Source organism: Crocodylus siamensis, chromosome 7 (genome assembly GCF_052110815.1).
Source record: "Crocodylus siamensis isolate JL-2025a chromosome 7, ASM5211081v1, whole genome shotgun sequence".
In the NCBI taxonomy this organism is placed as follows: Eukaryota; Metazoa; Chordata; order Crocodylia; family Crocodylidae; genus Crocodylus; species Crocodylus siamensis.
The window spans coordinates 97,336,951-98,421,996 of record NC_143401.1 but is presented as its reverse complement, the minus strand read 5'-3'; the positions used below and the strand labels follow the sequence as shown (position 1 = coordinate 98,421,996).

Here is a 1,085,046-nt window from a genome sequence, read left to right as displayed (position 1 = left end):
AAAAGTAAAAATTTAGGGTGAAAATGGGAGTAATCAAGGTGCTTGCTTTAGCAGGAAGTTTCTGAGAAAAGTACTAAGTAAAAGGCTTGTGTTCTTAAAATAATTATTCTGGGATCATCCAGAGAGTCTGGAACTCTGCTGTCAAGCCCCGTTTTCCATGGACTCGTAGGACAGTAGGGCTGGAATCACAGAATCACAGGCCTCCGTGGGTCCAAACCCCTGCCTGAGGCGGGATCATCCCTATCCAACCGCATCACCTAACCTGTACTACAGTCAGTCCCAACACAACACTAGACATAACACCCAAACCTGCCACAGGGAAAGCAAGGGGACCATGGCAGCCAGCATCTTGCTTCTGTAAAGTGTAAAAAACACTTGGATCCCAGGCAGAGGCCGTGTTCCCCACCAAAGAGGGAGGCAAACCTCCCCGGTCCAGTCTCTGTGGCGACTGGTATGACTCTGATCAAGGGAGCAGACCTCAAGGTAACTTGCAGCCTCCTCTGAGAACTCCTTCATGTTGAAGCCACTGTGACGTAGAGGCAGTTTTCTACAGCTACAGTCTGGCTCTGCTCCTTGGGCATGCAGATGGTGGGTACTGCAGCTGCTGGATATATGTTTCAAGGCAGAAGAGCCAGTAATTTCCTTCCTCCTCTGCAAATACAGCAAGCAGGCGCCTGCAGTGTTGCACTGGGGCCTGGCCATTGGTTGTTTTGTTATCTGCAGACTGATCAGTTGCTTCAGAAGCATTTCTCAAAGACACGCTAGTTGGGTTTCTAAATCCTGCAGACTTGTCCCAGGGATCCCTTTGCTTCCAAGGTTCCTCTGCTTTTCCTGTGGTTGTTTCCTTCCCCTGCTCTCAACTAGAGAGGCTGGAAGGACTCTGGCTTCCACTCTAGCAATTTCCATCCCGTCTCCCTGTTCCCTTGAGGTCAAGCTAGCATGTCCCAAGTGCCTATCTCCACTTGGGTACTGACTTCCCGTTACCCAAGCTGCATGATTATTTTGGCTTGGGGGGCTACTTCAGGAATGTTGGCGAGCTGTTGGGGTGGGGGCAAAAGGGTGCTGACCTGGTGTAGTGGGGAGTGGGGGTGCTGACCTGGTTTGGCATGGCAGGGCAGAGCAGGGAGGGAATTGATCCTACCTGGCCCGGTCCCATCTGTCCTGCACCCACCAGTGGGGGGTACCAAATGGAGCCAGCAGACGAGCATGGTCTCTATGGCAACTGGCCCGGACCCCTGTGGGACAGACAGAATCCCTTGGCAGGCTGGATCTGGCCCGTAGGCCATATTTTATCGGCCCTGGCCTTTACCGCATTGCCTGCTGCCCTGTGTCCTGAGAAGTGTGTGTGTGCGTGCACATAACCTCTGGAGCAGGATATTTCTGAGACAATAATACACCTTAATGAGGCCAAAAAAGGAGCTGCGGCATTGGAGGGGGAAATATTAACCTCCCGTGAGGCTGATTGTGTTAAAACTGTCAATGTGTGTTGTCATCAGGCTTCAGCAGTTTAGGTAATTTTGTGCTGGGGGCAGGGGACATGTCTCGTGCTGCTCTGGGTGCTGCTCCCATCCTAGGAGACTGGCTACCCTGCTCCACATTGCTGTTCTGATTTCTGGGTTGATCTCCCCTGGCAGACTCTGAGCTGTGTGGAAATTAGTGGTTTCCTCTATTTTATTTTTATATGCTGAAGCTTCCTCCTCCGATTGTCTGGAACGTTATCAGAGCAAAAATGTTCATCTGCCTTGGGACCGGCTGGTTATTCTTTTCCAGATACGTCTGTGTGTACCACAGAGACTGCTCTTTGCTCCCATGGTTATAATAAACATAGAATTCTGCCAGGACGGGCACCCCGGGCAGAAGGAGAACCAAGCACGCTGCAAAATCAGAATCTCACTTCCACTTCTCAATCAAATCCATAGTAGAATGCGGCAGGAGATGATGCGGCACAGCCTCCCGCACCCCGTGCCTGGGGGGATGAGGGGTTCCACGTGCCTCAGCAAAGGAGGTTTCCCTGCACTGCTGGTCATGCTTCTTCCCCTAGCCCCCTCCCTCAATTCCCCTGGGGTTTGTGTGTGTCTGTCTAATCTGAACGGTTGCATAAATCTATATCCATACACCTCTGCTTCATTTAGAGCATGCAATCTTTTGAGCCCTGTCTTGGGTGAGTTTTTGTGGAGCATCTACCATTCTTCTGGGTGCTATATAATGTATATATGTATATGTATATAATAGCCAGTAACCAGAGCACTATAATCCCCTCTCTAGAGGAACCACTGATATTCCTGCTGACAGCTTCTTCACCCAACAAACCTCTATTTATAAAAGGATGCTGCCTGTTCTGTCATGATACCATGCGTATTTCCTATAAACATCTTGTCTGCCCTTTTTGATGTTAGTCTACCTGAGAGAGTCAGTTATCTCTACAGAGTAATTATTTAGCTGCATATTGCTTAAGGAATGAATAAAGATTTTACATGAAGGCAAAGACCCTGCAGGATCCAGAACTAAATCACAGTTTATGAACAGAGTCCTACCCTACATTTACACATTTTTAAAGCCAGAAGGGATTTCTCTGGTCCTCTACTTGTCTCATCACACAGGGCATAGGACTTCCCAGAATTAATTTCTGCTTGTCACATGGGCAGGGTTCATGTTTGCACCGCTGGAAAACAGTCAGTCTTGATTATTGTAATTGTCAGAAGTAGAGAATCCATCACAACAGTTGCTAAGTTTTTTTCCACCTTCACAGTTAACATTATTGATTTAATGCTAGCCTAAATTTGTCTAGCTCCAGCTTTGGCCATTAACCTTGTTTAAATGTATTTATTACTATCAAGTTCCTGTTTCCTCTGCACGTACTTGTAGACTATGATCCTGTCACCACTTACTCTTGTCTTTGATAAGGAGCTCAATCTGTTTAGCTTAAGTCTTTTGCTAGAGGACATGTTTTCCTATCCCCTGTTCACTTGTGGACCTCTCTTTGGAATCTTCTCAGTTTTTTTCAACAACTGTCTTGAATCTGATAGCAGCTTGTAATCCATTTAATAGGCTGTGTTGATTTTGTATTGTTCTAGTTTGACAGCAAAGAGATCATGTGGTACACCTTGCATCACGATGCATTACTATTACTTTTACAGCCAAACTTTAGTTTTTATAAAAAATATCAAGTTAATTTGTCTGATCTGTTTTCCATAAGCCTATGTTGATTGGCATTAATTTTATTACCTTCCTTCAATTTGTTGTTAATCGTGTCCTATGTTACTTGTTCCATTACTTTGCCCAGGAATGATGTCAGGGTGGTATGCCTACAGCTACAAGAGTCCTCTTGTTTATCTTTTTAAAATATTGCCATATGAGCTTTCTTCAGTTATTTTGGCATTTCCCCAGTGTTCCAAGACTTGTTGAAAATCAGCTTTGACCCCAAAGAGGTGCAGGGCCAGCTCTTACAAACTCTCAAATGCACATTATCTTACACAAACGTGATCAACTTTAACAGCAGCTGTTTGGCATTCTCCTGAGTTACTTTGTGTGGCAGTAGGTTATCCATGACACTCAAGATTGGGGTCAAAGACTCGGGAGGTGCCTCGTGCTCCAATATTCCTGCAGTGATGTTGAATATTCCTACAGGATGTCCAACAATGTTGTATAATCACATTTATTTATATGTCAAGCTCTATCTTAAAATGAATTACTTCCATTTTAAAATCATCTTTGTTTCAGTGTCTCTGTTTTCAGAATGGAAATTACTTTGTCATATAAGAATTATATATATTTGCAAACAAAAATTGAATATGCTATTTCTACTGTGTTATTACTAACATGCCCATATAATGGGTCAATATGATAGGATCATTTTTCTTGTTGATATACTTTTAAAAACTCCAAATTTGTAGCCTTAAGTTTCTCTTTTTGTTATCTTTTTGCTTCCCTTACCAGTTTCCTCACTTCCTTCTCTCTCACTTGTATTCATGGCTACCAGCTTCATGGTTGCCAACTTCCTCTTTTTTTTTAGTTGTTAACTATATATTTTACTGCTGCTTTTACTTGCATGCTAAGTCAAACCTGTTTCTAGCCAGCATGGTCTCTCTGGACTGTGGGACTGACTTCGGGCACCTTCTACAATATCCTTAGATGGTTGCTGTGATTATCATTCAGATTTGTCTGTTTTAATTCTTTCACAAAATTTCTTCAGCTCATAATTGTGTTTGATGTTGTGAAATTGGCCCTTTAAAATGCCTTGTTACCTATATTACTGGTTTGGACTTATTCTGTTTGCACATAATAAATGTAACCAAGTCTTGACCAGCTGTACATAAGCAACAAGTAAGGTTTAGTTCTGACAGCAGGTCGGTCCTCTTATCTGTTATCATAAAGACTAATTACAGATTCCCTTCCTGTTGGATGCAGCACTTGATAAATTAGAAATTCTATTATGCAGTTTTTAGAAGTTTAAGTGTTGGCAGCTGGACCAGAGTCCCAGCACAGAATCATAGAAAATTAGGGTTGGAAGGAGGTCATCTAGTCCAGGCCCCTGCTCAAAGCAGGACCAGCCCCACCTAGATCATCCCAGCCAAGGCTTTGTCCAGCCAGGTCTTAAACGCCTCCAAGGATGGAGACTCCACCACCTCTCTGGGTAACCTGTCCCAGTGCTTCACCACCCAACTGCTGAGAATCTTTTTCCTAATAGCTAACCTAAACTTCCCTTGCTGCAACTTGAGGCTGTTGCTCCTTGTCATCTGCTGCCACTCAGAGCAGTCCAGCTCCATCCTCTTTGCAACCCCCCTTCAGGTAGTTGATGGCTGCTGTGTGTCACACACTGAAATCCCCAGGAATAGCCAGCTTTTTTCCACACGTGTTATAGACAAGGCTTAAAAGAATTGGTTGTCCTGTTCTTTAACAGGTTTGCTGTTTTGTAACAGGCATCAGCCATGCTTTGTCTCATGCTTCATTTCCTCCATGTCAGTCCATGGGCATTCAGCATCCTTTGCTGCTGAGCTATCCCCAACGGAGGCAGGTAAAGCCATTCCACGCAGAGTGCCACTCTCCGTCTCTCTTGACTATGCAACCCTTTCTAAATAGGCAGCAACTAGTGACTTTTCCCACTGGGTTTCACTGGTATCAATAGGTCAAAATTATGTTTGTAAACGAGCAGTTATAATACCCCCCTACTTATTGCCTTGGATGCTGACGTTGATATGTGGGAAATTAAAGATTTTCTTCTCTCCACAGCTGTGGGCACTTTGATTAATGTTATTCTGAGCATCCTGATTTTGTGTGAAATGAATGCTGTTTTGCTCTCTTCTTCCACAGCTTTTCCATCGGTGTATTATCCTCCTGGCCAGCCTAACCAGCCCTAAGCTGTGCAGTCCTCTCTTTCCTAATGATCCACAAGAGCAAGGCCTTCTACTTTACCTCTTCAGATCTGGTTTGGCTCTGCCCTAACTCATGTGATGGGAGGGATCTGGGAGAAGATTACTTGGACCATTCTCTTCTGTAGCATCCTCTGGCTTGGTCTGTAATCTGATGAATTATCATATGAAGTAGTGTTGGTGACTGGTATACCACCCATCCCAACAAAGGCTCAGGGCAGCTTACCATAAAAAAATAACAACAGCATAACATACGAACAGAAGGGTGACAAGAGCAAAAACAACTTAGAAGAGAACTAGAACACCAGGATAAAACAGGGATCCCCTAGACAACACCTGGCTCTAGTTTTGTTTGCTAAACATCTGCCCAAGTTCTTACAGCACTTCCAGGAGGTGTCTGGGCTCAGGCAGCCTTAAGAGGGAGGGAGTTCCAGAGCTGAGGAGCAACTGCAGACAATGCTCCCCCATGCATTTTTGCCAGGGAGACTTGGTGCGCTAACAGCACTTGTGTGCGGTTGCTCCCAGGAGACCCTAGGGATTGTGATGGGGCATAAGGGAGAAGGCAGTAGGCCCAGACCATAGAGGGCCTTTTAGGTCAAAACCAGCAGCCCAAATTGTGCCCAGAAAGCTCCTGGGAGGCAGTGCAGACTCTGGAGGGATGAGCCCTAACAACCCGCCCCTGGCAGAGGTGGCTGCCATGTTCTGCAGCAGCCCTATGCAGAGCACATCCTAGCAGTCTAGCCTCGCAGTTCCAAAGGCCAGATCAGAGTCTGAAAGAAAAGGTTCCAGCCTCCTCGTCACTAGGCACCATCACTGGTAGAGGTTGCCCTTTGCTCCAGCCAACTCATGACATGTTAGGTCTTGGCTGTGGGAAGGTAGCATGCCACCCTGTCTAGTTTCCCACCCATCACAGAGCATTCTTCCATCCCACTGCAGAATCCCTGCAAAAATCCTCTGTCTTCTGTAGATGGCTGGAGAGCCTCCTGTGGGCGCAGCTGCTTGTCCTGCGGGTGGGCTGAGCAACTGTCCTCAGGTACATGGTCTGCACCAGCTGGTTCTGCAGAGACCTTTTCTGCATTTCCAAACTGAAAACCTATTAACGATGGGTTAGTGATAGCTGTGTGGCTCCTGGTCCTCTTTACTCTTGTGCTCACAGCCTGCCTGTCTCCTTCCTCCAGCTGTGTCGGATAATATCCAGTCCTTTTGCCTTTGGCAGCTCTGAACTGTGTTTCTGATTTCCAGTCTCTCTGTTTTCTTTATGGCCAGTTCCTCCCTTTCCTGACTCAGGGGCAGTGATGTTTCCTGAGTCTGGCTGTTTGAGAGCTCCTCAGTCTCTCCGATGCACTGTAGGGTCAATACTTGTCCTTTCAAACCATGCATCTTTTCTTTTGGCAGGGTCATAAACCTGCATTCATGATGAAGAAGTAGCTTGAGGCAGGAGAAAATAAATGGCTCATCCTTTGCTCCTTTTCGCCACCACTCCATTGCTGATTGTCATGGTATTGCATGTCATACCTAGAAGGAAAGGTTTGTTCTCTCCCCAGAGCACATGAACCTGGGCTAATCTGTAATGAGGAGAATGGCTTTATAATTACAGTGCAGGGCTTGGAATATGGATTCTGTTTCTTGTTGTGTCATAGGCTCCCCGTATGGCCTCGGACAACTTTATTATGCATTTCCAAAAATGGACAGTAGATTTGGCTACCTTAGTTCATAGCTGCTAGAACAGGCCATGCAGCCAAGAGAAGAAGAATTGGTCATTAGTTGCTGTCTGGGTCAATTAACAGAAGTCTGAAGGCAATGTACAGCTGCTGTTGCCTCTGCGTGGCAATTAACTCTAGTGTTCACAAGTAATAGCTGAGCCCTGAGTCCCGCTGAGCTGTTTCTGCTTCAGAAGTGGAGCTTGTCAGTGAAGGCCTGTGGAAGATGGCGATAGTGCCAGGGCACTTTGCATAAGGGTGGGCAGCATTTTCTCTGTGTGCAAACAGCAGTGACAGGCAGAAACCTGCTTGGGGTCCTAGAGGAAGGCAGTAACAAGGCAAGGGGGTGGGGGCCCTGGTGCCTCACTCCAGGTGCACAGCCAATCTCCTCTTCTGTCTGGCATTTCGAAGGTGCCCATCACCACAGTAGGTACACACTGTTGCATGCAGAAGTGTTGCAGGCTCTGGCCACAAAGCATTTTGCTGCATTAAACGGGTGGTCAATGTCCTTTAATGTCATCTAAAGGTCTTGAGGACTCTTCACCCTAATTTCCGTTGTGCTGGCTTAGCCAGGGGGCCACGTTGCCTACACTAATGGGCACGAGCTCTTTAGAGTGCTTCAGAGAAGTGTAATTAGGAGCTGTAGGAGGAAAATTCTCAGTAAAGCAGAATTTAAGAGGAATCTCTGGAAACGTTGCTTAACTCAAGATGTGTGGGGCATGAAGCAGTCTCCCAGAGGAGGACGTGGAAGTTCTGTTGCACGGCACTTTTAAACTGGAGCGGCTGTGGGCATATGGGCAGTGGGCACCAGTCCTCAGGTAAGTGGATTCTGGGCTTCCTGGGGTATCTGTGGTGGCGACAGAAGGAAAACTGGTGGTGCATTGCCTACGTGCTAAATGTGATGGTGACCTTTTCCCCTTCCTTGAAGGGCAGTTGTGTTCCAAAAAGAGTCGTTAAAAATGACTTGTTCGTACCCATCAGACCTGCTACTTCTCTGTATCAACAATCAATGTACTGAGGTAGCTCAGGTGTCACAGAGGCCTCCACACCCCTTTATGGGTGTGGCAGTGTATGAAACGGAGAAGACTGAGCTCTTCTTCGGGATCCTGCCTGCATTTACAAGCAGGCAGCTGATAAACTTGTGCTGCAAGCGATTTTCACAGGCATGTTTTGGGACAGAGACCCTAAATAAGGGTCTAAATATTTAAATAATTTTTCTGCCTTGTAGAAGCTTCCTGTAGGTGAAGACAAGAGGTTCAGTGGCTGGTGGGTGAGTGTTGGTGAGGGGTGTGGGGCTGTGATGGGAGGTGGACACAGTGGACTGACTGGTCATCAGGGCTGACCACTTTTCTCACCAGCAACTCTTCGACCCCTTCTGCACATTGTCTTCCTTCCTGGGGCTGGCGCTGGGGAAGGTGAAGTTGGCTGAATCAACAGATGCAAGTGAAGGGGGGCACTGTTATCTCCCCTATAAATCAGGCCTCTCACAGACAGGCTTGCTAGAGCCATGGAAGTCTGGTGAGTGTTAGATGACTTCAGAGGCTGACGAATAATTGCTCTGCTTGCAGCCAAGGCTCTACTTCCCTCTGAGAAGTGCCACTACAGCCAGATGCAGACCTGCCTGTGGGTACAACCCCAAAGGGGGAAGGCGTAGTTGTTCTTTCTGACAAATAACTGGCACAAGCCGGGGAGGCAAGGGGCTGCAGCCCCCCGCTGATTCCTTCCTTAAAGGAAAAGCAGAGGGTGACCTGCTGCTAGGTTCCTTCTGAGTCATGCAGCAGAGTTAAACTAACCCCTCCCACAGCCATGGACCGTTAAATAGCCCAGTTTCATGTGCACCTCTCAGTCCAGCAGCTCAGCGCCAGCAGAGGCTGAGAAAGGAGGAGGGGAGCAAGCACTGGTATTGATGGATGAGCCAAAGGGTAAGAACAAACATGAGAGGTTCTGAATTTGGAAAGCCAAATCCTCCCTGGGGAAAGGCTTGGGGGCGGAGAGGCACTTGGGGGAACTTTTCAAGCTGCTTAGACCTGCTGTGACGTCAGTCTCGCCACAAACAAAACTTTGAGCAGCTGATGAATATTCATGAGAGATTCATTCAGATTTGTCATTCAGGAGTGAACTAGTTCTGGGCTCACAGCAGCCAAATGCATCTTGGAACGGGAAAGGAGACACGGCTACATGCGTTCCTCGTGAAGGAGCTCCGTGTGCTTGTTCCAGGATGGTGATTCTCTGCTGGCCAGATTTATATCCGGTCTGTGCTGCATGCAGCCTTCCTCTGGTCCTTCTCTAGTGCAAAATTAACACAAGTTTCTGGGGTTTCATTGCTCGGGCAGCGATGAGAAGGGGCACTGCCAGTGCCAAGAGACCCAGAGCTGGCAGTGCGTATGTGTGTGTCTGTTACTGTGTCTCTAGAGCTCAGAGAGCAGAGGCAAGAGCTGTAGCGACTGGTCACCGGGTCATGCAATGCAGATGCCAGCCCATCGGGCTCCGTTCCCTGTGCTACTGCAGCTCAGAGGTGACAGGTGTGAGCAAGGCTGGCCCTAAGGGGCTCTGACATCCTCTCTCCAGGGATCTCGATCTAAGGTGTTGCCTGTGTCACTGCAGGGTGTAGGGAGCAAGTGTAGCCGGTGTGTTTCTTGTGACAGGTGCTGGAAGTGGTGGCGGTCTTGCGATGAAAGTGCAGCGCTGGGCCGGGAAAGGGGAAAGGGCGGGGGGATGACACCAAGATGAGAGGGTGTCCTGCTGGAGCCTGTGGTACCACAGTACCATGGTGCTGCTTCCGCGGGGGGGGAAGGAGCTCGGGGTCCAGAGCCGGAAGGGGTCTCACAGCGGCATCTTGGGCAGGAAGGGCCCTCCAGAGTCTCTTGTGGAGGGCATGGCTCTTGAGCCCCTGGTGTTGGCAGAAGCTTAACTCCTGGCAGAGCTCGCAGCTGCTGTCCTCCCTGATGCTGGCATTGGAGATTCCTTGTCTTGGACACCTGAGCAGGTGTTGTCTGTAGCATGTTGGCACGAGGGCTCATTGCCCCCTCGGGTTCTCTTCAGGGTATGCCCCACACAGCTCAGCTGCCCTGTGTTCCTGTCTGGGCTATGCAGCAATGTTTCTGCCAAGCAGCTGACAGCACGACTGAGCTTACCCCTTTTCTTGGTGTGAGACAAGACCTCTGGGAGTGTTGTCCTGTAGTTTCTGTTTGTAATTTGGTGGCACACGGCATGCTCAGCCTTTTGCAGAAATGTTCCCATGCTTGAATCTGTTCTTACATGCTGGACATTTTGCACTCTCTGTATGGTAACTCCCACATTAGTCTGCTGCTTGGTGTCTGGTACAGACTGGTGGAAGGATTTGCATGCGGCTTCTTTAAACGTGTAGCTGGAATACAAGCTAATAGGAGACTGGGCAAGGGACTCAGCAGAAGCTTTGCAGTGAAACAGAAACACAGAAAGAGATGCTGATAATACTGTCCCGATTATTCTAAGGAAGTTCCTTGATCAGTGTTTGCAGAAAGTGATTCTTTGCCATTGTCACACTGCCACATTGTCACTTTGCACCTAAAGAAATATAGTAAAATGCCAAAATCCTGCAGTCCCTGAGACTGATCTGGGGAAGCCAGCGAATGGTCTGGATGGAAAGAATATCCACCAGGTCCAAACTACCTCATGGTTTAATGCAGGCATTGGTGAAGTAGGAGGTTATTCTATTAATCTGTGCAATGGAGAGAGAAGTTGAAAATATTTATATATTGTTTGCCTTTGCTGAGGAAGAAGATAAGCATAGCTGCAGAAGTGTTCCTAAAAAAAGGATTGTTCCAAAAAGGAAATGCAATGCACAAAAGGAGGTGTCTTTACTAAAGGAGATGAGGCGGCCTAGGGAATGTCTAAGAGCTGTCAGGGCAGAGCACTGTGACTTGGGCAACTGCAAGGAAGAATGTCTAATTGACTGCCCAGTGTTGGGGCTTTGAGCAAGGACCGTGCAGAAAAATTCTAGTGAATGTCTGAGCTAATCCTGGAAGAGGTGCTGCAAGCCTCTAGCTAGGGGTACAAATGCAAGTCACCTTCCAATGTGCAGTGGAAGCTGGTGATGCCAGAAGTAGCAGGGAAGCATTTGTTTGGGGAAGAACATGAAGCACCAGCTCCAAAAATACCATTTGCTGTGTGGCTGTGTTTGGCAAAAAGCAGCAGAAAACAGGATGATGAGATGCATGCACCCAGTGGAAGGATTTCCTATCTGTGCAGGCAATGACAGGAAATGAGTGGGCTGCATGCGTGTTTTTCCAAATGCAGGACTTGGTGAGGAAGACTTGCTGCTTGGGATCTCTGTCCAAAGAATATCTAGTTAGACGTGACTGTGGTTTGGATAGATGGACTAAGAAAGCGAAGGAGGGGGCTTTGCCAGGGGATGGCGCAGGCCTCAGAGTCGGACCAAAGAGCAAGATGAGCATCTCCCTCTAGTCTGGGAGGCACGTGTTGGAGGTCTCCTGGAGCCTGTAGTAAACCATCCTTAGAGCGTCTAAAAGCCATAGATGATGTTACAACACAAAACATACTGCATCGGATAAGCAGTAACTATTTTGGACCTCATGACAGATGAACAACAAATAATTACTGGACTTACAACTGGAAGGAGTCCAGACACAAGTAATCGGGACTTGAGTACGTCAACATGGTGAAACAGAGGTAACCTAAGTGTCTGGTGGTGGCTGAACTTCTTGAAGGAAGGTCAGATTATGAGTTAATTTCATCGGGAGGAGAAACCTGGACAAAAAGTGTGAATGAAAACTGGGCAGACAAGGTTCTTTGGGTGAATCTGATATCTTTTATTAGACCAACTTAAATAGATGGAAAACAATTTTTAGCAGGCTTTAGGGTTCAAAAACCCTCCATCAGGCTGAGGAAGTTTCAGCAGTTGGTGTGTGCTCTTCCTGGATGGAATGGAAAGTAAAGCAGCCTGAGGCTGGGCTGGTCTGCATGCAAGATGGAAAGTCAGTGAAGATGTAGATTGAGGAGTCAATGGGTGAGAGACCGGCTGGGTGAGGGGGAGAAGGGGGATAAATAGTGGAGAAGTACCTGGGCAGTCAGATGTCAGGCAGGTTATAATGTATCATAAATCCAATGTCTATATTTAGTCCATGATTTTTAGCGTCCAGGAGGTTGATGACACGGCATTCATAGGCTCATCTCTGGGAAGTGTTTTGTAAGTTTCCTTTGAGGATCAGGACAGAGAGATTGGAGAGAGAGTGGTTTTCCCAAGTGAAAATTGGGAGCATTTAAGGAGAGCTCATCAGGCAGCCAAAAAGCCACAATCTGCAGTCCAGAACAAGGACAGCTCTGGCTAAAAAGCAAAACAAAACAGGACAGCAATTATGAATACAAATCAATAGGTAATAAGTGGAAAGAGGAGCAATAGGCATAAATTTCTAATTTATATTAATTGTTAAGTGTAGGAAAATTGATAAATGAAGCTAAAGACAAGAGGGGAAAATCTGTGGATGGCAGGACACGGGCAATTAAAAAATGTTTTTAAGTATATTAGGAATAAAATATATGCTAACTGGTACGTACCCATTACTGGGTGGAGGTGGAATAATTGTCAGTTACGACTCAGAAAAGGCAGAAACATGTGATAAACATTTCAATTCTACATTTGGAAAGAAACAGGATAATGAAATTGAATCGCATTATGAAGGATTTACCAGAAACTGAGCAATATTTAATTTCTCAGGATGCAGACTTATATTAACAGGCCCAGGAAACTAGCTGAGGAGGTCTTTGGCCCATGGATGTTAATTTTTAACAAGTCTGGGAATACTGGGGAAATTCCAGAAGACGGGAAGAGCATTCAGGTTGTGTTAATCCAAGGAGCACAAAAACTAAAACATATTGCTCTGTGTTTACTCTAGCAACGTGGAGACCCAGAAGGGAGATCTTTCCTCGGTCAATTCTTTGAGGACTAAACACCCTTGAAGAGGAGGCTTCATTTAAGCTAACGGGCATAAAAACAAATAGATATAAATTGGCCATGAGTAATTTTAGACAGGAGAAAAGAAAAAGTTTTCCATCAGAGCAGTGAGATTTTTGGAACAGCCTCATAAAAGGAGCAGTGAGGGCAAAATGCTAACTGGTGGGAGCCCAATAAATGCCTGCAGTTCTACGGTGTGGCTGCCAAAGGGCAAGGAAACTGGATTCACTTCCTTAGCAGGCCCACTCCACTTTTACTTCCTGAATTCCCACATAAACGTGATCTCATTCTTTGAGATGTGGTTGATACTAATGATAGTGTACATTTAGTATGCATAATTGCTTGACTCGTTCTGCACAATTTTATGATGAAAAATAAGCTGTGTGCAATATTAACAGAATGGCCAATGGGTGAAGGACTCGATAACTGACCGTCCGTGGGTGGGGAGAGGGGGTTTCTAACACAGTTCTGCAGGGATTGGTGCCAGGCTTGACATTCTTGGAGTTTTTCCGCAATGATCTGCAAATGAGTTTTACATTTCTGCAGATGCTACAAACATTGCTAGAGTACAAGTAATGACGGGTGAGGATGTCATGACTGGAAAGTGGCTGGGGCTGCCGGGGAAGCCGGTCCTATTCAAACAACACAACATTTGACTGTATTAAAACACAAGTCACATCTAGCAAAAAAGAACGGAGGCCGTACTTACAGAATGGGGACTGTCTTCTGGAGAGCAGTGGCTCTGGAAAGGATTTTGGGCTCGTAATGTCCAAAGAACAGAACACTAACTGTCAGTGAGATGCTGCAACAAAAATGGTTAATTTAATCCTTAGATGTGTGTAGATAGGAACCATAAGTTGGTGTAGGAAGATGACTTTACCTCTGCACATATCAGTGGTGAAACAGATGCTAGAGAAATATGTCCAGTTTTGGGGGCTGCAGTTTCCAAAGAATAATGAAAAAATGGAGATATGGCTGAAAATCTCCATTTTTTCAGAAGACTTTGTGTCCTGGAGAAAAATCCCTATCAGCAAGTGCCGTAATCTGTTGGATCTCTTGAGTGCATTACAATAGCCCATGTAGCAGCCAGTCCCCCACTTTTACCCGTAGCTTTTGGTGTCTTCAGGCAACGTGCCTTGTAGTTGTGCAACATGATTGTGTGTAGGTTTAAGAATAGGTTAGATGAGGACTTGTATGAGCTAGTTTGGATGAGGATGATCCTGCTTTAAGTAGTAGGCTGGAGTTGATGTGCCCCCCCCACCCCCAGCCCCTTCCAGCTCGACTTTCTTCTATGATTCTGTTTAGCTTATCATCGGAAATAATGGAGAGGTGACTAGATTACAGTGTATAAGTTCCTTTCCAGGGGGGATGTCAGGTGCCAGAGGCTTTTTTAAATCCAGCAGCGAAATGCAGAACAAGAGCTAGCAGCTGGAAGCTGAAGCAGAAACATTCGAAGTACAAATAAGGCGCAAGATTACAGGAGCGAGAGCGAATACCCAGCAGAACAAGCTCCCAAGGGAAGCGGTAGCGTCTCAGCTTTTAGCTGTCTTCGGATCCAAACTGGGGGCCTTGTCTGATACAGTCAAATCCCAGTTTTTGGCCTCAATATTGCAATATCTGGGTTAAATTTTTGTTGCCCTGTGTCATGCAGACTAGATCAATTAAAATTCATGAATAAAATAAAATAAGCTAATAGAGCTCATTACCTAAATGGCAGAGTGGGGAGTCTGTGCCACCTGTTATAGGAAAAATAGGCAAATAAGGATGTTTCCAGGCCACTCTGACAGCTCCAGATGATCAGCTTCCACCATGCCATGACAGCTATAACTGATACTCGTGGCAAACTGCAGCCATGTTAATAAGATGTGGCCTGCGTGCACGAGCCATGCGTGGTGCCGGGAGGGGATGCCTGGTGCGGCTCTGACCAGGCACCACGGAGGCTCCTTCCCTGCACTAGAGTGCCATTTTCTGCTTTGACTTCATAGTGCACAGAATCACGACAGCCACTAGCCTGAACCCCCACTTCCGCCACGATGCCTGTGCTCAGAGCCCTGCAGCGATTGTGCACGCTGGGCATCCTCCAGAGGGGCTGAGCACTTGTCTCGCAGCCCCCTCGCACCAGCCTTGCTCTCACTCCCACAGCCGGACACTCTGTGTGCGGTGACACCTGAGGAGCATGAGCAGGGGTGGGGGACCAGGCCCAAAGGGTGGGGGTAGCTTATTCAGGTGGGCATCAAGGGTTGCAAACCAAAGTGGTGGACATGGCTTACGTGCAGGATCGTTTGAGCCGAATGCCAGGGCAGGTCAGCTGGTGGTGAGGTGACCTGGGAGGTGGAGTTGCCCCCCTACCCTCCCTCCAGGGGAAACCCCCATTGCTTTGGGCATGTAAAACCAGACGTGAAAATGGCTGGAGAATGTGACAGAGCTCAGCTCTGCTTTGGCCTCTAGGAGATGATGCCTGTCCGTTCAGTTTCCTTGCCCACCTGGGCCACGGATACGAGAACCAGCTGCATCACTCACTTCTGGAGAAGGTTTCTCCCTCCACACAGGTCACTACTGCAAAGATTGGATCATTTCCTAGCCTTCCTCCACAAACCTCCACAGCTCCACCTCCCCTATCGCAGCAAGCACAAGTTGCTTGCAGGCCCCTTTGCAGCCCCTGCCGCTCTACCCTTTGTCTCCCTCTCCATGCTCAGAGGCCGCCTCCCTCCTCTGCTCAGCCCATGGTACTGAAGTTCATGGTCTGCCACTAGACCGGGGAGCTGCCGCCTTCGCGCCTGTTCCTCTGCTGTTCTGCTCCCTGTAACAGCGTGTGCATGGCCGTGTGGCTGCCTTGTCACCCTTCAGACCTTTCCCACAGCTCTCCCATCCCGCACCTGGGCCAGCACCAGTGCTTTGTGCAGTGTGAGCACAGCCAAGCGCAGGGGATCCCAGCCTGTGGCAGGGGCTGTGTGGCACTGTGGCAATAGCGGTAACAAACACTGGTGGGAGCGCAGCAGGCCTCCACTGTGTTTACTTCCAGCAGCCACGGGGCTGGTTCTGGGTCTGTTTCCCTGTGCGGGGATGAGCGTGGTCACACGAGGCAGCTCAGCCACAATGCAAGCATTTTGATCCATCAGAGCAGGAGTTTAAAGGATTGTGCCTGGAAATTGTCTTTCCCGCTGCGTTTTCAGCTGTTGGAGACTGTGGTCTGAGCCCTTGGGATCAGCATTATGTGAGAGAGCTGAGCCTGGGAAACTGCCCCCTTTTATCGAAGGAGGAGTCGGGGAATGTGCCATGCTCCATGCACCTGATGGCAGCCCTTGCAGTCCGCTGGCCTGAACTGTGCGTGGAGCTCGGGGAAGGTGGGCCAGCTGTTCCAGATGGGGAAGCCTTTTCTGCCTTGTGGTGGCCCACAGTGCACTACTATCTCTCTTTCCAAAGGGCTCAGAGGAGCATGAAACCGGTCACCAGTTACTGCTGCTGTGGTCTCTGACCCTGGTAACAGTGGCAGCACAAAAGGGAAAGCAGTGCTGGCCCCTGTTACACCTCCTGGCTCCAGCCCCAGACTCCATGTCGGCGGGGGGGGGAGGGGGGCAGGGAGATGGTGGGGCTGAGTGGATAGAGCCCTTAGCTAGGGGTCAGGGTCTGTCCCTGGCTCCTGTCCTGGGTTCTGCTCCTGTTGCTGCCCATGACTTGTGGCGCGACTGTGGCCAAGTCCATCTTGGAGGGACTGAGAAGGATCCTCCCCAAGACAGACCAGTGCCAGTGGGGTGATTGGGAGGCAGGGAAAGGACTGGGGGAGTCTGGGGTCATAGATGCTAGGGGGGAGGCATTGAAGAGTGGAGCATCAAGGAACACGGTGTAAGCATGTGGCAGGACTAGGGGGGCATGCCAGGTCTGCGCTCGGGCAAGGGAAGACTCACAGCAGGCTCTGACCGTGATGCAGTGAGATGTCCAGACTTCTCTGCCTGCCTCCTCCTGCTTGGCCAAAGCAGACACGTTTGCGGTGGGATACGAGCTTAACGTTTTCAGAACTGTTCAAAGTGCTGACCTGGGACCAAGCTTTAACCTTAAGGAGACACAGAGGACTTTGCTTTCTTCCCCAAAAGTGTCAAATACCAGTCAGTGGAGTGTGATGCTCTCCAACCTCAAGGGACCAAGCAGTCTGGGGGGAGGCTGAGCAGCCTCAAGTCCAGGCGGAGCAGTGGGGGTCAGGGTGGAGCCTTCAATCGCTGGTGAGGCTGGGACACACGGTATGTCTGCTGGCGATGAGCTCCAGGGTGCTGAGCCTACAGTCCCCTTGCTCCATCGTGCAGCAGGCCCCTCCAGCCAGCTATGCTGGGGGGCACCTACTTCTAGTGTCACAATGTTCACTCGCTTGCCTTCCTCAGCAAAGGGGTACAGGTTTCTTCCCAGGAGACTGATTCAGTGCCTAAATGTAGTCCCTGCGTCTGCCAAGCGCCCACACCACCGGCAAGGACCTGGGGCTCCTCCCTGCTCTGTGCCTCAGTCTACGCGTAAGGGCGTTCCAGGGCAATTCCCTCCCAGGGGCTTAGTGAAGCTCGGTCATGTTTGTGTGCATTTTGTCTCGCATATGTGCAAATGTTAATCTGTGTGGCTGCAAGAGGCTGGCATCTCCTGAGCGCGCCAGATCAGAAGTGCCAGAGGAAGGCGAGTAGCACCGTGGCGCGTGTCCCAGCCATTGCCCATCTCCCAAGGACTATGCCTGGGTAGCTCTTGGGCACTCTCCTCGGGAGACCACAGCTGCTCCAGGCTTAGCAGGAATTGTATGCACGTGTGAACTGTTCTCACATGCTGTCTGGTGTGAGCGGGTTGCAGGCACGTGAACAGGCCTGGGCCTCTTCTGGGACAACGGTTTTCTTCTGGGGCAACATGAGGCCTGAATTCTGCCCCTGAATTCTGCTGCGTTGCAGCCATGCTGCTTTGCGATGCCTCCTGGATTTGCTGCTTCCTCTCCCTGTTGGGGTCTTGTGGACATAGCCGGACCCTTGGTTCCTGACTGAGTGACTGGAGTTCGGGTTGCTTTTCCTCCAGGCTTGCCGGCTGCATTTTTCCAGCCCATGTGTCACGGTGCTGGCCAGGGTTGCAAGCTCCCTCCATCTCCTGGAAGCTACTTCTCTAACTGCGCTGTGTGGGCAGCTCCTTCCCATGAAATGTTGCGAAAGCAACAATTCCTTTTAATCCCTTTTCCATGTCTGCCTTAAAGCCGTTAGACCAGAGTTTCTCTAATGCCATCCCCTGCCCCTCCTGCCCCATTTGCCAGCTGCTTTTGGTTTCCAGGCTTTTGTGCAGTTCTCAACCTGTATGACAGGGCTCCTATCGCAGCCAGCTTTTAATTAATTGTGTGTGGGGGGTGGAGAAATTGTGACTGCCAGGCTGTTCAAGGAGTCTGTGCTGGGGCTCATCACGGATCACCCAGCTCTTTGCCGTCCTCTGGTTATGGGGACCTCTGCATAAGTCAGCATGAGTGGGTGCAGTGTAGTTTTCTTTCTTTCCTTTCCTCCTCTGGCTGTAGTAGGGGAAAGTCTTGTAGTCGGATCCAGTATCTGGATGGATGTGATCCAATTGCAAAGTTTTTTGCAGCCTGGTACCACTCATGGCACTGCCTGCCTCCCACTGTTATTTTGTGCTGGGTCTTGTGGCTGGTCCTTACAGAGGAATAACAACATCTGGGCATGTTTTGAGAAAAGCAGAAAACCTAGATCTTGAATTCAGCTGCACTTCACTGGGTGCTGGAAGTGCAGGGTAGGAGAAAGTGGAGCAAGACCATGATTGTACCCACCAGTCCTGGCAGTAGTTAGATCCAGCTTAGTCTCAGCGTAAGTTAGAGCAGCCCCAGGGCTGCTCTGCCCCACCCAGACTTTACTGCTGCCTGGGCATCATGCAACACTCAAACTTACAGGACAAGCTTACAGAGCAGCTGAGTCCCTGGGCCGTTGAAGGTCCAGAATCTTCTCCGAGCCCACTCGCTGAGAAGTGTGTCTTAGCTCTCCTGCCCCAGGCCTCCTTACCATTGCCCTTCTCATTCCTGTCATTCCTGCCAGAGGCAGGGGGTGGGTATCCACATATGAGCCTCTGTCATCGCATTGCGCTGTGGGATAGTATTTGGCATCCAGACTCCTCTGGGACCCAGGCCCAGGGCCTTCTTCAGCCAAAGGGATGGTCTTATTCTGGTGCAGACCTGAGGGGCTTGTGGGGAAGCCAGAAGGTATGGTAGGGTACAAATCTGTGCCTCCCATTCCTCTGGACCAGGCTCCCTGGCTGCTGGGGGCTATCCCTGCTACCAGGGTGGGCCAGGACAGGACAGTTCAGCAGCTTGGCTCTGCGTTACAAATTCCTTGAGCCCTTTCCCTAGCTGGTCTTCGTCTCCGCTGGCATCCCTGGGATGGTCTGTCCTACGGCTCGCTAGGTTCTAGCACTGTCCAGCTGCAGTCACCATGTGCTGCTATGACTTTGGTCTGGAGTATGTGGAACTGCATCTTGGAGCAGGATGGATGAACCAGGAGACTAATCAAGGCAGGAAATTGGAGGCAGATGTTGCAGAAAGCACAGTACGTTCTGCAGCCGTGACCTGGCAGGGGCCTGTGCTGGTGTTGCGTTTTGGGGCAGTGAGTGTTTTCCTGCTTTCTGGGGAGCCCGGTGGATCACTCTGGCATAACATGTCGTCGGCTGTTTGTGTCCTGACATCGTCAAGCTTCAGAGAAGCTTCATCCAGGTCTTTGGCTGCTTGGATGCCCTGGTGATGAGCAGCGTGCAGGCAGCTCCGTAGCAGCTCCTCCTATGTCAGACCTGCAGCGCACCCTTTGGTATGTCCCCTGGCTCCCTAGATCTCACTGTCCCCTGCCTGCGTCTCATATAAGACACTGCATATCAGACTTGAGCTTCAGTGCTCCTGGGCTGACGTCCTGATGCTAACACTTTGCGTAATGTAGAGTTCTCTTCCACCCATCCTGTTAGGGGTAGGTAGCTGATCTTCAACAGGCACGTAATGTCCTTCACAAGTTCGTTCCACTCAGAGAATACAATCCCCAGCTGACCCTGAGCCCTAGCAAGGTGCACTCAGGCTCTATTCTTGATGATGCAAAGACTTTAAATTAAATGTTTCAACCTAATTCATCTATTGTTTTTTTTTCCTCCCAAAATCTGCTCTTTTATCTTCTCAGCTTCTGTGATGCATTTCTTCCTTTCCTGCTCAGATGCACTTTTTTGCCTCTGCCCTACAAAGGGCTTTTGTCCTTGGCTGTTCCCACTGGTTCTTCATTACAAATACCACCCAATAATTTGCTTCCTGTTATTTGCAGTAGAAAGGGAAACAGCACAAGAAACAGAGCCTAATATTCATGCCAAGGCCCATGACCTGAACACTTCTCCATGATTCATGGAACCCAACTTTGAAGCTGACCTTGGGAGATCAGATAATTGCTCTTTTAAAGCCTAGGACAGAGGATCCCTGAGAGAGAAAGACAGAAGGCAGCTTGCTGTGTGATGGGCGTACTTGTATAAATCCTGAGCCCTGGAAGAAAGGAGTGCAGGCTGGTGGAACTTGTCCTGCTTTTGCCTTGGGAAGACTTCTCTGCACTCTGGTAGCTTTCACCTGGTCCCAGCGTGCACAGAGATGGGGATGGTCAGGTTGCCATCCCGCTCTGCTCATGAGTGGCCGTTTGCTTTGTTTAATGGGAGCGGGGATGTCTCTGGGGCTTCCTCCAGGCTGAGTCTCTGCTGTGCCTGTTAACAGAGAGAAGCTCGCTCGGCTTCCGAGGGGCCTGACACAGGGAGGGGCAAGAGCCAATGCCTGGCTGGGAAGAACGTGCTACAAGATGAGTCTGAATCCAGCGCCCAGCTTCCTTGCCCTGCACCGATGGGCACCACGGCTGTGGTACACGAGTACACTCCACCCCATATGCACGTGAGGTCAGGAGCTGAGGTGCCTAGGGAACTGTGCCTACAGCTCATGCTCTTTTCAGGCTAGGCCAGCCCTTCTTCTGCTTGCAGCTTTGTGGGCAGATTGCTGCAGCTTCCTGTCCTGATAGGAAGTGAAAATTGAAGAAGAAAGCTGTTTATGTGCTTCTGCATATTGCAATGTTTCTGCTGACCCCACAACACTTGCGCAGTTCCTTCTCTGTGGTCTGTAGCATAGGAAATGGGCTGCTCTCTGTTGGGTTGCCCAAGGTATTTTGGGTAGCTGAGTTTCTTGGTAAGCAAAGACTTGCTGGCATGGTTGGACATTGGGAGCCCTTGTGCTCCATGGATTTTACAGGCATCTTGTGGCCCCAGGTTTCTCTAAGGCAGGTGAGGTTGCCTTGTGGGGGAGGGAAGGTAAAGGAAATGGTGGATAATCACACAGACAGAGTACTAGTATGGGGCTCGGAGAGGCTACAGTGGCGGGGGTTGAGGGATGCTACCCAGAGTCGCATAGCCTTTGGGTTGTGCTGGTCCGTGACAGCTCCCTGTTTCACACCTTCTGGCAGGGACATTGGTTTCTGCCATGTCCAAGGCTTCGTTTGCTAACAGGTGTCCCAGCCTTTCTTGCTGGGAATGTCTCGTGGTTTGAGTTGGAACAGAGTAAGTGTCCCGCAGGGGCGCTCCTCAGAGGAAGGGGCCAGCTGTTGATCAGGGAGGCAGCAGAGGGTGTCGAGATGTGCAGGCCTAGCCTCTCCTTGTCGGGGATGCCCAGAGGCCCCTGGGCTGTAGGAGCAGCAATAACGTTTACTCATTGCAGATGTCTGAGATGAGCAGACCAAGCACAAGGCAGGGACTCTGCTTGTGGGGTGTTGCAGACCAGAAAACTGCTAGCGGATGAGGTGACTAGCTGCTCAGACACCTGCTGCAACGTGCGGAGAGTGGGCACATTGGCACGGTGGGTTTTGGCGAGTGCTGAATGCCAGGGGAGGGGCAGGGTCTCATGCTGTCCATATTAAAAAATGCTTTTATGTTCCAAAATTTGGAAACAGCCATCTTGTAGCTTGGGTATTGTATTCAGTGCAAGGGATTCTCACCTTGGCAGAGGAAGAGGAATTTATCTCTGAACTAAACAGGAGCAATTGTTAGGTTCACCTCTGCGCCCGGGTCGGCGGGACCGGCTGCACGTGCCGTGTTGCCCTCTGTGACTGGGCGCGGCGGGGCCGAGGGACACACCACAGGCTGGGTGGAATCACCTGGCAGTCCAGATCTGGCCCGCAGGCCATATTTTGCCCACCCCTGTACTAAATGCATTCAAACCTGGTTCACGAAACAGACAAAGGATGTGATGATGCATGGGGGATTTTTGCCCCACTCTGTATTTCTAGCAAGGTCTTTCACAGACCAGTTCTTGGCCCTACACAACGTGATGCTTTTTATCCATGTCTTGGGAGGAAAAAACAAAGTTTGCAGATGGCAGATTGGGGGAATAGGAAATGGCAGTCAGGACAGGCCCGTGACGCAGAGCTGTCTTGCTGGGTCTGTCAGCTGGGCAGGGGCAAACAATAGGCATTTCAGTGCAGTCAAATGCACCATCATGTGTCTGGGGACAAAGAATGCAGGCAACACTTGCAATATGGAGGGGGCCGTGTCCTCGGGGAAACAGCCGTGATGAAGGAGATTTGGAGGTGGTGGTAGCTAATGAATGGATTGTGAGCTGAGCTCCATTGGATGCGCGCACAGGGAGATCTCTAGTAGGAGCAGGCATGTTCTGTTATCCCTGTGCTTGGCACAGTGTTTGTGACCACTCCTGGCCCTCTGCTCATTCTGTGTCTAGACAAGAAGGGTGCTGATAGATTTCATAGATTTCATAGACATCAGGGCTGGAAGGGACCTCGGGAGATCATCGAGTCCAGCCCCCCGCCCAAAGGGCAGGAAGTCAACTGGGGTCATAGGATCCCAGCAAGATAAGCATCCAATTTACTCTTGAAGGTGTTCAATGTAGGTGCTTGAACCACCTCCACTGGCAGACTGTTCCAGACCTTGGGGGCTCGGACAGTAAAGAAATTCTTCCTTATGTCCAGCCTGAAGCGGTCTTGCAGGAGTTTGTGACCCTTCGACCTCGTCATCCCTTGGGGCGCTCTGGTGAACAAACATTCCCCCAGATCCTGGTGGTCACCCCTGATAAACTTATAGGTGGCCACCAGATCACCCCTGAGCCTGCGCTGTTCCAGGCTAAAGAGCCCCATGTCTCTCAGCCTATCATCATAAGATCTGTTTTCCTGACCTCTGATCATCCGCGTGGCTCTCCTCTGGACTCTGATAAGCTGAAGAGAGATCAGAAAAGAGCCATTAGATTGGCTGTAAGGTTGGAAGTGTGCCCTATAGTGAGAGACTGCAGGAACTTTCTTATCAGAGGAAAGTTTAAGGGTGTTTTGATCGCTAGCTGTGAGTGTCTAGATAGGGGAGAGAACTTCGATAAAGGGCTTCTCAGTACAGCAGAGAGGTGTAATTGGATTCAGTAGCTGAAGCTAGAAAAAATTCAGAAAATCCATTACTGGAAACTTAGGGAAAACCTTCCAGTGTTGATTTTAAAGAGATCCAGACTAGGTCAAAGCTGGCTGTTGGCTTGAGTGGGGCTTGACAGAATTTGAAGCAGGAATTAATGCTCGGTATTTCTGTGGCCTGTGCAGATGAACACAATGGGCACATCTGGCCTGGAGCTCTCTTTAATCTGTGAATCCTGGGACGGGGAGAGCACAGGGGGTGTTGACTGTGAACCTGAATAAAGTGGGGTTACAAGCCACAATGAATTAGCTGCCAGTCATTTTACCAGAAATATTCTGTGGCTCTGGTGTTGCAGGCTGAACACAGCCTCTCCTGACTGCCAAGTGGAAGATGCAGCTTCACTCTCCCAGTGGAGGATGCGTGGGGAAAAGCCCACTTCAGTCCCTCAGTGTGTGAGGTGAGATGTAAGCAGCAAGCAAAAGGAGGTGCTAGTACCATCGTATGCAGCATTGGTAAGGGCCCATTTGAAATGCTGCTTGCAGCTTTGGTTGCTGGTGTTCAGAAAAGACCAACTTAAACTGGGATGAGTTCAAAGAAGGACACAGAGACCTTGTCTTAAGAAAGAAGATTAAAGTAGCTTGGTTTGTTCAGCTGGCCAAGGAGAGGCTGAGAGGGGATACGATGCCTCTGTACAAGAACAGTTGTGGGGTGACTATTAAGGATGAAGAGCTTTTAAAACAGGAAAACCAGCCTGGGATAAATTCAGATGGGAAATGAGATCTCTGCTAATTGGCAGAGTGAAGTTTTGATTTTTCCTCCAAACAAAGCGGCAGGGGCAAATCAGCCTGGCTTTGCGACTGAACTAGATGTGCTTGTGCAATGGACGGTTGGATAGACCTGGGACTTCTGGCTCAGCGGTCAGTGTGTGTGATCTGCGGAGTCGTGTGTTTGTGATCCCCTGATTGGGGCATGAAGGGAGCTTTTTTGTAGTGTGGAAGATGTCTGGCAATCTCCTGCCTAGGGGCTTTTGCATCCCCGCTGGGAAAAGGAAGGCTTTTTTTCTCTTTGTGAATATTGCTGCTTTCTGGAGTGAGTGGGGTGGAGGGGCTGAGTCTGCCTGCCTCCAGAGCATGGCGACATTGGCCATAGCTAGGGCTGAGAGGGATATTAAGGGCTTTCTGATTCTTCTGCTGCTACTTAGGAAACACAGCGGGTCTTGCTGTTCTGCCCAGGGTCAGACTGATCACCAGATTTGGAACTGGGAAGGAATTATCCCCTAGGCCAGACTGGTGCAGACTGAGAGGGTTTCTGTAGCATGGAGCATGGTCCTCTTTGTAAAACCCTCTGAGCACCTGGGAACCAGCAGCTTGCTCCTGTTCTGGCCTTTGTTCTGTCTGCCCTTCCTCTTCTCTTACCCTCTGCGGTCTTATACTATGTTGCTGTGTTTCAAATGCTGCATCTTGTTGTGTGAGAAGGTTTCAAGAGGGGTTTTGGTGGGGTTCCCTAGGCTAATGTTTGCTTATGAACATGGGGAGCTAGACCAGATGGCCTGAGGGCCCCCTCTGCCTCTGTGTTCCTGGGATCTTATGTATTACGGGGTGATAGTTTGGGGATGGAAAATGCCAGCCAGGGGTTGATGGGGACAGGGCTGCCCTGCACTGCACGGCTGCCATGGTGAGGGGGAGCGGAGGTCTCGCTCATGCCATGTAAACAGCGGGGACACCAGAGCGTGCTTGCGCTTCTGTCCGACAGGCTGAGCTCTCTGTGCTGCTGCAGCAGCGGCTGAATAGTGGGAACTTCTCCGGACGGAAGGAATGCGACGCTGCGGTGAAAGGGGGAGATTGTCCGCGGGTGCTGGCTGGGTCGCAGGGAATTCCTGTCTGTGACCTCCATGACGACACTTCACCGGAAACGAGCCTCCTCCTCCTCCTCCTCCCTGCCAAGACGAGCAGGAGCGGGATTGCACGGTGCACAGAGCCGGGCTGTGTCCCCTTCCAGCCTGCGCAGCCCACGCGAGGAGGAACGGGGCCAAGGCTGTGCCCAGCGCTTTGTTCCAGGGGCACTGCAGCCTCTGCCACAGTCCCCTGGGGGCTAGAGGACTGCCAGGCACTCACCGCCCAGAAAACTAGTAGGAGCCCTGTGCTGATACCGTGGGTCCTACACCCTAATATCAGCCCTAATTTATGGCAGTCGGAGAGACCCAGCATCTGCCCACACAAACTTGGGACGGGATTTTTGTTCTGTCCCAGGACCCCCGGCATCTGTCACACTTGCTGGGAGAGAAGAGGGCAAAGCAGCATCCCCTTTTGTCCCAGCCCAGGCCCAGTCCAGCTCTTATGGTAGCAAATGGGACTGTGGAGTCGAGGCTGCTCTGGCCCCAGGCTTTGTTAAGGGGCTGCAGTGGCAGGGGACTGAGGCGGTAACCAACGCACTGGCCCACATCAGCGTGGCCCTGCAGGCTCTCATGCTCACAGGTAGAGCTGCGAGAGGGCACACGGTCAGGGCCCCCAAGAAACAGGCACAGTCCTTCAGAGGGAAAAGCATGAGGCTGCAACAGGCTGTGCCTGACGAGGTTCGCGTGCAACGTACTTCCTCTGGAAAAGCTGAACCTCCTGGATTGCTACATGACATCTGTGTGCAGCACCAGGGTTTTACACCTGGACTGAAAGGCCAAGGCCATTTAAATCTGAGGGCCAAGACCACGTACAGCTCAGCCCCACAGCCGTGTCTGCCACAGGATCCCGATATTTCACTGCAGGTGATCTCACATCTGGTCCTGCTGGCTGCGAATTGGCCCCCACCCTCCAAATGCAAACAAAACCTGTGAAGCAGAAGTGGCAGGTGAGCCTGCAGACCCCTGAGGTATTTGGTCCAAGTGGTGTGAGCTACCCTGCTTGTGCCCCTGGGTGTTGACTGACTAAGACAACGCTCTGTGTGTGGGTGTGCATGCGTGTGTGCATGTGTGTGTGTACCTTTCAGAAGGGTTTACTGTTTCACTGCTGGCTACCTTTTGCTGCAGAATGTACCCAGAAAGTCAGGGTGGGTCCAAGGAAGAGACGTGTGGTTTGGATGGCATTTGGAAGGGGTGACTGGAGGCAGCTGGCAGAGGTGAAGAATGACAGACAGACGAAGGCAAGCGGGGAGGGAGGCAAGGGGCAGAGCTCAGGAGGGGAGCTGATAGTGGCAAGTTCAGCTTGAGGATTGAGGATGTTTGTGAACTTGGGCCCTGAGGGATTTGATCCCTGTGGGTGTCTCCTTCCTCCCTGGCCAGGTCATTGGCAACACCGCCTACATGCAGTGTTTAGAGGCTGTGGAGGCCAAAGCCAGGCCTGGAGCCCTCCCCTGTACTGGAGACAGTGTCACATCCGCTTAAGTTTGATCTGGACAGAGGCTCTGTTTGCTTGGCCAGGGCTGTGCTGGGGGCTGGAGTGCAGCTCAGGGCTCTGGGCCGCCTTGGCAGCTCACGGCTGAGGAATGCCAGGAATCCCTGGGATGCCGATGCGCGTCCTCGTGGATTCCTGTGGCAGCAGTTGAGGTAAATCCTGGCGCATTGCTGTGGCAATGTGGTTGCAGCTAACCCCCTGCCGTGAGAGTGTTCCCAGGTTCTCGGCTTGTCTGCAGAGCTCCCTCTTCAGAGGGATCCTCAGCTGGGTGTCCTCAGCCTTGAGACATTTATCATCAGATTGGGTGGGTTTCAGGACTGCTGCAGACTGCGTCCCAGCCTACAGGCCTAGCAGTAACTGCACAGCTGTTGCCTGTGAAAGCCTGCATCTTTCTAAGCCAGTCGGTCTCTAAGGTGCCACCCTGCCCTGCCTTCTGCCAGTACAACTAAGGCGGTTTGTTGGCTCCCAGCCATTGTGGTGACACTGATGGAGGAAGTCCATGGTTGCCCAGACCCGGGGCAGGGCTCGGTAGAGTTCAGCCTTGCTCCCTAGTTGCCCCAAAGCTCGTGGGCAATAAATGTTTGTTAATGATGTGTGACTGCTTATCTCTAGCTGGGCAGTTACACACATCTGGAGGATAGTACTTGGGGATGAGCTACCGATATTTAAGCTGAAGGAGAATGGCATGAGAATAAAACGGGATAAATAGCTATGAATACATTTAGGCTGGAAATTAGAAAGAGGTTTCTAATTCTCTGAGGAGTGAGGTTCTGGAGCAGTACGCACCCCCCCCCCACACACACACACTTTGGAGCAGTGGTCTAAATGGTTTTAAAATGGTGCTTGACTGGTAAGATAATGACATGGCTCCTTGCGCTAGCTGGAGCTAGACGGACCGATGCGTAAGGTCCTTTCCAAGCCCGTGTCCTCTAGCAGCCGGGGGCCATGTGATGTGAGCACTCAGACAAGAGAAGAGGTGTCAACTGCTTCTGTGAGGCCTTGCCAAAGCTCCGAGTCCTGTTAGTGCCATTACCAGCGATGTCCTTTGAAATGGCACTGGGTGTCGGGGGCCTAGAACAGACCTCAACTGATGCTGGGCAAAGTGCTGGCACTGGTGCTGGAAGCCCCCTCCCTCTGCAGCTTGGTGTCAGCTCCAGTGCATGAGTCTGAGTCCTGAGATGACCCCAAAATGCGTGTCTGCCTCCCCTGGAAGAGGGCATCTCTGCCAAGCACATGCTGCCTTTCCTGATAGCTGGTTTTCCGGTTTGTGCTTGATGTGGTTTGCTGTTGGCTTGTGCTCTGTGTCTGATGGGCCTGTGGCTATGTGCCTGGCAGGCAGCCATTCCCCTGAGCGCTGATCCTCTCAGAAGCCCTGGTTCGATGTGGTATCTGGGTGGAAAAAGTCTTGTTTGCCCTGTGCCCTTGGCCTGTGTGGGAAGAGGGACAGTTCTGAGCCCTCACTTTCCCTGGCTGCCTCCTATGTGAGTGCAGGCTCCGTCCCGGGGCAGTCTGTCCAGCGCGGAGACGCACGGCTGTGGGATTGCCCAGACTTGCCACGGCTGCCAGGGTTATGCTCAGTGATAGCTAAGTTGGGGCCAGAGAAGTCTTTAGATCCTGTTTATGCTCCAGGACCTGAACCAATGGCTGAATGGAGCCAACGGGAGCCCCAGCAAAACACAGAGAAACCAAAATTAGAAGCGGAGGCTTGCACAGCTGGGCTGGGCTCCAGCATCTGGCGGGGTGGTGCTTGATGCTTGCACAGCTGGGCTGGGCTTCAACATTGGGCGGGGGGGCAAGGGAGGGCTGGCTGTGCTCACCATGACCATGTATGAAAGTCTCTCACTGACACTGGCAGTTCTGAGTGCAAGGGCTGTGCTTTGCCTCCCAGGGCTCTGGGTAGGTATGGGGGCAAGGGCATGTATAGTCTTCCCAGATCTGTGCCTCTGGGGGAATAGCTGATGGGGAAAGTCCCAGAGTGTCGGGGGACAGCACTGCCCTTACGGGGGAGGTTTCCTTAGATGGGGGTGAGCAGAATGCTTGCAAGTCATGTGGGTCTGGCAGCTGCATCCCTGGCAGCTGGGATGGAGGGGAGCCTGCCACAGCCCTGATAGGAGCCCGCCACCACCACAGGGAGAGCTTGGGGCCACCAGCAAAGCCAACTGCACCTGTGTCTGCTGCCAGGAGGAGCCAGGGCCAGATGCTTCCTCTGAGAGGTCCCCCACAGTGGATATGGGGTGGGGGGAACAAGCATTCAGGGCTGGGGTGCAGCAGAAATGAGTAGTCATTGCAGTGGGGATGTCTTGGAAGGGGACCAGAGGGCATTTCAATAATGTTCACTGTCCACGCACAGATTCCCAGGAACGAAAGTCCAGTCCAGAGCCAGAGCTGGATGGACTGGGAATCGGGGAGGAGGGTGACTGGAGTTGCCCCGGGGCATGGAACCCTCAGCCAGGGGTGCCTGGTGCCAGGATGAGCAGTTCTGTTGAGGAGTGGGGGTCCCGAAGGGTGCCTGGACTGGAGCCGACTTGGGGGACTGGGCAAAGTTGTGTGTGCCCGGGGATGGGCCGGGGGTGGGGTGGGGAACAGGTGACGAGCTGGTGCTGAGGGGCGGAAGGATGACAGATAGGCCTGGGGGACTGGGGAGGGGCGTGCGTGTGTCTGTGGCTGGTCTGCGGTCAGGGCAGAGGGGAAAGGGTAGTCACTGGGGCCGGCTCTGGGGTGTGGGTGGGGGGGACGCTGCTCTGCAGTGACGTGAAGGCTGCATCCACAGCTGGCTGAGTGGCAGTGGCCACCAGAACCAGAACTTTTTCCACTCCCACCCTCGTGTTCCTGTTTCATGGGCAAGGGCTTGCCTCAGCCTTGGCATGAGGGCCAGTGTGCAGGGACAGGTGCACCCAGGCTGCTGCAGTATCCGCACTCCCGGATGCTGCCCTGTAAACGCAGTCCCCGCTGTGTCTGCTGCATCCCACCATCGCCTCTGCTCAGTTCCTTGGTCCAGGCTGCCAGACGCCAGGGCTGCAGCAGGACAGGCAAGCACCGCTAGCTGCTCCAGCACCGCTGGCTGCAATGTCCAGGGCTCTCTGTGGTCCCTAACACACTCTTCTTTGCTGTGGTCACAGGTGCCAAACCGAAGATGGCCTCAACCAAACCGAAGATGGCTGTGCTCATCCTGGGCTCCTTCTTTGTTTTGGCTGTGATTGCTTTAATCACCGTGGCAGTGACCCAGAACCAGCGGCTCCCAAAGAACATTAAGGTACCTTGCAGAGGGGCCTTGGGAGGAGAAAGCACATCCCGGTGAGGGGCAGGGTTTAGGGAGCTGCAATACATGCAACAGCACACAGGGTCTTGCTCTTTTCCCCTGATGCCTCCCGACACCTCAGCAATTTCCTCCTCTTCAATCTCCTCATAAAAACAAGCTGATTTCTGGGATGCAGTGGATTGGCAGTTTTCCCCTGGATGCACCTAGTGATCAGTATAATATGACTGAGCTGCTCTGTTTGCTTTGATGGGAACTTCATACCGCAGGACAAGGCAAGCAGTAGGATGTATTCCTGAAGGCCCTCGCTGTTACCATCCTGATGCAGCTCTGCTGTGACGCAGCTGCTCTCACGAGTGCTCCCTTTGCACCTGCACAGCCACTGCCCAGCCCTGCTGGAGAGCATTTGCTGTCTGCCTCAGCCCAGGGGAAATGACTGGTCCGTTTTGTTCACAGTACGGGATTGTGCTGGATGCGGGCTCGTCTCACACTAACCTGTACGTGTATGCGTGGCCAGCAGAGAAGGAGAATGACACTGGGGTGGTGCAGCAGGTAGAAGTGTGTAAAGTGGAAGGTAAGACGGGGGGTCAGGGGGCAGCGGGGGCTGGGGGCGGCCTGGGGAAGAGCCTGTAGTACAGCAGGGGAAGGAGCTCCGCAGAGTGGGCAGTGCAACGAATGCTTCGTGGCATGTTTGGGATTTGCTCTAAACAGTCCTTGCACCGAATTGGATCCTTCTTCTCAGAAATCCAGTCCTGTTTCCCTCCTTTCTTGGTGGGGATGATGCCATCTGCCTCGGGCATGGGAGGGTGGTGAGCAGCACACGACGGACTTAAACCAGGTCAGCTCCTGCTAAACGGGATGAGCTGCTGCCTCCCATTACAGGCAGCTCCTATCCCCACGTCCCTGCAGATCCTGCCTCTGCACGATTCCTTTGGGTCTCTGCTTATATGACTTTCCATGGTACAAAACAGCAGATAGGACATCCTCAGCGGAATCATTGACCTTCATCATAGATGACGGGTCACCAATAGCCCGTTATCTGCCCAGAATGTGCAATTATTGACTGGAGAGATGTTGGTAGGAGCGGTGAGCAGGGACGGCTGAATCTGAGGTTGAACACTTTGATGGAGATGCCTTCACTGCACCCCTGACATGCTGGCTCTCAAAACAGGTTGACCGTTGTGGCACATTTTGTACAGCGTCATGTTCCTGGACTACTTCTTCTGAATGTCAGCTTTGCATTTGCTTGGTGTTTGTGAGCAACTCCTTTCTCTTCCTATTGCCTGTGTAACCCGGGCGGTACTCCAAGAGATACCCCGCCTCCAACTGAAGGGATCAAAGCAGGTGCAAAAGGGACTCTCCTCCCCCTATAGAGCAGAGCCAGACCACCAATGGGGACTTAACCATACACCTTTTAATACTGGGAACATAACAGGCATAAATCAGAGGGGATAGTGGACACTACAACGCCCCAAGGGGCAGGATTCAACAAAGGTTAGACATTTACAATCATTGACAAAAAACAGGGTTAACAAAATGTAAAGCACAAAACAAACAATATGGGTTGGTGAAATATAAAAAGGCACAAAATGCAAAGTGTCAAGGAAACATAGGGCCTTGGTACCTGGAGGGGAGAGCATAATGGCCCCTTTCCAGTGCAAGGAGACTTGTTATCTCACTCACCCCAAGTCACTTCAGCTGGGACTTGAACCCAGGTCTCCCACATGGTAGGCAAGAACACTGCCACAGTCACCACTGGTGACACTACTCCAGCCTGTGAGGGGCCTTGACCTTCCCGGAGCCCGGCCTCATGTCAAGCTGCCTGGCCTCTGATTGGAGGAGCTGGAGGCAGAGTTGGTACTCCTCAGGCCACTGCTCAGATCCTTGCTGGAGCGGGGGAGCCTCTCCTGCTGGCTGCAGCCTCTCCCAGGGGATCCTGGAGCCCAGTGGGGAGCCTCTCCTGCTGGCCGCATGCCGCGCTGTGGAGGGTCCCACTGCTGCCTGCAGGTCCTGCTCTTTCACGCTCTTCTGGGGCACTGCTCCTGCCCCACTGGCCCAGCTCTGTGAAGCTCTTTCCTTGTTGTCCCTCACTGGTCTCTCCCCTGAGTCAACCCATGCTGCCCCTTTTATCCCCTTCCAGGTGACCCAAGGGGCCAATTGGGACATGGGGTGGGTGAGTCTCTGGGGCCTGATTGGTGCGGAAAGGGAATCCCAAGTCCTCCAATCATCTTTTGCCCTTTCAAAACCCCTGGGCTAGGTCACTGCCAGCCAGCCCGTCACCCCTGTCACAAGAACACTGATCAGAGCACAGTTCTCCATTAAGGGTTTTCTTGGGGAGCCAGTTACCAGTCACTCTAGCTACAAGTACAGACCATCTCCATTGTGCCTTTATAACCACAGCATCACTGTTTGGCATATTTTTGTCACCAGAGGACCTCAGTACTTGAGTTTCTACTTTGCTATTTTATTTTAGATGGAAATGGCTCAATTTCTTAACATGATGGCCATTGGTTGGCCGTGATTCACAAGCACGGAGTAAGGAAATCAGAATTACCATCTTACAGACTCAGTTTTGTCAGCAGTTGTCTCTTGTTCAGTTATGTTCCAGTATTAGAAAAGGTTAATTGATGTTTGCTTTGGTGGCAGCTTTTCAGTGTTCAAATCTACTAGGAATCTAAGCTCAACATATTATTTTTAGCTTTCTGGGGGGACAGCATATGGCAAATGAAGGGGGGAAGCTGAAGGGGATGATAAGTTCCCTTTCCTCTGACTGATGGGATGTGTATCTCGGCCATCTAACAGAGGGCTTAGTGCTCCTGTACTTGGAGAGAGGCTGCAGACAGGGCTCAGATGGCACTCAAGGGAAGATGCCCGATTGGAAGGCTGCCAGGGTGAGAGAGTATATAAGCCCAGGGACTGAGCTGGGGCAGGCAGTCTGGCCCTGGAGGCAATGGAAGGAAGAGCTCCTGAGTAGGGCTGCAGAGGAGCTCCTGACTCACACCAGCAGTGCACGTGAGCCTAGGAGCAGGCAGGCAAGTAGAATAGTGTGGACTTGTCCGGAGAAAACCAGTAGTTTGAGATTGGGACTGGTGGGGAAGGCTGGAGGTCGCAGCAGGTGTGGGAGCAGGGCCAGAGCCCAGGAACAAGGCAGAGAGGGTAACAGACCTGGGAATAAGGCCAGGGCCCGGAATCAGGGGCTGAGATGGGGCTAGAGAGAGCCCAGGAGTAGGGAGTGACTTGATTGATTGGTAACATCTGCGAGGCTTGGGCGTAGCTAGAAGGGAAGAGGCCACAGCATTAGCCCTTGAGACGATGAGGAGTTGAACCATAGCTTGTGAGTGGATGAGATCTTGCTCAGAGATCCCTGGGGCAGCCTCCCATTTTAAAAGATTTATTAACATTAAGGCATAGCAGGCGAGCAGAAGGGGAGGTGGCTCTGAGAACAGGGAGGAACAGAGGCTGAGTGGCCACCAGGGAGTTTCCAGCCCTGCTCTGATCTTTGTTGGCTAATGGTTGTCTGTTTTCTAAGCCCTTTGGAGCAGAACTCATCCTTTCCCAAATGTTTGAGAAGTTCCTGGGAGCTGCCTAGACTAATGCTATTAAGTTCTTTCACCTTCAACTAAAGAGGGGCCTATGGGAAATGCAGTGGCAGGCAGGAACCATGATTCAGAGACCATTAGGATCATCTAGTCTAACTCTCCATATATCAGTCCAGTAATTTCTAGCCCAGAAGTTCTGTTTGAGCTACAACGAATCTCCAAGAAATTCTCCAGTCTTGATGTTAAAGACTTCAAGTGGTTCTAAGGGAGCTGTTCCAATTGTTACCCACCTCACTGTTAAAAATCATACATACTTCAAGTCTGAATGTATCCATCTTCAACTTCCACACACTGGATCTCAGGATGCCTGGATCTGCTAGATTAAAGATCAGTTCGTTACCAGAAATCTCTTTTCTGTGTAGATACCTGTGGAGCAAGATCAACTTGTTTTCCTTTGGGTAACTAAATACACTAAGTTTCTTAAGGCTCTCAAAGTCTGAGAACCAGGTCTTCAGATGAATCACCCTTGCAGTGCTTATCTGGACCATTTCCAATCACTCAATGTCTCTTTGAAGCACAGACACGAGAGATGGACATCATACCCACTACTAGTCTTACTGATAACATGCCTAGAGGTAGAAGGCAGGATATTTGCACCTTATAGACTAACTCAATCAGTGATGCATAAGCTTCCATAAACAACAGCTTACTTTGCTGCATAAGCCTTATGGGCTTATGCCTCTCTGCTTGAATTAGTCTATAAGGTGCATTTCTTCCCTTCCTTCTGCCCATCTTCTGCCAGCATGACCAACCACCTCTCTCTGCAGTGGAGGTGTCACCTCAAGCTGTATACTCCAGCTCACCTATTCCCTGCTTACACGTCCAAGGGTAGCTGTCACCCTCTAACCCACCCCACGGCATTGGGAGCTCACCACAACCCCAGTCCCTATCGTAACCCACATTTTATCCATGTGAGCATCCTCAAGACTTGGCCATGTGCCCTTGTGTTTGACTGCATTACAACACATGTTGTGCAGATGAGCCCTTCTTCCCAGACAATTCCAACTGCCCTTTGTGACCTGAGCTGTTCCTGGTGTTGTTTACCACTTCCCAGCTTTACATCATCTCAAGTTTACTAGTGACTTCACTGGAAAAAATCCTTTAGTAAGTGAAATCAGCTGATTTGGAGGCCACAGTGCAAGCCCATGCATTTCCAAGATGGGTGAGTAGGTGGAAGGGGCTGTCAGGTCTGCTTGACCCAAGGGCTTGGCTTGGTTTTTAAGTTGCTATTTGGAGTCTGTTTTTTTAAAAACTGCAAATGAGCCTAAGCCTGTCATTGCTGATCTGTGTGTGCATCACTAACCCAACTGATGACCAGTGGTGCCTCTGCTGGTCTGATGAGGAGAGCTGGGTACTGCACTATGTGTGACTACCTGCGGAGGTGGCTATCCCAAGGCGCATCGCAGTGGTGCAGTGAGGCACAGGCAGCAAGGGGAGGTCTGTGGTGCCTGTGGGGTGCAAATTTACAGCAGCAGTGAGAACTAGGCAGTGCTGTGGCACACCGAGCTACTGACATACCAGTAGCACATGCTGTAATGCAGACAGGTGTGAAGGTGCTGTTGTTGCTAGGCCCTCTTGATGCTAGTCCAGGTGGGCACTAACAACCATGGCTAAAGGTAACAGACACTTTACTGGGGCTAGCCAGAACGGGCATGGTTGCAAACACAAACAGCAGTTTTCTGGTCACAGCTCAAACCATGGCACTTCCTGGACCCCCAGGGAACCAGTTAAGGCTCATGGCTGTTCACGCTGCGTGTCCCAGGTGCTTTCCAGTTCAGCCTTCAGTGGGGATATAGCACACATTAGCATCCTTCCAGGCCAGGGTCTTGCTGGGACCCTTGTGGCCTGGTGGCTTCCCCTAAGACCCCCAGACTTAATCCTACAGTATCCAGTAATCACTCTCGGTCCCATGCTGTTCCTGGTTCCTGCTGCAGCCTGCTGTGCATGCAGTTCCTTAACAGTTTCCACTGCACCCTTGCTCCTCACGTGCTGTACTGGGTCCCTCTCTGGGTTAGGGTTTTTCCACAAATGTTCTGCTCTCTCCCCTTATTTGTGGGCATGCATGTGACCCCAGCGGGTCACAGGTCCATAGGGCAGGGTCTATGGCAGGGACGGGCAATTATTTCAGGCAGAGGTCCGCTTACTGAGTTTTGGCAAGCCATCGAGGGCAGCATGACAGGCAGCCAGGGGCAGATAAATATTAATTTTCTAAATTTTTTAGGAGCCCCGTGGGCCAGATAGCATGGCCTAGTGTGCCGCATCCAGCCTGCAGGCTGCATTTTGCTCACCCCTGGTCTATGGGAATGAAGCTTCCTGCCTAGTACATTTATCACGTTTGTGATGGGATTCTTAGCAGTCTGCTGGACGAAACCTTGTTTGTAGCTGGATAGGTGCTAAGGGAGGGTTTAACAGGATCCTGGATAATGCTGCTGCTGTAGTAGAAAGCAGGAGTGGTGCATAGGGTGATATCTGAAGAGCATGACATTGATGCCCCCTCCTTCCTTTCCCAAGGCCCAGGGATCTCGGGATATTCCCAGGCTGTGCAGAACGCTAGCCGCTCCCTGCAGCATTGCTTGGAGAGAGCCCAGAAGGTGGTTCCACAGCAGCGGCACCAGGAGACGCCCATCTATCTCGGAGCAACAGCTGGCATGCGGCTGCTCAGGTACGGCAAACCCCTGTCCATCATTCCTCCGAGCAGAGGATGTAAAGGGGCAAAACGTGGCGGGAGGGCCCTGCAGGCATTGCCTGAGGACTGTCGAGCCTCCTGCCTGCAGCACAAGTCCTTGAGGCCAGGGCCTTCCTGGTCGGAAAGGATGGCTTCTGCTGGGATTGCAGGGACTGGGTGTCTCCAGGATCCTGCTGCCGGTCATCCTCGCCTTCTGCTCCTCCTCACCCAATTCCCCGCACTCTCCCCCTTCTTGCTGACCAGCTTCCCTCTCTCTTCTCCCCTCACCTCTTTCCCACTCCGTCCCATGCTGTCCTTACACAGTGCTCCTGTGCTCTGCCAGGCCCAGCCTGGGGACACTGGGAGGGGGTAGCCCAGAGCCTAGATGTAGCCAACAAGAAAGTCAGAAGAGGACCCTCAGGGCTATATCCCCATCCCTGCCCTGGGTGGCTTTGGCACCGGGATGGGTGTTTCCTGAGGAGCTTCTGCTGGGGCCGGCGGGTGTGCCTTCTGTAAAGGTGAGGCGGCAGCTGGCAACACACCCACAGGGCTGATTCCTTCTAGAAGATGTGCCCCCTCAAATGGGGCAGGCAGGGACAGCAGCCAGGCATGAGCAAGCATCGGGGTGGTGTGGGTGAGCTACACGGTGAGGCAGTGAGCAGTGGTATGGCTAACATGCAGGGTGTCAAAGCCTGTGTGCACTTCTGCTGTACCGGCCTGTCACAGCTATTTTGCTGAGACTAGCAGCCTGGAGCAAAGCCAAGGGGCTGCTAAGGTTTTATACAGCAGAGTCTTTCAGTCCTTTCCTCTGTTCTTCAGCTCGGAGAACAGGCGTGTAGCAGCAGAGGTCCTATCTGCAGTGGAGAACAGGCTCCGCTCATCCCCCTTCAACTTCCAGGGTGCCAGGATTATCACTGGCCAGGAGGAAGGAGCCTATGGCTGGATCACCATCAATTACCTGCTAGGCAGCTTCAAGCAGGTAACGTATCAACAGAGCATGCCAGAATGCAGCTGCTGGTCCCCCGGGGACCATCCCTGGCCCAAGGGCTTCTGCAGGCACCCAGTCTTTGTGCAGGGCTTTTCCCTTGGGATCAGTAGTGACCCCACAGCATGCGTCACGAAATCCCGCTGCCAGGGACTGGTCAGGAGACTCAGTGCTGCAGCTTCTGCCTGTGGGCTGGTGGCACAGTGTGACCCACACCTGTGACATGAATACACGTGGTGTCAGTGCAGTGACATGAAGTGCCACAAATTCCCTCTGCAGCCTCGTGTAGACAAGGGCTGCCCCTTGTTTCCTGCCCTGAGATACTGCTGCACTCTGTTAAATACTTGCCAGGTTCTACCCCAGCAGCAGAAGCATTTCAGTTCTTGGCAAACTTATCCCTCTATATAGCATTTGTGAAGTGTCTGGGGTTCTTTGCAGTTAATGTATCAAATGACATATTTCATGAGCTTTATCAGCCTCCCATGAACACGGGCTTCATTTCAGACCTGGCCCATCCGCCCTCTCTTCTGAATGCCCGTTTCATAGCTCTGCCGTGTTCCACATGCAGCTTGTCCTGCCCTGATCCCCAGGCCATACCCCAGGTCTCTTCTCCCTCTGCTCTCTCCTCCCAGCCCTCCTCCTACCTCCTTCTTTCTCCCAAACCCTGCAGCCTTCTCACACATCTGTTCTTTTTAGTCGGGCTGGCTGAAATTCCTACCCAAGCTGACCTCCAGCAAGCAGACGGTTGGAGCCCTGGACCTCGGTGGGGCTTCCACACAGATCACCTTTGTGCCTGAGCAGGAGCAGAGCGAGTCTGAAGAAAACTCACTGCACTTCCGCCTCTATGGCAAGAGCTACAACGTGTACACGCATAGCTTCCTGTGCTACGGCAAGGACCAGGCTCTGCGCATGACGCTGGTCAGAGACTTGCAGGCAAGAGCATCTGGGGTTGCAGCGCAGACGTTGCAGCCTTCCCCAGCTGTGGCATGCTGCCTTAGCGCATGCCACAGTGGCCCAGCCAGCGTAGCCAGAGGTTGGGCCTCGCAAACAGCAGAGGAGGAAACATTATCTAAAGAGGGCACTGAGGGCCAGAGAGGTTAAGAATGACGTTTTCGAAATGGCGGCTGATTTGGGGTGAACTGTGGCATGGGCAGATCGTGACAGGGTAGGACCCAGCCTCCAGCCCCTGGGCCCTGGCCTAATGCTGATCCCCTCCACAGAGGGAGGTCCTGGTGCCTTTCATCAGCACAATGTCCTCACATCCGTCTGCTCTCGCTGTTCCTGGTGGCCCTGTTCTGTGGGGTTGAGTGTAATGTTCTGGGTGTGTTCCCTGCAGAACGCCGAGACAGGCTGGCTCCAGGATCCCTGCTTTCACACCGGCTACGAGAGGAACGTGAGCATCCGCGACCTCTACATGAGCCCCTGTACAGCTAACTACAAGCAGTCCCTTGCGTTCCCTCAGCTCCACGTGCTGGGGACCGGGGATTATCAGGCCTGCCAAACCCGCATCGAGGAACTCTTCAACAAAACCTCTTGTCCTTACTCCAAATGCTCCTTCAATGGGATTTTCCTGCCTCCATTACAAGGGCACTTTGGGGTGAGTCTGTGTTTTTTTTGTCGAATCTCTTTAGTCCATCGTGTCCATATAGAGCAGGGGCCATAAGCATGGGCCTGGTTTAAGACACAGGCCTGGGTGGAGAAGAGGAAGCTGTTTGTGGTGGTGGTTGTTTATAAATATACATACAAAATGCTCCCATACATATTATGTGGGCACAGAGCCTGCAAGACTCATGGAGGGTGCCTCAGACCCGGTCACAGCAAACACTGAGGCGCTGGTGTTGGTGTGGGCCTCACACGGAGGATACACATGAGCCTGGAGACTTCTTAGTTGTGCCCCATGGGGCTGGGCATGCAGCGCGAGCCACCTCGTGCTCCAGTGTAGCATGAAGGGCCAGAGCCCTGATCTCTTCCCCCTTGCTGTCTGCGGCTGAGGTGGAGCCTGGCCTGTGTCCAACTGGCCCCAGCTTTGCTTGGGCCGCAGACCCTGCGTTAGTAAAGAAACATCCTTCACCCCATTGGCACTGGGGATGAACACTGATGGTTTTAGTTGATTGTTTCAAGAAAGAAAAAAACAACAACAACAACAACAAAAAGGAATAGCTGGCAGGGGATGTCCCTCACACCAGAGCGCAGGGGCAGGAGGAGGCTGGCTGGTGTATCGGCTGTGAATCCTGCCCTTCTTGTGCTAGCCTGAATCCCAGGAGAGGTTGCTGCTGTTGTGAAGAAGGATGCACCCCTGGCAAACATTCCTGTTGCCCCTTGCCCTGCCATCAGGAATTGAGAACAAGGTCATGCTGGATCTGCCACAGGCTTGTGGCAGGGTGCTGTCTCACTTCCCTCCTGTGAGAAATGAGAGGAGAAATTCCCCATTCCCCAACCAAGTGCAAGGAGGAACTGAGAGAGACTGTCAAGGAAGAGCCACATAGCACTATAAGGGGCCAAATCGGAGACGCAGCTTATGGCCTTGGCAACCACGGTGCACTGGGTCTCCTGACTGGAGGGTCTGGGATCTGTGACGAAGGCCAAGTGACTCCAGAGCATCAGCCCTTTTGGGGCATGGGCTATTTCGTGCCAGGGCAGCACACCCCTGAGGACTCCAGTCTGAGGCCAAGCTCCCTGAAATTCATACTCGAGCACCATACCAGTCTGCTGTGGAGCCCAGTCCTGCTTTGCACCTTCCCACCCGTTCTGCTTATCTCCCATCCAGTTGCCAAAGCTGGGTGGGACCAGGCCAGGTTCATCCTCAGGCTGAGAAGGTTGTAGCTGGCAGCCTGGTTAACAGGACCCACAACAGACATCCCAGGCTGCCCAGGTATGTCCCAATACCAGGGACATGCAGCCAGCCAAACCCAGTATTGTTCCAGTTGCACACCTGGATACTGGGTGGGTGGGAACTGCATAGAGGTACTATGCCCGCTCATTCAGGGAAACCTGGCTTGGAGGGGGAAGCGTCCACCAGGGACCTGCTCTCTGAGTGCAAGAGGTTTCCCATAGAGCATCTGTGGCAGCTCACTGCTGTGCAGGCCAATACCACTGATGGGGACAGGCTGGGTCCTTGCTCCAGGCCTGCCCCGCTGCCGTGTTGACGCACCACCCTCTGGCACGGCCACTCCCACTCCTCCTCCTGAACCCATTTCCCCAGGGTCTGTTGCAGGCAGGCGTATCATTCAGTGACAGAACGAGCCCTGTGTGGGACCCTTGTGGCCTCTGCAGCTCTGAGGAGCCCCCTGGGAGGACATCCCTGGGAGCAGACCCTTTGCCATCTCTCCCCAGAGGCCAGTCTCAGCCAGAAGACCAGCAAGCATCATGCCTGTGGTGATTCCCGCAGGCCTCACCTAGTACAGGCAGTGACATGGGGCCTTCACGTGAAATGGTCCACAAACGGTGCCGGAGCTTGGCTGAGGCTGGTTGCCTTCTGAATGCCGCCATCCATGCAGGCAGGGGTGCTGCACGCTCCAGGCAGCCCCAGGCCTAGCAGGGCAATGCTGACAGACCAGGCTTCCCGACTGGCCTGTCATTACTTGGTGCATGCGGTCTGCTGTCAGCTGGTAAATGGACCTCCCCCCTGATTATCCAGGCTCCTCATACCGGAGTCTAGACGCCCCCTTGCATGGATCCAGAACATGCTGTAGCCAAAATCCGCAGGGCTGCTGCACGGAGCAGTCTGTGCCCACTCGTAAAGTGGCACACACCAGACTTGGCTGCTAGGTGTGCTGCCAGGTTTGAGGAGGGCCCTGCTGTAGCCGTTGTCTGACAGGTACTAGCAGCTGGCATGTCTTCCACCAGCCACCTTGAAGAGGGCGTTGTGAGCCAGTCCCCAACAGGGAGACTCATCCTGGCGCACGCCCCAAGAGGACTGAGCAGGTCCGCGCCCTGCAGTAGCTATCGTGCTCTGTATAAGGTCCTTAAGCTGCTTTCCATCCCCATTCTGGAGGCTTCAGCTGGCTGCAGGAAATGGCAGGGTGGCAGCTGCTCTGCCTTTGTGCCCTTGCTGGGGACCACAAGGATGCCTAGGTACAGGCATAGCCCCGACAGACACTTGCCAAAATGTCCCTGCTCCAAAGAGTTATGATCCAAGCAAAAGACAGAAGACAGTGGAGAGTTGGGGTGCACGGGGGGCTCAGAACACCAAGACGACGCTTGGTCCCCCAAATGGAGGATCAGCACAGCCATGGGTTATTGCAGGTGTCATGGCAAAGGAGAGGTTTGAGGAAGGGTTTGAAGGAGGATAATGAGGGAGTCTTGCAGATGCTTGTGGGGGGCTCTGTCCAAGGGTGAAGGACAGCACAGGAGACAGCATGAATGTGCGGTTTGGAAGAAAGTGTAACAGGTGCGTGCATGAAGCTGCTATTAAGGGCTGACCAGAGGAGGGAGTTGTCCCCCTGACACTGAGAGACTGATGGTAGGTCGGGTGGGGCTCAGCAGGAAAAATGAAAAGCATTTGGTACAATAGAAAAGAGGGAGCCCCTGGAGCAATGCTTGGAGAGCGCAAGACGCGCTCTGTGCAGCGGGGTCCTGCACGGATGCAGGCAGGCAGAACTGCCAGCAGGATGTTGCAGGGAATGGGATGGGGCGGTGAGGGCCTGGGTGCCAGGTTGGGCTGTGCAGAGAGGCCCTGTAAGACTTAGTCAGAACCCATGTGCAAGGGCCAAGGCTTGGATTGACACTGCCCGTCACAGGCCTGAGCAGCAGGCAGCCGTTGTCCCCGTGAGCCAGTGTTGGCTGTGCTGTGTGCTGGCTCAGGTCCCTGCTTGGAGCTGAGCCATCCCACACCTTATGGGCAAGACCTAGGCTGCACTGGGCCTCAGCCTCCATTGATCCCTAGTTTTGAGTATGAATCACCAGCCTGCTTAGACTGAGGTCCCTGTGCTCGTGTGCCCAGCTTGCTGGCACCAGGGCAATGGGCACTGACCCATTTCCTCAGCTATTAATGCCAGACATCATCACATAGCTGTGTCCCCACAGGGCCATGTCATTGGGTTTGCAAGATGAATAGACCTGCTAGCTATGCAGCCTCCTGCCAAAGCCTTTCCTGAGCAGAGTGTGTCTGAGGGTCACACACCCAGAAGAAGCACAACACCTTCCTTGCACCTTCTCTGAAACAGCTGAATGGTTTTTGCTGTGCCCACTCCCACCCCATCCATTGTTGGTTCCTGCACCCCTCAAAATCAGACTCCCAGCCCATCATGAGCACAACCACATTTGCTAAATATTTAAGCAGCTGAAAACTTGGGTCATCTGAGGGGAAGTGTCAAGCCACTTTCAGAACAAACAGTGTGACCAAGCCCGCCTGTAACAGTAAACGGTGAACACTGGGTCCCTTGTCCACATGTAGCCTCTATGGGAGGGTAAAAACTTGGTGCCCATAATTCTCACTACCATGGCTGCAAAATCCTCCTCCCAGCCCCTACATGTATAAAGTACGGCGGCATGTTGGGACCGTTTGCCTCAAGCACCTTGATTCACTGAGCAGGCCTCACGTTCTCGAGATGCGCTGTGAGTTAGGACTCGGCTGCCCTAGCTAAAGCAGAGATCTCTCTCCCTTCCAGGCATTTTCTGCATTCTACTTCGTGATGAACTTTCTGAACCTGTCAACAGAGAGCGGCCCAGCCCCACTGGATAGTGTGATAAGCACCATGAAGAACTTCTGTTCCAGACCGTGGTCTGAGGTAGGTGGTGCCCATCAGCAACAGCAGGCAAAGGCCTCTGTCCTGCAGGGGTGCAGAGGACCCCAGCATAGAGCCCTGCAGCTGGAGCGCTCCCCACTTGGGCTCCCTTGATAGTTCACTTTCACGGCAGCCATGGTAGCAGGGGTCGGCCGTACTCTGATTTCCAGCACAAATAACTTCTGTGGTCTGCCACTGCCAGCTTCAGGACTGCAGGAAGGAAGCTTTTGTTCAGCTAAATGGTATCTCTTCAGATGAGGGGTCCCCGTGCAGAGTCTGTTTGGACATGCATATTCCCCTAGTCTTGTACAGCTGGTAACAGCCTCCAGGGCCTCTTGGATCAATGCTGGCAGTAGAACAGCAACAGGGAGATGCCCCATGTGCATGGAGCGATGTCTCAGGGCAAGCCAGACCTGTATGAACCTGGTGGTCTCAGCGGGTGAGTGACCCCTTTTGCTCCTCCTCCAGGTGAAAGCAGCATATCCCCAGGTAAAGGAGAAGTACCTCAGTGAATACTGCTTCTCAGGGACCTACATCATCTCCCTGCTGAAAACTGGCTATGGGTTCAGTCTGGAGACGTGGCAGCAGATCCAGTTCCTGGGAAAGGTATTCACGCATGCAGGGGCTGCCTGCCTTGCTTCGCCTGTGGCACCACCCATCCCATCCAGCAACCCACTCCTTGCAGGGGTGTTACCCTGGTGTACACACACACACACACACACACACACCTTGTTTCAGACCCCTTGCTCTACCCCAGCCCATTGTCTGCCCTTTTTGTAGCCCTTGGGGTTCAGTTGCTGCATGTCCTCTTTTCCAGATTGGCAGCAGTGATGCAGGCTGGACTCTGGGCTATATGCTGAATCTGACCAACATGATCCCTGCAGAGCAGCCCCTGATGCGGCCCCTCTCCCATGCTGGCTATGTGGGGCTCATGGTGCTGTCTTGCCTGGTGCTGGTGGGTGTGCTGCTGCTGGGCTGGTGCATCTTCCACAAACCAAGGTGCCTGAGGAAGGGCATCGTGTAGCAAGACTCGGGTCCTGCAGTGCAGACTGTCGTGGGGTCCTCTGAGTTCACCAGCAGGGCCAGCCCGACCTGGCAGAGCCCCACCTGCCTCTCACTGACACTGCTGACTCTACCAGGGCATTTGTTCTTTGATCCATGCCTGGCACTGACAGGACGCACGCTCTGTGCACACTACAGGCTCCAGCTTTCCCTGCCAGGGACATATCACAGTGCCCCCTTCAAGAGCAGGCCACATAAAGCAGCAGCAGCAGCAGCAGCAGCAGCAGCTTCTTTCTTCCCTGAACCTTTGCTCTTTGACTTTGTCTTGCCCACAGCAATAGAGTACTGGTCCCATGGCAGCGATCCCTGTGATTCAGGGGCACCCAGCTGCTGGGGGGTGAATCTCAGGGTTGCACCTGCCATTGAAATCTCAGTGCCGTTGCACTGCAGAGAAATCTGGTCTCACACCCCTTGCAGTAGCCACAGCAGGCCCTCGGGTTCCTTCGAGCGTGGGGCAGCTGCACCGGTCTAAGTCCAGCTGCTCCCCTTGGCCTCCTGGCCCCTGCAGCTCCCCAAAGCATCCTGCATCCCAGCTCTGTTGGCTGGGTACCACCCAGGGGAGCTGGCCACACACCTGAACATGTAGCTGGGACAAGCTGATGTGAGGGTTAAGGATTGAGGTCACAAGGTTTTGAGGCAGACACCAGCCCTTAGCTGGGTGCCAGCAGCTGGCTCAGAGGTGAAATACCAGGAGGTAAAATGTCCTTTACAGGGAGGAGTCCTTCCCTTCCAGAGCCTGGCCCTAGCCCAGAGTAGGCCCAAAGCAAGCATCTGGTCCAGACAGGGCTGTCATGTCGCCTCCGTGTAATGGCCCGTGCATTGGGTCACACGTTCTTAGCCCAGCTCTGCTGAATTCTCCAGGAATTGCTAACGATGGTGAAGGATCGTGTGCAAACAGGTAGCCCTTGATTCCTGCCCCGAGGGAAACGGACCCAGCAGAGGCTGTGCGGCTGTCCAGCAGCACGGCAGCGCTCTGCCAGTGGGCAAGGGGCTGCTTCCAAAGTTTTTAAGAGCAGGCTGGACACGCCTTGTCTGGGATGGTTTAGATGGGGAGGATCCTGCCTGGAGCAGCAAGCTGGACTGAATGTGACCCCCTGGGGGCCCTGCCAGCCTGGCTTTGCTATGACTCTGTGCTGGTCATGGAGGAAGCAAGGCCTAGGAGGGGTGTTTATTAGGACACTGCCAGCGCAACTGAAACACATGGGCACTGATGGCCTTGCACATTGTGTTAGCAATGGAAGGAAAATTAAAGTCACACTCTGAAATGTCCTCCCTTTCTTCTCTGCTGGGACCAAGCTTCTGGACCTTGAGCCTGTCACCCACAGACATGAGACCAGCCCACCTCCTGGCATTCAGCAGGGGTCCACCCCTGCAATGTCTCATTCTTGCCCCAAGGTCTGGGAGCCAAAGCAGAGCTAGAGGCGTGGGGCAAAAGAAGGGCAAACAAGTGTCTGTGTCTGCTCTCCATGCAGTGCTGGGGAGGGGGTCAGATGAAGAGAGCCTGCTCTCAGTAAGCACGTCTCCCTCCCAGCAGACAGATCCTACGGCAGGCTGGGAGCGGTCATGGCAATCATCCCATCTGTCCCCCAGCATAACATGAGCCAGAGAACTTCAGCCAGGTGTTCTGGCTACAGCCCCAGATCTTGTGTGTGGGCCACAGCTGATCTGAGGCAGCCATTGGGTGTGGAGTTTGGGACTCCACATGGTGGAGTCACTGTGACCAGGGCAAGATGTTCACCCTCCCGCAAACATGTGCCCTCCTGCTGGTCTGAATGGCTTTAGTCTCTGCCCAGCTGCTGGATCTCGTTCCACCCGAGAGCTGCCTGCTAGGGCTGTGCAAAGCTTTGGTAGCCGATTTGATTTGGAGGAGATTTGGCCCGATTCAGCGGCCAAATCTCCATATCCAAATCAAATTGGGAGATCCATTAAAAGGTCCCAATCAATTCAGAGAGATTTAGAAGGCTTGCAGCAAACAGAAACTGAGAAGAGGAAGGGGATGGGGTGATCTTCTGTATATAGAAAGGCTGAGAGGGGGGAAGGCTGCTCTGATATTGAGATCTGTAGCTGACCAGGGACTGATCTTTCTCTGAGTTCCCTTCCATCAGCAGGGCTGTTTCCAACCTGCTCTGCCTGAACACACACAAGTGATATGAGTTTTGCTTTCAACAGTTTGAGGGGCACTTTCACAGCACCCCCTGTACCTATCTCCTTGAAACTTGGCAGGCTGCATGCCCTACCCTTCCTGTTGTTTCCATCTGAATCTGCAAAACAGTGACAAAGTTATAGGTATTTTAGTGATTCCCCATTATAGTCTATGGCTGAATCTCTGAATCGGTGCTGAATCTCTGAATCCGAATTGGCCAAATTGAACTCGGACAGGAATTCAAATCACCAAGTCGGCTGAATCTGAATCCGAAGCGAGTACTTGTTGCTTTGTACAGGTCTCCTGCCTGCTGTCCAAACCTGATGCCCACACCCTTCTGTTTTCTTTATCCACACTGAAGAGAACATGCTGCTTCTCCCCGTCACTGCGAGGTTTGTTTGCCAGACTTTGGACTGTTCTTGCAGCTCTGAATCCTTTCCAGCTTTCTGAATGCAGAGTCCAGCACTGAACCCAGTGCCACTAACAGTGTTGCGGTGGGCAGAGATGCCTGCCTGTGGGAGGACTGCGCGTGCCTCGGGGGGCAGGTGTATGAACAACTTACTGGTTACAGAGGGAGCGGGGGGGCTGAGGCTGGTCAGCCCCTGCATTGTGTGCAGTAAGTACACCCAGACGAGCAGTGGCTGATGCCTGGGAAAGCCCCAACCCCTTTTGCTGGTGGTAAGTTGTTCGTGTGCCCATGCCCTCAGCTGCAGCATCACGCTGGGATCCCATGTTCACTCCACTTCTGTGACCCCCAAACCCTCTCCTGTGTCACTACAGCCCTTGCTGCAGTTCCCCATCTCACGAGCAGGGGCAACATTTTTTCTGTATCACCGTGTGTGCTGCTGCATCAAAGGACAGGCTGCTCCAAGCCCTTGCCACACCAGGCAGTGCAGCTCGGGTGGTGGAGCAGTGCCTTCTCAGGTCTGGCAAGCCACCGTAGGCCCCAAGGACCATTTCCACAGGCCCAACAGTGCCTTGCGTCCACCCCTACTCCAGACCAGCTCTACCACTGGTGTGAGCTAGCACTGCCCTTGTGCCAGTTTTCTCCAGTCAGCAAAAGGAAGCTGTCATTTCTTCCAGCCCTCGAGGACCCTTTGCTTTGAACTGCAGGTGCTGAGGCTCCAAGGCCAGACCTCCAGGGCCAGTGACTCCAACCCAGACCTTGCACCGAACCCAGCAGCTGGTTTGAGTAAGGCATCTTCTGAGAAGGCGCCGGCCCGGGCCTCGAGACACAACGAGACGGAGAATCCCATCCTTCCTGAGGGAGCATCCGCCTCTTCTGCCCTGGCTGTTAAATTTGTGCCTTCTTTCCCACCAGAATGGTTGCTGTGGCTGCCAGCCACCGGTTCCTGTCCTGTCCCTCACTGCTAGGTTAAAGGGCTTTCATACACAGCCTCTTCCCTTTCTCAGGACTGACCAGGCATTTATCTTCCTTCTGACTCACCAAGCTTCTCCACCTGTGCTTGCGGCATCGTCTCCAGCCCTCGGGCAGGGGTCTGCTCATGGAGGCCCTGGGCTGATGGACAGGACCTCCCAGGTATGCAGCCCCTGTGCAGGCAAATGTGTGGCCTGGACTTTATCACCTCTGGCGGTGGCAGGGGCCCACAGCCAGTGCAGACTCTGACCCTGCGAGGCTGGATCAAGGCCGCCAGCTGTTCCCTTTTCATCAAGGCCGCATCAGTGGGGCGGAGGCTCCTGGGGAGAGAAGCTGGCACTGCCCCTGCTCCCCAACCCCCCTCACAGGCCTCACACCACCTGTTCCCAGTACTTGACCCAAAACACCCAACTCCCCACCCACCACAGGCTGCATCTGCCTATCCTGCCCCCTCCCCACCCTCAGAGCGGGAGCGCAGGCTGGCAGGCCAAGAAAAGCGCACGCTCGGGGGGACCTGGTGGCACCCTACAAGTACATCGGGGTGTGCACCAGGGTCTGGGGGAACGCCTGTTCACCAGAGCGCCCCAAGGGGTGACAAGGTCCAACGGTCACAAACTCCTCCATGATGGCTTCAGGCTGGACATAAGGAAGAACTTTACTGTCCGAGCCCCCAAGGCCTGGAGCAGACAGCCGCCAGAGGTGGTGCAAGCACCTGCTCTGGAGTCCTTTAAGAGAAGTTTGGACGTTTTTCTTCCTGGGATCCGTTGACCCCAGCTGACTTTCTGCCCCTGGGCGGGGGGCTGGACCCGATGATCTTCCGAGGTCCCTTCCAGTCCGAATGCCTCTGAAATCTATGAAATGTCACCACTGCCATTTGTCACGGGCCCTTCGCTGCCCTGGAGCGCGGGTCTGGTGCAAGCACAGTCTTGCGCTGCTCTCTCCCTTTACACCAATCCTTGCCCCGATGTGGCAGCCCCCCGAGGCAGGGGTCTGCTAGGTGTGGGCTACAAGGAGGGCTGGGTTAGCACCGCAGCATAAGCCACGGGCCTGTGGACTCCCTGCCTTCTCCCTTTGCCACCAGCTGCCACGAAGCAGCCTGTGGTGCCCATGCCAGGCCTGCGTCCTCGCTGCAATAAAGCAGTTCTGGCTGTCCGCTGAGGTCAGTAATGGGGGGTCTGCAGCAAAATGGGCAAGCCCGACAGCCCCCCTTCCCTTCCACACATCCCAGCAGAGAGGTGACGGGGCTCCCCCTCCCGTGGGTGGGGGCTGCGGCCTGAGCCCCTTGCCCCCCGGTGCTCTCACATTGCGGGACCTGTCCCCCTGCCCGGTTCCTCGGCTCGGCCGCGATCCTCCCACGCGCTGGGGCCGCGTTTCGACGCCCCCGGCCCGCCCCGGCCCCGGGTGTCGTGCCTCGTCCCGTCCCGTCCGCGCCCCCGGCAGCCGCCTGGTCCCGGGGCCGGCGGGGGGGCTCGAGCCCGGGCACTGCCCGCGGCTGCCCCCGCCCCGCAGCGGCCGCGCCCGCACGTGGCTGCCGGCCGGGGCCGGGGCCGGGGCCGGGGCGGTCCCGCCTTCGGCCGCGGCGCTGCGGGACGAGCGGTCCCGGGGAGGGTCCTGCGGCGGCCCCGAGCTCGGCCCTCGCCCGCCGCAGCGGGGCGCGGAGCTCTGCCCCGGGCAGCCCTAGGCCGAGCCCACCTGCCGCGCCCGCCCCTGCGTGCTGCCCCGGGCGGGAGCCGCCGGCCCCGGGGCTGAGGCCAGGGCCGCGGGTGCTCGGGCGGCGGCGGCGGCCCGGGCCCTGTTTACCATCCAGTTAATGAATGGCGAGGCGGCGGGAGCCGGGGAGAGTCCAGAGCAGCCCGGGGCACCGGGCCGACCCCGGCCGCGGCCCCCGCCCGCAGGTGCAGGGGGCTGGCACTCGGCTGCGGAACTGGAAAGAGCTGGCTGGAGTCTGCACTTTAGCTCCGGGCGGGCAGGGAGGGGGCCGGGACCCAGCGAGCTCCGCCGAGCCCACGGGAGGATGGCCCAGCTGCTCGGGGCCCTGCTCAGAGCCCTGCTCCTGTGCCAGGCGGCTGCCACGGGCGGCTTCGAGCACCACAGCTACACGGAGATGGTGCAGGCCCTGTTTGCCGTGCAGAACGAGTGCCCCTACGTCACTCGCATCTACAGCGTGGGCCACAGCGTCCAGGGCAGGCACCTCTATGTCCTGGAGTTCAGCGACTACCCCGGCCTCCACGAGCCCCGTGAGTACCGGGTGGGGGAAGCCTGGGCCGCCGCGGCCTGAGCCTTGCCGGGGCCCTGGGGCATGTCGGGCGCACTGTCAGAGCAGGATCTGGCCTCTCCTGGCATCCAGGCACTGCCTGCCCTGGAGCCGCTGTGCTCAGCCGCGCAGCTCCTGCTCCAGACTCTGTGCTCTGGAGCCCTGGCAGAGGAGGCGGATACGGCCGGCACCGGCTGCAGGGCTCAGAGGCCTTTGGTGCCCCGTGACCTGCCATGAACCCTGCACGAGCCCTGTGCACCTCAGCTGGAGCTTCACCTGGTTGGGCATGTGGTGGGGACGCTGGTTCCAGCCTGGGTCAGTGCTGTGGTGGGGGCCAGCGGAGGAATCTTTCCCCCTCACTCCCCTTGTCTGCCCACCCCATGCCCCCCTGCAGGTAGCAGGCTGGGGGGCCCTTGGGCTGTGCAGGCACAGACAGTGCCGAGGCAGAGGTGAGCACTCCCCAGTGCCAGCTAGGGCTGACATGGCCTGTGATGGGAGGGCCAGGTCCGGCTGTGGGACAGGGTCAAGATCCTGCGCTGAGCCTGGGCTGCCCAGCGGAGGGGCACGGTGCCGCAGCGGGTTGCAGCGTGGCATCTCCCTGTGGCCTTACTGGGACCAGCTCTTGGGGAGGGCAGCGGGGCACCCCTGCTCTGAGCTGCTCTCCCCATGCCATGGGCAAATGCCCTGTCCATCCAGGCTGGCGCATCAGCTCCTGGAGGGCAAAGCCTGCTAGAGTGAGAGGACAGCAGGGCAATGCAGTGCTTTCAGTGCCACCCCCGCTCTGATTGACACCTGTTCTGACTCAGAGCTGGGGACACTGCGGGCCTGGCAGTGCGCTGTCAGCCCTGCCCCGAGCCTGGGCTGTGGGAGCTGTGGGCTGCTTCCAGCAGGCAGCTGGTCTGCCAGGAAATCTTGGGCCACTGCTCCTGCCTGCACCTGCGTGGTGGGCACAGGAGGCTGCAGAGCCACCCATGTTGCCAGGAGCTCAGAGGCCTTGGCAGCCCCAGCCAGCCTGTGTCCCGGGGAGGCTTCCCTGGCCTTGGTGGCTTGTGAACGACACTGTGGCCGTGAGGTGCAGGGACAGACATGGGGCCTGGCCTGGCTGCTAGCGATGGACCCTGTGCTCCTGAGTCCCAGGCTGGGGCGAGCATTTGCTCCCTGAGGCGGGTGCAGCTCTGGAGGAGTCTTGAGATGCCCTGTGCGGTATATGAGGATGTGCCTCTGCCTCTTGGTTTGCCTGCCCTTCAGGGGACTGTTGGCTTTCCAGCACCCAGCCGGGCTCAGGAGAGGACCCGGTGAGTGCCGGGAGTCCACACTGTGTCTCGTGGAGCTGCCTCTGCCCCCCAGAGTACGCCATGTCTGTGCGCTGGGCCTGGCCGGCGCAGCCGGATGCTGGTCTGACTAGGAAATTCCACCTTCCCCCAGCTTTGAGCCGGCAGCGAGCTCCACTGGGACCTGCTTTCTGCTGCTCCCCAGGCCTGAGTGATGGGACGTGGGCGCTCAGCTCCCCCTTGCTGGGCTGGCAGAGCCTGACTGCTCTGCCCGTTGGGTGTACACAGCAGCAGCAGCACTCTGTGCAGTGCTGCATGGAAGGAGAGAAGGACCTGACACAGAGGAGCCTGCACGGAGCCCCAGAGCCCTTGGCCTTCCCTCAGGCCTGATCTGGGACATGCAGTGAACAAGGCACTAGGAAACACCCCTCTGGACTCCACGACTGCTTTTCTGGTGCCAGGAGCAGTGGCACAAGGGCTTGTTTGGCCACATCCTGTCTAGGACCAACAGTGCCTTTGATCAGTCCAAGAAAAGCCACCGCCACGAAGCACACCCTGCTTCTTGTGGGCTCCCTACACCATTGTGGCTACAGCGCTGCGAGAAGCTGTGGGGTCACTCAGGCCTGAATGCACCAGTTCTCTTGTGCTAGGTTGGGAGCCCTGGTTCTCACCCCTTGTCTCCAGTCTGAGGGGGGATCAGTGATACGGGGTGACCGTAGGTCCCATAGTTTGGACTTTGGGTGAAGTCTACATGCATTCGTGGCTGGACTGGGCTGGTTTAGGTGCAGCCCATCCTGCTTCTGTACAGGAGACTGCACTAAGCCACCCTCAAAATCCTTCCCAAGCCTGTGAGTCTATGAGATCAAATCACTTCTCATGTCGCCTGCAATCCAGCAGCCTAAATGCACCCTGAGTGATGCACAGAGACTGTAACAGGACTGGGACAGTGAGAGCCCCGATGAGCGCCATGGTGAAGTGGAGGTGTGGGACATGCCCTGATGCCACATGAAAGCAGCTCTGTTTGGCCAACATGATCACCCACTCAAGTGGGTCTGCAAGCAGCTGGCACAGACAGCAAATCTGCTGACCTGGGGCTGGCTCCCTGCCGGGCGAGGGCAGCTCTCATGACTCTGTCGTTCCCCAGATCCTTACGGTGCTTCCGTCCGAGGGCCCTGCTCGCTCCTGGCACCATAGATGGAAATGTGCTGCACTGCGGCTGTGCCTTTCCAGACCGTTGCAAAAGATGACCCAGGACAGGCCGGGAGCAGCCTGCACCTGGCATCTTGGTCGGCACCAGCTTTCTCTGGGGCCTTTCCTGTGAAAACGAGACCAAGTTTTCCATGCAATTTCCTTGTTTCTCTCTTGGTATGGGCTGCCCCGGCCATGCCTCCGGGCTGTCCCTCCGGGTCCCATCGGATGGAAACAGCGAGGAAGGCTGTGCAGCAGATGGACCGAGTCAGACGCCTACACAAGAACAGCCCGTGCTCCCCGGGGTGCCCTGCCCTGGTGCCCAGCAAGCCCTAGGGCCGGCGCCTCAGGGCATCAGGCCTTGGCTGAGAGTCTGAAACAGGAGTGGGGGCTGCCCTGGTAACGCCAGATGGCAGAGACCTCCCTGGCAGCAGCCAGCCCGCGCTGGGGACAGTCTGCCCACCCGCGCCCCAGCCCCCCGCGCTCTTGCCTCTGTGCCCGCAGGACCAGGCGGAAACGGTCCCTCTGCCCTGGCCTCCTGCCTCGGGCACCCGGGGCGGGACAGGGGAGCTCAGGGCTTAGCAGGGGAATGCGTTACAGGCGAGGCTGTGGGGCTGGCCAGGCGGAGGGATTGGGTTTTATTCTGCTGTTTCACGTCAGGCCCCTGGAGGCTGGGGAGGCCAGGAATGTGGCAGGCCGCGCAAGGCAGGGAGAGCAAAGCCAAGGAGCTCGGGCCAAGAGGAGGCGGGGGCAGGGGCGGGGGCTGGCCTACTTCTCGGGGCTTCTCTGCCGCCCCCGCTCCCTTCTCCGGGAGCCCCCGGCACTGCCAGGAGCTGAGCATTAGTCTCCTGTGCTGCTCCTGGGCTCCCCCACCCGCCCCCAGTGTGGGGCTGTCAAGTGCCCCGGGGCAGGGCCAGCAACCCCACTGCAGCACCATGGGTGCGGGCGGGGGGTCGCTCTGAGCACGGGGCTCACTGATGGCCATGGGAGAGGGCATGGCTGGTGCCCGCCTGGCACATCGCAGGGCAGCCGCCCCGCCGCGGTGGTGTCACCGTTCTCCTGCTCTCCTCAGTGGAGCCGGAGTTCAAGTACGTGGGGAACATGCACGGGAACGAGGTGCTGGGCCGCGAGCTGCTACTGCAGCTCTCCGGGTTCCTGTGCGAGGAGTATCGCCGCGGCAACGAGCGCATCACGCGACTCATCCATGACACGCGCATCCACATCATGCCCTCCATGAACCCCGATGGGTATGAGGTGGCGGCCAACCAGGTAGGGACGGCGATGCCAGGGGGTGGGAATGCCCTCGGGCTGTGGGACCCCTCCAGCCTCCCACGGGCCGGTCGCCCTGCCCTCCCCTCCCTCCTCCAGCCTCTCCACCAGTGCCCCCCCCGCCCCCGGGGGCTCAGGCCATGCAGAGGTAGAGCCCCTGAGGCGCCCATGCCCCTCACCACTGCCTCGCGGCTCTTGCCTCCAGTCTCCGCAGGGGTTGGGGCATTTGCAAGCTGGAGCAGCATCCTGGGGTGGCTGACACCCTGTCCTTGCTGTACATGGGTCCCTAGAGCTCTGGCTGCCCTGCCCTGCCTCTGCCCCCAAGGATCGGTGGGGGGTAGCAAAGAAGCTGCTCTCTGCCTCTGTCCGCTCCTGTGTTGCTTGTGCTCACCTGGGGCCAGGATTCCCCAGCCCTGGGCGTCTGTGGTCCCGTAGGCCGGATGTCGCGCCTATGCCTGTCCCGGCCCCTGGCGGTACTCCGAGCCCGCTGCTCGCCGGGTTTCTGCTGCCGTTTTCCCTCCTGGTGCTGACCCCTTGAAAGTGCTTGGAGCTGCTCGCGGCCTTTCCCCATGGTCACCCGCAGCCTGTGACCCTGGTTGTCCTGAAGAGCCATTTTGCTTCCTTGAACATGCCCAGCACTGGGCTGCAGCCTCCACGCTGCGCTCACGTGCTCCCTGTTCCCCGCAGAGCCCCACCACCAATGGGTACCTGACCGGCCGCAACAATGCCAATGGCGTGGACCTGAACCGCAACTTCCCCGACCTCAACACTGTCATGTACCACAATGAGAAGATCTCAGGGCCCAACCATCACATCCCCCTGCCCAGCAACTGGAGGAGTCAGGTACCACCCTGTGCATCTCGGGAGCAGCCTGGGATCACGTGGGCACAGGCGCATCTCCGGCTACGGGGACATTGCCTCTGCCTCCCAGCCCCAGCCTGCCCATACAGCAAGCTCCCTGCGGCAGTCTTCTCTTCGTAAAGGGCCTGATGGAAATGTGGCTGCAGAGAAGCTGAGGGGCACGGGCTGAGCTGGGCTGGCATCTGGGTCAGGGGTGCAGGGATTGGTGCTTTGGAAGCAGCTGCATCCAGGACCGGCTGGAAAGAAGGGGGTTTCCAGGTCCCCTCAAGGGAGGCACTTGCACTGGTTGGGTCAGGACTGGCCTGGGTGAGCCCTGCAGCCGCCCGGGCTCTCTGAGATGGGCTGGGGCAGGGCTAGCAGGGCCTGGCCACAGTAAGGATGTGTGGGGAGCAGAGGAGGGAGGGTTGGGAGCAGGCCAGGAGAGGACATGCCCCATAGACATGCCAGCAAGCCCCATCCAGGACCCAGGCAGTTCTGGGGTGCCTTGTGTCCCCCATCACACTGCCACGCACTTCAGGTCGGCCCCTCATTGCCGCCCCTCTCTGGGCAGGTGGAACCGGAGACAGCGGCCGTGATTCAGTGGATCAGCAGCTACAACTTCGTTCTCTCAGCCAACCTGCACGGTGGCGCCGTGGTGGCCAACTACCCCTACGACAAATCGCACAGCCAGCGGGTGCGTGGCCAGTGGACCACTACCAACACGCCCACCCCCGACGACAAGCTCTTCCAGAAGGTGAGCGGGTCCTGGTGCGGGCAGCCCTGGGCCGGGGCTGTGGAGGGGCAGGGAGTGCGCTGGAGCTGGGCAGGCCAGGTCAGGGCATAGTGGTGCCCCGCAGCGCTGCTGACGGTGTGGTCACTACCACTCCCACACGTAGGCGCTCCTCATGGGGCCTGCACCCCGCGCTCGCCAGCGTGCGGCACCTCAAACTCCTGCTGTGCCAGTGTCCTGTGTCCTGCCCGGCAGCCCCCTGCTATGCCAGCCCAGGCTGTCCGCAGACGTGCTGCATGGCAGGAGCCCCCTTGCAGCACTGAGGAAGCACTGTAGTGCATGTCCATGCCAGCATGCACATGGGGCTGTAGGGGAGACAGGTGCCTGGTGGCAGTGCAGGGCTGGGGGCGGGGGCGAATGGTTTGGCTGGAACTGAGTCCCATCAAGAGAGCAAGTGGCAGCAGGGGATGGGTGAGAGCCAGGCATGGGCTGCAGGTTGCAACCTCCCTTGCCAGTGCCCATGCATCTGATTGCTAGCATGTCCCAGCAGCCAGCAGCTCAATCAGCCTCACCCGCCCCTTAGGAAGCAAAACAGTATAGAGGCCTCCGGGGAGCAGCCAGCCTAGCTCCGTTGCTCAGACCAGGACCCTGAGCACAAGAACATGGCCAGGAGCATGCTCTGCCCTGGTCTGAGGAGCCCACGGCGTGGCTTGAGGGCAGGGCAGTTCCACGAGAGCCGGGCCCCAGAGGCTTTTGGAGCTGGCTGCCAGTGGCCTGAGGACCTGCAATGCAGTGCAGCCAAGGGCCTCGGAGACCGTCCTCATTTCTGACAGAGGTTTCCTGCGAGGACACAGCGATCCCCTTGGAAAGGGCCTGGGACAGTGTTTCGCCCTGGGGCTGCTGTTTTGCTCTTTCCACCTGTCTGCCAGGGCTTACCCCACCTGCCCCTAGTCCCCCAGGAACGCACCCCCCTGGGGCAGATGTGGACAGCCCTGGCCCTCCCCCTCGCTCACTCTCCTGGGGCTGCTGCAGCTCCCTGTGCCCATGGAGGCTTCCTGCTGGGGACAGCCCTGGGGGCGGGGGGCCTAAGGCAGGACTCCTGTACTGGCGATGGGAGGAACAGAGGTTGGGCCAGACCTGCTTGCCCCCACTCAGGGTTAGCACCACTGCTGCGACTCCTGAGGGTCCCCTGTGTGCAGGGGCTAAGGGACCAAAGAGCTCAGGGGAGCGCTGGAGCTGTGACCCACCTGGGCTCTCTCTGCAGTTGGCAAAGACCTATTCCTATGCCCATGGTTGGATGCATCAGGGCTGGAACTGTGGAGACTACTTTGCAGATGGCATCACCAACGGGGCATCCTGGTATTCTCTCAGCAAAGGTGGGGCTGGGGATGGAGGTGAAGGGGGTATGCAGGGCTGGGAGAGTGGGGTGCTGGGCTGCAGAAGGGGCAAGGCCTGGGAAGGGACACAGGCTGGGGGGGAGCATGGACAGAGCAGCGGGGAGAGGGCATGGGTCCCCAGACAGGAGCGTGGGGAAGCGCAGACATGGAATGGGAGACGAGTGTCTGGGCCACGGTGCTGCTGGGCAGGGTCTGGGGCTGCTGCATCTGACGCAGCGTGGTGAGTGGCATAAACGGAGCATGAGGCATAGGCTGGGCTGGTGACAGTGCCACTTTGCTCAGAGCTGGTCAGGCCTCGGCCAGAGCCCGGGTGCAGTGTGGGGCTCGCCATGTTCAGACAGTGGCGGGGCAGGTGTAGGAAGGGTGGAGAGCGCTGGGCGTGGGCAACTTGGAGATGTCACAGCTGTAAAAGAGGGGCAGCTACTCTTGGTCCTTGCCGCATGGAGCCTTAAGTGGCAGTAAAGTAGCTTCCAGTTAGGTCTCAGCAAAACCCTCCTGGTTTCTGTCACAAGTGGCGTTGAACACAAGTCGTTGCTTCACCTGGTATTTAGCTTAGGCTGTTTCTGAGTCTTTCTTTCCCAGACCTGAGGAAGGACAGCAGGTGCCCAAGAGCTTGTGTAGCATCTCTCAACTTGCAGTTGGTCCAAGAAAAACCCCTTTGCTTATCCCGTGTTGGAGCAGTGGGGCTGGGCCAGAGGTGCCCAGGGGAGTGCAGGGGGCCTTGTGGGAGGTTTTTCAAGAAGGGGCTGGACAAGGGTGGCTTAGGCCTTCCAGTGCTGTGACACCACACGTCCGCCTCTTGATGACTATCTAGTCTGCGCTTCCCCAGTGACGGTGTCATGCGGGGCTGTGCCAGGAGCCCTCTGCCCCGCCACAGCTTTCTGAGCTGATCATGGCAGAAGAACCTCTCGCGTTTTTCCTTAAACAATGAGCGAGTGCTTGGAGCTGGCGTTTCTAAACAGGCTGAGAACCACTGACCTATTCCCATCCCAGGACCGAATCCTCTGCCTGTCGGGACAAGAGACCCGTCCCAGAAAGGGGCTGCCCATGCACGGGCAGGAGGGACCGAGCAAACGCTGGGGGACAGGGCAGGGCTGCTGGCCATTGGCAGAGGTGGGCAGGCGGGTGGGGAGGGGGTGTCACGTGCCCGGGTGGGCCTGGCTGTGTCCTTGCTCTCTCCTCTCAGGCATGCAGGACTTCAATTACCTCTACACCAACTGCTTTGAGATCACCTTGGAGCTGAGCTGCAACAAGTTCCCGCCCCAGGAGGACCTGGAGCGCGAGTGGCTGGCCAACCGCGAGGCGCTGGTCGCCTTCATGGAAGAGGTGGAGTGCCCGTGTGAGCCCTTCCCCATGCTGTGGGGCTGAGAGCACCTTCCCTGCCCACCTTCCCCCACATCCGAGCACCTGGGGCCAGAGCTCAAGGGGGTGGAGGGGTCTGTGGACGTGGGGCAGGGAGGGGGCCTCTCAGCGTAAACCGGAGCTGGCTCCCTTGGTGCTTTGGGAGACATGTGGGCGGGCTCCCGTTGTCTCATGCCCAGAGCTCTGTGCACTAGCGAAAGGACTGCAGCACCAGGATCTTTATTAGGTGCCCATATTCAGTGCTGCCACTGGCAGCCGTCTGGTACACTGTGCTCGTGTGCCCAGCACATGGAGCTTCCTGGCTTTTGCCCTCCAAATGATCACTCCTACAACTCCTGTTCCCACCTGCAGTGCTTACACCCACAACCCACCTGCACCAGCTGACCCTGTTTGGAGGGCAGGGATTGGAGCAATGTCCTTGCTCCTGGAGGGGGCCAAGCGCTCTGCTCTAGAGGGAGGGGAGAGGCGCTAACCTGCATCTGTCCATTTGTCTGTCTGCAGGTTCACCAGGGCATTAAAGGGATGGTGCTAGATGAGAACAACAACGGCATTGTGGGCGCAGTGCTTTCAGTCCAGGGCATTGGCCATGACGTCACCTCTGGTGGGTCCCTGGGCACCACATGCTCCTCAATGTCACCTCCACAGGGCTCTTTTGGGTGGCACGGGGTGGGCTGAACAGTGATGCGTGCTGCCAGCACAGCCTGCCCTGGTCAGACTTCCACCAGCACAGAGCATGGGGGTGCTGTTGGATCCTGTGGGAGCAGGAAGGGCAACCCTCCCACCCTCCCGAGGCTCAGTTTGGCAGTGCCGTGCCTGGGCTGCTGCCTGCAGATGTGCTGGGTAGGAGCTATTAGCCACCTCGGTGGAAGGGGCACAGTGTGGGCTTTGGGCAAGCAGTGTCACACAAAGGACAGGTCAGACAGCAAGATGGATCTGCTGGTTTCAGTCAGTTGACATGAATGGGCTGGCCAGGTGCACACACACCGTGGGACAGAGCTGGGGGGGACCCTTGGATGTGAGCCCCTGGGGGCTGGGGGGCTATAGCCAAGGAGAAGAGAAGAACCTCGGAGTAGGAGCAAAGGGTGACAGCCAGGTGTGAGCAGGGGGCGACAGCGGGGCCGGAGTGAGCAGGGGCACCAGCCCCGCGTGAGTGAGCAGGGGGAACAGCCAGGTATTGGCAGCGTGACTTCAAATGTTAACTGTGCGTGAGGTCACCCTATTGACCAGTGAGACTGGTCCAGTCACAACTCCAAAGCTTTATTAGGACCCACAATAGCAAACACTTGTTGGTTCCTCTTTTTTCTGAGCTTTGAAGAAGTCTGACATTTCTTCCAGCCTCTGCCCAGTTTTTACAGATGGCTGGTTTGAATATTCTTATAAATCATGTCTAATTAGTTTTGTGTAAGTGTGTTTGTTTCACTAAAACTCTTGGAACTGGAGTGACCCAGCTCTTTTGTGGACTCAGAAGGTGTTAATTAGTTGGGATTTATACCCTTGGGAAAGTAAAGGTTTCTTTTTCCTTCCCCATTGGGGACTGCTGTTTAGCACTGGCTTGTTTCTCCTTTACCTTTCTTTATGGTTTTCTCCGAGGAGGCTGTTTTGTTCTTACAAATTATCTAAGCACTTTAACAAAAATATATCAATTTATAACAATATGGCATCTAATGCATCTGGTTACAGCTTTCCCTTTTTTTTTCCCATTTCCTTGTGTTATATTAATGCAGATTATCAGTCACTGTCTCCAGTGCATGCACAAGTCAGGCTTAGGGCAGGTTGTAATGAGACAACATGAGCCCGTCTTGCACAGGCTACAGCTGGGGTGACCACCCGTTGGGGAGGAGAAACAGTGTTCCCAGGCAGGGCATGCTGAGAGCGTGAGAGAGTGCATTGCTGGGCCGGGGATCTGGTCCAGGTGCCTGCACTTCCTCGAGGCACTGACCAGGAGGAAAGAGCTGGGGGGGCAGCTGGAAGACAGCCCAAGCCATGAGAGCCACGAGCAGCTCTGCATGCCTGATTCGTCCAAGGGAAGCAGGGAACAAAGTGCTGTTTAATGCTTTATTGATGACGCACAGGGAAACAGACCCAGCCACACCTGAGTCTGCTGAGGACAGAGATCAGGGGAGCAGTGCACAGCGGAGGGGACAGGGCATCGTGCAGAGGGGCTCGGGGGCAGGTGCCGTGCGTGTCAGTACGGCCCTGCTGGAGTCTGTGGGCTTCCTGTGGGGCTGGCAGGGAGCAGTTCATGGAGCAATTGGCAGCTGCCAGCCAGGATGCGAGCCAGAGGTTGCTGGGTCACTGGCCTGGGGCCCAGCTGGGTGGGAGGCTCCTGGGCCGCACAGACCCCAGGGCCAGGCAGCCTGGAGAGCAGTGGTGCGGGGCCAGGCTGCAGCCAGATGCTGGGGTCAGGCAGGCAGCCGCAGGCTCTGAGCACGGCAGGGGGGGAGGCTCGCGGAGGCAGCAGCGGGGAGGCTGTGTGGCCCCAGGCTTGGCTCAGGTGCAGCCACAGCAATGATTTGGGGCCTAGCTGCAGTGCCCAGGCTTCAGGGAAGATGGCAACAGGGCAGGGAGGATGCTTAGGGCTTGTCCAGTGGGAGCTGCCAGGGGCTTGACCTGCCCAGCTCGTTAGGAACGGGCAGGCTCATGGAGGCTTGATTACCGGGTGCTGGTTCGTATGCAGGAAGCAGGGATTGTCCCCTACGGGGCTCTTCCATCCTGCAGACCATTGCAGACAGGATCATGCTGGGAATAAGATGCCACAGGGTAATAAACCACTGAAACATCGTGCCTGGGGCTGGGTGGCTTCCACTTCTGTGGCCGACTTGGAGCCAAAGCCAGATGCCTTTCCAGAAGGCCAGAGCGCTGGCCAGGGCTTGCTGCTGCACGTGACCTGCTGCTCAAGGGTCGGGAAGGGTGCCCTGAATAGCTGCCCCTGGCCTGGCATCTGTGCTTGAGAGCAGCAGTGGCCCAGCCCAAGCCGCAGGGCAGGGAGAGGTGCACGGGCTGTGGGCTGAGTCCCCTGCCGGCCTCCTGCTACCGCCTTTAGTACCTCGGCCGCCTTCGTGGCCATGCTGCCGTCAGCCCCCCGGCTTGGGGGCGAGGTCCTGGCAGGCTGCACGAGGTCATGTCCCAGATGGGGTGGCTGCAGGGTGGAGGCTTTCCTGGCCCTAGACCCGGTGCCCCCGGGTGCTCTCGCTGTCATTCCAGGTGACCAGGGGGACTATTTCCGACTGCTGCTGCCTGGCACATATGCTGTCACCGCCTCCGCCCGTGGGTACCAGCCGCAGATGGTGAGCGTGACTGTGGGCCCGGCGGGGCCCTCGCTGGTGAGTTGTGCCAGACGGGCCGGGAGGCCTGGCTGCGTTGGACCTGCCCTGCCGAGCGGGAGACGTGGCCCTGGGGTGGGGGCTTGGTGCTGGGGCTGCAGCAGCAGGAGGTGGGGGAGGCTGCCTGCGACCCGCAGCCGAGGCGGGGGCTCCCTGCTGCCTGTGGGGAGATGGAGAAGACGGAGCCTCGGCGGATGTTGGCTCCTCCCCGAGGTTTGTGGGGCCAGATGTCCAGCCTGTCCCAATGCCTCCCTGATAGCAGCCCGAGTGGAGGGCACGTGCCCTCTGAATCGCCTTCCCCACCTCCGGGGCCTGGCTGTGCTGTCCCACACGCCCTGAGGCCACCTGCCCACACCCTGAGCCCAGACACAAGGTATGGAGCCACTCTACTGGTGTCCCCTACTGTGGCCCACAGGCCACATCCCTGGGGCCGGTTCTGGGTTCAGCGTGTGGGAACAGGCAGGGGCAGGGCAGGGATTGCTGTGCAGCCTCTTCCCTTTGCTCCTCTCTTGGGAAGGGCTGCTTCCCCCAAGCATCCAGGAGCGGATGTCTCCCCTCTTGCTCCAGCTCTGCCAGCCCTAGCTCCGCTCCCCATTGCCAGTGTCGGACGTCATCTCTCTGCTCCTCCCTCAGCCCCAGAGCAGCCCGTGTGGCCCTGTGTGACCTCCACCCTTGGCAGCAGCATGCACAGATCGTGCCCCCCTCTCCCCCCGCCTTGCCAGGAAAGCATGCGTGACCCCTGGTAGTCTCCTGGGGCCCAAACTGTCTTGTTGTTTGGAGATTTGTGTCTGTATCGCCTGGAAACTTTCCTTGTTGGGAAAGTCTGTGAGCAGGCTCCAGCTGGCAGGGTGCCCTCGGGAGGGGGCAGGCTCTCCCAAATCGCGGCCTTTGCTAAATATACACAAAAATGCAAGGCCATAAAGACGCTCCACTGGTTTCTGGTGCTCCTAAAATAAAGTGTGGTGAGCACCAGCAGATGCTTTGCAAGCTGTTTAAAGGGGCCTAACCCCATTCCTTGATGCTTACCCCCTTAATGCAAACGTACATTCACCAAGTGGCATAAGTGTATCGCTGTCAAAGCCACCGGGTGTGGACGTACCGCACGTAGAAGTCAGTCTGAGACAATTAGACATCTCCTGATCACCTCTCATCAGTATCAGCCCTGGGAGCTGTGTCCCACTTGGTTGTGCTATTAGAACAACTTCTTCCCGCTCACGTGGGGATGTGGGCAGGACAGCTGCGAGGAGTGGCAGCTGTCTGAGGTTGGCATGAAACTCAGAGCCTGAAATGCTGAAGTCAGGGGTGAGATAATCTCCCTCTCTGAGTATGACAGAACTGGCATGTTGGATCACGGGCCTGGCAGTGAGGGGGGGCAGCAATAACTGTCACGTGGGGGCCTGGGGTGCACAGCTCGAGACTGGCCAACGCGGTGCCTCTGGCTAAGGAAAGGGAGAGCATGATGCTGGCAGCCATAAGGGAAGGGAGTTGGGCCACGCTGAGCCAAGAGCACGGTGCCATCGAGCATTTGACAGATGTGGATGGGACCCGTCCTGGGGCGCTGCAGGGAAGTGTGGAGGCACTGGCAATAATGCATGCCAAGTTGCGAGGGACTAGGGAGGTCCCAGAGGACTGCCGTGGGGCTGACAGCACCTGCCGAGAACCAGGACCCAAGGAACTACGGACAGGCCGGCCTGACCTCAATCCCTGGAGAGGAGCTAGGAAAAAGAATGAAGTAATCCCTCAGTAACCACCCTGAGGAGAAAAGCGTGATAACTGGCAGCCACCAGGCAGTTAAGAACAGCCTACAGCAAGATACACGGCTGCTTGGAGAGGGTGACTGGTGCGGGGTCTGCTCCAGTGCTGTGCTGTTTGCCGTTTAAGGAACGGCTGGGGTGCAGGGACAGCACTCCTGGGGGAAGCTGGCACTAAGCCACGAGGGCCGCAGGTGCCTCAGGAGATTGGATTTGAATTCAGCAGACCCTTGCTCAATTAGGGCGCTGGGTGGTAGGTGGCACGGGGAAATCTGGGTCAAGTGCTGCACCCAGGGAGAAGCCAAATGCTCCCGGGCCAAGCGAGGGGTCGGTGACTCGGTGCCTTCCTGTGTCTTCCAGGTAAATTTCCAGCTCAAACGAGATGCGGAGAAGAAGCCCCCAGAGCAGAAGGCCCCTGGGCCCCGCGCGGGCAGCAAAGCACTTCTGAAGAAGGTGGTGCCCAGAGCAGCCTTGTGGGAGATGCGGAGCTGAGAGCGGGGGAGCCTTGCAATGCAGGCAAGGCCGACTGCTGCAGCAAGGGAACTCTCCGGGGGGCCTGGGTCCCCTGGTTTATTAAACATGGGAATATTTAACTCCCTAGCCCGTGGGATCTCATTGAGAACGAAGGCATGCCCAGCTGCAGCTCGGAGGGCACCGCAGCAGGCAGCATCTCCCAGATGGCTCTGGGTCTGTCCAGCTGCAGAACACAGCTCTGCTCCCTCCATCCCCGCACTGGACCTGCAGCCCAGGGCAAGCGCCCATGAATAGCTCCTGCTGCACGTGGAGGGCAGGAGTATGACTGCCGGCTGGCAAACGAATCCTGCTACATCGCTGGCTGGGGGTGAGTCCCAGCACTGCTGCTCTGGGGGTGACCATTGTTGCCTGAGCCCCAGGCTCCTCCGGGAAGGGAGGAGGGAGCTGGCTGGTCTGCCCAGCGAGAGGGGTTGTGCCTTGCGGGGCCTGGCACACACTGGCAGTGAAGGTTGTGTCCACACAGCATTGGGCAGAGGCCCCGGGCGGGCTCTCCGCTGTCTCCCAAGCTGCGCCCGGGGTAATGAGCTCTGCTGAGACACGAGCACGGCTTATTAGGCCAGGCGCTGTGCCATGCGCCGGCAGCTGTTCTGCTTCTGGTTTGGGCACTCGCACAGGTATCTGCACAGGTCTGCCTCGTGCTGCACTAACGTGCACCAAGTGTGTGTGGCCCCAGCCCAAGCCTATGCCGGTCTATGGGATGGGAGAGTTCCCTTGCTGCAGCTGTTGGCCTCGCCTGCGTTGCAAGGCTCCCCCATGTAACCAGGCCGTGTCCTGGTCACGTTGTTGTGGGGATGAGATGCCTCGCGCGTCACTAGCTGGTCTTCCTCCTTCCCAGCGCTCCGTGCAGGTGGATGTCCCCATGCGGAGGATATCTGACTGCCCCCGGCAGAGGCACTGAAGCATGACCCCTGCTCACTCTCACAGGATGCCGCCGAGCCCCTGCCTGACGGCACACGGTGTGTCCCACTCATGGGTCTGCCTCCCTGCAGGGCTTTCAGCTGAGGGGCCAGGGCAGCAGTGCACTGTAGACGGGGCCACAGGGAACATGGGTGTGGGCCAGCTCATGAAGTACATGCGACGCGGTGAAGTCAGCCTGGAGGGCTGGCATGAGGTGGGGTGCTTCCGCGGTGAATCTCAGGCAAGGCAGCAACCTTCAGGCTCCTCCATAGTCTGGCACTGCCTGCCTTGCCCAGCCAGGCTGCCACCCTGCCCCAGAGCACCAGCACGGGCCTGCCGCCCTTGCTCACGGAAACGGGTGTGAATGCACCTGAGCAGAGCAAGACGCTGTCAGCTGGCCTGTGCCACGTGGAGCAGGGCTCAGGGGCGGCGGGTGCCCGGGGGAGGTCGTCCGCAGCCCCCCGCGCAGGGGCGCTCCCCGGGGCGGAGGGCGCCCTCTCGCGGCAGCTGGCGGGGGAACAAGCGCGTGCGCCGGCCGAGGTCGGGGTCGCCCGAGGACCGGGGCTGCGCCGGGCCCGTCCCGGCACACGCCACGTGCGGCCTGGGCAGAGCCCCGGACCTTCAGGGGCAGGGCTGCCGCCGCCGGCCCGCGGCTCAGAGGGCTCTGCCGGGCCCTGCGGGCGCGTCCCACGCGGCTGTTTCCGCGCTGCGCGTGCGGGGGAGGCTGCAGCGCGTTTGCGCTTCGCCGGCCCCGAGCCCGGGCCCGGGCCCGGGGTGTCGCAAGAGGCGTGGGGGGAGCGCGGCGAGGGCCCGGGCAGCTCCGGGCGGGGCGCTGCAGCCGGGCCCGATCCTGCGCTGTGCGGGGGTGGAGGAGATGCGGCCCCCGAGGAGCCGTGCCGGGCGGACACGGCGCTGCGTGGCGCTCGCCGCCTCCCCGGCCTGGACGTGCAGCGGAGCCCGGGCCTGGGCCCGGCCTCCCCCGGAGCGGCCGCGCGGCACCTCCTCCGGCCGGGGCGGGGCCGGGCGCGGGGCGGCGCTGCGCGGGGGGCGGAGGCGAGAGCGGGACCCGCAGGGCTGGAGCGGCCGCCCGGGACCGGGCCGGGCCGCCAGGCAGGTAGGAAGGAAGGAAGGGGCCGGGGCCGGGGCCGAGCGGCGCCCCCGCCGCCGGGCTCCAGAGCGCAGCGACACGGCCCCGGCCCCGGCCTCCCCCGCCGCTGCCCCGACACCTGCCCTTGCTGCCACGGGCTTGAAGACCAGGGTTTGCCGAAGCAGCAAGACCCGAGCTTGGGGCAGGGGCAGGGGCAGGGGCAGGACTGTGCCCGGGGGTGCGGGTAGGCACCGGGGCGCTGGCGGCGATGCGGAGTCGAGGTGCGGGAAGAGCTGGTCCCAGGGGAGCCACAGCTGGGAGAGACTCCTGCGCCCCCACACTGCTCCCCGCCTGCCAGCCCCCGGCCTGGTGCCCATGGCGGTGCCACGTGTGCGGGTGACAGGGGCCTGCTGGTGAGGCTGTGACACCCCCGTGGCAGTGCGTCACCCCCGGCCTGGAGCTGGCGTGTGTTGTTCGCAGCTTCCCTCCGTGCGAGGTTGTGCGCTCCCATGGCGCCCCATGTTTGGCATTGCTGCGTGAGCTCTTGGGGCTGCTGCCTCCTGCCCTGCTGTGGAGAGGTGGCAGGAGGCAGAGGCCAGGTGCTGAGAACCTGGCCCATCTCCCTGCCATGCAGACACTGCAGGGACCTTCGCAGGCCAGGGCTGCGTGCTGTGGGGCTGCTCCTGTGCGTGGACCAGCTGTCAGTCTGCCCTTCCCTAGCCAAGTGGCCTGTAATCCCTGCCACGGTGCTGGCGGGGAGCCAGGCAGTCCAGGGATTTCCAGTGTCTGGACCTCAGCGCTTGGGCGAGTGCCTGAGGGCCCTACCTGCAGGAGCGCCAGCAGTCGGGACACTCGGGCCCGCAGCTCCGGAGAGGACATGGTTGGTCTGGGGGGAGATGGCAGGGCAGGCACAGCGGTCCTTTGGCCCTGTGCTGTCTCCGTGGTAGAGGCCACGGTGCAGACCCAGCCCCCCAAGTTCCCGAGTGGAGGCTGGTGCTGCTTGGGCCTTGGCAGCTGCTGGGCTGGCACCGAGAGAAAAGCTTGCTGCAGCCTTTGCCCCTCTGGGTTTGTTGGGCGACATTCTTGTCCTGTGGGGGCAGATGCGTCTGCTTTGCTGGACGCCTGGGATCGGGCCTTGGGAAGGAGAACATAAAAAGGCCATAGACTGGCTCAGACCCAGGTCCGTCGTGCCCAGGCTGCTGTGTCACAGGGCGATAGAGAGTGGAGGCTGGAAGGGAGAGTGACTGGGGCTGAACAGGGTTTTCCCCTGCTCCTCTCTCCCTCGCAGCCTCCAGCAGTGACGGTTCAGGAAGGTCCGGTGCGGAGGCCGTGCCCCGCACGCCCTGCTCAGTAGTGACCAATGCCCCTTTCCTCCTGCCCATGTCTGATCCCTCGTGAATCTGGCTCAGCTCCCAGCTCCCGCCCCGTCTGGTGGCAACGAGCTCCACACTACTTCCACTCTGTGAGAAAGCACCTCCTTTTTTCAGTTTTACACTTACTACCTACGTCTTTCATTCTGAGACCCTTTGTTCCCGTCTGGTGAGACAGTTGTACATAACAGGACTTTCTCTTCCCCACTGAGCATTTTGTAAGCCCTTCTCCTGTCCCCCTTGGGCATCTCCTCTTTTCTAAGCTGCCCGGGCCTGGCCTCAGCAGTCTCTCCTCATGTGCAAGCCCCTCCGTGGCACTCACCATCCTTGTTGCTCTTCTCTGGACCTTTTCCAGTTCTTCTCGATCCTTTCTGGAGGTGTGGGGACCAGTGCTGGGCGCAGAGGGAGGGACAGAGCTGTGCATGGTGCCACCTCAGGCTGCTCCTGGGACAGGTGCCTTGCCCCTCCTTGGGCATTTCTGGGGCTGGCAGGTGGGGCCCTTTGCTCCCCACTCCCACCGCTGTGCACCCAGACTGATGTACCGTCCTTAGCACGACCTGGCCCCGTGGCTGCAAGCTCCTCTCCGTGCAGCTCCAGGCATCCTGCACTGCCCTTCCCCCCTTCTGCCTCGTTCCAGCCTGGAGGGACACCATGTCTGCTGGAAAGGCCTGTCCCCTTCGCCTCTGTCTCTTCCTGACTTCTGTCTGCACCTCTGCAAAAGGGCCGAGAGCAAGCACGAGCGCAGGCACCGCACCATGTCCGGCCGCCTCTGCTCTGCGTAATGCCATCCCTCGCCCACCCTCCTGACTCAGGTCCTGGCTCCTCGTCCCTCTGGGCATTGCGTGTTAATGCCTTGTCTTCACCGTCAAGGCCTCCATGGCGCAGACTGTGCCTACGTCTCTGAGTTAGTTTCTTGGTGTCCCCTTCCCACGCTCCCGGGCTCCGCCAAGGACAACCGCTCCAATTGTGTGTGTCTTTTCTGTGTCCTGACTACTAGTACTCGTCGGGAAGCTGTGTCACCAAATTCAACTCTCTCTTATAAACCTACTTTGTGGCCTGACCTACAAAGGAGACCGCTTGCAGTTTGATGAACCGGGTCTCCAGAGCTGCAGCGCTCACTTATCAGGGCAGCTGGATTTGCTGCAGTACTTGTGTGGTCTAGCACGCTGCTTCTTGGCCCCATCAGACTCAAGCGTCCCTATCTTAGACTCCCCACCCCCTTGGAAAATGCCAGGTCTTCGTGTTCACTTGTTTTTGACTGCAGAAAAATAATGGAGCAGTTTTTCTGTTGCAAAGGGTGAGGGAGACCACAGCAGGGCAGCGATGCTGACGCTCTGGATTCCTTTCTGAAATCTCTGGGTTTAGCTTGTGAATTGTGGGGAGGTTTGCACACATAACAGTGCTGACATTGTGTGGCACGCTTCAGAGGCTCTCATAGCCTCCTGGTTGGGAACCACTCGTTTTGGATCCGCTCCATCTCAATGGGAGCACCTAGAAATGCACCCCCCCCTTGATTTTTCCCTAACAACTTCATATTTCACCCCTATCCTCTAATTCAGTCCCAGCCCCCCAAAACCATGGACTTCTCTCTCTCTTGTGTATGGACACACACACCCAGAGAAAGCCAGTGTCTACACGCCATAATCAGGTGTAACCTCCCAGGCGTTGTTTCCTGTTGTAATTTTGTTGCCTGAGGGAGCGTGGACATGATCTGCACCCAGCTATTAGCGTGGCTTCGGGTGCTGGCTTGTGCGGGGTAGCCGTGCGCTTCCCTGGCCTGCGCTGAGCTCGCAGTTCAGCCGCGAGTGTCTGGGTGGACTTTGTGTGGTGGTGACGAGTGTGGCGGTGCCTGCCGGCTGACACAGGGTGCTGTCGTGCATGTGCTGGCTCACTGGGTGTGCTGGGTCAGGGTTCCCAGTGCCTGGCTGACTGCTGCCTATGTGTCAAGTGATGCATCACTTGGGAATGTGCCTGGGCAACCCCAGCTCCAGGGTGCACAGGTTTCACTAGGGGACGCGACGTGTCCATTATTTGTGTCTCTGTGAGGGCAGGGCCCCAGGTGACAGGTGCTTGTAGGCAGAGTAAGAGACATCCCCTGCCCAGGCACTGTGCAGTGCAAGCGTGGCAAGGTTGGGGGGCAAGGGTGGCAGGCCAGGGGCGGGAGCGCTGGAGCTTGTTCTGGCTCCTGGTTCTGGGTGCTGCCCCCAGTAGAGGCCATTAAACTTCTCCTACAAGAGCATGATTCAGGGTGCAGCATCAGGCACCGGAGAGTGGGAGGCACCCATGCAGCCCCAGCCACCTCCCTTGTGGGCATGCACCCAGGTACTGTTGCTAGCTGCAGGCTTGTGTAATGCTTCGTGGCGTAGCCTCAGCCTTGGCTAGTGCAGCGCATGGATGGAGCTCTTTGTTGAACAAGGCGGTGGCCGCCTCCTTCCCCATTGATAACAAAGGCAGCCGAGAGGGTATCCCCCCTCCAATGGGGTTGAGCCTTGCTCAGACACAGGCCTGTGGGTGCACAGAACCACGCAGCCCCAGAGCTGGGATTACCCCTCAGGCTCATCTCTCCAATTTGTGCCCATTCCTGCACCCCGCACTGCTGGAGGTGAAGAGCAGCTCCAGCTTCATTTGATGCCAGCCCCAGCAGCAAATGGTTGGCACCTCTGCAGGTCAAGTCCTGGGTCCCTGGCCACTTGGGGCATAAAGAGCAGGCAGTTAGGTTTGCCTGGCTTTTCCCCAAATGTGACGGGGTCCCATGGAAAGATGGCGCATGCTCAGCTGTCTCGAAATGCCTTCACTAGCGTCAGGGCAGGGCCAAGGGGTCCCAGGCAGCCTGGCTCCTGAGTTCGCTGCCTTGGGTCTGCCTGACTCTGCAGCCTGGAGCTCGTCATGGGAGTGTTTTGTGCATGATGGGGTACCGATGGGGGCAGCAATGCTGGTGTTTGAGGCCTGGGGCCTCCCCTCCTTCCCTGCGGTGCAGAACCTGTCCACAATGCTGCTGTGGTGTGTGCATGGGGGAGATCTTCCACTTCCCAATGTTGATGCCCATGAGGGTGGAGGAGCCCATCCTGGTTGTGCTGCCGCTGGAAGACACCAGGCTACGCGGCTGTCCCCGCTTCCTGCTGGGCTGAGGGCCCAGCCCCTGCATCAGGTCTCTGGCTGCTCGCTGCAGCTTCAGGTTCCCTCCTCTTTGCCACTGGGAGTGTCCTTTCTCTCCCACTTGTAGCCAGCCCCCCCACTTCTGTGGTTGTTGCTGTATGTCCTGTCCAGGGGTGCGCGCAGGGTGCAACCGTCGGCAAGGACCTCCTGCTGCAGAGCGGGCAGGGTGACTGCAGATCCAGGCTCTGTGGCAGATTCCCCGGGAGCAGTGAAGTGGCTCCAGGTGCTGGCAAGGCAGTCTGCAGGGTTCCCGTAGCCTGGGCGTGCCCTGCGCCTGTGTGCAGTGGTGCAGGTATGCAGGGGTGTTGCAGTGTAGGAGCCTCCCTGCAGGTGAGTGTGGCAGGGGGGACTCGGAGGCACATGAGGAGCCACCGTTACCAACACCCTCCCTGCGTGGGTCTGAGGTGCATTGTAGTGCTCCCAGCTCTTGCTGTGGGCTGCGGCTCTGCAGTGAAAGCCGCCGTGAGCCTGTAGCCTGATCCCATCCAGGCGGCTGCAGGGCCCTTGAGTCAGGGCAGAACAGGAACAAAGTGTCCAGAGCTGCCCAGTGCGGGCAGTGCAGCATCTGACTCGCTGCCCCGGGTAGGAAGGGGTCTGGGGGAGGGAGAGTTTCTTGGTGGAGATTTAAGGTGAGAATCTCTCCCTTTCCCTGACTGTCTCTGGGGCACGGGTGGGTTTGCTTCCTTTATGAGACAGGTCCCACCCTGGTCAGCAGCTCCCGGATCGGCTCCTGCCGGGGGACAGGGATGCCTCGGGGTCCTCAGTGCTGCCCTGGTGACGCCGCTGTGATCCAGCTGCGCCCACACCTGGCAGCACTGTCCTGCAGCCAGAAGCCGAGGAGCGCGGGGCCGGGGGAAGGTGCTGCACGCTGCGGTCAGGTTTCTGCCTTCAGGCTGCTGTTGCCGTGCCCGCCATCCGCTCGCACTCCTGATCCGCCTGCTGATCACGGGCGTAAGTGGGTCGCGGGGTAGCTGGCTGCGTTCCTGGGGCTGTGTGAGGCTCCCTGGACCCCGCGCCCAGCTGCAAACATGTAAGGGTCTTTCAGCAGAACCAGAGCAGGCAGGACCCGCTGCGCGGACGCCCTCGTCCTGTGGCCGGGATGTATCGCAGAGGCAGAGGGCCCAGACCCCTGTTGCCCTGCCCCGCGGGTAGTCTTCCTTGGGGCGGGGGCAGGGAGTTGGTGGGGACTGAGCTGCTCCTTTGCCATCTCCTTGTCCTGCTCCTGACTGCCTGGGTGCTCGCTGCTCAGCTGGGGCAGGAGCCCGGGCTCCTGCGCTCTGCTCTCCTGCAGTCCTGACCCCAAGGCTGGAGGCTCCATGTTTGCTGAGGCCCAGCCCCCCCGCCGGGCAAGACAGCACATGGAGGGCCCGGCTTGCCCATCCCTGAGGTGAGAGGGGGATGGCGTCCGGCCAGGGCTCGGAGATGACTCACTGCAGCCTGGCGGCTCGCCCCAGGATCTGCTGCGCCTCTGCGCTCGGTTTGCTTTCTCCAGGCCGAAGCAGGCGGTTCTGGGGAGGGCTCCGGCAGGGGTTTGCGCCACCTCGCAGGCCCTGGCTACGCTCGGAAGCTTTCCAGCCAGGAGGAGCAGGGAGATGGCCTCCTGCACCAGAGAGTTTGGGGAAGGAGCCCGTGGGCAGCTTGTCCCAGGAAGACGAAGCCACGGGCCTGGCAATCAGCAGGACCCCTGTGTCGTGCTGGGACAAGCACTGCTCGCAGTCCCTTCCCTGCCTGCAAACCCGTGAGCGCGCTGGCTGGGCCGGCCGGGAGGGAGGGAAGGATCTGGCCAGCCACCCTGCATTCGGGGAGGGGGCCCAGCCCAGCCCTGACAGCCCACACGGCGGGCTCTGTGCAGTCACGACATGCTGCAAGGCTTCAAAACTCCCCACGCAGGGAAACGGCCGCTGTCCTGGAAGCCCAAATGGGACTGGTGCGCATCTCTGCGGCAGACGGTCCCAGGTCAGATCTCTCATCCCCTTCTCCCTCGGAGCAAACCTTGGGCTCATGCCTCCGCTCTCCCGTTGCTTTGTGCGTGCCCTGTGCTGGGCCACGGGCCTGCGTCCTGCTCTCCCACCGCTGCTGCATCGTGCTGTTGCATCCTGGGAAGCTCCCACCTGCGGCCGCCCACACCTGCCCCGTGGGCTCCGCTCCACGTCCGGCGATGCTGGGGCTCGTCTGAGTGCCACCCACTGGGAGCCCCCTTCTTTCGGGCACGTGTGGCCCTTTCCTACGTGTGCAGAGCCGGCTTGGACCCGTCTGGTCTCTGGGGACCAGGCCCCCCTGTGTGCTGGCTCAGGGTGTCCTGCCCCTGCCCCTGGCAGGGGAGCCACACACCGAGGCTGCTGCCCAAACGCAGCGCGTGGGCAGGCTGCAGGCAGGAGCGGGGCGCTGAGCCAGCATTCCTGCACACAGGCCCCGCATTGTTCCCTGGGGCTGTTCGCACTCGATAAAGGAAGCAGCCCCATCAGCAGAACGCAGCCTTGCCGTGGCCGGGCCTCCCCCCAGGACAGGCCACGGGCGGCTTGCCACTCCCTCTGTGCAAGAGTGCTGCAGCCTCTGGCATGGGCATGGCCTGGCCCTGACTCACCCCATCCCCTGGTCTGAATCGGGCCATCGGCTGGGACAAGGAGCAGCGTCTGCCCGAGGGGGGGTGTGGTGGCATATGTGTCACTTGCTGTGGGTGCTGCATCGTCACAGCTGCCCCGGGGGTGGAGCGTGGGCAGGTCCGTGCTAATAGCCCTGTCTGGGGGGCTGGCAGCTCCCTGCAGCGCTGGGGGAGGCACCATTCGTGCTTTGTCGCGCGCTCCCGGTGTCCGGTCTGAGGAGGATGGCACGGCGAGAGTGAGACGGGCATGGTGTGCGGGTCCTGGTAGGCGCCAGCCAAGAGCACAGGTGGTCCGGTGGCTTGCAGGTCAGGGCCTTGGTCTGGACAGGCCGGTGGGCCCAACCAGCATGGGACCTCAGGTGCGGGCAGCATTTCAGTCCCACTCCCAGCGCTCGAGGATGGGCTTCGCTCACCTCTGCTGAGCCCCTGTGCGGGGGCAGGGGTCTGCTGGGGGGGCCTCAGGTGCAGCTGTGGGAAGGGGGTGGTGACTGATGTGCTCGGTGCTGCACACAGTCCCGTCCCAGCCAGGTCTGCCCCGTGTGACCGAGAGACTGCAGCAGCCAGCGCTGGCCGGAGCTGTGGAGGCTGGCGGGGGAGTGGGTCTCTGGGAGCATCCGGCCAGACTGGGCCTCCCAGCTGGGCCCTGCTCACAGCTCTTGCTGGGCAGATGTGGCCCCACAACCCCCTGCCCACGCGGTGCCCCCGGGCTCCCTTAGCGGTGTGGGCTGTGGGCTGTCCTATGCAGACGCAGGGACAAAGCCAGGCAGCTGCCGCCTGTCCAGTCGGGCTCGGTGCCCTGCGTGCCAGGGAAGCTCTGGGCTTCCTCCGCCTCCTTTCGTTTCCTTCCTGACGGGAATTCACTTCCAGCTCCTCTCTCCTCCTGCCCACGATGGCTTGGGCACAGACACTGATGTCCAAGCAAAGCAGGGTGGGTCGGGGCTGCGTGGGCCGATGTCGGCTCCGGGTCCAAGTTCAGGTTCTGTTGCAGTGCGGGCTGGTGGGCGAGCTCAGGACAGGCGACCTGGTGGGCCAGGGCCCTGTGGTCACGGGAGGGGGTGGGGGGGGTGGGCTGGTTTGCCTTGGCAGGTCTGAGGTTTCTGCGTGCCAATGCTGTGCTCATGGACGTGTCCAACTGTCTGTCTGTCCCTGCCCTGCAGAGTCCGAGCCATGGAGACTGGCTGCGTGGTCCGTGCTGTCTTCGACTTCTGCCCCAGCGTCTCCGAGGAGCTGCCCCTCTTCGTGGGCGATGTGGTTGAGGTGCTGGCCGTGGTGGACGAGTTCTGGCTTTTTGGGAAGAAGGAGGGGGTCACAGGTAAGAGCTAGTGGGAGCCGTGAGGAGGGGACTCTGTCCCTGGCTCTGCCCGTGTCCTACGTGTCCAGCTGCTCTGTCTGGCCTGGCCGTGGGCCACTCAGTCACTCGGCCGTGGCTGCGGTCAACGGCGCCAATCCCAGCCCCACGGTGTGTCCAGTCTCCCAGTGGCACTGGATGTTGGTGTCCCACATCTTTCTCAGAGGGGAGGAGCCAGGGGCTTCATTGCAGTCGGAGCTGTTTAAGTGCACAGGAAGAGGGAGAGAGGTCCCGCTCTGAGCTGCCTGGCGTGACAGTGAGAGGGCTGGGGACTGTTTTGCAGAGAGCGGAAGTGCTTGGCCGGGCCATATGGTAAGTGCCGGAAGATCCTTCTGCAGGGCCCAGGTCTCGTGCATCCTGTCTGGAGCCCGAAGCCAGCCAGGCCCCGCTGCCTCCCTCCCTCCTGCCCAAGTGGCCATCTGTCCCTGCCAGTGTGCCAGCGCCCTGGGCCAGCGCAGGGCTTCTCCAGGCACAAAGGGACTGGGACCAGCCCAGTGCCCTCTGGGGCCCTTCTCACACCTGCTGACCTCACGGGCTGCTTGAGGGGGGTGAACTGTCAGCAGGACGGGGACCAGCCCCCTCTGAGCAGGGGGTGTTTCCCTCCAAGTTACTAACCTCCCCCCCACACCAGGCCAGGCCCAGGGGCTCAGCCGTCCCGTGGCACAGCTGCGTTCCCTGCTGGCAGAGCCCTGGCTGCAGCTCCAGCCTGGCAGGCCTCAACCCAAGACGCTGCTCCTGCTGGCACCGACCCGCAGGGTCCTGGCGGGAGGGTCTTGTCCCGGTGCTCAGCTCAGCATCGCGCTGCACTGAAGCAGGAAGGGATTTCCCCCCTGCTCAGACTGGACCTCATTGCGGGCTTTTGCCTTTCTCTGCAGCGGGGGCACGGCCTTGGCCTGGGCGCTCTGCAGTGCCCATGACCCCCCCGGCCGCAGCAGGACATTGGCAGCTGTGGCCCCCCCGTATCCCGGGGGCGGGGGTGATGCCTGGGGCTGTGTCGGGGTGACTGTCGTGTTTTGTCTGGGCTGGTTTGGATGGGGATGATCCTGCCTTGGGCCGGGCCAGGCTGGACGTGAGCTCTGCAGCCGTGATAACAGCAGTTAGTGCCAGTGTCTGCCCCGAGGAGCCCCTGTGCCCTCCCTGCGCCTCGCAGGCCAGCAGGGGGCACTGGGTGTGCACGTGTGCCCACACAGCAGTGCAGCCTCCGCCCTGCGAAGCTGGCACGGGCGCTGCCCAGGACAGGCGGCTCTGTGAGCCTGAGGGGCTGCAGCTAGACGTGTCCCCTTGCTGGCAGACAGGGAAGTGGACGATGGGGGTCTGTCAGGTCACTCTGAGTGACCCTGACTCAAAGCCGCCTGGATCCAAGCCACGCGGCATTCCCCTCTCGCGCGTTCAGCCCTTTTCTGAGTGACGGGTGCGTGGAGCGGAAACGGCGCTTTGGGAGAGGCACCGCGCAGAGGCCGCAGCACTGGGCGCTGCTCGGGAACGGATCTGTCCGGCCTCACAGCTCTCTGCAGCCTCCTGTTCCTTGGTGGTGAAAGAAACATAATGGTGAACAGCCTTTTCCAAGGTCACAAAGGACCTTCCTGCTAGATGGACAGACCGCTGCCTCGATCACTGCAGGCAAGGGGTGATTGACCATACATGGATCCGTTTTGGAGTGGCTGGAGATTTCGAGCGGGGTCCTGGGCCCGGTGCTGTTCAACATATTATTAATGATGTGGAGGCTGGCATAGAAATCTTGGGCATCTGCAGACAACACAGAGCTGGGAAGCATTGCAAGCCCTTCAGAGGATGGGAGCGCGGTTCAGAAGGATCGTAGTAGGCTGCAAAGCTGGGCTGGAGCCAACGGGTGGTTTGGTGCAGCATGCTGCACCCAGGGAAGAACGGCCATGTGCACAGGTACGGAGCGGGAGAGAGTGGCTGGATCGCAGACTCAGCACAAGACTGAGGGGAAGGGTCATAGCATGTCCGTGGATTGCAGGCTCAGCCCGAGACACCACTGTGGCATAGCAGCAAAAGGGCAAATGCGCTTTTGGGCTGCATCAGCAGGCCTGTTCAGGAAGATGTGGGAGGTGATAGTGCCGCTATACTTGGTGCCAGCTAGGCCTCGTCTAGCCTATGCTGTGCAGTTCTGGGACTGCATTTTGAGAAGGACACGGAGAGGTTAGATAGGGCCCAGAGGTGGGCAACAAACACAACCAAGGGCTGGAAAGGCAGCTGAATGAAGGGGAGAGAACTGGGCACATTCGGCTTGCAGGAAAGGTGATTGAGGGGGGCATGAGAGCCACCTGTACCTGTCCCACGGACTCTGCACAGAAGAAGCAGGACACCTTTCTCCTTCGTTGCCGACAGGACGGACCCATGGCTTGAAGTTGCAGCAAAGCAGGTTTAGATCGGAGAGCAAGAAACGCTTCCTTCCTGTCAAAGCCATGAGGCGGTGGAAGTGGGGGGAGCTCCACTGGAGGCGTTCGGGAGAAGCCTGGACAAGCGTTGGTCAGGGATGATCTAGGGGCAGGATTTAGGAGGTGACCAGTGCCTGGAGCGTGCTGGGCAGAGCAGCAGTTGGAAGCCAGAGACCCCGTCGCTGCGCGCGCCCCTCAGATCGCAAGAGCTCTGCAGCCTGGAAGCAGAGCCCCACACTCATCCTGGTTATGAAACAGCACTAAAGAGCAGGGACGAGTTTGTGCGGGAAGGGGATAAGACAGGGCAGCTCTGGCCGTGCAGGTAGATGTGGGCTGCGTGGAGCTCCTGGCTGTCCCCAGGCTGCAGAGCGGTGGAGGGTGTCCGGCCTTCCCAGGCTTCTGTGCTCTGCTGGTTACCACATGGGGCCAGGGAGGAATTTTTTTCCCTTCCTGATCGGTGTCAGGGTTTCTTCCCCTTCTTCAGAGGTGCTGGTGCTGCTGCAGGCCTGGTTAGGGCTGGGGCTGGGCTACGCCAATGCTCCTGCTGGCCCCAACCCTGTGGGGTCCTGGCTAGTGGGTCTGGCGCCTCTGATTAGGGTTAGACTGACTGGCACAGAAACCTGGTATTCCCCAGGCTGGCCTGGAGGAGATCGGCGGGGGAGGGTGTCTTTCAGCTGCCTCCGCAGCAGGCCATGGCCTCCACCTGGGCTCTCGGGTGCATTTTAACCAACTCCTTCCTGCCCTGGCTGCATCCCTCAGCCCTCTGCTCCCTGGGGCAGGTCAGAGGCTGTTTTGGATGTTTTCGGCCTTATGCCTGGGTTTTCTTATGTTCAAAAACACCTCAAAGAGGACAAAGGTTTAAGAAATCCTGGAGCCCCTGACTCTGGTCTCAGACCTGCGCTTGCCCTGCTGAGACTGGGGCCCACAGTGTCCCGGAGCCGGGCAGGGAAGCCCAGGTGAGGTGACCCCGGGCATACTGCTTTCAGGGACGGTAGTGATGGAGGTGGCGCCTGGTCCCCACTGTCGGGGCGGCTGCATGCTGACACCCACCTTTCCTTCCAGGGCAGTTTCCCAGCAGCTTTGTGGAGTCCCTGGACATCCCCAGCCTGAAGCAGGGAGAGAAGCTGTTTGTCTGCACCAGTGAATTCACGTCCCAGGAGCCGGGGAGCTTGTCCCTGCAGAGAGGTACCCGCTGCCCCCGCTGGTCTCTCCCCTCCCCACCTGCCCCTCCTGTGCTTGGGGAAAGCCCAATGGACCCTGATCCCTTGCCCTGGAGCTGAGGGGCCTGAGCCTGAGGGCAGGATCATGGCTCGGCCTGTTGGGTCCTGCATGTTGCTGACTCCAGCAGCTCTGTGGCGAGTCTTGCCATGCTCCGCGCTGCTGGAGGACACCCTTCCTGTGAGAGCAGGAGCATGGCCTGCACGGGCGGGGCCACATCCTCCCCCAGGAGGCTCCAAGAGGAAGCTGCATAGCCCTTGGCTGGGGGTGCTTTCGGAGCAGCATCCTGCCAGGGTGCAGGGGCTGGGCCAGATGGCCCCAAGGTCCCTGCCACCTCAGGTCTGCGAGCCGTGTGCTGGTGGCTGTCCATTCACTGGGAAGGTCACTGGGTCTGCTCCCTGTCCTGGGTGCTCCTGCGCCCTCCCCTCTCCATGGCACTAGCATTGTGGGTGCCCCCAGCATCGCTGCCTGCCTAGCTGAGAGCCCCCTTGCAGGCAGGTCTCGGCTCTGCTGGTGCCCTCGCACCTGGGCCCGAGACCATGGCTGGGCCAGCACACCCTGCGTCCATGCTCCTTGCTTGTGTCCCCGCCTGGGGGCTGGCACCTCTGCCTGGCTGGGGTGGAGCGGTCGGGGCTGCAGGTGGGGAGGCAGACCTGGACCAGCCTCTGACTCCTTGCTTCTTGCTTCCACAGGAGACCTGGTGATCCTGGGTGGCCCCCTGGCCTCCAGCTGGCTGCAGGGCCGGAGCAGCTGGGGCTCCAGGGGCTTCTTCCCCTCCTCATGCGTGCGGGAGCTCTGCCTCTCTTCCCGGAGCCGCCGGCTGTCCCTGGGCACAGCCCCAGAGGTGCCCACACACTCGCTGGGCCAGGCGCGGGCACTGATGAACCTGTCTGCCCAGCTGGAGGAGGAGCTCGACTTCCAGGAGGGTGATGTGATCAGCATTGTGGGGGTGCCCGAGCCAGGCTGGTTTGAGGGAGAGCTGGGCGGGCAGCGTGGCATCTTCCCTGAAGCCTTTGTGGAGGTGCTTGGTCCCCTGAGAGCGCCCAGGGACTCGGAGGGGCTGGAGCCCACGGACGAGGGGCTGGAGCCCACGGAGGCCAACGGTGTGGCAGGCGCGCCACCCGGGGAGGTGGAGGATGAGCCGGAGGGCACCTACGGGGTGGCCCTGTACCAGTTCCAAGCGCTGGAGCCGGCAGAGCTGGACTTCGAGGTGGGCGACCGGATCCGGGTGGTGGGCATGCTGGAGGACGGCTGGCTGGAAGGCGAGCTGCGGGGCCGCCGCGGCATCTTCCCCTACCGCTTTGTGCGGCTGGAGGGCTCCACGCCCCCCGGGAGCAGGGGGAGCCCTGGGGCTCGCCCAGCTGGGGCTGGCCGTGGAGTGACTGTCTATCCGGAGCCAGCAGCCGCTGGTGCCAGCCCTGCGCCCCTCCCACAGCTGGGGGCAGAGCCGGGCGGCCTGGCACAGTGCGTTGAGGGGCAGCCAAGTGCACCAGAGCCCCAGGCAGCTGCAGGCACAGCCGAGGCCGAGCTGGGACCATGTGAGACACCTGCACAGAGAGGCCCCAGCCCTGGCTCCGAGCCCCAGTCCCCTTCGAACGCCGCAAAGACTCTCAATGGTGTCCTGCCCCACTCCCCAGAGAGCCGCCTGTGTTGCTTCAAGCCCGGTGAGACGCCTTGTTCCCGGCCCAAGGAGGATGGGGATGGCCTCCCCGTGCCCCCCAGAGCCCCCCGCTCCCCTCTGCAGGGCAGCAGGAGCCAAGATGTCGCTGCCCCGGGCAGCTGGGCAGGGGCAGAGCCCAGCGAGGGAGTGGGAGGTGCCCTCCCCCTGGACCTGGAGCTGAGGCCGAGGGCCATGGCTCTGCCACGGTGCTCCAGCATCAGCGGGGCCCACGGGGGCCTGGACACGTGGCCTGGGGCCCGGGCAGGCGTCGACCTGGACTCCAAGTTGACCGAGCAGCTGGCCCAGTTTGAGCGGAGTCTGTCAGGCGCTGGGGCCCGGCCGGTATCTCGGCATTTCTCCATCCTGGACTATGGCTCGGAGAAGGACATCGTGCGGGGCTCCCCGGTGCGTGGCCACCTGCCGGGGCCAAGGCAAGGCCTGCGCCCCCCCCCGCCCCGCCCCAGCACCCCGGCAGCTGCTCCCCTACCCCAGCATCCCAGCCCAGACCCTCGCTCCTTTTCCGTGCGGCCTTCGCGCCCTGCCCCGCGGCCCCCAACGGGCAGCCAGAGGAGGAGCACGGCTTCTCCGCAGCCCCAGCCCCAGAGCCTCCCTGAGGGCCCCAGGGACTCAGCCAGCGAGTACCCTCTGCTCCTGACCCGGCTCCGGGAGCTGGAGCAAGAGCTGGAGGCCTGTGGGAGGATGCGGGCAGAGCTGCCCGTGCTGCTGGCAGAGCCGCAGGACGAGCCGACGAGGACAGAGACCCTGGAGCAGCTGGAGCTGTGCGAGGCCAGCATGGAGAGCCTTGGCGCCGAGTTGCAGGAGCTCAGAGGTAAGGCTGCAGTGTCAGGGCATGCGTGTACATGTATGTGTGCATGCATGTGCAAGGGGACACTGCAGGGCCGCGGGGTGGACAGAGCCCTTAGCGGGGCTGCGTAAGGATGTGCTGGCTGCTGTGTGCTGGTCTGGTTGGTGGTGGGGGTGCGTGCATGTGTGCTAGCCCCTCCTGGCCAGGCCAGGGCTGACCTCTGGCCCCTTCATCCTTATTTCTCCAGTTTGTTTGGACTCTGGGTCAGAGCTGTTCCTGGCTCCATGCTTCCCATTGCTCTCCCAGGCACCTCCTGGAGCCCTTCTGCCTCCCCCACCCTCTATCTGGGCTCTTGAATGTATAGTAGCCCCCTTTACAGCAGCAAGATGTTGGCAGTCGCAGCTCCTTACTTTCCCTGGGGGCAGGGGCGATGCCTGGGGCTGTGTCAGGGTTGACAGTAGTTTTATGAAGAGTTTAGATGGTGGATTTGACTGGTCTGGTTTGGACAGGGCTGATCCTGCCTCAGGCAGGGGCTGGACTCAGTGTGACCTTGCAGGTCCCTGCCAGCCCCATGTCTCTGGGGGGCTGGGATCCCCTGAAGCCTCTTTGGCTCCACTGCCCATCTCACCCTTTGCCGGCATGGGGGCAGGTGCTGGACGGTTGGACTCAGACCCAGGTTAGAGGACCTTGCCCCTCCAGTCGGGGTCTGGCTCGTTACCACAGGAAGGAATTTCCTCCCGTGGTCAGATGGGCACAGACTTGGGGGTGCAGCCCCTGCCTGGGTTTTCTCTGCTGCATTTAACAAGCTCCTTCCTGTCCTGGCAGTTGCAGCAGGGCTCTGGGCCCCTGCTCTGTCTGGGGCAGGTGGGGGCTCTTGCTGGGTTTGGGAGCCTGCATGAGCTTGTTTGCTCCATTTAATAGGTCAGACAAACCCTCATCTGTGATGGGGCCGACCCTGCTTGGAGCAGGGGGTGGCACTAGCTATGATCCCCGGAGGGGCCCTGCCAGCTGGGCCACGCTATGAGTTGGAGGCCCCAGATACACATTACATAATTAACTGGTCAGTCGCCTGATGCATTTAGACCAGCCACGTGCAGATTAATTATCGCCCCATAAAAGGACTTGCCAGCTATAAAAAGAGCCAAGCAGCTACGGAGTGAGAGCTTGGACACATGGAGCAGCTCTAGACTGGTTTCTGGCCAGCTCGCGTGCGAGTGTGTGGCAGGGCGCAGGAGCACATCAAGGCGAGGACTCCGCGACCCACTGTTAGAGTAGCTGGGGGGAAAGGAAAGTTGTGCAGTGGGAGGGAGTGCACGCGCCTGCAGCAGGCCTGGGGCTGAGCCAGGCAGGTCCTTCTCCAGGAGCAGGGAGGACAGAGCTGCCCCAGGTCCCCGCCAGCTGGTGACCCCATTGGGCTCTGCTCCTCCCATCCCCCTCCGCCGGCTGGGTCAGTCCGGAGCCACTGGTCTGTTCCGCATCAGGGCTGCAGGGATGGGGCTGGCGGTGGTCAGCGGAGTCCAGGCAGATGGCAGGGGCAGTCCCCAGCTATGGCGTTGGCAGGTGAGGGTCAGGGCCTTGCACGGACCAGCCGGCACTTGAGGCCCGGGGTGCAGGAGGTGGCGTCAGGCATGCAGCACGGACGGGAGGCATGGCCAGGGAGCAGGGCTGAGCCCTCTGAGCTGTGCGAGGCTTTGCCCTCTCCCACGGGGGTCTCGGTGTCCCAGGGCAGCTAGCGCAGGAGGGAGGGCTCAGCTGGGAGCCCTGGAGCAGGGCAGGGGCTGGTCCTGGACTGGGGCAAAGAATGGCAGGGAGAAAGTCAAAGGGATTTATTACTGACTCTCCAGACAAGAGTGGGAGTCACAACATGAAACTAGGAGACGGTCACTTTAAAACAAATACCAGGACCTTCTTTTCCACTCAGTGGGAATTAAAGGGTGGAAATCATTGCCCCAGATGTGGTGGGAGCTGAGCGTCCAGCCAGGTCCATGTGGGACTGGATGTGCTTGGAGGAAAGGGGCAGGGAGTGAGGCGCACGGCCTCTGGACAAGACTTGCCTGGACCTTCAGTGCTGGAGGCTGAGAGGGGGAAGAGGAGCAGGGAAACCCTGGTTGGGCCCAGTCGCTCTCCCTTCCAGCCGCCACTCTCTGCCCATGCGACACGGGAGCCTGGGCACAAGGGACTCGGGTCTGACCCAGCACAGGGCAGCTCTGATGCGTGTACGAGCCTGCTGGGGAGCGAGCCCCAGGACAGCTCTGTGGAGAGAGGCAGTTCCCTTGTTCCCCTGGGGGGCGCTGGGGCTGGGGGCTGGGACAGCACACCTTGGCCTCGCAGGACCGCGTGCCCTTTCCCGGGGCCCTGCTCCGGGTCTGTGCTCTCCGGGGTGCGTGCTGGGCTCGGGCGCAGCCTCCTCCGTCTCCCCTGGCTGTGTCCCTGCCCCGGGGCTGTCTGCCTGGCCTAGCCTGGCCCTGCGGAGAGGTCTGGGCTGCACCTGCTGCACTGAAAGCTGCGCAGCCGGTTTGGGCAGTGCAGTCCCGCCTGTCCCAGGCGGTTACTAATTACCTCTGGCAGGGGTGGGAGAGGTTGGGACTCACTGTGATTGGGTACGAAGGTTGGACTCTGCCAGCGAGTTTGAGGAAGGAGCGCTGGGCGCGTCTGGAGCAGGGGCTGCAGGCCGCACCGGGCTCTGAGGCCCACCAGGCCCCAGGGCTGGCGCTGCCCGGAGGGCCATGTGCACCGTGCCACGGGCACGAAACCGGGGGCCGCGGCTTCTCAGCTGGGAGTATGAGGACTACGCTGCCCTGCCGGGATGGGACGCTACAGCCGCGGGCAGGTTGTACAGGGACCGCGGCTGGAGCGACGCGTCCAGAGCAGACTGGCGGCCTGGGGGTGACGGGCCCCTGGGCAGAGACTGTGGGCGTTACGGGACGGGGGACAGCCATCACCCGGACCATGAGGACTGTCGGAGGGCAGAGCTCCCATGTGTGGACCGCAGGAGGGCGGATATGGACTATGAGGATGCTGAGAGAGGGACTCGCTATGGGGAGCAGAGGACAGTGAAGGGGGGCTGCGGGGAGCCCTGGAAGGCGACAAGGCCGTACAGCAGAGATAGGGACCGCGGGGATTACAGCAGCAGAGAAACCTGGCACAGGGACGGCAGGGGAGAAGGGGGAGACTATGAGGGTCATTGGAAGGACGATACAGGATACCACGACCACAGGAAGGCAGAGAGGGACTGTGAGGATTATCGGGAGAGAGAGACCGGCTGCATGGAGCAGAGGAAGGTCAATGGGGAGTGTGTGAGGGAGGATACGCAGTATAGGGACCGCAGGAGAGTCGATGGGGGTTGCGAGGATTATGGAAGGGAAGGTCACTGTAGGGACCGCAGGGGGGTAGTTGGGGGCTATGAGGATTGTTGGGGGGAAGATACTCGAGGTAGGGAGTGGAGGAGAGGGGAGCAGGGCTGTGAAGAGCACTGGAAGGAAGATCCTGGCTACAGGGACTGCGGGTCCCTGCAGAGGTGTGGGGGTCACAGGAGGAGAGGCCCTTGCTGCAGGGACTGGAGGAGACTCGCGGGGGAGCCTGGCGATTGCAGGTGGGACGGTGGTCGTGGCATGGACTGCAGGAGAGCAGACGGGGGCACGCAGGGAGCAGAAAGGCGTCATGCAGAGGACGAAGCCTGGCACGGGGCTAGGGAGGGGGATGGTTGGCACAGGGACTGCGGGAGAGCAGACGGGAGCTGTGGGGAGAACGCAGCCTACAGAGATGACGGGGGTGGGGAGAGCTGGCATGTGGACTTCAGGGACTCGGACAAGTGTGGCAGGGAGCCCCACAGCCATGCTGCAAATCCCAGGAGTCTGGCAGGAGTTGGCAAAGCCCCTGGTGTGTCCCCTGCCTGGTTTTCGGGGAGCGACGACATGGGCCCGGGCCCCGGCCCCAGCCCCTGCCACGAGGCGGCCAGGACCTGTGACACAGAGTACAGTGGCTTTGGGGAGCCGCAGAGAGTGGTCCCAGAGCGCCTGGGGGCTGGGCGGGCACGGACGGGACGCTCAGACTGGAGCCGTGTCTGGGAGGACGAGGACGCGGTCGGGAGCACGCGGGGTGCGGACACCTGGCAGCGGAACAGCTGCTACCGGCGGACGGCGCCCAGCGCCTTGCGGCACACCGGCTACGCACCGGCGAGGGAGGAGCCCCCAGGTACACGCAGGGCCATGGGAACAGGTGTAGGGCCACATGCAAGGGAGATGGGGCTGTGAGGAGCCCTGCCCGGAGCAGGGGCAATGCTTTGTGCCACGAGGGCGGTGGGGAGCACCCTGGGACTTGCATCTCGGGAGGAGGCATCCAGTCTGCATCTGGAAACATTGAGAGATGGAGAATCTAACACTTCTTTGAGAAGTTTGTTCAAGGGGTGAATTGTGGTTGCTGTTAAGATCGTGCCTTATTTCCACATTGAATATCTCTGCTTTTGGCATCCAGCCACTGGTTCTTGGTTTGCCTTCCCCCCTCTAGATTAAGGAGCTCTTTTGTACCTGGTGTTTTCTCCCACTGGAGGTCCTCACCCCCTGCTATCAAATCTGCTCTCAGCTTCCTTTCTGATGTGCCAAACAGGCTGAGCTCCTTGGGCCTCTCTCTCACTCATCTCCATCCAGTGGATGGGTTTGGTGGCTCTGTTCTGCACTTTCTCCAATTTATCACCAGACTTTTTAAAACGGGGGTGCCAGAGCTGCAGGCAGCGGTCTGGTATCCGCGTTCCCTGTGCCTTAGTGGTGCCCCACTGCTCCCCTTCCACGTGCCTGCCACAGGATTGGAATAGCCCTAATTGCCCTGGCATGGCACCATGAGCTCACGGCAGCTGCTTGTCCTCGGTGATGTGCTGATCCTTTCCACAGGCGGCACCTCTCAGGGTACAGTGCCTGCACTGTGGGTGCAGGACTGTCTGCCCATGTCAGACACGGTTTATCTGCATGGGCCCAGATTGCCCAGCCGTCCAGGCTGTGCCGCGACCCTGTCCTCCTCAGAGCTCATCACGCCAACATCGTAGCGTGACCTGCAGATTTTGGCAGCCAGGGTGTTGCGCTGACTTCCAAAGCATGGGTGACAGTGTTGGGTCATGTCAGCTCCGGAGCTGATCCGGAGGCCTCTCACTGAGGTGCTGTCAGGAGTGCTGCTTTCTGTTATCCATTTTAAATGGGCTTGATCCAGACTGTGTAGTGCAAATGCTGGTGTTAAGTGAAACCCCTCACAAAAGACTGACATCTGCACTTTCACAGACCCAGCGTGTAGTCTCATCAGCGGGTGAAATGAGGTTCGCTGGATGGGACCAGTTTTCTGTATTAGTCATAGTTGTCTTCTAATTAGTCATTCATTGAATTCTGTATCAGCTTTTCTGTTGATTTGTCTGTGCCTGACGTCAGGCTCGTTGGCTGTAGCTATTTGACTCAGATTTTTGGTATCACATTAGCTCTTTTCTCAGCTCCCAAAGGTTGTTGTGCTGGTGTGACCAGATTTATTAGAAGTTAACGTTGGTGGGCTGGATCTTCCCAGCCAGTAGGGGAGACCATATGTTTAGAAATCTCTAGGAGATGCTGTTTAACATCCTCCTCAATTATGTAGGCCTTCCCCAGCGATTCGTCATCCACCTGCACTGCAGATACGATCCTTGTGGAGAATGTAGGACAGAAACATCTCCCTTTCCCTGCATCGCTCTCAGTCCCTGTAGCAGTGGGTTTACATCCTAGCTATAATGTCTTGGCCTGCTTGAGTGAAACTTGACCATAATCCCTCATCCTGCAAGCCAGGCATTTTGCCTGATGGTTTTTGCCTCACTTACTAAGCCCCCGACCTCATCACTCCTGTGTTTCTTATGTTGATTCCTGCCTGCTCTCCCCTACATCTGTTGGTTACCCACTGGCTGTTATTTCTGATTGCCGCCTTCGCTCTGGCACTGAACTGGGAACACTAGAAGCTGCTGGGGGAGGGGGCAGCTGGTGGCTGAGCCTGGACAGACCCTGTCTAAATACTGTTTCACTGTGAGATGCAGGACATTGGGCTGGGGGGGAGCCTAGGGCTCGACCTGGCTGGCATTACTTGTGACTTCAGGATGGGTTTTCTGTTCTCCTCTGGTCTGACTGGGCCGCGGTGGCTCTTGGACTTGGATCTGACTCTTGGAGTCCTGCTGGGGCCACGTGTCTATTCCTAGGGGATGCAATGGAGCTGCAAATGTGAGCATCCCTGGCTCTGAGCAGGAAGGGAGCAGGTTAGTTTGCAGGGGATGGCTGACAGCCACCCAGCCTTTACGCTGCCTCCGCTTTCTTCCTAGCTTGGTATGCAGGAGGTTGGGGGAGGCTTTCATGGCCCCTTCCTCTGTGCGCAGGTTAAACAGGTGGATGGAGGGATGGACAGCCAAGCTGGAGGGGAAGTTGCTAGGAAGAAGCCAGTGCAGGGGTGCAGCGCTCCCCTTCCAGGTCGGCGTTCTCTGCAAGGGGACATGTGCTAGACCTCGCCCTGCTCCGGTGCCCCAGCGACGGGGCCAGCCTGTCCCAGCAGGCAGCTTCTCCCTTTGCTCGGGCGCCTCTATCCATCTCAGCAGGTCCAGCTCAGCATGAGTAACTCCCTCCTCCCTCCTTGGTGTTAGTGCATCTCAGCCGTTGGCAGGTGGTGGCTTCCCTCCTTGCTCGGTGCTTGGTCACGCATTGCGTTCCTAGGCCTGGGCTCTGCCCCGGAGGGGGTGGCACTCCCAGGGGCTTCAGGGGGAGTTGGGGGCCTCTGCCCACTGACCACAGCTGGGTCTGCTTGACCCCGCTGTACTCTTTTTGTTGCTCTGCCCCCTGGATGCCTGCTGCTCTTCTAGGAGCTCTTCCTTTGTCCGTCTGTCTGTCCACCCGCTGACCCAGTCACACAGAAGAGGTCCCAGGTCACCTCATCTGACCTGAACATCTGGGGCACTCAGTTCCACGCAGTGGCCCCTACGCTGTGCTCAGGGACCTGAGTTTGGGCAAAGCCCAGCCCCAAGAAGGGCAGCCAAGCGAGGCATGGCAGTGTGGAGGAGCGGGGAGCCCAGAGGTCGAGCACCTGCTGTGCCACAGCCCTTTGCCTTATTTCCGATGGGGAATGAGTCTCGCTCTGTCTGTCCCTGCTGGGCTAAGGAGCCTCCAGTCTCCATTATATTCTCTGTGTGGAGATGCTCGCATCCTGTAATCGAGGCACCTCGCGTTGGTCTCTCTGGTGCACTTGCAAGCTGACTCCAGTCCCGCAGGGCAAGATGAACTTTCCAGCTGTCCAGTGCCCTCCTCTCCAAATGTGCAGTGTCCGGCTGTCTTATGAAAGATGATTAAAGGAGCTGGGACAGGTTCAGGGAGGCAGAGGAAACCTGGCTCTCCATTTAGGTTGTGCTGTGGTCCCAGGCTGCAGGGCAGAGCAGGGGGGTCTGATGTTTCCCAGGCTTCTGGGCTTTTCTGGCTGCCCCATGGGGCCCAGAAGGACATTTTCCCCCTCCTGTTGCTACAGATGTCAGGTGTTTTTCACCTTCCTCAGCAGCACCAGGTTTTGGCTGCAGCCCAGGCTGGGGATGAGGCTTGGCTGTGCCAATGCTCCTGCTGGCACCAACTCCGCAGGGTCCCAGCTGGAGGGTCTTGCCCCTGTGCTCAGGCTCAGCCCCGTGCTGCACTGGGGCGGGAAGGGATTTCCCCCGGTCAGATCAGCATGGGAGGGTGTGTGCGAAGGGATATGCGTCTGCTTGGGTGCTCTCAAGGGCATTAACTACCTCCTTCCTGTCCTGGCAGGGGCAGGATGCTGTCAGGTGGTTGCACCTGGGGTTTTGGATGCACTGGACCCAGTGGCTGTGTAGTAGGGTTTATTCCCACTGGGTTTAGCAGCAGGTCAGACCAACACTTGGGTGCTCCTGCTGGAGCTGGGACCTGGAGTCTCTGAGGGCCTGGCCCCTGGCTCTTCTGTGTGCTTTGTGGTGGAAAGGATTCAGCGAGTCTATGGGGCCAGCAGGACTGGCCCAGCAACTACAGGGCTGCTCTGGGCAGCACAGGCATAGCAATCCCCTCCTGGGCCCCCCGGCCCACAGCTAGGACTCGGTGGGGGGGCTGCAGCTTCCTCCCCTTCCTGGGCCTCTGCTCCCTGGCTGCTAACGTTTCAGAGCCTGTGGGAAGGGCACTGAGCCCCGCTGGCTGGTGGGGAGTGCTGCTGCGTAGGAGCCATTGCTGCTGTTATCGCAGCTCCTCCAGGATCACATCAGCCCTTGGCCGTGTTCCCATCCCCTGTGTGCCTGATAGGGCACGATGGGACCCAGCTCTGAGCCTCTCCAGGGAAAGCAGCCGACCTGCGAGGCCTGGAGCTTAGCTCACCACAGCTGTCTCCTGGAGCCTAGCTGAGCTCCAGCTCCTGGTATCGCCTCCTTGCATTGTTCCACCCGAAAAGGGGGAGGAGAACAGCCCTGACTGCCAGACTGAGCCTGAGTCAGGCCATCCATGCGCTGACTCGCAGAGCCCTGGAGGGGTGGGGTGGGGATCTGGGAGAGACCAAGAAACCCAGCCAGAGCCTGAGTCACGGGAGGGTGGGGAGAAGTGTTTTACTGGCAGGACTTTGCCCTGGAGGTGTGTGTGGAGGCTCTACCCCGCCGGCAACCGGGCCCTCCTCGGGCAGCACAGATGATCTCGCTCTCCTTTTCTGGGGTGTCAGATGCCAGCTTGCAAATCGGAGCCACTGACTGATGTTCTCCCTCTGTGCACGGACTCCATGCAGGCAGTCCTCCGACTTATGACACAGTTGGTTCCTGAAAACCGCTTCGTTGTAATTCAGAACCAGTTTTCTCAGAAGAAACAGTGTTTGTTATAAATGGGTGTTGGTTGCTGAACCAAGGCCCCGTACCCTCTTTTCACCAAAAAAAATCCAGAATTTTGTACTTGATCAATTATGGCTGAGTAATATAGCTACATTAATGTATTTATATTGAAAATAGCAATCGTATTGATTTGGAAGGACTTCGAGGTGATTTTGCTGGACTTTTTGAAGGGCTTTTGGCTGGAGTCTTCTCAGGGGTCCTGGCTGCAGGTTTTTCTGGAGTCTCGTCTGCTTTCGTAAAGAAAGTGTCCAAGGAAGTTTGGACAGACTTTCTCCAGGGCGATGAGCAACGCAGCAAACTTGTTCGCTGTCATGGCATTGCATCGAATCAAGCTTGTAAGTCAAAACTGGCGTCGTAAAGTTGAAGCAGGGTGTCAATGTGCAAAACGTTGTAAGTGCAGAGCTGCCTCTGGTAATGTTAGTTAGGGTCTGTCTTATGTCGTTCGGCCTGACGCCCACGAGCGCCTGTTACAAGTCTCCCTGCGCTCCTAGTCTTGTCAAGCTTTTTAGTGTGACCTGAGCACAGGTGACGATGTTCAGACGTGCCTGGCAGTGCAGCCAAAGTAGGTAAGTCACCCAGTGATGCAGGTGGACTTGGTGCCCCAGAAGGGTCGATTTGGCAAAGTTGTAGAAAACAATGAGCTCAGACTGGGGCAGACTGAGCTGCTTGGGGCGTTGGAGGTTTTAAAGAAGCAGCTGGACAAGTGTCAGTCGGGGAGGGTGTAGGGTAGCCCTGTGCCGCCGGGAGGGTGCTAGTAAAATAGTGACTGAAGGCAGCAGAGCTCCGCCAGCTCTGGTCTGCCTAGAAGGAAGGAGGCAATCAGGGATAGGGCGGGGGGCAAGCAGGCTCTGCTAGCGTGGCACCGTGGGCCTGGGCATCCTCGCGGTGACGGCGCGGGCCTGTGTCCGTCTGCGCAGCGCTGGGCACGGGGAGGGACGGGGCTGCCGAGCCGTGCCCCCAGCCCAGGGCCTGTTCGGGCTGATAGGAGAGAGGCTCCAGGGCAAGCGCCTGGTGCCCCGGGCTGGGCGGCGCCGGGAGCTGGGGCTGGCGGGTGCCGGCTGCGGGCAGGCCCCGGGGCACAACGCGGGCGGCGCCGGGCGAGGCGCGCACCCCGGAGGGGCCGAAACCCGGGGGGAGGAGGAGCCCGCCGGGCGGGCCGGGCTTTGGCGGCCGCCGGCCCTTTGTGCGGCCGAGCCCGCTCGGCCCCTCACACGGGATTGCCCCGCCTCCCCTCGCAGAGATGCCCCTGGCGGGCCCCCCCCCGGCGGCGGCGCGGGAGCAGGAGCAGCGCATGCTGGAGAAGCGGGCCAAGGTGGCGGCCGAGCTGCTGCAGACGGAGCGGGACTACCTGCGCGACCTGGACATGTGCGTGCAGCGCGTGCTTGTGCCGCTGCAGCGGGCCCAGGTGGGTGCCCGGGCGGGGGCCGCGGCTCGGCCCGTGCCCGCCGAGAACCCCCTCAGGACGGGAGGCCACTGAGGAAGCAGCAACGAATTCCTTGGGACAAAAACCGAGCAAAACAGGGTCAAAGTTCAGCAGGGCGAGGGGGAGCAGTGCGCACTGGCCCGCGAAGGAGCCGCTGCTCGGAGGCGCCAATGGCCAGGGATGGGAAGGCGGCCGCAGGCCCGGGGTCCCCCGCCAGAGCCTCCCTTCTGGGCAGACGGGTGGCTGGTTTGGCTAGGGCCAGGAGGAGGCTGGCCAGGAGGGCCCAGGCCTTGGGCAGAGCCTGAGCAAGATGGACCCTGGTCGGAGCCGGTCCATGGCAGTTTCTGTGCGGTTCCGGGAAGGGGCAGGGGGCGGTGGAGGGAGGTTGCTGTGGCAACCTCACAGGGCTCACGGGCGCAGACGTGGCAGTGGGGGCTGCAGATGGGTCCCTGCCCCCCTGAGGTCTCTGTTCCCGTCTCCCCAGGTGCAGAGTGTCGACTTCGAGGGGCTCTTTGGGAACATCCAGACAGTGATCAGCTTCACCAAGCAGCTGCTGGGCGCTCTGGAGGCCTCAGATGCTGTTGGTACGGATTCGTTGCCACTTGTCCCCAGGCCAGCGGGGCTGGGGGCTCCTGATGGGCCCCTGGAGCTGGGGCACAGTGGGATGGGGCAGGAGAGAGCGCTTGGGGAGCGGTGCCGCTTGTGGGGGACTCTTCCTCCCCTCTCTCCTCCTCCCTGGGGGGCGGTGGGGCCTCCTGTCCTGCCCCGTGTGGCGTGTTGGGGGCGCCCCGTGCCCAGGCAGTGATGGCCCTGGACGGGTCAGGGTGGAGCGGGAGCCATGAGCATCCTGTGCTGGTGCCCCCAGGGCCGGTGTTCCTGGCCCACCGCGCTGAGCTGGAAGACGTGTACAAGGTGTACTGCCAGAACCACGACGAGGCCATCGCCCTGCTCGAGGCCTACGAGAAGGACGAGCGGATCCAGAGGCACCTCCTGGACTTCCTGGAGACCCTCAGGTGGGAGCCCCCTGCCCCCTCCTGCCCTGCCCTCTGGCCCTTGCTCTGGAGGCACCTCCCTGCTGACCCCCACATCACTCTGAGACTGCCCGAAGGCCTGGGGCCCACAGGCCGCAGGCACGTGGATGGAGGAGAAGGGTTGAGCCCCCTATGGAGAATGACTCCTGCCCTGTGCTCAGGATGGAGCTGGGAAGATCATGGGGGAGGCTACGCTTTCCTGGGAGAGGATCCCTGACCTCGGCCTTGCCTCCTTGGGCTGGGGCGTGGAGGTCTGGGCTGCAGCCCCGGCCCCTGTGGCTCGGGCACGATAGCGAGTCCCCAACGTGGCCACGCTGTCCCAACCCAAGTCTGTGCTGGGGGACAGAGCGGGCAGCAGCCTGGCTGCGTCGCCGCAGGGCCGAGGCACCTGCTCCAGGGCTCCCCGGCTAACCAGGCGCCTCTCTTTGCTTTTCCATGCTCCGGCCCGCAGGAGCCTGTACAGCGAGTGGTGAGTGCCTCCGCACGGGCGCTCGCTGCTGCCTGCCCTGCCCTGCCCCACCCTGGCACTAACACCCCCGCCTCGAGCCCTGCGCTTGCCTGCAGAGACCTAACCGTGCACACGGAGCTGCGGGGGCCAGGGATGGGGAGGGCTCGGGGGTGTGTGTGGATGCTGTGGGCCAGGGGGCTGGGGATGGGCCATGCTGGAGGGCTCACAGCTCTGTAGGGTCCGTGGACTGTCTGGTTGGACGGCGTGGATAAAGTACTCATGCGCCATCCTCCTCCTTCGGGTTGGGTCTGGACTGTGGGGACATGGCCACAGCTCTGGGGCAGGTGTCAGGGCTGGCAGGCTGGGTTAAGATTAGGGCTGAGGGGTTTTTGGGCAGAGCTGGGGACACTGGGATCATGGCAGATGGACAGTGGAGTGGAGTCAGGGCAGCTTGAGGTCACGGCAGAGATCTGGCAGGCAGTGAGTGCTGGGGCCGGGCAGGGCAGGGCCGTGCGAGGGTGCTGGGCTCTTGGAAGCAGCTCTGGGGGGTCGGATAGGAGCTGGGGGCTGCCCATGGGACTGGGCTGCAGCTCATTGCATCTTCTACCCACCCACCCGCCCAGGGGCTGCGCAAACTACATCAACCTGGGCTCCTTCCTCATCAAGCCGGTGCAGCGGGTGATGCGGTACCCACTGCTGCTGACGGAGCTGCTCAGTGCCACCCCTGATGGCCACCCTGACAAGGCACCGCTGGCAGCCGCGGTCCATGCTGTCAAGGAGATCAATGTCAACATCAACGAGTACAAGCGCCGCAAGGACCTGGGTGAGCCAGCGCAAGGGGAATGGGTTAGGGGCAGCAGCACGGCTGGAGAGAGCAGGACCGTGGCTGTGGTGGGCCAGGGGTGGTCACAGCAGAGGGGACATTGAGGGGCACAGGAGATGGTGAGAGGGTCTGGGATGCAAGTGCTCGGGGCCCTGACCCAGGACCTGTCCCCCCAGTACTGAAGTACCGCAAGGCAGATGAAGACAGCCTCATGGAGAAGATCTCCAAGCTCAACTTCCACTCCATCATCAAGAAGTCCAATCGTGTCAGCAGCCACCTCAAACACCTCACAGGCTTCGCCCCCCAGGTAACGCCCATCCCCTACCTTGAGAGCTGAAGCACATGGGCTTAATTCCCACCTACCTGAGGGCACCCCTTTGGCAGCCTTAGGTCCCCCAGCCACGCTGACACTGAGCCTGCAGCTCTGTGCCTGGATCCAGGGAAAGAGGTGGCTTCTCTGCTCTCTTTCTGCTGGGGGGGTCAGTGCCCCTCGGGCCTAGGTGTGCCACAGGGCCGGGGGCTCCAGTGGGTCCCATGCGGTGCAGTGCCAGGTGTTACTGGGTGGTGCCAGGCTCACTCACCCTCTTCTGTGCTGCAGCTGAAGGATGAGGCCTTTGAGGAGACGGAGAAGAATTTCCGGATGCAGGAGCGGCTGATCAAGTCCTTCATCCGCGACCTGAGCCTCTACCTGCAGCACGTCCGGGTGAGTTAGGGTGGCTCGGACCTGCTGGCTCCTTCAGCGTCACGGCCATGCTCTGTGCCGTTCCCCTGGGCTGACCAAGCTCTTCGGGGAGGGTTCCCTTCTCTGCAGGACAGGGGCCCTGTTCTGGGGGTCCCGTTCCCTGGGAGGGGGCGTGGAGCGCAGAGGGTTTCCCAGGCGGTGCTGGGAAGCAGGAGGCCAGCACTGCCTGGCCCGCAGCTGTGCGGGTCTTGGCGCTGACTTGCCCGTGTCCCGGCAGGAGTCGGCCTGCATGAAGTTGCTGGCAGCTGGGAGCATGTGGGACCTGTGCATGGAGAAGGGCAGCGGGGACCTGGAGCACTTTCAGAAGGTGCATCGGCTCATCAGCGACCAGCTCTTTTCCAGCTTTGTGAGTGCCCCTCCCTCCTTCCCCCTCCTCCTCCTCTGCCCTGGGCTCCTCCCCATGGACCTGCCTGGGGGTGAGTGGGCAGGTTGCAGGGCTTCATCCCCAAGCCCAGGCTTGTGCTTTTACGCTCGGGTCCTTTCTGCTGGGTCACCCAGCTGCTCTAGAGAAAGGCGAGTTTGAGTTGTGAAGGGTAACCAGGGACCGGCCAATATTGTCCAAACTTCTGAAAAACAGGAAAGAAAGAGTTGAGATGAGCGCTCGATGCCAGCCTGGCTGTGACATTGCCCCCAGAGCAGCTGGGTGGCTTGGACGTTGCCCTCTGCCCTTCTGCTGCCAGGTGCGGCTGCTGTGGAGGGATGAGTGGGGACTGGGTGTGAGGCAACCCAGGGGCCCTGCTGTCTGGGGAGGGTCCGAGCCCTGATTGCTGCCTCCCCAGAGACTGCTGCTCCCACACTGGGAAGAGGGATGTCATGCACCCTGTGTCAGTGCCAGGTCCCCAGGCTGGAGCACAGAGGCTGTCAGAGGTGAGGGGAGCAGGGCTGTCTGTGGACTGAATGATGAGTCTGCTGGACTTCAGTCTCTGAGAAGCTGTTGGAGGAATCTATGGCAAAGCCCATTTGCAGAGTCTGGAGGTGGAAAAGCTGATCACAAGCAACTGCAGCAGTCTGTGGAAGAGGTTGTGCAAGCCAGCAGGATCTCTTCCTTGACAAAGGAATCCCGTGGGTGGATGGTGGGGACCTAGCGGATGTCATGTCGATTGGCGCCAGCAAGGCTTTCAGTGCAGTACCACGTGGGCCTTCTCTTAAGCAAATTGGAGAAATGTGGCTCTATGCAAGCCTTTATAAATGTGTCTGTGTCACAATAGCAAGATGTTTGTAGTGGAGACCAAATGATTTGGATGCTAGAACAGAGGCTTTCTTGAGCCAATTTGCAGATGACACAAAGCTGGGAAGGACTGTGAACATGCTGGAGGACAGGGGCACAACTCGAAAGGGTCTTAACAGGTTGGGAAGTTGAGCTAGAGCCGTGAGAATGCAGTTCAGTGGTGGCAAGTGCGAGGTGCTGCATCTGGGGAGGAATAATCAAAAGGGCAGATACAAAATGGATGACCCCTGGCTGGACGGCAGCACTACAGAGAGGCATCTAGGGGTCTTGGTGGATTACAGCTTCTCTGTGAGCCTGGAGTGTGATGCAGCTGCACAAAAGGTGAATACGGTTTTGAGATGCATCAATGAGAGCATTAGGTGCATGATATTGGAGGTGATAGCGCCTCTACTCGGCAGTGGTAGCCTCATCTAGAGCACTACGGGCAGGTTTAGGCTCTGCATTTTAAAAATATGTGGAGAAGTCTGGGAGATGCCAGAGGTGGCAACAAATGTGATCAAGGGCTTGGAAGGCAAGTCCTGTGAGGAGAGCATGAGCAAACTGGGCATTTTTAGTGTGCAGAAAAGGTGATTGGGGGTGGGGGAGGGAGGGAGCATGATATAACAATATCTGAAGGGCTGCCATGAAAACGGAGAACACCTCTTCTCTCTTGCTGCAGAGAGCAGGACACAGACCAGTGGCTTGAAGTTACAGTAAAGCAGGTTTAGATTGGATCGCAGGACCCTCGCTGAGGGTGTTCAGGAAGAAGCTGGACAAGCCCTGGTCAGGGATGATCTTAGGACAGTGGATGGACCTGCGGGCTGCAGACTGTGTTTAAGGTGTTCACGAAAGATGGCTGATCAATCGGAAGTATGTGAAAACCCTTGCTTACAATTCAAAGGGGTCTGCACCCCCATTTGAAATTCTTTAAGAATTCACAAATGAAAAAAAAGGTTGAAAACCAGTGCTCTGAGAGTTGCTGGAGTGTGCTGCAAAGAGCAGCAGCTGGAAGCTCAGGAAACCCTTTTCCATCATGGGTTCCTGGCAGGTCCCCGGAAGACCTCAGCAGTCCGTGGAGAGGACTGTACTCAGCAGCAGGACAAACTGTCTTGGTTAGGAAAAAGGATTTGCCAGTAGGAAGAAAGCTCTCCAGGAGGGTGTGAGGGGTGGGATCCTGTTTGCTGTTCCCAAGCTGCAGGGCAGAGCGGAGGGGGCTGCTATCCCCAGGCTGCTGGGCTTTGCTGGCTGCACATGGGGCCAGGAAGGGATTTTTCCCCTCCTGTTGTTGCAGGTGTCCAGGACTTTTTCTTGCCTTCCTCAGCAGCGTTGGGGGTGGTGACAGCCCAGGCTGGGGGTGGACGCTGGGTTGTGCCGGCTCGTGCTGGGACAAAAAGACCCAGAGTCTTACCTCTTTCCCCACTTCAGTTCTGCCTGGTCTCCCCACCTGGGATGGAGGAGTTTCACCCCATGGTCAGATCTGTTCAAAGCCCTCCTCTGCAGCCTCTGCCTGAGCTCTCCATTGTGTTTAACCACCTCCTCCCCATCCTGGCGAGACTGGCGGGGCCCTTGGCCCTGGCATTACCAGCACCTACCTGCCTTCCTCGCCCTGCTCCAGCCCCCCCGCAGTGCCAGAGCACAGATGCGATGAGCAGCCGTGCAGGGGCTGGGTGTCGGGTTCAGGAAGGGTGAGTGCCTCCTTGTGCTGTTATCTCCTCTCTGGTAATCGCTGTTAATGAGTTAATCAGGCTGAGATAATCCTGCTGCTGGTGGAGCAGCAAGAAGCCAAGCTGCTGTCCTGCCAGGGAGCCCCACAGATGTACAAGCCGACAGGATCTGCCCCCCCAGCAAACCCCCTCTGTCTGCAGCAGGGGCTGGCAGCCTGCTGCGGGGTCGGACCCCAGCGGGTTCAGCTTTGCCACGCATGGGTCAGTGACCCCAGTGCGTCCCTGTGAGTTTCTGCAGGCAATGTGTGGCCCGGAAAGCCTCTATCTCCGGCTGCCCACAGAGCCAAGCCCCCCCCGCAGTGCTGCCCATCAGGGATTGCTGTAGCTGGGATCGCTGGCATGGGGCCGAGACTGCAGCTCCTGCTATACCCTGTGCAGGGAGAGGGTCTGCAGGTGTGAGCAGTGCTGGTTTGGGGGCTGTGATGGGGGACCCCTCAGTCATGTGACCCCATATTTGGAGCATGAATGCTGCCCCCCCATCAGAGGCCCAGCAAACTCCAAAGCAGTCTGGGGGGTGTCTGTACAGAGTTTGAAGCACTTTGAGCTGTCCTCTAGTGTGGAGCAGGGCTTAATTACTGAGTTAATCCTGTTAATTAAAGCAGAGCTGTTGCTCCCCAGTCACCTGTGCCAATGCTGTGGAAAGGGTCTCTGCAGCAACAGGCCTTGCAACTGGTGTCAAACTGGGAGAGGCGAGAGCTGGGGCTGGGAACAGGAGCAGGCAGCAACTTGCAGCCTGTTCCCCACCTGGCACGGGAGGGGACTGGGGTGAAGAATGAGGGGTCACAAAAGAGATGAGCGGGTAGCAAGTTTAAAACAAACACCAGGCAGTTCCTTTTCCCCCAGCGTGGCATTGAAGGGTGGCAGCTCGCAACTACTCGATGCATTGGAAGCTGAGAGCTCAGCCAGATTCACAGGGGGTTGGATGTGTGCTTGGAGGAAAGGGGCATCGGTCACTACTGAGTGAGGGGCATGGCCCTTCAGAGCTGGAGGCTGCCAGGGAGAGAGGAATGGGGTAAAACCCTGGCCAGACCCAGGTTACTCCCTTTCGGCATCCACTGTCTGCCAGCGTGTCACACAGGAGACTGGGCAAGATGCACCTATGGTCTGAGCCAATAAATAGCAGTTCTTAGGCTCTCATGGGTCAGGGGGCTCAAGGCAGGGCCAACTGGTGATTCTGGGGGCAAAGAGGCTGACACAGGTGAGGGAAGGGTGCAGGGCACCAGGGCCTCTAGTCTAACCCTCTGCCCTGAGCATGTCTGGTGCTAGCGGGACGTTCCTGTTGGGCTGCAGCTGCAGATGCTTCCCCTGGGGATGGCTGAGTCCCAGCAGGCAGCAGGGGAACTCCCTGGAGAAGATCTGCCAGGGGCGGCTCTGCCCTGGGGAGCCCTAGCTGGCAGGGCACAGCCCCCTCAGCCCCAGACATGGTGGGGGGGCAGCTGGAGTGACCCATGTGCCATGTGTCGCCTGCAGAAGGAGAGGACAGAGCGGCTGGTGATGGCACCCCTGACGCAGCTGCTGAGCATGTTCACGGGACCCCACAAGCTGGTGCAGAAGCGCTTTGACAAGTTGCTGGATTTGCACACGTGCTCAGAGCGGGCCGAGCGCCTGAAGGACAAGCGGACGCTGGAGGAGCTGCAGTCGGCCCGCAACAACTACGAGGCGCTCAACGCGCAGCTGCTAGACGAGCTGCCCAAGTTCCAGCTCTTTACCAAGGAGCTCTTCGCCGGCTGCGTGCGGGGCTACGCCACGGCCCACTGCGACTTCGTACGCCTGGCCCTGCAGGAGCTTAGCCCTCTGCTCTCGGTGAGTGGCAGGGCATGGGCATAGGGGGGTGCCCTGGGCTCCTGCAGACACTGCCGTGTCCCAGGGCACATGGGGACTCTGCAGTTTATCTCCTTGCAGCTGGGCCCTTGGCCCCTGAGGATGCTCCTGTGGGGACCCTCTCTTCCCTGGGGGCCCCAGTGCAGCTCATGGCTGGAAAGCACTGGATCCACAGGCCTGGGGCTTGTCCCCTACCCCCAGAGCTGAGCCACGTGGGCAAAACCAAACTGCCCTACCCTGCTCCGCTCAGGGTTGGAGGGAGGAGCGCCTCAGGTGGCATCAGACATTGGGCAGGAGCCATATGGAGCCTGGAAGGAGTTAATCGGGGGGCGGGGGGGCAGCTTCCCGCCAGCTCGGCAACCTGCTTGGCTGCTGAGTTTGGCTGTGGAGCTGTGCTGGACGCTGCTCTGAGCACCGACCTCTGCCCCAGCTGCTGCAGGTGACTGGCCGGGAGGGGAACCTCATTGCCATCTTCCAGGAGGAGCACAGCCGTGTCGTCCAGCAGCTCCAGGCCTTCACCTTCTTCCCAGAAGCTCCAGCTGTGGCCAAGCGCCCGTTCGAGCGAAAGAGCATGGAGCGCCAGTCAGCCCGGCAGCAGCCTCTCTTGGGCCCAGTGAGTCCTGGGAGACTGTGAGACCACCGTGTCCTGAGCCAGCCCCATGTCCTGCCTTGCACCATGGCAGGGGGTGCACGGGGCACATCCTCTCCTATCACAGCTCGGGTGCTGGGAGCTTTGGGAAGGTCTGTTTTAGGGGCTGCCCTGCTGACTGCCACAGTCAGTACCTGCTGAGGGGGAGCTGGTCCCATCTGTACCCTCTGGAGTTGGGCTGAGCTCCCAGCCCAGACAGCGTCCTGCAGCCATCAGTTCCACAGGTTCCTGACTTGCTGTGTGAACAGCATCCTCTTGTTCACGTCAAACCGGCTCCCTAGTTGCTTCCTTTCCCCTCGCCTGCTTCTGGCACGGGAGAGACTGAATAGTTGATCCCTATTGAGTCTCTGCACCCCTTAATACGTCATTAGCCTTGATCGGGTCCCCTCACAGCATCTCTTTGCTAAGTGGAAATACCCTGAGCCTGCACATCCCAAACCATGGGGTGCGTGGCTGGTGGGAGGCACAAAAGCCTCCTAGGGAGGGGGTGAATTGCGGTAGCAATTGATGGAGCTCCCCTTCTTCAGCTGCTCATGCCCCTTGCTGCAGCACCCCCGCTGATGCTTCCCTTGTCGGCAAGTCCCCTGCCATGGGTTGCAGCTGGCAAGTGGAGCCTGCCACGGTGGCTGCCGTCGTGCGGTGCAGCAGCACTCGTGGCATGGAGGCATTGCTCACAAAGGGCCTGGCAATGCTTTCAGTTCTGCTCTCAGTCCTGTCCTCAATAACCCCAATGCTGTCTTCTGCCATGTCCCTCCCCACTCTGCCCTGGGGCTCAGGCAGAACCGTGGGGAGAGGGGGGTGTCTCACAGGTATCGCATTGCCTTCCAGCCCAGCTACCGGCTGCAGTCCGACGAGGCCCGTGCCGCGCTCCTGGGCCGCTACCCCCCAGACAAGCTCTTTCAGGCCGAGCGCAACTTCAATGCAGCCCAGGACCTGGATGTCTCGCTGCTGGAGGGTGACCTCGTGGGTGTCATCAAGAAGAAGGACCCCATGGGCAGCCAGAACCGCTGGCTCATCGACAACGGAGGTAGGGGGCTCCATCAGCCTGGGGTACTCAGATGGGAACTGCTGGGCCTGGGCTCCAACCCACCCTTCTCTGATCCACCCTCTCTCCCCGCAGTGACCAAGGGCTTTGTGTACAGCTCGTTCTTGAAGCCATACAGCCCACGGCGCAGCCAGTCAGACGTGTCTGTGGGCAGCCACTCCTCCAGCGAGTCGGAGCATGGCAGTGCTTCGTCCTACAGCCACGCCAACCTCACCTTCAGCCCTGGCAACATGGCTGTGACCTTCACCCAGAAACCACCGCCTGATCCAGCTGCCCTGGGAGACCCCCACCCCCTGCCCTCCACCTCGGACACAGACGCCCCCCGCCAGCCCCAGCCGAGCCCCTGTGATGGGACAGAGCTGCTGGATGCCACCCCGCTGCCCACTGCAGCACCCCCTCACCGCCGCCACAGCCGCCCGGAGCTCGCCGGCAGCCCTGGTGCCCGCAACGGGCTGCCAGCCAAAGCCCAGGTCCGGCCATCACCCTCGCTGGAGGACAGAGACTCGGGGCTGGACAGCAGTGAGTCCGAGGGCAACCAGGTGAGCCCACCGTGCTGGGGAAGAGGGCTGTGGGGCAAACCCTTGGCTGGGTGGGGTGACCTGGCCCATGCCAGAGCTGTGCTCTCCCTACCCTTGGCTGTGGGTCCTGGCAGCGCTGGTCTGCCCTTGGGGGAGGGGGCTGTAGCAGGTGCATGAGACCCCCATGTGCACCCACAAGGCTGAAAGGGTGCCCAGAGCCTGTGGGGCATGGGGACCCAGACACTTCCCAGGTATCCCTTTGATGAGCAGCCTGGATGGAGTCCAGCCTTCAGCGCACAGCTGTGCAGTGCGGGTGTTGTGGCCCCCCACGCCTGTGGCTGCTGCACCCAGTGGTGATGCCGACCCTGCTCTGCACCCACAGGTCTATTATGCACTTTACACCTTCAAGGGCCGTGGCCCCAATGAGCTGAGCGTGTCGGCCAACCAGAGACTCCGCATCCTTCAGTTTGAGGATGTCACGGGCAACCAGGAGTGGTGGCTGGTGGAGGCGCGCGGGCGCCAGGGCTATGTGCCCTCCAGCTACATCCGCAAGACTGAGTACACATGAGCCGCCCCAGCCCCGCTGCGGCCCGCTGCCATCTTGCTTCAGGGGCAGACACTGGGCAGCCCATGGACCCTGCTGGCGAAGGCACCCGCGCTGCTTGCCTGCAGCCATGGGATGGCCCTGATCCCACAGGACTCGGCCCCGCTGCTGCAGTGGTCAGCATGGCTAGGGGCGCTGTGCAGCTTGGACCGTGTCTTCCTCCCCTCCTTGCCGGGCAAGCGGCCTCCCTGCAGTCCACCATATGGGGCTGGCAGAGCCAAGGTGCAACCAGGCACCAGAGGCAGCACCGGCTGTGTGTAAAAGTGAAGTGCTCAGGTCTCTTGCCCCTCGGGGTTTGGGTGTAAAGCAAATGGCCAAGTCGTGTGAAGAGCAGTGGCTGGGGCCAGACTCTCCCCGGGCAGAGGTGTGCGCACAGGGGAGCCATGGCACTGGGTCCAATGCCTGCATCACCCCTTGGCCCTGGCCCGTGCTGCGAGGGTGGGAGCCCAGCTGGGTGCCACCATGGGGGAGACCCCGGGTCCTACACTGTGCCCCCCTGCAGGTCACCGGGCCCCGGGCCTGGCCAGGGGCACCATAGCACCAGGGCAATGCTGGGGGCCAGTACCTGCCACCCCCACAGTGACAGCTGTGCTCTAGGGTGCCCCACGTCAGCTGCCCCACTCCTGCAGGCTGCTTGCTCCCCTGGGCAGGGGCCAGGCTGCAACTGGGGGAGGGGGTCCTGCTGCTGCCCCCAGGGATGGGGGCTCTGCTGCTGCTCTGTAAATAAAGGTTTGCTCTTTTTCATGCCGCTCCCTTTGTGCATATCCAAGCTGGGTCCCTGGCTCTAGCCGTGCTGCCTGCTGACAGGCCTCCGTGCCCTGGCCCAGGACAGACAGGTGGCCTGAGCCTTGCCTTGCACTGAGAGCACGAGCAGAGCTGGGCCTGCACCCCGCTCGTGTAGGCTGCGTGCTGACGGTGGCAGCAGCAGGGGCCTTAGAGGGAGAGGATGTGAATGGGCAGTGACGGAGACCATGGGGTCTGTGCCTGGGAGCTGCTGGCATCGGGGTTGTGAGTCCCTGTAAGGGGCACCCCTGAGTGATGCTTCCACTGTCCATCCGCTTCCTTGCCTGGTGCGAGTGAAGCATGCACAAGAGACTGAATTAAATACCCTTTATACACAGCAACAGGCACTGTGAGGAGGGGACGCGTGGGGCTGCAGTAGGCTGGCAAGAGGAGCATGTGCCCATAGTCTGGCCCACAGGCTTCATCCTGCTCCGGCTTGGGGCCAGAGTGACTCTGCCATGTCCCCGCTGCCCAACTGGGGGGTGGGGGTAGAGCAGGCTGAGCCACGCCTGCCCAGGGGGGCTAAACCCAGCACAGGACAGGGGTGTTGTGTGCCAGGGGCTGCAGCTGCTGACTGCCAGGCACTAGGGCCTGGAGCCCAGCACCTGATGCAGGATCTGCACCTCTGGCTGAGCAGGGTGGGCTCCTTCAGGGGCAGGGTGGAGGATACAGCCCCTCTCATGCAATAGCATTACAAGGAGCAGGGGTAGGGCCCGGCCCAGCCCTTTTCCTGGCCTCTGCCCTCGAGCCAGGGTCCAGAGCTGTGTGACAGACCAAAGGGCCAGGGCAAGGGTTTCTTGGATGAGCCCCAGGCGGGAGAGCTTTGCCCACAGTGGTCACGCATAAGCAGCGTGCGTCTGGGCCAGGAGCCCCAAAGGCGACAAGGGCCACTAAGGGAAGTGACTGGAGGCACTCCTGGCATGTGGCAGCGCTGTGGCCAGAGATGCTCCCAGCAAGCACCAGAGCTCAGCAGCTGCAGCCCCGCACTGGGGCTGTTCCACGCCAGCGGCAGCACCGGGCATAAGAGCAGCTCCCTGTGCTCATGTCCAGTGCAGCCCCTGGTGCCAAGACCTGTGTGCTCAGCCCCTCGCTCTGCCACGGTCTCCAGCAGCACGGGCAATTCCCGGGCAGTCCTGGTGCCGGGAGAGCCAGGAGATGAGCCCGCCCATCCATCACGGTGTCAGCTCCACCAGCCACGCACTCCTGGCAGCCCTGGGGCAGCACTGCTGCCCCTACAGCACCGTGGTCTGGGAGCTCACGATGCCAGCGTCCTTGGCCAGGGTGGCGAACACACCCTGCTGCTGCAGCAGCGCCTCGGGGCTGTCGAACTCAGCGATGCGGCCAGCCTGCAGCACCAGCACCCTGCGGGCAGGCGGAGATGGGCTGGGGCTCAGGCGGCCACGCAGGGCCAGGGACTCCCAGATGCCAGAGGGGCTGCATTATGTCCTGGGGTTGCAGCCCAGTGCTGGGAGCCACTGTCCCAGAGCAGCGCCTCTGTGCTCTGCTGATGGGCAAGGCTTGCCAGTGACACCCCCACCCCGCCCAGCAAACCCCGCCGGGGGCGAGGAGGACTGCCCTGCCACCCCCAGCACCTCTGGGCTGAGCAGCCTCATGCCGTCATGAAGGGCTGTTGCTGACTACAGCCCCTGCCCACCCCCAGCTGCTACTTGCAGTGGTGCACGTGGTGTATGCGTGGTCCCTGCCCCCACTTGGGACAATGAGGGGTGCATACAGCACCCCTCCTCCCTTGACCCATGCTGGCTACAGGGGTGTTTCCAGTGCATCCCTTGACTGTGGCTGGCTGTGGGGGTGCAGGCAGCCCCCTGCACACACCTGTGGCTGTCCATGATGGTATGCAGGCGGTGGGCGACGGTCAGCACAGTGCAGCCTGCAAACTCACTGCGGATGGTGCTCTGGATGAGCTGGTCCGTCTCCAGGTCCACGGCAGCCGTGGCCTCATCCAGCACAAGGATCTTGGACTTCCGCAACAAAGCCCGGGCCAGGCACAGCAGCTGCCGCTGCCCCACGCTGTGGGGGGGGAGTCCGTGGTCACAGGGGCCTAGGCTGGGTGGCGCGAAAGGGACATGCGGAGCCCACTGACCTGAGGTTCTCGCCAGCCTCGCTGACGGGGTGGGCCAGCCCCTCAGGCAGCGCCTCCACGTGCGGCTTCAGGTGAGCCAGCTCCAGCGCCCGCCACAGCTCTGCCTCTGAGTACCGCTCGAAAGGGTCCAGGTTCAGGCGCAGTGTCCCTGAAAACAGCACCGGGTCCTGCCGGGACAGCCCAGGGGCCATTACTCACGGGGCGGAGAGGTAGGGGTGTTGCCTGGGCCACGCGCATGGCTGCCCCTGGCTCTGTCCTGCGCTTCCTCCCCTGCTCTGCCATGGCCTGGGCCCTGCTGCCGCTGAGCAGCCCCAGGGCCAGGTGGGGCAAGAAGTGGGGCCGAGCACAGGGGTCTCGGTGGCCGGGCCCCAGGTGACGCCCAGGGCAGGAGCCGCAGCTCAGTGGGGCTGGGTATGGGGTCGGGCGGGGAAGAGCCAGGACCCCGGGACTCTTCTGCCCACGGAGCCATGTCCAACCCAGGGGCGCCCCCCACTCCCCCGGGCACGGGGCCTGCAGGAAGCCCTGGGGCAGAGGCGCAGGTCCAGCACCCATGAGTGCGGGTGGGGACAAGCACACCTGGGGGATGATGGTGAGGTGCTGGCGCAGGTCGTGGAGACCGATGGTGGCGATGTCCACGCCATCGATGAGGATGCGCCCACCTGCTGCCTCCAGGATGCGGAAGAGGCAGTTGGTGAGCGAGGACTTCCCTGCTCCAGTCCGGCCCACCACCCCCACCTGTGGGGACAGCCGGTCAGATGTGCCGCACTGCGATGGGCCCTGCATACCCATCCCCACCGGTAACCAGCCCTGGGCCTTGGCCCTGCCGGCCGCCTCCGGGGATGGTACCCAGCCTGTAGCCCCAGGCCCATCCTTCCCTACTCTTGGTTCAGGGGGTGCTGCTGGCGCAGGGTGAGCCGTCTGCAAGCCCATGCCCATGGGCCCAGGCCAGGCAGCATCTGCCCATGGTGATGGCCTCTGACAGGCCTCCCCTGACCCTGCTCTGCCCGGCTGGACAGCAGGACCCACACCCCCACCATTGCCCCGGGCAGGGTCGCAGGCAGCCCGGCTGGGGAGATGGGGCTCCGACCTTCTCATTGCCAACAACTTCACAGGTGATGCCCTGCAGCACCAGCTCCAGCTCGGGCCGGTACCGCACCCTGTAGTCGATGAACTGGATCTCGCCCCGGCTGGGCCAACCAGGGGGTGGGCGCTGCTCCGTCACCCATGGGGCCTAGTGAGGACAGAGCGGGTGTGAGGGAGGGCGTGTGCAGGATGGCCGGGTAGCGGTGTACATGGGCGCCCTGCACCGAGCAGCAACGGGACCATGGCCAGCAGAGAAATGCCCCCGGTGCCCCCTAGACCCAGCCCCCGGCCCCATCTCACCTCGTTCGCCACCTCTATGTACTCATGCACACGCTCCACAGCCACGATGTTGGTCTCCAGCTCCGATGTCATCCGCACCAGCCAGTTCAGCGTCTGGGTGATCTGCGCAGCGGAGCCTCACACTGGGGGTCCCAACAGCGGCCCAGACCCCTCCCTCCCCCAGGGCCTAAACAGGAGACCAACCCCCCCCAACACCGCACAGCCCCGGCCCCATCACACCCAGGGCATTGATCCTACCTGATCCCCTGCACCCCACCCAGGGGACCCCATGGCACGTGGGAGCAGCCTGTCCTGCGCCCCTTGCTGTGGGGGACCAGCTCCAGCCTGGTGCCACCTGCCCTCACATCCCAGCCATGCCAGCAGCCTCAGTAGGGCCCAGCCCGGAGTGCAGCTGCCCAGCCCTGTCTGCCCCATGATTGGCAGGGTCCCCCAGAGTGCAACCCATCCCCCCCAATATTGGGCACAGGGACTCACGTTGAGGGCTGAGGACACGGAGAGCCCCACAATGCCGCTGTCCAGTGAGTCCCGTGTGATCACAGCCAGGAGCGCGGCGAAGAAAACCACCAGGTTGCCCACAAACTCCAGGCGGATGGCCAGCCACCTGCATGGGGGCGGGTTCAGGGAAGGGAGTGAGTGCATGTCTTGGCAAAGACCTGGCACAGTTGTGACAAGTGCGGGCCCTTTACCTGAGCCTGATACTAAGGGACAGATATCAAGTACAGAGGAGGGGCAGGGGCAAAGGGCTATAGTTGCATTTCAAAGGAAACCTGCAAGAGAAGAGAGTCTGGAAGACCTGAGAAAAGGCACAGGCATCCGTGCCCTGTCCTCTAGCAGCTCCCGGCATGCACCCAAAACACCTAGGTATCTCAGTGCAGCCTTCCCCTTCTCTGGGAAGTCTCCAGCAGGGCCCAAGCCCAGCAGCCAAAGTTGCCAGTCCAAGCCCCTCTCCCCATAGCAGTGCCTGCGCTCCACACACCGAGATGACTGAGGTTCGACCCCCATGCCCAGCAGCGCCAGCCCTGATATAGCCTGGAGCATCCGCCGGTTCAACAGGGCTCCGTGTAGCTGAAAGGCCAGGAGGGCACCCGCTCCCAGCATGGCCGCCAAGGGCCTCGGCCTCAGGCGGGACCCACCACTGCCCTGTGGGGACCGCCGGTCCTGGTGGCTGGAGCCAGCTGGGGGATGGGGCAGGGCGTCCTCACCGGTTGGAAATGATCCAGGAGTAGACGCTCTTCTGGTTGATGTCCATGATGGCCTCGTTGTGCTGCAGGAACCGCTGCTGGTGCTGGTAGGCTCTGATCACCGGCAGCCCCGACACCGTCTCGCTGAAGTGGGAGTAGATGGGTGACCGCGTGACTGAGTCCAGGCGCCGCAGCTGCCGCGACGTGGAGACATAGAAGCGCTGGGGGCAGAGGCTCCGTCACTGCCGCCCCCGGTCACTGCCCAGAGTCCGTCCCTCTGCCCGGCGGCTGCAGCACGGGCTGGGCTGACAGACGTGCACAGCCCAGCGCAGGGGGTAAGCGGGCGCCTGGCCCCGCGGATCCCAGCCCCACCCCAGCGCTCACCTGCACAAAGAAGTAGAAGAGGGCCAGGGGGATGACGATGAGGGTGAAGAAGGGGGTGGCCAGGCAGATCATGAGCAGCGTGCTGACAATGCCTAGCAGGCAGGCCAGCCAGCCACGGAAGGACATTGGGATGGTCTCGTCCACGGTGAAGATGTCCTGGGGGGAAACAGTGGAGGCAGCTGGTGAAAACAGGAGAGGGCCTTGTACCGCCCAAGGGAACCGCCCCCGAAAGCGCTCTGACTCCCAGCCTGGGCTGCAACTGGGACCGTGGGACACAGGCAGCAGGGAAACTGAGGCAGAGGGCAGGGGCCTGTAGAGTCCTACTGTGAGCAGCTTCGGGGCGTTGTGCCTTCCTCTGCCTGTGGCCCTGGCTCCCTGTGGCTCCGCGGCGCGTGGCCCTCACCTTGGCAAACCTGTTGACGATGCGGCCGGTGGGCGTGGTGTCGAAGAAGCTCATGGGCACACGCAGGATGTTGCTGAGCAGCTGCTGGTGCAGCACCCGGGAGGCCTGGATGGCGCCATGGGCCATGAGGATGATTCCCACCAGCAGGAAGGTGGCTGGGCACCGGCACAGGTAGGTCAGCACCGAGCGCTGTGGGCCTGGCCCACAACCCCCTTCCCACCAGGGCATTCAGGGACCCTTTGGCACCAGCGCCGCGCCCCGCCCCCCGCAGCACAACGGGAGGCCCCAGCCTGGCTGGCTCCCCCAGCCCAAATCATCAGGAGCAGCTTCACCTCATCAAGGGATCCTAGAGCCGCGGGGCTGGAAGGGACCCACAGCTAGTCCAGCCCTGCCTGACGCAGGATCAGCCCTGTTCAAATCACCTTAGGCAAATCCATCATCTAACACAACTACCCGCAACCCTGGCACGCTGCAGACCTAACACCCGAACCTGGGAAAGCAGGGGCCGCAGTGGCCAACGTCCTGCTCCTATGAACTGCTGTCAGCACAGGCGCCAGAGAGTCCAGGCCCAGGCCGCAGAGGAAGGCTGCAGCCTTGGGCTGGGCAATCTGCCGCCCCCTCCTCAGCCGCCCACGGCCCCCGGCTCACCTTGCGCCATGCCCAGTGCCCCGAAGATCCCGATGCGCAGGTCACGCTGGGCCGCAGGGTAGGTCTGGTTCTGGTAGTGTAGGGCGTCGTTGGTCCAGTCGCTGAGCCACAGGTTGCAACCCATGAAGGCCGTGTACTGCACCACGTACGACAGGAACACGCAGACCGAGAAGCCCCAGCCGATGGCCCGCAGGTACTGCATGTACACGGACAGCTTCACCTGCCGGCAGCACAGCCCGTCACCACTGGCACGGCCTGGGACCCCAGACCCCTGCACCATCACAGCAGCCCCCTTTCGCACGGGTTGCAGGGCAACAATGGCGTCAGCCCTTCCCTGGGACCAAGCAGCAGGGATCCCGCTGCCCCCACCCCTCCACCGGCCACGTGGCCCTGCCTCACCTTGCCACTCTCCATGGCCTCCTTCTCAATCAGGCGCTGGCCCCTCAGCTCCTCGCCTGGCTCCCGCCCCTTCGGGCCCCGCTGGCCCACTGGCACCACCCTCCGCTGGGACTGGGTGCTGCCGGTGCTGATGCTGCCATGGGGGGACCGTGCCCGTGAGAGATGGGGCAGCTGCTTGGGGTGCGCCCCCAGCCCCAGCCCTGCCCCTTGTACCCTCAGCCCTAGCTCTAGCCTACCCCTCACACCGCCGGTCCCAGCCCTGCCTCTCACGTCCTGCTCCTGTGTCCCCAGCACACTGCCCTTTCCAGCAGCCCCAGGGGCAGAGCTGCCAGGGCCTCCTCGAGGGCCGGCAGTGCTAATGAAGGGACTGCGGGCAGGCCCCCACCTGCGACTGAAGCGTCGGATGCTGGCCTCTCTCTTGAGGGTCAAGGTCACCACATCGGTGGGCACCTCCTCTGCGCTGGTCTCGAGCGCCTCACCAGCCTCCTCCTCCTCCTCGCCAGCCCCTGCTGCAGCACCAGCCACAGGCCCAGGGGTCGGGGAGGGTCCCTGCTCCTGCGGCACCCCCCGCCAAGCAACCCCAGCCACGCCACACACCCAGCACCAGCACGCAGCTGGGAAGGAGGGTGAGGACTGGTGCCCTCCCTGTCCCCCCGGGCACCAGCCCCAGACACAGCAGGGAAGATGCCCGGCACATGTGGGGCCAGGCAGCGCCACTATGACTCATATCAGCTGGAAAGGCCAACCCCACGGAGGGGGTGCTCAGCCCCTGCCCCGGGGCCCCTTCCCCACCCCCAGAGCCCGGGGCGTGCTCAGCACAGAGCAGGGCCCCGGTGCGGGTCTGCAACGGCCCCTTCGGGCACGAGACGCGCATTCACTCCCCTGCCGCCTGCGTCCACCCGTGCCACTCACCTGGGGCCTGTCCCTCAGGCTCGCACTGCTCCTGGCCCCCATAGGTGCTCAGGTACTGGGCGAAGGCCCCCCCACTGGCCAGCAGGGCCCCATAGGAGCCATGCTCAGACACTGCGCCGCCCACCAGCACCACGATCTTGTCTGCGTGTGGCAGGAAGCTGATGCTGTGGGTCACCAGGATCCGGGTCTGCAGCAGACAAAGTGCCAAGGCTGCAGAGGCCCCCGGCATGGAGACCAGGCACCCCCACCACTCCTACCCCATCAAGGGCCACAGACAGCCCTTGGCCTCCCTGGCCCCATTGGCTTCCTCCCCAGATATCCCCTCTTCCACTCCCAGCCCAGTTCTGGCCCCGGGCTCCCCTGCCCACACTTGCTGCCCCCCATGGCTGCAGGCCCACAGGCCCCTTGTTGCCCCAGCCTCAGCCCCCCACCTTGTCCCTGAGCAGCCCCGAGGGGCCCAGCACGTGCTCAAAGAGGTGCTTCCCCACGTGGGCGTCCACGGCGGAGAGGGGGTCATCCAGGAGGTAGATGTCGGCCTCACTGTACACGGCCCGGGCCAGGCTGACCCGCTGCTTCTGGCCCCCACTCAGGTTGATGCCCTGGAGGGGGAGCAACATCTGTAACCCCCCCAGGTCCCGAGCTCCTGATACAGAGAAGCAGAGAGCGTCCGAAGCATTGCCCGCTCCCAGCCCCACCAGGGGCCAGGCACCACGAGCCCCTGGGCTCACACCTAGCCCCTCCGTGCACCCACCACCCCGGGTGGCCGGCTAGATACCTTCTCCCCAATCTCAGTCAGGTCTCTGGCTGGTAGCAGCTCCAGGTCAGGCAGGAGGGCGCAGGCCTGCAGGACCTGCTGGTACCGGGCCTCATCCAGTGCCGACCCGAAGAGGATGTTGTCCTTCAGCGTGGCGTTCTGGATCCACGCCTGCTGTGGCACGTAGGCCAGGGAGCCCTGCGGTGGGGCAGGCACCGCTGGCGATCAAGGCCTTTTGGCACCAGTCTGCTGGGGAGGCGCCTGCCCATGGCCACGCTGCCACAGTGTGCCATGGCCACCGGGGAGCTAGGCCCAGGATGGCAGGAGCAGGGCGCTGTGTGCAGGGAGCCCCGGGCTGGGGGCAGAGGACAGGGCTACAAGCCGGGGCAGGCCCCACGGCTGGGTGAGCAGGGGCAGGTCAGGACGGAGGTACGTGGCTGCAGTGCCGGTGAACTGGCCCCGTCTCAGGCTGGCGCTGGGAGGTCTGCTGCGGCTGCCCGGTCCCGAGACATCCCCTCAGGGCCCTGCCGGCGCCGTGCCCGGGGCTGCCTCACCTGGATGTTGATGTGCCCGTGGACGTTCTCCATCTCACCCAGCATGGCGGACACCAGCGAGGACTTCCCAGAGCCCACGGCCCCCACCACGGCCACCAGGCATCCTGGCGCCACATCCAGGGTCACTCTGCAGGGCGAGAGGCCGGCAGGTGTGGGGCACTGGGTGGGTGCCCAAGACCCCTCCGCTCCGGCACCGGCACGACCCAGGCCCCCCTGCAGCTCACTCACCTGCTGACTGCTGGGCCAGCGTCCTGGTCCCAGGTGAAGGAGGCCTCAGAGAATTGCACCGCACTGCCTGCCAAGGGAATGGGCAGTACTCAGGGACGGGGCAGCTCCCCCCTTCAGCCCCATGGTGCCTCCAGTGGGTGAGCCTCCTGCCCCAGGCCCCCGCACACCCGGACAGGCTCTGCAGACACCAGGAGGACCCGCAAGCCCTGCCGTGCTCCCGGGGCTGTTCGGTTACCGGCAATGGGGTCGTGTCGTATGGCTGAGGTGTCCAGGTCGTCGCCCCCCAGGTACCGCTCCAGCCGCTCGGCAGACACGCTGGTCTAGGGGAGCAGGGTGGGCGTCAGATAACCAGACCCGAGCCGGGTGGTGAGTCCTGGGCATGCGGCTCTGCTCCCAGGGCCCCACAACGGGCTATGCTGGGGTGTGGGGGGGCATGCCCGTGGGCAGCACGGGGGTCTCCGCAGTTCCCCGCAGCATGAGCTGATCTCAGAGGCAACAGCAGGGCATGACCCTGTGAACCCCCGCCTGAGTCCTGAGCTCCCCGCAGCTTTGGTCCTGGGGCTGAACCTCCTGCTCTGGGCACTAAGCCCACAGGCTGCAGGGGCCACGAGACACGTGCAAGGCTCAAGCAGCAGGTTTTGGCCTGCCCTGCCCCACCTGCACCAAGGTGGAGATGACCATGGGGAAGATGGCCAGGGGGAAGCGCAGCACATTGAAGAGCGAGATGGAGGTGAAGGCCTTCTGTGCATCCAGCATGTTGCTCTCGTCCATCAGAACAAAGACGGCGAAGCTGGCCACGGAGACCTGAAGGCAGGGGCATGAGATGGGGACCCACGCAGCCGGTGTGTACTCACACTCCACTCCCACCCCGTCCCTTGCCCCAGCCCTACTCCTCACTCCAAGGGCATCCCTGTCCTCCCCCAGGGCAGCCCTGGGCAGTGTGGCCCCCGGGCCCTCACCAGGAAGGGAGCACAGGTGAAGATGAAGAAGGACACGGCCTGCAGGTAGCTAAAGTGCAGCAGCCCCTTCAGCTCCCGTGCCCGGATGCCTCCGACCCGGCGCTCGAACGACGGCTCCCAGGCGAAGAGTTTCAGGATCTGAGAGACGCCTGTGTCAGCCTGTCCTGGCCTCAGCCCCCACACCCCACGGCACCCTCCAGCCCTGGCACTGCTCCTTCACCAGATGCCCCAAGCAGGCAGCTCAGACCATGCCCCCAGGCCACTGCCCCCAGACCCGCAACAGCCCGGGCTGTGTGGGCAGTTCATGGCAGAGAAAGCCCCACAGCTACTTGCCCATGTGGTCTGAGCTGTGCTAGGAGGAAGGCAGGGAGGGGCAGCTGGCGTGGCCCCAGGGGCTGGGGAGCTCAGGTCCAGCCCCTTCCTCACCTTGACCCCACTGAGGATCTCAGTCATGATTTTCATGCGCTCGTCCTTGTTCTTCATGTTCTTCATCTGCAGAGAGATGTCGGAGCTGGCAGAGAGCAGGGACAGCGGCAGGGGCAGGGGCAGGGGCAGGGGCAGGGGCTAGGTTGGGGGTTGGGGCAGGAGCCAGGAGTCAAGGGCTGGGGCTGGGGTGGGAATTGGGGCAGGGGCTGGGAAGGGGCCCAGGAAGCCAGACCAGGGAGCAGGCTGCCTGGCCAGAGACCTGAATGGCTCTGGCCTTGGTGGCCAGGACGGCATTGATGGGGATGAGCAGCACCATGACGCCAACCCCAGCCAGCACGGCGGGGCCCAGCTCAGCCCAGAGGAAGGCGATGGAGAGGGCAATCTGCAGCGGGGATGACCACAGCTGGTGCACGAAGTTGGTCAGATCCATGAAGCGCTGGGCATCGACCGACATCAGGTTCACTGTCTCCCCCACTGTGGACTCCTTGCGTGTGGTGTTGGAGACGGTGAGTGCCTGGGGCCAGAGAGCACGGTCACGGAGGGTGTTGGGAGACTGAGCCCCTGCCCGCCCCAGGCACGGGAGCCAAGCAGGACGTGGCAGGTGGCACCATGGCGGGTGCATAGGTCTCAGGCTGGGGTCCTGGCCCTACTCCTGAGGGGATCCCCACGGTGCATCCAGCTGCATGGCCCACCTCCCCCACAGGGCAGAGGGCCCAGAGCCCAGGATCGGGGTGACGGGAGACGGAGAGGGCTCCGGTGCCACCGGGACCCACCCACCTTCTTGTAGACAGCAGCCATGAGGGCAGTGCGCACGCTTAAGCCCAGGCTGAAGCACAGCTGGAAGTACTGCTGCAGGCAGAAGGACTGGGCCAGCGCCGCCACGAACAGCAGCACTGCATACAGGTAGCCCTGCCAGGCGAAGGCCCCCGGGTCTGCCACGAAGGCGATCAGCACCCTGGCAGCACAGCCATGGAGAGAGCAGCTCAGCCCTGGACCAGGAGACAGCTCCCAGGTCACCCATGGTCCCGGGGTGCCCAGCCCTGCCCGAGTCCAGGCCCCCAGGAGGCCTCACCCTGCCCCCCAAATCAGGGGCCTCATGGCTGCATCAGCACCAGGGCGGGTGCAGAGCATGAGCCCCCCCAGACTCACTTCAGCAGCTGGGGGCTGGCGAAGACCAGCAGGTCGTGCACCAGCTTGAAGACCACCGAGCACAGGAGGTTGCCCGAGAAGGTTCGGATCAGCACCTTGAAGAGCCAGCGCCGGGGGAAGTCCCCGCGGGGGTCCGCCGCCCCTGGCTGCTTCCTCCTGTTCCTCCGCGGCTTCTCCTCCTGCGCAGGGATGGATGGGGCTCACCATCCCCCACTGGGTCATTGCCCACGGGACCCTGCAGGACCCCTCCTCTGCCCCACTCTGACACCCACTCAGGGAGTTCCACCCGCTCACACGTTCCCTGTCCTGGGGTCAGATGGGTGCAATTCAAGCTAGCCCTGGATCAAAGGAAGGGCAGAGGGGGGGCTGTGGTGTAGACACCCACACAGTCAGATGGGTCGCCAACCGGCTGGAGGGCCGCACCCAGAGGGTGGTGGTGGATGGGTCCTTCTCAACCTGGAAGGACGTGGGCAGTGGGGCTCCACAGGGCTTGGTCCTCAGGCCCGCACTGTTCAACATCTTCATCAGTGATTTGGATGAGGGGTTAAAAAGCACCCTGTTCAAATTTGCTGATGACACTAAGATGTGGGGGGACGTGGGCACACTGGAAGGATGCAACAGGCTACAATCAGACCTAGACAGGTTACAAGGGTGGGCGGAAGAGAATAGGATGGGTTTCAACACAGACAAGTGCAAGGTGATGCACCTCGGGAGGAGCAACCGGCACCATACCTACAAGTTAGGGAACTCCCCTCTTGTCAGCATGGAGGCGGAAAAGGATCTGGGGGTCATCATTGACTCCAAGATGAACATGGGCCGGCAGTGTGGGGACGCGGTCAGGAAGGCCAACCGCACCTTGGCATGCATCCACAGATGCATCTCGAGCAGGTCCAGGGGGGTGATCCTCCCCCTCTGTGCGGCACTGGTCAGGCCGCAGTTGGAGGACTGCGTCCAGCTCTGGGCACCGCACTTCAGGAGGGATGTGGACAGCATGGAGAGGGTCCAGAGGAGGCCACTCGCATGGGCAGGGGGCAGCAGGGCAGGCCCTATGGGGAGAGGCGACGGGACCTGAACCTGTTCAGCCTCCACAAGAGGAGGCTGAGGGGGATCTAGTGGCCTGTTACAAACTAGTCCGGGGGGATCAGCAGGCACTGGGGGAGTCACTGTTCCCCCGAGCACCGCCAGGAGTGACCAGGAATAGTGATCACAAGCTGGCGGAGGGTAGGTTTAGGTTAGATATCAGGAGGCGTGACTTCACGGTCAGGGCGGCTAGGGTCTGGAACCAACTTCCAAGAGAAGTGGTGCAGGCTCCTACCCTGGGGGTGTTTAACAGGAGGTTAGATGAACATCTTGCTGGGGTCGATTGACCCCAGTACTCTTTCCTGCCATGGCAGGGGGTCGGACTCGATGATCCGCTCAGGTCCCTTCCGACCCTAGAAACTATGAAACTATGAATGGGTCTTGGGAGGCGGACAGGGCGGCAGGCAATCGGTGCTCCCCATGGTCACGCCAGGGCCCCTTGGCTGGCTCCTGGCTGGGGCAGGGGAGAACAGGTGGTGCATTGCCAGCCTCTGCAGCTGCAGCACAGCAGGGCAGGACATGGCTCAACTCAGGGCAGGGTGAGGAGGGGAGCTGGGGGGAGCAAACTCGGGGAACGGGGTCCCTTCAGCCCCCGCCTTGCTGTGCTGTGCTGGGAGGGGAGGGGGACAAGGTGCCCTGGTCTGAGCTCCACCCCGGTGCAGCTGAGGGCATTACCAGCACCAGGACGTCACGGCTCTGGGCCGGGGCCAGCCCGTTGCTGTGCACGGGACGGTTCCTGCGGCGGTGTCGTCGGTGCTCCAGCGCCCGCCGGGCCCGCCGCAGCTCGGCCTGCATGTGCCGCTCAAAGGCTGTGGAGACTGGCTGTGTCCGGTCCTTGTCCCGCAGCTCCCACAGGTCCTCCATCTCCAGGGGCTTGCGGTGCCCCTTCCACACCATCCTGGCCCAGAGGGTTCAGTCAGCTCTGCCAGCTGCCCTGGGCCCTCACCCCATGCCCACGCCCCCGCCCACCATACCCCAACCACCCCCGTTCTGCCGCTCATCTCACGTTGTGCCCCCAGGTCTTGTCTGGTGAGAGACTGTCAGTCACAACTCCCTGCAGACCTTCTCTTCACTGTTTAGTGCTGTGCAAACCCGTCTCCTGTCCCCGCTTTTCTAAACCAACCAGGCCTGACTCCGTTAGTCTCTTCTCCTGTGCAAGCCCCTCCCTACCGCTACAAATCCTCCTTGTTGCCCTTCTCTAGTTCTTCTATGTCCTTTGGGAGGCACAGGACCAGAGCGGGGTGCAGCCTTCAAGGTGTGGAGACACCACATGGCCCCAGCAGTGCCCTGGCCCAGCCCTGCCCCGTGTCCCACGTACCTGCTGTACCAGCTGAAGGTGATGGCGCTCAGGAAGGAGGCCGTGACCTCGGGGTTCTAGGGCACAAGGACAAGGGGTGTCTGTCCCCTGAGCTGGCCACTGTGCAGGGGTTCAGGGAGCTGGCTCTGGCCCCATCATGCCATGCGGGCACCAGCCCAACCAGTCTCAGGACTCAGCAGGATGCAGGCCGGGAGCCCTTTCTCCACTCTGGGAACTGCTCTGCAGAGCCCGCAGAATAGCGCCAGGGTCTCCCATGGACTCAGCCCTCTGTCCCCAGCCCTGGCTGCCTGTGGGGCTCCCCAGCAGGTTCCCCGCAGCACCCAGGGCCTCACCTTCCTGGCAGCCTCAGCAGTTTCAGGGGCCACGTCGGAGAAGGTGGAGGTGACAGTGAGGAGCAGCTGAAGCCCGTAGGAGAGGAGGAAGAGGCTGAACCGTGGCACGTCAGGGACAGGACCCTGTGGGAGGGAGACATCCAGGAGCTGCCCGGGCTGCCTCAAAGCGAAGCCCAGACACCAGCTCAACCCGTCGACCAGAACAGGAGTGGGGCCAGATCCCACAAAGGCAGCTGGTGTCTGGGGCAGCAGCAGAACACAACACCCTGCACCCGACCGCCCTTCCTGTGGCAGCGGTGGCTGGGCCCTGGCCTGTCCTTCCCGTCCCCGCCCGGACCCAAGTGCGAGGGCCTGGTGGGAACAGGGGAGCCGGACACCCTGGCCTGTCTGGAGCAGGAGCAAGGAAGGGATTCCCCAGGGGCCAAGCTGGGAGCACAGATGTCCTGCAGGACCTGACCTGCAGCGCCCTCCGGATCAGCGTCTGGAGCGGGAAGATGCTGCACAGCAGGGAGAGCGTCCAGAAGAGGAAGAGCAGCCCACAGTCCCTGCGCAGGCAGCGGCGCCGGGCATCGTGCAGCAGCAGCACCAGGACCTGGCGGGGGGGCAGCAGGGGAGGGGCAGAACCCCAGGGCTCCACTGAGCAAGGGTTAAACACAGGGTCCAGTGCCCACAGCCCCGGGATCAGGACCTGAAGCCTCCTCTCCAGAGTGTGATTGGAGCAGCAGCACCTTCCTGAGTTTGCAGGGAGCCCGTGCCCCATTCTTGTCACCCCTGCCCCTGAAGGAGGCAGGTCCCAGTCCAAACCCAAGAGGCAGAGCCCTTCGCCCATGCATGGTGGGAACCCACAACCACAGGGGTGTCCTGGGGCCACCCAGTGCTCCGACCCCCTGCGGCAGGCAGGGAGCTCCTACCCAGGTCAGCGCGTACAGCACGGGGTTTGTGTAGTGCACAGCGGGGCTCTGGCCGGCCGGGCCCGGACCCCCAAAGTCCTCTGCCAGCGTGAAGGCCAGCTCAGTCACAGCCGTGAGCAGGAGCAGCCCAGTCAGTGTCTGTGGGGGAAGAGCTGTCAGCAGCCCCCAGCCCCAGCCCCGCAAGCTACCCAGGCCGTGGGGTCCGGCAGCAGAGAGCTGCACTGTCACCAACCCTGCAACAGCCTTCAGTCCATGCCAGCCTGCTATGCCCCTGGCCGTGCCGCCCTGGACCCAGCCCCTTGCACCGCGAGGGCCCTCGGGCTGGACTGCACCTGCTTAGCCAGGTAGAGCCTGGTCCAGGAGTGCTTCTTGGCACTGGACTTGCACAGGGAGAGCAGGTGCCAGGGCGCCAGGAGCCAGAGGAAGCCCAGGGGGGCCCAGACCAGCACGGTCTGCTCGAAGCACAGCGGCAGGTCGGCGTCGGGGCGCTGCAGCAGCGAGGTGTTCTGGGGGCGGGGGATCCGGGTCACAGGGGGCAGCCGGTATCCCGGCGGTGGGGGGCGACGCTGGGGCTGTGCCGGGGTGACTGTCGTGCGGACACGGGGTCTGGACGGGGCGGGTCCCGCTGGGCTGGATGCGACTCCGCAGGTCCCCGCCCGCTCCGCGGCGCCGGGATCCGAGGCAGGTCCAGCCTGCGCGGCCCGAGCCCCGCGGCCCTCGACGGGAGAAGCCGAGCCCCGGGCGGGCCCGTGTCAGCGCGGCGCCGCGGTCCTGCGGCGGGAGGCGCCCCGGCCCTCCCCCCCCTCCCCTCCCGGCCCCGGCAGCGGGCGCGGGGCGGGCGGCCGAGCGCCGCAGGGCCCCGCCGCCCCCGGCCCGGGGCACCTCCCCCGCCGCCCCCCGGCTGGCCCGGCCGCAGGTGAGCCCCCGGGGCCGCCCCCGCCCGGCGCCGCTCACCCAGAAGACGGAGCCGCAGAAGCGGTCCAGAGCGGGCGGCATGTCGTCCGCGGCGAAAGTCCCCGCGCCCGGGCCGCGTTAATCGTTAACTCCCCGCGCCCGAGCGGCGGGGCCGGGCGGGGAGCCCCGTTTGCAGCCGCCCGGGGTTTCTAGGGGTTGGGGGTCCCCGCTCGCAGCTGCCCGGCGCTGTAGCGTATGGGGGGCCCGGCTCTGGCAGGGTGTGAGGCCGGAGCGTCCCAGCACACAACAGCTGGGCCTCGAGCCCCCCGCACTGCCCCGCCGGGAGCCCTGCAATAGCCCGGTCGGGCCGGCCGGCCGGCTCCTGCGGGCCGTGTCTGCCAGCAGTTGAGCTGAGCCCCCTCCTCGCCCACTCGCCTCCCAGGGAGCTCTGGGCTGGCACTGCAGTCCCCAGGTCCCCACATGGCCCAGACACTTCGTGCCAGCCGGCGCTGCCAGCACCCCACGCCTGGGGACCCAGTCCCTGGGGATCCTTAGAAAGGCAGGAGGAGGAGCTGGTTCCCCAGAACTGCCCCAAAATTTCTGGCAGCCACAGGGTGGGCCCTGGGGACAGTGCTGGGCACCCCCAGCCAAGGGGCAGAGCTGGGAAGGGCGGCTCCAACAGCGAGGCTGCTATCTCATGCCTCATGCGCTCAAGAAGTAGCTCAAAAGTCATTGATGATTTAATCAGCAGCAACCCCCTGTGAGCCACCAGCCGCCCAACCGGGAGGGTGCAATGTCCGGGGGGACATGAGCCAACACACACAACAGTTAATTATTAGGAGCCTGATTGATTAAACATGCTCTCCATCTCGTAAACAAACCAGCCCTGTGGCAGGCGAGGCTTGTAATGCCCTGCACGCAGCCCAGACATCCACAAGGACCCAGGGGGAGCCCAAAGCACAGACCCAGCGTGTGCTGCCCACCCTGGCTGTCCCCCTAGGGGAGCCCACGGAGCCACCATGCTCCCACCACCCTCCACCACACTGGTCCCATCCCATCTCCAGCCCAGGCCTCTCTGGGCCCTCCCCTCGTTTGACATCCCTTCTCCATCACGTCAGACCGGGCAGCTGTTCCCGTGGGGCTGAGCAGAGAGGATAGGGCCAGTGTGGTGGAGGACAGTGGGAGTCTGGTGCCCCGTGGGCTCCCCCTGGGTGGTGGCCTTGGGGGGCAGTGCAGGCAGGGGCAGTTCTTCGGGCTCCCCCCTGGAAACCTTGTGGACAGCTGGGCTGTGTGCGGGGCATCACAGGCCTAGCCTGCCGCAGGGCAGGTTGGATTACAAGATGCAAAGCAGGTTTAATCAATCCGGGCTCCTAAAAATTAACTGGTCGGTGTGCCGGCTCCTCACCCTCCAGACATTTAACCCTCCAGCTTGACATGCGAAACTCCCTCTGCCTCTGATTCTCCGTCCAGGTGGCCGATGTGGTGAAACTGCGGACCCTGAACGCCATCGCAAAGAACATCCTGTAGCAGGACAGAGACGTGCAGACCCTGGGTCCCCCCTGTCAGCGCAGGCAAAGGGATTTCAAGCTCCCGGATCCGTGGGGCAGGGAAGGGCATGGATCACGCGTGGAAACCTGCCATCTCTTCCGTGGTCTCTTGTGGGTTCACGTGGATGCCCACTCCTGGGGCTGGAGGCCGCTACTGGCCTTTGATTGTGGACCTTTCCTGGCTGCAGCACTGGCACAAACTGTCCGGCAGCCATGGGGCAGAGGGGAGGGTTATCTAATGGGGGAGTGAATTGTGCGACAGCACTGTGATGTCAAATAAACACCCCACAGCCAGCCTGTGTCACTGTGGCTCTTCCTTGCCAGGAGGGCTGGCAGCCCGGTACAAGCAGTGTCCGCTCTCCCGTGTTGTGCGACGTGGGCCCAAGCCCACGTGGTGTTTCCCTGCCTGCAAGACATCGGCTGGAGAAGTCACGTCCCCTCTGGGGTCCGCGGCACCAGGCAGGCAGCAGAGCAGGTCTCGGAGTCCGAGCGCTACAATGCGGAGACCTGTGCAGCACAAGACGGGGGCCCTGCCCTGCCCTGCCCTGCTCTGGGGACATCTCCGGACATAAGCCAGTGAACCTCCAACCTCGAGCCGCTTTCATCTGCTCCAGTAGGCTCGCCATCACCGAGCCACCTTGTGCTCGGTGTGTCCTGTTCCCAGCAGGGCAGGGCAGAGGCCTTGTCATCTGCAGGAGAGGGAAGGAGCTGCAGTACAAAGCAGCAGCCACTGCCCAAACTCCCCACAGCAAGTGGGGAAAGGTGCAGCCTCCTCGTTAGGGATGAGGCCCCCGAAGGAGGTGTGTGGCTGGTAGAGCCCTGGAAGGAGGTACTGGGTCCCTTCTGCCTTGGGATCCTGCTCTGGGAATGGTGCCTCAACAGCCCCGGTAGCGAGGACTGTCTGAGTCTGTCTGCTCCCATCCAGGCAGGCTGCGCAAGGTGCTGCAGCCCCTGCTGGAGATCACGGACCCCTCCCCCCACAGTCTCCTGAGCAGGGGGTGACCCCGTGGCCCTGTCTGGACACCCCATAACCCCAAAGTGCCTCAGGGATGGTTGTGGGTTAGGAAGGCCCATGGTTAGGGGTCAGTTCCAGCTGCAGTTCTGTTCCCTTTCTCTCTCCTAGTGGAAGCAGCTCAGCTGCCTCCAGGTCTCCCTCAGCTCAGAGCAGCCCCCAGCTTGGACACCAGCCCTTTATCCATCCAGCCTCTCCCCTTAGGGAGAAGCTCCTGCCCAGGCCACCCTCTGTTTGTGCTCCAACATGGAGCAGTGAGGAAGAGGAGGCCAGTATTGGATGCCTGCAGCTGCTTCTCCACCTCTCCCTGTCCCTGCGGTTGGTCTGTCTGCTTCTGCCGGGAGCTCCCTCCATGCACGCCCAGCTGAGAGCTCAGCAGCTCCATATGGAGGAGCCGAGATCTGGGTCGTCCAGGGTGGTCTGGCTGACATAGTATATCTGGGCTTCTGTGGCAGGGCACTGGTGGTGTGGCCACTTTAAGAGCGGAGCCAAGCAGCCAGCAGGTGCGTGATTGCAGCAGCCATTTTAGAGCCCTGGCCGCCTATATAAACAGGGCAGTTCACTGTTAGTGGCCCAGGCAGGCATGTTGGCTGGCTGTGAGGCTCCATGCAACACCCTGGTGGTAAGGGCAGGTGCTGTCGGGGATGGCTAGGAGGGTCCTGGTCCTGGGCATGACCTGAAACTGCACCTTGCCGGGAGTAGGTGCCCTGCTGGGGCTCAGTGGTGCGGGAGGCCCCAGGAAATGCCAGGCCTGTTACCACCCTGGTGAAAGGCAGGTAGGGCTTTAACCCTAGATGTTGCCTTTGGGTGGGTCATGTAACATTGGTGGTAGTTGGGGCCAGGTGTGGCTATGGCCACCTGAGCCCACCAAGGAGGAATGCCCCATGGCCTCAGTGACGGGGGCAGAGATGAGGAGCCCCAGTGAGAGGAAGCCTTTGAATGCCTGAGGCTACAGTTTGGGCCAGAGGCCAAGTAAGGGGCTCAGTCCAAGAGATAAGAGCGAGTCCTGACCCCAGTAAGCCTTCTGCTGCTGGGAGGCTGAGTGTGGGTCGAAAGTAAGAGCTAGAGTAGAGCACAATGACCTGCTGCTCCAGAGTCCCGTGAGACCCTCCAGCACCAGTTGGGGTGTGGCATGAGTGGGGGGCCACTGAGCCCTGTGGGCTGCAAGACCCTGAGGAGAGGTAGTTGGGGCCAGGCATGGCTGAGGCCACCTGAGCCCCACAGGGGAGGGAAGCCCTGCACCCCCAGTGAGGGGGTGGAAGTGAGGACCCCCAGTGGGGGGGGGACCAGAGGGCTGGGAGCCCAGTATTGTCTGAGTGTACAGAGTTGCCCCAAGAGGGACCAGGGCAAGCTTGGACCTGGCTGGGTAACTGTCTGGCCACTATCCCGGTGAGGGTTGCAGGAGAGACCCAAAAGCTGGTTGGTATGTCTGCCATCCAAGGTATGAGCTAGTTAAAGCCTATGGCCTAAGGGGCCTGCTCCACGAGGGAGCAAGGCGGTACAAGTTGTCAAGGCATGAAAGCGACCCTGTGAGAGGGGTGGAGTGCGAGAGGCCCCAGTGAGAGGAGGACAGCGTGCGCGTGCGTGCGCATGTGTGTGTGTCCTGACAACGAGGCCTAACCTTGGTCCAGCTGTAAGCCGGGAGCATTGTCATCTGGATGCCATCTGCGAGGCCTGGGCTGCAGTGTAGGGGAGGAACGGAGTTGCAGCTAGTGCCCCCTGGCATCAGGGCAAGAATGGGCAGCCTCCTGCCTTAATTAACAACTTAATTCATTAACAACAAGGCAAGGCAGGTGGGTGGCCTGCCCCAAGGCGGGTGGGGAGACTAGCACTGTGGCTAGATGGGGACCCCCCACTGCCACAGCTTCCAATAAAACCTTTTGACCAAGTCCCCCATTGGAGGCTCTTGAAGAAGCTAGGTAGTTGTGGGATCCCTGGGAAGGTCCACTTGTGGATTAGAAATTGGCTTAAAAGACAGAAACTGAAAGAGTGAGTCTAAATGGTCAATTTTCCGGGTGGAACAAAGTAAACAGCAGGGTCCCCCAGGGGTCTCGGTCCTGTTTATCTTTTCTATAAATGACCTGGAAAAGGGGGCGAGACATGGGGCGGGTCCCGGTGGAAGTAGTGTGCGAGCTAGGAGGAAGGCATGGCTTGGCAAAGTGTGGCAGAAATGGCAGGTTGGACAACACGTAGCCACTGGAGGAGATCTAGGACTTGGACCGAGCCACGGCTCACTGAGACAGATGTCACTTGTGGCATAATACGTGGCCATGAGAGCAGGGAGCAAGGTAAGATATTGCGCACTGCCGGACATCTTGCAGCCCTCGCAGTTTGCTACGGTTGCTCGGGCCTTTCCTGATGTCACAGGGCAGGTGCTGCGGCTCTGAGAACAAGACACTCACTTCACCACTGGTCCTTGGTACGGCTGAATCGCGCGTGTGGTTTTCTGGCCTGGAATATCTACTTTTGTGGTTGGTAGCTGTTCTGTAGCAGCGCCCAGCCCCTTGCGCTGCCTGCGTCCTGCTGCCTCGGCCGTGTCTGGCGTGTCAGCCACATCCGCTTGCAACCTGCTCCCCACTGCCAGGGGTTGCAGGCTGGTCACCAAAGGGCAGCCCCTTTGGCGCAGCTCGCTCACTTGGCTTTCAGTGTTAGACAAAATGGCTAAGCATTTGCTGAAGCAGGTCTCAGCCCCCCAGTACACAAGGCCGACAGACTGCCCCGGAGTCGGAGTTGGGCAAGAAACGAGCTCGTGGAGCTAAGGTGAGCCGAGTTCCTGGCATTTGGCCGCGGGCCAGCGGAGGAGTCCTTGGCCGGGGCTGGCCAGGTGCAAAAGTTGCTGTGCTGAGTAATGCAGCTCCAGATTAGTAGGTGCACCGAGTTGTGCTGATGAAGCTTTGGCTCTTAAACAAAGCTGCGCCCCTCATCCTTACGGCAAGCCAGGTGCTGGAAACCGCGCTGGCAGAACCTGCACTTCTCTCAACGAAAGTGCAGAGAAACGAGGGATGAAAGCCTGGGACAGCAACTCTTGCTCCTGGCCAGCCCCGGCCAAGGACTCCTCTGCTGGCCCACGGCCAAATGCCAGGAACTCGGCTCACCTTAGCTCCACGAGCTCGTTTCCTGTCCAACTCCGACTCCTGGGCAGCCTGTCGGCCTTGTGTACTGGGGGCTGAGACCTGCTTCAGCAAATGCTTAGCCATTTTGTCTAACACTGAAAGCCAAGTGAGTGAGCTGCGCCAAAGGGGCTGCCCTTTGGTGACCAGCCTGCAACCCCTGGCAGTGGGGAGCAGGTTGCAAGAGGATGTAGCTGACACGCCAGACGCGGCCGAGGCAGCAGGACGCAGGCAGCGCAAGGGGCTGGGCGCTGCTACAGAACAGCTACCGACCACAAAAGTAGATATTCCAGGCCAGAAAACCACACGCGCGATTCAGCCGTACCAAGGACCAGTGGTGAAGTGAGTGTCTCGTTCTCAGAGCCGCAGCACCTGCCCTGTGACATCAGGAAAGGCCCGAGCAACCGTAGCAAACTGCGAGGGCTGCAAGATGTCCGGCAGTGCGCAATATCTTACCTTGCTCCCTGCTCTCATGGCCACAAGTGACATCTGTCTCAGTGAGCCACGGCTCGGTCTAAGTCCTAGATCTCCTCCAGTGGCTACGTGTTGTCCAACCTGCCACGTCTGCCACACTTTGCCAAGCCATGCCTTCCTCTCAGCTCGCACACTACTTCTACCGGGACCCACCCTGTGTCTCGCCCCCTTTTTCCAGGTCACTTATAGGAATGATAAATAGGACCGGTCCTGACGGAGACCCCTGGGGGACCCTGCTGTCTACTTCATTCCACCCAGAAAATTGACCATTTAGACTCACTCTTTCAGTTTCTGTCTTTTAAGCCAATTTCTAATCCACAAGTGGACGTTCCTGGTGATCCTACTACTACCTAGCTTCTTCAAGAGTCTCCAATGGGGGACCTTGTCAAAAGGTTTTGTTGGAAGCCCAGATATACTATGTCAATCAGACCACCCTGGACGACCCAGATCTTGGCTCCCCCCGTATGGAGCTGCTGAGCTCTCAGCTGGGTGTGCATTGTTTCATAGTTTCTAGGGTCGGAAGAGACCTGAGCAGATCATCTAGTCCGACCCCCTGCCATGGCAGGAAAGAGTACTGGGGTCAAATGACCCGAGCAAGGTGTTCATCTAACCTCCTCTTAAACACCCCCAGGGTAGGGGCCAGCACCACTTCTCTTGGAAGCTGGGTCCAGACCCTAGCTGCCCTGACCAGGAAGTCGCGCCTCCTGATATCTAACCTAAACCTACCCTCTGCCAGCTTGTGACCGTTATTCCTGGTCACTCCTGGCAGTGCCCGGGGGAACAGGGACTCCTCCAGTGCCTGCTGGTTTTTCCCCCCCCCCCCCCCCGACTAGTTTATAACAGGCCACTAGATCCCCCTCAGCCTTCTCTTGTGGAGGCTGAACAGGTTCAGGTCCCACAGCCTGTCCTCATAGGGCCTGCCCTGTTGTCCCCTGATCATGCGAGTGGCCTCCTCTGGACCCTCTCCATGCTGTCCACATCCCTCTTGAAGTGCGGTGCCCAGAGCTGGACGCAGTCCTCCAGCTGCGGCCTGACCAGTGCCACATAGAGGGGGAGGATCACCTCTTTGGACCTGCTCGAGATGCATCTGTGGATGCATGCCAAGGTGCGGTTGGCCTTCCTGACCGCGTCCCCACACTGCCGGCCCATGTTCATCTTGGAGTCAATGATGACCCCCAGATCCTTTTCTGCCTCCGTGCTGACAAGAGGGGAGTTCCCTAACCTGTAGGTATGGTGCCGGTTGTTCCTCCCCAGGTGCATTACCTTGCACTTGTCTGTATTGAAACCCATCCTATTCTCGTCCGCCCACCCTTGTAACCTGTCTAGGTCTGATTGTAGCCTGTTGCATCCTTCTAGTGTGCCCATATCCCCCCCACATCTTGGTGTCCATCAGCAAATTGGAACAAGGTGCTTTTTACCCCCTCGTCCAAATCACTGATGAAGATGTTGAACAGTGCGGGCCTGAGGACCAAGCCTTGGGGGACCCCACTGCTCACATCCCTCCAGGTTGAACATGACCCGTCGCCACCGCCCTCTGGATGCGGCCCTCCAGCCAGTTGGTGACCCATTTGACTGTGTGGGTGTTGACACCGCAGCCCCCCCCGTTTCTGAATGAGAACGGGGTGAGAGACAGTGTCAAAAGCCTTCCGGACGTCCAGGAAGATGATGTCCACTACTACCCCTGCGTATAACGATCTGGTGATCTGATCATAAAAGGCCACCAGGTTGGTCTGACAGGACCTGCCACTGATGAACCTGTGCTGGTTGCCCCTGAGCATGCAGTCTCCTCCTGGCCCCTCCTGGATGAGTGCCAGCATAATTTTCTCAAACAGCTTGCCTAGGATCAAGGTGAAACTAACTGGCCTATAGTTTCCCGGGTCCTCCTTCCTGCCTTTTTTTGAAGATGGGGACCATGTTGGCCCTCTTCCAGTCCTCCGGTACCTCACCAGAGCACCACGAGTGCTCGTAAAGCTGTGCCAGGACTTGCAGTGACCTCGGCCAGTTCCTTTAGTACTCTAGGGTGGAGATTGTCTGGGCCAGCTGACTTGAATACGTCCAGCCCCTCCAGAAGCTCCCTAACTAAATCCTCACTAACCCGTGGCCCAGGTGTGCCTCCCCCAGGGCCCGAGGGGGGCCCAGCAGGGAGGCGGCTGTCCTGGTCCCTACTTAGGAAGACGGAGGCAAAGAAATCATTAAACATGTTAGCTTTGCCGTCTAGTGTGACAACCAAATTTCCCGATGCGTCCTGCAAGGGCCCTACATTACCCGAGACCTTCTTTTTACCCCCTACATATTTAAAAAAGGACTTCTTATTGTCCTTAATCTGGGAAGCCAGTCCCAGTTCCATCTCTGCCTCGGCCTTCCTAACTACCCCCCTACATCCCTGAGCAACTACAGAATAGTCCTCCATGGTGATGACCCCTTCTTTCCATTGGGTGTACGCCTCCTTTTTAGCAAGGAGACATTCCTGGATGCTTTTGGTGAGCCACGGAGGCTTGCGTGCTCTCCTGCTCCCTTTGATCCTCGTTGGGATTACCTTCCTTTGGGCTTGGAGGATCGTCTCCTTAAGGAGCGACCACTCTCCTTGGACACCTGGCTCCCCTCCCCCTGGGACCTCAGCGCTTCTCCAACTATCCTCCTTAGCTTGTTGAAGTCTGCCCTCCTAAAATCTAGGGCCGGTGCCTTACTGCATGCCTTTGCCACCTTGCGCTGGATGGTGAATCCCAGCAGGCGATGATCGCTGTCGCCCAGGTGGTCGAGCACTCGCAGCCCCCTCACCAGGTCGTCTCCCATGGCCAGCACCAAGTCCAACAAGGTGTCTCCCCTGGGGGCGGCTGTGCACCTCCTGGGTTAGATGGAGGTCCTGCACTCTGGCCAAGAACCGACATGAGCGGTCAGACCTGGCTGACTGCTCCCCCCAGCAGATGTCCAGGAGGTTCAGGTCCCCCATGACTGCCACATCCTTAGCCTTTACTACCTCTGTGAGCTGACCCAAGAATTCCTGGTCAAGCTCTTCTCCCTGGTTGGGAGGTCTGTAGTAGACTCCCACCGTTAAGTCCCTTTCCCCTCGACTGCCTTGTACTCTAACCCAAAGCACTTCAGAGTGCCCCTCCCCTGACTCCTTGCTAATTAACAAGGCTGTGTATGGAGGGATGTGCATGGAGGGAGCTCCCAGCAGAAGCAGGCACAGACCAACTGCAGGGACAGGGAGAGGTGGGGATGCAGCTGCAGGCATCCAATACTGCCCTCCTTTTTCTCGCCGCTCCATGCTGGAGCGCAGACAGAGGGTGGCCTGGGCAGGAGCTTCTCCCTAAGGGGAGAGGCTGGATGGAGAAAGGGCTGGTGTCCAAGCTGGGGGCTGCTCTGGGCTGAAGGAGACCTGGAGGCAGCCGAGCTGTTTCCACTAGGAGACAGAAAGAGAACAGAACTGCAGCTGGAACTGACCCCTAACCATGGGCCCTCCCAACCCACAACCATCCCCAAGGCACTTTGGGGTTATGGGGTGTCCAGGCAGGGCCATGGGGTCACCCCCCCGCTCAGGAGTTTGGGGGGGTGGGGTCCGTGATCTCCAGCAGGGGCTGCAGCACCTTGCGCAGCCTGCCTGGATGGGAGCAGACAGACTCAGACAGTCCTCACTACTGGGGCTGTTGAGGCACCATTCCCAGAGCAGGATCCCAAGGCAGAAGGGACCCAGTACCTCCTTCCAGGGCTCTACCAGCCACACACCTCCTTCGGGGGCCTCATCCCTAACGAGGAGGCTGCACCTTTCCCCACTGGCTGTGGAGAGTTTGGGCAGTGGCTGCTGCTTTGTACAGCAGTTCCTTCCCTCTCCTGCAGATGACAAGGCCTCCGCCCTGCCCTGCTGGGAACAGGACACACCGAGCACAAGGTGGCTCGGCGATGGCGAGCCTACTGGAGCAGATGAAAGCGGCTCGAGGTTGGAGGTTCACTGGCTTGTGGAGATGTCCCCAGAGTAGGGCAGGGCCCCCGTCTTGTGCTGCACAGGTCTCCGCATTGTAGCGCTCGGACTCCGAGACCTGCTCTGCTGCCTGCCTGGTGCCGCGGACCCCAGAGGGGATGTGACTTCTCCAGCCGATGTCTTGCAGGCAGGGAAACACCACGTGGGCTTGGGCCCACGTCGCACAACACGGGAGAGCAGACACTGCTTGTACCGGGCTGCCAGCCCTCCTGGCAAGGAAGAGCCACAGTGACACAGGCTGGCTGTGGGGTGTTTATTTGACATCACAGTGCTGTCGCACAATTCACTCCCCCATTAGATAACCCTCCCCTCTGCCCCATGGCTGCCGGACAGTTTGTGCCAGTGCTGCAGCCAGGAAAGGTCCACAATCAAAGGCCAGTAGCGGCCTCCAGCCCCAGGAGTGGGCATCCACGTGAACCCACAAGAGACCACGGAAGAGATGGCAGGTTTCCACGCGTGATCCATGCCCTTCCCTGCCCCACGGATCCGGGAGCTTGAAATCCCTTTGCCTGTGCTGACAGGGGAGACCCAGGGTCTGCACGTCTCTGTCCTGCTACAGGATGTTCTTTGCGATGGCGTTGAGGGTCCGCACTTTCGCCACATCAGCCACCTTGACAGAGTACTCGGAGGCAGAGAGAGAAGCTCCCATGGCAACATGAGGGTTTCTGTCAAGCAAGTCAAGAGGTGACCAATATCACCAGCAAGAAGCAGCAGCTGGATTCCAGTCTGGACCAGTACAAGCTGAGGCATGCTGCCCAGCTTCTCTCAAAATGACAGGAGGAGGGCAACCCTAGGCAGCCAAGGGGAAAGTCTTGGACTCTGCCAATGCCTGTGTCTCTTGCCGATGCTAAGCGCGGGCCTGGAAACATGTGCCAGGAAGCATCTCCACTACAGGGTCTTGGGGCATCAATATGAGGACTCTCTGTCCCTCATGCTAAGCCCAGGGCAGTGGTGCTAGGACTATGCAGCTCAGAGATCAGCACAACCTGGATGGCTGGTGGGATGCAGGACTCAGGCTACGCCCAGCATCTGCGTGAAGTTTAATTCACATGCCCCAAACACCTGTGCCAGGACTTGGTGCCGGCCTCCAGGCAATGCAGAACCCACCCGGCTCCAGGCATTATGCAGTGAACTCCCAGGACCTACTGCTGCACCTGCAAGTCGCACGCTGACTTATGCTCAGATAAGCAGGGATGGGAGAGGGGCTGGCTGGGCAGGTAGGCACTGTTACCTGAACTTCATGCCCGAGTCGCGGGCTGAGCGCGCCGAGCAGTGGAACTCGGAGGCACTGGAGCCCTCGAGGATCCGCTGCAGGTTTCGCTCTGTTATCCCGCCACCTGGCGGAAGAAATTTGGTTTGATGTCACACTGGGGCAGGGAGAGTACCTGAGGCCCTGAGCACTACCCAGGGGTTAATGCCTCTGAAGCAAACACGGCCCAATAGCTGCCTAGACACATAGGGGAGTCCAAGCTTCCAGCAAAAGCTGCACTGGACCTGGCCCCCACAGGGAACATCTCCAGACCTGGCGAGAGGTGTCTGCACAGAGCTTTGCTGAGAGAACATGGCCTCATATTCCCCTGGAGTGAAGCCAGCACCTGAAGAGCCCACAGATGGCTCGGAGCGCTAGGCAGGGACTACTCGGATCTGCATGAGCCGGAGGCCTGGACAGGAGCAGGAACCCTCCAGCTCACGCACAGACAGGAAACCCACAGGTTCCTTACCTGGCACCACCACGATCCTGCCCTTTGCCTGAAAGGGATGAGAACAAGTGTTAATGCTCTTGCCCACCCTGGCTTAGCACCAGGGAGCCATGGCACTGTTGGGCACCACCCTGAGCAGATGCATCCTAATGCAGTCGGGTCCCCCAGAGAACTCACCTGCACGCCCAGTTACAGGAGCCACAGTGTCACCCCAAATGCCCACAGGGAGGCCACTGACCTGGCCAATGGTTGAATACACCTGCCCTGCTCTGGGTGCAGAAGCTGACAGTCCCTGGCCTGGCTACTGCTTGGATGGGAGGCCACCTGGGAACACAGAGGGCTGCCTCTTTCCCTTGCAGCTGTGCAGGGGATGGGCCGGGATGACCCTTGATGCCTGTTACAATGCCCTATGTGTGGTCTGGGGGGCTCTCACCCATTGGTTTGGCACTCCCAGTACAACTCAGACACGACATTCCCCAGGCTACCTTGGCACTGGACCCCCAGCTAGCCTGAGGATGCTGTATGCCAGCCTGCTCCCACCCTGCGGCCTTTAGAGACCCTGACACAGCCAAGCCAGCTCCTCAACTTCCAGTTAACTTACCTGCCAGTCAACACTAGAAGTGCACATGTGCTTACACGGACGTGTATGCATGTAACATGGGACTGCTGTGCCTGCAATAGTCACTGCTCAGTAGACTGTGCCAGGCACATACCTGCAACCTGCCACTAGAAGGCTGGATGGTCTGGTGGGGAGGTCCCTGGGGGCTGACCGCAGCAGGCGCAGGGACGTAATCGGGCAGAGCTCAGTTGTGTGGGGATGCTGGGCCTTGTGGGGCCCTGGTCCGATCCACCCTAGGTTGGGGAGCGCAGCACACATGTCTAGACTGGGCTGTGCTTGCAGCTTCATGCTGCCAGATGGCAGAGCCCACCACTCCTGGCTGTAACCCAGCCACAAAGCTGTTCCACGCCTCCGCTGTGCTCTGCTCATCGCCTCCCCTCGGCACCCTCCAGACTTCTGCTCCGGAGGCCCTGGAATCTCCCCACTCAACACTAACAACTCCTCCCTGGATCCTGAAGCTACACAACACTGACTGCAAGAAATCAGCACAGGACACTTGTCTCCAGTGCCTTCTCTGCAGTCCCCACCTCACAGTCCTGTGCAGCATGACAAGGCTACAGGGCCCTTACCCGTAGTCATGTAAGTGCAGGAGAAATGCCAAAGGCCTCACAACCATGTCCCAGCAGGCTTGTACTGCAGGATCCTGTCCCCGGCCCCACACTTCCCTGTTCCAACGGCTCCTCCGACATGGGCTGGGAGCTCTGTGCAGTTGGCAGCATCTCTGCCCTCAGAGAGCAGCAGACGAGAGTGGATGTGGGGAGTGCTCACCTGCTCTGCCAGCCTCTTGATCAAGGGCAGCCCCTCCAGCGCTGAGCTGTCGCAGCCACTAGTCAACACTCGCTCAAAGCCTAGAGAGATCAGGGTTTCCAGGGCTACCACAGGGTCATGGACCATGTCGAAGGCTGCAGGACCAAATGGATCAGTTCAGAGACACCAGCCTGGTGCAGGCTGCAGCATCCAGTTGCTGTCCCACAGCCACCTCAGGCCAAAGGAACCAGAGCCTGGCACCAAAGCTCCTCCTCCTCACTGCCCACCTCTGAGGCAGCACTGATTCCCCTTCCTGGCCAATGGCTGAGCCACTGGCACCTGGGCCTGCTTCTCTGCAGCAGGAGAACACAGACAGCTGGGCGCCTCTCCCAGCTCAGGCACAGTGCCCACAACCTGGCCTCCCAGCCCCAGATCTCCCGCCACATAGGACCTCCCAGAGCCCCCTTCCAAAAGACTCACCTCGGTGGAAGGTGACTGGCAGGGGACGGCAAACAGCTGCAAGAGGAGAGGATTGTGCAGGGTCAGTAAGGGCTTTGCGTGAAAGGAGAGGTCCCTACCCAGGGACAACACTTTTAGGGCTGCCATGCAAAGCCCTGCAGGGAAGATGGCTGTGCCAGGAGGTTCCTCTGCTGCACTGGGAGGGGCCCAGGGATCCCAGGCTCAGGGGTGGTTCTCTGGTCCCGTGACACTGCACATAGCAAATCGGGGAACATGGCTGTTGGCTGATACCTGAATTGGGAGCCAAGCACAGGGCACGCAGCAGGAACAGGGCTGAAATGCCCACCAGCCTGACAGCAGCAGAAAGATTCCTCCATGGGGCCCTGGTACCAGTGATAAACTGGGCATGTGCTTGCAGGTCCCACTGCAAGGCACCCAGAGACATCTCCAAGGACTTTCAGAGAAACCCAGCTAATGCAGAACCTGCTCCCTGAACACCTACAGCAGCCAGGGCCCCAGACAGGCCACTGCTGTGTCCATATTCCCCCATATACGTGCTCCTCCATGGTGACTGCCCCTGACCAAGCTGGGAGCAGTGTGTCAGCATCTGGAGGATCAAATATTGTGTGCCCCCTGACTGCCGTGGGCCCTGGGCAGTCCTGAGGCCTCCTGGGGCAGGACACTCCAGGGAGCACCAGGACTTCATTCTCTTCCAGGGAGTGTCAACAGCAGCTGCTCTCCAGCCCAGCATGCGCCCCTCCCAGCCCCATCACACAGAGACTGCAACAAGGCCAACTACTGCACCCAGAGCTTCTGCCTTTCACGGAGGGGGCTTGCTCCTGCCAGAGACATCATCCCCTGGAGGAACCATTTCTAGCCTGTCCCAAAGGAGTTTTTCTTCTCTTCCCACTCAGGGGCAGCAGGGCCTGGCTTAGCACTGCTTGGGAAAGCTGAAGCCAGACTCTCCGGAGGCCCCAACACTTTCTGCCCAGGACAGACAGTTTCTCTGCCTGGACTGTCGGGTTCAGGCAGCAGCACTCAGCTCTGGCAGCTCCAAGGACCAGGGAGTTCCTGCAGAAACAAATCCACTGTGTTCCCCGCATGGCGTCTTGGCCCCAGCAGACCACCCAGTGCCTGTAAGCAGGAAGTCCTAGGGACCTGCCTCCTCCCACTGCACCTCATGCAGTGCACTGGCTGCAGCCCGGCCCCACAGCTCGACACAGCCTGGCCTCCCACACACTGGCTGCAGCTCCCAGAGGAGACACTGTGAGACTCTTTCCTCCCCAGGGTCAGAGGGGGGCTGTAGCCCCCACTGTTTAGCCATGCAGGGTTCACCCACTGTCTGCCTTCTTCCACTGCTTTCATAGATTTCATAGCCATCAGGGCTGGAAGGGACCTCGGGAGATCATCGAGTCCAGCCCCCTGCCCAAAGGGCAGGAAGTCAGCTGGGGTCATAGGATCCCAGCAAGATAAGCATCCAATTTGCTCTTGAAGGTGTTCAATGTAGGTGCTTGAACCACCTCCGCTGGCAGACTGTTCCAGACCTTGGGGGCTCGGACAGGAAAGAAATTCTTCCTTATGTCCAGCCTGAAGCGGTCTTGCAGGAGTTTGTGACCGTTCGACCTCGTCATCCCTTGGGGCGCTCTGGTGAACAGACGTTCCCCCAGATCCTGGTGGTCACCCCTGATAAACTTATAGGTGGCCATCAGATCACCCCTGAGCCTGCGCTTTTCCAGGCTAGAGTCCCATGGCTCTCAACCTGTCATCGTAAGGTCTGTTTTCCTGACCTCTGATCATGCGCGTGGCTCTCCTCTGGACTCTCTCAAGCTTCTCCACATCCTTTTTGAATTGTGGAGCCCAAAACTGGACGCAGTACTCCAGCTGCGGCCTCACCAAGGCCGAGTACAAGGGGAGAATGACGTCCCGGGATTTGCTCGAGAAGCATCTATGGATGCACGCCAGCATTTTGGTCGCTTTACTAGCCGCAGCATCGCATTGGAGGCTCATGTTCATCTTGTGGTCAATGATGACCCCCAAGTCTTTTTCTTCTTGCTAACCAACGTAGCACTGCCGAGCCTATAAGGGTGCTGCAGGTTTTTCCTCCCAAGGTGGAGAACCTTGCATTTATCGGTGTTAAACACCATGAGGTTCTCGTCTGCCCATTTGCTGAGCTTGTCCAGGTCAGCCTGGATCACCCGCCTATCTTCTGGCGTAGATGCTTTGCCCCAAAGTTTGGTGTCATCGGCGAACTTGGCCAGTCCACTCCTGACTCCAATGTCCACATCGTTAATGAAGATGTTGAACAGGATGGGTCCCAGGACAGAGCCTTGAGGGACCCCACTGGTCACAGGGCACCATGATGAGTGACTGCCATCAATCACAACCCTCTGGGTCCGACCACGAAGCCAATTTCCCAGCCAGCGGATCGTGGTGGAGCCAAGGCCGCAACTGGGCAGTTTGGCCAAGAGGTGATCATGGGATACCAGATCAAAAGCTTTTTTGAAGTCAAGATATATGACATCAATCTCTTCTCCCTTGTCCAGGTGATAGGTCACCTGGTCATAGAAGGAAATGAGATTGGTCAAGCAAGACCTACCCGCAACAAACCCGTGCTGGCTGTCCCTTAGGATGTTAGCCTGGGCCAGTCCCTCAAGGATGGCCTCCTTAATAAACTTTTCTAAGATCTTCCCCAGGATAGAAGTCAGGCTGATGGGCCTGTAGTTAGCCGGATCCACTCTCCTCCCTTTCTTGAAGATCGGCACCACATTGGCCTTCTTCCAGTCTTCGGGCACTACACCAGAGCGTCAGGAGTTTTGAAAGACCCGTGCCAGGGGCTGGGCTATGACGCTCGCCAGCTCCTTGAGTACCCTGGGGTGCAGGTTGTCAGGGCCAGCTGACTTGAAGGTATCCAGCTTCTCAAGGTGTTCCTTCACGAGGTCAGCATTGATGGAGGGTAGGGGATCCCCCTCAGCCAGATTTCCCTGTCCCATAGCAGGCATGGGCATCCCGTGTGACTGATGAAAGACTGACACAAAGTACCTATTTAATAGGTTGGCTTTTTCCTGGGCGTCAGTTGTCAGTTGCCCCATCTGGTTTAGCAGGGGTCCAACATTGCCCTTGCTTTTCCTCCGGCTCCCCACATATCTGAAAAAGGACTTTTTGTTGTCCTTGATGCCTGAAGCTAGTTGGAGTTCAGTTGCAGCCTTGGCTTTCCTGGTTTGCTCCCTGCAGGACCAGACCAGCACGGAGTAATCCTCCTTGGAGGTGAATCCCGTCCTCCATCCTTTGTAGGCTTTCCTTTTTAGCCACAGTAGGTCCGCTAGGTCTCTGGAGAGCCAGGGGGGCTGCTGTGCCTTCTTGCTGCCTTTCCTCCGTGTTGGAATAGATTTAGCTTGTGCACTGAGGATCGCTTCCTTGAGAAGCAACCACTCTTCTTGAACTCCCATCTCCCCGGGGTCATGGTCCCTGAGGGCCTGACTGTCTAGCCTCTTGTGCTTATCAAAGTCGGCTTTTCTGAAGTCAAGGACTTCTGTGTTGCTGACTGACTTGCCAGCTTTACGGCGGATGGTGAAGGTGATCAGCTTGTGGTCACTGTCACCCAACTTCCCATCGATCACTAGGTCGCCGATTAGGTCGTCCCCCGTAGCCAGTACCAGGTCAAGCAGCGCTTTGCCTCTCGTTGGCCCATAGACTTCTTGAGTCAGGTAGAGGTCATCCACACACGAGAGAAAGCTTTGCGCCCGCTCAGATTTAGCTGAGTGATCTTCCCACGAGATGTCCGGGTAATTGAAGTCACCCATGACAACCAAGGTCCTGGAGCAAGTGGCCTCAGTCAGTTCCCGGGCGAACTCCTGGTCAAGCTCGGGACTTTGAGTGGGAGGTCTGTAGTAGACTCCCACCGTTGTGTCCCCTGTGCCGAATTCCCCGCGAATTTTTACCCAGACGGTCTCTAGCTCTCCATGCCGGTCGCCAACATCAGCTTGCAGGGACATGTAGCTTTCCTTCACATAGAGAGCTACACCCCCGCCCCTTTTGTCAACACGATCCCTCCTGTACAGGGTATAGCCCTCTATCCCCATGGTCCAGTCATCGGTGGAGTCCCACCAGGTCTCCGTTATCCCAATGACATCATATTTCTTTGCACTGAGCAGGAGGATGAGCTCGTCCTGCTTGTTGCCCAGGCTCCTGGCATTAGTGTACAGGCAGGCAAGTGTGCCCTTGGGGGCTCTTGCCTTGCCCACAGATTGTGCCAGGGCTGGGGCAGGGGTGGGCTCCCTTAAGTGCCCCCTTAAGTGGCTTGGTCCGCTGGCTTTGCAAGGGCCGTTCAGCAGGCCAGCAGGGGCAGTAGTCCCCCCATCCCCCAGTGGGCTTAGTTTAAAGCCTGGTGGAGCAGGTCAGCCAGCCTGGCTGAGAAGAGCCTCCTCCCCAGGGGAGAGAGGTGGAGGCCATCTCTTCCCAGCAGCTCGCTGCCTCTCTCTCCAAAGAGCGGGCTGTGGTCATGGAAGCCAAAGCCTTCCCGATAACACCAGCGCCGCAGTCTTTGGTTCACCGCGTGGATCCTCCTCTCCCTCCTCAGCCCATAGCCCGACACTGGGAGGATCGACGAAAACACCACCTGAGCTCCCAGACCCCTAAGCCCCACTCCCAACTCCCTGTAGCACCTCATGACCTGGCTGGGGGTGCTCCGAGCCGTGTCATGGGTGCCCACGTGAATAAGGAGCATGGGGTAGTGGTCTGTGGGCCGGAGGAGCTGCGGGATCCTCTCCACAATGTCTCGGATGCGGGCCCCCAGGAAGCAGCAGACTTCCCGGGCTAAGGGGTCAGGGCGGCAGATTGCCCCCCCAGTGCCCCGCAGGATGGAGTCTCCCACAACAAACACCTTTCGCTTTGTCTTGGGGAGAGCGGGGCCAGTAGCTGCGGTCGAGCCTGGGTTGCCTGCGGGAGCTGGCAACTGCGTGGGCTCTGCTGGGGCTGCAAGAGGGGCGAACCTGTTGCTAAGCTCCGGCGGGGCAGGGGTCTTGGTGCAGCGGGCCTTGGGGCCCTTGACCACCTTGGTCCATGCCCCTGACTGGGCAGAGCGGGAGGTCCCAGAGTCCTCCTTAGTCACGGAGGGAGACGGAGCTCTCCCCTGCGGCTCCCGGGGGAGAAGGGCCTGGCAGTAGGAGTCTATCTCCTGCTCACAGTCCCTGATGGCACGCAGTCTCTGGACTGTGGCCTGGAGCTCCTCCAGCTGGCGTGCCAGAGACCCCAGCAGGGAGCAGACCCCGCAAGGGGAGGTGGCCATGCTCCCGGGCCCCAGAGCCTGAAAAAGGGAAAGGTAGCCCCCGCAGCCAAGAGCCAGGGGCTCCGTCTGCGTGGAGCCCGGAACCATGGGCTCCGTCTGGGTGGCCGTCTCTGCGGTGCCCAGTAGAGGGGCCGTAGAGCCCGAGGGGACCCTCGGGGTGCGGCGCGTGCCCATCTGTGTCATGCCTCTGGTAGGCTGGCTACGGCTGGGGCTGGCTGATGTTTTCTCTTGAATACCTGGGAGGACAGGAAGGTTCAGAAGGTTCAGAAGCTGGTGTGGGGCAGCTGGGCAGTTACAGCACGGGCACAGGTCCAGGGACTCTGGCTCCTGTCAACTCACTAGCGAAGAGGATATGAGCCTGGGGTTGGCCATTGAACCACCGGTTTCCCCTGGGCACAGGTTCCATGGCCTTCACCCTGCCCTGACCCCCTTGCCACCTGCTGCTGCTACCCACCATGGCATCTGCAAAGCACCTGGGGCAGCCACACTGTTTGCAGAGCCCCCTGCTTAGGCCTGTGCTTGAGCATGAGAGCACTGACACCATGTGTGTGATAGGGCCAGAGCACCCTACACAGCCTCCCTGCAGCACCATCATCTGGAGCAAAGCCGTTTGGCTGGACCCAGAGTCTGTGTCAGCTCTGCCCTGTCCTCACCCAGCAGGGCCGTGCAGAGCTCCGTATCGATGCGCCCATCCTCAGTCAGGGCCCCGAACACCAGCCCATCAGCCCCGTGCAGCTTGGCGAGGCGGGCGTCCGCTTTCATCACGTCTATCTCGCGGTCCGAATAGAGGAAGTCACCCCCGCGGGGACGGATCATCACGAACACTGGGACCCGCACGCACTGCTTCACCACCTGCAGCAGCCCTGCTGGGACAGAGACCAAGAGCTCAGTTCCACCAGAAGCCCCTCCCAGACACTGGCCACCCACACCCCTCTATGGGCTCTGTACCTGCCCTGTGGCTGAGGAGGGGAAGGGTCTCTGCCTAGAAGGAAGGTTTCATCCTAGGAGGCAGGAGCTAGGTAGGAACCTGAGGCCTCCTGTTAGCAGGGTGGAGGGGAGCAAGAGTCAGGAGTCAGGCAACAGCAGGCTAACCTGGCACCAGCTGGCCCTGGGTAAAGTGGGCCTGGCTGCCAGTGGTCTACTTCCCCACTGGCCCCAGTGCCTGTGTAGCTGTAACTGGCTTAGCAGCAGCAGCAACTCTGATGGTGCACAGCAGACTGCTCAGCCGCACAGGTGCCTCCATCTCACACTGGGCTGCTGACTCTTGGTTCCTGGCTTTATCCTTGTTCCTGCTTGCTGCCCACTGGTTCCTGCCTGATGACACCTTGTTCCAGGGTCCAGCCCAGAGCCCTTGGGCTCTTGACTGCCCCCTTGACACCTTGTGATCCAGACTCCAGTCCAGACCCTGTCCTGTGACAATAACACCTGGCTTAGCTTGATGGTCGCCCACATCCCAGTGCCACATAGCTACAGCACCTGTTTGGAAGCCATGGCTAGTGACACCAGAGAGGGTCCCTGCCTTCTCTTCCTGACATTCCCCCCTCCACCCCCCACCCCCAGCTCATGGCTCTACCCAGCATGCTCTCCTATGTCCCAGTCCCTTACTGCCTTTAGCCTCTAGACCTGTCTGACTCTATTGGGACCTCTGCTACCCTGACCTTGTCTGTTCTGGATCTCCTGGGTTGTGACCTCTAGAGTCAAGCTCCAACTGCCTACAGCCCAGTCCCTCCAGTGACAGCAGGGAGCTAGGCTGGTAGAAGGAGCTAGGCTAGCCTGCAGGCCAAGCCCTACGAGGAGAGACTAGAGAAACTGGACCTTTTCAGCCTCCGCAAGAGAAGGTTGAGAGGCGACCTGGTGGCTGCCTATAAGTTCATCAGGGGGGCACAGAAGGGAATTGGTGAGTATTTATTCACCAAGGCCCCTCCGGGGGTTACAAGAAATAATGGCCACAAGCTAGAAGAGAGCAGATTTAGATTGGATATTAGGAGGAACTTCTTCACAGTTCGAGTGGCCAAGGTCTGGAACGGGCTCCCAAGGGAGGTGGTGCTCTCCCCTACCCTGGGGGTCTTCAAGCGAAGGCTAGATGTGTATCTAGCTGGGGTAATGTAGGCCCAGCACTCTTTCCTGCTTATGCAGGGGGTCGGACTTGATGATCTATTGAGGTCCCTTCCGACCCTAGCATCTATGAATCTATAAGTGAGGTGCAGATAGGAAGAGAGGGTGGTGGAGCTTTTGTGACTGGAAGCTGGGAGGCTCCTTGGCGATGCAGGATGCTGAGGCCTGTCCCTTGCATGGGGATCTTAGAGGGCAGAACAGAAAGATCCAGGACAGGACATGGAGCACAGCAAGCAGGATGCCTCGGGACACTCACCCATGCTCGGTGTGGTTCCTCCCTCCATCAGGCCAGCGCACAGCTCGATGCGGCTAGCACCTGGGATGACAACATGCATCAGAGCCCCCAAATCAGGGTCACAGACCCTCTCTCTGTGCTCCCGTGGTGGCCTGGGCTTGGAACAAGAACAGTAAACAGGAGCTCCCAGGAAGAGCTCCCAGGAAACCCTATGAGGCACCAACAGCTGGCAGAACCTAGACACCAGCTCTACATGCCCCTGCCTCCCCAGGGAGTGCTCAGTCCACATGGCAGAGGAGGGAGACCCTGCCTTCACCTACTTTGCTCCATGCAGCACAGCGACCCTTGTGCTGACCTGAGACACCAGGGTCATTGCATGTGGGCCAGCCCCGCTGTACCTAGGACAGTCATTGCATTGCAGACTGAGACAGTGCAGGGCTCTACATCCCTGCTGTATTGCCAGTGTCTGTGGGAGACTGCAAGCCCCGTGGAGCAGGGATCATGTCTTCCCCTGGGGTTGCTAGGGCTGGGTCCGCTGGCCATCTCCCAAGCTGAAGAGTTTATTTCAGAAGCCGCAGGTCTACGCAGGCTGGCACACCCCACACCTGCCTGTGGTGGCAGCACTGAGGAGTAGATCAAGGCCCAGCTGCACCCCTTGGCTTACCTCCGCGCTCTGCGTTCACGGCAGACTCCACCGAGTCCACACAGACCTCCATAAGAAAGCCATCGGCCATTCCTGAGAGGGAAATGCAGACAGTGGCTCAGCTGAGCAGGCTCTTCTCAGTGGCAGCCCTGGACACTGGTCCTCCTCTCTCCCCTCAGCCTGCAGTCCACATGGGGCTTCCAGCTGGACCAGCCCGGTCCCTCTCCAGGCCTCAGATGTCATGCCCACCTCTCACCCTCGTGTCTCACCTGCCCCCCCACTCCTGTGTGGGTCTTCACCACACCTGTCTCCAAGCCTTTTTGGTCCAGAAGCTGCATTTTGTACTGTTTGCTCCAGCGATTCTCAACCTGTGGCCACGAGGTCCCTGTAGGGTGCTGAGCAATGTCAGCACAGCTAGGGCTACGGACACCCACACCAGAGCCACAAGGTAAATGCTCGCTTCTGCTTACTGGACCTGGTACTGGCAATGGGGGATGACATGGTAGGGGACCTACAGCTCAGTGGTCACCTGGGGGACAGTGACCACCAAATAATAGAATTCATCATAAGGTGTAGACTGGGTACGGTAACTAGTAGGGTGGAAGTGCTAGACTTCAGGAAGGCTGACTTCAGCGAACTCAGGCATTTAGTCAATGATGTACTGCAGAGTAAGAGATTTGGCGAGATGGGAGCCCAAGAAGGGTGGCTGTGCCTTAAGGAAACGATCCTTCAGGCACAGAGGGAGATGATTCTGATGCGGGGGAAAAGGGCCAAAAGGCTTCCTTGGCTGACCAGAGAAATCCAGAGCAGCCTAAAGGGCAAAAAGGGGGGCATATAAGCAGGGAAACAGGGAGAGATCACTAAAGAGGAGTATGCCTCCTCAACTTGCAGTTGTAGGGAAGCAGTTAGAAAGGCCAAAGCTGCCATGGAGCTGAGGATGGCATCCGAAGTTAAGGATGATAAAAAATTGTTTTTCAGATATATAGGGAGTAAAAGGAAGGCCCAAGGTAGAACAGGACCACTACACTGAATGGGCAAAAGCAATTGGTGACAGACAGGGTGGACAAGGCTGAACTCCTCAATGACAACAGGGCAGACCCTACAATGAGAGGCTGTGGAACCTGAACCTGTTCAGCCTTCACAAGAGAAGGCTGAGGGAGGACCTAGTGACTGTCTATAAACTCACTAGGGGGGACCAGAAGGGTTTGGGAGAGACCTTGTTTCCCCCAGCGCCGCCCCCCCCGGCATAACAAGGAATAACAGCCACAAGCTGTTGGAGAGGAGGTTTAGATTAATCATCCGTAACAACTACTTCATAGTTAGGGCGGCTAGGATCTGGAACCAACTTCTAAGGGAAGTGGTGCTGGCTCCTACCCTGGGGGTCTTTAAGAAGAGGCTTGATTCATTTGAGCCCAGTTTTTCTCCTGCCCAGGCGGGGGGGGGGTTGGACTTGTAGATCTACAAGGTCTCTTCCGACCCGACTTCTATGATTCTATGAGGTCTTTGCCTCAGTCTTCCTAAATGAGGGGCAAAACAAGTCTCACAATGGGATTGCAGAGAGGCAACAGCTGGGCACCAAACTACCAAGCGTTGACCCTGAGATGGTGCAGAGTCACTTGGAAGGACTGGATGTGTTTAAATAGGCACGCCCGGACAAGCTCCATCCAAGGGTGCTGAAGGCACTGGCTGATGTCACTGCACAGCAACTGGCAAGAATATTTGAGCACTCGTGGCGCACAGGACAGGTCCTGGAGGACTGGAAAAGGGCCAGTGTGGTCCCTATTTTCAAGAAGAGGAGGAAGGAGGATCTAGGCAACTATAGGCCAGTCAGTCTCACCTCCATCCTTGGCAAAGTCTTTGAAAAGATTATTAAGGCTCATATATGTGAGAATCTAGCAGGAAAAATTATACAGAGGGGAAGCCAGCATAGGTTCGCAATGGGTAGATCATGCCTGACTAGTCTAGTCTCCTTTTATGACCAGGTTACAAAACAGCTGGACGCAGGAGTAGGGGTAGTTATTGTTTACTTAGACTTCAGGAAGGCCTTCGATACAGTGCCCCACCCCATACTGGTGAACAAGTTAAGAGGCTGTGACTTGGATGATTTACACAGTCCGGTGGGTGGCAAATTGGCTAGAGGGCTGTACCTAGAGAGCAGTAGTGAATGGATCAGTATCGACCTGGAAGGGAGTGGGTAGTGGGGTCCTGCAGGGCTTGGTCCTTGGACCCATACTCTTCAATGTCTTCATCAGTGACTGGGACAAGGGAGTTAAGTGTATTGTCCAAGTGTGTGGATGATACAAAACTGTGGGGAGAATGGACACACCAGAGGGCAGGGAACAACTACAGGCAGACCTGGACAGGTTGGACAAATGGGCAGAAAACAACAGAATGTGATTTAACAAGGATAAATGCAACGTGCTGCACCTAGGGAGGAAAAACGTCCAGCACCCCTACTGCCTACGAAATGACCTGATGGTCAGCACGGAAGCAGGGGGGCTGCGGCATTCAGACTCCTCGCTCCGGGCCCGGCCGGGGTCTCTTCTGATTGCGATCCCCGCGTGCTGGCAGGGGAGGGCCCGTCCCGAGGCCCTGAACGTGTTTCCCGCTCTGCTGTGGAAGTGGGGTTGAACCCGCAAGGCTGCACCCCCCGGGCTGCGGCCGGGACTCCTGGCACATGCATACGAGGAGAGGACGGTGCGATTTGGGGGCCGGGCTGGGCACGGGCCCGTTACATGTCTGTAACGCCAAGGACCCCTCCCGCCCCGGCTACACAAGCAAGCAAGCGAGGGCCGAGGCGGCGCCGGGAGACCAGCCCAGCCGGGCGCGGGGGCCCGTTACATTCATACCGCGAGGCAAAGAGATCCGCGTCATGAACGAGACGGAAGCAAAGCGCGCCATATCCGCCCCTCGCGGGGCACTTCCGGCCCCACCCCTCCCCCACTTCCGGTCAAGCTCCCTGCTCCTCGTTCGGGGCCCCCCCACTCCCCGCTCAGCCCCGCCCCAGTCAGCACGTCCCGGTCACGTGCAGCGGAGAGGCCCCGCCCCGCCCGGCGGCCCCGCCCCAGCTCCTCCCCCCGGCGGGCCGGGCCCGGCCTCACCTGCGCCGGCGGCGGCAGCCGCTCCCTACTCCCGTCACGTGCCGGGATTGTCATGGCGACGCCCGGGGCCGCCCGGAAGTGCCGGGGCCGCTTCCGGGTGAAGGCTCAGCGCCGGGGAGCGGCTTCCGGTGGGCGCGGGATGCTGCGGGCGACGCTGGGTGGGGTGCGGCGGGTGCTCCGGGCTCCCCCTCTCCCCCTCCCCCGCGGGCGGCGCGGGGTGGCCTCGGCCGCGACCCCGCCCGGCCCCCGCGCGGAGCGGGCCGTGGGGCGCTGGCTCCTCGCCTGCAGCGGCGCCGTGGCGGGGGCCGTGGTGCTGGGCGGCGTTACCAGGTGAGGGCGGTGTTGCACGTCCCGCGCTGCTCGGCCCGTGTGTGGCTCGCGGCTGCCGCCTCAGCCATGTGCTCTTACCCAGGCTGACGGAGTCGGGACTCTCGATGGTGGACTGGCACCTGGTGAAGGAGATGAAGCCCCCACGCACGCAGCACGAGTGGGAGGCTGAGTTCCACAAGTACCAGCAGTTCCCAGAGTTTAAAATGTGAGCAGTGGAGGTGGGGCGGGCCTGCCTCCCGTGTCGTTGGGTGAGGCTGGGTGCTGGTCTGCAGCAAGGGCTGCTTTGGTGGGAGGGAGACGTGTGCCAGGCAGATGTGCAGCTGAGGTGGCGCTGCCCTTGCCGGGGTGAAGCCCTCATGGATGGGGAGCACCGGTCCGCACCCGACACTTGCATGCGCTTCGGTACTCTGATCACCCCCTCCCCCCCCCCCAGCCTGAATCGCCACATGACGCTCACAGAGTTCAAGTTCATCTGGTACATGGAGTATTCACACCGCATGTGGGGACGGGTCGTCGGCCTGGTCTACGTTCTGCCTGCTGCGTACTTCTGGAAGAAGGGCTGGCTCAGCCGCCCCATGAAGGGCACCGTCCTCGCGCTTTGCGGCCTTGTCTGCTTCCAGGTAGGGAGCTCTGCGTCTGTCTCTGGGGGGACACAGTGTGGGGGGGGTGGGCGATCCAGTGGCTGAGCCTGCCTGTGTGTGTTTGAAGTGGGCCTGGACCGTGGCATGTGGCGAGTTGAGGGGGGCGGGCAGGGATGCAGTGGAAATAGCGTTCCTGTGCAGCACCTTCCCCCCCCGCCGGGGTGCGCTGAGATCAGATGAGTGGTGGCAAAGGAGGTCCTGCTCTACCTCATCCTCCCCAGGCTGGAGGCAGCATGCAGGAAGGTTCCCTGCCACTAGGCCTGGTGGAATGGGATAGCAGGGGGCGGGGTCCTGTCCCTTTGTGGCTGTTGTGTCACCTTGTGCGTTGTTTCATAGTTTCTAGGGTCGGAACAGATCATCTAGTCCGACCCCCTGCCATGGCGGGAAAGAGTACTGGGGTCAAATGACCCCAGCAAGGTGCTCATCCAACCTGCTGTTAAAAACCCCCAGGGTAGGAGCCTGCACCACTTCTCTTGGAAGTTGGTTCCAGACCCTAGCCGCCCTGACTGAAATAGCGCCTCCTGATATCTAACCTAAACCTACCCTCTGCCAGCTTGTGACCGTTATTCCTGGTCACTCCCCAGTGCCTGCTGGTCCCCCCTGACTAGTTTATAACAGGCCACAAGATTCCCCCTCAGCTTTCTCTTTTGGAGGCTGAACAGGTTCAGGTCCCATAGCCTCTCCTCGTAGGGCCTGCCCTGCTGTCCCCTGATCATATGAGTGGCCCTCCTCTGGACCCTCTCCATGCTGTCCAAATCCCTCTTGAAGTGTGGTGCCCAGAACTGGACACAGTCCTCCAGCTGTGGCCTGACCAGTGCCGCATAGATGGGGAGGATCACCTCTTTTGACCTGCTTGAAATGCATCTGGGGATGCATGATAAGTATGGTTGGCCTTCCTAACTGTCTCCCCACACTGCTGACCCATGTTCATTTTGGAGTTAATGATGACTCCAAGATCCTTTTCCACCTCCGTGCTGACAAGAGGGGAGTTTCCTAACCTGTAGGTATGGTGCTGGTTGTTCCTCCCTAGGTGCATCACCATGCACATGTCTGTGTTGAAACCCATCCTATTCTCATCTGCCCACCCTTGTAACCTGTCTAGGTCTGATTGTATCCTGTTTGTCAGGGACTGCTAGGGTGGTACATGGTGAAGAGCGGTTTGGAAGAGAAGCCAGAGTCTCACGACATCCCCCGGGTCAGCCAGTACCGTCTAGCTGCTCACCTGGGCTCTGCACTCGTTCTGTACACAGCCAGCTTGTGGAGTGGGCTCTCCCTGCTGCTCTCGCGACACGAGGTAAGAAGTATTCACGTGCAGAGTTCAAGTGCATGGAGGTGGAAGGATGGGGAGGGGTCTTGGCTTCTCAGAAAGCGCGTTTCCCTGAGAAACAGGAAGGAAAAGAGGCTGAGGGGCGCTGGTGTGGTGCCAACCTCTGCTTCTGGCCCATCTTTAACCAAGTACCTTGCCAAGTACCTTGCCACATGCTCTGCTCTGTGAAAGGACCTGTTGAGGGTGGTTCATTTGAGGACTGTGCCTTGTATCCCAAACTGTCCTGACCAGCAACAGCACCTTACACCCCCCCCATACATGCAGCATGACCCCCGCCATGTCTGCTGGGGCTGGTTCCTGCTTTGTGTTGTGGCCCGATAACCTGAGCAGCGTGTTCTGTGAGTGGCATTCAGATTCCTCTCTCTGAGCACAGAACGGTTCTCTCCTAATCTCTAACCCTGTGTGTCTGGTGGGGAAGGGGCAGGTCCCAAGTCTCTGCTGCTGTGCCTTGGCTGGAGGTGTCTCCTGCCCTGTCTGAGCAGAAAGACGCTTTCTGTTTTAGATGAAGGGTTGAACTTGCAGGGGCCCCCCTGCTCACTCCGGGCTGCAGCTGGGACTCTCCTCCTCTGCCTGATGTGAGGATGGTGCAATTTGGGGGCCAGGCAGAGGACTTTTTTGTTTGTGCATTAATATAAGCTGCCTTGCACCCTAGCCAGAGCACCACTCCCAGTGAGGCTACTGGCTTCTCTCTCAGGCAGCTCCCACTTCAGGCACAGCAGTGCCTGCAGTGGATCATCGTCAGTCTCTCGGGTCCCAAGCATCCCCTGTTGAGCACTGACGCCAGAGCCCGTCTTGCTCTCTCTGTCCATATCTGTACTTGAGGGGGAGGGGAAGGAAGGGCAGACAGGACTTTCCTTACCTGGCACAGGCAGGCCCTGTGGCTGGCCAGTAGGGGGCGCTCCTGCTTTGAGCCGCCCACCTCCCTGTGCCTGCCCACCTTCCAGGCTCCGAACGCCTCCCTGGGGGCGCCTTATGCTTGGCCGACCCCTCTCCCGGAGCACACTCGCTAGTCTGGGGGTATCATAGCTGCCACCACTCCAAGAAGGGACTGCCTCGGCCCTGTGTCCTCGGGGAAACACAGGCCTAATAGTCTGATGGGTACTCGACCCGGTACAGGCACTTGGGGCACTTCCCCAAGTCAAGAGGCAAAAAGTAAAGTCTTCCTTAGTCCGCAGACCTAAGGGGTCTCTTAGGCATAATTTAGACCCACCCCTCAATAAGTCTCCCACACCAGTCAAAAAGGAGAACTTTATTGATTACAAGGGGTAGGGTAAACTAGGATACAGGATTGAGCAATATCTTAGGAATCCTAAAGAGCAAACAGTGTGGCTGAGGTAGCCTTTTGATCACGCATCTGTGTTACTGCCAGCTAAATATCTAAACAGATTGAGTAGCTTACTCACAAGCATCTTCTAGAGGCTGGTTGAGTTTCCCCTCTGGAGTCTTGGGGTGAGAGAGAGCTAGGTCCAGATGGTAAGGCTTCTGTCTCCCCTGCTTTGCTGCTGCTTCACCTCATGGCCGAAGAGAGCGAGCGAGCCTCCTTCACCCTCCCCAACCTATATAGCCCCTGTGACCTCATTCACTTGATCTAGTGGAGGCCAGCCCCAGTTGGCTGTCAGCCAACAAATTTGAAATACATCAGCAGTTACCAGGCAGATTCCAGCTCCCCAGGTAGATGCCCCCCACCCAGGTGGCGGATGCCAGTCACGTGGGCAGAGGGAGCAGGTTTCCCCCTCCCTCAGGACTGCAGCCAGCTCAGGTTACCTAAAGAGACAGGCCGAGGTGTGAATCCTCTGTGCTGGCCCATCTTGATCACATTGTAGCAGGGCAGAGATTTTGGGGAGAAACCAAAGTGGCTTTCTGCCACAGGCCCTCCCTACCTCGGGAATCATGCTTCAGGCTCTAGCAGGGCCACAACCAGTTTCCCGGCATGTGTTTTGCAGTTACCTGAAACCCGTCAGTTGCTGCGCCTGAGACATTTTGTTCACGGGACCACAGGCCTCGTCTTCCTCACTGCTCTCTCAGGTAAGGCCTCTCCTGTTGTGTGGTACCCTCCCCATGCCCCATGTGGGTGGTGAGAAATGGTAGGACCCCAAGGAATGTCACTGAGTTCAGGTCCTGGGACATGAGCAAGTGTCTCAGCTCCTCAGGCACAGACAGACGGGATCAATCCTGCTGCAGGACAGAATGCAACAGCTCCATTGTGTGATCATGCCCACGTCACCCTGTAAGAAAAAATCCCAAGCAGGCTGTACGGTTCTCTCTCCCAAATCTACGTTGCCTGTGCTCCAAAGGTCAGCCTGCTGTCACCTCTGGTCTGTGTAAGTCAGCCCCTCACTCCACCCTGGAATTGCAGGTGCCTTTGTGGCAGGACTGGATGCTGGCCTGGTTTACAACTCCTTCCCCAAAATGGGGGACCACTGGATCCCGGATGATCTCCTGTCTTTCTCTCCCATGCTGAAGAACTTCTTTGAGAATCCCACAACTGTCCAATTTGATCACAGGATACTGGTGAGTGTTGCCCCCCCACGCTCCTGTTCTGAGGACCGCTGTTCTGTTGGGGGTTTCCCTTCAGGTGCTTTCCAAAGTCAGACTGCCCCTGCTGCAGCTGCCTTCCTTGGGCAACAGACGTGAACTTCAGGGTATCCCCTTCTAAAAACCTCGGCACTTGTCTCCAACCTACTCCTCCAAGGGGCCATGCAGTTTCTTAGTTCTAACTCCCCATAAAAGGCTTCTCTTCTCCCTCCATGAAGGGAGGGTGCTCTCTCCTCCCACCAGGCTGCCCTCCTCATGGGGACAGGGAGCCCTTCCCTCTTTGTGAAATGGAGATAAGGATCCCAGGCTCCCTGTGTAGTGTCTAAGGATGCTGGATGAAATGCACCCTGGAAAGCTGCCACACATGAGATCCTGGGCTTCATGGGATCTGTGGTGAATTCCTCAACACTTGGAGCACTTCATATCTGCAGCCATCTGTACAAACATTAACTCAGCCATGTGGTTGTCTGGTACCCCACTGTGGTCTGTTTTTATGGAATAGCTTTGATCCAGGGATGAGAAGCAAAGAGGAAGTAGGTCAGGTTCTCAGGTGACAGATTTCATTGGTAGATCCCAGAGTAACCAGGGGAGCACAAGAGTAATCCCTGGTGCTGGGGAGAGTTGAGACACCCCACCCGAGCAGGAAACAAGACCTGCCTTGGTCTGGAAGGATGCTCCAGTGCTTGTCCAGCACTGCTTGGCTGTTGGCCCTGAGCACATGGTGGTCAGGTCAGCATCTGATACCGGCTGCTCTCAGTCGTGCAGCTTATGGTTGTCCATGAGCTTGAGAGATGCAGGCAAAAGAATCTGTGAATTTGAATTTACCCCTTACTGGCTGTTGAGTGGAACTGTTCCTTCAGCCTGTCCCAAACTTGCTTTTTCCCCTCGTTTAGGGGATCGCTTCAGTCACTGCCATCACTGCCCTCTACCTCTTCTCTCGGAGGGTCATCCTCCCACGCAGGACCAAGATGGCTATGGCCTCCTTACTGGCTGTGGCCTACATGCAGGTACGGTCGTCCTCCCCTCCTGGTGCCAGCTGTGTGCCATGCAGGGCTTATGTGCGAGTCTGTGGGAAGGGGGCTGCACAGGGCTGGGGACCTGAGGGCGGGTATTGTCTGCTGGAGGACGGCCCGTCTGGGCCTGGAGGCTTCTGAGCGGAGCTCCTCCCTTTCCCTGCGGGCACTTGTGTGTCCCTTGCGCCCTTCTCACTCATCTGTCCTTGGCAGGTGGGCCTGGGCATCAGCACCCTGCTGCTGTATGTCCCCACTCCTCTGGCTGCTACCCACCAGGCGGGCTCGCTGGCCCTGCTCAGCGTGGCGCTGTGGCTCATGAGCGAACTCCGTCGTGTTCCAAAATAGTCTGCGCTGGAGCAGCCGTTTCAGGCTCTGCATGGATGTGGCTGTGCCCTCGGGGCCACTTTGCTCCTCTCCTGCCCAGGGGGAGGGGGGGAGACTCGGCCGAGGGGAGCTCTGCCTTCAGACCCGAGGGCTGTTGGGCCACCTGTAAGGCCGGGGACTGAATGCAAGCGCCCGTCACTTCTCAGCGTGCACTTTATACCATAAATGAACGTATCAAAGCCCTCGGCTCTGACTGGATCGGGTGCGTGGGGGCCAGTGCACGGACGCGGGTGGGTCAGGTCAGTGGCAGCTGGAGCCGCGAGAGCGCTGGGCGGGGCGGGGCCCCAGGGCGGCAAGCGGGCGGCCCGCGGGAGCTGCCGGTTTCCGGGCGGGGGCGGGCGCTGCCTGCGCCTCTGGCCGGGCAGCGGGAGCGTCGCCGTGCCCGGCTCGGCTCGGCTCGGCTCTGATTGGCCGGTGGCTGCGCCAATGGGGGCGGTCCGCGCGGGCCAATGGGGCGCTGCGGCGTCCGCGCGTTCCCCCCGCGGGCCCGAGCCGCCGCCATCGCCATGACCGCGCACAGCTTCGCGCTGCCGCTCATCCTCTTCTCGGCCTTCTGGGGCCTGGTGGGCGTCGCGGCGCCCTGGTTCGTGCCCAAGGGCCCCAACCGCGGGTGAGCGCCGGCCCCCGCCCCGCCCCGCCCCGGCCCGGCCCGGCCCGGCCCCGCGCTCACCGACCTGTCTGTGCCTCCCGCAGGGTCGCCATCACCATGCTGGTCACCACGGCCGTCTGCTGCTACCTCTTGTGAGTGCGCCCGGGCCGGGCCGGGGGTCGGGCCTCGCTCCCCCGGCGGCACTGGGGTCGGGGGAGGGGGCTGTCCCCGCCGCGCCGGCTCCGCCTGCCCTTCTCCTCCAGGCCCCCTGTCCGACCCCCCCTCCCCCGGCGGGGCGTAGCGTCCGCCGCTCCGCCCTGCGGCCCGGCCCCTGCACCTGACCCCGCCCCGGGGGCGCTGGTGCAGCCGGCCCTGCGGCTCACGCCGGCCCCGCGGCTCACACCGGCCCCTGCCCCGCAGCTGGCTCATCGCCATCCTGGCCCAGGCCAACCCCCTGTTTGGGCCGCAGCTGAAGAACGAGACCATCTGGTACGTGCGGTTCCTGTGGGAGTGACCCGGCACCGCGAGGAGCCCAGCCTGCCTCCTGGTGAGCAGCCCCGGGTGCCCCGGGCAGGGCAGACCAGGAGGGGGCAGCTAGCACCTGGGGCAGGATGGAGACAGCCCCACTGGCTCCTGGCTGCAGGGGCTGGGCAGCCCGAGCCTCTGTTCCCGGCCCCCCGATGCTGGGTCTCCCCCAGGCTTGCCCTGGGGAGGAGCTCAGGGAACAGCCCGCGCTGATCGCTCTCTCTCCTCAGCTCCCTGAAACCTGGACGCTGCCCCCGATCCTGCCCCCACCAGGACCCAGGCCACACCAGCACCTGACACTGCAGCCAGGGCGGGGGAAGAAAGGTCTGAGTGTCTGATGACAGCTGGGCCCAGGCCAGTGTGGGGTGAGACCCCTGAGCTGGCCCTGAGGGGCTGGGCCCTCTTGGCAGGGCTGGAGCCCAGAGGGCCTCCTCCTGAGCCCAGCCTGCAGGGGCCGGCCTGCTCCCTCCCCCTTCCAAGCAGCTTTTTAGCTCTGCCATTCCCCTGGGCCTGGCTGGTGCCAAGGACTTACCCCCTTGCCCCATCCTCTCCTGCATCACCCTCACAGCAGGGACCTGTGATCACATCCATCCTCCAAGTTCCAACTGCATAAAGCCCCTTCTGAGCCAGGCCCGCTGCAGCCCTGGGGCCCTGTGATGTGGGGGGAGAACCAGATCCCTGCCCCAGGGCTGCTCCTGGCTGGGGGCAGCACTGTTTTGGGGTGAGTTGGGGGGGGGAGAGCACCTGTCCCCTGTGCCTGCCAGAGGAAGCCCTTTCCTGGGAGTCCCGGTCACACTGGTGTGAGTGGAGCCGGCGCCGTGCTCCAAGGGTTCTGCCCACCCAGCTCCCGCCCCTTTGGCTGCATCCTGCCTTCACAGCAAAACCAAGTGTCCCAAGCAGCGTTTTGTGATATCCCCCAATCTCTCCTGTGTATCGCTTGTCCTGTATTTATTTATTTATTTATTTATTTGTCCATGTTTGGTGGTTGTTTGTGCTGTGACAATAAAGGTCTTTACTAGGGAGCAAGCGCAGCTGCTTCTGCCTGCGCTCTGTGTGAGCTCGAGGGCTGCCCTGCATCGTCCCCTCCTGCCCTGGCCAGGCTAGCAGGACACCCCTGCCCTTGTGAAGCAGCTGCTTCAGCCCTGCTTGTTGCCGGTGCTCTCTGAAGGGACTGGCCAGAGTGCTGTGGATGGCTGAGAGCCCAGGGAAGGCAGTGTCACCTGTCACAGGGCACAGACACCTGTGCAGGGCCCCATGGCCCAGACTGGGCAGCGTGCCCTGGGTCTCAATGCAAACTGCAGCCCCACTAGGCAAGGCCAGTGTGGGAGCAGAATCACAGATTGTTTACTGCTACAGTGGCTGGGGCAGTAGAGCTCCAGCAGTGAAGTTGTCATGGGGGGAGTGAGGGCCCAGCCCTCGGCGCAGGGAGGGGTGGGGGAGAGCTGTAAACTAGCTGGCAGCAGAGCCCCGTGCCCAGGGGCCTGCTCTGGGCAGGGCCCCAGCAGAGAGAGGCCTGCCTGGCAGATGGCTACAGGAGCCTGGAAGGGCAGGACCCAGCCTGCAGCCTCCTGGGGATGGGAGGGTAGGAAGAGGTAGGGACTGTCCACTGGGGATCGTCCTGTGGGGCCTGGCTCAGCCCCAGGCCCTCTCCCCTGCTCGGTCAGGTTTGTGGGGGCTGGGCAGAGCAGAACTCACTCCTTGAGCTCCGTCCTGCCACTGCAGGAGTGGCCTGAGTTCTTGGCCTGTTGCATCAGCTCCTCCCCCCATGCTAGAGATGGGGAAACTGAGGCATAGGAGGGGGGGAAAATGGTTTGGTCCTATGCCAAGCCAGGAATGTGTGGGAGCCAGGGCTCTGCACATTGCCACAGCACCTCTTGAGTGAGGCCGAGTAAGAACCAGGGCTGAGGCCAGGAGCTCCGTTCAGTGCCTCTGCCCAGGCGAAGGGCAGAGGCCAGGGAATGCAGAGCGGAGGCTGGGGGCCTGGCTCAGGCCCAGCCCAGCAGCAGTTTCAGAGCGGATGTGCTTTACCCAGCCCCTGGGGGGCATTTCCAGCTCGCCCCTCACCTGCAACTCATCTGGACTCCAGCATTTTTGGGCCAGGAGGTGCCTCTGCCCCCTGGCTTGAGGTGATGGGCTGGGCTCTGGAGTCTGAGGAGGTAGAGACAGAGCCACGGAGTGTCAGGCTGAGGCTGTGGGGCCATACCCACACCGGCTCTGCGGGTGGTGCAGGGCTGTCAGGGCCCTGTCCCAGGGCTGGGTAGCAGTGCGACCTCCTGCAGCCACAGCCGGTCAAGCGGGGGTGTGCGCAGCTGGCGGCGGTGGATGCGGCGCAGCCGCAGCAGGTAGAGGGCAATGGCCAGCAGCACCACCAGCATGCAGGCCAGGAACAGGTAGTGGTTGTAGACGAAGGACAGGCGGGGCCAGGTGGCATGGGGCTGTCGCCCGCTCTCCTGCCGCAGATCCCTGCAGGAGACATGGGGGTCGGTGCGGGCAAGGACAATGCCACGAGACACAGAACAGAGACGCCTGCATGTGGTGGCACTGCTGGAACCTGGGGACACCCCGGAGGGTGTAGGGGCATGGCCACAACCCTGTTCGACAGGACAGCATCGCAGGAGCCTCTGGGAAGAACCTCCCTGCTTCCCCTCAGTGCTCAGAGGCACCTCCCCTGTCCTCTTCCTCACCCCATCCGGGAGTGGGGAGCGCCTGCCCTCTCCTGCCAGGCTAGGACTGCAGGGAAAGCAGCAGTGCGAGCAGGGGAAGGGGTGGGGAGGACCTGCCTTGAGCAGGGTGGGCAGCTGGGGGAGTTCTTAGCTGCTTTTGGGTCTTGAAAAAGTCCCCAGAAGCTCCCAGTGCCCAGTCTATCCCCCACCAGCTGGGAAGAGGGTGCAGCCACCCCTTCAGACAGAGTTGCAGTTTCTACCCCACCTTTGCCAGGTCCTGGATCCGCCCCTGCCGGGCCCAGCTGACAGCAGGAACCCCACCACCCTGTGCCCCACAGCACCCCCAGCTGCAGGGGCCTGGCCTGGGTGCCCGCTACACCGCTTGCTGGCAGAGTGGGGGGTCAACAGCCAGAAGCTCCACAGTCCCTGGCAGTGCCCTCACCTGAGTGGCAGGAAGCGCGTCTTGTAGAGGATGGCGCCCAGCGTCCACTGCACCTCACGGTCGTACACCAGCTGGGCTGTGCGCAGGCTCGGGTAGTCCAGGGGGAAGTGGAAGCCCTGGTGGAGCACCTGGTACATCCAGGCCGACTTGAAGCACTGGTACCTGTGGGGGGCATGGGGTTGTCAGCCTGGTGCTGGGCCCCAGTCCCAGAGCCCTGGGCCCCCCAGAGGCTCCTCCCAGGGGCCCTTACTTGACACGGTGCTGGTCTGCGTGGGACGAGTACAGCCCATCTTGGAAGCGCTGGGTCAGCACCGTCCAGCTCTGGCTGCAGTAGTCCTGGGGAGATGCAGGGCAGAGAGCGCTCTCAGCACAGGGCAATGCCCACCCCCGCCCCCATCCCAGCCCCAGCCTCAGGACTCACCTGGGCAGCGCGAGCAAAGGTGGGTGCATGGTAGCGGCCGCCCAGGCGCAGCACATCCTCGGTGCAGTAGAAGAACTCGGAGAAGCCATAGAACTCGCTGTTGCCAAAGTCAATGGGGGCCTGGTACGTGCCAGCCAAGGAGGCCTGGCTGCTGTTGGTGCCTGTGTCGGCGAGCAGGGGGTGCAGCCGCTGGGTGCAGGCCTGCCAGTCCCCATGTCCTTGCAGGTGCAGCTGGCGCCCACCCCTCTCCACTGTATCTGCCAGCCCCATGGGCAGGCAGGGGTCCAGCATGGGCACATCAGCTGTCAGCCCTGCCGGCTGGCCCTGCAGGCTGCAACGGGAGTGGCAAGAGCTGAGCCATCTGCCCCAGGTCACCCCCTGTACATATGTGCTCCCCTAAGAGTATGTCCCACCACAGGGTACATGTGTGCAGCAAAGAGTGGGACCCTGTCACACCAGGGGCACCCGCTGTCCCGGCACCAGGCAGCTGCGATGAGGTTAGGGTGGACACTACACCCATGGCCCTGGCACTGGAGTTAGTTCGTGGCACAGGGGGAGGGAGGCAGCCAGGCATAAGGTGCGTCTGGTCCCAGCTCCGAGGTCCCATGGCCCTCGGACAGGAGCTGGAGCAGATGGAGAATGAATAGGCTGGCACTGCAAAGGCAAGTGTCCCATGGGGACAGCAGCAGGGAGGTAGGAGATCACCCCAGGAAAGGGGAGCCTGGGGGAGGAACGGGCACTACACAGGGCAAGTTGTCACCCGCGAGGGCAGCTCTCATGGCAGCAGAGTAGGAGCCAGAGGCTGCGGCTGGGCCCAGGGCAGATGCTGAGCTCCCCCTGCCCCTGCTGCAGTGTGGTACCTGTGCTGGGCCTGGCTGCGGTTGAGCAGGGCACCCTCGTAGCGCTGCCGTGCAAAGTTGCCGCCGAATCCCAGGAAGGTGCTGACATAGACGCGGTAGATATGGGCGCTGCGCTGCACGTCGCAGCCCAGGTTGAACTCAGCCAGCACGCTCTTGGCTGCCTCCTCCTGGGCCAGGCAGAGGCGTGAGCACAAGGACTGGGGGCGCTGGGTGGGCACCCCCATCCCTGCCCCCCTGGCCTCTACGCACCTGCTGTGGCGAGGGGAAGGGGCTGGCACCGGGCACCTCGTAGGCGATCTGCAGCGAGGCCCCGCCCATGTCCAGGATCCCCACTGTCCGCTTCCGCACCACAGCCTCCGCCTGGGCCCCCACGGCCACCGTGACCACCGCGTCCTCCCCTGCAATGCATGGCTCCTCAACCACTGCCCCCTTGTCCCCTGCTGCCCTTGCCCTTCTCCAACCTGACCCCGGCCTGATAGGATTCCCCTCCTGCACCTGGGGACCCTTCCCTGCAGCCTGGGGTTGGCCAAAGGGCTAAGAGTTGTTGGGGGCTCTGCAGAGGCTGCTCTTGGCGACTGCCCTAGTCCGAGCAGCCGCTGCCCATGCCCCAGGGCCCTGTGTCCTGGGGGCCAGTTCGACCCAGCAGGACTCCAGTACTGCTGCCCCCCTCACCAGACATAGTTCTAGTCAGACTCACCGTCCGGGTGATCAAACCGGCCCAGCACAAAGTTGATGCCGATCCAGGCGTAGACCCCTGAGGAGAAACCCAAACCCTGGTCAGGTTGCAGCCACTCCCCAAATTCCCTCCCCGCTGTGGCCTTGGGACAGCAATGCGGAGTCCAGCTCCCCAGGCCCGGGCAGCTCCCAGTGCAGACTCCTGCTCCTGGGGGCAGCTCATGTGACACCCCCCACTTTGAATGTATGCTTTGCTGCTGCACCCCAACATCCAGGTGACTCCCCCAGCTGGGGCCCAGGGCTGTGCTCACCCTCCTGCTTCCCAGAGATCACCTCCGCGTGCGTCTCGGAGAAGAGGAAGTCAAACTCCAGCGGTACATGTCTCACCAGGTCCTCCAGGATGGCTGCCTGCTGCCTGCGGGGGCCACAGGTAGTGTCCAGTGAGTCAGTGAGTGCCCAGCCCCAACGCGGTTCCCATTCCTGGGGCCTGTACTTGGTGCTTCACCTGCTCATCCTGGATAGAGCTCAGTGCCCCCCATGCCCAGGGACTTATAGCCCTACCCTCTGTGTCCTGTGTGTCCTTCCCCTGCCCTACCACTCCCACACATGCCCCGACTCCTTACTCTCTGCCTGTGTCTACAGGAGCCCCTGACCCCACTGCTGCCCAAGGGCCCTACGGTATCTCCCCTCCCCTGAAAACACAAGATCCCCACCCCCACTGCCCTTGCCCCAACCCCCCTACTCTGTCTCAGGCCCAGCTGGCTCCCTTCTGGGGCACAAGAGTCACAGACAGTGCTGCCTCTACAGGCCCCCGGCTGCCCTGGGTGCTGGGGGGAGCCGGGCAGTGCCTGGGGCACCCACCTCTCGGGCAGCAGCCTCATGCCAGCCGTGCACAGGATGTAGAGGGGCGTCTCCTTGTGCTTCTGGGCGGGCACGTGGGTAGCAGCGAAGCGCAGCAGTGGCCGCATGTAGGATGTGGCTTGCTCCGGGGTTGCTGCCACCACAGAGATGCCTGTGGGAGTGGGGATAGGGATTAGCAGGAAACAACCACTGCTGGGGGCACAGCCAGGTGCAGGACAGGACCCCGGGTGGGGGGGGAGAGGGACCCCCAGGACCCAGCTGAAAGAGGGGAGAGCAAGCTGCCGTGGTCCTGTCCAGCCCGTCCAGAGGAAGGGGCAAGAAGCCTCCCCAGGCAGCAGAGGACAAGCTGCTTCCCTGTCCCAAGCCACCCCCTACCCCGGGGCAGCCCGCACCTGGCTTGATCTTCTTGACGACAGGTTGGCTGCTGTGGTCCCGCATCTGCTTGATGTCCAGCAGGTCGTGGGGGTTCCCGTTGTGCGGGGGCCAGAAGTAGACGAAGACCCGTGAGCCGCTGCTACCGCAGTCAACGACAACCCCGTAGTTCAACGTTGGGTCCCTTGTGTCCGTTGCCTCCAGGTCTCCCACCTGCGCCAGGTACCTGCCGGGCGGACACGAGGCGTCGGAGGGGCTGGAGCCCTGCCAGGGCACAGCAGCCCTCAGGCTGAGGAGAGGTGCCAGAAACGCTCCCCCAGCAGCTCTGCCAGGGCTGGTTCCCCACAGAGCAGCCGGGCTCTCCAGCCCATCCCGGGTCCACAGGGGTAAAGGAGACGTCGGGGACGCAACCTGGGCTGATATCAGGTGGGGCTCAATGGCCCCATAGACCCTTTGTCCTCTGGCCGCAGGCGCCCCAGACTCCCTGGGGCCCCGGCCCACGCTCTCGGATGCGGGGGCCGGAGATCAATGGGGTGGATCGATGCCCCGGCCAGGCTGGTCCCCGCAGTGCTGCGTCAGCGCAATGTGAGCCGCCCGCGCCTGGGCAGAGCCGCGGCAGCAGCTGCTTGTCCCCATTAGCAAGAGGCCTAACACGATTAGGACGCCTCGTTCCCCAGCCCAGCCTGGTCACAGCCGCGAGGCGCTAACAACCTCCGGCCGCAGCTCAGACTACGAGCGACCCCCACTCGATTCCCACGGGGCCCCTCGCACCAGGGCTGGGGCCAGGAGCTGGCGCCGTGCTGCCGGGTAATTGGGCTGTGGTCGAGGCTGTGGCTGTGAGGAGAAGGAGGGAAGTGGCTTGGGCCGCGACCCTCAGTCCTTTGCTCCCAGAACCCCCCTCCCAGCCAGGCCTTGGCTCTATGGGCTGCAGCAGAGCGGAGCGGCCAGCGCTGCCACCACAGGCCTCTCGGCTCTGTGCAGGAGGCAAAGCACCCTGGTGCCAGGTGCCGCTAGGTGGGGGGGTGGGGAGGGGCTCCCGCCACGCAGCCCCAGGGACAGGGGCGCCTCGCTCCCCTGGCGAGAGGGCCCGGGCTTGTCCCAGTGTCAGCCAGGCAGCCCTTGGAGAGCCCCCGGGCAGCTCCTTGAACCAGCCGGCAGAGCGGGGCAGCCCGGGCCAGGCTGACAGGGCAGCTGGGGAGAGTGGGAGGCTGCCCCAGCCCTACTGGACTTTGCCCCCCAGCCCTGCCCCTGCCCTCGTGGTCCCTGCCCCTCCCAGATGTGCACGCCCCGCCCCACCCCGCTCACCTCTCCAGCTGCCCGTCAGGGCGGGCCGGGGAGCCCCAGCGCCGGTCAGAGGTGGCGAGGAGCAGCAGCACACCGGCGCCGAGCAGCAGCCCCAGCAGGGCCGGGCGCGGGCGGGGGCACGGGCACGAGGCTGGCAGCGCCAGGCCCCACGAGGCTGGGCACACGCAGGACACGCTGATCCTGGGGGGGGGGAGAGGAGGGCGGCGTAAGCGGGGTGGGCTGGAGCCGGCCTCCCGCTCCCCCGCCCGCCCGCCCGCCCGCGCTCACCTGGCCATAGGCGCCCCGGCCCGCGGCGCCGCCCGTCACCTGCGCTCCCTCGGGGCCGCGCGCCGCGGCATCTCCGCTCCGCCCCGCGCCGCGCCGACCTGCAGGCAGCAGGCTCAGCGCCGCCGGCACCCCCGGAGCCCCCCCGGGACCCCCATGCCCCCGATCCCAGGGATTCCCCCCGGGGTTCCCTGGAGGCCCCCCAGGGATTCCCCCCCCAAACCCCTATGACCCTCCGGGTCCCAAGGATTTCCCCCGGGGTTCCCTCACACTCGGATCCCAGGGATTCCCCCCCAGGGTTCCCTGGAGCCCCCAGCCCCCAATCCCGGGATCCCCTCCGGCTGTACCGGCTCCGCGCTGCTCCGGCTCCTGCTCCGTCCGCGTTCGCCACGTCACCGAGGAGACCGGAAGCAGCCAATAGGGAGGCCGCTGAGCGGCAGGGGGTGGCGCTCGCGCCCCCCGCGTAACGGGATTGGCTCGCGCTGGCCACGCCCCACCGCCTCCGGCACCACTCAGCGTCCTGCTTGACGTACCTTAATGTCTGGCGTCAGCGTGGCGTCATTAGCTTCCCGCACTCAAGGCGGAACTGGCTAATCAGAGGCTGCAGCTGGACTCACCTGCGCAGGGCGTGGCCGGGGTGAGGCTACACCAGCCAATCACAGCCCCGTAGTGAGACTCGTTCCTCCCGGCTCCTACGCGTCACTTTCCTGAAGGGGCCAGTCAGAGTCTCCTAAATAAAGTACACGCGCCAGCGAGCGCGGAACACCAGCCAATCAGGGGACAACCTGCCGGAAGGACGAGCGAGGCGGCCAACAGCCTGCGCGGTGTCATCAGGACGCGCCAATAGCGCGCGAAGGGGGAACCAAAGGTCAAAGCCCCGCCGCCCAATCCGCTGCTTGGGGGGGCAAGCCGAGAGAGGACTTGCCCAGTGGGCCCCGCGAGGGGGCGGGCCGGAGCGCGCGGCGGGGCCATTGGGCGCCGCGCGGCGCCAGCCAATAGCAGCGGCGGTTGCAGGGGGAGCCGCGCGCGGCGGCCCAATGGCGGCACGGGGGGCGGGGCGGCCGCCGAGCGACGGCCAATGGGCGCGGCGCGGCGGCTGCGTGCCGGGCGGGGCGGCCAATGGACGACGGCGGGAGGCGGGGCGGCGGCGGCGCGCGGCCAATGGGCGCGGCGGGCGCTGGGCTGGGGCGCCATGGAGCTGGGCGCGGGCGGCAGCGCGGGGCCGGGCCGGGCAGTGCTGCTGCTGGGCGCGGGCCCGGGCTGGGCGGGGGCGGCCGAGCCGGGCCCGGGCCCCGCGCCCGCAGCGCCCGATTACGAGGCGCTGCCGCAGGGCGCCACCGTTTCCGCGCACCTGCTGGCGGGCGCCGTGGCCGGCGTCATGGAGCACTGCGTCATGTACCCCGTGGACTGCGTCAAGGTGCGGGGGCGGGGCCCGTCCGCGGGCCGGGGTGGGGCGGGGCCCGCTAAAGCGCCTCGCCCTAACGCGCGTCGCCCCCCCCACCCCGCCTGTACAGACGCGCATGCAGAGCCTGCAGCCGGAGCCAGCAGCGCGCTACCGCAACGTGCCGGAGGCGCTGTGGCGCATCGTGCGCACTGAGGGGCTGTGGCGGCCCATGCGTGGCATGAACGTCATGGCCACGGGCGCCGGCCCTGCGCACGCCCTCTACTTCGCCTGTTACGAGAAGCTCAAGAAGATGCTGACTGACGCCATCCAGGCCGGCGGCAACAGCCACGTGGCCAATGGTACTGTCCCGTCCCGGGCCACCGCCGCCCCGTGCCCGGGGACACCACCTGCCTCGGAGCCGCTCCTCTGCCCGGCGAGTGACCCCCTCCCGGCCCCGGCATCGCTTCGCCCAGCACCGCCCCGCCGTGCCCGGGTCACTGGGCTGCTCTCCGCGGTGCTGCCCCAGGCGTGCTGCCCCTGGGTGGGAGGGCTTGGGGCGTGGTGCAGCAGCAGGGCCCCTCTCGCGGTGCCCCGGCGGCGCCATCTCCATGCGGGTGCCCCATCGGTGCCCCCCAGGCGTCTGGCTTGAGACGTGGGTTGGGCTGGAGCTGGCCCCCCACTCTGCTGGAGCGATGCTTCTGGGCGGGAGCCCCGGTCTCGAAGCCGGCCCCGGGGCTGGCAGCGGAGGGTCCTGGCCGCAGCCCTGGTGGTGCTGGGTCTCGCTCGCCCGGCGCCGAGGAGCTGTGGGGGTGCTCGGGTCACGGGAGTGTCTCATCTCTTGGCTGGGGGTGGTTTGCCTGGCCCCCACTTGCTCTGCTGGGCATCGTCGTCCAGGGGGCTCTTCCTGGGATGCAGCGGGACCCTGGTGGCACCAAACACTGGTTGGATCGTTGCTCTGCCCTGTGACTCGCAGGCCCTGGGGCTTGCGCTCCTCTTACCCTCTCCTCCTTTTCCCCAGCCTTGGCGGGGGCTCTGGGGTGTCGGGGAGCCCCGGGGCCTGCCGCCTCTGCCTCCCCTCACCTGTGGTAGTTCTTGTCTTGCAGGCGCAGCGGGGTGCGTAGCAACGTTGCTGCACGACGCAGCCATGAACCCTGCGGAAGGTAATGGCCACCCTGTCCCCTCTGCCAGGGCGCCAGTGCTGGGGGTCAGGGGAAGGGGATGCTTCTGTCTGCAGGCTCGGGGCCGTGCTCCCGAGGACTCCCCCTTGCCTGGGCACCATCCCGTAGGAGCCTGCGGGGAGCGGTGCCTGCTGCCTGGAGCCTGGGTCAGCGATGCTTAGTGAGGCAGGCAGATTAGCCATGTAGAGCCTTGCTGGGGGAGCAGAGCCAGCCTGGTCAGCTGAGGGGAATATACTCCTCCTCTCCGTGGGTGTTTGCTGCTGTGTGGTGCAAGGAGCAGCAGAGGCAGCGACAAGCAGGGGCTCCCCCTGGGCTCTGTCAGGTGGGAGGTGTCAGTGCCCAGGCTGCCCTGTGCTGCCCAGTCCCACAGTCAGCAAGGCCCAGTTTGCAGCGGAGCAGGCGCAGGTGTGGGGAGGTGTCACGTGAGAGGAGCTCGGCAGTGATGGGTGGGATCGCTGCCACGGAGAGCGCGCCAGGGAGGCAGCCGGCTGCGGGGAGCTCAGCTGGGATAACAGAGGGACTTGCGGCCAGTCACAGCAGGGACGCAGAAACCTTGTGGGCTTCCAGGTGGAGCCCAAGCAGCGGGGAGAGCGTGCTTCACCCCATGGGGAAGCGTCAGCCCTGTGGGGCTGCGCTCTGCATTTGGGGCCAGGTGCTGGTGCCCTGTGGCAGTGCCAAGATCATGCCCCTGTGCAGCACCAGCCCAGCTTGGCTCCTGTCTGGTTGGGCCCAGGAGGCGGCAGGGGCTGAACCGGGGCCCAGGGCTGTCTGGTCACCACTGCTGGGGGTGGTTCATAATGGCAGGAGGCCTGGGGGCTCTGGCCCTCTCCCGGCACCCACTCTCTCTCTCTCTCTCTCTGTTTCTTCTCTGCTGTGCCTGGGCTGCTGGTGCCACTGCTGCCCTGCTTGCTGCTGCCTGCCCCCCAAGTGGTCAAGCAGAGGATGCAGATGTACAACTCGCCCTTCCAGCGGGTGACGGACTGTGTACGGACTATCTGGCGCAACGAGGGGGCCGGGGCCTTCTACCGCAGCTACACCACGCAGCTCACCATGAACATCCCCTTCCAAGCCATCCACTTCATGACATACGAGATCCTGCAGGAGCGGCTCAACCCCCGCCGACAGTACAACCCTGGCTCCCATGTGATCTCGGGCGCCTGTGCGGGGGCTGTGGCTGCCACCGCCACCACACCCTTGGACGTTTGCAAAACGCTGCTCAACACCCAGGAGCCCTTGGCCTTGAACTCCAACATCAAAAGACACATCACAGGCATGGCCAATGCCTTCAGGACGGTGTACCAAGTGGGCGGCGTGACCGCCTACTTCCGAGGGGTACAGGCCAGGGTCATTTATCAGATGCCCTCTACAGCCATCGCCTGGTCCGTGTATGAGTTCTTCAAGTACATCCTTACCAAGCGCCAGGAGGAGCGCCGGGCTAGGAAGTGAGCTGCACCCTGCTTCCAGCCTGCTCAGTCTCCCCTCCCCATCTCCGCCCTGCCCAGGCTCTCCCTTTGGTTTGGCACGTGCTGGAGACGGGGAGGCAGCGATGCTGGTTCTTGCCTGTGTCTGCGGCTCTACCTAGCCTGCTCCCTCCCCGCAGCTCTGGAGTGCTGTGATGTTGGGAGCCGCCGCCGAGGTCACGTCCCAGAGGAGCTGTGCTCCACCTCTGCCCCTGCCAGAAGCCTCTTTCACGTACATGCAAGAGGTGACCGATGCCGTGAACTAGCCCTGGTGGGTCTGCACTCAGCCCAGGGCACTGAGGAAGGGGCAGCGGTGTGTCTTAGAGTGCCCAGGGGCCACCGTCTGGCTCTGGCCTGGAGGGAAGCACAAGCTTAGCTGCTGTCTGCTCGCACGCACAAAGGATGCCTGCCTGCCAGGGAGGGGCAGCCTCTGGGAGGGGAGTTTGTCGGCTTGTGGAAGTTCCTGCTTCTGGCACCTCCAATAAAGAATTCTGCTCTAGCCTGTGCCCTGTCTGCTGTGACAGCCCTGCTCCCAGCACCAGCCTGGGGGCCACTGCACAGCCTGCAGCAAGCAGATGGGGTCTGTCCCCATGCAAGGTCCTGTCTTCCTTGCTGCTCAGTCCCTGTCTCACCGTATGCTTCAGCTTTGCCTCTCAGGTGCTTCCCTGGCAAGGCGGAAGGGGGAGAATTTGCCAAGATGGGCCAAGCTAACTCTGAGCCCGGGTCACTTGCCTTCAGAGCTGCTGTGTGCCTGATGCCTTCCCGGAGTGCCTGGGCTGAGGGAAAGCCTGCAAGGGGTGACTAGCCATGGGCCGGGGCTTGGATCCCCAGGATAGGGCTAATACTGCACCTCACCCAAGCCTGCCCATATCCTTGCATGGGCCTGATGGGCTTGGCATGGGGGCAGGCAGGAGCCAGGGCTGCTTTGGATTGTGGATTGGTCCCTGCTGCACATGGGGCCTCGATGCCCCAGGCCTGATCCTGATCCACCCTGAGAGGGGCTGCTGGGAGGGTGACCATTGACTGGCCTTGCCCTGTCCCAGGGTGAGGTGCTTCCCCCTCCCTGTTCATGAGCACGGGTAGTTTCCTGTGCTCTGCCCAGTGCAGGGGCCAGGCCTCCCTGGCTGATACAGCAGAAGAGCTGGAGCCGGCATAACCCTGAGATGGGAAGAGTCTCCCTTCTCTGTTGTTTGTCCCCCCGTGTCCTGCTTCCCAAACCTCTCCCTTCCCTTCCCCTCCCCTCCTTTCCCCTTCCCCACTGTGCAGGTCTCGGGCAGGTCCCCGAGGTGAGGTCTCAGCCCTGCCAGGGCCTGGCCCTGAAACGTCTGTGGCTCTGCAGTCCAGGCAGCAGCTGGGGCCTGCTCCACGGCTGCTGGTAGCTCCTAGTCTAAACTGCCCGGAGAGACCAGAGCTCCCCCAGGGCAACTTCACCCTCCACGGATAGCAGCAGGGACTGCCTCCAGAGGCACCTGCAGCCAAGGGCAGGGCAGGGCCAGCAGAGGGGCTGGGAGGCAGCAGCTGGGCCCTGCGGGATGGAAGGGGAAGTGGTAGCAGAGGATGTGGCTGGCTGTGGGAGGGGAAGGAGCTGCAGCTGGCTGTGGGCCAGGCCTGCATCGTGTGCCCAGAGGCTGGGTCATGGGGGCTTTGGGACGAAGGTGGGGCCCTGCTGCCCTCCCAGGGGGTCATAACATCAGAGCTGCCATTTCCTGGGTCAGACCTGAGCTCTGGTCACTGCTGTGTCATGCTGGCATGGAGCAGAGGCTGCAGGGAGAGCGACAGCGCTGTGATGCAGAGGATGTGGCCCTGGCTCCCTGCTCCATAGCTCCCGATGGCCCTTTCCTCCAAGCTCCCGTCCAACCCCTTGAGAGTCTGACTGAGCTTCCAGCTTCTGCCTTGTGTGGTGGCCGCGAGCTCCATGCCACGTGCCACAATGACGCTGGGGGAAGAGGAACGCCCTTGTGCTAGCATTAAACTTACTACCCGCTAGTTTCATTTGTGGCCCCCGGTTCTTGTGCAATGAGAGATGGTAAATAATAACTCTCCAGGGCCTTTCTCTTCACATTTTAATGTGTTGTAAATCCTGCTGTCCCCCTCAAGTGTCTCTCTTCTAAACTGGCCAGGCCTGGTCCTGTGAGTCTCTCCTCTCTGTAGCATTCATCATCCTTGTCCTTCTCTGGACCTTCTCCAGCTCTTCTCCAGGTGGGCTCTGGTGCTTCGGAAAAGGGGTGGGCTTTTATTTCCCTCTGCCAGTGCTGTGGTCCCCAAGCCACAGCCCTGCAGTCTGACCCCAAAAGCCCCATGTTCAGGTCAGGGCTCCCTTATGGCTGTGGCAGGTCTGGGAGGGGAGATGGGGCAGGGCAGGCTGCAGGGCAGACGGGCTCTGGCCACAAAGGCTGGGTGGGATCTGCGCTGGGACCCCAGGCAGGGAGAGCAGCAGGGCCTGGAGCAGCCTGGACAGATGTGTCTTCAGACCCGGGCTCTGGGCAAGAAGGGGCTGGAGAGCATCTGAATAGCAGCAACCATGTGGCTCTGACTCAGCTGTGGGCTCGGGCTTGGTCCAAAACCCCTTGACTGGGAGATGCAGATGCTTGGTCTGTGGGGGCTCGGAGGCATGTGCTTCTCCAAGCATTGGTCTCTGGTGCCTTTGACTCAGCACCCCGCACTTTGCACCTTTCCCATGACCCTCTTCATCCTGCCTAGCAGGGTGGGAGGCTGCCAGGCTGCGGGGTCAGACCCACATGCCATCTGCGCCAGGCGGGTGCTTCCAGGGGAGGTTCCCCGAGCACACAGGCCCCGGGGGTCTGACGGCTGGGCAGATCCCCAGGGAAGCTTCCTGCAGACCCGGCAGTGAGAGGTTGGTCCCCGGGTGGGGATAGTGAGTCGGAGAGGACAGAGGTGTTCCCAGATCATCAGGCCTCTCCTGAGCAGTGGTCGCCAGGCTTCTTTGCCTATGGGGGGGACCAGGAGCTGTGCAGTTGAGGGCCAGGGCTTTGCTGGGGATGGGAGGAGTTGTGTGTGCCCTGTGTTGCCTGTCTGCCCCGGGAGCTCTGTCCATCTGCTCTGGCCCGGGGGAGCAGGTTCGAGGCTCCCTAATGGTCCTTGGGCTGGGATGCAGCAGCAGAGGATTCCCGCACCGGTCCTGCCTTGGTGCAGCAATGCTGGCAGTGCCCCCTGGCCAAGTCCCTGCAGCAGGATGGGCTCCAGAGCCAGGGTGGTTTGCCTGTGCAAGGAGGAGAGCGGTATTGTGTAACCCCCAGCACTGGACCTCTTCTTCTGCCTCCTCCGTGTCCTGTCTCCACTGCAGGCGCCTGCAACTCCCACCATTAGTATTGCCGGCCTCTCGCTGGCTGTCCCAGTGTGTCCATCCGCACTCTGCCTTCACCGAATCCTGGGGCTGGTTTGAGGCGTCGTGCTCAGCGCCCAGGCCTCGCTGGCACTGGCCCAAGCTATTTCAGGGAGGCCGGCTGTCCACAGTGCCAGGAACATGCTGGCCGGAGGCAGCTCCCAGCTGCATTCCTTGGGGAGCGTGAAGCTCTCGGATTCCCGGATGCGGTGGGTGGGGGCAGGGTGCAGCTGTCCTGGCATCACCCGGGGACTGAGCCCTTTGCCTGGCAGGAGGAGTGGAGGGTGGCGGCTCCCAGTGCTTGCACAGCCCCTGGCAGGATGGGTGCAAGATGGGGCCACAGCCTAGTGCAGCAAGCCAGGGTCTCACCAGCCCCTGCAGGGCTCTCCGGCCACAGGCCCTGCCCTTGGCAAGGGTCTGAGGTCCCATGATGCTGATTGGGCAACAGAGGGATGCCCTCCTGGCTGTGCTGGCCCCAGCCCATCCCTGCTGCAGCTGGAGAGAAGCTGGTGGTACCACCTGGGAAATGGGCTGGGTTGTTTGTGTGCATCACTTGCACAGTGCTAGGCTAGGTCTGACCCCCCCTCCCACGGGCACCAGGCGCACTCTTTGGGAAGCAGCCACCAAGGGCTTATGTGTGATGAGGCCAAGCTCACAGCAGCCCAGCTGGTCTGTCCCGGCACTGCCCGTGCTGCTGGGTTAGCCAGCTTCCCCTGGGGCTGAAGCCAGCCTCTGGAGAACATGGCAGATGGTGGAGGATGGCACCCAGCCTCTCACCGGTGAGCTATGACAAAGGGAACACCCCTAGGCCTGCAGGCACCAGGGCCTCAGTACGAACAGCACAGGTGACTCGCCTCCCTGCTGCCCGAGGGCTGGAGAGAGCCTGCCAGTGCCCGAGCACATGGTTCCTAACCCCTGAGCAGCCACTGCCCCTACGCGAGACCTGTCTGGGCAGCAGGACTGGGCCCCGGTGACTGCCAGCTCCCAACCCAGCTGTGCTCTGCTAGTCTGCCAGCTCCGGCTGCCGTGGCACAACCCTCCAGTCCAGCAAACCCATCAGGCCTGTTTGAAGGCAACCTGCCCCCTCAGCAGGGCCACCGGCTGCAGAGGACACCGGGTCCAGGGGCCATCTCACTGGCTGCACAGTGACCACAGCCTGGTACGGAAGGCCAGGCCCCTCCTGCAGCAGCCGGCTCTGCTCCTGCTCCCTTGGGTCTGGGGTCCTGGCTCCTGGCACTGCCTGGAAGATGGATGTGGATCCTGCTGCCCAGGACTCTGGCTCTCACCCTCTCTTGCAGCCTGGCTCCCTGGTGCAGGTCCTGCTCTGGTACTTGTCTACCCCTGGGGCCCATGGCCTGGTCCTTACTGCCCCCCCAGCCTGTTTGCCCAGCTCCCAGCGCTGATGAGCAGATGGGCAAATGGGCTCATTTCTTCTGGTGAGCTAGGGGTTGCTTTACCCATACGGCAGCTCTTACACCCTGGAGGTAGCTGCAAAGGGGCTGAAGAATGGCCCCCCACACACTCTTCCAGCAGGGAGGCAGCTCCCCTAGGGTGAATGCAGCCACGCAGAGCCTGGCAAGTGCTGGGCATCACAGCCTGCTCCGTGCTCTGGGGCGGAGGACTTGCAGGGCACCAAGGCACTGACGAGCATACTCATAGCTCACAGCTGAGCCTGAACTCTGCGCAGTGACGGTGAGACTAGTTACCAGCAGGGCCCCCACGCACATACAGCTACTGAGGGGTGCAGAGAGAAGAGAGCTGGGCTGGGTCCAGGGATCAGCCGGAGCCCCATTTGCTGGGGGCCCGGCCCACGCCTCCAGCAGCGGTGCACCGGCCCCGGGTGAGGCGCTGCCTGAGCTGAGGGCTTTCTCCCCGGTTCCTGCTCTGTCGGCAGAGCAGCCCGGCGGCAGGGCCAGACCCGGCCCCCCCCTGCAGCTGGCGGCAGCCTGCCCGGTGCAACGGGAGTGGGCACCACTTGCAAAGCGGGGCCTGGGCCTCCCCGCCCCAGCAGCCGCCCGTGCGCCCAGCCCCCGCCGGCCGGTGGCCACGCAGCCGGTCCCGTGGGGCCTCTGCAACGCCGCGCGCAGCCGGGAGTCCCTCGCTCCGCCCCCGCGTGCACCGGCCTCGCCCCCGGAGGGCTCCTCGGGACAGCTCGGTCTGCAGCCGGGAGGCCTGCGCCGCCGGCGGGCGAGGGGGGCCTGGGCGGGCCGGCGGCCGGTGCTCTGCCCCGGGCTGTCGTGGGAAAGGGGCTTCGGCCCCTTCGCGGCGCGAGCGAAGCGTTGGCCCGGCCGCGGTGGGCGTCCCGGCACGGTGCGGGGCTCCGCCGCAGCCCGCCCGCCGCCTTCCCCTCGCGGGGGCAGAGCTGCCCGGCCGCCCCCGGGCCCGGGCAGTGCGGGCGGGGTTGCTGCGGGCCCCCGGCTCGGCCCGCGCCGCCGGTCCCGCCGCGCCGCGCCGCGGGGAGCTCCGTGCCCTCCCGACCCGCCGTCACCCGCCGTGCACGGAGGCGGCCTGGCCTCTGCCCAGCTCCGCGGCCCCTCGCCTTCCTTCCCCGGGCCCTGCCTTGCCCCGGGCCGCCGTGCTGCGGGCTGGGCCCGTCCCCAGCGAAGCCCCCCAGGGCTCCTTGTCCCGCCGCGGTGCCAAGGCCCGGGGGCAGGCAGCAGCGCGCAGCCCTGGGGCCGCTGCCGGGAGAGCACGGCCCGCCCCTGCCCAGCCCGGAGCTGGCTGGGTCCCCGCCGGCGGGCAGCCAGCACGCTCGAGCGAGGGCAGCCCGGCCCCGCCACCCTGCTCCGGGGGGCAAGCGGCTACGTCTGGGCCCGGTCCGGCTCGGCTTTGCGTGGCCCACTCTGGCCGGGGCTCCCGGAGACCCGGGGCAGGTCCCGTCCCCCGGGTGCTGCCGGCGAAGCAGCGGAGCCGGTGGGTGGCTGTGTGCGCACCGCACCCCTTCCCGCGCCTAGCACCCGCCGGGTCCGGCCCCTCCATGCGCGGGGTCCCGGGCTGCCCGGGCAGGACAGGCCCCTGCAGCGCTCCTCCGAGGCACCGCACAGGGTGCCCCGGACCCCGCCGCCGGCCCGTGACCGTCCCCCAAAGCAGGGACCTCTCGGGGCGGGGGCACAGTCCCCTGGCCACGGGCTCCGGGCCCGGCGGGACGTGGCGGCCCCTGGAGCGGTGCGGGGAGCCCGTGCAGTGCGGTACCGCGACGGACAGGCCCGGGGACGGGCGGGCTGGAGCAGCCAGGAGCGGGCTCCGGGGCAGGGGCGCGCCTTGTCTCCCGCAGCCCGGCTCCCGCTCTCGCCGGCCGCCGGCCCCGCTCCGGGCTCCCGTCCGTCTGCCCGCCGCGGCGTGCGGGCGCGGGACGGGACGGGACGGGACGGGGGCTCCGGCCTCAGCGCGGGCGGCGGCCAGGACCCGCTCCCCGCTCCCCGCCGGCAGGCAGCGGCCGGGAACAAAACCCAGCACGTCCGTGCGCAGCGGGGGGCAGCGCGGCCCGTCAATCTCGGCGCCTTTGTCCCGCGCCGGCCGGACGCCCCTTTTGTTCGCGGGTCCAATAAGCGGCTGCTCTCGGCCCGCGCCCGCGGCCCCTCTTTCAGCGCCGGCCCGGCCGCCACAATAGCCCGCCGCATGCGGCGCCTTGGCACGGCTTAGGCCCGGGCGGGCGCTGGCGCGGCCGCGGACCAAGGAGGCGCGGGCGGGCGGCGGCGGGGTTGCACCAGGTTTATTGACTCCGGGCCCGCGGGTACAGCGGGCGGCGGCGCCGTCGGGGAGCGCTGTGTCCCGCGGGCGCGGGCCCGCTCTGTCCGCGGCTACCAGGCCCGGATGCCCTGCAGCGCGCCCTGGCCGCACGAGCCCCCCGCCGCGCCCGGGTGCAGGGGCTGCGCCCCGCCGCCGCCGCCGCCTCCGCCGCCGCCGCCGCCGAAGCCGGGCGCGAAGGGCCCCGCGGCCGCGGCCGGGCTGCAGGCGGGCTGCGCGGGGGCGCCGCCGGGCGCGGGGTAGCTGCAGCCGTAGCCCGCGTTGTAGGCGCCCGCGCCGGCGTAGCCGTAGGCGGGGAAGCCGCTGTAGGCGTAGGGCGCGGCGTAGGGCGCGGCGTAGCCCGGCGAGCCGCCCAGGCACGGCTTCCCGTCGCGCACCAGCACCGGCACGGCCACGCGGCGCGGCGGCGGCGGCGGCGCGCCCAGCTCCGGGGGCTTGTCCTGGCGCTGCCGCTTGCACTTGTAGCGCCGGTTCTGGAACCAGATCTTGACCTGCGTGGAGCTGAGCTGCAGGCTGCTGGCCAGGTGCTCGCGCTCGGGCGCCGACAGGTACCGCTGCTGCTTGAAGCGCCGCTCCAGCTCGAAGACCTGCGCCTGCGAGAACAGCACCCGCGGCTTCCTGCGGCCCCGCGGCTTGGGCCGCTCCGCCGCCGCCTTCTCGCCCGGCTCCAGCGGCTTCTTGAGGGCGCAGCTGCCTGCGGGCGCGGCGCGGCGGTCAGCGGGGCCGGCAGCGCGGCCAGCGCCCGACCCGGCCCCGGCACCTGCTCCAGGCCCGGCCGCGGCTCTCACCTCGCGCCCGCCGGCTCGGGATCGGGCCCCCGCGCCGGCGCTTCCCGGGCCGCCGCCGCCGCCCGCGGGCAAGGGGCCGCGCTGGCTGCCCGGGCGGCCCGGCCGGTCGTCGTTCCCACCCTCCGCCGGCTCGGCTCCCGCCCCGGTACTCACGGGCGTCGCGCTCCGCCGCCGGCTCCAGCTCCAGCTCCTCGGCGCCGCCCGGCATCCCGGCGTGGCCGTAGCGGCCGGGGGAGACGCCGGCGCCCGCCGGGCCCTGCGCCGCGGCCATGGCGCTCAGGTAGCACAGCTTGTCGTCGTCGTCGTCGTCGTCGCCGTCGGAGAAGCGGGCGCCGTCGGCCAGCAGGCAGGCGGCCGCGTGGAAGGGCTGCTCGCCATAGGGCGGCTGCGGCTGCTGCTGCCGCTCCAGGTTGAGGATGTCTTTGACCGAGAAGGGGGTGGAGGTGACGGGGCTGGGGAGCATCCTCGGCGCGGCGCGGCGGGGCGGGCGGCGGCGCGGGGCGGGCGGCGGCTAAGTCGCCTCCATGAGCCCCGCGCCGGGGGTCTGCGTTTTGTAACAGGCTCCGCGGGGACCAGCCAAGGGCGAGCGAGCGCCTCTGCCCCCGGCCGCACGTCACGGCGAGGAGGAGCCGCCCGCGGCCGCTGGGCAGCCTCCCACTGGAGGGCGGGGCGGGGCGGCGGAGGCCCCCGCGCCGGCCCGCACCCGGACCCCTGCCCGGCCACACACGGCCCGGCCGCGCCGGCCACCCCGCCCCGGGCAACGCCGCGCCGCGCCCGGCGGAGCAGGCAGGTAGGAGGCGCGGGCGGGGACGCTGCCCTGCCCGGCCCTTGTCCTTGCCGTTGCCGTTGCCCTACCCGGCCCGGCGGCCGCTCCGGCCCCTCGCGCTCCGGGCGCCGCTTCACCCTCTCCCGGCTCCGGGGGCCGGAACGGGGCGCAGCCTGGGGCCGCGGACGCCCCGCCGCCGGGTCCAGCCCGGGGCGCGCCGGGAGGGGCCCAGCCCGGCTTCTCGCCCGGGGCAGGGCCCAGCCAGGGATCGGGCCCGAGGCGCAGGCCGCAGCCGGAGCGGAGCCGTGCCCGGCCTGACCGACCTCCTTCTCTTCCCGGGCGCCGCAGGGGAGGGCGAGACGTCGCCGCGGGGCCCGGCCCGGCAGCACCGCCGCGGACCGCCGCGCCCGGATCCCGCCCCGCGCACAGGTGAGCCCAGGCCGCGCCGCCGCCGCCGCCGCCGCCGTCCCGCTCGGGCCGCTCGCTTTGCAGTGGTTGCAGTGCGGGGCGGGGTGCGGGGCCGCCCGGCTCCTGCCCGCGCCGGGTGCTGCCGCCTGCCCGCTGCGCGCCCGTGTAACGGCGGGGGTCGCGGGCGCCGCGTCTCGGGCCCGGCTCGTGTGAGCGCCCGCGGGAACAACGCCGCCGCCCGCGCCTCCCCCCGGCCCGGCCTGGCTCGGGCCGCGCTTCGGCGGCGGCCGCGGGCCCCGCGGGGCCCCGATTTCGTTGTGGGGTGAATCGCGGGTCAGGATCGGGCCCGCCCGGCCGGCCGGCGGCCCGGGGGCGCGGCGGGTGCGGTGACATGGCGGTGGCGGAGGCAGCGCAGGCCCGGGCCGGTTCGCCGCGCGGTGCGGGGGTCCGAGCCCGGGTCCCGCCCCACCGCGCGCTGCGGCCGGCCGCGAGGAGGGCCCGGGGCCGGGGCCGCGTCTGTGCCCCGCTCGGTTTGTGGCCGAAAACTGCCTCGGCTCCGCGCGCGCTTCCAGGGCGGCGGCGGCCGGGCCGGCCCGTGGGCTCGGAGGCGGCGGCGGGCACCGCGGTGGTTCTCCCGGGGGGGCGGCCCGGCCCGGCCCGCGCCTTCCCTGGGGGCTCAGCGCCGCGCGCCGAGCCGGGGCCCGGGCTGAGGACGTCGCCTTCCCCCGGGGGGAGCGGGGTCCGGGCCGAGCCGCTTCTCCCGGGCGGCGCCCGCGGCACAGCCCGGCTCCCGGACGGCCTCAGCCCCCGAGGGCGCGGCAGTGCCGGAGCGGGTCCGGGCTCCCCCGGCCGCTGCGATCCCGCTTGCCCGGCGCCTCCCGCGGCGCCGGGCCCCGTCCTTCCCCGCTCCGTGCGTAGCCTTCCGCGAGCCGACGGGATCGGACCCCGGCCGCGCCCGCCTCCGCGGAGCCGGTGTCTGGGCTGCGAAGGTCCGGTCCGCGTGTGAGCGCGCGTGTCTCTACGGTCGCGTGAGCGCGTGGGCTTGAGTGTGAGAGTGTTTGTGTGAGTGTGTGCTGGGGCGGCCCCGGCCGCGGAGCCCGGGCACAGCGCGAGGCGCGGGTGTGCGGGGCTGGGCGCGGCGGGGCCGGGCGGCTCCGCTAATGGTTTCGCGGTGCGTCGGCCGGCCCGCGCTGTTTGGACAGGGGATTAGGGTAATGGATGGCGCCCGCCCGAGCCCGGCCGCGGGGGCAGGACCCGAGCCCGGGGGTGGCGAGTTCCCCCGCGCTAATGGCCGCGAAGGAGCGCACGGGCTAACCCTGCGCCCCGCGGCTGGCGGCTCCCCCCGGGCCCGGCCCCGGCCCCGGCTGCGAGCTGCCCGGGGGTCCCCCAGCGGCGGCCCCGATCCGGGGAGCCCGGTCCGCGGGGGGGGGGGACGCAGCCCCGCCGGGAGCCGCCCCGAGCCGGCTCTATTTACACAGCGCGGCCCTTGTGTAAACGCTGCCTCCTTGGTTTATCTCCGGGCCCGTCTGTTTCTCGTTCTCTGTCAGCAGCGGCCCATGAAAAATGGGCCTTTCCCAGGGGCTCTGGCCGCGCTGATTTATGTGAGAACCGCACGGGCTGCGGGGGCTGCGGGAGGCAGGGGAGGCCCGGGGTGCGGGGCTCTGGCCCACCCCGGAGCCCCCGTGGTCCCCGGTGCTCTCGGTGTTGGTGGTTTCTGCGCCCCTGAGGGGAAGGGGAAGCAGGGCATGGACACCCCCTGGGCCAGCGGAGGGGAGCCCTGCCTTGCCTGCCGGCCTGGGCTGGGCTGGGCTGGGCTCTCACCCTCCCCGACCAGGCTCTTGCTCCTCCCGGCTGGCAGGGAGGGAGAGGTCCAGCCGCTTGCTGCCAGGGAAGATCGGGGTTGGCACCCTGGGGCTTCCAGGGCTCCCAGCCCGCCCTGATGCCAAACTCCCGGCATCCCCGGCCCAGCCAGGCTGTTACCGAGTGCAGGCAGCGCCTGAGTGAAGGGGGATAAACTCCCTGGGAATAGCGCAGCCTTTTTAAAGGCTTTAGGATGGGCTGCGCCTGCCCTGGCTTGTCCTTTCATCTTCAGGAGCCGCGGTCCTCACCGCTCCCCGTCGCTGCTGTGTCAGTGCAGCAACAGCTCCCAAATCCCCGGGAATGCCGCCGCCTCCGCGGTTCTCGGGCTGGGACCAGCCCTGCATTGGGGCAGGCTCCAACAGAGCAGAAGTGGCCCGCCCGCTCCACTGCCGGGAGCCAGGCAGAGCCCCCTCCCGTACCTCCCACGGCCTGCAGTGCTGGGCCCCTGGTATCCCCCGGCAGCAGGCCAGAGATGCTGCGTGACAGCCGCAGAGGCCGTCCTGGCTCCAGGAAGCCGGGGCTGGACCCTGCCAAGCCTGGTTGTGATCAGGGATGAAATGCTGTCAGCGATGAAGGACCCCGGGGGAAGCTTGGGACTGACAAAAAACCAAGGCCGAGAGAAGCTCAGCACCACACGACGCTCATCAGTCACCCTCTGTCCACGGCTGGCACCGAGCTGGAAAGATCCTCTCGCCGTGGCTGGCCACTGCTAAGCAAATGCTCGAAGCGGCAGGGGAATGACAGGCCATCGTCGTGTTGTCCTTGTCGGGGGTGCCAGGTGGGCCACCAGCGAAGTGTGGCCCCAGATCAGGGATGGCTCAAACCCTTGCCACGTACGGGCAAAGGGGCCCACGGAGCCACCGGAACAGACGATGAGAGCACCCGATCTTTGCAAACTGGTCTGGTTTCCAGTGGGCAGGTGGCTCAGCCTGCAGGCATCGCACTGCCAGGTGGGGCCTGAGCCCCTCCACTCTGCAGTGGCAGCGCCGTGCAGTGGGCCTGCGTCCGGCTGTGCGCTCCGTGCTGCAGTGAGCGACAAGCACACGTCTCTGTGCATTGTTACACTCGGGCACGCTTCCCGGGGCCGCAGCGAAGCTGCAGCGCTCAGCCCCATGATGCGTGTTCGGCTGCAGAAACTAAGATGGTGGCGGGGACGGAACAGGACCCACTCCAAAGGAAGATGGCATTTGCATTTTGTTTTGTCTGCAAAGCATTTTTTGGAAGTAAAGACATTTTGTCTGTTTGAAAAGACTGAATTGGAATTTAATGATTGAATTTTAATTTAATTTCAAAATGAAGTTTTCTCCTTGTTTCATTTACAATGCTTTGATTTTTTTAAATTGTCTCCCTTTCTCCCCCATTTTACTTCTTCCTAAGTGGCAAAAACATAAGGAGATGAGACAATTTTTAAATACTTTTGTCATGCTCTTCAGGAAAAAAGAAAAGAGGAAGGAAAAGCAAGGAGAAAAAATCTTTCTCTTGAATTTTTGCATTTTCTTCTTTTTTCTTTCCATCAGGAAAATGTGGGCTGGGACATTTGAGGGGGCACAGAGAAAAAACTCCCTTTTAGCAGTTTTATTTTTTTTATTTTTCCAGTGCGGAAAAAGTGACAGTGACTTTTCTCCGTTTCTCTAACATGCTGACCCCTGCCATCCTTCTCCTACAGAAAAAGAGGAGACAAAAAGAACAGAGGCATTTTCCCGCTATTCGGGGGGACCAAGCCAACTCAAGCACATTGAAGATGTTAATGTTTATTTTAGGTCATTTTTATTTTTTAGTAAAACTCTGTTTTTTGAGCGCTCTGTTTTCTGCAGTCGGAGGCTGCGCCCCGCTCAAGCTCTGCCCAGCCTCCGCTCTGAGCGGGCAGGAGGGAGATGCGTGTTGGCAGCTGGGGACCAGCTTCCTGGAGGCTACTGCTGCCCCACAGACCCCTCGCAGGGGAGGGAGCATGGACGCTGGCATTGCCACGGGTGCTCTGGCTCCCATCTCCCCCGTCCCGGCACCGTCTCCTTCAGTGCTCCCACCTGTGCATTGTGCAGGGAGCCCCCTCCGAGCAAGGCCCAGGGCCATGCAGGGGGAACAGGCACCCCCACTGATCCCAGCATCCTGGGAACTGTGAGGTCTGGGAGCATGGCTGGGTTTGCCTGGGGGACTTGCCTGAGTGTTTGTTTTCCGGAGCGCCCGGTTGCTATGAATGTTTTCCTTGATGGATCACAAACACCAGGATTCACCCTGTTTCCCTCTGCAGCGAGTTCCCCTCCTGGCAGGGCCTAATTTATGTTTTGCGCCGGGACGTTTGCAGTGACAAATGGTGCAACAATAGGTCTCGAATGCAGCAGCCGCCATGGAGCATGTTGGAGGGTGGAAAGAGCTGGACTCTCCAGCAACTGGAGAAGCAGAGGAGGGTCTGCGCAGCCTTCGCAGCCTGGCTCAGCTGGGCACGGTGCTCAGCACTGGGCTGGAGAGAGCAGCTCTTGCCAGGGACGAGAGGTGGAGGGTCCGTAATGCAGGGAGCTGGTGAGGCTCAGCTCAAAGGGAAACCAGTGCACTAAATGAAATGCAGCTCCATCCCCGCGCTGGTTGGGAGCACAGAGAGCGAAGCAGAGCTGGCGTGTCGAGCCACACTCGGAGCCAAATCTCAGGAGTGGGGAAAGGTCAGGCTGCCTCTGAGTCAATGCAGGAGAGGAAATGCCTGTGCCAAGAAGCCACGGCTGCTGCGTTTTATGGGGCATCCTTCACTGCAGCATCTGTCCAGGCTTCCCAGCGTCCCTGCCGCGCGGCCCAGCCCCACCATGGCTGACAGGTACAGGACAGTAAAACGGTTCCTCCCTGAAGGGAAATCTCTCATAAATCAACATTGACTCGTTGCTAGACACGCTCATGCCATGTCTGGGCCCCTGCTGGGAGGCACCGCAAGATGTCAACATGCATGGCATGGGACACACGTGGCACCTGCTTCTCATGCTGGCTACTGCCAGGGGTGAGCTCCAGCCACTGAGCCCAGCCCTGCTGCATGAGTCCATACGTGGAGTCCCACTGACAGCCCCAGGCTCTGCGCTGCTCCAGCTTGTGCCCAGCTCAGGGTCAGGCCCCAGGTTTGTCTGCATAAGAGAAACAGAGCAAACAAAATCCCAATTAAACTTTAATGGGCCTGGCAAGTGTTTTATTACTTAAATGCGGGGTTTCACACCGGTGTGCATGCCTCCTGGACTGTGTTCTAGCTGTCGCTGCTTCTTGCCCCAAGGCCTCGCTGTCTTGCAGCTTGGCTTCATCTTGCAGGGGTCCCAGCTCATGGCCTGCTCTCGCTTGCATTCCCTGGCCGTAGGTGTGGAACCAGAGCTGATAAATCCCTCTTGCTGGAGCTGCCTGGCAGGTAGCATCACTGCTTCTGCCCCAGCTTCAGTGAGGTGCCCCTGGCTGCCAAAGTCATTCTCTCCCACGCGCACAGGGTCACCCCCCCAGAGCATTTAACCTTGGGAGAGTTGCCCCTAGAGCCCAACCCAGGCCCCAAGCAACCAGAATGGATTTGAAGAGGACCTGGCTGCAGAGGTGGGTGTTGGACAGCTCAGATTTCAGGACGGCTCCTGCAGGGAGGCTTCTGTTTAAATTCAGAGCTCTGGCAAAAGAATAAAAAAAGTTTCAGCCTTAACTGCGGTCAGCTGGAGCTGCCCTGTAAAGTGTGTGTGGCCTGGCCTGGCCTGGCCGAGGTGTTTAATCCATGTTACCCTTGCTCCTGAGACCAGGAATTTGGTGCTGGAATCCTTTTAAAGCCCTGTGTTTACTCCGCTGGCGGAGGGTCCCTGGCTGGTGCTCGGACTGTGCATGCTGAGCAGTGTTTGTGGCAGGGATTCCCTGCCTCTCTCTGCATCTAGTGTCAGAAACATATGGGGTGTTTGCTGCCATGGGGCTCCCACAAAGTTGCTTGTAGCATGCCCTGCACACGGCGGCTGTGTGCGTGAGTGTGGGCAGGCTCATGGCAGGGTCCCGGGGCCTAGTCTGTCTCCATCTCTCAGGGGTTTTCTCACCTCCCCCAGAGGCGCTGGGTGCTGGCTGCAGCCCACACTGGGCATGGCAACTGGGCTGTGCCAATGCTCCTGCTGGCACCAACGCCGCAGGGTCCTGGCTTGCCCCCATGCTCAGGCTCAGCCCCACGCTGCACTGGTGGTGGAAGGGATTTTAGCCCCTGATCAGACTGGTCCATACTGGGGGGGGTGGGGAGGGCAGGGGGGGTTGCCTTCCTCTGCAGCACAGGGCAGCTGTTGCCACCTGGCTTTACCCCTGGCAGGTTCAGGCAGGAGGCCGTGTGGTTGTGCGACAGGGTTGATGGTGCAGTGTTAGTAGTTGCTTAGAGAAGGATTTGTCTGGGCTGGTTTGGACAGGGCTGACCCTGCCTCAGACTCGACGTGCCCTCGCCAGGTCCGTTCCAGCCCCATGGCTCCGGGATCCTGCGACTTCCACTGAAATACAAGGAAGGGGGAGGCCTGGCAGGCAAGCAGTCTCATCAGCAGGGCGTTTCGCTGGAAATACATGTGTTTGGCTCCGAACTGCTGCACGTCCTGGGCTTTGTCCTTACAGTCCCAGGCTCAGCCCATGGTGTTGGCAAGGGGCTGGCAGTTGTATGGGCAGCTCTGTGATTAAGGCGTGTTTAGGGGAACCAAGGGGAAACCTTCACCGTGCAGCTCTGGCTGATGGTCTTGGCCTGCGGCTCATCAGCACTTGCTTTGCTTGGGCATTTTTAATAAACAGCCTGTGGCTTTCACTTTCCCTGGAAACCATTTCCTCCTTGCAGGTGCCACTGCCATGGACACAGCTCTGCCCTCACCCCGCAGCTGCCGGGCAGACAGCAGGCAGGGCGGGGTGGCACTTTAGACCCCAGTGCAATCAGAGAGGCAAAAGCTTGTGTAGGTGATGGCTGACATGGTCAGGCTCTAGGAAGGGAGTGTGGTAGGGCTAGACAGATCAGCTCCTGAATCACTTCCAACTGTGGGGTGGCAGGGGAAGGTTTTCCCCCAAAGGTTTCCTGAGAAGCTCCTGGTCTCGTTGCTGCGCGTGCACCGTTATGTGCGCGGTGAATCAGAACTTGCAAGCAGCGCCAGGCGATTGTGTCCTGGTCGGGTTCCCGTGAGCAGATTCAGCCCCTCTAGGAACAAGAGCTCTCACGCCCCCATGTCCATGGCCAGCCCAGTTTAAATGAGCCCGAGGAGGAGGCTCCCAGCTGGTCCCGTGGGAGACTGCCACAGGCTGAAGGACGCCTCTTGCTAAGGGAGAAGCTATGGGGCTGGCTTCGCTGTGGGTCCCCTCTACCGCCCAGAGCAAGAGGGGAGCTGGCACTGGTGAGGCCTTGGGCTCTGTTTGGCCCAGGCATGGACTCTGGGGTTTGCTCTTTTATATTTGATTCCTGGATCAGGCAAAGGATGAATTTCAAAGCAGGGTCAGCGCTGCATGAGTGACCTGGGCTCCTGGCTGGTGAGGAGCACGTGCTTCTACACTGCGTTTCCCTGGAAAAACAGCTGCTTATCTTGAAGGGGAAGTGGCCGGCCTCGCAAGAGGCTGCAGAGGTGCAAGTGGACGGGAGCCTGTTTCAGGGGACTGAGTGCAGTGGGGGCCTGGGGTACGGCTGGGGGGCTACTGCGTCCACCTGCATCCCTGGCCAGGGAGAGTCTCGTCTCGGGGCTGGTGGTGGCTGTCAGGGGTTGTGGACACTCGCACAAAAGAGACGTAGCTGGGACTTCGGACTTATGTCAAGGGGTGCCAGGAACCCTAGGAAGCAGCGGGAGGGCCCCCCTCCTTCGGTGCGATGGCTGGATGCGTGCCCATCCCTGCAGTGTCCTCATGCATGTAATTAGCCCAGATGGAGAGAGCAAGCTGCGGGGGCGGGTGGGCGATGCCAAAGGCAAGCTCCCCATCAGTGCCCATTCACATGGGCTGCTGCTCCCGCCGCGGCCGGTGTGTGCAGCCTGGGGTGGGGCAGGGATCTGTCACGGGAGGATGCCCCGTCTTGGGGCAGGTTGAAAGGAGCAGCTCTGGGCCGCTCTGGCAACAGGCAAAGTTAACGCCTGTGTCCTGCGCCCCCTGTTAGGGGGTAAGAGAGGGCCAGGTCGTTCACTTTGCCTTGGGGCTGACACCTGTCCTGGGCCCCCAAACCCAGAGACCACCGGGGCCGTAGGGCTGGCAGCAGGGGCTTGCGGGCTTCTCCAGACATCCCTCCCTGCCAGGCTCCACTCACCCACGGCACCTCTGCGTGCAGCCAAGCCGGGCTGGCTCGCACACGTACACACATGGCACACGCCCTGCTGACGGCCTGGAAAGTACGAGCCCTGTCCTTGCGCTGGCCCCGGGCTGACCTTCCAGGAACGTTCGAGAAGCCCGATGCGGAGCGGATCTCGCATTGTGCAGCCCCGGGCTTCCAGGGGATTCGTCAGCAGGCTGGAATCGTGCGCTGTGTGTGTGACTCCCTCCCGCCGCCCCCACCCTCACTCCCATCGCCGGAGCCGGACCGGTCCAAGAGATATGTTGCCAGGGTGACAGCAAGGTGTGATGGATGGACAGAGAGTGGCTGTGGAGTGGCAGGGCTGCTGGTCAGTAACCCAGGGCTGTGTTTATAAGAAGGAAGAGGCTGTTTCCTGGAGCTAACATAATGCAGCTCTAAAAAAGGCAGGGGAAATACATCATGCGGGAGAGCACAGCCCTGGGAGGGGAGGGCCAGTGGGGAGCCCAGCACCAGAGAGAGCCTCCAGGTCAAGGTGCCTTTGACAGGGCCTTTTTTATAGGCCATTTGCGTGAGAGTTTGCTGCTGTTTCTTTGCAGCCCTGACAGCAGCTCAAGGCCCAGCCGGGGCTTGGGGAGGGTCTAATCTAAACGGCCGCTTTCCAGCCCTTCTGCGCAGGACCCGCTGATTTATTTGGGAAATAAATAACCAGTTCTGACCATTGTTTCACGACGGCAAAGTGACAGTGCCCCTGCTCGGAGCCGCCCGCGCCCTGTCCCATGGCAGACTCGGCCACGCTCCCAGAGGTACCGGGGTCCCAGACAAAGGCACCCGTCCGGCTGCCAGGGAAACACAGAGATGGATGGGCTATGAAGGGAAAGCTCCTTCTCCCTCATCCTCCTCCGCCTTCTTCTGGCTGGAAGGGGAGACTCGGCTTGACCTGACTGCTGTCCCCAGCACTGGGGTGGAAGCCAAGTCCATCCCAACAGGGAAGGGGTGGCCAGCACCCCCTTCCTATCCTGTCCCGGGGTCTGACCCATGGGGCTCATGCCCTTGCACAGGAGTCGTCTCCACCCTCAACATGGCTGCATTGTCCCGTAGGTCTGCCTTGTCTGGGAGGTGACGTGGGATGGGAGAGGGTATGTCCTCTCATCTCCTCCACTCTGTGCCCTGGGTCCCTGCAGCATGGTGCAGGGTGAGCCCCAAACCCAGGACTCCCTAATTCCCTAGAAACCCAAAATGGAGAAGACCCATGAGACCGTCCGCTCCTCCCCCAGGGTCAGGGCGCTGCATTTCCCAGTCTGGTTTTAAACGCCCCAGTGATAGCTCCCCCTGCTTCTCCCGGGACGGTAATCCCAGCACATCTCCCTATCAGGGACTCTCAGCCTCTCTTTCCCTTGACAGTCCTATCCCATTGCTCCATGTCACCCCTCCTTGAACCCCCTCCTCCCCATGGGGCAACACACTGCAGACATCTGCTGCTGTGTCGTGACCCTCCAGCTTGTCAACATCTTCCCAGCAAGGAGGTGCCCAGACTGGTGTCACCAGCACGTCAGCACGGGGCAGCCAGGGCGCTGAATGCCTGTTCTTGCTCCCACGGACCCCGGACGACGGCACTCGGCTGATAGCGTGACCACAGCCTCCTGCTCTGGAGCTGGGGCCTTGGCCTCGGTCTCCCTAGCACGCCTGGGTGCATTTTAACAACCCGTGCCACGGCCCTGCCCCTGTCCCTGCCCCTGCTTCACCTGCCACTGGCTGGGGTGTGCTGGGTTGTCTTGGAGCAACAGGTCTCGTAGCTGTGTGACAGGGTTGTCGCAGGAACAGGCTACCCGAGGACGTGTCTGGGGTGGTTTGGACAGAGCCGGGGTTGCGACCTCCGCAAGGCCCTGCTCAAAGGCCCCTGCTCGAGGATGGTATCTCACGTCCATCGCTGCGGTGCCTGGGAGCCTCACAGATTGTCTGAGCACCATACAGCCCTGGCCTTTCTTTGCAGAAACCTCATGTCACCAGCTCAAACCTCATCTCCATGTCCTAGGGGCGCCTTCAGCTCTCAATAGCCTGATCTGGTCAAAAAAGCCCAGATTTTGCCCCACAAAAACATTCAGAACATTTTTATGGGAAATTCTGCAATTGAAATCTTATTTTCTTTTCATTTCACGTTCTGGTAAGCAGATGTTTTTTCAATTTTTTTTATTAAGACTTGCATTGAGATTTTTTTTGATTACTTATATAATGAAAAACAGCATAATGTTGAAATTCTGCACGTTGGTTTTTTCCTTATTTCTCCTTTTATTTTTTTCCTCCTAATGTAGTTGAGTGAAGAATGCCAGTAATTTGGAATTTATTCTCTTTCTTCTTTTATTTTAATTTTGCTTTTGCGGCGTTATAATATTTTCAAAATTGGAGAAGCTTTGAAAAGTGACTGAGTTACAAAAAAAAGAAAAAAAGCCTTGTGTAAATCCCAGATATCATTCACTCTTCTTTTTTTTTTCTTAAAGCAGGAGGAGGGAAAGCAGAAACACAAAAAACATGAAAAGTTTGAAAAGTGATTTGTTTTTTGAAAACTGAACACAACAAAAATTCTGATACAAAACAATGATATTTGTTGCAAAATGCCCCATTGAAAATAGCACTACAAAGCACAATTTTTCCCCGTGAAAAAATAAATTTCAAGGCAATTCCAATTTGGAAAGGAAAATTGTAATTAATGTGCTTTGTTTAACAGTGAATAATATCTGGTTTTGGATTCTTTCTCCCTCGCTACATTAGCTGGGTTTTTTTTCCACACTGACTTTCATTTTCTGCCCTTGTTTTCGGTTTCCCTCGTTCTCTTCGGATAAATCCTTTGTCCTCCACGTTGTTCACGATTTCCCTTTTCTAGCTAGCGAATGCAGATGGTGTCTATCACAGGCTTCTGCATGCGCTGAATACTATTAGTGAACGTATTTTTTTGAGGTGTGAGAACAACTTGATAGCTGGCAGAAAACTCCTTGCTGAATAACTAGCTGACCACGGATTTTTATTTCTGGGTTTGACCAGCTCTACGTGACTTTTTAATGCGAAGGTCTTTTCCTTTCCGTCCCCGTTTCTCTGTTCTTACGCATGTTGACCAGTGTCAGCTCCTCAGCTCCGGCTCTGTGGGACGCTACCGAGCATCTACCGATCCGCGTTTTGGAGAGTTTGCCGCTTTGTCTAGACCATGAGCTGCTTAGAGCTTCTTGCTCGTGATTGACAGTCATTTATATTCTGGGATGGGCGACCTCCTTTCACAGCAACACCTGGAAGGAGCCACAGGCGTTTACCAGCAGCATTTCCCTAAGAACATTTTCCTGACGACTCTCCAAACACTGGGCGCAGCATTGCACCGAGAGGCGTCGGGCAGGGATCGGGGCCCTGCTGAGCGAGGTGGACCGTAGGCCTGTCCGCGTTATGCGAGCTCAAAGATGAGCCCGGGCAGATACTCTCAACATGGGGAGCGAGGCTGACCCCACGCAGTCGAACCAGCAGGCAGGCCAGGATTTAACAAAGCGCTGCCTGGCGTCACGTCCTCCACTCCCTGGAGAGCTGCTCATCTTTTCCCCAGCGTCGTGTTGTGTACAGTTGTCCTGCTAGGAGCGGGTGGGAGCCTGCCAGGCCGTGGCCCTCTTCCTTTTGCCCTGCACATCCGCGCCACGTTGCGCCTCCCGGCACTCCCCCCACTGGCCGTGCTGTGGCTAAATGCTTTGTCGGCGCGTTGCCGCAAGTTGGTTAACGAATTCCCTCCTAACCCAGCACCGGCTGCCGCGTGTGTTTAGATCCCTGGGCGCCCCCTCCTTTCCCGGGCTGGCTTCACTTCCTCATTGTTCGCTTCTGCTCTTTGTTTTACTGCTCAAGCGCGGTGTTTTATGAGCGCTGCCTCTCAGCCATGTTGAGTCCTCCTTCGCTTCCAGCCCCCCGGGCCGCTCGCGTGCGGGTGCCGCTCCTCTGCTGGGCAGCCTCCACTGCCGATGAGGGGGCTGTTCCCCGCCTGGGGCAGGAGGCGAACAGGACGCTGCTTGCCCATGTGGACGGCTTGCCTCTCCCCGCTGCCTGGGTGACATTTTGGGCCAGCTCTTGTTTCCACATCAGTCCCGGAGACCCCCTGGGCTGGTGCAGCCATGCACCCACCAGACCCCTGGAAGAGCCGGGCGTTCTCCGGGAAAGAGGCACCAAGCACAGAGCAAAGCAAGCAGGAACAAGGCACCGGGAAGCCGAGACTCAGCCCAGATTAAGGGCATGGGCCTGCTCTGCTTGAAGTCAGTAGCAGCTTTAATTACTCTTGACTCAGTTCACGGCTGACCCATGAGCCGCAGCAAAGGTTGGCGCCGTAGGCAGAGGACACTCGGTGCCCTGAACAGCCATCTCCCAGCCCAGAGAGGCCTAGCGGGTCCCTTCAGGCCTCGTCAGGGTCCTCCCTGTGCTCTCTCCAGGGTACGTGGATGCCCCGCTCGCTGCAGAGGAGCCAGGTCATAACCTCTCGGCGTCAGGGAAGACATGGAGACCCGCCCTCCCACCTTTTCCTTTCGGGCACCACCACGATAGCCTCCATCTCCCTCTGGCGCTTTCCGGCGCTGTGTGAGAACACGGGTTTGTGGCTAGTTCGTTGACTTTGAAGAATGTCCCTTTATTCACAATGTTATTTCCTTTAATCATGGCGGGGCTTCAGGAAATCATTCTGGAAAATAATTTCAGACTAGCCGGTTGAGCCGCGCTGTCACATGGATGGAAAACTCACTTGAACTTGTTTTTATTTTACCCTAAGATGTCACTGTCCCCAGTGGGGCTGGATGCATTTGGAGAAGCCTGCGACTTTCAGAACTGTGTTTTGCTTTGTTTTTTTCCCAAAACAAACCACAGAGTCTTTCAGGCTTCACCCATCACTAGCTGCCACCAGCTGGCAAGAGTTTAGGGTGTAGCGTCAATAGGGAAAAGGGGACGTTTGCCTAAATCCTCAGACAGACACGTGTGACGTTGGGGAACATGATGCACGGATGGCTGCAGGCAGTAGGCTCGAGGCCACGTCCCTGCTGTCACAGGACTATTCCCAGTTGTCTTTGTCCTGTCCAGCTGCAAATATCGTTGAGGGTCGGCTACTGCCACTTTCTTCCAGAGGCTTTTACAGTCAGAAATCTCCCCGTGAAGAGTTCTCCTGTTACTTAGCCTCAGCCTCCCTCGTCTCCTGGTTTCCTTCCCTTTCTCTGTGTTGTTGGGGTGTTCCAGTGTCCAAACCAAGCCACATGCCACATGCCGACCCTCTGCAAGTCAAGTGAAGAGTGGCTGATGTCCCCACACTCCAGCCACTGTTTAACATGACTACAGCTGGGGTGGGATCTGCAGCCCAAAACAGAGCGAGCATTTGCTCTGCGGGTTTGTTTGGTCGCAGCCTCGTGGTGTTGTAGGCTTATGCCTAATTTGTGGTTTTGCATGCATCCCAAGATCTTTGTACTCACTGTGTTTAGTTTTTCCATTTGGGGAAGGGGGATAGCCATCATTGCTCCCCCCTGGGGGGCCGTGAAGATCAACTCGTTAGTGCTTGTGCAGTGTTTGGAAAACAAGAAGTGCTGAGTGGATTCTTGCATTCTCAATTAGTAACACAATGTATTTTTGTTTATTAGATTCATAAAGTTCAAGGCCGGCAGGGCCTGTTAGATCAGCGGGTCTGACCTCCTGTCTAGCACGAGGCATGCAGTTCCACCCCCAAACTGCTTTTTGGAGCCAATAGCTTGTGTTTGGCTAAAGGATAATGTGTATGAATTTATCTTCCAGCCAGGCGTCCAGTCTGGAGCTGGACATCCAGAGATGGAGAATCTGCCGCATCCTTTGGCTGTTTGCACTACTCTCCCTGTTTGTGCCTAATTTTCTCCTTTGAATTTGCTTGCCTTTATCTTCCAGTCACTGGTTCTTGTTCTGCCTTTCTCTGCTAGATTAAAGAGCTCCTTAGACCCAGTATTTTCCCTCTGCAAAGGTATTTGCATGCTGGAATCAACTCGCCTCTTATTCTTCCCTATCGTCACCTGAACGTGTCAGTCTGTTTGAGGCTCTTAGCATTTTCTCGTGTGACTCTTCCCCACGCTCTCTCCACTCGGGGCCAGACCGATCATCATATTTAGGATCAGGAAGGACTATTCCTCCACAGTCAGATCTGTATGGACTGGGATGGGGGGTTGCCTTCCTCTGTCGCTGGGAGGAGGCCGCTCTGCCTGGGCTCTCTTGAGCGTATTTTGACACCATTTCATAGAAGCAGGATGTCGGCCGTGGCGGTTCCCCTGCTTTACTTGTTCTGGTGTCGTGTCGGGGTGACAGTAGTTTTACATAGAGTTTAGACGATGGTTTGTCTGGGCAGGTTTGGACAGGACTGCTCCTGCCTCAGGGGGAGGTTGGGCTAGATGTGACCTGTGGCAGTCCCTTCCAGCCTCACTTCTCTGTGGGCATCTACACACGTGCTCTGGGATGGAGGGGGGCACTTTAATTAGAGTCGCTCGGAGGGCACCTATACACGTCACCAACGTCGGCTCTAACACATGCTAATTAGCTTGAGTCAGAGCAGACTCGATTAATTGAGCTGCTCTCAGAGTCATTCTAATTAGTGTCCCACCCCTCCCCAGAGCACATGTGTAGATGCCCTGAGAGCTGCTCTCATTAAAGCGCTGGCAGCTTCACGTGTATTCAGTGTCCCACTCTTCAAAATGATGCCAGGGATGCTTTACCTAAAGCTCATTCGATGAGCTTTAATTAAAGCACCCCTGCTGACATTTTGAAACACGGGGACGCCGAGTACACGTGATGCAGAGGCTGCTGGAGTGCACTAATCAGCACGCTCTGGCAGCTTTGCAGCAGACTCGCTTCATTGAGTCTGCTGTGACGTGCTAATTAGGACATGTCAAAGCAGAGGTCTGTCACGTGTGTAGGTGCCCTGTGATTCTCAGCACCCTTTGCTAGCTGCGGACACTAACGCTGGTCTCCGTATTGCAGGATCAGCCTCTCCATGGCCACACACTGAATGCCGTCATGGGCCTGCTCTTATTCATACCCCTGTGTGGGCATATCGAGAGCATATCACATGAGCCCTGTTTGGACAAGGCACAGGCAGGGAGCACGCAAGGAGTGGTACGTCCACTGTAATCAACCCTTCACACAGCCAGCACTTTCTGGGCGCAGCCCCTGCTCCACGGCTGTGGCTGCATTCCCAGATGTGGGGGCTTGGGCTGCATCCATATGCATTTTGTCTGGATGGGCCCCGTTCCCAGGTGATGCAGGTCACCCTGTGCACTGCCCCGTCCTGCTCATTGCTGACCACCTGCGTGGTTTAGTCTCATAGTTTCATAGTTTCATAGTTGGTAGGGTCGGAAGGGACCTGAGTAGCAGTGATTTTGTATTTGCTTTCAGGTCACCGCTGAAAGCGATGAAGAGCCCTGGGCCTGCTGCGGGATCCCCCATCGGGGTGAGTACCACTGACAGTTCTCTGTGTGCGTGACTAGCACGGCTCGCTGCTGGTCTCTGAACCGGGCTGTCATGCGCTCCCAAGTCAAACCGAAGTTTGCTCCTCTTGCAGGCTCCTCTCTTTAGCTCTTCCTCTTAGCCCCATGTTCATGACCCCCCAGGCTGTTTCCAGACCATGCACCAGTGTCGCACCCAAACCTATTCATACTGAATTATCAGGCGAGAATCCCTGGAACGTTCCTACTGCGGCAGATCTCGAGCAATGAGATCTCGCCCTTATACGGTGCATTTCGACCCGAAGTGTGTTGTCGCTGTCATGCACATCTGAAACGCAACAGGTGCCGGACAGAGTCTCAGACGCATGGTTGCAGCCTCTGCAGTGGATGGCAGGCCCAGCACTGACTCGTAGCAGCAGGTAGCGTTACAGCTGGGTCGCACTTCTAAGCACTCGCATGACCAGGCGTACTTGAAAAGCACAAGTGCAGGTGTCTGCAACACTGTCCAGCCCCTTTGCACGTGCCGCCAGTGCAGTGAGCACCCCCAGGGGTTTCTGGGTGGAGTTCCTGCCCTGGTCTTGTGCTTGAATTTAAGCACAAGGATGGAGAACAGGTGGTGCAACGTGTTGTGGGTGCCCTGTGGGTGCTAGATCAGAGCATGGGCAGGGCGTACGTACAGCCAGGTGTTCCCCCATGAATGAAGCATGTTGGTGGAGCGGGCACAAGCAGATGGCACCAGCGACCTTACCCTGGACACGCAGGGGGCTCGTTAAGGGCCAAGCAGGGGGACGCGGGGCTTCGAGGTCTCCCCCCTTGACATCCTGCTGGGCCCCATCCCTCACTTCTATCCAAAACAGTTACTGATAGGTTGTTGTTTTTGGCATGGCCCATTATTTACAAACCCCATCCTGCTTATGGCTCATGGCTTCATTATCCTCTAGATGTTTACAGAGATCCTCCTCTTCATGCTTGCCATTATCTTACTGGGGACCCCGGGGGAGACTTTCCAGACAGCGATTGTCTGGCTCGTCCTTGTCCACCCCCACCTTTTCTGAGGTCTGTGCATTTCCCCGTGGTCCCCTGAAGCTGTCCCGGGTCTCCCTGCCCTGCCCTGCCGTGGCTGCAGCCCGCTAGCAACACCCCCGGCGCATCTCTGGGACTGCCCAGTGGTGCATGCAGCTGCTCCAGGGCTAGTGACCACTGGTGGCTGTCTGCTCTTCTCGCCCAGGCGGCTGCAATTGTTTTGCTCACCCTCTCACCCCTTTCTCAAGGCAGATTTTTACTCGCCCTCTGGGGATTCAGCCATGTCAAAATGAGGTAACGCCGCACCTACCCCGTCCCTCTCCTCCCTGGAGGCTGGGCACGAGTGAGGCTCTGGGCAGCTCATGGACGCCCATGGGCTGGTCCTCGATTCTCCCCTCCAGGCACTGGCGCTTCAGTGTGGTTGCTCTGCCCGGCTCTCCAACTAGCTCATGTGCTCACCAGGCCAAGCCCTGAGCATCTCACTCTGCTTCTGCACAGCCTTTGGCTGGGCAAGCTCGCATGCCTGGGCGAGGAGCGAGCAAGGGCCTTAGGACAGGACGCGTGGACTCTGGGCCTTAGGACTGGGACTGGGGGCTGTTGGCCTCAGGATCAGAGCCACGGGCCGTTGCCCTCAGGACCGGTCCCTGGGCTCTTGGCCCCCACATCTGAGTCCCTGCGCGCCAGCTCTGGTGAACACCCTCTGCTGCTGCCCAGCCCAAGCCCCCGGATGGGGTCAGTGTCATCAGCTCTTCGGAGATGCCCCCTCCCTCCACCCCAAGGAGGGGATGGAGGGGGCACCCCTGTACGAGCGGGATGTTGGCTCCGCTGTCTTTGGTGCCCTGAGCAGAGGCTGCATCAGGAAGGAGCTGGGATTTGGGCTTTTAGCTTGTTCCTCCCCACGGGGAGCACCTGCCGCGTGGCCGGCGCTCTGCAGAATCCCCCTCTCCCCCTTGCGCAGCTGGACCGATCCTCTCTCCACACGGGCAGGGCACCGGGAGGGCCTTGCCCATCTGCCCCCGGCCGGCCCCCCCCGCGGGTCTACTCCAGCAGGGGTCTGACACCCCGTGGGGCAGGGGGAGGATCCCCCAGCCTGCCCCACCCCATGCCCCCGCACCTGGGCACCGGCGCCCTGCCCCGCCTGCTCCTCTGTGCCTGGCTCTCAGACTTCCCCGGCACATTCCTCGCTCTTGAGTCACCGGCGGGGCCGCTGGCTTCCTCTTCCTTGGCCCTGTCAGCACTTCCCTTCTGGTCGTGCAGGGCTGGGGGTACCCCCGCCCCCTCCTCCAAGGCTGACGTCCAGCCGGGAGCTGCGGGCTGTGCAGGAGGAGGTGAGGCTGTGTGCAGAGAGCTGAGCCAGAGAAGGGGGCGGCAGGGCCCTGCGGAGGGGGCAGCTCCCCAGCCCAGGAGGGGACCAAGCACAGACATCAGCATAAAAACAGATGCCGCTATGGAGCAGCTTGGGGACGAGAGGGCCCAGGGTTAGTTCACCTGAACGCCGGCACCGTGGCCCGCCACAGCCTCTGACGCTGCCCCTATCCTGGCCAGGCTCTGACCCAGAGCAGCAGACTCCCTGCACCCATCCGTGGCACCCAGGGCAGGGCTCGGGGTGGCGTGTGGCAGAACATAAGGACTTGAAAGCTGCTCTGTGCTGGGTCAGACCCAGGTCCATCCTGCCCAGGCTCTGGTGTTGCACGGTGGCCGAGTGGAGGCTGGGAGGGAGAGCGATCTGCTCTGAGCAGGGTTTTCCCCTTGCAGCCTTTAGGGTCCAGGCAGGTCTGATGCGGAGGCCGTGCCCCGCGCCCCTGCTCAGTAGCGACTGATGCCCCTTTCCTCTTAGCACGTGTCTGACCTTGTGTGAATCTGGCTGAGTGCTCGGCTCCTGCCGTGTCTGGGGGCCACGAGCTCCCCCTTAATGACCTGCTGGGTGGACAAGACCATCCTGGTATTAGTTTAAACTAAGTACCCACAAATGTTGTGTTGTGACCCCATTCTTGTATTGTAAGAGAGAGCAAATAATAACTCCCCAGTGACTTCCTCTTCACCATTTAGGATTTTGTAAACACTTCTGTCCCCTACAAGCTCCTCTTTTCTAACGTGGACAGGCCAGGCCTCCTCAGCCTTTCCTCATGGGGAAGCCCCTCCATAGCACTGGTCACCCTTGCTGCCCTTCCCTGGACCATCTCTAGTTCTTCTCGAGCATGGTCTGCAATGTTTTTGGGCAGTGCCAAAACACCGGCAACCTTGACTCATAGGATGTTGGCATGCTGGGGCGGGCGGCAGGAGAGCCACGAGGGGCCCAATCCTTATTGTGGCAGCACAGCCCCAGCCCCTTCCCCGCTGCCCGCCCTGAGGCTCACGTGCCAAGCAGACTGCCCTTGTGTGCCACACTCTGACCCGTGCTGGGGGCTGCCTGTCGCTGGCCTCGATCCTTTTGGAGTTGGGGGACCAGAGCCGGGCACAGTATCCGAGTGGCGCACGCGGCACCTGGGCTGGGGCAGTGTCACGTCAGCGCCTTGGAGACAGCCATGCGCGCTCAGCCGGTCTGTTGTCCGCCCGGCCCAGAGGCCTGTCTCTGCGCTGACGTAATGCTGACCGCAGGCGGCCCGGCAGCAGGACTCAGGCGGTGCAGCACGTCCTCGTCCAGGCCCAGACCCACTCCCCACACGTGTGGTCTGTGCCACGGCCTGTGCGTGCTTAGGCCCTGCTCAGCCCCTGACCTGGGGGTTGCCCTCGGGCTGCACGGCTCTGCAGGGGCGCGCGGGGCTCCTGCCGTTAAGGCTGAACTAGGGGGTCAGCGGTGCCACCGGCAGCTAATTTCCTCCGGGTGTTTCCATCTCCTTGTCCCCGGGCAGCAGGACGGGGCCGGTTAGTGCCCCTGCGCCTGTGCCTGCTCCCTGCAGGCGCTGCCCCGGGCTGGCGTGGGTCTGGCTGGAGCTGGGCACCGATTGTTGCTGCGCCTGTGGGAATGCTGTGACTGGAGCTGCAGAGAGGTCAGTGCCTTTGTCTGCCGCAGGGAGTTTATCTCTGGGGATCTCGCCTGGTTTCCTGGGTCAGGCTTCACCTCCTCGGTTATCAGCAAGCACAGGAACAGCCCCTCCGGCACCAGGCTGCTGGAGAACCTCTCGACCCCCTTGCAGAGGCAGGCAGGCACCGCCCACCCCGCCGGCCGCCACTGGCCAGGCCTCAGCCTAGAGCCTGGGGCCTGGGCAGACCCAGGCCCCCGAGCTCCCGCCCCGTGCACCGGGCACACGCTCCCTGGGCCCCGGGGCAGTCAGTGCCATGCTCAGGGGTGCATGGGTGCTCACCCCTGCATGTCGGGCAGGGACCAGGACAAGGCAGCGGAGCCAGCCAGACCTGCCCCGTCCCCGTCCCCGTCCCACCTGTCGGGGTCCCTGCACCCCAAGCCACTGGGAGCAATGGAGCTCTGTGCTGGTGGCCAAGCCGTGCCGCTGGGCCCCACCCCCATCCCCACCCCTTCCCAGCAGCTCCGGCTGGACCCCTCCAGCTGTCTCGGCAAACCCAAGCCCTGCGCATTTCCTGCTCAAAAGTTTCCAATAAATAAATGGAGACATCGTGTCACAAACCCGCGAGTGACCCGCAGGCGGGTCCGCGGCCGCGATGGACACGACCACCCAGCGCCCGACCCCCTGGCTGGGAGCCAGCGCGGCTTTGTTTGGATTCCTGGGTGACTCAGTGCGCGGCTGACGCCAGCCAACCCTGGCCAGAAATTATTTTTAATATTAAATAAATGGCTGTCAGGGATTCAGCCTCGGCACCGGGGCCCAGCGCCTGCCCTCTGCCCTGGCCCTCGCAAGGGTTTGACTCGCCCGTCCCTGTCTTCCTCCGGCCTGGCCCAGCGGCCATGCAGGGCCCGGATGGGGCTGTGCAGCGCGCTCCCTGCAGCCCTCGTAGGTGCAGGCTCTGTCTGTAGGCTGGCTCTGTCACCGCTGGCACCAAGAGGCAGTGCTGGGGGCCTTGTGTCACGGTGGGTGGGTGGGTCAGCCAGAGCTGCTGTGCTCCTGTCCCAGGGGTTGGGAAGCCACTCGGGCCCCAGCTCATGGGAACAACGGGGGTGCTTGGGGCTGGGGTCAGGGCCTGGGCCGTGAATGCTGAGCGAACTGATAGAGCCCTGGCCAGGGGCAGCACTGGACTGGACACGTGCCACGAAGGGGGAGGTGCGGCCGATTCACCGTGCGCGCGCAGGGAGGCAGCTCGTCCGCGGGGAGAGCAGGTGCAATGGGAACGCGGGCCCCGCTGCTCCAGGAGGGACCGGGCAAAGACCGTCCCCTGCACCGCATGGCACAGACCGGCATCGCGGCCAGCTCCTTGCCACAAGAGGCTGACTCGGGACCCGGTCTGGCTGTGGCCAGGAAGGGGCTGTGTCCCTAAGAGCCAGGAACCACACGGGTGTGTCTGCCAGCACAGTCGCTGCCCGAGGCCTCTGATGATGCTGGACTTCCTGAGGAGCGGAGTGCTTGGAAAGTCCCCGCCAGCTTGTAAGGCAGGATCAAGGACGCCCCCCCAAAGACTGGGCTCCAGGGAGCAGTCCTGGGTAATGCATCAGTCAAAAGACGACGAGGACGGGGGGCCCAGAGCCAGCTTGTTGTGCGTGCAGACACCGGGGGGTCTCCGCAGGGCCCTGAGATGTGCGTTGCTTGGATGGGAGCTGGTCAGGGCGGCCCTCCTCCATCTGGCCATCCTTGTCTTGTTCAGAGGCGCTCCGGGAGCGCCGGGCTCGGAGGAAGGGCCAGGGCATCAGGACGTGACCAGCACCTGCTGTGGCGTGCGAGTACGGCTGCTGCTGGGGTTAGACACGCCACATGTTTCATGGAGGACTTTGCCAGCTAGGATGCCCCCCGTTGGGCCCTGCTGCGGGCTGCCAAGGAGAGGGGTGGGCACTGGGAGACCCTGACAAAACATCAGTCCCAGCCCCCGCGGGTGATGCTGTGTGAGGTTGTGTGGGAGAGGGAAGGGGTCCTGGATGCCAGCTGGGGACCCTCAGGCTCCTTCCAGCTAGAGTCCTGGCCCCAGGCTGCACCAGCACTGAGACGTGGGACTCAGCAGCTGCTCACGCTGCCGTGCACGTGGTCAGCACAGTGTGCACCGGGCAGTGCCAGGCATGGCGAGGAACCAGCCGCACCTTCATGGCGGACACAGGTCCAGCCGGAGTGGCACTGATGCCAGTCCCAGCGGCTGACAATGCTGGAGCCCAAACCACTCGGACCTGAGGCTGCTTTGCCTCCAGCCAGGGCGTCCTCAGATCCTGGATGCCTCCTGTCAGGCCTGACAGATCCCCAGAGGCATGTGAGGAAGACCGAGGCCTCTGCATCCAGACCCAAGCTGGAGGGTGTCACCCGGGGAGTGCTGGGCTCCTCCACACGAGATCACGCTCGCAACAGTGATCTCACTCGTGCAAACAAGGCCCCAGCTCTGGGCCCCCACCTGTGGCCAGGATGGAGCCAACCACATGCTTCAGCCTCCTTGCTGGCATCTGCAAGAGGAGGGAGGAGGGTGGCCAGCCTAGGCATTAGGTTCTGCACCAGCAGAAGCAACTGGAAGCAGGAGACGGGCCGTCTCCAGGCACTGGAGGCCAGTGTGCCCTGGGGGCTGATGGAACTGGCCTGCACGAAGGTCGAGCAGAGCACAGCCCTCAGTGCAGCTCACTGCGCCTCTCCGGAGATCGCGGCCGCAGCAAATGTGGAGGCTTTGAGGCCCCATGGGGTCAGCCCCGTAGACGCTGTGCTGCCCCGGCCCGAGCCCAAGAGCAGAGCTGCAGACATCCAAGCAGTTATAGGCAAGGATGCGGCCAGCCAGCACCAGCAATGGCCTCTGCAGACGGGCCAGCCAGGCAGCGGGGTGCAGCTGAGGACCCTGCCGGAGCCTCGAGGGAAACGCAATTCACCCCTGCCTGATGGGTGCCGCACCTCCTGACTTTGGATGGCGGAGGGATCCCAGTCTTATCCAAGATCCAGGCAGTGTCCGGCACCATTGCTAGCAGCATTGCACTGATGCCTGGGGATCTGCCCAGTCTCTGCCAGGCGCCAGCGGCCCAGGGGCCACCCAGGGGCCTCCTTTGTCCCTGTGCTTCTCATTAGGTCTGCTGGCTATTGCTCTCATCCCATCCCCGCCACAAGCTGATGGCACTTGCTTTGCTGCAACTGTCACACTTCAGAGCCACGTACAAATGTACTTCACCCTGTGACATTTTCTGGGGCTCCCTCCTGGATTATTACCCATGTCTGTCTGTTCTCCCTCCTGCTTTTTGTCCGAGGGTGTTGGAGATGGGTCTGAGCAATCACCGCTGCATCACACGTGGTGGGGCAGGGGCCTGACAGCTGGCAGAGCTAGCAGCCCTGAGCTGTGGCTTTCACGGGAGCACGGGGAATGGCCCAGTGGGTCTTTACCGGGAGAATGACTTGCATAGTTGCAGCAGCAGCTGCACTCCCCAGAGCTGCCCAGACCAGTGCTGAAGACGTATGGGTTGAACTGGGGGCAGCAAAGGGGCTTTTGGAAGTGCTCAAGGATGATGTAGTGGTAGCGGCAGCGGAGAAGTGCCAGCAGGGGAAGTTTGCAGCCGTCCTGTGTGGCCCCAAGGAGGATGGGTACAGAAGGCAGCACAGGCCAGTGTCCTGGTGCCTGGGGTTTGGACCCAGAGAGGGAAAGGTGCAACAGGAGAGCTGCAGCCCTGCACCAGGGACTGGAAGCAACATACAGGACTCCGGCTCCCAGCAGAGGAGGGACCTGGAAAAGGGCATGTGGCTGCTTGTACCAGGCCCCCACAGGCATCAGGACCTCTCGCCAGCCAGGAGCATCCTGTTCACGCTGGGAAATCAAGGCTAGCACGCGCAGCGGCTTTAAAAGCAGCAGCAAAAGCTGGTGAATCTGTGGCTGGGGCCCTGTGCAGTGCCAGTAGCCATGAAAGCACCTCGGTGCCTGGGCACGTGCCTGCGCCAAAGGGGTTTAGTAAAGCCCTGCAGGTGCCTAGGAGGGGTCCCAGGTGGGGCAGGAGGGAGGCAGTCAGTGTTTGGGCTGCTGCTGCAGATGTTAGCAGGGGGCTGGGGAGACCCTGGCACCCACGTGCAGCACCACGCTGTCCCCAAAGCATTTCACTCTCACCCTGGAGTCTGGGTCCCCTGCAGCTATGAAGCTCCGTCAGGCACTACCAGGGACAGAGAGCCTCTCCCGCAGCTTTCTGACTGTCCAGGACAAGTCCCTCCGCAGCTCGGAGTAGATGGGAGGGCAGCCCCTGGGCTATCTAGGACCCAGGGGCAGAAGTGGGGGCAGCAGGCAGGCTTCAGCCTGGTTAGCTGAGGGGGCCTGGTGGCCAGCAGCCTAACAACCCCCAGCTGCCCCCAGTTACCTACTGGGCCTGACTGCCTGCCCTGTCCCAGCACACAACTCCTCCACAGCGCAGGTGCTTTGCTCCCCTGCGCCCAGCCATCCTCCCACGCAGAGCCTGGCTCCTGGCATCAAGTCCCAGCTGCCCACATCCGGGTCACCTCCAATATCTAGCACATCTGGGGCTCCAGCCATAAGAGTGATGCCTGCAGCGGGTTGCATATTTCCCAGCAGAAGGTGTTTCCCGTCAGAAAATGTCCTGCGGGAAGTGGGGTTGTGAAGAGTGAAGAGGGCCCCCAGGGGCTGGGGACGTGCGGCTGGAAGAGCTGTGCATGTGCACGAGGGGCCCCTCAGATACTTGGGGCTGCGGGCCCCCGCACACACCAGCCCCCCAGACCTCCTGCTCCCAGCAGGGCCCTCGCTGGCTGGCCTAGCTTTGGGTCTGTGTGGGGCAGGAGGCTCCCCCCCCAACAGGAGTCCTGCCCTGTGCTGGGGTGACCAAGCCCCTTGTGCAGCTGGATTTCCAGGACCCTGCCGGGGACTCCTCCAGGCTCGAGCACCTTTGATGTCGCTCACAGCAGCTACGTTGGAGTGGTCCAGCACCTGTGCAGAGGGGACCCAGCCCCCCAATAACTCAGTGCTGCTGCACGTGCAGCCAGACCGTGGTGGCCTGCGCTGCCCCGGCTGGCTGCTCACGGTCCCCGGTGGAAGGTGCTCCGTGCTGGAGTGTCAGGACTGGCCCCTGGGCTGCGCGTCCACCCTCCACCTTGCTCCCTGCTGCTGCAGCTGCCTGGAGCTGGGGGGTGATCAAGGGTTAATGCTGCTGCCCCTAAGCATGCAGCCCGAGATCCGTTAATCTGATAATTACAGCCACGAAAGCTGTTGAGACAAACCATGACCTGACCCCGCGCTTGGAATGAAAACAGCTCACCCTCCCCTGCCTGGATCCCGCTCCCGGGACCAGCTGGCCTGGGAGGGAGGCTGGGAAAATGACCCCATCCGCTGGGAACCCCCAGGACCCAAGCTGCTCCACGCCTGGGCTGGGCCGGGCCGGGCTGGGCTGGGCGGCTGGGCCAGGCGGTGCTGGTGCAGGGCTGCCGGGGGCACCCAGCACTTGGGGAGTCGGGGCAGGCAGAGCTGGCCAGGCAGGAGGTGGCTGGGCCCGGTGGGGAGCTGCTGCAAGACCCCTGCGCAGGGCAGGCCCCAGGGCAGGAGCTGCAGAGCCCTGCCCGGCCTGGGAGAACAAGAGATGCCTTCAGCCTGGCTGGCAGGGAAGGGGCCTTGCTAGGTCCATCTGGCTCTGGTACTTGCTCCCCTGGAAGCAGCTTTTCCTTGTGCCTGCAGGCCTGGGCCTGACTGCTGAGGTGGGCAGGGGTGCAGAGAAGGGGGCAGGGCACCCCAAGCAGCCTCGAGGCAGGGGTGGGTATGGCCGGGCCAGTTATGAGTCCCGGGCGCCTGCCCCTCCCCGGTGCAGCAGGTGTGCCCGCACTCGCCCTGAGTGACAGGTCCTTCCTGGGTGTCAATCACGGGCCAGCTCGGACACGCTCCCACAGCTTCCCCTGCCCTCGGGCCAGCCCCAGCCGGGGGCCTCATTCGAGAGCTCTCTATCCGTGGGGGGGCCAGGGGCCTCGCCAGTGCTCCCAGGCTGGGTTCATCCCCTGGCCCCTTGCCCTGTTCAGGATGAGGAGGCTCTGGGGGCTGCGGGGTCCCACTCCTCACTGGGGGAGCCTTGCCTTAGGCCAGGGCATGGGGGACTGTGGCAATAGCCTCCTTGCTTTGCTCCCTTTCCTTGGGCTGGGGCAGGGATTTCTGCCCATTGGGGCCTTGCAGGGCAGCTCTGCTCTTGCTCTGAGCAGCATGTGCGGGTGCCGTCTGGAGTCTCCTGGGGGGGCAATAGGAGTGAAGTGACCCCCTACCCCCCATCCTTCTGCTTTGGCGCATGATCAGCGTTGCAAGGGGTTAATGTGCAGGGTGCCTGGCAGGACTTGCAGCCCTGTGCATGGGTGTGCCACTGCCACGTGTGTGGTCACCGCCCGAGGCCTCTGGAGGAACGTGGCCCCAGGGGCAGGCATTTGGCTGCATCCCCCCACAACAGCAGCTGTGGAAGCCCCAAGCACCGCTTCGGGCAGTGGCATCAAGCACTGGTCCCCAGAGACCCCCCAGGCTGCCCCGGTCTGGGGGGGTCCCATGTGACAGCCCCTGCGCTGCCCTGCTGCCTGGCCTGGCTCCAGCCCTGCTGGTCATGGCACTGACCCCGGGTGGGGATGGCCTGGGGTGCACCCCAGGCAGCCGGGGCAGGAAGATGCTCGTGCACCTGGTTGGGGCACCAGGGAGCTGGAACATCCTCTGTTGCAGTCGGGGCTTGCGCCTCCTTTGGAGGGGCCGTGCCACACGCCACGAGGGAGGCAGGACACAGAGGCCGTGCTGGGTTATCTCGGGATGGCCCACCCTGTGGGTGGAAGGAGACGGGGAGCCCCCACCTCAGTGAAGGGAGGAGGCCGCGGAGGGGCTGCAGTCGGGCATCAGTACAAGGCTGAGCTCCCTCAACCGCGCGTCCCCGCCAGACACCACAGCCAGCCGCCCCCCGCCCTGTCCAGGAGCAGAGCTCCCTGCCCGGCCCCTCCGGCTTAATGACGACGTGGGCACAGACCCAGCCAGGCTCTGGGCATCTGTTCGAACCTGGGGGCGTCCAAAAACGGCCCCAGGCAGAGAGTGGAGCAGGCAGGTGGGTCTCACCTTTCCTGCCCTGCGTTTCTGTCGGTGCTCGATGCTGTACATGCGTCCTCAGCTTTTTCTGTCCCGAGGGAACGGGGGACTCTGCCGTGTGGGAGCAGAGAGTCCCCTGCCCGCTTCTTCCCCTGAAGCACCGGGAAAGCGCTGCCCTGGATCACGCAGTCTTCAGGGTCCCAGGGAGGTCCTGCCAGCCAGGCCTCTCGCCCTGCCCAGGTTAGCTGGCGGTCTAGGGGGAACCGGGGTGTCGGGGTTGCTCAAGCACCAGGCAACCGCCTCCCAGTGCAGAACAGTGGGGGGGCTGCCGTTTCCCGGGATCGCTGCAGCCAAGGAGTGCAGGACTCTCAGCCTGCCCGGTCCAGAAGCCCAGAGAGGGGGGAAAGGCAAAATCAAGGAGCTTTTTTCACTCCGTCCCCTCCATCTAACCCAAGGGCTCACAAATGACCCCCCATGCAGAGCCCTGGAGGTAAATGTGTCCGTGATGCGTGGCAGGGTGGTCAGGGCTGCTCCATTTGAGCACCTGCTTTGCTCCCTGGGACTGTGCCGGGTTGCCCAGCCTCGTGGATGGCCCGGGGTTTGCTGACGGGGCCCTTCCTGGCACCTTTGGCACAAGTTTGGTGCTGGGCTCTGCTTGCCACAGCAACACCGGCACCCCTGACCCCGCGTGAGTGGCCTGTGGCCGAGGCAGCACCGGCTGGGGTGACTGGAAGGTTTCTAGAGGCCATTCCAGCCTCAGTCCTGCTGTTGGGGTTGCCGGCGATGCATCTAGGGCACTGGACAGAGACCCCGCGGGGTCACGTGAGCTAGACACGAGAGCTCAGCAGAAAGCCACGGCCTGGAGGCAGGAACCGTGCCCCGACGGCTGCAGGGGCTGTGACTCTCCTCCCTGCCAGACGTGCTGGGGGCAGGCCGTGCCAGGACACTGCCCTCCGCCAGGCCGGGCCCAGCTCACCTGCTGCACGGGCAGCTCCCGCGGCTTCACAGCGGCGCCCAGTGGTCACCCTGCTCCACGACAGCAGGGCTGGGGGTGCTGCTGCCTCCCGCCGGCCCCGATCCTGCACACACGGGTCCAGCAGCCTGAGCTCTCCTGCCTCCGTCCAGTGCAGTGAGGGCTGCCCTGGTTGTGGTCCCCGCACCACAGCAAAAGGAAACCCCTCATCACCTGCACACGGGGGCCCTGACTTCAGCTGCTGCGTCTCCTTCCAGCTGGCAACAGGGCCGGCCTCGCTGCCTCCCCTCCCACCGCCCCGGGGACCATTCCTCCACAGCCCGCCACAGCCCACCGTCTCCTGCCTCCAGTACTCATTGATGACGAGGTGCCTGTGATGTCTACGCTGCCCTTCCCAGCGCAGGCTCAGGGCAGCTCCGGTCACAGGCACTGAACCACTGGAAAGGGCAATGAGAACAGACAGACTAGATTTGCTCAGCTGCGGCCCAGCTAGCCAGGTCTTGCGGCCCTTCCAAGGGTGCGCGGGGCACGGCCTCGCCATCGCTCCTGCCCGGACCCTCAGTGCTGGAGGCTGCAGGGGCGAGCCCCAGTCGCTCTCCCGTCCAGGCCTGCTCGCTGCCCATGGGGCACCAGGGCTGGGGGAGACGGGCCTGGGTCTGCCCCGGTACGGGGCAGCTCTTCCGTTCTCTGTGGCGCGGGTTGCAGGCGGCTGTCGGGCCCAGGCCACGATGCCCTTCTAGGTCCCCTTGCCTCGTGCTGGGACAGCCCTGGGGGCAGTGCATGTGCTGGGGTGACTGGTCCTGGACACGCAGCCTCGCTGCAGTGCTCGGCACCCCCCGGCCGCCCACTGAGGGACCCCCGCACCAGGCCCAGGAGACCGGCCAAGGCTGCCCACGGCCCTGGAGCTTGTTGTGCAGAGGCCTTGCTGGTGTCCACCCCCAGTGCGGCCTCCACCCCAGGGGCTGGAGACCCGCTGCGGGGCTCGACCTGCACCGGTGCCCCGGGGAGGGGGTCGCTCCAACACTGCAGGGTTGGAGAGGCGGAGGGGGATGCCCCAGGGTGGGGGGTGTCCCGGCCCATGGGCCGTGCTGCCCCTCCCCGCTCCACGTGTCAGGGGCTTAATCCTCCCCCAGGGGCGCTGGGTGCAGCCCGGGCCAATGCTCGTGCGGGCACCGACCCCGCAGGATCCCGGCGGGAGGGTCTTGGCCCCGCGCTGCACTGGGGCGGGAAGGGATTTCCCCCCGGTTCAGACTGGTCGCACTGGGAGTTTCCCCCTCCCCTTCCGCGGGGGCACGGCCTGGCCTGGGCTCTGCAGCGCCCCGGCCCCCGGCAGCGGCAGGACGCGGCGGGCGCGGCCCCCACCCCGGGGCTTGCGGGCGGGGTCGGGGCTCAGACCCCCCGTGCGGGCTCCGCACGTGGCCGCAGACAGCCCCGGGCCCCGCCCCCTCGCCACGCCGGTGCGTCAGAGCAGCCCCGCCCCCTCCAATCACGGCGGCAGAGGGCCCTGCATAGTCGCAGCCGCTCTCTTCGCTCCCTGATTGGTGCTGCGGCGCGGCCCCGCCCACCCCCCGGCGCGTGGTCTGGGACTCCCCCATGCGGGCGCTGTGATTGGCCGCGGCCGGCACCGCCCCCCGCCCGGTGAAGGTGAGAGTCTCCTCTGCGCGCTCGGCCCGCAGCCATGGCCGCCGCCTCCGTGTTCGCCGCCGTCCCGCAGGCCGCGCCCGTTGCCGTCTTCCAGCTCACGGCGGACTTCCGCCAGGACCCCGCGGCGCGCAAGGTCAACCTGGGCGTGGGCGGTGAGTGCGGGCCGGGCGCTGCCTCGTCCTCCGGGCGCGCCCTGGGGGCCCGCGCCTCGCCCCCGCCCGGCGGCGGTGAAGGGTCCCGGGGCCCCCGCGCGCAGCCGCCCGCGTGCCAGCGGGGTCTGCTCCGCCCGGGGCGCGTGCCCGGCTTTGCAGCCCTTGGGCCAGGGCGGAGCGGCGGGACGGGCTGCCCGCGTGGCTGCCGCTGCGGGTCCTGCGTTCCCCTCCCGCCCGCGAAGCCGCGTGCGCGGGTGTCAAAGCCTTAACGGAGCGAGCCCCCCCCCCGCCCCCACCTGGCGCTTCCTCAGCGAGAGAGAAGGAGCAGAGAGATGCCCCCGCGTGCCCTGGGCGTGGGGGTGGGATGGGGTCGGGGCTGTCCCCGTCCGTGCAGCCTTCCCCTGATCTCGGGTCCCTGCCCACTGCCCCCTGGCTAAGGTGGCGCAGCTTGCTGTGAGCCTCCGTCTCGGAGGCCAGCAGTGTGTGTCCCTTGGAGCCGCCCCACGTGGCTCCTTGCCCTTGCTCAGACGCACGGGGCAGCTCCAGCCCCGGGCTGCGGGGGCTCCGAGGGAACGGAGGGCGGAAGGACTGGGCGCGTCAGGCACCAGAGCCTCTTGCGCGCGCCACATGACCCTACAGTGCGCCCAGGTGGCAGGCGGGGCTGGGACCTGGGCACGGCTGGCGCCCGCTGCTCGGGGCCGCACAGCACGGGTGAGGTGGGGAGGCGGCTCAGGGGGGTCACGGGGGCGTCGCTGGGCCAGGCGTGTGCAGGGCCTGGGGCTGGTGTGAAGTGAGATGCCCCGCTCCTCTCTGCAGCCTACCGCACGGATGAGGGGCAGCCCTGGGTCCTGCCGGTGGTGAGGAAGGTCGAGCAGATGATCGCCAGCGACACCAGCCTGAACCACGAGTACCTGCCCATCCTCGGCCTGCCCGACTTCCGGGCCAACGCCTCGCGCATCGCCCTGGGGGACGACAGCCCGGCCATCAAGGAGGGGCGGGTAGGTGCTGGGGAGGGCGTGCCCCCTTGCTGGCGCGGGGCAGTGCGGTCTCTTCAGGCCGAACCTCTCCGGGGTTGCGGGGTTTGTCCCGAGTGGCCTGGTGCGTCCGGGAGCTGCCGGAGTGAATGGACAGAGCCCTGTGGGAAGGCAGACGTGCACCTTCATCCAGAGCCTGGGCCTCGGCACAGGCAGATGCAGAGCCGGCCATCGGGTTAAGCGTCTCCAGGACTGGCTGAGTGGCGGGGAGGAACTGCCCCTTCCATAGCTTCATAGTTTCATAGTAGCTAGAGTCGGAAGGGACCTAGATAGATCATCTAGTCCGACCCCCTGCCTTAGCAGGAAAGAGCACCGGGGTCAGATGACCCCGGCAAGGTGCTCATCTAACTTCCTTTTAAAAATCCCCAGGCTAGGAGCCTGCACCACTTCCCCTGGAAGCCGGTTCCAGGCCCTAGCCGCCCTGACTGTGAAGTAGCGCCTCCTAATATCTAATCTAAACTTACCCTCCGCCAGTTTGTGACCGTTATTCCTGGTCACTCCTGGCAGCGCACGGGGGAACAGGGACTCCCCCAATACCTGCTGATCCCCCCTGACCAGTTTGTAGCAGGCCACAAGGTCCCCCCTTAACCTTCTCTTGTGGAGGCTAAACAGGTTCAGGTCCCGTAGCCTCTCCTCATAAGGCGGGGGGAGGCTGGTGTGGCAGAAAGCCTCCTTGGTTTCTCCCCGAAATCTCTGCCCTGCGACAGTGTGATCAAGATGGGCCAGCACAGAGGAGTCACACCTCAGCCGGTCTCTTTAGGTAACCTGAGCTGGCTGCAGTCCTGAGGGAGGGGGAACCTGCTCCCTCTGCCCACGGGACTGGCATCACCCACCTGGGTGGGGGGCATCTACCTGGGGAGCTGGAACCTGCCCAGTAACTGGTGATGTATTTCAAATTGGTTGGCCAACAGCCAACTGGGGCTGACCTCCACTGGCCCAGGTGAATGAGGTCACAGGGGCTATATTTGGGGGGGGGAAGGAGGCTCGCTCTCTTCGGCCATGAGGTGAAGCAGCAGCCAAGCAGGGGAGACAGAGAAGCCTTGCCGTCTGGACCTAGCTCTCTCTCTCTCCCCAAGACTCCAGAGGGGAAACTCAACCAGCCTCTGGAAGATGCTTGTGAGTAAGCTACTCGAGATCTGATTAGATATCTAGCTGGCAGTAACACAGATGTGTGATCAAAAGGCTACCTCAGCCACACTGTTTGCTCTTTAGGATTCCTAAGATATTGCTCAATCCTGTACCCGAGTTTACCCTACCCCTTGTAATCAATAAAGTTCTCCTTTGTGACCGGTGTGGGAGACTTATTGAGGGGTGGGTCTAAACTATGCTTAAGAGACCCCTTAGGTCCGCAGACTAAGGGAGACTGTACTTTTTGGCCCCAACTTGGGGAAGTGCCCCAAGCGCCGGTACCGGGCCGAGTACCCATCGGACTCTTAGGTCTGTGTTTCCCCAAGGACACAGGGCTGAGACAGTCCCTTCTCGGGGTGGTGGCGGTGACGTTTACCCCCAGACTAGCGAGTGTGCTCCGGGAGAGGGGTCGGCGAGCATAAGGCGCCCCCAGGGAGGCATTTGGAGCCTGGAAGGTGGGCGGGCCCAGGGAGGTGGGTGGCTCAACGCAGGAGTGCCCCCTACTGGCCTGCCACAGCTGGTCCCTCAGGAAGGCGTGGGAGGCGCGTCTTGTTCTGTCCCGTGTCTGTGCTCTTGCTTGGCCTTGGCACCATGGCCCCCGTTGTGCTCACGTTGCGTCTCATGACCTCTGTGCATCACAGGTCGGGGGCGTCCAGTGCTTGGGCGGGACGGGCGCCCTGCGCATCGGGGCAGAGTTCCTGCGACGCTGGTACAACGGGAACAACAACACGACCACCCCTGTCTACATCTCTTCTCCGTCCTGGGGTGAGTGCAGCCGCTGCCAGGTGATGAGGCTGAGGGGCGTGCAGGGGCCAGGCGCTGGCCCCTCTCTGGGTGTGGGGAGAGCCGGGCAGGAGGGGGCCCCTGTGGGAGCAGGGGAGGTGGTGACCTGCTCCCTGGCTGGGCTGGGCTGGGCTGGGCTGGGCTGGGGACCAGCTGAAACCTGACGCCCCCACAGAGAACCACAACTCCGTGTTCACGGATGCTGGTTTTAAGGACATCCGGACCTATCGCTACTGGGACCCGGCCAAGAGGGGCCTGGACCTGCAGGGGCTGCTGGAAGACATGGAGGTGGGTGAGCGTGCACTGGGGGAGGCTGCTGTCGGGGAGCAGCCGGAGCCATCGGTGCTGGAGCTGGCTCTTGGCTCTTGGCTCAGGGCTGGGCTGGGCTGGGCTGGGTCCAGCCAGACCTGGCTGAGCGCCTGCAGTAGTCGGTGGCCGAGTGGGGCTGGGGTCTCCGGGTGGCACCAAGGCCATATGTGTGGTGGCTGAGACCTGCTCCCTCCTCAGGCTGCTCCCGAGTTCTCCATCTTCATCCTGCATGCCTGCGCGCACAACCCCACCGGCACGGACCCCACCCAGGAGCAGTGGAAGCAGATTGCCGCAGTCATGAAGGTACCAGCTGGGGGGCGGAGGGCCAAGTCTGTGTGGGGCAGCTCTGGCTGGGCCCAGGTATCCACCCCCTGAGTGGGTGAGGAGTGGGGCTGGGGCACCCCCGCTCGGGTCCTGCAGGCAGGGACCAGGGAGGCTCTGCTTTCAGCCCCTCGGGGGTGTGGAAATGTGTGGCTGGGGAGCAGCACCCTGATGCTGCCTGCCCTCCTGTCTTGGCTGCCCCCAGGGGATGCACCTCGCACAGCTTTTGCAGGTGCCCAGTAATGGCTCCTGGAGCATCACCTCCCTGTCCAGGGGGAAAGCAGGGCTGTCCCAACTGGGGTGCAGCAGGGACAGCTGCTGCGGAGGGTCCCTTTGATCACTGTCCTTCCGTGACAGCATCCCGGAGCCGTGGGGCTGGCAGCAACCCCAAAGGTCATAGCTAATCCAAGCCCTGCCTGAGGTGGGATCAGGGGCTTCCTCTCGGCATACCGCTCTCTTTGCAGCGCCGGTTCCTGTTCCCGTTCTTCGACTCGGCCTACCAGGGCTTTGCCTCGGGCTGCCTGGACCGGGATGCCTGGGCTGTGCGGTACTTCGTTGCCCAGGGCTTTGAGCTCTTCTGCGCTCAGTCCTTCTCCAAGAACTTCGGGCTGTACAGTGAGTGTCCGCCCAGGCCTGGGGCAGGCGGCCTCTCCGGGTGGAGGCGCCGTGTGGGGAGCGGCAGGGCTAGCGGCTCATGCCTGCCTGTTGCCCGCAGACGAGCGTGTGGGGAACCTGTCTGTGGTGGGGAAAGATGCCAACAATGTCCAGCGCGTGCTGTCCCAGATGGAGAAGATTGCCCGCACCACCTGGTCCAACCCACCCTCGCAGGGAGCCCGCATCGTGGCCACCACCCTCACCTCCCCCCTGCTCTTTGCCGAGTGGTAAGTGCTCCCAGGGTGGGGCAAGAGGGAGCAGGCTCTGGGCTCGCCACATGCTCAGCTGGATCCCACTGACCCAGGCTCATGCCTCTCTCCTCTTCAGGAAGGACAACGTGAAGACCATGGCAGATCGGGTCTTGCTGATGCGGTCAGAGCTCCGTTCCCGGCTGGAGGACCTGGGCACCCCCGGTACCTGGAGTCACATCACTGACCAGATCGGCATGTTCAGCTTCACGGGGCTGAACCGTAAGTACCGGCCAAAACGGGTGCAGGATCAGCCCCTGCCCCTGCTTCTGGCTGCAGGGACCGGGACTAGGGCTGGGTGCAGGGGCCCAGGCTGGAGGCCCTGCTGACCTTGCCAGGCTTTGCCTTTTGTGCTAGATGGAGAGCATGCCAGCCCCTTGGCAGGGCTCCTGCCCAGTGCTACATAGTCCCAGAGCTGCAGGGCTCACGGGGAGCTGCGGGGTCAGGTCTAGTTCCAGCCCTGTTTTTGAGGCAGGATCGGCCCTGTCCAAACCACCCCAGACAAACTCCGTGTCCGACCTCGGAGCCACGTGACACAGCCCCAGGCATCGCTCGCACCCCTGCACTGGGATACGGTGGGGCTGCAGCTGCCAACATCCTGCTGCTGCCAGGAGGGTCATGGATGCTGCAGAGAGCTCAGGCCATGCTGCAGAGGAAGAGGACTCTTTTCCCCCCCCGCCACAATCTCAACATGGGGTAAAATTCCTTCCTGCCCCCCAAATCTCACATTGCTCTGACCCTAAGCAGGGGGGCAAGGCCTCCTAGCCGGGAATTTCTGGCTTCCCTCCCAGCAGGAGCATTAGCACAGCCCAATCCCCAGCCCCAGCCTCAGCTGTAGCAGCACCCAGCGTCTCCAGGAAGGGTAAAACCCCCCTGACACATGGAGCACAAAAAGGGAGGGGGCAGCCAGCACAGCCCAGGAGCCTGGGACACTCCCACGATGGAACCAGGCATCGCTGCGTCTAGATCATCCCCCACCAGTGGCTGCCGCACAGTGCTTGAACACCTCCAGGGATGGAGCGTTCACAACCCCCTGCTATCTTGCACTGCCTCCCTGCTCCTACAGTAATGAAGTTTTTTTACAGATCTCCAATTTAAACTCACTTTGCTGCAACCTCAGAGCATTGGCCCATGTCCTTCTCTCTGCAGCAGGAGAGAACAGGGACTCTCCCTCTTCTCTACGGCAGCCCTTCAGGGAGTTGCAGGCTGCTCTTGCGTCCCCTCTCAAGCACCCTTCCCACAAGCTGAATGCTCCTTCAACCTCTCCTGTGGGACTTGCTGGCCAAGCCCTTGGTCATCTTTTGTTGCTGCCTCTGGACCCTCTCTCACTTCTCCACCTGCTTTTTAAAATGTGGAGCCCAGAACTGCACCCAGTGTCCAGGGGCGGCCTGACCACCTCCCCTGTCTTACCCACAGTGCTTCTACTGATGCATCACAAACCACTTCGGCCTTGTGTGTGGCTGCATCACACGGCAGCCTCACGTTGAGTCTGTGCTCTACCAAGACTCCCAAGTCCTTTTCCATAGAGCTGCCATCCAGCCAGGGCCCCCCGTTTTGTATTTACATGTTTGATTATCCCCCTGAGCTGCGCCACCGTGCCTTTGTCCACATTGAACTGCATCCTGTTGGCTCCAGCCTGGCTTCCCAGTTTGTTAGGATGCTTCTGAAGGGCATGTTCACAATCCTCCCTAGTTTCATGTTGTCCACAAACTTACTGGAGAAGCTTCCTATGCCAGCATCCAAATTGTTAATAAACACATTGAACAGCTCAGGCCCAGGACAGATCCCTGTGGGACTCCACTCAACCTCCTGCTATTCTGACATGGAGTCATTAATATAATTACCCTTTGTTTGGGGTTGTTGAGCCAGTTGTCTGTCCACCTCTGAGCAGTTTTATCCAGCCCACACTTCTCTGGTTTGTTTTGGAGATTGGTTATACGGGACCTTGCTGAAGTCAGATGCACAATATCCACATCATTCCCTTCATCCACCCCAGCACCATTCCCTTCATCCTCTCAAGTCCTCTTCCGGCCCTCTGGTACCTGGCCCATCTCCCACGACTTCATGCAGATCCTTGCCGAGGGCTCTGAGATCTCTGCCAGTTCCCACAGGACTGGGATGAAGCCCATCTGGCGCTGCTGACTTGAACTCATGCAGCCCCAGTGAAGTGCTCTGATCATCTCTCTCATTATCTCCTCCCTCAGCTTCCCTCTTCCTTATCCTAATAGTCTCTATTAGGTGTCAGGCCCTAGCTTCATTATTTTGTGAAGACTGAGGCAAAGTAGCTGTTGAGCAGCTTCGCCTTCCTTGCATCTTCGGTGAACAGTTTCCCCTGGCTTGTTAACACAGGGCCCGCAGCTTCCTTGTCTGGCCAGCAGACTTATAGACCCTCTTGTTGTCTTTGACCTCTGCCAGGCAGAGCTTGTTCTTCATCTTTGTCCCAGCAGGTCCCTGCTCTTTCCTGTACGTGTCCGTGGTGACCTGCCCATTCCTCCATTGCCTGTTGTTCTCCTCCTGCATTGGGGCACTTCAGAAGCTCCCTGCGCAGCTGTGTGGGTCTCTTGCCATGCATTAGCGGGCCGTGTTGTGCTGAGTGGGGCAGGGGCAGCGCTGAGCACCAGTTCACCAGCAGCGTGCCAAGACCCTTTCCCCCACGCTGAAAGCCCTGAGTTGCTCGTGATGACCGCCGAGGGGTGGGGGGGGTCCCATGCTCGGGGCGTGACGCCTCTGCGGTTGCCCCCACAGCTAAGCAGGTGGACTACATGATCAAGGAGAAGCACATCTACCTGATGGCCAGCGGGCGTATCAACATGTGTGGCCTCACCACCAAGAACCTGGACTACGTGGCCAGCTCCATCCACGAGGCCGTCACCAAGATCTAGTGAAGGCTGCCAGCAGCCCACCCCATCAGACGCCACTAACATCACTGCATGTGCTCCCCGCCTGGTCCCTGCCCCCAACTTGCCGCCCCCGGGAGCAATAAAGATGGGAGCAATGGCTCTGTTGGGGACGTCAGCCTGCCGGCCTCTTGGAGTGGCCCCTGGCCCCAGGGCCAACTGGTGCCCTCCTGGGGGTGGGGCAGGGGCTGGGGAGCTGCCCACAGGGCCCACCTAGCACCCAGACATCACCAAACCTGTCTCTTCCCGAACATCCAAAGAGGTCCCGTGTGACCACGTGCCGGTGCAGTGCATTGTGGGGCTGCACCTTGTTTTTGGGGTGCAGCTGGTGCTGGTTTCATCCCCCCTCTTCCGCCCGCCCCCGGGGGAAACCTCGTGGTTGACTGCTGCTGCTTTATGTTGTGGAAAGAAAATAAATTGTCTCCACTCACGTGGCCCTGCCCTGCTGCTCGCACCCGACTGCGTCTGGTTGCTGCCCAGTTGCCGAGGTAAGACAGGACCTGGCTCAACTGCATCGCTGTGCCAGGGCCCCCAGTCCTGCCCCCCACCCCAGTCAGACCCTTCTGCTCTGTGGCTGGTTGCTGTCCCGTGGGCTCTTACCCCCTCCTCCCCGGGGGCACGGGTCCATGCAGCGGGGTCTCCAGCTCCAGCCGGGGCAGGAGTGACCGTGGACTAAGCGAGGGCAGCGGGAGGCGGTTCTGCCACCTTGCAGGTCCTCGGGGCTGGGCAGGGGGAGAAACCAGCCTGTGGCCCCTGCCACGTTATCAGGGCGGCGCCATCGGTGATGGACGGACGGGGTGTCACCGGGGCCTGATCGCTCCCTGCCGGGGAGACGGGTTAGGAAGGGGGTCACCAGCTGTGCCGCAGCCCGGGTGCGAGGGAACTGGCAGCAGGCCGAGGCTGAGGCAGGAAGCGAAACTGCCCCCCTGGCGCAGCGGTTCGAGGTGATGGCGCTGAGTGGGGCTAGATGAAACGTGCCCCGGCCCATCCCGATCCGCCGAGAGCAGCAGGCAGAGCCTCGGGAGGGTGTCACTTTTAATGTAAAGTATCTCCATTGCAATCAGTCTCCACAGAAACCAGTTAAAAGTTCTCGCGGTGCCAGCCTGGCCTGGCACCGCGGGGGGAAGGGGGAGCGCCGTGCTGAGCCCCTTCCCTGCAGGGCGAACGCGGCTCTGGCTGCCCCGCTAGGGAGGGCGGGGTGTCTCGCTGGGTGTGCGCATGCTGGCGTGGGGGCGCGTGTGAGCATGGGTGCCAGGGCCCTGAGCGTTGTGGGGACGAGCGGGCAGGGTGGGGGCACGGCTCGCTGCCAGTCTGCATGGTGCCTGGCTTGGGGCAGCCCCCTGCTCCGGCCGGCCGGCCGGGCCCCCCAGCCAGAGGCGCTTCGGCTGTCCCTGGAGGCGCCCGGGGCTGCCATGTCTGCCCCTGCCGGGGGCAGCCTCTTGTTGTGGGACCCGCGCACGGGGCAGGCTGGGAGCAGCGGGCAGCAGGTGGGTGCAGACGCGCTGCCGCGGGCACTGCGTCGGGCGGCCTTCGTGCTGCAGACCTGTGCGAGGAAGCAGCAGTGAGGCCTGGGCAGCCCGCGCCGTACCCCCCCGCAGGGGCTGAGCGCCGCGGACTCGGTGTCTGCCTTCGCGCGCTGCCCTGGACGGTCCTGGTCCAGCCTCGTCCTGCCCCCACTCCAGCCGGGGGCAGTCGCACCCCCTTTGCAGCCAGCTGCCAGGTGTGGGGGGGGGCAGCATTTCTGTTCAGGCAGGGCTGAGGGGTCCGTTCATTTCACGGCTCGGGGTCTCCTTCCTGATTTCTGCTAATCTCTTTCCCCATGCAGGTGTTGGTGACCCTCTTTCCTCTAACTGTCAGGCTGGGGCCTCTGGGGCAGCCTGGACGCGCCTGTGGAGCATCCCCCAGGGGTGGTGCGGGGGGGCCGTGGCAGGGTCCCCGTGGGTGGTGTGGGCAGCTCACCTCTGGGCTGCGTGAGCCCGGCTGCTGCTCGCTCAGGTGATCAGGGGCATCAGGTTGGAGCTCTTCTCCTGTGTCTTTTCGGCCTCCGCGGATGGCCTCCGCCTCCGCCCGCCTGTGGGCAGCACCCGGACCGGTCAGTGCCCCCCAGCAGCCCAAGGCAGCCCCCTCCCACCCTCCTCCCTGTAGGGGCTACTGCAGCAGGGAGGCACAGGCCCGCTCCCGCCCGGGGCTGCCCATCCCTGTAGGGTGCCCAGGAGCAGGACCCCCCACCCCACCGCAGCCTTGGGCAGCCCCTGCCCCTCCAGGCCCCACAACAAGGTGGGGGTCCCTGCTTTGGGGAGGGTGGATCAGGATGGGACAATAGAGGCTGTGGCTGGACCCCATTCCCTGCCCTCCCCTCCTCTGTGCACCCCTGCCCCATCTCTCCTCCTGGGATCCCCCCCTCGGGGATGGGCACTGGTTCCCACAGCCCCGGGGCCATGCCAGCCTGACACCCTCCTAGCCACCCGGCTCCTTGCACCCACCCACTCACTCAGCGTCCTCAGCAGCCGCTTGCCCAGGGTGTCCTCGGAGCTGCTCGGGGACGCGCTCACCACTGCGTCCTGGCCTGGGCTCTCTGGCTCCGCGGGGATGCTGCAGCACTCGCTGTCTGCAAGGGCACAGGTAAGAGCCGCGGAGCCCTGCCACCCATCAGCCTCCTTCCCTGGAGACCTCCCCTGGTACCGTGCACCCCTCTGCCCCGGCCCCTGGACTTACTCTGCTCCTCGTTTGCCAGCTCCTCCCGGATGAAGGGGACCACAGCTGGCTGCAGGGACGCAGGGTCGCTGGGGCTCCAGGGCCCATCGGGCTGGACACCTGCAGGGAGATGCCCATGGGGGTGGGGGCTTGGCAGGGCCAGGGGCAAGAGGGGAGCAGGGGCCAAGCAAGTGTGAGCAGGTGGCTCCCACATGCAGGGGCCACAGCGTGGGCATGCAACGGCTCCATGGTCTGAGTGCAAGTGTGTCCCATCGGGGCTGTGCCGGGGCTGCCAACGGGTCGCGGGGCCGGTGGTCATCCCCGGGCTGGAGCCGAACGCGGCTGTTCAGTGTGGGCTGAGTTGGGGCAAGTGTCTTGTGTGGCTCCAAGGTCAGACATGGGGTTTGTCTGGGCTGGTTTGGACGGGGCTGGTTCTGCCTCGGGCCGGGCTGGGACTGGATGTGCCCCCCGGGGGTCCCTTCCCGCTCCAGGATCGACTTACCTGTGAGGCTGCCCCGCTCCGGCGGCAGGGTGGCGCTGTCGTCCCGGGGGGTCTGCGGGGTCCCACGGACCGTCGGGGCCTTGGTGGAGTCCCCGTGGTTGAAGGCCTCCGTGTCGGGGGTGTGGGGGGAGCTGTCCATGCGGCTGGCGGCCAGCGCGTTCTGGTACTGCTGCCGCGTGACCTGGCGCAGCGGGCGCAGGCGAGTCGCTTGGCACCACAGGGCCCAGGCACCCCCCTTTCCCCCCCATGCCCTGCCACTGCCCTGGGGCCACCGGGACATGACCTAACCCCCCACCCCAGGGTCTGCCTGGAGCTGAGCTCTGGGGGCCACAACACAAAAACCCAGGACGTCTCACCCCGATCTAGCTCTGGGGGGGGGGGGGCCCCCAGCGCTGCCCGTGCCCCGACCCACCCCGGCCCCTCGCCCAGCTCGGGAGTGACGGGTGCGGGTGGCGCGGGGCACAGGCAGTGACTGTGGCGTGGCCAGGCCAGGGCTGGCGGGGCAGGTACCTTGACGAACTGGACGTCGCAGAGGATGCGGACGGAGTAGTCCGGGGTGTAGACGTTGTTGCTGCCGCTGTGCAGCGGCGTGGGGCTGCTCCCGGCCTCTGTGCGCTCCCGGCTCGGGGACTCGGCCCGGTTCAGCCCGCTGCAGCGAGACGGCGAGCGGTTCACTGGCGTGCGGGGAGAGGGAGCGAGAGCCCCAGTCACTGCCTGCCCCACGGCTGGCCCCTTGCTCGCCCCAGCACCGGCCCGTGGACGTCACCGTGGGCCTGAGCAGCCCAGGGGCCTTTGCCCCTTCCCAGCATCCAGGGGAGCAGGGCAGGGCCTGGACCCTGTGCTCCGGGGCGAGGCGGCAGCTGAGGCTTTGCTTGGACGTGGAGGCAGGGTCAATGTTGAGGTCGGGCTGGGGCAGGGACAAGGGCACCGCAAGCAGCAGGGCTGCGACTTGGCTTCGCTTCCCCACGTTTGGTGCGAAGGAGCCCGGTGGGTCATGCCCTGCTCCCTGCAGGAAGGCACCTGAGCCTCCCTGCAGCCCCCCACCGGCCCCGGCCCCGGCCCCGGCCCCGGCCCCAGCCGTGCAGTCACCTGGGGACCCAGCCAGCGACTCTCCTCTGCTGAAGGCAAAGTTGCGGGACGCGGAGATGGGCACTGCGGAGAGAGCGGGAGGGGAGGGGAGCGCCCGGGCGGGCGTGAGACCCACTGGCCCCAGCAGCACCACCAGCACCTGGCTCGGCAGGGAGCAGGCTGGGGCTGGCACGGCAGCCCCTGCACCCCGGGGCCTGGGCTGCCAGGGACAGACAGGCGGGTGCACTTGCTCTTTTGCACCAAAGAACCATGGAGGGGCTGTGCAAGGCCTGGGGCCGTGGGCCTGGCGTGGGAGCTGCCTGCTTGTGGCCCTGAGGACCCCAGCACCCGGAGCCCTGCTCATGCCCTGCAGATGCTTGCTCCCTGCCAGGGGCACTGAGCTGCGGCTGAGGCGGCCCCCTTGCTGGCTTCAGGCTCGCGCCGCTGCAGTGCAAAGCACCGGGGCCAAACCGGCCCATATCAGCTTGGAGTCCCCATTGCCCCATGAATGACACTGCTTTGCTTTCAGCCCCAGGCTCATACCAGGCAGGAATCTCTGGAGGTCCCTTCAGCCCTATCGCTCTGATTCTCCAGGGTTAGGGACTGTATGTGCACTGGTAGCTTATTCAGTTAGTCTACCAGGTGCATCTCTACCCTGGCTAACTCAGCTAATGCCCTCTCTGCTCATGGTGCATCTATGCCAGGGGGATGTGGCTACTTCGGGCAGCAAGTGCCCGGGGCTGGCACGACTGCGTGCGGGGAGCGTGGGCAGCCCCAGCCTGGGGTCTGGCTGCCCCAGCACAGGGTGGCAGAGGTGATGGCTGCCCCAGTCACTGCCCTGTTCCTCTGCCCAGGGTCCCCGGGCAGGGAGAGGAGCCCCCATGAGCTTGCGGGGCCCAGCCCCCTCCTCCCCGCATGCATCAGGTCCAAGGCAGCCCCGCGTACTTACGCAGGAAGGCGGATCCGCCCAGGCTGCTTCCCTTGCACATGTCGCTGTCTGCAAGCAGAGGCGGGAAGGAGCGTGAGTCTCCCAGCTGGCACAGCAGCCCCTGGGGCTGGGGTCACATTGCCCCTGCGCCCCCGGCGTGGGCCTGGCTGGTGCCACCCGTACCTGAAGACAGGGCAGTCATGATGGCCGGGACCCCATAGTAGGTGAAGGCGCCGTTCTCGAACCGCAGCCCCTCCTTGCCGATCTCCACCTCCACCTTGCCCTATGCGGGGAGATGGGCTCAGACTAGCGGTCCCTGGCCCTGTTCCCCGCCCCCCACCCCTGGGCAGGGGCCCTGAGGCAGAGGGTGTCTGTGCAGCACCTTGAGCCCCTCTTCAGGAGTCCCGTGTGCGGGGCTGTGCTGAGGGGCCTGGAAGAGGGAGCTCAGGGCTGGGCTGATGCAGGGGCTGCAGGTTAGGAGTGGGGGGCACTGGCAGGGCTGGGGAGGGGGAGTTCAGGGCTTGGTGGGCAGGGGGCTATGGGTTGGGAGTGAGGGGCACTGGCAGGGCAAGGCCAGGGCTTGGTGCTTGGAGGGCTTCGGGTCAGGAGTGGGATGCAAGCAGTGGTGGGCCCAGAATCAGCAACCCCATGCATGCATGTGCATGTGCTTGTGCATGTGGTAGGGGTGGGGTCCAGTTATGACCAGTGGGTGCCACTGCCCCTTCAGATCTGCACACAGTTAACACCCATTTTCTCCTTGTGCTGCACAGACTCTGACGCCCTGGCAGCTGTGTGGGAACTGGGCCCATTTCACAGACAGGAAACTGGGGCACGGAACAACAGCCCTGGGGACGCACATGGAGACTGCAGCAGAGCACAGGAGGGACTGGCTCCATGTCCTGCCCACTGGGATGCACTGCCCTTTCCCAAGGAACCCGCCCCCCCCGGGCTGGATCCCCGAGGAGGGGGCACCCGATGCACCTGCAGGATGAGGATGAAGTAGTCGACGGGCCGGTGGCACTGGTAGAGGCAGTGCTCTGCCGCCCGCCGGTTCTTCTGGTCAAACTTCAGCTCCTGGATGACGTTGGGGTGCTTCAGAAGCCGCAGCAGGATCTTCTCCGAGAGATAGGGCGTCTTGAAGGGCTCAATTTCTGAGAGGGGGAAAGCACGTGTGCCCCACTGGGATGGGGCTGTGGCCCTAGGTGGTGGCTCCGCCGCGGTGGCCAATGTGGGGCAAGGGAGAGGGGTCCTAGAAATCTTAGAGCCCTGGGGCTGGCAGGGGGCTGCGGGGGCACAGCCTGGCCTGAGGCAGGATCAGCCCCGTCCAAACCAGCCCAGACCAACCCCACGTCCAACCGGTGACGGGGCTGGCGCACCAGTACCTGTTGCCATGAACTGGTGCGTGGCCAGCAGAAGCTGTGGGGAGATCTTCACCTTCATCTCGCTGTCCGAGAGCCGGAAGATGGAGAAGTCGTGGGGCTTCCTCCCGTGGTACGGCACCCGCTCCTTCCGCCGGTTGTCGGCTGCGGGGACGGAGGGCGGTGGCGTTGGGCTGGGCAGGACGTGGCCCCACGTGGCTGCTGTCCCTGCCTCGGGCATCTCCTGGTAAGTCTGGGATGGGGAGACCTGCCCCGGGCCCGACCCCGACCCCCTGCCGCCACCCTGGGACGGTCCTGCCAGCTGGTTTCCCAGCACTTCACCCAATCTGGGTTCAAGGGAGCTGAGCCCTGGTGCGCCCAGCCCTGCAGGTTCGCGCTCCGAGCGCAGGCAGCGTCTGTCTGCACACCCGCAGCCCACGGCTCCTTCATTGCAGGGCCATGCATTACGTGAGACACAAGGGCTCTGGGACCCAGGGGGTCTCGGCACCTCCTTCTTCCACGAAGCGCATGCACAAGACACCCCGGGGAGCAGGGACGGGACGGGAACCCTCCTCCCAGCAGCTCGGGCCACACCTATCCCTGCCTTGGCCCGTCCGTCCATCTGCGCTCACAACCGCGACACTGACTGTACAGGTCTGTCTCGTCCAGGATCTCGGACTTGATGATCTCCTCGATGACGTCCTCCAGCGTGACGATGCCCATCACCTCATAGAATGGGTCCCCCTCGCCCTCGTTGTTCACCCGCTGCACGATGGCCAGGTGTGATTTACCTGTTGGGAGGGAGTGCGGCAGGTGTGAGATGCCCCCGCCAGGTGGGTTCGACCTGGTGTCGCCTCGGCCCATGCCACCCACATAAGGATACCTGAGGCCAAGGGAGCAAAATGCCTTCCCCGCCCGTGGGCTCCCTGTGCTGTAAAATACCCATCGAGCAGCCCAGCTCCACAGCCGGCACGGCGCTCCTGCCCAGCCTGCTCTCACGGCCGCTGCGCCGATGGCAGGACAACCGGAGGGGGCAGAGCCCCCAGACATCAGCCGTGGGGTCTGCCTGCTTCTTGCCTGACCCCAGACCTGCTACAGGATGGCTGGGACCACAGGGGCCATCCCCCTTCCCCAGGGTGCAGAAGGAAGAGGCGTGGGTTGGCAGAGGGTCTGCAAAACATCGGGCATTGGGCTCTCATCGGGCAGGCATGGCTGCAGCGCTGTGTGCAGAGACGGAGGCCGTGCCCTCTCCCTGGTCTGCAGCACCGCCTGCACGGGCCCCTGGGCATGGGGGACTCGCCAGGGACCTGTAGGCAGCCTGGCCTGGCCTGGTCAGCCCGGTCCCCTGGGCATGCCAACTGGTGTGGGCCCACGCAGCAGGGCAACGAGGCAGGGAGGCTGCGTGGTGCCCGGGGAAAGCTCTGTGGCTCCAGCTGAGAAGCCTCCATGGTCTCGGCTGTGGCAGGTGCAAGCACCAGCAGCTTCCGTGTCCTGCTAGCCCACGGGAAGGGCATCCCTGGGCCACACAGGATAACACGTGGGAAGCAGCAGTGGGGCACAGTCCCCCACCCCACTAACAACATGACGGGCTGTGGTAGAAAAGGGATAGTGGTGGTCTGCAAGACCCCTGCCGTTACCCTGTAGGCATGAGGAGTCGGGACCACTTGGCCCTGCTCCTCGTGCCGGGTCCCTCAGCCAGCGCTCGGAGCAGGATGGCATTTTGCCCCTCGCCCCATGGCAGTTTTGTGGCTTTTCTTGCTGCCGGGGCAGGAGTTTGCCAACAGTGTTTCGAAGGTCGAGAGCCAGACGATGAATTGGTTCTGGGTCCGCTGCCCGGTCAGACGGGAGAATCCCAATGAGAGAGAGTCCCTCCACGGCCTGGGCCTGTTCCCGCAGGACCCCCCGCGCCTCCTACTCCTTGCTCTCCTGGCTGGCCGCCTTTCTGTGCACGGCCCCCAGAGCCCTTTCTCACCAGAGGCAACCGTGTGCTTCCCTCCCAGCAGATACACGTTTTTGCAAGCTCAGCCACTTCATCTCGCAGCCCTGGCAGGGCTCCTGCATGGACCCACCGGGCTCAGGGATTTGCTGCTTTTTAAATTACTGGCTTGTCCCTGCACTGCTTCTCCTGACACCTCTGCCTCTGCGTGCACCTCTCCTGGCAGTCGGGGAAGTGAAGGTGGGACCCCCCTGCTCTGAAATGGTGGGACCCCCCCCCCCCCGCTCTGAAATGCCGACTCAGGCAAAGCAATCAAGCAGAGTTTCTCCTTCCTGAGCTGCCCCCAGTGACCCAGGCTCTGTGCTTTCGCAGGCTTCCTGCGTGTGAAGTTCCTCCAGAAATCTGCTTTTATGCCTTCGGCTTCTTCCCCGCCAAAATCCATCCTGGGGCTCCCAGACTCTTTCTTGCTTGCTGCTTTCTCGGTGCTCCATCAGGCGCTGCCCCAGGCGGGGGCCATTCCAGATCCTGAGGTTTCTGTCCGGCTTGGACGGCTCCTCAGACCCTCTGTGCATTTAAAGTTTAAACCCAACTGCCTGGCCGTGGCAACAGCCGTTCGAGCCAGGCAGCGCTGAGGGAGTCACTTGACATCTTGGCCCATTGCCATCTATCTAATTCCTTCTGAACTCCTCACTCCAGAGGTGTTAACGACTTTCTCTTTTTTACGGGTCTTGATGCACCACCGATCCAGCCGTCTTTTGTTCTGCTGCCTGTTGGCTGCTGCTGGTCACCGCACTCCTCTTTCACAGCCCTGCAGAGTGTTTTTAACGCGCTACAACGACACTCCCTTGGTTCCTGCTTCCATCCTCAACTGAACAAACAGCCCTAAACTGCTGGCATGCCAGTAAATTTTCCCGTTTAACTGGAGACGCAGCTGCGTTGTGCTATATGGGATGATGCACCACACTGTCTGCACCCCCTTTGAAAATCCTAGATGTGCCCATGGTGAGGGGAGCCAGGGTGAGACTTCTACAAAAATGCCTGGGGAGTCAGCTTCTGGCTTCTCACCCGTGGTTGCCATTCAGACCAGCTCCTCGGGGATCTGCGCAGTACCGAGCATGTCGGGGGCAGGACTGTGCTGCCATTAAAAATGGATCTTCCTTGGAAATTTGCAGTCTTGCCCCTGTCCTTGCTGTGAGGCTGAGAGGACGTCTCACACCTTGACCTCGTCGGAGTTTCTCCTGGAAGAGGTTGGAGAACTTCCCGCCATCCCCTCCTCATTCAAGCATCGATGCAAAGTCTCAGCTGGCAGACTCGCTGCTCGCCCCTCTCGGCGAAGAGGCCATTACATCCCTGTGCCGGCCCTGCTGCTCTCTGGACCGTTTAACGCGCAGTCGAAAACACAAATCGCTCTGCCTCTGTACCGGGTCTCAGGCCATTTCCACACCAGGGAAGTCTTGTGGGTGAGGCCTGTTCCATGTTGTCACATGCGCAGCCAGGAAACCCATCTCTTAATGAGCAATGGCCCACAGCGCCGGCCTCGGGAAAGCACGGCAGAGTTGGCTGCAGCCCTGCAGCAGCTACATTTCATCAGGATTAAAACTCAAAGTCTCACTCTCGCACACCTGGCGTTTGCCAAAACCCCCGCCTGAACGCCGGGGCCATCTGGTCTCCGCTGCGGCCTTGGCAAGCAGGAAGCCCTTACTGCTTGTGGCCAAGAGCGGGCTATTAATGGCATTTACATGTAACCCCAACCCGCCAGGTCCTCGCAAGGACGGGAGGTGTTACTCAAAAGCAGCCAAAGGCCAATAGAGGAGGCACTTACCATTTTTGGGCCCAAGCCCTGCTTTTACACCATAAACGATTCCAGAGACGCCACAGAGGAATGGGATTTCCAAGTCCACATTCAAACAGCAGCAAACCACATCAGCCAAGAACACCACGGGGACGTTTCCCTGGGCCGAGATCACTCGGCACCGCTGCGGCCGGGGCACAGCGGGGAGGGCTCTCAGACGGCTCGAGAGCTGGCAGGGGAAATAAACACTCGTCGCAGTGCTCCCGGGCCCTGGCTGCACAAGGCTATTGGCTGTCCGCCCAAACACCCGCAGCAGGTGCCCCCAGCGCCCGCGGGGCTGGGAAACCGCTGCGACTAACGGCTGCTTTCCATTGGCAGGTGCACAACGCATTGATCCCTGCCCGTGATCTAGCAGGCAAGCATCCTGGCCATATGCCCCCACGTGCCAGGATCGCCTCCAGCAGGAAGGTCCCAGGCAGCTGGGTACTGGGGGGCACTGCAACCCCCTCCGGCAGCAGTGCTGATGTGTTTTGAACTTTCCATTGGCGTGTGCACAATCCTGCTCCTGACACCAGCTGACCCTTGACGTCCTCCTCCCAGGGCTTGCAAGGAGTTTGCTTGCTTGCGTTGGCTTTTTTGGGGGGTGACTGGCTCTTTAAATTTGGCAGAGACTGGAAAGTCCGAAGTGGTCATTTTTGCACCTGGCTGCTCGGCCCCTCCTCTTTCCTGCAGCTGGTGAGACCCTGGGAGTTGATATATTTTCCCTTCTTATGGCGTTGCCCATAATACAGCTTCATGGAGCAGCTGCTGTGGTAAGCTTGGGAAGTCCTGGGGGAGGAGAGGACGGAGCAGAGCTGGGGCCCAGGCTCGGGCTCCTTCAGGAGACTTTCAGGCAGGTGAGGTGCAGAAGGGGGTCTGTTTAGGTGCTCTGAAGGCTGTGATGCATGACGTGGTGTATGATATGGCATGGGACATCCCTCTCCCTCCCCTTTGGGGAGCAGCTGTGCTTTTGTGTTTATTCTATGAATCTACAATTCTGTTTTGGCATGTCAAGGCAGAGGGACTTATTGCTGATTTTAAACCAGGGTGAAGTTTAAATCAGAAAGGCCAATGTGCATGCTTGTGCTATTGCAAACACTGCTTGATATTGTAATGAACCCACTCCTGAGTGCTGTTTCTGTTCCTTGGGAAGGTGGCATGAATTTTACAAAGCTAGTACAGGGGGGGAAGCTACCGAAAGCAAAAGCCTTGACCTGCAAGCACAAAGCTGATTGACTTTAGTCCTATGACCAGCCCCACTGACTTCAGCAGGGCTGCCTGTGAGCTTGAAGTTGACCCTGCCTGAGTCTGCTGTAACGGGGCTGCGGTGGGGAAGTTTGCTCTGTTTTTCCTAATGGCGCAGCCTCTCAGGACAACTGCTGCACTGAGACGCTAGCTCTTCTGATAAGACAGGAGCTGGCACAGACACCTGTGTACACATCAAGGCCACCCTCTTCAAATGCAAAAGCCTCAAGTTGGGTTCCTAAATCCAAATGTGTGCTCCTGAGGCTGGACGGGTCAGTGCCCCTTGCAGCTGGTCCTGTGCTTCCAGCCCCGAAAGAGAAGCCTGCTCCTACTAGCGCCGGTGGGTGTTCATGGCAGATGCAGTCTGCCCTACCTGCTTGTGTGCTGAGGCTCGGGGTGTTACCCCAGGAAGGGTGTTAATTGGTCTGGGGGGGTTGCATCTTTCAACACAGCTGAGCATTTTTAAGTGTAAAACTTCTTATAGGAAAAGCAACCTCTCGCTCAAGTCTGAAACTGTGCTAAGGCTTACAGAAGTAAAGACACAAGTACAAATTGCCCATACCAGCAATTCAAGACCAAACAAAGCTAAATATAATTATATGAAGCTTGTAAGGTAGGGCCCCTCCACACTCCTCCTGTTCTGTGCCATTTCTCCTGTTTCTTTCAGCTGGGCTGGATTTCCCCTTCCTGAAGGATAATCTCCTCTTTGCCTGATTTAACCTCTGGTGCCCTGCTGTGTACCCCTGTACCTGTTCTGCGCAGGGCCTCCACCAACTCCAATAGCCTCCAGGTTACATAGGAATATATTTTCTTTTTGACTGTTTTCTTCTTGCTCCTTTTTCTGAAGGCTGATGTCCCAGCACTGGTTTCCTCGTGCCACCAGATTGTGGTGGTACCTCCTGTTACAGTTCTGCTTTAAACCTCTCATTTGCAAAAATCTCACTAAACAGCCAAACACAGGATGTAAACCCAGCACAATTCTAGCTTTCCACTACAGGTCAATGAAAACTGAATTGATGCAGAGAAAATGAGTCCAACAACTGCCCTACCTCGCAGCTTTTCCCTATGGGCTCTTCACTGAATTCCTTCTGCAAGAAGTCTCCCTCTGCCCCACTATTGCTTCTGCTCAAGTCCATCTCACAAGGGCAGTGTTTGTCTTGCTGTGATGGAAAACCTGCACCCAGCTGACCTTGCCTGGCTTTTACTTTGCCAAATTGCTGTGATGTGAAGGCAGCTACTTGCCTGGAGAGACCAACGTCCCTTTACCCCTTTGCCTAGAAGACAGGAACCAGGCATTCAGACCTTGCCTCTAATGGGCATTTAAGCTCGTCTGCCACCCCCAAAGATCACCCGCTCAAGTCAGACACGAGTCAGTCCTGAGCCCTGATGCAAGGTTGTCACAGGCCTGAAAGCAGGTGTCTAATGTGACACATGCTGATCTTTTTCTGCTGACCCCGTGTCAGGAGAACCCAAACTGGTCAAGTCTGATCTTTTTGGGATTCCCGACCGCTAGGATCCTGCTGCTCACAAGTGCACGGGGAGCTGTGCCAGATCCTCTAGGGCTGGTGTATGAGGGAGCAGCAGTCCCTCGCAGTTCGGGGGGGGGCTGATCTGCATCTTGTTTTGCACCTGTATCTACTGGTGACTAGTAGTGCTGACTCTCATGTTCGAAGAACGACAATCCCCCAAGCCTGGACTCAACGACACTGGTATAAAGATGCTTTTTACCTTTATAGGCTATTGCCTGTCAGGTATAAGTCACCTTTTATGCCAGTGGAACCGTATTTGCTGGCGAGGGACTGCATGTGCCTCGATGATCAGGGGCCTGCTGCAGGCTGACCAGTGACGGGGGACTGGCAGTGGGAGGAGGTGGGGGTGGCTCAAGAAGAGGAGCTGTGGGATCACTGTCTCCCAGGACAAAACGTGTCTAGATGTGCGAGTGCACGACCTCTGGGTGCAGGCTTCATGTCTCGGCTGCCTGTCACCTGCTTTGCCTGTTCCCCCACCTTGCCTAGCTCAGGGAAGCTGTGGATGTGGGATGCCCTCCGCTCCGTAGCCTGGCCCTAGGGCTAATGCTTTTCCCTCTGGAGGTCACTGGTTCAACCCTGGGGCCGAGACCTGGAGCTCAAGCCAGGCTGGGATGCATGAAGGAGGAATGCGCTCTGGCAATGAGGAGGGGCAGTAGCAGCCTGCACGGGCACAACCGCCAGCTGCATCCCCTTCCACGAGAGGATGCCAAACACCTCGGGAAGTGAGGCTGCAGATTCAGACACAGGTTCCCTCTGGCTGGACATGGAAAGTTGCTCTTGGCGAGCTCCAATTTGAGTATGTTTTTAAAAGGGGATAAATGCCAGACACGGAGCCCAAGGGGAGTCCTCACCTCTCACGCTCTGTGGAGGGCTGTGGATGTGGGGGTGAGGTGGTTTCCCCAGTGCTCAGGTTTTAGCTCCCTTGTTTTGGGGGAGCTGTGCACGGAGAGGCATGATGGCTGTATGAAGAGCATTGGGGCCCCGGCGAACAGCTTGCGACTTCAGTGGTGATAAAACAGAATAGCCCCCACGGGCATGGAGTGGGGAAGGGGGGAGTTGGAAAGAAGTGGCTGTTCAGAGCTTGCAGTAGGGTGCAGGTTGGATGTTTGGCAGCGAGGGACTTCTGGTACGGGAACGGAAAACCAGCTGGAGCCTTGGGCATGTTAACAGGAAAGTGGAGGCAGAAAGGGGCGTGCGCATCTCCCTCATTTCGGGTCCAAGAGGTTCTGGGCGAATGTAGTTTCCCGGCTGGAAGCAGACCCGCTCCTTGGTTCTGTTTTGCTGATCATGCTGTGGTCACCCTCCCTGCGGGGCACACTCGCTTTTCCATGTGCGCGCCAGTCTAGGACTTGCTTCTCTTATGCTCCTCCTTTTACCTGCATGTAAACTGGGCACTGGTGGCCTCTGCCCGGGTGTTCATAGGCTTTGCTTCCTATCCCGATTATCCTATTCGTGTGTGCACTTCCTGCCTGTGTGGGGGTGCACAGAGTCAGCTGTTCTCCTTCGTTCTCTGTATTTGCGCGTGCATAAGGCTGCACATCCTCCTTCCCTACCCTGATACAGTTTAATCGGGTGTGCCTGCGGGACTGATGAATTGGGTTTCTCCCCCATGGATTTCGTTCCGTTTTGGAGCCGAGCTCATTTTCCAGGGCCAGGCAATCTGCTGCGCCTGGCTCTGATCCAGCCTCTCTCCCAGCCACAGCAGACGGTTTTGACCGTGTGCCCATCTTGTTGCTGCTTGCCGCCTGCCGCTCAGCTGTGTGTCCTGTCCTCCCACTTACGCCTCGGTGCGTGGTCACCCTGGACCCGTGGTCTTGGCCCGTGCTGGTCTCCCCGACGTCCTCTGCCAGGGAGAGGAGCTGCCTGGGCAGCGGGCGGGAGGAAAAGGTGGTCTGAGAAATTAGGTCCTTTCCTGCTGCCAGCGTGGGGCTGTCTGCCAGCCAGGAGCTCCTGTTTACTCCGGTTTGGGTCATGTCTTTAGACCACTAGCTCCTTCAGTGCTACTGAAGCGTGTACTGTTGTTTTTATATAGCTTGAGTGTCTGCCACTACAGCCTCCAGAAATGCCCCTTCCCACGGGTCCACGGAAGGATCCGTCCACTTGCCTCAACATACAGCACCCAGCCCTACTGGGGAAAGGGGGCTGCTCTGTTTACCCAGCTATTACATTTATTCAAATGTGCACCAACGTGTCTGAATGATTTCCACGTGGAGCTAAGCAGCCACAAGGCACACGGGAGCACACCCTGAGACTAAAGCAGCAGAACCTAAATAAAGGGAGCTTGTATTCACCGTGCCTGGCTTTAGTGTCTAGGAGAGAGAGATCGGGTAAATGGGAATGTTAGAGGCCTATCAGAGGATGGACAGCAAAGGGAAAACACTGATACTGGAAATAATTATTCTTGTGGAAAGACTGAGATGCAGCCAGCACTAGTCATTAAGGAACCAGCTCTGCATATAAATGTGAGGTGCCTGAGCAGCCACAGGGACAAACTTTTAACTTCTCATGCGGAGGACATCATTAGCCATGTTGGCCTGAAGTTTGGCAGTAGGAATCTAACATGGTTGGTGACAGAAATTTTATATGCAGGTCAGGAAAAATAGAAATAAATGAAGATGGTGGGGCAGCCGTCTGGATTCACGAGACTACGCAGAAGCATCTGTTTGATCCAAAATCACTCTGAGGAAGGCTGGCTAAAGAGGTGGTCCTGCAAAATGTTTGACCCTGGGTATGACTAGGTCTTTGATACCAGGTGTTGCTGACAGTTGTCAGTATGGAGGACTGACTTTCCAAATGCCAACTGGAGAGCAAATGCTAGTAATGATGGTGCAGCCCATCTGGTCCTGAACGTGATAGCTGATGCATTGTGTGTGTCGGGTTTTTTTTCCCTGCACAAATACAATCACTCCTCTGCGATTCAGGGCTGTTTTAGACTTGCTTATGGCAAACGGCAAGTGTCCCTGGACTGAGTGAGCAAGAGGTGGCTCAATGTATGCTAAACGGAAGGAGGAAGGAAAGCCAGCTTGTAACCAAGGGCAGAGATTAAGAAATGAAAGGAAGGCATTAGTCATGTCAGCTGAACTGAAGAGCTCAAGCAGCTGAATGTGGAGGAGGGTTGAAATGTCTTCAATGTTTTTCTTTTTAAAAAAATCTAGATAATCTAGAGCCCAGATGCTTGGCGGGGGGGGGGTCTACTTCATCGCACGTCTCTGCACCTGTTTGGGTTTGAAGACATTGTTTTGGACAGGTGCCTGTACACGGCTCCCTGCTTAAATCAGTGCCTTGGGGAATGGCATTATGGCTCTACGGTGACCCCCTGCCCATGCATCTGAGAGCTGCCTTTGCCTCCTCAGCACGTCATGCTGGCAGCTCAGTCACCTGTGATCAGCTAGTCTCTACCTCAGCCGGTTCTCATGGAGGAGGGGATGGGGGGACTCAGAGAGCGGGTCCCCAGCTACCTGGGTGAATGACAGCCTCCGAAAGGCTGTTGGGAGTGAGGAGGCAGACCACAAGAAAAAAGACTGATGCTAAGAACGCTTTGTCTTGGAGACAATTGCTGAATCTCAGGATGAAGCGGACCTTGCCAAGGATAATAAAATAAATACACAACTTTTCTTTTTCCTGGCCAGGAACAGGGACTCGGTGGGGGGAGGAGGGGGCAAGCAGGGCATCAGCCCCAGGTACCAACTTAGAGGGGGCACCTGAACTGCCTCCTGACCCTGGGAATGTTTGCCAAAGCAGGAATAGCCCCAGCCATAGTCGCTGCCCCTCACCCCGAGTGCATCTGGGGCACAGGGGAGCAAGGGGGCCGCCCCCCTTTCTGAGGAGCCTCTGCTGTGGATAAGTCTCCTGGCAAAGGGGTGGTGTCCCGCGGATGGCGAAGAGTACGCGCGGCGTGCGTGTCCAGGAGGGTGGAAGTGGTCCAGGCAGTTACAGACCCGTTCATCTGTCCTCAGTAGCATGTGCGGTTTTCAGAACGGGCTTTGCAGGGCAAAATCATAAAGACCTGGAGGTGAATTTAATGTGGCTAAAGGGCAACAGGCGCCTGCCAATGGGCCATGACAATGTGCCTGGTATAGTTCTTCCAAAAGAAATTGATTTTCTAGACAAAGGAAATGCAGCAGATTTGTTGCCTGGACTTGAGTCATGCTTGATGTGCCGCATGCAGGAAGCTTATTAATTTTACATGGAAAAGGAGAAGCTGCAGTAGGCAAAGGCCCTGGTTAAAAGGGAGACTGCTTACCCTTCAACTAGGCACCCGAGGTGAAAGTTAGTAGTGAAACTCCTTAAGGACCAGTCTAGGGGCTCACTTTAATATTGTGAGACTTGGGAACAAGAAGCTGGAATGTGTTCATGAAAACTGCCGATGACGACGCCTCCCAGCACCGAGGCGATATGGAGGAGGAGCAGTGTCTTGTGCAGGAAGAAAGGCATGATCTTGGGGCCCAGAGTAAAAGAAATGGGTAGAAACCTAATTGTACAAATGCAAAGTTGATGCAGCACTTGGGGACTGAAACGAACATTTGCTCTGAGCGAGGAGCCCCAGGATGAGACGCAACTGAGATGAGAGACTAGCTGATCGCAGCAGGATGGCTGACCTGCCGGCATGACACGGTCTGGAAGAGGCAAAGGCAGTTCTCCGAGTTGGGCAAGAACTCCCCATGGAGAAGGGGAAGGCCATAACGCCATTTCCCAAGGCACTGATTTAAGCAGGAAGCTGCATACACCCGTTGTTCCAAAACAACAAATTCAAACCCAAACAGGTGCTGAGAAGTGGGACTAGATAGGCTGTCCTTTCCTGTGGCCTGTCCTATGAAGAGGAGGGGAAAAGCAAGCCAGGATTTCTCTGGCTGTTGTAAGCTGTAACCCTCTGTTTTCAATCTGCTGCCTACAAATACAGGGAGGGCTAAACAGCCAGGAGGGAGAAGAATGATTTAAGCTGAAGGACAGTATTAGCCCAAGAGCAAATGAATATAAATGGGCTGGAAATGAGAAGAAAGTGTCTAACCATTAGAGTGGTGATGTTTGGGAATGGAAAGGGCAGCCAAAAGGAGCAGGGGCCTGGAGCAGCTGTTGTAGCAGGAGAGGCAGGGGCTCTTCAGTTTGGAAAGGAGCAGGGGTCTATAAAATCATGAAGGGTGTGAACAAGTGCACAGGGACCTGTTGTTCACCAAGTCCCACAGTGCTAGAACGAGGAGGCAGCTGCTGCAATTAGTAGGTGACGGGCTTAAAACTAACAAGAGAAAGTACTTTTTTTATGCAACGCGTCATTAACCTGTGAAATTCATTGCTGCAGGAGCGGCGGAGGCGGAGCACGGCCAGGTTCAGCACGGGCCTGGATAAACTTGGGAAGGATCGATCTGTTAATGGCTGTTGAACAGGACCCTTGGAGCTGTTTCCTCCGGCACCTCTAAGCCAACAAGGACTGATGCCAGGGCAGGTGCTGAGCAGGGAGATAGAGCACTGTCCATCTAATCTGGGTCAGTGCTCCCCTATGTGGCAACCATTTCTGCTGCTGTCAGAGGGGATATGGGGCCAGATGGACCACTGGTCTGACCCGGTCTGGCACTGCTGATGCTCTTAAGAATAGCGGGGTCAAAAACCCAAGCAGGCTTTAAGCTAGATTTGGCTACGGTATGTACAGCTGCCTGTTTGCCGGCAGGAGACTGGACCCTGAGCCAAGGGGAGGGTTTGGATGCTCTGCACAAGCAGCGTCCACATAGCACAAGACTCAGGTTTACACAGTCTGGGGCCAAGATGCCAAACTGCTGTAGGCGCATTGCTGGGATCAGTGGGCGAGTGCGGGCCGGCTCCCCCTGCACGCTGGCAGGGAAGGGGTGCGGGGAGCAGGGACCCAGCCGGCTTCTCGCGTGACTGCAGGGGAGCCGGCAGCATGGGGGGAGGCTGCCGGTTCCCATCTCCTATGGTTACGTAATGCAGCGTGTTGCTGCTGTAGTCATCTCTGAAGGGAAAAGCTCCCTGACAGCATCGAGCACCGTTTGTGTGGGGGAGGGGGAGGAGGTGCAGCCGGTGGCGACAGCTCCAGATTGGAGAAACGGGTCTGGGAACACGGTTCTCCCTGCAGCCCTGCTCCAGCCTCTCCAGCAGCAGGCTGCTCCTGCCAGCATGGAAGGCCCCAGCAGCGGCAGCGGCAGCAGGCCCCGCTTGCCCCAAGCCTCCCGCGTCGCTTGCACGCTACTTCTTTGTAGCTTGGCACACTCTTCGCCCCCGGCTGCCCTGCTCGCTCACCTCCACAGGAACAGCACGGCACACGTGTGCCCGGGGCCACGCTGAGCTGAACTGCTGCCAGCCCCTGGCCTGCTCCCACCTGCCCAGGAAGCAAGGGTGGGCCAGGACCAAGCTGCCTGCGGGCCGAGGCCCCAGCAGCCGGTGCCGTCCTGCGCTTGGGGACACCGCAGCCGGACTGTTGAGAGAGGCCCAGTGGCCGGTCCCGTTACATGCCCACTCCTGGCCGCGACACTCCTGCAGTCCCAACCAGGCCCTAAGCGACCAGAGGGGAGACGGGTCCCAACCCCACGTGAGCTGCCCTGGCGTCCACCCCAGGCACAGACTCCCGAGGCTGCCTCCGCTCCGGGGAGCCAGGAGCGAGGGACTGGGCCAAGGCCACCGAGCAAGACAGTGCTGCAGGCAGGGCAAGGGCCTGTCCCCTGCAGACCACCGCCCCGGCCCCTTCCCCAGGCCCCGCCGGGGCAGCCCTCCTGCTCCCCGTGCCGGCTCACCCTTCTTGAACTCCTGGAGCAGCGTGTCCAGGCGGGTGTCGCTGAAGACGCAGTGCAGCGGGCGGCGGTAGAAGCGGGTGACGGTGCGCAGCGGCGTGCAGTCGTCGGGGTCCACGAAGGCCAGGTCCTTGACGAAGAGCAGGTCCACGATGTTGTCGCGCCGCTCACCCTCGTAGACGGGGATGCGCGTGTAGCCCGAGCGCAGGATCTCGGACATGGTGGCGAAGTCCAGCACGGCGTCGGCCCGCAGCATGAAGCAGTCGGCCAGCGGCGTGAGCACGTCCCGCACCGCCTTGGTGCGCAGCTCCAGCGCGCCCTGCACCATGGCCAGCTCCTCGCCCACCAGGTCGTGCGGGCCGGCGGCCCGCAGCGCGGCGAGCAGGCGCCGGCGCGTGGAGCAGGCGCCGAGCTCGCGGCGCAGCGCCCAGGCCAGCAGCCGGCCGAGCGGCAGGCAGGGCGGCGCGGCCGCGGCCCGCAGCAGGCGCGTGAGGCAGAGCGTGCGGGCCGCCGCCGCCAGCCCGCCGCGCGAGCACACGGCGCGGGGCAGCGCCTCGCCGCCCAGCACCACGGCGGCGGCGCAGAGCAGCACGGGCGGCCAGGGCACGCCGGCCGCGGCCGCGGCGCCCGGCCCCGGCAGCGCCGCGCACAGCCAGCCCGCCAGCGCCGCGTTGGCGCCCGCCTGGCCCAGCAGCAGCGCGCCGCCGCCCCGCGCCCGGCGCAGCCCGCCCAGCAGCGCCGAGAGCGCCAGCAGCGCCAGCGCCGCCAGCGCCCGCAGCCCGCCCGCCGCCGGCAGCGGCACCCGCCAGCCGCGCCCCGCCGCGCCCCGCGCCCGCACGCGCAGCAGGAACCCGCCGGCGCCGCCGTGGTGCCGCCAGGCGCGCCCGTCCCAGGCGCACAGCGAGAAGAGGCGCCCGGCCGGCCCCGCCGCCTCGCCCTTGCGGGGCTCCCGCACGCGCACGTCGGCCAGCGCCGAGCCGGCCGCGCCGCCCGGCCGCAGCGGGCCCAGCACCTCCACGTCGGAGGCGCGGGCGCCGCGCGGGCCGCAGGGCGCCGGCGCCGCCGGCTCCTCCACGAAGACCAGGCGCGGCGCCGCCCCGGCCCCGGGCTCCAGGCTGCCGTTGCCCGGCTGGAAGTAGAGGCGCAGCACGAAGCGCGAGCCCTCGGCCGCCTGCACCGCGCCGCCCCGCAGCCACACGCGGCCCGGCGCCGTGTCCTCGGGCCGCAGCCCCAGCAGCCAGGCGGCGGCGCCGGCCGGCGGCGACAGCGACAGCAGCAGCGGCAGCAGCACCGCGCCCCGGCCCGCCATCCCGCGCCCCGCCGCCGCGTGACACTGCGGCACGCGGCCCGGGGCGGGGCGGCGCGTGTGCGGGGCGGGGCGGGGCGGCGGGAACCGGGCCCGCGCGCCCCCCGGCGGGGGCCGCAAAACGCCCGGAGCGGGGGGTCGCTGCTTCTGCAGCCTTCGGCTCCTCCTATTAAAGCCAGCGCGGGCCGCAGCCTCCCTTGCGCTTGCATGGAGCCTTGCAGAAGCGGGCGTCCCCGGCCGTTACACCGCAGGCAGCAGCGGGAGCTCTTGCGGGACGCGGACCAGGGCCTGAGCTGAGGGGCGGGCGATGCAGACTGGCAGCTGCGGAGAGCAAGAGACCTCTGCTTCTGGACCGCAGCCTTGGGGCGCAGGCCCGCGGGTCGGCGGGCAGCGTGTCCCTTGCCGGGCTGGCAGAGAGGCACAGGTCGCCGCTAGCTCCCCGCTTGCCGCCCCACGCTGTGGCTGGAGCCGGCCTGGCTCTTGGGGCCCGCCGCCCTGTCTGGGCCTCGCTAGGCTGGGACCTAGGCCAGGCCCATGGGCCCCTGCCCCGGGGCGGTGGAGGTGGAGGTGGAGTGGCAGCGGCACAGCGGGGCAAGGATTTGAATCACTGGATATGGGAAAACGGGGGTTAGAGCAGCAGCAGGGGAGGCTCTTCCCATTGCTGGAGCTGTTCAGGAAGAGGCTGAGCAGCTTCTGCTTAGCAATGATCTAAGCGTAGCTATGCTGTCCTGTGGGGCTTTGCTGGTGTCTACCTGGGGCCAGGAGGGAATCTTTTCCCCTCCTGCTGTTACTTGTCAGGGTTTTTTAGGCTACCTTCTGTAGCCCAGGCCAGGGATGGGGCTGGGCTGTGCCAGTGCTCCTCCAGGCACCAGCCCGCAGGGTCCCAGCTGCAGGGTCTTGCCCCTGCGCTCAAGGTCAGATCAGTCACCATCTCGGGGGGTCAGGGAAGAATTTTACCCCGTGGTCAGATTGGCGTGGAGTCTGGGGGGTTGCTTTCCTCTAGCTGGGGGCATGACTCAAGCAGAGGTTGGACTAGATATGACCCTCGCAGGTTCCACCTCTCTGTGACTCCATAGTTTCATAGTTGGTCGGGTCGGAAGGGACCTGAGCAGATCATCAAGTCCAACCCCTGCCATGGCAGGAAGAGTACTGGGGTCAAACGACCCCAGCAAGGTGATTGTCCAGCCTTGTCTTAAAGACCCCCAGGGTAGGAGCCTGCACCACTTCTCTCAGAAGTTGGTCCCAGATCCTAGCCGCCCTGACTGTGAAGTCGCGCCTCCTGATATCTAGCCTAAATCTCCCTTCTGCCAGCTTGTGACCGTTATTCCTGGTCACTCCTGGTCGTGCTCGGGGGGACAGGGATTCCCCCAATGCCTGCTGGTCCCCTCGGACTAGTTTGTAACAGGCCACTAGATCTCCCTCAGCCTTCTCTTGTGGAGGCTGAACAGGTTCAGGTCCCGTAGCCTCTCCTCGTCGGGCCTGCCCTGCTGCCCCCGACCATGCGAGTGGCCTCCTCTGGACCCTCTCCATGCTGTCCACATCCCTCCTGAAGTGCGGCACCCAAAACTGGACGCAGTACTGCAGCCGCAGCCTGACCAGTGCCGCACAGAGGGGGAGGATCACCTCCCTGGACCTGCTCGAGATGCATCTGTGGATGCACAACAAGGTGCAGTTGACCTTCCTGATCGCGTCCCCACACTGCCGGCCCATGTTCATCTTGGCATCAATGATGACTCCAAGATCCTTTTCTGCCTCTGCCCTGACGAGAAGGGAGTTCCCCAGCCTGTAGGTATGGTGCTGGTTCTTCCTCCCCAGGTGCAGCACCTTGCACTTGTCAGTGCTGAATCCCATCCTATTCTCATCCGCCCTCCCCTGTGACCTGTCTAGGTCCAACTGTAGCCTATTCCTCCCTTCTAGCATGCCCACATCCCCCCACATCTTAGTGTCATCAGCAGATTTGAGCAGGTGCTTTTTACCCCCTCGTCCAAGTCACTGATGAAGATGTTGAACAGTGCGGGCCCAAGGACCGAGCCCTGGGGGACCCCCCTGCCCACGTCCCTCCAGGTCGAACATGCCCCGTCCACCACTGCCCTCTGGGTGCAGCCCTCCGGCCAGTTGGCGACACATCTGACTGTGTGGGGGTCGACACCACAGTCCCCAGTTTCTTAATGAGAACGGGGTGAGAGAGAGTGTCGAAGGCCTCCCGAAAGTCTAGAAAGACTACATCTACTGTGACACCTGCGTCTAAGGATTTGGTGACCTGGTCATAGGAGGCACCAGGTTGGTCTGACAGCTAATGAACCCGTGTTGGTTGCCCCTGAGCATAATCTCCCCCACTGCCCCCCGGCCCCTCATGAACATGTGGCAGGATAACTCTCTCAAACAGCTTCCCCAGGATAGAGGTAAGACTAACTGGCCTATAGTTTCCCGGGTCCTCCTTCCTCCCCTTTTTGAAGATGGGAACCACATTGGCCTCTTCCAGTCCTCCGGCCCCACACCAGAGCCCCACGAGTGCTCGTACAGCCGTGCCGGGGTCCTGCAATGACCTTGGCCAATTCCCTCAGCACTCGGGGGTGGAGATCATCCGGACTGGCTGATTTGAACACATCCGGTCCCTCCAGACGCTCCCTGACTAGATCCATCCTGACCCTGGGCCTGGGTGTGCCTCCCTGGGGGCCTGAGGGGGGCCGGTGGGGGGTGATCCAGTCCCTGCTCAGGAAAATGGAGGCAAAGAAGTCGTTAAATATGTTGGCTTTGTCGTCTGGTGTGACGACCACATTTCCTAGTGTGTCTTGCAGGGGCCCCACGTTACCCGGTACCTTCTTCTTGCCCCCTGTGTATTTAAAACAGGACTTCTTGTTGTCCTTGATCCAGGAAGCTCGTCCCAGTCTCATCTCCGCCTTGGCCTCCCTGACCCCCCCCTGCAGCCCCGAGCAGCCGCAGTGTAGTCCTCCCTGGGGATGCCCCCCCCCGCCATCGGGTGCGCACCTCCTTTTTAGCAAGGAGACATTCCCGGATGCTCTTGGTGAGCCACGGAGGCTTGTGTGCTCTCCTGCTCCGTTTGATCCTTGTTGGGATTACCTTCCCTTTGGGCTCGGAGGATCGTCTCCTTCAGGAGCGACCACTCTCCTTGGACACCGGCTCCCCTCCCCTCCGGGACCTCAGTGCTTCTCCCACTATCCTCCTTAGCTTGTTGAAGTCTGCCCTCCTGAAATCTAGGGCTGCCGCCTTGCTGCTGGCCTTTGCCACCTTGAGCTGGATGGTGAATCCCAGCAGGCGACGATTGCTGTCACCCAGGGGGTCAAGCCCCCGCAGCCCCCGCACCAGGTCATCACCCGTGGCCAGGTCCAACAAGGCGTCTCCCCGGTGGGGCTGTGCACCTCCTGGATTAGACGGAGGCCCTGCACTCTGGCTAGGGACCGACGTGAGTGGTCAGACCTGGCTGACTGCTCTTCCCAGCAGATGTCCAGGAAGTTCAGGTCACCCATGATGACCACATCCTTGATTATTATTTTTTCTATCTCTATGATGCTGTTTCAGAGAAACGCAGCTTCCACGCCGTTGCTCCTGCTCAGTGAGGATGTGAGGCATGTGGGACGGGGGGGATGCAACTTGCCAGTTTATACCTACAGCATTCAGATAACTCAAGTTCTGTCCTTCCTTCAGCCTTGGACTGTGCCTTGCCTTAGTTTCCCCAAAGCCTGGCTGAGAGAACACATAGGTGAGAACAAGCGGGGTGTATCTTGCATCAGGTGAGGCCGAGTGACCTGGGACTTCATGGGCTGCCCATCACAGCCGTACAGGGCAAGGCTGGCAGTAATGGCTGGCTGGGGTCTGCTCTTCCTACCAGGCTGGTGATTCAGAAGGATGGGTGGAGTTACGCCCTTGGGGCAGCCTTTCCCTGTTACAGCGGCTGCGAGTGCTGTTCATGCCTGACTTGGGCTGTAGTGGAGCAGTGAGCTGTCTCTGGAGCTACCCTTTCATACCATTTGGAAATTACAGCTGGTGCAGACCAGGGCTCCCTGCTTGGGGGCATGAACTGCAGGCAGCATATTGCTCCCATCCTCTCAAGGCAGCCGGGGCTTCCTGTTTCATTTCAGGTGCACTTCAAAGCAGCAGCTATGATCTTTTCAGACGCTGCGTCCTTCAGGTTTTGGTGCAAAAGTGCCTGTCTCCCTGTGGCATGCAGTTGAGGTTAGTGGAGGAGCTGCTGCTAACGGGACTTGGCATGAGCAGAGGAGTGTTGTCAGCGGGGCCCTCACCTGTGTATTGTGCCTTGTCTGCCAGTGTCTCCTCAGGACTTGAAGACCTGGCTCATCTCCTTTCTCAGACTTTTCTTCCTATGGAGGAAGGGGGTTATTTTATTAAATGACATGGTCTTTCAGTGACTTTAGGAGACCAGTGCAGATCTTGGCATCTGAAGCACATCACTGCATCTCAGCTGGGCCCTGGGGTGATGGGGCCATTTTGAGAATCACAGAAAATGAGGCTGGAAGGGAGCTCAGCAGGTCGCATCTAGTCCAACCTCTGCTCCAAGCAGGACCAGCCTCAACTACATCATCCCGGCCAAAGCTTTGTCTACCTGGGTCTTAAACACCTCCAAAGATGGAGAGTCCACCACCACTCTCAGTAACCTGTTGCAGTGCTTTACTACCCTGCTGGTGAGAGGTTTTTTTCCTAATATCCAACCTCAACTTCCCTTGCTGCAGCCTGAGCCCATCACTCCTTGTCCTGTATCTGCCCCCACTGAGGACAGCCCAGCCCCATCCTCTTTGCAACCCCACCCCCACAGGGAGGTGAAGACTGCTATTCAATCCCCCTTGGTCTTCTCTTCTGCAGACTCAATCAGCCCAGTTCCCTCGGCCTCTTCTCACCAGTCCAGTCCCCCAACCATTTTCATTGCCCTCCACTGGACTCTCTCCAACACGTCCACATCCTTTCTGTAGTGGGGCCCACAGCTGGACACAGGACTCCAGATGTGGCCTCCCCAGTGCTGAATAGAGGGCAAGAATCACTGCCCTCCACCCGCTGGCACCGCTCCTGCCAATGCAGCCCAGGATGCCGGTAGCCTTCTTTGTAACAAGGGCACACTGCTGGATCCTGTTCAGCTTCTTGTCCCCTGTCCCCCCAGGTCCTTTTCTGCAGAGCTGCTGCCCAGCCTGTCCCCCCCCACAGCCTGCCCCGGTGCAGGGGATTGCTCCCGCCTCAGCGCAGGACCTTGCACTTGTGCTTGTTGAACCGCATGAGATCCCTTTCGGCCCAGTCCTCCGGTTTGTCCAGGTCACTCTGAATCCTAGTCCTTCCCTCCAGCATATCTACTCGTCCCCCAGCTTGGTGTCATCTGCATCCCATCTTCCAGGTCGTTGATGAAGACCTTGAACAAAACCAACTCCAGAGCCGACCCCAGGGCACTGCACTTGATGCCAGCTAGACATCAAGCCATTAATTACTACCCTCTGAGCCCATACAGTCCCTTCATCCAACCTGTACTTCCTTAGCTTGTTTGCGAGAATGTGGGAGATGGTATCAAAAGCCATGCTGAAGTCAAGGTATATCATGTCCACTGGTCTCCCCACACCCACAAAACCAGTCATCTTGTCACAGAAGACAGTCATGTTGGTCAGGCATGACTTGCCCCTGGTGATCCTTGCCGACTGTTCCTGATCACCTTAGATTCACAGACAATGGGGGTGGAAGGGAGCTCGGGGGGGGGGGGGGGGTCACATCTAGCCTGGCCCCCTGCTCAAAGCAGGACCAGCCCCAACTACATCATCCCAGCAACGCTTTCTCTACCTGGGCCTTAAACACCTCCAGGGATGGAGACTGCACCACCTCTCTGGGTAACCTGCTCCAGTGCTTTACTACCCTCATCGGGAGACAATTTATCTAAATATCTAACCAATATCCACTCAGCATCCGAGCAATAGCCAGTCAAGGATAGCGTTCTCTAGGTAACCCATCCCAGTGCTGCATCACCCTCCTACTGAGAGCACTTTTCTAATATCCAACCTAAACCTCCCTTGCTACAACTTGAGACCCTCTCCTCCAGAAATGGATTTCCTGAGGACCTGCTCCATGATTTTTTCCAAGGACTGAGGTGAGGCTGTAGTTCCACGGATCCTCCTCCTTCTCTTTCTTAAAGACAGGCACTATATTTGCTCTTTTCCAATGGTCCAGGACTTCTCCCATCCACCATGAGTTTTCAAAGGTGATGGCCAGCAGCTCTGCCATCTCATCAGCCAACTCCCTCAGCACCCTTGTGTGCTTCCCATCTGGCCCCATGGACTTGTGCACGTCCAGCTTTTCCAAGCAGAGTTTCATAGTAGCTGGGGTCAGGAGGGACCTGATCAGATCATCTCGCCTGACCCCCTGCCAGAGTCAGGAATGAATGCTGGGTTCACATGACCCCAGACAGGTGATCATCCAACCTCCTCTTGAATTTGCCCAATGTAGGGGCAAGGACCACTTCCCTGGGAAGTTGGTTTCAGATTCTGGCCACCCTAACTGTACAATATTGCCTTCTGATCTCTAACCTAAACCTATTCTCCATCAGCTTATTGCCATTGCTCCTTGTCACCCCAGGTGGTGCTGGGGAGAAAAGGGCTCTGCCTATTCACTGTTGATCTCCCCGATGAGGTTGTAGGCAGCCACCAGGTCCCCCCTCAGCCTCTTCTTGTCGAGGCTGAACAGGTTCAGGTCCCGCAGTCTCTCCTTGTAGGGCCTGTCCTGCTGCCCTCTTACCAAGCAGGTGGCCCTCCTCTGACCCCTCTCCATGCTGTCCACATCCCTCCTGAAGTGCGGTGCCCAGAACTGGACGCAGTCCTCCAGCTGCGGCCTGACCAGTGCCGCATAGAGGGGGAGGATCACCTCTCTGGACCAGCTCGAGATGCACCTTCGGATGCATGACAAGGTCTGGCTGGCTTTGCTGGCTGCGGTCTGGCGTTGGCGGCTCATGTTCATCTTGGAGTCAATAATGACTCCGAGATCCCTTTCTGCCTCTGTGCTTTCAAGAGGGAGCCCCCCAGCCTGGCTGTGTGCTGCGGATGCCTTCTCCCCAGGTGCAGCACCCTGCATTTGTCTACGTTGAACCCCATCCTATTACCATCTGCCCACTTTTGTAGTCTGCCTAAATCTAGATGCAGCCTCTCTCCCTTCAAGCGTGTCCACATTGCCCCACATCTTAGTGTCATGAGCAAACTTGGACAGCTGCTTTCCACCCCCTCGTCCAAGTCACTGATGAAGATGTTGAACAGTGCGGACCTCGGACTGAGCCCTGGGGGACCCCACTGCCCACATCCCTCCAGGTTGAGTACAACCCGTCCACCACCGCTCTCTGGGTGCACCCCATCAGCCAATTTTTTACCCATCCAACTGTGTAGGCATCAATGCCACAGTCACTTAATTTATTGATGAGGATGGGGTGACAGACAGTGTCAAAGGCCTTCTTAAAGTCCAGAAAGACTACGTCCATGGTGACACCATCATCCAGGGATTTAGTTACTTGGTCATAAAAGGCAACCAGGTTGGTCAGCCAGGACGTGCGTTTGATGAACCCGTGCTGGCTGCCCCCAAGCATGATCTCCCTTGCTGCCCGCCACAGATGTGATCCTTGATGATCCTCTCCAAGATCTTCCTGAGCACCGAGGTGAGGCTTATGGGCCTATAGTCACCTGAGTCCTCCTTCCTCCCTTTCTTGAAAATTGGGACTACATTAGCTAGTTTCCAATCTCCCGGCACCTGGCCAGATGACCACGAATGCTCATACAGCCGAGCCAAGGGCTGTGCAATGACCCCTGCCATCTCCCACAACACCCTTGGGTGGAGGGCATCTGGACCTATAGATTTAAAAATGTCCAGCCCTTCCAAAAGATCCCCAGCTACATCTGCGCTGACTGAAGGCCTGGTGGAGCTATCCCTGAGATTGTCCTGACCTCTGGTAGGTGGGATGTCCCGGTCCCTGTTCAAGAAAACGGAGACAAAGAAACTGTTAAAAATATCAGCTTTCTTGTCTGGTGTAGCCACAAGATTACCGTTTGGGTCTTGCACGGGCCCTACATTGCCTGGTGCCCTCTTCTTGCTCCCAATGTACTTGAAAAAGGAGTTTTGTTGTCCTTGATCCTGGACACTAGCTGTCCCTAACCTGTTCTTTCACCCCTGAGGGCTGCTCCCCTCCTCCCCAAACTGTGCTGCCCGGCACAGCCGTCTGGGAGCTGCCCTAGCCTGTAAAGACTGAGGTGAAAAAGGCATTGAGCACTTCAGCCTCTTCTGCATCCTCTGTCACTAGGTTGCCTCCCCCATTCAGGTGGGGACCCGCACTACCCCGATCGTCCTCTTGTTGCTGACATACTTGTAGAAACCCTCCTCTTTCCCCTTCTCATGAGAAGGTGTTGATCAGTTTGGGGGTGTAAGCTGAAGCCAGGTGGCGATCAGGAAGGGAGGTGCTAAGTTTTTTACCAACTCTTCACAGCCTTTTTTAGCTACATGTCTTTAAGGTCTTGGCTAAAATGAGACTTTTTTACCTGTTTTCTTGCTATTTTGGTTTTGCTTCTGAAATGATTGGTATAATCTACCCTGACTGCCCCTTGGCCACAAACTAACATAACTACCTATAATGTAGTGTAGATCAGGTGTGGGCATGTCTGCCACTATATCATCTAACCCCAAACCTATGAATTCTTGTCCCCAGACACCAACATACAATACAATCTTAACATGTAGGATGGAAGTCAGAAAACCAAGTCAGCCGCGCGCCGTTGTAACGAGCTACCTAACGGCACACTTAGGCGGTCATCACAAGGCAATCCCAAGGGAACAAGATGTTCAGAGCCCTTTGCTGACTCCGCTCAGCACTTGGGAGAAATGCCATACATTGCAGCGTCCAGGCTGAGAGCTTTTCTTGAACATCCTCCACTTCCAGACTCAGGAGACGGGCAGGCCTGAGCTACAATATGTCAGCTCTAGTCACGGATCGCGCATCTGGAGCTGGATGGGGAAAGGAGAGCAGCACTGTGCCATTGGGCATTCAGCGTCGTCTTTGTGGCTGTAAATCTAATTTTGGGGCTGCACATGGCCTTTTCCAATTTGCTGTGTGCCAATCTTTCTGTGCCACTATCTTCTTTCACCACTTTGCTCTTCATCTTCAGGCAGGGATGAGGGAGTTTCCCTCCTTAGCTGATACAGAACGAGCAAAGCTTTTGTATAGGAAAATGTCCCGTAGCCTGCAAGTGAATCATTGGTAAAACTTGACAAGAGAGAGTGGGTCTCCTCACTGCAAGCCAGGTAACGGGTCCGAAAGAGCTTGAGTTTGCTTTTTGTCCTAGTACGTGTACTAGTTTCCTGAGTGTGAAGGGTTAACGGGCATGCACATTGATTACCCCGTTATGAGGGGTGCCTTCCTGCCTTCAAACCTGATAGACCTGCATGGATCCCAGGGGATGAATCTGCCTTGAAATCCTGGGCCAGCCCTGGCTCCCCCTTGTCCAGCTCTCTGAAAAAACGGCGGTCCTCTGGACCTACTGTCTGGGACTCTCCTGGACCATCAGTGCCTACAAAGAGGGGATGGTTTGCAGTGTCCTTGTGCTCGCCCTACCCCCATCCTGCCACTCGCCCTCTTCCTTCCCTGAGCACAGGGGGGAAGAATAGACCCCGGCACTGGGAATGAGGGGAAGGCATTACGCAGTGTCTGAGCCCCCCTTGGGATTCAGGAGATGGATGTGCACGTGTGAGCTTCTGCTTTGTGTGGACTTAGCCAAGAGGATCTAAGCCAATGGCACTTTTAGGAATGGCTATTTCTGGAGACAGAGGTGAACAGCAGGGGAGGGATATTGCATCTTTGGTGTAGTATCTCGAGGGGCCGCGCGATGGCAATCTCCCCTTACAGGTCTACCCGCAAAACCTGCAAAACCCGTTTTGGGTCCTAGCTGTTAGGAGAAGGTGGCTGGTGGCCCCTGCCCTGCTGAGATAGACTTTCCTTTTAACACTAGGATCATTTTCTTTTTGCACTGATGCTTTTCACACATGTGGCATAAATTCCAGTGGAGACCAGGGCTTCAGAGTGAATTGGTAAAATTAGAGGCTTTATTTTGCCTTTTTATCCAGTGGCCCAAGAAAGGGGCAGCAGATGGTAACTGGTGTCACTAAGACCCACTGATTTGGCTTTCTAGAATACCCTGAACTGCAGCAAGCTTCTGGGTATGCAGGTTTTTCACTTTCAAAGATGGTATTAGCTGTCTCCCTTAGGGGAGGAATCAGCCGGTCCAGGGCAATTCTTATTAGCTGTAATGTTATGTTGTTATTTATTTATTGGATTTCATAGACCCACAGAAAAGTAGGGCTGGAAGGGACCTTCAGAGGTCATCGAGTCCAGCGCCCTGCCTGAGCCCGGATCTGCCCCAGGCAAACCATTGCATACAAGTCTTTGTCTAACCTGTTCCTAAACCTGTACAGTCAGCCCTGCTGTACACCTGCAGCACGTATTGCCCGAAGACCTAAGGCACCCCCGCCTGCCAAGGTAAGGCAGGGGGAGGAGGAGGTGAGTGCTGTGCTGCTGCACGTGTTGTTAAACTGCACGGGAGAGATCCGGAGACGCCGCCCCCCCCCCCCCCGCCCCCACTACAGAGGAAGGCAACTTCCTCCATCCCCTGTCTACGCTGACCTGTCTGTGGGGTCACTCTCCTTCCTGATCCCACATGTGGTGATCAGGCTAATCCTGGGGCTTCTCTAACCAGGGACCTCCAGGTTTGAGACCCAGCTGGACCACTGGCACAGCCGGGTCGCAAAGGCTTCAGCCAACCCTCGCCCCTCGCGCCCCTCCCCCCACACACACCTGTAGCAACAGGAGGGGAAAATGCTCTTCCCGTAGCACAACACATCAAGCTCCTGCTTCAAGAGCCTGCGAGAGGTCTGCAAAGATGTTCCTTGGGCAAACACAAAGGAAGGTGCTGGGCACCGGGGGTTCCGGCCCTTAGTGCCCTGCAGGGACCGTTATTCCTGGTCACTCCTGGCAGCGCACGGGGGAACAGGGACTGAACACAACAACCGCTTGTGAGCAAGTGGAGAGAAGGGAGATTGAAAAGCTTCAGTGACCACAGCTGGGACCCGCACTCCTCAAGGAGCACGCGGGGTGTCTGAGGGAGGGAAATATGGCCCTGTTCATAGGATGATAACCCATCTCCAGGGCCTTGTACTCTCCTTGACTTGTCTAGATTGGGTCTTTCACGTGAAGCACAGCTGTGTTCTTGCCCTACTGGTGAACACGCAACACCTAACGTGGGGTAAATGCTAGTGAATCCACAGTTCTTGTACATGTTATCTGGTCAAGTTGAACTAACACATGGGAATATTACCAGCTGCCTTGTCTTCACAAGGATTTGCCCTGGGCTAGTTGTTGCATTGCTTAATACAGGGCAAGAACACACCTTTTTTTTCTTTAGTGAAGATACATTCTAGGAATTAACAGCATCTTTTTAGGTTATGTTACATAGCTGGATCCAAGTAACACCCTACCAAAAGGGAAAAGCCAAAACAAGTTGTGCTTTAGCATGTTTTTGTTGGAGAAGCCAACTGGGGGAAGCTTTTCTCAATTTGCTGCTCATGAAGAGGGAGGAGCTGGTTGAGAACATGAAGTGGAAGGTCACTTTGGCACTAGTGACTATGAAATGATAGGAAAGGAAGGAAGGAGAGCAGCAGAATAAAGACCTTGGGCTTCTTAAAAGTAGATTTAAACTCAGGGAGGCTCTGAGGGGAGTTCAGGAGAGCTGCTTGTATCTTAAGGAGGCCATCACAGCATGCAAGTGCAGGTTATCCTGATGCAAAGGGACGATAAGTGCAATGAGAGACCAGCCTGGCTAAACAGCAAACTCCGAGTCAAAAACAAATCTTACAAAAAGTGGAACTTGGCTGTGTGTGCAGGGGCAAAAATTTCAGGGGCAAGCAGGGAGAAAACCAGGAAGGCCAGTGAATGCATTCGGATGCAAGTAGCAAGGGACAACAAAGGCAACACAATTCTGCAAGTGCGCCCCAAGTAAGAGGAAGACCAAGGACAATGTTGACCCTTTACTGAATGGAGTGGGAGGGCAAGCTAATAATAACAGACAGGCAAAGCAGGGAAGGCTGGAGTATTTAACGCCGCCTTGCTTTTGTGAATAAGGTCAGCCACCAGATGACAAACAGTTGACAGCAAGAATAGGGGAGGAGATAAGTAGCTTAAAGTAAAGAGAGAACAGGTTTAGAGGTTGCTTACAGAAGCTGGATGTTGCACGTCGGCAGGGCTGGATGAGATGCACCCAGAGTAATAGAGGAATTCGCACAGATTCACAGACGTTTAGGGCTGGAAGAGACCTCGTGAACTGGGTGAGATGCAAAGCCACTGGCTATTGTCTTTGAGAATTTGTGGAGCTCTGAGGTTCCAGGTGGCTGGAAGAGGGCAAATATAGTGCCCATCTCTACGAAAGGCAAGAAGGAGGAGTGGGGGAGTTAGACGGGCCAGTCTGATCTTGACACCTGGGAGGGTTATGGAGCATGTCATCAAGAACTCTGTTTCTAAGCACCTCAGCAGGGAGTAAGGTGATCAGGAACAGCCAACATGGGTTCATCAAGGGCAAGTCACGCCTGACCAACCTGAGTTCCTCCTACAGCAAAGTGATAGACTCTGTGGACGGGGAGAGCAGTGATTGAGATGTACCGCACCTTCAGCAAGGCTTTTGACACTGTCTCCCATGACAGTCTCGTTAGTGAGCTATGGAAATACAGTAGCTTCACCTAGCCTGTAAGATGGCTACATAACTAGTTAGGTCATTGTGCTCAGTGAGTCATCATCAATGGCTTGATCTCCAGATGGGAAGAGGGATCACCCACCCTGGGTGGGGTTCCCCAGGGGTCTACCTTGGGCCCGGTGTTGTTTAACATCATTAATGATTTGGATAAGGAAATCAGGTGCACACTTAGCAAACTTGCAGATGATGCCAGGCTGGTTGGAGTTGCAGACACTCGGGTGGTTAGGATTAGGATTCAGAACAACGTGGATAAACTGGGAAAAAATGGTTCAAACTTCATCAAATGAAATTCAGTGAGGACAAGTGCAAAGTCCTACACTTAAGATGGAACAAGTGCATGCAGAAATACAGCCTGGGGAATGACTGGCGGGGTTGCAGTACTACAGAAAGGATTGGGGGTTACAGTGGACGTTAAGATGAATATAAGCCAACAGTGTGCCCTTGTTGCAAAAAAAGGGAACAGCATCCTGGGTTGTAGAGAAGTGTTGCTTAGAAGTCAGGGGCAGTGTTTCTTCCACACTCCAGCAGTAGGGAGACCTCACCGGGAGAGCGATGCCCAGTTTTGGGCCTCACACTTCAAGAAGGATGTGTACTAATGAGCAAGAGTCCAGCAGAGAGCAATAAAAACAACAAAGGTCTTGGAAGAGGGCTTCTTCATGCTGCTTGAATAGAAGTGGGATGATGCGGTTTGGAGAAGAGAAGGCTGAGGGGAAAATTGGTAAGTCTTCAAATACCTGAAGGGTGGTTATAAAGAGGATAATGATAGGCTGTTCTCTGTGGTCACACAGGACAGGACAAGGGGTAATGGTCTTAAATTGCAGCAAGGGAAATTTAGTTTGGAGACTAGGAAGAACTTCCTCACTATGAGGGTGGTTCAGCATTGGGACAGAAATGGGGAGTTTGTAGCGACTCCATCCCGGGAATGGTTGAAGAGCGGGTTAGACACCACTTCTGGAATGGCGGAGAGGGGCATGATCCTGCCTGAGCAGGGGGTTAGATGAGATGACCTCCAGTGCCCTACTTTCCTGTGACTCCATGTGAGAAACTCATCAAGCAAAAACTTTAGAGCAGTGAAACTCAAACTCTGGCTCTTTGCAAAAAAAATGCCTGCAAAGATTTCATAGACATTAGGGCTGGAAGGGACCTCGGGAGATCATCAAGTCCAGCCCCCTGCCCAAAGGGCAGGAAGTCAGCTGGGGTCATAAAATCCCAGCAAGATAAGCATCCAATTTACTCTTGAAGGTGTTCAATGTAGGTGCTTGAACCACCTCCGTTGGCAGACTGTTCCAGACCTTGGGGGCTCGGACAGGAAAGAAATTCTTCCTTATGTCCAGCCTGAAACGGTCTTGCAGGAGTTTGTGACCGTTCGACCTCATCATCCCTTGGGACGCTCTGGTGAACACACGTTCCCCCAGATCCTGGTGGTCACCCCGATAAACTTATAGGTGGCCACCAGATCACCCCTGAGCCTGCGCTTTTCCAGGCTAAAGAGCCCCATGGCTCTCAGCCTGTCATCGTAAGATCTGTTTTCCTGACCTCTGATCATGCGCGTGGCTCTCCTCTGGACTCTCTCAAGCTTCTCCACATCCTTTTTGAATTGTGGAGCCCAAAACTGGACGCAGTACTCCAGCCGCGGCCTCACCAAGGCCGAGTACAAGGGGAGAATGACATCCCGGGATTTGCTCGAGAAGCATCTATGTTTTAAACTGCAGTCACTAAAACAAGTACATACGTGACTTCAGTAGATACTAAGGACACGTTCCAGTTTTCCAGTCCACATTTTTTTATTGTGAACTTGAGTGTATTTTTGCCATACTTCACTCTGAGAGCATCTGTTCTTATGGGTCTTTGATGAACACCTGTCTGAGCCAGTCGGGACTGTGGGGGGTTATTATCCCCACCTTTTGAAGCTCTGCAATGAGTTCTGTCCTGATTGTACCCTATTGGTTAGGTCTTCCATGCATCCCCTCCATCCATGCACTGATCCTATCCTCCATTTCCTCCATGAGTTCCTCTTGTACCCTCACACTATGGTCTCCTTGTCTTTTATGCTTCCTCACCTTGTGTCACTGATCCTACATCGGGAACTGGAATCCTTTCCCCAGTTCTTAGTTTCCCTCTTTAAAACTTGGCTTAAACCCCACTTTTTCCTGCCTTCCAAGGCCAAGTTCCAGCTTTGACTTCCCTCTCTCACCCCTTAACTATTAGGATCCATCTGGTTTAGGGTGCGTGGGAGCTTTGACCCAGACAGAGCCACCGCTGCACTCTTACAGGCTTGCCTCTGGAAGGCACTGGGCTGAGGAGCGGGGTGGGCCTTGTACAGAGGTCTGTTCAGCTGAGTCTGGTTTTGGGGCCTGACCCCCAAGAACAGAGCAGACTGGAACTACCCACCCCTCAGGGCTGTGGGGTCGAGTTTGTTCATAGCGGCTCTTTAAGACCTGGGAGAAGCCGAGGGCTGCTGTGATGGGAAATGAAGGGATTGTATTAGAAAGGCTGCCTGTTCCCAGAGGAAAGAAAGGAAGGCCGAAGCGCGCACAAGTCAGTCCCACTTACGACTTCAGTAGCCCGTTGCTTTGGGAACTGTGAGAGCTGTGGTGGTGCCCGCCTGGTAACCCACCACAGTCTCCCGAGGCTGATGGCTGCAAACGATGATGATGACGGTGAGGGCCAGCGTCGCTAATGAGCATACAAAGCAGATGCTGAGACAGGAAAGCTCTTTTACCGACGTCTGGAGCAGGTTGAAATCAGGATCCCCGGGAAGGGGAGCTGTGTTTTTGTACATGGCAGTCTGCCTTGTTTTGTTCAGCTTACTTAGGCAGGAACAGTTTGGGTAGGAAAAGCATCTTCCTGCATGTTGGGAAAGCACTGCTGACTAGGCACAGCCCTCAGTCCCTGATAACTTGTCTTTCTCTCTCTCGAGGATGCAGCCAGCTCCCTGCTCTGGTTCAAGCTATTTTTTGAGGAGTTTGTATAATGGTTAAAGACGGCCCTTTCTGACGGGGAAGCTAAAGGGAGGAAGTCATGAGGTTTAACTCATTTCTGCTATTTAAATATATAATCAATGACACATGGTGATACTGAATACAGAAGGAAAGTCGTTGTATAAATCAAGCTTTTGCACACAGTCAAATGCAAATGATTGTAGCAAACAACGTCGCAGATCCCCCTCCGCTAGGTTCTGCTGGATGGAAAATAACAGCCCGTGTTTCTAAACAAGTTAGGCGTGCAATTGCACGCACATTTTCGCCTGGGTAGCTGTATGTCTGACTTGCCCCAAATGCCAGCAGTTTTGGAGAAGTGCAGAGGGGGGGAAGAAAGAAGAAAGAAAACAAGTGGAGGGAGGGGGAAGACGGGTACTTTCCCGCGCTGCAGAAAGTACAGAAGGGACGCCCAGGCTACTAATTTATGGGGCTTTCCTGCTCCGTCTCTCCGGGCGGCGAGCTGCACCCAGCAAACATCCGCGCCCGCCGGGGTTGCACGTGGGTGTGCTGGTCTGCCAGCCTGGAGGCGCTCGCAGGCTGGGGCCAGCAAAGCTGTAGATGCGACGCGAATGTCCGTCTCCGAACTTGCTGTCATTGGGCCGCACTTCCCCACTCGGCTCCTAGCCGAGGGAAGAAAACAATGACAATGAAAGGCCGACCCGAGCGTACCATGTAAAATGCATCTGATTCATATTAAGCAGCTGGTAAATCGCGTTCCTGGATAGTTCATGGAGTTCCAGACAGATTTCCCAAATTCTTCACTTCCCTCTTTGAACATGACACTATAAAGGGCTTCACCTCACCACGTTGGTCTCGGCCTCTCCCCCTTGCTTCCAGCTAGAGCTGGGCAGGAATTTTCTGCTAAAATCCCCCCTGCCCCAACGCAAATGACAGTTTCTGCTGAACTTCAACTTCCTACAGAACTTAATTTTATTTCTTTCTGCATTTTTATTTTTTTTATTTTCTTCCTGGAAAATGCAAACGATCTTTGGCTCCGGGTCAGCTCAGCATTACTCTGTGTCCCCCTTGCTGGGTTTTTTTTATTTTCTTCCTAGAAAATGAAAATGAAGTATTTGGCTCTAGATTAATTTGACATGAGTCCTTTTTCCCTGAGCTGTTGCGGTGCCTCTCAGACTTTTGTAGTCCAAGTGCCGCGGGCCGTCTTCTCTGGGGCTGCGCTTTCTGGCTCGGTTTGTTTCTCCCAGAATGCACTGGGGCTCTGCCTTCTGCCACGATGCACGGTATTGGCCCAGCCAGACATGATACTGGGGGCATCGGAGAGAAACCAGAGCAATGCTGAGAAAAATGTCTCAACACTTCCAAACGAGCATTTATTCTAACTTTTTGTCCTGGGAGAAGTTAGGAGATTTTTTTTTTTTCAGCCCAATTGTGGATGAAAACACATTTGAAACGTTGGAATTTTTTTTTTTCCAGGATAGAAATTCCTATTTTCATCTAGCTTTCCTGAGCCTCCTGGAAGTCACAGAATAACAGAAAACAAGGCTGCATGGGACCTCGAGAAATCGTCTGGTCTGTGCTCCTGCCCAGGACAGATCACTTGTATTTAAATGATTCTTTATGGGTCCATCTCACCTGCTCTTAAAAACCTCCAGTGAGGAAGGTCTGAAGGCTTTTTATTCCAGTGCTTAACTATCCTTATAGTTTGAAAGATTATTCTTCCCTAAAGTCTAACTGAAATTTCACTTGCTGCAATTTAAGTCCGTCATTTCCTGCCCTATCCCCAGTGGGCAATGAAAAACAGTCTTCCTTCTTTCAGCAACCTCTTGCATAGTTAAAGACCACTGTCATGACTCCCCTCCTGCCTCTCCTCTTCCCTTGCAGTTGTCCCACACTGGTCCTGCTTTCGATGCTTCTGATCATTTCTGTTGCCATCCGCTGGATTTCCTCCATTTGCTCCACATCTTTCTTGAATTGTGGTGCCCAGAGCTCAGTGCAGTTTTCTAGCTGAGGCCTCACTAGTGCCAAGTCGAGTGGAAGGATTACTTCACATGTCTTGCATATGACATTCCTGCTAATGTCCCCGTGTTGGGTCTCTTTCGCAACAGCACGATGCTCTTGACTCGCATTCAGCTCGTGATCCGCTGGCACCCCCAGGTCCTTCTGCAGGACTGCCGGCTAGCCAGCTGTGCTCCACTGTGTACTTGCGCAGGTGATTTATTGCTGCCCAGGTCCTCTCCCTCTGGTTCCTTTTTCTTCTCTTCTTCACCCTTGTCCTTATCCTGGATGACTCCAATGTCTGGATGGATCGTGTCTAATGTGCTGCCACTCCTGGGGTCTGAGTCATGGTCTGCACTTCTCTGTGCATCCTCTGGTCGCTCTAGCGACTTTGTCTTCTCCAAACTTTGCTCGGGCTTGCTGGCCTGCAATCACCTTGATGTTGCTGGTTAGCAACTGTACCCCAGCAGTGCTCAGAGGTTGCGTTACGCCCAGTAAGAACCATATTTAAAATATGAAGTGAGCTAGGACTTCTGGCTGCTTGGTGCTTCAGCCCAGCAATGATTCTGACTTTTTCATTTACTTTTTGCCATTATCAGTCGACTCCGACTCCCGCGTGGTCTCTATGTGCAGCTCCACCCTCGCTGCCATGCTTGACTTGCATGCTCTTCTATCCTAGCACTTCATCTGTCCTCCCACTGCCCCTCTCTAGTCCACCGCTCACATCCACTTCCTTCAGTTTTGCTGATGGAATGCAGAACATCTCTGCAGAAAACGCAGACCGCATGCGCTTCCTTCCCTGCAAACGCCTTCCCTCCTCCTTCAGCTCTGCCACTTTCCTGGCTAAATTCTCCGATGGCAGAACGGATAGATCCCTGCCTTCGTTTTCAGGTCTTTTAAAGCTTTGATATTCCTGTCTCCATTTCTCCCTAAGGAAAATAAAGATAATTCTGCCTCACAGGCCTGGCAGGGAGTTGAGACATAGCGTCTGACCTTGGCAATAGAAACGTAAGCATTGCTGTTGCACTCTTCCTATATACACTTTTGACTACAGGAAATCTGCCACTTAATTTGTTTCCATCCAAGATGCAAAGAATAAAAACCGTTTAAGTCCATGACTACTATGCCTTGGCCTTCCGATCAGTGTAGAAGAGGTTTGTAAGCCAAGAGAGCATTCCCTAGCAGAGGACATTAAGGCTCGTTTGATGACTGTAATAGGCACTTCCTACATAGAAAGAGCAAAAGCCTCAATGGAAGGAATCTGCTGTGCTGTTACATGGTCTGATAACCACATCTTTACCACTTTCTATGCACTCCGCTTGCTCTCTGCCTCAGAAGTTGATTTGGGAAGATAAGTTACTCAGACTGCAGTAAAGGGCTTGCAAGGAAATGAATAAATAGAAAATCTGTTTGGAAAAAGCGTGCATGGGTAGTGTTTTCTCCTTTATTCTCACATACTGAATCTTCACCTTGCTTGTCTGCTGCTGCCTCTATTCCTAGGCCATCCATCACAGCTCACGTTTGCTGGGTAGGCTTTTACCCACAAAGAAATTACCAAGCAGACCTTGGAAAACATTCCTCTGTCCCTACACCTTACAGACCTATGGATGTGACCTCCACTAGCTATTTTCCTGGCCTCCATCTTAGTGATAGATGTTAAACCCCCACCCCCACGTTAGCTATCTGGGGGTCACTGCATTGGAGATGCTTGAGATGGAAAGAGGTCTTCTCACCTCTTTAGTCCTGTTCTGGTTAATGAAGGCTTTGTTCCTTACAACACCGTATCTAGTCCTAATAATACTAATAATACAACTCCGCTCTAGAGAGTGCTTCACAATACATCTCTGTGCAGAGGACTCTCTGGTTTGAAGCATCTCAGCTGATTGAGGCTTCCCCACGTCCTCTTGGGAGACGATTCACAGCCTGAACATCGCACTGTTCATGTCTCTGTATCAGCAGGGCCAAAATCCTCAGCAGGCATGTCACAGGATAAGCCCTGTGCCCTTCCCAAGTGCAACTCTGAGCCCCTTTCCCTACTCAGTCCCTCCCCAGTCTGCTGTGCCCCACAGAGGCTTTCTGTGCCACCGGTTGAGCAACCCTGCCCTAGACATTGAGCCTGAAATTGCCTTTATGCCTACTTCGTTGTAACCTCCTCACTTGGAGCACTCTAGGGAGCTGCTCCTTGTGTTTCTGTCTTTCAGAGACAACTTACCTTTGCTACCATGAGTCTGTCGCTCCATGGGGTGTTTTTACGGAGGTGCAGAGGAATCGAAGGAACCGCTAGTAACAGTTAGGTACGTCTGCAACAGTCTGCCGGATCCAGGCTTACGTTTACTGATGTCGTGATTTGAAATGTATATTAGTCACATGGTGTCAGACACTTTAAAAATACACCCACACACAGATGAGTCCCTGCCCCAAAGGTGTGTGTGTGTGTGGGGGAAAGCAGGTGAGAGGATGTGGAACTAGCTTTTAGGGAGCGAGAGGATTGTTGTTTGTTTGGAGATGCTGGGAAAATGCTTAATGTGTTTTTGGACAAACTCTTCAGGCATCCTCCTCCTCCTCCTTTGCTGTCCTCCCCCACTCCCCTTTCTCCATGGCTGCCATGGAGATTAAAAACAGCAAGTACAGCGTAAAGGGAAAATGGAGAAATTTATTTACAAATCTAACAAAGCCTTGGACTAAATGTTTACAGGCATAAAGAGTAAAAATGAGCCAGGTTTTCAAAAGTAATTATCATAATATAAGAAAGAAACAACACTTTTACCAGGACGGAGGAGAGGGGCCCAGGATTTCAGCTGGTGCAAACTGTTGCAGCCGCTGGTTCAGCTCTGGCCAGGAAAAGCAGAACAGCAGCAAAGGGCTGCTCCTCTCCTAACCGCGCCTGTGCCCAGGGAGAGCTCGTCCCGCATCTTGTTTTAGGACTCGGCACGTGGCACGTTCTGGGTGAAGACGTGCAGCCTGCGGACCTCTCTCTCTCCCCTGATCCCAGGATGCATCGGGAGGAGCTGCTGAAATCAGTGGGTAAAGCAAGTACAAGAGATGCGTATCAGGCAGTTTCTTCTCTGGTGAAGCATCTAGATCCCCTCAGGACTTCAGCTTCCTCCACCCATGTGTTTCCACCCAGTTCTCCTGGTCCCACAAACTAGCTTCCCAGCTGGGATCCTGGCTGGTGTCTTCCTTGTTGCTGTATGCGGCTGGCTCCGCCGGTGACCGCAGCCTCCCGGTGCATCTGTGCGGGCTGGCCTGGAGGGGAAGGACTGGCTGAGGAGAGCGTGACGAAGGAAGCGACAGAGGGAGAAGCGTTGTTTTCACTCAGCCTGCCCAGAGCGCCGATATTTCACCTTAAAACGTCATTTGGCTTTAGAGGAGATGCGCAGACGGCTGTCTGCAGCCACAGCACTCGGCCATCAGCTGCCACTGGCATGAAGGTGACTGAGGAACCCAAATCCCATTGAAAAAAGTGACTTAGGCACTTGGGAGACTTAGAAAAGAGCTTAGAGAAGAGATGCTGGAGGGGGGACATGATAAAGGTTTCCAAAATATTTAAATGGTGCAGATCAAGTCAGTAGGGATTTATTACTCGCTGTGTCACAAAACACAAACCTGATACTTAATAGTATCATTTTAAAACTTAGAGAAGGAGAGAGTTTTTTCTCCCATCTTTCTTTTTTCCACGTAGTGAGTATTTAACTTGTAGAAGCTGGAGGCTTAGCCCAGTTGAAAAGGAAATTGGACCCGTTCTTGGAGGCAGGTCCATCAGTGGGTATTGAGCATGGAGACGGAGGAAGCCTCTGAACTGGACCTGGCTAAAGCTCTGGCTGCTGGAAGCTTCAATGGGAGAGGAGCAGGGGTGGAAAATTATAGATGTGCCCTGTTCACCCTCCCCAAAGCATCTGCTCCACCAGCGAGAGGCAGGAGCCGGGCCTAAACGGCTGCAGCCAAGGCAGCGAGCATCCGTTCTTATGAGAAGTCACCTTTGAAAGTGGATTTAGGCTCCTAAGTCACTTGTGCCTGGTGGGAAATGTTACCAGAAGACTGGCTTTCTCTCTCCTAGAACCCGGTGGAGGGGACCGGTCCCCTCCCTGCCTCATGAAGCCAGGTGTCCGTGCCCCCAGAAGGCATCTGCTTTCTTCCCTGATGTCTGTCTGATCCAGACTGCCGTTGTGCGCCCATCACGGAGGCATTGCAGTCCGGTGTCCTCGCAGCCCTGTGGACCGTCAGGTGCCACCCCGCGCCCATGAGACACTTCTAGTCATGGCTTTCCATACACCAGTGGAGCTTGTTCCATGATGAAGCCTGTTTTTCAGGATTTCCTGCTCATATTTAGTAGAGTCAGATGTCTTTCTTCTTTTCCTCTCTAACTACACTGTGCTGTCCCTAAATCTGTTGTTGTCCCCGCAAAGCCCTGATTTTGAGAGCCTGATTTGAAAGCTGTTCCCTGCCCCCCCCACCCCGTACTCTCCGAGCCCCATTTTCCTAGTACTCTTCCTGGTGGAGAAAAACGTTGGCAGAGCAAGTGGCTCCCCGGGCTGTGGCAGCAAGAGCGCACCGGGAGGGGCCTGGACCTCTCGGAGCTGGGCTCTCCTCCAGGAGTGGCGCACACGGGGTGGTAAAGACGGAGCTGGCGGCCACAGAAACGTGTTGTTGTCAGGTCAGGAATGTCACTTAAAAGCCGCTTCCTTTGTTCTCCTGTGGCGTTGGTGCTCTGTGAGCCGAGCGATCAGGTTCTGCTCGGGGAGATTTCCTCCAGTACACACTGCTGCAATTAATTTTAACGTGGCTGTGCTGAAGGAGCCCCGTGGAAAGCTGGGCTGCATGTGATGTGAGAGATCCTGTATCCTTTGGAGCCGTGTCCCCAGCCCCGCTTCGCCTGGTTTCTCCCTGCCTGGCTTTTATAGAAGTGAGGAGAGAAATAAGGGGAGACACGTTTTGCCCGGATTCTCCATCTATCTGAAGCACGCCAAATGGCTTCATCAGCGTGCTGGAAACAGTATCTGAGGCGGCGCCGGGACAGGAGAGCAGCCCTATCAAAGGGAAAGCTGCGCTGGGCTCCAGACTTGTGGGGCCAAAGTCCATGTGCCTCTAATGGTTATTTTATACTGTGCAGGATTCACTTACATCATCTGCTTTGTGTAAACCTTCATCTCCCCACAAGCCAGCGCTCCGCCGTCTCCCTGAGCCGACAGGCCCCGAAGGCTGCAGTCCTGGGTTGCTATTATCTGCCCTTTGATGGCGGACCGCGCTGGTCCCGGGCAGCGGGCCCGCGTGCCGTTCTTGCGTTCGGATCGCCCTGGGCCCCTGGCGACGGAGACAGGCTCCCGCCTACCTGGCCAGCAGCTTCTCCGGGGCTATTTGTGCAACAAAGGGCCGTGCACGCAGCGAAGCCAGCGGGGCTTTCCTGCGGCGGCTCAGCCGGAGAGCGTTACAGCAAGGGAAACTTGGGGTCTGAGGAAAGCCCACTCGAGTCGGGGAAAAGCCTCGCGTGTCTTGTACGAAGCAGGCCACGCAGCTTTGAAGAGCAGGGTGGGAGGCGTGGAGGGTGGCTCTCATGGTCAGACTGTTTGCTAATGTCTCGAGTCTGACGGGCTTGGGAGCGATTTCCATGAATTGTTATCTTTACAGGGCAGCTGCCAGGGCCCTGGAGCCCAAACAGGCCCCGGCGCAGTGCGGCGCTGCAGAGCCCAGCGCCAGAGAGAAAGAAACCTTTCCCGCGGTCTCCCCGTGCCGGTGCAGAACCTGCCCGCCACGGGCTGCGGCGCCTGCAGGGAGTCCGAGCCGGCCGGAGATGCAAGCCTCGGCTCCCGGCGCGGCGGGCGGCTCAGCGAGCCGGCCAGGGAGGCAGGCCCGGATGCGAGGCGCCTTCCCGCCGGGGCACCTGGCCCCGCAGCGCGTCCCCTCCCGGCCCGGGAGCCCCGCGCCCGCGCCCGCGCCCCGCCCGGGGAGAGCCGCGTGCGCTCCGGGCGCCGCTGGCACCGGCCGGCCGGCCCGTCTGCGGCGGCCCCGCGCCAGGCGGGGCGGGGCGGGGCGGGGCCGGCAGGGGGCGCTGGGCTCCTGCCCCGGCTCTGCGCCCCGGGGCCGCCGGGCGCGGGCTCGGCCCCCGGCGCCGCACCTGGAGGCGCAGGTAGGGCGGGCGAGGCGCGGGCCCCCGCGCCGAGAGGGTTAAGCCGGGAGCCTGCCCTTACCTTGGAGGAGCGGCGCGGTGCCTGCAGCCGGCCCCCGCGAAAGGGGCGGCGCCGGGAGCCGCGTCTTGGCACCGGCCGCGGGAAGGCTGGGCAGGGGCGTGCGCTCCCTCCACCGCCCCGCGGCACGGCACGGCACGGCCCGGCCCGGCCCGGCCCGGCCGCGCGCCCGCCCGCACTCGCCACCAGCACCGCCCGGCATGCCCTGCCCGCGCTGCTGCCCCCCCGGGCTGCTCGCCCTCGTGGGCCCCGGCCTGGCGCTGCTGGCGCAGCTCGCCCTCGCCGCCCCGCCCGACCGGCGCGCCCCCCCCGCGGCCGCGGCGCCAGGTGCGAAGGGGCGGACGCTGGTGCTCCTGGACGTGAACACCAAGAGCGCCGTGCGGGCCGCCGGCGACAGCTTCCTCTCGCTGCAGCTCGACCCCTCCGTCATCCACGACGGCTGGATCGACTTCCTCAGGTAGGGCCGCCCGGCCGCGGGGCGCGGGGCGGCGGCGGGCGGCGACGCGGAGCCGCTCAGCGCCTCTCTCCCCTCCCAGCTCCCGGCGCCTGGTGACCCTGGCCCGCGGCCTGGCCCCCGCCTTCCTGCGCTTCGCGGGCAAGAGGACGGATTTCCTGCACTTCCAGAACGTGAAGAACCCGGCCAAGAGCCGCGGCGGGCCCGGCCCCGACTACTACCTCAAGAACTACGAGGACGGTGAGCGGGGCAGGGGCGGGGGCCCGGGACCCCCGGGGCGGCCCGGGGCCGGCAGGGGCAGGGGACGCCGGCGTCTGCCCCGCGCGTCGCGCCCGCCGCCGCCGCCGCGCCTTCTCCGCCTGTCCGAGCGCCCCGCCCGGTCCCGCGGGTCCTGCCCCGGGCTCGCCCGGCGGGGCCGGGGCCGGGGCCGGGCGCGGGGTGTCCGCGTGATGAGGATTATCGCTGCCTCCCCCCTTCCTCCGAGCCCCCGCCGCCCCGGGGTGCCGCTCCGTGCCGCGCCTCACCTGCGCCCGGCCTCGCCGCCCGCGCGGACACGCTGCTCCCGTCGCGCAGAGCTGTCCGATCCTGCTGTAAAGCATGTCAGCATCTCGGATGTTTTCCTGGCTACTGGCGTCGCCGCCTCCGTTCGTGCTGCTGTCTCTCTCTTCTGCGGAGAACTTTTCCAAGTGCCACTTTTCCCGGGACACTTTCTGCCAGCAATAATCAACACAAAGAAACTTCAGGCCCTATCTCTGCCCTCCAGCTAAGTAAAGCAGCAGCAGCAGCAGCAGCCGATAAGTACCAATAGAAAAGTAGCAATATTTTTGTTTCACACTTGTTTATTTTTTAAAATACTTTTTTGTAGCTCTGCAACTTAAAAGAGCCATTAGCTGAAGATTTTCCATAAGTAATTATTTAGGGAGCCAATTAATACCAGACAGATCCCAGTGGGCAGGTCTGTAGAAAAGAGGAAGTTTGCAGAGATCTCCTCAAAGAGGGAAGCACCGAATGGAAAAAGCAGGCACGTTGGCCAGTTTTCTGATCCTTTTCTTGCTTCTCTCCAAACTTAGATTGGATCTTGCTCCCTGGCACCTTGGTATCTTGCTGCTCCCCGGCAGGTGGGACTTGTCACGCCATTTTTTTTCGGTCTCTCCGTATCTTGTTTTCTTGTTTCACGGTGGTGGGGGGGGGGGGGGTGTTGCTACCTGTGTCCAGGCCACCCTACCATCTCCAGGGAAGATTTTGTCTTTTGACAGACAGTTTAAGAGCCAAAGCCAACTGTGGTCTGGCATCTCGAGGAAGAATAGAGCTGCGGACAGTGTTTATGCAAAACATTTGTAGAAACGAATGCTGCTGCTTTAACCCACAGGTCAGCATTTCAACAACCGGCGGCAGAGAACTTACACTTACTAAATGTCTTCACAAGGGCTTTTCAGGTTGGGGAATGACTGAAAGCTTTTGTTCCTTCAGTTTTCCTCATGGCAATAAAGTTGAAATGTAGCAGCCCTTCAAAATGAAGTTTCTCATAGAAGTTGTAACCACAGGTCTTAACTTTTCATCACTTAAATGTGGAACAGAACCATTGCGAATGCGGGTCAAGGCAGGAGGGGACACATGTGGTGCGTATCAGGGATCAGTGTAAATCAGAAAGGTGTAGTAAAGGGGATTTCCTGCCTGGAAGCCAAGGTTTCTTATTTGTTCCTAAGATCTCTATGCGAGCCCCACGGCCGGTAGCTCTCATTTAATCAGAGAGGATCTTTTGTGCTGTGCTGCACCAAGGGCTTCGCCGGAGGGATCCAGCTCTCCGAAACGAAATCCTGATGCCACCTCGCCGTGCCCTGGCAGCCACGTTATCTTGGAGGGCTCGGTGGGCATCCCCGGGGGGCCTTGCGGCAGGGGTACCCAAGGAGGCCCCCTGGAACGAAGGCTCCGTGGTGTCGGGCACTGAACCGCACGCTGCAGGGAGGGCCTCTGCTCCGCGGTCTACCCCAGCCTCGTGGCTGAAGGGGGAGTCCGGCAGGCAGTGTGGGGGTGGGACGGGGCTGCAAAAGTCACCTTACTGACCCCTTTTCGCCCCCTGTTAGGTGGGGGTTTCTGCTTTTTTTTGTCTAAGCTCAGACACAATGGGTTTGTCTGGGCTGGTTTGCACAGGGCTGATCCTGCCTCAAGCAGGGCTGGGACTAAATGTGAGCTGTGGAGCTCCCTTCCAGCCCCACGTCTCCGATTCTGGGGCTCTGTGATTTTGAGAGGCCGGTGTCTGGCATTTAACATGGGTTACTGAGGCTGAGGTGGGATGATGGGGGAAAAGCAGGAGAAGACGTTGGAAGGGGTTGGGGTGCTACCGCAGGGAAGGCAGCGTGGGACTCTGCAGTGCAGCTCTTGTGAAGGGTTGTACATCTATGTATAAGAATATATATGCACAAATATAAGAATTTACATCTGTGCCGAAGGCATCCCAAGAGGCCACCCAGGACTCATCTCTGGGACCCATCTAGGTGGAGGCCGCCTGGCAGGTGGGTGTTTATGGCGCTGTGGCAAGCGCCGGCCCAGCCATGGTGTTAGTCTTCGTTTTCCGGAGGGAGGGCATGTGGACTTGTCTGCGATGCATTGGCCAGCTTTTCCATTGAACCCTGTGGCGAGTATTTTGGGTTCAGGATTTCAGATCCCGTAGTAACAGGACTCAACAAAAAATGGGATGAGTCCCTCGCTGTGGAGCGGAGTGTGTGTGGAAGTGGGAGTTCTGGCTTTGAGTATAGGGCAGGAGCGGGGCTGAACGGACGTGGCTCGATCCCCCCAGCGGCACAGACTGTCGTTTCACTGTGTGCGTGGAATCGCGGCGTTCTCACGCGGGATGGGCCCTCTGGCATTTGGTGGAAGGAATAAACAGATGATCTTCACTTGCCTGTGTGGAGCCAGCCTTGCCCCGGGGAGCTGCAATCAGTGGCCAGGTGGGGACGTGGCAGTACCCAGGCAGGGAGAACGAGGTCGTGAGGCCTGGAGGGCCACTCATTCAGGCACATGCATGTCTGCGGGTCCAGAGGCTTGCGTGTTGCTTTATTTCAAGGCACTCCCGTTTGTAGGCAAGGCTGCCGGAGGGCTTTGAGGAGTGACAGGGACAAGGTGCAGGCTTATCAGGCAGAAATATCTGTGAGGAAGTGGTTAATGAAACGGTGGGAGAAAGGGATGAAATGTCCATCAGGGCCGCATCGCTGGAGGAATGGGCTCGGAGGGGCTGAAAGAGCAGTGCTTTGGATTCATGGACCTCAGGCCTCTTCTGCGTCTGCCCTCCCGGTCTGGGATGCGGGGCTCTGGGGCCTGGCTCCCAAACACCCCTCGTTGTGGGCTGAGGCGGCTGGAACAGACTGGCTTCGCCACCTCAGCTGGAAGGGACGGGCTGATAAAGAGTCCTTGCAAAATTGTTTTGTAGCATTGCCGGTGAGGACACAGCTGCAGTAGCATAACCTATAATAGCAACTAAACAGCACTTTGTGGACTTTTCTCCTCTTCCTGGCACCTGTATGTTCACATTTCTATCTGTGCCAGTCTCTCTCTGAATCCTGCATAGAAATGTCCATTGTGCAGCCTGCAGCAGTCTTTGCTGTTGCTGGTACAACTCTTTTCTAGACTGTCCGTGCTAAGCATTGGTGAACCACAGAGGACAGAAGCCACCTCTGCCTGCCCTAAAATCATTTGGGAGCAGGGGTGCTTCCCCGTCTCTAGGGCTCAGCTCTAAAAAGTTGCTGTGTGCTGAAGTGCAGCTTCAAAGTCTCAGTCTGGCGGCATATTTCTTTTAAATTTGAAAAAAAGGTGCAATTTCTGGATTAATAGACCCAGGCACTGACTGTGAGGGCTAACACAACCGAGAAAGTCTTTAAATGTGTAGCCCATTAAACTTTACTGTGGACTAGTTGGTGCTTATTTATAAAACAATGAGCAAAGGAGCCCAGGCAGCGAAGGAGGTGAGTCATGGAAAGGAGGAGCCTCAACCCCCTCGTTCCCTGGGGTGGATGCAGGCCAGCTTGCTGCCACTTTGCCTTTTTTCAATTAAATTAACAAAGCCTGGATTTATTATTCCTGAAACATCCTGAACTGGCTGGAGCCCTCTCTGCTCAGAACAGGGGCGGCCCGTAGAGAGGCCCTGGACTCGCAAGGCTGCCCTGCTTCAAAGGATTCCCGCTGGAAGTGGGGAGTCCTGTCCTCATGGTCGTCCGCTCTTTGGCACCTTGTCCAGGGCCATGAAATGCTTGGGTGTGTTTTGTGACACAGACACCTGTTTTTTGGGAAGTGGAGCCCCATATAATTGTCAGATGGCGGTGCCAGGGTGGATTTGAGCTAGCAAACATAGTGGCTGGAAAATGCAGAGGGGAAACAAACTTCAGACAAAAGCCAGAAGCCAGTTCTGGGAAATTTTCACAGCTTTTGCCTTCCTCCATTTTCCCAGTGTGGAGAGGAAGGGCCACGTATCTCTGTGCCAAGTTCCACGCGTAGCTCATCCAGGCGGATTCCTCTAGCAGACAGAGCTCGGATGGAGAGAGACCCTTTGAGGCCTGAATCGGAGGTTCATTGCTGTATCCTAGTCTGAGCGCGGTGTGTTGAGGTACAGGCGCTTGCCCACCATGATGAGGGAGAGTCTGAACACCTAAGACACGGCAGGCGAGTAGACTATTTGTGTGTGAACCATGTCCACGAGCCTGAGGAGGGCATTGCACTGGCTTGTGCAGATGTTAAGTGCTTCGCAGCCTTTCCCTTAAGATGCCTGCCTGTACTTCTGAACCATGACCAGAAACAGCACCAGCTCTCTCGGTCTTGGACCTCTCCTGACTAGAAAGTGCTAATTGCAAGGAGTCGTGCAGTGGGCGAGAACAAAGCTGCTGCTCATTCTTTTGCACTTGCAAGTTGATGAGTTCCCAGGTGCACCCCACAGCAGAAGGTGTGGGGTGTGGTGGCACGGGCCTGCTCTGGCCCTGGGGAGGTGCCCAGACTTGGAGAAGACGGTGGCCGAGCCCATCCCAGTGCAAGCTGTGACCACCAGCAGCAGCAGGGAGAGCAGAGCCTGAGCTCCGGTTCCCAAGTGAAATTTATGCGAGCGTCCTCGGCTCAGCCTCGAGATGTCTGTGTTTCACAGTTGTCTCCAGGATGCCGTGCTTTTGTTGTGTACGGGGCCCTTAGACGCCGAGTCGGAGAAATAGCAAATGTCCAGAGGCATGTGGCTGGTTGTGTGCTTGGGGTTAGAAGTGACATTTTCTGTCCTTGTTAATTGTCTGTCTGCCACCCCAGGGACTCGCTCCCTTCTCCGATTTCACAGCCCTACCCGCTGTTTTTAATCATTGCCGTGCCTGCTTCTTCCCTCCGACCTGGTGAAGAATGCCTTGTGTTTGAACACTCGTCTAACTTCATCCCAGCCGGGCAGCTGGTGCAATAAAAGATATCGCCCCAAAGACCCTTGCCCTGTGCACGGTCTGACCTTTACCCTCCAGGCCAGTCTGGACACCCTCACTTCACAAGTTGTTTTCAGAGGGGTACTGCCTGAGAAACCTAGTCTCCAAGTTGTCCTTTAGCCATGTATAAATATAATGCACCACTTCCTTTAACTGGCAAGTCTGTTTCTTGCATTTGGTGAGCTGGGACATCGTGGTCGCTGCCCCTCTGGCTCTTGGACTCGAGCACCTCCCTGCAAGGTGCTGAAATAGCCATCTTTCTCCTCAGCCCACGGGAAAACCAAGTTGGTGAGTTTTTTCCTAGCTGCCACGGTGAAATTAGTACAGGAGATGGCACGAGTGGGGTTAAATCAGGGGAAATAATATTCCTGAATGCTCTGCTGGTCCCAGGAGGGAGTCACCGTCCTTGGGCTGCTCCGTAACCTGGTGTAATGGGCAGCAAGCCTCAGCCACTGTTTCCTTGTCGCAGCTGCAGTGACCAGCCCCTGCCCCGCTGCCCGGCTCCTCGTGCAGGGAGTCCGGCGTCCTGCTGCTGCAAGCGCCACTCACGGCCCCATGTATAAACACTGCTTGTGGGAGGCACTTCCAGACCCTCACTTCGCTCATGCTTGCAGACCTTTTAATTTCCAGCCTACATCTATCAGCAGCCAGCTTGTTCCCCCTGGTTCTCATGCCAGCATTGTCCTTGAGCTGACGTGGTTCTCGTCTTCCCTTGGTGCTTAGCCCGGGTGTATCTGTAAAGCGTGCTGCTTTCCCTCTCAGCCTTCGTTCTGCTGGGATAAATGCACCTTGTCTCTCACTCTCTCCTGTGTTTTGTCTGAGTAAAGATCTGGCATCTGCAGCCGCTCCCGGAAAGGGAATGAACCCAAGCTCAGCTGTAAGGGTGCCTCCGTCTTGAGTTTTGCAGGACAGCCCAAAGTATCATCATCCCATTGTATAGATAATATCATTTCTAGCACAATTGAATGTAAAGCCCAGATCCATAATGTAGCAAATAACATCTAGCATCAGCTACTCTGCCTTTCGGAGAGTGCGTGCCTATTGTGTGTGCTTGCTGGTCCCTGTGTACTTCTGCTCGGACTTTAGATCAGTGGTTCTCAACCTCCCTAAACCCCGGGCCCCGCTTGGAAAGTGCCAGCTCTTCCTTCTCTCTTCCTTTCTGATTACAGAAAAATACTGGAGTAATTCTTCCTCTTGCAAAGAACTCAAAGACCACAGCGGAGCAGAACGGTTTTGGCACTGGATTTCTCTTTGAAATCTCTGGGTGTATCCTGTGACTCTTGTGTGCACACCTAACAGTGCTGACATTGCGCGGTGCCCCGCGGCACCCTTGAAAGGCTCTCGAGGCAGCCCCGGGGCTGTGGCACCAGGGTGAGAACCGCTGCTCTAGGCTGTGCTCCTTTCTCTGAGCCAAGACCAGAGCTCAGGAGAACTCACCCAGCATTTCACGCTGTCCAGCAAATACCTGGGGAACCTGCTTGCAAAAGGTGTGACTTTTGCCTGTCCTTGCCTGCTCTGCCTGTGAGAGAGCACCGTTTCCCAGTGCCCGTTACGACCGTAGCTTGAATGGAGGCAGCGAGTGCTGCAGTCCTCGTGTCGGAGGCTGCTGCTGATCGGCTCGAGGAGAACAATATGTGGCAGTATGATTAAATGCTGTAAGGTCATGCATCCCCTCGGGAATTAAGGTTGAAATGGCAATTATGGTTCTGAAATGTTCTGATCAGCACCTTTATCAGCACCAAAATCGTAGCTGATTTACTGCATTTTTTTAGAGGAGATGTGGTTGCATGAAACTAATTTGAGAATATGCAAACTAGCTGATTTGAATAATGCGTCCCTCCAACAGCAAGTATCTAGTCTTGTTTGTTGAGAGAGGCAGTCTCTCCAGTCCTGACCCCCCAACATCATGAGACGGGCTCCAAAATTAATACTTTTAAAAAATGGTAAACTTTCTTCTCCTTAGTTTCTGAGCCTGTCAGATGTCCTGCCTTTGTATCTTGAAGTATTCCAGCCCACTTCTGGGGGCTAAGAGCATTTTTAAAAATAAAAGTCTGGGTGGAACTTTAAGAAAAACACAAACTATTTGCCTTTCTGGGTAGGAGAGATTTGGCAATGGGAAGAGCTCCCCATGCGTATGAATCTGGGCCATGGTGATCAGAGAGGGGAAAGACCCATTGGTGTGTTGGGTGCTGCTGGGGCAGGGAAGACCCCCCTTTGCATCCATCTGATTTGATTTGTTGTCCAGTGAAATGAAGCGTCCCCAGGTACCTGGCTGGTTAGTGCGTTTTATTTCACTGCCCTTCTTCCTGCAAACGTCGCCGTCTGCCTCCTGGGAGGAGGGGGGGCACTGCTGATGCAGAGGGAGCTGCTTGGGCAGGAAAAGCCCATTGCTACTTTCTTGTCTCTGCTGTATAAAATAGCAAACTGTCCAGCTGCAGGTGTCCACAGGCGTCGCTCTCTGACCATGGGCAATGGTGCAGTCGAGCGCCTGGATCCCGACAGGTTAGCTACGTCCGGTGGGGGAATGAGGCCACGAAGACTGGCAGCTTGTTACCCGCTGTTTCTGGTTCACGTCCAAAATTCTCTTAGAAAATTTTCCTTTTGTGTGTTGCTTCTTTCTAGGCAGCAGAGCCTCATCCCCTCCCTGGAGATGCAGTTCGTCATGCCAGCGCGCACACAGCAAGCCCCCCCCCCCGAGTAGCAGCTGCTTGACCCTGGCAGCTAGGCTTGGCCCCTGGTCAACCTGCTTACAGCCCTGGTTGCACCACAGTCAATGGGCACGTTGTAAACCTCGGGACAGATGCGTTTGAAACATCATTAAACTGGTGCTAATGTCACCAACCTTTGTTTTTACCAGCATGTTTGATAAGCATTACGATTTGCCGTGAACTGGCCTGTGTGTCTGCGTCTGATCTCTGCTGGGAGCGGCACTGCGCAAAACCGCCTTGCTCGTTTCCAGAAATGGAAAAGCTCATTCAGTCACTGCTTAAATTGATCTTTTCACTTCTTTTGCTAAGACTAAAAAGTCTAAACAGCCTGCGGGCCCGTATGCTGTGGAGGATGGCTAAGGTAGCCACTTGTTGCTGTGGATGCTCGAGTCCAGTGGGCCCAGACCCCAGGAGGAGAGCAGCTCAAACGAGGAGGTTGTACACGGGGGTCTTGAAAACCCCTGCATGCCCCCTTGTCCTGGGTGCCTGTGCCCTGGCCCAGGCCCCGGGGGCAGGCAGCAGAGCATGAAGGGCTTTCTGATTTCCGCTGCAGCAGCAGGGAGGAGGGCCAGGCGCTGGGAGGGTGGAGACGCCCCCACTGCAGGGGGGTGGTGACAGAGAAGTCCCCAGGGCTGGGCCTCTGCCCTCAGGCAGTTTTAGGACAGCTTACAGCAGCTCTGACTGAGGAGCTGGCTCGGCATGCGGGTTTCTGTTGCAGCAGAAAGGGCGGCTGCTCTCTGCTCTCGCCCATCACTTAGAGGTACCAGCTACGGGTTTTGTGGGCAGCCAGTTGTCCTGTTAGCCCACCGTGCTTGGTGTCTGCAGAGTAGATGCTGGCACGGGGGGGTACGCACGTTCTCTGAAGCTCCTGGAAGCAAAACCTTCCTGAGAAATAGCTCCCGGCACCATGGAGGGGGCAGAGGCACTGTCCAGGAGTGAGGCGGGAGTGCACAGGGTCTCCTGTTTCCCTCCAGGCGGGAGGTGCTGTGGTACCCAGGTGTATGGGGAAATGATGGAGCACGAGTTACCTTGTCCAGGGGGCTGGCTGGTTCACTGAGCCAGATGCTCGTGCTGCCTGGCCCAGCAGCCTGGCGGGGGACTCTGGGCACCGCGAGCCCTCTGCATTTTTCCCTGCACGTTGAAACCGGGTCCCCAGGACGTTCTTGTCCTGCAGTCAGCCGCAGCTCACCTGACCTGCCACATGGGTGTGCTCCCTTCATACTGCATTAGGGATGCGGCTGCACCATCAATTCTGCTGTGCAGCTGTACACAACGCGCTGCGTTAGCAGCGAGAGCGCGCGCAGCCGGAGCCTGCCAGCCCCCGGCCTGGGGAGCCCCCCGGGTGCAGGTGACAGAGCCAGCTTTGCAGGGGTGTTGCCTTCCTCCTCCGAGGGAGCTCTGCACAGGGCGCGATGCGTTGTGTGCAGGATGGACTGCCGGTCCAGGGCTGCAGGGTGACATTCCCCAGGAGCTATCGCAAGCCTCTCCACCTTCCCTTCAAAGGGCATTTCTTTGTGCTGCTGTGTGTAAGGTACGGAGGGCAACGTGTGTATCCAAGAAAGCACCCCCTGGCAGGGAGACACTCCAGTGCACACCCGTCTGCCCCCAGGAGAGGACAAGCAAACAAACAACATGTGGTAGACGTTAGTCACATTGCATAACGCACGACTGGAAGGCGCTCGGGTACTGCGGCAGCGAGCGCGGAGGAAAACCGATGGGGAGCCCAGCAGATTAAGATACTTGAAACGCCCTGCAGAGCTGACACTGCCTGGCTGCCCAGCAGAGCTCGCCGGCGTCCCCAGCTCCCGTTGTCCCTTCCCGATGGCCCTGCGCTCTGCAGTCTTTGTTCCGCTTTGCTTTAAAGCAATTTAAATGCAGCTCTGAGAGGTCCCATGGGTTGTCGGGAGGGGGCAAGAACTGTAACAGGTCCATATTTCTTGGGAGCTGATGCACTGGAGAGCTTAACAACTGCTGCTCAGTCTTCCTGCCTGTATCTGCTTGTGGAGGTGCTTGGAGCTGGAGGGTGGCCAAGGTGCCCACCTGAGTTTGTGCGGCCCTGGGCGCTCAGGGGGCACTGGTTTCCCAAGGTGTTGCTGTCATGGAAATAACAAATAACTCCTCCTGGTAGACGTGTACCAGCGGGGCCGCGTGGGGGTGAGCCTGGTGCCCCGAGGATTGCCGCTCTGTGTTGCCTGGCTCCGCTCCAGCTTGGGAGTTAGCCGCTCCTTGGCTCCTGGCAGGTGCCTTCCCTGCAAACCTCCCCACAGCTCTGGGGAGACAAAAACCATCCCCTTCTCTCCCCAGAAGACAGGTGTGGACAGAGCAGTAGTGCCCCACCACCCTGCTCGCCAGGACACTGCGCCAGTTTCCTGGGATGGCCTGGTTGTCACGTGGCCTCTGCCGCTCTCCAGGCCGTGCCCCACAGGAAGGAGGCCGTGTCCGAGGGTGCAGCACCGGCTCCTGCCCAGAGCGAGAGCTGCTGGGCAGGCCCTCATCTCGCTCCTGCTGTGCAGTGCACTCTTCGCTGGAGCCAGGAACATCGCGCCCGGGCCGGGAATGAGATGCCCCCCCCGCCTGGCAGACCCCTGGCGTGCCGGGCTGAGCCCATGGGCCGGCACAAACAGCAGTCGGTGGTGAATCTGCGGCTGTTCTTGCTCCTGACTGTGCGTGATGGGTTTGGGCATCACAGGAGCAGAGGGCTGGGGCCCAAGAAGGAGGGGGGTTGGGGCCTGGGAGGGAGCCTGCGTGAAGGAGGCAGCTCGAGAGGGGCCGTGTTCCCTGAATGGCTCCCACTCCTCCCTGGATTCAGAAACGCTCGAGAGCTCCTGGGTTTGCACATGCCACAGCTGAGGGCTCGGCACTGACTTGGAGTCGAGACCGACCCTGAATGAAGAACCAGCATCACTTCCCCAGCACCCGGGTGCTCCCTGCAGCTTTCCGTGCCCCCACAAACCTGGCCCAGCCCTGCCGGCGTTGGGGTCGTGGGGCTAGAGAGCAAAGCGGGAGTGGGGCAGGCCGAGGCTGGAGGAGGTCCCGGCTCGCATTACTTCCCAACAGCGTGAGCGGTCTACGGGGCAGGATGCTGGGTTGCACGGCAGCATGGAAAGCAGGTCAGGTTATTGCTTCCAGACGGGATGGGGATGGGGAGGGGATGGTGGATGCCGGTACAGCTGGGGTAAGAAGTAAAACCCACGAGGCTCCTGCGCTGTGTGACTGGGGCAGGGTTTGCATATCTGAGATGAGAGCACGTGTCTGAGCTAAGACTGGGCAGGTCCCCAGATTATCAAACACCCGCTGCTTTGTGTCCACATCAATCCTTGATGTAGGAGTGGGCACCTTAGCTTCAGGGTTGCTTTCCCAGGAGCCCTTGGAAGACTAGTCCAGGCTAGGTGCGATGGGGTTGCAAAGGCAGTCGCTTCCCCTGCCCCGACCTTTCTGCAGCTGACAGGAAAGATCTGTGCAGCTCTGTGTGGCACCGGGGGGGCCAGTGTCAGCAGGAAGGGTATGCTAGGGTGCGTGAATTGCTCTGCCAGCCTTCAGGGCCATGTGTGACAGACCAGGATGTTCATAGGTAGGCCACGTCAGCATGCAAGGACCTCGCCAGAAACCACCCCCGGGGCATTGAACATCGCGTGTGGCTGAGCAGCGAGGGTGAGGCTGGAGGGGAATGCCTTCTGCTCTGGCTGCCGGCGTATTTCCAGCGTGCATCTCTGCAGCTGTCCTGGGACTGGAGGGCACCTGGGGAGCAGGGCTGGCGCCTGTCCTGGGGCATGGAGGTGCCGGCCGGAAGAGAGCAGGCACCTGCTCAGATTTAGCTCAGCTCAGCGAGTGGCCTCTGCAGACTTGTTTTCTCCTCTCCGGAGCAGGCAGGGTGGCCACCCCTTGCTTCTCTCTCTGTTCTTTCCCTTCGCTGTCCTGTGGCCCAGTCAGGGGAGTAATTTTGTGTGGGGATGTCACGGGACAGCTGTGCCACAAGCTATGGCATGACCTGTGAAACACCGACAGAAGGCAGGGTGGAGCTGCACCTTGCACACTAACTGAGTCGGAGCGGCAGAAGCATTTGCAGAGCTCACTTCAGTTGCTGTGGAAGATGTGATGAAGTGAGCGCTTACTCATCAAAGCTTATACTTATGCATCTCTGATCCAGTTAGCCTAGAAGGCACATCTCTACCCTGGCTTCAGACTCACACTGCTACCTACTTCTCTCTGCCCAAGAAATACTGATCTGCTTTCTTTGACGGAGGGCGGGGGTGGAGGTTGCAGAAGAAGCCGTTCCCAGGGCCACAGACGTGACCATCCAGGCTTCAGAAGTGGCCAGGGGGATTAAACGGTGCTGGAGCAGCAGCTGTCAGTTAAACCCGGGGCCGGTGCCGGCACAGAAGAGGAAGGCAAGGAAGTGATGCCGGGGAGGGTTTATCTCACTTCGAGCAGTGCCTAGCAAAGAAGTGAGAAGACTCGGTATATGCACCGCGGGACTTCCCAGCAAGGGAAAGGCAGTCATGGGGGGGATAAGCTGCCAGGGGTCAGCGCCTCGGGGCAGTGGGGGTGTTTCAGGTGGTGACTCAGGATTCAGGGGAAGATGTGAGGTCTGGTGAACGCAGGACTTGAGTGGATGCGGTGCGTGGGGCCGAAGCGCCTGCAGGTGCTGACCCTTGGCTGGTGCAGTTTGTCTGGCTGGAGCGTTGGCTGGGACTAGGTTCAAGCATCTGGCCCCTTTGGGTGGAACTGAAAGCTGAGGTTTGGCTCTTCCCCTTTTTTCTCTCTCTTTCCTTCTTCCTCTAGACATTGTGCGCAGCGACATTGCCCTGGATAAGCAGAAAGGCTGTAAGATCGCCCAGCACCCAGACATTATGCTGGAACTGCAGAGGGAGAAGGCAGCCCAGATGCACTTGGTTTTGTTAAAGGAGCAGTTCTCAAACACGTACAGCAACCTCACGCTAACAGGTAAGGTGGCAAGGCCGGCCCCAGGGCCCGGGGCTGCGGCTCGCCCTTTGCTCGCTAGCCGAGAGCCGGCTGACACTCCAGCACCCGCGCGCGCCCGGCTGCTGCTGCCTTCCAACCAGGCGTCTGGGCTGGCTGGGATCCGCTGGACGCGGTGGAGTGGCCCCAGCATCTCCTGCGGGCCACGTCTCCACAGCGCCTGGCGCTGGGGACGTGTTTTCCAAACACCCCATGCAAGCGGACCGCAGTGGAGAGCAGCGCTGCAGAGATGCCCCCACTAGCCATTCCCGCAGGGGAGCTGCCGCAATTGCTAAATTTGGAGTCTTTCAAGCCGCAGCTCTCTCTTTTTTTTTTTTTTTTTCCAGACCATGCACTTTACATGAACCCAGTAAATATTAAAGAGCAAATGCAAAGAGATAATGGTGCTGGCGGGGCTGAGATGAGACTGTATCCTGGCCATGTTTGTGTTATCCACAGACCAGAACCTGGAGGGAGGATGGGGGCTGCCACATTCTGGGCACGCGTTAAGGGCGCCCGTCTCCAGGCAGCGAGGGGTGGAGGGCTGGGCTGCCAGCCCCCGCCAATGCCCCTTGATAACTGTTCTGTACCACCCACAGCCCCGTGAACCACACTTACATAAACGGAGGAGCAAAGAGGCTCATAAATCAAGCTGAGGCCCTGGCTCCCCGCAGGGTGGCTATTGCAGGGGTGGGGGAGTCCATGCAGCTGCTGCAGAGATGGATGCCCCTCTGCGGGGCCCGGGGATGGTACCTGGCTTGGGGCGTGCAGACCCTGCGCACGGTGTGGCGAGCTCCAGCCGAGCGGGAGGGAGAAGGGAGCCGAGCCTGGCACCGCCTCTGCCCCCGCGCCTTCCCAGCCCGATCCCGGCACGTTGTCCAAAGGCTCGGCCCCTCGTGTCCCTTCTCTGCACCGGGAGCTCGGCTGCAGGGGTGCGGGCTCCCCGCGGATCCTCCCGGAGGGGCCGTGTGGGGGTCTCCGGAGCGTGGCCGGGGTGCAGGGCCGGCGTGGAGCGTGGCCGACACCGAGAACGTGAGCGGGGTCCTCGGAGCCGTTTCTCAGTAACATAATCTGCTTGGCTGTTTATTCCCAGCACAACTGCTGGAATCAACACTGTCAGCTTCTCCCCTGACAACTTGCTTACTTTCCACTAAACAAACTTCCCGGGAGAGACGGGGCCGTTCCCTCCCGAGCGCCTTACCAGGCCGCCCCCGAGCCCTTGCAGGCACTGCCGACGTCTTCCACGGGCCCTGCAGAGCAGAGGCGCTACCTGCGGACCAGGTCGGCTCCTCACCCTTCCTGGGCGTTTGCAGGAGCACGAGGACGCCTGGGAAGCAGAGTCGCTTCGTTTTAATACCGCACCGGTAATGCACTCCAACTCCCTGCGACTGCGAGCGGTTTAGCTTCGTAATTGTTATGAAGTTCAGGCTTTGATTTCATAGACTGGCCTGGGAACACAGACTCTAGACAGCTAAGCATAATATTTAACTGGAGCTAGACTAACTTGTGTAAATATTTCCCCTCTTGGTGATGGATTCGGTCTTTTTGGGGTGGACGGAGGGGGTTGGACGTCTGCTGTAGAGGGACCTGCCTTGCCTGCAAAGTCAAAGCACCTGGCAGGCGCTCGAGGAGGTTCCCACCTGCACCACGCTCGGCGCGGGGGGTGGGCAGGGGCTCCTGGGGGGGCCGGAGAGGTGGTACGCGGAATGGCTCTCTGCACATGTGCTGGGTTCAGGTCCCAAGGATGGGCTTTGTCTGTCATCTCTCCACAGCACAAGTCCCTTGCCATACCCATCAATGACCCCCAGGTCCTCTTTGCTATGAGCGGACCTTAACCCCAAAGCCCTTTTCCTAACGGGTCCCCCTGCCGCTGCTGGTTTGAAGCCACCTTCTGCTTGCTTCTGGTTGCTCCCGGCTGGCGGTGGCAGCCTGTTCAGCCTGGCTGCACGGACACCTACAACGTCCTCCCTTGCACGATGCCATCGAGTGTCTGAGGTCTCGACCAGACCCGGGATTTCTCTCGTGCTGTGCAGATTCCTTTATTCTGTGTGGCTGGGGAATTGCTTCTGCCCTCCCCCGGCCCCTCCACAACCGCAGGGCAGGATGCCTCTGAACTAGAAATGTTTGTTGAGGTAATGGCGTGGCCGCGGCTCCTTCTGGCCCCGCAGGCTGCCCAGCCCAAAACCTCCATCTCCTCCCGGGCCCGTAGTCGACTTCAGCCGTTTGCAGCCCTGGCTCCAGCTGACACACCGTTCTCTGGGCACCTGGCTCGCTAGGCCATGCTCTGTCTGCAAGCTGGAGCCTTTTTCGACTCCCAAACTCCTGTAGCTTGGGAAGAGGCTTTGGAAACCCTGAACGCTTGCTTGTGGGGAAAGCCACAGAGAAAGAAGTAGGTGCAGGCAGGTCCCAGGAGGAGAGGGAGGTGATAGAAAACCATTGCTGGCCGCAACAGAGCGGTGAGCAAATATCGCAGTCATGAAAGGAAAGACCCCAAGGCCCCGGCTGGCCTAGGCCTTGTCAATGGCAGCATTAAAATGGCGTGCCCTGCCCCTGGTTTGGTACGGTAAGAGCAGTGGGCACATCCTCTTTGGAGCAGCAATCCCTGCATGGACATGGACAATGAGGGTGGAAGGGACCGCAGGAGTCGCATCTAGTCCAACCCCTGCTCAAAGCAGGACCAGCCCCAGCTACATCATCCCAGCCAAGGCTTTGTCGAGGCACCTTTATACCGTACAAAGGTATCTCCTGGTAGAAAGAGTTTAAGGAAAAGTCGCTCTGCGGCTTTCGCTGCCTGGAGCACCCTCTGCTTTGCCAGCGCCAGGCAAGGCAGGTCTCGCTGCAGGGCTCATTTCCTTTCCTGCTCTCTCCAGGCTACGGCGTCCGGGCAGACGGCTCATGCTGGAGCTGTCTGCAGAAGGAAGCTGCCCAGAGCAGTTTGGCTTTGCCCCAAGGCCAAGGGCACAGGAGTGAGACTCGCCCTCCATCTCTGGGGAAGCTCCCTGCCCCTTCCTGCTGCCCTCTGGCCTCACGGGGGACGGCAGTGACGGCAGGCAAGGCCGTTGTGTTGCCAAGACCTAACAAAGCCTGGCATGTTGCACGACAAGGCTCTGTTTTTCATTGCTCAGAACTTTGCCAAACTTGAATAATTTGGCCCGAAATTTCTGGTGTGGGATGTCTGCCTTGGGCTGACCCCACCCGTTTCATTGAGAAAGCTCAAAAGCCTCCAGGCTTTGGCGCTGCGTCTTCAAATCTGGCAAGGGGGGCGCCCTGATGTGAAATTTGGCTGAGTTTCAAGCCCTGGAGAATGCGCTTGCCCTCACTAAGAGTTTGGCTGCGGTTCCATCCAGACTGAGCCTGCTCCAGCCCCTCACGGCTCCCGGTGCGTGCAAGAGCCCAACTGGGGCAAAGCAGGCCTTCCCTGGGGTTTGCTCCTCCTGGCTGTGCAGGCCAGGCTCCAGGGCCCGGGGCCATCGGCTTTCTCTCCTCTCGCCGCCTCCTTGGGCCCTGGCTGCAAAGAGAACGAGCAGGAAAGAGTGGGGCAGGAGCAGAGAAAGCCCAGGAGGGTATAGGTCTAGGAGCGTGGGGCCAAGAAAAAATGGCATGTGCTAAGGCGTGTATGGCTGTGCACAGTCATGGGGCTTCCCAGCACTGTCCGGGGGACTTCTCAGTGCTGTGGTCCAGTCTCGGGCACAAAGGAGAGGCTGGAGCAGCAGCAGTGGGTGGGCAGCAGGGAGAAGAATGTTGCTTGCAGTTGCCACGATGGTCCAGGAAATACGGGAGAGCCAGAGGAGATTTGCTGGTATCATTTATTGGACTAAGTGCGTGGTTGGGACATGCTGGATAAGCTCTGGGCACAAAGCTCTCACCTGCGCGGGGTGAATCCATCACCTTTTTGGAATTCTTCCTTCTCTTTTGATTCATTAGCTCCTCAAAAATGAAAATAAAGCCTTCTTGTTCACCGTGAAGGTCAAGTCGGTGGAGCCCATGGATCCCAAGATGCCATTGCAGATGCTGCCTCTGCCAGGAGTTTATGACTTGAAAGGACATTGCCCAGCTTAGGAACTTATTAGTGGCAGTGAGATGCACGGGACTCGTGAGGATCCTGCCCCTGAGGGTCTTCTTTCATTGCAGTCGAGTAGCCCATGGTACTTCCCTGCTGTTCAAGGTGACAATGTGTGATGTGGGAATCCTCACCCAAGTCGCCCACAACCCAGGTGAAAGACCAGAGCGCCTGCAATGCGATGGGAGGAGGGGATGACCAGGGACTCTTAGAAATAGGGGCATGACTTGCTTCTTGTGGGCACTGCATCAGAGAGACCTGCCCATGTCAGGAGCTCTCTGCTCTTCCTGGCCTAGGATGTGAGGATTGCCCCGTGGGGTTTCCACGCAGCCCGTATCACTGCAGTGCTAAGCAGAGAAACGGCGATCGCAGACCCCAGCCTTCTGGAGAAATGGCTCGAGCCATTTCTGGGGTGTTTCCCCCCGGTGGGTGACTGCTGGTGGAGTGTGCATGTGCTGGGCTGGGCGGTCATCCTGGATGGCTGTGTGTGTGCATTGGGGTCATGGTGTGGTGTGTGCAAGGGTCTGTATGGGCAGGGTGGCAGGTCGGGGACTAGTCGCGTAGAGGTTTCATGTGTGTAGACTAGTTGTGCGTTGCTGGGAATACTGGTGTGTCGTGGTCAGAGGTAGAGTCCTCCAGGGGAGCAGCACGGGCCGTACCGGTGTGCGAGGGCTGGAGGGTGCATGTAGAAGCAGCGGTGCGTAGCTGGGGGTTAGGGGCGGGGGTGCAGAGCTGCCGGGGTCGTGTGGGGAGGGGCAGGAGTGTGTGGAGGGGGGTGTTCGGCACGTGTGAATGAAGAACATTTTCAGGGAAAAGCCAAGGTGCAGAACTTTTGCATCTGTTTTCTAGCTCCGAGGGCAGGGAGGCCCCATCGTTCTTGTTGCTTGGCGGGGAGTCTAGGGCTAGGCCCCATCTCCGGCATGTGTGAGCCTCCCCCCGCGACCGGGAGCTTTACGGGGCTGGTGCAATGCAGTTCTCGTGGGACAGCATCTGTCTGGTGCCCCAGAGCCTGCCGGGGAGGCCTTTGCTGTTAGAGCAGAGACCTTGACTTGGCCAGTGTTTGCGAGGGAGCGGAGCAGAGGGCAGGCCGTGGGGCTGTGCTGCTGAGCGCCGTGGCTGCTGCGTTGTGTCTCCCGCTGCACGGCTCCATGCTGTGCTATAACGAGCTGGCAGGGAGGCTGCGGGATGGGAGCCGGGCGCGATCTCCGGCCGGCTGCACGTGTCGGCGGGCGTCGTTGTCACGGCTCTTTGAACCCCGACAGCTGGGGCGGCGCGCTCTGCCTGGCAGAGTTCATCACTTCGCTGCAGCCGCAGGCCTTTCCTTTTGTTCCTTCTCCTTGCAGGTGCCTGTTTTCTTCCACTGTCCCCAGGAGGGAGCTTCTGGGTTAAGTTCAAGGCTAAAGGGATTGTTAGATCATCCGGTTTCACCTCCCGTGCAGCCCGGGGCATTACATGGTACCCAGTTACATCTGTCCTGAGCCTGGCAACTTGTATGTCGCTCAGACGTGGTTTCTAGAAAGGCAGCCAGGCAGGGCTTGCAGACAGCAAGGGAGGGGTACTGCTCCACTTCCCGTGGCACTTCAATCCAGGGGTTAATCACTGTCACCATTAGAAACCTGCGTCTGATTTTCACATTGTCCAGCTTCAGCATCCCCGGGCTGGTTCTCATTCTGCAGAATTAAAGATCCCTTCAGTACGTGGTGTTTCCTCCCATGAGGATAATTATAAATTGTAATTAAATCACTCCTCAGTCTCCCTTCTGATGAGTTGAATGGGCCAAGCTCTGTAAGTCTTTCACTGTCAGACATATTCTCCAACCCATGAATCATACTATGGTTTTCTTCTTCGTCCTGTCCGGTTTTCCAGCATCCTTTTAACAATGTGGATGCTGCACTATGTGCAGCTTTCCAGTATTGGTTGGTGAAAGAGTGCACCCCCCTTTAGGGGACAGGCAGATGCCTACAGCTAAAGCAGCTGGGGTGCAGCGAAGGGAGGTTTGTGGGGCAAAACAGCGAAGCTCTTGGGTCTTGTCCTGTCGGGCAGGCTCTGCTTCCCAGCAGTCCCAGTGCCCTCAGTACCTGCTCTTCACGGTCACCCTTCCTGACCCAGAGCACCGGACTGCATGCAGCATTGCAGCTGAGGGCTCAGCAGCGCTTTGTACAATCAGACTACTATTTCTACTGAAGGCAGGGCAGGGTGCACCTTAGAGACTAACTCGTTCAGAGAAGCACAAGCTTTCGTCGCGACAGCCTCACTGACTCCAGCAGAGGCTTTAGCCTGCAGAAGCTTGCGCTGGTCTGAACCGGTTAGCCCCCGTGGTGCCGCCCCGCCCTGGCGTCTGCCTGACTCTGGACCAAAGTGACGGACTGTTCCCTCTTTCTACTGCAAATGTCTCTCCTGATGCAGCCAGAGATTGCGGCTGCCTTTTTCATGGCCAAGTTGCACGCCTGGCTTCTTGTCAGTCTGCGAGCCACTGCAAATCGAGGTTTTCCTCCTCTTCTCTCTTGTCCAGCTGAAGAGCCCAGGTTGCAGCAGAAATGCTTGCTGCTAGTCCCCGAGTGCATCTACTTGTGCTTTATACCATTGCACTTCATCCTGTTGCTATTAGGCCAGACCTCAAGGTCATCCAGTTCTTCCTCTCTCTACCTCCAGCGCCTCTAGACCAATAAAGGTGGCTGCCAGGGACTGGGAGGCTAACGGATAGGGGATGGGTCGCTCTCGATCTGTCCGGTTTGGCGCTCTCCCTCTAGCATCTGCCTGAGCCACGGTCGGAGCCAGGGTACCGGGCTTGCCGGACCGTTGGTCTGACCTAGCGGGCACTGCTTCTGTTCTGCACGATATTCAGATCCTCTTGTGTGTTGATAACACCTCCCGACTTCGCCTTGTCAGTAACTGTCATCGGTGCACTTCTAGCAAAGCTATTACCTTCCTCGGGAAGATGTTCTGATGTTTAATTATCCCAGCTGCTAAGAGACTGTATCTTATTTCAAGGTTGAATTTGCCTAACTTTAATTTCCAGTCACCGATCTTGTGTCTTTTTCTGCTTGGAACTGGCATATATTTTTCTGTATATTAATACAGTCACCAAGCCACCTGTCTGCCTGCTCCTCAAGAGGCAGATGGATCGAGCTTCTCACCCTTATGTCGTAAGGCTTGTTCTCAAGTGTCCAGTTCATTGTCGTGGCTCTCCTTTGAATTCTCCTCATCATTTTTTGCACATCACCTTTGAAGTGTGGACGCCCGAAGCGGGTGGGAATCCTAGCAGTATTTGTACGAGTGCTGTGTGCAAGGGCAAGACCCTTCCCTGTTTCATGTGATATTCATCCTTACGATACAGCCAAGAATCACACTAGTCCTTTTTCCACACAGCACCGCCTGAGCGCTCATGATACGATGAATATGTGAGATAACGCCGGGTCCTTTGCAGAGCTGCCCCTTTCCCAGACAGCGTCTCTGGACAGAGGTGACGATAGGCCATGGTAAAGGCGGGGTAGATTTCCCTCCTCGAAGCACTCATCGGCTGAACCCATGAATGAAACAGATTTAAAGTTACAGCGGTTTAGCTCCACTTACACTGTGGTATAGGTGTTGACACGTGAAATCACTACCTGACACATGTTGAACAGTTATAATTTAAAACCAGCATAATTGTTTCATCTGTCCACACCCAGATTTTCCCATCCTGAGGTATAACCTTTTATTCTTTTTTCCCAGCTGTATTACCTTACAGTGGGCTAAATTAAGACGCTTGTTGGGTTGTGAGCATTTAACCAGATGAATCCTAACAGTCTTAACAGGAACCTATCCTACTCATCAGCATATGATCATCCAACTTCTTTCCAAGTCCATTGAACTCTTTTGCCATTTTTGCCTCAACGTTAACAATGGACCTGTACCACTGATAGGATTTATTCTGCTCCCTAGATGTTTGATTTCACTCTGATATTCCTATCCCTGCTATGAATCCCTATGGATTTTTTCTGATGCCTTCAGCTTCCCTTACGCATTTCTGCACTTCATAATTTCTAATTTATATTGCTTGCTATTTATTTTTGCTTTTCATTGGACGTATGTACAGATATGCAACACATACACGTATGCATAGACCTCTGGTTATATACACATGGATACGCATAGGACCATAGGAAAGTAGAACTGGAAGGGACCTCACTACATCATCTAGTCCAGGCCCCTGTTCAAGGCAGACTCATGTCTGCCCAAACCGCCCATGCGGGCACGAATGCATTTATATTGACCGTTGTTCTAACTGTTCGCTTCCCATCATCACTGGACACTAAGTTGGGCTTTTTGCCAGTTGCACTTGTTCTTGTTTGTGGAGCTGTGGCTTTATAGCTTCTCTAATCAACTCTTCTTAAAGATTGTTCAATTTTGCTTCACATTTTTTCCTGCTTAAATTTGTTCTCCCAATCAATTTTTCTCAAAAATATCCTCTGCTTTGGCAGACACTCTTTTAAAGCTCTTTGGTATTGATTAGGACTGCTCTCCGTTTGCCTGTATTGACTGTACTTGGGTCATGATCACGGGTCCCTAAGCAACCTCCAGGCTCCAATGATTAGTGCATGTTGCCTGTCACAGAGAGGTCCACAAAACTCAGGAAGTGGCAAAGCAACTTTCTGTATTTTTTAGAAACTCTACTGGTGTTTCAGTCCTGGCTGCCTGAGTTCTCGTCCAGCCAAAAGACCCTCATAACCATGCAACTTTTTCCCCTGTAGAGTACAGATGGGCATCCTAGGGGAACTTGACTTAACTTATCCTCCTGCACAGGTCCATTCACTGGTCTCCATCAGGCCTCCGCCAGCGTCCCTCCCCTGGCTTGGCTAGTGCTGGCTCCCCGCCTGCTGCCCGCGGAGAGGGGCGGCTTCTCTTACGTGCAGCCATCCTCCTGCCCAAAACGAGCCCAGCGCTTCCTGCTTCTCAGACCCTTGCTGGACTTCCTGTAAGAGGCTGGTGCTGGTCCTTGTGCCCCTCCAGGTTGCGGAGGAGATGAGCTGCTGTATCTGGAGCTGGGAGGTGGCAGTGGTGCAGCTGTACTCCTCCTGGATTCCTGCTCCACCCAAACTTTTAAAACTAACTGCCTGGGAGAAGCAGTGAGAGAGACCTTTACTTAATGCCTCATTATGAAAATAATGATTCCTGCTAATATCTCTTGCCTTGCAGGTGTTAAAGGCCCTCTCTCCTTTTTACTGGTCTTGATGTTCCACTATTCGAACTACCCTTTCTTCTGCCATGTTGCTGTCTGTTACCCATTCCTGGTGATGTCTCTTCTGTCTCATGGCCCTGTAGCCTGCTTTTAGCTTTAGCTAGCAACCTTAACTCGGGGATGGTCATATTAACTCACGTGTAGAAGTGACTGACAGTGAAGTATTGAAGGCACAGTCAAGATGTTCAAGAAGACTAGAGTTTGTTCTATGAATCTGAATAAGAGATGTACATTTAACTCTAATGGTGACAGGGCTAATAAAACCATGCCTTTTGACTATTTTTTGCCTAGCGTCTGTTTTTTAAACTTTATATGTCATCTAAGAAATTAGTGTACCTTCCAATAAAATTAGATTGGCTTTTGCTTTGGTTTTAAATTGAATAATGTAGTGCTAGGTGCCTAGCGTATTAGCAAAGCTTCTAGTTTCACCTGAACTGAAGAAAAACGTATGTTGTGTTATCTGCAGTGATGTGCCACACCATCCGCACCGCTCTCTTCAGAGTCCAGGTCTGCCCACGTCCGTCCTTCACTGACCTTTCACGGGGGTCACTGGTGGAGGTGGTGGTTACCGCACTCAAAGCTGCTTTGGGCTCCGTCGTCGCTTGCTAGACTCTAAGTTATTGCTAGGACGTGCTTTAAGTCCTGTGAACTCGCACTGCACATGTGGGATGATGTGGACCCTCCGCAGGACTTTCACAGCTGCTGGGGGGTGGGCCACCCCTAAGGATTCCTTTGGACTTGAAAAGAAGAGAAGCCTTCTCCAGTCTTGCAGCCAGGTAGCAATTTCTCCCAGATACTGCTAACACCTTCATACCTGCTCAAAGGAAATCCACTCCCTGCTTGGGTTTCCATAAACGTTCGGGGGGGAAATGCCACATCACTTACACAGCAAACAAAGCATCAGCCTGGAGAGCCAGCTGGGGCTGCTCATGCCTAGCTCACTGCCGGTAGCGTTCACAGACATGTTTGTAAGAGCTGCGCTATACAGTGTTGCTAATATAAATGCGTTTTCTTTCTTCTGCTCAGATCTCGACTACTGCTTGGGTTGGTACACGTAGTTATCTTTGACCAAGACAGCCTAGAATAGCAGGGCCTCGCACATTCGTAACTAATGGCTGTTGAGCCAAAGGGTTGGAGATATTTCCTCTGGCAGCTCTAAACCAATAAATAGCGGATGCCAGGAGGGTATTGACTAGGGGACGGATCGCTGTAGAGATATCCAGTTCAGTGATCTCCCTCTGTGGCATCCACTTCTGCCACTGTTGAAACAAGGCTCTTGGCCTAGATGGGCCTGGTCTGGCACTGCTGGTGTTCGTATGCATTGCTAGCCCTGCATACAACCTTGGACAGCTGTTGGCTCCAACCTTGTGCCTGTATGTACAATCCCGAAAGTGCTTTTCTTGTAGTGGGAGTTAGGATTAAGCTTTGTCTTTCTAACAGGGGTTATATAAGCTGATCTTGGCACATGGAATATGGGATATACCCAAGGCACACAGGCAAATCCACAAGGTACTGACGTTGCAGGGAGTTGCTCTATGTTGGGACCCCTTCTGGAAAGCTGAGTGCCCTGTTTCAGGGATGCTCTGAGGCTGCCGTGTCTGGACCTTATGCTGTGTTTGCAGAGTTTGCCCCGTGCCCAGACTGGGACTCCAGATGCTTGTGCTGGGCTTGCAGAGCGCACTTTTCTTCTGGCCTTCAGAGACATCGATGGCTGCTCCAAGCCTGGCGATTGCCCAGCCCTTACAAAGCTTGCAGGCCTCGTCGCAAGCATGGTGTTGGTTACCCTAAGCCCACGTTCTGGTATGCACAAACGTGGCTACTTCCCCATGGGGAATAACGAAAAGAGTATTTACAGGTTGCTTGAAACTTCTTGGGGAGTCCTGGCTAACTGAGCTCGTTCTCTCCTGCGTGGCCTGAGGGGCGTGTGTCGGGATGGGGCCACGCTTTGTGACTAGACTTGTTGCATGGAAAAAACAGAGAGGAGGAGGAAGGCACACCCGTTGGTAAGTGTGATTGGGCAGGGAGCGATCTGGCTGACGTTTCTATCTGGACGTTGGGGCTGCTCTGCGGGGCGCTGCCTGCCGCTGGGAACACAGTTGGGTTCCAAAGAGTTTTTTTCTCCTTCTCCTGACTCTAAACCATTTCCCATCTGTCTGCGTATCCATTATTTACAGCTTCCCATTGCTTCTCTCTTCATTAAGTGGATTCTGATTCTACTACTTTGGAAAGAGCAATGATCTCTGTGGTAATTGCAGAGCCATGACGGCCACCTTTGCACTGCTGCTTAGAGCAATGTTCTCTGCCTCGAGAACAACAATATCGTGTGTAACAAGACTAATTAGCCTGGGAAGTTCTAAAGAGCTTCATCAAGGATCATAGTCCAGGAAATTAGACTCCTTATCGAAGCTCTGCACATTTCTTAAACTGTCTTGTAGAAGCTCTTAGCGTTTGCATGCTGTTCCCAGTCTGTCTCAGTGCTGATACCTAGACAAATGCAGAATTGTTTCCATTGTGGTGCACGGGGTGAGACGCAGGCAAATAGACATGAGCATATGCCTGAAAATGGTGCTGGGAAGAGTGAAGCTGAGTGACATTCAAAGAGAAGTTGGCATTGAATGTGGAGCTATTTCTGACTTGTCGGCAGTGTGTCCTGTCACCGTGCTAGGAGAGACGATCCCTGGATTGCTTGAAGCCAACAAAAAAACTTAAGGAATTGAATTGAAATCTATAACTTTCTGTTGAAAAGGCAGCAAGAGCAGTGGTTTCAGGGGAGAAACTGAAACCCATTCAAAGAAGATTCTATTAACTAATTAGGGACTATTGGAAATAGGGCCGGGACTCACAATCCCTTCTTTTCTTCTCTCTGCCGGGGCACTTGGAGCATCGGATCACCTGGGGAAAGCGTGTTTAAGAAATACCAGATGGTCTCTGCACGGTGCTCCAGCTGTGGACAATCACTCCCCGCCAGGCAATCCGCCGTTCTGCCGGAGCCCTCTCACACTGTGCTGCCCATTTGTCATGCTTCTCCAATTGCAGCGCTCTGGATAGCTTCTTTTTGCCTTGTCTGGCTCTTCCTCTCCAGTTTTTATCATCCACCCCCTCCATGAGCTAATGTAGTAACATCCCTTCATTGGCTATAAATCCATTGAAGAGCCATATATAAAATACGACTTTGTTAAGGAAGATTGGGAAACATCTGTTTTTTACCCCTAAGATTCAGTATTCACTTGTCTCAGATGACAATGTGACTATTTATGCATTTGTAAAGTAGATGAAAAGAGAGAAAGATGAGAATCCTAGGAACACTTTGACTAGACTTTCTAGCTATAGGAAACAAATTGTGCTCTGGGATGGACCCTAATAAGCTGCGGAGGTGCCTGGCAGAGAGAACAGCCATGCCATCTGCACTGGAAACTTTTTACTGTCCTGTAGCTGATGCTGGATGGCCCATCTCCTCCACACACCTCCTCCTGGGTGGGCTGAGTTGATAACCATATATTGCAAGGGAGCAGCTGGGATGCATGGAGAGCTCAAGCTCATGGGACACAACAAATCCAGACCTGTCCATGCAACTGGGCAGCAAAAACAAGTGCTTCTGGGCCGCGTGCCTGGCAGCCGGGCCGCGGCACAGAGCTGTGCACAGTTCAGGGCATCTCATTGCCGGAGCTGCTCACCGGGGCAGCCCTTCGCTCTGGCTCTCGCTCCTGCCCCTCCTTGGTGCGAAGCCTCCTGAACGGGTCGGCTGTGGGGCCTGTTGCAAAGCCTGCCTGTTTGCTCAGCGTTTAAGGAGGGCTGAGGGCGTGGAAGGCCTGGTTTGAATTGCAGTTGCTAGCCAGCGTGTTCTTTTGTCTGTAGGTGATTTTTGGCTAAGGCGCTGGGTGGCTATTTTTTTTTTCCAAGGCTGGATTGTTTTAAGCACCTGTCAGGACACCTGGGACACAAATGCCTTTCCCACACGCAAAAGGTTCAAAACTCCCCCTCCTTGGGATTTGACTTAATTAACAGCAAAATCAAGCATGAGATAACGACCTTCAGTTCCAGACTCCCGAGGCTGGGCTGCCCTGGGGGCTCCTCCCTCCGGAGCGCGCAGCCCCGAGCCCGGGTCTCCTTCAGTGGAGAGCTGCTCCCATCTCCTGGCTATCCAGGTGGGAAAATAAGTCAGCTTTGCCAGTGGGTCCCAGCTCCTCTAACCCCTCTGCACCTTGTTCAGTGCTCACCAACAGGGTGGGACGTTCCAGGCAGATGCTGCCCGTCTGCTTTTGTATTTACGTGGAAATAAATATGTGAAAAGAATTTAGAGCAATGGAAATGATGGAAACGGCTGAAGTCAGATTCAAAGAGCTAAATATGGCTTGGCTGAGCAAATCCTGGGGCAGGGACGTGACATCCAGTGCAAACACCTCCGCGGGTTCCCATCAGTGCCTTCCTCAGGCTGTGGGAGCGCAGCACGTGATGTGGGACGCCCCCGAGTACTCATTCATGCTGAAAGGAGATCTGCCCACGTGGACACCAGCAGACGAAGAGCTTCTTAATCTTTCTTGGCCAAAGCAGCTGGTGCTTATTCTTCGGTGAATGTCCAGGCTGCTGGGGAGATGCAGTGGTGGGAGAAGAGAGATGCTCCTCCGTGCTGCAGCCGTGGCAATAGGACTTGCAAATGTCTCTGCACCAGCTTCTCCCAGCAATGCTTCAACTGCATCCCGAATGGTTTGGTTGCTGTGGGTTATTGGCTAACTGGTGGCCTTGGAGGGTGGCAGGCAAGAGGAGGATACTTGGGAAGCACTGTATTGATATCCAGGAGGCCTTCCTCCACCCTAGCGGCACCTCTCATTAGCTTCTGTAGCTCTGCCCTGACAGTCCTTCTGCCTTTGCGGTCCTTATTTCTATATCCTCCTCGATGGACATGCCTTTGTGCCTCCTCCTGTGCCCAGGCCCCTGCTCTCAGCACCGTGCCAGGGTAAGTAAGTATGTGGGGAGGATTCGGCTTTCCCATTCTAGGGACAGGACACATGGATCAACCCCTTTGCTCCGGTCTCAAGCCTCCCACCTGGCCTTGCATATCTGGCAGCTCAGACTCAAGCTGGCTAAAAATGAACTCCTCACTTCTCCTCCCAAGCAGCTTCACTTCTGCCACCCTCTGTTGTAGTTCCTCCCCAAAATGTTCCTGTCTCCTGGCTCTTGTTACCTCTCATCCTACAGAAAATCAACAACCTTCCCCTTTTGTGGGTTCCCTTGTTTTCGTTCATGTCTCTCCTCTTCAGTCTGAAAGTCAATCTGCTAGGATCACCCGTGCCCAGTTAGACCTTCTCAGCCCCGTCTTCACTCCCTCCTGACCCCCTATGCCCTCGGAATCAAGGTTGTGCCCATTGCCCATCGTTTCCTGCACACTTCCACACCAGCCTGCATCTGGACCCTTGCTTTGTACAGATTTCCATTGCACATTTGTTTCCTGGCACTAGAGATGCCAGCATCACTACTTACTTTTAATCCCCCTACTCCTCCTTTGACACATCGCTTGTGCCTGGAATGGAAAGGCTTCTCAGCCCGAGTCTGCCAGACTTCACCTTATCTTTGCTCGTAAACTTCCACAGAGTTACGGCCTTGCGCTGGCTCAGTGGTAGCTCCATTCGTCTCCAAAACTGGCACACCATTGCTTGGCAAGGTGGGTTCATTTGAACAATGTGCATTTTAATGCAGCCAAGTGCAAGGTCCAAACTCTAGCAAAGAGTGTAGGTCACACTTGTAAGATGGGAGGACAACACCCTGCCAATAGTGACTGTGGGGGTTGCGGTGGAGATGATTAAACCAATTCTATTTACTTGATCCAAGAGAAGGTTAAGAACTGGTGTGAGCTCAGCCCATGAGCACCTCCATGGGCAAGGGATTTCTGATAGCAGGTCCGTCCTTACTGCAGCCCAAAAAGCACAATGAGATCCAATGGCTGGAAGCTTATGTCAGGCAAATTCCAACTAAGGGTAAGACACAGATTTTTAATGATGAGAGGAAGCACGGGAACCATTTCCCTAGAGCTGGAGCTGGTTCTTCATCAGTGCAGAGTTTAAATCCTGGCCCAAGCAGGAGTTGTGATCGAAGGTACAGTTCCCTGGCCCGTGCTGTGCAGGAGACCAGACTGGATCATCACAGCGGTCTCTTCTGCCCCTGAACTTTGAATCTTTGCAAAAGAATAGCAGCGATACTGGAAGTGCCTGTGAGGCTGGCAGTAGGCAGGGCCTTCAGCACATCTCCAAAACCAAGCTGAGTGTGTTGGCCTCGACTGGTCTTCCCCACCACTACAAGCATCAATGAGCTTGGAGTTTGGACGCTGAGACTGTCTTGACCAGGAAAGTGCATGCTGTTTGGGGCAGAACTCAACGGGTGCAAAGTGTTCATCTGCATCTATGCTAAGTCCAAGGTCAAGTTTAGCTTGGGCTGCGCTAATGTGTATTAGCTAAACCCAGCCTAGGCTCAGCCACTTGTGCCAGCTAGGAGAAGCCAGAGGAGACTTCATCTGACCACAGTGCAGGTGTCGTCTTTGCTCTCTGCCACCAAAATGCTTCCTGAAACAAAATCCCGAGACTCCAGCTGGCATCTCGGATGCTCCCTTGGACAAGCCTGGGGCCAAGAAGATGGCCTTATTTTAAAGTTTGTTCATTCTCTCAAAGATTTAACAGATATTTTGCGGCATGAATGCCATTATTGCCCTTTTGATATTGGTGTCCAAAAATTCATTTCTGATCTTACTGTATGTGAATTCCCAGATCTAAGGGTTTGATGCAGAAATAGTCTTCATTTGATAGAACGCAATGAATTCAGGTTTTAGAAATTAGCCTCTTGAGCCATCTTTGAGGGGTCTGGCAACAAGACAAGTCATTAGTCAATCCTGAAATAGTCATCAAGCAGAGAAACAGCTTATTTTATATACTGTTTCTTAGAGAGTTAAATATTTCCACATATTCCAGCGCTGATTGGAGTCTTGAATCTTTTCCAAATGTTCAACCTGTAAAGATATTTGAGAACCCCAGGACTTCGACTCTTTCCAAAAAATGATAGATTTCACTTGAATTTTCACAAATGGAAAACCACAACTCCCCATAGCTGCAAGAAGCAGCTGTCATACCAGGTACGGAGTATGAGAAAACACTTTCTAAAAGCTTCAGGGACGTCTCATTATCTGGAAGTTTTTAGTGCTCTTAAAATTTGTGAAGAAAATAAAGTTTTTCAGGCACAGAATTGTCTCAGATAATCGGCTGCACCTGTTTGGAAGCAGCGCTTCACGTTTTTCCCTTGCACAGATTGTTGCACATGTTTTTGTTAATTTTTCCTAGAAACCAGAGTGTCACGAAACAAGAAACTTGCCTTGCAGTTGTGTGCAAGAGAACTCCTTGCTATGGGTTTGAGGCACTTCTGTCCTGTTGCAACCAACTAAACCTATTGTGGGATCTCAGATCTGGCTTTGAAAGCACAAGAAAAAGGTGCTGCCATAGCCCCTGGCTCCTAACCCGTGGCTGTCCAATGGTAGGTGATGGTTCATGGTGCGGAAATAGGGGTTGGACTTTGGGGATGAAAACTGCCTGACTGCAGAGAGGTTTGTTTTCAGTCCGATACAGCACAGCCCTGGGAGACCAGAGTTTAGGAGAGGAGGGGTTAAATTCTGGTATAATGTCATTTGCTGTGCTGTACTTAAAATATTAGTAATAAGATAATCCTCCTGTTGGACGGCCTGCTTTTATTAGCCGATACGTTGCCAAAATATGCGTGTGTTGTTGTGAATTGGTAAAGGGTTCCTATTTTAGGAGAGGAGCTTTCTGATGGCCTGAGTTCAGTATGTTCTGTAATCTCAGACCCTGTTTCTGATCTGTGTTTAATAGCGTGTGACATAAAAGACAGGAACCTTCTGAACCACGAGCGGCCTGGGAACGCTTCGAGTTTAACCCTGCCGAAGTGGGGATTCGGGGGTGGGTGCAGTCACTAATTGCAATGCACACCGTGGTCTCCTGAACCTTTGGGACCTACCTCTTCTTTTGCAAGCTTTGTCCTTCCTCCTCTCATCTCCGCGCGGGCTGCTCTCAGCCTATCCCAGCTCTGCTAAAAGGGCCTGCCTCCCTTGCTCGTACTGATCCAAATGGAAGAAAGTTTCCCACATGCATAATTCACTGTATGCTATTTTAATGCACCCTGGGAATCCCAGAATGCTTTCCAGAATTGGATAGTGCCGTTGCAAACATTAATAATGTTTGGTATAAGAAAGAAATTAACAGCTGGGGGCACGAGAGAAAATGTTATGTTTTCATTAGATATGTAATGAAAGAGAGAGATCCCTGGAGACTGCTCCCGACGGCAGGGGCTGCGGAGGCGCGGGCCTGCGAGGTGGACCGAAGGAGGTCTGCTCTGCTCTGCTCTGCTCTGCGCTGGGGAGGGGAGCACAGGCGGTGTCCATGAGGCCCACTGAAGCACGGGTAGCCTCGTTATCACGGATCCTGGTTTCCTCTGATTAAAAAAAAATCCTCGATTTTCAGCTTAAAAAAGTAACCCAAAATCCACGTTTTCCCATCAAAATGAAACGCCACAAAAATGTGTGCGCCTGCATATTTGTGGTGTTTCATTTTGATCATGGAAAAAGCTTGACTTTAATCTGAAAACTGGGGAGGGGGTGTTAACAGAGAAAATCAGGACCCCTGTTCATTAAAGATACTTTGTGGTCCTGCCTGTATTTCACATCGGGGTCTCCGAACATGGCAGATGTCCATCTATCCTCACCGCTCCCTTGAGAGAGGGGGAGAGGGCTAGGTAAGGTGGATGTTTAAGTGAGTTGTTCATGTTTATGTGATTAGCCGGTGGCAGAAAGACTAGCACTCGGGGTTCCCGGCTTTGATTTCTGCCGCTGCACATCATATTCCTCTTCTCCTGTCCTTAAGTCTGGACCTGGAAGTGACTGAAGCTGGGGAGCACGTCTGAGTGCACGTGCGAAATACGGGCATGACTCGTCCTGGGATGGTTGCGCACGGTGGAGCAGGGAAGAGCGGGAGCTTGGGGAGGTCCCAGTGTGGGACGGGTAACAATGAAGGTGAGGACAAGTGCCACCTTGAAAGGTGACGTCGGTAGAGGTGGAGTTTAGGTATCAGCAGATGTGAGCTGCATTGGAAAGGTGCAGATAGCTGGAGAGTTTGTAGTTTAGGGTGGTGCAAAATTGCGGGCAGTGGTAATAAAGAGAGAGCCTGGGTGAGTCTGAAGTCATTCTTGTCATCCAAGAAAAGTGCTTCTGTTTTGGAGGCCTTTAGCTGAAGAAGGTCGGACAAAACCAAGCCAGGCGGAGAGGGCAGACAGGGGACCTCGTTACACCTGTCCAGGGAGGCATGTAATCATGCGTGCTGTGGAGACGAGGTTCAGTGCCTGGCCTGAGATGACCAGACAGGGGAAGGCTGATGGAAAATAGGCTTTGGCAAGGTATTTGTCTTTGTATCCTATCATGTTCAGATGAAAATGTTAGCACTCTCCTGTGAGGGAATGGATGACAAGCTGGCTAATGGGCAGGCCTGAAAAATGACTTTTGGGGGGATTATCACCAGGGTGGGAGTTTCTGGCAGCGTTCACAGGGTTAGGCACTAGCCTGATGTTGCTTAACACTTGTGTCGGTGCTCGTGGAGTAAATGTATGGCTGCTGCTGATAAAATTTGTGATGGCACATTTCGGCAGCTTGGGAAATAATGTGGCAGGGCAGAGCAGTCATTCAGGGTGACCTTGGTCACTTGGTAAGCAGGGTCCTGTTGAAGAAATGTGCCTACATCCATGCCCTTTCACTAAAACACAAGCAGTGCAGGCCAGCCCTGCAGGATGGGGATTGGAGCCATCGTGGAGAAGCAACTCAATGCCGCCTCAATGCTAGACCCCAAAAGGCCACCCGGATCTCTGGAGCAGGAGGAGAAGGAGTTCACAAGAGCTTCCTACCCTGGCATAGGGTATTGGTGAGGCCAAGACTGGATTACTGTGTCCACTTCCGGTGTCCGCGTTTTAAAAAGGCAAGGTTCTTTGGGTAGATGCGAGATGTTTTATTAGACTGACTAAATAATTGGAAAAAGTTCTTCACAAGATTTCGGGCACAAACCAGCAATGCCCATTTTAAAAAAGACATTGAAATATGGGAGAAGGTATAAAAATGCTCCAAGGGTTGGAGAAGATGCAAGCTACTGGGACTCAAAGAGCTCAGCGTGGTCTGTTCAGCATCTCAGAAAGATGCTGCAAAGGGAGCTGGCTGCAAGGTGAGCACAGCCTCGTGGAGAGAGAAATCCAGGTACAAAAGGGTCGGTCATTTAGTGGGGTAGAGCAGAGCAGGAGCCAATGGCTGGCAGCTGAAGCCAGGCCAACTGGAAAGTAGGAACAATCCTTCTAACAGTGAGAATACCCATTGGATCAAACGTTGAAGTGAAGTCGAGGGTCCGTCGTTTCCGGCTGCCTTCACAAAAGACTTTAAAAAAAACGACTGGGGGGCCACGGGATTGGAGGGAAAGTTACTTCATGGATCAGGAACAGGCTACAAGATAGGAACCAAGGGTAGGGCTAGATGGTCACTCTTTGGGATGGAGGAAGGTCAAGAATGGGGGACCTGCGGAGGCCCAGTTTTGTTGAACGTTTTCATCCGTGACCTAGAGATGGGCACAGTGAAATCTCCATGTGTGCAGAGGATGCTAAGTTGTCCCAAGTCCGATCCCAAGCCGATGGAGAGGAGTGTGCAGAAAACAGCAGGTGAACTTCAGTGTTGACAAGCGCAAGATAATGGATCTGGGGAGAAATAACCTCAACTGTGCATACACCGGGCTGGGTCCTGGACTAGCTCTTACGGCTCGAGAAGGAGACCTTGGAGTCGCTGCAGATTGTTTTCTAAAAACACCAGCTTGGTGCGCAGCAGCGACCAAAAAAGCCACAAGCGTGGCAGGCATCATGCCGGGAACAGAAAACAACACGGCAAACGCCACTGTGACATGATACAAGACCACGAGGTCCCACATCCCGAACGCTACGTGCCGGTCTGGTCTCTGCGTCTCAGAAAGGATGTGGGAGAACTAGAATAGGTCTAGAGAGGAGCAGTGGAGACAGTCAAGGTCTGGAGCAGCTACCCTGCCAGGAGAGGCTGCCAGGACTATGGCCTGGCGCAGCGGCTGGCCCCCAGAGCTGGGGATGGCCCCTCCGGGGCGAAGGTGCAGGGATGCAGCCATTCAGCTTGGACGTCATCTGTTTCTCCACCTCCTCGGGCTGCCTGCGTGGGGTGAGGCCAGCACGGGATGTTGCTGGTGGCAGCACCGGCGCGTGCACCTTGGCCTCATGTGGTTCCCTGTCCCCATCCACGTTGCTCCCGCACGTCCTCATTCAGTTCCCTGCTCGTCCGACCTAGCAAGCTCTCCTCAATGGAGAGGAGCAAACAGCGTGAGGCAGCTTGGTCCAACCTAGCCGGCACTGGACCTGGTGCCTGCCTACCTGCTTTTGCCTCCTTTGACCAACTCTCTGTGTTCAGGATGGGGCCGGGGAAGCTGGCAGACAGGGGCCGGTTCGGCACACGCTTCCCCACAGCACTTCTCACTCCCCAGCTCCCTGGAGCATTGGTCCTTGTGTAACCTGGGTGGTACTCCAAGAGGTACCCCTCTCCAATTGAAGGGATCAAAGCAGGTGCACAAGCACTGTGGGAGGTGTAGGGACTCTCCTCCCCCTATAGAGCAGAGCCAGACCACCAATGAGGACTTAACCATATACCTTTTAATACTGGGAACATAACAGGCATAAATCAGAGGGGATAGTGGACACTACAGTGCCCCAAGGGGCAGGATTCAACAAAGGTTAGACACTTACAATCATTGACAAAAAACAGGGTTAGCAAAATGTAAAACAAACAGCAGAACAAACAATATGGTTTGGTGAAATCTAAACAGGCACAAAGTGCAAAATGACAAGAAAATGCAGGGCCTTGGTACCTGGAGGGGGAGAACACAATGGCCCCTTTCCACTACTTGTTAGCTCACTCACCCCAAGTCACTTCTGCTGGGACTTGAACCCAGATGTCCCACATGGTAGGCAGGAACAGTGTCACATAGTCACCACTGGTGACACTGCTCCAGCCTACTAGAGACCTTGACCTTCCCAGAGCTCGGCCTCACGTCGAGCTGCCTGGCCTCCGATCGGAGGAGCTGGACGCAGAGCTGGGAACCCCTCGGGTCACTGCTCAGATTCTCGCTGTAGTGGGGGAGCCTCTCCTGCCGGCCACACGCCGTGCTGCGGAGGGTCCCACTGCTGCCTGCAGGCCCTGCTCTTTCAGGCTCTTCTGGGGCACCACTCCTGCCCCACTGGCTCAGCTCTTGCCAGCTCTGTGAAGCTTCTTCCTTGTTGCCCCTTGCTGGTCTCTGCCTTGAGTCAACCCACCCTGCTCCTTTATCCCCCTCCAGGTGGCCCAAGGGGCCAATCAGGGGACATGGGGGTTGAGTCTCTGGGGCCTGATTGGTGCAGAAAGGGAATCCCAAGTCCTCCAATCATCTTTTGCCCCTTCAAAACCCCTGGGCCAGGTCACTGCCAGCTGGCCCGTCACACTTGCAACCGAAGTGAAACCACTTCCCTGCACAGCCTGTTGATAGATGCTCGTAGCCAGCAGCAGGCTCCTCGCCTCTCTCCTGAGAGCCGGTCCGTCGCACTGCTGGGAGCTCCTCTCCTGCCTTCGCTGCTTCCTCCTGGAGCCAGAGCAGCTTGGCCGCCCCGGTGCATTGCTCGTGTTCGCGAAGGCTAATTCCTTTTTCCCCCGAGCTCCTGGGATATTCCCTTTTCTTCTTCTGGAAAATGCATTTGTCTCTGGCATTAGTCCCCATCCGCATGCTCCCCTAGGGAATTGAATTGCAAGGTGAAGGAAACCATGTAGGGTGCTTGTCGTGTCACAGCCCTGTCTGCAAGCAGGGCCCCGGTGTTGCAGCCCCTGCCTTAAGTCTCTCGTTCGTCTCTCTCTTATTTAACTTCTCCTGCATTTTTTCTGCATTCTGCAAATTCTCCTGCATTCCACGTGTCTTGTAGGCTCATGCCTCCTTTTATCTCTCTATCCATCTCCCCCAGTATAGACAGGAGAAATGCGAAGGCCATATAATCTGGAGAAAGCATGGACTGGGTTGTTAGACATTTTCCAAACATTACACTTCATGGAAATATTTTCTGTACGATGTAGAAAAGAAACAGCTGTCTCCCAGTCCCTCCTGCGCAGGCTCTCGGCCCTGCTCTCCACACTTGCAGCCCGATCCATTGGGCAAGTGACCAATGGCCACCTTCAGCCAGCTGTATTTATAATGTGCCAGGCAGTGGGGAAGTCGGTGGTGTTTATACGCGAGTCAGATCTATGTGGTGTGAGAAACGCAGCGTTACAAGCGTACGGCCGGGAATGTTTCCAGTCGGGAGCAGGCTCGTCCCTTGGAAATTCACTGCCCATCGCAGGCCGCTCCTTCTTGTCGAACTTGGGAGGTTTCCCACCTTCTTCAGTGAGCCGGGTGCGACTCATTTGCTCTCCCTCTTCTGTCTCGGGGCCGGGCTTTGAGAGGCCTGCCCATCCCGACTGGCTGGGACGGTCTCATCAGGGGCAATCCTGGCCTTGTGGCGAAGATCAGGTGTAGTCTGGGATGGAGGACGCTTGCTACAGCATCGGGGGCATCTGAACCCCGAGACCGCTGGGTGTGAGCCCGCACATCGGATGCCTGCCAGTGGATGCGCGAGTATCTGAAGTCCCAGGGCGATGGGTCTGAGATGGAGGATGCTCGCCGGTTGAAGCACCACGCGTGTTGTTCGGAGCGATTGAGTTCTGCCTGCTCAGCCAACGTGGCTTTCAGGACAACCGAGTTCTGCTCAATTGATAGGATTTGGAATTGATTTGGCTAATTTGACCTGGACTACAAAATATATAAATAATTTTTAAAAAAATCCTGCAGGGGGCTGGGCTAGATGTGACCTGCTGGAGGCCCCATTTTCCTGTGATCCCACGTTGTCCCTGTAGCCCAACTGGGAGAGATCAGACCCCTCGGCACTAGATGCGATGGCCATATGTGCAAACCCCGGTGCGTTTGGAGCTAAACATCCACGGCCAGCTGCGCATAGAGGGAGGCAGTGACCTGCGCTAGTCTGAAATGAGGGCCAAGGCAGGGCAGGTGCGGACTGACTCTTGGTTTGAGTGGCTGAGGCTTGGGCACTGTATTGTAGGAGTGGGGATCCGGCCCCCTGAGGCACGTCCCAGCTGCATAACATCCGTGGCGTGGCTGCAGGGCAGTGGGACACATGCACAAGTGACCATGAGTGTTGTGCTGATGGTCTCTCTGTTGTGGCTTCAGCGCTCGGGTGCTGTGCGTGGGAACATTCCCTTTAAGGATGGAGGCGGCAGATGCCACATGTGTTTGAGCCAGAGGGCAGTGCGTGAGAGAGTCCCTGCGTGAGCCCCAGCCCGTGCGAGCCTCCGAAGGTCAGACTTGATGCAATAACCTGATCTTTCCAGGCAGCTGCCCCATTTTCCAAGCGGTGAGGTCAGCACTCGCGGGGACCGACTGCCTTGGGGTGTTGCTAACGAGTCGCAGAGGGCTCAGCCTCCACCTGCCGGGCGCCGGCGTGCGTCCCCGCTCCCTTCTCGAGGGAGCAGCTGTTCCCTCTCACGCGGCCGCCCCAGAGGCGACGGCTCCAGGGGGTCCGGCTCCAGCCCCCTTGGCACAGCCTCCCTGCAAGCGGCTTGGCCTGGGCTGGCTCCTGCTGGGGCTGGCTTGGGGTCTCGGGGCAGGGAATGGGGACTGTCTCTCTCCTTGAGAAGCCCCAGCTTTTCCAGTCCTAACTGAGCCACGGACGTCAAGCAAGAGCCGTAGCTGGTCTCGGGCGGGGGGCGAGACTCCTGGGCTGCCTGCGAACGTCGCTCCTGTCCCACTGCGCCGCGCCAGTGCAGGGCGTTGCGACGCATGCCCGTTGCTGGGCCTTCGTCTGCAGGGGCGCTCGGGGCAGCCGCGGAGCTGGCTTTCCTCCTGCCTCGGTGCCACGGCTGGGTGCGGCTGGCACCGGCAGAAGAGGCGAGGGAAGAGGGCGCGGCGGGGCAGGATGGTGTGGTGGAGGGAGGATGGCCACACGGCACCGGGCAGAGAGCCTCTCCCCAGTGGACCCACTCCGGCCACTGCCCTCTTGGCTTCGGCCTCCGTTCGCCTTTTCCCTGCAGAGGTCTCTCGAAGGCTGAATGCCCGGGGCAGAGAGGGCACCGCATGGGTCCTTGGCTCCCGGAGGGACACGGCTCCCTTGCAGCGTGCGGGGCAAGAGGAGTGGGCCCCGTTTTACCCCCGCTGCTTCCACACCCGCCGGCCTTGGGCTTTTCCAGCTCCGACTCACGAGTGGGGTCCCCAGGCGTGAGACTGGCTTATGCCAGGAGATTAAAAAAAAATAACCAGTCAGGTCCTTTTTATGTGCCCAGAACAGGCCGAGCCTTTCCATCACCCTTGTCACACGGTTTCAAGCTTTTGTAGCAGCGCTACACGCTGACAACTTCTTTTTATTAAGCAGGTCCCCCCGAGGTGCTCGGGCAGCCTGGTGCCTGCAGCCGGGGAGACGCCAGAATGGCAAACTCGTGGTGAAATAGTGTTCGCGTGCTCAGCTGAGCTCTGATCTGCTCGCTCGCCTCCCGCCCGGCTGGGCCGTTGCACCGTGCGTCTCGCTGCAGCGTCCACCTCTGTCCTGCAAAGCTCCGGTGCGTTATTGACTCCCTGCTGCAGCCGCAAAACCCAGCGTCAGAAAATCCCGCAACCAACGGCCCTTTTGGCACCTTGTAGTGAATACGACTCTTCTCGAGTGGGCGTGAATCAGTTCATCTGCATGTTAGCTCTGAGGCAGGAAGCCTGCTCCTGTCCGCGTCCTCCTCTGAGGATTTATCATTCGCATTGCAGCGTGATTCTGGCGTTGGCTGCAGTTGTGTGCTGGATGGCATTGCTGGTACAAATGCTGTGACGAGTTTTGTATCAGGGTAAGGAAATGAAAGTTTGGTTTGATCTGAACTTCTTATTTCCCAGCTTGTCTGCCTCTGAGAGGTGTGTTATTGAAAGTGAACCAAACGGTCTGAACTGCCGCTGAAGAAAGATTGTGCATGAACTTCCTCCGCCTTTACAGACATTGTGGCAATTGGAGATGAAAAATGAAAGGCAAATAACACAAAGAAATGTACTATTGATTTAAACCAAGTATTATCACATTTATAATGGTGAAATAAAATAAATTGGAAAGTTTTCTCTTCATACATGACCCTCACCCCCAGAGTAATATATATATTAATTCTCTTTTGTATTCATTGCATGTTGGGTAATGCTATTAGGAAATAGGGCTTTCATCTTCTCGCACAGAAAAGAATTAGTTTAATAAAAGGTCCATCCTTTCTGTCTTAACACTGAACTCAGAGATCATTCTGTGGTCATCGTACTGTGAGTGCATCCTCCAGCGCGCTCCAGACATCTTTGTACGTCTCTGCAGTTATTAATCTTTGTCATATTGTTGGAGAGATGGTTTCTGAGAGCAAATGTTGACCAAATGCAGCAATGGCTACAGTGACTCACCCTCAAAGTCATTGCCTAGTAGAGATCAGCAACAGGACTAAATAGAGAGGCTGCAGCAAGCATCCCTCAACATTATAGGATGCCTTCAGTAAACCAAGTCCAGCAGCCTCCGCTGGCACAGACACCTGCTGCGTCGAGAGCTTCCAAGGGCACAAAGCAAACGTAGCATTGGAACGCACTGTGCCCGCAGTGCCGGCATGGGAAGTTTGCTCTCATTGTCCTTTTCCCCTTTCACAGATTCATAGGTTGCAAGGCTGGAAGGGACCCCAGAAGATCATCAGTCCAGCCCCCTGTGCCTTTGTTCAAAAGGGTTTACAAAAACCATGCAACATTGGCGACCCCTGTTAAAAATGCACACATTTTTTAATGCACAGCTCCTCAGTGCCTTCTAACTGCATGAGAAAATTAACCCTCTTCTAAAGAGTTTCCTTATTTTCTGCTTCCTGTGTCAATCGACCATTCCTTACTTTTCTCATGTTAACCTGCAGCCGGCCGTGCAACCCACTTTCATCAAAGCTAGCAGCAGCTCTCAAAGTCCCGTTGTTTCGGACTTCTGATCAGATTGGGAGCTGGCACAACACCCGAGTTGTCTGAGAAATGCTGAAACCGTAGAGCCCGGCACAGAGTGCAGTGACAGACGTTTTCAGAGATGTTGGAGATCTTGGCAGGAAATCTCCCCCTGCCCCCTCCCATGACCCAGGGCTGCAGGTCCCGGTGCCAACAGGGTGCGGGGCCTCCTGGAATAAATGAGAAATTGTGAGATGAAGATGTCTCGTCCGGGGGAGGAGATGCCCTTTCAGCACATGGGGAGCTGCTAGCGATGGATGTGCTGGGCTGAGGCAGGGACGTCTCGGGGAAGGTGGACTCAGGGAGCTGTTGTCAGGGCTGGCAGCTGCCGCCTTTTTTTGAGAGGGAGCAGGGCCGGGATTTGGGGGTGCACGGAGGAAGGGAGAGTGTTTTGCTGCTATTGATGCCCTCTCTTCTCCATGAGCAGCATCACTTTCCCTTCCCAGCCAGCACCATGCCTCCAGCCCTCCTTCACCGACGGAGCATGCCTCTGGCCTGGTCACCATCTCCCCTCCCTCCATCAGTTTTAGGGCACCCCGTCTCTTTCTAACCCTTTCAGCATCCACTGCTCCACTGCAGGCCTCTAGCTCACCTGGAAGAAAATTGCCTCTCCGGAAGGATCCCATGAAGAAAAGCATTGCAGCCCCCCCGAATTTTAAATTTAATAGGTCTACCAGCCCTGCTTCACTGCTGGGTCTGAAACTTCCCAAACCTGTCCAAGTCCGCGCTTTCGTTACAAATTAATCTTGCGAACTCCGAGTGTGGCCAAAGAGCGTGACCGTTCTCTGATGTTCATAAATCTAATGAAATCTCAGTTCAGAAGCAGCTACAACCTGGCTGAGATTATTCCCTACAGAACGGCACTGCAGGAAAGTGTTCAGATGTCAGGAAATGACAAAGCTGAGGTAGCTTGTGCAACCTTCAGTCTGACCTCTTGTGCATCTGCAATCCAACAGCCTTTATATGGGCACTGGCTGTATTTCTCTTGGACTCCAGTCTCCTCCTGCTGTGCACACCTCCATGCATCCTGAGGAAGGTGTCGAGATTCGTGCAGGGCCCGGCTTCCTTTCTGACATAGCTTTGTGGATCAGCGTCTGCAATCATCTACCTCTTATGCCTGGAATTCTGCTCTGCTTTAAGCACATTTGGGCACGTGCAGTGTAGTCCCAAGTCACCTGTTCCAGGGAAATTTCTGATCATCCACGTATGCATGCATGTACCCTGCAGAAGGCATGCTGGGAGACCATAAGTTTGGCTGTTTCATGGAACCTGGGGTGCAGGCTGCAGGTACAGCGAGAGACTGGACCTGAATTTTTTTTTTTTTTAAATAGTAGTTAAAGGGCACGTCTACACGTGTGCATTTACCACAAGTAACCAAAGTTACTGCACAGTACAGGCACACATCTACATGTGCACACCCATACTATGCAGCAAATATAGCGACTTTCACTGACTTGAGTGTAAATTTGATACCTGAGTCATGCAGGTATCAAATTTACACCCATGTGCAGTAACACATGGAAACGCCTTACTGTGCAGTAACACTGTGTATGGACTGACTTGGCACTGACTTTAGTCCCAAGTCAGGCCACACACAGTGTTAATGCACCTTAATGCCTCCACGTGTAGATGCCGGCCTATTCCCTCTTACTGCACAGTAAATTTAAGCCAGCGTGAATGCATGTGTAGACACATCCAAAGTGTTCTCCTGTCAGAAGAGTAATCAATTGGACCTTCTGGCAGCACAGATCCCTTAGGCACCGACCAGAGGATTTAGGCATATAACTTCAGCCTCACGTTTTAGTATCTTGGCCAGTCTTCAGTAAGCTGCCCCAGCGCACATAGCGATTCACAGGTACACAGGCCCTGCCTCTGCTGACCTTGCCGTCTGTTGGATCCCCTCTTCCTTTCCCTTGAAGAATCCACCTGAAAGTCATTCTGAAACGGCTGTAGTTTGGGTGTGATCCTGTAACTGTCTGTGCCTCACTTGAGATTCAGAAAACCTGGCTGGGTCGTTAATCAAACATTAGGGCCAAGCACCTTGGGCCCTTTACTAGGGCTCCTAGGTAGTATGCAAAACAGCAGCTCTGCTGGAAGCAGGCTTTCCTCGCCAATAAATCCAAGTTCACCAGCTCCCCTGTTCACTTACCAACAATCTTCAGTTACGTGCTCTGCGATTTATAGCAAGGGAGACCTGGAAACCTCGCAACACGGGAATTTTATCGCATTGCAATTCATGCGCTGTTTCATAAAATGGGCTCTCCTGTGGGGAGAGAGCTAGAGGGAGCAGACCCATAGTTTCTTTGTTGAGCCCAGTTTTGAAAATCTTCAGTCCTTTCATTACTGGAATACGTAGGGACTTGTACCTGTTTATGTACCAGTAACTTTTGCAAGATCATGGATGACAGGTGAGGTTCTGGAGGACTGGAGACGGGTGAATCTAGTGCCTACCTTTAGAAGAGGGAGGAAGGAGGAGCCAGAGAATTTAGGCAATATGGATTTGTTAAGAACCAGTCATGCCAAGAAGAAGAAATCAGAGTAGCTAATTCAGCGCATGAGGGGAACGCATTGGATACGATACTCTTGGATTTAGTAAGGTTTTATGAGAGTGTCATGTAGAGCTGCAAGAAAAGTCACCTGGAGCAATGTGAGCGAGAGAGAGTTACTGTAGGACGGACAGCAGGAGGTTTCGAGTGGGCTCCACGGGGGTCTGTTCTGTGCTGTTTTACCATATGTATTAATGGCTCCGGCAGAAATGGAGAGCTTCCTGCTCAGGGCCGCAGATGACACAACCCTGGGAAGGGAGGCAGACCCGTTGGAGGACAGAACTAGAATTGAAACCAGTCTTGAGAGTCAGAGACTTCGACCAGGGATGAGCACAGATGAGCACAAGTCATCACGTGTGCAGGCGCCCAAGGTGGTCCATGTAGAGCACGAGCCCAAGTGTGCCCGGCGGCAGCCCGGCTGAGAGGGGCTCGGGGATTATGGTGGCTCGTGAGCTCAGCGTGAGCCGGTCATCTGATGTGGGCACGGGAGCAGCCGGGGCAGTTTGGGGCTGTATCCGCAGATGTCTCATGTACAAGGCGGGAGAGGTGATCGTGCCACTGGGCTTCCACGGGGGTGCTCAGCGAGCGTACGGCTCCGGGCTCTGCGTTTGCAGAGGGATGTAGAGAAGCAGGAATGCAGCCACGTGAGAGGCCATGAACACGAGGCAGGTTTGAGCTAGAGACCAGGTGATTAAGGGGCGGGGGGGGGGATAATTGTCAACTGTTTGGAAAGCTGCTATAGGGAAGGGGAGAGCAGCTGTACTCCTTTGCCACAGAGGGAAGGACACAAAGCGGTGGGTTTTAACTGTAACAAAGCAGATTTAGATTAAACCTCAGGAAAAGCTTCCTAAGCTGAAAGACCAGGAGGGCAATGGAGCGAGCTGCCCAGGGAGACTGTGGACCGTCCCTCCCTCCAGACACTGGACAGGCATCTGTCCCGGCTGGGGCGGGAGTAGTACAGCTTGCATGCATGCCGGGGCTGGACAAGATGACGTTTCTCCTCCTGCGATGCCGGGGTTCACAGGGTGTGCATTGGAAAGGCTGGGTGGCTGCGCCCTCATGTATGGTGGCTTTTGAGTCATTACCATGAAAATGGGAGACCTGCAGCCGTCCTGCCAAGCAGCGAAGCCCGTGCCAGGTCTGAGCTAGAGACTGACCTCCTCATCCTGGGACCTTCGCCTAAAACTGTCTGAAGCTCAGGGGCACCGGGATAACTTCTTCTTCCATTGGTCCCAGATGGGACCAAAAGAATTGGTGGCAAAGTACTGCAAGGCCTCCCATGACTCCAGTCTGCGTGGCCGTGGCATTGGCTGCTCCACCCTATTCACGAGCCATCAGCCCACCGGCGCAGACTCCTGGGGTGCCGGTAGCCAGAGAAGCATCTAAAGCTTTGAGAGCTTCTCTGAGTCGAACCACCAAAGCTTTGGAAATTCAGTTCCTCACAACCCAGACCGCTGAAATACCCCTTAAAATATGGTTTGAGGAGAGGCAAAAGATGACTCCACTAAGTCGGGGCTCAGCGGGTTTCCAGCAGCAGGCTCTGCCAGATAAGTAGGTGCAGCACCTGGGAATTGCCCTGGGGGCAATGGTGTCCCGCGCTACCCAGGTACCTGCCAGCGCTCAGCTCCGTGGTTGGGATCTCAGCCTTGGCAGCATCAGGCGTTTTCTTTTGGTTGCCTCTATAATGGCATATTGGTTTCTGGAACAGGGGCTTCCAGCTCATTTGGAGCAGAGCGAGCCTCTGCTGTTTGACGTGCTCGGAGTAACGAGTGGACTTGGTTTAGGGGCGGTAAAGTGAGAGTTACTAAGCACGGCGCCCGTCTTGTGCTCTGCTGCTGGCCAAGGCCAGGTTGCGGTTGCTGCCGACAGCTACGCTGTGTGGAGATCAGCATCCCCTTGTTTGGAAAGGGAAGTAATACAGCAAGCGCAGAAGACAACGGATGGGGAAGGGAGTGCATGCTGTGCGGAGCTAGCGAGCCGTTTCTGACAGCTGGACTTCCTGACCTCAGGCCGCTCATTCCCACCGGGGTAGTGCTCCTCCAAGGGAAACGCAAATGCAGAAGAAACTTTTTTATCATCTCAGAAACCAGCAGATTTCAGCCCTTCCAACGAGACCAAGGACTGCTGAGCCGAACGGCTTCGTGACAGGTAACATCCCCAGTGAAGAACGCAATTGCTACCCTATGTAAGGAAGAAGCCAGTGTGGGGACCAGGGCTGGGACCTTTCTGGATGATGTGTGAGTTCATCCCCATCTCAGCAACCTTGCGTTGCTGGCAGGTAATACATGCTGTGTGCATGGAGGAAACAGCTGCCATCGTGCGGACGTTTGTCATCACGGCGTGCACCTTTGTCACAGCGTCCCTCCCGGCTTCCCGCTTCCGTTTTCTCCCCCTTTAAAGGATAGCACGGCGGAAAGGGAGCAGAGTCCTGTCTGCACCTGTACAGACAGGCCATTTCTAGTCAAGCTGCTAGAGAAGTCGAATAGATGGAGCAGGCTCCTGTCCGAGATGCTCACGTGGTGAGACGCATCTTGAAGTGATACGTGGCTCTTGATGACACGTCCTTGGTGCTCAGTAGATTTGACCCCTTCTTTCATGTGTCGTTATAGTGGATCACTTGCCCTCACAAGTGGGTCCAAATCTCACATGGTTGGGCAAGGAGCATGTGCTCCCTCCAATGGGCTGGGGTATTTCCAGGCTTTAGCCCAGGTTCCTATTGCTTTGGGGCGGAGAGGTTTGCAAGGGAATCTTGCTCCCTTGTGCTCCCGGCGGGCTGCCATCGCAGCGTTTCAAAATCCTCGTGCGTGCCGTGCGGTGCGGGTGTCATGCAGCTCCAGGAGGCACCTCCTTTCAATATTATTAATACCCTTGTATTCTCCAAGACTCCCATCAGCACTGGCAAAGGCTAGCTTGATTAACCACAAACTTCTTCCTCTGCTAACTGGGTCCCTCTACATTAGTCTCGTGTCCAGCCCCTTGGGCTACGACTTGTTCCTTGGTGATAAATTTAAGGTTAGAAATTCCACAATGAAATCAATTTCCTTCAGCAAATTCAAACAACTCCTTCTTAGTGTTTTGATGTCATTATTTGCCGTACATTTTCCTTGTCATGTTGAGTGTTCCCAGACCATCATTTCAAGGAAACTAGTTACTTGGCCCTTCATGTTGCTGCCCGTAGTCATTTCAGGCCAATGTGCTGAATTCTGCGGCTTTGCTTCATTGCAACTCAGGGGGCTCTTTGAGGATCTAAATGTCACCATTAATGACAAATTGGCTTCTTTTCTGAATAAATGCTATTTATTGCATTTTTTTTTATTCTCATTACAGAAGGATTGCCCAACAGCCATAGGGAATTAATTTCCGAAGAGGTCCAAAGGCAGGGTTTAAAATCCCTTCCCCATAACGAGCTTTATGAGGAGGAGGGTTTTGGGTAATGGAGCAGTCTGCAGGTTGCAGAGGGCTAGAGCTTTTGATGCGAGGCCTTCAGAGTGATTATTGTGTTATCACTTCCACAGCCTGTCTGTAGAGACCACGATCCCCACGATAGCCCCCTTTCACTACCTTCACTGGAAACGAGGCCTCTTGGCTTTGAGCAGTCAACTAATGCCTCTAGAGAGATGTTTCCTTCAGACCCCGTCCTTCTGGGGCATTATTTACTTTATCATTTATGAGTTTCCGCGTCTGGAATCGTGCCCAGTGATCTCTGCTGAATTCCCTTCTCCGCGTCGCTGACCCCTTGCCTCACTAAGGTCAACGGCCAAGTCAGGGTTTGTTTGCTTGTACTGTTTTTACAGAGTAGGTAAAGGCAGTGGGGGACTGAGAGGTGGGAAGGGTGAGGGCAAAGAGGAGGGGTGGTTCAGGTCACTCCTCTTTTCAGTGCAAAGTAAGTGTGATTGCTTAAACCAGAGCGTGACGGCAGTAGGTGCACACGCTAATCACAAGGCTCACGTGGGAAACCTCTTGGTGGTCATTAGGGTGCTGCTTGTCTCTCCTTATTGACTGGCGTTTCCAAAAGCATCCCGCAGGGATCAAGTCTAGGCTGCTTGCAGCAAGGACCAGAAAGAAGAAAACCACATTTGCCAAGTCCTGCAGAGGACGGGCAGACGGAGAGCGTGATGAATAATAAATCATGGATGGGAGCAATTTCGGTTGTTCAATGAGCTGAAGGCTGTAGGCCTCACTGGAGTCTGAATTCATATGACCATTGATCAGCGCATACACAAGTCACACAGAGGCCCTGCTAATAGTGTGGACCGAAGTCGGCCTCTCTGGTATACAGCTTCTGCTGAAGAGCTGGAAAAGTAGCTTGTTAGTTTTAGAGGAGCCTCCAAGGCCAACAGATAGAGAGCTAATTGATAAGAGTAGTGCAGACCCCCAAACAATGAGTGGGGTGACTCTGGTGGGAAGGGTGCCTAATTGGTGAGAACCGGGGTGTGGGTGATGGCCCCGAGAGATGTTTTAGCAATTAGTGCGAACCAGGATGTGTCTGCTCAAAACATGAAGTGGTTTTGGTTGTGCGTGGTTCTTAGTGTCTAGGCTTGTTTGCAGACAGTAAACTTGGCTGCCGTTTTGTTACTGAGAACCAAAACCTGTGCTCTTTTTCTTGCACTAATGAGCTCATTAGGGGGACAGCATTGTCACAGGTGGTATCCTGCCAGTGCCTGCACAGACTGTCCAGGCTGAGGGAGCCAGACATGATCAGTAGGAGCCTAAGCCCTAAGCAGCATGGAGGGAGCCAGGCAGTAGTGCTGGCGGGGCCCCACAGGCACTCGTGAAAACTGTGCATTTCACACACAAAGCCCAGCGACTGGAGCCAGAGACTTCGGGACATTCGTCCAGGGTGGGGGCTCTGAACTGCAAGGCCTGAGGATGACGGGGGGGTCTCGGTGGGCAACCCATGACCTGAGCTCCCAAGGGAGCAGGAGCAGGGAAGCTCTCTGGTCTCCATCGTTGGTACTAGTACAACTGCTGTAAAAATACTGTGTCCACAATTCAGTTGGAGAGGGCTCAGAGAAGATCTGTCCTTCTACCATTGTCGTGAAAAAATGCACCTTAGAGTGAGAGGCCCTAAGGTTACTCAACCTATTTCCTTATCCGAGAGAAAGTAAAATGGTGGCTCTTAATCTGTGGGCACGTCTACATGAGACACTCAATGTGCAGTAGCATAATAACACTGCACAATAGCGTGTCATGGCACAAACCGTGCAGCGCCGTAGCATCACTAAAAAGGGGTTTGCCAGCACTACTGCACAATAACTCTAGTTACTGCACATTTATTTAGTACATCATTATACAAGTACTAAATTAAATGCGCAGTAACTACTGCGCATTAATGAACATATAGCCTTGCCCAGTTAGTATATATATGGTAAGTGGGAATTTAATAATAGGGGGGCCCTTAAATCAAGAAGAACAAAACTGTAACATGATCCAGTGGCTGAAAATGGAAGAAAGGCTCTTGTGGACTATAATTAAGGCAGAGAGATGTAGTTAGCTTTATTAGTCTCAAAGTCAGCAGGAGGCAGGGTGGATTTGCACCTTACAGATGAACTAAAAGGGAGACAAATGATTGGGCAAAAAAATGGCAGAAAAGCTTTAGTGTTGACGAGTGCAAGGTGTAATGCACCTGGGGAAAATAACCGCAACTCTGCATGTACAGTGCTGGGCTCTGAACTAGCTGTCACGGCTCAGGAAAATACCTTGGAGTCGTCCTTGCTTACTTGCAGTGTCGATAGTTGTCTAAAAACTTCAGCTCACTGTGCAGCAGGCACAACAAAAGCCAATAACTTGTTGGGCATTGAAAACAAAATGGAGCATGCCGTCATGCCGTTATCCAAGATGCACTTGCAGTTCTGGGCCCTGCACCTCTGGAAGGATGTAGGAGAATTAGAGAAGGTACAGAGACACTTAATGTGCAGTAGCATAATAACACTACACAATAGTGTGCTCAGGGGCGCTAAGCAGTTGCCATACCAGGGAAGACTAAAAAAGCTAGGACTCTTCAGTTTGGAAAGGAGAAGGCTGAATGGGAGGAGATACGATAGAGGTCTGTAAGGTCATGAAGGAGGTGGACAAAGAGAATGGGGAACTCTTTGAATGGGGAACACCAGCCATTGACATTAGCAGGTGACAGGCTTAAACCTAACAAGAAGAAGTACTTTTTTTATGCAATGCATAATTAACTGGTGGGATTTGCCCCACAGGAGGTGATGGAGGCGGAAAGCACAACCAGGGTCAACAAGGGCCTGGATAAATTCATGGAGGATCGGTCTGTTAATGGCTGTTGAACAGAACAGCTGGAGCTGTTTCTTCCTGCATCTCTCGAGCAACACGTGGTGGGTGGCAGGGAGGATATCAAATATGGGATAGGTCATGCCAAAGACAATCCCATTCAGTGCTCTCCCCTGTGTCTGTGGCTCCAGTTGTGCTGCTGTCGGAGACACACTGCTGGGCTAGATGGACCCAGTCTGGCACTGCTGATGATTTGGGGGTCTTCAGGCACTTGTACGCATGACGGGGGTCAGTCCTTAGGGTTGCATTCTGTGCCCCTAGATTGAAACGGTGGGGGTTTATTTTTCTGTCACGTTATAGAGAGGGCCCGATCCCCCACCTTTCTTTTTTTTCCAGCAGAGCCTACCTGTGGGTGGGAGTGTGAGCTGCTGGCGGGCTGAGCAACCCCTGAATTGCAGGCAGCCCCAGTTCTTCCCTCTGCAGCAGTGGCATCCCCCAGAGCCACCCGGGTGGGCTGGAAGCGGGCTGGGTGCTGCCCCAGCTCAGAGGCAGCACCGGGCCCGATCCAATTCTTCCCCGACCCTGAGCTGGGGTAGTACCCGGCCTACTAGCAGCCTGCCCAGGCAGCCCCGGGGGACACTGCTGCTGCAGAGGGAGGGACCGGGGTCCCCACAGTTCAGGGGCTGCTCAACCTGCCCGCAGCTTGTCCCCCCCCCAGCCACGAGAGAGGCGGGATGGCTCAGCCAAAAAAAAAGGATCGGGCCCCTTGCCACTTCTGGGTTCAGCCTGCCCGCCTCTCCCATGGCCAGGAGGAGGGTGAGGTGACTAAAAACTTCAATGCCTCATTGCAAACTAAACTACAGTGGGATGTAGTTTGGTTTGCAACAACGCAAACTCATTTAAACCCCCCCAAACTCTTGCATGTGTACAGTGTGACACCATTAAACCACACACAGTGACATTTTCATCACGTGTACGTAGTAATGGCATCGCGTGTACAAGCGCCCTTATTGGAGATGTACAGCATAAGCTTTTGTCAGCCTGAGCTCACTCTATCAGATGCTGTGGAAGGACATGCCAACTTTTAACAGTTGGAACAGTTTTCCAAGGGATTCCCCACCTCTGGAAATGTTTACATCAGGATAGGAAGATTTTCTAAAAGATGCTCTTGTTTAAGCAGGAAATAATCCTTAGTGGCCATGTGATACAGGAGGGTGGAGTAGATGACCACGGTTTTCTCTTCCATCCTGAAAAGATCCATGAGTCTTGTGTCAAAGGCTGCTGTGCTGCGGGGAGGCGGGAATTGCCTTTAGATGAGGTGTGAAATTGAGGTCCTGCACACCTCCTCGACACCAGAGACCTCCCAGAGCTTGTTGTCAGAGTGCAGGTAGTGACTTACCTCTGCGTGCTAGCCAGAGCTTGGTTTGAGTGCCAACATTTGCCCTTGTGCGCGCAAGAACACATCATACACTTTAAAGTCACCCTTTGCAAGTGCTCCGTAGAGCTGGCTGGCAGGCTTGCCATTACCTGCTCTGTATGTGCCACTTGCCACGAGCATGTCCCCGCTGTGGCCGGGATGCCAAGCACAACCTGTCTGCCTGCTCCGTCTCCTACCTGATAGACCCGGAGCGAAGCTCTGAATGGGGCTTGCTTCTGCTACCACCCTCCCAGCATGCCTTGCCTAGGAGGAGATGGTGATGGCTGCAAGCAGGCAAACATGGCTAGCTACCTCCCCCTGCCCAGGGTGGACAAGGGGAGCCAGCTCTTGCACTGCGTGGTCCCAGCCTGCCTGCTCGTCCGCGCTGCCCTTGAGAAGGAGCGTGTCTAAGCCACGTCTGTGTTAGTGCTGAGACGAAACCGCGGACCCCCAGTGCCCGCCTTCCTGGGCTCCCTAGCACTGGCTGCCCGAGTGCGTGTCAGGTACCCCTGGGATGGTTGCTCCACCTGAGATTTAGCTGCCTCTTGCCATGAGCCATCACTTGCGAGGTCTGGCGTGGAGCGAGAGGTCCTGGCTCATGCTCCCCATGTTGTGAGTGCTCACTAATTAATACCTGCTCTATTTTTGCCAGTTTTCTTTGCAGGAAAAGCAATGCTAAAAAACAGCAAACAGACACGGTGTGTAGTGGTGAAGTCAGGCCACGCCAGGGTCCTGGGAAGCTTCCCTCCAGCCTTGTTGCGTGCATGCATTACAAGAGCACGTGGTCCTGCAATTAAAGAGTTGTGGCTGGGCAGGACCCTGCCCAGCTCCTTGCATAACGCGAGAGCCTGGGGTGCAGGAGAAAGTCTGTTTGCTTGTAAGGCGCTGGTGGGGGATCCAGGAGAGCTGGGCTCCAGCCCTGGCTGCAGCCCAGACTTGCTGCGTGGCGCTGGGCAGGGCCATGCTGCTGTGTGGGGGGAGAACGGCGTTGCGTTAAGTGCGCGCAGGAACCGTCGCTCCGGCTGTTCCTCACTCAGTGTTGGACTTTGCGGCCTAACGATTCTTTCAAGTAGCTTACTTGCGTTTCATGTGCAAATGCACGCTCACTCGCACATGGGCACGCACGGTGTGAGGAGAGGGTAAAAGCCTCCGGTCCGGGGCTCTGCCCTAGATTCGTTCCTTGTGTCTCCGTCACAGAGCCTGTGGACGAGGCGGCCGTTTTACGGCAGAACATTCTAGCTTTCGGGGCTCTCTGTGTCCAATTAAACAGTAGCGTATCTCTGGAATATTAACACATTAAAAGCAATATCCTTCCAGCGAGGAAATCTGATCCTAATTGGCCCTGGAAGATTTTGTTTTCTGAACTGAACTGTGAGCCGGCCGGTTGCTTTTTTCCAGGCTAAAGCAAACACGACGCTCTCGGGCCAAGCGACAGGGGAGGATTGACTTTTGGAGCTTACCTGTCAATCTTCTGCTCTCCCGTCTTTTGCCCAGAAACAAGCGCAGGAACTAATTGACTTCTATCCCTTTCTGTCTCGCTCGCTCTCTTTTTTTTGTTCCTTAACATGGTGACTCAAATTAAAGCAAAGATAAAATTCCAGGGGAAGCTGGCATTAATCAAGGTTTGGATTAAATTAAATTAAGTGCTTTTTATTGAACTCAGCAGTATTAGTTATTAAAACCAGAAGGCCTTTCCCAACCAGTGTAAAAAAAGCAAACAATGACTCATACTGTGGCATAGATTTTATTGGGAAATTAAAATGCTCATTTTCTCTTATTCTGCTTTTTTTTAAAAAACTTCAGACAAACACATGTAAACAAGAGCTGAGGAGGGAAAGCCCTGGAGAGCCCATGTTTCTCGGGCCCATGTCCGACGGCGCAGGGTGTCCTTCTCGGTGGAAGGTGGCCGAACGGCGCTGTTTATACAGACCTGGGGTTTCTGTGGGGGTTTCTTGCTCTCTTGAGGTCAAAGTACAAATTTGCAATTCATCTGAGCCTGATCCTGGGAGGTGTCGAGCTCACGTCAGGGGTGTGGAGGGTGCTGCACACCTTTCAGGGCTGAACCGAGTATCATTGCTCGCTTGCAAGCGGGACACCTGTCACCATTGCAAGACGGCGAGAGCACGGGCAGGGGTGAGGCAGGGCTTGTTTCTTGCCCTTATCCCACAGCTTTCCAACCTCCCTCCTGCCCCGTGGCAGCCCTGCTCCCTTCCTCCTGCCGGGCTTCTTGCCTTGCCCCTCCTGCTTCCAGCTCCCAACGTGCCCGTGGACCTCTTCCCTCAAGGACCCAGGGGCCAGGTGATTTACTAGGCCAACTCCTGAGATCTGCCCCCCGACAGCTTTCTTGTGGCAGGGGAAAGTTTTCGCCTGCCTAACATGTAGGCTCCAGCTCAGTCTCTGAGACTTAACAGGTGCCTTGGTGGCTCTAGTGGACGCTTTCGGCCTTCTGCACAATGGCAAATTGGACCTAAAAAAATCCATCCCTGACCATGTTATATAACACTGTAGCCTGTTCCCCATGGTCCATGGGGCAGCCCCCTGCCCTCATCCCCGAGGACAGAGCTGACAGAGGAGACTGCAGTGGACCTCGCTGGGCAATGGGGAGGGGTGGAGAGCGCTGGCGTAGCCTTGGTCTCATCTTTTACTAGTCTGGGACAGACTCTCGTCCGTAACTGGGACCTGCGGTGCTCCGGCTGTGCACTGAAAACTGAGGTCCGACCTGCGCTCGGCAGGCAGGCACAGGTCAAAATAGGAAAACAGCAGGTGAAAGGACATTTAGATGCATTCGGGTGGGCCAGGCCTGGTGAAATTTGCCCACGATACATAAGGAATTGGCCAAAGCAATCACTGAGTAGTTGTTTTTGAGATCCCAGGTAGAACGGGTGCCAAGCCAGATGTCCAGAGAAGGAGCAACGTAGTCTCTACCTTTTGTCAAGAGAGGGAAAGTAGGATCCCCTGCAGGGATCACAGACTGGCCATCTGAACGAGATACCCAGAAGGACCCAGAACAAACTACTGATCAATCATCCGTAAGCACAGAGCGGAGGCTCAGGCGATAAGAAGCAGCCAGCATGGATATTTCAAGAACAAAGTACATCAAACCTACCTAGGTTCCTTGTTTGACCAGGTAACCACCCCCTTTGGTGTGGGGGGAGCAGCAGAAGTAGGATTTCTTGGCTTTAGTAAAGCTTTTAGACAGGTCGCACAGGGCAGTTGCATGGGCAGATGGGGAAGTATGGCATTTCTCCACCTGTGGGTCGCAAGCATATATGAAAGGCTTGCGAACAAACCTTAAAAATGGATTCTCCTTTTAAAGGAGAAAAACATGGGAAATAGGGGCTTTTCCTTTGCAGGCTGGCAGAGTCCAAGCCTGCAAGGGACCGTGTGGGGCCCCACACACCCATCCTGCCCCACACAATGGGGGCCTGGGGTGAGGGGCACTGGGTTCAGGACTGGCCATTGATGTTTACAAATGCATCCTCAGCACAAAAAAGGTTGAGAGCCACTGGCCTAGACGAAGTGCCAGTAGGTCAGAGGCACCTCGCTGAGTGCACAGTACCACTGGTTGAAAATCTGTGCTCAGAGGTAGTTATCATCTCAGTAGTCTGCTGTCAGAGCAGGAGGGGTCCCACAAGAGTCTGTCCTGCGTCTGGTCTTGCTCCACGTAGTCGTCATGATGGAAAATTGAGTAAGCTTTAAACCTGCCACTGACACTGAGCTGGGAGGAGTTGCAAGCCCTTTGGAGACCAGGACTGAACTCGGAGTGATCTTAATTAAATTGGGGAAGGCATATATCCACACAGGGGAATTCTCGAGAGACAAGTGAAAAAACACTGAAGTTGGAAGAAGAAACCAGATCTTCATACATCATGGGGAATCGCTGCCCAGGCAGCGGGACTGCTGCAAAGGATGTGGAGGCTCCAGTGGACCGCAGCAACATGGCGTTGCAAAAAGGCACATTTTGTTCTGGGATTCATTAGCAGGAGCGCTCCGTGTCAGCCGAGGAGAAAGCTGTTCCCCTCTGGCACTGGAGATGCTTCTTCTGGGACACTGGGCCCAGTTTGGGGAACCACCTTCAAGTAAGGTGTAGACAAGCAGGGGAGAGGCCAGAGAAGGCTACATGGAGGGCAGGGGGTTTCTGAAGCCTGAGCAATGAGGAACGGGCCCTGTTTAGTTTAGAAAGGAGATGGTTAAGGAGGGGTGTTGGTTGTAGCCAGCTTGGTGTAAGGACACAGGCAGACGAGGTTCTTTGGGGAAATCTGATCTCTTTTATTAGACCAACACAAATAGTTGAAAAATTGTTCTTTGCAAGCTGAAGGTTGAGGAGGGACACATAAGGGTACAGAGGTTTCTAAATGCTTTCCATGCCCAGCAAAGAAGAAATTGGCTTATTGGCCCAAAGGGAGAATGAAGGTAGATGAGTGATTCGGCGCCCGGGTGCTGTGGGATCCTTGTTGGGGTGCCGCGCAGTGTGAGCGCCGTTAGGTGCACTGGACAACTCGCAAACTGCACGCAGAGATTTTGGAGAGGAAGCTGTAGCGCCAAAAATATTCTGGCTGGTTGTGGGCTTGCCAACTTCAGAAGAATTGCTCTATGGTATTTTTGTAGTAAAAAATGGAGTGAGAGCAAAGAGCTGGCATTTTCCAAGGGTGCCTTGAGGGAAATGAAGGGTGCTTTGGGTCTACAAGGGTGAGAATCGCTGGGTTAAATGTTAGGAAAAACTTTCTAGCAAGAAGGACGGTGACAGGTGGAAGAGGTGATCAGCCAGGATTATGGAGTCTCCTTGAAAGGTTTTGCAGAACAGGTTAAATGCATCTGTCGGGAAGGAACTAGCTCTGCTCTAGCAGGGAGAGTGGGTTAGGGAATGTCTTGAGGTCCCTTAAATGTCTGAGATTTTGCACCTTTTCATGCGGAGAGAGGCAGGCCAGGTGCCCGGGCGCTGCTCTCCTCGGGCAGGGCCACAGGCCTGGCTCGGCACCTGTCTGGCTTTATTGCTTCTCTTCAGATGAATGTAGTGAAGCTCCCTAAAAGCGCATTTTCTGCGCTGATTCTTGCAGGTAGGTGCATAAAGATTTATTCCTTAGAGTGAAGTGAAAGGGGAAGAGAAGAGATTTACAGCTGAGCGCGTAAAAGCCTATCTGTCGAGCCATGGGACCGCTGTCGTAGGAGATGTTTGCAGCAGTGACCTGCTTTGTTCTTTCTCCCTGCCCCGGTGGAGCCCTCAGGACGGGAAGGTGAAGGAGAGCTGCTTGGAAGTCAGTCCAGATCACTATACAGATTGTGCGAAAGCCTCCAGGTTTGGGACGGAGGCAGGCAGGGAATGGCTGGGTACGGTGGGCTTAGATCCAGTCCTCCCCCGCGGTATAGGGTAGCCTGGTGCTGGCAGCAAGGTGCAACAGGTCACCCTGCCAAACTAATCCAGGTATAGAGCCGTTGCAAGAAAACTGTGATGCCCCACTTCCCGTGGCTGCCGCAGAAGCACAGCTGGGAGGATGGAGCAGGGCCAGGGCTCCCATGTGCTGTGGCAAGGCCCGGCTGCAATGGTAATTTGGGGCTCTTGATAGCCAGTTGCAATGAGAACAGCTCTCAGCTCCCCAGCAGCAAAGCCAACCCAGCCAGGCCAAGGCAGAGCCAAGTGCACAGGCCTGAAAACCATGTTTGTACGTGCACCTTCCCCACAACAGACCAGGTGCTCGCAGGGCCTGAGTGTGTCAGCGGGACCGAGGAAATGTTTAGCATCGTAAGAAAATGGGCTGCCTTGCGTCTGCATGTGTCTGCTGTCCCCTGGGAGGTGAGTTGGATGTGCTCCGTGGATGCTCAGCGCCCGGGGAAGGCTGCAACGCAGCTCCCATCTATGGCGGGCCGGCTTGCTCTGGAGCACCGCTTCGCTTTGCCCTTGACTCGCTCCCTCGTTCTGGTTCGGGGCGGATGAGCAGCGTTTCTTCCTGCAGTTATTTGTTCTTGTTACCTAAGGACGTGTGTGCAGCAGAGGGAGCCGCCGTGGGTCTGGCCCAGGAGTGAGGACGAATTGGCCAGCGGGTTGTACTGTCCTCTGGGCTCTTGGAGGGGCCCCAACTTTCTCTTCCTTGCACCAAGGACGAGAAGGAAGATTCATGTGCTGCAGCTATCAGACCAAATCCCCCCCAAATATTTATCAGCAACCCAGGGCTTTACAAACTTCCCAACTTTTACAAACTTCCCAACTCAGAAGATACTTTGTATATTTAACATGCCCAGGTAAGCCTGCTCTGACATATTAGGTAGGTATTGAAGGAATGCCGCAGGTATTCGTTTCAGTACCTTTATAGTTACACAAACATTTACTGAAGAGCTCGATGAAAGTACGAATTTTCAAAACAGCTTTTAGACATGCCCTTTGACTCCCTTAGTATCAGTTCCTTTAGTGGCAAATCTCTTTGACTATAAAATGTCGACAGCATTCAAGTCCAGAGGGACTCCTATGATCCTCTTGTCCATCCCTGTGTGCACCACTGGTCCAAAGCCCTCTCCCCCAAGAATTTCTGCAGGAAGCCCAGAGCTGCCGGTTTAAGGAGAGCAAGGAAAACCTAGGCTTGGTGTAGGACTGCAAGTGATGGAAAACCCACCGCATCCTCAGGTGAGCTGTTGCAGTGCTTCATTTACCACATTATGAAGAACGGGCATCTTCTTTCTAGTCCGTATCTGGCTTGTTTCAGCTTCTGTTAGCTTCCACGCGCCTCGCTCTGCCTTTGCTAACTAAGGAGCCCAGGGTATCCCCGGCATGGCTTTCCCCATGTTGAGAGACAGGCCCCAGAGATTGCCAGGAGTGCATTTTTGGAAAAGAGGAACATTTTCCCCATGATTTGGCAATGGCTGTTTCTAGCCTCGGAAAGCTCCTCCCCACCTGGGGTCTTGGTGAATGCGATCCAGTCACCTCTGGCCCTACTCTTAGATGAGCTACAAGCCTGAGCTCCCTCCCTCTCTCCCCACATGCAGCATTTCTGAACCTTTTTTGGAGCAAATGTGTTTTCCACCACGTCTAGAACCGACCAGAAAATCCCTTGTTTCCTGCCCCCAAGGGACCTTGGTGAACCGGGGAGGAGGGCCGGTGCGTTTTTGTGTTGTCACTGCACACACGTACAACCTGTGCGGCGCTTGTTCCTTTACTTGCTCGGTAAAATGACCGGAAGCAAGAGACAGCGAGCAAGGTCCTGCCGGGATGTGGCCAGGCGCTGCTGATGTTTCAGCACTGGAGGTTGGAGGGATGGAGGGAAGCTTGCCCCTGCCATAGCCGTTCCCCTGCCGGCCTGCGAAGGGCTGCACTGCGTACTTGAAAATACGCTGCGGCATGTAGACGATGAGAGCAAATGGGCTTGACTTTACCTGCGGCTGCCTCCCAGCGTTGCCAGCCCAGGGTGATGGGTGTCTGCGCTAGTGCTAATGAGGGTGTCTGAGGAGAGCTGCCGCTTCAGTGATTTCTTTCTTTCCGTGGAGGAAAGATGGTCAGGAAGTGAACAGAGTGGGGCTCAGAAACGCAGTCCCCGCCTCGCCCCACAGACCGCCCTGGGCCGTCACGTCATCTCTGTGGGTCAGTCCCTCGTCCGTGAAACGGGCCGTCGAGCTTTCCTCCCCCCGTGCACGGTGCCAGGATGAGACGCTTTGCTGGCGGTGAGGCTCGATAGAGAGGGCCGGTAGGGCTGCGCCTTACTGGCTAATAAAAGTAAGTAGATGGAGCACAAGCCTTCGTGGGCTGAAGTTCACGTTGCCGTGTGCTGTGAACAGACGTGCACAAAGCGGTGTGCAAGGAGAGAGAGATGAGCGTGCAGAAGGCAGGAGGGGTCTGGAGGCAGTAGTGCTGGGAGAGGCAAACAAGCAAGCAAAAGACCCATGGGAACAAAGGAGCCGCAAAAGCTCAGCCAGGTAATGGGATAAGCACCCGCGTCCTGGTTTAATCCCGACTTAACACAGCCCCGTCTTGTTCCACAATGTCCTGTCAGTTTCGAAAGGTTTGCTGCCCGGGAACGGCCCCCCTCGGGCTGGCGGTGCAGCGCCCGGGAGCTCGAAGCGCTCTGCCGTGGGCCCCCGTGCCTCGTAGGGTTCACCGCAGCGGTCCGGCATAGAGGGCCAAGTAGGTGGTGCGGCTCAGGTCAAGCATCTCGGTGGGGGCATCCGAATCCCAAGGCCTGCACGCGGGACACCTGCCAATGGATCTGGGAGCATCTGAAGTCCTAGGGTGAGAGCCTGGGACGGAGGATGCTCGCCGGTCGTAGCACCATCCACGGTGCCTAGAACGATTGAGTTTGGCCTGCTCGACCCATATGGTTTTGGGAACAATTGAGTTCTGCTCAGTCAATATGATTTGGATCTGATTTGACCTGGAACATGAAATATATTAATAATTTTTTTAAAATCTGTCCAGCGTAGACAGTCGAGGGTCGCTGTGAGCAGGCACTGCTGTACGTGACAGTGGGACGTGGCTCCTCAGAGGTTACACTCTGTTATTCGGTGCAGTCACGATTTAGAGCCGGGAAAGCACCTTACCGTGGTTCAAGACAAAATGGAGCTTGGGGTGCTGATAACTATGCCTTTTCTTTTCAAGTTAATTTTTATGGAGGCTAAAGTAATGGAAGCATTTTTCATGCAGGACATCGCCCTGGCCCTGTAGCCAGTTAATCTGTAACACTGGCCAGGGCTGCAGACTCTGCTCCTTCCGGGTGCCAGGACCTCCGCGGTGCGAGCCGTGGCCACTGCCCGGGGCAGCTGTGAGCTCTGGGGTCCCTTTGGGAGCCTGTCGCAACGTGCTCCCCATCTGGCCGACAGGCGTTTACCTTGCAAGTCATTTTATGCAGACAGATCATCTCGACAGTGGAGCCCAGCTGGAAGAATCTGCTACCGCTGAGATATGACTCCTTCTTCTTCCCCTTTTATTTCAACTGCTTCAAGCATTGGGTGATGCCAGGTTTTTAAAACATAACATGGGTTTTTAAAAGCAGAGCATGTTCTTAGCATCTGTTACAAGCCCCTTCCCCAACACAGAAATCCCCTGCCACCACCGCACAACCACTCTCTTACAAAACAGTGCCACTTCTAAGAACGTAGCACTTTACACCTTAATGATGGCATTTGGTTACGGGGCTATAAAAACTGCCTCTTATGACTGCAGTGCTACAGAATAAGTTGACATAAAACAAGACCGAATCTCAGACACGCAGCAGTCATTCATCCGCCTCCTGTGTTGGCGGAGTACTTGCAGTCTTAGTCCTCTTTAATGGACCGTATCTGTATGCAGGTCCAGGCTGTGGCTCGGGAGGAGAAACCTGGGGAAACGTCTGCTGTTGTTTGGGGTCGTCGCTCTCTGTTTTGCTTGGCTCTGTTTTTCCTGGCAGGTCCCTGGAACTTTTCTTTGGGAAAAAATGCCTGTAAACTGCCTTGATTTCAACCCCCGCAATCACTGCTGTACAGCTTTGCACACAGTCTTGGAGGAAACAGCGCCCGCTGGGAGGTGCTTGTTACGAAGAACAGGGTCCTGCGCTGGGGGTCTCGCAGTGGCGGGCCAGCCCATGAGCGTCCCAGAGGGGTTGGGACTTTCAGGCAAAAGCAAAATCTTTTGCTCCACTACTTGTTTTGCGTTCTGTATTTTCAGGAAAGAGTCATGCGATACGCTCAAGTCAGGCCTCGTTGGGTTAAGGCGGCTTCCTCGGTTTCCATGAGATGTTGTAGGACTTCTCACCCGTGGGCCAGTTCCACCGGGGTTAATGCTCTGTTTTCTGAAAGCCTTAATATGCAGGTGGGCGAGGGTCTTTGGGTCGATGGGATTTCTTTTATGAGACCAACTAACTAGTTGGAAAAATTGTTCTTTGTAAGCTTTCAGGCACCAACAACCGCCTTGAGGCATAAGGAGAGTCTGCTGGTGTGCATGCGCTCCTGGGTGGGTGGGTCTTGGACTCGCGGCCCGTTCCACGATTCCCCCCTGCCATTCACTGCGGGATGCTCACCACGTGATGGTCCAGGGCCAGGGCTGCCGTCCAGCCGCCGCTCCATGCTGCGACAGGGTGACATGGCTAAAGGTTTTCTTGTTGAAGTCCCCACCAAGCACAGCCTTCATCTTTGGGAAGCCCAGAGAAGTTCAGGCCACCTTGGTGCCAGGCTGCCGTTGCCCCACGTCCTCCGGAGAGGTTCCCCTCCACGTAACTCTCCCGCATCCTTGGTGCCATTGTGAGGAGGGGGGAAGCGTCAGAACCGGGGTCCAGACATGGGTCACCATCCCCAGCCCTGAACACGAGGCCCAAGATCTCTCCTGGTTCCTCCTCCCAAGACCCTAATCTTTTGGATATCCCAGCACCAGAGACCTGGCCCGAACGGTCCTCTCCTCTCACAAGGATTGCATGGCCCCTGGCAGCGTACTGGTCCCCTACACCAAAATCCCTGGCATTCGTGGCACTGAGCACTCCCTCTTCAGCATCAGTACAAGGCATCTTGCTGCCAGACATCCCGGCAGGGAGGCCGTGCAGAATAGTGACCCGGCTGCCTGCTGGCCTGGTCTGGGAGTTTCCATTGTGGGGCACCTGGGAGCTGCCGTCTCCAAACCCCACCTGATCTGGCAAAGCGACTCCCCCTACTCAGCTGCATCATGTAGTCAGTGCCCTCCCTTCATCCTCTCCGGATCACGTGCGTCCAGCATCCCTGCCCCATTTTCCATCGTAGGTCAGAGTCCAGTGCCGGGAGGAGCACAACAGAGCCAACACGGTGGGGCGCAGCTACCCCCTTTCCCTCCCGTGTGCCCATTTTTCAGCCTCTGTGGTCCGTTGCAGTGTGAGCCCTTACTGCAGGAAGCCTTCCCTGGCCCAAGTTTCTCATCTCTGAAGAAGGGATTACACCCCTTCCAGTCTCTCCCTCTTCTCAGCCTCTGTCTTGACAGATCAAGGGGCGCTTCAGTGGAGGGAAACCGGGTTGGAATAGGACGGCGGCAAAACGGCACGTCTGAGCAGAGGGGACCAGCACAGACCCTTGAAGAACTGCAGCCACCGTCAGGTCGGTCACTGTTGTTTCTGGAGCCGTGTCCTTGAGATGATCCGTCCAGCCGGAACGGTTATGATGATGATTTACCAAGCGCTGAAACTTGCTACTCCTTTTTCCAAATGAGCCGCAAGATGTCCTCCTTAGTCAGCCAGGTGGAAGAGGTGTGTATTTTTTCCTGATGTTGTCTGAGGGCAATTAACCTTTCGTGAAACCTGCGTGATTTGGGAGAGGGCAGGAGACCAACCATGTGGCGGATGCCAGTCACAATGCTCCGTGCCCGACCGGGAGGCGCTTGGCCATTGCAGCGAGAAGCGCGATGGGGGAGCGGAGCGCTGCGGGCCGCAGCTGGGACAGGGGCAGGAGGGCGGCCGTCACGGCAGTGTGAAGAGAAGCGAGGTGCTACGCCTCCGACACAGAGCTGCAGCTGACTGATGGCGTAAACCCTGGAGGGTCCCGCCTGCAGGCATGGGGGCAAGACGAGACCAGCCCGTCTCCAGCCGTGCTCTGGCCTCGCAGCTCCCTCACATCACAAAACAACCCCGGGCTTCTTGTTTGCTGGCAGCGTAGCCCCCTGCCCATGAACGCCGATCCTCCTCCCTCCCTGCAACTGTCCTGCCCAGCGCTGGGGTGAGCTGTGCTGATATGCAGGGATCCTGGTTTTCTCTGATCAATAATCCCTAATTTTTGACCCAAAATCCACATTTTTCTGTGATCAAAATGAAAAGTGTGCCTTGCTAGGAGCACCAGCCCTTTATTTTCTAATTATAAGTAAACTTAGGCAAAGAAAGGCTCTTCCTCTTAAAGATACAAGTTTCCCTATTTGTTCGCAGTCCCTTTTCTGGAGAGAGGGTCGTCGTGCGCTTTGCCCGTGTCTGGCCTGAAGCAGGGCATTTGATTACCCATTTCATGGGCCTTGCTAGCATTGCTGTAAATGTTATTAATGGTCATAAAATTATCCAGCACTATAAAAATATAAATAAATAGAAAATAAAATTCAGCCACAGCATTATCCTCGGTGACCTCGGGAGGTGTGAATTCCTCAAGGGGACTGGCGAGCACGCAGCAATGTGTTCTCCTCCAGGCACTTGTCCTGTTTGCAGCCGTTCCCTTGGAGGGCTTGCACGCCCAGCCTCACGAAATCAAGCTGTTCCTGCTGTGTCGGCGGGAGGGGGCACACTGGCCCTCCTCCCGCTTCCTGTTTACTTGCTCTTCAGGCCTTGTCTGAAATAGCCGTGACTTCGGCGTTCCTGCAAGAAGCTTTTGCTGTCGGTGCTGAGCAGTGAAGGTGCTGCTGTGCAGGAGTTCGGTCTCAAGCAGTGCTGCAGCCACGAGCGGATTCAGGATTTTGCAAAGCAGGGTGCAGATGGTGAGGTGCATCATCATGTATAACCCAACACATGTTTTTCTCCAGTTAAAAATAATCTAGAAGCTTTACTAATATGCTGGGGGCCCAGGGCTGTGTTATTCAGCTTCAGATGGAAGCAAAAACCAATACAACTTCATTGCAATGAGTTAAAATCACTCGACAGGGCTGTGAAATAGGAGTTTCATGACCAGGAGCAGACAGCAGCATGGCAGAACAAAGGCTGGCTGGATTGGAGGAACATCAAGACCCTTAAAAAGAAGAGCGGGTTGTTCCCTGGCTGCAGGACTGGGCATCTCCTGGGCAAAGGAACTGACTTCTTAGCCAGCCGGTTGCTCTGGGTTTAGCTGCTGAGCAGTGCGAGCACCGCGTGCAGGCCATTCCACAATGGCAGCTTTGGCATCTCAGCTGGGACTGGACTCCAGTGACCTTCGGGCACCCATCTAGCAGGGATGGAGGGGAAGAGGCACCGCTTGTCCCAGTGGGCTGTGGGACAGCTGCTCGGAGTGAGGGTGCATGCTTGTTCTCCTGGGGCTCAAGGCGCCAGACCTGCACATGGCAGCGTCTGTCTGACTGTTGGCAGCTTTGGTCTCCCCGGCACGTGTGTTTGTAGCTGTTGTCCTACCCTGGAAGTGGACGTGGAAGTGGAGGCGATGGTTTTTCCTGTTGTCCCTGCACCCAAGAGTCTGCCGACCGTAGGTGTGACGATGCATGAGGGTAATAACCAAAGGGAAGGGGAGAGGTGGGACGAAGAGCACCAGGACCAAGACCACCCAGTCTTGTGTTTCTGGCACGTATGGGTCTGAACCTTTCTGGTGGATTATTGCACATCGTTATGCAGGTAGAGGAGGAAAAGGAGTCAGGTCTGGACATTAATTCACTCCTGCGAGGTGACAGGCAGAAGCAAGTTTTGTGGAAGGAGAGAAAATGTTGGTGATTGGGGAATGTCTGTACACAGGGCAAAGCTTGTATGGAAACTCAGAGGCTGGCAGGAGAGGCTAAACCCAAACTTAACAATCCCCAAATTGCAGGAAATTCATGCAAAATAAGCAGTCCCTTTACAGCTGGGAAATCTTGGTAGGGAGAGAGCAGTCAGTGTGCTTTGATGTAGTTCCATCTCCCCCGGCCTCTCTGCCCCCAGATGCTCTGGCTGTGAAGTGATCTGGGTCCTTGCTCCGACTAACTCTCTCCCCAGGTAGAAGGCCACGACGTGTTGCATGCAGACCGTGCTGGTGCACGGCGCAGGGAAAGGGGCTGGCTGCAGATCTTGGGTCTGTGTAAATGCAGCCGTCGAGGCGACGCTTGCACAGGGCAGAGCTGCACAAGGCTGAGCCGCCATCGGCCGGACTGAGGGTCTGCGGGAGGGGGGAAAGTGATGCCTTTGGCCTTGAGCTCAGCCTCGGCCTGGTGCTGGGGGGAGGAAGACTTCATCCTTTCCAAAAGGCAGAATCGTCCCAATCCACGCTCTGGCCCTCAAAATGCACTTACAGGGTTTTACTCCAGGCACCAGTTACTTGACATCCAGTTGCTTGCTGAGCTGAAGTTCAGAAGTGTTGCACTGTGTTCGTCTGAAGTCAGTGAGAGAAGGCAGGGCAGAGAGGCACCTTAGAGACTGACTCGTTCAGAGGGGCAGGAGCTTTTGTATGCCACAGCCTGCTTCATCAGGCACTAACTGAGCCAATTATCCTCTAAGACACCAACTGTTGACCCGCAGATGTAGTCTGGCAACCAGGGAAGGTTTGAAGAGCCAGCCCTGCCAAAATGAAACACTCATAAACATAAACGTAATAACGGTTAATAGCAAATATCATTATGAATGAAATACAGGAATTGTATAAATGACTAAGTATTGAAATAAGACATGCCAAGCAAATGCTTAACATCTTATAGCATGCATGTTCATCTAATTCTAAATGCACAGCATCCTTACTGGTATTTGAAAGCAAATTAATCTTAACATTTCTAAGACCTAAAGTTTTAAAAGCTTCTAAGAGGTGGCCAGCCCGTTGGGAAGAGGACTTCTTACTCAGGTTTCAAATTCAGTAATAAAGAGCTCTTTATCTTCGTTCATCTGCAGATGGGCTGTTCAGCAAGAACTGTAGTTCAAGGCTAAAGAGCAACGATCCCAAGATAACCCAGTTTTATACCCAATGGCTTGGCTAAACCAAAAAAAGTAAAAAGCTTACTAAATAAGGTAAAAATGATAAAGGTATTTCTAATAGGTGTTACTCTAATTAATATTCATATGCCTATTCTTATCTCCCTTATATATGCTCTGTCTTGTCTAAATTTAGCCCTTTCTAGCATCAGATCACTAAATGTGTTTGAGGTGATTTTGCAGCCATTATCCTAGTTTTTTCCCCGTCCATCTTTCTTCAGTTATCTAAAACGGCTCACAGCCTGGGACATCCTCTGGCCTGGCCATTTCTATTGCGTCTTCTCTGACCCAAATTTGGGTCAAGAAATGCAAGTCAGTGCTATTCCATACCACCATGAAGCAATGCGCGGCCTGCTACAGTCTCCCTGCCTCCTGCCTCAGTTAAAAACCCCTGCCAGGTTCTGTGGTATTAAAATCCCCTCGTTGTGTCTCATGGGCTTTGCTGGGTCTTTCTAGAAGATGTACGTGGTGGGAGTAGGCCCTTCTTATTGCATGGCCCTAGGGAAGCTCCAGTGCTCTGCCCTGGGGTCGCGGGCTCAGCAACCAGGCCCCTATGGTGGGTTCCTCAGTACAGCCGCACCCCTAGAGACTGACCCTCGGGGTGTCTGAGTGGCACAGGACAGCCGCTGCAAAGGCAGACATGGGTTGCAATCCAGCTGGAACGCAGCGTGGAGGGCTGTTGGATCCCAGAAAAGTCTACTCGGCGGCCTCGTCTGACTCTAGCGGCGCTCGTTAGCAGGGAGCCCCTTGCCCAGAGGGCAGCCTGGCTGCGAAGCCTGGTCCAAAGCAGCCCGGGCTGGGAGAGCAGATTCTGCACCCCACAAGCCCCTCAGCTCTGTCGCAATTTATAGTCGCACGGTTTTCCCCCAGCGCTTTAAAACCAACTGGAAATTGTAGCACAAGAAATCACCAAACCCACCGGCTGGATTGTGTTAAGCATGGTTAAAGAAAGCCTACAGACTCTTATCCCATGACCCGAATCAGCCTTTAGGGCTCGAGGCAGCATGGCGGGGAGAAACCCCCTCGCTCTGGTCATGTGGGAGATCAAGCCTCGATGGTCCCTTCCTGACTTCGGATCCATCAACCCCTCTCAACACTTGCTTTCTCTGTTGTCGTGCTGTGCAAGACTCACACAGACGGGGAAACGCGACCTTGTCCCTGCACAAGCCACGTAGCTGGGTGTGAGCGCTGGCCACAACACTGGAGTTGTCCCGATGAGCGTTTTGGGGGGAAAGTCCTCAGTCATCAGGCAGTCATGGTTTTCTGGTGGAAAGATCAGAAAAATTACTAGTTTCCCCGTTTGCTAATGTTTTCTGTCTCCTGCCTGTAGGAGAGCAGAAAGCTGGGTTTTCCCCATATCTTTTCCTTTTTTGACCGTTCCTAGCTGGGGGAAAGTCCATGTCAGGTAGTGGTCAGACAGGCAATTTGTCCGTTTACGTTAAAAAAGGACCCTTGACCCGCGGTCCTTAACTCTGCCTTTGTAAGCCAACTTCTTCCTTTTTCAGAGGGCTTGTTTACTTAGCATAGTAGGTCTCTGGCGGAAGTTCATTTTTCACGGAGCAGGAGGGTTCGGGGGCATATTTGATGGGTGTCCTTGTGATGTAAAGCAAACAGCTGTGAAGAGCCACCGGCTAACCTAAGAAGGCAAGCAGTCATCTTCCACTGCCCCAAGGCTTGAGCAAGGACAGCAGGGCAGCGCGCTGTCCCTGCAGGGCAGCGCGCTGTCCCTGCAGCGCAGGCACGCGGCATCCGTGCAAACTGTTGGGTCCTGAAATCCCTTGGCAAGGACCAAAAATGCAGCGAAACCACACTGAGTATTAAAGACTTCAAGGTTAGTGGAAAGTAGCCAAGAAGGAAAGTACCTGCAATCCCTGAGATCCTCCTGGCTGGTCGACTGGTGTGAAGCTGAGGGTTTGGGTTTTGCTGTACGAGAGGAGCCTGTCCAGTGCTGCTTGACCACAGACCTGCCAGAGCATCCAGGAAGGCGTTGGGTGAGCAATGGCCCCTGGCAGCTGTGGGACAGGCTCGGAGGGAGGATCACTTCCTGAAGTAGCCAAGGATGGGAAGAGCCGGTGCTCTTTGTTTCTATACCTGTCAGGGTAGCAAGCAGGAGATTCTCCACGATGGGAGAGATTTGTCCAGAGCTGGCATTATTGAAACCTGCTGGGGTGATTCAAATCCCTGGTTGCAACTTGCCCAGGGGGTGTAGAGCGAGTAGGAGAGGTGAGAGGTGGCACATGAGTGTTGCTAAAGATGCCCTTACCTGTTTAAGAGTTACCAATAACTTGGCATCCCAGGAGTGCATAGGGATCGGCATGCTAGCACCATGGCTCTCGGCCTTGTTAGACTCAAGGCACCCCACAGAAAATGCCAGCTCCTCATTTTCACTCCTGAGGCACAGCTCTGAGGAGGGGCGTGAGACTGCAGCAGCAGGGAATGGGAGTTGAAGACCCAGGAATCCCCTCTGTCCTGTGCACTCAGAGCCTAGATGAGGAGTTATGAAGCACAGAGAGATCCTGAAAGCTAAGTACGTCCAGGCAGAGGGGCTGGAGGTGAGGGCAGCGAGGCGTGTAAGTCTACTGGGTACAAAAGAAACATTAAACCGTAGCGCGGCTCATTACCAGATGGGGACGGTCACATTGTTTATAATGATACAGGAAGGCAGAAGTGTTCGCTAAGTAGGTCTGCTCTGTGTTTGGAAAGACGCAGGATGATGTATGGCAGGAGGGTGACGAATGCGTCCTCAGCCCATTTGTAACTAAGGGGGATGTTAAACAGCCTCTCCTACGAATAAACAGTCTTATCTTAGTGGTTTTATACTGCTGCCCTTTGCCACAGAACTGCCAGAAGCCCCGGGTTCCTTGCACCCATGAGTCCTAGAAGAGCTGGCCAAGGAGATCCTTGGCTCCCTGGTGGTAATTCCTAAGTCCTGCAATACTGGGAAAGACCAGAAGAAAGTGAGTATTGTGCCAGGGTTTCAGAAGGGCTAGTGGAATGACCTTGCCAGATATCGCTAATTAGCCTGACATTGGACATGAGCTTCACAATGGAAGAGCAGTGATGAATTATTAAAAGACTGGAGTATAACTAATGTTAATCTACATGGCTTAATGGAGAACTCATCTTGTTAAACAAGCTTGAGTTTGTTTCTTGATGAGATGACAAGTTTGGTTAATTAAGGTATAATTATCTAGGGCAGATACTTGTCTGATGGTTTAGTCAGAGATAATCCTGCCTTGAGCAGGGGCAGAACTAGATGGCCTTGTTAGGTCCTTTCCAGCTCTGCTTTCCTAGGACTCGCCTTCTCTTTGTGTCTTCCCGTCCAAGCTGGATGCCCCTCTGGGAAAGATGCTTTGGGCAAACCTAAGCTGTTGGGTTCAGCATGACGACATTGCGTGGCTTGCCTTCCACCAGAGGCAGATTGATTAGACGTGTCTAAGCAAGGCCTGACTCTCTTCAGAAGCACAACTGTGAAAGACGGGCAAAAAGATGTTTCCTCAAATCTCAGCTAAGGGAACCTCAGGTGTCTTGTGCTGCGACGGGAAGATAGTTTTCAGGCACGGGTGCGATGTGCGATGAATGGTGTCCGTTTAAATCATTAGGAGAACCTGACAGCCTGTCTTTCCCCCCAGATCAGTTCGGTGCTGGGCTGGGGCTTAAGCAAAGCGATGTCCCTGGACTTGGCAATGTTCTGGTGCGGCGAATTTTCCATAGCAGCTCGTTTTAAATTAGAAATAGTGGTCTGAGAATGAAATGAGAAGCCGAGCAATACAGGCACACAATAGCATCTGTGCTTGCCTTTGAAATTAAATTCACTCTATCTTACCCTTCCGCTGCGTTTTTGGTTTTCAGTGACACTGATTTAATTTTTTTATTGACATCGAACAACCAGGCCATAGACACTGAAGTGTTTAATGCGTGCGGGACAGAGGCGGCCGCTTGGGATCTGGGATCTGCTGGATGTTTTTGCTGAAATAGTCAGTGGTAAAAAATGTTACACTGTTAACAATTCATTCGCCTTGTCTGTGCTATGGTGCATGAAGCCCACTGAAGGAAGCGGGGCTCTTTATCTTCGTAGCTGTGGCTGCAGGCAGCGTGCAGAGGCAGCCAAACACGGCTGCCTCGGTCATACTCTGCTCCTGCTCTCAAGGTTGTGCTTCATCCGCGAGGACAGACGTGTATGTTGTGAAGCAAAAGCAAAAGGTCCGTTGAAAGGAGCAGGTGGCACAGCCCATCCTTCAGCTGCCCAGCGCCAGGCCGTTTGTAATGAGTTTAGCTGCGGCCTTAAATGCCGAGAGCTGCTCGGCCAGCTCGGTCGACGGCGCTCTGCACTGCAGCCGGTGTAAAGCTGGAGCTGTTCGACTTCCAAGAGGCCTGGGGCGAAACACCCCCCGGGGCACACCGGGGCAAGCTCCGGGCCCCTGGGTGCAGGCGCGCTTCCCCGAGCCCCAGGCCTGGCGCTGCATGGCCCCAGGCTCACCCTCAGCTCCCCGAGCCGTGCCGCACGGCATCGCCCTGCTCCCCGCAGGCGTGGGGGTCCTGGCTCCCTGTCGCGCTCTCCAGCCAGGCCAGGGTGCTTTGTCTCTGAGCTCTGGCTGCAGTGTTGGTCTCCCGCAAGCTCCTTCCTGGGGCAGCAGGAGGTTTCACCCTGGGACGGGGCAGTCCGGGGGTCCCTCTCCAGGGCCAGCCCCTTTGTCTGGGACTCCGCACGGGCATCTCCCTCCTCACAGCAGCAAGCAACCTCTGAGGGTCCGGGCTTGGTTCATGGCCAGCAGTGCCCACGTCTTCTGCTTGTGCTTTCAATCCGCCGCAGGACGTCGGGGACCTCTGGTGACCAGGGGGCTCTTCGGAGGGAGTGCAATGGGTCTGTCGGACTGAAGCCGCTGCTGACCCCTTTGGGTGCTGCCTGCCAGGCTCCCGCCCAGCGTTTGGGAGGCGAGACTGAGGATGGGCCAGCCTGGCCCAGCCCAGCCCATCAGCCGTCGCAGGCACAGGGAAGCTGCCACGAGCTTCTCCTGCGCACGGTGTCGGGGGTGGGTCTCAGCTCGGCTGAGCTTCCTCTGCTCAAAAGAATAATGCGGGAGCTGAGTTGATGGCTCTTTCTCCACTTCCTCCGGTAAAGGCGAGCCTGGGGTTAGCCCTACGCCGCAGGGAGGGTGGTAGCCCCTCTCGGCACATGGGATTTCAGGGCAAATGTCAGGTTTTTAAACCAACAGAGAACTTCATCAGCTGCTTTCATTTGAGCAAACCTCCAGTCCATCCAAACAAAACACGGTCTCCCAAGTGGTAAAGGGCAGTGAACGCTTGAAGGAGGGGCCGTGGAGAAGGGCCCCGGGCCCTCCTCTTCTGCGATTAAATGAGCACAGCATTAACTCTCTTGCTGGGCAGTTGCAAAACATGGACACACTCGTGTCCAGCGAGACCTGGAGAGGGAGCAAGGGACGGGAGCTCGGTGGGCCGCCAAGGCAGCTTGGGCTGCAGCAGAGTCCCGCGCGCCGGCGAGCCCGGCCAGCACCAGCCAGGCTCCCCTGAAGACTTCTCCTCTGCCAGGGACTCGGAGACGCGGCCCGGGGCTGTCTCCTGCACATGCAGTGTCAGCTGTAAAGCCGGCGCAGAACAAAGGCATCCACCTAGCTTCGGGCCCGTTGATCCCGGGTGCCTGGAACGCGGTGATCTCTTTTCTTGTTTTATTTTAAAGCATCAAGTCAGGGAAGTTTGTTTCTGGAGAATAAATCCCATTGCCCTTTCTCCATCTGGGCAGGAGCTGAGATTGCTGGGATCTCTGGCCATTGTGGGAGCAGATGCCTGCTGGGCTGCAGTGGGTGCATCTACACATTCATAAATGCTCCGTAGTTACTGGGCATTGCGTTTAGTACTTGGGTAACGAAGTACTAAATCAATGTGCTGTAACTCATGCTACTGCACAGTAGTGGCAGGGCACAGGTTTTTTCTGACGCTAGCTGTGCAGGAGCCCAACACCACGGCACAGCAGCGTGTTAGCATGGGTTTTGCCAGCACGCTACTGCACCGTGTTATTAGGCTACCGCGCAGTTAGCGTCTCGTGTAGATGCACCCGTGTGGGGGAGAAGGGCTGCTGGGCCTGTGTCCCCAAAACAGCTCCGCTTGTGCATGCAGAGACCAGGCGGGAGCGCTGCCAGCGGGGCGTGCCGGTGGGTCATCCTGTGCCTGCGGAGCAGCCGGAAGCCGCACGCTGCCCAGCACTTGCTGGCTTCTCTCGGGGGAGCACGCAGCCCATACGGGAGCCCTGGTAGTAACTGCGGCCGGTTGCTGGCCCCCTGCTGCCTGCCCCATCTCAGGGGTTTTAATCCTGCCCCGAGGTGCTGGTGCTGCTGCAGCCGGGGCTGGGGCTGGGGCTGGGGCTGGGCTGCGCCAATGCTCCTGCTGGCACGGACCCCACAGGGTCCCGGCGGGAGGGTCTCGCCCCAGACTCAGGCTCAGCCCAGTGCCACATTTGGGGTCAGGAAGGTATTTACCCCATTGCTTAGATTGGTATGGACTGTGGGGGTTGCCCTCCTCTGTAGTGGGGGTCTCTTGACCGTGTATTAACAACCTTTTATTGAAGCAGGACATTGGCTGCCTGCTCCCCCTGCTTTCCCTGGGGCAGGTTTGGGTGTGAAGCCTTGTGTCGTGTCAGAGCTGACAGTAGTTGTACAAAGAGTTTAGACGATGGCTGGTCAGTGCAGTTGGACAGGGCTGATCCTGCCTTGGGCAGGGGGGTTGGACTGGATGTGACCTGCGCTCCAGGGCCTAGGACTCTGATGCTACGTCCCAGCTAGCTCGGGACACGCTCGGGACACTGCCCTCTGTAACTGCCAAGCCACGTTCCTCGGGGTGTGGGGTGTATCGGGCGGTAGTTCACTGTGTTAGCCTGGGGTCAGGCAGAAGACTGGGTAGGTATGCACCTTACAGACTAACCGAGTAAGATATGTGCAGAAGCTTTAGGGCTCCCTCCATCAGAGGCCGTGCCTTGAAGGTGCGTGTCCACGCTGCCTCCTGCGGAGCGGACGTCAGCGTCTGTCACGGTCGCAATGCCCCTCGGTGGGCCACGCGCAGGCTCGGACCCGCAGAACCTCAAGCAAGTGTCTTTGCGCTGAGGCCTTTCTCTTGAAGGGAAATGTGGGGAACGTATGAACCGCCCCAGGATAGGAACAGGGAGATGTCTGCTCATCTCTCGAGGCGACCCCGTCCCCATAACAGGGGCACTTGTGAGGGGAGTGGAAAGCAGAGCAGCAGACGGGGATCGGAGTGGCACTCAGGGGGCTGCAGGGCTAATTTGCAGCCTCTCTGCCAAAAAAGGTTGGCCCCCACCGCTTTCACCAGCTCTGTCATTGCACGCGGTGCTGAGATGACAGGGGAGGCTCCGGCCCGTGGTGCAGAGGAGACGAGACTGGACGATCCCGTGTTCCCTTCCAGCTGTAAACTCCACGGGCCTATGAAACATCAGCATGCGAGGAAGGGCGGTCATTAGACATCTGCCCGGGGCTCAACTCCATTAACAGGCTCCACATGTGACACTTGCCCTCTCTGGCCTCCGATCCCAAAGGGGAAATCATGGGAAGAAACCCATTAATGTCTGTGAAGGGTCCTATTAACGTCTGTTGAAAGTTCGTGTCTCTCTGTCCTCCCCTGGAGCCGAGGGTGCATTTGGGACCTACGTCAGAATATGGCACGTGTTCCCAGGTTTTAATTGATAATAAAATGGGACCACGCTTGCCCTGGAGGGCACCTGAATCTTCCCCCGACACCCCCAGAGCTCCCTTTTGGGAGAGGACTGCCCCAGAGGCAAACAAGCTTGAAAGTTTCCGGGATCTTGGCTGAAAACAAGGACTCGTTTAAATAACTGCTTTGGCCACGTTAGCTGTGGGGCCAGCTAGCTGGGAGTGCTCTAGCACTTACATCTTCAAGCTCATTAGTGCAACACCAGAGCACTCTCCTTGGCAGGAGGCTCGTCGACATGCAGCTGTTGCACTGCTTTCCCTCCTGGTGCAGCATCAGGCTGTCCCAGTATAATCTCTGGTCAGTCCCTGTCCAGATGGGAGGTGACGCTGCTTTTGCCGGGCTGCTTCCTCCGGTCCGACTCGGGGCAGGACCGGCGCTGCTTGGAGTAGCCCTGGGGGTGTTGAGGCAGCTTTTCACTGCGGCGTCTGAGCACCACTGTTGGACCCAGCGGAAATCCTGGGCTTGACCTGAGCATCAGCTGCACTGATGGATGCCCTTGCTGGCGTGGATGCAGAGCATGTTCTCACAGCAGCTGGGGAGTCAGGCCTGTTTTAAATGCAAAGTGGAAAATCTTCCTTAGCGGTGAGTAATGCGCAGTGTTTCTGGCCAGCAGCACCGCTCTGCCTGGGACTTTCCCTGGCCACATAGGGCCCAGCTTGTCCCTTTGCTGGGCATCCCGTGATGTATGTGGCTGTAGCCATAGAACAACTGGCTGGTTTTTTGCACGTGCCAAAAGGACCTCGGCCACCTTAGTCCTGTCCATCTCCCCATGCTCTGGTTCTTTGCTTGGTGTGTGTCTGCTCTTCCTGAGTGCCAAAGCTGATGCAAAGAGAAATGCAAAACTCTACAACTCTTGGTTCAGAGAAGATACCCTTTATTAGACCAACTAAGAAATTGCAAACAAATGATCTAGTTGATACAGGCACCTCGGCTGAAAGGAGCTACACACAGATGAAAGGCACTGAACAGGCCTCAGCTGGTCTCTCCCACCCTAAACCTCCCGGCACTCCTGCTGCTAGAGTCTGTGGGGTTGTGAAGCCATTGCTACGCTATGCCACTAACCAGTGAGTTAAAAAATAACTTGCAGACGTGTGGGCAAATCTGGCACAACCACACAGACCTACCCCCGGCCTGAACCTGGCCTGTGCTGTCGTTGTGATAATGGACTTTGCAGTTCAACCATCATATTCTGAAATGAAGAGCCAACCCTTCCTCGTTGATTTTTAATTAACGAGGGTGTATGCAAGCTGGTGAACTCTATCAAAGTACATGCACCTTACAATCCCACCAAAGTCCCAGCACAAGTAATGCACGGGTATTTTACCAAGGGGCATGAACAGGATTCCCTTTAACAACAGGATTGGACTGGAAGCCTCCCCCAGCGGGAGCAGCCGCTCGATCCCAGCTGGCACAAAGTTTTTGATTAGCAGGCTGGGCCTTATGGGCTATCTTCAGGTTTGGGGGGGCTTCTGTAATCGCACCCTGTCCGGCCTCTTGCTATCGTGCCAATGCAGATCCAAACCCACATTTGTATTGGCTCTTTAAAAATATCCCATGTGCCCAGTACTTGAATTCTTTGAAATTCAAGGCAAAAGCCAACACTCAGGGGCTGTTTTTTCATGAGCTCTGTTGCTAAACAGTTACGTATGATGAAGCTGGCAGAGCATCAGCAGCCAGCGTCGATCCGCTTGGACTCACGGTCTCGTACCTGTGCGGGCTCCTTCCCCGCACGCCTGTTTTGGGGCAAATGCAGCAGTCCCCTTCGAGTAGTGCTGCGGGTGCCGGGAGAGCATAGGGCAGCTTTACTGGGGGGAGACTTGCATCTAAGCAGCCTTTGCTAATACTCAGCAGAGTTAATTATTAGCAGAGGGGGTGGGTAGCGAAGAGGCGTGTGGTAAGAGAAGCATGATGGACTCGGGGAAGGCTGGCTTTCCAGCCCTGCACTGGGGAGCTTGCTGAAAGGGACGGTGGAGGTTGTGTGCTTGGCTCGCCGGGAGGAGCAGACAGACGAGGGCTGGGAGTTAATGCGCTGTAGGGAGCGAGAACAAAACATGCTGATCTTGTAACGGGTAATTTATGATGTAACCCTTGCGGCAGAACGAGCCCCTCCGCTCTGCAAAGCAGGATGTCCTTCAGAAAACATTTGCACTGAGCGAGTACACGCAGATTCAGGGAAATGCTTTCGGGAGGTTTTGGAGTCTAATAAAATGGGAATGTGTGACCTGGCTCGCGCGATCATTTGCCCGGTTTTCTCCTTTCGTTATTGTTTCCAAATGTGAACTGGTGGAGCTCTTGTTCCTCCGAAGGTCTGCAGGTGAAGCTAGGCCAAGAATAAACAATGGTTTATGCAATTAAAGCAAAATGCCAGTAGTTTTACGACCAGGTTTGTACAGATAGACAGAAGATACGGACTTAGGATCCAAAATAGTGCGTAGTCCAAAACACTTGTGGGAGCGCCGGTTTTCTCAGTGTTCGCCTACTCCCGGCCAGCTGCAGACTCGCCAGACAGCGACACCTGAGAAGAGACGGGACCTTTCCACGTGCTCAGAGACGCCGGCGTGGCCAGAAGAGCGTCGCCTTGGCCCTGGTGCTGTGCACGAGGTGGACTGCGTGGGGTGGGCTGGGGTGTCCCTCTGCCCCGGCGAGAAGGTCTCTGGGGGGGCGACTGCATCCTCTCCTGTGCAGCACAGAGCACCGTCCGGGCAGCATGGGAAACAAAGAGCCAGAGCTGTGATGGGATCCTGACCTTCGTCCCGTGGGTGTGCGCAGCATCATTGGCCAAAAGCACCACGTTTTCGACCGTGACCATGCCTTCTGCCGAGAGAACGGGATCCCATGTGTGCATGGCAGTTTCTGGTTGTGCAAGTGTGCTCGACAGCTCTGGCTGCTTGTGCGATACCTGGAAAGGGTTGTATGCTGCTCCAGAGCTGGGCCACGCTATGTGCAGTGGCTTTATTTCTTCTTTTTTTAACATTGGACCCACGTCTTGTTTTGGGGGACCCCCAGCCTCTTGCAGCAGGGGTGCTCTGGAGAGAGGGCAGCATCGCCATGGGAGCTCTGGCTGCCGCTACGAGGAGCAGTGAGAATGACTGCTAGGACAGTTGTCCCAAATACAAACGCCCTTGCAGCTGACGGCCTCGATCGACGTCGAAGGGGCTCAGATGGCGTGTTGCCTTTTGTGGCTTTGATCCCACCCGTGCAGCCGGTAAGCAGAGCCCATGGGTGTCTGGAGCCATTGACACTCTCCGACGAGCCAGGCCCTACATGAGTGTGATAACGTTTCCCTTGGAAAGCACTTGATTTTATCCACGTGCTTGCCAAACTGTCACAACGAGGCGTAAAACCACAGAGGGCTCACACATGCTGATGGGAGAAATGGTCCTGGTAGCAGGCGAGGAACGGGAACTTTCTGCTCTCAGTTAAGCGTGGGAAGGAGCGGTCTTCTCCATGCACGCAGCACATGGCTCTCCTGCGCCCTCCTTTCACGCCCTCTGCAGACGAGTCAGCCCTCATTTGTCACGTTATGCCAGAAGCACCGTTCCCATGACGGTGTGAAGCATTGCAAATCCTGCCCAAGCACAGCCGTGGCCGGGTCCCCCACCTGGGAGAGGATGGACCCGGGGAGCGGCTCTGGCCTAGCTGGGCTGTTTACTACTGCAGGAGCTGAACTAGTTAAGTTGCATTCGGTCTTCCAACTGGGAGCTAAGAGCCATTGCAAAATATTTTCCCCCTGTTGGCTCTGCGTGTAGATTTAAAATTAAATTGGTTCTGGTTAGCAAACAAGAACAGGACGGCAAAATTGAATTTTCTGAGGAATGTTGTGAATCCCTTGTGAAAAAAAAACAAACGTTTTCCCCTCCCACGTTCCCCTCCCTGCTTATGGCTCCATCTCCCCAGCATCACTCTTGCCACCCTGTGCCCCCCACAACCATGCGCCCACCTCGTCAGGTGCTGGTGATGCTCCAGCTGGAGAGGCGGCGGTGCCATCACTGGGAGTCAGGTATGGCCAGTCAGTGGTGAGATTTTTTCTTTCCTCGGGCTCATTCTGCCTTTTGCTCCCCTGCTCGTCTGGCCCCCCCGCCGGGCGCTGTGTGCACCGCTGTCAAGGAGGCACAGGTGACAGGCCCGGAGCATGCAACGCTGCAAGCGCCTGGAAAATCAGGTAGTGGCACTGACCCCAAGAGCTGGCGCAGCAGGTAAGTCACTGCCATGCAGATGACATGGGAAAGGCCCCGGCTGGAGCCCTGTGCTGGCTTTCAACATAGGAGAAACTGTGCCTGTTCCAGACAGTCCACCTCTCCCTCTTTTGATGAACGGAAAATTTTTGCAACCAGCTGGCACTGCTTGTATTTTGCTCTTGAAAACTCCTGCCAGTTCCAGGGACCTTCCTCTCCCTTTACCCAGCCCTGCAGGCAGCTGCTGGGCATGTCCGGGGCAGATCTGGGGGGCGCAGTCCCTTGGATCCCTGCTGCACCCAAACTTCAAAACCAGCTGCAGCATTTCTACTCAGGCAGCGCTGAGGGAGTTAAGTGACTTCAGGACTCATTATAATCTACCTGCTTCCTGCTAATCTCTCTTCACTCTGGATATTAATGACCCTCTCTGCTTTTTAATGGGTTTTGGTGCTCCATCCATCAAGCGATCCTTCTGCAGCATTGCTGTCTGCTGGCCCTTCCTGGTAATCTCTCTCCTCCCTTTCGCAGACTGTTGTTAGCTCTTAACTCAGGTGTGGTGGTTTTAACCCAGGTGAGGAAATGAGCACCAGGGAGGCATTGGGTGCACATACAGATCTGCCCAAGCAATGTGCATGGAAGAAACCTTCAGATGACCCGGAGCCCTGTCGGTTGCCCGCAACCTCCCATCGATTCATCCTCATGCTGACTTCATCTTGCTGGAGTCGGGCAGCGAGCTTTTTGGGGCAGGGTCATGCCGGGCTGGGTGTAGCCCACAGTGCGGCGGGCTGTCTGGACATCTCCCAAACGCAAGCCTCATGGTGCTGCCAAAGTGAGAGGCGGGTAGTATCCAGCCCACAAGCTCGAGCCACAGATCAACTGCTTCATCCAGCAGGTAGAGGCTTGCTGGGAGGCAGCGGTGCACAGAAGCCAGGGCAAACCTGCAGAAACCCGGAGCTCTTCATCGACAAAGGCCATGATTTCCTTCCCGGGGGATCGTTTCCTTTTATTACTGCTCTAATTCCCTTTTAATGATGGCACGTGAGAGAGGGCGCACAGTGCACGGGCACGGAGCTGTCTGGAGCAGGGCCGTGGCCCTTGTGGGCAGCTAACGAGCATTCCTCCCTCACAGTTAGACCATCAGAATAAATAAAACAGTTTTACTTCTGCTGGATGAAATCAAGTGGAGCTGGCCCAGGGCCTAAACACGGACAATGGCTCCTCTGGGCCGCTGAGCTGCCAGCAGCCCGCACCTCCTAGCGAGCCTGTCCTTGGGATGCAGCCATCCGATGCTAAGGAATTTTACAGACCCGGCTTTCCAGAGCGGGGAACCATCGCCGATAAGATTTAAGGCACCTTCTGTGCCAAGGAATGAGGTGCGCGGCAAGCGCGGCAACTGGAAGCCATCTCTCGACACAAGCAGCCTCGCTCTGGCCCCAGCCCTCGTTTGGAGAGAGATCAGTGAAATGCTTCTCGCAAGCCCCCTTGGTGCAGCACCTGCTTTCCACCCGCATCTTTGGATGCCCTCCCAGTCTTTCGCTGGGGAGCCGAGGCGCGGGTGCCAGGGAAGGCAGGAGGCAGGGCAGCGTGGCATCTCCGACGCAGAGGGCTCAGAGGGGCATAGCTTTCGTGGCAGCACCCTGCCTCGTCGCACGCGCAGAGTGAACTGACGTGGATCAGATGCAGAGCTGGGTTGCGCCTCCCTGAACCTGTTAGTCTCCAAGGTGCTGCCCTGCCCTGCCCTGCCCTGCCTGACTTCAACCTTGCACAGTGACCCGCGTCTAGCTCTGGTGCAGTCAGTGCCAAAGCTCCCAGTGAGTTCACTGGACCAGGACCTCACCGGTGGTGAGGGGTGCTACCCCGTGGTGTTTCAGGACACCCCCAGTGCAGGAGCCTCGGCCAGGCTGAGGGACGGTGCTGGATGCCTCCAGCGCTGGTGAATTTGCGTTGCATGTGCCACCGCAGCACCAGCCTTGTGAAATTGTGATTAACAAGGGCCTGGAGCAAAAGCCTTAAAAGTGTCTCATAAACACCCGCACCTTTTTCTCCTTTCAACCAAGCGCTGAACTGGGACGTGACAGCGGTCTGACTTGTGCGAGCATGGGGCCATGTGGTAATGGTGTGGGAGAACGTGTGCACGTGGCACGGGACAGTAGTGTAACTATCCCAAGCGCTGATGATCTTTGGCAACTTGAGGCCTGCAGAGCAGCGGGCCTGGGCCTGACCTCACTCCGTAGGATTGCCACAGCGGCACGGGTGCGTGGCAGGGCACCCAAGTTCTCCTTTGCTATCGCCACGCTCTTCCCAGGCCCTCTCCAGTCGCCAACTTCCCTCCAGCAGCTGTTTCTCTGAGCTGTCCCTCTCTCCGGCTCTCCCACTCCGGTGCACTTTGTCGTCCTGCACTCGAGCGAGCGGGGAGCCCGAAGCACTTGTCAGAAGCGTGTAACTCGATGACCGAGCTTCCTTCAGGGCAGGAATTCCTCGTGCTCTCTTTTGGCACAACGAGGGGCTTAAGGAGATGGCGAGAAGCTGGAGCACAAATCTGTTGAGTTGCTTTTGAGTGATGTGAGCGTAAATATTTTTTCCTGTTCGAAAGGCCTGACCCCATAACTCAAAGCCAGCTTTGCTCTGCAGCCTCAGGCTGCAAATACCCCTAGCCCTCGCTGAGCAGTGGAGCAAAGATCACTGCTACGTTCGGTGGAAAAGACCTGCTTTTGAAGCGTCTCCTCCAGGGACGAAGCGCAGACTTTCCTTCCAGCTGCTAAACTCTCCCTACCCGCACAGCCGCTCAGCTGCAGAACTGCCCCAGGTCCTCTCCTCGCCTTTCTCTCTGGCTTTGCCCTTTCCCAGCAGGCGCTGGTGGTTCTCCTCCCTTCCCCTGGGCTCACCTCTTCTTGCACTTCCCTCTTCTAATGCTGTCCACATGGTTCACATTTAACAAAGCTGGAAGCCCATGGGTATATCCCGCACGTGGTAACGCGGACGGGATGCTCAGGTGGAATTATTTAATTGGAGATTGCCATGCAATCTTTTGGACATTTGTTTTAATAAGTCATTTTTTAATATTTTCCACATAGTTATTTTTCAGTGTGGGCTCATGCCATATATCCAGGCAGATAAAGGTTTAATTAGTTGTCAGAAATACTCAGTTTAAACCTGCAAAATATGCTTTTGTCGATTGACCTTTATCCCTAAGAACTGTCTCTGAATACCATCTCGCCTGGCTGGGATCAGAGGCTTTTCAGAGTTTAATAATGGCTACCTGTTTCATCTAATAAGGTTTAAAATCTGACAAGAACATTAAAAGCTCACCAATCCCACTCTGGGAAGGCAAGCCAAGGTCAGCAGTAACTCAATCCTGCCCCGCTTACTTGCTGTTCATGTAGCTGAGTGCTTGACCCCACAACACAACTTCTTTCTAGCAGGAGGCTCTGCTTGCATGAGCGTGGTGCCCAGGAGGGACAGCGCTGCCATGTAGCAAGAGGTCAGGACACCCCTGGGTTTTTCAAGAATAATTCAGATGCTTTCACAGGACCATGGAACTTAACCAGCCCAAGATGGGCTTGAGACCCCCAAGTCCCATTTCCATTGTGGCAGGGCTCAGCAGCCTGACTCTTTGCACCAGCAACGTGGTCTCCTCGGTGGGCCGCAGGCACGGTCTGCCCACCATGCACTGACTACCGGCCCATCCAGCTCTTGTGCATAATCATGTAAGCTGAGGACTTCAGCCTCCTCCGCACAGGCCATTGCTCACTTCCTTCCCAACTAAGGAGCTGGCCTCGTTCTTCCTCCGGCCTCTAAAGCTTGTAGAGCTTGCTAGAGCTTGCTGCCTGTGACCACCCTGGCTGCTTGCCGCCCATTTTGTGCCACGCTCGCTCTGATTTCTTCCCGAAGTGCTTGTGCTCTTCTTTTCATAGTTTCATAGTTTCTAGGGTCGGAAGGGACCTGAGCAGATCATCTAGTCCGACCCCCTGCCATGGCAGGAAAGAGCACTGGGGGCAAACAACCCAAGCAAGATGTTCATCCAACCTCCTCTTAAACACCCCCAGGGTAGGAGCCTGCACCACTTCTCTTGGAAGTCGGTCCCAGACCCTAGCCGCCCTGACCGTGAAGTCGCGCCTCCTGATGTCTAGTCTGAGCCTCCCCTCTGCCAGCTTGTGACCGTTATTCCTGGTCACTCCTGGCGGTGCTCGGGGGAGCAGGGACTCCCCCAGTGCCTGCTGGTCCCCCCTGACTAGTTTACAACAGGCCACAAGATCCCCCCTCAGCCTTCTCTTTTGGAGGCTGAACAGGTTCAGGTCCCGTCGCCTCTCCTCATAGGGCCTGCCCTGTTGTCCCCTGACCATGCGAGTGGCCTCCTCGGGACCCTCTCCATGCTGTCCACATCCCTCCTGCAGTGCGGCGCCGAGACCTGGACACAGTACTCCAGCTGCGGCCTGACCAGTGCCGCACAGAGGGGGAGGATCACCTCCCTGGCCCTGCTCGAGATGCATCTGTGGATGCACGACAAGGTGCGGTTGGCCTTCCTGACCGCGTCCCCACACTGCCAGCCCATGTTCATCTTGGAGTCAATGATGACCCCCAGATCCTTTTCTGCCTCCGTGCTGACAAGAGGGGAGTTCCCTAACCTGTAGGTATAGTGCCGGTTGTTCCTCCCCAGGTGCATCACCTTGCACTTGTCTGTGCTGAAACCCATCCTATTCTCGTCCGCCCACCCTTGTAACCTGTCGAGGTCTGATTGTAGCCTGTTGCATCCTTCCAGTGTGCCCACGTCCCCCGACATCTTAGTGTCATCAGCAAATTTGAACAGGGTGCTTTTTAACCCCTCATCCAAATCACTGATGAAGATGTTGAACAGTGCGGGCCCGAGGACCGAGCCCTGGGGGACCCCACTGCCCACGTCCTTCCAGGTTGAGAAGGACCCATCCACTACCACCCTCTGGGTGCGGCCCTCCAGCCAGTTGGCGACCCATTTGACTGTGTGGGTGTCTACACCACAGCCCCCCAGTTTCTGAATGAGAACGGGGTGAGAGACAGTGTCCAAAGCCTTCCGGAAGTCCAGGAAGACGATGTCCACTGCTCCCCCTGCGTCTAATGATCTGGTGATCTAATCGTAAAAGGCCACCAGGTTGGTCTGACTGACCTGCCACTGATGAACCCATGTTGGTTGCCCCTAAGCCTGCAGTCCCCTGCTGGCCCCTCCTGGATGTGTGCCAGCATAATTTTCTCAAACAGCTTGCCTAGGATCGAGGTAAGACTAACCGGCCTATAGTTTCCCGGGTCCTCCTTCCTGCCTTTTTTGAAGATGGGGACCACGTTGGCCCTTTTCCAGTCCTCCGGCACCTCACCAGATCACCACGAGCGCTCGTAAAGCCGTGCCAGGGGACTTGCAATGACCTTGGCCAGTTCCTTTAGAACTCTAGGGTGGAGATCGTCCGGGCCGGCTGACTTGAATACGTCCAACCCCTCCAGAAGCTCCCTAACTAAATCCTCGCTAACCTGTGGCCCAGGTGTGCCTCCCCCGGGGCCTGAGGGCGGCCCAGCAGGGAGGTGGCTGTTCTGGTCTCTACTTAGGAAGACGGAGCAAAGAAATCGTTAAACATGTTAGCTTTGCCGTCCGGTGTGACAACCAAGTTTCCCAACGCGTCCTGCAAGGGCTCATCAGTAGTCACATGTCCTGGTTTTCCACCTTTTGCAGAACTCCCTCATGCTTTTCACCATTGTAAAGAGTTCTGGGGCACGGCCACACGGCTCTCCCGGTTGTCGGGACAGTTTGCAGATGTGGCTCCAAGGCCGTCTCTTTCCAAAACGCTCAGGCCTCCTGCGGCCGTTTCCCCGATTTACCAGTTCCCACAGCCTGTGAGGTTCACTCTGGTGCAGTCCACAGGCCGGATCCTGCTGCTCTCGCTCCTTTGCGTCTTGGAGGTCTGTCACTTTGCAGTCACTTTCCCCGAATTACCTCCCAGCCAGCTCCTCTCTGCCCATCACATCTTAGGTGACCTGGGCAGCCCTGCTCTCCCGTCCCCTGCATGGGCCGGAGCTTGAGGGGCTGTCTGCATCCCAAGTAATTACCAGGGATCCTGGTTTTCTCTGGTTTAAAAAAATCCCCAATTTTTAGTTAAAAAACAGTTACCCCAAATCCATTGTTCCATGATTAAAATGAAATGCCACTACACACACATGAACACAGACATGTACACGCCCACACACACACGGTATTTCATTTAAATCACAAAAAATGTGGTTAAATCAAAAAAATGGGGGATTACTTTTTTTAACTGGGGTGGAGATCTCCAGGGTCAGATTCCTGCCTGAGCAGGACCCGCAGAGGGAGAGCTAGCAGCGGCGTTGGCCCCAGGCCATTGTCTACCGGTTTTGGGTTCTTCCCTTCAGGAAACCTGTAACGGCACAACCAGAAACCCCATCTCCCTGGTGGCTCTTCTTGGCCCCCCGGCTGCCTCAGTGTCTCCAGCCACATGAGTCTGACTGCTTACGAAACCAGGTGAAGCAACCGCGGAGCCATGAGCATGTGGAGGATGGGGGAGACATGGGGGGAACAGCAAATGTAGACCCTTCTTCTACTATGGGGGGAAAGAGCATCCCAGGAATTACAGATCACTTGGCCTGTGCTTGATTCAGAAAGATCCTCGAGCAGGTTTTGAACTGCTCCGTTTACAGCTGCCCGAAGAATAATGAGGTGATGAGAAAGACCAACGTGAATGTGTCCAGGACAACCTGTGTCAAATCAGTCTAATTCCTTTCTTTTCCTGGCCAGGAGAAAGGGGGATCAGCCAGGTGAGTAAATCTTTAACAAGGCTCCTGACACCATCCCGCATGATGCTCTCGTGAGCTCTCAAGGGAAGATGTGATATAGGTGAAATCACCGAGAGGTCGGAAACAACAGTTCAAAACCCCGCTCCGGAGCATCGGCTGGTGGTTCGCTGCCAGGCTGGGGTGGCATTGCAGGTGGGGTCCCATGAGGTCTGTGCAGGGCCTGGTTCATTAACGAGCTGGATGCTGGAACAGACTGGCTAACGACACCGAGCTGGGAGTGGCCGTAAGCACTTTGGATGAGATTTCCAAACGTTCTCGATAAATTGGAAGAAAACTCCAAAATCAACAAGTTGAAATTCAGTCAAGACAAGTGCAAAGTCCTGCACTTAAGAGAAAATAAAACGTCCAAATACAACGTGGGGAATAGTTGGAAGGCCAGCAGTGCTGAGGGGAAGACTCTCAGGATGACTGTGAGACAAGAATACGATGCTGTTCCAAAAAAGGCCAATTTCATTTTGGGCGCCGTTAGCAGGAGTGTCACATGGCAGACAGGAGAGAGAATTATTCCTTTGGACTTGGCGCGGGGGAGGCCACAGCTGGAGTCCTGCGTTCCTGCGGGGCACCGCTCTCTCGGGCAGGCGTAGACAAGCTGGGGAGAGTCCAGCGGACAGCAGCGGGAACAGTGCGAGTTCAAACACGAGCTCTGACAACAGGCCGATGGCGCCGGGCTTGTCTGGTCTGGAAGAGAGAAGACGGGGCTCAGACATCAGATGTGAGCGCCGTTACCAGGAGGGCGGGGGGTCAGAGGCTCGGACAGGGTGAAATCGGTGTTGCTGCAGCAAGTGAGAAGGATGTTCGACGTCAAGATAAAGGGTACTGCTGCCGAGGAGAAAGTTTCCAGGGAGGATGGGGGAGTTGTCTTTATTTGGGGGCGTCTAAGAGCAGGTTTTATAAACAGCTGTCAAAGAGAGTTATTTGATTCCACTTCAGAGCAAAGCGACGGACTAGGAGATCCCTCACGGTCCCTTCCATCTGCCCATCCCCATGCTTCCCAAATAGCTGAAATCAAACATTTTCAAATATGCAGAGCCCTATCGTGAGCACCTGAGATCGCGCCGCGAATGGCCAGAGGTGCCCCGAGCCGTCGGTAGTGATACCCATGAGAAGAAGGACTTAGCCAAGCTGGTGTGAAGCCAGGCAGGGCGGCAGACTAACCGGTGCAGAGGCGTTGTAGGCGACGGCTGACTCGATCAGCTGTAACATCCCAGGCAGAGCAACGGGGAAGTTGGTATCGGATGGAGTCCGTGCCGAATCATGTCTGGCAGCGTCATTCATTCCAGTCGCTATGAGCTTATCAGTGTATGTATCGCCAGACAAATTCGGTAGCGTTTTGGGGTTGACAAGCATAGTTTTGTCGATGCAGTATACCACAACTTTTATAAGGCATTTGAGAAAATACTTCCCAGCCATTCTGATTTTAAAAACACTGGAAAAAGCAATGCCGCTCATATTAAAACAATTAAAAATTGAATAAATGATCAGCCTCCAAGAGTCATTGTAAATGGAGCGTTGTCGTCCTGCGGATGTGGCCCCGGGGGTCTGTTCTTAGCCGACTGCTATCCAGTAGCTTTACAAATGAAAGAAGCATGTTTGGAAGAAAACAACAATATCTTGGGGAAAGTTTGGAGATGATGCAGAAACCACTGGACTGGCAACAAGGAACAGGTGAGCGAGAGAGATCTGATTGAATAATGATCAGAGGCGCTTGTTGGAATCGCATGGGTTTAAATACAGCTAAATGCAAAGTGGACCATCCAGGAACCCAGAAGAGAGGTCACACTTGCAGGACAGGGACTGGAACTGGGAAAGCTGAAACCCTGAAAGGGATTTGGCTCAGAGAAGGGCTACAATGCTGAATGGAGGTCCAGAAAACTCTGTGATGGTGACTTATGACTGGTGAGGAGAGGCTGAGGGCCCTAAGCTGACTGAGTCTGGAGAAGAGAAGACGGAGAGGGGTTGAATAGCAGCCTTCAGCTCCCTGCCGGGGGCTGCAAAGAGGATGGAGCTGAGCTGGTCTCAGTGGGGGCAGATACAGGACAAGGAGCAATGGGCTCAAGCTGCAGCAAGAGAAGTTGAGGTTGGATATTGGGAAAAACTTTCTCATGGGGAGGGTGATGAAGCACTGGAACAGGTTACTGAGAGAGCTGGTGCAGTGTCCATCCTTGGAGGCTTTTAAGACCCAGTTAGACCAAGCCTTGGCTGGGATGATGTGGTTGGGGCTCGTCCTACTTTGAGCAGGGGGTTACACTAGATGTGACCTCCTGGGGTCCCTTCCAACCCAAATTTTTTATTAAACTAAATTTAACCCGTTGCATCATGAAACAAAGGCTATAGGTTGATGGGAGTCTCTGCATTTGAATAGTAACATATTGAATCTAACAGATAACGGCAGGCAAGCTCCAGTGACTGGGGGGTGAAGACAGATGAATGCAGACTACAAATACAGCGAATGTCTTCAACTGTGGGGGATTCACCATGATGGGTTCTCCGTGATGGGCAGGGAAGACCGGCCACCTTTGTAAAAGTCCAACAGAAGCAAGGCGTGGGCGCGATGCACTGAGTAAAATCCTCTGCCCCAGAGGTCAGACGAGATGATCATAATGGTTCCTTCTGGCCTGGAATTGATGCATCTCAGCATCAGATTTGGACTCAGCCCCATATGCTTTGGCACAAAGAGGCTCCCTGTCAGGATTTTGCTGATGAGTGCACTTTCCCCCAGTGTCTGACATCTATGGCAGGGTCCCTCCAGCTGCATCGTATCTGTGGAGCCCAGCTGGCTGGCTGGGGCACAGAAGAGGAGCGATAAGTAGGTCCACTCCCATTAAGGGTTTTTTTGGAGAGGGGCTGAGGCGTCCAGCCTGTTTCTGACACAAGCGGAAAGGCCATGGGAAGTCGCTGAGCCCAGGGCGCGATGGGCTTGGTCACCCAGTAGTTCCCGTTTGCTTTCTCCTGCATCTAGCCCGGTTGTTCACAACCATGTTCAAACACAGTGACACTTTGTCTGTGGATAAACCCTCTGACATTACTTTAGTGCAGCTGGAGGCATCTACTCCAGCCTTGAAAAGGCATCTCTCTTGGCAGGACTCTGTGTTTATTATAGTGCTGTCTATGATGTGCAAAAGTACATTTCTCCTTTGACTTCCTTCTTTAAGCACCAAGTCAGCAAGATGAGTGTGGTTTTAATTAAGGATTTCAGATTGAAACATTTCCGGTTGTGTGTGTTGTTTTTTTTTCAGGACAGTTTTCAGTTAAAATGTTTTAGAGTTTTGAAAAATACCAGATGCCCGGCTCGCAAAGTGTGCAAACAGCCCCGAACCACCACCCCCTCGTCCTCTTGGCAAATCGGCTGCTGTGATGCTGGGGGAACAGCAGGGGAAGAGGGTGGCAGGAGCGGGGCCGAAGCTGAGCTAGGCGCTGGGGCTGGTGGTCCTCACTGACGTGCCGTGGCTGGGCCACAGGTGGTTCCCAGTTAGCACCACAGGAGGTTTTGCTTCAAGCAAGGTGGAGCCCCTATGTTTGGTGGAGTCTGGCTTGATGCACCCCAAAATGAGGGGGCTGGCAAGGCCAGAGCCCCCTGCCTTTACAGCAGAGTGTCTCTATGAAGTTTTCCAATCCTGCAATCTTATCGCTGTATTTGTGTTGTCCTGAAACAGCTGGAGAGAGGGCCCGAGGGACACGGCTGCCCGCAAAAAAAGCACCATCGAGGCACCTAGCACATGTGCCCAAGAAACCCAGCCAGCGCCTCCCCTGAGGCCGGAGAAGGGAGCTCAGCTCATGAAAGAGGGGAGCACTTTGCTGCCCCGCCACTTCTACCAAGAGAGAAAACCAAGTTTCTGCCCTCCTGGCTGCAGAGAGGCTTGGAAATGCTGAGAGGTGGCACCCCACGATCTCCAAACCCAACGGGCAGGAGACAAAACAAGCAAGGTTTTTAAAAAGCGTATCTCTAAGCTGGTCCGTAATTTGGGGAGGGGGCCTGTCCTGCAGGGTCTCCCCGTCTGCCTCGTGGCTGCGTCGGAGGTGGATGGCAGAGGCAGGGGAGGCGGCTGTGGGCTGGTATAGGGGAGCGGTGGATGCAACGCACCTGGTTACCGTGGCTGCACGTCCTACTGCCTCGAAGCGAGCTCAGGAGAGCAGGTACCCAGCGCAGCCACGCACGCCCCTCCTGTGCAGGCAGAGCAGGCATGGTCGCATGAGCCCGGCTGCCTCCGTGCGACGGCGGGTTCCACATGGCTGCGGCTCAGAGGCACGGAGAGGGAGACAGGCAGCAGAACATGTGTGAAGGAAGCCTCCGCTGCCTGCCAGGAACGGCGGGGGGCTTCGCGCGGGGTCCAGGAGGAGTCCGATCATTCCAGCGTCAGGCTGCCCTGCTTATTGCGATGGGCTGTCCTTCTGGGCCTGTCACGCATGGCATCTCAGCAATGCCGGGGGAGTCGTTTCAGGGGGCGGGGGGATGTCCCTGCGGTTCAACAACCTGTGCCTAGCTTGTGGCTCGTGCACGCCAGGTCGCCCAGAGCTGCTGTGCACGCGCCCACCTGTACCTGCATCTCCCAGTTTAAAACCGGTGCAATTGTAATTGCTCCCACAGCGCGTTTGTGCGGCTTTGTTACTTGGCTTGCAAGGGGAGGGCTTCTCCCACGCGGACGGGGCCAGCCAGCATGGGCTCCCAGGCGAGCGCTGACGGACACGGCACCTTCCTGCGGTGCTTGGTCACTAGCCGTGACCACCCCTCCGTACGTGGCCATGCCGTGAACTGCTGCATTGGCCTACATGAGGCTACATTCATCCATAGCAGTTCTCATCCGCACTGCAGCTTCAGCCCTGCCCCTGGGATGCAGCACGGCAGGAGCTAGCATGATGGAGCGGACACCTGCAAGCGCCGGGGGCCACGTTCCTATGGGACACTGCAGCTAGCGGCGGTGGGATACGCGAGGCCCCGTTCTGGACCCCCCGCTCCTTCCTGTAGTTGCCCTGAGAGGTCTCTCGGGCCAGGACCGCCCAGGCCTTGTGCCAATGCAATATGTGGTTTGGCACAGGTGAGCGGCTGCAGAAGCGGCTTCCTGGCCGCACCTGCTGCTGCGTTTCTTCTCGCGCCGGCTGCTGTCGGGTTATTGAGTTCCAGCGCGCCCGTCCCGGGGGCCCGGCGCTCCCTCCCGCGAAGGAAGACCTCCCCTGCCCTCGGTGCGCGAGGGAGCAGAACCGTGTTTGCTGCGGGGTCTGGATACAGGAGGGGGTCAGGGCCGCCTGGGGGTCACCTCGTCGCTGGCACGGCGCCGTCTCCGCTCCGCACCCTCAAGGCCGCGCTCCCGCCAGCTCTCGATGAAGCAAACCTTTGGGCTTTGCCCCTCGTTGGGCGGTGATGTCACCGGCTCGCAGGACCGCTTCCACCTGGACGTTTGAAGTCGGAGCCAGGCCGCTCCCAGGAGGAGGAGAGGGGGTTCGGAGCGCCGCGTTGCTCCCCGCGGGAATCTCCTCCGTTTCCAGCTGCCTGCCTCTTTGGGGGCCCGCGGATTGCTGAGTGCTTGAAGAGCTCGCCACTTCTTGCCTATTTGGGAATGCTTTCAAAGGCTTCCAGGAACTGCTGTTTGTTGATAAATCAGGGTGATCACAGAGACGTGTCTCAGCTAAACCGTGTAAAAGCAGGAATGAGCTCTCGTGCAGTGGTGCCAGCTGTCACTGTATTTAGAAACACACATCATAGATTTCGGTGCTTTTCAGACAGCTGCTCTTATAGCCATACAAAACAGCCGTTCTGTCAGCAAAAGTCCTGGCAGCGGAGCAGCGGTCTGTGTGGAATCGTGTTCCCGGCCTCGTCCGCCAAGGTGCGGCGCGGGAGGGAAGGCGTCTTCGCAGCAGCAACCCGTGGCCGACACCCCGGTGCACGGATTAGTTTTGAGAGGGAAAGAAAAAGAGAAAAACGGCAGGTCTGGGGATTGGACCTGCCCCCACAGACCCTCCAGCCCATGTGCTCGGGATTCTTGGATGAGACGATGGAGGGTCTAACCCAGGCCTGTCATCAAAGGCCCTTGACAGTGGGTGATTTAACCCAGAGCCCGTGGCTGTGGTTCAAGATTCCTGCTAGCTGGAGATCAGATTTAAAACCCTCGCTCTCCACAGTGATTCCGGCTCAGGATTATACCCTGCCTTCGCCGCTCCGTCCATCTTGGGGTGGCCACCCAGGGGCCTGGCTGTCTGGGCCATGGCGTGAGCTGCTTGGAGGTTTCCCTGGGAATTTTTTGGGTTAGAAAATCCCGATTTGCCAAAGCTGCCGTTTTCCACCAGAATCTACCAGGTCAGAGGAAGCTGATTGGGAAAGCTTTTCAGTCCAAGGTGAGATTTCTGGGCAGATCCCCATGGGCAGGAGGGCGAGGGAGGCACGTGGCCAAGCAGCAAAAGCCCTAGGAGCGGGGGCAGTCATGCAGTGAGCCCGGCCCCCAGCCCCACGCCACTCCGCAGCCAGCTCTTGGAGCAGCTTCAGCCAGAGAAGTGGAGCAAGGGCTCATCCACATGGCCATGTGGCTGCACGGGAAGCCCAGTGTGAATTGGCAGCGGGTCGGCTCGTCTGCGTGGACTCCCTAAACAAGCATGAAGGAAGCTCCATTGCACGCTGCACTCTGGACACGGGGGTGGGGGTCGGCATAGCATATGGGGCACTTGAACTTCACGTCCTAGCTGGCTTTGCACAACCTCCCCTGTGCAGACAGACCAGACTCCCAAGCAGCTCGGTGTGAGCCTAATCCCCAGAGATGGCAGCGACCGGCAGGGCAGCCTGGTGAAGGTGGGTTGGGTTAGGGTTAGGGTGAACGTGGGCATGGGTGGATTGAGGCATTTGAAAGGGGGGTCCAGATGGTGCGGTGCATCCTCACATATAAAACAACACACTTGTCTCCCATTAAAAAACAAACTATAAGCTGTACTAATGGGCCAGGGGCCCGGGGCTGTGTTATGGAAGCAAAAACCAATAGGACTTAATTGCAACGAGTTAAAAGCACTCTGCAGGACTGCGAACTGGGAGCTTTGTGCCCAGGAGCAGCCAAAAGACAGCAGCATGGCAGAACAAAGGCTGGCCTGACTGGTGGCACATCGAGACCATTAACAAGAAGAGGGTTGTTAACACGTGTGGGATGCAGAGTTTAGAAGGGAGCAGGTAGATGACCAGGAGCTGGGAAGTTGAGCGAGTCCCTCAGCGCTGCCTGGGTCAAAATGCTGGTGCCGCGGCCAGGCAGCCGGGTTTAACTTTGGGCAGAGCAGGAGTCGCAGGGGGTCTGTATGTGCCGGCGCCCCCGGAGCCACCCCTGAACAGGGTCTGCCCGCGCCAGGCGGGAGCCCTGACCACCCAGCTCTTGGCTGTTTGTCGGTGGGCTTCCCTCTTCCTGCTTTTTCCCGAAAAGACTGCAGAGGTCTTGGTTTCACCCCGATGTGGAAGAGAAATTTCTTAAATGTTCGTGGGACAGGAAAACCATTTTCCTTCCTGCTCCCGCCATGATGTCTTCACTCTTTGTTGGGGCCTCCGCCTGGACCTGAGAGTCCCCGAGAGCTGGGAATGGAAACCGCACCGTGGAGCAATTGCCAGGGCTTTGCGCCGTGCTGAGGCTGAGCCGGGGCCTCGTGTCTTATCTCAAGCTCCATGTCAATTCACACTTGACCTTGGAAACCATTACTGTCACACGAGCGCTTTACCAGGCGGGGATTGAAAGCAGATCCCGGCCTGCCCATCGGAGCTCTTCTCTAGCTGGAGGCAGAGCCCAGGGACCATGCTTTCCTTTCACCATCTGAGGATTAAGCCCAATCCTGAGGGTTATCCAGACTCCATCCCATTTGCAGTTTGAACCACAGGTCCTATGGCTTTTATCTGAGCCCTTTACAACGCCTGGACTGGCGCCATGCCCCTTGTCTGGTATCAAAAGCATTATATCAATTTGGGATTCATCCCACAAAACGAGGCTGTCAGCCAGACTCCTTTGCAGTTAGATATTGAACCCAGACCTCATGGTTGGCTTCCAAGTCCGGTGCCAGCTGGGAACAGAGCCCGCAGTCCCTGGCCATCCTCCAAGTTCCTCGCTGCCGAGGGATTGACACCAAGCCCCAGCCGGCTAGTTGTGCCTGGTGGCATTAGGGGCCGAGTCTAAATGGCAGAGTCGTTATCGTCACCTCTGGATTGGCAGCGGAGCGGGAAATCTGGTTGATGAACTTGAAGGAGGCGGAGGGTCCGTGATCAGGGGTATGTGAGCAGATCTGGGGCAGGACAACAGCCCCCTTTGGAGTCAGGCCCCCGCATAATCCTTGGGGAAGAACCCCAGATCTCCCATCTGTCCTCCAGCTGGATATAAAACCCAGGTCTGATTAGTGCCTTGTGCACAGCATCACTTTGCTGGCTGGGAGGATGAAAGCCAAGTTCCTCTGACTTTTGCATACTCTTCAGATGGGCTGGAACTTGAGCCCCATTGCGGCGCGCCGTCAGGCCAGACGAGGCTCTGCCAGAGCATTTCCCGTCACAGCGGACCAGTGCTACTGTACCTGGCCCAAGCAACTGCTCCTGGGAGCCCCATCTGCCCAGAGCCAAATTAACACACAGTCACCAGGCAGGTAACCACAAGGGTACGTATTGTAGGAGATGGAAGGAGAGAGTGAACCTGGCCGCCTCCCTGCTCCTACAGAGGGATCGTGAGCATCTCAGGTGAGTTGTGCAACAGATGTGTGTCTGGAACAGGCAGCCGGCTCTCTCCTGCCAACAGATGTGTCTGGCGCTTTGAAGGCATCTTTAAATGGCAAGGTTGTACTGTGTAGCTGCAGAGTGAGACACAGCACAGAAATAAAACCAGACAGCCTGGATTTCCCTTTTGGGGTGGACATGCTAGAACCTGAGGACCTAGGATGCATGGGTTACACATGAAGTCTAGAAAACCCTCAGCAAGTCTGCAGATGACACCAAGCTGGGGGACGAGTAGATACGCTGGAGGAAAGGGCTAGGATTCAGAGCGACCTGGACATACTGGAGGACTGGGCCAAAAGGGATATCAGGAGGTTCAACAAGAACAAGTGCAAAGTCCTGCACTGAGGAGGGGGCGATCCCCTGCACCGGGGCAGGCTGGGGGTGATGGGCTGGACAGCAGCGCTGCAGAAAAGGACCTGGGGGGACAGGGGACAAGGAGCTCAACAGGAGCCAGCAGTGTGTCCTTGGTGCCAAGAAGACTACCGGCATCCTGGGCTGCACTGGTAGGAGCAGTGCCAGCGGGTGGAGGGCAGTGATTCTTCCCTCTATTCATCACTGGGGAGGCCACATCTGGAGTCCGGTGTCCAGATGTGGGCCCCCACTGCAGAAAGGATGTGGACACACTGGAGAGAGTCCAGTGGAGGGCAATGAAAATGGTCGTGGGGCTGCGGGACAGGACTGGTGAGGAGAGGCTGAGGGAACTGGGCTGATTTAGTCTGGAGAAGAGAAGCCCGAGGGGGATTGAATAGCAGTCTTCACGGAGCTGCAAAGAGGATGGAGCTGGGCTGTTTTCAGTGGGGGCAGACAACAGGACAAGGAGCAATGGGCTCAAGCTGCAGCAAGGGAAGTTGAGGTTGGATATTAGGAAAAGCTTTCTCACAAGGAGGGAAATGAAGCCAACAGCGTGTTGAGTTGTTTCCTGGCTGAGCTTAATGGTACAATGTCAGACTCGGGCATCCCGTCTGCAGTTTCAGTCTGTGGACTTCCCTGTCCTCAGTCTTGGGGTGAGTGAGGCAGGGAGTGGGGAGCTGCAAGGAGTGCGATTGTCCCCTGTGCTGACACTTTCTGAGCCGTGTCCCAGCGGCGTGCTGAGCGCTCTTCATACGCACAAGCTGCTGCCTTCCTGCTCCTGAGGGCTTGCGGGAGGCGAACGAAGCAGGGAACGAGGTCAGCAGGCCCTTGAGGCTGGTTTGTAGATAAGTGTCCACTTACCTGACAGGAATTGTCAGGTAGTGAATCAGGAATGCTACCTGATCAACACATCCAAGAGCTGCTCCACACAGCTCACAAAGACACGCATGGACACAGAGGGACAGACTTCCATCTTCAGCTCCTTCTGTGCAAAAATGAAGTTTATTTCCTACCTATGGGAACTTGTTACCATCTTGTACCATCTACACTTTTCCCAGAGCCTGACGAAGGGACTTTGATCCCGAAAGCTTGCAGAAAAGGACAATTTTCTTGCCATTTTCCAGTTGGTCTAATAAAAGGTATCATTTTGGAACCAAGAATTCTAGTTTTTTGTATGTCTTTTGTCTCAGACCAACACGGCTACCAGGTACACCCCTGAACCGACCTGACTGTTCTTCTACCCGTAGAAAGGGGATTTGCAGCACTCGGCTACCTGTCCTGTCCCATTCATAGCTCCTTCTATCATGTTCCATCTGATTCATCTCCTCCCCAAACCAAACAGCTCTGACCTTTCCACTCCTGCCCTGGAAAGGCACTTCTTCAGCCTTCTGATAATTTCTGGCAGCTATGTCTGCATCTCGTCTGCCCTGCCCTGGCTGGCAGGCATCCATGAGGCAGAGCGCTGCATTTTGTTGCTACGCACATGCTCCTTGCCTCCTTCTTGCCTTCTAGGTACCGAGAGTGGCCCTGAACAGAGCAGCCTGCTCTGCACCCTGCCTTTTCTTGAGATGTGATCACAGAATCGGAGATAGCGAGGGCTGGAAGGGACCTCAGGGGGTCACATCTGGTCCAGCCTCTCGCTCAAAGCAGGAGCAGCCCCAAGTACATCATCCCAGCCAAGGCTTTGTCTAGCCGGGTCTTCAGAACATCCAAGGATAGAGACTCCTCCACCTCTCTGGGTGACCTGGTCCAGTGCTTCACAACCCTCCTTGTGAGAGAGTTTTTCCTAGTATCCAACCTCAATGTCCCTTGCTGCAGCCTGAGCCCATTGCTCCTTATCCTGTCCTCTGCCCCCACTGAGAACAGCCCAGCTCCATCCTCTTTGCAACCAGCCCCATGTTTGGGGCTTTACAGTCCCCTCTTCCTTTATGTTGAAATATGTTCCCTCTTCCTTGCTGTCCGAGGCCCATGAACCAGCAGCAGAAGGTGACCAAGGGTCTCTGGCATCAGCGCAAAGCCCCACGTGAGGTCAATGGTGCAGGGCTAGATCCTTGCTCAGGGTGTCTGTGCTTGGTCCGTACAATGCCCCCCGAGGCTTGCTCCCCCTCCTCTGGATTTGCCATTGCCATAGGAGGGGTGCTGGCTGGGCCGGAGACAGAGGGTCCTTCCTGTCTTTAGGAACCCAACTCCCCCAGAAATCTCATCGTTCCTGTAGCTCATGAGTTAGATAACCCGTGAGTCAGAAAGAGATGTCCGCACATGGCAGCTCGTGTTCCAGCCGCATCCGAGGCCGCTGGCAGCGAGTACCAGTTCCCTTCCAGGGACGGGAATGCTTTTCATCACATCCTAGCGCTGGGTCTGTTCTTAGTGGCTGATGCCCAAAACATGGGAAACAACAGGGACCTCCCAAGCCCATGCAGAGAGAGCAGGCTCCAAAGGATCAGAGCCAGTTGCAGACGCCATGCACTCAGCAGCCAGCCTCTGAGGCCCGCGTGGTGAGTCATTCGCTCGTCTCTCCAAACACTGATTTGTGCCTGCCGCAGTTTGTGGACGGGCTTCCAGGAAGCGCAGAGAGGAAATGCCGGGACAGCAGACAGCCAGTGCGTCCTTCCAGGCAGGGCTGCATGTCCCTAACTCGGTGATGCTCCCAGCTCACGTCCCTGGATGACATTGATGAGGGCTCCGGAGAAATCCCAAGTCCAAGGGGCAACTGAGGGCAACTAATTTTGTTTAATTCTGGGGCAGATGGGACCTTCCCTTCTTTAAAAGACTCAGGGAAGGTGCTCAAGGAGTGTGTTTTTGGGGCCTCTACATTTCAGCCAGAAGAAGGAGGCACGTACATAAGGAGTCTTCCTCTGCTAATGCTATCATCACCCCCAGCCCCCGAGGGAAAAGGAGAAGACCGTCTGCTTCTCCCGTCCGGCACAGTCTGGGGCTTCCTCCAGGCAGCAGCTCCTTTCAGTTCCCTCCTGAGCGTCCCCATGTCCAGATCCGAACGCTGGCCGACAGCACCGCTGCGCCGGGTCACGCCAGCCGGCAGGGAGGGAAGAGCAGCATCACCTCCCCTGCCAAGCGCCTGTCGGCTCTGGGACTGTCCCGTTCCCCATCCAAGCGGACAGAGCAGGTCTGCTCGGTTGCAGGCGTGCTCGGTTCTCCAGCGGGCAGGAGGCTCCGGCAAGGACCAAGCCCTGCAGGGTGTCCGCAGCTAGAAGACAGTCCCAGAAATGGACCTGTGTTGCCCTGGACCAGAACAACGTGTCCGGCGGCGTCCCCCAGAGCAATACAAGCCCTTGAGAGCAGCTTCTCCTCCCCTGGAGACCGCGTGCACCCCTCTGACAATGGTTTCTGAGCACCCAGACAAGAGGCCAGGACTAGGGACCGAGGCGGTGAAGGTATTTGGATCTCAGCCCAGCCCCTGCCGCTTAGCCAGCCCTGTAGAAGGGCAAATCCTACACATAGACCTGCCCCAAAGAGATATGATGGTCTGGACGCTCGATGGCTGGCGTCCACTGAAAGCAGTCATCCATCAGACGCAGACCGGCGTGCTCCAGAGCAGGGGAACAGGAGCCAGACTGACTAACGAAGCCCAGGGAAACCCTTTTCCATCTGGACATCTCCGCAGCAGCTGTGTCCCCGGGCAGCGTGCCTTCCAGCAGCGTCCAACCGTCCGCCAGCCCTGGCGCGATCGGGACTCTCCGGCAGCTCTCTCGTGTAGCACAGCACCCTCTCTCTGGGCTCTCAGGGCAAGACTTGAATGTGTTTGCGCCCCGCGTGTTCTTTGCAGAGAGGGCAGAGGAACAGACAGCGTCCTCGCAGAGGTCATCTCAGCCGTGGGACACCAGCCAGGTGCAGCCGCCTGTAGGGAGGGCGTCCCGTCCCATCCGAAATGGGCAGGCAGCTCGGCAGTGCGTGGCATGCCCCTCTCCAGGAAGTTGTAGTTTGAAGGAGGTCCCAGCTTCCAGTGCTGTCCCACAGCCCCAGTGCGAGGACAGCTCCTGGTACCTACTTCTCAGCTGGAAGGAAGGACAAGTGCCCACTGCGACGTCCCTCGAGACACGTCATCCCTACGAGCAGCTGTGCTGGCAGCGGGGCAGCAGGATGACCTACGCCCTTGGGCAAGGATGCAGAGGGCACTAGCTTGGCCCCTGTGAACTCTGCGGGGCACAAATATTGGATCGCATGCATGCCAAGACAGGCAATCAGATGAATACTGTGTCCAGCTGTGGCCCCCATGACAGAAAGGATGTGAACACATTGAACAGAGTCCAGTGGAGGGCAACGGAAATGGTTGGGGGTGAGGAGAGGCTGAGGGAACTGGTCTCATTTAGTCTGGAGAAGAGAAGACCAAGGGAGATTGAATAAAACCCTTCAAATCCCTGCAGGGGGGCTGCAAAGAGGATGACGCTGGCCTCGAACCATCGCGGACGTTGTCTACCTACAGATAAACCATGTCCAGCTGGCAGCGTCCCTGCAATGCACAGGAGCCATCTGGTCTTCTGCAATCACGCCATACAGGGCACCACCTCAGCCCATGTGCAGACGAAACAGAGCCGGGGCAGATGAGGGACGAAGCTGTTTGTTGCAGCAAAAAATGCAGGAGTTGTTATTGTAAGTGAAGAAAACGGAGCGGAGCGGAGCTGTGCCCTCGAGGCTCGGTAGCGGGAGTTGCGAGAACACCGAGAAGTCAAACGAACTGGCTCTCCCGTCCGAGGAGGGATCGCTCCGAGCAGTTCCCTTGTGTTTGGCTGACCACGAGCAGCCCCCGAGCGGGTCAGACCCGAGCAAACCGGGGAAGTCCCGTCTGGGACGGAGCCTCAGGCCCAAACCCATGGTGGCACCTGCAGCAGCAGCCCTGGGGGAAGCCCTGGCATGGCTCCCACATGCCCACAGCAGGCCTCGACCCTAGCGATGCTGCCGGCGGGGCTGGAAGGCCCTGACGTGATCCGCGCCTCTCGCTTTGCAGAACGATCTCAACTTCGTTCTGGGGTTTTGGCAGTCGGCGGGTGCCTCTCCCTTGGGCTAGCTGGAGTCCTGCCTTGGCTTCCATGTCTGTGCTCTCCAAGTTCAGTATTTTTATTACGGATTTTATTATCCTGCATTTGGGTTTTATTCTGGGCTTTTCCCTGCCATTTTACAGCTCCCCGAGCATGTTGGCATGTGCACATGGGGGGTGCCCTATGAATAACACTCTCATTTGCTATGATTCATTCTCTGCGACACCGTCTCTTCTCCAGAAACTCGGAGACCAGCTGAATGTGCAGGGTCTGTCAGCTGTGCCGAGATGCTGGCTGCCTGCAGAGCTTGCTGCGTTTGGTGAAGAGCGAGTGGTAAAAGTGCCCCGAACGTGAAGTGGGTTTTTGCCAGCAGCTAATAATACTGCAGTTCTTCTCTTCCTCATGGCAAGGGGGTGATGCGATCATCCCAGCTCAAGGCAGTAAAAAGTTTATAGCACCACACACCAGCTCATCGTTTGCTTTTATGTGGTGGTGGGACCTTGCTTCGAGTGTTCTTCGTATATTTATTTCAGAGGTTAGTCTCCGAACACGGACAGATTAATGATCTAATTTGGCATGGACTTGAGCGTATCAGTAACTTTACCCTCGTGAGCAATCTTACTGCAGTCTGCGGTGGGCATCTGTATGTGGGAAGACACTCGCCTGCCTAAGCGCTTGCAGGTTGAGGTTTTCTGTTACAGGAAAATGAGCGTCCGTCAGAATGAAAAAGAAGAGTCCAGGCAGGTACAGCTGGAGAAGTTGCTTGGGGTGGAGTGGTCAGGCCTGCCCCTAACGCAGCAGCTCCCACCTTCAACAGACTCCGGGCAGCCCTCGATAGTCTGGAGGCACCCTCGGAAAATGCCACCTCCTGGTTCTCACTTGTTTCCAGACCATGGAGAAATGATAGAGCGATTCTTCGGGTGCAGGGAGCTCAAAGACCACACCAGGTCTGAATGTCCTGCATGTTGTGGATTCCCCGTTGAAATCCCCAGGTGTAATTTAGTGAATCGTGGTGCACACCCGACAGTGCTCACATTGTGTGACACTCTGCAGCACTAGTGAAGGTGTTGCCTAGCACTTTCTTTAGGGAGTGGGTGAAGGAGATTCATGATACAGTTACTCAGGCTGCTTGTGGGGGGAGGGGGGTTGAATTTATTGAGTACATAAGGAAGTAATAGAAGCCCAGAAAAAGTCATGCTTGTGCAACCTTGGGGTTGGAGCAGGACGTGAGAGTTGCTCAGGCCCTGAGGATGCTCTGGGATTCGTGTGTGCCCCGTTGTCGTCTTGGCAGCCGGTCCGGCTGGTGTCTCATCTTTGTACTTTGTGTTTCCACATATGTAGAGAGACCCATTTTCTGTTTGTGTTTCTGCAATACTTTCCACTTTGTCAAACTCACGCCTGCAACTCGTGATCAGCTCATGACTGATCTACATGCAGGTAGCTGTAACCATAATGCTTTCACACTTGCCATTCTGCTTTGCTGAAACCGCGGGCACCGTGACTTGACTCATAGTTGTTTTGTGCATCAGGCGGCCGTCCGGCTATAAGAGGGCAGGCTCAAGGCACCCCAGGGTGCCACAGTACCCGGTGGAGAATCACTGCCTGGAAGGTACAGGGGAAGGAAACTCTAGACACGGAAAGTGTGAGTGACTGATTTCAGAGGGGGCAAAAATGTTAATAAAACTGAGAACGTCTCTTAAAGCTACCCCCAAACATGAGGAAGTTGTCATGGAGGAAAAAGCATCCCTTCCTTTTGTAAATGCTGCTGGGTTGTCACACAGCCCAGCATGGTTCAGGCCATAAATGCCATCACTTCTCCATCTCCTGTTGCTGCCTCCTGTTGAGCTTGGACAGGGGAGGGCTGGGGCAATGCCCGGAAAAGACTGAAAAGGTTCGGGAGCAACACAGGTGCATCTGCAGTATTTGATCTCTGGGATTTCCAGCCTACAGATCCTAGAAATCTCTGGAGCACCTGAAAATCCAGACAAAATCCCCCATACTAAAGCTGCGTGTTTGTCTGTAGATGAAAAGCAGCTTCTTGTCCACTGCAGAGGATGCTGCACACAAGCAGACTCCCATTGTAAGGCACTGAAGGGGGAGGCCAGCTGAGAGTTGTTCAAGTGGTTTAGTTTTCAGCATGAGGAACACAAGCAAGGGCTGTTGTTATCCTCGTGCGGGTGCGGAGGTATCTTTCTTACGCGGCTGGGATTCGGTCCAAGAGTATCATTCTCAGCAGAGCTCTTGCCCGGAGGACTAAAGTAAACAAGTATTAAATAACCGTAGCTGTGTCTGATCTCCTAAGCGCTCACAAAATCGGATAATGTGCCCGGTCTGTGGAATAAATACATTAAATTAATCTAACTCAATTATGAGCCTCACAAAAGTCTAGTACGGTTCAGAGGAGTCTGAGAAAGGGCTCGGGAACCTTCTTCCTCCTCAGCAGAAAAGCCTGGTCCCCGCGCTGGCGGTGCAGTTGGGTTAGACGTTGTTTTGGCTTCGGCCAGTTATCTTGTTAAACCACCCAAAATGTTCGCTGAGAAAGCCGGTGTCTGCTTCCCTGGTGGAGGGGGCGAGGTGCTGTTTTCCCAACCTTGTCCCAGCTCTTGCAGCTCCTTTGTCTCCACAGTGGACATGCTCAGGTCATTTTTCCTACAAATTGCTGGTTCGAGTTATCTGAACGAAAGCAGAGCCTGGCCTCCCTCTCTCCCCCGCTCACTAGTATGTCAGACGAAGCCCAGCTGTAACCCTAAGCATGCATGGCTTTGAACTAAGGTCACGACTGTTGGAAAATCATTTATGGGGCATCTGCAAGCCTCTGCTGGACGTAGGACTGGCCAGGAGAGCCAGTGCCCCTGGTCCGGCCGGACTGAGGGTCTTCCTGTGGCAGCCGGCAGTGGTCTCAGGAAGCTGCACTGAAGAAATGCCTGAAAACAAGGCTCATGGGCTGTTGGCTGTAGCTGTGTTGGTCTAAGGACATAGGCAGGCAAGTTCTTTGGGTAGATTAGATATCTTTTATTAGACCTACTAAATAGTTGGGAAAATGATTCTTTGCAAGCTTTTGGACACAAACAGTGCTCTTCAGGCATAGAAGAGCCAGAGACCGCTTTCCTGAAGCCCTAGCCCACATCCCCTTCTCAACCCTCGCCAGGCTGCCAGCGTCCCCATAGGTTGGACCCATGCAGCAGGCTCCTGCTCACACTCTTCCTTGGACCAGCAAACAGCTTTCAAGGAAGCGGAGCCGGATGATCCAGCTGCCCTCGTCTCTCAGGGTCCTCTGAGACCCACCAGGGTCTGAAACACCCTGTCCCACAGTCCCGGCCTTGTGGATACGCAGGGTTACACATGGCCTGTCCGGGGACACACAGCCTTGCAGAGGTTTCCAGCAAAACACCTCTTCACTTTAGCTAGCACAAGGTCCAGAGAGATGCAGGCAAACAGCAGTGGCCTTTGCACCTTCCCGGCGTTCATCTCCTCTGCGTTCCCGACTGCCCTTTGGTTCTTCGTCAGAGGCTCTCGGGTGTCGGGACCCTTCCTCCAGCACGTGGCTTCTCCCTGGACCATGGAGTCCCTCTCTGTCCTCCACCACCGCCCTTCTCCCGCGCCTGGTCCTGCAGTGAAAAAGGAGGCGTAAGAGCCACCGAGGCCTTTCGTGATGTGGCAGGTCCATAAAATCAACCCAAACTCTTGAGCTGTGCGTGGATGAATTCCACAAATTGCCACGCTCTCCCCGACTCCGCGGCGATCCGAATGCAGCCTGATGCACGCCTCGGCTGGGAGCTACACATTGTTTTTGTCATTAAGGGCTTGATCTTGCACCTATCGAAGGACGTATACACGTGAGTGCTTCCGCTGAGCGCAGGGCACCCGCCCACGGGTTTCCCCAAGATTTCAGGCATGAATGTGTCCCCCACTTCTCTGCTGTTACTAGATGAAGTAAGATGAGTAAGTGTCATGGCCTGGTGTGTCTTGAGTTAACTCACCCGAGGCCTCTCCAAAGAGTCTTTTGTCCCTAGTTCTAGCAGTTTTGTGTCATACGACCAGTAAACTTCACCAAGATCTTTCACTGCCCAGGATAAACATGTATGAGGCATGCAGACCCTCGTGCTTCGCAGCAGAAACCAGACTCCATCTATCTGGGGCTTGGAAGAAACATCTATGGGCAGGTTCTTGGCAAATGCTCTGATACGGACATTTTCCATCTGCCTCTGAACCATCTCATACAAGCACTGCTGACAACAGGATGTCTATCTAGACCTGTGGTTCTCGACCTTTTTAAACTCAAGTTACCCCTTGGTGGGCTCCAGACCCCCCTTGGAAAATGCCAGCTCTTGTTTTTTGACTGTGGAAAAATCCTAGAGCGACTTCTCTGCACAAAGAACTCAGAAAGACTACACCAGGCAGAATGGTTTTGATTCCCATATGAAATCTCTGGGTTTATCTTGTGCCTCCTGTATAGGTTTGCACACATGACAGTGCTAATATTGCATGGCATGCTGTGGCACCCCTAAAAGGACCTCATGGCACTCCAGGGTGCCGGGGCACCTGGTGGAAAATCACTGACCCAGACATAGGGACCACTGCTCTGATTGTTGCAGGTGGGTCTCTCTCTTTTAACGGTGATGGGGCTGTTCACCAGGTCAGCGTTGCCTGGCTCTGAGCACAGGGAGTGCGCCCCTACGGCACCAGTGATGCTGCACCTCAGTACTGAGAAGATGGTCTTGGGGGAGAAGGCATCAGCAAAATGCCGTCAATCAGCAACGGGGCTGCAGAGTCTGGCCTGTGTGTTCAGCTCCTGTGTTATACACGATGCAAAGCTGACGTTTTGGCACAGGAAAAATCATTCTACTTTAATTAAGCTGGAACTTCTCATAACCTTCCATCCTGGGCAGCAAATTCTGCAGTCAGATCTCCTTTATCTTACCAGAAGAGCCATTCAAAGGACCTGAACCAGAGGTTAATGTGCTCCACTAAGTATCCATTATAGAAAACCAGGGCCATCAAACCCTGCAGAGCTCTTCTCTGGAGCATGTTGGCCTTAGTGGCACAGGAAGGAGACGGAGCGTCCCTCGTGGCAGTCTTGGCCGTGACAAATGTATTGTTTATCGTTAATTGAGGAATGTATTTGGTAGCCATGTTGGTCTGAGACAAAAAGAAATGCAAAACTCTAGGCCGCTTGGTTCAGAGAGATGATATCTGTTCTTAGACCAACTAAGAAATCGCAAAAATATATATCTTTTTCTGCCTGAAAGCTTGCAGAAAAAGCTTTTTTTTTTTTTTGCAATTTCTTAGTTGGTCTAATAACAGGTATCATTTCTGAACCAAGAGGTCTACAGCGTTGCATTTCTTGTTATACTTGATAGCCCACATTGCAGGAGTTGTCACCAGGTCCCAGCCAGGGACTAGGACCTGCCAAGCGAAATGTAGCCTCGAATCAGCTCGTGGCCCCAAAACCTGCCGTCGAAATACCGGGCAAAGTCAAGAGGTGGAGGCTGACAGAAGCCCGGGCAGAGGACATTGAAACGAGGCAGTGACTTTGTGGATGTCGCCCCTTCCATGAGGGGCAGCAGGGGGGAGTCCTCGATGGAAAGTGGGCAGGGGAGGCAAGGAGGGTGAGCAGAGCTGGCAGCTGGGCGGTTGGTTGGTGCAGCAGAGGAGATGCATTTGCCCAGGCCCAGGGGTGGATGGTGCGCTCGCCCAGAGGCGAGATGACCAGAGCTGGGTCACTTTGTCTTGTGTGGGGACAGGGAAGACCAGGTGCACCCGCAAGATTGAGAATCTGGATCTTTGCAGCATATCTGAGCCCCCCGACAGCAGCGGGACATTGGTGGCCGCGGCCCCACTGTATCCCAGGGGCGGGGACGATGCCAGGGGCTGTGTCAGGGGTGACTGTGTCGTGCTGCTTGGAGCTCAGACACGGGGTTTGTCTCGGCCGGTTTGCACAGGGCCGCGACCCTCGCAGGTCCCTGCCAGCCCTGCTGCCCCGGGATGCTCTGAGAAGGGCTGGGCTGGGGGTGCAGCACAGGCAGGCGGGCAGGGGCCTTCCAGGCTCTGCTGGGCTGCAGGAGGGCTCCAGGGGCAGGCTGCACGGCTGCCCGCGGGGAAGGGCCCCATGCCAAACCCCACGGTTGTGCTCTGACCAGCTCCAGACGCTGCTGCGGGGAAGCTGCGCCTGCTTCCACTTAGGCCAGGGCGGTGCCCCCGCGCCCCATCTGGATGCAGCGAGCCCCGGTGCAGGGCCTGCACGCATCCCTCTGCCACGATCCAGCGCAGAGCCGCAGGGGCCTGCCCTCTCCCCCCGTCGTCTGGCGAAGAGCCGTGGCGGGCGTGGGGGCTGCATCATGGAGGAGAGGGCACGGGCAGGCTGTGGCGGGCCACTAGGGGGCGCTCCTGCGTCGAGCCGCCATGTCCCTGGAGCGCGCGCTGGCCTGGGGCGACCTCGCGCCACCACCCCGAGAGGGGCCTCCGTCCTGGGGAAACACGGGCCTAACGTCCTACGGGCACTCGACCCGGTACAGGCGCTTGGGCACTTCCCCAAGTCGGGGGCAAAAAACTAAAGTCTCCCTCAGTCCGCAGACCTACGGGGCCTCTTAGGCATAATTTGGACCCACCCCTCAATAAGTCTCCCACACCGGTCACAAAGGAGAACTGTATTGATTACAGGGGTAGGGTGAAAATAGGGTACAAGATCAAGCAATATCACAGAAATCCCATCGAGCAAAACAGTCTGGCTGAGGTAGCCTTTTGATCACGCATCTGCGTTACTGCCAGCTCGATATCTACCCAGATCTCGAGTAGCGTACTCACAAGCGTCATCCCCAGGCTGTGGCAGAGCCCCTCTGGAGGCAGCCCGTTCCTCGCTCCTGAGCTATGGGGGAGAGAGCCAGTTTCGGATGGCCAAGCTCCTCTCCACGTCTGAGTGCCCGCATGGCTGCTGCCCCCTCCTCCCGGGCAGTCTTAACGTATACAGCCCCCGTGACCTTGTTCCCCTGGTCCAATGGAGGCCAGCTCCGGTTGGCTGTCGGCCACCAATTTGAAATACATCACCAGTTGCCGGGCAGACTCTAGCCCACCAGGTAGACTCCCCTCCCCGAGGTAGGTGATACCAGTCCCGTAGGCAGAGGGAGCAGGTCCCCCCCGTCAGGGACGTATCCAGCTCAGGTTACCTAAAGAGGGTAAAGATGTGTCTCCTCTGCTGGGCCCATCCTAATCACATTGTCACAGCACAGAGATTTTGGGGAGAAACAAAGGTGGCTTCCTGCCACAGGCTGTGCCGCCCCTTTCTGCAGTGCGCTGGGAGAGCCGTCCAGGTCCAGCCCGTGTTGAGGAATATAGCACAGCCTTGGAGGTAACACCATTTCTCTAGAACCATAGAAATGAGGGTGGAAGGGACCCCGGGAGGTCACATCTAGTCCAATCCCCTGCTCCAAGCAGGACCAGCCCCAACTACATCATCCCAGACAAGGTTTTGTCTAACCAGGTCTTAAACACCTCCAAGGGTGGAGACCGCACCACTGCTCTGGGGAGCCTGCTCCAGTGCTTCACCACCCTCCCAGTGAGACTGTTTTCCCTACTATCCAACCCCAACTTCCCTTGCTGCAGCCTGAGCCCATTGCTCCTTGTCCTGTCGTCTGCCCCCACTGAGACCAGCCCAGCTTCATCCTCTTTGCAGCCCCCCGGCAGGGAGGTGGAGGCTGCTGTTCAACCCCCTCGCTCTTCTCTTCTGCAGACTCAATCAGCCCAGTTCCCTCAGCCTCTCCTCACCCAAAACCATTTTTTCTGCTTTCTGCTGGACTCTCTCCAACATGTCCACATCCTTTCTGTAGTGGGGCCCAAAGCTGGGCACAGGACTCCAGATGTGGCCTCCCAGGGCTGAACGGAGGGGAAGAATCACTGCCCTCCGCCCGCTGGCACCGCTCCTACCGCTGCAGCCCCGGATGCCGGTCACCTTCTTGGCACCGAGGGCGCGCTGGTTGCAGGTGCCGCAGGACAGCGTGTTTTGCTCCTGTGGAGAGCAGAGCCTGAGGGCAGGAGTAGGGGGGCGGCCGGCTCCCCACAGAGGGGCAGGGACACCTATCCTCTGAGTTACAACCTGGGTTTTGTTTCTTCCCAGCCAGGTCTCTAGACAAACTCTATAACTTTGCGGACTGCTCTGGCCTTCACCTGATCTTTGCGCTGAACGCCCTGCGCCGCAACCCCAACAACTCCTGGAACAGCTCCAATGCGCTCAGCCTGCTCAAGTACAGCGCCAGCAAGAAGTACAACATCTCCTGGGAGCTGGGCAACGGTGAGTGCCCCGAGCCAGGTCTGCCGGGATGGGCCTCCCTGGTGGGAGAGCCCCCTCAAGCTGGAGAGGGGCTCTGGACACACGTGGTGGCATCCCAGTCAAACGCCCCTGTCTGCTGGCACCGCGCACCAGGCACCCAGGGCATGCAGACCTACGGCCCTCCGGCTGCGAGGGAAAAGGGACAAGCACAAGACCCAGGGGCAGGGGACACAGGGAGTCTGTGATGGGGAAAGCCCGCTGTGAGAGGAGCCGAGTGGCAAGCATCATGCGCGCGCGTGTTTTCCCAGAGCCCAACAACTACCGGACTCTGATGGGGCGTTCGGTGAACGGGAGCCAGCTGGGGAAGGACTACATCCAGCTGAGGAGCCTGCTGCAGCTGATCCGCACCTACTCCAGAGCCAGCCTCTACGGGCCCAACATCGGGAGGCCCAGGAAGAACGTCATCGCTCTCCTGGAAGGGTAAGTGGTGCCGCGTGGGCCGGGCCAACATCCGGGGACATGGAGTCTCTCCTGGCCGAGGCTGATGGAGGCCAAACAGACCCCTGTGGGGAACCAGGGAGTCTGGCTGGGAGAGCCTGGCCCGCGGTGCCCACAACGGTTACCACTCCTAAGGACCCCGGCAGCCCCTGGCTGCTGGTTGCAGATGTGTCCAGCTGTGCCCCAGGGTCTTTGTGTTCATGCTGCTGCCTGCACCTTCCCCTGGCATAGCGAGCGCTCCCGATGGGGCCTGTCTCCCGGTGTGTCTGCATGGGACCTGGCACCGGGGCCCTGTCCGAGACTCCAGCGAGACGTCAGTGGTAGCGGTTAGGACAGGTGAAGGGGTGAGCATGCGCGTCTCACTGCCCAAGGGAAGGCCGAGGCACGTGGGTCTGAGAAGCTGCTTCCTGTGTGGTTGGGGGACCGGGCTCCCTCGGGCAGTTCGGCTGGCGTGGGGGCATAGGGGTGTGGGCAGTGTCTGTGGCGCTGTGATGGGCTTTAGGGCTTTGCTGTTGCCAAGATCTCCCCGGCTGCCTCCGTAGCACAGGCTGTGGGACAGCCGAGGATGGTCTTCTGCACAGTCATTATCACAATCGTTGCACTTCACGATCTCGCTCAGTTGAGGCAAATCCCCACTTCTGAAGCCGGGGTCAGGGCTCAGGCCGTGCCACTGTGGGCTAGTCTGTCACAGCTGTTCGATCCCTGCTAATGGCACCGCTGGGCTCTGACACAACACAGGACATCACACCTGAGCCTGCCCCGGGGAAAGCAGGAGAGATGCTGCAGAGAGCCCAGGCAGAGCCATGCCCCCGCCGCAGAGGAAGGTAAACTCCCCCAGTCCGGACCAATCTGACCAGAGGGAAAATCCCTTCTTGCCCCCAAATCTGGAGTCAGAGAGGAAAGAGCTGCAATAGCCCACACAGGGAGCCGTGGCCATGGCCGATGCAAACAGGCGATGCGGGGTGTGGGCGAGAGGCGCGGAGCCCGGCCTGAGCAGGATTGCTGTGCAGCAGAGCGGGGTCCCTGCAGAGCGCTAGCCAGGCCGGGGGGGGAGTGGGCCCCACTGGGAGCCGCGCCGGGGCTCGTGTTTGCTAACATCTGTGTGAATGATCTGGCAGAGACAGTAAGCAGCACACCCGTGCAGCCCCGGTGGGCCCGGCGGAGAGCGAGGGCCAGGTTCTCAGCCCTGCCGCAGCAGCGCTGAGGGGCCGTAAAGCCGCCTGAGCCGGCCCTGGGGGGGGTCCCTCTGAGACGGGAGGGGGCCGAGGCAGCCAGGTGCAATGAAAACTCGTCTTGAGGCTGCTCTATGGTGCACGAGGAGCTGTGCTGCCTCGGAGCCGGGCCCAGGACAGAGGCACTCGCGTGGGGGTGCTTTCCCCCTCACCCGCCCTCGATTTGGATGTTGGCCAGCTGGAGCTGCGAGGAGGGGGTCAGCAGTGGACAGGGGGCTGTCCAGGTGGGATGGGGGAGAGCTGCTTGGTGACCGGCAGGGCAGGAAGCTGCTGGACTTGTGCCTTCCTCTGCCCAGGACACGGTAGAGCAGTGAACCTGGGGGCAGCAGCTCGTGCCCATAATCTGGAAAGTGCCTGGTGACAGTGCCCGGGGCTGCGCACTGCTGGAGAAGGGGCGGCCGTGCAGCCAGGCCACCACTTGCACCGCACGCCCTGCGCTACCTGATGGCTCCTCGCCGCCACAGCCGCCTCGTGCTGCAGGCAAGGAAGTGGAGGCAGAGGCGACAAGACCTGCTAAGGCCTCATGAGGCCTCAGTGTTACCCTGGCAAGTTCGTCCCGAGCTCCCCCTCCGAGTGGGGAAGCCTGGCGGGGCGGCTGCAGGGAGGCTGCCTGGATGCAGAGGTGTGAGCCCGCAGGTGCAAGAGGGAATTTCTGCAGGCGGGTTTGATGAGGTGTTAATTAGCCCATTCATGCAGCTGAGCGGTTGGAGAGCAGACCATGGTAGCTACCTACTGCGCGCGGGACAGGAATCCCAGGACTGCGTGGAGCTGTTTGCTTGGGAATTTGCAGCGATTCTAGCTGCAGAGCAGGAGCTGGCGGCGGAGTCGCACGTGGCTGCAGTCCACGGTCAAGGCAAGAAGAGCAGGAACACGGGGGAAGCCCATGAGGACAGAGACCCACCAGATCCATCACAGCCGGGTGCCCTCTGTGACCACGGGTGAACGCGGGCATCAACTTTGCTTCAGCTATGCCTGGACCCGCTGGCCGCCACTCCAGGAGGACCTGGCTCGAGGATCAGGTGCTCCGCAGCCACCTGGGGTCATTCATGGTGGCAATTCCCCACTTTGCCACCCACCCCCAGGCTCCTGCTCTCTCACTGCCTGTCATGCAGTGCTACGTGTCCTTCCCTGTGGAGCACACAAAGGGGGTGACTGTGCACATCAAGACCGGGGCACCCGGCACATCGTGGAGCTGCAGTTGCCCCCCGGTTGTGGCAGCAGGATGGACTGGCCGTACCCCCACTGCCCCGAGCCCTGGTTGTGCCCCGGCCCAACTGGGTCCCTCCCTGCCTCATCATCATGGGCTGCAGAGTGGTGCTGTAGGGGCTGTGGCTCACATCTGGGTCCGATCTTCTGCTTCAGCCTCTCTCCCAGAGCGTGCAGCTTTCGGGGAGACAGGGCTTTCCTGGGAAGATCTTTGCTCGCTGAATGCCTACATTGCTCTCCATTAGCACCAGGGCAGGCAGGTTTGGGCAGGGCAGCTGGCAGGCACAGCTTTGCGATGGGCCCCGCGCGTGGCAGTGCCACGGTGCCCACGGGGGCCATGGCAGAGCACAGGTTTCACCACCCCCGGGCTTGTCTGATGGAAGGAGGTGGCGCGGCTCGGGGAGCAGTGTGCGTCATTGCAAGGTGAGCAGCTGGAGCACACCTGTGCCAACGGTGTGGGGGTCAAGGGCCAGGAGCCCAGCAGAGGGACCGTCCCCATGGGGCCAGCAGCGACCATGAGGACAGGCACCTGGGGAGGCCGCAGGGCTACGGGGTCTGCTCAGCTACTGGGGAAATCGGAGCTCCTTTGTTAAACCTCCAGGTTTTACGGCCCTGTGCTCTGGGTGTGTAATTGCTACAGGGAACTCAGCACATGTGTGAGCCATTTACTGCTGCTTTAATGACCCCAGATTCCAGCCCTGCCAGGAAGGTGCTGAGGAAGGTGTGAAAGGTTTTGGCCCAGGCCAGGAAAGCAGTGGCTCACAGCCCCCCGCTGACTCTGGGCTCCAGAGAAAGGCAGGCAAGGCGACATCGCCTGCGTGGGAGTCCCCAGGTGCCCGCATGGCCATGGACAAAGCACATTCAATACAAGCTGGCATCAGGGAGGAGGCGCAGGAGCAGGCGCAGCAATCCGGGGGCTGTGATGGCAAAGACTCTGCAAAGCAGGGATTCGGGCACTTGCAAGTGGAGCTGGAAATGCACCCTGGGGAAAAAATTCAGCGTTACCGGAGTCACTCGTAATGTGTACAAGGGCCCTGAACCCTGGGGGGGCTTTGCACGAGGGGTGTGTTACCATCACCGACAGCAGCCAGCTTAGGGAGAGCACAAAGGGCCGGAGAGCGGGCACCAAGTCTAAGCAGAGAGATGGGGCAGGAGTTTCATCCATGCTGGTTATCAGCCGCAGGGTCGCCCCGGGGAAGCAGCTCAGGTCCATAGGAGTGTCTGGAAGATGCGTTAGCCAGACGCAAGTCGAGGGGCTCAACACAAGGGTAAATGGGAAGTTCTTTGGTCTGTGTTTGGCAGGGGTCAGGAGGGGAAATCTAATGGCTCTTTTGTGGTCTCAAAGCACATGGCTCGGTTAAGAAGCTGCTGACAGGTGAAGAAACGTTCCCCTAGCTAAAGACCCATTTAGAAGAAGAAATCACCCCCTGACTGGGCTGTGTTAAGTATGTTTTAAACAGGGACTGTGGGTTCGTATCTCATTACCTGGACTTGCTTTTGTGACCCTTTTAGCTCTTATGGGTTTACTGCACCTTCGCTTTTCTCTCCTAGCAGTGCCCCCATCCCAGTTCTCTCTCCTCCTCCCTCTAATTTCTCTCTCCTTATACTCTGCTTTCTGCACCTCCTTTCATAGCATCCGATGGAGTGAGCTTGGGTTCACAAAACCTTGCACTCTCTTTCTCTCTTTATGTAATGTTTTGTAGTTAGTCTGTCAAGCTGCATCTCTGCCCTGCCTTGAGGAAACCTGGGCCTTACACGAAACCAAATTTGTTCTGTCTAAGACTAGTTGTGTGCTTATGGCCACACTTGTGCTACTGGTGGTCTCGGCCCCAGCCCCAGCTCCAGGAGTCATGTGTGGACGTGAGAGTCAGCTTCCAGCTTGCAAGAGCCTCAGTTTCCAGCCCTGCGGGTTGCAGAGAGAAGCCTGGAAAAGCCCGACTCTCCCAGGCTGAAAACCACGCGGCAAATTAAACAAGCCTCAGCCTTGCTGTGAACCCCTTGTGGGCTTGGACATCCTGAGGTCCGGCTGTGCCGAGTTACAGGCGAGCGAAGGCACCGACAAGGCCCTTAGGAAGCGCAGGCATCACTGACTGTGGAGTGACCTGACGAAAGCGAGCAAAAGTGCTGATTCCAAACCTGAAAACCAGTAGCTGAACCACTGGAGGAATAAAGAGTTAGAAGTCACTGGGAGAAAGCAGGGCAAGCTGCAGGTGCCCGGACTTGGCAAAGAGAGGATTAAAAATAGACATCTCGACAGATAAAACCAGGCACGTGACTAGGGCGCGGAGGGTATCACTGCACCTGCTGCCAGACTCGCCTGTTGTAGTGACCGAGGGCGCGTGGCCGCCCGCGATGAGTTCCTCCCATTGTTTCTGGCCAGTCCTGCCGAGCAGCCCAGCTCGAGCACAGCCTTAAGAGACGATGGAAAAGGGAAGTTGAGGTTGGATATGAGGAAAAACTTATACCCCTGCCAGCCCCTTCCCCTGGGAGGAAATCCTTCCTTGGGGATCTGGCCTCAGCTGTGCACAGCACGAACCCAGCCTGTGCCAGGGCTAACGAGCGCATCGTCTCTGAGCCCTGCTGCAGGCGTGCAGTTGCTCACCTGGAGATCATGCACAGGTGAGCTGTGGCCCACTGGCCTCTCTCTGCCCCCGGTTATCGGCACCGTGGACCTCACCGGTGTCACAGATCTCCAGCCTGGAGCCGTCTTTCTGGCTTTGAAGCACATGAGTTCCCCACTCTGGGCTGTGAGCTGCCATCCTCTGGCACTCACTGCGACTATCCCAGTGGGGCTAATGTGGGCTCTGACCCTGCAGTTCTCCTCCCCCCAGGAGCAGGGGCCAGTAGCTCCCGGTATTATCCAGCATCCTCTGTTTGGAGTGAAGCATCCTAAAGGAAAACACGTCTGAAAAGAGGGAAGCAGACAACAGGCATGTGCATGTCCAGCCATCCCTTGGCTCGCAAGCCAGCCCCCGTCCTTCATCTCTCCAACTTTGGCTTTGGAGAGTTGCTCTTCATATCTTCTCCCCTCTTATCACTCCCTTTTCCAGGCATCGAGTCTCCTTATCACTGTTTACAGCTGCTCCCCCCGAGATCCCGGCTTTGGTGTAGCAGGTTTGCGACTTGGAGACCGACGCCTCCGCACTCCAGGTTACCCCTTGTCTTTCAGGGTGCACCCGAATGCCCTGATCCAGGGAGCCGTTGTGTTGATGGCCTGCTCAATTAAACTTTCATACGCGCAAATTAAACATCCCGCTCCCCCAGGATAAATTATGCAGTCTGTCTGATTTCTCAGCAGCTCCGCAGCTTTCAAACTGGTGCAGTTTGGAGAATGCAGCTATCTGGACGTGCCTGTATCAGCTTGTGCATCACGGTATGGATTTAGCTGTCAGCTCTGACCTCCCCGCGCTGGACGCGAGTTGCTGATAACTGATCTCCATCGTCCTGCAGCAGCATTTTTGTGACAGGCGTGACGTCCGGGGATTGGTTAGGCTATCTGCAGCTGCATACAGCCTCTGTCAGACCCGGTGAGCAAATAGCAGGCTCGTCATGCTTGCACTCAGTAGCAGCACACGAAAGGATGGTGCTCCGGGGCTGCTCCTGCTCCCTTCTGCGTGTTTGTAGTGGTGGTTGGTTTCTCTGTGTAGCACTGAGGCCAGGTTGGTATTTAAAAGGTTTGAGAGCATGAGTATAGGAGTGTCCACCTAGTACAGTTAAGGTGGCAAAGGCATGTCCCTTTGCTAGAGCTTATTTCATTCAGGCAAGTGGTACAAGTGATACCTACGGAGGAGCTTCCTTGCTGATGGGAGCTAAATCCTAACCGATGGCAGACCCCTCAGGCAAGGTCTGAGCCATGTGCTGAGCCTCATGGCCTGGAAAACACCTGAAAAGCCAAGGAGGCCTGGGTCACACGATGCCCAGAGCGCAGGCTGCCCTGTGCTCCCTTTTCAGGCCTTGCTCCCTGTTGCTTGAACGTTAGCACCCGTGGCTGTCCTGGCTCGGGCCTGTGGGGGGGGGCGTTTTGGAAACCCCTGGAACCAGTTGCAGGGACCACAGAAGAAGGGGGGGCACACGTTTCTTGTCCGCAGTCTTCATCATGAAGAAGCTATAGTACAGCTGTGCTTTGCAGCTGGGCTTTGAAGTGGCAGGACGATGGGCTTTTGCATAGGCACCCAGGGAGCAAAGGGAGGGAGATGGGTGGGAGCTGAGGGCAGGGAGACAGGGCTGGGTGGATGATGAGGAAGAGGAAGAGAGGAGCAGAGGCAGAAGTGTCTGTGCCACTAGCACAGACTCCCTTGCAGGGTCTGCCCATGAGCCAGGCAGTCCCGAGTCTCCACACCAAATGCTGGTGAAATTCAGTGATGGATTGCATGCCTCCCTCCCTGCTGCCGGCTGGCTCACACGGAGGATAACAGCCTGCTACTGCTACCAGTCACTGTGTTCTTTCAAGCAGCAGAGGTCTGTGCGATGGGCCTGAGGTTTCTCCCCATGTGAGGGCTCGGTCCGGGTCCGTCTTCTCTTTTATTTTGCTTTTACAAACTCCAATTCCAGACGCTTAGTATTTCCTAAGGCTTTTCCCCACCGAAAGCCAAGCTTGCTGCAGGCACCTGCTCATCCCTCTTGGGCTCAGCATTGTGCCACATCCTTCATGCCACGCTCAGCTGGAGTGTCTCCGGGAGGATCATAATCCACGCGCTTTCACGGGAAAGAGACTGCAGAGAGCAGATGGCTCCTTAATGTAGCGGGAAAAAGCAAAGCGAGGTCCAGCACCTGGAAGCTGAAGCCAAACAGATTCGTAGTGGAAGCAAAGCCAAAATGATTAAGAGTGAGAGTACCCGACCATGGGAACAACTGCCCTGGAGCCCTGGCAGACTCCCCATCACCGGTCGTCCTTAAACAGGACCGGCACCTTTTTAAGCGAGATGCTCTAGGTCAAATAGCAATGATGGACCCACAGCAGAAGTGGGGGGTGCTTATCATCCCATGGGGTGCAGATCAGGCATGTGACCATAACAGCCTGGTCTGTTCTGGCCTTCATGCTCCCGATCCCAGCAGCACAGGGCAGTGCCCTCACATGAAGAAATCGCAGCACATCAGCACCAAAGATACACTGGGGTGATACCCGCAGCACCACAGCCTCGGTCTACTCAGGGTTTGCTCTGTGTGCAAGTAATAACACTTGTCTAGTGCATTCATCCATCAGCCCCATCCATCACCACGGAGGGCACAGGCTGTTACCCACGTTATTAGGCAGCTGGTCAGAGCTCTGCAGCCAAAGTTTTAAAAGGAGCTTTAGGACTTGATTTTGTAAGAGTCTCCGTGCTGTGGGAAGGAAACTTTGAGCAAGGCTTGACTCTTGTGGCAATCGGAGACTTGGTCCGATACAGAAAGAATCGTGAGAATTGCGGTGACCCTCCTTGAGGCTTTCCTTGGCCTTCACCTGCCTGCTCCGGGGTCTGTGTCTTGCCCCCGGGCAGTCCCCCTTTGAGGACTGATGCAAGGCGTGGTGATGCTTGCCAGCGGGCACCACACTCTAATGGCAGCCTCTGCAGCGCCAAGGTGGAAGGATGTCCTGAAGGGGTGGAAGGCAAACATCTGCACAGATGCACCCGTCCTGGTGGCGCAGGAGAGTCCAAAGTCGCGTGGAGCACGGCCCTAGCGTGAGTCACTCAGGGCAGAGGTGCCCAGCCCTGGCTGGCGGTGGAAGGAGAATCTCTCTGGAGCACGTTCTCGGCGGAGCTGGGGGCCCCGGGACCGTGGCAGGGTGGGCCGGAGCGGTGTGGGCTCTGGGTTTATATGCCCGCGGTTTCGGGTTGTGAGCGGGGAACGCGCTGCTGCCCCCATAACATGCTTGGAGCAAAGCCCGAGTGGGTTGTTTTACAGATGGGGAACCAGAGCATCCTGGTGGGGGATTGCAGTTCAGCCCACGTTAACCCAGCTGCGCATCCATTGAAGGCAGGGCAGGGTGGCACACCCAGAGCCGGCTCAGAGACACGCGGTCCTGCAGGCTCCTGCCTGCAGCCCAGATGCTCTGAAGCAGATGGTAACCTGTGAAAGCCCGTGCCTCCCTGCACAAGTCAGTCCTTAAGGTGCCACCCTGCCCTGCCTTATGCCTGAATTCAGACTCGAGCAACTAGCTGCCTTTACAGACTGTTCCAGGTGCTGCAGCTCCTGCAGCCGATAGATAGATAGATATCCATATCTCTATCCAAATCTTTATATATACACACAACCTACAGAGCCAGTGAGGTTGTCTGATTTGAATTTGGTCTCTCGCAGGTCTTTCAGCCAGTGGCCCCCCTGCTGTGTCCCTAGCCTGGCACTAGTACCCCCATGGCTTGTGATCCCAGTTCAGCAATTTCCCCACCCTGTGGCTTCCAGTATAACGTTGGCACTTGAAACCTGGCCCGAGTCCCCAAGCAGCCAGCCCCTGGCTTTGGGATGCGAGTGAAACCCACCGCTCCTTCGAGCCGTGCGACCCGGTGTCCGAGCAGGAGGCCTTGTGCGGGCCGGGTTCGTTCTCCCCGTGCAAGGACACGTAGCCTTGCTCGGCAGCAGCCCCGAACGGGAGACAGCCTTCTTCCATCGCTGGGATGGACGAGCCGACAACGGGCCGGACCAGCGCTGAGCAGGGAGGATCTCGGCACGGCGATGGCCCTGTTCTGCTCTGGGTGTTCCCCGGGCTTCTGGGCTTTGCTGCTTGTCACACGGGGCCAGGAGGGAATTTTTTCGTCCCCTTTCAGCTCCGGGGGTTTAAGCCTCCCCCAGAAGCGCTGGTGCTGCAGCCCGGGCTGGGGCTGGGGCTGGGTTGTGCCAATGCTGCTGCTGGCACCGACCCCGCAGGGTCCTGGCAGGAGGGTCTCGCACCTGCGCTCGGGCTTAGACCAGCACTGCACTGGGGCAGGGAGGGATTTCCCCCTGCTCAGACTGGTCCAGACTGAGAGTTTTGCCTTCCTCTGCAGCGGGGGTTCGGCCTGGCCTGGGCTCTGCAGCGCCCGTGACCCCCCGAGGCACAGCAGGACGTTGGTGGCTACGGCCCCCCCTTCCCATCCCAGGAGCAGGGGCGGGGGCGATGCCTGGCGCTGTCAGGGACGGCTGTGTCGTGTGGCCCCAAGGTCGGACATGGGGTTTGTCTGGGCTGGTTTGGATGGGGCTGATCCTGCCTCAGGCCGGGCTGGACTGGATGTGACCCCGCAGCTCCCTGCCCGCCCCGCGGCGCTGGGACTCGGAGATTTTAGGCGTGCCTGTCATGGCGGTGCTGTCACCCCGTGGCACTCACTCGGTCTCTGTCTGTCTCCACAGGTTCATGAAGGTGGCGGGCAGCATGGTGGACGCTGTTACGTGGCAACAGTAGGTATTCATCATTCCTTTTACTTTCCAAACGAAGCCCCGCAGCGAGGCAGCGCTGCCCCAGTGGGGCTCATGGCTAGTCCAGGATCAGCCGGTCCCCGTCGCTCGGACCAGCCCCGGAGCCGTCGCCCGAGCACCCGTGCTGGGCTGTTGTCACCCGCAGCCCCCCACCCCCCGCGACCTGAGCCAGGATGGGGAGGCAGTGACTTTGCTGCTGCCTTTCTCACACGGCCTCTCCCTGCCTGACTCGCCCCATCACAGGGAATGGAGAGTCACCCCAAACCTCTGTTTGCTGCCTGGGCTCCTGGTGCTGCAGTAGGTGGGCGGCTGGCGTCGGGTCCAGATTACGCTGCACCGGGGGGCAGGAGCAAGCTGGTAGTCCCCTGCGTCTCCTGCTTTTCCTGCCTGCTCTGTCTGCTCTTACACCTGCCATGGGCCCACATCCAAAACCCGCCTGGCCCAGAGCAAGGGGAACGCATCAATAAATGGGTGCCACCTCCAAGAAGCATCCTGACCTGCATCTGGGATGCCCACGGGCAGACTATCTGCAGGGACCATCTGCAGCCCCAGGAGCAGAGGGGCAAGTCCCCAGGGCACATTATGGAAACGTCCTGGTCCAAGCTAAGCTGGGCCTGTCTGGGAGATGTGAGACGCGGTTTTGCACCAGTCTCCCAGAATCACAAACCTGAAGCACTCGGAGCAGCAAGCTCCTGTTTGCCTGGGGGATGCCGGGGTGGCTGGTGCCCATTGCAGCTGGGGCTGGGCCCCCCCCCCGAGCAGCTGCAGAGTCACGGATGTCTCCGTCTGCTCCAGGGACAGTGCTGCCTCGGGCGCGCTGCGAGCCCCAGGAGAGATCCCAGGCCCTGAGCAGCAGCTCTGAATGCTACAAGGGCTGATGGATGGGACCGAGTGTCCACAGGGGACCCAGCGTCCAGCACCTTTAGGAGCCGGCTGCGCCGTGTTAGTCGCTGCTGCTGTTTCTGGGACCTGGCGTTTGGCTGGGAGCTTGTTCCCCCGGGCTGGGCCAGGCTGCTCACTTGGAGCTGGTCTGGGATGCGCCTTTCCCCTTGACAAGCGAGTTCGCAGACTAAGCAAACATAGTTTCGTCTTGGATGTTGGGGCAGGGGAGCAGGAGGAAGCTGCAGACCAGTCGCCTGGACCCTCGGCCGGAGGCTGAGTGCAGCGTGGCTGCAGCTCGGTGCCGAGGGGGCGGCACGTGGGCACAGGTGGACCGGGGAGCAGCTGGACAAGGGTGAGGAGTCGGTCCCCGCAAAGGGGCCACACTCCTGCAGACCTTGTCCAGCGTCTCCCCCAGCGCCGGCCCCGCAACCGTCTGCGGGCTGCGTCTCTGGTCTGGGCTCCCGCGGGGTCTGGCTTGACGGGCCTGCTGGCATCTCGTCCCTCTTTGTTCCCAACAAGCAAAATGCTGCCTTGGTCTACTGGAGAAAGCGAAGAGCAGGTGGAAGCTCACAGTCCTGGGGATGCAGCCAGGTTGCCTCTAAGCTCACGCGTGAGTGTCCTGCACCGAGTGCCTGACGCTGTCTGTGGAGATCAGCTCTGATTCCTCACATCTGTCCTTCCTTCCTCTGGAAACGCTGCACTCCTGCCCCCGGGCACCCAGACCCACGCTCTCCTGCCCTGCCTGCTTCTCCCTCCCTTCTTGAAGCCATGCAGCGTGGTCTGCATTGATGCGAGCAGATTTGGCTGCCTTTCCCGAGTCAGGAACGGACAGAGACAGATCACTGTCTTCCCTCTCCAGCCTCAGGAGCAACATGCCAGAGCAGTTTGGTGCTTTCTTGTGGGCACATCACTTGGGCTGGGCTGGTTGTGCTTGGTGTGGGGTAGAAGCTCCCCACCCAGCCAGCCCCGGACAGCACGCTTCATTCAGCGCCATCCATGTTTGACATAGGTTGAAAACCCACAGCTTGCTTTCGTACCTGGCTACACACCAGCAAGGGAGCTCTGTCTGCCAGCCTGGGGAGCACAGTGCCCCAAGGGCTGGCTGCACCTCTCCAGAAGGTGCCTGGAGTTGCTTGTCCTGGGAATGCATCCCCGGCGTCACCCTTGACCAAACCAAATCCCTTCCACTGCACGTAGACGGGATGCCGCCAGCATCAGAGCCTCCAGTGGGCCTTCCCCTAGGGTCCACGGAGCAAGGCAGAATCCCCTGCAAGGTGGGAAGCCCTCCACAGCCTCGCCTCTCTCATAGTTTCATAGTTTGTAGGGTCGGAAGGGACCTGAGCAGATCATCTAGTCCGACCCCCTGCCATGGCAGGAAAGAGTACTGGGGGCAAACGACCCCAGCAAGGTGTTCATCCAACCTCCTCTTAAACACCCCCAGGGTAGGAGCCAGCACCACTTCTCTTGGAAGTTGGTCCCGGATCCTAGCCTCCCTGACCGTGAAGTCGCGCCTCCTGATATCTAACCTAAACCTACCCTCTGCCAGCTTGTGACCGCTATTCCTGGTCACTCCTGGCAGTGCTCGGGGGAACAGGGACTCCCCCAGTGCCTGCTGGTCCCCCCTGACTAGTTTATAACAGGCCACAGGATCCCCCTCAGCCTTCTCTTGTGGAGGCTGAACAGGTTCAGGTCCCGCAGCCTGTCCTCATAGGGCCTGCCCTGTTGTCCCCTGATCATGCGAGTGGTCTCCTCTGGACCCTCTCCCTACTGTCCACATCCCTCCCGAAGTGCGGCGCCCAGAACTGCACGCAGGACTCCAGCTGCGGCCTGACCAGTGCCACATCGAGGGGGGGGATCACCTCCCTGGACCTGCTCGAGATGCATCTGTGGATGCAGGACAAGGTGCGGTCGGCCTTCCTGACCGCGTCCCCACACTGCCAGCCCATGTTCATCTTGGAGTCAATGATGACCCCCAGATCCCTTTCCGCCTCCGTGCTGATAAGAGGGGAGTTCCCTAACCTGTAGGTATTGTTGCACAAAGGCGGTTCGTTTCTCTGGAGGCCACAAAAATCACAGACACACACTCATTAGATGGCACAAAAGGTGTATTTGCAAATAGGGTCAGAGCACAGTCAAGAACTCAGATTACTCGGAACCAACAAAGGAATTTTGCAGGGAATATTTATCTTCTCCCTCCTGGGCACGTGTGCAGAAACAGGAACTCTTACAGCTCACTTCCGTTTCATACAAGCATACATGTGGTTACATCACTACATACTTCGCATGTATAGTATAATTAACTACTTAAGTATGCAGGGCGGAGAGGTAAATATGCATCAGCTAATTAAGCATGCTCAGAAACTACAGCAGGTCACCAAGAGTTCAAATCCCCCTCTTTCAAGGACACAGTCAGTTGAATTCCAGCTTCTGTAATCTGTATGAGAAAGGCTAGGGAGAAGCTGGGGGAGAGTCTGCAATTTAGCATAAGAAAGGCTGTGGCAAGGCTGGGAAAGAAAAAAGTCCTTGGCAGTATTTCTTTCTTATCAGGTGCAAGATGCAAGCTGTGCATTTCTAACAGTATGGTGCCGGTTGTTCCTCCCGAGGTGCATCACCTTGCACTTGTCTGTGTTGAAACCCATCCTATTCTCGTCCACCCACCCCTGTAACCTGTCGAGGTCTGATTGTAGCCTGTTTCATAGTTTCATAGTAGCTAGAGTCGGAAGGGACCTAGGTAGATCATCTAGTCCGACCCCCTGCCTTGGCAGGAAAGAGCACCGGGGTCAGATGACCCCGGCAAGGTGCTCATCTAACTTCCTTTTAAAAATCCCCAGGCTAGGAGCCTGCACCACTTCCCCTGGAAGCTGGTTCCAGGCCCTAGCCGCCCTGACTGTGAAGTAGCGCCTCCTAATATCTAATCTAAACCTACCCTCCGCCACCTTGTGACCGTTATTCCTGGTCACTCCTGGCAGCACACGGGGGAACAGGGACTCCCCCAATACCTGCTGATCCCCCCTGACCAGTTTGTAGCATCCTTCCAATGTACCCACGTCCCCCCACATCTTAGTGTCATCAGCAAATTTGAACAGGGTGCTTTTTACCCCCTCATCCAAATCGCTGATGAAGATGTTGAACAGTGCAGGCCCGAGGACCGAGCCCAGGGGGACCCCACTGCCCACGTCCCTCCACGTTGAGAAGGACCCATCCACTACCACCCTCTGGGTGCGGCCCTCCAGCCAGCTGGTGACCCATTTGACTGTGTGAGTGTCTACACCGCAGTCCCCCAGTTTCTTAATGAGAACGGGGTGAGAGACGGTGTCAAAAGCCTTCCGGAAGTCCAGGAAGACTATGTCCACTGCTCCCCCTGCATCTAATGATCTGGTGATCTGATCGTAAAAGGCCACCAGGTTGGTCTGACAGGACCTGCCACTGATGAACCCGTGTTGGTTGCCCCTGAGCATGCAGTCCCCTGCTGGCCCCTCCTGGATGTGTGCCAGCATAATTTTCTCAAACAGCTTGCCTAGGATCGAGGTAAGACTAACCGGCCTATAGTTTCCCGGGTCCTCCTTCCTGCCTTTTTTGAAGATGGGGACCACGTTGGCCCTCTTCCAGTCCTCCGGCCCCACACCAGAGCCCCGCGAGTGCTCGTACAGCCGTGCCGGGGGTCCTGCAATGACCTCGGCCAGTTCCTTTAGAACTCTAGGGTGGAGATCATCCGGGCTGGCTGACTTGAATACGTCCAGCCCCTCCAGAAGCTCCCTAACTAAATCCTCGCTAACCCGTGGCCCAGGGGTGCCTCCCCCGGGGCCCGAGGGGGGCCCAGCAGGGAGGTGGCTGTCCTGGTCCCTACTTAGGACGACGGAGGCAAAGAAATCGTTAAACGCGTTAGCTTGGCCGTCTGGTGTGACGACCAAGTTTCCCATGGCGTCCTGCAAGGGCCCCACATTACCCGGGACCTTCTTTTTACCCCCTACGTATTTAAAAAAAGACTTCTTATTGTCCTTAATCTGGGAAGCTAGTCGCAGTTCCATCTCTGCCTTGGCCTTCCTAACTGCCCCCCTACATCCCCAAGCAACTACAGAATAGTCCTCCATGGTGATGACCCCTTCTTTCCATTGGGTGTAAGCCTCCTTTTTAGCAAGGAGACATTCCCGGATGCTCTTGGTGAGCCACGGAGGCTTGTGTGCCCTCCTGCTCCCTTTGATCCTCGTTGGGATTACCTTCCTTTGGGCTTGGAGGATCGTCTCCTTAAGGAGCGACCACTCTCCTTGGACGCCTGGCTCCCCTCCCCTCTGGGACCTCAGCGCTTCTCCAACTATCCTCCTTAGCTCGCTGAAGTCTGTCCTCCTAAAATCTAGGGCCACTGCCTTGCTGCCGGCCTTTGCCACCTTGCGCTGGATGGTGAATCCCAGCAGGCGATGATCGCTGTCACCCAGGTGGTCGAGCACCCGCAGCCCCCTCACCAGGTCATCTCCCATGGCCAGCACCAAGTCCAACAAGGTGTCTCCCCTGGGGGGGGCTGTGCACTCCTGGGTTAGGTGGAGGTCCTGCACTCTGGCCAAGAACCGACGTGAGCGGTCAGACCTGGCTGACTGCTCCTCCCAGCAGATGTCCAGGAGGTTCAGGTCCCCCATGACTACCACGTCCTTAGCCTTCGCCACCTCTGTGAGCTGACCCAAGAATTCCTGGTCAAGCTCTTCTCCCTGGTTGGGAGGTCTGTAATAGACTCCCACCGTTAAGTCCCTTTCCCCTCGACTGCCTTGTACTCTAACCCAAAGCACTTCAGAGTGCCCCTCCCCTGACTCCTTGCTAATTAACGAGGTTGTGTATTCCTCCTTAATATAGAGCACCACGCCCCACCCCTCTTTCCTATCCTGTCCCTCCTGTACAGCCTATAGCCCTGGACATTGACTGCCCAGTCACGCGTTTCGTCCCACCACGTTTCCGTGATCCCCACTATGTCCGGGCTGGTGTCAGCCGGCAGGAGGGTGCGTTCCAAGAGGGTGTTAGAAGTGCCAGGGTGGAGCATGGGATGTGTGCATCGGGGTCTGTGCTGGGGTGAGGTGTGTTGCATGCACCCCTGGAGTCACCTGGATTGGGGGGTCCCCCCCAGCATGGAGGAGGGGATGTCCACAGGGGGAATCTGAGCACATGGGTCCTGAGACCAGGCATGCGCTCAGGCCACAGGAGCCTGGGAGGAAAGGGAAGGCCCCGACAATGCAGAGCAATGTCTGCAGGAGCCGGGGGCACCCTCACCCCGTGGGTGACTGCCGGCGGGCCACTCCCTGCACGGTAGCCCAGCGCTCCCTCCCGGCGGCCGGCGGGCCGTCAGCGCGGGAACGGGCACCGTCCCTCTAACTCCAGGCAGACTCTGCCTGTAGCAGCAGGCGACAAAGTAGATCCGGAAATTCCTGAGCGCGGGGAAGTTGGCTGTAATGTAATTAGCTGAAATGAAAGAAGGGGTCAAAGAAGAGGGGGCAAAGGTTCCTCTTTAAAATAAAAGCAGAGGTAAACAAAACCAGCTGCCTGGCAGCCGGTGGCTCCCTTCATTAACGACCCTCAGAGGCTAATGGTCCCAAACAGCTAATTGCAGGGCTCTGGGGAAGGCTTGCAAGATCCAGAAGCAAACGGGGCTGCGAGGCGCAGCCAGGCTCCTTTGCGGCTCCGGTGCCGCGCGTGGCCGTGTCCCCACGTGCACCTCAGCCCCGCGTAGTCCTGGGGCTACGTGGCACAGCAGGAGCCTCTTGCACACGCAGAGCAGTGTGAGCTCAGTGCGAACAAGGCCTTCTCCACTGCAGCGGGTTGCTCTGTCCACGCCAGCCCTCACCCGTGACCACGACAGGCGATGCTCAGCCTTTTGCTTCAAGCCCCAGCTGCCGGAGTCAGGTGCCCGTGCAGAAGGCCCAGCTCCCCTGTTGGAGCCGAGGGCTCGGCTGAGGAGCAGAGTGCAGCACGCAGGTGAAACGGCCCCAAGCATCTGGTTTAAACCCCATGGAGCATTTGGCCCAGCTGCGGTGGGTCGGCAGTGCCAGCCGGAGGGGGCGAGTGCCTGCGGCTGCAGCTTCGGCAGCTGGCCTGGGCGGGATAATCTGATTTCCTACCAAGGGGATTTTTCCATGAAAAGCGCCTGTTTTCCCACAGAAAATTTCATTCTTTTTCATCAAACTAGTTTGGCCCCGGACTCAAAAATGTCAGTGGGAAAATGTCAGCATTGGAGTTTTTGGCAGAAATGTCCCTAGGCAAAGAGGACTTGGAGCAGCTGCCTGTCTCCGGCTCTGCGGTTTCCCGGAGAGGGGGCACCGCTCCCCAGCTCTGCCGGGCCGGCGGGAGCAGCCGGGGCCTCGTGCTCACTGCGGGCAGCCAGGCCCAGGACTCGGCTCGGCCCCCCCATGCCAGCCATGGAGAAAGTGGCTGTCTGCACCCTCCTGGCTCCAGGACTTTCCTTCTCCACCTCCCTTGTGCCCTCGTCCTGAGGGGCTTTGGGACCTGGTGTGAGCCAGTATTAGTGGGCCCATCTGCTCCCATCAGAGCCCACGCTTGGGCTTCAGCTTCACCAGCCGGGCCCGGGTTTCATGGCCACACTACCATGTCTGCACCGGAGCTGCAGACACAGCGGTTTGGAGGGCGATGCGAGGAGTGGAACAGGACACGTACAGCACGGCTGCAAAGCGCGGTCCAGATGCACAGCCACGTACGGCACCAGAAGGAAAGCCTGGATTCCTGCATGGTCAGTGGACTGGGAGCATGGCAGGGTCTGGTGGGCAGGGAAGAGAAACCCAGGCCCTCCTGCCACTGGCTCTGTGTGGCCTTCGGCATGTCCTGCCCCGCTGTGTGCCCTCGTGGCCCACGTCGAATGGGGGCAGCGATACTTCCACCAGGAAAAACACATGGCTCTCCCGTGATCTTTGCCCATGTGTCCCCAGGAGCCAGTGTCTGCAGTCCCGCTCGCCCTCGCTCTCTTCGTGCAGGGGGCATCATTTCGCGGGCTGGCTCCAGGGGTGTGGATGGCGCAGACAGGCTCCCCAGAGCAGCGGGCAGAAAGGCCTTTCCTGAGCATGGCGGGTAGCTCGCTGGGCCACTTTCTGCCTGTGCCCTGGCTTGGCAGTGGCCACCGCAGTAATGTCCAAACGTGGGACGTGCCAGCTGCAGGAGCCCACCATGGCCCACAGCTGGCAGTCCCCTTCGTGCTGCCCAGATCGCGCGCACCACACGTCAGCCTTCCCGTGGCCTCTGCGCTGGCAGGGCGGCTTTGGCGCCGGCTCGTCTGCTCACTGCAGACATCAGCCACGGGCTCGTTCTCGTCTCCGCTGACGGCCTGTCCCGGAGCCAGGCACCCCTCCAAGAGCGCGTTATCTGCTGCTGCGAGACGTGCCGCTGCACCTCTCTTGGCTGACGGCTCGGGCTTTTCCTTCCTGCATTCATCACGGGCTCCTCGGCTCTGGGGTGCGGGGTCAAGCTGGCCTCGTGCTTCTCATCCCATCCCTTTTAGCTGCAAGCCCTCGGAGACCGTCTCAAGGAGCAGCTCTGTCCTGCATCCATCTCTGCTGGCTCTTGGCCAGTGCTGCCTCCGTCTGGGCTGGTTTCTACCCCGCACTGCTTTTGCCCCGAGCCACTGGACTGGTTTTGTGCGATGCCAGGAGTCGTGGGTGCAGCGCGGGCACCTCGCTGACCGCTGCAGGACTGCAGCTGCTGACCAAAGGCTCCAACGCGCCGAGCACCCTCTGCCCAGCACTTCCTCCTCCTGGCCGCAGAGAAGCAGGCCTGGGCCATGCCATGGTGCCCAGCACCTCCATGCTGCATGCCCAGACCATCTCTCTCTGCAGCCATGCTGAGTAGACGCCGTGGATCCCGGGAGAGGCTGCAAAGCATGGTGCCGATGCCCAGTCCTCCCCTGCTGCAGGCTGCCTGCGGCCACGCTGCTTTCATGAGCGCACGGCCCTCGCACCCGTGGCACACTGCACCCAGCACCCTTTCCCCTGCTCCAAAGGCTGCTCCAGCGCTGGCGTCCAGGGCACGCCATCCTTGGAAGGACAGCAACGGCTTGGAGAGCTTGGAGAGAGGAAAGCTTGTGCACCCCCTGCCCCAGAGCCTGAGCCCCCGCAGCCACTTCGCTGGGATTTATGACGCCCCCCAGCCCGGGGTCCCTGCTGCAGCGGGTGGCAGCGCAAGACGTACAAGCAGCCGCCACAACTCCCGTGGCGTCGTCTGCTCCGTCTGCACCCCAGCAAAGCATGCCACACCGTGAATCCTCCGCCGTGGCCCTGCATGCGGCTCCTTCGAGGAGTCCGGATGTTAAGGCTGCCTGTTTCTTGTTCCCCTCTGATCTCTTGGTTACCCCCCTCACTGTGAGGCTGAATAAATCCCCTTCCTCCTCAGCACTGATCCTTCCAGAGATTTGCCCAGAGACTCTCCTTGCCGGCATGTGGCCAAACCAGACCCACTTCTCTCCTTCCACCTCCCGATAGCATGGGAGATGGGCTCCTGCCTCTCTCTGATGCCCAGCACCAAGGGCAGGAGTCACGGGGCATGCGCGGCGCTGCAGGAAGGGGGCCAGGCCCCCCGATGGGACAACCCGGCCTCTGCAGCTCGAAAACCCGTGGGTGCTTCGGAGCTGCAGCCGTTACGAATCCACGTTGGCCACGGCCTCGCCTTGCACCTGGGCTCTTTGCATCCTCCTTGATCCACATGGCTGTCGAGCACGTTGGGACCTCCTGATATCCATGCACCTGCCGCCCTCCTGCCCTCCACCGCTCTTGCTTTCCACCCTACAGAAGAAACGTCTGGTGTCTCTTGGCCCCAGCCCCACCTGCTATTCAGGACGCCGCGGCTCCTGCGTGGCCAGGGACTCGGTGGCACAGACGTGGCAGAGCTGAGTGGTGTGTGAAGACCATCGCTATCACTGTACTTGCAGTCTCTTGATAGCAGGAAGGCCAGGCATGCTGGAAGCTCCCCCTGCACTGGAGGGCTTGGAGGGGACCCAGCGCAGCTCGTTTCAAGGGGAGCAGAGGAGTGAGCAAGGAAGGACAAGGGGAGGCATCCCAGCCTGCTCCCTCCTGCGGAAAGACCTGCAGCTTCTGCGGACGGGTCTCAGTCACCTTGGGACCCACCAGGCAGCCCTGCTAAAGATCCCCCTCGAGTTGAGGCTTGCCCTCCAGGCATGGGCTGGGGCTGCCCTGTGCATCTGTGGGGCACCGGTGCCCTTCTTGCAGGGGAAGTGCAGCTCCCAGGGACACGTGCGGTGCTCCTATATCCTCTGTCCCCGCCGCCCTCAGTGCCTGGAAGCAGGTGGCCCAGGCTGCTCCGTGCTCCCCACATGTGGCTCAGTGTCCGGGCTTCCCCCGGGCTCCGTTGCATCCTTCCAGCCTGCTGCCCATGCCCAGGGCACAGAGGGCAGAGCTGTCCCCAGAAGTCCCTTGGTCGCCTGGCCCTGCCCTGTCTCCTTCACTGGCTCTGTGGCACGTCTGTCATTGTGCACGTCGCTACCGGGTGTTTGGAGTGAGCCGGTCACTAGCCGTCGTGGGAGGGAAGTCTCTCTGTGTGCAGCTGGAGCTCACCCAGGTGCCGAAGGCGATTACAAGTTGTGCTCAACTTCCCCCCGTGCCTGGAAGGCCTGGGGATGCCAGCAACGAGGGGCAAGAGCAGTCTTGGATACCCAGCAAGAGAGCCTGCTCTCTCCCTGCAGAAGGGGAAGTCCCCTGGACACTGCCCGGCACGTCAGGACAGATCATTTCTAACGAGGCCTTTACTTCTCTGCAGTCTTGTTCTGCATGAGAAACATCAGCCGCCCAGGACAGGGGCTGGAGCCCACCACAGCCCTGGCCGCACCGGAGAGCCCGGCAGGCAGCTCCTGGGGCTGGAGGACTCTTGCCCCCAGCATCTTTGTAGTGGGAGCATCGGGCTCTGATGCTCCTTTGTCCCAGGGTCACAGCCCCTTCCACCCCCAGTGCCCTGCTAGGGTTTGGGGTGCCACGGGGGACCGTGCAGGATGACCCCAAGGCAGCTGGGCTTCTCCCGGCTGCATGATCTGTGTGCATTCACTGCCTGCCCTATCCCCAGCACCCCGCCGCTTGCTGCAGGCATGAAGATGCTTGAGGTAGGTGCAGCCGAGCAAGCGTGGACACGAGTGCCCCGGGGGCCTGTGGCCTGCCAGGGAGGTGTGTGGACGTCGCGGCTCCATGGGCACCCTGGTGAGTAATCAATCTCAGACTCGGCCCTGGCAGCACCGACAGTGGCACGGCACCAAGCACCTCTGTGGGGGTCTGCGCGGTGAGGGCAGCAGGGCAAGCTCCTTCACAGAGGACCAGGTGCCAGGGTGAGGGGCAGTAGCTGCCAGCTCACCGGGGTAGACCCTACCTGATTCTTGCCTTCTCGTTGTCCTTCCAGTTACTACATTGACAGCCGCGTGGCCAAAGTGACGGACTTCCTGAAAACGCGCCTGCTGGACACGCTTTCCGACCAGATCAGGAAGATCCAGAAAGTGCGTGAGTGTGAGGGGGCCGGGACGGGCGAGGGGCACCATGTCTCGCAGGGGCATGGCCAGATCTTCTGGACGCAGCATGTCGGGGCTGGAGTTAGCAGGCAGCAGTGGGAGAGGCAGGGGCTTGGCCACGGGGCTTTGTGTCTGCTGCTGCCCACGGCCTGCGGGGCTCTCGGCTGTCACGCGGCCAGCGGGGAAGGGAGCCGTGGGGCTGGTGCAGGCCTGCGGGGTCGGATCAGCCCAGACAAACCCATCGGCTGACCTCTTGGTAAAACTGCCAGCACCACACGAGACATCCGTGTGAACCTGCCACGCATGGAGCAGGGAAACCACAGCAGCCACCGTCCTGCTTCTGTGAACAGTTACTAATGTACGATCAAGAGATGCCAGAGAAAGGCCGTGCCCCGATACAGAGGAAGGCAAAACCCTCCGGTCTGCACCCGTCTGCATGCAGGGCTGGGCTGCGGGGCAAGTGTCTGGGCACTGCACAGGGCACGGATGTCAGGACCGGGGTTGGACGTGGTTACAGGAGCACGTGGGGAGGGGGTGAGAAGCATTTTGGGGGACAGGAACCATTGGGGAGCAATGGGGAACGTAAGCACGGCTCTGACCCCCCTGGCTCTCGGCCACCGAGAAGAGGCGTGGGGGCTGGCTGCAGCACGGCGGCCGTGTCCACACAGGCGCCGCCGACGCTGGCAGCCGTGTCACAAGGCGGGAGCTGCTGCCTAACCCCGTCCCTCAGCCGGGCTCGGCGGCCTGCCCGGAGCACTGTGCGGACGCGACGCTGGTCTCAGCTCGGGGGTGGGCACCGCCATGGGCACGAGATGCTGCCCTGAAGCCACATAGCGCAGAGGGCCCTCGCTGCTCACCGGTGAAGGGGACCCGTGGGGGTCCCTGCCCTGCTCCCAGCGGGTGCCGCGAGCCAAGCTGTGGCTCTCACGTCTGCCGCTGAAGCAATTCTCCCTGGGCGCGAAGAACCGCAGTGGTTTCCTCCCTGGGGCTGGTGTTTTGACTGCCTTATAAAACCCAGCTGCTGTCAGCTCGCGGCGCAGGGGCCCACTGCTCTGCGTGGCTTGCGCCGCTGGCAGACAGCTGAGGCTGGGGCGCGCTCGAGGCAGCACCGGGGCCGCGGAGCAGCTGCGCGTCCTGCAGCCGGAGGAGGGGTCCCAGCATGTCCCTGCCCGGGGGGCCATGGGGAGCCTGCAGCTGGGCCTTGTCTATGGGAGCGCAGGGCCTGGCCGAGGCAGGGAGCGCGGTCACCACCCTTGTGCCCACAGTTTCGGATGCCCGCGCGAGGCAGGGGGTCCTGGGCAGGTGCAGGAAGGGGCTCGTGTCTCTGCCTGGAAGGCTGCAAAGGCCCATGGTAGGGTTGGGCAGGGCCAGGGCACGGGCGAGCTGGAGCACAGCCCTCAGGGTGTCGGGGCTGGGCTGGGGATGGGGGCATAGGGACACCCCGAGGGGCCAGCGTCTGTTGCAGAGGGTGTTCCCAGGCTCTGTGTCCTCTGCCCCCCCCCCCCAGCTGGGCTGGGCATAGGTGCTAGGGCAGGTGGGGCTGACCTCTGACCTCTGCCAGGGCCGAAAGCCTCGGGGAGCCCCGGAGCAGCGCGGCTGGGGCCGGGGAGACTGGGAACGCGGTGCTGGGCGCTAATGGTCTCCAGCTTGGGCTGCAGAGCGTGCATCCTGCCGGCGCTGATTGCAGCAGCTGGGCTTGTCCACTCTCCTGTTTTATTGCTTCCTCTCTGACGCAGGAAGGTGGCGGCTTAGATAATTATCGGCAGCGCGCCAGCACCTCGGGGGCTGCCGGCAGAGATGCTGACGCGCCGGCTGTGGTGGGGGGGCTTTAACCTCTTGGTGGGATCCCAAAGCTTCCCAGTGGCCTTCACACGGGGGCCCGCCTGCCCAGCCACGGGGCACAGGGCACAGGCCCAGGGACACGAATGCTCCGGGCAGCTCTCGGTCTGGCCTAGAGAAGGAGAAGGTTGGGCCCAGGGCATGGGGTGGGGGTGGCACCTGCCTGCATCCCTGTCGCTTGTGCTCAGAATGATGCACTCGGGCACCTGGCGCAGCTCCCTGCACCCTGGGCCTGGCACCGCTTCCCTTCGGGGACGTGGCTGCAGCAGCCACGGGAGTTGCAGAGAGGCGACAGGCCCCCCCAGGCCAGGAGAAGGCACGGGGCAGCCACCACACTGGTGTCCGGTGAGAGCGGGGGTCCTTGTGGTCCGTGCTGGGCAGGCATCGGGGGCACTGGGAAGAAGGGGCCCCGCAGTACCCAGCGGAGGGGTCTCTCGCCCCATGACGCACTGCTCTGGCCGAGCCCGGGCTCAGGCACTCTCCTCCATCCCACACGCAGGTTGTGAACGTCTACACGCCTGGGAAGAGGATCTGGCTGGAAGGCGTCGGGGCCAGCTCCACAGGAGCCATGACCAACCTCTCGGACTCCTTCGCAGCCGGGTTCCTGTGAGTCAGTGCAGCCGGGCTGGGCACCGGGGCCGTCCAGAGCTGGAGTCGCTCTGGATTCACAGCAGGGCTCTGGGGTGGGATCCAGCTCCCGTCCAGGGCTGCCCGGGGTGTGGCATGGCACATGGATGCCATTGCACAGCTCCGCTGCGTAGCTCTGGTGCTGGCTGCGAGAGCTGGAGGCTTAGAGCACACTCCCATCTCCGGAGCGAGTTGTGGGGCTGTGGCTATGGGCTCCTGAGGTCCAAGGGTGCTGGGTGCAGTGGTGGGGGACACTAATGAGGAAGTGCATGCATGTGCATGCATGCACGGTGCTTCCGGTCCTATGCAGGGGGAGAAAGGAGGAGTGGTATGGAAGAGTGCAGCGTGCGTGCGAGGTGTGCACAGGGCCGTGTGCAGTGGGACGGGCTGGCATGTATGCCTGGCATGGGGGGCAGAGGTGACAGGCTGTGTGTGTGCAGGCGGTGCCGGGCGTCCCGTCTGCAGGACATGCTGAGATCCCGCAGTTCGTCCGCCGTGGCACAATGGCGTGCCAGTCCCGGCCTCTGCCTCGCTGGTCCCCGGGACCCCAGTGCCGAGCCCCGCTGGGGGCATCCCGCTGCCTGGGGAGCTCTTGGCCCAGCCCGACGTGGCTCTGTCCCCATCCAGGTGGCTGAACACCCTGGGGATGCTGGCGCACCAGGGCATCGACGTGGTGATGCGGCACTCGTTCTTCGACCACGGGCACAACCACCTCGTGGACCAGAACTTCAACCCGCTGCCGGTAGGTGTGCCCAGGCGCCGCCCGACCCGCGCCCCCATCTCCGCCATCCACCTCCTCCCCGCTTTGCAGCCGGGTGGATTTCCCCTTCCCTTTGCTCCTGCCAGTTAGTAAATCAGAGAGATAAGTGCTTGTCTTCTTTGCCCTTGACCCGCTTCGCAGACTCTTGGCTTCACCACAAAACAATCCTGTGTGCAGCCGCGGATCCGTTTCTCCTTGTGGCCTGTTTGAACTCGGCTTGGAAATGAATTTTTCCAGATCTGTTTCTTTCAATGCTAATAGGAGACATTAGTTAATGTCAAACACAACATGTTGAAAGCAGATGGGGGCGCGTTACCTCTGGAGCCGAGACTTCAGCCGAAGCAGAGCCGGGGCGCGCGGCACGGGCCGGGGCGCCGCCGCCGGGGGGGGGCACGGTGGGGCCTGCCCGGGGCCGGGTCGCCCGCCGGGCGCGTGAGGAGCCGCGGGCGGGCGCGGAGCCCCGTGTAACCCCGCCTGCAGCGGAGCAGGTTTTCTTTTCATCTTTCCTCGGGCTCGTAAATCCTGCCCCGCGTGAGCGCATCCCGCTGCAAGGCATTTACGAGGCTGGTCCCGGTGCCGGCGGCCGACCCCGCCGGGGGGGGCAAGCCAGCCGGCTCCGTCCCCGGGGCCTGGGCAGGGCCTTGCCCGGCTGCCCCGCTGCTCCGCGGCCAGAGCCGCCGCCCCCCCCGGCGGGGCAGCAGCAGTAAAGCCCCCGGCTCCCGGGCGGGGGCTGCAGGGGTGAGGGCCCGGAGCCGCACCGCGCATCAGCGAGGACAGGCCCCGCGCCGCCGGCTCAGCGCGTGCCCGTGCCCGTGCCCCCGTGGGAGCGGCCGGGAGATGAAAGCGGCCGCGCCGGGAAACGCGATCCCCGCGACGGAGACGTTTCCGCCGCCGGCGGCTGGGCCCGGGCCCGCGGGTGCTGAGAGAAGGGCGCATCCGCCGCGGCGTCAGCCCGGCTGTCGGCGCCCCGAGCTCCCCCCGTGCAGCCGCGCCCGCGTCCTGCCCGCCTGGTCCTGCTGCCCGCCGGGCCGGGCCGGGCCGCTTGTGCCGCTCCGCTGCGGCGGGCAGGAGCGGAGCAGGAGGCGCGGCCCCCGCCGGCTCCCGGGGCGGCGCGGACCCTTCCCCGGTGCCCGGGGCTCGAGACGGGAGGACCGAGCACGGGGCCGTGGCCCTGGGGGGCATGCGGCTGAGTGCCGGGCGCTGCTGGGACCCCCGTGCCCGTCCCCGGGGCAGGCTGAGAAAACCCGGCTGCCTCCAGCGCGGCGCCTGGCGCGGCGCCGGCGGGCCCGGGGCGGCGTCCTGCGGCCTGCCCCGGACGGGTCCGGCTGGACGCCCGGCTCCGGCCTCTGGCCTCGCACGCCAGCGCCCCGGGCGCGGCGGCAGAGCGGAGCTGCCGGCTCCCGCCTACCCGGCGAGGCAAGCGCCCGCGCCCGGTCCGTGAGGGCAGCTTTCCTTCCGGCAGCCGCGCTTGTGGCGAGCCGCGGTCCCCGCCGCTCCGTGCAGGGGGGCTGGCTCCTCCCTGGCGGCTCCTCTGGCACCTCCGGCCTTGGGCTTGCACACGGGAGCCGCCAAGAGGCTGGAGACGTCGGCAGCCCTTGGCGGGGTGGAGGGTGCCTCTGCACTGACCCATGGTGCGGACTGGATGTGCCCGATTTGGCTGGGAACACGAAGCATTTCCTTGAAAACCCCCAAAGCTCCCTGCCCCCGCCCCGTGGCTCCGGGGCCCTGGAGTCGGTGTCATCCGGGGCAGAAACACGACGGGCCGGGGCGGCGGCCCTGCGGGGGGGTGCGGGCCCCGCGCGGCGGAGACAGGCAGACGCTGCGGTTCTCCCCCGCCAGCGGCGCTGAAACCGGCTTTCCGCACCCGGGCGCGAGGCGGTGGCGGGACCTGTCCGTCCCGGTGGAGCCGCGCCCCGCGCTGCCCGGAGTCCTGCTGCCGCCTGCCGTCGGGGCCGCCTTGTCTTTCCCCGAGCACTGGGGGCTGCGGGGGCCCGGGCCGGGGCTGCTTCCGTGCCCCTTGCTGCCTGCAGCCGGCCACTGCCGCTCCGTGCCTGCCCGGCTCGTCGGGCACGGCCCTCCACGCGCGGTCTCGGCTCGTGTGCTTTGCTTTGCTTTGCTTTGCTTTGCACGGCGTGGGCAAGGCTGAGCCCTCAAAACGGCCGGTGACACTCAGGCCCCGGGAAGTTCCCTGCCCGGGCCTGTCTGAACGCACGGGCCGCGCGCGAGCCCCTTCCCTGCCAGGCCCCCGCCCCCGGACCCCAGCCGCTCCCCAGCCCCGCTTCTGCCGGACACGGCTGGGATCCCCGGGGCGGCGGGACGGGCTCGCACGGGCGAGGACCAGTGCAGGGCCCGGCTCGGCTCGTGCCCCACGCCCGGTCCAGCAGCACGCGGCTGCTCCGTCTGCCTGCGGCCCGCCACGGGAGCCGAGGTCCCGTCCCGCGCACGCGACGTGGGGAGGGAGCCGGTGCTGGGCACCGCATGGGGCCGTGGCAGCTTAGCACGTTTGCCCAGCGGCTGCCCCGTGCCCGCAGCTCAGCCCTTCCCCGCCTGCCCCACACCCGCGCACGAGGTGACATGCCCTTGCCCCGGGCGCAGCCCGGCCTGCCACCAGCGAGGTGCTGCCCCGCTCCCGGCGTCCGGCGGGCTCGCGCTGCACGGGAGGCGCCGGCTCGGGCCCGGCGGAGCGGCACTGCCCCGGGGGAAGGGGGTGGGCGGGGGGCCAGGCCCCGTGCAGCCTCCACCCGTTCGGGGCCCGCGGTGTCTTCCAGGCAGGCCGGGCTCCTCGGCGGGACAGGCTGCCTGCCCCGCCGCGTCCCGGGCCCGGGCCCGGCGAGGCGACGACAAGGGCTGCTCCGAGCTGCAGGATGCTCCCGCAGCCTCGCTCGTCCCGCGATGACGGCCCTGCCCCAGGGTCTCTTGGAAGTGGGACGAGATCCTGGGCTGGAGCTGGGAGCCGGCTGCAGCGGCCGAGGGTCTCGCACCCCAGCAGGGCTTTAGGCAACGGCGGGAGTCACGGGGAGGCCGGACTGGGGACGCACCAGACGAGGCCGGCCGAGGGGGCGCGCAGCCCGGGGGGCGAGGTGGGATGTGGGCAGCCGGCTGCCGCCCAACGCGGCCTGCACGCGGGCCCGGAGACATGGAGCCAGCTCGAGAGACCAGGGGCTTCTTAGGCCTCTGGCTCCAAATCAGGATGTTTTCCCCCCGAACTGAGAGCATGCTGCGGTAACCCCTCCTGCTTCCCCGGGTGTTTGCAAGCCAGGGCTGGGCACACAACCCCCCGGGCCAGCGTCACCGTGGCGGGGTGGCTGCGGGGGTCCCTGGGCCGTAGGATGGGCCCGTGTCCGTGTCCGTGGGAGCTGCCTGTAAGGGCGGGGGCAGGCGCCACATGTGCCTGAGCCAGTGGGTGGGGGAGGATCCCAGGCGGACCGGGATCGCGCCGCAGGGAGCACACCCCTCGTGCCCGCTCGGGGGTCCTGGCAGCAGAGGAGACCCAGGCCCCTGCCGGCCCCGGCCGGCGCCACGGGCTGCCCCCACAGCCCGCGTGTCCTCTCGCCCGCAGGATTACTGGGTCTCGCTCCTCTACAAGCGGCTGGTGGGGCCCAAGGTGCTGGCGGTGCACGTGGCGGGGCTGCAGAGGAAGCCGCGGCCCGGCCGGGTCATCCGGGACAAGCTCCGCATCTACGCGCACTGCGCCAGCTCCCGCACGTGAGCCCGGGCAGGCCGAGGGGCGGAGGGGGTCGCCCGGGCAGCGCCGGGAGGGGCCGCCCGCAGGGCCCCGGCTCCCTGCCCCGCGCCCGGGCCCGGGCCGGGCCCCCCATGCCTGCTCTCCCTCCCCCGCAGCCACAGCTACGTCCGAGGCTCCATCACCCTCTTCATCATCAACCTGCACCGGTCCCGCAAGAAAATCAAGCTGGCGGGGACGCTGCGGGACAAGACGGTGCACCAGTACCTGCTGCAGCCCCACGGCCAGGACGGGCTGCACTCGCGGTGAGTGCGGGGGGCCGGGGCCGAGCACCGCCCGCACCGGGCTCGCGGCCTGCCGCGGCGGCCCGCTCACGCCGGCTCTCGGCGGCAGGTCGGTGCAGCTCAACGGGCAGCTGCTGGCGATGGTGGACGACGGGACGCTGCCCGAGCTGCGGCCGCGGCCCCTGCGCGCCGGCCGGCCCCTGGTCATCCCGCCGCTGACCATGAGCTTCTACGTGGTGAAGAACGTGAACGCCCTGGCCTGCCGGCACCGGTAGCTCTGCCCGCCCGGGCCCTCCGGAGCGGGGCAGACGGCCGGCCTGAGCTCCGGGACGGGACAGCTGGAGCCCCCCGGCCACGTGCGGCTGGTGGCGAGCCCGACGGGCGGACACGCGGGGCGAGCCGTGGGGACGGCGAGGAGCCGGCTCCCTGCTCCGCTGTCCGTGCCGCAGCTCCCGGGGCGGCCCGGCTGGTCGGGGCCAGCCCTGCAGCGGCGGGCGGGGGTCCCTTCTCGGCCTGCCCGTGGGGCAGCCCCATTCCCAGCTGCCCGGGCCGTGCAGGGGGCCCCGGCGCCCGCAACCAGCTCACGGGAGCAGTGGGGCCCGGGGGGGCCTGCGCCCGCGGGGAGCTGCCGGCGGGGCGACGCCGGCGGACGGGCAGGACGGACGGAGCTGCCGCCGGCAGCGGGAGCCCGGGGCTCGCCCGGCCTGTCCCCGCGGCTCCGGCCTGGCGCCGGGGAGCTGCTGCACGGGCCGCGCGCGCGGCGGTCGCTGGAGATGTTAATTATTAAATTATATTTCCCGAAGGACTTGCAGCCGGGGGGGCGGGCGCGAACGCGTCGGTCCCGCACACATGTGACGGCGGCGGGGGCCGGCGGGGCCGCTCGTCCCTAATAAAGGTGGCTGCTCAACCGCGCCTGGCGTCGTCTGTGCGCCGCCCCGCGCCGCCCCCGGGTCCCGCCGAGCCGGCGCGCACGTGCGGCCGCAGCCGGGGCCGGCCGCGGGGGCCGGCAGCTGGGCGGGGCGGGGCCGGGCGGGGCGGGGCGGGGCCGGGCGCGTGACGTGTGGGGGCGGGGCCGTCACATGCGCGGGGCAGGAAGCGGCGCGGAGCTGGGCGGGGCCGGGGCTCGGGCGGGACCCCCTACCTCTTCTGGCACGCGGGGAAGCGGAGGCGGGACCTCCCCGGGCGGGGGGCACGGGCAGGACCCCTCCCGCAGGCGGGGCGCTCCCGCGCTGCCCTGCACCCCCCGCGCCCGGCAGCCGCCGCGGGCCCTTGGGGGCACGTGCCCCCCCGACCTTGCCCCGATGCGGTGCGTGCTGGTGGCCAGCGCGGGGGCCGAGGTGCTCTTCTACTGGGCCGACGAAGCCTTCGCCCGCAGCCTGCGCCAGCGCCATGGCCCCGGGGCGGCCCAGGCGGGCGCAGGCCCCAGGGGCCCCCCCAGCCCCGCGCCCCCCGAGCCGGCAGCCGAGGACACCCTCAACACGCTGCTGGCGCCCATCATCATCTCCTGCGCCGCGCTGCTGGACCGCCTGGGCGACACCTACACCTGCTTCACGGCCGAGGGCGGGCACCACCTCTACGTGCTGCAGACGGTAACAGCGCGGCACCAGGACGGGGGGCTGCGGCACGGGGAGCCCCCCCGCGGCTCCCGGCCTGACCCCGGTGCCCCCCAAACTGCCCAGTGCAGTTCGGTGACTGCCTGTACATCGCGGTGAGCGGGGACGGCACGGAGGCCGAGGACGACCTGCGCAGGACGCTGTACGTGCTGCGGCGCCTGGTCGAGGTGCACTTCGGGCTGGTCACCCTCGACGCCCACCTGCTGCGCAAGGAGTGAGTGCGGCACTGGCGCCAGGCTCGGGGATGCAGGGGCCATTCCTGGGCCTGCCGCTGTCCTCGTCCTGTAGACCCGCGGGCTCGCGTCCAGCCCGGCCCCGTCCAAACCAGCCTGGATGAGCGCCGTGTCCAACACAGCCCCCAGCATCGCCCCTGGGATACAGGGGGCTGTGGCTGCCAACGTCCTGCTGCTGCCAGGGGGTCGTGGGCACTGCAGAGAGCCCAGGCCGAGGCTGTGCCCCTGCCTCAGAGGAAGGGGAAACCTCCCAGTGCAAACCAGTCTGAGCAGGGGGAAATCCCTTCCTGCCTCAGTGTAGCATCAACCCCGCTGTGGTGGGGGGGTTTGTCCCCAAGGGCCGAGAGCAGCCACGAGTGACACGGGCTGGCGTGGGTCTCCCATCCCTTTGGCTACAGAAATGGCTGTGCCAGCTCAGCAGGCCAGAGGCTGGGGCTAGATCACCGACTCGAGCTGCGGGCGGGATCAGCCCTTCTCGCCCCAGTCCTGTAACCGTCCAGCCCAGAGGACCTGGGCCTGTTCCTCCTCTCCCGGCGGGCAGCGGGGGCCCCGGGGCCGCGGGGGGTGGGAGCGCCAGCCCACGGCTCCGGCTCACTGCTGCTGCGCTCGCAGGCTGCGGCCGGCGGACTCGGAGCAGCGCAGCCGCGTGTGGGCCCTGCTGCGGGGGCTGCTCCAGACCTACATCCGCCTGCGGGACGAGGACCAGAGCTTCGCTGCAGAGGTGCGTGCTGGGGCACGGGTCTGGGCCCGGCGCAGAGCCGCCTGCAGAGCTCGGCGCGCGCGCGGGGGCCGGGGCTCCAGGGTGTGACGCCGTCTCCCGCAGGCGGTGGAGCGGCTGATCCACCCGCAGCTGTGCGAGCAGTGCATCGAGGTCCTGGAGCGCCAGGTGGTGCAGCACATCAACCACAGCGCGGAGCGCGGCGGCGCCGAGGTGGCCCACGCCTTTCTGCTGGTGCACACCAAGCTGCTGGCCTTCTACTCCAGGTGAGCCTGGCCCGGCACGGCCCGGCCCGCTCCGGGTCCCCGCACACGGCTCTGACACGCGTGGTCTCCCTGCAGCCGCAATGCCAGCTCCATCCGCCCGGCTGACCTGCTGGCCCTCATCCTCGTCGTGCAGGACCTGTTCCCCAGCCGCAGCGGGGAGGAGGAGCCCGCCTCCCAGGTACCACCCGTGGGCCCAGCCGGGGGGGCAGATGTCTGCCCTCGGCCCCCTCTGAGCTGCTCTCGTGCTCTTTTTGCAGCCCGCAACAGGAGGCCTGACTCCCCCGAGGCCGAAGAGCAGCGAGAGCATCCCTGTGCAGAGCCTTGGAGCCGCCGGGACAAAGGCAGGGGAGCAGGTGCGTGCAGCCCCCCAGCTCTGGAGGCCAGGGTGTGGGGGGGATCCTGCCGTAGCTCCTGCAACCCCAGGGGTGCCTGGATGGTGCCCTGGGGCACCGGGTCCCACTCAGGCAGCCTCCCCTTTGCAGGAGGGGAACGGCGATGACCTCTCCGCAGCCGAGGAGTTCTACACGCCCCAGCCCTCGCCTGGCGGCCGCAGCTCAGGTCAGGCCTGAGCAGCAGCGCGGGCTGAGGGAGCCCTGGGTTTGGGGCTCGGAGCCGAGTCTCTGCGTGTCGCAGTGCCCACCCTGTGTTGCCCCTTCCCCCGGGGCCTGGTGGCGCTGGCCTGGCTGCAGCTGCTGCCCCTTTGATCTGTCGCCTGCAGGAAGCGAGAGCTGGTCGGAGAGCATCGAGCTGCCGAGCTCGGCGGAGGCGGATGCTGCGGACGTCCAGGTGAGTTTGGCTCCTGCTATGTTGAGGCCCTGCACGCTGCCTTGGGACATGTTGGGGGCCTGCTCCCACCCCACCCTCAGCCCCCAGCAGCTCTCCGGGTTCCCCTTTCTTGCCTCCCCTTCCCCAGAGCTCCTTCCACCCCTTCAGGATGGTCCTTGGGCTCCCTGTCCCCCAGTCTTCAGCCACCTTCCACCCCACGGGCACAGCCTGCTCCTGCAAATATCCCTGCAGCTGCAGAACCCCCCCGCAGGGAGAGCCCTGGGTGCAGGCATGGAAATCGCAGGCTCCCGGAGCCGTGGGGCTGGCAAGCAGCTGTGGGGTTGCATCTAGTCCAGCCCCGGCCTGAGGCGGGATCAGCCCCATCCAAACCAGCCTGCACAAACTCCACGTGTGACCTCGGAGCCACACGACCGTCGCCTCTGCCCCCAGGGGAGCAGGGGGGCCGCGGCTGCCAACGTCCTGCTGCTGCCAAGGGGGTCGCGGGCGCTGCAGAGAGCCCAGGCCCAGGCCATGCCCCCGCTGCAGAGACAGGCAAAACCTCCCAGTGTGACCAGTCTGAGCAGGGGGGAAATCCTTTCCTGCACCAGTGCAGCGTGGGGCTGAGACCCTCCCGCCAGGACCCTGCGGGGTCGGTGCCACAGCAGCATTGGCACAGCCCAGCCCCATCCCCAGCCTGGGCTGCAGCAACACCAGCGCCTTGGGGGAGGATTAAGCCCCTCGACACGTGGAGCCCCAAGCAGGGGAAGGGGCAGCCAACAGAGGTTGAGGCCCTGTCCTGTGGCTGCTTCAGGGCCCAGGTTGCAAGATGCCCATCGAACCAGCTGTGTGTGGGTCCCCAAGGGTCAAGGGCAGCCGAATGTGACATGGGCTGGGGGGTCTCCGGTTTGTGCAGCTCTCACCCAGGCCCTTCTCTCACCCTGCAGATGGCAGAGGACTCGCTCCAGGCCCTGGCACCCCACAACGCCTCCAACCCCCGGAGGATCTTCCTGGACACCAACCTGCGGGAGGGCTACTGCCCCATGCTGCCCCACACCATGCACTGCCTACTGCTCTGGCCTGGCATCTGCCTCGTGCTGCTGGCCAAGGTGAGTCGTCGCCAGGGCCGGGTCCGTGTACACGCCGGCGCACGCTGAGTCCCCTCTGTCCCCCGCAGGGCCCCAGCACGCCCGTCGCCCTGACCCTGTCCCAGCTGCTGGATGGGCTCCTGGTGCTGGAGAAGAAGCTGCGGGAGGGCCCGGGCGTGGTGCCCAGCCCCCGGTCCCACCTGCTCCTGGGCGAGCTGCGGCCTCACATGGACAAGTTCGTGAAGAAGCTGGGTGGGCCGGGCACCCAGGTGAGGGGCCGGGGCAGGAGGGGACGTCGGAGCCGCCCTGTGCTGGGTCAGACCCGGGTCCCTCTCGCCCAGTCCCTGGTGTCATGGGGGCAGAGCAGCGCCTGGACGGGAGAGCGACTAGGGCCGCGCAGGGATTTCCCTGCTCCTCTCTCCCCTGCAGCCTCCAGCGCTTCAGGGCTGGGACCTTCTGATTCCTTCCCACACTCAGTAGCGACTGATGCCCCTTTCTTCCGAGCATGTGTCCACGCCCCTGTGAATCTGGCTGAGCTCTCGGCTCCCCCCACCCCTGGGGCCCACGAGCCCCACATTTTCATGCCACGCTAGGGGAAGACGAGTTGCCTGGTGTTCGCTGTAAACTGCCGGCCTGCCCGTTTCACGTAGCGCCTGGGTGGTGGGCACGAGGGACGAGGACTGCCTGGGGTGGGAGGCTGGGGGCAGGGGCCCGGCACCGCAGAGCAGAGGATATGAACCAGTGGCTTGACGGGGCGGCAAAAGTGAGTTTAGTTTGGAAATCCAGACAAACTTCTTTGCCGTCAGAGCGGGGAAGCCGTGGGGGAGATGCCAGGGAAGGGGGAACTTTGTCATGGAGGTGTCAGGAGAGGCTGGACAAGTGCTGGGTGGGTGATCCGGGTGCAGCGATACCCATGCGGTGCTGTGGGGTGTCCTGGGCCCCTGGGCTGTGCTGTTTGCACCCCCTTTTCTGCCCTGTGTGGGTGTTGGGGGGCGGTGTTAAGCCTCCCATGAGGCACTGGTTGTGCTGTGGCTAGGGCTGGGGCTGGCCCGCGCCAACGCTCCTCCTGGCACCAACCCCGCAAGGTCCTGGCGGGAGGGTTTTGCCCCTCTGCTGACCAATGCTATACTTGGGGTCCAGTGAGTGTGGGCTGGCAGGGTTTGCCTCCCCCCGTAGCAGGGGGCATGGCCCTCTACTAGGACAGACCTGAGTGTACGTTGGCATTTCATAGAAGCCGGACACTGGTGGCCACAGTCCCCCTGCTCTCCCTGTGGCAGGTCCAGGCGCGGTGCCAGTTGTCAGGGCCAGCAGTGCTTTTATAAAGAGTTTTTAGATGCTGGGTTTGTCTGGGCTGGTTTGGACGGGGCTGATCCTGCCCCAGGCAGAGCTGGGCTGGATGTGACCCCGCAGCTCCCTGCCTGCCCCGGGGTGCTGGGACTCTGCAGTACTGGGCTCTGACCTGCTTGTCCGCCCGTCTGTCCCCTCTAGCTGCAGAGCGCCTGGCTGGAGTTCAAGAGCAAAGCCTTCTCTCGCCACGAGCCCGCCAGCTCCCAGCAGTGAGTGTGGGGGGGGCAGCGAGCCCCCGTGGGCCCGGAGACCCGTGGTGGTTGTCACAAGCTGCTGTGGCCGCAGCTCTGTGCTGGTCTCTGACCCGTCTCCCCCCCCCCCCCCCAGGCTTCTGCAGGCGCTGGGGGGCGTGCGGCGCCAGCTCTGCTCCCTCTACCGCCAGTTCTTCCTGAGCCCCCCAGCCGCCCCCGGCCTGCCGCAGGGCCTGCTGGACCGGGCGCAGCGCCTGCTGCAGTGAGTGAACGGGGCTGGGCTGGGGCTGGAGGTGGCGGCCGCTGCTTCCCTGCGTGGGGCTGCGGTGCCGTGAGCTGCCAGGGTCTGTCATGGGGCTGGAGCTGGGTTGGCCCCATCCGCCCCAGGCAGCCGGGAGCGGCGCTGCCTGGTCTTCGTGCAGGGGCATCCGTTGCCCCCACGGGCATCCTAGCAGAGCAGGGTGGGCACATCCCTGTCCCCCTCGCGGCCTGTTCCCCGGCAGGGAGAAGTTGCTGGACTGGAAGGACTTCTTGCTGGTCAAGAGCCGGCGCAACGTCACCATGGTCTCATATCCGAGCTGGGCTGGCGGGTGTGGAGGGGCAGGGAGCTCCCCCAGGACACCGTGGGGTTGGGAGAAGGCAGGCGCATGGGCCTGGAGCCGGCTGCTCTGGGCGGCCTGCCCAGCTCGGGCACCCAGCGCCTGCTGGGGCCGTGGAGCAGCCCCTGGGCGCTGAGCCTGGGCTGGGTCTGGCTGTGAGCAGCAGAGGCCTGTGGGCAGGGGGCTCGGGGGCTCCCAGTGGTGGGTGCTGAGCTTCGGGGTGGGGCAGGCTACTGGTATTTGATGCCCCGTGGGCCTGGCCTGGTGCCCCCAATGGCCTGTCCCCCAAGGGGCTCTGGGGCGCTCTGTGCCAGGAGGGTTGGGGGGGTGCACGCCTGCCTTGGGCCTATTGCCGTCGAGCATCCTTAACCCACCCCACGTACCTGGAGGACTTCCCCGGGCTGGTGCACTTCATCTACGTGGACCGCGCGGCTGGGCAGATGGTGGCCCCCTCGCTCGGCGTGGCCGAGAAAGCTGCCTCGGAGCTGGGCCGGGGCGAGCTGCCCGCCTTCATCAAGAGCAAGGTACCGGGTGCGGGGCTGGGAGCCGTGAAGGCAGGGGAGGGGGCAAAGGACCCTTGCGGGGCTCTACTAGCCTAGCTGGGCTGGGAGCAGGGCAGGGGAGCCGAGGTCTCCAGCGCCTGTGTCTCCCTAGGTCTGGTCCCTGATCGCGCTGGCGCGGCGCTACCTGCAGAAGGGCTACACCACGCTGGTTCTGCGGGACGGCGACTACTACTGCTCCTCCTTCCTCTGGTTCGAGAACGAGCTGGTACGTGGCGGGGGCTTCCCCGGGGTCCGCTTTGCTCCTGGCAGCCAGGACAGGGAGGGCCAGGACCAGCCCTGCCTGGGGCATCGCAGCCCTCCTGTCCTGGCCCCTCACCCCAGCCCTGCCCCGCCCCGCCCCGCCAGGGCTACAAGCTGGAGGTGATGGAGGTCCCGGTGCTCTCTGACGACTCTGCTCCCATCGGGATGCTGACGGGCGACTACTACAGGTGAGCCCAGGGCCGTCCTGCTCCCGGTGCGAGCCAGGCTGGCCCGGGTGGGGGGAGCCACTGGCAGGGTCCCCCTCGCCTCCTGGGGGTGGGGGCTCTGGGACCTGCGGGCCTTGCTGGCTGGAGCAGCCTCGGCGCTGGGAGCAGGACATGGGGCAGGGAGCGAGCTGCATCCCTGTTGCTCTGATGGCGGCTGGGAGCCCGCCACGGAGCCAGGACTTGGACCCAGGTGCCTGGGGCCCCATCTAACTGGGGAAGGGGGGACGGGAACCCATATGCAGGCCTGGGGGGAGACACCACGTGCCATCCTGGATCGCGGTCTGGCCTGAAAGGGGGCAGGGGGCCCTGGCACCCACCGGGGGGGCTGCCCCGCTCCCTGACCCACGCGGCTCCCCCAGGAAGCTGCTGCGCTACTACAGCAAGAACCAGCAGGCCGAGGCGGTGAAGTGCTACGAGCTGCTGACGCTGCACCTGGGCGTCCTGCCCCCCGAGGTGGTGGTGCAGCAGGCTGCCGACCTGGCCCAGCGCCTCTGGGAGCCCTCCCGCATCCCGCTGCTCTGAGCCGGGTCCTGCGGCTCCCGCAGCACCGCACCCCCGCCACGGGCCTGTCCCCGGATCGGGGCCCGCGGCATCCGTCCCGCTGCCCCCAGCCCTGGAGCCCTCCCCGGCTGCCGGGCCCTGGCGTGGTTGGGGATGGCGGAGGCCACGCTGTGCTGGGTGGGTCCATCGGTGCCTTGATTAAAGCTGCTGCAACTGGTTAGTGTGACGTGCCGGCTGGTTTCTCCTCCCCGGGGCCGGGGCTTGGGCCCTGCCAGGACCCGCCGGGGAGCTGGGAGAAGGCCCCTTCGTCGGGGGGCTGGGACTCTGCTCCCCGTCGACCTGAGCCCGTGTAGCCTGGGGCAGGCCCTGTCCTGGCCATCAGCGAAGTGCTGGCAGGTGAATGGAAGCAGGATTCGGGCGGCCCAGCCCCAAGGGGCTGCGGCAGGTACCCCTGGACCCTGCGTTCGAGGCGGGTGCTGGCAGGGCTGGATGTGGGCATCCCCTCCCGGCCTCGCTTCCTAGCGCTCCTGCGCGCAGCCCAGCTGCTCCGTGCGCTGCAGAAGGCAGGCGGGGCCTGGAGCCGCAGGCCCGTGACGTCGCCAGCGGCTGGGGGCCGCATCCGGCGGTCGGCCCGTCCGTGCCCAGGCACCGCCTCGTGCGAACTGCTGATGAGGAGACAAAGTCCAGCCCTGCAGCCGCAGCCCCTGCCTGGAGCAGAGATGGCAGCCAGGCTCGGCCGGAGGCTGGGCACGGCCCGCGCCGCCTTGGGGCTGCCGAGCCGGCGCCTGGCGCATCCCGGGGCCCGGGCCCAGCTGCAGCCAGAGTACGACGCCGTGGTGATCGGCGCAGGTAGCAGGGCTGGACCACGTGTGATCCCAGCACTGCGTTGCCTGCTGGCGAGACTGGCACCAGCTACTGGGGGTGGTGCAGGTGGAGGGTGCAAAACAGTGCCCCAGGGCTCCTCTCACCCCCCCGTCTCCTTGCAGGGCACAACGGGCTGGTTGCCGTGAGTACCGAGTGGCAAGGCCTCTGCCCTGGGTGCAGCCAGGTCGAGCCTGGCGTGGGGGGAGGCGTTGGGGCAGTTCTCTGGCTGCAGCGCTTGGGTGGGGAGAGCCCTGGGGGTCTCCGTAGGGCACCTGAAGGCTGGCAGGGCAGGGCAGGGCAGGGGAGTGACGTGCAGGTGTGGGCCAAGGGCTTGGGGGTGTCACGGGGCGACTCTGGGGTGCCCGGCAGGCCGCCTACCTGCAGAAGTCGGGGGTGCGGACGGCCGTGCTGGAGCGACGCCACGTGCTGGGGGGTGCTGCAGTCACGGAGGAGATCATCCCAGGTACCCCCGCCACTGCCCTGCTGCCCCAGCCCAGGTGGGGCTTGGCCAAGCGCTGACCCCTGCACCCCCTGGCTTCACCTTTCAGGCTTCAAGTTCTCCCGAGCCTCCTACCTGCTCAGCCTGCTGCGGCCGCAGATCTACAAGGACCTGGAGCTGCAGGTACCTCCTGCCTCGGCGCAGCCCTCTGGGGCGATCTGGTCCCCCTGCATCCGCTGGGCTGTAAGAGCCTGGGGCCGTAATTCCCAGGTGCCCCAATCCTGGGTCACGACAGCCCCCTGCACCCAGGGCCACAACCCCCACTGCCCCCTCCAGCTCGGCGGTGACACAGGTCGCAGCCGTGGTGCCCATCCCTTGCAGAGGCACGGCCTGAGGCTGCACCCCCGCGACCCCTACTCCTTCACCCCCATGCTGGAGGCCTGCAGCCCCCCGCGCTCGCTCCTGCTGGGGCACAACGTGGCGGAGACGCAGCGCCGAATTGCCCAGTTCTCCCCCCGGGACGCTGAGGTAGGGGAGCGCCGCGGCGGGGACGCACCCCACCCCACCCCCCGCCGGGCAGGGCAAGACCTAGACCTCGGCCTGAGGCTTGCTGCCTGGCTCCATCGCCCCCTCGCCCTGCCTCCGTCCTAGGCCTTCCCCCGCTACGAGGCCTTCATGAGCCGCTTGGTGTCGGCCATCGACCCCCTGCTGGACGCGCCCCCCCTGGACCCCGCCGCGCTCGGCCACGGCCCCCCCCGGCAGCGCCTCGGCGCCCTGCGCAGCCTCTGGCCCCTGCTGCGGGCCGGTGAGTCTGGGGGCACCGCGGGAGCCCGTTCTTGGGGCCCGGGGCTGCCAGTCGCCCCCGTCCCCTGGGTCTCAGGGCTGTCTCCTCCCCCAGGGCTGGTGCTGGGCAAGCAGCTGCCCCAGTCCTACCAGGTGCTCACGGCCCCCATTTCCAAGGTCAGTGACACAGGCGTGCGCCGGGGCCTGGAGCTGGCTGCGTGCAGCCCCGTGCCCGCTGTGCCTGGGGTCCCTGACCTGGCCGCGCTCCCCCCTCCAGGTCCTGGACCAGTGGTTCGAGTCTGAGCCCTTGAAGGCAACGCTGGCGACCGACGCGGTGATCGGCGCTATGGCCAGTCCACACACGCCGGGCAGCGGGTATGGGCCTGGGCCCCTGGGACAACACGAGCAGGGGAGCTGGAGGGGAGTCCTGGGGTGCAGAGGTGCGCTGCTGCCCCCGTGTCACAGCAGAGGGGCCTGGGTGGTGCCCTGGGAGGTCTTGTCTCTGCCGTGGGCATGATGCCAAACCAGGAAACCCCGACTTCGTGCTGGGTTTCTGCACCTGCTCCCCTGGGCTGTGCAAACAGAGCTGGGGCAACTGCAAGGGGACGCCTGTGTACTGGGTCTCTGCTGAAGTGCTGGGTGCTCGGTGCTGCAGCTCCCGCTCCGTCCCCCCACAAGCCCTGCTGCACTGCAGGCTGGTGCCGCCTGGCCCCGGTCAGCTCTGTCCCCTTCGTGCCCAGGTACGTGCTGCTGCACCACGTGATGGGCGAGCTGCAGGGGCAGCAGGGCGCCTGGGCCTACGTGGCCGGCGGCATGGGAGCGCTGTCCCACGCCATCGCCTGCGCGGCCGCTGCCCACGGGGCACACATCTTCACCGAGAAGGTGCTCGCGACCCCCCGCCCCTGCCGGAAACAGTGAGCTCGGCTCTGGGGAGCAGCCCCGCTGGGCCCCCGCCCATCCCCTCGTCCGGGTGCTGCTGCGAGAGGGCGCCCAGATGCTGCGGTGAGGGGTGCTGGGCTGGGACGGAGAATGGAGGCGGCAGCATCCCCACGGGACCCGCTTACCAGAGCCCGGGTCGAGGGGCTGCAGGGTGGCCCCCTGTGCAGGATGGGCTGGGGCACCGGGCTCTGCCACAGGAGATGCCCACTGCCACGAGCACTCGGTACTAACCCCCCGTGCCCCCAGCCCGTGGCCCGCGTGCTGGTGGGAGCCAACGGGGCAGCATGCGGCGTGGCGCTGGGGGACGGGACGGAGCTGCGGAGCCGCCTGGTGCTATCCAACGCCTCCCCGCAGCACACCTTCCTGCAGCTCACGCCCCAGGTGAGGCGCCTCGTGGGGCCAGCGACCCCCAGGTGGGACCCGGCGGGCAGCTCCCGGCCCTGGCTCTGCCCCGCTGGGGGTCTCGGACGCGGAGCAAGCTGCCCAGCCCCGGCTCTGCTCCCCCGCGGCCGCGCTCAGCTCTTTTCCAGCCCCACAAACGTGAGCTGGACTCTGCCCCCAGGAGCAGCTGCCGCCGGCGTTTGTCCGGCAGGTCGCCCAGCTGGACACGCGCTCCCCCGTCACCAAGATCAACGGTAGGTGGCTGTCGGGGGGCTCGAGGCCGCAGCCAAGGGGCCGTGCTCCCCACTCCGGCCGCTGGCGTCTCCGTCTCACCGTCCCCGCCGCCCACAGCGGCCGTGGCCCGGCTGCCCAGCTTCCTGGCTGCGCCCACGCTGCGCGATGGGCGCCCGCTGCCCCATCACCAGTGCTCCGTCCACCTCAACTGCGAGGACATGGCTCTGCTCCACCAGGCCTTCGAGGACGCCGGCCAGGGGCAGCCCTCCGCCCGGTAGGGCTGGGGGCTGGAGCTGCCGGCACCGGCAAGAGCCCCGGCTGCGCCCAGGCCGGAGGGCAGGGGAAGAGCGGGGAGGGGAGGAGGGGGCCGTGGGGGCCAACGCGGCTGCACCGCTCACTCCTGCACCAGGCCCGTGATCGAGCTGTGCATCCCGTCGGTGCTGGACCCCTCGCTGGCCCCCCCCGGCTGCCACGTGGTGTCTCTCTTCACCCAGTACACCCCCTACACGCTGGCTGGCGGCCGGCCCTGGGGCGAGCAGGAGCGCGAGGCCTACGCCGACCGGGGTACGGCCGGGGCCCGCGGGGATGCCGAGGCCCAGCCCGCGGGCTCCCCGCTGAGCCGGCGTCCGTCTCTCCCCCAGTGTTTGACTGCGTCGAGGCTTACGCCCCCGGCTTCAAGGCGTCCGTTGTTGGCAGGGACGTGCTGACCCCGCCAGACCTGGAGAGGGTCTTCGGGCTGCCCGGAGGGGTGAGTCAGGGGGCGGGGGGGCATGAGAGCAGCCTGCAGACACCGGGAGGGAAACGCCGGGTCTCCTACCGCAGCGCCATGGCAGGAGGTGGCTGCGAAGTTAGCTCAGGCCGAGTCCTGCCCCGCGGCGCTGGCGCTGGGCTGTGCCAATGCTCCTGCTGGCACCGACCCCGCAGGCTCCAGGCCGGAGGGTCTTGCCAGGCTCTGGGGCCGGGGAGCCCCCGCCTGGCCCCGTGCAGCGGTCCCTGCGCCGGCGCCTGACTCGGCCCCTTGTCTGCAGAACATCTTCCACGGAGCGATGTCGCTGGACCAGCTGTACTTCGCCCGCCCGGTGCCGTCCTACGCGGGCTACAGGTCCCCCGTCCCCGGCCTGTACCTGTGCGGCAGCGGAGCTCACCCTGGTACGCGGCGGGGCGCCGAGCGCTGCGGGTGCCCTGGGTGCAGGCTCCTGCGTCCAGGCGGGGGGCTGGGCACGCGCGGCCCTGCACGGGCGGGCCCTGGTCCACCGCCGCCAGGCTCTGCCCCCTCAGCAGCCGCAGGACCTTCAGCCCGGGGCCGCCGGCTGGGCCTGGCCTGGCACGGGCAGCCCTGCCTGTCTCACCCGCTGCTCTCGCCGCAGGAGGCGGCGTGATGGGAGCCGCGGGCCGCAACGCCGCCGCCGTGGCCCTGCAGGACTTCAAGCAGAAGTGACCACGACCCCGGGCCCTGTCCCGGCCCTGCCCAGCTCCCACGCTCCCCCAGGCCCCTGCTCACCCACGCCTTGGTGGCCCAGGGGCCGTGACGCGCGGGGGGAGAGGTGCAGCCGGGGAACGTGGCCCCATCCTGCGGCTGGACTGTGGGAGGGCTGTGGGGTTTCCTGGTCCCCCATGGCTGGGGGAAGGCAGGGGACTGCTGCATCCCCCCCCTGTGTTGGGGCAGCGTGCCACGGGGACCCCCACACCCGCGTGGCTGCGTGCACCCAGGCACGGGCCGGGGCTGTGGTCAGGGGCCGAAAGCCGCCCCGGGCTCTGCGCTCGGTGCTGCACCCCGGGCTGTAGGAATAAAGGTGGCTGAGCTCAGCAGCCTCGTGCCCGCTCTTCCCTGGTGCGGGGCCGCCTTGCCGCCGGGAGATGCCCCGCACGCTGCACGGGACCGCTGCCCGCGCCTGCCGCTGCCCGGACGGCCAGGAGGAGGCTGGAGGGAGCAGGGCCGCGGGCTCGTTCTCCGGCGTGGCGCGGGCAGCGCAAGGGGCCCCGTCCAGCTGGAGGTGGCCGTGCCTGCGGGGGCTCGGGGGGCGCTACCCCGGGGCAGCACCAGCGCTGGGCGCAGGCACGGGGCTCCCCGGCCTCCGCCCGCACCAGCGCCCTCGCCGCGGGGCCGAGGCGTGTCCTCGTGATGCTGGCGCTCCCCTCGGGCCCGGCGCTGGGGCAGAGGCTCGGGGCCCACCCGGGGAGCGGACAGCCACGGTGCGACGCAGAGTGCTGAGCTCGGGGCTTCGCATGGAGCGCAGCCGGGGGGGGGGCATGCCCAAGGCGTCCTGCTGCACCGGGCAGACCGGCAGCAACGCGGGGAGCGGAGCTCGGCTGTGCCCCGCCGCAGCCGGGGAAGGGCTGGTCACCCATGTGCACAGCGGTGGGCGGAGGCTGGCGCACGCGCCTGGCCCGGGGAGCCGAGCAGAGCCGAGGGCTCCTGCCCAGCTCGGTGGGGGCCAGGGAGAAGCGCCCCCGGCGCGGCCAGGGGAGACGCTCCAGGTCGGCGGGCCCCGCGGCCGCCAGGTGGCGCCATGGAGCCGGCTGCGGGGGCCTTCGCCCCCCCGGGCAGGCGGGTGGGGGGGTGCTGGGCCCCGGCCCTGCTGCGCGGCTTGAGCCGGGGCCTGCGGCTGGAGCACGGCGACCCCAGGGCCCCATCACCCCTGCAGCCTCCGCCCCGGCGTCTGGGAGTGCAAGAGCCCCCGTGGGGCGGTGACGCTGGGAGTGGGGGGTCCCCTCCAGCCCGACCTGGTCGCCCCTGGCTCCCGCAGCGGCGCTGAGCACCCACCTCGTCGCCTGTGCCTGGACCGACTCCCCATGGCCGGGGGGGCCCTGGGGCGCCAAGTGCCGGGGCAGCGCGCTCCTGGGCGCGGGCCACGTCCCGCGGGGGCTTTCCCCCTCGCCCGGCGCCGTCTCCCTCGCACGGCCGGGCTGTTGCCAGGCGCAGCCGCCCCCGCCGCGTCCTGCCTCTCCCCCGGCACGGCTCCTTGCGGGAACTCAGCGCCTCGCCGGGCCCCGCAGCACCCCGTGCCCGGGGCCCTTCCCCTGGGGGCAGCCGTGCCTGCCGGCCCCCGCCCCGACACTTGCTTTTGTCATCTCCCTGCTGTCCCGGGGGCCGCGGTCGTGGGACCCTGTTGCACCCGCCCAGGGCCCGCCTGCTCCCCCCACGGCTGCTCCCGCAGCTCCCAGCAGCCCAGTTGTTGCCCCGGGCTCCCGGCCCAGAGGGCACCGGAGCCAGCCACGCGCCTCCCGTGCCCGTGCGTGGCTGCAGGAGCCCGGCGGCCGGGAAGGCACGTGGGGTGGGGTGGGCTGGGCTGGGACGCCGCCCCCCCGGGAATGCCGGGGCTTCCTGTCTGCAGCCGCCGGCGGTCGCAGGTGCAGGGCGGCCGCAGCCCCCGGAGACCGCCCTGACCCCGGCCTGGCTCCACCACACCCGGGCACCGCCGTCCTGACCCTGCCCCGAGATAGCGACTCCGCGCCCCCCTGGGCTCCGCCGGCTCTGGGCCGGGGTCCGGAGGCCCCCATGCTGGCGCAGCCCCCGGCAAACAGCAGGCCCGGACCCGTGCCGCCCGCCGTGGCAAGGCCAGAGCTTCCTCCCGCGCCCACTTCCTCCCGGGACAACGCTCCCAATTCAGGGCCGAGCCCCAGCCCTTCCGCGCTGCGTGGCCGCCCCCGAGCCGCCGGGATCAATATTGACCGGCTAAGAATAGCCCCGCGGCGCCGGGAATAGCCCGGCGACACCGAGAATAGCCCTGCGGCTGCCAGCCTCCGCGGCCCCCCGCCCCCAGCACCAGCTGCAGGTGCCGGTTCCCACGGCGCTGGCCCCGCGCCCGCCTCGGTTCCGCAGCGCGCCCCGCCCCGCTGCCCCGGCCAGGCTGGCCCGGCCTGGGCACGTCTCGCGCTGCGAGCGGGCGCCGGCGGCCGGCTGTGCGGGCTGGGGGGCGCCGGACGGCTTTGGGTGGGGGTCGGGGCCCGGGCCATGGGGTGCTCTGGGTGCTGCGGGCACGGCGGTCCGGGCCCCGCCAGGGCTGGCAAGGCAGGGGCTGGGGTCCCCGGGGGCTGCACAGGTGCCGGCGGCCGGGCCCCGCGCTGCGGGCTCTGGGCGGCGGGAGGCGCAGGGCCGCGCGGGAGCCGGGCGGAGCGCGGGGCTACTCCGGGCCCGGTTGTTCCTGGCTCGTCCCGGCAGGGACCTGCTGCTCGGCCCCGAGCAAACAGCCGCGGGGCCCCGGCCCGTTCCCGGCCTGCGCCCGGGCCAGCGGCAGCCCTTCCTGCGCGCCCCTTCGCGGCGGGCGGGGGGCGCCGCGGGGGGGGGCGGCTCGGCCACCTGCCGTCGGACTGGCTGCAGCACTGGTGCCCATCGCCGGGCAGGGGCGGCCGGGGGCAGCTGCCGAGGGGACCCAGGGGCAGCAAGTTGGAAGTGGGGGGCGCCCAGGGCCTGGGGTAGGGGGTCGGGAGTGAGGGCTGGGTAATAGGGGGCATAGGGACAGTGCAGGCGTGGGGGGCACACAAGTATACCTGCAGTACGTGCCTTGCCCCCCCCCGAACTCAGCAAGCGACACCCCCTTTCTGCTTTTCTTTAGCCCCAATCTAGGCTGTTGTGGGGGAGGGTTGCATCAGCTAATAACTCCCTGTCCTGCCCTGGCGCTGGGGGCCCTTGTCTGCACCCCCACCCCCTCGCCCTGGGGCTCCAGGCTCCACCAGAATGCCCCCCTCCCCGGGCTGGCGGGGGGGGGCACAGCCCTGGCAGGCCGGGGTGCTCCGGCCAGGGAGGAGGCTTGGCCCAGGCCGGGGGGGTTGGCTTAGCCCAGCTGGGAGCTTGCAAGGGGCTGGCCCTGAGGGGGGGCGGGCTCTGGCCGTGCAGGGCGCCCCCCGCACCCACCCCGCAGGGCCGGAGCCCAGCATAAAAGGGGGCGGCCGCCGCGGGAGCCAGAGGCAGCGCCGGGATCCCTGCGAGGAGGACGAGGCGCGTCAGCCCAGCATCGTCTGCAGCCGCCGCCGCCCCGGGACCTGCCACCCCGCCGCGTGAGTGCTGGGCACCAGGGGCCCCAGGCGGGCAGGGCAATGGGTGCGAGGGGTGCAGGCCACGACGGGGCCAGCCTTAGCCAGGCGCTGCTGGCCCCGGGGACAGTGGCACCGGGGTGAGCCGTGGCCATGAGCTCCTTGCCCTCGGAGCTGTGCCCCCTGGCCCGTGCCAGGCGCTGCCCACCAGGCCAGCCGGAGCTCGCGGGTGCCCCCGGGCCACCTCCGGGCCCCTCCTCGCCAGCCGGCAGCGCAGCCCGCCGCACGCGCCCCGCCGCCCACCCCCACGCTAGGCTGGGGACAAGAGCTTCTGGGGCTCCGGATGCCACCCTCGGGCCCCGGCCCCTCGCCGGGGGCTGAGCTGCCTCCCCGCCGCCACAGGCCCCCGGCCTCCGGCTCCCGCGATGCCCGCGGCCGCCGTGCTGCCCGCCTCGCTCCAGCTCCCGCTGCTGCTGCTGCTGCTGCTCGGGCCGGCGCCCACCCGGCCGCAGCCCCCCGAGATCCAGCTGCGGCTGGCGGGGGCGGGCGCCGGGGCGCGCGAGGGGCGGCTGGAGCTGCGCTACCAGGGCACGTGGGGCACTGTCTGCGACGACGACTTCGACATCCACGCGGCCGCCGTGGCCTGCCGCCAGCTGGGCTTCGAGGGCGCCGAGACCTGGGCCCACAGCGCCGCGTACGGCCGCGGAGAAGGTGCGCGGGCTGCGGGCCGGGGCAGCCGGGGGCGCGGGGGCACAGGGCTGGGTGTAATGCAGGCTGCGGGTGGGGGGCTCCCAGCGGGCCGCGGGGCAGGAGCTGGGGGTCGCGAGTCACAGCCCAGGCCCGGGCTGACCCCGCCGCCCCCAGGCCCTGTCTGGCTGGACAACGTGCGCTGCTCGGGCACCGAGAGCTCGCTGGCGCAGTGCGGCTCCGACGGCTGGGGCGTCAGCGACTGCCACCACGGCGAGGACGTCGGTGTCGTGTGCTCGGGCCCGCTCCGACCCCGCGGACCCAGCCCGGCCCCCGGCGCCCGCCTGCCGGTGAGCCTGGGACGGGCCGAGGGCAGGCGCTGGGCTGGGGGCCCAGGGCCTGCGGGAAAGTTCCCGGGGGTGGAGGTGAGGCCCCGAGCCCTGCCCCCGGGTCCTGTCTCACGCGCTGGGCCCCATGCAGGGCTCCAGGCTGGAAGTGCGGATCAAGCCCGTCCTGGCCTGGGCCAAGCTGAGCGTCCCGGTGACCGAGGGCGTCGTGGAGGTGAAGTACGAGGGGCGCTGGCGGCAGGTGTGTGACGCCGGCTGGACCCGGAACAACAGCCGGGTGGTGTGCGGCACGCTGGGCTTCCCCCACGAGAGCCACCTCGACACCAGCTTCTACCGGTGGGCGCGCACATGGGGCATGCAAGGTGGCAGGTGTGGGGCATAGGTGGGTGGGGGTGCATGCAGGGCAGCACTACAGTGCAGAGCTCATGCGTGGGCCAGGGCAGGGCACTGCTCACCCAGGGACTGAGGCAGCGGGGCAGGCCTGGGCCGTGCAGCCAGTGCCAGGATCCGGCCCATGCGGGCGGGCACCAGGTGGGATGGGGGCTCTGCTCCCAGTCTCCCCGGCCTCCTCTGCAGCAGCAGCAGCAGGCCCCGGTGCGCAGCAACCCGGGGAGAAGTGCGGGGTCCCCCCTCCCCGCAGGCCCGGCTATAAATACAGCCGTAATGAGCACATGCGGTGCCAGGAGCCGCCCAAGCCCGCCCAGCGGTGCTGCGGGGCGCAGGGACCGCGGTAATTGCAGGGAGCCGGCGCCTGCCAGGCTCCCGTGGGGGGAGCATGTGCCCCGGCCCCCGGGGATGCTGGGCTGCGGCGAAGGGCAGGGACCAGACTGGACCCGGCGACAGGTGGGCACCGGGCGAGACCCGCTGACCGCCGCCTCTCCAACCCCGCAGGAAACTGTGGAACCAGAAGCTGAAGGACCCGCTCTCGAGGTACCGACCCGCGCCGCTCCTGGCACAAGGGCACGGCTGGCACGGGGGTGCCACACCGGGGACCTGCCCGCAGTGACCCCCTTGCCCCCGCCCTGCAGCCTGAAGACCCTCAGCCAGAAGAACACGTTCTGGATCCACCGCTTCGGCTGCCTGGGCACCGAGCCCCACCTGTCCCAGTGCCCGCTGCAGCTGGCCCCCCCGGGCCGGCCCCGGCCCGCCTGCCCCCGAGGCATGCATGCCGTCGTCCGCTGCGTGCCTGGCCCCAACTTCCAGAAGGCCAAGGCAACAGCCAAGGGCAAGCCCCCCCGCAAGGCGGCCAAGGTGAAGGTGAGGCCTGGCAGCGCGGGGGGGGGGGGGCGTGTGTTGCCCCCCCCCCCCGAACAAACAGGCCCCGGGCTGGGAAATGCCCCGTGGGGCACCAGCTGAGCCTGGGTGCGACCTGCACCGTGCGCGAGCAGCGCCGCTGAGCAGGACGGACCCCAGTTCAAAGCTGCCCGCCAGCGCGTGCACACGTGTGTGCGCGTGTGTGCACTCTCGTGCAGCCGTGGTGTCTGCATGTAGGCAGGCGCTCACATGGCCCAGCTTGCACCGGCGCGACCTGGGCAGGCTGCTGCACGCGTGTCCGTGTGCAGCCCCCCACGGCTCCGCTCTCCGCAGGGCCCGGCCGTGCGCCTCCGGGCGGGCGCGCAGGTGGGCGAGGGCCGCGTGGAGGTGCTGCTCCACGGCCAGTGGGGCACCGTGTGCGGCCAGAGCTGGGACCTGCAGGCGGCCAGCGTGGTGTGCCGGCAGCTGGGCTACGGCACGGCCCGGGAGGCGCTCGGCGGCGCCGAGATGGGGCAAAGTGAGTGCGGGGCGCTGGCGCGGGGGAAGGCGGAGCCCGGGGCAGGCGAGGCCCGGGGCTGACGGCCGCTGCGTGCCAGGCCTGGGCCCCGTGCACGTGGCGGAGGTGCGCTGCTCCGGCGCGGAGCGGGCGCTGGGCGAGTGCAGCCTGCGGGAGGCGGCGCCGAGCGGCTGCGGGCACGAGGCCGACGCCGCCGTGCGCTGCCACGTGCCCCGCACGGGCTACGAGAGCCAGGTGAGCCGGGCAGGGGCTGGCGGGGCCGGGGCCGGGCCGGGGCCGGGCCGGGCCGGGGCGCTCACGCCGTGTGCCACAGGTGCGGCTGGCGGGGGGCCGCAGCCCGGAGGAGGGCGTGGTGGAGGTGCTGGTGCCCGCGGCGGGCGCCCGCAAGTGGGGCGCCGTGTGCGGGGCCCACTGGGGCCTGAGCGAGGCCACGGTCGTCTGCCGGCAGCTGGGGCTGGGCTTCGCCAGCCAGGCGCACCAGGTGAGAGCCGCGAGGGGCCGGGGGGCCGGGGCGCGGGGCGCCGAGGCAGCCCCACGAGCCCGGCCGCGCTCTCCCCAGGAGACGTGGTACTGGGCCGGCAGCCGCGACGCGGGCGAGGTGGTGCTGAGCGGCGTGCGCTGCGCGGGCAGCGAGCTGTCGCTGCAGCAGTGCCCGCGCCACGGCCCCGTGCACTGCCCCGCGGGCGGGGGCCGCTTCTCCGCCGGCGTCAGCTGCACCCGCAGTGAGTCGGGGCGGGGCGGGGCGGGGCGGGGCGGGGGGGGGGTGGTCGCGGGGCAGGGGCAGCATCCCCCGGCTGACCCCCGCCCCCCGCAGCGGCCCCGGACCTGGTGATGAACGCGCAGCTGGTGCAGGAGACGGCCTACCTGGAGGACCGGCCGCTGAGCCTGCTGTCCTGCGCGCACGAGGAGCGCTGCCTCGCCGGCTCCGCCGACCGCGTGGCCTGGCCGCACGGGCACCGCCGCCTGCTGCGCTTCTCCGCGCAGATCCACAACCTGGGCCGCGCCGACTTCCGCCCCCGCGCCGGCCGCCACGCCTGGCTCTGGCACCAGTGCCACCAGTGAGCCCCGGGCAGCCCAGGCCGCGGGGCCGCGTAATGAGCGGCGTCCCCGCCGGGGCTGTCATTGCGGCTCCGCGGGCGGCAGGGCTGTAATTTGGTGCCCAGCTGCTCCCCGCCGGCCCCGGCCCCGGCCCGGCCCGGCCCCTGACTGCTCCTCCCCCGCAGGCACTACCACAGCATCGAGGTCTTCACCCACTACGACCTGCTCACGCTCAACGGCACCAAGGTGGCGGAGGGGCACAAGGCCAGCTTCTGCCTGGAGGACAGCAACTGCCACGGGGGTACGTGCCCTGCTGCCCCCACCCCAGCCTGCTCCTGCCCCACGGCCCAGTCTGGCCCGAGCGGGGGCGGTGGGGCAGGCAGGGCTCAAGGGCCCACGTCCTGTCCCCCCACCACTCTCCACCCCGCACGGTCCCGGCCGCGGGTCTCGCCCCGTGCTCAGGCTCGTCCCCTGGGCTTTCCTGCCGGCCCCGCGCCTCCGGGACTCTGTGAATGGGGGAGAAGAGCTGGCCACCAGTCCAGACCAGCCTGCCCGCAGGGATAAAATCCCGTCCTGCCCCCAGGGCAGCGTCAGTCTGGCCCGGAGCAGAGGGCCAGGACCTCTGGGCATCTTAGTCCCAGCTGATGGCCGTGCCGTGGGTGCCTTAGAGACTAATGGGGTTGACTGGGATGTACCCAGTTGTGGTTTTCCTGCTCTGAGGACTAGTGTGGGGGGTGGCGGGAGGGCTGTGATGCTACACTTCAGAGGGCAGAGCTTTCCCAGTCCGCACGTTCACATTCACGGTGGGGTTTAGGTGTTTTGGGAGTCGTGGGGCTCTGCCTGAGCCGGGTCCTCCCCAGCACCCACCTGCCCTGGGCTGCGTCTCCTCGTGATCTAGGGCTGGGGGAGCACCCTACCCGCACGGTTCAGACATGACTCCCAGCCCGTCCCTGCCCAACGCCGGTCCCCCCCTCCCTTTCCTGAGCCCCTGCGGTGCCGGAGCACCCTCCCCTTCCCCGGGGCCTGCACCCCCCGCGGCCCCGCTCTCGCAGCAAGGAAGCCTTCCCTGAGCTCATCTGTTCAGGTCGAAGTCACCACTGTGCAGCGAGGGAGACCACCAGAGCCTTGCAGGCGACCCCGGGTCCTCTCTTTTCTGCCTGGTCCTCTCACCCTCCCCTCCAGGGCTTGTCCCTTGCGTGAGCCCTGGAGGGGCTGGTGGGGGCTGCCTGGCTCTCCGGCCCCTCTTCTCCCAGCCCTTAAATGCAGGAGGCTGCAAGTGGGAAAGGACCAGGGAAAACGCTGCTCAGCCCCAGGCCACCTGGGCAGGGCAGGCCTGGGTCTGACCCAGTCCGGGGCAGCTGATGTCCCTGTGCCATTGCAGGGCGGCAGCGGAGCTTTGCCTGCGCCAACTTCGGGGAGCAGGGCGTGAGCATGGGCTGCTGGGACACCTACCGGCACGACATCGACTGCCAGTGGGTCGACATCACTGACGTGCGGCCAGGCAGCTACATCTTCCAGGTAGGCAGCCCAGCCCCAGCAGCCGGCACGGCACGGCACGGCACGGCACGGCCCAGCACCTCCGGGGGCCTGGGCAGGGGCTATCGATGCAGCCGTAGGGCCAGGCTGCCCCCTCTGCTCTCCACATCCTGCCTACACCCTCCCTGCCCTGCTGTCCCCTGCCGGACACTGTCAGGACCCCGCTGCCCAGCTTGGCTCTGCCCGGCACCCCCCAGGCCTGGGAGAGCCATGCCAGGATGTGGCTTGAGTTTGTTTCCACTGCAGCTGGGCACAGGGTGCAGCCAGGGTGAGCAGGGCCAGGGGAGGCCCAGCACTAGGGCTGGACTAGCACGGGATCAGGGGTCAGCCTGTCAATCCACCTGCCAATAAGCAGCTGGACCAGGGTCATCCAGTTGACACAGTACATCTGGACTTCCAAAAAACCTTTGCCAAGGTCCCCCATTAGAGGCTCTTAACTAAATTAGGCAGTCACGGGATTACAGGAACCATCCCCTCATGGATTAGGAATTAGTTTAAAGACAGATGCAAAGAGCGACTCGAAATGGTCAGTGTTCAGGATGGTAAGAAGTGGGCAGTAGGGTCCCGTGCTGGGACCAGCACTGTTTAGCACGTCCATAAACGATCTGGACAGGGGTGCGCGGACAACAAAACTATTCAAAGTAGTAAAGACCAAGGTGGGCTGTGGGGCGCTACAGAAGGATCTGACACAATTGAGCAAATGGGCAATGCAACGGCAGATGAAATTCAGTATAGATAAGTGTGAAGTGATGCACATGAGCAAAAGCAGCAACCCAAACTCGCCTTCCCCTCTGATGGGCTCTGCAGGGAAGAGCTGGGCGGCCTCGCGCGCAGGCAGCTACCACCAGCTCGGTGCTCAGTAGCCGTCAGAGCAGCACACGCAGTGTTGGGGGTGGTCAGAAAGGAACCGCACACAGCGTGGAAAGTATCGTGGTGCCCCTTTATCAGCCCATGGGTCATGCACGCCTTGAACGCTGCACCATCGCTCTCTGCCAGCCTCCGCGCTCTGCCCCTGCCCCCCGCTCACCCCCTCTCCTCCCTCCCGGCCAGGTGGTCGTGAACCCCCTGCACGAGGTGGCCGAGTCGGACTTCTCCAACAACGTCCTGCGGTGCCAGTGCAAGTACGACGGGCAGCACATCTGGATGCACGCCTGCCACACGGGTACGGCGGGCGCAGAGGGCAGGGGGCTGGGCCGGGGCCGGTGCAGAGCAGGCCACGAGGGGCACCGTGGGCCGCAAAGTGGGGCTGGGGACAGTCGCTCAGAGCACAAGCGGGAGAGCGCCCCGTGGGCCAGGAAGGCCCTGAGCTGGGCTGGGGACACGGGGCACAGGTGGGGGTCTCGTCTCCCTGTGCTGCCCGATGCCACCTCCCTGCACTCCCGCCAGTCCCTCCTCCTCCAGGTGATGCCCACGGGGCCGACGTGCTCAGCGCCATGGAGCAGCAGCAGCGCCTGGCCACTAACCTGGTGTGAAGCCCCCGCTGCAGCGCAGAGCCGCGGCCGGCGCCGCCTGCACGCGCAGCAGAGCTGCAGGCGGCCGGGCCCTGCGCAAGGGCAGCCCGGCAGGCCCCAGGCACCCTCCGGCTGGCAGCCCCCGAGCCCTCGGGCCTAAGCAGCGCGTGGCACCCAGCACTGGCCCCAGCCCCAGACAACAGCCGGGGGCCAGGCCCTGCTCCCCGCCCCGGCCAGCAGGACGCAGGGGGCCGGGCGCCATGCAGGGAGGGCACCCCCCCAGCCTGGGACAACTACCTCAGCCCCCCACCCCAGCCCACAGGGCCTGCGCCCCCCGTCTCAGGGCTGGCCTCAGGCCGTGGCCACTCGTGGCAGAACCATCGTGGTGTTAATAAAGGTGTGTGCAAGGGGTCGCACGGCATGGACTTGGCTCTGCATGCGTGGGCAGGGGTGGGCCAAGCAATGGGCACCGGGAAGTACTGGGGTGAGATGTGGGGGGGCGGCAGAGGGGTCTCTACCCCACTTGTGCACTTTGCTTTACGTTGCAGCAAAGTGAGTTCAGCCTGGAGACCAGGACACATTTCTCAGTCGGAGCAGGGGGATGGGGGAGATGCCAGGGAAGGGACGGGCACTGCTGGAGGACGCTCCAGGCACAGTGATGCCCCCTCCTGCTCTGCCATGGCGGTCCCAGGTGCCTGGGCTGTGCTGGTTTCCCCCCTCCTTCCCCATTTCTGCTCCATGTCTCAGGGGCTTTAATCCTCCCCCGAGGCGCTGGGGCTGGGGCTGGGCTGCACCAATGCATCTGCTGGCACTGACCCCGCAGGGTCTTGCCCCCATGCTCAGGCTGAGTGCTGCACTGGGCCAGAAAGGGATTTCCCCCCTGCTCACACTGGTCACACTGGGGGGGCACGGCCTGGGCCTGGGCTCTGCAGCATCTGGGACTCCCCCCCACGGCGGCAGGAGGATGTTGGCGTCCGTGGCCCCCTGGATCCTGGGGGCAAGGGTGGGGGCGATCCTAGGGATGTGTTGGGGTGACTGTTGTGTGGGAGATGGGGTTTGTCTGGGCTGATCCTGCCTTGGACCAGGCTGGGCCTGGATGTGACCCCCGCAGCTCCCTGCGAGCCCCACTGCTCTGCGATGCTACAAACGTGAGCAGGTGAGGGCCAGTCGCCCCCTCCTGCCCCCCGCACCGCTGTGCTCCTCCCCAAGCAGCTCAGGCCCTACCAGCAGCTCCCAGAGCAGAGACCCCCCCAGCCACTTCCTCCTGGGGGACCGGTCTCGGCCACGATCCTCATCTCACCCCAGCCCCTACACCGGCACGACTGAGCAAGCAGAGCGGCCCCCGCAGCCCCAGCACCGCGCAGGCAGGACGGGAGCACGCAACCGGCCGTGCGCCCGCGTGAGGATGAGCTGAGCTGTTCCACCCCAGAGCTGGGCGCATGGGGCAGGAAGGCAGGACGGGAACAGCAGGCCCGTTGGGGCCCTGCACAGCTGCCCCCCACCCCCAGTGCTGCCAGGCCGCACACGCAGCCCCTGCCAGGAGCGGGGGTGGGGGGGAGCCGCCAGCGCAGCAGCCATCCATCAGGCGCGGGCGTCTGGCCCTGAGGCCCCGTCAGCACAAAGAGGAATGGGCCGAGACGATTTACAGCCGCCGGCAGCCACCGCCAAGGCCCCCGTCCCGATCGATCCCTTCGCCCGACGGAGACAAGCCAAGGCCGGGCCCTGCCGACACCCCGCACATCTCCTGCCACCCTCGTCTCCACCCCAGCCCTGCCCCAGTACAACCAGCCTGGCCAAACACCATGCACCCTGTTCTGGACTCAGCGCCACTGTCCCATGGGAGAGGGAGAAACTGAGGCAGGCAGCAGGGCCAGCCTGTCCCCACGCGCTTGCTGCTCGGTTGCTGGGCCAGGAATAGCAGGCAGCGCCCGGCCGCAAGCCCCGCGGGCAGGGTAATTACCGCCTGCAGCCAGCGCCAGGGCAGGGCCAAGCCGGCTGCAACGGGGTGGGGAGGAGGGTGAGCGGCTCCAGGGGCACTAGGATGCAGCCCCCGCAATGCCCCGAGCAGGACGCCGGCAGCACGCACCTGCACCCAGGCGGCGGGCGCTGCAAGGGCCAGGGACGCGGGTGCGCAGAGCGAGTGGCTTGGACACCCCAGGGGCTGTTCAACAGCTTGGGCCGGGCTGCCCGAGGGCCGGGGGAGACGCGGGACCGAGCTGGCCTGGAGCCTGGGGCCACAATGATGCTGTGCAGGGAGGGCAGGAGGCAGGTGCAGGGCCGGGGTGCTGGCAGTGGCGCAGCTCCTTGCTCACTCTCCCTCAGGAGCAGTCCCGGGCCCTGGGCCCAGGGAGGGGCCAGCTTGGCCCAGCCAAGCAGGGAGGCGCTGGGTCTTGATCTGAACAGACCCCTGTAGTCACAGCCAGTGCAACCCCCGCCGGAGGCAGGAGCACCCCTGTCCAGACCACCTCGGACAAGCGCTTGTTGAACCTGTTACTGAACCACACAAAATCCCTGTCGCACAACCACAGGACACGGCCCCGCACCCCTGCTCCCAGGAAAGCAGGGGGCCATGGCCACCAACAGCCTGCTGCTGCAAAGGATGCTCCCGAAACCCCAGGCCAGGCCATGCCCTGCAGCAGAGGAAGGCAAACCTCCCCCAGTGCACCCCATCTGAGCAAGGGAAATCTGTTCCTGCTCCAGTGGGGCTGAGCCCAAGCACGGGGGCAAGGCCCTCCAGCCAGGACCCTGCGGGTCGGTGCCAGCAGGAGCATTGGCGCAGCCCAGCCCCATCCCCAGCCGGGCCACAGCACCCAGCATCTCTGGGGGAGGATTAAACCCCCTGACATGTGGAGCAGAAAAGGGTGCCACAAGCCATGTCCCCCAGCCCCGAACCATTTTCATTGCCCTCCTCTGGACTATCTCAGTGTGTCCACATCCCTTCTGTCATGGGGGCCCACAGCTGGACACAGGACTCCAGATGTGGCCTCCCCAGTGCTGAATCGAGGGGAAGAATCAGTCCCTCCGCCTGCCAGCAGCGCTCCTGCCGATGCGGCCCAGGATGCCGGTCGCCTTCCTGGCACCACGGGCACACTGCTGGCTCCTGTTCAGCACCTTGCCCCCTGCCCCCCCAGGTCCCTTCCTGCAGCGCTGCTGCCCAGCCCGTCCCCCCCGCCTGCCCCGGTGCGGGGATCGCCCCCTCCTCAGGGCAGGACTTTGCACTTGTCCTTGTTGAACCTCCTGAGGTTTCTTTTGGCCCAATCCTCCAAGTTGTCTCAGTCACTCTGCATCCTACCGCTGCCCTCCATCATATCTACTCCTCCCCCCCAGCTTGGTGGCAACTACAGACTTGCTGAGGGTGCATCCAGCCCATCTTCCAGGTTGTTGATGAAGATGTTGAACAAAACCGGCCCCAGGACTTACCCTGGGGCACCACACTTAATGTCTAGCTGGCAGCCGGTATTGAGCCATTGATTACTACCCGCCAAGCCCGACGCTCCAGCCAGCTTTATGTCCACCTCACAGTCCAGTCATCCAGCCCGTACTTCCTTAGCTCACCTGAGACAACGCTGTGGGAGACCATATCAAAAGCCCTGCTAAAATCTGGGTACACCACATGCACGGGTCTGCCCGCATCCAGAGAGCCAGCCACCTCCTCGCAGAAGGCATCAGGTTGGTCCGGCGTGACTTGCCCCTGGTGAATCCACGATGACTCTTCCTGATCGCCGCCTTCTCCTCCAGACGGTTAGAGGGGATTCCTTGCGCATCTCCCCCATGATGTCTCCAGGGACTGAGGTGAGGCTGACTGGTCTGTACTTCCTTGGATCCTCCTTCTCCCCTTTCTTAAATACGGGCACTATGTTGCCCTTTTCCAATCATCCGGGACCTCTCCTGATGGCCGAGTTGTCACACGTGACGGCCAGTGGCTCAGTCTGCTCTGCTCCAGATCCAGTCACACCACCTCTTCCAGCCCAGACATCCATCGTGCCTCCTTTGCTCACTGTGGTCGCTCTGCACTGGACCCTCTCCATCCTGTCCACGTCCTGCTGGAAGTGCGGGGTCAGACCTGGGCACAGGGCTCCAGGGGAGGCCTCCCCGGTGCTGAAGAGCAGGAGACCCCTGCCCCGGCTCTGCACTATCCAAAGCATCCCAGACACGTCCTTGTCTTACCGGTACACAGCGTCCTGGGCACGGAGACAGGGCCTGTGGCCAGGCACACCAAGAGCCCCTGAACCTGCCCCGAGTGAAGCTGGGGGACAAGGGTGTCAGGGTCTGGCTAAATGCACTCAAGACCCCAGACAGAGGCCATGCCCCACATTAAAGAGGAAAGCAAAACCCCGCGGTGCAGCCCAGTCTGTGCCCAGGGTGCGGTGCAGGGTTAAGACTTAAGTCAGACAAAGGCATGTGTGGGATGCTTTGGATGGGGCTGATCCTGCCTCGGGCAGGGGCTGGGCTACGTGCAACCCCTGGAAGGCCCTGCCAGCCCTGCTGGTCTCCGACTCTGACCTGACCGGACTGCAGACACGGCTACAATCAACCAGATGAGATTCCCCAAGGCCAAGTGCAAAGTCCTGCACCCAGGGCAGAAGAACCGCGTGCACCGATCCAGCCCGGGGAGCATGTGCTCACGACCCGAGGGACACGGAGAACAAGCTGAACACGGGCCGGCAGCGCGCTCTAGTCGCCTAAGCCGCCAGCAGTCTCCTGGGCTGTGCGAGCAGGAGCATCGGTGCAGACCCTCGTGATCTCCCAGCGCCCTTCACCTTCTTTTGTACCCAGGCGGGTCCCGGAGCCCTGCTTCCTTCTCCAGCTGCGCCCGGTCCTCGCCAGCATCCTCCTGCTCTTCTCACCGCCCCCGGCGATGCAGAGCAGAGGGGTCCTGGGCTCCCAGCTCTTCACAGCACACACCAGGCATGGCTGGCCCCTGCCCGGCGCTTGCCCAGCCCGAGCCCAGAGACCCCCAGCGAAGGGCTTCCACCACGGCCCCTGCGAGGGGCCTGTCTCAGCAGGGAGCTCAAAGGCCATAAGCAGCAGCATCTCATGCACCGGGGCTGCAGCGTTATCCTGAGCCTGGCCCCGCGGCTGGACGCGCCGTCTGCTCTCGGGGCTGCTCTGCTCTGCACTGCAGCGGTGCCGCAGAGGGGCCCGGGTCCCCCCCGCCCTGCCCCAGCTCGGTGCAGCCAGCTGGGCTGCGGCCCCATGTGCACAGAGCTGCACGTTGCTCTCGAGCTGCGGCAGAGCTGGGAACAGCTGCGCTGGCTTGGCCCACGCTTCCCAGACACCGCCCCACGGGGACCGCACGGCCCCAGGGCAGCGCCGGCAGCCAGGAGCCTGGGGCACCACAGCTGCCTGGAAGGGGCAAGCCCGGAGTGGGGGCAATGCCCAGGGGACCCCCCTTCCTCAGCTGACCAGGGCCCTGAAGCCAGGAGCCTCGGGCACCCCGGTCCAGGAGCACCAGCCCCCGCCGGGCAGGCCCCAGCCCAAGCTGTGCCCAGCGCCCAGTGCTTCAAAGCAGCTCCACAACTCAGCCAGGGCAGGATCCCTCAGGCCAAAGCCATGAAGCCTGGGAGTGCAAACCGCCGCCCCCAGCCCCTTCCTGCCAGTCCTCTCGCCTGGGGACAGCAGCCCCCGCGGTGCACATGCAGAGCTGGGGGCCAGGGCACCCACGCTTGCCCCCAGCCCATCCACACCCCTGTGCATCCGCCTTGCAGCACAGCTGGGAAGCCGGGCACAGCGCCGCGTGCAACTCGGGGTCGTCCGGCATCGTAGCATGAGAGCAGCACGTCTGGCAGCACGGGGGCCCTGCGGGTACCTCCACCCGGCTCAGCACATTGCACTGGCTGCACGGGCGTGCGCGGCACGGGGGGCACGTAGCATCACAGCCCGCAGAAAGCGGGGGGCGAGGCTGAAAAGCTGGACCGGGGGACGCAGGAGGATCCAGGCTGCTCAAGATAGAAACAAACAGGCGGGCCACGAGGAGGGAACCGGCTGACGCCCAGGCCGGAGGCAGCAGATGGGCCAGTGCCAGCCTGCGGAGACAGAGAGGGCAGCGGGCAGGGCCCCGAGGGCCTCTCCAGGCCTGGCTGTCCTGGAGCAGGAGCAACCGCAGGGCCGGAGCCCCCTGCCCCGGGCACCCGCCCACCCAGCCAGCCGCAGCTCCGGCCCCTTGCGCTCCCGGGGGCGGGGGGCACGCACCCCACCACGTGCAGGGCCAGCCTGGTTCAGGGCGCAGCCGCGTGCCAGGAAAAGCCTCTCCCTCCGCCCACGCCCGGGCAGGAAGCCGGCCCCGGCCCCGGCCCGGCCCGTGGCCACATCACAGGCCGGCCGTGGCGCGGCTCCAGCCCTGCCCGGCGGGCGCACAAGGCCGGGGCTGTTGGGGCTGCGGCTGCAGCAGGGCGGAGGTCTGCAGCTGGGAGCGCGACGTCAACAAGCGGCCGGCGGCACATTCCTGACGCCCCGCGGGACCGGGGCCTGCCCGGGCCCAGCAGCAAGGAAGCAGGGGGAGGCTGGCACCGTCCCACCCCACAGCCCAGCTGCCGGAGAGGTGCCACGCGATGCCCGGCCTCTGCTCCGAGAGCCCGCGGGGTGCCCGCCGTGCCTAGGGCCCCTCCGTGGGGTGGCCCACGTGGCCCCACAGCAGCTCTCGCTCCGGGCATGGTGCCAGCCCCTGCCCGTGGGGTCCATCATGGAGCGGGGCCGGCGGGGAGCCAGGGGCGGAGCAGGGTCCGCAGGGCAGGGAGGCAGGCCACGTGCTCCCAGCGCGCACAAGGCACTAACACGCTGCCGGCGCCTGCTCCACACGCAGGCCCCAGCGCAGCCACTGGCTGCACACGGGCTGCTGCGCCGGCAGCACGTCGCCCGGGCCAGCTGGGCAAGACCTGCGCTCGGTGCTGCACGTCCCCAAGCCCCTTCTCTGTTAAAGACCTGGTTGCACCCCTTTGGGCCAAGCTCCACGGGGCCAGCTCGGAGCTGGGGCTGTAGGAGGTGCCACAGCTGATGGTGGAGGCACGGGAAGGGTGGAGGACTGCAACGGGCAGTGCCTGGGCTGGCTGGGGAGCACGAACAGGCCTCTCAGGGCCTGGGTTGGTCATAACGGATGTGGAGATCAGCCCAAACCTGCTGCCCTGAGCACAGCCAGCCCCTGCGATCCTGGAGGCCATTCACTCTGGGGCCTAATGACGGCACGCTGCACATAATCATTTCACTACTGCACATTTTGGGAACGCAGCAACCCTGCATGTCTCCCAGGATCCAAACGCTTCGCTTCCAGGGCTTCCCGCGTCCCCCACCCGAGACAGTCACCACCGCCGTGCATGGGAAGCACGGGCCCAGCAGCCCAGGACCACAGCACACTATAAAATAAATGGCATTTAATAGGAAAATAAAGGACAGCGACTCTGCACACTCACAGCTCTGCAGGGACTCCAGGCCAGTGCTCCCTTGTGGCTCCAGCAGCTCGGCGTAGGGCAGCAATGGCCTCCCGCAGCCCCCAGCTCTTTGCTTGACCCCGGCTGCAGCACCAGGGCAATGACCCTGAGATGGAGCTGGGCAGCGCCAGGCAGGCGCCATGGGTCCCTGGCTCAGGGTCTGCCCAGCCCAGCCGCGAGACCCCGCACCACAACTCTTCCAGCCTTCCCGGGGTGCGGGAGAGCTGGAGAAGGGCCCACCCTGCAGCATCAGGCTGGGGCAGGAGCCCTGACCGCACCAAGAGGCTCCCTCTGAGCCCAGACGGACCGGACCGCCTGCCCCTGCTCCCTGGGCTGACAGTGCTGCTGCAGCATTCGAACCCCGGGCCCAGCCTCCGGCTGGCACCAGTGGGGCAGCCTCTTCCCGGCAGCCGGCTCACTGCCGGCCTTCCCAGATGTCCTCCCGCTGCTTGTTCTCCAGGCGCTTCCTCTCTGCCGGGGCGAGAAGGCGGCGTGAGGCCTGGATCCCCTGCCCGGGGCAGGGGCAGGGGCAGGGGCAGGGGCAGCCTGGGCGCTGCTCGGGCTCCATCTAGCGGCAAGAACCAAACGCTGCGCCCAGAGCTGGACGCCGGCACCTGCTGCCCGAGGCAGGTGGCAGGAGCGGGGCAGCTCCACCGCGGGCAGCAAAGCAGGGGCAGGCTCTTCCCAGAGCACTGCTGGGACTGCTGTGGGAACGGGGGCCCGGGGGCAGAGGACGCAAGTCCCTGGCACCAGACAGGGAAGGGTTAAGCCGGTGCCTGGCTCCGCTCGCGACAGGTGATGGGGATGGCAGCGCAGCGGTTTCCCAGGCAGCCTGGCCCAGCACGCGGCCGCGCTCCATCACCCGTTATCTGCCCGCTGCAGCTGCAGGGCCGCGAGCCAGCTGCCAGCCCAGCGGCAGGGACGGCTCCTCCCCGCGGCGCCGGCTGAGCCCAGGCCCCTTGGACCCTGGGCTGCGGAGCCAAGGGTGGGCGAGGCTGCACCAGACCCCATGAGATGGGGGGCTCAGATGCAGCTGCCTCTGGGCAGGGCCCCGGCTGCACGCAAGACGCAGGGCAACAGGCTGCCCAGGCTCCGATGGGAGCCCCCAAATGCCCCAGCCCCTGCCCCAAGCTCCCCCAGACCCACCTACCCACCTCGGGCCTCCTGCAGTTGCTTGCGCTCAGCATCCCGCTGGGCTCGGCTCTGGCTGCTCCGCACACCAAGGGCGCCGATCACCAGCCGCCTGGCCAGGGCCGCCGATGTCTCGGGACGCTCCTTCACTGGCTGCAGGAACTCTGTGGGGGCAGGGCAGAGCCGACGAGGGGGGCTCTCAGAGCTAGGCACCGCAGCCAGGCACGGGGGACGGGAACTGCCCCTGGCCTGGGGCGAACAGCCCTGCAGCAAGGCTGCCGACAGCCGCGGGGCCTTGTCTACACTAGGGCTCCACTGCCACGGGCTCAGGGAATACTTGGGCTGGTACCAGCGCCCTCCCCGCATGACCCCCCCCCAGCCTGGCCATCGAGCCAGCTCCTCTGCTCTTAGAGAGTTTGCAGAGACAGGGCCCTGCTCCACCCGCACTCACCAGCACAGGCCCTGGCCTTCGCCTGGGCAGCTCGGGTGCCCTGGGACAGCGGCCGCGTCTTCACCATCAGGTGCTTGCTGCTCAGCGCGTCGCGGGCTGTGGGGAGAGGCCGGGGCCGGGTCAGGACGGGGCAGTGCCAGCACCCAGCGGACACCCAGATGTGCGGCACCCACTGGAGGACGGTGGGGCCTGGGCTGGAGCAGGAAGCCTGTACCTGTGATGGGGCTGGAGAAGATCCCCAAGGCATGCGAGTCGTCCACCCACTTGACGTCGAAGCCCTTCTTCCTGGCAGGGCAGAGAAGCCGAGCTGGGGGCCATATACGCCAGCCCCTGATGGGCAGGGGTGGGAGGGGGGTACCAACAGCCGGGGCAAGAAGGGGGCCCGAGACCTGGGGGAACCCCTGCCTGGCTCAGCAAGGAGGGCTGACAGCTGGCAGGATGGGGCTGGCATTGGGTACTCAGCTGATGGCAAGAGCCTGGACCTGGGCATGCGGGCAGCTCTGGCCGGGCTGCCCAGGGCTCCCAGACCAGGTCGGGGGTGCAGCGGGGGCCGAGGGGCGGCGCGGTGCCCGGGCAGGCCAGGCGGCGCAGGGCACTCACTGGTAGGCGCAGAAGACGCGCAGCAGGTCCTCGGTGCGGAAGTCCTGGGGGAAGTCGTAGATCTCGATGACGTGGGGCAGCTCCGCGTCGCTCAGGTCTGGCCCGGCCGCCCGGGGGCTGTAGTAGTCGAAGCGGGGCTCCTGCACGCCATGCCGGGGCTCGCCGCCGCCCGACAGCTGCAAGGGGGGTGCACGCAGGCCTGTGAGCTGCCCCACGGCTGACGGGGGTCCCGGCTCCCCCCCCCACGGGTCCTGGCCCCCGCACCGCACCGACTGATGGATGGGGCGAGTCCCTGGGACATGGCCGGACACTGGCGGGGAGATGGATTAACAGCACTGGGCACATCGGGAGGTATCGATCAGGCCTTCGCACCGCGCCTCCGCTTTTCCCATTAAGTCTCCCATGGCTTGATTTGCTGGGCCATGTGGCGGGGGCCCCGACACGGCTCCCCCAGGCCTCCCCACACCCAGATCAAGGTGCCCGGCCCCGGCTGGGTGCTGCAAGCTGCGGCGAGAGTTGGGGACAGAGCAAGGGGGGAGAGCTGAGCCACCCCAGGACTGCACCACGCTCCTCCCCACGGGGGGCAAAGCGCCCAGCCCCGGGGCCAGTGCCCCCCACAGCACAGCATCCCCTGCTGGGCCCCCCGGTGCTGCACTGGAATCGGCACCGGACCCCGGCAGCCCCGCTGCTCCCGGGGTGCCGCTCCCCGCACCCCGCACGGGCCAGGCAGTGCAGAGCCCATAACTCAGCCCCTTCCCGCGGATCCCTAGAGCGGTCGCGGCGGCGTGGCCGCGGCTGCAAGGCTGGAGTCCATAAATCCTGGCCGGCTCAGTCGATAAAGAGCGTTAATTCCGACAATTTTACGGGGAAGATGGATTCGAGGCAGGTGAGGGGCGCGGGGAGGGGGGCTGGGCGCGGCGGGGGCAGGAGCCTGAGTTATGCAGCGCCGGCAACTGCGGCGAGCTGGCGATGGGGCGGCCGGCTCAGGAGGGCTCCGTACAGCGGGTCCAGCTGGGGACCCCGTGCCCCCCGCCACCCTCGGCCCTGGAGGCGACGGAGCCCAGGGCTCCAGGCAGGATCGGGCCTGGGGAGATGCCTGGCGCCGTCCCGCCCTTCACGAGGCGCCGCGTGCGGCAGAGCAGGGCCGCAGGCTCAGCAGCTGGTGCTGCGTCTGCCCGGGCAGGGGCAGGGGCAGATCGGGCAGGGCACCCGCCGGGCCCCCCTGCTCTGCGGAGGCGGCTGCCCGATGGAGCCCCACGCCCTTGCCCGCAGCCGGGGCGTTCCCCCCGCCGGAGCCAGGCTGGTGCGGGCAGGCCAGCCCAGAGGAGCCAGCCTGGGCGCCCGGTCGCCTCCCGCCACGGAGACGGCACAGGAGGCGGACGGGAAGGCACAGGCCGGCACGGCCCCCTCCGCGCGGGCGCTTCCTGACCCTTGATTGCTTACGGGAACGGTGCTGCGCTAATGCTGCACTAATGCAGCTCTCGCCGCGGCCGGCTCCCTGCTCCACACCTGGGAGCTGCCGTTCTGGGAAGGGCCGGGCGGGCGGGCGGGCGATGCCCGGGGACACGCTTGCTGCTCCCCGCGTGTTGATCCCGGCCGCGTGCAGCTGGCCAGGCCCCTGGCACCTCCGCGCCGGGAGAAGGCCTGGTCCCCGCCAAGCGCAGAGGCAGCTGCGGCCTGGCGGACGGACGCCCCCAGTGCCTGCTGCACCCCATGGTGGGGACCCGGCATCCTGCGAGCCTCCTCGTGCCCCCGTCCGCACAGGCCTTTGCTCACACAGCAGCTGTACCCCCATCGGCACTGCCCCCGCGCCCCCCCAGACGCGGGACAGCCCCGTGCAATCGCCTCGCCCAGCTCCCTGCACGGCACCGCCGGAGAATCGCCCCCTCCTGCGTCTCCTGGACCCGCCGGGACGGGGGGAGCTGGCACCGAGCTCTGGGAGCAACGCCCAGGCTCCAGTGATGGAGAACCCGCCAGGCCCTTAAGTAAATTGTTCCGATGGTTAATTACCCTCCTCGTTAAAAAATGGGCACCTTCCTCCCAGTCTAAATCTGTCTGGCTCGGGCTGCCGGCCGCCAGAGCTCGTTCCGCTTCTCTCTGCAGACGAAGGGGCCGTCTGCTATCAGAAATCTCCTCGCCGCGCCCGGCGCCATCAATCTCCCTGGCCGGCAGCGACCCGCGGCGCATGAGGATTCGGCAGCGCTGCTAATTTTCTTGTCCGGCCCGTTAATTAACAACAGCTCCATCACGCCCAGAGCCCCCACATCCCCCTGCAAGCACTGCCTCCCGTGCAAGGGGCTGGAAAACCTGGAGACCCAGAGTGAATTTTTCTTTCTGTGGGGCAGGGTTTTCCTCCTCGTGGCCGGTCCCCGGAGCCCCCCAGCACACGCTGCCCCGGCACAGAGCCCCTGGCACTGACCCCGGGGCGGATGACGCCACGTGCACCCAGGGCTGCACCCCGCACTCCAGCACAGCCACGGCCGCCATGCGGGCTCTGCCCTCCCCCGCCCTGGGGACAGCCGAGGGGCAGCCAAGTGCAGGGGCTCCTCTTAATGGAGCTGGGCAAAGCAACAGATGCAAACTCAACTGTCAAACTCTTCCTCTCCCCAGGGCAAAGCTCTGCCACGCGGCATTGCCCACATCAGGCTCCCTGCACTCTGCCCTGCCTCGCCCGTGCACCTGTGGCAGCAGCTGCCCCCCACGCCCCTGCAGCCCCGAACCCAGTCACGCGGGCTTCCCCCATGCCCCACGCTACAGCCAGCCCACGATGCCCATGGATCCCCTGCTGCGCCAGCTCCCCCCACGCTCCCATCCCTCTGATCCCGGCTGCGGTCTTGTCCCACAGGGCCAGGCACCACCTTGGGGCTCTGCGTCCGTACAGCACCGAGCGCAGTGGGTCTGAGCTGGGGCTCTGCTGGGAATGTGAACCAGACGCTGGGATGGGGCCCCGGGGCAGTCGCATGCACAGCTGGTGCCTCCTCGCTCCCGGCTGCAGCCGTCCAAGCACCCGGGCTCCAGGTCCAGGTCCAGCCGGGCAGGCTCCCGTCCGGCTCCCGTCTTGTCCTCGCACCCATTTCTGCACATCGCGAAACAGAGCAAAGCGTCTCCCAGCCTGGCCCCATGGTACCACACAGGGCCAAGCTGTGGCGGTGGGACGGGAAGACCGGGGGCATCAGCTACCGCCCGCCCCCCCCCCCGCACAAAGGGCGCGGTCCCAGGATATGTAAGGAGACGCTGCTGTCATATACATGTGCACTGGCACACGCCTGCACACGCACAGGGCCAGGTGCACGGTGCTGTTTCACCACACCCAGGTCTGGCTCTTCCCTCTCACAGTCATATAACGCTGGAGCCGCAGGGCCAGCAGGGACCTGCAGAGGTTACATCACATCCACCCCTGCCCTGGGGCAGGATCCAGCCTGTCCAAACCCACCCAGACAAACCCCGTGTCCGACCTCGGAGCCAGACAACACACTTGCCCCCGACACAGCCCCAGGCATCGCCCCCACTCTGAGATGCAGGGGGGCCGCGGCTGCCAACATCCTGCTGCTGCCGGGGGGTTGTGGGCGCTGCAGAGAGCCCAGGACAGGCTGTACCCCCACTGCAGGGGAAGGGGAAACCCCCCATTGCAACCAGTCGGAGCAGGGGGGAAATCGCTTCCTGCCCCAGTGCAGCACGGGGCTGAGCCTGAGCGCGGGGGCAAGACCCCCCGGGTCGGTGCCAGCAGGAGCATTGGCCCAGCCCAGCCCCAGCCCGGGCTGCAGCAGCACCAGCGCCTCGGGGGGAGGATTAAACCCCTCCCGACACGGAGCAGAAGTGGGGGAGGACAACGGGGGTTGGGGCAACAAACAGCCCAGCAGCCTGCGAAACTTCCAGAGCAGAGCAAGGCATCCCCGCACCTTCCGGACTCGCTCAGCACAGACACGAGCAGCCCGTGCGTAGCAAAGCCGTGTCTGCATGCCGCCAGCATCACCACACCCCATGCAAGTCGCGCTGGCGGCAACGGCCTCTGCCTCATGACAGACGGGTGCTGTGCTGGCCACAGACCCCGGGACCTGCAGCACCGTGTGCATGCCACGTGCCCCACGCCCGGCTCCGGAGCTCCATCCCCATGCCTGCCTTTGCATTTAGCTGCGCCCGAGGCAGCTCCAGCACCAGGCCCCTCGGCGCTGATGCCCAGGCCGGGGTGCGCTCAGCCAGGGACAGACCTTCCCCCTGGCGATACTAGCCCCGCTCGTTACCTCGGGGCCGGCCGTGCCGGTCTGGACCACGCCGGCTCTGCTCTATTGATTTAGCAGTTAATCACGAATCCCCGGGTTCGCGGCGAAAGCCGAGTGCTCCCCTGACGCTGGCAGGGAACCGGCAGCTAATTGCCGTAAATTCAGCTGGGCGCTTACGGGAAGGTTGCTAACGAGCTGCTCCGATGAAGCGGCTGCCGCTTCAAGGAAGCTTCGCACCGCGTTTTCAATGGAGCTGGTGCATTTTGGCCTCATGCTTTACAACTGCCCCCGCGTTTCACGAGGGCACCGCGGCGGTTTACGGTGCTCGAGCACCTCTCAAAGCACACGTATTACGTTCTATAAAACAAAGACGCTTCCCTTCCCTTCGCCCTCTGCGGCCCGCGGCTGGCAGGCACCAGCCTGGGCACGGTCATGGCCCAGGCGTCCCTCCCCCGAGGATGACACAGGACGAATCAGAGCATCACGGGGGAGCGGGGCTGGAAGGGGCCTGCGGAGGACCAGCCCTGCCCAAACCACCACGGATGCAAACCCATCTTCTAAACTCTGCGACCACCGGCTTCCCCCGGGTCAGGCGCTCCCCGTGAGCGCAGGCCGCCGCGAGCGCACGGGCCCTACCTCCTCCAGCAGCCGCGGGTCCAGGCAGTCGCCGTCGTCGTTGAACAGGGCGTCCCAGCTCTCAGCCACAGCGCTGCCATCGCTCGGGGCCCCGGGGCCGTCTCCCTCCTGGCAGGATGATGCTGACCCCCCGTCCGAGCCTGGCTGACTCGACGTGCTGGCATCTTGCTCCACAGCCGAGCTGCACCCCAAGAGCGGCTCCGCACTGTCCGAGGGGCAGCACGCCACTGCCGGAGACCGAGCGAGCTTGCTGCATGCATGAGGGGACCCCTGGACCGCGCCTGCCGCTGCACAGCCAGAGACCCCCTCGGTGCGTCCGCCTGCCCCGCTGCTGGCCTCGAACTCGCCCCCCAGAGGGACCCTGATGCCCGAGCCGGCCCAGACAGGCGTGGTGTCTGCTCCCTCCCCGCCAAGCTCACCCGGGCCTCCGCCCGCCCGGCCCAGCGCACCGGCAGCGTGCCCAGCTGCACAGGATGGCACCTGACCTGCACTCTCACCTACAAGCTCTGCCGGGCCCCCCACATGCTCCGCCACGCTCCCTGCATGCAAGCCTGCAAACTCGGCTGCAAGCCTGGCGAGCTCCCCTCCCTGAGAGGGGATGCCTTCCCCTGCAAGCTCAGATGCGCTCCCCGCGCTCTCCTCTAGATGCTCGGACAGGCTGCCCGTGGTCTCCTCACTCAGGCCCAGGTCTTGTCCCGAGATGGCAGACGTGCTGCCTGTGCGCTCCCCTACGAGCTCAAGTGCACCACACACGCTCTGCTCTGTTGGAGCCAGGACGCTCTCTCCTGCAAGCTCAGATGTGCTCCCTGCGTTGTCCCCAGGGAGTTCACTGGTGCAATCTATGCCCTGCGCTCCATGACTGGGGACACCCTCCCCCGCGAGCTCGGACGCACTCCCCACGTTCTCCTCTAGCAGGTTGGATAGGCTGCCCACGCTCTCCCCCCTCAGATCCTTCCCTGAGACCGCAGATGCACTCCCCACATACTCCCCTACAAACTCAAGTGCACCACACATGCTCTGCTCTGCTGGAGCCGGGACGCTCTCCCCTGCAAGCTTGGATGTGCTACACACATCCCTCTCGACGAGCTCACGGGGGCTTTCCCTGTTCACCCCTGTTGGCTCTGGGACACTCCCTGCTGAGCGCTCACACGAGCTACCCGTGCTCGCAGCCGGGGCACTCTCCCCTGTGACATCACAGATGCTCGCCACGAGCTCACGCGCCTTCTCCTCGCTCCCTGCTGCAGCCTCCAGCATGCTCCCCAGCTCCCTGCCTGCCGGCCGTACTGCAAAGCCCAGGCCCTGCTCTGCCTGACGCGGGATGCTCGCGCCTGCCTGCTCTGCTCTGGCGCTAGCCACGCCATTCGCAGGCTCGGAGGAAGAGCCCGGCGCTGCCGAGAGGGCCGCCGAAGCGCTCACCGCGGGATGAGACAAGGCAATGCCAGCCCATGGCTCCTGGAAGCCGGGGCTCCCACGGCTCCTGTCCCCGCTGCCCCCTATCCCCGCAGCGGCCTGCTCCCGCGGGCAGCGAGACAGGGACGGGTCCTCCTGCTGCTGCCTGGGAACCGGAGGGCCACGGCCACGTGCCGCTTGGCTGCCTGATGCCACGTCCCCACGGGCCAGCCCCTTCCTCGCCTTCCCGTCTGGTCTCCGGCTGTCTCCAGCCAAGTGCTCACGGGCACCGGGGCTCTGCCTCTTGCTGTGGCCACTGGAGAGCTCCCTCGGTGGCCGGCACGGTTTCTCCTCCTCCCTCTGGTGCCCCGCGGGCAGTGCGGTGCCAGCGCCAGCCGCCCGCTCCCGGCGTGCTTTGGGTACGTACAGGGCCATGTCGGGCTTGCGGGGTCGAGCCCGGGTCCTCTCCCCCTCCTGCTGCATGGCCGCCTCCACCTGCAAGGGAGAGAAGGAGGCAGATCGCTAGCACGGCAGGCACCGCATCTGGGGGCCCCGCGGGCAGCCCCCGGGTCACGCTGGGCAGGTGCCCAGGGGGTACAACAGGCATTGCCCAAATGACAGCACGGACAGATGCCAGCCCCCACCACTTGCCCCTGCCCCAGCCTGCGCAGCCCCCGGGAAGCCGGCCCAGGGCAGGGAGGGCGCCCAGTTCCCGGCTGTGGCCCCGTGCCCATGGCTCTCAACCTCTCCAGGCCCAGGCACCCTTGAGGGACCAGAGGCTCCCTCGGACAATGCCGGCTCTTTGTCTTCTCTCATTTTTGGACTGCAGAAAACAAATACAGCGATTTTCCCATGGCAAAGACCGGACGGGCACAGCGGGGCAAGGAGCTTTTAACACGATGAATCCCTGCCTCAGTCTCCAGATTTATCCGACCTCAATCACAGCAGCTGAGGAAGAAAAGTTGGGCTCACAGAAGCTTGCGCTCTCTCCACCTTATTCAGTGGGTCTCTAAAGGGGTCACATTATCCATGAGTCATGTCTGCCCCCAAACAGGACTCGCATGGCCGGTGCCCCGTGGCACCCGGGACACCACAGCCCCTGGTTGAGAAACTGTGCTGCACTCCTGCAGACAGGGGCTGCGTGCATGTGCATGCGTGTGCATGTGTGCACGCATGCATGTGCACAGAGCCTGCAAGCCAGGGCCTCCTGCACCTCTTTGTCCCCCACAGAGGGACGAGTAGCGGCCTGGCTCTGGGAGACACCCTGCCGCACGGGGCAGCAGCTCGCAGCGCCGTGGCACGGGCTCAGCTCGCCCATCCCAGCAGCAAGGGGGAAGATGTTGCCCCAGGGCCCTGGCGGTGCTCCCTCGAGCATAGCAAGGGCCGGCACGCTGGCACCCACCGGCCACGATGCTCCGTGGCGCCCAGCATAAGGCAGCACCATTTGCTTGCTCGCTGCCAGGCCCAAGCCCCACGGGCTGATGGAGACGGATGGTCGGGGGTCCGTCCGGCGGCGGGGAGCGGGGGAAAGGCGTGGCCGCATGATGAATAGCTGCCCGCTGCGTCCGGGGGCATCCATCACGGCCGCTGTCAGGTAAATCACTGGAAAAACACCTCTTCAGTAATTAATGCGCAGTGACGGATGGACGGCCCCCGTGGCCATTCATCTGGAACATCAGGGCCGGCCGAGATTATGAATGTCAGGATGCATAAGCTGCCGGCGGATCGATCGGGCCAGGAACACGGCCAAGGCTCTCATTTCCGAGGCACCTCCGGCACATTAGGCTCCTTGCCCCTCCCTGCGCTGCGCTGCAAACAGACCTGCCAGGGCCAGGGGCAGGATCAGGACCAAGCCCCGCAGCACAGAGACCCCCAGGCCAGGCAAGGGGTGCCCGCGAGCCCCATGCTGCCCCTTCTCCCTGTGCCGGGCCAGGCCGGGCCAGGAAGGTGCGTGCCGCGGGCCGTGCCCCCGGCTGCTCTCTGCGGTTGCAGCTCAGCCGCGGGCGCGAGGCTCGGTCAGAAAGTGCCTGGGCTCTGGGGCCGCCTGCTCCGCTACATCTCGCTCCGCACGGCTGATGGATGGATGGACGGGCGGGGGGACGGCTGCCGGCGAGCGCGGCACTCGCACTCGCGCCTCTGGAGCCACCGCGTGATGGATGGGTCTCTCTCAGCAACCTCCGAAGCACCCGCCGGCTGGCAAGGCCAGCAAGAGCCAGCGGCTGCTGGGCATAGAAACCTCAGGCCTGGCTCCCTCCCCCGCAGGCCTGGGACCCCCCAGCACAGGCACCCGAACGAAGCTGGCAGCCCGGCCTGTCCTGCCCAACGAGGCGGAGCCGAGCCCTGGGCACACTCCTGGCCCTGCCCGCCTGGCTCCCCTAGGCAGGGAGCTCAGCCCAGCCACACTGGGGGACACACCGGTGCATGCTCAGGAGGGCACACGTGACACGTGACATCCATGGAGAAGGCACCAGAGCCTTTAAGTGTTGGCAACCTGCCCCCCCGAAGCTGGGCGAGCAGGGCTTGGCAAGAATCGCCTCCCGGTCAGGTTCAGAGGCTGCTGGTCGGCCCGGGTGCTGCATGCACGAGGGGTCACGGAGAAGCCAGCAGCCACGCGGGCAACCCGGGGGCCGCTCAGGACCCAACAGACAAGGCTCAGGTTCAGGGTGGAAGGTGCCAGCTCCTGCAAGGGGCCTGGCGAGCACTGTGACCCGGCCCCTCTTAGCCAGAGCCATGCACACGCCTGGCCTGCACGGGCGCGAGACGACTCCAGCCCTGGAGCCACAAGGGTCAGAGCATCCCAGAGCCACGAGGCAGGCAGGGAGCTGAGGGGTCACATCCAGTCCCAGCAGGATCAGCCCAGGCAGACAGGTCCAGGAGGGCTCATCCTGGAGGGGTCCAGCCACGGGAACCCACGCTGCCCCACGCCTCGGCTACAGCAGCCGCGTGGGCAGGCCCCGAGCGTCAGCCAGAGCCTGCGGGGAGGGGGCCGGCGGGTCCAAGGGGCAGAGGCAGGGAGCCGCAGCCCCGGGGGGTGCCGCAGCCCGCAGCAGGGACCACGCTCCCTGCCCAGGCGCGGGGCCGAGGCAGCCGCCCGGAGCCAGGCAGCTGCATGCACCGCCAAGGAGAGGAGCCTTTGGGCGCGGATTTACAGCCTGCTCCAAGACGCGCGTTCAAGGCCACACCCTCGAGCTGGCTGGTGCCGCGCCGGCGCTGCCCCACCAGCGTCCCCCGCCGCCCCGGGGGCGGGCCGCAGCCTCAGCACGGACATCCCGCCCGGGCACCCACGTCAAGGCCCCCGGGAGCGCAGCCACCCGTCTCAAGGGCAGGGGCTGGCGGGACGGCGCCCACTGGTGCAGGGAGAGACGCTTGAGTAGCTGGAACAGAGGCTTCCCGGGGCGCAGCGTGCGACCCCCCCGCGCCCCGGCCTATTACACACACCGCTGGGCCCCGGCACCACTCACCGGCACCAACTGATTTCACGCTCGGGGGGGCAACGCCACGGCCCTCGCCTCCAGGCCAGTTCACGCCAGGCGAGCGGGGCAGCCGCACAGCTCACCGCCACTTGTGCCAACGGCTGCCGCAGAACATGGCAGCTCCCCCCGTGCCCCCCCACACGCGCAGCACGTCCTGTGAGAGGGGCTCCCATGAGAGCTGCCCCCACGTCTGCCAGGGCACCGCCTGGACCCCGCTGCCTTCAGCAGCTGCGCTGGACGGAGCCCGCAACGCCGGCTTCACCCCAGCACTGACCCCTGCCCTGCGCCCGCACCCCCGAGCAGCCAGGCACGGGGCGCCCGGGGCTGCTCCGACGCAGGGCAGGGACGGGCTCCTGCAGCACTGGAGCTGCAACGGAGCCACGAGCCAGGTCTCCATCTCCGCTCCCTCCCGCCGCTAAAGCAGGGCTGGGCTGCTCCAGGCTGCCTGGTCTGCTCTCTCCTGCCGGGACGGGGCACGATGCCCCCTGCACCACCGCCCAGAGAGCAGCGCAGGGGGTGCAAGAGGAGGGTGTGAGGGACTGGTTATTCCTGAACCCAAGTCGGCCACAAACCCAGCTCTGTTCGGCTCCGGAGCCGTGTGGGTCCAGCTCCTCTGCACCCGTGGATGGGGCAGCCCACGGCCCGGGGCCTGCATGCATCCTGCTGCCAGCAGTGCCGGGAGGAGCAGGCGCCGGAGAGGAAGATGCGCAAGGCCAGGGGCACGCGGGGCACCAATCCCCGGCGGCTGGGCTCACGCTCACCGTGCCAGTTCCTGGAAAAAAAAGCATGCGCGGCACCCAGCGCCCCCGCTGCAGGCTGCCGCGCTTCCTGGCAGGGAGCTGTATTTTTAGCTGGCGAGGTTTCTAATTCCACTCGATCCATAGTTCCATCAATAGCGCGCATAACCTTACAGCCCTCCAGCAGCAGTGGAACGGCAACCCTGGGGCGGACGCAGCGAGGGCAGCGTGCCCCCTGCCCCGTGCCCGTGCAGGGCCCCGGGCCGCTGTCGGGAGCGTGGCCCTGCTGTGTCCCGGGGGACAGGCCCCCGCCCCGGCCGCGGCTCCCCAGCTGCTGCAGCGCTGCGCTCGGGGCGCCCTTGCGGGCCGGCACGGCGCTTCCGCACGCACAATGTCACTCTTTATTGCCTGCTGCAGCCCTGGCGCTTCTTAAAAAATAATAATACCCATAAAACAGCAGGTACAAGGAGATTCTAAACAGCCTCGATTAGAAACCCCTTCAGCTGGCGCGTGGCCACCGAGCACCGACAGCACGCCAGGGCCTGGCGCCCGGCCCCGTGTCCCCAGCGGGCAGGTGGCCCGTGCCCCTCTGGGGCGAACAGCCCCTCGGCTCGCAGGGACCTACAGCCGGGATTTCCTTCCATCAGAGGCTCCGGAGCCGGCAGAGCTCGCGGGGGCGACACTGGCACGGCTTTGCCCAGACACGCCGGCTCTGGCCCAGGCCTGCACACACGCACACGCTCCCATCTGCTTCCCGAGGCCGGCGGGATCCCTAACGGCGCAGGCAGATTGCTAACAGGGCGCTGGGGGCGGGGACGGCGTGTGCAACATTTTCATGGACCATCTGCTCTGCGGCGCGCCGCAGGCAGCCGGCGAACGCGGGGAGGCGGGGGGGGGCACTGGCCCCACTCCCCCCGGCAAGCCCCAGGGCCAGGCCCCACGGCCCAGCGGAGCCTGGCTGGCTCAGCGCCCCCGGGCCCGCGCCGGTAGAGCCACGGGCAGGAGGGAGACGCGTCCCGGGCGCCCGGTCTCCATCCAGCACAGGCCCGGGGCCGCCAGCCCACCTGGCACCGCATCTGGAGGAGCCGCCTGCGAAGGCGAGGGGGAGAGCAGCCCCCACGTCTGCCCTGAGCCCCCCGACCGCGGTGCCTTCTCCCGCGGCCCTGTCCGAGCACGAGCGGGAGAGGTGGCACCGCGCCGGGAAGGGCGAGACACCGGCCCGGCGGCCGCAGGGCCCGGGCGGGCAGGCCTTCGGCGGCGGGGAAGGAAGGCGAGCTGTTCCCAGCCAGGCTTTCCCAGGCTGCTTTCCACCCGAGAGCCGGGGCGGAGGTGGAGACACGGGGGGAGCTCGACACGCAGGCAGGGCTGGGCGCCAGGAGCGAGCCCGGCCCCGGCCCCCGCCGTGCGCCCGGGCCGGGAGCGCCCCGCCCGCAGTGCCGCCCTTCGACGCCCGCAAACGTGGCCGCGGCCGTGGCCGTGGCGGCCACACTGCCAGCCCCCGCGGGGCCGGGCTGAGCGCCCCGCGGGCGGGGCTGGGGACCCGCGGGGCCGGGGCCGCGCGCGACGGGGCGGTTACCACGTGGGGCGGGGGTCCCCGGGCCCGGGCCGGTCCCGCGCCGCCTCGTCCCGCCGCTTCCGCCCGGGCAGCTCCGCCCACGGCCGCGCGGGACGCCGGGAGCCGTAGTCCGGGCCGCAGCCGCGAGCCGCGCCCGCCCACGCGCCGTGCGACGTCATCGCCCTCCGCTGAGTGGGCGAGCCCCCGCCCCGCCCCGCCCCGCCCCGCGCGGCCCCCGAGGGGCAGGGTCTCCCCCCAGGCCGGGAGCCCCCGCCGCGGCCCTGCTCTCCCGTCCCGGGGCTGACAGGCGCCCGGCCGGGGAGCCACCGGGTCTGCCCCGCAGGAGTGGGGGTTGGCGGGGCGCCCCCCATAGCCAGGAACGGCTGGGGCGGGCGAGGCTCGGGTCTTCGTACCATGACCAGTCAGGCGGGTTCCCAGGGTCGGGCGGGCCCCGCAGCCTCGCCCCGCCTCCGCTCAAGCTGAGCAGATTCTGTTTGGTGTCGGGAGGTGGACCCGGAGCGTGCTCCGTCCACTCCATGCGCTGACCTGCTACTGCAGTGCTTCCAGGACCGGTGCAAAAAAAGGGGAAAAAAAAAAGGGTCTTCTCCCACGGGCAACAATGTGTTGATGGGGTGTCTGCCTGGGGCAAAAGAGACCCCAGGCCTACCCCCCCTGCCCTGACGGGGTGCCTGGCTGCTGCAGCGCCGCGCCGCACGGCCCCCTCCCCCCTCCGGCAGGTCCATTTTTCATTTCATCAGGAGGAAGCTCGTATCGATGGAGCGATAAGGCCTGTCTCAGCGCCGCCGGGGATGTAATAACAGCTGCTGCTGACTCCTGCCCCGCGCCGCTGATACGGCCTCTCTTGCTAATCACCCAGGCCCTGGCGGCATCGCCACCCCAGCACGTCCAGCGCCGAGCCACCCACGCCCGCGGCCCCGACCCAGCCCTGACCCCCGCACCCCACAGCCGCACTCAGCTGGTACCCCCCCCAGACTCCTGGCTGTGACTCCCCCAGGTCTTGTCCATGCCCCTCGCACGCGCTGACCCATGGATACGTGCCCGCACAGACAGCCATGCTTCCACACATACCCACATGCACAGAAGCTGCACACACAATGCACTCGTGCCCACACGTGCCACAAGAACACAACACATGCATGCTCATACGTGGACACATGAGCTCACACACAGAAGCATGAACCCCCCACATATACATTTGCATAAAAGCACACATGCGTGCACAAATGCACTTGCACACAAATGCACATGCACGTGAACACACGATGTGCATAGTGACACGTATGCGCTCACACGTGCGGTGTGGCATGCCAGCTTGGAGCCCGTGCTTAGAGCCAGCGGGGCCCGGGGAGCTGAGCTATGATCCCCCCATCTGCACCTAGGGACTGGGGCTCTGCTGGGGCTGGGCTCCCACGTCAGATAAACCAGCTCCCGGCACCCCCAGCCCCGGCGGCCCCCAGCCACCGCGCAGCACAGAGGCCTGTGCCCAGGCCCCCCCGCCAGGGCCCAGTGCAGAGGGCTTGGAGACCCCGTGGCAGTGGGGTCCTGGCACTGTGGTACGACCCCGCGGTCCTGCCCCGGTAGTGGGAACGCTACCGCAGCCTTGACCCCCTCCCACCCGCCCCGACCCCTCCGAGGCCGCCATCGATTCCCCATTCCCACATGCAGCGCTCTAAGTGCGAGCAGCTTCCCTTGGTTGGTGTCCAGCTCTGCGGGGCTGGGGCTGGCGACCGGGGGCCTGAGCGGTGCTGACCGGCACTGCTGGGGCGGCAGAGGCAGGGGATACGCGCTGCCGGCCCGCCTCCCGGCACAGGCTCCCACATCCACGCTGCAGGGAGCGGTGGGGATGCCTTCCCCGGGGGACCGCGGCGGCTTTGCATCCACAGCTCCGTGCCAGCTTGTAATGAGCGCGGCGGCACAGCGGCTCGCACGCCCAGACGCAGCCGGCCCACGGCTCGCTTCCTCCAGCCGCTAATGAAGTCCCCGAGCTGCCAGCCACTCCCGATGCGGGGGCACCCCGGGGGCAGCTCTGCCAGGGCTGGGGCCCTCCGGGTGCTCTCTGCTCCACCGGCCGCTGGGCAGCAGAGCCAGGGACCTGCCACAGACCCCCCAGAGCTGGGCCGGCCTGGTCCCCCCCCCACCACCACGCTGTGCCCCAGCTCCCTGCCAGGAGGTCTCACCGCAGCCCCCGAGCGCTTCGCCCTGCGGTCTGCTGCCCTGGCTCCAGCCCATGCTCAGCCTGGCTGGCCCCCACCCGTCTGCGCCCGGGAGGGGTCCCCGGACATGGCCACGCTGGCAGGAACAGGCCAGGCTGCCTGGGCCCAGAGCAGGGCTTGCTGGCCAAGTGGGGCCTGGCATCCCACGCCTTCGACCTCCGAGGACCAACAGACACCCGGGAGAAAGGCCCCTCTGCTAAAATGCAGCCGCAGCGCCAGGGAGCAGGTCGGGGGCCTCGGTGTTGTGAACTCCCCAGACACACGGGGATCAGCACGGGCACAAAGTCAGTCTGTCTTTATCCCTGCTCAGCCCCCACACCCTACCCAGCCGGGGCAGCTCGCTGGGGGCAGCCCCTCCACCCGCCGAGGGAAGGGGAACACCGCTGCCCCCAAGCAGGGACCCCCAATGCAGGGAGACCCCAGCAGAGAGCAGCTGGCCCCTGCCCCGGGCAGGCACCACAGCGACAGCCCCTGCACACAGCTAATCGATGGCGGCGGGTCCTGATCGCTTTCATTATTATTATTTTCTTATGCATGTGCGCGCGGGAGATTTATCGCCGGCCACAGAGGCAGAATCAATTATTCATGTTATAAATTAGAAAATGATTTATGTCTGCGGGAGGCTGAGCCGCGCGGAGCCCCCGGCTGCCGGCAGCAGGGCACTCGGGGACCTGCTCCAGCCACAGACGGGCTGCGCACCCCCGCCCACCCCGCATCCACCCGTGGGAACGGCCCCCTGGAAGGTCTCCCGGACTCTGTGGCACAGCCGGCCCCAACCACGGCTGCTGGCTCCCCGGGGCCAAGGAGGCCCCAGGCCACGGCTTCCAGCCTGCGCACGGAGCAGGCCACGGCCCGAGTCCCGGCCCACCGGAGACCCCCTTCCTGAGCCAGGGGCGGCTGCGCGGCACCCAGAGCCGGCTGCAGGCTGCAGGCTGGGGGTACGGAGCCCAGCGCCTTGCCCAAGCTGCAGCGCCGGGGCAGGCGGGCGGCTCCTCCGTCTGTGCCAGAGCCCCACAACAAACAGGAGCTGATGGTGGGGCCGTGCCAGCTGCCCCCGTGTCTCCAAGTGGGGGGCTGCTGAGGCGAGGGGTAGCGTGGCTCCAAGGCTGACAGGTCTCCCTGGGGAGGGCAGCGGGCCGGGGGCACTGCCTGCCTCCCCTTGTCTGCTCATCTGCAGCCACGTCAGCCAGGCCGCGGGGAGCCTGGGGATGAAAGGATGAGCGGGTGAGAGAAAGGAGCTGTCGGCGGCTCCAGATCTGAGCTGATCGAGGCCGGTGGCTCCCACACAATGCTTCGTGCTGCGGGCAGAGGCCACAGCCCTGGGGACCCCGTGAGCGGCAGCTGCAGCTCCGTGCTGGCCCCGGACTGCGATACGGGCCTGCCCGGGACTCCCGGGGCCGTGCGGCGGGCGTGCGAGGGGGGGAGGGAGGTCGTGGGAGCCACAGCTCCTCTCACTACCAAAAGTGCAAGGCACTGGGGAGACCAGCTGCTCGTATCCCGCTGGCAGGAGCCCAGACCCCAGCCCAGCCCCAGGGCCGGGGCAGGAGCCCAGGGAGCTGCACCCTCACATCTCGCCCCTGGGCCTCCCTGGACAGGTCATGGGTGCAAAGTAGTGACCCCAGGCACTGGTGGCCCCGTCTGCCAGGCCCTGGCTCCAGATCCACCCTGGATGCCACCACGGCCCAGGGGCAGACAAGGGTCAGGTGTGTCTGGCCTGCACACGCAGCCCACGGAGCAGGTCAGCACGCCTGCTCGCCTGTTGCCCCCTGCCAGCGCCGTGCCAGAAAGCTCCTGCAACCGGCAGCACCGGGCCGGTGCCTCTTCTCCTCGGCCACCGAAGCCGACCGCAGGCCCCGGGCACCCGCCCGCTCGTCAAAGCCCCCCTGCCTCCCCCACGGTGCCTACGGGGGCTGAGGTCTGTGCGACGAGCTGCCCCTTCGCGATGCTCGCCGAGGCAGCAGCCCTGTCGTGCAGCCCAGCACCGGCTCCAGTCCCTGCGGCCAGCTGCCCTTCCCCGTCGGCTGCAGGGCGGGCGCCCAGGCCTCGCCGGGTGCTGGGCCCAGGGTCCTGAGGTGCTGCGGGGGGCAGGCCTGTCCCCATGGCTGGGACCCCCAGCCCAGCTTGCGCTGCTGGGCCCACGGAGCGTCCCCGGTATCAGAAATGCATGAAGGCGGTGAGGAGACGGGCACGCTTGGGAGGTCAGGGTTTGCACGCGTGGCAGCAGCAGCAGCTCTTGGCACACGTGGGCCAGGGGCCCATGGGGCCCTGGCCATGGCTGCGGGGCTGGCGGCCGTCCTGGGGGCTCTGGCCAGGGCTCCTCTCCTGGTGCTGGCCTGGCCCAGCCCAGGCGTCTGTGCTTGCATTCCTGGTTTTTTGCAGAAGGGGCTGGACCTAGAGCTAGCGGCAGTGGCAGCAGGGCTGTGGATGGCTTGGGGCACCCCTAATCCTCCCGGGGCTGCCCCTGAGCCAACATCCCCAGGAAGAGCCCCCGGGGCCAGTACGGGGGATGGAGGAGCCGGGGCAGGGCTGGTTCAGGGCCCCCAGACCATCCTTGTCCCCGGGACCCCACCTGCCCTGGCCCCACAGGCTCAGCAGCAGGAAGTGGCTCGTTATCTCTCTGCTGACGGTGTCTGGTGACGGCCCCTCCGCCCGCGACCCTCCCGCCCACGGGGACGCGGACTGATTCATCAGCAGCATCCACTGGCAGCTGATGAATTTTTAAAGCGCTTCGGCAGAGCAGCCTGGGCCGGGCTGGGTCCGGCTAAGCCAGACCTGGTGCTCCCCTCACCCACCCCACGGCCCCTCACCCCAGCCTGGACGCTCCCAGCTCCAGGGGCTCTGCCCCGGGGCCTGGCGCAGGGCGAGCAGGCGGGGGACACCGCGGGGTCCCACTGGGCTCCCCCACCTTGGGGGTCTGGGAGAGGCTCCAGGTCCTTCGGTGGGGCGAGGGTCGCTCCCCCTGAGCTCCGGCTCGCTGCGCCCTGGGTGCACCCAGCCCCTGCCCGGACCCCCGGGGCTCTTCTGCCCCCAAGCCAGCACCTTGGCTTGCCCCCGGGCCTCCTTCCACCCTGCGGCACCCCCAGGCTCCTGGCGGCGCCGTGCAAGGCTGAGCTCAGCCAGCCCAGGTGTTTGCTCCTGGCTGGGCCAGCCCTGCTCTGCCCCAGCCCCACTGGGGGCCCCCGCCTGTCCTTCCTGGGGCACCCTCCTCCTCTTCCTCCTCCTCCTCCTCCGCATCTGTTGGCAGAGTCCGGCACCAGCCCCAGGCCCTCCTGCCAGCCTCGCCCTGCCCTGCGGTCAGGGGGGCGCCCACCCAGCTCCCCACCCGAACAGTCCCGGTGCCTCTGGGCCCAGCGCCCGACCCTGGGCCATCTCCTCCAGCCCAGCCCCAGGCAGGCGGGGGGCTGCGTCAGCAAGTCTGGGCCCAGCGGGTCCACCTCCCCGCCCCTCGCGGGAGCAAGTCAAGGGGCCGTCGGCGCAGGGACGATGCGGTGGGGACCGTCCCAGGTGGATCCGGTTACAGCAGCACGGGGCCGAGCGATAGCATAGCTCCAGAACAGCAATGCAGCAAAAAGGGCTTTTAGCGATAATTAATAATTAACATTTCTAATGATGTCCCGGCGACAGGAAGCGTCCGAGCAGGGACCCTGGGGCACGGCGCACGGTGACAGAGTCAGTGGGCGGCCGGGGGGGACACGGGGTGGAGCAGGCGGGAGCTGGGTGCGTGCGAGGGAGCTGCTGGCATTGCGAGGGGTGGGAAGGCGAAGAGGGCAGTGGGGTGGAGCAGGGGTGGTGTGGGGGGTGCTGGGGGCTGGCAGCGGGAGTGGGAGGGGCCCTGGGGCCAGCGGGTGCAGGGGCTCCAGGCCGCTGGGTGCAGGGGATGCATCTCTGCACCCAGGGCGCCAGGCACGGGTCATAAGGACGTCACAGCCGCCCTGTGCCGGGTCAGACCCAGGTCCGCCTTGCCCAGGCTCTGTGTCACACGGGCAGAGGGTGGAGGCTGGAGGGAGAGTGACCTGGGTCCCAGCGGGTTTCCCCTGCTCCTCTCTCCCTTGCAGCCTTCAAGGTCCCGGCAGGTCCGATGCAGAGGCCATGCCCCGCATTCCCTGCTCAATAGTGACCGATGCCCCTTCCCTCCGAGCACGTGTCCAGTCGCTTCTGGATGAGGTCAGGCCACAGGGGCCAGCCGGAAGCAGGAGGAGCAGAGCCAGCTGTGCCAGCCCCAAGTGTGCCAGCCTCTTGTGCAAATCCATGCGTGGCACCGTGCAGCCTGGCAAGTGCAGGCTCCAGCTCCAGGGCTGTCGTGGGGTCCCCCCGCACGCAGAGGCTGGAGGCGGCTGGGGGCAGCAAAACCTGCATCCGTGCAGGGGCCCGGCGCGCCCCGCAGCTCGGCTCCTGGCTGGAGGGGTGGAAGCGAGCAGGTGTCGCGGCCTTGAGCTGGAGCCGCCAGCGCAGCCCTCGGGAGCAGAGGCTGCAGCTGTACCAGCCTGGGCAGGAGCTCCAGCAGGTCCCCGGGGCCGGCACTGGGCCCTTGACACAGCAGACCCCTTCCTCACCCCTCAAGCAGCTCCTAGTGCGGAGAGAGCCTAGCAAGAGCCCAGGGCAGCCGTGTGCTCGGGCAGAGCAGCACCAAAGCTACCGCTGCTCTGACCCCCACCGCCCTGAGCCCGCCGGAGGCTGCCATCGGTTCCCCGTGCCCTCGTGCTGCACGCCAAGTGCGAGCAGCCACACTGAGTGCCAAGGGCCACGATTCTGTGTGGGGACGGGGCAGCCACGGGAGGCGGGGAGGGAAGGCTGCTGGGGCCAGGGCCAGGGCGGGGGCTGGCAGCAGGGATTGGGGTTGCCGGGGGCTGCCTGTGATGGGGGGAGGCTGGGCCCCATGGCATGCATCTGGGGACCCCGGCCAGGGCTGGAGAAAGGCTCTGGGTCTCTCCACGCTCTGGGCTCAGCCAAGCACCATCCTAAGCAGCCCCCGGCTCCAGGGGGTGCGTGGGCGCTGGGGACACCCTTGGGGGGGGAAATGGCAGCAGGCAGCAGGGCAGCTTTGGACACATCCATGCCGGTGGCTGCGGCTGCAGGGAGCTGGCCCTTCCCCCTGGGCTGGCACCCCCAGCCCATCCCCCGCTGTCACCCTCGCTGGCTGCCAGCGCTGTCTAATTTCCTGTGCATTGTCCCCGCTGCCCCCCCTCCCCCGCTGCGCCGGTCCCGTGCGGCACCTCCCGCCGTCCCTGCTCCCTGCGCGACACCTCCTGATTTAGCATCCACGGCTAATTCCATTAGCGCCTTCCACTCCCTCCTGCCACGGCTCAGCCGGCCCGGGCCCCCTGCCACGTGCCCACACCCCACCTGTCTGCTGCATGCCAGCCTCTACAGGCCTGTGCAGCTGGGGGGAAATCGCATTGGAGCAGCCAGGGCCCCCATGGGCTGCTTGGCACGGGAGTTCAGTGAGGGGGAGGCTAGGGATTGAGCCCCTGCCCTGCCTGTGGTCCTTGGGCCATGCTGGGGCCACGGAGGGCTGCAGCGTGCCCCGATGCAGCGGGCGGTAGCCTGGCCCCTGCGTGCGCAGCTGAGCCAGGGGCCAGGCCCTGTGCCAGGAATGGGGTTGGAGGAAAGCCGTGGCCTCTTGGACTGGTTGCTCAGGGGGCAGCGGCTGCCTAGAAGCTGGCAAGAGACGGGGGTGTGACTGAGAGCGTGACATCCAAGCACATGTCCCATGTACATGCCTAGGTGCAGGGAGCATGTCCACATGTATGTGTTTGCACATGCATGCAGGTGGCTGTGCAGACCCATGTGGGAGGGCTTGTACTCACACATGTGTGTATTTGCACAGGGGGTTGTGCAGGCCCGTGGAAGGGCATGCGTGTGTTTGCACAGGCATGCAGGTGGCTGCGCAGGCCTGTGTGGGAGGGTTTGTACATGCATCTGTGTGTTTCCACAGGCATGCAGGTGACTGTGAAAGCCCATGTGGAGGGCTTGTACATGCACACACGTGTCTGTGTGTGCACACACGCCGGGGCAGTACGTGCCGTCTCCCGAGGCTGCAGTGAGCTGAGCTGAGCTGAGCTGAGCTGAGCAGAGCCGGCCTGGGCCCCGGGGAGCGTCACCGGCCCATTCGCAGTCTCGGCATGCTCGGCCGGCTTCCTGCCTGCATTTGTTTTCTTCCCTGCCTGTTGCCTGGGGAGGGGGCGCGGGGAGCTGGCTGTGTGAGCCAGGGCTGCTAACTGCCAAGCTGGTTGCTAAATTGGGGTGTGACGTCCCACTGTGGTGCTAACCGCGCAGCAGGGAGTGGCAGGCAGGGCGGTGGGGGGCGGGATGCACTGCAGCTTCATGGAGGAGAACACGTGCCCGGCTCCCACCCAGCCGGGGGGCCCTGGGCAGCCAGGGACAGCAGGTGTGACCATGCCCTGAGGCCCACACAGCTCCTCTGCAGGGACCCGCTGCCTGAGCACAGGTGCATGTGATCATGAGCATGTGCTCACGTGTGTGCATGCCTGCATGCGTGTGGGCTAGCCCCCAGCCCAGGCCTGCCGTGCTGTGTGGCCCCAGGTGTGCATCCAGGCTGCTGCACACAGCCAGTCCACACCACCAGCCACGGCTGGCCCCACCAGATGCACCCCCTCCCCTGCAGCCCCGTGAGGGCCAGAGCCTTGATGCAGCCTTGCTGGGCGAGGGAACAGCCAGTGCCATGGCCCAGCCCCTGGATAGGAGATGCCCTGAGGCCTTGCACCACCCCAGGGCAGAGGCCAGTGCCCCAGAGAGCAGCAATGCCCAGCCGGGCATTCCCAGAGCCGGGAGGTGGGCTCAGACTTGGAGCCCACCCGCCGCCAGGGCCAGAGGGGCCAGGGCATCTGCCCCTGCAGGAAACACCCCCACCTGGCCCCTGCCCCGTCACCAGTCTCACCACACCGGACGTGTCCAGCACCATTCAATGGCACCGGGCCCCAAGCACCTCCCGGGCCCAGCACAGCAGGATCCCAGGCCTGGAGCGGACACTGCAGCTGGCGAGATCCCAGGCACGGGGTCTTGGCAGGACGGAGGGGCCCAGGGTGGGGACAGCTGCCCTCAGGGAACCGAGGCCTGGGGAGGCCACAGCAGCGGAGGGGGGGGGGTGTCCTGCGACTGCCAGCGCAGGGCGGGATGGCCCCGATCCTGGCAGGGCCGGCAGCTCCGAGCCAGCGCGGCGGGGATGGCCGGTGCCAGTGGTCTCCAGGGAGGGAGATGCCACGTGCGCTGTTGCTGGGGGCTGGATCCGGGCCGCAACCAGGGTCCGTCTGGGCCAGCGGGACGGGCTGAGAAGTGGTGCCGGCCCCGGGGGCCGCGGCTCTGCCCACGCGTGGCGGCCCTGGCGCTGCGGGCGAGGAGGCCGCTGGCCCCCGGCCGTGACCCCGCAACGGGGGGCCCTGGAGCCCCTCTGGCCGCTGCTCCCCAAGCAGCAAAGCCCGCCCCGGCCGGGCACTGCCTGCCCCGCTCCCCGCGGCCGCGCGGGACGGACGGGACGGACGGGGGGGGCGGCGGGGCAGCGCCCGCGGCACGGGGAGCCTCGATGGGTCGTGCCGGGGGTGCGGAGCCCGAGCCCGCTGCCGCCGCGATCCGGAGCGACTCCGGCTCCCGCCCGACGCCGCCGCGCCCGCTCCCGCCGCAGCTCGGGGTAGTAAATCAGGCTGGCGGCGGCCCCGCCCCCGGGCCCCCATTGGCCGCCGGCCCCGCCGCGCCGCACCCCATTGGCCGCCGCGCCGGCCCCGAGCTTTGCATAAAGCGGCGCCGGGGGCCGGGGCCGTGTGGACGCGGCCGCGGCGGAGCGGAGCACCGAGGAGCGGAGCAGAGCAGCCGCTGCGGGGATGCGCTGCCGCCGGCCCGGCGGGGCGGCCCCCGGCCCCGGCCCCGGCCGGCCCCCCTGCGCCGTGAGTACCGGGGCCGGGGCGCGCACCGCTGAGCCGGCGGGCGGGCGGGACCCGCCAAGTCCGGCGCCGTCCCAGCGCGCCCGGAGCGGAGCGGAGCGGAGCGGAGCCGGCAGCCGCCTCCAGCCCGGGCCAGGACCCGAGCCCGGCTCCGGGCAGCGGGGCGGGACGTCGGGGGCCGCGCCTCCGGGGCCGGGTCGGGTCGGGTCGGGTCGGGGCGCTCCAGGCTCCCCTGCCCCTGCCCCCGCCCCGCCCCGGCCTGGCGCTGCAAGGGGCGCCGGTGCCAGCCCGGCCCGGCCCCCGCCAGCGCCCCGGGCACGGGGAGGGCGTCGCGGGGGCGGGCGGCTGCCTGAGCTCTGTGCCAGCCCGTGCCCGGGCTTCTCCTCGTGGGCCCTGGGCGCCCTTGCTGGGCACGCAGGCCTGGCCCTGCCCCGCTCCCCCCGGACCTGCCCCCGCCCTCCTGCCCGGGCCTGCGGCTCAGGGCTGCGGGGCGCACCGTCCTCTCCCCGCGGGGCGGCCAGGCTGTCTCGGTGCCATGGGCGCCAGGCCGCGGCAGGGATCGATCGTGGGCTGGTTTTGGTCTCCAGAGGACCCCCCCGCCTTGCCAGGACGGGGCTCGGGGGCGGCTGGACAGACGGACGCCGCCAGGCGCCGAGTCACTGCCCTCGGCCTGCCGCTGCGTGGCGAGGCGGGAGCCCGGGGTCACCTTGCCGCAGCGTGGCACCACAGGCCCCCCAGCCAGAGGCACCTCTAGCCCCCACAGGACCATGTGCCCACCACCCGAGGCTGCTGGCGCCCGGCCTCGAGGCTGCTGGGAGACGCGCTCGTGACCTGAGCCTGGCTGTCGTCATGCCACGAGCCACGAGCCACGGCTCTGGGCAGCACCACGGCACTCTCCTGGGCCTACCAGCTGTGGCACAGCTGCCCTGCTCCTGGCACCGCGGCTCTGCCCCCCGCCCGCGGCGAGCTCCTGGGCGGCTCCGCGCAGGGCTCTGGCTCCTGGCCCCGGCGAGCCCCTGCATGGCACCAGGAGCCGGATCTGCAGGGAAATGCCATTTATCTCCAATCAAGAACATTGTTCCCTCCTGGAAAGGCTCCATCCAGCCCTGAAGGATTCGATTGCAGCTGGAGGGGGAGCGAGGGGAGCGGGCCAAGCTGCAGAGAGCACGGCACCGCGGGAAGCCAGAGCCCAGGCACCGGCCTCCGCCCCGGCAGCGATCTCCCCTGCGCCAGCACCCTCGCCAGGCGCTGAGCCGGGCGGCACGAGGGGCACGGGCCGGGCCGTGCGGAGGGCGGGAGCGGGGTCTGTCCGGGGGGCAGGCACGTGGGGTGCGCACACGCCCCAGTTGGAGCTGCCTGGCCTCCCAGGTTTCCCTCTGTGCCAGGTGCCCGGCACGGGGCTGCGGTCCCACTGGGCATGGGCTGAGGGTCCTGGCCCCAGTTGCGTGTGCTCCACGGCGCTGAGTCCATCATGAGACCGCCAAGAAGCCGTGTCCTGGGCCTGGCGGGGCTCGGCAAAGGCCTCTCCTGGGTGGAGGTGCCCGTGCGGGAAAGGGGCTTGCCTGTCTGTCTCCCCGGCTTCACCAGGAGCTGCAGCAACGCCCGCTTGAGGGGACCCTCCCCACGGGGACCGGCCTGCCCCCTCCAGCCACAGACCCCGGGCCGGGCTGCTCTGAGGCTGCTGCAGCGCTGGTGCCCTCGCGCCCGGGGACCCCTCCCAGGTGGGCGCCCCCCAGCCGCGCGCACGAGACCGCCGCAGCGGGGCTGGGCCAGGCCGGCCCCCCCAGCCCGTGGCTGCTGGGTGTCGGCACCGGGGGGCCGCGGGGCTGGAGCCAGGAGCGTTGCCAAGGACACGGCGCTCCGCTCGGCACTGACACCGCTGTCAGTGCCCGCTAATCTCCCCGGCGCAGCTGAGCTCTGCCCTGGCTCCGGCTCCGGCTCTTGCGGGGACGGGGGGTAGCCCCCAGCTCCTGCCCCGGTGGGGGTCCTGCCTGCCCCGGGCTCAGGTGATGGAGAGGGCAGGGGCCGAGGTCGTGGCTGGGCCTGGCCCTCCGGCTCGGGTGGGTGTGGCGGACGGTGGCCTCTCTCCGCTGCCCGGCCGTAGCCTGCGTCTCCTGTGCCCGACCCGCAGCAGGCTGCCTGGGACTCGGCGCTCCCGGCCCCTCTGCGCCGGGAGGGAGCTGCGTGCGGGAGCACCCGTCCCGTCTCCCCGGCCTCGCCGTGCTCCAGCCTTCTGCCCGCTGCACCGGGAGCGTGCGGGGGAGCCGTCTCCCCAGGCCAGCCCCTCTCCCGGCTGCTTGGGCCGAGGGCTGGCCCCAGCCCCTGTATCTGTCCCCCAGGCAGCTCTCCTGGGGAGAGACGCAGGGCTCAGACTGTAGGGGCGGCTGCAGCGATGGCTTAAGGAGGGGGTCCGTAGACGGGGGCCGCTGAGAGCCGCGAGGAGAGGGCACAACGCGGGGTTGCTGCAGCTGGGGCCGCAGGAGAGAGCATGGGGCCCGCTCAGGGCAGGGACTGGCGCAGGGAGGCTGCAAGGGCTGGAGGAGATGGGGCCCTGCCCTTGGGAGACCTCGGCTCCTGGCTAGCATGGAGGGGTGGGGGGAGCTGCCACGGCATGGCCGGCGCTGGGATGCAGGGCCGGCCTGAGCTGGGCAGGCGCCGTCCCCACTGCAGCTCCCTGGGGCATTGCACCCGGCAGCCTTGTCCAGGCCTGGCGCAGAGCCCAAGCCCTGCAGGCTGCGTCACGGCACGGAGTTCCTGCAGCAGCCCCGCGGGCAGGGAGCCCCTGGGCACCCCCGGCCCCGGGTCTGAGCCACGCGTGGGTCTGCTTGCAGGTGCCCAGGCTGCTGCTGATGCTGTGGGTGCTGCCGCTGGCCCGGGCGTCCCAGCGCAGCGAGCCCATGTTCACGGCCGTCACCAGCCGCGTCCTCCCGCCCGACTACGACAGCAACCCCACGCAGCTCAACTACGGCGTGGCCGTCACAGACGTGGACCATGACGGCGACTTCGAGATCGTGGTGGCTGGGTGCGTACCTGCGGCTGCGGCGCCTCGGCCTCCCAGCCCCAAGCCCGGCGGTGGGGGCCGTGTGGGGGTGGGCGCCTCCGGGGTTCTTCCATGCCCGGTGCGGGCGGGACGGGGCCAGTCCTGCCCTGCAGCGTCACGCTGCCAGGATGGGGCAGCTCCCCCGCGCCTAGTGCTGGAGCCGGTCCGCAGCCATGGCTTTGCTCCCCGCTTGGGCTTCCCCTTGCTGCCCTCCCTGCCGCGGCCTGGCTCGAGCCTCGTGCTGCTCCCTGCTCCTCGGGGCCCTCCGAGCGGGCTGGATGGGCTGGGGCTGCCCAGACCCCCCGCGAGGAGCTGGTCCGGGGGGCGTGAGTTCCCGTGGCGGGTGGCTCTCGGCCTCGCTGGACTCGGGGCCCCTCCAGAGCCTGTGGGAAGGGGGCAGCGCCCCAGGTCGGGAACTAATCTATGCGTTACGGGGATGATCCCCTTGCAGAGGGGCCTAGGCAGGGGTGGGGGCAGCCAGGCCAGCGCCAAGTATCCCCCCCGCCCCCGCCCCTGCAAAACCCAGCCTGGTCCCTGCTGGCTCCGTCTGCAGGTGACATGCACATGCGTGCATGGAGGCCCTGTGCGTGTACAGGTGGGAGGTGTGTGTGTGTGTGTACTTGTGCCAGGGAGCTCTGACGCCAGGGCTCCCTGCACTCGTGCCCCCAGCTGGGACGCCCCCAGATATAGCTGCCAGACCGCGGCTGGTTACGCATGGCGGGGCAGGAGCGCAGCCCAGCTCTGCCTGAGCCAGCACCTTTCTGCTCCTAACGAGCCCCCAGTAATGAGGCCTCGGCATCTGCATAGCGTTGCCCAGCCCCCTCCCAGCCTGGCGGTAGAGGTCACCCTCGCACGCTGGGGCTGGGGCAGGGCTGCAGCCCCCAGCTCCCGGAGTGGGGGTCTCTACCAAGCGGGAGCAGCCAACATGGCCCTTGCTCCTGCCTGCTGGGCCCGGGCCGTGGGTGGTGTCCAGACCCCTGCAGAACTGTCAGCCTGGCACTCGCCCCCGAGGGACACTGGGCACCCGGGGAGGGTGTCCGGGGCCAGCTCCGCAGTGCGGTGCCCGTGTGTCCCCCAGGTGCCGCGGCTCGGCTCCACTGACAGGGCTCGGTGCTCTCCTGCCACACCGCTAATTGGCTGGAGGTTTTTTATAGCCCGTCATCGGTGTGACGGCTCGGAAGGGCTGACAGGAGCCAGTGAGCCGCATGCTCCCTGTGTCCCCAGTGCCACGAGTGGGGCCGGACCTGGCTCAGTGGCCATGGAGCCAGGCGACTCGGCAACAGCATGCAATGGCTAGGAGAACAGGAGTGCCCGTGCATGCACGCTCAGGCACACATGCATACACACACGCGTATGCAAGGCAGCCCACACTTGCAGAGGCTTGCACATGGGTATGCGGGACAGCCGACCTGCAGAGGCTCGCATGTGTGTGCATGCATGCATGTGCACATGGACATGTGGGGCAGCCCACACCTGCAGAAGCTCGCACGTGTGTGAGCACGTGCATGTGCGCATGGGCATGCGGGGCAGCCCACACCTGCAGAAGCTCGCACGTGTGTGCACACTCCTCTCATGGAGAGTTTTGTGGGTGCCTGTGCATGTCACTGATGTGCAATGGCATGCAGCTGTTGTGCTGATGCCAGCAGAGGCTTTGCACGTGTATGCCTGCACACGTGCTCGAGGTTTGCACGGGTCCATGGCACACATGTTTTGATGCTGGCAAAGGGGGCATGTTGGTGCATGTGCCCAAGCTTGTGCAGGTGAGCATGTGCAGCCAGCCCATCCATCTGGCTGTAGCTGCCTTCCCTGCAGCACCAGGGCCCTGCCCTCAGCACCGGCTCATAGTGCCTGGGCCGCGAGCTGACACCCCCGTTGCCCCCCCCCAGGGCTCAGTCTCGGGGTGTCGCAGTCTCCGGGCACAACTGGCAGCAGCGCCGGAGGGGGCAGGGCCCTGCCTGACACGCTGGAGCGGGGCCACGGAGGCTCTCCTGGAGCCTTGCACGGGCACAGGCAGCGGGGTCTGGCTCCACTGCCCCTGGCCGAGGCCTGGGAGGGTTAAAAGAGGGTGAAACAGCCCAGCTGGGCCCCCTCCCCTCCCCTCCCCGCAGCGGCAGCTGCTCCCCACGCTCCGGCTCCTCTGGTCATTACCGCGCCCGCGGGAGCGGAAGAAACCAGCCCCCCCGTCCCCGTGAGCACCGCACGTGGCGCCTGCAGCGGGGCTGGGGGGGCAGGATGCTCTCTGCTCCCCCTGCCCCGGGCAGACCTCGTGGGGACCCTGGGCACCCGCACATGGGGCAGAAGTGGGCACCAGCCAGCACAGGGCCCCTGGCTCCCCTCGGCGTGATGTCCAGGGCGCCCGGTCCAGCCGGGCAGGTGTCCTGGCCCTGGAGCTGCCCCGGGCGCGGGGCGGCACGGCCAGGCCCAGCCCACGGCGCTTGGCAAGGCGGGAGTGAGCCCGCGCCAGGCCCCGGGGCCGCTCACGCTCGTTCCCCCCCCCCCCCCCCCCCCCCGCAGCTACAACGGACCCAACCTGGTGCTGAAGTACGACCGGGCCCGGGGGCGGCTGGTGAACGTGGCGCCCGACGAGCGCGGCTCGCCCTACTACGCGCTGCGGGACCGGCAAGGCAACGCCATCGGCGTGGCGGCCTGCGACATCGACGGCGACGGCCGCGAGGAGATCTACTTCCTCAACACCAACAACGCCTTCTCCGGTGAGCCCCCGCGGCCCGGCCCGGCCGCCGCGACCTTCGGCGCGTGAGGGATGCGCGCGGCCTGGAGTTAATTTCCCAGTTGAGTGGCTCCCCTGATGGATGGCAGCGGGGCCGCGCAGCCGCTGACTCAGCGCTCCCGGCCTGCCCCCGGCCCCCGCCTCGCGGCGGGCCTGGGCTCGGACCCGCCCGGCTGGCGCCCGGGGCCCCCGGCCCTCGGCCAGGCGCTGGCGCGACGGTGGCGGCGCGGCTCGCTGCCGGTGCCGTGATCTACGGGCCCGGCGCGTCGCCCTCGGTGGGCTGCCTCTCCGTGGCTCCGGGAGCCGCCGGGCACGGCCTCTGCGCTGCTGCAGGGCCGGCGCGAGGAGGCCACGGCCTCTGCCCTTCCCCCGGCCTGATGGCGCCCCCGCCCCCAGGCATGGCCACCTACACGGACAAGCTGTTCAAGTTCCGGCACGGGCGCTGGGAGGACGTCCTGAGCGACGAGGTCAACCGGCGCCGCAACGTGGCCAGCCGCTTCGCCGGGCGCTCCGTGGCCTGCGTGGACCGGACGGTGAGGCCGGGGGGGGGTGGGGAGGCAGGGAAGACACCGCTCCGCTCGGGCCCCCGGCACCCGCCTTCCCCCAAACCCGAGCTGGGAGACGGAGGCAGAGCCGGCCCCCCCCCGCGTCCCCCGGGCCTCGGCTGTCAGGGGCCCGGTGCCCCCCCGCCATCAGGGCCCTGCCCGGCTGCCAGCCGCGTTGCTGCGAGCTGATAAACGTGGCTGTCGAGGTGATTTATGCTCCTGTCACCTGCTCTTTCTTCTTCCTCCTCCTCCTCCCACAGTTGTTTTCCAACGATTATCGCTAAATCAGGGCCCAGCTGCTGTGCGGGAACAGCGCCCTGTGGGGAGGGGGCATGGGGAGGGCAGCACCCCAAAAAAAGGGCTAGGGTGGGGGGACATGTCCCACCGCTGCCCCCAGAGCCTGGCCTCCTCCCCATGGGCAGGGGAGCTGGAGGAGCCCTGGCCAGGCCAGGGGGGCCGAGGCATTGTGTGGCCCCCAGTGCCACGGCTGGGTCTGCTGAGCACTGGCGCCGGCCCCGCGCCTCGCCCCGAGCAGGACGGACTGCGGGCGAGGGTCTCGGTGCTGAGGTCTCGCTCCCCGCAGGGCTCCGGCCGGTTCTCCATCTACATCGCCAACTACGCCAACGGCGACGTGGGCCCCCACGCCCTCCTCGAGATGGACGCGGCCGCCAGCGACCCCGAGCGCGGCGTCATCGTGCTGGCCGACGTGGCTGCCGAGGCCGGCGTCAACAAGTACACGGGTACCGCGGCCCCTGCCCTGCCCGCTGCGCCCGGGCCTGGCCTGGCGCCTGGTCTCCATGGCAGTAAATTGTCCCTAATGAGGAGTGTTGTTTCCATGGCGATTGTAGCGATTAGGGTTGGAAGCGGCGACATGGGCGCCTGCCAGGCCAATTAGCTCTTGATTAGGGAGACGGAGCCACAGGGCCAGCGGAGCCGGGGGCTGGGGAGGGGGAGCAGCACCCGGCAGGGCACCGTGTCCGCCTGGGCGCACGGCCCCCTGCCCAGCCCAGGGCAGCCCCAGGGCTGCTCCCGGGCGCCTGAGCCGGGCCCAAGGGGGGGCCGGGCGCTCGGGACTGCCCTCGCCCCACGGCCCTGCCGTCCCCAGGCGGCCGGGGCGTGACGGTGGGCCCGATCCTGAGCGACAGCGCCTCCGACATCTTCTGCGACAACGAGAAGGGCCCCAACTTCCTCTTCCATAACCAGGGCAACGGCACCTTTGTGGATGTGGCCTCCAGCACCGGTGAGGGGCGGCGCTGGGGACCCCCAGGGTCACTCCCGTGCCCCTCCATGATGCGCCGTGCGGGGGGGGCCAGTGATGGCAGGGGTGTGAGGGGAGGGGCGCAGGGCACCCATCACCAGCCCGTGGCGCGGTCCCCTGCCGAGGAGCCTGGCTGCAGAGGAGCACGCGCCGGTGCGGGGGACGGGGCACTAGCAGCTGGGGTCTAGGTGCCCCGTCCTGTCCAGGGGTGCAGGGCCGGGCTGGGGGGGGGCCCGGCCCGTCTCCCGAGCCCTGCCGTGCTGCCCCCAGGCCTGGACGACCCCTACCAGCACGGCCGCGGCGTGGCCCTGGCCGACTTCAACCGCGACGGCAAGGTGGACGTGGTCTACGGCAACTGGAACGGGCCCCACCGCCTCTACCTGCAGGCCAGCGCCAGCGGGCGCCCGCGCTTCCGGGTGAGAGCGGGGCCCGGGGCGTGTCCGGTGCAGGGCAAGGGTCCTGGGTCACCGCAGCTCCGGCCCCCCACCCCTTCCTGCCGGTGGCCTGGCCCTGCCCGTCCGCGCTGGAGTCTCCATCCCTGAAGCCGCTCCTGGGACCGCCACAGCCTCCTCGCCCCTGCCCTGTCCACCTGCGGTGCCTGACCCTTGACCCCTGCCCCCAGGACATCGCCACGCCCAAGTTCTCCATGCCGTCCCCCGTCCGCACCGTCATTGCTGCAGACTTCGACAACGACCAGGAGCTGGAGGTCTTCTTCAACAACATCGCGTACCGCGGCTCCTCCGCCAACCGCCTCTTCCGGTAGGGAGCGGGGCACGGGTGGGCGACCCCGGCTGGATCGCCTGTCCTGGGAGTGGGGGCCGGAGGGGCAGCCCCACGCGTGGCCCGGGACGGGCACCCGCACCGCGCCCGAGCCCTTTCCTGTGTCACCGCTAGCTATCAGCCGGCCTCTGTCATACCAGCAACAGCCCCGGGGCCACGCCACTAATTAGCAGCCTCGCAAATCTTCTTCACAACTCCCGTTAATTGCGGGGATCGATGCCTGGCTCGTTAGCGCTGAGCCCTTTGCTGGGCCCAAGTGCAGGGGGCTCAGGGGCTGGACTCGCCCCTCCCCTCCTGCGGCCAAGGAAAGGGTTAAGGCGGTTTGCATCTAGACTGCGCCCCCCATTACCCCGCATGATGCCTCGTGGGGCTTTGGGGCCCGATCCTGTGTTGGGTCTGTAGCAGAGCAGGTGCTGGGGATGTCAGCCCCGGGCACAGCAGGGAAACTGAGGCACCTATCAAGTCGCGCCCCAGCCAGGAGCCTTCCCTAGGGGGGAGAGCTGCTCAGTGCCACCCCCCCCGAGCCTGGCCTGACCCCCTGCCCCCCGGCCTTGCAGGGTTGTGCGCAGGGAGCACGCGGACCCCATCGTGGAGGAGCTGAACCCGGGGGATGCCCTGGAACCCGAGGGCCGCGGCACGGGTGAGTGCTGCTCCCTGCCTGGGGGGGACGGAGCAGCCCCAGGCCTGCTCCCTTGGCGGTGGCTATGGGGCACGTGCCCCCTCCCAGTGCCAGCTGGGGGTCTGCGCACCGCGGGTCCTGGCGGGGCTGAGCGGGCCGTGTCGTTGCAGGGGGCGCAGTGACAGACTTCGATGGCGATGGGCAACTGGACCTGATCCTGTCGCACGGCGAGTCCATGGCGCAGCCGCTCTCCGTGTTCAGGGGCACCCAGGTGCGGGCCAAGGGGAGTCCTGGCAGCCCAGACCCCCCCTTGCTGCCCCCCGGCTCACCCCACCCCATCCCCTCTGTCCCTGCAGGGCGCCGGCAACAAGTGGCTGCGGGTGATCCCGCGCACGCGCTTCGGGGCCTTCGCGCGCGGGGCCAAGGTGGTGCTGTTCACACGGCGCAGCGGCGCCCACCTGCGCATCATCGACGGCGGCTCCGGCTACCTCTGCCAGATGGAGCCCGTGGCACACTTCGGCCTGGGTGAGTCGCGGCTCCCGGCGCAGCCCTGCCGAGAGAGGCGCTACAGCCGGAGAGGCTGGGGGCCATGCATGCTGCAGGGTGCTGAGCACCCATCGCCACCCCCTCCGTGCCCCGCGAACCCTCTCCTGCCCAGGCACGGCCCTGGCACGCGGGGGCAAACCCGGCCTGTGAGCAGGGCAGCTCGGGGCAGTGGCTGCTCCCAGCGGGGAGGAAGGGGCAGCCCCTGACACCTGCCCAGAGTGGTGGGCTGGGGGGGCCCTGAAGCTCCCCCTCTGCCCCAGGGCCGGGCTGATGCACCCCCCGTGTGCAGGGCAGGATGAGCCCAGCAGCCTGGAGGTGACGTGGCCGGATGGCAGGGTCCTGGTGCGTGCCGTGGCCAGCAGTGAGACCAACTCGGTGCTGGAGATCCCCTACCCCCAGGACGCCGCTGACCTGCTCCTGCCCACCCCGCTGGAGGTGAGCACTGGGCTGGGCTGCACGGCCCCGGGGCAGGCTGCGGGCTGCAGCTGGAGGGACCATGGGATGGGGGCAGAGCCTTGGGGGCAGAGAAATCAGGATGCTTGTGTGCACACATGTGTCTGGTATCTTCAAGCCTTGCTACTTCTGGGAAATGGGTGCAGCCCGCTCTGACCGGGTGATCGCGTCCTCTCCAACCGAGCAGGTCGGTTCCCACCTTGTCCTGTGCGAGCACAAGCAGCTCGTGCTTCTCTCTGTGGGACATCCCTGTACTTCAGACGCGTCCCACACCCCCTCACTGCTCAGCGTGCCAGTCCTCCGCTGGCACCAACCCTGCAGGGTCCTGGCTGGAGGGTCTTGTCCCTGCGCTCAGCCCCACGCTGCACTGGGGCAGGAAGGGGTTTCCCCCCTGCTCAGACTGGCTTGCACTGGGGGGTTTGCCTTCCCCTGTAGCGGGGGCGTGGCCAGGCCTGGGCTCTCTGCAGTGCCCACGACCCCCCGGCAGCCACAGCCCCCCTATGCCCCGGGGGCAGGGGCGGGGGGCGATGCCTGGGGCTTTCAGGGATGACGGTGTTGTGCAGCTCCAAGGTCGCACGCGGGGCTTGTCTGGACTGGCTTGAACGGGGCTGATCCTGCCTCGGGCCGGGCTGGACAGGATGTGACCCCGCAGCGCTGGGACTGAATCCTAGATTCTGTCACTTCTGTTAAGAAGATGCGGAGGGGAACTAGCGATGCTTTTCCTCCTTTACTCGTTGCTACCGTCCATCGCCAGGCCACCCCAGGTGCTGGCGGCGTGCTGCTCGGTGCCTTGGCAGGGTTCGCAGGCACAGAGCCCGGGGCGGGGGCTGCTGGATGCAGGCAGGCTCTTGGACGCGGCACCCGGGGTCATCTTGTACTTCTGCCAGTCCAGCAGCCCCCGCCGTGCCCTCGCCGGTGCCCTGAGTCCATCTGGACTATTTCAGGCAGAGCTTCGTGCTCGGCCTGCAGCAAACCTCCAGCTGCTCACTAAGACACGGGATCCTGGGCTCCCACAGGCCAGGCCAAGGGTTGCGGTCGCGTCGCACGTGGTTCTTCAGCAGCTGCCTTGGCCCTCGATGCAGGGTTGGCGACCCATCTGCACCCTGACGCTGCACTAATGCTCCTGCTCCATCTTTTGAGGCCTCCGTGGACAGTTTGGTGGCTTTTTTATGGGCACAGAACTGTAGCACCAGCACTGACGGGCTTTTACATCATTAGATTTACTATCAAGCTCCAGCTCCACGTCCCATTTTCCGCCCCTGGGGAGAAGACCCCTGGGGCAGGTTGGGTGAGATGTAGTTAGGTGTGAGCGTGCTGATATCCTTCAGCCGTCCCAGAGATCTCTGAATTCCCTCTGTATCTCCTGGTTTTGGCACCTTCTGCAGGGCCTGGACCTCTGAGCGACCGGGCACGATGCCCCTGGACCTCACCTGCCACCTCACCTGCGGGGGGGTATTTCAGCTGCCTAAAACTGCCCCTTGCCCACACTCTGCTGGAGGCTGTCAGTCCTTGCAACACCCAGGGCTGTTCTCCACGGTCGATGGCACTTCTGCCCCCAATTACCACCCCTTCATTAGACCTTCGCACCTGCCAGACCCGCTAGCGTCCGCCTCATCAGGCAGCAAAATGCTGCTGGAGCTGAGCCTATGATAAGATGCAAGATGTTAGCAGGGTGGGGGTTGACGGTAGGTCTTACCAAGGGGTTTGTCTGGGCTGGTTTGGGCTGGATGTGGCCCCCCAGCTCCCTGCCAGGTCCGGGGCTCTAGGGCCTCTTGTAAGCAACGTTTTTTCTAGAAGCAGCGACCTTCAGACGTTTGCCTGGTTTCAGCAGGGCTGCCCCTGCCCTGAGCTAACCCTAACCCTAACCCTAACCCCCACTCTCCTCCCTTTGCAGTGCGGCCAGGGCTTCTCCCAGGACGAGAGCGGACGCTGCGTAGGTGAGTGGCTGCTGCGGCGCGAGGCAGGGGCTGTGCCCGGCCGCGGGCCTGATCCCACCCGTGGCACTGTGCTGCGGTGGGGGTCACGGGCCGGCCTGGCTGTCCGTGGGGGTCGCAGGGGCCAGGGCATGGCTCTACGGGGCAACATCCTGGGCCAGGGGCGCGGGGGCCTCGACTCAGGCGGGCTCCCGCTGCAGACACGGACGAGTGCACGGCCTTCCCCTTCGTGTGCCCCCGTGAGAAGCCCGTCTGCATCAACACCTACGGCGGGTACCGGTGCCGCAGCAACCGGCGCTGCGGCCGCGGCTTCGAGCCCAGCGAGGACGGCACGGCCTGCGTGGGTGAGTCGCGGCACGGCGGGAAGATGCCCCAGAGCAAACCCTCTGCCCCGGGCCGGGCAGTGCCACTAACCTCCCGCCTCTCTCTCTCTCTCCCCTCCTGCAGCTCAAGTGGCCTTTCTCGGGGGCTTCCCCTCGGCGGGGACCCAGCTCGGGGCCTGGCGCCCCCCGGACCCCCTCCCCGCGCTCCTGCTGGGCCTTGCTCTCTGCCTTCACGTCTATGCACTTTAACCCCAGGAGCCAGCGCGGCCTCGGCGGTCCGGCCTGTCCCTCCGCCCCGTCCCTCTCTCCGGCCATCGCCCGAGGGCGCGGGGCCAGCCCGGGCGCAGCCTGCAGCCTTCCCTCCTTGCATGTTTTCTGAGAAAACAGCCGGGGCCCTGCTGCCCCAGCCCCCCAGGCCCCGCAGGGGAGGCTGCTGCCCCCACGCCACGTGCCTGCTGGTTTGGCCTGTGCCCCATCTGCTGCCCCGGCGAGGGTGGGCGTCCCCCTCGCCCCTGCCCCCTAGGAGAGGGGCCTCCCGGTTTGTTTTCTAATGTCTCCGGAGTTGGACCCTGCTCAGTCTTCCAGCCCTTCCTGGGATCGACCGCCCAATAAACTCCTGTCTGTTAACACCCGCCTGCCGCTGCCTGACCTGGGCTGCAGGGTGGGGGGAGTGATGCTGTGCCCGAGCTCCCTGCTCCGCGAGCCACATGGTGCAGGCGCAACCGGGGCCGCGGTCCTGGCTCGGCTGGTGCCAGCGGCTCCCTGCGTCCCTGCTCCCCGGCTGGTGCCTGGCACGAAGAGCTGGCTCCGGAGGGGAGGCAGGATCGGGGCCGTGCAGCCCAGCCGGGCAGCTCCGCACGCAGAGCCCAAGCGGCGAGGGGGGCAATGCACTCAGCACTGCCCCGAGGGCCCCCGCGGCCCAGGCGGCTCATTGCTTCCCGCAGGCCGGATCCTGGATCAGTGCCTCTGGCTCCAGCAGCTGCGGGGAGGGGGCGCACGGTGGTCTCTGCTGGGCACCTGGGCCATGCCCTGCAGTTCATGTATCCAGCTTGGCCCATGGGACCAGGCCTGGCTGCCTGGGCGTAAAGTCCCTGCCGCGGGCATCGAGCATCCGCCTCCTGCCGCCAGCCCAGCACCAGCCCAGCACCAGCCTGTCTCCCCAGCGCAGGGCCTGGACCGAGGGCATTGCACCCGCCTCGCCCCTGCACCAGCCCGGCGGACCCAGGCTGCTCCGGCGGGCAGCTGCCCCCAGCCTCTTCCCTGCTCCTGCCCCTGCCCTCCTTGTGCCCCTCCCAGCACAGATCTGGGGCAGAGAAGGGGCATCTGGACCACCCCTATTCCAGCTTGTGGGGCTGGGCCTCCCCGGCCCCCTGGGAGCCCGGTTCCTACCTGCCCCCGGGCCAGCGACCCCAATACCCCCCTCGACCCTCCCCGCAGCTGCAGGAGGACGCGGCAGCGGTGGCTGGGAGAAGCAGGAGGTTTATTGTGGCACAAGGTGTAGCCGGGTGTCCCCACGGGCACGTGCCCCAGCCGGGGAGCAGGGCCAGGACCCCCGCACCCGCCTGGTGACCCCTCCGGGGGCAGTGTCAGCCCAGCCCAGGCCCCCACGTCCAGCCCTGGCACGGCCCAGCTGCCCCCCCAGTCCATGATGGGCTGGGCACTGGCCCGGACCCCTCCCAGCCCCCTCAGAGCACTGGCGGGGCAGGGGCAGCCCTCAGGCCATGCCCGGCTGGACAGCGGGCACTCCAGTGCCAGGGAGCCCTGGGCCGTGCGGGGCAGGGCAGTGGGGGGTGGGGGTCACGCCTCCCCCTTCCTTGGGGTCAGCACTTCACCTTTGACCTTTCATGGGAGCACACGGACAGATGGATAGTGGGACAGACCCCGGGGTGCAGTCTGGGCGGGGGGAGGGGGTGGCAGCAGTCCTGCCGGGGTGGGCACGGGGCAGAGACGGGGTCATGCAGGGAGGGCAGGGCAGGGCAGGCAGGGCTGGGGCGGGCAGGCGGACGTGCCCCAGGCTTCCCCCTTCCGCCCCAGCCCTGCCCCAGCTTTGGCACTGAGCAGCCAGACACAGCGTGTGCGTCGGGGCTGGGGGGCACCATGCTGGACAGGGCACGCACCGAGATGTGGGGAGGGGGTAACGCAGGCCCTCGCCCAGCTGGGCACCTACGCGAAGAGGCCCCAGGGGCCAGGGCCACGGCTGCGCCCACTGCACCCCGGGCAGGGCTGGCACGGGGGGCAGGAGCAGAGCAGCAGGGAGGCAAGTGGGGGCCCATCCAGGGCAGGGCATGCCCCCGGCATCAGAGCCAGCGGCCCCCGCAGATGCCTCCTCTGCCCCCTCCCCGCCCAGGCGGGGCCTGATCCTGGCAATGTAAGGGATCAGGTGCCCGGTGGGGCTGGGAACGAGGGGATACAAGGGACTAGCCACTGACGCCAGCAGGTGCCAGGCCCAGTGCCGGGGGGCTGCCGCCGGCAGTCCCTGGCCCCCTCCAGCCCCCGGGCAGCGAGAGGTGCCCCCGGGCTGGGGCAGAAGGCTCAGAAGCGGGTGCTCTGGTACCGCAGCCTGCGGACCTCGGCGCGGCCTTCGTCCCGGCAGGACAGGTTCCTGCAGGGACTCGCTGCCAGTCACCGCGCCCCCACGCCGCCCCCGCCGCCCCCGCTGCTGGAGCTGGAGCTGGAGCTGCTGGAGCTGCCACTGCTGCAGCGGTCCTCGTAGATGGAGATCTCGATCTGCGCCGCACGGCTAAGGACGGACCCCCGGGCTGGGCGGCTCCCCCACCACTTGCCCAGCCCAGCCCCCCGCCCCGCAGGGCCCGGTGCCCGGGAGGATACGACCCTCATGCCGCGCTCCAGCGGGTCGGTGAGCAGCAGCCCCCGCGGCGCGTATATCTTTTCATTCTGCTCCTGGATGTACTTGGAGATCTTCTTCAGCACCTGCCGGGGCCGCAGCACGTGGAGCAGGCCGCCCTGCAGCCCCCAGCCCTGCCAGCCCGGGGGCCAAGGCACCGACCCCCGGCCGGCCGAGCCCCCGCTGCTGCGCCCCGTCCTCCGCCCAGGTCCCTCCACGGCCAGGGCCGCCCCCCAGCCCCTCCCTCCTGCCGCCTGGCCCCCCGTGCTGCCCGCTCTACCCACTGGGCAAGGCTGCCTGTTGAGGCAGCAGTGATGTGCCGGATTTCACCCCTTTGGCAGCCCATCTGCCTGGCGCCCCTGGCCCTGGCTGCCCCCGCGCCCCCTGCCCCGCTCCGGGGAGCCCGACCTTCTCGTAGTGCGTCTCCATGCAGAGGAAGATGAAGTAGGCGGTGGCGCAGGCCAAGCAGCCCTCCAAGTAGGAGCTGCCCCCAATCTTCTCGGCCTCAGCGTAGTAGTTGTTGAGGGTCTTCACCGTCTCCTCGAAGAGCTGGCGCTCGATCTGAGGGGAGGGGGAGGGTGGGCGAGGGGCGCAGGGCAAGGGCGTGGAGCCGGGCAGCCCCACAGCTTCCCTCGCCCCGCACTGCCCCAGCCTTAGGGTCAGAGAATCAAAGCCGTGGGGACCCGCAGGGTCACGTCCAGTCCAACCCCCGCCTGGGGCAGGATCAGCCCTGTCCAAACCAGCCCAGACAAACCCCGTGTCCGACACAGTCCCCCCTGCCCCTGGCATGCAGCGGGGCCGCAGCCACCAACGTCCTGCTACTGCCGGGGGGTCACGGGAACTGCAGAGATCCCAGGCCAGGCCGAGCCCCGCTGCAGAGGAAGGCAAACCCCCAGTGCGACCAGTCTGGGCAGGGGGAAATCTTCACCACGTGCTCCAGACACGGCTGCTCCCAGGTGCTCCCTGCCCAGTGTTTATCCAGCCTCCTCTCAAACACTCCCAGCAATGGAGAGCTCACCCCTTCCCTGGCGTCTCTCCCACGGCTGCCCTGCTCTCACGGTGCCCAAGTGTTTCCCGGTCTCAAAATAAACCTGCCTTGGTGCCACTTCAAGCCACTGCTCCATGTCCTCATCTCTGCAACCACAGGACCGGCTTTCCCTCTTCTGTCTGGCAGCCCCGCATGTCCTCCTCTCTTAAACACCCTTTTCACACGCTGAACGTGCATTGCCCAGCTCCTTCAGCCTCTCCTCCCAGGACTTTACCTCCCAAGCCATTGATCATCATGTTGCTGCCATTGGACCCTCTCTGTTTTATTGATGCAGCCAAAACCGTGTTGGCCTTTTGAGCGGCTGCATCACAGGGCAGAGTCGGCTCCACCGGGACTCCCAGCTACTCCTCTGCAGGGCTGCCACCCAGCCAGGGGTCCTCCATCTCCTACCTGGGTTGCGATCCTTCTTCCCCAGGTGCAGCACTTCACGTGTCAGCCTTGAGCTTCAACCTGCAGGCTCCAGCCCGGCTTCCCCTTGTAGCAAGAGCCTTCTGAAGTGCACTCCTGATGTCGCTTAGGCAGGCCTCAAAGGGAGGATTTGTGCTGCTCTGGGCGCTGCATTTTAAACACGACGTGGAGAAGTCGGAGAGCATCCGGGACGGGCGACAAAGGTGATCAAGGGCTTCGAAGGCAAGTCCAGTGAGGAGGGGCTGGAAGAACTGGGCACATGAGATGCTGGGGAGGGAACACGAGAGCAGCTTGCAAGTCCCTGGAGGGCTGCCACGAAGAAGAGGGAAAGCCCCTGCTCTCTCCTGCCGCACAGCAGGATGCGCAGCAAGGGCCTGGACTTGCAGCAAAGCAGCTTTAAACTGAAGGACTTCAAATAACACGATCATAGACAACAAGGGCTGGAAGGGCTCTTGGGGGGTCACATCTAGTCCAACCCCCTGCTCCAAGCAGGACCAGCCCCAAGATCATCCCAGACAAGGCTTTGCCTACCTGGGTTTTGAAAACCTCCAAGGATGGAGCTTCTCCCACCTCTCTAGGGAGCCTGCTCCAGAGTTTTACAACCCTCCTACCAAGCAGATTCTTCTCAATATCCAACCTCAACTTCCCTTGCTGCAGCTTGAGCCCATTGCTCCTTGTCCTGTATCTGCCCCCACTGAGGACAGCCCAGCCCCATCCCCTTCGCAGCCCCCCGGCAGGGAGGTGAAGGCTGCTATTCAATCCCCCTCGGCCTTCTCTTCTCTAGACTGAATCAGGCCAGGTCCCTCAGCCTCTCCTCACCAGTCCTGTCCCCCAGCCCCACAACCATTTCCATTGCCCTCCACTGGGCTCTCTCCAGTGTGTCCACATCCCTTCTGTCGTGGGGGCCCACAGCTGGACACAGGACTCCAGATGTGGCCTCCCCAGTGATGAATAGAGGGAAGAATCACTGCCCTCCACCCGCTGGCACCGCTCCTGCCGATGCAGCCCAGGATGCCGGTCTCCTGCTTGGCACCGAGGGCACGCTGCTGACTCCTGTCCAGCTCCTTGCCCCCTGTCCCCCCAGGTCCTTTTCTGCAGCGCTGCTGCCCAGCCCATCCCCCCCGCCTGCCCCGGTGCAGGGGATTGCTCCCGCCTCAGTGCAGGACTCTGCACTTGTCCTTGTTGAACCGCATGAGATTTCTTTTGGCCCAGTCCTCCAATGTGTCCAGGTCACTCTGAATCCTAGCCCAGCCGTCCGCCATATCTATTACTCTCCCCAGCTTGGTGTCACCTGCAGATTTGCTGAGGGAGCATCCATCCCATCTTCAGGTTGCTGATGAAAACCTTGAACAAAACCAGCTCCAGGACTGACCCCTGGGCACTGCACTTGGTACTGGCTGCCAACTAGACATTGAGCCATTGATCACGAGTCTCTGAGCCCGATGCTCCAGCCAGCCAGGTACTCTATCCACCTCACAGTCCAGTCATCCAGCCCGTACTTCCTTAGCTCTGCAAAAACGCTGTGGGAGACCGTATAAAAAGCCTTGCTAAAAGCCAGGTACACCACATGCACGGGTCTGCCCGCATCCACAGAGCCAGCCACCTCCTCGCAGAAGGCATCAGGTTGGTCCCCTGGTGAATCCACAATGACTCTTCCTTGTCCCCAAAATGCTCCAAACAGTCCTGGCTTGCCTGTGCACTGCTGTATTGCCTTCCGAACGGAGGTCAGGGGGATTGAAGTCCCCCGTGAGAGCCCCCATGATCAGGGGACTCCCAGGAGCTGTCTGAGCAGGGAGGCAGTGGGGGAGATGCCAGGGAAGGTGTCGACTCTCCATCACTGAAGGTGTCTGAGCAGGGGCTGGGCAAGCACTGGGCAGGGCAGGGCAGGGGCTGGGCTGAGAGCAGCTGAGCCTACAGCGGGCTGTGAAGAGCCGCAGTTGGAAGCCAGCCCCCCTTGAGCACATCTGGAGATCACAAGAAGACCTCTGCAACGCAGCGCAGGAGGAAATCGGAGGGGAAGCAGAGCCCCACACCCAGCCCGGTTATGCAACAGGATTAAAGAGCAGTGACCAGTTCGTGGAGGGGGAGAGGTGACAGGCAGGGCACTGCTGGCTCTGCAGTCGGGAGGCTGTGCAGATCCTGCCTGATGTCCCCAGGCTGTGGGGCAAAGTGGATGGGACTGGTGCTTCCCAGGCTTTGGGGCTCTGCTGGCTGCTTCATGGGGCCAGGAGGTGATTTTTTTCCCCTCCTGTTGCTGCAGGACTCAGGGTTTTCCCTTCTTGCTCACCAGCACCGGATGCCAGCTGCAGCCCAGGCTGGGGATGGGGCTGTGCTGCGCCAATGCTGCTGCGGCACCAACCCCGTGGGGTCCTGGCTGGAGGGTCTTGCCCCCCCCGCTCAGCTTAGCCCTGCACTGCACTGGGGCAGGGAGGGATTTCCCCCCTGCTCGGACTGGTCGTGCTGGGGGTTTTTGCCTTCCTCTGCAGCGGGGGCACGGCCTGGCCCTGGGCGCTCTCAGTGCATTTTAACAACCACCTCCTGACCTAGCAGGCACAGGGCGCAGGCTGGGCTTATTTCATAGATTTCATAGACATCAGGGCTGGAAGGGACCTCGGGAGATCATCGAGTCCAGCCCCCTGCCCAAAGGGCAGGAAGTCAGGCTGTCATCCCCCTGCTCTCCCTGGGGCCAGTCATGGCACTCTGGGTGCCAGGGGGCACTTGCCTGGCAGCCAAGCAAGGGCCGTTTGTGCTGCTTTAAGGCCAGCGGCTCTCCCCACTTCTAGACCCGGGATGCCCTCGGTAGAGCCCAGGCCCCCTGGGAATATGCCACCTCTGTGCTTCCCCTCGGGCCTGGACTACAGAAAGAGCAGACCACGTCTCCTGTTGCAAAGAGCCCAGGTGACACAGCCGGGCACACCCTGTGGACCCCACCTGACACCTCTGGGCCAGCCTCATGCATCAGGTGCAGGTGTTTGCACACCCATTACTGCACTGCCCCCCCAGCCCCCAAAAGGGATCTCACAGTGCCCCAGCGTGGCCCAGCTCCCCGGAGGGAATCCTGGGGCTGGACCCACCCTCGCCTGGCCTGCACTAGTCAGGGCTGATCCTGCCAGGAGCCAGGGGTGGGACTCAATGTGGCCCCCTGAGCAGTGCTGGGAGCCTAAGAGGAATCTGCATGGCTGGGGCAGTGTGGCAGCATGGGGGCTGTATTACCCTGGGGGTGGCACTCGTGCTGCGGTAGTGCTGTGTGTGCATGTGCGTGTGCATGTGAGTGTGTGGGTGCATGTGTGTGAATGCATGTGTGTGTGCATGTGCGTACACATGCATAGGGGTGTGCGCATGCATGTGTGTGAATGCATGTGCAGATATGCATGTGTGTGCACGTGTGTGAGTGGATGCATGGGTGTAAATCCATGTGCGTGTGTGTGTGAATACATGTGCATACGCGCATCCGTGCACCTGTGTAAATGCATGTGCAGGGGCATGTGTACAGGCACACCATGTTAACCCTTTCTTCTCTGGCAGAAAGCACAAGAGAGCGTTGAGCACCTGGCTAGCCCCCAGCACATCCCTGACCGCCCACATAAGCCCAGCCCAAGCCCCGGGCCGGCTCACCACGGCCGGCTCCTTGCTCCCTGGCAGAGCGGGGGTCCGGGGGGGCGCAGCAGGGGCAGGCAGCACGAGGGGACCTACCCGGCTGTCCAGCTCCGGGGGGAACTTGGTCTGGAACTGGCACATGGTGCCGTCGCTGTAGTCGCGCTGCACGAAGACCTTGGTGGCCAGCGAGGCGCTCCGCCGCAGCTCCTGCAGGTTGTGCACCTGGGCCGGGCGGCGGGGCTCAGCGGCGGCCGCGGGCCCCCCCGGCCCGGCCCGCGCCTGCCCCCGGCCCCGCAGCGCGCCTCCGCTCCCCGCCTCCGCCCGCGCCCCGCAGCGAGGCCCGGCGCGGCCCGGCCCGCACCAACCGCCGGCCCCGGCCCGCGCGCCCGCACCTCGGTGGCCATGCTGCGCGGGGGCCGGCGCCTGCTCCGCCGCTGTCCGCGGTGCTGCCGGCTCCGCGCGGCCGGAAGGGGCTGGAGCTGCGGCGGGCGGGCGGGGCCGGGCTTGGTGCGGGCCGCGCCGGGGCCGCGGTGCGGGGAGTGCGGGGCGGCCCCGCGGCGGCGCGGCCCGCGGGACTGGATGCGGGGGAGGAGCTGCGGGCGGGGCGGCCTGAGCCCGACCCCGCGGCCCGAGAGCGGGCAGGCTGCGGGGCGCGGGGCATCGGCCCCAGGGCACGGAGCGGCGGGGGCACCTGCCAGCCTCTGCCCTTCGCCTCCCGGAACAGGCCCCCGCCGCACTGCGCCTGGCCCCAGCCCGGGCCGCGGGCCGCGGGGCGCGGGGCGCGGGGGGGCGGGGGTGGTGCTGGCGGCCCTGGCTCCTCTTCAGAGCAGCGAGGCCGGCAGGGCCCAGGTGCCGCGGGCCCGGCTCGGGGCCTGGCGGGGCCTGGTGGGGCAGTGGCGCCCCCCCCCCGGTGACGCTGGTGACATTTGGGGGCTGCAGGAGATGAGCTGATGACCTTTGCAGGTGCGTGGGAGGCGGGGGGGCAGCTGCACCTGCAGGCCCGGCTGCGTGCCCGGGAGCTGGGGCAGCGCCAGGCAGAGCACCCCACCCCCGGCTCCAGCCCGGGCCGGGCCGGACATGGAGGAGAGGAGCCGGCCCCGGCACCCACCGACGCAGCCCTGGGGCTCGGGTAGCCGGGGGCTCCCCCGCTCCGGGGGGGCCCCTGCCTGGCAGCAGGAGCCTGCTCCCCCACGGCCACTACGCAGCGAGCGCAAGGGGGGCGCGGGGACGGGCTGCCGGAGGAGAGGAGGCACCAGCCGGCCCCGGGCCCGGGACGGTGCCGTGCAGGGGCTGCGGGGTCCGGCCCCTCCGGGGCGCGCACCCAGGGCCGAGGCAGCCCCGTGGCCCCAGGCCTCGTCCCTAGGCCCCGGGCACGGCAGAGCCCGGGCAGGCAGCCTCAGTGGGGGGCGGGGGGCCGGCTGGAGCCCAAGGATCGCGGGCCACAGCCTCCGCGCACCGGGGGCCGCGTCTGGCCCTGCCCTGCGGCCCCCAGCAGCAGGACAGGGCCAGGCTGCACGCCCCTGAGGGAGGGGACACGGGGGAGCCTGGGGCGCGGGACATGCACAGCCCTGCCGGGCACCCGAGACAGGGCTCGACCCCAAGTCCCACTTGTGGGGCCACGATTGCAGCCCACGGGAGCCCAGTGAAAACAGCCCGGCCCCGAGCGCCCCACACAGCAGGGCCCAGCATGCTCCCCGCACGTGTCTAGGTCAAGCCGGCCAGGGCTGAGACAGCACCGGTCACCGCCGGGGCCGGGGCCGGGGCCGGGGCCGGGCCCACGGAGCGGGGGGGGAAGCAGAGACCAGCGGGGCCAGAGGCGCCGGGGCAGAGACTGCACCGCTGCCCCCAGGCCTGAGCTGGCCCCAGGACTGCGCCGGACCACGCCACCCCTGCCTTGCCCAGGGCACCCGGGGGCCCTACCTGCCTGCCCCGGTGGCCCCCGGGTGAGGGCGCCGCGCTGGCCCCCGCGGAGCCGGCCGCCCCCATGGGCCCCGGCCCCCGCTCGCCGTGTCCGGCGCCGCTCTCCCAGGGAGCCGTGCGCACCCGGCAGGACGGACAGGCACAGGTGGGGCCGGGCCGCCGCGGACACCGCTTCCCCCCCGCTGCCCTGCATGGCGCTCGGCCCCCCAGCCGTCCCGGGAGGAGGCAGCCCCCATGCGCCTCCGGCCGCCCCCAAGGGCACGGGGTGCCCGGCCCTGCCGCGGCGGTGGAGAGCCCTGCCAGCAGCTCCCCTGCTCTAATGAAGGCGTCGTGACAGACAGACGGGGCCCGGGGCCAGCTGGCAGGAGCACAGGCGGCTGCCGGGTGGGGGCGGCTCACGGCTCCTGGTCTGGGTCAGCCCGGGCTGGGCCCAGGACGGAGCCGGCGCGGCCCTGGAGCCCCCGCGAGCACCAGTGCCTGGGACGCAGCGCCCCTGCGGAGGCCCCGGTGCGGCGGCTGGGGCCCACGGCACTGCTCCTGCCCTCGCCGCCGCCCGGCTGGGGCCACACGCGCCCCCGCCGCCGCGCCACACGCAGTCCGAGCCGAGGTGCCCCCCGGGGTCTCTGCACCCCAGACTCAGCCGGGGGAAGCATGCTCCAAGTTGCACACCCACGAACATGCATCCACTGCCAGGCCTGCCCTGCACACCCCCGGCTCCTCCGTGCCAGACCCGTCGCCAGCCATCCGCTCCGCACTCGCAGCCAGCGAGGCCGCAGCCCGGCATGGGGAGACCCGCACTCTCCCTCCGGACGCGGGGTGACGAACGTGCAATGAGACCAGCCCGGGCCCAGCTTGTGGCCCAGGCCCAGCGCAAGGGCCTGGGCCCCAGAGCTCTCGCTGCCCACGTCACGTCACGGGGAGCGCGAGCGGCCGGACGGCGCTGGGAGGAGGGGGAGCCGGGCAGGCTGCCGGGCTGGGCCGGCCGGAGGGCGGTGGGAGGCGCGAGGGGCCGGAGCGGGCAGCGGCGACTCCACTCCCCGCTGCGCCAGCCCAGCGCCCAGCACGCCGGCGGCCATGGGGGGCGGCCCGGGGCTGCTGGCCCTGGCCCTGGCCCTGGCCCTGGCGGTGAGCGGGGCGGCGGGCGCGGGGCCCGGCCCCGAGGCCTACGGGCGGCTCTCGGCCAAGGCGCCGCAGTGCGTGGACATCCCGGGCGACCTGCAGCTGTGCCACGACGTGGGCTACGCGCGCATGCGGCTGCCCAACCTGCTGGAGCACGACTCGCTGGCCGAGGTGAAGCAGCAGGCGGGCAGCTGGGTGCCGCTGCTGGCCAAGCGCTGCCACCCGGACACGCAGCTCTTCCTCTGCGCCCTCTTCGCGCCCGTCTGCCTGGAGCGGCCCGTGCCCCCCTGCCGCTCGCTCTGCGAGGTCGTGCGCGACGCCTGCGCCCCCGTCATGGAGGCCTACGGCTTCCCCTGGCCCGACATGCTGCACTGCGCCCAGTTCCCCCCCGACCACGGCCTCTGCATCGCCGTGCACTTCGGCCACGGCCAGGCCACCGCGTCCCCAGGTAACGGGGCGGGGGCACAGCCGGGGCAGTTTGGGGCCCTGCAGGGGGCGGGCAGTGCAGGTGCAAGGAGCTGCACAGGGGGCACGGGAGGGACCTGGGGCTTGACCCCCGAGGCCCAGCCAGAGCCCCGGCCCCCAAGGCCTAGCTGCCCTGCCCTGTTGGGGGTGGGTGCTGGCAGGGGGGCAGCAGACAGGCACCCCCGACAGGTGCACGTCTCTGCTGCAGTGCCCCGGCTGTGCCCGCAGTGCGAGGTGGAGCACAAGGCGGATGGCATGATGGAGCAGATGTGCTCCAGTGACTTCGGTGAGTGCCGAGGGCCGCGGGGGTGGGGGCTGGTCCTTGCCTCCCAGACCCGGGCATCGCCTTCCAGCCCCTCCTGGGGGGCTCCAGGGCCTCCATGGTCCCACCCCAGAGCAGCACAGCCTGCGCGTCTTACCCCAAGCGGCGGGGCAGGGCGTGGGCTGCATCCCTGGGGGTGCACGCAGGGTGGCAGGGGGGTTACAGCCGGGGGCCCTAAGTCACAGCCCCCGTCCCGGCAGTGGTGAAGCTGCGCATCAAGGAGGTGGTGCAGGAGGGCGCGGAGCGGCGGCTGGTGGCGGCGCCGAAGAAGAAAGTGCTGAAGCTGGGCCCGCTGCAGCGCAAGGACACGCGGCGCATGGTGCTGCATATGCGCAACGCGGGTGCCTGCCCCTGCCCCCAGCTCGACCACCTGGGCGGCAGCTTCCTGGTGCTGGGCCGCAAGGCTGGCGGGCGCCTGCTGCTGCTCGCCATCTACCGCTGGCAGAAGCGCGACCCCGAGGTCAAGTTCGCCGTCAAGTTCATGTTCTCCTACCCCTGCCCTCTCTACCACCCACTGCTGCTGCACAGCGCCCAGCACCGCTGACCCCCCACCCCATGCCACCGGCCTGCCCCGGGCCTGCGCCCCCCCAACTCCCGGCGTCCTGCGGCCTCATCCCCGTCACGGGCTCCAGCGCCTCCCTGCCCCACAGCGCACTCACAGGGCCTGGCCAGAGCTGGCTCTCAGCCCCCCATGGCCCCCTGGCACCTGGGGGGCAAGCCAGGCCCTGGGCACAGCGCACCCCACTGCATTGCCCCCCATGAGAAGGGCCCAATCCTTAATACAGAGGGGAGCTGCCACTCGGCCCCCACCCTCCATTGCCCCCCCCCACTCACCCCGTACCCGCCACTGCAGTAAATTCCAGCTCTGCGAGACAGGTTTGGCTCCCTGCGCTTCCTCGGCAAAGGCACCGGGTGGGGGGAGTAGTGAAGGGGCCCCGGGCCCTTGTGCGGGGTGGGGCACAGCTCCACCCAGGCACAGGGCACCCTGGGCAGCCCCTGCTCCTGGCATGTGGGGCTGGACCAAGGTCCTCCAAGGGACAGGGCAGCAAGACAGAGAAGACCCCACAGCTGCTGGGAGGGCAGGGGCCAAGCTGCTTCCAAGCCCTTGCACAGGGCAGCCCCACCCCAGCTGGGGCTGGGGTCCAGCCAGGACCACCCCGGAGCCCGGCCCGGGGCCTGTAAGCACGGGGCGAGGGCAGCGCTGTTTACCCAGCACATTCCTCAGTCTCCCCGCAGCCGCCAGGCAGGGCAGGGCCAGACGGGCACATCCAGGGCCAGCCAGCATGGGAGGAGCAGCCGGGGCTGGCAGCTTCGTGGCAGCCTGGCCGGGGGGTCAGCAGGGTTCGGGATTCCTGGGAGCAGGGTCCCCCCCCCAGGCTCCCAGCTGCCTGGGAGACCAAAGCAGCTGGGCCAGGCCTGGGACTGCCCCACGTGCCAGCTCCAGGCAGGAGCTGCCGGGATGGGATAGACTTTCTGTGGAGCCAGCAGCTGCCCCCGAGCCCTGCCAGCCGCCAGACCCACCGGAGGGGGACGGCTGCCACATGCACATCCTCCCCTCAGCCCCTACACAGGGTCAACCCCAGGCGCCGCACCCTTCAGCCCGCAGCCCCCACAGCGCCCGACTGCCTGCGGTCCTGGTGACGCAACTCCGGGGAGCAGCACAAAGGGAGTGGATGTGTCAGCCCCCCCCAGGGCTGCAGCAGCTGGACTGAACAGATGAGGCAGGGGACACTGAGGACCCCCACACCCTCCAGGAACTCTGCTGCCCCCCGCACAGGGTGGCAGGGCAGGGAGACGCAGCAAAGGGGGCCCGAGGCAGCTGCAGCATCCTCCCATAGCCCCCACCCCTCACAAGCCCGGCAGACACAGGAGCCAGCTCCAACTGAGGGTTTTATTGGTCTCAGACACGCTAATACATTAATCTTGGTCCAAAGCAGCAGTTGCAGACAGGCCTGGGGAGGGGAAGGGGGTCCAGCCCCAAGAGTACCTGCTCTGGGACCCAGACAGCCCCAGCCTTGATGCTCTGCACTAGGCTGGCTCCCCCGGGGGGCAGGACTCCTGAGTCCCATCCTGGCTGGGGGAAGGGAAGGGAAGGGACCCAGTGCCCAGCAGCAGGTTCCAGGCTAGACCTGGAAGAGCCCTAGGGACCGCCTCCCACCCCAGCCACAGAGATCACAGACCCCACCCAGGCTCAGCAACAACAGAGCCCATCTCTTATTCACGCCCTGGTCCCATCTTGGCCTAACAGGGCTCAGAGGATGCTGGGGGAGCCCAGCCAGGCAGGGTGAGGACAGCCCAGCTGCCCCCATGGCTCCGCTCAGCACTAGGCCCGCTGCCCCCACGCACCTGAACGGAGCTGCCAAGCCAGCACCCACGGCACTGCCCGGCCTGGGGCGGGGATGGCTGCAGAGCAGCAAAGGGCAGATGCCTCCGGCCAGACGGCAGAAGCAGCAGCCACAGGGAGGCCAGGCCAGGCCCCTGCCCCACCCATGGCTGCAGCAGGTGCTGGGCAGAGCCGGGCAGGAAGCACTGCGCTTCACTTGGCAAGAGCCAGGCTGCAAGCCGCACACACGAACACTGTCTCCCGCTGCGCCTCCGGAGCTGCAAGGGGTGGCCGTCACACCCACTGCCCCATTGCTGGGAGACCCCTCCCTGGCCCTGCCTGCAGCCATGGTTCCCACCCCCAATGAGCACCCCTCTGCTCCCTCCCGGCCTGCAGGGCAGCAGCAACCAGAGAGATGGGAACAGCAACAGAGCTGCTCCTGCCACCAACCAAGTACCCCCGCCCACCATGCACTCACCTGTGGCTCCCATGGAAGACTTGAGCACCTTGTAGGAGCAGCACCGGGAGCAGAAACTGTTCCCACAGTTGCTGCAGCTCCGCTGTGGACAGACACGGGTGAGACTTGGGAAGGGTGGAGCCGTGTGAGGCAGAGAACAGCCCAGCCTTCACCAGCAACTGCAGGTGGACCTGAGGCTGAGCTACTACCCCCTTCTTATGGAGGGGCCCCCAGACCCTGGCAGGACTGAGGCCTAGCTCAGAGCTCAGGGTCCAGCCCTGAAGCTGCACCAGGCAAGCAGAGGCCTCCCCACCAATGCCCTACCCAGGGCTGGGGGGCACCACAAACTCACCCTTTTCTTAAGCACGGAAAAGGTGGCAGCACAACCGGTGCAGCTCCCTGCGGAGACAGCACAAGGTCAGGCTGGGAAAGTACCCAACACCCAGTCCCAACCCTGCAGTGCCCAGCACCACCTCCCCAATGCGCCCTGACCACTTGCTGCATACCGAAGTTGTTGGAGGGGCAGCGCTTGCGCAGGCGCTCGGTGAGGCGTGACACCTTGCTGCGGATCACCTCATTCTTGCTCAGGAAGCCGTTCTCCGGGAGGTCAAACTCTACCGAGCACTGCGAGCTCTCGTCGTCCTCCTGGGGGCACAGAGCAGCTCTATGGGGCCAGGCCAGACAGTACCCATGGGCAACTCCAGCCTGCCCCTGTCCAGCCCACCACGTGCTACCCAGGGGGCAGAGGCTGGGGCGAACCAGTGCTGCCCGGAGCCAGGAGGGCACAGGGGCAGCCTGGCACCATGCACAAGATGCACCCGCAGGGCCAGAGCAGGAGAAGGGGACCAGCCCAGGTGCACCGCGGGGCTGTGGCCGAGCACGCAGGGCCCCGCGGTACTCACCAGGCCCAGCAGCTGGTTCTCCTGCTCCCGCAGCATGGGTCAGAGAGGAAAGGCAGAGATGGGTGGGGCAGCAGTGGGCGCCAGCACATCCCCCAATACCCGGATGCACATGCCTGAGGCAGCAGCTGTAGGCCCAGCTCACTCCTGGCATCACCTGCTGCCAGACCTGGAGGCAGGTACAGCACCCACGCTACCCCCAAGCCTGGCACCTGCACCAGCTGCTGCTTGGTGTCAACCCACCCCACCCCCTTACCTCAATGGCATCCTTGAACTCCTCATCAGGCTCCGCCTCCTCTGCCTCCTCCACGCTGCCAGGCGTCAGGTCCTGGAGAACAGGTGGCGTCACCAGGGCCAGCCCTGCCTCAGCCCCCAGGGCACAGATGGGACCCACGCAGAGCCAGGGAGGGGAGTGCTTGGACCACCTCCCAGGATCAAGACCCTAGAGATGTACCATGCCAAGGGCAGGGACCATACCCAAGGTCAGACCAGCGGGACAGAACTGATGCCCCATGGCACAAGGGTCCCCAGGCAGGACATGCCCCTGCACCCTTCTCCACCCTCACCTCAGCACTGGTGGGTGTGGGGGTCCGATCCGGCAGGGGCGCAGCTGCCCCCGCACCTGCCTCGATCTCAGCCAGCTGCGAGGGCGAGGGGCTTTCGATGGGCCTGATGCCCAGCTGCTGCTCCACTGTGGCCTTGAACTCCAGCACCACTGTGAAGACAGCGGGTCAGACCCAGGTGGGTCCCATGCCCAGCAACCCCCGCCACAATCCCTACCTGCCCTCGTGTTTTACAGGGCAGTGGCAACTACTCAGACCCAGGCTGACAGGGACCACAGCCACCACACTACCACCCTTGAGTGCCCTACATGGGGAAAAGGTCGAGGGGTGCCTGGCATGGGGGGGCACTGCCACTGGCTCTGCACCCTGCCATGCACCTCTGCTGCCCCCTGGTGGGGGCCAGCAATGCAGCAGGGCCCAGTCCTGCCCAGGCAGCTTCCCTTCCCGCGGGCAGCCGTGCCCTTGCCTCACCCCCAGCCCCCACCGGGCTCGTACCCTGGTAGAACTCAGCGTTGCCCAGGAAGAGGCTGCTGTTGAGCAGGGCGAGGACCCAGCAGAGCGGCAGCAAGTACAGGATGCAGATAGAGCCCAGCAGCGCGCCATAGAACCTGGGGGGAGCAGGGGTCAACACCAGGCAGCCCCCGCCCCCTCCATGCAGCACCTGCTCGCAGCCCCTGCCTCCCAGGGCACCCCCACCAGGGGACTGCAACCATGTAGCAGAATGCGGGTTTTCAGAGGGCTTGGAGCAGCCTGGTCTCTCAGGGGCTGTGCCCAGCCACAGCCAGTCAGCGATTGCAGGCTGGTGAGCACTGGGCAGCTGCAGCGGATAACAAGCTAGCATCCAGGCTGCTGAAAGGACCCCCACAACCCCCATTCTGCTGACTTCTGCAGAAAGGGCGCTCACCCCAGAGAAACGAAGACAGTGGGAAGAACAAGCAACCCTGAAATACCATGTGTTGGAGCGGGCACGCTCCGGACCCACACAGCAACCCACGCGTGGGGCCAACTCACTGGGTAGAGGCAGCGGGGTCCTCCCAGTACAGCACGCGGTAGGCGGCCTCGCAGCGCCCGCACACGTGGCTCAGGAAGGCCTCCAGCTGAATCAGGCTGCGGGGAGAGCGGCGCATGAGGGGGCTTCGCTGCACCTGGCTCCACGCGCGCTCCCCCAGCAAGGGCCCGAGCCCGGCGCCGGCACTTACAAGCTCTTCACCTCGGCGATGGCCTCAGAGCGCGAGAGCTGCACCTGTGGCAGGTCCTCGCGCCGGACGCTGTGGTGCTTGCGGCGCGCCAGCTCGTGTGGGGAGAGGCGCACGCGGCACGTCTCCTGCAGGTAGCCCAGCAGCGCCGGCAGCGCCACCAGCGCCGCGCACAGCCCATACCAGGCCGCTGCAGGCCCCGCACCCACGTCAGCCCCGCCGCAGCAGCCCCGGGCTCAGGCTGCACCCCTGTCCCAGCCCCCCCGGACCCGCCGCCCCTCCCCAGGTGCTGCCCCCCGACCCCGCACCTCGGCTGAGCGTGAGCAGCAGGAAATTGAGGCCGAGGCAGGCGAGGAGCGAGCACAGCGGTTGCTGCCACCTGCGGGCACGGAGGTCAGGGGTCAGGGGGTGGAGGCGGGCGTCAGCGCCCCGCCCCCGGCCGGCCGGCTGGCTCATACCGCAGCAGCGCGCGGGCGGCGCGGGCCGCATCCCGCAGCGGCTCTAGGTAGAGGCGCAGGCGGCGGCGCCGCGTCACGAGGCGGAAGAGGTCGAAGGGGGGCGGCGCGGCGGGGGCCGGCGCGGGCGGCGCTGGGGGGGGCTCGGGCCCGGCCGCCCCCGCCTCCGTCTCGCGCTCCGGCGCCTGCATCCTCGCTTCCGCCTGACGCGCCACTTCCGCCGGAGAAGGGCGGAAGAAGGAGCGGGTTCCGGCGGGAGGGGCTTCTTCCGCCCGCGCGTGACGTTAGCGCGCCGCCGCGCCCCCCTCAAGCGGGTAGGGCGGAAGTGGGAACCTCCCTCCGGGCGGTGCCTGGAGCCCCGCCCACTCAACGCGCGGCAGCCAACTGGGGCCGGGCGGGGAGGCTCCGCCCCTAGGGGCATGCAAGTGGCTCGGGCGCGGCTGGAGGCCCCGGGGGCTCCTCCCCCGGCCCGGCGGGGAACCGCCCCGAGCGCATAGGCCCGAAGTCGGTTGCTTACTCCCGGTTCCTTTTTCAAAGCTAGTCTAGACTTCATAAAAGCTCGTTATTAATGAACCCCCGAACTCCATTAGCCGTGCGGGGTAGCACAACCCCCACATCGAGCAGGGCCCTAAATGACGGTCACGTTAGGATGGGGTGATGGGGCAAAACACTTCTTGGGTTGCCCCAGGCTTCCTCTCCATGCCCCTGGGGAGTCCCGAGCACCCTGACCGCAGCCCTGCCCCGCCCGAAGCGCGGTGAGGCCGTGCCCGGCTGCCAACAGACACCTCCACCCCCGAGCGGTGCTGAGTACATGGACCCTAGCGCAGCGACTCCCCCCAGTGACTACTAAATACAATGGCTTGAATAAGGAACTCTTTTTGGGCTAGGATTAGAGATGGAAATCCTTCTTGGCCACCCCACGCCATGCCTCCGTGGCACGGGTGGACTCCCCCAGACATCCCTGCCCAGAGTCCTGCCCAGCCCAGAGCACAGTTTCTTCATGCCATGCTGCTAACTGCAGCCCACCATGCCCACCACACTAAGTATAATGTCTCAAATAAGGAATTCCTTTTGGACTGGGATTAGTGACAGAAATTCTTCTTGGGCCACCCCATGCCACGCCCCTGTGGCGCTGGGGGACTCGTCCAGACACCCTTGACCATGTTTTTGTCTGGCCCAAAAAACGCTGTGGCCATGCCAAGCACTGATTTACTCGCCATCTGCACAGAGATGTCCAGGGGAGTCCAGGAGGTGGCCCAAGAAGGACTGGTAGCTGTAATCCCAGCCCAAATTCCTGTTCAGTATTCGGGTCCATGCACTTAGCACAGTGGCTCATGGGGCAGGGCCCGCCCCAGGAAAGCCCTGCAGACCGGCTCAAACCAACCAATAAAGCAGGTTTATTGAGAGAGGAACTGCAGAGGGGTGAGGGCAGCAGGCGGCATGAGGTGCTCGGTGTTGGGGCTCCGGCCCCTGCAAGGGGCACGGCCGTGCTGCAGGCTCCGGGGCCCTGGGGAGGCCGGTGGCACCACAGCAGGCGGAGGGTTGGGCGCAGCAGCAGGGCAGGCGGCTCTTCAGGGCCCTGCAAGGGAAAGGTCACGATGAGCGCGGCTGCGTGCCCATCCAGGCGCCCTGCCCCTGCCCCCCCCCGTGCCTGCTCTTTGCACCACAGCACCCGCAGCCTCCCTGGCATGGTGTCCGCAGCCCACCACAGTGCCCCGACCTCGCGGGCACTAAGCGTGACCCTTGTGGGGCTGCGTGGAGGCTGCAGCCCGGGGGTGGCACAGCCCCTCCCCACCCCCTGCCCTGCCCTGTCCTGCCCACAGACAGGCCTCACCTCAGGCCTCACGTGCTCCATCAAGGCTCCGGTGCCACCTGCACCACCTCCCTGCAGACGCCATGCGAGGTCCCAGCAGCGTGGGGGGGGCGCTGGCTGCAGCCCGTCATGGGCGCTGGGCGGCACCAGGGCCTCCCAGGACGAGCACCTTCCGGCACGCGTCAGTCCAGGCCGCGCCATCTCCCGGCAGGGCAGGGCGGGGGCAGGCCATGCCATGCTGCCTGGCCGGGCAGGTACAGTGTGGTCCTTGCTGCCAGGGGGGTGCTGCGGAGCAGGGGGTTCCCAGCGAAGCCTCTTGTGCTGGCAGGGTGATGCCCACTCACACGGACCGGAGCGCTGCCACTGCCAGCCTGCCTCCGGCCTTGGCACCGCGGCTCGCAGCTCCAGCACGGAGGGCACAGCCGAGCCAGCTGCCCTCCGCGCAGGGGCTGGCTGCAGGCCCCAGGACCGCCCTGCCTGGCACTGGGCCCATCCCAGCACCACCCAGTGAATCAGCGGGCACTGGCTCCGGAGGGGGGCCCTGCCAGGGAGCCTGGGCCCGGAGAGGGAACTCTCAAGGTGGAGCCTGCCATCCTCCCTCCCGGCCCTGGCCACATCCCTCGCTCCCCACCCCTGTTCCCCGGCTGCCAGCCCCACCCCGGAGGCGGCTGCATTTTGGCACTGGGGGCTGCCCTCGGGAAGCAGGCATGGGCCAAGCTGCCCCAGCGCGGGGAGGGTTGAGGGGGGTGGGAGCAGACCCCCATGTCTGGGCACTGGGGTGCTGCGGGAGTGGGCAGCGGATCCTGAGCCTGGGGCTTCTCCGTGGCACCAACAATCCTGGTGGGAGGCATGAGGGGCCCGGGAGGGGGCCGGATCAGGGCTGCGCTGGGGGGGCAGAGCCCAGGGCCAAACCTGCCCCTGCCTGCACCAGGCACAAGGGGCCAGCGGGACAGAAGAGCCCCCCAGCCCTGGGGCCAGCACCCACCTCTGCAGCGCCTGCAGGGCCCTGGACGCTTCCACCTTAAGCTCCGGCTGGATGCTTCGGCTGGGGCCAGCCAGTGCCCGCCTGTCCATCCCTCTGGCTGGTGACCGGAGGCGCTGGGTGGGGCAGGGAGGGTGTGAGGTCCCGCTGGGGCGCCGTGCTCTGCAGGGGCGTCCGTCTGTCCCTGGGGGGGTGGGCAGAGGCCCAGGGGAGATGTGCTTGTCTTGAGTGGAGGGTCGTACATCCATCCACATGGGCAGGGGGATGGGGGTCAGCACGTCGTCCCGCCACGGCGTGGGTTTCAGTGTGTCCGTCCATCCGGGGGGTGTTAGCAAGTCCGTCTGTCCAGGGGGTGTCGGCGAGCGCGTCCAGGGTGGGAGGTTTGGTGAGTCCGTCTGTCCGCAGTGGGAGCGCTGGTGCATCCCTCTGTCTGGCCGTGGCGGGGGTCCGTGCGCGTGTCCGTCGGTCGGTGCTGAGGGGGTGCCGGTCGGGGAGGGGGCGGGGGGCGCGTGCGCCGCAGCGGGCTCAGACGATGTCGCGGTGGCCCCGGCAGCGCCGCGCCAGGCACCAGAGGCCGGAGAGCAGGTAGAGGCCGGCGGCGATGCCCCCGCAGACGGCGGCGCTCAGGTAGGCGCGGTGCAGGCAGGGCTGGCTGTAGCCGGGCACGTTGCAGTAGCTGTAGCGCTTGGCCTTGTGGCCCATGATGCCGGCGGCCGCCGCGTAGAGCCCGGTGCCCAGGACCAGGTCGTGCAGCAGGTTGGTGAGCAGCCAGCGGGCGCCCAGCACCGGCACCAGGGCCCAGCGGCCCAGCAGGCTGAGGCCCAGCAGCGCCAGCGTGAGCAGCCAGACCAGCACGGCGGCAAAGAGCGCGAAGTGGGCCGCCCCCTCGTACTTGTGGGCCGCCACCGTGACCCAGAAGGCAGCGCCCAGCACCAGCTGGCCCAGGCGCAGCGGCCCCAGCGGGCTGCACACGAAGGGCCGGTGCAGGCTCAGGCCGGCCCGGGGCGCGGGCGGCGGGGGCACGGCGGCGCCCGTCCCAGCCATGGCTCCAGCAGCCACTTCCTCCCCTCGCAGCCGCCCAACATCTGGCGCCGACGGATGCGCTCTGCCTGCGCGGGGCCTCTCCCCGCTCGCGGCCCCTCCCCGCCCCTCGCTCCCCTGGCACGGGTGCCCGGCCTCCACTCCCGCGGCCGGCCCCGCGCCCAGCCCCCGCGCCCCCAGGCCCCGCCTCGAGGGCAGCTCCGGCTGCACCCCAGGGGCCGGCGGGCACCGGGGGGGGCTGGGTCGCACTGCCCCTCCCCCCGCGGGTGCACCCCGGTGCCTCGTGGGGCAGATTCACCGGGGGCTGGGGCGCCCCTGGCCGCCCCCCCGACGGAGGGTCGCCCAGGCCGTGCGCCCCCCCGGGCTGGCATCGACCCGGGCCCGAGCCCAGCCGCCCGAGCGGGGGAGGGGGGAGTTCGGGGTCCCGGGGTCGAGCCCCGCGGGGGGTCTGGCCACGTGCCCCCCCGGTGCCCCCCATTTATGCAAGCGCCCCTCCCCCGCCCGCCATTGACGTCACTGGCCCGGGGCCCCCGAACGCCACGTGTCCCCCCCCGGGGGAAGCCCGGCCACGCCCCCTTCCACCGTGGCGGCTGATTGGCCGGGCGGTGTCTCAACGTTCGGCTCGGAACGCTGGCGGCCAGCGGCAGACGCTGATTGGCTGCGCGGCGCCGGCGGGTGCTGCAGCACGGCCCGGCCGGGCCACGGAGCCCCGGCCCCGGCCCCGGGGCAGCCCCGCGCCGCCGCCAGGTGTGTGCCGCGGGCCCGGGCCCCGTCCCGAGCGACCCGCGGGGCCCGGGCGGCGGCCCCGATCCGGACCCCGGGCGGCACCGGCAGTCCCAGCGGGCCGGGCCCTGGCTCCGGGAGCGGATAAACAGGAAGGCGCGGGCGCGGGCGGCTCCAGGGGGAGGGGGCTCTTGGCCTGCCCCTGGGGTGGGGGCAAGGGTCACCTTGGGACCAGGGCTGGGGGTCAAAGGTCACCTGGGGGGGGCCGCTGCCCCCCAGTCCTCATGCCACGTCCTTCCTGCCCCGCAGCCCCCACCCCGGCGGCCAGAGAGCTGCCCCCCCACCCCATGGGCACCCCGGCCTCGGTGGTGCGCGACCCCCCGGCGGGGTCGGCACCGGCCCCCCGCACCCGCAAGCAGGCAGCCGCCAACATCTTCCAGGGCGTGGAGCTGCGGGAGCTGCGCCGCCTGTTCCGGAGCAGCGGGGACAGGCGGGCGGAGGAGCGCGCCCGGCTGGTGTGGGAGCAGGCGGGCGAGCGGCGCATGGCCCGGGCACTGCACCAGCTCCGGGCGCCACGGCGGAGTCGGCGGCTGCGGGCGGCCCGCCTGGGCCCGGCGGACGAGGATGGCGTCGGGGCGCTCGCGCTGGAGCAGCTCAGCGGCCTGCGGTACGGCACGGTGTGGGCCGTGCTCCCGGTCGGGGGCCCCAGCCCCGACGCCCCTCACATGGGCTCTCTGCTCCCTTGCAGGATCGAGGACGGCGGCTCCCCCCACGCAGACCCCGACAGGGCCAGGAGGCTCAGCCCAGACCAGCAGCATCCCGCCCCGCGCGCGCAACCTGCCCAGAGCCGGCGCCCAAGGGGGCTGGGGTCCGGCTACCTGCACCAGCTCCGGCGCTGAGCGGAGCGGGCTGCGGCCCCTGCCCAGGGAGCGCTGGAGGTGGGAGGGAGACGGCCACCCACACCCGGGGGCGGATGAGTGCAGGGACTCAGTGCCCCCTGCTCCTGGAGGGGGTGGGTGAAGCTCCAGGCACAGATGCCACCTGGCTCCATGCCGGGATCCCGCCCCCCGCCAACACTAACCTGGGCCCACGGGTCACAGCCAGGAGCTGCCCGGGCCCGGACCAGGGGGCAGCCGAGCTGGGCCCCATTGTGGGGGAGCCGGACCACACAGCCCCCCAGCCGGCCCCGGGAGGAGAAACACTACAGGTTATTTAATGCCTTGAGCTGAGTATTTAATAAAAGCCTGAGCATTACGGGCAAGGGGCCTGACTCTGTGGGAAGGGGGCCCAGGGGCGAGCGCCGGAGCCTGGAGCTAAGCTCACAGCCAGCTGCAGGGCGGCAGGAGGTGCCCTCCCAGGCCCTGGTGGCTCAAAGGCCCAAGGCTATGCTACAGCCCTAGGCGCCCCCCCACCTGGGGCAAGCCCAGTAGCACACCCTGTCCCCCCCGCGGCAGGGTGCACAGCCCCAGCCACACCAGAGCAGGGCGACCCCAGCACACCTCTGGGACAGCGCGGTCCCAGCTCTCGCCCCAGGACCAATGTCCTGCAGCCCGGGCCCAGCCCCTGCCCCATACAGCCCCTCTAGTGCCCCTTGACCCCCATGGGCCATGCAGCAACCCCAGGCTCTGCCCTGCTGGGGCAGGGGAGTGGGTAGTGTGGCACAGCCCAAGGAAGCAGAGAGCAGCGTGGCGGGCAGTGCTCGAAATACAAGTGGGCTCAGATGCTGCCTTGGTTTAAATACATTACGTACATTTCTACAGTGCATTGGAACGATACATTTCAGGTCTGGCAGATGCAACCGGGGGGCACAGCCCCTCCTATGAGCTCTGGCAGCTCCGGTCACCCCTGTGCCCAAGGGACTGAGCCCTGCCGGCCTGGGGAAGGAGGGTGCACCCCTGCGGGGTCACGCAGCCATGCCTGGCCCTGCAGGTCCCGCAGCTGTTTGACCCACCGCAAGCCAAGCAGAGATGAGTCGGGGCTCGGCCAGGCCCCCACACCCCACCATGGAGCAGGTGCCAGGCCCTGCAGGGCTCAGCAGCAGCAGCACTTTGGCCCCAGCTGCTCGGGGAGCAAGCAGAGGTGCTCCCATCCCCAAGCCCCGACGTGCAACTCGGTGCAAGAGGCAGGGCCCCCCCCAGGCACTGCGCCGGCTCCAGGGCCCTGCAGCCTCCAGCAGCCCCTTCCTAGCCCATAGCTGCTACTGCTGCCACCGCCGCCACCACCATTGCCGCCGCCTTGGGCCCCCACCCAGCCCCGTGCACCCAACAGGTGCCTCTGCAGCACGGACCCAGGTGCCTGGGAGCCAGCTGGATGCAGCCACAGAGAGAAGTACCAGGCACCGTTTGGCCAGGACGCCTGCCCACCCCCCAGGGAGCAACATGCAGGAGGGGGTGCCAGCGCTGGGCCTGCAGTCTGGTGGAGGGGGGCAGCAGGCTCCTGGTAACGTGCTGGACGGATCTGGCCCATGTGCTCGGAGCTACACACGGGCTGGGCTGGGCTGGGCTGGGCGGGGCGGGGCAGGGCCTGGGGCATCCAGGCGAGGGATTGTCCATTGGAGCTGGGCAGGGGACTGCTCCAGGCCCTGCCGCGCAGGGTCCAGTGCCCTGTCCGCTCACCCGTGGGGCTGAGCGGGGTCCCCGCCCCTCTCAGTCCCAGCCCCCGCGCTACCACCAGGAGAAGAAGGGCTTCCGACTCTGGAAGCTCTGGGTGTAGGCCTCGCTGGCGCTGCGCTGGTGCGAGCGCGCTGTCTCCACGATCACCGGCGGCATCTGCACCAGGTGCAGGGGGCTCTTCCCATCCTTCAGCGCCTGTGTCAGGTTCAGGATCTGGGAGCGAGGGAGGGCCCCAATTCTGGAATCCACTGAATCCACGCCCCAGCCTGAGGTGCCCCTCCCAGCATGCCCCCACCCCAGAGCCCTGCCCTGCCCCGCTTCACGTACCTGCCCCCTCATGACGGCGATCTGCTTGTGGAACTGCCCCCGGTCAAAGCCAGGATCCTTCTGCAGCGACACGCAGGGAAAGGGAAGCAGTCAGCCCCCCCGGAAGACCCCATAGCAGCTGTGGCCCCAGTGCCCCCTTCAAGCCCCTGGGGGCTGGCTGAGCCGCTCACTCCCTCCCTGCATCCCCCGGTAGGTCAGCCACAGGGCCCCGCTGACCTTGAAGAGCTCGTAGAGATCCTCCTCCAGGTCCTTGACGAAGTTGGGGTCCGAGATCTTAGGTAGGATCAGGTCCTTGATCTCCTGCGAGAAGGGCACTTTGGCCTGCGGCAGCCATGCCCAGTAGAAGGGGTCTGCAAAGAGGGGCCAGGGCCGCAGTCAGAGCTCCCCCGACCCTCGCCCCAGCCTGCCCAGGGCCCCGCTCCCTGGTGGGTACAGGCTGGGCAGCGCCCGCTGCCCACCCTTCTCAGGCCCCTTGTGCAGTTCCCTGGGCAAGCAGGGGGCCGCCTGGCCCCCGGCACTGGCCACCCCCACAGACGTGGCACACGGCCCCGAGGCTGGCCCAGCCCTGGGCACTCACATGCTCTCCAGGAGTCAGGGTGCTTCAGAGGAAAGGCCAGGCCATTGTCGATGGCGGCCAGCTTGATGATGGGCTCTTTCACCATGACCCAGTCGCTGTCCTGTGGGGAAGTGGGGCTGCGTCACGGGGCGGGGGGCAAGCTCCCCATTGCAGAGGCCTGGTCCACCCAGCCAGGCAGTTGTACCCTGCCCAGCGAGCACGGACACAGTCCCGTGCAGGCCTCAGCCCATCCCCAACAGCTAGCACTGCCCAGCCTGGGGCCCGCACAGCCGCCCGCTCACCCGCGCGCTGGCGCTGTCCAGGGGGCAGTCGTACTTGATGAGCCAGTTGTCATTTCCCCGGTCTGCAGAGAGATGTCAGCCAGGTCAGCGTGCGCCCACCCATCCTGCTCCGAGTGCCAGCCCCAGGGACCGACGGGCGGCCCCAGCCTCTAGGAGGGCATCCCAAAGCCTGCGCCCAGCGGGGTGGGGGGAGCCGAGCCCTGCCCCAGAGCCCGATGCCCCTGCAGGGCCAGGGCACTGCTCAGGACAGGGCTCTTCTTGGAGCCTGACACGCAGCGCAGCATCAGGTGCTCCTGGTGCCAAGGTCCGACCTCCTGACCCTGGCAGATGACCCCAGGGGTGCCCTGCCCTCAGGGCGGGGCGGTGCCATCCAGGAGCTGGACCCAGACCAGAGCCAGCGCAGCCTCCACGGTGGTGACCCCCAGCGCCCGCATCCTCACCCGTGTTCCTGATGATGTAGTCCAGCACCACCAGCCTCTCGAACTGCAGCAGCAGCTGCCGGTTCGTGTTCTCAGGCAGCGGCTCGGCCTCGAACCGCCGCAGCCAGTAGTCCGCATCCTTGTAGCCCTCCACGAAGAGCTGGAAGGAGCCCACCTGGGATGGATACGGCCCGTTACAGGGGCCGGCGCAGACCGGAACGGCCGCAGCGGCAGTGCCAGAGCCCCTACCTTTGGCGGGAGGCCGATGCGGTGGAAGCGCTGCCCAACCTTGGGCACCTTCTCCAGGGCCAGGCGCTTCCCGCGGGACTTCACGCGGTCGATGGCGCTGTAGTTGAAGGTCTCGCTGGCCAGGTACACCACCTGGAGGGGGTGCGGGGGCACCGGTCAGCCAGCTGCTCTGGCCCGACCCTGACCCCCAGCAGGTCACCAGTGCCCAAGCAGGGCTGCCTCCCGTCCCACCTTTGTGCAGGGCACAATGTTCAGCTCCAGCTTCTGGTCCACCAGGCTGGCACCGGCCTCCGACAGGTAGCCCTGGTTGAGCACGAGGCAGTCGCGCCCGAAGCAGCAGGGGCAGCACAGCTTCTGCAGCCACTTGGCCCATTTGGGGTTCAGCTGCCCGTAGGGCTCCTCGTTCTTGGGCTTGAACACGCCAATGATCTTCTGGAGGGCACAGAGAGCGGCGTCTGGGCCCAGGGCAGCAGGGAGAGACTACCCCAAAGCCAGCGCACAAGCGCCGCTCCAACCCGGAGCTGGAGCCACCGTGGGGCCCGCGGCTGGGAACTCCCCGGGCAGCACCAGGAGCCTGGGCCCACGCGGGGACTTCCACAGCCCCGCTCGGCCGCGCCCAGGGGCCGGCAGGGAGCAGGACGCCCGAGCCCAGGGGCCCGCGGGGGCAGCGACCTCTGGGTGCCTCCCGGCCCTCCCCCTCCACCGCCCCGGCTCCTGCGCAGCATGACTCAGCAGCGCGCGTGACCCCCGGGCCGGGCCGGGCCGGGCCCCTTCCCCGGGCGGGGGCCCGGCGCCGCGCACCCACCCACCCCCTGCGGGTCCTTGACGAAGTAGCTGCCGCTGGAGCCCTGCGGGATGCGCTCGGGGAAGATGCCGCGCTCGCTGGCCAGCTCGGCGGCCCGCACCACGGCGGCGAACGCGGGGTCGTCGGGGAAGTCGTTCCGCGCCCGCGCCGCGCCCGCCCCCGCGCCCCCCGCCGCGCCCGGCCCCGCGCCCGGCCCCGGCCCCGCCGCCCCCGCGCTCCCCGCCGCCAGCGCGCCGCCCGGGCCCCGCCAGCCCCGCTCCAGCAGCGGCTGCCGCTCGCGGTCCCGGTCCCGGTCGCGGTCGCGGACGGGCGGGGAGGAGGGCGGCGAGGGCGCGGGCGGCGGCGGCGGGGCGGGCGGCGGCGGCGGGGCGGGCCCGGGCAGCCCGTAGTCGGGGCCGGCGGCGCGCTCCGGCGACACCAGCGGGCTCGTCTCGTCCATGACGGCGGCGGCGGCGGGGCCGGGCCGGGCGCGGGACACGTGGGCGCTGTCAGCTGACCGCACGACCAGGACGCGCCCCTCCCACTGCTCGCCGTGATGTCACCCCGCCGCCCCGCCCCCTGCCTCGCTGGCCACGCCCACTAGGGGGTAGGCCCTCCTGCGGCCGCGCCCATTCCCTCGCCCCTCCCACGGGGTGCTAGCCCCGCCCATGGCGCCCTTGGCCCCCGGCTCCGGGCGCCCGGCAGCGTGGCGGGCATCTGCCTTGCACGACGGCGGCCACTGTGTGCGCCGCGTGCCCGCGAGCGGGGCCCTGCCACCCCGCGCGACGCCCAGCCACCCTGTAGCGCACAGGGGCGCGGCAGCAGGGCCAGGCCCGGCCCCCGGGTTCGTCCCCGCACGACGGAAGGGCGGAGCAGGCACGCACGGGGCGTGTCGCTGGCCCGCAGCGGTGCCCCTCGCAGCCGGGAGCCCGAGGCCCAGAGGCGCAACGTGGGCGGGCGGAGTGGGGCTGCAGCGTGGATGGGTTGCAATGGGGACTCTAGCGACTGGGGAGGGCAGCCCCGCCACTGAGGCTGCTGGTGGCCGTGGTGACAGTGGCCGTGGCAGCGATCTCATGCTTGAGGGGCACCGTGGCCCCGGCAGATGGGGGGAGGGGAGGGTCCAGCCCCTGCCCCTGGGGCCAGCAATACCCCTCAGGGCTTGCAGGCCGCTGCCCCTCACGAAGATGGCGGCCAATACCCCTCAGGGCTTGCAGGCCGCTGCCCCTCACAAAAATGGCGGGCTCATGCCGGACGGGCAGCTCTGCCCCTCACAAAGATGGCGGGATTGGGGCAGTGGGGTAGGAGGAGCCTCTCTCCTTACCCCTCACAAAGATGGCGGCTGATGACAGGCTTGGAGAGCCGACCAGTGAGAAGCTGCGTTGCTTCCGGTGAGCACGGTGACAGCCAACGGCAGGAGGGGATGCATCCGGGCGATGCCGGGGCAGCGATGACAGAGCAGGGGGGAGCGCGGCGCTGGGGAGCGGCGCCGCCGGCGCATGGGGACCCCCAGCGGGGGGCGGGGAGCGGCGCCGGCCGTGCAGCGCGGAGCCCAGGTGCGGCTGGGCGGGGGGTGCCGCCCGCTGCGTGCGCGGGGCGGCGATGCGGGGCGCAAGGGATAGAGGGTGCAGCAGGCTGCGTGCACGGGGCGGGGTGCGGGGTGTAGCGGGGCTGCGGGGGTGCAGCAGACGGCATGCATAGTGCAGGGTGCAGCACGTCTCGGGCACAGGGCAGGGTGCAGCGGGTGCAGGGTGCAGCAGGCTGCGTGCATGGGGTGGGGTCCAGGGCTCAGCAGGTGGGGTGCGGGATCCAGCGGGCCGTGCGCACGGGGTTCAGGGTGCAGCCAGCCGTGTGCTTGGGGTGCATGCTGGGGGTGGGGCGCCCGGGGCTCTGGGCAAGGGGAGAGGGAGCTCCCCACTGGCAGCGCTGGTGCGGGCTGGGCTCTGCCCCACTGGCCACTCCCATGTGCATGTGGAGTTGAACCCCCGCCAACCCTCCCGCAAGCTCTGCTGTCCCTTGTCCCATCCCAGGGGCTCTGCAGCAGCCCGGCCCTGCTCCCCCCAGCTCCGTGCCCCCAGGTCCCAGGCAAGGGCGCTCCCCCGCCCCATCCTGGTCTGTCCACGACATGGGGCTCCATCGCAGGTGGACCATGGACAGTGCAGAGCCAGCCCAGCCCTGGTGACAGCCGCGTGGCTGGGGTCACGGGTGCCGGCTGTGCCGCTCACCCAGCCGGCCCCATGCATGTTTCATGGAGATGCTGCTGGCTCCTGCCCCCAGCGGCCGCAACCTGAGCTGCGTGGCTGGAGTTTCAGGTGTGGGTCAGAGGGTGCCAGGCTCTGGTGCCACCAGACCCATTCATGCCCATGCCTCTGGCACCACCCTGACACTGTGGCCCCGGCACACCTGCAGCCCTGGCAGATGCACCCGCCCACTGCAGCCCCCCTCCACCAGCACTGCCCATGGCCCCTGGAGCCACGCTTTCTCTTCCGGGGCTCGGCCCCACGCGCTGCCTGGAGGAGGGTTGTAGTGCTGGGACCCGTGTGCCAAGGGGCCAGTCCTGCCAGGCAGCTGCAGCCAGCACCAGCAGTGGGCTCAAGCAGACGCCAGCTCCGGGTGCCCCCTGGCCCGTGTCGTGGTCTCGGGCAGTGCCCAGGACCTGTCCCAGCAGAGGGGTCGGGTAGCCCCAGGGAGACGGAGGGGGCTTGGAGTTAGGTCCCAAAGGAGAGGGTGGGCAGCTCGGGGAGAGGAGACAGCCCCTGGCAATGTGGGGCAAGATTGGTGCTGCCAGAGTCTCTGTGTGGGGAATGCTGGGGGCTCAGCTGGCCTGCTCAGCACTGCCCGTGGGCCCTGGCCGTGGCCATGCACTCACCTGCCCTCCCTTGCAGCCTTGCCCGGCGCCCGCGGGAGCTGGCACCAGGACCATGACGCTGACCAAGGGCTCCTTCACCTACTCCAGTGGGGAGGAGTACCACGGCGAGTGGAAGGAAGGTCAGTCTCCCCAGCCAGGGGTTCAGGCAGGGAGGCCAGGAGCTGCCCCCCTGTCTGGTGTCCCCGGGGCCCATGCCCCACCCCGGTGTCAGGGGTGCTGATGACTGGCTGCTCTTACCCGCCAGGCCGCCGGCACGGCATGGGCCAGCTGACCTTCGTTGACGGCAGCACCTACCTGGGCCACTTCGAGAACGGGCTCTTTCATGGCTGCGGGGTGCTCACCTTTGCTGACGGCTCCCGGTGTGTGGGGAGACCCAGGGCTGAGCAGTGCCCACTGCTGTGGTTGGCCCCTGGGCTGGGGATGCGGAGCAGGGGGGTGGCCCCGAGCAGCCCCCAGCTCCAGGGGCAAGCAGCAGCTCAAGGGGAAGGGGGGGAAGGATTCTGACACAGCCATGGGTCCTCGGAGCAGGTGCGGGGGGGGGGGGGGGGGGTCTTTGTGCACGCACGTGTGGGTATGAGCATGCTTGTCTGTGCACGTGGGCATGCGTAAGAGTGTACGTATGCATTTGTGAATATGTGAATAAGTGTTAGCACATGTGTGCACAAGTGCATCTACGTGCATGCATTTGCGAATACATTTGTGTGTGTAAATGTGTGTGTGTGAGTGTAAACGCATGCTTTTTGCATGCATGCACATATGGGTGTATCTAGCCGCGTGCATATGCACGGAAGTGTAGGTGATGTGCATGTGTGCAGGCATATTTATGCGTGGGCCTGGTGTGAGTATGGCCACACCTCTGGGCAGGGCGGGCAGAGGCAGGCCCCGCACGTCTGGAGCTCAGGACCAGCCTGCGCTGGTGCCAGGCCGTGCCCTTGCAGCAGCAGGCATGGGGTGGGGGACCGAGCTAACACAGCTCCCCCCTGGCCTGGCCACGCTGCAGGTACGAGGGGGAGTTCGTGCAGGGGAAGTTCAGCGGCGTCGGCGTCTTCACACGCTACGACAACATGACCTTTGAAGGCGAGTTCAAGGGCGGCCGCGTCGAGGGCTTTGGTGAGTGCCGGGGCCCCCACCCCAGCCCAGTGCCCCCACCCAGCCAGGGCCCAGCTCGCGCCCACCACAGCCTCCATCCTCTGCCGCCCTGCCCTGGTCCCAACCCCTGCCCCTGACCCCAGCCCCTGCCTCCCTGGTCCCCAGACCGTGCTACCCGTACCCCAGGCCCAGCCCCCCAGCCCTGCTATGCTGCCCCCACCTCTCCAGCTGCCCCGGCCCGTGCCAGCTGCGTGCCCCCATGCCCCACGCCACCCCCTGTGCATGCTGTCCCCTGCCCCCGCGTGCCTCCCTCGTGTGCCCTCCCTGTCCCGTGACGCCCACCCTTCCCTCGCCAGGGCTCCTGACGTTCCCCGACGGCTCCCACGGGGTGCCCCGCAACGAGGGCTTCTTTGAGAACAACAAGCTGCTGCGGCGCGAGAAGTGCCCGGCCGTGATCCAGCGCGCCCAGAGCGTCTCCAAGTCCACACATGGCCTCATGGTGTGACCGCCCCCTGCCCCAGCCCCAGCCCCAGCCCCTCCTCGAGCAGCTGGGCACCCCCAGCCCGGCTCCAGGGCTCCCCGGGGAGGTCCCCCCAACTGCCCCCCGGGCTCTGCTCACCCCCCAGGGCAGCTCATCCTTCCCGCAGGGCCACGCGGTGCCTTGCAGATGCCACAGTGCCAGGGCCCAGGCAGGGACTCGGGCTCTTCCCCAGGGGCAGCCCCCAGCCAGGGTGTGGGGGGCCGTGGGGAGTTGCCCCCCAGGCTGGGAGTGATGGGAGCTGAGCAGGACATGGGCCATGGGGGTGGGGGCTGTGTGCCCGGTGCCTTTGCGGGGTGGGCCATGGGCCGGGGGCTGGGTCTCCGACCGGTCATGCTCCCCACCCCCGCCTTAGGCCTGGCCTTGACCCCCAGGGTGCCCTGGCCCTGACAGGGGCGGGATGGTGCTGCAGAGATGCCCCAGGGCCAAGCCCTGTCCCCATTACGGCAGTGCCAAACCCCCCCATCGCGCCACGGCACAGCCTGGCAGGACAAGGCCCAGCAGTGGGGACGGCGGGTCTCGGCGGTGGCGGGGTTAGGGGGCTGGGCTGAGGGGAGAGGGGTCTGCCCGGCTGCGCTGAATGTCCGCGACGCCACTCCGTGCCTTGCGCCCGCCCGGCCGGGAGTAAAACCGTCTTGCCAAGCCACCGCCTGCGTGTCTGTGTCCGGATCCCCCCAGCCCCGGCGCCCCCGCCTACCCCGTGGTCACCCCTAAGTGCAGCTGAGAGCGGCGGGGGGGGCTCTGGGCAGCCCTGGAGGCACTGAAGCAGCGCCGAGGTGCAGGGTCCTGGAGTCCAGGGCTGGGCACTGTCCTGCTGGAGGGGGCACAGCAGCCCCCGGCCCGCCCCAAGCACCCCCCGCAACCCAGTCAGGGAGGAGGAGGATGCAGTGCACGTGCAACGAGTTTATTCCCAGCTCGGCCCTGCATGGCAACAGGAACCCACCGCCTCATGCCTGGGCCAGGCTGGGTTGATGCCGAGCTCCCAGGCCACAGCTGCCCTCGCAGGGAGGGGTAGGGGGCAGCTGGGCAGGTGCCGGGGTCGGAGTGCATGCGGGGCACAGCGCCGTGCAGGGGGGTCAGAGCCAGCCGTTGCGGGCAAAGGCCTGGCGCAGCGCAGCAGCCTGGTCCTCGCTGAGCGGCAGCAGTGGTGCCCGGCAGGGCCCCCCCTGGTAGCCAAACCACTCCATGGCCTGCTTCAGCCCCGCCACGCCGAAGCGCCGTGTCACCTGGGGCCAGGCAGCCTGTGAGCGCCTGACCCACCCCACCGGGGCAGCTGGGACCCCGCAGCCAGGGGCTGCAACCCGGTCAGTGGGGCCACGAGAGCAGCCTGGGCTGCGGCAGGGCACCCGCCTCCTGCCCGCCCAGAGCCCTCCGTGCCCCTGCCCGGCTCCCGCCTCTCAGCAGAGGTGGGGAAGGGGCTGCAGCCACCTCTGGGGCGACCCGGTGGTGTGTATAACGGGGGGAGCTGAGTTCAGGGCTTCCAGGCTGGGAGCTGTGCCCCCCGCAAATCCCAGCCTATAAATAGGGTTCTGCCTGTGCTTGGGGGTCGAGCTGCAGCCGGTGCCAGGGGACATGCTGTTCCTGGCACGGTCCTGAGGGCAGGGCCTGGCTCCTGCCTGCACAGCCCTGCCCGAGGCTCCCCCAGCCCCGCCGGTGCCCCGCACGGCCAACCCGCAGCCCCCTGGGACCCTACCGCCGTGTTGGGCTCGATGAGCCGGTGCTGCAGGTCCCGGGCCTCCTGCCAGCGCCCCTCCTGGCACAGGCGCTCCAGCTGGCACAACGGCGTACCCAGGACGTTGGCAAGGGCGCAGACCCCCCCGACGGCACCTGGGGCAGAGGGGCTGGGCGTGGGCAGGGGCAGGGGCAGGGGCAGGGGCAGGGGCCCAACCCTCCACAGCACCATCCCCGTGGCCCCCTCCACCCTCTTCTCGAGGGTCTCCAACACCCCCCAGATCCAGCCCGGCTCCCGGCCGCCCCACCTACCCACGGCGTAGCTGGCCAGCAGGAAGCCGGCCGACCCCGCCAGCACCTGGAAGTCCTCGCGCCGTGTCTTGTGCACGATCAGCCCCAGGCGAGTGATCTGGGGAGACACGGGCAGCGTCCCCCAGAGCCGGGCCCCACCTGGGATCCAACCCCCACATCTGCCTCGGGCCCCCGACTCACATCGCCACCGCTGTCCTTGAGCCCCACGATGTTGGGGTGCGGGGCCAGGGCCAGCACAGCCTCCAGGGGCAGCTCCAGGCCGGTGTTGGCAGGGACGCTGTACAGCACCACAGGCACCGGCGACGCCTCTGCCACCTGCGCGCGGAGCCGGCAGGGCTGGGACACGCAGTCCACGGCCACGGGGCCCCACGTCCTCCCTGCGCCCACCTGGGCTCAGCGCCACGTGCCCACCCCAGGACCAGCAGGCAGGACGTTCTGCACCGGGTGGAGCCCGCCCACGCCATGCCACACCAGCCGGGCCTGAGCCTTCCCCCCCCTCACCTGGGTGTAGTGGAGCACCAGGGCGGCAGTGCTCATGGCACCCCGGTAGTAGCAGGGTGTCACCACCAAGACCGCGTCGGCGCCCGCCTCCGCCATCCCCGCCGTCAGCTCAATGGTGGCCTGTGTGGCTGTGGGGGGAGAGGCAAGTTGAGAGCCCCCCTCCCCACAGGGCCCTCCAGGGCAGCAGGAGCCTGCGCCGGGGCAGCAGGATCGGGCCCACGGGCATCTGAGCCAAGGCAGGGGTGAGGGGCTCCCGCGCTCTCACACTCGCATCCGGAGCCGGCCAGCAGCAGGCGGTGGCGGGGCACGGCCTGACGCACGCGGGCCACGATGTCCAGCCGCTCCGGCCCCGTCAGCAGCGGGCTCTCGCCGTTGGAGCCCTGCACCACGAAACCTGCGCAGGGGGCGGGCAGGGGTCAAGGGCAGGGTGGGGGCAGCCCCCAGCCCCAGCCAGGACCCGGCCCAGAGCCCACATGCCCTGAGTCCCAGCCCCATGACACTGCCCCAGACGCGTGTGCACACGGATGTGCACCGCTCCCCCACACCAACGTGGACCAGGCCCACCCCAGGCTGGAGGCTGTGGGGCAGAGCCCTGGTGCAGGAGGTGGCGGAGCGTGGCCGTGGCCTGGAGGGTCTCATCTCCTGGAGCGGTCCGGGCAGACTGGCGGGACGGTGCGTGCACATGCGTGTGCAGTCTAGACATCATGCCAGAGCTGGGGGAAGCAGCTTCACCCTCTGCCCCTTTCTGAGCTGCCGACACTGGAGCAAAGTCCAGCCGAGGCTGCATCCTTGGGCTGGCAGCTGGTCAAGGCCACGGCCAGAGCCCAGCTGTGCGCCTGCCCGCGCTGGGCACCATCCCTGGCAGGCGGCCGTGGCACATCGGGAGAAGAGACCCCCAGCCCTACAATGCCAGCACCTGCCCAGGGCACAGGCTCATCTGGCCTTGCCGGGGCCTCTCCAGGGTCCCCAGGACCAGGCCGGCTCTGCCCCGTGCGGGCTGCTTGGAGCCACGCCAGGCTCCACGGCAGGGGCTCCATGATGTCGGGGCTCCGCCATGCGCCCCGGCCTGAAGGGGGCAGCACTGGAGGGGCTGAGCCAGTCCCCGCCCCACACCATAGCTGCCCGGCTCTGCCATGCCCCCTGCCACGCACTCACCTCGGAAGGGGACTTGGGTGTAGAGGCGCAGGTTGTCGTCCAGCCGGGCGTAGTCCACGCTGCCCTGGGCCGTGAAGGGGGTGGCCAGGGGCGGGTAGATGCCACGCAGGTCCAGCCTGGGCGCCGGCGTGGCGGGGGCGGTGCTCAGCGCCCTGCCCAGCACCCCGGGGTGCCAACCTCGGCCCCCCGGCCGCAGCAGGGCCATGAGCGCCATGGCGGGACTGAGCTCCAAGCTGCTGCCCAGGCCGTTAATGATTGACACGGCTCGTTAGGGATTCGCTGCTCCCTGGCGGTGTGGCCTGGGGGTGGCTTGGGGAGCAAGCGGGGGGGGGGGGGGGGGCCTCTGGCCACCAGTGCTGAGGGCTGTGACCATGCCTGGCGTGACCCTGCTCCTGGATCAGCCCCTTCCTGACCCCCGGGGCTGCCGGCCGGAGATACCCAGGTCCTGCAAGAGCCCCCCCGACCCGTCCTGGGTGTCCCCACCTCCCCCACAGTCACACGGCAGGCAGGGAACCGCGGGGTCGCATCCAGTCCTGAGGCAGGATCAGCCCCATCCAAACCAGCCCAGACAACCCCCGTGTCTGAACTCGGAGACACGTCACAGTTGCCCCAACAGCCCCAGGCATCGCCCATACAGGGGGGCTGCAGCCACCAACGTCCTGCTGCTACTGGGGAGGGTCATGGGTGCTGCAAGAGCCCAGGCCAGGCCGTGCCCCCGCTGCAGAGGAAGGAACCCCTCCAGTGCAATGGGGCTGAGCAGGGGAAATCCCCTCCTGCCCCAGCGCAGCGCAGGGCTGAGCCCGAGCGTGGGGGCAAGACCCTCCTGCCAGGACCCTGCGGGGTTGGCGCAGCAGGAGCGTTGGCCCAGCCCAGGCCCAGGCGCGCACAGTCCTGGACCCGCTGCTGTCCATCACTGCTTTTATTGTCGGAGCTGAGCCCCGAAAGAGCCCTGCTGGGGCCTGCGCCTGCCCTCACACCGGCGCCTCCGTGTCCACCTCCGCCCTGCTCTGCTCCGGGGTCTCCAGCGCCTGCCGCGTGTCCGTCTGCCACAGCTGCACCAGGTCCATGGGGGTCTTCCCAGCCTGCAGGGCAGGGGCAGCGGGTGAGGGCAGCCTGGCATGGCCTGACCCCGTGCCCCCGGTGCAGGACTTACCAGGTTCTTGGCCAGCATGTCGGCCCCGTGGAGAAGCAGCATCTTGATGATTTTGTAGCGGTTCAGCCGTGCAGCGTCATGCAGGGCTGTGTCCCCCTCCTGCGGCCACGGGCACCCATGTCACCAGCCAGCGGGGCCCAGTGGCCCCCAGACCTGGGCTCAGCTCCCACCCACCCTCCCGTCTGCACGCCCGGGTCACGGAGCAGGTGCAGCACCTACCCTGTCCACAGCATTGATGGCCACGCCGACATGGATGAGGTGCTCTGCGATGTCGGCATGGCCGGTGCGTGTGGCCACATGCAGTGGGGTGCTCAGGAGCTGGGGAGATTGTGGGGGGGTGTTAGCTCCCAGAAGGACCCATGGGGGTGGCACCTGCCTGCACCCCCACCCCTTCACTCACCTTGTCCACGAGGTTGAGGTTGGCGCCGTGGTCCTGCAGCAGCTTCACCACGGCCAAGTGTCCCCCGCGGCAGGCCCAGTGGAGGGCCGTGGAGTCCAGCTGCCCACAGACGCCCCCGTCAGGGCCAGGCCAGCCCCCGCCTCACAGACCCCCACCTGCCCCACCTTGCACCCCCTGCCCCCGCACCACCCACACCCAGGACCCCATACCCCCAGCACTGCAAAAAAAGGTTGACCAGTCCCCTGATTGACTGCTTTTCCACTAGAGGCAGGGCAGAGGGGACAGGCAGCCAATCAGACTGCAGCAGAGCTCCTCCTCCACCTTTGGGGGCTCTGGGCTGACCCCCCCTAAACCCCCAAGTGCTTCCTCCAGGTGCCCTCCCCAGACCCGTGGCAGGGACAGGGGGCTGCCCCCGTCTCACCCGGTCCTGGAAGTCCACGGTGGCGCCGTGCTCCAGCAGCTTCTCCAGGATCTCGATGTGCCCCTCCAGCGAGGCCCGGTGCAGCGCCGTGCGGTGGAACTGGCCCGGGGGCAGCACCGCCATCACTGGGCAGCCCCTCCACTCTCCCCACCCTAAGGGCTGCGCCCCCCAGCCTGCACTAGGCACCTGCAGACCCCTCCCCAGCACCCAGGGGCACGGCCCCACCGGGCACAGAGCAGCTCTGCCGGGTCCGCGAGGGCCGGATGGACGGCACCATTGCCAGCCCAGCCCAGCCGGCGCATCGGCCCTCCGCCCACCTCCCAGGCGCCCCGGTGCTGCCCCATGGGGGGCCCAGGATGGGCTGGGGGGCACCACCTCGTCGCAGGTGTCCGGGAAGCTGCCGTCAGCCAGGAACTTCTCGACGAGGCGGAGCTGGCCCCGCACGGCCGCCCGCAGGAACGTCTCCGGTGCCACCGCGGCCTCCTGCCGGGCAGGGGGCTATGGGACTCCTGCACCCCAGGACCCCTGCCCAGAGGGTGCTGTCCTGTCCCCCAGACCCCCACTGGGCTCCGGCTCCTCCCCAGCCCTTACGAGGTCCTCGGGCTCCGGCTCGGGTGCCGGCTCGGGCGTGGCGGCCCGCTCCTCCCGCCGGCGCCGGCGCTGCTTGCGCAGCTCGATGAGGTGCTGGATGCCGCCCACGTCGATGATCTCGCGCCGCAGGTCCACCGAGCTCCTCCGCACCCGCTCCTGGCCCTGCACCAGGAGGGAGGGAGTGGGGTGTCTGCCCGGATCCCTGCCTCGTAGTGCTTGGCCATCAGCAGGCTCCTCTCCCCCTCCTGACCCCTGCCCCCGGCAGCCACAGCTGCTAGAGAGCCGCCCGCCAGGACGAGGGGCCGGCCCAGCTGCGCCCCCCTCACCTTGAGGACCGCGACGCCGAGGGGAAGGGCCCCCCGGTGCTTCTCATCCTCCAGCTCCCGCATCTCCATCCGCACCAGCGCTGGCGGCAAGCCCGGGCGCTGCCCAGGGCTGCTCTGTAACCCAGCACAGACACCCTCAGCCCCTGGGCTTGGCCCTGGGAAGGCGCTAGATTCGCAGGGAAGGGCCATCGGGGCTAGTGCCAGGGCTCAGCCTGGCTCCGGCGTCCCCGGACTCGCCTGCTTCGCCGCCTCCTCCTGCGCCAGCCTCTGGTCGATGAGATCCGTCGCCCATTTCAGGTCCTGCTCCACAGTCGCCTCCATGGCTCTGGCCCTGGGCACTGCCTGCCCTGGCGCTGGGAGCCGTGGCGGGTCCTCGCTGCTGTGTCCACAGCTGCTCCAGGCTTTATGCGGCGCCCAGGGGACAGGTGTGCCCGCCCCGTGACTGGGGGCCTTTGTCATGAGCTCACCAGCCACATTCTCCCCGGTCACCTTCCCGCAGCCCCGGGCATCGCCCTTAAAAGGCCCCTGGCATGGCAGGGGGACCAAGGGGGGCTCCGGCCTGTGGTGTGGGCAGGAGCCAGAGCCAGCGCACCGGGGCAGGAGAGCGCTGGGCCGGTCACCTCCTGCCCTGCGTCACCCCTGGGCCCATCCCAAGCCAGGCCCCGGGGTAGCTCCCGGTGCCCCAGGAGCTGGGGTGCTGCCCGTGCCCTGCCGCACATGCTGCTGCCTCTGCACTGCTATGGCAGATGATGTCAGGCGTTGGCACATCCGCCAGCCCCCAGGGACACGCCGGCCAGACCCCAGCCTGCCGGGAATAACTCAGGCAAGAACTATTCCTGTCTCTGCGCCGCGCACAGCCCCGCTGGGACCAGAGCAGGGGACTCATGCTGGGGGGCAAGGGAGGTGCCATAGTTATCATCACCGCCCGAGGACCACGAGGCGGGCACACTCCAACCTAGAGCCTGAGGGTGACCTTTGACCCTTCCCTTCTGAGGTCACGGGAGATGCCTTGGTGTGCAGTGGGGGTCCCTCCCCCAGATCCTGCAGTGGGAAGGGGACAAGCTGTGCACTGCAAGAAGCTGGGATGGGGGGCACCAGACAGGGAGAGTGGAGCAGGACCCCCGACCAGCAGCCCCTGCCCAGGCGCTTGCTGCAGCCCTGGGACCGAGGACAGGGCTGCTGGAAGGGCAGAGCCAACAGGAGCCAGGAGCTTGCCAGCAACAGGGAGGAGCCGGGCACAGGGCCTCGGTGCCCCTGCCCCCCACCATCCAGCATCCCTGCAGACCGCCGAGCTGGGAAGGATTTATTGATAAATACAGAGCACGGACACGGCGGCCCCGGCCCCGCCGGCGCCCTGCTCCGCGGCTCCTGCTGGGTCCCCCCTCCGGCACGAGCAGCACAGTCCAAGGGGGCTCAGGCAGGACCCGCCAGCCCCCGCGGGCACCGCCCCGGCCAGCGCCTGTCACAGGAGCAGCCCAGCGGGCGGAGGCCACTCCTCCAGGGTCACGGGAGGGCGGAGCCCCGGTGCCCGTCCACGCCGGGGCCAGCCCGAGCGCCACGGCCTAGGGGCCCGGGTCAGTTCCTGGGGGGCGGCGGCTGGTTCACTATGACCTGGACCACAAAGTCCTTCTGCAGCCGCGTGTCCTGCAGGCGCGTGCGGTCCGTCAGCAGCTTCCCCGAGAAGAACCAGCGCTGCCAGGCGGGCTCGATGCCCTCGCGGGCCTGCAGCTGCCGCTTGAGCTGCCCCACCGTGTCGGCCATGCTGGCGCCCAGCCGCACGTCTCGGCCCGTCGACAGCCGCACCCTGAGCGGGAACTCGCGCCGCGCCCCCGGCGCCGGCTCCGCCGCCTCGGGGCCCTCGTCCTCGCTGCGCTCCTGGATGAGGTTCGCGGGCGGCGCCAGGCAGTACACGGGCAGCTGGTACCGGTTCCCCAGCTCGTCGTAGCACTCGGTCAGGGAGCCTGCGCGGGGCAGAGGCGGTGAGGGCCGGCGCGCCGCTGGCACGAACCACCCTGCCGGCGCCCCGCACCCCCCACCCCAACCCGCACCGCCTGCCCCCTGCCAGAGCCCCTCAGTACGGGCCCCCAGCCACCACCCCGCGCCTGCACAGCCCGTCTCTCCCACCCCACGGCCCAGGCCGCCCGTCTGACGGGGTGTGGTCCCCCACCCCACGCCCTGCACCCCGGCATGCTGCCCACCCGGGCCCGGGCTGGAGGGAGGAAGGGGCCGGCTCCAGGGTCCAAGGCGGAGAGCCTGCCCCGACCCCAGGACCCTGCCCGGCGCCACACGGGCGGGCGGCACCTACCGTGGGGCAGGGTGATGCTGGCGCCGTCCAGGATGGCCTGGGCCAGGCCGTGGTCGCTGGCCTCCACGGCGCCGGCGGCCGCCTTGAGCGCGTCCCAGATCTCGGCGCGGCCCTCGAAGGCGGGCGCCGTGTCCCAGAACTCGTCGCGCTTGCTGCGCAGCTGCCCGGCCGTCATGGGGTAGTCGCTCTTCCACTTGGGACGCTCCTTGCGCAGCGGCTCGTTGCGGCCTGCGGCACCCGCACGTATCAGCGGGGGGAGGGGGCTCTGCCACCGACGCCGGGCACGGCCCCGGGCATGTCCCCGGCCGGGCGGGGGCGGCGGCGCGTCCTGTTGCTCCGGCTGCCCCGGGCCCGGCCCCGCAATTACTCGGGCGCGCCCGGCCGTGACGGGAACCAGGAGTGAGTCACGGCGGCGGCGGCGGCGGCGGCAGCACCCCCGCCCCCCCCCGGCCGCCGGAGCCTGCCTCCCCCGGCCGGGCCCCCCATGTACACCACCCCCGCCCGGCCCGGCCCGGCCCCCCTGGCCCCCGGCCCGGCCCGGAGCCCGCGTCCCGGCAGCGGAGCGGAGCGGAGCGGCCCGGGGGGTTATGTAACCGGCGGCCCCGCTCCCCCCAGCTCACCTGCCCGCTTGCGCGCGCGTCGCGGGCCCGGCGCTCGGCGCGGCCTCCCCACGCAGCCGCCCATGTCCGGCCCGGCCCGGCCCGCCCGCGGGTCCCGGCTCGTCCCGGCACTGCCAGACCCGGGGGAGGGAAACGAGCCCCGCCCCGCCCCGCCCCCCACGTGCCGCGGCTCCACCCGCGCCCCGCCCCTCTGCGCAGGCCCCGCCCAGCGCCCGGGTCACGTGCCGGGGCGGCGCGCATGCGCGGGGCGAGGCGAGGCGGGACCATGGCGGCGCTGCGGGAGCTCGTGCACGACTTCGTGTCCGGGCTGCAGGACGGGCCCGCGCCCGAGGTGGCGGCAGGTGCGGGGGGCGGGGCTTGTACGCGCGGGGGGCGGCCCACGCGTGTGCGTGCGTGCCGCCCGTGACTCACCCCGGCCTGTCCCGCAGGGCTGCGGGCCGGGCGCTGGACGGCGCTGGACGTGGTGGAGGCGCTCGGGTAGGAGCCCCGGCCCCGGCCCCAGTCCCAGTCCCAGTCCCGGCGCCCAGCCCCGCTCCGCGCTCACCGCGTCTCCCCCAGGTCGTCGCTGGAGCACCCGGAGTCGCGCACACGCGCCCGCGGGCTGCAGCTGCTGGGCCAGGTCTTGCTGCGCTGCCACGGCGCCCTGCGCCACGCGGAAGGTGCGGGACCGGGGCGGGGCGGGGCGGGGGGTCGCGGCGGCAGGGCCGGGCGTGACGCGCTCGCTCCCCGCAGTGACGCACCTGGTGCTGTTCTTCGAGGCGCGGCTGAAGGACCATCACCTGGTGATCCCCGCCGTGCTGCACGGCTTGCACGCGCTGGTGAGCTCGCGCCCCCGTGTCCCTGCCGCGCAGCCCCTCCATCGGGCAGCCCCGTCCCTGTTCCTGGGGGGGCGCGGTGCCGGAAGGGGCCTCAGCCACTGTGCTCTGTCCCCAGAGCCTGAGCGAGGCGCTGGCCCCGGGCCTGGCCGTGTCGGTGCTCAAGGCCATCTTCCAGGAGGTGCACGTGCAGGTGAGCAGCCCCCGCGTCCCCTTCGGCTGCTGGGATACAGCACGTCAAGCAGCGCACGCCTGGGGCCCACAGCGACGTGTGTTGTGCTCCGCACGTGCTTCCGGGCGTGCGCTGCGTGTGCGGGGACGGGCTCTTGCCTGAGTGCTGCTCTGCACGGACGTGGTCAGGGTCGCGCTGACCCCTCTCTGCCCCGCAGTCGCTGCTGCAGCTGGATCGGCACACGGTCTACACCATCATCACCAACTTCATGCGCACGCGGGAGGAAGGTGCGGGCCGAGGGATGGGGGGGAGGTGTTGAGGCACCAGGCCCGAGCGAGCTGCGTGTCTGCTCCTGTCCCTGCAGAGCTGAAGAGCCTCGGCACCGACTTCACCTTCGGCTTCATCCAGGTGATGGACGGTGAGAAGGACCCGCGCAACCTGCTGGTCGCCTTCCAGATCGTCCGCGACCTCGTCCTCAAGGGCTACGCGCTCGGTGAGGGCCCCTGTCACGGCAGGCGCTGCCCACTGCCGGCTCCGTCGCGCCAGGCGGCTGTGGCTGGTGCTCAGCTTGCGGCTCCGCTCTCTCTGTCAGGCCCCTTTGTGGAGGAGCTGTTTGAGGTGACGTCCTGTTACTTCCCCATCGACTTCACCCCGGTGAGCGAGTCCATCCGAAGACACGGCCCCAAACCAGACCCTGCCCTTCCCTGAGAGGGGGCCGCTGCTGGGAGCTCTCCGGAGGGTCTCAACACCCGAGCCAGGGGCAGGTCTCGCATGCCCCAGCCTCGCCCCTGGCGCCTGCACTGGACCAGGCACTGCACCAGGAGCCTCTGGTGAGCTCTGGGCTCCTTGCACTTCTGTTGCAGCCCCCCAACGACCCCCACGGCATCCAGCGGGAGGATCTGATCGTCAGCCTCCGCGCCGTGCTGGCCTCCACGCCCCAGTTCGCTGAGGTGAGACGTGCCAGTGGGGACCTGCGGGCAGCAGCTGCCCAGGAGGGTGCGGAGCTGCGTGGGGTGGGGGGGCTGCAGCATGCTGTTGGGGGCTGACACTCAGGTATGGGCACCAGCCATGCTCCGGCGCTCAGGCACCCTCGTGCCGTCTGCTCAGCTCCTTCGTTGCTGCTCGGTGGTGGGAGGAGGGTCTGACGGACCAGGCTGGCACTGGGCACCAGGCTGAGCAGCAGTGTCTGGGAGCACCAGGCAGCAGCCACCCGAGGCCCCAGCTGGAGCCAGGACCCTGAGACTAAGCCCATCCCTGCAGTTCCTTTTGCCACTTCTCATCGAGAAAATGGACTCGGAGCTGCAGAGTGCCAAGCTGGACGCCGTGCAAACCCTGGTGAGCACCGCCCCCGCCCGCTCACCCACCCTGCCGAGGCCCCAGCGCCTCAGCAGGGGCTGCACCCTCACTCCGTGCCCGCTGTGCCCTGCAGAGTGCATGCTGTGCCATCTACGGGCCCAAAGAGCTGCAGGCATTTCTGCCCAGCCTCTGGGCTTCCCTGCGCCGGGAGGTGAGTGAGGCCAGCAGGATCCCTGCCAGAGGTGGGGGGGGGCAGCCCCAGTCAGGTGGGTCAGGAGGGAGGCTGGATGCAGCCTGGCTTGCCTGAGCATGGTGGGGGCTTGGGCTGTGGCCCCTGTCCTGGGGCGTGGGGCCAGTGGGTGGGGCCCAGCGCCCTCCCTGGGTGCCCGTGCCAGGGTCTGTGCAGGCCTGGGCCCCGCAGCTGCCCCCCCCCCAGGTGTTCCAGACAGCAAGCGAGAAGCTGGAGGCAGAGTGCCTGGGTGCGCTGACTGCACTGGCCGCCTGCCTGTCCCACGCTGTGCTCCACGCCGACACCCACGACCTGCTGGACGCTTTTCTCAGCAGCGTGCTGAAAGGTAACTGTGTCCCGGCTGCGTGGCAGATGCCAGTGCCAGCTCAGGGAAGGGGCTGAACAGGACCCCAGGTGTGACGCCGTACGCAGGGTGGGCCGGGCTGAGCTGTCCCTGGCTCTGTGGCCGTGAACTGGCAGGCATGTGTACCCACGTGCGCATGCGCCGCATGGCTGAGGTACGGTGTGTGTCCCCAGACTGCCGGCACCACCTGTGCGAGCCCGACATGAAGCTGGTGTGGCCAAGTGCCAAGCTGTTGCAGGCCGCAGCCAGCGCCTCACTCCGGGCCTATCACCACATCGCCGGCAGCGTCCTGCCCCTGCTGCTGGAGCAGTACAACCAGCACCCCCAGGTGAGCGCCGCCCGGCAGCATCGGTTCCTCTGCAGCAAGGTGCCAGCATCAGGGTCCTTCTCTGGTCTGGAGGTGGGGGTCTCTGCAAAGCTTGGCCCCACGGTGCCTTTCTCTGCCCCTGGGTTGGCGGCAGAGTTGTTGGAGCTAGAGCTGGAGCACCTTGTACCTCCCACCCCCACACCAGTGCTGAGCCCCATCCTGATGGGGCTGTAACCTGGGCCCGGTCTTGGCTCCTTTGCAGAGCAGCCAGCGGAGGACGATCCTGGAGATGCTGCTGGGCTTCCTGGAGCTGCCGCAGAAGTGGGGGCACGAGGAGGGTGGTGAGTGACAGGGTTCTGCCCACGGCTCAGACCCGCACCAAGCCTTCACCTGCCCCCCTCAGCCCCCCACCCCAAGGTGGCTGCAGTGCGGCACCACCCCAAAGTCCTGCGTGGTGCTGCTAGCCTGCATCCCGGTGATTCTGCATCCGTGTGTCCACAGACGAGATCGTCCTGCTGGACGTCCGTGGCCCTCTGTGCTCCGTGGTGTCCTCGGCACTGACGGACCCCAGCGTGCAGCTGCAGGTAGTGGGTGTCCGGGTCCTGACTGTGCTGGGCACGCTCCCAGGTGGGTGTCCTATACTCTGCGTAGGGGTGTGGTCTCTCTCGGGGCCAGGCAGGGTCCTGGCGGGGATGAGGGTGGAGTTGGGTGATGAGCTAGTCCCCACTGGGTTACATCTGATCTCCTGGCACAGGGCTTCTGGTGGCCTCAGACCTGGACTTAGCTGTGGACCATTTGACACGACTCGTTCTCCATGAGGAGGATCCCCAGAGCAGGTGAGCAGGGTTAGGTGGTGCGGATGGGTGGGCTGGGGCTGGGGCTGGGTTACAGGCTGGGCCCGGTCAATTCAGAACAGGGTACTGTGGACTGGTGCTTGGTGCCAGCAGACAGGGCAAGGCTGGGGCACAGCTGCTACTGCTGCCTTCACCTGCCCCCTCCCCTCCTGGCAGCATGGCAGCAATGGAGGCTGCAGGTACCCTGGCACCTGCCCACCCCGGGGCCTTCACAGACCGCATGGTGCAAGCGCTGGCGCAGGAGCTGCAGACAGGTATAGGGCTAGGGACTCAGACCATGTGCTGTGAGCAGGGCCATGTGGGGAGGGGTCTGTAGAGGCATTTGCAGGAGGGAGGAACAGGAAGCCCACAGGTGCCCGCAGCAGCTTGCCCTGGGAGCTGGGGCTGGCGGGGTCCCAGCTACGGCCCTGGTGCCAGCCTAGCCCCTTCCCCGTGCCGTGCCTTCCAGAGCGGGCGGATGAGGGCACGCGGCACCAGCGCTGCCTACAGGCCTTGGCTGCTGTGTCCACACACCCCAGCATTGTGCGTGAGACCATCCCCGTCCTGCTGCAGCATCTCCGCGACTTGCAGAGAGGTAATGCGGCTGCGCTGCGCAGCACCCCCACAGCAGGGTGGGCCGTAGGGGGGCACCCAGGACTGAGCTGGGATGTTGGGCAGCTGCGGGTCAGGAGTGGGCCTCGGCAGAGCTGGGGGGCCAGGGCACTGCAGGTTCAGAATGAAGAGCTAAGGGGCTGCAGGGTGGGAGTGAGGGGCAGGGGCTTGTGGGTCAGGAGTGAAGGGCACTGGTGTGGGGAGGGACTGCTGGCCTGGGGGAGGGGAGGTATGGGGGGGCCAGCACCAGAGGGGGTGCTCACAGGCCCTTTGCCCTCAGGCAGTGAGCCAGGGGACACTGGGAAGATGGCATCGCTGTGCCGCAGCCTGCACCGCGTGGCTGTGCAGAGTCAGCACGACCCCGAGAGTTGCAGCTTCTACCACCGGGCTGTGGTGCCCTGTCTGCTGGGCCTGGCCCTGCAGGCTGCCCTGCAAGGTGAGTGGGGCTGGGCTCGGGCTCCTGGGTTCGGGCCTGAGGCATCCAGCTGGTACCTGGACCATCAGCTGAGAGCAGAGGCACCCTTTGCCAGGTCTGGGTGCGAGGACGACGCCGCTGCATTTGGCGGTGGGGGGCTGGTTGGGTTCCCCTTGTGCCCCTTCTCCGGGTCCTCATAGCCTGGATCAGGGTCTCCCTGGATGCAGGGGCCAAGGCCCCGCGGGTTCTGACCATCTGGTACTCGCCCTTCTCCCAGAGGATGCTCTCCTGGCGCCAGGCAAGGCGCTGCTGGAGGAGGAGGCTTTGACCTCCATGGTGCCCATCATCAGCGCTGCCAGCACCCACCTGAGCCCCGAGTGAGTGCAGGGCCTGCAGGCAGGGAGGGGGCCCGGGGCACGCGTTTGCTGGTGGTGCTGGGATTGAGCACCGTAGCTTTGCTGCAGCTCTGCCCGGCTCCTGTGCGGCTCTGCCTGGCAACACTGACCCACCGTGTTGCTCTTGCCCAGGCTGGCAGTACAGAGTGCAGCACTCATGGTGCCCCTTTTCCTGGATGGCGACGTTTCCTTCCTACCCCAGAACAGCTTCCCCTGCTCTTTCCAGCCCTTCCAGGTGCGTGGGGCAGGGCCAGGAAGGGCAGGGGGCTGGGGATGGGCATGCAGGAAGGAGCTGGGGGGTGAGTCCCAGGGTTGATGTGGACACTGTCTCCTGGCAGGACGGGCTGTGCTTAGCAGCGCAGAGACGCCTGGTCATCCTGCTTATGGCCTTCATCTGCTCCCTGCCCAGGAACGTGAGTGCGGGGGGTTCTGGTGGGCCTGAGGGGCTGGGTCCCTCTGGCGCTTGCTGGGGGGTTTTGTGGGTCTGAATCTCAGCATGTCTCCCCCACAGGTCCCCATCCCCCAGCAGGACCGTCTGCTGCGGGAGCTGCTGGCCCTGAGCTGCGCCTGTGACTGCCCCTTTGCTGCCACGGCTGCTGCTAAGTGCTTTGCAGGACTGGTGAACAAGCACCCAGAAGGTGAGTGTGGGGGCTCACACGCATGCCTGCGCACACGGGAAGCCCCCATGCATGGGGCACATCCACCCTGCCCTGTTTGTCTCCCCAGGGGCGCAGCTGGACGAGGTGCTGCAGCTAGCGCTGAACCGGCTGGAGCCGGGCCTAGCCGAGGGTCCCCACCGCACGCAGGCCCTCGGCCTGCTTCTCTGGGTAAGGACAGCAGCGCCCGCACTGCGGGGGTCAGTCTGGTCCTGCTCTGCCGCAACGGCACATCCACCCCCTGCTCTCTACCCCTGCAGGTGACCAAGGCTCTGGTGCTGCGCTACCATCCGCTGAGCTCCCACCTGACGGACAAGGTGAGGGGCCGGGCCGGGCTGGGGTGGCGGGGCTGTGGAGGGCTCGGGCTCGACAGCATCTCTGCCCACAGGTGCTGGCACTGCTGGGGGACACAGAGCTGGGCCCGGCAGCAGCTGAGGGGCTGGGGCTGCTGCTGGGTGACGCACCTGACGTGCTGCACCGCGGCTGCCACGCCGATGTGCGCCTCATGTACCGCCAACGCTTCTTCACCGACAACGTGCCCCGGCTGGTGCAGGGTTTCCACGCTGCCCACTCTGGTAAGCCCCCGCCCTTATCCCTTGCCCCAGTTTGCACAGGGGCCTGGCCTTCATGCCCAGTTGTGACCTGCAGCCCCCATGCTCCCCACAGATGTGAAGGCTAACTACTTGAAGGGGCTGTCACACGTGCTGAATCACCTGCCCAAGCCTGTGCTGGTGACGGAGCTGCCCACGGTGAGTGTGGCGGGGTAGGGCGTGCGGGGGGAAGCCTGGGAGGCCGCAGGCACCGCTCACACTCCGTGCCACCCCCAGCTGCTGCCACTGCTGCTGGAGGCACTGTCGTGCCTGGACGGCGGGGTGCAGCTCTCCACCCTGCGCTGCCTGCAGCCCCTGCTGCTCGAGGCCCCGCGTGCCCTGAGCCCACACGGCGACACGCTGGTCACCAAGTTCCTGAGCCTCACTGACAGCCCCACCATGGTGCGTCTGCCCTCCCTACCCCCCGTGCCACCCCCCAGCCTTGACCTTGACTCACCTGCATGCTCTGTTCCAGGCTGTCCGCATCGCTGCCCTGCGCTGCATCCATGCGCTCACTAGCCTGCCCACTCCAGGGGTAAGTGCCCCATGACTGCCTCCCCCATCCCTAGCATGCAGCGGGGTGGGGGCGGGCTCCCTGCTGACAGGTATCTCTCCCCAGCTGCTCCCATACAAGGCGCGGGTGATCCGGGCCTTGGCTAAGCCCCTGGACGACAAGAAGAGGCTCGTGCGGAAGGAGGCAGTGGTGGCGCGTGGGGAGTGGTGAGTTGGGCACAGGTGCATCTGCCTTCATCGTAGCCCAAGCCCCCTGTACAAGCTGACACAGAGCTGTCCACGGTACCGGGGCTTGGGGGTCCAGGCTGCCCCGGGCCCCACGTTTTAGGGACAAGGAAACACTGGTGCCCATTGTGACACAGCGTGGGAGGCCACTGGTGGTGGGGAGGGTGACGGCTGGTCGGTCTGCAGGAACAGTGATGGAAGGGGGATGCAGTGTAGCTGGAGGGGCTGCTGTGGAGAGGAGGAGACTGGCTCCATGCATCACTGCAGGGCAGGGGCTGGACACTGCAGCAAAGCAGGTTGGGATTGAGATCAGGATCAGGAAAGACACACGAGGAAAGCCGGGGGGTCTCCATCACCAAGGCGTCCAAGCCAAGGCCAAACAAGTCTGGAGCAGGGCAGATTCCTGGAGCAGGTGGTGAAAGCAGCAGCATATGCCCAGGACCCCTTCCTCCAGCATGGGACTGGGAGGTCACAGGGGCACTACTGCCCAGAGCAGGTGGATACCGGAGAGGAGCCGGCTCGGATACCAGAGAGGACCGGGCTCCAGCAGGAGCCGGGAACGGAGCTCCGGGCAGCCGGGTTGCGAAACAGGAGGCGAGGGGCTGGGTCAGGTTACGAGATGGGATGACAGAGCGGAAAGAGGAGTAGGGCCGTGCAGGAAGGGGGGGCAACAGGCACAGTCCTCGCTGGCTCCAGGGCCAAGCACGCGGGACTGCGGTCCTGAGTTTCTGGGCTCTGCTGCCTGCCCTGGGGGCCCAGGACGTTTTACCCTTCCTGCTGCTACAGGCATCTGTGGCGTCCTCCTTTTCTCGGCAGCCCCGCCTGGGGATGGGGCTGGGCTGCACCAGTGCCCCTGCTGGCACTGACCCTGCAGGGGCCTGGCGGGAGGGTCTTGCCCCTGCGCTCAGGCTTATCCCCATGCTGCACTGGGGCAGGAAGAGATTTCCTCCCTGCTCAGACTGGGGGAGTTTTGCCTTGCTCTGTAGCAGGGGCACGGCCTCAGCCTGGGCACTGGAGTGTGTTTTCCAGGCTGACACAGGGCTCTTGGCCCCTGCTCCTCCTAGTTGCCTCGGGCCTCACGCTGGGCCTGGTGCAGGGGGAGCAGGCTGGCTGTGCCCCCCAGGTCCCGCCCACCCGGTTCTGCTACAACTCTTATCTGGCAGGTTCCTCTTGGGCAGCCCAGGCAGGTGAGGCCCCCCTGCCCGTGCCACCCCCTGCACGACTGACAATCGCACCCCACGCCTGGCCCGGCATGCCACCAGTGCCACCAAGCTAACCCAACCCGCTTCCTGCCGGGACCAGAGGGCAGCACCTTCGCCATGCCCACCCTGCGCCCAGGAGCCACCGCCACACACAGGAGGGAGCAGGCAGGGCCCAGGCGCGTGTCGCACTCCACAGAATAAACACGCGTGTTTTGGTACAGCAGTGTCAGTGTTGGCAGGCGCCGTCAGATCAGTGTGGGGCTGTCCGGTGGCCCCTGCGGGGCCCAGGGACTGGTGAGCTGCTGCCTCCCCATCCTTCCTGGCTGCAGTTAGCACCCCAGAGCAAGGTCCCTATTTCTTTGCCCCTCTGAGGCGGCTGAAGCACCAGTGTTTAGACCAGTGGATCCAAGCCAGCCCCTCTGCAGAGCTCCACACGGAGCCCAGATGGACCATGGGCCTGTTCAGCTAGGCTCCCCTGGGCCAGACCAGGCAACAGCGAGTAGGCGGCCGCGCTGGTTAAAAACAGGTTTTATTTGACAAAAAAACCCAGAGGTGCGATCGGGCAAGGCCCCCTCTCCAACAGAGGTGCTGGGTGGGGCTGTGGCCTGTGCTAGGGGCTGCCTGCAGCTCACAAGGGGGTAGAACGGACATCCGCATTTGGACCTCAGGGCTCCGGGCACCGAGGCTGGGGAGGGTCTGCACTGGTGGTCAGATGGCCAGCAGAGGTGCGTGCCATGGCCTCACGCACGGGGGTGTGTCCCAGCTCAGGCCAGTGCCATGGGGCAGGTGCGTGGACGGCAGCAGCACGCGGGTGAGCCAGTGCCTGGGAAGGATGCAGTCCATGGTGAACGCTGCGGCCTCCCCCAAAACCACAGCCCTGGCCCTGTGCCTCCTGCACCAGTCTTGGGCCTGGCCTGGAGCCCCCCTCACCTGGGCACGTCCACTCCCAGGAAGACCCGCCAGTTGTCCCAGGCGCCGAAGCTGTACGGGTTCCGGAACGCCTGCGGGAGCAGAGACGGGGACCGTGACTGACCGTGGCCACCTGCCCCCAAGGCTCTCCCTGCCCCCCAGCTCCTATACTCACTTTGCCTTTCTTCTGCAGCCGCTGCCGCTCCTTCTTGTTGATGTGTCTCTCGATGCTGGTCTCCCCGCGGGTGATAAGGGCTGCATGCCATAGTGTCAGCGCCCCCAGGGCCAGGGCCACAGAGCTGGGGGCAGGTGGAGGTGGGGGTCAGAGCACTGAGTCCAGGCAACCTTCCACTGTCTGCCAGCCAGGCTGAGTCCCAGAGGCTGGCTGCATGGAGCTGCCTGCTCATCATCCAGCAGGACAAAGCTGTGTCGGCTCCCAGGGCCCAGTGCCCCCGTTACCTGCACAGCACCCACAGGTAGACGATGCTCTTGTGGAAGGCGCGCTGGCGGAAGGAGAAGGCTGGGGGTGGTGTCTGGTAGTAGGTCTGCAGGGAAGGGTAGGTTGCCAGTTAGGCCTGTGGGGGTGGCTCTGCACCCTCAAACCCCACCAGGTGCCCCGAGAAGCCAGGACCAGCCAAGAGGACCCTCCCCCACCCCGCGTGCGCACACACAGAGCAGACAGACGCTTGGTGAAAGCAGCGGGGGAGCAGGGCAGGGAGCAGCTGCGTGGCAACCTGGGGCATGAACCCTGCAGGCAGCAGGCAAGAGCCATGAGCTGGGGCCTTGGCCTTTGGGGCAGCTCCGCGCCCGCAGGTGCAGCAGAGCCTGGGCGCAGGCACATGCGAAGCGGCTGCCAGGGCCCGGCCTGCTGGCCCCGGGCGCGGGGATGTCCCACCTGGTTGGCGGCTGCCTGCAGGCGCTCCTTCTCAAGCTGTTTCATTCTCTGGGGGGATGGAAAACACGGCGCAGTTACAGGCCTCATGGCACAGGCACCCCAGGGCCATGTCTGCCTCTCCCTCTCTGTCTGCCCTGGAAAGCTGGAGTGCGAGGCCGTGTCACTCACCTCGATGGCCGCGTAGGCCTCACGGAACATGTCCCAGCCGCTGATGCTGCAATAGATGCAGCCCATGGTCATGAAGAGGCAGAAGGAGAAGAAGTACCGGTGGTTGTAGTGCCCCACACAGTTGTTCAGCCAGGCTGCCCCAGATTAAAGATGGGTAACAATAGGAGGGGGCACCGCGCCGCACCCCTGAGCCAGGCTGCCCGGGCACTGTTTGGACTCAGTGAGTCTCAGGCAGCTGCAGCTCCATCCAGCACCTGTTGCACCTGGCGCGCAGGGACCTGGAGTCTGCACCTGAGCCCTGCTCCTGGCAGCCTCGCCAGACCCCGCTTGCCTCCAGCACCATGTTCCCCAGGGGGCCCTGGGGTGCAACTGGCTGGACACAGCCCCCAGCAACACCAGGGCCAGCACCCCCCTGCCTGCCCCTCCCACACAGTCAGCCCAAGTGCTCGGTGCGCCCCAGGGAACACCTAGGTGCCCAGAGCCTGGCCCCACCCCCACTATTCCCTTCCCAAGAGCCAGGGCTCCCTAGAGAGGGGCCAGCCTGGCAAGTGCTGCAGAAGGATACGGCAGTGATGGTCCATCTTGAGCACACACCTGCGAGGAGGGGAACGGACAGCTGTGAGCGCCTGCCAGGGGTCTGGGTCGAGAAGCCACTGCAGGAGGGAGGGAAGGGGGGGGTGGGGGGCACGACTGCACTGTGCTGCGGTGGGGGGGCCTGGTGGGACGTGGGTCCCTACCTGTTGCAGATGCTGCAGTGGTGGGTGCGCGCCGGCTTGGGGGCGATGCATTTGCGGCAGATGGAGACACCGATGAGGTCACCCTTGGCCTGCGGAGGGAAGGGCGGTCGGCACCCGAAGCGGGCCCCCCCGGCCCCCCCAGCCCCCGCGCCCTACCTGCGGCGGGTAGCCCGGGGCGGTGGTGATCGCCATGTAGTAGTGGAAGACGATCATGAGCAGGTTCCAGTGGCCGTAGCTGAGGTGCCAGCAGACCCAGGCGGGAGCGTAGGTGCGCAGGATGAGGGGCAGCAGGCAGACGTAGACGATGGCCACCACGGAGCTCGTCAGCACGATCACCAACGCCACAAACGCCTGCGGGAGCAGTGCCCACGCTAGCCCCGGGGCCGGCGCCCCCCGCCCCCCCAACCCCCGGCACTCACCACCCCGAACCAACGGGTGACGTGGTCCACCAGCCAGTAGATCGGCTCGAAGAGGGCGTCCAGCACCACGTCGCTGTCCGTGAAGGAGTTGTACAGCAGCGAGCGCAGGCTGAGCCGCCCGTAGCCCCACAGCTGCGCCACGCGCCGCACCAGCCGCCCCCGGCACCGCCGGCCCAGCCGCAGGCACCGCAGCGCCAGGCGCATCGCCGCCGAGAAGGCGCGTCGCCGGCTCCTCATCCCTGCCCTGCACGGGGGCGCCCGTCAGAGCCTGCGGCCCGGCCCCCCGCCCTGCTCCGTGCCGCCCGGCTCCGCCGCACCGAGACCAGCGCCGCGCGGGGCAGGGGGCAGGAGCTGGGGTGAGTGGAGGGGGGCAAGAAGTGGGGGGGCAAGAGCTGGGGGACACAAGAGCTGGGGGACACAAGACCTGGGGGGCCAGGGCTGGGGGGCTTGCGGGGAGCCGGGGAACAAGGGCTGGAGCTCGGGGGGCAAGACGGACCCCACGCGCGCGGCCCCGAGGGGGCGAAGGACAGACACGCGCCTCCCTCCCCGCGCTGGCCCCGCCCCCGGCAGGCCCCGCCCCCCACTCACCCGCCGCCATCCCGGCCCACCGGCCCGTCTGTCAGCGGCGCGGGGCCATCGCCGCTCGCACTGCGCCTGCGCGGGACTCGGTGCGCGGGGCCCGTCGGGAACTTCTCCAGCGCAGACTGCAGGTCCCGGCGGGCCCCGCGCGGCGCTGCTACGTGCGGGATGTCACGTGCCGGAGCGGGCTAATAGTGCGGCGGCTTGCAGCGGCGTGAGGGATTGAGGCCAATGGCAAAGCGGCTTTTATTTCTTGCAGCGGCCGCGCGGAGCAGAGATGGTGCCGCCTGTGCGCTACTGTGTACCCGGTAGGTGCCCCGCCCCGGCAACCGGGGCCCGCTCCCCCCCCATCCGCCCCCTTCGCTAACCCCCCGCCCCGCCCCGCCCCGCAGGGGAGCGGCTGTGCAGCTTGGATGAGGCGGCCGCGGGCAGCGGCACCTACACCCGGCGCGGGCACGTGCACGCCGCACTGGCTGGGGCCCTCCTTGCCCGCGACCTCGGCGGCCCGGTGAGCGGAGCGGGGCGGGGGGAAAGCTCGGGTCCCGGGCTGGCGAGGGGAGCCTTTCTGGGGGTGAGACGCTGGGGGCAGAGCTGAGGTTCCAGTCTGGCGGGGGCCCTGGGCCTTCTCTCCTGGCTGCCTCAAAGATGCGCCCTGGACAGGCCCCACGGCATCACTCTGCGCCCTCGGGGCCGGGGAGCCCTTGCTGCCCTGGGGGCACGTCCCAGCGATGCTGCCGGCCGCAGCTGTCCAGAGCGGTCTGGGAGCCGCGTGGGCTGTGGCTGCCCTGGGCGATGGGGCTGTCTCTGCGAGCGGCTCCAAGCTCATGGGGCACTTCCCCCTGGCCTGGCAGCTGCCCGTGGTGTCCGTGGTGCGAGATGCTGAAGCCCAGCTCCTGCCCGACGTGGGCGCCATTGTCACCTGCAAGGTAAAAGTAACCAAGCGCCTAGCCCACTTAAGTGGGGAGCAGGTGGGGATGAGCTTGCCCCTTGCTGTGGGTGGGCAGCCCCTGTGCCTGTCTCCCTCCATCGCAGGGGCTGATGCAGGAGCCATGTGGTTCAGCCCCAGTTCCGTCTGGGTCCCGGGGAGCCCCTGCTCCCCACCAAGGGCTGCCCCCATAGCCAGCCACAGGGCTGCGGGTTCCCAGTGACCTGCTGGGGGTAACAGGGTGATAACTCATCCACCTGCACTGGTGGCTGGGAGGACTGGGTGTGGGGGCGGGGAAGGACACTGGGCTCCTTAATCCCTGGAGCTGGGGTTGCTGGAGGTGTTGGCTTGGGACAGGCTTTGCAAGGGGAAGGGCTGGCTTCCCTGCCAGTGCCCGTGTGCTGGGTTGCTCTGGTCCAGGGGCTGATGGGCGACGGGGTGGCAGTGCTATGTGTGGCACTGAGCTGGGGTGAGCTGGTGCAGGGGCAGGTTCTGCACCAAGGTCCAGGATCTGCTGACCCAGCCGTGGGCTGGGCCCTGTCTCCCTGCAGGTGTGCAATATTAACTCCCGCTTCGCCAAGGTGCACATCCTATACGTCGGCTCCACGCCCCTTAAGTCAGCTTTCCGTGGCACCATCCGGTAGGCCCTGGCCTAGGCCAGGAATCCTCACCCCTTGCCATGCCCCCTCCAAGGCAGCCGGGCGAGCTTGGCGGCTCTGGGGTCTCCATCTCTCCTTCCCCCCCCACCCAGGCCCAGCCTCCTGTGAACCCGGGGGCCTGCACCAAGGTCCCACAGGCAAGCCTGGGTGGGCAGCACTGCCTGCAGCTCTAGGGGTGGAACAGGCTGCACTCCCAGTGCTGAACTCCCCGTCTCCCCTTACAGGAGAGAAGACATCCGAGCCACAGAGCGGGACAAGGTCAGCGGCAGCATATGACAAGTGGCACCTGCCTGTGCTGGCATCTCCCCCTCCTCTCACTGCAGTCACGGGGGTGGCTGGGGGAAAAGGGTGTTGCTGACCCAGAAGCTCCCAGCCATGGCACCTGTCCCTCTGTGGGGAGGTGGGGCTGGTGAAGGGAGGAGGGTCTACGGCTGCAGAAGCCTGGACTGCCTGGGGCTGCTGTCAGGTCATGGGGCTCAGCAGCCTCCCACATGGCTCCTGGAACTCACCCCAGGAGCCGGTGGCCTCCCCCACCCCCTAACCCACCCACGCTCTGCGGCAGGTGGAGGTTTACAAGAGTTTCCGCCCAGGGGACATCGTCCTGGCTAAGGTGGTATCCTGCCCTCGCTAAGGTATGCGAGGAGGCAGTGGGGCCTGATGGGGCTTCCCCCTTCCGTGGGGGGAAGCATGGGGTGGGGGGGTGTCCTACTCCCCTGGGGCATAACCTTGCAGTCCAGAACCCTTTCCTTGACCGCTGGAGCAGATTTCGCTGGGGGATGCGCAGTCCAACTACCTGCTGAGCACAGCTGAAAATGAGCTGGGTGTGGTGGTGGCCCACGGCGAGGCAGGTAGGAGCGGGACTGGCCCCAGGAGCATAGGCGCCTTCAGGGGCTGGGGTGGGCTGAACTGTGTTTCCCCCCTCCCCAGGCTGCATGGGGAAACAAGAGGAGTTCTCCTGGTGCTAGTGGATCAGTAGTATCCAGCAGGCCCCAGGCTCATACAGGGCTGAGCATCAGGACACCTGGGTTCTCTTGCTGCCCCTGGGAGTTGCACAGCACCCCCCCTTGCGCTGGTGCTGGCAGAGGGACCAGGCAGGCCTGTCCTTATTACTGGGGCTCTCAGTGACACTGCACTGGTCCCTAGGGGTGCGACTGGTGCCCATCAGCTGGTGCGAGATGCAGTGTCCCCGGACGCATACCAAGGAGTTCCGCAAAGTGGCCCGTGTGCAGCCCCAGTTCCTGCAGACCTAGGCTACCCTGTGCTCCCCAGCCGGACAGCCAGAGCCAGGAGCCAGCCGGAGCCCCCTTCACCAAAGTACCTGCAGCATCACCTGGACTGGTGCCCATGTGCACTGGGCTGGGACTCCAGGCCTCCAGTCACCACCTACTGGATGCAGCTCTGGCTTCCTGGGCCCTGCCCCCCAGACAGGATTTTAGATTCCTGAGCTGTGAACAATAAAGGCTTTCCCAACCCCTCTCCTACTTGGTGATTCCCAGCCCCGAGTGGGGGCTGGTTTAGAGGCTACCTGGAAGAAGCCATGGCCCTCCTGGGGTTGCAGCCTGTGCCTGCCCTACTACAGCACCTCCTGGGCCATCTACACCAGGCCACGTGGTTGGGGAGCAAAAGGCCAGGGAGCTATGGGCTCCTGGCTTCCAGGGTTTGGGCAGAGGCAACCTCTAGCAGCTGCAGGGTCTTCTAGTCTGGGTCTGTTGCTGCTACATGAAGGACAGACAGCCGGGGCTTAGCTGGGGCCGTGAAACCTGTGTCCCACCCAGGCTGGATCCCCACCTCCCCCCTTGGAGCAGGAAACAATGGTGGGCATTGAACAGCCACTCTGGAGAAGGGGCCTGGATCAGAGAACAAAAGCAGCTCCTTTCCCCTTCCCCCACAAGATGAGTCTGCAGCTTAATCTGAATCAGGCCTGAGGGTGAATGTGTGTGGGTGGGGGCAGGGGTCTGCACCCTGTATCAGGCAGAGAGTTTATACATGCCCAGCAGGGCCCCTCTTTGTTCCAGGCCTGTGTTTACTCCCACAGGCCTGGAACAAAGAGGGGCCCTGCTGGGCATGTATAAACCCCACAGGCCCCCAGCACTAGCCTAGCCCTTCCAGCAGGGGCTCTGGACCAGGGCAGCAGGGGACAGCGGTCAGACAGGCTAGTGCTTCCAGCCTAGAGCAGAGCCTCAGATCACACTCAACACGCTGCTATTGCACATCACTCCTTTATTGTACAGACACGAGACGCTGCGATGGCTGGACAGTGACGCGGGGCCCAGGAGCACAGGGGTCCTAGAGGATGGGGGGCAGCGAAGCAGCTCTGGGAATGTAACCGTGAGGAATCCCGGGCCCTGTGGCCGGGGCACAAGCAGGACTGCCCCAGGCCAGGCACAGGGAATCTAGCAGCAGGACTACAGGAGAGTGGGGCCAGAGCTGCCCAGGGGAGCCGGGGTCCCCCTGCTGTGGCCTGGGTTCGCTCCAGCTCCAACACTGGCTCAAAAGTAGGCTGAAGGGCCCGGGCGGGTGCGTGGGGAGGCTTGGTCCAGGTGGTCCCGGGCAGCCCCTCGCACCAGGCTCCGAGCTGGTGTTCCTAGGCTGCGGGTGGTGTGCACGGGGGTGGGAGGGGGGGACAGCTCTGCCACATAATCACTCTCACTTCTTGGCCTTGCCTTGCGCAGCCACAGCCTCCATGGCCTTGCGCACAGTCTCCTCATCACCCAGGAACTGCATCGGCTTCACTGGCTTTAGGTTCTTGTCCAGCTCGTACACGATGGGGATGCCCGTAGGCAGATTCAGCTCCATGATGGCCTCCTCCGACATGCCTGCAAGGCACAGCAAGGTCACAGGCCGCCCCACCCTCTCCCCCAGGGCGGCCTGTGTGGGGGTGCCCTTCCCAGCGCTGCCCCGTCCCCACAGGGCCCCGTGGCCCCTCGTACCTTCCAGGTGTTTGACGATGCCGCGCAGGCTGTTGCCGTGGGCAGCCACCAGCACCCGCTTCCCCTCCTTGATCTGTGGGACGATCTCCTCGTTCCAGAAGGGCAGGGCACGGGCAATGGTGTCCTTCAGGCTCTCACAGGTGGGCAGCTGGTCCTCAGTCAGATCAGCGTAGCGGCGGTCCTGCAACACCCACCACCCCCATCAGCCCGGGCCCCGACAGACCCCGCCAGCGCGAGCGAGCCGTCTCCCCCCGGGCGGGCCCACCTTGCTGATGGCGGTGTAGAAGGGGTGGTCGGGCAGCATGGGGGGCGGTGGGATGTCGTAGGAGCGCCGCCAGATCTTGACCTGCGCCTCGCCGTGCTTGGCGGCCGTCTCCGCCTTGTTGAGGCCGGTCAGGCCGCCGTAGTGGCGCTCGTTGAGGCGCCAGGTGCGCACCACGGGCAGCCACATCTGGTCCACGGCGTCCAGCACGATCCACAGCGTGCGCACCGCCCGCTTCTGCACCGACGTGAAGCACACGTCGAACTCGTAGCCCGCGTCTGCGGGGGCAACCATGTCACACGGCCTCCGGAGCGACTCCGCATCCCGCCCGCACCCCCCCGGCCCCGATTCATACCTCGGAGCGCATCCCCGCCGCGCTGCGCCTCGAGGCGGCCTTGCGGGCTGAGGTCGGCGTCGTACCAGCCGCTGAAGCGGTTCTCCAGGTTCCAGGCGCTCTCGCCGTGCCGCAGCAGCACGAGGCGGTGCGCAGCCATGGCAGCGGGTCGGGGTCGGAGTCGGACTGCCGCGTGCGCCGGGACCGCCCCGCTCTGCGCAAGCGCCCGCCGGGACCACCCCGCTCTGCGCAGGCGCGCGCCTCGCCCGCCCCACCACTGCGCAGGCGTCACGCGGCGGGCCGAGCGCATGCGCGGTGGAGGGGCTCTTGGAGCATGCGCTAGGGGCTGGGGAGAGGGAATGCGGACTGAGGGGCACGCAGCGCACGCAGCGCACGGGAAGGGCGTCGCGACCTTCATTTTCCCGTGACGTCAGCGCTACCGTAATGTACGGAGTGCGGGTGCGGTGCGGAAGGGCTGGCGGCCTGTCGACAATGGGCGCAGGCCCCGCGCCCGTTTTTGGATTTTAAACATCATCGTTTCATAGTTTCTAGGGTGGGAAGAGACCTGAGCAGATCATTAAGTACAACCCCCAGCCATGGCAGGAAAGAGTAATGGGGTCAAACGACCCCAGCAAGGTGTTCGTCCAGCCTCCTCTTAAACATCCCCAGGGTAGGGGCCTGCACCACTTCCCTTGGAAGCTGGTCCCAGACCCTAGCCGCCCTGACCGTGAAGGCGGCCTCCTGATGTCTAGTCTGAACCTACCCTCTGCCAGCTTGTGACCGTTATTCCTGGTCACTCCTGGCGGTGCTCCGGGGAACAGGGACTCCCCCAGTGCCTGCTGGTCCCCCCTGACTAGTTTATAACAGGCCACAAGATCCTCTCTCAGCCTTCTCTTGTGGAGGCTGAACAGGTTCAGGTCCCGCAGCCTGTCCTCGTAGGGCCTGTCCTGCTGCCCCCGACCACGCGAGTGATCTCCTCTGGACCCTCTCCATGCTGTCCACATCCCTCCTGCAGTGCGGCGCCCAGAGCTGGATGCAGGACTCCAGCTGCAGCCTGGCCAGTGTTGCATAGAGGGGGAGGGTCACCTCCCTGGACCTGCTCGAGATGCATCTGTGGATGCGTGACAAGGTGCGGTTCGCCTTCCTGACCGCGTCCCCACACTGCCGGCCCATGTTCATTACTGACTCCAAGATCCTTTTCTGCCTCTGCCCTGATGAGATGGGAGGTTCGCAACCTGCAGGGGCTGGTTGTTCCTCCCCAGGTGCAGCACCTTGCACTTTTCGGTGTTGAATCCCATCCTGTTCTCGTCCGCCCACCCCTGTAACCTGTCTAGGTCTGATTGCAGCCTATTCCTCCCTTCTAGCGTGCCCACATCCCCCCACATCTTAGTGTCATCAGCAAATTTGAGCAGGGTACTTTTTACCCCCTCGTCCAAGTCACTGATGAAGATGTTGAACAGTGCGGGCCCGAGGACCGAGCCCTGGGGGACCCCACTGCCCACGTCCCTCCAGGTTGAATGTGACCCGTCCACCACTGCTCTCTGGGCGCGGCCCTCCCGCCAGTTGGCGACACATCTGACTGTGTGGGGGTCGACACCACAGCCCCCAGTTTCTTAATGAGAACGGGGTGGGAGACAGTGTCGAAGACCTCCCGAAAGTCCAGGAAGACGATGTCCCCCGCTACCCTTGCGTCTAAGGATTTGGTGACCTGGTCATAGAAGGCACCAGGTTGGTCTGACAGGACCTGCCCCTAATGAACCCGTGCTGGTTGCCCCTAAGCATAATCTCCCCTGCTGGCCCCTCATGGACATGTGCCAGAATAACTCTCTCAAAAAGCTTGCCCAGGATCAATGTAAGACTAACTGGCCTATAGCTCCCCGGGTCCTCCTTCCTTCCTTTTTTTGAAGATGGGAACAACATTGGCCCTCTTCCAGTCCTCTGGCACCACACCAGAGCCCCACAAGTGCTTGTACAGCCGTGCCAGGGGCCACGCAATGACCTCAGCCAATTCCCTCAGTAGTTGGGGGTGGAAATCATCCGGACCCGCTGATTTGAATACATCCAGTCCCTCCAGAAGTTCCCTTCACTGCAGAACAAGGAAGATTGTTTACCTCCATGCCTGTACTGCCAGGGATGAAAGTCTACCTGGTCTACACATCACAGGAGAGCACCGACATCGTGGCCAGAGTTGGTGTTTTGTACAAGAGTATGGGCTGCCCCACCTGCACCCCTATTTCTAAATCCTAGCTCCACCCATATGCCCGTCTGCTGTGGGACCGAGGTGGGGGCATGTGCCTCTTCCTGTCCTTCCCCCTCCCCTCCAGGGGTACTGGCCCCCCCAGGCTGTGGAACGGGGCCACCAGATTTGTCACTAGCAGCTCCTGGAAGCAAAGGCAGAGGCTCAGCCTGCTCCACCTGCTCTGCAGCATGGCAAATAAACGAGATCACAGCTACCCGAAAAAGCTTGCCTGCCTTTGTCCTTAAACTAACACGGCTACAACCAGCAACCCTACATCCACCCACACGTGACTCAGCCCCTCTCCCACGAGCACTCACCCTTTGAACTACTGCATGGCCTCCACGCCAGGGGATTCAGCTTGTTGCCATCAGCCTGGAGTCAGATGAGTTTGGTCTGGAAGTGCCTGAACGAGGCTCAGGAAGGCCCATCAGGTTGGGAGCTGGTCTGACATGGGCGCAGCAGGAAGAAGCGGCCCGCCTGGTGAAACAATTCAGAAAGGTCTTTTCAGCCTATCTGGGGATGACGCACTGAGGGGGACAGTGAACAGAGACCCCGTCAGGAAAAATCATAGGGGAGCATTGGCGTCAGGTCCCCCAAAAGCTCCAAAAAGCCATGTGAAGGGATGCTAGCGGATGGGGTAGTAAGAATCTGGAAGCGCCTGGCAAAACCCCATCCTCGTGGTCCCCAAAAAGGATGGGACCTTGCAGGTTTGTATTGATTTTAGGAAAGTAAACAGCATAGGGTGCCTTGATGCTTACCCCATAGTTATGGGGGAGGGTTTGCTGGAGAGGATGTGTGGGGGAGAGAGTTTAAAGCCATACTGGCAAACACCCCTAGAAGCAAATGCCCAGGAGAAGCATTGGCCACCCCACAGAGGCTTTGAGAGTTTGTCCAGGTGCCATTTGGCCTGCACGGGGCAGAAGCAACGTCCCAGCGCCTGATGGATCCAAGGTTTTGGCGCCTCATGGGGGAGACGCGCCTGCACCCATCGACGATGTGGCAGTGTACCCCGAGACCTGGGAGGAACACATGCAGCATCTGACAGCAGTGCCAGAAGAGCTGTAAGCTGCAGTGGGGAAAGATACAACCACTGATAGATGAGGTGCAGGCCGTAAGGGCTCATAATGTGCCCTGAACAAAAAAACAAACGTGGTTCTTTCTGGGGCTGGCCAACTACTACTGCCATCTGATACCTTGACTTTTGGACGTATCCCAGCGGTCCGAGCTTACCAAGGACTCAGCCCCAAATAGGATTAGCTGGACAGCAGAGGCCGAGGAAGCCTTCTGGCGGGTCAGGGAGGTGCTATGTGCCCCCTGGACTTTTCAAAACCCTTTCCAGTACAGTCAGATCCGGTACAGTCGGATGCATCGAAACCCTTTCCGGTACAGTTGGATGCTCAGCGTGGGGCCGGTGGGGTTGTGCCTTCCTGCCCCACCTTGTGCTGCACGGGGAGGTGTGGGGTCTTCTGCAGCCCAGCGGACGGCCTGGGGCAGGGCTCTGGGCTCCAAACCCGTCTCCTGAGGGCTATGGGTGGGTCACAGAGATCTGGCTGGGGGGCACTGGGCAGTGCGGGAGTCTGTGGGGGCCTGGATGGGCACTCCTGCCCCAGCCCCAGTCCACAGTGCAGGAGGCCCTGGGGCTGATCCTGGGTGCGGGGGGTGGGGGCTGAAGCAGGGTCTCTCTGGGGCCAGGGTGGTCCTGGCCCTGTGTGAGCACAGCAGAGACAGTGCCAGTGGAGGGGACACTGCTGGGGTGGCAGGAGGTCCCCAGGTGGAGAGGACTTGTGAGGGGGGAGTGGCCCTAGGAGGGGTACAGGGCTGGAGTGGCGCAGGTGGCTCTCTGGGTATCCCGGGTGGGTGGGCAGTGGTGTCCACCTGGTCACAGCCTAGGGGTGCAGGGCAGCTGGGAGCCATGACCCCTCAGCACCCACTTGCAGGGTCGGGTTTGAAACCTCCCTCGTAGTCCTGGGGATGTGACTCTGGTCTGTGCTGGGTGCCCGGCCCTCGCAGCGCCCAGGCTGCCGGAGCAGCTGCTGTGAGCCCAGGCCCGGCTGCCTGGTGCTGGGCTCGCCGGGCTCAGGGGCCTTTGGGGAGCACGGCTGTGACCCCCAACAGACCTAGCACTGGCCTCACGGGGGGGGCGGCCTCTCCTCCCCTGGCCCTGGGCAAGGCCGGGGTGGGTCTGGGGGGAGGCTGGGCCTGTGCCCAGGGCTGTGGCAGGTTTTGCAGCACTCGCTGTGTCCCTGCTTGGCTCGTCTCACAGCTGGGGGGTTTATAGACTTTTATCTGTGGTCCTGACTTTGCACGTGGCCAGTCCACATTTATCCTGTGATTCAACAATGAACTGCGCCATGTACATAATGTGTGGCATGGCCTGGGTCTCCCATCCACGCGGTGCCCATGCCCCACTACTCAGCTGGCAGCAGCAGATGCAGACAAACTCCTTCCTCAGTGAGAGATTACAGAGGAAGGAAGGGAGGGTGAAAGTGCGGGTGATGCAAAGGCTGCTCTTGGCCACAGTGGCCTGCCCAGAGCGGATATGCTGCTACCGTGGCATTTGTGGAAGTGTTATCCCTCAGCGGGGAGGGGAGAGGGGGTTGCAAATATATTTCATAGACATTAGGGCTGGAAGGGACCTCGGAGGATCATGGAGTCCAGCCCCCCGCCCCAGGGGCAGGAAATCAACAGGGGTCATGGGATCCCAGGAAGAAAAACATCCAAATTTCTCTTGGAAGTGTTCAAAGTAGGTATTTGAACCACCTCTGGTGGCAGGCCTTGGGGACTTGGACAGTAAAGAAATTCTTCCTTATGTCCAGCCTGAACGGCCTTGCAGTAGTTTATGACCGTTCGACCTCATCATCCCTTGGGGCGCTCTCGTGAACAGATCCTGGTGAACACCCCGATAAACTTATAGGGGGCTATCAGGTCCCCCCTGAGCCTATGCTTTTCCAGGCTGAGGAGTCCCATGGCTCTCAGCCTGTCATTACAAGTATATAGCTGTACCTCTAGCACCCTGCCAAGTAACCCCTGTGGCTCACTGGGCAGACCGAAGCACACTATGACAGTTAAGCCACAAAAACTGGTTACACAATTTGCACTGCACACCCGTCTCCATTTCCGTACCCCCTCCTGCCCCAGGCCCACTGCACAGCGCACGGAGCCCCAGGGCCGGTCTCAGGTGCAGGGGGGCTGGAGCAGGGTCTCTCTGGGACCGGGGCTGGTGCAGAGCCCAGCATGGGGGTCTGGATCTCCTGCTGCTACTGTCTGGGGGGTGAACCTGGGCGGGGGCAGAACGGGTTCCTGGGTGTGCGAACGCAGCAGTCACAGCACTCTGGGTTCAGACCCCGCAGGGAAGAGGCCTGGTGCCAGGGTGCTGCCCCTGGCCCTGGGGGTGGCAGTAGGAAGCGTAACCCTGGCTGCGAGTGCTGCTGCCTGCTGACCCGGGACTGCTGGAGCTGGCAGGCCTGGACCCTTCTCACAGGCAGTGCCCCGTGCACCAGGCAGCGCCGTGTCCCCGGTGCGGTGCCCGCAGGCATCCTGTCACAGCCCATCCCACCCGTGGTCCTGCCTGCTGGCGTCACAGCCCCGGGGAGACGAGGTACCTTGCAGGGAGATGCTTGGGGGCCTCCAGCTGATCAGTGTCGGGGCCTGGCCCCCGCTGCCCTGCAGGGGACATGAACCGGCGTCTTGGGGAGGGGGACGAGGATCAGGAGTCAGCCTGGGGGGCAGAGATCTCCCAGCCCTGCAGGTGACTGGCCCCCCACCCCCCGTTCTTTCGGCACCGTCCCCATGTCTGTCTGTCCATCTCTTTGGTTTAGAAGAGGTGACCATGGCTGCCGACCATGCTAACATCGCTGTCAGCAAGCTGTATGACACATGCCCACCCCATCCCTGGCTGTGGGTGTCACAGTCCCCAGGCTGGGATGTGCTTGGGGCCCCAGGGGCAGAGGCAGCAGTGGGAGGGGGGTCTTGGGGCCAGGGGGAACAGATGGTCCTGAGTCCTGGCTTTCCCCCCCCAGCCGTTGGACGTGCAGACGCCGCCGTCTTCACCACAGGGTCCCAGTGTCCGTGCTGAGGAACAAGTTCTCTTGGACCCCGACTGAACAAGGGGGAGCAGTTGGTGACAGATGGGGGGATGAGGCTGAGTTTTTTGCCTCGGCATTCCTGAACAGGGCTCAGGATAAGTCTCCTAATGGGCTCTTAGATGGGCATCAGGGGGACACCAGCCCACCAACCGTGGATGCTGACGTGGTGCAGGCACGCAGATGGAGGGGACGTGTCGAGTCGGCAGGGCTGGACAAGCTGCACCCGAGGGCACTGAAGGAATTGGCCGGTGTCACAGCAGAGCCGCTGGCACGGCTGTTTAGGCGCTCGGGGCAGGTCCCGGAGGATTGGAAAAGGACCAGCGTGGTCCCTGTTTTCAAGATGGGGGGGAAGGAGGATCCGAGTAGTTACAGGCCAGTCAGTCTCACCTCCAGCCTTGGGAAGGTCATCTCTGCGGGAGTCCAGCGGGACAAATAATGCAGCAGGGAAACCAGCCTGGATTCATAGCAGGTGAATCATGCCTGACCCGTCTGGTTCCACTCTATGGCGGGGCCACGAAACGCTTGGATGCAGGAGTGGAGGTGGATGCTGTTTTCTTCGATTTTAGCAAGGCCTTCGGTAGGGGCTCTCATCCCATTCTCATAAATAAATGAAGAGGCTGTGACGTAGATGTGTACTTGGGCCGGTGGGTGGCAAATTGGCTCGGGGGTCGCACCCAGAGAGTGGCAGCAGACGAGTCGGTATCAACGCGGAAGGATGCGGGCAGTGGGGTCCCGCAGGGTTCGGTCCGTGGACCACATCAGCGACTTGGATGTGGGGGTGACGTGTACTCTGTCCAAGGTTGCGGACGATACTAAATAGTGGAGTGAAGGGCACGCTCCGGAGGGCAGGGAGCGAACGCAGGCGGACCTGGACAGGCTAGAGAAGTGGGCAGCACGCAATAGGGTGCAGCGCAACAAGGACACGTGCAGGGTGCTGCACCGAGGGCGCAAAACTATCCAGCGCGGACTGGCTGGGCAGTGACCCCCTCAGCCGCACGGCAGCGGAAAGGGATCCTGGCGTCACCGTGGATGCAGGATGAACACGAGTCGTCAACGCGACGAAATCACCAGCGAAGCTACCCGCGCTTGATCCCGCATCGGCAGAAGCGTGACGAATAGGTCCAGGGAGGTGACCCCTCCCCTCTGTGCGGCACTGCTCAGCGCGCACGTGGAGGGCTGCGCCGTTGCGGGCACCGCACTTCAAGGATTTCATAGATTTCATAGCCGCCGGGGCTGGAAGGGGCCCCGGGAGTTCATGGAGGCCAGCCCCCCGCCCCGGGGCAGGAAGTCAGCTGGGGTCATGGGCTCCCAGCAAGACGAGCACCCAAGAAGGGCGTGGATGGACTGGAGGCCCGGGGAGCCCACGCCCCTGGCCAGGGGCTCGCTGGCTGGGCCCCGCCAGGGCCCTGGACCCCTTCAGCCTCCGCGGGAGACGGCTGAGGGGATCTCGCCCTGAGGGCGCCTCGCGGGTAGCGGGAGCCATGCTCGCAGACGGAGAGCGGGCTTCGGCTGGGCCGCAGGAGACGCTTCCCCCCGCCGGGGGGCGCTAAGGAGGGGGCGGGCCCGACGCCGGGGCGGAAGTGCCGCGCGGCGCCGCACGTGGGTCCGTCGCTCCAGCGCGGCCGCCATCGCCGAGGCCATGGGCAGGCCCGGGCGGCTGCGGGCCGGCGCGGCGGGGCGGCGGCAGCGCTGGGCCAAGGGGCGCAGCAGCGACTGCAACCCCCGCAGCGCCCGGCACCGCCGCGCCGCCCGCGCCCGCTTCTTCGCGGGAACGCACGGTGAGCGGGGCGGGGGTCGGGCCGGGGCCGGGGCCGGGGCCGGGGCCGGGGCCTCCCGCGCTGACCCGCGCCGGCCGTGTGCCCGCAGAGCGGAGCGAGCTGACGGTGGAGGCGGTGCAGCTGCACGACGAGCTGCAGGGCGGCGCGGGGGGCGGCGGCGGGGCCCGCTCCGAGGCCTCCTCGCGCACCTTCCTGAGCGGCCTGAGCGACTGCGCGAGCGGCACCTTCGGCCGCGTGCGGCGCCTCTGGGAGTCCCGCTCCGCCGCGCACAAGGAGGTACCGGGGGGCGCTCCTCGGGGGTCTGCTGGGGCGGGTGCCCCCCGCCGGCCGGCCCGTGCTGCCCTCCCGCTCCCTGCCCGCAGATCTGCGCGGTGCTGGCGGCCGTGACGGAGGTGATCCGCGCCCAGGGCGGCAAAGAGACGGAGACCGAGTACTTCGCTGCGCTGGTGAGTGCCCGAGGGCGGGGGTCGTGCGTCGGGGCTGGGCGGGGGCACCGCACCCCCCACCCAGCCGGGCCGCAAGGACCTGCTGAGGCTGGGCAAACTCACGAAAGGACAGCTTGGGCCGGCGGAGCATGAGAGCGGTGCACGGCCCGCGGGAAGGATGGAGTGAGGACGGCCGGCGCGCGACTGGAGCTGCAGCCAGCGAGGGCGAAGAGGAGGGTTTCCACGAGCAGGGTCGGGGTAGCGCGGGTCCCCTCCTGACTCCGGAGACATCCTGGTGACAGAGGATGCAGAAGAGGCTGAAGTGCTCGGTGCCCTTTGCACCCCCGTCTTCACATGCCAGGGCAGCTGCCAGACGGCTGCGCCAGGCGGAGGAGGGGAGCAGCCCTCGGGTGAAAGATCAGGGCAGGGGCTGCTTGGAAAAGCTGGACGTGCACACGTCCATGGGGCTGGGCAGGGTGCACCCGAGGGTGCTGAGGGAGTTGGCTGGTGAGACTGCAGAGACACTGTCCATCATCTTCAAAAATGCACGGTGATCAGGAGGGGTCCCAGCTGACTGGGTAAAGTGAGTGCCCACATTTAAGAAAAGGAAAAGGGACTACAGACCAGTCAGCCTCACCTCAGTCCCCGGAGACATCATGGGGGAGATGCGCAAGGAATCCCCTCTAACCGTCTGGAGGAGAAGGCGGCGATCAGGAAGAGTCATCGTGGATTCACCGGGGCAAGTCACGCCGGACCAACCTGATGCCTTCTGCGAGGAGGTGGCTGGCTCTCTGGATGCGGGCAGACCCGTGCATGTGGTGTACCCAGATTTTAGCAGGGCTTTTGATACAGTCTCCCACAGCGTTGTCTCAGGTGAGCTAAGGAAGTACGGGCTGGATGACTGGACTGTGAGGTGGACATAAAGCTGGCCGGAGCGTCAGGTTTGGCGGGTAGTAATCAATGGCTCGACGTCTAGTTGGTAGTCGGTATCAAGTGCAGTGCCCTGGGGCCAGTTTTGTTCAACATCTTCATCAACGACCTGGAAGATGGGATGGATGCACCCTCAGCAAGTCTGCAGCTGCCAGCAAGCTGGGGGATGTGGTGGATACGCTGGAGGGCAGGGGTAGGATGCAGAGTGACTGATCCAACTTGGAGGATTGGGCCAAAAGAAATCCCATGAGGGTCAACAAGGACATGTGCAAAGTCCTGCCCTGAGGAGGGAGCGATCCCCTGCACCGGGGCAGGCCGGGGGGGGATGGGCTGGGCAGCAGCGCTGCAGAAAAGGACCTGGGGGGACAGGGGACAAGAACCTGAATGGGAGCCAGCAGTGTGCCCTTTTTGCTGGGGGACAGGACTGGAGAGGAGAGGCTGAGGGACCTGGACTGATTGAGTCTGCAGAAGAGAAGACCGAGGGGGATTTGATAGCAGCCTTCACCTCCCTGCAGGGGGGCTGCAAAGAGGATGGAGCTGGGCTGGTCTCAGTGGGGGCAGACAACAGGACAAGGAGCAATGGGCTCAGGCTGCAGCAAGGGCCATTTGAGATTGGATATTGGGAAGAATTTTCTCATGAGGAGGATAGTAAAATGCTGGAGTGGGTTACCCTGAGAGGTGGTGGAAGCTCCACCATTGGGAGTTTTCACAACCCAGGTAGACCAAGCCTTGTCTGGGATGATGCAGTTGGGGCTGGTCCTGCTTGGAGCAGGGGGCTGGACTAGATGTGACCCCCTGAGGGCTCTTCACACCCTCACTTATGTGATTTCTGACCCACATCCTTTCTCTAGATGACCACGATGGAGGCGGTGGAGTCCACGGAGTCGCTGGCTGCGGTCGCCTACCTGCTTAACCTGGTGCTGAAGCGGTGAGCGCCTCCATCTGCCCCGCACAGGCTGTTTCGGCTGCCCGGGGGCAGAGCTGTCCTGGGCCTTGTAGGGCAGTGCCGTGTGTGTGTCCTCAGGGGCAGAGGCAGCAGTGGGAGGGTTTTGGGGCCGGGGGCGTTTTGTGACCCCTCCATAGACGGCTTGGAGCACTGCCCATCTCCATGCCCGCATTCCTCCCCCATGGCCGTGCTGATGGCCCCCATCTCCACCACAGGGTCCCGGCGCCCGTGCTAAGGAAAAAGTTCTCCGATGCCTCAAAAGCCTTCATGAGCATCCTGGCCTCACAAGCCGGCAGCAGCTCCACCTCTGCCCTGCGCTGGGTGAGTGTGCCTGGGGGGCAGTGGGCACGGCCCTGGGACCCCATAACCCCTTTCTAGGGCTCCCTGCTGAGCCAGCAAAGCACTGGGTGCTGTGGGCCCTTGTGCCCCCTCCTGGAGCCTGCAGGGAGGGGTGTCAGCCCCCCAGGCGCTGCTGGCACAAGGTGCAGGCTGTTGGCACTGGGGGATGCCAGGTGCTGACCGTGTTGGTGCCCTGGCAGATGCCTGGGGGGTGGGAGGGGGCACATGTAGGTGGCTGGGGTGAGGGTCGGGGTGGCTGGGCCTCATGCCAGTGCCCTTCTGGGCGTCCCCGCCAGGTTGTCTCCTGCCTGGCCACGCTGCTGCGGAAGCAGGACCTGGCGGCCTGGAGCTACCCCGTCACACTGCAGGTCTACCACGGCCTGCTCAGCTTCACGGTGCACGCCAAGCCCAAGGTGAGTCGTCGGTGCCCCGCACCCCCCTGGAGCCTCCCTGCTGGGTCTTGTGCCCACGCTGCCCTGGGAGCACTAAGCCTGGGCTCCCTAGCTCCAGTGCCTGGCTTCAGGCGGGCTCCTCACCCGCTCCTTCCACAGGTGCGGAAGGCAGCACAGCACGGCATCTGCTCCGTGCTCAAGGGCAGCGAGTGCCTGTTTGGGGATGCGGCCCCCGAGCACCACCCGGCCGCGCGCTCCACTGCCAAGTTCTGCGTGCAGGAGATCGAGAAGGCTGGAGGTACGGGGCTCGGAGGTGGGGAGGGGTTTATGGGGGCTGGCAAGGTGTCACAGGCTGGATCATGGGCCTGTGGGGGGTCAAGGGAGGGGGAGCGGGTGGTGGAGACAACAGGGCTGTGGGGGGCGCGCGGCTCCAGGGCAGGGGCTCAGGGGAGTTGGGCCGGGGCCACGAGCCTGCAGGAGGTCGTGTGGCTGGGAGGCGTTCGGGGCTGCTGAGGGTAGTGGCCAGTGTGAGGCTGGGAGCTGAGCCCAGCCCAGCACCTGTGCTGAGCTCTGTGGGGAAGGAGGGGCAGGCCCAGCTCTGGGCTGCGGCCCCAGGGCTGCTGCTTGGGGCCATGCACGTTCAGCACCTGCTCAACCCCCCAGGCACCAAGGAGGCCACGACCACCCTGCACGTGCTGACGCTGCTGCGTGACCTGCTGCCCTGCCTGCCCGCGGCCGCCACAAAGAGCTGCTGCGAGGCCCTGCTCCGCGTCATGACCCTCGGCCACGTGGTGAGGCCCTGCCTGCGGTGGGGGGCAGATGCTGGCTATTACCAGCACGCCTCTCCCAAGCTTGTGCCCTGGGGCCGAGCCCAGGTCGGGGCTGGCAGCGAGCTGCAATGAGCAAGGAGCCCCAGGCACCACCTGGGACATAGCTGGACCCCCCCATCTCCTGCCACAGGGCTGTGCTGCAGGCTCTGCTGGGGGTCAGCCTGGTGCTGGGATGCGAGGTGGGGGACACGCACGTGCCTTGGGAGCCTGCGGGGCCCTGCCTGGTGCCAACAGCTCCCTGCACCCCGATGCTGTGTCTCTTGCAGCTGGTGACGGCGTGCGCCATGCAGGCTTTCCACGGCTTCTTCAGCGCCCAGCCCAGCCCTGCCTGCCTCCCTGCCGAGCTCAATGCCCAGATCATCACGGTGAGTGCGGTGGGGCGGGGGTTGCTGGGGCAGGGGGACCAGGGAGAGGGGCCGTGGCCAGGCCCTGCTCACCCCCTCTGCCCTGCCCGCAGGCGCTGTACGACTACGTGCCCAGCGAGAGCGACCTGCAGCCCACGCTGGCTTGGCTTGCTGTCATGGAGAGGGCCCACGTCAACCTGGTCGGGTGCGATCTCTTGACATGCTGGGGTGGGGGCAGCGGTCCCTCTACTCACTCTCTGCCTGGGAGCCTAGTGCTGGCCTGGCTGGAGGCTCTGGGGTCTCGGCTTGGCCTCGTGCAGCGGCTCTTGCTGTTCTGGTCCAGTCCAGCCTGGAAGCGGCCAGGGGAGGAGGTGGCTGGTGCCAGGCTGCTGCGTTCAGGGTTGGGGGGCAGGGGTTGTGCAGGGGCTCTGCTAGCCCCACCTATGTTGCAGGCTGCAAAGGGAGCTGTGCTGGGGGCACCTGCCCCGGCTCTTCGCGGCTGCCATGACCTGCCTCCTGTCGCCGCACCCCCAGGTGCTGTCAGCCACCGCACAGACCCTCAAGGTACCTGCCCCAGGGCACACGGGGGTCATGGGCATGTCTGGGAGCCCAGGGCCAGGGTAGGGCCTCTGCCCCCAGGGCTCTGGGCTGATGATGCATTGCACGCTGGGGCAGGGGCTGTAGTCTCCAAGCCGCTCGTTCCTTCATGAAGGGCTGGGAGCCAAGCAGGATGGGGCACTGGATCAGGGCAGCCCCAGGGGCAAGGGAGCTGGCCTGGGAGTGGGGGGAGGCTTCAGAGGCAGGCTCAGAGCATGAGGGAGGTGGAGACAGTTCCAGGGGTCCCATCTGACTGGCTCCTGCAGGTGCTGCTCAGTGAGTGCGTGGCCCCCCACGTGACCGAGTTGGGGCCTGTTTCCACCTCCGCCTCTGGCCCCGCCGCCTCTCTCTGCAAGATGTTCAGGTACAGGGAGAGGGCTAGGGCTGGGGCTGCCTCTGGGGGGCCTTGGGTGCTCTGTCCCCACCCCCGTTCCTTGCATCCAGGCTCTCACAGCTGGAACAAGACCCCTCTATTCTGCTGGTGCCTCTGGCGACCCCCCCCCCCCCCCTCCCCACTGCTCCCTGCCCTGCTGGGGGCTGTGCTGAGCCCCCTACCTCCTGTCCATGCAGGGCGGTGGAGGAGGGGCTGACGTACCGGTTCCACGCGGCGTGGGCACCCGTGCTGCAGGTGCTCCGGGCCTTCTTCGAGGCATGTGGGAAGCAAGGACACCCCGTCATGAGGAAGGTGAGGGGCTGGGGCAGGGGTAGGGGCAGGGAGACTGTCCCTGTTAAGAATCATAAGACACGAGGGTTGAAGGGACCTTGGGAGGTTGCATCTAGTCCAACCCCCTGCTCGAAGGTGGACCAGGCCCAACTACATCCCAGGCAAGGCTCCAGATGTGGCCTCCCCAGTGCTGAATAGAAGGAAGAATCACTGCCCTCCACCCGCTGGCAGCGCTCCTACCAATGCAGCCCAGGATGCCGGTCGCCTTCTTGGCAGTAAGGGCACACTGCTGGCCTGTTACCAGATTTATAAGACTTTAGACTTGGCACTGAATTCACAGATAGTTTTATAGTTTGTAGGGTCGGAAGGGACCTGAGCAGATCATCAAGTCCGACCCCCTGCCATGGCAGGAAAGAGTACTGGGGTCAAACGACCCCAGCAAGGTGTTCATCTAACCTCCTCTGAAAGACCCCCAGGGTAGGAGCCAGCACCACTTCTCTTGGAAGCTGGTCCCAGACCCTAGCCGCCCTGACCGTGAAGTACCGCTTCCTGATAGCTAGCCTAAACCTACCCTCTGCCAGCTTGTGACCGATATTCCTGGTCACTCCTGGAGGTGCTCGGGGGAGCAGGGACTCCCCAATGCCTGCTGGTCCCCCCTGACTAGCTTGTAAGGGTAAGGATTCTCTCATGTCACCTCTTGTGAGGTTCGGTGATGATGCAAATTACTTTGGAACAAAGGTAGGAGCAGGATCTCAGGTTCCAGGTGGTTAGAGTTGCTTCTTCCTTGGGAATTTATGAAGATGTCATTTAAAAAATGTAGTTCCCCGCTTTCTTTGGTCCGCCAGCCCAAGCAGTCTGGGACCCTCCCCTGCTCCCTTAGCTCAGTCTGCAACATACCCATGTGATGATTGTGCCATGCTTCTTGCCAACAGGTTCATATTCAGCTTATTGTCTAAGGCAACCCCAGGTCCTTTTCTGCAGAGCTGCTGCGTGACCATTCGGTCCCCAGCCTGCACCGGTGCATGGGATGGCTTCTGGCCTCATAGGTGCCTTGCACAGAGCACAGCAGTGATGACGCTGTCTGTACAGGGCCTGTGCTCACACATGGGCCTGGGCCATCCAAAGCTGCCCTGAGGGTTCCCAGGGTGGGAGTCCAGTGGCCGTCTCAGTCTGGGGGTGCATCTGGCAGCAAAGGGCACCAGGCTGGGCTGTGGTCTGTCATGCGGTGGCCACATACACATGACCATGCCCCCCCACGACCATGCCTTCACCCCTTCCCTCCAGTTCCTGCAGTCATTGTGCGACCTGCGCCTGTCCCCGCACTTCCCCTACACAGCTGAGCTAGATGAGACAGTGGGGGCTGCTGTGGGCACCATGGGCCCCGAGGTGGTGCTGGAGGCCATGCCCCTGGGCATCGACGGCAGGGAGTGAGTATGGCTGCACCGTAGGGGCTGGGCCTGGTGGGAGCTCCTGCCAGGAAGGGGCGGCGTGTGGGGGAGGCAGAGGCTCCTGGCTCAGGTGGATGAAGCCCTTTCCCCCAGGCAGCTGCGGCCAAGAAGAGCCGTGGAGAGGGAGGGGAAGCAGCTCCTGCCCACGGGAGCAAGGGGCTGGCACCTGTGGGGCCTCGTGGCACCAGCCCTGGCTTGCCTGGGCCCAGCCTGGCTGACCTGCACCCTCCTGCCAGGGAGACGCTGGACTTCCCGCGCAGCTGGCTCCTGCCCGTGCTCCGGGACCACATCCGCGGCGCCCGGCTTGGCTTCTTCACCAGCCACTTCCTGCCCCTGGCAGCCGCTCTGAAGGGCAGAGGTAAGGGGTGGGGTGGGGTGGGGTGGGGGGGAGAGCTCCGGGGTCCCCCGCGTCTGGCTGTGCAGGGCTTCCCTGCCCCTGGGTGAAGCGGGCAGCGCCAGGCAGTGAGGCAGGTGCCACTGGGGTAGAGGGGGCAGGGGGTCCTGCTGGCCCTACCCCCAGGCTGAGCCTGCTTGGCCCCCATGTCCAGCTTGCCCAGCCTGTCTCCCCAGTGTGGGCCTCTTGCTCTCTAGGGCCCAGCTGCCCCCCTCCATGCCCCAGCTCTTCCTGCTGCCCCCCTGGGGGGTCCGCTCCCACCAGTCTCACAGCTCATTTTCTCCACTGCAGCTGTGGAGCTGGCTCAGGACGGGAAGACGCTGGAGTCCAAGATCTATGACACGCTGCAGGGGCAGGTGAGCAGTGACTCCCTGGTGAGGCCAACAGGTGCCCCAGGGTCCTGGACGCAGGGCCTGTGCCAGGCTCGGGCACAGCTGCTGCAGCCCTGGTGCAGGCAGCCGTGGAGTGGGGGGATGTGGGGGTGGGTGCCAGGGTCCCCTGGGGAACGTGAGACCTTTCATGGCTCAGTCCAGCCCAGTGTCCTGCCTCTTACCACAGTGGAGTCAGATCACGAGATGCTGCAGGGGAGGATGGGCCAGGCCAGGCTTGTCTCGCTGTAGCTTGCAGCGCTGGGAGGTTTGGAGCTCTGCACAGAGCCTCCCACTGCTGTTTGCCATGTCTAATACCTGCTGGTGGGACTTTATTTCATAACGTCCCAGGGCCATGGGGCTGGCAGGGACCTGTGGGTGTCAGAGTTATGGACAGTGAGGGTGGAAGGGACCTCAGGAGGGCACATCTAGTCCAACCCCCTGCTCCAAGCAGGGCCAGCCCCAACTACAGCATCCCAGCCAAGGCTTTGTCTAGCCGGGTCTTAAACACCTCCAAGGAGGGAGACTGCACCACTTATCTGGGGAGCCTGTTCCAGTGCTTGACTGCCCTCCTAGTGAGAGAGTTTTTCCTAATATCCAGCCTCAACTTCCCTTGCTGCAGCCTGAGCCCATTGCTCCTTGTCCTGTCAGCTGCCCCCACTGAGACCAGTCCAGCTCCATCCTCTTTGCAGCCCCCCTGCAGGGAACTGAAGGCTGCTATCAAATCCCCCTTCAGTCTCCTTTTTCCTTCTCGTCACATCTAGTCCAGCCCTGTCCTAAAGCAGGTTCAGTCCTATCCAAACCAGCCCAAACAAACCCCTAATACTTGATGGGCCTTTTACCCTCCCCGGCTCCAGCACCCAGAGTTCGGCCTCTTCTCCAGGGTAGGTCTCTCTGTTCACTTTCCAGGTGTGGTCGCTGCTGCCTGGGTTCTGCCGGTGGCCCACGGACGTGGTGAGCTCCTTCAAGGGGCTGGCGCGCACCCTGGGCACGGCCCTCAGCGAACGCCCCGACCTGCGCCTCCCCGTGTGCCAGGCCCTGCGCACTCTCATCACCAAAGGCTGCCAGACGGGTGAGGAAGGGGTGGGTGGTACAGACCAGCATGGCTGGGGACCTGGTGTCATGCCCCCAGGGCAGGGGAAGCTGGGAGGGGGGTGAGGCTGAGACAGGGCTCAGCTTCCAGGACCATTGTATAACGCTGAGTCCTCCCAGTCCTGCTCTTGGGCAGGCCCCCTGCCTCTCGAAGGGCAGGCCTGGCACGTGCAGGGGTCACCCTGCAAGCCCTGGAGGGGGAACATGGGCAGGTGCTGAGGCCCTGGGCCCAGCACAGACCCTCACGGACTCACTGGTCTCTGCCCCCCAGACGCTGAGCGGACCGAGGTCGGCCGCTTTGCCAAGAACTTCCTGCCCATCCTGTTCAATGTGTACAGCCAGCCTGGTGACGACGGGCGCAGCTCGGCACATCGGCGTGCCGTGCTGGACACTGTCCGCACCTACCTCACTGTCACCGAGCAGCAGGTGAGGGGCAGCGCGGGGCGGCCTGTTGGTGCCTTTGTGGATAGAGAGGGAAGGACCTGGTGCCACAGGATCCGCGCAGCCCTGGGCTGGGATTGCCGTGGAAGCTGGGCAGAGCCGTGGGGAGGGGAGGGGAGCGTGGATGCAGCAGGGCCTGAACGAGCTGGAGCAAGAGACCCGAAGGGACTGAGCTAAGACCCAGGACCCCCTCCATGCTCAAGCCCAGAGGGGCCGGACCAGGTGCAGCAGGGGGCTCGGCATCTGGAAGAGCTGCTGCTGGAGCTGACCAGTTACTGGCCCTGACCTGGCCCTTGCTCTCTGCAGCTGGTGTGCGGGTTCCTGCAGAAAGCCAGCGAGAAGCTGAGCGGCCCCGACAGCTCCGAGTTCACCAGGTAATGCCTGCTCCCTCCCGGTGAGCCCCAGGTGCTGCCTCCCTGGGGCATTGGGCACCCCCACAAGGGCTGCGCTCACCACTGCCTACCCAGGCAGGTGGCTGCCTCTCCCTAAAGCCCCCTGTTCCCCATGGCTGTTCACTGGAGGGAGTGGAGCTGGGGAGCAGCGCCCAGGCCAGTCCCAGACTCACCCCTTCCCCACGCAGGCTGTCCATCCTGGACCTGATCGTGGCCATGGCACCCTATGCTGACGAGCCGACCCTGGGCACCCTGTACCGCACTATCCAGCCCTCCCTGCAGGTGAGTCACGGGGTGAGAGCTTCCACCCTGGGTGGCTCAGGAAGAGGGGCTGGGGTGCTCCAGGCTCGGGGCAGGAGGCCCTGGGCTGGAAGGGTTTGTCTTTCCAGGGTCTCCACCATAGGTCGGCTGGGGTGGAGGTGGGATCCCTGGGTGCTCCAAGCTGCTGCTTCCTGGAGGGAAGATGGGGGGCGTGCATGGCCCCTGCAGCCCTCCCCAGCTCAGCAGGGGCCTCTCCGCATGCTGGGAGAGGGACGGGGCAGACACAAGTCCCCTAACCAAGGCCATCTGGGCGCTGCCTCTGCAGACTAAGGAGCACGGGGTGCAGAAGAAGGCGTACCGGGTGCTGGAGGAGGTGTGCGCGGCATCCCACGGCCCCTGCCAGGCCTTCATCCGCAGCAACCTGGGGGAGTTGAAGACCGTCCTGCTGGACTCCCTCAAGAGCGCCGCGTCCCCCGCCAAGAGGGTACAAGGCTGGGTGGGGTGCAGGGGAGGCATGTGCTGGGTGGCCAGTGTCCCTGGAGCCTCACCTTGGGGGCACATAAGGCACTTGGCTGGATGTGTGGAGCAGGGCCTGGGCCTGACATCATGGCACTGTCCCTATCTCCGTCCCCAGCCGCGGCTCAAGTGCCTGTTACACATTGTGAAGCAGCTGACGGCCGAGGACGAAGCCTTCATCACGGCTCTGGTCCCAGAGGTGAGGGGGAGCAGGGCTGAAGAGCCGTTCCTGGATTAGTTTCTGGTTGGGGCTGGTCGAGGCTCCAGCACTGGAGCTGATGCCTGCTCTGGCCATGGCTGCTCCGTGGGGAGCTGCCCCCAGCTCTGGCGGAGGCCTGGGCCAGCCTAGGGGCAAAGGGTGGATCTGTGCTGGGCGCTGAGGGTGTCGGTCCCCCAGGTGGTCCTGTGCACCAAGGAGGTGTCAGTGGGCGCCCGCAAGAACGCCTTTGCGCTGCTAGTGGAGATGGGCGAAGCCTTCCTGCGCTTCGGTCCTGCCCCACAAGGTGAGACCCCCCCCCCCCCCCAACACCCTGAAGCCCACCCTCCAGGTGTTGGGCCATGGACTCGCTATGGTCCCCGGTGCCGAGATTCCCCATGCCCTCCCGCGGTGGTGGGGCGAAGCCCCCCGCTGACCTGGCTGCCGCCCCGCAGAGGCCATGCAGCGGTTCCTGCTCCTCGCCTACGCGGGGCTCACGGGCTCCGTCACCATGATCAGCTGCACGCTGCTGGCGCTCACCCGCCTCCTCTTCGAGTTCAAAGGTAAGGCTGAGGTGTGGGGGGGCCTGTACACTGCAGGGCAGCTGGTTGTGGGCATGGGACTCTAAGGTTGGAGGGGCCTGGGGCTGAGCCCCTTGAGGATGCAAAAAGGGCTCTGCAGTCCCATGGTGCTGTGGTGGGGGGAGCAGAGTTCAGGGGTGCAATGTGGGCCCATCTAGGGGATCTCTTGCTGGGACAGCTTGTCCTGGCCCCTGCTGGGGCCAGAGTCCCTCTGCCAGGGTGGGCAGAGCTGAGCCATGCCTGCCCTACAGAGCACCTGGGCCCGGGTGAGACGGGTCAGCTGCTGCAGAGCGTCTGCCTGCTCCTGGGCTCCCGCACCCGCGACGTGGTCAAGGCCGCACTCGGCTTCCTCAAAGCCGCGCTGTTGCTTGTGGACATCAAGCTGCTGACCGCACATGTCCCCACCATGGTGAGTCCAACGGGGGGTGGAGCACATCCTTCCTGCCACCCCAGCCCTGCCCAAAAGGGCTCCCACAGTGGGGGACAGGGCTCCCTTTCCAGCCCAGTGGCTGAGCTGCCCCAGTTGGGTGCACAACCTGCCTGGGGGGGCAGCAGCAGGGCCGTATCTCGGGGAAGAGTCCTGGGTGGGGGTGTTGGGGATCGGCTCTTTCGGGCGGGGGGGGGGGGGGGGAGGAGGGAGGGGGGCCTGTGGTCAGGGTGGTGGCGGGGCTGGGGAGGAAGGCAGGGAGGGATGGGATGGGATGGCAGGGTTATGGGGGCCAGGGGCTGTGGGGGGCAGGCCTAATGACCCCTGTCCCGGCAGCTGGAGGCCGTGGGGGCCCTGTCGGACGACATGAGGCGTCACTTCCGCACGAAGCTGAAGAACCTCTTCACCAAGTTCATCCGCAAGTTCGGGTCGGTTGTGGAGGGGGTACGGGGGGCGCAGCTCCAGCTCGGGCCTTCTGTGGCGCTCAGGGCTGGGGGGTGGGGGCTGCAGCCAGTGCGGTGTCCCAGGGGAGCTGTCTGACCCCCGTCTCCCTGCAGCTTCGAGCTGGTGCAGGGGCTGCTGCCGGCCACGCACCACAAAGTGCTGCTAAACATCCGCAAGGCTGAGGGCCGCGGGCGGAGGCAGCGCGCCCTGCGCCAGGCCACTGCCCGCGAGCAGGACCCCGAGGCGCTGCCGAGACCCAGAGGGGACAGGTGAGGGCAGGGGCTGGGGGGACCTGGGGTCGGCTCTGGTTCCACTGGGGGAAGAGCATGGGGAGCCCTGGGGTCGGTGCCCCAGATGCTGGGGGGTGCAGTGGGGGGTGGCTCCGGCCTCTCGCCCCAGCCTTGTTAACCCTTCACTGTCTCTGGCCCCAGCATGGAGGAGGTCCTGGCTGACTCAGACGAGGAAGAGGAGGAGGAGAGGGGGCCAAGGCAGCCCCAGGGCCAGGCGTGGCTGAAGGAGGGCGCAGGGGACGAGCCCCTCAACTTCCTGGACTCCAACGTGGCACAGCGAGTGCTGGGTGAGGAGCGGGGCCAGGGCAGCGGTGGACAGCAGGGCTTGGGAAGTGGGGCTGTGTTCCTGGCTGGACTTTGATCCTTCTGCAAGGGGGGCCAGCACTGCCCAGGCGCTGACCCCTCCTCTGCTCACGCAGCCACAAGGCCGGGCAGCAGCCGGGCCGGGAGAGCGAGCCACGACTTTGGCGTATCAGAGGATGGGCGTCTCATCATCCGCGAAGACGAGGATGAGGACAGGGAGGAGAGCAGAGCCAGAGGTACTGGAGGGGGCTGGGGGGTGGCCTAGGGCCGTAACAGAGCCCTATGGGGCCCCTTGTCCTGGGCTGGGGCCTGTCTGCCTGGGGCACGTGGCTGGGGCAGCACCAGCTCTTGACCCCCAGCTGTCACGGTCGCTGCAGCAGCTCCTGGCATGTGGCTTGCAGAGGCTGCCCAGTGCTGGGGGCACAAGCCACCTGCTCTGCCCTCATTGGGAGCATTGACTGGGGAGTTGCAAGGCCCCAGGACCCTGGGCAGCCCCACCCAGGGTCCAGCCCGCTGTGTCCAGGCAGGAGCCTGGTGTTCCCCACCTGGGGCAGGCCAGTCCCTGGGTCGTGGGGGTGCTGTGATGGGGCCCAGGCCCCAGCGCAGGGTCTTGGCCTTGTCCAGCTCTGACCGGGCTGTTTCCTGCTGCAGACGTGGACAAGGAGACGGCCGACCTGATGCAGGACGTGGGGCTCCGGAGCGTGAGTGTGGGGTGACGGGATCTAGGGGCTGGAGCTGGCACCTGGACCTTTCTCCAGGCCCTTTGGGCAGGTGTCCCTGAGCCCTTGGCCCCTTGGAGAGGATCTGGGGGAGCCGGGGCCTGGGGTTGAGCTGGGCGGTAGCAGGCTCCCTGCTGAGCCACCCCCTCTCCCTCTGCAGAAGAAGGCCCAGAAGCGCCGGTTCCGCGAGGAGGCAGGTGATGAGGAGCTGGAGGGCGATACCGCATCGCACTACAGAGGTACTTCCCCCATCCCTGCTTTGGGCCCTGTAGTGTCTGTCCTACCCTACCATTCGCCCTGGCAGAGCAGGCTTGTGTCTGGGCACGGCTCGGCTGGTTGCACAGGGGCTGGGGCAGGAGCTCAGTCAGCCCCCTGACGCTGGGACCCTTGGCACCATGCTCCCCTGGGGCTGCAGCCTGGGCAGGACCCCATCCTTCACGGACGTGTGATGTGCGTCCCCACTCCACGCCACCATGTCTGTGCCCTGCCTGACCTGCCCTGTGTCTTGTGTTGCAGCGGGAGGTTCTGGCATCCACCGGCCGCTAGGCAAGGAGACGGCGTTTGGAGCCGACTACAAGTCCAAGGTAAGGCTATGGCACCTGCCCCCGGGGCAGTGGGGTTGGCACCACCTTGGATAGCCCCTGTGCTGCGGTGCCGTCTGTGCCCTGCCCTGGAGCCCTGGGTGCAGCCAGAGGCAGCTGCCCAGACCCAAGACACTTGGGCCCAGCCTGGGGCTGCAGCAGGCATGGGGCTGTGGGGTCATGTGTAGTCCAACCGCTGCCTGATCCTGTCCCAGCCGGCCCAGAGAAACCCTGTGCCGCAGTCGCCTTGGCCTCAGGATACGGGGGGACTACAGCCATGAAAGTCCTGCTGCTGCCAGGGGGGTCATGGGTGCTGCAGAGGGCCCGGGCCATGCCTCCACTGCAGCAGAAGTCAACCCCCAGTGCAAACCAGTCTGAGCAGGGGGGAAATCCCTTCCTGCCCCAGTGCAGCGTGGGGCTGAGCCTGAGCGCAAGGACAAGACCCTCCAGCCAAGGCCTGCGGGGTTGGTGCCAGCAGGAGCATTGGCCCAGCCCAGCCCCATCCTGGGCTGCAGCAGCACCCGGCGCTGCTGGGAGAGGCTTCAAAACCCCCTGCTTAGGAGGTACCATGGGGCTGTGCCCCCTCAGGCTCTCTGTCCATCCCTTGAGCCCACACTCCTGCAGCAGTCTCGGTGGGTTTGGGGACCCCCCCCAGGGATACTGCTGCTGGCTCCATGTGGCCAGGGCCCAGGTGCAGGGGGAGGGGGCACCAGTCCCCACCAGGCTGGCAGCTTCCCCAGGCTGCGTGCGTGTGGGAACACTGTCTGTGTTCTCCGCAGAAAGGCAGAGGCGATGTGAAGAAGGCCGGCCGGCCAGACCCCTACGCCTACATCCCCCTCAACAGGGCCAAGCTCAACAGAAGGTATGGCACGGATACTCACCTGGGCGGATGCACCCAGTGCTCTTGCCCATGGTTGGGGTGGTTCATGGTGAGAGCTGGGTTAGGTCCCAGCTTTCCTGGATCTCTGAACTGTGCTGGTGACCTGCCCTGACCTAGATCTCATCCTTGTCCCGCAGGAAGAAGGCGAAGCTGCAGGGGCAGTTCAAGGGCCTGATGAAGGGGGCCCAGCGCGGTGCCCAGGCTGGGCGCAGGCATCGCCCCAGGGAGCCTAGTGTGTGAGGCCTGCATGCACCCTGCCCCGACACCCGCCCTCGCCCTCGGGGAGCCAGGCTGGGGATAGAGGTAGCAGGGAGAACCTGCCTGTAGCCCCCATGCAGCCTCCCACATCTGCCTGCTGTGGGCACAGATGTGCCCTTGGTTGCCAGCCTGGGAGGAAGGAGCAACAGGTGCAGCACTGCCTGGTGCCCCTTGGCGCGTGTGTGCATGCGTGTGTGTGTGAGAGTGAGTGACTGGATCTGATCGGGTCCGTCTGTGCAGAGCCCACATAGTGGGGAGCAATAAATACGGTTCCCTGTGGCCTGATCTTGCACCGTCCTTCTGCCCCCACCCCTTCGCTCGCGGACCAGGGGGTTGCAGAAAGCGCTGGAGGGAGCAGAGCTGCTCTGCCACCATAGGTGTGTCCATCACACGGCACGTGCTCCCATGCTCAGAAATGCCTGCGCTGCCTCGCAAGCCAGACTTGCTCCTGTCCTGTTGACTAGGCAGCCCAGGGCCTCTCTGGGCTGTAGTCCAGTGGTTCAGGAATTCGGGGATGCTATTTTTGTCTGACATTCATTATTTGTACGGCTCCTCACCCAGCCCGGGCAGCTGCTGGGTGGCAGACGGGGTGTGTGAGCCCCTGAGCTGTGGGGGCCTGGCACTTGCTCCTACCAGTGCCCCATGATGGGCTGCAGCCATGCCACCAAGCACCAAAACCCCGTCCTGCACCTTCTAGTCCCTGTTCATTACCTCGTTCACCCACTATAGGAGCCTAAGGCGCTCCTGTGCGCCCGGCAGCCAGGCATCGTCTCTCCCAATCCCCTTGTCTTTAAACCCCACCTTTGGGGACAAGACAAACTCAGTTCATTTGCTGTTTTTGCTGGAGGATCTGCTGCTCCTGTCCTTCTTGCTGTCTTCCCATCTGCTTGTCCTCGTCGCTGTCCATTTCCCCCGTGCCACATGGAGCAGAAAGGGGTGGGGAGCGGCAACCAGCCCAGCCCGGGGGCCTGGGACCCCCATGGCAGAGCACGGGCATCAGTAGTTCCCAACCTTGGGGTTGCATCCCTTTTTGGGCTTGCCTCGATTAAAAAATGGGGTTTCAAAGACACTGAATGATGATGAAAATCACAGAAGAAGGTGGAAGTGGGTTCCTGAGCAGGCTGGCAGCTTGCAGGGGGTGCACACTTGCGGCAGCTGGGCAGTGTGGAGAGCAGCTTGGTCTATGGGCAGGTGGGGAAGCAGACTGAGACCCCAGCGTGGGAGTGGGGTAGGGGCTGGGTTAGGGGAGCAGGATGCAGCTGTGGGCACCTGAGGCTCCCCGTCTGTGTGCCATGTTGCGTCCTGTCACCCTGGGCTGGGGGTTGCCCCACTCCTCCGCCCCGCCACCCTGAGGGCGTGGCTTGCTGTAGTTTTCCGCCCCAGGGAGGGAAACTACAGCCCCCAGGCTCCTTTGCGCGGGGGCCTCCAAAGCTGGCGCGCGGGACGCCTGTTTTCCGTTCGAACCGGCCAATGGGGGCGCCGCTCCTCAGAGCAGAAGGGGTGGGGCGGGGCCTGCTCCAGCCAATGGCGAGGTGGCGCGGCCGGTATGAAATGGCGGCGGGGGCCGAGCAGCAGCGGGGCGTGAGGTAGGCTCCGCGCGGGGACCGGACCGGACCGGGGCGGTGCGGGCTGTGCTTCACTCCCCGGGTCGCGTCCTGCAGCTCGCCGCGCTGAGTGCCCAGGAGCGGCGCCCCGCCCCGCCGGGGCCCTCGCTCCGCCTCCTGCCGCCCGCGCTGACCCCTGCCCTTCATCTGCCGCCCCGCGCATTCCTGCCGCGCCGGCCTCGCACAGCAGGGCCCTTGTCCCCGACACGCGGCGCATTGTCGGAGCGCGTGGGTGCCTGCCAGCCGGGCCCTCGTCGCAATTACCGTGGGCGATGCCCCCGCCTCATTACTGCCTGCCCGGCGCTGGGACGCCTCGGGAAGGCTGCCACGACGGGGGCAGGGAACCGCTCTCCTCCGCTGGCTGTGCGGGGCTCTCGCGGCCGGCTTGCCTCGCGTCCTCGTGGGGCGGCCGAGGCTGCGCGGAGGTGCCGGGAAGGCTTTGGACTAGGTGACCCTCGAGGCGCCACGCAGCCCTGCCAGTCTGGGGAGCGGGCGGCCAGAGCAGCGACCGTGCAGCAGACGTACAGCTCCACTGCGAAGCCTAGCCGGGGGCCGTGGCCCTCGGCCGCCCTGCCTGCCCTGCGCCTGGCCACAGCTGGCTGGCTGCTGGAGGCCCCTTCCTCCGCAGCAGAGGCCCTCTCCCTTCTCTGCTGACCAGAGTCTCGGACTCCTCTGGGCTCCAGTGGCACCGAGTTATCCGAGCTCCTCCCTACCCTACCCTGGGCTCTGCGACTTCTGCTTCTGGGGACAGCCCCGGTGCCACCTCACGCCTGTACCAGGGCTTCCAGACACTGTCCCTTCTGCGTGACCTGGGGCAGAGCCAGCGGGAGTGTGTCCTGGCTAAGTGGCAGGAGCAGATAGAGCTCCTTATCCTTCTCCTGCCTGCCTGCCTGCCCTGTGTGAGGGGTGCCAGAGCCTGTGCTGTGCTGTGCTAGGGCAGGGTGGTAGTGGCCCAGCTGCATGGGCTTCGCCTGCTGCCGTGTTTCCCAGGCTGGCAGAGCTCACTGGATCCCTGGCCTCACCGGGTGGCAGCTCTTGCCAAGAGCAAGTTGTATTTTCTGGTCGTGGCAAGAACACGGCATCTCTGCTCCTCGGGTGCACCTCACTCTAGGAAACGCTTGGCCTGGGTCACCCTGTTGGATCGCTGCAGCTGCACTCTGGGTTTTCCTCATCTGGAAAGCAAACAGAGCAGTGTGATAAGATGCCTATTAAGCAATTGCTGTGGAAGTGCTAATGTGTTTGATTTTTGGTCCATAAAGCCTTAGCAGACTTGAGGCCCAGCCAAATCACCAGCTCTGGCTGATAAGGCAGGTGCGATCCCCTTAACCAGGAAGATCTCGTGGGCCCTGAGCTAACGTCTCTGTTTTGCCAAAGATTCCCTTGTGAGTATTTTGGGCTTTTCATAGGTCACTGCCTGTTGCAGGCCAGAGCTGACTTCTGGGCTGGCCGGTGCCCTTTAAGACTGGAGGAGGCCTTTTGGGGAAGAGCCTTAAACTTCCCTCGTCTGTGTGGCACTTATGGCTGTGTAAAGATGTAGTGACTTTCTGTCGGCCCCTTTAGCTACCTTGTACTGCAGTGCTAAGCCCTGCGCAGCCAAAAAGGCTCGGCCCCGAAGCTGCCAGTCAGCACCACACAGCAGCTGAATGGTGCTGAGCCGCAGCTGTGAGAGCAGAGGAACGAAGGCTACCAGTACCTTGTCAGCAGGCTCGTCGTGAGGCAGCGGGGCCTTTGGGGTGGTGTATCTCTTCCAGCCCTGCCCCAGTTAGGTGCTCCCTAGCAGTTGTCTGTCTTCCCAGTATGTCCATGTGCCTTGGGATAGCGGCCTTTTGCTCCCCCTTTGGGTTAGACCTCAGGATTGAGTCTCCCATGGAGGACAGCCCGCTGGGATGGACAGACATGGGCTCCAGTGTCCCAAGGAGGTGGTGACTTCCACTGGCATTGGTACTGGGTTCCTGTGTAGGGGGAAAGAATGTGGGAAGCCACTTAGCCCTTCACAGCATCCACTGATGCTCTTCCTCCCAGGTCAGCAGCGCTATCCTCCACAGCCAGCCTGTGCTTGCTGCCTGTCTGGAAACTGCTTCTGGAAAACAGCATGCAGGGCCAGCTGCTTGATTTCCTCCTCCTCTGGCGATGCTGGAGGGGGTGTTGCAAACCTGGAGGGTGACAGGAGTAACTGGCCAGGAGACATCCAAGGGCCTGGCAAGCCTTTTGGAAGTGGAGAGGACAGGTCTGAGCTTGCAGCCGAGGGACCAGAGGACAAGAGCAGAGTGAAGCTTTCATGTTTCAGAGTGAAATTAAAGGACAGCGAGCTGTCAGGGGCAGCAAGCAAGCGTTCAGGGCAAGATGTTGCACGCTACGTAGCAGCAGGATGTGCCAGGCTTGGCTTGCCCATAGGGCCCTAACCTGCCCTGCAGGGAGAGGGACAGCCTCCGCTGGGCAGCTCCTGCCCCATTCCATGTTCTTCAGGCCCAAGCAGCTCCCTGCCCTGCCTCCTCCCCTGCCCCAACCACAGGGGCCTTGGCATTTGCACCCTGCACTTGGGCACATCTGGGTGACTTGGCCGGGGGCCCCAGGAAGGGTTTTATTTCCAACTCTGGGCAATGTCGCTGATGCTGCCTGCCTCCCCCAACCACAGCAGTTGCCCAGCTTGTCCCCATTCTGGCTGTTACCTTTGCTGTCCTTTGCAGTGCGCTGCTCTGAAAGCTGGAGCCCAGGGTGTTCCTGAACTCTTTGCCAGGCCAGCCTCTTTGGCTTTCGTATGGCCCTACAAGTGTCTCGTGTCTCCCAGCCCTCAGCATGGCTCTCTCCTCTGCCTGTGGCATATGAGTAATATCCCATGAGAGCAGTGATAAGATGATGGCGTTTTGCTGCAGCCTTGTTACGAGACTCCTTCGGTTTCCTTTCAGTCTACAAATGCACTCTGCTGTCCGTTCCACAGCCGCTCAAGGCATGGAAAACGGCTCTCGTCCTCTCCAGGTTGTGACTGCACCAGCCATGGGAATGGAAGGCAGCTGCATGTTCGAGAGCAGGAGGAACTGCAGCACCAAGGTCTGTCACAGTTCTGGGGTACTTGCTCTGTTTTTTGTCATTATGTGACACGAGTGAACTTCTCACGTCCTGACATCCGGGGGCAGCTCATTGCCATGATAATCACGGCAGTAGATTCACTCCATGCATCAGCTTTGACCCACCTCTGTGGTTCTGTCAGTGATGTCGGAGAGCCTGTGACTGGCAGCAAGCATTAGGCATATGGGTCCCACCGCTGGTCCTGTATGATTTGGGAGCACTAGCTGTGCGACTCCATTGGTCACCTCCTGTGTGTTGCCTGGTTTCATGACCAAGGGCAGCCATCTTCTACCTGGTAGCTGACCTGCAAGCACCAAACCAGGTGGGAGCCAGCCGGTGTCTGCTGAGGAAAGCCGGATCTGAGATGGCAACAGCCATGGAGAGGGTCTTGTGCTGGTGTTTGCAGCTCCCTGTGAAACCTTGGACAAACCCCGAGGAGTGTGCTCCTCCACAGCTCAAGGTCCTGCCTGCTCTGCTCGTCCTCCCAGGTCAGCAGCGCTATCCTCCACAGCCAGCCTGTGCTTGCTGCCTGTGTCTGGAAACTGCTTCTGGAAAACAGCATGCAGGGCCAGCTGCTTGATTTCCTCCTCCTCTGGCGATGCTGGTGGCTGCCTCCGGCTGTGTGCCTGCCAATACATCTGGAGCATCCTGGTTGTGCTAGTGACACCCAAGGCACTTAATGCTTCCTCTGCTGCCTGGCAGCAATTTGAGGATGGTATTGACCATGGAAACGAAAGAGAGGATGGCATGTCAGGAGGGAGGTGCACTTGGCCAGCCCATCCCATCCCATCCCAGAAAGCATCCCCTGGTGAACAGTCCAGATTGGATTGGACTAAAAAGATCCAATGAGGCTCAATAAGGACAAGTGCAAAGTCCTGCACTTAGGAGAGAACAATCTCATCCACCGGTACAGGCTGGGGACTGATGGGCAAGGCAGCAGCTCTGCAGAAAAGGACCTGTGGGTGACAGGACAAGAAGACTAATTAATATAAGCCAGCAGTGTGCCCTTGCTAAGAAGGCTGCTGGTGTCCTGAACTGCATCGGTACAAGCATTGCCAGTAAATCAAGGAAAGTGATTCTTCCCCTAGGAAGGCCACATCTGGAGTCCTGTGTCCATTTGTGGGGTCCCCACTACAGAAAGGATGTGGACAAGTTGGGAAGAGTTCAGTGGAGGGCAACAAAAATGGTTGGGACGCGTGACTTGTGAGGAAGGGCTGAGGGAACTAGGCTTATTTAACCTGCAGAAGAGAAGACCGAGGGGGATGCTCCCTGCAGGGGGGTTGCAAAGAGGATGGATCTGGACTATTGTTGTTGGGGCCAGATGACAGGACAAGGAGCAATGGGCTCCAGTTGCAGCTTCTGTGTGACCTGGGGCAGAGCCAGCGGGAGTGTGTCCTGGCTAAGTGGCAGGAGCAGATAGAGCTCCTTATCCTTCTGCTGCCTGCCTGCCCCTTGCCTCAAGGGAAGTTGAGGTTAGATATTAGGAAAAACTTTCTAATGGGGAGGCTGGGGAAGCACTGGAACAGGCTTCCCAGAGAGGTGTTTAAGACCCAGGTAGATAAAGCGTTGGCTGGGATGATGTAGTTGGAGCTGCTCCTGGCTTGAAGCAGGGGGTTGGACTAGATGTGACCTCCTGAGGTCTCTTCCAGCCCTCATATTCTGTGACCCCCGAATCTGTAGCCAAGCTGTAAGACCTGTGTTCAGGCTACCGAGGGGGAGTGCTGAAGGTATGCAGAGCTGGCGCAAGGAGCTTCAGTTGGCATGAACAAAGCGATGTGACCCCCTCTTACATAGTCACAGCACAAGCGTTCACCAGAAGAGCCCTCCCAGGTAATCGGGCCCCGAGTTTGAAGGAGGAGTAGGAACAGCCACCCTTTGGGCTCTAGAACAAACCCTGTCCTCTACAAAAACCCATGAGCTTGAATTCTTAGAGTAACTAGCCCTGAAACTGAGACTTTGCTTCCTGGCAGCAGTGGCCTCTGTGACTTGAGGGGAGTGCTGCTGTGACCCATGGACTGGGGGTTTAGGAATGTGGTGCCTCTCGGGCAAGGATTTCCCCCAACCCATCTCCAGAGCTGCCCGCTCTTCCCTTCTGCAGCTGGCTTTGTCAGAGGTGCTGCCAGCATGTTCCCATCCTAGCCTGCCGCGTCGCTCAGGTCACCTCTCTGAATGCCCCTCGGGCCCCCTCTTCTCTGCTGCATCAAGTGTAAGCTGCCTGGTTGCGTCCCAGGCCCTTCGCGGACCTCCCGTTGGCTGGAATAGGGTGCAGGGAGGCTGATGCCTGTCTGGCCAGCTCGCAACCCCAGCTTCCAGCTTTGTCTGGCAAATTTTCAGGCCAGTACCTCTGGGCAATGGCCCTCCGGCCGGGGGACATGCTCTGGGGTACCTGCAGACTTGCTTCCCTTCCCCTTCCGATCCGAGCTCTGCTTTGCAGTGACTGAAACTGCTGATGTTCAGAGGCCTCAGCCAGGAGCTCCCTGCCGGGTCTGGTGGTTTTGCTCCTGCATCCGTCTCATCTGCTGTCTCGTCCCAGCCTGGAATCGGAAGCTGCCGTCTCTGTTCTGTATGCACAGTGCCTAGCACAGCAGTCCTAGCCCGTGACTGAGATGCTAAGTACCAGCGTGATACAAGTCACACAGCTGAATTAGCATCCCTGCCTCTTCTGGGGTTTTCATTAAAATTATAACAGCTTGGGGAGCCCTGGAAGCAGAGATGAATGCTACGTAGCTTTTTGTTTCTGGATCGTATGCAAATGCATTGTGTCATCGTGATTGTTGAGGAGAGACTTAGGTGGACGTAATCCCAGGGGTTTGGCGTTACAGCTTCTGTAGCACGATTTCTCCTCCCATGCACAGGTTTGCATCACAGCCTGCAGTTTTCTAAGAGCCACGTGGATCCAGTGCACCTCATCTGTCTTATGGAGGAAGGGCAGGTTTGATTTGCTGCATGCTTTCATGGGAGGGTTTCAGGCAACAGTGCAGCTCCTGCCCATGGTACAGTTTCTGCTCAAGGGAGCCCTTGGGCACTGCAGCTGCTGGGTCTTTCCTCCTCTGCTTGACAACTCGGAAACAGCAACATGGGTTTTGTTAACTCGCTGATATTTTTTGGCTGAGATCAAACACAAGGAGCTTCTTCCTAAAGCAGAAATTTCCTTGACAAAGTTCTGAATACTTGGAAATTGAGGTCAGTGAAATGCCATGCGAGCCTTGATGAATCTTGTTACTGCAGTGGTGATTAATACCCCAAATGCATTCTGGGTGGTGTCCTTGCTGGTATGCAGCTTAGGCTCTATCTGCTCCTTTCCCAGTCCTGGGAAAGGATGTTTTGTACCCAAAAGTTTGCCTAACATCCCTCCCAGCTATAAGCCCAATAAAAGACACTGCTTTACATATCCTGCTTATAACCAGTGGGCAGAATTCAGGCAGCATCTGTTTGACTCCTCCATCACTTCCCAGCTAAGTGCCCTTCCTCTGGATCCATAAATGTGGGGCAGATGTTTGCCTGCCTTGGTGAAATTCAGTTTGATTATAACAGCGTGGTGATAATGGCACCGTTGTGCTTAGCTGATGGCTGAAAGACAGACAAGACTTTGGCCCGCGTGGGACTGGAGGCCTGTTCAGAATTTGTCTCTTATATTTTCTTTTGAAATGATCTTTTAAGTTGGAGCAACCTAAACAAATGTGGGAACGCTTCCCGGCTTCCTCAACGGGGGGCACTTTCTATTATGCCATTATTTGAATTGGGATTTGTCTGTCGACTCCATTTTGGAGAGCGGCGGCCTGTTGTGCACACCGCGCCTCCTCCGTCACAAAGACCAGCTCTGCCGCAGAGAGCTTGTAAGTATGACCCTAAGGAAAAGTCACTAACCGCTTTCTTTCAGATCCGTGCAGAACAATCCGTTCTCCTCGGCAGGGCTGTTCTGCCAAATCTGGGGCCTGAATTCAGCATTTGTTCTGCAGTTGAAAGGGCTGCTGTTTTCCATTTAAGTACATGTTTCCGTGCGAGCTATGGAGTCCTGCCTATTGCCTCCCAAATACATTTCCATTAGGATTCCCCTGCATCCTTTCTTAAACCGAGGAGGTACCTTGTTTGCCAGGCCTTCAGCACTCATGGACAGATTGAGTCACTCCACTAATGGTTCTTCCTTCCCTCCCTCCCAACCTGCTTTTCCTGAAATGCAGCCCCCCTGGCTCTCCAGAGACCTAGCGGACCTACTGTGGCTAAAAAGGAAAGCCTACAAAGGATGGAGGACGGGATTCACCTCCAAGGAGGATTACTCCGCGCTGATCCGGTCCTGGAGGGAGCAAACCAGGAAAGCCAAGGCTGCAACTGAATTCCAACTAGCTTCAGGCATCAAGGACAACAAAAAGTCCTTTTTCAGATATGTGGGGAGCTGGAGGAAAAGCAAGGGCAACGTTGGACCCCTGCTAAACCAGATGGGGCAACTGACAACTGACGCCCAGGAAAAAGCCAACCTATTAAATAGGTACTTTGCGTCAGTCTTTCATCAGTCACACGGGATGCCCATGCCTGCTATGGGACAGAGAAATCTGGGTGAGGGGAATCCCCTACCCTCCATCAATGCTGACCTCGTGAAGGAACACCTTGAGAAGCTGGATACCTTCGAGTCAGCCGGCCCTGACAACCTGCACCCCAGGGTACTCAAGGAGCTGGCGAGCGTCATAGCCCAGCCCCTGGCACGGGTCTTTCAAAACTCCTGGTGCTCTGGTGTCGTGCCCGAAGACTGGAAGAAGGCCAATGTGGTGCCGATCTTCAAGAAAGGGAGGAGAGTGGATCCGGCTAACTACAGGCCCATTAGCCTGACTTCTATCCTGGGGAAGATCTTAGAAAAGTTTATTAAGGAGCCCATCCTTGAGGGACTGGCCCAGGCTAGCATCCTAAGGGACAGCCAGCATGGGTTTGTTGCGGGTAGGTCTTGTTTGACCAATCTTATTTCCTTCTATGAACAGGTGACCTATCACCTGGACAAGGGAGAAGAGATTGATGTCATAGATCTTGACTTCAAAAAAGCCTTTGATCTGGTATCCCACGACCACCTCTTGGCCAAACTGCCCATTTGTGGCCTTGGCTCCACCACGATCCGCTGGCTGGGAAATTGGCTTCGTGGTCGGACCCAGAGGGTTGTGATTGATGGCAGTCACTCATCATGGTGCCCTGTGACCAGTGGGGTCCCTCAAGGCTCTGTCCTGGGACCCATACTGTTCAACATCTTCATTAATGATGTGGACATTGGAGTCAGGAGTAGACTGACCAAGTTCGCCGATGACACCAAACTTTGGGGCAAAGCATCCACGCCAGAAGACAGGCGGGTGATCCAGGCTGACCTGGACCAGCTCAGCAAATAGGCAGACGAGAACCTGATGGTGTTTAACACCGAAAAATGCAAGGTTCTCCACCTTGGGAGGAAAAACCTGCAGCACCCTTATAGGCTCGGCAGTGCTACGTTGGTTAGCACTACAGAAGAAAAAGACTTGGGGATCATCACTGACCACAAGATGAACATGAGCCTGCAATGCAATGCTGCGGCTAGTAAAGCGACCAAAACGCTGGCGTGCATCCATAGATGCTTCTCGAGCAAATCCCGGGACGTCATTCTCCCCTTGTACTCAGCCTTGGTGGGGCCGCAGCTGGAGTACTGCGTCCAGTTTTGTACCCCGCAATTCAAAAAGGATGCGGAGAAGCTTGAGAGAGTCCAGAGAAGAGCCACGCGCATGATCAGAGGTCAGGAAAACAGATCTTACGATGACAGGCTGAGAGCCATGGGACTCCTTTAGCCTGGAAAAGCGCAGGCTCAGGGGTGATCTGATGGCCACCTATAAGTTTATCAGGGGTGACCACCAGGATCGGGGGGAACGTCTGTTCACCAGAGCGCCCTATGGGATGACGAGGTCAAACGGTCACAAACTCCTGCAAGACCGTTTCAGGCTGGACATAAGGAAGAATTTCTTTCCTGTCCGAGCCCCCAAGGTCTGGAACAGTCTGCCAGCGGAGGTGGTTCAAGCACCTACATTGAACACCTTCCAGAGTAAATTGGATGCTTATCTTGCTGGGATCCTATGACCCGAGCTGACTTCCTGCCCTTTGGGCAGGGGGCTGGACTCGATGATCTCCTGAGGTCCCTTCCAGCCCTAATGTCTATGAAATCTATGAAATGTGGGCTGGCCCCTCCGATCCTGGGGTTTCACCTTCAGCCATTTTCACTGCTGGATTTCCCTGCTCTGGGTGCATGTCGGTTTGTCCTGCTCCCTGGGGAATTAGGTGCGCTTTGTCTTCTGCTCCACGTATCCAGGTGCAGATCTTATCTCCTGGCCAGGTCTGCTGATCGGTCTGCCCAGTGTGTCTCCTGCTAGTCTCGCTGTCTCTTGTTAACTAACCTCTCATCTCCTGTCTTCTGGCATGAGGAGACTTTCTTCCATTCTTCTGCCTTATTTCATAAACTCTCAATTCTTCCGCTTCTAAATGTAGGGGTAGCCCAAGTGTGCAGTGACTCCAATGAGTGCAGAGATCACCATGTGGTGCACAGAGGCGTTTTGTTCCTGTACCATGTACATTAAGGAGTGAGGTGGCAGTGGCCGTGGCATCTCACTGCATATCTGTAGATGGAGATTGGGCCTAGCTCTGGATTCACACCAGCACCTTCTCCAGTCCACCAGGCTTTCAACTGGCGCCCGGTTGCTTGGGGCATGGACACATATTAGCCGCATCATCACAGGGCACTTGAGCAATCAGCTGCCAGGTGCTACCCCAGCTGGGCTGGGCTGGCCCTTGCACAGATACTTCCTCTTGTTCCTTATTCCTGCCTTACCTCTGCTCCTGCTTTGTGCCGCCTGGACCCGTGTCTGACCCCACACGCGCTTCTGGAGCTCGGTGGAAGTTGGGAGAACAGGGATCTCGTACTGTGTAGCTGGTGTTCGGCCAACTGGCCTGGCCGTTTCCCATTGCCTTCCTGACTTTTTACCATCCCATTTGGTTACGAAGAGAGATTATGTGGCAAACGTGGATCTCTCTCAATTTAGTCCTTATCGGTGAAGCCACCTGAGGGTCAGGGCATCCTACATGAGCACGGTCTCCTCTAGCAGCTGCACCCGCAGGAACAGAGCTGTCACCCAGGGGACATGTGTGACCGACAGGTTCCTGTGCAGCTTGCCCCAGATCAAAGGCCGCACTCTCGAGAGCTGCTAGTATTGCCGCGAATCTCATGTCTTCTAAGCAAAACACAGGGCTCTCTGCTTTGATTCTCCTGCCTGCACAGTAAAACCAAACCTAATACAACCAGGCCTCAGCCAAGCAATGAAGCCGTGGGCAAGAGGGCTGTGCATGGCAATGGAAAGCTATCGGGCCCTTTATTCTATTTGCTTTAAGAACTTGTACAGCGCTTGCAGATGGTGGCGACGAGCAGCACATTACAGGCGAGATGAAAGGTAATCCCGCCTGCCAACAAAGCAGACAATGGCAGTGGCGTCTGTGAACAGCCGCCCGCCCCCTCTGTACACGGCGTGTGGGCGGAGCGCATCCAGCCCCCCTCTTTAGCAGGAGCCTGGCAGGCAGGAGCCTCGGGCTTTGTGTGAAGGTGACACTGCAGCACAGCAGATTGACAGAGCAATTGTGTTTGGGGCCCGTGGGGCCCTTCCCTCTGTGCGGAAATGCGGCCTTGCTTTGCACTTCCATTTTAATGAGCAGTAATGATACACTGGCATCTGCATGTGCAGGTGGGGGGGTGATACCTCCCAAATGAAATGGCTTGAAGTGCAGCACCTGAACGGGAGGGACCAGGCTGGCTCCAGCTGGTCAGCCAGGGAGCCAAGTGGGACAGAGGACTTGCCAGCACTGCTGAGGGGCCGTAGTATGTGGTCAGTGGGTGACACGGGGGAGCAGTTTCCAGCCTGAAAGCAAGAAACACGTGCACGGGGGCTGGTAAGGACCTCAGAAATGTGCCGGCGGGACATGGGGCAGAGCCATGGGGCTCATGGCTTTGGCACAATACAGAGACATAGCAACACAGGGCCCCCTCACTGTGCTTTCATCCTGCTGGGGACCTGCTTCCTTGCAGTACTAGTAGCACAGGGGGATCTGATCTGGGCCTTGGGTTTGGGTGAAGATCGTTGTTGCCTGGACTGCCCGGTTCAAAACCCTGGCTGCAGCATTAGTGGTCTCTGGCAAGGGACATGCATCCATCTGTCCAGCTTTTCTGCCCTGTTTTGTCTCTGCAAGAAGTCCGATGCCCAGGGCGTGCCAAGGAGGCCTTTCAGGTCCAATAATGCGCCCTTGTGTCTCGCAGCATGTGTGGAATTTGCATAGGCTGCGCTGGGGCCAGCGGGCTGTGTTGTCGCTGGGAACAAGGACTGAGTTCTTTTCCCTGCGTGCCTGCTTCCTGATGCCGCTCCAGAAGCTCTCCGCGTTCATGTAAGACATCTGATTTTTTTCTGTTTTTGCAGTTGGTACCATCGGGCTGGCTGTGCTGGGAGCCCCTGGCATGCACATAGCGATTGGGCCAGGCGGGTCTAGGCTACAGAGTAATTTAATTTCTCCTCCCCCTGAATCCAGCCATAATCATGGATGGAGGGCATGAATACCTTGTGCTGCTTCGTGTCTCCTGCTAGCACGTGAACACCAGCACTGGGCTCACTGCGGGCAGGGTCACGGGGCCTGTGGAGTCATTAATTCTTCTTAGGGACTTTCTTTGGCTCAAAGTGGGTTACGGGTTTCAGGCAAAGACCTCTGGCCTCCCGTTGTTGGGCCATGCTGGCACTTGCACACACGTTACTAGCCCCATGCAATGGCATGTGACCACAGCCGGATGGATTGGCAGCTGGGACTGACCATTTTGGCCTGGAGCCCTTGGGCAGCACAACCCACCAAGAAACCGGGGAGGTGCCTCCTAGCCAGGAACATCCTGCACACAGTATTGGCCTCCTTGAGGCAAGCAGCTTATGAGGCTTTTGCCTCCTGCCAGAGGCTATGGGGACCTGGCCTCTTGCAGGCTGTTATCCTCCACTGTCCTCTCCAAATAACCTCTGCTGTGTCAGCAGTCCAGGACAGCAGGAGGTTTCCGCAGGGATTCTCACTAGACCTGGGTAGCAAACGCTGGCTGCAGGTCCAGGCTTCCGGTGATCCCAGCAGGTACCTTCCACTTGGATTTCAAAGGTGCATGTTATCTTGGCTGAGAAGCAATACCCAGGTCCTCCTGGCTTTTAGGGCAAAGGCACACAGTAGTCATTCAGCTGGTCACTGCAGCTCATGATAATGATGGTGAAAAACTATTTAGATGGGTAGCTCACCGGTAGATGCTTTGTTGTTTTTGCTCTATCTTCTCTATTAGCTGCTCTTTGTAATTACTGGATTACAGCTAAAGAGTGCATTGTCTGACTCCCTTGCTGCTGGATTGCCATGCTCCTGAATGCTGGCTGGCTGGGCTTCCAGCCTGAGCCTCCACAAAGTTCAAGGAGAGACTTGATGTCGTCTTGGACCTGACTCTGCAAGTGGTTTTCACACATCAGACCCCTCACGGTTTTCAGTTCCTAAGTGGCCGAGTCTGCTTTGGAGGTATGACCCTGTCGCAAGGGATTGTTTCCCCTGTGTAAGAGAAAAGACAAGGAAGTAATAGGATTCACATTCTCTGCCTTGCTGTGTTTGGACCTGATTCAATGGACAGCCGCATATCCAACAACCAAGAAAGCAGGTTGGGCTGGAAGGCTGGACGGGGGGCTGGGGGCCGGGGGGGGGGCTTGCAAGGTGTGGGGGGCTAATTGCCTGAACTTGAGGCCCAGTGGGCTAGTGCAGTCCTTGCCATGTGGTGTTGAGCAGGCACAGAAAAGTCAGATCACCTCTGTCTGGCAACTGCTACTGGGATGATGGAAGGGGTGATGGCATGTCTTGCAATGAAAGCTTGTGGTGTGTTCCAGTTGCAAGGACTGGGCCAAAGCACTTAACGGGCCTATAGTCTGAGGTCAGTAATGCATGGGCTTAAGAGCAAACAAGGGAGGAAGAAATAAATTAAAGATGAGAGGAAATGGAAGAGAGTATAAAAAAAGCAAATGAGTTTACCAAAGGTAGCTGATCGCAGGGTGATTTGTAAGCTACCAGTGTGACGTACCCATGCATGAGAGAATGTGATCCAAGGGTGTGTTGGGTGAGAGGTACAATGGCAAATCCATATCAGAAACAAGGATGGTGACAGTTCAGCTCCGCTGGTGTACCGCAGACAGTACTGGCCACCAGTACTGAAGAAAGATGAACTCAAACAGGAATGGGTGGGAGAAAGGCTGCTAGGGTGAGTGGGGAGCGGAGAACCCGTCTGACTGGTGCAGGCGATGCACCGGGCTCTGTTAGTGCAATGCAGTGAGTCTGAGAGGCGACGTGTCTGGGAACACATCAGGGAGGGCAGGTCCTCTGTAAGGTTTCATAGATTTTATAGACATCAGGGCTGCAAGGGACCTCGGGAGATCATCGAGTCCAGCCCCCTGCCCAAAGGGCAGGAAGTCAGCTGGGATCATAGGATCCCAGCAAGATAAGCATCCAATTTACTCTTGAAGGTGTTCAATGTAGGCGCTTGAACCACCTCCACTGGCAGACTGTTCCAGACCTTGGGGGCTCGGACAGGAAAGAAATTCTTCCTTATGTCCAGCCTGAAACGGTCTTGCAGGAGTTTGTGACCGTTCGACCTCGTCATCCCATAGGGCGCTCTGGTGAACAGACGTTCCCCCCGATCCTGGTGGTCACCCCTGATAAACTTATAGGTGGCCATCAGATCACCCCGGAGCCTGCGCTTTTCCAGGCTAAAGAGTCCCATGGCTCTCAGCCTGTCATCGTAAGATCTGTTTTCCTGACCTCTGATCATGCGCGTGGCTCTCCTCTGGACTCTCTCAAGCTTCTCCACATCCTTTTTGAATTGTGGAGCCCAAAACTGGATGCAGTACTCCAGCTGTGGCCTCACCACGGCCGAGTACAAGGGGAGAATGACGTCCCGGGATTTGCTCGAGAAGCATCTATGGATGCAAGCCAGCGTTTTGGTCGCTTTACTAGCCGCAGCATTGCATTGCAGGCTCATGTTCATCTTGTGGTCAACGATGACCCCCAAGTCTCTTTCTTCTGTAGTGCTGTGCAACGTAGCACTGCCGAGTCTATAAGGGTGCTGCAGGTTTTTCCTCCCAAGGTGGAGAACCTTGCATTTTTCGGTGTTAAACACCATCAGGTTCTCGTCTGCCCATTTGCTGAGCTTGTCCAGGTCAGCTTGGATCACCCGCCTACCTTTGGCATGGATGCTTTGCCCCAAAGTTTGGTGTCATCGGCGAACTTGGCCAGTCCACTCCTGACTCCAAAGTCCACATCATTAATGAAGATGTTGAACAGTATGGGTCCCAGGACAGAGCCTTGAGGGGACCCCACTGGTCACAGGGCACCATGATGAGTGACTGCCATCAATCACAACCCTCTGGGTCCGACCACGGAGCCAATTTCCCAGCCAGCGGATCATGGTGGAGCCAAGGCCACAACTGGGCAGTTTGGCCAAGAGGTGATCATGGGATACCAGATCAAAAGCTTTTTTGAAGTCAAGATCTATGACATCAATCTCTTCTCCCTTGTCCAGGTGATAGGTCACCTGTTCATAGAAGGAAATGAGATTGGTCAAACAAGACCTACCCGCAACAAACCCGTGCTGGCTATCCCTTAGGATGCTAGCCTGGGCCAGTCCCTCAAGGATGGGCTCCTTAATAAACTTTTCTAAGATCTTCCCCAGGATAGAAGTCAGGCTAATGGGCCTGTAGTTAGCCGGATCCACTCTCCTCCCTTTCTTGAAGATCGGCACCACAATGGCCTTCTTCCAGTCTTCGGGCACGACACCAGAGCGCCTGGAGTTTTGAAAGACCCGTGCCAGGGGCTGGGCTATGACGCTCGCCAGCTCCTTGAGTACCCTGGGGTGCAGGTTGTCAGGGCCAGCTGACTTGAAGGTATCCAGCTTCTCAAGGTGTTCCTTCACGAGGTCAGCATTGATGGAGGGTAGGGGATTCCCCTCACCCAGATTTCCCTGTCCCATAGCAGGCATGGGCATCCCGTGTGACTGATGAAAGACTGACGCAAAGTACCTATTTAATAGGTTGGCTTTTTCCTGGGCGTCAGTTGCCAGTTGCCCCATCTGGTTTAGCAGGGGCCCAACGTTGCCCTTGCTTTTCCTCTGGCTCCCCACATACCTGAAAAAGGACTTTTTGTTGTCCTGAAGCTAGTTGGAGTTCAGTTGCAGCCTTGGCTTTCCTGGTTTGCTCCCTGCAGGACTGGACCAGCACAGAATAATCCTCCTTGGAGGTGAATCCCGTCCTCCATCCTTTGTAGGCTTTCCTTTTTAGCCGCAGGAGGTCCGCTAGGTCCTTGGAGAGCCAGATGGGCTGCTGTGCCTTCTTGCTGCCTTTCCTCCGTGTTGGGATAGATTTGGCTTGTGCATTGAGGATCGCTTCCTTGAGAAGCAACCACTCTTCTTGAACTCCCATCTCCCTGGGGTCATGCTCCCTAAGGGCCTGACCGACAAGCCTCTTGAGCTTGTCAAAGTCGGCTTTTCGGAAGTCAAGGACTTCTGTGTTGCTGACTGACTTGCCAGCTTTATGGCGGATGGTGAAGGTGATCAGCCCATGGTCGCTGTCACCCAGCTTCCCATCGATCACTAGGTCGCCGAGTAGGTCGTCCCCCGTAGCCAGTACCAGGTCAAGCAGCACTTTGCCTCTCGTTGGCCCATACACTTCTTGAGTCAGGTAGAGGTCATCCACGCACGAGAGAAAGCTTTGCCCCCGCTCAGATTTTGCCGATCTAGTGATCTTCCCAGGAGATGTCCGGGTAATTGAAGTCACCCATGACAACCAAGGTCCTGGAGCACGCAGCCTCAGTCAGTTCCTGGGTGAACTCCTGGTCAAGCTCGGGACTTTGAGTGGGAGGTCTGTAGTAGACTCCCACCGTTGTGTCCCCTGTGCCAAATTCCCCACGAATTTTTACCCAGAGGGTCTCTAGCTGTCCATGCCGGTCGCCAACATCAGCTTGCAGGGACATGTAGCTTTCCTTCACATAGAGAGCTACACCCCCGCCCCTTCTGTCAACACGATCCCTCCTGTACAGGGTACAGCCCTCTATCCCCGTGGTCCAGTCATGGGTGGAGTCCCACCAGGTCTCCGTTATCCCAATGACGTCATAATTCTTTGCACTGAGCAGGAGAACGAGCTCCCCCTGCTTGTTGCCCAGGCTCCTGGCATTAGTGTACAGGCAGGTGAGTGTGCCCTTGGGGGCTCTTGCCTTGCCCACAGATTGTGCCAGGGCTCCGGCAGGGGTGGGCTCCCTTAAGTGCCTTGGTCTGCTGGCTTTGCAAGGGTCGCTCAGCGGGCCAGCAGTGGCAGTAGTCCCCCCATCCCCCAGCGGGCTTAGTTTAAAGCCCGGTGGAGCAGGTCAGCCAGGCTGGCTGAGAAGAGCCTCCTCCCCAGGGGAGAGAGGTGGAGGCCATCCCTTCCCAGCAGCTCACTGCCTCTCTCTCCAAAGAGCGGGCTGTGGTCATGGAAGCCAAAGCCTTCCTGATAACACCAGCGCCGCAGTCTTTGGTTCACCGCGTGGATCCTCCTCTCCCTCCTCAGCCCATAGCCCTAGACTGGGAGGATCGATGAGAACACCGCCTGCGCCCCCAGACCCCTAAGCCCCGCTCCCAACTCCCCGTAGCGCCTCATGACCTGGCTGGGGGGGCTCCGAGCCGTGTCATTGGTGCCCACATGAATACGGAGCATGGGGTAGTGGTCTGTGGGCCGGAGGAGCTCTGGGATCCTCTCCGCAATGTCTCAGATGCGGGCCCCCGGGAAGCAGCAGACTTCCTGGGCTAAGGGGTCGGGGCGGCAGATTGCCCCTCAGTGCGCCGCAGGACGGGGTCTCCCACAACAAACACCTTTTGCTTTGACTTGGGGAGAGTGGAGGCAGTAGCTGCGGTTGAGCCTGGGTTGCCTGCGGGAGCCGGCAACTGAGCAGGCTCTGCTGGGGCTGCAAGAGGTGTGAACCTGTTGCTAAGCTCCGGCGAGGTGGGGGCCTTGGTGCAGTGGGCCTTGGGGCCCTTGACCACCTCGGTCCATGCCCCTGACTGGGCAGAGCGGGAGGTCTGGGGAGGTAAAGGGGACAGTGTTGACACAGGAGCCACGTGGGCATGAGCTGGCTGTGACCCTTCGACTGGACGTTAGAAGAAGCTTCCTAGTCATCCAAGGAAGGATGCTGTGGAAAGCCCTTCCAGCAGGTTGCTTGTTCCCACTCCTCCTCATTTAGTTTTAAAACAGCATAAGCAGGCCATGGGTGGGCTTACAGCATGGGCTTCTACAATAGCAGGGCACGGCTTCAGTGACCCAGGGTTCATCTCCCTGCTGTGTCCTAATGACAGGGGCGAGGAGCTCGGTCTACGCAGTCGTCTGAGAGAAGCTGGAGGTGACTTGCCTGTAGCCCAGCACTGCCTGTGTGGGGCACGGATGTTGGCAGAGAGGACTCCTTGGATTCTCTGCCAGTGCTGGAAGCTAAAGGGACAAACAACTGCAAAATAAGGCACAACCCTACAGTTCCTGCTGCTGCCCTTTTGCCAGTTGGGGGTATGAAGCAGAAACTGGAGAAGAGAGTGGGGATCCCACAAACCCCAGTGGCCTGGAGGCAAGATGGAGGAAGATGGCACTGGTGGCAGCAGCAGGAGGCAGTGATAGCTGGGGGAACGATGCCCAGACCCATAGGGGAAGGTGCAGGGAGCCACAGTTATAAGGGTGGCAGGAGCCCATGGGCTGCCAATTAAGCACTTGTGGGCCACCCAGTCTGAGTTCCTGTAGGGGCTCATTCAGGGGAGCCTCATGGCCAGCGCTGTGCAGATGACCACCAAGCTCTGCTCTCGTTTTACAGTCTGTGAACACTGCTGTGCCTTCCCGCAGATCGGCCCCTGGCCCACTCTGTTGTCCAGCAATGGTCAGCTTCTGAGGGTGGAAATTTGGTTGCCCATTTTTCTTCTTCACTGAGATCTCTCCCTCTCAGGGTGTTTAGTGGCCTGAAATCTTGCTATCAAGGCTCAGCAAGGAGCCATGCGACAGCTTTCTTGTGGCGTTTTCTGTATCTTGTCTCAGGCACTGCTAATTATAACATGAAGCAAAACCCAGGAGAGTGCTGACCCCACAGGAAAGGAAGCTTCTAGCTATGAGTTTGGAGCATGCACAAGAACAAATGAGTGCAAACTGGCTGTGAACCAATTTAGGCAGAAAATTACTTAATCAGGGGAGCAGTGAGATTCTGCAGCAGCCTCCCACCAGGAGGACGGGGACAAGAAAACTAATGGCGCGTAAGCTGGTTATGAAAGGGATGCTTGGGTGTGGGCACCTGCAAGGCTGAGCCCTGGACACAGTGACCCAGGTCACGCTCAGTCCCATGTTTCTGTTCTTTGTTGTATACAACTGCCCTGGCAACCAAATTGAGTGATGATGAGCCTTAAAATTATAGGGAAACTGGGCTGGCAGGGAGCTGTGGGGTCGTATCCAGTCCCAGCCCTGCCTGAGGCAGGATCAGCCCTGTCCAAACCAGCCCAGACAAATCCTATGTGCAACCGTAGAGCCACACAACACAGTCACCCCTGACACAGCCCCAGGCTTTGCACCTACACCTGCCCCTGGGATACAGGGGGGCCACAGGTGCCAATGTCTTACTGGTGCCGCAGGGGTTGTGAGCACTGCAGAGAGCCCAGGCCCAGGCCATGCCCCTGCTGCAGAGGAAGGCAAAATCCCACCAGTTCAGACCAGTCTAAGCAGGGGGAATCCCTTCCTGATGGCACTGCAGCATGGGGCTGACTTTGAGTGTGGGGGCAAGGCACTCCAGCCAGGACCCTGCAGTGTTGGTGCCAGCAGGAGCATTGACACAGCCCAGCCCTGTCCCCAGCCTGGACTGCAGCCAGCACCTAGTGCCTCTGGGGGAGGATTAAAACCCCCCTGATACATGGAGCAGAAACGAAAGGGGACAGCCAAGTGTTTCCCTATAGCAGAGCACAGGCATTGCTCCGCCTAGGTCATCCCTCACTAGTGGCTGTCCAGCCTCTGCTCGAACACCTCCAGGGATGGAGAGCCCGCCTTCCCTGGCATCTGCTCCACTTCCTCACAGTTCTAACAGTGAATAAATATTTCCTCACATCCACTCAAGCTAAGGGTGCTGCGGGTCCCCGGCACTGCTGGAACAGTGGAGATGGGAGAGCACTGGCAGCTCTCATGCCAGCAGCTATCTTCTGAATTCGATCCAGGCTGCAGGGAGGCTGCAGCTGCCTGAGTGAGTCGGGAGGAAGAGTTTGACTCTCTCTCTTTTCCATTCTCAGTGAGACCATCTGCAACTTCGTCATCTGCAATGACCCCTCTCTGCGCGGCCAGCCCATCATCTTCAACCCTGACTTCTTTGTGGAGAAGCTGCGGCATGAGAAACCCGAAGTCTTCACAGAGCTCGTGGTCAGCAACATCACCCGGCTCATCGACCTGCCTGGGACAGAGCTGGCCCAGCTGATGGGGGAGGAGGAGCCCAAGCTGCCTGGCGGGACCACCACAGCCTCGGGATTCTTTCGGTCCCTCATGTCTCTGAAGCGGAAAGGTGAGCAGTGTCCAGAGCCAGCAACCCAGCTCTGCCAGTTGATGTGGGCCTTGGAAGTTAGTTGTACCATGCACCAAACTCCCACTCTGAGCCTGTCCTTGAGAGGCAGGCAATTTGCCCATGGTCTTTGCTGCACCCACCAGTTGTGCCCTTGTACATGGTGTGAGCCCTTGGAGAGCTGGCCAGAGGTTGGCTCAGTGCCTAATGCTGGGGCTGTTACCAGCAGCTGGGCTGCTAGCCTGAGCGACAAGGCAAAACCAGGAGGGCAGCTCATTAGAAGTGGCTGAATGCAAGGTAACCTGCTTCCTTTGACGTGCATTTGGCACCCAGAGTTGCCACAGGGAGACCTTTGCATTTGCTCTCCTTGTTTCCCAGAGGTCACTCTTATTATTAGGTTGCAGTAGCTCCCCCAGCTCTAGTCAGTCTTGGGTCCCAGTGGTTTCAGTGTAAGCAGACGCTGCTCTGGTGAGCTCAGACTGCGCAACCCAGCTCCATCTGCTTCGGGATGGGTATATCGGACCTGGGCAGGCCCACCCCATCAGACACTGAAGTCTTGTGTCAGTAATTCAGGTGTCCGGTCTTTCTTCTGCCTCTCGTGGCCCTGAGTTTCCGTCTGCAACTTGCAGAGTTCTCCTTAGTTTAGAGCCTGTCCCTATTAAGCACAGGGCAATGCTAAAGGTGGCAAGAGTAGACACAGAAGGACCGTTGGTGTTGGAAAGAAGTAATGCTCAGGCTCCGTCCTTCTCATCTCCATAGCCAACACTTGGCACCACCCTCTGCCCTCTGCACAGACCTCGGCTCAACTCTCAAGAGTAACATCTGTACTGGTCGGGATCCCGGGTGCAGGTAAGCTGCCCCAGCCTGCGCTCACATTGGGCCATCCCTGGTTACAGGGGGTTGGTGGCACACCTGCCTGCAAAGGGAGCACAGTCCAACCTCTGGGGCTGTTCCATTTGTTTCCTCCTGCCTTCACGTCCTGGCCCAGCAAGAGCAGAGCCTGAGCTGCTTCTGCTCTCCCAGCTCCCTTTAAGATTCACTGGACTGAAAGGGGGGAAGCAGAGTCGCTCTGCAGCGGCCTCTTCTGTTTCAGGACTCCGGGCTCTGCCTTGGACACCTTGTCCTCCCAGTGCTCTACCTCCTTTCCCCGTGAGCTGGTGCCCACAGCCCAGCCCTGGCACTATGCTGTGAAGGACTCTCCACAAATGAGTCTGTTCAGATCTCCCTTTCCCCTTCACCAGGAATGCCTAGGTGCCTCTGGAAGTCTTGCTATCTCCTCACCCAGCAGGGCAGAAACAATTTAACTGTCTGTGCGGCCCCCAGTACTTACCTGCCTTTGGCCAGCACTTCCCCCTTTAGCCCAACTGTCTGCTGGCAAGGCGGAGCTGTGGCCTGTTTCCTTCAAGTGTTGCCTGCTGTGGCTGCTTGCTTCTCTTTAATCTCTCCTGGTCTCGGAAGGCAGGGAGTTACCCGTCTGTCTTAGCTTTACAGGGACTGCTTTGCCTAAAGTTTTTACGTGGGCTTACCCAGGGTGTACCACTAGTACCAGGCCCTAAAGCACCACCCATGCAAGTCTGGCAGCTCCTCTACCCTCCTGGTTCAACTTATCTCAGTGCAGCTTGCACAGAGGTCTACATGTAGGCCAGGTCCTTGTGCTACATGCCAAAGGCTGGCCCCATCTGTCCCCAGCTGTCTGTACAACTCTTCTTTCCCTGTGCCTCGAGAAATACGACGTGCCCTTCCAACCTGGTACATAATACAGATAGTGGGGAAACCAAATCAGGCAGAATTTTTCATAAAGATAATGCAGAAATCTCCACATTCTCCAAACGGCCTTTCGAGAAGGCTTATTGAGGTTTCCTCATCTCTGTTGATTTTGGATTTTTTGAAGTGTATTGATTGTACTGTTCTGGAACTCCATTTTAATAGCTTTCAAAATGAGTGTCTCCAGCTAGCAGTGCAGGCTCCTCAAAAAACATCCCTGGGACCTCATGCTTCTCAACGTGGCCTCTGAATCCTTCCATGGCGGCGTGGCCATAGTACTGTGACACTGGCAGATGTTTCAGAGCCTGCTGGCTGCATGCCAGGGCTGGGGGGAGGTCTCTGCTGACTCCAATATCCTTTCTCTGTCCTGGAGACACTTTTCTGTGACATTCCCTGGACAGACTGTGCCTGCCAGCCAGGAGAAACCAATGTGGCCTGCTCCACACATCCTCATTCTAGACCTGGAGCAGCTGCTTTCCGGTCCATGAACCAGGCAGACCTGGTACTGCTGGGATCTGATTGCTCGCCTCGCCTGAAACTGCCTTCCACATTTTCAAACCAGACAGCAGCCCCCTGGCCCCCTGCCTGAGCCCTGCCATCTCTGGAGGCCGCTTCTTTTCACGCCTCTTGTTACCACTAATTACCCTTTCCCCTCTACCTGATCTTTAGAGGTGAGCCTGAGCATTAAAGATGGTTCAGCATCTGGTCGCAGGGACAGTGACGTCAGTCCCATCTGATCAACAGCCATCCAGCTCAGTGCAAAGCTTTCTCTGTGGTCTGCAGTGGTGGAGCTGGGAGGGCAAATAATGATTCTTCAAAACTCTACAAACTCGAGGCGGCACTTCCCAGCTCTGCCTCATCTGGAAGCAGACGCACACTGTCATGAGAAGGTCTTACCATTGTGCAGGACGGTTCTGCCTCTGGGTTTACCTGTAACAGAGCATTTTCAAGACTGCTGCAGCTCGGTGCCTGTTTCCAGGTGCTTTCAAAGTCTTCTGAGAATCGAGTGTTCATCTGGATTTTAACTTCTTGTCTGGAGAACAGGTCCAGCCCTCCAAACTGTGTAATCCTCCGTCCTGAGCATACCCCCAGGTGTCTGCTCAGCCTTTTTCTGGCTGCCAAAGGCTCCAAACTTGTTGGCTCATATCCAAGCCTCTTCCCTTAAGGACAGCTTGCTGTTGCAAACCATTCCTCCCTTCGGACACCGTTCCTTCCTACGGAACTGGGAGTTTTTTGCTTGTACCTGATCCAAGAGAGGCCTTGCACGTCTTGACCAGCAGGAAGTGGGAATTCCTGGGGGCTGATGACGTATCCCAAAGTTCTCAGGAGGCAGCACAGTGAATGACACAATGTCTGATAGCCCTTCCATTGGCCTGCTTGCCAAAAGGTTTGTTCCAACGCCAGCCCCGTGGCCTCGTCAGCCTTAGAGGCTGGGCTTTCCTTCAGGAGAGTGGTGAGGGCAGCTGGTCTCCTATGGCTGCCTAACCTAGGCCCAGTGGAATGGACCACAGGCCCAGGCAGTCCGGGTGGCAGTGTTTGTGTTTGTGCTCCTCTCCTTGACAGCAACACTCCCACCCTGGAGCCTCTGCAGGCAGGAAGGTTTCTGCACTGGCTTAGCAAGCTAGTTTCACTTGAATGAGCCCCTTGTCTGGTCCTGTTCTCCTGTCCGTCTGGCCTGCCCCTTTCGGCTTGTTTTCATGCCTTGTTGCTTCAGGAATTGTGCGCCTGAATTGTTGGCCAGTGGCTGGGAATCTTCCACCTGCCGAGAGGACAGTCCACCCGTGGTTGTGGGTGAGGTGCCCCCCACCATGAGACAGCTTGCCTCCATGCTTCCCGCTCTTCCTGTGTCTTGTCCGGCCATCTGGCACCGCACTTCTGCTCACGCAGGTCAGGGGGAGGCAGGAGCTGATTCCACTAGTCTGGCCTCCTCGAGCAGGGTCTGCAAATGTGAGCCAACAGGTATTCCCCAGCCAGGCTGCAGCTGGCTTCACCTGTAGCACTCACTCTCCTCTCCTGACCACATCTCTCTTGTTCTTTCTTCTGCCCGGGCAGTGCCCAGCTATCACTGTGCACCAAGCAGGCATCTCCCTTCCCACCACCTCCGTGGTCTGTGTGAGATCAGCCTCACTGGGCACAAGTCTCTCTCAAGCCAAAACACAGCATTGAATCTTGCAGTGTGGGCTCGACTGAACTGTTCCCTTAACTGCGTCTCCAGCCTGCATGGCAGCGTCAGGTCGCAGGGCTGCAGCTGAGTTCAGGGCTGGGTCCAGCGTGTTTGTGTGGTTCATCTACACAGCTGGCAAGATTAATAAGCCACAACCAGAGCTTCCCAAGTCCCTGCTTCCATGCAGTGCATCCACCTGAGAGAGCTTGGAACAGGTAGTGGGAGTGCTGGGGGTGACTTTCCCCCCTTAGCCGCTCCTGGCAGACCTGGCTTTGCAGGGCTGGAGCATTGGCTCCAATGTGGCTGTTCTCACATGCATCTCCCACAACATTATCGCAGGCAAACTAAGGGAGTACAGGTTGGATGAATAGACTGTATGGGGGATAGAAAACTGGCTACAGCATTGGGCTCAGAGAGTAGTGATCTGTGGCTCAATGTCTAGTTGGCAATCAGTATCCAATGGATGCCCTGGGGGTTCCTTCTGGGGATGGTTTTGTTCCGTGCCTTCATCAGCAACCTGGAAGGTGGGATGCAGTGCACTCTCAGCAAGTTTGCTGATGACACCAAGCTGGGAGGAGGAGTAATGCTGGGGGGTTGGGCTAGGATTCAGAGTAAACTAGACAAATTGGAGGATTACACCAAAAGAAATCTCATGGGGTTCAACAAGGACAAGTAGAAAGTCCTGCACTTAAGATGGAACAATCCCATACAGGCTGGGGGTGACTGGATGGGCAGAAAAGAACCTGGGAGGACAGGGGACAAGAACTGAATAGGAGCCAGCAGTGCGCCCTCGGTGCCAAGAAGGCTACCAGCATCCTGGGCTGCATTGGTAGGAGCGTTGCCAGAAGATCGAGAGCAGTGATTCTTCCCCTCAATTCAACATTGGGAAGGCCAAATCTGGAGTCCTGTGTCCAGTTTTGGGTCTCCCAGTACAGAAAGGATGTGGACACACTGGAGAGAGTCCAGCAGAGGGCAACGAAAATGGTTGTGGGCTGGGGTACAGGACTGGTGAGAAGCTGAAGGAACTAGGCTTATTTAGTCTGGAGAAGAGAAGACCAAGCAGGGATTTAACAGCAGCCTTTAACTCCCTGCAGAGGGGTTGTAAAGAGGATGGAGCTGGACTGTTCTCAGTGGTGGTAGATGGCAAAACAAAGAGCAATGGGTTCCAGTTGCAGCAAGGGAACTGGTTAGATATTGAGAAGAATTTTCTCACTAGAAGTGTAGTAAAATACTGGAACAGGCTTCCCAGAGAGGTGGTGCCATCTCCATCACTGGAGGTTTTTAGGGCCTTACCCAACAAAGATGCAGCTGGGATGATCTGGTTGGGGCTGGTCGTGCTTTGAACAGGAGGTTGGACTAGATGCAACCTCCTGAGGTCCCTTCCAGCCCTCATTTTCTGTGATCCTATGTGTGCTTCAAAAAATTGTTGAGGATCCATTTGCATGGGCATTGGGTTAAGAGCAGGCCTGCTTCAAGGCTCTGACTGCTGCCTTCACAAGGAGCTGCTGGGGGGTACGTGTCATGTCCTGTCTAAGGGGGGCATTTATGATCTTTAGGCACCGTGTTTTCAGAACCAGAACTGCTTTGTCCCATCCCTGCACTGGAGAGCCTGGTCTTGTCAGGGAAATGTTTCTTGGAGCTGGGTGGGCGGTTTTCAGGCCAGAGGTCTGGTTCTGGGCCATGTGGCTCACTCCCCACACTTGTTTCAGACAAAGGGGTGGTGTTCGGGTCTCCACTGACGGAAGAAGGCATCGCCCAAGTCTCTCAGCTGATTGAGTACCTGCACAAGAGTAAGTGGCTCCACTGTCATGCCTGGCTGCATCCAACAGGTGTGTGCAGTAGAGGGCAACAGCGAACCCTCAGCTTGTCCTCAGCCAGGAGTGCCTGCTGGTGCTGGGGCCCTGGCGCCCCTGGGGGCTCTGATATGGGAGGGACATGAGGCACCAGCTGCAACCTGGGCTTTGCAGGCAGTTCATGGGACATGGGGTTGGCCGCGGGCTGCGGTACGAGGCTGACAGGCACTCTCATTTACTCCCTCTGGGCAGACCTACGTGTGGAAGGCTTGTTCCGGGTGCCAGGGAACAGTGTCCGCCAGCAGCTTCTGAAGGACGCCCTGAACAGTGGGATGGACGTGGACTTGGACTCGGGGGAGTTCCACTCCAATGATGTGGCCACGCTGCTGAAGGTGTTCCTGGGTGAGCTGCCGGAGCCTCTGCTCACACGCAAGCACTTCCTTGCCCACCTCAAGATTGCAGGTGAGTGGGCAGCAATGTGCAAAGCAGGGGGACCAGGCTGGCTGGGAGCAGCTAATGCCGAAGGACTCTGCGCAGCCACATTTGTCTCTGGAGGTGGTTTTCTCTGGGGGAGGAATTCAGAGGCAGTCAAGGGCAGGGGAAAAGGGCACTTTCATAGATATCCTAGAGCCGTGGGACTGGGAGGGACCTGCAGGGGTTCATGGACACTCCAGAGAGCCTAGGCCCAGGCCGTGCCCCCACTGCAGAGGAAGGCAAAACCTTGCAGCCCACACCAGTCTGAGCAGGGGAGAAATCCCTTCCTGTCCCAGTGCAATGTGGGGCTGAGCCTGAGCCCAGGGGAAAGACCCTGCAGGGTTGGTGCCAGCAGGAACATTGGCACAGCCCAGCCCCATCCCCAGCCTGGGCTGCATCAGCACCCAGCACCTCTCGGGGAAACTTAAAAGCCTCCTGCCACATGGAGCAGAAAGGGGTGTGGAGGCAACTGGCACAGCCCAGAGACCTGGGACACCCCCACAGCAGAGCATCACTGCACGTAGACCATCCCTGACCTGTTTCCCCACATGCTTAGTGACCCTACCAGCAGGAAGGCTGGATTTAGAAAGGCGAGATCTCTTATGCAGAGGAAGGGAACCAGAAAGTGAGAGAGATGGGTGGGAGCGTCTGGAGGTCGCATGTGCTGGGTGGGCTGAAGTGAGCAGTTCCTCGATGCGGGCTATGAAAGCTGGCCCCTACCCCCTTTGCAGACCTGATGCTGTTCGACGAGAAGGGCAACAAGACGGGTGCCCCCGATAAGGAGCGGCAGATTGAGGCGCTGCAGCTGCTCTTCCTCCTCCTGCCTGCGCCCAACCGCAGCCTGCTCAAGCTGCTGCTGGACCTGCTCTACCAGACAGCCAAGAAGCAGGACAAGAACAAGATGTCTGCCCACAACCTGGCCCTCATGTTCGCGCCACACATCCTATGGCCCCGCAATGTAAGCAGCACTTCAGAAGCCATGCGGCACTGGGCGACTCCAGGTTGCCGTGGGAGAAGGCACTGCAGCAGGGTCACCAGAACTGGTTGTGGGCACAGGGTTGGAGGAGCAGGTCACGGCTGCTAGTTAGGACAGGGCAGTTGGCACTGCTGGGGCAGTGGGAGGTGGGGCTGGGGCTCCATGCAGCAGATGTGAGTAGCCATATGCATTGCTTCCTCTCTTTGCACATCTCAGTGGTTTTAAGAAGCACCTGGCTCACAAGGCAGCCTCACTGCAGGGCTCTGTTCAACTCAGGTGCCCTGGCAGGTGAGGGACTATGTCCTGTGCCAGCCTGTACACCTCTACAGTGCTGAGCACCACTCACAGCATCTGCCCCATGTAACACCAGTGGCTGGAGCAGTGAGAGCTCCTGCCTAGAAGCCAAGATGTAGAGCCCCTTCCTCCGCCCTTTGCCTTAACTGTCCTGCCACGGGTCTCCCCTCCCAGGTGACGGCCAACGACCTGCAGGAGAACATCATCAAGCTCAACAATGGTGTCGCCTTCATGATCAAACACTCCCAGAAGCTCTTCAAGGTGCGGGCCCCAGGTCCCTGCTCTCCCTGGTGCTCCTTGCTGCCTACAGTGCGGTCTGTGCACCCTCCTGCGGGAGCCTGCTTTTGCTGCTTCCGTGCAGTGATTGGAGAGGGGTTGCTGGCTCAGACACTGACCCAGCCCAAGCCCAGGACACAGCAGTGTCCCGCCAAGGCTTGGCCTTTCCGCCTTGGCCCTGGGCAAGCACCGTGTGGCCTAACATCACCCTCTGCTGGCCAGCTGGGGATCGGCGCCAGCAGGCTCCGGGATACACCCCCAGTCCCACTTTGTGGGGCATGCTGTCAGGGGCCCCGCAGCTGGGGAGCCTGGGGGGCTGGAAGGAAGGTCGTTCCAGGGACAGCTTCCTGTGGAGCTGTTCCCAGCCGAGCATCAGGAGGTGCTGGATCAGCCAGGGAGGGAGTCATCTGTGACATGAGGGGATGGTGGGTGTAGTAGGTCAGTGAGCAGCTCTGCAGTGCACTTGGGGTCTCCTGGGCCTAGTGCCCTCAGGCAGCGCTTGGCAGACCTGTGTGCCCTGGCCAGGGTGCACCTCCTGCATGAGTGTCCTGCCCCCAGATAGGCCTCGGCAGGTGCCCAGGCGCTTGCATGCAGGAAGGCAGCACAGTGGGGGCTGTTTTGCACTGCTCCCCTTGTGTCTTATGCATCAGCTGGGAGCATGCTACCCAGGGACTCCTGTGGCTGCACTGAGCAGAGAGAATCCCTGTTGAAAGGACTACTGGGAGCTGCTGGCTCCTGGGAGTGCCTGTGGAGACGTTCACAGTGGGGCCATGGTTCCTCTCTGGAGCCAAGCAAACGAAATGATAGCTTTCCCCTGAACTCATTACCACTTCCTCTCCTGCCCAGGCTCCAGTGTACATCCGGGAGTGCGCCAGGCTGCAGTACCTGAGCTCCAGAGCGCATGCCTCCAAGGTGAGTTCAACAGGCTGCCCTGGAAAGGGTGGGGGTAGGCCAGCTTGCCCCAGCGAGGGTTCGTGAGTGCAGGTGCAGACCTGCCACCAGGCACTGGGGCTCAGCCAGCCCTGCCACAGCATGGGAAAGGGCCCATGGGGAGTGGAAAGCGCTGGAGCAGCTGCAGAGCAAAGTACAAGGCAAGGCAGCAGTGTCCAAGTGCAACGTGGGCAGCAGAGGCACTGCCCTAGATGGGAGCTTCAACCACTCATGGTGGCTCCTGGCCTGACCACACTGGGCCATGTCGCGCAGGCTGCTGCAGCAGTGGGGTGGTATCAAGCCTCTACTGATGGGAGGGAACTGTTCCCATCCCGCTCCAGAAGTGTGGCTGAGACGTTTGAGCCGGCTGAAGGAGCACTGGCTAGGGGAGGGAGGCGAGAGGCAGGGTTGTCCTTCCTCTGCCACCCCTGAGCTTTGCACTGAGCTTTGCAAGCTTATTGGGAGCCCTGCCCTGCTTGTGGGGGTGGCGAGGCCACTGGCCCTTGGGCCTAACGGCAGATGTGGGCTGGTGACAAATTGAGTGGCTCTGGGCAACGTAAGCAAGCGGGAGCCTGTCCTTTCCCTTTTGCCAGGATGACCTGGACTTGCCCACGGCTCCTGCCTCCAAGGAGCTGCAGCCCCTGAAGTCTCCGAAGCGGGGCAGGCCGGAGTCCTCCCCACGGCAGGAGACACAGCAGCGCACAGAGGAGGCGCTCCGGGAGCTCTTCCGCCATGTCCACAACATGCCTGACTCGGCCAAGAAGAAGAAGCTTATCCGGCAGGTAGTGCTGCAGGGTGCCCTAGGCAGTACCCCCACCCCGCTCCTCTGCTCTGTGTATTGTCCTGGGCTGGGGGCCTCTAGATACCGAGTGCACTGGGGATGGCAGGGTTCTCTTGGGATCTGGGATGGGGGGAAGCTGGAGCTGAGCAGGGCACTAGCAGGACTCTGTTAACATGATCTTGGTTTCCTCCTAGTTCCACAAACTCCCTGGGGCCATCACTCCTGGGGCCGACGTGCCCACACCCCCAGTGCAGCGGCGCACCCGGTCCCGATCCTTCAGTGGCCTCATCAAGGTATGTGGTGGGAGTGCTCAGTCGCTGCTGTCTGGGAAGGGGAAGCACGCTTCAGCTCTGCACGGCTGCCTGCCCTTTGCAGCCTCTCTGGGCCTGCCTGGAGCAGTCCCCAGGGAGGGCCCTGTCCAGCAAAGATCCTAGCTGAGCCTGGGGTACTCAGAGGAGCAAGCAAACCCTCTATGAAGAGGCTGGGAAACAGATGCCAGCTTCTCAGCCACTGAGCACTTTGACCATGAACCGTTCTGGGTCAGAGAGGACCAGGAGCCCATGATGAGGCCTAGAGAGTTGGACAGGATGAGTCTACTTACCTGGGAGGAGACGACTGAGGCTCCTGCCTTGAGCAGGGGGCTGTATTAGGGCCCTCTCCAGACCCCTTCTAGTCCTGCTGTTCTGAGCCCATGAGACATCTGGGTGCCAGCCTGGCTGAGAGGAGGCAGGCACAGCACACGAAGGCTGATGGCCAGGCCAGCATGGTTGAGCTGACAGACTCCAGTGTCCTGTGATCCCGGCTGTGGAACTCAGTGAGGCTTCAAAGAGGGTGAGGTGCCTCGCTGGGTTGCCAGCCGGCTGTCTGGCCAGCACTATGGGAGAGCAGGGCAGACGCATGGAGCAGAAAAAAGGGAGGGGGTGGGAGCAACCAGCAACGCCCAGAAGCCTGGGCAATCCCCATGGTAGATCATGGGTATCGCCGTGCCGAGATCATCCCCAACCAGTGGCTGCCCGGCCTCTCCTCGAACCCTCCAGTGATGGAGAGTCCCCCTTCCCTGGTGTCTCTCCCATGGCCTCCCTGCTCTGATGGTGAAGAAATGTTTTACAATCTCCAATCTAAACCTGCTTTGCTGCAACCTCAAGCCATTGACCCACGTCCTTCTCTCTCCATGGCAAGGAAGAACAGGGGCCTTCCCTCTTCTCTCTGGCAGCCCTGCAGAGATTTGCAGACTGCTGTCACGTCTTCTCTCAAGTACCTTTTCTGCAAACTGAACATGTCCAGCTCCTTCAGCCTCTCCTCATAGGACTTGCCTTCCAAGCCCTTGATTATCTAGGTCACCAGCCTCTGGACCCTCTCTCACTTCTCCACGTCCTTTTTCATATGTGGAGCCCAGAACTGCGCACAGTATCCAGATGCACAGTCCCAGAGACACAGTCACCTCCCACATCTTGTACCTAATGCTTCTACTGATTTAGCCCAAAACCACAGTCATTTTCTGAGCAGCTGCATCATGGCAGACTTGCATTGCGTCTGTGGACTACCAAGTCTCCTGCTTTTTGTGCCTTTTTCCAGCAACCGCCTGCTGTGGTATTTCCCAGGCTTCTGGGCTGTGCTGGTTGCCCACCCCCGCTTTCTGCTCCATGTGTCAGGGGGGGTTTAAGCTACCCCCAGAGGCACAACCCAGGCTGGAGATGGGGACTGGGCCGTGCCAGTGCCCTCCCTTTCATTGCCAACAACCCTCTCCTTTCCTGACTAGCGGAAGGTGCTGGGGACCCCAGTGATGTTGGAGAGGAAGAGCCGGGATGCCACGCCAGAGCCGGAGCACACCAGCAAGGAGAACATACAGCTGGTGAGTGCTCGCCCCCTCTAAGCACCCACTGGTCAGCCCTGGGCTTCCAGCGTGGCCTGGGCAGGATAGGAGGACGGTGCTGGCTGGATTCTGCCTCAGTTCGGTCCGCATTTGGACCAGAGACCTGACACCACTGGTCCTGGGCCTCGGGGCTCCCATCTTGCTGCTGCACTTGTTTGGGCATTGTCCTCTGTAGTTTTTCCCCACTCCTTCCCCGGTGACACTACCCTCGTTCCCTTGTTCTTGCCTTTGAGCTCCTCCCTCTGCGTCTCAGTGCCCTGGATCTCTCCTTCACCCTCTCTGGGCACTCCAGTCTTTCTGAAAGTCTCGTGGGCATATCAGTCTCCAGATCTGTCCTGCCTCTTGCTTCAGCACCAGGCCCAGCTCTAGGCTGAGCTGGGGAGGGGCTGATCTACGCTCTCATGGCCAGGGAAATGGCTCTGCCTCCAGAGTCAAAGCCCTGGGCCAGGCTTGAGTAAGGAAGCAGTTGTTAACAAGGCAACCTGCCCGCAGGGAGCCTCTGGGGGTGGCCAGGCCCTGCCTCGGTCCGCTCTGCTCTCACCAGTCACTTGCACTGTCCAGTTACAGAAACTGTCTGGATCGCCAGCCACCCATGCAGCTCGAGCAAGGTTGAAATCGTCTGAGGGCAGGAAAGAGGTGAGGACTTCCCCACACTGCTGGCCACCAACCCATGCCCTGGGGCTCGGCTGGAGGGGCAGGAGCCGGGTAGGGGGGGACATGCGACCCCCCACACTGCCCCATGGCTTCCCGTGTCCCAGGCATACTAAAGGCTCCCATCCCTCTGTCCCAGGACTGCTGCAAGCGCCTGCCAGCCCGTGCGCCCTCCAGGGAGTCGTCATCGTCCTGCTGAGCCCCTGGTACCAGCATGGGGCAGCAGGGACATCTGCACTCGCAAGCTGTGAATAGTTCTTGCCACGTCTCGAGCTGGGAGGAGACCTGGCTCTGCTGATCCCTCTAACCCTACTCACCGGCGCTTGGCTTGGGACCGGGGCCTCCTGCAGGCACCCCTGTTTATAGACAGATATGTATCTATCCTCCATTTTAATACGGGACCAACCACTGTAACCAAGGACCTGGCGCTGCGCCTGCCCCTGGCACCACAAAGGGCCCAGGGCAGCCCCGCCTGGGAGAGGGAAAAGGCTTTCTGCCGACTGTCTACAGCCCACTGTTGACACGCTCCCATGCTCCAGGCTTTCTCTGGAGTGCGCAGGCGGCTGCACCCCTTCTGCCTTCAGCTTTTAACTTGCCCCTCCTGGCTCCTTGCTCTGTCATCAGGAGGGAGCACTCACCCATCCTGGCAGCTGATGTGGCTGCCTTGCCCTTCCAGAACTGACTGGTGCGATCTGTCGGGAGAACAGGCGGGCAGCCACCTGCTCCCCCTCACTCTGCACCTCCTGATGGGCTCACACCCAGCGTGGTCTGGGCAGCCTGTGGGGACCTGGGGGGCACGAGGGTCCCCAGGGCTTGGGAAGTGCATCAGTGTCAGATGGGGAAGGAGCAGGTTCCAGAATAAATGTTCCTCTTGTTACCGGTGCTCCCGGCTGCCGTCCCTGCCCTTGGTGGCACCAGAGGGGTGTGGGCCCAGGGAGCAGCTGCAGCTGCCGGGCCAGAGCAGGCTCCGATCACTTGTACGGGCCTTGGCTGAGGCTCTGGGCCGTGCAAGGAAGGAGAAGGGGCTGGAAGCAAAGCCTTCTCGACTGCACGGCGCCCTCGCCTGCCACGCCCCGTTTCCACCAGCCCCACTGCCTGCTGCAGGCAGCCCTGGGCCTTTCCCTGCCCACTGCTTCCCTGGTGGAAGCACAGCCACGGTCTCGCCTGCCTGGTGGCAGGGAACAGCCGGTTCAGAGTGATGCTTCCAGGCACTGGGAGCGGGTGGGGGGCCGCCCTCTCCCCCACACTTGCCCAGGGAGCAGGCAGGCCTGTCAGGAGGGCAGTGAGGCGGTGCCGTACAGGGCATGGCCCAGCTGTCGGTGCCCTGTGCGTGGGGGCAGGGAAGCAGGGTTGTGGGTGGCAGTTTGGAGAGAGGCTGCGTGCCCAGCTCCCCACACGGTACGGAGGCTGGCTGGGCACGCAGCCCGCAAGCCAGCACAGCACAGTGCACCAGTCATGCTGCTCCGGGCTGGCAGCTCCTTGCCACCGCCCAGCCAAGCCCCCACTGCAGCTGGCTGCCGCCTCATTAAGCCAAAGAGCTCTGCTAAGCCGATCCCCAGCCAAGTGTCTGTCTGCAGGCGCCCCGGGGCGAGGTCTGCGCACCATGCTGGCGATCCAGAGCTAATCGGCCAGATAAATGCCTTTCAGCCCCACGGCGAGCGTGGCAGCGCTGGAATCCAATTAGTCGTCTGCTGATTGCCAGCGGGAGCCACAGCACCAGGCAGCCTTGCCCCGCACCCAGGGTCACGCAGGACGATGTTTCGCTGCCTTGGCCTTTGGATTTGGAGAAGTGCCGAAGCCACAGGCAGCGGGCCAGCACTGGTGCTGGGGGCAGACAGGAGTGCAGGCCTGGGGGCCGGGGCAGGCCTGGGCGTGGGGAACCCTCTGGCAGCTGGGTTTGCCCAGCACAGTTCCACCCTGCCCAGCGCCAGCCGGGAGAGCGAGCGGCTGGGAGCCCCGGGCCCCTTCCCAGGCCTCGGCTTCCTGCTGGCTGCCATTCCCCAGGGCCGGGCTGTAGGCCTGGTTTTGTCAGGGCTAGGACTGGATGCGACCCTGCAGCTCCCTGCCAGCCCCACAGCTTTGGGATTTCTCTATGCTTAGGCTGTGGCAGGGCCTGGGCGATGTGTGGGGAGCTGGCAGGGGCAGAGCGGGTCTCCTGTGTCCAGCGAGGCCTGCAACACGTTTCTGATGCCCCGTGGGTGGGCAGGTGCCCCCTACCGTAGTGCCCAGGCTGATCCGCACCTCACGGTGCCCTGCCCTTGCAGGTGCTGGAGCCCTGGGTTGCTTACGACCTTCCCTGGTTTTCTGTCCCTTCCAGCTGTTCCTGGCTTCCCCGTGCAGCTGGTGCAAGGGGAGTGGGGCTGGGGCTGGTTTCTGCGGCTTCTTGCTGGGGGAACTAAAGATCTGACCCAGGGGAGTTTTTTACCATGAAGCCTCAGATTTAAAAGGCCCGTCTGGGCTGCGCGGTGCTCCAGCTCTGCAGCAGGGCCCGGTCCTGGGGCTGCTCTGAGCATCTGAGGGCAGAGGACGCAGAGGTGCCCAGCTCAGCCCAGGGAGCCTCCGAGGTACTCGATTCAGTCCCTTCCCCAGTGTGACAGGGGCCTGCCTGGAGCTCCCCCTGGGCTGGGGGGCCTGGGCTGTGTGCCCCCGGCCTGGGCAGAGCGACGGGGAAGACTCAGCTCTGGTCCTGACCCTACAGGAGCTCTGCCTGGGCTGGGCTCTGCAGCTTTCGGGCCTTGGCTTGGGCATCCTGGAAATAAACCCATGTGCCTGTGCCCATGGTGGGGGAGGTGTGTACATGCAAACACACGTGTGCTTGTCGTGTGCAGCTGTCGGGTGTCGAGTCCAGCTCTGCAAAGCCTGGCGGGGGTGTGAAAGCAGAGGACTGCGGCCTGCTGCCAGGGGCGCTGGGGCTGATCTCCGGCTCTATTGTGCTTTGCAGAGGCCCAGCGCGGTGCAGGCGGCAGGGGGAGCCTGCCACCATCCTCAGGCGAAGGGAGGGATGTGGGGGCAGGCATGAGTGCAGCCGGCTGGGGCCTGGCTGATGCAGGTTGGAAATAACAGAAGACGGGCAGGGAGCACGGGAGCATCTCCCACCCGTGCCAGGGGTGCAATGCTGCCGGCCTTGCACAGAGCCACCAGGCCCTGGCCAGCCTGGAGCAGGGTCCCATGCAGGCAGCGTCTCGCTGGCCCTTGCTGGGGTCACCCCTTCTAGCAGAGCCGGGAGCAGGCAGACGCTGGGCTCGTGGCTGCAGGGGCCTGGTCAGGCAAGGAGGCGCCTTCCCGGGGGCAGCAGCCACAGCCCATGGTGGCTGCCTGCTCCTGGCTCCTCTCCCCAGGCCCTTGCCCTCAGCCAGGGCCAAGTCTCCTGGCAGTGCTTGGTCCCACCGCTCAGCCACGCACGCACGGGCCTGGCCTCGGGGGCAGGCGGCCGCGAGCAGCTCTGGGCTGAGCTTCTTCCCCATCCTGGGAGCTGGGGCCGTGGGAGGCAGAAAGTCACTGGAGAAGCAGGTGCCTGGGCCAGGGCCCAGCGGGCACGGAATAGGCCGAGCCAAGGGGGGCTCACTCGCAGCCCCTGGGTCCCCCTTGCTGGAGCTCCGGCCCCAGCCTGCCGTGGGTTGCCCAGGCCCGGGGGGCAGTGTGCAGGGGGAATGAAGGGCTGGGGGAGAAGGGAGTGCATCTGCTCCTGGCACGAGGACCAGGCAGTGGCTGGGGGTGCAAATGCCTGTGCCCCGGGGCTGGCAGGGGCCCTGCCTGGAGCCTGGCGCTGCCGGCGAGTGCTGCTGAGTCCTGCGGCCCTGGGCTGCACCTGCCCCAGAGCCTGGCCTGCCCCCGCGCGCACCACCCCCGTCCTGGCCAAAAGCTCCCGCTCGGCTGGGAACGGCTTCGCGGCCGCCCCCTCCCTGGGCTGGAGCCCACCAGACGATCCAGATGGTCCCGCGATCAGCCGCCTTGGCCCAGCTCCCGGGGTTGTTTTCCCCCGCCAGGCTCCAGGCAGGGCCCCTGCCAGCCCCGGGGCACAGGCATTTGCACCCCCAGCCACTGCCTGGCGCCTGGCCCCGTCCCCCCAGGCGGGAGCCCCTTCTCGGGGGGGCGCTGCGACCGCTCTGGGCCCGGTCGTGGCCTCCGGCGTCCATCAGCACTGGGCGGTGGTGGCGGGGGCGATGCCCGCGGCTCCGTCCGGGCCGGTCTGCACGGGGTCGGCGCTGCCCCGGGCAGGATGCGGCCCCGCAGCGCCGTGCGAGCCGCCCGGGGGGCGGGCCCGGGGGGGCGGGGCGGGGCGGGGCGGGGCGGCGCAGGAGCCGGCGGCGCTAGGGGGTGCGGGCTCGGCTCAGCCCCGCACTCCGCTCCGCGCCCGCAGCCATGGCCCCGCGCCCGCCGCTGCTGGCCCTGGCCCTGGCCCTGGCCCTGGCCGCGGCCCGCGCCCGCGCCGGCGGCTGCCCCGCGCTCTGCACCTGCAGCGGCTCCAGCGTGGACTGCCACGGCGCCGGGCTGCCCGCCGTGCCCCGCAGCATCCCGCGCGCGGCCGAGCGCCTGTGAGTGGGGCCGCTTTGTTCGGGGGGGCCCGGGACGCGGGACAGCGGCTGCGCGCGGCCCCGGCACCCCCCCGCGGACCCCCGCCCTTTGTGCTCCCGGCCGCAGCCCCGCACCCCCCCCGGGGCCCCGCACCCCCCCACCCAGGCCCGCACTGCCGACCTGCCCCCGCCCCCCCAGTTCATCTGCGCCCTGCTCCGGCCCAAGCCTCCGCCCTGCGGGAGACGGGGTCCCTTGGCGGGGGCTGCAGCGGTTCCTCCGCGGGCTGCCTGGGGCGGGGGCTGCAGGCAGGGCGCTGGTGGGGCCGAGTCAGCTCCGCGGGGGCTGAGGAAGGGGCAGTTCATCCCGTGCCTGGGCACACGTGGGGGGGCCTTGGCGTGTTGCACACGCTCCAGGGGTGACTGGTGCCTTGCACTACCAGGTCTCCCCGGCTGCCACTGAGCGGGGAGACTTGGCACGGGCTCGCGGCTGCTGCCGGCGCCTGACCCAGGCGGTCGTGCCCCGACGGCTGCGGGCGGTGCCGGCCCGCGGCGTAGCGGCAGGCGGAGGCCGGGGGTCCCGGCAGTGCCGCCAGGCTGCTCTGGCCAAAGTGGCTGGGGTTGGGATGCCCGGGGGGCTTCATGGAGCCCCCCTGCCAGGCTGAGATCCAAGCGGTGCTTGCAGTCCTCCTGGCCGTGACCCCGGTGCCCGGCTGGGCCTCGCCTGGGAGCTGCTCTCAGCGCTGGGGGTGACCCCCGCGCCGCCCAATGTCACGATCACCCTGAAGCCTAATGACGGTGGCAGCCACAGAATTGGGCTTGGGGTTGGCATTTGCCCTGTGCCACGACGGTGCCCTGCTCTGCTGGAAAGCCTGGGCCTGATGCACGTGGGGCTGTGCCAGGTGCCTGGCCAGGCCTGCCCGCTGGGGGTTGCTCCGGGTCCCGGCTGGGCCAGGGTGTGCAGACGAGGCCATTCCCTGCACGCCTGCAGCACAGGGCATAGCTCCGGCACGGGGGTCCTGGCGGTGGGGGCCGCCTGCCCTGGCTGCAGCCTGGCTGGGGCGGGTGGAGAGCCCCAAGCCCCCGGTCCGGGGATGCCCCACGCTCCCTGGGCCTGGTCGTGTCCCTGCAGCCTTGCTCTCGCTGCCCAGGGCCCGGCTCCTGTTGCACAAGGCTGGCTCGGGACCCGGTTGCCGCGAGGCGAGTCCCGGGGACCGGGCTGGGGCGCAGGACATTTGCAATTCTATCCCAGCGTCTCCCGTCGGCTCCTCGCGAGGCAGATGCTGCTGCTGGGTCGCCATGGCAACGCGGCGCTCGCTCTCCCCGGAATTGCCGGCTGGAAAAATATTAGTTTAAAAAACTCGGTGGGGTGGGCAGGGCTGCGTCCCCAGCCGGGTGCAGCCGAGGCAATGGGCCTGGTAGCATCAACAGCGCCCGTGTGTCCTGCCTGGCTGCAGAAGCCCCAGCATGGAGGGAGACTCTCCCTTGGCGGTAGCGGTAGAGGGGCTATGGCACAGCATGGGGTGGCTCCAGCGCTGCCGGGCAGGGGCTGTCCTGCCCCCAGCGCGGTCAGTGCCGCGGCCGCACTTCCTTTGTCGCGCGCTCCCTCGACTCCAGCGTGTCCTCGGCTTTTGTTCCCGCCGCGCTGCAGCCGGGCGGGGGGCAGGGCTGGGGAGGCGGCGGTGCCAGGGCCCACGGACCCGCTGGCGTGCCCAAGGACGGTGAGAGGCGATGGGCCGGGGAAGGCGCGAGGGTCCCAGGCGCTGCACGGGGCCGGGGAGCGCAGGGAACGTGCGCCGGGCCATGCCAGGGCTTCCCTGCCTCCCCGGGGAGCCGAGGCCTCCTCAAGCCCTCAGCGCCGGCGCTGTCCCACTGCCCGGTGTCTGGCCTGCTAGTAGTCTCCCAGGACCCTGCAGGGAGCTGGGCCTGAGTCTCCCGGGTGCCAGGATTGTGCCCCAGGCGCTGGGCTGGCCTCCCCGGCCTGCAGAGCCGGAGACGATGGCCTTGCCCGCTCAGCGCGACGCCAGCCTCCGGGACGCCGAGGTTCCCCTCCCGCGCTGCTGCGAGCATCGGGACCAGGCAGTTCCCTGCCTCGGGCCTCCCTTCTCCCCTGCAGCGCAGCACCGACGGCCGCGTGCTTGTCTTCGTTCAGGGGTTTCCAGACCCGGAGGTGACCCGGGGCTGGGCCTGGAAACCCCGGGGTAACCGCTGGGGAGCACAGCGCCCCGCACCCGGCCCTCGTCTCGTGTACCGGAGCTGGGTCCCTGGGGCATGCCTTGCTGAGTCCCCTTGGCAGAGCCGCCGCGCCTTTGTGCACGGGGAAAGCTGGCAGGCGGCCACCCCTGGGCCGTGGGGGGCACATGCGTGACTGTCGCTGCCCAGATGGACACGTCCTTGCTGGGCTTCCCACTTCCCCCTTTGTCCTGGAGCAGACGCTTCCTTTGCCAGAGCCTGGCCCGTCCAGTCCCACCCTTCCTGGCACAGGCACAGAGCCGGGGTCCAAGGCCTGCCCATGGCCACGCGTCACAGCAGCCCGGGGGCCGGCCCCTGTCCCATCTGTGCAGCCGGGGGCCGCACTCGGACCCGTGCAAGCAGCAGGCTGCAATTCTGCTGCATTGCGGAGGCCGCTGGCGCGCGGGGAGATTGGCATGAAGCAATAAAAGGAGCTGCAGCTGCTCTGGTCCCTGGCGCCTGGGAGCAGCCGCGGCGCTCGCTGCAGATCCCCTCCGTGGGATCGGGGCCGCGGTTGCCTGTGGGGAGAGGTCGCCCGTGTCCAGCGCAGCCGCGGCGTTGCCCGTGCTCTCCGGAGCGTGGATTCAAGGCCCTTCTCATGAGAGCCTGAGCACGGGGCCTGGCCTGGAAACCCTGGGGGCCGTGGGAGCGTGTGGGCTGAGTGTGCCCCCGGGAGCGAGCAAGTGCTGCGGGCACGGTCGGGGTAGCGGGAACGACTGAGCGCCGCCTGCTCCCCACCACAGGGGAGGCGGGTTATGACCGCGTCCGCCCGCTCCCAGCCCTGCCCGCCAGCGCGAAGCAGCCGTGGCTGAGCTGCCTAATGAAGCCATCAAGCTGCTGAGCGCCTGCCCGGCTGCGCAGGCCCTGACAAAGGCTGGCTGGTCTCCGGGGGTCGGGGGGGGGTCCATGTCGCTGGCGCTCTCCCGGCTCAGCCTGCGCGTGGCTCCGGGTGGAACATGCGTCTTGCGTCCGCTGTGGCCTCCCGGTCCTGGCTGGCGGCAAACTTTGTGAGTTCACGAGGAGAGCGAGACCTGCCCGTCGCGGTGGGCACTGCAGCCAGGAGTAGAGATCGGCTGCGGTGGAAGCAGCTTGGAGGCAGCAACAGGGCTCTCGGCACTTGCCGGCCGTTGACTCCGTCTCCAAAGGGCTCAGCGCGGAGGCAGGAGGTGGGCAAGGGGGCTCAGGGGCAGCCACCCGCCTGGGCCTGGCCCTGCAGATGTGCCTGGTGTGCAAGGGGCTGCCGGGCCCTGGCAGAGGGGGTGGCTTGTTCCCAAGACCCCGGAGCCGGCATCGCCGTGGCCCCAGCTGCCTGCTCCGTCTCTTGTCCCCCCTGTGTTCGTGGCAGGGGGGCGCAATGCCCACCCTGGAGCTGCGCGAGGTTGCTCAGGTGCTGCGATGGGTATCGCCGTCCTGTAACCGGCTCGGGGGGTCTCAGGCGGCCGATGGGCGCTGTGGTGGGGCCGGATGGCATGTTTGTGGGGTGTCGGAGTGGAGAGGGCAGGCACGAGCATTGCTGGGGGACGATGGAGGGGTCCGCTGAGGCTTGGAGGATTGTGTGGTTGAGTCAAGCACGCACGCGTGTAAACATGCATGTAGGCACACGTGTACCGAGATGTGCATGTGTGCACATGTGTATAGATGCATGCACATACACGCATGTGTGCACACCTGCAGAACAGGCTCGTAGTCGGGGCCTGAACTAGCCATCTGTGCATCTCCAGGAGGAGTCAAGCGGTGCCACGAGGTGATGATCCACATGAGCTCTGTGTCCAGGTCTGGACATGGCGGAGAGCCGGCCCACGTCTGCCCCGTTGCCCACGTGGGGGTGATAGGAGTCACACGGGGCTGGAGCACTTGGCCGTGAGCTGCTGGAGCGTGCCTGTGTGGTGCCCTTGCTGGCCTCCGGGTCTCGGAGCCATCCCACGGTTGCGTGGCTGCAGGCGAGGCCAGGCAGCTGTGCCCAAGGACCCTCAGGGTGGTCTTATCTCTTGGAGCTGTTTTTTTCCACCTTAAATTGCTGCTGCTCTCCAGTTCCTCTACGGCTGGCGTGTGCACATGTGCGCTTCCCCCGCTCTCCATTGCCCTGGGGGGCTTGGGCCCCTTCCGCCCAACAGGGTCCAGCTCTGCCACTGCAGGCAGGATCCTGGGACAGGCAGCGCCAGCTCATCCCCCACCATCGCCTGCATCTGAGTCCCAGGAGCCCCCCTTCCTGCGGCCCCGTAATGGAGGGAGGCTGAAGCATGCCGTGCAATTACAAGGGATGGATGGTGGCGGTCGGAGCTCGTTAGCCGCTATCAGCCACTTCAGCTGCACAATGGCACCCCGGAGTGTGTGCGGCCCGGGCCCGCCTGCCTCTACCCCCGCGGGCCCAGCTGGGCAAGGATGAGCCGTGCGGCCGGCGGCTTCCAGGGCCCCATGGAGGAGCCCCAGTTTGCCCCCCGGGCACCTCGGGGACGGGGCACAGAGGTCCTGCACTGACCCTGGCCGGAGGCTGGCAGGCGCGGGGCAGCCCGGGACCCCGTGTGCTCCTTGGCTGCCCCTGTGCCGGGTCCCCGTCTCCCACTGCAGGCGAGGGCGGAGCAGGGGTGGAGCGGACACTGGGATTAGCCCTCTAATCCCCTTTGTGCCACTGACAGTTGCAAGGCCTCCCTCCGCCCGCGGCTCCGGAGCTGGGGTGATGGCCTGGGCATGCCGCAGCCCGGGCTGGAGCTCCCCAGCGCTACCAGTGGCCTCGGCCTCCACGCGTGGCTCGGGGCCGGGATCGTGGAAGGGGGCCTTGTCCTTGCCCTGCGTCGCCCTCTCGTCCCTGCTTGCCGGACCGGGGCAGAGCGTGTCTGGGCATCCTCGGACCGAGGGTGATGCAGAGGGCACCCGTGGGCTCAGCGCCGGCGGGCCCCAGGGCTGCCCGTGCAGGGCTGCCGGGGGCTCCAGGAATGAGGCTTGTTTAGTCTGGAGCAGGGCCGGGCGAGGCGCCGTGATCACAGGGTTCAAGGCTGCCGCCCAGAGAGCAGTGATTAGCCCTGCTGCATGTCCCGTAATTGCTGGCGTTTGCAGACAGGTCGGAGCTCAGGCTCTGCCGCTGTTGAGCCCGGGGCCGGCCGTGAAGGGGGCGGTGGGAGTCCCTTCCAGGGGGCTGAGAGCTCTTCCGGAGCAGCTTGGGGCGCCCGCGATCCTTCTTGGGGCTGGGCGACGTGGGCCGTCTCTCGCTGCCCCATCCCGGGCTCTGACGGGTTGGTGCTCGCAAGCAGAGGGGTCTGCGCACGGCCACGACACAGAGGGGACCAGCCCAGCGTGCCACAAGCGTGGAGCCCACGGACGACGTGGCTTTTGTCGGAGGCTGCTTTGGAAGGGGAAGCCGATAACGCACTTGTACGTGGTCCAAGACAAGAGCCAGGGGCCCGAAGCAAATTGCTGTTATGAGTCTGGAGGGCGGCTGGGATCTGGGGCAAGATGAGCTCAAGGGAGACACCGAGATTGCTGGAAGACCCAGGATTGCGTTTCCACGAGTACGGGCAGCCCCCGGGCCTGGCGGGAGCTCGTGGAAGGTGCACGGAGAGCTGGACCCTCCTCCGGGTCCGAGGGAAAGGCGCAGCTGGGAAAAGCCCCCGGCCGAGCGGCTGCAAATGTGTCTGGGGCCTGGCTTTGAGCCGGGGGTGGTCCCTGGTGGGGGGCGAACGCCAGGGGGTTGTGGGGGCGTGAACTGACGGAGTCCAGAGTAGACCGGGAAAGGCCCGGTGCTGCCCCAACTCGCATCCCTTCCCCTCCCTGCCCCGCAGCCCCCGGGGCGGCTTGTGGTGCTGGATAACCTGGAGCGCAAGTGCACTGAGGCCGGCCCCAACCCCGGCCATTTCACCGAACAACGGCCGATTTCTGCGGGGCAGGAGCAGTCGAGTCTGCAGCAAGGCTGTGAGGGGGGCGCGCGGCCAAGGGCGCCAAGCCACGCTGGGAAGGAGCCGGGGCTGTGGGTGGATAAGTCGTGCCAGGGAAGGGCTGCCAGGAGCACAGTGGGGAGCAGGTCCATGCGCAGCAAGGTCGGGGTCCGCGCGTGGCCCTGGGCGGGCTGGCAGGGGACGGAGGGTCCGTGGGAGCTGAGCTCTGTAGGGAAACTCGCGGGGGGCCGGGGGCTCGCACGGCGGGGTGCTAAGAGATGGAGCATCGATCCCCTTCACCCACAGAGGCTTGGAGTGAGAGCGTCCTGTCTCAAGCAGGGTTAGCCGAGACTCGCTGTCATCTGCTTGTTGTCCCTGTGGTCACTGCCCCTTGGAAAGGACAGAGCCCAGCTTGCTGCTGTTCTGGCTGTGGATGAACAAGCTCCAAAATCACCTGATTTCACCAAACCCCTCCCGGGCTCTTATTCAGGCCCCCTCTGAAGTACTTCCCCAGTGACAGCGAAGTGAAACGAAGCACAGAGGCAGGTTATGTCCACGTCCGTCTGATGTAAAAGCCGTGCACAGATGAAACGTGGACTGCGATCGCTAGAACTCCTGCTCGGGATGAACCTCTCCAGGGGTGATGAAGGTGCTTAGCCTGGGGTGGCCTGGACAGCCTAGGCCTGGCCCCATCGTGAAGCCGAGGAGGCGCTCGGTGTGAGAGGCCTGTGTGGTGGGGGGGCTTTTCATAACGATGAATTGGGTTAGGGCTGGTGCAGCTTCTCTCTGTTGTCCCCAGTCTGGGGGACAGGTGGAAAACAACCTGCAGATCATCAAGCATCTCCTTAACGAGCCGTGCGGTCAGGCTTCCATCTGCATTGCGCACTGCTAAATTGCCGGTCAGCTCTAACGAATCGGGGTGGCGAATGCTGGTGCCTGGCACCCCAGCGCCAGCCGGCAATGGGTTGTGGCCGCTGAGCCCAGGAAGGACTGGTGGCCTGCAGGGCTTCGAGACTGCCCAGCATCGGTGTGGGACAGTGCTCGGGAGCGTGGTCACTTGGATGGCTTATGATGGGGCTGGCTGGACCTTGTACACCCCGGGTGCATCAGGAAGGGAGATGTGGGGAACTGCACCTTGAAGGGGCTCTGGCATGAGCTAGCTGGCCTTGGTTGCAGCAGTGGGCTGGGGCTTGGGCTCCATGATGCAGGTTGGGTGAGTTTGGGCACTGCATCGAGCCCTGGGCTCTGAGTGGTCCCTGAACACCCTCCTCTGGAGCTCCTTTGAGAGGGAGGTGGGGGCATGTCTGGGCTGCTTGTGTCTCCCCAGCATGGCAGCAACGGTCACCGCCCGCCTGGAGAAGGGGACTCTGCCTCTTCCCCAACAGGAGCCTGAGCGCTGCATTCACCTCCACGGGGCAGGGGTCGATGGTGCCCCAGCCCCCACGCTGCCCCTCGCTCCTACACCCCCTGACATCAGAGCCAGCCTTGGGCCCATTTCCCTGTCCACCCTCCATGAAACCCAGCTCCGTCTCTCCTGCCTGGGAAACGTTGTCCGTGATTTATGTCCTGACCAGCTGTTTCTGCCCCTGGGCCTGGGGAGTCGCTTGGATGAGCGGAGAGCAAACCTGGGGTCGCTGGAGTGGGGTGGAAGAGCCCTGAGCCCCTCAGATGCCCACAGCACGTGTGGGGAGGGCTGGCACCACCGCGGCGGTCCCCCAGCTCCGTCACTCTTGCCCGGGGTCGCCAAAGGCTTTCCTCTGTGCCGCTGACCCTGCTGCCGAGGGGCCCCGCGTGACCAGGCCTCAGGGACCAGGTGCCTGCTGCTGGGGTGTCCCGGAGGGCAGCGTGGGGCGACGGAGCCGGGTGCCGGGATGTGCAGGGTGCAGGGGACGGGGATTGCAGGGGGCACGGGGCTGTGCCTGGAAGTGCCAGGGCCAGCTCACACCCGCCGGCAGCCCCTCTGCGCCTGTCCCGGGCTGGTGCAGGGAGGGAAACCTTGCCTCGAGGCAGCGCTGGGCAGCCCTGGGCCGGGACCCCAGCCCCTTCAGCAGGGGTTGTAGGCTGTGTGCAGGGTGCGTGGGCGGGAGCCTGGCATGGTCGCACAACTCACCAGCTGCATCTTCTTGCCCCCGCAGGGAGCTGAACGGCAACAACATCACCCGTGTGGGCAGGAACGACTTCTCGGGGCTGAAGCAGCTGCGCGTCCTGTGAGTGCCCTGCGCCCCTCCGGTCACGGGTCGAGGGGCTGCTGGGGGCGGGGGCCTGTGACCGCGGTCGCACGCAGGGACGTGGGGCTGGCGCGGTCGGGTGCCAGTCCCTGCCCATGGCTCTGGCTAGGAAGCGCCCGAGGGGCTGTAGGAAGGGAGTCTGCAGGGCTCGGGTCCAGCTGCTGACCCCTGGCAGCCTCATTGTAGCCCCTGCAGACAGACCACGGGACATGTCAGGCCTGGCCCGTGGGACGTGGCGGCTCTAGGGGGAGCAGGGGTCATTGTACGGTTGGGGCAGCATATGGCCCTGATGGTCAGACATGACTTAAAGTGGCTCCCTCGGGTGCATGTGGCCTGCCTGGGGTCACAGGTCACCAGCCTTGGTGATTTGGGGACCTGCAGGGTCCGTGGCAGTGTCAGGACTGGGCGGGGAAGAAACCAGGATCAGAGGAGAGGCTGGAAATAGTGCCCGGGGGGTGAGGGACCATGGCCCTCGGGTGCTTGCCCCCGGCTGGGGTCTCTGCCCACGTGGTTCGAGTGCCCGGAGCAGAGCCACGGCCCTGGCGCCGCGTGCGCAGTGGCTTTCACAGCCCAGGGACAGGGCGCTGGAAGAGGCGTGCGGCAGGAGAAGCGAGGGCCGAGCGCGGCGCCGAGGCCGAGAGCTGGCCGCGTCCCCTGCCGGCTGCCCCGCGAGCGAGCCGGCCCCGGCCGTGTGCTGACCCGCGCTCTCCTCCTCCCCCCCAGGCAGCTGATGGAAAACCAGATCAGCACGGTGGAGCGCGGCGCCTTCGATGACCTCAAGGAACTGGAGCGGCTGTGAGTGTCCGGGGGCTGCAGGGACGGCAGGAGACCTGGCAGCTGGGGCAGGAAGGCATTTCCCCTGCTTGGGCTGGTGCAGACTGGGGAGGTTTTGCCTTCCTCTGCAGTAGGGGCACGGCCTGGGCCTGGGCTCTGCAGCGCCCACGACCCCCCGGCAGCAGCTGGACATTGGCAGCCACGGCCCCACCGCACCCCGGGGGCAGGGGTGGGGGTGATGCCTGGGGCTGTGTCGGGGTGACTGTTGTGTTGGACACGGGGTTTGTCTGGGCTGGTTTGGAGTGGGCTGATCCTGCCCTGGGCTGGGCTGGGACTAGATGTGACCCCGCAGCTCCCAGCCTTCCCTGCGGCTCTAGTTTCTCTCTAAGTCTTGGGAGTCCTGTTGAGACAAGGCTTCCCAGCCCCCTCCCAGCGGAGCCAGACCTGAGGCCGGTGCTGCATGTGGACTTGCTGCTGTGGACCCTGATCCTGCCTGTGCCCTTGAGCCAAGCGGTCCGGTGTGGCCAGAGCTGAGGGGCGACCTCCGCGGGCTGGAGGAAGCAGGGGGTGATTTGGGAGGCAGTGCTCTCCCTCTGACCACCCTACTGCAGACCCCCCGACCACGGGGAAGAGCTCGACCAGGAATCCTCACGTCAGCTCACGGAGGTCATTAGGTCCAAGGACGTGGTCGTCATGGGGGACCTGAACTTCCCAGACATCTGCTGGGAGGAGCGGTCAGCCCGGTCTGACCGCTCACGTCGGTTCTTGGCCAGAGTGCAGGACCTCCACCTAACCCAGGAGGTGCACAGCCCCCCCCAGGGGAGACGCCTTGTTGGACCTGGTGCTGCCGCGGGTGATGACCTGGTGCGGGGGCTGCGGGGGCTCGACCCCCTGGGCGACAGTGATCATCGCCTGCTGGGATTCACCATCCAGCGCAAGGTGGCAAAGGCTGGCAGCAAGGCAGCGGCCCTAGATTTTAGGAGGACAGACTTCAGTGAGCTAAGGAGGATAGTTTGGGAGGCGCTGAGGTCCCGGAGGGGAGGGGAGCCGGTGTCCAAGGAGAGTGGTCGCTCCTTAAGGAGACGATCCTCCGAGCCCAAAGGGAGGTAATCCCAACGAGGATCAAAGGGAGCAGGAGAGCACACAAGCCCCCATGGCTCACCAAAAGCATCCGGGAATGTCTCCTTGCTAAAAAGGAGGCGCGCACCCGATGGCGGGGGGGGGCATCCCCAGGGAGGACTACACTGCGGCTGCTCGGGACTGCAGGGGGGTCAGGGAGGCCAAGGCGGAGATGGGACTGGGACGAGCTTCCCAGATCAAGGACAACAAGAAGTCCTGTTTTAAATACACAGGGGGCAAAAAGAAGGTACCGGGTAACGTGGGGCCCCTGCAAGACACACTAGGAAATGTGGTCGTCACGCCAGACGACAAAGCCAATATATTTAATGACTTCTTTGCCTCCATTTTCCTGAGCAGGGACTGGGTCACCCCCCCACCAGGCCCTCTCAGGCCCCCGGGGAGGCACACCCAGGCTCAGGGTCGGGGAGGATCTAGTCAGGGAGCGTCTGGCGGGACTGGATGTGTTTAGATCAGCCAGTCTGGACGATCTCCACCCCCGAGTGCTGAGGGAATTAGCTGCGGTCATTGCAGGACCCCCGGCACGGCTGTACGAGCACTCGTGGGGCTCTGGTGTGGGGCCGGAGGACTGGAAGAGCCCAACGTGGTTCCCACCTTCAAAAAGGGGAGGAAGGACCCGGGGAACTACAGGCCAGTCAGTCTTACCTTGGTCCTGGGGAAGCTGTTTGAGAGAGTTATCCTGGCACATGTCCACGAGGAGCCGGGGGGGAGATTGTGCTTCGGGGCAACCAGCACGGGTTCATTAGTGGCAGGTCCTGTCAGACCAACCTGGTGCCTTCTACGACCAGGTCACCAAATCCTTAGACGCAGGGGGAGCAGTGGACATCGTCTTCCTGGACTTTCGGGAGGTCTTCGACACTGTCTCCCACCCCGTTCTCATTAAGAAACTGGGGGCTGTGGTGTCGACCCCCACACAGTCAGATGTGTCGCCAACTGGCGGGAGGGCCGCGCCCAGAGAGCAGTGGTGGACGGGTCACATTCAACCTGGAGGGACGTGGGCAGTGGGGTCCCCCAGGGCTCGGTCCTCGGGCCCGCACTGTTCAACATCTTCATCAGTGACTTGGACGAGGGGGTAAAAAGCACCTATTCAAATTTGCTGATGACACTAAGATGTGGGGGGACGTGGGCACACTGGAAGGGAGGAATAGGCTGCAATCGGACCTGGACAGGTCACAGGGGTGGCAGGATGAGAACAGGATGGGATTCAACACGGACAAGTGCAAGGTGCTGCACCTGGGGAGGAAGAACCGGCACCATACCTACAGGCTGGGGAACTCCCTTCTCATCAGGGCAGAGGCAGAAAAGGATCTTGGAGTCATCACTGATGCCAAGATGAACACGGGCCGGCAGTGTGGGGACACGGTCAGGAAGGCCGACTGCACCTTGTCCTGCATCCACAGATGCATCTCGAGCAAATCCGGGGAGGTGACCCTCCCCCTCTGTGCGGCACTGGTCAGGCCGCAGCTGGAGGACTGCGTCCAGTTCTGGGCGCCACACTGCAGGAGGGGTGTGGACAGCATGGAGAGGGTCCAGAGGAGGGCCACTCGCATGGGCAGGGGACAACAGGGCAGGCCCTATGAGGAGAGGCGACGGGACCTGAACCTGTTCAGCCTCCACAAGAGAAGGCTGAGGGGGATCTTGTGGCCTGTTATAAACTAGTCGGGGGGAGCAGCAGGCACTGGGGGAGTCCCTGTTCCCCCGAGCATGGCCAGGAGTGACCAGGAATAGCGGTCACAAGCTGGCAGCGAGGAGATTCAGACTCGATATCAGGAGGCACGACTTCATGGTCAGGGCAGCTAGGATCTGGGACCAACTTCCAGGAGAAGTGGTGCAGGCCCCTACCCTGGGGGTGTTTAAGAGGAGGCTGGATGAACACCTTGCTGGGGACATTTGACCCCAGTGCTCTTCCTACCATGGCAGGGCGTCAGACTAGATGATCTGCTCAGGTCCCTTCCGACCCGACCAACTATGAAACTATGACCGGGGCAGTAGGATGTGCTCAGAGGGGTGCTGGACATGCCCTGCCTTGCAGATACCCAGGGTGGGGGCACCTCATGGGCCAGCAGGTCTGTCCCCGTGCACAGGGGCAGCGCAGGACACTGGTCCCTGCGCTGGGGGTCCCGCAGCCCCTCTGCAGGAGCAGGCAGTCTCGGGCTGAGCTGGGGGGCAGAGCTTTGCTCTCCAGCTGAGCGCACCCGGCGCGCTCACTCGCTGCGTGACCTGAACCCGCTCCGGCGGCTCTGGGTAATGGCGTGTGAAGCGCTGTCTCAGGCTTGGGGGCCCTGCAAGATCGAGATCCGGGGGCCTGGGAGGCGCTTGAGAGAAGCCATTGCTGCTGCCTGGGTCTGAGCTGCTGCTAACAAGGGAGAGGCTCATTACAGGCTGCTAGTCTCTAAGTAAAACGACTCCGCGCTGCCCAGATCCCGGTACTGGCTGGGCAAGCAGGCAGGGCTGTGGCTTGCCCCAGGCATGTGGTTGGGGTGCTCGGGGGGCGGGGGATGTCTTTTGGGAAAGCAGCTGCCAGCACGGAGGCTCCCACGCAAGCCAGGCTGAGCTCACGGAGCAGCACCATGACCCCCACGCCCCGCAGGACCCTGGTCCCCCTGCTCCCCACTGTCCCCCCTTGCTCAGCGGCCGTCGATTCATTCTGCACTGGGCCCCGCTGTGTGCGTTAGTTGTGCCGGCTGCCACGTGGGGCCGGGAAGAAACGTTTCCCCTCCTGCTGCTCCACGTGCCAGGGGGTCTTTCTGTGCCCCTCAGAGGCGCTGGTGCTCCTGCTGGCACCGACCCCGCAGGGTCGTGGCTGGAGGGTCTTGCCCCTGCGCTTGGGGGTCTCGGCACATTTGCCCCACTGTGCAGAGGCAGGAGCTGGGCTGGCCGCCCCACGCCAGCGCCTGGCAGCAGCCGGAGCCAGCCCCACTGTGCACAGCCCCAGCTCCGGGGAGCATGGCAGGCACTGGTAGGTGGGGGGAGTCAGTGCTTAAGCTGCTTGATTAGGAGCTTAATTACACCAGATCTGTGCAGGTGTTTTACAGTCCTCCGCCCTGCCCCCGGCTCAGGCACACAGCTGGTTCAGCGCAAGCCGGTCCTGCGGGACCTCGCTGCCCGCCGGGGCCGGGGGCCGGGGGCCGGCTGGGGCCGGGCCCTTCTTCCCTGTCCTGCCCTGCCCTGCGCTGTCGTAACCGTCCCTCTCCTCTTCCGCAGGCGGCTGAATCGGAACCAGCTGCACGTGCTGCCGGAGCTGCTCTTCCAGAACAACCAGGCCCTGTCGCGGCTGTGAGTCCCTCGGCGCGGGCCCCGTGGGCGCGGGGGGCTGGGGCGGGGAAGGCACCGACCCGGCGTCCCAGGCCGGGGAGCGCCCATAGTCGCGGAGGCTGGTTCCCCAGGGCCCGCGGCGTGGCACTGGAAGATCGGCGCCTGCCCGGGCTGGGCTGGGCGGCCGAGTGCGCCGGAGGAGCCGGTGGTCCCGCCACCGGGTGCAGCTTTCTCCGGGCTGCTGCAGACTTCCGGGGGATGTGGGGTCAGTGCGTCTGCCCGGGCGCGGGCCCACTCCGCGGCTTTCCCTTGCATCCTCGTGCGGCCCGGGTGCGGGGCACGCGCGCTCCTGTCCGCGGAGCCAGCGGTCTGCCGTGGCTCGGGCGCTCCGCGGGCGCGGCAGTGACTGTCCCCCTCGCGCCCCGGCAGTGGGGCTGGGTGGGGAGGGAAGGCCCCCGCCCCGGGCCGAGGCTGCAGGGGCAGCTTGCACCGTGGCGGTGATGGGCTGCTTGCTCCAGGGGCTGGGCCACCCCATCGTCTTGGGGGCTGCGTGCCCAGCTTGGCCCTGGCTGGGGGGCGCATCTCGGGCCTCACTCTGCTTCGGCTCTGCCCGTGCCAGGGCGGGCAGAGGGAGACCCCAGGCCGCCCGGCGAGGCAGCAGAGCACCGCCCGGCCCCGGACGCCCGTGCCGCCATTTGGGGTCTCGTGAGTGCTGCGGATGCTGCGGGGCTGGGGGTTGCCGGCCCCGGGGCGCGTCTCCGGCCCGTCTTCCCCTGCAGGTGCGGGCGGCGGGGGGCAGGGCCGCCGGCTCCGGGGTTGTTTCCTCCGCTTTGCGCGTGGGAGAGGCCGCGCCGGGCCGGTGCCAGGGCCCTGGCAGGCCGGTTTCTGCGGCAGCCGTTGCTATGGCGGCGGATGACTCGGGCTGGCTCCCCGCCACCGGGCACAACCGGGCTCGTTCAGCTCGGCAGCGCCAGAAACCCCCGGCGGAGGCGCCGTGCCCCCCGGCCTCCCCTCCCGCGCGGGCCGAACCCCGAGACCCCGGGCTTAACCCTTCCCTTGCTGGAACCCCCCACGCTGCCCCCGGGGGCAGGAGCGGGCCCGTGTGTCCCGGGCTAGCAGGGCCCCGTGCCCCGGCTCTGCTGCGGGGTGCGAGAGGCTGGCTGGTGCAGGCCAGCAGCCGCGGGAGGCTGGCGGTGCCCCGGGCCCGGCTCCGGCTGCCCTGGCACAGGCTGACCTCTCCCCCGTCCTGCTCCGGATGTCATCGGTGCCGCGGTCTTGCTTGGATTCAGCCCCGTGGGGGCTGGGCTCTGGACTGAGACTCCGGACGCTGAGCCCAGACCCCGGCTCCTGGCAGGGCCTCGGGCCTGTCGCTAACTCCCCCGCTGGCAGGCCCCTGCCTTGCCGGGGTGGGCAGATAACGTCCCCCCGGGAGCGTGCAGGCCTGGGAGCACCAAGGGCAGCACGGCGAGGACGTGTGCCGGGCCTGCTCCCCGCAGCCCCCGCGCGAGCTGCTGTTGCAAAGGGTTAACGCGGAGCCGGCTGCCAGCTCGCGTGTGAAATGGTGGCTGGGCGCCCGGCTCGGCAGCGTCTGCGGTGGCAGCTGAGCGCGCCGCCTCCCCGCTCGTTAGCGCGCGGCACTGCTGCGGGCTCAGCTGCGCTGCAGCCTGCCGGTCCTCGAGAGCCAGCGCGGCCCGCAGCCCCCACGGCTCGCGCGGGCAGCGCCGTGCCAATGCTTAAAGGGGAAACGTCTGTAGTGTCACAGCAACCTGCTCAGATTGCTAGTAGTAAGACATCCAGCCTGCGGGTGCAGCCACGAGGCAGCCCTGGCGCTGCAGGGGTGCTGGCGGGGTCCCTCCGCGACCATGCATTTCACGCAGCGTGGGCGCACACAGGGCTGTACGCGTTCGTGTGCATGTGGGGGCGCAGACCCGGGGCGGCAAGGAGGAGGGATGAGAAGGGGAGGGGAGGCTGCTGAGCTCCCTCCTGGCCTTCCTCCGAGCACGTGCCTGGCACCGTCCACCTGGCCCAGGGTCTCCGAGGCTGCGTTGGCTGGTTGCTGCGTGGGGCAGGGGGAATTTTATTTCTCCTCCTGCTTCTGGGCTTTGTTGCTTGCAGCATGGGGCTGGGAGATGATTCCACCCCCACTTCCTGCTTCATGTGTTGGGGGTTTAATCCTCCCCTGAAGGTGCTGGATGCTGCAGCCCAGGCTGGGGCTGGGCTGGGCTGTGCCAATGCTCCTGCTGCACCGACCCCGCAGGGTCCTGCCTGGAGGGTCTTCCCCCGCGCTCAGGCTCAGCCCCGCGCTGCACTGGGGCGGGGAGGGATTTCCCCCTGCTCAGACGGGTGCTCCCACGGCTCCATTACTCTGTGAGCGCTTCTCAGTGGGGGCGGCAGGGTGTGAAGCCCTGGGCACAGCCCTGCTTGGGTGTCTCGCCCCGTGGGGATGCTGGGTGTCTGCGGACCCGTGTTGTGGAGTTGTGGCACCGCGCGGGTTTGCTGCCGCTGATTGGGCAGGCCGGGCTCTGTGGCTGCCAGCACCGCCGTCCGGGGCCTGGCGCTGCAGCAGGGAACTCGGCTCTGCCAGGCTGCGCCCGGCCCAGCCCTAGCCGGCGACGGCTGCACGCGGGAGTCCCGACCCCCGGGCCGCGGCGCTGCTCCAGCCGGTCCCTGGCAGCGTCTGAGCCGTGTGGCTGGTTCCAGGGGCGCTGAGCCAGGCTCTGCTTCGGGACCTGGTCTCCATCCAGCTCCTGCCTGGAGCTAGCAGAATCCGGCCCGGCCCCGGCTGGGCTGGGTGCTTGGTGCAGGCTGCATCCCCTGTGCCCTGCTGCTGCAATGCCTTGCCCAGGACTCCTGGAGCCCGCGGCTCCGACCCGCTGGGCTGCCCGCCCGGGCTCCTGGCAGTGGTTTCCGTAGGAGGCTGGTTCCTCCCCACGGACCCTGTCCCCATGTCGCAGCTCCGGGGCCAGGAGCCTCCGCCCCTGCCCTGCTCCCAGCTTGGGGGAGAGGCGAGTCGGTGGGGGCTGGCCCCACCTGCCCACTGCCTGCAGGGCAAGCTTCCCAGGGCTGCTGGGCTGGGGTCTCCGTGGCCTATTGTCGGCAGTCGTGATGGGGCCTCTGATGCAGCGCGGGGGCCCTGGCCGGCTCTGGGTCCTGTGCAGCTGCCTCCTTTCCCCGGGCCAGGTGTAACCTGCTGCCCTGCAGGTGAAAGCGCCCGAGTCCGCGGGGTCTTGCTGCAGCAGGCTGTCCCCGGCGTGGGCTGCGGCCCTGGTGCAGGCCTGAGACGGCAGAGGGGAGGGATCCAGCATTGCTTTGTGCCCATGGCCCTGGGAAGAAGCACGAACACCACCGCGTTGCTGCTCTCCTGGCTTTGCTATACTCTAGCCTCTTGCAGGCCACGTCCGTGGCTCTGCCCAGCCTGAGCTCCCCTGGTGCGTGGCCAGGCCTTCCCCGGAGCAGCTGCTGCTGGATGAGGGGGGCAGACGTGGCTGGGGGACACATCTCCGCGGGCAGCTGGTGCCGTGGTCTGGCCATCACAGGGCGCAAGCTGGACTTGATGCCCTCTCGGGCTGCCTGGCGCCGTAGGGGGCTGCACCCGGGGAGGTGCGAGGGCCGGGCTCTTGGGTGGGGACACGCCGTGGCCGGAAGCTGCAGCCGGACACTGGGAAGAGAAATCGGGGGCAGCTGAGCTGACCCGGCAGAGCTGCCCCATCAGCGTGCTGCTGCGGGGGGACGTTACCCCCTCCGTGCTCAGTTGTGCAGTGTCATGGGCCTGTCCTGCCCCGAGCACCGTCTGCCCCACCTCCGGCTGGGCTGGAGCTGACACTGGGGCTGTCCCCTTCCCACCTCCCCCTCTTTTGGGAGCTCCCCCCGCCTTGAGATCCAGCCTGTCGCCTCCTGGCGCCCTGTGCCGTGGCCGTCGGTGCCCGGCTCGGCTCCCTCGCCGTGCCAGCCCACGCGCAGGGATTGGTGCACGCGGGGATAGCTCTGCATCTCAGCGCCTGTCTTTGCCGCTGGGTCCTGCGTAGCCTGTGAACTGGGGTCCCTGGGGGTCTGTCCTTGGGGTGGGCACAGGGGCCACCTCCCCGTGTCCCACCTCCATCCCTGGCAAGCTGGGGGCTGAGCATGGAGGTGCTCGGGGCAGGGCTGGCCGCAGCCCTTTGTGTGTGGGCCAAGGCTGCGGGCAGCCAGCGCTGGAGGAGCTGGGAGGCAGTGGGTTCACCGCGTGCCCGCCCCTCTTTATCCCCTGCTGTAACGAGGGGGTAGCTCATTAAGGGCCGCAGTGGCTGGAAGTGGCACTGATGCGACGTGTTGCCGGAGTGCGCGTGACCCCGGTCACCCCGTCTCCAACCGGGTTTAATTAAACCGTCAGCGCTGGCCGGAGGAACAAAGGGCTGTTTGCTCTCCCCTCCTCCCGGCGCAGCGGGGGCACGCGAAACGAGGGGCTGCTGGAAATGGATCACCGCTTGCCCCGGGGGAGTCGCTGAGGCGGGAAGGTGACCCCTGCCCGGCGCTAGTGCGGGGGCCTTCGGCTCCGCGGTGCTGGTCCCTGCATCCTTCTGCTTCTCACTCCCTGTCCCCTCTCTGGAAGCGTCTCCATGCCAGCTCCCCGTGGCATGGCCTGGGAGCCCAAAGGGGTCGTGGGCATCTCGAGATGTGGGTCATGAAGCAATCTGTTGGCATTTGACGTGGGCACGGCCCCTGATCAGATGTAGGGAGCACTGGGGAGCCTGGAAGGGCGCTACGCTGGGACCTGGCACGTAGTTGGTGGCTGGTGCGGTCCCCCCGGGCCGAGCTCGCGTGGCGAGAAGGGCGGGCAGAGCCTACAAATCGTATGCAGAAATGCAAACGAGAACAATGCCGCTGCGGGAGGCCGGCAATTGAATCGGAACGAAGCCGGGCACGGATGAAACGCGGGCTCAGCTCGCCGGCGGGCGCGGGTGGGCAAAGCCAAGGCAGGCGGCACGGGGGCAGCCTCCCGGCTCAGCCCTGGGGATGCCCAGCCTGGAAAACCCCGGATGTGCTCACCCCTCCCCACCTGTGCCGTGGGCTGCCTGTGATGCTGGGGGTCCCCAGCCCTGTGCCGGCAGCGGGGATCCCTCAGCGGCGTCACCGGGCACCGTGGCTCGTTGTTGTGTTAGATCCCTGGGAAGAGCAGGGCAGCGCCGGCTGGCAGCCCCCAGCCCCCGTGCACTGGGCATCTTCCTGCGGGGTCTGGCATCGCACAGCCCTGCCCTGATCTCAGACCTGGCCGGGGGCTGGGGCCATGCCGGGGCGCCGGCTGTGCCAGCTGCTTCGGCCGCAGCAATCCCTGGCTCCTGTGGCCTGGATTAAAACTGTGGCCCCAGCCGGGCCCTCTCTTCTCTTCCTCCTCCCGTGCAGGGCGCGGTGTCTCGGTGGCCACGGGCGCCCTGGCCCCGCGGCTCCGGGCGCCGTACCCCTTGTGCTCCCCGACAACGGGCCTCCTGTCAGCCGGGCCGGGAGCCGGGCGGCGCTTGCCGAATACCAATAAGGACGAAGGGGTGGGGAGTTTGTTGATGGAGGGGCTGTGTCTGGGCAGCCCCAGGCACCCCCTCTGCCAGTCTGGGAGGGGTGAGGGGCTCTGGCGTCCGCCTTGGCCCTGGGGGGTCCAACCCCTCTGCAACCTCGTGCAGCAAAGGGTTAGTTTCCCGTGTGTGGCCCATGACGGCTGGAAGGGAAGCTGGGAACAAATGAGCCGCTAATAGGTGGGGAGGCACCGCTGGGGCTGGCAGCCAGCTCGGGGGTGGAACCGGCCTTGGCAGGGGGGCTGCGGGGCGCCCGCTTGCCCTGGAGCCAGCCCCGTTTCAGCTCACCCCTCGAGCCCTGGCACTGCTGCAGGCCGGTGACACCTGCCTGGCACAGCCGCTGCCCGGGCGGCCTCTCCGGGCAGCGGTTACCTGTGGATGGGCCCTGTCCTGGGGCTGGACAGCAGCGGGCCGGCAGCATCTGCCGTAAGGCTCCAGCGCCTGGAGTCAGGGGATTCTGCTGTTGCTTTACCCCAAGCTCCCGCGTTCTCACGGCTGCGGAGCCATGAACCCCGTGGGGGGGTTGAGTCTCGTAATCATTTTTTAAGCCGTTCATAGGTTTTCTGGGGGCCTGTCCTCTAGTGCTTGGCGGCATGGGATGGGCAGCAGTGCCTAGTGCTGGGCAGCTGGAGAGGGATGCGGGCATGTGTTGCCCTGGACAACTGAACGCCGTCCCCCACCAGAGCTGCTTTGCCCCTGGGGCTCCCCTGGCTGGCACCAGAGCCGGCCCCATGCACAGATGTGGGAGCTGATGCCGGGCTCTGGGCTCTGCATTGCTCCCTTCTCTCGTCCACGTCCCCTGCCCGCCAGGAGAGCGCGTGAGGAGCTGGCGGCCTCCACCTCGCCCCCGCACGCTGCCACAGTGGAAGCACGGCACGCACGTGTGCCTTGCAGGGCCGGAGCAGCTGCACGAGTCCCTCGGTGTTGGCTCCATGTCTTAGAAAGGGGCATCGGTCGCTTTTGAGCAGGGAGCGCGGGGCACGGCCCCTGCATCAAAACTGCCTGGACCCTAAAGGCTGTAAGGGAGACAGGAGCAGGGGGAACCTGCTGGGACCCAGCCGCTCTCCCGTCCAGCCTCCTTGCAGCACCAGAGACTGGGCAGGATGGACCTGGGTCTGACCCCGCTCAGAGCTGCCCTTGTCCCGCCGGGCTCCACCATCCCTGCCCTCTGCCCCTTCCCCTGCGGGGCTGCCGTGGGCTCGCGGCGCCGAGCGGAGCATGAGCCATGCTGCGCGCTCCCCTGAAAGGGTTAAGCGCTTCAGGCTGCGTCTCCTTTGTCTGCGCGCTGGGAGCGGATGCGGACACCTTCGCTCTCAGGCTTCTTCCATTACCGAGAGTGCAAAGGGCTCGGAGACGCTCCGGGGGGATTTCCTGCCTGGAGCTGCCTGCAGCCGCTCGCTCCGGGGGCGGCGGGGTATCGCCGGGCTGCTGCTTGGCAGCTCTGCGCCCCAGGGCTGCTGCGGCCAGGCCTGAGCCTGGAGCCACCTCCGCCAAGGAGCCGTTTCTTCCCTTCCCATCACTCGCCAAAGCTCACGTTTGTCCACAAAGGACCCCAGACGCAGCGCTGCGTCCTGCTCTGGCGACATCGGCCAGCCGCCCCGGGACCCCCCAACTCGGGGCTGGGCCGGCTCGTGCCTGCCCGGTGCCAGCTGCTGGGGATTTGTTCACCCCAGCGTCGCTTGGCCGACGTCTCACCGTGGCGCTGCTCGTTCCCACTGCCACGGGCCACCGGGTCCGTCTCCCTCCTGCACCCCCGAAGGCGCGGAGCCGGCCGGGAGCCCGCGGCGGGGCTGGGGCGGGCGCGCCGCGGGAAGTCGGGATTTCCTTCCCGGATTCCTGCCGGTGTCCAGCCTGTCCTCTGCCCGCCCGGGCGCAGGCGGCTGCGGTTGCCCCTGCCCCGGGCCCGTGCGATTAACCCGCCGGTGGATTAGAGCGTCTCCCCCCGAGCCGCCCCCCTTGGCATGTGCGCCGCTCTTCAAGGCAGGAAAAGCAGGATTAATTTTTATAGCTCCCGAGGGGCTGCGGTAACCCAAGACATCTCGTCTCGCTGTCTTGTGGGCTGGGGGCAGGAAGCGGCAGCGGTGGGTTCCCGTTTCCCTGCCCACCTGCTCCCGCCCGGGGCGGCTTGGAGGGGGAAAGGGCCCTAGTTCGGGCCAGGGACGGTCCCTCGGTGAAGCCGAGGGGTGCGGATCTCTCCAGGTCCCCGGATCAGCCGGGAAGGCAATGACAAGAGTGGGGCATCCTTCCAAGATTTTTTTTTGTTTTTTTTCCTGTTTTTTTGCACCGGTCCTGGAAGCACTGAATACCAGGTCAATGCATGGAGTGGATGGAGCACGCTCCGGTTCCACCACCCAATACCAAAAAGAATCTGCTCAATATAGACCTCCGATGGAGGACATATCAGAGACAATTACCCTGGGGAGCTCTGGCAAATTATACATGACAATAAGCTACCCAGGACCCTCTTCCTAGCTCCCTGGGGGCAGGAAGGAGCCTCCCCTCTTCTGCCCGTGGGGAAGACGAGATGCACCGAGGGGAGGGGGCCCGGCGTCCCAAGTCCCAGCCCCGCTCTGCCCCGGGGGTAGTGCCCCGAACCCAGGAGTCCCGGTTCGACCCGTGCACCCACCGCCCAGAGCTGGGCGCGGACCCCGGGAGTCCCCAGCTTCCTCTGCGCCCCGGCCCCGTCCCTCGACTCGTGTTGCGTGTCCCACTGGTGAGACGCGCCCGGGCGAATCCCGCCCCAATGCACATGCCGCCACGCCCGCCCCCCCGGATGCCGGCACCGGTTCGGTCCCCGCCGCGCGGCCGCGTGGGCTCGCAGGCAGCCCCGGCACGTGGGTCCCATCCCGGGGAGGCCGCGGTGGCGCGGGTCCCCTTCCTGGCCTCGCCGGCAGACCCGGCACGGCGCCGAGAAACCGCTGCATGTGCTTTTCCCAGGGGCCATTGTTCCCGGTTGCTAGGAGACGTGGGTTTTTAGGTGTCGCCAGGGAAACTGGGGCCTGGGTATTTGGTTCAAGGTCAGGCTCCATAAAGGCGGCAGAATGGGCTGGGCGGCCGGGGCCCTCCTCAGTCATTTGTCAGGCTCCCCCGGCTCCGGCTCCTGGCACCGGCGCTTGGGGGGCCAAACCGAAGCCCAGGGTGGGCCGGGGAGGGCGGCGCGGGGCCCGTGCCAGCTCCCCGGCCCACCCGGGCGTGCGGCCCGGAGCGAGGCCTGCCCCGGTCGCCATGCCTTGCGCAGGGGTCCTGGCGGGGCGGGCCGCCACGAACCCCGGCGTCCCCAGCCGGCGCCCGGCGGAGCAGAGGGGCTTGGTGCCGGCTCTGCCGGGACCGGCAAGGCCTCGCGCCTGCTCCACCTCTGCAAACCCCGCCGGGGCCGGGGCCGGGGCCGGGGCCGGGGCGTCTCGGGACGAGGCAGCAGCCAGGGGCTGGACGCGGTGACCAGCCCCTCGTGCACCGGTCGGCCCAGGGCGGATCCAGGGGGCCCTGGTGCACGTGTGCCCGTTTCAGTCCTGCTCCACCCAAAGTTTAAACCCAGCTGCCTGGCTGTGCCAGCAGCGTTTCCAGGCGGGCATTTCATAGTGTCATAGTTGGTCGGGTCAGAAGGGACCTGAGCAAATCATCAAGTCCGACCGCCTGCCGTGGCGGGAAGAGTACTGGGGTCAAACGACCCTGGCAAGGTGTTCATCCAGCCTCGTCTTAAAGCCCCCCAGGGTAGGAGCCAGTTCAGAGGCGGTCACTTGACTTCGCGGCTCGCTGTCATCTCCCTGCTCCGCTGGAAACTCGTCGTTCTTTACGACCCTCTTTTCTTTTAACTGGTCTCGCTGTTCTCCCGGTCCAGCCCCCCTGCTGCTGCCCAGTGGCTGCTCCTGGGCACAGAGCTCCTATTTCACAGCCCTGCCGTGTCTGTAACTCATTGCGATGAAGATCTGCGGGTTTTGGCTTCAGTCCTAAACTGAATCGCGCAGCCCTGGGCCCCCGGCCTATAGTAAAACTTCTAGGTCATTTTTAATTGGAGAAGAATCTGTGTCATTTTAGACATGATGGTGCACCACGCCGTCTGCACCCCGCTTTGCAAAACCCTAGATCTGGCCGTGGGCTGGCTGGTCTCGGGATCCATTCAACACCCGGGGAGCCCTGAACCTTGTGAGTGCCAGGAGTGAGTGTTGTGCAAAGCAGGTTGGGGGGACCAACAAGGTCTGGGGCTGGGAGAGGGTGCTGGGCCCGTCCTCTGTCTCTGTAGCAGTGATCCCATGCAGTCACGCGTGCCCTGGAGTCCAGCACCAGCATACGTGCCTGCGTCCTGTCCTGCCACACTCGCCATCCTGGGGGTTGCGGTCCCCTGTCCCGCATGCAGGGACCCCCCCCCATGCACTGCAGCCCCTGACCCTGCTTCTCCATCCCACCCGGCTCGTCCTGCCCCTAACGAGATTACAAGTGGCTCCCAGGCCTTTGCTATCCAATTATGCCGGCTGCAGGCACCTGGTGGCCTCGGCGCGGTGGGGGACCTGGCTGGGGTCTCCCTGCCATGCCGCTGAGCTAGGGTTGGCTCCAGCTGGAATGAGCCGCACGCATGGCCATGTTTGTGGGCACACCGGGAGGGGGCAGACGGCAGACGAATTTAAACAGGATTACAGGCAGCTGATGGCTTCCAGATGGGCATCTCTGCAGGCCAGAGAGCTTCCTCAGACCTAGAAGGGGCTGGGGGCTTCAGGAAGGGGGAAAGAGGCTGGCACCCTGGGGGGCACAGTGCTCTTCCCCCTGCGAGGGGGCTGCTTTGTGGTTCATTTGCATGGGGGGAGCTAGGGCTGTGGCCCCCAGGCAGGGAGAAGCTCCAGGCAGCCCAGGCTCCTCCTGGACTGTCTGGACCCTCGTTGCTCTGGGCAGACGGTCCCTGGCAGCTGCCCCAGGACCCCCGTGCGCAGGCTGCCTGTGCAGTGGGGAGCTTTTGATCTTTGCTAGCCCCGTCCACCCAAGGGTCTCCTGGCCCTGGGGCTGTGCCTGCAGCCGGAGCCCCCAGCCCTCAAGGGGGTCAGCACCCATACCCTGTGCCCAGGCAGGACTGGGGGCCTGGGGGGGGCAGGGGGCCAGTGCAGCGCCGGACCCTTAGCTAGCGTCTCCCCACTGTTTCCAGTGCCCAGCACTTGTCAGGAAGGCCCCTGTGCCCGGGGACTCGGCGAGCCCTGCCCCAAGACCCCCGGCCTGGCCGCGGCCCCGCAGTGCAGGTGCTGCCTGGCCCGGGGCAGGAGCCCGGCTGTGGGGCGGGGAGGCGCTGGCTGTCACCCTGCAGCCCCGTCCTCATTTCCTACCACAGATACTGAGAAAATAAATAGCACAGCTGGGCGGGAGCCCCGAGTCCCTCCAGCACATGGTCCCCTCCAGGCCCCGAGCAGTGTGGGTGACCCCCCAGCTCCCGGGTGAGCAGGCCAGCAGTGGGGTCCCACGCCGGCCAGCCCGGACAGGCGTCTCCAGCTACACAAACACGGGCCCGGCGACAGGAGCCCGAAGGGAAGGGGGAGACGGAGCTAACGCTGGCACTCCCGGGGTTGGCCTGGGGCACTGCCCACTCGCTCCTCGGCTGTCCCCAGCCTGGGGGACCCTGTTGGCGTGGCTGGGGGCTGGGTCCAGACCTGGTCCAGCATCGCAGGCCGGCCCAGGATGGCAGAGTGGCCCCGGGCACCAGACACCTTGGCTCAGTTTGCCCCTCTGGCGCTCCTGGACCGCTTTGGCATCTTTTGTCTCTTTGCAGGTGTGTCGGGCACGGGCTGGGGCTGTGCTAGGTGATGCTGCGCATGCATCCTGCACCGAGGGCCCCACGGGGGTTGGCTCCATAGGGGCAGGGGGCAGCCGGGCAGGGGCAGCGGGCTCTCCATGCAGCTGGCTCAGGTCCCCGATGGATTTGGCCAGCGGCCTGACCTGCGGCATGAGCACCGTAAGTGGCACGGGGCACCAGGCAGATTGGGAAGGGAGCTGAAAGCAGGGCAGCAGGTTGGGCGAGGAGAGCAATGCTGGGGGCGCTGGGCAGGGCGGGCGCCGTCTGCTGCCGTCCGAGGCAAGGCCGTGCCTGTGGGCCCGGAGGACGCGGGCGGCCCCGCGTGTGGGAGCAGGTCCCGGGCTGCGCTGACCCTGCAGGGAGCCCGGGGGCCGGCGCGGGTCGCTGGTGGCCCAGCCCGGACGGGGACGGAGCTGAGGTCGGGGTGCGCCCGGGTCGGACCCCGGGCAGCTGGGTGTCACGCTGTGGGGTAGAGGAGAGACAACCCCCCCACCGCCGGCTGCTGGATGGCCCCATGCACACAGCTGGCCCCTGCCCCCCGGGGACCCAGCCCTCCTCCCACCCCCACACCTCCCACCCCCACACCTCCCACCCCCACACCGCGGCTCGTCAAGCAGCTGCTCGGCTGGTGCTCTCCGGAGCGCTAATGAGATCTCCGTCTCGTCAGGGAGCTGGAAACCCCCCAGACCCCCCCCCCACCTCTGCCAGGGCTGGGCTGGCCAGGCCGGCCCGCCCGGCACCTGTCACCGCTGCCCAGAGCTGGGGGGGTCTGCCCGGGGCCCTCCCAGCCGGGCACCCCGGGGGCAGGGCCAGGCGCCGGGCAGGGGAGCTGGGCCCAGGTGGGGCGAGCGCAGCACGGCAGACAGCGGCCGCGGCATGGAGGGCGTCCCGGGTCTCCACAAGCCCCAGCTCCTGGCCTGGCACAGGGAGAGCAGCGAGCTTCCAGCCCTCCGGGGTCAGGGGCTGTTTTGACTTCTCATCTCCCCCACCCCCAAAAGGCATGCAACCCCCCAAGGGCAGCAGAACCTGGGCACAGTGAAGGCCGCCAGCAGTGCTACCTGCAGCCGGAGCCGGAGCACTGCTCTGGGCATACAGCCCAGCGGCCGGACCCTTAAGCAAGTCCCCAAGATGGATGAGGACCCCCCTTCCCCTCCATGCTCACATCCCCCACCTGCTGTCCAGGGCCAGGGGGCTGCATGGGAGCAGCTGTCCCCCCCGCCAGCTGCCAGCCCCACTCTGGCCCGCTCGCGAGCACTGCGCGGTGGTGTTTGCAGAGCCACCGCCAGGTCGCTGGGTCCCTGCGGTGTGGGAGTCTCCCAGCTCCCCTCAGCCGTGCCAGGGCCCAGGACACGGACGTCGGTGGGCGCGCAGGGAGGGCTCCAGCCCCAGGCAGCTCAGCGTGCGGCAGGACGTCGCATCTCCAGCCTGCTGCCAGAAGCGCTTCCAAAAGCCCCTGCTATTCAATTAGGAGGTGGCTTTGGGAGCAGGGACTGCTAATTAAGGGCTGGCAATTACTGTCCCAGGGCATAATTAGTGCCAGCGAATGCCAGAGGCCAGGCCTGTCTGCTCGTTTGCGTGAACCCTGCCCTGCCAGGCAGGTGACTTCAGGGCAGGGCGGTCTTGCACCCGGCCCCTGCTCACAGCTGCTGTGGTGGGGGGTGCCATCTGGGGGCTTTCCAGAGGGGCTTTTCTTTAAAAAAACAAAACAAAACAAACAAATTCTTGTTCCAAGCTAAATCGGCCAAAATCCACGAGTCAGTCCAGAACCATTCGTGGCCCTACAACCGGCAAGCATCCTCCACCCCCGCCTGGGGCTTCAGATGTTTTCAAAGTCTTTTGGCAGGCATCCTACATGTGGGCCCAAGCTTGGAGGCTCGGGGTTCAGACGTCCCCCAGTTTCGCCTGCCCCCAGCCATACGGCCGCAGGAGCAAGCTGGGGAGGAGCCTCCAGTTTCCATAAAGTGGGCTTTAAGCCCCGACCCCTCAGCGGGTGCTAGAGCAGTTATCCCAGAGAGAGCTTAAGGAAAAGTGTCGTCTTGGACCCAGATACATGGTGCTTCCCCTGCCAGGTAAGTGGCCCCAGATACAACGTGTAATCTGAGCCAAAAAGAAGGGCACCTAGGTGTGTGCATGGCATGGGGTCGGGGCTGGGCACCGCAGCCAGCCTGGCACACACCTCTCAGGGCCTCTTGCACGCGTGGCCAGGGCAGGGGAAGAGGGGGTCTCGGGTCCCCTGATGCAGACCCCTCATCCGTGGGCCAGGCTCAGCCGTGGGAGGGCTCCGTCCCCTACCACGAGCACTGGGGTGTCCTGCCGGAGACCCGCCAGGCTGTGGCTGGCCCTCCCGGGGCGAGCCCCCGCGCTCCGGCTCCTGTGCTTGGAGCCGGGTGCTCGCCTGCTCCGGGTGCGCCGGCCGTGCCGGGAGGCTGTTGCACGCGCCTGCTGTAGCGGCGTAGCCTGGGCACGGCCCTGGTCTGTGCTGCGGGGCTACAGCTGCCTGGGGAGAGGGCTCCGAGACCCCTCCAGCCCATTTCGCAGTTTGACCTGGCTCCAGTGTGAAATGCACCCCATGCACAAAATGCTCCATGGCTTGGGGTCTCCCCCAGCACCTGGGGGACAGAGACCCGGGGCTGTACGGGCCGTGCAGCCTGCCCGGCTCACTCGCGTGGGCATGTGCCCCTCCGTGGTGCGGCCGCCGGACCCTGCTGTTCAGCACTTCCCTCCCCCCTTTCATCCGGGTGCCAGGAGCTGGTAGTGGAGCAGGAGTGGACGTGGCTGCGGGGAGCCGGCTGCAATCAGCGCGGGTGGAAACAAGCCCGCAGGCCGGGAAGCCGGCGCCGAGCGCTCGCTGCTGGCCTGGTCCTAGCGCCCGGGCCCCGCTCGGGAGCCGAGCAGGGGGCCGGGAGGGGGTGCTCCATCACTGGCGGGCTCGAGGAGGGGTGGATGGGCACCGGGGGGGCATGCTCCAGGTGCAGCGATGCCCGTGGGGGGGTCCCAGGCTGCTGGGCTGTTGCCCCCACCCCCCTTTCTGCTCCATGTGTCGGGGGGTTAAGTCGGCCTCACAGCTCTGGGATTTCCATGATTTCCTTCCCTGGCCCCGATGCCCAGCGTGGGTTTTAGGCTCAGAGACCCCACAGGGTTACAGGGCATCAGGGCAGCCCCGGGCTGTGTGTTTCCTGCAGGTCTGTGTCCCCGGGAGCCGTCCTCCCCCGGCATCCGTGGGCGCTGAGTGGGACAGCGGCTCCACATCCAGTGCCGGGGACACCTCGGGGGGCAGGGGGGGTCCCCAGGGCTCAGGCTGGGGCCTTGGGCCCTTGGTCTGGCAGGGTCGGTGAGGCCCGACCCAGAGGCTCGGCTCGGGATTGGGAGCGCCAGCATCCAGGGCTGGGCGGGCGCCTCGTGGCCGGGCAGAGATGCCAGCTGGCGCGAAGCAGCCGGGCCGTGCGGGATACGGGGGGCAGACAGGAGCAGCCTGACACCTCGGCTCCTTTGGCAGCTCTGCTCAGTCGGTCTCACCTGCCCCGAGCCGGCTTCACGCTTATTAGCACTCGGAAGTCTCCGCTAACGAGAATTGCTTTTCCATTTGCACCTTGGCGGGGTGCTGGCGGTCTCCTTCAGGGACAGGGCAGCCCTGGCGCCCGGGGGCTAAGCCGTGCTGCACGCACCGGGCTCGCGAGCTGCTGTCGGTCGCGCCGGCCCCGCACGCCTGCCGCGGTGCAGCACGCGGGACACCTGAATCCCTGCGGCCCCGCAGAGCTCCTGGCCCGGGGGCTGGCGCCTTGGACTGCAGCTGGGGGCTGGACGTGGCCCGGAGCGTGGGGTCGGCGTGGCTCGGCCAGGCCACGGGCAGCACGACGCCGCCTGGCCCCTTCTGCGCTCGGCAGAGCCCGCGCTGCGCAGGACAGGGCTCGGCGTGGCCCCCGGCTCCTTCTCGAGGTGCCCGCCCAGGGGAAAGGAGGGCTGGAGATGTGGGCGTAGGTCCCGTGCCCCCACGTCTGGTGCTTGGACCTGCTCCCCGGGGGGACCCTGACTCCGGGGCTGCAGGAGCCGGGCTGCCAGGCTGGGAGGAGACCCGGGCCCGTGCCGCGGCGCTGGGAGCATAACGAGATCTTAATAGTCCAATTACATCCCGTCGATTTACCCAGCACGTAATTGTCGCCGGCTGGCGCTGCGTGATGAAGCGCTCTTATTACCCGCTGGGCCCGCTGGCAGGAGGCTGTGGGGTGGGGGGAGCTGCCCCTTCCTTGCAGCCGCAGCTGCTCCGCAGCTGGGGAGGAAGGAGGTGGTGGCTCCGCATGGGGCCTCGCTGGGCCTGGGGACACGCTGGCCTCTGCCCCCGGCTGGCTCGCGGGCAGGCGTCCAGGAGCTCTTCCAGGATCGTGGCCGTTGCCAGGAGATGCCCGAGCTGCCGTCTCTGCTCCCCCGTGTTAGCTGCAGCGTCCGAGTGCATCACCGCAACCACGGGTCAGCGCTCGGGCCACCTCCAGCAGGGGATGGACCCGCAGGCAGCCGGGGGGCTCTGATTCAGGAGGGCCTGATCCCTGCCCAGAGGGGCCAGGGCTAGGGGCCACCTCCAGGCCAGCTCTGGAGGCAGTGGCATGAGCTCTGTGCCGTGGCCTGTGTGCACATCCTCTACCCGACCAGTGTGCTCGGGCATCCCTGGTACCACCCGGCACCTGTGCTGCCTGCACTAGGAGCCCCCTTCCCAGGCCGGGTTTGCAGCCTGGGCTGGCCCCTGTCCTGCTTGGGGAGGCTGGCGTCACGCTCCCAGAACAGCTGCGGGGCTGCGGACCCCCGGGAGGAGAGCACAGCCCCTGGGACGTCCCCCCAGCCCTCCCCGGGCTGCCTGCCAGCTGTTCCCTGCGTGCCCTCCAGCTGGAGGGGGAGACCAGCACCTCCCTGTGCTAAATGCAGCTGAGGCTGGGGGAGGGAGGGTCGCCATGGGGCAGGGCCTCACTGTGCCCCTGCAGCAGCTGAGCCTGGAGGAGGTGCCCAGGGAGCAGGTGTCTCCATTGCCCGGCCCCTCCAGGTCCCCACGAGGGGCGAGAAGGGGGCTCGGGCCTTGGCTGCCCAATGGGAGGGGCGTGATCTGGGGTGTCCGGCGCTCGGGGGTGGTGTAGATTCGGGGCAGCGCCTCGCTGGCTGCGGGGCCTGGGCAGCAGCAGCAGTGCCCGGGACGCGTGGCACGGAGGGGTTGGATGCCAGCGGGGCCGTAGACCTGCCATCTCATTCCACCGGCTCTGCCGGGGCCGGAGCCGGAGCCGGGCACCCTGCACGTGTCTGCCCGTGGGTGCTGCCTGAGTCCAGCCCCGCCGGGCGTTACTTTCCATGGGCGTGCACACGTGCGGGGGCATGTGGAGAGGTAGGAGACTTGACGTGGCTTGACGTGTCCGGCTTATCTGCCCCAGGAGACCTGCTGCTCCCCTAACGCGGGGGAGAAGCCGGGCGCCGGTGTGCCCAGGGCTGGGCCGTGGGCGCCAGCCGTGCCCCCCAGCGCGTGGCGGGGCGTCGCGGCCTGGGGCTGCCCCCGAGGCAGGGGAGGCGGTCGAGGGGCCCTTGCAGCGAGGGGAGGCTGGTCTCAGCGGCGCGGCTGAGAGCCAGCGGGGCCGGCGCCGAACACGGCACAATCTGCTTAAAGTGTGAAGGGCGGATTAGCCGTGCCAAAGGGCCCGTGGCCGGCCCCCTCCCCGCCGCGCCGGGATTAAGGAGCCGCTTGTTCGCCGAGGGCTCCCTGCCGCGCCGCCGTGTCTGGGCCCGGGCCTCGTGCTCTGGATCCTGCTAAGCGCCGCGCAGGGCGCGCCAGGCTCCCCGCCGGCCGGGCGTGTGGCTGGCGGAGCCGGGGGGCGCTGGGGTTAATCCCCGCGCAGCCCCTCCCCTGCCCGGCTCCGGGGGAGCCCCGGGCGTTGGCACTTGGTGGTTGGGGCTGGCTCCGTTCTCCGTAGGGTCAGATCCTGCCCAGCCCAGGGGTGAGGGGCAGCCCAGCACCCCCAGGTCTGAGGGTGGCGAGCGGGCGGGCGGGTGGGTGCTGCTGGGGGGGGCGGGGGTCCGGCTGCATGGAGCCTCTCCCGCTGCTGGCTGCCCCCCTTCCCTCCCAGGAACCCAGCCCCCAGGCTAAGTGACTTTGCCAGGGCTGTGTGGGAGGCCAGTGGCGGAGCAGGGATTGGAGCCCCCACCCTGCCTTCTCTGAGCCCGCGGCTTAGACCCCACCCTCCAGGGGCCCACAGGCAGGCGGGCACCAGGGAGGCACTGCCCTGTGCACAGGCGGGGCGTGTGCATGCACACGTGTTTGTATAGCTGCGTGTTTGAGGGGTGTTGTGTATGTGCGTGCATGTAGCTCCACGTGTGTACGTAGCTCTGCATGCAAGTGTGTGTGTGTGTGTTGTTGCGAGTGTCCCTGTAGCCGTGTGTGTGTGTGTAGCTGGGTGTGTACGTGTATAGTTCTGTGTGCCTCTGTGGGGCTAGTTTTGCACACATAGCTGTGTGTGTGTGTGTGTGTGTGTGTGTGTGTGCATGCACCTAGCTGAGTGTGCCTGCACGGGGCTAGCTTTGCAGACACAGCTGTGTGTGTGTGTGTGTGTGTGTGTGTGTGTGTGTCTGGGGGGCTGCGCTGCACTGTGTTGAGAAGGAGACAGCACAGAGCTGAAAAGCAGCCCCCCCATGCTGAGCTCAGCTGCCTGGGGGGGTGGGGGGGCTGCAATCAGCCACATTGTCCCTGGGGCATTGTCTCTGCGCCTGAGTCTGGGGAGGGGCTGGGCCGGGGCGGGGGAGGGGCTGGGGGCACAGGCGGGGGGCGGCTGAGCTGCTGCACAAAGGCCCTGGACGCCTGCGGGGCTGGTGCTAGGTCCAGGGCCTGCACGGTGCGGGGGGCTGCCCCGTCCATCAGGGTTGGCCAGGGCCTGGGCTGGGATCCCAGGGGCTTCGGGCCGCTCCCGTCCCCCCAGACCCTGCTAGGAAGAGACTGAAGTCGCCGCCAGGCGGGTGCAGCCACCCCAGTGCTCACGGGCACGCAGCCCTGCAGGCCCACGCTGCCGCAGGGGCTGGGAGGCTCCAGGGATGGGGAAGGACCTAGAAAGGAAGAAAACTGGAAAGGAGTCCACACCTGGTATCTCCCCGGCGTGTCTGGTGGCCGGATGGGAAGGACTCAGGCCCCGTGCAGGGGCAGCCACCGAAGGCGGTTTCACCCATGGCCGCGAAGAAGCAGGCAGTCAGGCAGGGCCTGGACAGTGCGGTCAGATGTGGCCATGGTGGCCGGTCGTGCCCCGACGCAGCTGGTCACGTGGTGTCGCGTCGGGGGTCCGGCTGTGAGACCATGGCGGAGGTGGGCAGCTCCAGTCCATCTCTGCCAGGCTTGCTCCGGCGCATGACCAGGCTGCCAGGGGAGGAAGAGGGAAGCCGGGGCTGAGACGGTGGCGGCGCCTATGGCAGTGTTAGCCCACGGCCTTCCTGGGGCCGCGTGCGCCACGCGCCGGGGCCGCTGGTCTGGGACAGCAGGACAGGCGGGCTCAGATCCCCTCGGGTGCTGCTCAGAGCTGGGTGACCGGTGAAGCTGAGCCAGATGTGGGCAGATGCCAGGTGCTGCCAGCAGCCAGTGGCACTGGCCCGTGTCCCGGTGTGTTCCAGAGAGAGCGGCTGGACGGGGTCCGGCTGGGTCTGAGGAGTCATGTCCCAGGGTCCTGAGCCACACACATCTATGCCCTGCCGTGGCCGTGGATATGTTGGCATGCAGATCCTGCTGGGGCGCTCCCTGCACCTGGGCATGCAGCGGGGGCTGTTCTCTGTGCTGGGGTGTCACCATTTGCAAACGAGGCTCTCGAGGCCCCCCGTGTGGCGACGGGGGCACGGCGTGGGAAGTGTGGGCGTCTCAAGAGCGCGTCTCTCCACCTGCGCGCGTCGGGCGCTGCAGCAGCTTGGCCAACGGTGGGGTGATGGGGCACCAGAGAGGACCTGTCGTAGGGCGGGAGCTTTGCTGCCCTCTGCAGGCCGGGGGGAGTCCGCGCCGCGATGCGCACCCGTGTGCCGGGCTAGTCCGGCTCCGCGCCACGGAGGCCCAGGCGGCCGGCCGGCCCACGGCACGCAGGGAGGGCAGTGGCTGGAGAGGCTTCCCGGTGCTGGGGCCGTCGGGGGGCGCCTGGCCGTGGGCTCTGTGCTGCCCCGGCCGCCTGGGACGCTTCGTTAAGCGCCAGGCGCTGGGTTGTGGGGAAGCAAGTCGAGCCCCGCTCGTTTGTGGCCTCGGTCTGTGGGGGCCGTGCACCGAGGCCCCGAGTGTAATTACCGGCTAATCAGCAGCGCTCTGTAATTACTGGGATTTCCCAGTGCAGCCACGGCTGGCCTCCAGCCGCCCAGCTACCCCCCCCCCCCCGCCGCAGACCAGCCCGTGGGAGCCCCCCGGGACGTTTCGGGTGGGGGGACACCCCCAGTGCTGCTCTGGGGTTTCACACCCTGCTTCTATGTGCCAGGGACCTGAGCGAGAACTTCATCCAAGCCGTGCCCAGGAAAGCCTTCCGGGGCGCCACCGACCTCAAGAACCTGTGAGTGCCGCGGCGGGCACGGGGCCAGGCACCCTCTGCTTTGGGGGCGCGGGGGGCCTGTGGGAGCTCTGGGGGTCCAGCCCCAGCCAGGCTGGGCGGTCACTCCCACCCCATCCCTGCTGCACCCAGGGCTGACGCGTGGGGCCAGGGCTCGAGGGCGCCCGCGGGGGGACCCGGAGCTCGGGGAGTGGGCGTGAGACCCCGCGCCCTTGTTCCCCACAGGCAGCTGGACAAGAACCAGATCAGCTGCATCGAGGACGGGGCTTTCCGCGCCCTGCGCGGCCTGGAGGTCCTGTAAGTGGGGCCGGGGCAGGGCTGCCGGGGCGCGGGGCTCGAGCCCCGGAGGGAACGGGGTCCGTGCCCGGCTGCTCGCTGCACTGCCAGGACCCTGGGACTGCACCGTTCCCCGGGGCTGCATGCAGGGGCTGGGTCTCGGCACCCCCATCGTATTGGGGCTGGGGCGGCCTGGACGAGGGGGGCTCGCTCGGGTCGGAGCCCCCATGCTAGGTCCTGACCCGCCAGCCCTCCCCGCAGCACGCTGAACAACAACAACATCACCACCATCCCCGTCTCCAGCTTCAATCACATGCCCAAGCTGCGAACCTTGTGAGTGCCGGGCGCCAGGGGCGCGTGCCCTTCGGCCGCGTGGGGGGGTTTGCCACGGGGCAGAGGCTGCGGGTCCCGGCCGGCTTGTTGTGCCCACGGGGGGGGTGCGCTGCATCCCGGGACCGGGGGGACACGGGGTCCAGTCCTGACCCCTCTACCCTGCTGGGCTCTGACTGCCCTCTGCACCCCCAGAGGGGCCAGGCTGCCCCCAGCACGGTGCCGGGGGTGGCCGGGGCCCCTCGGTGCCATGTCTACGGCAGGGGGCGGGGCGTGCAGGGCAGGGGTCCCCAGGCCCAGGCACCGACCTGTCCTCGCCCGCAGCCGCCTGCACTCCAACCAGCTGCTCTGCGACTGCCACCTGGCCTGGCTGTCGCAGTGGCTGCGCCAGCGCCCCACCATCGGGCTCTTCACGCAGTGCGCCGGGCCGCCCGCCCTCCGCGGCCTCAACGTGGCCGAGGTCCAGAAGAACGAGTTCAGCTGCTCGGGTGAGGGGGGGTCCCTGCCCCTGGCTGCCCACCACGCGTGGGGGGTGCTGGCCACGTGCTGCCCCGTCTCACCCGACTGCTGCTCCGCTCCCTCCCCGGGCAGGACAACTGGATGCCGCCCGCGCCCAGATCTGCAGCCTCTCGTCCGGCTCCTGCCCTGCCATGTGCAGCTGCAGCAACGGCATCGTGGACTGCCGCGGCAAGGGGCTGACCGCCATCCCCGCCAACCTGCCCGAGACCATGACCGAGATGTGAGTTGGGCCGTGGGTAGCACAGGTCGGGGCTGGCGCCGGCTCTGGGTTACAGCTGCCCCGGGGGCACGTTCCTGACCCCTGGCTCTAGCTGATGCCCCAGGGGGCATGGGGCTGGATCAGGCCCTGAAGGCCGCGATGCGTGCAGGGGGTGGCGCAGGACCCTCCACAAGCAGGACGTCGCTGTGGATTGTGCAGCATTAAACATGTAAATGCAGATAATCTCCTTAGGGAAATCCAATTACAGGCGGGCAGGGACCCGCCGCAGCCGCCAGCAGGTGGGCAGAAAGCGCCTCCTGCCGGGAGAGCCGGGGGGCTGCAGCCCCACAAGCACGGCCCCCCAGCCAGCCCCCACCCCATGCCCCGCAGCACCCCTGCTCGGGGCCGGAGCCTCCTTCCATCCACCTTTCTACCCGCAGACGCCTGGAGCTGAACGGCATCAAGTCCATCCCGCCCGGCGCCTTCTCGCCCTACAAGAAGCTGCGGAGGATGTAAGCGGCCGCCTGTGCTGCCAGGACCCGCCCTGGGATTTCCCCTTCCCACCCCCGTGGTCGTGCTCCCCCGCCGCACTGCCCTGCCCACTCCGTGCACCTTGGTCTGGGGTCTCGGGGGCAAGGAGGGGACGAGGCCCTGCTCGTGCTGCCAGCGGGTGCCTGGGCTGGGGCCAAGGATGGAGCCGTGACCCTTGCGTTTCAGAGACCTGAGCAACAACCAGATCTCGGAGATCGCACCCGACGCCTTCCAGGGGCTGCGCTCGCTGAACTCGCTGTGAGTCCCGCGCCGGCCCCGGGGTCTCCGCCGGCGCTGCCCGGGGGAGCGGGAGAGGGAAGCCCTCCTGCTGCTGCATGTCAGGCTCTGGGCGAGCCCCTGACCCGCAGCCCTGCCCTGCCCTGCCGGGCCTGTCCCGTGCCTCTCCAGACGGAGGATGAGCTGCCCCAGCTGTGTGCAAACTCGTGGCCAAGCTGAGGCTGCAGAACTCATCTCACTTGTGCCGCAGGGTGAACAGAGGAGGAGCGGGGGCACCCCCAGCCCGGCCGAGAGCCAGACCCTCTGGGACCAGGCCGGGCTGGCGGAGGGGGGGTCCCACTGAGGTCCCGGCAGGGCTGGGGGGGCAGAGCCGGGTGCCCGCGGGTGCAGCCACACTAATGACCGGCTCCGTCCTCCAGGGTCCTCTACGGGAACAAGATCACCGACCTGCCCAAGGGCGTCTTCGGGGGGCTCTTTGCCCTGCAGCTGCTGTAAGGACGCGCTGGCTGGCCCGGGGCTGAGTGGTGGGGGCGGCGGGCTGCCAGCATCCGGTTGCCGTCACACGGCCGCGGCGCCCCGTCGCAGAGCGCATGGGCTCAGTCCAGGCCGGTGCTTGTCCAGCCCGTGCCTGTGGCCCCCCACTGATGGGGTCCCAGCATCTTCTCAGGGGAGCCCCCCTAAGGGGCAGGAGCCTCGTACCACGCAGCCGCAGTCTCAGCCCCGCTGCTTGTCCGGCACCCGGAGCAGTGGTTCGCCGTCTGCTTGTAGCAACCCCGGACCCGCAGGCTGTTGGCACCCCCACGCTGCCCCCTCCACCCTCGCGTCCCCGTCTCGGCTGCAAGGTCCCCACGGTGCTGGGGAGCCCCCGCACGCCGCGGGCGCGCGTCTCCCTGCGGGGTTGGAGCGCGTGCCGGGGGCCAGGAGCTCACGTCGCCGCGGCCGCCCCCCCGCAGGCTGCTCAACGCCAACAAGATCAACTGCGTCCGCGCCGACGCCTTCCAGGACCTGCAGAACCTGTCGCTGCTCTCGCTCTACGACAACAAGCTCCAGACGCTGGCCAAGGGCACCTTCTCCGCCCTGCGCGCCATCCAGACCCTGTGAGCGCAGGGCGCCGCGGGCCCGGGCGCGAGGGGAGGGGGCCGCCCCCGGATCCCCTCTTGGGTTACGGGGCCGGCTCCGTCCCGGGGTCCCCAGGGCAGGGCGAAGCGTGGCGGGCAGCGGGGAGCCGTCACGGGACTCCTGGGCTCCCAGGACGGGCCGGAGCAAGGGGAGCAGGGCTGGCACTCACCCCTCTGCCCCCCAGGCACCTGGCCCAGAACCCCTTCATCTGCGACTGCAACCTGAAGTGGCTGGCCGACTTCCTGCGCAGCAACCCCGTGGAGACGAGCGGCGCGCGCTGCGCCAGCCCCCGGCGCCTGGCCAACAAGCGCATCGGCCAGATCAAGAGCAAGAAGTTTCGCTGCTCGGGTGAGTGCCCGGCCCCTCGCCCGCCCGCGGGCTCCCAGCCCAGCCCCAGTGCCCCGGGCAGGCCGCAGGCTCAGTCCGAGGGGGGGGAAGCTGAGGCAGGACCAGCCCAGGCTCCCCATGTCCGCTCACCGGCGCCGGCGCCTGCCTGTTTCTCTCTGCAGCCAAGGAGCAGTATTTCATCCCAGGTGAGAGGACCGGCACGGTGCCGTGGGCGGGGTGTCTGCAGAGACCTGTCTTGGGGGAGAGGGGACTGTTTTCTGCATGCCCCCCGGCATCCTGGAGAGGCAGACCCCCTCCCCGAGAGCCAGGGGCTCACAGCCGGCCCCGCGCAGGGACGGAGGATTACCAGCTCAACAGCGAGTGCAACAGCGACGTGGTGTGCCCGCCCAAGTGCCGCTGCGACGCCGGTGTGGTGGAGTGCTCCAACCTGAAGCTCACCAAGATCCCCGACCGCATCCCGCAGTCCACGGCCGAGCTGTAAGCCCCCCGCCCACCCCCTCAGAGCCATATTCTCCGCGTCCCCGAGTCTGCCTCGCAGGGGCTGCCCGTGGGCGCTCTCCCGCCGGCGGGAGCTGAGTGCCCGCCTGCGCTGGCTGGGGAGGGGGGGGCCGTGGCGGGGCGTCCGGGGCTTGCCCCAGGTCTGCCCGCCCCTGCACACTGCTGGAGCCACGGGGCTGGGTGCGCGCCAGGGCCCGGTGCAGCACCGCCTCGCAGCGCCCCGGGCACAGCTCCAGCACTGCCCTCGCCCTCCAGGCGCCTGAACAACAACGAGATCTCCATCCTGGAGGCCACGGGCATCTTCAAGAAGCTCCCGCACCTGAAGAAGATGTGAGTGCGCGCAGGGTGGGTGGGGGCCAGTCGGCGCAGGGGCAGGGGCAGGGGCGGGGGCTCCCACAGACCCAGGGCAGTGCTGGAGCCCGCTGGTTGAGGTCAGGATGGTGCAGTTCGCTGCCATGCGCGGAGCAGGGCACACGGGTCTGGAGGGGAAGTTGCTCCCTGGGCTCTGGCCACAAAGCAGCCACGGACTGGGGGGGTCCCGGAGAGCCCTTCCTGGGTGCCCACCGGCCCGGGGTGGACGTGGGCGGCCCCCAGCACCATTGGCACCCTTCCGTGGTCGTGGGACGCGAGGGGATGCGTTTCCAGGGCTCGGGCTGGGGGGTGAGATGCCTCCAGCACCCGCCCTGGGGTCCCAGCTGCCCCCGCCCCCCCGCAGCAACCTGAGCAACAACAAGGTGACGGAGATCGAGGACGGGACCTTCGAGGGGGCGGCGTCCGTCAGCGAGCTCCATCTCACCGTCAACCAGCTGGAGTCGGTGCGCAGCGCCATGTTTCGGGGCCTGGATGGGCTCAGGACCCTGTGAGTGCCCCAGACCCAGGCGGGTGTTATCCGGCCGTACGGACCCGGGGGGGGCAGCCAGGGGCCCCCTGCTGCTGCTCCTGTCAAGGAAGGGAGGGGGTCGCAGTTTGCTGGTCTGAGCTGCGGGCCTATTGCTGCCGCAGTGGGAGGGGAGGGGACAGGTACGTCCCAGGGCTGCTCGGGTGCGCCCAGGCTCCTTGCTCAGCCCCTGGGCCAAGGCTTGCAGGCGCGTGGGCTGGGCTGGGCTGGGCCGGCATGGAGCAGGACGGGGTGCTGTCCCTAACCCTAATCCTACCCCCCCAGGATGCTGAGGAACAACCGGATCAGCTGCATCCACAACGACAGCTTCACGGGGCTGCGCAGCGTGCGCCTGCTCTCGCTCTACGACAACCAGATCAGCACCATCGCGCCCGGCGCCTTCGACACCCTGCAGTCGCTCTCCACCCTGTGAGCCGGGGCAGGGGCAGGGCGGGCTCTCCGCGTGGGGCCAGACACGTGCGAGGGTGGGGGGCTCGCGGTCCTGCTCCCCTGCTGACTTCCTCCCTGCCCGCCTGGTAGAGCCGGAGACGGGCACCAGGGCGTTGGGGGCTTCTGTGTGCGGAGGGTGAGGCCAGGCCAGCCTAGACGAGAGACGCTGGAGGGGGACAGGAGGTTTCCAAAATACTCTGTGGAGAAGAGAGAGTTATTCCTGACTGTCTCTCACTGGACAAGAACGGGGGGCGCTGCATGACACGAGCAGGCCGGCAGTTCAAAACGAACACTGGGACGTCGTTTCCCCCAGTTTGGGATTAAAGGGGGAGCTTGTGGCCCCCAGCCGCGGTGGGAGCTGAGCTCAGCCAGATTCGCGCCGGGTCGGACACGTGCTCGGAGGGAAGGGGCATCAGTCACTATTGAGCGGGGCGCGGCCTCTGCATCGGACCTGCCTGGACCTGTGCTGCAAGGGGGAGAGGAGCGGGGGGACCTGCTGGGGCCCAGGTCCCTCTCCCGCCAGCCACCGCTCTCTGCCTTGTGCGACACCAGGGCCTGGGGAGCACGGACCCAGGTCTGACCCCACACGGGGCAGCCCCAATGCTCTGAAGCCCGTCTCCGCTGCCTCTGGGCTCTGTGCCTTGGTGGTGCTGGGCGCAGGGCCTGCTCGCGTGCGCTTGAGTGCCTGGGGCTCCAGCCCACGTCACCCCCACACCCGCCGTCCCCGCAGGAACCTCCTGGCCAACCCCTTCAACTGCAACTGCCAGCTGGCCTGGCTCGGGGACTGGCTGCGCAAGAGGAAGATCGTGACCGGGAACCCGCGGTGCCAGAACCCCGACTTCCTGCGCCAGATCCCGCTGCAGGACGTCGCCTTCCCCGACTTCCGCTGCGAGGAAGGTAGCGCAGCCCCAGCGCCATCCAGCCGTGGCCCCCGGCGCTGGCAGCAGGCCCTGCCCTCCTCCGTGCGCGGTGCCACGGCCCGTGCGCCCCGCCGGACGGCTCCACGGCGCGCGGTCTGGGGGCGGGGGCGAGGAGCTGCGTGCACAGCGGGGTTTGGCCTCACCTGCCTGCGGCCACTCCGGTTCGGCTCTGGGGGGGAACAAGCCGGGGTAAAAGCCCCTGAAACCAGGCTTGTCTACACCGCAGTGTTCATCTGGATTGAGAGCGCGGTGCATCGGTGCGCTGGATTGGGCCCGGGCCATGAGTGTGTGTGTGTACATTGCACGTGTGCGTCAAGGATACTAAATCACTTTGGTTCAGCCGTGCAAGCCCGTGCACGCCCTCCCGGCCGGGCCCTTCTGGGGAGGTGCAGCCATGGGCTGGCTCCAGCCAGGCTGCCATTGCGGGGTCCGCTGGGGGGCACTTCCAGGCAGGACGGAGCAGCGGGCAGAGCGGGGGGTCACCCCGGGGTCTGCAGGGATCCCGCTTGCCCAGGGCTTTGCCTCTCCCCCAGAACAGAGCCGAGGTGTCTGCTGCCTCCCAGGCTCCTGGGCTCTGCTGGCTGCCCCGGGGGGCGGGGAAGGGATGTTTCCCCCTTGCTGCAGGTGTCAAGGTTTTCCCGCTCCCCCGAGGCGCTGGTGCTGCTGCAGCCCGGCTGGGCTGGGCCAATGCTCCTGCTGGCACCGACCCCGCAGGGTCCTGGTGGGAGGGTCTTGCCCCCGTGCTCAGGCTCAGCCCCGCGCGGCACTGGGGCAGGAGGGGATTTCCCCCTGCTCAGAATGGTTGCACTGGGGGGGTTCGCCTGGATGGGGACTGGAGCAGTCGTGGCCTTGGGAGGGCCCGAGGCTCCCCAGGACAGCCCCTCCAAGGGCCGGGGTCTCCTCCCGGCCGCAGCTCGGCTCACCCCGTTCCTCCCCTCGCAGGCCAGGAGGAGCCGGGCTGCATCCCGCGGCCCCAGTGCCCGCAGGAATGCACCTGCCTGGACACCGTCGTCCGCTGCAGCAACAAGCACCTGAAGGCGCTGCCCAAGGGCATCCCCAAGAACGTCACCGAGCTGTGAGTACCCTGGGGGCGTCTCCCCCGCGGCCGCGGGAAAGCAGGACCCCAGCCTGGCTGGGAGGAGATGGGTGGCTGGAGGGTCCCTGCACCGGCTGCTCCCATGGGGTGACTGGCACGTGTGGGCATGGGGGCACGAGCGGAGCCCGGCACGGCCGAGCCCAGCTAAGAAGACCCGGTTCGCATTTGTCTGGGAAGGAGGGAGGTGAAGCGGCAGGGCCCCTGCGCCTGCGGTGCTGCCGGCTGGGGCGTGGAGCAGGCCCCCGCGGCTGAGCAGATGGGCCTCGTCTGCCAGGCGCCCCCGGACGCCGGCGCCTTTGGGCAGGGAGGTCGCGTCTGCCGCTGCGTCTTGGAGCCGGCTCCAGACCCGGGGCTGTGCAGACAGGAACAGCCACCCGCGGCGCGGGGATGTTTTCACAGCTGCCCCGTTGCAGCTGCTCCCTGGGCTGGAGGGGCCCCCGGTGGGGGGCACGATGGCTTCCAGTGGGAGGGCTGGGGGTGCTCCTGTGTCCCCCCTCCTCTTGCTGCGCCGGGTCTCTGGCAGCTGGGGGATGCCTTAGACCGAGTCCCCGGCCGCGTCGGGGCGCAGGGACCCCAGTGGGCCACGCCCCCCCCGGCACGCGGTGCCGCCCCATCGAGGCCTCGGCCATGCAGGGGCAGCCCGACGCAGGCAGTGTTTGGGGGGCCGACGGCTCCAGGAAGCCAGACTGCGGCTATGGGGAGGGGGTGCTGGGCCGGAGCCGAGTCACTGCGCTGGGACTTGCACACACGCCCAGTGTCTGCACATCCCCCCGTGGGTGTGCACGCATGCACACACACACGCAGAGCATGCACACACACATGTGCACCCTCTGTGAGACCCACAGGTGTGACCGTGGCCCCAGAGGGCAGGGACGCGGCCTGCGCTGCGGTGGCTGAGCTCTGCTCTGTGGCCTCCCGGGGCAGGGCCTGGCCCCTTTGTACCGTGGCTGCCCCCGTCGTGCCGCTGCCCCTCACTGCTCGTCTCCTGCAGGTACCTGGATGGGAACCAGTTCACACAGGTGCCAGGGCAGCTGTCCTCCTTCAAGTACCTGCAGCTGGTGTGAGTACCTGGGCCTGGGGCCCCATGGCTCCAGCCCGGGGCTCGGGGCCAGGCTGGCTGGGGACCCGTGGCCCCTGCAGCGCTGATGCAGGGGTTGCGGTGTGAGCTGGGCTGGCTCTGTCGGGGGCGATCCCCGTGCTGCACCCCCGCTGCATGGCCCTGGGGAGGAGAGAGCGGGGGGAGCCTGGCACAGGGGCAGGGGTGGCGCAGGCTCTGCAGGGACATGTGCTGCTGGCTGGGTGGCACATGGGCACCCAGGCTCCCTCCTTCCCCGACCCCAGCCCAGCTTCACCCCCCACCATCCGAGCCAGGCTGCTGGGGTGCCCACGGGGGGGTCGGTACCCTGCTCCCACGCCTTCAGCCCTGGTAGTTGCGGGTCACGGAGACCCGGGACCCCTGTGCAAGCAGTGCCCGTGTGGGGGTTGCACACTCTGCCTTCACCCCCATTGGCACTGGTCTGAGCTGTGCCAGACCCTGGGGCAGGGGTGTGGACCTGGCAAGGGGTGCTGCCCAGCACGGTGCCCTGCTCCCTGCCCACCCGAGCACCGTGAGGGGTAGCAGGGCCCTTGCCGTCCCCATGGGCCCTGTGCTGGGAGGGGCGCGGGGCGCCCTGGAACCGGGCTGGAGAAGGGGGTGCAGCCCCCGCTCCTGCCGTATCTCAGGGCCCGGGGAGGCTGGCTACGGGCGGGGGCTGGACCGGCTGAGACGGGAGCTCTGTGCTGAAACCCACCTTGTGTTTTCCAGTGACCTGAGCAACAACAAGATCAGCTCCTTGAGCAACTCGTCCTTCACCAACATGAGCCAGCTCACCACCCTGTGCGTGCCTGTGCTCGGGACCCGGGGGCGCTGCCGGGACGGGGGTGGGGGGCTCGTGCTTCTCGGGGCGCGCTCCGGTGGGAGCACAGCAGCTCGGGCCCTGGCGGGGTGGCGGAGGCGCGAAGGGTGGCGGACGGGCAGGGGTCCTGGCGGGGTGAACGGTGCCATGACCGTGTTGCCTCCGCCCAGGATCCTGAGCTACAACGCCCTGCAGTGCATCCCGCCGCTGGCCTTCAAGGGCCTCTGCTCCCTCCGGCTGCTGTGAGTACCTGCGGTGTCCCGGGCGCTTGGCCGGCTGCGGTGGGAGTAGCGTGCGCCAGCCTGCCGCCCTCCTTGTGCCGGCACGGGTCGGGGGCTCTCCACCAGACGCAGCGCCCGCCCCATCACCATGGCCCCCATGCCAGACGAGGCAGCGGGCTCAGTTGCAGCCCCCCGGCCGTGCCACGGTGGAGGGGCAGGGCTGGCCGGACCCCCACGTCCCGGCTCTGGTCTGGGACCCGCGGCCAGCACCCATGGGCTCAGAGCCTTGCCCTCTGCGCAGGTCTCTGCACGGCAATGACATCTCCAGCCTCCCCGAGGGCATCTTCGCCGACGTCACCTCCCTGTCCCACCTGTGAGTAGCGGCCGGCACCCGCCCCGGCAGGGGGAGCGTGGCCCGAGCGCGCCACGGCGCCGGGGGTTTTGGAGGCTGCTCTGGGCTCTACCTGTCCTGGCCACGCACTTGATGCCAGGCTTGGAGAGCGATGCCCGTGTCCTTCCCGCAGCCACGTGTTGGCCACCGTCCAGGGGATGGAGGAGGGATGCAATGTGCCCCCTGCTGGAGACACGTGTGCGCTGCATCAGCCTGTCTCGCACCCACGGGTGCAGGGAAAGCCGGCGGTGCCCGGGGCCATTTGCACCCCCAAGGGTGGCTTCCCCAGGCTGTGCCGTGCTCAGGCCCGGTGCTCCCTCCTGTGTGCAGGGCCATCGGTGCCAACCCCTTGCACTGCAACTGCCACCTGCGCTGGTTGTCCAGCTGGGTCAAGACTGGCTACAAGGAGCCCGGCATTGCCCGCTGCGCCGGGCCCCCCGACATGGAGGGCAAGCTGCTGCTCACCACCCCTGCCAAGAAGTTTGAGTGCCAAGGTGAGGCCGGGGCCAGGCTGCAGGGTGCGACGGGCCTGGGGGTGGCGGGGCCCAGCTGCAATCTGCTGCTGGGGCCATTCCTGCTCTGTGCCTCAGTTCCCCACCCTGTGAAATGGGGGCAGTGATCCAGCGAGGGGGAAAGGCTGGCAGCTTCCAGGGCACAAAGGGGCACAGGACAGCGCTGGGACCGCCGCAGCTGCCTCTTGGCCCCTTGGCCGTAGCTACCCCATGACCTCCCCCCGCAGGTCCACCAGCCCTGAGCATCCAGGCCAAGTGCAACCCCTGCGTCTCGGGGCCCTGCCAGAACCGCGGCACCTGCCACAACGACCCGCTCGGCTCCTACCGCTGCGCCTGCCCCAGCGGCTACCAGGTGAGGGGCCGAGGAGGGGTCCCCAGCCCGGCCTGGCCCCTGCGGGGAGGGCGAGGGGCAGCCAGCGGCTTGCAGGGGCTCTGCTCTGCGCCCCGGGTCGGGATCCAGGCACCGCTGCGCCCTGCGCCCGGGCACTCCTGGAGGGTCCCGGTTCCTTGCCTTGACCTTTGCCCTTTGCTCCCCCCGGCCAGGGCCGGGACTGCGACGTGGCGCTCAACAGCTGCAGCAGCCGCCCCTGCGCCCACGGCGGCACCTGCCAGCCCCAGGCCGGGGAGGGGGCCGGCTTCAGGTGAGTGCACGGGCCCCAGGCCCTGCCCGCCCGCCCCCTCTAGGACCCTGCAGCCAGAGCCCCCTCCCGCCGGCAGCCCTGGCCTAGCCCCCTGCGCTTCCCAGAAATGGGCTATAATTAGCAGGTGGAAATTAGCACCCGCCCCCATTGCCCAGCACCGAGCAACCTCTGAGCCCATTGCCATGGCGACCCAGCATGCTTGCTGTGGCGCTGCCTGCTCCGTGGGGGCTGGCGGCGCCGGCCGCATCCGCCCCTCCCCCCGGCACGGCCCCTCGGAGCCCTCCTGGGCAGCCCCGCCTCGGTGCACACGTGTGTGCACTTGCACGTCGGCACGTGGCCGCGCCTGGCTTCTGCCCTGGCAGACGGGGCAGCAGGTGCTGAGCCAGGGCAACTCACAGGGGTCCCACGGCAGGGACCGGGGTTGTGGCTGGGGAAGGGGCTGGGGGCCTGGGGCCTGTGGGCGAGGGGGCGGTCACGCTGCCTCGTGCCCCCGGCAGGTGCCTCTGCGCTGAGGGCTTTGAGGGGCCGACATGCGGCACCGTCACGGACCACTGCCGGGACCGCGCCTGCGAGCACGGCGGCACCTGCCTGCACGAGCCTCGCAACTACACCTGCCTGTGCCCGCCCGCCTACACAGGTAGGGGCAGCTCTGCCGGGGCTGCCCCAGCACCCGCCCCCCGTCTGGGGTCCCCGCGGCACCCGCCAGAGAAGGGCAGGGCCAGCATCGCTGCCCCTCCGCCCATCTCGGTCCCTGTCTGATCCCACCGACCCCCGGACGGCGCCGCGATTCGGCCCTGGGTCTCGTGCCTGGCTCTGGGGGCCGCGGGGCCCCGTCTACACGAAGGCTGCCGTGCTGGTGGCGGCAGTGGGTGCTGGACAGCTGTGGCGAGCCCCCGGGAGGCGAGCGGGGTCCAGAGCCCGGTCTGAGCCTGCAGGAGGTGGCGTGGTGGGGGTCGGGGGCTGCCCCAGCCTCTTGCCCTGGGAACCCGGGCGATCAGGGGTGCAAGCTGGATGCCTGGCAGGGCTGAGCTGGCCTCTGTCCTTTCTGCAGGAGCTTCCTGCGAGCAGCTGGTGGACGTCTGCTCCGCAGAGCTGAGCCCCTGCCAGCACGGCGCCACCTGCGTCGTCACCGCCGCGGGGCCCGCGTGAGTACCCCCGCGCAGGCCCTCGGAGGGTCGCCCCGGCCAGGGCCGGCAGCCAGCGGTTGCAGCATAGACCTGCCGCCCTCACCAGCACCCACAGCCAAAGGCATGGTCATGAGGGCGCGGGTGCTGGACCTCCCGCGATGAAAGCAGGGCATTGCCAGCTGGTGCCACAGGGGCTGGCTCTGCAGCGCTGCATCAACCGAAGGGGAGAGGGCTCCTTCCTACCCCAGCCCATGGCCTTCCCAGCTGGCTGGTGCACAGCCCGAGCGGGCAGAGCGGAGACAGCCCTGCTGCCCCCGAAGCGGGCAGTGCCGTGCAGCTGCTGAGCCCCACGGCTCTGCCTCTCCCCCAGGTGCGAGTGTGCCCCCGGCTACGTGGGCGACTGGTGCAGCGAGGACGCCGACGACTGCCAGGACCACCGGTGCCAGCACGGCGCCCGCTGCCGGGACGAGCCCAACGGCTACTCCTGCCTCTGCCCCCCGGGCTACAGGTGCGGGGGGGTCATAGAGAGCCGTGGGGCTGGCAGGGAGCTGTGGCAGCCCAGCCCTGGCAGGATCAGCCCCGTCCAAACCAGCCCAGACAAACCCCGTGTCCGACCTCGGAGTCGCACAATGCAGTTGCCCCTGACAGCCCCAGGGGCCAGGGGGACATCTTCCACTGCCTCCAGCGCAGGGTCTCCCCAGGCATTGGTGGGGGCAGAGGGGCACCACTGGGGCCATGGGCCTGGGGGTTCCCCGGTGCCAGCTGCCCACTCACACCAGCCCTGCCGCCTGTGCCCCGCAGTGGCCAGCTGTGCGAGATGCCAGCGCGCGCGGCCGCCCCGCCTGGCCCCTGTGCCCGGGCCGAGTGCCAGAACGGGGCCAGCTGTGTGGAGCTGGGCGCCCGCGCTGTGTGCCAGTGCCCGCCCAGCTTCGGCGGCCCCAAGTGTGAGAAGCTGCTCAGTGTCGACTTCGTGGACCGCGACACCTACCTGCAGCTCACGCACCTGCCCGACTGGCCCCGGGCCAACATCACCCTGCAGGTCGGGACCGTGCGTGGTGGGAGGGCAATGCCGGGAGGGGGCTGGGGTGGGTCTGGGCTGGGGGTGCCGTACCCCCCCAGTGCCCAGCCCTGACACTGGACCCCCGCTCTCCCCTCAGGTGTCCACGGCCGAGGACAACGGGATCCTGCTGTACAACGGGGACAGTGACCACATGGCCGTGGAGCTGTACCAGGGCCACGTGCGGGTCAGCTACGACCCCGGCTCCTACCCCAGCTCGGCCATCTACAGGTACCGCCTGCCCACCTGGCCCCGGGCTCCGCCAGGCTGTGGTCCGGCAGGGCCAGGGGTCCCCGGTGCCCAGTGCAGCAAGAGCCAGGGTGTGAGCGCTGCCAGGCGGCTGCTGGGGGGGCAGGCTGCAGGCCTGGGGCGCACTACGGGAAGGGGCAGCCTGGGAGGCCTGTGTGTGTACTTGTGTATGTGAGTGTTTGCATATACGTGTGTGTACAGATGCATGAGTGTGCATATATGTGTGCATGTGAGTGTATGTGTACATGCATGGACTTTGTACGTGTGAGTGCATGTGTACATGGGCATGAATGTATGCACATCTGTGTGCAACTGTACGTGTGCGTGAATGCATGTTCATGTACGAGTGTGTGTTCGTATGGATGTACATTGTGTATATGTGTATGTGTGCATGAGTGCATGTATGTGAGTGTGTGCATGTGTGAGTGTGCATACCCGTGTGCATGCATGTGTATATGGGTGCTGGGTGCTAGGAGCAGGCGTGGGGAGGCAGGGCTGGGTGGGTATGGGACGGCCACCCTGCCCTGATGCCCGGGCCTGGCTGCTCGCAGTGCCGAGACCATCAACGACGGGCAGTTCCACACCGTGGAGCTGGTGACCTTTGACCGCACCGTGAACCTCTCCATCGACGGTGGCAGCCCCATGACCATGGACAGCTTCGGCAAACACTACACGCTCACCAGCGAGGCCCCGCTCTACGTGGGCGGTGAGTGCCCGTGGTGCAGCCGGGTGGGCACTGGCACGGCAGCTGGATGTTGCCCCCGGCCCCAGGAGCGGGGCAGCCAGGGGGAGCTACCAGGGCTGGGGCTGACATCTCTCCCCCAGGCAGGATCATGCCAGGGGGCTGTGTGCTGAGCTCTGCCTTGCATGTGTGCATGGACAGCCTAGTGTGGGGCAGTGAAAGTGGTCGTGGGCTGGGGGACAGGACTGGGGAGGAGAGGCTGAGGGACCTGGCCTGATTGAGTCTGCAGAAGAGAAGACCGAGGGGGATTGAATAGCAGCCTTCACCTCCCTGCAGGGGGGCTGCACAGAGGATGGAGTTGGGCTGGTCTCAGTGGGGGCAGATGGCAGGACAAGGAGCAATGGGCTCAGGCTGCAGCAAGGGAAATTGAGGTTAACTATTAGGAAAAACTTTCTCACTGAGAGGGTGGTAAAGCACTGGAACGGGTCACCCAGAGAGGTGATGCAGCCTCCATCCCTGGAGGTGTTGAAGACCCGGGTAGACAAAGCCTTGCTAGGATGATGCAGTTGGGGCTGGTCCTGCTCGGAGCAGGGGGGTGGAGCAGATGTGCCTCCTGCGGTCCCTTCAGCCCTTGTCCCTGCGATTCTGTGAGACGCCGGGGAAAGGGGACTCTCCACCGCTGCAGGGCTCAAGGCGCGGCTGGGCAGACGCTGGTGGGGGTGCTCTAGGCGCAGCGATGCCCGTGCTCTGCTGTGAGGGGTCCCAGGTTTCTGGGCTCTGCTGGTTGTCACAAAGAGCCAGGAAGGGATTTTTTTCCCTCTCCTGCTGCATGTGTCAGGGTTATTTTTCCCTTTTCTTAGCAGTGCTGTGTGCTGGTGCTGGTGCTGCTGCAGCCCGGGCTGGGGCTGGGGCTGGGGCTGGGGCTGGGCCAATGCTCCTGCTGGCACCGACCCCGCAGGGTCCTGGCTCGCCCCTGAGCTCAGGCTCAGCCCTGCGCTGCACTGGGCCAGGAAGGGATTTTTCTCCCTGCTCAGGCTGGTTTGCACTGGGGGGTTTCCCCTTCCTCTGCAGCGGGGGCACGGCCTGGCCTGGGCTCCGCAGCGCCCACGACGCCCCGGCAGCAGCAGGACGTTGGTGGCCGCAGCCCCCCTGTGTCCCGGGGGCGGGCAGGGGCTGTGTCAGGGGTGACTGTCGTGTGGCTCCAAGATCAGACACGGGGCTTCTTGTGCTGGTTTGGACGGGGCTGATCCTGTCTTGGGCTGGGCTGGGCTAGACTGGATGTGACCCCGCCGCGCCGGGATGCTCTGACCCCATGCTGAGGGTGGTTTAAGGCAGGGGGCCTGGCTGGGGGGGCCACGTCTGCAGGGCTGAGAGACCAGGTCGGGACACCATGCCCCAGCCAGGCCCCAGCGGGCATCTCACGGCCGCGCTCTCCGCAGGGATGCCCGTGGACGTGAACTCAGCCGCCTTCCGCCTGTGGCAGATCCTGAATGGCACCAGCTTCCACGGCTGCATCCGCAACCTGTACATCAACAACGAGCTGCAGGACTTCACCAAGACGCAGATGAAGCCGGGCGTGGTGCCGGGCTGCGAGCCCTGCCGCAAGCTCCTCTGCGTGCACGGCATCTGCCAGCCCAACGCTGCCCCGGGCCCCGTGTGCCACTGCGAGCCGGGCTGGGCCGGGCCCCACTGCGACCAGCCGCTCGCCAGCCCCTGCCAGGGCCACAAGTGAGTGCCCTGCGGCCCCCGCACAGCCCGGCGCTCTCGGGGAGCCCACGGGGTCCAGGCTCAGCTCCGGGAATGGGGCTCACCCGGCTCAGGACGCTGCGCTGGTCTTGTTTGCACAGGGAGGGGCGCAGGTCAGGAGTGAGGGGCACCAGCAGCAGAGACAGTGTGTGTGTGTGTGTGTGTGTGTGTGTGTGTGTGTGTGTGTGCGTGTCCATCCGTCCGTCCACCCTGCCTGGCACGGGGTGCCGTGGCTGGGGGCTGTTAGCAGCCCAGATCCACCCCGAGGTGGCTGCGTTTCAGAGCAGGGTGAGCTCTGCCAGGGGCTGCCAGTCCCTGGGGACGGCCCCGTGGGTGCCCCCTGCCAGCGGGGCAGAAATCAGTGGTGGGCTGTCCCTTCCCGGGCACCAGCTCACGGGCTGACATGGGCTGTGCCGGCAGGTGCGTGAACGGGGCGTGCGTGCCCCTCGACGCGCTCTCCTACAGCTGCCAGTGCCGGGACGGCTACCGCGGCGCCCTCTGCAACCAGCCGGGCGAGCTGCCCAGCCCCTGCCACGGCCTGGCCTGCCTGCACGGGCACTGCCAGGTCTCGGACCGTGGCGAGGCCTCCTGCGACTGCGATGATGGCTTCACTGGCGACCTCTGCGACCAAGGTCAGCACCCACGTGCCAGCCACCCCTTGGGCACCCGGCGCGGGGCCGAGGCTGAGCGACCCCTGCTCCTGCCTGCCCCGCACCCCGCAGAGCGCCCGCCTGACCCTGCCCCGTGTCCCGGCAGAGTCGGAGTGCCGCGGCGAGCCGGTGCGGGACTTCCACCAGGTGCAGCGGGGCTACGCCATCTGCCAGACCACGCGCGCCGTGTCGTGGGTACGGTGCCGCGGTGCCTGCCGGGCGCAGGGCCAGGGCCAGGGCTGCTGCACGGGACTGCGGCTGCGGCGGCGCAAGCACACCTTCGAGTGCAGCGACGGCTCCTCCTTCGTGGACGAGGTGGAGAAGCCCAGCAAATGCGGCTGTGCCCGGTGCATGTAGCTGCTGGCTGCGCCTGCCATGGACCAGGTGTCACGGGCCATGGCCGGACACGGACGGGCCTCAACCGCCAGGACCTGGGGCTGCGGCATGGAGCGGCCGTGTAGATAGGGAGTTTTTTTAAGCACTGCGGGTTCACAAAGGTATTTATATGGCCGGGCGCCCGGGGCCTGCCATCTCCTCCCCCGTGGGTGCTGTCAGTGCCCGGCTCCCGGCCGGGAGGGTCAGCCAGTGCCCTGGTCCCTGCCTGCGGGGCTGAGCTTGGCCCTCGGGCACTGTGGGCTCCAACCCTCGCACGAGGCAGCCGGACCCCACGGCTGAGATGGAGCGGCTCGTGCCAGCCCCGGGCCGGCTGCACCTGGGCACTGTGTGGTGGCACCGTGACCAGAGCTGCCACAGGCATGTGGCACGCCTGGGGCATCACGCCCAGGACTGGCTGGGCAGGGAGGCGCCGGCATCAGGCAGAGCGGGGCTGGGCACGTGGCCGCTCTCCGGGCAGCAGCACGGGGCTGGGCCAGGCCACAGCGGGCGTCTGTGCTGGTGACGGGGGGTGGGCACGGGGCCCCACACGGCTCGGCCGCCTGCAGCCAGCACCGCCTGCCGGGGGCAGCCGCTTGCACTTGTGACACCGGTGACGCCACCTGCCCGCTGGCCCCCGCACCCGGTCCCCACCACCCACAGGGCTGCAGCGGTGACACCAGGATGCCCGTGGGTTTGGGGGGGCACCAGGATCTCTGCGGCGGGGGTGCTGCCCCCCCCGACAGCCCGGTCACCACCTGGGCCACGAGCCACGGATGGGGGGGAGGGGGAGGCGAGCTGCCCGGGCCACACAGCAGCAGAGCAAGACTTTGGTGGGGGGAGGTTGGCCCCTTGCACCTTGTCCCTCACCCTGGGGCTGGCACCAGCGCCGTGACCCCAACGAGCTGCATCTGCCACCAGCCCAACGTGGCCGGTCCCTGCTGCGCCTGGAGCCACGGGCTGAGCTGTGCCATCACCCCCCCCAGCCACCGCTCCCCCTCCCCGTGCCGCCGTCTGCCGGACCCCCGAGCCTGCCCCCGGGAAGCCGTCCTGCCCCGGCCCCGAGCCGCGTGGCACGTGCCGGTGGCTGTGGCCGGGCGCTGTCTGCTAACCGCTAAAGTCTCTTTATACAGATACTGACAGATGCTAATATATATTTGTATTTCAGTCTGGTATAGTATTTTTCTATGTGCCGGGGCACCCCCAACCCCCTCCCCAACCGGCCGTGGCTCCTTGGCGTTGGCAGATGCTTCTCAGCGGCAACCCCCCCCACCCAAAATGCCCCCCCGTGCCCCCTCTCCCCCATGCCCTGTCCCCGCGTGCCCGACGGGCCATGCCGTGCGGTGCGGGGCCGTGTTGTTGTAGGGATGTGTGGTGTTGTCGGTGTTGTCCTCTACGTGAACATGACATTTATGCCTTCAGCGAGCCGGGCTCGTCTCTTCTTTCCTGCTTGCAGCTGCACCCCCAGGCCCGCGGGAGCCAGGCGCATGTCCCCAGCTCCCTGCTGCTGAGCTGCCCGTGGGCCAGAGCAGCTCACGCGAGGCATGGCCGGAGCCGACCCCGGCTGGAGCCCAAGGGTCACCGGCCTGTGGGCAGCGGTGTTGCATGGACCCGGCCAGGCGCTGGAGGGGCCCAAGTCTGTGGCCGAGGCTGGCTATGGGCAGGGGGGCACTGAGCTTGACCAGGGCCGTCGATGCAGGACAGCCCAGGGCGCTGCCCAGCCTCGGGGGAGCCTCAGCCCCAAGTCCAGAAGGACTGGAACATACACTTGCACACATATGCGCACACACCCCTGCACCCTTACATCTGCCACTCACGAATACGTATACACATCTGCATACTTTGACATGCACATTCGTGTGACACTATGCACACACACACACACTCACTCACTCACTCACTCCCACACACCTGCACTAACACACATACAGGCACAATCCCATGCAGATTCACATGCACGCACATACGCACTCGCATGCACCCACACACACACAGCTGTTGGCAGTCCCGATTCACAGGTGATCTCCGGGGATCCGGGTTTTCTGTTTCCCGCAGAAAACAAAAATGCAGATTCCCCCCCCAAGGAAAACGCAGATTTCTCCTTAATGGAGGAACGCGCAGACCTTGCACCATTGCGACGAGCTCCCTGCGGGCCAGCACAGCTCCAGCCCAGCAGCCCGCGCAGGGAAGCTCCTTGCTGCTGCGAGCCCCGCGCCGCCTGGCACGGTGCCCCCTGCCCACCCGGAAGCAGCGAGGGGCACGACTCTGCCCCGGGGTGGGCAGCACAGGGCTCGCCCTGGGTGCAACAGCCCCGCTCGGAGCCCCGCCATGCAGCCCTGCTCTGTCCTGCCCTGGAGGAGGGCAGCCGTGCCGTGCCCCCCACTTTGCTGCAGAAGCCGGGGCTCAGGCGCTGGTCCCGGGGGGCAGGAGGCTGCAGACCCGGGTCCCTGGCCCTGGCAGCTGGGGGGTGAGGGGCACCAGACCTGCACTCTGTGAGTGAAGGGGATGGGGAGCTCTGATTTTCCATGCTAAAAAACCCCCAAATCAAATACCAAGCTGTACAGGTACGTAGAATTTATTTTATTACAGAGATTGCAGCACTGGCAGGCTTCCAAATTGCTTTTAAAATGTCAATAGATCAAGAAAGCATCGTGTTCAACTGAGACCTCTCTCTCTATTTAGAGGCCTTTCATTTTAATCCCGGGTTTGGGCTTTTATCGGAGAATTTGCGATTTTTTTATGAGGGGAAACCAGGATCCCTGGTGATCTCTGCCAGGGCTCACGACGGCCCTTGAAGTGATTGTGGTCGTCCCTGAGCCACCGACCCGCCTGCAGACTTTGCACTCGCACTCTCTCTCACACACCCACCCCGTACATGTGCCCAGCCACACGCACGCTTTTGCTCCTTGCACTAATGCGCACACACATATGCATCCACACAAACATGCACGAGCACCTAGCTACACACACACGTGCTCTCCTCTGCACGCACACGTGCACGCGCACACCCCACCCCTCCCCAGGGACCAGGCCGAGCCAGCTCTGATATCAAAGAAATGTTTAATAAGCCGCAGTAAAGTCGGGCCCTTTCGGAAGGCCCCGGGGCAGAGATCAATGAGGGAGGGACAAAAAGAAAACCGACCGGGGGCAGGGACCCTCGAGGAGACCCATCGGCTGCTGCGGTCCCTTGCACCCGTGACCACGCCGTGTCCTGGCCGCACGAGCGGACGGGCCTCGGGCTCCCACCGTGCCGCGGTGCAGAGGCCGGGTGCCGTCGCCCCGGCACACGCGCAGCCGCACCGGTGGTTTTAAAGCAACTTAACATAACTTTATTCTTTCCGTATGTACACGGTCCAAGGTTCTCCAGGTGAGGTATGTAAACATCAGCTAATGCCAACCTCGCGCCCGGCCCACGCCTTGCGGCAGGCGCCGACAACTCCTGCTACCCGCAACGGAAACGCGGCCTCTGCGCGTTGCCGGGCTCAGACGTACAGTACCAGCCAGGGCAGCGCGGCCCGACGGCTTCTCAGAGCAGCGTCTACGGGCCCGGGCCCAGCGCCTCGGGCGGGGGACAGTGATTATGAACAAGGAACGAAGACGTTCAAAGCTGCCAGACGCCTTCCAGGGGACACGGCTACGGACATGCCCCGGGGGGAGGAGGAGAGGGCTGGGCCGGGGCGCGAGGGGCCCGTGGGACAGCGGGCGCTGGGCACCCTGTAACTCAGCTGAGCCAATGCAATGAGTCTGGTCCTGGGCACGCGGCCAAGGGTGGAGGGTGCGGGGGTGCACCGTCAGGATGGGGCTGACCTAGCGACACACCGAGCGCCAAGAGGGTTGGGGGCAGGGGAAAACTCAAACACACGTATAAATACAAAAGAAACGCCCCCTAAAACTCCTAGATGTACCCTACGAATGCAGAGCTGCTGTGCGGGGCCGGAGCCATGCTGGGAGCCCGCAGGGAGGCTCAGCTCTGCCCGAGAGCGTTACGGCCAGAAAGCATGGGGGGAAGGGGTCTTGCATGGCAGCGTGCCCGTCACTGCTGTCCTATGCCAGTCGCGGAGGGGTTTCCTGAGAGCCGCAGCAGCTACCCCCATGCCCGCGTGGGCTTTGGCAGACGGTGGGAAAGCCCGGCCGACTGCCAGCGTCCCCCTTGCCCTCCCCAGCCCCAGCCTGTCGCCTGTCGCCTGTCCAGCTCCTAGCAAAGGACCCACTGGTGTCCCAAGACACGACACGGCTCCAGGGTCACAGGTGAGCTCCCCAACCCTCCCAACCTCCCCGGGGACACGTAATGCCTAAAAAGCTTATTGCTTGCAGTGCTGTACCCCCTGCCGGCACCTGGGTCACGCAGGCTGGGGCCGACACAACAGCGTCCGCCTACGGCTGTATGGGGGGGGGAGGGAAGGAAGGAGGTGAAGAAAAAACACTTAATGCTTCCAACTTCACTGCAATATTGAACACAGACCCCTCCCCAACCAACCACCCGGAGTCCCCAGCAGCGCACCAGCCTGCGGGGTGGGGGGCACCAAGCCCGCCCTGCAGCAAGGGACCACCTCCACCCCCCCCCCCGCTTGCAGGAAGTACATGAAATAAATATAAAAACCCTATTTACAATATTAGTTTGTGGTGAGCGAAAAATGCCTGATCCCGCCGGCAGCTTAAAAGGTAGGTCAGCGCGTGGCTGGCGAACTCAACGCTATATTACACGGCACCGATATATATATAGATAGACAGAGATATTCACATTTCCATTGAGGATCTGGGACGCGGACACACAGACACCTACAACACCAGCAGGATGGGGGGGAGGCCGGGCGGGTGCCCGCCTCGCACAGCTGGAGGGCACGTCTCCAGGCCACCGGGGCCCAGACCTGCCCCGGGCCCACGACACCGTGAAGCCGAGGGGCGATCGTAACACCCGCGAAGCCTCCTGAGAACATCTTAGAACAGATGGATCCATTTCACAGCCACCAAGGGAGAGGATGGGTGAGCAGCAGCCGCAGGGAAGCAGAGGGGCAGCCGTGCCAAGCTCAGGACCGAACCAGGGTGGCAGAGCTGGGATGTGTGTGAGCAGAGGATGCCCACCATCCCAAGCTTTGCACCCACACGACCCCCTTCCCCGGTGAGCTGATGGGCCCAGGAGAGACTGGCACATGCAGGGCAGCGAGCCCGTACCCCTGCCGGGAGAGCTGAGGCGGGGCAATTCCCTAATAGCACCAGCGTCAGGTACAAATGGGCTGGACAACCGTGCCCCCATCACCATGCATGCCGCCCCCGAGGGCTGCTGACGGCAGCAGGGAGGCCAGGGGAGGACACGTTGCTGAGCCCCACGGCCGCGGGAGCAGGGTGCGGGGAAGCCGGGGTCCCAGCTGCAGGGATTTGGATGGGCTGCAGATGAGGGAGCTGCAGGGATCTCTGTTGCAAGAGCACCAGGCTGTGCAGGGAGGGTACGGGCAGCTGCCAGGCGTGGAGGAAGGGGAGGGGGCCCGTGGCAGACTGGGAGCTCACATACACGCAGCCGTGTGACGGCAGGGTGAGGCCCGCAGCATGGGGCAAGCACGCTGCTTGTCACCATTGCTACCCGCCAACGTGCCCCACGCCAACCCCTGGCTCCGCACGGGCACCCCCCGGCCAGCACCACCCCGTGCTGCCCGGGGCACAGCCCAGAACAAAGCAGCGGGCGCACGCGTGCCTGACAAGGGACCGCAGGCTCCACAGCACGGGTCTCAGCGTGCCCGTGCCAGGCTGGCACGTGTTGCTCGCTGCTCGTGGCTGCACGAGGGAAGGAGCCACCACGTGAACAACAAGGGAATGGTGCGAGGGGAAGGACAAGGCTCAAACACCCGAGCCTGGATGGAGAGACCGGCGCTGCCCAGGCACGCGTCTTCTGAACGCGTTAGAAAATGAAGACCCCCTGCCCTGGGCCCCCAAAATGGTGATGATAAAACAGGTGTCAAACGTGCCTGGCACCTGGAGGCTGGTCCTGGCATCGGGAGCCCTGGCGCGGCAGCAGGCGCCGACATGGCATTGCCCCCCAAGATGCATGCAGGCCCCAGGAACAGCAAGCGGGGGGCACGTAATGCCCAAGGCAAGGGAGATGGGGTGGGAAGGGAAGGAGGCTTGAACTTGGCCCAGGAAGGTCACGGCCAAGGAGCAGCTTAGCAAGGAGAGACGAGCAGTGGGCAGAGGGCGAAGAAAGAAACAAACCAAGCCACGGGTCTGGCTTTTGGCCTGGGAAGCGAGAGCCCCAGCTCGCTCCCACCCACCACCCCACGGAAAATGCACTCGGTTACCACTGCGCGTGCGGCACGGGGCAGCTCCAGGTCTCCCCGCCCAGGTCACGCGAGCTCTCCCCATGAGGGGAGACCTGGGGTGCAGCGAGCGCCTCCCCAGCCCTGGCCGGAGACGTCCACGAGGGTCACAGCCGTGCAACCTGCAGTGACAGACAGGGCTTCCCCGGGGCTCTGCCCGCGGCAGCACGAGCTCCTGAGCTGGCACCCGCCGGGGGCCGAGAGCACCAGGCTCCTTGGGGAGGGACAGAGGAAGATTTTAATTCTCCTCGTGCATTTCCAGACCCTGCCATGCCTGGGGGGACATGTGCAGGGGGCATGACCGGCCCCACTGGCTTGGGGCATCAGGCCTTGGCCCTGCAGTGCCTGGAGGTCTGGAAAGCCCACTGTGGCTCCTTTCGCAGAGCTGTGCCCCCGGGCCGCAGGGAGAAACCGGACTGGGCCATGCACAGCAGCCGGCGGCTGCGACGCCTCACTGGGAACAGACCCTCCTTTCCAGGGAAGCGTGCACAGCGCGGGGGACGTGCCCGGGGGTGCAGGGTCTCGGAGTGAGACCACTACATGGCTCACATGCACCCAAGTCTCTCAAGGGCATGCACATCAGCGGGAGACTTCACTGGGGGTCAGTGGGGCCTCCCAGGTCAGGAAAAGACCCCGTTTCTTCCTGAGCACAGCCCAGACGGGAGGAAGATCCTAAGGTTCAGAGTAAATACAGAACTGAGAGCAATCAGCCCGGTCCTGCATCAGCAATTATTCCCGTGCCCCCACTGCCGGCGCGCTCCTAGCGCTCTCTCGTGGGCTCCTGAAACACCGAAGCCGGAGCTAACGGCAGAGGGACTTGAGGGGGCCGCCCAGGCAGAGCCCGCGGACACCAGCATGATTCGAAGGGCGGGGAAAGCTTTGCAGACACCGATGATTTTAGGCGAGGGGAACAGTCCGCCTTGCAGCCGCGGGCTAGGGCTGGAGGAAGGGAACATCCGATGCAAGCCACGCTCTCCGGCCTCCCGCCCGTCCTCTGCGCAAGGCGGCACGACGAGATGCGGAGATGACGGCCCAGGCTGCGCCTCCAGCCCACAGGCTGGGCAGCAGCACACGGAGGCCTGTTTGGAGCCGGGTGGTGCACACGGAGCCCTGCGGGCATTTACCGCCAGCCGGGGCAGCTCCACGGAGAGCATTTACGAAGGGCGGGGGCCGCGGCCCCTTTGCGCTTTGGATCTCAGGCGTGGCGGCCCGTGGAGACTTGTGCAAACAGCCCCAGCGAGGCCTCAACCCCTCCCACCTTTAGGCTCCCAGCAGGGCTGGAGCCTTGCAGATGTTCCCGCAAGGGTCGACGAACCTTGCAGACGCTCGTGCCCAGGGTAACGCCTGCGTCCAGGGGCTGCAGCGGGAATACATTTTTGGGCCTTGCTACGGGGTTTCCGGCGTGGATCTGCTGTCGCTTGCCGCAGACCTCCAGCGGAGACTATTGCTTGGCCTTTAAACAGTGCCGGGCTCTGCTGAGCGCATGCACAGCCGGGGACAGCCAGCCCCTCCAACATGCTCCAGCACCCCCGGCACGAGCAGGACCACCCACCCAGCCCCTCTCTGCATATTAAAAAAGGAACCTGAAATGAATTCATTAGGAACAAAAAGCAGACACTTGGCCTCAGCCACATCCAGAGCCCACAGACGGCCTGGCCTCAGAGCCCGGAGGGGGGAGAGAGTCCCAGGAGACGGGCGGCCAGGAAGGATCTGGCCTCGGAGCTGCTGACCGAGACCCTGTGCCAGGAGCCCCTTCCCCGCATCAGGCTTCCCCTGCCAGTGGCCCAGGACCCACCTGCCCTGCCTCGCAGCCGGACGATGCTTTGGATTTTGCTCGAAACGCCCCAACGGGCGGCTGGGCGCGCGGGCCCACGGAGAGGCGGCCGAAAGCTATTTATGTGCGTGGAGGTGGTTTCCTTCCTGCTACAGAACAAGTGCGTGTGCATCAAGTATAAAATGCAAGCCTTCCTATCGCACAGACTGCGGGGGGAGGGGGCTCTTTCAGTGATAAATAAGGCACTGTGCTTTGAACTAAAACCGCCCGTTCCGCGTGGAAGCCCCGGGAACCGTCCCGCCGCGGAGACGGGCCGCGCTCCTCTCCCTCCGAGATGCGTCTCCGATGCCTGAAGCCGGGGCGTTCTCCTTCCGCTGCGGATGTTCAGGCTTGCTACAGCTTATCAAGCAGCTTTAGTTAATGCGGGATACAGGGTTGCTACTGTACAGCAGTTCTTGCCGCGGTCGCGGCCGCCACGGCGCGGGGCTATTTCGTGTCTAGCCGCGTTCGCTTGCTCTGCGAACAGTCCCCTTTCGCCCTCAGCTTTCTCTTGCCCTGGGACCCGGCGCCCTCCTGGCTCTTCTTCATGGCCCGGGTCAGGGTTTTCCCCCCGCTGGGCTTCTTGCTGGACCCCTTCTGGGACCTGGTGGAGGGCTCCCCGGCTGGCAGCTGCTTGGGGGACCTGGCCAGGCCCTCGTGCCCGGGAGCGGGCGCTGCCCGTCTGCTGGTGTTCTCCTTGCCCTTGTGTGCGGACAGCCGGCTTTTCGCCAGAGGCCTTTTCAGGGCTCTCTTCTCCTTCGGCGGCCCCTTTTTCTCCAGCTTATTGCTTCTTTCCGCTGCCGCCTGCTTCCTGGTGGCGGGCGCCTTGGCGGGCATCTCCACGTGCTTGGCCTTGCCGGCCTTCTTGGCGGGGAGCCGGTCTCTGCCGGAGGAGCCAGGCCGCTCCTGGGCACCGCTGCCCTCGCTCGGCGGCTTCTTCTTCCTGCCCAGCTGCGGGTCGGCCTTGGCCGGGGTGTCGTCCGCGGGCTGCCCCTTCGCCTTGCGCCCCTTCAGCGCTCTGTACGCCGGCGCTGGCTTGGGGAACGCGTCCGCTTTGACCTGCAAGGCCAGCTTGGGGGACATCAGCGGGTTGATGCACACGCTCTTCCGGCTCTTGCCCTCCAGGACGGGGGGCTCCGGGGCCCCGTCCCCCTTCTTCTCGGGCTTCAGCGCCCGGTGCTGGGCTCGCAGCTTGCCGCGCAGCTGGGAGTACTTGCGCAGGATGCGCGTGCTGGCCTGCGTGGGCAGGCTGGGGGCGGGCGGCGTGCTGCGGGGCTCGCTGGCCGCGTCGCAGCGGGCTTCAGCGGGAGGAGCCGGGGCAGGACTGGCGTCTGCTGCGGCCTCCGTCCTGTCGGTGCTTTCCCGCAACTTGGCCAGCAGCTTCTGGTTCTTGGGGTTGTTCCTGGCAGGCGTGGTGGCCGGAAACTTCTTGAGGTGCTTTTTCAGGCGCTCGGCTTGCAGGGAGCTGGGGTACGGCCCGGGCATGGGGAACTTCTGCAGGGGCGGCTTGATGGTGGGCACCTCCCCGGGCAGCCGGGTGTTCAGCTTCTTGACGATGACGAGGGAGCGGGTTTCGGTCGTCTCCAGGAACCAGCGGCAGATGTCGGAGAGCTGGAACGCCTTCATGAACAGCATCTGCACCGGCGAGAGCTTCTGCCCCTCCAGCGGCCCCCGGCTCTTCCGCGTCCGCTTCTTGCTCTTCCAGATTTCCTTGAGCTTGTCGGCCCGGTTCTTGGCTTTGGGGGCCGGCTGTACCTCTCTCTCCAGCTGGATCCAGCCCTTCTGGACCTTCAGGTAGTGGGTGTTGAACTCGGCAATGAGCTCCTGGTTCTCCTCCTCGGAGCACCACTCCACGAACCGCGGCTTGCCATCTCCCGGCGCGTCCCCTTCCAGCGACTCTTCAGCCCTGGCACCGCTCGCTGCCCTCGGTGGCGAGGGACTGGCTTGCACAGCCTCCTTCCCTGGGGCGCTCTTGTTCGCCGCCTCGCTGGGGACCGGGGTGTGCCGAAGGTTGTACGAAGGCGGGGCCTGCCGGCGCAGCTTTGCGGGCTTGGATGGAGCGGGCTTGCTTCCGCCCCTGCTGCCGGGGCCAGCAGGCGAGGCGCTGGCCAGATCCCCGAGCTGCCCCTTGCCAGCATCCGAGGTCTCGGGGTCTTGCCCAGCATCGGCGGCTGCCTCCCGGGGCTCTGCCGCCGGCTGCTTGGCTTCCGCCTCCGCCCCCGGGCCGCTCTCCTTCGGGAGGAGGACGCTCCGCTTATCCGAACTGGCCTCCACGCAGATTTCCAGCATGTCTCCAGAGACGCCGGGGCTGCCTGGGGCGGGGGAGGCTCCCTTCCCCGGGGGCCCTTGTCCTTCGGCCGCCGCGGCCTCCTTGGCCAGCAGGCTTCGGTAGGTCTGGCGAGTGGTGACGCCGCTCTCCTTGCCGGCCGGCAGCTCCGCGGCCATCTCGGTGCCCTCGAGCAGCGCGGGATGGAAGCAGTCGTTGGGGAAGTGCACGGGCGCCGCGCCCGCCAGGTGCACCTCCCTCTTGAAGCGCTTTGCCCCGGGACTCTTGGAAAGCTTGATCTGAAGGCAGGGCAGCTGCAGGGGCGCGAGGGAGCCGGGAGCCTCAGCGCTGCCCTCGGGGCCCGGCGCGGCGTGCTGGCTCCGGAGGCAGCGGTCGGAGGCCACGAGGGCCCTCCGGCTTTTCTTCCTCTTCTTGTCCGAGCTCTCGCAGGGGGAGACGGGCTCCCTGACGTCCGCCCCCGAGGCCTCGGGGCTGGGCGGCGTTGGGATGGTGTCCTCACCCGGCTGGCTCTCGCCTGGCGCTGGCTCCCCTTCCGGGCTCTCCCCGAGGTCTGCGGGGCCTGGCTCGGCCTCCCCCGGTGCCCCAGGGACGGCGGCTTCCAGGGCAGCAGCATCGCCCTCGCTCCCGGCTCCGGGCGGCGGAGAAGGGGAGCGCTCCGGCGCCGGGCTGGCCGCGGGCTGCACGGGGGACTCGCAGCCCCCGCTGGCAGCGGGGGCTTCGGGGGGCTCTGCCGCTGGGCTGGCCGGAGGCTCAGCTGGAAGCTCCTGGTCCGCAGCAGCGGGGGGCTCTGGAGGAAGCTCTGTGGAGGGCCCCACGTCCCCCCTGGCAGGGGGCTCGGGGTCCGTGCTGGAGGGCGATGCTGGCTGCGCAGAGGCAGGCAGTGGGGGTGGGGGCTCCGGGTCCCCGCTGACGGGGGGCTCTGCAGTAGCCTGTGCTTCAGAGCACGGTGAACCTGCCTCGCTGCGAGCAGCTACCGAGACGGGGAGGAGAGCGGAGACCCCTGCCATGCTGCTGCTGGCCGCTTCGGACCCCACGTCCCCGCAGGAGCCAGCGCCGGCAGGTGAGGGAGCGTCCCCGTCCCCCCCGATCGGCGCCTGCCACGTCTCCTCCTCGCAGCTCGGGGCGGGAGAGGTGCCGTTGGCGAGCAGCGGTGAGCTGGGGGTCTCTGCGCACTCGGAGCCCGGCACTGCTGGGGGCACCGGCGCCGGCTCGGCACTTGCCACTTCTCTCCCCTTCAGCGTGTGGGTCTCACGGGGCTCGCTTTCATCTGCTCTCTCCTTGGTCTCTCTGCCTGGCAAGGTCCCCTTGGCCAGGAGCCTCAGGGAGACCCGCTTGTCCCCATCCTTCCCCGCCGCGGCGGCGGGCTGCTTCGCGCTGGCCAAGGCGTCTGCTCTCAGGGCGGTGCTGCCGCCCCGGTCCTCGGCAGCGCGGGCACTCTTGGCAAGCGTGCGCACGGTGGGCAGCTCGCAGCACTCCCCGTTGAAGTAGTAGCCCCGCGTGCTCTTGCGCGCGGTCTTGCGGGGCGCCGCGGCCCGCTGGCTCTCGAAGCGGCACTCGGTGATGGGCTGGCTGATGTAGACCACGTCGCACTGGTTGTCGTAGTCGTTGATGCGCAGCCCCGAGGCCCGCTTGCTCTTCCGGGATGTCTTGATGGAGGCAGGGGGGGCCTTGGCCCGGGCGTGCCCGTGGGAGGCCTTGCCGGTGGGCAGCCAGGCATCGCGGGCGCTCTCCAGGGGAGGTTTGTCTCCGGGGTGTAAGTGGTAGCCGGCCTTCGCCTTGCCGCCGCCGTGCAGGTGGTGGTCCGGCTTCGGTCTGGCGTCGTGCTCACCGGGCTCCAGGTCTGGGTGCAGCGAGGCCTTGGAGCCGCACTGCAGCGCGTTCTCCTTGTCGGCGCGCCGGGCCGAGAACCCCGGGTCCCACGCCTCCTCGGGGAAGGCTCGGAAGGAGGCGTTCCTGGGGGACACCAGGCAGCCCTCCAAGCTGTCCTCGCTCCCATTCACGCTGGCTGCCCAGCCCAGGGCCTTGCCCGGGAGCGGGTCCTTGTCCTCGCCTCTCCAGGCGCCCGGCTCAGGCTCGTGCCCCAGGGGCGGGCCCTCCAGGCCCTTGGCAGCGGGGTGGAAGTGCAGTGAGGAAGAGTTGGATGTGGTGAGGTATCCGTGAGCAGGGCTTTCCTTTGGGCTGGCTGAGCTGGGTTGCTCGGAACAGTCTCTTTTGGAAGCAGCAGCTGAGGTCTCCGTCCTGTCCGCATGGCCGGCCCCGTGCAGGTGGCTCGGAGGGTCCTGTGGGGCGTCGGAGGAGGAAGGGGGCTTCGCTTCAGGACAGGCGGCGCCCTTCTCTGCAGCGTCAGGGCTTCGAAGCTGGCTGCAGCCAGAGCTGCAGGTGGAGGCGTCCATGCCGTCGGGCGCGGGGCCCGGCTGGCCGTCCAGGCCGGGCTGCACTTCAGTGTAAATGTCGTTGAGGACGCGGATGAACTGCTTCTGGTGGTGCGTGCACAGCCGGACCATGAACTTTTCCAGCGGAGACTTGGGCTGGCTCTGGGACTCGACAGCTATGGCCTCTGCCGCATCCTCACTAGAGAGACGGAGAGAGAAGCCATCAGTCAGTCGCTGGCGCCTGGGAACAAGGGCTTCACCCAGGCACGGCCCCCCACCCCGACCGTCACCACCCTGCCAGCCTGGGCCCCCTCAGCTGCTCCTGGGCCCCCACCAGCGTGCAACGAGCACACACAGAGCTCCCCCCCGCACCCGCCCCAGGGAGGTCAGCCCCAGCCTCCTCCAGGCAGTCCTGCTGAGTGCAGGCTTTGCATTGCCCTCCTGTTTGCCCCCCAGAGCTGCCCCTTCCCCCCACAGCTCTGCCGGGGGTGCTCCCTTGCACAGGGAATGAGGTCAGGAAGGACCCAGGAAGCCTCCTCACCCCCACAGTCACCTTCCTGGGCAGGGCACTGCCTTTTCTCCACCTGTTCCCATCCAATTAACACTGTGATTTATAGCCCAGCTGATTGACAGCCCTCAGAGGCAGGTTGAGTCTTAGTGCACCCAATCTGCATGACCATCATCATCGTCTTCCTGTGGTCTGCAGCCAGTTCTACAGCTCAGGTGCTAGCACTCACCTGCTTTGCAAAGGGGTCAGTGGTGCAGAGATGAAGGGCTAATGAACTAGTGAAGGACTGCTATCAAAGCCAGCCCCAGAAGCACCTTTCCTCTCCACCCTGCCCTTGCACAGCTCCCTGCTTTACTTGCCCCAGGGTGAAGATGGGGAAAGCGGCCTCTGACTCCTTCCTTAACACCTTTACCTCCCCTTCAGACCTGGAAGCAAAGCCAGCACAGCCCCCAGACCAAGGCCGTGGGGAGAGGGTGGCTGTGCCCCTCTGCCCTCTCCCTTCCTGCACTGCCCCTCCCAGGGGCGTCTGTACGAGCAGGCACTTGCTGGCTCCAGCAAGCCGGTGCACAGCTCCATCCTGCCCAGCTTGGCCTTCAACACAGACCAGAAGCAAAACCTTCTGACTCCTTCTCCCATCTGCTTCCACTGCGGCCTCCCCACGGAGCCCGCAGCAAACCCGTGCCAGTCCCACCGGGCAGCCAGGACCGGGCAATCCTGACCTGATGGCCCGTGACGGAGTCACTTGGGGGAGGGACCCAAAGCAAGGAGATTCTTGCATGTACAGCCCTGTACTTTTATCCCAGCATTGTCTGCTTTTGACAGCACCCTGCTACGCACCAGAGGCTTTGCAAATGCGCGCACGACAAGCAGAGGCTGACGGAGAGAAGACCGGGGGCAGAGGATAGGCCAGGTGCTGGGTGCTGGGCATGCATTAGACAAGGGGCCTGCAGGATGTACTCGCTGGCTGGGCCCCACCAGGCACCACGGGACGGATGCCTGTGGCTTCGAACGTGAGAACAGCTCTCAGGGGAAGCCTCTGGGTGGGCTCTGGGGGTCTCCACCTTCCCTGTGCTCCAGGGCAACCCCAGGGCTGCTCCGTGCAGAGGGCTCCATCACTGCTGCACCGTCTGGGTAGCGTTAGCCCCACGACCCCCCGCTCTGCCGCACCCCTCCAGGGCCCTCAACCCACGCACGGGCCCCCAGTGCCTGGCTGCTCCCCTGCCCCCTGGCGCCGTGCGCTCGGGGCAGCCAGGTTGGGTATGGCCCCAGGATACAGGGCTCCTGCTCCCCGGCTGCACCCCCCACCCTGGGGGACCAGGATCCTTTCGGGGCAGGCTGTACCCACCCTGGGCGCGTGTCCCCCTGCCGCCAGCAGCACCCGCCGGGGGGGGCTGGGGTCCCCTCCTCCCCCCGCAGAGGCCCCGGCCCCGCCGCGCGGCTGCGCCTGCACCTGCACCTGCAGCTCTGGGGCCGGTTACACAAAAGGGGCCCAGGTGCAACAACGGAGCTGCAGATCCCGCCCCCGCCCCAGCCGCAATGGAGACGACAAACCTTCAGCCCCAGCCTGGGGGGGAGCGGGGGCTCGGCAGACCCCCCAGGTGCTCTGCACCGGGCTGGCAGTCATTCCCAAGCTGGGAGCGGCCCCGGATTTACCCCATTGCCCCGGGGGTGTGGCCAAGGGCAGCCCCCACCCGTGGGACGCCGGGGAAGGCTGGCCAGAGGGCGGGGAAGCCGCGACGGTGGCCGCGCGACGCGAAGGGGACAGCCCACACCTGGCGGGCAGATAAAGAAGGCACCTGCTGCGGGGGCCCCGATGCTGTGCAGGCCGCGCCTGGCTCCGCGTTCCTGTGCTCGAACCCGGCCCGGGCGTGGGGGCCCTCGCCTGCCGAGCCCTGGGGCCGCGGTGGCGTCTGCATCCGCGTGGCCTGCGCTGATCCCCCACGGGACTCCTCGCCCTGGCTCTGGCAGGGATTGCTGCGCTACCCCTCCCGCCCGCGGGGCCATCCCTGCTGCCCCGACGGCTCTGGCCCTGGCTGACGTCGGCGCTGCTCGTGCCTGCTCCTGGCTGTGCCGGAGGGCGGCTGGAAGCTCATCGCCGAGGCCCTGAGCCCGGGCACAGAACCGGAGCAGTAAGAGAGAGGTTCGCCCCCCAAACTCCCCCGGGAAGGGGACTCTCCGTCCCTGCAGCTCTCAGACCCGGCCTGGGAGGGACGTGCTCCGGCCACACGAGGCACTGGGCTCGGAGGGGGGTCTGGGCTCTCGGTGCAGCCCCCATCTCTGCACCGCGGGGAGGTTTCGTGCCGCGGAGCCGTGTCACGGTCTCTCTCAGGCCGTCCCTGGAGTAGCGGCGGTGCCCGTGGCGCAGCTCTGCTGCCAGGGAGCAGGGAGGAAGGGGCCTGGGCTGCGCCCGGATCTGGGAGAGGCTTCCCAGCTGGGGCAGGCCCTGGGCAGCCCCGAGGACCCTGCCAGGGGAACTGCAGAGCAAGCTCCAGCGACAGGAGTGGTCTCTGCACCTCCGGCCACCCACGGCCCTGCCTGACCCCCGGCTCTCAGCCCTCGCTTGCTTCCCTGGTACAGCCCGGGGCTTTCTTCTCCCCCGTTTGTCACGGAGGGTGGCAAGAAATCAAGGGGCAGGCGCTGTCAGCTGTACAAGCGCAGCAGTTGCCATGCAACAGTGGCGGTGTAGCAATTAGCGCTCAGCAAAATGCGTGGAAGCTATTTGCATGGCTGCATGCTGGAGTGCGCTCGTTTGCACGGAGCCTTTGCTCCATGGTGCCGTGCCCAGCCTGCTCTCCCCGCCTCTGGCACACAACACAAAGCTGGGGCAGACCTTAATGACCCAGCTAGGAGCAGGGAGCAATTTATTCCTGCTCATACCCAGGCACTGCACAGGTACGGAGCTGCAGGGCCGCGAAGGCAGGGCGGGCTGGGGCGGTCCGGTCGTCTGCAGCGAACGCCGGTGCCCTTCAGCTTGGAGCAGGGACCCCTGCCCACCTTGCTGAATGGGTCCAGGCATCCTCCGCCTGGAGGGGTGCAGCCTCCACGGCTCCCCAGGACACACGGATGTCAGGACCCCTTAGGTATCTTCAGCTAACATACAGCCAGGGGCTTCTGGGGGCAGACAGAGCAGGGGGGAGAGAGGGGCTGGGGGGAAGCAACTACTTCTTGCCAACTACCCCGAACGTTGGACCCCAAAAGCTGCCCGGGGCTGGGGCTTCCCGTGCCAACATTCCCCCCTGGACCATGAAGCCTCTGCCCCTGGCACAAGCCCTCGAGCGGCAGCTGAGAAGATACGTTTTCAGATACGCTGGAGGGCAGGGCTAGGATTCAGAGAGACCTCGACACATTGGAGGATTGGGCCAAAAGAAACCTCAGGAGGTTCAACAAGCACAAGTGCAAAGTCCTGCCCTGAGGAGGGGGCGATCCCCTGCACCGGGGCAGGCGGGGGGGGACAGGCTGGGCAGCAGCGCTGCAGAAAAGGACCTGGGGGGACAGGGGGCAAGGAGCTGAACAGGAGCCAGCAGTGTGTCCTTGGTGCCAAGAAGACTACCGGCATCCTGGGCTGCGTCGGCAGGAGCGCTGCTGGCAGACGGAGGGACTGATTCGTCCCCTCGATTCAGCACTGGGGAGGCCACATCTGGAGTCCTGTGTCCAGCTGTGGGCCCCTGCAACAGAAAGGACGTGGACACACTGGAGAGAGTCCAGCGGAGGGTAAAGAAAGGCCTAGTGAGGAGAGGCTGAGGGAAATGGGCTGATTGAGTCTGCAGAAGAGAAGACCGAGGCGGATTGAACAGCAGCGTTCGCCTCCCTGCCGGGGGCTGCAAAGAGGATGGAGCTGGGCTGGTCTCAGTGGGGGCAGGTGACCGAACAAGAAGTAATGGGCTCAAGCTGCAGCAAGGGAAGTTGAGGTTGGGTGACCTGTTCCAGTGCTTCACCACCCTCCTAGTGAGAGTTTTTCCTAATATCCCGAGAGGTGGTGGCATCTCCATCCTTGGAGATTTTCAAGACCCGGGTAGACAAAGCCTTGTCTGGGATGTTGTTGTTGGGGCTGGTGCTGCTTGGAGCAGGGGTTGGACTAGATGGCTCCTGAGGCCCCTTCCACCCCCACGTCCTCCGATTCTATGTTTTGTTCCTCAGCAGCACGAGCAGCAGCGGAGGCAGAACAGAAGTTCAAGGCTAAGTGTTTCTGTTCCTTTCAGGCCACTCTAAACACCGGGATTACTGTTCTGCAAAAGAAACAAAGCACAGCTCTAAACTGAGAAAATCTGAGCCTAGTGGGTGACAGGCACCTGGCGCAGCTCTCCCGGGGTGCCGAGACCTCACCCCTGCGGCCGTGGGTATCAGACTGTGTCTGCCCCAGGCAAAGCCCAGGGGCTGGCGTCCCCGCCGTGGGCACGCAAAGGGCAGTGCCTCACTGCGGGTTGCCAAGGGCTGTGCACAGGGGGAAGGCTTCATCATCCCTACGTGCCAGCTGGGAAACTGAGGCACCGAGAGGCGAAAGGACTTATCTTCGGCTGGCTACGCGCAGAGCCCTGCGGCGTGCGCAGCTTGTGCACGCCCCTTTGCCTTGAGGACACAAGGAAGAGCGGGCATTTCTCAGGGCTGTGCAATTGGGAGAAACACCAAGCCCGACTCTGTGCCCGCGCCCGCCTAGTTCTGCACCGGCTCAGCGGTCCAGGACCCAGCCCCAGCGTCACCCACTGGCCCCCACAGTCGCCTCGAGCCCAAGGGCACACGGCAAAGCTTTGCTGGCACAGCTACGCTGGTGAGGCACGTCGAGGGGGAGATCACACCACTGGAAACACGGGAGAGTCCCTTTGCCAGAGCGGTTGGTTTTGTTCAAGGAAGCGCCCGAACAGCAAAGGGACTTGTGCACCGGGTATGGATTGTGTCTGCACTAGCATGGCCTGCCAGGGCCTCGGCAAAGCCTCGCCAGGGAGGTACAGCTCCTGCCTGGGTTTGCAGCAAGCCTGTTCAGGCATCCACCTTCCTGTGCTCAGGAATATGCCTCCTCCAGGGGAAAGCGAGGCCGGTCGTCCCGCCGGGAGCTGGGGCCTCGAGGACAAGGAAGAAGCTATTTTCCGTATCAAAATGAAAAGCTTAAACTCCGCAGAACGCAGCCAAAACCGCTGCAGGGAAAAAACCCACAACTGCGTCTGAACTGCCAAGGCCCCCGGGTTTCTGTGGCCCCAGCCGGGCGCACGGGGGTTTGGGAAGCCTGCATTGCATCTCGAAAGCAGAAGGAGCTCAGTTCTGGGGACCGATCTGCAAGCCCCGCTCATTCACCCAGACAGCCCCCACGCGTTTAACCCTTCAGAGCAGTGATGTTCGAGGGGCGAGCCCAGGGCCACAACCTCCTTCTCCACCTGCCTGCCAGTGAAGCCTTTGCCCGGAGAGAGACCAGCCCCGCGCACACCTACTCCGCTCCCTCCCCTGCCCGTCATCCCAGGACACAGCTCAGCGCCAGCAGGAAAACATTGAGTGCTCAGCTCCCGCGACTGCGACTGCAACCCTCGTCAGTCAGCCCATGTCTGTGGGACCAGGGAAAGACACCCTGCGAAACACTGCTGCCTGCATCAGCTCTCAAGGGCTTTTCACACTCGTCCCTGCTAATTTCTTTAATTATCAAGGGTGATTTTTTGTTGGTTTTTTATTTGAAGGAAAAATTACAAAGAAGAAGAAGAAAACCATGCTCTGAGGGCACGTAGTTTCTGCCTGTGGCGATGCCAACAGCCTCCCAAAGGGAGATGCCAGTGTCAGCACTGTGCCCAAGAGCCCTTCAGGAAGCCTGTGGCCAGCTAGCAGCATGCACAGGCCGCCCGGGATCTTAAAGAACTCTTTAAGACAGCAAGTGGGGACCTTAGATCTTGCTCTCCAGAGTCTATGTCCCTAACCCCTGGAGACCACAAGTCAGTGGATCGTGACATGGGAAGCAGCACAGATGGACGCCTCCCTGCAGCGGTTTGCACCAGGGTGGGCTAAAACACCCCAGAGCAGACACCTCCGCTCGCCCAGTCCCGTTGGCCGAGGGCTGAGAGCTGCCGTCCACCCGTCTGGCACCCGGCTGACGGGCTGCACAGAAACGTGGGTGTTGGCGGCTGGGACCCGTCTCAGATTATGGGAAGCTCCAGGTCGCTGAAGCTGGGGAAATCAAGGCACAGTGTTAACTGCAGCAGCCCCTTCCTCCAAAGCCAGCGCCTGCCCCCGCAACGCCTGCGCTGACATAGGAAGCAGCCGTCCCCGCAGCGTCGGCTCCGGCGGATGCCCACGGGGCGGGCTGCTGCCTGGGAAGCAGGTTAAAACAAAAAACAGGCACTTCCTGGGCTATTCTGTCACGTCAGTAAGGCTCATGAGCCTGAACCCTTGGCTGGGAAATGCTGTCCCATTATTAAAAGCTCCCTCTTCCCAAGCCTCTTTGGCCGAGCCACGCTCACTTCCTATCTGTTCATATTCAAGACCACCGATACTGAGAACCTATCTGATCTCACGGCCCCGCGGCTTGGGGAGAACGTCTCGCGCTGCGAGGGGGAAGGACTGCTGGGGGCGAGCTCCATCCCAGCAGTACGGCTGGTCCAGTAAGTCAGCCCCGCTTCCGAACGCAAAACATCCTTCCTCAGGGCAGAGCAGTACAAGCCAGCACAGTGGCCTGCAAAAAACGCCTCACATTCAAAAATGGGTCTAACTATCCCAACGATGCAGCTGGTCCACAGAGAGACCTCACCTCTACCCTTCTGGGACCGTCGCAGCTGCGGTGTCACACTCATGCTACCTTTCACGTTTCTCTTTCCAGTAACGAGGGGCATCAGATTTGATGTCCAAACGGATGCTGAGGAAACAGCCAGCATCAGAGGAATAGAGACTGACCTTTGCCCCGACAAGCGTGAGCCTGGCGGGGAGCAGAGCGCATGGCACCAACCAGCACGGCATGGACAGGGCAGCAGAAGCCTGGTGCAGCCGCCTTGGCTCAGCCTGGATTCAGGTGCGGATGCAGCAGGCAGGGACCAGAGAGCTCAGGCTGCTGGTCAAACACCCATGCACCATGCCTGGCGCAAACTAGCTCATTGCACACTCATGGGAAGTGCATGTGAAGACCTCGCGTATGCCAGGGAAACCAGGGCCTGCAAGTAACCTGCAGTGATGGCAGAGCCCCTCATGCAAACGGGGCACCGGCATTTTACTGTCAGCAGGCAAACCCTGAGCTGGCCAGGAAACCCCGCAGCACCTTACTCCCCAAAAACCAGTCTGCTGGCAGGACCTGCCCACTCCCCAGCCCCACGCAAGAGCTGGAACTATTCTTGGGCATCCTCCACCAAACTGCTGAGCTCCACCTGTGCCAACCTACTGCCAGCCCTGGGGAGATATGGGTGCTACCAGCAGCTCACCTACTACTGAGAAAATGCTGTTACAAGTCACACCAGAGACGAATGACGTCCAGCTGGACTTCCAGAGCTGCGGCCAGGCTCAGAGGTGTAAAAGCCAGAACAGAGAGAGCTCATCTTGTAAGCAGCTTAGGACAGAGCCCTTACATAAACAAGGCCGTTTTTGGAGCACCACTTTGGGAAGTAAAACCTCATTTCAGCCCCTGCTAATACCCAAGGAGCCGTCATGTTCGACAGGGCTGGAAGCTTGGGAGATGCCTTGACCACAACCGTGAGCCTCTGGGGCAGGGCCAGGGTGCACCTGGGCTGGGCTTCAAGGGCACCTTCTAACAAAGTGGATGATGCCTTTCTGGGGTAAGGACACCTGACCCCTTCCTGCTCCAACTTTCGCACACACAAACACAGCAAAACTTCGCATACAGGCCAAAAAGAAAGGGAACCTGCCTGCTCATGGCCTGAGTCATGGCTGCAGGAGGCAGGGTCAAGATGCACCTCATTCAGCATGAAGAGATGCAGTCCCAGACTCGCAGTACCTGCAGTACCAGATGCCATCAAGACGCATCAGTGCCAATGTCAGCATGGACTGGCCGCCTGAGCACATACCCCGGTGCCCCATGAGCTCCGTACAGCCCCGCAGGGCCCGGGTCGCTGCATCTTCATGCACACGTCATCGCAGCTAGCAACATGCCTTTGACTACAGCGCGGACGCGCCTCTGGCCAGTCCCTTGGGAAGGCACGGAGCTCCACATTGGTCTGTGAGCTCCTAGGCAGCAGCATTTCTATTTCTTTGCTCTCAAGCTGCTTCAGACCTTCTTCAGCTTTGTCTGGGCTGGAAAACAGGAGCCAATCTGGTATCTTCCCCCACCGGACACTTTATGCTCTTAACAGACCAGCTCTTGCCTTGCACTTTGGGGACCAGCTGCTGGGCTTTCTGCTTTTGTCTAAGAAATGCAGGAATGTTTAAGCTGTCAATTCCTTTAGCTGAGCAGACCAGACCGAACAGTGAGTCCTGGCCCCTTCTAGCAAATCAGCTTAAAAATTTTGGGGGGTGGTCTTTAAAAAGCCAGTCTTGATGAAACAGGACTTATCCAGCTTGAGGAGGAGATGCTCTTTCCACAAAGAGTAGGCCCCCAGACAACAGGCTATCCAAAGATGAGGGAACAGGAGGAAGAAAATTTTCAGGGAGAGAGAAAGAAAGAATCATCCTTGTGCAATGTTTGTTTTATAGCACACACGTCTCCCCATCCCAGCTCCGTGATGCTTGGCGGACGGCTCGCGAAGAGGGGAAACAACCCATCTCGTGACACACAGACCCTTGCAAGAACGCCCTGGGATTTTTCTTGAGGCTTTTTTTCTGTACAAGACGTTCGGGTCTTTTCAACCCTCCTTTTCCCCAGAGGCCCCCTTCGTGACAAGCCATGCAGGGAGGAAAGATGTTGCCCACCAGTTTTAGTCCCTTCACTTTTTCCACTGCCTTGCGTTCAAGCCGCGTGGCTGCCACCAGCGGTGCCGCGGACTCGGCCCCTCCTGGAACATAGAGCCCCCGGGGTCAGACCGGCGGCCCAGCTAGCCGGGTATCCTGTCGGACCGGGGCAGAAGTGGATGCCCCAGGGGGAGCATGCTGAGCCGGATCTATTCACGACCCTCCCTGTCACCTGCTGGTACTGGAGGTGCAAAATCTCCAACCGCCCTGTTCAATAGCTGCTAACAGATGGATCCTCCATGAGTTTATCCAGGCCCCCGTTGACCCCGGCTGTGCTCTCTGCCACTTCCCATGGCAATGAATCCCACCCATTAACTAGGTGTTGTGTAAAAAAACTGCTCCCACAACCTCCCTACCCAGCCCAGACCCCAGACCGAGCATTTTCTCCTAGGTGGTCTTGGCGTGGTCCACGGCCCCTTGCTGGGTGAAACGCCACAAGGATGCTGCTTTCGCAGCAATGCAGGCGTGTGCTCAGCTCCTCTGCAGTTAAGGGGTCAGCATCAGCCCCCTGCTCACCCAGGCTTCAATCCCACCCCAGGACCCATCTCTGTCTCAGCGCTGACGTGAAGTCAGTCAGCTTCGACCAGCTCCACAGAGACTTCCCAGGGACGTGAGCATTTAAACCAAACCCTTACAGTGATGCTGTGCATGACCCCCTCTTTGCCCCGAAGTCTGGCTCCAGCTCGGAGGTCCTGCTGGCTGCTCACGGAGGCGGCAGGACAGGCAGGTGGGCGCGGGGGCAGTCCTGTGTGCTCCCACAGACGGTGCAAGGCCCTGTCTCCCCGAGCACGGCGCCTGAGCCCCATCCCCAGCGCTCCTGCACCCTTGCCTTTCTGCTCCTCCTTTGCCTGCTCCCTGTTGCGGACACACAAAGCAGTCAGGGAAATGCCTCCCCTGGCAGGTGCTCGCATCTGGGGGAGGCCAGCGTTGTTTCAGAGGAACAACTGGTTCTTACAACTCTCCAGCAAGGGTCGGCCGTTACCTCTAGCACAGGGTCAGCGACCCTCTGCCAAAGGGGTCAGCCGCCAGGACCTGTCCCACCACGGGCCTCATCTGCCCTGGAGCAGCCGGCTTCCCCAGCCCCTCGGCACCGGGGCCAAGCGCAGACGTGTGGCTAGGCAGCACCGCGGGGCCCTGTCCCACTGGCCCCCCACATCACAGCCGACCTCTCCGCAGGCCAGGGCTGGCCCGCAGGCTGGTTAAACCCGGGGCCTGAGTTTCTTTTCTGCCTTTGTTCAGACTTGGCTCGGAGTGAGGACTTTTGGGGTGCTGGTAGCACGTGTGGACTTGGTTAGATTCACACCCGTCTGTCTCCACCTCTCCTGCACCTCCAAAGAGCCCTTGCAGTCTCGATAACCCTAAGCCTGAAGAATGTTTCCATTAAAAATGAAAAAAGGCCAGAGCCTTTCATCCCTTCTTGCAGAAACCAAAAGGAGAGAGAGATCTCCTTGAGCAACAAACGCGGCAGCTAGGTTTTGCACAGACGAGCCTGCTAGATTTGCCCAGAGACAGACATGGGAAATGCTACTTTTTAGGGTGTCAATTAACCTCAGCAGCTGCCTTTTGTTTTATATTACCAGGTTTAGTACGCACGGAAGAGCGGCTATTGCATAACAGTGTAACGATGCCCCGGCGTCCAGGGTTTAGCCACGTACCGAATGCGGCGCTAGCAAACGCAGGCCCTAACCGTCGCTAGCAGGAACTGAGAAACTTCTGGTGCTGAAGGCTGAGATTTTCCACTGCACTGTCCACGAGGGAGAGTCTCCCTTTCCCTGCCAGGTCCAAGGAGAGCCATTAGCAGGAACGAATGGTAACGGAGAAAGTCCCATCTCTTCCCACGACGTTCGCCGTAACCTACTTTTCACAAGTCGGCCACTCCCGTAGCATTAACGCAGCCTGCTTCAAGTGGCTGCAGCAAGCCCGGGCTGGAGGGAGGTGAAGAACAGCTGAAGCACGATGCAGAGCCAAGTGCAGGAGGTGCCAGGGAGCAGGTCCTGGAGGCTTTCCATGCATTAATCAGAGCGGCCAACATCCTTCTGCTTGGAGAAGCGGGCACTGCCGAGGGCGAGCGCGGCTCTCGCGCCAACTCCTGCCCACCAGCCGCAAGCCTCCGGGCCCGATTCCCTCCGCAGGCAAGCCAGCCACCCCCAGGCGCACCGGGACCGCCACCTCGCAGCCACGTCTCTGGGAAGGTAATCGGCAAGCCAAGCCAAACCACGCCAGAAGAAAGCAGCCTCCACTCCCGATTCATTAATAAATCCTCAAGAAGTCCAACTACCTCATTTTGTGGCGCGACCATGCTCTCTCCACTAGATAAATTATTTACTGGGAAAAGAAAATTAGGGTGTCCGGGGGGAAAAGCGAGCGAGAGCCAGGGAGCTTGTGGAAAGAGGAGTGGCAGCAAGATTGCACTTCCAGCGCTCGCAGGCATCCTCTCCTCGCCTGCTAAAAAGGTTTCGTCGGGAGCCCTGCTCACCACAAGAAACAGATGGAGACTCAAACCGCAATCCCTCAACCAGCCTTCATTTCCCTTCCACGCTTCGTTCCCTCCCTGGTTTGCTTTATTCTTGGCAATCCCAATTTGACGATATCACCGGCAGCTCCTGTGACCATACGAAAAGCATGTTTGGAAACAATACAATTTCGAATCCTTCTTTTTTTTTTTTTTTTTTAAGTTTTCACAACAAAATTTATTAGAAGAATAGTGGTTTTGAAAAGTCTAGCATCCAGTGAAAACTACCATACACAACATTACAGCCGGGAATGTGTTTCCAAAATGACATGGTCAAATAATACAATGGAGCCATTAAATCTTACACATGCACAACAAGAGAATTAGCGCTTTTGACATACAATGCAAAAAAATAAAAATAAATGGACCACATGAATTAAAAATTTAAAAGTACTTATCACATACATTAAGACACAGCTTATTTAGTCCAGTCAAAAAATCAGAACTGCGTTAAAAAAAAATTAATGTAGTGCAATCAAACCAAAAACCTTAATTTGTGATCATAAGTGCTCTACTACATAAAACGTTGATCATAGCAAGGAACAAAAAAAGTTCAAATCACACAGTACAAAAAAATCTGTAAATAAATATAAACTACAGTACAAGAGAAATATTAAATTATACAATTCCGTCAAACTGTAAACAGTATATTGAAATGAGGTCCATAAGAGTAAAGGGGGTTCCTGTTTTTTTTTTTTCTTTTCCCATGACACTTGAACTTCTAGAGGTCAGAGAGAAATGCCATTTTCCATACTCTTCAGAGACTATGGGCTATATAAATAAAGCGAGGACTCTTTTCAGCTGTAAAGCATCAGATAATACAGCAGAGGTGTCGCGGCAGGTTTTATTTCGGCGGTTCACCTCCCGGCAGCGCAGCAGGCAGGCAGGCCCAGCGCTACGGACGCGAGACCCCTGCGTCTTCCCGAGCACGTGGGAGCGATCCCACAGACCGCCGCGCCACCTCGCACCTCTGCTGATTAGCCGACGGGTTTACACGCTGGTCGCACGGACACCAACTTTGGCAGAAGGTCTACTAATAAACTCAAAGCACGCCCGGCCCATTGGTTTCCATCACAGTGGCCAGTGCACAGAATTCTCTAAAGACATTGCATAACTAGAATGTGGAGGTCAGACACCCAAGGACCAGTGCTTGAATTTAGTAGTAGCGAGGGGGAAAGAAGCAAGAGCCACGTTAAGGAACTGCCTCCGGACAGCGAGCAGAAGCAGTCGGGAATGTATTTCGGTTTAGCTGCGCTGGCTAGTAGTGGCATTTGAAAATATATACGTTTACAATTACATCTATGATATATATGTATATAATATAATACATATTATATAATATATATAGAGTTTTCTTACAATACAATACTAACAGGAACCCCCATACGATCTGCTCAGTAGTAATAACTGAATATACAGAATGCCACTATAAGTGTCTGAGGCACTGTGTGCTGGAGAGTAATATGCAGCTTTAAAATCCGTTTGGCTGAGTTATACCTGGATACCTGAACTGAGTTTTAAAGTTGACATTCATCAAGGATGTGCTATCAGCACGTCAAAAGAAAAGCAAAACAAAATACAAGTCACTGCTAGGTTTAAGAATAGAGTACAAGTACCTGAATTGAGTGAGGATAGTGTGTAAACTGTCCCTGAGGGTTTTTAAACAGTGTGTGTACAAGTTGGATTCCTAAGAACATTAGTTCAACTTACATTGCGGACTGATAAAATACCAACGCCTGACGATTGAACGAGTGGAGGTTAGAAAGAGTTATGAGCAAACACTCAAAACATATTTTATACATTTTTAAAGCAGCAGTAAGCTGCTGTAAGCATACATCCCATCCGGACAAGCAACACCTGGGACTCAGATAAAGGTTTCTATTTGCAAAAAGCCCATCATATATCAATAAGTAAAGAATATTCACCTGCTAAATTAGAATGCACCTAGTTACAGACTAGCAATTCAAGATTAGGTTTTTTAATCAAATACTTTGCTATACTTTGCTATTACATACTAAAATTCCTTAAGCTCACTAATGCTGGTATTCTAATCTAGTTAGGTTTTTTTTTTCTTTTAATGTTCCCCCTTCGGTTAAGAAATATACCGTTCCGCAACTTAAACATTAAGATCCATTTTCAGTCCTCTGATGTAAAAAGCATGTCAGTGAGTTTATATTAAAAATTTACATGGTAAAAAGGCTTGAATTTCAGCCAAATACTGCTCATTCCCTGAAGGCATAAGGGAGAAAGAATCCCTACCCATTTTCCTAGTGATATATTTGTCAAAATGAACACTAAACAATGGCCTAAAATGATGTTTCATTTTGGGGAACTTCCCTCCTCCCGCCCCACCATCCCCGATTCCAAATTTCAAGCCCTGAAATGGTCTTTCAAAATGTTTCCTTCAAACATCAGGCATCTGCACACCCGCTGCCTGAACGTTATAAAATATTGTAGTCTTCTTTACAAGACAGATTCATCTCTCAAGAGAACTTGTGATCTGACCAGAAAAGTGGTTAATAATGATCTCAGACTGTAACACTTGCAGTATCCAAGACTCTGAAGACCAGATAAATTAAGACTCTAGTGCTCTTAACAGAAAAAGTGCTAAAATTCTCCCTTTTCTGGTAATTTACCGGTCAGCCGCGCTTTGATGGCGACAGGCAAGTTGACTGCACACGCTCTCGCGTGCATAGAAATAATCTTCAAAAATCTTTGAGAAATGTAGCACCGATTATTTGATAGAGCGATTAAGAGCTGTAGCAGTTGTGATGTCTTTCTTTTTGGGGGTGGAAAAAAGAGACACTTGGTCAGATTTGATTTGGCTAGCGACCACTAAAATTCTCTTCCGATGTATCTGCCCATGTCCCTGCTCAAGCTCCCATCACACCTGCCGAGACCAAAGTATTTGCAAAGATAATTACTTAGAGCCTTGCAAAATTCCATCGCTTGTTCATTAGGGACAAGTGAGGCATGTTTTTTAAAAGACAATGAAATATTCCGGGCAAAATTTGTAAAAGTCCTTCGCCACTGCAATAAGGGTGAGAAACCAGAGCTTGCGACTGGGCTCATAAAGTTTCATGAGGATTATATAAGGCTATCTTAAACTGAAGGTTTCCAGGAGATTACCTGAGTACGGGTGTAATTTTGCAGGACACGAAATCCATGACTGCTGTAATACTGGTATACAAGTCTTGCCCTAGTCAAATCCAAGGATCCGTGAGCGAGGTGAGCGGTGGGATGTGTACATGCGACTGCTCATGGGGCTTTTTTGGTATATGTGGAGTGTACCTGTGGATCGGGTTTTTTTGAGTCGATAACATCTCTGTTTAGTGATCGAGATATGATGAAATGTGTATATATTACATACTTAAGAAAGAGTAAATCTAGTGATTATAATATTTGCTACATCCAAAAGAACCACAACTAACTAGCAGTGCATACTTTCAGGTTTCTGCAGGATCTAATTTAGAGTTCTGAATACGCTTCAAAAGGACCTGAAAACCTTGACAGGAGCAAAACCCATCCCAGAAAGGGAATCCTGTGGATTTAGCTTGTGTGCTCCTATCGATCGACAGGATATCAACTGGCCCGCATCTCATCGCTGAAGCTTCTCTGTGGGGAAAACCAAGATACTCCCAACCCTCACCAAAGCGTAGGGAACACAACCCTCCCTGTGCTACCATCCTGTTTTGGCAGAGAGTTTAAGACAAAAATCACCATGACAAATAAAGCTTTCTGTACAGCATAAAAAAATTCTCCTTCATCAGGTCTGGAGCTGGAGCATGCCTCCCGAGGATGAAGAGTCCCAATCCCGTCTTCATTAGAACAAAAACTCTCCATTTTATGAATCAGAGCAGCACTGCTCTGGGCCTAGGCAAGGGAACTGCACAGCATTTCCCTTCGCTCCAGGAACACATTCAACAATCTCCCCACTCCCCAACCCCCTGAAAGCTCAAGGACAGCCTAGAAGAGAGACTAAAACCTAAGCTGACTGAACAGACGCAGCTGGGAACGCTCATTCGTTCCACCTGTCACTGGCATGACGATCCTGTCCAGCAAGCACAACGCTGTTTGATCTGAGCCGAGCTCTGCCGTTCAGTAAGCCCCAAGCCTAGCGCATGATTTTCCCAGGTAGCTTCGCAAAACCCTAACCAACTACTGCGGGCAGGCAACACACTTTCCAGCGTCTCCATGAAGGAAATGCACTGACTCTTGCAACTGTGGGTCTGCCACAAATGGCACAACTCGTCTTCCGTCTGGCCCCAACCGATCTGAATGGCCACACGTGGCTGCCTCTTGTGTGACAGGAACGTCCTCGCAGCAGCTTGGGCAAGAACCACAAAGAAAAACTCCTGATACCAGACCGGAGAGGCTGAACGCATTACCGAGCGAGAGGCAACAAGTGTGGCCTTTTGTGAAACCCATTTCAGGAAAATTTAGGGTAGGAACGCCTCTGGGGAACACCCGACAGAAACCATCCAGCCCAAATGCTTCCTGCCTCTGCAACACCCAGCTGGAGCATGTGACCCTTTCCGGCTGTGCTCAAGTGCTATGGTCAAGGTAAGGATGCTTATTACAACGTAGTGGGATGAGGATCCAGCCGGCTGAAAGCAAGGTAACAATGGCCACGAACTTGCTGGGGCTCTAACAAAGCACTCTCACTTTTTACAGGTCCAAATAAAATCCGTCACACTTCACACGTGTTGAACTGTACGACAATCAACTCCACATCAGGACCCCGACCGCACAACGCCCAACTCATCTTCATTGATATGCTGCAGCAAAGATTGACCAAGCGACATCTAAACTTCGGCACGATATGCAACTTGATTCTTCAAACTTTATACACACAAAATAAGAAAATCACTTTTCTAGGCTGGGAGCCAGGGAGAGGAATTCTCCTTTGTGATACCTGGACTGAAATACCCAGAGACTGCCACAAGTGTTTGATTCACAGTTTCTTGGTGTCAGCCTTTTCCGACAACATCAACGGAGCACACAACAATACTGCTGAATCCAATGACCACAGCTGATGGGCACCCTCAGGAAGGAGTGAAAACGAGCACCTGGGAACGCCGGATGGGCCGCCTCCTCCCGACTCGCCGAGTCTGCACGGGGTGCTGCGACTTGCCTGTGTTCGACCATCAGCCTGCTCCCGAGAGCAGGAAGAGGGACGAGGTTTCAACCCTGTCTCCTGTCCAACGGGCCCAAGTAACACGTGTCCACTTACCGGGAATAACTTGAGAAACAAGGCTTTTGTTACACAGACGGCTGCGAGCCACAACCTTCCCACAGCAGCATACGCTCAACTGCGGGGTCTGGCCAAGCAAACTGCCACTCAGCAGAAAATTAAGCATGCTAATGGACAAACATTACTTCCAATTATCTATTCAAAAGGATCCCAAATACTACGCATACAGCTATACTGAAAGCGCCTGTAAAGAATGTGTCATGAAAAAAAGAAATCAAACATCAGTAATCACTGCAGCACCTGGAGTGATACCAGTCATGGGATGAATCACCATGGAGAAAATACGTTAGATGGACTTTGAAACAAAGATTTAACATTAAAAGGTGCACCTGAATATTACAGACTAAATTTACAAACCCTACAATAAGGTAAAATATATATCTTTCGAATATTCAGCAGCTTTTTTTTTTTTTAACTTGTTTTTATTTTTTTGAGAGGCTCATGAAATTTTAAAAAGGGACCACTAACGAATCTCAACCATGCTTCACAAAACAATAATGGCTATTTTATATTGCAGTTACCAACGTAATGCAATTAGTGCTTAAAAAATAATCTACACTTTTTTTTCTCTCTTTTTTTTTCTTTTTAAACAGAGACCTTTGGAGGAAATATGGTTGTTCAAAAGCTTCTTCGGAAAGAAAGATTACCTGAATATTAAGTTCTCACAGATCTCAAGTGTTAACGTTTAAAAGCTTTGCAGACATGAGTATTACAATCTTCAGGTCTCAGGACGTTTATCTGAGAAAGTTAAGCGTTTGGTTTGTTTTTTTAAATTCACTTTCTAACCAAAGCAAATAATAAAAAGAGTACTCAACTTTTCACTGTCTATTTACAAGCCTTAGCCTACAGTCGGAAATGACACAAGACAAGTTCTCTTTTTGAACTGCAGCATTCAAGGGTAGGCACACCATTCTTCTGCTGCACGATTGTCATCCACTTAACCATACACGTACAAAATAGTCACGTTAGTAAAATGATCACTCCACCGTACACTATAAGGACAAGTTTTATAAAACTTAACTCATACCTCACTTAAATAAAGACAACTGCCAAAAGGTTAAACCTCTCTGAACAGCGTTATGCAAGTGTTGCACTTCTAGCTTGCAGCAAAACCTACTGCCCTCACCTTCAACCGCCGATGAACCCACCACGCATTTCACTGCACCTTTATTGCAATCCCCAGTGACACTGGAACACACTGCAGAGTCTATCTATTGAACAGAAAACTGCTTTACATGCTGCCGTGACAGCTAGAGAGCTAAGAGGAACCAGGCTTTTGAGTGTTGAAATACAGTAAGTAAAGAAAAACACAGCATTCTTAGGCCAAGAGCCCAGTCCTTCTCAAGAATGAGCAGTGCATATTTAAAATGACAGCAATGGTGTGCCTAACCTCTGAACAGAATAGGTTGCTGGAAAAGATAGATAGATAGATAGATAGATATCTAAAACAAAAAGGCTAATTGAATTAACCACTCCAGAATTTATTCAGCAGCCCTGGGGCTATCTACGTCGTCCTCCCGTGAACTTTGAGCATCCACTTCCAATCACCAACAGCGCTTAATGCTCTCACACACACAAATCCCAACGCTTCTTTTGGTTGTGCAACTAGGACAATGGCAGTCCTATAAACCTTTTGCACAGATTGAAATTAAGAGCAAATCTTTTCTACCTGAAGAACCAGCCATTCTGATTTGGTCAAACTGTAATAAGTCCAGTAAGCTGTATCGAGCTATTGACCACTCCCGCAGAAAGCATCAAAGACCAAAGTTCTGTACAAAACTTATCCTGGGTCTAGAGAAGGATGAAAATATCACTGTCGTGGAAAAGAGTGGATTTGTGGTGTACGAGTGCTTAGATGATGTTTATCTGCTTAGGCTAGTGTGTTGCACTAAACCACTATTAAACCAACAGTAGGTGAAACAAAAGAAACCTCAAAAAAACAAAAAGAATAGATATGCAGGATATACAAGAGTATTTCCTGCTACTGGCAACTGTAGTATTTAAAAAGGAAACACCCACTGGGTGTTCGACCCTGACAGTGTTACAGCTAGATATGATGTGGAGCCCAAATCCGGTCAGGCTACCTGCGTGTTTTATTTCTTCCCTGAACATTAACACAGCTCCTTCATTAGCATGGATATTTGGGCAGACTATTGAGGTTGTCATGTTTATGAAATCACGGGTTTGTTGTTTTGTTTTTTTTGTGGTTTTTTGTTTTTTGCAAGATCACAGTAATTTGTTACACGTACCCCCCTCTCCCCGATTAGAGTTGCTTAAACTAGTTGTTGGAACCACACCGTTTAGTAAACTCTGAATCATGCCTGTAAAAAGTGTATAGGTTGCAAAGAACCACAGTTTTGTTAAAATGAGGCATACCCTAATACATCATTTAGTGTACCCTGACCACTCCTGACCACGAGGAGCTCGTCTTCCGTGAGATAAGGCTACATCCTCAAACAGGTGAGTCTAAATCTCACCCTTAGAAAGTATCAAACAAAATTACAGTGAAGGTAGTGTTACTACGTCATTAACCAAAGTATTTCTGAAGGTAGTGTATGTAGTTTCCCCTCCCCGCCCCTCCGGGTGAGCACTAAGCAGATTGCTAATGGTACATAAATTGAATTTAGAAAGAAAATGGCAGAAAGCCTAATTAGACCCGATTGATTACCTATCTAATAACCAATCTCCAAGTTCAAGAGCTCTGCCATTCCTCAAAGAGCTTGATTTACCTTAATCCTTCAATCAACTCGATGAAAGAAAGAAGAAAAAAAAATGTTTCTGGAGAATGTGAGGCATTCTGAATTACAAAACGACAGTCTGATTCTCATTCAAAAAAGCCTGGTATAAGAGTGAATCAGTTTAACGAAGTGGACTTGCTTTTTGAAAGGCAAACATGGAAAAAAGAATTCAAACAACAAAAGAACAGGCAGGCTCTACAGGTAAGGAGTCCACTTCCACGTGTCTGCGCTCTTTAGTGAGGTAACTCAATTCTCTAAAACAGTAGAGAAACATGCAAAGGCAAAAAAGGGGGAAAGAAAAAAAGAAAAAGAAAGAGAAACGGTGGGGGCAGATTCTGAGCCATACCAGGCTAGAAAATTTACAAATATGCGACATTCAGAGCACACCTTTCACCTGTGACCACACAAATCTATGCTAGGCGGCAGAGAGGAATGAGGTGCACTCGGCGGTGGTTGAACAATGCAGTAGTGCTCACCCAGTTTGTAAAGTAATTGGCACTCTACAGCCTCCCTACTCATCTTTTGATTCATTTGCACTTTGTGCTGCTTCTCCCTGGGGATCTAATTCAATCTTTACCGAAACCTCCTGCCCCTCCGACCTCATTAATTTCATTTTTTTCTTTGGAGGGTTTTTCAAAGTGCCCAGCCTCTCTTTAACTTTGTACTCCAGTGTACTGTGGGGAATCCCATAAATACTCTGAGCTTTCGAAACGCTCATTTTCCCGCTCATAACCACAGAGATTGCTTCCTCCAGGATCTCGCTGTTGTACTGTCTGTATCTCCCTCTTTTCTTCCTAGGTTGCTTGGAGCCAGGATCTCCCTCTTGATCGGAGGTGGGATATGGCTGTCCAGAGGTAGACTGCTCAGCATCTGAGCCCCAGGAATCTGGTCCAGCTTCCAGCAAATTTCTCCTGTTTTGCTTCGGAAGAATAGCCCTTAACTTTTTACTAAGCGCGCTCTCCGTTTGTGAACCCATTACCAAAGAGCTATAGCTGTACTGGTCGCCAGTGCGGGACTCCCATGAAAGGTCCATGCCTCGAACTTGTGGTATCTTTAAATCCACAGGAGATGAATGGCTCATGTCCTTTTTCCCATCCTGTTTAGTTTGAAGTGCCATTTTTTGAAAGGCAGAGTTTTCTGTAAGAAAAGGAAGGTCACTGATGTTGCTGAGTGCACCATTTCCCCTGAATTTCATGCGGCTGAAATTGAATTCGTAGTGTGGTTTTGCCCAAGAAGCCTCCCTGGATAATATTAAGTGCTGTCCATGATTCTGCAGTCCAGATGGCCCATGGCCGGCAGCGGTAGAAAACTGGTTTCTGCTCAGCAGCTCTTCGCTAATCTGCAGTGATCGAGCCAGCGGCACTTTAAGAGCTGTGGAGTGGCTATAACCTTCCCTGGTGCCATCCTGCAAGCTTCTTGGAGGTACCCCATCACCACTCCGGTGTCCCTCTGGATGGTGCTGGCTGGGTCTCCCAGGTCGCCTAATTGGATGGAAGGAAACTGATGTGAGCAGAACTTGCACAGGTAGGGAGGGATGGGTGAGAGGGCCACTCCTTTATTAGAAGGCCTTGCTTGGGTAACATCACTTTTTGTATTTATTTTTTGTCTCTAATTATTTTAGATTTTTTTATTTTTTTATTTTTTTTTAAGTCTCAGCATCAGTCAGTTTAAAAAAAACAAACAAAAAAACCTTGTTCGCAAAAAAAAGAGAAGCTTTTTGGGCAAAGAAAAAGGAAACCTTGTGGCTGGTCTCTGGTTGGGTTCACAAATTCTTGGAGCAGAAAAGGCTTCGCGCAAGCGCCTGAAAATAGCACCTTAATTATAAATTACAAAGTAATAGTCAGTCTCCATAGATCTATACATGACTGTGTTACTAGTGTGACGTTACCACTAAACAAGCACAGTAATAAAAGAGTAAGCCAAGTGATACACAATGCGACATGATCGACACAAACGGGACTGCCGCTTGCAGCACGTACCCCCGGGGCGGGGGGGACCTGGGCCTTTGGTTGGATACACCACATGCAAAAGTTGCTGCCCAGGACCAAAAGGCTTAACGGGACTCAAAGGCGTGTACGCGTTGTACACTCAGCGTACGACCTGGGATGCGGCAGATCACACAAAGACACGCTGCCATGCACTAACCTGAACTTACCCCACTTCTTCCTTTTAAATACAACTAATCGCAGACACGCGCATCCCTGAGTCTGTTTGATATACACCGAGGCTAAAAGAAACGGTTCCTTCTTACCTCCAGAACCGTTATTCAGGTTCCAACTCTACAAAGTTTAGTCCATATCCAGGGTTAGTAACAGGAAAAATCAGTGGGTTTTTCATCTTTAAAAGTACTTGTTTGTGTTCCACACGCCTTGCTTTCAAAGGGTGTTCTCACAGCAAGGAAACACTCATTTTTTAAAATATTTTGCTTATTACGGCTATTTTTAGTCATCTAAATATGCCACCAATCAGAAGCAAAGCAGGCTAAAGGATCAAAACCCTCAGTTCTTTCCACGTTCCAGACACGCAGTCATGTAAAGGAGGAGACTGGAAAGCATGTCAGAGGGAAGCAATTACATTTTGAAGCTCAGGGAGAGGATGAGGTCTGAAGCCATCCTGTTTCAGATCAGGTGAGGCTTTTCAAGGAGAGGAAAGCACCGCAGGAAAGCTACACTGCGTTTCTGGAGCGCTTACATTAGACCCTTGGCTGCTGTCTGTAGCATCTGCAGCACTCGCTAACCTCCCTCCAGAACTGGACATGGCTTAAAAGCTGTAACTGCTAACACGAGTCCACATGGATGCTGAACAAAATCCATCTGTCCCAAAGAACGGTGTGAGGCACAGCTCGCACTGCCGCTGGCTTTTCAGATCAACGCTGTGCTACAGAGCCAGTGGGGAACACGATGCACTAGGACGCTACCCCAAATGTTACCGAACCTAAGATCACATTGGCAGCTTGCAAGGGCACAGAGCGCCACCCCTAATCTGTGGCGGAGCAGACTGCGGTTGCCCTCACCTGCAACACACCTGTGCAGGCACCTCGGATGGGTCCTAGGTGTGGGGATGCGGCAATTCTGGACCCCAGTGGCTCTGACTCAGACAGAGCATCAGCTGCTGGGACCTGCGGCCTCCACATGTCCTTCCCCACCTTAACACACAAACAAGGAAGCAGACAACTGAGCCGCAGGGGCTTCTGCTGCCTTTGTAGGAAGAAAACAGAAATGGAAATAACCTTTTCTGGACTGAAATACTGAAGAACTGGTTGCGGGAGGTTTCTTTTAGAGGTGGGGGCGGGGGGTCCTGAATGCAGAGGACTGCATAAGCAAATACTTGAGATTGCAGCTTTTACTGCCTAGTAATAGGTCCTGAAATAATGCCATTGCAAATCTGGATCCAAAAATATAGTGTAGGTTAGTCAAGTCAATGGTTGCCAGTACTAAGTTTTTAGTTGTTAAAAATCCAACAACTTGCAAAAGACTTTAATGTAAAGTCAAACCCAACAATTAGCTATTTTGAGGTAAACTACCTAAAAGACTTATGACTACACTCCATTAATCAAGCCTTCTCCGCTTATAGCGAGGTCTCGAGGTAACATCTTCATCAACACACAGAGCCCCTTTACTTTCAGCCTATCCCCTCCAGTCCAAATGCCTCGTTACCATCCGAGGATAGAGAGCCAGGAGCAGCTATAATCATAAGAAATCTGGAGCCTCGAAGCAAGTTTGCTGATAGAATATTCTCTGGTACCCTGAACTAACTGTGGTAAAAATGCTGTGATTTCCTCTTTTAAACGGGCTTCATGCTATAGAGAGCTTACAATTCGACTTCCTGATATCGTATCAACTATACCTCTGATGAGCCGGAAGCTACCAGGCCTTCTGTAGCGCTGCCTCTCAAAGCCAGCATCTGCACATGCTACGCGCATCTACTCACGCTGCTAGTCACTGAGTCCAAGAAGAAAGTAAAGGGAAACCTGCTCTCAGAATAAATTGGCCAAAAGAAAAGTACTGAATGCTAACACTTTTTTTTTTTTTTGAAGTCCTGTTTTACAATCAGCTTTTATTTGGCAGGTGGGAGGAAGGTTGGGGGTGGGGAGGAGGGCAAAGGCCCAAATTAAAATGCTCATTACTCCAAAGGGTTAAACAAAGATCAGTCAGTGTGAGCTACCGGGATGCAAAAGGTACACATTTGTGCTAAATCCCCTCAAATGAATTATTCAAACACTGCTTTCCCTTACCCATTCCCTGGAGTAGTGGAGCAGCCTGGGGAATGGCTCAGGGAGGTGCTGCCGGCACAAGGGCTCTTCTTGGTGGACAGATCAAGCACTCCGTCTGTGGAGAGAAAAGGATCACTTGAGCGCAGGAAGGAGCAGGAGCAGCTGCGATTCCTCACAGGTGAAACCACCTTTGGGGACTAACTGGTACAGCTGCTTTTCTGTTCACACCCCAAAGACGTTGCGGATCAGAAGCCCAGGAAGACGACACACCAGGGGAGGTTAACAGTTCAGGACTGAGACCCAGGCAACAGCAACGCTAACCCATAGGATCAGCTACTAGATTTAGAAAAAAAACAAATCCTGAGTCTGGGCATGGAATTCATTGCTTTGAGGCCTGCTTCATTTCTGAGTCTGTGGAGGGGTGTGAATGGTGGAAATTCAGTCTCCGGTGTCAGCCAGGAACACAGGCCTCTGCCCGCCAGCTGGGAGAGCACCTGTACCACTCTCCCCCCAGCCCCCATGAAATGTCCCAGGGACTTCACTCTCCTTATCCTCCACGTCCCTGGAAGCACACAGTCACAGGGCTGGAAAGAACCTCAAGGACACCTGCACCAGTGCTACTCTGTCCTGTCTCCCCCAGGCTCCTCTTCAACCCCTCCAGTGAAGCAGACGCCACAGTTTCCCGGGGAAGACTGTCCCTCTGCCTTGCTGCTCTAGCATTAAGGAAGCTTTTCTCCAATTTCTTTTACCAAATTCTCCACATTCCCCTGTCCCTGCAATCAGCCCCCTTCTATCGCTCCACTTCACATACACACTTACTTACACCTTGGAGTTTCTGCTGGTTTCCAGACCACCCCGAGTGGAGCAGGTCATCTTGGCTTAGCAAAGCCAGGCCTCCATCCTGCCGGAAACAGCAGGACTACAGCCATCTTTAACACGAGCGGCCTTCTTTAAAAGCAGCTCGGTTCTCCGAAAGGACTGCCAGCCTGAAAAGCGAGGCTTGTGGACCAGGTGATGAGAGACTTACCAGAGCTACTTGCCCAACTACCTATAGCTCGAGTAAGCATCAACTCTTAGGTCCATGAGCAATACATGAAGAATGCAGAGATGGTCTCACATTGCTCAAACTTCTCACATGGCATATGGAAAACAAGAAAAATTAAGCTGAAACCAGCCTTGCAGGGCAGGGTGTCCCACCCCCTCCGCTTGTAAAAGCATTACAGTCCAAACACAAGTAAGCAGGGTCTTCTAGTTCTCACCCGGGCATGGCTGAAGAGACAAGTAACTCTTCAGGGCAGTGCTTGCTTCTCAGGAAAAGACACTAAGCAGCACTGACTACTAATGCTGAAGGAAGCCACATTCATCTTTCCTCTACAAGGAGGATTACCATGACGTGGGAGCCTTTGAGAGCAAGCAAGGATGCTGTCAAGTGCTCCTCTTCCTCGTCCCCAGGGGAGATGTACAAAGGTACACATTGAAATGGCACCACTGCAACAGCTCCGAGAGAGCCTGTTAAACACGTCATTAAGACCGGGTTCATGGGGGGGAGGGCCTGCCACATTCATTATTTGTCAAGTATTAATGTAAACTGTAAAGCGTAATTACATGGACTAATCACATTATTGTATAAGTAATTATGGAATTAGCAGTGTTAGAGTGTGATGACCTGAAGCAGAAAGCTTAGCAGTTGAAAGCTTGTCTAACTTTATCCCAACTATATTCTTAGTCCAATAAGAGATATCACCCCAAAAAATCCTTGTCTCTCTTATGGAATTAGCACATGCACAGACTAGGTAAGAGAGCGTTATGAGCATGGATAAAGGTTTTCCATGTCTTGTCAGGTCAAGTGCACAGGCCAAAAGCAATGAATCCAGGTCCTGAACAAGCTGTTGATACACACATGGGTTTTGAGCAAACATTTTCATCATTAAAAAGGATAGAAAACAAAAAAAGACCCTCTAAAAATCTTCGTGGGGGGAAAGACTTTGTAATGATCTGAAAAGGTCAATAATTTGCCTTAAAATTTGGTTAAAAAAATCCATGCATGGGAATGAGATTCCCGTATCAAGTCCCAACCAGGAATCCACTCCTCTTGGCTGCACGACAACCTCTAACCTCGCCGTCTTCTCAGCCCACACCTCCTGGAGGTACGGACAGGGTGTCAACACCACAACTTTCACTACAGTGGCTGCCTGTGGCATCCAGTTTAGCTTCTGAAGGAGGCAGCCGGGGACATTACTGGCATGTGTCCACGGGGCTGTTTCCATGCAGCAAATTCTTGTTAACTTCCTTACCAAAACCTCCATAAACGTACCTCCACCACCAAGGATTAAACAGAATAAGAGATGCTTGAAATACACATCATTAGTTAAACATAAAAATAGCACCAAGCTTTAAAACATAATCCTTTTTAGTAGGTGCATGCATGGAAGACAATGATTTCCCACTCAGGGGTGCAGGAGCCTTTCCTATTTCTGCTGCGATTGTTTCAGACGCCTTTTAACAACAGATTCTCACAAAGGGCAAAGGGTTAACTCTCAACTGTATATCAGCCTGTTAAAAGCCCCTCAGAATTCAACCACGCTGATGATCCCCTCTGTGCAAAACAGTTTCAGGGAAGAAAAACAACATGCTCAGCTGCCACAATGCTACTCCCTGAATCTGCTTCTTTAAAAGCAGTTGATGGAAAGCAAGGTTTTCCATTTGACACGAGCTCAGCAGCACTTTACTGCGTGCTCTGCAGAGCGTGGCAATTTTTAACGTGTGAGAAAGAAATTTCTACGAAATATACAAACAAGGAAACCATTGTGTAATTCCAGGGCTTTCTCTCTCAGCCTTTGCTGAGCAATTTGCCATCAAATAACTAGCGTTTTAAAAAACGCTGAGACAAAACACAGGCCTCAGAACCATTGTTCTGTCAGAGCAAGACAGGGCAACGTTGCCAATAAATCTCCCCAAGGATCAGATCCTGCCATAACAGCAAGCACGTAAATGCACCATGTGCATGCACCACCATACACATGTATGCGGGCGGACGGGAGCTCGCCATCTTACCAGCACGCTCACCTCCCAGCTAGTCAGGAGTGCACCCTCTTGCCCCCCACCTCTTCCCGAACTGGACACGCAGGCTTTTCTGCTCCTTCCGCCTCCCTCCCTCACTACGCCTCCTCCGTCGCTCCCTTACACGCCACGCGTTTGCCATTCTGCATTTCCTCCACACTTCCCACATCTAGCTCTCTGCTCCCGGGCGACAGCCTGGCTTCCATCGCATTGCAACCGGGTGCGCAATGCTGTGGTTGTGCTCCTACCTTGTTCGCTAGGTTCTGACTGAGACTTCCTGACAGTAAGGTCCAGAGGCGAGTCTTGGTCAGCCATGAGAAGTTTGCTGAGCACGGGGTTCTGAGCAGTTGCAGCCGTGGGAGAGGAGGCGACCAGAGATGCTTTCAGCAGGCTTTGGTTCTTTGTGCTATTGGGCTGGCTGGAGTCCTGAGTAGAGCTAGTTTTTGAGGTATATTCAGCAGCAAACTGCCGGATCATTCGCTGCATGATCTCACGGGCCACTAGGGGAATATTGGGGTCAGAGACCCTAGGACTGTCTGGAAACAGCAGAGATTGGATTTTAGGGGGGAGAAAAAAAAACTTTACAAGGAAAAAACAGCTTTCAAATCAAAACACTGGATTTCACTTTCACAAGGGTGCAAAATAAATCGAGCATTATTCTCAGGATACCTGCATGACAAACGGGTTACTATTTTTACCAGAATCCCTCGGAATGACAACTTCCTACGCGACTGACACCAGGTTGCATTTCCTAAACATGGTTCATCAATCACACTGGCCCCCTGGCAAGGTTGAGGAGTGAGGGGAATCAGACCCCCAAGGTGCTTAATAACCATCTTGAGCAGAAATCACTCCCAAAACCCAGCAAATTTCCCTGAAAGCAATGGAGGAACTTACCTGAGCCAGAACTCTCCCCAGATAGCTGCCATGATACATGGGTGAAGCCATACCCTATCTTACAGCCTCACACCTTTTAACAAAAGGGCCCTAATTCTGACTGGGGTGCCTGGGGACCACTGCAATACAAACCCATTTTGCTCAGACCCCTTCCTACACTTAATCTGGCCAGGGAACAAGTAGTCACCGGGAGGACTGAGCTTCACCCTTAATATCTGCAACCTGTTTTAGTGATCTTCCTAGGTTCCAATGTGTTGGGGCTCCCAGATCAAAAGGGCAGGTGGATAATACGATGCACAGCACATTTTAAGGCATGCCCGTTTGAAAGACTTGCTCCTCCCATTACCTTGTGTCATCTTGCACACTGAATTACATTAGATTCCTGGAGCAAGAGAGGGTCTTCATATGTGCCTCTGAAGTGCCACAGACATCTGGGGAGCGAGAGCTTGCACATGAAGACACAAGCAGCCCCGTGTCCTCTGCTTCTCTAAGGGGGTGCCTAAAGAAAACCCCAACCTAACCTTAAATAAACAAAGAGATGCTACCACCACCTTCTTCCCTGTGAGGTTCATTTGTGCAAGTCAAAGGCATTACACTGCTGCAGCTGGTAATCTTACACAGCTACAACAGCATAAACTCCTCCATGGAGGATGTAAAGGTCTGATGCATTTCCATACACTGCGCCTGCCCTCCGCTGAAGTGGCAGTTTGCTACTGCTGAGTGCAGGTCATACCAAGAGTTTACCCACAGGCTAAGAGGAACCTAAAATTTTAGTGTCATTATAGTACTGCTGCAGCCCTAGTAGCGGAGGAAATAAGTTTGGCAATACCTTCTGTATTCCCAAACTGGAAGTTGGTCCAAATAAGATAGCAAACCTTCATGCATCTCCTGAAAGTGTAGGTCTATTTTATATAAACAAGGCCCAGTGAGGCCTGTAACAGAGCAGCCATAGAGGCTCTTCTCAGCTGGGGTTAGAGCCCCTCCCTGCTTCTCAAATCTTCCCAGACAGCCCGTTGAAGGGTGTGCAGGAAAGGGCCAAAGACCAAAGCTCTTGGAGCCCCCATGGCAGACTTGTGACACTAGCAGTGGTTGGGATTCATCTCCTCAATGGATAATGGGAAAGAAGTCAAATGTGTCAAAAAAAAGCTAAAGCTGCCCTTGGAGCTATGGAGCCCCTCGCTCTCCAGTCACGTTTTAAGAAGGATGTGGAGAATTTAGAGAAAGTCCAGAGACAGGCAACAAAAAATCATAATGGACTTGGAAGGCATCCTACGAGAGGCTGACAGAGCTGGGCATGCTCAGCTTCTGGAAACGGTGCTTAAGAGGGGACATGAGAATAGTCTGCAGTACTTGCAGGGCTGCCATCCAGAAAAGGGAGGAGAGCACCCCTTCACTCCTGCTGCAGCGAGGAGGACGCAGACCAAAGGCCTGAAGCTACAACAAAGCAGGTTTAGGTTGGAGACCAGGAAACACCTCCTCGCTGCTGGAGCAGGGAGCCTGTGGGAGAGACGCCAGGGAAGATGTGGACTCTCCACCACTGAAGGGGTTCGAGAAGAGGCTGGGCAGCCTGTAGCCAGGGGTGACCTAGGCATAGTTATGCCCATCTTCGTCTACGGGTATTTCCCATGCTTGTGGGCACTGGCTGCAGCCCAGGCTGGGGATGGGGATGGGGACTGGGCTGTACCAATGCTCCTGCTGGGACTCAGCCCCGGAGGGTCTTGCCCCCACGCTCAGGCTCAGACTGATGCTGCATTTGGGGTCAGGAAGGGATTTTATCCCATGGTCAAACTGGTACAGACTTGGGGGGCTTCCTTCCTCTGTAGTGGGGGCCCTTCTCTTGGGATCGCTCAAGCATTTCTTAATGACCTTTGGAGCAGCAGGACATTGCCCACCACGGTCCCCCTGCTTTCCCTGTGGCAGGTTTGATGTGCTGTCAGGGCTGACTGTAGGTTGGACAATAGATTAGTCAGGGACAGTTTAGACAGGGCTGATCCTGCCTCGGGCAGGGGCTGGACTAGATGACCTCTGGAGGTCCCTCCCAGCCCTGCTTCTCTATGATTCATAGGTGAAGTGGCTCAAAATAATCTTACTAACTCGTGATGGGGAATTAGACTCAGCTATTTGTTCATGTCTGCCCTGAAAAAAACCTAGCTAACAAATAAAATGCAGATGCTACGTAAATGCTATGATCCATTCAGAGCATTTTTGCAAACAATTATTAAATGTTTAGGAATAACGTACCCTGGCAGTGTCTCTTAAAGCCAACCAGGCATTTCATTTGGCTTCAACTACCTAATAATTAGAAATGAAACATTTTACAGATATTTATCAACTCTATATAAATGGTCTAAAGCAAATCATGTGAGCTGTGAAACCCTAATACCCTCATTCCATCTGCTTTATTTTTAATGAAAAGGTTTTAAAGTAATAAGAAAAAACTAGTCTGGTTTTCATTAAATCAATAGGAGGAGGGACTGTCCTGGCACAGGATAAAAAGAACTGACAACTGAGGACCATGGGACAAAAAATATTCTATTTTTATTGGAGTTTTCATGAATATTTGATAAAGCACTCCAGTCTGGCTGCTACAGACAGACAGCTGGGGGAAATATGTGGGATTAACTTACTGCACCTGTATGGAAACTATGCCGTTACTTGTTTCGAGCTGTGCAGCCTCCCACCACAGAAATGAAGATGCATGCCATCACAGACAGTCGGAGGATGGGCTGGATCCTCCATTGTGCCAAGGCTCCAGGTTACTGGGGGCAAAGTCTGTTTCCAGAGGCAAACTCCTCCGACTGGTTTAAACGGAGCCGAGTCAGCATCAGCTGTCTAGCACCATCCTGGCCAAGAGTCTCGCAGCTCTGCCATTCCCACTCTCCGGGGGTGTGGAGGTCCCTTGTGATCTTATGGCAGTGGCATCAATTAAACCAGCTGCTCAATTAATCCAGCTGCAGCAAAGGCTTGGCAGAGCAACACAGGGAACCACAACAGACTTTCTGGTGAGTTTCCAGGCCTAACCCCTAACCATGAGCCAAGCATAGCTTGGCTGTGGAGGAAAACTAAGCCCTATGTAAAGGAAATTAGTTTAAACGATTGTTGCTTAACCAGTCTATTTGGATGTCCACACTCCAGGGTCTTGCATCTATTTAAAAAGGTGCCTTGCAAAGTCACAGCACACTTTTCATTTGCTAATACTTGATTTGTGTTCACTAAGCCTTTTCCCAAAATTAGGAGGAGGTTTATTTCTCATACAGCCCTTCATACAAGCCATGTGGAAGCTTTCAATTCAATGATACTTACACCAAAGTAATGGACCTTTCAAAAATGTAAATGATGAAAAGAAATCAGCTTTCATTGCTATATGGTTAACTGAATTAATTCCAACTGTGCTAATGCAGAAGGGGTTAAAGCATATGTTCTGCACACGCTTTTACCCCCCTACACAAATCCGTTCTGGATTGAGAAGGAACATGAGAAATTTAAACCCAAAAGGCAATTTTTACCTTTAAAGGAAACAGAAAACTGCTGAAAAGGGGGAGGAAAAGGGGGCAGCCGGGATGAAAATATTATCTCAACTGGAACTATAGTAAGGCAATAACTATCCCTCATACCACCCTACACGCTTGTGTATCTTATGCAATACATCATCGTATATAATTCATCTTTATTCATCTTTAGTCATAAAGGATGTGCTAAAATACTGTTATCTATGTAAAACACCTTTAAGTATTTTGGTCACTGGAAGGACAGGAGAAGGCTTGGCTACAGCAATTTCTAATTTGTAAAGTGAAGGCCTTACACTGCCCCCCTCCCCCCCACAGCCAGGCTGGAATGATAGACTTAGCAGATTTCTTCCCATATGGGTTATGCTGATAAGTACAATGCACTTCTATCTGAGGCATGTTTGGAGGCAACCTATAGAATCCCGTTTCCCCCGTTGGCAGAGGGCACTGGAGTGAGCGTCAGGTCTAAGGAAGACGGCAAACCCTGCGCGCCTCCAACTGCAAGCTATGCAGGGTTCTCCGGTGCTGGGCTGCTGCTGTCGCCCTCCAGATGTTTCACTGCACTGATTTTTCAGCTCTGATTCCACTGATCATACTGACACCCGAAATGCACGGTTCTAAGAACCGGGAAGTCACCAGCAGCTGCAGTCAGAGAACTACTGTTTAACAACGCTGCCCTCAGGAGAAGCAATCTGCATGGGAATGGACCCCCAAACTAGTATTTCTTCTACTCCTCTCCTATGCTTCTGAATGCCCCACTCTACCAGCAGTGGCTCAGAGGGATGTCTCCTCTGGGCATGTCTTGAACACTGCAAAAACCCAAGTGTTTCTCTGAGAGCAGAGGTGGTGCCCCCTCTCTCCCCTCACACACACCTGATCTGGGGCAAATGACTGCATCCTTTGAGATCCAACCACTGCCCCTTTCAAAGTCGGAGGGCTACAAACATTTGAAAAGACTGTACATATGCCTAAAGCTCAAGAGTTCATCTTTGCAACACCCGCGCTGCATGCAAAGGGCAGAGTAGAGACACTGCTTGGTCATCGAAACCAACCTTTTCTGTAAAAGACTGCATTGAGGAACTCTTCCGCTTGCCTCTCGAACCGAATGATTTTTGCTTGTTCTTGTCTAAGCAGAGCTTCTTGCCCAGCTTCCGAAGCTGGCTCATCCAGACTGACTAAGTGTTCCTGCAAAAATATTTAATGACATGTTTGTAAGATCTTATTCCCCCCTTCCTCACCCTGCATAAATTAATCACATGCAGCTAGCAGCGCTTAATAAAAAAAATAAAATGAAAAAGTATGTACACAATGGACGTTTTACAACAGCCAGTAGAACTGTCTTGATACTTCAGGTTTACATCAAAACCTGTATCAAATAAATAAAAGCACAAAATGTGATGTGCCACCAAGGCTAAAATATTAAATGCAAAACCAAAGAGACTTTTTAGTCCTCTTTCAAGTTTAACAGCACTATAGAAAATGTGAGCTGCGTAGGAAGGAGAAAAAGCTGAATGTTTCACCTTGTGTCTGGCCAAGAACCTGGTTTTTGAACACATGGTCCTCACCGAGCACTTTTAATTTTCTATGAAAGAGCTGCTGAGGACAGAACACAGAAAAGAATCGCACCTCGCCCCCTCATACTGCACTGTGTCCATGCAAAGCGAGCGCTGAATGACTATGTATGTGCAACGCCAGGCTGTCAAGACTCACAATAGCAACTTTTAAATGGAGTAGGTCTTGTAGATTCACAATATTACCAATAATCGGAACAAACAGAAGAGCCACAAGCTCTTTCAAGTCCTTGCACAACACGACTGAAAGCAGCTGTTTGATTTCCAGAATGTTTCAGCACAAAAAACGTCACTAGTGTAAAACTCGTTCTAATTTATTGTTCCTGTACTTTACTCTTCCATTATGAAAATAACCTCACCTGTGACCACACATCTACTTCTTGTGCGCATGGATTACAATTCTTGTTGTACAGGCACAGATCAGCTTGCCCCTGCTCCCCTCCAGGCCATTTGGGGGGTTCTCTCAACATCTGCACGGCCCCAGCTGCCAGAAGACACCAGCTACACATAACTTGTAACCCATTCATTCACAGAGGATGTGGAAAGAGTGGGTTTCAGCACATCTGTGGCACGTGTTGTCTCTGGGAGGCATAACAGAGCCATCCTGAACAACCAGCCCAGAGAACGGATGGCCAGGCAGAGCAGACCACACATCACGTCTCATGGCACGTGAAATACTGGGGACTCTGGCCATGAAGACATTGAGCCCTTAGGTTTCTATATTCATATGCAGCACTTTCTCCTATTAAAGATGACTTTCCAGACTTACAAAACCTACAAACCAGAGAAACTGGGTGTGCCAAAGGTTTAAGGAATGGGAAGGGGGAGAAGAGCAGGTAGGCCTAGGTGTTTCCCACGAAGGTACGCTACCGCATTGATAAGGATCTCCGAAGGAAGCAGAGCTACACAGGGAGCATTTCGTCCAAGCTGAAGATAACCCAAACCAGTCAGCCTCCACAAGAGAAGATACTAGCTCACTTGCAGATAAATCGCTTTTAGATCACACCCACTAAAAAGTGCGTCCGAACTGTAATCACACTGCGACAGAGCCATATCAGCAAACCCCCTGGCACACTATTGGCACTACATACACATATGTGAGAATAAAATGATTTCACACCCATTTAACTGAAAAAGTTGACCAGAATTTCACCATGAACAAAAATCCACGTGGAAAAATAAGCCTGCCACATATCGCTCCACATGAAAATTATTTTTCAGTGAGACCTTCTTAAACAAAGACCGACAGATGTGCACTATCTTTTTGCAAGCTTTATCTCTGCACATTACAAAGCGTAATGCAGGCTTGAGGAAGGGTGAGAAAAAACAACAACATGTAGAGAAAAATGTTAGCCCAGGTTATGAAGGATCAACAGTCTTTCAAGCAAGAGTGCGTTTAAGACAGTGGCTCTCAAGCCTTTCAGACTCCAGGCACTCCTCGGAAAAAGCTGGCTCTTCACTTTCACTTGTTTTTTGACTATAAAAAAAAAAAAACAAGAGAGCAATTCTTCTGTTCCTAATAACTCAGAAAGACAGCAGGGCAGAATGCTTTTCACATTATGGATATGAAATCCCTGGTTTTATCCAATGAATCATATGTATGTGTTTGTGCACTTAACAGGGCTAAGTGATAGCGTGTGGCAGCCCCCGACACCCTTAAAAGGATCTCGTGGCACCCCAGGGTGCCACAGCACCCTGGTTGAGAATCACGGGGGTTACAATAAAGCAAAGTCAGCCTAACAATCACCTTTTTGTGTTTAAAACCAAGAAGAAAAAAATGGAAAAATGTTTGCACAAAAAATGCTATTAAACCAGAAATGAATCTCGTCTTAGCATTTCTATAGTGCCTCTCACTGCAGTACCTACGCAGCAAACATGTAGGCCAAGTACAGACAGTCAAGACGCCTGAGGCTGAATCGATTCAATCTTCACAGGTTAGTCTAAGCTACGGAGATTGAACCGATAAGCAAGTGAACAGACATTCACTTTTGACCCCGGAAATGCAGCAACATGTTTGCAGTGGTCGACACCAGAAGCCAGAGGCCACTACAGCACACCTCCCTGCTGGGCTGGAGCAGACAGCCTAGGCCAGCTAGCCAGCCCACCCTGTGAGTGGGGAGGTGCAAAGCATCTGGTGGACCCTGTTGGACTGTGAGTTAACTTAAATCTGGAAGGGATCTGGGACAGAAGTGCAATAAACCAATTTAACCTAAATCAGTTCAGTCTGATACTATGTCCATCCAGGTTTATCTTAAACTGGTTTCAGCCATTTGGATAGTGGTCTATGTGCACTGAACTTCTGTTGCGTTACAGATGTGAACTTGTTTCAAATCACTTATACCGGTTTATATGTAACTTCTGTTCCTAGCTCCAGAGGAGACCAGGTGATTTTTCATTTCACTTTAAGAGGAAACTCTTCAGCATGAAACACAGAGGTTCACTCATGCAGCTCCTGCTCAAGTTACCTAGCATCCTCTGGCTCAAACCCAAGGACTGGTGGGGAAGGCATATTTCCAACTCACCCGTGGTCCCAGCCAGCTACTCACAACTGAAGAAGACTTCATCCCTGTCAACGTGATCCCACATTTTGCCCATTATTTGATTTACAGGAAAGTGAAAGTGCACCAAAACAGAACAGTTCAGTTTTCCTGATTACGTTCCTTCAGGCAATTAAGGAACATCAAATACCATTAAATGAGAAGAGTGATGGAGCCTAGCAGGTCTCTCTTCAGAAATACAGTTCAGTGGCAGTGTGCACTGACATAAAACAACTATAATTTACATCATTCAAATACAGGTGTGGCATTAAATACAACCACAATAACTTTTTCTAACCTGTTCTGGATAGCATCAAGTTACTAGGGGACTACAAAGGCTTTCTACAGAGACAAAGAATGGTGCAGAAGATGCTGAGATCATGGGACCTTCCATGAACCTCTGATTAAAGGGCCCCTTGATCTGTTTCAGGAAAAATATTTTTCCAGGATGGATCCATGTGTAAGTTTTGGGATTGGAAAACACAGTATACATGAGCACCAACATGAACCTCATGCACCACCAGACATTCTGCAGAATTCCCTTGCATTTTCAGGACCACAAAAATCAAGTCAGACAAATTCCTTCTCAGCTCAATTATTCATTTCCCTACTTTTTAATTAACAGAACCACCATTATTCCAGCCTCTTTAAGAGATGACCTAATAAACTCTGGATAGGTTTGGTGCGACTGTTTCAGAGCAAAATGTACTTTTTTATTTTAAATTTAGCACAGCTGATCAGTTCACTTGCCTTTCCACCAGCTTCTTCCTAGTAGCCATATTCAGGAATATTTTTATCCCATCCTTTCAATTTCCCAAGTCCTAAATTCTGCCAGCAAAAGTTAAAATCACAAGATGTCACTACCTGGCAATGGAAGTTAGTACAAGTTTTGAAACAGGAACAGTATGAAAAAAAAATTACACTGTTAGATCCGCTTTGTGACAGCATACAACACAGCACATACAAAGTCCATTTTGGTCCCACCTCTTCAATATTCCAAAATATTAATGGGAAAAGCACTGTTTGTTTGCTGATATCTTTTGTTGGATCAACTACACATTTGGGAGAGATGTTAGACAAGCTTTAGCCCACAAAATGCCCTTCAGTTCAGGTTGGAGTGGTCAGGTCTAACATGTCTCAAGTAGAAGTTTGGTAATACCTTTTATCGGGTCAACTAAACCTTTTCCATGTCGTTCCTGGACTATTGCGGCTACAGTGTGCCACCAAATGCTGCCAAATGTTACCACCATCCCAACTCTGTGGGCCATATACAATCCTTTTGTGGACTGGAGATTGCCAACCCCAGATTTAGACCATCTTTCTAAACAGTGGCAGGATCAAGAATAATTACACCTTCCCTGACAGCTGTTTTGTCTAATCCAGTTTCCAATGAAGAAGATCGAACAACTTGCCTAGGGAGCCAGTCAGTGCTTTACTACATCAGAATGACATTAAATGGTTTTCCAAATTCAAAACCACTCTGACTTAACTGGGCCAAGAACACTCAATATCTTGCACTAAGTGCATTCAAAACTAAAAATTAAACAAAAAGTGTGGGATGTTCATATTAATTTGTGTTAATGTAGACAATGAGAGAAGATATGACAGAGGTCTGCAAAATCCTCTTCTGGACCAAGTGCAGACAGAACTGCTGTTCACCAAGTCCCAGAACACCAGAACAAGGGGGCACCCACTGAAACAAGTAGGTACCAAGTTTCAAACTAAAAATAAAAAGTACTTCTTTACGCAACGTGTCGTTAACTCGTAGAATTCATCACCCCAGGAGGTGGTGGAGGCAGAGAGCAGAGCCAAGTTCAGCAAGGGACTGGATTAATTCGTGGAAGCTCAATCTATTTAACGGCTGTTGAACAGAACAGTTGAAGAGGTTTCCTCTGGCATCTCTCAAACAACACGAGGTGCATGGCAGGGAGGGGATTGAACACTGGAGAGCTATCCAGTTCAGCGCTCTCCCTCTGCAGACAGGACACCGAGCTAGATGGACCATTGCTCTGCCCCAGGTTGGCTCTTCTTATTTTCTAATGCAGGACTATTAGGATTTCTCCTGACCTGAGCTGGCAGTTCTACCACAAGCGACTCTGTCAGATTTTCATCTGTCCATGTCAGATTGTTTCACAATCAAGCAATATAAGAATTGACAGTTCAGGGGCCAGAGATATTTTTAAAATTAAAATTCAGAAATAACCCCGAAGCATGCAGGGCACTGTATATTGCAGTAAACCAGCTAAAATGCACTACAAATCCACCACAACTATCAGAGATCTAGAGCATCAAAACAGCATTCGGACCCATCTGCAGATGTTTCATTTGCTAATTTAAATTCTTCTGGGAGTGAATGCTTTGATGTGATCAACAGCAGCAGTGCTTTAGGAGTACCAGCCTTCAGGTGTGCTCTTCCACCAAGGACTCAAGGTTCATTCAAAGCCACAAAGTCTGATGACCAAATCATTCCTGAAGTGAAGGGGATGGGACCACCATTCATGGGCAGGCAATTTGGAATAAGATAAGTGCTTTAGAAAGCATCTGCCAGGCTGGTGTGGCTTGCTAGTGAGCTGCCATTTCATTCACCTTCATGCATCAAGGTCATTTTACTGGAGCTGGCAAGGACTGGCCTTTACACTTATCACCGCCAAAGGGATAACTTCCCTTAGCATCTTCTTCTCCTTCATGCTACGTTTATAGTATATATTCCACCAGTTATTTAAAGTATACTTTAGCTTCCTACATTTCTTGTTCTGCTCTCACCCACTAATGAGAATAATTAATTCTTCTCTTTTTTTTTTTTTTTTATATATTTCCTTGCATTGTGTAGCTGTAGAACGCATAGGCTCAGTGCTCAAGCTTTCTTCAAGGGCCTGTTCTCCAAAGCTTCCCTTCCCCACAGCTCGGGTGCTCTCTCTTCAGTTCACTCCAATCTTCTTCAAAAGCATCCAGCCCCAAATTGGGTGTCAGACTCCAATTAAAACCAAAGCAGCAAAGCAAGATGATCTAATTTTATATTAAATAAATGTTCTTAATAAAGTTTCAAGCAGTGCTGTCGTGTTGCAACAATTTATTATCAAACATTTTTAAGTCATAGGTAAGCAAACATGATCCCAGTTATTAAGGATACTGCCCTCAAAAAGGGTACTTTGATTTTTTGCAAACAAGTGATCGATGTGGAATAAGCTGTTCGGCAAGTCTGAATGCAAACTGCACTGCGCACATTCTTAGAAGTAAAAGACTTGTGAAATAATCTTGCTCTCATTCTACTAGAACCGGGCGATGAAGGTGGTGGGGGCAGAACACTAGGTTTTGAGAAAGTCTTCAGATTGTCAAGTAAGAATTAGCCAAGATGGATTATACATGATAATACTGTGCATTTACTCCAACGAGGATGAGAAGGCTGGGGTGCGAAGGCACATATTCTCCTGTGTGCATGTGTGGGGTGCATGCATATGGCTGGGGCAGTAGTTCTTTATAACACTGCTCTCCTGATCACTAAAGCTGGTGCCTCTATCATATGTTGTAGTGCCTGATGCAAGGAAGGCCCTATGATAACTTCATTTTAACATGCTCTAGAGAAACCGGATGCTTCCCTATGAAGTCCGGCAAGTTGTGAGCACCCCCAAAGTTTACAAGACCTTTCCCAGCAGCCTGCTCCTTTCTGGCTGAATATTTCATAACCACCCATTTTTACATTTCACCATCTCAGCCCCTTTCTCCAATGTATCGAAGCTAGGCTGCACTTGAACGGTATTCCCCTCTGAATATCACATAATTGGCACATTAGCTTAGTGTGCTCCACCCTCCAACTCAAAGGGATGGCTACCAATAAATTAATCTTGGTAGGATACTTCAATTAGGAAGCAGACGGTTTTTTTTCCTTTTAAAAATGCATGCGATTGAATCTGATTGTCTGTGAAAGCAAGAGGCCGACTGCACCTCCCAGAGCAGAGAGTGGGGCAGGCGCTGCCTTGACAGAGCTCTGATCAGGACCACCTGGACCTTGACTCTCCCAATCAAGCTAAGTGATGCTAAGTGACTGCTATGGGCCAACGAAGACAGATGCGCTAGTTTTTACTTTTGTTCCACTGCTGGTGGGAGATAACGGCACCAGTTTGCTTCCCCACCTGCTCCCCAGACCAAAGTGGTGGCAATGACAATTCATCAAAGGTGGATTGGGAAAGGAGAGGGGTAGAGACCAGACCCATAAAGGGCTGAAGAACTGGCTACAGCCATTGTGCTCCAGGCTGCAATGTCAGTGACACTGCTCTAGTCTTCTGGGACTAGCACCAAGTGTCCCAAGCTCCCTTCCAGTGGATGCGGCTAAACCGAGCAAACAGACCTGCTGGGGGAAGGGGAAGGAGTTCAGATCACACAGCACTGGGGCCAGCCGAAATCCCACTTCCCTAAGAGGGCACGGAAGAGTGACAGCAGTCACAGAGATGGCAGCCTGGAGCGCCCTAAAAAAGGAGCAGATGAAGACGCAGTTCCACAACTTTGCTGCAAGGAGGGAATTTAAAAGGCAGTTCTTGCGATCTGCAATTCAGCCAAAGGCTGTTAGCTGCAGGTATATGCACTGCCCTGGGGGAAACCGTGCCCATTTCATCTCCAGGGAGATTTTACTTGAACAAATCCACTACGTAGCAGTAACTGCACCGCAGAACGCCTTGCAAGGAGCACGCGCTAAGAACGCCAGCCGTGGTTGGAAACGTTACAGACTCCACGGGAAGGAGAGGAAAAAAAGCACTCGAGTGACACTCCACTCAGCCCCGTTAACTCTCTCTCTGCCATGCCAGCCAGACTCAACTTCACTCTCCGCCCGCCCACGCTTTGCAGCCTTGAGTCCCTGCAGCGTTCGAACCCCTTTTGTTTGCACCATGACTCTGTTCCCGTCTCTAAAAACCGGCTGTGACCAACTGGACCAGAGCACCCCCCCCCAGCCCAGGCCCGGCCTTGTTTACATGCTTCCCTCACCTGCTTAAACACACCCTGCAGCATAATGGGTACAGCAATGCCCCACAGAGAGCTAACCTTTGAGGCACGTTAACTTCAGCACTTGAAGAGCTCCATCATGCTGCTTTACACAGCCACCAAGCACTCTGCGCAGCTGGGAAGGTGTGGATACCAGGGGGAAAAAACCCCCAAAACCAAAACCCAGCATGGTGTGTTCACAACACAGCAGGGAAATCCAAGCTTTCAACAAATGGCTGTTTACAGCCTGAAAGGAAGCAGAGGATTGTCCCCAGTCTGAACACCATATTGCAGGCTTGAATTTAACCTTCGCCTAGCAATCCGAGACCTTTTCAACCTTCACTTCTGCAGCACTGTTTGCTTACAGCCAACCCAAATTTCACCAGCCTCTCTCCAATGTGCAAATATGCTCAGCTCAGCGGCTTCAACACCCCAAAGCTCAGTGGACTCTCCTAGCCTCTCACCAGCTCCCGACCACAGGGACAAGCACCCTTCCTGGTGTAAAATCCACTGGCTTCAATGGAACTGCAGCAAGGAGGATTTTTTTTCATGAAGTTTTTTTTTCAGGAGATGACACCAGTGCCCACAGTTGTACAATGTTACTCTAAACACACAAACGAGTCTCAGACCTCATTGTGCTGGCCGGGGTCTCTGACCGGAAAACAAAGTGCCTTTCTCTGAAATCCGTTCAGAATCAATGCTTTTTTCCTCCGAGAGCCTCAGTAAAAAGCTTTTACAAAAATAAATGGGAGCTCAATATGTAGTGAGCACCCAGGCTACTGGCAGACAGGAGCCAACAGCAAAAAACAGCGCAGCATTTCCTTTTAGCACAAGCCACACTGTCCTGAGCAATAGCTGTTGCAGAGGAAAGGGTTTTACAAACACTCAAGAAGTGCTGGGGGGAACCTGTTGCCAGCCCACACGGTGTATTACAGTACACAGTTGCTTCGCACAGGAAGGAGTGGGAGCAGGGAGGACCAGCTAACTAGGTTTCACTGACAGATGAGCTTTCCTGCCTACACAACAGAGTAACCGTGTGTGTACACATGGCTCGAGCAGCAACTGCAGGCTGAGCCACGCTGCAAGCATGGCTACAACGTGCTTACAAAAGGCTTGCCAGCACCCTGCGTGGACACAGACGGTTAGTCCACATGCAGGCCAGGACCTGGTCAGAAACATAGTAAAAAAAAAAAAAACAACCTGCTTCGCAGACAAATCTCTTGTTACAGAGACATGGCCAACAAGATGGTCTGCCGTGGCCTGCAGTCACCCTGGTCTGCGTTGCTATCTTGCAGGTTAAGGCAGTCACTTGCTCACGCCACCCTTCAACCTCCCCTCCAAAGGGCCGGGCAACCCACGCCCTTCTTCCCTACACGTCCTCTCCGACAGACCGAGAAGGGCTCGCACACACAAACATCAAAACCCCACAGCACTGCACACCGCACACGCAGGGAAGTTACAGAGAAGACAACACACAGTGGGCAGGAACGTGCATGAGGGCTCCCCCAGTGTAACTGGGCAGGGAGGGAGTGGAGGGGGAGTTTGCAAATCTTCCTCTAACTATACACCTAGATCACTAGGAGAAGCAAAAACACACTCCACAACTACTAGCTTGACACAGCTGCATTATTACCTTCACTTTTTCTCTTCTCAGGCAGCAGAAAAGACAATTTTCATCAAAAGACCAATCAGAAACACCTTCGGGCTCACAGTCTGTAAATCAGAGGAATAGCAAATTACTTAATATTCATAAAACACGACATAGCTGGTGCCAGAGAGAAACACCACTTTAAATACCTGTTTCACAACATTCTTGCCTAGATTCTGCAGATGCAGGTGTGATTTCGGCCATATTTCTAAATCCCAGATTACTAAACTACCCACATTTGGTCTACACACAACGAAACTGGGGGGGTTTTGATTTTTTTTCCCCAAGCAACACCAAATCCACTGCCAGCTACATAAAGATGAACGCACACTCATTAGTAATTTTAGCCAATATGAAACTAACTGTGAGCACTGCCTGGGGGAGGGGAAAAAAGCATAAATCTCCACGGTAACACACATTTTCTAGAGGCAGAGCTGGGGTTGCTTCTGTCATTAGAAATGCAGAACAAGACACAAAAATAGAGATTGAATACCTTTAAACAAACTGAGATCTTTTAATAATCCAGGTCCAAACAGCCCTTCTAGAATACTTTCAAACCCTAAAAGCAAAGAAAAGAATTGTTAGCTTTCTAGATTAAGAACGTCACTGCCAGAATATTTACAATAGCAGGTCTATATTTATCTGTTCCCAGAACAGATCTGAACGTGTTTTCTCCTAGTACTCCCAAGATGTACCGTGAATTGAGGACTGAACTGCGGCACATCACAACAGCATCTTGGGTCTGCTTCAACCCCTGCACTTTCACAGCCAACTGGACTCAATAAAGAGCAGTGGGGGGCACTAACAGAAATCATTATGATAAGAAAAAGGCAAGTTTTAGCTTCCACAATGTGCTGCGCAATTCCAGGCACTTTTCTTTTAAAAAAAAAAAAAGAAAAAAAGAAAAAGAAAAACCAAACCTGTTCTCACTAAAGCCTCCAAGTTCAGTGTCAAAAATATGTATTTTCCACGGTGCCAAGCCCTCCGGCAGCTTCTCCACAAACTGATTCTGTCTCCCGATTTCTTGGGGACAAAGATGATTCAAAAAGGACGGGGTTTGCAGCAATCCTATCCCATTCGAGAGAGAAATTCATGTTCCAGTCAGCGTCACGGCTCTGTGTTTTCAGGGAGCCCGATTTACTTGGCTGCTATGCTCTATGCCCTATTTTTTTAAGAGCAGAACAGGGATTTCAGGCCAATTTTAGCCTCTGCACAAGAAGACCGTCCCCCCTACATTGCTGCCACCATACGAGAACAGAAAGTCATGAATGCAACTCTTAGCAGCACCAAGTACATAGTACTAGAAGGAAGCGAACACTGCGAGTGCGTGGACTATACTAAAACAACGCTGGCAATTCAGTCCCCATCGTGCCTGGAAACATTTGTGCTGTAAGCAACACCCAAGATGATTGTAAATGGGAAAAAATTAAGACAGAATATTTTTCTTTGTTGCAGGTTTACCTGCTGCATTATAAAGCACCTTGAGCGTAGTTAGCTGGCCGGTTTGTGTGTGCGGACCTTTCAAACACAGCAGTAAGAGACGACGATCACTTCCGCGAGACGGTGAAACATGACTGCGGAGCTACCGAACCTGGCTGGAGGATTTAACAACCACCTGAATGCATTTCAGGGTCAAATTCAGACTGATGGCATCCCCTGGCAGAAAGCAACCATAAGGCTGCCCGCTCCCCAAGCGTAACGTCTCGGCCGATGTCACGACTTCCCTTGACACCGCCTGGGCAAAGTGCAAATGGAGACCTCGAGCGGCCCCGCTCTACCCATCAGATGCTGGCAACAGCTCCAGTGCAACAGCAGAAGCATTGACAACATCTGAGGTGCAAGGCAGGATCCTGGAAGCACTTTTACCATTTACTGCTACTTCAATGGCTAAACTGCAGCCAAGTTACAATGCCATCTGTGGCAGCACATCTAGCATCAAATATAATGCTAATATCCAGCACAAGTGCTAAGGAGGGGAACAAAAGTGGAAAATGGCAAGAGTGGCGCAGTCAAATGCAGATGAGAGTGAGGAGAAAGATCAGAGGCAAGGAGGGGGAGGGAAAGGGAAAGAAGAAATAAAAGATCTCATCAAACTGCACCTTGTCAGGCAGGCAAGCAGTACTGCCTCCAAAGAAAGCCAGTGCAGGCTTCAGGAAGTGGCAGGAACAATGGGGAAGGGCACACCCACCTGACCTGGGGGAAGAAAAATAGAAGAGTCAGGGTTTTGACCCTCATGTTTATCGTTCTGACCCCTCCACTATTACTCATGGATGACGAACCATCACCATCCGTTCCTGGCCTGACCACCGGACTCACCCGGCCAACCAACCTCAGTCCCTTTCACTTTTTTTGTTGTTAGGATCAAGGGAGCTTAGAGACTCGCCTCCAAACTCGCCACTCTTAAAATAGTAACTGCCAATGACGCATACCCCACAGCTTGTCATGCATGCAACAGCACACCGAAATCCCTGCCAAGTTTTACAGCTTGGATATTGTACAATCATAGTTTGCTAGCCCACTGTTCTCACTGATGTTAATGCCACTCAGTTTTTATTAATATTAAATATTGGATTTAGCAGTTGCATAGCAACGGCAGAACATCTTATGTGCAACGCTTGACATTAAAAAAGGCAAATAAGGGAAGTATGAATGTATTCAAAAATTATACTGAAGATCAAGTAGAACAGCCATGTAGCTCAACCAAAAAAAAAAAAAAAAAAGAAAGAAAGAAACAAAACACAACCCCGAGTGCAATACAGCAGAGACCGAGTAAGACCTGCCATGTTGCGTTTGATCACTTAGGACTCCAAAAAAGCATTTGTGCACAATGAATCATGCATAAAACAGTGGAAACTAAATTTTGAAATGGGAACTGTCTACTTTTTATAGTGTGATTTCCCTGCATTGTCACTGCTCTTAGAAGCTTGAAAAGAACATTTCTTTCCCCAGTGATTTTGTCCTTTTCCATTTGGCAGATGATATTTTCCCTGCATTTCAAATGGAACAAAATTAACATGGCTGCCTTTGTCAAATCCCATTTTTTATACCTTCATCGTCTATATTAGCGTTTGATAGTTCACAGCAGCAGAAGAGCAGGGCCAGTGGAAAAGTCACAGAATGAGAGACAATTAGAGAAGAGGGAGGGGAACAAAGATCCCATAATTTCAGGGCTTTTCCTGCAATTTTTGCCATTTCAAACAATGTTCCACAGAACTGAAGCTTCTATACTTTTGAAAAACCTCGACTATTGTTACAGACAACCAGCAGAGGATGAAATCAATTTATGGTTTTTATTCTTTATATTAATAATGCCCAAAAGGTTTTTCTTCAAATTTTACTGGATTTGTGTGTCCATTAGAAATTATATCTTGTCAAGTACAGAAGGCTCTATGGTGATAGAAAATTAGTAATATGAGAGAGTGAGCGAGCGAAAGAAAAAAAGAGCACGAGAATGAAAGAAAGAATGAGAATGAAAGAAAACTATGCTAGCTGCTTGGAGAACGGACTTTTATAATAAGCCTAATTTTCTTATATTGCTAACAACTTCCATTTGGAAATGCTATTTTAAGCATGAGAGTTAGCCTATGTGCACCAAGAAGATCTCTAGCAAAAACTAGGAGAAGTGGACATGACTGACATCCCCAGTTTGTAAAACTGTAAAAAAAAAAAAAATCCCAACATGCCAGCAGAAAGAAAAATCCCCCAAAATCACACATGAGCACACCTTTGTACATGCCCCATCACACTGTAAACTAAGAGGCTGTCGCACCATTACCCCAGCACAGAGCACTAAAAATAAATGTGAATTCTCTCCTCTGCACCCGTCCAGAGCTGCCCTCAGGGCCTGGACACGCTACGGGATCATAGGAAAGCAAGGCTGGAAGGGATCTCCTGAGGCCCCTCCGGTGCCCCCCCCCACAGCATGCCACGTGGTCCCAATGAAGCAGGTGGACAACCAAGTTTTCGGGCTCTGGCACATAGGCCCCTTTGCTTCTTCACTGAGACGCCCTTCTCTCTCAACCGTCTTTCCCACATTTCTGCTCCCCCCTGCTCTAACCCAGTAAGTTGACCATAGCAGACACAGCTAAGAACAGATACTCAGTCTACATCTCTTCCCTTTACTTCTAGCCTGTGGGTGGGTACCGGGGTAGGCGAGACGCCATGCACAAATGGGGATCAGGGAGCCATGATGCTAAGAGCAGTTTCAATAAACCATTTCTAAAGGGCGGTGGTGCAATACCTTAGTGAGAGGGCTAATCAGGTTGTCATGCCTCTGGCCCTCTTTTTAGACCTTGTGCTGAATTAAGAACACTTACCATGCTTATGCTATAGCAACAGCACTTAAAATAAGAGTGATGCAAAAGCAAAGACTAGCGAATCCTGCAAATTTTTCTCCCTCCAAGAGCTCAGAACCAAACACTCCAGCTACTTTAGCTGTATTCTTTTGTCCTCCTCTTCCAGACAAGTGCAAGGTGCTGTACCTGGGGAGGAAGAACCGGCACCATACCTACAGGCTGGGGAACTCCCTTCTCATCAGGGCAGAGGCAGGAAAGGATCTTGGAGTCATCATTGACTCCAAGATGAACATGGGCCGGCAGTGTGGGGACGCGGTCAGGAAGGCCAACCGCACCTTGTGCATCCACAGATGTATCTCGAGCAGGTCCAGGGAGGTGATCCTCCCCCTCTATGCGGCACTGGTCAGGCTGCAGCTGGAGGACTGTGTCCAGCTCTGGGCGCCGCACTGCAGGAGGGATGTGGACAGCATGGAGAGGGTCCAGAGGAGGCCACTCACATGATCCGGGGGGGCAGCAGGGCAGGCCTTATGGGGACAGGCTGCGGGACCTGAACCTGTTCAGCCTCCACAAGAGAAGGCTGAGGGGGGATCTAGTGGCCTGTTACAAACTAGTCGGGGGGACCAGCAGGCATTGGGGGAGTCCCTGCTCCCCCGAGCACGACCAGGAGTGACCAGGAATATCGGTCACAAGCTGGCAGAGGGTAGGTTTAGGTTAGATATCAGGAGGCGCGACTTCACGGTCAGGGTGGCTAGGATCCTCAAAAAGCTGGGAGACTGTGGTGTCGATGCCCACACGGTCAAATGGGTCGCCAACTAGTTGGAGGGCCGCACCCAGAGGGTGGTAGTGGATGGGTTCTTCTCGACCTGGAAGGATGTGGGCAGTGGGGTTCTGCAGGGCTCGGTCCTCGGGCCCGCACTGTTCAACATCTTCATCAGTGACTTGGACGAGGGGGTAGAAAGCACCCTGTTCAAGTTTGCTGATGACACTAAGATGTGGGGGGATGTGGGTGCACTAGAAGGGTGCAATAGGCTACAAGCTGACCTTGACAGGTTGCAACGGTGGGCGGATGAGAATAGGATGGGGTTTAACACTGATAAGTGCAAGGTGTTGCACATGGGGAGGAAGAACCGGCACCACACTTACAGGTTGGGGAACTCCCCTCTTGCCAGCACGGAGACGGAAAAGGATCTTGGAGTCGTCATTGACTGCACGATGAACATGGGCCGGCAATGTGGGGAGGCAGTCAAGAAGGCCAACCGTACCCTGTCATGCATCCACAGATGCATCTCGAGCAGGTCCAGGGAGGTGATCCTCCCCCTCTATGCGGCACTGGTCAGGCCGCAGCTGGAGTACTGCGTCCAGTTCTGGGCGCCGCACTTCAAGAGGGACGTGGACGATATGGAAAGAGTTCAGAGGAGGGCCACTCGTATGATCAGGGGTCAGCAGGGCAGGCCTTATGAGGAGAGGCTACAGGACCTGTACCTGTTTAGCCTCCACAAGAGAAGGTTAAGGGGGGACCTTGTGGCCTGCTACAAACTGGTCAGGGGGGATCAGCAGTTATTGGGGGAGTCCCTGTTCCCCCGTGCGCTGCCAGGAGTGACCAGGAATAACGGTCACAAACTGGCGGAGGGTAAGTTTAGATTAGATATTAGGAGGCGCTACTTCACAGTCAGGGCGGCTAGGGCCTGGAACCGGCTTCCAGGGGAAGTGGTGCAGGCTCCTAGCCTGGGGATTTTTAAAAGGAAGTTAGATGAGCACCTTGCCGGGGTCATCTGACCCCGGTGCTCTTTCCTGCCAAGGCAGGGGGTCGGACTAGATGATCTACCTAGGTCCCTTCCGACTCTAGCTACTATGAAACTATGATCCGGGACCAACTTCCAAGTGAAGTGGTGTTGGCTCCTACCCTGGGGGGCTTTAAGACAAGGCTGGACAATCACCTTGCTGAGGCTGTTTGACCCCAGTACTCTTTCCTACCATGGCAGGGGGTCAGACTTGACGATCTGCTCAGATCCCTTCCGACCCAACCAACTATGAAAATATGAAACTTCTCCAAGGTTTTTGCTGTCCCAAGATTATATAGGATTCCTCATCCTGCAATCCCATCTGCACACCTCCACAAGTCACATGGGCCGTGTCCAGACATGCAGGGGTATGCACTTGCAACAGCACAAATTGCTGCAGCATATGCCTCTCCACGTGCACTTTGCTGTGGGACAATTTGTCCCGCAATGGGCCAGCTGCCCTTGCCCAGGTCCTGGCTCTGCAGCCAGGGAGAGCTGGAGGCTGGGGCTAGTGCCATTGCTGCCCCAGCAGTCTTCCCTGGTGGCCTAGAATAGCAGGGGCACAGGTGGGGCAGCACGGAGGCCTGGCCGGGATTCAAAGAGTTGCTCTGCATGGCCTGGCCTCTGTGTACGCTGGTGCAGGCTTGTTGAGTTTGCATTGCACCATTTTTTGCTCCAGTTTTGTGGGGTTTTGTTGCTACTTAACATGTAGTGAATTTAGGACCCATGCCGCAAATCTGCAATACGGGACACATTTGAACATTCACCGGGTACAGTTTGCGGCACCACAAAAAGGTTTGTGGCACTGCAAGCCACACGTTTGCACATGGGGACCCACCCATGGAGTCCGACTGAACTCCATGGGACTCTCCAGGTACATGGAGATTCACTCTCACAGCCCAGATTACCAGACTAAAGCTTTTGTTTGCAAGGCAAATATACGGAGTCTGAATCAAAGGGATTGTCCTTTCTGTATAGAGCACCCTGCACACCTTGGATAGAAAGACCTGGGCAAAAATTAAACAAAACAGAAGCTGCAATGTTAAGAACAGCACTCACAGTTTATTTATGGGCCCTGTTCTTATCAAGCATTTGGGAAAAATCCCACCACTACTGTCTGAAGAGCCCACCAAACCAAGCACAGAAATGGGCAGTTTGTGCAGAACCCGAGAAGCGCGTTCTACCTGCTTTCTGGAAGATCTGAATTGTTACTAAGTTGTATATTTGGGTTTACACTGAGTCACTGCAAGTACCCGTGCTGGGATCTAGTTGGAAACCAAAATGCTGTTGTAAGGGAAAAGTCAGTAGGAGAGGTCAGGTAACGCTGGGGACTCTCCAAATCTGCCAACTACTTTGTTAACAACCCGAAGACATACAGAAATATCGAGTTGTTCCTGCAAAGGGGTAAAAACAACAGGGCTCTCTTTATACCTCCACCCACCTTGCCTTCTTCACAAGTGTCTTCAACCTCCAGGCCAGGGACTGGAGGGGGACAGGGGAGCTGCTTGTGCACGCACACATACACACACGTGTGCACATTACGTGAGCACATGGTCTCAAATAAGAATAGCATAAAATCTCTCCGTAAACAAATGAAGCTATGGCAGCAAACAAAATGTCAGCTTTTCCCCTTAAACTATTTGGAGAGCATCAAGCTGCAAGATCGTCTGCGCCTGACATTTAGTTCCAAACCTTCATTATACTGTGTAAATAGTTAATCATGACAACCTGCTGCCACCTGCCATCTCAGCCAAGGCGAGCTCCAGGCCTGACTGAAATTCCAAGGGCCCTGAGCCATCCTGGTGCCACGTAGCTGGTGGCTTCCCTGTCATGATGGCATCCACCGAGACATGTTTTGTTTGCTATTTGAAAGCTGAGTCAGGCAAAGAGACAACAATAAAATGTGTTGCATGTGGCAAAGATGGCACCTACTGCTCTCGTCATACCTGAATGACTCATAACGTAAAACAAAAGAGCAGCAACAGGAAACAAAGCAGTTACCTCCAAGACACAGTCTGGGTACTACTGAGGTCAACGAGAAAGAGAAGCTGCTCCTCAGTAACTGCAGTCGTTCAAAAGCGTCGTCTCTGCATAGCCTCGCTAGTGGGAATGGCCAGCTGTGGCTACCAGGTGCTCGGAGACAACAGATGTCACCAAACAGAGCACATGAGCCTCGGCAGGACATGGCCCAACACAGCTGGCCTGCATTACTGGGCGAAACATGTCACCCACTCTCCCACATCAGGCTGGGGCCTGATGCAGTACAGTAAGCAATGTGTTCCCCTTGCCTGGGGGCCCTCCTGCCCCTCTGTGCTGGGTCCCGTGCTGACCCATGCATCATGCAGAGGTTGGTGCAGGGCACTATGGGACCTGGGGAATCCCCGCTGCCCCATGCCTCCTCACAGGGATCCATGCTGCCCCAGGCTTCGCCCAGAGGGCCAGGTCAGCGTGGGTCCTGGGTGGAGGCACGGGGTGCAGGGAATTCCTTGGGTTCCATGCTACCTCACATCTCTTTGCCAGGACCTGCACCAACCCATGCCTCCGTGTGAAGCACGGGTCTGTGTGGGTTCTGGCACATGTCCCAGCATGGAGACACAGGATCGTGTGGGTCCCAGTATGGAGGCACAGGGCACTGGGATTTCCCGGGTCCCTTTCATCCACACTGGGACCCGCACAGGCTTCCTCCGCTTATGGAAACATGCCTCTCAAGGTCCCCAAGATTCACAGGGTGCATCTTAGCAAGCAGGGAAAGCCCAGCAAGTACTCCCAGGCTTTGAAGGGCCAACCCTGCACAAGAATTCCCAGGGTGCACAGGCTTGGGCCCTTAAGTACCTGAAGCACCTGCCCAGGACAGCTGGAAAAGGCAGGAAGCTTGGAGCTGCCTGTGCTTTTCCCAACACCGGGCAAAGAGACGTCCACTGCCATAGAGCAGCACTATTTTACTCTACCTTTTGTGGCCACTGACGTGGCATGACAAAGGATAGATGGGGAGAGGGAGTCGGCGGGAAATGAGGGTGACACCTTCCAAAGGAGTTGCTTGCTGACAGATATCCTTTGAGATGGCCTCTGCACAGCCCCACTTAGAAAAAGCAGGGCTGGAAGGGACCTCACAAGGACATCTAGTCCAGCCCCCTGTTCCAGGCAGAATCAGCCCTAACTAAGCCACCCCAGCCACACGTCCCTCCAACCTGCTCTGGAAAACTTCCAGGGACAGAGATCCCACCATGTCTCTGGGTGCCTGTTCCAATGCTTGAGCACCTCCAGCATCAGAAACTCCCTCATCTACACCCTCAACTACTCCTGCAGCTTAAGGCCACTGCTTCCAGTCCAGTCCCCTGCGGCCACAGAAAAAAAGCCCATTTCCACCCTCTCTGTCATCACCCGTCAAGGATTTGAAGACTATGATCAAAGAATCACCTCCCTTGATTTGCAACCAATACTCCTATTAATATAACCCAGGTAGCTGTTGGCTTTTCTGACAACAAGAGCACACTGTTGGCTCACACAGTCAGCTTGTGGTCCACTGTCACCCCAAGTCCTTCTCTGCAGATCTACAGCCCAGCTAGTCACTCCCCCAGCTGTACTTGGGCATTCCTTTATTGCTTCCGAAAGTGCAGGACTTTGCACTTGTCCTTGTTGAATCTCATCCGGTTGATTTCAGACCAGTTTTCCTGTCTCTCCAGGTTGTTCTGGATCCCAGCCCTGCCCTCCAGAGTCTGTGACCCTGCACAACTTGGTGTCATCTGCCAGTCTGTTTAAGCGTGCACCTGATCCCATTATCCAGGTCATTAATGAAGGTACTAAACAGCACAGACTCCTGAGGAATCGCGCTTGATAGCTCTTCCCAATTAGACACTGAACCACCAATGACTACTCGTTGAGCACAATGATTTGACCAGTTATGTATCCACTTACAGTCCTTTCATCTAGTCTGCATTTCCTTAGCTTGTTACTCAGAATGTCATGGGAGATGGTGTTAAAAACCTTGCTGAAGTCAAAGTATATCACATCCACAGCTCCTTCCCCATCACAGTCTGTCACCAAATCATAAAAAGAAATCTGATTGGTCAAGCATGACTTGTGCTTGGTGAATCCAGACTGGCTGCTCCCAATCACCTTGGTCACCTCTCAGTGCTTTGCAATAGATTCCTTGAGGTGCACGATCTTTTAGGTATCAAGGTCAGGCTGACTGGTCTGTAATCTCCTGCATTGCCCTTCTCTTTCTTAAAGATGGGCACTATATTTGCCCTTCTGCAATCATCTGGGACCTCAGCTGACCTCCATGAGTTCTCAAAGAGGATAGCTAATAGCTCAGCCAATTTCTTCAGTACCCTTGGGTACATCCCACCCAGCCCTGCCAACTTGAAAGCATCCAGCTTCTCTATGTAATCTCTAACCTGTTCCTCCACTGCTCTAGGCTGTATGTCTCCTGCCTCATCTTTGCTGCCAACTGCACTCATCATCTGGTAGCTTCACTATTTGTGAAGACTGAAGTAAAAAAGTCATTAAATACTTCAGCCTTTTCTGCATTGTTTGTAACTAGATTACTTCTGCAATCTGTGAGGCACCACTGGTTTCCTGGTCTTCCTCTTACTGTTGACATATTTATAGAATCCCCTTTCATTGCCTTTTATGTCCCTTGCCAGCTGTATCTCAAATTGTGCCTTGGCCTTCCCAATTTTCTCCTTGCAGGCCTGTGTGGTACTCTTATACCACAGGAGTACGGCCAAGTGTCCATGTTTTGTAGGATTCCATTTGGAGTTTCAGCTCAATGAAGGATGCTGTCTTGCCACGCTGGTCTCCTGTTGCACTTCTCATTCTTCTGTCACATTGAGATAGCTTGCTCCTGCACCCCTAATGCAGCCAGCTCTCCTGGACTCCTTTCTCCTCAGACGCGCCTACCAGTTCCCTGAGTTTGTTCAAGTCTGCTTTTCTGAAATCCAGTATCTTTATTTTGCTGCTCTCCTTCCTTCCTGCTTCCCCTTAGGATCATGAACTCTATCACTTCATGCTCACCAGCACGCAAATTATCGTGCACCTTCACAGTCTCAATCAATCCCTCCCCACTTGCAAGCAGCAGGTGAAGACAACCTTCCCCTCTAGTTGGTCTCTCTACCACCTGTATCAAGAAGTCATCCTCAACATCACTCCATGAATGTGCTGGACTGCTTGGGGAAGTCTAGCAAGCATGTCAACGCTGAGGAAAGCAAGATGAGGTGTTCCAATTAAACAAGCCTTTCAGAAGCGGCCATCAGACCTAGATACCGTATCAAATGGAGCAGTGCTGGGTAAAAAGATGCAGAACAGCTGAGACTTCCATGTTGAAAGCAGGTTATCACTGCTATTGCAGCCTGAAAAACTTTCAGGTAAACCACAATTACACAAACCCAAGCCATTCCTGTATGCAAAGGGAAACAATGACCTTTAACATAATCACCAAAGGCTAAAAAAAAAAGTGAAGAATCTAAGCATCCCTAAGCATCTTAGTCCTATCGAAAATAAAAACTCTAGGCCCTCCAAACTCCTAGTGGCTGGATCGTGATCTCCCCAAAAATGAGAAAGAAGTTTTGGAGGGCACACAGAAGATTAAACGTCTAATTTAGGTGGCAAAAATCCTGGAGGATGATACAGTCCTCGAACACAACAGACAGAGGCTCTCCAGCAAAGACTCTTCTTGCAGATATCTGTAATCAAAAAGCCACCTGTTGTGAGGATGGAATAAGGAACTCTCCCCAAAAAGCTCCAAGGAAGTACCATTCACCAAGCTAAGACATTACCGCTAGTTCCCTGATCCAAAAACAAAAGACAACCGACCCACCATCTGAGGTCCCTTGTGATTGCAGGATGCCTGAATACATTACAAACAGAGGGCAGCGAAGTGCACCTTAAATCAAACAAAAAAGAAACTTAGCCATTTTGGTGCAATAAATAGTCCAGAGCAGACAATGAAGACAGGGAGGAGTGTGGAGAAAAGCTCACCTGCTACCCACTGACAAAAGCACTTGTTCTCCCAGGAGCATCTAGCTGAAAGGCAAACAGTTTCACAGACTGTAGCAAGGTTTTGAGAGTCTCTGCTGAAACTGTTAGATGAGAAATAATCAATATTACATGACGCCAGCAGCAAAGGGAAGCAAGTCCTGACAGAAATGTAAAACAAGCCCCACCTTCCTGGGCTAAAAGCATGGTGACACTAGCACCAACCCAACCTAAAGAGACCACAACAGCTTGAGACTTGACCCACCTTTCTGGCCCACCAAAACAACACGTGGAAAATCACGGCCAAGATCCCAGTTTCGGCCCAACCAGATCCTCTCTGCTATAAACTCTCCGTCCAGCGCCAAGGTGGAGCAAAACGGAAGAAAAAGTGTATTGCTGCTTGGGGCAGAAACATGCCAGCATTTTTGTTTGCGCTCTCTCCTCAACAAAGGGACCACGCCTGCTGGTCTGATGATCTATAACTTAAAATATGCTGGCAAACAAGCTCTTTTCCAGCAAGATAGAGGCTCATGGGGTGTATGCAACAATGCCCACAAGTCCCACGGGGCCATCTTCTTAGAGTAATGGCAAGGAAGCACTCTCCTATCCCAGTCAACACGGCACATGGCGACCAGTAGCATCCCCCAGGGCTCGGTACTCAGACGAGTACTCTTTAATATATTCATAAATGTCCAGTTCTGGGCTCCGCACTTTGGGAAGGATGTGGAAAAGCTTGAGAGTCCAGAGCAGAGCCACACACGAGAGGTCAAGAGAGCAGGCCTTATGAGGAGAGGCACGAGCCATGAGACTCTTCAGTCTGGAGAAGCGCAGGCTCAGGGGGCACTTGGTGGCAACCTGTAAGTATATAAGGGGTATGCACCAGGAACTGGGGGAACATCTGTTCACCAGGGCACCCCATGAACATGCTGGCAGACAAGGTTTAATGTTCACAAACTGTTGGAAGACCATTTTCGACTGGACACAAGGAAAAACTTCTTTACCATCCAAGTCTCCAGAGTCTGGAACAGACTCCCCCCGGAAATGGTGCAAACACCTGCTCTGGATTTGTTCAAGAAATGCCTGGATGCTTATGTTGCTGGGTGATCTGACTTCCTGCCCCTTGGGCGGGGGGGGGGCTGGATCCAGTGATCTCACAAGGTCTCTTCCAGTCCCATCTATGAAATCTATTCAAGCTGAAACACTACTCCTACGTTGCCTATCAGCACTCCCACAATAAAGCTCGAGTAAAAGCAAAAAGGGCTCAGTAGCTCATCTGCCACCCTCTTGGGTACCTGAGGAATTTGACTTGATATCCCAAGAGTCACGAACAGTCACATCTTGGAAGCTGCCCCCACAGTTAGGACTGGACACAGCTGCAACAATGACTGCCCAGGTAAACGGAAAACCAAAGCTGGCACTTCCTTGAAAGCCCACCACTGAAGAGACCTGGAAGAGCCAAAAGTACATTTGTGGAAGGCCATTTGTCACCAGTCAGCACTGTAACTTTGGGCAGTCCCAAACGTTGCTTTCCTTGGAGCTTCCCAGAGCGCAGCAGGTCATCCTGCAAGCGTGAATAAGCAGAGGCCACGTTTTCATTAACTTCTATTTCTTTGCTGACATAACACTAATGAGTTAACATAACATGAGCGTGTCAGCTTAAGCTAAGGAAGCTGGGGAAGTTAGAAGCTAGATTCCAGCTCAACGCATATTTTGTTGCATTCTCTCTGCTGCCATTTTCCACTTGGGTGTGAGATGGGCTCTAGTGGCTGGTGCCCACTCAGAGCCCTGCCAGGTCTAGAAGCATGCATCCATGAGGACTCCTTCCCCTTCTAAATGCAGACAACTCACCTCTAAGGAGAGCTCTCGGGAGGGTTTTCCAGGTGGACAGTCCTAAGACCTGTGATCTGATTTAACTCAATTAATGACCCTGCTTGATGGCACACACCAGGAAGCATTCTTTGAGACTTATCACTTAACAGGTGTGAGAGATGCGTCTAATCCAAACAGGAACGTATACCACCAACTGAAAAAGCAGTTAAGGGAGATGGATACATCCAAATCCTCTTGTCTTAGAGAAATGAAAGGCCTAAGGGTATGCCTTTCTTTAAACTTATGGAGTAAGTTGTCAAAAACATCCCCAGAAGCAACAGAGTGAGGAACTATGAGATCAAGCGAGAAACACATTCAATACAGATAAAGTATCAGGGTGGATGCTGCAATTAATTAAACTGAATACACCAAGACCTTGCTTATGGATCACTATTCATGGAACAGCATGGAGCAGTAAGGCCTGAGGAGGGGTACCAGCTGGTGTCTGCTACCAGCCAAATCGTATCACTAGCAGGCTGACTCGCTCCACAATCACCCACCCAGAATTAAGTCCCCATTGCACGCACACTTGCACACACACATACTTAGTGGAATCAGCCTTTTTAAAGCATCAAGTTGAAAGCAACCAAGTCAAATCTGCTGAGAGAAAGAATTTAGGCAAAAAATGTGACTGATAAGAACTGTTTAAGGACATTTTAATAGATGCCCCAAAAACCACAATTCCATAATGGAGAAAGAAGGTAACACTGGTTGTTAAAAACAGGGTGGCTTAGACACCAAGTGAAAGCAGCAATAACTGACATTGATCCTGGACATAACAATGAAGCAGCAAGACTTGATTACTGAAGAATTAAAGGGGAGCAATACAATGAATGCCAACCAAGATGAGTTTATGGAAACAGAACTCATTTTAACCTGTTTCTAGGAGATTACAAGCTTGGTTAACACAAGACAATAGTACTGATGGAACAGACTTAAGATTTCCATAAGGAATTTGACTTGGTGCCACCTGTATGATTAAGAAACAGGAGAGGTACAAAAACAACGTGGAATGCACAAAGTAACTTTAAAAACCAGCTAACTGGTAGGTGTGTATCACTGCAAGGCAAGTTTATTTCTATTTATGTAGGGTACCATAGACGGACTCTGGCCCTGTGCTCTCTTAGCAGTTACTAGGGCGAGAATAGTCGCTGCCGATAAAGACGGCATGCGATATGAAGATCGCGGGAGTGATAAATAAGTAAAGACTGGTCACTGATTCAGAGATCTGGATTATTTGGTAAGCAGGTGCAATCAACATGTTCCAATGGACAGGTGGAAGAAATGTGTTCAGGAACTCGGAACAAATACCAACCTTTCAGGACAGCAGATGCCACCCTGAGGAGCAGTGACCTGGGTAACACTGCCGCGATGACTAAGCAGCTGGACCAAGCTCGTAGTGCTAACCTTGAGCACATGAAAGCAGGGGAATGGCACAGTAGGAATAAGGAGATTTCAATGCTTCCTCCTTCCCACTGCTACTGGAATAGCGTGCTGTTCGGGAGTCTGTACAAGAAGAGAGAGGCTGATAAACTGGAGAGGGCGGACAGAAAATGGAGCATGCCTTGTAAGGGGAATGCTCAAGGGGTTCAATCTACTGAACTGATCAAAAAGGCCAGGGTGGTAACTTGTCCGCAGTCTCGAAGCACCTAGAGGGAAAAGAAATTTAATCATCGAGTTTCTCGTGCTGGCGAATAGAGGTCCAAGACCCAACAGCTGTAAGCTGAAGCTGGACAGGTTTTTAACAGAAAAAAGGTGCAGAAAGGTAATGGCAAGAGAAATGAATCACTGGAACCATTTCCAAATGTGAGTTGGACTCCTCACCCCTGGAAAGCAGGAAGCAAAGGAGGGGGGAAAAAAGGTAATGACAATATTTATTTGATTTTGTAAATGCATGTCACAATGTCCTTGGTTGGGCAAATGCATGTAATTAAGCTTGTTGACATATTATTTTAATAAGCATAGCATAAGATGACAGACCCCCACAGCCACCTGTTCTCAGAGATACTTTTAGCTGTATGCCGCAAGTGGCCCAAAGTACTTTAGCGAGAAGCACAAAGACGTGTCCCAAAGAATTTATCATTTCTGCAGCACGTGAAAGAAGTGGGAAGAAGAGGCAACAACGGGGCAGGGCATAAGATATTTTTACATCTTAATTTAACTCCTAGAAGTTTGGTGCCCGAGCTGTGTCTTATTCATGAACACTACCCTACAAAGAGAGGGGCTTAGAACATACCTTCTTCCCTCAATGTAGCAGCACCAGGGCAGAGGAATAGCCTTTCCTAGGCCCTGAATGTCAAGCCTCTGGTCTTGCAAGACCAATATAGAAGTGACAACCAGAGGGGGAATAAATCTGTCAGCTGAAAATGCTAAGACCCCAGCTGTTTAAACCTAGCTGTTAAGCCAGAGCACATCAGCTGATCTAAAATGCCACAGCAGCATGGAGAGGCTCAGTTTCTCAGGTAACCAGGATCCAGATAACAATGCCCAGCTCTTACGAGTGACTGGTCATAAGGAGACCCCAAATTGCCGAAAAGAGGCGGCAGGGACCATCTGCCCCATTTTACAGATACACAGAGCTATAATGAGACCTGCCCGAGATCACCTTGTAGCAAAAGAGAACACAGGTGCCTCCCATTCCTAGTCCGTGCTCCGGCCACTAGACCCTGCTGCAAACACTCCCCGCCGAGCGAGCGGCCGGCACCACATTCTGCAACGCTGGCCAAGCAGGGGCCCTCAAACAAAGCCCCACAACCTACCCCAGACGTCACAAGGTCCACATAAAGAACTTACTGAGCTAGGAAGAAAAACACAAAATAAAAATACCGGCTTCCTCTCCTGCTGGCACCTCTGAAAGCAAACCACAACTCCAAATCCCATTTAGCCACAACCCTCACTAGCAAAGGAGTGGGCCAAAAATTCAGAGGGACAGGGCCTCTTCAACCGGCTTCACCTCCTCCCCAGCTGAATTAGGAAACATGCTCCAAGGCAAAAATCCTTATCTCAGGGAGAAAAGACAGCAGGTCCCTCCCATATATGAATGGTGCAGCTGGTGAAAGTACATGACAGTAACCCACTGAATCCCTTATGAAACACTCACAGTCAGAGCATCCCGGGGCAGGAATATTGGCATCAGAAGGATACAGAGAGAGGTCTTTTTTTTTTTTTGTCTGGACAGTGTTTTCACAAGTTGCATAACATTCAAAGAGAGATGCTGCACTTTTGATCCTTCTTCCATCCCTAGCAGCTGCCACAACCATTTACACAGGAGATCATCTCCAGGAGAATGACACTCCACTTGTCTCTATGCAATTTAGCAGCTGCAACCCAAGAGGAAACAACCATGAAACCAGCCGCCTTTCTTCAACCCACCAGCCAGGGCTTGCACAGGATCGGACTTCGCAGCCCTCTCACTTTGATGCTCCCAACCCTGCTCCCTCCCGCAGGAAGATCAGAGGAGGAGAAAGAGCTAAAAGAACAGGGAGAGTTGCTATAACTGCCCATCTACTCTGTGTCAATCAGCTCTTCTGGCGTGCAACAAGATCTTCCTGCCTCCTTGGGGGGCTAGTTTTAAAGGACAACAAATGCATGCCTTGCACTTCGAAATAAAAGGGGGGTGGTTTTTTCATAGCACGGTACAGCAGTGAAAGCCAAGTTTCAAAAGAGTGTCCCAAGCCCTGGCTTTGTAACTGGCTACCAGAAAAGTCACAAGAAGCCAGGCAAACATACAGAAGAGGACATGATAGGACTTCTGAGTAGGAATGGGGACCTCCTGCGAAGCTGCCAGGTACGTGCAGGCAGGAGCGAACCCAGTCTTGCTCCTGTCTCCTCCCTTCCTGACTTTGCAGAACGGCACTACGTTGGCACGCTTGCTTTCTGAGCGAGGACATAGCCACATGTTCTGGAGCATCCGAGCACCGCACGTGGCAGCAAGGCCTGAATGCGCCCCCAGATCTGCTGGTGCACGTTTGACAATTCCAGAAGCACGCCTGTTCTTTGAGGGCTCCCCTTTCATTTCCAATCCAACAACCAGGGAGCTGGGTTTTCCGTTTGCCATGGAAACACTCAGAAAAATTTTCTCCTTTGAAAGAGAAAAATGTGGGAAGTGGTGGGTTTCCCCTTGCAGCAGCCTGCAAGGGGCTGCTTGGGGCTGGATGTGAACTGAAGCTTCCCTTTGGCCATAAGGACAGCAACTGAATGCGATGGAGCCTGTCTGTACATGGCACATGAGGGTGTCTCCCAAAGATGCTGGTTATAAAACTCCCCATTAGAGGCAATGCTATAATACCACACAGCTGGTCTAATAAAAGACACCACCTTAAGAAACCCTTGCGTCTCGCATAATTTCTGAACAAGCACAACTACACCGTCACTCTGTCACTGCTGTGAAGATTGAGAGCGCATCAATAATTTACAGAAAACAGTGTTGAAGGGGTGCTGTAATACTTCCAATCCAACCTTTACAGACGTATAAAATTCTTAGCCTTAAAACAATATCCAAAGCATGTTACAGTACGGTCAGGTACAATCAAGACATTCAAATGCCAGCACCGTCTTCACACTATTTATTACTTCCCCTGTCCCAAGTGATCTTCCCTTATGTGCCGTTGACCACTATGAAACGAAGGGTACCTACAAGATAAAGCAAGCACGTCTTTCCGGCAGCAGCAAACGTAGGCTGTTGTGTAGCTCTAGGACAGGTGAGACACACACCTGTATAGGATGGTTTGGAAAGGGGTGGTCCTGCCTTGAGGAGGGGGCTGAACTACATGACTGCCTGCAGTCCTTTCCAGCCCTGCTTTTCTATGATTTCACAAATCCAAGGCTTGAGTCAGGGGTATCGATGATATGGTGGGCAGGGTCTGTCTATGCAGCCCACCGCAGGGCACTGGAAGTTGGTGTCTTTGATCCCACTGGGCCCTGAACACCCACCCCAAACCCCCTCAACAGACTTTGCCCACTCCCGCTGGAGCCCGTGCTGCAGCAACCGTGATGGCTACTGCAGCAGCCCTCATGTCCTGACCTGGGTCCAGGTCGGGGCCCCAGGTGAGTCTGACACCCCTGCCTTGAGCTGTTGTGGCTTAGGTAGGAGCCCATGGGACTGTGATTCTCAATCAGGGTGCCACCGTACCTTGCAGCGCCATGGGATCCTTTTAAGGGTGCATGTGCAGCACTAACACATTTTGATGCACAAACACCTACCTGATTCACAGGATAAACCCAGAGATTTCAAATGAGAATCCAGTGCTCTGACCGAGTCCTTTGCAACAGAAGAATTGCTCTATTATTTATTTAGTCAAGAAGCAAGTGAAAGCTAAGACCTGGCATTTTCCAAGGGGAGCCTTGAGTCTAAAAATGTTGAGAACCACTGCTCTAAGAAATTAATTCTCTGAACTCCTGTATTCATTTCTCTGAATGCTGACTGATTCAAACTCCAAACTCCACTTTGAATCAAGTCAAGATAATGGTCAATAACCTGACTGTAAAATGGTTGATTTTATTGACACAAAATACCCAGAACGACAAATATTTGAGAACCAACAGCTTTCTGCCAAACCCAAGATGATGCAGTTCTTTGAGGCTGGTGTTGCTTTGCCTCTCATAACAAGAGTATTTTTGCCTTGCACCTTAGCCTTCCTGTTGGCAACAGTGCAGCTGAATGAAGCTTCGGAAATCTGGCTCGTTTCATTTTGTGTAAGACAGCTTTGAACATACAGATACCCCTTCAGTCCACTTTGGCTCCCACGTGCAAAAGCATTCAATAACTGGTTGGATCAGCTTCCTGGTCAGGGCTGCTCAAGCTCAGGCTTCTTTTTTATTTCTTTTTTAGATACCAAAAGATGCCACGTGAACTTTATTGCCATGGGTTCAGCAGATCTACCTGTTGCTTGCTTAACCAACACACTGTGCAGCTGTGTTTCCCCTTGATACAGAGGATATTGGAGATGTTTCTCAGAGCCTCTTAGAAATGTCTGGTCTGTCTAGCAATTAAAACAGGATGCTTTTCTAGGAACTGGTATAGGTCTTTGAAAACACACACTGAACAATTCTCAATCAAAAGGCTGATACTATGTCACCTCTGGGGAACAAGATGCCAAGTCCCCGGATGAATCACACGCAGTTTTTCAGGCTGTTGCCTGCCATCACTCAAGAGCACCCGGCCCTAGGAGAGCCTGTTCTTGGGAAGCCATCAGCTGGCTATTCGCATGGAAGAGGAATGGCACAGAGCGGTCTCTGGGCAGCGATCAGCATCCCAAGAACTCTTCAAAAGATTTAGAGACCAAGAGCCACTGAGTGGGAAGTTCAAACACCTGGCTTAGGGGAGGCTGTGGCAGATCGACTTCAGTGGGCTCTGCTTTATGGTACAACGTGCTTGTCTCAGTTCACTAGTGCTTGGACCGCTCTCCTCCACAGCCCTGATCCATATGCCTAGAGCTGCCGATGCTGATGACAACTAAGGTACCTCCTCTTTCTCACACAGCTACTTACAGGCACCAAGCAAGCCCCCAGCTTCTGCCCCTTGCTGTTAATACAGCGTCTCAAGACCAGACGGCAGTGGAGAAACAGAAACTGCTGAAACCTCAGGGCTGAACCTATCTGCTGTGTTCCTCATTACCACAATACATCTGACCATAGAATCAATGAGTCGGGAGAGACCTGGACAGATCATCTAGTCTGACCCCCTGCCATGGGCAGGAAGGAGCACGGGGGGTGGCAGGGGTCATAAGACCCCAGCCAGGTGCCTATCCAGTCTCCTCTTGAAGATCTCCAGGGAAGATGAGAGCACCACCTCTCTGGGAAGCCTATTCCAGGCTCTGGCCACCCTTACTGTGAAGTCGTTCTTCCTAATATCTAACCTAAACCTCTCCTCCCGCAGCTTGTGGTCATTGTTCCTGGTAACTCGAAGGAGAGCCCTGGTGAACAGACTTTCCCCGAGTCCCTACTGGTGACAACCTAATTCCTCTCTGGTAGGAAACTACAAGGAGCACACTAAAAATGCTTGCATACGGACTTTGGCTGGGAGCAGACATCTGGATTTAATGGATGCCTCACAACTGGAACGCAAGACATCCTCTGGTGTGCAGCGGGAGGCTCGAGTGCTGTACTGCTGCTCTTGGTCTCTGGCAGAAAGGTGGTCCCGCTCTCTGTGTGGCTTCTCGGGAGTTTAATCCCGGGCAAGGGAGGCCAAGCTTTGAATGACGTGTTCTGAGCAGGGCCTGGCCCCAGTCTGGAGGTGTGAACTGTCACTGCGATATGGTGCTACCCTTTTTCTTCTCCTCGCGACTCACGCTGCTGTGGCCACCATGCCCTCGTTACAAACCAGAGCCCTGGCCGATGCGTCAGCTCTGTCTTTTCTTCCTTCCAGTTATTCTACAACCGGGGAGCAGAATTCATTTGTTGTGAACGCGGCTTCATGGGAAGCTTCTCAAGGCTACAAACGAACATCGGCAATCTTTGCACCTCTTGCAAAGAGAATGGCCAGTAACCCCGTTTTGCCAGTGACCTCAGCCTGTTTCCTTTCATTCAAAGAAAAAGGAAGGGAAGGAAGGGGCTGTATTATTGCTCTGTACATCTGGAGTCTACATATTTACACCTGCACTCTGGGCTTGTGGTGGCCCCAACAATAGGGTTTGGGTTTTTTTCTTATGATAGACTCCAGGGAGTCTGCTTCTATGTCACAATTGTGTAAAGGCTACAGGGCCACAGTTTGGTTAAAGGAAAACCTGAGACAGGCAGCTTCCACAAGAACAAGAATTCTCCCTTTGCCTTGACAACTGTTTTATTTAAACCCCTTTCTAGCCACATCACAAGGATCACAAACTGCTTCAGTGTAGCTGCACCATCACTCTTTTCCCCCCACCACCCGCCTCACCCTTATGAAGGGAGACCTGGACACAGAACAAAACAGAGGTTGGAAGTAGGTGAAACGCTCCAAGTGGAAGCGAGAACGAGAGGGACAGCTGGAGCCCGTGGGTTGCCTGTGTGAAGACAGCATCTATCTGTGAGCACAGGCGCCACTCTGCATCCCTGGGACGAGGAAATGGGAGCATGGGCAGGGGGAAGAGGAGGAAAATGGGAATTATTTCTGCAAAGCATCATTTCAGCACTGGGAGGCACCTTCTATGGGCTCAGGCCCACAAGCTTTGAGCTATCCTGCATTTTTCATCTTACCACTAAACCATCACTACAAGCAACTAATTCTTCCAGTCCTATTACTCTTTTACCCTCACTGTAACACCACTGCATTCCAGCCGCTCCGTTTCAGGGCTCTCTTACTTTAAAATTCACTTCAGAGCAATGTGTTTTGCTCTAGGAGCAAATACAAAAGGCACCTGAGTTTACTTCCTCCGGGGCATTCTGTATACCTCTGAAGAGGCCCGCTCCTTTTTACACCTCCCAGCAAAATCTTTTGCTGGCCACCCACACAACCTGTCAGCACACCCCTCTATTTCAATGAAACTATTAGGAATGAAAACTATATTCAAACTGGATGATCGACCTATTTGAACTCAATATTTTCTATAGCAGGGGTGTCAACAGATACAGCTTGCAGACTGGATCCAGCCCACAGAGCCTCATCATCTGGCCCCACCTCAAGCTGACCCACGTACTGGTCACAGCATCCATACCCGCAGGGCTGCCTCCACGCCAGTCATCCAGCTCCTGGACTACTCCCTATGCCACTGACCCAGCCCATAGAGGGGACAGGTGAGTCTGACACCCTGCTATAGCATTCTGCCTACATACTACACACTGTGCGCTTGACAGATGTCTACACTATACCCTGACTCTCTTGAATAGCTGTAGTTACCTTGGTGTGCTATACCTAGCACTGTCCCTGAACAGTGCAAACTGGATCTTCCACCTTGTATCACAAAATATTCACCTACCTCCAGCCATGAGCTCTTCCTGAAGTTTGCAGCCTTGCCTAAAACCTGCATCTTGTCACTCTACTATTCAGGCTCTTCTCCAAGTCATTAATACTAGAGCGCTCGCGCGCGCGCACGCACCCCCCCCCAAGAGTGGGGCAAACTGGCTGTTCAGCCTCATTTTACTTGGATGGACACATTCCTTTGCCCTGTTGCCAGTCTCCTTGGAAGCAGTGTGTGCGCAGATCAGGACACAGATGTTACAGAAAGAGCATTCTGCTTCCTCGTAGTACCTTCTCCTCTCCTACAGCAGGGGCTTGAGAGCTGCTGCAGAGCCTCAGATGTCCGTTTAAAGGGAGCCTGGCTTGAGCTTTCCAGGACAGCAGTGAGGGAACAGAAGTGGCTGGGACCTTAGTAAGAGGGACTTAACGCTTCATGATAGACATGACTGGTGACGTCCTTGCAGAGGAACCAAATCAAACTGGAAGATTTTCTCCTATGGGGTAAGACGGTGCCACTGGATACCCCCTGAGGAACAGTGCCCAGCCCTGTCCCTAGGTATTGGCTGGATACAGAGCCAACGATTTGAAGTCAGGACTTAAAACCCCCCAGTACTCTACCCACACAACTGCACAGTGAGGGATCCTCAGCTCTCTGTTACTAGAACGGGAGAGTAACTGCTCCCTCACTCCCATGCGCTAAACACTCGAACACCTAGTTTTGTTATCCACGGAGCCTGAAGTACCTCTCCTGACCTTTTGTACAAGTTTGATACAGCGCAGGAATGAACACTACATATGTTTACATAGTCCTCTTGAATTTATGTAAGCCTCTTTTTTTCTCCTTACACACAATCCTTTTGTCGGGCATTTCTCCCACATTGTAATTTCTAGCAGGGAACTTCTTTGGACAGAGAACCATCATGCTCTCTCCATTCACCCCTTGAACGAATTGCAGCACACAAGACGGGACAATAAAAGAGAAGTGGAGATTAGCTTACACAGAAATGCCACGTGCCCCACCTGACTCACTGGTCGTTTGGTTTTGTAAGCTTCACAGTAAAACAATAATGCAAGCTATGCCACTTTAGCCATGTGTTACCGCTATTACCAGCAACTCGAGCTTCAAGAAGTCTGCTCAATACCTCTGAATCTGTAATGAGATATTCTAGAGCAGGAGCTTGGTAATGGGGAGATGAACCAAAGACAAGAAGTCTTCTCCCTAAGCTCCTTGTAGGGATCTTCAAGCCACAAGCCTGGTTTTCCACAGGATTAAGGGGGGGCACAAAAAGTGAGAAGATATGTGGCTTCCAGAGAGTCTCCTGCTGCAGTGATTGTGGATCAGCCTCCCAAAGAAGCGGGACTGGCACAGCTCCTGCAGAAACAAGTGCCCATGCAGTCCTTCACTTGCAATCCTTCCTCAAATGGCCTGGCCACCCAATCTTACCCAACATCATCCACCTGGACGGCTCCTCCAAGTACAGAGCCAGGTGTTTTCACTAATGGACTCTGGGAAAGTAGAGAAGGGAATCTGCAACAGCTGTACTTTGTTTTGTGGCTCTATAGCTTCAGACTGACAGGTGACATTGGTCAGTCCTGATTGCCACAACCAGATTCACTTAAAAGTTTCTGGATTACTTAAAATGCCTTTATCTGCTTTCTAGTAAGCAAGTGCCCATGTATTTACATCAGACATTCCACAACAGGACGAGATGCTGAACACACATTTCAGAGCAGCCTGTTCGGAATTTCAGGCTTAAATGCTGACTTTATTAGAGCTGTACAACCAACGACTGGGCTGTCAGTCATCTGCTTTCACAGTAGACAATAGACAATGCCTTCCCAAGAACAACTACCTCTCTCAGAACGCATGTTAAAATAGTTTTGCAAGTCATTGTTACAGCTTGATAATGCAAATTACAGTTTGGAACCCGGAAAAATAATTGGTCAGCTGTTCTCTCAAGGAAAAATTGTTCATTATGCAGTGCAAAGGTTAAGAACGAACTCCAACAACTGCATAGCTTTACGAGAACTAGCTCAAATCCTGCAAACACCTGAATGGCGTATTTCCAAAAAAATATTTTGCAATTGCAAATACTTTGGGTTCCTACAAACGAGGATCTGCCCCAATGCAAACCCATGTGCTGCGAAGTTTAAAAGCAAGTCTTATACAAACATTGTAGAGGAAGTCTAAGGATTTTAAATGATGCTGGATGACTCTGCAGTTCATCCAAAAAAGGCAAAGATTTTCAAAACTCCATGTCCAAAGGGAGGCTCTCCGTGAAGTTGGCTTGGGCTCTTCTGTATTATTTTTTGTAAAAGAACAAGTAAGGCTCATTTTGGAGCCCTGCATTAAGCACCCTTGTTTTTAAACCTTGGCAGAACTTCTACAGCTGGATAAACTGCTTATGCATATACAGAAGGTCTAAAAACGTCAACACAGCCCAGTACAATTAAACAACCCATGTGCAAATCAACTGGCAACATTTTAAAGCAAATAAAAGTGTTTACGTATACTAACATCCTAGTCTTGGGATATCCAGTCAAGCTATGCAAAGAGATGCGTTTGTCCCTTGCATACTCCCAAATGTGGAAGTAGGATCAGAAACTGGATCTGGAAGAAAGGGTAAACAGCATGTTAGTTCAAAACATAGATGATACCACATGGGGAAAGGTTGCAAACATTAGTGAGGACAAATATACAAGTGATCTAAAAGGGAAAAAGTGAAACGTGAACTACATGCAGTAAAAATCATCTGAAACAAAACATTCAGTGAGAGGGAAGTTGGGGGTGGAGGGGGGAAACAGCAAGTTGAAAGAAGCTCAGGAGAGAGCAGACAGCAAGCTGAATTCACGCAGTGTGGACTGTGCCTCTGCAAAACAACAGAGTGGGGAAATGCCCATTCTTTTGGGCCACCACCACCTCCCTCGCACATCCCCAGTGGTGGAAATAACTTCCCTCCCTCAATGCAAACTGCCCCTCTGCCAGCAGGTTTCTGCAGGGCTTTTCCTATTTAAAGCAAAAACTTAAATTGCTGGCTATTAAGGTTTTGAAGGTACAGTACTTTGCATTTGTAAAAGCTAAATGCAACTCAGGCTACAACCAAAAACCCAGAAACATGGAAGATATCAAATTTTGCTGTTTAAAATGGAAACTTCCCCAATGCTTGAAGAACGGTAATTGTGCCCCAAAGTCTGCAAAGAACTTATTTCCAACTACTCAGTTGGTCTAATAAAAGATATCAAATGTAAATCAATGCAAGGGAGTCCTCCACAGCTGCCGCTGCTTGTAGCTTTGCCCAGTTGTGCCACCAGATTAACAAGACCAGCCACTTCCATCGGATTTATTTAGAGCTGCCTGTAAGCTAAAACTATCAAGAACCGCATCAGATTTATTCAGTTGCTTCTTGGGAAACCTTCAAGAACGGCAGCAAAGGAGAAGCTCCAGTAATCAGCAAGGGAGATTAGGAAAATGTATCCATGCCTTGCTGGAAAACTTCCTTCCTTAAGGGTAATTAGATGCACAAATCCACAACGCTGGGTCTCTACTGAGCACTGCCCTTAAGGCAGACCAGGCCCAAAGGTGAGCCCTGAAGAAGCTCACCAGAGACCTTCCACAGCAGACACTCCTCATCTACTGATGCAGGGAGGTTAAACGTCCCAATTAAGCAGGAGTAAACAATCCTGCAATGCAAAGAAATCAGAGGAACAAACATTAAGTGCCAATTAACAAATGCTGTTTATTTCCCAAACTAACGGCCCCTGGCAGGGGGGAGGAATGTGGAGCATTGCCCTCAGCCAAGAAATTTCAAGGCAACAATAGATCTTCCTATTCTTATTCACAAGTCCATAGATCCACGACCGTGGGAGTTGAATAGCAGCAAGCTTTTTGCTCGTGAAGTTGCCACAGCTTAAAATGTTGAAAGGTGGAATTCAGCTGTTGAGGCTCTCTCTCAAAGGCATACAGGACCACTGCTAACCAGAAGTGGAGACCAATGTTCTTCTCCCCTGACACTAAACAGTAATCTTTCTGAACTGAGCTACGCTACAAATGTGCACACACAGATAAAGTAACCGTGTACTGAAAGCTCTGCAACAGCCAAAGCGCGCCACTATTTCTCTGGGCTTCAATGGAGCGGTGTGGAAGGAGCAACAATTTCCTGTGTTCCACATGCTCTGGCGATAATCTTTCAAAGATAAAGATCTTTCACTCACATCTGTGGCCCTATCTGTGGAAGCTGCAATGCTGAGGTCCCAAGTGGAGAAGCTCCCAGACACTGTGAGCAGGGACTTGCCAAAAACACAAAAAAACAAAATCATGCATCTTAAAATGGTTCGGAAGCACAGACGCACTTTCCCAAGCATTTCCAACATGGGACCCAGCGAGATGGAGAGACAGACAAGAGACCCCAATGCCAAAGAGTGAGAGTGCTGGAGAGACTGCTCAAGAAAAAGTGGACATTGGGAGATTGAGTTCACCTCTTCCCAGCTTCACTGAGATGCTACAAAAGCAGCTATGTGACCTCTGAATGGTGACATGAACAACTCCAGAGGGCTGGACCTGATGACCTTTCCAACCCCTAACAACTATGAAAGGCTCCTAAATCTCTCAAGCAATTTGGGCACTTTGCAGTACGGCTCCAGACTGCAGAGGGAAAGGAAAGAGCCACCTGTCCCGGCACCAACGGCAGGACTCAACCCAGCCCATGAATTCATGGATTTAGCACAGCTCTCCCTGGAGGCAGGGAATGGCGACCACTCTGCCACTCGGGACTGTTCCAGAGCCAAGAACCTGTGCCCAGACTGCCCGAGTCTGGCAGATGAGGCACCAAATCCATCCTGCCAGATCTCCTGCCTGCTGGGAAATGTGGCCATTCTTTGTTTGCCCATGAGGGTTATCCTATATAAAGCCATCAGGAAGGGACACTCCCCCTGATCCCTCTGAGCCCCCATCTAAACCAGCATCCGAGACGGCCCGACTGACTGACCTGGTTCAAATGCTATTTTCCAATTCACCTGCTACCCGAGAAGCCATGTGTCCCCTTGGGGAAAGGTCACTTAGTGAGTTGTGGAGAGGAGACAGCTGAGGGATGAATAGAAAGATGTTCTCCAGTGGCCAGGTGAAGGTTTTTTCTGCAAGTATTCTTTGATCCCAGATGAGATGGGAGCCCCTGAGTAGGCACTTCCCTTCTGGGAGCCAGCAAGCTGATAAGATTCATCAGCCTCTGTTTATCATATCACGGGGAGGCCTTGTAGAGAACCACTTCCAGCACCACACCAAGACAGGAGGCAAACCTGCTTGTCCAAGGGCACAAGCTGACCACCAGCTTGCAGCTCTGCTCTGAGCTGGCCGCAAGTCATGTTTGCTTGGAGGAGCCAGACGTTCAGCTGGAGACACCACATCTGCTCTTCTCCAGGTTCCATCTTCCTGGGATGCTGCCAGGGGCCTTCAGAGAGGATCTGCTGTCTTGGCCAGCATCAGAGGACGGCCAAGGTTTGGAATAAAGTCTCAGCCTCTCCTGTCTTGTTTGCTGGGTGATAAGAGCTCCGGGCCAGTCTGTTACCATCGTACCCATTGCCTTGATGAACAGCACCACCACTCCAAATTGGATAAGAGCAAATGCACCTTCCAAGTCTGACAGCACAGGTCCCTGCACTGGAGCCACAACATCTTGGGGCAGCCGGTGGAGCAATTAGCCACAAACGCAGGAACCACGGCTCTCGAAGTTGCCACAAACTGAAATTCTCCGTGCTTTGGCAGTTCTGTGTCTGACCAATTTTAAAGCCGTACCAGGACTTCCCTAGCAAAACAAGGCAATGCAACTGGAGCTTCTGGTTTGCCAGTTCAAACCCACCTGCCTGTCAGGTCCTTTGGCATGAGGTGTCATTCTGCAACAAGGGTCACAGAGGGGCCTTAACTAGAGATCAGGGCTGTCTCTTCCCTGGCTGGCAGGCAGAGATGCAACCACATAAGACAGGATGACCAGATTTTGATTTTCATTACTAAACATTGCAGGCTTTTTTCATTCTACTTGGTTATCTTCTGGCTTTGCCTGGAAACTCCCCTTCCTTCAGAGGCTCCTCAAAAAGAGAGGGTATTTACAGGACTAAGGACCAGGCTTGCACCCGGAGGGATTACCACCGCTTTATGGTCTCACTTACTCTACTGGACAGGCTTTCCTTCACCTGCCCAGGGATCTCCCTGGAGGCAAATCCAGTGCAGAGCTAACACACCCAAAAGGACATCACTTGTCCTGAATCTCCTCTTTGTACAAGAACCTGGGAGGGGAACCTCCTCTCGGGGAGATAACTAGATCACAGCACTTTCCCTTCACTCCTTTGAGTTTTGAATCCTGAAAATCATATTTTTTTAAGGAGACAAAGGGGACTGAAGGGCCACCAACCCCTGTCCCAGGCACTGCTCTGCCACCCAGAGCTTTTCTGGTTTACCTCCTTTTCTGCCCATCTCAAAGCGAGAACAGAGGACAAGGGGTAAGTACAAGGGAGCTGTGCTTTTGTTGAAGCAACTAGCAAAGTCCAAACATCACATTTTTAAAAATCACCTCATTTCTATCCTAGACCAGCTTCAGTCCAAGTCCCCCAACAGAAAGCCACCTTGTGACAACACTTTCAAGCAGCTTTTCTGACATGTGAAAGGGAAGCTTCTGCCTCACCTATGACTTTTCCATTCAAGGACGCACCACAACAGGTGGTCTTCAGGCTGGGGGCATCCCCCCAATCTTTGCAGTCACTGAAGGTAGACAGGATCTTTGCTCTGTGCCTGGGCTTACAGTAGCTTTCTGGACATAAATTTAGGGACTTCCTAAAGGAAGGCCCTTTTTCTTGTTCTTTAACACCCCTTAAGAACATAGCAGCCAAAAAGAGAAAGATCTTGGATATAACACAATCCTTTTGGAAGATGTCTAGGAGGATGTTTGTCATCTCAGAACTAGACACTGCAACGCCTCTCACTTTCCCACCCGGCTGGGATGCACTGGACATTGGTTCACTGCAAGAGGGACCTGTCCAATGTGCTGTTTGGAGTTTGAGAAAGTTCCACTTAAATCAGAACGGGCCCAAAAACCAAGATCTGAGAAGATCGCAACAACAACGGTGCCCTGCCCCTCCACTCTCTTCACCCTACTTGCTTCCAGAAGCAAAGGGAAAAAGCACAATGGAGACGCCAGGGTAAGAGGGCCGCAATTTGGACTTCCAAACTTCTAGTCCTTACATACTGCCTCTTGACTTTCAAACTAGCCTTGGATGCACATGGGCTTAGCAATAGGCTCCTATCCCAGCCTGAGGTTCTCTGAAAGGCTAAGGCTAGTGATCAAGGTTTGGTAGTGGTCCACCTCCCATTTGGCTCCACTGCATCAGCTTCTCTGCCAGAGACCCAAGAAAGCTACCCCACAGCTCATCTAAGTCCATCCCAACCATGCAGTTGGTCCAATAAAAGATAAATCACCCACAAAAACTCTTGCCTCTAGCTGATCAAGGAGTTCTCCCAATGCATCTTGTGTAACCAGCGGGCCTCAATGTGCCCCCTTGATATGCAACCCAGAGGAGCCAAGTGAGAGCTTCTGTCCAGGACACGAACAACTCCACTTGCATGAACACCATGCTTCTGGAGAACAGCCTGCTGGGCTTGGAGCACCACCTCTCAGACTGCACACCTTCAACAGCTGTTCCTTGGGTCATATTCGCCACCGCCCACACATAAATAGAAATCCAGGTGCACTGCGCTGCTAAGCAGACTGATAACCAGCTTCTTTGCATTTATTCATTTCTTAATTAATAACGAATTCATGAACATTGGTAACAAAGCGCTTTCTCTCATCTACCTACAGTCTCTAACTGGAAGTAAAGCAAAAGTTAAACCAGCCACTCATAACTGCCTAAAACTGAGTGAGAATTTGGTTTACCAAATATAAGCACAGCTCCAAGATGAATCCATCCATCTTCTTCTGTCACTTCACAATGAGGAACATGCTGGACAATAGCTCAGAGACTGGAATTTTGCAAGGACTGCAGCTGGCCCTGCACCTTTGATCTGAATGTTTGTGGCGGGACAGCTGGGCCCTGGGTAACATCACAAGGTAGCACATGCATGGGTAGATAGACCCGAAAGAGGGGCGACACGGTGCTTGGGAATACCCATGCAGGAGTGAAGCTCAGGACACAGGAATAGCCTGTACTGAAAGTGTTCCTTGTACTACAAGCCCGAGTATCTCCAAGTGATTCTACCTATTCATACCCCATTAAACTCCACATTTATTTTCATACTCTGAAGTTTTCATATTGCAAAAATAATGCTACAGTGAATCTCACTTGCATCTGCACCACAGATTTCTTTATTGTTTGTGGAGACTCGGCTCTGACATGACCCGCGCTATTGTTTCTTTGTACCACAAAGAAATTTTGTGCCTCTTCCAAGCTCCGATCCTCCAACTAACTTCTTCCATTACTGAAGTACATCAGAGGTGAAGGACTGCATCCTTTGTAACACCAGAAGGTGAAGGATGTTTTCTTAAGTGTTGGTTTGGTTTAGTTTCCTTTGGAGAAAATAATCACGGGCCCAAGGCCACTGGGTGGGCCCATTAAATACTCCTTCTTGACAGTCTGAAGCACCTGTTTTCTGAGGGGACTCGCTCTGAGGTGATGGCCCACCCAGAGTCAATTCTTATTGGTGGGAAGAGGGTAGAGATCTGCTTAGACTTGGCAAGGCAATAATAATAAAATCAAGAGCAGTTTTGGGGGACTGAACAGTTTTCCAGAAAATCCTGACCTGGGTCTTCCCAACCAGAAAGTCCCTAAGGCCCTGCTGCCTGCGTGTCATGTCTATACTCCAACTTGACGGAGCGGTGGCATCTCTGGGACCACCGTGAGATCAAGACGCTTCCACGGGCGGGACGTGTTCCCTTGTCTCGGGTCTCTGACAACTTGGGCTCGAAACCCTCCAAACCTGCCGAGTGAGCTGTACAGGAAGGCACTGGAGTTTATGACTTGTCTGGGGGGAACTAGAATTACAAGCGAGTTTCTTATAAGACACCTCTCTGAGGGTCTTAAATATGCTGTGCGGGAGGATCGGGTGGAAGAGCTGGTAAGGACATGCAGTTTAAAGTAATTTGTACATAGGGGATTTTTTTTGCCCATGGTCACAACGGCCTCTCAGGCAGAAGCTGCTCTAGCCAAGCGATTATCTCTCTCTCCTGCCAGTGGGTTTGACAGGAATACTCCTCAGCTGGAGGGACTGTGCCTTTTACTAAGGAGGTCAGAACAGGCTTAACCTCAAGCAGAGTAAAGAAGATATTTTAGTCCTTAGGTACAAGTACATCTCTACAGGGAATTCCACTTCAGCTGCAAAATCATGCACCAAGCCAACAACGGCTGTGCAGATCATCAACTTTTCGGAGAGCATTTCAGTTGCTAAAGAAGCCATATGCACTCGCCCACCCAGGCTTTTGCTTGCACCAAATCTGGGAAGCTTTGTTAAGAGGCTGAGGGATCACACAGATTGAGATGCCAAGGGAGGAGCGGGGAGAGGTCTGAAGAGGCTGTGCTGTCCCTCTAAGCGCTGCCTGCAAGTGCTACCCTCTGCCCGTCCTTGGATCAAACACCTGAGAGAGGAGGGGCCGCGCGAGGGAGCACGTCGTCACCAGGGAGATTATCTGTTCAATCCGGAGGCACAGACCCGGCATCTCGTCTTACAGAACGGCAATTCTGACTTCCTGTGGAGCGCCGGGAGGCAGGGCTTTCATCTCCTGCGGAAGTGCAGCCCAGTCGCTTCGCCCTGTGCTCCCCGTGCCCAAGCCAGGCCGTGCCAGGGAAGGAAAGCTGCGTGGAACAAGGAGAGAACCAGAAGAAACGAGACAAGTGACACAACATTTTGCAGTGATCACAGATGATAGGAAGTGGGGTGGTCTGCTGCTCTCTCAGCCAGCTCCACACAGACTCTCTCAGGGTGGTGGCTGAAAGCAAACTGCTTCCTCATACCACCCCTCCTCCTGGCTCAGGCTTGATAAAGAGACTTCCTCACCTTACACATTGGCCTCGCACCAGATGGGAGCCGGGTTTTGCGGTGCCGCATTTACTGTTTCTGATGTGGGACAGAGGAAGTGCTCTCCTTCCACCCAGCCCCATAAAGCCAAAGGAACCAGAATTTAGCAAGGAAAAAGATGCTTCAGCCTCTGAGACCAGGTACTGAGTCAAGGTTAACAATGCCATGAAAAAGGCCTGAGGCCCCCTGCACATGCCACTCAGAGGCAGAGCTCTGGAGAGCGTCTCCACGGGCAGTCCTAAGCCCAGCCAGAGCACATGCAAGCGGTCGCCAGTGGTCAGAGGAAGGCAACACTGGGAGGGCGGGAGCAGCGAGAAAGCGCCAGGAGGTCTACATTATGGTGGAGGAATCAGGAAGAGATTTCCCCAGGATCACACGCTTCTTTCCAGAAATATCCCGGACACAGGCTGATGCTGGAGGCACCAGGTCCCACAAATGGATGTCCCAAGGAATCACTCCTCCTTCCTGTGATGAGACACAGAGCTAGGTTGACATCCCTGGCAGGGACTAGGCCAGCGTCACTGAAGAACCAAACCCCTGGGAAGGGCTGAGCCAGAGCCCCTTCCCACACTCTCCATGCCCTGGCTCCTCATCAGGACTGCCCTGCTGCAGCAGCAGAGCCTGGAACAGCCGGCGCAGGGGCTACGCACACTGGCACCGCTCGGGAGCTCTCCTGCTCCAAGGACAGGGCATGCAAAAGGCCTGGGTGCTCTAGCACGGAGGTGGTACAAGTGTTTAGGTTCTCGTTCTGCCGTAGGTTGTGCTAGCAGATGCAAAGCCTTCTTCTGCTGTTTTTTGGTTGTAACCATGTTGGTCTAAGGACATAGGCAGGGAAGGTTCATTGGGTAAATGTGATATCTTTACTAGACCAACCGAGTAGTTGCAAGAAGGGTGATTGCATCCAAAAGCTTGCAAAGAACTGTTTTTCCAACTACTCAGTTGGTCTAATAAAAGATATCACATCGATCCAAAGAACCTTGCCTGCCTTTTTCTGCTATGAAACAGAAAGGAACAGATCTACCTGCTGGCAGACAGGAGGACCTCTCACAAACAAGCAAACTTCTCCCCAGACAAGATGGCCTGCCCCAAGACTGTAAGAATCCAGTGGCAGGGATCTGTGGACCTCGTAACAAATAGGAATCGTCTGAACTAGAAAGTGAGCAATTACTATTCTGAAATATTATGAGCCCCGACTGAGATGTCTCCCTTCAGATACAAGCTGAGGGTAGAGAACAATCCCTTCCCCAACCCTGTGAGGGGAAACTCCTTCTCTCTAATCTCAGAGACCTACTTAAACTGAAGGACAGGACCCTCAAGCAGGCCAGCAGCAATCTCAGCAGGCGGGGCAAGGGAAGATGGCCTCATGTGACGCGGGATTAGGAGATCCAGTACTATAACCAGTGGATTTAGACCTGCCCATCAGACCAAAACAGGAACGTTCACATTACAAATGGGCCACGCGTAACCACAAGGACAGTAGCTAGGGATGCTGACCACTGTAGCTGTCAGGGTAGACGAATGCCAAGGCAAACCCAACCAGCTAACCACATTCAGCTCCCTGCCTGGGATCTCCATCTTCTGTTTTGACACCTGTTAGCTTCAATCTCTTGGGGAGTTTAACCACCCGCCAATTAGCTGATGGTGCCACAAAGGATATGTCCTTGCTTACAATGGCTCCTCATGGTCAGCATGATAGTAAACTGAGCTGGCCGACAATCCTGTTCAAACATCAGCATGGTTCGGGGGTTGCAGCAGGAATTGAAAACGAAGGGTAGGAACACACATGGCAGCAAGCTGGGATGAAATGCATTGTGGTTACAGCACATAAGAGACAGGCAGGAAGGGAAGAGCCACCGAACAAGATGAGAAAGTTAAGTTACACTTTGAAAAACATATCAAATAGAAATGCAGTCAACATGCCACAATTCAATCAAGTTCACAGTAACTATTGTTTAAACCGGAGGCATTGTACAGCCACCTGGACAGGGCGGCGTAACACAGTGATCTCTGCCTCTAGCAGACCCTTGTGATGGCTTAGAGGAGGAATCCTAGTTCAGGGTATATATTACAAGGAGAAAGATGAAAATTCAAAGAGTCAGACAAGCAAATGTATTTCAGAACCAATCCTGATCTGCTCACTACAGTCAAGGACCCGTGCGCTCCATGGCAAACTGCTTCAATTCCACGACAGCTTCATTCTTTAAATCTGGCACACTTCTAATTTTAATCAAATTGGAAACTGAGTGAACTCCTCTGTGCAGTGGCCGCTCAACTCTATGCACCGCTCCCACATTCAACCTGTGACACCAGAGATGTTTCTATTACAGCACGACTGTGCCATCAGAGCTACCAGACAACGCCGGCCGTTTCCCACTCTGAAGCAGCGTGCAGAACGGCACTGCTGGACAGACGCTGAACAGCTAGTTGACATCTAAAGTCACCTTTGGGTTAAAAAAATTTAACACCTCCCTGCATTTACCCAGCTCGGAGCCACTGTTCCAGGCTGTGCGCAGCGGCAGGTTGATGAGACTGCAGTGATCACGGCTCGTTTTCTAGGTCCTCTTCGCAGCCAGAAGGGATAAACTTTAACAAAGTCTTTAGATTCTGGAAGCTAGGTTGATATCTAGAGGTGGAGTCCATGACATTTCACAGGAAGAAATGAGGCCCTGACTGCTAGAAGCGCAGCAGTGAGCCCTATGTTAGGGTATATCCACAAGATATATCCAGTCTAACCTCACTGAACTTGTGAGTGTTGCCTTTTGAGCGGAAGTTTCCCAGGGCCAGCCTGCACCCACAGGTGAATTTCATATAGACTTTTGCTCACAAATGGCTCAAACATTTTGAATACAAGGAAAATAAGGACTCTGATGCCCACTTACAAAATGCATCACCCTGGGAATAACAGTTCTTGCTGCAAAGCAACCAGAGACAGACCACTCAAGTCTGGCAAGGAGAAATGATGAGAAATTTGGCAAACACTTGAGGAGAAATACATTAGAGGTCAGCGGTTGGCAACCTAAGGCCCATGAAGCCACTTTGCCAGGCCCGCAGCCATGGGTCTGCAGCAGCTTTTAGTGGTGACTATGGGAGATATCCTCATGCTGCCATGGGGAGCAGTGATGGCAGCATCTGCTATGTCCTGGTCAGCCTGCCACCTCTGATCTGAGCTGGGTCTCTGGCCTGCAACCTGAAATCAGTGCACTGGGTCACTCTGGAGAAAACCCCTTTTACTTGAAATCATGACACCTTAAGGCAGGGTTATCAACCTCCTTCAGTCCCGGGGTAGGATCGGGCCCACAGGCTGGCTCCACATGCCACAGGCAGTGTGCAGAGCTGGTCTGGCACCCACTCCACGCCAAGCTATGGGGCTGGTTCGGGATGTGTGCTGCATGCACGTGCTCTGGGCCAGCCCTGCATGCCACATGCACCAGCCCCGCTCCGTGCCAGGGCCTGCACATACCGCATATGCAGCATGCAGGGCTAGTCAGAGCTACGGGCAGCACTGCCAGGCTGCAGGGCTCTGCAGGCTGTATCTCTGACACCCTGGTCTTAGAGACAAACAAATCTAATGCACTCTTTCCTGCTCAGTTCAAAGTGCACAGCTAAGAAAGCCAGCCAGGAGCACAATGGATGGCCTATGTTATCTCAGCAACCAAAGAGAAAGGAATTTGTGCCCAGTTCACCAGACATCCCAGAACACAGAAAATGCAGGCGATGCAAAGGGTGGGGCTCACAGCATTCCTGCAGGGCACGCCAGACCCCAGGTCTCATCCTTTGTTACCAGGAGGGAGTTTCCTGAGGGTCTGCTGAACAATTCCATATAAACCCTCATGGAAGTGTAAAAGAACAATTCAGCGTCCAGTCAAGAAATACCCAAGTTAAGCACTGACACACTAGTTTAAATCTCCCTGCCTTATATATACACAGAGCCTGACACACTTCTGAAGTACAACACAGGATTTTTCCAGCACTCTTAAGGCAGATTTCTCATCGTTACTATGAACCGTGCCAGATTCTCATGCTAAGATCCGATTCCTCAAGTACTGCATAGCTCCGACCGCGTCTCTCCCAGCTACCTGGTAGGGTGGAAGGGGGGTAGTTACAAGTTACAGGAACAAGCTACAGACCATCCAGAGCCATCTAGACTCTACCAGGAACCATGGACTACAGCATATTTGCCAAAGAAAAGATGCAGAGGTTTGCCAGGAGAATGTTATTGCTTGCAGGCTTTGTCTTCTAAGGTTACTCAGTTCACTCCTCTTTTCTGCCCATGCCAGTAAGACCTTCAGAAGAATCTCAAAAGCAAGGTTATGGTCTCAAGCAACCCAAAATCTAGCAATTTCTTCCAATGAAGGAGGGAAAAGAAAGTCAGAGAACAGAAGACATTGCTATGCTGCTTTTCTCGCAAGGGTGGGAAAAGGTAGGGTCATCTTCATAACCCAAAATAGATGTAGAAGAAAGAGCGAGTCTGCAGCACATCTTCAGCTGAACAGCCAAATGCTATTCATTTCTGAACCAACCTGCATCTCCACATAAACTCCCTTCAAGCAAGAGCTCCAACAATATTTCAGAAGAGCAAAGGGTAGAAAGGACAACAGGATGACAGTCACTGGGGCATAATTCTGCTCTTACCTTTGCAAGAAAAAAAAATCACCTGCGAGACCACCTTGTAAGTTGGTCTGTAACTAGAGCTTGAACCCAGGGAGCTGAAGTGACTATCAGAGAAGCTATCTCCCACAGAAGAAATCTGAGACCACAACTAACAAGCAAATGAAAAGGAGCTTTCCTCAACCATCAGGATAAAATTAAATCTCAAAACAGAGGTGGTTTTCTAATGTGGGAGGTCCAGAAGCGTCTCCTTTTTACAGGATGCTTGGCAAAGGTCTGCAGAAACAGAGGCTTCCCTTCACCTAGCCCCAAACACCACACAGATGGGGCTGGATAGTCTTGAACCCACACTCGAATAGAGGCAAGGCAAGCAGCAGGTCACAGGCATTTAAAGGAATCCTGTAGCACTCCATCATTTTTTCTTCCACTTCCGTTCGTACTCCAGTTTCTTCCCAAAAGGACTCAGATCATCTGCCAAGACAGAACTATCTTCTTCAGCTCAAGAAACACGTACCCAGGAAGGAGGCTCCCAGCTGGGAACAGGGAAGGTGTTACAACTGTGACTAATCTGGGAACACAGAGCCGGGCAGACCCGAGACCTCAGCTGGGCTACGTGGGGCTGCACACGTCAGAGGTAGCCAGGGAAGAAACCAGCCAAATAACCCGGGAAGCCAGCACCCGATCAGGTGCCGCCTGCTATATTTACAGAGCAGCGGGGTGCCCACAGCTGTGCAGCGGCGGAAGAGGGCACCGGGGGGGACTGCTGAGCCAAGGCAGGGCACGGAAAAGAAGCCCATCTTCTCCCTGATGTTTACGAGTCCTGGAACCAGTGTGGAGCAAAGCCGGAAGCCACATCTGCCGTTGCTCTCCCTGCCGTCTTACCAGCTCCACCCTCCAAACCGCTCAGATGGGATTGGCACCCACGTACAACACGAAGGAGGCGGCAGGAACAGGAAGGAGCCACGCAGCACTGTTTACCTTCGGCCATGGGCCTATGTGATGCCTGTTCCCAGAAAAGCCTCTTTCTGTTCAAAAAAGCTGGGATGAAAAACTTTTCCTATGGATGCCAGGTTGCCTGGTGCTATCCAACACTTTTATACTATGTGAAGTCTAGCAAATAGCCAGGCTCTATAAGTCTCTGTAAACTAATACTGGGCTATTGTCCACAGCACCCTCTTCCCATAAAACGTTCAGCCCCCGGGACACTTCGAAGGCTCTTTGCCTGCCGGCAAGTCTTCTCTACACTGCCACTTTGCTCCGTGTACTCCCCTCCCTCTGGACACAGGACAGGCACCCAAGACTCTCGCTCTCCAACGTCGGCTATCGCCTGCAAAAGCGCATGCCTCTCTGAACAAGTTAGTCTATAACATGGCACCTAGCTCTGCCTTCTGCCTGATTTCACTAACAACGCTAACCAAAGTGAAGGGGCATGCTGCTGTTTTTCTTTTGCTCCTTTACTAGCCACCAACAAAAAATGTCAGAGTCCAATTGTGTTAACCTGAGGAAGCAAGATTGCCTGGCAGTATCCTGTGCCTCCCTGTAACACCAAGGTCAGCAAAACTCAAACCTCTGGGGGAACAAAAGAAAATGAGAAAAAATACAAAGTTAGAGTATGGGCTGACGCTCCCCCACCAACTGGAAACAGCCTGGAAGCTGCGCACATGCACTCCAGCCGGGTTTGCTGCTTGGCACATGGCGAAGGGGAGATGCCCAGAAGTCCAAGGGCTGTCTATGTAGTGTTGCCTGCCCATGACAAGGTGTAGGCCAAGGTAAAAGGGGATGTGGGTGCCCAGAGGGAAGTGGATTTCCTAAAAGCAGCACCAGATGCGCAACATGGATCAGTGGCTGTGCTCAGGAGCCATGGTCTTGGCATCACGGGAGGTGTGAGCGTTATGCTGGGGAAGTAAAGGTGTTAGATGGAATCCAATACGCAGGGGCAAAGACACGTTGGGTGTGAAGCTGTTCTGGAGCAGCTGGCTCAGGTTTTGAACGTGCAACACAACTCAGCTAGAAACACAAGATTTGCCCAAGTCAAACAGGCCTCACGCTGCCCAACAGTGGCCACATGTCCTGCATTACCTGGAAAGGCAGAGAGCGACTGTTACCGCAGTCTGGGGACATCGCTCAAAGAAGGCAGAATTAAGATAGAGCTGGCATGAAGCACAGCTGTATTTCCTGAATCAGAAAGGTATAAATCCGAGTGAACTCAATTTTGTGGAAGGACCAAGATGGCTGAAAACACGTGGTCAGCAGATTGAGAGAATCCCAGTTCACGTACTGAAGCGAGAACTGGATTCAAACAGGTGTGTGTCAGAAATGACTTGAGAAAGAAAGGCAGAAGTAACTGCAGCTTCACTCCTTCACCAGGAGGTACGCAGGCCTAGCAAGGGAGAAGGGGGCTCATGAAGATGGGGATTGTCACCCCCACAAGGAGGCTTAGGCCTTGGGAAAGATGCTGAAAGTTCAGCCCCTGATGTTTAGCCCGGAGCAGACAAACACCCACAGCTCAACTCGAGACAGTTGTCTGGTACAGGACCGGGCACGGCATCCCACACTGGACGACTCCCAAGGCGTGTTGCTGTCTTTCCTCTTATAAAAACATGGTGGTTCTCCACTTTCTTTGCCAGATAGGTGAACAGATTTTGCTCAAATTCTCCCACCAACATCCGCAAAAAGTAAGTCACTTTAGGACACAGATTAAACCTATGCAGCTTCATCCTCAGAAATGACTGTCCAACCATCAACATTTGATGATAGGGGATTAAAGAAAAAACGGGTTGGAATTTTATCCCATCAAAACATTTGCCAGCCCACAGACCTTCCAGCAAGACCGCCAAGAACTTCTTCAGGGCTCTGCTTCTCGCTCCCTGAACCCGACTTCCCAAGCCATACTCTGGAAGCACTGGGCAAATCCTTCAAATTGCAAAAAGTGTTCTATCAGCCCTTCTCTCAACTACTCTGTGTGTGTGTGTGTGTTTGTGCGTGCGTGTTTAATAACAACAACAACAACAACTTGGTTAACTGAAAGGAAGCAAAAGAGATCTCAGACAAAGATTTTTTTTAACCCAGAGAAATGAGCAATTAAAAAAGATTATAATCTTTGTATTTTTAACAGCTATTGCCTTGGTATCTATGCACCAAAGGGAGTCAGGAACGCATTCCAACTACCACATGTAGCCTGGTCCAAGAAGAGACTAAGAACTTTTTACGACCAATCTACCAGCTCAAAAAGGGCTGGACTGCAAGCAGCCAACTAAAACTGGATGAAGCAAACAGAAACTGAAAATTCACCCGGGAAGAAATGCAACTGCCAACTGCAAAACTGTACAACAGTACAAAGGCAGATGGCGACATTTATCTCACCTTTGTAAATGCTCGTCTTTTCAGAACCTCGCCTAAACTAGCGCTGTTAGGGAATATTCCCACTGTGGTCAACACGGCAGTGGATGAATGTCCTCAGATGAGACCCAACATAGTATTTGCCTGGATGACAGATATATTAAGATGGCAGAGTATGGCAACTAAAGCCAAGATATTTAAGCAGTGTACAGCAGGGATTTAAAGATAGCCAGGGCACCAGAACAGGGATGCCAAATCATCCATCTTAATGCAAATGCAGTTAGTGTAACAAAGTAAATCAAACAACATTTCTTTACACAAATGGGAAGAATGCTATTTTATTTTCTCTTACCCTCCCCCTGGAAAAAAAAAACCCTCAAAGGGTGGCCTCTATAATATCTGTTATATATTTAAAAGCAGGAATTAATGGCATATATATATTTGTTAATGGTGTAGTAGATAGTACTTGAGATCTTGCAAATTTATGTTCAACACCTGAATGGAAGTCAGGAGGCTGCCTAGATTTTTTTTTCAGTTTTTCTTTTTTTCCTAGAGAGTGTACAAGTTAATGAAATAATTGTCCTCTATTCAAAGCAGATGAAGTGTATATAACATTAGCTCCCACTTAAAATGAAGCCTGAGACAGCTTTATATCCTGCCATGCAATCCTTTCCCAGCTCAGGAAGTGTCCCAACCCCACAGTGGTAAGTGGAGAGGTAGGTAGCAGTGTTTGTTGCAAGTCAGGCAGGTGGCCAGGCAGGGCAGCACCTTGAAAACTAACTGGTTCAGAGGGATGAGCTTTTGTAGATGACACCCTAATACATCGAGGCAGGCCAGCGCCACTTCATGTGATAAAACAGCTAAATCCATAATGAGGCAAATGTCATAATATGCAACCAAACAAGTGAATTGTCACAAAAGCCAGAAAGATGAGAGTCTAGGCCAATTCCACAAAACCCGATATAAGCAGGCTGCCCCATATCAGGTAATTTCTCCCATTCAAGTAGAGCCATGAGGCCAAGCAGAGTCCAAGAAATCACTCCAAAGGATTGTTCCAAAATATTACACATTAGCAAGTCAAGTTGCAGCATCCTTAAGAGGAAAGAATCGACTCTCCATTTCAGAGATGAAGAAATGAGGACAAAACTGAAGCAATTTACCCAGGATCACAAAGGAAATGGGAAGCAGATCTCAGTTTTATTCCCAGTTTGAACTCCCAGGATCGTTCCTTTGGAGGAGTACATGCTTCCAATAGCATTTACGGCTAACTTAGTTAAAAAGCAAGCTGTGAGCCTTTCATTATGAACTGAATAGCTCGGGAGTTTTGATGAAATATGAATGATTTTAGATCTGTCTCTCATATCCCTGTCCCACCTCCCACTGAGCAAGAGTAGCAAAGGTAAATTCATATGAAACTAGAGCTAATAAGCTATCCCAAGCCCAGAATCCTGAATCAAAGTTAATTAGGTAAAGTTACAAACTTAGCATTTGCTACAATACCAACACAGTTAAAGATTTCAGGGGCTCTTGACACCAATTATTTTACAGTGAGCCTTGGCCTGAAATCGGTATGCCGGTATAATTATACCACCAAGCCTCCATAATGGCAACGCAGATTCTTTCATCAGATGCTAATGCTTACAAATGCTTTCAGAAGCTACTGCTTCCAAAAGCTTATGCATCACTGATCTGGTCAGTGTGCAAGGTGCAAATCTACCCTGACTTCAGATTAACATGGCACAGTACTTCTCCGAACAGAAACTGTACCATGAGAAGACTCCTGAAGGTATGGTTTGAACCAGTTCCCCAAACCAAATAAAAGCTATACTCACCAAAGGATTTTTTGTCTGGTACGGCTCTCTATGCAGGGGGTCTTGTGGGCACAGATAGGGCAGTCGGGGCATTTCCCTCCCCTCAACCTCAACCTCAACCAACCTAATAGGTGAAATTCAGCAAAACTTTTCATGTGCAGGCCAAACCAGTGTGGTAGCCCCTGGCTTCCCCATGCCCCTGTGCATCTGCACTGGTATCAATACACCGCACCAGCAGAAGTGACTTGCACCAGCTTGCATTAGTGCACCTACATGCACTAACCACAAACTGGCCTGTATCTGCTGCAAAACCCTATATTTCCATTTGCATTCTTAGCCATATTTCAACTACTCCATTAATTCGTGGAAGAATTTTTTTCTCTCCATCACTAACAGGGATGTAACTAGTTATGTTTCTTATTTGGAAGTGAAGAACTGAAATTTACTCCTTAAATTGCAACTACAATAATAACAGGCAAGGCAAACTGCTCTTCCATATAGTGCAAAAAAATTAGCACATCCAGCCATCCCCATTTTGCAGCAGAAGGTCATCTCTATTGCATGCTAACAAAACAACTCTCTGCGATAAGCAAGACCAGAGAGCATAATAGTTATTTCAGAACTAGACTGACATGTCGTTTCTCTTACAAAGCCAAAAGCAAAGCTTATTGTATAGGAATTACCCATTCCTGTTACATAACTCACAGAACCTATGCTTGAAACTTAACCAGCTACACTGCCAAAAAAAAAAATACATTCCATTGCTATGCAACCTATGAGAATGGAGAAACATTTTAGAAACCCAGGTGATGATACTTTACCAGTAACAAAGATAAAAAAAAAAAGGAAGAAGTGAAAAGTGGAAGTGCATTCAGCAGCAAAGTCATCTTTCAACACTGAAATATATACAAAGCCAAGATCCTCCCACATCATCAATTCCAGACCAACAATTCTTAAAACTGACAATGTTTCTTCAAGTGACCATTTAACGTTATTGCTAGGAGAAAATTTCCATCTCTTCCAGACCTGCTGTAACTGCACTCGTGAGCCAAGTCCTTGACTGAATTACAACCTACAGCTCAAGGAGGGACCAAACAGACTCCTGGCACCTTCCTGCTTTCTGGCTATCACACTTTGTGGATGATCAGAGCTCCTCTTTCCAGGCAGGGAGAGCAGCGCTCCAGCCCACATACACAATTAGCGTTTAGATTCCAAGGGGGTGGATGCTTCAGAGATACCCAAGATAAATATCACCTCTTTACCTGCCAAACAACTAGATAAATGTGAAGCCTTTAAAATGAGTTTCTGTAACAAATGTTAAGATTGTCACAGAATATTCAAGGAAGAAAATATATGATTGTATAAAGTCTACTATTAAGCCTAAAGGAACACCAGCTATCAAAACCCACTTAAAGTTGACAAGTTATGCCTGCATTTTTATTTTTAAAGTTGCAGGTGGTTATAACTGCAGGGTCATTTCAGCTGGATACCAGGAACAGTAATGCAATCCTTTCACAGATTTAAGAACCAAGTTACAATTAATGTCTATTTATATGAACAGACAAAATTTATGCTAGATACCTACTGGGAATAGGGCAGGTCTGAGATCTCATAAAACTGATCAATTTGAGGTTCAAACTATTTATGGCATGCTGCCATCAAGATAAAACCACTTAGCGTTCTTATACTTTGGACTTTTTAAAAAAGTGTTTTTGTACTTTACCTCCAAAATCTGTTCAACTTTGTCATTCAGAGTTTCCTCAAGGCTTTCTATTTTAAACAGGGAGCTTTAAAAACACAGGCTACAATTTGTAAGTGTGAAGAAAGGGCAAGGTAAGGACAGCAGGGGCCTCAGGCCACTGGCACCTGGAGAACTGAAGTGTTTTATATGTACTCAGAGAAACTTTAAACACAGGGCTTTAAAAACACACGCTACAATTTGTAAGAGTGAAGAAGGTGCGAGGCAAGAACAGCAGGGAACTGTTGCCTCTTCTTCACTCTTACAAACTGTAGTGTGCACTTTTAAAGCCATGTATGTGTGTATGTACATATAGATATATAAATATTTTTAAATAAAGTTTCTAAGGCTTATGGCTGTTAAGTGCCTTACAATCCTTACAGTCCCTCAGAGCTTTCTCCAAGCAGCAGCAGGACAAAGCAGAGAGAAGAGGGCATAGATGGGAGGCCAAGAGGGAAAAAAAAGCAGCCCCCCAGAGAGCTGAGAAGGTTTGAGGCCAAGGGAGAAAGCAGAGCACACCCAACTACAGCAGAAAGGAAGCCAGCAAGGTTGTCTTCAAATGACACGAACCAAATCAAAAGAAACCCCCCAGCAGACTCTAGAAACCCCATCTTGACAAAGACCACCCCACACAGCCCATAAGAAACTGCCTCTGCCGCAGCAAGTCACCCACGAAGGTTTGCGCGCCTAGACAACTCACTCACACTGCTCTCCGCTCAACAGGCGCAGGGCATATATTTTTTTAGGCCTGAAAACATCATTTTGCACAAATTCCCGCTTCTGCAAAGCGGATGAATGAGAAACACAGAAAGGCACAGCTGGAGTTTAGCGTGTCCAGAGCAGCATTTCAAGTCCCAAATAAAGCAGGAAGCTGAGCTCCTTCGTTCTGCAACGGCCGGAGACAAGCTAGGCAGAGCCGTGATCGATCCGCTATGGACCCAGGGCAGCACCAGGGTGTAAAAAGGAGGCACTGAGCCCCAACACAGCATTTGAAATTCAAAAACCAGCAAACGCAGCATTAAGAGCAGGTCAGGATGGCTCCTGGAAACTCAAGCAGCGCCTCCCCACCCACCTGGCGCTCGGACATGCCGCGGCTGCGGAGGGGGGAGGACCGTGCTCCTCACCCATCCCGAGAAAGTTGCTTTGCTCTGTGGGGCGGAAGCTTTGCACCGACCAACCGGCATCTCAAAACACCGAGACCCGCACCACAAACCCGCGGGAGCAGAACGACAACCCCCCGGGGATGCCCAATGCCCGCCCAGGCCCGATTGTGCGGCCCCCAGGGTGCGGGGGCGGATGCTCATCGCCACGGCTGCTTCTCTCCTCAAGGGAGCACGGGCTGGCCGTCCACACGGGGGAGGGGCAGGGGCACACCCCCCTCATGGGCATAGGGCAGTGGTGGTTTGGGCAGAGTTGCGGGGGCGAGGGGGGGCGCAAATCTGGATCAGACCCTCCTAAAAGGGGTCTGCGTGAATGGTGATGGGGGGGATTCAGATCAGACCCTGACTTGGAGGCTGTGCAAACAGTGATGGGGGACAATTCTGATCAGATGCCGAATTGGGGGCTGTGTAAATAGTGATGGGGGGGCGATTCGGATCAGAGCCTGAATTAGGGGCCGTGTGAATGGTAAAGTGGGGCATTTGGATCAGACACCGAATTAGGGCTGTGTGAATGGTGATGGGAGGGGGCGAACCGGATCACACCCTAAAGCAGGGGCCATGTGAATGGGGGGGGGCGATCCGGATCGGACCTGGAGCTGGGGCCGTGTGAATGGTGATGGGTGGGGGGACGATCCGGATCAGACCCTGAATTAGGGGCCGTGGGAATGGGGGCGGAGAGGGCGATCCGGATGAGAGGCGGCGCGAGGCGCGGGGGGGCCGGGCCGCGCGGCCGGGCGGGCCGGGCCGGGGGGGCGGGCAGGCCCGGGGGGGCGCGCGGAGGGCGGGGGGCCCGGCCCGGCCCTCACCTACACAGTGCACGAGCTTGTGTCGCCACGAGTCGAGCTGGTGGCGGACGCCGCGCCTCTCGATGGAGCAGTCCTGCCGCCCGCACGGACTCGCCATCTTCTGGGGCGGGGAGGGGCCCCGCCGCGCTGCGCCTGCGTGCCCTGCGTGCGTGCCTGCGTGCGTGCGTGCCTGCGTCACCGCGCCCCGCCCCCTACCCCTTCACACGGTCCGGCGCGGCCCCGGCCGCGGCCCCGGCGTGCCTCGATCCGAATTGCTCCGGTCGCCGGTCGCACGGCCCCGTTCGTCGTCCGATTCGGATCCGCTCCCCGTCGCTATTCACAAGGCCCCCAGTTAGAGTCGTTGATCCGAATTCGCCCCCCAGCCCCGGTCACACAGCCCCGGTCTGAATTCGCTCCCCTCACTGCAGAGCGTCTGCTCCAGATGTGCCCCCCCGCCCCCCCACTGCTCGCATGGCCCCCGCTTCGGCGCCTGATCCGAATCCCGCCCCCCCCCGGTCACCACTGCCATGGCCCCGACGCGGCGTCCCCCCGCCGGGACGGAGGCGGGGGGCGCGGCTGGGAGCGGGGCCCGGGGGGGGCCGGCAGCGGCAGAGAGCCTCGTTTGCTCCCCTTCTCCCTCGGGGGCTTCCCGCTCCCCGGCCTCTCCCCCAGCGGAGGACATCATCGCAACCGAGAGGCGCAGACCAGTCACCCCTCGGCCTCCGCCCGCCCCGCGTGCTGCCCCACAACACGCCTGATCCGCGGCCTCGGTGCACAAGTACTGCAGAGGCAGTAAGACCACTCGTCCAGTCGGCCTGTAATTACAGATCCCGGAGGCGTGGATGGGTACGATTAAAAGGAAACGACAGGCGGCCAGGACGGGACGTCCAGGTGCGCTGCGGCTAGATCCACCTTCCGTATTGCAGCCATAGCAAGTGACCCCTCGGCAGTAAGCCATGAGGATACGGCATTTCAGTGCAAACTACGGGAAGGATGTGGACTCAGTAGAGAGAGTTCAGCGGAGGGTAACGAAAATGGTTCGGGGTGAGGAAGGGCTGAGGGACGTGGGCTGATTTACTCTGCAGAAGAGGAGACCGAGGGGGATTTGATAGCAGCCTTCACCTCCCTGCCGGGGGCTGCACAGAGGATGGAGCTGGGCTGGTCTCAGTGGGGCAGGCAACAGGACAAGGAGCAATGGGCTCAGGCTGCAGCAAGGGACGTTGAGGTTGGATATTAGGAAGAATTTTCTCACCAGGAGGGTGGTAAAGCACTGGACCAGGCTCCCCAGAGAGGTGGTGCAGCCTCCATCCCTGGAGTTGTTTAAGACCTGGCTAGACCAAGCCTTGTCTGGTTGCGGCTGGTCCTGCCTGGAGCAGGGGTTGGACTAGGTGACTCCTGAGCTCCCTCCAACCCTAATTTCCTATGATTTTATGAAGAGGCCAATGCAAGAGCTGCACATTCTCCTGCAGACACGGCAGATGGTTCCAGAGGGAAGGGGCTGCTCACAGCTCTTTCCCTTTGTCTCTCTCACCTACTTGTCTCCGTAGTCAGGCAAGTTTGCTCAGAAACCATGCCAGCAGGGAGGACAAAGAGCAATGCAAGGGAAATGCTGGTCCAACAACGAGCGTGTCTGGAGCTGGTTGTGACGTGCAAACAGGAGGGCGCAGAGCGTGCCCAGACCCCAGCGGGGATGCTCCATCCATGTGCCCACAGCCAAGGGCTGGGGGGGAAGGGGTCAGCGAGTGCTGCTCTGGCTGTAACGGGCACTCCACAGCACGTGTGGCAAGGGGGGGCTGCGGTTTGAATGTTGGCCTCTTATATTTTATGAGGCCAATGCAACATTGCACATTCTCTTGTGCAGGGATGATGCTCAAGGGCAACCAGCACGGTTTCGTCAGGGGCAGGTTATGTCAGACCAACCTGATTGCCTTTTATGATCAGGTCACAAAGGCAATGGATGCAGGTGTCGCCTTGGACATAGTCTTTCTGGACTTCAGCAAGGCCTTTGACACCGTCTCCCATCCCATCCTCATTAAGAAATTGGGTGACTGTGGCATTGATGCGTACACAGTCAGATGGATTGCAGATTGGCTCAAGGGTCATACTCAGAGGGTGGTGGTGGATGGGTCATATTCGACCTGGGGAGAAGTGGGCAGCGGAGTCCCCCAGGGCTCGGTCCTGGGGCCTGCTCTGTTCAATTTCTTCATCAGTGATTTGGACGACGGGGTGAAATGCAACCTGTTTAAATTCACTGATGATACCAAAATTTGGGGTGAGGTGAGCACGCTAGTAGGGAGGGACTGTGACAAGACCTGGATAGGTTACAGGAGCGGGCTGACATAAGATGCATTTCAATACTGACAAGTGCAGGGTGCTGCACTTAGGCAGTAGAAACCAGCAGCACACTTACAAAATGGGAAACTCCCTTCTGGAGAGCACAGAGGCAGAAAGGGATCTTGGAGTCATTACTGACTCCAAGATGAACATGGACCGACAACGCGAGGTCACGGTTGGCAGGGCTAACCGCACCTTGTCGTGCATCCACAGGCGCATCTCAAGTAGAGCCAGGGAGGTGATCCTCCCCCTCTATGCGACGCTGGTCAGGCCATAGCTGGAGTACTGTGTCCATTCTGTGCGCCGCACTTCAAGAGGGATGTGGACAACATGGAGAGGGTCCAAAGGAGGCCACATGCATGATCCAGGGACTACAGGGCAGACCCTACAATGAAAGACTGCGGGACCTAAACCTGTTCAGCCTTCACAAGAGAAGGCTGAGGGGGGACCTGGTGACTGTCTATAAACTCACTAGGGGGGACCAGAAGGGTTTAGGGGAGACGCTGTTTCCCCGAGTGCCCCCCGGCATGACAAGGAACAATGGCCACAAGTTATTAGAGAGTAGATTTAGATTAGACATCCGCAAGAACTACTTCACAGTTAGGGCGGCCAGGAGCTGGAACCAACTTCCTAGGGAAGTGGTGCTGGCTCCTACCCCGGGGATCTTTAAGAAGAGGCTTGATGCCTACCTGGCTGGACTCATTTGAGTCCAGTCTTTTCTCCCGCCCAGGCAGGGGCTCAGACTTGAAGATCTACAAGGTCCCTTTGACCCGACTTCTATGATTCTGTGATTCTATATCAGCACTCAATGTCTTCCCTGTTTAGCCGGAGTGGAAGGGGGCTCCTAGGCTCTTAGTACCTGACAAATGGGCTGCCGCGCCCCCTACCCTGCCGCCTTATGGAATCATAGAGTCAATGAGTCGGGAGGGACCTAGACATCATCTAGTCTGACCCCCTGCCATGGGCAGGAAGGAGCACGGGGGGGTGGCAGAGGTCATAAGACCCCAGCCAGGTGCCTATCCAGTCTCCTCCCGAAGATCTCTGGGGAAGGTGAGAGCACCACCTCCCTGGGAAGCCTATTCCAAAGTTTGGCACCTATAAATTGAAAGACCTGAAGTCACTGGTCACTTTAGTAGCCACCTTCAGGTGTTGCAGTTTTTTTCTCGATTTTGCAAAGCCAAATTAAATCAAACATAAATCAATTATAGTGAGGCTAGATAGTTGTTATGAACACGTAAGGAATATAGAATTTAAAGGTTTCTACTGCCACATTACTTTCTCACCCATCAGCATCAAGTATAATATTTTGTAGGTCAATATACAAACCCTCACAGACTTATTTTGTTCTCAATAATACCTGGAGAGCTCCTTTATTCCTAGTAAATTACATCTAACAATTTACGATGTAGCATCCAGCAGCCTGGTCAGGATCAGGGCCCCATTGTAGGAAGACAGTTCTTAAACCAAGAACCTTGTTATCTAATACCCCTACCCTACAAAGATTTACAAAGTGCTTACGGTTACACACATCAGTAATCTCACTGACAGCACTGCAACTGATGTGTGTAAAAATAAATACAGGTTTAAGTGTTTGCAGCAAGGGGACCTAATTTAAGCAGGATGCTTCTAGTGAGTGTGCAGGGGTTTCACCCAGCTCACAACCCCGGTGTTGGGATGGGCCTTCCAACCTCCTTCACGGCACAGCCCAGAGCCATGGCCGCTATGGCAGTGGTGGGGGGTCCAAAGGTAGTCAAGGGTTGGAGGAAGGGGTCCGGCAGCGGCAGTGAGCCCAGCTGGCTGCTAACAGCCATGGCCAGTGGGGTAAAAGGGCCCCGAGTTCTGTGGCAGGTCCCACCTCACATCAGGCTCCATAGAGAGGCTCCGTAGGCTGGATCTGGCCCACGGGTCATGTGTTTGACACCCCCAATCTAGAGTGATCTATCCCCTATACACTACCCACCCACCCACCCACCATCCTTGGTGTAGAGACGCCAGAAGAAGCCCCACTGCCTGTTCTGTTTAATACCTATTACTAGACCCACTGTCCGTAGACTCGCTGCACCCCAGAGTTGGGGGGCCAGCAGGGTCCTGCGGAGGTCACATCTCATCCAGCCCCTGCCTGAGGCAGGATCAGCCCTGTCCAGACCACGAAGGTGTCTAGTCCTGTGTGGAGGCTGGCTGTACGGCCAGCCTGCACCACCTCCTGCAGCAAGGAGTTCCACTGCCCTTTTGTTATTTTTAAACCTGTCTCCTACTCCCAGCAGTGCGTGCCTCCTTCTTTGAGTGCTCCTGGACTTAGTTCACTGATCGCCTGGTCAACAGCCTTCTCCTTTACTCGCTGAAGAGCCCTGGCCTGGCAACTGCTCCAGGGCCCTGGTCATTTTGGATGCTCTTCTCTGCACTTTTTCTAATCCCACGACCTGCTTTTTGCAAGGCGGAGACCAGTGTGCATGCAGCATCCAGGACGTGGGCACCCCGTGGAGGTGTGCAGCGGCCCGATGCCACTCTCCGAACAGAGCCCAACATGTCACCGCCTGGTAGGGCCAGAGCCGGGGTTCGCAGGGACCTATGTGCAACGCCTCTGGGGTCTCTTTCCTGAGCCGCAACAGCTAGTTCAGACCCAGCACTGCGCACAGCTAATCGCAGCTATTTTTCCCTGTGTGCAGTACCTTGTCCTTGACACACAAGTTCACCGGCCAGTTTTTGCCCCCTCACTTAGCTGGGCAAGCTTTCTGCGGCTCCTCTCTGCCTCTGTGAGATCCAACAGCCTGGACAGTGTCATCTGCACATGTGGAGATTTCATGGGTCCCCCATTTCCAGCTCGTGGATGAAAACATGTCTTCTCTTATGCCAGACTCTCTATTCCCTGGTCAGTCAGGGAGCTCTTCGTCACACCTGTTCTGGTCTGAATTCAGTATTGCAGGTGAGGTCTCACCAGCACCTCTCACCATGGCATTGTCACTTCCTTATTTCAGCGGGAAACACCTTGCCCAATAGATGCCTAGATCCCGCTGGCCACGAGTGCATTCACAGGCACACCCCTTCGCAGCTCGTCCTTGTCCTCATCCTGGGGTGGGCTCGTGCAGAGAGGGGTTTCTCCTCTGGTTTCATTCCTGGCTGAGGAGCTCCCAGCTGGTAGTGAAATTCCTGTCTCCAAGGCACGACCCCACATTCTGTGTCACTCCGTTGCATCCTCTTTCTGTGATGCCTGCCAGAGGCCGATCTGGGGGCAGTGGTGCTGTCACCCCCCTGGGCTGCTTCCTGCTCTACCCAAACTTTAAAACCAGCTGCCTGAAGGAGCACCAGCATTTTGAGTCAGGCAGCCAAGAGGGGCACTTATCTAATTCCTTCTAATCTCTTCACCCCATAGGTGTTAACGACCCTCTCTTCTCTTTAGCTGTCTTGATGTCCCACCAGTCCAGCCAGACTTTGTTCTGCCAACCCGTCGGCTGCTCCTGGGCACAAAGCTCCTCTTTCACAGCCCTCCATAGGGTCCTGCCCCCTGGGTGCACAGGGACTTCTGTGCCAGCCCAGGAGGCATCGGTGGCACCAGCCACTTCCCTGTGGCACTGGGGACCCTGCGCGAGTGGTGAGGGCCGGGGAGGGGGAAGCTGGCTCTGGGCCAGACTGTGACACCAACCCTATGGGGGACAAACTGAGCTGACCTGCAAGCCTTGCTCTGCCCTGAGGCCTGTGCCTGGAGCTGCAGACACATGGAGCCACTTCCTTGTAAACTCTTCATTCCACAAGTGTCAATGCCCCTCTCTCCTTGCTAATGTCTTGATGTTACACTAACTACACTACACTAACTACGCTATCTTTTTTTCTGCCCTCTTGCTGCAGGAGCTCTGATTTCACAGCTCCGTGGACTGGTTTTAACTCTAGCTAGAACCGTCACCCCCAGCAAACCTTAATGCAGGGCTGGAAATAACTTTCTATGAAGCATGTGGTGCCCTGCCCAGATGCTCACGAAAGCCCGGCTTGCTCTACGCATCCAGAAAAGCCACAGCCATTAGTTAGTTAGTTAGTAGTAGGGTCAGGGACCTGAGCAGATCATCAAGTCCAACACCCTGCCATGGCAGGAAAGAGTACTGGGGTCAAACGACCCCAGCAGGATGTCTGTCTAGTCTCCTCTTAAAGCCCCCAGGGCAGGAGCCAGCACCACTTCTCCTGGAAGCTGGTTCCAGATCCTAGCCGCCCTGACCGTGAAGTGGCGCCTCCTGATATCTAGGCTGAATCTGCCCTCTTCGAGCTTGTGACCGTTGTTCCTGGTCACTCCTGGCAGTGCTGGGGGGAGCAGGGACTCCCCCAATGCCTGCTGATCCCCCCGGACTAGTTTGTAACAGGCCACTAGATCCCCCTCAGCCTTCTCTTGTGGAGGCTGAGCAGGTTCAGGTCCCGTAGCCTCTCCTCGTCGGGCCTGCCCTGCTGCCCCCGACCATGCGAGTGGCCTCCTCTGGACCCTCTCCATGCTGTCCACATCCCTCCTGAAGTGTGGCGCCCAGAACTGGACGCAGTACTCCAGCTGCGGCCTGATCAGTGCCTCATAGAGGGGGAGGATCACCTCACCGGACCTGCTCGAGATGCATCTGTGGATGCAGGACAAGGTGCGGTTGGCCTTCCTGACCGCCTCCCCACACTGCCGGCTCACGTTCATCTTGGCATCAGTGATGCCTCCAAGATCCTTTTCTGCCTCTGCCTCTGCCCTGACGAGAAGGGAGTTCCCCAGCCTGTAGGTATGGTGCTGGCTCTTCCTCCCCAGGTGCAGCACCTTGCATTGTCGGTGTTGAATCCCATCCTGTTCTCGTCCGCCCACCCCTGTGACCTGTCCAGGTCCAATTGCAGCCTGTTCTTCCCTTCTAGCGTGCCCACACCCCGCCACATCTTCGTGTCATCAGCAAATTTGAACAGGTGCTTTTTACCCCCTCGTCCAAGTCGCTGATGAAGAAGTTGAGCAGTGTGGGCCCGAGGACCGAGCCCTGGGGGACCCCACTGCCCACGTCCCTCCGGGTCAAACGTGACCCGTCACCACCGCTCTCTGGGCGCGGCCCTCCAGCCGGTTGGTGACACATCTGACCGTGTGGGTGTCGACACCACAGCCCCCAGTTTCTTAATGAGAACGGGGTGAGAGACAGTGTCAAAGGTCTTCCAAAAGTCCAGGAAGTCGATGTCCACTGCTGCCTCTGCGTCTAAGGATTTGGTGACCTGGTCATAGGAGGCACCAGGTTGGTCTGACAGGACCTGCTGCTAATGAACCCGTGTTGGTTGCCCCCAAGCATGAACTCCCCCCCCGGCCCCCTGTGGACATGCACCAGGATAACGCTCTCAAACAGCTTCCCCAGGATTGAGGCAAGACTGACTGGCCTGTAGTTCCCCGGGTCCTCCTTCCTCCCCTTTTTGAAGGTGGGAACCACATTGGCCTCTTCCAGTCCTCCGGCCCCACACCAGAGCCCCACGAGTGCTCGTACAGCCGTGCCGGGGTCCTGCAATGACCTCGGCCAATTCCCTCAGCACTCGGGGGTGGAGATCGTCCGGACCGGCTGATCTAAACACATCCAGTCCCGCCAGACGCTCCCTGACTAGATCCTCCCCGACCCTGGGCCTGGGTGCGCCTCCCCGGGGGCCCGAGGGGGTTGGTGGGGGGCTGATCCGGTCCCTGCTCAAAAAAATGGAGGCAAAGAAGTCGTTAAATATGTTGGCTTTGTCGTCTGTGACGACCAGATTTCCTAGCATGTCTTGCAGGGGCCTCACATTACCCGGTACCTTCTTTTTACCCCGTGTATTTAAAACAGGACTTCTTGTTGTCCTTGATCTGCGAAGCTAGTCCCAGTCCCATCTCCGCCTTGGCCTCCCTGACCCCCCCTGCAGCCCCGAGCAGCCGCAGTATAGTCCTCCCTGGGGATGCCCCCCCCGCCATCGGGTGCGCGCCTCCTTTTTAGCAAGGAGACATTCCCGGATGCTTTTGGTGAGCCATGGGGGTTTGTGTGCTCTCCTGCTCCCTTTGATCCTCGTTGGGATTACCTCCCTTTGGGCTCGGAGGATCGTCTCCTTCAGGAGCGACCACTCTCCTTGGACACGGGTTCCCCTCCCCCCCGGACCTCAGGGCTTCCCCAACTATCCTCCTTAGCTCGGTGAAGTCTGCCCTCCTAAAGTCTAGGGCCGCTGCCTTGCTGCAGGCCTTTGCCACCTTGCGCTGGATGGTGAATCCCAGCAGGCGATGATCACTGTCGCCCAGGGGGTCGAGCCCCCGCAGCCCCCACACCAGGTCGTCGCCCGTGGCCAGCACCAGGTCCAACAAGGCGTCTCCCTGCTGGGGCCGTGCACTCCTGGGTTAGATGGAGGTCCTGCATTTGGGCTAGGGACCGACGTGAGCGGTCAGACCTGGCTGACTGCTCCTCCCAGCAGATGTCCGGGAAATTCAGGTCCCCCGTGATGACCACGTCCTTGGACCTAATGACCTCCGTGAGCTGACTTGAGGATTCCTGGTTGAAGTCTTCCCCATGGTTGGGGGGTCTGTAGTAGACCCCCACCATTAAGTCTCTTTCCCCTCGACTGCTTTGTAATCTAACCCAGAGCACTTCAGTGCCCCTCCTCTGACTCCTTGCTAAATTGATGAGGATGTGTATTCCTCCTTAAAGCAGAGCGCCACGCCCCCACCTCTCCTCCCGGTCCTGTCCCTCCTGTACAGCCCATAGCCCTCGACATTCGCCGCCCAGTCGTGCGTTGGGTCCCACCACGTTTCAGTGATCCCCACGATGTCGGGGCTGGTGTCAGCCAGCGGGAGGGTGAGTTCCTGCTGCTTGTTGCCCGTACTACGAGCGTTTGTGTAGAGGCACTTGAGGCCTCCTGTGGATGTGTGCACTGGCCCCCTAGTCCCAGCATTGCCCTGGCCCCTGTTGCTTACCTGGGTATACGTTTCACTCGTCGGTCTAGGCTGGGCTGTACTTGTGGGTGTTGCTTGGTCTGGCAGTCCAGTGATTCCTCCACCCTCGTCTTCCCCTTCCCCTTCCCCCAGTGAGCCTAATTTAATTATGTTTGGGAACTGGCTGGGGGCAGCTGTGGCCTGGGAGCCTGTGCCACCCTCGTTTAATTAATGCTGGGTCACACTCTCCTGTGACCCAACATGCACCAACAGCAGCAGCGCGCGGGGTTGCAGCACTTTCCCCTAGCCGGGGCTGGGCTGATGTCCCGAAGCTCTGCCCTGTGCCCTGCCCACACCCTGGCTGCAGCCACTGGACCTGGCGCCGGAACAGTTTCTAGTCTACAGCCCAAGGCCATCCTCGCCAGGCTGCTCCAGGACTGCATCCCCCAGACCCTCCCTGATCTCACTTGTGTTCAAGTCCATGGCCCTGGAGCACCGCTGCCCACGCTGCTGCTGGCAATGTCTTCCCTAGAGCCTTTGCAGTGCCACGGCCGATGGCACCGCCCCGCACCTGCTGGATGCGCCACAGGGACACCTGGCACCGTCCCGCGTCCCCCACTCCTTCACTTCCTCCATCAGCTCCAGCCCACGTGCTGGTCCCCCAGCACCTGGCTCTGCCCCCAGGACCACCCAGGCCCCCCCTGCACATCAACCCGGGCTTCCTCCACATTGACAACGCTCCCCGGCTCAGCATCATCCTGCGAGCACCAGTGCACGGAGACCCCGAGACCACCCTGGGGCACAGCGATGCCCTCCCTGCCAGGCAGCACAGGGAGCTCTGGGGGCTGAGGACAGATCCTCCAGGGCCAGCAGAGCACCCAGCACCATGAGCCAGATCCTGCCCAGCCCTCCCAACTGAGGCCCAAGGAAGACCTGCCCCGGGCTGAGCAAGTCCTGGTCCTGGTCCAGCCCTTGCACGAAGTCCAGGGCCCCGGAGCCCCTCCCCGGCTGACTGGGCCGGGCCCTGGCCGGTCTCCAGCCCCTGTGGCCAGGGGTGCCTCTCGGCCGAGCTGCGAGGGCCGAACGGTGCCAGGGATCCCCTCTGCCATGGGGCTGCCAGCTCCCACCCCTGCAAAGGGGCTCAGCCCTGCTTGGGGAGCCAGGGGACTGGGACTGAGCTCCAAGCCTGGGTGCCCAGAGGGCTGGGACCAGTCACGCAGGTAAGTGCAGCCCTGTGCTGGGAGGCAGGATGAGGCCACGGGGCCCCACAGCCCACATCTGCAGCCAGTGACACCCTGGGCCCCAGCCTGGCCCTGCGCTGGGCTGGATGCGGCCCCTGCCCCTCCAGCAGAACAGGCAGGAGGTCGCTGGTGGGGCAGTGGCGCCCCTGTTGACCTTCCAGGTGTAGGTTGAGCACAGCCCAGGCCCACCCACCCAGCCCCTGGACCCCCAGCTGGCTGGGCCTGGGGAGGGCGGCACAGGCTCCCAGGCCACAGCTGCCCCCAGCCAGCGCCCAAGGGCAGCACCGCAGGATCCCGGGGTCCCGCCAGCAGCAGTGAGAGGCTGGCAGCTGCACCACAGACTAGTCCTGGGGCTGCCGAGCAGAGACCCAAGCCTGCCACGAACCCAGCTCAGAGCTGCTGCCCCATGGGCTCCTGCAGGGCAGCGGGAGGGTGGGGGCTGTGCGGCGCGCCCTGTGGCAGCCCCTGCAACCGCACCTGCATGGGGCTCAAGGGGGGAGCTGGGTCCATCAGAGGCACCAAGCACAGCAAATTTGCTTCCAGCCTGGAGCAGGGGACCCTGGGACACCCCATGAGGAAGGGGCTGCGGCCCCTGGGCAGCTGTGACAAGACAGCGGGGCACTGTGCCCAGCCCAGGCGAGGCCCGGCAGGGAACGCAGTGCCCCGAGGGCTGTGGCTTGGTCCCTGGGGCACAGGCAGACCCTAAGGTCTTTCTCTGCTGCCCTGGCCCAGGGGAAGCCTCAGCCACCCCTGCCACGGGGTGCAGGTCCCAGGGCCCCGGCAGAGCCAGCCTGGCTCACCAGGGCCCCTGGACATCCACCCCCATGGGCCTTGCTTTACCTCTGCTGCTCCCCTGGGTAGGATGTGACCCTGCCCCAGGCCACGAGTGCCCAGCTCCACAGAGCCAGGGCTGAGCAGCAGGAAGGAGGGAGGCAGTGGGCCGGGGTGGGCACGGAGGTTTATTAGCCATGTGGCGCTGCTGGGAGAGGACACCCGGGAAGCATCCGATAAAACAAACTCCTTGAAAACCAGAAGTCGGCCTGATGGGGCTTTTTTCCCTGTTTTTTTTTTTTGCATTTCTTTAGAAAACCAGGGGCCGCGGGGTGGGGCCGGGAGCCGGGGCTACGTGCGCAGGCTGCGCTGCGCCTGCTTCAGCAGGGTGTCGAAGTCGAGAGAGTCGAACTTGCTGCGGGTGGGAGCCGGATCGAAGTCCTCCCGGTTCGAGTCTGGAAGCAGACGGTGCTGCCGTGAGCTGGGGGGGAGGGCAAAGGGCCACAGGGAATGGGGGCCGAACCCTCCTGCCACGAGCCAGCAAGGGAACCCAGAAGTCCTGGCTCCCAGCCCTGTGCCCAGGCAGAGCAACGCTGCTGCTGCAGCTGGAGTGTGGGGTGGGGGCGCATGCATCAGCCGCACACCTGGCGGCAGAGAAGCAGGTAGCGGGGTGGAGGAAATCAAGGGGGGGTGGGGCAAATTGTGGCCACATCCATGGGCTGCCCAGGGATGAGGGGGCTCACCCAGGTCAGCATAGTTGCGGCGGCAGAACTGGCGGCGCCCGCCGAAGCAGAGGTCGAAGGGCTGCTCATCCGGGCGCCGTAGCGTGTGGCCGCGCTCGATGGCAGCAAAGGCCTCCTCGGCGTAGCGGTATGTCACGAAGCCGTAGTTGTCGCTGCCAGGGGATGAGAGTGTGTCACGCCTGAGCCCTGACAGCCCCGTACCCTGCCCTTGCCTCCTCCCCACGTGTGCCTACAACAGAACCAAGCCCCCGCCATTCGCTCACCCCTCGGAGCGGAAGTGGAGGGTGCACTCCTCGATGTCCCCGAACACGGAGAAGCGGTGCCGCAGCTCCGAGCACGTCATCCTTCCGGGGATCTTCCCAATGAAGACGACCCGCCTCTCCTCCTGCACGGGAGGACACGACACTCAGGGCCATCAGCTACTGCTAGCTGCCCCCGCCCTTTCCAGGACAGGCTGAATGGCCCTTGAAGCCCCTCCATGCACTCATTGCCACCCCAACCCCGTCTGGGCTGCTTCTGCCTGGGGCAGGAAGATTTCCCCCTACTCAGGCTGGTCCAGACTGGGGGGTTTTGCCGTCCTCTGCAGCAGGGGCACAGCCTGGCCTGGGCTCTCTGCAGTGCCCATGACCCCCCCGGCAGCAACAGGACATTGGCGGCTGCAGCCCCTTGCTTTCCCAGGGGCGGGGGTGGGGCGATGCTTGCAGCTGCGTCGGGAGCAACTGCGTCGTGTGGCTCCGAAGTCGGACATGGGGTTTGGGATGGTCCCTGCCAGCCCCACAACGCTGAGATCCTACAAACGGAGCCTGAAACTTGCATCCAGCCATGATGGCGCAGTAGGCACTGCCCCTGTGCCAGGCCATGGGAACAGCCACGCCAGTGTCCTGCACTGCCGCAGGGCCAAACCTGTGCCCTCTCCGGGGCAGGCCCAGCCCCAGGGCTACCCCCAGCCGGGCACAGACCCTGACACTCACTATTGCACGTTCCTTCTGCAGGAGTCTCTGCCTTTGGTAGTGGTCCTGAGAGTCGTAGCTGTACCTGTGGGCAGAGATGGAAGCGCATGAGTGGGGCGGCTGGATGCTGCCCAGGGCAGCACAGACCAGCCCAGAATCCACAGCAGGGGCACGGGAGGACCAGGCCACCCCCTGGGCCTAACAAACAAGAGAAGAACCATGCCCAGCCCCGGAAGACCAGCCAGGCCTTCCCTGCCCGACTGGATCCCTGCCCTCCTGGGCCAGGAAATGGGGCCCGATGGCTGCTCAGAGCAAGCCCACAAGGCAGCCGCCAGAGACCCCAGGCAGGGGTGGAAGACCAGGCGCAGCTCCCGGCTGGGGCAGTGGAGACCGGGGCCCGGGCCTGGTGCGTTCTTACCGCCTCCTCCGGCTGTGCCTCCTGCAGGGCGACAGGGAGCGGGAGCGGGACCGGCTGCGGGATGTGGACCGGGACCGGGACCGGGACGAGTAGGACGAGGATGAGCTGCTGCGGGAGCTGCCGCAGGACCCGGCGCTGGAGGGCGAGGAGGAGCGGGAGCGGGAGGAGCACCGTGGCCGGTACCTGGGGCAAGTGCAGGGCACACTGAGCCATGTGCATCTCCCCACCCTGGTGCTGCCCCCCCACCCCCCCCGGCCCAGCGCCACGGCGGGTGCAGCAGCACCAGCCCTGCTCTGCAGAAAGTTCAGAACAGCAGCACGTTTTAAGAGGCTGTTCACTCTGAAACCTAATGATGGCACAAACTGGCTATTACTTGCTGCCAAATCAGTGCCACTGGACAGAGCTGGGTTGCTTCCCACGGTCCCAGGCTCTGGCCCACCAGAGTCCTACCTACAGTACAGCCCCCGAGGACACTGCCCTTACCCCCTGCAGACATGCCCTGCTCTCCACCTGCCCCAGGGCAGGAAGTGGGGGACCTACCCAGGGCAGCTTTGCAAGATACCAGTGGGCAAGCTAACCCTGTCTCTGCCACCCAGGTGGCCCACAGCCTCTCCCATTGGCATATGCTGGGGGAGGGCAACCATACGCTTGATGCCCCCACAATGCACGGGAAAAGCCCTGTAGGGAGGGAGCCAGCCATGAAGCCCCAGCTGCCCCCAAGCACTGCTCTGGCACTGCTGGCAACGGGGCTCATCAGCATCAGGGTCATGCTGAACCAGGCAGGGGCCAGGGCCATGTCCCCTCTGCCCAGGCCAAGCTTAGCCACAGCTGGCAGCCCCTCCCCTGCTGGACCATGATCCTCCAGGAACCATTAGCTTGCAGCATGCACCTACCAGGAGCAGCCCAACCCAGGATTGGGGCCCATGGAGAGGGAAGGTGGCAGCGGTGGCCACACCTGCCTACACCAGAGTGGTCAGAGCAGGCCCCGCAGCCAGGGGCCTGGATTCACCATGGACACGGGCAAGGGAGTTGCCTGGGAGACTCCAGGCAGCAAAGCTAGGGCACAAGCACCCCATGCACCAGGGAAGACCAATGCTCCAGGGCAAGGGGCAGCCAAACCTGGAGTGCAGCAGGGGTGGAAGATGGGCTGGGGCATCAGAGGGTCCCCCTGGTGGCAGGCTCCCCACAGCCTCCTCCCACCCCACGGAGACTGGGGCACCCAGAGCCCTGCAGAAGGGAGATGGGCATTGGGACTGAATGCAGGCAGCTCTGGAGCCCCAGCAGGGCAGCCCAGCCAGGTACCAGCAGGCTGGGCTCAGGCACAAGCAGCACAAACCCCGGGGCGGGTGGACGGGGTGAGCTGGTCCCTGGGGCATCTAGTCGCTCCGGGCAACACGGCCAAGCAGCACCCCCAGCTCTTGCTTGTGGGATGGATGAGCCCTGGGCGACCCTCACGGCAGCTGCAAGCCCTGGCCAGGCAGGTAGCACCAGGCAGAACAGCATCAGAGCTGCCCTGTCTTGGGTCAGACCTGGGTCCCACCTGCCCAGTGTCACGTGGCGGCAGAGAGCAGCGGCTGGACGAGAGAGGGGATGGGCCCGAGCAGGGTTTCCCCTTCCTCTCTCCTTTGCAGCCCTTAAAGTCCAAGCAGGTCTGACACAAGTCGTGCCCCGCACTTCCCGCTCAACAGTGACCAATGCTCCTTTTCTCTAACCATGGGTCTGACCCCCTGTAAACCTGGCCGAGCTCTCAGCTCCCACCGCATCTGGGGACCGTGAGTTCCCCCTTTAATCCCAAACTGAGGGAAACACCCTGGTGCTTGCTTTAAAACTGCCAGCCCACTCGTGTCATGCGGTGGCCCCAGTTCTCGTCTGCTGAGCAGCAGTCAGTAATAAACCGCTATCGCCTTTCTCTTCACCCGTCAACGAGACGCTAGAAAATAACTTAGAAGGGCCGGGGGCCACAGGGCAGCTCTGGGGCTTCGTGAAAGTCCTGCAACCTACCCCAGAGCAGGGAGAGCCCAGCCGTGCCACCACTCACCTGCGCCACCGCTTGGGTGGGGGGGACGAGGACCGGGAGCGGGACCGCGAGGAAGAGGAGGAGGAGGAAGAGGACGCCTCGCTGCCCCCGTTGGAGCTGGCGCTGAAGGAGCGACTGGCTTGGCGCCGCCAGGTGCCGTCTGGGGGGCTGCCCGAGTCCCGGCGCACACGGTAGCAGCGTACGGCCCTCTTGGCACCCGAGCGCGGGGGGCGAGCGCTGGGAGTCCGTGTCTCCTTGTCCCGGCAGGGGGACGTGTCCGGAGACAGCAGCACCGAGGCGGGGGGGCTGCCCCTGCCTGGGGTGCTAGTCCGGTGATCCAGTGGCTTGCGGCTGACCCCAGGGGCACCCAGGGCAGCACTGGCAGCAGGTAGTGAGGGGCCAGGCCGAGCCTGCGTCCGCGGGGCAAGGGAGGTGATGGGCTTGATGGTGATGTCCGCGTGATGCTTCACGTTCCAGCGCGATCCCAGCTCGGGCGTGCCGGTGCCGCCCAGGAAGCAGTAGTCGTGGTCTCCGGCACCCACGTGGCAGGAGGCAGGGGGCACGGCGAGCGGGGGCTTCCCGCGGGGCTTGCCATGGGGCAGCGGCTGGGCCTCGATGAGCTTGGTTGTCTTCTGGGCGCCCTCCAGGGCGACGGTGCTCACGGGCCGCGGCTTGGCCAGCAGCGACACGGCGGCCAGGGGCTTCCACAGCTGGTGGGGGGGTGTTGCCGGTGGGGTCAGGCCTGTGGGGACAGAGGGGATCAGGGTGGGGCGCAGGCACCTTGTACACCCCCCATCCCCTCCCACCACGCTCGGGGCCTCCCAACCCACTCAGCCTTTCCCCGACACCCAACAGACCGCCCCGGGCCCCACGGACCTGGTGGCTCGGGCCCACCCGCCACGGGCCCCCTAGATCCCAGCCCCGCGAGGCTTCACCTGCCACGTTGGCGAGCTCGGGAGCCTGCAGGCTGTCCAGGGACTTCTTGTCCTGCTGCGGCTCCACTCTGCTGAAGGGGAAAAGCCGCTATGACATGCAGCTGCCACGCGCGGCGTGAGCCAGTCGGGGTCCTGGACCGCGCAGTGCTGGCTGTGGAGGCCCATGGCCTCCAGGTCAGAGCTCTTGGGTCCACACAGGGAGGGAACAGACTCATGCAGGGGGCACGCAGGCTCCCCGACGTCAGCCAAGGGCCCCAGGCGGGGACCCGCTGCCCAGACACCCGCAGCGCCTCTAGATCTCCTGCTGCTATTAGATGACAGAGACCAAATTCCCCCCACCATGTTGGCATGGACCAGCCCCCAGCACTCACCCCACGCTGCTGGCAGACGGCTTGTCTTTGGGCCCCTCCGCTCCAGACTCCTCCTTTTTGGCTAGAAAGAGAGAGGAGAAACTTGTCATGGGCCAGGCTCGGGGTGCCTGGGAGGGAGAGCCAGCAGTCCGTGGTGCAGCAAGCAGATGAGAGCGCCCATCGAGGTGTCTCCTGCCCAGCACGCACCGCTACCTGGGGCTGGTGCTCCCACGTGCCACGCTGCATCCCCAGACTGACCCATGGCTCAGGCGGCACCAGCAACCGCTGCGAGCCTGGAAATGAGGGCTGCGGAGGTCTGGGCACGGCAGGGACGCCCCACCCGAGCCAGGACCCAACATCAATCAGCGAGAACCGGCATGAGGCCGGGGCCGCAGGGTCCTCACCTTCCGTCTTCTCAAACTGCTCCAACAGGCTGGACAGGTCGGAGGCTTCAATGCCTGAGGGGGAGAGAGAAAGATGCAACTTGACCCTGTTTTGTGCTCCCAGCACATCGCTCCTGCGGGACCTCACAGACGTGGCCCCACAGGCCGACGGCACAGGACCCCCCCCAGGCCCCGGCGGCCGGCTCACCGATCTCGCTGATGAAGGCCTGGACGATATCCTCGCAGCCGCTGGGCTGGGCAGGGCGGGCCAGGGGCCGGTGTCTCCAGGGCCGGGCAGCAGGCGGCTTGGCACCGTCTCGCGCCCCCGTCGCTCTGCCGCAGACGGTCTCACGGCCGGCAGGCGGGCGAGGCGCCGGGTGGGCTTGTGCCGGCACGGCTCCTGGCGAGCTCCTGGCAGGCTTTGCCGGGGGACAGGCGGGAGGCAGCTCCCTGGTTGTAGGGGGCTCTTCCACGGGCCCGGCTGCAGCAGCCGGTGGGTCTTCTGTGGCAGCAGCCGGCAGCTCTTCCGCGGTCTCGGCGGTAGCAACCGGCGGGTCCTTTACGGTAGCAGCTGCTGGCACCGTGGCTTGGGCAGGTGCAGCCTGCGGGTCCTTCACGGTAGCAGCCAGCAGCTCCTTCGCAGCCTGTGCCGCAGCAGCAGCGGGGGCAGCCGAGGGCCTCTCCACAGGCTGCGCCTGCCGCCTGGGGTCGGATGCCCTGCTCGTCTTGGCTGGGGGCTGGTCGGCGGCCGCATGCGGAGCGGCCTGGGCGGGTGCCGGTGCCTCGGGGGCAGCAGCAACGAAGGGTGGTGTGGGCAGTGCAGCAAAGGCCGCCGGCTCCGAGCAACCCAGCGCCGGGCTCTGCGGGGCGCTGCTGGGGTCAGCGAACACCAGTGGAGGCCCCAGTTGGGGCAGGGTCATGCTGGGCCAGTACGGGGGCGGCAGGGCTGGGCTCCAGCCCATGGGCGCGTACGGCGCGCCGGGGCCAAAGGGAGGGGGTGGGGGCACGGCTGGGGGGGGCCAGGCCAAGCCTGTGGGCGGCAGCCCAGGCACCAGGCGGAAGGCATTGGGCGAGGCGGCGGCCGGTGGTGGCAGCAGTGTCAGGGGAAAGCCAGAGGGTGGGGGGCCAAAGCAAGGCCAGGAAGGCACCGGTGGGTAGACGGTGTAAGGAGTCGCCAGGCCTGACATGACTCCAGCTGGAGCAGCCCCGGTCACTGGTGGCGGCACGAAAGGCAGCTGCGGTGCGGGGGGCGCTGGGGCCATGGTGGTCAGTGCTGGGGCCGGAGGGGCCTTGCTGGCCGGCGGAGAACCGGCAGGTTTCTCAGAGCCCTTTTGCGTGCCAGGCGTCTCCGCAGGCTGGGCCAGGGGCTGTGCCGGTGGGGCCACCAGGCAGGGGATCTCGGCCAGCTCAGTGGGGGGCTCGGGGATGCTGGGCCACTTTCCGGCCACCTGCTTCTCGGGCTCCTTGCCGGGGCCGGCGCCGGGCGCACGGTGCTGCATGCGCCGGCGGTACTCGGTCAGGCTCAGGGCCTTGGGCCGGGCTTCCCGTGGGGGACACGTGGCCGCCTGGTTCTCAGCCTGTGCTGGCTCCACGGGTGTGGGGCGCTGGGGAGCTTCCCCCGCGGCATCCTGCTCGGTGCCGGGAGCAGGCTCCGGGCTGGCGCTGGCCTGGCACCGGGCAGGCTCGATCTCCTCCCCGCACTGCCCAGCTGCTGCCTCTTGCTCCTTTGGGCTGGGCACGGCCTGCTCTGCCCTACTCTCCACCATGGGCCTGTCGACCTCAGGCTCCCGGGGGGGCTCAGGGCAGCTTCTCCTGTTCCGGGAGCCCCGGGGCCTGCCCCGGGGCCGGGGGGGTGCGTGGCTTGGGCGCAGCTCCAGCTGTGCATCCTTCCTGGCCTGCTCCAGCTGCTCTGCCAGGAAGTTGGACACCTGTGCCGAGGGGTGGGTGGCCCGGCTGGGGGGCGGCAGGGCTGGGGCCTGCCCCTCAGAGGACCCCCGCCACGGGACAGAGGAGGCTGAGCGGAGCCGGGAGGCCATGGAGTCTCCAAGGGGCTGGACCTGGGTGCTCAGCGCCTCCACGCTCTTCTTTTTCCGGCTCTTCCGAGCCCGCTCGCGGCCCCGGCCCCATCCGGAGCCCTGGCACTTCCCACCCGCTGGTGCCTCTGTGCTGGGCCGGGGGTCGCTTTGCAGATGACGGTCCCTCCCGCCTGCCTCTGGTGGGGCCGTGGGCAGGGTCTCCTTTGGGGTGGCCACACTTTGTCCTGTAGCTTTGCTCCCCAGAGCAGGGGTGGGTGCCTGGTGCTGTTGCGTCCCCCCCTCCGCAAGCAATGGCTCCTCCGGGGCACCATGCCCCTCACCCCCAGCAGTGCCTTCCTCCCCGGCTGGGAGCAGGGGGAACACAACAGGGGTCTCCAGGCTCTGGCCATCGCCACCGGACACAATCCCCAGCACGGCGGGGGCAGCGAGCAGGTCCTTGTTGGACGGCTTGGGCGCAGCATCCAGGTCAGTGGCGAAGGCAGGCAGGCAGTAGGGGTGCATGGACTTCACCAGGTCACACAGGGAGCCGCCTGCGGGGCTGATGATGCAGGGCACGTCCCCCTCCCCCAGCCAGGCCACTGGGGGCTCTGCTCCAGCCTCCGCGCTTGCCGGCTCCAGGGTGCCCATCTGGAGGTCTCCCATGGCAGTGCTGCCATCCTGCCTGGGGCTGGGCGCCTCGTCGTCCTCCTCCTCCCCGTCACTGCGCTGCAGGGCCGGCTGCTCCTGTGCCCAAGGCCGGAGCGGCTTCCTCTGCCCCCATCGCGCCTGGCTCGGGACCCTCTTGGGCGTCACCACAGCGTCTTCCTGGCAGCTCGGAGCACGGTCCCAGCTCTGTTCTGTCTCAGCCTGGTGTGGAGAGGGAGGCACGGCAGGGTTATGGCTCCGATGGCCGCTCCCCAGAGCAAAGGAAGCCACAGCCTGGCACAGGCTCGTGGGCAGAGCACTGGTGGCGGCTCCCAGGGGACTCCCTTTCAGTGACCCATGCCAGACCCAGAGCGCCCCAGCCCCAAACCAGTGCTCTACCTTCCCAGCCACCACGGGTGTGCTGCTGCTGCTCTGAGTCCATGGGCCCCACTGGTCCTCCAGGGCAGCGCCGTCCCGTTCAGGGGGGGCCTGGGACAAGCCGAGGAGCTGGAGCTGAAGGGGAGACGGGAGGGTGAGAAGCGGGAATGCAGCACTTCCATGTGGTCCCCCCACCCCGGGGCTGTGTCCAGTCCACGAAGTCGCCTTGGGGCCTAGCCCGGCCTTACAGGGGTCCTGCCCCAGCCAGGCCAGGGCTGCCGCGCGCCCTCGCTGTGCCCCTTGCTGAGCTTCTGGGCCTTAACGGCATGCCAGCCTCTGCCCACGTGCCTGGACCTCCCTATCCCCAGACCCCAGGCAGCTCCCCCACGAAACCACCAGGGGTCGCTGCACTGCCTGCCACAACACGCGCGCGACACGACCTGCATGCTCACAGCACGCGTGACTCTGGGCAGTGCCGGGGCACGGGCACCCCATCTCGGGGCTCTCCTGCCCAACGGGCCCCAGGGGAAGGCGGCACCATGGCCAGCCCAGAACGCCAGGAGCTGAGCAGACCCTCAATTAAACGTGTCGCACATGTGCGCTTTCGTGGCTGATGCTGGTTAAGGGCAGAAAAGGGTCCGTCTGACGCGTGTCCAGGGCAGGGGTGGGTCAGTCAGGGGCAGGGAAACATGTCCTAGGTGTGCCCGTGTGTGCCCGGGCCGTACCGCGCAGCTCTCCTGCTCCCGGGGCGACGCCAGCAGCTCAGCGTCCGCGATAGTGTCGAAGGGAGACAGGGTCGCCTCGTCTGTGCCATCCAGGATCTCCGTGATGGCCGTCAGCAACGACAGCTCGTTGTGCAGCTCCAAGGAGCCTTTGTTCTGACGAGAAAGCCCCGGGAGGGGGAGCGGGGTCAGGGGGCTGCGTACTGCCCGGCGTGGGGCGGACGAGGGCCGCCCCGGTCCCAGGAAGCAGCGGAATCAGCCCCAGCGCCTCCGGGGAGACGGCCCCGGCAGCCTGGAAGGACCCCGGGAGCCGGACACCCCATCCTGTGCTCCAGCTGCCCCACGCGATGACAGCCACGGGCGCGTGGGGCTTCCCGTCCCCTGCCCCATGCAGCACCCTGTTTCCCTGCCCCTGACTTCACCCTCCCTGCTGCACTGCACAGCACTGAGGATCCAGCCCCCGTGGGGCTGCCGTGCCCACACTGGGTGCCCCGTTACCTCATGGTGGGAGCCAAAGTCCTCGATGATGGACAGGACAGAGGAGTCCCAGTAGCTGTGCATCTCCTCCTCCAGCAAGGATGCCTCATCCAGCAAGAAGCACTGGAGGGGAGGGGGAGCAGGTGGGGTAGGGGGCACACACTGGCCTTGCCCGGGCTCACGTGTGCACACGAAGCTGCCGGCGTTGGGACAAGCCCCTCCGGCCACGGGGGCTGCGGGCTTGCAGTGGCTGCCCCAGCCGCAGACAGAGGATGCCGGGAGCTCCCTACTCAGCCAGGAGGAAGCCAGATCCAGGCCTTCCCCTGGCAGACGGGACCCTGGTCCACAGCCCAGGAACACAGAAGCCCCAGGGATCTGTCTACACTAGGGATCCCGTGTCCAGTGCAAGAGAAGAGATGCCCTCCGGACCCATCTACACCAGGATCCCCATGCCCAGCCCAGGAGCGGAGACACCCCACGACCCATCCACACTAGGGTTCCCACATCCGGTGCAGGAGAGGAGATGGGCCCCTGGGACCCATCTACACTAGGGATCCCGTGTCCAGCTCAGGAGCACAGATGCCCCTGGGGTCTGTCTACACTAAGGATCCCAGCATCCTGTGTCCAGCCCAGGACCCGTCTACACTAGGGATCCCGTGTCCAGTGCAAGAGAAGAGATGCCCTCCGGACCCGTCTACACCAGGATCCCCATGCCCAGCCCAGGAGCGGAGACACCCCACGACCCATCCACACTAGGGTTCCCACATCCGGTGCAGGAGAGGAGATGGGCCCCTGGGACCCATCTACACTAGGGATCCCGTGTCCAGCTCAGGAGCACAGATGCCCCTGGGGTCTGTCTACACTAAGGATCCCAGCATCCTGTGTCCAGCCCAGGACCCGTCTACACTAGGGATCCCGTGTCCAGTGCAGGAGCAGAGACTCGCCGGAATCTGTCTACACTAGGGATCCCATGTCCAGCCCAGGAGCAGAGACACACCGGGATCCGCCTGGAATAGGGATCTTGGGATCCTGTGTCCAGCCCAGGAGCGGAGCCCAGGAACCGTCTACACTAGGGATCCTGCGTCCAGTGCAGCAGAAGAGATGCCCTGGGATCCCTCTACACCAGGGATCCCATGTCCAGTCCAAGAGTGCAGACGCCCCCAGGGATCTGTCTACACTGAGGATCTCGTGTCCAGCCCAGGAGTGGACACACACCAGGATCTGTCCGTGCTAGGGATCCCGTGTCCAGCCCAGGAGTGGAGCAGAGATGCCCCTCAGATCTGTCTGCACCAGGGACCCCGTGTCCGGCGCAGGAGCCGCGACTCCCCGGGGCCCCGAGACCCGCGTCCGGTGCGGAGGGGACACGCCCCGGGCCCGTCTACACGCGGGCTGTCAGCGGACGTGGCTGGGATCCCTGGGCGGAGCATGCCCCCCGCGCCGGCGGAGCCGCCGCCCGCGTAGGGAGCGCCGCCACGCCCGGCACCACGTCCCGCGGGCGCTGAGTCAGCCAGGCCGGGAGGAGCCGCCGGGCCCCGCATCGCCACGTGGGCCCGGGCCGGACCACGTGGGAGGGAGGATCCGCCGGGCGCACGTGGCCGCCGCCGCCGCCGCCGCCGCCTCCCCCTGCCGCCGCCGCCCGCTCGCCCGGCCGGCCGGGAGAATGCGGGGCCCGGACACGCGTGGGGCCCACGGGGACGCGCGTGGGGCGCGGGCGGAGACGCGCCGGCCCCCCCGCACCCTCCACGTGTCAACGCCCAGCGCGGCCCCGCGGGCCGGCCCTACCTGCAGCGGCCCCGCGGCAGGGCCCGGCGCCTCCAGGCCGCCGCCGCCGGCCGCGCCCGCCGGGAGCCCCCCGCGCCCCGCGCCGCCGCCCCACGGCGCCGCCATCTTGGCGCCTGGCTCCAGCGCGGCCGCTGCCGGCACCGCCACGTGACAGCCGCTTCCGGGGACTACAGCACCCGGCGGCCCCTCGGCCCCGCCCCCCGCGCGCGGGGCACGCCGGGAGCTGGAGTCCGCCCGCCTGCCCGCCCTTCCCGCGCGCGGCCTGCTGGGAAGTGCAGTGTTAACCCTCCGCGCGCCGGGACGGAGGAGGAGGCGGCTCCCCGGGGGGAGGGCGCCTCCGCCACGTACATCCATGTAGGCATTGACGCCAATGTATTTATATATAGATATGTACATATATATATGCACCTCATTCATTTAAACACATTAATATAGTATAGTGGGGAGATACGAATTATTAATTTAGCTAAATGAATACCTAATGAAACAGGAGCATCTCGCTGAATGAGGTAAATTAATTCCTAATGATGAATAGATGTAGCTAATTAAAACAAATAACTTAGCATCCATTGGTGAACACGTGCATCTAATTATATTAAATAAAGAGCTAATGACAAATACCCATCTAATTAAAACAAGGCCACTAGGTAATGATGAATATATGCATCTAATTAAAATAAAGAACTTAGTATCTCACAATGGGTACATGCATCTGGCACATTAAATGGCTAATATTAAATATGTATCCAGTAAAAACAAGTAAATATCAAATGATGAATATCTGCATCTAATTAAACTAAGTAAATTAATACTGAATACATGCATCTAATTAGTTTAAATGGTTTAGTGTCTAATACTAAATAGATGCTTCTCATTACATTGAGGAAATTAATATCTAATAATGGATACATGCATCTGTTTGGGTTGGTTGGTTGATTTCCGTGAGGACACAAGTGAAGGCGCTCCCAGGGTGCAGTTGGAGAAGCCACGGAGCCAGAGCAATGCTGGGGTGTCTTGGGTGGACCACCTGCCCACAGGCTCCCCAGGCAGACAGCTGCGCTGGCACTGGGCCCGCCTGCAACCCAGCAGCAGGGCCTAGCCAGGCCAAGGGACGGCTCAGGGCCACAGGTGGGGTCGTCCCCGGCCTGTGCGCTGCACCCCGAGCTGTCCCTTGGCCTGGCATGACGCAGAGGTGACGGGGCACGTTTCCCCTTCTGTCATGTGCATCCGTGCATGTGTGCGTGCACAGAGGTGGGGTACTTGGGGCAGAGGCCTCAAGCAGCAGTCATAGTATCAGCAGCAATGGATTGTAATGACCATGACCATCACTACCATTAATTTATGATTAAAAATGTGAGCAAGAAAAGCGTGGCTGTGTTGAAGAGCACGCAGACCCTTGCACTCTCTTGTTCTTTATCCCTTGGGCGCCCAGCACAGGGCGGCGCCATGTTGAAGGCGGGCACCCCTCTGGCGTCGCTGCCATCTTTACTGCGGGCGCGCGCGCCCTCTTAGGGCCCGCCCACGCCTGCGGCGACGATGACGTCAAGGGCGGGGGTGGGCGGTGCGCGGTGGAGTCACGGGAGGGGGGCGCCCCGCCCTCCGGCACTTTCCCGCGGTGGAAGACGAAGCCCCGCCCCCCAGTGGTGGCACGGCGCAGCCACGTGGGCCGTGGGCGGGGCGGGGCGGTGACGCGGCCGCACCCCGCAGCCGCCCGGCCCGTGCGGCGGGGCTCGAGGGGGGGCAGGTGGGCGGCACGCCGGGACCCCGCACCGCGCGGGTTGGTGGCCCTGGCACGGGTGGAGCCGAGCAGCGGGCGCAGGAACGGCCCGTGCTGGCCGGAGCGTCTTGCCCCCGCGCTCGCGCCGCGGCAGGAAGGGACGGGACGGGACGGGTCCCCCTGCTCGGGCCGGTGCCCGGCGGGCTTCCCCAGCCCCGCGGGCTCGGCTCGGCTCCGCCCCGCTTCGCGGCCCGCCCCCGGCGGCTCCGGCCGGGCGGGAGCGGGTCTGCACCGCCCTCGGGCTCGGCGCTCCCGCCCGCCCGCCGCGCCCCGCACCCACCCCGCGGGCGGGGCGGGACGGGGCGGGGCCGGTGCCCGCGTGCGCGTCTGCCCGTGCACGCGTGTCCGTGACGTGTGCGCGTGCAGCTCCGCACATACGCGTCCATTTGTGTGCCTGCGCGTGCGCGTCCCGGGCGGGCGGGCCACGGGGAAACTGAGGCAGGGCCCCGCCCTCCCCCCCGCCCCCGCACATCCGGCTGCCCCTCCCCCACGCGGAAGGCGCTGCGGCAGCGCGCGCGGTCCCGGGCGGCGGGGGCGCGCGCGGAAGCCGCCGAGTCCGGAGCGGCGCGCGCCCGCCCCTCCCCCTCCCCGCCCCCCGCGCGCGCGCCCGCCGCCGCCTCCCTCCTCCTCCGCCTCCTCCCCCGGCGGCGGCGGCGGCGCGCGGAGCAGCGGGAGCGCGCGGCGCGGCCCGGCATGTGAGCGAAGATGTCAGTGGGCTGCGCCTGCCCCGGTGAGTGCGCGCGCCGCCCGCCGGGCCGGGGCCGGGGCCGGGATCGGGGCCGGGGGCGACCCGCGGGGACGTGCGCTCGGGCCCCCCGGCCGGGGGGGGAGGGGGCGCGCGTGTGCGGCCGTGCGTGCGGGCCAGTGTGCGCGCGCGCTGGCCCCAACCCCCCCCCCGCCCCCCGGGGCCTGCCCCCCCGCCCGCGCAGGGGGGCCGGAGGCCGCTGGGGCTGAACCCGCTGGGCCGCGCGCGGGGGGGCGGCGTGTGCCCCGCCGCGCTGTGCACAGCCGAGACCACACGTACATGCAGACACATGTGTGCGCATACGCGTGCAGGCAGACACACACACGCCTGTGCACGCACGCGAGGGTGCGCGGGGGTGCGTGCACATGCCCACCGTGCCTGCCCGCGAGCGTGTGTGCCTGCGTGCAGGCGTGCACATGTGTGTGCGGGTCCCCCCCGGCTGCCAAGATGGACGCGCAGGAATCCTGGCAGCGGCGGGAGGAGAAGCAGAGACGTAAACAAGCCGGGGGGGGCAGGAGGCCCCGCGCCGCCCCCGCCCGCCCGGCCGCGCCGCGCCGCGCCGCGCTCCCCCGCGCGGCTCCGCCAGGCCGGCCCGGGCAGGGCGGCTGGGCCGCTTGCCAGGCTCCTCCCGACCTCAGGGGGCCGCGGCTTCCCGAGCGCCGCGGGGCTTTCCCCAGAGTAACCGCCCCCCGCCCCCTGCGTGGCACCGAGCCCGGTGGCGCCCCCGGGACATGGGACCGCTCTCCCCGGGCACGGGGGGCCGCCTGTGCCAGCGTAGCTGCGCCCACGGCTGCCTCCTCCCCCTGCCCTCGGCCTTCCCGTCAGCTGCCCACCAGCCCGCGCTGCAGCGGGAAGTCCCCTTCCTGACCCCGGCGGGGGCAGCTGGGCCTGGAGCATGCGGGCTGGCCCTTGAGGGCCGAGCTTGTCGCTGCCCCGCAGGCCCTGGCAGCTGACGCCGCTCTTGGGGTGAGCAGACGGTGCCCGGGGATGCCCTCGCCTGCCGCGCCATTGCCACGTGACCGTGCAGGCTGCAGGGGGGCAGACCCCGGGCACCAGCAGGGCAGCAAGGAACCAGGGCTGGCCACGGGTGTTGTGCACATGTGTGCAGTGCGTGCATGCATGACTGCACGTGTGATGGGTACATGTGTGTGCAGCCCACGTTGGCCGGCTGCAGGCGTGTGGGGTCTGGGGTGTTACCCTGTCCCCACAGTGCTGCAGGATTGAGCCTGGTGGGTGGGGGGGCCTCCTTGCGCCTCTGGCCCCTGGCAAGCTCCTGACAGTCCCTCGGCTGCTGCCCGCGTGTGCCGGGCCTGGGGCCTGTGTGCGCCCAGGCCGCTCCCGGGCGGCAGGGGCAGTAGCCGCCACATCCTCCCCCTTTCCTGGGGGCCCTGGTCCAGCTGCCTGGGGGCACGGGGCCTGTCCCAGGCTCCGGGCCCCCCAGACCGGGTGGCAGGCAGGTCCCGGGCTGGGGAGACCGGACAGACGCTGCCAGGGTCAGAGGCCCCTTTGCTACCTCCGGCCCCACCGTTATCAGCCCGCAGCACGGCCGGCTGGCACTGGGCAGGGGCAGAGCCGCGGGAGTCCCGGCCCCCCCGGCTCTGCCTCGTCCCCACGGGGTGCAGGGACCCCCTCTCTGGGGGGCACGTCCCCCCCAGCTCTGCCACCTGCCCTGGCACAGAGGGCCTTAATCTCTGCTGCCAGGGCTGCTCCCGCTGGCCCCACCCGCCTGGCGCCTGCTGATAACAGCCCCCTCCCCTGGGGCCTCCCTGCCGCCGAAGGGGCTGTGCTGGGGTCTCGTCCCTGGGGTCCCTGCCTCAGTTCCCCTGCCGGCAGCCGCGCATGAGTCTGTGCTCTCCCTCGCCTGTCGCGGGGTGAGCAGGGCTGCGTGGAGGGCATGTTGCTGCGTGTAAGCGTGGTGGGGCCTAGCACCTGGGACGTGAGCTCTGGGAGACGGGCATGGCTGCCCCTGGGCCTGGTGAGTCAGTCGGTGGCCCCAGCGAGGCCTGGCGTTGGGCCTGACAAACCGGCTCGGGCGCGGGGGCTGGGGAGTCTCCTCCCTCTGGAGCAGGCACCCCAAGCCCCCTCCCAGCACGTCCCAGCAGGGCTGGGCCCAGCTGCAGGGAGCCCAGGGGCTGGGGGGCTCCAGCTCCACGGGCCCTGATTCTGGCCGGGCCCCCCATGTGCCAGGCGCGTCACTCAGGTCATCGGGGGGCTGGAAAGGCTGCAAGGATGCACGCGTGTGCTGGTGCATATGTGTGTGTGCACATACGTGTCCAGTTGGATGAGCAATAAGGGTGCATGTGTGTGCAGGTACACGTGTGTGTGCGTACCTACGTATCCAGTTGCTTGGGTGTGGTTGGTTGGGTAGGCAGCAGAATGCACATGTGTGTGCAGGTGCATGCATATGCAAATTTGGATAGGCAGTCTGGGTGTACGTATGTGCTGGTCCATTCGTGAGTGGTTCTGTACACACCCTCATGGCTGAACAGGCAGCAGGAGTGCACGCAGGCGTGCACGTGTGCACACATACATGCTCAGTTACACCTGTCTGCAGGGTTAGGTAGGCAGCAGGGGTGCACATGTGTGCAAGTGCATGTGCGTGTACACATAAATGTCTAGTTGTACATGTGTGCAGGGTTGGGTAGGCAGCCGGACTGCACACGCGTGCACGTGCATGCTCCCATGCATGTGCAGTGTCTGGGATGACGCCCCAGTTGAGGCCCAGTGAGGTCCCTACCCCATAGGGAGGGTGGTAGGGGGCAGCATGGAGCAGCCTGGAGACCCCCAGGGCCTGAGTTCTCTGTACCCTGGCCTAGACCTTGCACGCGCTAGTGCAAGCACCCGGCGGGCCTGGGCTAGGATCCAGGAGCTGCCTGTCCTGCTCCACCCCAGAGGTGGCCACATCTGAGGCCAGGACAAGGGTGGGGTGGTGCCTGTGGGCTCTCCTCCCCCGCGCCTCGTTAATTATTAACTCCGGGGTCGCCAGGAGCAACTAGGGCCACTGCACTGGGGTGCTGTTGCCTGCAAGGGCAGGACGGGGTGCGCGGGGTGCCAGTGCCTCGCACCCAGGGCAGCCTGGTCAGGACGCTCTCCACACCAAGGTCGGTGGCCTCTTTGTGCCCCAGGGCTGTAGGTTGCCGGGCCCAGCCTTGTCCCTCGCGTTGTGTCCTTGTGTCGGCGGGGGTCGTGGGGGAGGCCGGGCTGAGGGCAGCGTGCAGAGGCTTGCGTGCATGTGCCCGTGTATGGGTGTGCTCCTGGGTGCGCACAGGCCTGTGCTGGTCTGTGCCTGCCTGCGCCGCACTGACACGGGTGTGGGGGCGTGCGCCGCGGGAGCACCGGATGCGGGCAGCCCCTTGGCAGCGTGTGCTGGCTCCCCCCCAGGGGCCTGGCGGCGGTGGGGGTGGCGCGGCCCAGCTGCGGCTCCTCGGCTTCAGCTGCAGGGAGTCAGGTTTCATCTCCCGAGGTGCCTGGGTTCAGTCCCTGGCCATGGTGGCAGCTAGATGGCGTGTGTGTGTGCATCTCTCTTTGCTTGTGTGCACGTGCGTGCATATGTGTGCACGTGTATATGCATGTGCACGTATGTTTGTGTGCATGTGTCTTGGTGTGTGTAAGTACGTGTGCACCTATGCACGTGCGTGTATTTCTGCAGGGGGGGTGTCTGCATGCATGTATGGGTGCAAGAGTGTGCATGTCTATGCATTTGTGCGTGCATGTATGTGCAGGTATGTGTTTGCATGCATGCGTGCAAGCATGTGCATGTCTGCACACGTATGTGCTTGTGTGCAAGTGTGTACATCTTTGCATGTATGCATTTGTGTCTGCATGTGCACATGCACGTGTGCGTGTAGTGCTAGGGCCAGGGCCTGCCCATGCAGGTGCCTTCCCCAGCTCCCGCAGCACACACCACCAGCCCTCGCTTGCAGGCTGCCCTGAGAGACCCCCTGGGGCGGGCAGACGTTGAGCCGGGGGCACTGGGGCACTCCCGCCCGCCCCGCGTCTGCACCCCCAGGGACCTGCTCTGCTGCCGTGTGCAGCGCCGGGCCTGGCACGGCCTCTGGGGCCCAGGGCAGGGCCCTCGGCCGGTTGGGCGGTGCCAGTGCCTGGAGCGCTGGGCTGGGCAGGTCACACCTTGGAAACCCCCCCCCCCCCCCCCCAACGCTGCCAGGCCCCGGGGGCGGGGGTCTGTTGATTTGCTCATTTTGAAGGAATTTGGCTTTCTTCGCACGCCAGAAATTCTCCTCGGACCCGTAGCCGGCCCAGGAGGTCGCAGTTGCTGTGCGCAGTCCTGCCATGGGCCGAGCCCAGAGCCGGCATCTCTGGAAAGCAGAACCAGGGGCTTTCGCTGCATTGCTGTGTCTCCCACCTTGAGCCCCTGCTGCCCCCGGCTCCCCTCTCTCCCTGCTGCTGGGTACCTGGGGCCGGGGCTGCAGCCCTGCGGGTGCCTGGAGCACCAGCCTAGCCCAGTGGCTCCGTGGGGCACAGCCTCACCGCGGGAGGCTTTTACTGAAGCAAGGGCAAATGAGTGGCTTGGCTTGCTCCGTGCCGGACGCGGGGGAACTGGGGGAGATGAAGTGACTTTCCCAGGGCCGTGTGAGTCGGTGGCGGAGGAGGAGCCAGAGCTTGTGCTCAGCGCACTGGGCCATGCTGGGGCCTGGGAGCTGCCACCCCTGGCTCTTTGTGCAAGAACAGAGGTTTTCAGTCCTTCTGAAGCAGCCGGGTCCTGGCTCCCTGCGCCAGCGACGAGCCTCTGAGGCTGCCCGTTGCGCTGCTGCAGTGTCAGAGCTTTGAAGTTGGTTTTGTGCCGGCAGCTGGCTGGTCTGGGGCTCGGGACACGGGTTGAAGCCCGTGGGAGAGAGCATGGCGAGTGCAGCTCGGCCAGGACGGGGCAGGGCTGTGGCGCGGGGTGGCAGCATGGTGGAGGGACAGGCCAGGGCAGGCAACCGGCAGCCCCGTGCCCGGAGGATGGCACAGGCCGTGGTCCCAGGCTGGGCACGGCCTCCCCCGCTGGTGCCCACAGCTGGCTTGGCCCAGGCAGGATGTGAACCCAGGGCCCTGGGCTTGATGGGGCAGGCTCATTGCAGCCCCCCGCCCCAGCCCAGGCTGATGAGGCCCGGCTGACCCCACTCGTTCCCCTGCCCGTGCTGGCGGCGCTGACCCGGGCACGGGCATCGTCGGGCCGGGTCCTAATGCAGCCAGGGCTGGAAATGGGTTATTGTCTACATGGTTTTGCAAAGGTGCCCAGGGCAGGCGTGGGGTCGGCTGCCAGCGTTGGCTCTATGCGTGGGCTGCTGTGAGCCGATGCGTGCTGGGGCCACGCGTGGCACTGCCGGGACCCTCCATCCTGGGGTGTCCAAGAGGTGCCCGGCGTGTCCCAGCTGGTTCCTCGCTGGCCTGACCAGGCCGTGCACCCCGGCAGCTCTGGGGGTGCCCCCAAAGCCCAGCCCCCCGGGGCTCCGGGGGAAGCCCCCCGGGGCAGCGCCCGGGTCCCCCCGCAAGCTGCCGGGGGCCGGGGCGCTGGGGTTGCCCGGCGCCGTCTGGGGCTGGCTCGGGCTTTTGTTTTTCTCAGGCTGTGCGCGGCACAGCCCTCCCTCTCCCCGCCTCCTCCTGCCCGTGCGGAGCGCAGCCCCCGGAGCCGAGCCGGAGCCGGGGAGGAGGGCGCGCGGTGGGGCGCGGCGGGGCGCAGCGGGGCGCGGGGCGGAGGCCGTGCGGGCGGCCGTGCCCGCCCAGCCGTGCGCGCCAGCGCGAAGCCCCCAGCCCGGCGAGGCCCTGCGGGCAGTGGCGACGGCGGCAGCAGCCATTGTTCAGGGGGAAGCTCGCAAACAAAGGGCTCGGTGCGCTCGCGGAGCCGGCCTGCGGCCTGCCGGGAGCCCCGGCTCCGGGGAACTTCGCCACCGCCTCCCCCGGCCCCTGCCAGCTCCATGGCCTGGCAGCCGGGCACCGCCGCCGCCTGCTAAGTTTGCAGCTGCTGCCTTCTCCCTGGTAAGTGCCCCCGGGCCGCGGTGCGGGCGCCGGGTGCCCGCTCGGCCCGGCCCGGCTCCGTGCCCCGGCGGGTGCCAGTCCACCGGCGAGCGGGGGCTGTGCCGGGGCCGGGGGGAGGCGGGAGCCGGGCTCCGTGGGCCAGAAAGTTTGTCCACGCGCGGCCGGGCCCCCCCCAGACGCTTCCCGGGGGCTGCATGTGCGCGGTTCCGGTGCGGGACGGTGGGGGCGTCCGAGCCCCGGCAGCTGCTCCCCGCCCCCGGGCACCTGCTGGGGGGCAGCGCCACCCCACACCGGCACGCGGCCCCTTCATTATCGAGCTCCTGCGGGCTCCCCCCCGCAAGCGCTGGACCCGCCGGTCCCTTCCTGCACGTGCTGTCGTGGGCGTGGGGCTGAGGACCGCAAACTCGTGGCACTAGTGACTTTGTGCCCAGGCCCCGCAGGGGACTACTTTGGGGGCTCCAGCCCTGCTCGGTAAGGGACGTGCCCGGCTGCGGGGCTGGCATGGGCGCGGGTGCAGGTGGTGCTGGGCTGCGTGGGCTCGTCAGCGCGGGGCCGGGGGGCAGGCTGGACCCCTGCTCTGGAGTCGGCGGGGGCGCGGGGTCCGGCCGCCTCGTCCCGGCTGAGCCGAGTGGCGGCGTGAGCTGTCCCTCCGGCGCGGGTGTCTGTTGTGTTCCGCAGATGTACAGTGCCAAGCGCAGCGCAGCTCCAGCGCCGAGCCGCCGCGTGCATCAGGGGTTGCCTGGGGGGCCCGGTGGCACTGGCACCCCGTCCGGGTCCCGTCCAGCACCTTCCCCCGGCTCCAGCGGGGCTTGGGGGTCTCTGTGCTGGACCCTTGTCTCCGGCCCTGGCTGGAGCAGGTGGGTACAGAGTTGAGCCCTGGGGGAGACGTGGGCAGCACCAAAGCGGCCCCGATCCCTGGGCCCATCTGGGGGGAGGAACCCGCCTGCCCCTGCACGTGTGGGGGGGCAGAAGGCAACTCACAGAATCAGGCCCACGCCTGCGCACAGCCTCCTGGAGGGCCCCTGGCAGGGGGCGATGGCTGGGTTGGGGTTGGGGCAGGGCCGGGCCTGCCTCACTGTGTGTCCTGGCCCCCACGCTGCAGGGAGATTCCCCGGCCCCGTTGGGCTCGAGGCTCCTGCTCCCTGGTGCTGGGGCAGCCTCGCGGGTCCGGGGCCTGGCCGTGTCTTCGCCGTGCCCCAGCACGGGGTGGGGACGGGGGGAGCTGCCAGCATGCTGCGGAGCCCCTGCCCCAGCGCCCGGGCGCACAGCGTTTCAGCCTCGGTGGGTTTTCCTCGCAGCTGCGCAGGGAGCGTGGGAGCCAGCACGACGCCCTGGCCCAGGGGGCTCGATGCTGGTGGGGGCGGCCGGCATCGCAGCTGCTGCGCTCAGGATCGGGGCCCACGGGACACCCAGCCCCGCTGCAGCCTCCCTCCCCTGGTCCCAGCGCCCCCGGGGTGATGCCCCGGGCCTGCCCCGAGCAGGGGGCAGCGTGGGGGTGTTACGAAGCGTGCGTGCTCCCTGCTGCCCCCGGGCTTCTCCCGTGGGGGCCAGCGGGGCGGCCCGGCGGGGCTGTGCCGGGGCCGGGGGCGCTGCGTCGGGCACGGGGGGCCGGCGGTCTCCCCACGGCGGGCCAGGCCTGGCGAGGCCGGCCCCACCTCTGGCAGGCAGGCGGCCGGCCGAGCGTCCCGGCATGCACCGCTGCCCTGATGCAAATGTGGGCGGGCCGGGCGGGCTGCAGCAGTGCAGGCTGGGAGCGGCCGCCCTGGGCCGTGGGGGTGGGCTCCGGCGGGGGCGGCCCCCCAGCAGGTCTGGGGGAGTCAGAGCAGTGGGGCCGGACCCTGATGCTGGCTCCCCCGGGCCAAGTGCGTAGCTAGGAAACATCGCTCGCGAGAGGCGTGCGCCGTGGGAGCGGCCCCGGGCACTTGGCCCCCCGTGCACCCCGGCCCCTCGTCTCCGGCCTGCTGCGGGCGTGGGGGTCCCGGCTACGGCCGCCCGCAGTGGCGGTGCATTGTTTGCACCTGCTGGGGCTGGGCGGGTTCTGGGGACGTGCGGTGGCCGTGCAGGGGGGTGCTGGGGCAGAGGGGATGTGGGGCAAAGGTGGGGGTGGAGGGTGTTCATCAGGCTGATATAGGGCGGGGGGGTGCGTGCATGCATGTCCACGTGTGTTTCTGAGGCTGATATAGGTAAAGGGATGCGTGTGCGTGTGTGTCTTTGCACTCCTGAGGCTGATGCAGGGGGGTGTGCACGTGTGTGTGTGCACGGGTGCATAGGCGTTCCTGAGGCCGCAGGCAGAGGGGTGCGAGTGCGCACATGCGTGTGTTCCTGAGCTTGCAGGGAGCCGGCGGTACGCCCCGGGGGAGCAGGAAGCCACAGGCCCCAGGGAGGGCTCAGGCCAGCAGCAGGTTTCTTGCGACCCCGGGGCGGGTGTGACGGGACTCCTTGCCCGGGCACTAGCGAGACCCGTGGGAGTGGGAATCCCTGGACGCCTGTGCTGGCGTGGTGCCCAGGAGGGGAGCCTGGACCGGGAGGGCCCCGGGGCCCCGCTCCTCCCAGGATCCTCTCTGGGCAGGTGCAGAGGCACGCGTTGCCAGCTGTGCCCAGTGCGGCCTTGCTGGAAATGCCCCGAATGCCCCAGGGCTCGTGCAGGGGATGCAGCGGGGAGACGGTGCTGGGTGGTGCAGGGGTCTGGGAGGCAGGAGGCTGCCCAGGGCAGGGTCCTCGGGTGTGCCAGGCCGGGGCGACCACGGTGCATGGGTGAGAGTGGATGCCTGGGGGAGGGGGCTTGGTACTAAAGTGGCTTTTGTTTGACCTGAAATATCTTGCGCGGGGGCGGGGGGCTGCGGCAGCTGCATGCCACGGAGCACTGCTCTCTGGAGCAGGGCCGGCCAACCTGTGGCACACGTCTGACGAGTGGCACAGGCAGCCTCTGCATGTGTGACGTGGGAGGTCGGGGAGGGAGCGGATGGCAGAGCAGCAGAGGGCGGGTGGCAGAAAGCAGAGCAGTGGATTGTGCCGGGGGAGGGGGGTGGCAGTGGTATTTGGGGAGGGTCCGGGGCTAACCTGGAGTACAGGTCGGTCGCCGCCACCCTCGCGGACCTGTCTGTGTCTGTGCAGGGAGGTTTGGTGCCCCCACGCTGGGGGGTGCTCCTGGCACAGACCCGGGTCCATTTGGCCGCGGCCGGCCGCAGCTTCGTGCAGTGGGCCCCCTCCGCGCGGCGAGCCGGTGGCACGGCCGGGTGCTCCCCTCGGCCCCCCGGCCCAGCCCGCAGGGAGCACCCCGACGGGGGCCGGGATGGTGCAGTCGGGTCTCAGCGCCACCTTGGCTCTCTGCACCCGTCTGTCTCGGGCTCCCCACGCCCAGAACCTCTCGGGCCGTTTGGCTGCACTCGTAAAAGCTGGTTTTCCAAGCCGGTTTTGTGCCTGTTCCCCTCCAAACACGGCTTCACACGTGTGAGCAAAGCGCTGCTGGCACAGCCCCCCACCTTTCTGCTCCGTGTCGGGAGGTTTTGCTCCCCCCCCAGAGGCGCTGGGCCTGGGGCTGGGCTGTGCCAGTGCTCCTCCTGGCACCGGCCCCGCAGGGTCCTGGCGGCAGGGTCTTCCCCCGCGCTCAGGCTCAGCCCCGCGCTGCACTGGGGCAGGAAGGGATTTCCCCCTGCTCAGACTGGTCTGCACTGGGGGCTTTGCCTTCCTCTGCAGCGGGGCACGGCCTGGCCTGGGCTCTGCAGCGCCCGTGACCTCCCGGCGGTGGCAGGACGCTGGTGGCTGCGGCCCCCCCGTTTCGCTCTCCCCCAGCGGGCCCGGGCAGCGCAGGGGCTGGAACCAGCCCTGACCCAGCGTCGGCTCCTCGCCCTCCGGACTTACGCTGTTGTGCAGCGTAGCAGGCTGTCCGTGACTGCCCCTTTTCACACTCAAACATGATGACGCCGCGTTTCCCCTACAGACACCATCGGCCCCTCGGCCGCGTACAAATCCCAGGGCCAGGCACTGGCAGGGAGCTGCGGGGTCGCAGCCAGTCCGAGCCCTGCCTGAGGCAGGATCCGCCCTGACAAAACCAGCCCGGGCAAGCCCCGTGTCCGACCCTGGAGCAGTGCCCCTCTGCCCTGCCGGAGCCGGGGGACAATTGTCCAAGGCCGGGAAACGGTGTCGCTGGAGCCCTGGTCCTGTTCCCTGACGCTGAGAGTGTGCGTCCCAGCCCCCCTGCACGTAACCCGCTAGCCCCCCGTCTCTGCAGGGCCGGGAAAGGGCCCAGGCGTCCTAGCCCCAGCCCCCTGCTCTTTGCCCAGCCGGGAATAGAGGCCAGGCTCCCGCCCTGGAGGGGGCTGAGCTGGGGTGGGGGGAGACGGCCCCGCGGGGCAGCAGCCCCCAGAGCTGCTGGGGGGGACCCAGAGCCGATGCAGGCTTGTCTGTCTGCGCCGTGCCTGGTCCCAGTGCAGTGGGGCTCGAGGTGGGCGAGGGCTGTGCCAAGCCGGAGCACCGTAGGGCCCAGCCCTGGGGGGGCTTACAAACTCCCCGCCGGCCAGGCCTGGCCTTCCCCAACCGCACGGGTGCACTGTAGGAAGGACACAGCCCAGCAAGGGTGCTCCCCAGGCACTGGCACGGGTGGGGAAATCGAGGCGGGGATGGCAAGCAGAGCGCCCGGCTCCGCGGAGAGCTGGGACACGGGCGCTGGAGGCTGGGGGGTTCCAGAAGCTCCTGGGACAGGATCAGGCCCACTCCCACCCCCAGCCTGGGGCAGCAGAGCCCCGTGGGGGGGCAGGGGCTGCGTGAGCTGCGATGCATTGATTTTACCAGGCCGAGGCTGGCTCCTGCGAGGGCTGGCACCGGGCCCCTCCCCTGCATAGCTGCAGCCCGCTGACCCGCGAGTGATGCCCTGCTGCAGCTGCCCCCCCGCGTCCCGGGGCCTTGGCTGGCTCCCGGGCGCGGGGCACCAGCTCCAGCCCTGCCCAGACTCGGCGGCTCCAGAGAGGCCGGGTTGGGATCGGCGCTGGGCTCTCTCTGGGGGCTGGGCCCGCGCCAGGTGGGAGGGGCCGGGGCCCCGATCCTGCCTGGGGGAGCCAGAAAGGGAGGGTTGGCACCTGCCGGGAGAGGGTCTGGGGGGCTCTGTGGGGCTGGTCCCTCTGTGCTGCCAGGGTTCGGGGCCGCGAGCTGCGCTGACCTGCCCCTCATCTCTCTCCCCCAGGCTGTTCCTCCAAGTCGTTCAAGCTGTACTCGCCAAAGGAGCCCCCCAACGGCAACGCCTTCCCCCCCTTCCACCCAGGCACCATGCTGGATCGAGATGTGGGGTGAGTGGGGCTGCGCGGGGGGAGGCGTCTGGGGCCACGGGGCGGGCAGGGACCCGCAGGGTCCCATCCAGGCCTGAGGCAGGATCAGCCCCATCCAAACCAGCCCAGACAAACCCCGTGTCCGAGCTCGGGGCCACACGACACAGTTGCCCCTGACACAGCCCCAGGCATCGCCCCCGCCCCCAGGATAGAGGGGGGCTGCAGGCGTCGACGTCCTGCTGCCGGGGGGGTCACGGGCACTGCAGAGCGCCCAGGCCCAGGCCGTGCCCCCGCTGCAGAGACAGGCAAAACCCCCCAGTCCGCACCAGTCTGAGGAGGGGGGAAATCCTTTCCTGCCCCAGTGCAGCCTGAACGCAGGGGCAAGACCCTCCCGCCAGGACCCTGCGGGGTTGGTGCCACGACGGCATTGGCACAGCCCAGCCCCAGCCCGGGCTGCAACACCCAGCGCCTCTGGGGGAGGATTAAACCCCCCGACACATGGGGCAGAAAGGGCGGGGGGAGCAACCAGCACAGGACACCCCACAGCAGAGCATGGGCATTGCTGCACCTGGACCCTCCCCCACCAGTGCCCGCCCTGCCTCTTCTTGAGTCCCCCCAGTTCCCTGGTATCTCTTCCCCGAGCACCCCCCGGCCCCGGTGCTGGTGCCCATTGGGTCAGGTCCAGCGCCCTCCACTCCTTGCCCTGGGCCCGTGTGGTGCTTGGGTGGAGCCCCTGGTCCCAGCGGTGGCCCCGTCACTCCTGGTCATGGGCAGACGCAGCCTGGCCCCGGGGGACATCCCGAGCAGTCCCATGCCCAGAGGTGGCATGTCCCGGTGCTGGAGGAGCCTCCGTCCAGCTCTCCCCGTCTGGGCTCGGGGTCCCCGGTCACGCACCCCAGTTCCGGGCCAGGCCAGAAGCTGCCGTATCTCCCTGGATATCGCAGGTCAGGTCCCCGAGGGCTGGGGGGATTCCCTGTGCAACCACAGCTGACTCTCTGCTGTCGTGCTTGCTTATGTCTCCACAGTCCCACACCCATGTACCCGCCGACGTACCTGGAGCCTGGCATCGGGTAAGTACGAGCTGCGGTGGGGGAGGCACGCATTGGGCTGGCAGCTGAGCCCTGCGTGTGCATGCATGTGTGTGCAGGGAGCTGCTTGCCTGCCGGGTGCTTGGAGGAGCGTGTGCCCGCGTGGTGTATACGTGTGGGCACAGCTGCCCCCTGCTGGGTGCTGTCACGCTCGTGGTGGCACACACCTGTTGTGTCCATGCAGCAGCTGCCGATGCCTCCTCAGCTCCTGCCCCCTGTGCTGGCTGGGGGGCCAGCACCATACATCCGCCTGGGCACCTCGGGGTCTGGGCATGCCCCTGGTGCTGGTGTCCAATTTGCAGGGGGGCAGGCAGGGCTGTCCTGCCCCCACACAGCCCCTACGGCCCCAGGGACAGAGCCCTGAGCCCCACGGGTACGCGGCTGGGCTGGCGCAGCTGGGAGACTAAGCATCCTGTGCCCGGGCTGCTGGGGGGGGGTGCAGGGCCTGTCGCCTGCCCCCCACCTAGATCTGACGGCGCCCTGCGCTCTCCCGGCAGGAGGCACACGCCGTACGGGAACCAGACCGACTACCGGATATTTGAGCTCAACAAGCGGCTGCAGAACTGGACAGAGGTGTGGGCCTGGGAAGGGGTCAGGACCCTGGGTGAGGGCCTGGGGGGCCCAGGCAGCATAGGGGAGGTCAGGGTAGGACATGGCTGGGGCAGAGTGGGTGCCAAGATGGACATATGGGTGGTACTTGGTGCCTAGCCCCTGAGAGACCCTGCCCCTTCCTCATGTGCTCAGCTGGGCTCCTGAGCTCTGGCCAGGGGTGCGAAGCCATGGCCATGCCCTGATGCCACCATGCTTTGCACCCAGGAGTGTGACAACCTGTGGTGGGACGCTTTCACCACCGAGTTTTTCGAGGACGATGCCATGCTCACAATCACCTTCTGCCTGGAGGATGGACCAAAGAGATACAGTGAGTGCCCCCCATCCAGGGTCATCCTGGAGCCAGCCCCACAAAGGCTGAGGCTGCACAAGGGCTAAGGGCTGTCTTGCCCCAGGGGCAGGCCCCCAGCTTCCCCCGGGTCTGTGGGTCCGTGGCTGTGTGGTCTGGGGCTGTATGGATCTGCTGTACAGCCCCAGCATGGGCATGGAGACAGGCTTGGTAAGGAGAACCAGCTGGCTGCTCAGGGACCCACGTGATGGGCACCCTGGAGATGCTGGGCGCCATGGGGACAGAGGCCTGGAAAGCAAACCACAACGTAGAGCGGAGAAACCAGAGCAGGGGTCCGGCCTCACCCTGCCTGGTGTCCCCAGGGAGGAGGGGGACTGTCCCACTGTCCTGGCAGCGGATGCCCCCTGCCTGTGTCACACCTCCAAGAGGAGCTGGAGGAGCTGGAGAAGGTGCAGAGAAGGGCAGCGGGGGTGATGAGTGCTGTGGGGGGACTTCCATGTGAGGGGGGACTGATGGGGCCAGGCCTGGTCAGCTTAGACCAGAGACATTGGAGGAGGACAGGAGGAGAGATCAGACACGTGCTTGGGGGAAAGGGGCATTGGTCGCTATTGAGCAGGGAGTGCGGGGCACGGCCTCCGCATTGGACCTGCCTGGACCTTGAAGGCTGCAAGGAGGCGAGGAGCAGGGGAAACCCTGCTGGGACCCAGTCACTCCCGTCCAGCTCCGCTCTCTGTCCGTGTGACACGGGAGGCTGGGCAGGACGAACCAGGGTCTGACCCCGTGCAGGGCAGCTCTGATGTTCTCACAACCCCTGGCCAGGGAGTGTTTGGGGGGGCTAGCTCTGGGGTGCAGGTGGCTGACGCCGTTTTCCCTTCCCTCCTGCAGCAATCGGCCGGACGCTGATCCCCCGCTACTTCCGCAGCATCTTCGAGGGGGGCGCCACGGAGCTGTACTATGTGCTGAAACACCCCAAGGAATCCTTCCACAACAACTTTGTGTCCCTCGACTGTGACCAGTGCACCATGGTGACCCAGCACGGCAAGCCCATGTTCACCCAGGTAGGGGTCACGGCTGCACGGCCTCCCGTGGCCACCGCCACATGGCCCTACTCCTCCAGGGGCCCCGGGACTGACCTGCCCGCATGTCCCCAGGACTTTCTCAGAGCTGCTCTTTGGCACTTGTGTGAGTGGAGGTTGCCCATGCCAGCCTGGGCACCCCGTCCTGTGCCCGTCTATGCCCCGGCCTCCTGCACCAATGGGTCAAGTGCCTGTGGTCATGACGTGCTTGTGCCTGCCTGTCTGGCGGATGCTGCGCATGGCATCTCGTCTCCTGGCACCCGCCCCCCGCACTGCACAGGCCGTGATGCCCTGCGGAAGGTGACCTGCCGGGGCCTGGGCTGGGGGTGGGTGGCGCAGGAAGCTGGCAGCAGTGCGGGGAAGGGGCACGGTGGTGGTCTCTAGTGCCAGCGTGATGGGGCCTCATCACAGGTGTGCGTGGAGGGGCGGCTCTACCTGGAGTTCATGTTCGACGACATGATGAGGATAAAGACGTGGCACTTCAGCATCCGGCAGCACCGGGAACTCATCCCCCGCAGCATCCTTGCCATGCACGTGAGTGCACATGCGTGTACACGCACATGCAGGGGCGGTTGCCATGTGGTGGGGGGGAGCCCACACCTGGTGCACATCGTGGCATTCACGTGTCTCCCACAAGGTGGGAAAGGGAGGTGGGGGGTGCTGGGCTGTCTCTCCTGGGCCAGGGGGCTCGGGAGAGTCTGGCTAAGGGGTCTCAGCCTCCTGCATGCATGGGTTGGGCAGAGCTGGGGGGTGGGGGAACGCGGTCGCTGTTCCCAGCTTGGGGCTGATGCGTTGCTGTCTGCCCCCCAGGCGCAGGACCCCCAGATGCTGGACCAGCTGTCCAAGAACATCACACGCTGCGGGCTCTCCAACTCCACCCTCAACTACCTCCGAGTGAGTGCGGGGTGGGGAGGGCGAGCAGGGTGGGCTGCCAGAATCCCGGGTTCTCCGTCCACGTCTTGGGACCCCAGCCGAGACCGGCACGGGCTGAACTTGGGGCTGCCCAACCTGACCCTCTGTGCAAGGAAGGAGCTGCCTCAGGCCCCACCGAGCAACAGGACGACGGAGCGGGCTGGCAGAGGGCACAGTGGAGAAGTCCCCTGGAGAGAGCCCTGTCCCATGGCAAAGGCCCTGAGGCGTTTGGGCTGCTGTGGGGGCTGCAGCTCTGGGTCCTGGCAGGGGCAGCTCAAGGCCTCGTGTCTCTGGCTGCCATCCTGGAGCTCAGAGTCTGCCTGGGCCCCTTAGCGCCGAGCCCCAGATGCCATGGGGGATGTTGCTCTACATGCAGCTTTGGGCAGCCACTGGTGGGGGGTGATCCAGGCGCAGCGATGCCTGTGCTCTGCTGTGGGGGAACCCGGGTTCTGGGCTGTGCAGGATGCTCCCCCCTTCCCCTTTCTGCTCCATGTTTCTTGGTGTTTTTAAACCTCCCCCAGAGGCGCTGGGTGCTGCAGCCCAGGCTGGGGATGGGACGGGGCTGTGCCAGTGCTCCTGCTGGCACCAGCCCCGCAGGGTCCTGACTGGAGGGTCTTGCCCCTGCGCTCAGGCTGCACTGGGGCAGGAAGGGATTTCCCCCCTGCTCAGACTGGTGTGGACTTGGGGGGGTTTTGCCTGTCTCTGCAGCGGGGGCACGGCCTGGGCCTGGGCTCTCTGCAGCGCCCACGACCCCCCGGCAGCAGCAGGACATTGGCAGCCACAGCCCCCCTGTATCCCGGAGCTATCAGGGGTGACTGTCTTGCAGCACTGAGGTCGGACACGGGGTTCATCTGGGCTGGTCTGGACGGGGCTGCTCCTGCCTCAGGCAGGGCTGGGGCTGGGTGTGACCCCGCAGCTCCCTGCCCGCCCCGCGGCTCCGGGACTCCTTGACCCTGTGATGCAGCTGCTGGGCGGGGATGTGGAGAAGGGCTTGTGGGGCTAAGTCGTTGCCTGTTGCCAAGGTGTGCAAATCGGCATCTCACCTGTTCCCCCCGGGGCGGTCGCTGGGCAGGAACAGGAGGCTGTTGGGGCCGTGGTGGGCTCTGACCTCCCCACCATGCCCCTGGACGCCGTGCGTGGCCGAGCCTGACCCCTTCCTCCCGCAGCTCTGCGTGATCCTCGAGCCCATGCAGGAGCTGATGTCGCGACACAAGACCTACAGCCTCAGCCCACGTGACTGCCTCAAGACCTGTCTCTTCCAGAAGTGGCAGCGGATGGTGGCACCGCCTGGTGAGGGCCCCGCCGGCTTCCCCATCGATGCGGGGGGGTTGGGGTCCCAGCCCACCGGCTCTGCCCAGGGCCGGGGGGGCGCCCGGGTACCACTCCCAGCCCTGGCACCGAGTCCCCCAGGGATGAGTCATTAACCCTTCCCACTCCGTGGTGCTGGGCAAGGTGGGGGGGAGAGCAGTGGAGCAGGTGGAGCCCGGGGGCAGTAACTGGACGTGTGCCCCCAGCCGAGCCGGCACGGCAGCAGCCCAGCAAGCGCCGGAAACGGAAGATGTCGGGGGGCAGCACCATGAGCTCGGGCGGGGGCAACACCAACAACAGCAACAGCAAGAAGAAGAGCCCGGCCAGCACCTTCGCCCTCTCCAGTCAGGTACCTGTAAGCATCCCCTTTCCATTCTCTCTTCCTTCCTGGCCCCGGCGCGGCCCTCTCCCTCCCACCCGTGCGGCACGGGGCCTGGCAGGCTCGTGGCCAGCCCCGTGGGCAGGGACGGCCTCTCCCTGCAAGGATGACTAGCAAGGCTCTACGCTCCCCGACCCCTCCCCGTGCCCCCACGGGGCGATGGGGCTTGCTGGGCTCACTCGTGCTCACGTGGACCTAGGCGTACCCAGTCCCTGCTGCCTGGGGTTCAACCGTGGGCACGGGTGGCAGTGCCAGCACCTGGCACTAGAGCAGGGACCCCGGGAGGAGAGGACCGCAGGGAGACTGGGCCCAGCTGGTGAACCCCCCGCATGGGGTCCCCTTGTAGGGGCAGTGGAGATGCCCCATCCCGGGGGGTGGGGGGCTGCCAGCTCTGTGGGAGCAGTTGAGGTCCAGGACCTACGAACGGAGCTGCCCTGTGCTGGGTCAGACCCAGGTCCATCCTGCCACGGGCAAGTCTGATGCAGTTCACGGATGCCCCCAGCCACTTCCCCTACTCCCTGCTCAACAGCGACCAATGCCCCTTTCCTCCAAGCACGTGTCCGACGTGAATCTGGCTGATCCCTCAGCTTCCACCACATCGGGGGGCCACGAGCTCCCCTTTCATTCCCCGCTGGGTGGAAAAGCAAGTCCCAGTGTTGGTGTTAAATGACCTGCCTCCTAGTTTTGTGCAGTGACCAGCCCTTGCCTGGCGAAAGACAGTCAGGGATAAACCCCAGTGATTTCTTTTCTGCGTTTGCCCCTGGCTGGGCTGGGAGGTGCGCTGCCAGCTCTTGGGGGGGCCACGAGGGCGGCTGCCGGCACCAAGCAGGGGGTCTGGGAAGGCCTCGGAGGGCCGGGCTCGCCCCTGCCTCGATTATGTTTCGGGACCGTCTCCCCTTTCAGGATGTGATGGTGGTGGGCGAGCCGACGCTGATGGGCGGGGAGTTCGGGGACGAGGACGAGCGGCTCATCACGCGGCTGGAGAACACGCAGTTCGACGCAGCCAACGGCATCGACGACGAGGACAGCTTCAACAACTCGCCCGCCCTGGGCGCCAACAGCCCCTGGAACAGCAAGCCGCCCTCCAGCCAGGAGAGCAAGGCGGAGAACCCCACCTCGCAGGCGTCCCAGTAACGGCCCGGCCCGGCCCGGCCCGGCGCCCGCGGACTGAGTCCCAACCGATCTACCTGTACGTTTGCAAAGGAGAGTGACTGCGGCGGGACGCGGCCTGGCCCCGGGGGCGCCCGCCGGCCCGGCCCTGCCCTGCCCCCTGCCCCCAGGCTGCAGACAGCTTGCGATGGCGCCCCGGCCCCCTCCAGACACGTCCCGCCACCCCCGCCTCTGCACGCCAGACCCCCTTCTCCCTCGGGGCAGGGCGAGTGGGCTTGGCTTCATCCCCCCTCCCCCCTGCTCCCCTTTCCTCTCTCTCTTCCTCTGTCTCCATCTCATCCGCCCGGCAGCCCCTCGACTGGAAGCCTGCCGCCGGCTGCGCGCCAGGACTGATCGCTGGTGCCCGCCCCGGGGACCCGGCAGCCGAGCCGCGGGCGCCGGGTGTGGGGGTGTAGGGCCAGCCACAGGGAGCCGGGGAGAGCCAGGGCTGGGCCCCTGATCCCGGGGGTACGCTCAAGGCGGCGCCTCCTGTGGGCATTGGGCCGGGGGGCTGGCCTGGGGTCCAAAGCACTGGCGGGGCAGAGCTTTGTACAGGGGAGCTGGGCAGCAGGGGCAGGAGGGACCAGAGCAGGGCACCAGCGCCCCAGCTGCCCCCGCTCCCCTCTCGTCGCGGCCCCGGGCTCCCGGTTTGCTTTTGGATTTTTTTTTTTTTTAAATAATATTATTAAACTGGTAAGTTAAAAAGCAAAAAAGCAAAAAAAAAAAAAAAGCCCCCCCATCCCTCCCACCCTCTCCCCACTTTTTGTACCGTCTCCTCGGCCTCTCGGGCGTCTCCTTTTCTATACCCGGTTCAGAGAGCTTCAGACCAAGGAGAGACTTTGCAGACTTCCCCCCGGACCCCCCGTCCCCCCGTGGGGCTGGGGTGGCCCCCTCCTCCCCGGGCCCCCGCGGATGTGTGTGCTGTTGTCCCCGTCCCCGTGCCGCCCCTCGGGTTTGTGTACCTCGTGCTTGTACATTTGCGCGCTGTAGCCAGTGTGTGCGACTGTTCTTTCCTGTGTTCTCACTAGAGCAGCTGCCTCCGTCGGTGTTAGGGAAACACGAATACCAATGGCCACCATTTCCTCTCCTTTTTTTCAAGGCGATTTGTTCCTTCCCCGGAGGCCGGGGCAGGGCTGGGCTGGGCTGGGGGTGCCGTGGCACCGGGCACGGTCTGTAACTGGGGGGGGCTCATCCACCCGCTGGGGCGGGGACGACCTGATGGGGGCTGACCCGAGGCTGGATCCTGGAGGGGCTCCTCCGGGTCAGGCAGCAGCCCCGGGGCCCCGTGTGCCACAGCTACTGGGAGGCACCGCCGCATTGCACATGCACCGGCAGCCGTGTCCTGGCCGCCCCCGGGCATGGGCTTGGGGGGATTACGTGTCCAGGGGCAGCAGCAGCAGCGCCCCTCCCATCTCCGGCCCTGGCCACCCCCACATTGCTGCCGGTGGCCGTGGCTGGAGGGCAGGGGCCCAGCTACGTGGCAAGGGTCGTAGTGCTGGAGGGGTCCTGCCTGGATCCCTGTTTCGTTGCTGGTCGCTCAGGGGCATCCCCCGTGCAGCAGGGACCTGCTGTTCGACACCTCTTCTCCTGGCCCGGGCAGCCCCCTGCTCCCACCCCCCAGCCTGGCACTCGCAGGGCCCGGGATCAGGGCCCTGGGCTGGGGCAAGCTCTGTGCCTGCCCTGGCAGCAGGGCGGGGACTGGGTGCAGGAGCTGGGCCGGGGGGTCCCTGTAGCATGGATGAGACCAGGACACATGGCTCCTGCCCCCGCCCCCCCCCCCCCCCCCTTATATGCACAGTAGCCCCACCCCCTGGGCACTATACAGATGATAACCCCACCCCCTGGGCACTATACAGCCAGTAGCCCCGCCCCCGGGCACTATACTGATGATAGCCCTGCCCCCTGGGCACTATACAGGCAATAGCTCCACCCCCTGGGTGCTATACAGATGGTGACACACCCCAGCCCCGCCCCCCGGGCACGATCCAGGCGGTGACGCGTCCCCCGGCCCCCTGGGCACTATACTGCCTTTTCCTCCCTCCCCGCATAGTTTGTGCCATTTATGAGTCATGTACGGTACCAATAAAAGCGACTTTTTGGTTCGACGCTGCTCCGGGCTCTGATTTCCACGCGGCGCCCCCGGGGAGCCCCCCACCCCCCGCGTGGGCGCGGGGCCCTGGCTCGTGCTGCAGCTCGTTTGCACCCGGGCACTGGCCCAACGGTCCCTGGGCCTGGCGCTGGGGCCGGAGCGGAGCAGCCGTGCCAGGGCCTGGCCCCAGGCCAGCGGCGCCCCGGGCCGAGCGGGGTTGGTAACCCGGGCGCATTCCTCCTGCGCTTCCTTAGCGACGAGGCCCAGAAGCTGGGCCCGGGCCAGCAAACAGCAGGGCCAGGCCCGTCCGTGTCCGAGCCCCGGGGCCGGGAGCGTAGGGGGTTGGGGAGCCCCGCGCACTTGGACGCCCGCTCGAGCGCGGAGAAAAACAGTCCTGGGTAAAGCTGCTGAGGAATGGCTGAGACCGCGGTGACCCCTGGGCAGGCCCAGCCCCGCTTGCTCGGGCGTGCCCGTCGCGCTGCCCAGCCTGCAGGGCAAACAGCCCAGCCCGTCGCTCCCGCCCGGGCACTGGGGCCGTGCCCAGGGACCTTGCCCCGACGCGGCCCCCGGGCGTGCCCAGCTGCAAAGTTCGTTGCCCAGCTTCTCCTCTGGGTGGGCGGGGAGATGCCCCAGCCAGGTCTCTTGCCCCCTCCGGCCGGGGGGTCCTCGGTGCCCCGCAAACAGGTCTGACGGAGGGAGTCGTGGGGCGTTGGGCCTGATCCTGCCCTGGCAGCAGGTGGGAAGGCAGGGCGCGGGGGGGGCCCGGGTGGCGGTTCTGGGAAGCGGCATCCGGCCCCGCTGCTCCCGGGAGACGCGGCATCCTGTCCAGCCTCGCAGGCGGCGCCGCCCCGAGCTGGGGCTGTGCGGACAGATCCGCAGCCAGGGCCTTGGTGGCCGCGTTAGGAGTGGGGCTGGGGGCAGGATCGGGGCCGAGCAGCACTCATGCTTCAGGGCCCAAGGGGCTGCGGGGGTCAGGAAGGCCCCAGCTTGTGCGCCCCGTGGCAGTAGCCGCAGCCTAGGACAGGTAGGAGCACCTGCTCCAGCGCCCGGGGGTGGGGGACCCCTCTCAGCAGGCAAGGGGGGGTCCACGGCTGGCTGCCGCATGCCCCCGTCCTCCCAGGACAGTGGCACAGGAGGGGCATCCTCCGCGCCTGTCCCCACCCCCGGCTATTAAAACCTCCTTCCTGTCGGAGCCGGGGCCCCCAGCCCCTTTACCCGCCGGGCCCCCTCGGTGTCCTAGAGTTGGGCGCCGGGGCCCCGGTCCCTGCTCCCCCCGCCCGGGCCCCGGGGGCTCCCAGAGCCAGCGAACCGGGGCGCCGGGGCCCCCGCCCACCTGCTCGGCCCCGCGGCTCGCCCTGCCCTCGGGCACTGGGCTGGGACCCGGGCGTCCGGCCTTCCTGTGCGCTGTCTCCGGAGCCGCCGGGCCGAGCTCCCCGTGCCAGGCAAGTACCCGGGGGGCAAAGGCGAGCCCAGGGCAGGTGAGTGCCCAGCCCCGCTGGACACTGGCAGGGGATGCTGGGGGCATGGGGCCTGGTGGGAAGGTGTTTGTCCCCTCCGGGGTGTAAGGGACGTCCGTGCATCCCCGCGGTGCAGCCGGGGGGGTCCGTCCGGCTGCTCCCAGCCTGGCTGCAGGGTGCTCGGCTCGGGGTTGCATGGCATCAAGCCTGGGCTGTGCCAGGCTGGGCACGCCCTGATAGGGCCTCCAACCTGCACGAAACTTAAACAAACCCTGGCACCGGCTTTGTTCTCCCCCAGCAGGAAGCAGCAACAAGCGCTGGATTTTCTCCCCGTGCTTCCTGCTAGGGCAGGACAGGGCAGGGCAGGGCAGGGCAGGCACCCTTACTCACCTCGCCCAGCCAGGCATGGTCCGCGACTGACCCCGCCGCTAGCTCAGCGCCGCCAGACCGCCGGCAGCATGGCCCTGCACAACCTGTCGCAGCCGACGTACGAGCCGGCCCCCATGCCCCCAGCCTGCACCGCACCCGGGCTGGACAGCATGGCACATGGCTTCCTGGGGCTGGTACAGCCCAACGCCTTCCCGGCTGGTAAGAGATACCCACCCCCCACCGCAGATGCCCTGGGGATGGGCTTGGGGGTCAGCTCCCCCGTGCCTCAGTTTCCCCAGCGCTCCCTTTGGGCTCCCCCAACCTGCGCCCTGCCATGTGCCCCCAGGAGCCCAGACTCCTGGGTCCTGCCCTGCTGCACCGTGCCCCCATCTTGGCCTCTGGACCTGCCAGGGCTTCACTGCAGGCCCCAGGCCAGGCTGGCATCTCCTTCCCGGGCTGCGTCCGGATGGGCGACGCCGCAGGGACCCGAGGCTTTGCCCACCGGGGCCGTTGTGCCTACAGGAGGGTCCCCCGGGGATGTCCGTGGCCTCCTCTGCTGCCCCTGGGGATCCTGCCATCGTCAGGGCCGGACTTGCTGCGGCCCCAGAACCGCGGCTCCTTTGTCTCGCCTGGAGCTTCCCTGCGCGGCGCTTCCTGCTGCCGGCTTCGCCTTCTGTTTGCTCTGCTTGGCAAACAAGCAGGTGCCGGCCTGGGCTGCGGGGCAGGGGCAGTGGGGTCCTGGCGCTGGCTGCGCTAAGTGCCCCAGGGCAGACAACCGGGGTCAAGGTCACAGCCTCGGGGTGGGGGTGCCACTGGGGTGCCCCCTGCCCCACAACTGCCCCTTAGCCAGGCCGGGGTCAGAGGTCACGGCTAGGGGTCATTGCTCTGTGCAGCAGCCCAGGGTAGGGAGGGGCTGGAGGGCCCAGGACTCTGTGTGCAATCCCCCAGCCGGACCCCCATGGCCCGGGGGGGCTGTGCCTGTGCATCACCAGGCTGGAGGCACGTGGGGCTTCTGGCTCTGCCCCCATGGCCACTGATGCCCCTTGTCCATTCCTCCTGCCAGAGCTCCTGTCCCGGCTGATCCAGGAGCCGGCCCGCATCACGGAGCCCGCCACATACAAGCAGGTGCGTGGCCCCCACCTCTGTGCTCTGCCCGCCTCGGGGGCACGGCGCCCGGGCCGCGCTGACTCTCTCCCGCCGGCAGGTGCTGTCGTACGAGATGGGCTTCCTGGTGTGCGTGGCCATCGGCCTCCTCTTCATCCTCCTCATGCCCCTGGGCGGTCTCTGCTTCTGCTGCTGCCGGTGCTGCGGGCGCTGCGGGGGCCGCAAGTACCAGAAGCAGGACGAGCGCACGGGCTGCCGGCGCCGCGCGCTTTGCGCCGCGCTGCTGCTGCTCTCAGGCCTGCTCCTGTGAGTGCCACTTGGCGTGTGGGGGTGGCATGGGGGTGCACGGGGGCTAGCGGGGGCTTCTGTGTGTCCCCATCTTCAAAAAAGGGAGGAGGGAGGACCCGGGCAACTATAGGCCCATCAGTCTTACCTCGGTCCTGGGGAAACTCTTTGAGAAGATCCTCAAGGAGCACATCTGTCATGGGCCGGCCTCAGGGATGATGCTCAAGGGCAACCAGCACGGTTTCATCAGGGGCAGGTCCTGTCAGACCAACCCGATTGCCTTTTATGATCAGGTCACAAAGGCAATGGATGCAGGTGTTGCCGTGGACGTAGTCTTTCTAGACTTCAGCAAGGCCTTTGACACCGTCTCCCACCCCATCCCCATTAAAAAGCTAGGCGACTGTGGCATTGATGCCTACACCGTCAGATGGATTGCAGATTGGCTGAAGGGTTGCACCCAGAGGGGGGTGGTGGAGGGGTCATATTCGACCTGGGGGGAACTGGGCAGTGGTGTCCCCCAGGGCTCGGTCCTGGGGCCCGCGCTGTTCAATCTCTTCATCAGCGATTTGGACGACAGGGTGAAAAGCAACCTGTTTAAATTTGCTGATGATACCAAAATTTGGGGTGAGGTGAGCACACTAGTAGGGAGGGAAAGACTGCAGCAAGACCTCGATAGGTTGCAGGGGCGGGCTAACAAAAACAGGATGCGTTTCAATACTGACAAGTGCAGCGTGCTGCATGTGGGCAGTAGTAACCAGCAGCACACTTATAAGATGGGAAACTCTCTTCTTGAGAGCACGGAGGCAGAAAGGGATCTTAGAGTCAGTAATGACTCCAAGATGAACATGGGCCGGCAGTGGGGGGACGTGGTCAGGAAGGCCAACGGCACCTTGTCGTGCATCCACAGATGCATCTCGAGCAGGTCCAGGGAGGTGACCCTCCCCCTCTGTGCGGCACTGGTCAGGCCGCAGCTGGAGGACTGCGTCCAGTTCTGGGCACCACACTTCAGGAAGGATGTGGACAGCATGGAGAGGGGCCAGAGGAGGCCACTCGCATGGGCAGGGGCAGCAGGGCAGGCCCTACGAGGAGAGGCGACGGGACCTGAACCTGTTCAGCCTCCACAAGAGAAGGCTGAGGGAGGATCTGGTGACTGTCTATAAACTCACTAGGGGGGACCAGAAGGGTTTGGGAGAGACCGTGTTTCCCCTACCGCCCCTTCCCCCCTGGCATAACAAGGAATAACGGCCACAAGTTGTTGCAGAGGTGTAGATTAGACATCCGTAAGAATGACTTCACGGTCAGGGCGGCCAGGGTCTGGAACCAACTTCCAAGGGACTCTGGGGGTTTTCATAGATTTCATAGATTTTCATAGACATCAGGGCTGGAAGGGACCTCGGGAGATCATCGAGTCCAGCCCCCTGCCCAAAGGGCAGGAAGTCAGCTGGGGTCATAGGATCCCAGCAAAATAAGCATCCAGTTTACTCTTGAAGGTGTTCAATGTAGGTGCTTGAACCACCTCCGCTGGCAGACTGTTCCAGACCTTGGGGGCTCGGACAGGAAAGAAATTCTTCCTTATGTCCAGCCTGAAACGGTCTTGCAGGAGTTTGTGACCGTCTTTAAGAAGAGGCTTGATGCCTACCTGGCTGGAGTCATCTGAGCCCAGTTTTTCTCCTGCCCAGGCGGGGGGTCGGACTTGAAGATCTACAAGGTCCTGTCTGACCCGACTTCTATGAATCTATGATATGCCCTATACTGCCCTGGGGCACACTCCCTTTGCTGCCCGGGGCAGAAACCTGTCCCCCGCCCCGGCTCCTCACGTGACCCCATGCATGACCCCTTTGGGGCTCCAGCTCCCCCTTGCACCACTGGACCATGCATCTGCATGCCCAGCTGCAGGCTGGCTACCGTAGTCCCCCTTGAATTTAAGCCCCTCCCCCCCCATAGCATAACTAGATTTAAAGGGAGCTCCAGACAGGGATCCGGCCCCTGGGGCACCCGGGGGAGCCTGTCCACTATAGTCCTAGGAGGACTTATCCCCACTGCTGCTGGGGGAAACCGAGGCAGAGCTGGACATGAGCCTTGCCGGGGTGGGGGCTGGGGTCCCTGGCAGTGACGGGTGCAGCCCCTGGCCTGAACTGACCCCACCGTCGCGGCAGGGGCTGGAACGTCTGCGCCTTCATCGCCAACACGCGCATCTCCCAGGCCGTGGGCAGCAGCTTCGGCACCTTCAACAGCTCCGTGGGCAACCTGCGCACCTACCTGGATGACATCCCCCGGGTACAGGCATGGGGGCCGGGGCAGAGGGGGGCACATGATACCAGGGCCGCGGCCGGGGCCTGACACCCTCGCCGTGTCCCTGCAGCAGGTGGATTTCGTGATGAACAGCAGCCGTGTGCCGCTGGACCAGGCCAACGCCAGCCTGCGTGGTGAGTGTCCGGGGGCACGGGCAGCGGGGCGGGGGGGCTTGGCTTACCCTGACCGTGCCCCGACTCTGCAGACATCAGCTCTGTCCTGGGCGGCAGGATCGTGTCCAGCATCGGCCGTGAGCTGCAGGCAGCCCTGGACAGCGCCGCGCGCCTGCTGGAAGGTACGAGGGGCCGCGGGCGCGGGGGGCTGCACCTGGCCGTACCACCCTGGGCTGAGGCCATGCCGCTGTCCCCGCAGACCTGGACGTCCTGCGCCCGGATCTGCGGGACGTGATCAACTCAAGCCAGCGGCTGCAGGACGGGCTGGATGGCGTCAGCCACAACCTCAGCGCCCTGTGCTCCCGCATTGAGCACACCCTGGAGAGCTGCGGGCAGTCCTGCAAGACCCAGCTCCACTGCCCCCGCGCCCCCGCCAACCTCAGCCTGGTGAGGGGGGTGCACATCCCGTGCCGGGGGGTCCCTGGGGTGCCTGAGCCCCTCCTGGTCCGGCCCCCGCTGACCACAGGCTTCCGCCCCCCAGATGCCAGATGCAGGGCACCAGCTGGAGCTGCTGGACAACCTGACCCGCTCCGACCCCCGGACTGTCATCCAGCAGGTGAGACCCCCCAGACCTCCCATGGGGCTACCGGTGCCAGGAGCCATGGGCCAGGCTGTGACCCGTGTGCGTCTCCCCCGCCCTGGGTCCAGGCCAACCAGACACTGCACGACACGCCGCAACGGGTGGAGAATGAGACGCGGGACCTGGTCGTAGGTAAGTGATGCCCCCCACCCCAGCCCAGACCCCCCCACCAGACCTCCTGTTTCTGCACCCCGGCCCCAGCCGGTGTGGGGACCCAAGGCCTCCCCGGCCCTTCTCGGACCCGCGTGCCGCCCGCTGCAGACGCACAGGCCCAGCTGGACCAGATCCAGGGGGAGCTGCGGCAGGCGCGGGCCAAGCTCTCGAGCCTGGACGCCCTGAGCAATGTCTCAGCCACCCTGCACAGCGTCGCCCACTCTGCCGGCCGCTACGAGCCGCTTGTCCAGGCTGCTGACCACTACAGGTGGGGCCCGGGGGGCTGCCCTGGGTCCAGGGTTTGCAATGGGGGTGCCTGGGAGACCCAGGGAGGTTGGGGGCCCCACTCCTAAGGGCCTGACTCTTCCCCCGCAGGTGGATCGTGGGCATCTGCCTGTGCTGCCTGGTGCTGCTGGTGGTGCTGAGCTACGCACTGGGCCTGGCGCTGGGGGTGCTGGGGCTGGACCCTGCCACGCTGCCCGTGGACCGTGGCTGCCTGCCCAACGTCGGCGGGAACCTGCTGCTGGCGTAAGGGACCCCCCACCCCGTGCACATGGCAGGGCCGGGCCGGAGCCCACCCCCCGCAAGCGCTGACCCCGCTGTCCCCCCCAGGGGCGTGGGCTTCAGCTTCCTCTTCTCCTGGCTGCTCATGCTGCTGGTGCTGCTCTCCTTCCTGCTGGGGGGCAATGGCTACGTGCTGGTCTGCCGCGCCTGGCACGACCGGCAGCTTATCCAGGTGAGGGACCCCTGCCCCAGTCCACCGGTGCCCCACACTCCCGACCCGCAGCCCCTGCCAGCCCAGCTCCAGCTCCAGCTGCAGTTCTCTGTATGTGGGAGCTGCCTGGGGGGGTCCTGTTTTTCTCCTGCCCCTGGCTCAGGCAGGTGGCTTGCGGGGGCCGGGGTCGGGTTTGGAGCCTCTGTCTCAGCTGCTCTCACCCCCACTTTTGCCTCCAGTTTCTGGAAACCCCGGGCATGATCCCCGGCTTCAGCCCAGAGACGCTGGGGCTGCACGGCCAGACCCTGAACCTCTCCCAGGTCTACAAGTCAGTGCCACGGGGTGCGGGGGGCTCGCCTGCCCCTACCTGTTGCCCTTGCGGGGGCCGGGTCTGGTCCCATCCCTGCTCTCCTCTGCCTGTCCAGGCCCCAGGGGTCAGGGGCAGGAACTCACTGGTGGGGGGCAGGGGCTGTGGGTTGGGAGTGAGGGGCACCGGGGAGCTGCCTGCCCCAGTCTCAGCCTTGCTCCCCCCAGTGCGTGCCAGCATGATGCCCCTCTGTGGAGTGCCCTGGACCTGGGGCAGGCCGTGCCCCTGGACGAGCTGCTGAACCTCAGCCAGGTCAGCATGTGGGCACAGGGGGTGCGTGTGCATGTGTGCACTCAGGCCCAGGTGCACAGGTGCATGTGCACAGATGTGCACTCCTGAATGGCTGTGTGCACACGTGTGCATGGCTGTGCGGGTGCACGTGTCTGTCCTGTGCACACATCCCTGTGCCTGGTGGGTGCGGGTCAGGAGTGAGAGGCACCGGCCTGGCCCCCCGTGCTCACATCCCCCCACCCCATAGTACACGAGTGAGATCCACGCAGCTTTCGCGGAGACGAACCTGACGCTGGCGCCGGTCGTGCTGCTGAGCACCGAGCAGACCGACCTGCTCCGCGCCCTCGGCAATATCACCCGCCTCACCAACCTGACCGCCGACCGCCAAAAGGTGCCCGGGGCCATGGGGGGCTGCAGGGGACAGTCCATGCTGACCCCCAACCTCCAGGGGAAAGTCCATGCTGACCCCTGATCCCCTGCCCCCCGCCAGCTGAGCACCATCCCGAGCCGGGAGCAGCTGCTGGGGCTGGCGGACGAGCTGGACAGGCTGGCAAATGTCACAGGCACCGAGGTGAGATGCTGGGGACTGACCTCTGACCCCAACCCAGAGGCCCTAGCCCCTCCTCCATGCTCCTTCTTCTCCAGTCCCTGTCCCCCCCCACCCCCCGGCATCAGGGTCCTTCCCCCCCAGCTCCCTTGGGGCCAAACCCCCAGGACAGCCCCTTGCGGCCGTCACCGGGATCCCGTCCCTGCTCCGGGCAGGGGTCTCTGGGCAGGAGCTGGGGGGCTCTGGGCAGGGTCAGGGGTCTCTGCAGCAGCCGCATCTCCACCAGGCCCCGAACAGGAGCAAGGAGCTGCAGGACGAGGCCGCAGAGCTGCGACGGCTGGACGAGGAGATGGAGACGAGGCTGCACAGCAATGTGGTGAGTGACCCCCCATCCCCGCCGACCCATTCCTCGATGGCCCTGGACCCCCTGACGCTCGCTCTGTCCCCAGCGCATCCTGAACGAGACCCTCCAGCGCCTGCAGGAGAGGATGCACCAGGTCCCGGTACGTGGGGAGGGCTCGGGGCCGCGGCGGGTGGAGGGGTGCTCTGGGCAGCTGCGTTTTGGGGGGTGGGGATGGGGGATCCCCCTCCCCCCGGCAGGCCACACAGCTGAGACCAGGCCCACTCGTGTCACACCAGATGCTAGTGGACTCTGTGCTGGAGCAGATGAAGCAGGCCGAGGTCTTCCTGGACATGCGTGTGGCCCCCACCATCCAGAATGTGAGCTGCCCCCCGCCCAGCTTCGGCCCCTTCCCAATGTCCCTTCCTTGCACTCATTGCCCCCCCAGCCCTGCCGGTGCCCTGCACAGCCGACCCCCAGCCCCTGCCTGCCCCAGCTCTGGTGGTGCCCCTCACTCCCAACCTGCAGCCCCTGCCCCCCCCGTCCCGGCCCTGCCGGTGCCCCCCACTTCCAACCCACGGCCCCTGCCTCTGCCCCCAGGAGAGCCAGCTCTTCCTGCATCAGCTGCTCGGCTTCTTCGAGACCTACGTGGCCTGGGCCAAGGACGCCGTGAGTGATGCGGGCGAGGGCGGGAGGGAGGGGGCTTCCTCCCCTAGGGCCGCGGGCTGCGCACACGCCTGTGTCCCATGGGGCAGAGGGCAGAATCGTAGGATCACAGCAGTCGGGTCGAAGGGACCTTGTAGATCTTCAAGCCCGACCCCCCGCCTGGGCGGGAGAAAAGACTGGACTCAAATGACTCCAGCCAGGTAGTCATCAAGCCCCCACTTAAAGCCCCCCAGGGTAGGAGCCGGCACCACTTCCCTAGGAAGCTGGTTCCAGCTCCTGGCCGCCCTGACCGTGAAGTCATTCTTGCGGATGTCTAATCTAAATCTACTCTCTAATAACTTGTGGCCATTGTTCCTTGTCATGCCGGGGGGCGCGGGGGGAAACAGCGTCTCCCCCAAACCCTTCTGGTCCCCCCTGGTGAGTTTATAGACAGTCACCAGGTCCCCCCTCAGCCTGCTCTTGTGGAGGCTGAACAGGTTCAGGTCCCGCAGCCTTTCAATGCAAGGTCTGCAGGCTTGTCCCTGTGGCTGGGAAACTGAGGCAGGGCGTCTGACGGCCCATCCCTGTCCCTGTGCACAGCTGACGGGCGAGCTGGGGCGCTGCGGCCCCGCGGCCCAAGTGCTGGACGGCATCGAGACCATCACCTGCCGCTACGTGCTGGACTCTCTGGTGAGGGGCCGGGGCCGGGGCTGCGGGGTGCGGGTGCGGGGCTGGGGGCACTGACGCCCGCTGTGCCCCCCAGAACGCCTTCTGGTTCAGCCTGGGCGCCTGCACCGCGCTGCTGCTGCCTGGCCTCATCCTGGCCACGCGGCTCGCCAAGTTCTACCGCCGCATGGACTACGCCGACGTCCACGAGTGAGGACCCCCGTTGTCCCTGCCCGCCCGACTCCTGGCTTCCACGCCACCCGGGCCCCGGCGGGGAGGAAGGCGGACATGTGGCAGGCATGACCGCGACCGTGGTTGCTGCACCAGCCTCTACCCGGCCAACACGGGGGTGGGGAGCCCCCGGTCACGACAGGCCCAGGGGGGATTGGGACCAGGGTTGGGCTCCCTGAGATCCCCCTCCCCCAAAGGCACCGGCTGGTTTCACTTCCCTGGTGGCTGCTCGCACCGGGCCACGGCTGCCTGCCCATGGGGAACCGAAACCCTCGCAGCCCTAGGGGGCTGGGGGTGGGGGCAGTGCCCAGCCCCCCTGACCCTGCCCCTCTCTCCCCACAGGCACGAGGCCCTGGAGATGTGAGTCCGGCATCCTAAGGTGGGGTGGGGCAGGCATTGTGGGACATCCCCTTATGTCCCCTCCTGCACACCCCACAGGTCCGCGCCGCCCCCCGCCTTCAAGATCCCACGGGTGGAGACGAGGCCGTGATGCCCTGGCCCTGAGGTCGCGGCCATGGGCACAGCTGCCCAGGCTGGGCGGCAGGTTGTTCTGGGCCACGGGGTTGCTTTGCCCCAGCGCTGGCGTGCCCGCGCGCAATAAAGCAGCTTGTGTGTGTGAACAGAGCCGAGCTGCCTGTCTGCCGTGCGGCGATGCAGGGCTGTGCCCCCCGTACCCACCACTGCCAGGGGGTGGCTCTGGGGCTGTACCCAGAGGGGCTGGGTCCCTGCTCCAACCCTGGGGGGGCAGTCGGGGGTCCCACCGCCCTGCTAGAAGCTGCCCCGTGGCTGCCCAACACCTGGTGTACTGGTGCCCAGTGACCCCCACCCTGTCTGGGAGCCAGGGTAATTCACAGGGGGTCGAGATGGGAAGGGCTGCTCCGTGGGGTCAGGGAGGAATTTGCCCCTTTGCTGCAGGCGTTGGGGTGGGGTTTAAGCTGGAGCAGAGGCCACATCACAGCCGCGGGCTTTGCCCTGCTGACCTCAGCCCTCGCCTCCAGGCTTGCAGGGGCCGGGCAGGCAGGGGCCGCAGGTGACCCGTTGCCCACCACCCAAAGGCTCGGGCTTGTTCGGCGCAACCCACTTCCCTGGTGGATGGGAGCACCCCCACCCCCTCACGTGGGCCGCAGCGTGAGCTAGCGCTGCACAAAGCCTCATTGATGCACCCCAGCCCATCGCTCCCACCCGGCAGTTCCTCTTCCAGGGGCTGGTTCCATGCTGGCTCGTGGCCACGGGGACTTCCCAGGAGGGGCCGACGTCCTGTGCAGGGAGGAACAAACTGCAGCTGGGGTGCAACACAGAGGGGACACCAGTGAATATGGCTGCAGAGCCACGTTCTCCCCCACAGCTCCCAGGGCTGGTCCCCAGGCAGCAAAATGTGCTCTAAGTACCGGGGGCCTGTCTACACTAGGTCTCCTGCAACAGGGAGGCCAAGTGCCTTCCTCTTGCCTCCACAGCCAAGCCCCCTGGTGCTGGGGGGCAGCTCACAGGCTCCTGCAGCGAGCTGGGGTCTGGAGCAGGTGCTAGAGGGATGTACCCTGAGAGGCTGGGGTGAGGGGCAGGGCTGGGGGTTGCCCCCACAACACAGCAGGACCCCCCTCCTGGTGCAGCAGCTCGTAGCTACATCAGCCCCCCTGCCCCTGAACACAATGAGTCTCTTGCCCCAGTGCTGCATCAGCAACTTTTATTGTCTGGTTTCCAGTCCAGGTGCTCGAGGGGGGTGTAACTGTGTCCTCGAGGGGGGCTGAGACAGGGCCCCCCCGTCACTGGGGGCCATGCATTAGTGTCTGGAGTGCGGCAGTCTGCCAGGAGCGGCCTGGTCCGGCTGTCTCGAGTTACCCGCTCCCCAAGAGCTGAGGCAGCAGAAAGGCAGGGAGGGCCTCACAAAGCGCTCTGTGTCTGAGCCGGCTCGGGGGCAAAGATGGAGGGGTCAGGCCTGCACGGCCTGGCATGGAGCTCCCCCGCGCCTCCGCTCGCTCCTCGGCATGGCCCGGCTGCTTGCTAAGGAAGGGCCGTGAGCGCTCCAGCTACCGGCGCTGGTCTCAGAGGCCTGGTGCAGAGGACGGAGAGAGGAAGCTGAGCCCCTGCCCCAAAGCACTTGGGGCCCCGCTGGCTAGCACGCAGGGCAAACACGGAGCGAGGTTCAGATCTAGTCTTTCACCCGGAGCCGGGGCCACACTGGAGCTCCTAGCCCGGGTGCCTGTTCCCCGGCGCCATTCACACGTTGCCGCTTTGGTCCGGCCCGAGCATGGCAGTCCTTGGGGCCAGCTCGGCGCCTGCCCGGCGCTCCCGGGGTGGGGTGGGTGGGGGGATGCCGGGGCTCTGCAGGGCATCGGCATAGAGCTCATCCTGGGCCTGCGGGCGCTGCGCCACACGCTGCAGCAGCGGTTTCAGCAGCCCCACGGTCAGCGGGGTGCCTGGGGCAGCAGTGAAGGGAGTGGGGTCGCCTGCCCCGGGGCTGGGCAGGTGCTGCAGCACAACAGCAAGGACGTCTGTGGCCGCCAGGTCTGGGGGGCACAACTCCCACAGGGCGCCCAGGTGCGGGTCCAGCTCACGGTGCTGGGCTACCTCGGCCAGGAGCGTGGTGAAGATCTCCTTGTTGAGCAAGGGGCTGCGTGGGCAGAAGCGGCGGGCAGCCTCCAGCACACGGGGCCAGTGCCGCAGCCGCACGAGGAGCCGCACGGCCTGGAGCACGGCCTTGGGCCGCGCGCTGCACAGCAGCAGATCGATCTCCAGGTCCTCATCGCCGGCGGCCCCGGCCCGCCGGCTCAGCACGGCCAGCGCCCGCTTGTAGAGCGGCACGCGGCCCTCGGGCCCGTCCTGGCTGCCGTAGGGCCACGCGGTGCCGGCATACTGCTGCGTCAGCGCCACGAAACGTGGCAGCCACGTGGGCTTGTAGCGGTGCAGGGAGCCACAGATGAGCTCGAAGAGCGGGAGCGCCCCGTTGCACCCTCCCTCCGCCTCCCGTGCTGCTGGGCCCCCCAGCACCTTCTTCCAGATGTCTGGCGTGGCCCGGGCAACCAGGAGCCCGTCGGCGCCCTGCCGCAGCTGCAGGCTGGTGCGCACGGCTTTCCAGGTGGCCCGGGGGAAGGAGTGGAAGATGGTGTTCAGGTAGGCCAGGTTGTCCGGGTCCAGGTCCGAGTGCAGGAGGCGGGTGAGCTCCTGCTCCACCAGCTCCTCGCAGTAGCTGTCCACCTCGCCCTCCGGCGCGCCCACCACGCAGGCCTTCAGCGCCTCCAGGCTGCGGTAGCTTTGCAGCTCCAGGCTCAGGGTGCTCAGCAGCTTGGTGTGGGGCCCCAGGAGCCCGTGGGGTGGCTCATGCTGCGGGCGCAGGCCATGGTGCAGGATGGCTGCCAGTGCGATGGGCGCCTGGAACATGCCACCCTTGCGCAGCTTCTCCACCGTCAGCGGCGCGCTGCTGAGGCTGCGGCGCTGGTAATACTTGCACGCCTCCTGGAAGACCAGCTCGGAGAGCGGGGGCTCCAGCCGCCCACCCGGCTCCGTGCCGCGGGGGACGTAGCTGTAGATCCCTGTTGGGGTGAGGAGCTGCAGCTCCTCCTCGTCCTCCAGGAAGTGTACCTCCTTGGTGCCCAGCACCATCTTGTCCAGCAGCTGCCCGCTGCCCAGGTCGACAAGGTACAGCAGGCCGGCCAGCGCGCAGGCCAAGGTGCCGCCCCGCGCGTGCAGCTGCGCCGGGTCTCCCGGGGCCAGCGCGCTGCCCCCAAAGTCGAAGATGCGCCGCCGGACGCCGTCGGGCTGCAGCAGGTCCACGGCGCCCCGGGGGCTGAGCAGCAGCAGGTCCCCCGAGTCCGACAGGGCGCAGGTGTGGACGTCCAGCGGGTCCAGGGCGGGCAGGAGCCCCGCGCACCCCGCCACCAGCTTCCTGAAGTCCAGCTCTGCCGCGGGCGGCAGGCGGTGGCTGCGCAGAAGCCCGCGGGCGGGCGCAACCAGAGCCACGCGGCCCTCCTGCGGGCACCAGACCAGCAGCAGCTTGGCGGCGCCGGCGTGGGCGCCCGGGGCGGGCAGCAGGAAGACGTGGCGCGCCGCGGCCAGGACGCGGTAGCAGGGGCAGTTGTGCAGCACGACGCGCACGGGGCCCAGGCGCGCGCCCTGCTCCGCCACCTCCAGCGCCCGGGTGCAGACGCAGTAGCGCAGGGCGGCGCGGGCGGGCGCGTCCAGGGGCGGGCGCTCCTCGCACCACACCAGCCCGGCGCCCTGGCTGCCCACCGACACCACGCGGGCGCGGGCGCCCTGGCACAGCTCCAGGCTCTGCAGCAGCCGCCAGCCCGGCGCGGGCCCCGGGCGCCACAGCTCGGCGCGCCCGCGCTCCCACACCACGGCCAGCGCCCACGGCGCGCCCACGAACACCAGCCCCGCCACGGCGCCGTCCGCGCCCGCCGCCCACGCGTGCTCGGCCGCCGGCTCCGCGCCGCGCCGCGCCAGGGCCAGGGCCAGCACCGCCGGCTCGGGGGGCGCCGGCCGCAGCACGACGTGCCGCCCGTCGGGGCTGCCGCGCACCGCGCCCGCGCGGCCCCCGCCCAGCAGCGCCCGCAGCCGCCGGCCCGGCCCCGCCGCGCTCAGCTCCCACACGGGCCGCAGCGCCCCGCCGCCCCGCATCGCGCCGCCCGCACCCGCCGCCCGCCTGCAGCGCCCAGTCAGTCACGAGGCGCGGGCTTGCCGCGCCCACTTCCGCCCCGGGCCGGGAGCGGGGCAGGCTGGGAGAGTGAGCGCGCGCGCGCGCGCGCGTGCGTGTGCGTGTGTGTGTGTGTGTGTGTGTGGGGGGGGGGCGGCTTGCACGCGCCTTCATTGCCGCGCGCGCCGTTGTGTTTGCACACGCCGGTGTGTGCGCGAGGGCTTTGCACGTGCATGGTCACGCGTGCTTGCACGAGCACTTGTGCGCCTACCGGCCCGGCGCTAGGACCGTGGGGGGCCGGTCGGCCGACAGGGCGCGTGCGCGTGCGCGTGCGCAGCGGGGCGTTGGCGCCTGCGCCCTGGCAGCCGGAGCCGCTCGCCCCGCAGGTAGGACCCGGGCACCCCCCTCCGCTGGCCGGCTGCAGCGCCCCGCCCCCCGCCCCGCCCCCCATGCAGCCCTGCGGGCGGTCCCCACCTGCCCCCCGGGCACTCCGGGGGGGCCCTACTCGCATCCTTAGGCAGCCCTGGGGCGCCCTAGCTGCCCCCCATACGCACATGAGGGCTCCCAGTTCCCCTGCACAGCCCTGGGGTCCCTACTGGCCCCCCCCAGCGCAGGCCTGGTGGGGGAGCTGGAGCCTCGCCGTGACGATGCCCTGTCCGTGCCCCTTGTCTTGGCCCCGCGGGGCTGGATTGGGGCCCAGACCCGGGGGGCAGAAGCTGGGTGCTGCGACACCCCGGGGTGCCAACGGGTTTCAAGCACGTGGCGCCGGCTGGCGTGGGAGACCCGCCGTGGTCTGTGGAGGTGGGCAGGAGACAAAGAGATGCCGAGAGCCGGTGCTGTCCCGGGGGCACGGGGTCCAGCAGGGCCGAGCCCCACCTCTGCCAGTGACCCCCTAGGCTAAGCACAAGGAGGAGCCGGTCAGTGCAAGCCTGGGCCCCGGCACGCCAGTCGTCGCGGGCATCTTACATTCGCGCGTCTGGCCCTGGAAGCTGTTACTTGCGGCTGCCCCCCCGAGCTAGTTGGTCTCTGAGGTGCTGCCCTGCCTTGCCTTCTGCGTGGCTGCGGTTTTAGGGGGGAGAAGGGGCCCACGGGGTGTTTAGCTCTTGGAGGAATCCTTCTTGGTGGGGAATTGCCAGTGTCTGCGTGGGGCTGGACATGGCCGGCTTGCCCGTCCACTCGGCGGCGAGACGATGGAGGTGGAGTGCGACGGCCTCCCGGAGGGGTGGCATGCGAAGGGACACGATGTTCTGGGCTGAAGAGCTGAACCAGCAGAAAGGGGGTGCAGCATGCAGCGCCCGTGGACCCATGCCGGCTCCAGAGGGGGAGCTCCAGTCCGCATGGGAGGAGAGGAAGGACCGGACTGTAGCATGGTTGCTCTGGGCGAAGTGGGTGGGAGTGCAGGGGAGTACCCCATGCCCGCCGCGGTGGGCCATGCCGGGTGGCAGCCCAGTGGCATGCCCTTCCCTGGTGCATGGCCATGGTGTACATTGTAGGCCAGACCAGAGGTGTGTACGTCTGCCCTCATCCTGGGCAGGGGAGAGCCGTGTTCCTACATGCAGGTGTAGGCTGGAGGGGAGACACCAGCTCAGACCTCTGTTACCAGTGAGCAAAACTAAAAGGTCGATGTGCTTGCTGCTGGTGGCTTGAGTGCTCTGGAGAAGCTGGGCCTGTTTGGTCACTGGAGAAGCATGGAGACACTTTCTTGCCTCTTGCGCGGTCCCTGCACCATCCTGGCTGCAAGGCTGCAGGACATCCAACGTGGGAAGGGCTGACTCAGTGGCCAGAAGCCCGAACAGTTTGAGTTCTCTCGCCCCATTTGCACAGCGTGCTGGGTGCTTTCTAGGTGCATTGGGAGATGAGTTCCCCTTCCCAGCTGTTTCCGTGCTCCCGGACGGATGCTGCAGGGCTTGGATGTGGCCCTGGCTACGTGTAAAACTTGGGGTCGGGCGAGAGGGGTTGTTCGTGCCAAGTGCTTAGAAAAGTGGCTGCCTTGGGGCTGAACCCTTTAGGAGCCTGGTGGTAGGTGTAAGCAGGCTGAGGCTGCCTTTGTGTGGGGTTGCTGAGCACAGCTTTGCTTTTGACTTGGAGGATAAAGCGCAGGAGGTGGCAGATTGTGCATAAACCCCTCACATGACCTGAGCACCCGTCCAGCACTCTTTCTCCAGGGGAGGCTGGAGCCCTCCATCACTTTCCTTGCTATAGGGGAGTGTTCTGGGCTGGGCTTTTCTTCTGTGTCAGAGATCCAGTCTTCCCAGGGCCGCACCCCAGCTGTCTTGGCCTGTGGCCACAACCCACCCCCTTGTTGGGGAAGCACTGACTCACTTCCCTTCCTGCCCAAAGCTGCTTTTGTCTCTACCTGCAGGCTTTCCCAAGCCTGCTGAAGGGCGCTCTGTGCTTGAAGCCTTGTCTAACATCTCTCCCAGCTAGACATTGGCTCCAATAAAAGATATCTGCAAAAAACCCTTCTCAGATTTGTCCTGAGAGTTCTCCAACACCTTCTGTCTCCGTGTCTTGCAGCTGGGCTAGGAAGAACGTGGCTTACTAGTCCCAGCCACTTCCATCTCTCTCCTTGGTCCAAGTCCAGTCAATTGAGTGAAGTGCTCCCACGGTCTCTAGCTCATTGCGTGAGGGCAGAGGCTTGGTTGGCAAGATGAGTGTGTGTAGACCAGTGATTCTCCGATGTTTGCAGCTACAGCCTGGGGGGCCGCGAGATGTTTTCAGGGGTGCCCTGGGGTGTTGTGCTGTGGTCGCGCTGGGAGGGGTACATGCAAATGTGATCCACAGCATAAACCCCGGGGCTTCCAACAGAGACCCAGAGTGTGAACACCGCTCTGCCTGACTGTTGAGTTCTTTGCAACCGGGGATTGCTCTAGGATTTTTCTCTAATCAAAGAAAGAGGGTAGACAAACAGTTTGGCATTTTCCAAGTGGGGCCTGGGCTCTAACCAGGTGGAGAACTACTGACATAGGCTGTGGGGTGACGTGCAGCTGTTTAGCCAGTTACTGTTACAAAACTATGTACTAGGCACTGGGGCTGGGGGCTGGACTGGGCCAATGATCTTGCTGGCACCAACCCTGCAGGGTCCCGGCTGGGGGGGTCTTGCCCCCATGCTCAGGTTCAGCCCCACGCTGCACTGGGGCAGGAAGGGATTTCCCCCCTGCTCAGACTGGTATGGACTGGGGGGGTTTGCCTTCCTCTGCAGCGGGGGCACAGCCTTGGCCTGGGCTCTCTGCAGTGCCCATGAACCCCCTTGGCGGCAGCAGGATGTTGGTGGTCGCAGCCCCGCTGTATCCGGGGGCAGGGGTAGAGGTGGGGGCAATGCCTGGGCTGTGTCAGGGTGACTAGTTTTGCTTTGAGGTCAGACACAGTGTTTGTCTGGGCTGCTTTGGACAGGCCTGATCCTGCCGCAGGCTGGATGTGACCCCGCAGCTCCCTGCTAGCCCCATGGCTCTAGGACTCTGTGCTTTACCAACTTGCTGAGCGCGTGTGCTATGGGGTCCTGGTGAAGGGATAAACGTAGTGCCCATCCCGCCAGTCTCGGGCATGCCATTGTGCAGAGAACAGAACAACAATCCGTGGTGCGGGGGTGTGGGCGGTCGTCCATCTCAGAGCCATTAGCATGGCGGAGTCCGGTCCCTGGTGGTGCTGGACTCAGAGACGTTACCTTTTAAATCAAGATGATCCCCTAGCACATCCCAGGCTTTCAGGGCACCAGCGCTACTGAACAGTAAAGCCGAAAGACAAACCCTGGACCTCGGACTTGCAGATCGAGTGCAAGCTTGATTCCAGCGTCGTGCCTTTCCCAGCCCTGAAAACCCTGCTGTATCAAGAGGCGAACGTTTGAGGATGCCACATTGGCTTGATGGACCACACAATGGCACTGGCTGGCCTGGACCGGGGAAGCCGTTTCCCAGGACTGGGCACAACAGTCAGGTACAGCATCTGTCTTGGCTGCATCGCCAGTCGAAGAATAGATGTTACGCAGCAAACCTTGGGCTCTGCACTGGGAGGCGTGGGCCAGAGCGTGATCCTCTGCCAATACGAGCACGCCCAGCTGTGCAAGCACTAGTTCGGAGCCATGGGGCGTGCTCTCACTGGCCTCTTGCTCACCTTGCTCACCAGGGTGTTCACCCTGTCTGGGTCTGTGTTGTTAGAGGCCGTCGCCTGCGAGCAGTGTTCTGGAGCTGGCATGGCATGCCATGCCAAAGGAACAGCTCAATCCACGTTGGGTGGCAAAATCTCAGAGTGGTCACTTGTTGCTTGGACAGTGCCCAGCTGATCTGCTGTCTGCCTCGGACTGATGGGGAGATCCCTGCTTGCCTGAATGGACCAACGCTGCTCTGACTTCAGCTGAAGAGAGAGACGCGAGTCTGTGGCTGGTGCTTCACCCTCCCTGGACACCCCATCGCTGACCTTGGGCAGCCATTCTCAGGCCAAAAAACATTTAAAGACTAGTTTGACTGGGCATCAAGGAGCAAGAGACCCTCCAAGACTGGGCTGGATTAAATCTGACTTCAGCAGGAACTAGGGAGCCCCATCTCTGCCTGAACTGGCTTTTGTGACCCCTTTGCTCCCATAGGCTTAATGCTTGCTTTTCTCTCCTTGCACGGCCCCTTCTCTCTCCCCTTTCCCTTGTCCTTTCTATTCTAACCTCTCTCTTCATTCCCTCTGCTTTGTGCACGGACGTCCTGTCGCAGCATCTGATGAACTGAGTGCACAGCAGCTTGTGCTTTCTCTCCATATCATTGTATTTAGTAGGTGCATATCTCCCCTGCCCCTTTCCCCTTGAAATGTCTGTCCTCCTTGTCTCCCTTGCCCAGCTGGCACGCCTGCATCTTCTGTTCCTTCCCTCTCTGCCATCACTGGGATCTTTCTCACTCCCATCTCTGGATCAGCTTCTTTGTTTGCAGGCGGGTTGTTATTTCTTTCCCGTTCTTATCACATCATTTGTCCTGCTCTTCCCCAGCTCCTTTTTGGTGCCTTCGCTTAAATCTTTCAGCTGAGTCCAGGACTGCCCAAGCCCCAGCCCATGGGCTGATTCTGGCCTCCAGAACTGTGGCACGCAGCCTGCAGGGCTCCTCGTGGGTCAGGATGTTTGGTGGGGGGCAGCGCTGGCTGTTAACTCTGCCCTTCACTGCTGACATCCCACTGTGCAGGGCTGGGACTGGACGTGACCCCAGAGCTCCCTGCCCACCTCATGGCTCTGGGTCCTATGATTTCTGTGAACACGAAGCTACTAGAGCTGTGGTGCCTGGGCTGTGTCTAGAAGAAAAGCTTGTTGACTGCAGCCAGTTAGCAGAACGGCTCGTTACATCCCTCTGCTCATGCCTGCAAAGCTTACGCTGTGATGTTGCATATGCTCAGCTCCTGTACTCTGCACAGCTGCGGGACTCCTCCGTGGCTCTGGGCAGGCTTTGTTACATGGACCTATTCCTATTGCCCAATGTACTGTACACCAAGAGCAAGCCATGTCCACCACCTGTCCGGACTTTGGTGGGGAGTGGAGATTTCTGCTTCCTCCGCCAAGGTATGGCGGACCAGGTGCTGCAAGCAGTCAGCTTTGCCTGCAGTCTCTCTAACATCAGCATAGACCCGACCAAATCCTTGTTCCTATTTCATGTGGGATTTCACCGCCACCTTCCTAGACATGGGGCCAAGGCACTGAAACCCACTGCCTCTCTCCCTTTCGCAAGGCGGACACGTGGCGTATTGACTTCCTTTTCCTTGACTTGATGACCCCAAAGCAGTGCCAGCTGGCTGGTCAGCTTTGCCATTGAGATTCATTAGTGGTAATCCAATTACTGGCGCACATGTGGATGGGTGTGTTTGGAGGCGGGGGCTACCTCGGACGCAGAAACTTGTGATTATCTTTGGGAAGCCTGTTATGGGCCATCTAGGCTTGGTTCTTGATTGGCTTTTGAATAGGAGCCGCTCTGTTCCCAATTACTTTTCCGATTGGGATGGTGTCTTCATTCCCATGACGCCCTGAGTAAAGAGTGCCAGCTCCGAGAAGGAAGCTGGCAAGAGGATTGAACAGTGCCTGACCTTTTTCTCCTTTGTTTGACTGAAACCTGCCCTTGAAGTTGCATTTAAGGGCATGGTGGGCTGGGGAGGTGCCCGTCTGGTGTGGGTAACCTCTCAGTGTAGTGGCCATCACGCTGACTGACCCCGTGCCCACAGCTGAGGGACCCCAGATCTCAGCTTCAGAGCTGGGGTCCAGGTATCCTTCAATCCTGCTGGCCAAGGGAAGGCCAAGCTCCCCCCATGCAGTGGGTCAGGCGCCCGGCGCTGGAGATTGCACTCCCCCAGGCCGGAGGGCTGCAGAATCCCAGAGGCTGGGAGAGCCTGGAAGAGTTTGCAGTGTATTTATCTCCCCTGTATAATGAGTGCATGGCCTGGACGGGCGCTGGGGTCTGTGCAGCTCCCTTGGTGATGAGGTGTGAATGGCAGCGTCTAGGCAAAGGCAGCCTGTTGTCTTGATGGTAGGCTTACGTTGTGTTTAGATGATGGGCTTGGGCTGGTTTAGGCAGAGCTAGACTGGATGTGACCCTGCAGTTCCCTGTCAGCCCCATGGCTCCCTGTATGATCTCCTCCCTGGAGCTGGTGCTATCTCCTCTCTCCTGGTGGCACCCTTTGAAGGCTGTTGTGGCCCCCTGGTCGAGAGCCATGGCTGGGGAGCCCCCTCCCTGCCCTTCACCTGGTTTCTAGCACTTCCGCCCATTCCAGGCGCAGGTCTAGGGCAGAAGTGCAAGAGGGCCAGAGCCTGTGAGGGGTTCGGGCACTGCTCTCTGTACTGCCTTTCCCCTCCCCACACACCAAATCGGGGCGAGATGCCGGGCAGCGCATGTAGAAGCCATAGGTGGGATTGCTGCTTCCCGGTGCCCCTGGGAGTGCTTGCTGCCAGGTGTGGTGGAGGCTGGGAGCTCGGTGGGCTTCGAAACGGGACCTTGCTGGAGAAACAGCCTCCTTGGATGGTGTTGCGGGGTGAGCAGGAGCCCTCTTGCTCCTGGACAGAGCAGCGAGGAAGGGACCTGCCCCTCCGTCGGTCGTTCTGTAGCTGTGCACTGCGGCGCATCTCCACGCTTCGCTTTGCAGCAGGAGACTGGGTCTGAGTCCATGCCTGTGCCCCCTCCACATCTGACCTGCCGGGGACTGTGGCTGCTTGTGTCCATGTAGAGCTGCCTTTTAGGCCCCGTTGGAGAAACCTTTTTCTGAAATCCGGTGTCTCTCATCCGCAGGCTGCCCCCATGGCGCTGGCAGAGAAGAAGGGCGGGTTGCTGCGGAAATCCTCCGCCTCCAAGAAGCCACTGAAGGAGAAGGTTGTGCTCATGTACGACGAGATCTTCACGGTAAGAGGCCGGTGGGTCCTGGTGAAACAGCTCTCTGTCCAGGCAGAGTTGCTGGGAGGGGGTCCCAGCTCGGGCTTGGCACAGCTCTGGGGGGCTGCACTCTGAGCACCCCAGTGCCGGGGAGCCTCGTCGGCTCTACTGACCGGCCGTGGCAGCTCATGGGTTCTCACAGGAACGTCCTTCTTTTTCAGATAGATGACCCCAGCAAGCGCAACCCGCGGTTCTGGGAGGAGCTGTTCCTCATGAAGGTGATGGCAGGGGGACACTTGCCCCCATGCCCTGGGGTTTTCCATGTGCCTGGCAGGTTTGGCTGCCCCAGCTCTTCCCATTCCCCCCAAGTCCACAGCAACTGGGGAAATGCATTTGTCACGAACCTGGTTGTGTTCTGGGGGCTCATAGGGCATCGTAAAGGTTTTTCTGCCTTTATTTCCCCAGTAGGGCACATGTGGCCTGGTTGAAAAGCCTATGTTCAGCTGCTCCACGTAGGTTACTGCTATCGCTGCGCAGGTTGTGTTATTCTCCCTGCAGACACCTGTGTGGTTTTGGACATCAGAAGATCTTGGGGTGCAGACTTAAGGAAAGAGAGGGCACAACTTCTGTGTCTCTCTTGCTATAGTGGGCAGTGCTGGTGGGGGCTGTTTGTGACGGTCCAGGATCTTTGGACGCCAGGCTTTGGAGGTTCAGGGTCCCCAGCAGTTGGGGCTGACAGGTCCAGCAGGAAGGCTGGACACCGAAAATACTGGCGGGACCCTTAAGGGCTTGGGCATAGGCAGTCGAGAGGGGAGGAAACTGCTTATCTCTTCTGTCTCAACCTACGGTCAGTTTTCCTCATCTGCGTCTTTTCTCCTTTTTATCCTTCTGTGCTTTGTCTCCTTACCAATTGCCCATGGTAAGAGCAATCTCTGGGCAAGCGGTATCCCTGGCTAGCCCACTCTGGAAAGTGGGACCTAAAGTTTCTTCCATCCCCCCAAAGGCGAAGTCCTGCTGCAGCTGTGAGGTCTGGTATAGGACAGTGGTGCAGAGGTTTGCAGGGATGAGGAGTTATCCCAGGGCAAACCTTGATCTGCTCCTTGGGATGGGCAGTGTAACAGCGGGGGGCAGGAACGTGGGGCTTTGGCGGTGCTCTGCCGAGGGGTTGTGATGGTGTTTGTTAACCTTCCTTTCTCTGCAGGTGAACCTGGAGTACCTGGAGGGGAAGCTGGAGGCGCTGGATGGCGAGGAGCTCATGAAAATAAAGGACAACATTAACTGCTTATTCCAGCACTGCATCCAGGCCCTGGCAGAGGAGCACCCCATCAGGGTGGTCAACGCGCTGCAGGTATCTGCTGGGAACAAGCTCCTCTCGGCTTCTCTCCCTGCTGAGCTTCAAGGCACTGGGGATCCTGCTGGACATGGGGACCAGGAACTTGTTTTGAAACTGGACTCTGGGCTGATGGAGCATGGTGGAGGATGGGGTGGGCCTTGGGGGGGAGATGGGCTCCCCGGTGCTCAGAGTTGCTGTCCTTGGGGTCTCCCAAGGGGAGCACAGTCTCCCTCTGCCCTTGGGGATCCCTGACAGCCAAGATAAAATGGCAGTGAAATCTGCCAGCAGACTTACCTGGTCTTATGGCTCTACCCCTGGGGGTCCTTAAATAGGCAGAACATGATTCTCTCTGCATCCGAGAGAGGATTTTTTCTGATGGGGGACTCTAACCGGTGCTGAACACAGGGTCCAGCCCCTCCTTGGGGTCCCCGGCCAGCTCTGCCCAGGCTTCCCCGCTTATACATGGTTCTGGCTATGCACCTTTGCAAGGCAACAAAGGTGACTGTGGGGAGGAGATGCAGCAAAGATGCCTCTGTACGGAGTGCTGGTTAGCTCAGGGTGGGATAATGCTGGCCGAGATGCTAAGATTTGGGAGCCCGAGGATGATGGAGCAGCTGGGAGGAGCATGTTTAGGTTTATGGTGGTCTTTGGCATCTGGGCCGTGAGCTGGGCTGGCCAGGGGCAGTGTGGGCACAGCCTGACTCTGATACTCCCTTCCCTCTGCCCCACACAGACGCTCTGTGCCTTGATTCGTGGTGTGCACCAGAAGAACAAATCCACCTCAGGCTTCGACATCATCAACATGCTCATGGGATTTGACAAGGCAGAGCTGTGCATGAAGGTGAGATGCACGGAGGGGCTGGCAGGAAGACTGCTCCGGGGCTCGGAGCAGAGCAGTTTGTGACTGACCTAGCATGGTGCCGGGGGGTTGGAGTTCCTTTCTCTGAAGTTTAACTGCGTGGCTTAGATGCATTGGCCACGACGAAGAAGGCGTATGTGAGCATGAGCTCATCCCAGGCCATTGCATCACAGCCTTGTCACTTGGGCATGATTTCTGTGCCTGTCGACCTCCTGGCATTCTCAGCGCCCCCAGTTGTGGTGTAGATGGGAGGTCCTGCATGCCTTGCAGACTCTCCCCGGGGTTCCCCAGGGTTCCAAGGGGCAGACATGTAGATCATTAACTGTGGGGCAGCAGGGCGTGGGGATTTATCTCCCGGCAGCTGCTCTGGGGTGGCAGCCGTGTACTGTTTGCCCTGCAGGGCATGGCAGCTGGCCCTGGCAGCTTCACTCTGTGGTGTAGGGCTAAGCCAAGCCATGATGCAGCTGGGAGGCAGTTAATCCCCACTCCCTGGACCCTGCAGGAAGCTGCCTGCAGCCCTGCGTCCTTCCTCTGAGCAGATGAGCACTGCTGCTAGAGATGCGTTTTAACTGTCCATCAGCCAATTGTGCTGCTGCTAAATTAAATGTGTTACACTGATAGTGGTCGGTGGTTTGAGCCCACTGGCCTCATGAGAGCTACCATGGACTGGGTCAGAGCCCAGGTCCGTTGTGTCCAGTCTTCAGTGTCACATGGCGGCAGAGAGCAGAGGCTGGAAGGAAGAGTGACCTGTGTCTGAGCAGGTTTTTCTGTTCCTCTCTCCCTTCCAGCCTTTAAGGTCCAGGCAGGTCTGATGCAGAGGCTGTGCCCCGCACTCCCATGCTCCGTAGTGACCAATGCCCCTTTCCTCCAAGCACGTGTCCGACCCTGTGTGGATCTGGCTGAGCTCTCACCTCCTACCACATCTGGGGCCACGAGCTCCCCCAGTTAGTCCCAGACTGGGAGAAACAGAGCATCCTAGTGTTCATCTTAAACTGCCAGCCTGCTCGTGTCTTCCCATGACCCCCTGCTCTTGTATGGTGAGAGACAATCAGTGATAAATTGCTAGTGACTTTCTCTTTACCATTAAGTATTTTGTGCGAATCAGCCAGGAGGTGTCAGGAGTCCTCAGGGGTTGCAGTGGGGCTTGAGCACCATCCACTCCCCCCTAGTGAGAGGGAACAATGCAGTTCTCTCAGACCTTGTGCTGCAATTTTGCAGGATGTTGTTAACACCAAGACTTGGTGGTGAGGCACGGATGAGCCCCAGGCAGCCATCAGGGCACATCAGACGCACACCACCACATTGGTTTCATGTATGAGCTTGGCCACGTTGGGTTTTGTTGGTACTATGGAGCGTGCGTGCCGTGGTCAGACTCACAGCCATGCCATGTCACTGCCTGTAACCCAGTGCTGGCTGCTGGCCTGGGGGAGTCCGTGGGAGCACTGGTCAGGCCACAGCTGGAGTCCTGCGTCCAGTTCTGGGCACCACACTTCAGGAGGGATGTGGACAACATGGAGAGGGTCCAGAGGAGGCCACTTGCATGATCAGGGGACAACAGGGCAGGCCCTACGAGGAGAGGCTACGGGAGCTGAACCTGTTTAGCCTCCACAAGAGAAGGCTGAGGGGGATCTAGTGGCCTGTTACAAACTAGTCAGAGGGGACTGGCAGGCACTGGGGGAGTCCCTGTTCCCCTGAGCACTGCCAGGAGTGACTAGGAATAACGGTCACAAGCTGGTAGAGGGTAGATTTAGGCTGGACATCAGGAGGCGCGACTTCACGGTCAGGGCGGCTAGGACCTGGAACCAACTTCCAAGAGAAATGGTGCTGGCTCCTACCCTGGGGGTCTTCAAAAGGAGGCTGGATGAACACCTTGCTGGGGTTGTTTGACCCCAGTACTCTCTCCTGCCCATGGCAGGGGGTCAGACTTGATGATCTGCTCAGGTCCCATCCGACCCTACTAACTATGAAACTATGAAACCGTGCTTTCCACTCCAGAATCTCATGGAGAGCTTGGACGCTCTGCTCTGCGCAGAAGGTTCAGAAAGCCTGAAGAGCTTGTGCCTGAAGCTGCTCCTCTGCTTGGTTACGGTAAATCACCCCACAGGGCATTTGCTGGGGGGCTCCAATCATCTGCCCCTGGCAGGCACAGGCAGCTGGTGCCAGAGGGGGCTTGAGGTGCCTGTGAGGGCATGAGATGAATCCTCCAGGGCCATGTCCCACCCCTTGGTAAACTCTCAGCTTCCACTAAATGCTTTGGAGGGGACCAGCAGGATGGAGAGAGAAGGGAGTCCAGGAGTGGGAGAAGGAGGGTACTGGGGGCAGGCATGAGGTAACTGGGGAGAAGAGACTGAGACAGGTGTGGGCATGGGTGGATCTAGGATTTTATAAAGGGTGATGCAGATTCCCTAGAACACAACACCCACATTTTTCTCCAGGTAAAAAGATGGTAGAAGCTGTACTAGCCTGCTAGGGGCTGGAGCTATGTTAACGCAGTTTTTAAGATGGAAGTAAAGATGCACGTGACTTTACTGGAGCGTGCCTGATGAGCTAGATTACACATGAAGTCTGACAAACGCACCAAGCTTGGCCAAAGCAGTCAGCAAATACTGCTTTATCAGTCCTGCCGTCCTTAGAGTTGAATGCACATTTCCTATTCAGGTTCTTAAAGCAAAATTGTGCTTTCTGGAGCACATTGACAGCACACGCAGTGTGGTGCTGTCAGTCGTTTCCATGTGGGAGTTGCTGTGACCGCACCAGAGTTAAGGTGTTTAGCTAGGACTGGAAGCAGGCTGTGGGGCTGCAGAACAGAAGAGAGGGCTGAGAGACCACAAAATGGCCAGGGAAAGGCCTGACTAATGGAACATCGAGGCCGTTAGAAAGGAGGGAGGGTCATTAGCACCTGAGCTGAGCAGGAATCAGGTATGTGATAATGAGCCACGATGCCATCAGCCCTGCCAGAGGGGAAATGCTGCAGCCCTTCCAGGAGTTGGTTCTGAAGTTTAGGTAGAGCAGGGGCCAAAAGGTGTGCAATTGCCAACCCCCGGATCCACCTCTGGGTGAGGGCAAGGGTCCCTCTCTGCACCCTTCCCATTGGGCAGAAGGGGAGGCACCACCTGGTGTTGGGGTGGGGAGGGGACTTCCTTGCAAACCTGTGGCTCACAAGGGACCCCAGTCGGACCTCCTTCTGCTGCACAAGTTTCTGCTACTCCTGCTGTTTCCACACGGCTGCACAGAGGAGGTCCCCACGCACCAGCTGTGATGTGGGCAGTAGGTGCAGGGCAAAGGGCAGCCTGTGCTTGCCCCTTCTCCCCACTTCCAGCTCCAGCCCATGCCTGCCCGGCTTCGTGGCTGCATGGGAATGTCCCCCGAAGGGGGTGATGTGTCTTGTCCTGGTGCAGAAGCTGTAGCAGCGCATTGGAGGTGGGGCCGGCAGCAAGGGTGTGCAAACACTTTCTTTGTATGCAGGTGACAGACAACATCAGCCAGAACACAATCCTGGAGTACGTGATGATCAACAGCATCTTTGAAGCTATCTTACAGGTATGCCGAAGCAGAAAGCACTTTCCCCAGAGCTCTCCACCCTCCACTCGCTGCTTTTCTACCAGTGCTCCCTGACGTGGTGTTTTGACTCTTAAATTTGAAACTGAGCTGCAGATTTTGATCCCTGCTGTCTTCTCACTCCAGTCCCTTGGTTTCAGTCTCAGTTGGGCTTTATGGTGTTCACGCTTCAGGCTTTGCTGCTCAGGAAGGAACAGAAGAGCTTTGTGGGCCTGATTTCATGACAGATGCTAGAGAAGCGCCAGCTTGGAAAGTCAGCCAGTGTAGTCAGCCGTTTGCCATTCTTGGATAAGTTAGGCTTTGAAGGCGAGAAACTCGACTGGGAAAATTTAGCGCATGTACTGGCTATGTGTCCACAGCACAATGTAAGACGCGCGCTGGGAGGCGGGTATGTAACTGGTTAGATCATTGTGCTCAGCCAGTAGTCGTCAGTGGCTCCATGTCTAATTAGGAATTGGTATCACATGGAGTCCCCAGGGGTCTGTCCTGGGTCCAGCGTTGTATAGCTTCTTCATGGATGACTTGGGTGATGTGTTCGAGCACACGTTTAGCAACTTGGCAGATGACACCGAGCTGGGTCAAGTTGCAGATGCTCTGGAAGGCGGGGCTGGGATCCAGAAGGACCTGGACAGACTGGAGAGATCCAGAAATCAGATGAGGTTCAGCAAAGACGAGTGCAATGTACTTCCCTTGGTGCAGAATAGTTGCACGCATCAATCCAGCCTGGGGAAGAGCAGGCTAGGCCGCTGTGATGCAGAGAAGGACCTGGGGAACGTGGAGCACGAGCTGAACATGAGCCAACAGCACACTTGTTGCCGAAGCCGCTAGCAGCCTCCTGGGCTGTATGAACAGGAGCATTGATACAGATCCGGGGCTGGGATCTCCCACTCTTCAGCACCAGGGAGGCCTCCCCTGGAGCCCTGTGCCCAGCTCTTGGCCCCGCACGTTGAGGAGGATGTGGACAGGTTAGAGAGAGTCCAGTGCAGAGTGACAGCAATGACCAATGGAGGCACGATGGACGAGGCCAGGCTGAAAGAGCTGGGTGACCGAGTCTGGAGGAGAGAAGACTTGGGAGGGGGTTGATCACAGGCTTTAAGTCTCTGCAGGATGATGACAGAGATCGGCTTTTCTCTGTGGCCACAGGGGACAGGTCTAGGAGCAACAGCTTCAAGCTGCAGTAGGGGAAACTGAGGCTGGAGATGAGGGGGAATGTTCTGGCTCTGCAAGTGGTCCAGCACTGGAGCAGGCTCCTGGAGAAGCTGTGGAGTCTCCCTCCCTGGATGTTTTCCAGAGCAAATTGGATGGACATGTGGCTGGGCTGGTTTAGTTGGGGCTGATGCTGTCATGAGTGGAAGCTGGACTAGATGTACCCTCATGAGATCCTTTCCAGCCTGACTCTCCCTGGTCCCATGACATATCCTCTTGTCTCTTGCTTAGAGGCAAGGGATGGGCTTTCCCCTCTGCAAAGGTGTGAGCGAGAAGCTTGTTGCTGGCTGGACGCTCGGTGGTGACCAGTGATCAAAGAATCACTTTAACAGATTCTTTGCTTCCATTTTTCTGAACAGGGACAGGGACATCCCCCCCCACTGGGTTCCCGGACGGACCCAGGGAGGCGCACCCAGGCCCAGGGTCAGGGAGGATCTAGTCAGGGAACTTCTGGTGGGGCTGGACGTGTTCAAATCAGCTGGTCCAGACGATCTCCACCCTCGAGTGCTGAGGGAATTAGCAGAGGTCATTGCAGGACCCCTGGCACGGCTTTACGAGCACTTGTGATGCTCTGGTGAGGTGCCAGAGGACTGGAAAAGGTTCCCATTTTCAAAAAAGGGAGGAAGGAGGACCCAGGAAACTAGGCCAGTTAGTTTTACCTCGTTCCTGGGGAAGCTTTTTGAGAGAATTATCCTGACGCATGTCCACGAGGGGCCAGCGGGGGAGATTATGCTTAGGGGCAACCAACATGGGTTCATTAGGGGCAGGTCCTGTCAGACCAACCTGGTGCCTTCTATGACCAGGTCACCAAATCCTTAGACGCAGGGGTAGCAGTGGACATCGTCTTCCTGGACTTTCGGGAGGCCTTCAACACTGTCTCTCACCCCGTTCTCATTAAGAAACTGGGGGCTGTGGTGTCGACACCCACACAGTCAGATGTGTCGCCAACTGAGAGCGGTGGTGGACGGGTCATGTTCGACCTGGAGGGACGTGGGCAGTGGGGTCCCCCAGGGCTCGGTCCTCGGGCCCGCACTGTTCAACATCTTCATCAGCGACTTGGATGAGGGGGTGGAAAGCACCTTGTTCAAGTTTGCAGATGACACTAAGATGTGGGGGGAAGCGGGCACGCTGGAGGAGAGGGACAGGCCACAATTAGACCTAGACAGGTTACAGGGGTGGGCGGACAAGAATAGGATGGGATTCAACACTGACAAGTGCAAGGCGCTGCACCTGGGGAGGAACAATCGGCACCATACCTACAGGCTGGGGAACTCCCTTCTCATCAGGGCAGAGGCAGAAAAGGATCTGGGGGTCATCATTGACTCCAAGATGAACATGGGCCGGCAGTGTGGGGACGCGGTCAGGAAGGCCAACCGCACCTTGGCATGCATCCACAGATGCATCTCGAGCAGGTCCAAGGAGGTGATCCTCCCCCTCTATGTGACACTGGTCAGGCTGCAGCTGGAGGACTGCGTCCAGTTCTGGGCACTGCACTTCAGGAGGGATGTGGACAGCATGGAGAGGGTCCAGAGGAGGCCACTCGCATGGTCAGGGGGCAGCAGGGCAGGCCCTACGAGGAGAGGCGACGGGACCTGAACCTGTTCAACCTCCACAAGATGAGGCTGAGGAGGTGGTCTGGTGGCCGCCTATAAACTTGCCACGGGGGACCAGCAGGCAAGGGGAGAGTCCCTGTTCCCCCGAGCACTACTGGGGGTAACAAGGAACAGCAGCCATAAGTTGACAGAGAGTAGGTTCAGGCTAGATATCAGGAGGCGCTACTTTATGGTCAGGGCGGCTAGGATCTGGAACCAACTTCCAAGCGAAGTGGTGCTGGCCCCTACCCTGGGGGTCTTCAAAAGGAGGCTGGATGAACACCTAGCCGAGGTCATTTGACCCCAGCATCCTTTCCTGCCCATGGCAGGGGGTCAGACTGGATAATCTGCTCAGGTCCCTTCCGACCTGACCAACTATGAAACTGAAACTATCTCTGGCGAGTGCTGACGTTCAGTCACTGACCGCGCTTTGTGCCGATGTCCTGGGCACGCTGTGCTCTGCTTCCACCTGCTTCAGCAGGAAGCCAGATTGCGTGGGGCTTTATCACGGCAGGTGCATGGGACAGACCAGGGGTCTGTCTCACCCAGAGACCCATCTCTAGCAGGGACAAAGAATGGATGCTTCAGACCAGTGGGGCCCAGGCCTGCCACGGATGGGCCCTGCACCCTCCCTGAGCACCATTCCCATCCCTTTCCTCCTTTCTGCTCCCTGCCCCATCTGTTGCTCTGCCCTGTGCTCCCTGCCCTGTGCTCCCTGCCCCATCTGCTGCTCTGCTTTCTGCTCCCTGCCCTGTCTGCTGGTGTGCTGCCTGTCCCCTCCCTGATCTGCTGCATCCACACCTAGAGGATGCCCATACCACTTGCTGCAGACTTGCCATAGGTCGGCCATCCCTGCTTTAGAGAGAGAATATAAAGAACTGGGTGTGTGCCGAGTGACCCTGCCCATTGCCCTTTAGCCGGCATCCATGCCTGTTGCGTTGAACGGCCCCTGATGGACTGACCCTCCATCCATGTGTCTGGTCCCTTGTGGAACCCGGTTGTGCCGTGTCCTCCTCTGTGTCCTGTGGTCAAGACTTCCCCATGCTAATTCTGGCAATTTACGTTTCAGATCCTGTCCACCCCCCTGAGCCGCAGGGAGCATGGTTACGATGCTGTAGTCCTGCTTGCCTTGTTGGTAAACTACAGGAAGTACGAGGTAGGTGTTCTCTGCATGCTCACATCATTATGTGGGCACCTTCAGCCAGCTCGCGTGAAGGTGCAATGGCTGTCTTTGCTGCCGGCGCTGTTCAGGCAGCTTGAAGCTGCTTTGAAATCCTCCTTTTATCTGCAGTTTGGAGAAAAATCCTTTGGAACAGCATAACTGAACCCTATGCTGTCGTTAATGGGAGTTCTCTTGGGTTTTGAATCTGTGCTGCTCTGTCTTTGCAGAGAGCTACACTGGCAGCCCTGGTGGCATGTTTAGAAATGGGGACTGAAAGGTTGGGGAGAGGAAAAACGCGGTGGTGGACGTTTGCAAAGCGTGGACTACATGTTAGATCCATAAGTGCTAACCCCATACAAAATGAACAACGTCTAGTCCAGCCTGTGTGTATGTAAATGCTCCTGCTAGGACCAACCCCATAGGGTCCTGGCTGGAGGGTCTTGCCCCTGCACTCAGGCTCAGCCCCACACTGCACTGGGCAGGAAAGGATTTCCCCTTTCTTCAGAGTGGGCCACACGGGGGGGGGGGGGGGGGGGGGGGGTTTGCCTTCCTCTGCAGCAGGGGCACGGCCTGGCCCGGGCTCTCTGTGGCGCCCATGACCGCCCCAACAGGAGCAGGACGTTGACAGCCACATCGCCCTGTACCCCAGGGGTGCAGGTGATGCCTGAGGCTGTCGGGGGACAGTGTCATGCGGCTTCGAGGTCGGACACAAGGTTTGTCTGGGCTGGTTTGGGCGGGGCTGACCCTGCCTTGGGCAGGGCTGGGGTGGATGTGTCCCCTCAGCTCCCTGCCTGCCCCACAGCTCTTGGATGGTATGAAAAAAAGCTAATAACCTATGCATGCTTGTACCTAAGTACAAAAACACTTTCTCAGTAGGAACGGTTTTGCTTGCAGCTCACTCTGTTGAAAGCAGGGTGAGTGGGTGGGTTAAGTGTGTGTGTGTGTGTGTGTAAGGTATATTCTGTCTAGGGAACTGGGTAAGGTATATTCTGTCTAGGGAACTGGGTTCATAGAGCTGTCATGTCTCAGGCCCTGAGCGTAGGATTGGAAGCCAAAACAATGAGCCAAGGTAGTAAAGAGCCCTCTGAAGAAATGCTGACCCTGTGCCTAGGAGGAGCTAGGGAAACGTCCCATCTTGCAACCCCCTCAAAGAGCTAGACCGGCAGCTTTGCATCTCTCCAGTCATCCTTATCAAGCAACTCGCTTCATCTTTCCCATGGAGGAGGACCACGCTGCTCTCTGATCTGCTGCTGTGTCTGCAGATTGTTGCTTTCTTGATGTTGTGCAGAAGAGAGAAAATGAAAGCGGTGGGAAACCCTCCTGTCAGTTCCTCTATGCATGAAGCACTGTATTTTAACGGCCTGCCTTGGGTTTTTGGTTTCAGCCAATAGGAGTGGAAAGCACGTGGGCTGGAAATGAGGAGTTTCCTCTTTGCCAGAGCAGTTGGGGGCCATGGGGCAGGGTTAGTTTGTGAAGAGGGTATGTGGCACAGTGCCTGGGAGCTGGCAGTGATGACCCAGGAAGAGGTCTCGTCTGGTCCTTCCATCTCGTTAACTCACTCGCGTGGGAAGTTCTGCGCCAGCCGCGCACCCGATTGTGTTCCCGCCGGGGGTTGTGCATGTGTCCACATGCCTGTATCTGTAGATTGGTGCTGGGGGTGGTGTGTGTATTACTCATATTGTTGTAGCATCCGCACGCTGCTCACTGGAGGGTTCAAGGAGAGGCTGGACAGACCCTCATGAGGGATGCTCTAGGTGCAGCGATGTCTGTGCTCTGCTGTGGGGTGTCCCAGGCTTCTGGGCTGTGCTGGTTGCCCCCCTGGCTCCCCTGTCTGCTCCACGTGTCAGGGGATTTAATCCTCCTACAGAGGCACTGTAGGTAGAAAGGAGTCTGCACCCATCCACCATGTGTAGCTGTAGGATGCCACCTCCTTGTTTCTGAGGAAACGTTTCTCTCTCCCTTGCTGCTGAGCGAAAGGACCACATCGCGCTAGAAAATAATTGACAGCACCAGGGAAATAGTGACGCTACCGAGACGCACTAATGAGACTCAAAGGAGCATCGCATGCACAGAGCAGACTTGGCCAAGGGGAGAGAGGCCTTTTTCTCTTCTTGTCTCTTAGGCACTGCAGTGGGGCTGGTAGAGAGGGGTAACAAAAATATACCTGTCGTCCTCACCTGGCTTCGTTTTGGCAGAGGGCTGTCCCTATCCGCCCCGGCCAGGTTGCATGGGGGCTGAGGACTGGGGAAGTGGCAGTGGGGAGGGGCAGGTGGTATCCCCTTCCCTGCACTTGCTCCCAGTGGTGGGGCAGGGAGTGGGGAATTACTTTCCACCCTCTCGTTGCTGTCCCTGTGCCCCCGGCCAGCCATGCTGTCTCTCCTGCAGGGTCCATTTGGACTGCTGGGATGGCACATGTGAAGGTTGCAGGTCCCATGCACCTTGCAAGCAGCTTTGGGGCAGGGGAGTCTTGAAAACAAATGCTTTGGGGTGTACAGGGCCCATGGGTGGCTCTGTCTGGGGCTCTCTTGTCTCACCCCCAGCCACCTCCTGCTCAGCTACATGGGGGCACAGCTTGGTGCCTTCTGCCACTGCAAGGACTCGGTTGTGCTGTCTCTGGGTCAGGGCATGGCCGAGCTGGAAGAGGCTGCAGCTGTGATTGCAGGGGGATGCTCCCAGGAAAGATAGCTCTGGGATTCGCCCCTGCCCCGCAGCATGGCATTGTGGGGGCTGCCAGGGACCTCGTGCACCATCCAGGCCTGCTCCCTGCACAGACTCAGCCTGTGCTACTCTGAATCCAGCCTAGCCCTGCGCCCATCCAGCCACGGCGTCCCTGGGCAGCTGGTTCCACCACCCCACTGCTCTTACAGCCGGAAAGATCATTGCAGAGATTTAATCTGCTCCAGTTCAATCCCATTGCCCTTAGCAGCGAGGCAGAGTGGTGTTCCCGTGCTGCTCTTCATGGCAGCTTTTCCAGGGGCTGGAAGCCTGCCCTGTCTGGAACCAGCAGCAGTGAGACTCTCTCCGGCCCCCAGTGGTTTGCAGACTGCCTGGGCCTGTGTCCCTGACTTTGCTCCTGGAGTCTGGGTGCTTTGGCCTCACCAAAAGCGCTGAGCTGTGAATAAGGGGAGGAGCTGGTGCTTTGTCCTACTTTCCAGCTGGCCAAAACATGGCACAGAGCATGCCAAGCTTCCCACGGCGCCAGCTTGCTCTCAGGAGCTAGGGACTTTGCTAGCAGGTGGGCCAGCTCCTTGCTCCCTATCCCCGAGCGGAGCAGCTGCGTGGCTGTGACAGTCCAGCTCTGTGCCCTGCCCAGCTGCTGCCTCTGCTCCCTCCTCAGCCCTTGGCCCTGAGTTCCCTGCTCCAAGGGCCTGGCTCCTCCGGATGGGAGAGGATGAGTCTCAAAGCTGCACGGTCCCCTGCAGGCATGTGTGGATGGGGGGGCCTAGGAGGCCCTGGGTGCCATCTACTGATGGATCACCTGGGGATGGTTCCCGCTGAGTTTGTTTCCCCCTTGTTTCCTTGGGCTAGAAGTATATGTTGCCAATGAAGCAGGTCAGCTGGCAGGGACATGGGTGACATGTCATGCTGTTCCTCAAGGTCAATGGATAGGACAATGGGCAACATGTTCCCTGCTTCCTGAGGTGTGTCCCTGGAGACTGCCAGGGCTGCATCTCTGCATGTGGGGACCCAGCTTTCCCCACTTCCAGAGACATGCCTAGGGAGCACTTCCCTGGGGTAGGAAGAGAGTACGGGCAGTGCTGGGCTGCCTGCACTCTCCCGCCCTAAAGCAAACTGACATCCGCTGCAATAAAGTGGCACAAGTTATTGCTGACTTCCTTTGCAGCCTCGCGGAAGGGCTGGGCATGGCACAAAGGCGGCATCTCTTTCCACCCATAGCAATGAGCATCTGATTCCTGCAGGTCTGTTCTGGCACATGAGGTCTGCGGACATGGCTCCCTCCCTCCGCTGTCTCCTAGAGGCATTCACAGCGCTGGTGCTGTAGTATAGGATCATAGTTCTCAACCGCCTGAGACTGCAGGCCTCCTCAGGAAGTGCCAGCTCTTGGCACTCACTTGTCTCTTGACTGTGGAAAATCCTTGAGCGATTCTTCTGTTGCCAAGAGCTCAGCAAGACCGTGGCAGGGAAGGAGGCTTCGCATGCTGTGGGTTCCTGCTCGAGGTCTCTGGGTTGACTTTGTGACTTGCATGGGGTTTGCATGCCTCGCTGTGCCAGTAAGTGCATCACCCTTAAAAGGACCTCGCAGCCCCAGTTGAAAAGCACTGTTGTTGCATCTCTCGCCAGGGGAGGTGGGTGAGGGGCAGGTGTGTTTGCTGGGCTGCCCCGAGAGTGTTGGTCTCTGCTTCTGCCTGAGTGCTGGGGATTTGTTTGGGGGAGCTCATAAGAGGTGCTCCACGGTCCAGGCAAGTGCCTCTAGTTCCACCGCAGGCCCGTGCTGCCACCCGGGTCCTCTGCAGATCTGGCCCCTCCGGGGAGCTAGGTCACCTTTGTCTGCCTCCCTTCAGCAGGTGGGTGGAGGCAGAAGCTTGGGCTCAGCCCTGCTGTCACCTTACCAGAGACTCTTGGGATCATTAGAAACACTCATTGGCTAGTACTCAAGGCTGGGACCATTGGAGAGAAGCAGATGCAATTAATTTAGGCTTTTGGGCCACTTGTGGCTGAGGTCCCTGGGAGAGGACTGAGACAAGGCAAGCTGGAGAGAGAGCCCTGGAGGACCTGGGGGAAAGCAGGCACCCAGGTTGCTCTCTGGTAGCTGCCGCTTGTTGGAGATGCATATGTGTTGAATGCTCGTGGGAAGGAGCAGTCTGAGGTGCTTGAACCCACCCACGGATGCAGAACAAATGGGTTGGGGGCAGAGCCACACTGGACTGTGGGCAGCTCGGGGGGGCAGTCTCCTTGCTGCTGCTGCAGCCCCAGAGCAGAACTGAGGGCACCAAGAATGGCAACCCACGTATGAGAGCTGCCATGGACTGGGTCAGACCGCAGGTCCATCTTGCCCCCTCTCCTGGGTCACACAGTGGCAGAGAGTGGAGGCTGGATGGCATGGTGGCCTGGGGCTGATCAGGGTTTCTCCCCATTCCTCTCACCCTCAGCCTCTAGCAGTGAAGGTCTGGGAAGTCTAGACCGAAGCTGGGTGCATGTGCGTGGATTGCAATGGACCCTTCTGCAAGAGCAGAAGCCCAGGGAAGGGTGGTGGGAAGGACTGGATGTAAGGAGGGGTGGCAGCAGAGGAGCAGTGAGACCATGGAGTCCCTGGCGTGTGGGAGGGAGATGGCAGAGGGTGCAGACCCCCCCCCAGTTTCCACTCCAAGTGGATGAGCAGGAGCTGGCTTTGCAGTAGGCAGCATAGGACAGAGAGGAGCAGCGGGCTTGAGCGGCACGGAGCCACGACTGCAGGTCTTTCCCCACCGCAGCGCTGGTGCTCAGGTAGCCTCGCTCTTGATGGATGCACTGCGTTGTCCACAGGCAGCCAAAGGCCTCCGTCCTCCAGCCCCAGGCCATGAGCTGGGGAACAGATGTGCCCCCGCTCCTCTTGCGCAGCCTAGGGGCAGGGGGCAGCCTGCGAGTTGACCTGGGCCTAGCTGCTCCCCTGGGCTCAAGTTAAGCTGAAGGAGCGCTGTGATCCTTGCCCAGCACGCGGGGGCCATGGGCTGGCGGTCGCTCCCTCACTGCCTGGCCTGGCTCAACATTGCTGTGAAACGGGGCAACTCGGTGATTGTGAAGCCAAGGGGGCAATGGCCTGGTCTTCAGGTGTTCACCTCCCTCAGCTGCACCCTCTGACCCCGCACTCTTGTTTGCCCCCAGCCTCTGCTCCTCTCCACGCCAACATGCAGCCTTGGTAGAAGCTGTGTCTTAACGAGGGAAAACGCCTGCTAAAGTCTTGGCAGCCTCTGTCGAGGCATCCGTCCCCCAGGAGGGCAGGTGACTTGACCGTGTCTCCCCAGAGCTGTTGGCTTTCAGTGGCTAACCTGGTGGTGCTCAACCTTTTGGCCCCACAGGCTGCATGAAGGGTGTGGGGCTGGTCCACAGGCTGGATTCAACCCCAGGACCCGGCCCCAGGGCATCATGCCACCTTTATCCAGGCTTGGGGGCACAGATTGGGCTCCAGGAGCCCCTTGCTCCATCCGCCTGGTCCTCTACGCTGGGAATGGGCCCCATGCTGCCCGGCTTGCCCCATCCAGCATGCAGTGCCACAGCCGTGGGGGGCTCCCCATGGACTGGATGACAAGGTGCTGGGCACCAGACCTGGCCTGCAGGCAGGGGGTTGAGCATCCCTGGCCTGACCTATAAGGAGTGGAGGTGCAGCCTAGACTGTTAGATGGATGGGACCTCGGTACTGCCATGCCTTCCTGGTCCTTTACCCAAGTACTTTTTGGCAGTGGTTGCAAGATGGCCAAAGCCTTGGACCGCTGGCCATCGTCCTGTTCAGCCCCCACATTGCTTCTGGGGCCTGCTGCGTGGTGGCACGCATGTCTGATGATCAGTCTGATGACATGCTATTTACCAGGCACTCACGATTGGGAAACCGATATCACGCCAAGCACACAGCTGAGCCAGACGCCAAGCCTAACGCTGTCTCCTTCCCTCTCTCCACAGTCAGTGAACCCGTACATAGTGAAGCTCTCCATCGTGGATGATGAGGCCACGCTCAACGTGAGTATCCCTCGTGACGCGCTGGGGTTTCTCCACCTTGACCCTGGCTGCCATTTTACATCAGTGACCAGCTCACGTTGCAGCAAGGGAGGTTTAGGTTAGACATTAGGAAGAAACTTTCTCACCAGGAGGGTAGTAAAGCACTGGAACAGGTTACCCAGAAAGGTGGTGGCATCTTCATCCCTGGAGGTGTTTAAGCCCCGGCTAGACAGCCCTGCCTGGGATAATGTAGCTGGGGCTGGTCCTGCTTGGAGCAGGTGGTTGGACTAGATCCGATGTCCTGAAGTCCCTTCACACCCTCATTTTCTATGACTGAAGAGCATCAGAGAGCTGGCGAGTGGGCCCTGCTCGGGTTTAATGCCCTGAACATAAAAGCATTCGCCTGAGGCTTGTTAGTCTCTGGCTCTGATGCAGGCCAGGGGTCGGGGCTCCCAGCCCTGCTTGGAGGCGAGTGGGGGAGTGGGTGGGCGGGTGGCCCTGGGGAGCAGATCCCCCCTCCCACCATCGTGGTGCAGCTTCCCACGGAGTGAAGCCGGTTTCTGTTCTTGCAGGGGATGGGACTCGTGATTGCCCAGGCGCTGTCAGAGTACAACCAGTGAGTGCAATTGCCGGCCCCCACATCTCTCCCTCCTTCCTCTGCATGGTAGCCACAGCTGCCTCCTGCCCTGGCTGCTACCATGTGACCCCTGCTGTTACCACCACCCCTGGTCCCACGGCCTGAGTCTGGGGCACTGCCCCCCTGATCCCGCATGAGACAAATGCCCGTTTTGCTGCATGCAGCTCTGATGGGAAACCCGTGCCACTGAAAGGAGCAAACCCCTTGGAAAAGGCACTGAAGAGAGGACATGAGAGCACTGGAGGGTTTTGCCTTCCTCTGCACTGGGGGAACGGCCTGGCCTGGGCTCTCTGCAGCGTCTGTGACCCCCCAGCAGCAGCAGGATGTTGATGCCTGCGGCCCCCCTGTATCCCGGGGGTGGGGGTGATGCCTGGGGCTGTGTCGGGGTGACTGTGTTGTATGGCTTCGAGCTCAGACCTGGGTTTTGGACGGGGCTGATCCTGCCTTGGACAGGGCTTGGACCGGATGTGACCCCACAGCTCTCTGCCAGCCCCACGGCTCTGGGAGTCTCCAGGCTGGGTCAGACCAGGGCCCAGTCAGCCCTGCGGCACCCCAGGCTGTGATGGGCATCTACTGCCTCAGCATGAAGGGCAGTCAGCCCGGCAGGAGGGTTAACCCTGCCCCGGGGTGCTCTCCTCCCCACCTCCGTTAGCTGGGCACTTCCATGGGGGTTTAACTGCCTGTTGGCCTGGACGGCCCTCAGCGGCATCAGCATCACCTCCTTCCCTCCCAGTCTGCGTTGGGTCTGCCCTGGACCTAGGTCAGTGCCGGCCCTGTTCTGCCTCCCCTCGGAGGGAGCTGCCCCCAGACTCAGCCCAGAGGGGAACGAGGAGCTTTTTCTGTGCTTGGTCAAATCTTGGGATTGTTTTCATGCCATCATCCCTGGGGGTTGCAGACACCTCAGAGAAAGCCTAGAGCTTTCCTGCCAAACTGCAGCCTCCTTTACAGGACTCCCAGAGCTGCAGGGTCACATCCAGTCACAGCCCGGCCTGAGGCAGGATCAGCTCTGTCCAAACCAGCCCAGACAAACCCATGTCCGGCTTCAGAGCCACATGACAGTTGTCCCTGACACGGCCCCAGGCATCGCCCCTGCCCCCGGGAAAGCAGGAGGGTCGCAGCTGCCAATGCCCTGCTACTGCCAGGGGGGTCACGGGCGCTGCAGAGATCCCAGACCAGGCCGTGCCCCTGCTGCAGAGGAAAGGGAAACCTCCCAGTGCAACCAGTCTGAGCAGGGGGGAAATCCCTTCCTGCCCAGTGCAGTGAGGGGGTGAGCCTGAGTGGAGATTTTTGCACAACCCTCTTTCCACTGGTGGGTTGCCCTGGGCTGCGGTGTCATTCGGTCGTAAGCTGTCACAGCTGTCAGGCACGGTGACGCTCTCTGTTCTGTGAGGCATTTCACACATCCCGGGGCGACGTGAGACAGGAGATCAGCTTTGAAACCCAAGCAAGTGCCTGAGTCTTTTTTTTTTTTTTCTTTCCTGTAACCTGTTAAGATTTTTAGCAGGGTTTTGAGTCATAGACTTAACATCTGTCTGAGACTTAAGGTAGCATTTCCGTAAGATTTCCCTACGCCCAGGCTGGAGGAGTCGTGTCCAGCACAGCAAACTTCACTGCAGATAACTTGCTACTTGGACTCTCGTCTCCCAGGGGCCTGAAACCGGCCCGTAGCCCCTCTGCTCTGTGCTTAGGATCCTCATATCTGCACAAGCTCATGAAAATGAAGCAGGAAGGCGGCTGTGCTCTCCCAACCTGGTCCCGGCGGCCCCAGCCCTGGCAGGGTGTGGGGTATGATGGTCCCTGTCCTGTGTGTCATGCCAAACCCTCATGCCCTCTCTGCTGTTTACGCAGGCAGTACAGGGACAAGGAGGAAGAGCACCAGACCGGCTTCTTCTCAGCCTTGACCAACATGGTAAGTGCAGCAGGAGTGTTGTTTTTAGGACGTCGTTCGGGACGGGCTGGGCGAGGCTTGGCTTGGGCTCGGGGCTGGCTCTGGAGGAGATGGGAGACCCTGGTGTTAGCTCTATGTGGCCTCTCTGGGTTGCCCTCACGAAAGCCGGAGGATCTCTTGTTTCATGCTGCTGTCTCCAGCTTGCTCCATTTCCAGAGCAGCAGGCGCCTGTTCCTTTTCCAAGCAGCCCAGGCCACTGTGGAGACCAGCTCCCAGCTAGTGTGATCAGCAACGCGTGGCTGGAAACGCTCAGGGTTGGGACCATGGCCTGGGCTTTGCTGCTGCTATGAGATGGCTTCTGGGGAAAGACGGTGGCTGCGTCTTCCCAAGGCAGCTCCTAGGGACTCGCGGGGGAAGCTGTGAGCTGCCTCTGTCCTTCGCATTGGCAGTGACTCGGGCACCTCCTGATGGAAGTGGTTGCATTTGGAGGTCAATCATTAATGATGGCACAGAGGAAAAAGTGCCATCGGTGGGAGGCATTGTCCAGGCAGGCTGGTTCTTCACCTGCGTCTCCCTTCCACCCAGGCTGTCAGCCGCAGTCCTTGCCAGCCCGACTGTCCTGAGCTGAGCCCTGTGTGGTGCTGGCATCCTCCTAAAGCCGTGCAATGCTCTTTCCTTCCATAGGTCGGCAGCATGTTCATAGCAGACGCCGATGAGAAAATTTCTGTCCAGTAAGTGCACGGCATGAGGCAAGCAGCAGCATTTCTGTTGGGGCAGGCCTCACCTGCTTGATTTGCAGGGCTGCTTCATGGCAAGATGGCATATCCCAGAGGTGGCGGCACTGTACCTGGCCACAGGATCGACCATGTGGCTGCGAAGCCAGGGTTAGATTGGTGCTGAGGGAGCAGCAGGGACAGTCAGTCATTTGCTCTGCAGCCATCCTGCCACACCATGCGGGTGCCAAGGGCATTAGAGGATTGTTGGTGGCTGGGGGGAATCCCCGTCCATCAAGCTTCCTCCATGGGCCCATGGCTCAGGATGGTGGTTTCGTGGCAGGGGCTTGGATCTGGCATTTCCAGGTCTCACTCATGCCCCTGGACACCTGGACCCAGTGTAGTGGTGATGTGGGCAAGACTTGGAGCCCACTGCATGTAGACATGGAGCATCTCAACCTGGGGAGATGAGGGCGGAGGGAGCAGCAGGTGCTTTGGCCTCGCACTAAGCACTCCAGGGATCATGGGGGCAGGAGAGCAGATGTGTCCCCAGCCCAATACAGATGGGCACACAGCAGCAGGAGGCTGCTCTGTGCTTCCAGGCTCCTGGCCTGTGCTGGAGACTGAGGAAGACAGGGTCCCTCGTGGGACGGGTCTGGCGGTGGGACATCTACACTCATGAGTACTGCTGTTTTGTGGTGCCCCAGGCCCTGGCCTGGTCCTCTCCAACCCTGGAGCCCAGTGTCTGCTGGGTGATCGGGTTGGGAGGCTGTTGTCACTGTGTCCCTTCCCCGCAGGACGAATGAGGCGATCCTGCTGGCCCTCTACGAAGCTGTGCACCTGAACCGGAACTTCATCACTGTGCTGGCACAGGTGGGCTCCTGTGCTGGTTTGCCGCGGCTGTCTGATCGCTGCGGCCCTCTCTTCGCTCCTGCACCCTTGGTGCCTAGTTAGAGTGGCGCCGGCTCAGAGGCAGGCGGGGCCCAGACCCGGGGGGATGTGGGAGGTGAAATCTCCCCTGCCGGAGCAAGAAGCAGTGGTTTGGGGGGGGTGTTGTCTAGGCAAGAGCCTTGTCAGACTGACCCGGAGGGGCTGGGTGCGAGCAGCTCTGCCTTGAGGCTGCTGGAGAGTGCCCTGCAAAGCCCTCTCCTCCCTGCACATGGCTAGTGTCTGACCCCTGCGAGGGGGCCCCAGTCTCCAGGTAGCAGCAGAGTCAGTGCCCTGTTGTGCACGGCTTCTTGGAGCAAGTTGGTGAGGGCCTCCATCCTGGTGACGGGGATTTGGCTGACCTGGGGCCGGAAGCCTCCTGAGCTGGGGCTCTGCACCCATTGGAGCATGCCAGCCTCAAAGACCCCCTCGGGGCTCCTCTCCTAGCAAAGACGGGCTGGCACCTGCCCTGCAGCAGCCGCGCGGGTGGAATGACGTTCTCTCCTGGCCCTGGCATTGCCTGGATCTCGAGGCCCCGGGGGTGGAGATGGGGAGATGTGGAAGGTGCTTGTTGATAGCCCTGGGGGCACCCGATGAAAGGCTCGTGGCCTGCGTCTGTTCCCTCCGTGCTGCTAGGTGGCACTCTTATCTCGGCTGACAGCTGCAATACAGTTTGGGGGGAAAAAAGGCACTTCAGTGAATGCCACGCTGTTCTGTCCAGCAGCTGCAAACACATTTCTGCATAAGATTTAGGGGGAGAATGCATTTTAAAGCTCTTTCATGCACTCATTTAAACACTGACTTATAGCTGAGCCCCATAAAACACACGAATTATGGGATATTACAGCAGGTGTGAAGCCACCTGCCTGCAGCCCCACAGACTCGTGTTCTCACCAGCCCATCTCCATTGCTTCCCCGGTCTCCAGACTGTCACTGTGTGCGTGTTTATAGGGGGACAACAAAGTGTTGTGAGCATCAGCTGGGTGAAAGATGTTGGAGGGAACTGATTCATTCCATCAGAGCCAGGCTGCAAATAAGATCGCTGGCTGCTCAAAACCCTCACCTCTTCTGATGGATGCGGGAAATAAATGGGAGCCGGGGAGAATAAGGTTACAGCAGTCGTTAGGCACGGAGCTGTTAGCAGAGATGAGCTGGGGAGGAGAGCCAAGGGAAGAAAGCCGGGAGGATCGATACTAATAACGTTATTTATGTGGAGCCGTTCTCTCCCAGAGCACTCGGGACATCATAAATCGCTGGCGTGTCTAAAGAGGAGGATGCTAGAAAGTGAGGAGCTCCTTTTAAAGCTGAGCCAGGGTTGGAAATGTGCAGCCAAGGGGTCATGCTGTGAGAGAGCCTTTGGGGAGAACAGGGGCTGTGCATGTCTGTGGAGAAGAAGGAATGGCAGGGTTTGGGGGCGATTCCCCACTGTGTAGCCCCTCCTGTGTTTGGCTGCGGGGGCAGGATGGGCCTGCGCTGCTGGCAGGGAACGGGTGCTCCATGCAGAGGCCCCACATAGCTGTGAGCTGTGCTGACCCCCATGTGTCTCCCTGCAGAGCCATCCTGAGATAGGCCTGATGACGACGCCGGCCAGCCCGGTTCCAACGACTCCCGTCACCCCGCTCGGCACCACGCCACCCTCATCAGACGGTGAGAGACTCCCTCCTTCTTGGCCCAGACCTTGCCACGGTGCTGCGAGGGAAATGGCAAGGCTGCCTCTCGAGGCGGCAGCTTACTCGCTCCGTCTGGAGAAGCTAGAGCCTGTCGTCTCCTCCTGGAGACCTGGCCTGGGGAGCAGGGGCTCGGGGCTCACTTCTGGGGGGCTTTCTCCTCCCACTGACCTCTAGGAGCCCTCTGCTCTGGGTGCTGTAGCCAGGGGATCCCTCTCCCAGTGCCCCAGGCAAACGGGCCGCTCCTGCTAAAACCTTTTGCCAGCCTGTTCCCATGCTGCCTGGACTCACCCCCTGCTCAGCGTGCCCCAGGGTCCAAATCCCAGCTGGGAAGCAGGAGCTATTGCCACCGGCCTTGCTCAGACAGGCTTCACAAATGGCTGCTTAACCCGAGTCCTGGGGGCTCTAGAGAAGGAACCTTTGTGCTGGCATAAATGCACCAGAGCTGTGTAAACTACAGCTCTGCTGGGCTCGGGGAGTGTCGGCTTAACCCAGTTTAAGAGGCAGAACTGAGCGGTGTTTTTCACCGACTTCTTCGGCAATGCTCTGGGCATCTGAAGGCAGCACCGCGCAGCTCGAGCAGAGCCCCGTCCGGGCGGGTTCTGGGGCGTCAGGTGCACGCTCTGCAATTCGGGTCACCGATAGCCTCGTTCGCCAAAGACTTCTCCTCGCGGCTGCATTCTGCCTGGTTGCCATGGATATCAAAAGCTTTCTGTTCAAGAGAAGGGGAAAAGAAAAAGATCTGGAGCCTCCCCGCGTGCGTGCGCCGGGAGATGCGGAGGGACAGGAGTTGCAGAGACTTCCTTTCAAACGGCTCGCTGAAAATGCCTCTGCCCACGCGCTTTATTATCCAGCTGACAGGGCTGTGCTTACCTACCACGCGCTCGCTTTAATTGATCAGGAAGGAATCAGAGCGCGTGACGGCGAGGCAGCTGGGCCCTGTCCTGCTGGGAAAGCTATTAGGCTTAACAGAAGGGGGATTGAGCTTCACTAGCAGCACTCCCGTCGCCTTGTCCCTGCCCCAGCCCCTTGGTGTGGCTGAGAGCTGGGGCTTGGTTTAGCAGCAGGGCTGTTAGGTTTAAGGCTTTATCCATTGCTTTGTAGGACCTAGCAGCTCAGCTCTAAAAGGTGTATGGGGCTTGGAGTTAGCCCAGGCCAGCTCAGCCTCTGGGGGAGAGTCTCTGATTGACTGATTCTCCTCCATGCACTTAAATGCAGCCAAGCTGTTTCCAAATGACAGCAGCAGGCGGCAGAAATCTCTGGCCTGGCTCCCTGGTGCTCCCCTGGGCTGTGATCTGGTACGGGAACACCCGCACAGGAGAAAACGGAGGGGTTTGCGAGCTGGAGCTGTGATGTGAACCTGGTTTCACGGATCTGCTTCATCCGGCGTCGGCTGCAAGCGGTGGACCCCTGCTATGCAAATCCAGGGCACCTGTCACCGTAGCATCTACATGTTGATTCACTAAGTGCCGTTACATGTTCATTTGCTGCGTTCCTCCCGTCAGCCCCAGAAGGGCCTGGCGGGGCTGCGAGGACTGTCGCGGCCTTCAGCCGTAGCTGTGGGTGTCTCATGCTTGTATGATGAGTGCTGGTGTGGCCGGTGTCTGGTGACGTCCGTGAGGTGCCTGGTGCCCTGGAGCCCTTGCCGCGAGGGAAGGAGGGCTGCAGACACCAGCAGACATGTGGCCTCACATCACGCCCTGCTCCAGCTTGTGCCCGGTAGCCTGGGGCCTCGGCCCTGTCGCGCCGAAGGCTCATGGAGTCATCGGAAGTTCAAGCCGAAGGGACTTCATGAGGTCACATCCAGTCCAGCTTCTGCCCCAGACAGGATCGTCCCTGACCAAGCCAAGCATCTGTCCAGCCTGCTCTGGAAAACTTCCAGGGGGGGGGGAATCCCACCACTTGCCCAGGCAGCCTGCTCCAGCGCTGGACCTCCTGCAGCGCCAGGGAGTTCCTCCTCTTCTCCTGCCTCAGTTTCCCCTGCTGCAGCTCGAGGCTGTTGCTCCTGCAGCCACAGAAAAAGGCCCGTCTCCATCTTCTCTGTCATCATCAGTCTCCCTGCAGGAACTTGAAGCCTGTGATCAAACCCAACTCAGTCTTCTCTCCTCCAGACTTGGTCACCCCAGCTCTTCTACCCTAGGCCCCTGGTCATTGTGGTCACTCTGTACTGGACTTTCCAACCTGTCCACGGCCTCCTAGAAGTGCAGGGCACAGAGCTGAGCGCACGACTCCAGGGGAGGCCTCCCCAGTGCTGAAGAGTGGAGATCCCTGCCCCACATCTGCACCGACGCTCCTGTCCATACAGCCCAGGAGGCTGCTGGTGGCTTTTGAAATCGGAGCAGAAGGGGTGGTGTTAGAGGAGTGTGTGGAGCTCCCCAGCTCCTCCCCTCAGGCCCCTTTGCTTGGCGTTGCCAGGTTTGTTCCCCTTCTTTCCCAGTGCTAGCAAACGTGCACGCTCCACGAAGCGCGGTCGCGGGGGAGAGGGCTGTTGGAAGAATGTTTCATCGGGCAGCCGGTGCGGATCACGGAGCTGGATGCCGAGAGCTGGGGACAAAGGGCAGGAAGGGGCCGCATGGGTCAGGGCGTCCCACAGACAGCCACACTGCAGAAACCAGGGCTTCCCAAGGCCCGGAGAGCCACTGAACACCTGGGACGTCAGGCCGGGGGCCGAGGGATCATGGCGTTGCCGCAGCAAGCAGGATCGTGGGGCTGCTGCTGAGGTCTGCTGGCCCGTTCCTCCTCCAGTGGCCAAGGGCAGCTGGTGCTGGGTGAGGGTGGCCGCATCCAGACCCTTTACAGTGCTGGCAGCCTGCGGACTGCGTGTCGGGAGCCCCTGAGATGATCCCTGCCGTCACTCAGGCTTCATTTTTAAACAGGCTGGGGGTCCTTTGCCTCAGCTGCTTCCATGCAGAGAGAGTTGCAGACCCCAGCGGTGAGAAGCCTCCTCGTTTCCTGCTGGCGTTTAATCAGAGCTGGTTGATCCCTGATTGTTTGTGCGCCAGTTTCATCTGATAGGGTCAGCAGCTCTTCCCCCTCCCCAGTGCTCGTTGGAATGACGGACTTCAGTCCTGTCCCCGCTCAACCCATCTCTCCCCTGGGTCAGCAAGCCAAGCTCTCTAAGTCTCTTCCCTCCCGGTCCCTGCTTTTCCCCTGATCCTTGGTGCCTTCCCCATTTCGGACCTGTCCTGCCTGGCTGTGGGTGCCCCTAATTGCAAGCTGCCATTCTGCGGCACTAGCGGAAAGTGCCCAAAAATCTTGGATCCCACTGACCTTTTCATGGCCATGGGGCATCAGGCAGCATCGGAGCTCCCTGCATGCCTGAGTCCAGGCCTCCAGTCCCGTGCCCTTCCTGAGCTCTGGGAAGGGGAAGAAGGGAAGCATCGGGATAATGACTGGATAATAACTGACAGGCAAACACTTTGGGGCCATGGTGCCAGGGTCAGGTTGAGCGTCCTATGGAAATGCCCAGCCCTCGCTGTCCCCCGCTCAGTGCTCCTGCTGACTCTTGTCTCCGGCAAGGTCTCGTTAGATCCTATGGCAGCATGGTTTGAATAAACACGCCACACAGCTGCTTAGGGAGTATAAACCAAGTGTACCCTTTATTCATGCTGCTTGTTGGGGGATCAGATGGCTGGCAGCAGGGACGGTGCATGGTGAAACGCAGAGTCTCAGCACCATGGGGTTGGCAGGGAGCTGCGGGGTCGCATCCAGCCCAGCCCTGTCTGAGGCAGGAACAGCCCCGTCCAAACCAGCCCAGATAAACCCTGTGTCTGACCTCGGAGCCACGTGACGGTCACCCCTGACACAGCCCCAGGCATCGCCCCTGCTCCAGGAAACCGGGGGGGCCGCAGCTGCCAATGTCCTGCTGCTGCTGGAGGGTCACGGACGGTCCAGAGACCCCAGGACCAGGCTGTGCCTCCACTGCAGAGGAATGCAAAATCCCCCAGTCCACACCAGTCTGACTGGGGGAGATCCCTTCCCGCTCCAGTGCAGCACGGGGCTGAGCCTGAGCACAGGGGCAAGACCCACCTGCCAGGACCCTGCGGAGTTGGTGTCAGCAGGAGCATTGGCACAGGCCAGCCTCATTCCCAGCCTGGTCTGCAGCACCCAGCGCCTCTGGAGGAGGATTAAACCCCTGACGTGGAGCAGAAAGAGGTGGGGGGGGTCACCTAGCACAGCCCAGAGACTGGGGACACCTCATAGCAAAGCACGGGCATCGCTGTGCCTGGATCCTCCCCGAGCGTGTCTCTGTCCTACTCTTTAGAAGCACTGAGGGCAAATCCACTGCATTGCTCACATGTGGTCAGTCATGGTTGGTGCCAGATGCTTTAGTATATGCTGATTGATGAACTTAGCTAATTACAGCCGCCTTGCATCTCCTCCCAGGTATGTGCCAGGCTCGGTTATTGTCCTACTCGTTTTTCTCACTGACCGTGGCAGGCTGGAGTGATTCCACCATCCCGGGATGTCCTTGATCCGATCCCAGATGCTCTCCTGCTTCCCACAGCACTTCTGCCTTGCAGACGTTAACCCGTGCTGCTCTTGGCCTGTCCTATGGCATGCAGCTGTGCGCCCATGCCATGTCCAGGAGAGGTTGGGCAGCTACTGGGCAGGGATGCTCTAGGTGCAGCAGTGCCAGTGCTCTGCTGTGGGGTGTCCCAGCCCGTGGGCTGTGCTGGTTGCCCCCCCCGCCCTTTCTGCTCCATGTGTTGGGGGGTTTAATCCTCCCCCAGAAGCGCTGGTGCTGCTGCAGCCTGGGCTGAGCCAACGCTCCTGCTGGCACCAACCCCGCAGGGTCCTGGCTGGAGGGTCTTACCCCTGCGCTGCACTGGGGCAGGAAGGGATTTCCCCCCTGCTCAGACTGGTGCGGAAGGTGGGGTTTTGCCTTCCTCTGCAGCGGGGGCACGGCCTGGGCCTGGGCGCTCTGCAGCATCCGTGACCCCCTTGGCAGCAGCAGGACATTGGTGGCCATGGCCCCCCTGTATCCTGGAGGCGGGGGTGATGCCTGGAGCTGCGTCAGGGCCAACTATGTTGTGCATCTCTGAGGTTAGACACGAGGTTTGTCTGGGCTGGTTTGGACGGGGCTGATCCTGTCTCAGGTACGGCTGGGACTGGACGTGACCCTGCAGGTCCCTGCCAGCCCCACTTCTCTGATCTGCCTCTGCTCCGCGGCAGCACATGTCCAGAGTGGCTGCTTTTGAGGCTCTATTTTTGGAGCCGCAGCTGTGGGCTCAGCGGAGGCTTTGCTGCTTGACCTGCCACGATCTTTGGTCACTGCTGCAGCTCTTGCTCGCTCCCTCCCTGCCTCATGCTGTTGCTGCTCTGCTCTGATTTCTCCCTCCACAGCTGCTGGGGATCTGGGTGCCCTGGAGCATGTGGGAGGGAGATGCAAATGCTTCTCCCAGGCTGCTTTGAGGGCTCATGGCTCAGCCTAGGCCGGGGCTCTGCTCTCCAAGGGAGGGCAATGCAAACATCTGCATTGCCCGTGTGTCGGTGGACGTTTGTTGGGCTGGCAGGTGCCGAGTAGAGTAGCAGGCTCATGGGCATGGGGGAACTGGGAGCGGAGCCATGGTGGGTGCTTGCTGGACCCCTTCCTGGAGCCTCACTCAAGCTCCCTGCAGAGCTGATACCCCTGCTGCAACGCACAGAGGGTGAATGCATCTCGTCTGCTCTGTTGCAGTGATCGGCTCCACGGAGCTGCCCCTGGATGCTGACGTGCAGACCAGCAACTTGCTGATAACCTTCCTCAAGTACAGCTCCATCGTCATGCAGGACACCAAAGGTAATGCCCCAGCTGGTGGCACGGAGCCCCGCTGAGGGGCAGTGCTAATGTGCCCAGTGCCTGTGCAGACAGATCTGTATGCGCCCGGGTGTCTTATTGCTGGTTGGCAGCTCTGGAGGGCCGGGAGGCCTGGGGGTGGCAGCAGGTAGGCAATATGGAAGCGGGGAGGCTGTTGTGCAGAAAGGCTGGGGGGTCTCTGCATGTTTCCTTCTGGGAGGCATCACTAGACCCAGGTCCCAGCTCTGTGCTGGGGAGGGGGGGAGGCGGGGACTCCATGTGCTGGTGCAGGAGTTGGCATGCAGCGGTGCCAGGGAAGTTCCCACCACGCTGGGTGGTGAGAGGCATGTAGCTGGGGCAGGGCAGGCTGCAGCAGTTCCTACCGTGCCCAGTGCCTTTTGGGTGCATGGTAATGCCATACCCCAGGCTTTGCCTTTCCCGGCATCTGCTCTTTTGGAGCCAGAAGCTCTCTAACGAGCTGCCGTCCTCATCTGCATGTAGCTGCATTTTCCCTGTGGTTGCACACGCCCGATCAGCAGTCGCACGAGGGACCATGTTCTCTTCCCGTGGTGCGAGAGCCCCAGGCGGGCATTGTTGCGTGCCAGGGTTTCTGCCCAGGCCATAGCGGGCAGACCATCATAGTTGATGCTGCCATGGTGCCTTGTTGCAAAGCCCCAGGCATGGCATAAAGCAGCATGAACCATGCTCCATCTCCAGCGGCCAGTGTTTCGGGCGAGCAGGAAATGAGGCTGCTACAGGCCGAGACTCTGCTGAGACTCGTGTTGCTTTTGATGGCTTTTCAGTGGACCTGGATGGGCACTGGGGGTGTGGGAGCAGCCACGCTGGCTCTGCCCAGGCTCCAGCATCTGCCTCTACCAGGACCCAGCCTGGGTGGTTCTGAAGGAGTGGAGCCCCCATCATGGAGCAGATGCCCCTTGGCTGGTCCACAAAGCCTGGTCTCACCCCTTTTATCCTCCATGGTATAAAAGAAGACATTTAGTGCTGGCCTAGCAGTGCAAGTAGCTCCAGGGATAGCAGCAGCCTGGCTACGGAGAGCATCATTAAACCTTGTCCAGGCCTCCCCTGCTCACCTGGCACGGCCGAGGGCTGCTCCGGGACCCTTCCTGGGGTAGAGCTCGCCAGCTCTTTTTCCCCGTGGCAGAAATAGGCTTCGACCTCCATGCCTGCCGAGGGGGCTTGGGGTATTCCCTGCCTGTAATCAATGTTTGAGAAAGGACCTGCAGCCTCTGTAGCAGGAGGTGCTGCCCATGGGCAGAGTCCAATGGTGAGGACCAGCCTCAGGGGCCAGACCTGACGGTGGAAGATTTCCCATCGCTGGGCCCGCGTGTGGGCAGAAGCAGCAGTGCTGAGCGCAGCGCGCTCCCCGGGGAAGGGAGCAGCCCTGGGAGCTCCGGCAAGAGGAAGATAACGAGTCTCCAGTGGTTTGGTGCTCTCAGGGCTGGTGCTCCTGCTGGGCTGTCTTTCCTGCCTTGCAGCTTTCCAGCAGCCAGGCACTGTGACCCCCGGCTACCTTCCCCCTGCAACACACCTTCCCTGCAAACCGCTCAATGCAGCGGGGCAGGATCTAGCCCTTCTGGTGCTTGGTTTCTCTTTAATGACTGCGTGCAGGCCCCAGTAACGAGCGCGCTGTCAGCCTGCAGTCAGCATCGCCTGCGAGCTCGATGCGGTCTATTTTTATACCGTGCTGGGATCACAGAGCACGTCAGTCACTCGGGAGCGAGGGGGTTTCAAGAGGAGCAGCGAGGGGGGGAGGCAGCAGGCTTGTGCCTGGCAGCTGCCGCATGGACGGGGCGCGTTTCCCACATGTTGGCCTTTGCGAGGGGTGAGCTCCGCAGAGGCCTTGCAGGCATCGCTCTCAAGCAGGCACACACCTCTGTGGCAGGGCTGGTCGACATCCCCTGCCCTGGGCTGTCGGGCTGCTAAGCCAGTGATCCCCAAACTAGGGAGGAGAGCAGAGTATTTCAGGTGCCCTGAAAGGTGCTCACTGCCCCCTCCTCGCAGCTGTGTTTACCCTTCGCCAGGCTTTCCATTGGGTCTTCCAGGGCCGGCTGTGCCTGACGGGCATGGGGGAGCAACAAGCAGAGCAGCCGGAGAAACCCCTTTGGAGGCTGCCTTTGCAATCAGATGCAGCCAGGACCTTTCCCTTCCCAGCCTCTTGCTGGTGAGCAGGCTCAGGCTGTGCTGGGATCTGAACCTGGGACCAGGCTTCACTGCTTCTGTCACAGCTCTGCGGGCCACAGCAAGGGTTTTGGCCCTTGGGATGCAACAGAAAGACGGCTGTGTATGTGGGTGGGACCTGGCTGAGCTGGCAGGGTCAGGTCTTCGTTCTTCTTCCGGCTGGGCTGGGGGGAGACAGAGAGGCCCCAGCTGCGAGAATGGGTCTGAGGGTGGCAGAAGCTTCCCGCCAACTTGGCAGGGTTTGGTGTTTGGGCTGTGCACTGGCTCTGGGGGGCAAGGCCAGGCCTAGCCCCTCGTCCCTGCAGGGGGTTGGGTCCGGGCCTTCGGTTCCCTGCGTCATTGCTTGGCCACCAAGTCATGCGTTCCCTCTCCTTTGCAGACGAGCACCGGCTGTACAGCGGCAAGCTCTGCCTCATCATCCTGACCTGCATCGCCGAGGTAGGTGCGTGGCAGCCTGGCCCTGCCCGGGTACTGTGGCCCAGCTCCCCTCCCCTCTCACCACAGGGCAGGGGAGACCTGGAGGCATTAGTTCACCCTTCGTCAGCATGCCCGGGGCCCTTCCTGTAATCAGCAGCGAGAAGCCCAACACTTTCTCTCAGGGCTTTGGCCACTGCTGGGGTGGGGTTATGGGGGGGATCTCCAGCTTGTTCACCCTGTTCAGTGTGAGGTTTGGAGAGGGTCAAACTGGTCCGGACTGGGGGGTTTTGCCTTCCTCTGCAGTGGGGGTGCAGCCTGGGCCTGGGGTATCTGCAGTGCTCATGAACCCCCAGCAGTAGCAGGACATTGGTGGCTGCAGCCCTCCTGTATCCCAGAGGCAGGGGCAACATAGGGGCCTGTGTTGTGTTGGACTTGGGGTCCGTCTGGGCTGGTTTGGACAGGGCTGATCCTGCCTTGGGCTGGATGTGACCCCATAGCTCCCTGCCTGCCCTGCAGCTCTGGGATTTCCATGATTTCTATGATGCTTCAGGCACTTGCATGAGCAGGACAGGGCTGGCACCCAGCTCAGCACTGCTCTTGAAAAGCCAGGATGTCAAAGAAGGGTCTGCAGGCTGGATTGGGCTCATGAAGCCCTGTTATCTGACCCCTGGGTCTCGGCCTGACTGCACACCACATGCCCCAGCTCCAGCCCCAGCCCTGCATGTCGGCTCCAGGACCAGACCAGACCAGACCAGGCTCATAGACCACCCCACACCCTGGAGCCGGTGCATGGGGCTGGGCCCACATGGGCAGCTCACTTAGCACCTTGCACCAGCCCCAGGGTGTCTGAATTAGATGTGCTCTCCTGCAGCTCAGGCCAGAGCAGAGAAACCCACCCGGAGCTGACCGTGGGCTCTGCAGCTAGGCCATCCCCATCCGGCCCCACCCCGGCCCCTTAGATAGGCTCGATGGGCCGGCCAGTTGGCTGAGAAACCCAGGTTTGCAGTTTGTTTGCCTGGAAGCAAAGGCCTCTTATTGCAGGCAACACGGGCAGTCCTGTGCCTCCTGCATGGGCCATAAACCATCATCCCCAAGCACCGCGTTAGAGCAGAGTCTCTTGTGGCTCTGTTAGAAATGCTGCCCATTAGCTGTCTTCAGCCCGGGGCTCTCGAAGGGCAGGGAGGCACTGGCAGAGAAGAAATACTGCTGGCTGGTGGCAGTGGGCGTTCGACCCTGGGTGCTATGGGGAGAGTGGATTTATGGCAGCTCTTGGCCACAGAGCACGGTGAGATTTAGTGCCAATGCTGGAATGGGATTTGCTCGAGCCACCCGCTTGCTGCCTGTGGTGCAGTATCTTCACAGAGTCATCTTAGAGTCCCGGCACCGTGGGGCAGGCAGGGAGCTGCAGGGCCGCATCCAGTCCAGCCCTGCCTGAGACGGGATCAGCCCCATTCAAACCCCCCCAGACAAACCCTGTGTGTGACCTCGAAACCACACGACACAGCTGCCCCTGACACAGCCCCAGGCATTGCCCCTGCCCCTGGGATACAGGGGGGCCACGGCCGTCAATGTCCTGCTGTTGCTGGCGGGTCACGGGCGCTGCAGAGAGCCCAGGCCAGGCCATGTCCCTGCTGCAGAGGGACCAGTCCAGACCAGTCTGAGCAGGAGGGAAACCCCTTCCTGCCCCATTGCAGTGTTGGGCTGAGCTGAGCGCGGGGGCGAGACCCTCCAACCCAGACCCTGTGGGGTGGGTGCCAGCAGGAGCATTGGCTCAGCCCAGCCCCATCCCCAGCCTGGGCTGCAGCAGCACCAGCGCGTCTGAGGGAAGATTAAATCCCCTGACACCTGGAGCAGAGATGTGAGGGGCATTGAAGCCCTTTCATAAACCTCATGCTGTCTAGGGGCTGAAGCCTGGGCCCAGCAGGATGTCCCTGTGCCTCCTCCAGCGGGTGTCCAAACTCCCACTGCTTCTAGTAGCCGAGCCCAGAGAGCGATGGGACCCAGATTACTGACCAAACCCTGGGGACACAGGCCTCTGCTCAGGAAGGGCTGCGTGGGGCTGGGGGTCCTGAGGCTGGCGGCTGAATGAGGCAGTGGGGAACGAACCCACATTTTCCATGGGGCAGGGCAGCTGTTGAACCCATCGCTGGATGACCAGGCCCATCTCGCCCGGTCTCCTACATCATGTGGAGGCTGGAAGGGAGAGTGAGTGGGTCTGAGCAGGGTTTTTCCCTCAGGGAAATCTCCCTCCTTGGAGGTTTTCAGAGCCACCCCCTGGCTAAGCTGGGTTAGGTGGGCAGGGGGCTGATCCGGGATCCATGCGCTGAGCATTTGCCAGGCACACCTGTCCCTTGGGGTCGGGTGAGAGCGGCTGGTGGCAGTCGGCGCTGCATGTTTCTCACCTCTCCCCGTGCCCTCTCTGCAGGATCAGTACGCCAATGCCTTCCTGCACGATGACAACATGAATTTCCGAGTGAACCTCCACCGGATGGTGAGTCTCTCTTGGACAGGCCCCTGAGGGGCCTCTGTGCTTGAGGTGGGGAGCACCAAGGTTTGAGGTCCTCACCCACCAGGGTGTTGTGTCCTGCACGCCAGCGGGGGGGTGCCCATGAGAAGCTTTGCAAGGAGCGCTGCTGGTGCCTTGTTCCCTTGAGAGGGAGACGCGTACCCACATGCCCTTGTTGGTTTGCTCCAGGAGCTGAGCTGGCAGTGGCCTGGAGCCTGGCTCCAGGAGAGGACGTGCCATACAGCCTGGCTGGTTGGGGAGCCTCCTGCTTCAGCAGCTCCTTGGGGAGTGCTGAGTCTGGTGTTGTGTCTTGGCTTGCGCTGGTCACTGTGTCCTGGGCTCAATCCCCAGCTTGGTCAGGAGCCCATTAACAGAAGGGGGAGGCATCCCGTTGGGTCTGCCACCCCACCACTGGACCCTGCTCCTGACAGACAGGGGGAATCTTCCTCCTTGGAGGTTTTCAGAGGCGATGCTAGGCTGAGCTGGGCTGGGATAGCTAGGGAGGGCCCCACCCGGGGCAGGGGCTGGGCTGGCAGAGATGCCCCTAGGGCCATGCCAGCTGCAGAGAGTGGTCCAGGGGGCAGTGGAGGCAACAGCAAGACCCCAGGCAGTCACGTCCTCATGGAAAGCAGATGGGGATGCTCGCTGACCCCTCTCCCTGCCCCACGTGTGTTCACAGCCAATGCGGCACAGGAAGAAAGCAGCCGACAAGAACCTCCCGTGTCGTCCCCTGGTGTGCGCGGTGCTGGGTGAGTAGTGCCGGGGCTGAGGCTCCCTGGGTTGGTCTCAGGCCTGCTGTGAGCGGGGCAGAGCAGTGCGCTTCTGGGACAGCTCAGGGTTGCAAAGACGTGGCTTCTTCCCAGAGAGTGCATGGTGGTGGGGAAGGGACCTGTTTGGTGCCCTGTCTGCTGGGGTCCGGCTAATGCAGCATGCGTGACCCCAGGCTGGACAGCAGCCCATGGGGGAGGACCTGGGAGTCTTGGTATATCGCAGACCCAAGGCGAATGCATCAATACAAGCATCAGGTGCAAGATGTGGGAGGTGATCGTGCCTCTGCTCATCATGGGTCGGGCTTCATCTAAAGCAGGGAAGGTGGGCTCTCCATCGCTGGAGAGGTTCAAGAAGAGGCTGGATGGGGGTGCGATCTAGGTGCAGTGATGCCCGTGCTCTGCTATGGGGATCTCCCAGGCTTCTAGGCTCTGCTGGTCGCCACATGGGGCTGGGGAGGAGCCCCCTGCCACCACCTCGTCTCCCGCACGTGTCTGCGACACACGTCACTGAGCTGGGCCTGTTGCTCGCTCTTCTGTGAATACCCTGAGCGGGACTCCAGCTGCCAGCTGAGCCCCCAGAGCCTGAGCCTCAGGCAAGCGACTTAGTCACTGCAGAAACAAGGCTGCTGCTGCCTTGCTCCTGCTGCCTTGCTCCCGCGTTGTTGCTATAAATATGCGGAGGGCTCTGCACGGTACATCTCCAGAAACAAAGCTCTCCGGCACACATTGCCCCTGGTGAAAGCCTCTCTCAGGGCATCATTCTTCCTAGAATTTTCCATCAGCAGCACCATGAAACCCGAGGGCCTTTCTGTGCCTCACAGTCAGCCACATGGGGTTTTTTTTACTGAGGGATCCTGAGGGTTGGGAGAGGCCTGGGGAGGGCGCATGCCACAGAGCCAGCACTGCACAGATGCCACCCATGGGGCTCCCAAGAGCTGCTCCTTCTCCCAAGGAGCCGCGGGCAGTCTAAGCTCAAGAGCTGGGTCATTTGTCTTGTGGTGAGGGGTTGCATGGGCTGCACTGGGGATTGCTGGCTGCAGCCACAGCTGGTTTGATGGTCACTGTGTTCTCTTCTTCCCTCCCCTCTCAGATCTGATGGTGGAGTTCATCGTGACGCACATGATGAAGGAGTTTCCCATGGATCTCTACGTGTAAGTGCTGGGGCAGCTCCAGCCTCCGTGTGTAGAGACGGGGCCGTTCTAGTTCCACCACTCCCCTCCCTTGCCCAGGATACTGCTTTTGGGGTGGGGAGTGAGGGGAATTACCAGGCTTCCCACAACCCCTGCGCTTGCCGTGTTCAGTGACCAGAAAGGAAATGATTTCTGCCCTCCCAGGGAGCTCTCCTCGTCTGCCTGATTGAGCACTGAGAGCATGGCAGCAGGGAGGCATTTCACCCACCATCATTGTCACAGGCCCCTGAGCGAAACCCCAAGCTGGGAGCAGTTAGCCAGCTGCCAGTCCCTCTCTCCACTTGAACTCCAGTCCCTGGGGAGTTGTGCCAGCAGAGAGCTGCAGTATTGTCCAGGGGCTGCGGCTCCAGGCGTGATCTTGACCCAGCTCCTGTCCATGTCCCAAGGCCAGTGGGCTAGTGTGGCCCCATGCTGGCTTGGTGCGCATTGGGCGTTTTTTGTGGCTGGGACAGGCATCGCAGAGCAGCAGCAAAGCCCTGGAAGATGATGCCTGTGCGGGCTGCACTGGACTCCCCACCGCCGGAGCAAGCAAAGCTCATTGCTTGCAGCTCCGTGCACATCGGCAGTCGTTCTCATCACCATTATGGCATTGGGAGCAGCCTGGGAAGGGACAGCAGTGCAGGAGAGACGCGGTAGCCAGGGTGAAGGGGAAAGCACTTTACATAGTGCAGCAAGGGAACATACTGGGGCTGCTGTTGGCACATGCTGGTTGCCATCAGTTCGGGCACATTTACGCAGCCCCCACGTTCAGCTCCTGCCAGAGCCGGACCTGCTGCAGACAGTCGCTGCAGACGGTGGCGAGGCCGTACACACGTAAGCCCCTGTGTTGCTGCCAGTGACACTGGGGACAGCTGGAGGGGGTGCCTGGTAACCAGGGCTGGTCAGGCTGCTTTGACCCAGGGCTGGCTGCCAGCGGGGCCTGCTGACCGAGCCAGCCCAGCTAGTCAGGGTTCCTGAAGCAGCGTCCCCTGGGGACATGGCCCCTGCAGCTTCGGCTTTCGGAGTAAGGAGGCAAATTGGGTTTGGTTCAGCTCTAGAAGTCCCTTGCTCTTGCCCTGGGGCCCCGTGCTGCATGGCGGTTGTGCTCAGAGGTGCATGTGCTTTCCCACGGTTCCCGCTGGCTGCATGAGGAGCTCTGCCTTGACCCAGCCTGGTCTCGTGGCCGAGCAAGCACAGGGCTGTGCACAGGTACTGGACACAGGCCTCGTCTGTCACCCCGGGCCACCGCCCTCAGCTCCGGGGTGCTCCCAACTTGTCCTGTGGACTGTGGCCAGAGTAGGCTCAGGTCCTTTCCCCCCTCCTCTGCTTGGTGAGTCCAACAGTGGCCCAGCAGCCAGGTGCCACATTCAGCTGCTTTAAACTGATCCTGCCCCAGCCGGGACTTGCAGCCGCAAGGGTCTCCAAGGGCAGCCAGTCTGGCCTGTGGATGTGTGGTGGGCCTGCCCAGAGCTGAGACTGTTGACAAGCCGGTTGCAGGTGGGTCTCTTGTTCGTGAGCATTTCCCAGAGAGCTGTGTGTGCGTATGCACATGCGGACAAGCACTGGAGCCCTCCCTGAGAGGCATGCCTTGTGCCATGATACCCCCAGCACACGTGAGAGTGCTGCTACTGTGTGAGGCCTCCTTTTGCCTCGCCAGGGCTTTGACCTCACCATCCAGATGCGATGCGTATTGACCTGGCCTCTCTCTCCCCCACCCAGGCGCTGCATCCAGATCGTGCACAAGCTGCTGTGCTACCAGAAGAAATGCCGAGTCCGGCTGCACTACACGTGGCGGGAGCTGTGGTCAGGTACCTCCCCTTCTCCCACCCCTGCTCCACGCACCTGGGGGCTGCTGCTCCCATGCCAGGGTCCCAGGTCAGGTGCAAACGCTTGCAGCTGCACACAGCCCGTTCTCAGGAAGGGCTTTGCTTGGATTTCGTGGCTGCTGCAGGTGAATTTTGGCCTCCTCTGCAGCACTCTGGGCTTGTCTCGGATCCCTTAGCATCGTGGTGCCTGGTCCTAATCACCATGGTAGCGAGTGTCATCAGCCCTGATTGGGGCCCTGGAGGAATGGGCTTTCTGCCTTCAGGCGCTGAGAAAAGGGGAGGGCTTTTTGGCACTTCAAGGAGGGCTGGCAGTGCTAGACAGGGACCCAGCGGGTCCCGGGAGCCCAAGCCGTAGGGCAATGTCTCGGCCAGGAGGCAGCATGGAGGCATCTGCACAGGCTGCAGGCAGAGCTCCCTCCCCCTGAGCGAGCCCGGAGGCTCCCCGCACCCCCCCGGCCCCCAGGCCTGGTTTTGCAGCTATCAGTACAAGCGGCTCCATGGTTGAATGGTCTCGCTGGCAGGAACGGCGCCAAGCTTAAGCTGTCCCTTTCTTTGTGTCCTTCCCCCCTGCCGGGGGAGCCGGGGGGGGGGGGGGTCCTGGGAGGCTGCTGCTGCTCTTGCTAATTAGCTAGTGTTTGTACAGGGTTTAGTAATGTAAAGCACTTTAGAAGAGCAGGAAATGCTGCTCAGGCTGGGGGGGAAGCACTGGGGGAGGGGTGTGCAGGCACGTGTGTGCCATGCGTGGTGCCGTCGGGAGCACACTCGGGTTGGGCATCCATCCTCTGGGCAGAGCTGGAGGGCATCTGGTGCTTCCCCTGTAGCATCGCTGTGCATCTAGGAAGTGTGTGCTGCCAAGAGGACCTGCCCCGGCCACCCCGGGCTGACAGGCGTGTCCTGGCTGGGCCCGTGTCTGTCTCACGACTGGTTCTGACTCTGGGACCTGCTGCACTGTTAGGTTTCTAGCCCCTTTTTGAGCCACTGTTTGCTCTCCCCTGGCTCTGGGACAAATGCAGGGGTGTCCTCCCAGCTACTGTGCCCCTGACAGACAGCACCCAGGCAGGGTGCAGGGACTTCTGAGACCAGCTCCGCAGGGTCCTGTCTGGAGGGTCTTGCTGCAGCACTCAGGCTCAGCCCCACACTGCACTGGGGTGGGAAGGGATTTCCCCCCTGCTCAGACTGGTTGCACTGGGAGGTTTTGATTTCCTCTGCAGTGGAGGCACAGCCTGGGCCTGGGCTGTCTGCAGCACCCATGACCCCCCTGGCAGCAGCAGGACGTTGGTGGCCACGGCCCCCCTGTATCCCAGGGCTGGGGTCGGGGCAATGCCTGGGGCTGTGTCAGGGGTGACTGTGTCGTGCTGCTCCAAGGTCGGACGCAGGGTTTGATGGGGCTGATCCTGCTTCAGGCAGGGCCAGACTGGATGTGACCCCACAGCTCCCTGCCAGCCCCACGGCTCCGGGACTCTGTGGTTGCTTTGTGAGCACTGTGAGCAGAACGGTTGTTGCTGGAGCCCAGCCATCACCAGAGCCCGGCCATCGATGTGCCCTTGTCCAAAGCAGAGAGGCCGAGCAGCTGTGGAAGAGGGGCTGCTCCCTCTCGGAGAGGAGGTCTCACCCTCCTCCTGCATGACATTACCGTGGGGCTGTCGGCATATGGCCATTTCTCCCGTGACCGGTATTCGGTGTGCCCTGTGCCTTGGGGAGGAGCAACTGCCCCCACCCGGCTCTGGTACATGCAGCGTGTGCACTCAGGATCACAGGGTCAGAGTTGCAGTGTCTGCCAGCAAATGGTGGCTTGTGTACTGGGAGCCCACTAACACGGGGGTCCACTTGTACCCCCCTTGTGTCATAGCATCCCAGAGCCGCGGGGCACGCAGGGAGCTGTGGAGTCGCATCCAATCCCAACCTGGCCTGATGCAGGATCAGCCCCGTCCAAACCAGCCGAGACAAACCCCATGCCCAGCGTCGGAGCCACACAACACAGTCGCCCCGACAGCCCCAGGCATCACCCCTGCCCCTGGGACGCGGCGGGGCTGCGGCCGCCAACGTCCTGCTGCCGCCAGGGGGTCGAGGACGCTGCAGAAAGCCCAGGCCAGGCCATGCCCCCACTGCAGAGGAAGGCAAAACCCCCCCAGTCCAAACCAGTCTAAGCAGGGGGGAAATCCCTTCCTGCCGCAGTGGGGTTGAGCTTGAGCACAGGGGCAAGACCCTCCAGCTAGGACCCTGCAGGAGCATTGGCACAGCCCAGCCCAGCCCCAGCCCCAGCCCCATCCCCATCCCCAGCCCGGGCTGCAGCAGCAACAGCACCTTTAGGGAAGGATTAAACACCCCTGACACATGCAGCAGAAAGGGAGGTGTGGTGGGCAACCAGCACAGCCTAGAAGCCTGGGACACCCCACAGCAGAGCGCAGGCATTGCTGCACATAGAGCATCCCCCACTGGTGTCTGTCCAGCCTCTCCTTGAACCCTGCAGTGATGGAGGGTCCCCCTTCCCTGGTGTCTCTCCCATGGCCTCCCGGCTCTGATAGGGAAGATCTCCAATCTAAACCTGCTTTGCTGCAACTTCCAGCTATGGCTCAATGTCCTGCTCTGCAGCAAGAAAGTACTGCTTCTCCCATGGCTCCACCACTCGCTCCTCTCCTGCGTCCGGGGGCGCCTGGCCTCCCTGCAAAGGGAGAGGACCGTGCGGCAAGCCCAAAAGGATGGAGACCGGCAGCTGGCAGTTCAGTCCGTTCGTCACTGATCCTGCTTCAGGCAGGGCTTGGACTGGAAGTGACCTCTGGGGGGTCTCTGCCAGTCCTACAGCTCCAGGATGCTATGACACGGCAGGCCTTCAAGGATTCCCAGACTATGGCCTGGCCCCTCTCGAGTGCCTTTCCCACAAACTGAGCGTGGCCAGCTCCTTCCCTTGCGGTGAAAGGCAGATGAGTCTGGAGGAGGCAGAGCAGGGGGCCTGTTGACGAGAAATCAGGGCTGCATTATCCTCATGCAATGAAGCCCGGTGGTTGCAGTTGGCATCTGTACATTTGCGGGGTGCGAGGAACCCTGTCGGCCCCTGAAATGCAGGGAAAAACCCAGTCTTGACCGCCTTTGGGCTGGAGGCATTGGGAGGTTTCCAGTCAGAGGGGCCTGGAGCAGCCTCCAACACAGGACTGATCTGATGATGGAGCCTGGTGCTTTTCTGCTGAGCACAATCCAGGGAGCCCTGACTCGGGGTCCCAGGTCCTGTGCCCCCACGTGCAAAACCACCGCATGTCCTCGCACAGGGGACTCCTGTCCAAGCACGAGGCCCGCGGAGAGGGCAGTGAGGGGAAGTCCAGGCAGTGCCTTCAGGTCCCTGCTTCCCTGGGACCCCCCTAAACTGGGAGGGTCAGGGGTTGCCTGTGCTGGTGGGGAAGGCCTATTAATTAGTTGGAGCAGGTTGTAAGTAGTGGGCAGGGGGCAGAGCTGCAGGGCTCTGCAGGCTGGTGCTGTGCAGGCGCGTACAGCGATGCCAGAAGGGCCTTCTTGTGACTCACCGAAGCCTCGTCTAGAAAATACCTTGTTTCTCCAGCACCTCCCACCCGGGCGTTAGTGACAGCCTCTTGCTGGGGGCTGCCGAGAGCAGAGCCCTTCCTCCCAGTTGCTATGGCTCGCGGGAAGGGGCAGCCGCGTGCCCGGCCGACGAGGGGCTGCGCATCCCCATGTAATTACAAGCTTAAATCATTCCTCAAAATCTTTCATAGCGATGCCGCAGCAATTCATTAGGGCAGCTGACGGCAGAGCAGAGCTTAACGAATCAGCTCTGCTGTCAGGCAGGAGCCGGCGGCAGGTCCCAGGTTACTGTCAGATAAGCGTCCGGTTTCTCTTCTTTTAGCGCACTTCGTTTGACAGCTGCCGAACTCCACGCTGCAGCCAGTGCCCTTAAAATATGCATCCCCGGTCGCTGTTCCAGCACCCAGCGCCTTGGGTTTTCTCATTTCGGTACCTCTAGGGATAGACCGAGCTTTGGCCAAGATTGCCCAATCTGTCTTGTCCTTGGTTTCTCTATGAGCCCAGTGTGCCCTTGTTGCCAAGAAAGAGAACGGCATCCAGGGTTGCCTTGGTAGGAGCATTACCAGCAGATGGAGGGCAGTGATTCTTCCCCTCTATTCAGCACTGGGGAGGCCACATCTGGAGTCCTGTGTCCAGCTGTGAGCCCGCACGACAAACGATGTGGACAAGTTGGACAGAGTCCAGCGAGGGCAACAAAAATGGTTTGGGGCCGGGGGACGTGACTGGTGAGGAGAGGCTGAGGGAACTGATTGAGTCTGCAGAAGAGAAGACCGAGGGGGATTTGGTAACAGCACGGTTTCATTAGGGGCAGTCATGTCAGACCAACCTGATTGCCTTTTATGATCAGGTCACAAAGGCAATGGATGCAGGTGTTGCCGTGGACGTAGTCTTTCTCGACTTCAGCAAGGCCTTTGACACCCTCCCACCCCATCCTCATTAAAAAGCTAGGCGACTGTGGCATTGATGCCTACACCGTCAGATGGATTGCGGATTGGCTGAAGGGTCGCACCCAGAGGGTGGTGGTGGATGGGCCATATCTGAGCTGGGGGGAAGTGGGCAGCGGAGTCCCCCAGGGCTCGGTCCTGGGGCCCGCGCTGTTCAATCTCTTCATCAGCGATTTGGACAACGGGGTGAAATGCAGCCTGTTTAAATTCGCTGATGATACCAAAATTTGGGGCGAGGTGAGCACACTAGTAGGGAGGGAAAGACTGCAACAAGACCTGGATAGGTTACAGGCGTGGACTAGCAAAAACAGGATGCGCTTCAACACTGACAAGTGCAGGGTGCTGCATGTGGGCAGTAGTAACCAGCAGCACACTTATAAGATGGGAAACTCCCTTCTTGAGAGCACGGAGGCAGAAAGGGATCTTGGACTCATTATTGACTCCAAGATGAACATGGGCCGACAATACGAGGTCACGGTTGGCAGGGCTAACCGGACCTTGTCGTGCATCCACAGATGCATCTCGAGCAGGTCCAGGGAGGTGATCCTCCCCCTCTGTGCGGCACTGGTCAGGCCGCAGCTGGAGGACTGCGTCCAGGTCTGGGCGCCGCACTTCAGGAGGGATGTGGACAGCATGGAGAGGGTCCAGAGGAGGCCACTCACATGGTCAGGGGGCAGCAGGGCAGACCCTACGGGGAGAGGCGACGGGACCTGAACCTGTTCAGCCTCCACAAGAGAAGGCTGGGTGGGGACCTGGGATAGTCTATAAACTCACTAGGGGGGACCAGAAGGGTTTGGGGGAGACCTGGTTTCCCCGAGCACTCCCCCGCATAACAAGGAATAACAGCCACAAATTGTTGGAGAGGAGGTGTAGATCAGACATCCGTAAGAACGACTTCACGGTCAGGGCGGCTAGGGTCTGGAACCAACTTCCAAGGGAAGTGGTGCTGGCTCCTACCCTGGGGGGCTTTAAGAGGAGGCTAGATGCTTACCTGGCTGGGATCATTTGAGCTCAGGTTTTTTTTTTCTCCTGCCCTGGCAGGGGGTCGGACTTGAAGATCTGTAAGGTCCCTTTGACCCCACTTCTATGGTTCTGTGATTCTATGAACAGCCTCCACCTCCCTGCCGGGGGCTGCACAGAGGATGGAGCTGGGCTGCTCTCAGTGGGGGCAGACGACAGGACAAGGCGGAATGGGCTCATGCTGCAGCAAGAGAAGTTGAGGTTGGCTATTAGGAAAAACTGTCTCACCGGGAGGGTGGTGAAGCCCTGGGACAGGCTCCCCAGAGAGGTTTTGGAGCCTCCATCCTTGGAGGTGTTTAAGTCCCGGGTAGACAAAGCCCTGGTTGGGATGAAGTAGTTGGGACTGACCCTGCTTGGAGCAGGGGGTTGGACTAGATGTGACCTCCAGAGGTCTCTTCAGCCCTCATTTTTTATGATTCTGTGATTCTGTGTCTGCAGCCTGGGGACGCTGCTTGCTGGAGCAAACAGCAGCTCTGGTAATGCAGGGACAGGGAAATGGGCATCTTTCAGCAGTGATTTCCGGACGTGTGGGTCTGCCTCTGGATGGCAAGCAGCCTTGTTGCTCCCTGGAGCTCTGCTCTGGTGATTGGAGGCCCGGGGTATTGACCGCCATTAGCTTTTTGCTCCAGGTATCGATCGGGGAGGTGTTGGTGCATCGCTGTGCACAGCTGAGCAGTGTTTGAAACTGGCTCGTTGCATCGGTCCCGCCATCCCCAGCTGGCTGGCACGGGCTACAGCAGCTGTCTGGGGGGGCTGCCCCTCTCCATCCCCCAGGGAGGCTGGATCAATGCCTGTGCATCAGCCAGGCAGGGAGGGCAGTGCTGCTGCTGGCAGGAGAGCGATGGAAGAACCCGTTGATCCCACGGCCAGTGGCTGGAGAGAGGTCTCGCAGCCGACAGCTCTGGCCTCGGCTTCACTGCCCCCCTTCAGCTCACACGGCTGTCGTGATGCACATGGGCAGCTGGGAGGATAACCAGGGTCAGAAGGAGATAGGGTAGGTCCTGCTGGCCCATTGCGAAGGCTGCAGCCTCCACGTGAGGACATCCATGGCCTGAGGACGCTTGGAGCTGCAAGGGGAGAGAGGCAGGCTCTGCTGAAATCCCCTCCCCTTCGCCCTGCTCTGTGCCACTGAGGGAGCTGGAAGGAAATGTCTGCACGTCGTCTCTGTGCTGGGGGCTGCCTGGCCCCACGGTGGAGGCTGGGGGCTCCAGGCCTTGTTGCGCCCCACAGCCCCCTTCACCTTCTGCCCATGGCAGGTCGTGTGAGCCCCGGGGGGTGGCCAGCCAGCCCCTTGCTGCAGCTGTCACCATGCAGCCACACCTGCCATCTCGTCCTCCTCCACCAAGCTGCAGCAGCACCCTAGGGTACCTTGAGACCCTTTCAGGGGTGCCGCAGTAGGTTGGCACCTAGCAAGTAGGCTAGCACGACTTGCAGGAGAAACCTGGAGATTTCCAATAGGAGCCGTAGGGTTAAAACCATCAGGCCTGGCTTTGTCTGTGCTCTTTGCATCGGAAGAAGGATTATAAGATTTCTGTATAGGCAAAAAAGGAGTGAGAGCTCAGAGATGGCATTTTCCGAGCAGGGCTGGAGTCTCGCAGGGTTGAGGACAGTTGCTGTAGAGCCCAGGACCCAGAGCAGGTCCAGAGCCAGCTTGTGTTGGTGGCTGGGGGGAGGCATGGGGCAGGAGCATCTATGTTTTCTAGGGGCTGGTCCCCTTCCTTCCCCCTTTCTGCTGCTGTCCCTGGGCTGGCTCTGAGTTTACATGGCCATGACAGCCCTGCCACGCAGCCAAAGACAGAAACCATTGAAGCGGTGCCCGGAGAGGGAAGGACCTGGCCTGACATTGCACTGCAAGACACTGGTTCCAAGCAGCAAACAGCAAAGGGTTCTTTAAATCCTGCCTTTACACCCCTCACCTTGTGCTCTGGCTACCTCACTGGGCAGTTTGAAGTCCCAGACCCCCAGGAGCAGACCTGGGGAAGCTAAGGGCAAGTCCAGAGCTTGCCTCTGGTCCTAGGCAGTTTTCTGTATGAGGCCATTGCTGGGAAAGCTGCTGCTAGCCTCAGCATTAGCCCAGACATGTCTGGGGTCTGTTTCCATCTCTGCAGGCATTCAGCAGCGCAATCATGCTTCACGACGGTGACTTGAGAGCCCCTGAAATTAGCCCTGATTGCTTTCAGCTTTTGCTGCACTGGGCACCTCCAGGGTCTTGTCCTGCTGTGTCTCCATATCTGAGCCGGGTTTGCCCTCGGTGACCAGCATGGGGAGGTAGCACATCCATGGTGGGGCAGCTGCACCACAACTGGGGTAGAAAGTGGCCAAAGTCCACGTGTGCATTGCTGTCCCTGGGTCTAGGCAGCAGCGATGGTCAAGCTCTGGGTCTCCGGGCTCCGGCAGGGAATGCAGGGGGCAGGATGGAGGTAGCTGGAGGTCCCAGCAGGTACAAATGCTCGTTGTCAAGTGTCTCAATGGGAGATGGAGCAGACTTGACCTGCAAAGCAGCGAAGGCGAATAAACCCAGGACTCTGCGATATCTGTTTCCATAGGAACTGCCATGTGCTGGGTCAGACCCAGATCCGTCTTGCCCAGTCTCTGCTGTCATGCGGCAGCAGAGAGTGGAGGCTGAAAGGGTCCCGGCAGGTTTCCCCTGCTCCTCTCTCCCTTGCAGCCTTCAGGGTCCAGGCAGGTCCGATGCAGAGGCCGTGCCCCGCGCTTCCTGCTCAGTGGCAATCGATGCCCCTTTCCTCCAAGCACGTGTCCAACCCCATGTGAATCTGGCTGAGTTCTCGGCTCCCACCGCAGCTGGGGGCTGCAAACTCCCCCTTTAATCTCAAACTGGGGGAAACAATGTCCTGGTCTTCGTTTTAAACTGCTGGCCTGCTCATGTCATGCTGTGACCCCCTGTCTTTGTCTGGTGAGGGACAGTAATAAATCCCTAGGGGCTTTCTCTTCACCATTGAGTCTTTTGAAAGCCCTCATGTAAAACTCTCCAGCTTATATGGCCGGTTAGAAATCAGCCAGCTGCCTGGAAGGTCTCCGGGCCAGCGGGGGCTTCGCAGGTTGCAATGCCTGGCTGGGAAGAGCGGTGACTATTGCTGTTCTCTCTCGTAGCTCTGATCAACCTGCTGAAGTTCCTCATGTCCAACGAGACAGTGTTGTTGGCGAAGCACAACATTTTCACCTTGGCGCTCATGGTGAGCATGGGGCGGGGGTCTAGGGCTGGGGCTGTTTAATCAGGAGAAGAGGAGACTTGATAAGCTTTTGACTACAGCAGAGGTGGCTCTGTGATGGGACAGAGATTGCTTGTCCACTGGGGACAGAAGCAGACATCAGGGGCTTGAGTTGCCATGGAGGAGATTTAGCTTGGCTATTAGGAAGGACTTTATGGGAACACATTGCCCAGACCACTTGCAGGGTCTCCATCCCTGAGTGGCCTTAATTGCAGATTGGGCTGATTTAGACAGGGATGGTCTGACCATGAGGGTGAGGTTGGACTAGATGACCCAGGAGCCCTGCCAGCTCTGTGTCAATAGCTCCTGCAGGCAGGGTAGCCGGGAGATCTGACGTTTCCTCCAGAACTTGGCCCTCTTCCGTGGAGTAAACCAGGAGTGTTCAGGTTGGGGAAGACCAGACCAACCCCATGGGAGAAGGGGCATGTGGTGTTATGCATGCGTCTAGGATGCCACCTTCTCCAGTGGTGGCTGAACCCTGGGATTGGGGTCCAAGCCCTTGCACGCAGGCCCAGTGCTCCTGGGGACACCCCCCCACTGAGCCCAGGCTGGCAGGGGCCAGGCTGCCTGCAGGAGAGGGCTTTGTACAGCCATGTTGCAAAGAGCACGCCTGGAAAACGCAACCTTGGGGCTGGGGTGGGTCCAGTCACACTTCCTAGTCATGGCAGCTTCCCTGCCCAGCAGAGCCACAAGCCAGGCTGTGCCGCCAGCCAATGCAGTGTCGTTAAGTCTCCGACCCGTAATGAGATGACAGAGCCAGAAAAAGCCAGTGTCGGGTGACAGAGGACTGGGCAGGTGTCCACGGTTTGAGCGTGTGTTATGGCCTTTCTCTTGCAGGTTGTGAACTTGTTCAACATGTTCATCACATACGGAGACACCTTCCTGCCTACGCCCAGCAGCTATGACGAGCTGTACTACGAGATCATCCGCATGCATCAGAGCTTCGATAACCTCTACTCCATGGGTGAGTGTCCAACCGAGCCGGGCCACCACGGGTCAGACCAGCCTGCATATCCTACCTTAGAGGCCCCTGCTTGCCCTGTGGGTGTGTGCACAGGTGGGCATGCATGTGCTGGCACGTGTGCCAGGGTAGGAATTGAGGGAGGCTCAGCTTGTAGAAGACTCCGTGTTCTCTGATGCAAAAAGCACAATGCTTCTTTCTGTTGCGGGTCAGCCAGGGAGCAGGTGGCGTGGGTGGCCTCTTGCAGGCAGCAAGAGTGAAGGTCAGTGCGGCCCTGTCGCTGTGACTGAACGCTGGCAAGAGCTGCCGTGGTGCATCAGTCTCCCAGCTGGGGAAGCACGGCCTCAGCTGCAGGGACAGTGCAGCCCAATGCAGGACCTGGCGGCACAGGGCAGCAAGCACTGTTAATGCAAACAAGGAGCCTGGACAAGTGGTATAGGAGGCTCCCACCATTGCCAGAGCCAAGCAAGAAGGCAGTGTGTCCTGTCCTGTCCCATTCCCCACAGCCTGTTTGCAGAGACAGCAGCTTGCTGCACGCTGGCAAAGAGAGGAAACGGAGTCGTCGTCAGTGCCTGGGCTCTGGGAACAAGGTACAGATATCACGCAGAAGCAGGATCAAGCCCCGTGTGAATGAAGCCACGTCCATGAACAGCCGCAGCCGCCTGCTCTCCTGCCCATGTGCCCTCTGCCGATCCCTGTCCCAAAGGGCATGTTCCTCCTTGCCAGCCCCACAGAACTGCCTGGGATGGCACAGGAGAGAAGACCCTCCAGGGCCAGGGAAGAGAGGGGCATTCGCTGCCGCAGCTGCACTCATGCGGCCTCCTCTGAACTGGGGATGCCTGCTACTGCCGCAGGGCCTTTGTCCCATGGCCAAAGGGCCAGGGAGGCCTTTAGGGCCCCGAGCAAGCCAGGAGGAGCCCCAGCCTCCCAGGAACCAAGCCCCTGCTCTGGGCAGTGGTGCCTGGGTGTCCTCTGGGCAAAGCTGCAGAGAAGTGGAGCGATGCAGACTCCTTCTCCCCCAGGACAGTTGTGGGTGTCTGAGCCAGGAGGTCTTGCTAGTACCAGCTCTGGGTTGCTTGTTTCCTCCTGGGCTGACTGAACAGAGGCTGAGGTTCAGAGGAGGAGAAGCTGGAGCCTGGAGGGCCATTGCCTCTTGAGCGTCTCGGCTGCAGGGAATCGGGCCCAGGGCATCTGCCTGGTCTCTGTGCAAGTCTTGGCTCCACCAGGCTGACAGTTGGATCTGCTTCTTGAAGCCAGGTGGATGGTCCCAGATGGACCTGGCTGGGTGCTGCCCAGAGGATGGTGGCGGCAAGGAGGTCTTATCACATAGGAAGACAAGATGCACCTTGGGGGGAGACTCTAGCCCCAGAAACAGCATTGTTGGGCAGGTAGATCTGGAAACCTCCACACTCCCATGCGATCGCTGCCAGTACAGATGAAATGCCAGGACTTGGTCCCCTTCCCTGCTTTGTCCTGTGCTCAGATGCCAAGGCTGTTGGAGCCCTGGAACCGCGTGGCTTTGAACCCAAGCCATGGGCCATCTGACTGCAGTGCCCCGGGGTGCCCTGCCTCTTGTGGAGCCTCGTCCATCCTACTCACCGGCCTGTTCGAGCCCATCTGTGACAGGACCAGCACAGGAATGCTAATCCCGGTCTGCAGCACTGGTGGCTGGAGAAGCCAAGAATTGCTCTCTGCTGAGATAGGCTTAAATCCCTGGACATTGTCCGGTGTGGACAGAGCCCAGAGCCAACGGGAACCAGAGCAGAAGGAGACGAACACGGAGAAGCTGCTGGGGCTTAGTGCATGCACACGCAACAGGCTGACTGTGGGGACCAGGCCATTTGGTGCCATGATAAGTAGTAGAGCAGACATACCACATGCAGCCTTACCCCAGTGTAAGTCCCTGTAATCCAGGATAACATTACCCCTGCGACTGTGTAGGTTGTATTGGTGAATGAGCTGTGTGTCTGCAGCCTTGGGCAGTTCACCCCAGCTGGCTCTCCACCCCTCCAGCTGTCAGGGGCTGTCATAGGCCTGCTCCAGGCAGCCAGCTTACGAGGGCTCCTTACTGTGGGGTAAAATCCAGGCACACTGCATTGCGTGCTCACTCTGTGACCCGTACAGAGGTGATACCTGGAGGTATCGCATGCAAGATACAGGTGAGATGTTGGAATGAAGCTGGGGGTCAATCACACAATCAACACACGCACGCTCATGCATGTACACATACTCACACTTGCATACCCGTCCATATGCCCAGGCAGCACACGCCTGCACTCCTGTTTTTTGTCCTTGTTGTTTCCTGTACGCAGCCTCCAAGGCAATGGCCTGGGCCAAGGCAGAAGTAGGAAGCCTCGTGCTGGGCTGGGTTACGTCCCTTAGCTCCGTTCTCTCGCGGGTGCTGGGTGCTTTGGCCTCACTGCATCCTTGGCCGGGCAGGATCAGGCCACTGCAGGTGGGCAGGCATCATGCTGGGGCTGGTACATGCTGGCAGACCCACCACTCTCTCTCTTCTCTCTCTGTCTTCCAGTTCTGAGGCTTTCGACCAATGTGGGCCAGTGGAAGGAGCCTGCAAGCAAGGTGACCCATGCACTGGTCAACATCAGGTGAGGGGTGGAGCTAACCCCTTCTAGGGGGCTCTGGGCTGCTGGGGGACTTGGAAGGGAGAGAGCCAAGGGCTGTTTTCTAGTGATGGATGCTTTGCTCTCTCAGGGGCTCTGAGTACCTTGAGCCTGGCGTGGGCGCGTGTGAGCTACTCCTCCCAGAGGCAGGCAGGCAGCAGGGGAGAGCGCGGTGCTGGGGGTCTCCCATGCTGCATCCCATTGCAGCTCAGTCCTGCTGCAGGACGGGGTGTCTGGTGTCCCTTGCTTTAAGCTGCTGTTTGTGCTGTTTGTGGCCCCTGCTCCATTGGCACCCGTGAAACCCTCCAGCTAAAGGTCTGGTGCGGGTGGGAGTGGCTGCCCTCGTGGACAGGTTGTTCCAGGGTGGTGATGGGGTCTGGCCCTGCCTCTGAAGCCAAGCTGAGGGCGCAGCGTGGGGCTGAGGGGAGGGGAGAGAAGAATCTACTGGTAACGTGTAAATTGAGCAGAGGAACAGGAAGTAGAGGAGTGGGGGGGTGTCCGTGTGTGCATGTGTATGTGTGTGGGTGTGTTTGTAACCAAGGTGCCCATCACTGTCCTAGTTGCTCCCTGAGTGCTGTGCCTCCCTGCCCCATTCATTGTGTCAGGGGGTTTAATCCTTCCCCAGAGGCGCTGGGTGCTGCAGCCCAGGCTGGGGGTGGGGCTGGGCTGTGCCAATGCTCCTGCGGCACCAACTCCGCAGGGTCCTGGCTGGAGGGTCTCGCCCCTGCGCTCAGGCTCAGACTGATGCTGCACTGGGGCAGGACGGGATTTTCCCCCTGCTCAGACCAGTCGCATAGCGGGGTTTTGCCTTCCTCTGCAGCAGGGATACAGCCTCAGCCTGGGCTGTCTGGAGTGTCTACTAGCTCCTGTTGCAGCAGCAGGACATTGGTGGCTGCGGCCCTCCTGCTTTCCCAGAGGCAGGGGCGGGGGCAATGCCTGGGGCTGTGTTAGGGTGACTGTTGTGTGGCTCTGAGGTTGGACACAGGGTTTGTCTGGGCTGATTTGGATGGGGCTGATCCTGCCTTAGGCAGGGCTTGGACTGGGTGCGACCCCCACAGGTCCCTGCCAGCCCCACGGCTCTGGGACTCTGTGATTTCCTTCCCGTGCAGCCCATGGGCTCAGCCAGCAGCAGGCCAGATGTTGTTTCATAGTTTATAGTTTCATAGTAGCTAGAGTCGGAAGGGACCTAGGTAGATCATCTAGTCCGACCCCCTGCCTTGGCAGGAAAGAGCACCGGGGTCAGATGACCCCGGCAAGGTGCTCATCTAACTTCCTTTTAAAAATCCCCAGGCTAGGAGCCTGCACCACTTCCCCTGGAAGCTGGTTCCAGGCCCTAGCCGCCCTGACTGTGAAGTAGCGCCTCCTAATATCTAATCTAAACTTACCCTCCGCCAGTTTGTGACCGTTATTCCTGGTCACTCCTGGCAGCGCACGGGGGAACAGGGACTCCCCCAATACCTGCTGATCCCCCCTGACCAGTTTGTAGCAGGCCACAAGGTCCCCCCTTAACCTTCTCTTGTGGAGGCTAAACAGGTTCAGGTCCCGTAGCCTATCCTCATAAGGCCTGCCCTGCTGACCCTTGATCATACGAGTGGCCCTCCTCTGAACTCTTTCCATATTGTCCACGTCCCTCTTGAAGTGTGGCGCCCAGAACTGGACGCAGTACTCCAGCTGCGGCCTGACCAGTGCCGCATAGAGGGGGAGGATCACCTCCCTGGACCTGCTCGAGATGCATCTGTGGATGCATGACAGGGTACGGTTGGCCTTCTTGACTGCCTCCCCACACTGCCGGCCCATGTTCATCGTGGAGTCAATGACGACTCCAAGATCCTTTTCCGTCTCCGTGCTGGCAAGAGGGGAGTTCCCCAACCTGTAAGTGTGGTGCCGGTTCTTCCTCCCCATGTGCAACACCTTGCACTTATCAGTGTTAAACCCCATCCTATTCTCATCCGCCCACCGTTGCAACCTGTCAAGGTCAGTTTGTAGCCTATTGCACCCTTCTAGTGCACCCACATCCCCCCACATCTTAGTGTCATCAACAAACTTGAACAGGGTGCTTTCTACCCCCTCATCCAAGTCACTGACGAAGATGTTGAACAGTGCGGGCCCGAGGACCGAGCCCTGGGGAACCCCACTGCCCACATCCTTCCAGGTCGAGAAGAACCCATCCACTACCACCCTCTGGGTGCGGCCCTCCAACCAGTTGGCGACCCATTTGACCGTGTGGGCATCGACACCACAGTCTCCCAGCTTTTTGATGAGGACAGGGTGAGAGACAGTGTCGAAAGCCTTCCGGAAGTCCAAAAAGACTACATCCACAGCAACCCCTGCGTCTAATGATTTGGTGACCTGATCGTAAAAGGCCACCAGGTTGGTCTGACAAGACCTGCCACTGATGAACCCATGTTGGTTGCCCCTGAGCATGCATTCCCCCGCAAGGCCCTCCTGGATGTGTGCCAGGATAATTTTTTCAAAGAGCTTACCCGGGATTGAGGTAAGACTAACTGGCCTGTAATTTCCTGGGTCCTCTTTTTTTCCCTTTTTGAAGATAGGGACCACATTGGCCCTCTTCCAGTCCTCCGGCACCTCGCCAGAGCACCACGAGGTTGTTCGGGGCTGCTGGTCCCAACACACTCATGTCCCAGCCTCAGGATTGCAGGGCAGTTCTGCTCCTTGCACCCACCTCTTCCCTGGCCCAAGTCTCGGCCTACCAGCAGGAGGGTGCCGAGGGCCAGCTTCCTTCCAGCGCCCTGGGAGGTCCAGAGGCGCTACGGAGATGCCGTGCTCCATCCGCATCGCCTGCTCTGCAGTGCTGGGACTCTGTGATCCTCATTAATGCGGCGCGTGGCCGTGCCGGGGGAGCGCAACCTTCCCTTGGTGAGAGGGGAAGTGTCTATGCTGACTCAGCAGCCACCAGCTCCCTGCAGCGACTCGGCTGCAAGTCGGGGCTGGGGAGAAGCCACGGGGGCTCGGTTGCAGAGGCCGGCACTGGCAGCACAGGGCCGGTGGGGCAGCGAGGCCAGGATGTCACCACATCACACCCAGATCTCTCCCTGCTTGGTTGTTCCCGCTGGCCAAGAAGCAGCCGCCGGGTGCAAGGCGAGGGAGGCTGCATCTCATTCCCTGAGGCCTGGCCTCAGATCCAGGCAGGTTTCAGCTGCTCCAGATTCTGGCTCCTGCTTTCCTTGATGAGGACCCGGAGACGTCCCCAGGGCTCCTGAAAACTCTGGTGCTCTCGTTCTGGACCGATTCGTTGGTGCCCTGTCCAGCGCCGCCTTGTCATGCTGAGGGAGTCTCACGGGAGTCCTGGCTGTCCTCGGCCTGAAGGCATAGTGCTGTTTGAGACTGTGATGGATGAAGATGCCACAGCCAGACGCAGTTACCGGGCTTAGGACTGGAGCCCCTGGGTGAGACTTAATGTCCCGCGACCATCTGATGTTCCTGCCCTCGAAGGTTGTGGCTGTGCGGGCGGAGAAGTGGCAGGGGGAGAGCTCATGCCCCCAGGCTCTTGCAGCCACCTATCTAGAGCTCCCATGGGTCCCGGAGACCGGGGCAGGGCCGGCTGTGCCCCGTGCGGGGAGAAGGTGGATGGTAGAACAGAGTCTTACCCATAGCTTGCTGCTGCCTGAGGTGCCACCACGTCGGGCCTGGAGAACGATTGCTCCCGTCCTCCCGTAACAGCCCGGTGCCTCTTGGAAACTGCTGATGAAACCTTCCCGCAGGACGCTCAGCGCCCTGGGACCCGGTGTGTACGGCTCTGTCTGCGGGGCTCCCAAGAGCAGCGAGAGGCCGGTGGCTTTCCCTGTCTCGCTGCCTTGTGGGCTAGTTGGGACCAGCCCTGGTATTCATCGGTTGGAAAAGCGACCTTTGCACCTAGGAGAAAATAAGCAACTTTGGAGCCAAGTCGTTCTTCGAGGCTAATGAGCCCCTTTCAGACAACGCCTCCCCCGTTGGCATTTAATGAGGCCCTTATTAATGCCAGGTTCAAGGGGGCATCTTCTGAGGGCTGGCGGCACTGGCGAGGTGGCGCCTGCATCGCTCCGCTCCTTTAATAAACTCTCCCCTGAGCCATGATTTCCTCAAGGTGAATAAATAGATTAACCCAGTGATGAATGAACTGAACCGCCTGCTGCTGGTCTCCATCCTCATGGGCTCGCCACGCAGTCCTTTCCCTTTTGCAGGGAGGCCTGGCGTCCCTGGACGCTGGAGAGGAGCCGGTGGTGGAGCCACAGGAGGAGGTTTCAAGTCCGTGAAGGGCTGCCCTGACGATGAGGGAAAGCAGGAGCAGGACATGGAGCCGTGGCTGGAAGTTGCAGTGAGGCGGGTTTAGATTGGAGATCTGGCAAAGCTTCTTCACTGTTAGGGCTGGGAGGGATAGACACCAGGGAAGGAGGGGGGGAAATTCAGGGATTTCCCCCCTGCTCAGACTGGTGCAGACTGGGGGGTTTTGCCTTCCTCTGCAGCGGGGGCACGGCCTTGGCCTGGGCTCTCTGCAGCGTACTCGACCCCCCGGCAACAGTAGGACATTGGCGGCCATGACCCCCCTGTATCCTGGGGGAGGGGGCGATGCCAGAGCTGTGTCAGGGGCAACTGTGTTGTGCTGCTCCAAGGTTGGACACAGGGTGTGGGCTGGTTTGGACGGGGCTGATCCTGCCTCCGGTGGGGCTGGGCCTGTAGAGGACCACTGGGGATATGCAATGCTGAGCCGCTTGTGGGGCACCCTTAGCGGAGACCCCTGGTGCTGGACCCTCAACGGGCTGACAGTAAGGCAGCTCCCCTTGCATGACCAGGGGCCTCACCCTGCTGTCCTCTGTGCTCCCATCACTATTGATTGCCAAGCCAGACAGGAAACCTGCTTTGGTGACAGCATAATGACTCAATTAAGCTGTTTGCTCAGGTGAAGCGTTAACGACCTTTGACACACTGCCACCACTAATCAGGCCTGCCCCATCTCCCCACCCTTGTTCACACCAAGGCAGAGAGCATCTTTGGGGGTCATCAGGTCCTTGCTGAAAGGGGCCAAGCTGGAGCTGCTGATCTGCAGCTGCCAGGGAGGTGCCAGCAAGGGGGAGGCAGGCGCGGAGCCAGGGGTGCTCACCCAGGGAGCCACAAGGTGCTTTCAAGGGTGTTGTGGGGTGTCACACCCCGTTAGCACAATTAGGCATGCAAACGGGATCACAAACCTAGAGATTGACATAGGAATCCATTGCCGGGGTCAGCCCAAGGCCTTTGCAACACAACCACTGTCTAGTATTTTTCTGTAGGCAGAAAAAGAGTGCAGACTAAGAGCTGGCATTTTCACAAGGGGACCGCAAGTCCAGAAAGGGTGAGGCCCCCGCTGGTCCAGCCTGAAGAGTGGCTCATGCTCGGTACAGGGAGAGAGGGAAGGATGCTCTTGTACCTTCACTTTTATTAAAATCCCTTTGTGTCAGCATTAATCTGACCCCCCTGAGTCTCCTGAGGAGGCCAATAAGGATAATTAACCTTGCTTTGCATGTGGAAAGTTGCAGTGTAGACTCGACAGCTCATGCAGTAAGGGCATAGGAGGAGGAGGAAGCCCCGGATGGAGGGACTGGCTGGGAGATCCCTCTGTGTGTCCCATCCTCAGTGTGTTTGCCCTGTCATGTTGCTGCTGAGGGGTCTTGGCATGGCAGAGGTGCCCTAGAGCTCTCCTGCCATTGCTTCCTCCCCTGCCGTGCACTTCCTCATTGGCAGTGCTTCCCTTGGTGCCAGCTGAGCCTGGTCCAGGCTGGTGCTTTCCCCTCCTCTGGGCGACCAGGGGCAGCCTGAGAATCCCATCCCATCGTGGGGCAGGCGTGCCAGGATCCAGCCGTGTCCTGCCTGGGCTCTCCATCCCCCATGGCCGGTCACACACCTGGATCCCAGGCCAGTGCCATCTTGCTTTATCCCCCTCCATCTCATGCCCCAGCTCCTTTGGGCGACAGCCCCATTCTAGGGGCAGGGCTGGTTACTGAAGCACTGGGACATGGGCCGGTTCTGCTGGCATAGGTAGGAGGTCACCCCAATGCCCTGAGGGATGCTTTTTCCCCCTCAGTGACTCCTTCCCTCTGTGAGGAGCCTGCCCCAGGCCATCCTGACTGGCTCCAGGCAGCCTCCGTCATCCCAGACAAGAGCCCCAAACTGTTTGCATCATGGGCAGCTTCGTGTCATGCTGTAACAGGGTGCTCTGTCCGTTTAAGAAGGGGCAGCCAGCCCCATTAAGGACATTCAGCTGTGACCCAGCTGCTAGCAAGGGAGCATCCCCATGTGAGCATGAAGCCGCAAAGGAGAGAGCTGAGAGGAGCCAAACTGCAAGGCAGCGGGTGCTGGGAGTGCAGAAGCAGGTTGTGAGCTGAGCAGCTTGCAACAAGGGGCCAGGCCGCAGAGCTGGGGCCAGAGCCGGGGCCTCCCTTGCAGTGCCCGGGGCCAGGCAACGGGGCTTGGATCAGCAGATTTGACCTCCAGCTTCTCCCTACGGTTCTCCAGGTTCACACAGCAGCAGGGTGAGGCGTGCAGCGTGGCCAAGGTCATGGCCAGCTGGCGAGGGAGCGGGCATGGAGATGCCCACAGCCATGCAGCACCACTGGCTCACCGAGGCATTGCTGCCTTTCTCCTCTCACTCCTCTGCCCGCAGCCGGGCTGTGACCTGGGGGCACGGGGGCTCTGCTCTGAGGCTTCCTTGCAGACCTTCCTGGCCTGGCGCCGATATTTGGATTTGCTGTGGGAAGTGAGCCCAGGCAGTCAGTCCCTGCCCGTGGAGCCAGCTGGGCCTCTTTACCTGCCATTGCTCTCCTGCCTGACTCCTGCGGTCGGCTGCCAGCTCAGCACAGTTCTCCAGTGGCCGGTGTGTCCAGTTACTGCTTGCATGCGGCTCCATGGCGTGACAGAGCACGGGGAGGGCATTTCTTGGGGCAACTGGCGGTCTCTGGCCCCGCTTCCACCATGTGCTCCACAGAGCGGCATAGCCAGGCGGGATCCTCCGTTGCATCGCCAACTGTGCAAAGCTGCACTGCACCGAGGGCTGCACCACCAGATGTTTCCTTCCAGCTGTTTCACGGAGCAGCCCAGACCTGCTTGACTAGATGGAGCTCCCCTGTGCGCCCACGATGGGCTCAGCGCCTCTGGCCCGGGGTCCACTGCTTGGCTCCCTGCTTCGCCGCTGCCGATGGGATGGGAACATGAAGAAGACTTAAGACTTACACCGGGCTCCTCTGGCTTGACGATGTGAAGTGGGGGGCATCTGAATGGGCCACGCCAGTGGCTCCTTGACGGTACCTGCCTTTGCCCGATTTTAGGTGGCTTGTGCACGGTCTGTGACAGCCTGACCATGGGGAGAGCGCCGTGGCCACGGTGCATACTGCACAGGCCCTTCAGACCCTCCGACATTCATCTATCGGCAGGTTCCTGCCTCTTGAGGCTTCCCTCCAGCAGCTGAGACAGCAGCAAGGTGCAGGTTTCCTTTTGGAAGGGCAGTGCTACGATGAGCAATGGCAGCTTTGGCATTTTATGTGGCACTGAGGATGTCCTCCAGCTGCGTCCTGGCTAGCTGGTTTCAGCCTCACAGTTGGCACCTTTTCCATGTCATCTTGGCCCAGCTGGGAGCTGAGCAGGCCATGGGTCCCACGCGGCCGTTTCCATCCCGAGGGACGCTCCAGCCAGACCAGGCTCGAGGCACCATGCGAAGCACCGACCAACTGCCTGTGCTGTGCCTTTTGTGAGTGAGAAGTTGCGGGGACTCGTCTCCCTGGGCATCGCATCCAGCACGAAACGAACGCCTCCCTTCGACAGAGGGAGAGCATTCAGCCGCTTTCTTCCTGAACGCAAACAGTCTAAATACCATTGTGGGCTTGTGATGTCTTAAATAACACCGTAATCACCAGACAAATGGGATCCAGGCAGTCTGCTTCTCTCTTCCCCCTCCTGTTTGGAGGAAATCTGTTGCTCCCAGCAGCCACCAGGATTATTATTCCCACCGTAGGGCCGGGCTGTGGGATTTGTGCTTATTGAAAAAAAAAAAAAAAAAAAGCATTTAATATTCAGCAATGTTGGTTTTCTTTTTTTTTCCCCTTAATATTTCATACTGGTGGGAGGCCTACAATTTAATTTAGCTTTAGAAACATAAATGCGCTGTTCCCTTAATATTTCCTTTAGGACTGCCTTGACAAAGTACCAGCTCGTTAAGTACATCTGCTCATTAAGGTAATGAAGTGCCTGCCTCCGTCCTGAACTCGGCGCAGTGCTGATGGATCGTTAGCACGGCTGCAAGAGCTGTGATCCACTCCTGGGCTGTCGCAAAGCTGGGAATCAGCCCCCCTTGCCCAGGAGGGGTGGAAAGGGCTGCAAGAAGACTTGTGTTGTATTTAAACACGTGTGTACGCATGTGTGCCCGCACATGCTAGCTTTCCACCATAGCACTTTTTCCCAGGCGTTTTCCCCCATGGACAGGCAGATGCTTTTGTTCCAGGAGCAGAAGAGGTATGAGGCTCACGCAGTCCTCGGGTACCAGGCAGCTCAGCAATAGCCAAACCTCTCTGGGGTGGAAGAGGGAGGGGAGCTGGAACGAACTGTGTTTTTCTTCCAAAATGTGAAACCATCTCCTGGTCTCAGACATCTCTGCATCTAATTTAGACCCTGTCAGACTCAGCAGGAGCTGAATTGAGCTGAATTATAGTAGCTCAGAGCACCAGGGCTTTTCGGGGGAGGCGGCTGCTTTGTGCTCCAGACTGTGAGGCCTTTGTTTGAAACACGGTGCTGTAGCCCTTGTAGCGGGAAGGGTAATCTCCGGGGCGTGCCCAGGATGGGGACCACCGACTGCAGTAGCCCTCGTGGGATGGTCCCGTTCAGCCGAAGGAGGGGTTAACTCTGGAGGTGGCAGCATTTGCAGTGACCCCGTTGTTGGCATTGGGGGCTGCTGTCCCCAAGGGGGGACGGCTGGGGAGCACTGATGGATGGAGCCCCACAGGTTGCGGGGTGACCTCCTGGTACCCAACAGACGGAGGATTTTGGGGGCTTGTGGATGGGCACCGGGGGGGATCCGCAAGGCACCCGCGACTCCCGTCAGCCGACCTTGCTGCAGAGAGCGCACGGTTCAGGCGCTTTGTCTTGTAGCTGCTGTATGATTAATTAGGCTGTCTCCGTGCCTGTTAATTACAGCAACATCTTTCCCCTTGCAAGCTGGATTGTGAAAAGTTTGGGAGCCTGCTTGGCAGGATGGCGGGGGCCATGAGGCCTCCACGGCCTGGGGGAGGGGGACCGGCACTTTCTGGCTCGGTGAGTTGGGCTTCAGTCGGAGCAAAGGCAGGAGGCAGCGCTGGCGTTCGTGGCTGGGGTCGGGACCCTCTGACGGGGACAAAGAACCGGTGTCCCGACCTCGGAGGTGAAACTCCTCCTTCCTGCAGGTTGTGCGTTTTGCAGCACAAGGCAAAGCTTCCTCTGCCAGCCCTGGGGTGGCAATAGGATACACTTCCTTTTGCTGCATCGGGATCACAGGGCTGCTGCATGCTGGGTCAGACCCCAGGCCCGTCCTGCCCAGTCTCTGCCATGCAGAGACTGCCACGGAGAATAGCCAGGGTCTGACCTGGGTTTTCCCCCTGCTCCTCTCTCCCTTGCAGCCTTTAGGGTCTAGGCAGGTCTGATGCAGAGGCCGTGCTCAGTAGTGACCGGTGCCCCCCTCCTCCAAGCACATGTCCGACCCCTTGTGAACCTGGCTGAGCTCTTGTTGCTCCTGCGAGCCACGAGCTCCACCGTTTCATGCCACGCTGGGTGAAACAGAAGGTCCTGGTGTTTGTTTTAAGCTGCCAGCCTGCTCATGCCATGCGGTGACCCCTGTTCTTGTCTGCTGAGAGTCAGTAATAAATGCCAAGTGTCTTTCCCTTAGCCATTCTGGGGGTGCCTCGAAAGACTCACGACGGGCCGTCGGTATCTGTTGAAGAGCCTCCGTACCTTTTGACTCTCCTCTCTCCTCTCTGGTGAATTATTTAACGTTTTCCTGATAAACTCATGGTGCCGTGCACTTGCTCGGGGTTTCGAACCCAGCATTAACTTTTCATGGCCCTGCGAGATGAGCCAGTCTGACGCAGATGCTCCCTTTCCCGTTCCCAGGTGAGAGCTTTGCCATATGTCGCCCTGGTTGGCTCGCCTATTAGCATCTGAAAGCCCTCGCGGCCTGGAGGCCGGCCCGCGGGACACCGGAGCCCCGCTGGCAGCGCCAGGTCTGGCGCGGGGCCCGTGCTGCGTGACACCTGTTTGCTGTCCCTGTCTGGTGCCTTCAGTGCTCTTGGCTCCCTCGGGGCCGGGGGGCGCACGGGAAGATCTCGGCAGGCAGCTGCTTCGGCCTCTTGTCTCTGGCCTCGCAATGGGGTTGCTTGTGTCGTGGACTTGGGCTCGCCTTGGGCTGAGGTTGGGTTTCCCAGAGTGGCCCCGGCGCAAGGATGCCTCAGGCTGCCCCATCGCCTGGGCCTGACTTCCTGGGGTGCTGAGTAGGTGGGAGCTGGGGGCACTCGGCGTTTTGGAAGCAAAGGCCCTTCCTGCCTTGGAAGTGAAAGATAAAATAAGTTACTGTGTGGGGCTGGGGGGTAATTCCACCCTCCACATCCCGTGCTGTGTGTCGGGGCTTTAAGCCTCCCCCAGAGGCGCGGGGTGCAGCCCAGGCTGGGAATGGCACCAACCCCGCAGGGCCCCGGCTGGAGGGTCTTGGCCCCACGCTGAGGCTCAGCCCCGCGCTGCACCGGGGCAGGAAGGGATTTCCCCCCTGCTCAGGCTGGCCGCACTGGGGGGTTTGCCTTCCTCTGCAGCGGAGGCACGGTGTTGGCCTGGGCTCTCTTCAGCACCCGTGATCCCCCAGCAGCAGCAGGACATTGGCAGCCGTGGCCCCCCATTTCCCGGGGGCAGGGGTGATGCTTGGGGCTGTGTCAGGGGCGACTGTTGCGCGGCTCCGAGGTCGGACACGGGGTTTGTCTGGGCTGGTTTGGATGGGGCTGATCCTGCCTCAGGGCAGGCTGGGCTGGATGTGACCCCGCAGCTCCCTGCCAGCCCCGCGGCGCTGCGATTCCACCGTCGAGGCAAGGGCTGAACACGCACGATCCCAGGGACCTGAAGTTTCACCATCCCTTAGTATCACATCTTGTCTCCGAACCTGCCAGCAAGCAGCGCCCCATTGATGGGCTCCCTCCGCGCCGCGACGGTGCTGGCGAGAGGAAGCCGCCCCGCGGCCCGATGACTGTGGTGGCCGGGGATGAGCGCGCAGAGCTCCTGGCTGAGTAATGCCTGAGCCGCTCCGTTCCCCGGGCGCCCGTCTCAAAGGCAAGAGCCTGTGGCTGTGAGGAAACGGAGGGCACTTAATGAGAAGCACAAGCACGGGTAGATTAATTGTGAAATGAGTTGTGCTTGCATTTGCTGTCACTTCAATGCGGTATCAGCCTTGTTATAAATTGAGCGTGGGATAGAGGGAAAGAGGCAGTGCCGCGCCGCTCTGTCCATACCTGTGGAAGCTGGAAGCTAGCCAGACGCAGGCTCGGTCTCCTCCAGCTGGCCCTCACTGCTGTTGCCTTTCCTCCTTCTTTCCTTTCTTTTTTGAGGATAGATTTTGATTAATCGAGGCTTCCTCCAGTCTCTCCTGAGCCCACGTTTTAGCAAAGTGAGATCTTTTGCCGTGGCTTTCATGCCTGTTGCGCTGTACTGAGTGTCTGTATGGACCTGGTCTGGACCACCGTGCGCTGCTTGTTCTTGCACCGCTCTACCGCAGAGGATGGTTGTGTTGCTTTGCTGTGCCGGGAGGCAGCTTTCGCATCCGTGGCCTCGGTCCGGGTTGAGCGTAGGAGACGTGGGATGGAAGACGCCTGGACCGGCCCCTCCACTTGCTGTCCACATGACAGAAATCTGCTACATGGCTTCCTTGCAAGTGGCAGAGAGGAAGAGCTGGCAAAAGCTATGCGTCTCCAGCAAGCACCTTCCAGAGCTGGCCTTTCACCTCCAGTGATTTGGGCAGACTTTGCTCAGCTCCCCCATAAAATAAAGCCAGGCCTCATGATGGAGCAGAGCAGTCGTGGCTAGCGCCGCATCCGCCGAGCAGCTGAGGCCATCCGTGGCCTTGCTGCTGTCTGGTTGCATTTGGAAGGGGGTGGCAGGGCTGGACCCAAGGGCACTTCGGTGTCATTGTCCCGTTCGTCTCCATGAGCTGTGGACAGGCCCCATGCAGAGAAGCGGGGGGAGCTCTCGGCAGAGACCTGCCCTGCCGGGGAAGGGGTGGACTTGGATGGAAGCGGGTGCAGCGAGGCAGGGGAGCAGGGTCCAGGCCAGCTGGGCTTGCTCAGCCCACAGAGCAAAGGCTGCAGGGGTGCAGCTGCTGTCCGAGGACGCACCGGGCAGCTTCCGAGAGCCCCAGACGGCCGCGCGTTCCCCGCAGGGCCGGCTCCGGCCGTGCCGTGCCGTGCGTCAGCCAGGGAAGGCGACAGGGTTAATTGTCTCGGGGGTCTATAGCTCGGCACCACTCCCTCCTGCCCGTCAGAAATCACTTCCCTGGGCGACGGGGCCATAAAATGTCTGCTGTACGATTCAGAGGCCGCGTAACAAATGGCAGCTGGGAATACATCACCGGTGATGGATGGGCGCTGCTTAAAGGGAAATCTCGCCGTTTGACTTAGTGCTTCCACGATTAATTGCGTGCCAGATTAAATTGCTCCATAAAAGCGCACGCTGCTTCATTCGATCTCTCCGCAGTGAGACGAGCTAGGCCAAGCCGTTTCTTTGTGCCTTAATTACACTGGCGTTCTTGGCATCCTCCGTTTAATTAGTAGAGATGTTTTAGCACTGCGCGCTCCCCCCCCCCCACCCCAGCCGGGGAAGGGATCTGGCTGCCGTTCATGTGGCCGCAGCTTGAGAGCTGTTCTCTGCAAAGGTCCTGGGTTGCTTCATAAAGGTGGTGGAGGGCTGGGGAGAGCACGTGCCCGGGCACTGCAAGGTGGCAGCTGGGTGAGCCATGCACAGCCCAGCAGCTGGGCCGGGGCGTGATGGATGCCTTTTCCAACTGAAGTGACAGGTGCACGTTGCAGGAGTTTGCACCAAAAAGGGCTTTGTCACGGCTCCCTTCCTCCACCCCCACGGCCTGTGCAGGAGGAGCTGGGGAGCCAGCCTGGAGAAGAGGGTCCCGGCGGTCTCCTCGGCCTGGCTTCTCAGGGCAGGGCAGACTGCAGCGGTGAACACTGGGCCCCTGTGTGCAGCCTGACCCTGCTGGGGGTCCAGCTTAAATGGTTCATAAACCCCCTGGAAGCCACCCTCGATGCCTGAAGCTCCAGCTCCTCCCTTCATTAGAGGAGAGCAGAGCACGGGCATCTCCCTGGACAGCCCGGACCTGATTGCTTGCAGAAAAGATCTCGTGAAGCTTGGGGGTTTCCATCCCAGCTTGCACTCCCCCTGCTCAGCAGCGAGAGGGTTGATTACCACTTAGGCTGCGTGTGTTATTTAATATGGCCTCATTCCCCTGGCAGAGGAATTTTCTCCTGCCGCACGGCACCGGGCTTCAGGGGAGGAGGAAGGAGTTGTGTGTTTCCTGCCCTGGGACCTTCTCCCGGATAGTCTCGTGTTAAAGGGCCTGTGTTACCAGCACGCGTTCAGAGCCCGGGCACTTGAGGTTTCCCACTGCACGCAGCTTCTTATGAGCAGGCGGCTGGGGGACACTCCCGTGCTCCTTCTGCTGAACGCCGACCCCGTGTGTGGATCCGGCCGGGGGCACCAAGACCTTGGCATCCATGGGCTGGGTCCTTCTGGGCAGCTCTTCCCCAGCCAAGTCACAGGCTGGGACTCAGGGTTTCCCTGGTGCAGGTGCCTGCCGTAAAGGGGATCCCCGTGGGGGGTCACTGCCCTGGCTAGGCTTCGGGCTCCTTCCATAAGCACAAAAGGAGCGCTTAGCTGACAAGATGGGAGCAAAGCAGCGGGGGCTGGACCCCCAAGCCTTGCTGCCTTGCACAGGCCAGCTCTCTGCAATGCTCTTTTCTGGACAGAGACCGGCAGAGGCAGTAGCCAGAGATTGCTGATAGGTTGGGGGGTTTCTGTGGGCCCAGCAATGTTGCATGTAGTCACCTCCTCCCCACAGCAAGCCCTGTGTTAGCAGAGGGGGAGGAGGGCTGGCTTGCTGCAGGCTGTCTCGGGATGGCTCCATCTGCTTTTTCCGCCCATGCCGGAGCCTCTCCATCTGCCCTGAGAGCTGGAAGGGTCTCCCCCATCCGGGTGCCGGGATGACCCGGCTACAACTGCCAGGAGCAGCTACATCTCCCCTTGGTGTCCTGCCCGCTCGGCCGAGCAGAGCCATCTGCGTGCCAGCCTCTCTGCCTTTGCTTGGCGGTGGGGACGGGAGGGCACACGCGGCCCTTGTATTATTCACAGGGGGCTGCTCCCTGGGTCGAGGGCTCCCACGGGCTCTGGCCCCCGGAGCCGGGGAAGTGCTGACTTGCAAACAGCTCCGGTTCTGGCCTTTCTGGCAGCCACGTATTGCAGCCGAAAGGCCGTGCTCAGCACAGAGCGTGGCTGCGGTGGACCCCTGCGAAGACCCCATCTGCTAAGAGCTCGTATTGATTTGTCTCTCGGTGTCTAAAATCCCTGGCTTCCCCTTGCGTGCGTGCCATAAATAATGCAGACAGACGGGGCGGCGTGTGCGACAGGAGCTGCTTGGCTCCAGGTCAGCTCAGCTCATCTCATCAGCCGTAGGGCTTTCAAATGATGGGGAAGAAGCCCAGGGTCTTCATACCCCCGGCCAGCTGCCTCAGCTATTCCAGGAGTAGGAGCGCTGCAATGGAAAGCTGCAATCAACTTTCCAGAGGAAATGCTTTTACTTCAAAAACAAAAAAGCCCTGTGCCCAAACTTCCCTGGCAGCTGGCTTTAAATCAGCTATGTGCAGTGGGAGCCAGCTACATGCTGGGTGAGACCCCGCGTCTGTCTTGCCCAGTCTCTTGTGTCACATGAAGGCTGGAGGGGAGAGGTACCTGGGTCTTTTCCCCTTGCTCCTCTCCCCCTTGCAGCCTCCAGGACTAGGAGCAAGGGCAAGCTCTGATCCCACATCCACCCTCCATCTCTGTGACCCCCCATCCTTGCACCCTCTTTTTATCCAGCAGGTTCGTGGCGCTCTATAGGCACTGGGCATACGTACCAAATGCATCATCTCGCCCACTCACAGCAAACAGCCGCTTCACCCTAGCAGCACTGCAGAGCCCGTTTCAGCAGGGGCCGTGCTGAATAATTTATCCCCGTGACACGCCAGGGGCGCGAGCTAGCCAGAAAGCAATCATTTGAGTGGCCGCTGGCTACGGGCACCAGCTCAAACATCCCTGGGCTTTTGTGCTAAAGCAGCAGGGGGTCATTAGAGGGGACCAGCAGGTGGAGTCACGTCCGAGCACGTCTGGGGGATGCAGAAGTGGAGTTTTCCCCTTTGTGCTTATTCTGTTGGACGTACCCGGCACATCGGGGTCTTAGGGGCGTGGGAGGGGGGAGGCTGCTGCCTGCGGGTGTTGGGAGATGTGGTTCTGAGCTGTGTTTTCACAGGTGATATCTGGCTGCTGTCGCTGTTGATGGATAGGCTGCCAGAGTGCCTGCTCCGGGAGCCCGATGCTATCAGCCATCTTCCAGATTCCCAACGCGATGCAAAACAGACACAAGTCCACGTTCAGTGGTGAAAGCTCAGGTGTATTTACACTGGTCTGATTACCAGCCAGTGCAACTCAGTGCAGCTTGTCTTTGGCGGGTAGAGACACCGTACGTTGTTCACGCACCCCTCAGTCTCTATAAAGGGCAGGTCTCCCGACCCCTGTCTTTATGCTGGCGTGCCCATTTTGTACCAGCTCCTCTGTCGAGATATTCATCTCTGCTTGTGTCGGTCACCAAGTTTACGCACTTGCGATCTCTGTTGCGGTAGTTAAGTTCTGGCTTTTTACCATGGCCCTTGAGCAGAGCCAGAGCTCCTGCAGTAGATGCTCGAACTGACCACCTTTGGGGCCTGTGTTTCCATCCATGATACTCCCCCAGCAGCTCTTGGGGCCGTGAGCTACTCCACTTCTACATCAGGTGGTAGGTTTCAATGCCATTAGCTCAGAATCACAGACAGTGAGGATTGGGAGGGACCTCCAGAGGTCACATCCAGTCCAACCCCCTGCTCCAAGCAGGACCAGCCCCAACTACATCATCCCAGACAAGGCTTGGTCTACCCGGGTCTTCAAAACCTCCGAGGATGGAGACTCCAGCACCTTTCTGGGTAACTTGTTCCAGTTCTTTACCACCCTCCTAGTGAGAACTTTTCCTAATATCTAACCTCCGCTTTCCTTGCTGCAACTTGAGCCCATTTCTCCTTGTTCTGTCAATAGTTAATTGCTCCTTGTTCTTTCAGTAGTTAAGTTCTGGCTTTTTACTTGGGTCTTCAAGTTCTTTAGCTGCTGTTTTTAGGCTGTGCAGTGTAAGCAGGCTGATGTCTGACACGTTGGGTGATCTCTGAGCACTATCAGGACCCATCAGTGCAGCAGTTAACCCAAAGAAAGTGGCTTTAGGTGAACTGCCCAGAAAGAGCCCAGGCCACATAAGCATCTGCTGCCTTGGCTAACAGCTCTTTCGTCTGTTTGTCGGTCTCTGTGTCCTGCCTTAGGAAGTGCTGTCCTGGGCTCCGGGCTGCTGAGCCCAGCATGATGTCTGGTGCCTCGATGTCTGAGGGGCAGAGCCTCTGTGGGCAGGTGCTGGCCTTTGCAGCAGTAGGGGAGGGAAGGGGTTGATGCCTCAGCTGGGCATAGGTCCTGGTGTTTGCAGTGAGGCAACAAGTAGCGATCCATAACTCACGGTCTAGGTGGGAGGTGGTGTCATGTGGGGTTCCCCAGCGGTCTGTCCTGGGTCTGGTATGGTTTAACACCCTGACTCACAATTTGGGTGGGGGGATGGAGTGTACGCTTATCACAGGTGTGGACAGTACAGAGCTGGGTGGAGTTGCAGACCCTCCAGAGGGCAGGGCTGGGATCCAGAAGGACCTGGAGAGACTGGAGAAGTCCAGAAATCAATCAGACAAGATTGAGCAAGGACAACTGCAGTGTCCTTCACTTGGGATGGTATAACTGCATGCACTAATTCAGCCTGGGGAAGAGCGAGCTGGGCTGCAGCACTGCAGCAGGACCTGGGGAATGTGGAGCGTGTGCCAAACACGGACCAGCAGCACGCTCTTGTTGCCGAAGCCACTAGCAGCCTCCTGGGCTGTGCGAACAGGAGCGTCGGTGCAGATCCGCGGCAGGGATCTCCACTCTTCAGCACCGGGGAGGCCTCCCCTGGAGTCCTGCGCCCAGCTCTGGGCCCCGCACTTCCAGGAGGACGTGGACAGGATGGAGAGAGTCCAGCACAGAGCATCCACAGCGACCAGAGGTCTAGGGGCATGACAGGCAAGGCTGGGCTGGAAGAGCTGGGGTGACCAAGTCTGGAGGAGAGAAGACTGGGGGTGGGGTGGGGGGTGTTGATCACAGGCTTCAAGTCCCTGCAGGGCAATGGCAGAGAGGACAGAGACGGGCTTCTCTCTGTGGCTGCAGGGGACAGGACTCAGAGCAACGGTCTCAAGCTGCAGCAGGGGAAACTGAGGCTGGAGATGAGGAGGAACTCCTTGACTGTGGGTGGTCCAGCACTGGAGCAGGCTGCCTGGGGAAGTGGTGGGATCTCCCTCCCTGGATGTTTTCCAGAGCAGGTTGGATGGACTCTTGGCTGGGATGGTTTGGTCAGGGCCAAGCCTGTTGTGAGCAGGGGCTGGACTAAATGTGACCCATGAGGTCGCTTCAGCCTGATCTTCCTACGATCCTAAATGATTTCACCGTGTCTCTGCACAAGACGGGGCTACCAGAAACACCATCTGCGCATCAGGAAGCATGGAAGAGCCATCCTAGCAGTGTCCACAGGGAAGACAAGCAAGGCTGGGCCCTTTTTGGGGCTCAGCCCATGGGCAGAAGTGTTTGAATTGCAGCTGCTGCCTGCCACACTTCCATTTCTGGGCCTGAGGTGCCTAAGAGCTCTGCCTCACGGTCAAATTCAAGCTGGGTAGAAACCAGCTATTAAGTTGTTGCACGTTTTCAAGCCCTCACTTTGTAGCTGGTCGGCCCTTTTTGTAGCTAGACGGTCATTTTTATGGCTTGACCATTACTTTGCATGTGTGGTCAGTCTAAAATGTATGGTGTGATTCCCCAGTTAATTGTATGATAATCATCTGGCACATGTGGCCAGTCCTACCTTGTCTAAATTTATGGCAAGCTGCCCCAGTGAATTGTGTGTTATATGTAACATGTGGCAAGGGCCGAAGAGGCTGCCTCTTCCTGTGATTGTTATAGGCTGAATCCTCAGCAGCCAGGTGAATGTTAATTTTCCAGACTCCGTGTGGAGGGCCCTGGGAGGGGGAAGATCAGGCGCAAGGCAGCGCTTGCTGCGTAGGAGCAGAGGGTAACAGGTGCTGGGCAGGAGCAGAGGGGTCCATGGGGGGATGTTGACCAGATCAGGCATCACCATGTCCTCCGACAGCCCTATGCCAGCGAGGGGTGATGCCAAGGAGGGTCTGTGAGCCTGGCACAGCTCAGCACACGCTTCGTCCTGCTTTGGGCATCTCTGGCTACGCACTGGGACCCTGCAGCCCCCCGGCATTAACCCCTTAAATAGAGCGGATGCTGGACCCTTTCCCTGCGAACATGGAGCCAAGGCCTCTCAGGACTGCAGCTCCGGCAGGCTCAGCTCCATCACGACCTGGGTGCCCTCAAGTGCCTTGCAGCTGGCGTTAGCTGGGGAGAATGGAGCTGCTGTGAAGCCCTCGTGACACGCTGGGGATGTCCAGCCGGCACCGCGGGGCTTCACCCAGGAGCTGGCTGAGGAACCCGTGCCACGAAGCCCTCGTTACTCAGAAAATGAAGCTCTGTGGAAACCGTTGTCAAGCCACCCCACGTGCCCTGGGCTGTTTCGCTCCGTAGCACAACCAGGGCAGGTTGTGGCTGCCTGCCGTGGCCAGGAGGAGACAGTTGGCCTTCCCTTTTCTCTTTCTCCGTTGCCAAATCCATGTTTGTCTTCACAGACAAGAACCCAAAGCCCGCGTGGAACCAGGTGGTCCCGGTTTTGCAGAAGCGCCATCCAGGATCAGACCGAACCGATGGTTGCGGAGAACTTTGCAATTCCCGGGGGTTTGCATTAAGCTCCCAGCGCAGGCAGGGCTCGAAATCCCCCGTGGAAATGGAATTTCCTCCTGCCGCCCAGTGCTAATTTTAAACCCCTCCCGTGTGTCACATCCCAAGATGGGGGTGGGGGGGATGCTATTTTTAGCTCGAGGATGGATCTTGCCCTTCAGAAAGCCTTCAGTTCATTTTTAATTTTTTTTTTTCCAAGAGCTTTATGTCATTTTTTTCCCTTTGCGGCATTGCGCGGCTCTTGCCAAGACTTGGCTTGTTCAGACAGATAAGTGTCACTGCTCATTACCGTCAAATGCCATGGCCCTTAACATGTGTGGCTCAGCTGGCACCCATGAGCCACTAAGAACGGCAATTAATCCCAGTGATATCGAGAGGGCCCCGGAGTGTCTGACCCAGCGTTTTAAGTACGGTAATAATAAAGTTCTGGTGGTTTAACATCCTTCTTGGCAGGGGGGGCTGGGTTGGGAGCAATGGCAGTGAAGGCGGCGTGTGTCTGTTCCCGAGCACTGGAGAAAGGGTGGAAGATCCTTTCCTTAGCCTGTGGAAGACGTGGATGCGGGTGAATGAGGCCAGGATGGGGGGAGCTGGCTGTGTCTGGGATTCCCCTGCCCTGGCTTTACCACCCATCTTTTCAGAGCGTGACCGCATGGCGTGACAGGGAACGCCAGCCAGGAGACCGGAGCCAGTGCCTGACTGCGGCCGAACGGCGGGGGGGACCCGGCCTGTGTGTGTCATCTCTTGGCAGCCCTTGAACAGAGGGAGCTGGGGGCACGCATGGGGACCAGGGTGGGAAACCCCACAGCATTTCTTGCAAAGTCACTACCGGATGCTTTAAACATTAGAGGGACCTGCATGCGCATGAGTGTGTGAGCACATGTGTGTGCTTGAGACTCCTTGCTAACATCCTTGCGTCCTTTTTTATTCCTGATGTGGACACATTGGAGAGAGTCTAGTGCAGGGCAGTGAAAATTATTTGGGGGGCTGAGGGACAGGACTGGTGAGGAGAGGCTGGGGGAACTGGGCTGATTTAGTCTGGAGAAGAGAAGACCGAGGGGATTGAATAGCAGCCTTCGCCTCCCTGCTGGGGGGCTGCCAAGAGGATGGAGCTGGACTCAGTGGGGGCAGATGACAGGACAAGGAGCAGTGGGCTCAGGCTGCAGCAAGGGAAGTTGAGGTTGGGTATTAGGAAAAAATTTCTCACGAGGAGGGTGGTGAAGCACTGAAACAGGTTACCCAGAGAGGTGGTAGAGCCTCATCCTTGGAGGTGTTGAAGCCCCAGCTACACAAAGCCCTGTCTGGGATGATGCACGTGGGCCAGTCCTGCTTTGAGTAGGGGGCTGGACTAGACGTGACCCCCTGAGGTCCCTTCCAGCCCTCGCATCCTCCCAGGCATTCAGGCCGGGAGCGTCTCCTGCAAAAGAGGGTGGCTTGGCGGGAGGCCTGTGTGCTGGCAGGGGTGGCTCTGACGCCCCATGGAGATGCCCCAGCCCGGGTGCTTCCCCAAGCCCCTGCTTTAAACTAGGCTTGTCGGGGGAGGGGGAAGATGAGGGCAGAGGAGAGGATGAACTACCAGGCCCAGCAACAGCCAGCGAGCCCAGACCAATGGTCAAAAGGGAGAAACAGGTAAGTGATGGGGGACGGGGCATTGCTGAGACTAGGGGGTCAGTGGGCACAACCGTTGGAGGCCTCAAATGCCTCTACACGAATGCTCGAAGTATGGGGAAGAAGCAGGAGGAACTCGCCCTCCTCCTAGCTGTCACCAGCCCTGACATAGTGGGGATCACAGAAACGTGGTGGGACTCATCGCATGACTGGGCGGTGAGTGTCAAGGGCTATAGGCTGTACAGGAGGGACAGGATAGGAAGGAAAGGTGGAGGAGTAGCACTCTACATCAAGGAGGAATATACTTCCTCGTTAATTAGCAAGGGGGTAGAGGGGGGGCACTCTGAGGTGCTCTGGGTTAGAGTAAAAGGCAGTCCAGGGGAGAGAGACTTAACGGTGGGAGTCTACTACAGACCTCCCGACCAGGGAGAAGAGCTCGACCAGGAATTCTTAGGTCAGCTCACAGAGGCAGTGAGGGCTAAGGATGTGGTCATCATGGGGGACCTGAACTTCCCAGACATCTGCTGGGAAGAGCAGTCAGCCAAGTCTGACCGCTCACATCGGTTCTTAGCCCGAGTGCAGGACCTCCATCTAACCCAGGAGGTGCACAGTCCCACCAGGGGAGACGCCTTGTTGGACCTGGTGCTGGCCACGGGTGATGACCTGGTGAGGGGGCTGCGGGTGATGGGCCACCTGGGAGACAGTGATCATCGCTTGCTGGAATTCACCATCCAGCGTAAGGTGGCAAAGGGCTGCAGCAAGGCAACAGCCCTAGACTTTAGGAGGGCTGACTTCAACAAGCTAAGGAGGATCGTTGGGGAAGTGCTGAGGACCCAGAGGGGAAGGGAATCAGATGTTGAAGGTGAATGGTTGCTCCTTAAGGAGACGATCCTCCATGCCCAAAGGGAGGTAATCCCAACAAGGGTCAAAGGGAGCAGGAGGGCACATAAACCCCCATGGCTCACTAAGAGCATCCGGGAATGTCTCCTTGCTAAAAGGGAGGCATATACCCAATGGAGGGATGGGGTCATCACCAAGAAGGACTATGTTACAGTCGCCCGAGGATGTAGGGGGGCAGTCAGGAGGGCCAAGGCAGAGATGGAGATAGGACTAGCTTCCCGGATTAAGGACAATAAGAAGTCCTTCTTCAAATACATAGGGGGTAAAAAGAGGGTCCCGGGTAATGTGGGGCCCCTGCAGGACACGATGGGCAACTTAGTCGTCATGCCAGATGACAAAGCTAACATATTTAACGATTTCTTTGCCTCTGTCTTCCTAAGTAGGGACCAGTTCAGCCACCTCCCTGCTGGGCCCCCCTCGGGCCCCGGGAGAGACACGCCTGGGCCAGGGGTTAGCGAGGAGTTAGTTAGGGTACTTCTGGAGAGGCTGGACGTGTTCAAGTCCGCTGGTCCGGACGATCTTCACCCTAGGGCTCTACAGGAACTGGCCGAGGTCATTGCGGGACCCCTGGCGCGGCTCTATGAGCACTCGTGGTGCTCTGGCGAGGTGCCGGAGGACTGGAAGAGGGCCAATGTGGTCCCTATCTTCAAAAAGGGAAAAAAAGAGGACCCGGGAAATTACAGGCCAGTTAGTCTTACCTCAGTTCCGGGTAAGCTCTTTGAAAAAATCATCCTGGCACACATCCAGGAGGGCCTTGCGGGGGAATGCATGCTCAGGGGCAACCAACATGGGTTCATCAGTGGCAGGTCTTGTCAGACCAACCTGGTGGCCTTTTACGATCAGGTCACCAAATCATTAGACGCAGGGGTCGCTGTGGATGTAGTCTTTTTGGACTTCCGGAAGGCTTTCGACACTGTCTCTCACCCTGTCCTCATCAAAAAGCTGGGAGACTGTGGTGTCGATGCCCACACAGTCAAATGGGTCGCCAACTGGTTGGAGGGCCGCACCCAGAGGGTGGTAGTGGATGGGTTCTTCTCGACCTGGAAGGACATGGGCAGTGGGGTCCCCCAGGGCTCGGTCCTCGGGCCCGCACTGTTCAACATCTTCATCAGTGACTTGGACGAGGGGGTAGAAAGCACCCTGTTCAAGTTTGCTGATGACACTAAGATGTGGGGGGATGTGGGTGCACTAGAAGGGTGCAATAGGCTACAAGCTGACCTTGACAGGTTGCAACGGTGGGCGGATGAGAATAGGATGGGGTTTAACACTGATAAGTGCAAGGTGTTGCACATGGGGAGGAAGAACCGGCACCACACTTACAGGTTGGGGAACTCCCCTCTTGCCAGCACGGAGACGGAAAAGGATCTTGGAGTCGTCATTGACTCCACGATGAACATGGGCCGGCAATGTGGGGAGGCAGTCAAGAAGGCCAACCGTACCCTGTCATGCATCCACAGATGCATCTCGAGCAGGTCCAGGGAGGTGATCCTCCCCCTCTATGCGGCACTGGTCAGGCCGCAGCTGGAGTACTGCGTCCAGTTCTGGGCGCCACACTTCAAGAGGGACGTGGACAATATGGAAAGAGTCCAGAGGAGGCCACTCGTATGATCAGGGGTCAGCAGGGCAGGCCTTATGAGGAGAGGCTACGGGACCTGAACCTGTTTAGCCTCCACAAGAGAAGGTTAAGGGGGGACCTTGTGGCCTGCTACAAACTGGTCAGGGGGGATCAGCAGGTATTGGGGGAGTCCCTGTTCCCCCGTGCGCTGCCAGGAGTGACCAGGAATAACGGTCACAAGCTGGCAGAGGGTAGGTTTAGATTAGATATTAGGAGGCGCTACTTCACAGTCAGGGCGGCTAGGGCCTGGAACCAGCTTCCAGGGGAAGTGGTGCAGGCTCCTAGCCTGGGGATTTTTAAAAGGAAGTTAGATGAGCACCTTGCCGGGGTCATCTGACCCCGGTGCTCTTTCCTGCCAAGGCAGGGGGTCGGACTAGATGATCTACCTAGGTCCCTTCCGACTCTAGCTACTATGAAACTATGAAACCCTCCTTCGCGCACAGCCGGGCTCTGCCATGGCCAGGAAGATGCGGCTAAATCCCCGTGAAATGCCAGGAGGCTTCGCTCGCCGTACGGTGGCTCAATTAGCCAGACAGCCTCTGCGATTGCCCTTCCCGGAGAGCTCTAAAAGACTCCACTGGGACGGAGCATAAATTCCTTCTCGGCGCGTGGAGGCCGCTGCGTGCAGCCTATCTGGCGCTCGGCAGCCAACGCCGCCTCCAGCCAGGCAGGCACTCTGTTGTTCTTAAAGGTAACCGTCTTGCCATCAAATGACTAATTAAGCCACTAATGGGCATAACGAATAATTAAAACATTGCGGCTCGCGAGCCTGTTCACACTCCTGCTCCACGTCGCGTCTCGGAGGCTTGGAACGGAGCTGGCGACGGTCGCTGGCGGCTGACTCAGCGGCGCCGGTTGCAATATGTTGAGATGGGCCCGGAGTTATTTCCAAGGCAGCTCTGAGTTGTACGCGGAGGGCCCAGCTGCATTGGCCTCTTGGGCAGGGGTTTCGGGGGCCATGCGTGGCGAGAGAAGAGAGGTGACAGCCGGGCTGGGCCCGTGCTAGGGCATCGCAGGTGATTAGTCTCAGCCGACCGTGTCCTCAAGGCCTTGAGCACGGCAGGCCATGACCGTGCCCCGGGCCGGGGGCTGCCACGTGCTACCTCGAGCCCAGCCAGGAGCCGAGCAGCTGGAAGCGCGCTACTGGGCGGCTCGGCAGGCGTCCCCGAGGGGGGGACGGGGACGTAAGCAGACGCCTCTCATAGCACTCGAGTGGGACGGAGCAGACGCGCCACACCTGCCTCCCAGCTCAGTGCTGCTCTTCCAAGGGCCCCGACCGCTGGCTTTTCGCCTCTTCTGGGGCCCGAGGAAAGCACCAGGCGAGGAGGCGGTGAGCGCGCGGGAGAGAGCCAGAGCGTTGTCATGCCAATGAGGAGAGAAAGCCCTGGCTGCCTCCGTGTGCGGTGTGCTGGTGGGAGCAGCCCCCGGACCCCCTCCCTCCGCAGCCCCCTGCCCATCACCCCGGGGACCTGCTGCTTCCTTGTCTGCGCTCGGGGGCAGGGCACCTGGCACAGCTCGGCGGGGCAGAGACCCCCAGCGCAGGGCCGGGCCGGGGGGAGAGGAAGTGAGTGAGGCCAGTCAGCTGGGAGCCAGCCGGGCACCGGGGTCCCTGTTCACAGCGCCTCTGCCGCGGCTGCCTGGGGCGCTGTCCAGGCCCCGGTGTCCCTCAGCCACGCCGTGGGGCAGTGGCACTCCCCGAGGGGCTGTGCAGCACTGGACTCTGCATGCAATGCAGCCATCTTTCCGGTGCTGGGTCTCCAGGGAGTCCTCACGGAGTCCATACCGGGGTCCTCGCTCGAGCTGGGACCTCAGCTCCCTCTTCACTGGTTCAGGGTTGTATCCTGAGCAGGGCACAAGCCTGGGGAGGCTGTGGGGTGGGCGTGTGAATTGCCCCAGAGCTGAGTGCAGCCCCACATGCTTTGCGCCCGGTGCGGGCACGGGACAGAGGCACCACGGGCCTCGTCGCACACAGGTTGCAGGGAGCACTGGGGATGGGGCGGCTGGAGGGACGGGCATTTTGGAGACCCCCTGTCAGTGCCTGGACCAGCACCGGGGAAGGAAGGGGGGAGCCTGCTCACACTGCCCCTCTCCCTTTCAGAGCCATCATCAACCATTTCAACCCCAAGATCGAGTCCTACGCCGCTGTGAACCACATCTCGCAGCTGTCTGAGGAGCAGGTAAGGCCAGCGCGCCACCCGGGATGCCTGAGCACTGTGCGGGTGACAGTCTTCTTCCAGGCTTCCCCCTGCCCTTGCCTGTCAGAGGCCGGCCAGAGGGCATCAGCTCCAGGGGGAGCTTCCCGCTGCTTGGTGAGGGGCTGCATCGAGAGTCTCAGCACCATGGGGCTGGCAGGGAGCTGCAGGGTCACTTCCAGTCCCAGCCTGAGGCAGGATGAGCCCCATCCAAACCTCGGAGCCACGCAGTACAGTCGCCCCTGACAGCCCCAGGCTTCGCCCTCACCGCCGGGATGCAGGGGGGTCCTGCTGCTGCCGGGGGGTCATAGGCACTCCTGAGAGCCCAGGCCCAGGCTGGGCCCCTGCTGCAGACAAAGGCAACCCCCCCTAGTCCATACCAGTCTGAGCAGGGGGGAAATCCCTTCCTGCCCTGGTGCAGCCTGAACGCAGGGGCAAGACCCTCCAGCCAGGACCCTGCGGGGTTGCTGCCAGCAGGAGCACTGGCACAGCCCCGTCCCATTCTCATCACCCAGTGCCTCTCAGGGAGACTTAAACCCCCTGACACATGGAGCAGAAAGTGGGGATGCAGATGATGTAAAGAGACTCAGTATCTTCTTGTTGGAGCATGGGCAGCCCTTGGTGGAGGATTTCTAGGGTCGCTGCGTGCGCCAAGCCCCGCGCGGCTCTTTAGTGGTTTCTGAGATGAGCTGGTCCCATTGCGGCAGCTGCCTTGGACGAGGGTTTCCCTGTGGCTTGGCCTGGGTCTCTCCCCTTCCTGCCTGAAGCTTGGCCTCATGACCCAGAGAGGCGAGAGCTCCCCTTTCCATGGGGGAAAAGTGCATGCGAGCCATCAGCGGCGGGCAGGCGAAGGAAGCAGTCCCGGTGTGAGGAGCCGGCAGGGGGGAGACGATTAGGCAGCACAAAGGAGGGCTGATTTCTTTTGAGCCCCCCTGAAGCAGTGAAGAAAGCCCTTCCCAGGCCGGCAACATGGTGCAGGGCTGCGTGCACGCAGCGGGGACCCAGCCAGGAGATTTACTGCCCCTAAGGGCAGCGAGGTGCCTGCCTGTGAGGGGGAGTAGTGGATCATGATGCGGCCCCTCGTTCTCATGCACCTGGTGCTTGGGTGTCGTCCCACCAAGCCAAAGCTTCTGCCTCCCTTTTTTCTGCCTTTCTCCATCTTCCCATCCCCCCTCTCCCCTCTCTCTGCTCCTGCTATTTCTATTTCTAGAGCAGCTCCAAATCCCGACCCCCTTCCCACTCCCGCCGGCTCAGACGCTCGGCAGCAGAGCAGTCGATGCTGACATTTCAAGTGTGAGCATTGCACAGCAGAGTCCACGCAGAGACACACACATGGGCACACGCAGGGCACACCAGACCCGTTCCCCCCAGGGTATGGTCACCAGGCACGCGTTCCCTTTGGCTGGGCAAGGTTGGTCCTCGCAGCCACGAGGATAGGAGACACGGCACTTCTGTATGTGCCCACAGTGCGATATCATAGTCCTTCCCGAGAGGGCACAAGCACCGTGCCGCCGTGCTCGGACCCGGAGCCGTCCGTCCAGGGCACTGGACTCTGCTCTGTGCGGAGACTTCTCCCAGGGCCTAGATATTAGAGCCTCTCTCGCTGCCTGGCTTCACATACAGGAGGAGGTGGATTAAATCACTGAGGCAGTGGGAGAGACGCCAGGGATGCTGTGGGCTCTCCATCACTGCAGGGTTCAAGGAGAGGGTGGACAGGCACTGGTGGGGGATGCTCTAGGTGCAGAAATGCCCGTGCTGTGCCGTGGGGTGTCCCAGGTTTCTGGACTGTGCTGGTTGCCCCCCCGCCTTCTGCTCCATGTGCTGGGGGGCTTTAACCCTCCCCCAGAGGCGCTGGTGCTGCTGCCGCCGGGGCTGGGGCTGGGGCTGGGGCTGGGCTGTGCCAGTGCTCCTGCTGGCACCGACCCCGCGGGGTCCTGGCGGGAGGGTCTTGCCCCCGTGCTCTGGCTTAGACCAGCACTGCACTGGGGCAGGAAGGGATTTCCCCCCTGCTCAGACTGGTTTGGACTGGGGGGTTTTCCCTTCCTCTGCAGCGGGGGCATGGCCTGGGCCTGGGCTCTCTGCAGCGTCCCTGACCCCCCGACAGTAGCAGGACGTTGGCGGCCACGGCCCCCCTGTATCCCGGGGCTGGGTATGGGCAAAGCCTGCGGCTGTGTTGGGGTGACTGTCGCGTGGCTCCGATGTTGTCCGGGCTGGTTTGGACGGAGCTGATCCGGCCTTTGGACTGGATGTTAACCCCCAGCTCCCTGCCAACCCCGTGGCTCTGGGATTTCTCAGGTTCTCTCGTACCTGCTCGGGCTCCTTCCCTCCAGATCTCCATCAAGATTTTACAGCCTCATTAATTGCTAATGGCTGTTCCCAGAGCCTTTTGTGCTTGGTGGCTAAGTGCTTTCTCCTCTTTCCTTTCCAAGCTTTTGCACTCTTGTTGGGCTGTGCCTGGGGGATTTGTTGGCGGGTGCGGGGCCGCCTGAAGTGCCGACAGACTGTTAATGAGCCAGCAGCAGCCGCTGCACAGTTGCAGATCCTAACGATTTCGGGAGGGCCCTGGCAGGATCCCTGTCCCTTGGCCATGGCAAGGTCTCCCAGAGGCATCCACAGAGGTGGGCTTGTGGCAGCCGGGCCATGCCATCCCTCGCCCCTTGGCTCGTGAGTCTTACCAGTTGAGATCTTTAAGATGCCACAGAGGTTCAGCAAGATTTATGCCCCACTCCATGCCGCAGTGCAAGCGAGCGCCTCTCCAGCGCCGGCACGTCGGGCTGGGGCTCTGATTTTGGGGCGGGGAGGCCAGGAGCTGTGCAGCTTCTCCAGGGCAGAGCAGAAATGCTGCAGCAGCAGACAGCATGGGGCCCGCAGGGAGCCCAGCCAGAGCGTCGGTCTGCCCGGGCAGGGACTTGAAGCGCTTGCTTGACGTCTGGCTGCTGAGACGGAGCTGGAGTGGAGTGAGCAGGGCTCCCCGCGGGCAATGGGCTGCTGGGCTGGGAGGAGAGGAGCAGGGAGGGCTGATGCGTCCAGCCGGCGGGGAGGGAGCTAGCAGCAGAGCCATGGTGACCCCAGGCCAGTTCCCTTCCTGTGGCCACGCTTGGGTCCCTTGATGCATGTGCAAAGGCCCAGAGAGGCACAGACGGCCCCAGCCGTCTGTGTGCTCTGATGCTTGGCGGCCTCCTACCAACCCCTCCCGGCTCTCGCACGACCCACGTGCTCATGTTGGCGACACGTCGCTGCAGGAGGTGGGAAATGCCTCTGCCAGCCCCTCCCTAAGGGTGGCTGGCACCCAGCTGGTTTCCAGGGACCCGCGGTTTGCAGGTGGGGGTTAGAGGACATGGTAGCTTCTGCCATGCTGGAGCCCTGTGTGCAGTACCCAAAGGGCAGATCAGGTGCCTTGCTGGGGCACCCCTTCCCTCCCCAACCCTTGAGGAGCTGCCCGTAGCTCCCGGGAGACTGGGGGTGATGCCAGCAGTGCCCAGAGCACAGGGTGAGGACAGAAGGGGCAGAGCATCGGTTTCCAGGCTGGTTCCCACCGCAGCTGCAGCGCAGCCTTGGGCATGCACGGGGCTTCCCAGAGACTTCAGCCGCGAGGAGCGACTCGGTCCCCGTGGCTCCTGTGGCAGCTGTGGCTGGGCCCAGCGGTGCTGGAGCTTTGTATTCCCAGCCTTGTGAGACATCGGCTGCAGCGTCCAAATGAGCTCGTCTTGGCCTTTTGTGTCCACAGTGCCACCCGCGGCAGGTGGGTCTGTGAGGCTAGCCTTGCCCACCCCGTGCACTGGACCTCATGGGGGGCATGTCTCAGCGCCAGCCACGTGGGTCTCAGCGGTGCCAGACAGTTCGCCGGCAGGGCCGGGCATTGCAGGAGGTCTCACTGGGGTCTCTAAGTGCGTGGCAGCTCGACAACCCGCCGCAGTGCTCTTTCAGCATCATTAGCATCTCAGTATCGTGGCCAGGGAAATGGAGCAGACACAGCAGCTGCTTCGCTCCCTGCCCCTCCACTGCTCGCTGCCCGAGCTTGGCGCCAGGGGCCTGTAGTCTGCAGCCAGGTGCCCAGCTCACACCCCTGCACGCAAGCCTCCGGCCTGGCCCAAGGGGGCTGGCGGCCTGCGGGACAGGGCTTGCAAAGTGTGGGGGCCTGAATGGTGTCGGTGGAGGAGAGTGCCTCCCAGGATTTGTCCAATCTCATTGTGAATCTGGGTGCAATTTCAGCCTGATGCATCAAGGGATCAGACACGTGCATCGGTCGCTATTGAGCAGGGAGTGTGGGCATGGCCTCTGCACCAGACCTGCCTGGACCTTAAAGACTGCAAGGGCGAGAGGAGCAGGGGGAAAAGCCCTGCTCAGACCCAGTCGCGCTCCCTTCCAGCCGCCGTGTGACACCAGAGACTGGGCAAGACGGACCCGGGTCTGATGCAGGAAATGGCAGCTCTTCTCTTCTTATGATGCCTGGGCTTGAAACACGGCAAGGACTTGGTGCACGTGTGTGTAGTATGCTGGAACGCGTCTGCTGAAGGGGATGGGGAAGAGCAGCCGGACCCCGAGCTCTGGGTGAAGAAGCAGGCATTGGGAAGTGGTGTCAGGGTCTTACGTGCTCAGTGCATTGCTTCCTAGCTGTGTATTGCAGCTCACGCAGCCGCGGTCCCCATGCGAGCCCTCGATGCCAGCCTGTGTGCAGCTCTGCTGGCGTCGGCGAGGTCTGGGTTATCTCCATCTGTAGCAGGTGGCTGGAACGCTCTCGGGGGCTCAGTCTGACAACGGGTGGCTGCGGCATACTCCCAGCTGGACCCGTCCTCTTCAGCGCGGCCAGTTGTTTCTCTCTTCGAGGGACAAGCGTTGACCCTAATCCTTCTGCCAGCTGCATCCCATCCCGCTGCAGGCTCTGACGCCCGGGTCGGAGAGGCCTGAGGGACGCAGATGCAGCTGAGCGGTCTGTCATGGGAGTAGCTGAGCTGCTGGGAGCTCCCTGACAGGGTTAACGATGTGCTCCTTGTTTCCCGAGGTGCAGTGCCATTAAAAAGAAAGAACCCCGTTAAGACCAAAATAGGCGTGCAAAGCGCTAGCAGTTGATGCACTGCAAACGAGGGGCCTTAAGATCCAGAGAAAAGCAGCTGAGTTGTAATCCCTGAGCTGAAGCCTGGGAGTCCTTTCAGCAAGCAGCGTCGGCCTGTCATCTCCCCCCTCAGCCAGGCAGGAAGCAGAGACCCAGCACCTGCGCTGGGACCCAGGACCATAGCACGACCGAGCCGGAAAAATACCCCTGTTGGCAAGCCAGTGGCAAGGAGGAGCTGTGTGGGCACTGCCCCTAATTGCTCTCTGATGCCTAGGCTTCCTTGGAAGGGGGAGGTTTCCTGCCTGGATACACAGACGTATGCAGAAGAGGCCCCTGGGAGATGTGGCACCTGCCCCTTCAGCGATGGCTATGCACGTTGCCTTCCCTCGCACTGGACAGCTCTGATGGGCATCAGCCTTTGTGCCAGAGGGGTTTGCAGGGCACCAAGGAAACGCAGCCGCCTGTTCCCAGCAAGTGGAGGACGGGGCCATGAGGGCTTTATCGCTCCCCTGTCACCCTCTTCAGTAGCTGGAAGTGGCTGGGATCGCTGCCAGCTCGGCCCAGGGGGCTCCGGGGTGAGCATCGCTGCCCATCGGCCTGTTAGGGATCATCACCCTGCATGCGCTGACATCCCTGTGGCCTCCGAGCACGGAGCTGGCTGGTGGTCCCTGCCACCTGGAAGCAGTGCCAGAGAGGAGTCACCTTCGCCAGCTCCCGGAGCACCAGGCGCGTTGCCAGCAGAGCCATTTCATCTGCTCCCTCAGCAGTAATCCCTCCTTGGTCCATCCTCGCGTCTGCCCGGGACCGCTCAAGGAGAGCAGTGCAGCAAGGCCCGGCGGGCCGGGGCTTCCCCTCCGGCATCAGCCCTGAGGATGGTAGCCGGGGCATACGGGGCTCAGCCTGGCCCCCCAGCGCTGTCTTGTGCTCCCAGCTTTGTCGCAAGGTAAAGGAGCTTTTCCTCCCCTTCCTCTCCAGCTGGGTTTCTGGGCCACCTCCAAGTGCCTCTTGGTGCATGATCTGCTTGACGGGGCCCTGAAGCCTCCCTGGCCCGGAGCGTGGGAAGACACTGTGCGACTCACCCCGAGGGGAGAGAGAGTTGCATGTGTTCAGATGCGCGCAGCTCAGCGATTGCCATGTCGATGCGGCGTTGTGCCGTCAGGGCATCGCCAGCCCAAACCAGGGCATCGGGCTCCCTCCCACCCGTAGCGCCTCGGTGCTGCCTTTCCCTTCCAGCTGCAGGCAAAACCCCAGGATGGGCTCGGCGCGTGCCCTCCTAGCAGGGCAGGCCTGTCCATCGCGGCCCATTCGCTCGCCCAGGGCTGGGGCAGCCGAGCCGAGATGCTGCCCCCGGCACCAGGCCCATCACCGCAGGCCCCGGGAGGGGCGTCTCCTGTGAGCCAGGACCTGGAGATGCTGCGCGGGAGGACGGCGTGGTTGCTCCCGGACCTCGCTCCGGTTCTGCAGCTGGGAGCCCGCCACCACCGCCACGTGCCCTCCGTCAAGGGGAGCGCTCTCCTCGCTGCCCGAGGCCAGGGACGCCTCCGACAGCCTGGCCCCTTGGGCCGCGTGGGTGAGATCCACGTCTCGCAGCGGTGATCCCTCTCTCCCGGCTGCTGTCAGAGCCGCCTGGCCGCCGTCCAGCCCTCAGGACCTTTAGCAGCCAAGGTCCCCCCGGGACCCAGCGTCTCCACGGTGCTACCCCTGCGGCCATCCCACGTCGCTGCCCCAGGCCCCGCGTTGGGACGTTCCCTGGCCTTGCTCCCTCGATGCCGTCAGGAAACCCGCACCAGCCGTCACCTCTGCCGCCCAGGCGCCTTGCTCATCTCCTGCTCGCAGGCAGGTGCTGGTTCCCCGCTCGCTGGCTCCAGCTGGGGCTAATTCAGCAGCTCAGTTCTGGGTCGGCGGCTCCCGAGTCTGGCACCGCTGTGAGCTGCCTCCGTGCTGCGGTGAGAGCTGCGGGGCCGTGCTCTGTGCCTCTGGGCTCTGCCCCTTCCCCCATTGCCGGGACTTTGGCTGCGTTCCTTGGTGCTCTCCGTCCCGGGAGAAGGGGGGACTCTCCATCACTGGAGGGTGGACGGGCACTGGGGGGTGGTCTAGGTGCAGCGATGCCCGTGCTCTGCTGGGGGGTGCTCCCGGCTTCTGGGCTGCGCTGGTTGCCCTCACACCCCTGTTTCCGCTCCATGTGTCGCTGGGGTTTGAAGCCTCCCTGAGAGGAGCTGGTGCTGCTGCAGCGCGAGCTGGAGACGGGGCTGCACTGACCCCGCAGGGTCCTGGCTGGAGGGTCTTGCCCCCGCGCCCAGGCTCAGCCCCATGCTGTATGGGGGCAGGAAGGGATTTCCCCCTGCTCAGACTGGTTCCTCTGGGAGGCTTTGCCTTTCTCTGCAGCGGGGGCATGGCCTGACCTGGGCTTCCAGCAGCAGCAGGCCGTTGGCGGCCACGGCCCCCCTGTATCCTGGGGGCAGGGGTGGGGGCGATGCCTGGGGCTGTGTTGGGGTGCCTGTGTCGTGTGGCTCCAAGGTCGGACATGGGGTTTGTCTGGGCTGGCTTGGACGGGGCTGGACGTGACCCCGCAGCTCCCTGCCTGCCCCGTGGCTCTGGGACTCTGCGATTCCTTCCGAGCCGGCTGCTAGAAACCGCCTCCCTGCTCCTCCGCCCCGTGACGGTCCCGGGTAGGTGATCCATCATGGATGAGTGGCCTTGGTGTCGCTGCAGCCTGGGCCCCCTCCGGGGTCTCTGGTAGATGCTGCTCCGAGCCGGCTGCTGCAATACGGGGCCAGGCCAGGCCCGGCCAAGCAGGGACCTTGTGCCGGCTCAGCTCCCTTATCCCGGCAGCTGACTTCTCCCGTGCTTCGGGTCCCGGTGATCTCGGCAGGGGCCGTTTATCGTCAGGCTGCGGCTTGCCCTGGTGCCCTGTCGTGTATGGTGCTGCTGCCACGTCCCTGCTTGAGCCAGGCTGGACACCGTCCGGTCTTCAGATGGTTTCTTGAGCCCCCACTTCCCGTTCATGTCAGTTTGTTGCCTGAGAGCAGTTGCCCTGAAGCCAGCGCTGGGGTGGCCGAGAAGGGCCCTGACCCCACCGGTGTCCTGCAGGGAGCCGGTGCCCACTTGTCTACCCCCGTCCAGCTCCGCAGCTGTGTCCCTTCCCACGCGAGGCTCCAGCCGCCTCACCTTGCAGGGACAGGTGCTGTGGGCTGGCCCCCGGCAGCTCTCTGCACACAGCGCTTGCTGCACAGACCAGCGCCAAAGCAACCCGGCCTCGGGATGCTGCCAGCCAACGAGAGCCGGCAGCTCGTTAATGCGTTCACACGCGCGTGCACTCCCAGCGCGAGACCCCGGTGCTGCTCAGGGGCCTCCGCAAAGCAGGCATTGAATGAGCAGCAGGTCGGGGGTTAACGTGGGCGGCAAACGATGCTCCCAGTTCCCCGGTACCCTTACGCTGACTTCTCCACCATGGAGGAAGCCGTGGTGCAAGCAGGGGAGTTAGTCTATAAGGTGTATGTCTCTCCCCACCTGGAAGAGACCTTGAGGTCCCCTTCTGCAGAGTGCAGCTCTCCCATATGGTGCGGCTGGGGAAGCTGGGCCCGGCATGTTTAGCTACCAACACCCAAGGGGGTTTAAGAGCCGCCGAGGCCTCCCCAGGCCCTCTGGACCCACTGGGCAGAGGCAGAGAAGGACCCAGCTCCTAGCCTGCGATGGCAGCTCCCCTCCACCCTGGGGGGAAGCGGAGCAGCCTGCAGCGGGTTCACCCCGGAGAGCCTCGTGTGCAGTAAAGGAAGAGCGATGAGGCTGTGCGGCCGATGGTCTCTTCGATCTGCGCTCGGGCTCCTTGCGCCTGGTATTGGGTCACCCAGTGAGCGGCGAAGCCTGCTGCTCCTGCACGCCTTTGCCCTGCTGCAGCTTAAGTAGAGTTCGGCATTATTACGACTGAAACCTCCGCACCAGTCGCCCTGTTTGAAGCCCGTGCTCGGCCTGGCCTTGCCGGGGCCACGAGTCCAGCTGTTCCCAGGGGGATTCTCGCCTCTTGCCTGTCTCCCCCATGCTAATAGCATCCCACTGCGGCAGCAAGGCAGCCCTTTGCCAGCCCCGTGCTCCTGCATGCTCGTGGCCAGCAAGCACAAGCTGCCCGGGGTGGCAGGAGCAGCAGGGCTGAGCACGGGGAGGTTGGAGCTGGGGGGTTGTGGGGCAGGGACCCGTGATGCCAGCTGGCCTGACCGTTGCATGAGTCGGTGGTGCACGAGGATGGCGGGGGTGAATATCCTGAGCCTGGGGCCGGCTCTCAGCTCCCACGCGTGCTGGCCCCCGCACTCACCGCTGCTCTGTGCCCCCCGGGCAGGTGCTGGAAGTCGTGCGCTCCAACTACGACACACTGACGCTCAAGCTGCAGGACGGGCTGGACCAGCACGAGCGCTACTCCGAGCAGCACAAGGAGGCCACCTTCTTCAAGGAGCTGGTGAGCCACCCGGCACCCCCCGGCTGTCCTGGGACACCGGCATGGCCCAGCCTGCACAGCCCCGGGTCTCCGTTCCCTCGAGCCGGGCTGGAGACGGGCAGCGGGTCCCGAAGGCAGAGGCTGCGGGTGCCTGGAGCCCAGATGCACCCGCAGCTCCGGGGTGGAGGGGGACGTGGGCATGACCTGGCTCTTGTGTCCCGGCAGGTCCGGTCCATCAGCATCAACGTGCGGAAGAACCTGGCATTCAACACGCTGAGCCAGGAGCTGCTGCTCAAGGAGTTCTCCACCATCTCCTGAGCCGGAGCCGCCGGGGCTGCCCGCACCCCCACGCGTGCGCTTGGTTCAGGACGCTGTGCCCGAGGAGAGATGGGCGGATGCACACGCCGGGGCGCAGGCCAGGGGAGGCTGCCCCAGTTCCAGACCCCCATCCCAGCTCCTTCCCCCCACTTCCTGGACACTGCTGGGAAGTGCCTGACTGCCCCCCGCACCCCGGGTCGCGGCCACCTTATGGCCCCAGGCCGTTTCCACACCAGAGCAGCGCTGCACCCCTCTGCCCCTTCCCCGCTGCCAGCTGGGGTGGAGGGGGCACCATGCGGCCCCCAGAGCCTGCCTGGGGCTGGGAGAGCCCAGGAGAGCCTCTGCCCCTTGCCATGCTCCTGGCAGGGCCCTGGAGCGGGCGTCTGAGCCTGCCAGGCTGACACGGTCCTGCCACCCCGCGGCTGCCCCCGGCCGGGCCGGCCCGGGGGAGGGGGCTGCGCCACATCACTGATCCGCGCACTGTCCGCGGCTGTACCCACGCCCCCCGAGGGGGAATAAACAGGACGCTGTGAGCTTGGTGTGTACCCACGTGCATCAGAGCAGGGGGGCCTGCCTCCAGTCCGGTGATGGAGGCTGCCCCCACCCCGAGCCACGAGGCCTGCCCCCGGCCCTCTTCGTGCACAAGGAGGACGTGCCCATGGATGGCAGGAGAATTTCCTGTGGCCCTGGGCATCTTTGTGGGTCAGGAGGCAGAGCCGGCAGGCTCGTCAGCTGCCCTCACCGGTTTGATCCAGGCCCCTGGCCCTGCTCCCAGCCTAAAACCGGTCCTCCAGGACTCCCCCGCGGTCACGCATGCCCTACCGGGTGCACTGGAGCCCACTCCCATAGGGTCGTGGGCTGGAGAGCCCTGGTAAATCGGGCAGAGACCCCCCCAGCCCGGCTGTACTGGGCCATGGGTCTGGGGGTGTCCACTGCTGCCAAGGGGGCAGGGCCAGGCTGGTGCTAGCAGGACACAGGGGCAGTGTCTTGGGGGTGGGATGCCCAGGGGACAGCTGGGCTGGGCTCTGCTGTCCCTGTTGCTGTGGTTCGGGACCTGTCCCCTGGGCTCTGGTCCAGCCCAGCCCTGATTTAGGCGAAGGGGGCTGGGAATGTGGCAGCAAGACCCCTGCCGGGTTTGCAGCCTGTGCTGGGGAGAAGCAGTCTGCCCATTGCAAGTGGCTGGCGCCCCTGAGCCCTGCTCTTCCAGGCAGCTCCTTGGTGCCCCTCCCCGGGCCTCCAGGTGCCTGGTGGGGGCCGGGGGAGCACAGACCCCCGCCCCCATGGCGCGGGGCACTTCTCCCTGTGACATGCTGACTGGTGTGGGCTGCAGCTGCTTCCCCCTTGGACACATGCACGCACATGTCTGCACGTGCACAACTGCACACCTACAGATGTGCACACATGCACGAGCTGCACACAAGCACACACATCGGAGCAAATGCACAAGTGCACGTGCATGTATGAGCATGTGCACAGCCATGCGCATGCACACACGCACATCTGTGCACATACACAATCTATGCGTGGGTGTGCACATGCACATGTAGGACACTGGGGTGCTGAGCTGGGGTGTGGGGGCCCCCCAGAGTGGCTGCAGCCCCCCCCCCCGGGCTCAGTGCAGTGAAGGGGGGGGTCGGTGGCCGCTGCGGGTGGTGCTGCCCCCTGCTGGGTGGGTTTGGAACTGCTTCTCTGTGTGTCTTAAGCCCCCTAGTGCCAGCAGCGCATGGGGAGTCCCCGCCTGCACCGGGGTGGCGGTGTTCCCGGCGAAGCGGTGCTCGGAGCTTCGTGAGGCTGCAGAGTCCAGGGCGCGGGTGGTCCCGGCTCTGCCCCTGCCCCGGGCACAGTTGCCCGTGCTCCCCTGCAGCAGCCGGTGCCGTCCCGCCAGCGCGGGGTGGCCTGGGCCCGGCGCTCGTCTCTGTGCCCCGCAGCCTTGGCCGCAGCCCGCGCCCTGCCTGGGGGCGACGGGCCTACACCTCCGCGGGCCCGGCTGCACCCCAGAAGCAGCTGCTGCGTGTGGGGCGGAGGCGTGGCGACACCGCCGCGGCCCCGCTCCGGCCGGCACAAGGCAGTGGCGCAGGTGCGGGCGAGCAGCAGCCGGGCGCCGCGCTTGCTCCGCGGGCTGGGGCGCAGCTCCGTGGCACGGCCGCCGGGGTCCGGGCGCCGCGCCCTGCCCGCGTCAGCTGCCACGGGTCGCCCCGGCAGGGCCCGGACCCCGAGGCCGAGCCGCGGGCAGAGGTGCGGGGCGGCCCCCGCGCTGGGCCCGGCGGCAGGTGCTGCCGGCCCCGGGGGCGGCTCGGGGCGGGCACGGGACGGCGGGGGCTCGCTGCGCCCGGGCCCCCGCTCACTGGGCGTGCGCGCCTGTGCTTCCCGAGTTCACGTGTGTGCAAACATAGCCGCGTGTGCGGCACTCGCGCGGGGGGCGGGGGCGCCAGGCCCGCCCCCGCCGCTTCTTCTCGGCTCCCGGCAGTTGCTAGGCACCCCGGGCGCGGGCCGCGCGGGCCCCCAGCCGGCCCGGGAGCAGGGCGGCGGCGCTGCGGGGCGGGGCGGGGCGGGGCGGCCGTGCCTCAGTTTCCCCGGCGGGGCGGGGCGGGGCGGGTCCCGCACACGGGCGCGGGCGGCGGCGGCGGCGCGGCCCGGAGCTCCGCGCGCGCTGCTGGGGGCCGCTCCCGGGGGCGGCCCCTGGGCCCCCGCCCGCCCCGCGCCGGGGCAGCGGGGCAGCGGGGATGCGGGGCAAGGGCCGGCGGCAGAGCCTGGCCGACTCGCGGGACCTGGACGGCTCCTACGACCAGCTCACGGGTGAGTCCGGCCCGAGGCGCCCGGCGCCCCCGCGCCCCTGACCCCCGCCCCGCCCCGCCCCCGCCCAGCCCCCTGCGGAGTTGCCCCGGGAGAGCCGGCGGGCCCCCCCCCCCCCCCACCCCGCGGCAGGCTCCGAAACTAGGGGAGAGGCAGTAGCAGCAGGTGCAGGTGTGTGTGCGTGTGTAACAGTGCTGTGCCGGCGTGTGTGCAAGCAGGGGCAGCCGCGTGCCGTGGGGGCGAGCTGTGGGCTGCGGCAGCGTTGGTGCTCGCCCCGGGCTGCCCAAAGCAGCTCTTGTTGCGGGGCCGCGGGCCGGGGGCTCGCGTGGGGAGCGAGGGGCCCTGGGGCCCGGCCGAGCTCGCTGCAGGGGCTCAAGCCACCTCCTCTGCGCCCTGTGCCAGGGGCCCCTGGATTTGGCAAGGAAGGGTGGATCTGGCCCCCTTGCCTGTGGGAAGGTATGGCTTTCCCCCTCCCCAGGCTGGGACGCAGGAGGCCCACGCCGTGCATTCCCTGAGCCTCCGTGCCTCAGTTGCACCCCGTGAAATGGGTCTGCTGCCAGGTGACACCTGGCGCTGCTGGGAGCAGCAGCGGTGATACAGGCATTCAGCATGCACTGCCCCATGCCCAGCACCCCGGGGCTTTCCCTGGGCGGGGCGCCAGCCGGGGAGCCTTGGGGGTAGGTGGGGGGCCGGGAAAGGTGCAGCCACCTGGAGCCCGCACAGCTTCCAGGGGGCTTTGGGAACAGCCATACAGATTTGCATCAAGCCCGCGTTAAAAATAACCTGCGTGCATTAGCTCCTCTCCCCCCGCCACGACCCAGCGGGCTGGGGGCAGCGTGATGGGGCACCCGGACCCGGGCACTACCTCCCCCCGCACCCAGTAAGTAGGTCACTGTTGTCAGCAGGGGAAACTGAGGCAGGAGGTGGCTGCGCCTGCAGGCCCAGCCTGGATCCGTGGCTGTGGTGAGAGCTCCCCCAGGCCGTGCCAGGTGGGGGCTGCCACCGTGCCCGTCTCTCAGCCTCCGAAACTGGGTCAGACTGGCAGCCACCCCTGCTGCAGCAAGCGCCCGCCGCGCCGCGTGGGGCCCTGGGCAAGCTCGGGCCATGCTGAGGCCTGGGGGCAGCCGGAGGGAGCCCGTCCCCGGGCACATGGAGGAGCTGGGGCACTGCCCCCCAGCTCGGGCACCTCTCGCGGGGGTCAGCGGGCAGGCCCGTGGCTCCTGGCTTGACCCCCTGGGACACAGGGGGCTGGAGGCGCCGGGGCTCGGGCTGCGGTGGCCGGGGGCAGCCTGTCGTGCCCGCGGCTCCAGGCCGTGTTGGGTTTTAATGCGAGGAGCTCGTGGAAATTGCTTCCCGGCGCAGCGGTGCGTGAGGCTGCGTCTCTCGGGGCCGCGCAGCCGTAGCCCCCCGCAGCCCCCGGCCTGCCCGGCCCCAGCTGCCCGTGTGCTTGTGTCCAGTGCGGGGGTGTGTGTGCGTGAGCAGGTCTGCTGGGCGCACACATGGGCATTCCCAGGGCTTCTGGGGCTCTGCATACGCATGTGTGTGAGGTGTGAGTGTGTGTCCTGGGTGTGTGCGAGCATGTGCTCTGTGGGTGGGTGTGAACGTGGGCTCTGTGGGTGTGTGTTCATGTGTGCATGCGAGCATGTGCTCTGTAGGGGTGTGTGTGAGCATATGTTGTGTGTGCGCGCGCAAGCACATGTTCTGTGGGTGGGTGTGACAGTGTGCTCTGTGTGTCCTGCATGTGTGTGAGTGACTGTTCTGTGCATGTGTGTGTCCTACATGTGAGTATGTGCTCTATGGGAGGGTGCATGTGTGTCCTGGGTGTGTGTGAGTGCTTCTGTGTACATGCAAGCCTGTGCTCTGTGGGTGCATGCGTGAGCATACACGGGGGGGGTGAGCACATGCTTGGTGCGTGTGGGGCCTGCCCACAGCCCTGCAGGCGTGTGTGCCCAGCGAGTGTGCGAGGCGGCAATTCCCTCTGCTATGGCGGCCGGGCCCAGGGGGGGATTAGTCGGGGATACTTTGCCGATGCGAGCAAGAAGTAGAAGCCTCCCGGGAACGACGGACCCTGCCAGGCACCAGAGCAGCTCCCGTCACAGCCCCGGCCCTGCTGCCCCATGCCGTAGGGGCTGGGGGGGTCACTGCAAGACCTGCCCCTGCCCCTGCCCCGGCCCCTTGGCCTCCCGGGGCTGCAGCCTCCACAGCTCCTCTCATGTTGTCAAGCGTGGCAGGGACGGGGTTAATCCAGGGTGCGTGCCTTCTGTGTGTTCTTGGCGTGTGCATTGGGCACTGCCAGGGTGCAGCAGGCCAGCCCTGTGTGCGCCCGCGTGTGCTGTGCCCCCGGGCGCAGGGCTCTGCCTTCGCGGTGGCAGCACTGGCACGCGCGTGCGGTGCCTTTCCAGCACTGCAGGGGTTAACACAGCTGGATTTCCCCGTGCTGCAGCCGTGTGCGGGGGGGGCATGGCGCTGGGAGGAGCCCCAAATCTAGGGCAGCTGCTTTTGTTGAGCTGGAGGCGGGGGTCTGCAGTGGGCCACCGCCTTGCCCTGGGACAGTGCAGCCCTGTGCCTCAGTTTCCCCCTCTAGGAGAGGCCGGGGCTGGGGGGGCATCCTGGGGGTGTTCCCTGAGCTGAAAGGTGCTTGCGGATCAGCGCTGCTGCTTGTTGGCAGTGACGGAGCAGGTGTAGGCGGGCAGCGTGTGCGGCTGTGTGGCATGTGGTTGTGTCTGGTGCGTGTTCGTGGGGGGGCGTGCTGGGCGGGCAGGTCTTGGATGATGCAGTGTTTGTGCGTCTTGGGGAGCTGGAAGCGTGTGCATGCGATGAGCGTGCATTTGTGCCTCCGGTGATTGTGCAGGTGTATGTGCGTGTGCTAGGCGGGGGGCACGCGTGTGTGTGGCAGGGTGTTACATGCCATGGTTTTTGTGCATCTCGGGGTGCTGGAAGTGTGTTCAGGCAGCATGTGTGTGTTCATGCGGCTGGTGTTGGGGGAGCAGTTTCTCCATGTGCACCTGTGTGTGCATGTGCGTGCTTGTCAGGCATTGGGCGCAGTGGTACGTGTGCATCATGCGGTGTTGGAGGTGTGCGTGTGCACATTCCCCTGGAGGCAGTTGTGTGTGCGTATGACACCGTGTGTGTGTTGGGGTACTGGGCTCAGTGGTGCTTGTGCATCGTGGCATGTTGGAGGCGTGCACATGTGTGTTCCCACACAGGCTGTGTGCGCACATGGTGCAGGGTGTGTATGATTGCATGTGCATGTGGTATCAGGCCGCACACATCCTGCTGCTGCCTCCTGGGGGTGGGGGCCTCCAACTGGATCAGCTGCAGCCAATACCACCCCCCCCCCGCCCCTGCAAATTGCCCTGGTGCTGGTTCTCCCCTGTGCAGGGGCTGCAGACCAGGCTGGGGGGCCAGTGGCTCCAGGTTGTGAGCCCCCCCACCCATGCCCCCCTGAGTGGGTGTCTACACCCCTGTACCCTTGGGACCCTGCAATCCTCCCCCGAACCCCTCCCCACCCCGCGTCCTTCTGGGTCCCCGTGGGTGGCTAATGCCCCATCCAGGGTGCGTTGCTCGGCCCCAGGCTGCCCAGCTCCCCCCAGCCTTGCAGGGTGCAAAACCCCTCCCCAGCTGGGCACGGGCCCTGCTCCTCCAGGCCAGACTGGGTCCTTCCCTGCCCTGGTGGGGGTGGCCTCCCTGTCCCCCTCTCCCCTCCCCCCCATGCCCTGCACCATGCTTTCCCCCCTCCCCGTGCTCGCTTTGCTGTCCTGGCTTGCTCCAAACAATGGGGGTTCAGTGCAGCGGGGGGGCCTGGAGCTGGCGGGGCCTGGGAGGTTTGAGGCTGACGCTTCCTGTCTCCGTCCTGGGGCGTCTGGGGGCCCTGCGCTGGTCCCTCCCGTGGCTGCACTCGTGCACATATCACAGGCTCCAGGACTTTGCTATGTGGGGGTGCTGATAGGACCCCCGGGGCTTCCAGAGACCCTGGCCTGGAGGCCTGGCTGTGGTTGGGCTGCAGCCTCCAGCCCCTCGCAGCCCCAGGCCGTGGTCCTCATCCAGCCCAGGGCTCCTCCAGGATGCCCCCTTTGGGGGCTTGGGGAGGGGGCTCAGAGGGGCTTTGCGAGGGAAGTGAGTGGCTGTGGCAGGCAGGAGGAGAGGTCCCGCTGGCTGAGTGGCTCCCAGCCCCCCCAGCTGTCTCCTCTCGTTAGCAGTGGATTCATTAGGGGAAGTGGCTGGGTTGGAGCTGAGCCAACCTGGGCGTCCAGCTGTCGGCGGCTGCCTGGGGAGATGAAGGCTGGGCTCCTTTCCGCTGGGGTCCCCAATGTGAGCAGGGGGAAGTGGGGGGAGGGGGCTGCTGCCTTCTGAGCTCCCCAGGGGTCTTTAACCCTCCCCGATGCCAGGCAGGTCGTGGGAGACTGGCAAAAGCCACCCTAGCACTGGCAGGTGCTGTCTTCTGGTGCTGAACAAGGAGCTCTGGTGGACCAGGAAAGGGGCAGCTGCGCGTTCTATTCGGGGAAATACGGTAAGAGCAGCTCCTGCTGCTGAGGCCCCTGAGCAGCCAGATCCCGGCTCCATTGCTGCAGGGGCGGCTGCTTGGTGACTTATGGCTTGGGAGAAGCGTTTTCCTGCCAAAATTGCAAGCCGGGCGTATTTCAAGTGTGTTATATGCGAGTGCCCCCAGGCGTGTGTGCGCATGTATGGGCACTTGTGTATGCACAGGTGTGTATGCCTGTGTGTGAGCATACACTGTGCTGCGGGGGGGGCGCACAGGTGTGGATGCCCATGTAGGCACACGGGTGTGTACACGGGTGTATGGGCAAGGGCAGAGCCTGGCAGTGCTGATGGATGGGCCTGAGGCGAGCGGACAGCGATGGAGCGAGCGGCTGCAGCAGCTCCCTGCCTCGACATGCCCCATCTAGCTACTGCGGCCTGTGTGTTTCCTCCAGGGGAGGCCGGGTCGTGGGTCTGGGCACCTAGGGGAGCTATGTTCTGCGGTGGGGGGGAGCAGGGTGTCTGGGAATCCCCTGAGCTGCTGGCTATATAGGGGCTATGACACATGCAGCCACCCCCACCCTGGTCAGGAGAGGCGGGGCTGGCATCCATGGTCTGGCTCTGTGGCTGTCGGGCTGAATTTCTTGCGGCCAGGTCTTAAAAGAGCTGGGGATCAGACCTAAGAGAACTGGGCTTTGAGCGGGAGGATTTAAGGAGGAGGGGAAAGTCTGGCCATTCTGGGCCTCCTTTTCCCCATCTGTAAAGTGGGTTTCTAAGTGAACCTGCACATGCTGCCCTCTGTTGGTTGGAACCAGAGCTGCCCTCCTGCATGTCATAGGCCCTATGACTCCTGGTAGCGATTCTCCTTTGGAGTCTGTTGTGGGGTGGGGGTTGCTGTGGCTGTCTGCCCCCTGCCTTAATTACACCCGCACCTGGGCAGGAGGATGAGCCTTGCTTTGTGCCGCTGCTTAATTAAATTGCTGTGGAAAGCGGGGCCATCAGCACTTCATTAGCAGGAGTGGGGGGGGGCCGGTCTCCTGGGTCCCAGCGCACGGGAGTGCGGGCGCATGGAGGGGGCCGCAGGCCACAGTGGGGATGTGCGGGGCATTCACGCGGGGTGTCAGGCGCCCGTGTGTGTGCGCGCGCATGTGAGCAGTGGCGGGGAGGGCTGGATTGTCCCTGCTTGGCGTGTGCAGCGCGGAAGGGTGTACATGTGTGCGCCTGTGCTACTGGGGGGGCTGTGTTCTCCACCTGGTGCGTGTGCACGCGTGGAGCATGGCAGCGTGCCCGCGGTGTCTTGCCGGCCTGGTGCAGCAGCGGGGGGAAGTCTGCTGGCGCTGTGTGGCTGTGTGGGGGGGTGCCCTGGCGCCCGGGGCAGCTGCACAGCCCCCCCCCCCGGCCGCCGTGCTGCTGGAAGGAAGGGGCCGGCCCGGTGCCGGGGCGGGGGTGACGGAGCGTCCTTCGCACCGGGCGCCGGGAGCGCTGCCCGTCTCTGCCCGGCATGGGCAGCGCCGCCGGCCGCGGGCCCCCCCCCGCCCCCCCCCGCGCGTGCGCTGGCGGAGCGGGTTTGCCCCGACAGCCAGACAGGCCCCGCGGGGGGGGCATCGGGCACGTGCTGGCCGTGCCGGGGGTCCCGCCTCGGCCGCGTGCCTCCGCCAGGTCACGGCCCGGCCCGTGGCGGGTGGGGGGCAGCAGCTGGCGTGTCCTGGGTGCCCTGTGTGCCTTGCAAGAGCCCCCTGCCCCGTGCGCGCCTCAGTTTCCCCGCCAGCGCTTCCCCCGCCTCGTTAACACCGCGGGGCCTGCGGCGAGCTCCCTCCGGACCCGCCCCGCGTCTGCGGGCCATCGGCCTGCGGCTCGGCTCCTCCCCAGAGGCAGCCGCACGGCCCCTGCCTGGCCCCGTGGCGGGGGCCTGTGTGTGCTGCGGGATCCGGGGCAGGACGAAACGAGTGCGCCGTGCTCAGCCGTCGGGGGCCGCGTCGCTGGTCCGGCCCGAGGTCTCCCCCCGGCCGTGCGGGTGCTGTGAGGCTGCAGGTGGCAGGGGCAGCAACAGGGGCTGTGCACACGCGTGTGCGTGGGGCTCGCTCGCGTGTCCCCGGCTCACCCCACGCTGCTCTTCGTGGGGCTGGGGCTCCCTCGCGTGGCCGCTCGGGCCAAGGGCACCCGGGGCCAGCGCCAGGCCGGATGGGACCGGGGCCTGAGCCCCGCCGGGCGCTGCCGCTGCCGGAGCGGGGCCAGGCTGCCTGGGTGCGAGCTGCCCTCTGCGTCCTAGGCCCCATACAGCCGCCTGCTGGTGGCGATTCTCCTTTCGTTCCTGCAGCGCAGTCCGCCCCGGGGAGGGGGCACCTGGGCTCCGTGGCACATTGGCAGGGAAGTCCGCGGTGCCTGTGGCTCTGCTCCGTGGGGACCCAGGGCTTCGGGCTGGCAGAGGTGGAGGCGTTGGGGGCGCTCCTGCCGGGTCTGGGGCACATGAGCAAGCCGGAGGCAGGAGCACGAGTCGTGTCCCCGCCACCGCTGCTTCCCCTTCGCCTGGTGGGGAAACTGAGGCAGGCAGCGCTGCTCTCCTCTCCTCTCCTCTCCTCTCCCGGAGCTCCACCCCCGCGCAAGGCATCGTGGGGGCTGTAGTCACCGGGGGGGGGGGGCTGGGCTGCAGTGAGGGATGCTGGGGACGGGGCTGGCAGACGGAGGGGCTGGAGCCGGGCGGGGGTGATGCTCTGTGCATCCCTAGCCCTGGTGCGGGCTGAGCAGAGGACGCTGCCGCCCGGGGGCTCGCGGAAGAGGAGGCAGTGGCTGCGCTCGGGGGCTGCGGGGTGAGTCTGGGACCCAGGAGCCGTACTGGGGGGCTGCGGCCGCGGGGTACCGGCAGGCTGGAGTGGTGCTGCAGGGGGCTGAGGTCGGGGCACTAGGCTGTGCCTGCTCCCCACCAGGCCCTGCTGGCATGCTGGGCAGGGGAAAAGCCCGGGGCCTGCCTGCCCAGCGCCCACAGGGCAATGCTGTGCTCTGCCCATAACCAGGGATGACGCCTCAGTGTGCCCTTGGCACACGTGGCAGGCCGTGTCGGGAGTCCCCGTGGCATCAGGACCGTGCCCGGCGCGGTGACGCCTGGCTCTGTGGCTCAGACTCCTCTGGAGCTGGGGCTGTGCCTGCTTCGCCCTGCGCCGGCAGCCGGCTGCCCTGCACGGGCCTTGGCTGCCTGGGAACCCCCCGTGGGCAGGAGAGCCTCCCCCGCCCCGCTTGTCCGCCTTAGACTTCAGAGCCCAGGCCCCGTGGCAGGAAGCGGGGATCAGCCCCGGTTCCAACGTGCCCGTGGCGGTGGCCTCTGGGCGCCGTGGCCCAGCGCCGGCTGTATCCTTCCACGGCTCGCAGGGGAGCCAGGAGGTCCCTGAAACGCCGCTGGCCTCCCCAGGGCACGTGGCACCGCCTCTGCGACTCCAGGACAGCGTAACTCCCGGCGCGTGGCCCTGGGGCACCTTGAACATGCGTGAGAGGAGGCCCCGCTGCCTCTGTGTGTGCACATACCAAGCACGCGTGTGCCGGCCGGAGCGGGGACATCGACCCTGGGGCCCTCGGGCTGGGTGGGTCTGTGCCCCTGGTGATGGGAGGATGCCCCGTGCCTCCCCATGCTGTCTGGAGCCGCCCGTTGCCCCTGGTGCTGGGGGGGCAGCGCGGAGGGCCTCCCCCACCCCTTAGGTGATGCTGCCTGGGAAGAGCATCTTAGGGGTGGGGGGCAAGGACCCCCATCTGGGGGGGTGGGAGGGTGCTCTGTACCCCTGCCCCTTGGCACCCATATGGGGCACTTGCCCCCCATCCACCCAGCCCAGCCCCAGCATCCTTCCTCCTGCCTGGGAGGCAGCAGCGCCTGATTGGTCAGTGGGACCTGTGGGTCCAAGCGTTGCCATGGCAACCGGAGAGGGGTGGCACAGGGTCTCGGCGGGCATCGCTCCCCTGGCAGCCGCCTGCTCAGGGCCTCGCGTGTGCTCTCCGGCTCCTCCGGCCCCTCGCAGCGGGCACAGACGCCTTCCTAGTGCCAGGCCTGGCCCCGTGCCGATGCCCGGGGACCTGTGGCTCCGGAGGAGGAGGAAGATGCCGGTGCCCAGCGGGCACGTGGACCATGCCCTGAGCTCCTGGGGAGCCGCGGGGTCCTGCTCCGGCACCCTGGACCCCTGCCGGCCGCGCTGCAAGAGGCACCTGGGCCGGGCCGTGCGCGGCTTGTACCGCTTCCTCACCGGGACCCTCTCCACAGGTAGGCACCACCCCCGGGTCTCCCGGCGGGCAGGGCGGGGGGCCACGGAGGCAGTGGGGAAAGCATGGGGGTCTCCCCGTCCCGTGACTCTGGGCGCTGGGGCTTTCTCAGCACCCCCGACTCCGGTATGGTCACCTGCGGGGTGGCCGCGGGTCCGGGCCCTGCCCAGTGCGGGCGGTAGCAGGATGCGGCCCCGGGGCAAGAGCCTTGCCTTCCATTACCCAGCGCAGCGGTGACTTCACCGCCCCAAAATAGCGCCTGGCCGGCTCTTGACGCGCTGATTAATAACCCGCTGGGCGCGGGGGGGCTCGGCGCTGGCCTAAATTTATCTCTAATGGATGGGGCCCGGCGCGGGCACCCAGGCTGTCAGCCCCATGCCAAGGTCGTGCCCCCAACCCGGGGCACTGGTCATCCCAGGTTCTCATGCCGGACGCTGGCGGGTCCCCCCAGGGCTGCCCTGTGCCGGGGGGGCTCGCAGTGCTGCTGGCTGTACCGACCGGCAGGCGGGTTGTTGAGTCGGGACTTCTCGGGACCGCTGTCCCGCTCCAGGCTGTGGCAGGCAGGGGTGGGCTCCCGTCCTTCCTGCCCCCAACCCCAATGCAGCGTACAGCTCCGTGCGCAGGGTCGGAGCCGCTCAACCTGGAGCCCTGAGCTTCCTGGCGTGGGGGCGGTATGGGGGCATAGACGCACACTACCTGCCCCCCCGCCGAGCTGGGGAGCAGGATGGGACCTGCTGCGAGCTCCCTCCTCCTGGCACCGTGGCACTCAGCCCCTGCCTCAGCCACCTCTGGTGGGCGTCCTGCACAGCTTAGAGCAGCCTCGAGGCTGCTCCGACCTGCCCCCGGGACCCAGACGCCCCGTCCCGGGCCGAGGCCCGCAGCTCCCCCCCGTGCCAGGCAGCCCCCTGGGCCCCGGCGGCTATTAATAGGTGCCGGCACGTGCTGGCAGGACGGTAATTGGTTGGGGAACCGGTGCCCGCCTCGCTCCCAGGCTCCCGCGCGCGGCCCGAGCGGGGGGCAGGCGGCGGCCGGGCCGGGGGCCATGGAGAGGCCGGTGCCCCACAACGACAGCCTGCTCTACGCCGCGCTCATCGTCATCCTGCTGCTCATCTCCTACTGGTTCACCACGCGCTGCTTCAAGATCATCAGTGGCATTGAGGGTAGGGCCTTGCACACGCGTGCGCTTGCACGCACATGGGGCCTGCACGCGCCTGGGGCCTCCCAGCGGCCTGCCCTTGCTCCGCACGTCCGTCGCAGATGGGGATGCGCCCCTCTGCCCCCGGCTGTCTCCCGCGGGCAGGCCTGTGCCCATGGCCTCCAGTACCGGCCTCCCTGGGCCCGACCCAGATCCTGGCTTGGTAGCGTGTGCACAGCAGGGGTAGCTGCCGAGCCGGGGCTCGGAAGGGGCGGATGAAGGACAACGGGGGCAGCTGGGGCAGTGGCGGGACTGGGCCGGTGGCTGCAGAGGTCGGGGTGGCCTTGGGACAAGGCAGGATCCGCCGTGGTGGTCATTAGGTTCCAGGGTTAACACACACTGGGGAGGATGCACCAGACTGGGGGTGCTGGGGGGAGGGGCAGGCACGAGGGGTGCCATCGCACTGTTTTCAGGGCCCCTGTGGGACCCCCCCCAGTTGGAGTAATGGTAAGGGTGGGCCTACTGCCCCCCCAGCCCCGCTGGCACTCCCGACCCGCAGCCAGGGGTTGGCCTGGGGGGTCTCTGGACCTGCCAGCCCGGCTCCTCTGGGCTTCTGAGCTCTGCCCTCGCCACCCCGCACCCCCAGAGCCCCGCCTGAGCCCCCCGGGCCCTTTTGTGCCTCAGCTGCAGGCCTGGCTGGAGGCCCTGGACTCCGGGGCTCCTTCCCCAGCCGCGCCAGGACACCCAGGAGTGGCTTGCCCCTTCTGTGCCTCAGTTTCCCCCTGGGGCTGGGGCTCGGGACAGCTCTGGGTGCAAAACCTCTGCAACTCCTGTGCTGGAGCTGCCAGGGTGGCAGCGGGGAAACTGAGGCAGCTGGGGCCAGGCAGACCCGGGCGTAAGGGCTGGGGAGTGGGGGCCCTTGAGACCCTAGGCGCCCCCCCAGACACCCCGTCAGTGCCACGTGGGGCTGTGGGGGTGCTCTAGGGTGAGGCGCAGGGGCGGCAGCGAGGATCTGTGGCTGGAGGGGCTGGGCTGATGGGGGGCAGGGGGCTGCAGGCGGGAGTGAGGGCCCTGCCGCCCCCAGCCGCCCCCTGGGCCCGTCGGCCTCGCCCGTCTCTGGTGCCGTGGCCTGGCGGGGAGAGCACCGGGCCTGGCTCGAAGCCCCGGACTCCTGGGGTCCTTCCTGGTTGCCCCCTTCCTTGCCTCAGTTTCCCCCTGGGCAGAGCAAGATCATGGAAGCCCCCTCCCCTGGGCCCGGGTGCGGGCATGGGGGAGCAGCCGCTTCCTGTACCCCAGCCCTGCTGGCACCCCGCAGCCCCTGCTGCTGCCCCTGCTCCCGCTGTGGCGAGGGGGAGGCCTGCCCCCCACCCCCTGCCGGGGGTCTGGGTGCCCGGGTGACCCCCGGCGGGGCTCAAGGACTCCTGGGCTCCCCCCAGGCTGCTGCTGGGGCCCCTGTACGCCCCCCCCCCGCGGCTCCTGGGCCTCCTGGGCCCGTTCCCTTGGCAACCAGTGGAGCAGATCGATGGAGGTGGTGTCATTGCTCGGGGAGGGCCGGCTCCGTCCCCCCCCCCGGCCCGGCCCCGCCGCAGCCCCCCCTCCCGCAGTCCTGCCTGGGCGCCGCCGCGCTCGCACGCCCCGGGCTGCTCCGGCCCCTGGCACCGGCGGCACCACGCCCCCGGCGTGGGGGGGGCCGGGCTGGCCTGGGACCCCCCCCGGAGCGGGGCCATGAGTGGCCCCCACCATGAACCTGGAGGGGCTGGAGATGGTGGCGGTGCTGGTCGTCCTCGCGCTCTTCGTTAAGGTCCTTGAGCAGTTTGGCCTCTTTGAGCCCGTCGTCCTCCTCGAAGGTACCGCGGCTCCGGCGCCCGTGGCCCCAGGGCGGCCCAGCCGGGGGGCACGGGGCTCCGAGTGTGCGCGTGTGCGCGTGCATCCCTCCTGGGATGTCCTGCCGCGCCAGCCTGGCGTGGCCCTGCTGCAGGTGTGGGGGGTGCGCGCGAGTGGGACAGGTGTGTGTGGGTGTGCACCTGGGACGTATGTGCGTTGCTGGGATAAGGCGTGCAGCTGCGGGTGCATTGTGTGCTTCCACGCACCTGCTCTGTGTGTGTGCACACGTGTGCAAGGCTGGGGGGGTGCTGTTCCGTGCCCCGTCCCTGCCGGGGCCGGTGCGAAGGGCCCATTCTGGGGCCGGGGTGTCTCTTGCTCTGGGGCGGCTCCATGGGGAAACTGAGGCACTGGCAGCGGCTCGGAGCAGAGGGTAGGACCCGGGCGTCCTGGCATTGGGGTGCGGGGCTCCGAGTCACTGGCCCAGAGACTGGCAGGGAGAGCAGAGCCCCCACCCCCTCCCAGCATGAAGGACAGGCTGGGGACTGCCATCGATTCCCCCATGGAGGGCACTGCTGGCTAGAGGAGCGCAGCCTCCCTGGGTGTGTCCTGGGACCTTGTCTGCTCCGGCAGTGACCTTGGACAGGTCAACCCCCCCCCGCGCGCGCGTGCGCACACACGCGTGTGCACCCCCCCCCCACGGTGCCTCAGTTTCCCCATCTGAATTCCGGCGGGGGTCACAGCATGAGCTGGGGGTGCAAGACGGGGGCCCCAGGGGCCAGCAGGGGACATTGGGGGTGCAGGTGGCGAGACCCAGCCCCTCTGTGCCTCAGTTTCTCCATCGGAGCTCCGGGGGCTGTTCCCTGGTGCCCCCCTCCCGGCCGCTGCACTGGGGCCCAGACGAGGAGCCGCTCAGCGGGCCCCCGGGGGCTAATGGCGGTGCTGCCAGCCGGGCGAAGCTGGACCTGCCGCCGCCCGTGCAGCTAAGGGAGCCCAGCCGGCCTGGTCGATCCCCGCCTGTTGCCCTGGTGCTGCGCCGAGACGCCCGCCTCCCCCGCCCAGGGTGGGGTGCGGGCAGGGGGTGGTCTAGGGGTTAGAGTGCTGCCCCCCCCGCTCTGCCACAGACTTCCCGCGGGGCCTTTGGTACATCACTTGGCCCCTGCAGCTGGGCAGCAGCCATGGGGATGGGGAGCACGGGGCCAGGGAACATGACTGGGGGGGGCTCGGGCGATGCTCGTGCCTCAGTTGGCCCACCTGTGAAATGGACACCTGTTTGCCCAGGTTGGGGGCGGGGGAACGCTGCAGTCTGGTGCGTGGGGCATCTCTGCCGCCTCCCCCCCCGGCGAGCCGCAGCCCCGATCAATGCAGCTCCTCCAGCGCCCCATCAATAATTCAGCGCCGAGCAGGGGCCCGGCTGGGGTGGGGGGAAGTAAATGAGCCGGGGATGAATATTGGTATCGACAGGTCAATTAGCGCCTGCTTTGGGGCCTGGGGGGGCCACTGGGGATTGCTAAGCCCCTCCATGCCATCTCTCTGCCCCTCTCTGTGGGGGGGCGGGTTGGGGGGGGCAGTGGCGTCGTTCCCTGGGTGAGATGCTGCCCTGGGGCTGCGGGCTGGGAGTGAGGGGCACTGGCGGGGCTGGGGGGGTACCACTGCTCCCCCCGCACCCAGGGCAGCCCTGTCTCTTAAGCAGGGCTGATGAGCGGGCAGCCGCACGCCTCTTGGTTCGCGGGTGCTGGTGCCGGGCCCCGCCTGTCCATCCGCCTGGCTCCGGCGCCGGCTCCGGCTCCGGCTCCGTCAGGGTACAGCCCCACGCTGCGGGGGCTCTGGGCTAAGGGACTCACCCAAGGCCTCTTGGGGCGGTGGTGGCGGGGCAGAGCCCCCGGTCGCCAGGCCCGAGGGGCTCAAGGCGAGCGCTGGGGGTCCCGAGGGCTGCGAGCTGGGCTGGGAAGAGGCCAGATGGAGCCGTATGGGGCCCCTGCGGTCCCCGGAGGGGGCTGGGGCAGTGGGCTCTGCGTGCACACGTGTGTGCACACGTGTCACGGGGCTGGCGTGTGGAGCACCCCGACCTGTGAGCAGGGGTGGGGGGGCAGCATGAAACAAGTCAGGACAGCAAAGCTTCCCCCCCCTCCACTGCATGTGCTGGAGCCCCCCGGCCCTTCCTGCTGTGTACTTCTTGCTCCCCTGTGCCCCCGCAGCCCGCTTTGCCCCCTGCCCCCCCCACCCCGGCCTTCTTCGACCCCTGGGCCTGGGCTCTGCGGTGCCCTCAAAGCCCCCAGTTCGAGGCTCCCCCCGGGCAGGGGTGGGGTGGGGGCTGCAGGCCAACCAGGCCTGCTGGAGTGGGGTTGGGCCCTAGGGATGAGGAGCCCGGGGGGTGGCAGGGGCTAAGGGTCAGGAGTGAGGGGCACTAGAGGGGATGGGGGCTCCGGGTTGGGAGTGGGTGTGGAGCCGGGCAGCGCCAGCCCCAGCCCGGTCTCAAGCCCGGTCCCGGCGGCCCCACCCCCGCCTGCCCGCTCCCCCAGCTGCCGCGGGGCCCCGCGCCCGAGCGGGGGGCACCCCACCCTGCAGCCGGCCCGGGCTGACACGCGGTGCGCGGGAACTTGTCTTGCAGGCGCCGTGCCTGGGCCGGCCCGGAAGGCGCTGAAGCAGCGGTTCCTCAGGCTGCTGCCCTGCTGCCGGCCCCAGGCCGCCCCCTCCCTCAGCCAAAGCAAGTGCTTCTCCTCCCCCCGCGCCCGCGCCCGCGCCCGCGGCCCTGCTCTGCCCGGGGGCTGCCAGGCTCCGCGTGACCGGGGGCACAGGCCCGGGGCTGTGCGGGACGCCGGCGGCGGCTCGTCCCCGCTTCCGCCTGCAGAGCACTAGCACCCCCTGCTGGGCCCACCTGGCTTTGCTCTGCCTCGGGTGCCAGGCGCGGGTCTGGACGCTCCTGACGGCCGGCTCTCTGCGCAGGGCGGGAGGGGGACGGGGCGATGCCCCAGGTGGGGGGCTCGGGCGTGGCGTGCTGGTGCCGGGAGGGAGTGGGGCTGGTGCCGGGGGCCCCGTAGGGGCAAGAGAGGGGGCAGCGCCGGGCGTGGGGGCGTTTGGGTGCTGGCGGGCGGCGAGTGGGGGGGCTGTGGCGGGGCCGGCGGTCTGGGCGGGGCCGTCATCTCCCCGAGGCGGTCTCTAGGGCGAGGCCGGGCTCGTCCTCTGCCCCAGGGGGGCCCGCGGGGTTGGGGGGTCCGGCCGGGGGCAGAGCCCGCCTGAGCCCGCCCTGCCCCCGCAGACAGCGTGGAGGATGAGCTGGAGCTGGCCACCGTGTGCCACCGGCCCGAGGGGCTGGAGCAGCTGCAGGAGCAGACCCGCTTCTCGCGCAAGGAGCTGCAGGTCCTGTACCGCGGCTTCAAGAACGTGAGTCCGGCCGGCGCCCCTCGCCCATGGCTCCCGGGACCCCGGCTCCGCGCCGGCGTGCGGCGCCTGGCGCCCGCTGCCCGCTGGTCATGGCTGTGCTCTCCCCCAGGAGTGCCCCAGCGGACTCGTCACCGAGGAGAGCTTCAAGCAGATCTACTCCCAGTTCTTCCCGCAGGGCGGTGAGACCCACGCTCCTCCGGGGGGCTGGCGCTGGGGGGGGCACCTGGGGCTGGGCAGCTTCAGATCTGGACCGTCATTTGCATGTTTAATTTGCATATTAATAAGGGCAAGGCGGGCGTCGTGGGGCCAGGCAGCTGCAGATTGGGGGTCGTGCATAATGAATTTGCATATTAATTGGGGCAGGGGGCAGGAGACAGGGTGGGGTGTCAGGCAGCTTCAGATTTGAGTTCATTTGCATAATGCATTTGCATATTAATACGGGCAGGGCAGGGTGTCGCATGGGGCCAGGCAGCTTTAGAGTTGGGGTACATTTGCATAATACAGTTGCATACTAACGAGAGCGGGGCAGGGGGCAGGAGATGGGGCGGGTGTCACGTGGGGCTGGGCAGCTTTAGAGGTCGGGTCACTGGCACACTGCATTTGCATACTCACGGGGGCAGGAGATAAGGGTGGCGTATCACGGGGCCAGGCACCTTCAGATTTGGGGTCGTCTCCATAATCGCAGGGCAGGGCCGGGTGGGGCGGGGCGGGCAGGGCTCCCCGGGGCAGGCAGCCAGGAAGAGGCCGATGCCCGCGCCCGACGCCGCGTCTCCCCCAGACTCCAGCACCTACGCCGCCTTCCTCTTCAACGCCTTCGACACCGACCACGATGGCTCCGTCAGCTTCGAGGTGAGCCTGCGCCCAGGGTGGCCCTCGCCTCGGGGACCTGGCAGGGGCCAGGGGGAGCCACCTGCACCCGCATGGGGACCCCCAGGTGGATGCCTGGGCTGGGGGCGGGGGCTGACCCCAGCGCGGGACCCCACGGCGGCCGGATGGGGCTCTGCCCCGGTCTCCTGCCCCAGCTGCGGGCGGCCCCGTGACCCCTGCCCTCTGCCCCCAGGACTTTGCGGCTGGCTTGTCCATCATCCTGCGGGGCAGCGTGGACGACCGGCTGAGCTGGGCCTTCAACCTCTACGACCTGAACAAGGACGGCTGCATCACCAAGGAGGTGGGCCAGGTGCAGGGTCGGCCCTTGCCCACTACCCCCATTCCTCCCCCACACATGAAGGGCCTTGGGGATGCTCTCTGGCCCTGGGGGTCTGGCATGGCTGACCCCTGGGGCCCGCAGGAGATGCTGGACATCATGAAGTCCATCTATGACATGATGGGCAAGTGCACGTACCCGGCCATGCGCGAGGAGGCCCCACATGAGCATGTCGAGAGCTTCTTCCAGGTGAGTGGGGATCCCCCAGCCCTGCAGTCCCCCCCCCCCCCGAGAGCCTGGGGGCGTCCAGCTGGGGCCAGGGGGCTGTGCCCCTGCCCCCCAGGCCCCGACACCCCCTTTGCTTGCAGAAGATGGACAGGAACAAGGACGGGGTGGTGACCATCGAGGAGTTCATCGAGTCCTGCCAGAAGGTAGCAGCCCCCACATCCATTGCCTCCTCCCCTGCCCGGGGCTGGCACCTTGCGGGTGTTGCCCCCCAGCCTGGCCTGACTCGCCCCCCACCCCCCAGGACGAGAACATCATGCGCTCCATGCAGCTCTTCGACAACGTCATCTAGCGCCCGGCCTGATCCTGCCAGCACCGTCCAGATCCCGCTTGCCCCCCGCCGCCCGCCAGAAAGGGCCTGGGGGCGCAGCCAGCGTGGGGACCACCCTTCCCAGCCTGCCCCGCTTCTTGGGGGGGCTCGGGACCCCTCCCCCTGCGTCAGCTGGAGGCCTCGTCCCACAGGAGAGGCGCCCGGTGGCCCCAGCGTGCGAGCAGTGGGGGCTGCCCGGACGCTCGAGGGCTTGGCAGGTGCTGCAGCCCCCACCGGGGTCCTGAGCTGCTTCCGGCAGGGGAGGGGGCAGCCTAGAGCCCTGCTCGCGGTGGGGGGCGGGTCTCGCTCCTCGCGGTCCTGGAAGTGGCCCCAGGTTCAACAGAGTTCCCTGCTGGTGTCCCCCGCCCCCCGCCTGCGCCCCCCACGTCTTGCTGGCGTCCCTCACTCCCCACCTGCAGCCCCCCGCCCGCCCAGCCGACCCCACTCTTTCCCCACTGCTCTGCTGGTGCCAGGGCTGGTGCTGCGCGCGTGTGCCGGGGGGCAGGAGGAGACCTGTCCTCTCTCCTGGGCGGCCCTGGGCTGGGCGGGGGCCAGACGCCGTCTTCCTCTGCCGGGTCCCGGGGGCTGCGCTGCGTTGTGCATCGTTTTGCCCCTCTCTCCTGCCCCGCGCTGCTGCCCCGGCTGTGGGGCTGGTGCCACCCGCCCCCACCCGCCGGCCGCTTTGCGTTTTGGACTCTGTATATTTTGTATAATAAAAACGATCCCGAGGGAATGGACGCGGGGTTGAAAACACACAATAAACTCCGGTCACGTCGCTATGCACCACCCCGCGCTGCCGAGCCTCTGTGCGCCGGGCGGGGGGGCTGGGCACACACGTGGGCCGAGCCCAGGGGCACACGAGGGCTGGGATGGGCTGGGTTTTGCACGCCTGTGCTGTGGGAAGCTGGCGTGGGCCTGCACACATGTTGCACCCGCGCACGCCGGCTGCAGGGTCCGGGGTGGGGGGGAGGGGGGCTCCATCAGACACCAGCCCTGCTCCATCAGGCACCGGTGCAGGGCCCAGGAAGGGGATTAAAGACGGACCCGTGGACCTGGGCCACCAAGACGGACGTCAGCGAGCTTTGCCCCCAGGTCTGGGGTCCCTGTGCCCACCAGCACGCCTGGGTTGCATCTTCAGTGCTGCATGACCTGGGGGAGTGGAGTAAAAGGACCCTTGTATACGCCCACAGCTTGAACCCGGTTCCCTGGTCTGGTCCCCACAGCTCCCAGAGGATCTAGAAGAGCTGGAGAAGGGCAACAGGGGGAATGAGTGCTATCCACGGAAGGAGACATTGATGGGGCAGGCCTGGCCAGGTTAGGAGAGACGCTGGGAACGTCCAGGTCCGAAAAATATACAGGCCTGAATTACTCAGTATTTAGTGGTCTCCCCTCCAAAGCCGGGCCCCCGGTAGCCCTGCTTAGCTTACAAGAGAAGAGCTGCGCAAGCCGCGCCTCCACAGTGGTAGGCAGGGTGGGGCCTTTGCCCCCAGGGGTCGCCCCAGAAGTGGGTCAGGCCTGCTGTCTCTTTAAGCCGAGCTGCTCTTTGATGCCCCCTCCTTTTGCGCACGCGCAGTGATATGCCGCCCGTCGTCCGCCCCTCCCCCAATCGGCGCGTGCGCGGCGCGCTAGTAAACACACCGACCCCGCTAGGGCGCAGGCGCCGCCCCACCGCCCGCACAGGCGCACTCGCGCATCGTCGCCTCCCCCTCCCCCCTTGCTGCCCTTGCAGGCATGCGTAGTGTCCCGTTCCCCGCCGCCGCGCAGGCGCGCCGCACTCGTTCTGCGTCTCCCCTCCCCCCGCGCATGCGCACTGCCCACGGCGCATGCGCGTTGCAGCCTGGCGGCCCTCGGCTTCCCTGAGGGGACTCCCGCGCCCTCCGCCGTCGTCTCCCGCATCCTCCGCTCCGCTCCCCTCCCCCGCGGCGGCGGCCCGGCCCGGCCCGGCGCTGGCGGCGGGCGGCGGCATGGTGCAGACGGACGGGCAGGCGGCGCTGGACGAGCCTCAGGGCAGCCCCAACGCGGCCGGCGGCCCCGGGGCGCCGCTGGACCCGGCGGGGGCCGCAGCGGCCGCCGTGGGGCCCGGCGGCGACGATACCGACACCGAGGCCGAGGCGGCGGGTGGCGTGCGGCGCTTCCTCTGCGGCGTCGTGGAAGGTGAGGGTGGGCGGGAGGCCTCGACGCGTGTCCCGTGCTGGGAGCCCCCCTCTTTAACCCTTTGTTGGCGGCCGGGTAAAGGTGGTGTTTGGAAAGGCGAGGGGTTTATCCTCCACTTCCGCCTCTCAAAGCCGTCTACTCCCGTCTTCATTGTTAAAGTGTAGGTGGCGGGGGGGCGGGGGGGGTTCTTTTGTACTCAGAGGGATGGAAGGTGAAGCTAGAGAGCAGCGTACACTTGTGTTACTTCCCATCAGCACACCTTCGCTTTGCAGCCAGAGCCGTGTGAAACCAGGATGTTTCTTGTGGGGGGCAGGCAGATGACAGTACCTTTCTGCTTGCTGAGTGCTGTTCAGCTTAAATATCCAGTGTTTCCTGCCTCCTAGTACCCTCTCCCCCTCCTCCTGTGAGGTTACTTGATTATTTCCAGAGGTCCCAGTTGTATTGGGCTAAGCCAGGCTCAAGTCTTCTGGCCTAGCTCCCAACGGCTGTTCATGTGACTGCACGCAAGAGGTGGAGACGAAATGTAGACTGGGATGCACAAAGCAACAGTGAGAGGATTTGTGTAGGGTGTGAAATGCAATGGCAGGGGGAAGGGCTGCAGGTGGGTGTAAGAGTAATAGGGCAGATTGTGAGTGGCTTCCAGAGCTTGCTGGGACACAAGCAGTGGGTTGGGGATGAGGCTCCGGCGGGTCTGCCTGCAGGTAACAGGCTGATGGTTGAGTTTGCATGGAAATACCTTACTGTTGTCGTTGGCTGATGTGTCTGGGCCTTCTCACTCAAAGGAGTGCTGCCAGGTGAAATAGCTCCGAGGCAGGGTAGATGCACTCCTCCTGTACAGCGTAACTAAATCAGATGCATGCAAGCACAAGCTTTTGTGGGCTTCAGATCCTGTGAAAGGACAGCACAGAGCAGCAGGGTGTGAAGTGGAGAGTGCTTTGAATACGAAAGGTGGGGAGTGGGAGGGGGACTAAGGGTCCACCAGAGGTGAAATAGAGCAGCCGGGTCACGTATCTACATTTTCTTTTCAGCATTCCTGCCTCAAGCCTGTCCTTCATTATTCACTTCCTTTGTTGTTCTCTTGATTTTGCTACAGATTGCTACATGCTTAGTTTTCAGGTGGTCTGATGTCTCTCTGAATGTGTTACAGAAATGGAAAGCATTGACTAAATGCCACATTAATTAGGTCCCTCTGTGTTTAGGTAGGCTGGCTTTCCTAATTTAAGAGAAAACTGCAGCTCTGTTGCCTCTGAAAACCAAGAGGATTTGTCCCCTTACCTTGTTTGCTTTTTATGTGCTACAACTGCTTCCTTCTGTCACACTGCTGTGCACCTATCCGCCATTTGTCAGGTTCCAGTTTCAGCCAGATGGAAGCAGTAGTACCCAGCTTTGCCGCTTTGTGGCATCAATCAGCTGAAAATTGCTCTTTTCAGGAAGTGTAAGCCCTTAAGAGCTGAGCCTACTTTGAGGTCCTCAAAGCTAACATCACAGGGGTGACTTTTAATTGATAATTGGAATTATTTTTACCACATAGGCAACTCTCAAATGATCTGTTCTAAATAGATAGAGAGCACAGAGAAGCTTTGATCAATAGCCTGACGTTTTACAGTATTGACAATAGGTCGATAGCTGTGGAAGTAGAAGTGCTTTTCACCTTCAGATTTGTTTGCAGGGGCCTCTAGACTTAACTATATTAATGGCATCATTCCACATCTGGAGTGGCCATGGTATCTGAAAATGAGAGCTTATTAAATTTCAGTGTTATTTTAGTCTTGGCTCTGTTGCACAGACTGCCATCCTGAGGCTTTCTAATGTGAACTGCCCACTTGTCACTAGAGTTGGCTCATGGTCCAAATTAAATTAATCGAAGGATGGTGGGCAAGTGAGAAGCACTTGCTCTTCCAAGTATTTTTTGTATAGAGTGGGCTGGATGGAAACACTCAGGTTTGGCATTCCTCCTGGAGTTTTCTGGCATTGAATATGGGCTATGCAAAAGCTTCCTTTTTGTGCCCCCTTGCATTGTTTCTTACAAGCTGAGATTGCATCTTTAAAGCCCAAGTCTGTGCACAGAGTGCAGGATGGCCTAGCGTAGTGTTTTCTAGCTGATGCTGGCAAATTCAGGAATTTCATCAAATGAAAAAAGAACAAATCTTGACAGACCAGCCAAGCTGTCTTCTGTTTCATAAACCCCACTGTATAACTGTTTGAGGACTACATGCCCAGTTTCCCATACTGTCTGTTTTAAAAGGTATTCTCGTACTGGTAAGTATTTTCAGAACTTCGTGTTAGTTGTGCTGTTAAAATTAATACTATTTAACGTATTTTGAGTGCTGCCTTAATTGGGTCGTTACTACTGTTCAGGCTGATTTTTTTTTTTTCTAGTAATGCTGATTTGACTTGAGCAGATGTCCTTCACAGAAATTCAGATTGTGTTCTTAAAATTAATTGCTCCACTAGCCAGAATCCTTAGTCTGGATAACAGATTAATTGGGGTGTAATTCAGTTGAAAATTAAGATAATTGTAGCATATTTACACTGTTAAGGCAGGGTTTATTTCTGACTGCCAGCATTTTATGATGAATGTAGTAAAAACATCTTTTTGAGAGAGGAGAAAAAGAAAGAGGTAGGTTATGCTATAATCTCTGTTCTGTGAAATGGCCAGTCGGGTGTTTGTTTATTTTTTTAAATTTAATTTCCCACAGGATTTTATGGAAGACCCTGGATTATGGAGCAGAGGAAGGAACTTTTTAGAAGGCAAGTCATACTTTCCCTTGTGTGCAACATTCCAACATAGTAAAACTATTATTTTTCACTTTGGAAGCCTATTTGCGCCTGATCTGGGGCAGTATTTCATGTAAAGCTGTTCAGGTTGTTTACATTTTCCTCTTCATTTTGCTCTGGCTCTTCTGGGTTTGTCAAGTCACTCAGACTCACTCAGTACTGTAGTGAGTTAATACCATCTGTTATAGCAGCTAGTGTTCTCACAGACGGGCAGATGAACTTAAGCATTCGATCCTCTAATAAAATGCAGGCTGCTTGTATTTATAGAATGCTTGCCTAATGGAGACTTTTTTCCCCCCAACTATAGACTTCAGAAGTGGGGACTAAATACATACCTGTATGCTCCAAAAGATGACTACAAGCACAGGATGTTCTGGCGAGAAATGTACTCTGTGGAGGAAGCTGGTAATTGTTTTTATTCCCCCTGCATTTTTCTTTAAGTAGTTGCTAAATGAATCAGTCATTGATGAGCATGCTTGTATGTTTAATCATCATATCACGGTCTAAAGGGGAAGTGCAAAGCAAAGAAGAATGGCAGGAGAAGCAGCTTCTCCTTGTGTCTCATCCGGTTGTCACTCGCCTCACTGATGGCTAGTTTTCACAAGAAGCAGCAGCTCTGCATATGTGTGTTTCCCAACAGTAGAACAGTGCTGTGTTCTTGTCAAGGGCTGCATCAGAGTTGCTGGCTTGCCATAGTGTCTCTTGGGATTCTTTTCCTTGGGTGAAGGGGAAGCATGCATCCTAATTTTTTGGGCTGCTTTGACTCACCCTGGGATTAAAATTAATAAGATACTGTGAAATTAAAATCATATTAAGCTTTCTTATCAGCATCACGAAAAAACTGTGACCATGTCTTAGTTTGGCCCGGACAGTTTTGGGTTTCATAAGCTGTCCTGTCTGCTTGGGGAAAATGGGAACAAAAGTCGAGGATTGGCGCTGCACTGCCCAGCTCAACTCCTCCTGTCTAGAGCAGGGAACAGCCGGAGGAGAGCAGGGGGAGAGCGCTGCTGTGTGCACGGGCGGCTCCTGTGTATGTGGTGCTCTGGGCAAACTTCTATTTTAGCATCCTCCTGGGCGGCAACTGGCAGTGGGATGCAGGCTGCCGTGGGCACCACTCCTCCTGCCTGTGATGGGGATGGCCAGGGATGGGGGGTAGTATCCCGGATTTTTTTTTTAAAATAAGATGGTCACCCCACTGAAAAGAAAGCTTAGATAAGTTAGAAGAGGGCCAACGTGGTCCCCATCTTCAAAAAAGGCAGGAAGGAGGACCTGGGAAACTATAGGCCGGTTAGTCTTACCTCGATCCTAGGCAAGCTGTTTGAGAAAATTATGCTGGCACACATCCAGGAGGGGCCAGCAGGGGACTGCATGCTTGGAGCAACCAACACGGGTTCATCAGTGGCAGGTCCTGTCAGACCAACCTGGTGGCCTTTTATGATCAGATCACCAGATCATTAGATGCAGGGGTAGCAGTGGATATAGTCTTCCTGGGCTTCCAGAAGGCTTTTGACACTGTCTCTCACCCCGTTCTCATTCAGAAACTGGGGGGCTGTGGCGTAGACACCCACACAGTCAAATGGGTCGCCAACTGGCTGGAGGGCCACACCCAGAGGGTGGTAGTGGATGGGTCCTTCTCAACCCGGAAGGACATGGGCAGTGGGGTTCCGCAGGGCTTGGTCCTCGGGCCCGCGCTGTTCAACATCTTCATCAGTGATTTGGACGAGGGGGTAACAAGCACCCTGTTCAAATTTGCTGATGACACTAAGATGTGGGGGGATGTGGGCACACTGGAAGGATGCAACGGGCTACAATCAGACCTGGACAGGTTACAAGGGTGGGCGGACAAGAATAGGATGGGTTTCAACACAGACAAGTGCAAGGTGATCCACCTCGGGTGGAACAACCGGCACCATACCTACAGGTTAGGGAACTCCTCTCTTGTCAGCACAGAGGTGGAAAAGGATCTGGGGGTCATCATTGACTCCAAGATGAACATGGGTCGGCAGTGTGGAGAGGCAGTCAGGAAGGCCAACCGCACCTTGTCATGCATCCACAGGTGTATCTTGAGCAGGTCCAGGGAGGTGATCCTCCCCCTCTATGCGGCACCGGTCAGGCCGCAGCTGGAGTATTGCGTCCAGTTCTGGGCGCCACACTTCAAGAGGGATGTGGACAACATGGAGAGGGTCCAGAGGAGGGCCACTCGTATGATCAGGGGACAACAGGGCAGGCCCTATGAGGAGAGGCTACGGGACCTGAACCTGTTCAGCCTCCAAAAGAGAAGGCTGAGGGGGAATCTTGTGGCCTGTTATAAACTAGTCAGGGGGGATCACCAGGCATTGGGGGAGTCACTGTTCCCCCAAGCACCACCAGGAGTGACCAGGAATAACGGTCACAAGCTGGCAGAGGGTAGGTTTAGGTTAGATATCAGGAGGCACTACTTCACGGTCAGGGCGGCTAGGGTCTGGAACCAATTTCCGAGAGAAGTGGTGCAGGCTTCTACCCTGGGGGTTTCATAGATTTCATAGACATTAGGGCTGGAAGGGACCTCGGGAGATCATCGAGTCCAGCCCCCTGCCCAAAGGGCAGGAAGTCAGCTGGGGTCATAGGATCCCAGCAAGATAAGCATCCAGTTTACTCTTGAAGGTGTTCAATGTAGGTGCTTGAACCACCTCCGCTGGCAGACTGTTCCAGACCTTGGGGGCTCGGACAGGAAAGAAATTCTTCCTTATGTCCAGCCTGAAACGGTCTTGCAGGAGTTTGTGACCGTTCGACCTCGTCATCCCTTGGGGCGCTCTGGTGAACAAACATTCCCCCAGATCCTGGTGGTCACCCTTGATAAACTTATAGGTGGCCATCAGATCACCCCTGAGCCTGCGCTTTTCCAGGCTAAAGAGTCCCATGGCTCTCAGCCTGTCATCGTAAGATCTGTTTTCCTGACCTCTGATCATGCGCGTGGCTCTCCTCTGGACTCTCTCAAGCTTCTCCACATCCTTTTTGAATTGTGGAGCCCAAAACTGGACGCGGTACTCCAGCTGCGGCCTCACCAAGGCCGAGTACAAGAGGAGGATGACGTCCCGGGATTTGCTCGAGAAGCATCTATGGATGCACGCCAGCGTTTTGGTCGCTTTACTAGCTGCAGCATCGCATTGCAGGCTCATGTTCATCTTGTGGTCAGTGATGACCCCCAAGTCTCTTTCTTCTGTAGTGCTTTCCAACATAGCACTGCCGAGCCTGTAAGGGTGCTTGAGGTTTTTCCTCCCAAGGTGGAGAACCTTGCATTTTTCGGTGTTAAACACCATCAGGTTCTCGTCTGCCCATTTGCTGAGCTTGTCCAGGTCAGCCTGGATCACCTGCTTATCTTCTGGCATGGATGCTTTGCCCCAAAGTTTGGTGTCATCGGCGAACTTGGCCAGTCCACTCCTGACTCCAATGTCCACATCATTAATGAAGATGCTGAACAGTATGGGTCCCAGGACAGAGCCTTGAGGGGACCCCACTGGTCACAGGGCACCATGATGAGTGACTGCCATCAATCACAACCCTCTGGGTCCGACCACGAAGCCAGTTTCCCAGCCAGCGGATCGTGGTGGAGCCAAGGCCACAACTGGGCAGTTTGGCCAAGAGGTGATCATGGGATACCAGATCAAAAGCTTTTTTGAAGTCAAGATGTCTGACATCAATCTCTTCTCCCTTGTCCAGGGGGAGTTTAAGAGGAGGTTAGATGCACATCTTGCTGGGGCTGTATGACCCCGGTATTTTTTCCTGCCATGGCAGGGGGTCAGACTAGATGATCTGCTCAGGTCCCTTCCAACCCTAGAAACTATGAAACTATGAGTTTCTGAAAATGTCACTTAAACTATTTTCACGTTTCCTTCAGATTGGAATTGATCAGCTCACCGGTTTTGCGTAGTCTCTACCCCCCTAGTTTTACAAAGCCTTTGTTGAAGCTTCCCATACCTAGCTAACAAGGAGTTGAAACAAACAAATCCTAGTTGCAAAATCGTGCTGGCTACATTGGAACATTTCTTTAATGATGTGTTTGACAAATATAGAAGTAATGAGAAGCAGTTTCAGTCCTAAGAGCCAATATGGTATAAAAACAACTGTTTGCCACACAGGAACGTTCTCTCATTCTGCTAAGCAGTTTTGAAAAAACAGTGAGAAATAGGAAATTAAAATGATGCCAGAGCAACTATTTGTCACGTCCCTTAACAACTTCTCCGTGCATCTCTGGAGTATAGCTGTGTCTGCTGTCACATTAGGAAATGTTAGTATATTTTAAACGCTTAACTGAAACTTCTGAAGATACTGCTCTTGGTAACAAGTAACTTGCTTTTTATCATTTATAAGGAGGTGTCTCAACTTGCTTATTGTTAATATTTTCTAAAATATTTGTATTGAAATTTTAGAGCAACTTATGACTCTCATCTCAGCTTCACGAGAGCACGAAATAGAATTCATCTATGCAATCTCACCTGGACTAGATATCACCTTCTCGAATCCAAAAGAAGTGTCCACGTTGAAACGCAAGCTGGACCAGGTGAGCATTACTGAAATGCTGAAACATCCACAGTTGATTCCTCTCTCTGTGCTTTGTACACTCAATTGTTTTTTCCTGACAAATTTTACGTGCTGCATTTGAGATGTGAATGTCAGTGTTAGTCTGTAAAGTGCTATGGCAATGATATTGGTGCTTTCTCCCAAGAGCAGCAGTCAGCCACAGCTTGGCACAGTTGGCAGGCATTGTGAGGGCTTCCTCAGAGACTGAATGCTGATCTAGACAGATTAGGCTTCTGACCTGGAATAACAGTTCTTACTAACTTTGCATATGAGTTTCATTCTTAGAAGTATAATTGGACCCTGAAACTGGTGTATTTCCCAAGTGACAAGGCTCTTTCAAGCCTCATTTCAGTGGGGCAGACCTAGCATAGTTGCTCATTCTCAAAGTTCCTATGATGTCCTCTCCCCTTCACCCAGAGGCTGTGGTTGCATTCCTTGTTTTTCCACGGGTTGCTCCTTCTGTGAAATCAGCTGTAGCCTTAGACTGGGAAATTGAAACAGATTGGCAGTCTCCATGGCCTCATGTAAAGTAAAGTGTTGGGTTGTGGCTGCTTTCATTGGGAATAGTTTCCCAGACATACCTTTCTCCCCTCCCCATTTCCCTGGCCTTTCCTTTATTGGAAAGAGTTTAGGATTTTCAAATTATGTTGTGGAAATGGAAGGAATGCAGCATTCAGCCCTCTTCTGACACAGTAATTTTTGCAGGATATTGTGGATTTGATTCAGGCTTTTATCTTACATGAAGGAATCTGAAATGTATTTTTAGATTAGAAGAAGAATAATGGCTTGTCAAATAGGAATTGACTCGCTTATTTCTTGAACTGGGTTTTTTTGTGGTATAACATACTGACCAGTCCTTTTAAAGGAAAGCTAGCTTGAGAGTTGTCTCCTGCTGTTTGAAGTTTCTGAACTGCTCTTTTCTCCTCTTGTCCTTCCTGCACTAGGTTTCCCAGTTTGGCTGCAGATCCTTTGCGCTGTTGTTCGATGATATTGATCACAACATGTGTGCAGCAGATAAGGAAGTCTTCAGCTCCTTTGCTCATGCCCAGGTCTCCATCACGAATGAAATCTATCAGTATCTAGGAGAACCAGACACATTCCTGTTCTGCCCTACAGGTAAGTTAGCATGAATAGTCTAGCCTTGATCCCTTTGAAATTAAGGAACTCTGTCTTACTGAACCCAAGTTGAATGCTCAACTTCTCTAAAGCAGTTACTAAATGTCCTTGGGCAGGCTGGAAACATTGACTTAATTCCTTTAATCTCTCCTTTTAAATATGTGTACTGGCCAAGTTCCCAGACTACACCAAGTTATGGGGAAGTGTGGTAATGCTTGAAGATAGGCTGCGGATACAGGTAGACCTAGAGAGTCTGGCAAGTTGGGCAGACTGGAACCAGGTGAAGTTCAACATCGAGAAATGTAAAGTGCTCCACCTGGGGATGAACAATCCCCTGCACCCCTACAGGCTTGGCAACGCGAACCTGACCAGCACTACGAATGAAAGGGACCTGGGGTAATACTAGACCACAGTATGAACATGAACCAGCAGTGCAATGATGCAGCCAGTGGGGCTAACAATACCTTGGTGTTCATCAGTTGATGCATCTCCAGCAAACCCAAAGAAGTGATTCTCCCACTCTATTCAGCATTGGTGAGACCGCAGCTGGAGTACTGTGTCTAGTTCTAGCCTTCACACTTCAACAAGGATGTGGTAAATCTTGAGGGAGTCCAGAGAAGAGCCACCCATATGTTCAGAGACTTGCATGGCAAGCCATATGAGGAAAGGCTGAGGGACCTGGGACTCTTCAGTCTGAAAAAGAGAAGGCTGAGAGGGGACTTGGTAGCAGCTTACCACTACAGTGGGATGTATATCAAGGGCTTGGTGAGTGACTGTTCACCGGGGCACCCTTGGGGAAAACCAGGAATAATGGTCACAAACTCCTGGAGGACTGTTTCAGGCTCAACATCAGGAAAAACTGCTTCATGGTTAGGATGTCCAGACTGGAATAAGCTTCCTCCAGAGGTGGTGCAATCACCTACCCTGGAAATCTTTAAGAGGAGACTGGATGGGCACCTCGCTTGGGTCCCTGACCCCAGTTGTCTTTCCTACTTGGTACAGGCAGCTGGACTCAATCTTCTGAGGGCCCTTCCAGCCCTTACAAAAATCTGTGAATGTATGTGTAATTTAAGCCAAAGGTTGACTAAGGGGATACAGTAAGTCAACAGATATTTGAAGGGTATAAATGCCAACAAGGGGGTGGAGCCATGTAGTGTGATACAAGAAGCTTAATTAGGAGCCAGCTGAATTAAAACTTCCAAACCAAGGTCCACCACGAGTTGAAGGTTCAGACTTTTACAACTTTTCATTTTACATCATTTGATGCAGTTATCAGTGGCAAGTGATAGTGTATAGTAACAGCCTGTCATTGGGTAGTAAGGTGAGTATTCAAAATCATGGTAGCTTACATGTAGCTCCCTGTCCAACAACAGGCTGCTGTTTTGGCTTGTGATGTCTCCTTACTGCTGTCATTGGCAGTTCCAGGTGTTGCCTCTAGATGTCTTTGAGCTTATTCTCATGTCCATGTTCGTCCACTCTTCTGTATTTATATGTTTCTGGTTTTTTTAATCAGGTGCTGTTCTGTAGGGACTGCAGTCTTCATTTTCCTCTTGTATGTGCTACCAAACTTACCTCATTCTTTCTTAAAACTGTTGGCTTGGGACCTTAGCATATGCAACATAAACAGCGCATCCTGTTAACATCTGAACGTGTGGCTGTGCAGTGAGGCAGTTCTGTTAGATAAATTCTTCTCATGCTGCGGAATTGCTTCTGCTCCTATTGCACAGAAACTGTTTTACTACATCTCACACAGTCCTTATAGTCCGGTATCCTGTCTCTGACCTTTTCTAGTACCATGTGCTTCAGAAAAGGTATAAGGAACCACCTGACTCCTGGCAGTTACGAGACTGGCTGAAGCCCTCGAGAAAAAGGTTTATCTAATAACTTTTCTAACACTAACATTTAGGTCTGATAGCTCCAGCTGTTCATGCTGGGGTATTGCATCTTGTTGAGTTCTTGACCACAAAGTATGTAATGATTTCCTTATTGGTTTGGAAATAGCCAGTTCTTAATTTCAGTGAATACCCTTTGTTCTTCCATTACAAGGTAGATGAACAGAAGCCTCCAGGAGACCGTCTCTAGATGGCTCACTATCACTTAGATTTCCGTGTCCTCCCTTATTAGTGTGTCTCTGCTAAATAAACCATCTGAGGTGCTCCTCCTAGTCCTGGCTGGACTTGGATAACCTTAATAACTAACGTTGTGGTCTGATGATTTTTTTTGCTCCATCTCTACTCACCAGCTCTTCCAGGTTCATATATGTTAAATTGTGGGTGAGCTATGGAGCCTGAACTGCCCAACCTGCTGCTAAGCTTTTGAGTTAACAATGAGTTAAACTGTCTGTTTTTTGGTTTCTTAACTGGTTCTTTATTTGAGGCAGTAGATGGTTTGTTTCCCATGCTGGCTACCTGTCCTGCTGAACAGCCTCTTGCAAGAGGTCTATTGCAAATCTGAATAAATGTCATTGGTGAGCTCTCTATCTGCTGTATTACTGACATGCCTTGCTAATTGTAGAAAAGTGTGCGATTTCTCCCCCCCACATAGTTTCATAGTTTCATAGTAGCTAGAGTCGGAAGGGACCTAGGTAGATCATCTAGTCCGACCCCCTGCCTTAGCAGGAAAGAGCACCGGGGTCAGATGACCCCGGCAAGGTGCTCATCTAACTTCCTTTTAAAAATCCCCAGGCTAGGAGCCTGCACCACTTCCCCTGGAAGCTGGTTCCAGGCCCTAGCCGCCCTGACTGTGAAGTAGCACCTCCTAATATCTAATCTAAACTTACCCTCCGCCAGTTTGTGACCGTTATTCCTGGTCACTCCTGGCAGCGCACGGGGGAACAGGGACTCCCCCAATACCTGCTGATCCCCCCTGACCAGTTTGTAGCAGGCCACAAGGTCCCCCCTTAACCTTCTCTTGTGGAGGCTAAACAGGTTCAGGTCCCGTAGCCTATCCTCATAAGGCCTGCCCTGCTGACCCCTGATCATACGAGTGGCCCTCCTCTGAACTCTTTCCATATTGTCCACGTCCCTCTTGAAGTGTGGCGCCCAGAACTGGACGCAGTACTCCAGCTGCGGCCTGACCAGTGCCGCATAGAGGGGGAGGATCACCTCCCTGGACCTGCTCGAGATGCATCTGTGGATGCATGACAGGGTACGATTGGCCTTCTTGACTGCCTCCCCACACTGCCGGCCCATGTTCATCGTGGAGTCAATGACGACTCCAAGATCCTTTTCCGTCTCCGTGCTGGCAAGAGGGGAGTTCCCCAACCTGTAAGTGTGGTGCCGGTTCTTCCTCCCCATGTGCAACACCTTGCACTTATCAGTGTTAAACCCCATCCTATTCTCATCCGCCCACCGTTGCAACCTGTCAAGGTCAGTTTGTAGCCTATTGCACCCTTCTAGTGCACCCACATCCCCCCACATCTTAGTGTCATCAGCAAACTTGAACAGGGTGCTTTCTACCCCCTCATCCAAGTCACTGATGAAGATGTTGAACAATGCAGGCCCGAGGACCGAGCCCTGCGGAACCCCACTGCCCACATCCTTCCAGGTCGAGAAGAACCCATCCACTACCACCCTCTGGGTGCGGCCCTCCAACCAGTTGGCAACCCATTTGACCGTGTGGGCATCGACACCACAGTCTCCCAGCTTTTTGATGAGGACAGGGTGAGAGACAGTGTCGAAAGCCTTCCGGAAGTCCAAAAAGACTACATCCACAGCAACCCCTGCGTCTAATGATTTGGTGACCTGATCGTAAAAGGCCACCAGGTTGGTCTGACAAGACCTGCCACTGATGAACCCATGTTGGTTGCCCCTGAGCATGCATTCCCCCGCAAGGCCCTCCTGGATGTGTGCCAGGATAATTTTTTCAAAGAGCTTACCCGGGATTGAGGTCAGACTAACTGGCCTGTAATTTCCCGGGTCCTCTTTTTTTTCCCTTTTTGAAGATAGGGACCACATTGGCCCTCTTCCAGTCCTCCGGCACCTCGCCAGAGCACCACGAGTGCTCATAGAGCCGTGCCAGGGGTCCCGCAATGACCTCAGCCAGTTCCTGTAGAACCCTAGGGTGAAGATCGTCCGGACCAGCGGACTTGAACACGTCCAGCCTCTCCAGAAGTACCCTAACTAACTCCTCGCTAACCCTTGGCCCAGGCGTGTCTCTCTCGGGGCCCGAGGGGGGCCCAGCAGGGAGGTGGCTGAACTGGTCCCTACTTAGGAAGACAGAGGCAAAGAAATCGTTAAATATGTTAGCTTTGTCATCTGGCGTGATGACTAAGTTGCCCATCGTGTCCTGCAGGGGCCCCACATTACCCGGGACCCTCTTTTTACCCCCTATGTATTTGAAGAAGGACTTCTTATTGTCCTTAATCCGGGAAGCTAGTCCTATCTCCAACTCTGCCTTGGCCCTCCTGACTGCCCCCCTACATCCTCGGGCGACTATAACATAGTCCTTCTTGGCGATGACCCCATCTCTCCATTGGGTATATGCCTCCCTTTTAGCAAGGAGACATTCCCGGATGCTCTTAGTGAGCCATGGGGGTTTATGTGCCCTCCTGCTCCCTTTGACCCTTGTTGGGATTACCTCCCTTTGGGCATGGAGGATCGTCTCCTTAAGGAGCAACCACTCACCTTCGACATCTGATTCCCTTCCCCACATTTTATTATCTTCTAGATATTTTATTCTATTATCTTTTATCCAACTTAACGAGCTACGGAGGGAAAGCTTACTGGCTTGTAATTGCCTGAATCACTCCAGAGCCTCTTACGCTATAGATAAACAATTGCTGTCCTCCAGTCCTCTTGAACAGTGGTTGATTTAATGAGATAATGAAAATACATAATTGGCTAAGCACAACCTACATGAGCTTCTTCCCAATGCTTGGGTGCATGCCATTCTGGTCTGGAGACTTACTGCTTCTTAAATCATTGATTTACTCTAGCATCTCTTCTTCTGACACATCAGTGATGAACAGCACTTTGTCTTTATTAGTCATTAGGCTGTTCTGGGTAAGTGTCTCCTGGTATTCTTGGTGGTGAAGAAGTTAGCATAACTTCACAGTAATGTCCTTGTGTCCCTTAATTCCTTCCTTCCGCACCCCCCTTTGTGTAACACCAACCCTATCAGCTTCATACTGCTGATGCTGTTAAAGAACCTCATGTTCTTTTTATATCTTTTAGCTATCTGGACTTAAATCCATTTTGGCTTTTCTGCCTTCCATCTCCCATATTACTGGCTATAATTTAGACTCCAGTTCAGCTTTATCCAGGTTGGATTGGATTTCTAAACTTTTTCAAGGATTTGTTTAGCTCACATACATTCTCTAATCATGGTGTATCTCTTGCGTTTCTGGTCCTGTGTCATCCCGTCCCGTCCGGTCCCCCCTGTTCACCCCCCACCTTTTCTAGCAGCATGTGTGTGCCATCATGGACTCCAGTGTTGTCTTGGGTAACATTCATGCCGCATCAAAGGATTTTCACATATTTTACTTCCCTTTCCAAAGATCAATATTGCTGTCTCTTCTTGGTACTTTACATCCCTGTTGATGTCAAACCATGTCACTGAATTGTGGTTTAGTTATTTGTTCAGATAGCAAATTACTGTTACTTAAAACTAATTCTGGAATAGGCTTTCTTTTAAAACAAGCTGTTGAATAACCAGTTGACATAAACCACTCCTCATATATGTTAAAACATATGTGGGCTATTTCCATTGAGGTGAAGCACTTCTGTAATCATGATGGCATTTTGTACAACGTCAAGATGCTTATGTACTTGTCTTGTGGTAGCTTTCCTTTTACAGATGATATTAAATGGTTTGCAAAGGGGGCTTAAAACAACCAAAAACCTACCCACATGCTGTCTTTTCCAATATAAAGATGAATTTGGTGCTCTTATCCAACTACAGAGTAGCTAGTAGAAATGCTGCCTCCTGGCATGCTTGTCTTCATGTGACTGTTGCCTCTTAACAATTGTCACCAGCACTGAGATTTCTTTTCTTTTTTCCCCCCTCTCCCATCCTTCCTATCCAGAATATTGTGGAACTTTTTGCTATCCAAACGTAGCCCAGTCTCCTTATTTACGGACTGTTGGAGAAAAACTGCTCCCTGCCATTGACGTGTTGTGGACAGGTAAGAATCATGACTTTTGAGTTGAACACTGGCACTAAAAGATTGCTGTAAATATTTAATAAAAAAACCCATTATCCCACTAAAAATATCTTTGCTTCCTCGGGTGAATGCTCCTTAAATGCAGATTTTCAAACTGTCCACTTTACCTTTTTTTTTTTTTTCTTCCAGGTCCTAAAGTTGTATCTAAAGACATTCCAGTCGAGTCTATCGAAGAGGTTTCTAAGATCATCAGGAGAGCACCAGTCATCTGGGATAACATCCATGCTAATGATTATGATCAGAAGAGACTATTCCTTGGACCATATAAAGGGCGATCAACTGAGCTCATCCCACGACTAAAAGGAGTTCTGACCAATCCAAACTGTGAATTTGAAGCCAATTTTGTTGCTATTCACACACTTGCAACCTGGTACAAATCCAACATGAATGGAGTGCGGAAAGATGTGGTGATGAGTAAGTAAATTTGTAAGGGGAATGTTAATTATCACTAGGGGAGGGTAAGAAAACCAGGCTCCTTGGCTTCAGTGTCAAATCATGATGCTGTAGGACTGTCTTAATCTCTGCTGCCCTATGTCAGTACTTGGACAGATGCATTTATGCCTTCTCAATCCCTCCTTCTGTAGGGAGGAGGCATTTTAAAAAAGTAACTTTTGGAGACTTAATATTCTGGACTCCATTCCATGAGCAATTCTGATACAAGGTGGGAGTTAATTTAACAAAGAGAGACCAGCAGATATACATGTTCTGGGTGCTGTGAGATTATTTAATTGCTGCAGCTTCCTGTCAAACTCCTTCTTCAAGAAAATCTTTTGTGGCTCAATGGAATTTATAAAGCTGCTACTGTTGTTATTTAGCATTTCTATACCGTAGCACAGAACAATAGTTTGTTCACTTTCTGGCTGGCCTCCAGTTTGTTTAGCTAGCTTTTGAAGCAGGGTTTGAATAAAATCTGTGGTGCATCTCTCTCTGCTTTTTTTTTTTTTCCTTATCTTTGTTCTGATGAGTTTAAAGCTTGTGCAAATTGCATTCCTCTCATGAGAACATTTTAAATGTCTAATTGTCTCATTGAAAGCTCAGATGAGTTCCCTATATGGTCTGCTCCACCAGTAGGTCCTACTTACCAGGACAAAAAGCCTCTTTGGGTTGCATTCCTATATTGAAGCTGAGAGTGACTACAGTCTTTTCCATTTCTTTCCCATATTGGATGCAGCACTTCAGTTCTGCTTTCCGAATTGAGGTGTTGTGCCTGGTCCTGCTTGGGTGCCTTGGTCTAACCCTTGTAGTAAAATAACAAGTAATGCTGGGACCTTGCACACCAACTGAGTTTGTCTCCTTGATTTGTTCCCATAGCGGACACTGAAGACAGTACCGTTTCAATCCAAATTAAACTGGAAAATGAAGGGAGTGATGAAGATATTGAAACGGATGTTCTGTACAGCCCACAGATGGCTCTGAAGCTGGCCTTAACAGAGTGGCTGCAGGAGTTTGCGGTTCCTCACCAATACAGCAGTAAGTTGAATTGGTTTGCTTTTTCTCTGCTCATGGTCAAGGACCTCTCAGTTAAGTGTCAAGGTTTAGGCTTCCATGGGTTGTGGGAGTCCAGGAAGGATGGGGCCCTTGCTCTGGATGTTCTTGTATGTTCTGACTGATGAAGGGGATACATGTTGCATGAGCTGGGTTGATTCCTTGGATGCTCTCAGGAACAGCTATTCCTCCAGCGCTCTGCTGTCAAGTCCTTGTTACATTTGGACGCAAAATCTAGGCAAAATCCACTATTCCTGCCAGATCAGAGCTTTTGGCATTGTGGGATCTTCTATTCCTGAGATTATTGGGGAGTTCTGTTTCTCTTGCCCTTGACCCAGGAGGCCTTGGAAAGGTTCCTGCATCTCAGAGCTCTGAGAGTGTGAACCCTGGAGCTGTCCAGTCCAGGATTGATCTATGTCATTGGCTTTGGCAAGGATCTGCGATGAGGCCAAGGCCTGTCCTCTGTTTCCCTTTTGTCCTGCATCCTTGCACAGCTGCCTGATTGTCAGGGTGTATAATGTTAGTTGATGGAGTTACTCTTTCCTTCCTCAAGTTACTTAAAGTAGGGGTTTCAAACTCATTTGGCCTGCAAGGGTGTTCGTACCCACAGACTGGCCCCATGCACTAGAGCCAGCACACAGGGTCTGAGGCTCATGGGGAGCCAGCACAGAGCTCATGCTGCCTGAGGTATCCCCACTGGACTGGCCCTGGCTGTAGTGTTTGGGGCGGTCTCTGGGCCTGACCTGGACTGGCCCTATAGCCAGTTTGCAAGGCTGGTCTGGCATGGTACTCTGTAGTGTGCCCCCTGGATTATCTCCTATGCAATGTTCACTCAATCCAGCCTTCAGGCTATATCTTTGATACCCCTGACTAAAGGAGCGCTTTGTCTCAGTTGTAGTATTCCAGTCCATGTAAGTGCCCCTAGTGCCTTTTGCTTTAACATTCAGTTTCAGTATGGCTCTGCAGAGGCAGTGCATTCGGAGACCAGCAGTTCTTTCGCTGATGCTGTTCTTATTCTGCATCATAACTGCATATCAATTAGCACCATTTGCAAATGATAACTAGTCTGTGTCATGCTTCCCTCCCATGTTTCCCTGGTTACCAGGTGGAGAGGAGGGAGAAATCACCTGTTTGCCTCTGTTGCAGTAGAGCTAAACAGACTTTGATTGGTCACATCTATGTTAACACTGCAAGGAACGTTGTTTCATTTGCTTTGACGCCTGTCCACATGGAGAACTTCAGCTTGGATATTGGCAGGGACTGGGAGCATTAACCTGCTTTTTTTGTTTTTTTTTCTGGTCACAGGTAGGCAAGTGGCCCACAGCGGCGCTAAAACCAGTGTAGGGGATGTCGTGCCTCTTGTTGTGCCATCTTCCCTAAATGCAGCAACTGTTGTCACCACGGTTTACCAAGAACCCATCATGAGCCAGCGGGCAGCACTGAGCAGTGAGCCTCCAGTACTAGTCAAGGAGGAAGAAAAGAAGCAGTCTGATGAGGAGCCAATGGATATGGTAGTGGAAAAACAAGATGACACAGACAAGAATGTTAACCAGATCCTTACAGACATTGCTGAAGCCAAGATGTCAGAAGAGCTAAAACCCATGGATACTGATAAAGAGAGCATCGTGGAGTCAAAGTCCCCAGAGATGTCTATGCAGGAAGACTCCGGTAGTGACATTGCCCCTATGCAGACTGATGAGCAGATGAACAAAGAACAGTTTGTGCCTGGGCCAACTGAGAAACCTCTCTACACAGTAGAGCCGGTGACTCTGGAGGATTTGCAGTTACTTGCTGATCTCTTCTACCTTCCTTATGAGCATGGACCCAAGGGGGCACAGATGCTAAGAGAGTTCCAGTGGCTTCGAGCAAATAGCAGTGTTGTTAGTGTGAATTGCAAAGGAAAGGATGCCGAAAAAGTGAGTATGACCAAGTCTCTTCCACTCCTTAAATCAAAATCCCTTTAATACAGGGAGATTTGCATCTCATCGGCAGCTTCCAGGAGCCCAGAAGCTGCATGTAACTGGGGAGAAATAAATAATGAGGTGTCTGGGCATATAGGACTGCCAGGGTGATGGCAGCCATTGCTTTTATTTAATGAATGAGCTGCAGAGAACAGTGGCTGTAGGTCAGAAGTGGTGAATAAGTTGTTGACCTCTGGTGCATGCTTTTCCAGGTGGTGAGCTGACATAATGCAGCTTGGTCCAAGGTGGGCCAGTGCTTTTGATGAACTGTGGTTGATATCAGGACTTGGTGGGTCAGATCTAGTCTGTGGGCTGTAGGCTGTTGATTCCTTAGTCTGTGGAGTGGAGCACTGCAGTCCTCCTCAGCCTTTGGAGAAATCAGTGTCTCTGGAGAAGTGTTTGACATGGAAGCTCTCTTGTCTGCCTCCACAGATAGAAGAGTGGCGCTCCCGAGCAGCCAAGTTTGAAGAGATGTGCGGCCTGGTGATGGGGATGTTCACGCGCCTCTCAAACTGTGCCAACCGGACAATCCTCTATGACATGTACTCCTATGTGTGGGACATCAAAAGTATCATGTCAATGGTGAAGTCTTTTGTGCAGTGGTTAGGTAGGTGCATTGGGAACCATGACACACTCGCAGATAGTGAACCTTCTTTGTTTTGCTGTTAGCCCACGGGGAAAAAAAAATAAAGGTGCTACATTGTCCGGGGCCCAGGGTCTAATCTGACCCTCTTTAAAAGCTCTTCTGGCCTTGCTGTCTGAAACAGTGTTCTGTGCATCGAATTGGCCTGGTATTACAGATAAGAGAGGTCAGCCACTGGCTGTTTTTAAAACTGGAAGCTTCGTTTTTCTTCTTGGGCTGATGAAACTTGAATCTCATCTCTGAAACGTGAGTGCTGACTTTTAACTTGCTCTGACTGAATGCACGCTGGACTCTTGTCATAGAACTCCCTTGATACCCTTTAATACGATTGGAGACGACACTATGAAATGTGACCACATCAGGCATCTGCTGCTTGCTCTGTCTTGATAACATTATTGCTGTCTTCAACAGAACAATTGCAGAAGCGACCTTTCAGTGGGCCTGGCCATGAGGAAGCCGATCCTCCCAGCCCTTTGCGCATGCGAGCTTTAGCGTAAGGCTATTCTGGTGCAAAATAGTTTGCTCGAACATCTTCAAAATGGCAAGGGGCAGAAATTGCTGAGCTCTTTAGTCAGATTTAATTAGAGACTTTTTATTCAAAGCTCAAAACTTCTGTTCACAGTTGTTTTTGCTGAAACACATTTTTGGGGCCTCCTAAGTTGGCAGATAGCACCAGCATGGCCTGGGTAATTCTAGTGACCACATTTCACTTCCAGGTTTCAATCCAACTGTAAGGAATATGCTGTGGACTTGCTTGACATACACAGCAGGCAGCAAAGCTGATGGTCTCACGTCACAAATTTTGTAGGTGTCACAAAGCACACAGTCGGAAACCATAGCACAGCCTTGGTCTAGTTCTAGTGTTTGGATTGGTTTTAAATCCTGTTAACTTATTGCCAGTTTAAACAATAATATATTTTAGAATCAGAAAAGACTTCTTGTTCAGGTCAATCCTTTCCTTCCTACAGGCCCTCCTATGCTTCATGTAGTTAAAATAGCCACTCCTCCCCCTATACAAAAGGCTCGTCTTTTTTATCAGCCTTCCCACAAAACAAAGGGAGCAGAATCGTTGCTTAAAGGTCTTGGGAAAGAGACCATAGCAGTTTGTGTGCTTAATGCAACAAAACTCCATCATAATGCAGCTTAAAAGCTTGACTTTGCTGTCTTGTATGTCTCAAAGAAGCACAGTGCTAGAACAGCCAGAAAGAGTCGTTTGACTCCAGTAGTTCCAGAATCATTAATTCAACACCTAGGCCAAACTTTTAAAAACGGGCCCAGATTTTGGATGTCTGTCTAGGGACGCCCAGTTCGGGTTTTGTTACTAAGCTCCTGCCCCTTCACTGAATTCAGCTGAAGTTGTGAGTTTTTAGTGCTGTTTGAAAGTCTGGGCCAGGCCGTATCAAGTTTGGCACCAGAAATGGCAGCGATCCACATCAGACATCACCTCTGCAAATAATGGATCTGTTTTGTCTCGGTGTCAAAGCATGCTTTTGGGTAGTAAGTATAGGCTGACTCTCCTGCTTTGAACTGTGTGGGGGAAGAGACATTCTCCTTTTAAACAGCCATTAAAAATCCAAAAGGGCTTTAGTAAAATGTGAGGGATCTTCAGTGAAGTGAATTTTTTTTATAACTTCTATTTGTAGCTATAAAATCCAAACAAATTAGTTCTCACACTGGCGTGCTCAGTGGTCCGCTGCAAGTCCATTTTCTTGACCTCTCTTCCCAGTCCAGCTAGCATTCAGTCCCTTTAAATAGTGTGGCTGTACAGTACTATGGATTACTAATGACCTCTATTGTCTTCTTCCCCATTGTGTACAGATGGGAGAATCTTCAGCACAAGTTTCTACTGCTATTGGATGGACAGCGCCAGATGTTCGCAGCGCGTCGTCATTAATTAATTAAAAATGGAAAGGTTTTGTCTGAGGCAGATCAGATAGATTAGTTGTGGACTAGGTATGACCTGAAGTCACATTTGCGCAGCGACTAAGGCATTAACTATGTTTTTCATTTACACAGCTCTTCATTCACGCAGCTCTTTATTGTAAAAATTGGAAGTGCTAGTTATGCTGTAGTCTCAAAGGAGAGAGACAGATATGTCTTCCAAGTTATTGGCTTCACCATAGTTATAAAGGCTATCTGGTGATTTGAGGACTAAAAATGTGGGCACAAGCAGAATTCCAATCCTGAAATGTTTGGGTTCTTTTCTAAATTACTGTTTGCCAAAAGTTCAAACCTTTAAAAGGTATTACTAAATTATCATAAATATGTCAAACTTGGCACACTTTGGGACTCTCTGACTAGCACAACATACTTGACTGTACTGATCTGAGACTGTTACTTGAACAGGAGGTAGATTGCAGTCCACAAAAGGAAAGAATTAACTGCGCTGCTTATCTTATCAGAAAACTAGGCAGGTGATTTAGAAGCCTACCCACAATATTCACCTATCTTTTTTTCTTCCATCAGAGATGTCATTTATGCTTGTTGGTATTGAAGGCACACATGCTTGGCCTTGAAACGGTTTTAACCTTGCTGATTCAAAGTTGATTGTCAGTAGAAATATAAACTGTGCTGAGCATTTCATGGGGCCTTTTGTGGTTGGATATTGGTAGGAACCCTAGCATATCTGATATAGTTGAGGAGGAAAAAATAAGATGCTGTAAAGCAAAGCTAAAATTATCTGGTCAACAGTGGTTTCCTAGGTACAGACTGGATTCATTTAGTTAACTTTTGGCCTCTTCGGCCTGACAGCAGCATTGTAAATATATGGTCCAATTCCAGACTTAGGCAGCAGACCCTCCTAGCTTTTTGCAGGGAGGCTGTTCTTCCGTGCAGCTGTCTTACCTGTACCAGGTCCTTCATATTTATGCCAACCCTAGTTTTCTGACAAGATTAAAACGAAGAATTAAAATGTGACTTCAGACAGGTCTATTTTTTTTTTCCAAGGGGCTGTGGTAATGGAATTTGTCTTAACAGCTGTTTGACACTTGCTGTAGTAACTTAATTAGACCTAATAGCTTTCAAAACATCCGCTCTTCATTGAGAGCTTGCATCTGCCACAAAAACACAGGCAGAAGAATGTGCCAACAGCCTTGGGAAGCTTGCATCATAGTATGCAGTACAGTTCTTGTGCTTCCCAGCGTGGGCCAGGGCATATTATTGTCTTTAAAGTCTTAATTGCTCTTGAGCCTGTTATTTGGAAACAGCAGCACAGATATTGCATATGGGCATGAGCACTTGGTAATTAAACATCTTTACAAGCTGCACAACATTATTACAGCCTCCCCCAAGCCCTGGTGTATAGCTCAGTTAGAGAGCTTTTTCCACAAAGTGTGTATTAGCTTGTTGGACATGTTAGACACCCAGGAAATCCCCCTTCTCGTAACATTCTCCGCTTGGATCTGATCTCAACAGGGTGTCGTAGTCAATCTTCAGCACAGTTCTTAAGTGGAGACCAAGAACCCTGGGCCTTTAGAGGTGGTCTAGCAGGAGAGTTCCAGGTATCAATATGACTTCACAACTGAATGACATTTTCTTTGTTTTATGAGAAACCTTTTGTTGCACATCAGAGGTCTGGAAGGATTGGTCTGCCGAAGGCTTTCTGGTCCAAAGCCCATTAGCCTTACAGCTTGGTTTTAAAACAATTTTCCTCCCCTCTCTACAGTAATTTCTCAAGGAGATGCTGCCTGTCCCCCGCGCCCGCGAAGCGCAGCGGCTTTAGTTGTACATTTCACATTGTTTCTTTGCAGGTCGCACAGCATTTTTATCTGCGCCCGCAATTGCACAATGCGCGCATGCTTGTCTGCCAATGGGAATTCCATGAGCAAAACGTCACTGGCACAAATCTTGAACCCTCTTCTAAACTGAGTGGCAACTGGCTTTCCTGGAAAGCTTTCAATTGGAGAATGTCCTCACATGTCTGCTTATGGAATGTTGGAATTTGTTCATGGATTTCTCGAGCGCTGTACTTTTTCCCCCCTCACAGGTCCTCTGTGCGCAGCAAATTGAATCAGCGCATTGCTTTTGGGATAAAGCGTCTCCTCTGGCCAGTTAACCCTCTTCAGACCAAACCTTTCCTCCTGACATTCTGTGTTCTGATACAGAGACAGTGTAGATGTGATTGGTAAAAATCTGTTAAAGCAGAAATAAGCTTAATATAAGCTCCATTAATGTGCCGCTCCAATTGCCTATTTTAAAACAACCCCAATTGGATACTTGTCTATTCAGATAATGAGGTCTTTGCATTTGTAAAGCATATCAACCCCACCTTCATCTGGGGTGCCTGCAGTAACAAATGTTAATTTGGGAGTCTGCAGCGCACACCCACGAGTGGCATCCCATGCCTTGCAAACACTCACACGGTGTCTTTTGTTTTCACAGCGTTTGCTGCCTATTGATGGGGCAAATGACCTCTTTTTTCAGCCACCTCCCCTGACTCCAACATCCAAGGTGTACACCATCAGGCCCTACTTTCCTAAAGATGAGGTAACTGTATGCTTCTGCAACAGCTGTGAACAGCTTTCAGTGATGCCTTTGGTTACATTCTACCCCGACCGACTGCATCTCCCTTAGCTACGCTGTGTGCTCAGATCTTGTGGGACAGCACTTTCCATGCCAGCAAGCAACCCAGTCCTTTCATGAGACCAGTGTCACACAAGTTTCAGTCAGAGCCATGTGGGCACACACGCGCGCACAAAAGTAGGTACTGGTGTGCTCATCCAGAGTCCTAGTTTCCTTTTCTAGTCCTTAAGCCATTTTCCTTCTGAAAGGAAAAGTAACAGGTAGGTTTGAGACTTTGAAGGTGTCAGCTTCTCAGTTTCCCCACCTTTTCTGTAGGGAATTTGAGATTTCCAGGGCCTAAGTTGAATTTTAGAAATTGATGTAGCTTTGCAGAGTTTATATTGGCAAGACTCTTCCCTGTGCCTCAACAGCCCCACGTTGTAAGGTTCTGGCTATACAAAGTTGCCCGAGCTTAACCAAAGGGATTGCTCTAAAACAGTACATACTACTGTGTGGACATGCAAGTTGGAAATGTAGGATCTACTTGGAAACTTACTGCTGTGAACTAAACTGAAAGAACTAATTTAAGCTGACATAAGTGCCAGCAAGTGTCTTGGAGCAGGTGAAAAGAGGTAGTTAGTTGTGTTAGTCTGAAGTCAGGCAGAAGGCAGGGTAGATTTGCACCTTTATAAAATAACTAAATAACATGAGAGAGAGAATGCACAAGGTTTTGTGAAGCCAAGTTCACTTTGTCAGATGCTGTGAAAAGAGCAGAATATAACGTGGAGTGAGTGAGTAGAGCACAACAGGTGGGAAAGCAGAGGGAAGGAGAGAGTGCTGTGAGAGTGCTATGAACGAGCAGGGAACTCATAGAGGGATCACAAGCTAATCTAGGTCATGGGATAAGGTTCTAGTCCCTGTTTAAACCAGACTTAACACAGTCCAGTCTGTGGGTGATTTCTTGTTTTAGAATTCCCCCTTCAAATCAGTTTTTAAAATTTCCTTCTGGCTGAGAAGAAGAGCCCTGAGGTCAGCGGTGGGGTGTCCAGGGAGGCTGAAGTGTTTTGCCAACAGCTTCTTGCATCTTTCTGCATCTGATGTCAGATCAGTGTTCATCCATTCTCAAATATAGAGATCGCCCTGTCTGCCCTAGAGTCTGATGGTGGCTCAGATGATTCTTAATCCAAGTGACAGAGGGTCATGACTACCATACAGTTAGTTTCTGAAACCACCAGGACTCCTGAAAATCCTAACCTCAGGTTACACCTTTTGTTAAACCATGGCAGCTTGTTTTTAGGGAGCGTGGACCTAAAAACATGCAGTTGCCAGGGGTACTACCATCTGGTTAGGAGTAATGTAGTTATTAAGAAAGGGGGAAGGCAGGTTAGTTGGTAAACCTGCACCTTGGGGAAAATGGAGCATGTGATGCATACAAAATGTGCTTTGGAAAGGTTTTTTTGCCTTCTGAAGCAATTTAGCTTATTGCTATTCACCCATATAAAACCCTCAAATAGGAAGGAATCTGTTAGGACACATCCAGCCCTGGGAGCCTCCCTTATTTCAGCTAAATATGAACACTCTTACAGCTTAATGGTGCAGTTGATTAGTAAACCCAGACAGCAGGTAGTAATTAAGAAGCAGGATTAGAGCTCTTCGCTGTTGTGACAAATATGGACCAGATCTACAGCATTCCTTTCCAGGCATAGGGCTTCCTTAAGAAGCAATACAGGGAGCTTTTCCTATTGAGATCACTGAAGTGTTGGCTAAATGTGCTTTTTTTGTTGACCCTTCTCAGCCTAATTACATGTCAGCACTTGATGGTAAAGCAGAATTTATTAACAGCTTCTTAACACAAGCTTACTGATTGTCTGAAGTGAGGTTGGGACCTAGTTAAATAACTCTTCTGTATCTGTTCTTAGGCCTCTGTGTACAAGATTTGCAGAGAGATGTATGCTGATGGAGCTGATCAACCTTTCCATAGTCTACCAGATCTAATTGGAGACAAGTATGTTGGACAACTTTTATTCTTAATGACTTTGGATTATATTTGTAGCCATTATAATGTTGGCTTGTGATGTATTCATATGACAAGGGTGGGCTTGAGAGCTTTAGGGGCAAGTAAGAGTATAGTGTCTCTCCCTTGAAGAATTAGCTGTGGAAGGAAGTAGGACAATGAAGGAAAGAAGCTGAGTGGTGCAGAACTTGTTTGACTTCTTGTTTTCAGATTTCTTTCCTTATCTTTTCACTTTTTAGTGAAGTGGCATTAGGTTAGGGCTTAGAGGTCTCTGGGAAAAGCTTGTGGTCAGAGGAGACAGAGCCATGACAGTCTGGGCTTTGGGGAGGCAGTGGCTTAGTCGATTAGTCAGAAAGAAAATGGAAGGAAAAGGTGCAAAGACGTCTACAAGAATATACAACTGCACTCACAGGGTTAGAAGGGAGCTCCCTTTTCCTCTGAAAGGTAATGCTAAAGGGGGATCTCGCTTCCGAGACTGTAGTTCTTCCTCCAGGTATGCATAAATGCTTATTCTGTCACGGATTGGGCCTCCAGGTCTTGTCTGCATGGGGGAACTGTACAAAGACATTCTTAATATTGGGTTGTTTGGACTGGAGTCGTTGTCAAGAGGAACTTGCGTCACATGAGGCTCCTGTGATCACGTCACTTGATGGCTGTTGTGATTAGATAAGTCTTCGCCTGCTTTAATTAGAGCAGTGGAAAATGGGTTCAGCTCCTGGAGCCTGTACATTTGTCCTGCCACCAGCTCCTGAAGAGCATACCAGTAGGAATCTTTTGTGTGTCCTTTTTGTAGCTGTCCTCTGGCCTTTTCTTTAACTTCCTTTGAGGGTAGCTGTGTATTTAATCTAGTGGTCAGCTAGTGCTCTATGCCATAAGTGAGGTGTGGGTCATGGTCTGCCTTAGCAGCACTCCAGCTCCTAGAGCCAGTGGCAGGCAAGGGAGCAGCATGGCTTTAACTTGCACATCAAAGTGCCTCTGACTCCCTAGGCCAAATGACCAGGTATTACTTGCTGCTAGGTTGACTAAGAGTGGCCTTGGCACAAATCCAGAGCAGGATGCCTTAAGCATGGCCATCCACAGCCTGCCCCATGTGTACCAAAGAGTTTTAAGACTTGGTGCGGAAATGTGAAGTGAGATTTGATAGATTTTCATAGATTTCATAGACATTACAGCTGGAAGGGACCTTGGGAGATCATCGAGTCCAGCCCCCTGCCCAAAGGGCAGGAAGTCAGCTGGGGTCATAGGATCCCAGCAAGATAAGCATCCAGTTTGCTCTTGAAGGTGTTCAGAGTAGGTGCTTGAACCACCTCCGCTGGCAGACTGTTCCAGACCTTGGGGGCTCGGACAGGAAAGAAATTCTTCCTTATGTCCAGCCTGAAACGGTCTTGCAGGAGTTTGTGACCGTTCGACCTTGTCATCCCTTGGGGCGCTCTGGTGAACAAACGTTCCCCCAGATCCTGGTGGTCACCCCTGATAAACTGATAGGTGGCCATCAGATCACCCCTGAGCCTGCGCTTTTCCAGGCTAAAGAGTCCCATGGCTCTCAGCCTGTCATCGTAAGATCTGTTTTCCTGACCTCTGATCATGCGCGTGGCTCTCCTCTGGACTCTCTCAACTTCTCCACATCCTTTTTGAATTGTGGAGCCCAAAACTGAACGCAGTACTCCAGCTGCGGCCTCACCAAGGCCGAGTACAAGGGGAGAATGACGTCCCGGGATTTGCTCGAGAAGCATCTATGGATGCACTCCAGCATTTTGGTCGCTTTACTAGCTGCAGCATCGCATTGCAGGCTCATGTTCATCTTGTGGTCAGTGATGACCCCCAAGTCTCTTTCTTCTGTAGTACTAACCAACGTAGCACTGCCAAGCCTATAAGGGTGCTTGAGGTTTTTCCTCCCACGGTGGAGAACCTTGCATTTTTCGGTGTTAAACACCATGAGGTTCTCGTCTGCCCATTTGCTGAGCTTGTCCAGGTCAGCCTGGATCACCCGCCTATCTTCTGGCATGGATGCTTTGCCCCAAAGTTTGGTGTCATCGGCGAACTTGGCCAGTCCACTCCTGACTCCAATGTCCACATCGTTAATGAAGATGTTGAACAGTATGGGTCCCAGGACAGAGCCTTGAGGGGACCCCACTGGTCACAGTGACTGCCATCAATCACAACCCTCTGGGTCCGACCACGAAGCCAGTTTCCCAGCCAGCGGATTGTGGTGGAGCCAAGGCCACAACTGGGCAGTTTGGCCAAGAGGTGATCATGGGATACCAGATCAAAAGCTTTTTTGAAGTCAAGATATATGACATCAATCTCTTCTCCCTCGTCCAGGTGATAGGTCACCTGGTCATAGAAGGAAATGAGATTGGTCAAGCAAGACCTACCCGCAACAAACCCGTGCTGGCTATCCCTTAGGATGTTAGCCTGGGCCAGTCCCTCAAGGATGGCCTCCTTAATAAACTTTTCTAAGATCTTCCCCAGGATAGAAGTCAGGCTAATGGGCCTGTAGTTAGCCAGATCCACTCTCCTCCCTTTCTTGAAGATCGGCACCACATTGGCCTTCTTCCAGTCTTCGGGCACTACACCAGAGCGCCAGGAGTTTTCAAAGATCCGTGCCAGGGGCTGGGCTATGATGCTCGCCAGCTCCTTGAGTACCCTGGGGTGCAGGTTGTCAGGGCCGGCTGACTTGAAGGTATCCAGCTTCTCAAGGTGTTCCTTCACGAGGTCAGCATTGATGGAGGGTAGGGGATCCCCCTCACCCAGATTTCCCTGTCCCATAGCAGGCATGGGCATCCCGTGTGACTGATGAAAGACTGATGCAAAGTACCTATTTAATAGGTTGGCTTTTTCCTGGGTGTCAGTTGTCAGTTGCCCCATCTGGTTTAGCAGGGGTCCAACATTGCCCTTGCTTTTCCTCCGGCTCCCCACATATCTGAAAAAGGACTTTTTGTTGTCCTTGATGCCTGAAGCTAGTTGGAGTTCAGTTGCAGCCTTGGCTTTCCTGGTTTGGTCCCTGCAGGACCGGACCAGCGCGGAGTAATCCTCCTTGGAGGCGAATCCCGTCCTCCATCCTTTGTAGGCTTTCCTTTTTAGCCACAGTAGGTCCGCTAGGTCTCTGGAGAGCCAGGGGGGCTGCTGTGCCTTCTTGCTGCCTTTCCTCCGTGTTGGAATAGATTTAGCTTGTGCACTGAGGATCGCTTCCTTGAGAAGCAACCACTCTTCTTGAACTCCCATCTCACTGGGGTCATGGTCCCTGAGGGCCTGACCGACTAGCCTCTTGAGCTTATCAGAGTTGGCTTTTCTGAAGTCAAGAACTTCTGTGTTGCTGACTGACTTGCCAGCTTTATGGCAGATGGTGAAGGTGATCAGCTCGTGGTCGCTGTCACCCAGCTTCCCATCGATCACTAAGTCGCCGATTAGGTCGTCCCCCGTAGCCAGTACCAGGTCAAGCAGCGCTTTGCCTCTCGATGGCCCATAGACTTCTTGAGTCAGGTAGAGGTCATCCACGCATGAGAGAAAGCTTTGCGCCCGCTCAGATTTAGCTGAGTGATCTTCCCAGGAGATGTCCGGGTAATTGAAGTCACCCATGACAACCAAGGTCCTGGAGCAAGTGGCCTCAGTCAGTTCCCGGGGGAACTCCTGGTCAAGCTTGGGACTTTGAGTGGGAGGTCTGTAGTAGACTCCCACCGTTGTGTCCCCTGTGCTGAATTCCCCACGAATTTTTACCCAGAGGGTCTCTAGCTGTCCATGCTGGTCGCCAACATCAGCTTGCAGGGACATGTAGCTTTCCTTCACATAGAGAGCTACACCCCCGCCCCTTCTGTCAACACGATCCCTCCTGTATAGGGTATAGCCCTCTATCCCTGTGGTCCAGTCATGGGTGGAGTCCCACCAGGTCTCCGTTATCCCAATGACATCATATTTCTTTGCACTGAGCAGGACAATGACATCATATTTCTTTGCACTGAGCAGGAGGATGAGCTCGTCCTGCTTGTTGCCCAGGCTCCTGGCATTAGTGTAGCTTCCAAGGGACTGGGCCTCCTGTTCTTCCAGGCACGTGGCTCTGGGTGGGAGCTCCTTGCCAAGTGCAGTGCAGGTGACAGCTCAGTCTTTACCACCATCCTTCTTGCCTCTGTCATGCCTGGAAGTTTATCATGTACAACTGTGCTTGCAGTTCTAGCCACTGCATGTGCCATTAAGTTGATAACAAGCCTTGTTGAAAAAAAAAACTTGGGCCTATGACTTGTACAGTGGTTCTCAACCTTTTTTGTACCAGGACCTATTTGTAAATATCCATGGCCAGTCCTGACCAGTACCCTGCCCCCAGTCCTCCCCCTCCACCAGTGTGTGGGTGGGTGGGTGTGGGGGGCATGGGAGGGCCCCAAGCAGAGAATCAGGAGTACCTATCAGCTCTTTAAGCTAAGATTTTATCCCTATTCAATCACACCCATTTCATCATGTGTGGTGACTGGGTACCAAATCTTCACTGGGCAGTCTAGTGGGGAGTGGCAGTCCCTTCTCCTTTGTAGCTAAATCTTTGGGGAAGACCAATTTAAACCCATTCCTTTATATCTAAGCAGTTCCTTGACCTAATTGACACCCACCTTTGTTCCAGGATTGTTGATGCTGGGCTGGCCTAGACTACCTATTGAGATGTGTAACGCTCTTTCCTTTAGCTGTGGCAGCAGTGCCTGGGTTGGGCCCCTGAGGTTCTTGGTGATTTTAATCTGTGGATAAAAGTAGTATTTTGACTAAACTCCAAGGAGCATACATTGCAGGTCACATTTTGCCTAGCCTGTGTTGTATCCAACTGAGTTTATTTCTCTCTCTGCAGGTTAGTGGGAGGTCTGCTCACCCTCAGCCTGGATTATTGCTTTGTCCTGGAAGATGAGGATGGCATATGTGGCTATGCCTTGGGAACAGTTGATGTGACCCCCTTCATTAAAAAATGCAAAATGTCTTGGATCCCTTTTATGCAGGAGAAGTACACCAAACCGAATAGTGATAAAGAGCTGTCAGAGGCAGAGGTTAGTGGTCCCAGGAGACTGGAATTGGGCTCCTACGTCCTTGGCCGTTTCAATAGCAGGTGTTCGTTGTCTGTTTGCTTTAAGTGTCCACATATTTAGAGGAACACACTTTAATTGACCAAGCTTTTTGCCGTGAGGATGGGTATGGTGTCTGAACACTAAGCCAAAAGTGAATCTGCCTTTCAGCTCCTGTTTCTGTTTGATATGTGTTGTGCTAGAATTGCTATAACAATTGCTGGTAGCTTCCATGTACTGTCTGGTATCTACAAGCTACCAACGATGCTCTGAGCTGAAGAGACAGCCCCAGCCTTGGAGACATCTGTACTTGAAGAAGAAATAAGATGCTGTTCATGAAGAAGGAATACCTATAGATTTTTGCCAAACTAGCCTTCTACCCCTTCTCCTGGGCACACTGAAGGCCTCCTCAGAATGAGTAGATGAATCAGGTTCAAGGCAAAGGTCCTCTGAGCCTGCCCTGCTCAGCCATTAAAATCTAGGAACCATCTCAGCTGTGAGAGCAGCACACAGAAAAGAGGGTAGTGTCTGGGGCTAAAATCTAAACCGTGTCAGTGTCTCTGCTTGCTCCTGGGAAAGAAATAGATAATCATCAGGAGAATCCATGTAAAATGCTTTGGGCTTACAGGGCCAGGCAGGTGGTTTGATGTAGTGTCTTGAGGGATAAAGCTGCATACAGCAAGGCCTACCCTTGAGAGAGGTGGTATCTTCATCAGTTATAGATATGCTGCAAGCGTAGCTGATGTCCAGAAAGTTACCCCAAGGGAAGCTTTGCCAGTGTCTCCTTAGAGGCAGATGCCCGTGTAGCATCTAGCACTCTTGCCTCAGTACCAAATGTTCTCTGGACATGACATTGTGCTCCAAGTCCCTGCTATGGATCTGTAACAGAAATGCTGGCAGCAGCCCCTGCATTTGGAGAACTGGACATGCCTTGTTCATATTCTAATAATGCTGCAATCCAAATGGCCTTGGCATGTTTCCCCCCGCCCCCATCTGCTAAGTAAACAGGAGGGGTATCTGAATGGAACCATGCCTGAGAGATGCTGACAGAAGTGCCCCTCTGACCTGTCAGTGAAACCCTCACCATTCTGGTCTCCTCCAGGGTTGTGTGACCAGCTGTCAGTCACGATTGCTATCAAAGGAGGTCTGAAAGAATCCCTTCATCAGCAAGATCAGCCCAGGCTGGCACACCCAGAGTCCACTATTTATCCTACTTACCGTCACAAAAGCCAAGGGGCAGGGTCCAAATGTGAGTTAGGTCTCAAATTGCTCAGTGGACAGAACCTGCGGTAAGCAAAGCTGGCAGAAATCTCAGGAAACCTTTGTCCTCTGCAAGTCTGCTACCCTGTGTCATCTAATTGGTCCTGCCTGCCAAAGAGGTAGGAAACTCCTTGCAGCAAAAGCCATTCTTGCTGAACAGCCTGGTGCGTTCTGTAGAATGGGTTCAATTGGCAGCTGTCTTTTGAATTTCTCCTACCCTTGAGGCTAGACTGTTCAAGAAGACTGGTGCTCTGGTTTGTGCGTTTGTCCTGCTTTTGTGTCCTTATTCTGCAGTATAATAGCTGTTGTTTTCAGTGTTGTGTGTGAAACTTGAACATGTCAAGTTATGCTCTGTAACCAAGCTTTAAAGCTTATTAGACAACTACAACTAGATTGAGCAAAGCACTAGTAGAAAATATAGTACAGAAGTGGGGATGGGGGAGAGTGGGAAGTTTCCAGGAAATGTTAAAGCCATTTGGGAGCTGGGGATGAAGTGGCAGGGGAGGAGTTGTCATGCCAGTAGACGTGTTTACCTCTGATGAAAATTAAAATGGGAAAAATAAGTACTGTCTCTTGAGGGGAATTCTCTGGGGATCAGAAGAGCCTTCTGTTCTGTTTGAGGCTTGGGCTTCTTTGCCTGGAACTTACCAGACTTAATTCATTCCCCGAGACCGGCCAGCTTTCCTTGCCATAGCGCACAGGGCAGCAGAGTACATGTAGTAACACTTTGCAGATTATCATCTCTGAGGAAATTCTTCACAGGACATCAAGGACTGGGTTTTCTTTATTGATTTCCCACCTGCAGTGATAGCAGTTCTTGTGGAAGCCAGGAGGCTTGTTGCCTTCGACTTGCTGCTGCTCAAATAGTTGGATCCACATTGCTCAGTCTTCCCCAATCTCATGTAGTTAAATACTACCATAAATCCACACTTCATAGGGCAGATGCACTCCCAGAGCTGAGCCCAGAACTAGTCAAGCTGCCTTCTGCCTGCTGTGGGGCTCCCCTTCCACATTTGCTTCCTGAAAGGAGCATCTGGGTATGTTCTTCAGCTCCCCCGGTCCCATTCTTCACTGTGCATTAAGGAGCCTGAGAGAAATGATGTCTCAGGGTGATCTGGAGTTCCTTCAAGACAGTGGTTCTTCATCTATTGGAAGGCGGTGTCAGAACTTCATTACAAGAAAATCACATTCCTGATTAGGAAAGGCCTGGGCTAACTTAGTGTTCTTAGGGTCTTTGCTCACATCACAGGTATTCAAGAAGTTATCTGCGCCTCCTTCTTCTGTGTCCCAGGAAGAGAGTTGGGGACTGTAGAAAGACTTTTCTCTGGCTGAATGCTTCATTGTTTATCTAAAGCTGGAACCTCAGCCCACAGGCAAGGCTTGCTGAGCTGTCTTAGATTGTATCTTGGACAAAGTGACTTGAAATGACACTGTGGGTCTGCCACCTCTCCATAATTCTTGGATCCTGGATGAGCAGCATTGCTCAGTGCTGGCATTAAGTGGAGAGTCCTGCAGCTTCCCAGAGCTGTCTCTTGTTTGGTCAAAGGCACACAGTATCTCTGGAAGAAGCCTTGTGACTTATTGAGACACTGCACCCTTCCAGAGTGGATGGATATGTGATTAGACTAACCTGGTGCTTTGGCAGTAGTTTGCATCTGAGAAGGGCAGGTCACACAGTAACTAGGAGACAGCTGCAGGCAGCAAAGCATCTCCGTTCAGGCTGGCCAGTTTGAGTTGGAGGAGAAGGGTCCTTGGCTCTGACAAGGCAAAGAGGATAGGAACAAAATCCAGCTATTGTCTCTGGCCATTGTGTCCAGATCTAAGAACTCTGTAAGAACAAAAGGTTACTTGGTTGCACTCTGTTGGACACCCCACTAGTCGTGTATGTGAGAGTGCAGGTTTGTACTGCCTGCTTTAACCTTTGTCAAGAGCTGATATACAGTGACGAGGTGGATTAGCCATCAGAAGTGACTGGAAATGAGCTCTCTTGCTTGCGCATGTTAACAGCCATTGGGTTCTTTTTTCAGGTGGGTTGCACTTGCCATATTAAGCAGGGTTTGAAGTTTGTTGGGTGCTAGTAACACTAAAACAGGGAAATCTGAGATGCAGGATAAGTAGGGTCCACATGCAGCGCAACACAAACTACAAGGTTTGCTGAATTGCTTGATGAATACAGGATGGCCACTGTCACTGTGCTCCAGCTTTCAATGGTTGACTTATTGCAAAAACAAATCGGAGCCGATCTGGGCAATGGCTGTGCAAAAACGCACAGGATGAGCTGTACACTTTCCTGATCAGACCGGTGCTTATTCCCAGGCTGAAGATAATCTCTTGCATGGAATTAGAAACCTGTCCTGCTTGAATACATCTCATTTTGTAGCTTGATGTACTGGGGAAGAAGGGGACTTCAGAGCAGTTGTAAACAGCTCAATGGCTTCTCATTAGCAGGCTTGGCTGTGAACTGTGGGACAGGATGGCCTTTACTGATTACTCTGCAGTGATTTAACTTTGGGTGTAGACTCTTTATTTTGTAATGCTGATTAGGGGAATGGACAGATGAGCAAATTAGCTAACAAGGGCAGACACCTAATGGGGAGCAGCTGATGCATGTTAACTTCCTGTGCTTGCAGTCATCCTCTGGTAAGTACAGGCTAAACCAGAAACATTTTGCCCTGTTTCATTTGGGGTCAATTGCAGGCTTAAATGAGTGGTAAATATTCTTCAGGGGCTCCTGGAGATTTTTTTTAATTGGGTGTAGTTGGAGAGCGTTGCTTTTAGAGACATACAGCCCTCAGGTTTTGTTCAGTTTTACTGAACAAGATGGGCTGTTTTGTTCAGCAAACCTGATGAGATCAGATGGTTTAGACGCAGGTTTGAGCAAGGGTTCGGAGCGGGTGACCTCCGGAGGGCCCTATGAAAAGGAAAAGCTGAATAACAATATAAAGACTGCCTCTCTCTCCTCTAGAAAATAATGCTAAGTTTCCATGAAGAGCAAGAACTGCTGCCAGAGTCATTCCTTGCCAACTTCCCGTCACTGATAAAGATAGATATCCACAAGAAAGTGACTGACCCAAGTGTGGCCAAAAGCATGATGGCCTGTCTGCTCTCCTCTCTGAAGGCCAACGGTGAGTTCATGCACATGGGGTCCCTGGGGGGCTGCTCTAGTGGTCAGTCCTGGAATCACTCGCTAGCACTGCCAGGCCAGCAGGGAGTTCTGGGGTCCATGCTAATGCATTTTGCATGCACACATCAGCCGGGGGAGCAGATTCCTGCTGGTGCCTGAGACTGTTTAGATAATTCGTTAGAAATGGCTTTCACATCCCAGCTCAGGCTAGAAGACAACCTGTTGCTGTAGCCATCATTTTCCAAACGGAAAATGGGTAGAACAGAGGGAGCAATTTGGCTAGCTGAGGTTCCCATCTCTGCTGCTTTGAGGTAGTTTATTCCTCCCCCTTGGTAGTAGCTGATGCTACTTCCTAAGTGTGCTAGTGTGCACCAGAGCATAATTTTGAAGCATCTGGAACACTTTGTGCTTGGCAGCGAGGCTTGCCGCACACCTGAGGCTTGCAGCTCTGCGCACTGTTCACGTACCCTCTTGCGGTGCTGTGCTCCCAACCTGCGCCTCATTTCTGGTCTCTTCTATGTGGAACAGACCCATAGAGGCAGCTTGACCTCAGACATGGAGGATGCAGCCCGCAAGCCAGAGTGGCGGCATGCAGTCTCTTTGGGGAGGTGAGCTGTGCTGCCATAAATCCGGCCTGCCTTTTTGGCACGGTCTGGGCTGAGCCCAGGACTGGATCAGTAGCTTGATTAGTTGTAAAGGTTAGGGTAGAAAAAAGGGTCTAATGATGTTTGCAGAGTCTGTGCTTGTTATTACAATAACGCTTCTCCTCCGGCCTCTCTCTCATCCTTTCAGGCTCCCGTGGGGCTTTTTGTGAAGTGAGGCCAGATGATAAAAGAATCCTGGAATTTTACAGCAAGCTGGGCTGCTTTGAAATAGCTAAAATGGAAGGGTTTCCAAAGGACGTCGTTATCCTCGGGAGAAGCCTGTGACGCGCGCGACCGTGAACTTCTCTAATCCCATCATCCCCTAATGGTTGGGCACGTAGTGGTGGGGATCTTCATATGGTCTGGCTGCACAAAGGCAGGAGCCAGCCGGCGTGGTAGCAGGGGCTATGTGAAAATCACCCATCACGCGTTCGGGCTTCGACTCGTTGCTGCTGAAAACCCTGGCTTGAAAAAGAAACTGTGTCCTCTCCCGGTGTCGTGCGAAGTGCCAAGGAGCCTCGCGTGGGCTGCGGCTGTTTGCCCCATGACGTGGCTGGTTGGTGGCAGTACTCTGTATCCAAGCATGTGATCGACAATGGCGGTTTATATCTGGAGCTGCAGTTCCTCCTTCTCCTGCTCGGAGCTTAGAGCAAGGTGCGAAGGAAGAAGGGTGAAAGCAGGGTTCTTACCAGTGTAGTCAGCACATTTCAAGGCAAGTAGCGACAGTTGTGGTGTTGGTTATCTCTTCTCGTTAAAGCAACCACCCGTTGTTACTTCTAACAACCGTTGGTTCAAGCTCGGTAGGGACACGTGGCCTGCGGCAAAAGTCACTTGAGGACAGGCATGTACATTTCCGTGTATATAAACTCGCTGTAGGCTGATTTAACTTTTTTGTTTACTGGTTTTGTAATTCGTTTTCTTTTTGAGATGTGAAATGGTATTGGTCCGAGACGGCACTTTGTCAATGACGTAGAACCACAGCGGAGAGAGAATCTGTCTTCAGCGCTGGCCTTTCCAACTGTGCCTCATGCCCAGAGCTAGAAATGGACTGGCTTGGGATCCAGAAGGATGGCGGCCGCTGCCTGAGGCTGTCATTCGCCAGTTGGCTTGCTGAGCTGGACATACTAGTGGCAGTCGCACAGAATCAGTAGATGGGGGCAGGAGGGACTTTGTCCTCCAAGTCTCCCTCTGTTTCAAAGCCTCTTCAAACCGGTTTGACTAAATCAGGGTCTCCAAATCCTGCACGTTTATATGAGACTCTTTTTTTTTTTTTTTTTTGTAGAAGAAATGCCACAATAAGCACATTTTTACTGGTTCTTACAAGGGTTCCCAAGGTTTAACGTAACCGTGGGTGTTCTAGGCAGTCAGTGTTTTTACTCAGACCTGCTGTATTTGACTAATGTGGTGGAGTTGGCATGGTGACAGGGTCTGGTAGTGAGGTAGTTCCACCATTTGTGGAGTGATTTGATATTTCATACAAGCCCTGCATCTCTCAGAAGTACTCAGCCAGCAATACTCACCTAGCAGGACCTTACTGCTTTCATCTTGTACTCTGGGCTGTGTTGAACATCCTCTTTTTTTAAAAACTTTCCTCTCATTTTGGTCGTGAAATAAAGGAATTCAGGTCCTTATTTATGCTCCCAGCTAGGCTTTGAAGGGGTTTTACAAGCTCTGATGAATGGCATTAGACTCCAGGAAGGAGCAGCTACTGTTTGGCCTTCCAGTGCAGTCACGCATAGGCTCATTTGCAAACCGTAAACGATTTTTTTTCAATTATTATTTTTTAACGTGATAGCGAAGTATTTCAGTTGGAACAAGCTCATTTCATTTCTTCAGAGAGGGAAATACCCAGAGGTCTCGGGGCAGTCGGAGCTGAAGGTCCCTCGTTTCGTACAGCTTTGAGTGTGTGTAGAGTAGCCGATGCCTTGGTTCGTCAGGTGGAGCCATTCTCTCTCTCTCTCTCTCTCTCTCTCTCTCTCTTTTTTTTTTTTTTAATGGGTCTGCCAGAGTCAGTTTAGTACTCGATCTGGATTCATAGCATTACAGCATAGGATGCTTGTGGCCTTGTATCTTGGCTTTTAAGGGAGTTGCCACAATCTCTCTTCCTATGAATTTAATGTTATAGAAGTTAGTTGTATAAACCTACGGGACGTCCGGTCAATACCATCACCCTAGAATTGTAAGGTGATATGTTGACATATCTTTCATGGTTAAGAATTTTCATTGAGGTTGGAATGCCACTTTCATTAATCTGTTTTTAGATGACCAGTATCTGTAGCAGAGAAAATGACCTGTAAAACTGTATTTGAAGACCACGCGAGAAATAGAATAAAAATTCCGAAGTGAATGTAAATGCACGGTGTGTTCAGTGTGTGGTGCTGCTGACGGGCGTGTGCAGGCACAGTCCTCTCCATCATGTAGTGGTGCTGGGCAGCTGGCACCCAGCCCTGCATACGTCTGCTTTTTTTTGGTAGGGGGTGCTCCTGGCTTTCAAGGGGCACTGAAATGGTGGTCTGCCCTGTGTAAGGATGAACATGTAGGCCCTCGTTACCAGCTGCACTCAGTCCCTCACCTGCACGGATCTTCAAGCGGTACTTCACTTTGAAGCCTTGACGGCTCTCACAGGTAAAGTGGGCAGCCTTCCCACTTGTGGGTATAACAGCTGGTGAAAACCATGCATTACATGATCAGCAGAAGCTTCTCCCTAGCCCAGCACAGAGATGTGCTTGGATGCTCATTCACGTGTTGTGGAAGTAGAGCTCTGGAGGCAGGGAGTGGAGGATGGGAAGCAGGCTTGCCAAGCAGCGCTCTGCCTGAACAAGTAGCCCAGCTCCTTGGGCCCTGCTGGCTGTCTTGCCCAGTGCTGTCTTTCACAACGGCAGAGAACAGATGCGAAGAGAAAGTATATTCAGGGCTTGTCTGGACTCCTCTTTCCACTGCCCCTCGTCCCTTCCAGCGTTGAGGCCTGGGAAGGCCTAATTCAGAGGTTGCAGCCCTTCCATTGTGTTAATAAATGTTGGACGTATCCTGCATGACAGTCTCATCCTCTTCTGACCCCGGTTGCACTGCCAGTCCCTGCAACGTCTTGTGGCAGAGACTCCACAAACTGTTGTGGAAGCGTGTGAAAAAATGTTTGCGTTACACCACCTGGTCCCCAATATATTCATCGAATGCCCCTTAAGACCTGGTAGATTAAAACCCAGTCACTTTTAATTGCTGAACCTAAAGGGTTCCAAGTACCTTGGTATCAGTTGCTTTTCCAGCACCAGTACAGGCAAGTTGGGTAAAACCTGGGCAGGAGGAGTGACTTCTCAGCGAGGAAATGATGGAAGTTGCAGCATGACTTGCCCAAGTTCAAGCAGGAAATTGGTGGCACCAGCTGGGGGGCTGTCACTCATGGCTCTGTGCTCAGGCTGTCTAGTGTATGGAGCTCGGAGGTGTTTGCAGCTAGGGACCCTTGCACTTGATGGTCTCAGAACAACAGAAATAAAGGCCAGACTTGCTTTGGAAGAGGAGTTGGCTCTTCCTGGGTGAATTCCTGCAGCAGCAAGTGGAGGAGTGTTACCCCTCAGCTACAATGTGGCCAAAATTAAGGACAGCTATTTGGCTGGGGTGATATGACCACGGCACCCATTCCTGCCTGGAGCAGGGGGCTGGACCTGGTAATCTGTTTAGGTCCCTTCTGTTTAGGCACTGTGGAACTAAGAGTAAGCTCTCTGTCCTTGGCTTGGTTAGACACGCAGTTGCTTCCCGGTGGGGAAATAATGGAGGTTGCAACATGACTCAGCCAAGGTCAAGCAGAAAATCATTGGCACCAGCTGGAGGGCTGTTGCTGATGGCTCAACGATTGGGCTGCACTGTCCCACCCAGTGGGATCGTAGGCATGTTTCCAAAATCATCCCAGGCACCAAGCTAGGTCTACTACCGGCGGGAGTCTTCTGAGCATGTAGAATCATAGAAGTCGGGTCGGAAGGGACCTTGTAGATCTTCAAGCCTGACCCCCGGCCTGGGCGGGAGAAAAAGACTGGACTCAAATGAGTCCAGCCAGGCAGTCATCAAGCCTCTTCTTAAAGATCCCCGGGGTAGGAGCCAGCACCACTTCCCCAGGAAGTTGGTTCCAGCTCCTGGCTGCCCTAACTGAAGTAGTTCTTGCGGATGTCTAATCTAAATCTACGCTCTAATAACTTGTGGAAATTGTTCCTTGTCATGCTGGGGGGCACGAGGGGAAACAGCATCTCCCCTAAACCCTTCTGGTCCCCCCTAGTGAGTTTATAGACAGTCACCAGGTCCCCCCTCAGCCTTCTCTTGTGAAGGCTGAACAGGTTTAGGTCCCACAGTCTTTCAATGTAGGGTCTGCCCTGTAGTCCCCGGATCATGAGTGTGGCCTCCTCTGGACCCTTTCAATGTTGTCCACATCCCTCCTGAAATGGGGCGCACAGGACTGGACGCAGTACTCTAGCTGTGGCCTGACCAGCGTCGCATAGAGGGTGAGGATCACCTCCCTGGCTCTACTTGAGATGCATCTGTGGATGCACGACAAGGTGCGGTTAGCCCTGCCAGCCGTGACCTCGTATTGTCGGCCCATGTTCATCTTGGAGTCAGTAATGACTCCAAGATCCCTTTTTGCCTCTGTGCTCTCCAGAAGGGAGTTTCCCATTCTGTAAGTGTGCTGCTGGTTTCTACTGCTTAAGTGCAGCACCCTGCACTTGTCAGTATTGAAATGCATCTTGTTTATGCCAGCCCACCCCTGTAACCTATCCAGGTCTTGTTGCAGTCTTTCCCTCCCTACTAGTGTGCTCACCTCACCCCAAATTTTGGTATCATCAGCGAATTTAAATAGGTTGCATTTCACCCTGTTGTCCAAATCACTGATGAAGAGATTGAACAGCGCAGGCCCCAGGACCGACCCCTGGGGGACTCCACTGCCCACTTCCCCCCAGGTCGAATACGACCCATCCACCACCACCCTCTGAGTATGACCCTTGAGCCAATCCACAATCCATCTGACTGTGTAGGCATCAATGCCACAGTCTCCTAGGTTTTTAATGAGGATGGGGTGGGAGGCGGTGTCAAAGGCCTTCCTGAAGTCTAGAAAGACTACGTCCACGGCAACACCTGCATCCATTGCCTTTGTGACCTGATCATAAAAGGCAATCAGGTTGATCTGACAAGACTCGCACGTGACTCTCCCCTGGGTAGTTCTGTGGTTCCAGGACGAGTGACGGCAGGATCCATGCAGGAGGAAGCGGGTCTGTTAATGGAGCCGATCTTGTTCGCAGTGGCCGGGGTCAGGAACTCCTCCAGTGGCTTGGAATGGCCCCAGAACACCTTCATCTGGACTGAGACCACAGCACACATCACAGCTAGGTTGGAAGCCACACATGGCTTTTCCCCACCACCAGCTCGTTTAATTTATCCAAGCAGCGTTGGCCCTGAGCTTCCTCTGGCGTGTGGAAAGGACCCTTTCCTGTACCAACTTGCCTGGCTTAGCTCAGTGTACTGTATTTCCTTGCAGACAGTATGCCCTGAAATAAGATGCACAACTTGTTTTGGATCTTTCCTGAGTAGCTGCAGAGAGGGAGCTGAGCCTGCTCATTGTTTGACTCTCTTGCAGGCTTTGCCTCCTTCCCTTACTGTTTCTTCACACGTGAAGGGCATTCTGATTGCAGCAGTTTTTTGGGGGGGAGGTGTTGTATGCAAGACAATGCAGTCAATAGCAGCACAGTCCTTGCTCTCTGAGTTGCTAATGATGGTCATTGATAAGGCTGACTTCCTTACACTGCTCCCCTCCATTGGCAGTGGTGCCAGGCAGCTAGATGGGCTCAAGAGCCCTGTCAGAATTACCGGCATAAGCAGCAGGCTTGAGGCATGGCCCCATTGCTCTTCAGTCGTGGCTGCTCCCGGCCTCTTCGTAAGGCCACAAACCCGTGACCTGCTGGAAGGGGGAAGTGCTTGAGCCCCATCGAGCAGTCCCTGTGCCCTTCCCTGAGGCCCCACACTGAGCTGACTGGGAAGCAGCGGATCCTGTCTTGACGGTGGCTGCTGCTTTGGAGGAAGATGACTCGGAGGCTGAGGGAACTGGGCTTCTTTAATCTGGAGAAGAGAAGACTGAGGAGGGATTTGATTTCAACCTTCACCTCCCTGCCGGGGGGCTGCAAAGAGGATGGAGCTGGGCTGTCCTTGGTGGGGGCAGATGACAGGACAAGGAGCAATGGGCTCAGGCTGCAGCAAGGGAAGTTGAGGTTGGGTATTAGGAAAAACTTTCTCATGAGACCAGTAAAGACTGGCCAAAGCTACCATGGAGCTGAGGATGGCAACCCAAGTAAAAGACAATAAGAAATTGTTTTTTTAGATATATAGGGAGTAAAAAGAAGGCCCAGGGAGAAATAGGACCCCTGCTAAATGGGCAGAAACAATTGGTGACGGACAGAGGGGACAAGGCTGAACTCCTCAACGAGTTCTTCGCCTCAGTGTTCCTAAGTGAAAGGCATGACAAGTCTCTCACTGGGGTGTAGGGAGGCAGCAGCAAGGCACCAGACTGCCATGCGTGGACCCTGAGGTGGGGCAGGGTCACTTGGAGGAACTGGATGCCTTTAAGTCGGCAGGCCCGGATGAGCTCCATCCGAGGGTACTGAAGGCACTGGCCGACATCATTGCAGAGCCACTGGCGGGAATATTTGAACGCTCGTGGCGCACGGGTCAAGTCCCGGAGGACTGGAAAAGGGCCAATGTGGTTCCCATTTTCAAGAAGGGGAGGAAGGAGGACCCGGGTAACTATAGGCCAGTCAGTCTCACCTCCATCCTTGGCAAAATCTTTGAGAAAATTATCAAGGCTCACATTTGTGAGAGCCCGGCAGGGCAAGTTATGCTGAGGGGAAACCAGCACGGGTTCGTGGCAGGCAGATCGTGCCTGACCAATCTAGTCTCTTTTTATGACCAGGTCACAAAACGCCTCGACGCAGGAGGAGGGGTGGATGTCGTATACTTGGACTTCAGGAAGGCCTTTGACATGGTATCCCACCCCATACTGGTGAACAAGTTAAGGGGCTGTGACTTGGATGACTGCACAGTCCGGTGGGTGGAGAATTGGCTGGAGGGTCGCACCCAGAGAGTCGTGGTGGAGGGGTCGGTTTCGACCTGGAAGAGTGTGGGCAGTGGGGTCCCGCAGGGCTCGGTGCTTGGACCGATACTCTTTAATGTCTTCATCAGCGACTTGGACGAGGGGGTGAAATGTACTCTGTCCAAGTTTGCAGATGACACTAAGCTATGGGGCGAAGTGGACACGCCGGAGGGCAGGGAGCAGCTGCAAGCAGACCTGGACAGGTTAGACAAGTGGGCAGAAAACAACAGAATGCAGTTCAACAAGGAGAAATGCAAAGTGCTGCATCTAGGGAGGAAAAATGTCCAGCACACCTACAGCCTAGGAAATGACCTGCTGGGTGGCACGGAAGTGGAAAGGGATCTTGGAGTCCTAGTAGACTCCAAGATGAACATGAGTCGGCAGTGTGACGAAACCATCAGAAAAGCCAATGGCACTTTATCGTGCATCAGCAGATGCATGACAAATAGGTCCAAGGAGGTGATGCTTCCCCTCTATCGGGCGCTGGTCAGACCGCAGCTGGAGTACTGCGTGCAATTCTGGGCGCCGCACTTCAAGAAGGATGCGGATAACCTGGAGAGGGTCCAGAGAAGGGCCACTCGTATGGTTAAGGGCCTGCAGGCCAAGCCCTACGAGGAGAGACTAGAGAAACTGGACCTTTTCAGCCTCCGCAAGAGAAGGTTGAGAGGCGACCTGGTGGCTGCCTATAAGGTCGTCAGGGGGGCACAGAAGGGAATTGGTGAGTATTTATTCACCAAGGCGCCCCTGGGGGTTACAAGAAATAATGGCCACAAGCTGGAGGAGAGCAGATTTAGATTAGATATTAGGAGGAACTTCTTCACAGTTCGAGTGGCCAAGGTCTGGAACGGGCTCCCAAGGGAGGTGGTGCTCTCCCCTACCCTGGGGGTCTTCAAGCGAAGGCTAGATGTGTATCTAGCTGGGGTAATGTAGGCCCAGCACTCTTTCCTGCTTATGCAGGGGGTCGGACTCGATGATCTATTGAGGTCCCTTCCGACCCTAGCATCTATGAATCTATGACTGGAACAGCCTCCCCAGAGAGGTGGGGGAATCTGCATCCTTGGAGATTTTGAAGCCCTTAGCTGGATGATGTAGGTGGAGCTGGTCCTGCTTGGAGCAGGGGTTGGACAGACGACTCCTGAGGTCCCTTCACCCTCGTCCATGATCTTAGGAAGGAAGAGGCCTTTCTGAGGGCAAGTCGAGCACAAATCTCACCTGAGCCCTGTTTAGTGTCGGTCAGTCTGCACCCTGTCCCTGTCCAGTCCCCGCTTCTGGGGCCTGTCTTACCAGGGAGGCAGCACAGTTCTGGCTGGTTTTAACAGAGTTGCACACTTAGCCCTTTGCACTGCTTCATCTTGGCTGCAGTGGCTTAAACTGGGTCTTTCATTGTCAGAAAGAAGCCACTTGAGGCCTTGTGCATCGATTTATCCAGTCAGCTTTGTCCCTCTGGTTATGCCTGGGGTGCCTTTCTCACAAGCCCCCCTGTATGGTCCCCCGCTCAAACTACAAGCGGCTCCTGGGAACCGCAGGCAGCGCTGGCGGTGAGGATGCCATTCATCCCGTGTTTGGTCCCAAAGATGCGTGCCCCTATTAGCTCCTTGAAGCAGGTTTTGTTCCCTCGAGCACCTGCCTCATCAGCCCTCCAAATCACTCTTGAAGTTCTTGAATTCATCCAGCGTAGGGTGACAAAGGCCTGCAGCAAGACAGCAGCCATGGACTTCAGGAGGGCAGATTTCGTTGAGCTAAGGAGACTAGTCGGGGAAGCGCTGAGGTCCTGGAGGGGAGGGGTGTTGGGAGTCCAGGAAGAGTGGTTGTTCCTGAAGGAGACAATCCTCCAAGCCCAAAGGGTGGCAATCCCAACATGGATCAAAAGGGGCAAGAGTGCTTAAAAGCCCCCATGGCTCACCAAAAGCATCCACGAACACCTCCACGGTAAGAAGGCGGTGTACGCCCAACGGCAGGGAGGGGCCATCACCACGGAGGCTTATACCTTGATTGCTCGGGGTGGGGGGGCAGGGAGGCCAAGGCGGAGATGGGACTGGGACTAGCGACCCAGATCAAGGACAACAAGAAGTCCTTTTTTAAATACATGGGGGGCAAAAAGAAGGTGCCAGGTAACGTGGGGGCTCTGCAGGGCACACTAGGAAATTTGGTCATCACACCAGAAGACAAAGCCAACATATTTAATGATTTCTTTGCCTCCATTTTTCTGAGCAGGGACCAGGTCACCCCTCCACACATTGGGATCCCCTCAGACCCCCGGGGAGGCACGCCCAGGCCCAGGGTCGGGGAGGATCTAGTCAGGGAGCGTCTGGCGGGACTGGACGTGTTCGAATCAGCCGGTCCGGGCCATCTCCACCCCCGAGCGCTGAGGGAATTAGCTGCAGTCGTTGCGGGACCCCCGGCACGGCTGTACGAGCACTCGTGGGGCTCTGGTGTGGGGCCGGAGGACTGGAAGAGGCCAGCGTGGTTCCCATCTTCAAAAGAGGGGGGAAGGAGGACACAGGGAACTACAAGCCCGTTAGTCTCACCTCAGTCCTGGGGAAGCTTTTTGAGAGAGTTATCCTGGCGCATGTCCCCGAGGGGCCGGGGGGGAGATGATGCTCAGGGGCAACCAGCACGGGTTCATCAGTGGCAGGTCCTGTCAGACCAACCTGGTGGCCTTTTATGATCAGATCACCAGATCGTTAGATGCAGGGGGAGCAGTGGACATCGTCTTCCTGGACTTCCAGAAGGCTTTTGACACCATCTCTCACCCCGTTCTCATTCAGAAACTGGGGGGCTGTGGTGTAGACCCCCACACAGTCAGATGTGTTGTCAACTGGTGGGAGGGCCGCACCCGGAGGGTGGTAGTGGATGGGTCCTTCTCAACCTGGAAGTACGTGGGCAGTGGGGTCCCCCAGGGCTCGGTCCTCGGGCCTGCACTGTTCAACATCTTCATCAGCGACTTGGACGAGGGGGTAAAAAGCACCTGTTCAAATTTGCTGATGACACTAAGATGTGGGGGGATGTGGGTACATTGGAAGGATGCAACAGGCTACAATCAGACCTAGACAGGTTACAGGGGTGGGCGGACAAGAACAGGATGGGTTTCAACACAGACAAGTGCAAGGTGATGCACCTGGGGAGTAACAACCAGCACCATACCTACAGGTTGGGGAACTCCCCTCTTGTCAGCATGGAGGCGGAAAAGGATCTGGGGGTCATCATTGACTCCAGGATGAACATGGGCCGGCAGTGTGGGGACGCGGTCAGGAAGGCCAACCGCACCTTGTCCTGCATCCACAGGTGCATCTCGAGCAGGTCCAGGGAGGTGATCCTCCCCCTCTGTGCGGCACTGGTCAGGCCGCAGCTGGAGGACTGCGTCCAGTTCAGGGCGCCGCGCTTCAGGCGGGATGTGGACAACATGGAGAGGGTCCAGAGGAGGCCACTCGCATGGTCGGGGCAGCAGGGCAGGCCCTACGAGGAGAGGCGACGGGACCTGAACCTGTTCAGCCTCCACAAGAGAAGGCTGAGGGGGATCTTGTGGCCTGTTACAAACTAGTCAGGGGGGACCAGCAGGCACTGGGGGAGTCCCTGTTCCCCCGAGCACTGCCAGGAGTGACCAGGAATAGCGGTCGCAAGCTGGCAGCGGGGAGATTCAGACTAGATATCAGGAGGCGCGACTTCACGGTCAGGGCGGCTAGGGTCTGGGACCAACTTTCAAGAGAAGTGGTGCAGGCCTCTACCCTGGGGGGTTTTAAGAAGAGGTTAGGTGCACATCTTGCCGGGGTCGTTTGACCCCAGTACTCTTCCTGCCACGGTGGGGGTTGGACTTGATGATCTGCTCAGGTCCCTTCTGACCCCACCAACTATGAAACTATGAATTCGGGGGTGCCTCAGTAAATGCCTCCCTGCCCCCCAGACTCGCTGGAGGCAGCTCTGGATGTTGAGTTATCAGTGCCAAAGCAAATAGCTGGTTAGTCCCTTCCTGGGGAAGACCCCTCGTGCTCCGGGTGCCTCTCTGAGTGATGCTGGGTCGTCGTTCATGGCGGTAGGCGGTTGCGAGTCAAGAGACATAAAGAGTTCGGGGGGTCGGTCAAAGCCTGGTGCTGCCTGTGGTCAGAGGAACGTGTCTGGCGGAGGCGGAGGGTGAGAGTGGGCTTGCAGGGCCAGCTGTGAGGTTTTACCACCCCCAGCTGCTTCTGGGGCAACGCGTGCACCCTGGTCTGGTTCGTGAGGGGGTTGAACCCTGGGCGCGGGGTTTAGGCCATGCAGGATGAGATCCCCTGTGCCTTCCCCATCTGATCCTGGCTGCTGTTGGATGGGGCTGGACTAATCGCTCCCTGCCAGCCTGGTTGGATTTCACATGGATCGAAGCGTCTCCTGGACTACCTGGCGCCACAGTAATCAGCTGCTGCAGCCTCCCCAGACATGGCTGCATTTCGGTGAAGGGTGATCAGTTCCTAATGATGGTCTCCATCAAGTCTGGGGCAAAATAAATGCTGCTTGGTGGCAGGCTTTCCTTGAGTGGAGCGTCGCATTCCCGTTTGCTCTCCTGGTCGTCCCGAAGACTGGCAGCACCCGGCACTGCCGCGACACAGCCAGGCGCTCCTCTCGTAAGCGTGAGTATCTCCTTGCTCTCTCCCTCCATGCTGAGTTAGGAAGGGGACCGGGGTGTACAGAGGGGACCCCCACCGCCACCATCTGAACCCGAGCGCAAGGAGGCGCAGTCGGTGGGAGTGTGTCCCTTTGCCGGGTCACGGAGCAGACGCCGGTGGGGGATCTCCCTGGTTTGGCCTCATCCTGTGTAGAAATGCATCTCTGCTCGACAGGTGAGCAAGGCAGCTGGGCCGGGGCAGAGCCCAGACCCCCAGGCCCTGCCTTTCCCCGCTGCAGGTGCCAGGGGGTCTGAACCAGACAGAAGCCAGTTGCACCCCCGCCCTCTCGCTTTGCCCTGGATCATCCTGCACCCTCCCTCCACCCGCCTCCCTGCTCTCCGCGCTGCGCTGCCTTGGCCCCGGACAGCTCAGGGCCCCGTCCTGGCCCGAGATGGGAAGGAGACTCGTGGTTTCGGGATGTGGCAACCGGGTCCTGCGATTCCCCGACGGACGAGGCTTCCTTCTGGCTCATCAGGGCCCCGCTCCCTGGCATAGCTGCTGAGGCCGGATGGGGAGGAGGAGCCGGAGCTGGAGCCGGGCCCCCCAGGCGGAGCTTCATCCCCTTCCTTCCTGCCTGCCTGCCTCCCCCAAGGTGCCCGGCGCTGCACATGGCCGCCTTCCTGGAGCTGCAGAGCCGCGAGTGGCGCCCGCCTGGCCTGCGGGACCCCGAGGGCGGCCTCTTCGGTGCGTAGGGGTCGGGATTGGGGGGGGCTCTGCCGCCCGGGCCCCGGGGAATGTGGCTTTGCTGTGAGTGACCCCCGGGCTCCCCAGGCTGCGCCCTGACCAGCAGTGCCCCGGCCTTCACCTTCGTGGCGGACGAGGAGGATGAGGACTGCGAGCATCTCCTGACCCTGTCCACGGTAAGAGGGGCCTGCGGCCCCTACTCCCACCCCAGCCCGGTCCCCTCGCCGGGGCGGCAGCACTCGACTGCCACGTGGGCGCACGTGTGCAGATGCCATGCGTGTGCGTGTGCATTGATCCCACGTGCAGCCGGCCTCCAGCCTGGGGGTGCCGGAGACGCAACCCTCTGCCCGCAGCTCCCCTGCTCGGAGCCCGCGGGTCGTGGGCGCCGGGAGCCCAGCTGTGTCCTGTCCCGTGGCAGCTCCCCAGCGCTCCCCCTCTGCCTTCTCCCAGGTCTCCCTGGGCGCCGGAGCCGTGGACGAGTGCAACGTGGTGGAAGTGGTGGGACGCGACTGCGACGACCGGGAGATCGCCGTGCCCGTGGCCAACCTGAAGCTGTCGTGCCAGCCCTCGGTAAGGCGCCCAGGCGGGCCGGGGGCACGGCGTGCAAGCGTCGTGGCGGGGCCGAGGCAGACCCCAGCCCTGCTCTGACTGCCCTCCTCCCCTGGCCTCTTTGCAGCTGAGTTTGGACGGCTTCACGCTGCAGCCTCCCATCACCTTCCGCCTGGCCGCCGGCTCCGGCCCCGTGCACCTGGCCGGGCAGCACCGTGTCGGTAAGGACTGGGGCGCGGGTGCCCGTGAGCTGCCTGCCCGACGCGGGGGCTGCCGGCTGCAGGAGGGGTGGGGGTGGCTTGTCTGGCTATTCCTCCTGGCACCGGCTGCTGGTGCTGACGGCCTGTCCGTGCACCGCAGTGCCCAGCACCGAGCTGTCCGATGAGGACGAGTCCAGCGAGGAGGAGGAGATCGCGCCCATCATGCCAGCGAAGAAACAGCGCCGGAGGCTGTAGAGGTGGGGGCTGCTTTGGAGATTGGTGGAGGGGTGCCCTGAGAAGGGGCTGCGCTGCAGGGACTTCCACCCTGGTCTCACCTCTGCCTCTCTCTCCCCCAGGTGCTGCTCCGGTTCCAGCTTCAGCTTCCCCACCCCGGGGCTGGGACCTGGCTGCAAGGAAGAGCCCCCAGGGATGGCCAAGACCCCTGCCCTGGCCCAGGCCAGGGGGGCTGCGCTCCTGGGACCAACGCCAGGACCCTGGTGCCTGGCTCCAGGGGTGGACGTGGGGACGTCCCCCTCCTCCGGGCTCCCTGCAGTCCTGCCTGGGGCCAAGCCTGTACCAGGGCTCTGCTCAGTGCGCCCTTGCCCCCCAGGCCCGTGGGGAAGCTCTGGGGGGCTCTTGGGGTGCATCCAGGTAAAGGGTCATCACTGCCTTTCCAAGATCCTGGCTGTGTCTTGTCTGTGCTGCTCCTCCCTGCCCTGGGGCCGTCCATGGGGGCTTTTGGGGGGACTGGGAAATCTCAAGCTCAGCACTGGAGCTGGGCCCGAAAGGTAGAGGTGTTGTGGGGCTTGACCTCTCCCCCAGCCGAGGCTCTGGGGCAGCCCCCAGCCCAGAGTCCAGGACAGTGGGAACCAGCGGCGTTGGCTCCCCATGGCGTTCCCTGCCGGGGCCTGGAGACGATCAAGAACCAGGGGCCAGTGTGGCACCATTGCACCCCGCCCAGGGGGGCTGCTGTTCCTCTTGCATGTGCAGGGAAACTGAGGCATAGGGCAGGAGCCAAGCAGGCCCAGGCTGGCAGCGGTGCCTGGTGCGGGGCTGGCCTGGGGCGATCTGTCCCTCGGGGGCTGCGTGGCACCCGGGGCCACCGCTGCCTGGCATGGCTCCCGTGCTGCGCTTCCCCCGTGGGCCACCAGGTGGCAGCCCGGCCACGCCGTGCGGGGGATGCTGGGTGGTCCCTGCCCTGTGGCTCCAGCATCCTGGGTCCCCTCCGCCCAGGGTCAAGCTGCCGCAGCGCAGGCCTGGATGCCGGAGCTGGCTGCCAGGGCAGGGCCGTGTCTCCCTGCCCACGTCTGGAGCAAGAGCTGGGCCAGCAGCAGGACACGCACCCCTGTCGCTTCTGCGGGGGGGGCTGGGGCTGGGTGGCATCAGGAAGGGGAGACCTGGCATGCAGCACTTGTGGCTTGGACCTGCCGCGGTGTGTGAGGTGCGGGGTGGGGTGCGCATGTGAACATGGTTGCGGGGGGGGGGGGTTGGGGGAGTCCACAGATGCAAGGGTGTGCAAATTTGGGGGGGCAGGGGTGCACATATGCCCAGGGGTGTGTGCAAGCGCAGGGGCATGTGTGCACACAGGGCTGAGCAGATGTGCTAGGCTGTGCATGTGTCCCTGTCCCTCTCCCTGTACAGCCACGGGACAGGCTCCATGGGCACCTGACCTTGCCCCCCCCGGGGTCCCCTGTAGCCAGGCGTTGAACCCTTTGGGGGGAACAAAGCGCAGGTCCCAGCCTGTTGTGGGGCTGCAGTGCCCGGCCCAGCGTTTATCCAGCTGCCACGGCTGCGGGGAAGGGCTGGAGGGGAGCGGGTGCCAGGCCTGGTGGGGTGGGTACTGTCAGGGCCCTCCGCTCAGGCCCACCTGTCTCCAGTGCCCTCCTGGCAAGGGACCCCCTTGCGGCTCCATCGCTCGTGCCCCGGGCGTTTCGTGGGCACGGCCACCCCAGCAGGCGCTGCCAGCTCTGCGCCTCCCTGGTGGAGCTGGGCAGGGCGTACGCAGGCTGTGTGCATGCACGCACAGCGTGTGTGCATGGGCACGGCAGGATTTGGTGGCGCACAGGTGCATACGTGCCCTGTCCGTGTGTGCGCGTGTGCTAGTATAACTGCTCGTGTCAGGGGTGTGCCTGGGCCGTGCCGGTGGGGGCTTGGCTGCAGGGTCCGGGCCAAGCCCTGGAGGCTCACGGTGAAGCCCAGGCTGCACGGGCGATGCAGAGGCGCTCTGGCGAGGGGGGTGCTCCAGGCGCAGCGCTGCCCGTGCTCTGCTGTGGGGCGTCCCAGGTCCCTGGGCTGTGCGAGTTGTGCCCCCGCTTTCTGCGCCACGTGTCATTGTGGGGGGCAATGCCTGGGGCTGTCAGGGACAACTGTGCCGTGTGCCTCCGAGGTCGGACACGGGGTTCGTCTGGGCTGGTTTGGACGGGGCTGATCCTGCCTCAGGCCGGGCTGGGCTGGATGCGGCCCCGCAGCTCCCTGCCCGCCCCGCGGTGCTGGGACTCGCTGATTCCTTGCAAGCCAGCTGCTAGAAACCGCCTCCCTGCTCCTCCGCCCTGTGGTGGCAAGCAGTGGGGTGGTGGTCCCAGGTAAGTGATCCATCAGGGATGAGTGGCCTTGGTGCTGCTGCAGCCTGGGCCCCCTCCCTCAACCCCGGGGGGGGATCCCGTACGTCCCTGCATACAACTCGCGCCTTGGCTGTGGCAGGCGGATCGAAGGGAGCAAAGCTCGGCCCTTGCAGGGAGTCACAGGGCCGGGGCTGCTCCAGGTTTGCCCCCGCGCCTGGCTGCAGAGCTGAGCGTGTCACCTGGTCGGGGCAGAATCTGCTCTTACCGTATTTTCTCGTTTATAACGTGCACTCCAATTTCCAGCACGTTTTTCAGGGTGCTGTATATGGGGGGGGTTGTGGGTGGATGATGCTGGGATGGCACGTGGAGGGGCAGATGGCGGTGTGCGTGTGTGCGCAAGGAGGAGGGTTGTGGGAGGCTGCCAGGGTGCATGTCAGAGGACACGCTTATGGCAGCAAGCCAGCATGGGTCCAGCGTGTGCGTGTGCCTTGGGCCTGGCTGCGGGAGCCGGGTGCGGATCGCAGGAGAGGAGCAAGGATGGCGAGGATAAGATAAAGGGTCGGGGGTGGGGGCTGCCCAGCCTGGGTCCCCCATCCCCAGAGTAGCTACAGGTGTGAGCAGCTCAGTGGTGGAGATGCAGGGGCAAAAGGGCACACACACATGCACACACGATGCAAGCAGTGTGTGTGGGGGGGTGTCCTTCCTCTGCAGGGGGGAGCGCGGCCGGGGCCTGGGCTCTCTGCACGTCCAGGACCCCCTGGCAGCAGCTGGACGTTGGTGGCTGCGGCCCCCCTGTATCCTGGGGGCAGGAGCTGTTTTGGGGCAACTGTTGTGGGGCTCCAGGGTCGGATGTGGGGTTTGTCGGGGGGAGTTTGGGTGGGATTGATCCTGCCTCCGCATGTCCCTTCCAGCTCCACGTGTCTAGGATTTCCGTGACTGCTGCCAGCCAGGCGGGAGAGCCGGGGACACGGGACCGGGGCGGTTTCTTCTGCTCCCTCCCTGGGGAGGCATCACACCTGCCTCCAGTGGTGGCAGAGGACAAGGAGCAGTGGGCTCTGGCTGCAGCAAGGGAGGTTGAGGTCGGATATTAGGAAAACTTTCTCCCTAGGAGGGTGGTGAAGCCCTGGGATGGGTTACCCAGAGCAGTGATGGGGTCTCCGCCCTTGCAGGTGCTGAAGCCCCGGGTAGACCAAGCCTTGTCTGGGATGATGCAGTTGGGGCTGGTGCTGCTCGGAGCAGGGGTCAGACACGATGTGACCCCCTGAGATCCCGTCCAGCCCTCGCCGGGCTCGGCCCCGCCTGTGCCACTCCTGCGGCCGTCTCCACATCGGAGACCCCGGCCCACGACGCGTTTTTCCCACCTCCGCTGGCAGCAGCCAGGTGAGGGGCTCGGGGCCTCCCCTCCGTGGCCCTGGGGGCTCCAGCTCCCCCTCCCCGCACCTCCTGCCCTCGGGTCTTCTCCGGGGTGGGACCAAGCCCCGCAGCCCCCGGCTCCCCCCAGCCCCCACCACGCACAGGGCTTGGGGAGGGCCGGGGGGGGGGTTGGTCCAGGCTTGATTTGCCTTCCCGGGCTGTTTGCAGCGGGGTGGGCGCGTGGGGGGGCTGCGGGTGTGGATTAGCGTGTGCTGGGGGGAGGGACGGGCCCTGCAGTGTTTGCACTGGTGTCTTCCCCTGAAACTCTCCTTAATCCTCTTAATGTCTCGCACTGGCAGGACCCACATCGCACCTTCCGCCCCAATCCACATGAGCCCAGCGCCGCCCGCTCTCCTCCCGCAGGAGCAGGCCCAGCTCCGGCCTGCAGCTCTTTTTGCCTCCAAGCCCCCTTTTGGGGGGGGTGGGGAAACTGAGGCAGGGGACGGTGAGGTGGCCAGACCAAGGCCACCTGGCAGGTCAGCGGCAGAGCCAGGAGCGTCGCCCAGGGGCTGATGTCCCGGCTGGGGGCAGCCGCCTGGCCCTGTCTCCAGGTTGGCTCCGGCTTTGCTCTAGCCCTGGCAGTGACCTCTGACCTGGGGGAAGATTTGGGGGCACATGCTGTTCCAGGCCCCCTTCTCGGGGCTTTCCCCTCACCCCCGTGGTCCTGTCCAGGGGGTCACGGGGGCACCTCCGTGCAGCCGCCAGCGGCTTGGGGTGATCGTGGCAACGCCAGGGATTTATTCCCCGCATCCCCCCGGGCCGGGGCTGAGCCGGCTGCACCCAGAAGTCCCTGGGGCAGGGGAGTTGCTGCATGTGTGTGTGGGTACGTGTGCACGCATGCACACGCGCATCCACGCTCCAGGACGTCGCCGCAGCCTGGAGAGGGGCTGAGTTCGGGCACTTCCAGAGCGCGGGTGTGCGTGCGCACCCCCCCCCGCCGCGTGCTCAAAGCCCCTACCCATGCACGCACCCCCCGCCATGCACGGACAGGCGCGTCTGCGCACCCCCTGCAGCACGTGCGCACACCCTCCATGTGCACACGTGTGTACACACGCGGGCAGGTCCCGTCCACAACGGCGGCGCCCTCCCCCCGGCACGTGCGGGCGCGCGCCCCCCGGCACACGCGTGTGCACGCCCCCCCGTCACTGCCCCCGGGCCGGGCCGGGCCGGTCCCGCCGCCCCTCCTCCGCCTCCTCCTCGGCGCCGGCCGTCCCTCCCCGCCCAGGTGCGGCGCCGGCCCCGCGCTGACAGCGGCCCGCGCCGGTGCTGCCCGCCGCCGCCGCCGCCGCCGCACGATGCCGCCGCCCGCCCCGCTGCTCCGCTCGCTGTAAGCCGCCGGCGGGGCGCGGGGCGGCGCGGGGTGGGGCGGGGTGGGGCCGCGCCGCGCTCACGCCGCTCTCTGCTTCCTCCCGCAGGTTCCTGCACCTGCTCGTGCTCTGCCTCCGCGCCCAGGTGAGCGGCTGCCGCGGGCGCGGGCCGCAGGTGCGGGCTGTCCGCCGGGCCGGCGCCGCCTTCCTCGTCCCTCGCGGGGAGCGGCGGGGCGGGGGCCGCGCCGCCCGTGCCCTCGGAGGCCGGGTCCGTCCCCTCCGCCGCCGCGCTCGGGATGAGAGGGGCCGGGGGCAGTGCCGGCCGCGCCTCTCGCTCGCCCGCCGGGCCGGGCCGCGCCGCGCCGCCCGCGGGAAGAGGGGCACCAGCAGCCCCGCGCAGGGTAGCGGGGCGGCGGGCAAGTCCCGGCTCCTGCCGCCGGCCTCCTGCCTCCAGCCTCCGGCGGGCGCAGCAGCCCCCGCTCCGGCCCTCGAGGATGCCCCCGGGGGCCGCGGGCCCCTCCGAGGAGCAGAGATCGTAATGGTGTGTTGTATATTTTTTAATTTCCTAAAGGTAACTGTTCAGTCCCCACCTAATTTTACACAGCATGTGAGGGAGCAGAGCCTGGTGACGGACCAGCTCAGCCGGCGGCTCGTCCGCACCTACCAGCTGTACAGCCGGACCAGCGGGAAGCACGTCCAGATCCTGGACAACAAGAAAATCAATGCCATGGCGGAGGACGGGGACGCCCACGGTAAGGGCACGGCCGGTCCCGTCCTCCTCGGGCCCCGGGGGGGCGGAGGGGCGCCGTCTCGCTGGGGCTGGGAGGCCGTGCGCGGAGGTCGTTGGCAGGGCCGAGCGGCAGGTTGTGTCCAGGGTTGCATATATTGCTAAAAAGGAAATCCCCGCCCAAATAAACCGGGCTCCCCGTCCCTAAGCGGACCCTTTCCGAGGGCGCGGCCCTCCGCACCGCTCTTTGCCGGAAATCCCGAGCGTCCTCGAGCCGGGGCTGGGGAGGCCGACTCTCGAGGGACAAAAGCCAGGAGCCGCGGCCGGTGCCGGGAAGGATCCGGGCGCAGGGTCCGGCCCGAAGGGCAGCTCCCGCGCGGGAGAGCCGCCCCACGCCTGGGTGGCACGCGTGCGAATGGCACGTTGAAGCATGCGGACCCCGACGTCGGCATGGCGGGAGAGCCCGCAGAGGTGGCAGCCCCTTGCCCGCACGGTGCGGCGCCGCGGGACTGCGCCGCACGCAGGAATCGTGCCCGCTTCTCCTCGGAGCGGCGCTTTCCCTTTCTTACTTGGGGAGAGGCGTGGAAACACCCGGGTTTTTCTTTCTCCTCCGGTGCTTTGGCTTGGAAACGTTACCGTAGACTCAAACGATCGCGCCCCGCATCGACTCGGCCGCCAGCCGCCTTATCCCAAGCCACCCCCGGATCAAAAGGGCGCGAGGCGATTCCCCCCGGCCCCGGCGCGCTCTCCGCGTCTCCGGCGCGTGTGTTTTTTAAAAGGCGGCTACTGCACATTGGCAATCACGACCAAGTTTAACCAAGGCCAGGAGGAGAGGAGGCAGGGGGAGCTCCCGGCGGCCTGAAAACCTCTATTAAAACGCAATAAAAAGGGGAAGCGTTTGAGGAGCGAGAGAGAAAAATGACGGATGATCTAAACCAGGAGAAAAAAAAAAGCAAGAAAGAACAAGCCGTTTTTCAGATGTAAAGTTTTAAAAGGGCTGCGAGTCTGTAAATGTGAAAGTAGAGGTTCAGGATTGTTCTGTATGAATCTCCAGAGAGACCCCCATGTCTGGAAGAGCGATTAAAACTCTTCTTACTTTCACCTTTTTTAACATTTCCTGAATACTTTCTGCTCTTCGCAGTCCAGTTAGGGGATCAAGTGTGTCTCGCTGCATTTTTTCAGCATTTACGTAGCCACTTTCCCTTCAGCGTTTTAGCAAGAAACATAATTTTACTGGGATAAATCTGTCACGTCGGGAGGCGAAAACCTGAAGCTTTTTCCGAAAAAAAAAGAAAGAAAGGAAAAGAAACAAACAAAAAAAGGCCCCGCTCAACCCAGCAGCCTGCCACTGCAAAGCCCCGCGCGCGAGGCGCCCGGGATTTCGGGTTTCGGGATGGGAAGAAAAGGGCTGATTTATCTTCTCAAACGACTGCTCGGCCCGCTCGGACGTTTTTACTGCCGCCTTCCCGGCGGGCCGGGCGCTCGCGGGGATCTGCCGCGGTTGTCGGGTGGGACGGAGCCGTCCGGCCTCTGCCCCGGCTCTGGGCGGGGGCCACGTCCCCCCAGGCCCCTGCCCGGGGCAGAGCTGGGCAGGGCTGAGCCCACCCTGTGCCCGTCTCCGGGCCGGGGGCTTGCAGGGGTCCGCGGCCTGCGCGGCGGGGCCGGAGCAGCCCCCGGGCTATAAATCAGGGCCGGCTTTTGAAAAGGCAGAAAGGGAAGAGATGTGCGTCTTTGAAGGCCTGTTGTGCGCGGCTCTCCCGAGGCTTCCCCTGCCCTCCTCCCTCCCCGGCTTCCTCGCTGGCGGCCAGGGGAAGGAAAATCGATGCTCTCCGAACCTCCGGCGGCCCCTTGCATCAATCCCGGCCCCCCGGCGAGGGGCGGAAGGGACCCCGTCTCGGGGCCTCGGTCCCGGGGGCCGAGGCGCGTGCGTGGGGCTTGCATGGGGAGGACCGCGCTCTGGGGTGGGGGGCAGAGAGCGAGTCGGCTCCCCCAGGTCCCCGCACCGGGCAGCCCGGGGCATTCGGGACGGTCGGGGTAGCTGCCACCATCGCGAATGCAGCCGGCTCCAGGGGGCCGTGGTGTCCTGTGCCAGACAAGCCCCGATGCAGGCGTGGAGCCCTGGCGCCCAGCACGTGGCCCTGCCCCGGGCACCTCGCCTGGGGCATCCCAGCTCGGGCCTGTTGTCACAGGCGAAGCGCGCGGGAGGGAGACGGCACGGTCCAGGGCTGGGCTGCACCTCAGTCTCCTCATCTGTGAAATGGGGCTGTTCCTGCACGGGTCTTGCTGGGCCCCGGGCAGCACTGGAAGCAGCCTGCTGTAGCTCAGGAGCCCGCCCGGGCACCAGCCACGGGGCGTACGGGCACGTCAAGCCAGGGCCTCGCTGGCTCCTCGGAGCCGTGCGGACCGTTTGCCGGGCCGCCCCGGCTCTCGGGTTCCCGGGGCGGGGGGAAGGTGACAGGGCTATTTATAGGCGCGCCATCGACCGGCGATTTGCGTCGCTCCTACGGAGGCCGGTCAATGCCTCCATTAAAAAGCGGAGACCAAATCGATACGCCCTCTCGGCTGGCGCAGAGGTGACAGGCATTAGCGGGTGGCCCTTCCCGCGGCCCCGGGGACGCAGGGCCCTCGCCCGGGGGAGGGTCGTGGCACCCCTGCCCCTCGTCTGCCCCCTCGGCTCTGCTCCCTGCCCGGCTCGGAGCCGGTGCCGGAGGGGCTGCTCTGCCCCGCGGTGGGGCAGCCGTGCCGGCCCGGTCCGTGACCTCCCTCGTTCCCCGCAGCCAAGCTCATCGTGGAGACGGACACGTTCGGGAGCCGCGTGCGCATCAAGGGCGCCGAGACGGGCTTCTACATCTGCATGAACAAGAAGGGCAAGCTCATCGGCAAGGTGAGGGGTGCTGGAGGTGAGGAAGGGGTGCCTGCTTCGGGGGGGGTTGCCCGGCGGCACCGACAGCTCGCGGCCAGTCTCCCCCAGCCCGCGGGCAGGGAGAGGTGGCAGTGGCCAGTGGCATTTGCAATGCTCTTCCGCCCCGGGCTCGGCGGGGTCAGGGGAGGCTGCGGGCAGTGAGCACGTGCGGCGTGAGTGCAACGAATGTGAACAAACAAGGAGCCTGGATGCATGTGCTCCCAAACCCCCCCCCCCCCGGTTCACACCCCCCAAACCACGTGGCCACCAGCCGTGGGCTGCTCCTTGCCGGGCAGCCTGTCCCATTGCCCCACTCTCTCCTTTCCTAAAGGGGATTGTGAGCCCCGGTCACCTCCCTTCCAGCCTGCGCTCTCCAGCCCCGTGCAAGCCCGGAGAAGGGCAGGACGGACCTGGGTCTGACCCCGCACGGGGCAGCTGTGATGCCCCCGCCTCCTGGGCCCCGCTCGGTGCTGTGATTCCCCGGTGCCCGCAGTGCTGGGGCTGGGGCAGGCGGCGTGCTTGGAGCTGTCCGTGTTCAAGGCCTGGCGGCGATGGCTGGTCCCCCCGGCACAGTCCGGGCTAGCGGTGGGTGAGCTGGAGGGTAACCCCGGGGCCGGGGCCGTGGACGTGAGGCCCCTGGCTCCACCTGGGAGTGGTGGGGACGTCCCTTTGGGCTCCTGCCTTGCTCCCAGGGGCTGGGTTCATTTCTCTCACCCACCTAGTGTGCATCTCCCCCCGTCTGCCCGCTGCGGCACCTGGCTCGACGGAGGGAGGCAGGTGGGAAGCGCTGCCAGTCCTGGTCAGCATGACCTTGGCATCGTCCTTCAGGGGGCCGTTCCAGGACCAGAGCGCTACGGCGCTAGGAGCTGCACAGGCAGGGAAGGATGATGCCCGTGGGCTATTCTTGGGGTACACGTCAGGCGGAGGGCAGTGGCTGCAGGATCAGGCCCTCAAGGCGACCCTAACAGCATCGTCTGGGGCTCAGAGTCCAGATCCCAATCCATGCCCAGAGGGTTTTGTGAGTGCTTGGGAAGGACTCGGGGGGCCTGGACGTGAGAGGTGGGGGCAGTGGAGAGGGCAGCGCTGTGGGGAGCTCCGTCTTCACCTCCCGTCATCATGCTGGGGAAATGCAGAGCAGGCTTTCAGTAGGAAGGGAGCAAATCGCTACGGTGCCAGAGCGGGCGGCAGGACCCGGGTGTGTTGGGGTCATCCTGCTCCAGCTGGCAGCAAGGATGGCCGTCAGCTCCTGTGCCGGCTTCGGGGCAGCAGGCCGGGGGTTTCCCTGCAGTGCCCCAGCTCCGGGAGTCGGGGGATGACGTGAGAATTGAAATTTCCTTTCCAGAAAAAAACAGTGGTTTCCAGCAGGGAGGGGCTGGGTCTTGGGAGCCTGCGGGTCTCCAAGCCACTGTCGCAGGGAGCGCAGGGCTAGGGTTCAGAGAGACCTGGAGAAATGGGAGGATTGAACCCAAAGAAATTTGAGGTTCAACAAGGACAAGTGCAAAGTCCTGCACTGAGGAGGGGGCGATCCCCTGCACCGGTGCAGGCTGGGGGGGGGACAGGCTGGGCAGCAGTGCTGCAGAAAAGGACCGGGGGGGACAGGGGACAAGGAGCTGGACAGGGGCCAGCAGCGTGCCCTTGGTGCCAAGCAGGCGACCGGCGTCCGGGGCTGCATCGGCAGGAGCGGTGCCAGCGGGTGGAGGGCAGTGATTCTTCCCTCTATTCAGCACTGGGGAGGCCACATCTGGAGTCCTGTGTCCAGTTTTGGCCCCCCACTACAGAAAGTATGTGGACACGTTGGAGAGAGTCCAGCAGAGGGCAATGAAAATGGATGGGGCTGGAGGACAGGACTGGTGAGGAGAGGCCGAGGGACCTGGGCTGATTTAGTGTGGAGAAGAGAAGACCGAGGGGGACTGAATAGCAGCCGTCACGGGGCTGCAAAGAGGATGGAGCTGGGCTGTCCTCAGTGGGGGCAGATGACAGGACAAGGAGCAGTGGGCTCAGGCTGCAGCAAGGGAAGCTGAGGTTGGATATTTGCACAAACTTTCTCATGAGAAGGGTAGTAAACCACTGGGACAGAGGTGGGGGAGTCTCCATCCTTGGAGGTGTTTAAGACCCGGGTAGACGAAGCCTTGTCTGGGATGCTGCCGTTGGGGCTGGTCCTGCTTGGAGCAGGGGCTGGACCAGACGTGACCTCCCGGGGTCCCTTCCGCCCCCGTGCCCTCCGATTGCGAGCTCTCGGGATCTGAAGGCATCTCCCGGCCGGGCACTGACCCTCTCTGTCGCTGCGTTTCCCCCCAGAGCAACGGCAAAGGCAAGGACTGCGTCTTCACAGAGATCGTCCTGGAGAACAACTACACGGCGCTGCAGAACGCCAAGTACGAGGGCTGGTACATGGCCTTCACCCGCAAGGGCCGCCCGCGCCGGGGCTCCAAGACCCGGCAGCACCAGCGCGAGGTGCATTTCATGAAGCGCCTGCCCAAGGGCCACCACACCACGGAGCCCCATCGCCGCTTCGAATTCCTCAACTACCCCTTCAACCGGAGAAGTAAAAGGACTAGGAACTCCAGCCGCCGGGCAGGCCCTTGACCGGCCCGGCCGTGCCCTCCTCTCCTGGCCGTGGAGATGGGCGGACGCAGAGTAGAGACTTTCCCGTACGGTGATCCCAAAAAAAATGAGAGGAAAAAAAAAAGGAGGGGAAAAACAAACAATAAAAGCCGGGATCTAGTTGTTTATAATTTTTTTTTTCTTGCTTTGATTTTGGGTTCTTTTTTGGTCCGAGAAGAGAACCAGACAGGCAGAGAGAAGCTCTATTTTTGTATTGCCGGCGCTGGAGAGGAACGAATCGACAGACTCATGGAGGGGGCGCCGCGCGCCGACGTAGCAGCGGGGTCGTCTCCTTTATTTTTGTAGTGCTAGGGGGAAACGGGGGCAATCACTGGTTTTTAAAGCGAATGCATGGGGGGTGGGGGGGGGCTATCCGGGACCAAAGTGCTACTTAAAGCAGATGGGTTTGTGCGAGTTTGAGCAGACCGGCCAGACAAGAGCGCGTGGGGGAGAGACGAGCTCAGGCCAGGATGCTGCTCCCATCTCCGCCGGGGCGCGCGTTGCAGGGCGATGCCTGGGGCCGCGTTGTCCGAAGCTCTCGGGGATAACTAGACCCACTCCTTTCGCCGAGCGAGAGGGTCTTGGACACTTCTTGGATCCTGCCACAAACCATGGCCAGCTCCCGGGGCCGAGGGACCGGCTCTCGGGTGAGGGCCGGCCCGGAGACACCACCTCGTGCCAGCGAAACCGGCCTCGGGATGTCCCCGGGCACCTTGGAGGGAGCGGCGGTGGGCAGGACATGGGGAGATGTATATTTTTCTCTTGGAAAATGTGGACCTTTTGCTGAAACCTCAGTTTCTCCATTCTCGTTGCACCCAAAAGTTTCCACCCCAAAATGTGAAGCTTGAGATCGTTTGGGCATTTCTGGCTGGTTTTTTAATTGTTAGAACGGGTTCGGTATTCAGTCCCCGCGTCTTCCGTGTCCAGGCTTCAGTTTTCCGACAAAAGAAAACGCCATGTTTGTAACAGGCAGGTTCCAGGGAAAATTGTGCATTGTCCAAAGCCCAATTTCTTGTCCAAAACCCCCCCAAGCTGCCCCGATCCAGCCTGTCCCCCCCGAGCACTGCCGTGGGGGGCGAAGCAGATGCTGGATGGCAGCCAGAACCCGGGTCCGATCTCTTTCTGATTGTTTGGGGTGTCTTGTTTTGTTCTTTTATTATTCTTCTAATTTCCTCGAGGACTTTCTGTTGCGTGTACAAATTTGAATATGAGATCATTGAAATATTTATTTAATATGTGCATTAAAAAAAATGGCATTAGTATTGACGCGCCTGTCTGATTTTGGGGGGTGAAGGCGATGGGGAGGGGCATGAGGTGGGGGTCTCCGGGCTTGGAAGTGGGGGTTCAGAGAGGGGCAAGGCCAAAAGCCTGGTGTGAAGGGCATCGGAGGACCCGGTGCAAGGTGGTGGCCAGTGGGCTGGAGAGAAAGGGCCCTTGAGTCCTTGGCATTTTGTGCCCCAGGGAAGGGTTTTGTACCCAGGGACCTTGGGTGGGAAGGCAACGGGGAGACTCTCCGAGCCCGTGGGGTTTTTCTTTCTACCTCCTCAACTTGTTGTGACTTTGAGGAGGCGGCTCGGGGTAAAGGTGTCCGGAGAGATGGCAACGGGAGGCAGAAGCATCTCTTTGCCCCTCTCCCGACCGGCTCCCGGGTTTGGCTGAGCCACGCCAGGGCCCTGCTCGTCCAGGCCAGCATCGTGCCCAGCCCGCCCGGCCCGTGTCGGGCGCAGACGTCCGGTCGAGCCCGAGCAGAAAGGCGCCAAGCGTCGGAGCGTCTCGCCGTGGTGGCCGGGTTCCCCCCTGCTGCAGAGGCCCGTGGCTCTGTGGTCTCTCCTGCTCTCCTCCCGGGGGGGTGCAATGGGTCGTGGCCCCCCAGGCTCTTGGGGCTTACGTGCCACGTGCCTCAGGGCTGCGGGCGAGGGTTTGAGGCAGGGCACCCCCGGGTTGCGGGGTGCCTCGGACGGCAGGGACCAGCACAGCCCTGGCGCCCAGCATCCACCGCGCCTCGCTAACGACCCTCCTGTTCTTTCTTACCCAGCGCCCGGGTGCCGGGACGTGTGCCTGCGTCCGCCACCGTTCCCAGCACCAGCGTCCGGCGGCCGAGCATCGTCCTGGCCTCAGCCGCTGGGCCAGTGTGCCCTCTGCTACCCGAGTACCCTTGCTGGCTGCAGCCCGTCCCTGGAGAGCCCCCACGGTGCCTGGACCCCGTCCTTCCCGAGCCCAGAGCAGAACGGCCTCTCCGTCCAGCCACGGACCCGGAGCGCAACCCCCTGGGATGCCTCCCTTGCCCGTGGGACGTGGACTGGCGCTGGCACGGGACCGGTGCTGTACGCCGGTCCCCAGCCCCAGGCAGCGGGCCCAGGGGGGCTGTTTATTGCCTTAGGGTCAGCTTTCAAACCTCTGCCCCATCCCCCTCTTCTAATTAATTCTGGGGACGAAGCCCTGGCTTTATTGTGGCAGGGCCTGGGGCTCCCTGTGGGAAAAGTCACACCTTCTGAGCAGCTTCTGATGCCCTGCGAAGGAAGGGCCCGGCCAGGAAACGCTTTCATCTGGGACATTAATTACACACGTTTCATTTGTTTGAGAGCAATTCCTCTCCAGCGAGGAGGGGCTGGTGTCTCTGCCGCGCTCTGCAAAGCCCCCTCCTTCCCAAGGGGGTTATAGCCCCACAAGGCCTCAGCAGGGGGAGGCCGCGGCTATTCGCCCTTGCCGTTATTCCAGATCAATGGGCCCCGTCGCCAGCGCCCGCATCCTGCCGGGGGCTGAGCTCCCCGTGACTGCCCCCCTCGCCCGGCTCCAAGCACCCAGCGGGCGTGTGGTGCCAGCCCAAAGGATGCGGCTGTCCTGCCCCGCAGAGCTCCCTCCCGGGTCGTCTGCACCCTCCCGGGGCAACAGGCATCAATTCCTGGGGGGGGGGTCGGTCCAAGTTGGGGCTGGCGGGGTGGAGGAGCTCACTAGGCGAGTGCAAGCTTGTGAAACGAGTGTGCGTGTGCATATGCGTGTGGCGGGGAGGGCGGCCTTTGCTCTAGCACACGCGCTGGGCTCTTTCCATGCTGTCCAGACTGTGTCTAATTCTCCATCGGGCCCTTTCTCCTCCCCCGGCCCCTGGGCTCGCTGAACCTCCCTGCCCCCTTCCCTCCGTCCTGCTGCTTCTGGCCCCCGTGCCCCCCTCTCCTCCCGCCCAGGTGGGACCACGGGCTGAGGCCACAGCCCAGGGATGTGGAATAAGGCGGTGACATCTTTGCAGCCCCTTTCCCGGCCATAGCAATCACACTTAGCGCCTCGGGAGGCACTTTGCATATTCAAAGCACCCATGCACTGGGCCTCATTAGTGGCCCCCGGGCCCAGCGGCAAGAGTCTCTCCCCGGGCCGGAGCAGCGCTCGTCACGTGCGCGCGGGTCGGCCGGGTCTCTAAACGCAGCCGGTTCCTGGTGGCGCTGGGACGTCGCGCTGTGCGCCCACGGGCCGCTCGCTGCTCGAGTCCCGGGCTCGCTGCAGAAGTGGGGCCTGTGCCTGGCCCCGGGAATGGGCCCTGGGCTGGGACTTGCGGCTCCGGGTGCGAGGCTCCGCAGGCTGGCGCGGGCTTGGTGCCGGGGCGGAGGGCGCGCTTCGCTGAGCCTCTCTGATGGGAGAGGAGGGATCAAAACCCTCGTGAGCCGTCCTGGTGCACCCCAGGGCGGCCAGATCCCGCAGGCTGGCCGTGATGCTGCCGAGAGCCCCGTGACCCCAGGCTGCCAGGGGTGCGTGGCCCGCAGCCAGCATCTGCCCTCAGCTCCAGGGCATCAGGCGGTGAGACCAGAAAAGCCCAGAGAGGATGCGCCCAGTGTACGGCTGCATTTCCCTGAGCCGTGGCTTGGCCTGCCTGGCCTCGGCTCTGGGCGTGGCTGGAGGCTCACGCTGCACTGGGGCAGGACGGGATTTCCCCCTGCTCAGACTGGTTTGCACCGGGGGGTTGCTTTCTTTTGCAGCAGGGGCCTGGCCTGGCCTGGCCTAACAACCGTGGCCAGCAGCAGGACTTCGGCGGCCACGATGCCCCGGCTTTCCCTGTGGCAGGTTCAGGTGTGATGCCTGGTGCTGTCAGGGGTTAATTGGCGGGTTTGCGCAGGGTGGCTCGCGCAGGGCTGACCCTGCCTCAGGCGGGGGTTGGACGAGATGTCCTCGCTGCAGGTCCCATGCAGCCCCACCGCTCCAGGGTTTCCACCACGTGCGCCGGCTGCCCTCCGCGAGTCGCCGCAGGCCGCGCCAGGCCCGCGGGAGCGTGGCGGCCGAACGCAGGACCCGGCTAGCTCTGGCGCCGTTGCTTTGCCTCTTACCCCGGGAGCCCCGCTCACAGCCCTGGAGCCTGTTGTAGCGGTGGCTCAAACGCGGTTTCTTCCCCCAGACAGGTGGTGATCTCCATGCGAGGCCACAGATGGACACGAGCCAAACAGGCAGCGATGGGACAGTGCCGGGCACCGCGAGAGGCCAGGGCTTCAGGGCCGGAGCCTCGCGGTGGCTGAGGCTTCGTGGAAAGGGACGTGCAGGTAGGGGATGGGGATGGAGACCGTGGTTTTGGGATGGCGGGGTGGTCCCGCTGGGATTCAGGTGTGGGCTGAGGGCTGGGCATGAGAAGCAGCTGGGCAGCGAGCCCTTTGTTAATGGCTTGTGAACTTCCCTTTATGGTCCTCTTCAGTAGCCCAGGCTGCTGGTGGCCGCTCCAGGCAAATTGCTGGCGTGTCGGGCTCTGGAAGCAGCCCCTTGAAATCAGTTGTTGTCACAATTAACAACCAGTTTGGCCCCGGCGCAGGCTGTTAACCATCAAACGGGGACAGGGGGTAATGATTGATTCCTCAGGCTGCTGCGGCTGGAGGGCAGGGGCCAACCTGTGCTATAAAATCCCATCCCAGCGGCCCGGGGAAAGCAGCTGGCCCCCGCCTGGAGGAGCAGGACGGGGGTGCCCACCCCGGCCCCCGGCCCGAGGGAAGCCGCGTGGTCTCTCTCTGTCCACAGGATGCTCTGGCGCTGCCCCCGCTCCCGCTTCGAGGGACCTCGTCGCGGGGCGTCTGCGCTGCTGACGGCGGGGGCTTGCTCGGCCTCGTGGCAGGCGACCCTCCGGATGTCTCCTTGGATGAGCTGGACCAGCCGAGCTGCCGGGGAAGTCTGGTGAGAAGAGGCCTTCCCCGCTCGGGGCTGAACGGGGCCCGCGGTCTCGGCCTCTGCTCCGGGGCACGGCTAGGACGAGGCTGGGCAGCAGGAGAAAGGACCTCGCAGCCTCCCCTTGCTCCCCAGGGACGTTTGGGGTTCGGCGGTCCTGCCAGGCGCCTCGCCTGTCCGTGCCCGCCTCCCACCCCGCGCCCGCCGAAGGGCCGCGGCGCTGGAGGAACGTTTCCCCGGGGATCGAGGCGGCCGACTCGGGCTGCGGCACGCCTGGGGCGGAGGGAGACGGCCGCCTGCTTGGTCGGACAGGGCGCGGGACCCCTCCGGGGGCCGTGGAGCACGTGCCCAGCGTAAGCCCGGTGACGGGGTGCTGTCCAGCCGGGGCGAGGCAGGGGGCTGGACCCTACAAAACTGTCCAAATGCTGAAGGGACTTAGGTGGCATCAAGGGTATTGAGGCTCCTGAGCCCAGTTTCATTTGATTTCCCTTTTCAAAAGCAAGGCAGGGGTCTAAGGTCACTGCGGTGCAGGCTCCTAAATTGCTTGGGCACCGTGGCAGAAGGCTGGGCAAAGGCGGCGCCTTAGAGCTGGACGATCCAGGTAGTTTTGAAGGCTCAGTTCGGCTCCGCAGCCTTTGGGGGCTGAGATGGGGCATCCGCAGTGGTGTTTTGGCAGTCCCGTGATGTACCGGGCTGCAGCCCTGAGGTCCGGTCCAGGAGGCGCGGAGGAGGGGTCAGTCGTGGTTCTCTGTGCTCATCCCCTGGCCTCATCGATGCCTTCCCTACCTGGAAGGTGATTTTTCGGGAAGTTTTGCTGAGCTCAGTTCATCTCCCACGGAGCCGTGCTGCCCATCTGGCTTCGGGCTAAAGCCAGCTCTCCCTCCTCCGGGCCCTTTGGGGTGTAACCCCAGCTCGCTCCCAGGTGTCCTCTTCCCTACAAGGATGGAGCAGTGTCCTTGTGTCTTGTCCCCTCTGGGGTGGCGTGGTCCTCACAGGTTCCTGCCACATGAGACAGCCCTTGGCATGCTCTGCACAGTGGTACGGGGTGTGTGCTCCCTGGCACACGAGCGCTGCCCGCTTCCCCCTCAGGACGGCCACACCAGTGCCAGGTGCGGATGCGGGGCAAGCAGTGGGGTTTCTCACCCCGTGTTACAGAGAGAAGAGCTGCCCCGTGCGGGGTCAGTCCTATGTCCTACGTCTATAGCGGCTTCCAGCTCTGTCCTGTATGGCAACAGCCAGTGTGGAGCCCGACGTAGCGTGGGTCCAGCCTGGGTTATTTTTGCCCAAGTGCATCATTTTGCACTTACCTACGTTGCATTTCACCTGCCGTTCGGTTGTCCTTTTGCTCGGTCATGCCAGCTCCTTCGGTAGGTGCTCGCAGTCCACCTCGGTCTGCTTTGCAAACCTCATCCCCTGTGTCCCCCGGTGAGTTGCTCTACTGCCTCGTGGCCTCCCTCCGCGGTTCGGTGCCGTTTCCATCCCGCGATGCCTTTTGCTGCTCGGTGACAGAACGACCCCTCTGCGCAGCCGGCAGTCCTGCAGCCTCCCGTTGCAGACTTGCCCCGAACAGAGCCGCACTCTGCCCTCGACCCCCCTGCGTGGCATCCAGCTGGCCCGCTGGGGCTGGGGGTGCTCGGGGGGTGGAGGTGGGAATGGTCCCGAGGGTAGCTTTATGGAGAGTTTAGACAATGGGTTTGTCTGGGCAGGTTGGGACAGGGCTGATCCTCAGGCTGGGCTGGACTAGACGTGAGTTTTGCAGGTTCTTGGCTCAATGCTCTTTGCGGCGTGACCGGTGATTTCCTACCTGTCTGTGCAGCATCGGCACCCTGGGCACCCACCTGATCCACAACAACAGCAGGGTTCAATAATAACAGTTCCTTTCGAGACAGCCCCTCCACCCCGCCGGCTGCCCCCACCAGAGAGGCATCCATCCCGAGACCGACGGCCCAGCAGCGGAGAGGGGTCCGTCGCAGCCCTGGTAAGAGGCGCTTGTTGCTTTGTGCTCTGGACCTAGGCTCACTGCTGCAATGGCTCATTAGCTGGTCCTGTGTCAGCTCTGCTCTCTCCCTGCCATCCTGAGATCGTCGTGAAAATCATGAGACTTCAGGACTGGCGCTTCCTGGGACCTTTCCCACTGATGTCTAGGTTTCCAGCCATCCGCCTTCACCTCTCCAGGCTTTTCTTGGTAATGGTGAAGCCCAGAAACTTCACTGAGTAGATTAGTGCTTCACCCGATAACGGGACTCCCCGAGCTGGGGAGTGGGAGAAAGCACCAGAGATGAACGACGACATTGTTGGGGGAGGAGGGCGTGTTAGAGCCCCGTCAGGCACACGGCAGAGCAAGGACCCCTGCTACACCTGACGTGTATCACGCAATTCACCGGGCAACCGCACAATAGACTCAGACCGGCCGCACGTGCCGAGTAATTATCATGCGATAAAAATGACCATCCGGCTATGAAAAGAGCCAACTAGCTATAAAGCAGGTGCTTGAAAATGCGTAAGGACTCTACAGCTGGTTCCTATCCAGGTTGAATTTGAGCGTGAGACACCGACGCTGCGAGGATGTGGTGAGAGCTGTTCGGTGCGCGTGGAAGCGCCTCCCGCGCCCAGGAGAGGGGTCGTGCACAAGCGCAGGCCGCCCAGAAGCAGCGATGCGCAAACTGCAGCCTTTAGCAGGTCCTTGCTGGAAAGAGATAAGCCGCCGGAGCGCCCCCCCTTGCTGCTGCAGCCGTGTGGAGGGGGCAGGGGCGCTGCCCTTGGATAAAGCGCTTTCCGGTCCGGATGTGTGCGATGGGGGAGAGCAAAGCCCAGCGCTCGGCCTTCCCAGGGGTTTCAATCTCCCGACACCTCGGGAGTTTCCAGACGTGTCAAACTTGCAGCCTCGCTCAGGAGGACGATGGTGGCACGAGCAAGTGGTCCCGCTGTTATGTGGAGCCCCCCGGCCACGGGTGACCCGGTCTTTGGAGAAGCCCAGATTCAGTTCTGCTGCTGTAACACGGAGCAGCTCTGCCCACTCCAGGGGCCGTGGCGGGTTTGCATTCATGCAGCTGCCCCCAGGAGCTGCCCCTGGTCTACAGGGCCAGAGATGCTGCGTGCCCTAAGTCATGGGGGGCTCCCAGGTTTCTGCTTCACGTGTCAGGGGCACTTAAGCCTCTCCCAGAGGCGCTGGGGATGGGGCTGGGGCTGGGCCGTGCCAATGCTCCTGCTGCACTGACCCCGCAGGGTCCTGGCTGGAGGGTCTTGCCCCCGCACTCAGGCTCAGCCCCGCGCTGCACTGGGGCAGGAGGGATTTTTCCCCTGGTTGGACTGGTCCAGACTGGGGGATTTGCCTTCTCCTGCAGCGGGGGCACAGCCTGGCTTGGGGTCCCTGGAGCGTCTATTAACAACTTTTGCAGCAGCAAGGTGGTGGCTGCCACGGTCCCCCCGCTTTCCCTGGGGCAGGAGCAGGGGTGATGTCTCGTGTGGAGTCGGGGGTGACAGTGGTTTTGCTCAGAGTTGAGACTATGGATTTGCCTGGGCTGGTTTGCAGGGTTGGACTGGATGTGACCTTGGCAGGTCTCTTCCAGCCCTGCTTCTCGGGGGTTTCTGCGAGTCTACAATTGCTACTCAGCCATTGCTCGCAAACTCTCTGACTGCGGTGGCTTATTCTGGAGAGGGCCGACCCCAGGTCCCCCCGCTTTAGAGCAGCAAAACCATCTACGGGGCCATTGATGTCAGTGGACATTGGTTTGGATCCTAACTGACCCCTTTCCCAGAAAGACCAGTGGAAGCTGAAGGACTCTCTGGAGACCATGCAAGATTGGGTATGTGGGAAGCTGGGCGAAGCTGGCAAGGGAGCAAAGCAGTGAGAAAGACCATCGAAATCCTTTGGAGCAGAGATGCCTCCCCTCTGCCCAGTCAGACCTTTGGTCTGTGTCCGCAAGATGAGCTGAAAGCCCCGGGTTGACGTTCCCAGCTGAGCGACTAAATGCCAGCACTGGAAGAGAGCGGTCTTCGATGCCCGCCCCAGAAGACAACAGGTGTTGGCCGTGAGCCCCGGGAGCTGATACCCAGTGGGATGCCCCACGCTGGCACAGCAGTGAGCCCCCGGCTCTGTGCTGCCCTCCAAACTGCAGGAAACAAGGGACTGGCCGATCTGTTTAGCAAAGCGGCTGGGCAGATGCGCGACGTTACAGTCCGCCTGGACAGCATCAGTGCAGCAAACCTGCCCCGGCTGCACTGAAGGATGGGCAGATGACCAGGTCCAAGACCCTGAACATGGAAAACTGCTGGATAGCATGGGCTGATTCCCTCCTGACTTCTGGGCTTTGCCTGGCCCGCCAGGCATTGGCTCGTGCCGTTGTCAGGAACTGCTCCTTGATAGTTACCCTACATTTTCCTCCCCTTAGCTTCACGTTATATACAACTTTTCCTAGTTCTATATCACAGGATCATAGGGACCTCACAAGGGTATTTGAGCCAGCTCCAGGCCCTGCTCCTAGCAAGATCGTCCTTGACTAAACCATCGCAGCCAAGCGTCTGTTCAACTTGCTGTGGGAAGTGTCCAGGGGTGAGTGTCCCCCGCCTCTCTAGGTGCCTGTTCCATTGCTGGGCCACCCTCAGAGCCAGAAAATCCCTCTTAATCTCCAGCCTCAGTTTCCCCTGCTGCAGCTGGAAGCCATTGCTCTAATCCTTCCTCCTGCAGCCACCAAGAAAAGCCTGTCTCCATCCTCTCTGCCATTGCCCTGCAGGGATTTGAAGATGGTGCTCAAATCCCCCCACAGTTTTCACCCAGTACCCTAATCACTCCTCGTCCCTGCGTGGGGCTGATGCCTGCACACGGATGAGTTGCACATTCTCCCTCCCCACTTGTCTGGGGATGTCACCAATAGCCCCACGTTTGAGTCAGAGTCACAGACAATTCAGGTTGGGAGGGAACTCAGTGGGGGTCACATCTAGTCCAACCCCCTGCTCCAAGCTGGACCAGCCCCAGCCCCAGCCACATCATCCCGGCCAAGGCTTCGTCTACCCGGGTCTTAAACACCTCCAAGGATGGAGACTCTCTGGGTGACTTGTTCCAGAGTTTTATTACCCTCCTCGTGAGAAACCTTTTCCTAATATCCAACCTCAACTTCTCTTGCTGCAGCCTGAGCCCATTGCTCCTTGTCCTGCCGTCTGCCCCCACTGAGACCAGCCCAGCTCCGTCCTCTGTGCAGCCCCCCGGCGGGGAGGCAAAGGCTGCTCTTCAATTCCCCTCGGACTTCTCTTCTCCAGACTGAATCAGCCCAGTTCCCCCAGCCTCTCCTCACCAGTCCTGTCCCCCAGACCCCAACCATTTTCCTTGCCCTCTACTGGACTCTCTCCAGTGTGTCCACATCCTTTCTGCAGTGGGGGCCCACAGCTGGACACGGGCCCCCACAGTTGTTCCACATTTCATGGTGATGGTGGGCCACTGTGGGTGAGCCCCATGCTGGCCACAGCAGCCTTCAGAGAGACCTCCTCTCCATGATTGCGAAGGATTGCCATGAAGGAGCACACGCCTGGAGGAAGAAGTGATGTCCTCCAGTGGCCGTGCCCTTGGGCGGTGCTTGCTCATCAGTCACAGCCACCAGTGGTGGAAAAGTGGTCTCTGTAGCAGCATTTGAAAGGGGCATCCTTCCCTAGGCTCAAACCAAACATTGCTGCAGTCCATGGGAAGGGGCGCGTCCTAATGATCAGAGCAGAGGATCTGTGGATAATTATCTGGCTAGAAAATACGGATAATGATGCTGACCTACTTCATAGTCAAGTCTCTTGGGGGTGGTAATTGGGTAAGTTGCTACTGGCCTTTGGAAGCTTTTCTAGGATCAGAGAAAAGTGGGGCTGGAAGGGACCTCACGCGGTCACTTCTGGTCCAACCCCCCTGACTAAACCAGCCCAGCCACGGGGCCCGCCAACCTGCTCCTGAAAACTTCCAGTGATGGAGATCCCACCACTGCCCCAGGCAGCGCAGCCTGCTCCAATGCTCCACCATCCTCCGAGCCAGGACGGTCCCCCTTGTCTCCAGCCTCAGTTTCTCCTCTTGCAGCCCTTGTCCTATCCCCCTGCGGCCGTCTCCATCCTCTCCGTCATCACCCTTCAGGGATTGGAAGATGGTGATCAAAACCCGCTCTCCTCCCCCTCAGTCTTGTCTTTCTGTGGATCGAAGTCTGGATAGTGGCTGGTGGAGACTGTTCATGGGATTATCAAGGTTTTCCTTAAATTGCAGCAGTGCCGAGCGATCCCAGGGACGGGCTGGCTGCAGCATGCGGACGGACGGACCCCCGTATTTTGGGCTCTGCACCAGCAGAGGGAGCTCAAGTTCATTAACAAACCCTAATTGCGAGCCGCGCCTGAGCAAGATGGGACACACCTGAAGCCAGGGGCGCGGGGCCCAAGTCGAAGCCACCTGGAGCAGCCAAACTCCTCTCTGGAGCCGGGCCTGCGCTGGAGGGACGTGAAGAGCCCACCGGTGACCCCAGAACTTGTCTGCGCGTCGCACCGGCGCCCTCGGGAAGGAAATCGAATGCAGCCGGACGAGGTCTTGGCTGGGAGCGAATGGCCCAAACGCTGCAGCTGCTGCCTGGAGCCTCTGAGAAGCTATGAAACCTGAAGACGACGGGCGGGCCTGAGAGGATGCAAGTCTTGCTCGGAGAACGTGGAAAACTGTGGCAAAGTCATGTCGGGCTGAACACGGCGGGCTGCTGAGTAGCCCACGCCCCCCGGCTGCCTGCCCTTGCGATCCTCCACGCCAGGCAGACCAAGCAGGATCATCTCGATGCTGGATCTTCATCCTGCTGCGCTCGGCTGGCTCATCCCGTGCTCTGGAGGGGAGTGGAGATCCAGTGGGTTCCCACGGGGCAGCGGATCCCGGCCCGAGACTCGCCTCGTCTCATGCAGGGTGGCAGGCAGATGCCAGTGCTTCGTCGCCAGTGCAGGGACCTGATCCTGGGCTTCTTAAATCCAGTGGGAGCTTTTCCATTGAGTTCAGTGGGCTTCGGGCTGGTCCCAGCTCAATACGCTGCTAGACCCCGGGCGTGGGAATTGCAGGCCTCGTGGTTCCTGGGGGCCATCTGGGGCTCCATCAACACGAGGACTTCTCCCAGGAATCAAACCTACCTGCGTGAGCAAATGGGGTAGGATTGGACCCACGGGGGCCCTAATCCAACAACCACTGAGGCCAGTGGAAAGGCTCCCGGTGGCACAAGCCAGCTCATCTTTCAACGTGAAATACAGAACGGGCAGTTAGGGACGGTGCGCGTGCACGTGTGTATAGAGGGGGCGATGGGGGGGACAGACGCAGACGCAGACACTTAGGCCGGGCTCGGCGGAAAGCGGCCGCCAGTCCATTCCCAACCCCACTTTTAAAGGGAAGGTTAAATTTCTTGGAGATAAGGCGAGCCGAAGCGCGCTGGAATGCGTTGCCGACCCCCCCGGAGCTCATCCCTCCGATAACAGCTGTTGTGCTGGAAACCTAATGCTGATGAAAGAGTTAAAGGCTGGTTGATGGGTGATATCGGTGACATACCTCTGAACTGAGCCTGCTCCTGGGGTGAGACTGCGGACTGGTGTTACTCAATGAATAGAGGCCACTCCAAGGGAGTTTTCCCTTGAAAAGAATGGGGTCAGGGAGCCGCTTTGGGGAACAATGCTTGCCACCGGCTAGCTGAATTTCTTACAATCACACACCATACCCCCTGATCAAATAGCTCCTTTGTCAGCCTGATATAAAAACATGTCATACAATGATGATCTGGAAGAATGACATGAGCCTGCCTTTCAAAGAGATCAGAAGGGCTTGTTGTGCACAAAGAGAGCCCCCATCAGAGTCAAGGAAGGAGGTGGAGGGGGTGGGGGGAAATCCCCGAGAATAAAAGGGGCAAATGGGAATAAACAGCAATAACAACAACTAAAAAGAGGGCATGCCGGAGACCCTGGGGCTGGGCTGCTCTGCTGTGTCCGCAGGCTGCGGCGGCCTAGCACGAGCGTGCTGAGTGTGTTGCGGGATTAATGGGGAAGTCTTTTGGGGCAGCCTTTGGGGTCCCATCACCGTCCTGAACTCGCACAAAAGGCGTTGTGGGCTGGGAAAGGGGCGCGCGACCCAACAGACAGGTCACCACCATCTCCGGACGGGTCTCAGTGCCATCTCCGTGCTTTCCCGCTGTAGCGCTCACCCCCTCCCTCCTTCCACAGAGCTGCTGTCTTGATGTCCATCCTCCTGGCTCCGTTGGCTGGGACAGCTGTTCTGTTGTGCCCCCAAATCCCTTTACCTCAGGCATTATTTTATTTAATAGACTTTTGCCTTTTGCTTTCCATCTTTTCACCCTGGCATCTCCCTAGGCAGACTCGAAATCTTGGCATGCGAATAGGGGGTTTTCCCCTGGATCTTCTCCTTCTTGCAGACCTCCCAAGAAGCTGCAGTGCTGGGGTGTCTACCCTGGCAAGCCCAAGTCATGACATTTGCCCAGAGCGATCACAGTTGCTTGCTGCCAAACAGAGTCTTGAGGTTGTGGAAATAAAGGATGAAATGTTCGGCCTAGCTCGGTGCTCATGAGTAGGCATCCAGGAGGATTCATTTTGGGGCCACAAGAAGTGGTTGGGGTCCCAGAGTTGGTGGTTTGGAAGCCCGTCACATGCTCAATTCTTAGAATCATAAATCATAGACAATGAGGGTCTGAAGGGAGCTCAGGGGGTCACATCTAGTCCAACCCCCTGCTCAAAGCAGGACCAGCCCCAACTACAGCATCCCAGGCAAGGCTTTGTCTACCCGGGACTTCAAAACCTCCAAGGATGGAGACTCCACCACCTCTCTGGGTAACCTGTTCCAGGGCTTCACCACCCTCCCCACGAGAAAGTTTTTCCTGATATCCACCCTCAGCTTCCCTTGCTGTAGCCTGAGCCCATTGCTCCTTGTCCTGTCGTCTGCCCCCACTGAGACCAGCCCAACTCCATCCTCTTTGCAGCCCCCCTGCAGGGAGGTGAAGGCTGCTACTCAATCCCCCTCGGTCTTCTTGTCTGCAGACTCAATCAGCCCAGTTCCCCCAGCCTCTCCTCTCCAGCCCTGTCCCCCAGCCCCCTAACTTTCTTGTGAGCACTTATCCCCTGAAACATTGCTCCAAGACTCTTGAACACTTGTTATTTTTCATAGATATCATAGACATTAGGGCTGGAAGGGACCATCGGGTCCAGCCCCCTGCCCTAGGGGCAGGAAGTCAGTCATTTTTGTGGGTTTCTTTCTACTATCCTTCCCCCCCTTTAAAAAGTACATAGCACTTTTCGTGCAAAACCTGTGTTGAAAGATGGTTAAGTTTGTATGGTTAAGTACTGTGAGCTGGAACTGCCAAGGTTAAAGCTAACCTCAGCTCTTCCCCTCTATCTGAATGTGTTAAATATAGGCTCACATTTTGGTATGCTTTCCTTTTGAACAGTATATTATCACAGGTATTTCCTGCAACCTCATATAAAGTCTTATGGTCTGTGGGATCCGTTATAGAAGTGGAGCAAACTGTGCGTGCGTTACATGCTGTACATTATATATAGAGACAAAGAGTGACATTTCTCTGGCCTATAGGAACAGTAAGAATTGTTTGTATCTGATGTTAGTAGTTAAATGCCTCACTCCTCTCTGCCACCTACAAGTTTGCACTGCACAAGATGAGCTTTACAACCCCTGAAAGGCAGGTTCTGCCGCTGGTTGGAAACAGCAAGATACTATCCAAGGTGCTGGCCAGATTATTAAAATACATGAGAGCATTTTGCTTAAAAGTGTGAGCAGTTAAAGTTTGGACAGTGAAATGGAGCCGCTACAAGATGTGCCAAGATGTGACATGTGCATTTGAAGTGAAAGGGGGGAAAAAACTGGGCCGTGTCTTGCAGCGTTTGTGAACACCCTTGGGAATATATAGCACCAGGGTCTATCATAGGACACGAGTGCAAGGGACAGAGTTCCAGCTGCGTGGGTGACCTTTAGAGCCTGAAGCTAGACTCTGAAGTCCATATTTAGGTCCTTAAATAAACTCTAAATCTTGCTTTTCGGAGAGGTGAGAGCTCAGGGGCTCTACCAGGCTTCAGCGGGAGCTTGGGGGTGCTCAGCAATTAACAAAACCAGATTAACTATTACCGGGTGCAGAGCTATTGCCTCAAGCTCAGATAATGTGCTGTATCCAGGTTGTGCCTACCCTCTACCGGGAAGATGGCAGCACGCCTGATAAATAGGGCATCCCTCTGGGACTCTTGTCACACGGGTCTATGACCTGCACTCATTGCCTTTTGAATTCTGGGAGGATTTTATGGGGATATTTTTGGGCTATCAAGCGATAAATGGTTTGGGATTTGCAGTGGGCTCTCTGGATTTACAAGGGAGGGACCTGTTGGCCAGACATTACATTGGAGTTTCCTTGCCTCCAACGAAGTCCCAGCCGGCTTCCAGGGTGGTTGGGGATGTCTGGGGATGGGGCAGTGTTTTCCATTTCCAACTGCTCTTTTCTCTGGGGTGAGCTGGTGATGGATGATAGATGTCTGCGCTTGGCTATTTCCCTATAACAGAAGCAGTGTGGGGAAGCACCGATTTCTTGCAAATAGAAAGGAATGAAAATGAGAAGGAAACTATATCCGTTGTCTTAGTCTCAGCAGGGCTAGAGTGTGTTTTGTACGTGTCTGTGTGTCCAGTCAATGGCTGTGTCCAGCTGAGACCTGGTGCCAGTGCAGGCCAGTTGCAGCTCTTGCCCTGTGTAGCCATAGCCTCTTTCAAAAGAGAAGGGGAAACTGCATTCGGAGAACAGAACATCTGCGCAGTTAATTGTTCAAAAAGTCGGGTTGCCTGCACAGCTTTACCTCTGTCGCTTTGTGCGGTCTATCATCCAAACCCGACATGCTCACGTACCGTTATTTCTGTGGGGCCCCAGTGCCATTCACTGCACAGGCTGGACTGCACTGAACTATGCTAGCTGTGTCTCTCAGTCTGCCCTCTTCTATTCCTGTTCTACCACGGGGGTCACAACTGTGGTATTAGGCTGATGAGAGTTAAGGGCACTTGCAAAAAAGGATATTGGGATAGAATCACAGACAATGAGGGTTTAAGGGACCTCAGGAAGTTACATCTAGTGCAACCCTCTGCTCAAAGCAGGACCAGCCCCAACTACAGCATCCCAGCCAAGACTTTGTCAAGCCGGATCTTAAACACCTCCAAGGATGGAGACCCCACCACCTCTCTGGGGAGCCTGCTCCAGTGCTTTCCCACCCTCCTAGCGAGAAAGTTTTTTCCTAATATCCAACCTCAACTTCCCTTGCTGCAGCCTGAGCCCATTGCTCCTTGTCCTGTTGTCTGCCCCCACTGAGAACAGCCCAGCTCCGTCCTCTTTGCAGCCCCCGGCAGGGAGGCGAAGGCTGCTATTCAATCCCCCTCGGTCTTCTCTTCTCCAGATTAAATCAGCCCATTTCCCTCAGCCTCTCCTCACCAGTCCTGTCCCCCAGCCCACGACCATTTTCATTGCCCTCCACTGGACTCTCCAATGTGTCCACATCCTTTCTGTCATGGGGGCCCACAGCTGGACACAGGACTCCAGATGCAGCCTCCCCAGCGCTGAATAGGGGGGAAGAATCACTGCCCTCCGTCTGCCGGCAGCGCTTGTACCGATGCAGCCCAGGATGCCGTTACCCTTCTTGGCACAAGGGCACACTGCTGGCTCCTGTTCAGCTTCTTGTCCCCTGTCCCCCCAGGTCCTTTTCTGCAGAGCTCCTGCCCAGCCCGTCACCCCCAGCTGGTGCACGGGTTGTTCCCATGGTACAGAAATGCTTAGATTTGAAGTTGAATAGTGTGCCTTTGTCAGAATACACAGCTGTACTGACCAGATACAGATGTTTATGTGTATGTCAATTAAATTTCGTCCATGTGCCAATATTATCATGGGGAGACTGATGGGCTGTATTAATAGCAATACAAATGCATCCAGTACCTCTGGTGATGGGTCCATTAGAAATGCCTAAAATGGATATTTGAGAATTGATCAAAGATTTAGTAGCCTGTTACCGCTGGTCACCAGGCATTTCACACTGACAAAGAACCCGAGTCCCATGAAAAGGATACTGTGTTTTTACAAGCAATAGAAACTACTGGTCACTTGATTGCTATGGGGATGTAACTAAACTGGGCTTTCTTAAGGCAGAGGGCACAATCTAAGAGAAACAAAAAAAGACATGAGGGAGGGAGAGAGAGGGCTGAATTGATTTCAGCCTGTTCAGGTCTAGCTGGAAAACACAATGCAAGGCAACAGTCCCTGAGTCGGCGAGGTTTTTTTCCTACATTTTTTCCCAGGGTTTGAAGTGGAGAGGGTGGGATGGTATTAGAAAAAGAGAGCAAGAGAGAAGGCAGGGGCATGAGAGAGGGAGCTTGGAAGGGTGCAAAGCAGCCTGCTCCTTCTGGGGAGAGGGAAACTTTGATGTCAGTGTCTCCGAGTTCAGGGAAGGCTTGACGGCCCTGCTGTTTGAAGCCTGGTGTCTGCTTGTGCTCGCACAACTCTGTGCACAAGCCTGCATGGGCGTTTTGCAGGGATGCGCACCTGCGGGCCGACCCACTGCACAAATGGCCCTTGTGCTTTAGAGAGAGGGCACACAGAGGTATTTGCATTTACTGGCTGGAGAAGCCTGGTGCAAGCTGAGGGGTGCCCACCGTTACCTGTGCACCACAGACCCTGGCGTGTGGCCTTACTGATAAGTGAGACTTTTCCCCTTAAAAACTCCCTAGTCAGATAACCTGAAGATTCAAAACCTCCCTGTGAGGTGTGTCATACCCTATTGGTGGGGAACACGAGCCTTGGAGATAGGGTAGTAAGACTTGCTCAAGGTGAGATGAATCAAGCCAGTGGCAGGGAGCAGCCGTGCTGAGCCCAGCCTTTCACTCCCCTGCCCTCGGCCAGGTGTACTCTGCTCTGGGTGTCTGTTAGAGCTTCCTAGCTGCATTTTAATTTAATCCCAATAATATTCCAGGGGAATGATCAGTGATGACCATGGAGCCCAGCTAAAAGCAAAGGGTCAAATCTGTCACTGATATAATGGCTGCAGTGGAGTGGACTCTTCCTGTCCTGCCTTTCCCATCACCGAAAGACTTTGCTTAGCTGGGCGGCACCGCTAATCCCACAGGCATCCTCCCAGACTATTGCATTGTGCACTAAACTGCAGGGCAAAAGCAGAAAGCCTACTGCAGTGTTATGGAGGACCTGGAGATCACATCAATGAGAGGCCTAAATGCTGCTGTAAAGATCCTTGGGCTACGCTGCCTTGATTTGTGGTTGAAACACAAGCGTGGGTGGTGCACGGGTCCGGAGGGAGACAGGCAATGAATTGACCTGCCTGGTCTTCTTTATCGGAGGAGGCGATTTTGCCACGAGCCCCTGGCACTTTGGCCTTTTCTTTCTCAGCACTCGTTTCCATGTAAATAGCAAGGCTCAGCGCAGGACAAACCTCATGGCCGGTGGGCTGGAGAAGGGGCCTTAATGACTGCTTAGTCCTGGATTTATAATCTGCCACGCCGTACGCACATGTGTTTGTCACAAATCTGTGCAAGCAGCCTGCCTCCCATCCATACATTGTCCGGCAGATGGTAAAGCCATCAAGGGTGTTTGCTTCCCGTTCCAAAGGAAAACATTCTCTACTGGGGGCTGCAAGGGTCTTTTTTTTAACCATCTAGACAAACAAACAAAAAATAGCCCTTTCCACCAAAGTGGTGAGACTTGCATGATCATAAGAGACCCAGAAACTCTCTGAGCCTGCAATTTGCTGTTGACTTAAAATCAGGGGGTGGGTTGAGTCCCACTTAAAAACCAAGTGCATTAGCTGGACACATTTAGCCTTGCTTATATTTGTTATAATAATTGAGTGTCAATTGTCATTTCTTTGCATTACAGGAACACCCAGAGGCTCCCAATGAGAATGAAGTTGGCGCTGTAGAGCCTGCCCAAGAAGGTGACCTAGGCTCTCGTCCATCCATACTTACGCAGCGCTCCAACGTGGGATTAGGACTGAAGGGAAGTGTTGTTGTATAGAGGAGAAGAGTGTGATGTTGAGAAGAGTGATGTCACTCTGTGATGTTTATACAGACATTATAGGCATTTTCACTTATGAAGCTGAATAAAAGATGGCTTGACTATTCTTGATTGCCTTCAAACAACCTTTTCAAATGACCAGCCTTGAAGACCAGCTCATCTCATGGTTAGAATATGTCTGAGATACACGAGGGTAGAAGCAGAATATCACTTTTCAGTACTAAATTCTCCTAGCTTTACCCCACAAATGGCTGAATTGCTGCTGGTTCTACAGCTGGGTAAAGAAGAAACAGTCAAACTGGCCAAAGTGAGTAGAGATGAAAGGATGCAGCTTTCTGGTGAAAACAGTCCAGTTTACCATCACTGAATGGTCTCACAGACTCTCACCGCTGCGTATGGAGAAAGCGCCAGATCTGTGACTTTCCAGCTCCTTGGAAACAAACTTTTGAACCAGTTACAAGTGAAATGTGGACTGAAAATCCCTGAAAACATCTCACTGAATTGGTGCCCAATCTTGCTCCCAAAGAAGTCCAGGGGAGTTTGACCACCGGCTCCAAAAAGCTGCAAGCATGAATGAAAAAGCCTGCAACATATCTCCAGGGAGAGCCCTTAAAAAAGGCACCAGATTCAAAAACGTTTCTTTTGGGGATCAAGGACTGCCAGCCGTTGAAGCCCGGAGGACTGGGAAATGTCCCAATCTTGGTGGCAATCAGACTGTGTCATTGGAGTCCGGCCTGTGCAACGGAGAAGGGTTTCAAATGGAAGGGTTCAGAATTCCTCAGCTGTCTGACATAGCCTAGGGCAGGCCCGGGGGGCATTGTTGGGAAAACAGTCCGACCTGAGCATTTTCTGAGCAGATACTTCAGGCGATTCTTTGAAAAACGAGGTAAAGAAACAAATAAGATTGCTCGCCTGACTTCCAGAAAGTCGCCAATTACCAAAACAAGCAAACAAGCAAAAGGCAGAAGCCCCGGCAAAAGAATGGGCACAATGGAGCACTTAGCGAATGGTAAATAACCACTCACAATAAAGTAATAATAAATGGCTGTCCGGATATAAAAGGAGATGAGGCCATTTGATGGATTATAAGCGAGACGCTTTTATTCCACTGCAGCTTGGTCAAGACGGGAGGGTTGGGAGGTGTGGCTGCTTCGCCAAAAGAAACGGCAATCCATTTTTCAGCTTATTGACTTGTTTTGGACTTTGCCACCCACTCTGCCGTTGACCCAAATGCAAAAGCACCGAGCAGGCGAATAACGAAGCGGCGATTTGGGGTCTCTGTGAACGGAGCACGCTGCAGAAAGCAAATGAATGTCGGTAAATTTGGTTTCTGAAATTCTGTTTGCCGTGAGAACCCGGGGTGGTTTTAGTACAAGGGTGGCCTCATCCGAGCAGACGCCTCCCAAGCACCCTGTCTTGGCCAAGCTGCAGGGAATAAAGGGGTCTCCCTTGTAATGCTGAACATCCTGCACGAGGGGATGTATGCACAGACAGCACTTACCTCCTTCCAGCTGGCAGAATGGGCCCTGGTGGCATTTATAGTTGCAAAAGTGTGATTTTTGGCCCCTGTTTGTGGCTCCCATACCAAACACTTTTTCATTCTGTTTTGTGCCGACTTATTTTTGCGGAGACTAAACCTAGCTCAGGAAGCATGATTTGGAGAAAACCAGCAGAAGATTTTACCTTAAATTCAACATAACCTTTGTGGGTTTTTTTTTTATCCTCTTTAATCCTTTGATAATTTTTTTTGTGTGCTTCTCCTGCAGAAAAGCAATTTTGCTAATCACCTTTGCGCCAATCCCTGCATTCTTGACAATAGCGTGAACAGCTTCCATCAGAGGCTTTGATGTGGGAAAGACACACACGCACACACATCTAATCTGAAAACAATTCAGCTCCTTGCCGCTCAATGGAGAGCATTCTGCTTTAATAGAGTACAAGTTCTGGGGAGGTTTCTAATCCTTTCTGCCAAAGAGAAGGGACTCAGTCAGGTAGCACACCTTATTCAGCAGTTAAAATAACATGTTACTTGCTCTCAGGGAAAATCAAAACAACTCAAGATCAAAACCACATTCCGCCAGCCGTAACGGGATAGACTCTCGACTCGGATAACTCTTGATCTAAGTGTGTAACAAGTAACCTGCTCTAATCCCTCAAAGTGATGGTGTTACAGATAAGTACTGGAGTAGCAGAGGAGGTGTCTTAAGTTTCAAAAATGTACAAAAGCATTGGCTGGAAAGAAAAGCAAAACAAAAACCTGTCCTCCTGACAGTGTCTTTAGCTGCAAAGGTATAGTTGAGGGCAGTGCCGAGATGAAGAAAGGCCCCTTGAAAAGGAGAGGGAGAGCGAATGCTGCTCAGGCACTGGAAGAGTATTTCTTCCCCATTGCAGTTTGTTGATTTGCACAGTTAAAGCAGAAGCTTTCGGATTGCAAGGTCCCTTTGAGGCCCCAATCCTGGGTAGTTGGGCTGCGACCTCTGAATTGTCATTGCCCATCGCAGGACTGGGGCCTCAGGCTGAAGTCCAAAAGAGCAGTGGCCGTTTGTACAGCACAGTGTGCAGTCATGACGGCTAACAGGAAAACAAGAGTGTGAGGTGTAAATGTGCCAGCAATGGGTCAGATCCACTGGCCCCATCCTTGGAACCCAACCCAGCAGGTGCTGAGAGTGTCTCTGTGGCATGTCAGCAGCGGGGCTGGGAGACACGTTTGCCCACGTCTGCTAACACGCTCCAGAGCTGGAAATCTGCATGCCAGGGGCGCTTGTACATGTGATGGGGTTTAATCCTCATTAAATGAAATAGGTTTATTACATTTAAAATGCTTTGTTTTAAATTGATGCTTCAATGTTTGCAAGTACAGGCTGCTCTGGACTTGCCTCCAGTGGCTCCTCTCAGCCCTCAGGGAGACCCACCATTGATGTGGCACAGACATGTCATGGTGTGGTGCCCCTTCCCCAGCCCCACAAATGCTAAATCTGGTCCAAGAGACGCTATCACACATGTGCTTCCCCCTTGATTCTTGCTTCACACACGGTTTAAAACCACCTGCCTGCCAGTGGCAGCAACATTTCTATTCAGGCAGCAGTCAGGGAATCAATTGATTTATCCTCTTATTATAATCTACCTGATTCCTGCTAATCTCTCTGCACTCCACAGGTGTTAATGACCCTCTCTCCTTTTTAATGGCCTTGATGTTTCACTAATTAAGCCAGCCTTTCTGCTGCAATTCTGTCTCTTGGCTGCTCCTGGTCATGTAGCTGTTATTTTGCAGACTAGTTTTTGCTCTGGCTAAAAGCATTAACCCAGGTCAAGATGCCCAAGGAAGTTAGATTTTGTTTTATGAATCTGAAAGATGTACACTCAGTTCTAATGACTACAGGACTAAAAGAGATGACATCTTGGGATTATTTTTGCCTGGTCTGTTGTGTTTTTTTGTAAGTGAGATATGAAAGAGCAAATTAAGGCACATTGCAACAAAAATATACTTGTCTTTGCTTCGGTTTTAAACTGGATAATATACCCCTGGACCCCTAGCATATTAGCACAGCTTCTAGTTTCTTTTTAAATGGAGAAAAGGCATGTGTCATGTTGTACATGATGATGCACCATGCCATCTGCACCCTGCTTTTCAAAATCCTAGATCTGCCCGTGGCCCTAGACACTCTGGGGAGAGCTTGGAGAGGTGTGTGGTGTGGGTGCACAACTCTGGAACTGAGCCACTGCCATCCCAGGGGTCAGAAACATGCCTGGGGGAATCTCCCTCGCATCACTGGGCCCACTCACATTTTTCTTTTTAAAATAACAGCTAGCGATAGCATCTCTTGGACCAGACTTTGCGTTTGTGGGGCTGGGGAAGGGGCCACCACATGACATTGTGTTCATGTTACTCTATTTGGTGTTGTCTTTGTGTCACGCCTGACCTGTTGCACACTTATTGATTGCACACAGGCCTTTTATCCCACCCAGCTCTCCTTGGTACTGTATCACTGCCACTCACAGGCCATTATCAGCAATCAGGAATGATTTTAGGTTTTCTTTCAGGTTGCGGACATGTATCCCTAGCCCAGTAGAAAAACACCCATGTGATGGTGGTTCCCCAAGTACAATATTATTTCAGGCCCCATTAATTGGCTGCTTTTATCAATGTAATATATGCTGTGCCTTAGAGAAGCCTGCTACATCCACACCATTTGCTTTATGAACTGCGTGTCTGAAAATACTGAGCTTGTTCTGGACCGGATCTATGTTCCACAAACTCATGTGGATTGATTTAGTTGTAACTATTTAATGATTGCAATTTTTTTGTACTTTTTTCATGATTCACTGTGATTATTTTTTGGCTGGGATGACGTAGTTGGGGCTGGAGTAGATGCGACCCCCTGAGGTCCTTTCCAACCCTCATTTTCTATGATTATATAACAAGCTGCTCCACTATTATCCATCTGAGAAGATCCAAATTAGGATGACAGGCCCCTAATCACTTGGGTTACCTGTTTCACCCTTTTTGTTTTGCAACCTTTGCTTTCTGCCAGTCCTCCATAACACCCCCAGGGTCCATTCAAAATCAACAGTAATGGTCCAGAAGTTTCCTCAGACAGTTCTTTTAAAACCCTTACATGCAAGTTATCTGGACCTACTCATTTGGTCATAGCACTGCTGAGTGCTTAGTTAAGCACCCAATTTTCTGGATCAAGGCATAACTATTGAATAAACCCTCCCTTTACAGTCATGTTATACATGCTGTTGTGATCACAGATGTTAATGAATATTAATTTTCCTAATCTACCATGGAGCACGAGCTGCGGCCCACGCTGGGTAAGCAATCCCTGTATGCAGCACTCCAGACAGGTGGCAGGTACCGTACACCTATTCTTGTCTTGCCAGGTGGTGCTGTCTTTTGTTTCTGGATCAGGAACAATCTCTGTTTAAAACCTTCCAGCTCACAGAAGCCCGGAGGATGTCCACTGGTCAGGTAGTAAATACTACGACTAGGACTAATTTAATAAATCATTATAGTTGCAACCACAATAACAACAGTAACAACCAGCAACAGCAATAAGACAATTTATTATTGGTCTGTTCCACCCTGTGCAGAAGGACCTCTGTCCGTTTTGGGTCAGGAGACGTGTGTCGTTGGCACTCTGGATTCCTGCGGGTGGCAATAATTACCCAGTTTTTACTAACTATTCTTTTTGTGGCCAGGGGGTGTGTGTATGGGTGTGCATGTGTGTGCCTGCTTGCACACGCGTTTAGGTCTGGAGTAGCACAGCCTGAAACATTACATACCTATCAGTTAATCTTTAATTATGCTCTGCTGCATTGGGTATCACCAGGCTGGGTAAGCATGATCCCCCCAGCCCTAGCTCTGGGAGCTTCTTGGGTGGGGGCAACAGCTTCCACCCCACCCCAGGAGTAATTATTCCTCTGTTATTAATGAAGAGCTACTAATGGTTGAAGTTATTAACTAGGAAGGATTAATGAAGGATTTAATGAAGAGGGATTAATTATTGGCTAGTTTGTGCACAGGAGGAGGCTGCATTTCTGCAGTGGGGGGTGAGGCCTTGCTGGGAGGGGGGGTGCATTTCTGCAGTGGGAGGGGCAGAGGCTCCCTGCCACATGCCCCTCATGGGGGGAGGCAGCACTTGTGTGTGTGTGGGGGGGGTCATAAGCCACACACCACTTACTGTGGGGGGTTGCATTTCTACCGGGGGGGGGGAGGTAGGGGGGAAGGTCTGCTATGGGGGGTGGAGGGGGGCTGTGCCCCATGCCCCTTGCTGGGAGGGGCTGTATTTCTGAGGTGAGGGCTCTGAAGCCCTCCTCCTCTCACTGGGGGGAGGTGATTTCAGCTGTGGGGGGTGATATGTGTGCACTCCCCTTGCTGGGGGGGACATTTCTGTCGGGGTGGGGCTGATCCTCATGCCCTTTGCTGGGGGAGCGATATCGCTGCACTTGGGATGGGGCTGGGCAACCTGTATTTTTGCCATGGGGGAAGTGTCTGGTCCCCACTCCTCTTGCTGGGGTGGGGGCTACATTTGTACATGGGGGGTCTGAACCCCACTGCTCTCACTGGGGGGGCCCTGCATTTTACATGGGGGGTGTTAGATCCCCACTGCCTGTGCTGGGGGGGGGCTGCATTTGTACATGGGGGGGGTGTCAACCTTATTCCCCTGTGGGGGGGACTGAACCCCACCGCCCTTGCTGGGGGCTGCATTTCTACATGTGGGGTCTGAACCCCAATCCCCATGCTGGGGGGCTACATTTCCGCGGGGGGGGGTTGATCCCCACACCCTGTGCTGGGGGGGCTGCATGGGGGGGGTTTCCAACCCCCTCCCCCCCGTGGTGGGGGTCGTTTCCGCGGGGGGGGAGGCCGCACGCCGGCCGGGGGGGGAGTGGCGGCGGCCCGGGCCCATGTGACGGGCGGGGGCGGTGCGGGGCCGCGCCGAGCCGAGCCGGGCCGGGCCGGGCCGGGCTGGGCTGCCCATGGGGGGGCCGCGGCTGGCGGCGCTGCCCGAGGAGCTGCTACTGCTCATCTGCTCCTACCTGGACGCGCGCGGCCTGGGCCGCCTGGGCCAGGTCTGCCGCCAGCTGCGGGGCCTCACGGCGCGGGACCCGCTGTGGAGGCGCATCGCCCGCGGCTGCCTCAACGCCGGCTTTAGCCCGCTCGGCGCCGACCTGTAAGCGCTGCGGGGCGAGGCGAGGCGCGGGGCGCGGCGGCGGCGGCGGCGGCGGCGGGTGTAGGCCGCGCAGGCTGCGGCCTAGCTGGTTGCTAGGGGCCGTACGCGGCCGGCGTGGTTGCTAGGGCGCAGCGCGGCGGGCGCGGGCGGGCGCCACTGGCGCACGGGGGCGATTCGCGCCGCGCCGCGCGGGCAGAGGCAGCCTGCCTGGGAGCGGGGCCTGCGGGGGCCGCTCGGGGCCCGGCCCATGGCCAGCCCGGCTACGCGCTCGGCGCTGCACATGCCTCAAAACCCCTGCTTGCTTCTGGTCTCCTTGCTGGAAAGCCCCTTGCAAGGCAGGGTGGAGGCATGTGCTTTGCAGCGTGGTCCACCCCAGGGTGCTGCAGCGAACCTTGACAGCCTCTCTGGGGTGCTGTGAGCTACCCACGAGCACCGTGGCGTGTGCCTGGGCTTGGTGAGAGGAGAGCGCCAGCAGGGTTTTTCCCCCACCCTGTCATCAGAAAATGAGCGGAAACGATCAGCCGGCGTCTGCCGAGGGGTCTCGGAGGTCTTGCAAGGGCTGATGCCAGCCTTCCCCACCTGCCTGTGTTTGGGTTGCACGGGGAGACGGATCCGGGCAGGGCTGCAGAAGAAACTGCTCTCCAACCCCCCCGGGGTTGCAGCATCCTTTGGGGACCCCCTTTTTTTGGGAGGCTGTTTTAGTTTTTCTAGGAACATGGGCTGTTTGGGGGTATCATTTTGGGGGTCATTTTCTGGCCATCATTGGCATCGGTGCCTGGATGCCGGGGGGCTGACGTGAAAGGCCTTTGGGATCAGGGCCTGCAGTTTGGGCTCGGACTTAAATACTGCATCCTTAAAGACTGTAAACCACGTCTCTCAAATTCCTGCTGATCCGCATCACGACATTTGTGAACGGACGAGATGGCCAGATTAACCAAAAGAAAGCTTGGGCTACAGGGTGAGGTGGAAAATTCTAATTCCTTGACATTGAGGAAATATTAGGCTGTCTAGCCTCACTTTTGGTATGGAACAGGTGGAAATATTAATGTTGCAGGTGCTGCCGAGCAGGATTTGAGCTTGTGTTGGGGGGGGAACCTCATGGGATTTCAAGTCCAGCAGGCTCAACACACAGCCCTCTTCGTCATGGGGCTCTGGTCCTTGGTCACCACAGTCCAGGGCTCTGTCCTTGACTCCGGCAAGGCTCCCTTTGAAGTTGGTAGGAGTAAGGGGTGGCGGACAGCTGTACGTTGCGACTTCTGGACTCTGTCTGCTGTGAGATATTGTTCTGTCTCCTGAGGAAATGAAGTCCTGTATTTTTCATTAGGAATAAGGTGATGCTGTGCTGCTCCGGGTGTGAGAGGGATCATGTGTACGTTGGAGCAGGTGCAACTTTTGTTAGGGCCACTGCTTCTATTTTTCCCCCCGCAGAGGAATGCAGGCCTATAAACAGCTACCAAAATCTTCAATAGGCGGTGGGGTGTGAGTGGACGACGTGTGTAGGTGGAGACAAGGCTGCTTGGAAATGACGCCAACTTCCAGTGGTGTTCGTTCGCAGGGTCAGTGTGAGTCGTTGCTTTCAGAAGTCTATGGCATCTTTAGGCAGACCTAAATATCCCTGCATCATCGTTCCCATTTCGTGAGTGCTGACAGGCACCGTGTGAACACAAGGCACAGTCCTGGCCCTGCAGAGCAATAATATGGTTCAGATGCAGAAAATGTGCCGGGTGACACTATAAGCAATCACTACAGGAATCTCTTGCATTTCACCTTCCAGCTTTAAATGCTTAGGCCCATGGTTCTCAAGCTGTTTCGACTCGGGGCACCCCTTGATAGATCCGGGGCACCCCAGCCCAACTCCGTGTTTTGACTATGGAAAATGAATACAGCAGTTTTTCTATGGCAAAAACTCAGATCACAGCAGGTCAGCATGTTTGTAGCAGTCTGGATTGCTATTTGAAATCCTTGAGTTTATTTTGTAAACTGTGTTTGCACACCTAACGGTGCTGATGTGGGGTGGCATCCTGGAAAGGATCTCAAGGCACCCCAGGGTGTCATGACACGCTGATTGAAAATACTTAGACCCTCAGGGAGGTTTGATGTGGTTCTGAACTCTTTCTGGAGGTAGACGAACTGAGTTTTACAGCCTCTACTGTGTGCAGACCTGAAGGATAGCTAAGAGCCAAGACCTCTGCACAGAGATTTCAAACATCATGAGTTTTATAGTGCGAGGATTATGTGCATTGACCAGATTCTCCATGCTTTTATATACTAGCTGGCTGCTTCTCTCTACTCCAGGGGAAGAGTGTGGTGTGCTGCTTAGATGGGTGTGTGTGTATGTGTGCATGCATGCTTTGTGGACAACTTTGGGATACCAGGACATTATAATTGCAATATATTATACTGCTGCACAGCTGTCAAATTTATGCCTGTACTTCATTGATAGGGACTGGATTACCTGCAGCAGAACAGAGCTTTTTAACAGTTTTCCTCCCCTTCTCACTGCCTGCTCAGTGTGTGCACCTTGGAGATGGGGTCTTGAGAGGCAGGGTCCAGAGCTGATAAATGAAGGAGGAATTGTGATTCTTGTTACCAGTGTGCTAGGTGGCTCACCGGTAATGAACTTTGACTATTGGAGTAGGTGTTAAAACTAAAGCATGACATGATGAATGAAATAGGGGAGTGCTCATCAGGCTGCTGTGTCTGTCCTGTGCTCTGCACAGTTCATTCTGGAGCTTTGTCCAACCTGAATTGCCCCAACGGCGTGGCGTTTGTTGCTTTCTTTGGAGAAGCAATGGAAATTGGTGCAGAAAGTTAACTCTTTATTGCAGAGAAGGCAGGACAGAGGTGCAACTTGCAGGCTAACTGAATCAGAGTCGTATAAACTTTCATGAGCAACAACTCATATCTGTCCACTAGGAACTGGAAATGCTGGTGCCTTTTTTGATGTCAAGCTGAATAATGTGTGGTTCTACCCTGGATCTCAAACTTCCAGGTCCCAGAAAAATACTAGTGGGGGACATTAAATGATGTGGCATTATAATAGAATATACTGTTTGCTATAGGTTCATGTTTGATCACTTCTGCTAAGTTGCTTATGATAGATTTCTGTTCCCACTCTGAATTCGGGTCTGAAATATAGGATAACTTATTTCTTTTTTTCCTTGCTCTCAAGGAGGCATTTACTCCAAAACAACACCTCCTGACATTGCATCCCCACGTGCATATAAGAGAAGGTTTCTTTTTTCCTCTGATCTTTCAGTTTTGGTATCTTTTTCCTTTTGTTCATGCGTTTGACAGTTCTTTGCATGGCTAGTCGCATTGTGTGAATCTTGCTCACGGCAAGAAGGAAGAGAAGCGTTTAAACTTGGGAAATTGTGGGGGCAAGACTGCAATACCTGATTTTTTTTTTTTTTTTAAATTCATTCTTTGAAACTGACTGGATTTCAGATTAAGTATTTCTTTTATAAATAGACCTATCACAGTTATCTCTGGGCACATCCCTTGACCTAAAAGTAATGCTCAGCTGGTTCACTAAAGTTGACTAAAAGGAATATACTCGGTCCTCCATGTGTCAAGTATCCAGGTTGTAGCCATTTTGGCCTGGAGGAAAAAGCAGCTGAGGACTCATGGTAGAGATGATATCTTTTATTAGACCAACTAGATCTTTGCAAAAAAATTTGAACTATGAACTTTCAGTTCTACCCAGGAGAACATTTACAATCTTTTCTCTGATGCCTGATGAAGGGTGTTTGTGCCCAAAACCTTGCAACTAAAGAATGTTTTTTGCAAAAATCTAGTTGGTCCAATAAAAGATATCACTTCCACAAGTCCTGATTGCTTTCAGTCCTAGAATGTACCTGCTGCAACACAAGGGAAGTATTAAAACATAATACTTTAATCCTCTCCCTCCCTGCCGCTGGTAAATGTGGCTAATTAGGCACTGCGTATTTCAGAAATAGTTTAATATTAAAAGTGTTGATTCAATGGCACACATGTGGGAAATGTCCTTAAATACCATTATTCCTGGAAAAATTAGGAAAGGCCTTCACCTATTCCTATTAGTGGCACAAAGTCCTATTATGCACTAAAGGTTTGGGGCCAGATCCAGGAAAACATTCAGCATAGGCTTGACATTAAGCACATGCTCAGGGCTGTTGCTGAACCAGGACCTCAGTGAATCAGGAGAGAAGCGACCAGCTCAAAAGTTTGCGTTGCTTTATACCAAAGGTGGCCAAACTGTAGCTCCCTGGTTGCAGGGGATTTCTGAGCACTTCAAATGAAGCTCCTGTAGGAAGTTGTCTAACAAAAAAATGATTTGAGCTGGTGCAGAGTGTGGAAGGGTTGGGATGTTTGGCCACCCTGCAATGTACCTGGGGTTTGGGACCTGCATAGATCTGGTCTCCAGTTCTGTATTCCAGCCCGCATTGACCCATATAGGAATTTCCCTTTGGAGAGGCTGCAGGATCTGACCAGTACTTATTCAGCATTAGATTTATTTATATCAGGGCCTACTGCTGACTATCCAGACAGTCTGTGTCTTAATGAGCTTACAGGTGTAGGGTCTGTTGGGGTAGGGACTGGGGCCTGGGCTGATGCCACGAGTTGGAGAGAACTTCCTAGCTCTGGAGAAGTAGCACCTTATTCACAACTGGTCTTGTCTGCGGAGTAGCACCAAATCCCCAGGAGGTCCTGGGGGTGAATAATTTTGATCTTCCGCCCCGTGCCGAGCGACCCGACTCTCAGCTGTGCCAGCAGCTGCACAGCCGCAGTAAGCCGAGCCGCTGCCCCGGAGAGCTGTCTGCCTAAACGGACAAGGCAAACAAACAGTGGGAGGGCAGGGGCCGGCGCAGAGGGGTGAAGCGACGTGCCCTTGGCAGCGAGGCAGGTCAGTCTCGGAGCCAGGAATAGCGCTCGGCTCGCGGAGCCGCGGCCCTGCTCCCCCGGCTGCGCTGTCAGTAAGGAAACCCGAGAGGCCGAGAGTCGATTCCGTGTTCCTTCGTGGCGGTGTCACGGGTGCTGCAGGAGACCAGTGTGAGCCACGGCCCGCACAACGTAACAGTCCCGGGGTTCGTAATCCAGTCATTATCCCCAGAATATTAGAACAGCCCCAGTGCAGCTTTGTTTCTGCAGTACCCATTAGGAGACCTGGCTTTTTTCCCTCCCATTCAGCAAAACTCACTCCTTCCTGGGCATACTTATCATCTGCAGCCGCTTGCAGGCCGCATTTAATGGTTTCTGGGAGTTCATAAAAGCAGAGCTTGCCTTTAAATCCACCTGCAGAAGCAGGAAATGGCCAATCTGTGCAAGCCAAGGCCGTACAAATACAAAGTGCAGGAAGCTGTGAGAGGCCCCTTTCTGCAGGCTGGAGGTCTGGGTGCAAAACCTCTTTATCTCCCCGTAGATCTTAAAAAGTGCTGCTTTATCAGGGGCTTCTCAGTCTGTAGGAAAGTGAGCAGCAAGTGACATGGAAGCTGTAGAGGAGCGAGGTTTCTGTAGAGTCTCTGCTGCTGTTACACTTGGAAGCGTGGTGTGCCGTTAGCTAGCTATGCCATGCCTGGGAATTTGTGGTGGGGAGAAACATACTTCTGGATTGCCTCCTGAAGTCTCCCAGCACCTTTTAAATTAGTCCTGGACAGTAGGCAGATGTGTCAGGCTAACTCCTGCACTTGGAAATTGCTCTGGGCATGTCTATCTGTCCCTTAGAGTTTGGAGGAAGAATCCTGTCTAGATCAATGCTTGGAAAAAAAGGATCTGCTGCCTCCTAGTCTGCGTGAAAAGTACCTGTCCCAGTAACCCGATGGAACAAGTTTCACTCCATCCAACTGCCACCTCACCCGTAGCAAAAGGCAAGGCTGTTTTGTGGGTGGTGTCTGTTACTGGGCTAGCTTCACAGTTGGGAGAGATTTAGGCAAGATTTCAGGTATGAAGCACCCTGGACACGAGGCTTGTCCAAGTCTCTCCCAGCCATGCAGGTGGTCCAGTAAAAGACATCACCCACAAAAATCCTTGTCTCTGCCATGGTTCCTGGACCATCACTCCAGCACTACCACTAGAGTCGGCACAGTTGGCAGCGTTACTCCAGCACTACTAATTATGTTGGCAATTGCTTTTCTTTTTAATAGGTCAGAAATGCACTATGCTACATTTCTGACCCATTAAGAAGAAAAGCAATTGCTGGTTGATTGGCAGAAAATACCCTTCGGTGTTCATAGTCCTGTTGGTCTTTGTCATGGTTTAAGGCCCAAAGAGGTTTTTGGCTGCTGCTGCAGTCTTTGCTGGAGCTCGGTTCAGTGTCTCCCTAATGGGGGAATAATCCTTCATGTTTAGAAAAGGGATCAGATGTCCAGAGAGGGCTTTCCCTGGCTAGATTCAGTGGTGATCATTATTAAAGAGCTGACAACTTTGAGCAAGGGTCTTTGTCCATCTTTGTGTGTGAGCAGCACATAGTGCAAAGCATCCGCCCCCAGCAAGACCTGCAGCCAGCACCCTCCTGCCTTTTATAATACTAATGATCTTCAGCAGTGCCGGAGAGGGGTGGAAAGTTAAAATAGCTGGGGCGTGAGTCTGGCAGCACTCTCAGCTCTGCCGCGGCTGGGTAGCCTGTTCTGGTGTGCTTCAGTTGTCTCAAGAGCCCTCTTCCATTTCAGATTTGTCACCTCCTTCACTATTTGGATTCAGGTCAAACCTGGGGGGCGGGGGAGACGGCTGATTGTGGTCCCAATGTTCGGCTAAATATGGGTCCCGCGCGACAGGAATTCAGGTGGAATGCCTTGCTGGCGGAGCTGTTTATATAGCGAGCCGACTTATTGAGGACAGCAACAGGGGCATCTAGCATAAATAGTCCTCTCGTCGCGGCTGTCTGTTGGTGGCCTGCAACTCGAGGGTCTCGGTTTGGTTTCCACCGGACAGGTGTCCGGATAACACAAACAAGGACAGTTGGCTTCTTGTTACAGGCTCCCCAAAGGGCCAAGGTTCGAACGAGTCAGAGAGTTTCTCATTCGTATGTGTGGTCCCCTTGCGTTGGGGGCGATGACCGATCCGGGGAAGCTCTGAAACGGGTCCGGCCTCTGCAGGGCTTTGCTCTCCAGTGCTCGTGGTTGCAGTGCCCTTTATCGAGGAGCGCGGCAAGCCTGTCTTGCGGCCGTCCCGTAGATTAAATGGGGAAGGAAACACGAGGCCAGAAGCCGTGGGGTCGTGTGATGTAACCCAGTATCTGTTGTTACAGGCACTGTTGCTCCAGCACATGCTGGAATTACACAGCGCCGGCAGGGATCTCTCAGGGACGCCATAAAAGACTTGCTGTCATAGAAATGCCTTCCATGACTGCAAGGGAGACATGGGAGGGGGGATCTTCCAAGGCAACAACCCCGCTGGAGGGGAGAGGGGAAGCATTAGGAGGAAACATATTTACTCTCTGGCTGAGTGATCTTTGGGGGGGCCCCGGGCTGGGAGTGCGGCAGTGGCCAGGGTCACTTGGGACAGTGGGGCTAGAGGGACTGCCTTGTTCTCTCACTTCAGCAGCTGGGAAGCGCAGCCCAGCAGGACTATTGGGTTTCTTCTGGTAGCTCTGCCAAGAGTGAGAGGAAATCTATAATCTGAGCAAGGATTGAAACTTTTCAGGGGTGGGAAGGGGGAAATGAAATTCTTTTATAGCAGCAGGGCTGGGATTGGTTTTACTGTGGAAGTCCATCCAGCTGCAAGACATGCACGTGAGCAACTCCTTGTAGCGGAGGCTTCCCGGGTTGTGTGGACCTGATGCAATATCATGGAAAACGAGGGTCAGAAGGGACCTCTGGAGGTCATCTAATCCAGCCCCTTGCTCCCAGCAGGATCATCCCCAGCTGTATCGTTTCGATCCTGTCCAGGCTGTTGATTTTTGTATGGGCAAATCCAGACTCTGGGGCTCATGGTCTCCCACAGGCTCGCTGATGATAGAGGCCCCTAGGCATCTTGTCTGACAAGCTACTGGAATCAGGACTTCCTGGCTAATCAGTCCCCTGTGGGCTGGGCTTCCTTCCAAATTTGAAGCTGGGGTCCTGATTCTTGAGCCACGTGCTTAATTTTAAGCATGTGCTTATGTGTTTTGCTGAAATGGGTCCTACAGGAGGCCAAGTTAGCCATTGATCAGAAGCCTGTGGTCTTGGTGTCTGGTCACAGAGCATTTATCTTGACTGAAAGGCCTGGTTTCATGTACCCTTCTCTGTTCGCCTGCCAGCAGACAGCACTCCTGTTAATGGATAGGCTTCCCTCCTCTGTGCGAATGTCTACATATGCACATTTACTGCACAGTAACTGAAATACTGCACAGTACAGGTGCACATCTACACTTGCATGCCATGCTGTGCAGTAAATATGGTGACTTATGTTCATGTGAGTGTAAATTTGATACCTGCATCATGCAGGTATCCGCACACACAGTGTTAATGTGCGATAAGGTGTTTACATGTACGGTACTGTGCAGTGACTAATTGGGCTTAAATTTGATACCTGCATGATATCTAATTTGATCTCTGCATGTGCGTGTGGACTGATTTGGGATTAACTTTAGTCCCAAATCAGTCCACACTTGGCATTAATGCGCTTTAATGCCTGCACATGTAGATGCCTGCCTATTTCCACTTGCTGCACAGTAACTTACTCCAATGAAGGCCTGGAGGGGTTCTGGACAGAGGGTTGGCTGATCCTAGCTGAAAGGTTTCATAATAGAAAGTTGCTTTTTGAAGGGGGGGGTCATGGCTTTTTGAATTCTGAGCATAGATTGGCGGCATCCTTCAAACTTGCTTCAGTCTGGAAAAGGCTGAGACCTGTTCTGGAGACCTGCAGGGCACTCGCCTCCCTTGTTAGCTTGGTGTCTCAGTGGAGCTGGCAAGGATGGTGGGAGCCTTTAAGCTGTGTGCTCCTCTCCTGCATCCCCATCTAATCCCAGGGCTGTACTCAGTCCTCCTTTTTGCCCCAAAGCGTCCCACACACATAGACCTTCAGAGAGTAAGACCAGCACTTCTAGGCTCCCTTGAAATACATTTGATCCAGGATCCCTGTCTGGAGGGACAGGCTGGACACATGGCAAATGTCTGACTTTTTTATATACGATGCACATGTTTTATTCTGTTAAAAAAATCCTTGTCCCTTCTAAGTAGGATCTGTGGGCAGGCACGAAGGCATGAAAGCCACTGAAGCAACGAGCAAGTGTTAGGGACCGAAGGACTGATTGCATGCAACCCTTTCCACCTCTAAATGATCTGGGCTGCTGTCCCCTGACTAAATGGGTGAGCGCCTACAGAGCAGAGAGTCTTTTATTTTTGACGTTTAAGTCATCTTTTTGAGGGGCCTTGGACATTGTCGGTGCCTGTGTGTGTGTGTGACGTAGTGGAGTGAGCTGGTGACTTGGAATCTGGACCCGGGGGAGACTTTGAGCTGGGATTTGGGGGTGGGGAAGGGAAATATTTTGGAGCAGTGAACGGAATTGAAAGTGGGCACGGAGCACAAACTCTGTCTTGGGGGGGTAATAAGTGACGAGGAGGCTGCTGGACCAGCCCCGACCTGCACTCTGGCCTCAGAGACTATTGCCAGAGCTCCCTCAGAAGTGGAATTCCTCCTTCCGCAGGTCGAGCAAGTCGTAGTCCCTTTGCAGGCTGGAAGGGAAGGAAAATTGAAGTGGGGAGGCTTTGTCTTCACCTCCGTAGCCTGGCTTTGCTGCTCATAAACGTCCAGTCTGCCGAGGCTTCCAGGCACTGTGTGTGCATGTGTGTGGTTCGTGTTTTTGTTTAAAGGGGGGCACAGGAATGCAGTCAAATTATAATGGTGACTAAGTGCCGGAAAGCAGAGAGAAAGGGGAGGGGGAGCGAGGCGAGCAGAGTGAGCCCCAGGCTATGGAAAGGAGTCTGGGAAAACGAGACTCCGGCCAGGCCCCAGGGCCCGGTTAGAGATTCCTCCACGCATTACCAGCCACAGGAGATGTTTATTTACAAGGGGCAAAGCTTTCTTGGGTGCTCTGTCATTTCTAAAACAATGGCAGGTCTTGGGAACGGGACTGGAGGGCACCTCTGGAGATGGGTGGGTGGGAAGGGGGTCACTGGATTCGGGGGGGAGGCAGGCACCTGCTCCTGCCTTGCATGCACAGGGGAGGAGGGAGTCTCAGTGCCGCTGAGAAATGCAAATTCCTTTCCCGTAGCAGCAATGCTTGGAACCAGGCAGCTTTACAGCTAGGAAGTTCGTCCTCAGTTCTTGATGCTTCCCAGGGAAGTGGCTGTCCTGCAGAGCTGGGAGGGAGATGGGGTCCAAGGGCTGGCAAGAAGTCAGCTCTGCTGCTTGATTTCCAAGTCTTGTGGATAGTGAAAACCAACGAGTTGCTGGCAGAGGTCAACAGAGGCTTGAATCGTGTTCAGATGCCTTGCAGCTGGGGACATCCTACTCAAGAGCCACTCATGGGCCCTTGTTTTGGGAAGTAGATGGTTAACCCTTCACCCATGGCCTTGCCACGTCCCCCCCAAGGTCCTAGCTCCATTTGTGAGTTTTCCCTGGTCACTGTGTAGCTCCGCTGGCTTTCTCGTGCCATCCAGCACAGCTCTGTCCCTGCGTGTTCCTACCTAGGTTAGTTTGGGGTGATAAGTGCTGCTTGTTGCCTTCTGGAAGTCCAGGAAGATTATATCCACTGCTCCCCCTGCATCTAAGGATCTGGTGATCTGATCGTAAAAGGCCACCAGGTTGGTCTGACAGGACATGCCACTGATGAACCCGTGTTGGCTGCCCCTGAGCATGCAGTCCCCTGCTGGCCCCTCCTGGATGTGTGCCAGCATAATTTTCTCGAACTGTCAGACCAACCTGGTGGCCTTCAACGACCAGGTCACCAAATCCTTAGACGCAGGGGGAGCAGTGGACATCGTCTTCCTGGACTTCCGGAAGGCCTTCGGCACTGTCTCTCACCCCGTTCTCATTAAGAAACTGGGGGCTGTGGTGTCGACCCCCACACAGTCAGATGTGTCGCCAACTGGCGGGAGGGCCGCGCCCAGAGAGCGGTGGTGATGGGTCACGTTCGACCCGGAGGGACGTGGGCAGTGGGGTCCCCCAGGGCTCGGTCCTCGGGCCCGCAGTGTTCAACATCTTCATCAGTGACTTGGACGAGGGGGTAAAAAGCACCTGTTCAAATTTGCTGATGCCACTAAGATGTGGGGGGATGTGGGCACGCTAGAAGGGAGCAATAGGCTGCAATTGGCCCTAGACAGGTTACAAGGGTGGGCGGACGAGAATAGGATGGGATTCAACACCGACAAGTGCAAGGTGCTGCACCTGGGGAGGAAGAACCGGCACCATACCTACAGGCTGGGGAACTCCCTTCTCATCAGTGCAGAGGCAGAAAAGGATCTTGGGGTCATCATTGATGCCAAGATGAACACGGGCCAGCAGTGTGGGGACGCGGTCAGTAAGGCCGACCGCACCTTGTCCTGCATCCGCAGATGCATCTCGAGCAGGTCCGGGGAGGTGATCCTCCCCCTCTATGCAGCACCGTTCAGGCCGCAGCTGGAGTACTGCGTCCAGCTCTGGGCGCCACACTGCAGGAGGGCCGTGGACAGCATGGAGAGGGTCCAGAGGAGGCCACTCGCATGGTCGGGGCAGCAGGGCAGGCCCTACGAGGAGAGGTGACGGGACCTGAACCTGTTCAGCCTCCACAAGATGAGGCTGAGGGGAGATCTAGTGGCCTGTTACAAACTAGTCAGGGGGGACCAGCAGGCAGTGGGGGAGTCCCTGTTCCCCCGAGCACGGCCAGGAGTGACCAGGAATAGCGGTCACAAGCTGGCAGAGGGCAGATTCAGACTAGACATCAGGAGGCGCGACTTCACGGTCAGGGCGGCTAGGGTCTGGGACCAACTGCCAAGAGACGTGGTGCAGGCTCCTACCCTGGGGGTCTTTAAGAGGAGGTTAGATGTACACCTTGCTTAGGGTCGTTTGACCCCAGTACTCTTTCCTGCCATGGCAGGGGGTCAGACTTGATGATCTGCTCAGGTCCCTTCCGACCCTAGAGACTATGAATCTGTGTTGTTTGCCTTTGTGATGGCTGCTGAGCCCTGAGCTGATGTTTTTAGTTACCTGTCCACAGTGACCCCCAGATCTTTCCTGTGTGGTAGCAGCTCCTGTAGAGCCCCTTGTAATCTGGGCCTCACTTAGAGTAAGGTTTTCAGCTCTGGAGGAGCAGCAAGCTTAGTCAGGATTAAGCGCGTGCCCACGGGGTTTTGAGGAACACCCTTGTAGCTAGGCAAGTCCTTGCCCAGCCTTGTGCAGCCTCCTACCACTGCATAGGAGATAATGGGGCTGTCACCCCTTCAGTCCTTCCCTGCCAGCCACAGCACGTCAGTCTGTAGCTCCAGGCAGCAGAGCTTTGGCCTGTTCTCTTCAGTTGCATAGTTCAGCATCACCAGTTCCTGTTACACGTGCCAGGCTGATGGTCGTGGCTCACTCCATCTCTGTTCTCTCTGCAGAGCACCTGGCATTCCCGTGAAGGAACGGGTGAAGGTCTCTCAGAACTGGAAGCACGGCCGCTGTCGCAGGGAGACACTGCTGAAATGGAAACGCAAGCAAGTGGCCCCTTTCTCCCCCCTCTTTCGTGCGCCTGCGGGTGGGGGATAGTGGGGTTCCTGACACCAGCTGTCCCACGGATCTGTAGGGCCTGGCCAGTGAAGCTGACCAGTTGTCCCCGTCTCTGCTGCTCCTGGCCAGCTGGGGTGGGGTACTGCCTGCTTGGTATCTAACCCAGATGCCGGGTGTCAGCTCTCTGCAAGGAGCTGCTTCGATTCTAGCCTGGGGATTCCTCCTTTCGGATTCCCCATGCTGCCGTGGGTGGATGCAGCAGTCACTTGGGGCCCCAAGCTTTGGACAATTTGCTTTCCAAGCCTTTCTGCTTCTCTGCTCATCCCCGCTGCCCAGCTCCTGACCTGGGCTCTGCCTTGCTGTCCTGATCCAGTGTGCATTTCCCTCCTCCTTCCTGTCCCTCCACCGGGCTCTCTTCTTTTATCTGCCTCTTGTCATGCATCCCTCCCACCCCCCACGCACACCTGGCCTGTGTCCATGAATTCTAACATATTTCAGACTGGGGAGGGAGGGAGGGAGGCTCAGGAAGGGATTCACCAGGTGCACATGCCATGTTGACAAGCTGCGATTGTGGTGCTTAACTCCCTGCATGCCATGCCGTGTGCTGCAGGTTTGCAAAGTAGATAGTGAGGCCAGGGACTTGTGCATTGTTGAACTGAAGCTGTTGCAGCAGCTGGGCAAGGACGTTTGAGGAGGGCTCCTTTACAGCAGGGGCCTGTCTGTAGCTCTCACTGTCCCATGGTGCTGTGTTCAAGATGGCGAGGTCCACCCCAGGGACAGCTCTAAGGCAGCCAGGGTTCATTTGCTCCCTGTATGTGGCTCTTGCACCTGCTGGTGAAACTCTTGCTTCGCCAGGGGCCCGAAGGGCTCTGGAAATGCAAGACGCCCCTGAAAAGCTGGAAGTGCTTTTCCCATGTGGACATCCAGGCTCTAATGCCGCCACAATTCAAACCACTGCCTCCTAGCCCAGATTTCAAATTCTTACCTTTCCTTTTGGGCAAATCAGTGTGAAGAGGTGAGATGCTAAATGGCAGCAGAAGGAAAAGCACTTTGGTGGCCAGCACAGGGAAGCTGGAGATTCGCTTGCTCTCAGGGAGCTGCGTGGGAGTGGAGGAAGGAAGGGGAAATCAAAGCCCACCTCCAAACCCAGGCTGCTGCTGCAGAGATGCTTGGGTCAGACGTGCTAGAGGCCAACACGGAAGCCCCTGCGATGAAAGCCAGTCAGAAGCCTCCATGCTTTTGCTGGGAAGCCCAATTCCACTTAGCTTCTATGTAGATAGTGGAGCTCATCCACAGCAGCCAGACAGCCTGGAGACCCTTGCAGGGCCTATGTGCTTTAGGGCCTGGGCAGCCTTTGGTCTTCCCCTTGCTGTCCCCAGAAGGCCTGTTTAGTACCACTGAAGCCAGTGAGCACTGCAGTTTGGGTGCCTGATGTTGCCCACGCCTGTTCCCATCTCTAGGGCCTGTTCTAGTGTCAGCTCCATGTAACAGCAGCAGAGAGCTCAGCCGGGGGCTCTCCTGTTTCAGCTTCTGTTACCAGATTGCTGCAGAGCAGCTCTGCTCGTGTTCAGGATGGTATCATGCCAGTGCTGGGAGCTTGCAAATATTCTGGCCGGGGGGCCACACGTTAGCCCTGCACCCTCCTCGAGTGTCACTTGGAACCCCTTGCCCTGCCCAGTGTGCTGCTCTGCTTTTTGCTCCCTGCATTGTGCTTCCTGCCCCCTCTGCTGCTCTGCTTTCTGCTCCCTGCCCTGTGTCCTCACCTAATCTGCTGCTCTGCTTTCTGCTTCGTGTCCTATCTGCTGCTCTGTGCTGCCCATTCCCTCCTCAGGCTGTCATGGGCCACACAGAATCTGCTGCACCATGTGGAAGCTCTGAGCCATAGGTTGGCCACCCTGACTTAGGGTGTGACTATCCCATGCTGGCGGCACGACTTAATGAGGATACTCCCAGGCCTGCCCTGCTTGTGGGTCCTGGTGTTTTCCTGGTGTTGGAGTAGGGACGTCCCACCTAGGACATGTTGCTGCTGCAGTGTACAGTCCTAGAGGCGCGGGCTAGAAGGTTCCTCTGGAGGCCATCCAGTTCAAGCCTGTCTGTAGGCAGATGCCCAGAGTCCCTGCAGAAAGCTGCTGCTCACACCTGTGCTGACACATGGTATTTCACACCCATGCCTCTAAATCCCAGGCTTCCCCGCTTGTCTCCTTCCTGAAGGCCTGGCTGGAAATGTGCCCCCAGCATGCACTGCCTCTGAGAGGGAAGCCTGGCTTCCTGTGCATGCTGCTGTACTAAGCACTACTCCTCCACCTCTAGGACACTGGCAGCTCCCCCTTTGCCCAGCACTGACGCGTGTTGCTGTCTCAGTGTCCAACCTGTGCTTTTTTATTTGTTTTGCAGCTTGATGCCCTGGTTGCAGCTGGATGGCAAGTGTCTGTACCTGTCCCAGGCGGAGAACATTGGGGCCTACCAGCTTCGCCCCGACAGGGCAGGCATACAGCGCCACCCCCACGCCATCTTCTCCGGCCACCAGGAGGATGTGTGCCGATTTGTTCTTGCTGACTCGCACATTGTCAGCGGAGGCGGGTACGTTGGGGTGGAGGCGCGGTGTGGGTGGCCAGTTGTGGGTGGCCCAACTTCCTCCTTGCTTTGTACAAACCCGCTCTGGAGGTCAATTTTGTTCCATCATGTTTAACCTGTTGGAGCTCCTGGGGGTGTCTCAAACGTCTCTGAGTGCTCCTGTGACCTCAGGTTCAGGGCTTTCGTTCTGCTTCATCCATCTTTCTTCCTAGAGTGGTGACTGTGTAGACAGTGCACCTAGGCTGCATTCAAGGCCTGGTAGCTACAGCTGTGCATGCAGGAGATGGGTTTTATCCAGGTGGAAACAGCTTATCAGATCCTCAGGTTATCAGATCCTCAGCTTTTCTACCAAAAATACCACAGCATCATGAGTACTGGATCCTCCTTCCCTGAGTGCACAGGGACACACTCAGAGTCTGAAACCCAAGCTGGGACGTTTTGGAGCAACAGAGATGCATTGTAGTTAGTGTCTGCATCTTCTGGCAGAGTAGGGTAGGAAAGAGTTTCCAGAGAGCAGCGATGATCAAGACTCTGGATTTAGTCTTGCTCCGGTGTTGGAGAGCTGCTGCAGATCTTGCGGGGATCTTGCTGCAGATCTTGCTGCTGCAGATCTTGTTACCCCACACCCTTGGATTTGGGAACCAGGGGGTTGAGAGAGAGAGAAGGCTGGAAAGACAGGAATTTTCTCTCCACTAGCGTAGTTCAGTAGTCCAGTAGGTTTTTAGGTTTTTTTAGTCCAGCCACCTTTTGTTTCCAAGCTCTTTTATACCATTTTTCTTGGCATATATATTGTTTTGACTATTACTGACTACTTACGTAATTGAGTTTTTACTATTTTTTAATACCTTTGTATGCCTAAACACACCCATCCCATACACACCTGCAGATTTTTTTTTATTATATACATACCCTTCTTATTGCACATTCATTCTCTTTTTTAATTTTTTCTCCCCGGTATGACTAACGGTGCTGAGGCTTTGACAAAATTTGTAGCTGCTTGCTCAGCTTCAACCAGACAGTGACCTTGCAACACCTCACAGAAGGGGTCAGGGAAAGATTTGCATCTCCCCTACCTCCTTGTGTAGCAGTGGGTTGGGATTCCAGTGTATTCAAAAGCACTAGTGAAAGTGGCTGTGTAGCATGGTCCTTGAGACACAGGAAGGTCACAGGGGTTCATGGGTGCTGCCACGGGTAGAAATATGGGGGGAGAATTGGGCAGGACTGGGCCCTACTGAGCAAATGGTGCAGTGGGAGGGACTGCAGTGCTTGTGCAGTGCTATCAAGCCCTTTACCTTCCCTGCCAAGCACTCACTGCCCCCCTTGTCTGCTTGGGGCTTGTTTTACAGGGATGGCAATATCATCCTCCATGAGATGCATGGCTCCTACAGCGTCAAGTTCTTGGCACATGAGCAGGAGGTGAACTGCGTGGATTTCCGAGGGGGCATCATTGTGAGCGGGTCACGGGACAGGACAGCCAAGGTGAGAAGGGCTCAGGTTGGCAGATTCTGGTGCTGCTCACAAAGAGCTGGACTATGAAGCAGATGGGGTATGTGTCAGGGGGGGTATGTATGACTAGAGCTAAACCTTCACCCTTGCGCTCCTCTGTGTGGGGAACAAACTACACCTGGAGGGGCAGGCTCTGGAGAGTCTCTTGCCATTTCCTCACCAGGGAAGAGATCCACAGTGAGTGGGGAAGCTTGCCACTGGTCTGAGAGGTGAGGGGAGGGGAAAAAGACTGAGGGGGGATTTGATAGCAGCCTTCAACTCCCTGCAGGGGGGTTGCAAAGAGGATGGAGCTGGACTGTCCTCAGTGGGAGCAGATGACAGGACAAGGAGCAATGGGCTCAAGTTGCAGCAAGGGAAGTTTAGATTAGATGTTAGGAAAAACTTTCTCATGAGGAGGATAGTAAAGCACTGGAACAGGTTACCCACAAAGGTGGTGGACTGTCTCTCCTTGGAGGTTTTGAAGACCTGGCTAGACAAAGCCTTGGCTGGGGTGATCTAGTTGGGGCTAGTCCTGCTTTGAGCAGGGGGTTGAACTACATGTGACCTCCTGAGGTCCCTTCCGGCCCTCATTTTCTATGATTTGATGATTCTATGAAAATCAGTGGGGGCTGGTTCTCCTTTGAGATCATAGGAGAGTCCGGCTGGAAGGGACCTCTTGAGGTCACATTCAGTCCAGCCCCCTGCTCCAGGCAGGACCAGCCCTTCCTAAACCATCCCAGCCTCATGTCTGTCCAACCTTCTCTGGAAAAATTCTGAGAATGGAGAGTCCACAATTTCTGTAGGTGCCTGTTCCAGTGCTTGACCGCCTGCATCATCAGGAAGTTCCTCCTAAGTTTACCTGAGGTCCGGCTTTGTCCCTAAAATGCTACCGGAACAGCCTTTTCCCTTCATACGGGTCTCTTAAACATCCCAAACAGGAGATGGGGGGGTCTAAGTCTGGTTTGCTCTTCCTTACTTAGGTAGTGCAAGAGTGATGTTGTAGCTGTGATGGTCCCAAAATTATGAGAGACAAGGATTTCTTTGGGTGATCTTTTGTATTGGATCAACTATATAGCTGAGTTCAAGGTAGACAAGCTTTCAAATGCAAAACTTTCTTCCTCAGGCTTGACATGCATTCAAAAGCTTGTCTAACTCGATCCCAACTACATAGTAGGCCCAATAAAAGATCTCACCCTAAGAAATCTTTCTTTACCTTGTCATTCCGAAAGTAAAACAAGCGGTATCCTAGGAGGTCCTGCGTGAAGGTGGGAAAACCCAGAAATGTGACTGAGAAAAATGAAGTCATGGGGTCCCATTTTTTCCCTTGCCATGAAAATCACAGAAAAGATTCCTTTTTTTGTATAAACCCCACTGTGTCTCCAACTTGCTGAGGTGAGGACTGACTTGCTTCTCATGCTGCATCCATTGTTCTCATGGATAATTCTCCAAAGCTCTGAGCACTCTCATCTCACGTGTCCTGAGTAACAGAGCTCCTGCCACTCTCCTTGAGAAACTGTTCCACCCTCTGATAAGTCTTGTTGCCCCGGAGTCTCCGTAATACATTGGTGCTCTTCCCATCATGGTGCACCATGGAGAAAGGCTATTAAAAGGGTATGTTTCATCATGGAGAACCTAGTTGATTGTGCCTTCAATTGGCCCATCCTGGAACCACGAGCATCTTAGAAATCTCAAACGTGTCGTTCATTAGAGGTAGGGGGACTCCATCCATAAGGGAGCACTGGACGGGCAAAGCAGTGTTTCACCTGCAGAAGTGTGCCAAGGAAAAGTCCGTCCAGCTCTCTCCTAGGGTTTGGGAGTTTCTTCTCTAGGTTAGGAGAGACCTGCCAGTGAAAACACAAACCAAATGAGTCCCATGCCAGTGCTAGTCATATACCAGGGCCTCAGGTTCTTCTAGCTCCTTTGAGCAGTGTTCCACTGGAGCACTGGAGGAGCATGAAGGGGCACTGCCCAGACGCTGGCCACACCAGCGGGGACAGTATAGCCCAGTGGTTAGGACAATATTGGCTCCAGTGCAGGTTTCTGACACGATCTTGGAAAAGCCGCAATCTCTCTATGCCCCAGTGGGTAACAGCACTGCCCTCCTGTCATACTGGGGGCTATACCATACCCCCATGCTGCTGCCAGGTAAAATGTAGGACAGGGCTACTACTCCTCTCTGCTAGCCTCTCCTAACCTGGAGAAGAAACTCCTGAACTATGGGGGAGTTGGATGGACTTCTCCTCTTCAGGTGAAATGCAACTGTACCCATCCAGCGCTCCCTGATGGACAGAGTTGGGTCTATTTTCACTGCAGGGCTGGTGTGTGGGAGGGCAGAGGGGCAGCGCATCCTAGGGAGCTCTAAGTGCAGTGGCTGTATTGAGGGCTCTGCTGAGTGTTGATTAGCGCTAATCTCTGAATAGCTGCTAATGTACATTCCTTACTGATAGGCACCAGATAGCTGCTCCCAGCCGTATTTTTAACCTGCAGGAGATAGGGGATGCCTCCAGAGTTAAGCTTTTCTGCTGCTTTTGCTGACACTAGGTGTTAAATTCCCCACGGACCAGAATAGCCTGCAATCCCAGCATTATCAACAAACAAACAAATAGGCCCTCCCGGCTTTGAAGTCTTGAAGTAAAAGGCTGGAGCTGGGCAGAGAAAGGGAGAGGCAAAATCTTGGGAACTGGAGAGGAGGGAATGGGGGGGTATTGCAGCAGTGCAGGGTGTGCTTGGAGCCCAGCAAGAGGTGCAGTAGGGCAAGGGCAGTAGATCGGTGTGTATGTGTGTGCATGCATGGTGGAGGGGATTCTTCCACGCTGCTGCGAAGAGCAGGGCCTCTGCCCTTCCACTGTCTGATTCCTGGATGCAGCTTTTGAACCCGGGGTCCAAGGAGCTGGGTGGCTCAGGCTTGTTTAGAGGAACACTGATGATAGGGAGGTTTCCAGTGCGGTGTGAGACTGGAGGAGTGCTCCCTTCCGGCTTGCCCTGGGAGTGGGCCTGCCTGGTTCGATCAGTCTCTGACATGCTCAAGAGAGCTGTCTGCACTCTGGGGATGACTCTCCGCTCCAAAACACTTGTGGTGCCGGGCAAAGGGTGAGGGCACTCTGGGGTCCCCACGCCATGTGAGGTGCCTGCTGCTGTTGGCAAGAGACTTTGCTTTTTTTTTTTTTTTAACGATGAGCTTTTTTGGAAGAGGACGGTGGAGAAGGGTCTTCTCAAGCATAAGCTTGTATCCTGCTCCTCCTTCTCAGGCGCTGACACAGTGTCTCTTTCTGTCTCCAGGTTTGGTCCCTGTCACCAAGCAGAGTTGGCCAGTGCTTGCACATGATACAGACAGAGGACCGGGTCTGGTCCGTCGCCATTAGTCCGTTGTTAAGGTAAATGAGTCTATTATTAACTACATTAAGACCCTATGTAGCTCCTCCCGGCTTCCCTGTGTCTGCAAATCTGTCCAAGGTCCTGGTGTGATGTTCTAGGGACCTGATACAGGCAGGAGCAGGCGGGAAGAGAATCTGCAGACTGCAAGGGCCAGGGATCTTGGGTCACGGCTCCCCCCATCCATGTGGCTCTGTTCATAACAGTGAGTCTGTAAAACTGGTTGCTCCATAGCAGCTTGGGCAGGGAGGCCAGCTCCTCTTCTGAGTGTGGCTTTGTTTTGGGTACTGAGGCACTAGTGCTGTAGCTACTCAACTGAGTGCTGTAGCATCTTCTGGTTAGGGGAGGAGGAATGATGCCAAACACCAAAGAATGCTTCAAAACGAACTGTTTGTGAACTGCCCCATTTGTGTCTGTGCCGCGTTCGCCTCTTCCTAGGGAGTCTTCTTCGTTCTCCGTCTTCTCCAGGAGCAGCAAACCGAGCTGCTGCCTGTGTCTGGATGGTGTTTTGTGACCTAAGTGACACCAAAGCACTTGGTACAGAATACAGCACCATGCTGTGGATGCGTCGAGGGCTGAAATTCAGGCCAGCCCCATACCCAGGCTTTCCCTTGGACACCCACTTTTCCTAGATTTCCAAGTCCCGGAAAGTGCTGGGTGTGTCTGAGGAGATGATGGGGGCTGGGGTGCAGCTTTCTATCCCCGAGTTGTCACTGGTCACATGCACAATGCCATATGTGGGAGCAGGGAGCCTTTGCTGTCCCCTCCCTGGTCAGTCAGCGGGGCCCATCGTGGGGGCTTCTGCCTGCAGTGGTCCTGCTGCCGTGAGGGAGCCACGTGCTGCTTGCTTCTCCTAAGTGATGACCTCTCGAGCTGGCCTCTGGTCAGGACAGGGCTGTCTCTCCCCAGTGCGCACACGCTTTGGTGCACACTCTCTGTCACAATATTTACCTAGCAGCCTTTTCCCCCGCTGGGTGATGAATGGGAGCTGCGGTGCAGCTACCCTGGGCTGGCGGCCTCGCAGCGCGCTCAGTTTACAAGGCCGTGGCTCCCTCTGCCCCCACCCAGCTCCAGGAACCTCCATATCTCTTTTAAGAATTAGAGGCGATTAGCCACGTCATTAATTCTTCAATTTGACGGCTGATATAGCAGGCCCCGAAACACACTGCTGACCCCATATAATGGAAACCTCGCTCCTTAACATATTGATGATGGGAGAAGTTAATTAAAATTCCACAGAGTGAAGGTGTTGGCTAACCTATAAACCTGTCGCTTCCAAGAACAAATCGTTGCCCTCGGAGAGGAGAGCACATCAGAGCCAGGAGGGCAAGGGGGGTGGATGGAGAACAAGGGCTGGGGCAAGGGCCAGGGAGATGAATTCTCCCTAATAAATATGTTGTTTGGTGTCTAACGAGGCTGCGGTCAGAAGTAACCTCCAAGCTCCAGCAGCCTCAGCTCTCGGGTCCTCGCTAGGCTTCTGCCCCGCTTCCCCCGTCTGCATGGGATGTTCCCTGTGCACTTGAGGGCCTGCCTGCATTGTCTCCCTGCAGTTGGAGAAGACCTGCAGGGTGAGGGATGAAGCCTGGGCAGTGCCCTTGCACAGTCTAGGTCCCTTGTGCCTTTCCTCTTGTTCCAAAAGTTCTGCCTAATTCTCTCCTTTCATGTATGGCTGTGATCTGGGAACCCCTTCCTGGCTGTCCTGACATGAAGCTGATGGAGATCAGAAGTGGGCTTTCCAGTGCGGCGCTTGGCACTGAAGAACGTGCAAGCCCTTCAGTGGTGCAGCGCAGCTCTAGAGCCATGGACGGCTGCAGTGCCCAGAGCAGCCCCCAGCCCCCCTGTTTGGGCTGGCTAGGGTATAGGACCAGCTGGGACTTGGTGAGGCTGAAATGGTGGAGCCCCTGGCAGCAGGAAAAGTGCTTTGAGAGATGGAACAACCAGGACTTTGGTTTCTCCTCACACTCTTCACTGTACAGCAGCCCTCTGTCCCTTGGACTGAGACTGGGTCAGGAGCCACCTGGCAGCTGCTGTTTCCTGCAGCACCAGGGCTTTCTAGACCCAGCTCTACATTCCAGTCCATGCTTTATAACTCAGTCCCAGCCACTCTTACAAATCCCCTCCCATTGAGGCACCCCGCCTTTGAAAGAAGAACCAAGGTATGGACTAGGGATGGTTTGGCCTTACTCGTAGCAGGGGCACGGCCTCTACCTGGGATCTCTTGAGCATATATTAACAACCTTTGCAGCAGCAGGATGTTGGCTAATGTGGTCTTCCAAGAGACCTAGGAAAGCTGTGTGCTCTCACTGGAGGTGTTCACTGGACAGCCCCTGGTCAGGGATGATCTAGCTGTATTGATGCCTGTGCTTTATTGTGGGGATTTACCAGACTTCTGAGCTGCGCTGATTGTCCCCCACCCCCTTTTCTTCTCCATGTGTCAGTGGGTTTTAAGAGATGCTGGCTGCAGCTCAGGCTGTTGATGGGGACAAGGCTGTGCCAGTGCTCCAGCTGGCACCAACTCTGCAGGGTCCTGGCTGGAGCGTCTTGCCCCTGCGCTCAGACTCAGACCGACGCTGCATTGGGGCAGGAAGGGATTTCCCCCCTGGCTCAGACTGGTCCAGACTGAGGGGTTTTACCTTTCTCTGCAGCGGGGGCAAGGCTTTAGCCTAGACTCTCTGCAGCATCCATGACCCCCTCTGGCAGCACCAGGGCATTGGCAGCCATGGCCCTCCTGTCTCCAGGGGACAATGCCTGGGGCTGTCAGGGTTGACAGTAGTTTTACACACTTTGGATTATGGTTTGTCTGGGCTGGTTTGCACAGAGCTGATCCTGCCTCAGGCAGGGGTTGGACTAGATGTAACCTCCGCAGGTCCCTGCCAGCCTCAAGTGCTCCAGGATGTGATAATTCAGGTGGTTCTGTCTAGTATGGGAACACTTGGTATCTAATTCTGCTGCCCCAGGTATCTGTCACTGCTCTGACCACTGTGGGTGCTCTGACAAACGATGCAGGTATTTCCTGTCCTCTGCTGAGATATAACTTTGCCACCTGCACCTGTAGCTTCTCTGTGAGGCTTTGCAGCCTTCCCTCCGCCTCCTGCAGCTCCTCGTGCTTTCTGGAAGGTCCCAGGACCTGGACAGGGACAGCGAGCGTTCTCTGAGCCGGCACTGCTGAGATGGGAAGTTAGTTTTGGATTCGGAGACCAGCAGTATCCTCAAGCCAGGGAAGGGGCCTGGAAAGCAGTGCTGTTGTGAGGAAGGAGAGTGGCTCTGGCACCAGCCACCTCTGCCTCCTGCAGCTCCTCTCTTGTTCTTCAGGTTGCCGATAGGTAAAAATGCCTCTGCTTATGCTGCACTTCTCCACAGATCCAGCCTCAGTGGGCAGCCGTCTAAAACCCTGTCTTTTCTTGTGGCAGGATGGGGAGCAGGCGGCAACCTCCCAAAGCCCAGTTGGCATCAGTCCTGCCCCCTGCTTTCTTAACTGTTCAGCAGTGAGGGCTACTGCCCTTGGGCACACTGGATTTGGGAGAGGCCTACTTGTTGGGTACTGGGGACATTTGGCATAGGTGGTGCTGGGCCTAGGGCTTGAGGAGAGTATGGTGTTCAGGATGGGTAATCTAGCGCCTTCTTAAATGCATGGAGTCACTAGACTTTGTGCTGTTCTGCCAGGGCTTGTGCAGAGGGTATCAGAATCTGTCTCTTCAGCTGGGGAAACCCATGGGCTTTCCCATCCTTTCCAGGTGTGAGGTCTCCTCATCTTGTTTAGGTCTTCATACGATGGGTCTCTCCATTGCTGGAGAAAATCAAGGAGAGGCTGGACAGCCACTGGTGGGGGGCGATTTAGGTGCAGCGATGCCTGTGTTGTACTGGGGGATTTTCTGAGCTTTGCTGGTTGTTCAACCCCCTCTTTTACATGTATCAGGGGGTTTTGAAGCCTCCCCCAGAGGCTCTGGGTGCTGGCCGCCTGGGGATGGGACTGGGCTGTGCCAATGCTCCTGCTGGCACCAACCCCACAGGGTCCTGGCTGGAGGGTCTTGCCCCTGCGCTTGGGCTCAGCCTGATGCTGCACTGGGGCAGGAAGGGATTTTTCCTCTGCTCAGACTGGTCCAGACTGGGGGGGTTTGCTTTCCTGTCTAGCAGAAGGCACGGCCTCTGCCTGGGATCTCTCAAGTATATGAACCTTTTATAGAAGCAAGACATTGGCTGCTATGGTCCCCCTGCTTTCCCTGCGGCAGGTTCAGGTGATGTCTTGTGTTGCATCAGGGTTGACTAATTTTTTACTGAGTTTGGACAGTGGGTTTTTCTGGGCTGGTTTGGACAGGGCTGATCTGTCTCAGGCAGTGGTTGGACTAGATGTGATCTCTGGAGGTCCTTCTTGCCACACTTCTCTAGGATTCTTCCCTCCCTCTGAAGGTTCAGGACCACTGTGGGTGGATCTGGGATTTTGGAAAGCAGGGTGCAGGTGGTGCGATACATCATTGCACAGAACACCTATTTAACGAGAAGCTAGAATTCTAGCTAATATGCTAGGGGCCCAGCACTATATTATTCAGGTTAAGATCAAATTGAAACCAAATATAACTGTTGGGATGTGCATTCATTGCTAGATTATATTTTTAGTGTAACATGGCTTCACCTGGCCACTGGCTTGTGCTCAGGGAGCTATCCAAGTCGGCACAAAATGGACCAATGCCAGCTTGCAAAGTGAGTGGAAATTGCTGGGATTTCCGGCAGAATGGCTGCCTCTTCATGCTTCGTGCCTCCCAGCAGTATGAGAAAGCAGGGAGGAGAAGCGACTGTTGTGCCCCGTTGGATTTGGGGCTGGGTTTATGGAGAGAGCGGGGTCTGCGCCTGGCATTTGTGGCTTCAGAAGACAGGCATTGCAGTGTGTGTCGTGGTGCCTGAATGCACCACTCTTTAGGGGAACCTCATTGCAGCTCTGGTCTTTTTTTTTTTTTTCCGACAGAGAGATTTGTCAGACGCAGAGGCCCTTAACGTTGAATTATTTCCATCTTCGGCAAATCATTTATTGAGCACAGAGCACTGAGTCTTTGTGTATCGGACCTAGCTCCTTCTGCCTGGGTCTGTCTTTTGGGGTTTATTTTCTAGCCTTCCAGCAGTTGGGGTCAGGGAGGATCTTTGCTTTTGACTCTCTAGGCCCAGGGAGGCTTGGGGATAATACAGGTACAAAGGGATCTTCCAAAATGCTGTGTATCATTGCAGGGGCAGTTCTGAGCCTGCAGGGTAAGACAGGCACAAACCTTCTGTAGGTGCGAGCGTGCAGCTGCAGAGTCAATGTGGTGTGGGCCCAAGGGACTGACGTGCTGGTCCTGGGGTGTGAAATGCTTCATTTCCAGTCGAAAAGCAAACCCCAAACTCTCCGAAGTCTCATAGAAAGCTTGACTGATTTATGGTGAGCATTGGATGGAATATCCATGGAGTAAAACAGCCTGATCCTGCAGCTGATATTTCCACAGCAGCTCATGTTGATCTCAGGGACTGTGCCAGGGTCTGAATTGGACCATTAGGGCCGTAAGCTGTAACCTGAGACACAAAAATAAGGCTATCAAGACTGTTATTTTAATATGCCGGCTCTTTTCTCTCTACAAACTAGATCTTTATGGAACAGCAGGGGGAGTGGGATGGAGCAGAGGGGTCTGGACCTAGGCTGATACATTTAATGACTGGGGGACAAAAGAGGTGAATGTCCTAGAATCGGAGGACATGAGGGTTGGAAGGACCTTGGGAGGTCACATCTAGTCCAACCCCCTGCTTCAAGCAGGACCAGCCCCAACTACATCATCCCAGACAAGGCTTTGTTTAGCTGGGTCTTAAACACCTTCAAGGATGGAGACTCCCCCACTTCTCTAGGCAACCTGTTCCAGTGCTTTACTACCCTCATTATGAGGTAATATTTCCTAATATCCAACCTCAACTTCCCTTGCTGCAGCTTGAGTCCATTGCTCCTTGTCCTGTATCTGCCCCAACTGAGGACAGTCCAGCTCCATCCTCTTTGCAACCCCCGGCAGGGAGGCGAAGGCTGCTATTCAATCCCCCTCGGTCTTCTCTTCTCCAGACTAAATCAGCCCATTTCCCTCAGCCTCTCCTCACCAGTCCTGTCCCCCAGCCCACGACCATCTTCATTGCCCTCCACTGGACTCTCTCCAACTTGTCCACATACTTTCTGTAGTGGGGGGCCAAAACTGGACACAGGACTCCAGATGCGGCCTCCCCAGTGGTGAATAAAGGGGAAGAATCACTGCCCTCCACCCACTGGCACCACTCCTACCGATGCAGCCCAGGATGCCGCTCGCCTGCTTGGCACCCAGGGCACACTGCTGGCTCCTGTTCAGCTTCTTGTCCCCTATCCCCCTAGGTCCTTTTCTGCAGAGCTGCTGCCCAGCCAGTCACTCTCAGCCTGCACCGGTGCAGGGGATTGTTCCCTCCTCAGTGCAGGACTTTATTCTTGTCCGTGTTGAACCTCATGGGATTTCTTTTGGCTCAGTTGTCCCATTTGTGGAGGCCACTTTGAATCCTAGCCCTACCTTCCACTGTATTTACTACTCTCCCTAGTTTGGTTCATCTGCAGACTTGCTGAGGGTGCATCCATCCCATCTTCCAGGTCATCAATGAAGATATCAAACATAATTGCCCCTGAGACCAACCCCTGGGGCACTCCACTTGATACCGGCTGCCAACTAGACATAGAGCCTCTGACTGTCCTTTGGTCAGATGCTCAGCGCAGTTTAGAAGCCCGTCTTTCTCCTCCATTGCGTGGTGGGCTGAAGTGGATTAGGAAGCCAGGGTGCAGGTACAGGATCCTTAAGCGACATGTAGAGAAGTCCTACAATGAAAGTCCTGCGTGTGTGTGTTCATATCAGCATGAGCTCCACCCTGGTGCATTAGGGCTGCGTGCAGCAACAAGCCCCTCGAGATCGACATGATCCAAGAGCTCCAGCATCTCTTTGTGGAGCGAGTTGGAAGGTGGGTGCCCAGGAGCCCCAGAGCCTGCAGGAGCTGGCTGGCAGCATGCAGCTTGCAGGCCAGGGGATGCCTGCCAGAGCCTCTGGTGTTTGGTGAAGCTAGCACAGCTTTGCGTGGGCCAGAGTCGTGGTCCTCCATGAGGGAGAGCAGAGCACTGGTGCCAGCGGCCTGGGGCTTGCTCAGCACTGCTGCCCTGGAGGGGTTGAGGAGCCTGTATGTGATTTGCCAGAGGCTGCTTGCTCTTTGTTTTCAGCTCTGCTCTTCTTGTCAGCAAACTTCTGTGCTTTGCTGGTTGCCACATTGCACTGGGGGGAATCCCATTCCCATCCCCCTTTTTGGTACGTGTTGGGGTTTTGAAGCCTCTCCCAGAAGCATTAGGTGTTGGCTGCAGCCCAGGCTGGGGATGGGGACTGGGCTGTGCCAGTGCTCCTGCTGGGACTCAACCCTGGAGGGTCTGGGCTAGAGGTCTTTCCCCTGTGCTCAGGCTCAGACTAATGCTGCTTTGGGGGCAGGAAGGGATTTCCACCCTGCTCAGTCTCTTAGCTGATGTGCACTGATGGCACTGGGCTGGTTCGCATCCCTGGAGGTTCATCTCCACGTGTCCCCTTTGGGATAGGATCTGGTAGCACAGACTGTGGTTACCATGTGGTGCCTTAACCCCAGAGCCCAAGTGGTCATTGTTGGGCAGCAGGCTATGTCTTCTCCTGCCTCTTGCATCCACAACAGAAGGGCTAGCAGAGTCCCAAAAAAGCATTACCCCAGCAGAAAGCCGCTCCGGTGCAGTTGAGAGAGCAAGTAGCCCAGGCTGGCTCTGCAGTGGGCCGCAGGCGGTATCTGCAGGTGCCCCAATGCTCGTGGCTCTGTACAACTGCATTTGGTGCTCTCCTTCGTGTCAGGCTAATGGGCAGGAAGCCTCCCTTTCGGTTCTTCATTGCCTCTCCCTTCAGGGGTGAACGCGCTCTCTGAACACCTCCCCAGGGCTCTGACCCTGCTCACCCTGAGTTGCAAAGGGCAGCATTGTTTTTGGTAAGATCGAGTCTTGCTCCATTTCCTTCATTGGTGTGTGGTATTGAGTCTCCATGTTGCACTTCCCTGGGAGTGAGCATGTGTATGTACATGTTCCTGCCACCCCCCCCCCAGCACACATGCACCTACAGATGCACACGAGTGTTTTGCTACCTTCTTTCCTTTCTTTCATTCCCTTCTGCCAACCCTCCCTGAGCTGAAAGGGTTGTGCCAAATGCAGCCTTTTGGTGCTACCCTAATTTATAGGATAATTGAGAAACCTAGAGCCACGGGTTGAAAGGGACCTTCAGAGGTCACATCCAGTCCAACCCCCTGCTCAAAGCAGGATCAGCCCTTTCCAAACCATACCAGATACATCCATAATCTAAACTCTTTATAAAACTACCATCAACTTTGACAGCACAGGACATCACACCCAAACCTGCCACGGGGAAAGCAGGGGGACTGTAGCGGCCAACGCCCTGCTTCTATACAAGGTGGTTAATGGATGCTCGAGAGGTCCCAAGTAGAGGCCATGATAAGCATTGTGAGAGCACCAGGTATCGGGCTTGGATGGATTCTCCATAGCAAGGGCAGAGGGGGTTGCTGTTCTGTGGGACCAAGAGCTGAATTTGATCCCATCTCTGACTTGTTGGGGCTGCAGTTTGGTTCCTCTCTGTGGCTGCTTGGGAGAAAGTCTCCCCCGGAGCCTGGGGACAGTCTCTGCCGTGTGCTGCTCTGTAGGTCTTGCGGTGAAGGAGATGCGCCTGTGTCAGCTTCTCGTGCCCTGTTGCTCATGGTTGGGGTGGGGGACAGTGGCGACCTGGCCCCTGGTTTCTGTTTCCACTTTGTGATCTTTCTCCAATTGCAAACCTGCTGGGGGAGCAGGTAATTTTCCGGGGCCCGGGCTGCTGTTTACTTTTGCCCGGCTGTGCAGCACGCCTTTGTTTTTCCACCTTTGATCAGCGTCCTGCCGACAGATAATTTAGCAATCGCATCCCAGGGTGGAAGCACAGTTAATGTTAAAATGAGTTTTTTCCTTCCCTCCTCTGGCTGCCGAAGCGGAGCAAGGGAGAGGGGAGGCGACGGAGGCCATAAATTCTCGTCCCCGCGATTCTGCGCCTGGCCGAGAAGCGCAAGCCTCTGATGTCTCTGCTGCACTTTCATTAACATTTAAATTAAGGGTTTGTTTTCCAGGCGGCTTCAGCGTCGCAGCCCTTTCATGGCCTGACACAGGCGAGGCCGCGCTCCCTCCAGCCTGCGCACAAGAATAATGATTTGCCCTGTTTTTCTGATCTCCCTCTGGGGGAGGGCAGCGACCTGCCGGGCTGGGCCCAAGGTTCAAAGGGAATTGGAAGGACCTGCAAAGGTAGAGGGGCATCAGGCTGCAGGGTCCCCTCTTACAATTAAAGAGCGTGGTGCCTGCTCCCCTCCCCTCCTGCTCAAAGAGGGAGGCGATGCGGGTCTCTGCTGCTGCACAGACCCCCAGGTGCACATGCCTGTCACCTGCTCGGCTTCCTTCTCCCTGTGCAGCGGGCATTGATTCACACCTGGAAGCAGGGAGCTGCAGTGTCCTTAAAGAGCAGCTCAGGCTGCATTGCATTGCATTGCCCAGGGCTGAACCCCACGGTGGGTGCTCCTGATATGAGAGCTTGGAGTGTGGATGGGCAGTGAAGGGAAAGACTGGGGGGAGTCCTTAGGGCTCTGCTGGAGGGATTGTCACAGGGGAGGAAGTGCTTCCTTGTATCCTGCGCTGAGGCAGGCTAAGGTCTTCCTTCCCTGCAACGTACTGGAGAGAGACCCAGAACCCAGAACCCAGCACCCGGAGGCAGGCAAGCTGCTGCAGCCTGTGCTGATGTTATCCAGGCTGAGTGGTGCCCAGGCTAGCTTGGGGGTCTGCAGTGTTGGCCTGCCTGGGGCGTACAGCCAAGGGGGAGAGGCCTGCTTGGGAGCTCTGCCAGCTCTTCTGTTGCAGACCAAAAGGCAGGGGAGGATGTGGCTTGCTGCCCTGCAACAGCCAGCTCGGGATCTGGGGAAAATCAACAGGAGCTTGGTACCAGATCCCATCCTGTGGAGATGCACCTTCAGGGCAGGGCCTCCGGGGAGGCGAACCAGTCCGGTGGGCCCTGCTGTGGTCCCGACATGTGGTATCATCAAAACAAGCACCTGTTGGTCCTTTGGGGTTTGCCCCAGTCATGACTTCCAGGATGCCGATGGGTCCTTTCTCTGTGCGTTGGAAATGGTGGCCTGTGGGAGGGTCTGCGAGCAGCTGGCTGGAATTGCTCTCACCACACGCCCCATGTTGCTAACCCTACAACTGCTCGCCCCTCTTCCTCCGCAGAGCTCAAAACTCTCTACTGAGAGAGTGTCATTGCTTCCATTTGATAGCTGGGGAAACTGAGGCACAGGAAGGGTGGAAGCAACTTGCCCAGAATCACCCAGCAGGGCAGGGGCAGAACTGGGGATGCCCCATCCTCCTGAGTCCCAGCCTGGTGTAGGACACAACCCCCATACAAACAGTGTCTCAGAGTGGGTGGTGTGGATGCATGGCAGGGCTGTGTCTCCCTAGCCTACAGCTGGCTTTGAATTTGCTGCCAATTTGCAGTCCTGGGGTAGCACCAGAGATGTGTAGCACCAAGTATGAATGCAGAAGCGGATGCAGACCATGCCCCCAAACCTAGTTTCTTTCTTTGCTGGGCAGCAACAGCAACAGGCTGCTACCCTCCAGCAGCTGGTCAGTGGTGGTGCAGAGCGGGTAATGGGCTGAGCTTGTGTCCCATGGGTTACATGCACAATCCAAGAGCGGGCAAGGAAAACACAGTCCAAGAGCAAGGAAAACAATCAGGCTCATGGGGAACAAAAGAACTGCCATAGACTGGGTCAAACCCCAGGTCCATCCTGCCCAGTCTTCGGTGTCACACGGCGGCAGAGAGCAGGGGCTGGAAGGGAGAAAGGGATTTTTCCCCTCCTTCTCTCTCCCTTGCAGCATTGAAGGTCCAGGCAGGTTTGATGCAGAGGCTGTGCCTCGCACTCCCTGCTCAATACCTACTGATGCCCCTTTCCTCCAAAAGTGTGTGCGATCCCTTGGTGAATCTGCCTGAACTCTCAGCTGCCACCGCATCTGGGGGCCACGAGCTCCACCCTTGAATTACAAGCGTAATTAATTACAAAAGAGGGTTGTGATTTTAAAATGGTTTGCTGGTTACTGCAGATGCTGGACCAGGAGTGGGTCTGTGGAGAGCAGTGGCCGGGCAGGTTGGATGCGGATGGGTGTTCCCTGCGTACCATGGCTGTACGGAGCGGGAGAGGGTTGCCATCCTCTGGGGTGCTGCGTCTGGTAGCATGTGGGGCGAGCCCAGAGTGACAGCATGCCTGGGAGCACAGAAAGCCTTTGTGGGTTTCTACCATTAGTTTATTTCTTTGCCAGGCATAGCTGGGAATGAGTCTTGGGATGGGGCCTGACTGCTTCCTTGGGGAGATGGTTGCAGTGCCTCCATGGCCCTTGCTGTTCAGGTTTCCTGGCACCTTCTCCATCAGTCATCACTGGCAGCGCTACATGTATACAACCACCTTCCATCTCCTTTTGACCTTGCAGACTTGTCAGTACTGTTCAACCAGCTCTACCTAGTTGTGCCCCAAGCACGCTTGCTGGTGAGAGCCTCCCTTGAGGTCAGTGAAAGGCACGTTGGGTGTGGGGATGAGGCAAATGCTTTGCACCCTCCAGGACTGAGCCCTTGGTGCCCAAAATCACTTGTCCCAGGCAGGTCCCTGCAATGGTCTATGGGGCACTTAGGTGTCTTAGGTGTTTAAACCCTAGGGCCATGATCCCCGCACGATTCTGTTGACTCTGGACAAGCCACCCCTGAGTTTATTCCTGCCTGAGGCTGCCAACCCGTAACTCCCCCCTGAACTTTTTTGTTTGCAAGTCCCACTGTATTTATGGGAGAGGGGTTGGGGGGTAGGGAACGGGATGCCTGCCCCTGTTCCCTGCCCCCCAATGGCTCCACCTCCCCCCACATTGTTTCAAAAGGCCTTGGTGCATCTTTGATTAGGTGTAGGTCAAAAGAGTTTCCACATCGTGACCTTAATAACTGGGGTTGATTGGCAGGCGGGCTGCGGAGAGGGAGCAGGCAGCTTCTTTCATCTCCCTTAGTGCCGCGCGGGGACAATGGGCCAGCATATTTTCCTTGTTGTTCCTCATTTGAAAGGGTCTGGTATCTCTACTAGGTACCTGTGACATGGGGGTCTTGATTGGGGTCTCATAAAGGGCCCTGTCAGTGTGTCCAAAGGCCAAGAATACAAAGGCGATCAGTGGGTGGGGGTCTCAGCTGACCACTGAAGAAGGGAGGGGAGGGTCCTGGAAGCAGTGGAGGGAGAAACAACCCCCGATGGGAGCCCTTAAAGGGGGCAGGCAGGGAGGCGGTGGCCCAGTTTTGTCCCAAACTCATCAAGCACATCTGCAGAATTGTCGCCGCCGCTGCCTCCCGGTTTCAAAAGAAAATGATCGTTTGATAAACCGTCCTGATTCACCACTTTCTCACAAGGGCGGGAGACCCACCTCTGACCTCTGCGATTCCACATTGCGCCTGCCTTTTCTTCCCCCCTCCAATTGCTGGAAAAACTTTGAAATGCATCCCTTGCTTTCTCTCCCTCTCTCTCTTTCTTTCTTTCCCTCTCTCTTTCCCTTGCCTCTTCCCCCACCCCCCCCTTCCCTGGCTTTGTCAGAAGCGGGCGCGCTGCTTTGGAGTTTAGGCAAGTAATTAGTAAAATCTTTCTGCAGCGCAATCAAACCGCAGCGCCTGAACCGGCATCTTCCCACCATTTACATACTTGCGGGCGTTCGAGAAAACAGGTGGCTTTCCCAGTGCATGGCGGCCTGTGAAAATCATTTGGCGGGCGGGGAGGGGAGGAGGCCGGGGACCCGCTCGCTGCTGTTAACGATAGGAATGCGCATGAATATATTAAACCCATTCCACACAATGCTCGTATTTTCCAACAGGGAAGAGGCATCTTGGCGATGAAAGGCGGCAGGCCTCTTCGCAGCGCGCTTTCCCACTCGGGGGTTGTCCACATGGGTCGGGGAGGGGGAGGGAGAGGACAGGGGGCCGCGTCTCCAAAGAGTAAACCTTTGTCTCTGCTTCCCACTCCGCGCTAGGGACCGCGGGGTGCCGAGATAAGGGTGATCTTCCCAACCTTCTGCCCAAGCAAAGACACTGGCCATCGTCATCACAAATTGATAACTTCTCAGAGCCGGGGTGCCTGCCCCACTCCCTTCCCCTTGTTTCTCTGAGTGACTTAGCTAGCGCCATGTAGTCGAGGGGCAGAGCTGGTCCTTGCTTCTGGTTTCATGTTGCATACTTGGGTTTTTTCAGGTTGCCTGGCCAAAGAAGGGTGCTGTGTGTGGAGAGGAGACCTTGGGCCTGGTCCCCAGGGCACAGATGCCTGGATGAGGAGGTGTCCCCCACCCCTTAACCTCAAGCACGTGCCCTCTTCAGCAAGGCTGGATAGGAAGCATCTTGGCAGCCGGGTCCTGACCACCTGGCAAGTATATGAAGAGCTTAAACGCTGAGAAGGGAGAGGAGCTGTGTTGGGTAACTAGAGAGGACCAGCAGGCATTGGGGGAGTCCTTGTTCCCCCCAGCACTACCAGGAGTGACCAGGAATAGCGGTCACAAGCTGGCAGAAGGTAGATTCAGACTAGACATCAGGAGGCGCGACTTCACGGTCAGGGTGGCTAGGATCTTGAACCAACATCCAAGAGAAGTGGTGCTGGCTCCTACCCTGGGGGTGTTTAAGAGGAGGCTAGAGGAGGCTTGCTGGGGTCGTTTGACCCCAGTACTCTTTCCTGCCATGGCAGGGGTCGGACTTGATGATCTGCTCAGGTCCCTTCCGACCCGACCAACTATGAAACTATGAGATGTTGCGGGGGAAACTGAGGCTAAAGGCCTTGAGGTCCTCTGCTGGGACATGGTGGAGAAGGGCCAGTGGGCGCGCTCTTCCAGTGTGGGCTGAACTCAGCCCCTGTCTGGGCCCTGCCAATGTCCTCACGCTGCCAAATCTCACGGTGGCTGGCAGGAATCTCCCTATGCCCAGCATGGAGTCTCCCATCCCGGTTGTGGAAGAGACCGAGCTTTGCATGGCCCAAACTCCCCGCACTCCGGCAGCTCATACACCAGCAGCAGGCCTCACAGGGAAGCTTTGCTCCCAGTCCCATCCCATATGAAAACCAGGACCCCTTTGCTGGTGATCCCAGTTGCCGGGCTGTGACGCAGCCTGGGGAACCCGGGTGTTCAGTGCAATGGGGTCTCCTCAGCCTAAAACAATAGAAATCAAAGGCTATGGGATTCAGCCCTTTGATTCCACGCCTTCATCTAGGCTGGTGTTGGTCCTGAAGGGGTTTTCACCCTGCCAGAAAAATAACCAACGTCCCAAATGGCCAGGGGCTTTATTGTGTGAATGATTTCCTTCAGAAGTTCCCTTTTCCCACCCCTGACCCTCTCTGCACTTCTTAAAGAGGCAGGGGAAGGACAAAAAAAGTGGTGTTTTTTTGTTCGGGACGGGGGTTAGAAAGGTTGAAAGGGCCACGCAGCCCTCTCGTAGGGGTGTCTTGTCAGGGCGCGGCACGGAGGGCACAAACAGATCATAACCTTTGGATGGAAACGCGCTGGAGGGCAGAGATGAAAGCCTCCAAACAAATTAGATACATCTATGGGGGGTGCTCAACTGGAGAAAATTAGCATTTCTTCCTAATTGGAGTGCAGGACATTCCAGTACAGGGTTTCATTACGGGGAGGTGAGGGCATTGGGCCTCTCGGGGGATTTCTTTTCTCTCATCCTTATTTATTTCTGAGAGCTAAAATATATTTGGGAGACAACTGAGGTGCGGGGAGGGGGAGGCTTAGTCTGATTTAGGGTCTATAGCACTTCAAGAACCTGCTCTTTGCACCTTGAGGCTTCTGACTCAAGCACGACTCAGTGGTTCAGAAAAGGTTTGTAGGCTTGGTGAGAGAGACGTGAGTGTTCGGACAGGTGTGTGGACTGGGAAAAAAAGAAGTAGGTTATGTGAGTGGCCGGCATAGTCCTTTTGCTTTCTGCAGGCAGGTGTATTGGATCATCTCCAAGTGCAAAGGAACACATGCCTGTGCACGTGTTACGCCTGGTCCAGGGTGGGGGGATGATACTGCGCAGCCAGTTCTGCAAATGAAAACCCTCCTGAGCACAAGATTGAGGAGGCTAGAATCATAGAAACATAAAAAATGAGGGGTAGAAGGGAGCTCAGGAGGTCACCTCTAGTCCAACCCCCTGCTCCAAGCAGGACCAGCCCCAACTGCATCATCCCAGACAAGGCTTTGTCTACCTTGGTCTTAAATACTTCCAAGGATGGAGACTCCATCACCTCTCTGGGTAACCTGTTCCAGTGTTTCACCACCCTCCTAGCGAGAGAGTTTTTCCTAATATCCAATCTCAACTTCCCTTGCTGCAGCTTGAGCCCATTGCTCCTTGTCCTGTTGTCTGCCCCGACTGAGACCAGCTCAGCTCCATCCTCTTTGCAGCCCCACTGCAGGGAGGTGAAGGCTGCTATTCAATCCCCCTCGGTCTTCTCTTCTCCAGACTCAATCAGCCCAGGTCCCTCGGCCTCTCCTCACCAGTCCTGTCCCCCAGCCCACCACCATTTTCATTGCCTTCTGCTGGAGTCTCTCCAACTTGTCCACATCCTTTCTGTAGTGGGGGCCCACAGCTGGACACAGGACTCCAGATGTGGCCTCCCCAGTGCTGAATAGAAGGAAGAATTACTGCCTTCAACTTGCTGGCAGCGCTGGTACCAAAGCAGCCCAGGATACTGTTAACCTTCTTGACAGCAAGGGCACACTGCTGGCTCCTGTTCAGCTTGTTCCCTGTCCCCCCAGGTCCTTCTCTGCAGAGCTGCTGCCCAGCCAGTTGGTCCCCAGCCTGCACTGGTGCATGGGATTGCTCCATCCTAAGTGCAGGACTTTGCACTTGTCCTTGCTGAACCTCATGAGATTTCTTTTGGCCCCAGGAAGATACACTGTAGGACCCTGGGACTACAGGAAGCTGGTTAGTAAAGTGACCAGTAATGGCTGGTCTTGAGGCAAAGGTATGGGTTAGGATGTTTTGTTCAGGGCTAGGGTAAAGTGGTACTTTACTTGTCCTAGGTCTGAAAGCCCATTCTTTGCATGCTGAGGTTGGAGATCCAGCCTGGGACAAGGTTACAGAAGCAGGCTTTGAGCTTGGTCGCTTGAATCTCCCTCAGCCAGAGAGCTGCAGTCACCAGTCTGTTAGTCTGGACCCAGCCAAGACTGCCATTTTTTATTTTAGATGGGGCAGATGACAGGCTTTGTGGATGTACAAGCTCCAGTCTGACAAACCCTTAATGGGAAAGGTACTTGCGTTGCAAGGTGCAGGGGGTGGGACTCAGTGATGGATGGGAACTGTCCTAAATGCTGTAAAGCAAGTGTAAGAGGCAGGACCATGGACCTATTGTCCTAGGCTGAAAATCTTTCTCCTAAGAAACATGCTGGTTGTTGCAACCTTACAGCTACAGCCCCAGCAGAGGCTCAGATGATAAGCTACTTAGCTGGGTGGCTCTGTATGAAAGCAGACAAGCAAATCTACTTTGGGAGTTGCCTTCTGGCTCTGGTACTCTGCTCTCACAATGCGCCTGGAGCAACTTGCACGTTCGCGTGCCAGGGGAGTGAAATGCTGGAACAGAGTCCCCTCGCATGGTGCTGCCAGCAGAAGCATGGACTGTGCTGGAGAAAGCAGTGCCACACAATCCCTCCCGAGCAGGGTTCAGACTCTGGTTTCTCCCTCTTCCCCTGAAGCCAGCAAGACCTCGGATTCAGACGCAGGGCGCTGAATATGCTTTGACTTTGCATATGTTGAGACCAGCTCTGGTCCTAAATTGGTGTAGCAACCATAGTGTAGATCAGAGGGACCGGGGGGCTGTGAAGCTGAGCTCTGAGGCTGACTCAAACAGAGGGGTTGGGACAGGCCTTTGGGGTGTCTTAGGAAAACAACGTCAGGTATTTCCATGCATGGAAGGGAACCAGACTCTGGCACTTTGTTTTACATGTAGCATCCTAAAAACCCCAGAGCCTGTTCTGCTCCCTTCTCAACCCCACCAGCCGTGGCTAATACCTCCTTGTAATCAGTGTCTGCAGCAGAGCCCCGTGGGTTGCTGGGACACCCCAGCAAAGAGGCACTTGGATTTGATTGCAGTTGTGTTGTGTTGGGGGTGAGATTAGACAGTGGATTTATATGGGCGCATTTAGATAGGGCTGATCCTGTCTCAGGCAGGATCTCTAAAGGTCCCTTCCAGCTCAACTGCTCAAGAATTTTGTGACTTTTGGTGGCTGACTTTCGTCCTTCACGATGCTTCATTCCCACGGCAGGATCTGTATAGGAAACCCAAACGTGAGCAGTGCAGTCGAGCTGACTGGCCTGCAGAGCAGCCACCTTCATACTCAGCATCTTCCCATAGTCGCATGCAACGTGTGTGCAGTTGGTCCAATAAAAGACAGCACCAAAACCCCTCTTGCTTCTCATGGATTTCCCAGACTGTCGTAGCCATGAGAACACTTCACTTCAGCCCTGCTCGTTGCCAGCACTTCAGGTTCTGGTCGCTGAATAATTTGGGCCCAGGTATTAGGTTCAGCCTTTCTAATGTCGCCTGCCCCATCTAATTAGTAAATCCTTGCCCTCTTCCCCTTGAGATTGCTGTACATGCTTCATTTAAGCCCTCCCTGTCCATCAGAGAGGGTTTGAAATGAGTCCCTGCTATGGTTGGTAGACACGGGCTGCTAATGAGGAGAGAGAGCCCATTTCCTCTCAGAAGAGAGGGCTGTGCCAAGGTGATGGATGGCCTGGAGATTTATTAGCCTTGGGTGGGGGCAGGCCAGGGGCCGAAAAACCCAATGCAGCAGCTTGCTTCCGTCAAAAAAAGAAAGCAAAGAAAAACCCAGCCATCCCCTGTGTCCACCCGCTTCCTCCCTCTTCCCCAAAAGAGAGAGACATCCACGGGATGATCAGAAGAAGCAATTAGTGGATCAAAAATTGTAACACGGGGCTGCCCTGGGATTCTTACTCGTGATGGCCCAAAGTGAAGTGCAGCTGCATGGCCTCTTGCACCTGTGCCGTATCACTCCCTGCTTGGCACGCTGAACGAGGGCTGGGGATGCTGCGGGGCTTGTTTCCTCAGGCGTTCTCTTCCAAGTCGTCCCTCTTGTCCTGTGCATTAATCATTAGGGCTGCCTGGTCCAGGGCTATCTGTCTTTAACCCCTGACCTCGCCAGGACTCTGGATCTTGGGGCACAGACCTGAAGGGAGCTGGGAGAGCCTCACCCCACATGTGGAAGCCATAATCTGTCTGTACTACCTTTTTTCTTGAGGTGTTCAAGGACCTTGAGAACTAGAGCTTGGGGAGGTCACTAGCATGATCAACTCTTGCAGAAAGGTAGGATCGAGGGGTTTGAATGCAGGACTCAGGAACTCCTGATTCGTGGTCCCAGCAATGATGCTAGTTTTGTCTGTTATACCAGAGGAGTTAGTCATAGAAATCAAACAGACAATGAGGGTTGGAAGGGACCTCAGGAGGTCACATCAAGTCCAACCCTGTGCTGAAAGCAGGACCAGCCCCAACTACATCATCCCAGCCAAGGTTTTGTCAAGCTGGGTCTTGAAAGCCTCCAAGGATGGAGACTCCCCCACTCTGGGTAGCCTGTTAAAGTGCTTCACCACCCTCCTCGAGAGAGAGTTTTTCCTAATATCCAGCTTCAACGTCCCTTGCTGCAGCTTGAGCCCGTTGCTCCTTGTCCTGTCGTCTACCCCCACTGAGAACAGCCCAGCTCCATCCTCTTTGCAGCCCCCCTGCAGGGAGCTGAAGGCTGCTATTCAATCCCCCTCGGTTTTCTCTTCTCCAGACTAAAACTCCAGATTCTCTGCTTCGTTGGACTTCTTTTTCCTGAGCTGTGAAAGAGGAGCAATTACTTTGCAGAACCATGGCAAGAACTTGAATCAAATGAAAAATAGCCCTTGTTGGGTATGGTTTGAAGGCCTGGGCGGGTAAAAAGCCAAGTGCTAGTGGGGAGTGAATGTTTTATAGGCAGCAAAACTGGAGCAAAAGATGCTTTAAGCTAGTCAGACTAAAGGTGCCAGCTGGGAGTTTGACCCCTAGTCCATTTCTGACCTTGATGTATTGCTGCCTTTCAATCAGAGGAGGGCTTGCATGGGACGATAGGACTGCCGATGAAGGAGGATGTCTCTTTAGAGTGTCAGAAGAGATGGGTGAAGCCATGTGTGCTATGTCGGCATCAACAGGGGAGAAATGATTGGGCACAATGAATGGGGAAGGCTGAATTTGGGATCAGGAGAACAAGGGTCTGGCCAGCTGAAGGAAGAGCAGAGGCTCTTTCAACTCCTAAAATACCTACCATGTAGAAATCCAATAGATGTGACTTCTGCCATTGATTTCTGGGGTCAAGTAGCCATGAACAGACTGATTCAGGGGGCTCTGCTCTTGGCCAGTGATAAATTAGGAGTGAATGGGTTAGAGCAGAGTTCACGTGCTGGCAACCCACGGAGGCTGCAGATTCCCTGGGGTCCTTCCAGGGTCCGCAGAGGGGCAGCCTGAGCTGATAGTCTCTGCTGTGCTATAATACACCTGACTCCATTAGAAGGACATCTTGAGGACTGCAGAGTCAGACCCTCCCATGCTGGGAAAGGTCCACGAGGAAATGGCCTGCGCAACCTTAGTTTGACCACCGTGCACATGTGAATTAGGGTATGGCCTCTAATTGTGGTGCCGCACACTCGTATTTCCACAGCTCTGTTCTTTGCAGGGGGGCTGGCTCTGGGTGTCTGTCCTGATGGAGGCTGCCTCTTGTCCTCCTGCTTTCCTTGTTGCACAAGTTATGGGAGTGAAGCAGGCAAAAGCTGGGATCGTCTCACGGCAAAGGCAGCTGATCGGGGTCCTGGAGAACTGGATCTCTCCCTCCCCCTGCTCTAGCCTAGGGTGCTGGGGAAGCTGCTCATCGTGTGGGCTTCATTTGCAGCTCTGTCTGAAGTCTGTAGGTTGGCTTTGTACAGAGATTGTGCTACTTGCTGCTACAGGCTCTGTGGAAAACCAGATTAGCAGATGCTTTTGACCACAGCCTGTCCATGTACCAATGCTGCCTCTTTAAAAGGAGCAGTCTCCACCTCCCTGACCTTGCAGGGCTTTGAGTTCATTGTCGCAGGCTGCGCAAAGCACCAAGTTGCTCTAGTCAGAGCCACAGAAGTCTGGTTTTGGAAGCAGTGCTGGATTAGTGCGCAGGATCCAGGGTTTGGGGCTATGTGCATTTAAACATACACATAGCCCAGCCACCTGCGGAGGAGTCCTGGCCAGACTGTGCAGAGATAAGCCTGGGCTGTTCCTATGCACGAGGGGAATAAAGCAAGGTGGCACGAGCTCCCCTGGTTTGAGCGCTTGGTCCACAGTGTTTCTGGTTACTGAGATCCTCAAAGCAAGCCGAACAGTCAGATTGTGCTGCACGGTGTCATATTGACCCTGACGCGGGTCATCAGCAGGGCCGAACCTTTTTGAAACTCATGCAGACCTTTGCCTCTTGAGTTGAGGGAGCTGCTGATAGCAGTAGTAGGTTGTCATCATCTTCGTGAATTGGCACTAGAGAGAGATGAGGCCTGTGCTCTGCCGGTGGGTTTCTCCGGTGTTTGACAGCAGAGGATGGCGATGCTAGAGGTGCCCTCGGAGGTCACGAGGGAGCATGTGTTCTTGTTGCCACAGACTTTTCCCCTTCCATTCAGATCCAGTTAGCACGTTCGTTCTGGTTTCCACATCCCAATCTCTTCCACCAGTCCCAGGCTCCTTGTCTGGCTGTTCTTTGTCCTCCCAGCTCCCTGTTACCACCTCCCTTCCTCAGCCAGTCTCTTCTTCCCACTTGGTTCTCTCCCACCCCTGCTAACTTAATTCCATCCCGCCAGCTCTTTGTCCTTGGTCTCTTAATTCAGCTAGGCTGGTTCCCCCTCAGTCCCAGTTTCTTCTCTGGCTTTCATAGATTTCATAGACATTATGGCTGAAAGGGACCTCGGGAGATCATCGAGTCCAGCCCCCCGCCCAAAGGGCAGGAAGTCAGCTGGGGTCATAGGATCCCAGCAAGATAAGCATCCGATTTACTGCTGAAGGTGTTCAATGTAGGCGCTTGAACCACCTCCGCTGGCAGGCTGTTCCAGACCTTGGGGGCTCGGACAGTAAAGAAATTCATCCTTATGTCCATCCTGAAACGGTCTTGCAGGAGTTTGTGACCGTTCGACCTCGTCATCCCATGGGGCGCTCTGGTGAACAGACATTCCCCCAGATCCTGGTGGTCACCGCCGATAAACTTATAGGTGGCCACCAGATCACCCCTGAGCCTGCGCTTTTCCAGGCTAAAGAGTCCCATGGCTCTCAGCCTGTCATCGTAAGATCTGTTTTCCTGACCTCTGATCATGCGCGTGGCTCTCCTCTGGACTCTCTCAAGCTTCTCCACATCCTTTTTGAATTGTGGAGCCCAAAACTGGACGCGGTACTCCAGCTGCGGCCTCACCAAGGCCGAGTACAAGGGGAGAATGACTCCCCAGGATTTGCTTGAGAAGCATCTATGGATGCAAGCCAGCGTTCTGGTTGGTTTACTAGCTGCAGCATCACGTTGCAGGCTCATGTTCATCTTGCAGGCTTATCTGATCTCAGTCCTTCCCCCTGACCTACTCCCCTCTTATAGCCAGTTCAGATGGTCTTCCCTCTCCTCGACCACCAGGTACAGCTTTTATCCTCTCTGCTTTCAAGCCAGGACACTTCTTCTTCTCTGGGTCCAGTTGGACGGTCTTGCTGGAAGAGGTGGGCTCCCTGATTTCAGGTTGGCATGGCCTGCAGCAGCCCGGAGCTGTAGTTGCAAAGAAAAGCCTCATAGGGTAGATGCTGGGTCATATCCAGTGTGGACAGGTCCTTGTGACTGAGAACACTGAGGAGGGATTTGGTAGCAGCCTTCACCTCCCTGCAAGGTGGGGGGTTGCAAAGAGGATGGAGCTGGACTGGTTTCATTGGGGCAGATGACAGGACAAGGAGCAATGGGCTCAAGCTGCAGCAAGGGACGTTGAGATTGGATATTAGGAAAAACTTTCTCACCAGGAGGGTGGTAAAGCACTGGTACAGACTACACCCAGAGGAGTTTGGGAATCTCCATCCTTGGAGGTTTTGAAGACCCGGGTAGACAAAGCCTTGTCTGGGATGATGTAGTTGGGGATGGTCCTGCTTTGAGCAGGGGGTTGCACTAGATGACTCCTGAGGTCCCTCCCAACCCTGGTTGTCTGTGATTTCATAACCTTCAGCTGCTACAGGCTCAGAACAGAACATGTGAGCACTGCAGTTTCTGTAGTCAGAGTCCACAACTTAGCTAAATTAGGCGGGGTTTTCTCAGGTGCAGCAGTAGCCCCAGCCCTGACCTCATGGCTATTCCTGCTAGCTTTCAAATCTCCCCTCCTGGGGGGCTGTAGAGGTTTTCAGCACCAGGTCACCACAATGCGACCTGGGCAAAACACTTTCTCCTGTCTCGTTCTCAGAAATGACTATGACTGAAACCTTTCAGAAGCTGTCCGCCCTGGGGTAGACTTCCAGCTTGGCATATTTTGACCCAGCTGGTTAAACTTTGGCAAGGTCTCGCCTACTCAGAACAGTGTCTTGTGATGGGAAGCATCAAGCATCATTAACAGTAGGCAGTGCTACCTCTGGAGGTCCCATCCAGCCCTACTTGTCTAGGAGTCTGTGGTTCGCTCAGTTGTGTAGGCCACATCCATGATGCTCCACAAAGCAATGGAAGCGAAAGGCGACTGCATCCTCGTGCTGTCCAGGTGCCTGTCTTTCTGAGTTGGGAGACAAGGTTCTTGGTGGAAGGCCTATCCCGTGTACGGCAGCTTTCTAACAGTGTTGCCATCGTGTCCTGGGTTGTTGGTAAGAACCGACCTCTAGCAGGGGTGGAGGGTATGGTATAAAGCTGCTGGCTGTGGAGCATCCCGACTGCTTTTTCTTGGACAGAGGTTGTCAGAGTTGGGCAGTCCAGCTCTTCCCTGGTGCTGTGGCAGGAATCAATTTTGGAGCCTGTTTTTGGCATCCAAACTTGATCTCAGGGAGACTCTGGTTGGCGGTGCCCTGATCATCCATGCCCTGAAAACTTCAACAAGAATGGCTGTTCAAAGTAATGAGCTGTTTTGGCTTTCAAATTAGACTGACCTACGTCTTAGTCTAAATGTCTGTCTTGACAGTTCGATCACATGAATGCTGCCATCCTGGTCATGATGGGGCACCTGAGATGGGGACTGTCCTAGCAAAAAGGGAATGGCCCAGAGCATGGACCAAAGTTTGGAGACTCAGACCAAAATTTGGAGACTCTCCTGCCCAGACCACAGACTGAAGTGGGGAGAGAGGGAGCAGAGCGTCCCATTTTGAGACATGGGAAATCCGGGCATCCCATTGCAATTCAGCCTTTAAAGCCCTTGAAGCGAGCAGGGGTGAAGGATGTAGGATGCTGAGCTCTGAAAGACGTTGGCTGTCACAGGGACTCAGCAATCAGGGGGGAGAAAGGGAGAAAATTCCTATGCTATGAAAGCCACAAGATCCCCTGGGCAGGAGGAGGAAGCCGTCAAGAGCTTTGAGGATGAGTGGGGTGGCGACTGTCAGGAGTGTGCCGCTGCTAAGCTCCGCAGCACCGGTGGAAGAGGGAAGCTAGGTCTGGTCGGATCGGAGCAGGACATCTTGGGCAGTGATTTCATGGCTCAGTTGAACTTAGACAAGGCTTTGCTTTCGTCCTCCACAAGATGCACCTGTGTCTCCATGCCTCAGCGTCCCGGGATACTCCTCTGTACGTGTATATATGGAAGTGTGTGTGTGCCTGTGTGCGCGTGTGTGTAATGTATACTCACACTTATCACCTTTAACCTCTCCTGTTGTTTTGCTCCCTAAGACCCTCTTTGAGCCTTATTCTCTCCCTGCTGGATAAGAATAACTCCTTGAGACTCCATCCGGGAGCGGCTGGGATGCTCTCAGGCACAGGAGCGGAGTCAAGCCCTCCAATTCCAACTGATTGAATGTTTCCCCCGCAGGCCTGGCATTAGGACAGCCACTGTTATGTCGAGTACGAGTCGCTGCCTGGCACTTCCCTCTGTGTCAGGGACACAGAGTAGACGGCAGTAGCTGGACACAGGAAATTGTCCTTCTGGAAATCCACATAAATTTATTTTTTTACTTAAGGAGCTTTTTGGGTTAGAAGTGTCTCCCGAAAGAGGGGAATTTTGCCAACCCCCCCCCCCCCCCCCCCCCCCCCCCCGCTCCCAGCAAACAAATAAACCCCAAACAAAAGTGTGTTCTGGCGCAATGGAAATATCTTCCCTGTCAGTTTAAATTGAAACGTTCAGGGGATTTTGGAGGTGCTTTGACAAACTCAGGAACCATCATTCCTCCCCTTGGTTTTGTTTTGCTGAGTCCAGCACGTCTGGTGGGAAAGGTCTGTCCACGCTCCTAGAGTGCTTTTAAAGAACACTAGAAATCCGGTTCCTTATTAAATCCGAATGAGGAGGGGGAAAGCTGCCAAAGTTACAACTCTGAGTATGGAAAACCACATAATATTAAACAAAATGGCTGGCTGTTCTTTGCACAATTCTCTCCTGATGCTTTCCATCACTGCCTTTTCTCCCTGACTGTGAAGGTCGGGGACTTAAGCCTTGTTTAATGTAGATCTGGGAGCCTCCGCTTGGATAGTGAAATCCGGCTGGTCCGTTTTCCTCTCTGTTTCTGTGCCCTCTCGGTTCCTGGTTCTCTGCACCAGCAGGAAGCTCTTGGCATTGATTTAACAGACAAGGAGACTCGATTAGATGTCTTCTCTCCTGGTAACGCTGACTTCGGTGAGTGCCGGGAACATGCAGTCAGCTGGGTCCGTCCCTGCACTAGGCTCTGCAAGAAGGATGGCATAGGGTGTGCGCTCCTCCAGAGTTGCGTTGTTTTGGGTTATGTTGCTAATCATCCAGCTTGCTTCCCAAGGTCCTCCCTCACCCACCAGCAAAGCGGTGCTTGCTGGACTGTGCTTTAGGTGCCTCTGCCCCACTGCTGGAAGAGCTGCAGGAGTGTTGCAGGAGAGGCTGCGGTTCCTTTCTCCTAGGCCGTGCCTCGTCTGTCCTCTGCACCGCTGCAATAGGGCATTCTGAGTGAGCCTTACTTACCTGAGTCGACACCCGGGAATTGCATGGATGTGCAAGGGGACATGCTTTGAAGACCTCTTTCATTTCCCCACTGGTCCACGGGGCACGAGTGCTCCATCTCCAGCCTGCCTGAACGGTCACGGGGATGCTTCTCGGGGGGTTAGCAAGAGTAGGGGCTTCTGTTGTGGCTTGCTTTGCTAGATAGGGGCTGAGCTTTTGAGTCAGGGCATTTTCGGCGGAGGGTCGGGCTAGTTGGGGCCATTGGCCCAGATGGTTAAAGCTCTGTCACTTAGCAAGCCTGTTCCGTGTAGGAAAGACCAGCGCAGTCCCAGAAAAACAGCCTGGTTTGTGGATCTGAGTTGGAGCTGCTTTGCAGCTTATCTGCTGTGATTGTCATTGAGTCTTGTAAATCAAGGGCAATGCTCGGAGGAGCCCACAGCGGGGGGGGGGCCTGTGGACCCCAAACCTAAACAGCACCAGCAGAGCTGGAAGGAGGGAAGACCCCAGCCAGCCTCGGGAGCTGGAGGATGATCTCTGCCCCAGCTCACAGAGGTGGCTTCAGAGTCCAGTCCCTGAGCCACAGGCCTGTCTGCAGAGGTTGCAGGTCTTTGCACAGGGGAGAGCAGGCTGCAGGCCAGGATTTCTCTCCTTTCCCTTCCTCCACTCTGTCTTCTGTGCTTCAAGGGCAAGATGCTTCATCTTGAAACAGGCAAACTCTTGGTGGAGGCTGCGGTGCCACTGGGGCCGCTTGACAGCCAGCTCCTCCATGCTCTTGGTGTTGACACCTCTCTTCTTGAGGGCTGCTATCAGTGTGTCCTTGAAGGGCTCCTCTGGGCTGCTGCATGCTGCTCGGTCTTCTCCTTTGCCCCCTTAGTTTCCAGGACACACAGGCCGGGGTCAGGCATGGACAGCCATGGGATCGTCCAGCCTTGAGGTGCCCCTGGCTGGCCTGTCCTATCCCAGTCCTGTCGCCTCCTCTGCCTCGGGTCCCCCGAGAAGCCTTTGTGCAGGGTTCCCGCGCGGGGCGCCCTCCCTGCCATCCCCCGCCGTTCAGTGGCACTGTCTGAAAGACCCTCAGCTAATTACGCCAGGCTGAAAATTACCACTTTGGTGCGTCCCCCCGCTGCTGGGGCCAGTTGCACGGGACGTCGTTAGAGGGAACAAAGCCCCCCCACTGAGCGAGGCCAGCCCCAAGTGGCAAGCTCCAGGTAGGAGCATGGAGTGAAGGGAATAATTACCAGCTTCTCCAGGTGAAAGCCCCGTTAAATTTCAATAAGCCAATTAGGGCTGGGGGGGACCACGGGACAGGGACACCCCCACCCCAAGAAGCGATTCCCACCAGGTAATTAGCAGAAAGCATTTGGAATGAGGAGCCCCGAAGCGGCTGCTTAGAAGCTGCCCCCTCCCCACCCCTCTTCCTTTTGCTTTTCTCCCGGGGTGGGGAGAAGGCTGACAAAACCCCTTGGTTTCAAGGCCTGGTTCCCCCAGCTCTTTGTGTGGCCTGAATGTGCTGTGGGGGGGTGCGAGGGGAACATGACAATACAGAAAAAGGAATCGCTGGAGCTTTACACCTGGGCAGGCTTTGAAGGGAAGAACAAACCAAACCCCAAGGCTGTAATTCAGAGCCTTTTCTAAGGCTGCATGTGTGGCCCCTGGGGGCCACGGAGGCAGGAGGGGCACCGGGTGCAGGGGTGGCTGCACCCACAGCGGGCTCAGGAGATGCGGCGCGGGAGGTGACAGGGAAGTGCAGAGCTTGTGTGAGATGGGTGCTGGGTGCGGAGGGACATGGGGCTGCAAGTGAGCTCTGCCTCACCCCATATGGGGAAGGGAGAAGCTTTGCAGGTGTCTGACCCGGGGCCCCACACTGCTGTGTTTCAGGTGGAGCACATGTTGTTCCCTTTGGGAAGGAAGAGGAAAGAGGGGAGCTTGGGTTTTCAGGTCCAGGAGGCTCGTGGGGGTATGTGAAGTCCTGCATTCACAGTGCCCCGATAAACCTGGGGTGACTCGGTCCTGAGAAAGGAGCAGCCTGTACGAAGGCTTCAGAGTCCAGTCCCTGAGCCACAGGCCTGTCTGCAGAGGTTGCTGGTCTTTGCACAGGGGAGAGCAGGCTGCAGGCCAGGATTTCTCTCCTTTCCCTTCCTCCACTCTCTGCGTTTGCCTGGCAGAGAGCAGAGCCAGGAGGTGACTAGGGCCGGGGTTGACATCTTGGGAGCCTTCCCAGCCCGTTCCCCAGCTCCCAGGGGCCGAGGTCTCTCCCCAGTCTTTAACTTGACATGGGATCTTTTGGCGCTCTGCTGCTTGGGGTGTATTTGATAACCACAGCATTGGCACGAGGACTTTCCTCACCCTTTGGCTCCTGGTCCATCCTTTCAGGCACAAGCCTTTAACTTGGAGCGGAAAGTGTTGCAGCATATCGCAGTCGAGAAGCAGAGTGTCAGGTAGGCTGGCATCGAGACACGCTCCTTCACTTTGAATGGGGCTTCCCAGCCAAGCTCCACGACTTCCTAATCCAGCTGGAAACTGGCGTGGATTCGTCTGGCGCAGGTGCAGTTCTTGTGTTCTTAAAATGAAACCAGGAGGCAATGGGTTTAAAATGAACCAGAGCAAGTTCCTTTTCACGCAGCATCGAGTCCTGGAGCTGTGAGGCTGGAAGAGATCTGGGGAGGTCACATCTAGTCCAGCCCCTGCCTGAGACAGGGTCAGCCCTGTCCAAACCACCCAGGTTTCCTGCCCCATTGACAGGGTTTCTGTACGTGCTGCCCAACCCAACACCCAGTGAAGATCTCGAGCCTGGCTCGGTTAAGAACGTGCGTTTCCAAATGCAGTAACGTATCTGAACGAGGATTGCGGGGAGGGATTAGCTGCCGAGGGCAGGGGTAAGAAGTAGCAGGGCTGGGAGGCAGAGGAGGTGAAGTGGCAGAAGCAGAGCGTGGGTCAAGGCACAGCTGGAAATCCTTTCCCCAGCCTTGTGGATATTTGAGACCTCCCGGTGGTGTGAGAGGGGGCGGGATGCGGAGATGCCCCTAGGTAATGGCTATTCCGTGCAGGAGATGTTAACTCTTACAGAGCAGCTCAGGGACACAATCCTGAAGCCTCCTGTCCCACTGATTACTGACTCCGCTTGTGTTGCACGTGGCAAGACTCTTCTGCCAGGAGCAGCAGGTGTCATGTGGCTGGTCCCAAGGGATGTGTGGGGGGTCCCATCACCCAAGATCCTGTCCAGTGGGGTTGCTTTAGTGCATCTTCCCATCTCAAAGGGCCCCAGGTATGTGTGTGGGGGGTGGGAATGCAGAGGATGTGCTGAACTGGAGCAGGAAAACATTGGCAGTATTGCAGCCTGTCAGCTTTGGACTCCAAATTTTGTCTTGGAAATTTCCTGCTGCCTCCTTGGCAGTGCAGGGGACTGCAAGCAGGTACACGGCCAAGGCTGTGCGCTCCCCAGTGCAGCGGGCTGTCCCAGAGAAATGGCTGAGAACGACCAAGCAGCAGTCGAAGCTCAGAGTTGGTGCAGACCGGGCAGGCAGTAGAAGAGCAAGACGGCTTGGGTGTGAATTCCCAGCGGAGGCCCTTCGTGCCCTGAGACCAGAGGTATTAGGGTGTTTGCTAGTCAGCTGGTGGGAATAGCACTGGGATCCAGTCCCACGCACAACCGGGAGTCTGGCCTGGCATCTTGGAGAGCGGAGGAGACGGCCGCAGCGGAGAGGGCCGAGAGCGTGAGGAGCAGGGGATGAGCGGTGAGGAGGTCAAGACAACACTGGCTGCAATAAACCAGGCCGGGTACAATGAGGTGAGCATTCCCGCCTCTGACCAACCTGGAGCCCGACCTTGGATGAGAGGCAGCTCTGTTCCAGCCAGGCCTGGGCGCGATGGCTTTTCCAGCCTCTCCACAATGCTCTTCTCAGTGTAAAACAGCCAGGTCCGCTTCCTGGGGACCCACTTCGCAGCCCCCCATCGGGCAGTGGGCTGCGTGCCAGTAGTGCTTGGCCTGGCTCTCCCCGCCTGTGTCACCGGCGCAGCTAGGCGGGGAGACGCAGCTGTAAATTTGGAGAGCTCTCTCGGCCTCCTTGCACACGCTCTGGGAGTCCCGGAGAGGGTGCCCGCGGGACTGGGCCCGGCACTTCTCTGAGCTCCTCTGTGCACAATTTATGAGGCATGTCAGAGCACAGCGCAGTCCTGACCTGGCTGATGGCTGTGGAAATGTTGCCCGCAGGAGCCTAGGGCTTCGGGGAGCGCGGCTAACAGGCCTCACATTTGCTGGGCTGTTTGCAGGACAGGCCGTGCCTTTCGCCACCAGCCGCCACCGCCCTTTGATGATAAACGGCGCAGGAGCACGTTGCCAAGTACATCAAATTTCATGGTTGGTACAGTTGGGGGTGGGTCTGCAGCGGGGATGATGTGGCCTTCTTCCTTGGATCTCTCAAACATTTTAACAACCCCGGCAGTAGTAGGACGTTGGACTAGATTTGACCTTCACAGCTCTGCTTCTCTAGCATTTCTAGGAGCAAAACTGGACCATGGGGCACTGTCAACTGGGACCGAAGGGTCTGGGGGCAGTTGCGTTGGAGGAGGGGGGCAGAATTGGACTGGGATTGTGGTGCTTTGGCAGAATTGGGGGGGAAGCTGGACTCTGCTGTCAGCAGGCGCTGCAGTTGGCAACCGAAGCACCCTGGCACAGCTTGGGAGGGCAGTGTGATGGCCCCTGACTGTGGTGCTCCAACCCCTCCGTGGTGCTCTCTTCTCACTGTCTTCTCTGAAACAGGGTTTTCCCCCTTCTGTACAAGAGACATTTTGCTTCGCAAACAGCAGCTGCCCAGACTTCAGGGCAGCCCATCTTCCTATTGGCACCTACACAAACGACCAGAGCTTCAGCACATCCCCTCTACTGGGCATCTTCCTGCAGCCCTTCCCTGCCGAGAGGTGACATGCAGGTGGGCAAGGGCAGGGTTCCCAGGGGCTGAGCAGCCCAGTCTAGAAGATGGATGCGGTCCCATTTTCTCAGTCTCCCTTTCTGGGGCTTCCAGCAGTTGGAAGCAAGATGGCATGTGGGACAGAGTTACCTGATGGGCTGTCCCTGCTGCCTTCAATAGCAAAACCTGCATCGACTTTACTGGGACCCATGGCGACTGGGTTTGTTCCACTCTTGATGACTGGTGATGGAAATCCCCTCTGTGCCACAAACTGGTCCACTCTCTGCTGCCAGAGGATTTGTTCTCAAGCTGTGTGTGCTTCTGCAGGGGGCATGTCCCGAAGCTCTTTATTGCACAGTCTCATTACCTGAGCCCCTGTGCACCTGCTGGGTGAAGCAGACTAGTTCAGGTCCTCCGAGGTATTTAGGCACCCAACCCTCACTCATTTATTTCAGCGGGCACCCAGTGGATGTTTAGTTGTGTCTGAGGGTTGTGCAAAGCCCTACCAGCATTTTCATCAGCCATCCTTCGATGCGAGGGTGGTCTCTACCATGGCTCGTTGATGGGTCTCAAGGTGACTTAAGAGTCCAGTCCTAGAGCCACAGATCCATCCACAGGAGTTGCAGGTCTTTCTGCAGTGATGGGGGATAAGCCTCCAGCTGCTGAGACCCCCCTCCAAGGTCCCCAAGCTCTGGACTGGATCCAGTGGCTCCCTGGACCGGATGCAGCATGCAGGCCATAGGTTTCTGACCCTGCCCTAAGTGATGGATGGAGGAGGAGGTGGGCAGCAGCACATGGACATTGCACCTTATATTGGTGTTGGTTTCTTAGGTAGTTCCTTGGGTGCAGCCCTGCAATAGCAGAGCTCTGTTCCAGCCTGCTGCATAGCACACGCACAGGCAGAGGCACAGAGTCCTCTCCACCGATCTCCTGGCAGGATGGAGCCCAGGGCATGCTGCTCCTCTGCCACGCATGGCTATTGGATACGGTGCTGCTGTGTGCAGTGCCCAGTCCTGCCTCTCAGCCTAGCCTGGTCTGCACACGCTTGGTTTTTCAGCTCTCTGTGCCAAGGCAGGTGTTACTCCCTGCTCCCAGCCAAGGGTTTTCCTGCCATGTGAGCCCTGGAGCCTGCCTCCCCCAGCACTGAAGAGCCCCTCCATCCAACCCAGCCATTGCTTCTCTTTGCTCTGACTTCATCCTAGTGAAGGAAAAGCAGAGCTTTTGAATTGTCCAGTCCAAAGGGATTGGACATGTGCTTGGAGGAAAGGGGCATCGATTGCTACTGAGGAGGGAGCGCGGAGCACGGCCTCTGCATCAGACCTGCCTGGACCTTGAAGGCTGCAAGGGAGAGAGGAGCAGGGGAAACCCTGCTCATCCCCAGGTCACTCTCCCTTCCAGCCTCTGCTCTCTGCCACCATGTGATGCGGGAGATGGGCAAGATGGACTGAAGGTCTGAGCCCGTCAATAGCAGCTCTTATATTCTTATGAGCTAATCCACAAAATGGAACAATGCTGATTTAGGCCTGAGCCGGCAAGCGGCATCACCACCCCCCTCCTGCTGTGCTGTGTGCATTGGCCCTGTTGGAAACGCTGCGTGTTGGAGTCTGTGGCACAGATTCCCCTCGTTCCCCTGCAACCTTCTCCCAGTGCTGCTGCTGTTGCAGCTGCTTCCCCCACTCATCTCTGCACCAAGTTTGTGTGACCTCAGCCCTCCCAGGCATGGTAGGAGTTGCCTTGCATAACGATGTCGACAGCTGAGGCAGTGGCAAGAAGACGGGACACGTTCTAATGATTTGCCCCAGCAGGCTGTGCGTGGGGTGGGGGGGTGTCGGGGCGTGGGGAGGACGGGATGTCGTGGCGGGGGCCCCACAGGTGCCGACAAAGACTTTGACCTTTGCTGCTATAATATCAGTGTTTCACAGGCAGGGCGGTTCGGTAACCCACTTTCAGTCCATCAAAAATTGATTTAATTGCAATTTTTTTCCCCAATTAGGAGCACTGGAGCTTGACTAATTGGAGTAATAGAGAGTAATAAGGCTCCGATAAAAAGCCTTCCTCTGCCTCCTTTGTATCTTGTGTCATTGCCTGTCAGAGGTCAGAGAGCTTGCATATTCTATTAGGCCGAGTTGCCTTCATTTGGACAAATTAGTTTACCCAACAGTAATTAAAATGCCAGTGCGGGTTGGGGAGAGCTGAATGCAATTGATGGGCACATTGGTGAAGGGGTTGACAGCTCTGGTGGCCTCCCTTGCTAGAGCGTGTCAGTGCTGAATCAAAGGGTACGCTACCCCGGGCCCACGCGGGTCCTCTGTAGCACTGCATGCCGCAGCCCCGCTCCTCCAATCTGCTCCTCGCTCACCGCCTCTCGTTCCTTTCTGTTCCACCCAAGTCTGTTGTCTCTCATCCCCGCGCTGGGTCTCTTTGTCACTGGGTTACCAGCCCCTTCTGTCTGCCCCCCGCCTTCCCTGCTCCCAGCTGCCGAGCAATAACCGCTTTGTTTCCCGGCTGGATGATTCTCCGTGTGCAATCATCTCCAAAACCCGACAGTGATACTGGATCCCAAGCCACGGGGTGGCAGGGACGGGAGCTCTCACGGGACAGCTACATTCAGCTCTTTGGGTGCTCGGAGTCTGCAGTGGGACGGGGAAGCAATCTCTGCACCAGGCAGAGGTGGGCATCTGTGGCGGGCGAGACAAAGGTTAAGTTTGGATGCTGGGAAGGACTTTAAATGTCTTAGCAGTGCTCGAGTGTCTGTGGGTGATGCTGGGGTGGACGTGGAGAAGGGATGGGAGGTACTAGCCAAGGGATCTCTGCCTCCATATGTGCCAGGAGCCCCAAACTCTGTGCTGGATCCACCTCTGGGACCTTTCCACAACGATGCTTCGTGGCTGTTCAGACCGATTAGCCAAGGCCAGCATGGGAGTTGAGAGGCAGGGTGAAGCCGGCCGAGCTGGAGCTTAGCCAAGGCACTCCAGTGATTGCCCACCATGCCAGGGGATCCCAGGAGACTCCTCCTTGAGCAGGGAGCGCAAAGGGCCTGCTGTCTTGGGGTCGAGTTTGGAGCTAAAGGAGGGCTGCAATTTCTGGGGGGAATCCGTTTCTCCCTGTCCAAAATAACCTGCTCTGGGCACAAAATTTTCAGGAGAGTGTGATCCAGGAGGTTGGGCATGAGGTTGGTCTCATGTTGTCAGGGCTGATGGCAGTTTTATGGAGAGTTTAGAGGATGGGCTGGTTTGGGCAGGGCAGATCCTGCCTCAGGCAGGGGTTGGAATAGCTGTGCCCTCTGGAGGTCCCTGCCAGCCCCTTGGCTCTAGGATTTCTCTATCATTTCTACAAAGCTTGTGGGCTCCACATTAGAAAAAAAAAAAAAGCAGGATTCGTTGGAAGGAGAAACCCCCCATTTGACAGTGGTGGTTGGAGTCTGATCTGATTTCCTCGAAGGCAAAAGATGAGAAAGGAGAGCTGGAAGATGCAGCTTCTGGGGCTGGTGCCATGTCTTGCTTTCAACCTCGCTGCTGGAGACAAACAGGCAGTGAATGGTTTTGCCAGCCGCTCCAAGACTGCAGAGCTGGACCAGCACCAGGCTGCTTTAGGGAAATGGCTGTTAGCCGCATGTCCCATGCTGGGATCACTGCAATAGTGTAGAAGGAACTCCTGAAACTCCTGTTTAAACAGAAGGTGCAAAAGAGAGAAGAATTGCAGTGGGGAAGCACAAGCCCGGTACAGCAGGGCTGGGCAGGATGCAGCTGTGGCAGATGGAGATGGGATGTTACCTCGGCTACCCTCTTGCCTTTGGGTTGGCCAAGACCAGAGCCATGATCATGGTGGGCTCCATCCTAGGAACACAGGTTGGACCAGCTCGCTTCTTTATGTACATGTACTGTGCCCAGCTGTGGGCCCCCACTACAGAAGGGATGTGGACACATTGGAGAGAGTCCGGTGGAGGGCAATGAAAATGGTTGTGGGCTGGGGGACAGGACTGGTGAGGAGAGGCTGAAGGAACTGGGCTGATTGAGTCTGGAGAAGAGAAGACCGAGGGGGATTGCATAGCAGCCTTCACCTCCCTGCCGGGGGCTGCAAAGAGGCTGGAGCTGGGCTGGTCTCAGTGGGGGCAGACGACAGGACAAGGAGCAATGGGCTCAGGCTGCAGCAAGGGAAGTTGGGGTTGGATAGTAGGGAAAACAGTCTCACTGGGACAGTGGTGAAGCACTGGAGCAGGTTACCCAGAGAGGTGGTAGGGTCTCCATCCTTGGAGGTGTTTAAGACCCGGGTAGACTTGGCTGGGATGATGTAGTTGGGGCTGGTCCTGGTTTGAGCAGGAGGTTGGACTAGATGTGACCTGAGGTTCCTCCCAATCCTAATTCTTTACAATCTACTTCCAGAAGAGTTTTTCCAGCCTCACTGTCCTTCTCTGAATGACCTTCATTGCTGCTATATCTGCTCGAAGCAGAGTCATCACCCTGGTGCGTGGTTTCCAGATAAAGCCTCACCGCAGACGCTACAAATTCCCACCTCATTCCCTGTACCTCCAAATGCTCTCTCTTGACTGTGAAGCTCTTCACTGAGGTGCATGTGAGGGCCACCAAGTTCATACAGTTGATTTAAAGTCTTGGAATTGTTTTTTTCCAGTCCAGCGTGTGTCATATTACCTTTACCCGTGTTATATTTCATTGACCACCATGTGACTCCTTCCCCAGCACTGATTCTGCTCCAGGCAGACGGGCCAGATGAAGAGGTCTCAGGACTGGAGCCCACTCTGTGCCAAGTCACTCCAGCCCTTCGGCTTGTTGCCTTCTGACCTGCAGCTATTGAGTCTGCATGAGCTCCCTTTGCTCTCTGGCCTTCAACCGTCCCTCCCTCTGACCCCTAGATGGATTCTGAGAACCGAGAAAGGTTCAAAGAGCCCGTCCCACCAGAATGAAATACTTCCAACGTAAGAATAACCAATTTTTAATAGTGCTTTCTGTGACAAAACACAGAAAAGATACGAAAGACTAAACAGTACAGATAAGGCGCATGAAGCAGATGACTAAAATACATAAAATGCACATTTATCTCAAGACGTAGTGATCTTATTAATATTTGAAGGCAATTTAATCTTCAAGTTGCTAAGTCCTAAGGTCTTAAAAAGCATCTAACAGGTGGCCAACCTGTTGGGGACAGGACCTTCATACCTCAAGTCAGTCCCAAGGCCACTGCGAGTGTTGGGGCACCTTAGATGCTGTAACAACCTTCCTCCACTCTGCCCTGGTTGGCTAGCTTTGTGCACTCTGCCAGCTGAAGCTTTGTCTAGTCCTTAATATTGGTTCCTCAGCTCTTCTTGGGTTACCTCTTTTTCTGTTTCCCTCCACTGAGCTGTGCATTATGGTGTTGGCAAGGGAGTCCGGGCTTCTTGCAATGTGTCCAAACCACTGCAGCTTCCTTTGTTGCACCACCTCCAACCGTGGTTCATAGGTTCCAATTTCTTGACTGATTTGCTGCTCGACAGACTCCTTGGTCTGGTGCTCAGTGTAAGAGACACACAGCCATCTCCTAAAGCAGCGTGTTTCAAATGCCTCAGTTCTGTTCTCTAAATCTTCCTATGAAACATCCATGCCTCATAGCCATAAAGTGTCCTAGACATGACCGCAGCGCCTTTGGTGTAATATTGCTGCTCGTCCAGCTTTTTAGCTTTGTTAGCTGGCTGGTGGCAGTGCCTATTCTGGTCTTGACTTCCTTTTCAGATGTGAAGTCTTCTGTGCTGGTGGCTCCCAGGTACTTAAAACTTGTTCTTCTTTCAGTTTTTCATTGCTGATTTTCACATCAACGTTGCTGGTGTTGATCTTGGAGGTTGTCATCATTTTGCTTTTCTCAGTGCTGATTTCCATAGTTCTTTGCAGTTGTCTAGCATTTCTGTCACGTTGGTTATAGCTGTGGTGGTCTAAGGACACAGGCAGACAAAGAAAGTTCTTGAAGCTCTTCAGATATCCCTGATATCAGATCCATGCCATCAGCAAAGCACAGGTTGCTGATCATCTTACCTAGGTTTCAGAAATGAAGTTGCTGTAGGGTGCTAACCAGCTATGCTTGAGAGTGGGTGATTTGGCAAGCAACAGAGTTCAAGACGGAAGAGGAAAAGTCCCAGTGGACCTGGTTTTTATGCTCTGCTGCTTGGCTACAATATTAAAAAGCTTCTATTAATATTCATCTGCCTATTTGCATTCCCTATATAAGCTTTATCTCATCTAAAATGAGCTTTGTCTGTCACCAGAGCACTAGATGTGCTCAAGGAGACCTTCCAACGTTTACCCTTGCTTTTTCAATCCATCTTTTTTAACTTTTCTAAAGTGCTTCGCACCTTGTGGCAGATGCTCACCTGAGCATTTCCTTTTCCTGTTCTTCTCTTAGCCAAACTATAGTCAAGCAAATCAAAGCAATGCTGTTCTCTCCTATCCTTAAACAATTTAAAGCCTCCTGTAGTCTACACTGCCCTGGGCCTGTTGACATCTTATCATATTCCAGAGCAGTGGGGCTGGAAGGGACCTCCAGCAGCCATATTATTGGCATCTACATGTGCACTTTAATGTGCTTTAACCCCCCCGACATTGGTAGCAGAAGGGGGAAGAGGGGTCATAATTCCCTCCTGGCCCCATGCAGCAGCCAGCATAGCCCAGAGGCCTGGGAAATGCCTACAGCAGAGCACAGGCATCGCTGTGCCTAGATCATCCCCCACCAGTGGTTGCCCATCCTTTTCTTGAACCCTCCGGTGATGGAGAGTACCCCCCTTCCCTGGCATCTGTCCCACAGTCTCCCTGCTCTGACAGTGAAGCAGTATTTCCTGATCTCCAATTTAAACCTCTTTTGCTGCAACTTCAAGCCATTTGGCCGCATCCTCCTCTCTGCAGGAAGAAGGAAAAGGTGTCTCCCTCATCTTTAGTTGCAAAGGTGCCCCAATTCCTGTGCCCCCTGGCAGAGCTGGGTTTTGCCTTACTGCAGCTTGCAGGAAAGATCTGGCTGTCACACGTGGGCCATAACTGTGGGTGCGTGTGTGTGGGGAACTGATGTCCCTCCAGACACTAGCAACCCCTCTGAGCAGGCGAATCTCCCCTGGCACACCACTACCATGGCAGGGGACACTGCCAAGGGACCTGGTGGGTGCTGGGTAGGCCTCTTTCTGCACCCAGGGGGAAATGCATTAGATAAAGCTTCATGAGGCCACAGCACAGTGCAGGTTGACTAAGAGCTGGGGCAAGAGGAGCACAGATGGTGCCCGCGGTGGGGATCACCAGTGCATGGGGATTAGAGTTCCCTGTTCCTCCCCCCTCTGTCTGCCTATTGACTTACCTCCATGCTAATTGAGACCTGTGGCAGCAGTCAAAGGGGCTGGCTGCATACCTTCTGCGGGAAGTGGGGGAGGGCTCAGGAATGGGGCTTTCTCTTCCTGGGCTTTCTCTTCTTGGGTTTTATTTAAAAAAAAAAAAAAAAAAAAAAAAAGGAAAAAAAGGAAAAAAATCCTAAGACCCCAATTGCCTGCTTGACTGGTTCCTCGGCTGCTATTATGTTTCTAACCACAGTAATTGGCTTTACTAGTTATTAATGGATTACGTGGAAGTTGGGGGGCGGGGGGCACAACCCAACACCTTGCTTTGTACTTCCAGACTTCAGTGGTGAAAACGCTACTCGTGAAATTGGGGGCTGAGTGGTCAATGCGGCTCCTTTGTGCAGCTCCAGCTGACGGGCCTGTTGTCGCCTCCTTTCTCCCTGCTGAATGGCAGGGTGGGGGGCGGTGGGGGCTGGGTAGAAACCCCCAGCTTGTGCCGGGCCATGCTTCAAACACAAGCTCTCAAATGCCACTTCCTAAGTTAAAATGACCTGGGTGACAGCAGCGGCATCAGGCTGCTTGCCAGCCCTGTGGTCACCTTGTAGACCTTTCATAGGCCTTGAGCATGTCCCTATTCGGGGCGTTCACCTTCCCAGCTGCTGGTCACTCTGTGGCTTTATCCCAGATGGAGGATGAGGATCTGGGTGAGAGTGACCTTGGTGGGGTATCTCAACACAATGGATCTCCTGCAGCTTGAAGCTCAGGGTTGGGCCTTACATCACTGACCCAGGTACGTGCCCACCTTGTGTGCCAGTCCGCACCCCTTCTGCCACCTCCCCAAGAACCTCGTGTTGAGGTCCTGGCTGCAGCTTTCCTTGCACTCTTTAATTTATGCACACTCCAGCCATAGCCTTGCAAAGTCCTAGGACCTTCTGCTCAACCCTCTCCTGGCCTTGGCCAAACTGCACATACCAGACCTGGAGGCAGGTGCTGGCCAGGGGAGCTGGGGTGATTGCGGGTCTGTCTTCCTTTCCCTTGGTGGAGTTTCACTGGGCAGCACCCACTGGCTCCCTAGATCTGCTCAGGGGGCCGTGGGTTGCTTGGCACCCTCAGAAGTAGCTTATATCCTGTGCTCCTGTTCCTGCTTTCTCATCATTCGAGCCACATTCTCAGTTGTACATTTAATGGCCTTTGCATGGAGCTTGGAGTGCTGGTGGGCCTCGTCTCACCGTCACTTTGAGCAGGTAGTCCTGTCCCAGCGAAAGACTCGGGGCTGGTGAGGTGAGGGGGGCTCCTGGGACCAAGCAGCCCATTCACCTGGCAGGGCCACTGACCTGGTACCCCAGCAGCACCTGAGCAAATCCACGTGAGGTCTAGGAGGTAGCTCTGAAAGGCTGTGAACATGCAGCTGCTTTTTGCTGGTGGTTCTAGGTGTGACTGTGAGGCAAGAAGCAGGACTTCTGGGTAGAAAGGAGCCAGGAGCCTTGGCCCAGGTCTCTCCATCAGCACGGAGTCCTCTTCCCCATGAGCAACAAAGATGAGTGCTATGGAGGGGCTTCCCAATGGGGAGAAGCTGAAGAGGCCAGGCTTGGTCAGGTTAGAAAAGAGACATTTGAGGGGGGACATGAATCATAGAAAATTTGGGTTGGGAGGGACCTCAGGAGGTCACACCTAAACAACCCCCCAAACCCTCTGCTCAAAGCAGGACCAGCCCCAACTACATCATCCCAGCCAGCCCTTTTATTAACGAGAAGATTTACAAAATACTAAATGGAGAAAAGAAAGTCACTCGGGATTTATTCTTGACTATCAGCAGATGAGAACAGGGGGTCATTGTATGATACAAGTGGGATGGCAGTTTAAAACTAACCAAAGGAAGTTTTTTCCCCCCCAGCTTGGAATGAAAGGGGGGAGCTTGTGGCCCCCAGATGCGGTGGGAGCTGGGAGCTCAGCCAGGTTCATACTGGGTCGGACATGTGCTTGGAGGAAAGGGGCATCAGTCGCTACTGAGCAGGGAGCGTGGCGCACGGCCTCTGCACCGGAGTTGCCTGGGCCTTAAAGGAGGGGAACCCCTGCTTGGACCGGGTCACTCTCCTGTCCAGCCTCTGTGCTCTGCTCGGGTGACACTGGAGACTGGGCAGGATGGACCCGGGTCTGACTCTGACCCTGCACGTGGCAGCTCTGATGGGGAGAGGTTTTGAGCCGTGTGCTAATGCTCGTGTCCAGAGGGACTAACCTGCTCAAGCCATAACCTGCAGGACTGCAGCTCAGTGCGGGATTCCCACATGACTGCCTGTGCACTCGTTTCTGACCGGCAGCCCCTGCTCTTCCAGCCCTGGCTCCCTGCTGTGTTGTGTCTATGGAGCAGTGTCTTCCAGGTAACACTGCGCTTCATACTCCCAGACCAGGCGGTGATGACCCTTCTCTGTTTGTTCAACAGCTCGTTCGTGACCGGGACGGCTTGCTGTGGACACACCTCACCTCTGCGCATCTGGGACTTGGAGAGGTAAGAACGGCTTCGGGTCTCCGCGGGGCCTACTTTGGGTTTGGGTGCAGGAGGGGTGTCTGCCCCAAAAAGAGACCCCTGAGGCAGCTTGTAATTGCATCGTTGTCATCCGGTTTGCCAGTTTGATCACTGCCAAACTGCCCTTTTTGTCCATGACTCAGTGAAGGAGACCTAAATGCGAGTGGTGGATGAGTGGAGATAGCTCTGGGGTGGGGATAAAGTTGGCAGCTGGGGTTGGATGTGGAGGCGTGAACAAAGGAGAGGACGAGGAGTAATTCTGTGTTGGAAGAGCAGGGCCCCGTGCCTGAGAGTCTCTTCCTGTCTCTTGCCCCATCCCATCTAAATACCCCAAGCCGTGGAGCGTCCACCTAATCCTCGGGGGTCGTGCTTTGTGGCTATAGCTTTCTTGCGCTCGGGAGCTGTTCTGGGTGCTCAGGTTCATCCCGGCAGTCATAGCTGGACCACGGAGCCCAGACCTTCCTCGCGAATGCCAGGGCCTGGGGGTTCATTACCTTAATCCTATTTTCTGGCTGGGATCAGGGGGCACCTGGTCTCATGGCTTCTCCTCTTTTAAACTAGATTGTCCCCTCGAGCTGCTGAGCGTAGTTGGGGGGTTCCTCGGGGTTTCCTCCCGCTGGCCTGTGTTTCTCCAGCACCGAGAGGCCACGTGCAGATGCTCTCATCCAGGCCTAAAGTAGCAGGGGCAGGCACAGCACAGATCAGCCCTACAGCCTCCCCCGTGCCACTCCAGTCTCTTTCCCCTCCCTGCTCTGCTTTCTGCTCCCTCCTCTGTGCCCCCACCTGATGGGCTTCTCTGCTTTCTGCTCCCTGTCCTATCTGCCACTCATTTCCCCTGCCTGGTCTATTGCTCTGCTTTCTGCTCCCTGCCATGTGCCCCTGCCTGCTCTGCTGCTCTGCTTGTGTCAGTTGTGTGTCCCCACCCTGCTTTCTGTTGTGCACCCCCTGCCCTATCTGCTGCCCTGCTTTCTGCTTCCTCCTCTGTGCTCCATGCCTGATGTGCTTCTCTGCTTTCTGCTCCCTGTCTGCCGCTTCTTTCCCCTGCCTGATCTGCTGCTTTGCTTTCTGACCTGTTCTTTGCTCCCTACCTGATTGCCTCCTCTGCTTTCTGTTCCCTGCCTTATCTGCTACTCTGCTTTCTGCTTCCTGACATGTGGCCCCTGCCTCACCTACTGCTCTGCATTCTGCTCCCTCCTCTATACTCCCTGCCTACTCTGCATTATGCTTTCTACTCCCTGCCCCATCTGCTGCTCTAGTTTCTGCTCCCCACTTGATTTGCTTCTCTTCTTTCTACTCGACATGCTATCTGCTGCTCCCATCCCCTCCCTGGTCTGCCACATGCCCCACACAGAGGCAGCCGGTGCCACTTGTGGGCCCCATGTCACAGGTTGGCCACCCCTGGCCGACAGCTTCATGGGCATGCAGAAAGGATGGTCTGGTCTCCATTGCAGCTTCTGCTCCCGCTCCAGGGCGAGAAGGGGTCGGGAATGAATTGTTCCGTCTGATAACCCGTGGGCCTTTCTGGCTGCGAGCGGAGAAGGCCGATGGTCTCGGCCTTGAGGCCGCTGGAGAGGGGGGTCCACGCGTCAGTCCCCTGACTGGAGGAATCTGGATGCCCGCGGGGTCAAATCCTGACACACATCCCAGCTGAAGACAAATTTGTGGCTGTCAGCCCTGGGGCCTTTGTGCTCCGATGCCTGAATAGCAAATATCTGACAGGATTACCAAACCGCAGCCCAGCTTTACATGATTAGCGTGCTCTGTGGAGGGGCAGCACGGCTGTAGACGGGGTGGGGGGGACTGCTGTTCGGGATGCAGCGCGCTGTCAGCACAGGGGAGGGGGGGACAGGGCTGGACGACTGGGGTGGGCCTTGCATTGGCGTTTGGGGCATCGGCAGGCCTCTCGTGCCGTGGCTGAGGTGCACTGGCTGCAGTTGGAGGCTGGGGATGCCACGTGCTGGAGCCAGCTTCTGCCCCTCTGGCCTGCCCATCTCGGCCTTTCCAAGAGAAACATGAGGGGAATGGGATGGGGAAGGGGCATAAGAGCATCGGAGCTGCCCTGTGCAGGGTCAGACCCAGTCTGTCTTGCCCAGGGTCCAGTGGCATATGGGCAGAGAGCAGAGGCTGAAGGAAGAGTGACCAGGGTCCCAGCAGGGTTTCTTCTGCTCCTCTCTTCCTTGCAGCCTTTAAGGTCCAGGCAGATCTGATGCAGAGGCCTTGCCCCGCACTCCCAGCTCTAGAGCCACCGAAGACCCTTTCCTATGTCCCATCCCCTTTGAATCTGGCTGCTAGCTTTAAGTTGCTGGCCTCATAGCTTCATGATGTAACCCTTCGGAGATCTCCTGTGTCCCCCGCAGCAGCTCTCCCCAGGCCCTGCTCCTGGACGAAGAGGCCAGAGAGCGTGGGCGCTGAATGCCGAGGCGACAGGGCCAGTGCAATCCCCTGAGGGCAAGAGACAAGCTTTGACAAGCTCCCCGGGCTGGTGCCATGACCTCCTGCGCTCACGAGCTCCTCCCAGTTCCTCTCAAATAGAGGCATATGCCAGGAGCCAGTGGATGGGCCGTGGGGGTGGGGGTGTTCCTCTCCCGAGGAAGCACGGACAGATAATAAAGCTGTGTAGAAAATAGGATTAAGGTAATGAACAGGCACGGAGGAGTTTGATCTTTCAATAACGCCAAAGCCTGACTGACAGGCAAATCAAAAAGCCGGGGACAATCTCGCCAACGGGCGTCCACCGCCGTGGCTGGAGTGTCAGCCCGATTCTTCCCTCTTCACCTGTCACAGCTGGAATGCAGCGTGCCGCTGGATGGCTTTTCCTTTCCCGGGCCCCGTCCGTGGGGTGGCCGGGTGGGGGGCCTGCAGAGAGCCCCGAGTGGGCCTCGGGCACAGAGCGAGGATGACTGGGGAACCTGGCCATGGCACAGCGGAGCAGTTCGTGGGGCAGGGCAATAGGGGATCTCAGCAGCTCTTGCTTTCTGCATGAAGCATCCTCCTGTTTGGCACTGGACTCCTGTCCAGAGCCCAGCGGCCTCGCTCCCCTGAGCTGAAAAGCATGAGCTTGGCGATGTTGGACACCGGTGCAGTGTGGGCAGGGAAGCCCTTTTCTTGCCTGGAGCCAAGGAGGATGTCTGCAGAGCTCAGGACCTGTAGCCAAGCGTGGGAGCACCAGAGGTTCTCCCCCAGCGTCTGTGCCTGTCATCGCCCCATCACGACTGGCCCCAGCTGGCTCAGGGAGCTAACACGAGTCCTCAGAGGCTCTGGCAATGATGGCAGCACCTGTGCAGTGTTTTCATGCAGCAATGCTGGGCCAGGCTCTGCCAGGCGCTTGTATCTGAGAGCAGCATGCAGGCACCCGCCCCTTTCACTGGTGCCCACTTCGGGCTTCCTCCTCTCACCCCGCCAGGCCTGGGGTGTCTCCAGGATCAACCGGGGCATTTTATTGCCCATGTTTTCCAAAGCTCAATGCCATGATTTTTTTAAAGCTAAGCTCCAGTTGGCTGTAAGGCAGGGGCGCCAAACTCACGTGACCATGTTGACTGAATGAGTGATGTTGGACCAGTCAGTGGGCTGGATTGGGCCCACAGACCCCCTGCCACCATCTGCATGGCTGACCCAGTGGATATGGGACCTGGCCTGAGCAGGCTGTATGGGTGGTGCAGCCCAGGACCTGGCACTATGGGCAGCGATGTCCCGGATCCTGCACATGGGACCAGTTCAGCATCACCCGAGTCAATGGGCCAGCACAGAGGCTAGGTTATGGGGCCGCGTGTTTGACACCCCATCTCTACAGCCTTCTGGTCTCTCGGGGCAGGGATCTTTCTGGATCTGGAACGTGCGACACAAGGATTTACCACCAAATAACCTCTGGTGTCCAGACCAGCTTTGTTCCAGGCTGGCGGAGTTGATGGCTGAGGCTTCTAGCTGCTCTTCATGCTCTGACGTCTTGACCTGTCCCTCTGAGGAGTTTCCTGACCTGTGCAAAGGATGGACGGAGGTTGGGGGAAGACATTTGGGGAACACCAACTCCCTGACCAGCTTGTGTTTCCTGAGCCTGCTCAGCTGCTTCTCTTGGGGCGTTTGGTCCAGTGCCATTTGCAAGCCTGAGCCCGCGGCAGTGGAAGGGCCACGTAACATCCAGGCGCTGTCTGAGGGCTGGAATTGCAGCCGCAGCCACCGCTGGCTGTTCCCCTGGCGGGAGCACGAGCTGGACGCTCGTTCACGAGGCGTAGGGTTGCTGCCTTTTTCTAGGCTGCATCCTTGGGCACAGATGCACCGTCCTGGCACCAGTGTTTTCTGCTCCCTGCCTCCAACCCCACCCTATTGCTGCTGTTGTCCCAGAGATGTTTCGAAAGGCTTGGCACATCCTGTGTGTCCCGCGCTACGGGGAGGGGCGATGAATCCCCTGACCATTAGAGAAGCTGGGGAGTCACTTCTGTTGTTCACAGGTCTGGGAAGAGCCGGGAGAAGTCACTGGGCTGTCATTTCCAGACACGGTGCTTCTCCTTTGGACCAGGCTTTGGGGCGGTTGAGGAGTCTACTTCAGGCCTGGGAGGATTGATGGAGGGGGTCTGGTCTGTCGCCTCTCCGGCTCCCACGGACATCTTTTGCAGGACACCACACCTCTGTAGGCTCATCGCTGCCTGCACCTGCCTTTCTGAGCCTTCTTCTTCCAGACCCCTTCCCAGAAACCCCTCTCTTCCCACAGCAGAAACACCCTGCCAGCCCCTTGCAGGTCTGGGCGCTGGATCCGTCCTCTACATCCGTGTTGCCCCTGCTCATTCAGGCAGCAAAGTCTGTGGGGCATGGGTCAGGATGGCTTGTGAACCCGGCTAGAAATCTGGGCTCTCCGACCCTCTCCATGGAGCTGTCCCATGCCTCCGACCTGGTTTGGCCATCCTCACGTCCCACTCGCTCTGGACCTGTCACGCTGCCCTTGGCACCCCCGGGGCATGCAGGGCCATCCCCACGTCCCGCACGCTCTGGACCTGTCACGCCTCCCTCGGCACCCCCAGGGCATGCAGCTTTTGGGGCTTGTACACGGCAAGCCTTTGCAACCAGCTGCCTGCTCCCCTCCACATACCTGAGCCCTTTCTTCTGAAAGCATTTGTGTCAGCTCTTTTTCTTTTAAGAACCCTCTAATTTCTCTCCCAGTCCCCTCCATCTCCCGAGCCCTTTGAAATCGGCTTTACGCCGTCCCTGACACCAAAGTGACACTTTGCCTTTCCCCACTTCTGATCCCTTTATGGCAACAGATGTTGAAATTTTGTATCCCTTTTATCTGTCGCTCTTCTCCCTCTTCCTGTAATTAGCTTTCCCTTGTTAGCAGTACAAAGTGGGCCGGTGTGCTGGCCAGCCTTTTGAGCCATTGTGTCTGAGCGCATGTGGGTTTTTTTTTCCCCTCCCCTCCTCCCCCTTCCCAAAAGGTTCCCCCCCCCCGAGTAATAGGGGTGGTGTGGACAGGGGCCGTGGCTTTTCTTCCTTTTTCTTTTTTCCCCTCCATTTATCTCTGCCACCTTTTCAAAGAGCGAGCGGGGAAGAATGTGCGGAGGGGAAGACGCGGCATTGCGTGGCTCGACCTAGTTGGGGCCCCCCCGGGCCCTGCCCCCTTTTCAGGTGTCGAAGGCTGGGCCCCTTTGATGTCAGCGGGGAGCTAGCCCAGGGCACCAGGAAGGTGTGGGGCTGCACAAAGCCTGCCCCGGCGTGGGAGAGGGGGGCTCAGGTGTGTGCACCGAGCCAGGAGTGGGGAGGCTCCTGGGCGGACGGGGGCTGCGCCTTCGGGAGCGTCTCCGACTCTTAATTCTCTACTGCTGTGGCCTGGTCCTTTGCAGGACAGGGCAGACTCGGACCCTGGCAGCTCTCCGGTGTGGTCGGCTGTGTTAATCCATGCATGTGAGCTCTGGGCTGTGCTGGTCCCCCTGGGCTTCTGCTCCATGTTTTAGGGGTTTTTAAGCTTCTTCCAGAGGCGCTGGGTGCTGGGGATGAGGCTGGGCTGTGCCAGTGCTCCTGCACCAACCCGGGAGGGTCTTGCCTCTGCACTCAGGCTCAGCCCCATGCTACACTGGGACAGGAAGGGATTTCCCCCCTGCTCAGACTGGTTTGCACTGGGGGTTTTGCCTTCCTCTGCAGCAGGAGCATGGCCTCAGCCTGGGGTCTCTTGGGTGTATATTAAGAACCCATTCAGTTTAGACAAGAGATGCTGGAGTGGGGACAGGAGAAGGGTTTCCAAAATACTCAGTGGAGAAGAGAAAGTCCCTAGGGATTCATTCCTGTTTCTCACCAGACAAGGACGGGGGGGTCACTTCATGACATGAGCAGGCCGGCAGTTTACAACGAGCACCAGGATGTGCTGTTTCACCCAGATTAAAGGGGGAGCTTGTGGCCCCCAGATTCACATGGGGTCAGACACGTGCTTGGAGGAAAGGGGCATCAGTCCCTATTGAGCAGGGAGCGAGGGGCACGGCCTCTGCATCAGACCTGCCTGGACCTCAATGCTGGAGGCTACAAGAGGGAGAGAAACAGAGGAAAACCCTGCTCAGCCCTAGTCACTCTCCCTTTAGCCTCCACTCTCTGCTGCCATGTGACACTGGAGACTGGGCAAGATGGACTTGCGTCTGGCCCAGCCCATGGCAGCTCCGATGTTCCTAACCTGTTTTAAAATAGGACGTTGGCCACCATGGTCCCCTGCTCGCCCAGTGGCAGGTTTGGGTGTGATGTCTGGTGCCATGTCAGGGTTCACGGTCATCTTACAAGTTTCGAGGATGGGTTTGTCTGGGGTGGTTTGGACAGGACTGATTTGGACAGAATAGCTCTGTCAGGCCTTCAGTCAGTGCAGATGTAGTTAGGGATCTTCTGGAAGGGCTGGACTTTTTTAAATCTACAAGTCTGGATGCCCTCCACCCAAGAGTGTTGAGGGAGCTGGCGGGGTCATTGCGCAGCCCTTGGCCCGGCTGTATGAGCATTCGTGGTCATCTGGCCACGTGCCGAAGGATTGGAAACTAGCTAATGTGGTCCCAATTTTTAAGAAAGGGAGGAAGGAGGACCCAGGTGACTATAGGCCCGTAAGCCTCACCTCGGTGCTCGGGAAGATCTTGGAGAGGATCATCAAGGATCACATCTGTGGGGGGCAGCAGGGGAGATTATGCTCGGGGGCACCCAGCACGGGTTCATCAAAGGCAGGTCCTGCCTGACCAACCTGGTTGCCTTTTGTGACCAAGTAACTAAATCCCTGGATGATGGTGTCACCATGGACGTAGTCTTTCTAGACTTTAAGAAGGCCTTTGACACTGTCTGTCATCCCATCCTCATCAATAAATTAAGTGATTATAGCACTGATGCCTACACAGTTGGATGGGTAAAAAATTGGCTGATGGGGCACACCCAGAGAGTAGTGGTGGACAGGTCGTACTCAACCTGGCAAGATGTGGGCAGTGGGGTCCCCCAGGGCTCGGTCCTTGGCCCGCACCGTTCAACAGCTTCATCAGCAACTTGGACGAGGGGGTGGAAAGCAGCTGTCCAAGTTTGCCAATGACACTAAAATGTGGGGCGAGGTGGACACACTTGAAGGGAGAGAGGCTGCATCTAGATTTAGGCAGACTACAGAAGTGGGCAGATGGTAATAGGATGGGGTTCAACGTAGACAAATGCAGGGTGCTGCAACTGGGGAGAAGGCATCCGCAGCACACAGCCAGGCTGGGGGGCTCCTCTTGAAAGCACAGAGGCGGAAAGGGATCTTGGAGTCATTATTGACTCCAAGATGAACATGAGCCGCCAACGCCAGACCGCAGCCAGCAAGGCCAGCCAGACCTTGTCATGCATCCGAAGGTGCATCTCGAGCTGGTCCAGAGAGGTGATCCTCCCCGTCTATGCAACACTGGTCAGGCCGCAGCTGGAGGACTGCGTCCAGCTCTGGGCGCCGCACTTCAGGAGGGATGTGGACAGTATGGAGAGGGGTCAGAGGAGGCCACTCGCATGGTTAGGGGGCAGCAGGGCAGGCCCTACGAGGAGACGTGATGGGACCTGAACCTGTTCAGCCCTGGCAAGAGGAGGCTGAGGGGGGACCTGGTGGCTGCCTACAGACTCATCAGGGGAGATCAGCAGCAAATAGGTAAAGCCCTTTTCTCCCCAGCACCACCTGGGGTGATGAGGAGTGATGGTAATAAGCTGATGGAGAATAGGTTTAGATTAGAGATCAGGAGGCAATTTTTTATAGTTAGGGTGGCCAAAATCTGGAACCAACTTCCTAGGGAAGTGGTCCTCACCCTTATCTTGGGCAAATTCAAGAGGAGGTTGGATGATCACCTATCTGGGGTCTTGTGAACCCAGCATTCATTCCTGTCTGTGGGAAGGGGTCAGGTGAGATGATCTGATCAGGTCCCTCCTGACCCCAGCTACTATGAAACTATGATTCTGCTTCAGGCAGGGGGTTGTGACCTCTGGGGTCTCTTCCAGCTCCACGTCTCTAAGATTCGATGATTTTTGACATGGGGAGGAAATGGAGCCATCAGCTGAATTAATTGTTAACCCTTCCCCGTGCACCAGTCAAGGGCTGGGGCTGTGTTGTAGTCCTAGAGCGGCCCTCGTCCTGGACCGGGTCCTGCTGCCGGGTGCCCTACAACATGGAGCAAAAGTGGCTCCTGCCACAGAGCCCTTCTGATCTACAGTGAGAGGCAACAGGCAGGGAGCAAAATGAGGAAAGCATGAGATGAGGTTTCTTAGTCATTTCAAGGCTTAGGTTGAGAAACTTGACCACTGCTGGTGCTTTTCTATCCAAATCCAGTGTTTCCAGCCTGGTACCCCATCCTTCTCTGTTTTGCAAGTCAGGTTTGGAGGCAGCAGACTGGCTGGGCAGGGTGGGGTCCTTCAGCCAAAATTTGCAGAGGTGGTTCCTAGTTATAAGCCTTTCTAGAGACTGCTTTAATGTAGAAGAGTGGGCTGTGTGTGAGCTGTGCGCCCAGCCCTGTGCCAGCTGTTCAAGTCCATCCCAGTTGTTCAGAGAGTCCTGGACATCTTCCCTGTGCAGCTTTTGACAGCTTACTCCCCTGTATTAAGTCCCAAGGGATCTCCTGATACTTTACAGCAGGTGTATTGGGGTGGTGGTGGTGGGGGGGGCTGGGGAATTGCTTAAGTAGCTCTGATGCAGAGGTGAGGACCTGATATGAGGCATTGTCACCAGAGCAGGACCTTTGAACTGGATGTCTCGTGTGGGTGGAGATGGTTGTGGGGGCACGCATAAGGATAGTGGAGCCCAGCCTGGCATGGTTGGGGGCACAGGCTGCCATAGGTCCACAATCCTTGAGCACCTCTAGCGTCTTTGCCCTGCTGATGGGTTACGTTGGCCTCTGGTGAAAAGCCTGGGAAAGCTTCTTAGGGCTGCTGCAGACTCTGACTCTTCGGCTTTGAGACTGGATGCCTTTAAACCACAGGGACCCATTTGAAACAGGTCCCAGGCCAGCAGGGATGCAAGAGCTGCTGACATGAAAAAAGGTGCTAGAGGGATGTGGGGAGGCTGGAGATGGTTCAGAGCTGGGTGACCAACGTGAGAAAGGGCTTGGAAGAGAAAGCGTCCAAGGAGACCATGAGAAAACGAGGTCCCATCAGCTGGGAGACAAGGCGATGGAGAGCGGGGCCGTAACATCTTCAATATCTGAAGGGCTGCTGAAAAGAAGAGGGAAAGCCACTGCTTCTTCCTATGGAGAGCAGGATGGGAACCCCAGGGTGATCTCAGGACAAATGCCCTAGTTATAAGCCTTTCTAGAGACGATTTAATGCAGAGGGGTGGGCTGTGTAAGGGGTGAGGTCTGCTGGGTGAGACTTGCGGGGTCTTCTCTTTCCAGTTGCCCTGTGCCTGGACTGCAAGGCTGAGCCACCCCTCGCCCTGCTCCCCTCCCCTGCTCTGGTCTGGTCCCGCGCAAGCTCTGTGGGGCCGGGGCTCGTTCTCACGGGGCGTGTCTGATAGTCCAGCCTGGTTTTTGGTGCGGGGTCTTCCAGTCCCCCCATCCGGTCGGATAGATGTGAACGGGCAGTGCTGTGAACAGTTGAAGCCCAGTTCCTGGTCCAGGTTTTACCTGGGGTTACAGCAGAGCTAGGCAGAGGCTTTCCGAACCAGCCATCACCTTTATTGCACTTGGGAGCCGAGCGAAGGGATGTGGGGCAGGAGCCTTGAGGTCTGGGCCTTGCCGGTCTGCTCTGCCTCCAGGACTCTGCCTCTCGCTGGCGTCTCCGGCGCCAGGCATGGGCTCGGAGGCCAGCCCTCGGACCCAGCGCTACACGGGGCCGGCAGTAACACATCTGCATCCCTGCCTCCCTGCTCTTGTGCCCTCAGAGCTCTCCTTTGGCCCCATCCAGCCCATCCTGGGCTGATCATGCGACCTGCTTCCTCATGGCCTGGAGGGAACCACTGGGGCTCCGGTTCACTGCGGCTGGTGGCTGTCACGTTGCCTTCCTGGACCCGATCAGCGCCATTTATCCAGCTTCCAGTCTCCTGCCGTCACGAATCCCAGCCTTGGCTTCAGACTAAACCTTCTCGTGGCAGCCCCTGGATCCAGGATGCGGCCTGGCCCTTTCGGTCCCATCCAGATGCACCTCTGACAGCCTCCCAGTGCCGCGAGGCAGTGACGGCAGCTCCGTGGGCATCGCTCGGGTTCATCCCCACGGCGCGAGGCAAAGCCTTCTTTACTTGGCCCCCTGGGGCCAAGTGAGGCTCAGCAGACGCAGAGGGGAAGAAAGGAGGCGAGGGAAGGAGGAACCCCCCGGCCGCCACTCATTTCAACAGATGGCTTTGTTTGGATTTGCCTTCTCCATTTTTTGTTGTCTGCCCGCTAAAGGAGACCTCCAGAGCGGTCCCGCACAGCCGCCCCTTCCCACACAAGTGGCGCGAGAGGATTCCCTGCCTCTCCTTCCCTCTCTTTATTTTCTCTCTCTCTCTCTCCCCCCAGAAATCACAGTTTGAGAGAGCCCCCCCGGCCCCAACCGCGCCTGGGGGAAAGAAAGCCAGCGCGGCATTCTTGACATTCTTGGCAGAGAAAGGGGTTAAACGTCTGAATTTGGGGGTCACCGTGTTATACAAATTGCAATCTAATCGTTTGTACAAGAACACACGTGTGCTAAGAAAAGGAGCCCGGGACAAGACAGACAAGGGGACAGACAGCTTGTTTTGTCCTTTTCCCCCCGAGGTTTCGGCCCATTGTCAGGCCCCATCTCTGTCCCTCCTCACCCCTGCGAGGGAGAGCCAGGGTTTGATAGTTAAATTGGTTCGTAAAGCAGAAGGGCTTGGTGCCATTTCTGTTTGTTTTCCCAAATAAAAGCCCCAGCAGGGTCCCCTTTGCACTGTTGTGGCTTTATTTGAAGGAACTGGCTTTTTCCCAGAGCCCAGCGTGTCAGTTTATCCTCTGAACTTAACCTTAGGGGAACCCGGACAACAAAAACTCACAGGGTCCCAGAGCAGGAAAGGTAAAGAAATTGTATCTTTTTATTGGACCATTTAAAGTGTGTGTGGGCCCAGCCAGAGAAAGCAGAAGAAAAGACAGCAGCTCTCCACTCCCTGTCCCCACCACCACCAGCCTCCACGCCCCCCGCCAGCTCTCAGGCCCAACAGGCTTTGCACTGCTTAGGCTGGCATTGGTGAAAACATCCCTTCTGAGCCCCGTGTGCTTCTTCCCTCGGCCTGCTTGGCTCCAGCCTGTGGCCCTCCTTGCACGGAGCAAGCCCCTGCCTTTCCTGCAGACCTGACGGGTGTTGGGTGCATGCCCAAGTCATCTCGGGGACTGCTTTAGCTCCCAAGCAAAAACGTGCCGGTTCTGGCTCTGGGTGGCTCCTTTCTTCACGCCTCCAAGCTTTCCCTCTCCTTGGGAAGGGTTTCCCCTCGCCATCTGCAGCCCCTGGCACTGCCCTTTCCAGACCCCCCTGCAGCTTGTTCTTCTCATCCAGGTGCAATGACAAGAGCCAGGCAAATGCTCCGCTCTGAGTAAGCATTAGATGAATTTTGCTTCTCTGCTCGGCTTTAGCTATGTTGGATTGATGGGCTCAAGCAGCCGGATCCCTTGGACAGGTTTTACATACATGCGTGTGCATCTCTGTGTGTGGAATACGTATTTAGCAGGTCGATCACGACTGCTTTGTTCCAAGTGGTTGATACCTGAAATCCTGCAGCCGGACCGCATCAGTCTGTTTTAATTGGTTGTGCAGCTAACGCGGAGTCATTTTCCCGTCCCGGATGGACAGGCGTAATTTGCAGACTTCAATTTCCAGAGCGAGTGCTTGAGTCCGCTTGGTTTCAGCAAATATTCTGCCCCCGAACACTCTCTCCAGCCAGGGCTGTCTGCTGTGTGTCAGTAGAGAGTAACCCCAGCAGGAACACTGGGGAATCAAACTAATTAACAGCCCAAACGAGTTGCAAATCAGTTGCAGCACGAGCCTGACTGGTATAACGTCAGATGCCATCCTGGTGTCATGCCCTCTTTGACTGGGCTGGCACCAACCCCGCAGGGTCCTGGCGGGAGGGTCTTGTCCCTGCGCTCAGCTCAGCCCTGCATTGCACGGCAGCAGGAAGGGATTTCCACCCTGCTCAGACTGGTGTGCATTTGGGGGGGGTTGCCTTCCTCTGCAGCGGAGGCACGGCCTTGGCCAGGGCTCTCTGCGGCGTCTGTAACCCACCACCGGCAGCAGCAGGATGTTGGTGGCCGCGGCCCCCCTGTATCCCAGGGGCAATGCCTGGGGCTGTGTCGGGGTGACTGTGTTGTGTGGCTCTGAGGTTGGACATGGGGTTTGTCTGGGCTGGTTTGAACGGGGGTGATCCTGCCTCAGGAGGGGGTTGGATAGATGTGACCTTTGCAGCTCCCTGCCCGCCCTGCAGCTCTGGGATTCTAGGAGAGCTGACAAGGACCGAAGGAGGCTGAACTGGATGCAGGGAGGTTGGTGTTTGCGTAGAGTTTGGAGTTGGGTAGAAAAACCTCAGGAAATCTGGAGCATTGTGATCGCAGTGTCCAGCTGTGGCCCCCCACTACAGAAGGGATGTGGACACATTGGACAGAGTTCAGAGGAGGGCAACAAAAATTTTAACGGGCTGGGAGACAGGACTGGTGAGGAGAGGCTTAGGGACCTGGGCTGATTTAGCCTTCAGAAGGGAAGACTGAGGGGGATTTGATAGCAGCCTTCAGCTCCCTGCCGGGGGGCTGCAAAGAGGATGCAGCTGGGCTGTTCTCGGTGGGGGCAGATGACAGGACAAGGAGCAATGGGCTCAAGCTACAGCAAGGGAGGTTGAGGTTGGATATTAGGAAAAACTTTCTCCCAGGGAGGGTGGTGAAGCACTGGACCAGGCTACCCAGAGAGGTTTTGGAGTCTCCAGCCTTGGAGGTGTTTAAGCCCCGGCTCGACAAAGCCTTCTCTAGGATGATCTAGCTGGGGTGGTCCTGCTTTGAGTCAGGGGTTGGACTAGATATGATCTCCCGAGGTCCCTTCCAGCCCTCATTTTCTGTGATTTTATGGAAATCCTCCTTATTTCTTGGAAGCCTGGAGAAAGCCTCTTCCCCTTGGGTTCAGTTTGACTCCCAGAGCCGTGGGGCTGGCAGGGACCTGCAGAGGTTACCTCTAGTCCAACCCCTGTCTGAGGCAGGATCAGCCCTGTCCAAACCAAAGTGACCCTGCAGGCCAGAGCATGAGGACGTGGGAATCCAGCCCCTGTGGGCACTGGATCCTTTACGTAGCCCAGATCTGACACATCAGGTCTCTGATGCGTTTCTTGCTGCCATTGCTCTCCCCTGTCTGGCAAGGCCACAGTCCCCTGGCTGCTTCCACTCGCTGATCCCTGTGAGCTGGCTCCGTCCCGACCCAGCATGGAGAAGAGACACCAATTACCACTGAAAGGCAATAAAATAACCACATAAAACCAGTTGTGTGCTGCAGGGTCCAGAGAGGAGGGACAAGCAGCAAAGGATCCTCCTTGCCGTCTGACCAGAACGGATGGACATGAACGCCTCCGGGTTTTGGGCTTGTGCAGCAGGTGCCTTTCCCAGACGCATGGACCTCAGCAGCGGAGGAGCAGGGGTGTTGCACGCAAACAGGTCGTCTCTGTGACTGAGCTCCCGTTAAATCCTTCCAGACACCAGTCAGCACCTTGAAGCCGTAGACACCTGTCCAGCTGGCCTCTCACATGGCAGCGGGGGACGTTCAGTGCTCAAAGGCGGAGGCTGAACAGTTTGCAGTGACTGATGCTGGGCACCTGAGGAAGAGAGGCCTTTGCAACCTGGTGCTTCAGGTGCTGGGTGCATCTGTCACTGGGCCCACATCCTCTGCCATCAAAAACTAAACATCCATGGCTTGAGCTCTTCACCCTTGGGGTAGGAAGGGCAGGGTTTCGTGGCCTTGTGCGCTTTGCAGGACGAGCTCAGTCCTGCTAGTGCAGTGTTTGGACGAGGGCAAAGGAAGAGCCTGCAGGGAAAGGAAAGAGGGCCTTCATTTTGTGTTGGGTTTGGGTGGTGACAGGACGTCTGTGCTAGCAGCCGTGTTGTTTGGGGGACAGAGGGATGTGGAGTAGTGGTCTCATCTTAGAGGGGTCCCTTGCTCTGGCACAAGTGCCCTTTGTAGGGCGCCTGCTGCATGCCCACACAGGTCGAGACTTCATTGCAATACATCCGCCGCGCCTGCCTTTCCCCTGCTCCGCGCTCCCGCTTTGGTGTCCTCTCTGTGTGCTGGATGGCTGTAGTGCCAGGTCGCTCGCACCCTGGCCTGCTCTGCCCGGGGGGATCTGAGCCGTGTCTCGGGCTTGAGCGGGTGGTCGGTGAAAGCCGCGCAGGGTTCTCTGCATGGGAAACGTGAGGTTTGGCCTTGACTCTCCCTTCTCACAGCTCAAGCGGGCATGCAATCATGAGAGCTTTGTCTCGCTGAACAGGTCCTGAACCCTCTGGCTGGACAGGCCTGGGTTATCCCTTCCGAACCCTTTCTCCTCCCTGGTTGGGGTGGGGGTGACAGGAGAGGAGGAAACCTCCCACGTGTCCTTCTGAAGGCTCGTGCTCACCCCGGCAGGACGCTGGATGTGATCACAGTTCAACCTTGCCCGCTCACCGCCGTCAGCGCTGTCAGTCTCTCATCACCCCCAGGCCACGGGGCAAGGCCAGCTGGGGACGTGGGAGACAGACCGAGGTGTCCCGTGCTGTCTGTCCCCAGCCGTGCTTGTGGGATGGGGGCTGTGTCCTGGGTGGGTGTTGGCGAGCTTTGTGTGTGCGTTCGGAGGGCGCCGCGTCCTGGCACGGGGCGGCAGGTCGCCAGCAGGCAGGGCTCCCCATGCTGATGTAGCTGCGGCGTGACCTGTATCTATATCACCTCCAACTTCTTCCAGTGCAGTCCAGCACCTTCCCTCTGCCGTGGGCTCTGAGCCTGGCCCCCCATTCTCAGCAGACAAACTGGGGGGCAGGAAGCTGCCACAAGAAGCAGCTGTCGGGGCAGGGAGGAACTCCCCCATCCTTCCGCTGTGGAGCGTCTAAGGCCCCTTGAAGCATTTATGGACCTCTCTCCCCATTTCACAGCTTGGAAAAAGTGAGGCACAGAGGAAAACTGAGGCAACCCCCCCTCCCCCATCTCAGCCTTCTGCCTGAGCTTCGAGCCCAGCCATCCTTCCTCCGTGCCTCTCCCCCCCAACCCGCCTACAGGTGTTGGGGCCGGCGTGGCAGCCTCCCCTGCAAGGGTTAAGGTTGCAGAGGCGGCGGTGTCTGCCGGGCGGGGCACAGAGTCCAATAACCCACACCCCGGGTCCGCGGCAGGGGGATTAATTCATGCACTTGATGTTAAAGCCTGGGCGAGGGGCTTGGCCGGGGAGGGGGGGCATCGCTAGGGCCGGCCGGCCTCTCTAAATGGTTGCTAGGGGCCTGGCATCAGGGCCGGTGTGGCTGCCCACAGTCACGGTCACGGAGGGAATTACACAGCCACAAAGAAATTGTTCTTCTTCATAATCTGCTCTTTGGAGGGCGCCCGGGGAGCCGGGCCGGCCCCAGCGCTGTGATCAGGGAAGCGTGCTGGCCGCACGGCCCGGGCCGGGCCCTGCCTTCTGATCTGGGGGGGACCCCAGCGCCCCGGCTGCCTAAGCCTCTTTCCCACCGATCCCTCTCCCCGGACACAAAGGTGTTTGCTTGTTTTACCAGCTCCTGGGACTCCATCGCGCCTTTGTGTGGTCTTTATCCCCCCGACGGGGCTTTAGCCCAGATTACAGATGGAATTAAGGCATTTGGCGAGGGTGGCGAGCCACCGCGACACGGGATCAAGCAGCATAAAGTAACCGAAGGACTGGGCGGGGAGGGGGGGGCGGGAGTGACCCCACCGGCCGGGCCCATGCTGTCGGCTTTCAAGAGCACTTCATTGTCCCGAGAGCCCGGAGCCTGCCTCAGACGGCGGCCGAAACGCAGGTGCTCCAAGGTTTATTGTGTCCCTTTGGGATTAAAGCCGGGAGGGGGGAGCGGCAGATAGGTGGCCCCTCTGGCAGCTGGGCGGGCGGGTTTCGGCTGCAGGGAGGCTGGGGGCCGGGCCGGGCTTGCCCGGGACTGTGTCCGTAGCCGCGGGACATGACTCAGGTGTCCGCAGCACCCAGCTTAGCATCCCTAAGCCCCAGGGTACCTCTGCCATCGGGTACCTGCCTGCCTCTCCACGTCTTGGTGGCTATGGGAGCCCGGGTACTGCCCAGAAAGAACCTCTTGGATCCGTGTCCAGTGGCGAAGCTCCAAGATGTTGAGAGTGTCTTGGGGCAGGGTGCTAAGGGGTCTGTGTAGCCCTCTGCTCAGCGAGGCTGCCTGGGGCTAACTGTAGCCGAGGTGCCCCCACCTCGTGCCAGTTACTCTGTGCCCATGCTCCTTTCTGCATGTGTCTCTGCCCCATCCGGACACCTGTAGCTCGCAAGCTCTTGCTGCTCTTTGCTCTTCCCTTCTCTAAGGGCCAGATCCTAGGATCATAGGAACGTCGGGCTGGAGGGGACTTCATGAGGGCATCTAGCCCAGCCCTCTGCTCGTGCCAGGATCATCCCTGACTCGACCATCCCGGCCATGTGTCCATCTAACCTGCTTCTGTTTCCAGTGACATGATGAAGTGTCACGATGCCCCTTTATACATCCGTGGTGTGTCCACACCTTGAACCCAGTGCCCCGTTCTGGTCCTCGCTTCTCCAAGAGGATCTAGAAGAGCTGGAGAAGGTGCAGAGAAGGGCACCAGGAGGATGGGTGCTATGGGGGGGTGAGGAGAGACTGATGAGTCAGGCCTGGTCTGCTTAGACAAGAGATGCTGGAGGGGGGACAGGAGGAGGTTTCCCAAATACTCAAAGGAGAAGAGAAAGTCACTGGGGATTTATTACTGACGGTCTCTCACTGGACAAGAATGGGGGTCACCACATGGCACGAGCAGACCAGCAACTTAAAACAAACACCAAGACGTTGTTTTCGTGGTTTGGAATTAAAGCAAGGAGTTGTGGCCCCCAGATGCGGTAGGAGCCGAGAGCTCAGCCAGATTCACACGGGGTCTGACATGTGCTCAGAGGAAAGGGGCATCGGTCGCTACTGAGCAGGGAGTGCGGGGCACGGCCTCTGCATCAGACCTGCCTGGACCTTAAAGACCTCAAGGGAGAGAGGAGCTGGGGAAACCCTGCTGGGACCCAGGTCACTCTCCCTTTCAGTTACTTACTGCTCTTTGCTGCCGCGTGATACCAGAGATTGGTTAGGATGGACCCGGGTCTGCCCCCTCCACCCCCCAGCAGCTCTTCTGTTCTGATGCCCTGCGGAAGTTCCTCCCGGCCCCACTTCTCTAGGATTTCTGTCGTTTTTCAATCAGCCTTTCATTTTCTGCCTTTCTTACCAGGCTGTTCAGTGTTCAGCGAGGCCTGTTCTTCCCTCTTTCCCCCTTCTGCAGCATTTCAACCTGGGATGTGGCTGGCCATGATACCCAGGGCCTCTTTACATGCCCGCAGCACTAGCGGCTGGGCACTGGAGGTGACAGTGATGTGGCAGGGACCAGTTCTGGGCCATGCTGAGTTCCCCCTCACCCCATCTCTTTCCAGTGGGCAGCTCGAGACCTGCCTAGGAACCGACTTCCACCGTGGTGCTGGCGTCCTGGATGTCCTCTACGAGACGCCCTTCTCCCTGCTTTCCTGCGGCTACGACACCTACATCCGCTACTGGGATCTGCGGGCCAGCACGCGGTAAGGCAGCCTGGGGCATGGGACATAGGCGGGCACCAGGAGCTGGGTCTCTCTGGTGCCCATGCCAGCAGCTGGCTCCAAGTATCCGGGTGCCTTTGCTGACCCCCAGCCTTTTTCCTGCCCTGCAGGAAATGTGTCCTGGAGTGGGAGGAACCCCACGACAGTGCCCTGTACTGCGTCCGAAGCGATGGGAACCACATGCTGGCCAGTGGCTCCTCCTATTACGGCGTTGTGCGGCTCTGGGACAAGCGACAGAGCCGGTGCCTGCAGGTGAGGCCGGGCTGGGGGTGAGCGGGGCTGGACGGGGGCTGCTCCCAGCTCTGGGTCCCAGATCCCAACGCGACCCAAGCTGGCAGGGAGCCCAAGCCCCAGACCATGACTGTCCTCCTTGGTCCTCTGCAGAGCTTCTCCCTGTCGTCGCCCACCAGCAGCCCTGTGTACTGCCTGCGCTTCAACACCACCCACCTCTACGCTGCCCTGGCCTCCACACTGCATGTCCTTGACTTCACGGCCCCCTGACACCCACCCGGCACAGCAGGACACTCAGCTCAGGGACTGTCGGGTGGGGACGGGGGCACATGGCCCTGGACACATCTCACAGGGATGTTGGCTGCTGGAGGGAGCATGGAGGGGGCCGGTGGCCTCTCCCCAACCTGCCTTAGACATCAATAAAGGCCAAGGGGCCTTTGCCCCTTTCAGTCTGTGCCAGCTGGGTGGTGTGGGCTGGTTTGGGGTTTCACTGGGGTTTTACTTATCTCATTGGGACATAGCGCCTTGGGGCAGTGGGGAGCCCTGTGCCAGCACTCCAGGACAGGCCATGCAGCCACCGGGGGCACAGATCAGCCTTTGGATCATGGGCATGTGGGCCCTGGCAGGCAAAGTGGGGCTGACCTCTCCCCACCGCTGCTCTACATGGCGCCTTATGGGAGTCAAAGTAAGAGCCAGGAGCAGGGCTGGGACGCACGTGGGGAGGACATGTTTACGGGACTCAGAATAGGCAGGATGTTCACTGCAGCATGCTGAGGGTCCGAGACTCACAACTGGCTCCAAAAGCAGCAGCCCAGGCCGTACCTGCCTGGCGTTTGTGCCCCAGGCAGCTGTCTGGGCATCATGGGGAGGTGGCAAATGTGCAAGGCCAGGCTGGGGGTCTCTAGGGCACTGCAGGCTTCCAGGCATCTTGGCTTGGAATTAAATAAGCTTTGGGATTTGCTTTTGGCTGGAACCAGCGCCGACCCCTCACTGGAGCGAGGCAGTGGGCAGGAGGAGCTCGCTGTGCCACTTGCCTGGTGGCATCCTGAAGTGTGTTAGGTCTCAGCATGCAGCATTTCTCTGGGACCTGCAGCCTCCCTGTGCTCGATGCTGGGCATCGCTGTATTTCTGGGCGACCTGGGCACGGAGGAGGGAGACCCCGGCCGGGCTCCAGGATGCGCCAACCCGAGAGCACCTCTGGGTCCATGATCTCGTGGTTCCATGACGTAGTGGGAGAATAAAACATCCCTCCTTCTTGCAGCCACCGCCAGCTCTCCTTCCTTTCTATCAGAGGGAGTGTCTGAGCTGGGGTCCCTGGGGCTCTCTGGCTTGAATAAAACTACCCAGCCCTCAAGGCGTGGCTCAGAGGGTACAGGCCTTGCACCCAGGCAGAAACCATCAGCGTGGGCAACCATGTTTGAGCTGGGAGCCCCGTCTGGCCGTGCGGTTGCCAGGCCGGTGCGTTCCTGGGAAAGATACCCCATGCCCCAGCCAGGTTGGGGGAGATGGGAGGTGCTGCCTGGGGTCACTGCTACCCTCATCCCCACCATGCGCTCTGCACAGCTCTGTCCTTGCGACATGATGAGCACTCGGTTCCCTGCTTTGTACTGCTGCTGGCCACTGAGCTCAGAGGTGGCCACATAACCAGGGCAGAGGCTGGATGGGACCCGCCTGGCTTGGATCTGGGGCCTTGGCTGATGCAGCAGCAAACCCCTCCCTGAGACCTTCCTTTAAAAGAGCTGGGCCCTGAGTGCAGGAGCTGCCTCCAGCCCATCTCAACAGGTAATGGGGGGTGGGGGGGCTTCCCTGGGGCACCTAGATGAGCCCTGGGCCTGCCTCTGAGTGCCTGGAAACCCTCCACCCTTTGGGGGCTTGGCCTGTGGCAGCATCCAGGCCCTGGGGCTCTCACGGTGCCTTCCCCAGGCTGGCGGCACATGGCACTTGTCCCCCCACCCTCAGATGGGAGGTGGGTCCCACACAGAGAGATCCCTGCAGCATCTCACAGCAGCCTGCTTTTATTAGAGAAAGACGGGGAATGAAAAGTAGGGCTGGGGGGTGCCTACAGGTGCCTACTGGGTCTTGCACTCCCCATCCCCGTTGTCCACTGCCTTGATCTTCTTCAGCTCCTTCTGCAACTCCTGCTCGGCGGCCAAGATCTCCTTCGGCTTCTGGTACTGTGGGATACGGCAGCCTCAGTGCCCCAGCCCGTTCCGGGATTCTGGCCCCGACTGCCAGGGCATGACGTGCCCTCTCCTTTCTCCCATCCTTTTCTCCCCGTGGCAGGTGCAGTATGGGCCTGGGGGGAGAAGGGATGGGCAAGAGGAGCCCCCACGCTTCCCTGGATGCTGTAGCCAGGAGGTGGCTGCTCCCTCTAGGCAGCAGGTGAGTCCTTGGCTCCTGTCCTTGTCCCCTGCAGAGGTGGCCTGTCCTTGTGCAGTGGTTACAGGGCTGGGACGTGTGCCAGGCTGGCAGTGTTGTGTGGTGAATGCTGACGCCCCCCCACCCCCGACAATGGGAGGAAAGGAACAGACGAGCTGGCCTTAATCCCTCCACCAGACTCGCTGGCCTGTCCAGCTGGGGCCAGGCTGTGGAACCAGTGGCCCTGTCTGGCCCCTGCCAAGGTGGAGTGATCACCAGGCGAGACCCTGCTCCCTGCCTCAGCTTCCCTGCATGTAAAGCCAGGCCAGGAGCACAGTTGGGACCCTACCGTGATGATCAGGGTGTTGTTGGCATGGGTGAAACTCAGCGCAGCAGCGTCCAGGGGCAGCTGGTACCGATCCAGGTCGGGAATGGAGAACTTCTTGTAGTACCTGTGAGGAGAGAGGAGAGGCTGAGCGAGGGCATCTCCCCTCACAAGCACCGTGCCCTGGAGGTAATGGGTGGAGCGCGGAGCCTTCCTGCTGTGGGAAACCAGAAGGACCCCTTGAAAGCTGAGGCCTGAAGGAGGCCCAGAAGGAGCCACTGGCCCCAAGCTGCAGGGAAGAGGCTGCACAGCTACCAACAGGGCCCAGCATGTGGGGAGGCTCTTGCAACATGGCCATGGCACCACCTGTGGCCTCGCCTGTGACCAAGCCCAGTCTAGCTGCCTTGCTCCCTGACCCAGTCACAATGTGGGAGTGCTCCTGTCTTCCCAGAGCCACTGAGCCCTGCGAGGCAAACGCACTGCAGGAACACACATCTCCTGCCTGCCACAGCCTGTGGAAAGCTGGGCCCAGAGCTTCCTGCCACCATGGGGGGGCCCCTCTGCACCACATCCAGAGACCTCTGCACTAGAGCTGCCTGGGACCAGCCAGGCTGAATGGGGTGCAGCTGGCCGGCCTCCCGCAATGTACTCCTGAGCCACCACATCCCTTCCCACCGCCAATGGAAGAGTTCCACGGTGACCCAGCGTGGCGGCTGGGGGTGTTTCACCTCATCTCAGCTCTCAGCTGCTGCCTGTGGCTATGGTCTTAGCCACTCACTTTTTTTCACTTGGTTAACCGTGGCCCATGGACGCCAGGGCCTGAGCCCTACCTCCCTGGATCCCTTCCCATCCTCTTCCCGGCCTGTGGGCTCCACTTCCCTGAGTGTTCAACCCCACAGCCCCCTTTGCAGGCTGTGCTGTTCCCCGCAGGGGATCTGATGTGCATCTGGACTGGGGTACCCTGCACGGAACAGGGGGCTCTCTCTCTCAGGGTGGGCTCCAGGGCCCCCCACGCAGAGCACAGGGCTCCTTCCTGCTCAGCACAGCAGTGCATGGAGCTCCTCTGCCTGGAGCCAGTGTCGCTGGCCGCATCTGGCTACCCCTGCCCGAACCATGGCAGGTCTGTCTTCGGTGAGCCTGGATGTGACGGGAGGAATGCGAGCCGCCTGTGGCCGCAGGGCTTGGGCCGCCGCGAGTCGTCACCGCTGCCAGGCTGCGGGAAAGGTGGCAGGCGCGGATAATGAGGGAGATGTCAGAGGTTAAACAGCAGAGATTAGATGAGCACAAAGACACATCGAGGAAGTGTTAACTTCTTACCAGCCAGACAAAAAAAAAGAAAGCCCGAGAGGCAGGACGCAGGGAGGCCCCGGGAGCCGTCAATGGGAACGGCAGCCTTCTGCCGCCCCAGGACTGAGGGGCAGAGAGAAGAATGGCTCTGCTCTGTGACAAGATCAAAGGAAACCAGATCTGCCAGCCACCCCCCAGCCCTGTAACACGACCGCTGCCTCTCCCGCAAGAATGGGCCCGGGCTCGGCACTCGGGAGGCCGCTTCGCCCGCTTGTTTTCCCAGTTTACTTTAATGGATTTATTTTGCAACGAGAGGCTTTAAGAAAATCCCACTTGAGCAGCCTCTGCCGGGGCCTGAGGGGCCGGGAGCGCGCAGCCGCCCTTGCTCGGCCACAGGGGTTTGGCTGTCCTGGTGTCTCACTCCGTGGCTGTGGGCAGAACTGTGCTCTGGCGTCTGCTCTGTGCCCGCATGCTGGCGAAGGGGCCATTTGGGCAAGTTGTTTCTACCCCCACTGGTTGAAAAGCTGCTTTCACCAGCCTCCTCCAGAGCTGAGCGCCAGCCCCAAGCACTGCATCCCCTGCAGTCACGCTTCTTGCCCAGCTGTGGTGGCAGCCAAGAGGCCCCCCAACTAGGGGCAAGGGTAGGAATCCCCAGACTTGGCTTAGCTTCCAGGGTCTCTGCTTCTCTTCCATACTCACATCGCCTTCCCTGGGTCTTTCCTTTGGCTGTTGTCAACTCATTCCCAGTTGAGTGGTGGCTGGCCCAGAATAAGACCCAGGTGAGCTGATCTGCGGTGATGGCCTCATTCTGCTCCCTGCTTCAGTCAGGTACAGAATTGGGCACTAGGCACCAATACCAGTTCCTGCACCATGGTCACGGGGAGTGCTCCAGCCTGTTCCATGACTGGCCGTGGCATCAACCACATCTCTCATCCCTTGAAGACTTCATATAAGATCTAGGGGGGAACTGATGGGAGCCTAACGCGAGCCTGGCAAAAGGCTGACACAGCTGCCGTCATGGGCCATGCTCAGAGCTGCAGCGGGGATGGTTCCAGCAGTTCCCAGTGCCTCCAGGATAGGGGCTTCAAGCACTGCTGGGGCTGGTCCCAGGCAGGGCTGGGGCACTTGTGCCCCCGCTTGCCACTGCTGGCTGCCATGACTGCAGCACCAGGCACTCAGGACCAGATCCTGCCCACTGAGTGCATGATGGACTCTCCTGCGGTGGGCTGCAGCACCTCCCCGGTCTCTGGCTGCCGCGAGCAGAGCCAGGCACTAAGTCCTCAGAGCCAAGCTCTTGCTGGCAGCCTGCATGGCTTGAGAGAGATGCATTCAGACTGGAGCACGTGCCCTGTGAGCTTGTGAGGATGAACCTAGGCAGTGGACCCCTGAGCCTAGGGGAGTCCCCTGCTCTGGATGTCCCTCAAGCGGGTGAGCCAGGGGGTGGGGAGGAGCAGGCACAAGAGTGGGCAGCGTTGAAGGGGTCGTGGGCAGAGTTAGGCTGCAAGTCTGCAGGCGAGTGAGACCCCGTTGGGCCCTGGGGCTCTGGACAGATGACCCCCACATCCACTGCTGTCCTGGGACCAAGGACACACCATGTCCATCCCTGGGCCTCAGCTTCCTGCTCTCCGGGAACCCTGCAGGGACCTGTCCGATGCCGATGCTGGGTGGATTCATTGCCTTTCATTGAGGAACGAGCGGCAGTTCTTTGCCAACAGCTCCACCTACCGCCAGCTGCAAGGATCCTGCCAGCCAAGAGGCCAGGAAAGCTCATCACTAGGTCTTGACCGGCTTCCAGCAGGTGCAGGGAGGGGAGAAAAAGCACCAGCAGGTGTGGCAGCCGCTCATACCCCCATTTGTCACCAGGCCTTTTCACGCATGGAAGGTGCTGGAGTTTCACACTTGTATCCTTCTTGTGTGTCCTCCCCTCCGTGCCCTGACGGCCAGCACCTCTCCCACGAGTGTTGCTCCCCCTTCTGTCATGTTCCCCGCAGCCTGGCCTGGTCCCCGCCTGTGCAGCTCTGCTGGCACGGCCTCAGCCAGGGGCAGTTGTCGCAGCAGCCCCAAGAGCACCTATGGGATGGCAAGGCCTTATGGGGGGAGATACCGAGCAGGGAAAGGACGAGGCATAGGGGTCCCCTCCTGTCCATGGACCTGAGCGGGGTCAGCCCCGAGGACCTCTCCGTACCAGAACCATCCACACTGCGCTGCCCTGCAAGCGCCACGATGCAGCGGCACCAGCGCCCCCCTCCCCGAGCAGCACGACGGCGCAGGACACAGGATAGGGGGATGGACGACCCCAGGCCCCCTCCGCGCCAGGCTCACTGACTTCTTGTTGGTGGTGCGGACGACGCAGCAGCGCTGCTCCACCGTGACGCTGTACACCTCCGCGGGGTAGGGCAGGTTGCGGATCCGCCACTGGAAGCTGTCCAGCGTGTCCTGCCTCGTGAAGAGGGGCTGAGGCGAGCACAGGCGCGTCAGCGGGGGGCCACCTGCCCACCCACCTGCCCCGTCCCCGTCCCCCTGCGGGCAGCGCCTCCCCCGCAGCCCCGGTGCACCTACGTTGCAGCCACTCTCCCGGATGCTGAGCGCCGGCGGGGGGGCGGGCGGCTCCCCCACCTCCACGGCCCACTCGCCCGCGGCCCCCAGCGCCGTCGTCTCCCGCCACCGCCGCGCTGCGGAGGTCACAGCGGGGGTCAGTCCATGTCCCCCCCCTTCCCTTCCTTCCCCAGACCTCCCCTCCCCTCCCCCCTGCCCCCTCACCCAGCAGCCGCCCGCTGTCCGCCTCGTACTCCTCGACCAGCTCCCGCCCCGCGCCCAGCGCGTAGTGCACGCTCCGCCGGCCTGCGGGGGAGGAAGCGGGGGTCAGCGGTTTTGGGGGCCCCCCGGATCGGGCCCCGCGGGGGTGGGGGGCACGCTACCGTCCCGGACGAACGCGGTCTTGCGCGCGCCGCGCACCACCTCAGCCCAACCGGGCCCCGTCGTCCCCATGGCGACGCACGCGTCCGGAACCACTTTGCCTGACCCGGAAGTGGTCGCCTCTTCTCGCCTCCTCCCGGAAGTCCTCCGGGCGTGACCCGGAAGTGCCAGTCCTGCCTTGTTCCTGCTGCGGCTCCCCAGTAAGTGATGGCGGGAGGAGGGAAGGGAGGTTTCGGGGGTTTCCTGCCATCACTCCCTCCACTTTGGGCTGGGGTATCAGGGGCGTCTTGCCCCTCCCAAACCTGGGGTATTAGGGACTCTTGCCCGCCCTCGCCTCCAAGCCTGGGGCATTAGGGGCCTCTTCCCCCCCAGGCCTGATGTATCAGGGCCCTTCTGCCCCCCCCCCAAGCCTGGGGCATTAGGGACTTATCACCCCTCCTAGCCTGGGGCATTAGGTGCCTCTTTCCCCCCACCCCCGCCTGTTGTTTTAGGGTCCTCTTGGTCCCCCAAGATTCATGGGGCTGCCACGTCCATGGGGCTCATTCGGGGCAGCCGACAGTGCCCTGTGCCCTCGGCTTGGGGTGAGGCTTCATAATGAGCCCGTCTCCGCTGCCCCCGATTTGTCCCGAGCCGCCTCTCCTGGCATCCCAACGCGGGGTGCTCGTGGGCCCCGCGTGGGGGCGTCTGAAGGCATCATTGGGGAAAACCTCTGGGGACGGTGGGAAGTGGCTCGCCCGGCCGAGCAGCACGTTCGTTTGGCTCCCGCGGGGCCTTCGCTGGCCTCGCGCTGGGGGCGGGAGGCGACAGCTGCAGCCAGGCTCTCGCCGCACTCTGGGAGCGGTTGGCACCGGTGAGATCAGTGGGAAGATGCTTGTGATGTTGCTGAACTTGCCCTTTGGGGCTGGAGGTTTCCATCCAAGCTGAACGGTTGTGGGGAAACCAAAGCCAAGGGGCAGTGGTCATGCCTGGGCTCTGTCCAGTGAAGTGATTGTTCTTTCTCTCGTGTCTCGTTGCCTTGCAGTGTGTGCCTGGGGCACGGGGCATCCCTCGGCCCATGTTGCCCACCGGCATTGTAAAAGCCTTTCCCAAGAGGAAGAAGGCGTGGGATGGGGCGGAGCAGGTCCCCCCAAAGATCCAGAAGGAGCCAGAGACAGGGGGCCCTGAGGGTGAGTCGGGGGCCCTGTCCTGCCTCCTGCCTTGCGGTTGGTGTGAACGGGCAAGGAGCTGCAGCCTGGCAGTGGCTGGGGTATCACTGCTGCCCGGTCCCTGCAGCTACATGCATGACTGGGATCCCTTGACTGGGCCCCTGAAGGAAACCGATGCAAGGCCGCAGTGGTTTTCCTGCCCTGTGTCACTGGGCGTGACACACGATGGCTCAGGCGTGATCATGGTGGTGTCACAGCCTGTGCTGCAGGTGCCAGTAATGTCTGCACCCTTAGAGCAGAGTATGAAGTGTGTGGCCCCTAGCTGAATCCTGCCCTAGGAGGGCCAAGTCTTCCAGGGCAGAAGAAGGGGGGGTAGGCCCATTGCCAAATCCAGGCTATAGTTCCCCATTGAGGGCAGCAGTGGAGAACGAATGTTGGCTGTCAGTTCCCGCGGCTGTTGCTGCATCTGGATCCGGCCCACAACAATTTTGAGATTCAGCTGGGAAAATTTGACACTGCTGCCTCTCTGCAGATTGGCTGGCGTCTGTCATTGCCTACGTGCTGCCAGCGGGCATGGGCCGGACCAGGGCTGAAATCTTCCACAAGCACATCATGCAGCATGGGGGCCGTGTCTGCACCCAGCCCTCCCCAGAGGTGACACACATCATCGTGAACGAAGGCATGGATGGAGGCCGGGCACTGCGGCTCCTGCGACTGGCTGCACTGCCCCCCAGTGCGCAGCTGGTGACGGCTGCCTGGCTGAGCACGTGCATCTCCGAGCGGAAGCTGCTGAGTACTGCTGGGTACGACGTCTTGGTCCCAGACAGGTATGTGACCCCTGGCTGGTTCCTTAGGCTGAGTGGATGGATTAGTAGTGCCCTTCACCCAGAGATCAAATGAAACCTCACAGCCCCTCAAGGTCACTCTCTTTTGGAGATGGCTACGTGTCTGTGTAGACAGCAGAAGTGGCTTGTCCTAGGGTGGGGCTTAGAAACATGGAATCCCAGAGCCGTGGGGCTGGAAGGGACCTGTGGGGGTCCCAGATACTCCAGTCCCTGCCTGAGGTAGGACCAGCCCTGTCCAAACCAGCCCAGACAAACCCTGAGTCTGACCTCTGAGCAGCATAACACAGTCACCCTGACATAGCCCCCAGACATTGCCCCTGCGCTGGAAAAGCAGGGGGGCCGCAGCTGCCAACGTCCTGCTGGTTCCAGGGGGGTCAAGGGCTCTGCAGATAGTCCCGGCCTTGGCCGTGCTCCTGCTACAGAGGAAGGCAAACCCTCCCCAGTTTGCACCAGTCTGAATGGGAAGGAAATCCCTTCCTGCCCCAGTGCAGTGTGAGGCTAAGCCTGAGCGCAGGTGCAAGACCCTCCAGCCAGGGGTTGGTGCCAGCAGGAGCATTGGCACAGCCCAGCCCCATCCCCAGCCTGGGCTACAGCAACACCCAGCGCCTCTGACACATGGAGCAGAACCCGGGGGGGGAGACAGCCAGTGCAGCCCAGAAGCCTGGGACCCCCCCACAGCAGAGCACGGGCATTGCTGTGCCTAGATCATTCCCCACAAGTGGCTGCCCAGCCTCTCCTTGAACACCTCCAGTGATGGAGTGTCCCCACCTTCCCTGGACGTCTGTTCCACTGCCTCGCTATTAAGGTGGAGCAGAGGTGGGGGAGAACCCAGGAGGGAGGTGTGTCCGTACATCAGGGCAGGAGGATCCAGGATGGGGTGGGGTGGGGTGGGGTAGGGGGTCGGGGACAGGGCAGCCAGTGGTCAAGCTTTGGGTCTCCTCTTGCCCAGTCCTCACATGCCCAGCTCTGCTCAGCTCCATGCGGTTGGTGGCAGGTCCCTGGATGCACCAGAGAGGCAGATATGCCAGAAGTCTCCCCTAGGCAATGGGGATGCCCAGCCCCAGGCACGGAGTGAGGCCCTGGGACCAGAGGCTGAAGCACAGGTGGATGCCTCGGGGCAGCTGCTAGCAGAGGAGACAGGACCTCTAGCACAGGTCAGTGTTCACCCACGGGACCTGTGGGGTTGGCTGTGCAGCCAGCAATGTACCATGGGCCTGAGGGCACAGCTTCCAGTGCAGCCCTGGGCCGGGGGGAGACTAGGGTTTCCCTGATGTCAGCAGGTCCAGCCCACGGATGTCCTACCTGTCCACCCAGCGGAGAAACCCCCTGACATCCCCACTTATGTGCGGAGAAGTCCTACCCTTTGGCCCGGCCAAGACTAATCTCCTTCAGTGCTAGGGTTTCCCTGCATGCCAGAGGAGGCTCCTTTCCTTATCCCAGGCCCCTCCCTGAGATGAGCGCCGTGCTTGTGCAGCTCCAGGGCACCTGCTTAGAGTAGCTTTGTGGCAGGGTGATATTTACTGGCCATTCCCTTCTCTGAATCTGCTCTGGGGGTTGGCGGCTTGGGCTTGAGGCATCACCCTAGACCCTCAGAAGGAGCAAGAGCTGCTTCTCAGCGTTGTCTGCCCTCATTGGGCCCCATCACAGGGGCCATTTTTGCTGCCACAAAAAACCTCAGCCTGACCCTAGGTGTTGCTCGCTAGTTCCTGCTTTTCTTCCCAGGGTTTTCCCTGTCATTGAACATCTCTGAGTATGCCCGTGTGTTGGATACCCCCCTCCAGCTATGTTATCTTGCTTCATTACAGGCAGAACCTGCTGTTATTTTGCCCCTCTTAGGTTGCAAACAGACACCACATTTATCCCAGGATAAACTGTTATATCCCAGGACAAAGTCCAGTCATGCAACTGGCTATGTCCATTGTTTCAGGATAAATCCTAAAATAGTTTCCTGGGTAAGAGATAAGTTTCCCAGTGACAGGTGAACTGTTCAGAAAGCTGCAGGCCTCTGATGACAAACACACCTTTATCCCTGGGTAAGGTGTGTTTGTGTTTGTCCTGGAAGAAAGATATCTTGGGATTGGTGTGTGCACAATCAGGGTTCAGCGAGCAGCTTAATACATTGACTCAATAGCAGAAAAGCAGCAACGATACAATCCTGGGATAACTGTACAGACGCACTTTACAATATCCCAGGATAAAGCTTTAGCACTTCTGACCCTATGAACCTTTTTTAGGCTATATTCCAGGGCAATAGATGTGGACATCTGAATCTTTGCACTTTGCCCTGGGATAAAATGGTTTATCTCAGAATAACTGTGACATCTCTCTGTAGCCCATCAGTTAGAGCTTTGTTGCACACAGTGGAGTCCAGCAATGCCCTCATGCTCCAAGGAGATGCCATGAGGGAGGGCGTTGCTGTTTCACTGCTGCTTTTTCTGTCCATGCCCCCCAGAGAGTCTCTGAGGATGAGGGAAGTGACGGGGAGGAGCCCAGTGTCACCCCAGCTGACCTGGAGGCGCTGATTTTGGGGCATTACCCCCCAACTCCATCTGAGGGCTCCGCAGCAGCCCCCTCACCCGTTGGCAAGTGGGTCTGTGCTCAGTCCTCCCACACCAAGGAGAAGAATCACAACCAGTGCATCACAGAGAAGCTGGAGGTGCTGGCGAAAGCCTACAGCGTCCAGGGAGACAAGTGGAGGGCCCTGGGCTATGCCAAAGCCATCAATGCCCTCAAGAACTACCACAAGCTGATCACGTCCTACGAGGTAACCCGCAGTCCCAGTCTCTCTGAGCAGGCTGGGCTAGGACAGGGCCCTGCTGGGAGAGCTGGGATCAGGCCCCCGCAGGCAGCAGCTCCTGCTGTGGGAGTGGGTTACAGGCTTGGACCCTTGGCCATCCTCCAAGACAGAGCAACAGCTCAGTTTGCTGGGGCAACTGCTATGTTCCCAGCTGTCGGTGGTTTCAGACTGGTGTCATAGGGTTGTGCCGTTCGTCGCTCCGCGTTCACCCGGCCCACTGTGACCAGTCCTCTGGGCTTTCCTGTCCCGGAGCCCCCACAGCCAGCTGATCCCTCTGTACTCTGGCCCAGGAAGCCTGCAAGATCCCTGGCATTGGGAAGCGGATGGCAGAGAAGATCCAGGAGATCCTAGCCAGCGGGCACCTGCGGAAGCTGGACCACATCAGCGAGAGCGTGCCTGTGCTGGAGGTCTTCTCCAACATCTGGGGTGCAGGTGTCAAGACTGCCCAGATGTGGTACCAGCAGGTAATCAACCCCTCCCTGCTGAGGATCTCTCAGCTCTGTCCGGGCTATTGAGTCCTGGCTTTCTCTTGGAAGCATCTTACCGGCCTGTGTTCCTCCGCTGCTGCCAGTCACCTCTCCTGCATGGCTGTGTCCCTGGGCAGCTTTGCAGTGGCAGAGGGTCAGAGTGCAGCCAGATCCCAGGGGGGCAGTAGGGAAGGTTTGGCTCTGACCTTTGAAGCCTGCATGGCTTGAAGCCTGGATGTGAGTTGCCTCTGTTCCCTGGGCTGCCCTGCTCTGGCAGAGATGAGCCAGTCCCCAAGCAGGTTCCCTGCAGTTGTGTAAGCAGGTACCAGGGCTCAGGAAGGGGCCTGGGATATGGGAAGTCCCCTCCTGCCCTGCCGGAGACCACAGCGGTTGCCCTTTTGGGGCATGCTGCAAGCTAGGAGACCATAAGAGCTGCTGCGCTGGGTCAGACCAGCCCTGGGGCCTGACTTCAGCAGGGGAGCTTGTGGGGTGAGCGTACAAAACAGGCTGTGTCTGGCGTGACCCAGATCCTCCAGTGCCCAGCGAGGAATATGTCTCTGCTGTCTGTGGTGTGGAGCAGCCCCTGGGTGGGGGTTGTATTGGAGAGACTGGGGATTGCAGGTTCCCTGGGGCAGCCATGGGAAACCCCTGCCCTGGGTATCATCTGTGTGTGCAGGACAGGGCTGCTGGGATCTCATGTGCTGCCTTCAGAGTCCCAGTCAGTAATGCCCGGAGCCAGGCTGCGGCCTGGGGACCCTCTCGGCTGCCCAGGAGACCCTGGAGTCAGAGGGGTCCATCTGCTTAGGCATCGATGTGCTGTGAGCTGAGCTGAGATGGTCTGCGGGCTGTGTGGGGATGGGGCTTCCCCCTGTGAGTTGCCTAGCCCCTGTCTGGATGGGGACATGGCCCATTGGGTCCATTACCATCCCCATCTTGGGGTGTCCAGGAGTGAGGGCTCTCAGTGCCGCCCCATGCTCTCCGCCAGGGCTTCCGCACTCTGGATGAGATCCGCACCAAGGCCTCCCTCACCAGCCAGCAGGCCGTTGGCTTGAAGCACTACGAGGACTTCCTGGAGCGCATGCCCCGTGCAGAGGCGGCTGAGATAGAGCAGACGGTAAGTCCCCAGAAGGCCCCCTGAAGGGTCTCATTGCTGTCCCCCCACTCTCCTGTCACTGTGGATGCAGTGGGCAGCATTACGCAGTCACAGTTACAGGGACAGTTTATCACTGTCTCATGAAGGGTGGTCCCGAAGACAGACGGGAAACTGCGGAGATTGATGCACACATGCCCCTGAGCTGTGGGCTCTGAATGGTTGCCCCCAACCCCTGAGCCTGGGCTTGCCTTGATCAGAAGAGCTGACATGTGACTTTGGCATGGCTGACATGGTACCGCCAGGCACCCACGCCTTCTGTACTGGCCTCCCTCAGCTGGGTGTTTGAGTCGTCAGGCAGTGTGGGCTTCACCTCAGAGGCAGCCGGGTTGCAGGACACGGTTCACCTTCCCTGCCTGTGTGCTCGGTGATGCCCCCAGTGCCTGGTCCTGCCAGCCCAGGGAGAGCTGTTCTGCTGGGTGCTGCTCCGGCCCAGTGCCCGCTCAAGGTGCTGACCACATGCTTGCAGCCTGGGCTCCGGTGCCCCACCACAGAACCCAGCTTCTCATTCTTTGTGTGTGTGTGTGTCTCTCACTGCAGGTGCGGGAGGCGGCCCAGGCCCTGGATCCTGGACTGGTGTGCGTGGCCTGTGGCTCCTATCGCCGCGGCAAGCCCAGCTGTGGGGACGTGGATGTTCTGGTGACCCACCCCGACGGGCACTCTCATCGTGGCATCTTCGCCAAGCTGCTCAACAGCCTCCGGCGCAGTGGTACGTGAGCACCCACACTGGGAGGGCACTTGGCTCCTGGCTGTGGCCAGAGATAAATCTGCCCCCCCCCGGGGAAAGAGAGCAGGAGCCACCCCTCTAGGGTTGGTGGGTGCCATGTGTCCCATGGTTTGGGTTAAGGATACAGCTGGGAGCCCTTCCCTGTTGGCAGGGGATTCTGGGGGTGGCAGTGTCGGACCCTGTGGTTGCTGCTGCCATGTCTGTGACATGCATGTGACTGTTGGTGCCTCTGGTCATGGCCTGGTGCATTGGGATGCTCTGGGCACCTGTCAGGGGCTTTTAAGCCTGCCCCAGAGGCAATGGGTGCTGGGGGTGGGGTTGGGCTGTGCTCTCCTGGCTGGAGAGTCTTGCCCTCACGCTCAGGCTCAGCCCCACGCTGCCCTGGGGCGGGAAGGGATTTCCCCCCTGATTTCATGGGGGTGATGCCTGGGGCTGTTGTGTGGCTCCAAGGTTGCACACAGTGTTTGTCTGGACTGGTTTGGACAGGGCAGATTCTGCCTCTGGTGGATGTGACCCAGCAGCTCATGGTGCCAGGGCAGCTGGCAGCTCTGTGGAGGCTGCTGCGGCCCTTTGCTAACCCGCTCCTCCCACAGGCTTCCTCACTGATGACCTGGTGAGCCAGGAGGACAATGGTGGCCAGAAGAAATACCTGGGCGTGTGTCGGCTGCCTGGGCCAGGTCGGCACCACCGGCGCCTGGACATCATCGTGGTGCCTTACGCTGAGTTTGGCTGTGCCCTCCTCTACTTCACAGGCTCGGCCTACTTTAACCGCTCCATGCGTGCACTAGCCAAGACCAAGGGCATGAGCCTGTCAGAGCACATGCTCAGCACGGCTGTGGTCCGCGGCCCCAGGGGCACCAAGCTGACACCCGGCTTAGCCCTGCCTACCCCCACTGAGAGGGATGTCTTTGCTGTGCTGGGGCTGCCCTACCGTGAGCCGCCCGAGCGAGACTGGTGACAGCTGTGAATTCGGTGTCCCCCATTGCTGCTCTGTGGGGTGCAGGGTCCATCTCCCATGTGCACGGGGCAGGGAGTAGGGTCCCCATCCTGGCCTCGCCCCCAGCAGTGTTGGGGGTGGAGCCCTGCCAACACCTGGCAGTGGAACAGGGCAGGCTCATGGCTCGGGGAATCCTCCTGGCTGCTGGAGCCATGAGCGAGGCAGGGATGGGACTGCCTTAGTGCTGAGAGAGGCTTTTCAGGAGGCTGCATCCACCTTGGGCTGGTGGAAAGAGTGTCCGGCCTCTCTTCAGGGCTTGGGCCAGGCCTGCTGGGGAGTCCTTGCTGGCACCGATGCTGAGAGAGGAATGTCTCTCCCCATGGGGTTTGAATGTAGCTTGGTGCACTGGGGACATGTGGGTGTGGGCTCCGCTGGTGGCTGTGCCCATTGTCGCTTGCCGTGGCCAGAGAGTACCTCTGGTACCTCTGCCAGGGCAGCACTGGCCTGTAAGCCCAATCCCATGCCAGCTGGGGAGGGGGCATGTGCTGCTTGTAGCTGAATAGCCCAGCCCCCTGGGTGAGGGTTATATCCCCTTCCTCCCCCAGGCCCTGGGGACTCCCTGTCTCCTCTCAGGAGGGGATCAGATATGCCTGGGGACTTTCAAGCTGGAGCCCTCACCCTGCTGTGCTGCCTCATGCTCCCGGCACTGCTGCTGTCTCCGAGCTGGGGCCCGGCACCTGCTGCTCCTGGATGGTCCCCAATGGGCCCTCTGCCCAGTGCCCCGGGAGTGCAATAAACCCACCCCCGTTGGACCCTCCCCAGCATCCGTGAATCCTGCCTGGTGACACCCCCGCGGGCTTGGCCTGCCCTTGCGTGGGTCCTGTGGGCCACAGCCATCCAGCACCTTGGTCCCTTCCTCCTCTACCCGGTCGTCTTGTTCATCAACTCTTTTCTCTCCCATCGCCTCCTCCCAGCAGTGCTGGAGATGGTGGTGACTGGAGACCCGGCCCTTTCCTCCGCCCGCAGCCACCAGTGACTTGTGGCCGTTCCCGTCCCCTGGGAGATCCTCAGCCCACTGGCCCCGTGGTGAGAGCTTGGGGCTGTGGGTGGAGCAGGGCAGGGGTGTCTGTAGCTGATGTTTGACCACAGGCCTGCCCTGCCAGGCCCCTGGCTTGGAGTTATCCTGTACCTGGCTGGGGGGGGCGGGGGTTGCCCATTGCCAATCCAGCAGCCCCAGGCAAGGGGTGGGGGCCAGGCACTGTCCAGGCTGGGCTGGTGCTCAGTCCTCAGTGGAATGGGGCTGCGGGCCTGGGAGCGAGGGGCACCAGGGAGCCCATGAGCTGTGCTGGGGGCGGCGCGTGGCGCCGGGTGAGCAATGGGGGGGTCACACGGCTAATGCGGCAGCTCTGGGCTCCTGGGGAGGGCTGGGCGGGGCGGAAGCGCCCCCGGCTGGGAGCCTGATGGGCCTGAAAATTAAAAGCAAAGCAAATGTCAGCGCAGCCCAGGATGGATCTGAGGGGGGTGCAAGGGGGCTCTGCTAGGGCAGCCCTCACTCCTGACCCACAGCCCTACCTGGGCTGCCCCAGGGGAGGGGGTGCCCCCAGCTGAGCCCCAGTTTTGGCCTCCCTCATCAGGAGAAGTATTTGCTGGCAGGGCTGGGGTCTGTGAGTGGCTCTGCCCCCCCCAAACTCTCCCCCCACTGAGCAGGCAGGGAAATGAGTATGAATTTATCATGATTAGGAGAAGCTTGGGGGGGAAGATGGATCTGTGCAATAACATTAAATAAGGCCACCCCCCTACCCCCCGCGGCTTTGCTGATTTCTCTCTTTCCTCGAATTTATGAGGCCAATTAGGGCGATGAGGGTGGAAGTTCTTGGAACTTCGCCGGGTGCAAAACACGGCCCCGTGGCTCCCGTCCAATTCATTAGCTTCTCACTATTGATGGTGCCTGCGCCGGTCGCTCTCCAGCTGCCCGTCCAGGGCCCCGGGGTGGGCAACAGCCCCTTCCCTCTCGCCGCCAGCCCCACGTGAGCTGGGGCAGCCGTGGGGATGTGGGAGAGAGCAGGGCGGTCACTGTGGCATCCCCAGGCCTGCATCTAGGGGATGGAGCTCGGCCCCACGGAGCCTGCAGATGAGCTTGGGGCACCCACAAGGGCCAACCCCCCCCTCCCAGCCCACGGCAGGGCCCAGCATGGGGATCTCAAGCTGGGCAGGTCCTGGGGGACTCTCTCCCCTGGGTCACTGCCTCCCCCAGGCATTAGGGGGACTGAGCTCCTGGGGGCAGGGCTGTCTCGCTTGGTGTATGTCCAGCCTCTGGGGCCACTGAATGCAACCCGGGTTCAACAGGTTGCGCTAAGAGCTGCTGGCCGTGAGTATCTGTGCCACGGGTTGGATGAGGAGCAGAGCCTCTGAAACGATGGGGAAGCAAAGCAGTTTGAACACCACCATGCATGTGAGTGTTTGCAGCTGCTTTAGAGACTTGGTGTAAGAACCTCAGAGCTGCCCTGCGCAGGGTCAGACCCAGCTCTGCCTGCCCGGGCTCCAGTGGTGCATGGGGCAGAGCGGAGGCTGAAGGGAGTGACCTGGGTCCGAGCTGGGTTTTCCCCCTGCTCCTCTCTCCCTTGCAGACTTTAAGGTCCAAACAGGTCTGATGCAGAGGCCGTGTCCCGCACTCCCACGGGGGCTCACTAGCAACCGATGCCCCTTTCCTTGAAGCACATGTCCGACCCCGTGTGAATCTGGCTGAGCTCTCGGCTCCTATCGCACCTGGGGCCACGAGCTCCCCCTCTGATCCCAAACCGGGGGAAACAACGTCCTGGTGTTCGTTTTGAGCTGCCGGCCCACTCGTGTCTGTGGTGACCCCAGTTCTGGTCTGGTGAGAGACAGTAATCCTGAGGGACTTTCTCTTCTCTGTGGGGCATTTTGTAAACCCTACTCTTCTCCCCTCCAGCATCTCATTTAAGCCGACCAGGCCAGGCCCCGTGAGTCTCTCCTCACCCCTCTGTAGCACCCACCGCCCTTCTCTGCACCTTCTCCAGCTCTTCTAGATCCTCTTGGAGAAGCAGGGGCCAGAACGGGGCACCGGGTTCAAGGTGTGAACCCCCCCCCCACTGTATGAAGGGGCATCGTGATACGTCCCGTTGGGTTTACAGTTCCCTTAACCCTTCCTAACTGAGACAAAAGTTTGCACTGGTCCAAAACCCAGCCTGGTTGAGGGGAAATGGAGAGAGGTGAGGTTTTGGAGATATCTTTTACTGGCCTGGCTGCATGGTTGGGAGTGCTGCTGGTATCCGGCGCCCTTCCTCGAGGGAATAAAAGCAGCTATAAAAATCCTAGATACATGGAGGGAAGCAAAGGGAGGTTGATGGTACGGAGCAGAATGTGAATGCTCGGGACGTGTGGCTGCAAAGAGGACAGAGCTGGGCTGGTCTCAGTGGGGGCAGATACAGGGCAAGGAGCAGTGGGCTCAGGCTGCAGCAAGGGAAGTTGAGGTTGGATATTAGGAAAATCTTTCTGAAGAGGAGGGTAGTGAAGCGCGGGAACGGGTCACCCAGAGAGGTGGAGGAGTCTCCACCCTTGAAGGTTTAGTAGACCCAGGTAGACAAGGCCCTGGCTGGGATGATGTGGTTGGGGCTGGTCCTGCTTGGAGCTAGATGTGACCTCCTCTGAGGTCCTCTCCACCCCACATTTTCTATGATTGTAATTCTAGAGAATGGATAAAGGAAGCAAAAGGCTGCCAGGAGAAATATGTGAAGGCCATATCGGAGAGCTGCTATATCAGGTGTATCAGCTATTCATAGATTTTATAGATTCATAGATGTTAGGGCTGGAAGGGACCCTGAAGGATCATCGAGTCCAGACCCCCTGCCCCAGGGGCAGGCAGTCAGCTGGGATCATAGGATCCCAGCAAGATGAGCAGCCAAATGTGTCTTGAAGGCATTCAAAGTGGGTGCTTGAACCACCTCCGGCGGCAGGCTACTCCAAACCTTGGGGGCTCGGACAGTGAGAAGTTCTTCCTTATGTCCAGCCTGAATCGGTCGTGGTGGAGTTTGTGACCGTTTGATCTTGTCATCCCTTGGCATCTATAGGATCTAATATCAAAACAAGATCCTGCATTGGAGAATTGCTGTCTCGAGTGCATCAGAGAGAAGGAAGCTGAGCAATGACATGGGAATGGACCCGGGTGGATGTGGGAAACGTCCATAACGACGTGGACAAGGCAAAGCGGATATGACTTGGCCTCCCCCGCAGGAAAGTTCTGTGTTTGGGCACGACCAGGTCGTGGCTCCGTGTTGTGAGACGATGTGCTTTCCACTCCATCCATCCCGCTGCAGTAGGCAAGTGTTTGTACAGCTGTGGGTCTAGACACGGTGCATCCCGTGGTTTCCAAAGCCCAGGGCGAGCTGTTCCCTGCACCCTGGGCAGCGATTTCGAGGCAGTCGAGCACTGGAAGACAGCAAAGGACACACCAAGGCTCGCCAGGGCGGGCTCAGGGCCTTGTAGAGCTGTCAGCCCAACATCGCTTCTGAGTCAGGCCTCCATCAATAAAGCCTTGGAGGAGGGTCAGCACATGGCTGTACTGGGAGCAGGTCGTGTCCCGGTGCCCAGTGCCTCCCTCGGGATGAGCTTCCCCGAGGGATCAGTGCGGGCGACAGGGCCGTGGCTGGGAGCTCAGGCTGGTGGGAGGCGGGTGCGTCCACGCCACGCAACACTGATAGCCTGGCCTGATCCCAGCCGGGTGCGGCCGTGTGTCCAGCGAGAGGCCTGCACGGCGCCACGGGGTATGGGCGCTCCTGGGCACTGGGGTGCTTCTAGCGTGGTCCCGAAGAGGTGCGTTCTTAGTCGGGGTGGATTTGGTGTTTGAATCCACGGGCTGCAAGGAAATGCCATAAAGGGGACTCGGGAGTAGAGGGAGAGACATCAGGGGAGTGGGGGGACTCCCAGCTCCGGAGGGTTCAAGGAGACGGTGGATGGGCACTGGTGGGTGATGCTCCAGGCGCATCAGTGTCCGTGCTGGGCCCTGGGGTGTCCCAGGACCCTGGGCTGTGCTGGTTGCCCCCTTCTCCCCCATGTGTCAGGGGGTTTAAGCCTCCCCCGGCAGTGCTGGGGCTGGGCTGTGCCAGTGCTCCTGCTGGCACCGACCCCATGGGGTCGGCTGGAGGGCCTCGCCGCCGTGCTCAGCTCAGCACCGTGTTGCACTGGGGCAGGAAGGGATTTCCCCCCTGCTCAGACTGGTCGTGCTGGGGGGTTCCCCCTCCTCTGCAGCGGGGGCACAGCCTGGCCTGGGCTCTGCAGCTCCTGTGACCCCCCGACAG

The 1,085,046-nt window shown here is 59.8% G+C and overlaps 50 protein-coding genes, 2 long non-coding RNA genes and 1 pseudogene across 128 annotated transcripts; 31 read left to right on the top strand and 22 right to left on the bottom strand.

Moving 5' to 3' along the window:
- Positions 1–8,791: 8,791 nt before the first annotated feature.
- Positions 8,792–49,021, top strand: ENTPD1 (ectonucleoside triphosphate diphosphohydrolase 1). Of its 3 annotated transcripts, XM_090056923.1 has the most exons (12): positions 8,793–8,991; positions 29,935–30,068; positions 30,528–30,645; positions 36,182–36,332; positions 37,155–37,314; positions 38,017–38,253; positions 38,657–38,917; positions 42,930–43,049; positions 43,515–43,652; positions 43,864–44,001; positions 46,550–46,643; positions 47,365–49,021. In XM_090056923.1, the coding sequence occupies exons 1-12, from the start codon at positions 8,901–8,903 to the stop codon at positions 47,400–47,402; spliced, it is 1,680 nt and encodes a 559-aa protein (XP_089913049.1). In that variant the 5' UTR covers positions 8,793–8,900; the 3' UTR covers positions 47,403–49,021. The 3 variants fall into 3 exon arrangements, with proteins under 3 accessions (XP_089913047.1, XP_089913049.1, XP_089913050.1); XM_090056921.1 differs by having other exon boundaries at positions 8,792–8,991; positions 46,550–49,021; XM_090056924.1 differs by lacking the exons at positions 46,550–46,643; positions 47,365–49,021 and having other exon boundaries at positions 8,796–8,991; positions 43,864–46,542.
- A 199-nt stretch (positions 49,022–49,220) lies between these two features.
- On the top strand, positions 49,221–63,748 carry CPN1 (carboxypeptidase N subunit 1). 2 transcript variants are annotated; one of them, XM_090056926.1, is made up of 10 exons: positions 49,221–49,866; positions 53,415–53,611; positions 54,299–54,454; positions 55,023–55,205; positions 56,446–56,557; positions 57,765–57,904; positions 58,442–58,541; positions 61,145–61,263; positions 63,375–63,530; positions 63,616–63,748. In XM_090056926.1, exons 1-9 carry the CDS (start codon positions 49,440–49,442, stop codon positions 63,504–63,506), a joined length of 1,566 nt encoding a protein of 521 aa, XP_089913052.1. In that variant the 5' UTR covers positions 49,221–49,439; the 3' UTR covers positions 63,507–63,530; positions 63,616–63,748. The 2 variants fall into 2 exon arrangements, with proteins under 2 accessions (XP_089913052.1, XP_089913051.1); XM_090056925.1 differs by lacking the exon at positions 63,616–63,748 and having other exon boundaries at positions 63,375–63,607.
- On the top strand, positions 63,714–101,720 carry DNMBP (dynamin binding protein). Of its 4 annotated transcripts, none has more exons than XM_090056919.1 (17): positions 63,714–63,855; positions 73,818–73,972; positions 77,473–77,595; positions 78,321–80,117; positions 90,180–90,346; positions 90,849–90,948; positions 91,230–91,377; positions 91,847–91,864; positions 92,467–92,666; positions 92,843–92,973; positions 93,265–93,369; positions 93,626–93,754; positions 97,810–98,142; positions 98,591–98,773; positions 99,638–99,836; positions 99,930–100,393; positions 100,755–101,720. In XM_090056919.1, exons 2-17 carry the CDS (start codon positions 73,828–73,830, stop codon positions 100,938–100,940), a joined length of 4,428 nt encoding a protein of 1,475 aa, XP_089913045.1. In that variant the 5' UTR covers positions 63,714–63,855; positions 73,818–73,827; the 3' UTR covers positions 100,941–101,720. The 4 variants fall into 4 exon arrangements, with proteins under 4 accessions (XP_089913045.1, XP_089913046.1, XP_089913043.1 ...); XM_090056920.1 differs by lacking the exon at positions 63,714–63,855 and adding an exon at positions 64,386–64,504; XM_090056917.1 differs by lacking the exon at positions 63,714–63,855 and adding an exon at positions 65,445–65,559.
- A 352-nt stretch (positions 101,721–102,072) lies between these two features.
- ABCC2 (ATP binding cassette subfamily C member 2) lies at positions 102,073–117,962 on the bottom strand. 5 transcript variants are annotated; one of them, XM_090056912.1, is made up of 32 exons: positions 117,836–117,962; positions 117,214–117,387; positions 116,882–117,019; positions 116,428–116,562; positions 115,971–116,093; positions 115,639–115,694; positions 114,996–115,218; positions 113,241–113,419; positions 112,869–113,046; positions 112,351–112,605; positions 112,092–112,157; positions 111,666–111,803; positions 111,364–111,510; positions 110,942–111,026; positions 110,707–110,773; positions 110,479–110,605; positions 109,946–110,122; positions 109,602–109,769; positions 109,171–109,357; positions 108,644–108,767; positions 108,259–108,391; positions 107,860–108,079; positions 107,212–107,366; positions 106,809–106,964; positions 106,446–106,645; positions 105,718–105,844; positions 105,244–105,345; positions 104,948–105,091; positions 104,437–104,595; positions 103,861–104,027; positions 103,593–103,787; positions 102,073–103,121 (listed from the first exon to the last, which is right to left on the bottom strand). In XM_090056912.1, exons 1-32 carry the CDS (start codon positions 117,875–117,877, stop codon positions 102,992–102,994), a joined length of 4,677 nt encoding a protein of 1,558 aa, XP_089913038.1. In that variant the 5' UTR covers positions 117,878–117,962; the 3' UTR covers positions 102,073–102,991. The 5 variants fall into 5 exon arrangements, with proteins under 5 accessions (XP_089913038.1, XP_089913040.1, XP_089913039.1 ...); XM_090056914.1 differs by having other exon boundaries at positions 106,446–106,618; XM_090056913.1 differs by having other exon boundaries at positions 108,644–108,764.
- Positions 117,506–119,609, top strand: LOC149860237 (uncharacterized). The gene is made up of 2 exons (XM_090056927.1): positions 117,506–117,797; positions 119,246–119,609. Exons 1-2 carry the CDS (start codon positions 117,516–117,518, stop codon positions 119,300–119,302), a joined length of 339 nt encoding a protein of 112 aa, XP_089913053.1. The 5' UTR covers positions 117,506–117,515; the 3' UTR covers positions 119,303–119,609.
- Positions 119,610–128,136: 8,527 nt separating this feature from the next.
- Positions 128,137–142,886, bottom strand: CUTC (cutC copper transporter). Of its 4 annotated transcripts, none has more exons than XM_090058782.1 (9): positions 142,801–142,886; positions 139,721–139,792; positions 139,078–139,137; positions 137,360–137,572; positions 131,444–131,479; positions 130,985–131,118; positions 129,619–129,646; positions 129,129–129,234; positions 128,137–128,562 (listed from the first exon to the last, which is right to left on the bottom strand). In XM_090058782.1, exons 2-9 carry the CDS (start codon positions 139,788–139,790, stop codon positions 128,451–128,453), a joined length of 759 nt encoding a protein of 252 aa, XP_089914908.1. In that variant the 5' UTR covers positions 139,791–139,792; positions 142,801–142,886; the 3' UTR covers positions 128,137–128,450. The 4 variants fall into 4 exon arrangements, with proteins under 4 accessions (XP_089914908.1, XP_089914906.1, XP_089914907.1 ...); XM_090058780.1 differs by lacking the exon at positions 142,801–142,886 and adding an exon at positions 142,549–142,604; XM_090058781.1 differs by lacking the exon at positions 142,801–142,886 and adding an exon at positions 142,549–142,600 and having other exon boundaries at positions 137,360–137,569.
- COX15 (cytochrome c oxidase assembly factor COX15) lies at positions 142,807–149,157 on the top strand. Of its 2 annotated transcripts, none has more exons than XM_090058777.1 (8): positions 142,807–142,928; positions 143,213–143,335; positions 143,564–143,750; positions 144,898–145,065; positions 147,042–147,123; positions 147,455–147,609; positions 148,527–148,640; positions 148,860–149,157. In XM_090058777.1, exons 2-8 carry the CDS (start codon positions 143,235–143,237, stop codon positions 148,989–148,991), a joined length of 939 nt encoding a protein of 312 aa, XP_089914903.1. In that variant the 5' UTR covers positions 142,807–142,928; positions 143,213–143,234; the 3' UTR covers positions 148,992–149,157. The 2 variants fall into 2 exon arrangements, with proteins under 2 accessions (XP_089914903.1, XP_089914902.1); XM_090058776.1 differs by having other exon boundaries at positions 142,884–143,130.
- Positions 149,158–149,275: 118 nt separating this feature from the next.
- Positions 149,276–151,171, top strand: ATP6V0E2 (ATPase H+ transporting V0 subunit e2). The gene is made up of 4 exons (XM_090058785.1): positions 149,276–149,640; positions 149,724–149,771; positions 150,040–150,166; positions 150,375–151,171. The coding sequence occupies exons 1-3, from the start codon at positions 149,480–149,482 to the stop codon at positions 150,131–150,133; spliced, it is 303 nt and encodes a 100-aa protein (XP_089914911.1). The 5' UTR covers positions 149,276–149,479; the 3' UTR covers positions 150,134–150,166; positions 150,375–151,171.
- Positions 151,172–151,315: 144 nt separating this feature from the next.
- On the bottom strand, positions 151,316–158,934 carry ENTPD7 (ectonucleoside triphosphate diphosphohydrolase 7). Its single transcript, XM_090058775.1, has 13 exons — positions 158,355–158,934; positions 158,011–158,108; positions 157,744–157,923; positions 156,459–156,664; positions 156,067–156,217; positions 155,517–155,620; positions 155,228–155,284; positions 154,780–154,928; positions 154,531–154,697; positions 153,671–154,001; positions 153,500–153,585; positions 153,250–153,411; positions 151,316–152,607 (listed from the first exon to the last, which is right to left on the bottom strand). Exons 2-13 carry the CDS (start codon positions 158,016–158,018, stop codon positions 152,379–152,381), a joined length of 1,830 nt encoding a protein of 609 aa, XP_089914901.1. The 5' UTR covers positions 158,019–158,108; positions 158,355–158,934; the 3' UTR covers positions 151,316–152,378.
- Positions 158,935–159,070: 136 nt separating this feature from the next.
- Positions 159,071–162,528, top strand: SLC25A28 (solute carrier family 25 member 28). 2 transcript variants are annotated; one of them, XM_090058778.1, is made up of 4 exons: positions 159,071–159,424; positions 159,522–159,750; positions 160,495–160,551; positions 161,498–162,528. In XM_090058778.1, exons 1-4 carry the CDS (start codon positions 159,086–159,088, stop codon positions 162,013–162,015), a joined length of 1,143 nt encoding a protein of 380 aa, XP_089914904.1. In that variant the 5' UTR covers positions 159,071–159,085; the 3' UTR covers positions 162,016–162,528. The 2 variants fall into 2 exon arrangements, with proteins under 2 accessions (XP_089914904.1, XP_089914905.1); XM_090058779.1 differs by having other exon boundaries at positions 159,522–159,828; positions 160,501–160,551.
- A 6,549-nt stretch (positions 162,529–169,077) lies between these two features.
- NKX2-3 (NK2 homeobox 3) lies at positions 169,078–171,085 on the bottom strand. Its single transcript, XM_090057385.1, has 2 exons — positions 170,061–171,085; positions 169,078–169,813 (listed from the first exon to the last, which is right to left on the bottom strand). Exons 1-2 carry the CDS (start codon positions 170,368–170,370, stop codon positions 169,173–169,175), a joined length of 951 nt encoding a protein of 316 aa, XP_089913511.1. The 5' UTR covers positions 170,371–171,085; the 3' UTR covers positions 169,078–169,172.
- Positions 171,086–200,266: 29,181 nt separating this feature from the next.
- Positions 200,267–208,243, top strand: GOT1 (glutamic-oxaloacetic transaminase 1). The gene is made up of 9 exons (XM_090058805.1): positions 200,267–200,439; positions 201,256–201,437; positions 203,243–203,366; positions 203,560–203,672; positions 203,892–203,996; positions 204,479–204,629; positions 204,730–204,895; positions 204,996–205,138; positions 207,662–208,243. Exons 1-9 carry the CDS (start codon positions 200,322–200,324, stop codon positions 207,796–207,798), a joined length of 1,239 nt encoding a protein of 412 aa, XP_089914931.1. The 5' UTR covers positions 200,267–200,321; the 3' UTR covers positions 207,799–208,243.
- Positions 205,145–206,687, top strand: LOC149860230 (uncharacterized). The gene is made up of 2 exons (XR_016443678.1): positions 205,145–205,612; positions 205,711–206,687. It is a non-coding gene; the product is annotated as an uncharacterized LOC149860230 (long non-coding RNA).
- A 975-nt stretch (positions 208,244–209,218) lies between the features above and the next one.
- On the bottom strand, positions 209,219–229,067 carry CNNM1 (cyclin and CBS domain divalent metal cation transport mediator 1). Its single transcript, XM_090058801.1, has 13 exons — positions 227,645–229,067; positions 215,011–215,154; positions 214,388–214,528; positions 213,987–214,156; positions 213,189–213,288; positions 213,027–213,074; positions 212,099–212,161; positions 211,520–211,683; positions 211,010–211,190; positions 210,529–210,627; positions 210,305–210,421; positions 209,773–209,884; positions 209,219–209,356 (listed from the first exon to the last, which is right to left on the bottom strand). The coding sequence occupies exons 1-12, from the start codon at positions 228,948–228,950 to the stop codon at positions 209,805–209,807; spliced, it is 2,613 nt and encodes an 870-aa protein (XP_089914927.1). The 5' UTR covers positions 228,951–229,067; the 3' UTR covers positions 209,219–209,356; positions 209,773–209,804.
- A 20,234-nt stretch (positions 229,068–249,301) lies between these two features.
- Positions 249,302–388,256, top strand: HPSE2 (heparanase 2 (inactive)). Of its 16 annotated transcripts, XM_090058789.1 has the most exons (13): positions 252,905–253,296; positions 253,376–253,533; positions 254,364–254,411; positions 266,222–266,383; positions 358,442–358,615; positions 358,903–359,074; positions 368,833–368,880; positions 380,161–380,258; positions 382,605–382,711; positions 383,360–383,474; positions 387,052–387,197; positions 387,333–387,479; positions 387,568–388,256. In XM_090058789.1, the coding sequence occupies exons 1-13, from the start codon at positions 253,040–253,042 to the stop codon at positions 388,243–388,245; spliced, it is 2,310 nt and encodes a 769-aa protein (XP_089914915.1). In that variant the 5' UTR covers positions 252,905–253,039; the 3' UTR covers positions 388,246–388,256. The 16 variants fall into 16 exon arrangements, 14 of the variants coding, with proteins under 14 accessions (XP_089914912.1, XP_089914914.1, XP_089914913.1 ...); XM_090058786.1 differs by lacking the exons at positions 254,364–254,411; positions 266,222–266,383 and adding an exon at positions 249,302–252,149 and having other exon boundaries at positions 252,283–253,296; positions 358,446–358,615; XM_090058788.1 differs by lacking the exons at positions 254,364–254,411; positions 266,222–266,383 and adding an exon at positions 249,302–252,149 and having other exon boundaries at positions 252,283–253,296; positions 358,446–358,615; positions 380,161–380,254; positions 387,568–387,867.
- A 116-nt stretch (positions 388,257–388,372) lies between these two features.
- On the top strand, positions 388,373–396,023 carry HPS1 (HPS1 biogenesis of lysosomal organelles complex 3 subunit 1). 2 transcript variants are annotated; one of them, XM_090058802.1, is made up of 17 exons: positions 388,373–389,047; positions 389,143–389,285; positions 389,917–390,025; positions 390,128–390,288; positions 390,364–390,466; positions 390,546–390,641; positions 390,771–390,846; positions 391,007–391,074; positions 391,998–392,159; positions 392,228–392,407; positions 393,627–393,694; positions 393,813–393,938; positions 394,180–394,245; positions 394,655–394,799; positions 394,930–395,043; positions 395,184–395,266; positions 395,665–396,023. In XM_090058802.1, exons 1-17 carry the CDS (start codon positions 388,538–388,540, stop codon positions 395,825–395,827), a joined length of 2,373 nt encoding a protein of 790 aa, XP_089914928.1. In that variant the 5' UTR covers positions 388,373–388,537; the 3' UTR covers positions 395,828–396,023. The 2 variants fall into 2 exon arrangements, 1 of the variants encoding a protein (XP_089914928.1); XR_016443677.1 differs by lacking the exon at positions 395,665–396,023 and having other exon boundaries at positions 394,659–394,799.
- On the top strand, positions 395,960–401,957 carry PYROXD2 (pyridine nucleotide-disulphide oxidoreductase domain 2). Its single transcript, XM_090058736.1, has 17 exons — positions 395,960–395,983; positions 396,160–396,655; positions 396,793–396,812; positions 397,040–397,133; positions 397,219–397,292; positions 397,491–397,637; positions 397,761–397,914; positions 398,008–398,069; positions 398,170–398,267; positions 398,633–398,774; positions 399,078–399,212; positions 399,394–399,466; positions 399,564–399,720; positions 399,856–400,010; positions 400,088–400,194; positions 400,475–400,595; positions 400,814–401,957. Exons 1-17 carry the CDS (start codon positions 395,960–395,962, stop codon positions 400,882–400,884), a joined length of 2,130 nt encoding a protein of 709 aa, XP_089914862.1. The 3' UTR covers positions 400,885–401,957.
- Positions 401,958–404,289: 2,332 nt separating this feature from the next.
- On the top strand, positions 404,290–411,653 carry LOXL4 (lysyl oxidase like 4). Of its 2 annotated transcripts, none has more exons than XM_090058804.1 (15): positions 404,290–404,444; positions 404,823–405,131; positions 405,285–405,457; positions 405,588–405,790; positions 406,346–406,384; positions 406,483–406,711; positions 407,042–407,225; positions 407,305–407,459; positions 407,539–407,706; positions 407,788–407,947; positions 408,040–408,283; positions 408,449–408,564; positions 409,645–409,781; positions 410,850–410,961; positions 411,201–411,653. In XM_090058804.1, exons 2-15 carry the CDS (start codon positions 404,846–404,848, stop codon positions 411,269–411,271), a joined length of 2,277 nt encoding a protein of 758 aa, XP_089914930.1. In that variant the 5' UTR covers positions 404,290–404,444; positions 404,823–404,845; the 3' UTR covers positions 411,272–411,653. The 2 variants fall into 2 exon arrangements, with proteins under 2 accessions (XP_089914930.1, XP_089914929.1); XM_090058803.1 differs by having other exon boundaries at positions 404,291–404,444; positions 407,785–407,947.
- Positions 411,654–418,608: 6,955 nt separating this feature from the next.
- R3HCC1L (R3H domain and coiled-coil containing 1 like) lies at positions 418,609–433,010 on the bottom strand. Of its 4 annotated transcripts, XM_090057978.1 has the most exons (7): positions 432,888–433,010; positions 425,713–427,596; positions 420,857–421,032; positions 420,471–420,541; positions 420,257–420,352; positions 419,829–419,969; positions 418,609–419,242 (listed from the first exon to the last, which is right to left on the bottom strand). In XM_090057978.1, the coding sequence occupies exons 2-7, from the start codon at positions 427,582–427,584 to the stop codon at positions 418,653–418,655; spliced, it is 2,946 nt and encodes a 981-aa protein (XP_089914104.1). In that variant the 5' UTR covers positions 427,585–427,596; positions 432,888–433,010; the 3' UTR covers positions 418,609–418,652. The 4 variants fall into 4 exon arrangements, with proteins under 4 accessions (XP_089914104.1, XP_089914103.1, XP_089914106.1 ...); XM_090057977.1 differs by lacking the exon at positions 432,888–433,010 and having other exon boundaries at positions 418,609–419,145; positions 419,825–419,969; XM_090057980.1 differs by lacking the exon at positions 432,888–433,010 and having other exon boundaries at positions 418,943–419,145; positions 425,713–427,838.
- Positions 433,011–442,845: 9,835 nt separating this feature from the next.
- CRTAC1 (cartilage acidic protein 1) lies at positions 442,846–455,848 on the top strand. Of its 2 annotated transcripts, none has more exons than XM_090056651.1 (15): positions 442,846–442,998; positions 445,827–446,017; positions 448,550–448,746; positions 449,160–449,296; positions 449,892–450,048; positions 450,414–450,548; positions 450,837–450,982; positions 451,189–451,325; positions 451,904–451,986; positions 452,136–452,236; positions 452,322–452,490; positions 452,801–452,946; positions 454,859–454,901; positions 455,099–455,242; positions 455,346–455,848. In XM_090056651.1, exons 1-15 carry the CDS (start codon positions 442,936–442,938, stop codon positions 455,468–455,470), a joined length of 1,974 nt encoding a protein of 657 aa, XP_089912777.1. In that variant the 5' UTR covers positions 442,846–442,935; the 3' UTR covers positions 455,471–455,848. The 2 variants fall into 2 exon arrangements, with proteins under 2 accessions (XP_089912777.1, XP_089912778.1); XM_090056652.1 differs by lacking the exon at positions 442,846–442,998 and adding an exon at positions 444,587–444,716.
- An 836-nt stretch (positions 455,849–456,684) lies between these two features.
- Positions 456,685–465,149, bottom strand: GOLGA7B (golgin A7 family member B). 2 transcript variants are annotated; one of them, XM_090056669.1, is made up of 5 exons: positions 465,040–465,149; positions 463,216–463,341; positions 458,475–458,627; positions 458,051–458,152; positions 456,685–457,948 (listed from the first exon to the last, which is right to left on the bottom strand). In XM_090056669.1, the coding sequence occupies exons 1-5, from the start codon at positions 465,103–465,105 to the stop codon at positions 457,844–457,846; spliced, it is 552 nt and encodes a 183-aa protein (XP_089912795.1). In that variant the 5' UTR covers positions 465,106–465,149; the 3' UTR covers positions 456,685–457,843. The 2 variants fall into 2 exon arrangements, with proteins under 2 accessions (XP_089912795.1, XP_089912796.1); XM_090056670.1 differs by lacking the exon at positions 465,040–465,149 and adding an exon at positions 463,512–463,653.
- A 953-nt stretch (positions 465,150–466,102) lies between these two features.
- SFRP5 (secreted frizzled related protein 5) lies at positions 466,103–467,783 on the top strand. The gene is made up of 3 exons (XM_090056664.1): positions 466,103–466,606; positions 466,832–466,909; positions 467,146–467,783. Exons 1-3 carry the CDS (start codon positions 466,114–466,116, stop codon positions 467,487–467,489), a joined length of 915 nt encoding a protein of 304 aa, XP_089912790.1. The 5' UTR covers positions 466,103–466,113; the 3' UTR covers positions 467,490–467,783.
- Positions 467,784–469,349: 1,566 nt separating this feature from the next.
- Positions 469,350–474,068, bottom strand: ZFYVE27 (zinc finger FYVE-type containing 27). Of its 3 annotated transcripts, XM_090056655.1 has the most exons (12): positions 472,842–474,068; positions 472,692–472,762; positions 472,387–472,573; positions 472,199–472,294; positions 471,683–471,795; positions 471,191–471,339; positions 470,881–470,952; positions 470,628–470,648; positions 470,232–470,370; positions 470,078–470,124; positions 469,747–469,828; positions 469,350–469,546 (listed from the first exon to the last, which is right to left on the bottom strand). In XM_090056655.1, exons 1-12 carry the CDS (start codon positions 473,027–473,029, stop codon positions 469,482–469,484), a joined length of 1,230 nt encoding a protein of 409 aa, XP_089912781.1. In that variant the 5' UTR covers positions 473,030–474,068; the 3' UTR covers positions 469,350–469,481. The 3 variants fall into 3 exon arrangements, with proteins under 3 accessions (XP_089912781.1, XP_089912780.1, XP_089912782.1); XM_090056654.1 differs by lacking the exon at positions 470,628–470,648 and having other exon boundaries at positions 470,881–471,066; XM_090056656.1 differs by lacking the exon at positions 470,628–470,648.
- Positions 474,069–474,212: 144 nt separating this feature from the next.
- On the bottom strand, positions 474,213–476,801 carry MARVELD1 (MARVEL domain containing 1). The gene is made up of 2 exons (XM_090056674.1): positions 474,673–476,801; positions 474,213–474,417 (listed from the first exon to the last, which is right to left on the bottom strand). The coding sequence occupies exon 1, from the start codon at positions 476,675–476,677 to the stop codon at positions 476,159–476,161; it is 519 nt and encodes a 172-aa protein (XP_089912800.1). The 5' UTR covers positions 476,678–476,801; the 3' UTR covers positions 474,213–474,417; positions 474,673–476,158.
- Positions 476,802–477,261: 460 nt separating this feature from the next.
- Positions 477,262–478,651, top strand: AVPI1 (arginine vasopressin induced 1). 2 transcript variants are annotated; one of them, XM_090056665.1, is made up of 3 exons: positions 477,262–477,421; positions 477,707–478,064; positions 478,146–478,651. In XM_090056665.1, the coding sequence occupies exons 2-3, from the start codon at positions 477,745–477,747 to the stop codon at positions 478,294–478,296; spliced, it is 471 nt and encodes a 156-aa protein (XP_089912791.1). In that variant the 5' UTR covers positions 477,262–477,421; positions 477,707–477,744; the 3' UTR covers positions 478,297–478,651. The 2 variants fall into 2 exon arrangements, with proteins under 2 accessions (XP_089912791.1, XP_089912792.1); XM_090056666.1 differs by lacking the exon at positions 477,262–477,421 and having other exon boundaries at positions 477,432–478,064.
- Positions 478,652–479,113: 462 nt separating this feature from the next.
- PI4K2A (phosphatidylinositol 4-kinase type 2 alpha) lies at positions 479,114–483,160 on the bottom strand. The gene is made up of 9 exons (XM_090056653.1): positions 482,672–483,160; positions 482,094–482,294; positions 481,863–481,994; positions 481,635–481,788; positions 481,195–481,256; positions 480,914–481,013; positions 480,553–480,686; positions 480,337–480,396; positions 479,114–480,222 (listed from the first exon to the last, which is right to left on the bottom strand). The coding sequence occupies exons 1-9, from the start codon at positions 483,104–483,106 to the stop codon at positions 480,061–480,063; spliced, it is 1,440 nt and encodes a 479-aa protein (XP_089912779.1). The 5' UTR covers positions 483,107–483,160; the 3' UTR covers positions 479,114–480,060.
- An 847-nt stretch (positions 483,161–484,007) lies between these two features.
- MORN4 (MORN repeat containing 4) lies at positions 484,008–487,138 on the top strand. Of its 2 annotated transcripts, none has more exons than XM_090056673.1 (5): positions 484,008–484,034; positions 485,529–485,631; positions 485,757–485,871; positions 486,513–486,622; positions 486,958–487,138. In XM_090056673.1, exons 2-5 carry the CDS (start codon positions 485,565–485,567, stop codon positions 487,104–487,106), a joined length of 441 nt encoding a protein of 146 aa, XP_089912799.1. In that variant the 5' UTR covers positions 484,008–484,034; positions 485,529–485,564; the 3' UTR covers positions 487,107–487,138. The 2 variants fall into 2 exon arrangements, with proteins under 2 accessions (XP_089912799.1, XP_089912797.1); XM_090056671.1 differs by lacking the exon at positions 484,008–484,034 and adding an exon at positions 484,055–484,199.
- Positions 487,139–488,027: 889 nt separating this feature from the next.
- Positions 488,028–491,097, bottom strand: HOGA1 (4-hydroxy-2-oxoglutarate aldolase 1). Its single transcript, XM_090056663.1, has 7 exons — positions 490,779–491,097; positions 489,889–490,017; positions 489,624–489,751; positions 489,303–489,437; positions 489,123–489,219; positions 488,833–488,966; positions 488,028–488,365 (listed from the first exon to the last, which is right to left on the bottom strand). Exons 1-7 carry the CDS (start codon positions 490,990–490,992, stop codon positions 488,216–488,218), a joined length of 987 nt encoding a protein of 328 aa, XP_089912789.1. The 5' UTR covers positions 490,993–491,097; the 3' UTR covers positions 488,028–488,215.
- A 585-nt stretch (positions 491,098–491,682) lies between these two features.
- On the bottom strand, positions 491,683–494,806 carry ANKRD2 (ankyrin repeat domain 2). The gene is made up of 9 exons (XM_090056662.1): positions 493,907–494,806; positions 493,670–493,783; positions 493,344–493,505; positions 493,128–493,235; positions 492,753–492,851; positions 492,332–492,430; positions 492,151–492,249; positions 491,932–492,030; positions 491,683–491,860 (listed from the first exon to the last, which is right to left on the bottom strand). Exons 1-9 carry the CDS (start codon positions 494,126–494,128, stop codon positions 491,750–491,752), a joined length of 1,113 nt encoding a protein of 370 aa, XP_089912788.1. The 5' UTR covers positions 494,129–494,806; the 3' UTR covers positions 491,683–491,749.
- Positions 494,807–494,959: 153 nt separating this feature from the next.
- UBTD1 (ubiquitin domain containing 1) lies at positions 494,960–496,755 on the bottom strand. Its single transcript, XM_090056667.1, has 3 exons — positions 496,595–496,755; positions 495,975–496,202; positions 494,960–495,630 (listed from the first exon to the last, which is right to left on the bottom strand). Exons 1-3 carry the CDS (start codon positions 496,656–496,658, stop codon positions 495,245–495,247), a joined length of 678 nt encoding a protein of 225 aa, XP_089912793.1. The 5' UTR covers positions 496,659–496,755; the 3' UTR covers positions 494,960–495,244.
- Positions 496,756–496,809: 54 nt separating this feature from the next.
- On the top strand, positions 496,810–505,436 carry MMS19 (MMS19 cytosolic iron-sulfur assembly component). 3 transcript variants are annotated; one of them, XM_090056647.1, is made up of 31 exons: positions 496,818–496,935; positions 497,023–497,071; positions 497,153–497,253; positions 497,327–497,412; positions 497,528–497,602; positions 497,799–497,868; positions 497,946–498,074; positions 498,174–498,235; positions 498,445–498,531; positions 498,842–498,916; positions 499,011–499,088; positions 499,314–499,452; positions 499,644–499,798; positions 500,040–500,118; positions 500,279–500,404; positions 500,532–500,613; positions 500,788–500,885; positions 501,080–501,205; positions 501,503–501,658; positions 501,915–502,014; positions 502,165–502,267; positions 502,371–502,445; positions 502,544–502,670; positions 502,759–502,859; positions 502,949–503,005; positions 503,077–503,263; positions 503,355–503,437; positions 503,516–503,680; positions 503,754–503,813; positions 503,898–503,998; positions 505,180–505,436. In XM_090056647.1, exons 1-31 carry the CDS (start codon positions 496,833–496,835, stop codon positions 505,205–505,207), a joined length of 3,063 nt encoding a protein of 1,020 aa, XP_089912773.1. In that variant the 5' UTR covers positions 496,818–496,832; the 3' UTR covers positions 505,208–505,436. The 3 variants fall into 3 exon arrangements, with proteins under 3 accessions (XP_089912775.1, XP_089912773.1, XP_089912774.1); XM_090056648.1 differs by having other exon boundaries at positions 496,834–496,925; XM_090056649.1 differs by lacking the exon at positions 497,023–497,071 and having other exon boundaries at positions 496,810–496,935.
- Positions 505,437–505,728: 292 nt separating this feature from the next.
- On the bottom strand, positions 505,729–509,070 carry ZDHHC16 (zDHHC palmitoyltransferase 16). Of its 4 annotated transcripts, XM_090056657.1 has the most exons (11): positions 508,935–509,067; positions 508,347–508,590; positions 508,084–508,278; positions 507,928–508,016; positions 507,756–507,784; positions 507,191–507,324; positions 507,023–507,070; positions 506,587–506,672; positions 506,303–506,426; positions 506,149–506,219; positions 505,729–506,041 (listed from the first exon to the last, which is right to left on the bottom strand). In XM_090056657.1, exons 2-11 carry the CDS (start codon positions 508,581–508,583, stop codon positions 505,927–505,929), a joined length of 1,128 nt encoding a protein of 375 aa, XP_089912783.1. In that variant the 5' UTR covers positions 508,584–508,590; positions 508,935–509,067; the 3' UTR covers positions 505,729–505,926. The 4 variants fall into 4 exon arrangements, with proteins under 4 accessions (XP_089912783.1, XP_089912785.1, XP_089912784.1 ...); XM_090056659.1 differs by lacking the exon at positions 507,756–507,784 and having other exon boundaries at positions 507,191–507,236; positions 508,935–509,069; XM_090056658.1 differs by lacking the exon at positions 507,023–507,070 and having other exon boundaries at positions 508,935–509,068.
- A 6-nt stretch (positions 509,071–509,076) lies between these two features.
- Positions 509,077–511,983, top strand: EXOSC1 (exosome component 1). Its single transcript, XM_090056668.1, has 8 exons — positions 509,077–509,233; positions 509,318–509,433; positions 509,777–509,851; positions 510,402–510,490; positions 510,734–510,767; positions 511,072–511,122; positions 511,273–511,357; positions 511,653–511,983. Exons 1-8 carry the CDS (start codon positions 509,203–509,205, stop codon positions 511,757–511,759), a joined length of 588 nt encoding a protein of 195 aa, XP_089912794.1. The 5' UTR covers positions 509,077–509,202; the 3' UTR covers positions 511,760–511,983.
- Positions 511,984–512,712: 729 nt separating this feature from the next.
- PGAM1 (phosphoglycerate mutase 1) lies at positions 512,713–514,283 on the bottom strand. Its single transcript, XM_090057108.1, has 4 exons — positions 514,057–514,283; positions 513,705–513,979; positions 513,440–513,620; positions 512,713–513,325 (listed from the first exon to the last, which is right to left on the bottom strand). The coding sequence occupies exons 1-4, from the start codon at positions 514,193–514,195 to the stop codon at positions 513,156–513,158; spliced, it is 765 nt and encodes a 254-aa protein (XP_089913234.1). The 5' UTR covers positions 514,196–514,283; the 3' UTR covers positions 512,713–513,155.
- A 7,639-nt stretch (positions 514,284–521,922) lies between these two features.
- RRP12 (ribosomal RNA processing 12 homolog) lies at positions 521,923–537,474 on the top strand. The gene is made up of 34 exons (XM_090057107.1): positions 521,923–522,137; positions 522,226–522,413; positions 522,500–522,583; positions 524,344–524,420; positions 524,654–524,759; positions 525,074–525,190; positions 525,329–525,467; positions 525,833–525,960; positions 526,266–526,364; positions 526,457–526,548; positions 526,796–526,907; positions 527,207–527,304; positions 527,511–527,625; positions 528,889–529,031; positions 529,289–529,410; positions 529,738–529,802; positions 530,724–530,886; positions 531,178–531,332; positions 531,654–531,721; positions 531,928–532,021; positions 532,326–532,484; positions 532,635–532,715; positions 532,914–533,019; positions 533,168–533,275; positions 533,545–533,702; positions 534,057–534,148; positions 534,278–534,433; positions 534,596–534,741; positions 534,874–534,993; positions 535,409–535,458; positions 535,637–535,715; positions 535,993–536,060; positions 536,837–536,919; positions 537,075–537,474. The coding sequence occupies exons 1-34, from the start codon at positions 521,999–522,001 to the stop codon at positions 537,175–537,177; spliced, it is 3,813 nt and encodes a 1,270-aa protein (XP_089913233.1). The 5' UTR covers positions 521,923–521,998; the 3' UTR covers positions 537,178–537,474.
- Positions 537,475–538,708: 1,234 nt separating this feature from the next.
- Positions 538,709–571,352, top strand: ARHGAP19 (Rho GTPase activating protein 19). 6 transcript variants are annotated; one of them, XM_090058122.1, is made up of 14 exons: positions 538,733–538,781; positions 541,776–541,847; positions 558,220–558,485; positions 559,242–559,331; positions 564,120–564,200; positions 564,456–564,665; positions 565,409–565,635; positions 566,122–566,208; positions 567,070–567,135; positions 567,747–567,935; positions 568,129–568,227; positions 569,694–569,786; positions 570,369–570,443; positions 570,598–571,351. In XM_090058122.1, the coding sequence occupies exons 3-14, from the start codon at positions 558,401–558,403 to the stop codon at positions 570,655–570,657; spliced, it is 1,362 nt and encodes a 453-aa protein (XP_089914248.1). In that variant the 5' UTR covers positions 538,733–538,781; positions 541,776–541,847; positions 558,220–558,400; the 3' UTR covers positions 570,658–571,351. The 6 variants fall into 6 exon arrangements, with proteins under 6 accessions (XP_089914247.1, XP_089914248.1, XP_089914249.1 ...); XM_090058121.1 differs by lacking the exon at positions 541,776–541,847 and having other exon boundaries at positions 538,709–538,781; positions 570,598–571,352; XM_090058123.1 differs by lacking the exons at positions 538,733–538,781; positions 541,776–541,847 and adding an exon at positions 541,914–545,701.
- A 3,387-nt stretch (positions 571,353–574,739) lies between these two features.
- Positions 574,740–626,377, top strand: SLIT1 (slit guidance ligand 1). The gene is made up of 37 exons (XM_090057324.1): positions 574,740–574,993; positions 583,206–583,277; positions 584,022–584,093; positions 588,414–588,485; positions 608,234–608,305; positions 608,528–608,599; positions 608,840–608,911; positions 609,233–609,396; positions 609,500–609,647; positions 610,067–610,138; positions 610,344–610,415; positions 610,814–610,885; positions 611,348–611,491; positions 611,698–611,861; positions 612,023–612,046; positions 612,194–612,338; positions 612,615–612,689; positions 613,075–613,218; positions 613,522–613,665; positions 614,417–614,583; positions 615,549–615,681; positions 616,694–616,762; positions 617,507–617,578; positions 617,768–617,839; positions 618,120–618,191; positions 618,540–618,703; positions 618,949–619,073; positions 619,265–619,362; positions 619,860–619,999; positions 620,414–620,507; positions 620,860–620,997; positions 621,291–621,528; positions 621,647–621,777; positions 622,347–622,501; positions 623,917–624,205; positions 624,644–624,855; positions 624,980–626,377. Exons 1-37 carry the CDS (start codon positions 574,821–574,823, stop codon positions 625,228–625,230), a joined length of 4,593 nt encoding a protein of 1,530 aa, XP_089913450.1. The 5' UTR covers positions 574,740–574,820; the 3' UTR covers positions 625,231–626,377.
- LOC149860205 (U2 spliceosomal RNA) lies at positions 596,281–596,461 on the bottom strand (annotated as a pseudogene).
- A 1,911-nt stretch (positions 626,378–628,288) lies between the features above and the next one.
- Positions 628,289–638,219, bottom strand: LOC149860203 (uncharacterized). The gene has a single exon (XM_090056884.1). The coding sequence runs from the start codon at positions 638,155–638,157 to the stop codon at positions 633,814–633,816; it is 4,344 nt and encodes a 1,447-aa protein (XP_089913010.1). The 5' UTR covers positions 638,158–638,219; the 3' UTR covers positions 628,289–633,813.
- Positions 638,220–650,074: 11,855 nt separating this feature from the next.
- On the bottom strand, positions 650,075–726,741 carry LCOR (ligand dependent nuclear receptor corepressor). 4 transcript variants are annotated; one of them, XM_090056889.1, is made up of 7 exons: positions 726,619–726,732; positions 680,799–680,864; positions 680,291–680,370; positions 670,628–670,760; positions 665,421–665,708; positions 662,134–662,227; positions 650,075–659,380 (listed from the first exon to the last, which is right to left on the bottom strand). In XM_090056889.1, exons 5-7 carry the CDS (start codon positions 665,656–665,658, stop codon positions 658,411–658,413), a joined length of 1,302 nt encoding a protein of 433 aa, XP_089913015.1. In that variant the 5' UTR covers positions 665,659–665,708; positions 670,628–670,760; positions 680,291–680,370; positions 680,799–680,864; positions 726,619–726,732; the 3' UTR covers positions 650,075–658,410. The 4 variants fall into 4 exon arrangements, with proteins under 4 accessions (XP_089913015.1, XP_089913012.1, XP_089913014.1 ...); XM_090056886.1 differs by having other exon boundaries at positions 726,615–726,725; XM_090056888.1 differs by lacking the exons at positions 680,291–680,370; positions 680,799–680,864 and having other exon boundaries at positions 726,615–726,741.
- An 11,324-nt stretch (positions 726,742–738,065) lies between these two features.
- PPRC1 (PPARG related coactivator 1) lies at positions 738,066–749,748 on the bottom strand. 2 transcript variants are annotated; one of them, XM_090058017.1, is made up of 14 exons: positions 749,617–749,748; positions 747,856–747,957; positions 747,361–747,513; positions 746,657–746,770; positions 743,806–746,479; positions 743,619–743,672; positions 743,236–743,296; positions 742,865–742,935; positions 741,951–742,671; positions 739,913–740,095; positions 739,516–739,579; positions 738,808–738,929; positions 738,545–738,696; positions 738,066–738,256 (listed from the first exon to the last, which is right to left on the bottom strand). In XM_090058017.1, the coding sequence occupies exons 1-14, from the start codon at positions 749,719–749,721 to the stop codon at positions 738,153–738,155; spliced, it is 4,680 nt and encodes a 1,559-aa protein (XP_089914143.1). In that variant the 5' UTR covers positions 749,722–749,748; the 3' UTR covers positions 738,066–738,152. The 2 variants fall into 2 exon arrangements, with proteins under 2 accessions (XP_089914143.1, XP_089914144.1); XM_090058018.1 differs by having other exon boundaries at positions 742,865–742,932.
- A 2,157-nt stretch (positions 749,749–751,905) lies between these two features.
- LDB1 (LIM domain binding 1) lies at positions 751,906–772,290 on the top strand. 7 transcript variants are annotated; one of them, XM_090056987.1, is made up of 11 exons: positions 751,906–752,123; positions 763,297–763,399; positions 764,404–764,448; positions 764,964–765,039; positions 765,283–765,385; positions 766,250–766,422; positions 766,852–766,974; positions 767,251–767,334; positions 768,519–768,642; positions 768,867–769,015; positions 769,943–772,290. In XM_090056987.1, the coding sequence occupies exons 1-11, from the start codon at positions 752,099–752,101 to the stop codon at positions 770,171–770,173; spliced, it is 1,236 nt and encodes a 411-aa protein (XP_089913113.1). In that variant the 5' UTR covers positions 751,906–752,098; the 3' UTR covers positions 770,174–772,290. The 7 variants fall into 7 exon arrangements, with proteins under 7 accessions (XP_089913113.1, XP_089913110.1, XP_089913114.1 ...); XM_090056989.1 differs by lacking the exon at positions 751,906–752,123 and adding an exon at positions 757,978–758,117; XM_090056986.1 differs by lacking the exon at positions 751,906–752,123 and adding an exon at positions 758,809–758,974 and having other exon boundaries at positions 768,867–769,009.
- An 856-nt stretch (positions 772,291–773,146) lies between these two features.
- On the top strand, positions 773,147–783,047 carry LOC149860199 (prominin-1-A-like). 2 transcript variants are annotated; one of them, XM_090057233.1, is made up of 25 exons: positions 773,147–773,301; positions 774,081–774,322; positions 775,167–775,228; positions 775,308–775,513; positions 777,649–777,769; positions 777,855–777,918; positions 777,990–778,079; positions 778,157–778,344; positions 778,439–778,513; positions 778,606–778,669; positions 778,799–778,958; positions 779,066–779,218; positions 779,303–779,426; positions 779,645–779,733; positions 779,940–780,024; positions 780,251–780,394; positions 780,494–780,574; positions 780,837–780,926; positions 781,000–781,053; positions 781,190–781,270; positions 781,491–781,559; positions 782,136–782,225; positions 782,299–782,411; positions 782,775–782,792; positions 782,871–783,047. In XM_090057233.1, the coding sequence occupies exons 2-25, from the start codon at positions 774,193–774,195 to the stop codon at positions 782,920–782,922; spliced, it is 2,403 nt and encodes an 800-aa protein (XP_089913359.1). In that variant the 5' UTR covers positions 773,147–773,301; positions 774,081–774,192; the 3' UTR covers positions 782,923–783,047. The 2 variants fall into 2 exon arrangements, with proteins under 2 accessions (XP_089913359.1, XP_089913360.1); XM_090057234.1 differs by having other exon boundaries at positions 774,033–774,322.
- A 1,449-nt stretch (positions 783,048–784,496) lies between these two features.
- Positions 784,497–787,130, bottom strand: HPS6 (HPS6 biogenesis of lysosomal organelles complex 2 subunit 3). Its single transcript, XM_090057235.1, has one exon. The coding sequence runs from the start codon at positions 787,044–787,046 to the stop codon at positions 784,647–784,649; it is 2,400 nt and encodes a 799-aa protein (XP_089913361.1). The 5' UTR covers positions 787,047–787,130; the 3' UTR covers positions 784,497–784,646.
- A 54-nt stretch (positions 787,131–787,184) lies between these two features.
- ARMH3 (armadillo like helical domain containing 3) lies at positions 787,185–879,356 on the top strand. Of its 3 annotated transcripts, none has more exons than XM_090057232.1 (26): positions 787,185–787,448; positions 794,301–794,411; positions 794,603–794,659; positions 795,583–795,729; positions 796,448–796,555; positions 798,569–798,661; positions 800,039–800,113; positions 803,999–804,085; positions 810,707–810,763; positions 811,315–811,358; positions 813,228–813,288; positions 813,952–813,998; positions 814,778–814,853; positions 816,461–816,554; positions 822,255–822,356; positions 824,932–824,990; positions 827,395–827,460; positions 828,155–828,224; positions 829,336–829,396; positions 831,134–831,222; positions 839,847–839,929; positions 840,803–840,929; positions 843,457–843,532; positions 868,930–869,008; positions 878,410–878,526; positions 878,731–879,356. In XM_090057232.1, the coding sequence occupies exons 1-26, from the start codon at positions 787,296–787,298 to the stop codon at positions 878,821–878,823; spliced, it is 2,232 nt and encodes a 743-aa protein (XP_089913358.1). In that variant the 5' UTR covers positions 787,185–787,295; the 3' UTR covers positions 878,824–879,356. The 3 variants fall into 3 exon arrangements, with proteins under 3 accessions (XP_089913358.1, XP_089913356.1, XP_089913357.1); XM_090057230.1 differs by lacking the exon at positions 787,185–787,448 and adding an exon at positions 787,578–787,863 and having other exon boundaries at positions 794,607–794,659; XM_090057231.1 differs by lacking the exon at positions 787,185–787,448 and adding an exon at positions 793,520–794,168.
- Positions 879,357–881,438: 2,082 nt separating this feature from the next.
- On the top strand, positions 881,439–898,485 carry KCNIP2 (potassium voltage-gated channel interacting protein 2). Of its 4 annotated transcripts, none has more exons than XM_090057238.1 (9): positions 881,439–881,619; positions 895,902–895,997; positions 896,550–896,674; positions 896,784–896,853; positions 897,453–897,523; positions 897,735–897,842; positions 897,963–898,067; positions 898,187–898,249; positions 898,348–898,485. In XM_090057238.1, exons 1-9 carry the CDS (start codon positions 881,547–881,549, stop codon positions 898,393–898,395), a joined length of 759 nt encoding a protein of 252 aa, XP_089913364.1. In that variant the 5' UTR covers positions 881,439–881,546; the 3' UTR covers positions 898,396–898,485. The 4 variants fall into 4 exon arrangements, with proteins under 4 accessions (XP_089913364.1, XP_089913363.1, XP_089913362.1 ...); XM_090057237.1 differs by lacking the exons at positions 881,439–881,619; positions 895,902–895,997 and adding exons at positions 888,773–888,902; positions 890,097–890,335; XM_090057236.1 differs by lacking the exons at positions 881,439–881,619; positions 895,902–895,997 and adding an exon at positions 888,913–890,335.
- Positions 898,486–900,237: 1,752 nt separating this feature from the next.
- OGA (O-GlcNAcase) lies at positions 900,238–938,201 on the top strand. Its single transcript, XM_090057228.1, has 16 exons — positions 900,238–900,567; positions 903,267–903,318; positions 903,653–903,750; positions 907,755–907,885; positions 908,850–909,021; positions 915,047–915,145; positions 915,314–915,598; positions 916,496–916,654; positions 917,975–918,585; positions 919,063–919,237; positions 922,688–922,773; positions 923,654–923,758; positions 925,693–925,778; positions 930,613–930,805; positions 935,046–935,205; positions 935,997–938,201. The coding sequence occupies exons 1-16, from the start codon at positions 900,378–900,380 to the stop codon at positions 936,131–936,133; spliced, it is 2,739 nt and encodes a 912-aa protein (XP_089913354.1). The 5' UTR covers positions 900,238–900,377; the 3' UTR covers positions 936,134–938,201.
- A 9,935-nt stretch (positions 938,202–948,136) lies between these two features.
- On the top strand, positions 948,137–949,715 carry NPM3 (nucleophosmin/nucleoplasmin 3). The gene is made up of 6 exons (XM_090057393.1): positions 948,137–948,289; positions 948,377–948,465; positions 948,740–948,859; positions 948,966–949,059; positions 949,199–949,295; positions 949,395–949,715. Exons 1-5 carry the CDS (start codon positions 948,214–948,216, stop codon positions 949,291–949,293), a joined length of 474 nt encoding a protein of 157 aa, XP_089913519.1. The 5' UTR covers positions 948,137–948,213; the 3' UTR covers positions 949,294–949,295; positions 949,395–949,715.
- Positions 949,716–954,200: 4,485 nt separating this feature from the next.
- FGF8 (fibroblast growth factor 8) lies at positions 954,201–960,887 on the top strand. 3 transcript variants are annotated; one of them, XM_090058258.1, is made up of 6 exons: positions 954,201–954,339; positions 954,428–954,464; positions 954,891–955,071; positions 957,824–957,930; positions 958,280–958,533; positions 960,247–960,383. In XM_090058258.1, the coding sequence occupies exons 1-5, from the start codon at positions 954,308–954,310 to the stop codon at positions 958,529–958,531; spliced, it is 609 nt and encodes a 202-aa protein (XP_089914384.1). In that variant the 5' UTR covers positions 954,201–954,307; the 3' UTR covers positions 958,532–958,533; positions 960,247–960,383. The 3 variants fall into 3 exon arrangements, with proteins under 3 accessions (XP_089914384.1, XP_089914383.1, XP_089914382.1); XM_090058257.1 differs by lacking the exon at positions 958,280–958,533 and having other exon boundaries at positions 954,924–955,071; positions 960,247–960,887; XM_090058256.1 differs by lacking the exon at positions 958,280–958,533 and having other exon boundaries at positions 960,247–960,887.
- A 23,882-nt stretch (positions 960,888–984,769) lies between these two features.
- LOC149860192 (uncharacterized) lies at positions 984,770–986,400 on the bottom strand. The gene is made up of 2 exons (XR_016443617.1): positions 986,262–986,400; positions 984,770–984,870 (listed from the first exon to the last, which is right to left on the bottom strand). It is a non-coding gene; the product is annotated as an uncharacterized LOC149860192 (long non-coding RNA).
- Positions 986,061–1,065,226, top strand: FBXW4 (F-box and WD repeat domain containing 4). Of its 2 annotated transcripts, XM_090058315.1 has the most exons (9): positions 986,066–986,395; positions 998,869–998,964; positions 1,001,372–1,001,557; positions 1,002,898–1,003,030; positions 1,006,316–1,006,410; positions 1,046,279–1,046,344; positions 1,064,388–1,064,528; positions 1,064,657–1,064,798; positions 1,064,931–1,065,226. In XM_090058315.1, exons 1-9 carry the CDS (start codon positions 986,202–986,204, stop codon positions 1,065,045–1,065,047), a joined length of 1,170 nt encoding a protein of 389 aa, XP_089914441.1. In that variant the 5' UTR covers positions 986,066–986,201; the 3' UTR covers positions 1,065,048–1,065,226. The 2 variants fall into 2 exon arrangements, with proteins under 2 accessions (XP_089914442.1, XP_089914441.1); XM_090058316.1 differs by lacking the exon at positions 998,869–998,964 and having other exon boundaries at positions 986,061–986,395.
- A 1,550-nt stretch (positions 1,065,227–1,066,776) lies between these two features.
- DPCD (deleted in primary ciliary dyskinesia homolog (mouse)) lies at positions 1,066,777–1,071,787 on the bottom strand. Of its 4 annotated transcripts, XR_016443510.1 has the most exons (7): positions 1,071,666–1,071,787; positions 1,071,508–1,071,588; positions 1,071,307–1,071,419; positions 1,071,074–1,071,201; positions 1,069,447–1,070,817; positions 1,067,485–1,068,870; positions 1,066,906–1,066,951 (listed from the first exon to the last, which is right to left on the bottom strand). XR_016443510.1 is itself a non-coding variant. In XM_090057587.1 (6 exons), the coding sequence occupies exons 1-6, from the start codon at positions 1,071,733–1,071,735 to the stop codon at positions 1,066,897–1,066,899; spliced, it is 672 nt and encodes a 223-aa protein (XP_089913713.1). In that variant the 5' UTR covers positions 1,071,736–1,071,787; the 3' UTR covers positions 1,066,777–1,066,896. The 4 variants fall into 4 exon arrangements, 3 of the variants coding, with proteins under 3 accessions (XP_089913713.1, XP_089913714.1, XP_089913715.1); XM_090057587.1 differs by lacking the exon at positions 1,069,447–1,070,817 and having other exon boundaries at positions 1,066,777–1,067,073; positions 1,067,485–1,067,587; XM_090057588.1 differs by lacking the exon at positions 1,069,447–1,070,817 and having other exon boundaries at positions 1,066,777–1,066,951; positions 1,067,485–1,067,587.
- POLL (DNA polymerase lambda) lies at positions 1,071,737–1,080,548 on the top strand. Of its 4 annotated transcripts, none has more exons than XM_090057584.1 (9): positions 1,071,737–1,071,863; positions 1,072,685–1,072,829; positions 1,073,341–1,073,635; positions 1,074,648–1,074,807; positions 1,076,106–1,076,417; positions 1,076,741–1,076,914; positions 1,077,903–1,078,031; positions 1,078,608–1,078,776; positions 1,079,388–1,080,548. In XM_090057584.1, the coding sequence occupies exons 2-9, from the start codon at positions 1,072,718–1,072,720 to the stop codon at positions 1,079,750–1,079,752; spliced, it is 1,716 nt and encodes a 571-aa protein (XP_089913710.1). In that variant the 5' UTR covers positions 1,071,737–1,071,863; positions 1,072,685–1,072,717; the 3' UTR covers positions 1,079,753–1,080,548. The 4 variants fall into 4 exon arrangements, with proteins under 4 accessions (XP_089913710.1, XP_089913712.1, XP_089913711.1 ...); XM_090057586.1 differs by having other exon boundaries at positions 1,074,603–1,074,807; XM_090057583.1 differs by lacking the exon at positions 1,071,737–1,071,863 and adding an exon at positions 1,071,936–1,072,513 and having other exon boundaries at positions 1,074,603–1,074,807.
- Positions 1,080,549–1,085,046: the final 4,498 nt, after the last annotated feature.

Bases quoted from the DNA above. Each gene is read 5' to 3' on its own strand.
- LCOR (XM_090056886.1), bottom strand. From the start codon at position 726,711: ATGGCGAGTCCGTGCGGGCGGCAGGACTGCTCCATCGAGAGGCGCGGC. The intron at 680,865-726,614 runs GTGAGGGCCGGG...CTTTGCTTTTAG, and splicing joins CAAGCTCGTGCACTGTGTAG to GGTTTGAAAGTATTCTAGAA. The intron at 680,371-680,798 runs GTATTCAATCTC...TCTGATTTACAG, and splicing joins AGATCTCAGTTTGTTTAAAG to ACTGTGAGCCCGAAGGTGTT.
- PPRC1 (XM_090058017.1), bottom strand. From the start codon at position 749,721: ATGGCGGCGCCGTGGGGCGGCGGCGCGGGGCGCGGGGGGCTCCCGGCG. The intron at 746,771-747,360 runs GTACGGCCCGGG...TCTCCCCTTCAG, and splicing joins GGGAGCAGGAGAGCTGCGCG to CTCCAGCTCCTCGGCTTGTC. The intron at 738,697-738,807 runs GTGAGCGAATGG...ATCCCCTGGCAG, and splicing joins CTCCACTTCCGCTCCGAGGG to CGACAACTACGGCTTCGTGA.
- DPCD (XM_090057587.1), bottom strand. From the start codon at position 1,071,735: ATGGGGACGACGGGGCCCGGTTGGGCTGAGGTGGTGCGCGGCGCGCGC. The intron at 1,071,202-1,071,306 runs GTAGGTGCACCG...TGCTCGCCTCAG, and splicing joins TCCGGGAGAGTGGCTGCAAC to CCCCTCTTCACGAGGCAGGA. The intron at 1,067,588-1,071,073 runs GTCAGTGAGCCT...CTCTCCTCACAG, and splicing joins GTCCGCACCACCAACAAGAA to GTACTACAAGAAGTTCTCCA.
- HOGA1 (XM_090056663.1), bottom strand. From the start codon at position 490,992: ATGGCGCTCATGGCCCTGCTGCGGCCGGGGGGCCGAGGTTGGCACCCC. The intron at 490,018-490,778 runs GTGAGTGCGTGG...CCCCCTGCGCAG, and splicing joins CACCCAAGTCCCCTTCCGAG to GTTTCGTGGTGCAGGGCTCC. The intron at 489,220-489,302 runs GTGAGTCGGGGG...GTGTCTCCCCAG, and splicing joins TCAAGGACAGCGGTGGCGAT to ATCACTCGCCTGGGGCTGAT.
- SFRP5 (XM_090056664.1), top strand. From the start codon at position 466,114: ATGGGGGGCGGCCCGGGGCTGCTGGCCCTGGCCCTGGCCCTGGCCCTG. The intron at 466,607-466,831 runs GTAACGGGGCGG...TCTCTGCTGCAG, and splicing joins CCAGGCCACCGCGTCCCCAG to TGCCCCGGCTGTGCCCGCAG. The intron at 466,910-467,145 runs GTGAGTGCCGAG...CCGTCCCGGCAG, and splicing joins GATGTGCTCCAGTGACTTCG to TGGTGAAGCTGCGCATCAAG.
- CUTC (XM_090058780.1), bottom strand. From the start codon at position 142,600: ATGGCGCGCTTTGCTTCCGTCTCGTTCATGACGCGGATCTCTTTGCCT. The intron at 139,138-139,720 runs GTAAGCCAAGGG...TTGTCATCCCAG, and splicing joins CGTGAACGCAGAGCGCGGAG to GTGCTAGCCGCATCGAGCTG. The intron at 129,647-130,984 runs GTGAGCACTCCC...CATCCCTTTCAG, and splicing joins TCAAGAGGCTGGCAGAGCAG to GCAAAGGGCAGGATCGTGGT.
- MMS19 (XM_090056647.1), top strand. From the start codon at position 496,833: ATGCGCGGGGCGAGGCGAGGCGGGACCATGGCGGCGCTGCGGGAGCTC. The intron at 499,453-499,643 runs GTAACTGTGTCC...GTGTGTCCCCAG, and splicing joins TCTCAGCAGCGTGCTGAAAG to ACTGCCGGCACCACCTGTGC. The intron at 503,681-503,753 runs GTGCGTCTGCCC...GCTCTGTTCCAG, and splicing joins TCACTGACAGCCCCACCATG to GCTGTCCGCATCGCTGCCCT.
- LDB1 (XM_090056984.1), top strand. From the start codon at position 757,359: ATGGTTTTGCAAAGGTGCCCAGGGCAGGCGTGGGGTCGGCTGCCAGCG. The intron at 758,118-758,795 runs GTAAGTGCCCCC...TGTGTTCCGCAG, and splicing joins CAGCTGCTGCCTTCTCCCTG to ATGTACAGTGCCAAGCGCAG. The intron at 758,975-763,296 runs GTGGGTACAGAG...TCTCTCCCCCAG, and splicing joins TCCGGCCCTGGCTGGAGCAG to GCTGTTCCTCCAAGTCGTTC.
- GOLGA7B (XM_090056669.1), bottom strand. From the start codon at position 465,105: ATGGGGGCGGCCGGCTCCGCGGGGGCCAGCGCGGCGCCCTCACCCGGG. The intron at 458,153-458,474 runs GTCGGGCTCCCC...CGGCCCCGGCAG, and splicing joins TGGAGACGCACTACGAGAAG to GTGCTGAAGAAGATCTCCAA. The intron at 457,949-458,050 runs GTATCCTCCCGG...CGTGCGGCGCAG, and splicing joins TGGAGCGCGGCATGAGGGTC to ATCGAGATCTCCATCTACGA.
- RRP12 (XM_090057107.1), top strand. From the start codon at position 521,999: ATGGGCAGGCCCGGGCGGCTGCGGGCCGGCGCGGCGGGGCGGCGGCAG. The intron at 522,138-522,225 runs GTGAGCGGGGCG...GTGTGCCCGCAG, and splicing joins CTTCTTCGCGGGAACGCACG to AGCGGAGCGAGCTGACGGTG. The intron at 532,022-532,325 runs GTGAGTCACGGG...CTGCCTCTGCAG, and splicing joins CTATCCAGCCCTCCCTGCAG to ACTAAGGAGCACGGGGTGCA.
- LOC149860199 (XM_090057233.1), top strand. From the start codon at position 774,193: ATGGCCCTGCACAACCTGTCGCAGCCGACGTACGAGCCGGCCCCCATG. The intron at 780,025-780,250 runs GTCAGCATGTGG...CCCACCCCATAG, and splicing joins AGCTGCTGAACCTCAGCCAG to TACACGAGTGAGATCCACGC. The intron at 780,575-780,836 runs GTGAGATGCTGG...CATCTCCACCAG, and splicing joins CAAATGTCACAGGCACCGAG to GCCCCGAACAGGAGCAAGGA.
- MARVELD1 (XM_090056674.1), bottom strand. From the start codon at position 476,677: ATGGCTGGGACGGGCGCCGCCGTGCCCCCGCCGCCCGCGCCCCGGGCC.
- FBXW4 (XM_090058315.1), top strand. From the start codon at position 986,202: ATGGGGGGGCCGCGGCTGGCGGCGCTGCCCGAGGAGCTGCTACTGCTC. The intron at 986,396-998,868 runs GTAAGCGCTGCG...TTCTCTCTGCAG, and splicing joins AGCCCGCTCGGCGCCGACCT to AGCACCTGGCATTCCCGTGA. The intron at 1,046,345-1,064,387 runs GTAAGAACGGCT...ATCTCTTTCCAG, and splicing joins CGCATCTGGGACTTGGAGAG to TGGGCAGCTCGAGACCTGCC.
- ATP6V0E2 (XM_090058785.1), top strand. From the start codon at position 149,480: ATGGGGCGCTGCGGCGTCCGCGCGTTCCCCCCGCGGGCCCGAGCCGCC. The intron at 149,641-149,723 runs GTGAGCGCCGGC...TGCCTCCCGCAG, and splicing joins CCCAAGGGCCCCAACCGCGG to GGTCGCCATCACCATGCTGG. The intron at 149,772-150,039 runs GTGAGTGCGCCC...CCTGCCCCGCAG, and splicing joins GCCGTCTGCTGCTACCTCTT to CTGGCTCATCGCCATCCTGG.
- CNNM1 (XM_090058801.1), bottom strand. From the start codon at position 228,950: ATGGCGGGCCGGGGCGCGGTGCTGCTGCCGCTGCTGCTGTCGCTGTCG. The intron at 214,529-215,010 runs GTCAGTGTCGCG...CCGTCCCCGCAG, and splicing joins GGACGAGACAGACCTGTACA to CCGACAACCGGCGGAAGGAG. The intron at 211,684-212,098 runs GTGACTGCACGG...CCCGCACGCCAG, and splicing joins GTCGCTGGCTGGGTCCCCAG to TGAACCGCTCGCCGTCTCGC.
- ENTPD7 (XM_090058775.1), bottom strand. The intron at 155,621-156,066 runs GTGGGTGCCCCA...TGGCCCCCGCAG, and splicing joins ATGAGGCTGCTGCCCGAGAG to GCAGCAGGCAGCCATCCTGG. The intron at 154,002-154,530 runs GTACCACACTGC...CTCCCGTTGCAG, and splicing joins CGCAGCCAGGCCCAGCACAG to CCTGCAGGGCCAGCCGGCAG.
- LOC149860203 (XM_090056884.1), bottom strand. From the start codon at position 638,157: ATGGTCCGGCTGTGCACGCACCACCAGAAGCAGTTCATCCGCGTCCTC.
- NKX2-3 (XM_090057385.1), bottom strand. From the start codon at position 170,370: ATGCTCCCCAGCCCCGTCACCTCCACCCCCTTCTCGGTCAAAGACATC. The intron at 169,814-170,060 runs GTGAGTACCGGG...CCGCGCCCGCAG, and splicing joins GGCGGCGGAGCGCGACGCCC to GCAGCTGCGCCCTCAAGAAG.
- ABCC2 (XM_090056912.1), bottom strand. From the start codon at position 117,877: ATGCCGCCCGCTCTGGACCGCTTCTGCGGCTCCGTCTTCTGG. The intron at 116,563-116,881 runs GTAGGAGCTCCC...CCCCCCCGCCAG, and splicing joins TGCTGTACGCGCTGACCTGG to GTCCTGGTGCTGCTGCTGCA. The intron at 110,606-110,706 runs GTGAGTGAGCTG...CTCGCCCTGCAG, and splicing joins GCTGGCCCAGCAGTCAGCAG to AGTGACCCTGGATGTGGCGC.
- ARHGAP19 (XM_090058121.1), top strand. From the start codon at position 538,720: ATGGCGAGGTGGCGCGGCCGGTATGAAATGGCGGCGGGGGCCGAGCAG. The intron at 559,332-564,119 runs GTAAGCTGCCCC...CACTTGTTTCAG, and splicing joins GGTCGGGATCCCGGGTGCAG to ACAAAGGGGTGGTGTTCGGG. The intron at 564,666-565,408 runs GTGAGTGGGCAG...CCCCCTTTGCAG, and splicing joins TGCCCACCTCAAGATTGCAG to ACCTGATGCTGTTCGACGAG.
- MORN4 (XM_090056671.1), top strand. From the start codon at position 484,143: ATGGGGACCCCCAGCGGGGGGCGGGGAGCGGCGCCGGCCGTGCAGCGC. The intron at 484,200-485,528 runs GTGCGGCTGGGC...CCTCCCTTGCAG, and splicing joins CCGTGCAGCGCGGAGCCCAG to CCTTGCCCGGCGCCCGCGGG. The intron at 486,623-486,957 runs GTGAGTGCCGGG...TTCCCTCGCCAG, and splicing joins CGGCCGCGTCGAGGGCTTTG to GGCTCCTGACGTTCCCCGAC.
- LOC149860237 (XM_090056927.1), top strand. From the start codon at position 117,516: ATGCGACTCCGCAGGTCCCCGCCCGCTCCGCGGCGCCGGGATCCGAGG. The intron at 117,798-119,245 runs GTGAGCCCCCGG...TTCTCCGTCCAG, and splicing joins CCCGGCTGGCCCGGCCGCAG to GTGGCCGATGTGGTGAAACT.
- NPM3 (XM_090057393.1), top strand. From the start codon at position 948,214: ATGGCCGCCTTCCTGGAGCTGCAGAGCCGCGAGTGGCGCCCGCCTGGC. The intron at 948,290-948,376 runs GTGCGTAGGGGT...CGGGCTCCCCAG, and splicing joins CCCCGAGGGCGGCCTCTTCG to GCTGCGCCCTGACCAGCAGT. The intron at 948,466-948,739 runs GTAAGAGGGGCC...GCCTTCTCCCAG, and splicing joins ATCTCCTGACCCTGTCCACG to GTCTCCCTGGGCGCCGGAGC.
- ZFYVE27 (XM_090056654.1), bottom strand. From the start codon at position 473,029: ATGCAGGCGCCGGAGCGCGAGACGGAGGCGGGGGCGGCCGGGCCCGAG. The intron at 472,295-472,386 runs GTAAGTGCCGGC...CTCTCCCCGCAG, and splicing joins ATCGCCGAGGTGAAGAGCTT to CCTGATTCAGCTGGAGGCCT. The intron at 470,125-470,231 runs GTATGCAGCAAG...CTGTCTCCGCAG, and splicing joins CTGCCCCTCCAACAACTTCG to GGAGCTGCACCGGTTGTGCT.
- COX15 (XM_090058776.1), top strand. From the start codon at position 142,940: ATGCTGCGGGCGACGCTGGGTGGGGTGCGGCGGGTGCTCCGGGCTCCC. The intron at 147,610-148,526 runs GTGAGTGTTGCC...CCCCTCGTTTAG, and splicing joins AATTTGATCACAGGATACTG to GGGATCGCTTCAGTCACTGC. The intron at 148,641-148,859 runs GTACGGTCGTCC...TGTCCTTGGCAG, and splicing joins TGGCTGTGGCCTACATGCAG to GTGGGCCTGGGCATCAGCAC.
- POLL (XM_090057586.1), top strand. From the start codon at position 1,072,718: ATGTTGCCCACCGGCATTGTAAAAGCCTTTCCCAAGAGGAAGAAGGCG. The intron at 1,074,808-1,076,105 runs GTCAGTGTTCAC...CATGCCCCCCAG, and splicing joins AGACAGGACCTCTAGCACAG to AGAGTCTCTGAGGATGAGGG. The intron at 1,078,777-1,079,387 runs GTACGTGAGCAC...CTCCTCCCACAG, and splicing joins CAACAGCCTCCGGCGCAGTG to GCTTCCTCACTGATGACCTG.
- SLC25A28 (XM_090058779.1), top strand. From the start codon at position 159,086: ATGGGCGCGGCGCGGCGGCTGCGTGCCGGGCGGGGCGGCCAATGGACG. The intron at 159,425-159,521 runs GTGCGGGGGCGG...CCGCCTGTACAG, and splicing joins ACCCCGTGGACTGCGTCAAG to ACGCGCATGCAGAGCCTGCA. The intron at 160,552-161,497 runs GTAATGGCCACC...CTGCCCCCCAAG, and splicing joins AGCCATGAACCCTGCGGAAG to TGGTCAAGCAGAGGATGCAG.
- PI4K2A (XM_090056653.1), bottom strand. From the start codon at position 483,106: ATGGACGAGACGAGCCCGCTGGTGTCGCCGGAGCGCGCCGCCGGCCCC. The intron at 481,014-481,194 runs GTGAGCGGGCGG...ACTTCCCCACAG, and splicing joins TGGACAGCGCCAGCGCGCGG to GACAGCGACTGGGTCATGGT. The intron at 480,223-480,336 runs GTACGTGAAGCG...CCTCGCTCCCAG, and splicing joins TCGCCGTCATGAGGGGGCAG to ATCCTGAACCTGACACAGGC.
- CPN1 (XM_090056926.1), top strand. From the start codon at position 49,440: ATGAATGGCGAGGCGGCGGGAGCCGGGGAGAGTCCAGAGCAGCCCGGG. The intron at 55,206-56,445 runs GTGAGCGGGTCC...CTCTCTCTGCAG, and splicing joins ACGACAAGCTCTTCCAGAAG to TTGGCAAAGACCTATTCCTA. The intron at 58,542-61,144 runs GTGGGTCCCTGG...CTGTCATTCCAG, and splicing joins TGGCCATGACGTCACCTCTG to GTGACCAGGGGGACTATTTC.
- UBTD1 (XM_090056667.1), bottom strand. From the start codon at position 496,658: ATGGGCGGCTGCGTGGGGAGGCCGCGCCGAGCGCCGGGCCCGCGACGC. The intron at 496,203-496,594 runs GTGAGCTGGGGG...CGGGTGCCGCAG, and splicing joins ACGCGCGCGCAAGCGGGCAG to GCCGCAACGAGCCGCTGCGC. The intron at 495,631-495,974 runs GTAGGTGCCGCC...TGCCCCGCGCAG, and splicing joins CAGCATCACCCTGCCCCACG to GCTCCCTGACCGAGTGCTAC.
- EXOSC1 (XM_090056668.1), top strand. From the start codon at position 509,203: ATGGTGCCGCCTGTGCGCTACTGTGTACCCG. The intron at 509,234-509,317 runs GTAGGTGCCCCG...CCCGCCCCGCAG, and splicing joins TGTGCGCTACTGTGTACCCG to GGGAGCGGCTGTGCAGCTTG. The intron at 511,123-511,272 runs GTATCCTGCCCT...CCGCTGGAGCAG, and splicing joins ACATCGTCCTGGCTAAGGTG to ATTTCGCTGGGGGATGCGCA.
- R3HCC1L (XM_090057978.1), bottom strand. From the start codon at position 427,584: ATGCAGCAGGAGGGGGAGAGGACCCGGGCTCGACCCCGCAAGCCCGAC. The intron at 421,033-425,712 runs GTAGGGCCCGTG...CCCCCCTTGCAG, and splicing joins ACCCGCGGCTGCTGGAGGAG to CTGTCGGGCGGCGGCGAGCC. The intron at 420,542-420,856 runs GTGAGTGCCCTG...CTGCCCTGCCAG, and splicing joins CGCGTCTTCTGCGCCTACCA to GAAGAAGGGCTTCGACGTCA.
- KCNIP2 (XM_090057236.1), top strand. From the start codon at position 889,786: ATGCTGCCTGGGAAGAGCATCTTAGGGGTGGGGGGCAAGGACCCCCAT. The intron at 890,336-896,549 runs GTAGGCACCACC...CTGCCCCCGCAG, and splicing joins CACCGGGACCCTCTCCACAG to ACAGCGTGGAGGATGAGCTG. The intron at 898,250-898,347 runs GTAGCAGCCCCC...CCCACCCCCCAG, and splicing joins TCATCGAGTCCTGCCAGAAG to GACGAGAACATCATGCGCTC.
- SLIT1 (XM_090057324.1), top strand. From the start codon at position 574,821: ATGGCCCCGCGCCCGCCGCTGCTGGCCCTGGCCCTGGCCCTGGCCCTG. The intron at 574,994-583,205 runs GTGAGTGGGGCC...TTGCCCCCGCAG, and splicing joins CCGCGCGCGGCCGAGCGCCT to GGAGCTGAACGGCAACAACA. The intron at 608,306-608,527 runs GTGAGTGCCGCG...TGTTCCCCACAG, and splicing joins GCCACCGACCTCAAGAACCT to GCAGCTGGACAAGAACCAGA.
- AVPI1 (XM_090056666.1), top strand. From the start codon at position 477,682: ATGCCACGTCCTTCCTGCCCCGCAGCCCCCACCCCGGCGGCCAGAGAG. The intron at 478,065-478,145 runs GTACGGCACGGT...GCTCCCTTGCAG, and splicing joins GAGCAGCTCAGCGGCCTGCG to GATCGAGGACGGCGGCTCCC.
- ANKRD2 (XM_090056662.1), bottom strand. From the start codon at position 494,128: ATGACAAAGGCCCCCAGTCACGGGGCGGGCACACCTGTCCCCTGGGCG. The intron at 493,784-493,906 runs GCGAGTCCGGGG...GCTGGGTTACAG, and splicing joins AGGAGGAGGCGGCGAAGCAG to AGCAGCCCTGGGCAGCGCCC. The intron at 492,852-493,127 runs GTGGTGCCCCCC...CCCCCGGGCCAG, and splicing joins TCCCGGACACCTGCGACGAG to TTCCACCGCACGGCGCTGCA.
- FGF8 (XM_090058256.1), top strand. From the start codon at position 954,308: ATGCCGCCGCCCGCCCCGCTGCTCCGCTCGCT. The intron at 954,340-954,427 runs GTAAGCCGCCGG...TTCCTCCCGCAG, and splicing joins GCCCCGCTGCTCCGCTCGCT to GTTCCTGCACCTGCTCGTGC. The intron at 957,931-960,246 runs GTGAGGGGTGCT...GTTTCCCCCCAG, and splicing joins AGGGCAAGCTCATCGGCAAG to AGCAACGGCAAAGGCAAGGA.
- ZDHHC16 (XM_090056657.1), bottom strand. From the start codon at position 508,583: ATGAGGAGCCGGCGACGCGCCTTCTCGGCGGCGATGCGCCTGGCGCTG. The intron at 507,325-507,755 runs GTATCCTTCTGC...AATCTGGGGCAG, and splicing joins CAAGATGGACCATCACTGCC to CCTGGCTGAACAACTGTGTG. The intron at 506,673-507,022 runs GTGGGACATCCC...CCTTCCCTGCAG, and splicing joins TGCAGGCAGCCGCCAACCAG to ACCTACTACCAGACACCACC.
- HPSE2 (XM_090058786.1), top strand. From the start codon at position 251,625: ATGGCTTCATCAGCGTGCTGGAAACAGTATCTGAGGCGGCGCCGGGAC. The intron at 383,475-387,051 runs GTAGGTGTGCCC...TCTCGCCCGCAG, and splicing joins AGAACTTCAACCCGCTGCCG to GATTACTGGGTCTCGCTCCT. The intron at 387,480-387,567 runs GTGAGTGCGGGG...TCTCGGCGGCAG, and splicing joins CAGGACGGGCTGCACTCGCG to GTCGGTGCAGCTCAACGGGC.
- ENTPD1 (XM_090056921.1), top strand. From the start codon at position 8,901: ATGTGCACCTCTCAGTCCAGCAGCTCAGCGCCAGCAGAGGCTGAGAAA. The intron at 37,315-38,016 runs GTAACGTATCAA...TGTTCTTTTTAG, and splicing joins TGCTAGGCAGCTTCAAGCAG to TCGGGCTGGCTGAAATTCCT. The intron at 43,653-43,863 runs GTATTCACGCAT...CCTCTTTTCCAG, and splicing joins AGATCCAGTTCCTGGGAAAG to ATTGGCAGCAGTGATGCAGG.
- PYROXD2 (XM_090058736.1), top strand. From the start codon at position 395,960: ATGGCGGAGGCCACGCTGTGCTGG. The intron at 395,984-396,159 runs GTGGGTCCATCG...GAGCCCGTGTAG, and splicing joins CGGAGGCCACGCTGTGCTGG to CCTGGGGCAGGCCCTGTCCT. The intron at 397,915-398,007 runs GTGAGTCTGGGG...CTCCTCCCCCAG, and splicing joins CTGGCCCCTGCTGCGGGCCG to GGCTGGTGCTGGGCAAGCAG.
- LOXL4 (XM_090058803.1), top strand. From the start codon at position 404,846: ATGCCCGCGGCCGCCGTGCTGCCCGCCTCGCTCCAGCTCCCGCTGCTG. The intron at 407,707-407,784 runs GTGAGAGCCGCG...CGCTCTCCCCAG, and splicing joins TCGCCAGCCAGGCGCACCAG to GAGACGTGGTACTGGGCCGG. The intron at 409,782-410,849 runs GTAGGCAGCCCA...CCTCCCGGCCAG, and splicing joins CAGGCAGCTACATCTTCCAG to GTGGTCGTGAACCCCCTGCA.
- HPS6 (XM_090057235.1), bottom strand. From the start codon at position 787,046: ATGCGGGGCGGCGGGGCGCTGCGGCCCGTGTGGGAGCTGAGCGCGGCG.
- GOT1 (XM_090058805.1), top strand. From the start codon at position 200,322: ATGGCCGCCGCCTCCGTGTTCGCCGCCGTCCCGCAGGCCGCGCCCGTT. The intron at 201,438-203,242 runs GTAGGTGCTGGG...TGTGCATCACAG, and splicing joins CGGCCATCAAGGAGGGGCGG to GTCGGGGGCGTCCAGTGCTT. The intron at 203,367-203,559 runs GTGAGTGCAGCC...ACGCCCCCACAG, and splicing joins CATCTCTTCTCCGTCCTGGG to AGAACCACAACTCCGTGTTC.
- ARMH3 (XM_090057231.1), top strand. From the start codon at position 793,893: ATGCCGGGCAGCGCATGTAGAAGCCATAGGTGGGATTGCTGCTTCCCG. The intron at 794,660-795,582 runs GTGATGGCAGGG...CTTTCTCTGCAG, and splicing joins AGGAGCTGTTCCTCATGAAG to GTGAACCTGGAGTACCTGGA. The intron at 800,114-803,998 runs GTATGCCGAAGC...TTTACGTTTCAG, and splicing joins TCTTTGAAGCTATCTTACAG to ATCCTGTCCACCCCCCTGAG.
- OGA (XM_090057228.1), top strand. From the start codon at position 900,378: ATGGTGCAGACGGACGGGCAGGCGGCGCTGGACGAGCCTCAGGGCAGC. The intron at 922,774-923,653 runs GTATCAATATGA...TTGTTTTCACAG, and splicing joins GTCTAGCAGGAGAGTTCCAG to CGTTTGCTGCCTATTGATGG. The intron at 923,759-925,692 runs GTAACTGTATGC...ATCTGTTCTTAG, and splicing joins CCTACTTTCCTAAAGATGAG to GCCTCTGTGTACAAGATTTG.
- PGAM1 (XM_090057108.1), bottom strand. From the start codon at position 514,195: ATGGCTGCGCACCGCCTCGTGCTGCTGCGGCACGGCGAGAGCGCCTGG. The intron at 513,621-513,704 runs GTGGGCCCGCCC...TGGGTGTTGCAG, and splicing joins TCTACACCGCCATCAGCAAG to GACCGCCGCTACGCTGATCT. The intron at 513,326-513,439 runs GTACGAGGGGCC...TGTGCCTTGCAG, and splicing joins CATCGTCAAACACCTGGAAG to GCATGTCGGAGGAGGCCATC.
- DNMBP (XM_090056919.1), top strand. From the start codon at position 73,828: ATGGAGACTGGCTGCGTGGTCCGTGCTGTCTTCGACTTCTGCCCCAGC. The intron at 98,143-98,590 runs GTGAGTGGCAGG...CCTCTGCCCCAG, and splicing joins AGCTTAGCCCTCTGCTCTCG to CTGCTGCAGGTGACTGGCCG. The intron at 98,774-99,637 runs GTGAGTCCTGGG...ATTGCCTTCCAG, and splicing joins AGCAGCCTCTCTTGGGCCCA to CCCAGCTACCGGCTGCAGTC.
- CRTAC1 (XM_090056651.1), top strand. From the start codon at position 442,936: ATGCGCTGCCGCCGGCCCGGCGGGGCGGCCCCCGGCCCCGGCCCCGGC. The intron at 446,018-448,549 runs GTGCGTACCTGC...CCCCCCCCGCAG, and splicing joins TTCGAGATCGTGGTGGCTGG to CTACAACGGACCCAACCTGG. The intron at 452,237-452,321 runs GTGCGGGCCAAG...CTGTCCCTGCAG, and splicing joins CCGTGTTCAGGGGCACCCAG to GGCGCCGGCAACAAGTGGCT.
- HPS1 (XM_090058802.1), top strand. From the start codon at position 388,538: ATGCGCGGGGCAGGAAGCGGCGCGGAGCTGGGCGGGGCCGGGGCTCGG. The intron at 390,467-390,545 runs GTACCACCCGTG...CTCTTTTTGCAG, and splicing joins AGGAGGAGCCCGCCTCCCAG to CCCGCAACAGGAGGCCTGAC. The intron at 394,246-394,654 runs ATATCCGAGCTG...AACCCACCCCAC, and splicing joins CGCAACGTCACCATGGTCTC to GTACCTGGAGGACTTCCCCG.